At 34.3% G+C, this 816664-nt stretch overlaps 4 protein-coding genes and 2 non-coding genes across 8 annotated transcripts; 3 read left to right on the top strand and 3 right to left on the bottom strand.

The window, feature by feature from the left end:
- Positions 1-14650: 14650 nt before the first annotated feature.
- TRNAA-AGC lies at positions 14651-14723 on the bottom strand. The gene has a single exon. It is a non-coding gene; the product is annotated as a tRNA-Ala (tRNA).
- A 5505-nt stretch (positions 14724-20228) lies between these two features.
- TRNAA-AGC lies at positions 20229-20301 on the top strand. Its single transcript has one exon. It is a non-coding gene; the product is annotated as a tRNA-Ala (tRNA).
- Positions 20302-26658: 6357 nt separating this feature from the next.
- Positions 26659-53957, bottom strand: MCM4 (minichromosome maintenance complex component 4). The gene is made up of 17 exons (XM_031946428.1): positions 53842-53957; positions 53524-53630; positions 46622-46786; positions 45507-45670; positions 44909-45010; positions 44365-44460; positions 44173-44268; positions 42295-42433; positions 39906-40126; positions 39152-39272; positions 38068-38327; positions 35602-35967; positions 35126-35253; positions 33915-34122; positions 30125-30353; positions 27346-27479; positions 26659-27003 (listed from the first exon to the last, which is right to left on the bottom strand). The coding sequence occupies exons 2-17, from the start codon at positions 53594-53596 to the stop codon at positions 26911-26913; spliced, it is 2595 nt and encodes an 864-aa protein (XP_031802288.1). The 5' UTR covers positions 53597-53630; positions 53842-53957; the 3' UTR covers positions 26659-26910.
- Positions 53958-54793: 836 nt separating this feature from the next.
- PRKDC (protein kinase, DNA-activated, catalytic subunit) lies at positions 54794-208727 on the top strand. 3 transcript variants are annotated; one of them, XM_023496026.2, is made up of 87 exons: positions 54794-54950; positions 62142-62218; positions 62315-62407; positions 62964-63038; positions 64204-64312; positions 64828-64940; positions 65032-65131; positions 67816-67871; positions 67969-67999; positions 68521-68678; positions 70958-71104; positions 71529-71693; positions 72078-72246; positions 72765-72814; positions 74019-74156; positions 75309-75461; positions 77152-77267; positions 77746-77905; positions 81535-81621; positions 82372-82491; positions 82766-82925; positions 83828-83934; positions 84940-85030; positions 85728-85891; positions 87008-87160; positions 91474-91581; positions 93772-93998; positions 99065-99159; positions 101209-101308; positions 102962-103095; positions 105001-105255; positions 107425-107648; positions 108681-108889; positions 112090-112222; positions 113882-114040; positions 117299-117502; positions 118025-118210; positions 118599-118703; positions 119309-119476; positions 121108-121235; positions 122537-122741; positions 123626-123804; positions 124637-124805; positions 125118-125183; positions 128333-128405; positions 129559-129707; positions 131218-131355; positions 131715-131834; positions 132883-133026; positions 133640-133791; positions 134893-135024; positions 137933-138044; positions 145307-145431; positions 145526-145675; positions 146603-146776; positions 147774-147872; positions 148952-149159; positions 150005-150194; positions 150919-151134; positions 152324-152436; positions 155149-155280; positions 158015-158194; positions 164883-165091; positions 166549-166687; positions 170361-170549; positions 171252-171476; positions 172345-172453; positions 173845-173956; positions 176008-176197; positions 181529-181703; positions 182498-182691; positions 184071-184251; positions 185102-185262; positions 188582-188793; positions 190005-190092; positions 190420-190563; positions 192151-192355; positions 193872-193939; positions 195739-195959; positions 196443-196535; positions 200012-200101; positions 203915-203986; positions 204064-204265; positions 204580-204768; positions 205473-205612; positions 206772-206995; positions 208314-208727. In XM_023496026.2, exons 1-86 carry the CDS (start codon positions 54794-54796, stop codon positions 206974-206976), a joined length of 12423 nt encoding a protein of 4140 aa, XP_023351794.1. In that variant the 3' UTR covers positions 206977-206995; positions 208314-208727. The 3 variants fall into 3 exon arrangements, with proteins under 3 accessions (XP_023351794.1, XP_023351795.1, XP_031802287.1); XM_023496027.2 differs by lacking the exon at positions 208314-208727 and having other exon boundaries at positions 182501-182691; positions 206772-206976; XM_031946427.1 differs by lacking the exons at positions 54794-54950; positions 62142-62218; positions 62315-62407; ... (3 more) ...; positions 65032-65131; positions 208314-208727 and adding an exon at positions 66892-66993 and having other exon boundaries at positions 206772-206976.
- A 17765-nt stretch (positions 208728-226492) lies between these two features.
- CEBPD (CCAAT enhancer binding protein delta) lies at positions 226493-228193 on the top strand. The gene has a single exon (XM_031946430.1). The coding sequence runs from the start codon at positions 226589-226591 to the stop codon at positions 227660-227662; it is 1074 nt and encodes a 357-aa protein (XP_031802290.1). The 5' UTR covers positions 226493-226588; the 3' UTR covers positions 227663-228193.
- Positions 228194-228444: 251 nt separating this feature from the next.
- SPIDR (scaffold protein involved in DNA repair) lies at positions 228445-767170 on the bottom strand. The gene is made up of 20 exons (XM_031946429.1): positions 766829-767170; positions 750603-750758; positions 747597-747663; positions 743563-743745; positions 733797-733966; positions 616979-617238; positions 611251-611354; positions 584084-584300; positions 442269-442479; positions 440337-440608; positions 353035-353196; positions 291197-291284; positions 290086-290229; positions 289924-289986; positions 266179-266380; positions 265067-265219; positions 247726-247819; positions 244416-244530; positions 244020-244073; positions 228445-230324 (listed from the first exon to the last, which is right to left on the bottom strand). The coding sequence occupies exons 1-20, from the start codon at positions 767063-767065 to the stop codon at positions 230193-230195; spliced, it is 3084 nt and encodes a 1027-aa protein (XP_031802289.1). The 5' UTR covers positions 767066-767170; the 3' UTR covers positions 228445-230192.
- Between the last annotated feature and the right edge of the window lie 49494 nt (positions 767171-816664).

An 816664-nucleotide genomic window follows, 5' to 3' on the forward strand; every position in this document is an offset into this window, starting at 1 on the left:
CTGGATCTATAAGCCATCTATCTCTAAAAGTTATCTGATTTGCAGTGCAAAAAGGACTAGTCTGTTATTTTTTGACCTGGACTCAAATAAGGAACATACTTCTTAGGCACAGGGAGGAAAATAAGGGTTTTTGCTAGCTCCCATTACCAAGCTTTCAACTAATCATATATTCCCTATGCCTCAGTTCTATAGTCAGTAATATTGTCCTCAATCGTATGTCAATTACCTCATTTTATTCTTTGTTCTCTTTTCTCCAAAATCTATTTAAAAAAAAAAAAAAAAGGAACTGTCCTTTTGTTTGAAGTCTTTAAATAGAGGCAAGTCATTGACCCATTTATTGATAGGAAGCACGCCCTTGTTAATAAATGTTATCTTGTTTGGAGAATTGCTTCAGTTTAATCCCTTTGTTAAATTTCACTCAAGAACAACATAGAACATGGTTTAGGATAGAGTTTGAAGGAAGAAAAGATTGTATAAGCATAAGGGAGAGAAGAGGGCCCCATTTGCAATGGGACCCATGTGTAAAGAGAGAGCTGTACTTGTGTGTGATTCAAAAGAGGCAGAATAGATATTTCTAGCCTCTTTCTCTCTTCCAAGAAAGTTTTATTCCTACCAGGATTGAAAGCAAGAGGTTGGGGCTAGAAGTCACATGTCTCTCCTCAAATTGGGGTACTGGGCAAGGATTATAACTATCTTCTCTTTATATTTCTAGGAGATACAATAAAATTCAAGCTAACTTCTGATCAACTTATCATTTTGTGGGAAAAGAAAGATTTCAGAACTATATCCAAGGTTTGACCCCCTTCCCATCAAATACCAGTTCCAAAATGATCACGCATAGCAAATAGCAAAGAAATGTATTTATCCAAATCATAGCAAAACAGAAATTAGAGAAAGTTTACATAGGACAATATATGCCAGACAATACACAATGGAGAATCTCTCCCATTGTAAGTTAGGTAGCTCTGCACAATCAAAAGAGAATATTGGATCTTACCCAAGGGACAACCCTTCAAAGTCTCTAGTGTAATAAAATGGGGAAAAGGACATGATGGAATCTGCCAAGTCCTCTCATATCATTCCAGAGTCTTTTCCTTCAGTGAGTCAAAGTGGGGTTGGCTTTGTTCACTTTCTTCCTTGAAATTGGAAGCCAGATGTGACTTGTAGCTTGAAAAGTCCTCAAGGAAATTGGCCCTGAAGAGTCCTGAGGGCATACTGTTGAAGGCTGGAGCTCCCTTACCAACTCCTCATAAGGATATGACCTTCATCTCCACTAATGAGGAGAGTCCCAAGTCAGTGAGTTTTGGGGCAGAGGTTACATAAATTAGAAGTGAAAAAGTTCATTCTAGGCAAAGAGATAGCCACTACAAAATCAAGGAAATAATAGCATGGAGAGAAAGTCAATTTTTCTGGATTATAGAGTACTGGAAGAGGAGTAGGATATAACAAGGCTGGAAAAATAAGATGGATCAGATTAGGAGAGTTTTAAAAAAATCAAACTGAGAAGTTACTATTTTAAACTCGAGGCAATAGAGAACCAATAGAATTTGCTGGATGGTGGAATGACAATTAATTGAGTAGGATAAGTCAAGTCTTTTTTTTTTTCTTTCCTTGAGGTAACTGGAATTAAGTGACTTGCACAGGACCACACAGCTAAGAAGTGTCTGAGACTAGATTTGAACATAGGTCCTTCTGACTTCAGGGCTGGTACTCTATTCACTGCACTACCTACCTGCCAGATAAGTCAGGTAAGCAAAATCACAGTAATTGGTGTGAAGACTGAGTTGGAGGAGGGAGAGGCTGCACAGAGTTAAAGCAAGATCAATTTGGAGGCTTTTGCTTTAGTCTTAAGAAAATTGATAATGGTTTGAACTAAAATGGCATAATTTTACCTACATGGTCTATGTCACAGATTTGTAAGAAAAATGCATTCTAAACCTAATACTCCTTCTAACTGTCCTAATAATGAGAAAGTTTTTAGGAGTTTTAAATATCATTTTTTCATGTAGGAATATAAATGGTTTAACCTTATTGAATCTCTTATGATTTCTCTTTCCTATTTACCTTTTTATGATTTTTTTGCATGTTGTATTTAAAAGTCGAATTTTCTATTCAGCTCTGATTTTTTTCATCATTAATCACTGAATGTTCATATTTTTCCCAGAAGAATTATGCTCAGTTTTGCTAAGTAGGTAATTCTTGGTTGTAATCCTAGCTCTTTTGCCCTCCAGAATATCATATTCCAAGCTCTCTGATCCTTTAAGGTAGAAGCTGCTATATTTTATGCCTTATAATACAACAATATGTATTTTATGTATTTAAAATTTTATTCTTTTTTATTCATAATTTTTATTTCTTCATAATCTACTTTCCTTTCCTTGGTGTACAGTACAAAAGAACTCTAGTCAAAGGATCTGGGTTCAAATTTTATCTGTGGCACTCATTACCTTGTGACTTTGGACAAGTCATCTAATTTGTCAAGCTTCAGTTTCCTCATTATGTAAAATGAAGGGGTCAGACTAAATGACTCTTGATATGTCTTTTAGCTGTAGTCTTAGCAAAGCACTTTTTGATCCTTTTTATTGAAATATATTTTGTTGCAATAATATGAAAAGCCACTAGGAGGAGCATTTTGATAACAAAAGTTTTTTAGTTCTAACCCTTCTGAAGTCACGTTCATTTCAGATTATGATTCAAATGCCATAATGAAAAATTCAACTTAAAAAATCTTCAATTCACCCAATTAATTACTCAAGTATGGTTTATGAGTGTCTAAAATGTATTGATTTCCAAAAAAAAAGTATATGTGTCATTTGTGAAGTATATTATAGTATTTTTATGAATATTTTATGAACAGCATATTTAACACTGTTAGTTGAAAATGTTTTTATTCAATTAAGTTCTTGTTTGGCTTAATCTATTTATCCTTAAGTATATGTATTTTATAAATATGTTCTTAATTTGATAATTTTTTTTCTTTTTTTTTTGCTCATTTTTGTGTCCCCATAGTAATTTGAATTTTCCCCTGCCCCATCTGAGTTGCTGTGACTATGTTCTCTTGATCTTTCTTCTGCCTGTCTGGTCATTCCTTCTTAATCCTCTTGGCTATATCTTCATCCATTTCTTATAACTAAGGTTCTTTTTCATGGGTCTTTTTCTGTTATATATGTATATATTTATACACAACCCTACACTTTCTCCTAAACTCTAATCTCTCATAATAAACTGCCTGTTAGTCATCTTGAATCACATGGCCTGTAGGAATTTCATACTGAACATATTTAAATCAGAAGTTATTATATTTTCCCCAAAACTTATTCTTTTTCTCAACTTCCCTATTAATGATTGTGAAGAACCACTGTGGTCAGACCACCATCCTAGTTATCCCATTTTACAACCTAAGTATTATCTTTGATTCCTCACTTTTATTGTATATAGATAATTAGTTGTCAAATCTTGCTGTTTCTCTACATCTAAAAGAAGGAAGATAAGTACTATAGCCAATAAAGCATGGGTTTGGAGTCAGGAAGATCTGAATTCAAATTTGATCTCAGATACTAGCTGTCTAATTTGCTTAACCAAGTCTTTTAACTCTTTTTGCCTCAGTTCCTCATTTGTACAATGAACTGGAAAAAGAAATGGCAAACTACTGTAGTATCTTTGCTAAGAAAATCCCAAATCAGATTACAAAGAGCCAGACATGACTGAACAACAACAACAACATACCATCTCTGAAATACATCCCCTTCTTTCCATTCACATATCCATTATCTTATTTCAGGATCTCTTCACCTCTTGCCTCCTCTAAAGTAATAACCTCTATTTGACCTCCTTATCTCATACTACTCCAATCCATTCTTCCACACAAATACCAACATAATTTTCCTAAAGTATAAGTCTAACCAAGCCATTCCATTAGTCAATAAACTCGAATGGCTCCTTTTGGAATAAAATAGAAATTCTTCTGTTTGGCATTTAAAAACTATTCAAAATCTGTCACCATTTCTCTTTTTCCATTCTTCTTACACATTACTCCCTTCCACAGACCCTTTAATATGACCAAACTTGCTTATTTACAGCCCCTCAGGCAAAACATTCATTCATTTTCACCAGCTGTCTCCCATGCATGGAATGCTTTTACTCTTCATCTCCTAAAATCCCTAATTTCCTTCCAGATTCAGCTCAAAGGCAGTGACCTTCTGAAGGCCCTTTCTGGGGCCATTCCAAATGCTAGTGCTTCCCTTCAAAGGTTATTAAGTACTTATATTGTGTGTACATATTGTAACTACATTAGAACAGTAAGCTCCTTGAGAGTCCATTTGCCTATATTCATTACCCATAGCACTAAGGTGAAATATGGGATAAAGAATTCTGCACTTTGAGTCAAAAGAATAGGATTTAAATTATAACACTGAAATCTTTAACACATACTACATACAATCACTTACCTTACCTATGTGAGCTTGAAGAAAGGGCTGTTTTAAATGATTTGTAACAGTCATCTTATTCAGAACAATATGTTTTTGCCAAGGTGTTTTACTCATCACTGATTTCTGTTTACTGATAGAGAAACAAATCTTTTTTTTATAAAGCCTTGGAGAATTCAGGCACAATCCCACTACCTCTCATATGAGAAGTGAGCACTCTACCATTTGAGCTAATTTCCCATACCACAAGCATGTGTAAGCCCACAGAACATAGCCAGCCTGGTTCAGCTGAGGGCCCAGGAAGAACCAAAGAACAGTCTATGGTTCTACACACAGTGATTATTTGAGAACCTACTATGCAAATAAGTAAAATAGGAAGAAATGGGCCAAAGGGTAAAGTACTTCCTTATCATGGGAGGGATGATAAGTGAATGTAATGTTCTCTAGTTTTTATTTTTACTAATCTAATGCTTTGATTTTAGATTTGATACTACTATAAAATATAAATTTTGTCATAACCATATTGTCAAAAACATTTAAAAAGAATATCTGCATGTCATGCTGGGGTCAGTACTAAAATTTTCAATAGACTATATTTGCCTACTGAATACATAATGGCATGGTAATTTTCTTTAGGTATTAAGTTGTAAATAGACTTTGTAATAGAGTGGAAAATATGTTACCCCTGCTATCAAACATCTAATGTTCACATCTTTGCTGTACTGTTGGGATCCCATATAACTTCCAACCAAAAGACTTATTTTTGTAAAATTTACATTAATTCTAATAGATATTTTGTGAATTTGTAATCATTAATCAATCAGCAAATATTTATTCATCATTGTATGCTTTGACCTGTGCTTTGGTTATATGTTTAAGAAAAAATTTAATTCATATTTAATGAGTGCCTACTATTGGGACAGCTAGGTGCTATAGTGAATAGAGAGAGGAACTTATAGTCAAAAAAATCTGAATTCAAATTCAGCCTCAGATACTTACTAATTCTGTGCCCTGGGGAACTCATCTAACCTCTCTCTTTGCCTCAGTTTCCTCATTTGTAAAAAAGGAATGTTAAAATTCCTACCTCTCAGGGTTGTGATGTGGATCAAATGAGATATAAAGTGCTTAGTGTAGTGTCTTGCACAAAGCCAGCACTTTATAAATGTTATCATTATTCATTCATTCATTCATGATCCATATGTTACTTGCCCCTATGTGTTACTGTGTTAAGTAGAGATAATACAAAAATAGCTTACAGAGTTGGTCTCTGACCAGTTACCCAGGTTCAAGGTATACTGTGGATTTTCATCCCTTGAAAACCATAGTTTGTGAGACCCCAGTAATGTGTTTGTTTACCTTTATTAGTAAGCCAAAGCAAAGGTGTTTAATGAAATGTGACATTCAAGTCCCCCTCCCCAGGTAATTGGGATTAAGCGACTTGTCCAGGGTCCCACAGCTAGGAAGTGTAAAGTGTCTGAGGCTGGATTTGAACTCAGGTCCTCCTGACTTCAGGGCTGGTGCTCTACCCATTGCACTACCTAACTGCCCCATGTATAATAAAATGTAAACAGCAAGAAAGAACCAATAAAATACTCTCCACATATATCATCACACTCCCACTTACACTATTAATAGAAAGACTGTACACATAGAGGGAATGAAGAGAGATATATACATAGAGAAGGTGCTAGAGTATACAGATGTAGTGGTACAAACATAAGGAATACATGTGGGCAAAGCACATGTGAAGAGGCACACTAGTAGGGATCCCATGTTCCTAAGATGCATGTGGATAATTTACTACATGCAGGAAGCTTTTATGGCCAAGAGACAGTCATGGAAGAATAGTTTATAGCTATAATACTACAGGGCCACCAAATTCTTGTAGGGATGTCATTGTGCAGCTTCTGTTAGGTCTGCATCCTACTGGTTTCCATGGAGAGTATAATCTCTGCATAGTCTCATGATGTTGTTCCACTGGACCATGTAGTCTCAAATGGTTCTGGTCAGGTAAATTCCATTGGACATATATTTTTGAAGATTTACTTCATTTCTGAACAACTAGGTGACATGGTGGACAGAGTGATGGGCCTGGAGTCAGGAAGACTCATCTTCATGAGTTCAAACATGGCCTCACATACTAGCTGTGTGACTCTGTTTGTCTCAGTTTCCTTATGTATAAAATGAAGTGGAGAGAGAAATGGCAAACCATTTTAGTTCTTTTCAAAGAAAACTCTATGGACAGTATTGATGTATTGTGGTTCATGGAGGTCATGAAGAGTTAGAAACAACTGAACAATAACAAGTGATTGTTTTAGAAAGTTGTATTTGAAAGCCACATTTGTTACAGGACAAAGAGAGGGGAAAGAAAAGTATTATGTATGCAGGTGTGATAAGATAGGGTGTAGGTACCAAATGATGGGGTTCAGTAGCAATTCCTATGTGAAGAACTCACAAGAGCTTTCTCCTTAACCAAAAGATACAATTATTTAGGGGTTACAGACAAAATGAAGAGGCAAAATAGGCCTCTATTATATGGTTAATATGAAATGGTTTTGGAAGAGCATATAGTTCATAAGAAAAGGAGTTTTAACAGGCAAGTTCCCCAATGGGAACCCGCGATTTATCAGGAGAAAGGGAATATGTCATGTCTGAGTATGCCATTGACTAGCAGGTCAAATCCATACAGTAGTGTAGCAGACTAATCAGAGTTAACTATAGAAAGGAGAAAGATGCCATTAAAGGGAAAACACTATGAGGAGGGAGAAAAAAGAGATTTCTGCATAGTAGGCTTAGTACAGAAAAGGGCTTAGCAAAGATCTTTATCATAAGCACAAGGAGGAGCCAGGAGGAATCCACCTAGGTGACCAGATTCCAGACCTGTTCTAAAAATATGCTAATCAAGAACTTAAAGATTGTTTAAAGATACTCAGAAGCTGGAGGGATAGACAGTGGAGGCTGATAAAAAGTTCCATCCCTGTATCACTCTATGCAGACATGATAGTCCAGGACTTGGTTATACCTGATAATAGCTGGATGGGCTTCTTCCTGGTAAGGGAAGAGAGTAAGTTATTTCAAAGTCCATATTACATTCATATATTTTATATTATAAATATTATACACAGAATATATTACATGCATATATTTTATTTTCTACATATTCTACATAGAATATATACAGAAAAATATAATATATTCTATATATCATGGTATATACATTATATATTCTATGGTAGAATTGGTATCTATTTGTAGTTACGAAGTTAACTATATGCCTTTCTTTCAGCAATTTTGATTTTTAAAAGAATATCCTTAATCCAATCTTTTTCTCTCAATCTGGAACACAGGAAGATGTAACATTTCCAATAAATCAGACTTACTACATAGGAAAACAGCAGAATCCCATGTCTTCATATCAGCATTTCAGTAGAAAATAATAGGAATTGAGTATGTGCCTCTTATAAGATCATTTCATCTAAAACTACTCTCTTATTGCTAATAATCTAGTTCTCAGTCTCCTACTTCTTTCATATTATCCATTACTACACTATATATACATGTTTGACCTGTGTTATGTCCTTCCATATCATCATCCTTATCCAGCTCAATTTTTTTTATCTAGTGCAAAAATGGATATTTTAACTATCTTGATTTGCTTGAGACCTCCAATTATCCAGGAAACGAAGATGAGGACTGTTATTAACTAAGATACATACCAACATCCTTCGTGGTGACCAAGAGTAAATCCAGCTAGATATGTAGAAAATCAGCAACTTTGAAGCTAATCAAGCTCATACCAGATTTGAAGCAATCTCTGAGCCATTTAGTGATTGATGGACCTTAAAGGGACATCCTTATCTTCAGAAACTTCCCTAATTATTGATTATGGGGCTCTTGATCTTTTTTTGTAGACTTCTCCTTATCTTATTCTTAGTGCTTAAGCCTTGACCTTCAGGACTGCTTCTGATTTGTGTATCAAAGGGCCACAGCTCAGATAATTCCTCACTCCTGCTGCCTGGATCTCTCCCCATCTCATTCCTTTCTAGGACCTGCCTAATTCCCTATCTTTCTTTGCCTGAAAAGTATGAATAATACCTCACCGACTTTCCAACTGGGCTTTGACTAAATATGAACCTGGTCTCATTGTTCCAGCTTGCAAGCTCCTTCTCAGGCAATAAACACATTCATAATCTTTGTAAACTGTGTTCAATCTCTGACTCATTTTAGATACCCCTTATTGGACCTCCAAAAAACTTAAAACAGTATATATCTGAGAGCCCCATGACCGACAATTAGGGGAGTCTCTGAAGATAAGAATGTCTCTGGAAGATCCATCTACCACCAAAAAGCTCAGGGTCTGCTTCAAAGTTGGTATGAGCCTAATTGGCTTGAGAGTTGTTGGATTTTTTTTTTCTTTCATTTGAATAGTTCACTATTTTTAACATTTTTTTACATATAACACTGGTGATTTTTAGGTCTTTTTAACTATAACATGAAATTTCCCTGATGACATTAGAAAAGGTGTTAAGTCTTTTCTAATAGTAGCCATTCCTTTTTCTAGGTCCTCTTTCATAAAATGACTTAAAACTTTCATAAAATGGATTAGAACTAGTAACTCTAATCTTCACATGAAAGTCAGTTGTTTCAATTTCAGAGCAAACATTTAAGCCTTGGAAAAATAGTAAACAGTACAAATCATGGTTTGATTTATTGTCTTGTTGATTTTCTGGACATAAGTGATAGAGAAAATGTTAGTGATATTAATATTAAACTCAAAATTGTGCCATGCATATATTTTTTGTTCCGGAGAGCTGATTGTTTAACATTTCCCAACTTCCCCCTGGATGAAAAGGTCAACATCCCCTGGTATTCTACTATACTTTAATGACTTTGGTCTCTATATTGATGGTCTTCCCATACCCTGGCCTCATAGTTCCTTGACCTACTCATCTTCAGTGATAGCCTTAATCTACTTCATTTTTAGTTATACATTGGATTTAATCATCTAGAACTGTAACACTCCAAAAAACAAAAACTCCTTAAAGCAGTCTTATAGAGCATGAACATAGTATGCATGGCATAATAAAATATACATGGGGCTCAGCTGGTGGCTCAAAATTTCCTGAAAAAAGAAGGAAATAGCTTACATGACAAGAGAACAAGCAGCAGGCCTCTAAGAAAGACAAAAAGAAGTAAATTTGTTTATTTTCTTTTATGGATCAGCACAGAGATTTCATCTTTGCTGATCATTGACTCTGGCTCTGGCAGTGTCATTGTCAATGAGTTCATCTAATACAAGTGTTGACTCTTGTCTGCTGTTAAAGTAGCTTTTGGGGCAAGGCAAAAAAATCCCTATGATACCATATTTGCTACTATGAGTAACGACCTCCTTTATTTTCTATGTAAACTGTGTAGCTTGTCCAAAGTCAGGGTCTTCTCTCGCTGGCTCAAGAAAAGATTGTTATTTCTATTCCCTGGTGAGTAGAGTCCTAATCATTAATTTGTTTGTTCCTTCAGCAACCATTTATTATGTATCTACTATATACAAAGCATTATGCTAGTCAGGAAAGGAGAAGCAAAGATATTTGACAGGGTTACTGATTCCCATGTGAGCCTCGAGTTAGAGCAAGAAAGAGAAAAAGAGTTATGTATATAAATTTTTCTGTATTTTCACTTGTCCTCTCATAACTGGAAGCATCTATTTTTTAAAAGGGCACAAAAAAAGCCTACTACCAGAACCTCATTCCCAGTTCAAAACAAGTATGGAGCCTTCAAGGAAGAAAGTCACAACAACAACAACAACAACAAAAAAAAAAAACCAAAGGAAAGAGACAAGGTATAGTGGGAGGGAAATAATGTTCTTCTGGGCAGAATGTGGGCAGAATGTATTCATGTCCCAGCTTTATGACCTTTTAATAAATTGCTTCTCTCTGAACCTGAGTTCTATCATATGCATTTTGTTATTGTCTACCTATGCAAAGTAACTCTTAAATTAGAATCACTCATTATACCAACTGGAATAAAGATCCCAAAGTTTAAGAATTTAAAAAATGAGAAGAGGTCTGATTAAGTCTCCTACCAACTGCAATTCCTTCATTCGGCAGCAAATGACAGTTTAAAAACGGGATTTTTCCAAGGCTTAAAAAAGGGACTGGACTAAGCAGTCCAGTCAACCATATAATGGAAAGGAAAAAACTTAAGTGCACCTTGCACAAGACTTAAGTGTTTAAAGGAGAGATATTCAATTATCTTATTAGCAACTAGATAGAATCAAGAATAAAATATATAAGCACACTGATATTATAGCATAGCAGGTCTCCGTTTTTTAGTTTTGTGGTAATTCCAAAGATGACTTCCCAGATTTCCCTTTTTATAGAGGAAAAGCCTTATCTTTGATGTGATCTAGCAATGCTTCCTCCTTTTCAGGGGTGATTGGGAGAGCAAGTTATTATCTGTTACCTCCTCTTCCAGATCTATATTTTGACATTTTTGAGTGCACTCAAAGAAAGTTGAAGTCTTTGGATTTATCAAACAGTAGATTTCTATAGTCATTAACTATTGTGTTCACTGAGCCACCACTCTTTTCATCAGCCAATACCAAATGATTTTGATGAGTGGTGCTTTATAATACAGTTTTAAGCTTGGTACAGCTAGGCCACCTTCTTTTGCATTTCCCCCCATTAATTCCCTTGATATTCTTGATCTTTTGTTCTTCCAGATGAATTTTGCTATTATTTTTTCTAGCCCTATAAAATAACTTTTTGGTAGTTTGATTGAAATAATACTGAATAGATAAGTAGATTAATTTAGGTAAAATTATTATTTTTGTTCTTAGCTCAGTGTACCCATGAGCAATTGATATTTTTCCATTTCTGACTTTATTTGTATGAAAAGTCTTTTGTCATTATGTTCATATAATTCCTGGGTTTGTCTTGGCAGATAGGTTTCTAAAAGTTTTATATTGTATGCAGTTATTTATTAAACTGGATTTCTCTTTCTGTCTCATGCTGCTGGGCGTTGTTAGTAATATATAGAAATACTGATGATTTTTGTGAGTTTATTTTATATCCTGCAACTTTGCTAACATTGTTAATTGCTAGGCTTCTCTAAATATATCATCATTTTATATGATATAATCATAAATCCCGTTGCCTGTGATCCTCTCTAACTCTGATTTAGTCAAGAGCTCCTCCCCTGCTCACAGTTGTAAAAGGTAATTCCTTCTCTGTTCCTCTGCTTTGTTTATGATGTGATTGTTTACCTCTAATTCAGGAACCCATTTGGAGTTCATTGTGTATATATTGTATGATGTTGATATATTTTATAAGATGTTGTATTAAACCTAATTTCAAGTAAATTACTTTCTAGATTTCCAAACACTTTTTGTCAAGTATTCAGTCCTTACTCTAGTAATTGCTGGGTTTTGGGTCTACTGAATATTATTCTCTTATATTTGTTTGCTTGTGTTATAACCTTATTAAGTTATTGAGTCGCCATTTGTTTGAATACAATCTTCAAAGAAGGAGTAAGTAGAAGTAGATAATGTAGTATAGAGTCCTGGACAGGAGGGAGAGTCAATAAGACTCAGCTTTCTGAGTTCAAATCTGATTTCAGATACTTATTAACTTGTGTATGACCTTGGGCAGATCATTTAACCCTGTTGACCTGTTTTCTTGTCTGTAAAATGAGGTAAAAAAAGGGCTGGCAAACCACTCCAATATGTCTCACAAAATAACCTCAAGTAAGGTCACAAAGAGTTAGAATTTTAAATAACTGAACTCAACCTGCAAAAATCCTTATTGGTGAGCATTTTTATTGTGTTGAGATCAGTAAAGGATTATTTAATATTTCTGTACTTCTGCATTTGTGTGTGGTTTTCATGCTCTAGCACAAGCAAGTTATGTAAAAGTGCTATGAATAACTGAGAAATATGTGTGTACTTTCTAGAAATTCCCATTCTGTAACTGCCTGAGATCTGTCATAGCTGACATTTCTAGGATTCCATCAAATAGCGTTACTTCATTTTTTGTTTGTTATTGTTGTTTGAGAAGAATACATTGAACTAATCACATTATTTCTTATTTGTGTTTTATACTACAGCCAAACTGGATTTCTGGTTGTTACTCAAATATGTTCCCAAACTTTTAAACTTTTGGGACTTTTCATCATGCTGTTTCCCCTGCCTAAAATACCTTCTCTCTTTTTCCCAGATCCCTTGCACTAGCTCTGGTTCTTTCTTCCCTCTAAACTCAGAGAGTTCTTTGCAGCTTTCCTATCTCACATATTTCTTATATGATAGCTGTAATTATATTTATCTTACTTCTCCTATTTACTGTAAGTTCCTGAGAAATGTATCATTTTTGAAACTCTTTAGCACTTAGCGCAATGTATTGTGTATATAGGAGCATTCAGCAAATGTTTATTAGATGAATATATGGATATCATAGCCAAAACCCTTTTGCAGAGGTATTCAAACTATCAATAATAGCACCTATATTAAGAAATGATGTTAGCATTTTTTTTTTGAGCAATGTTTCACAGAACAAGAATAAGAATAGAGAATGGTGATAGGTTTATCTAGGATTGTTTTCAATATTAGGGATTGGTAAAGGCAGATAGTAGGTATGACAGAAAAGTCAAGAATTCTTGTTTTCTAGTCTTGTGGAAATTGGATCGAGGATAGCTAGGAAGAGATACCCTGTAAGTAATGAAGTTACTATATATAAATGTGAGTTGTCATTATCATTGAAAAGAAGTAGGGATTCTAAACTTGAGGTGATCATTAATCAGTTATTTGATTTGTACATGTTAAGTACTCTAGGCTCTGGTTTACTCATCTGTAAAATGAAAATTTTATTTTAGATCAGTGCTTCACAAACTTTTTCCTGATCCCTTTTTTTTTTCCAGAGAAATTTTTACATGACACAGGCTATATAAGGATATAAATAAGTACACAAATCAAACATTTACTGATAATAAATCACAATTTTGCAACCCCCCACATTCATTTGCCAGACTCCATATAGGACTGAGATCCACAATTTAAGAAGCTGGATTTTAGATGATATTACCAGTTCTGATAATCCACGATTCTGTGAAAGCAAAGTGGGGTGGTAACTGGGAGAAAGGGAGAGAGAGAGAGAGAGAGAGAGAGAGAGAGAGAGAGAGAGAGAGAGAGCGAGCTCAGAGACTGGAAACATTTGCTGAGGATAAAGAGTACGTTCAGTCGAAATGCAGGGAGTTGAGAAAAATAGAAGGTAAGGAGTAAATATTGAAAGGGATTTTGATATTTGGAAAATGGCCCTTCCTGGACCAATTTCTCTGTGTTTAGCACAGTGCTTGGTACATATTCGCACTACTCATTGATTGAGCTACTTACTCTTGCCAACTTGGAATGGGGGGTATAGAAGGAAATCCCCTTAACCAATCCTCTTCCCTTAAAGAATACTAACACATCGTTTTCTTGGCACCTGGGAAAGAAAGTGAGCTTTCCCTGCTCTCATTTCCTTTCACTTCTGCACCAATCTTGGTCTGTTTCTATTGACTCCCCAATTAAAAGAGACAGATATTTGCAAAGTGCTTCACAGAGCACCTGGCAAGTGTTAGGTACTTAACACATGCGTATTCCCATCCTCCTTGCCTTCCCTTTCCCCAAATTCTCAGAACAACTCTTGCTTTTCCCTCCGCTGTGTGTAGAACACCTCAACCATTCTGTTAGGACAGTGCAACTGTGCAAATGTGGGTCGCCCGGCTTCCCCCCCCAAAAAAAACTCTTTGCCCTTGATAAACGTGACATCGTTAGTTTTGAAAATGAACTTAAAAATACTAAATACAAATGTACTAAATACATGTCAGCGAGACGGGCGACTGAACACACTTTTAGAACACTACAGTAAAGTACAGAAGTTAAACGTTCTCCTGTTTTCTTACAGAAACATGATTTTTTAAGTTCTAATGACCGTTTGGAAAGAGGGGATTTTTAAGGGCAAATTAATGAGAGCTGGCTTGAAAGAATTGCTAAAATGTCCGAATTTACCTTGTTTCTGCTTTGAACAATTCGATCCTGAAAGAAAGAAAAATGGAAAAACAGCTGGATGTAAATGGAATTACAAAAAGACCCCAAGGTTTTCCTGAGTGTTACGTCAATAGAAGTGTGCGTGTGTAATTGTGACACTTGTCCGTCCATAGAAGAATGTAGTGGTGAGATTTCACCACAAAACGCTTGGAGAATGCGGGCATCGATCCCGCTACCTCTCGCATGCTAAGCGAGCGCTCTACCATTTGAGCTAATTCCCCTTCCCGAAAGGATCCTAAACTGACTCACACCTCACAGCCTCTCCGCCGCTCAGGCGGGGCACTTTGCTGAGAGAAGTACCAGCAGTTTTCCCATGCACTCTGCTGACTCATTCCGCCACCCACTATCTCACAGCTGCCTATCAACTCCCCACGCTGGGGAAGGAAGAGGAGGAGAAAGCAGAGGAGGGGGAGGGAGGTGGGAGATCGGTAACTTGTACATTTCACTTTTACAACCTTCTCTTCCACATCCTTCCCACAGGAGGAAATGTGATTAAAGTTTGCTTTAATGAATATGCTCATTAAAGTACCCAGGTGTAAAATTACCGGATAGAGCCCATTTCTTTTGATCTTTGTATCTGTACGCCTTAATTGCTATGTTGATTTCATCAGGGTCAAAGTAAGAAATAACCAAAGACTTAAAAGGTGGAATGCAAGAAATAAATGTGCATAGCTAGTCCCTGAGCAGACTCAACTATACCTCCGAGCTGAGGCTCTTAACTCATCCATCACTGTAGGATGGAACTCACACCACAAGGGACTCTTCGGGATGGAGAGAATGAACTTCCCTGCCCCGTCCGCCCGTCCCTGTATGATAAGTTACTGCTAAGGCTTAAGAAGAATTTCTAAAGATGCCAGACAGTTTCTATTGCAACCCTCTGTTTGGATTCCTCCATTCCAAAGAAACATCTGGGATCTTATCTTATCTTATCTTATCTTAATTAAATAGTCGGTATTTGTTCGAAGCCAGAATAGAGGACTTGAGGCTCTCAGGCCCAGGGCTCTCTAATCGAGCGGACATTCCCATGCTTCAGGAAAAGTAGATCTAATAGAAATACTACCATCTTATTTAATACCCAAGAACTGGAAAGCAGAAAGAAAATTCCTTACTATGTAAATGAACCCTTAATCTCAACTAATAATTCTCCTTCTTGAAAAAGTGAAGAAACAACTGAAAATTCAGTTTTGCTGTTCCCAGCAGGGTTCATTTACTGATCTGGGGGCAGCTTATGCCTTTATTGATTTGTCACTTTTTCACATTGGCAATTTTTCACTTCTCCTAACCAACTGGTTCTTCTTCAGGCTCTGGACACTTTTTCACTCCTTCACTCAACTAATCCAGTATTTATTAAATACACACTATGTGCTAACCTTGTGCTAGTTGCGGATACAAATACAAAATGGCACCTCTTTCCTCAAAGACTTCGTATTCTAATGAAATTACACAACATGTACACATATGTGTACAATATTTTGGGAATTAAGGTAGCATGGTAAAGTTGGCTTTCAAGTCAAAAAGACCTAGGTTCATGCCTGTGATGTTTCCTGGCACATGTGACCTCGAGAAAGACATGTAACTTCTTAAATGTTAAACAACTCATTAAAACTAAGCTTTAAATTAAGCTTCATGTAATGGGGTGTGGGCTCCGGTTCTAGGAGCATGCCTGATACCAATCTGTGCAAGTGGGATTTGGGGAAACTACTTCTGGAAGTGTAGGAAGGGGACCTGTTTCTTACTTCAGAGCATGGAGAGGACTGTTAACTCTCAATTTACAGAAAGATAAAGAAAAGTCTTTTAATTAACCCCTGAGATAAGATTGAGCATGAATACAAAAGGCATTGGGTCCTTTTACTCCAAGCTTGGGGACCATGTGTGGCTTTGAACACATGGTGCAGTTGGTTTTCTGTATCTTTTATGTCTCTTAGTCTCCAGCTCTTAGGTAAATAGGGGCAGTAGGTGGAAAAGCAGAGGCTACACCACAATGCCTGCAACACAGTAGGTGCAACACAAAAGCTTGTGGACTCAGATCAGAAGTTCACACCAGTTTGCCCATTGCAAGCCCAGTGAAAAGTGCAGCCTCCATAAAGCTTTTCAGCTTTCATGTCCAGAGGCTATGCCTAACCCAGAATTGAATTTCTTGGAGATGAATGTTGGTAGAAGCCAAATTGTATTGGAGGGCAAATATTGGGAAATATGTCTGGTTCAGGAAGAACATTTTTCCCCCCTTTGGCTCTTTTGATATCTTTTCTTAAAAGTGAATTGATTTTAATTGCTTAATTGATAATGATGAGAAATCAATTGGTTAAATTGATAGAAATATGGATAATGTTGAGGTAATATCAATTGGCACTGAGCCAAAGGATATTGGGGAGAAATCATCAGATTGGAGGCTGCTGCTAATAATATTAGAAGAACCTCATGTCACTTGGGAGACCCCTAAAATTTCCAAGAGAAAGATATAGCAAGCTGAACTCTGGGAACCTGACCCTGCTAGCAAACATGTTGGTTAGAATAATTCTGATCTTGCCACATAGGCATAGGGACTATATGTGCAAAGATAGAAAGAATGTGAAAAAGTCTATTTCACTGGAGTCAAGTGTGTGACTGGGAGAAGTGTGTAGTAAACTGGAAATATATGGTGAATCCTATTGTGAAGGACTCCTTTAAATGCTAAACACAGTTTGTATCATTTACATTTAATCCTAGCTGCAATAGGAAATTCCTGGAATTTATTGGGCAGCAGAGTGACTGAGTCCAACTTGAGTTTTAGAACTGTGACTTTGGCAGCTATATAAGGGATGGATTGGGAAAGAAAGACAAGGCAACTCATTTTGAAGATTATTGGAATAGTCCCCACAAAAACTTATAAGGACTTAAATGGAATGGTAGTTTTTCATTCACATCTTTAATTGCCCTTTTCTTAATCATTCTAATTGTTTTAAGGAATCATCTCTCAATAAATGAGTTAAATAGTTATTTGAGTGACATTCAGATCATCCCCCAAACCTTAGTACAATTTTAAACTACTATCAAATAGACAAAAACCTTTTAAATTGCACTAATACTTTTGGGACATCCTGTATGATCATAGAATTGGAAATGACTTCAGAAATCACAGAGACATAAGAAGGTGATTTGCTACTTTACACAGATGATCTTAAGCCACTATTCAATATCAGGTCGATCTGTTGGAAAATCCAAGGCTTTTTCCAGTACAGTATGCACATTTCTCTCAAGGATCTGAGGATCAAGAGATCTGTGACGATTCCAAAGAACAAGTTCCCTGGAAAGGAGCAGCCATTGGTGTAGACAAAGAGGCTGACACTCAGGGACCCAACTTTTTGGGACCTTCAGAGCTGATTTGGTAACATTAATAAAGAATTTGAAGAGTAATATAAATGTAAAGGATACTGGATTTGGAGTCAAAAGAAAGAATCTAAAATCCAGTGCTCTGATATACTATTTTTGAGGCAATAGGAAAACCATTTAACCATCTCTGACTCTCAATTTCCTTTCTGTTAAATGGAGGCCTTGGAGTAAGTATTTTTATACTTTAAATGATTTAAATAAACCTCCCAGGTTGACTTCTAGCTGGCTGCACTGAGTAGGACTCATGCCAATCCTTTTACTTCCCTTTATTAAAACTACAAGAGAGATTTTGCCTCTTCCATAAAGCCTTCTTTTATAAAATATAAGCAATTCAGTGAATTTCCTTTGTTTTCCCCCCACATGTCCCCTTTCATCTAAATATGCAGTTCCTTTGAATTCCCTGACTTGTTTAAATGGAATTTGCTCAAACTCTCTTACCATCCAGAATAGGCAGAACTGTCCTGGGAATCAAATAAAACAGATAGATCAGAATGTATCAAAATCTGATAAATCAGAAATTTCTAACAGTATTGGCATACTGAACCCAGAACTTCTCCTGCTATTTCAGATAACCAATTTAGACTGATTCATATCAACTCCAAGTTCCGAAAAACAACTCAGATCAGAGATAACCTGATAAAAATCAATATGCGATTATACTGCCACTTCCCCACTGTGATTTTTGTTTTTATAGCCTCTGTTGCCTGTGCCCACCCTGAGATTTGTCCTAATTGTGCTCTCATGTATATGTGTTAACTTAGAAGGAATAAAGCCACAGAAACCGTTTTGTACAAAAGGCTGACACTTGACACCCCAGAATGTGCTCCTCTTTGTTTAAAAATGTGCTATTTATGTTTACTTAATTACTATTTTGCTTGTGCTTGTTTTCAGATATTATGTATTAGGGTATAAGATTACCAGTGAGGCACATTTGCCAACTGATGTATTCATTTCAATAAGTATTTATTAAGCATTTTTTTAAGACTCATTATCATGAACCAATTTTGTGAATTCATTGCTTGATCAACAGATCTATTAAGTAGTTTCATTTGGGGGTTTGTGTCTAAAACCTAGCATAGGGCTAGATATATAACAGTTGCTTCATGTTTGTTGATCAATTAAATGAATGAGTGAAAAAGTGTCCCAAACCTGAAGAAGGACCAAAATAGTTAACCAAATAGTTATGCAAAGTGAAAAAAATAGCTACTGTGAAAAACTAACAAATCATTAAAGGCACAAGTTGTCCTCCAGAGTTTTAAAACAAATCCTGCTAAAAACCAATAAGATTGAGTTTTTAGTTGTTTCTTCACATTTTCCAGAAGGGGAAGATGAGTTAGTTGAGATGACAGTACGCTCATTTAAGTTGTAAAATGTAGCTAGGGCTCATTGCCCAAGTTTTCTAGGATTTTCCTTTTACTCTCCAGTTCGTTGGTATTAACGTAAATGGTGATATTTCTTTTTTCTTTTTTTTTTTTTAGCTTTTAAAAATATTTTTATTAAAGCTTTTTTTATTTTCAAAACATATACATGGATAATTTTCAACATTCACCCTTAGTGTTCCAAATATTTTCCCTCCCTACCTACCGCTCTGCCCCCTAGATGCCAAGTAGTTCAGTGTATGTTAAATATGTGCAATTTTTAAATACATATTTCCATAATTATCCTGCTGCAAAACAAAAATCAGCTCAAAAAGAGGAAAAAAATGGAAAAGAAAACAAAAAACAAGCAAACATGTGAAATACTATGTTGTGACTCTTTCCATCACAAGTCCACTGGAACTGGCTTGAATCAAGTAGTGATATTTCTTTTAGAACTACTTTTCCTGAGCCTCGGAAGCTGGAGAAAGATCTAAGAACCTCCACTACTTTGTGGTCGGCTTTTTACAAGTACTTATGATGTGACCCTGGACAAGACCCATTATATGAGATCCTAGAAAGGGGAATCGGAGGGGAATAGACTGTGCCTCTACCTGGCAATTTTACACCTTGATAATTTAATGAGCAGAATTATATATTCTGCCTTTGATAAGGATGTAGAAGGAAAGGAAGAAAATGTGAAAAGTACAAGTCCCAGCTCTGCTCCTTCTCTTCCTCTCCGCATCATTCATTCCTACCTTTCCCCCTGTTCCTTTCCCTTGCTCCCTCCTCCTTCCAACTGCTTTTTCTTCCTTCTTTCCTTCCTCTTTCCCAGCTTGTTAATAGCCCGCTGAGGGTTCAGTTGCCCTCTGAGAGAGGGGGGGTGGTGGAACGAGTCAGCAAGACTGAGTTCGAGGTCCGCGGCTATTATCACACTCTGCAGCCTCTGATGGAGCACACTGAGGCTGTGAGGTTTCAGTAGATTTGGGAAGTTTTCGGAGAGGGGAATTAGCTCAAATGGTAGAGCGCTCGCTTAGCATGCGAGAGGTAGCGGGATCGATGCCCGCATTCTCCAAGCGTTTTATTGTGATCTTTTCTTTATAAATGAACTCCGGCAAGGAAGGGACGAATTGACCGGAATTAGGAAAGGCTTTCTGAATAAAGTGAATCTTTCCTGTGACCTGAAGGCTTCCAAGGAGCTCAGCGGCCAAATTTAAGGAAACGATGAATTCCAGGCATGAAAAGGAGAATTCACGGACTCGGGAAATTTTCTTGTTGAAGTTTGCGGCAAGAGGCCAGTGTCTCTAGTGAATTGTGAGTAATTTATAAAGGTAGGAGGGCAACCGAGTTATGGAGACCTTTGAATGCCAAATAGACATTTTTATATCCTAGAGATGATACAGTTGCAATGATTCATTCCATTAAGCCGGCGCAGGGGTCCTCCAACTACGGCCCCCGGGCCAGATGCGGCAGCTGAGGACGATTACCCCCCTCACCCAGGGCTATGAAGTTTCTTTATTTAAAGGCCCACAAAACAAAGTTTTTGTTTTTACTATAGTCCGGCCCTCCAACAGTCTGAGCGACAGTGAACTGGCCCCCTATTTAACAAGTTTGAGGACCCCTGAGAGAGGGGCAACGGAGAGAAGAATTTCAGTGTTCCGAGAAAATGGAAATTTTTTTTGTGAATTAAACGGTTCTTTGGGTGTGGCTGAAGTGGAAAGATGAATGGGAGGTGGGAGTAGCTCCTGGGAAGTAAGTTAAATTGTGAAGTCAGGGTGTTAGAAGAAATATAATTTATGTTGAAGTATGAGTTGAGTAAGGAAAAACTGTGAGCCAGGCACTGAACTTGTTGAAGTAAGGAGAGAGTCTTGTATGGAGGTTAGTTAACAACAGTTAATAAGATTTTGATTGAGTGGTAGATATGGATTGAGGAAACATCAAAGGATAAGTTAGTAAATAATGGTGGGGAGCACATTGAACTTCCCTTTGAGGAGGTCAAAATATAAATTAACTCTTATGTGAGGTACGGGGAATCAAAATATATCAAAGCACCCTAAAAGGATACTTGGGAAGTTTAGAATGGGGATGGGTTTAGCGGGCCAAAACAATGAGTTTGGAATTTCTTTGAGTTAGAATTATATACAGAATATCCTTTGAGAATTATATACAGTAAGCTATAAGAAATGCATGATTGGGGCTCTTGGAGAGAAATTAAGGCTGATTGTGTAAATTTCAGAATTATTTGTGTAGAAAAGATAAATTCTTGAGAAATGGAAGGTCAGCTAATGGAAAAGGGTAAAAAGAAGAGAGTCAAATTCACATCACACTGGGTGATGATAAGACAGCAAAGGAGACTAAAGAACTGTTTCATAGGAACTTCCATCATAAAAACTCAAAGACAGAGTTTCTAGAAGAGGGTAGTTAGCAGTATCAAGTGCTGCAGAATGGTCATCACATTAACCCCTTTTGGGGTTGATAGAAGGAAAAGAAAGTTTTAGTTGAGAAGTTACAGAGAAGAAAAAATACCAAAATCAAACAAAACAAGAAGCCTAAACATACCAATCTTAAAGGATATCAGACAGACCATTAAAAAGCTACCCCATGGATAGATACTGGACTCCAGAGAAATTCATAAGTAAATTCTTATGTGCTTTTAAAAAGTACTTTTAAATACCTTGAATGGTAAAAATTTTCCCCCAAAAACTTAAGATAATATTGAACATTGCTTCCATCTATCTTTTATAGAAAAATAGGTTTTGATTTTTAAAATAGACAAAGAGAAATCTGAGAAAAAAATATATAGTCAGCGTTGTGTGAGACAAATGCTAGACCCCTTTACCCAAATTGACTACTAAGGCATCTTCAGATACAAAGTGGAAGCATTTATTCAGTTCTTGAAAAAAGAGGCCCAAGCACACCAGCTGAGTAGACCGGGAGCCTCTCAGCTCCCATCTTCCAGCATTGTGCCAGCCCCTCCCAAGTCAGAAATAGTGAATTTGGTTAAATAGCAAAAGACTTGAGTTCATTGAATGGACTGAAAAGGAAGTAACTATTGACCAATGGTCAGCAATGTTGTCTGCTTACTGGGGTCACAAAACTTCCTGAAGCTTAGACCTAGGGTCTGACCTTTTTTTGCCCTACAGCCTTCTGAGAATAGGGATCATGTGGCTTCCTGCAACTTAGGCCTCGGATCTGACCTACTCCATCTCATAAACTTTTTGGGAAATCTTCACCTGATCCCATTCAGTCCTTCCTCTTTTTCATAGTTTGAAGATTTCTCACACCAATCTTGATATATTTCTTCCACTAGGGTATCTTTTTTTTTTTTTTAAATCTAGGCCTTTAGGTTCCTCCCTCTCTTCAGTATTAACTGTAACCTGCCCTCTACCATTTAGAACCATTTAGAATTACACATGAGGGGAAACTTTCAGGAACCATTTTAACTAAGTAATCTTGAACTATTCTAGTGACTAAGAGCATAAGCAAGTGGGTGATAGGATAATGCTGCTTACAGCAATGACCAGGAATCAGAGCCGTCTTCCACCAACTTCATAGTTTGAAGATTTCTCACACCAATCTTGATATATTTTTTCCACACTCCTGATGGATAGCAGGCTAATTTCCAAAAGGAAGTTTTAGCAACTAAAAGAAGGGAAAGACAAACCACTTTTTGCTGAGTCAAAGGGTACATCTAGTTTTAGAACTCTTTGGACATAATTCTAGATTGTTGTCCAAAGTGATTGTACTACTGACTTTTGAAAAGGGTCTGAATAAGGTTGGCCCTTTCTCTAAGTAGAAATACTTAAGACTGGAATAATTTAGATTAATAAAACTTGTTTCTGACAGTTTAATGCAGAATTTTTTTCCCATATAAGTTAATTTAATAAAGGCCATTTGGGACCTAGTGTACCTATATGACATAAAAATTGCTAATATAATGACAGAAAAGTGTTGATACCAAATGTATTATCTGTCACTTCCTTAAGTAATTCAAGTAAAGTCAGAATTTCAGTATCTTTGCATTCCTTTTTTAAAGCTATTTACTCTTGATTAGGTTGAACTGAACTACATCCTAAGCCACCTTCCCCAATCCCCAATTTCCCCACATGATCTTAACTTGTAAAGGAATTTAGCTTGAACTAGATCTGTGTCTATACTCATCCTGTTCATTGAAATTTATGGCACAAGTGGGTATTTAGAATGAGTGGGTATTTTTCCCTAGATAGGCAAGGGTGATTGGTATTTTATGACCAGTCCTTGCTATCTAATGTGACTCCAGCTTTCCCCTTTCTCTTAAAAGTCTAAGAAACTTTTTCTGTGAATCTGCTAGTGGGACATCCCCCAGGATGGTAGGTTTGCTACTTTATCTACATTAAAGATGCTCTATTCCTCCACTAATGAGTTTGATTTATTCCAGGATTGGATATATTTACATACAAATATATGATTTCCCTCAAAGCTTTACGACATTACTTTGTCTTTTGCCCAAGCATGTGTATGTACATGGATATATATGTTTATTTGTTGGGATATGTAGATATGTTCTCAGGTTCACAGGACTTTAATGCAGAAAAACTTTTAAGTATTATCCTTCTGTGGGTTGCTCTGTATTATTCCTATCTTTTAAATATATTTTTAAAAATATTTCATTGTAATATTATGAAGTTTGACAATAAATAACTATAGCAACACAGAAGCTATATTTTTAATTCCTTTAAAAAATCCATTTGACAGCAGATGGTTTTATTTCCTTCTAAAAAGGAAAAGTAGATCATAATGATTATTTGTACAATTTCCCATAAGGCATAAATTATTTATGTATATATAAGGCATAAATTACATGTATATTCTTATCTTTCCCAGGCTAAAATTATAAAAGTCCCACTTAGGTTCAATCCTACTGCTGTTGACTGGCACAGACACTTGCACATGATCCATTGTTCACTGCTCCTGGTGATAGGAACTTACCATGTTGATACTAGGACAGTGGGGACACCTGATCTGTTTTAGTCTCAATGTATCTTAAGCCAGATGTGATGTGATGCAGTGCCAGGCCTGGAGTGAGGAAGCCTTATCCTCGAGTTCAAATCTGGTCTGAGATACTTAATAGCTGTTGACCTGTTTGCCTCACGTTTCCTCATTTATAAAATGAGGTACAGAAGGAAATGGCAAACCCTTCCAGCATTTTTGCCAAGAAAACCCCAATGAGGTTCCAAGGAGTTGGCGCAACTGAACAACAAAACCTCAGAGCTCCCAAGTTCAATGTCCCAGCCTCAACCTTCAGAGAAGGAAAACATTTATTAAGCATCTAACGTGTACTAGACACTTTGCTAAGTGCTTTACAAATATTATCTTGTTTGATCTTTATTTTATAACTGAGAAAACTGAAGCAGAGATTAAGTGACTTGCCTAGGATCACACAAGTAAATGTCTGAGGTAAGATGTGTATGTTAAGATCTTAACTCCATGCCTAATGCTAAAACCACTATGGTTACATAGTGTCCACAACTCCTGGCTTTTCATTCTATTTCCTAGGGGGACCAACACAAACACTTGCCTTGGCTCTTCTGTCTTCTTCTTGCACAATCTTCAACAGGGGTTGGTTTCATCCTGATGGATGTGGCTCCTATAGGCCTATCTACTGAATTTAGATGTTGGAAATAGAGTTAGTTTCAGGATTCCTGTGAATTATCCATCTGGTAGAGTTGGCCATGGATCCTGCTATGAGCTCCTAGTGTTTTGATGGAAACTGTCTACCTTGTATTCTTTCCCCAAGAAGGCAGGGAGAAGATAATCTTGGTTTCCTGTAGTTTATGATAGCTTTTGGCTCCTGAGAATTACCCCTTTTGAGTGTCCTCTGATTCCTGATCATCATCTTGTGTAGTTCTGTTCTGAAATGAAGAGCCCATTGCTCCCTGGTCTTTGATCACAGTTCTTTTAGGTAAGTATACTTTCTGATCTTTGCTGAAGAGAGGAAGAGGAGAGGGGAAGCTGGACTCTGAGTGATTAATTTCTTAGGCACGAAAACTCGATTCTTATCTCTATAAGATTAAGTTACCCTTACACTTCCAAATAGAGAAGTTCTTTATTGATTGTACAGATAAGGACAATTTTTTTTCTGAAATGGTTTTCTTCAAGAGAGAAAAAGTTTTGTATTTCACGTGAAAGCATTCGAAAAGGTTCCCTTTTTAAAATTTGACTTATTTTTATTTTGCTGAGGCAAATTGTCCAGAATCACACAGCTAGGAAGTGTTAAGTGTGTGAAGCCACATTTGAACTCAGGTCCTCCTGACTTCAGAGCTGGTGCTCTATCCATTGCGCCACCTAGCTGTCTCCTGACAATTGTTTTTACATATAATTGGGGGGGAAAAGATAAAAATGTTATGCTGCCAAATATTCTATGAATATTCAAAAAATACTTGCAGGCTTGCTATAGGTAAAATAAAAATTATTTCTAACTAAAAATCACAAGTTTTTCTCTTACTTAAAACTCTTCACAGAAATCTTAGGCACTTTGTTTCAGCAATACTGGTGTAATGTTATCCCATGCTTCTTGGCATTCTGGTCAGCTGGATAGTATTGTAGATAAAATATTACTCTTGAAATCAGGAAGACCTGTTCAAATCTTGCCTCAAACACTTGGGCAAATAATTTAACCCTTCTTAGCCTTAATTTCCTTATTTGTAAAATAGGGACTATAACACCTACCACCTCAGGTTGTTTACTTCCCCTATTCCCCAGACTTAAAATGTTATAGAAATGCTAGACACTACATTTTTTCATATTAATTTCTTAGTATGCCATTACAGTTGTGTCCCACAATTTATTTTGGCCCTTAACCAAAAAGTTTTTTGTTTTTATTTCAATTACTTTTGAATAAAGTCTCCTTGTCCCACAAAATTGAACATTCCCTTGAAACTAGCAAAGAGCAAAACCAAAACATTATCTAATGATATTACAAAATTGATTATATAGTGATATTATTTGATAGTGGATGCAACTTTATGACCCTATATGGCCCCCAATCATTAGAAGCAATTATTCTCTTATGTATTTTCTGGGACTTGATTACAATTGCTCAGTTCAGCTTTTTTAAAGGTTTTATTTTATTTTACATTGTAGTATTGTACATATTCTTCTGGTTCTGATCGTTTTACAATGCAATCTTCAAAGCTCCCTGTTTCTCTGAATTCCCATTTAGTCACTATTGTCTTGCTACATACCAAAATACCTTACATTTATCCACTCTTCAACTGTTGGACAATCACCTTGTTTCCAGTTTTTTTGCTGCTACAAAGTGTTGATATATACGGGTTATAAAGTAAGAGGCAATGCAGTTTGTGTGTCCTTGTACCCCCTTGAGATATAAAAAAATTCACAAAGCACCGCCTCTAGCAGGGCCCATACTAACAAAGATCAATTTCAAAAGTACAGTGTAGAGAAAGGGAAATTTTTATTTAAAGCATTTCTAATGAATACATTTCATTATAAAAATGGATACCTAATTATTATTTGAAAAACAGATTACTGCTTGGTAATGTGTTAGAAATGAGCTATTTACATTGATGGCAGTGGTGTTAAGTGACTGGCACATAATGAAGTAAAACCATTAGTTTTACTATAATAATCAAGTGAAACATCTATGGAGAAAAGCAGAACATAACAATGCTCATATCTTATTTCTTCAGAGTAATCGAACAGTCTTTCCAGTCACAGTCAAGAAGTCATCATCAGCCAAAGCACGTAGAGCTTCTTCAAACATATCTTTAGTAATAGCCTTGGGGAAAGACAATAAATATTTTCCAAGTCAAAAAACTTGTAGCCAATCTTACACATAATTGCTAAAGATGTGTCAATTTTCTAGTTAATTTACTACCCAATAGCATGTATCTTTAGAATCAAATTAACTTTAAGAAGCTGGTTTACATTTACCCACATTTAAAATTATTTCTACTAAACATAACTTTTTAAAATAAAGAAACCCTTTTATTACTAGGCCATTTTTGTATTGTAGATTAAAACTAAAATTATTTTTGCATTAAATTTTACTATTAAATATTTAAATTTAGAAAAAAAAAGAAATTAAAATGGACGTTCCAAACACATGTAAAACACTCACTATGTCAGATTGTCCTCGAATATCTTCAAAGAGTTGCTGATATTTTAGAGCTGGTGTTTTGCCCTTTGATTGAATAAGCTTTTTCAAGGCCTCAGCTAATTCTTCTTTTCTTTTTCGAGATGTGGCACTCATTCCTAAAAATAAATTTCAATTGAAGTAAATCTGGAATTTAGGATTAGTTAAATAGAGAAACAGAATTTCCCCCCAAGTTTATTGTAGAGTACACTAGATAAAGAGAAACTAATTGATTAAGGTCCCATAGCCAATTATCACCTGAACTGGGACTACACTGCTACTAATAGATTTGAAAGATAATTTCTTTCTTGTTACTTCAATTTATTTGCAATATGACTTAAAATTTAGGTGACTATCCATCTGGATCTTATCTTGGTATATGGTGTGGAATACTGACAAATTTAATTTTTGCCTAACTACTGTCCAGTTTCTCTGGAAAGAGAAAGATTTCATCAAATACCAAATCCATACCCCTGTAGCTTTCACACATATTTTATATCCTCCAGAAAGATTGTAATATATGTAATAGTTAATATGTAAGTCAAGAACAAGTATCTGTATTCTTACTTAACTTCTCTAGGTCTGTTTCTTCATTTATAAAATGTAAAACTGGACTTCTAGATAGATCATGCTCCTGTAATCTCACTGGCTCAAAATAAAAATTTTTAAAAAATTCCTACTCTTTTACTATATATTCCTTTATCTGTGTCAAATTCAATTGACTGTGTTGACATTAGATGACTAATCTAAAGGTCAAACTTCAACACTTACTTCCCATGCTTTTAAGCTTCTACTCCTACCCGTGAACTTCTCAAGTTTTTTTGTCTGTCTGGATCCTACTCAGATGTTTCCCCTACTTTAAATTGCTCAATAAAACAATAAAATTTATTAAAAATTAAAAAGATCGATAATATCAAGGTAAATAATGAGATAGGGACAAGAGGGTAGTAGTTCCAGACCTCAAACTATACTGTAAATCAACAGTTATCAAAACTGTTTTATGTGGGTTAAAAATAACAACAAAAGTTACTCAATGGAACAAACTAAACAAGAGTGAATTAAAAACCTAATTTTCAAACCAGAAAAAATAAATTACTTAAGAATTGTCATTTATTAAAAACTGGCAAACAGAAAAGATTAGACCAGCACATTACACTATATCTCACAATATAGACTAAATGGATGTGACCTTAATATCAAAGATCATGCTATAGAGGCACCTGCCTCTATTGTCTCTGTTCTGCACTGATGGTGCAGTAGATAGAACACCAGCCCTAAAGTCAGGAGGACCCAAGTTCAAATCTGGCTTCAGACACTTAATGCTTCCTAGCTTGTGATCCTGTGCAAAGTCACTTAACCCCAATCGCCTCAGGGAAAAAAAAAAATCATGCTATTAAAAGAGAAACATTATACACTATTGGGTGTATGGGTAAGAAATATACTATTAACTGAACAAAGAACAGAGACAATTACAGAATAAAAAATAGACAAGTGTTTACGTGAAAATAAACGTTTTGTACAAAAATAATAAGGCAAGTGGTCAAATGTAAAAATCTTTTATCAAATTTCTCTGATGAGGGTTTGGTGTAGAGGATATATTAATAATTAACACCCACCCACCCACCCACCATAGACTATCTAAAAACTAAAACCCATTCTCAATAGATGGATTATCCTGAATCTGGCAGTTTTACCATCTATTGCTCAGGCCATTCAATTCCTCCAGTTCCAGGTATAAAGAGGAAAAAATACATTCTACTGCTGGGTGTGGTGCATACCTGTAATCCCTGAAACTAAGGAGGCTAAGGCTGGTGGATCACCTGAATTGGGAAGTTCTAAGATCAAACAGGACTAAAATCAACTGGGTATCTATAATAAGTCTGGCACCAACATGGTGAATCCCTGGGGGTAAAGAGTCACCAGGATAACTAAGGATGGTTGAACCAGTCCAGACTGGAAAATCAGAGGTTAAAGTTTCCATTCCAATCAGCACTGGAAGGCTGGAAGAAGGGATCAGCCATTATACTTCTAGTTTTAGTGAGTTAAGGAGATCTTATCTCAGCACCATCCTCCAAGATAACCCCACCCAACAGAGGGTTTTCCCAAACATTTAAATTAAGATTGCTCCTTTCCAAGAATATATTTCTTCACTTGATTTTTCCAGTTTTCTTTTTCTTATATTTAAAATGGAGTCTATAAAAACCATTACATTGAATTCCCAATCCCTATATTTATGCACACCTGCATTTTTGATTTCCTTCACAAGCTAATTGTACAATAATTCAGAGTCTGATTCTTTTTGTACAGCAAAATAATGTTTTGGTCATGTATACTTATTGTGTATCTAAGTTATATTTTAATATATTTAACATCTACTGGTCATCCTGCCATTTAGGGGAGGGGGTGGGGGGGGGGGGGTAAGAGGTGAAAAATAGGAACAAGAGGTTTGGCAATTGTTAATGCTGTAAAGTTACCCATGTATATATCCTGTAAATAAAAGGCTATTAAATTAAAAAAAAAAAAAAAAAAAAGGGAGTCTAAGCAGTTCCTGAATGTTTCTATATATAATTACATTTCAAAATACAAATAACATTGACTCTATGCAGTTTCAAATATCTATGCATCTACATAACTAATGTTGATAGTACTCTAATGTTTAACAAATACATCCTTCTTTAAAACTTTTTTAAAACACAAAGAATACATTATTTTCCCATTTAAAAAATTACCAATTTGCGATTTTTGTCACATATAAACCACAAACCTGTAGTGAGAATAGATATGTCCACAATGCCAGTCCTTGGGTCAGTAGCAGATTGTTTGAGTGCTTCCCGATGGAGGCGTTTTGCTTCTTCAACATCAATTGCTTCAACTTTGTTTGAAAATCGAACTTTGGCATGAGCTTCTGACAAACGTATCAATGACTCCAGCTGTCGGGGATAGGCAGAAACCATTCCTCTGCCACTTCCAATCTTCCTCATGTCCACATATGCCTAGTTTTGGGAGAGTGTAAAGGAAAAAAAGGCCTCAGTTTACACCTTTAAAAGTAGATATCAACATAAACTCTTCCATATGAATTGTGCTTTTGCCTCATTGCAAGGTGAAAGTGGCCCTGGGGCTGGGGAAGTACCACATTGGAAGAGCTCACAGCATTGTTCTGGGGATAGTGTCCTAGTTTTCATTAACTGTCAAGCTAAGGATGGTGACAGGCTTACTGTCAGGGTAAGGCAAGAAGGGAGCTGGGAAGAGTGAAGGGAGGGAGTCACAGTAACATGGCAGAGTGGAAGAGGATGGAGTTGAGCAGGGAGAGACTTGAGGTACCCAAGTCTGAGGTGAAGAGAGCCAGCCTGTACCAGGAGGGTGGCAGGGTTAGAGAAGAGAATAGGATAAACAGGAGATTTACTCTGGTAAAATTGACAGAGTTTAGAAACAGATTGGATATGGGGACTGGGGAGTTGAGGGTGACATTTAGGTTTTGAGGCTGGGAGGCCAGTAATGCCCTCAATAGTTAACAGGGAACACAACAAGAAGAGAGTGAGAGGAGAGATAATGAATTTTGTCATGAACATGCTGAGTAAAAGTTATCTGTAGGGCATTTAATTTGAGAGATGTCCCATTGCAACTGGAGGTGGGAGAAGGGAGGTTAGCAAAGGGGCTAGATAAATAGAAGCATCGATAGAGTGGGATAATTGAGTTCAATGCAGCTGATTGTGCTCACCAACATAAAAATTATTTCAGAGACTAGGGACACACATTGTTATTGGACAAAGATGTAGTAAAGGACACCGAGGATTGGCCAGAGAGGAGAACCAGGATAAAGTAGTGTCACAGAAATCTACAAAGAAAAGAATATCAAGGGAGTGATTGAAAATATCAAAGGCTGCAGAGAGGTCAAGAATTTTTAAAAGACTCATAGATTTAACAGTTAAGAGAAGGGTAAATTTGGAGACAGCAGATTTAGTTGATTAATGACCAAGCTGACTGTAGATAATTAAGAAGGTGGAGTAAGAATAGGAAAGTGATATAAAGGAGTTGGCACAAATGTCATTCTATGGGAGAATTGGTAATCTGATTTAAAGGCACAGTATTTTTAATGGTCTAGAGATTCAACCTGGGATCAAATAAAAATTCATCTTTTTAAACACAAAAATTGTTCTAGTGATAGTACATGGCTAGACTGGCTCTTGTAAAACCAAGATTTTCAATAGAATTGCATTCAAAGTTTTTTTCAATACAGTAGAACCTAACAGTGCATGTGTGTGTGCCACTGGGCATAGATTTCAAGAACTCAGGGTCATCTCCACGCGAATTTAAATAAAATTGTAAGTAGAGCCAAAGGGCAATGGAGAAATGTAAGAGAAGGAAATGGCACACTACTCCAGTACCTTTGCCAAGAAAATTCTCATACATGGTTAAGAAAAAGTTAGACACAAGTAAACAACAAAGGTAGACACACAAAGATGGCAAAGCGTATCACCAACGAGGGCTTATGTGTGATAAGCAGTAAAGGAAGTATCCAGGACATGAATATCCAATTTGAAAAAAGAGGGAATGGTTATATAATAAAAACATGAATAACAGTCAGCCAACTTGAATGTTTTCCTGGTACCCTTGCAATGACAAATATACAAATATCAGAAGACCATTTTCAGTATATTGGATGGATCTCATGGAAGAATTGCCAAAATGAGAAGGCATGGATGGGCTGTGACCAATACTATTAAGGGGAGTTCCCATATCTATAAGATCAAATTCTGAAGAATCTATTTAAAAGACCGAAATGCTACTGCTGCTTCTTAATTTTTGCATTTAAAATCTGTTTCTATAGAAGCATTTCTTACTTGACATTTTCATGGCTCTGTATGATCCATATAAATACAATTCTTTGCTTTATGTAACACAATATAATAATATAAGAGGAAATCATTTTACATGTTGTTTTAAAATCATAATAAAAGTACTGGATTATTTTGAATAAAATGCAAAAATGTAATGAATTTAATACCACCTTAGAATAAAATGTTATATACTCTGCATGTATTTTGATGCAGAATTTGATTCTGCAACCTAGGCAAAAATGTAAATTGTAGAGTAACAGGATACTGTCAATTCTTAGGTTCTAGTAATTTAGAAATCTTAAGCTTTTAACACATCTGCTTCAAAGATTTGTGTGTAAAAATTGCAAATGTTTGATAATGACCAAAATTATTAATATATGTGTATAATAGAGGCTCACAAAAGATTCCATATCTGGGAAGCTATCTTAAAAATATAAATTTTAAACTTTTCTTTAAAATTGGTTAAATTTCCATCACTGCACATTTATTAGGATCCTAAGGAAGATTAGTAAAAATTATTATACAAATGCAGAACTAGATGCCTAAGTGTACTTGCAAAACACTATTCCAAATTAATTTGGTCAGCATCTACATTTGATTATGCATCCAACAGTTAAGTATTAGGTTACTATACAACCTATATCTCTTAATTCCAGAAGTTAAGTCTATATTCACCATCCATGTGGATTGCTATCTTCTAGCTGCAAATCACTTTTCCTTACAAATCCATCTTTATATTATACTTTACATCTGCTTGTTCCCAACTCCATTTTCCTGCCTTCTTTTATTAGACAAAAATAAGTTCCTTGAGGGAAGGGACTGTTTTTTTTTTTTTAAAATCATGTGTATCCCTAAAACTTAGCACAGTACCTTAATAAATGTATACATGTACAGTACATGTACATGTACAGCACAGTAACTTAATAAATGTTTACTGGATTAGATAATCATTCCTTCTCTCTCACCTTTCAATGGGTTGCTAATACCTGAGTAAAGGTTCATGCTTTTTTAACATGCTAAAGTTTTCAATTAAATAGTACTCCATCTTTTGGATATTATCTGATACTACTTCTACCTAAAATGTATAATATATTCTAGTGAAAGTAGGTTACTTATCACCACCTTTATAACTTTTCTCACTCTATTTCCTGTACTTAATTTCCTAACCATCCTTTAAAAACCCAACTCAAATGCCTCCAGAAAGCCTTTTTCTTGCTTGTACTTATAGCGGGTGTTGATCTTGTTATATATTAAAACCATATCTCACAATCCTTTTCCTAAACTACAAGCCATGCCAGCAGAGAGAGAGAGAGAGTAGGCCCTACCTAATATCTGCAAATAACTACTAAAAAATACTTAATAGCTCCTTACTACCCTTAATATAAAATTCAATTCATTTATTTTATAGAAGAGGAAATAAGAGTCATAAGAGTAGTAAATGGTAAAGCTCAGGGCTAAAACCAAACCTTTTGACTCCAAATACATTGTTCCTGTTATCCCAAGTGAAAACAATATATACCTTTTACATGCCTTTGTCCCATTCTACCTGGTATCATATTTTATTGAGTACTCATTTCTCCCTTCACTAGATTCTAGAGCTTTTTGAGACTATTTGACTTATATTTTTTATTGCCCCTTAGTATTTAGCAAACATGGTTTTGGATGAAAAAACAAGCAACAAATTTCTTTTGAGACTCCAAAAAGTCAATATATTACCTCAATTAAAGCCTGGCTTGCTTCTTCACTTAGTCTAGGAGCAATAGAGCTGTGAGCATATGCAATATAGTCTTTCAGGACCGCCATGTCCATGAACTCCTCTTCTACTTGTGCTTCACTCTGGTAGTATAGAGAGACTAAATGGTGGGCAAGACGGCGGTCATAAGCTTCATCTTGAGGGTCCAACATGAGGAAAATCAAGTCAAATCTAAAGAAGGTTGAACAGAAACATCTATTGGCTTCTTTTGTTCATCAACAAAAAAGATGTTTTTAAAAGTTCTTGCTCTTTGTTTTAGGCATGCCTACTGACATTGACTTTGGAGACAAGCGTTTCTAATCATGCTTTAGTGAGCCTTCAATACACCTTCTGGCCTCCTATTAGCTCTTAAAATGTCAGATTCAAGAAATGCAGGTCAGTCAGTCATGTGATAGCTAATAAAGTAAACTTCCCCCTGGAATGACATTACTATATACACACAACAGAAAAATTTAGGTACGTGTGTGTGTGTGAGAGAGATAACCCTCTCCACCGAATGTTATTTGTCTCTCTTTTGCTACACTTCTCTAGGAGGGAAGAAAAACAAAACCCTTGCAATAGATATGCATTGTTAAGTTAAAAGAAATCCTGCAATGTCAAACCAAATAAATCTCCATCTGTCAAAAAAAAAAAAAAAAAAAAAAAAAAAAAAAAAAAAAAAAAAAAAAAAAAAAAAAAAAGGATTCATTCTGCTTTTGAGTCTATTACCTCTCATTAGGAAGTAGATGGCATAAGGAAATATATTCAATTAGCAAAAGAAAAATATGAGCTAAAATTTATCCAATAATTATGCAAAGGGGGCAGGTAGATAGCACAGTGGATAGAGCACCAGCTCTGAAGTCAGGAAGACCTGAGTTCAAATCTGGCCTCAGACACGTAACACTTTCAGGCCGTGTGACCCAAGGCAAGTCACTTAACTCAAACCTCAGCAAATAAACAAATATTATGCAAAGGCTTCTGACTGGCATCTGAGAGAAAATGTAGGTTACCTAAATATTCATCCTAAAATAGATCTTTCTATATTATGGGAAGTTTTTATATCATTTTAAGACTAATAGAGAATATTTTAGTTAATGTAAGAAAAAAATTCATTTCAGAAAAAAAGGATTTAGTATGTTATTAAAAGCAACATGTTATATTGTAGTTTCTAGCTTATAAACATCCTTGACAATACCTTGATAATAAGGTATGGGGAAGCTGAATATTTTCAATGGTTGTTTTCTTAGGATTCCACTGGGACTCTATAGGATTAGCTGCTGCTAAGATAGAAGTTCGAGCATTCAGTTGACAAATGATTCCAGCCTGAAGAAAAGAAATTAAGTGTGTAAGTGGAGTTTAACTTAACATGCTGTCTTCAGGATCTATGACAAGTACAGACTTTTAGGTGATAAAACTATGATTTCTATAAAATTGTGGTATATGCCATAAACAAGAGGAAATAAATATAAACAATCAGAAATTTGCCCTAACCAAATACATTTAGAAGTGTTTTAAGTTTCATCTATAAACATCTGTAATGTAGCTAGAAAACTGTCAACTAATTTCCAATTGGAATCAAAAGGAAAAGTTGTTTCCAGATATACTAATTGCATGTCCACAATAATCTATATTTCCTATTACATGCATTACAGTAGGCAAGAGAAGCCTTACCTTGGCAATTGAAAGAGTCTGTTGTTCCATTACTTCATGAAGTACTGATCTTGTACTTTCATTCATCTTATCAAATTCATCAATACAGCAAACACCATTGTCACTCAAGACCAAAGCACCTGTCTGTAAAACCAACTGTCTTGTTTCTGGGTCTTTCATTACATATGCAGTAAGACCAACAGCACTAGAGCCTTTCCCAGATGTGTATTGTCCTCGGGGAACAAGGTTGTAGACATATTGTAGCAGCTGGGACTTGCTGGTCCCAGGATCCCCACACAGAAGGATATTGATCTCAGCACGGAATTTGCCCCTTCCAGTGTGACTAAAATCTTTTCTTGTTCCTCCAAATAGCTGAAGCAAAATACCCTAGAAAGAATATGTGTGAGCATTACTTAAATTGATATTTATGTACTAGGTAGAATTTTATAATTTTTCTAAAATTAATTACAACAATTTTCAATTCCAAATTCTCCCACCTTTTACTTAAGGGAAAACACGAAAAAAAAAAAAAAAAAAAAAAAAAAAAAAAACAGAAAACAAAAACCTTGTTATAAATATGCAGTTATACAAAATAATTTTTTTTTGCATGGGCCCCCCATTTCCCCAAAAATGCAAGAAAAAGAAGTCTGCTTCAACTTATTCCAGCAGTTCTTTCTGGAATTGTGGCTGGTTATTTTATTGATCAGTTTCTAAGTCTTTCACAATTAAATATTTTTATAATACTGCTTTATTGTATAAACTATTCTGTTCACTGCATCATTTCATACAAGTCTACCATATTTTTCTGAAACTATCTTTCATCATTTCTTATAGCAGACTAGTGTTCTAATTACATGCTTATAGAATTTATTTAGTCAATCTCTAATTGATGGACATTCTCTCAGGTTCTAATTTTTGCTACCACAAAGAGCTGTAATAAATATATGTAGGTCTGTCTCCTGTTTTTTTGATCTCTGTGGTACTGGCCTTGTAGAAGTATTACTAGATCAAAGAGTAGGCACAATTTAATATTTTTTTGAGTATACTTCCAAATTATTCTCCAGAATGGTTGGAACACTTATAACTCCACCTACAATCCATTAATGTTCTCCCAAATTCCCACCAACATTTGTAATTTTTGTCATCTTAGTCAATCTGATGGGTGTGAGGTGGTATTAGTAGTCATTTAGAGCAATTTTTTCACGTGGCTATTAATAGCTTAGATCTCATTTGAAAACTGTCATTCCCAATTCCTATTCCTAATAGCTTTGACCATTTGTCAATAAGAAATGGCTATTATTCTTATAAATTTGTATCTCTGAAATTAGACCTTTATCAGAGAAACTTGCTACAAAAATTTTTTGCCCTAGTATCCTGCGTTCTTCTGCACTGGTTGTTTATAAAAAACTTGATGACTTTATATAACTAAAATTATCTTGGATCATGGTATGAAATGTTGATCTATGTCTAGTTTCTGACAGACTACAGTTTTCTCAACAATTTTTGCACTCAACAGTGAATTTTTGTCTCAACAGTTGAGATGTTTGGATTTATCAAGCATTAGATTATTATTTTTTCTGGCTCATTTCCCCCTGTAAATTGTATACCTCATTTGTTCCACTGACCAACATTTCTTACCCAATACCAAATTGTTTTGACAATTATACCTTTGTAGTGAAATTTGAGATTTACTAGGCCCCCTTCCTTTCTATTTTTTTTGTTTCTTTTAATATTCTTAACCTTTAGTTTCTCCAGATAAATTTTATCATCATCCCCCCAGTCCCTCCTTGCCCCAATTTATAAAGGAATTCTTTGGTAGTTTGACGGTATGGCACCAAATAAGTATAATAATTTAAATAAGTTTATTGGCTCAGCCTACCTATGAACAATGATTATTTGTCCAGTTATTTCAATTTATGTTTATGAAGTGTTTTCTAATTGTGTTCATGTATGAGCATTCTCATTTTAAAGGTGATAAAAAATACAGGAAAAATAAACAGGATTAGTTAGCATCAGTGATAGACTAGAGACAAGTACATCATTTTCTCATGTCTATAAAGATCTAATTCCTATTTATAAGCAAAACAATTTTAAAGCTTTCTTCTAAGCTTTTTGCTAAATTTATGTGATAGTTACCTTTTACTTCACAATAAAAAGAGTACGTATGGGATATTTCTCACTAAAATTTTGATAAATTAGTTATGGCTTGTACATTTGAGGCAACTGGGTGGCATATGTGACAGAATCCTAGCCTCAAAGTCAGGAAGACCTGAGTTTGAATGTTAGCCTAGAACACTTACAAGTTGTGTATACCTAGGCAGGTCATCTTACTTGCCAGCCTAAGTCTCCTCATCTGTAAAATGGGCTATTTATAAGAACACATCTCTCCCAAGGTTGTTGTGAAGCTAATATTGTAAGGCACTCTGCAGACATCAAATCTCTATGTCGTATCTATTACTGTCCTCATACTTAAAAGTTCCTGTATACCTTTTTGATATCTTCATGTTCATAAATGCTTGGAGCCAAGGCTGAAGAAAGTCTCTCATAAATGTCTGGTTTTCTGGAGAGCTCCTTCAGCATTTCCACACGATTCTCTGAAAAAAGTTTTTGCTCAGCTTCTTCATCAAGACCATGCAGACGTTTAGCATCGGTCTTACGATAGTGAATGACGTCAATGTGGGTCTTATAGACGGATTTGACATTGCTCATCCTTGGATTGACTCGAACAGGAACAGCTCTATAGATTCCTGAAGAAAAGCACAAACAGAACATTTCCATGGATGTTTCCTCTGGATATATCTCGACCTACTACCCCCCTTCTCTTGGAATGTATTTGAAGAGGAAAAAATGTACTTTGTCCTTGCCAAATCATTTAAGCTACGATTTAAAAGGGAGTTGATATGTTTGAAGATCAAGATATCACCTTTTTTTCCCCCTTCACTTAACTGCCTGAAATTCCATTCTCATCCTTAGTCCTCCTGGACTGTCTGTAAGATAACAACCTTATACAGTTAGTTTAAGAGAATAAAGGATGAGAATGGAATTTCAGGTAGTTAAGTGGCAGCAAGAAGACATCCAAATTGTCTGTTTCATTTCAAACTCCCTGGACCAAAGGCATACTTACAGCTGCCAAGATCTGCTCTCCTGCCCCAATATATCAGTGTTACTGTGTTATTTTATTGGCTAGTGGTATTTTTTTTTTCCATATTATCTTCCCACTAAATTATCAGTGAAAAAAATACTCCTGACTCGATTTGAATAGGACAATCTGGATCATCTACCTTGATTTGGACACTATGTATAAATTCCATGCAGACCGAAAATTTAGCCTGTATTGGATATTGAGCTTTTAGTCCATTTTCAACGCTTTCCCCTTTTTTGAAAACCATGAGGAACAGTACATCTTCCATCTGGTATCTACACAACTGATTTTCTATTTTATTTTTTAACCTAAATGTGAAGATTTATATTTGTTATCTTATTAGAGAGGACTCATTCTGCCTTTCTACTTAAGACTGAACGATGTTGATATTCTACTGGTTGTGTTGGTGCAAAAGCATATTCCTCTCACCTGTAACGTTCACCCTATCACCAGGCTGAACTTTATCAACGAGGTCATTATGAGCAAAGAGAACTACAGTGTGAGGAGTCTGTCCTGCTGGCATATCCTCAGGAGATTCCTGCAGTTTGATCTGAATAAAAAACAGCAACAAAAAAACACCCCACTGGATATTAATATATTAATTCTAAGCAAGATTTAAATAACTATTTCTTATCCTACTATAGAGATGGTCAGGAGAAAGACAAACTTCTTAAATAATGAAAAAACTGAGAGAGTAATTCTAGAAGGTTTTGAATTTAACTTCAAGTAGACAAATATTCTCTAATTCAAATTCATACTGTTTTTTAAAAATCAGCACAAAAATGAAAATCAAATTTTAACATTTATTTTTCATTGGCCTATAAGGATTATAAAATATAAAAGTGAATCAAAATGCCAAAGACTGAAAAGGAATTTGATTATGACAGTAATGAATGAACAGTAATTGGAAATAAACTATTCAATCACTAAAAAAATTACAATTTTGGAAAATTACAGAGGAAAATATTTACAATTCTCTTAATATGCAAAACTCGTCAGAATTTTTGTTCTACCCAGAACAAGACAAAATACAACCTCAGAAAAGAAGACTACAAATCACCACTTAGGAGGGTGATGGTGGGTTATTAGGGTCAGAGTAAATCAAGTTAAACTTGACTTTTTCTAGCTATGAGAACGAATAGGAAAACTCTATAACATATAGCAAGAAAAGGCCGTAACATACCATTTGTTTGTCAGAAAACATGGAGCGATTATGGATCAGCGCCATACTGTGTTTCGTGTTACAGTGCTTGCAAACAGATGGTTCAGCAATCCGGCCACGATCAATTTCGACTCTTGTGGTAAAGGCACAAACCTGACACTGGAAAAATGCTTCCTGCATCTCTGGAATTAACTGGGATGACCTGATTACCATGCCATTGATGGTAATTAATTGATCAATATCTATAAGAAAGGGGAAAAAGTTTGTCCCAGTGTAATTACTATATTACTTTATTCTACTTCTTCGCTGGAGGCACTTTCCTCACATCTTCATCTCTTAGAATTTGGAGTATTTTTAAACAAGTTCAGCTGCAGTGGCACCATCTATTTAATTCTTCTAAACTGCTGGTGCTGTCTTTCCCAAAACTACAGGGTGCTTATTTTGTATGTACTTTTGTATATTTATATTTCATTTCTATGTTTGTATTATCAGTGCCTAACTCAACATAGGTGCTTAACAAATGTTGAATGAGTGAGAACTAAAGTAAAGGAGAGGTAGCAGATGATTAGGAAATACTCTTTTGGATTCTATTTCTAAGATCTATTTAGCATATTATAATAATCTAATAACCATAGACTCCTTCCTGCATAACTAAGAGAATTAAGGCCTTTCCAACTTCACCAGGACCTACCCATCACTAGGTTCCTACTTTGATACTTGTGCAGAGATCAGCTATGTCTGGATTACATTTTATTTTCTGAGGTACATTCTAAAACACAAATATTCTATTACAGGCTTCACTGTTCTGCCTGAATCTGACTCTACATATTCCTATGTATCTATACTTCATGTAATCTTTGTCTTTTCATTTCTTGGCCAACCCCCCACTACTGTAGGTAAACTAGGTGAAATATCCTTCAAATTCACCCCACTCTCACCCACTTAATTGCTTTGTTGTTTGTCCCCAAGTCTCTTGGTCAAATTCTGCTGCATTTTGAGCTTTTCTTCTTGAAATAACTGAAAACTTAGCCTGCTCCTACAATGTTAACACCTATCTGGTCCTTTTCCATGTAATTCTTCCACAAAAATGTCTTTTCCTAAGAAGTAAATTAGTAATTTATTTCATCTATTTATATTCTCATTTCTTTTTTTTTTTTTTTTTTGGGGGGGGGAAGCAATTTGGGCTAAGTGACTTGCCCTGGTCACATAGCTACTAAGTGTCTGAAGTCACATTTGAATTCAGATCCTGAGTTCTAGGATCAATACTCTATGCACTGCATCACGAGCTGTCCCTCACTTATTTATATTCTACCCCTATTCATCATTACTCTACTATCTGAATACTTTCTAGTTCAAATAGGAGGAAGCCCTCAGGTTGGCATTCAAAGTCTTCAGCAATCTGGTCCCAATACATTTTTGTAGCCTTCTCTTCAAATATTTAATTCCAAGAATAGTATCCTCCAGTCAATACTATTTTCATTACCTGCACTTGTCATGCCTGTTTTACTTCTTTCTGCCTTTTCAAATTCTGGTTACCTTTCAAGATTAGCTAATGGCTTATCTATTATATGAAGCTGTTTCAAGCCCTCAGAGAAGTCTCTTCTTCCTCTGAGTGACTATAAACACACGTATATACAGTCTGAGGACATCTTTTACTATTTATTATTTTGCTGTGCACAGTACTGGATTTTGCCCCAGGAGATCTGGATCTGCATCCCTTATAAGCCACTTGCTACATGTGTGAACTTGGGCAAATCCAAAACTTCTTTGGACCTTTGTTGCTTCATCTGGAAAATGAAGGAGTTAGACCATATGATCTCTCTGAAGGCTCCTTTCCAGCTTCACTTCTTGTGTTATTTATTAACTTTCATATTTTTAGTTTTTCTCCCCAACTAGAATGTAAACTTTTTAAGGACAGGAACAATATAGATTACATTTTTTTTTGTTGTTGTTTTTTACACTTGCAACAGTATAAAAATATTTTGCACAATGCTTGGAACATAAGTAATTAAAAAATTACTTTTTGATTTGTTTTCATTTAGTTGGGTTTCCTCAAGACAGAGGTAAACAATAGTCAACAACAAAAAATAAATTTAACTGAGATGTCAGAGAAACTAAACTTGAAGTTCAACCTTTACAGTAATGGTAGATGGGTTTATGTGAATTCACTATGGGACAAAGAAAAGACAATACTGTACCACATCTTACTCAAACCCTTAGAAGAAACCATTAAGAAAAACTCAGAAGAATTTCTGGATCATTTTAGGATGAATTTGAACCAAAAAATGTTGAAAATCATCATAAAACTCAATTAGGAAATGATAATATTATTTGATAACTTTTACTAAAATGCCCCCTCTTTCCCCACTGCCTCCCCCAGGATTATACTTTCCAATTATGAAAACGTTACCTTCTGGGTTTAGGTTTCTCATGTTCCTAGTTTTCAGTGCATTGAATGGTCGAACTTGTATCTGATGTTCTAATATTGAGTCAGGATAACGATCAAAGAAGATTTCATTGACAGCCATATCAAATGTTGGGATAACTTCCTATATAAAATGAAAAAAGAAAAAAAAAAGGTTTTTAAAAACATGAAAGTTTACATCTATTTTTAAGTAGTAAACAGAATTGCAATTTTGTAGTAATAGAACATACCAGAACTAATTTGGTACACAATGAATCTGTGATCTTAATGTGAATTCTTCAAAAGTATAAAATGAAACCCATCCATACCATACTTTTAATGGGATTCTTGCCTAAGCTTTCCAATAAATTTTTCATGTAAATCTACCCAATGAATTGTAAATGTCCCTTTGGGCAATATTCAGTTAGATCAGTGATTGTTTAGATGCTTTTCATGTGTTCATTACTTAACAGCTCAATCTTCTTTTCTAATCACACATTTCCTGGATGATTAGCTTATTCATGACCACTACATCTCTCCATTGCTTTTTGAGTCATCTGTGATTTTGATTCTTTAGCAACATATTCTCAATGGAAAAATTATTTTAGTGTTAAAAGGCTCACCTTTGTGTGAAAGAATATACAAGATGAGATCATGAAAAAGACTATAATTTATCAAATGGACAGAGGTTCTCTCTCAAATTCTGAATGCAGCTCAATGACTATCTACAGTGCTTATTCAAGATCTGTCCGTTGTTCTCACACACATGAGATGAATATAAAAGTTTAGTTAGAAAAAAGACAATGTGGTGGGAAGTGAGGAAGAACTAGGTATGTACTATTTTTTCTAAAAGGTTTGTTGAAGAAGATAAAAATATTAGTACAAAAGGAATCCATACTTGATTAGAATAGTAAATCAGAGGAATGGACAGGGTCTGATATAGGCAGATATGTAATAGTGACAAGATGCAATTCAGGGAACAAACAAAAGAGAAAATAAAATTATTGTAAAAACATGGCAGATTGGGGCTATCTGGAAGGGTTAATAAATAGCCTTATATCTTTCAATAAAACCTGAGGAAATCACTCTTCTGAGTAATCATTTATATTATAAATGTAATGCTGCAGAAACTGAGGCAAGATAGAGATTAGAGAGTACTTAATAATATATTTGAAAGGGAGAGATTTACTGGGACCAAATGGATCCATGGTTTGGTCCCAGGGCTGAATTAGAGTTCTCAATGACATATATACACATGGCTCAGACTCAGAGGGTAGACTGAGACAGGGGAGGGAGTCAAGGTGTGAGAGCAGAAGTGGGCTCTGACAGGGTGGGGCAAGCCAGAGGAGATAGGAATGACATAATGGGGGGAGGAACCCTGAAGATGGGGAGAGGCATCTTAACAAGCATCTTGATAAGATGGTATCTGATATTCTGATAGCTTGGGATGGGGAGATGCATTGATACTCTAAAATATAAGATCTTTTATCCTTATCAAATATTCTGATTAAGAGGAAGGGGTGGTTTTGCAGGATTGAGCAGAACAATTACAAACTGAGGCAGAACAATTAGGGAAACTAAGTCAGGACAATAAAAGAGAACTGTGGCATAACATAGTAACATTCTCAAATCAACAAAAAGAAAACTGAAATATATGTAATGATCTAACATAATGATGTAACACATTTTATGAAAAATTTCCATCTTAAATGATTACAAAGTTATTTAAAGTTCCAATATCTAAAAACAAAGAAAAAAGTACTTAAGAAAATCTGTTTGAGAAAAATTTCAATTAATTTTCTAGAGAGTCTATAATTAGGTATGGCTTTAAATATGGATCATTCAGCAGCAAAATCAAATTTATTTTAAAAGAATTTTTCTTACCTGTGGGTAGGAGATAAGTTGTCTGTACAAATTTTTGTCAAATGATTTTAGATGTTCACAATTTACATTTAAAAATGGTTCCCCAATAACGTTGATCTACAATATTAAAAATTAAAGGTAAAATAATTACTTATCTAAGCTAAAGCATAATATATAAAATCTTTGGCTTGTAAGGAAAAAAAATCTTGTTACCTCTGCAAGTCGCTGCATGTACACGGGCTCTGTGAGATCTATGCCTACATTCTCTTCTTCTTTGGCCAAAGGATCAATAAAACGTTGAAGAAATCGCTAAATGATGGCAACAAAAAAAGAAAATTAGCTCTTATAATTTGGGTAATGACTATCATACTTTACTTATTATAGCCAAAAATAATTATTTCTGGACTTGAGGTTTCATTAGTGTAAGAAGTTCTCCCATGAGAAATACTCTATACCAATATAAATCATACCTGTTCTCGGACTCAAAAGTGTCAATGAGATTAAATGATTTGCTTGTCACATAGTTTACAGGTCTTCCCAACTCTCTCTCCATTTACATCATGTTGTTTCTAATTGATTTACAATCCATTTACTCATCTCAATAATGTTAAATCCTCTTCCTTGTATTTGAATTATGGAATTTAAAGCTCAAAGGGATTTTAATTTAATCACCACATAGTGTCTGGTTTTTTATGTTTTTAGAGACCAAAAAGTGATGACATTTTAAAACAATAGATATTTATCTCAAATAGCTTACCTGGAAATTTTCTTTGCATGTAGCTACATTTACATCTGTCCCCCATATCACAAGTTTTTGGCCAAGAGACTGTTCACTAGCGACTGTATCTTCTGCAGCTGGCTATTGGGAAGAAAACAAATCTCTCAACACTCTCTAGCAATAACTTAACATATGACATCTTTATTTTTTTCTTTTAACAGCATTTTATTTTGTTATAATTTCCCAATTACATGCAATTAAAAAAAAAATCCAGATTCTCTCCCTCCCAGCCTTCCTTTATCCATTTAGAGGGCAAGAAATGATAATGATCATACATGTGAAATCATGTGAAACATTTCCCTATTAGTCATATTACAAAAGAAAACAAACATACTCAAAACAAACAACAAAAATAAAATAAGAAAGTAAATAAAATGGGGGGAAAAAAGAGCTTCAATATGCAATAAAAGTTCAAAATCTCTTTCTTTGGAGGTAAATAGCACTTTTCACCATGTGTCCTTTGGAACTGTCAGGATCAGAGTAATGTCTTTCAAAGTTTATTGTCACAATATTGCTGTTATGGAAAATATGACATCTCTAAATTAAACAATGAGAAAAATAGGAATTATACACTTACCCCATCAGAGTGCAGATCAACTTGACGACCCTTACGAGCAGATCCGAGATCAGGTCTTTGCCTCACCGGCGTTCCCCTAACACCACTCCTTGGAGTTCCCTCTACCCGTGAACTGGGAGTACCATATGTCAAAGGTGAACTGAGATCAAATTCAAGAGGAATAGCTACAGAAATCAAAACAAGGTTTGCAATGAATTTTTTTAGATGGTAGCATGTCTAATTGGAAATTAAAATATGTTGATGGACAGTGAAAAGCTGTTATACAGAAGATTAGGAAATTTTCTGACTAAGGCTAGTTCAGGTATTGGAGACAAATATTTCCATAAAGTGACTGATCATGTTTTCACTAGATAGCTTTAATTTATTGTAAACTTCCGCTGTGTACTCGGATCTACTGATTTACTGTGAGATCAAATCATGTTCTTTGGCCAAAGTTTCATTATAGAATTTTTTTTTCCAGACAGAATTGTGTCATTTATCATTTAAGTTTTTATTATCAATAAAAAATTAATTTTAAATAATTTACTTTTTCTCAAAAATCAGAACAAAAAATGAAATTAAAAGGTAAAATTAGGCAATGTCAGGAAAGACAATATAAAACCAAGCAAAAGTTAAGAGAAAGATTCTATCAGAAAGTGTACTTTAAGAAAAACTAGTCATTTGGAATGGCATCTAAATATAAACTGTTCATCAGAAAACAAATATAGGCTTTCCTTCACTTTGCTGCCTACACTGTGGCAGAAAAAGCCCCCTAAAGCTCTTAAATATGTGCAGCTACAGTATCAACCATTTTCTGTTTGTCCCAAAGACCACACTAACCAGAAAGTCCAACTATCTTAGCCACCCCTCTAAAATAATGATCTTCAATGATGGCTTTCTTTTCCATCTCAGAAAGAGATAGTATGTCCAATCTTCTGTGCTAAGCTCCTCTGCTCTATTGGTGTAAAAAGCATGAAATCAAAATAATACAAAGTACCTAATAGGTACTTTCGTGTTTTTTTTTTAATTACCACAATTATTTCAAATATTTACAAAGTAGTAATGCATGGCTGAGTCATTTCCAGAATGACATTTCCTGCAGTCTGGGCTAAAATGCAATTCCTTGAGGAACCTACCCGAAGAACGAAATGGTGGCGGGCTGGAAAACAAGGCATCCTGGGTTGCCGGACTCTGCAAGTCAGCCCCAGGCGAGGTGGGCATTGGCTGTAGCTCTCCTGTAGAGGTGGAATCTTCTGGCCGGCGCCTCTGAGACGGAGAAGACTTGACATTCTCACTGCGAGCTTTGACACACACACACACACACACACACAAAATACAAATGACTATTTTTATGTCTTCTTACAGGATGTACGTATCCCATGAAACAGAATAGGTGGGCAACAATCAAGTGTGAACAAAGTATAAAGATATGTGTTTGTGTGTGTAAAATTGTCTTATATCTGCTTTTAAAATGCAAGTCGATGTCAAGGTTTTAGGATTTTTTTTTTTTAATCACTGAGGGAGTTCTTCATACCCTGCTCCTCACAGAAAACAGTCTGTTTCCCATCTTTCTGCCTTTGCATTGGCTGTCTCCCATGCCAAAGATGTTCTCTTCCAACCTCTGATAGAATACTTGGTTTTCTTTAAAATTCAGCTTAAGGGGCATTTTGTGCAGAGACCCATCCTTGTACCTTGACTGCTCCTCCCCACTCCTATTCCCCTTGTTTCTACTCCATGACTCTCTTCCATTTACTCTTGGTTTATCTTACTTGTATTAGTTTAGATATTTCCTGTTGGAATGGGAACATGTAATTTCTTTGGGGGCAAAGGTTGTTTTTCTTTTTTTGTAGCCCAAGTTTTTTAGTATGGTGTCTAGCTCATAAGTTCCTAATAAATGCTTGTGAACTTATATTTATCCTGCATGTACCTGCAATTTCCTCCACTCAAAATGTAAAATCTGAGAGCAGCAGTTTCTTTTTTTGAATCCCCAATGCTAGCATGTAGAAGACACTAAATAAAAATATTATTAATTGATTCATCTATCACATCATTGTTGAGAAGTGCTCTAGGACTCAGAGAAGTTAAATGACATGGCCCAGAGCCAAAGACTTAGTTTAGTACCAGAAGGATTTGATCTTGAGTCTTGATTCCAACTGCCAACACTACATGCATTAGTGCACACTGTCCCTCTAAAATAAATAGGTAAATAACCACAAAGTTTGGCATGTATTTTTAACTGATAAATATTCTATTGCTATTTTCCCTTGTGTGCATTCCATTTCTGATGTTTTAAAATTCCTCCTCAGCAGAAATAATTAGATAAAAGGGCATGGCATTCTGATATCATGGAGCTTATAATCTACTGGCTGCTTTTAAATCATATCTGAATCCTAATACAAAATGCAATCTTAAGAAATATTTACAGTTTAATTTTGTTGCCATCAGGGCATTTCTACCTATAAATCCTACTTCATGTATTCTAAGTTGATGATCTTTTCACATAAACCTGCTATTTTCTTCTCTCCATATGGCACTGATATTCACTTTTAAAATTTAAAAATTAAATTTGAAAAATGGTGTAATCCCATTTAAAAATTCTTGGTGTGATCTTTGGATATGAGGAGAGAAAAAAGTCAAGTTATCAAATCCTCTTAATTTTCCCTTTGTTATCACTGCCAGCACTCTTAAAACACATTTTATGGTGACTAAAAGTCAAGACTATTCCAAGAGGTCATCTTCCCCTAGTGAAGTAACTGAACTCTCTGCTGCAGTGTGGCTCCAAACATATCCCACCATTTCCCAACACCACATTCTCAATTCACACAGCTTCTATTACATTACTCTCCTACTTGCTTAATTATTTCTAAGACTCCTGCTGGATTAAAATTCAACATTTATTAAAAGCTGGTGTTAATAAAGAAAAAGAGAAGACCAACAAAAATAGCCTATGTCAAACTTAAGAGTATAGTAACTTCCAAGTGTGGGCCAATGTCCTGGAATACTTCTTTTGTTCTTATTCTGTCCTTTTTAAAATTCATCAGTTCCCATGTGTACTCTTTATGCAGATGACTTCCAAATCTATACATCCAGTTTTAATCTCTCTCCTGAATTTTTATGCTGTTTGAATATAGCATACATCTAAAAAAACAAAACCCAGTCTTTCTTTCATTTGTGGAAGGCACCTTTATTTTTCTACTCACTTAAAATTACAATTTTGGAGTCTTCCTTGATGGCAGAGCAGGCAGAATGACAGGCCTGAGACACTAGCTGTGTGATCCTGGGCAAGTCACTTAACCCTGTTTATTCAGTTTCCTCATCTATAAACGAGGCAGCTGCAATATCTTTCCCAAGAAAACACCAAAGAGGGTCAAAGGGGTCAAACAAGACTGAAATGACTAAACATCAAAAAACAAAACAAAACAAACAAACAAACAAAAAAAACAATTTCTATCCCAGTTTTATCCAATGTAAAATGGGGATAACAGAACCTACCTCAATAGGTATACCTAATGCCTAGCACACAGTAGGCACTTAATGCTCATCACCTTTTCTTCCCCCAATTTTTTCATATTGTTATTACATTAATCCTTTTCCTGGATAGATCTAGTCATGTCTTATTTCCTTTCAAACAACATAAATGGTTCAAAGTACTTTTCAGTGTCTGATACATAGTAAATACTCAATAAATGCTCTCTTCCTTTTTTGCCTCCTTAATAAATTCAAACTCCTTTGCCCAGTCTTCAAGTCCTGCTTTAGTCACTATCACCATACAGTCTTAGGACATATTACTTTCCTACATGCAAGCTATACATGCACAGACAAGTGGTACTAGAAGAAAGGATAGAAACTAGCAGGGATGCAGTTTTAATTGCTGCCCAGTTGCTTCAGGTGATCTCAGTAGAGATGATAGTTTTAGGTTCAAGTACTGCTTCTGACACTGCCTTTATAACACTGCAGAAGTCAAACTCACAGTGTCCTAAGGCAATGTCAGTGTATCAAACAGCCTTCCCCAGTGCTTAGAAAAAGATGATTTTGTCACAGGAAAAATGGTTAACAAAATAAAACGATAAAATAAAAAAGATGTTTGTGTTTTTCTAAGCTATCATAAAGCCTTCAGAGATCTCGTCAGAGATCCACCGAAGTTTGGGTGGAAGGAGTTCCTTAGTTTGCCAATTTCCTCCATCAATCAAATCATAAATCTAATTCCTATCCCTATGTAGAAAATTGTATCACTGATACAATTTTATTGCTCTCTGCTACCTCTTCAGCCAAAAAAAAATATAATAAGCATTTAAAATTCTTTACAACATAGCTCAAAACAACCTTCAGGCCTTTTTACACATAATCTTCTTTTATGTTCCAATCAAAATGGTTTTTTTTGGCTGATCCTCACAAACAAAATCCCATTCCCTGTCTCTATGTCCTAGGTCCTATCTCCATGACTGGTGTGCATAACCTTTCCACCTCCTCTTCTTAGAATAATTCTTCAAAGAACAACTCATAAGTTACCTACTTCACGATCTAATATTCCTCCCAGTTTTTAAATATTTAATTTGTATAAGCTATATACATCCATGTTATCTCTACAAATGGAATGTAAACTCTTTGAGGAATAGAGAACTTCATCTTTGTCTTTGTAAAAAATATCATCTAGCACAGGGCCTGACATTATAGGTGTTTCCATATGCCCACTCCCAATATACCTAAAATGATTAGGTATCATTAATACTGTTTTCTTAACCCAGAGTTCTCTCCCTTCTGTTTAATCTGTTGATTTTCTGACCATCTTTGAGTCCTCCTCCTTTCCCTGATTCCCTCTTTTGATAATTTTCTATAAGTTCTTGAACTGGAGGAAATTAACTTACTCAATGCTTTGATGCTGTCATTGTATATATATTATTTTATGCAATTAAAAAGATTATTGTGAGGAATCCATAAACTTCAGACTGATCCAAAGAATTTCTGCTTCATGATTTCACATGTTACTTTCTTTGGCTTTCTCTTATGTAAGTTAATATTCTATGTTTTAGTATATTTAGTCTTATCTATGAATTAGCATAAAACACTTGAGAACAGGAAGTGTTTCATCTCTGCCAACACTTCTCAAATTATTTTTAATAACTCAATTTTAATAAAATTTCCTTTGTATTTTAGTTTAATGCATTTTAAAAGACTGCTGTGAAAAGGATTTCATCAAATTTGAAGGGGTATGTTCTCCCAAAATGTTAAGAACATTCCTGCTTTGGGACTTCACAGGGTGCTTGGTGCTTTATTTGGCTTTTTCTTGCTTTCCTTTTTTTTTGGTATGCATTCTATTAAATTTTTTCCCCTCAACTGCATGCAAACAAAAATTTTTATAGCGTGTTTTTTTTTTTTTAAATTTCTAATTCCAAATTCTTTGTTGACAAAAAAAATAAATAAAATAAAGGAAACAATTGTTTCAATCTACATTCAGAGACCATCAGTTCTTTATCTGGAAGTGAATAGCTTTTTATCATAATTCCTTTGGAACAGTCTTATATCATAATTGTATTGCTGAGAATAGCTAAGTGATTCACAATTGATCAGCTCACAAAATTGCCACTACTTCTCCTGGTTTTGCTCACTTTACTCTGCGTTAACTCTTCTCTTTCCAGGTTTTTCTGAAAGCCTCCTGCTCATCATTTCTTTTAGCACAAGATTACATCACAATCATTTATCCAAACTTGTTCACCCATTCCAGTTGATTTCAATTCTTTGCCACCACAAAAAGAGCTGCTATAAATATTTTTGTAACATAGGTTCTTTTCATTTTTCTTTGTTATATTTGCAGTACAGATCAAGTAGTGGTATTGCTTCCTCAAAAAATATACATACTTAAGTAGCTCTTTGGGCATAGTTCCAAATTGTGGGATCAATTCACAATTCCACCAAAAGTGCAATAAAGTCCCAATTTTTCTATACCCCTTCCAAAATTTATATTTTACTTTTCTGTCATATTGGCTGATCTGATAAGAGGTATGAAGTAGTATCATAGAGTTGTTTTCATTTGCATTTCTCTAATCAAGAGTGATTTTGAGCATTTCTTCATTTGACCACAGATGGTTTTGATTTCTTCTTAAAACTGACAGTTTTAGATTTGGAGACTGGAAATCTAGGAGTTGCTTAACAACCAGGGAGGGCTGAACAAATTGTGGCATATGATTTGTGATGTAATTGTTTTTTGTTGTCATTTTCAGTTGTGAATCATTTTTCATGACCCCATTTGGGGTTTTCTTGGCAACGATATCAGAGTGGTTTGACATCTCCTTCTCTACTTTATTTTACATTTGAGGAAACTAAGGCAAACCAAATTAAGTGACCTGCTCAGGGTCATATTGCTAGTATCTGAAGCCAGATTTGAACTCGGGGAGATCTCTTCTTGACCTACTCCATTACCAAGCTGCCCAGAAAACTACTTGTGTTTCTGCCCATTTGGAACAGGAGACCTTTCCTGTGTTAGGCAAATATGATTGCTACACTATGGAAACTAATCCTGTGAAGTATTACTGTTCTTTAAGAACTGACTTAGTTGATATGATGACCAGTTCTGATGGACCAGGCCATCCTCAGCAACGAGATCAACTAAATCATTTCCAATGGAGCAGTAATGAACTGAACCAGCTATGCCCAGAAAAAGAACTCTGGGTGATGACTAAAAACCATTACATTGAATTCCCAATCCCTATATTTATGCCCACCTGCATTTTTGATTTCCTTCACAAGCTAACTGTACAATATTTCAGAGTCTGATTCTTTTTGTACAGCAAAATAACGTTTTGGTCATGTATACTTATTGTGTATCTAATTTATATTTTAATGTACTTAACATCTACTGGTCATCCTGCCCATCTAGGGGAGGGGGTGGGGGGGTAAGAGGTGAAAAATTGGAACAAGAGGTTTGGCAATTGTTAATGCTGTAAAGTTACCCATGCATATATCCTGTAAATAAAAGGCTATTAAAAAAAAAAAAAAAAAAAAAGAACTGACTTAGTTGGATTGATGCGAAGTGAAATGAGCACAACCAGGAGAACTTTGTACCAGCTACCAGCAATGTTATGAGATGACCAACTTTGAATGACTTAGCTACTCTCAGACAATACAATGACCCAAGACATTTCCGAAATACATAAAATGAAAAATACTATTCATTTACAGAGAAAAAATTGATGACATCTCAACTGAGATCAAAGCACTTTTTTTAAATTTTCTGGGGGAGTTTGGTCAGTATTTTCTGTTACAAAATGGCTATTATAGAAATGTCCTTTGCATGACTGTACATGTATAATTCTTTTTTTTTTTTTTAATTTAATAGCCTTTTATTTACAGGATATATGCATGGGTAACTTTACAGCATTAACAATTGCCAAACCTCTTGTTCCAATTTTTCACCTCTTACCCCACCAGCCCCTCCCCTAGATGGCAGGATGACCAGTAAATGTTAAATATATTAAAATATAAATTAGATACACAATAAGTATACATGTACATGTATAATTCACAATCAAATTGCCTGCCAAATAAGGGAGGAGGAGAGAATATGGAACTCAGAATTTTAAAAAATGAAAATTAAAAATGTTTTTGCACGTGATTTAAAAAAAATGCATTTTTTTTGTTTATGTGTAGTTGAGGAAAAAACTAAAAAAGGATACAAAGTTAATTGCATTTAGCTAAAACCAAAGATCGGTCTGGAAAGTTTTAGGTCTGTCTATTGCTCCTGGGGGGGGAAAAAATCTAAGAAATATATCGCATCCTATTTTCCAACTATCAAACACATTTCTCCGCCCTCTCCCCTCCCCCACAGTGTTCTGGCAAACTAGTATATAACTAAAAAAAAAAAAAAAAACCCGAATTTAATTGCAAATTAATTGTTGCTGGTCTATAGGAGACCTTGTAAAAAACACAAAAAAGCCCAGGCCGTGGCTCTTAACTCATTTCTAATAAGACTCGACATGGCGGGTGAGAGTGCAAGAGGCCCGAACCCGGCGGTGGGGGAAGGGAAACCCTGGGTCGGACTCACGCGTGGAAGGGTTGCCGGCCCGGCCGCGCCGGCTGCTTCTGCGGCTTGGAGTCGAAGCGGGAGACGAGGACATGACGAAGAGTGGCCGCGTCGCGCGGGGGATTCACCTGCCGCGAGGAAGGAGGCCACAAGTCAGAGCTCAAGAGGCCGACTAGGAGCCCCCTCGCCCTCGTCCGCTGCGGGGAGCCGCCTTAGTCGCCCGCTCTCGGCCTCTAGCTCCCTTTCGTTCCAAGTTAGTTTCCACCCTCCATCTTCTTAGCTTTGCGAGGCCTAAACCGGAACCCCACGCCGCGAATCTTTCCTACGAAAGTGCCTTACCTGACCCGCGGGTAGCCCAAATCTTAGGAGAAAACGCCGAATCCGGACAATATTTCGCGGGAATTTGTGGCCCCGCCCCTAAGGGTTCCCGCCAGTCTTCGAAGTCACCCTTCGTAAAAAAAAAAAAAAAAAAAAAAAAAAAACCGCACCTCCGGGAGGTACCACTGAACATAACAATAGGGGAAATGAATTTATCTCCTTACGCAACCAGTGGGGATCAGAGACAAATATTATCATATTCCCCCTCCATATTGTGAAGATAGTTTCATCTCAATTTGACCCCTGTTTCGCGGGAATACTAGGGGTTCAGAACAGATTATTCTCTTATGAGGGGTTGTTTTGATTTTATATACATACAAATCCAATTTCTTGAATATTGGGGGCGTGATATTTTAGAAGAAAGGTTTGTTTTTTTTTTTAGTATGATTTAATTTTGTTTTGGTCTCCAGTTTATGTCTAAAAAGAATGAAGAGATGCATATCCAGCTACACAATCCTCTATAAGTACCCCTTTGAAATTCCAATAGTTGAGTCCAACATCGGTCTCTGGGATTCAGTTTCATTCTTTTCCGGACCGTACCATTGAGTAATCTTTCGTTGTGTGGCTTAATATTTTCCTACTCATCAGAACATGTTCCTTTCACTTGCTTAATCTTGCTTCAGTCACTATTTTAATTTATACTTTACCTGGGCCATGCTGCCCAAATTCCCTTTCATCCTCTTGTCTATGCTGATTTTTTAAATTTGGCCTTTATTTCTCCTTCCCCCTTTCCTAGAGAAAGGTTTCGTCCTGCGTCTCGGCTCGTCTTCCCCTCCCTTCGCCCTGCCGGTGCCCTCCTTCCGCTTCGTGATTGGCCCAGTCGTTGTCTCCTTGTGCCGTCGCTCGTTCTTTTGGGCTGCTTCTTCTCTGTAGCGGCGGGTGCGGCGGCGCCGTCGGCGTCGGCAGCGGCAGCATGTCTGGCGCCGGCGGCGGGGGCCTGCAGGGCTCCTTGCTGCAGTTGCAGGAGTTGCTGTCTGGCGGGGACCCGGGCAGCGCCGCGCTGGCCGCCTACCATCTCATCCGCGCCGTGGGCCAAGAGGGCGTGCTCTGCACCAGCCCCGCCGTCCTGGGTGGGTCTCGGAAGCGCCGAGTTCCGGCCTTCGTGCTCCCGGGGCCGGCGGCTGAAGAAGCCACTCCTTCCCCACTGGCACCCTTTCCTCCGCCGTCCTTGTAGGCCCCGCCGGGGCCCGGGTTTGGGACAGGGCCTTTCCTGCCGGGCCTTGGAGAATGATTGGGGGGGTGCCTCCGGCGGCACGTGGGGAACCTGTTACCCTCACCCCGCGGAGCCTTGCTGTCACCCCGGACTTCAAGTTTAACCCCTTCCCGCTGTTTTGTAGCTGTCTACCGGTGATTAACCCCGAGGCATCTATTGCTTGGGCAACATTCGTTCACATCTCTTGACATTTTTAAAAATGTCTGTGTTTTTAATTTCCCTTCTTGAGATAAGGCCCATCTGTTTGTTTCTTGGGGAAAATTTAATGTGTGCCGGGCACACATTAAGTAATCAGTTGGCACGTCGTGGGTCCTTTATAAATGTAGATTGATTGATAACCCCTGAGAAGCGAGTCATTTCTTAAAACAAGACAGCTTCTAAAAGGTAGAATATTAGGATCAGTCATAGAGACGAAAGGAACCTCAGAAGCTATCTGCCTCAATTTCTCCCTTTTTCCTTTCAGTTGAATGTGAATGAATGTGAGCGTGTAATTTTTTTTTAAATCAGCAGTAGTTTCCCCTCCCCCCCGCCCCCCCAATTACACGGAAAAACAATTTTCAGTATTCATTTTGAGTTCCAATTTTTTTTCCTCTTCCTTCCCCAAGGCTACAAGCAATCTGATACAGGTTATACATGGGACGAGTGCTATTGACTATTAAGCTAAGTATTTATTAAACTTATTGCCAGGCTCGTGCTAAGTTCTAGGGATCCAAAGCAAGGCAACTTCTCCCTCCCCCTCAAAAAAAAAAAAAACAAACCCAACGCTTAGGGTTCTTTTTTTAAGGAGCTCCCAGTCAAATGGGAGCCTAGAAAAAGAGCAATATAGTGTAAATAAATGGAAGGTAATTTCAAAAGGAAAGGTATTGGGCCTTAAGGGAGGGATAGGAGGAGAGGAAGAAAATCTCACAGAAAGTTAGGATTTGAGCCGACTCTGGATGGAAGGTAGGTGCAGATGAGGGAGGAGTCCCAAAAGTTAGTCAGGAAATGATGCCTCCTAGGCTAAGAAGGCCAGTTTTTTGGGGTCTGGTTGTAGCGAACATGGAGTAGAGTAAAATTTAAGAACTATCGAAGATTTGTGAAAAGCTTTTTTTCTCTTAGATAAGTGAAGTTGGAGTATTTTAGTACCTACCCCTTTTCCCCTACTCTCATTTTACAAAAGCCTGCACTAAAATGGGGGAAGGGGAGGGAAGGATTAAATAAGTTGCTCAAGTTTACACAGTAACCACCCATTTGGGATTTCAACACAAGTTTCATGATTTTCAAGTGTGTCCTTAGGTTCAGGGCTGTATTTGAAGTAGTGATATATAGTTCTAGTTTTTCTGATTTGGGACTGGCTCCAATGATCTCAGTTGGTGTTATGTAGTTTTGCAGAAAAAAGATTCTTAAAATTCATGGTAATTCATTATAATTGAATAAATGTGGCAGAGAGCTTTCTTCCCTTCTCTCCCCCCCTCCCTCCATGGTACAGTAGGGGATGGGAAATAGGGAGAATGATAAAGAGAATGATAATGGTGGAAAGTCAAGGTAAGATGAAGGAAATACTCTTCTCTCCCCTCCCACTCAATCATCTTTGTATCAAAGACATTTTCCCAAAGTTGTTTTTTGATGAACCTACTAAAAAAAAACTTATTAAAAAAATTAAGTGTTTATAGAATGAGAAAAAGGTTTAGTTCTTTTAAAATTTTTTTGTTCAACTTTATTAGCATAAGAATTTTGTCAATTTGTCATTGTAATAATTCCTCACTAGTTTATTTAGAAACATTTACTATTTTGGTCCATCAAAGGATTAAAGTCACTAAACGTTTCTATTTAAACAAGTGGGTTCAAATCTGTTGCTGAAACATAGTGACTAAATCTGGACAAATCACTTAACTTAGTGTTACAAGCGGCACTTGCAAAAGTTGCCACTTTGGATATATAAAGAAAATAGCTCACTCTACAGACAATTATGAAATCATGGATTTAGTTTCCCCCCCCCAAAATCATATACATTGTAAGTATTATCCACTGGGCTATATAGTGAAGTTCCTCAAACTGTTCTTAAGGAGAAACTAGAGAAACGTGGACTAGGTATTAATACTGTTAATGTGGATTTAGAATTTTTGAGGGACTTGATGAAAGGAATACTCATTCATGAATGTTAACTTGACCAGGAAGACTATCCCAAGGAATCTGTACTTGGTCTTGTAGTACCAGCAGGGCCCAATAATCTTGTACCTTTTTTTTTTTTTTTTTCTTAACATTGAATTGGATAAAGGTATGGAAGGATGTTCTTAAATTTGCAGATCATGCAAAACTAAATGGAGCATCTAATGACAAGATCCAAACAGGTCTTAACAGGCCATAATATTGAGAAAATTAAATAAGATCAAGTTTAATAGTGATAATTTTTTAAAAAAATCACCTTCATGTTTTATAATTCTTTTAAAACCCATTCTAGTATCACCTTTTTACTTCCAAGTCCCAATATAAAATCTTCTTATTGGCTTTTAAAACTGGGTTTCATAATGGGTTTTCTATCTTGCCAGTTTTTCAATAGCTTATTTCCCTCTACAGACTATGCACTCCAATGACACTGGTCTCCTTGTTTCTCAGAGAAGATACTCCGTCTTCTGACTGGTCATTTTCACTACTGTCCTCTCATGCCCATAATTCTCTTCTTCTGTTAAGGGTTTCCCTCACTTTATTCATATCCCAGCTGAAATCCCACCTTGTGCAAGAAGCTTTTCTTGTGCCTTCCCTCTAGATTATTTCCTATTTATTCTGTATATATCTTTGTACATGGTGGTTGATTTGTATGCTGTTTTCCCCATGAGATCGTGAACTTTTTCAAGGCAGAGTCCTGACTGAGTTTTTGTTTTTGCCTCTTTGTGTATCCCCAGAGTTTTATACAATACCCAGTTAAGCACTAAGTGCTTCTTAAATGCTTCTTGACATGGTTGGGGAGAGCAAAGGAGAAACAGAGAATATATGCTTATATTGCAGTTAGTCTTAAAAAGATTTGGGGGTTTCAGTGTGCTGCTCAAAGTGAGTAAATAGCATGATCCAAGAGGTGAAAAAATTAATATAATCTTAGCTTGCTGCACTGAGAAGCATAATATCCACTTCTTAGAGAGGTCAGATCATATCCGGAGGTTATGTATGACTCTCATGTTTAGTTTTGGATGTCCTATTTTAGAAAGGACAATAATGTATGAGGAGAGTGTTCAGAAGAGGGTACTAGGATGGTGAAGGGCCTGAGAACTGGAGAAGGAATTTTGGAATGTTTAGCTTGGAGAGGGAATAGTTGTTTTCAAGTGTTTGAAGTACTTCTGTTTGACCCTAGAAGGAAGAAGAGCTAGAAACAAGGGAGTAAGATTTAGAAAGGCAAAGTTAGGTTTGTTGGGAAAAAGTGAATAGCTGAAATATACAAAAGTAGATTTACTGCTTAAACTCATCAAAAAAGGCTGGTTGACTTAGAAATGGGATAGAAAAATTCTCAGGTGTGGGTTGTATTGGCCATCAAGATCCTTTTAAAACAGATTTCTATAATTTTCATTAAGATACCTCATTAACAATATAATTTCAAGTCTCAAAATTTAAAAAAAAAACCCCAACATTCTTTTATGGTCATAGAGTCTATTTGCTTGCAAAGTAGTTTCATACTTTTATGTATTTATGCCCATAATTCTCTCCTTCTGTTGAGGGTTTCCCTCATGTCCCAGCTGAAATCCCACCTTGTGCAAGAAGCTTTTCTTGTTCTGCCTTAATGGTAATGCTTCCCTCTAGATTATTTCTTATCTATTCTGTATATATTTTTGTACATGATGGTTGGTTTGTATGCTGTTTTCCCCATGAGATCATGAACTCTTTCAAGGCAGAGTCCTGTCTGAGTTTTTGTTTTTGCCTCTTTATGTATCCCCAGAGCTTTATACAGTACCCATTTAAGCACTAAGTGCTTCTTAAATGCTTCTTGACATGGTTGGGGAGAGCAAAGGAGGAAGAGAGAACATGTGCTTATACTGCAGTTAGTCTTAAAAAGATTTGGGGGTTTCAATGTACTGCTCAATGTGAGTGAATAGCATGATCTAATAGTATAATATAATATCTAATAGTATAATATAGTATATATTAGTGAAATCCCAAGTATAATTCATTAAAGGACTAGAGAATTGGATTAATGCAAAAATGTTATTTTTGTTGTGGTTGAGGTTAATCTGGGAAATTTAATGCCTCTCTTCTGGCTTGAAAAGGGATATTATAAGAGTTCTGTTCAACTATTTACTACCTTTACAGAGGAAGGAATTTAGTTTATAAGAAATTGTTTGTCATTGGAGGGAGTACCAGAGTAAGCCAATATTGTAGAATTTGTTTCTCCAGGGAATTTTGGCCTGATTTTGGCATAATTCTACTTGGAAGAAGGAGACTGGACTAAATAAATGCCCTCTTCAGGTCCAGTTTTATTTTTTTGGTATTCTGCTACCAAAGTAGCTATCAAAGCTACTGCTTGGTTAAGCTTTTAAGAATATTGGTTGTGAAAGACTGATTAATATGAAATCACATGTGAAGTTCATAGTGTAACTGAGAAAATTGATTTTAAAAATAAAGTTTATAGTGTAGACCATCAGCTGTTAGTGTATATTTCTTTTCCTAATGTCAGTCTAATTGAATGAATATTTACCAAGATACTGTGGGCAGGATATTTTGCTAAATCATTAGGGATCTGAACTAAACACAGTTACTGGTCCTCAAGAAGTTTACTATCATTGGTGGGGAGATGTGATGGATAAGGCTTATCTCCTTATGTGTAAGGTTTACACATATAAGTGAAGAAGAATGTGGTAGTGCCAAAGACTAATTCCGAGACAGTGCTATGAGAGCCAAGAAAAGACCAAGGAGTAACAAGAAGTTACTTAAAAGACAGATATAGGCGTGATGTAAAGGGATTCTTTATTCAAAATGGCCTGCCTTTAGAGGTGGTAGTTTCCCCCACATTCGAGGTCTATAGTCCTTTAATATTTGCCAAATAAGTCAGTACTATATATTATGAACATTGTGTCATAGTTGGCTTCAAAGTAGTTGGAAAAAATACCTGCCAGACAGATCTACTACCTTAAAACAATTTTTTTCCCCTTACAGTTTGTTAAAGTAACACCTTTTAGTTTCCTATGTTTAATAAAATTTTTGAACTTCAGTTGAAAATGTAAATGAATGTAAAAACTATGTACATTAAGAGACAATTAAAGTAACGGTGAATACATATATTTTAAAAATATATTTGGGCCTCAAAAGGCAATTTAATATAGAGACTAGTAAGCTCATCTTGAAGCCAGGAAGATTTGAGTTTAAGTTCGGTCTATGACATACTTAGGCCTATCCCATAACCCTCTAAATATTCTAGGCAGTTTTCTAAGACTGCCAGGTGCATCGAAGTGCTGACCTGCATTAGGAGGAGTTTCCTCCCTGAGAATTATGTGCTTAATGAAGTGTCTAAACCAGCCTTTATTTCTGTCTCCATCATGATTTGTGTTTTACCTATAGTAAACCTTTTTACATTCTCTCAGCAGAAGTAACAACATGTGATTGTGTTTTATTTTATGTGATAAATAGCCTGTGTATCATGATGTTGCACTGAGTACTCATCTTGATTTCTGAAGAAGGCTTAATGTGTTTAATCAAACCCTGTGTGATATTTCCCCTCCAAGTATCCTCTGGGATATCTAGTGATTTTAGTGAGATTATTATACATTCTTTAGAAAACCAAGAAAACAAAAAAATTCTTTAAAATTGATTAATTATAAATAAAATACATTTTTTTTGGTTGTCCTTGTACATCAGCTTTAGTTTGAATTTATATTAGTTTTTTTCCCCCCAAAATCATTTTTGTTTTCAGCTCTGAATTCTTCTCTTCCCCATTGAGGAAATAAGAAAAACAAAACTTTTACAAACATGTATAGTTAAGTAATAAAACCTCCTAAATCAGCTATGTCCAAAAAAAAAAATGTTCTGAGTCCATCAATGTTCTATCAAGAGAGTGAGTAGCAAGTTTAATTGGAAGTTCTTTGGAATCATGAATCGTTATGTTAATCAGAGATCTTAAGTCTGTTAAAAGTTGTTTGTTGTATCATTGTTATCTTATAATTTGTTCTGGTTTTGCTCTTTTCACTTTGTATCAGTTCATATAAGTGTCAGGTTTTTCTGAAACTATCCTCTTCATCATTTCTTACAGCACAATAACAGTCCATGGTATTCGTATCACGTAACTTTGTTCAGTCTTTCCACAATTGATGGGAACCCCTATGGTGTCTAATTCTTTGCTACTATGAAAAGAGCTACTATAAATACTTTTTGTATACATGTCCTTTTCTTTGACATGTAGACCTAGTATCAGTATTTCTGGGTAAGAGGAGGTAAGCATAGTTTAATAACTTTTTGGGCAGAATTTAAATTGCTCTCCAGATTGGCTGAATTACTTCATAGCTCTACCAACTATATGATATTTATTTTCCAATGGCTCCTCTAGTACTTCTCATTGATTTTGTATTAACCACCTGCATTTAAATAATTTTTTTATTTTAATTTTTAAAAATTTCATTTATCTCATCCAAAATAATTACTTATTAAATGTCTACTACACAAATATCCCTATTATATGGGTGATAAGTAAGACTCAAAGAAATAAAATTAATACCCTAGAATTACACCGTTAATAATAGTACCAGAACTCAGTTCCTGTCTAGTTCTCTTTCCTTTTTCCATTGCCTGCAAAGTGCTAAAAAAATTATATTCAAATATTGAACTTTTCTAAGAAATTACTGAGTACATGAGATGACAGTGACAGAAAATTTCTACGACCTAATGTAACAGAAAGCCACTGCATTTGAAATTAAGACAAATTTTTCTCTGTAATCTGATCACAAAAATATTAAGAAATTTGACCAAGATTATTTTTTATTCCTTTCTAGCCTTTTTAAAATGCTAATATACTTCTGCTTCTTGACGGTAGGTGTATGATTTACAGAGTACTTCCTAGAAACTTTATTAATCACTTACTGTGTTCTTTGTGCAGCCTTACAGACTTCCTTGATTTTTTCCAAGGAGTTTGGTTTACTTGTATTTATTCGAGAATCTCTAAGCATTGAAGAAGTAAGTTAAATTATTTTTTGTCTTTGCATATTTCTCTATATTGAAAAAGCTCAATTTTCCATTTTAAAATAAATACAGATGTTCTTTTTATTCTAGTTTCGGGATTGCAGAGAAGAAGCTTTAAAATTTTTATGCATTTTTTTAGAAAAAATTGGCCAGAAAATTGAGCCGTATTCTCTTGGAATTAAGGTAAGAAAAAAAAATTTAGTTGAAATTTGCCTTCTTATTGTTTTCTAAACAATTTGAACACAGGTTGTTTTTCTTGTGTTTTTCTCTTTGGAAAATTTTCTCATTTATGTATTTTTACCTTAAAAATTCAGTGATTGTGCCATTTTTTAGTTTTTTCTTTGATCTTTTCATTATTTAAAAATTGAAGATATGTTGAATATAATTGTGTGCATCTGAGATATGTATATGTATGCACATACATATGTGTATGATCTAAAAGAAAATGATCTAAAATGATCTAAATGATCTAAAAGAAAAATACATAGTGATTTTTATAGTAGGTTAGATCCATCTTCCATTTTAATCCAGTATTTTGCTTTTCAAATTGGCACCAAGGAACATACTTGCTTGTTTCAGGTAGGCTCATATTCTGGATATTAAAATGCAATTTTTAGTGGTTAAAAGTATATTCATAATGTAAGTTCATGTTACTTTTCCTTATGATCTAATTTGATTCATCACTGAATCTTGATTCTTCCAGCTTGTTGATGGTTTTGGTGTCTCATTTTAAACCTAGAGCGTGTGTACCAGTGTTTACACAAAAGATAAAGCTGCAAAATGTAAGATTCCAGCCCTGGAGCTTCTAATTGAGGTAATCCTTTTATTTATAAGAGCATTAATATTAGGTCATATGTATAATTTATGAAGTAGAAAATTTGTGAATTTTTTTGTTTGGGTTAGAGGGGGTGGAAAGAGCATTGTAATAGATTGTAACTCTAATGCAACTCTACTTAATTCAGAAAATATGCCCATTTGTCAAGCTTTTTTTATTCCTTGCATCTTGATAACTTGTCTTCTAATACTTTCTTAGAATAGTAGAATTAGAAGTTGAGTACTTAGTGGAGTAAAGGGAACAGACAAAAAGGGAACTTCGTGCATTTTTCTTAATCTCTGTGAAAGTGAAAGTTGGTTTAATTTATCCAGAAGTTCCAAAAATTACCTATTTATTTCACTGTGATCTATGAGGATCAATAGAATTAAAACTGGCTAAGATTCTTAGAGGTGATCAGATCCAATCTTCTCCTTTTGAAAGTGAAGAAACTGGAGTCCACAACCAGAGGGGTTGTGATTTGTCATGTAGGCCACATAAGTAGGAAGTTATAGAGCTTGAATTTGAACCTGGGTTTTTGACTCCAAATTTAGTATTCTTTCCATGACTATCTTTCTGAATACTAGCAGGTGGAGTGCTAGGGAACTCTGCTCTCATCTGTATTTTTACTTTGGTTTTAGATATTTGAACCTTAGAAATACTTAAGAAGTATTTTTTTAATTAATTGAATTACCATTGAATACATACCTGAGTAGGTAGAGAGTTTTAAGGTTTCTGTAGGGTAGTATCTCTAGTCATATCTTCATTTTGTCAATATGGAGACTGAGGCTCAAGGAGATTAAGTAATTTGAGTATCTCAAGAGTGCCACGCAGGCATTGAATTTAGAATCGGAGGATCTTGGTTTGAAATCTAGCAAGTAAGTCTCTGACATAAGTCTCAATTTCCTTATCTGTAAATTTAGAGTAAATTGGACTAGGTGATGTCTGAGGTCTCTTTCTGATCTAAATCTGTGATCCTAGAACTTTCCTGATGTTATCCAGCTAATAAATAGCAAATATATATAACTTCAAATCAAGTGCCCTTTCTATGATCCTGTATCTCTAGTCCATCCTTAGAGCTACACCGTTCTTTACTTGACTAAATTATGAGCTGTACATTTTTATTTCCCATTCTTTTCTTTAAAAGTGCTATTTTATGTATTTTCAGTTGCTCAAAACTTTGCGAAGTTCTAGATATATGGAAGAGTTCCAACTTGGAGAACTCTTTAGCAAATTCTATGGAGAACTCGCTTTGAAAACAAAAATAGCAGATACAGGTGAGAGGCTTTTCTTTTTTTCCTACTAAATTTAAGATACTTTAATTAGCTCTAGTGACCATTATAGAGGTATGTGTATGTGTATAATATATGTGTTTATATACATATGTACAAATATCTGCTCCTTGTAAAGGAGCATATATTTTATTTTAAAATCTGTTTATTCTGAGCAAAACATATTGTTGAACTTTATAAGAAAGTTGTTAAGGAATAATTGTTCACTTTTTAATGATTGTTCTTTGGAATATTTTAAGTAAGGATTTCTTTGACAAAATTTTCAAGGCTTTTAAAATATTTTATTTTTTCTCCAAAAATTAATTTGGACACATCTTTTCAAGAATAAATCTGTTGTGTCAAGTTCAAGCTAAGTGTGCTTGTATGTCTTCTGTAGTTTGATTATTAAGGTAAAACTGAATTTATTTTTTGATTCATTTCTTCATATATGTTACTTTCGTAACATTTTAGTTATCAGTTTATTTCATTTTTATTTTTATTTATTTATTTATTTTTTTTAGTATTAGAAAAGATATATGAGCTCCTGGGAGTCTTAGGGGAAGTACATCCTAGTGTTATGGTGCATAACTCAGAAAAACTCTTCCGTGCTTTCTTAGGTGAACTAAAAACCCAGGTAAGACATGACAAACCCAAAATTTGAGCAATCCCATTTTTCAAAAACATGGTTGCATTATAATGTTACTCCTTTAAAATCTTTCTTCCAGATGACATCAACAACCAGAGAGCCTAAACTCCCTGTGGTAGCAGGATGCCTGAAGGGATTGTCTTCACTTATGTATAACTTTACTAAATCCATGGATGAAGGTAATGTCATTCACTTGAATACTAAGTCACTACTCTGTGCAAGGAACAGAAGATTATAAAATAAAGAGAAAGTAGCCCAATCTTTACAAAACTTTAGGAGGTTTAGGGGAGGGAGCAAGTGGGAAAAAATATGTGCATAGGTAAATAAAGTTTCAGGACAGAAAATGGTGGGAGGGTGAGGGTAGAAGAATAAGCTTAGAAGAGGTTTTGTGTGGGAAGTGACATTAAACTGAGCCTTAGTACAAGTAGCTAAGATTCTTAAAAGGTACAAATGAAGAGAAGGAGGAGTGTATTTTACTTTATTTTATTTATAAATTTAATTTTAATTTATGGAATAAAACAAGCATTTCAATAACATAGTTACAATAAAAAAGATTATGTATGAAACTACAAGCAAAAATGCCTCTGATACCATTAGACACAAATAAGTTATACATAATGTGAAATTATTCTTATTCATACTTCTATTTATCAGTTCTTTCTCTAGATGCAGATAGTGTCTTCTTTTACATATCTCTTATAATTAATTTGGATATTTATAATAGACAAAATAACTTATTTGTTCTGAGTCATTCTTAAAAGAGTATTGTTTGGGAAACAATCTTTGTAAAGGCAGGGGGACAGGAGATAGACTGCTGAATTGACCAGTAGCTAGTGGCAGTCCAATTTGGCTTGAACTCAGTGTGAGAGAAAGGAAGTAATATGAAAAGGCTAGACGATAAATTGGAAGCAGATTGTAGAAGATTTTAAATTCTATGTTAAGGATTTTGTATTTTATCTTATTTATAGACAGTCATTAGAGTTTTTGGAGTAGGGGAGTGAATAGCCTATCACTTAGAACATTTTGGCAGCTTTGTGGTAGATGGATTGGAGAAGAAAGAAGTGAGACTTGGAAGACCAATTAGAAGGCTATTATCACAATACATAGGAGGGGACAAAGACCTGCACAAGGGTAGTGACTGTCTAAATACAAATGCGGATTATTTGCAAGAGATGTGAGGAATATGATCAATGGAACTTGGCAAGTTATTAGATAGATGAAGTGTTAGGGTAAAGAATAAAGGATAACTGATACTTCAAAAATGGGTAACTGGAAGGATTGTGGTATCCTTGGTGGAGAGATTATTAGAGGAGAGGTGGGTTTGGGAGAAAGATAATAAAGTCTGTTTTGGATGTACTGATGAGATATCTAGCAGATAGTTGTAAATGTGAAGCAGTCATTGAAGAGAGGTTAAGGTGGGATATATAGATTAAGGAATTATTTGTATAGAAATGGTAATTGCAAAGAAACTGTAGAGTGAGAAGGGGCCAGCACAGAATGGGAGGGAGTTGTTAGAGAGGGAAGTAGGGGAGAGCAACAGCCATACAGGTGGGGTGGAGATGGATGGTTTACTAAGAAGGTGCAATCAAGTAGGAAGGGGCAGAACAGGAGCTAAAGGAATAGATAGAGCTTTTCTATGAACAGAGGCGATAGTAAGCAAGGTCATAGAAAATGAGGACTGAAAGTATGTCATTGAATTTAGCAATTTAAAGATCAGGGATGCTTTGAGTCAAGTTATATAGTTGGAAGCTAATTGCAAAGTAATGGTAAGGTAGATACTTTTAGGACTTGTAGGTAATAGAGAAGAGATATAATAGCTAGAAGGTAAGGTAGGGTTAAATGAAATTGTTTTGTTTTTGTTTTTGTTTTTTAAAGGATGCAGGAGACATAGGCCTGTTTGTAGGCAGGAGCAAAAGAACCAGTATATAAGGAGAGAATAAAGATGATGGGAAGAAAGAGACAAGAAATGATGGGAGGGGGATGAGAAAGCATAAGTGTACAGTTTGGGAAGGAAGACCGATGGCCTCTTCATCTGAAGAGTGTAAGTGGAAGGATCATGGTAAATGAACTTTATTTTATTAGTAAAATATGAGAAGTTCCTCTCCTTGGGGGCCGGGAGATAGTTTGATAGAAGAGTTGAAATTGGTTCTGTAAAGAAATGTGATAGAAAAGAGTGAAAGGATTCCTTTGCAATAGCAAAGGCCCCGCAGAAATTAAATAATAATTGGGGACCTATTTTTTTATGATTCCATGAGTTTCTACAGCAGATAGGACTAGAAATGGATACAATAGATCGTAGAGATAAATCAAGGTTGGAGTTAGGCAAAGTGTGATCAGTGATGGGGCAAGGGACGGGACTCAAAGGTGGAAGACTTTGAATGTAGTTCAGGTGCTCACTTCTAGGATTGTGATTGAAGGCAGGAAAGTGAAGCTGGTGGAGGGTCTGGAAATCACAGTGAAAACAGAATGGGTTTGGAAAGAACATGACAAAAGGGCAGTTGATTCTGATCAGAGAGGGCAATGTAAGACTTCAGGACTGCTTAAGTAGTACCTTGCTGCTGAAGAATCTGAAGTTTGACTTTCTATGATAATATGTAATATAGGGACGAGAGCCTAGAATTCTTGGTTTGCCTTAGGAATGTTCTTGATATTTTCCACGAAAGGAGTTGGAGCTATTATTATTTCAGTCAAATCCTCTTGTCCTATGATAAATTACTTTGCAGTCATATATTAACTATTAAAAAAATTAACAACTCAATAACTAGATATAGTTACAAAATTCTTTAAGATTATTGGATAAAAAAATTAAATACTATTTCCAAATACTCATGGTTTGGACACACATTTTTTCTTTTTCTTTTAGATCCTCAGATGTCAAAGGAGATTTTTGATTTTGCACTGAAGGCTATCAGTCCTCAGGTAGGAGGGTATTTGTGGTTACTTTGGTAATTTGTTTTATTTAAATTAATTGTGGTTGGAAAAGATTCCTTCATGGCAAATTTTTTGCTTTAAATAGGTTGATCTGAAGAGATATGCTGTACCTTTAGGTAAGACTCTCATTTTCATTTCATTATAAATTGAGTTCTTCACCAAATCAAGTCCTTTTGCAACCTTTGGATTATATCAAGTAGGTGTGATGATAACAGGACCAAAAGATCATGTTTGTAATAGGCTTGAGGTATTTCTGTATTTCTTCTATAGTAGATAGAATTCAGTGTCATCTATAGCTCTCATCACTTAAACCTTGATATTTGATACTTGTTTATTTTTCTTTTATAAGAACAGTGGCATGAGCTGAGCAGAAGCACATCTTTATTATTTTTAGAATTTCTTTCTGAGAATAGTTACTATTTCCATTAGTTGTATTCTATTCCTATAGAAGTTTGAGGTGACCCTAAAAATTAAAGAGATTTAGCTGAATGTAGTGGCTTTCCTCCAGCCACTACACTAAACTAAAATAACAACATACAAAAATTGGGGCCAGCTAGTGACCTGTATAGTTTTTAAAATAGTAGTTTACATTTCTCTTAGTTTTAAATAATATTTGCATTTTTTCCTCCAATTTCAGCTGGTTTGCGCCTATTTACTTTACATGCATCTCAGTTTAGCACCTGTCTTCTGGACAACTACATTTCCCTATTTGAAATAATGTCTAAGTGGTGTGGCCACACAAATGGAGAACTGAAGAAAATTGCACATTCAGCTTTAGATTCCTTCCTTAAACAGGTACTGAAACTTCAACATCTCTTTTTAAAATTGCTTCAGAGACCTCAGTCTGGATAGTGTCAGATTCCTTTACCTGGCCCATGTCTTCCTTCCCAGGAAGGCCTGAAGTATGAGCATAAACTAGGGCTAGGTATGATGTTGTAATGATATCAGAGGAGCCCTAAACCTGGAGCTTTGGAGATCAGATGTATGTCCCTAGGACTATTTTTATTTTTTTATTTTTTTATTTTTATGAAAAGTCTTGGCAACCTCAGATCGCTGGGTTTTTATTATAGAACTATGTGTTCCTCCTCCTGGTCTCCTGATTCCCATGTTTGTGAGACTTTGAGAAATATAATGTTTGTTTATATGATAAAGGTTGCTTGCTTTGTCTGGTCTTTGACTTTAACGAATGGGCTTTTTTTCTTCTTTGTCATCTGTCTTATGTTAGGATATGGGTAATATTGGCTCAGGACTTAGAATAGGAATAAGTCAGGTGTCAACATGTGAGTCAAGAGATGAAGGTGAGAACTAGTGCAGGTCGATGACCCATAATCCTCAGTATTCTCTGGGAAGGACAAACAAGTTCTCAGGGTTTGAGGCTGGCAGTAATCAGATTATTTGAAAATTAATGGAATTGGCTCTCAGAATACTACAGAAGCTGACTTGAATTAGGATTCTCATCACTGATTAAGCAGTTTTTTTAAGGCTCAATAATATGGTAACCAGTGGGAGTACCTCAGAAGAATTTTGGTGACCAGGCTAATTAGTGAAGAAAATCAAATAGGAGAGGTAGTGTGCTAACTTAAGAAGAGATGGTATTATAAAAAGTACCTTTCTGGACCAGGTGCTTAAAACTCAAGAGGGCTATGAGGCTAGCATACAAAAACTATTTAATTTTCAACATAGCTGAACTATGTGATACTAGTAATAGTTATAATCATATATTAAGGAGAAAGGGGGAGGAAAAATTTATTGCTTCATCCTTTTCCTAGTTACATATCTGTCCTCAAACTTTGAAATATATGAAATTTGTTTTGTTTTTCTCTTCACCTCTTGATTGTTATCTTTCCATTTTTAGTTCTCATTCCATGGGGTAACAATGCACTGATGAATGCACTCTGACTCCTCATGTGGATTAATTCTAATGCCCAGTTCGTGCTCTTTCCCCCATTTCCTCACTGTTCCTCTCAGTCAAAACTCTTTTTTCTCTCCTCTTAACTGTCTCAACTATGTTATTATCATAGAAGTAGAGTGGGAAAGGTCATAGTACAATCCCTAATGAAATGATGAGTTCATGTTTCTTAACATATCTCCATTAAATGGTTTATCAACCTTCTATTTTAAGACCCTTAGTGATAGGGAAGTCATTGCCTCTTTGGACAGTCTGTTCTGTTTTTGGAGAATGCCAAAGAAGGTTGTTCTTTATATCAAGTTGAAATCTGCTTCTCTGTAACTTCTACCAATTACTAAGAAATTTAAAGCATAGTTCTTCCATTTAAACTTTTCTCTGGTGCCTTTTCTCATTATGGAGGTCATCCTGGATTTTTGAAAGCTATGCCAATGGAGGACAAGCTGTGGGTATTAGCAATACAGATCAAGTTGGAAATGTTTCATTTTTAAGGCTTGTGATCAATTATGCCTGTCATCTGAAGGCTATACTAACTAAATTCAAAGAGGCCTTTTCATCCATCACAATAAATCATGAAGGTCATCTAGAATATCCATACCAATAAAGTCACAGATCTTTTCGATGTTATAAGTGAGATTCTATACGAGATAGCTTTATGAGAATCAGTTGATGCCTTGGGGTGACTTATTTTGGGGAATAGAAAATTTAGAGGAATACCATAAGCTTAAATATTTAAATGGTTGTCATGTGAAAGAAAACTAATCTTTTCCACATAGCTATAAAACAGATTTAAGTTGTGGGAACACTTATTTTATTTTGGCATATATAAAAGGTTATTTCTAACAATTAGAGCAATCTAAAAACATAATGGATTTCTTTAAAGGCATTGAGCTTCCCTCCCTTTCTTTGAAAAGTCTTATAGACTTTATGACTACTTTTTGAAGATTATTATAAAGGGGGTTGGACTAGACAATGTTTTTAGGTCACTTCCAAACCTGAGTTTTTACAATTTTGTGATTGTATAATTTAGGAAAGAGTAAATATAAGAGTGCAACACTTACAAAGTAAATATGAATACAGTTGTATACATTTGGAAATATATAGCTTTTATTTGGAGTTGATACACCATTCAAATTGAAAAATATAACTGTTAATTATCTAATTTCAGGTTTCTTTAATGGTAGCCAAAGACGCAGAAGCACATACAAGCACCCTTCGGTACTTTACAGAACAGTTCTATGGAATCATCAGGAATGTGGATTCAAGTAGCAAGGAGTTATCCATTGCCATTCGTGGATATGGGATGTTTGCTGGAGTATGCCTCACTGAATTTTGCCTTACCTTAACTATCTTTCATACTGGTAGAAGTATAGAGAGGAATATAGCTGCTCAGATACTTTTTCTAAATAACTGTTTGTCATTTTGAAATTTATGAAACAGTTAAAAATTCAAAAGAAGTGTAGAAATAAATGTGTGACTGGAAAGAAGACTTTATTCTAAAATACTCAGATTCCTGTAGTGGAAAATAGAGAATTCTCCACAGACCATCTTGGGAGTGCTTTGTTAATAAGAGTTAACTGATTTTAAATGGGGGGGGGTCTTTCTACATATTACTAAATTTGGCAATCTTCAGGTTGTGGTAATATGTTTCTGTAATTCATAGAGTATATTAAATATAATACCCCAAGAATATAAGAAGGTTAATAAATACTAATTTTTTATTTTTATTCTCATTAAAGCCTTGTAAATCTATAAATGCAAAGGATGTTGACTTCATGTATATTGAGCTCATTCAGCGCTGTAAGCAAATGTTCCTCACTGAAACAGATACTATAGATGACCACATGTACCAGCTCCCAAGTTTTCTCCAATCTATTGCAAGCATCTTGCTTCACCTTGATACTGTAAGTGAACTATTTATTGTTGTTGATATTCAGTCATGTCTTCTCAGTCCAAGCAGAACAAGTCTAATCCCTCTTCCAGATAAAGGCCATTTAGATATTTGAAGACAGCCACCATGTACTCACCAAGCTTTTTTGTAAACTTCCAGTTACTTTGTGTATCTTAAAAAAAAAATTGATTCTTTTAGTAGAATAAGACTTGTCAGAAAAATTTATTTTGCTTTCAATAATCACAATGACAGAAATAAAACCTAGAGGAATAAAAATTGTATTTGGCTAATCCTATCTTGAATTACCTTAAAGTTTGAATTATTTGACTGTAATCAACTATTTTACTTAACTTAATTTTAAAGTTTTCTATTAGCTGAATTCCTCTATCTTTTGTAGGTTCCTGAGGTGTACACTCCAGTTCTTGAGCGTCTAATAGTGGTTCAAATAGACAATTTTCCACAGTACAGTATTAAAATGCAAACAATCTGTTGCCGAGCTATAATAAAAGTTTTTCTCGCTTTGGCAGAAAAGGGACCAATCCTCTGGAATTTTATTAGTACTGTGGGTAAGTTTTGGCTATTTATTTTCCTTTTTTTTTTTTTTTTATGATTATGAGAAATCTTATATACATACACACACACACACACACACTTTTAGATGTGTGTATGTATTTTTCAATAAAAAAACAAACCAGTTTCCCAGTTAGAGAGCTTCAATGAACTTTTGTGTGTCATTAATTATTTGTAGAACAGATTACGCAGACTCTATTTCTTGTTTAAGGCTACATTGCTATTTCATAGAATAAGTTAAACAACAAATATTTGTTAAATATCTCCTATGTGCACAGCAATATACAAGAATTCAAGGGAATAAAAAGTTAAGTTTCTGCCCTCAAGAAGCTTAGTGTAATCTCATATAACAGACCAATATTATTAACAAAAAGAACTTACAATATATTCTCTGATTGAAAATGTTGGTAATGATTAAAGTGAAATAGGAAAATAGATTTGTATCTCAAAAATGGTATTGTTTGTTGACTTTATAGATGTTTTGATCTTTTAAAATGTTTTATTTATTTTTTAGTGCATCAGGGCTTAATCAGAGTATGTTCCAAACCAGTCATCCTTCAAAAGGTAAATTGTGAAACACATATTTTTAAATATTAGTTTCTGGAAACTCTCAAATATGTGACCTTTGATCATTTGGGGGGTTCCCTTCAGCGATGCAATTCTTTCTTTCCTCATTTATGTTCTCCCAGAAGTTTGCCACACAGGGTGTTCAGTCAGTGTACTGGAGGAGGTCTTTGCTTTCTTTTGATTTTGTGATAACACAGTGAAACATTCTGGCCACTTACATATTACCCCTTTTATCTTATTACCACTTGATCAGTTCATTTCTCTTTGTGTCATACAATTCCTTAATAATGTCTTATTCTTGTTCTTTACATTTGCTCATTGGTTGTATGTTGCAGCCATTCATCTAGTCTTTTTCCGGTGGTCTTTGATGTTCACTCATTTTTTCGTTTTTCAAAGGCAGGAGTAGTCTAGATCTTACTGCCATACAACACTGGTAAAACGATTTTGTTGAAAAGATGCTTATGGGAAGCTTATGCTTTTTGTTAATTATTAACTATAACTTAGGCTAAAAAATTGTATGACATTTTGAATAATGGGGCACATTTGTGATGTGTTGGAAAGTATCAAACAATAACTTCATGCTTACTATAAAGACATTTTTACCCCACATAAAAATTAGGCTTTTTGGAAAATTCTTGACCAACACATGAAAATATTTCATCCAAACGGCTTTCTTTTCTCTTTCTACTCATCCCACTTAAGAGTTGTGATTTTTTTTTTTTTTTGACTGTAAATTTAGGATTTTATGCTTATTCTTATTAAATTTTATCTAAACAGCCTATCATTTTAGTTTCTTGAAATCTTTTTGCAACCTTTTTCTTTTATCTATTGTGTTAGCTGTTCCTTTCAGTTCCTTGTCATCTGCAAAATTAACAAGTATATCTATACCTTTATCTGAACAATTGATTAAATACGTTTAACAGAATAAGGCAAAGGATAAACACCTAGATTATTTCACTAAGGCCTCCTTCTGGGATAGCACTGATTGATTAATCAATGCTTTTTAGTTCTATTTCTTTAGCTTTTTCCAATTTTCCCAATAGAACTGTAACCTAGTTCATATCTCTCTGTATGATATACAATGATTTTATTAAAGTTTGTTGGAAAGATTGTATTCAGTTACATGTTTATAATTGCTTCTTCCAATACTTATTAATATGATTCTGTAGTAAATGACACAAATATATAATTTTCTTTTTAGGAGGCCTTTGGTAAAGAGGTTTCTGAGTCTGAAGAGTATCCTTCATCTGGGGAGGTTAAAACAGGAAAATGGAAAGTACCTACATGTAAGGACTATTTAGATCTTTTCCGAAATCTACTGAGCTGTGATCAAATGAAGGTAAAAATGACATTGAAACCATGAAAAGAATCTTTTTTGTTTTAGCAATTTTGAGCTTATAGATAAATATTAATAAGATTAATGAGCCATTTTGGCCAGCCTGAGTACAGTATTAAATTAGTAAGTGCTTTGTGTTTTTCTTTCTCAATTCATATTCTGTTGCCTCTCCAGATTTATCTTGATTACTTTATCTTGTCTTTCACTAATAGTATTTCCTTTATATGTCTTGTCTCATTGAAGACTTCCAAAAATTCCATAGTGCAATGGTTAGTGTGAGAAGTAAATGCTGGTGTTTTTTGTTGTGGTGTTCCATTAGGGAAAAAGATGAAATGATGATTTCCTACTAATTTAAGATGATATTTAGGCTTCATAGCTAGAAAATATCATTAGTGAAAAGTAATAGAGAGCTGACAAAATTTGAAGGGGTAAAAAATAAGAAAATTATGCCCTAAAAGGGGCATATCAAGCAAGGATACTATTTTAAAATTTTTAATGAAAATAATAAATTTTAAAGGTAAACAAATTTTAAATAATTTGAACTTTGTCTTTATGTTTGATTTTATATTTAAATTTAAATTTGGGTGTTTATTTTTGTTGATGATTTAGAATAACAGACAATTTGGAATGATCCTAAATTTAAAATAATAAATTTCAAAAAGAAGTAATGAAAAATGTTCAGTCCTACTTTTAAAAAGTAATATTTTAACTTATTTCCATTTTCTCAATTAAAGTACTTATTGCATTTATATAGGTCGAGCAAATATAATAAAGATGACAATACTACCTAAACTAATCTGTTTATGTAGTGCTATATCATTCAGACTCCCAAGAAACTATTTTAATAATCTAGAAAAAATAACAAAATTCATCTGGAAGAACAAAAGGTCAAGAATTTCAAGGGAACTAATGAAAAAAAAGTCAAATGAAGGTGGCCTAACTGTACCTGATCTAAACTATATTATAAAGCAATAGTTACTAAAACCATTTGGTATTGGCTAAGAAATAAACTAGTTGATCAGTGGAATAGATTAGGTTCAATTACTTTTGTTTTTATATAAGGGAAATGCATGTTATATATTTATGGAAAACTTCTTTGGTATTCATACATACATTTTGGGATTCAGGCTCTCTTTATTTTTCTTTCTTCCAAAGGACTCTCTTCTAGCAGATGAAACATTTCTGTTGGTGAATTCACCTCTGCAGTCTCTGAATCGTTTGCTATATGATGAACTTATAAAGTCAATTTTGAAGATTGTTGAGAAATTAGATCTTAAACTAGAAAAGCAGAATGTTGGCAATCAGGAGGTAAGCACTTTTCCATCCTTTTAGCCCTGCACCTTGTCTGTAACTGTAACTTCATGCTGCTAATAATCCCTCTCTTTATTCCTCATAAATAAAATGGAGACAGTAAGATTTACACCACCTACCTTTTAGGGTTGTTTAGAGGAAAGTGTTTGATAATACCTTAAAGTGCTATATTAATTCAAGCTATTATTTGTTATATATTAATTTTGTATTGTATGTTATATTTTTTGATGCAAAACTTTTATTACATCTTAACATTTGAGTATTCAGAAATTAAACTATTAGCATTTACATAGCATTTTAAGGTACTATGACAGATCTCATTTGATAAATGAAAAAATATCCACATATTTAGATTATGAAATATTTGAAAACATGGTGGTGTGATATATTAGCTTAGGTATTATTTAGTATGAACTAAATCTTAGATTTAGCATAGCTGAATATGGAGGAAAACATTTTGTTTAAAAGTTATTATTCTGTATGTTAAAAAACATGGGAAAAATTTTTGACAACAGATTTGTCTGATAGTTCTAACAGTAGCAGGAAGTGATGCTAAATAATTCTTATTAGGCATAAAATAGATTTATCAAATGATATAGCATGAGCAAAGCATTTCACACATCTTAAAATGCTGTTATTTTTAGTTCTCTGAAAAATCCAGATGTTAAGATAGGATGGAAGTTTTGCATAGAAAAATGCAGCATAGTAGTTGCAACATGGCGGTAGTTTGGTCTTTTCTTCTCAGGTATCTTTGGAGAAGAGAAAAGGGAGAAGATGTTATTTTAAATTACTGGGTTAGGAATTGGGAGATTTCAGAGGAAAAATTTAACCATGACATGGTTAGCTGAAGTTTAAAGAAAATAAGCACATATGTTTTGAGGTTAATTTGATTTAGAGTAACTAATTATGAGAATTTTTTTAGACAAAAATATATTAAAAGTTTGCAGCTTGTTTTTTAATTCTTTATATCATATCTTCTATCATAGCTGCAGGGTTCTTATTATTAATGGCTAAACTCTTGTATTATAGCTCTGATCAGTCTGGACTATAGCCTCTTAATCTCTGGTAAATAATGACATTTTTATTTAGTGGCAACTCTTTCAAACCTCAGTTATGGTCCTTGAATCTTGGTGAATGTTTTTAATGTAAGAGTATATTATAGTAAAATATTTTTGATGACTTGCTTTATTGTATTTTAAAGTTTATGTACATTGGAATGATTCTTTATATCTGCCAAGAAAAAGACCCAGTATAGGATTGTTCTTGTTTCTACTATGGCCTAATAGAAGAAAAGTATTGTGGCTCAGAAGATCTAAGTTGTGTCTTGTCTTTGCTGTTTACTGGTTTTGTGAATTTTTAGGCAAATCACTTAGTTCCATTAGACTTTAGTTGCCTCATCTATAAATTATAGTGGTTAAATGGTTAACTTTCAGCTTTTTTGATATTTTTCCTTTTTAAAAAAAATTCTTTAGTAATATATTTTTTCATTAAAGCCCCACTTTGATAATTCATGACAAGGAAGTAGCCCTGGGTTTTTCATTCAGCTAAGAAACTAGAAGTTTTTCAATAACAGGGTTCCAGAGAAAGTAAAGACAGCTCATTGTTAAGCAAGTTTTTCTTGGGGCCTTCTATATAGTAAGAGCTCAATAAATATTTGTTGGATGAATGGTACAATGATATTTTTCAGGATGAGAGTGAAGCTAGTGGAGTATGGGTAATTCCAACCTCAGATCCAACTGCAAACTTGCATCCTGCTAAACCTAAAGATTTTACTGCCTTCATTAATCTGGTGGAGTTTTGCAGGTATTTTTTTTTTTTTTTTAGCTACTTGTTTAAGTGTGAAATACTATTATTAAATTTATATTATGTATATTTATATTTATAGATTATGATAAGTACTATTATAAAAAGTAGCCATGATGTAGTATAACAAGCATCCAGAGCCTTGCAACTGATTATTTAAAATAATTTTAGAATATTAATCATTAAGATAAACAATTTAATATACTTAAAACAGCCTAAAGTTTGAAGATTTGAATGGACAGTTTTTTGGTATCAGCCCATTTTTCTTTCTATAGTTCAGAATAGTGCTGAAGTACTAAAATGGAAAGGGTGATATAATTTCCTCAGATACATTCCCCTGTCAATTGTCATACTCATATAATGAAATAGATTTTGTTCTAAGTTATGTCCCTCATAATTTCAAAATTTGGACAAAAAATACTTGTGCTAAAGTATGTTCCCATATACATGTTTGCGTATATGTATTATTTTTTTGCAGAGAAATCCTTCCTGAGAAGCACATTCAGTATTTTGAACCATGGATATACTCATTTGGATATGAGTTGATTTTACAATCTACACGATTACCTCTCATTAGTGGATTCTACAAATTACTTGCTATTGCAATAAGAAATGCCAAAAAATTAAGATACTTTGAGGTGAGACATTTATAAGGAATTTAATTGTTTTACAGATATCAGAAAATTTTAACATATATTCTATTTTTATTCATTGTCACTCAATTATAATAAGAATTCACAACAATGAAATATAAAATTTCATGAGTTTTCGCTTGGGTTCTAGTTTCTTTGTAAAGCATTTCTACTGAGTATTCCTTTGATGAGCCAGTTTGTGTATATGTGTAATTTTTAGTAATATGTAACTATTCCATGTTTTGTTTTTTTAGTTTAGCAATCTTCTCTTAAGTGTAATTTTGCTTGATAGTGATTTTAGCCAACATGTAATAATTTATTTTGGCTTCATTGTCATGTTCCTCAGGGATTAACCATTGGCATTTATGGTGGATTTTTTTTTCTTCCAGGCACAAAATAGATTTGTCATGAAACATTAAATTAGAATTTCCGAGCTGGTTAGTAGCAAAGTCTACACTGCTTTTCTGCAGAATCTTTTCTTATCTCTGGAGTTTTTCTACATTATTCTCTCCTGGGTCAACTCCCATTTCTCTGAACTCTGGTTCTCTCTTTTGCTGTATTATTTTTATCATAGCCCCACTTGTGGCCATATCTCAGGGTCTCTTCTGGATTCTCTTTCTTATTTGGAGAACTTATCAGCTCCCATGATATTATTATCTCTACATCTATATATCTGGCCAGCTCTACTGAACTCTATTACATCTCTATGTGTTGATTAGGGATCAGTCAGCACACATTAAGTACTGATTATATTCCAGGCACTTTGCTGAGTACAGAAGATATGAAGAAGTCACAGGAAAAATATGCAGGCCCACAAATAGCCTTACACTCTTTTTTTTCTCCCTACATTTTATTTTGTTTTTAATTAGTAGACATTTGTTTTCTCTCTCTTTTTTATACTCCTTCAATTTAAAAGCAAAATTGAAAAGATCTTTGGGGATTTTCTTGGTGGGTTTTTTTTTTTTTTTATTTGTTTTTATGCTTGGCCAAAGGGAGGAGTTTGTATTTGATTCTAATGGTAATAGGAAGCAACTGAAATTTATTTTTATTTAGTATTATTATTTTCTATATGCATCATGTCGGGGGAGAAAAATCAGAACGAAAGGGAAAGATCAGGAGAAAAGGGGGAAAAAAGATGATAATAGTATGTGTCAATCTACATTCAATCTATATAATTCTCTCTCTGAATATGGATGATGTTTTCTGTTCTAAGTTTATTGGGATTGCTTTGCATCACTTGGGAACCATTGAGAAGGGCTAACTCTTATCACAGTTGATCATTACACAATCCTGCTATCACTATGTCCAATAGGTTTGGTTCTGCTTACTTCATTGAGCGTCAGTTCATATAAATCTTTCCAGGCTTGAAAAGACCCTTGTAACAAATATGTATAGTTAGGCCAAAAAAAAAAAAAAAAATCCCAAATCGTCTGTGTCCAACAATGTATATCTCATTCTGCACCTTGAACTTGTTACTTCTGCCTTTTAGACTCTTTAAATTAAATGTCCCACAGACATCTAGCACTTGTCCATATTCAAAATAGAGCTTATTATTTTCCTCTTCCTCTATTTCTCAAACTTGCTCTTCTTCCAAATCCTCTTCTCCGTCTGTGTCCAACAATGTATATCTCATTCTGCACCTTGAACTTGTTACCTCTGCCTTTTAGACTCTTTAAATTAAATGTCCCACAGACATCTAGCACTTGTCCATATTCAAAATAGAGCTTATTATTTTCCTCTTCCTCTATTTCTCAAATTTGCTCTTCTTCCAAATCCTCTTCTCCCCTCCTAAATTGTAAGTTCCTTGAGGGCAGAGATTTTCATTTGACTCTTTATATCTCATTGCTTAGCATAGTGCCTGGCACCCCGTAGTTACTTAATAAATGCTTATGGAATTGAATTTTTCTGTCAAGGGCATTACCATTTTTTTAGTCACCTAGATTAATTATCCTGGAGTCCTCATTGTCCTTCATCCCACATATACAATTGTCCATTTGATATTTTTTACTCCTGTTAACATTTCTTGCGTTTGACCTCCTCTCACCCTTCACATAGCCACCTTTGGTCCAGGTCCTCATCACCTTTCACCTGGACCGTTGCAGAGGTCTTGTAAGTGATTTTCCTATCTTAATCCTCTTCACCTTGCCAGTCCATCCTTTCAACAGTTACTGGGTGGTTTTTTTTCATACATTCAGGTCTGACTGTATTATTCCCTTCCTCAGTAAATTCCAGTGGCTATTAACCCCAGGCTTATTATATATTGTTCCCTTTCCTACATGGTGGCAGAACCACAGTGGTCTTTTCTAATATCCTCTCACATACTAATACTTTCCCTTCCAAAACAATTTTGTATATATTTCGAATATATATAATGTCATCCTCCTATTGTTAGCTTCTTGAGAAAAGTCCTAGTTTAGTTTCATTTTTGTTTTTCAATTCTCAGCATGTAGCACAGTAACTGGCTAATACTAAGTACTTAATAAGTAAATGTTGATAGAATATTGGTCCTGGAGTCATGAAGATCTGAGTTCAAATGCATTTTCAGACCTTACTGGCTGTGTGACCATGAGCAAGGAGGCACTTTACCTTTCCCAATTTGCTCAAGTGGAAAACTGGAATAATAATAGTACCTCCCTTTGCATGGTGATTTTTGAAGAACACATGAAATAATATATATATAGTGGCATATAGTAGTTATTTATGGTTATTCCCTTTTACCTTCCCCTTCTCTACTAAATTATATCTTCCTAGAAATTGATCAGTGATTGAAAGATCAGTATGTATAAGTGTAAGCATATGAAAAGAATTATTTTAGTGAAGTTAAGATGTTGGGCAAATGTCTTTGTATTTCTGGACCTCAGTTAATTTAACTCTAAATGAAGATGTTGGAAACCATGGAACCATAAAGTCCCTTTAAATTCTAAAAATATGATCTTATGTATTTATCCAGCCTCAAAAATCCTCAAAAATACAGTAAAATTTTTTTGAATGAACAAAAATCTGTCTTCTCTCTCCCATTTCTCGATTGCTCCAGAGAGGTAGGGGTGGGAGTAGAGTAGAGAGAAGATTGGAGGATAGGGAGAAAAAAAAACCAAAATCTTTGTAACAAAAATGGTCAAACATTTCCTTTATTAGACATGTTAAAAAAATGTCTCATTTTGTATCTTGAGTTCATCATCTCTTTTATCAAGAAGTAGATAGCATACTTCATTTAGTTTACAAATAAAAATCATTTTCTTTCTTTGAAAAAAAAAATGGCAACTTCAAGGTTATATATTAAGACTTCAGAGTATGAGGATTCCTTCATAAATATCCAAAAGTTCATAGTTGTCTTTCTGGTAGTAGCTGTATTGCATATATTTGTTTGAGAATATAATTGATAGAAAGCTACTACTGTGAATTAAGTAGTCTTTTTAAATGAATTTGTATTTTATTAATTACAATGGAATTTACATATAAAAATGGTAATACATGTATATGCAAGATATTTATTCAGCCTACAGAAATTGCATTTTCTTATTTATTATGCTGAGTTATTTAATGAATTGGTTCACATGCAGTAACTTTCTTATGAGTTGGGAACTCCTGGGCTATTTTATTTATATATGACATAGTTTTGTACATTATTTTGACAGGGATTAAGTCCAAAGAGCCATAAAAAATCTCCTGAAGACCCTGAAAAGTATTCTTGTTTTGCATTATTTGCAAAGTTTGGAAAAGAGGTAACTTTTTAAAAAGTTTCACACATGTTTTGCTAATTAATAAAAAGTTTCACACATGTTATACTAATTAATGACCCTGAATTCTCAAAGGTTAAACTCGTGGAGTGTAAACTTTCACAGATTCTAGCAGTTGGAGAGGCTTTAGATGTGTGACTGGTGATAGATATCTATCATCTGAACCCTCAATTATATTCAGAGAGATTTATAACAAAATTGGTTTGAATAGTAAATTTTTCATTTGCTGTAACTCACTGAGTTATTGTGATCTGCCTTGATGGCAGATATTGTTAAAATCATAGATTTTTAAAAAGCTATTTTCCTATCTTTGTTATAGATTATTTTAAAATTAGCAATGTATGGAAAAAAATCCTAATTGCCAAGGACAGAGTTCTGTTAATTATTTTAAAATTTACTTGTGAATCCAGATGAGAATATATTAAATATCATTGGCAATTATAATGAAAGTATTTATACTTTGTATCCAAATCCTCTAAATAACAAAGATGTTACTTATTTGTAATTGTCAGATTCCCTACAGCTATGATGTTATAGTCTTTTCAGCTTTTTTTTTTTTAATAAGTAACTTGGTTGTGATAAGTATTAAATTTATAGTTTAAAATCTTATGCAGAGGATCTAGAATTTATTACAAAGTCTGCCATAAATAGGAAAAATATTTACTTTTAAGTATGTCCTTAGATGACATTTATTTAAGTATTATTATTTGAATAATTAGTGTTATTTTATTTAAGGTATCAATAAAAATGAAGCAATATAAAGATGAACTGTTAGCCTCCTGTTTGAACTTTGTACTGTGTTTGCCACATGACATCATTGAACTGGATATTAAAGCTTATGTACCTGCATTACAGGTTAGTGTCTGTTATAAATCAAATTACATTTTCCTTAATGACTATTAATCTTTAAAGAACCATTTTAAACACAATGCTATATCCTAACCATTTGGTACAATTTGTATGTTCTTGTTCCTATAGAATTTATATGTTGTAATAATAAAAGACCTACTTGGTAATTTACCTTTCATATCAAAGCTGATAATATTTCTTTAATTCTTATTTTAAAATTTTTTCCTTGTTCTTATTGATTCTTTGTGACATTTACTTTGTTGTATATATTAATATGCAGATGGCTTTCAAATTGGGCCTAAGTTATACCCCACTGGCAGAAGTAGGTCTGAATGCCCTAGAAGAGTGGTCGTTGTACATACCAAAACATACAATTCAGCCATATTACAAAGACATTCTACCTTGCCTTGACAGTTATTTGAAAACTACAGCATTATCAGGTAAGTCAAGAAAATTGGTGCTTATAAAATTTAAATTAGAAAAGAGAATTTAGTAGTCATTTTTAATATTCTTCTAACAGATTAATTTGAGTGTAATGTAAAATAGTAGAAAAATTACTATCTTGGGAGTTAGTAGGCTTTTAAGTTCTAGACCAGACTGTCATGAATTAGATTTTAATTTTTTAAAATGAATTTTCTATTGATAACTTAAAAAATATTGCTGAGACTTCTCAATTATTTGACTCCTCCCCTTGACTCTCCCTTATAACAAAGAAGTGTAGTTTATTATTGCTTTCTCCTTGTATATCAGTAGTCCATTGAGTAATAGCCAGAACCAACATTGTACTACCCTCCTTAGGGCCTTTGGAGGGTAGGTATTTTCACATTTAGTTCACTGAAGCCAACATTAGTCAATTTTTAAAAAATCACTGCTCTGATATTGTTCAGTATTGTATTCCTTTATATTAAGTATCACAGATTGAGCTCTTAAAGGGAAAATAAAAATGATACAGTTTGACTGCCCTTGTTTTATAGTTGGAGAACATTAAGTTACACAGAACTTAAGTAGATTTGATAAAGGCCACGTGGAGAGGAAGTGAGTAGGGACAGTATTTGAAATGGGGGTTTTGACTCTTAACTTAAGCCTTTCACTATATCACATAGCATTGTGGTCATGGAATTAAATGGTATATTGGCATTGCTCACTTTATTCTGTTTATAAGTAATTTAATTTCTATAAGTAATATAACTTTTCTTGAATTTTGAGTAGTTGCCATTTCTTAGAGTGCAGTAACATTTCATTACATTTGTTCTCCAGAATTTACTTAGCTGTACCCTCAATCAATGTGTAAGACAGTAAGTATTTTTGTTTATTCATAATGAATTTTTCTTTTCTTGATTAGATGATAACAAGGATAATGAAGAAGTCACAGTACTTTCTCGTGCAGCCCAGAAAGGGTTTAATAAGGTTGTAATAAAGCATCTAAAAAAATCAAAGACCATATTATCAGTAAGTAAGCTATTTTTTTTTCTACTTTAAGCTCTAGTGATCAGAATATGAGAGTTGGCGATAATCTCCAAATGAAAAAAAATGTAAATTTCAAAACCTGATATACAAAATATATTAAATAATTCAGTACAGCAATTCATTCATTAAAGCTTTGGTAATAAGATTATACTGTATAATAACTACTATTTTGGTTGTTTTTTCAGTGCATACTCTACTTTCTTTCATAATATGATGGATTATAATTGAGAATGTAATATGACTTTCTGCTTTAATTAGCTAGTTTTAAACTTTACATCTTTAAAGTTACAGCCCCCAAAGTTCATTCATATATAAAGATTACTTAACTATTCTCATGGTCATTGTTATAAAAATGGTTTTGTTCCTAAGATAGTATCTTAGATAATTGAAAATATTATGGAAAGGATTGATGTAAAAAAATACTGTCCATTTTAGTTTTTAAATCCTGCAAAAGCTAGAGCTTAGAATACTAAAGAAAATAAAAGCCTAGTAGAGAAGATGGTTGCCATTGATTAAAGCAAATTTGTAGACTTCTTATATGGCTGATAGCCAGTAAACTTTGTTTTTCATTTTTCAAATATTTATGTCCTTATAAAGTGCCAGACACTGTGCTAGGAACAGGAGAAACAAAGAGGAAGAATCTCTTCCTTTAATTCTACAGATTGAAATGCTTTGACCTTGTTTTGAATTAGGCAGTTATTAATATATTTCTGTGGAGAGATACCACCTCTGATGCTTGAAAAATAAACATGCAATTTTCACACTCATATTTGTTCCAGCTACATCTCAAATAGTGTTGTGTTTTCTATACTGAGATTCTCTGTGTGTGTGTGTGTGTATATTGTATGACTAGTAAAAGGAACTAAAAGTATTTTTATTGTTAGATAACTTTCTTTCTCTTTTAAAATTCATGCCCCTAATTAAAATGATCTTTGTTTTTAAATGGTCACAAAATTGCCTTTACTAATCTTTGTGCAAACATGAAAGGATGCAGAGATGTCCTTGGAAGCTGTGAGAGCACAAGTGATTCGAGTGCTTGGATCTCTAGGAGGACAAATAAATAGGAATCTTGTTACAGGTAAACCTATTAAGTTCCTTCTAGGTGTATTTAATTTCAAAGGTTGCCTCTAAATTTACTTGTGGTACATACATTTAACATATTCTTTTTAAAAATTGTGACTAGGAGCTAATGTTGATTAAAATGCTTTGATTGGCTTGCATGAAAGATATATATCTTTAGACAGATTCTTATCATATGTCCTTCCCAATTTTTTTGTTTTTTGTTTTTTTACACAAAATCATATTAAACCAATTCACCCTTGGTTCTGGTAAATTAGGAATTTCAATCTGCTTTTTAAAACCCCTCCTTGACATTTGTGGAAGTACTATGTTAATATAATAAATATGTATCTCTTTTTAAAATTTGAACTTCACAGTTATATATGATAGTTAATAAATATTTTAAAAGTTTAAAAAATTGTTCTTTCCCTAAACTATTCCAGCTTTTCTTCTAAAAAGAAATCTTATTGAGCTAATTTTGCCATCTTAAAGTGCTTACAGTTGAAATAATAATATCAAAAATGTTTCAGATCCTAGTATAAAGTGAAATTTTAGACCATTTTATTCTTCACAATAACTATCCTACCTAAAAAATCTTTCTGTATTCATTCAAGCTCTTCTTGGTATGCTCTGTTTTAATTTCCTAAGTGTGTAATACTTTTTCAGTATTAGATTATGACTCTATGTAATATATATATATTTCAAATTTTTAATAGCTGCTTCCTCAGATGAAATTATGAAGAAATGTTTGGCTTGGGATTCAGAGAAGAAACTGAGCTTTGCAGTACCATTTGCAGAAATGAAGCCTGTAATATATTTGGATGTATTTTTGCCTCGGGTCACAGAACTGGCTCTTTCATCTAGTGACAGACAAACTAAAGTATTTTCTTTTTTTTTTTTTTTTTTTGTTTGTTTCAATGATATTATTTTAAGTGAGCTTTTAAAGACTACGAAGCTTTTTCTTAAAAAATAACAAGCAATGCTTTCTCAATGACAGGAGGGGGGAGGGGAAAAAAGGATTTGTTACTTAAATTTTAAAAGATGAATGTAAAAGATTAATTTTTACATGTAACTGGGAAAATAAAATACTAAATAAAATAAAATTAAAACCACAAGCAAATATTTAAGAAGGGGAATCTATTCCAGCCATTCCATTGTAATAATTGTTGGTTTTTTTAAACTGGGCATTTATCTGAAAATACATTAATTTACCTCTCCAAAGTAGTAACAAAAGCCAAATTTTGATGATAGTTGAAAAGAAAAATATGGAAGAAAATATGAGAAAAAATATTTATATTGGGTATGGGGAGAGTCCTCATATCACATTGGCTTTCTCATCTGTAGTTTATGGTAGGACATGGATAAAAATTACACTAAGTGGACAGTTATGGATAAGTTGGAACATCTGTAGTTGAAGGAAATTTTCACATCAGTGGGATCACAGATTGTTTGAGATAAGAGTCTATCAAAAACTCTGTGGTAGAAATGTAATATGCAAGGACATATGCATATTTTTAACATAAAGGTAATTTTTTAGAAAAGACAATTTAAAAGGCAGATAACTTCAAATTTAAAACATTATTGTTCTGGCTGTGTTATATGTCTCTTATATGATTCAGCTTCTTTAGTAACCAAAAATGAACAGATATATATTTTTAATCTGCTTAAATTAGATGAATGATTAAAGAACAAGGAATATTTATCAAGTATAAATGGAATTTATGTGGTTCTTGACTAAAATATATTTGTCCTTTTAAGAGTTTTTGAATTAGATCTTTTGGCAGAAAAGTATCGAAATGAACAAAAGCAATAGTTCTATATTTTCACAAAGTATCTCTAAATTTATATTTGAGTTATAGAGTGCTTCTCTTGCATATTTAAAATTTTGGTTTTATTGTGGTTTATTTTAAACTTTAATTTTACAAAATGCTATAAAATTATTTTTTGATAGTACTGGTATATACAATTTTGATAATTTTTGTTTTGCTTATATTAGATTGCAGCCTGTGAACTATTACATAGCATGGTTATGTTTATGTTGGGAAAGGCATCCCAGATACCTGAAGGAAAGCTGGGCCCCCCACCCATGTATCAGCTATATAAGAAGACGTTTCCTGTGCTATTTCGACTTGCCTGTGATGTAGATCAGGTAAATAGATCAATTATTTTTAATTCCAAATTATGTAATAAAATAACCTTGACATATGAACAGAGTGATGTTTTCATGTCTAACTTATTTATGTGAAATAAAATAATGGAAAGCTCTATCTTTTATAGATAAAGAATTGGAGATGATCCTGAATGCAGTGGGAGACCTTGGCCTTTTTAAGCTAAGATCTTCAATAGGTCTCAGTTTGACTGAGGCTGTACCCATTCAGTAATTAAGGCTAGGTAGCAATGGAGGCAAAGAATCTCCTCTTTCACCTAGTCCAAAAAAGATCTAAATAAATGAATGAATCTGGGAGAGGAAGACTCATGGGGATTTCTGACCAAAGCAAAAATTTTCTGATTGCTATTTACATTCAATCTGAATAAATCTGGACCCAAAATAATGACCCATTATTGGGGTTTGACCTAGGATTTATTGGTGGCCAATTAGAATAATATTGGTTTAAGACATTGTCCTTAAGAAAGAAAGCTAGCCAGTAAACTCCAAAATATCTTGGGAAGGAAAGTGAAGCAGTTGACCTTGTATAGCCCTCCCTTGTTTAAATAGCTAGAGAAACTTCTATTCAATGTAGCATTAAACCAGAAAAAGAAAAGTAATAGGTAATTGTTAGGTAAAATTTATTTCTCTATTAAAAATTGCATTAGGAGCTACCATTTGAATTTCCCATAGTTTGAATGTAAAAGTTCATGGAGATTATATTATTGCCTGAAATTCTCAAAGGAAAGATAGCTCAAGAAGGAGATTTTTAAAGAAATGTTTTTGAGCAATCTAGATGAGAATGTAAAAAAGATTCATGCAGTTAACTGTAGGAGCTTAATTTTTAGAATTCAGCTTGAAAGGACAAATATAAAAGTTTGAATGAGAATAATAAGGAAATATATAAAAGATTTGCATGGACCTATGAACTTAGTGTCAGAAAGGCTAAATTTAAGGTTGAACTGAAGCTTGTGAAAAATGCAAGACAGCATAATATGTTTTCAGCAAATAAAAGAATAAGAGAAAATACTTCTCAGGAAGAATCATAGAGAAAGAATCTAGAACTTAAATTTTAAAAGATGAATGGAAAAGTTTGTTTTTTACATGTAACAGGGAAAATAAAATACTGAATAAATTTCTCCTTTGTTTCTGTCTTTTCAATCGAATGATTAAACATATCCCAGAGAAAGTTGAAATGTATATCTTGAGAGGGTAGCAAGAATTACTTAGCTGCTTTAAATAAGTTTAAAACTCTTCCCTGAACAAATGATATTCTAGATCACTGCAAAAATCATGAGATGTAATTATTTAATTGGTCTATGACCTTTTTTTTTTTTTTTTTTTTTTTTTTTTTTTAATGAATGAATGAGTATTCGTTCAGATTATTATGAGCCAAGGACTGGCACTAAGTGCGAGGGATACAAATAGAAAAGTGAAATAGTTCATGTTGTATTTTTGGATATGTGTGTTTTCTGGTTATACATTTTTAAATAGACATGTCTTTATGAATCATGTTGGGAGAGAAAAATCAGAACAAAAGGGAAAAATCTGAGAAAAGGAGGGAAAAAAACGGGGAAAAAATTAACATAACCTGTGTTGATTTACATTCAAATTCCATAGTTCCAAAGAGGCAGATGGCATTTTCTATCCAGAGTTTCTTGGGATTGCCTTGGATCACTGAACCGCTGAGAAGAACCAAGTCTTTCTTATTGATAATGATTGCACCATCTTGCTGTTACTGTGTACAATATATTCTGGTTCTGCTTAGCATCAGTTCATATAAATCTTTCCAGACTTTTCTAAAATCAGCCTGTTCATCATTTTTTATAGACCAGTAATATTCCATTACTTTCATATACCATAACTTATTTAGATGTCCTATCATTTTCTAGTTGTTTTCCACCATAAAAAAAAGCTGCTACAAACATTTTTGCATATGTGGGTCCTTTTCCCTCCTTTATGATTTTCTTGAGATATAGACCCAGGCACTGCTGGGACAAAAGGTATGCACAGTGTTATAGCCTTTTGGGCCTAGTTCCAAATTGCTCTCCAGATTGGTTGGATCATTTCACAGCTTCACCAGCAATGCATTAGTGCTGGTCTATGATCTTTAAGGAATGGCTGGAAAACTAGAGATATATAATTTCCCAATTTTCACAAAAAGGAAAAGGTAAATTCTTGGAACTGTAATTCAAATTGATTTTAATTGCCCAGCGCGATTCTTTTTTTTAAATTTTATTCATTAAACATTTATTTTATTAGTGTTTTATTTTTCACCCAATTACATGTAAAAGCAATTTTAAACATTGAGTTTAAAATTTTTTTAGTTTTTTGTTTTTTTATAGTATTTATTTTTTCAAATACATACAAAGATAGTTTTCAGCATTCATTTTTGTAACTTTGTGTTCCAAATTTTTCTTGCTCCCTCTCTCCCCTCTTCCCAAGGCAGCAAACAATCTGATATAAATTAAATCTTTGTAATTCTTTTAAACACATTTCCATGTTTGTCATATTATGCAAGAAAAATTAGACTAAAAGGGAAAAAACTTGGAAAAAAAAACAAATAAACAAGGTCAAAATATTATGCTTCGGTGTACATTCAGTCTCCATCATTCTCTCTTTGGATGCGGATGTCATTTTCCATTCCCAGACTTATTTGAATTGCTTTAAATCACCACTTTGTTGGGAAGATCATCCCATAACCTTTTTGTTACTGTGTACAATGTTCTCTTGGTTCTGCTTCCTTCACTAGCATCAGACTTTCTGAAATCAGCCTGCTGCTCATTTCTAACAGAACAATAATATACCATTACATTCATATTGTGTAACTTATTCAGCCATTCCCCAACTGATAGGAAGCCATTCAGTTTCCAGTTCCAAACTAGTATAAACATTTTTCTCATATAGGTCCTTTTCCCTCTTCTTTGATCTCTTTGGAATCCAATAATGAGACTATAGCAACACATAATTAAATTTGATTGTTTTGTGAGTATTTATAATTGGAAAGAAGGATCCCTAGATTTATTAAGAACAAAGTATACCTGACTGGCCTATCTTTTTGATACTTTTGCTGGACTAGTAGATTGGGGAAATATTGAAACTCTTGAGTGAAATAATTTTGCCAGAACATTTGATAAGTCTCTTGTGCTTTTGTAATGAAACAAGATGGGAAAAATGCTGCAAAATAGTATGTAATTAAGTAGAATATGAGATAGTCATACCCAGTCAATGTTGCTTCCCAGGGACTGAATTGATTCTTGAATCTCCCCTGGAGAAAATTCTATTCTAATTGATTGAAATTTTGCTTTCTGCTAATCACACAGTTTGCAGTTCTTGATCGTATCTTGTTCATTTTTTAAACGAACTCATTGATTTAGATAAAGTTGTAACATCACATTTACCAAATTTGTAGCAGGGAGGGATAATTAATTGCTTAACTGTTAGAATCCAGATTCAGAAAGATGTTGAAAGACAAAATCTTCATGAAATTCAGTTAAATAACATTAGAAATCAGATACTGTGCTCAGATTCAGAGAATTAATAGAATAAGTACAGGGTCCATATGTTACATCTAAGCTGTAATTATTAGGAAAAGAGGGTGGTTTTTGTTTCTTTCTTTGTTTTTTAATGACGTAGTTGCCCCAAAAAGTTGAAGTTGTACCAGTACAAGTGTAGTATCCAAATAAGCTCATTGTATTCTATCCTGGTCAGATCACACCAGGAGTATTCTATTCATTCTGCATGTAACATTATGTGAGAAACATTGGCAAATTGGAATGTGTCCGGATGCTGCAGTGAGAATGATAAAGGGCTGAAAATTGTGCTATGTGAGGAATTATTAAAGGAATTAGACTGAAGACTTAGGAGTATGAAAGTTGTCTTCAAATAACATGTTCATGTGGAACTGAATTTTATTCTATCAGACTTTCTAGAGCAGAATTAGAGTTACTGGGTTTAATTATAGATTATGGAAATTATCTCTTCTACTCTAGTTTTGATTAAACAACAATATCCTGAAAGTAAGAAATGTCTAAAAATGGAGTAACTTGCCTTTTGTGGTTGTGAGCTCCCTATCACTATAGGCCTTTAAACAGAGGATGTCAAGAATGTTGTAGAAAGACTTTTTGCTTCAGTTAAGGGTTGGATGAAATGACTTCTGAAATATTATAATTTTATGGTTTCTGGGCTGCTTATTGCTGTGATGATGTAGTAATACTCTGACCTTTTTGGCAATAGCAAATGGCTATTTCCAAGACAATTATTTGAAGAAAAAGATGCAGATATATGTAATGTACATTTGTTATTTTATGATTCAGGTAACAAGGCAACTGTATGAACCACTTGTCATGCAACTAATTCACTGGTTCACCAATAACAAGAAGTTTGAGAGTCAGGATACGATGACATTACTAGAAACCATTCTGGTAGGTAGCAACTAATTTCTCTGCTTTTCCTATTGGCCAGTGACATAAATTTTTTGTTTAGACTTTTTAACAGAGATAGATTGTTAAAGAGACCAAAATAATTTCTTTTTCTTCCTAATTTCTATGGTCATATGGGTTTTAAAATATTTTATTTTGTTTAAGGAACCAAAAAATCTATTTCAATGAGTCAAAATTCCTTGTTTGTGAATTTTAATTTTCCTTTGTGGAAAGAAAATATTTACAAATAGGTTAAGGTTTAATCTAAATCAAATCAAAAGATAACTGTTGAATTTGTTTTAAACAGAACTCATTATTTCTCCCCCATACTCACTCTTTCCTAACTTCCCTATTTCTATTCAGAACACTTCTATTTTCTGTTCAGGATACTTCTCTTCTTCCAGAAAGCAAGGTTTGGGACTTGTCCTCAACTCTTCAGCACTCCAGACACCCACTTAATTCAGTTGCCCAGTCTTATTGATTTTGATCCCACAACATCTCTCATCTGACCCTTTCTCTTCACTCACTGCCATCACTTTAGTTTGGGTTTTTATCTCCTCTTAATTGAACTACTGCAGGAGCTTTCTAATTGGTCTTTATAAAAGAATGAGTGATAAAGCATTTATTAAATGTTTCCTGTGTGCCAGATATCAGGCTAAAGTTAGAAATATAAGAGAGTCCCTGCCCTCAGGGAGCTTGGGGTAAAAACAGTACATAAAAGGGAGCTAGAAAGAAAGAAAGAGAAAAATGCCTGCTGCTGGGGAAGTAGTCTGGTTCTGGACCTGGTGAGCATTAACTTCTTAGAGTCTCAAGTCCAGAATCCAAGGTTTTAATTGGAGAGGGATGAGGATGATGGCTAGAATGTGAGGGGATGTGACTTGGGAAAAGAAGTGAACTTCTGGACAAGAAATTTTCCCTCAGGTTTCTCCCTCTCCAGACCATCTTTCATACAGATGTCACAGCTGCCAAAGGCCTCTGATGCTATCATGCAAAGAATTGTTATAACTAATAATTGGAGAGAGCAGTTTTGGTGGAATGAGCCTAAAAGTCAGGATGGAGAACATTGACAAGAGGATGAGGACTTGCCCATTATAAAAATAAATACTTCATGTAGAATGACTACTTTTCTTCCAAGCTCCACTCAAGTATTACTTCCTAAATGAAGCTCTTCCTGATGGCAGTTGCTATGGGCTGCCTTCTCCAAATTACTTTGTTTTTTACTTTGTATAATTTTTTAATATATATTAAACACACCTACAAATGTTGTTTCCCTTGAGAGAATATACATTCCTTGAGAGCAATGATGGCTTTATTTTTGTCTTTGAATAGCTCCAGTTATTTTTAATAATCCATTTTAACCAATTCATTTAATCCTTAGGTTGGATAAGCCTCTGACTGTTTCAGTTTCCTGATGCTGCTTACAGACACTACTAGACAATCCCAAAGGAACTTATTTACCTTTAATTTTACACATATGTATAGATTATGTGGAGAAAGCGTGAGGAAAGGAAAGACAGAGAAAAAAGAGAGAAGGAAAAAAGAATGGAAAGAGAGAAGGATATGGGGAGAGGTATGGGATATGGATATAGAGATATGGACAGAACCTATTTCATTGTACTAGGGAGTTTTTGGATGAAAAAAACCTCTGTCAGTGTAAGTTTCCACTCTACTTGCTTCTAATAATCTTAGAGAGTGGCCAGACATGGACATTAAGATAAAATCAGTATGTGTCAGGGAGGGAACTGGAGGATAGTTCTGAGATTGGAGTTCTGTGCACATTTATTGGCTTTTGTTGCTGCTCTGGTGCTTACATTCTCTCATGTATTTTTTCAGAAGAATAGCTGTTGACATAGAAAAAGTGCTGGCATTGAATTTATTATAAAAATTATGTATGAATAATTATTTTGATTAAATTTTTTTTTTTTTTTTTTTTTTTTTTTTTTTTTTTTTTTTTTTAGTGTGAAGCAGCTAGGCATTTAATTTGGAGTCAAGTAGACTTCAGTTTGACTTGTGTATTCTAACTAGCTGAGTGTCCCTAACCAAGAGTCATACTTCTCTAGACTTTAATTTCCACATCAGTAAAATAAGGGGATTGAATTTAGGGATTTCTAAAGTTACTTCTACTATTTAAATAAAGATTCAGTGACATGGAAATAAAAGTTTTACTAACAAAATAATTTGTTCTTGTTCCAGGATGGCATAGTGGATCCTGTTGACAGTACCTTGAGAGATTTTTGTGGTCAGTGTGTTAGAGAGTTTTTAAAATGGTCCATTAAACAGACCACACCTCAGCAGCAAGAGAAAAGTCCTGTGAACACTAAATCACTCTTTAAGCGTCTCTATAGTTTTGCACTTCACCCCAATGCTTTTAAGAGACTAGGAGCTGCACTTGCTTTTAACAATATCTATAGGGAATTTAGGTAAGTAAAGAAAAATTGAGTATAATCTTTTCTGCATTTAAACAATTATTCAAAAAAATGATTTGGGATTAATTCTTATCCAGATATATGTTTGACTATTTGACTATATTATACATTATGCTTTACTATGCATTATATATGACTGTATTATACACATACATATTTTTTAAAAATGTTAATATTTCTTGTCTTTACATATACATTTTCTAGTATATCTCTCTTCCTAAGAAGCAGGGCTTTTTAAACTTTTTCCATTCTCAACCTCTTTTCACCTGAGGAGTTTTTATGTGATCTCAGGTATATAATATAGATATACATTCCTATAAGGTCAAGAAGCAGTTTAAGAAATGGACTCTAAGTAACCTAGCAAGCTTAATAAATAATATGAAAGAGAAAAAAAAAGTTCAGGAAAAATTACCTGGGGCAGCTAGATAGTAGCTAGATAGTGCAATGGGTAGAGCACCAGTCTTGGAGTCAGGAGGACCAACACATTTAAGAAGTCTGACATTAATTTTAGTGTTTTATACTCATAATCATTGATCTCCTTAAAGAAGTATTCAAGGTGCCTTCTAAGTTGGGCTTCTTTTTTACTTTCTTGATGAGACCAAACTTGGTTATTTATTTATACTCTCTCTCTCGATTCTGTCTCTTTCTCTCTCTCTCTCCCTGTCCTCCCCCGTCACATATTTATGATATTCTTTTTTCAAAATCAACAGAAATTTGCCTTCTCTTTCCCTGCCTCATCCCCTCCTATTGAGGGGAATAAAAACCCAAAACAAAAAAACCAAAACTACTTTGGAAATATATAGTCAAACAAAATGTATTTCCACATTAATCATGTCCAAAAAAACATGTTTTCTTCTATACAATGAATTTTTACATTTCTCAGATAGTGTAGCTAGCTGATGATATAGTAGTTAAAGCATTGTGCCTGAATCAAGAAAACCAGAATTCAAATCTGGACAGAGACACTCACTAGCTGTATGAACCAGGGTAAGTCATTTTACCTCAGACTGCTTCATTTTCCTCAATTGTAAAATAGGAATAATAATAGTCTTTAACCTCTCAGGGATTTTGTGAGGATTGAATCAGGTAATATTTGTAAAATACTACAAATATTAGCATGGTGCTTGACCCATAGTAGGGACTATATACTCTAAGAAAGCAGTAACAGTACCAGACTATAAACATTCCTTCCAGAATTATGGCAGAGTCCAGACCTAATACAAATTTTGAAGTCAGGAAGTAGGCTAGAAAAATGGAGAAACAAAAAGAATCTCACTATAATGAGCTATTATGATGGCAGGGATACTCATAACACAAACCCCCCCAAACTCCAAAACATCTATAAGCAAAGCTTCAGGGAAAAATATATCTTGGGCACAAGTTCAACTAGAATTCCTAGAAAATATAAAGCTAAAGGTTTAAGAAAAATTACAAACATTTTTATAAGTAGAGTAAGAACTCTTGAGGATAGGAATTAGGAAATAAGAAAAGAAATGAGAACTATGAAAGAAAGGATTGGAAAAAGAATCAATAGGTTGGCACAATACATACAGAATCTTCCCAAAGTTAACAAACACCTTGAAAATTGAAATGGACCAAATGGAAACCATTGACTCTATGAGACAACAAGAAATATTAAAACAAAGCCAAAAGGCTGAAAAAAAAGAAAGTATATGTTATCTCATAGCAAAAACAATTGACCTGGGAAACAGATCGAGGAGAAAAGATTTTAAAATCACTGAATTGTCTGAATATAATGACCTACACATATTTCAAGAAATCTTAAAGAGGACAATTGTCCAGCTCTCATTGAAACAGAGGACAAAGTAAAAATAAAAAGAATCTCCCAGTCATCTTGTTAACCTCCTCCTTCCCCCAAATGAAAATGACCAGTAACATCACAGCAAAAATTCAGATCTTCCAGGTCAAAGTAATAAGACTCCAAGCAGTCAGAAAGGAAGAATTTAAATCCTGAGAAGGCAATCAGGATAATAATGACTTAGCAGCCAGAACTATAATCAAGTGGAGAGGTTAATATTCCATCATCTGTGGGCTTACATCCAATAACAACTTACTAAGCAAAATGAAGTACAAGGCAAAAAATGGAACTTTAATGAAACACAGGATTTCCAAGTATTCCTATTAAAAAAAAATCCAGAGCTATAACAGGAGTGAAGAGAAACATATGAAGGCGAAGGATAATGATAATGAACCAAATAAAGATAAACTGCTTGCATTCAATTAAGGGAAAACAATAGATGTATCCCTTCTGAAATTTGTCTTCAAGAATCATACACTCTTAATTCTGTCTAGTTCAAGTTCTGTCCTGAAGATCTTAAGAACAGAATGAGAGTGGTAAAAGAATACATTGAGGGGAATGGGAAAAGAAAGCTATGGACAATTATGTCATATATTTGGGGTTCACAAGCAGATATTGTGTAAACAACAAGGAGGAGAGGGGTACTGGAGAGCAGTTGATACTTAAATCCCTCATCTGAATGTAATCAGAAGAAAGAAGATAGAGTTGGGTATAGCAATACATTTCACAGGGAAATAGGAAAAGGGGTAAAGAGGAAATTAAAGAGATAGTAAATTTACAGGGACATTAGTTCTGTGCAAAACAAATGAACGAGGTACAAAAACTGTTTATAGCTTTTTTTTGAAGTAACAGAGAATCTGCAGAAGTACCCACAGTTAGGGAATGGATAAACAAGTTGTGTGATATGTAAATGTAATGAAATTTTTTTTCTTAATAATATTTTTCTAATTACATGTAAAGATAATTTTCAACATTCATTTTTTGTCAGATTTTGAATTCCAAATTTTTTCTCCCTCCTCCTTCTCTCTTGAAAGCAAGCAATTTGATATAGATTATACTTGTTCAGTCATTTTAAACATATTTCCATATTTGTCATATTGTGAAAGAAAAATCAGAACAATAGAGGGAAAACCACGAGAAAGAAACAGCAAACAAAAAATAAAGGTAAAAATAGTATGCTTTGATCCACATTCAATATCCATAGTTCTTCCTCTGGAAGTGGATGACATTCCAAGTCTGTTGGAATTATCTTGGATCACTGAATTGCTGAGAAGAGCCAATTCCATCATAGTTTATCATCATAATCTTGTTGTTGCCATGTACAATGTCCCCTTGGTTCTTACTCACTTTACTCAGCATCAGTTCATGTAAGTCTTTTCAGACTTTTCTGAAATCATGCTGCTGATCATTTCTTATAGAACAGTAATTTTCTATTACATTCATATATCATAACTTATTCAGTCAATCCCCAACTGATGGATATTCATTCAACCTCAAATTCCTTGCCATCATAAAAAGAGCTGCTTCTAACACTTTTATGCATGTGGGTCCTTTTCCCTTTTTTATGATCTCTTTGAGATACAGATTCAGCAGTAACAATCAGGAAATGATGTCAAGGAATTTCAGAAATCATGTATTTTTAGAGTCTTTAGCCAAAATACTAGCTTTAATTATGTTTTGTAGGGCAGCATATTTTGAAACTTCTCTGATTTTATTAAATAAGGTTTATTTTTTTTAATTTATTAAATTTCATGCTCATTTTTATTTTAAATATCTTTTGAGATTTATACCTTAATTTTCTTTATATCTTTGATGGATACCTTTGTTTTTGTCAGGAGAGATCACAGGGGGCCCATTCTTCATCCTCTGTAATTCTTGTCTGCACAAATTCTCTGTAGAGAGTTCTTCAAAGAGGAGAGGTTAATATTCCAGAATACATCGTCTTTCTCAGTCTCTACATTATTGTATGGATACCAGTGGAGACTGTTCGTTGTATGAGCCTGATTAATTTTCTCTTCTTTATTAGTATCTTTACTTTGGGTCATTTTTAACTTTAATCCAAGATTGGCATATTGCATACTTCTCAGACATGTGGCATCACTGAAAGAATATTGAAGGTTGTCTTATAGGTGGCATAAAAAAGAAACAGGCATACTTTTACAAATGATATTCCACAGCAGACCAAATATTTATAGTCACATTATTGATTAAAAAGTGAAGAGAATGTTATATCCTCCTGTGCTTTTTATTGCTTTATTGTTAAAAAAAAAAAAAAGCATTTGATTCTATAGAACAAAGTGTTACCATAAAGTTTCTCCTTCAGTGTCTCCTATCATGTTAAAATTGTATAACAATTACATGAAAGATATTTTAATAATTTGAATGTGATAAATATTCATTGATCCTCTTCTCATAAATATTTTAAATATAAACAAATAAAGGAGATGTGCTGCTTACCTGACATGTTCCTGCCATGGAGAAGCAATTTCCAACTGGAAATTGAATTTACTTTATCTTTCAGCAACTTCTGTTTGGGGATAACATTGTAAAACCTTCTAATGAAGAACCATTATAATTCAGAAGAGTACAGAATTTTGTGACACAGGAAAATCCATGAATGCCAGTGTTCTAACTTTTGTAACATGGAATTTCATGGACAGTCTGTGAAGATGTCACATCAGCACATTTTTTTTAATTGGAAAAACATTGTAAAAGGATAGTGACCTGGGCTAAGAATTGAATAGGAGTGTGTGCCACATTGCTTTTGGAAATTTTCATGTGCTTTTAAAAAATAACTTCAAAATTATTTTCTGAAAAAAATGTCTTTCCTTGATTTTTAAGACAGATATTCTTCGGGTAATATTAAATGGCTAGTTTCAAACAGTTGTTAAGCAGGAAAAAATTGTACATCTTTTATTTCACAGCTAAATTTGAACTGTGGGGTTATTGGAAAGGTTGTATCAAATGCATATGTTTGTGCACTTTGTAAGCTTTTAAGCACCCTACAAAGATGTCAGTTACTTTGCCATTGTTTGAGGTATTTTGTAATTGGGGCTTAGTCTAATGACCTGCTTTTGAAATTTTTACTTTTGAGGCAATACTTCAACTTAACATATATTTTAAAATTATTTTACTTTTAGGTCTCTTTACTCTTATTTACTATATTCCATTTACTTATTTACTCTATTCTATTACTTTATTTGATTCTTATTTGCTATATTTCTATTTGTTTATTTTACAGAGAAGAGGAGGCCCTTGTAGAACAGTTCGTCTTTGAAGCTTTAGTTATTTATATGGAAAGTTTGGCCTTAACTCATGCAGATGAAAAATCTTTAGGTAGGTTGTACTTTGTAGAAAAAGTTTTATTTTTATTACTATTAATATAGTAATATTGAGTATTTTCAGTGTGATAAAAATGTTTCAGGTGAACATAAAGTAGCCCTTTAAAAATGAAATATTTTCTTAGGCTTGGGATTAAAAATTTAGTTTTATTTCTTTTAACAAGGCATTGTATAACCCTTGTATGTTTTATGAAACACTTTAATAAGTTGTTTTGGCTTAAAAAAATCTTTACCTGTGGTTAAACTTCTGGTGATAAACCCTGTTTAATCAGGAAGAGATTTTAGGAAGTTTTTTTTTTTTTTAAGTGGATGTATTAAAAAAAAATTAACATTTTAACTTGCCAAAGCTTCAGTTATCTAAAAACTTCACTTGTGTGTAATATCTTTATATGCATACATATATATGTATATTTATATATATATATATGTAAAAATAAATATATAACTTTTTATTGACAAAACATATGCATGGGTAATTTTTCAACACTGACCCTTGCAAAAACTTCTGTTTCAACTTTTCCCTTCCTTCCCTCCATCTCTTCCCCTAGATGGTAGGCGGTCCCATACATATTAAAGTATATGTTAAATAGAACATGTGTATACATATTTATACAGTTATCTTGTTGCACAAGATAAATCGGATTTAGAAAGAAGGTTAAAAAATAACTTGGAAATAAAAACAAAATAGCAAGCAAGCAACAACAGAAAGAGAGCAAATGATATGTTGTGGTCCACACTCATTCCCCAGTGTTCTTTCACTGGGTGTAGCTGGTTCTGTTCATCACTGATCAATTGGAAATGATTTGGATCCTCTCATTGCCTTCCATCAGAATTGATCCTCATATAGTATTATTGTTGAAGTGTATAATGCTCTCCTGTTTCTGTTCATTTCACTTAGCAACAGTTCATGTAAGTCTCTCCAAGCCTCTCTGTATTCATCCTGATGGTCATTTCTTACAGAGCAATAATATTCCATAACATTCATATACCACAATTTACTCAGTCATTCTCCAGTTGATGGGCATCCATTCAGTTTCCAGTTTCTAGCCACTATGAAAAGGGCTGCCACAAACATTTTTGTATATATGGCTTCCTTTCCCTTCTTTAATATCTCTTTGTGATATAAGCCCAGTAGTAACTATGTGTAATATCTTAATGGAATAACCATGTTTTCTCTATTGTGGGGCATGTATTTTATATACTTATACCTTCTGTTCTGCATAATGTACTTCACACATACAAGGTACACAATAAATATCTATAATCAGATTAGTAACTTAAGTCTCTCTTCCACAGAAGGGGAACAAGAGGTGCCCAAAATAAAAATCAGGAAAAAATAATAGCAAATGGAAGACAAATGTCAATGAATATCATTGAGCTGTATGAACTTGGGCAAATAACTTAATCTCTCTAAGCTTTAACCTGCAAAATGAAGGAGACTATTGATGCTAGATCTAGTCTCTGTAAAGTGCTTTGCAAACCATGAAGAATTGTTTAAATGCTTGATGTTGTTATTATTGTTACTCATTTTACATCTTAGCTCTGGATGGTTGATATTACCAGTATTTTTACTTGATAGATAAGTGAAGTGTTACTGTCTTTAAAGTAGCTGAAATGCTTTTCTATTGTCCTCAACTATCATCAATAGTAAAATATGCTCCTTTTTGACAGTTTGTGATTTTCTGATTGAAGGATGGACATAAGAGATTCTATATGTATTGAAAACATTTGAAAGTTTGGGAAATAGCAAAATTTATGAAAAAAGGATACTTTTCCCCTTTAATAATAATATAGGAAATGATTAATAGGAAGACAGTGGTGTGACACAAAGGGTTGGATTTATAATCTTAATTTCTATCTTGGCTCTGGTCCCTGCTACTCTATGATTTGGGTTAATTCAATCATCTTAACTTTTTTGGAACTCAATTTCATCATCTATAAAATGAGGTAGATGAGTCCCTTCAAGACTAGAATTTACATTCTTATAATAAAATTCCTATTGAAATTGTTTTTGTGCATATAATTTTTTTTTTTTTGAGAACAGGTACAATTCAACAATGTTGTGATGCTATTGATCACCTTACGCGCATAATTGAAAAAAAGCACATCACTTTAAATAAGCCCAAAAAACGACGTTTACCTCGGTTGGTACTATTCTGCTTTTCTTTTCTTTTCTTTTTTTTTTTTTTTGGCTAAGGCAATTGGGGTTAAGTGACTTGCCTAGGGTCACACAGCTAGGAAGTGTTAAGTGTCTGAGGTCAAATTTGAACATTGCACCACCTAGCTGCCCCCCTCCCCCCCTTTTTTAAATATTGAAATTGTCCTTTTAAAGGTAACAAGCACTGGAAAGGATTTTATGGTTTGTAGTGTGAATGAAATACTTGGTTTAAGTTTACTTGATCTTTTTGAAAGAAAATTCTTTCTCTCTCTCTCTCTCTCTTTTTTTTTTTTTGTTGTCCCCATCCCCTTATTATATAATACTAATAATTATGGAATTTGATTGAATGAAAGAAATATTTTAATAATTCAACTTAATTTAATTCAAGTGTTTATGTATTGATGATACAATGACAAAAAATAGCAGTGACTGCATTCAGGGATCTTACATTTTAATGAAAGAGTTCATCTTGTAATTAAATAAATACAAGCCAAAGTGAATAAAACACCATTGTGAAGAGTGAATCAGAGACTGTCAGAGGTAGATTTTAAGTGCTAGAATTAAGAATGGGGCACTATCTGTACACAGACATGAAGACAAATAGAATAAAACCAAGTTTGAGGAAAAGCTCAGTAGCTAATTTCGCTATTACATAGAATGTGTAAAGGAGAATAATAGAGAACAATTGTAAATAGAAACTAGATTTTGGAAGATTTGAAAGGATAACATAAGTGACTTCTATTTAATCTTTGATGCAGGAAGAAGTCAGTAAATGTTAATGATTAATGGTAAGGCATGGCCACAGGTCTATGCCTTAGACTATTTTGGTAGATGTGTGAAAGATGAATTGGAGAGAAAAGAAACCTAAAGAGAGACTAGTTAATAGATAATTTTAATATCCAGATGAAAAGTCATGAGGCTCTCAGCTTAGGGTAATATTTGGAGAGAAGACCCTGATAGAAGTCAGTCATTGAACAAGAATTTACTATATGCTTATTATATACCTGGTCCTTTTCTAATCACAGGGAGTACAAAAAATAGGCAGAAGCGTGGATTTTCCCCTCAGGGAGCTCATAATCTAAAGGGGGAGTAAACATGAAGGAAAAAAGTGCATACAAAATATATAGTTCAAATGGAAAGTAACCTCAAGGGGAAAGCTCTAGCAGTGCGAAAGATAAGGAAAGACTTCCTTCAGAAAGTTGGATTTGAGCCAAATATTAAAGGAAATGAAGAGATTGAGGAAGAGTATTTTAGGTATGGGAGTATGCCGAGAAAAGTCAGGGAGTCAGAAGGAGCAGAACTCTGGGCTTGGAGTCCGGAATATGATCAAGTTCAAATATGGCCCAGACATCTATTTGTTGTGTGATTTTGGACCCTTAGCCCTTTTGTCAGTTTTCTCATCCGCAAAATGGGGATAATAATAGCACCTGCCATGCAAGGTTGTTGTGAGGATCAAGTGAGATGATAATCGTGAAGTTTTTTGTACAATGCCTGGCATATTGTAAGCACTATATAAATGTTAGTTATAATGATGATGGCAGTGTGCTTTTTGAGTTTTGAAAGATATTAGCTTGGGTCTTAAAGTAAGATTAGGGTCAATAATGTTCACTAATTGGCAATTATTGTTTTATTGTTTCAGTGGATTTCCACCTGTCCAAACATTGTGTTTATTGGATCTGGTGAAGTGGCTTTTGGCACAGTGTGGACGCCCCCAAACAGAGTGCAGACACAAATCTATAGAACTTTTTTATAAATTTGTTCCTTTGCTACCAGGTACGATGCTGAATATTTTGTTAATAACATGCTAATTAATGCAGAGGTTGAAGTTTATTTAAAAAAATTTTCTTTTATGTCAGTTGAGCCTGTAAGTATTTAGTGTGTAGGGTTTTTTTTTTTTTTAAAGTAAATCTGTTGATTAAAAAGAGTTGTAATTAAGTAGCTGCACAAATGGCTGTTGCTGAATGGTGATATTGAGGGAATAATTTTGAATTCTATAACTTTTTAAAATTAAATTTTCAGTTATTTAATTTCAATTTTCACTTTTTGTATCCCACTTAATTTTACCTTAAAAAACAACTATTCTGATCATACAGTATTTAATATAGTTAATATGCACTGTTTTTAATAGCCAGTTAATGAAATAAATGTGATTATACTGTGCTATTTCAACATGTGATATCCCTAAATGTCTACATATCTATCACTAAAGAGTTTTAGACTTGGAATAAAAAGTAGTAGAAAAAAGTTAATCCAATCTTTGCAGGAAAATACTTGCCACTAAATTATATTATTAAAAATGGCTTTCTAATGAAGCCAGTGAATTTATTCTTCACTCACTGTTATTATTGGGTACTTTCTTTATTACAGGTAAGCTACAGTTCATGAATCAAAGCAGTTCCTCATTTCTTCTGAGATACACAAGAAATATCAACAGTTAATTTCATTTATACCTGTAGTTCATAGGTAATAGATTTAATGCTAAAGGGACTTGAGGGGTCCTCTCTGGTCTGCCTCCCTTACTTTATAGATGAGAGGAAATTTGTATCCCAGGGAGCAACATTGGCCTTCCCATGTTATGTGTTGTAAGTTGCAAAGATATTATTATGGACCCAGTCTTTGGACTCCAAATCCAGGAACTTTCCCATTATACTACATTGTTTTCTTTGTGAAATTCTTTATAAATCTTTATCAAAGATATCCAAAAGAAATTATAAAATAATAGATATTGCTGTATGAAGGTAGATGACCCTTTTTTCTCTAAAAATTTAAATGAATGATAGTTTCTAGTTGTAGTAGGAAATTCATAAGATATTTCTTTGTTGAAATTGACAGAAACAAATGATATTTTAATATGATGATACTTTTAAATTTTATTATTGTTGTTCATCCTTCATTTTCAAAGAGGACAATGTTATCACAATGGTGGGAATTGTAGATGACTTCTGTGTGCATTGAATTTAAGGCAGAGTTGTTTACATAGGAGCTAAAACCATCTTTTGATCATATTATTTCTTTTAAAATAATTTTTGCCTCACAGAGAGGGAATGAATATCAAAGTTGCTCATCATTAATGGAGAGTATCACATACCAAAATGGTCATCACTATCAGATGTCACAGAGAGGGTTTACTTTCATTAGTACTATGTAGTATTTAATTGTAGAGGTGTAGATGTATAGATCTTGGAATTGGGAAGATCTTGGTTGAAATACTATCTCTGATATTACAGGTTGTGTGGTCCTGGACAAATTTTAACCTTTTAGTGCCCTAAGCAACACGTTAAGTTAAAAAACCATTGTTCATTTGAATTGGTAAAAGGAGTTTACTTTCCTTGAGTTTCTTGCACTGTGACGTAACAAGTCTGGAACAACAACAACAAAAAAGATATATTTATATATAAAGAGAAGTGTGTATAGGGATAAGGTAATATATTTATGACCTTAGGCCTGAAAAGTTTTCTAAAATTTCATAAAACCTAAAAGAAGTTATGTTTTGATTAGTTCTGTATTCCCAATGTATTAAAATTTTTATTTTTCTTCTTTTGCTACTTTTCATTAGTCATAATAATATAATTATAGAAACAAAAATTTGGTTCTGTGTAAAATGTTTCTGATTTGGTTCTGATGTAAAAAAATTCTGGTATTATTAAACCTTGATTCTTTTTTTTTTTTCTCCTTAAGGCAACAGATCTCCATCTTGTTGGTTAACTGACATTCTCAAAAAAGAAGACATTTCTTTCCTCATAAATAGATTTGAAGGAGCAGGCAATGCTAGTGAACATTTGTCAGGAATCTTGGCTCAACCTACTCTCTTTGATTTGCAAGGACCTTTTACTTTAAGAGCTGTTGTGCAGTGGATGGATATGCTTTTAGCAGCTTTGGAGTGTTATAATACATTTATTGAAGAGAGAGCTATCAAAGCGCAAGAGATATTAGGTAGGTAAAATTTGGGCTGTAATTTTTGGGTTTTATTCTGGGAAATTTTTTATTCCATTTTAGTTCTGTTGAGAGGTTTAAAAAATGTGAAATAAATGTGACCCTTCACCTCCAAAGTATTCTAATAGAGCAGTGCCTCTGATTGATGCTGCCAAGCTGGAAGCTTCAAGTAAAGGCTGATCAGTGAACTTAGTGCCTGTCACAGGAGCCTGCCTAAGTTTGGGGAAGCTCCTTGTAAGAGACTTGGTCAATTTTTTGGCCTTATTAGCTCATAAAAGTCATCTGTTAAGGCTTTTGGATCTAAACTGGCGAAAGAGTACCCATACCAATGAAATCACAGATCCTTAAAGATTGAATTATTAAGTTATTAGGAATTAGAGAAATTAATGAGTAGTGTTCTACTTTAACTTCCGGATGTTATGTTTCCAAAATTTTATTTGTATAACATTAAAGAATGTATCAGGACCCTTTGATTTTTTGGCTTGTTTTCTGTGTCCTTGTGTTTTAATTCGCTAATATCTTAAAATCATTTATTCCTTTGAAAATGATAGAGTTGATTGAAGTAGAACTGAGATCTCATGTGTCCATTGTTCTTTTGTGGTCCATGGTCTGAAAATATATAAAAAGTGGAATATCCTGGTGTTTGGTTGAATTGAAGAATTTGACATATTGATGTCTAGATTAATCACTCAAACATTAATGGAACAAAAAGGAAGTGGCAGATTGTGAATTTTTTTCCACAGTCATTCAAAATAAACAAATTACTGCTTTAAATAATTGTGCCACTTAGTGGGGGGAGGTGAAATAGGCTTTCAATAGTAATAGAAATGGAGAAGGCAGTAAAGTGGAATTGAATGGGGTTATATCCCAAAGATCTTTATTTCTTCCTCCTGTTTCTTCTTAAATAACTTATTTTGACACCTTTTCTTGGTCTTCATCTTTTTTTTTTTTTTTTTTTTTTTTTTTTTTTAAATACATGAAGGGAGGGATATATGCCTGGGAGAGAAGTAGACTAAAGGGAACTTTAAAAAAAAATCTGGCTTATGGAAAGTTGGTTGGGTAGATAGTCTGCAGAGTCTTTTATTTACAATCATTCAGAGACCAAAATATTGAAGAATCACTGTTGTCTCAGAAAGATTGACAGGATTCCCCATTTGAAAGAGAGGTATTTCATTTAGTTAGGGGACTTCATGATTACAAAATTAATATTAAGCTCTCTGAACACTTTACATTTAAAATTTTTGAATGACTTCTTAATGTGCCTTTCTTGTTCTTAATAGTATATTATGTTACCATTGAACTGGCTGGAGATGTTTGTATTTTCATTTTTTAAAAGAATTTTATAATCTGAACTCCAAAGCTCAAAAATTGCTTTCTAAGATTTGATTGTTTTTATTGGTACTTTTAATTAAATATTTTTAGTTCTTCATAAAGCTTATTATAATTTACATTTTTTACTATAGAATCAGAAATTGAATACTATTTGGAGGATAAGAGAAAACTTTACATTTTCTGACTTTTACTGGGCCATTACAGAAGCACAGAATTTTAAAACTGAAAGGAATCATAGGAATATGTCTCCCTAAAGAAATCTCTACTATAGCATATATGAGTGATTACCCATCTTCTGTTTGAAATCACTCCCCTTCTCCCTCTTCCTCCTCTCCCCCCCCCCCCCCCCCCCCCCCCCCCCCCCCCAGTGAAAGGGAACCTTAGGCAGTCCATTTCATTGATGGATAGCTGTTATTAGGAAATGTTTTCTGACATCTGGTCTAAATTGTTCTCTTTGCAACTTCGTTACCTTGCTTTTGGTGACTGTCTCTGAAGCCAAGTGGAACAAATCTAATCATACTTCCACATGACAACCTTTCATGTAATTGAAGGTTGCTGACATGTCCACTTTGTTTTCACCTCACTTTGTCTTCTCTTCATCAGGCCTAGACATCTTTAGTTCCTTCTGCTGATACTTGTGTGGAATTAATTCATAATCTTTTCTTCATCCTGGTTATCCTTGGAATGTTCACAATGTCTTAAATTGTGACTTTTTCTAATAAAGTACTCCTTTTATTGTATCTTTTTATGAAAGCTCTTTTGGCTTTAGAATAAAATACTTGTACTTGTTTTGAACTAGAGAATTGTATAATAATTGTCTTATGCAATTATTTCTAGGTACAAAAGCAAAGTCTTCATTTTTGAAAGCTGTAGGCTTTTTCTTAGAAAATATTGCTCTTCATGATATTAGAGCCGCAGAAAAATGCTTTGGCACTGGCATAAAAGGCAATGTATTTAGCCCACAAGAAAGAGAAGAATATAATTACAGCAAGTGTACAATTGTGGTCAGGATTATGGAATTTTCTTCGATGCTTCTAAATACTTGTCAGGATGTTTGGAAGGTAGGAATGTCAAAAAGTTTTTTTAATTGATGCCCTTTATAATGTAATTTTATTAATCATACTTATGTAGCATTTTCCAAGTTTAGAATTCTTTAAACACACTGGTTAAAAATAAAGCTTAAATAATTAACCAAATGAAATTGTAAGCGTGTATAGATATCTAGGATCAAACTGCCAGGAATTGGGCAAAAGTAATATTGGGAGAAGATATCTTATCCTATGGTCTTGATAATTGCTTGTTTAAGTGAAAACTAGAAGCATTTAAATGAAAAAGTAGTGAGATATTTGAAAAACAAATACTGAAATTTATATATTCAAAGGGTTATCATTCAAAAGTTGACTACTATTATTAATTTGTAATGCTGTTGTTGCCTAAGCTATTTTTGGAAGCCCTTCATTTATTCTAGTAATACTCATATTGCCCAGACTACTTTTGGAACTCATCTTTTGGGATTGCCTTCAGGGCTATTAAAAAAAAAAAAAAGCTTTTGGTGAAAGGGGCTTAGGTGACAGATCAAACTCAATTGTGTCATCTAATGATTGAAGTGGATGTAGTGGGTTAACACAATTGAAACAATTTTAATAGTCCTTTGTATTTATTTTCATTTCTATTCAATCATTGAGTTTAAAGTGATATTTATAAATTATCTATTAAATAGAGGTTCTTATTTAATATTTCTTGGGTTGCCTTGTAGGAGCTAATCATCTTTGAAAAGAAAAAATGAAATTTGCATATTATATACATTATCTAGAGTAAGAAGAAACCTAATGTTGCTGAATATTTAGTTTTCTCTCCTCATTCTGTCCTTTGCATATTATACACATTATCTAGAGTAAGAAGAAACCTAATGTTGCTGAATATTTAGTTTTCTCTCCTCATTCTGTCCTTTGTGTAATATTTTATGATCCAATGATCTTAAAGGGAAAAATCCTTAGCCTAATTTTGCAAATATAAAATTAATTTAATTATGGTGTTAGGAAGATATTAGTAACTGTTGACCAAAACTTGTTTGATTTCAAACATTTTTACAGCTCCTTGAGAAGGATTTACTTAACGCTTACTTTATGGAACTGTTGGTCAAAACATTATGTGATCCGTCAAGTATTGGTTTTAACATAGCTGATGTACAAGTGATGAATAATCTTCCCAATGTCTGTGTGAATCTTCTGAAAGCCTTAAAAAAATCTCCATATAAGGAATCTTTAGAAATCAACATAAAGAAAAGAATAACACCACAAAGGTATGCATTTAAATTAAAAATCATAACTTCTTTAGTATAGCTTTGCAGTAAAATTATTTTATGTTGCTGACCAGAAATGAGGAGTGACATTTTCAGTGTTTGTCATGCCTCAAATGAGGTATATGAATACTAGAATAAATTATTTCTCACTGTAAAAAATTATTTCTCACTGGACAACTTCAGCCTGAATGTTTCAGTAGTATATTCAACTAAAACCCAAATTTATTGCCTTCCTAAAACCTGTTTGTTTTTAAGACTTAGCTGTTCCCATTCAAAGTACAGTTCATGTACCTTGTTGCAATTACAGGCAAGAGGATAATGAGGGCTGTATGTAGGGTCATGATTTAGATTAAAGAGTTAAAGCAGAAAGAAGAAGAAGAAGAAATATAAGATGTTGTGGAGATAGAAATGATTGACAACTGATTGGATAGGTTTTGGAAAGTGAGATGTTGAAAGACGGCATTGTAGTTGTGAACTTGGTTTTCTGGAAAGAGATTGGTGCCCTCTGTGGTGATGCAGAAGTTTGGAAAAGGAGTGGGAGTAGATAAACATAAAACATAAAACAACAAGTTCTGTAATGTAGATTACAACTTATTCTTCTTTTTAACTCATTCTGCCCCTCCAGGAACCAAGTCAGAAGTTGATCAGAGAATAGGGGATGGATATCCTATAGAGATTGGTAGAGTTTTCTCAATGATATATTTGCTGTTGATGCTATGAGTCCTAGGGAATATTGGTTTTATTATAAATATCTTTAGAGAATTTTGCCTGGTTTAGTAAGGTATAGGTTGAGAAATTGTACCACAGAGGAATAGTGCAGAGTTGAGAGAGCCTGTACAGATAAGGATAGATTTTGATTGTGTTGGAGATAAGCCCTGCAATTATCTATTAAGGAAAAGCCAGATTATAACCCATTTCCATAGCTTCCAGTTGACTGGTCACATATCTCTTCGAGTTAAGGGATCCCATGATTTCTCCCACTTTGGAGAACACTGGATTAAATTGTTCTAATTTAGAGTCTTCACCTCTAGTCACTCCTTATTTCCAATTGAGCATATATGCCACTGCCACATTATTCTTCTTTAAAAATGTATCTTTTGTCACATAAACTTGTTGATTCAAAATGGCTTCCTTGTCAAATAAAAAATTACAGTATTTTGCTTAGGGTTGAGACCTTTCATAATTTTGCTACTATTGTACGATCAATTTTGCTATAACTGACATGTTCCTCAAAAAAAAGTACCAGCTGTGCAAAACTGAGCAATGAAAACCAGAAGTTTATGGGAAAAATGGATATAGACACAATGTTCAATAACTTCATCAATGACACATTTTTTAAAAGGTTAGGAACTTTAACATAGTAGCACGGTTTTATACACGTTAAATGGTGAAGAAATAAATACAGCAATAAATAGTAGCAGTCCAATGTTTCCAGCTGTTGCTCTACCTGAGTCCAATTTCTCATAAATCTAGACTAGTCAAATTTGGGGACTAGGGAACAGAACGCAAGGATGACATAATGGGTTAGCTCTTCTGCACCTACAGTTACTTACTTTTGCATTAGAAGACATATAATAAATATGGCTCTTTATTGTGACAAAAACCTGAAGTTTTCTTATAGAAGTTAGCATCAGAGTAATGGCAGCTTTTGAGTTATACAGTGTACTTTTTGCATAAGCAGTCACATGTAACCTGGCTCAAAATTCATGTTGATTCCCTAATGTATGAGTTGGAACAAATTCATGTTTTTAAAATGAGTATTCTTTCAGTGTTGAAAAATTATCCATGTATATGTTTTGGAAATAAAAAGCTTTAATGAAACAAAGCATTTGGGTTTTTGTCTTGTCATGTTCTTTAGTTTGTCTCTCTAGATCTTGCCTTTAGGATCAATATGTTTGTTGGGGTTTTTTTTTTTTTTTGTTTTGTTTTGTTTTATTTGTTTTTGTCTTTTTGTATGGTGATCATTTTTCTTTTAACATTGATACTTTTTACTCTTCCTCTTCAAGACTGTCCTTCCCTTCTCTATATTTTCATCTATAGTCAGTTGTCTCCTCTTTTGTTACTTCATTGAGGCCAGCAGATTTAAATATATTCTGGCAATTATTTCTGCCGTATTGGCCATAAATTCTAATTTTACAATTCTTATTATGTCTCTTCTAAGTTATTCAGGAAAATCCTGGCGTGGGGCCATGCTACCTTTGGGATTCCACAGGTGGTGTCATTTTCCTTTGTGTTGCAACATTTACTCACAGATATCTTCACTTTTATCTCATCTTGAGACCATATATTCCCTTCTATTATTAATATCTCCAATGGTTTATCTACTTTAACTGATTTTTTTCCTATCAAAAATTTTGATAATTGCAGTCTTTTCCTTTTAATATCCTGCTGTTCACTTTAAAACAACTTCCTTTTTGATTGTGATTTCCCAAAGGACTGGACTTTGGAGGCCTGTCAGCCACCTCCCATGCTGGGTTATTTCACATTTGTCCAGTCGTAGTCTCTGCCACAAATGATTTCTGTAAGGATAGTACTAGCCTTAGTTGGAATCTGTATTCTTTCTTGTAGGTGTAGTGGAGTTTTACAAAGCCCCTCACAGATATTCTGCCTTAAGGCTCTCTTTTCCTCAATTTTTTGGCTGAGCTCTTGTGTGGTAGAGATTCACTGCCATTCCAGCCTAGCAAGCTTTGGCTTTTGGTTTTCCAAGAACTGTAATGGATAGAGTAGAGATATACTGAGTTAGGGTTAAGAAATTAGTCTTCTTTGCTGTTAACTCATCAGAGCTTTAGATATCCTGGGCTATATAATTCCTTTTTTGTGTAGAGAGGTCATGAGGATCAGAAAAAATATCTAGTCTTCCACCTAAATCCTCTGCATTTTTTACTATATTTTTTGTATCTTATATAACCCTTATTATATTTTATATAATTATTTAAGATAAGACTAAGTACTTGCATGTAGTGGATATTCAATCTGTTGAATTAATGAATTAAATTTGCTAATGAATTCAGAGCTTAAATTCAAATTAACTATAAATAATAAGATGCATGGACAAAACTTTAGCTACGTGTAATCTAGCTCTATCTAGAATATGAATCTAGAAATGAATTCATGTAGCACTTTTTCTAAATTGTATTAATAGAATTTATTGAGATCAAAAACTAATTTTGTTTTGTTTTTTTCTTTTCTTACCTGGTCAGCATTGAAGTCATTTGTGCTGTTAATTTATATAATTCAGATGCTCGATTTGATAGAGCTAATCTGGCTTCTCTTCTGTCAGCGTGTAAACAACTCCATAAAGCAGGTCTTTTGCATTCTACAGTAGAGTCTCAGGTAAACATTTTTATGGAAAATGAATGATTTATATGTTGTTTTGATTGTATTGAATTTTTGCATTCATTTGTGCTATTTATCAAGAAATTTTAATATATAAAGAAGAATGTCTATTTCCAGTTATAAAAATGCTTAAAGTATTGTCTTTTATCTTTTTAGTGACACAGGTATACTCTCAAACAGATAAGTTGAACTTATTTAAAAGTGAAAGTAAAGTTTTAAAACTTGAATTTTTGCCAGATAGTTTTCCTTGAAATATTTGTTGTTAAATTTCCAGGTGGACTTATGTAAATCCTCTATGTAATATTCTGTGTTCACTTACAGAATTAGAAAGTTAGTAATTAATAAGTTTTTTAAAAGATATGTAGTAGTGTGCATATAGAATTAGGCAACTGGGGCAGAATTGACCCTAGAAAATATAAATGAGTTTGCATTACCAAATTAAACACCTTGCAAGGTAAAGAAACACATTTGCTCATAAAGAACAAGATACATAACCTTTACAAATTTATTTTTAGTCAAGTTACCATCATTAAATAGCAGTTCCATACATGAGAAAGATCATAAAGAGAAGATTGTATTTCAAACTTAAATCCATGAGTATTTTAAAATAAATATGTATATTGTTTAATGTGATTAACCATTAAATTTTGTTTGCTTGTGCCTTTTGAACTTAATGTTGCTTTCATTTATAATATAAATTTTACATTTTTAACTGTTTCATTGACATTTTTAAATTTTGTATAATTATAATTACCTACCCTTTGCACCCTTCCTTGTGATAAGTATAGGTCAGTAAAAAAAAATTATATTGATTGTATCTGAAAAATGTATGCTCCTTCTACACTTCACTACAGTTCACCTCTCCACTTAGGGGGTGTCAGGCATGTTTAGAGTCATGGTTAGTGCATTAACCAGAGTTCTTAAGTCTTTTATATTTGTTTTTATTTATAGTACTATCATTATTGCACAAATATGGCTTCTGATTGTACTCATTGTACTCTGTCATTTTATACAAATCTTCCCAGGGTTCTTAATACCTGTCTTTTTCATAATTTCTTGTGGCCCAATAATCCATTATATTCATGTACCATAAGAAGAGTATACCATTTCACTTAGATCATAGTTGGTTACCATTCCCTACTTGATGGAAAATCCATTTGATTTCCAATATTTTTGTCTGGGGGATTAAAAAAGGTATAAGATCTTTTTCAATTTTTTTGATCTCCTTGAGGTATACTCTTATAACTGGGTCAAAGGATATATGCACAGTTTATTGACTTTTTGGGTAGAATTTGAAATTGCTTTCCAGAACAGTTGGACCAAGTTACAGCTGCACCAACATTTATGTGCTTGTCCTTCGATAGCCTTTCTAACAATTATCAATATTGTTTTCTGCCCACTTTGCCAGTCTAGTGAATGTAAGGTACAATGTTAGTGTGTTTAATTTGTTTTTCTCTTACTATTGATTGGGGTATTTTTTATTTGGTTTGTTGAAAGCTTAGTTTTTTTCCCCTTGAGAAATGTATGTTGTTATCTTTTGATAATCTATATATGAAATTTCTAAAACAAAATATTTTTGGTAGACATTATTTAGGAAAAGTTTTATAGCTGTAATGTTGCTTAATATTTTATTATTGAATATCTATTTTATTCTAGGCTACAGACTTACCCCATCCAATTGGCACTAAGCTCCTGTCTGTTGTTTATAAAGGCATTGCACCAGGAGATGAGAGGACTGCCCTTCCCTCATTAGAAATCAGTAGTAAACGATTGGCAAGTGGACTGCTGGAATTGGCCTTTGCTTTTGGAGGATTGGTAGGAAATAATAGTTTTGTGATTCAGTATGTCAGTTATAGAAATATGTAGCTCCTCACTTTTGTTTCTAAAAATAGAATTTAACACTTCATTCAGTAGTTGGGACATTGTGGTAAAAAGACTTCTGGATGAATTAACATCTTATTAACTTAAAAATTATTCTGGTTTATTTCAGAATATCTGAAAGCACCTGAGAAATTTTATTTATTATGAGCTCTATGACTACATCTTATAAATGATTTAATTTAAATTAAGTGTTTGTTTCCCCAATCTTGATAGCATATATGTTCTGTTCTTCATGTTCTTGTCTCCTTGCCAAAACCTGACCTATCTAACTTCAAGTAATATTTAGGGTAGCCAGACTAGAAATACAGATTTTCATGAAAAAAATTTGAAAATGTGAAAAGGGAAATAATCATTTTGTCTTTTTCATTGTTTTCTGTTAGTAAAATTGGAAACATTTTTTGGTTAAAAAAAAAAAATCTCAGGTACTTTTTACTTTTCCTATCAGGTCTAAAATGGCTTTACAGAAGCTAAAATTGCATTATTTTTAACTTTCTTCGCTCCAAAATTTATCATGCTTGGCATGTTAAATTTAAATGAAAGCAATATATTAAGATAGCAAACTCAAATTTACTTTTAAATATTCTTATTTTAAAAAATTAACTTTGTTAATTTTACTATTAGGAAAGTAATTCTAAATTTACCTTTAAATAGTCTTATTTTTGTTGCACATGAGTATATAGCTTATTAATTTAAAGGGAATCTAGTATTTGTTAAGTTTTGCTAGTTTTTTAATAGATTTAAAAACTTATTTAAAAGAAAGAAAAAATTTATATAATAAACAGATTTCTTTTCCCTCTAACCTATCTTATCAACTTATATGGATTCAATGAGTATATCTATCCAGGTGATGCACAGATCTATGTCCTCCTTTCCCTTCTAAGTTCCAGTCTCACATCACCAACTGCTTTTTCCCAGACATCTTGACCTGAGTTTCCAGTAGACATCTCAAACTCAACATATCCACAATAAAACTTGTTATTTTTATCATCCAAACTCTCCATTCTTTCAGACTTTCCTATTGCTGTTCAGAGCTCCGCAATTTTACTTGGTCACTCAGGCTCACAACTCACTCACATTCACATCCAAGGAGTTTCCAAGTTTTATGATTTCACCTTCACAGTACCTCTAATACGCCTCCCTTTCCATTAACACAGATAGTACCTTAATGCTCTTCCTCATCTGTCTTAAGTCTCTTCCCCATTCTGGCCTATTCTCTACTCAGCTGTATACAATTTTCTAAAGCAAAAATTTGACTCACTCCTCTACTCTAGTGTCTCCCTGTTTTTTCTAAGGTTAAAGATAAAATCTCTTATCATTTAAAGTCCTTCACAGTCTAATCCCTTTCTACCTTTCTTATCTCCTTATATTTTTCTTCCCTTCATGCATCTAATATTCAGCCACACTGGCTGGCCAACTTTCTGTTCCTCAAATATGGCACTACATCTTCTGCTCTGTTATCTTTTCATTACTTGTCTTCCATGCTTGGGATACTTAAGACTTGGTTTAATTATTTGAATATTATCTCCTTCCTTGGAATACGCGATCATTTTGAGAGAAGGAATTTTATTTATGCCTTTATTTGTACCTCAGCAATTAGCACAAAGCCTGGCACATAGTAAGCTCTTAATAAATGCACATTGATTAAATAACTAATCTAGTTCATGCTATAGTGTTAATCAGATACAGAAAGGAGTGTTTTCAGAAAGAGTTGAGAAAGGGGAAAAAAATCCATAAACTTATTGAAAATAACTTTTAAAATATGAATTTGACTTTAATTACTTTCATTTAGAAATAATTATTTCATTTGATAGTAATTGAAAATTTTAAAAAATTTTCTGTAGATCTAATTTTATATAATTAGATTTAGATGTACTTCATTTTTTTTTTTTAGTTAGAAATGAAAAATAGTTATTGTCTTCTTATATACAAACACTAATTATAGAATATAGACATTTTGTTCTTGCTGGTCCTTTATTTTAATAGTAAAATGAGTATTGAACTTAGAGTCAGGAGGCCAAGGCAGGGAGTTCAGGAATGAGAGATAAACTATTCAAACTTAAGAAGATAGGAGGTGGAGAAACATGAGGAGTCTCAACTAGAGAAGGCAGTACTATGTGAGAAGATTAGAAGGAGAGAAAGATACTAGCCTTCATATGCCTGGGACATTAAGATTAAGTGACTTGGAACAGGGTCAAACTGCTTCGCCTCTGAGTATAATTCTTTTTTCTTTGGCATCTTGCCTTTCAACTTTATTGTTTTCAAAGTTATTTGTATAATCTTTTTCTGTATGAGTCATATTAACTAATTTTAAATGATTTTACATAAAACTCTACCCATTGCATAATTTTTAATGTATAAAGAAACATATAGCAATATATGAAAACCTTATGAAACATTTTCATTTGGGAGAAAAAACCCTGGGAGAGCATGTGGATTCCTTAACATCATTTCTACCTCATACCTGATCTAAAAAAGATCTTTCCATTGCTATGGTGACATTTGGAAAGATAGAAGAAGGGTCTTAGTGGGGAAAATTGAATGATATGGGCTATATGGGAATTTAAAACTCTTTTCAGACTTACATTATGCAAAATAGAAAAGAGGTGATATTCTTTGTGATTTATTTCCAAAGATTTGAAATATGACACCTTTATTTTGGACAAAATGAGCCTGTATTCTCCTTAGGAGTGTCATTTATTTGATATTTGAGGTGGCTGAGTTTCAGAATTCTATAACACTTGTGTATCAAACCAGGTTCTTTCATAGAGATTGGGATGTTGGACTAGTGTTCCTCAGTTTATTTGTTATAAATTAAAATAAATCAGTGATTGAAAGATCCTTCTTTCATTTTTATCTAGAAATAGATTTTATCAGCTAGATTATGGCTTCTTAAATTTTTTCCACTCACGACCCCTTTTCACCTAAGAAATTTTTACTTGACCCTTTGTATATAGATATATAAAAATAGGTTACAAATCATACATTTACTGATATTAAATCATTCAAGCCCACAGTTTAAGTAGCTTTGAGCTAGACAGTAATTTTTTCAAAAGAAAAAGGATTAAAATTATATTATATTGAATATTTAATTTCTTTAGTACTTACATCTGTTTCAAAAACATCAACTATTTAAAGATATTTTTCCTAAATTATATTTTGAATGAGGATAAGTATTAATTTTTCTTTTCACAGTGTGAAGAGCTAGTGAATCTGCTGTTGAATACAGTGGTTCTCTCTGTGCCACTCTCAGGAACTTGCCAGAAGAATCTAATCAACTTCTCCCATGGAGAATATTTCTACAGCCTATTCTCAGAAGTCATCAATACTGAACTGCTGAAAAATCTTGATACTGCTATATTAGAACTTATGAAATCATCTGTGGATAATGCCAAAATGGTATCTAATATTTTCTTTGAATAATTATATGCAAAAATTATCACTATTACCCAGAATGTCATTTAAAAAAAGAAAAAAACTATTGATAGAGGTTGAAACCTCTTTTTAGGGAGGAGTTTGTTTCTAGGTGTCATCTATTAATAAAATTTTGGTTTTCTTTGACTCCATAATTTTTCATGATCCTTCATTTTGTAGAACATTTAGCTTATGCCAAATTTTTAGTATAAATAAAATCTGCATTGCTCTGAGGAGGCCAATTATTATAGCAAGAGTAATGTTTTTATTTTAAAAAAAATTTTTTTAATGAAAATGTAGAGTATTTCTATTGGTTTATTTGCCTTACCTATTCTATTAAAGATCCATACCTAAAAATCTGTATTTTCTCTTGTATGATTAATAACAGTACTATCTTTTAGCTTCTGATAATAATTTTGTGGCTGAGTATTAGTAGTAACTTGTTTATCAATCTAGAATATGATGCTATGTCAGCCAGCAGTGGTAAAAGAAAACTTTTCATTTCAGGTGGGTGCCATTTTGAATGGTATGTTAGATCAGAGCTTCCGGGATCGAGCTGTGCGAAAACAGCAAGGAATGAAGTTAGTAGCAACAATTCTTCAAAACTGGAAGAAACTTGATACTTGGTGGGCTAAAGATTCTGTTCCAGAAAGCAAAATGGCAGTTTTGACTCTGATGGCTAAAATTCTACAGGTATTTTGCGGTTATTTTAAAATGGCTTTTGTATTTATAGCTTTCTCCAAAATACTTCCATTAAGCAGTTTCTTAAAATGTGATGTTATGATTAAATTGAATTTTAAAATTTTGGTTTGTTAATAACAATATTTGTCATTTTCATTCTTCCATACAGTGTTGTAAATCTTATATTTGGGGAGTGAGTTTTGCTTTTTAAAAGAGTGCTTTCTGCCTATTTTATCTTAATTTGTAAAATAGTAAAATATTAGAAAAACAATTTAAGCCTTAAGAATTATATTCCATTTATGAAATTTAAAGTATGAGGGAAATGTAGGGGGAGTAATATTGTTTTGGGAAAGTATAGAAACTGTCCAAATTATTATTGTTGATTTTTTAATCCCTTCAGATAGACTCATCTGTATCTTTTAGTATCAATCATGGAGCTTTCTTGGATGTCTTTACCACATATACCAGTTTATTAGATGATCCAAAGTTGGGTTTGAATTTAAAGGCAAGTCATGTTTTTTCTTTTACATGAATATTTATAGAATGATACAGAAAAAGAAATTCTTATAGTCTTAGAACTTTGGAGATTATTCAAGAAATCTATTTTTCTTCTTGCTCACTTGAGTGCTGTTAGTTCTGCTTTTTTATGATATGAGGAAGATAGGGAATGGTCCGCTCCACTCAGGGGCAACTTTGGATTCCTGAACTAGTTCTAAATGTATGGGCTTGATTCCTTCTTTAGTGTCATGGATCTGTACAGAATTAAATAAAGTCTGTTTGGATTAATAGAAAATATCCTTTGAATTTATAATATAATTTTGCAACATATATAATTGTACATGTGATATATGTGTGTATGTATTTATGTTTTTTTTTTCCTCCTGTGAATTTGCCAAGATTTTAATTAGTGAAAAGAAGGAAAGCTAAGTTTGAGGATTTGATTCAGATTTTGCCCTTAAAAATGAAATTTAAACATTATACTGAAATAATTAGTTTTACACAAGCTGTTATTTTAATTACCTTTAGTAAATAGCACTTTAATCAATATAGACTATTGGTTGCTTTTAGTATAATTTCATATGTTTCTTATTGCTGATATTTCCTTAACAGGGTCAAGCTTTGATTATTCTTCCATTCTTTACCAATCTTACTGGGGAAAGACTTGAAGACCTTAAGCTTGCTCTTGAAAAGCTTGTGGCTTCTAATTTCCCAATGACATCTCATGAATTTGTCCAGGGAACTCTGAAGTATAACAATTATGTGGACTGTACAAAAAAGGTAAATAATGAATACAATTGTATAAATCTGAAATGTTGACTGTTAACCATTTATTCAGTTTCTTTTCTGTTTTCAAAAATAAAAATGATTAATGCAAATGTCACAAATAAAAAGATATTGTCCTATGGTTAGAAAAATAATAATGAATAAATTCTACACGTTTGAGTAATTCTGAAAACAAGCTTCAATATTTTAGGAAAGTTTTTCCTTTTTTCATTTAGTAAGATTAATAATAGGCAATTTTTCCGATAAGGGTATTTTTCAAAATATTCAAGGAATTAATTTAATTTGATGAGTCAAAACCATTTCTCTATTGATAAATGGTCAAAGAATAAGAATAAGAAGTTTTCTAAGGTAGAAATCCATTCTGTACCTATATGAAAAAAATTTCAAATCATTATGATTAAAGCAAGGCAAATAAAAGCAATTCTGAGAAATCTTAATACTTAAAAGACTGACAAAATTGGCCAAAAATTTTAAAAAGTGACATTTTGGAGGCACTATGAGAAAATAGGTATGACACTATTGGTAGAGGAGCAGAGTGTGGGACTTTACAAAAGTCAGTTAATTGTGCCTATACTGTGATACAGTGAAATACTGTTAGATAACTATCCCAGAGGAATCAAAGAAAGAGGGGAAAAAAACTTGTAAAACATTTATGTCATATGACTAAAAACTGGAAACTAACAATAGTTAACAGTTGGAGAAGGATTAAACAAATTATGATTAATGAGTGTAAGGATGTAATGAAGTTGCAGAGTGAAGTAAGCAAGATTAGGAGTATAATTTATACACATGAGCTATAATATTGTGAAAAATAGACAACTTGAAAAATTAAGAAATATAATTAACTCAAACAACCATGAGGAAGGGAGAAAAAAATAGATTTTTGTTGACTTTAAAAAAAAAAATTATGGTGAAAAAAACAGCTTGTATAGTGAGTTGGTGATTGATCTTGAAATCAGGAAGTCCTGCATTTCAGTTTTACCTCTGATTCATACTGACTTTATGTAAAAATAAAGTTATTTTTTGTTGTGGTCCTGGACACAGTATCCCCAACAGTTTTATAAAAATTGTAGCAGATAAATTGTTGTTTTATATTAAGTGGCATACTTGATATAAGTATAATACTTTATACATTCTGCAGGCCTGTCTCCACCTCCCATCAGTAAAATATATTTTTATGTTAACTATTATTCATCATTTTTATATATACATATGTTTGCATATGTATACATATACATAGCCAAAATATACTTTATACATATACATATACATACTTTTCCTGGGTCAGTGTAAAATAATTTTCAAACTTGTATTCTTTTTTTGGTTTTAGGTTCTTCAAAAATATTTATTGTTTTATACTATATTCAAATAAAGTGATTGTTTGAATATCCTAATGTTGGTTTATTATGTACCTAAATTGTGTATATTAAAGGCCAGTTTTTTTATCTTTTTCTTATCTGTTTACTCACCTACTATGACTACAATAAAATAGTCTGAATATCAAATATATAGTCAAGAATGAATGAGAAATGTGTAAAATAAAATCCAGAAATAAATTCTTCTTCATTAATTATGAACATATCAAAAGTAAATAGTAATATTATGACTAAAATTTGTTTTCTTAGTTCCTGGATGCATTAGAATTATCCCAGAGCCCTATGTTATTACAATTCATGACAGAAATTCTTTGTCGGGACCAGAGGCATGTAATAGAAGAATTATTTCAAACTACTTTCCAAAGGATTTCTAAAAGGTAAATCATTTTCTAAAAATTTGAGGTGCATATAGAGATGTTTTAATTTATAAAATTATACATTCTATCAAACCTGATTTTTACAGTAACTCTGTGAGATGGTATAATGCAAATATTTTTTTCCGTTTTTCAGATGAGGAAACTCAAAAAGATAAAATATCTTACCCTGAGGTCACATAGCTAGTAAGCAACTGAGCTGGGTTCAGAACCCATGTTTTCTGTCTTTAGATTCCATTTTATTTTTTGAATACTACTATGGCCTCCTCTGTAATTAATGTGAGGTTTACCCTTTAAGAACCCAGGAGAATCACATCCATTCTGTGATGAGTTGTCACAATAAGATTTTCATGAAAGGTTTTATTATTATTATATTTATTGCTAATAATAAAAATTGAGAGTAAAAAAGGTATTATTACAGTACAATTAAATGGAATTTAATAGGAATTTTAAAATTTTGCATGTGGGTTCTTTTTAACTAAAGAAAATTTAGACATATGAAGACTTTTGTATAACTACTAAACTTTGCATCTTGACTACTGATGCTGTAGATTAAAGCTTGCAATTTTCAAGATTCTTGACTTCCAAACAGTATTATTTTCATTACTTTAATGTAGTTACTCTGGTTTCCCTTTTCCTTGATTCTAAGTATGTAGCAACCCTTGTGCTTTTTAGGTATAGTTACATTTCATTTGTTTATTCCTGTGTTTATACTCAAAAAGGGACTGGAGATTGTGGTTGTGAGATTTTTTTTAATGCAATTGTTTGAGTTGGAAGGAGGGAGAAGAAAAAGTATTCATGAGGAGGCTATGTGAAAGATTGCTTGAAGCATATATAGAGCTATAAGGGATGAGAGACAGAAAAAAAGTGATAGACATGGAATGTGCATAAACAGCTGTGTTAACTGTTGAAGCAAAAATTGTTTTTGGTCAGAACATTTCTAAGTTCCATTCACTAAATGGCAGCATTGCTCACCAGTGGTTGTGGTGCAGAATCATCTCATGTATGTGCTAGGGTAATATGATGGTGGTTCACACAATTCAGTATTTTAAATTTCATTTTTTATTGATGACTGTACATAACTATGTATAAGCCTGTCACAATCTCATCTGGATACAGTGGCATTCACAGATTGAACACTAAATAATAGAATGTGATGATGGTGAATTGAATACTATCTCATAGTCTTATTCTTAGACTATTGACAAGCCGCATTGTGCTTTTAGTCAGTTTTATACTGGAAGTTTACAAAGTTCATTTTGTAGTTGATAATAGGAAGAACTCAAAATTGCTGTTTTTCTCAGGAGTAGCTCTGCAACACAAGTAGCTCTACTGGACACTGTGCATAGAATGTTCCAGAAAGATGATCTGTCAAACATCCCCCGCCTGGCATGTGTGGATCGCTGTCTCCTGACCCTTTTGTGGCACTGCAGCTTGGCTGCTCTGAGGGAATTCTTTAGTAGTATTATAGTGGAAGCCCTTGATGTACTGAAGTCCAGATTTACAAAGGTACCACATATTTAATAAATTAAATATTGTTTATGTCTTTAAAATATTGTTCACTTAGACTACAATTGTTCAGAACAATGTATTCCGTTGTTAATGTTTTCAGTTAAGAAACAGATTATATATTGCCCATTAACTCTTATTTTGTAAGGTAAGGGTGTGTATGTGTGAGGTGCATTTCTAAATACTTAGTAAACACCAAACTATAACATGAATGCTATCTTAACATTATTTATTTTAATTCTTGAAAGCCCTGTGCAATACAACTTATGTGAAAATAATTATAAACAGGGTTACTTACCTGAAGTTTCACCTTCAGCTTTCACTTCTCTTACACAACTACATGTACTTCATAATAGCTCCTATTTCTGTAGTATTTTAGGGCTTGCAAATGCTTTTCTCAGTCAAGTGACATAAATAGTACAAATACAAATATTCACATTTTATAGTTGAAAAATCTGAGGATCAGAAAAATGACAAACCAGTGACACAGATGATATCAGAGTCCAGATTTGCCCATGTCTTCTTTCACGCCAGGTCCAATACTCTTTCAAATCATACTGCTTCTCAGATTTAGTTACCTGGACTCCCTGAGTTATGATGCTATCTATATAATGTCTCATTACTATAAATTTTTGCCTTGATACAACTAGCTAATCAGTTATTTATGTGGTAATTGCACTAAAAAATTTTTATATTGGCATTTTGTTAAGCATTGCTTTTTAAATGGTGTGTTTGTATGTAAACATATATGTATGTAAACATATATAAGAGAAATAGAAAAATACTGGTATTGTAGAAGTATTAATATTTATCTTATTATAAGATATTTGCTGCTAAGAAAATTATACAAGATCAAGCCATTTTTGTGTGTTCAATTGTTTCAGTTAAGTGAATCTACTTTTGATACTCAAGTCACCAAAAAGTTGGGCTACTATAAAATGCTTGAGGTGTTATATTCTCGTCTCCCAAAAGATGATGTTCACTCCAAAGAATCTAGAATTAATCAAGTTTTCCATGGCTCTTCCATTGTAGAAGGAAATGAACTCACTAAGACACTTATTAAGTAAGTTTTTACTTAAGCCCATTTATTATTTAGATATGCCCTATTGATATGAAGAGATATTAAATTTATATATTTGATAATAAAATGTAAATTGTTGATGTTTTCTGTGATGTAGACATTTTTTCTATTAGTAAACTTGGATATACTTTCTTAGTTAGAAGCAGAGATGTTTTTACTCAATCATGTTGTTTCATAAAGAATCATATTTCCTATATTAATTTGTTCTGATTCTTTTTCCTATAGATTTGAGATACACTTTTAGAACTATTATTTGTAATATAAAACGAATTGGATATGATATGAACATGTGCTAATTTTACATAATTTAATCTAATGATATATGTTTTCATAACAAATATAGCATTTTTTTGCTATCCACATCCACAGAAAGAATTTTGGAATCTGAATGCAGATTGAAACAATACTTTTTTCACTTTTTTCTTTTTTGTGGTTTTTTCTTTATGTTATGATTCTTTTACAACATGACTAATGGGGAAATGTGTTTAGCATAATTCTACATGTATGACCGATATCAGATTGCTTGCTGTCTTGGGAAGGGAAGGGAGAAAAACCTGGGACTCAAAATCTTACAAATGAATGATGAAAACCATTTTTACATGTAAATTGGAAAAAAATAAAATGGTATTAAGTGCAAAAATCTATAAAATTTTTCAAAGCAATATCAACTTGTTATCAGATTGACTGAATATATAGGAGAATTACTTTAATGGAATCAAAAACTGTTGATATTTGAGACTGTGATGTATTATTATGTACAGTGTTTGGTTAAAATGGAAGATTAATTGATCATAACTTTGGGTATGTTTTACAGATTGTGTTATGATGCATTTACTGAAAATATGGCAGGTGAGACTCAGTTGCTAGAGAAGAGAAGACTTTATCATTGTGCTGCATATAACTGTGCCATTGCTATTCTCTGCCGTGTATTCAGTGAAATGAAATTTTACCAGGGCTTTCTGTTTACTGAAAAACCAGAGAAGGTAGGCCTTTCAGGAGGAATTTACTATTGCTAATGTTGTTATTTATGTCAGTTTTAGGAATTACATTAAACCAATTGAAACTGTATGTCATATAATCAGGTTCTTTCTATTGTATTTTCAGATGGATGTGGATGAATTTAAATATGTGATTGTAATAGCTTTGATTTTCTCTCTTTTGGCCTGGATAGTATTGTTGAAAAATATTTTCTTGTAATTAAATACTGTCAGCTTTACATAGGTTTGATGAAAAATATTTCACTGTTCTGTTACTTTTCATATTGTTCATTTTCATATTTCTATTTGTTTTTGCAGAATTTGTTTATTTTGGAAAACTTGATAGACTTGAAACACTGCTATACGTTTCCTGTAGAAGTTGAGGTGAGTAAAAATTTTCTGTGTTCGATGCAAGCTTTAAAATATTTTTGAGTATTTTCTTAATCATTTGCAACTTCATTTAATTGGAACCCAGTTAACCAAAATTATCAATTTGATCTTTAGGAGAAAAGCCAAGTGATAACAAAATAAAATGTTAGAAATTTGGAGGAAAAACTACTTAAGAAGTTGTTACTGATTCATATTCAGCCCTTTCTCCTATTTGTGGCCTTTTGTGGGTGTTTGACTTTATTGGTATGAGAATTCTCTCTACCAGTGTAATTTAAAACTTCTCTATGCCATATATTCTTTCATTTTTAATAATTTTTTTATATATTTTCTGATAAATCTTTGGGGGAGATGCCCTGTCCTTTGCTATTATTGGGCAAAAATTACATCAATTGGTTACAGTTAGTTAAATTAATATTATTAGGTAGACCAAGTACTGTATAGTACTTAATATAGTCTGTTTATTTGTTTCTTTTTTCAAATCTTTAGAGGACAGGAGAGGGAAGGCACAGAGAGGAAACTGCATAGACCATATTGTGGTTTTGTCTTTTTTTGATATATGTGGCTTTTGAGAACTTAGGGTCATTTCTAAAACTTGAATTAGACATTAGAATAGGTTTTTAGTGAGATTCTACTTTTTCTTTTTTAAAAAATATTTAATACTTTTCCAGTTACATTTAAAAAATTTGTTTTTACATTTGTTTTTGAAACTTTTGAGTTTCAGGTTTTCTTCCTTGTCCCTATCCTCAGCTTCTATTAAGAAACTATGTGTGAAGTTATGTAAAACATTTCCATAAGAGTCATATTGTACAAGAAAACATAACTCTCCCACCTAATAGAAAAAAACCTCAAGAAAAATAAAATTTAAAAAAGAGAGAGATGTTATGTTTCAATCTGTATTCAGACATAATCAGTTCCTCCCCTGTATGTGGATAAGATTTTTCATTAGAAGTCCTTCAGAGTGGTCATGGATCATTGTATTGCTGAGAATAGCAAAGTAATTTACAGTTGGTAATCCCAGAACATTGCTATTGGTTCGTACTTTTTCTAACAAGAATCAGTATAAAGAATTATATCCCTGAGGAATTATGAAATCCTGAATCAACAATGAAAATATTTGGAATAGTGTATCCTGAAGCACATTTCTGAAATATTTTCAATAAAAATGGGTTAAAGGAAGAAGAATTTCCTTAAAGTTTGTCTGTAACTAGTTGATTGATGTTTGCTTACAAAGTTAAAGTTAGATCATGAGAGAAATGTTTTATTTCTAACAGGAATATATTATGGGAAAACTGTTTTTCATAATGATAGATAATCAGTTTTAATTCACATGAGTTTAAAGTCAGTCACAAAGCATGGAGTGTGAGACTGATGTGTGAATTACCATTGATGTATGAGACTGTTCTTCAGAATCACATACCACAAATAACTGACTAAAACCAGAGACTTAATGCTGAATTGTTCAGATTCTAGGGTATATTTTAAAATAACCACAGTCAGGAGCAGCACCACTGTGAATAGAGCAATGGCCCTGAAGTCAGGAGGACCTGAGTTTAAATTTGGTCTCAGACACTTAACATTTCCTAGATGTGTGACCTGGACAAGTCACTTAAGCCCCAAGTGCTTAGCCCCCCTCCTCCCCCCCAATAATCATAATCATAATCAGTGTAACACTATGAAGTGGTAGCAGTGGGGTTTGGTCTTTAAAATCAATAGTTACGATCTAATTTTTTTCTAATTTCATTGAAAGCTATTGATATTTGTGGCCATAATATATCATTAAGTCAGAGTATTTGTTTCAAGTGGAAGATTAATTGATAAATAAATGCTATGGGACTGAGAAATGAGGAAAGAAAAGAAACTTGGAAACTTAACAATAAATTTAGTTAGAAAATTGGAGAATTTTTCACACATATTTGCAGAGAAACTTGTCTAACCCAGTGAGATAAACAGGGGAGTTGTCAGTTACTGAGTGAAATTCACTTATTAGCCCACTGCTAAATTTTTGGCATCTAAGAGCCAGCTGAAAGTTTAGTTCATCTCCTTCTGTATTTGTCCTCTCCATTATTCACTAATAGTTATTGGAATTGATTTTTGGCACTTGAAGGTTTACAAGGTATTCCACATATGTATCTTGTTTGATCCTCATAACAACCCTGCTGAACAATTCAGCAAAAATATAAAAGCATTAATAGGAAATGCTTTTTTTATTCATTCACTCTTTTTCTTATCCCCATTTTATAGATGAAGAAACTAAGATTGAAAGAAGTTGAGTGACTTGTCTACAGTTACATGCTAGGAATCAATTTCACATTTTCGTGGCTCCAGGATCATCATTCTCTATTACACCAAAGCTTCCCCAAGTAAAATGTGAACAAAATAACAATCTGTGACATGAGCTAATTGGAGAATTCCATAAAATTTAGGTTTAATATAAGAAACACAGGCAGTGATTCTGAAGGCTTGTGAATTTAGAGCCAAAAGGAGCCATACATCCAGTTGTCTCATTTTTTAAATAAAGGAAGCTGAGACCCAGAAAGCATTTGAGTTGCCCAGAATCCCAAAGCAAGGATTTGAATTTGTTTGGTGAATCTGAGTCTGGTGCTCTCCCAGTGTACTCTTCTGTAATTAGATCATATATAGAATATCTTAGTCTTACCTGTTACAATTAAGACAGATATTAATGAACTGGGAACCAAAAAAAAAAAAAAAAAAAAAAAAAAAAAAGGGCAGCAGCAACGAGTAGAAAAAATACAAAGAAGTAAATTTTGGTTCAATGTAAGGAAATACTTCCTAGCAATTAGTTATCCAAAAGTGGAATGAACTGCCTCAGTAACTACTGGGTGTTTTTTTTTGTTTGTTTGTTTTGTTTTGTTTTTTTGTTTTTTCAGAAAGGTCTTGAAGCAAAGTATAAAAGATCACTTGTTGGATATGTTGTAGAGGGAATATTTTTAGGTGCAAATTGTCTGAATGGCTTCTGAGATTGCACATGATGTGTATTCTGGGTGCAGGGAGTCATATATTTGCATATTATCGAAGAGGAAGATAAAATTTCAAATTTGGAAAATATCAAAAAATGTCTTTGTAGAAGTTTAAATGTGTTTTTGTTGTTTTTATCTTATTTTATTATCTTTATCTTTCCATAGGTTCCTATGGAAAGGAAGAAAAGATATATTGCTATTAGAAAGGAAGCCAGAGATGCAGCAAATGGCGATTCAGGTAAGACATTCTTGAAATAGTGAAAAAGTAATTTCTGTTAATATTTTTTAAATTAATGAGCTTTCTCCCCTCATCCTCTTCCCCTCCCCCCCAGTTAACCATTTCTCTTCCTTTCACTTTCCTCTTTGGAAGAAGAAAAAAGTAAACCAAAACCTAACAAACATGTTTGTAACATGTATACATTTCATACATGTTACAAACATATTTATTACAAACATGTAATAAATATGGATATGCAAAAAAAAATCCCCATATTGACTCCATCTAAAAAATGTTTCATTCTTCATATTAAATCTGTCATCTGTCAGGAGGAAAATTCTGCTGATATTAAAAATCATATATAGAATACATAATGTTGGGTTGTGACATTTGATAATAGGAATATAGAAATGTAAGTGGCGAAGTAGGAGGCCAAAAGTCCCATGGGATAATTTATAAATGGGCCATGTTCTTTTTTTTTTTAATGGCTTTTTATTTTCAAAATATATGCAAAGATAGTTTTCAGCATTCATGAATCCTTGCAAAACCTTGCGTTCCGAATTTTTCTCTCTCCCTTCCCTTCACCCCTTATACAGCAAGTAGTCCAATATATGTTAAACATGGACATTTCTTCTATAAAAATCTCCACATTTATCTTGCTGCACGAGAAAAATCAAATTAAAAAGGGAAAAAATGAGAAAGAAAACAAAAATCAAGCAAACAACAAAAGTACTGGACAAGTTATTTAACCCTCTTTGACTTAGTTTTCTCCTTTGTAAAATGAACTGGAGAAGGAAATGGCAAACCACTCCAATATCTTTACCAAGAAAACCTCATAAGGGATCACAAAGACACAGTTTTAAACAACCAAAAGACAAGATGACAAACCCAAAAAATGATTGGGTAAAAAAATCAGATTACAAAAGAGGTATTATTATGGAAAAAACTATCACATCATATTTGTTAATAGATTCTGTATTTTTATTACAAAATTTTTTGAAATCTTGGCAAAAACATAAAATCTCTTTGTTAAGTCCTAGAATGATCTACAAATTTATATGTGCAATACCAAACAGATATTTGTTAATGATCTTTTTAAGAAAGATTTCTCCCCTCATTTTCTTAATAGAAAATGCTTTTTTTATTCATTCACTCTTTTTCTTTTTTTTTTCAGAGGGGCCTCATTATTTGTCTTCTTTGTCATATATGGCAGACAGCAGTCTGAGTGAGGAAATGAGTCAATTTGACTTCTCTACTGGAGTACAGAGCTATTCATACAGTACCCAAGATTCTAAAGCTACTGTTGTTCATTTCCGGAGAAGGGTAATAATACCATTTTAAAATATAGAGAAATATTGGTTTAAGTATGTTTAATACATGATATGAAATTTAGCATGTGTTTTATTTTTTTTATCCAATTGCAATGGAAAACGTGTGTGCATGCTTGGGTATACGTTTTCCAGAGGCCACAAGGTACTGTGGAGAGAATACTGGGCTTAGTTAGTATTTTCCTGATTCAAATTCTCCGTCTGTACTTCCTGGCTGTGTGATGCTAAATAAATTCCTTAATCCCTCTGTACTTCAGGCTGCTGATTAGACCTCTTCTAATTGATAGGTAGGTTGTGATCTGTGCTAGTTGAAAAAATTTCCATACTCACATTTCCATACTTCTTACACTTTCCTCTTTTCTACATAACATTGCAATCCAGTGACATTGGCCTCCATTCTGTTCTTCACTCATGCTCAGTATTCCACTCTCCAACTCTAGATATTTTCACTGACTGCTATGATATATTTATTTTTAGAACAAATAGAAAACTTTGAACTACAATTTGGTTACTTGTGCTTTAAGTGGAATATAATAGTGACATGCCTAATCTTGAATGTGAAATTGAAAAATAATTTATCTTTGAGAATTGTATTTGTGTGTGTCTGTCTCTTTTCCATCCTCTATGCTGCCTCAGAATTTCTTCAGTTGCCATCAGTTTAACCAAATTTTGCCATACTCCAAATGGTCTCTTTTTATTTTTCTTCTACTCCTGAGATATACATTATTGTATTTTAGCTTAGTTATTTGATCTAAAGTAATTTAAATAAGTCAGAATCTGAACTCTTTAACAGTATTGTTGGTTGTTTTTTTTTTTTTTTTAATTGAACTTTCCAACTGAAATGAATATATGGAAAGCTTTTTTTGATCAGGAAAATATTCTGAAAACTCATGGCCATTGCTACAGCACTCAATATCCTACTTGTACAAGCTTCCTTATTTCTGCTTTAGTACTTGAATAATTCTCAAGGTCAGAAACAACATTTTCCAAGATTGCCTATGATTTTTCAGGAAGTTGTTGATGTTTTCAGGGTATAAAATTCTTTAAAATTTATTATTTTTAAAAATTGCCCTGTGTGTTTTTAATCTAGCTTTTGTCTTTTGCATTTCTCTTTCCTCTAAATCTAAGAGGAAAGGCTAACAGAATTAAATAATGAAATATTCTTTAGCAGAGTGAACTGGTCCCCAATTTCAAGGAGTTTACAGTTTTGTGGAATATAATGAACATTAATGAATATTTAGGTAAGGAAGCAAAGCAAAAGGAAGTAGTGGTTTCAGCAAGAGTTTATAAAAAATGGTTCTTTAAGGAATTAAATTGGAAGCAAGAAAAGATCAGGAATTTGTCTATTATATTCTTAAAACCAGACGTCTCAATTTATTCAGTAGTTCTTTCAAAATAAGCTATCCTGTATTTTGTGTGTTTTTGTTAAAGAATGGCATATACATTGAAAGTGAAAACATGATATAGCACTCCCTTGCCTTCTTTTTTTTTTTTTTTTTCTATAGGAACGTATTGACTCCATGGTCCAAGATGATGTAATGGAGTTAGAAATGGATGAACTAAATCAGCATGAATGTATGACAACCATGACAGCTCTGATTAAACATATGCAGAGAAACCATATCACACCTCATGTAAAAGAGGTATTTCACTTCCACATCCTTTTAATTGATTTTATTTGGATGGGGGATTATATTGAAAAATAAGTTAATTACCTTGTTTCAAAGTAATTGTGTATAATATAAACAGATAGTTTTACTTTTTTTCTTTGTGTATAATTTTGAATGTACATGAGATCATATAGCTAAGGGATGGAAGGGACATCAGAAGACATCATCTAATCCTCATTTTGTAGGTGAAGAAAATAAGACCCTGGGAGGTTAAGTGACATGCCATGGGTATTTTTATATGTGTATAGATATTTATGTATTTATTTATTTATATACACACATACATTTATATATGTTTGTGTGTGTCATGTGTGTATTTTTATTTGTTCTAGGGTTCAGAGCCACCAAGTCTTCCTCCATGGATGAAGTTTCTTCATAATAAATTAGAAAATCCATCAACACCACTAAATATTCGTCTCTTCTTAGCTAAACTCATTATAAATACTGAAGAAGTAAGTAATGTTTTTTGTAATTTTGTAATTTTTCATTTCCTTATTTTAGTACCTAATTTAAACACACTAAATACAATAAGATTTCTCTTCTAGTCAGAACAGGAAAAAAAAAAGATTACATAATTTCAGAGCTGTCTGCTACTCTTTTCTTACCTTTCCATCTTTTTTTCCTCATGTTGGTAACTCCATTACTTGGTCCTCCAAAAAATTGTTTGTAATAGAAAAGTAGTTAGAGAACTGTTCATTCATGTTGACAATACTCACTGAACTGTTTCTGGAAAATAATGAATTTTTATCTCTGAATCAGTGAAAGAATTTAGTATATTAGGAATTCTTTTCACAGGTCTAGATCAAAAAAAAGTTATCATTCTGTATAATTTTTGATGCTTGCATTTTCACATTTATGAGCGGTATGATGTTCAGAATACTTAACAGATCATGCTTGGCTTGCAGTAAACACTCAATGATTTAGGATCTTTAATAATAATAATAATAATAATAATAATAGCTAACAGTTTTATAGCACTTTCAGGCTTGCAAAGTCAAAGCACTTTGCTATCCTCTTAAAAGTAATTATCTAGGAACTTAAAGATGTTATTTCTAGAACTTTTTATAGAAGGGTTCTTTTGGAATTTCTTTCAAGTTTCATGCCATTTTTTTTCTTTTCTCAGAATGTCAGCAGCTCATCCTTTGGGTTTTGAGTTTAAATTTTTGATACATCCAGAAGTCATTCAGAACCACAAACTAGATTTGCATATTAGTCAGATGGAATAAGGGTTCCTCTGGGTTTCTTTATATTAATCTCTGTAGAAGTTACCCCAGCAATAACATTGCATAAAAAGTAAGCCATTACCATTGATTGATAAGTTTTAGACATAGATTGAGTAAAGGATCTTTCAACTCTGAATTTATTTTCTTGAATTGACTTTATTTATGGACTTAGTTCAATTTTTAAAATAAAAAGTTAACTGTTTTGAACAGGTGTTTAAAATTTAATACTGATTTTTAAAAATAACCTTTTAATTTTTATTTTAAATTTTTCTTTTAGGTTTTCCGGCCATATGCAAAACATTGGCTTAATCCTTTGCTACAGCTAGTTGTTTCTGAAAACAATGGAGGAGAAGGGATTCATTACATGGTGGTAGAAATAGTGGTGGTTGTTCTTTCATGGACAAGCATCGCTACGCCCAAAGTAATAATTTTATATATAATTAAATTAGTTTTATATTATTGCAAATATCTAATACCATGTAATTTGTCCGTTTTATCAAATATGCTACCATATTATTAGCATTTTGCAGAATAGGTAAATATTTTTAAAGTGAATAATTCTAAGGGATTTTATAATTTAAAATTCTTTTGGTATCAAAAACATTTTTATTGTTAGCTTTTTTCAATAAAAGAGAATGAAAATAATGTTTACATTTATATGGTATTTCAAGTTTGCAAAGTATTTTACAACTACAATAATGCCTCATTTATTTAGTATCATTGGAGAATTAGATGTTTTTCAAAACTGAATTTTTCAGATAAGTGAAACCTGCTCCTTTCAAAATGAAAAAAAATTTTAAACACTTTTCAGAGTATTTCCAAAAAAATTGTTTTATGCTTTTTTGTCTTTGTAGAGTAGTACAGAACATAATTTAGAATTTTTTGATGACTAAGAGTAATTTTTACTTAAGTATTCTAGAGATTAATGATTTTGAAGAAAATATTTATGAATTTACTTTTGTATTTTTATTAAAATATTTTGGTATTAAAAATTTTAGGATTATATGTGACTACATAATTTCCATATTTTTCAGGGTGTTCCTAAAGATGAACTACTAGCAAATAGATTACTTCAGTTCTTGATGAAACATGTCTTTCACCCAAAAAGAGCTGTGTTTAGGCACAATCTTGAAATCATAAAAACTGTTGTTGAATGCTGGAAGGATTGTTTATCCATACCATACAGGTACAAAGTTAGTAGAGAGCTTTTTAAAAAAAAGCTTGTTGTTAAAAAAATTAATTACTAGGAAGGTATTATATTTCTTAAAATGTAATTGGCTTATAAATATTTTTGTTTGAGTGAAAAAGGACAGATTGAAATCATAAAACTAAATTGGTTGGGATTATTGGAATTGTGCTAAATCCCTCATAAACCTGCTTGCTTTTATTTCATATTACTTGGTTTTCCTTATATAAACTTCACAAATTTAGTTAAATATCATGTCTTTTTATGTGTTCAGAAGCTTAGATACACATGAACTTAGTGTGAATATGTTTGGCAGTACATTATTTTAACCATGGCTTGGATTGTATTGACAGTATTAAGTTAATCAATTGAGAAAACTAGAATAAGACTGATTTCTTTCATATTCCATTGCATTTTTATTGCATTTTTTTATTTAAGTATATTTCACTATTTGTTTTTTTTTTTGTTGTTGTTGTTGTTTTTTTTTTAGAATAGTTACTAAAGTATGTGATTCTAATAGTGGAACAGTTCTAAAAAACATCTTAATTTTAATAATGAAAATATAACTTAAAGTTGAAAAAACTTTGTTTAGTTTTTGAAAAGATGTAGAAAGAAGGGAAAAGAGGACATCATCATCAAATGGATCAATAGCAAAACAGTAGATTAATCTGAATGCAAATAGAGGCAGCTAATAGACTCAGTGGATGGAGTGCTGGGCCTGGAGTTAGGAAGATCTGAGTTCAGATGTTAACTCAGATACTTTACTTCTTGTGTGATCCTGGGCAAGTCACTTAATCTATTTGCCTTAATTCATGGGAGAAGGAAATGGCAAACTACTCCAGTATCCTTGCCTAGAAAATCACATGTACAGTTTGGTTCACGGGGTCATAATGAGTCAGACACAACTGAATAGCAATAATGGATGCTAGAAGGATGTGAAGGAAAAACAATAGTGTCATAGAATTTCATAGGGAAAGTTTCTGTATGTACGTCTGTGGATTTTTTGGTGTTAACTTTTCAAAGGTATTTATGTAAGTATTTATTTTTTTATAATTTAATGGAACATTTAGTTTTGTTTTTCCTTTTGTTTTTGTATTTCAGGATAATATTTGAAAAGTTTTCTAATAGAGATCCCAATTCAAAAGACAATTCAGTAGGGATTCAACTATTAGGAATTATAATGGCAAATAACTTACCTCCCTATGATTCAAAAAGTGGTATAGAAAGTACAAGGTGAGAATCATATCTTTTTGTATTGATATTTTTATGTATTAGAATGTAGATTGAGCAAAATGAACTAAAATTCTTTGTTTAAAATTCTGTGCTAAGGACCAGAATCCAGGTTAATAAAAAATGTGCTTTTTAAAAAAATGATTCCAGAAGGATATTTAATGCAAGGGATTATGTTGTATGAATATGAGAAATATTTCAGGGAATTTTTTTTTGTAGGAATTTGTTTAGTTGGTTCCTTATTTTATACCTGAGAGAAGAAGAAAATCTTTGATTTCAAATGAAATTTGTTATTATTGTTCATTTTTGCTTATTCTGCCTTTTCCCATAGGATCTTAGAGTTAGTTTTTACTGTATAGATGAGAAAAAGTAAGGATAAAAGATCAGAAATAACTTGCCTCAAGTCATTTGACTTTTATTAGAATAAGAATTCTTACTTTTATTAGAATAAGAATTCTTACTGCTTCACTGTCCTGATATGATAAAATTTCAGATTTTAATGTGCACCAAATACCTATTTCATAACATGTAGAGAAAATGTTATAACAGAATATAAAGTAGTATCCTTTATGCCTTGAATTTTGTAGCTTTTGCTATTAAGAGTGATTGTAGAACCAGGTTTATACCGATAAGTCCTAAATGGAGAATTTTTTTCTTTGTTCAGTCACATCATCATCTCTTAAAGAATTCTAAATAGTACTGAATCAGGGGAAAAAATAAAGATAAAAAAGTAGAGTTACAGTTAAGATAGCAGCTTAAGCCTACCCAAATAATCCTACAAAATAGACGTACAAGTCTATATAGAGAAAAATAGACATAAACCAAGCTTCCTACCAGTTGGACGTGAATAGTTATTATTTTTGAATCCCCCTTTCCTCATCTAAAATTATGAGGCCAGGACTAGGTAATCATTTGTGTTTCTTCTGACTCTAAATCCTATTATCCTCTGACTATCACTAGTTCTTAGGGAAGGTTAATCAAGTTATTCAGATGGCTGTAGGATTTCATCAGTGTGGGTACCATGTCAGAGAAAGCAAATATTAGTCCATCTGGTGTGATTCTCATCTGTGTTCTCACTTCAGTTCTTTACAAATCTTCACATGCTTCCAACTTGCTTTCTCATGACATTACAAAGGTAAAGTGGAGAAAACTGATTTCCTATCAGTTATCCTTCATACTCTCTATGAGATTAGTTCATCATATTTTTTTCATTCATACTCTTCTTTGTTGATATCTTTTTTTCTACTTCATTTTGGGTCTCTTCCTTTTGTGTTCTTTCTTGCATTAATAGGTCTCAGTGCCATATTGGCAATCATGTCTAGTACTGTCTGCTCTTCTTCTCACACACCCTGATGAATACTTAATTGTCCTGGAGGGAGAATCAGCAGATTGCTTATTCCTCTTTGCAACTTACAGGTCTCCCCACCACCGTACTTTAACATTCTTTCTTCTTTTGACATTTTCTTCTTCGTATATAATAACATTTAGTGTGGATTCTGGTGGCAGGTAGGTAGGTGGGTGAAACATTTTTTAAGCTCTTGCCATATGCCAGACATGTTACTAAGAACTGGGAATATCAGTAAAAGCAAAACAACAAGTCAAGAAGCTTACCAATTCTAATCAAAGAAGATACATCAAAATAAACCAGAAATCAATGAGATTTGTGTGGTACATCATGAAGTTGTTTACTGGGGCATAAACTCAACAATTGAAAGAGGGCTGTCAGAGGTGGGAATCATCACCATGGTAACAAGTCTGCTGGTGAGGACATGGAAAAGTACAGAGAGCACCTGGAGTAGAACTGAGAAAGAAAGAAAGGATCGCCTTTATGAAATGGCGCTTCTCAGGAAAAAATCAGCATTTGGAGGATACCAGTCACTTAGTGAGAAAACCCAGGGTGTCACTAGTAGCTCTCCCAGAGTAGTGAGAAGAAATGGGCAGTTCTCGAAGTGGTCCTTATATAACAAGCCCTTTTGTCAGTGATTTCAGTACCTGGCTCATAGTCTTCCTCTCACTCCCACCTCCTGTTCTCCCCATTAAAGGCTTCTGTATACTCAAGTTTTATATATAGGAGAAGATAGGCATTGTTAAAGTTTTCTTAATTACTTTTTTGAGGGAACCCCACATTTTTGCTGTGTCTTCTGTATGTTCTGATACCTTGAGAATCAGTCTCTCACTGCTCTCATTAGTATCACTTCATCATGGACTTTCTTCTGATATAATTGATCTAGTCCAACCACTTGGTCTTTATTTTCTTCGGTGCTATTTTCATTTCTTATTAATACAACCAAGATTGTGCTATCAGTTATGGTAGTATCACTGTTCTTGATGGTAAAAACAGTTACAAAAAATTTTTGTAGATAGTTTTGATCTTTTGTCCAGATTCATCAGAAACAAGTATGAATAGGAAAGAAGGGGACCTAGTAAAGTAGCAAAACAAAATCTACAGGAATCTTAATGCCATAATGGCCTGTCCAAAATATTAAGGAAACTGAATAATGGACATATAAAAAGGCATGGATAAGATTAATACAGATTAAGAGTGTGTGGAAAGTTTACAATCTTCACTAATGGTACTCTCTTAGAAGGACTCCCCATACTAATGAATAAATGGATCCAAAACAGTAAAGGTATACTTTATACAGTTTTCAATATGCAGTTATAGCATAGTTTTCTATGTAATAATATATGAATGTTTCAAAAAACTTTCTTGAATAATATACAGGATTTTCTTGGTATTTTGGTCCAACTGTACCTTGGACTAGTATGCTTATTGAAGAATTATTTTCAGGTCTGCTTTCTGAATTGTGATGAAGAGCTTATAGTACTTTGTTTTATATGTGTAATTTGGTTCATAGCATGCTAGTTAAATGAATTTTTATGAATTTGTTTCATCTTTTATAATTTGTAGATACTTTCAAGCTTTGGTCAATAATATGTCTTTCATAAAGTATAAAGAAGTATATGCAGCTGCAGCAGAAGTGTTGGGATTAATTCTTCAATATATTGCTAAGAAGGAAAATGTAAGTGAACTTTTATATAAATTACTTTTTCCTATAATAATTTATAATTCAACTAACATATTAAATACCTACTACATAGAAAGTCCTTTTGTAAGCATTTTTAAAAATATTTTTTAATTACCTGATGTTGATATCATTTTAAATTATAATCCAATGATGATACTTGTATTGTTTATCATTATAGATCAATAGTGAGAACATTTTGGTGCATAAAACACAGTACTATATCTTAGAAATATAAAAAATAACATATCTCATTTTATCCTTATAATGCTTATGTGAAACAGACATTTCTTGCATTATTATGCTCATTTTACAGATGAAGAAACTGATTTGTAATCAATGATGAGGTTGGACTAGATCAAAGCTTCCCCACCCTCTTAATAGTATTGTATTTTTTTTCAATTACTTGTAAAGTTAATTTTCTACATTCATTTTGTAACATTTTTGAGTTCCAGATTTTTCCCCTTTCTTTCTTTCCTTCATTCCTCTCTAAGACAGCAAACAATCTAATATAGGTTATATAAGTACAGTCATTTTAAACTTATTTCTGTATTAGTCATGTTGTGAAAGAAAAAGGGGAAACCATGAGAAAGAAAAAACAACTTAATTTTTCTTTCCTGAGGCAATTCAGGTTAAGTGACTTGCCCAGAGTCACATAGCTAGGAAGTGTTAAGTGTCTACGGTCACATTTGAACTCGGGTCCTCCTGACTTCAGGGCTGGTGCTCTCTCCATTGCACCACTTAGCTGCCCCAAGAAAAAACAATTTTTAAAAAAGTGAAAATAATATGCTTTGATCTGCATTCAGTCTCTATAGTTACTTTTCTGGATGGTGGTATGTTCCGTCCCAAATATATTGGAATTGTCTTGGGTTACTATATTGCTGAAAAGAGATAAGTCTGTCATAGTTGATCATGCTATTGCTATGTACAATATTCTTCTTGTTCTGCTGACCTCACTCAGCTCTTTCCAGGCTTTTATGAAATCAGCTTATTCATCATTTTTTATAGAATAATGTTATTCCATTACATTGATATGCCACAACTTGTTCAGCCATTCTCCAACTGATGCACATCCATTCGATTTCCAATTGTTTGCTACCACAAGACTGCTGCTACAGATATTCTTGCACAAGTGGTCTTTTTCACTCTTTTATGATCTCTTTGGGTTATAGACCCAGTAATGGTCCTGCTGGAACAAAAAGTATAAATGGTTTGATAGCCCTTTGGGCATAATTATAAATTGCTCTTCAAAATGACTGACTCACTTCACAACTCCATTAACAATGTATTAGTGTCCCAGTTTCCCCACATCCCCTTTGACATTTGTCATTATCTTTTCCTGTTATCTTAGCTAATCTGATAGGTGTGAGATGGCACTTCAGAGTTGTTTTAATTTGCATTTCTGTAATCAGTCGTGATTTTTTTCATATCCATATAGATGGCTTTAATTTCTAAATCTGAAAATTGTTCATATGCTTTGACAACTTATTTATTAGGGAATGACTTGTATTCTTTTTTTTTTTTTTTTTTTTAATTTAATAGCCTTTTATTTACAGGATATATATATGGGTAACTTTACAGCATTAACAATTGCCAAACCTCTTGTTCCAATTTTTCACCTCTTACCCCCCCCCACCCCCTCCCCTAGATGGCAGGATGACCAGTAGATGTTAAATATATTAAAATATAAATTAGATACACAATAAGTATACCTGACCAAAACGTTATTTTGCTGTAGAAAAAGAATCAGACTCTGAAATATTGTACAATTAGCTTGTGAAGGAAATCAAAAATGCAGGTGTGCATAAATATAGGGATTGGGAATTCAATGTAATGGTTTTTAGAATGACTTGTATTCTTATAAATTTGAATAATCCATTTTTAAGAAACTTCTGATCCATTAGTATAGAATGCAAAAATTCAAAGAAAAAGAAAAAATGCCATGAGAACTTAGAGAAAGGAGAGATCCTTTTTACCTGAGTATATTAGGGAAAGAAAGATAAGGAAATTTTCAACTTGCATAAATCTGGAATATGAATTTTTTTTTCAAAATATGTGCAAAGATAGTTTTCAACATTCACCCTTACAAAAATCCACATTCCAAAATTTGCCTTCCCCCCACTCCTTCCCCTAGACAGCAAGCAATCTAATATAATTTAACATTATTTTTAAAACTTGGAGTTCCAAATTCTCTCCCTTCCCCCTGACTATTGAGAAGGCAAGCATTTCAATATAAATTATACATGAGTAATCAAGCAAAACATTTCCTTGATGCACATCCATTCGATTTCCAATTGTTTGCTACCACAAGACTGCTGCTACAGATATTCTTGCACAAGTGGTCTTTTTCACTCTTTTATGATCTCTTTGGGTTATAGACCCAGTAATGGTCCTGGTGGAACAAAAGGTATAGATGGTTTGATAGCCCTTTGGGCATAATTATAAATTGCTCTTCAAAATGACTGGCTCACTTCACAACTCCATTAACAATGTATTAGTGTCCCAGTTTCCCCACATCCCCTTTGACATTTGTCAAAATGTCAAAATGTCAAAAAAATCTGGAATAGGAATTGAACCTATTAGATTGGCTAATAGAACAGGAAAGGAAACTGACAAATTGCAGAGCGGGGATATGGGAAAGTCAGGATATTCATGCATTGTTGGTGGAATTGTGAACTGAATCAACTATTCCATAGAGCAATTTGGAATTATGCCCCAAGGACTATAAAACCATGCATATGCTTTGAACCTAGCATTACCACTACTAGGTTTGTATCGCAAAAGAGATTTTTTTAAAAAAGGAAAAGGACTTATATGTAAACATTTATAGCAGTTCTTTTCTGGGGGCAAAGAATTAGAAATCGAAAGGATGCTCATCCATTAGGAAATGATTGAACAAAATGTTTTATGTTATTTGATAGAATAATACTATTGTGCTCTAAGAAATGATGAGCAGAGTAATCTCAGAAATAACCTAGGAAGACTTCCATGACCTGATACAAAATGAAAGGTACTGTGTACAAAGTAACAGCAATATTGTAAGATGATCATCTGTGAATGACTTGTCTTGTATCATTGTATTGCTGAGAACAGCTAACTCTGAAGGACTTATGATTAAAAAATTGCTATACATCTCCATAGACAGAACTGATGGTGTAAATACAGATTGAAGCATACTTTACCTTATTTTTCTTTGGGGTTTTTTGTTTGTTTGTTTGTTTTAACAACATGACAATAGTGGAAATGTTTTGCTTGATTACTCATGTATAACTTATATTGAAATGCTTGCCTTCTCAATAGTCAGGGGGAAGGGAGAGAATTTGGAACTCCAAGTTTTAAAAATAATGTTAAATTATATTAGATTGCTTGCTGTCTAGGGGAAGGAGTGGGGGGAAGGCAAATTTTGGAACGTGGATTTTTGTAAGGGTGAATGTTGAAAACTATCTTTGCACATATTTTGAAAAAAAAAAGCTATATTTTTAAAAAAAGTATGAATCATTTTTCCATGTAAATTGGAAAAATAAAATACTACATACATTTCTAAATAGAAAAAAAATCTGGAGTGCGAATATTTCAGGATTAAGAGACAGAAGAAAGGCACAGGAAAAGTAAAAAAATATTTAAGGAATGGGGAATAATATAGTTTAGATAGAATATAGGACAGCATATAAATGGTCTTGAATGACAAGGCAAAGAGTTTGGACTTTTATGTGCAATGACAAGCTATTATGTGTATTTAGATAAGGCTTGAGTAAAAAGCATTTATTATTTTCTGCAGAAATGTTTAGGGACATAGTCTATGACTAAATAACTAATGAACATTAAAAAGTATTTAAATGGAACACTGCAGATTGAACTGTGCCAGATGCTGTTTATTGAGACTAAATAAATTTAATAGAATATTCACTAGTAGTTTGACATAGTTCATTAGGAAGTAATGCTGAGGGGCAGCTAGGTGATGCAGTGTATAGAGCACCACCCCTGAAGTCAGGAGGACTTGAGTTCAAATGTGTTCTCAGACACTTAGCACTTCTGGCTGTGTGACCTGGGCAAGTCACTTAACCCCAATTGCCGTAGCAAAAAAAAAAAAAAGAAGCAGCAGCAGCAATGCTGATTTTGGAGAAGACAATGCTCAACTTTTATCAGACAGAACAACTGTCATATTAAGTAATGACAGATTAAATTTTAGTGTTAGGGAAAGAAAGGAAGGTGGCCCAAGTTGGCAAGCAATATGTAAAGTTTTTTTTTCAAAAATTTCTCTTCTCATGTTTTATCAGTCAGAAATTTATTACTTAAAAAATGAAATGTGTTTTGAGATGGTTCAGGTAAATTTATGCTTTAGTGAAGAGATGACCAACCTTTTATATAAGATCAGGCAGATTCAAATAGCGCCACTTGGTGACAGAAGCTCTTGATCAATGAAGTCAGTTTTCCCTCCCACCAGTTAGGAATAATTTGGCTGAAGCTTTCTGTCAGCTGACTACTTCCTATTGTTAGAGCATGGATAAACCTGTCTCTTTTCCAATGTAGCATCTTTAGTTCTTCTCAGGTTAGTCTGTCACTCTTCTCTCAGAATCTTAACTGTCTGCTTCTAGGGTGGATCCTTCTGACTCTTTTTAAGTGGTTTTACCCTTCATCCCAGACTTCTCCAGTGAAATGCCTTTAAAAAGTATACCTAAGCCTCTAAATGTTTATATGTATATGTGCAAAATGTTGTTTTTTATTAGTTTTACCATTTTAGCCATAATTCAAGCTGATCCATTGTTTCTTGGGTGTCCTTAAAAGTTTCTTTATACTCATATTCAGTTCTCAATATGAAAAAGATTTTTTTTGCCCCCTCATAAGTAAGACAGTTCCTATACAAGTAAGGCAGCATAATTTTATATCATTCCCAAAGGTATTTGAAACAGTATATTTTTGCCACAGATGATATTCAGTACAAAATTACTCAAGTGCTTCTAAAAATGGTTTCTGAATAAAAATATATTAAAAGTTTTTATTAAATCATAATTCTGTTCCTACCTTTTTTAGTTCTGTAATTATTAATCTACAAGCAGGGGCAATATCTTACATACTTTGACAATAATTTTTTTTTAATTTCTGTTTTCTGCCCTTTTTAGCACTAAAGTGTGCCATTTATCCTACAAGGACAGTGTACCTTACATGTAAACTGCATTACAAACTTTAAAGTTCTATGTAAAATTAGTTGCTATTATTCTTTAAATTTTTGAAGGGATATAATTTTGGAAGAGGCTTTAGAACTATTTCACTTAGCCACTGGTGGGTTGAACTTAGCACAGTAATACTTAATAACTAAGTAATGTAGTTATTGAGTAGCTATGAAGAAGTTCCTGAGATTTTAGGTTTGATATAAGGAAGAAAACTTATTAATAATTAGAAATATTCCAAAGATGAATTTTTCTGCTTTAGGAAGCTAGCAGATTCTCCTTTACTCAAAGTCTTGAAACAAAGGTTAGGCAATCACTTATTGAAATTGTTGAAGAATGAATTCTTGATCAGATTATAAATCTGACTAGATAACCCTATCTCTAAATTCCTAACATATATTATTACCTTTTTTTTTGTTTTAATACACATCATTCCAGTATTTCAGTGTAATTGATTTCCTTTTGTAATTTTATGTATTTAAAAATAGTATTTTGAGGAGTCCTTAGACTTGACCAGACTGCCAGATGAGTCTATGATAGAAAAAATGTTTTTCTACTGTCCTTTCCTACTCTGTGATTCTGTAAATGCTGAAGGATAGCTATGAGTTATTTTCTGTTTGTTTATTTAAGAGCAGATCTTACCTACCTGACCAACCATTATCCTGTCTATGCTAAAACTATTATAGGGAGTAGGAAAGGTCAATTAGTGTAATAGGAATGCTATAAAGATAATGTCTTTCAGTACTAATGCCTTTAAGTTTAGAAGTAGTGGTTCTATTCTGATGCTTCTTTGAGGCTGTTCTAGCTTATTAAAAGGCTGTTGCTGATAAAAAATACAAAATGTGGCAGGCTTTACCAACCTAGAAATTCTTTCACTAAGAAATAGAATATATTCTTTTGCCTTAAGAACTAGCTTTAAGAAGTTTCAATAGTCTTATTGCCAGAAATTTTGTCCCTGCTTGGTCAGGTCTTTTCACTGCAGCTATCTGGTAAGGTATATATATATGTATAGGTCGGTGCTGATGAAGGATAGGAGAACTCATTCCAATGAAGTAAGGAAGAAACAAAGGCAGTCTTGCAACTTTTTTCCTCTTTTGTATTGTGTGGCATTTGTTTCTTGAACTGAGTTACGGAAGGATTTATGGGGAAATAGTCACTTAATATTTTTAAGTTATTTATAGTTTAAGTAAATGGATAATTATTTTAACATATGATGTAAAACTTCTCCAGCATGGTCTAATTATAACAAGGAGTAAATTAAAAATTCAGATTCAAGAGAAATCTTCACATAGTTTAATAGTAACTTGTGATACTTTTAGCAAACATTTGAAAGTTGGAGCTTAGAATTAATCTCCTTCGTTATGGTATTGTATTCAGGAAGTATTACTATTATATTCACTATTCACTAATACTTTCCACTAGCAAATTTGTTTTTTCCCTCATATCAGTTTTTCTTAGTTAAAGCAGCATCTTGCTGATTAATTTCACACTTGGATCTTAGGGATATTTCTTTCAGAATAAAGAATATCAGTGACAATATTAGGGATTTTGTTATTGATTTATGCATCTTTGTGAGAAAAGGGTCAAAACTAGGAAACATTTATAAATTATTTTCTACCCTCTTGGATTCTGATTACTTTCTCTTTAATCTCTCTTGTATCTATCACACATTCTATCAATTTAATTATTTGTATACACATATCTGCTACTGAATTATATAAACTTCTTGTGATCTGTAGCTTAATCCAGTAGCTTAATCCAGAGCTCTGTAATCTGTAGATTAATCCAGTGTACATAGTACATAATAAGGTGCTGCCATCTGCCTCTAATGTCTTGATTTGATTTTCTTAACTATAAAATGTGAATTATATTTAATATACTTATTGTACAGGTTTGTTGTGAACTAACTAGTTTACAAAGCTTTTAAAAGTTCTACCAATGTGAGTTAACATATTTTTATTTCTAGGTGAGTCCATTAATTTTCATTTATGTTCACTTAGTCAAAAGCATAATTTGTTAATAGTAGTCCACAGAACATAAACTTAAATTTGCAATGTTTTTCTTTGTTTCAAAGTTTACTTAATCTTCTAGGTACTGGAGGACTCAGTTTTTGAATTAGTTGTCAAACAATTGAAGCAACATCAGAATACTAAGGAAGACAAATTTATTGTGTGTTTAAATAAAGCAGTGAAGACCTTCCCTCCTCTTGCTGATAGGTAGGATATTGGGTCATAGTGAACATTTTCGTGTTTTTGGTGATGGGAGAGTATTGTTTTCTTCATTCTATTTATTAATTATATCTATTTCAAGGTTTATGAATGCTGTGTTCTTTTTGCTGCCAAAATTTCATGGTGTGATGAAAACCTTATGTTTAGAGGTAGTACTTTGTCGTGCAGAAGAAATACATGATCTCTACTTACAGTTGAAGAGTAAGGATTTCATCCAGATCATGAGACATCGGTGAGTTGGGAAGTTGCCTTTGGCTCAACAGTCAGTGAGTGTATGGAATATATACTAAGGTATGTATAAAGTAGAAAAGAGCTCTGATCTGGGAGTCAGTTCCAGCTGGTCAGTTTTAGTTTTAGCTCTTCCACTAACTCATTTATATAGTTATATGAACAAAGTCATTTAACCTCTTGGGCTTTCATTTCCTTTCTATGCAAAATGAGGAGCTCAGAGGCGGTGATCACCAAGGGCCCATGTAGTTCTTAAAAGTCTACACTTCTGAATAAGTTGATCCAAAGACAGAAATTAAAGAATAAGTGAAGCTAATGTGCAGCAAACCTTTTTCTGTGGCTGCTAATAGATCTATGATGAAGGAACAGAAAAGCATGTGGGAGAATGAGCTAAAAGTAATTTTGTGGGGCAGATTTTGATGTCTCTCTAATTAGTTTATAATAGCTCTATTTTAAAATGAGAACAAACTCAGTAAATACCAAATGCATGTTATATGTAAAGCATTGGTATTTGAAACCATTTTCTTTATCATAGAATCCTTCTAAGTTATTAGTTTGGTGTTGTAATTCATTAAAAAAAAGCATGTATTTTATTGTTATACTTTTCTTTTAAACATGTATCACTACCAGTGATCTCTTCCCTACTCCCAGGCCAACAGCATCAGCTGGTAGAATAATTAATTAATAAGAATTAATTAGGCAAAATAAATCTGTATATTCAAAAATGAATGCATTATTCTGCATTAATAGCCCATCCTCTCTCTGCTGAAAAGAGGCATGCTTCTCTCTGAAGTACTATAAAGTCATTGTTGTTTAGTGTTACTGTAATTCATTTTCAGTTTTATAACTCACAATCATGTACATGTTTGTGATGAACAAAGTAAAGAAATAAAGATTATGTAACTAAAGATTTTTGTATCTTTCACTCTAGAGATGATGAAAGGCAAAAAGTATGTTTGGATATAATTTATACAATGCTAGCAAAATTGAAACCTGTAGAGCTACAAGAACTTCTAAATTGTGTTGTAGAGTTCATCTCTCATCCTTCTCCAGTGTGTCGGGAAAAAATGTATAATATCCTAATGTGGATTCATGATAATTACAGGTATGGATTTTTAGCAGAGCTCCATTCCATTCTTAATAATACCCTGTATTTCAGGAATGATGACACATTTGGCATTCTGAGGAATATCTCCAAGGATGCTGATACTTTATGACATGTTACAAGACTATTACATAAAATTAGATTATTTTTTAAGACAATGAAACTACTCCTAAAACCTGTCTTTATGTAATAAGTAAGTACTCCTTGTAAATAGTATGCTTAGACTCTAATTTTTGGTAAGTTTGAATCTTCCCTTAAAACTTTATTCTTACAATGCCATTTCAAGATTTGTCCAGAAGAGGGAGGTATTGCTTATCTAGTTTTCTTCTTTTAGGGTAGAAAGCTATATATGTATCTAGATATAGATATATATGTAGAAGTTGAGGTAGCATGCTAGCTATCATTTCTTAGCATGGTCAGGATCTATATCACCATTTATTTTAATCGCTGCAGAAGATCCTTTTAATATATTTTTATGTTCTTTAACTCTGTTCCTGTTTTTCCCTTTCTTATTGCACTATTTCTACCACAGCTCCTCCTAGCAGGTAGCAGTGTTAGTGATAAAAAATGTTTACAAAGAATAGGATGTTGTCATATTTCTCGACAAAATTATCCTTGATTACTCTTCTTATTCCTTGCATATACTTCATAGAAAGTATAGTTCCCTTGCTACATAGATATTGGTCTTTATTAATTCTGGAAGTAAATATATTTTGATACTTCTATAGAATCATAATCTTGTCTATAGGGTTATTCCCTCACCTAATGTAAATTGCGGTCTATCCCTGCCATCTCTTTCTTGTAATTCTTGCTGATATCTGCCCATAAATCTTTCATAATGTAACCTACTCAACAGATTGGAAAAAATTCCTTTTAATTTAATTTAAAACAGTACTTATCTGGAAACTGAGCTGACAGCCTATTGCCTTAGCAGTCATACTCTTTTTATCTATCCAGATAGAAATTAGTAATTCTTTTTTCTTTTAATATTCAAAAGGGATCTAGAAAGCCAAACTGATGAAGTATCCCAGGAAGTACTGAAGCTGGCAAAAGAAGTTCTGCTTCAAGGGCTGATGGATGATAACCTTGGACTTCAGTAGGTGATTCTTCTAGGATATGAAAACCATAACAGTGAAATTAGTTTTAACAGTTGTTTGTGTATCACTATATTTTATCATAGTTTGAGAAATTTACTATAAGATAATGGTTTAACAAAATTATCCTTTTTCCTTTTTTCCATTAATACAAGACATTTGAATGAACTGATTGTTATTATCTTCCTCCTTCCCCCACCCCCACCCCCTATATAAGTATATATGTATGTATTTGTGTGTGTGTGTATATATATGTGTGTGTGTGTGTGTGTATGTATGTGTGTGTGTATGTATATAATCAAAAAGCATAATTTATATGGAATTCATTATAATTTTAATTCTACATTTGGCTACAGTTTAGTTCATCTGATCTTATTTTAACTTCTTTTTTAAAAATACCTTTCAGTTGGTATCTTTTGAATTGTTACATTACCAAATTTTCTTCTGGCATCACTCTTCTTCCCAAGGAGTCATTATTTTTTATTTAACAATATTTTTTAAAGAAAAAGTGGATAATTGTAAAATTAACTGTAAAATTGATTAATTCATCAAAAAAAAGTCTGAATATATGTGGAATATACTTATATCTGTGGAACTTCTATCTTTGTAGATAGATTGTTGTAGATTTATAGATTGATAAGTTTACTTCATTGGAGTATAAACATAGATGTGGTATGTCTGGAAAAGTTAGTCATTTGATTTATGTAATTCCAAATTGCTTTCTAAAATGGTTGTACTGATTCACAACTTCACCAAATTTGTCCTGTCTTCCAATATTGACTATTTTCTTTGCTTGTTTGCAGGGTATGAGGTGAAACTTCAGAGCTGTTTTGATTTGCATTTCTCAGATTAGTAATTTAGAATAGTCTTTCCTATGGTTGTTTATAGCTTGCAATTTTTTTCATATCCTTTACTAGTCTTTATTTTTAATATTAAAATCTGTATTTTTTAAAAGTTATTTTTTTATCTGATATATTGTATTTGCTGTTCTGAAAAACCTAAATTTTTTTGAATGCATGTTGTGTAATGTATTACTTTTAGTAATAGGATGAAATGTTTCTGCTCTTTTTTCCACTTGTAGGTTAATTATTAGAAATTTCTGGAGTCATGAAACCAGGTTACCATCAAACATACTGGATCGCTTACTGGCTCTGAGGTCCTTATACTCTACTAAAATAGAAATGCATTTTTTGAGCTTAGCAACAAATTTTCTACTTGAAATGACCAGCAAGAGCCCAGATTATTCAAGACACATATTTGAGCATCCCCTTTCAGACTGCAAATTCCAGGTAAAGTACTTGATGTACATAGTTACAAAATTTAAAAATGTTAAATTCCTTTTAGAGCATGAAGATAAACTATACTAGAACAACTTGTCATAAGATAGTCATTTCTTTGGAGTTTGAAGATCTTAATTTTTTTTAATGTTATAAGAGTTGGGCTAAAATTTTTCTGATTGTGCATAAATTAATTTATTATTATATATTTAACAAGACTAGCTAGAAAGATGGAAAACTTTAAAATGGTGAAACTGAATGTTTCGGATGATTATTTATCCCTTCTTTATAATTGCCAGAGGGTTGTTTTTTTAATTGAGATAATTTGTTTGAAGGTTCTTTATTATAGAATCTTCTTAATTAAAAGTATAATTAGAAACTGAGTTAAAGTCAGCCATTAGACATTTATTAAGTGCCTACTATGTGCTGGGAATAAAAAAAAAAAAAGGTAAAAAACAGCCCTCGTTCTAGAGGAGCTCATTGTCTAATGGTAGAAGCAATAATATTCAAACAATTATGAACAAGTGAGCTAGATGCAGGATAAATAGGAAATAATTAAAAGAGGGAAAGCCCTGGAATTAAGAGGGCTCAAGAAAGGCTGCCTTTGGATTGTGAAATTTTAGCTGGGATTTGAAGGAAGCCAGGGAAGCTGAAAGGTTGATATGAAGAGAGCGAGTTTCTTGGAAATGTACTTTTGAATGATCTGATATCAAGTTGACAGGATGATATTTTAGAGAGCTGAATGAAAGTAAATGGAATCACAGTCCATATTTGCTATTGTTGAATTTTAAATAATTTATTGTTGATAAAATGGTAAAGCTACTATTTAATTTCATTTTAAATTTGTTCACATACAGGAATATAGTATCGATTCTGATTGGCGTTATCGAAGTACTGTTCTCACCCCAATGTTTATTGAGACTCAGGCCTCCCAGAATTCTACTAGAAATCGGTCACAAGAAGGTTCTCTTTCACTTCCACGATTGCTTACTAAACAAATAAGAGCTACCCAACAACAGTATGAATTTACTCCTACACAAAATATAGGTAAATGTCAGATCTTTAATTTAGTTGATCCTTTAGCTTCATTTCTGCAAAGATAAGTTATATACCATTATATTAATTTTAATAACTGATACTTTAAAGAGAAAGTATGATAAAAACAAAATAAATATTTTTGGAAATTAAATAGAAATAGACACAAAGTAATTGTTTTTGCTTCAGGACAGGTATATACATATACACCACTGGATTGTTAAATATTTTTCTATATTTTCCTTTAACATAGTTCTAAAAAATGCAGTGTCTAATTAAAAGTCTTATTATATAAATTTGAATTTTTTACTAGACATTTAACACAGTTTTTTATTATTGTGACAATGAAAACATGTATTTTGTAATTATTTGACAAATACAGTGGTTCCATTTAATAATAATGGTAAAAATAATACTGTAAATGGTAAATATAATAGAATTTTTGAGACAGAAGGAAACCTTACAGATAATTAATCAAATATGTTAAATCTGAAGATTATGAAACTAAAGGCCAGGTTTTTTCAAGGTCACAAAGCCAATAAGTGACAGATCCAGGATTGTAATCCAGGTCTAATTCCTAGTATTCACTATATCACATTGCTGTGATGATAGCACTGATACTTTATAAACTATCTTCTATCAGACTTTTTCTATATTTGTTAATTAGGAGAAATTATAATCTGTCTAAATATAATTTGGTCAAATTCATTTTAATGGAGTTATAATTATTTTACAGCTGGAAGGAACTCTTTTAATTGGCTAACTGGCAGCAGCATTGACACATTGGCAGACTATACAATTCCATCATTGTCTGAATCATTGTCTTCTTCCTTGCTGTTTGTTCATAAGAGGACTGACAAACCACAGAGGGCAGCCTGGAAATCAGTGGGACCTAATTTTGGGAAAAAAAGATTGGGATTGCCAGGAGATGAAGTAGATAACAAAACCAAAGGTAAAGTAATACTCTACAACCCACGTAGAGTAAAAAACCTACACTTCAAGCTTTCTGCCTTTCCGATCAGTGGTGTGAGTAGTATATCACTAACATTCATTGGGCCTATGTTATTTATGCACATACATTTACTTGTACCATCTGACAGTTTGCATTTACATTGGTTTTTTTCTTAAAGCAAATTAAATGCAGAGTAAATTTCTTCCATATGTAGAAGGAAAGCATTGAGGAAAAAGCTCATCATCTCTTCTCTCCCTCCATTTTTCTCCTCCTTTAAAATAGATTAGGTGGCTAGAAAGTTAAATGAGCTCTTAGATGTTAGCTTTGGGGAACACTTGCTATTCTTTCTTCTCCTCTAAGGTAACTGCCTCTCACTGCTTTTCTCCTTTTTGACCTTCATGTCTCCTCTGAAAATTATTAAAAGTACCTTTAGACTTGAAGCAGCACAAGTAGGCCTGGGCTATAATATCTGCCTGATTCTTGTATTGATCAAAAATAGCTAATTTAAAAGGAACTATTAACTACCAGCATCACTCACTTCTTCCTATTAGTATTCTTTTCCCTCTCCCATGAAAACTTATTTAAAGGAAATCTTTTGCTCTAAATATCAAGGAATTACAAAAGGAAAAATATTAGGAAATTGAGAATTTGAAACATTTCTGCCAGATATTTCATGAGTTCATAAAGAGATTAGGAGTAACAATCCCAAAGATTAAAAAAGGTAATGACATTAAGGATGGACTAAAACCCAAATTTTTTCAGTGTGGAAAATGCCAAGGATTGAGATATGGTAGTGTTATGAGAAAATGTGTGAGTGAAGATAGAATAGTCTACTTGTTTCTTTAAACTATTTATTTTCCTTAGGTAATTACATTTAGTTTGTTGATTTCTTTCAAAAGTTTATTAGTAGTGACATAAATAAAATGAATGTTTTAATAATCTGTCTCATTTTTACTGAATAATTTTAAACTTCTTCATCTAAACTTGGACTTTTTTTTTTTTTTAACGTCATCTTTCCTAAGTATTTTAGAAAATTTAGTTCTCAGGAGCAATGCTGAACTTCTTAAGGAATTATTTAGATAATTTAAGGGAAATTAAGACTGTAATATGGTTTAAAAAAAATTAAAGCACCAATTTGGTCCTCTGCAGTTTTTGGTGTTAGTAATAACTTTTTCTTCCTGTACTTTAGGTATAGATGAACGGGCAGAAATCCTAAGATTGCGGAGGCGATTTTTGAAGGATCAAGAGAAGCTTAGTTTGATTTATGCCAGAAAAGGTGTTGTTGAACAGAAAAGGGAAAAGGTTTGTGTTTTTGTGTTTTTTTTTTTTTTTTTAAGAATTTGATTAAAAATACTGATGCTAGATCACTGGTGAGGAAATCTCTTTTCATATCTTACTGTAAAATTATTATGAACAAGACATACTTAATACTGCATATATGTCAGACTTGGTACAGATATAAATATATCAGCTGATTTATTTTGCTTACCAGTTTCTTTTTGTTTTAAGATGTCATGTTTAAAATTAAGACATTTTGAACTGAGGCAACAAATTTCTGAGCAGATTCAATTTTTATTGGTAAGACTAGCAGTTACTAATAAAAGAGATCTTTAGCTCGTCATCAAGCCAAAGGGCCTTGAAGGAAGGCTGATGGATCATTTTCACAGACAAAAGAAGAATCCAAAAAAGAAATAGTAGGCAGAATCTTATATGGGGAAAGCAACATAATAATTGGTTATAAAGCCAGAAACATCATAAGCATGGGGGCAATATGATTGGAATATATGGCCAGCATCCCGTCCTTTCATCTTGTTGATGGGAAATTCTGATTCAAGTACAGTAGTCTATAAAGAATACAGGTTTCTTTTAATTAAAGTGATTTATAGGGGGGAAAAAAACTTTTGAACTTAACTGAGAAAGGAAGGCTAAACTTATGAACCTATGAACTTCTAAATTTAACTCAAAGACAGAAACATGATTTAGGCAATTTTACAAAATATCATTGATGCTACAGAATAGAATTGATCAGAAAAGTGGAGCAAATATCACTTTGATTTTCTCTAAGAAGTTCTGTCAATGTGGAGAGGTTATGGGATATAAGAGTAGTGTAAAAAAAAGGCACCAATAAAATCCCACAGGTATATTTTTTTTAATGAAATTTATTTTAACTTTTAGTTATTATAATAGTACCTTTTACAAATCTGATCACCATTTTTAGATACTGATTTCCCCAATCTAGCTCACTGTTGTTCAACTAAAATAAAACAAGCAGTAACTGTTTAAAAAAAAAAGTTGATGGCATATTATAGAATGAAAAAAAAAAATTTAATATTTGGAAACAACAAAAATAGTTGAAGTTGCTTTTTTTTTACTCATACCTCCATTTTGTGGAATATAAATATATATCTTTAAACTACATAAAGAAAATATGAAATAAAATATAGTAATTTTCTTAAGTTGTCACTATCATTCAAATTTATTTTAGTGTTTCCAAATCCAAGAATGTGAACGGGCTAGATGATGATGTTCTTCAATTTCAGTGTTTTTTAACCCATACTGAAGAATACAGTATCTTCCCCAACCAAAACCTGACCTTGTCTACCTTATCATAGTCCATCTTTAACAAAGAATGCTGAAATGGCTTCAGAATAAACGTTGAATTTTTTCATCTTTTGATATATAATGATTTTAATATCTTTTAATTCCATCTGTAGTCTAATCCCACCAGCATTCTACTTTTAAGTGTCTTAATGGTGTAGAAAGTAACTTTTGGTAAAAATAGAGAAATAGATTATTATAACAAAGTAGAGTACTGTTCTTGATCTAGACAGACATCTAGAGAAGATCACTGTTTGACAAACCTAGAGAAAACAAAACCTAGAGCAGCCCAATTCATCAAAGATTAAGCATAAACAATGTCTATTGCTGTGCTTCAGGCTAATGACATAAAGACAAAGTGAAATTATTTTCCTTAGGATAATATAACATGTGAGCATGAAATGCAAAATTATCTTACAATATAATTTGAGAGATAATGATGGAATGATATATCTTATCTGAAGGATAGAAAATAGCTTTTCTGCTAAACAAAGAAGAGGGATTATTTTAGGATTATATTAAAATGAAAGTTTTATATATATCACAGAAATATAAATATCAAGGGAAATCATATATGACATATAACAAAGTTGATATCCAAAATATATATACATCAATGAAATTGTTCATGGTAAACAGCAAAGGATTTGCACCAGAAATTTTCAGATGAGGGAAGAAAAATATTTAAATTTGGGGAAAAAATTTCTACCTATATAATTAAAGAGATGCAAGTTAAAAAACTTTGAGGTACCACCATATATTCATCAAATTGACAAAAAACAGAAATAGAAAACTCCTCACAGTGTTCAGTGCTGGTGGTGTTGTAGACAAACAGAAACTCATTTATTTCTGATGAAATTGAAAACTTAGTTTCTTTTTAACCAATAATCTCATATTACGCACTTTAAAATAATAAAATAGTGATATCCATCAATTTCCATAGATTCATTAATTCAGTCACGAATATACCGTGAAAGTGTTAACTGACAAAAAAGAACAAGCAGTTCAAAGATTTTCAATGCCTTATTTTTTATTGCAACTAAATTAAATGTGCAAATGATGGAGGAATCATTAAATCAGTACTCAGCTGTAATAAAATACTATAATGCCATTGGAGAACATAAGCTTTGATCAGCCCTACAAAATTGGAAAGAATTTATATGTTGGAGATAGATATTACATTTGGGAGCAAATCATTTAAATCTTGTTATTAAGGCTCTATAAGTGAAATTATGAATGCTTTTGAAGTACAGAAGCATATAGATGCAAAAACTAAAAACTTTTCTTTGAAGCTTCATATCTTCAGTTGCTTTTTAAAACTTTTATTTTTTCCTGTATTTTGCTTTTTAATAGAATAGAAAGGTGTTTTTTTATTTCATCAATTTTATTTTTTCACTTTTTTTTTCTTTTTTGCAGGAGATGAAAAATGAATTGAAAATGAAGCACGATGCTCAGGTTACTTTGTATAGAAGTTATCGTCAAGGAGATTTGCCTGATATTCAGATTGAATACAGCAGTTTAATCAATCCTCTACAAGCTGTGGCTCAGGTCAGTGCTACCTTAACTTCATATTTATAAACTTTAAATATCAATCATATTTTGCATATGCTTGGGTCTCTATAAGTAAATATTTAGAAGGAATTATTTTAGACACCATAGAAAATTGGGCAGGAAAGTTTTGTAGTTTGTATTTTGAGTACTAAAATTCAAGATATTTCTCATGTTTACAAATGCTACAACAATTTGCATTGGTTAAGCTTTTTAAAATGTCATTTGTTTTATTGGACATCTTTTCAGTAGTATCGGAATCTTACATATATACAGGTCTGTTACCTTTCTTTCTCTTACCATTAGGTAATAGGACTATAAATATGAAGCTAGAAAACACTTTGAAGATCATTTAGTCCAACCAGTTAATTTTACAAATGAAGGAACTGAGGTACAGAAATGTAAAATGACTTGCAAAGGTCACACAGATTCTGGCAGACCTTGAATTTGGTTTTTGTGTCCCTAAGTGTAGTGTTCTTTCCAGTCTAGCATGTTAACTCCTTGGTCATCTTTTCTCTTAATGCTTCCCTTACCACAGAAACAAAGAAAATATGGGAGGCCATTAATTTACAGAAACAAAGAACCTCAGAATTGGAAGTGACCTCGGTCCCTCTTTTATCTGAAGAACACTATTCCTTGAGCCTCTTAAAGAGGCTTTTCTACTTATAAGGCAGTCCATTCTATCTTTGACTGTCTCTTTATTAATACTTTTGTATAAAGTCTGGATTTGATTTTTTGTAGCTTAGGTACACTGTTTCTAAGTTTACACTCTAGGATCAAGCAGACCAAGTAAACTCCCTACTCTTACAGTACTTAATGTACTTGAAGACAACTGATAGTTGAGGTAATCAATACCTGCTGTGTGCTAGACATTGGCCTAGATATTAGGTAGCCAAGTACGGAAAATGAAACATACTTTTCTTTAGTGAGTTTGCATTCTGCTAAGGGAGACTACCATTACTGATGTGTGTGTGTGTGTGTGTGTGTGTGTGTGTACATATAGCATAAAAGTTAAGTGAATAAATACAAATATGGTATATGCCAAGTAATTAAAGAAAAGATCAATTGGAGGGGATGGGTCCCCACTTTCATTTGGGGAGAACAGAAAAGGCTTCATTGATGCTTCAGCTGATTCTTTGACTCATGACTTCCTTCCAGTCTATGACCTTCATAGGATCATAGATGTGGAGTTGAAGGGACATACAGCTAATAAGTATTGGAGCTGGGCAGGTCTTTCAGGCCCACTTTATATCACTCTGTCCTCTGTGCATTTTGATTGTTTTCTCAATACTCCAGTTTATCCAGGTCCTTCCCTAAATATCCTACTCAGAAATGAAGAAGATACTGCGGACCTAGTCTGACCAGAGAATAGCTCAGGACACCCTTCCCACCCCTCCGCACATTGTCTTTCCATGCAGCCTAAGATGGCATCCACTTTTTTTGGCTGCCATCTCACTCTGTTGATTCATCTTGAGCTTTCAGGAGACTAAAATCCTCATAGTCTTCTTCACAGAAACTTGTTTCATCACATCTGTTCTGAACTTAGGCAGTTAATTCCTTGACTGCAAGTGTAGGACTTTATGGTTCAAATGAAAGACCATTATGATAAGACACTTTTATTTTTTGTTGAAAAAATTAATTTCATATGAGCAAACCTCATAATGAAATCATGAATTTGGGTAATTATTGGGAAATAAATTTCTTTTGGAAGAATAGGTCTGTCCTATCATTAATAAGTTGACTGATGTGATCAAGAGCCCCCAGATATTTTGTCCTCTTCTCACCAGGAAATTACTAATCATTTAAAAGTAATTAATTCTCTGTCTTTTAAAGCAAAGTCAAGTACTCAAGTACTTTTCTTTTCTGCTCCCACAGCTTTTGGACTGAAATTTTTTTTTTTTCTGAGGCAGTTGGGGTTAAGTGACTTGCCAGGGTCACACCGCTAGGAAGTGTTAAGTGTCTGAGACCAAATTTGAACTTGGGTCCTCCTGACTTAAGGGCTGGTGCTCTGTTCACTGCGTTACCTAGCTGCCCCTATTCAAGTATTTTTCAATGTTAGCTATATTTAAGCTGATTGAATTCCATTCAGTAAACATTTCTTAAGCTTCTGTTATGTATTAGGCATTGCTATTCATGACAGAGACTAATAATTCCTACTTTCAAGCATGGAAGGTATAAGAAGTACACAGATGAGAAATACAAGATAATTTGAGGAGAGCCATAGTACTGGTAATTAGGAGGATAAGAGAGGCCTTCTTGCAGAAGGCATCTCAGTGCAGGGAAATAAGGACTCTTGACAGTGGAGAGAAGGGAAGAAGCTTCTAAGAAGAAAAAATGACTTGTACTTCCTATCTCTTAATTTGTAAAGTAGAATTATTAATTACCCTTTTGTTACTTCACCTACATTTTTTTGAAGGCTAATGAATTGGTTTCTTTTGTGAAATTGAAAATTTGGTATGATTTAGGAATTTTTCTTCATGGAACTATAAAATAAAAACTTGTATTCAGTGTTGTTTCAGTATTTATAACAATAATGGTGTTTAAGTAAATTTAAGCCAATGGATTGAAATATAAGATACCTTAATTTTTTTTAATTTTTAAAATAGACTTGAGAGAAAGTAAATTTGCAAGACAGTTTCTAAATGAGACTCATTATAGCAGTGTTGACAGTATATCATTTTTGTTTCAGATTTTTGTTTGTTAATGCCTGCTTTCTTGTGCTTTTTATTTTTAGCGAGACCCAGTCCTTGCAAAGCAGCTCTTTGGCAGCTTGTTTGCTGGAATTTTAAAAGAGATGGATAAATTTAAGAGCCCATCTGAGAAAAAAAGCATTACTGAAAAGTTGCTTCTGGACTTCAATTATTTTCTAAGTAGCACTATGTTATTCTTTCCACCTTTCATCTCTTGTATCCAGGTAAAAGCATTCACATAGCCATTTTTTTCCTTGCTTCTGTTTAATGTAATATATTGTAACTTTAACTTTTGTCTCAAAAGTACTACTCTAATCATGAATAAGGAAGAGTATAGGTCTGTAATAATCTTATAAATGTTCAGTTTGTTTTGCCCTTTGCAAAGGTAATGGTCACATGAGACAGAGTGAGTAGGATTTTTTTTTTTTAATAAAAGTGCTTGCTTTTATCTTACGCCGAAATCATTTTAGAAACTTGGTTGCACTGCATTGGGCTTTTTATTCAACAATTTCCTGTTCCCATAATTTAGAATTTATGTAATTGTAAGTTTTATTGTTGTAGGTTAAAAAAACCACCAATACTTTTACCATTCAGAACATGGAACTGATCACTAACTTCTCTACACAGTGATCTCTTCAAGGTATTTTTAAGTTCTGAAAATTCAAGACCTTTATGAAAACTCAAAACACAATCACAACCCTTAAAAATCATTCATGTTAGTAGAACCTAAATAACACTTTTTTCTTTAAAATATTGTACAAAGTAGAAAAATAATAAGAAAGCCTCCAAATTCTAAAAGAATAATACTTTTTGTTTTCCTGTTTCATATATATATATATGTGTGTGTGTGTGTGTGTATATATATATATATATATATATATTCACAAAAAAAAATATATATATATATACACAAATATATATATATATATATATATATATATATATATATATTTGGTAGGTTGTAACAATATGTTACATTAGTTCCTTGTAGTCTTCACAGTTGTGATACATAATAACATATCTCCTTTAGTTGGCATCCTTTTTTTGTGTATCTTGTCTCACAATAGTTTTCCATTTGTCATATATTCCTTATCATTTTCTTAATTTCTAGTTTAGTTCCTGATTAAGTGTTACAGGGCTATTCAAATTCTTCCATGATCTTTCAAAGGCTTTCGGGAGCTTTCAGAGAACTGACCTGGCGCTTTACACTTAGGCATTGTCCTTAACAATTCCCTGTTTTTTGTTTTATGGGAACACAATTATTTTTCCCCCAACAGCATGCATGGTCAGTAAGTTTGTGCATTGATTGTTATCTGAGTCGCATGTTAAGAAATGCAAACAGCACTGTCAAAGTCTTTTCTAGGTGGTTGAAGGGTGAGACACTATTGAATCTTATGAGACCTACTTTGCTCTAATATCATAATAGTCCATCATGGAGGCAAATTTTCTGACAAATGGAGAAGTGGGATTGTAGTCATAGTAGGCTTTTTTCATAAGTCCCTCATCAGTCTCCTGGCTCACTTTTGATGTGTTGGCCCATTTTAATTACCTGACGGAAAAAGTCTTGTTAGGGGTGCATGCTCAAATAAGGCAGAAGTGATAGTGATAGTGATAAGTGAAGTCTCACTGTGAAAGTGAGAAGCACCACAACCCTTAAACTTCTCAGTAAAGTACTTAACTCCTTTCCAGAGTTGCCAACTTGCCATGTCCTCCGGCATTGTCAATACCATCCACCTGCTGCTTTTTCTCCTCATACTTGTCTGGCCATCCTTGTTAAAATTTTTCCTTGTTTTAAAAGATGTGGGATTCCTTAAAGCTAATTTTATTATATTCTACATAAGGAATGTTTCCTTAAGAATTGAATCGGGACCCATAGTTTTGTAATATCCAGTTGCTCTCCCATTATTTTCCATATCTCTGGCTCTAATCTTTTCTCCTTACAAAGCAAAGGAGACGTGCACTCTATTATATTTAAGAACTCATTGATCTGCTTCTGACTTACCAAACAAACCTTGCTTCTCTATTAACTTAAGTCTTCTTCATACGTTTCTTGGGAGGGATGCTCTTTTGTTAGTATTTATCCCATTTCGGATCAAAAATGAAAGTGACTAGTTTAGCCCTTTCCAAATCTTCCCACTTGCCTGTTTTTATACTTACCCTGTTCCTGCTGATCGCATCAGTCGAGCTGCTGTATACCCTACTTTCTGGGGCCTCATATTGATACCAGCCTGAGTCCTTGGTCTTAGAGGAGTAATGAGGCAGGAGCCCTTGTGGATGATCAAACATAGAGTCCCTTTATTTCAAGTTCTCTCAGTCTTAAATACCTTAGTACAATTACATCACTATAGCACACTGAGCATGTCCTAACAATAAGCACCCTCTTATTAATGTGTAAATGCCTCTTTTACTGCAAGTATCTCTGCTTCAAATAGAACACAAGTTGTCCTGCTCCTTGACTTCTAGGAAGGGTGAGACAACTCAAGGGGAGATGAGAGCTGAACCAGATATTGTTAGCAGGTTCCCTCTGGGCTGAAGGGTCTTATACTTCACTGAGAGTTCCCCCACTATCTGCAGTTCTCTATAGCCATCCTCATGATGACCTTCTCCAAATGTAGTTAGGGTGGCCCTTAGAGAATAGGTCTATCATCAGCATCTACTTCAAGTTTTTCCATCTGGTAGAACCTGCCAGCACTTTTGCTGCCAGGACCTTTGAGAACATAAGCAAACCTCTATACCATGAAGAATCAAAGGGAGACCAGTTATTGAGGCGTTTTTCTGACTCCTTTCTTGGATTTTTCAAGTGATGTAGTGAAGATTAAAATAAAGCTTTAACTTAAGCCTTTAATCTTTATTTTATTTTTTAAGATGAATCTTTGTAAACTTAGACTATTCTAATTAGAAATTTATCATGTTATTTGAATGGTGCTTATCTCTGAAAAATAAACTGTTGTAATAAATTATAATTACACGTAAATATATAATTTATGTGGTATGGCCCCAGCTCTTAAGTTAGTCAAATAGGGAATCTTTCTTATTTTTTTTTTAAACAGGTAGTATATTTAAGATAGCATTACATGATTCCAAGTAAATCACCTAGGTTTGTGTCTCATGACCAGCAAATTACCTGAATCTTGGAAAAAAAATCATTTTCTTTTTGATAATATAATTATTAATATTTAAAAATTTATATATGAAGGTCAATAACTGGCATCTGCATAGTGCTTTAAACTTCCTTACAAATGTTATATCATTTGAAACTTTCAACAACATTTTGATACAGATACTGTGATTATTGCCATATTATAGTTGATGAAATTGAGACTGAGGTTAAGTGGTTTGCCAAGATTATGGATAGCTAGTTAAATGTTTGAGGTAGGTTTCAAATTCATGTCCTGACCTCAATTCTCTTATTCTATGTATGTTAGGGAAGATTGTATAAGAGATAGTGAACTAGTGTTTATGTTCACTAATTTTTTTAAAAAATATACTATTTCACAAGGGAGTAACAGATGTTATCTATTTGCCACATTCTGCTTTTTTTTTTCTTCTCTTCATTTTAAATGTTTTATTGCTATCTTTTTCCTACATCTGTGTCAGTACATGCTAAACTTCTTCACCTCAATGCCAAGTAGAAATCTCCTTTTTAACAATTATGTATAGTCAAATAAAACAATAAAATAAGACTGATTGGTTTCTATTCCATTATCTCGTCAGGAGGTGGGTGGTATGTTTTAGGCTGAGTTTTATGAAGTCATACTTGTTTTCTGGATTCTGAATTGTGCCCTTTTGTATTTATCATTGTGGTCATCAGTTCTTATAAGGCCTTTCCAGATTTCTCTGAATCTGTCATATTTCTTATTTTTATAGCACAGTAAAATTCCATTTTATACATATATCACAGTTCTGGCATTCCCCGCCTTGAGGAGCATCTCTATTATTTTCATGCAAGACCACACATTTAAAGCTTTGAGGATATTATAGACCATCTAGTCCATTACTCTTCTGTTACAAATAAAGTCAAGTAATTGATTTAGGATTCTTTAGGGTTGGGCACTGCATCTGTGATTTCATTGGTATTAAGAATTACTAGGTAAAGGAACTCCTTCTGCCCTGTAGTTTAGCACATTTCCTGCAATTTATAGTCCTAAGGGGTTGTCACTAGTACTGTCAATACTGTTGTCAGTTGTCAGTATCACTGACAAATTATGTCTTGCCCAGCTTCACACAACCACTCTTATGTTACAGGTAGATCATGAAGTTGGCCCTTCCTGGCTTAATGGCCAGCTCTCCAGCAACTATACCGTATTACTTCTCAAGAGAAGTTTGCTCTGTGTATTCCTGTATATTCGGTTTCTTTTTCTCTGCTCTAAACTTACTTGGTTACCTTAATATTTTATTAACTTTCTAGATTAGATATTTAGTGCTTTTAATTGAATTTGTTCTTTTTTTTCATTTTACATTGAAATCAAGTGGTTCCAGGTATTTCAAGAGAATTCATTTCTGTATATAGGAAAAAAAGTCTAGATTTTATGGCGACTCAGTGCATCAAGTTTGTAAACTTGAATTTTGCTTCACCACATCACTTTTCTGGACATAATGCATTCAGAAATACAAATACTTTTAATGGGCAAAAATGTCATACTTTAAAGACATTCATCCTAAGTTAACAAAAACTAGCAATAAGCATTTCATCTCTTGGTTTCTAATCTGTAATTGCAATTAGTAGTTTTTTTTATTTTTTTAAATTTAATTAATTATTATATATTAATTATATATTTATATATTATATTATATAATATATATTTTATATAATATATTATATATAATATAATATATTATATAAAATATGTAAATATATAAATTCATAATGATCTTAAATTTTTATTTAATTTTCTTTTATTGAACCTTATGTTTTAAATTTCTTTTTCCTGTCAGAAATTTTTGAACTACTAGTATAAAGTAATAGTAGAAGCATTTAGAATTAAATTACATATTTTAGTCTGATTTTTTTTTATTAGTATAACCTATAATCAACTCTTAAATTTGAGTTTGAAATAAAAATATCAATTCAATAATTCTTATAGTGCTGTAGTAAAATATTGTTATATGGTCAAGCTTTTGGAAATGAATATTGAAGGAATAGAAATTCCTTAAAAATAGTTATTGCAGGGACATCTAGGTGGTGCAGTGGATAGAGCACCATCCCTGAAGTCAAGAGGACCTGAGTTCAAATGTGGCCTCTGACACTTAACACTTCCTAGTTGTGTGACCCTGGGCAAGTCACTTAACCCCAATTGTCTCAGCAAAAAAATGTGTGTATGTGTGTGTGTGTGTGTGTGTGTACTGTACACTACACCTGTACTCTATCCACTGCAGATCTGGCTGCCCCTCTCAATTGCTTTTTATGTTAGCACAAAATTCTAGAAATTTGGAAAGTGACTGATGTTATGGGCCAGAACTCTGAACTTGAAACAAAGGACTCTTACAAGGCACTAAGTCAGTAGAATTGATAGAGACAATAGTTATCTAATTTAGCATGGTTCAGTATGATTGATTTAATCCTACAAGGAGATGTTATGGGCCAGAACTTTAAACAAAGTACTAAGTGGAATTGAGGAGACAGTGGTTAAATCTAGTTTAGCACTGATTTAATCCTACAACAAATAATGATTTCCTAGTGATATAATGATTGGTTTGTATTCAGTGTGGAACTTATAAGCTAGAAGCCTCAGCCAGGGAGATTGAGAGACAAGTGGACAAAAGGCTGGAGGCTGAAGGCTGAAGCATAAGCCCTTGGACTCATACAGATTCATCCCATCTCACACAACCTTGGTGGCAGGCTCTCCTCGTTTGCCTCTCCACTGAAAGCAAGATTCTGGAAGGCCTCCAGAAAACTGCTAAAACTAGCAGAACCCCAAGTGAAGGAGATAGGACTTTGAAAGAGATAATAAAGGATTTGGACTTTAACATCTGGCTGCACTTGTTTGTGATTACTGAACTGAAACCAAGACTGTTCCCAGAGATCCCAAGAAAACCGAAACGAGAATATTACATTTTATTTTATTTTATTTTTTTATTTAATAGCCTTTTATTTACAGGTTATATGTATGAGTAACTTTACAGCATTAACAATTGCCAAACCTCTTGTTCCAATTTTTCACCTCTTTCCCCCCTACCGCCTCCCCCAGATGGCAGGATGACCAGTAGATGTTAAATATATTAAAATATAAATTAGATACACAATACATATACATGACCAAACTGTTACTTTGCTGTACAAAAAGAATCAGACTCTGAAATATTGTACAATTAGCTTGTGAAGGAAATCAAAAATGCAGGTGGGCATAAATATAGGGATTGGGAATTCAATGTAATGGTTTTTAGTCATCACCCAGAGTTCTTTCTCTGGGTGTAGCTGGTTCAGTTCATTACTGCTCCATTGGAAATGATTTGGTTGATCTCATTGCTGAGGATGGCCAGGTCCATCAGAACTGGTCATCATATAGTATTGTTGAAGTATATAATGATCTCCTGGTCCTGCTCATTTCACTCAGCATCAGTTCGTGTAAGCCTCTCCAGGCCTTTCTGAAATCATCCTGTTGGTCATTTCTTACAGAACAATAATATTCCATAATAGAGAATATTACATTTTAGAGAGAACATTACAACTGAAGTTGCAGATATGTGTTGTTCTATCGATTTGCTCATTTGGGTGGTAGATACCTTTAAGTGAAGCTCTGCTATGATAGCACAAAAACAAAAATGTTGTTTAGTGAGCAAGTTGAACTTTCAGGAAAGACTTATTGATAATAGAGCAAAACTTTCTCTAACTTCTAGTAAGTATAGATCATTTTCCCAAGATGATAACTTCTAGTGCCATGAATTAAATATTAAATGTTTGTGGTTTCACAGGAAATGAGTTACCAGCACTCAGAGCTCCTCAGCCTTGACTCAACCACTGTGAGTACCAGCTGCCTGGTCAGTTTGCAGCAACCCGTAGGCATCCTCCTTCTTGAAAAAGCACTGATTCATCTTACTCCTGCAGAAGAACCGCCATCTAAACGAATGCGGGGAAAGCCCCAGCTTTCTCCAGATGTCATCAAATGGATTGAGCTTGCAAAGTGAGTATTGACTGAGAACAAGAGCTTTTTTCATTTCTTCATACATTTTAGCAATGATATCTAGCTCTCTTCTTTGTGATAATTTGTACCCATAGGTCACCAAAAACAAATAGAATCTAATCTCATTGAGAAATGAAGTGTTTGAAATTGTATGTATGTTCTAAATAAATTGAAGTTTATCTCTAAGTGCCAACTGTATTTTTTGGATGGAAATCTTTCTAAACTGTATTATGTTCTTATTTTCTTAATTTGCAGTGTTATAAACTTAATTAAATCTTTTTTTTATTAGACTCATAAAAATGTTGTTGATTATATTTTATTGTTCTTTACATATTGTCATATGCATTATGTAACTTCGCTTTATTCTTTTAGCAATGTGTGAAACCTATAGAGTAGATGGGGGCCTGATTTGCCAGAAAGATTAAATATTTTATAGATAATAAATAGAACTTGAACCTACATTTTCTCATTCTTAGCCACAGTTTGTGGGTTGTATTTAACAGACTGGTAACCCAGTAGATAAGGCCTGAATTAAAATCCTCCTGCCTCACACACCTACTGGCTGTGTGATGCTGGGCAAGTCTCTGAAGTTTCTTCAGCTATAAAATTAGTATAATACTTGCACTACCTCTTTCACAGGGATATTGTGAGGAAAGTTATTTTTGCCATCTTTAAAAAGCTATGTGAGTTATGATTATCAGCTTTAATTTTGCATATTCTTTTGGGATTGCTCAGATTCTTTTCTTTCTTTGGATTTCTCAGCTATGTTCCTGAGAGGTAAGGTTGCCAGATAAGAAATGTTATTGTGATATAACACTATATAATCATAATGGCCATCTGATCTGAGTCACTTCCTGACAGATTAATCCCTACAGTGTATTAATAATGCTATCATGTCTTCCCCAAATTCTTCGTTTTTGGTGTAAGCCCTTCTAACTGATTTTTTCCTTTCTTGACATTGTAGTTGATGCAGCTTGACATTGCATCAGCTAACCCCCTCCGCCGTGCCCCCCCCCCCCATAAGTCACTCAACTGTTGGTTGACAAAAAATCTCTATAATTTTCAAATGATCAACCACTTTCTGATCTTAGCCTATTCTGCACTTGTGCAGTTGGTTTTCTAAACCTTTATATGAGAAGCTGACAAATGTATAAATGTAAAAGAACTATACATAAGACCATCTTACCTACACATTCCTTGGAAATTATATATTTGCAGAATAATTTAATTGCATATTAGGCACAAGAAGTATGAAATTATTCTAATATAATTAAAATATTATTAATGTCAGAATTATAAAAATTGTTGTCATAATAACTTTTAACTTTTCTTAGGTAAGGTAAACAATGACCTTTTTCTTCTTGCCAGTTAGTTTTTGTATGCTTTCATAGATTTTAGGTGCCATTATATTTGTTTCTAAAAACATATTCAAATGTTCTTGCTTTTGTCTTTTAAAGGTTATATAGGTCTATAGGAGAGTATGATGTTCTTCGTGGCATCTTCAGTGGTGAAATTAAAACAAAGCCAGTAACCCAGAATGCATTATTAGCAGAAGCCAAAAATGACTATTCTGAAGCTGCTAAACAATATAATGAGGTAAAATGATTCAATTGCAAATAAACTGCAAAAAAAAAAAAAAAATTGCAAAAAAAATTCAGTTGCAAATTCCCACATACTCACTTGTATTTGTCCAAAGAGGAACAGCTATAATCATTAGTTTGAGTTTTTGGAACTTTCAAATCCTTTCATTTCAAATTTTCTCCTTGGCTGTAGAATAACTACATTCATATTTATTTCCTTAGCATCATTTATTTCTTAAAATATTTTAATCTGGTGGTTTGAGGACAAAATATACAAACTTCTTTGTGTCTTTTTTTTTTTTAAATGTCAATGATTACCATGAGTTTACCTAATTTTTTCCCTTCAAACTTAAGTTAAATGATAATTACATATTCTATATTCAAGTGAAAAAATCTTTGATCTGGAATGACTGTGAAGTTTCTATCCTTTCTTCTCCCAACCTGTTTTCTTTCATTGCCTATAGGAACAACATATTAAAATGATCTTAAACAAAATGAAAAATTTCTCTTCAAAGTCCTCTAGAGAAAATTCCACGGCCTTTTTTGGCATCAATCTTTTTTAGAAAACTCTGGTAATGCTTCACAGTTGCCACTATTAGGGAATTATTTTCTTATGGTAAATCTAAATTGTTCATGTAGTCATTTTAAGATGATTATTTGTAGTATAGACTGAATTCTTGAGGATACTGTTTCTGGAACATAAGCTGTAGCAGGTTTCAGCATGCTGTAAAGATTTTGAACACCATTCCAGCCATAGTAACTGTGTGCTTTCTAAGAACTAGCCTAGCTAAGGATGGAGAGGCTTACTATCAGTAGATAATGCTGATCATTAGGGTCATTGTTTGATGTTGATATCCTATAAAAATAAAGTACAAAATGGCCATTCATCTAGTATGGTCTTTTTCTATTTGTTCAGTAATAGCAGCAGAATGCTAGAAAAGGAGGGAGGTGAGACAGAAGGTGTCAAGAACCCCATAGTTTGTAGATTGTCTACAAAATTAACTGTTGTCACTCTAATGTGAGGTCCTTCTTGATAGTCCTAAAGTATCAACACTGATGTTCTCACTGTAAGTAAAACCAGAAGATAAAAGGAAGCTGGAGCTTAATGGAAAAGATGCATCACGGGTTTTTTTGAGAGGCAAATAAAGGAATTAGTGGAGTTGATTTTATCATTCATCTAAAAGCAACACAAAATATAGTTTCAGGGTATATTTGGTGACTTTGTAATGCAGTGCTCAATATAAGTATTTGTAGAAAGGTTATTGTATCAACATCTGGTTTTTTTTCATCATTTAGTATTTTATTTTTCTCCAGCTACACATAAAAGAATTTTTAATATTTGTTTTTAAAACTTTGAGTTCCAGATTCTGTTCCTTCCTCCTCCCAATACTCCATCTTCCATTGAGAAATGTGCCAACATCTGTGGCACAGAATGACAAGAAAGAAATAGTATCGTGGGTTTGATGAGATGCTCCAAATTAAATTGGTGGTTTTTTAATATTCAGTAATTTTAGTGAAGATGGAGGCATTGTGGAGAACAATAGCCAATAGTCAGGAGCCAATAATTAAATGATTGCTCTATGCCAGGCATTCTTAAGTGCTGAGAAAAAAACTTAAAGCTATATCAGGTAGCATCTGTTTGATCTCCCTACCAATGGGAAAGGTACGGTAGCTATTAGGACTTTATAAAATTTGAAAAAGTTCTTAAAATAAGTAAATATATGAAAAGATGTTTCAGATTATTAATACTTATAGAAATGAAAATTAACACAATCCTGTGAAAGTATCAATAAAGAAGGAATGGTACTTTAAGACTTCAGATGCTGTTATAAAGTAATAATTATCCAAACTTTTGATATTAGCTGAAAATTGAACAAACAGAAATTGGTTATAATCAATCAAAAATATTGATTGGTTAGAGAAACCAAAAATGATAAAAGTAATCAAACTTAATAACTTTTTCAGTAAACCTGAGAACATACATACTTAAGGAAAACAATTTCTATTTGACAAGATCTAAGAAAAATGAAAGAATTGTTTAAAATTAGGCTTAGCCTAACATCTTGTACCTTATAATGCAAGAAGTTTAACATGGATATATAGCCTGAGTATAAAAGATACATTATTAAAAAATTTTTTTGTAGTGAATGAGATCAAATACTATTCATAACTAGGGAGAGAATATTCAACTGAACAAGAAATAGAGGCAAATATGTCAATGTGGAATATATTGCATATACTTTAAGATTCATCTGATAAGTTGGTTAGTTTTATTTTTTTCTCTTGTTTTTTATAACAAAGGGTGATTCTCTAGTAGATTTATTTCGAGAGATGTGATATAAAAACAAAAGGCATGAATAAAATGCAATTTTTATTTTACAAAAGGAAAATTTTTTTAAAACATTGGAAGTTTCACCTCACAAATATTCAGATTAATAAAGATGACAAAATGGGAACAATCTTTTAAAAATATATTGTATTTACTTATATGCTTCTATTATCTATCAAATAAGAAATAAATTCATTGTTAAAAGAAACCCACATATATGAGATCACAGATCTGTGAAAGTTTTAATGGTCTTCATACTTCAATTTACAATTTAAATAGTTCTGTGGCCTCTTATTTTATACAAAATGGATTTGACAGTGATCGGCAAGTATTTATTTACTACAGAATATGTTTTTCTTTAATTAAAGAATGTTAATATACCTTCTTTTCTATTCTGAGGTTTGGGTTTTTTTTTTTTTTTTTAACTCATTTCTGTTTTTTTCATAAGAATCTTGATACATTGAAAGAAGCCAGATCTTTGTGGTTCTGGTATCTTGCTCTAAAGTTCTTTCTACAGCTTCCCTCAACATGCATTTTGAAGCATCTATTATATGTTAGACCACTATTCTGAGTGTTAGGCATACCAAGGACAAGTAACAGTCTTACTTTTAAGGAATTAATATTCTACAATGACTTCTTTCCTGAGGCTTATTCATTGCCACCACATGTTTTTTATAGTTGTGAATAGAAGAATTGCATGTAAGAGTCTCACAAAAATTGGATTAATTGCAGTGATGTATTACTTTAGAATAATATGCTAAATATATTTTGAGTTTTAAATTATAGCAAAACATTGCTAGCAATATCTGAAAAAATCTTTTTTGCCATTTTTTCTGTACTCTTTCCAATATATTTGGGCAGTGTTTCCTTTATCCGTATGTAGAATGTAATATTTATAGTATAACTTTAGAGCCAAAAGGTCTTTTGAAATTACTTAATTAAACTACTCTTTTTCAAAATGAGGAAGCTAAAACCAAAATACTTTTGTGTCTGAGTGCTCTTTTGCTTTTTTCATGTCATATTTCTGATTTTTTTTTCAAATTAACTCTTAAGAACTTGTTAGATATTTGAATAGGTTGCTAAATTCTTAAACTTTCCCAATATTTGATAGCATTGCTAACTCCTCAAAAAAGGCTAAACTACTTGGTTAGCATCCTTTCAGTACATCTGTAGTAAGAGGTCCTTCTTTTCATTTTCACTTTGTGTGTTTGGTTTTGGTTTTTCATTCAAAAATCACAATCTCCCAGTTTGTTGCTCCAGTTCTTTAGATGTGAGAATGTATTTATGTGTAAATGATCCCACCAGTGCCAGTCTTTCTTTTTTTTTTATACCTGTCATCTTAGCAACTTTTTTTCCTTAGGCTTTAAATACACAAGAGTGGTTAGAGGGTGACCCGACAGAAGCTGAAAAGGATTTTTGGGAACTTGCTGCACTTGAATGTTATAATCATCTTACTGAATGGAAGTCACTGGAATATTGTTCTACCATCAATGTTGATAGTGAAAATCCTCCAGACCTTAGCAAAATGTGGAGTGAGCCATTTTATCAGGTTTGCAAAACTTCCTTTTTAAAGATGACTGAAATACAATTAATACTTAAATTCAAGATTCTGGATCCAAATATTAAATGTTTAAATCATGTATTTCTACATAATTACTTATATTCTATGACTAATTAAAATCTTAAAGTTGTTTTTTTATATATTTAAGAATGTATAGAATAACCTTCTTTACTGTACTGAAGCCTTTTTAATCTCTTCTAGCTAGTCTTTTCTACATAGATGAAACTAATTTAAAATTTGAACTTTTTTATTCCTCCTATGATTGTGCAATGATTTTTCTATTGCTTCTATTATCACAAATTATCCTTGATGACTAGTGCTAAATATCATTTTCCATGACCTGTATGAAATAATATTAAAATTCAACTACTTGAATTATCTTCCTCAGGGCTTCATTTAGCTATCATTTTTGTTTCTCTTTGGAAATCTTAAGTTGCATGGGATATCCTAACTCTTAATATGTTAGGGAAAGATGCTTCTGTGTGTTTCAGACAGTTATTGTTCATTTATAATGAAATAAGCAGAGCCTTTACAGTTTTGCTTCTTTCTAAACATAGATGTTTGAACAATTAAGTAAAATCATTTAATCTTCAAACCTTTACCTGAGATACTATCAAGAACTAAATGCTGATTTTATATATACACAGGTATATATATAATTAATTTCAGTGAGATTTTTCTTTTCTTTAGGAAACTTATCTACCATACATGATTCGCAGTAAGCTAAAGTTACTGCTTCAGGGTGCCAGTGACCAATCACTCTTAACATTCATTGATGAAGCCATGAAGAAAGAACCCCAGAAGACACTCATAGAAGTTCACTATAGCCAGGAACTGAGTCTTCTTTACATTTTGCAGGATGACTTTGACAGAGCAAAATATTATATTGAAAATAGCATTCAGGTTTTTATGCAGGTAATACAAATATATTTTGATGTGCTGTTTAAAAATACTAGTAATTAACTCTCATAAAAAATTATAAATGTTATTAATAAATCGTTGTCCTTATTTCTTTAACATCAATTTCTTCTTTTTGCTTTCCTTCCTTTTCACTTGTTTCTTTCTTCCTCTTCTTTTCCCTTTATACTTAAAATTGTTTTTGTTCTTTTTCTTTATTCATTAATTCCTATATTCCTGACTTCCTCAGAATCCTTTAAAACATCTAGTTGCTTTTTTCTAAGATACTCATTCAGAGCAACTGTATCTATATCTTATTCCACAGAGAACTGTCCTATGTATGGAGGACAGTTCTCTGTGGAATAAGATATAGATGGAGTTTTTAACCTGTTTCCATTCCTCCTTTCCTTTGAATATTTTTCTTATCTTCCCTGTTTGAGATGCATTTTCTGTCTTCATCTAAGTGTCTTGGACCTCCCTGTGTACAAGTAGTTATTAGTTATTTCATTGAACTAGATGTTATTAGATTTAACAGATGATGTTTTTGTGGTTTGGGTGTCTTTAAATAAATTAGATCTGTCAAAATCGATCAAGTATTTATTAATTATTATTTGCCAGACACAAATAATGCAACAATTCCTACTCGTAATGAGTGAGTGAAGGAGATATATTCAGTGAAGAACATAAATATGTAATAAACATATATAGTATCAATATAAAGTTATTAAATATAAATTATTTAAAAGTCAATTATTAACTGGATTTACGAAAGTTTTTTTTTTAACTGCTTCAGATTCTGTGAAATAATTATAGACAATCATGCTTAAGGGAGTATGTTGAATTTTTTAATACTATGATTTGTGTTGTATTAATATTTTTTCCCTAGAATTATTCCAGTATTGATGCTCTTTTGCACCAAAGTAGATTAACAAAGCTACAGTCTGTGCAAGCTTTAATTGAAATTCAAGATTTTGTCAACTTTATGAGTAAGCAAGGTAATTTTTTTCTTATTGTTCTTTTCTGTGTAATTATATTTTGGAGAATTTGACATTTTGCTAGTAGAAAATATATATTATTATGTTTGTGAATCTATGAAATACTTTTAAATTTAAAACAGGAGTTTTATTGTAATTTTGATAAAGTTAAAATTTTGAAGTAGTGAATCAAAATTTAAATTTTTAAAAAAAATATTAAAAGTAATTTTCAGATTGATGATGGCAACTTTGTGTTCTTGTACTTAACTTTTATTAAATGTCTAAAACTAAAAATCCTTTTGAAAATTACTCAGTAGACATTTCACCAGTTTTTTGGAATAAGAATCAAAATTCTTTGTTGTTATAGTTATAACTCTGCTTTTAAGTGTCTGTCTCTTCCTCTGTGCCCTACACAGGCCTATAGATGAAACTTAATGCACAAATCTGACCATATTACTGTACTTGTTCTCAAATACTTTCAGTGCCTATACATTTTCTACCAGAGTACATGTTCCTCAATATAGCACTTTAGGCTACCATAATCTAGCTTTAATCTACCTTTCTTTTTTATTATACTGCTTCCCTTTATATGTTCCATATAATTAGATTTAAAATTAGACTAATTACTATTTTGTTCATGTTTCCCTCATACTGTTGTCCATACTTTCCCTATGTTTGGAATCTTCTTTCTCTTTTTAATCTCTGTTTCCCTCTACATCTAAGTCTGTATTTGTTGAAATCCTACTTCTTTTTTTTAGATTTAGTTGAAATCCTACTTTCCTTTCCAGCTTAAATACTACCTTCTCCTATTCTTTTCCTGACCCAAATATCCAGCGGTCATCTCATCCTTCTCCAGCTTTTCATAGTATTTTCTCTTACATATATTTTAATTATTTGCATAAATACCTTTTCTGCTACATTATAAACTCCTTAGGAACAAAAGTTCTAGTCTTATTTCATATTTCTTTTCTTGCCTAAGCAGTACATTAATAGATATTTTAAAATTCTATTCCATTGATTTAACTAGAAAAATTAGCAACTAGAGCATTGAATATTAGTTATGAAAAGGTTAGGTTTAATGAGAATTATTACTATAAAGATTAAATATATGTACTCATCATCAGTGTACATTTATTTCCATTCCAGTTTTTCTTCCATACTTGAGAAAATATTGGCAATATATGATTCTATTAATTATTTCTATTTCTTCTTTCTTTCAAATAATTGAATTTTTTAAAAAGCCAAAATAAATTGTTAACTTTGAATTTTCTTTTGTTCAGAAAAGAAGTTTTTTCCTATTCAAGCCAAGAAATTTAAGCTGGGTTTATTTTTTATTGGTGTTGATCACCACTTTGTTGATTGATGTTTGGCGTTGGGTTATGGGTGTAGTCATCCTTTAAAATTATTTTTAGGTAATTTATCATCTCAAGCTCCCCTTAAGAGACTTCTGCGAATCTGGACAAACAGATATCCAGATGCTAAAATGGACCCAATGAACATCTGGGATGACATCATTACAAATCGGTAAGATGAGACAATCAGAAGAATTAACTGAAGATTATTTTCTTAACTCTCCAAACTGCCTTTTTTTTTTTTTTAAATTGTACAAAAAGCTGAGGTTTGATTAAAAATATAGGTATCCCTTATTGTGCAGATCTTATGTATTTTTTTCTTCTAATAGAAATTTTGATTTTTTAGCTATCCATTTTGGCTCCCTAACATGCCAACCTACACCCTCTTTTCTCCCCTTCTCCCTCCCTCCCCTCAGAAGCCTAAGTAAAGAAAGCAAGTGCTTCACCACAATGTTGAAGCTTCTGCTGAATCCCTTGCATCTGGATCCTGGCTTTACACAGGGTTTTGAAAGTGAAGCTGTTTCTGGCAGTGGCAGCATCAGTGAGTAGAATACATGAGAGGAACAATGTTTGCAGCAGCAGCAGCAGCCGCAGCAGCAGCACATCTACTTCCTTGTTAGCCTCCATCTCCCTCTGCCTCTCTGCATTACATTGTAGGTAACAGAACTGAACCAAGGAAGCCTCTACCAGTTATATAATGCCTTCTCATTCAGTAATTGTGATTATAATTATTCAGTAAACACTGAATATAGAAAAGGTGATATACCTTCCTACTTCCATGAAAACAACCAGTTCCAATTAAGAAAGAAAAGGAAACACCAAGTGAACCCACGGAGAAGATCACCTCTTCTGTGTTTGGGTCTTTTTCTTTGTATTCCTGCTAACTTCTTAGTGCTCAGCCATCCAGTTTTTAATCATCTATTCTAAATGCTCAGTTCATTCATTTGGGTTCTGTAATTAAAATAGGACTCGACACTGAAATCAAAGGAATATTCTTATAACATTTACAAAACTCTTCTTGGATCTTAGTCAGGATAAACACAAATTATATCCTGGATGTATCATATTAATCATACTGCATTTAGCAAGTGGCCACAACCTGAACGTCTTTCTTTTTTTAAGAGTCAAATGAGTTAAGCTTTTAAGCATTAAAAGAATTTAAAACTTCTTGCTTAAAGGAATACACATTTCGTATTTTTCTAGGACCTTAGGTATTCTGTTGTTATAGGCTAACAATGAGAATACTTTTTGACCTTAACACAAGGACTAAGAAATTCATTAAAATATAAAGTTGTGAGTTTACACTCATCCTATGGAAATGGAGGCAGTGGGTAGCATACAGACAGTTCTCACTTTACATACATTTGCATTATGCAAAGTCAACTTTACATAAAGAATTTTGATTCTTATTCCAAAAAAGAGCCCCTATACTTCACTGTACTGTGTGCTCATTTTTTCTGCTCCTGCCCTTGGCTTGACATCCTCGACCTCTACTTCCCCACACTAGGAGAAAAAAACTCAAAAACTCTCCACGTAAAAGCAGAAGAACAGACCGAGAGAGAATACTGTAGTCTCTGAGATGGGGCTTGGCTTGAGAATATGGAGAGAGATGCCTTTGCCTGATTCTTCAGAAACAACATGTTTGTCCCTGATTCCTGCATTGTCACCTGTCAACTCTGTGTCTGTTTTTGGTGCACTCTCCCTCCTTCCCCATTGCATTCTTCCTCTCAATTTTAGGCAGCCCTTTGTATGGCTGGCCCCAACTTCCATGTGTTCTTCCTCCTGCTCTCGCTTTTCAGTCCCCAGCCTCCAAGTGTCCTTGAACTAAGTGTGCTGTCTCTTTCCCTCCATGAGCATGTGGCACCCTTCCTGGCCTTCCCACATTTAGAGGTAAATTCATATCATGTAAAAATCACTTCACATATAGATCTGCAGAATGGTCCACTTAGAGTGAAAACTGTCTGTATTTTACTAAATTCCTTATCCATGAGAGAGTGTAATGAAACAGTGTCTTGTCTTGTTTTGTTTTTGGTTAAAGATTTGGATCCTTGAAATGGAAGCCAAGTTTGTAACACTATTGGTTAAAATTTTAAAATAATAATCTTACTATGAGAACTCTGAGGCTCTTGATTCTTTGGTACCTACATGAAGTATATTAGATTAGAAAAAACTATCTTTGGTTTCTTTCATGGATCTTTGTTTTTTTTCCTTTTCCTTGTGTAGGTGTTTCTTTCTTAATAAAATTCAGGAGAAGCTTAATTGCCTCCAATTGGATGATAGTATGGAAGTGGAGGGAGATGGACATTTCATTGACAAGGTAGAAGTGGAGAAGCAGGAAGAAGATATTTACTCAATGATTAGAAGCTGCAAGTTTTCCATGAAAATGAAAATGATTGAGAGTGCCAGAAAGCAGGTAAGTACTTGCCTTGGTTTGTGGACCCCATTATGGAGTTCTAGAAATTAGTCACATTGGCTTTTTGGTTTGCTTTTTTTCTCATTAGTATTTTATTTTTCCAAATACATGTAAAGATAACTGACATTTGTTTTTAAAATATAGGGGCTTTTCAATTTTTAGTTTTCATAGTTGGTGGAGTATATGGTTTTTTTCTCCTTTAAAAATGACTAAAGATAAGAATAAACATAAAATAATGTTTTGTTGTTTTTTCCTTTTTTACCATGTTTCAAACTTCAATTGATTTCTGAAAGCAACATGAGATAAAACAACATAAGATGCCATGTCTCCTGTTTTTCTTGATCTCTAAACCTGCTTTTGCCTCCTTGGGTTGAAATCTTCTTAAATCCAATTCCTAATAGTATTTTCCCTCCTTTTTCTGTTGTGACTATCTTGATGAAATAAATTCCCCTTTCAACTTTTTACCTTTGCTGTTCTTTGGTATAGTTACAAAGTGTTTTTTCTAGAGTTTATTCCCAAGAGAATTAAATAGTATGCAGAAATATCAAGAATAGGTTTCTAGGTAATTGAAAAGTCATGGAAATGAGTTAGCAAAACAGTGGATTGAGTTGAGTTTCAGGTCCTGCTCCTGATACATTTCAAGTTTTATTTATCATCTAACCTATTACAGTGTAAATTGCCCAAACAGAGCTCCTCATCCTTACATTGAGGAGAGAAGTCAAGGCAAATTTCTAGGCCTGAAAATGAAGAAAAGAAAACTCCATTTAACAATAGGCTAGTACCCAGATTTCACAAGTGTATGAGAGCTAAAAGCCAATCTAATCCCAATCCATATCCAAACAAATATCCCATCTCCAACATAGTGAAATAAAGCCAACTATTCATTTGCTCAAAGATTTATCTAATTAGGATGAGCTTACTACTTCCCAAGAGAAAGCAAAAAAAATTTTTTTCAATTATCTTCCACATCTCTCTTCAGAAAAAAACAAAATCATTATATCAAATATGCATAGCTAAATAAAAATAATTCTAATATTAGCAATATTTTATTTTGCGCCATGAGTTCTTCATCTTCATGTTAGGCAATGTGTGGGGGCTGCCTCCAGTGCCTGATCTCTATCTGGCCCCTGGATCCAGGTGGCTCTGGAGAGAAAGTAAGGCAGGTGACCTTGCACAAGCCTTTCCCTCTTAAATCCAATTCACTTCCATGTCATGGCATCCCCTCCCTGATGTTATTGTTCTTAGAGAACAAAGGACAAACAACAACAACAAAGGACAAATAACAACAACAAAGCAGTGTATAGCATATTTCATCATAGTCCTCTTTGTTGATTATTAAATTATGGTTATTATGGTTGGTTGATAAAACATTACAATTTTTAGTAACTGATCATAAACAAGTTTTTCCTTATGCCAAGCTAAAGACCAACTCTTTGCAACTTGAATCCTTTGATCCTTATCCTTTTTCCAAGGGACCTTTCTAAGTTATCCTTTTAGTTTATTCCATAACGGACCATTCCCATCTGACCCATTTGAGAATTAACTTTTTCCCTCTTTTTTTTAAAAGTGAAATTGTCTTATCTCAATTAACTCTTGTGCACATGCCACAAAACCAGTTTAACTCTTTGCCACTTAGAAAATCTGCTGATAGTTGGTGGACTTTTGATTTTCCTAATGTACCTGCTTAATCCCTAGTTGACAGGCTAGGTTTTTTTCGTCCAAACGGGAGATGGTGAAAAAGAGAGGAACTCCTAGATGTTAATGATGTCCCATCCCTGGGAGGGGGATGGGGGAAGAAGCAGAGATTCAACTCAATATCTAAAATTTAAAAAGATACTCTCTTACAATCAGGGATTGTTACTTTATTAAGTATTAGTAAATATTGGTTAATGTTCATAGGATCATAGAACTTAGAGCTAGAAATGCACTTCAGAAATCATAACATCACACACATTTATTTTACAGATAAGGAAACTCTACTAAGGTGGCTTTTTATTTAAAGTTGGTGAATCGTATAGTGAATCAGAGAATCCTTTTGCAATTTAGTTATCTTCTGCTTTATCTCCTTTGAAAGTTCAAGGGTTTTTGTAGTAGAAAGAGCATTAAGCTATGAGACAAATCTGTATTGTTATACTGACTGATATTTATTAGACCATGATTAAAAGTAAAACAAAGTAACCTTTCTGAGCCTTAGTTCCTTTGTATATAAAAATGGAGGTAATGATATGCTACCTACCTTTACAATGATACTGCAATTTATTTTCTTGGCCAAAAAGTTGATGCCCAGTAGTTGAGGTAATGTAGTATAATGGATATGAACTGACTTCACAGTCAGGAAAACCTGGATTCAAGTATCAACTCGGACAAATTCTGGCTGTTCTTTAGCTCTCTCTGAGTTTCCAAGTACCTGGAAAAAGTAAAAACAAAACAAAACAAATCATAATGACTAGTTCTATAACAAAGTACTACTCTCTAAACTCAAGTAGGCCTCAGTTGGTAAGTAGTAGTCCTTTTATTCTTTATATTTATTTCACATTTTTTCTCTGTCTTCTATCTTACATCACTCAGATGTCTTCCACCACTACCTACTTTATACTAAGCCCTCTCTCTGCACAAATGATCTTTTTCCATCCCATCTTCTCCAATAGATTGCCTCCTCTATCATTCTTCTCTCACTACTCATCAATCTCTCCCTATCCTTTGACTGCCTAAAAATACATTCATCTCTCTCATGCTCAAAAATCTTCCCTTGATCTGTACATCTCTGAGAGCTCTTGTCCTTTAAAGGACTAAAGGCTAAATTCTTTGAAGTCATCTGTATTCAGTGTCTCTACCTACTTTCTCATTCCCTGTTTAACTCCCTGCAGAAGGCTGATTTCTTATCTACTCATTCAAAATGCTGTCTCCAAAGTTATCGATAATGTCTTAATTGCTAAATCTAATAACTTTTTTCAGTTTTGATCCTTCTTGACAATCATTCTCTTCCCTTTGATATTCTTTTTTTCCCCTAGATTTCTCTGATAATCCTCCTTGGCTCTTATTCCATTCTGACCCCTGCTTTCCAGTTTCCTTTGTAGGGTCATCATCCGGTTGTGCCCACTAACTGGTATCTCCCAGGACTCTCTCTGGGCCCTCTTCTCCCTCTCTTCTATTTTGCTTCACGATCTCATTAGCTCCCATGAATTTACTTTCTCATCCCTGTGAAAGTGTGATATTCAACTCCAGCCTTCCTCCTGACCTCTGGACTTGCATTCCCACTGCCTGCTATACTTCTCAAACTGGATGTCCTTAGGTATCTTAAACTCAGCATGTCCCAAATTAAACTCATTATCTTTTCTCTAGAAATTTCTCTTCTTTTGAACTTTCCTGTTTCTGTTGGGGCCCACCATTCCCTTAGACTCACAAGATAGTTATCATCTTTACTTCCCCCTCTCTCCCCTCACACACATACATATACACATTCAGTCACTTGCCAAGTCTTGTTGCTTCTACCTCAGAATGGCTCTCATATATGCCCCATCTCAGATGTGGCCCCACCCTAGTTCAGGCTCTCATAACCTCACATCAGGACCTGCCGGTGGGTGTCCCTAAAATCTCTCTACTTGGGGTCATTGTCTACTCAGCTGAAATTTCTTTTCCTTAAGTACAGGTTTGACTTTGTCACCCCTCCCCAAGTACACTTCATTGGCTTCCTATAACAAGCATCAAATAAAATATCTCTTATTTGGAATTTAAAGCCCTTTGTAACCTTGTCCTTTCCTACATTTCCAGTCTTCTTACGCCTCAGTGTTCCCCACATAGTCTTCAATCCAGTGGTACTTGCTTCCTCAGCTTTCTTTCTGTTCCTCCCACAAAATATTCCATCTTCTATCTCCATGTATTTTTGTTCACTGTCCCCCATGCCTGGAAGTTTTTCATTCCTCGTCTCCATTTCCTGGTTTTCTAAGATCTCACTTAAAATTCTCTTTTAAAAGAGCTGTATTCCTGATCCTCCTTAAATTCTTGTGCTTTTCTCTTTATTGAGTATTTCTAGTTTATGCTGTATAAATGTCATTTGCACATAGTTATTTGTTTATTGTCATTGAGCACAGGGATTGCTTGTAGCATGCATCTTGATATATGGCCTAACAAAGTAGGTGCTTAATAAATTCTTTTTTGACTAACTGTTGACTAACATACTGATTCTCTATTGTAATACACAGTTACTTTTTAAACCTGCCTCAAATCTCCAAACTCTGCCTTTCAAAACTTCCTCAATCTCTAAACTCTGTCTTCATCCGTCTCTCTTACTAGTTCTATCTCTTATTGGGGCCATTCATCATCTCTTATTGGGGCCATTACTTAGTTTTCCTCTTTCAAACCTCACAACTTGCTCTGTTTACTTGTCCATACTTTCACCATTTCCTCCAGTCTCAGAGGATTAGGTAACTCTTCATCTTTGTCTTTGATTTCATCTTTTTCCATCACCTCCTGGACGCTGTTGTTTCAAAAAATCTCTTTATTCTCACATTTAATCACTTCTTCCTAGCCACTTCTTTCCTTCCTATCTGCCTATAGAGTGTAATGTCTCCTAATAAAATAAAAATAAAAATGTTAAAACTATTTTCCCAGACCTTAGACTATTTGTTATCCTATTTAATCTTCTTTCCTTTATTGACAAATATACAAAAAATTATTTGCTTCTCAGTCCCTTGATGTCTGAATTTCACATTTCTAACATGAACCTTCTTTCATGGTCCTGACTTTCTCTACATCTCATCTACATCAGATCTCTTCCTATTTTCCTGTCATCCTGTTTCTTTCATCTTTGCCAGTAGACATGCCAATGTGTGGAACTAGCTTCATATTCATGACCTTGTCTGACCCATTCAAATATTGTCTCTAAAGTAAAACCTTTTCTGATTTCTGACTCCCCAGTTTGATCCTTACCTTAAATCTCACAGGCCCCTAACTTCTATGTATTTAATGGTTTTCTAACGCATAATACTAGATCCTATTTAGTGTGAATGAGTCCTGTCATACTAATTTATGATGCATATTTCCACTGGATTAGAACCAGTTACCATTTCTTAATAGTTAAAACTTTAAATAGTGTGAATCTGAAGATTTGCTATAATTTTATGGGATCCATTATTTGCCCAAAGACATAGTTGTACAATTATTTAAATATGTACTCTCCTTCTACAAGATTACATCTTCTGTGAGGAAGTGATAGCATTTTTCATTTTTTAATTTTTCAGCCTTTCATAATTCTTTGTGCATAGTAGTTGTATGTTACATTGTCATCAAATGAATTGTTTATATTATGAATTCTATTTTTTTTTTTAACAGAACAATTTTTCAGTTGCCATGAAGCTGTTAAAGGATCTGCATAGAGAATCTAAAACAAGAGAAGACTGGCTGGTAAAATGGAATCACAGTTATTGTCGATTCAGCCACAGCCGCTGTCAAATACAGAGTAGTTCTGAGCAGATTCTCACAGTGCTGAAAACAGTCTCATTATTGGGTATTTATATTCTTCTGCATAAGACTAACCTGTTCTGTTTTGTTTTTTCTTTTGCATCTCTGTGAAATATAGGAGGTTTTTAAATTCATTTTTAAAAAGAAAATATTTTCTTTTTGTTTGTTTTATATGATATTTGACAATTAAGAATTTGATTTTTAGACAGTCTTTAAAACCTGGTGAAAAGAGAAGAAAATTTGGAGCCAAGGCAGGAGGTGGAAGAATGAGTATGATTTTTAGAACCTGAGTATCTTTATGAAATAAGAATTATAGAGCTTTTCTCTTCTTCCTAAAAATATTGTGGGTTTTTTGTTTTGTTTTGTTTTTTATTTTTGTTATTACTGCTACGCACTTTAAACTGCTCAGAAAAAAGTTTTGTTAACACCAAATTCATAATCTTTGTGTTCCTTTTGGTGAATCAACCTCTTCTTTTAGTTAAAGCTAAAACAGTATTTAATAATGTGGCCTGTGGAACAAAGAAGGTAAAAAATTCTTTTTGTCATGACGACCTATTTTACTATTATACATGTCTGGTCTTGTAGAAAACTTAATATTATTAATTACTTCAGTGTTTATTTCTATATGTGCTCCAAATTAATTCATTTGGTGATATTTTCATCTATGATTTTATGACATATTTAAGAAAACTTTACAACAAAGTATCATTTATCATAAATGCTAGTTTGTGCTGATAAAATGAAAAATTAATTTTGATTGCAGGCTGATTCTAAATTTAATAGGTTTGTTTCTCTGGGGAAAAAAGTATTTCTTTTGTTTTGCTTTGTTTTGTGATTCAGCAGATGAGAACTTATCAAGCTACCAAAGCAGGAATAGTCTGGCTTTTCGTAATCAGAACATTCTCCTGGGTATCACTTACAACATCATAGCTAATGCACTCAGCAATGAGCCAACTTGTCTTGCCCAAATTGAAGAAAGTAAAGCTAAGAAAGTTTTAGAGCTTTCTGGAGCCAGTTCTGAGGATGCAGAGATGGTAAATAATAGTGGGAAATTGAATGTTTAATGTATATAGTATTGTCTGAGCCCTATTGTACCTCAGCTCCCCAAACACAAATAATCCCTGAATCTCAGCCCTCCACCAATCACAGAGATTTCACCCACATTAATAGTTACCTTCACAGTAGATCTCATATTCATCCTCTTCTTTCCACTCACATGGGTACCATTGCAAATCAGACCTTTCTCACTGCTCACCACAACTATTTCCACAACCTTTTCTTTGAATTCCTAAGTTTCTGTCTGTCTGTTTTGCTCTGTTTCTGTTGTCTTTCTCTAATTCCCCTCCCCCCCTTTTCTCTTTTTTGTCTCTCCCTCCCTTTGCTGCTCAAGTTTATTTCATATTACTTCCCTTTAAACACTCTACATTTCAGCCAAATTGGCCTATATAATGTTTCCTAAAATTGATATTCCCTTTCTTGCTTCTGTGCATCTCCATAGGCAGCCCCTATCCTTGGAATTTTCTTCCTCATCTTAGAATCCCTAGCTTTCTCCAAGGTTCAGTTCATGTATTGCTTCCTATGGGAAGCCTTTCTTGATCCCCTGTTTTTTGTTGTTATTGTTTTGTCTTTTAGTGCTTTCTCCTTCCTCAAATTATGTCTGTACATATTGTTTGTGTTTTATCTTCCCAGTAAAACATATACTATTATAAGGTAAAATCCATTTTTGATTTTTGTCTTTGTAGCTAAAGAGCCCATCACATGGTCATAGTAAGCAGAAAAATGTTGCCTGACTTTTATGGAATGGAACCTAGTTATAGCAAATTTTGCTAATAAAGCTATTAAGTTGGTACTAGTGCAAATTTATTTCAAATTAAAATTTTATTCTAAATCTACAAGCCAGTGGGTTGAATTTACAAATAATAATACAATTTGCGTTTTACTTCTAGTTTTTTCTTTAGTATATGAGTGAAGTTTTTTTTTTGTTGTTTTGTTTTGTGAACCATAAAATTTTGTAGATCCCAGTCTTTTTCCTTTGCTACCCTAAATGTTCCTTGTGTCTTTATGGTCATTTGTGAAAGGAGTACATGTCTTTTAGCTAAGCAGTCTTTATTTTCAGCTCGTTTTCTCTCCACTTAATGGACAACAGTACTGCAGTTCTTCCATGAGAAACAGAAGCTTGCACATGGCAAGAGCTGGCCTTGTTTGCTATGATTTAATCAGTTATAAGTAAGAAATTCTTCAGGTTGGATTTTTGTTTAATCTTTTTTCAGATAACCAATCATCATCTTGAAATGTGACTTTTGTTAAGAGTACGACAAAAAATGAACCTTTTTCTCACTGTTAGCACAAAATAGCTAATTTTAAAAAATTTAGTTACATACCTATATTGTTTCTTATTACGATTAAATTCTAGGTTATTGGAGGTCTACACAAAAAGGCATTTGAATGTCTATTTAAAGCTGCAAGGAGAGCTGAAGATGAGGTCCAGTCTCATACTACTGAGCATGTTGATATAGCTGGAGTCATAGATGCTTACATGACTTTGGTTGATTTCTGTGACAGACATCTCCGCAAAGAGGAAGAAAGTACATCAGGTGAGAGAGAATCTGGAGAAATATATGAAATTGTCATCTTGCAAAAAGATGATGTTTATCAGGTGGGAAATTAAGCAAAAAGTAGCTGTCTTTCTTTGGAAGTTGCTATACATATATATATTTTAATGTGTTTAACATATATGGGACTACCTGCCATCTAGGGGAGGAGGTGGGAAGGAGGGAAAAATTTGGAACTGAAAAGTTTTGCAAGGGCCAATATTGAAAAATTCCCATGCATATGTTTTGTAAATAAAAAGCTATAATAATAAAAAGAAAGTTGCTATACATATAGGGAAGATAAAATAATATTTAAATAGAGGGTGGTATTTGGCATATAAATGTTTAGCAAGTGCTGTTGATTGGTTATACCAGAAAATAATGGCAAAACTTTGAGAAGCTTACTAGCTTTCAAAATGCTCATGACATTCTCAGCAAAATTTGTCTGCATTTGGACAGATTTTACTGTCCTCTTATCTTCCCATTTGTATGATTTAAATTTTCATATTTTCATTTATGACCATGACTTATGTGGTCTTCATCTCACTCCTGGAACAAATTCCATAACCAGCAAATGCTCCTCATGTTCCTTGTCCAGAAAGACATGATAATGTTTCATATGGGGTGGATAATCTTAGTGAGATTTCATTTTGAGATGAAACCTTTTCCTCATGGTCCAAAAAATTGTCTGATGTTTATTGGTCAAAAGAAGTGATGAGAGAAGGGATACCCTTGCAGAACAAGGAGAGAGGGTTTTATCTTCAGTCAAGTTTGTCATTCTCTGAACTAAGATAAAAATAAATTTAAAAAGTAGGTTTTTGGTAACCTTTTCTTAATTGTGTTATTTTGATAGTTATTCATACTGTGGAGCTGCAAACATATCCTGCACTTGTGGTGGACAAGATGTTAAAAGCCTTAAAATTAAACTCTAAAGAAGCCAGACTTAAGTTTCCTAGACTGCTTCAAATTCTAGAACGGTATCCAGAAGAGACCTTAAACTTAATGATAAAAGAGGTCAGCAAGTTCTTTTCTTAATATAATGAACTTTATTTGAAAACTGTCCCCATTTGTATTTAAATATATTAAAATAGTAGTGATTATTTGGTAACATTTACTAATAATAAATATCCCCTTTTGTTTGGTTTTGTCCTGGTTTCAGAAAAATATTTAATTCATATTACTATAAAATAATTAAATGGCCATATTTGCATTGTTTCCCTGTGAGTGTTAAGGGAACAGTGTATCTGAGAACAAACCAAAGAGTAAAGTTGTGGGTGTTTGGTACTGGGTGGGACATGGATTTTCTATAAAAACTGAACTACCCAAAACTCAGACAGTTGTTTCTTGTGGTAAAATTATATTTTAAGCTATATACATCAGGAATCACTACTAAATAATAGAATGAATCAATTCAATGTCATTGCAACAAACATGAAGCATGTTTTCTGATGAAGAAATTGTGATAAGGGCTAGAGATATAAAGATAAAAAATTATTCCATCTCTGCCTGTACATAGATAAGTATAACATGAGCTAGAGTATGATAGAGAGGTGGGAGATAGTGATACAAAGAAGATTCAGACAAAGTATTCTAGAAAACCCAAGATAGGAGGGCATCCTTTGAACTGTAAGATCAGAGAAGAATTCATGATAAAAATTATGGTCTTTTATATTTTTACTTAATTCATTCTATTTCTTAAATATGACTTTGGCATGTATTTCTAATATCATTAGTAGTTGACAGTTTTAAATAGAAGATGTGAGTTTAAAATTTAGCCTCAGAAATTTACTAGCTATGTGAACCTAGGTGACTTAACCTCTATTTGCAGTTTACAGTTTCTTCAGCTGTAAAATGAGGACAATAACAATATTGTGCAGAGTATGAGGATCAAATTTTATCAAATGTGCCTAGAATGTATTAAGTCACTATGTAAATACTTATTCCATTTCACTTTTCTCCTGTTTCCTGTTATAATTTTTCATCAGTTTTTAATTTCTATTTAAATAAATTTATATCTAAGTATAAAACAAATGATTTGAAATCCTGTGCAGTACACACTTGAGAAATCTGGTACTTACTGTTATGCACTGCTGGGTGGCGGAATGGGTGGTGCACAGAAGAATCAGGAGCTTCTTGCATTTCAGAGCTGTAAGGTAGCTGAAAGTCTTGTGAGCCGAAAGAAGTGAATGTTTAAAGATAGTTTCATCTGTAGTAACCAGGAGCTGCCAGTTTGTATTGGCAAGGGAGAATGGTTAGCAGAGAACTGTTACCATCATAGCCATTTTTTAAATATCCATTTGCCTGTAAGTTATATTCAACTGCTGGCAACAGAGAGGGATGCTTTCTGCATTAAAGACCACAGGAGGGGTCCTGGATCTTTTTCCATCTTATCTTCTTTTCTAGTGATATGCCTATGCTTCGCTTTGTCCTTTGAAGTATAATATGGACAATCAGTTCAGCTGCTCAAATAAAGTTTTACAGGGGAGAGAACTGGAGGATAGGTAGCCACAAGTAGTTGAAGTGTGTTGTACACAATATCAGCAAAGCAGGGTGGTGATAAGAACTTGGGCATTCATGAGATGTCTTCTAAACTTGATGAATTTGAGTTACATATTTTATTCCTTGCTTTGCTTTGGATCTGATGAAAATGCTAAGAATAGTTTGCATGAATAAAATCTGCTTTTATATATTAAGTTTTAGGTGGTAATTTCATAAAGGTTTTGCTATTATACTTGGCTTTCTGAAGAATTATGTTCTTCAGGAGGAAAAGGAGAAGGGAAGGGACAGTACCACATATTAGAAAGAGAGCATTGGACTAGAAGCTTAGGAGTCCTTGGTTCTAGTCCGCCTTCTTCAATTTTGTTGTTCGATTTTGACAAATCATTTCACTCTCTAGCTGCTAGTTTAATTATCTGTGAAGTTATAGGACTCAACTATATAAGCTAGTTACTCTTTGATTCTAAAATGCTATGATTGTATTTATTTTTCAATGCAAAACATGAGACACATTGAATTCTGAAACAGATCTGTAACTGATCTTTAAATAGGTATATTTTAGTAGCACAGTCTCCTCCATTAAAGTTCTGCTCTGTTACCTCTTCATGGCATGGAAGTGACCCTAAGTTTTCAGAGGCATAGTTAGCAGAATATAAACTTTGATGGATCCTATAAAATTTAGAAGCCTAGGAACATGGGCATGATAATGGACTGTATGCCTGTTGTTTAAAGGCCAGCCTCTATATGTCCAAGGAGTTGTTCTTCACCAAGTTGATTGTAGGATGATAAATTTTTAGCCACAGCAATTAAAAATTTATAAAAGCTAATTTGTTTTTGTTACATTTTAAGGGTTTTTGAGGGGAGGTGGTTTAGATTTTTTTTTTTTTTTTTGAGCAAGGTAATTGGGATTAAGTGACTTGCCCAGGATCTCATAGTACATTTTAAGTTTTGAACTGTCTCCTTCCCTCCCTACCCCACCTTGAAAAAGGCTCCCTAGTTGATACAGAATGGTTTTACGTATGTGTGCATGTGCGTGCATATAAAACCATATTATGCATAGTTCTACCAGTTCTTTGAAGGTGTATAGCATCTTTCTTCCTTCATGGGCCTTGGTAGTTGGTTTAAATGTTTATGATACTCAGAATAGCTCGGTTATTTGTAATTATGTGTGTGTGTGTGTGTGTGTGTGTGTGTGAGAGAGAGAGAGAGAGACAGAGACAGAGACAGAGACACAATTGGGGTTAAGTGACTTGCTCAGGGTCACACAGCTGGGAAGTGTTAATTGTCTGAGACCAGATTTGAACTCTGGTTCTTCTGACTTCAGGGCTGGTGTTCTATCCACTGTGCCACCTAGCTGCCTCCTCATTTATTCTTCAAATACAATGTTCATAGCAATTCTTGAAGACTATTTTAATGAACAGAACAATTATTATCTGTATCATTAGAAAGAATACTATTCTACCCTGATGAAATAACAAATCCTTTGAGTATTAAAGTAAGTACACACTATATTCCCATTCATATTCAAATATTTCTACATGGTGATTCTTTTTGAGTTGAAGGTTTGTGAATATTTTGTAACTTTTTTTTTTTTTGGTGTCCTCTTATGTTATATTTACAAAAATAAGCACTATATAAATGTTAGTTTTTATACTTTTACAAAACAGAACGCTGTTTTTGCTGCCATCATTATTTAAATAAATAGAATATGTGGCTTCAGTGGAGAAATAGAAATTTACTTCAAGTATTAAAATAGTCAAGGATTTATTTTTTGTTGTTTCCCAGACAAACTATTACTACAAAAATTATTTTAGTGACAGCTTTGTGTGTGTTTTAGATGTCTTCCATTCCCTGCTGGCAGTTCATTGGTTGGATCAGCCAAATGATGGCCTTGCTTGATAAAGAAGAAGCAGTGGCCGTGCAGCACACTGTAGCAGAGATTGCTGATAACTATCCACAGGCTATCGTCTATCCTTTTATGATAAGCAGTGAAAACTATTCCTTTAAAGACACTTCTGCTGGTCACAAGAAGAAGGAGTTTGTGTTAAGGTGATATTACAGTTAATTTGCTAATAAAATCCTAGAGAAAATTAAAGATAATAGCCTTAGTAAAATTAACAAATCCTGTTCTCTTTGTAAAATGTTGTTTGCTATGCAATTAATATAATTTTTAAAAATGTGGAAAAAATTTTGTACAATATTCTTGTACAGTCTGCTACAGAATGTAAAACTGTCTGATTAATAGGAAACTATTGAATTTTTCCATGCCGGATATTTTTAAAGTATGGTTTCTCCTTTTTATCTGACCCCCTCCCCTTTGCTTTCTTTTCCTTAAAATGTCTCCTTCTGTCTTGCCAAATTCTTTCCAAGTCATGCTACTGTATCCCCTATAACTGACATTCATATTCATATTATGGATAAGAGAAATTAAATGGTATGGTTTTTGAAATTAGTACCTGTATGGAAAGGGCTCTTAACAGTTTATCAGTACAAAGCTACAATGTTATTCCTTCTGTTTGTCTCTTAAGGAAGAAAGTTGATCTGCTAGTAGTTACTTTTATTGGGCTGCTTTTTAAAAACTTCATTGTAGGGTCTAAGAGTTAAGCTTTTTACCACCAGATGATTAATGTTGTTGCCATTTTAAAAGAAAAATAGAGGGATAAGGAATTTGACAGTTGGATAGAGAATTAATTGAATGGACTGGGAAGAGACTTGAGACAACTGTTTTTGCAGTACCTCAGCTAAGAGGTGATGGGGGGGCTAAACCAAGACAGTGGCAGGGTTGGGAGAGAAGGGGATATATACAAAATAAATATCTTATGTATAACTGGGCCGGATTGTACTATCTGCTCCTACCTATTACCTTCTCATCTTAACAGTCTTTTCTTCTGAACAAAGACAACTAAAAACAAGTTATTTTTAAAAAGGGGGGGGGGAAGGGAAGGAGACTGCTAAAGTGATTTTTTTTCATAGTAGAAATTTAGAGACAAGTCATAAATTCCAAATTGCACATATCAAAAGAAACCACAACCAGTTTTCAAGATGTCAGTTTTTAGCTTTCAGAAACCAAAACATTAAGATAAATTTTGGCTAAAGAAATACTGTGTACATTTTTCTGCTGTTACAGAAAATATTTGCTTTATTCTTGTTTTTAATGTAATATTGTTAGATTGAAAACAAGAATCTGATGTTTATAGCAGACAGACTGATATTAAGAGGACACTTCACCTTCCTAACCTTGGCAATTTCTTCTTTCCTAGGATAAAAAGTAAATTGGATCAAGGAGGAGTGGTTCAAGATTTTATTAATGCCTTAGAGCAACTCTCTAATCCTGAATTACTCTTTAAGGTAAAAAAAGAAATAATAGCAGTATTTATTTTGGCTGCCTAGCTATGTTACATATAGTGGGGGTGGTAAGGACAATAAGTTATTACCTCATTCAGGGATGCCCAGAACCTGTGAGACAGTTGTAAGTGCCCACTTAACTTTTCTCCCTCACTTATTATGCAACTTTTTAGTGTTCTATAACCACCTCTACAGTGTCATTAAGTATATTGTTATTGTATGCAGTCCTGTATATAGCTATTGTAAAACACAAACTTCAGTACAAGAGAAATCAGGTAAAATGTGTACTTTGTAATTGAGTATTTCTCCTCTTCTACTCTTTCCATATAGGACTGGGTTGATGATGTCAGAGGTATATTGATGCAAACCCCAGTAAATAAAAAAAAACTTGAAAAAATGTATGAAGAGATGTATGCAATCTTAGGAACCCTAGAGGTTCCTGGCATTGGGGCCTTTAGAAAGAAGTTTATTCAGGTACGTGTGTAAAATTCATTCATTTCAGGGATGCATCTTTTTAGGAGGTACTCATTGACAATTTAAGCCAAAACTTAAGTCTTCTGACTTCGCAGATTTCTTTGAGGTTATATTCTTTCTTCATCACATATTCACTCCTGTTGTTTTCTTATATTGCACATGATGTCACATGTCATGGATTGGCTGTTAGGAAGTACCACAGAGCTATCATTTGCCTTCTGTATTCCACCTTCATAGGTTATATATATTTGGAAATACAGGATAGTGTTGTGAGAAGATCCCTAGACTTGATGTCACCAGAATTCTGGTTGAAAGTTGGCTCTGCCTCTTGCTATTTGACATTGACTTTAACTGAGTCTCGATTTCCTTAAAGTGAGGATAATAATACTTGCACATAAGTTACCTTATTAGTTACCATCATGCCATTTTCCCACCTGTTGCATGGTCTCTTTTTCTATCCTCTTTGCCTCAGTTTAAAAAAAACTTTTCTCTTTTCTTATAAGTCTTAGTTTGTTATATTTGGAGATGTCATATTTTTGAATTTATTATCAATTTCTTTCCTGCCCTTCCCTCTTCCTTATATGACTTTTTAAAATCTGAGTTGGTTGATAAGAATTTTATGCATCCTCATCAAACTGGTCATGTTTAAAACTATATGTTGGCTTTTACTTCTTAAGTTCATTACCCCTTTATTAGGAGGGTAAAAAGCATCCTTTCTCCTTGGACTTTTAGAATCATGACCGACCACTGTATTGATCAAAGTTCTTGAATCTTTCAGAGATACTTTATTACCTATTCCATCAGGGAGATCATAGATCCAGTGAAATATGGAAGTGATATGATGACTGTCACTTTAATAATGAATGACTTGGTTTTTTTTTTTAGTTGACATATATAAAACTGCTTTAGAAATATAAAATTGATAATACTTAAGACATTAGTGGAGGGAATGAATATGTTATGGTTATTTTAGGTTAGATTAAAAATGGATGTAAATAAAGTTAACTTATTTTATTGGAATGTGCAGTTGGACTGTACCTCATTTGGAATTATTTCCCATTATGTGTTCAAAAATCATTTTTTAAAAAAATCTATCCTTACTGGAAAATGTCTGTATAATTTTAGTACATGGGAGCCTATTTGTCATTTCTTTGAATCTTTTGACATATAGCTTCCCTAGATCTAGAGTCCATGCCAGACACACCCAAATTTTCTTTCTTATGTCATAGATTGATAATATGTATACATATGTATATGTGCATATATACATACATGTGTCTGTGTGTGTGCATTTATTGTATGATATAATAAAGAAAATCCAGGCATAGTGTGATAAATATTGTGTAAAACACAAGGACATGCAGATAAAGGGAAGTCTAGGAAAAATATAAACAGCTGGAGGGAAAGGATCACAAAACTAATGGAGTAAAGTATAGTGAATTGAATGTCAAAGGAAACGAAGATTCTAAGAAGTGAAAGGTGATTATGGGTAATCTATATTAAAATGTATTGTACAATTAATTATCTGTGACATTTTTTCCCAACCTTGAATTGAACATTAAATTTAAGTTAAATTATTATTTTCAGACTTATGGAAAAGAGTTTGACAGACATTTTGGAAAAAGAGGTTCAAAGCTACTAGTTATGAAACTCAGTGACTTCAACAACATTACTACTACTTTATTGAATAAAATGAGGGAAGACTCAAAACCACCTGGGAATCTTAAGGAGTGCTCACCTTGGATGAGCAACTTCAAAGTAGAATTCTTGAGGAATGAGCTAGAAGTTCCTGGTAGGTTAACTATTTTGTTTTTCTAGATGCTGGCTACACATATTAATTCCTTATATTTCTTAAGATCTTAAATGTCTCTTAAAATGAACCAAATCAAAAAGCTCTGCTATCTTTTTAGAAGCAATTTTTATTTCCTTTTGTTTTTAAAGTTTTGTTTCCTTTTTAAATTCTGATCTTAAATATAATTTTCATAGACATGGTAATTGGAATAAGAGGATTGAATATGAAACTGCAAATCCTTATTATATAAAACTTAATAAACTTAGTATAGAACTTACAAAACTGTTCTGTCTGTGATTTCTTCTGGCCTTTTGTTCTCCCCCTCTTTTGCATTAAAAATTTTTTTTCAATGTCTTTCCTTCCTTCCTACTTTCCATCTCTTTCCTCCTTTTCCCTTCTAATCTGTCCCTTCTCCCTTTACTCCTCATTTAAAAAAAAAAAAGCCAAAACTCTTGTAAAGACATGCAGTGTCAGGAAAACCAAATTCCCACAATGGTCATGTCTAAAATAGTACATTGGCTTTTGCTTCTTGAGTTTGTTACTCCTTTGTCAGGAAGGTAGAAAGCATGTTTCCTCTTTGGTCTTTTGGAATCATTACTGGCCACTGCATTGATCAAAGCTCTATGTCTTTCGGAAATGCTTTTCTTTATTATCTATTCATTGGGGAGATCATAGATCCACTGAAATATGGAAGTTAAATTTTGCTGGTATTTTTGATTTTAATAATAATAAATGAGGATAATATTTAAAGTTACTTGACACATATAAGCTTCAGAAATATAAAACTAACAATACTTTATACATTAATGGAGGCAATGAATATGTAGTTATAATTTTAGGTTAGATTAAAAATGGATATAAATAAAGTTAACTTATTTTATTGGAATGTGCAATGGGACTGCAATACAATCTATTCTTGTATTGACAGCAGTAGACAGTCTAAAGATAAATTGAATGATGACTCTACTTTCTGGGCCATTTTTGAATATGGCATAGATTTTCTAAGTTAGATTTGTGAATGAATCCATGTAACAGAAGTACATAATGAAAGAATTTCTGTCTAGCCAGTCACTATGATACTTTAGCCATTCAAGAGACATTTATTAAGTATCTCTCCTGTTCCAGAAACTCTGGTAGGTGCTAGAGGTACAATTACAAAAAAAAAAAAAAATCTGCTCTCAATTAGATAGAAGAAAACATCTCAGAAATTGCACTTGGTTTTTGTACTTTAGAAAGTAATAATCCAGCAATGAGTAAAATTGAAGCAGCTTATTTCTTAGTCTGATATATTGGTATGCTGAATATTCAATACAAGCAGTAAACTGACTTTTAAAAGCTAATATTTTTTGCCATTATAAGAGAAAACTTATTTCTGTTTTCAATGAATTTTTTTATATTTTTTTGCATACTTAACACTGTGATGCTATATTACCTCTTCTCATTAAACAAATACATTTTTTAAATATTTATAAGAATTTGGTTTAAGTAATCCATTCTTTTACCTTTTTTTTTTTAGGTCAGTATGATGGTAGAGGAAAGCCATTACCCGAATACCATGCAAAAATAACTGGATTTGATGAGCGGGTAAGGTGGCACAGATTTATTTTTCTCTAATTAAGATTTTTGCTATGTGATATCAGATCATCTCCTATGTGGAAAAGTGATGTGTGTTTGTTTATAGTTTTCAAAAAACTTTAAAATATTTTATTTTAGATAGGATATTATATAACATTTAAATACTTATTTAAAAAAACCTTTATTTATGTTATCTCATTTGATCCTAAACCACTCTGAGATAGGTGCAATTTTTATCCCTGGTTTTACAGATGAGTGAATTAAAGCCGGGCAAAGTTAAGTGATTTGTTCAGGATATAAAACCCAGATTTCCTTAATTCCTAGCCCAGCATTCTGTTCTTTCTGATGTTTTCATCCTCACAACAACTATATAAGGTAGTCAGGGTAGGTAGTTTTAGCCCCATTTTGCAGATGAATAAAGCCTCAAAAAGGTTAAATACTGTTCTAGTTAATATTTTTATTCTCAGCATCTACTGGAATATTTTTCACATAGTAGGTGCCTAATAAATGTTGGATTGTATTGAAAGTTATTGGCTAGTAATTAGCCAACAAATATTTATTAAGTGCCAGCTATGTACCAGGAAGTACCAAGATACCAAGACAAAAGGGAAACAATCCCTGTCCTAATGGAGTTTACAATTTGTTGAGAGACACATGCACGTGCACAGACACAAAGTGATCAGCTGAGCTGGGAGGAGATGGAGGCTGGAAAAGCTTCCTGTAGTAGGGAGTACATGAGCTGAGTTTTGAAAGAAATTAGGAATTCTGAAAGCAAAAATGAGACGCATAAGTGTGCTCCATATATAAGAGTCAGTCAAGGCCAGGGCACAGAAATTGGAAATGGAGTACTGTGTTTGGGCAGTATTATGAACAATACTCATGCTCTGTCCTTCGTCCTTTTCTCCCTTAGCAAGCTCATCTGTGAATTCAATTGTTAGTTCTTTACCACTGACTCCCAAGTCTGTTATCTATACTTCTGGTGCCATGTCGTCATCCAACTGCCTTTTAAATTCAGTCCATTCCAAACCAAATTCATCTTTCCAAATCTGTTGCAGTTCCTCTCTTTTTTATTTCTGTTGATAATTCTTCCTAATCAATCAGTGAGACTCGTTGGTGACTTTTCCTCTTCACTCATGCCTTACATCCAGGTAGTACTCAGTACTACCCTTTTTAAAGACTCAACTCTGGTGGAGGGGATAATTTGGAACAGAAGGCTTTGCAAGAGTCAACGTTGAAAAATTACCCATGCATATGTTTTGTAAATAAAAGCTTTAATAAAAAAAATAAAAAAAAAAAAAAGAAGATAATGTTGGCTGCCTTGTTAACTTGAGAAAAACAGTAAATTGGCAATGAAGTTTTGCTAGTCTTAAACCTTATATGCTCTTAAACTCTTGTATGTTATCTGGCATCACTAGTCAAAGGAAGCCTTTTGTTTCAGAATGGGAGCCAAAGAATCTTGAATTTGGAAGGGATCTCAGAGACCATTCTGGTCAATTGCCTCCTTGAATAAAAATGACCTATTCAGTGGCTCCAACAAGGTTCCCCCATAGTTTCTTCCCATGGCATCCCATGGTTACTTTGGATAGCATCAAATGCTAGGAAGTTTTTTCTTAAATCACATCACGACCTAACTCTGCAAAGTCCTCTGTGTTATAGCTATTTAGGTAACCTAATTGTGGGACTGAATGAGATCAAGATTCCACAGAGGAATATCCAGTAATAAGCCTGAGATTTATTGGTTCTGTTGATGGATCAACTGGTATTCACTCTTTGAAATCACACCTAAAACATATAAATATTTTTCTAAGGTAAAAGTAATGGCATCTATCAGAAAGCCAAAACGTATCACCATCCGAGGCAATGATGAGAAAGAGTATCCTTTCCTCGTGAAAGGAGGGGAAGATCTGAGACAGGATCAGCGCATCGAGCAACTGTTTGAGGTCATGAATATTATCCTATCACAAGATGCTGCTTGTAGCCAAAGGAACATGCAGTTAAAAACTTACCACGTTATTCCTATGACCACCAGGTAGGAATTCCATACGTTTTGTGAGTCTAAAAAATAGCCAGTTTTGAAATGTTAATAAGAAAAGAAATTCTTTAATGAGAAACTTTGACTGATGAACTAAGTCATACCTTCATTCTCTTGAATGGTCAGCCACCCAACTTCTCAGGGTTGTAAACATGACAAGAAAATGGAGGGAATTGAACTGCTGGAAAAAAGCAGTGACTTTGATTTTTTTCTCAGAAAAGGTGGGTAGCTAGGTCACATGAATTTCTATTTTGCTTAAATTCATTGAATTTATTTATCTGGCCTCTAGATGAAAAACTTTTTAACACAAACCATTTGAATCATTGTCATGAACCCCAAGGAGCTCACAAATCTCTAAATGGGCATCACTAATCCAGAGGAAAAACAAAAACTGTTTTTATCTAAATCTACATTATATATGTTGACTTGCTGCTTTATATAAATTGGAGTTTTTATTCAGACTTTAAATTTTTATTTCAGATTAGGATTGATTGAATGGATAGAAAACACCTGTACATTAAAGGAGCTTCTTTTGAATAATATGTCTGAAGAAGAGAAAGCTGCTTATGAAAGGTAACAGTGTTTTACTTACCTTTGGGACTTAAATCCTTAAGTATCTGTGAAAAATTCAAAATCTTTGTCTTAAAATGCTAAATTTTTTCATAAGTTAAATTTACAAATTCCTTGTGATATAACCCCCTGTGAATTGAGATATTGTTTCCTTTAAAAAAAAAAAAAAAAAGGAAAAAGAAAAGAAAAGCCTGTCTTCTCTTCCTCAGCTTCTCTGATATTATAACAAAGTACTTTCTTCAAGTCAAAATTCCAAATGAAGAACTTGGTCATCATCCACTGTTCTTTTCCCTTCATTTTCCCTTCCCTTCCCTTCAGTACAACATGATATTCTTATCATACAGTCCTGACACAGGTGTAACCCTTCCCTCAAGCAGAAGAAATACAGATGATAATATTCCTGTTTCATGGGACTTGAAAGACAGTTTGTGTTTGTTTCAGGATATTCCATTGGCAAGGATTAGTCAAAGCAGTAGAAAGAGCAATCACTAAATTCTATGTTTAGCTCTTAGCATAGTGTTTGTTTTTCAAGCCATAAGAGAAAATGTCCAATGAATTTCAGAATTTTAGAAATTTAGAATTTTAGAAAACTCTAAATATTTCTTCTGGATGCTCAAAAGCATTGAAAGAATTTGAAAAAGTCACTAATTGTTCTCATCTGTGTTGTCACAAATTGGTCACTGAGCCAGTGAACCATGTCATAGGTCAAATAATTTGGTTCTGAAATGAAACCCTGTATGTACTGAGTCTGTCATGTGACTTGTCTTTTTGTGAAGTGGAAAAACAATATTGACAGTTGTTATTAACATATAATGAAAATAAGGCATCTTTTACAAAGTTGAAGACCAGTATAAAGAATTTAGGTTGGATAAATTGAATAGGTGAAGAAATAACATGTGACAAGGGTAATTTCTCTTAAGCAAGAGAAAGGTGTGAATAAAAGAAAGGAGATAGAGAAGTACTGGGGAGATGACAGTGTTTTGTTTTTGCAAGAAATGATGCATCCTAATTTTTCCAGAGACTTTTTGAAGGTGATAAGCCTTAAAAGGAAGAATTCATGAGCATTATGAACAGGTAATGCAAATTTTGAAACATTGATAAATTCAACAAGAGGGAGAAAGACTGGAGGCAAGAAGATAGAGCAGTTTGGAATCTGCTGTAGCTGCCAGGTGTGAAAAATGAGGGTGTGAGGTAGGGTTTTGTTTTCTTTGAAAGCAAAGGACAAGTACAAGAGTCATTTTGACTTAAGAATTGGCAGCCCTTAGTGACTTTATATATTATTAAAAAGATGAGCTGAAAATTATATTAGGAATTTGAACTTGGGTGATTTTGCAGTTTCTATAAATAGCAACATCATTCTTTTCTGGGGATGAGTAAAGCTTGATCATCATCCATCAGAAATGGTAGGTAAAGTATGGCGAAGCTTTTCTTTTCTGGATAATATTATTAGCCAGGGTTATATTCCTGGAGAAAGGTTGTGTTTCTCTTTGAGTGTTTCCCTTTAAGTAATTGAGTTGTTTTCTCCTAGAAGAGAAAAACTCAGTCTCTAGATGTGTTGAAAAGTGTATCTCATGCTAAAGCCAAGAATGCTGAGTTTGCCTGACTGACATGCTGGCACATGAAACACCAATTAATCAACATTTTCTTGCCTCCACACTTCCATTCATAAAATGGAATCACAACATTGACCTGCAACAGGCAGCTGTATTCATTCATAGAAATGAAAGTGCTTTCCACATACAGTGTAATGTAGCTGTCTTTCTTTTACCTGTTTTTTAAAAAAAGACATTCAGTCAATTTTTAGTGACATTCCTACTAGTTTTACACCCTAATTTCTTTTTTTAATCTTTGTACACACAAGTAGAAAAGTGACTTGAATCAAAAGGTCAATTAAAAAACTGACTTAATGAGTCACAGGAAATATACCATAAATGAAACAAAAGAGATAATAATATAAAGCTCTTAGCACAGTGCCTGTGCTAGCTAGCTAGCGCTAGCACATTGCTTAATAAATGCTTATTTCCTTTCTTGTCATAAATGTTTGAAATTCTAACTTCCCTTATAGTAAGTTAATACTTTTTACATTTGTAGGAAAAAAAATTTTTTAATCTTTATAGCAGCCACCAAAGTTGGCTGAGCTTATACAATTCTGTATTTTTCTCAGTGGGCTAGGCATTTTACATATTCTCATAGGTAACAGGAGAACATTTTAAATTCTAATTCTTGAGCAGCAATTTTTATTTTTTTAAAAATTAAGTCTTGTTTTAATTTGGGCTTTGATTTGTGTGTATAAAAGAGGGAAGATAATATTTTAAATAGGATAAAAAATTAGGCTGAATATATACATGTATTTTAAAAATGTCATTGTGGAAGAATGTTACTGCACATCTATAATGTCAGCTACCAGGGAAGCTGAGGTGATCTGCTTTGTTTAAGGCTCAAGAGTTCTAAGCTACATTGGGTTGTGCTGATTGGGTATCTAAGTTTGGCATTAATATGATAAGCCCCAGTAGTGAGGTACAAACCAGCCCATATTGGAAATAACTGGTAGTATAGGCCTCTAAGTAGCCTTGACCCTTCCAACCTGAGAGACTCCATCTTTCTTTTTTTAATGGCAATAATTATACCTTCTTCATTCACTTAAAACATGAGAAGATGGCATGATATTGTACCTTTGTCAATATGGCTTACTCTATAGACCTTTTCTTTTAAAGTTTAGAGGATTAAATCATCCCTAGTCTATTGCTAGCTAGGTAAAATATTAAAGCAATGTATTAAATTAAAAATATTAAGCAATTTTTATATGCCAGACACTGTGCTAAATGCTGGGAGTACAAATAAAGGCAAATTAAAGACAGTCCCCTTGACATCAAGGAGCTTATATTCAACTGGGAAAAGACAGCCCATCAAAGGGACCTGAAGGGAGAGTGGGGATGGTGGAGCTTTCTACATGAGAGAGAAGTGGAAAAGTAGGAGTTGAGCTAGGTTTGGAGCAGGCATATCTGACATGGGGACATCTTCCAGAAGAGGTTCTGCAAAGAAACTCACAAGTGAAAAGAAGAGAGTACAGGGGTGAAGGTGTTGTTTGGCTTTGGAGGAGGAGGTGAAGAAGTAGTCTGGGGAATCATGGGCTGAATAGGGCATGATTGCAGTTCAATTATATCAGATTTCTTTTGAGCAAGAAATTGTTATATCAGCTTGTTTTTCTTTTTATGGTGTATATTTAGAAGCAGGATAAGTTTTTTGAGAATGAAAATATAAATCAAATTTTAGACTCACTATCCAGAATAACAGAGGCTAAAGCTAAAGTTCTGTAAAATAATATAGTAAAAGCTTATTTTTTTTTTCTCCTACTTATCTACTAAAAGTGATACAAAATTATACATGAATTTATTAGGGGAAAGGGATGTTGTATTTCGAAATTATATGACCTTAAATAGTAACTAATATTTAAATCCTGTTTTTATTTTTTTTGTTAGTGGACCCAAAGCCCCACAATTGGAATATAGTACCTGGCTGACAAAAATAACAGGAAAACAAGATATTAGTGCCTATATGTTGATGTACAGGTAAGTCTGCGCCTTCTTTTTTTTTTTAATTACATTTTTTTATGATTTACTAATTAATAAGTATGTGCCAACTAGTTAATACCAATCTCTGTGTTAAGCACTAGAGACACAGAGAAAAAATTAGATGTTTCCTTATAAATTACATTCTGTACCCATTATGTGTTTTTGTGTATATTTTATACATATCTGTATAACAAAATAATTTTGCATGAAGGATGCTAGTGGCTAAAGGGTGTCATGGAAAATTTCATGCAAAAAATTAAATTTTGAAGGAAATAGGGAATTCTGAGAGCTTAGAAACAAGGCGAGAGTGTGCTGCACAATAGCCTATGGAAACACAGAAATGAGAGTGAGCACCTTATAGGAAAGAAAACAATAAGACTGCCATCGAATATGGGAAAGAGCTGTATGTAAGAAGGCTGGAATGGTGGAGTCTCAGGTTGTGAAGGGACTTAAGGGCCCAAGAAATTTGTATTTGATCTAAAAGATCTGGTTCACTGAAAGGAGAGTGACAGGGTCAAGTCTGTGTTTTGGGAAAATGGCATTGACAGGATGGAAAATGGATTGGAATAAGAAAGGCTTTTTAAAGTAAAGAAAATTGTGGCAGACCAGGTAAGATGCAGTGGGTAGAGTACTGGCCCTGGAAAAACCCAAGTTCAAATCTAGAATCTGATCCTTGTTAGCTAGCTATGTGACTCTGGGAAAGTCACTTAACCCTGATTGCCTTGCCAGGGGGAAAAAAAGTCAAGTTGAGGGGTGATGAGCACCCAAACTATGTTGGTAGCTATGGAGATGGAGAAGGATGTGGGAAATGTGTCAGTAGACTGGAAGATTTGGCAGCTGGTTGGAAATGTAGGAGGGAAGAATGTGAGGAATCAAGAGTATGCAAACTTGGGAAATTGATTGAATCTATTATTAAAATTTGAAGTTTGAAATGTTTAGTAGGCAATTGGAAATCATAACTCGAGAGAAAAAATTCAAGCTGGATTTAGAGATTTAAGAGTGACCTGCATTAGAGATGTTTTGTGAGCCCATGGAAACTGATGAGTGAATGAGGAAAGAAAAGAGAAGAGCATCCAGGATAGAGCTTTAGTGAGCACCCCAAGAGGAGATCCAAAAGGACCATCTGACAGGAAGAAAGCAGCATCCAAAAAACCCAGAGGAGACAGGATGCAGGAGGAGGAGATGAAGAGAGGCCAGGAAGGCTGAGGACTGAGAAAAGCCATTGGATTTGGCAGATTGGGGATGTTTTGTAATTTTGGAGACAGTACAGTTGACAATCCTTGGTTTCTGTAAATTTGCATTACAAAATTCAATTCTCCTGGCTGAGTGCTAAGTGCCATATTATATTTTGACAAGGAAAGCATTGTATTTTATATTTTTAAGTCTTAAAATGCTGTGTAAAATTTAAATTACTATTATATATTGTTGCTGCTCCTTCCTATTTCTAGGAAAACTTTAGTTATTGTTAAGTATAATACGTTAGCCTGGTTTTTAGTAGTGTGTTTTGAGGCCCATATTTTTTTTTCTTTCATAATGTGTTTTTATTGATTAAGGAAACCCTAAATAATCTCCAGGATGCATAGACATTCCCAATCAGATGATACTCTAGTTTTTGCAGTTATTAAGATCTTATCATCATAGATTTAGAAGATTAATGCTTAAAATTATGGCTCCAGCCTGTTTGTGAAAATCTCTGGATCCCATAGGGCTTTTTAAACTTTCCAGTGGCAACCCATTTTTTTATCCCCCAAATTTTTAGGGACTCCAGACATATGGGTATATAAATGAAACATTTACTACTAATAAGTCATAATTTTGTGACCCCCCCCCCCCATTCAATTACAAAATCCCGTGGGGGGGTGGGTTATAAATCCAATGTTTAAATATCTGAGTTTCAGATAATCTGTGTTCTTTTGATGGCTTAACAGGAAGAGTTTTTAGTTGAAAAGAGACTGTCAGTTGAGTACTCTCCTATTTCAATAGAAGTCACTCCATTACTTGGATAGACTTGGCTTTCTTCTTTGAGGTTTCCAACATGACTTTCTTGATCTAACTGAGAAATGTATGGAGGCCCATATTTCTAAATTAATATGTTTCACATTTTTTCCTTAACTATAATATATTTAGTATAGTATATTCTAGTGGTAATATTATTCTTTTAGCATTTTCCCCAATTGTAATTAAAAGATATTCTTGTTAATTAAATTAAAAATATTTAACATCTCATACACATATACACAGAGGTAGTATAACATAGTGAATAGGGACCTGGCCTTGGAGCAAAGAAGATCTAGGTTCAAGTTCAATCTTGAAACACAGTGACTGAGAGTCCCTGGGCAAGTCCATGCTTTTGGCAGTTCTCTAAGACTAGTAGTTGGAGAATCAGGTACCAACCCAAAGTGATGGAGGAGAGGGCATGTCCTTACCCGGGGGTTTCCTGTACCAGTGAACACACAAATATCCTCTTCCTATCTCTATACCTATGTGAAAATCACTGTGCAACTGCCTTCCTTTACAGAAATGAATGATTGAATAGAAAAGCATTTATTGAATGCTTGAGAGGACCAAGTGCCGGACATCAGATCACAAAAGAGGTTCTGCTTTTGAGTTCACACACTAGTTGGGGAGATGACACATCTGGAAAGGTTCTGATTCAGGACAGATGTCCTGGAGACTTTATGGCTGTGTGGGCAGTGTAGATGGGGAGGTCCCCAGAGGATGTTAGAACACAGTGGCAGGACAGGTGATAAGGATGATAAAACAGATGTCTTCTCTCTTACCAGAAGGATTGTAATTGATGAATCGTATGTTATAGACACAATGAACACTCGTGGCACATAGTAGATGCTTAATAGGTGTTTATTGATTGATGGCTTTGAGTGAGGGGAAGAATTGAGAATCTTGATCTGCAGTTATTCAGTGGGAAGTGGGCCAGCCAGAGAATGGGGATTTTTTTTTTTTTTTTATCCTTTCAAAGGAACAGGGATGTGATAGGGATCATTGGCTAGTCATGATTGAGAAAGGGGAAGAAGGGGTTGTTGAAGAGCTCTTACAGTGACTAATACTTCCTGAAGCCCACTGGGGTTTAGGTGACCAAGTTAGGGGATGGGGGCAAATAGCAACCTCATTGGCAATTCTTCTTGCCATGTGGACCCATGGGTCAGGTGGCCCTGACTAAAGGAGGGGCAAAGGACTTAATTTTATTAGGAAATGTAAGATATGTATAAAAATGACTGTACTACAAAGTAGAATATGGCAGATGTAAAGGAGAGACCAGACAGTGTAAAGTAGGCCATGGGATGTGAGTTGATGGGATTTATCATCATGTGAATGGAATAACCAGTTGAAGTTAATGTTATACTTTTGCCATAGTTCTTTTTCTATCTGTTGAGTAGGTATGATTTTAATCCTAGTAAAAATGATCAGAATTCTTCTGTGGGTTGTGAGGCAGCTAGGTGACCCTAGGGATAAAACTCTAACCCTAAATCATACCTGGCCTAGACATGCACCAGTTGTGTGACCTTGCACAAGTCACTTAACCTCTGCCTCATTTTCCTTATCTGCAAAATCCTCTAATCCTAAGGTGGTTGTGGTTGAGGGATATACCAAGATATAAAGTTCTTTACAAACTTTAAGGCTCTATAGAAATGCTAGTTCCAGTAAAATAAATTGTGGCTAGTGGTAAATGGATCATCAAAATACAGTTATTTGCTACTTGAGTTTCACGTGAAGCAAATGTTTTCAAATTTAAATTTCAAGAATTTCGGTACTGAATTTCAATTTCAATAAAGTTGTGTTATTTAATTATAGACGAGCTAATCGTACAGAAACAATCACATCTTTCAGAAACCGAGAGAGTAAAGTACCAGCAGATTTGTTAAGGTAAATGAACATCATTAACTCTTTTTGAAATCACATGTTTTTGGCTGTTAATAAGACTTTGATTCTGAATTCCTTAGGAGAGCCTTTGTTAAAATGAGTACAACCCCCGAGGCTTTTCTGGCTCTTCGATCGCATTTTGCCAGTTCCCATGCCTTGATGTGTATCAGCCACTGGATTCTAGGGATTGGAGATAGACATCTGTCCAATTTCATGATCAACATGGAGACGGGAGGCATGATTGGAATAGATTTTGGCCATGCGTTTGGATCAGCGACACAGGTATGCTTTTTAAGAGCCTCGGAAGTATGGTATTGAACCGCTCTTTTCTGTTGATTTAGTTGTGATATGACAATCTAATATTATGAAGTAGTTATGGCAGGACCCTATAAATTTGATTATTGAGATTTTTCCACCCGTTTTTACTTTTTTGTGCTATAGGATATTCACAGAAAAGGCAGAGTTTACATTCCCCTTGATATTGTATACAAACACCATACAAATGCAGTAATGGTAAAGGATGGTTGTAACCTTATAGCTTGGGATTTTTAGTAAACATCTTTTATTTTCTATATGATTTTTTTCCTCCTCTTTAGTTTCTACCAGTCCCTGAGTTGATGCCTTTTCGTTTAACTCGCCAATTTATCAATCTAATGTTACCAATGAAAGAAACTGGTCTTATCTACAGTGTCATGGTACATGCTTTAAGAGCTTTTCGCTTAGATCCAGGTCTTCTCATCAGCACCATGGATGTATTTGTAAAAGAACCTTCTTTAGACTGGAAGGTAGGTTTTGGTTATATTAAGATTTCTATTCTGCTGTGTCCTCAGTTATAAACCTAAGAAGTATAAGGTTATAACTAGAAAAGTTTTATAAAAAACTTTGTAAAAGCTTTTACACATTTTTATTTCTTTGCATAGTGTTATTTGAAACTAATATTTAAATTGTACATGATAAATCTCAGGCTCACCTTGCCTGAAAGCTGCTATATAAAGAACAAAGCAAAAACCAAAAAAGTAAAAATAGTTGATCATATTGGTTAAGGTGGAGGAAAGGAAAGCTCAGTGAAAGTTGACATCATTGAGTTATTAATGGAAATATAGTTCTTTTGATGTTCTTTCTGTGACATAAGGTCTGAAGATTGGAAACATTTAAACCAATGAGCTTACCTGAACCACATATTTATTTTTATCATTTAGTATTATGTTCTCCTCCTTATATATCTCAGAATTTCTTTGTAACCCATAATTAGTTAGTGAACCTCTTCATCAATAACTAAACATATATTGAGAAATAACTTCAATTTACTCTAGTACCTTAAAGACTAGCATATATATATATATATTTTAACACTGCCTAGTTATAATCGGACATAGATATCAATTTGCCTAGAAACCTTTTTTGAAAGTTTGGGAATTTATTTTGTGTGACTGTGGTCATGATTCTGTAATTGCTAAATAGGGGAAAAAACAGTTTTGTTCTCTCCTAGAATTTTGAACAAAAGATGTTGAAAAAAGGAGGTTCATGGACCAGAGAAGTAAATATGACAGAAATGAACTGGTATCCTTTACAGAAAATAAATTATGCCAAGAGAAAGTTAGCAGGAGCCAATCCTGCAGCCATTACCTGGTAAGTGTTACTCATGAGACTTTTGGATTTTGTGATAATGACCAAAATTGTCCTTGCTAAGATAAAGAAAAGAATCTTTTTAAAAGAGAGTCATACTAAAAACCATTACATTGAATTCCCAATCCCTATATTTATGCCCTCCTGCATTTTTGATTTCCTTCACAAGCTAATTGTACAATATTTCAGAGTCTGATTCTTTTTCTACAGCAAAATAACGTTTTGGTCGGGTATACTTATTGTGTATCTAATTTATATTTAAATATATTTAACATCTACTGGTCATCCTGCCATCTAGGGGAGGGGGTGGGGAGGGTAAGAGGTGAAAAATTGGAACAAGAAGTTTGGCAATTGTTAATGCTGTAAAGTTACCCATGTTTATATCCTGTAAATAAAAGGCTATTAAATAAAAAGAAAAAAAAGAAAAAAAAAAAAAAGAGAGAGTCATAAAAGATCATCCTGAAATGGGTGGTGAAGAGGGGGTTTGAAAAAGAGTCATTTACCGATTGACAAATTTTCTTTGTATATTACAAAGTTTTCTTTTTCCATCAGCTCTTTTAACATAAAGTTAAGGAAGCTCAACTAAATAAGAAAACTAAAAAGCATTGATTCCCTGTCACAACTGAACTCCTGATGCTTTTCCTTATTGATACTAGGTTTTCATTTAGAATGCTAATTTAAACTCAGTATGAAGAATTTTTTCTAACAGTTAGAGTTCCAAAAGTATAATGGATTGCTTAAGTTTCCTATGATTGTAGGTATTTGAGTAGAGGCTGCATGATGATACCTTCATAGGGGTGTTGTAGAAAAAATTGATGGATCCATCAAGGAAGGTATCTAGATGATCTGAAAGGCTTTCCCCAGTGCTAAGAACAATCTTCCTGAAATTTAAGCAAAACTAAGGGTCTGCAACCTCTTTTTTTGCTTCTGTAAGTGGAAAGAAAAAATTAGTCTTTTGGATTGAGAGCAAAATGGTCAAAGAAAAACTAGATGAACTTAATAGCTTTTGCTTAAGGAGGTGATCTCTAAGGTCCTTTCCACTTCTAAAAATCCCATGATTCCATGGAATTGGGCTTGTTAAATTTAAGTGGTGAAAAGGTTAGGAATACAGCCATAGAAAGAAACAAATACATGGTTTAAAATAATGTGTTCTTTATTTCAGTGATGAATTACACCTGGGCCATGAGAAGGTCCCTGCCTTTGAGTGCTATGTGTCTGTAGCTCAAGGAAATAGAGATCACAATTTTCGTGCTCAACAACCAGATGATGGGCTCTCAGAAGAGACTCAGGTCAAGTGTCTTATGGACCAGGCTACAGACCCCAATGTGCTTGGCAGGACTTGGATAGGATGGGAGCCCTGGATGTAAATCTATAGAGAAGAGGAAGGTATCAAAGAAAAATTACCTGAAGTTCTTAGAAGTAAATAAGTCTATCTTTCTGAAACACTGAAAGAATAGAACCCTAGTTTGAACTTTGTTTTGTGGAATTGAATATAATTCAGTCATAATAAAAAAAACTCATAATAAAAACTAATGTCATTGTAAACAGAATAAGGTTTATAACAAAAGAAAAAATATAGACCCAAATTGAGACCAAAGATGAGACGCTTTTTTACTATAGCATAATCCAAATGCTTCAAGTTAGATAACCACCTGTATCCATTGGGATTTTATACATTAACATCTTGAAAAGTTCTTAACAAACCAACAACTAATGAAGTTGAAATTGTCATGCATTATTCAAACTGGCCATAGAAATGGAAGTTAATGATTCTACCTAATAGCAAGAGTCTGAAAAAAACCCCAAAAGTTTATATTAGTTTCTGCTTCTAATTACTGTCCTTTTAGGTCTTTTTTTTTTTTTTTTTTTTTTTTTAATAACTAGAACAACAATAGACCTTTACTAATCTAATGTCCTATTTTGGATCCATTTTATAAGATTTCTTTTTCCTTTCCCAGATCTGGCAGATTTAGTTAAAAGAAAAATCTTTGAGAAAAATTTGGCTTGCATGACCAAGTTCTGCTATTTTGATCCATAAACGAGAAAAAGATAAAAGTGCCTTGAGTTAAACATACACATTTACATTCCTTTCTTATCCTCAGCATAAGATAACTTCAGTAAACCCCTAAGTATGCTGATAAATGATACCAAAGTACAAAGCATTTTGTTTGTGGAATATTAAAAATGCCTCCACATTTGTAGAAATCCCATACTTCAAACACAAAACTGCAAGCATTACAGATCAATGAAGAACTCTAGAATGAACAAAATGTGTAATTAAAAATCATTTCTTTACTTAGCACTGAAGTCTTAGCTCCTCTTAACATGTCCTCAGGCTAGTGATGTTTTTTTATGGTGACTAATTTTTTGGAACCATTGTTAGAGACTTCTGTGTGTGAAATAAGATTGGGCTTAAATGATAATAGGTATAATAAGATTAATAATGGACACAGCATTTCTGGAAATATGAAGCTTAAAGTTATGGTTTGTTAAAAAGACAATGAAATGATACAGGTTGGTTGGTTATTTTGGGTTTCTTTAAATTAGTTTCATCAGAATAATTTAACTTCTGGTAATGCATTGTGTCACTAGCTAATTCTACTATTGTCAGATGACTCCCATTTTGGCACTAAAACATTTATGTTTTGTGAAGAGTGTTTTCAACAAATGACATTTATTCAGCCAAAATATTTTATCTTTTCAGGAAAAATAAGTGAGAATCATGTGTGTGAAAATCTACTATGTATATAAACCAATGGATACCTTTTGCTGCAACATGGAGACAATCAAACCAGAATTTAGTTAACTTTTGATTTGGATTATTCAAAAAATACTCCATTTTCTTTAACTATTATAATTTTGTTTTTTTTTTCCTCTCCACACATTCAAATGGAACTGAATATATTCAATCCTGATTTTAAATGTTTGTTTTCTGATAATGTGGAATGATTTTGATTTATCTGTATTATGTGAAATCACTGAACTTGTGTCCTACTTTTTACATTTTATATCAATAAAAGAGATATCACTTCAAGCTTAAGGTATGGAAGTGTCTGTTATCAAAGCTTTCTGCTTGAAAATAACAATGTAACTAATTAAAAGTGAATTTTTAAAAAAATCTGAGCTGCAAGCTTACCTTTTGTTTAAAAGACCACCCTCATCACAGTTGATGAAGGACATGACTGACTACTTTGACTTGTAATCGAAGAGCAAAATGGAGGATTGTAATTCTTGCCAAGCAAGATTATTTGATTTTGCCAATAGTAATGTCATTGCTGGAGCATCACTCAGTGATGGAATCTCCTGAAAACTACCCCACGGCATAGTATGGTCAACATCACCCAAACCAATAGCCTTTAGCCCTCACCAATGTGTTTGCTTTTATGTGTTGTAGTGAAAATAATAATTTACTTAAAATAGAAGGAATTGTGTTATCAAGAAGTATCAAATGACAGACAATGAAAAATATATCAAATACCCTCACCTCCCAAACTACCTATTCCCATAATCCTGATTCCCAGCCTCTTAAGAAACTAAAGCCTTGGGTTCTAGTAATTCGGTTACTATGCTTGAACTCACTCCTAACCTGCTGAGACAGGGATAGAGGCGTGGAACAACTTGCCACCAGGAAGGCTGATCTGGGGGTCCGGCTCTTCATCACTGGGGCCACCAGAACACCAAGAGATTGGGCGCCCTGCTGCTGAGAGCGGGAGATGAAGTGCTGACACGTGTCCTGCACAGGCTCCCCAAGGCCCACCTCGGTGTGTGGGAATGAAACCTGAAGGAGTCGGTGTCATTGGGGCTGGCCCAAAGGGAAGAGAGAGAGAGGTCATCTTCTCCTTGGCAGGATGCAACGTGCAAGCTAATTTTTTCCATTTGGTTGCTTTCCAAATACTTTTTCTTTTCCAAAGTCACAGAAATATCCCAATGATGCTTTCTACTGTGATATACTCTCCTGGGTTCATAGTGAGCTCAAATATTATCTAGAGTAAGATTAAAAAGAGATCCCTACTAATTTATTTTGGGGGGTAAGGCAATTGGGGTTGACTCAGCTAGTAAAGTTTTGAGTGTTTGAGTAAGGTCCTCCTGACTTCAGGGCCCATGTGTCCCTCATCCCTACTAATTACAATGGGAGAAAGACATTTAGTTTTTAAGGAAGAGCTTTTACACTTTTAAAACTGATGAGGTTTTTGTTTTGCTTTTTCCTTTTTGCTGCTGGACTAAAGCCTAGTTTTACTCCATCTGGTTCTCCAGTTTCTTGATAGAGCATCAGAGTTTGGCGTGCCCTGCAGCCTCCGACTTGCAAGACAATCTGGCTCCAGGTGTGGGAACCAGTAGAAAAAACTGAGATCTCAAAGACAAGCTGAAAGATTTTGCCAGGAAATTGAATAGATTAAAACCATTTTTCTTCTCAAAGAACTGTGAATTTGAAAGGACAGTCCAGAATGAAAATATATCAATGTGTTCGGAACACTAGAGAAGAAAATATATTAGAGATGTGGCAAAGGAAGGTCCCTTGTTGTACCAAACAATAAATAACCAAATAAAAATGCACTTGGAAATACATGGCACTGCATTTGTTTTCTAAATTTTCAATGGGTCTGTTATTTTAACAACAGTACAGTGATCTGTAATTCATTTTTTAATAGCACATTAGATGGGCAAAATGCTTTCAGTTGCTCCTTTGGGGCTGGCTCATTGAACATTTAGTATGCATGAAGCACTGTGGGAAACTGAGGCTTCCAACATGAAATCAGACTCTGTCTATACTCTCAAGGAGTTCACAGTCCAGTAGTTTGATAGGAACATTAATGAAAGGTATTTAAATGCTTTCAATAGGTAAACAGGTAAAACACTTTAATTTAGAAATTAGTTTTGTAGTGTTGTCATTTCTTTTTTTTAAATGTTTTTTAGAACTTATAATTTCATTTGTTAGACATTTAATAAATGCTTATTAAATTGTAAATATGGAATACTACTCCAATGGATCTTTTTCTTGGGATATTTTTTAAGGTAAAGGTTATTAATCCATGTAGTTTTGAGTATGTCAAAAATCATTTGGTAAACAAGGTTAAATATTACCATACTGACACGGCTTAAAATTCAGCCAGCTTGCTTCTATGCATCCTGAAATGGTTTGTCATGCAGAAGTTCACTAAGGTTCATTAACTGAGATGCTAATTATTTAGGAATTGATATAAGGGGAGAGCATATTTAAATGATCTATCATTAGGAAGAAAAAAAAAACACCTCAGTCCAGAAGGGATATTGCAGGGGCACATACGCCGGTCTTTATGAATTTCCATTTTCATACACTTTTGTAGCAATTAAATTGAAGGCTTGTATAATCAACAAAAAAGGAAAAAGAAAAATACTAAAGCTGTGTATTAAAGAGGTTGGCCCTTAGCCCTTGATGGAGCAAGCTCTGACATAAATACCTATCTGTGTCCATGTACAGGAGAAAAAGATATGGTTCTTGTCCTCAAGAAGCTTGTCTAAAAGTAAATCAAATGATTATAAAGAAATTCTTAAGACAAGCTAATGTGAGTCAATGCAATAAGCACTAAGAACTCCATTCAGTTTGTTAGTGCAGTGGTTTCAGAGGTACTATAGATACTTGCCAAGGAAAAAGTAGAAAGATGCATACGGTGAAAAGTTTCTAGTCTTAAAACATCTTCCAAGAAACTTGTGTAATGACTTAGAAAATATAGAATCTGGATTGGTGGAAAGGAAATTTTGAGATTTGCAATAAGATTTTGTTCTCTTGTGGATAAAGAATATTAATTGTGGAATATGGGCTGGTGAGAATCAAGGACAGAAATAAAAAAATTGGTTGGGAGGCTGTGCTACGTATAGTCGTTCACACAGTAGGGAGGATTTGTACCAGGGGGGTCATGAATATGATCATTGCTTTGTATGAGTAAGTGATGTTTCCAAGATGGCTGTAATGGGTGATGGGTAAGTGTCATCGACGGAGAAAGGGAATCCAGGAGGAGGAAGAGTGAGGGTGTACGATGGATAAAGTGCTGAGCCTGGAGTCAGGAAGACCCCGATTCATATATCGTGCTTCAGATATCACCTGTGGAGCTCTGGATATGTCTGTTTCCTCATCTGTACAAAAAAGGGTTGGATATATTGAATTACTTGCTAGGGTAGGTGGTGAGAAGGGGGGAAATTGGAACACAATGCTAGGGTTAATGTTGAAAAATTGTCCATGTATAGCTTTTGAAAATTAAAAAGCTTTAATCAAAAAATAAAGGGGTTGGAATTAATGGAATATATAATATCCTTCAAGTTTTGAGAGTTTCTAAATGTCATTTATTCTCCAAAAAATAGGGCTTCCACAAAACAGCAACCTACTATCATGGCCTAAGGGTCTGGATCCCCGTTGCTCTGGGGCTGTGAACAAACCCTGACAAGGACTTTAGCTCTCAGACGCCCCGTGGCCGTCCTGACCTTTCAGAACCTACAAGCGGATGACTGGGTCTCTTTCATTTCCAACTATCCTTCATCTAAGCCAGGAAAGGATGAGAACAAGGCCGGAAGCAAATGCAGGGCCTTGTGCCAGCCAGAGTGGGAAGAAGGGACCTGGGTCAGCCACGTGCTCACGCCTCGCACCAGCCAAGCAGGGGCTCAGGGCCCTTTCCGCCAGGGGAAGCCAACCGCAGCTCCCTGTCCTGTGCCATCACACCACCTGCCTCTGGGTGCCAGCTCCCCAGGCCGCTCCATCTGAGCGGGCAGCAAGCAGAGCATCCTTCAGGTTCTCTGGGGACGGGCTCCAAGTGGCCACGGGCACTCTCACCCCTAAATGTCACTTGGTTTTCTGAAGTCAGAACCTCTAGAGTTCGTTGGCTTGGGACATGGGTGCCTTCAACCCATTCATCTGCATAGTAACCACTACTTTCCTTGTACTAGTTCAGGTAAATATTTAACAACCAGCTTCCCCAGAAGAAAAAATAAATGAGACACACTTTTAAATTAAATTTACATTTAACATTTTTTCTATCATTTTCTTTTTTTAAGTTTTTTTTTTTATTACAATTTGGGGGGGGGGTGCTGAGGGCAATTGGTTAAGTGACTTGTCCAGGGAGGGTCACACAGCCAGGGAGTGTCTGAGACCAAATTTGAACTCTGGTCCTCCTGACTTCAGGGCTGGGGCTCTATCCTCTGCCCCACCTCGCTGCCCCTGTTTCAATCTAGACACTACACAAAGCACAGCCCTGATTGGTAGCGTTTGCCAGTCACCAAGGTGTAAAGGCACGCGCTTCACGGGATGGCCTCGCATTGTGACAGGACAAGGTGCTGGCTCACGTGAATTAGCAGAACATGGTTTCAGGGGCTGGGCTGCGGGAGATAAGAGAGGCCTCTTGCTGAGCAACTCTCTGAAGTCCAGGGGGAAAGGCCAAAGGCCCAGGGGGAGCAGCACAAATAGTTACATTCTGGAAGAAGGAGGCTTCAGTGTAGCTCCTTGCAGATGCCCACATGAACTGGTGACCCACTGGGTTGGCTGGAGGCTGGGCAACAAGAGGACCCTTCCCAAGGTGCTGTGATTGCGCACACACAAAAGCAGCTTCGAGCAAAAATTGCAGTATTGCTGCCTTTCCGCTTCCTAGTGAGTGGGGGCCCTTTGCCTTATACTCTTAGTGTTCACTTCCCAGCAACCCTTTGCTTTCTTTTCCTGTATGCAGTAAATGGGTGTTAATCTAGGGACAAAATTAAATTCTGATAGCCCTACTTCCATTAATGTCCTGGGTGGGGCTACAGGATAATATATCTTTTTTAAAAATGAGGTGTCGTGTCTAACATATATTGGATTACTTGTCTAGAGGAGGGGATGGGAGGAGAGGGAAAAAATTTGGAACGCACAATTTTGCAAGAATGAATGTTGAAAATTATGCACATGTTTTGAAAATAAACAGCTTTTAAAATAATAGGAAATTAAGTTAGGTAGAATAAAACCATATTATGGTGAGCCTTAAAAAAATGAGGTGCCAGGAGAGCAATGGAGAGCAATCTATCAATGCAACAAGAAATTCTGTGTGTTGATAATAGAAACCAAGTAAATGGCCTTTAGTTTAAAATGAATCCAACAGGATGTAAACTCTCTGAGGGCAAAGGACTGTTCTATTGTAGTCTCTGTATCCCAGCACCTATCACAATTCCTTGGATTGAATTAAATGCTAATTGATTTGGGGGAAAAAAAAAAGTGGGTCAGCTTTACCTGACTTCAGCAATCTTTTATCTTGAACCTTCCAAAGGGCCTAGTAGGGTGATGCATCAAGAGTCACCCCAGAGTTCTCAAGGTTTGGAAGCTAGAAGTCATTGATAAGTTTCTTATTTATGAGAGTTTCAACTTTGCCCAGATTTGCTAAATGATTCACTAAACCCTTGTTAAGTCAATATGTGACTCAGCCTATGCAAATATAACCCGAATGTTTGGAGACAACCTCGCTTTCATTCCTCTGCATTACTTTAAAAAAATAAAATAGAAGAAGAAAAAGAAAGAAAGAAAGAAAAAAGGTCCTTTGTCTGAGCTCTGTGACTTCACAGGGGTGAGATCTGTATGGGCAAGAATCGTTTCTATTCCACTCAGAAATCCCTCTTCTGTTGTTTCCCAGACCTAACACATTGCTTTGCACATGGCAGGGATTCAATTAAGGTTGCTTGTATGAAGGACTGATTTGTGTCAAAGGTAAGTTCTCAAAGTATCTGAGAACAGCCTACTTATTTCCCAGGCTAACCTCCAAAGTATATTGGGGGGGGGGGGAGAGAATGTCTTTTCCTCAACTGATCATGTTATTATTCTATCAAAGCTTATATACATTGATTAATTTTAATATTTTATTTTTAAAAAATAGACTATCCCTTTTATTTCAGTTTAGGTGGAATAATCTCAGGCTCCATCACAGTTACCAGGCTGGTGAAGGTTTTTGGACTTAACTTTTGTGATTTCTGGTATAGAATATTCTCACTGAGGAAATTTCCTTCTACCTATACAGACCGACACCTGCTCTGGAATTGATAGTCTCAGATAGTTGCCCACGGCACTAACAGGTTGCCCAGGAGTCTTCCTAATGCTAGGTCTGACCTAGCCCAATGCTCTTATCTAGCTGCCAACTCACATTATAGAGCACTTATTATAGAGTCATAAGGGCAAGAAACCAGAGCAAAATTCAATTCAGACAGTCCCTCCAAAAATAAACAGTGCCCAGCCTTAATGTAAAGTCCAAAATCAGAAAACAGACTTGAAGAATAAGAAAAAAAAAATCCCACCATAAAAAGCTATTATGAATGCTCAAAATACAAACCCAAGAAAATAAAATGATTTCAAAATATCTACAAGCAAAGCTTCAAAGAAAAACGCAGCTTGGGCACAAATTCAACTAAAATTTCTAGTAGAAGTGAAGCAAGAGTTTTAAAATATTTTTTTAAAAGTTTTATAAATGAAATGACAATGCTGGAAGAAAAATTTGGAAAAGAAATGAGAGTTAAAGAAGATAGAATTGAAAAGGAAATGAACAAGTTGGTACAAAAGTTCTATCTTGCTTAGGCAACAAGCTGAAAATTAGAAAGGATCAAATAATGACTCCATATGACAATAATGAGAAAATGAACTGAAAAATTGAATTATGGTTATTTACTACAATGTAATATGTAATTAATCTATATTGTACAATGAAGACTTGTTAATGCCTTAGCTGTTCTCAACAATACTATGATCTAAATCAAGCCCAAAGCACTAATAATGAAGTATACTATCCACCTACAGAGAAAGACCTGATAAATAGAAGCATGCTATTTTTTACTTTTTCTTTCATTACTTTTCTTTTGAAATGACTAATATGGAAATGTTTTGCATAATTGCATATGTATAATCTATATCTGATTGCTTATTATCTCAGAGAGGGGGATGGGAAGGAGGGAATAAAAGGGATAGAATTTGGAACTCAAATTTTAAAAAAATGTTTAAAATTATTTTGACATGTGATTGGGGGAAATAAAATATACTAAATTTTTTAAAAAGAAAGGAGGAGGAGGAGGAAGGAAAAGGAAAAAAAGGAGGAGAAAGAAAAGGAGGAGGAGGAAGACAATGGCAATGACAACAAACTAATTGCAAAAACAACTGACCTGGAAAACTTATTGAGGAGAAAAAATATTCGACTCATTAGACTTCCTCAAAGCAATGACAGAAAAATAATCAAGAAATCATAAAGAAAACTGCCCAGATCTCTTAGAATCGGGGGACAAAAGAAAAGTACTAACAGCTAAAAAGAGATTTCAAGTACCAAAATGCCAGACAGGATCATGCATGATTTAGCAACCACCACTCTACCAAAACTGAGAGCTTGAAATATCAAAGGATACAGGTTTCCAACCATAAATAATCCTACAAGAGAAAAAGTAGATTTTTAATGAAATAGAGTATTTCCAAACATTTCTAATGAAATGATTAGAGCTGTATAGAAATTTTGAAGTGTAAATACAGGATTTTAAAAACCTAAAATGGTAAACATGAGCAAGAAAACATAAGAGGCCAAACAAGGATGAAATGTTTGCATTCTAATGAAAGAAGATGATATATGTGTCCTCTCAGAATCCTCTCAACACCAGGGATCATAGAATGAGTTTAATTAGACAAAAGCCAAGAAGTGTATCTATTCTATTTTAATTTTTTAAAAAAATTTTATTGATGTATTTGTTTTTATATTACATAACTCCCACTTTGAGAGGTCTCTTATTATCAAATAAAAATTAAGTAAAACTAATACTATGAGCTCACTTGGAGGTCATGCAATATTTCCTACTTGTAGCATCCTGCACCTTTATTTAAAAAAAAAAAAGTAACAAAAATCTATTTTCTTTCCATACTATTTCCTACTCCCTTGGGAAAAAATGTTTTTAACATCTATAGGTGTAAGTTGGAATCCTAGAATTATTTTAATATCCTTTTCTCCAATGAGTAGTGATTTGGAATTTTTTTTTAATGTAGCCATAGATGTCTTGGGTTTCTTCCCTTGAGAACTGTCTGTTTATATCGTTAGACCATTTATCAGTATCCTTCCTTCTACTGTACAATCTGACTAAAATGAGATGATTTCCCCCATCTTTCTTCTCCTCTTTTCTCTTTTTCCTTTCTTCTTTTGAAACCAATGACTTCTACTCTTTTTTTGAGTAGAGAAAATTAGGCAGTATTGGGATCCCGTATTGGGATAGAGTAGACCTAGACCAACAACTCACATATAAGAAAGATATGCTCCAAATTGGTAAATGACCTAGATATAAAAGTTCACATCATAAGCAAATTAGAGAAACATGGAAAAGATTAACCTATCACATCTCATTTTAGTCAGATTGTATAGTAGAAGGAAGAAGGAAAAAAAGGTGAGGGAAGTGGGCAATACTGGCAATTTATGGTAATCTGAACTGATCAAAGTAGAGAAGAATACTCACACACACACACACACATATGAGATACTGAATTACATTTCATTCAACAATCAGGAAAAAAAAAGGTAGAAGGATGAAAGGAATACAAAAAGGGAGGGTAGATTAAGGGAGCAATGTCCTAAGCAAAATAAATTCAAATTAAGGATATTTATAGTAAAACTCCTTATAACAAAAATATTTATAGTGGCTCTTTTTGCAAAGTTAAGAACTAGAAACTGAGAAAATGCTTATTAATTGGGAAATGAATGAATGGATAGGAATGTGATGCTGTGTTAAAACTGTTGTGTTTTAAGAAATAAGACAGAGGTTTCAGAGAAACTTGGGAAGACTTGTATGAACTGATAGAGAGTAAGCAGAATCAGAACAATTTATATAACAGCAACAATTTTGTAAAGATAAATAAATTTAAAGACTTAAGAGTTCTGACCAATGCAAGATTAACCAAAGTTGCAGAGAATTCATGATAAAAACCTGCTACCCATCTCCTGAGAGAGAGGTAATGGACTTAAAGAATGAAATACATTTTCTCGGACATGGCTGATGAAGGAATTTGTCTTGCTTGACTGTATATATTTGTAAAAAGGGGCTTGTTTTTCTTTCTCATTTAGGAAGGGAAAAGGAAAAAGGGGATAGGGTAGATTTTAAATGACAGAAACAAATTTTAATGAAAAAATAAGCAAAAAACTAAATTAAATAAGTGTTGCCAATTTTTCATGAAAAATCACAAAATTTGAGTAAAAATGATTATTCGGCATGACAGTCTAGAAAATTTTCTTAAAGTACATTTAAGGGAGGTAATATGGAGAAATGAGTAGAAAGCAGCCTTGGAGTTAAGAGGACCTGAATTCAAGTCTTGCCTCTGACATGTATTGGCTGGGCATAAATCACTTAACCTCACAAAGCCCCAGGCAATTCTGGCTATAAATTGAAAGAAAAACTTGTTAATCAGGTGAAGGGTTTTCCTTGCCAAGGAGTTGCTACCGAAGATTAAATTATAGATTTGAACAACTCATACAGAGACACTCTCACACAGCTAGAGTTAGCAACTACCATTCTCATTGGTCTTTTAGAATTGTACAGCACAGCAATAATCCATTCACAAGGTGCCAAATAAAGCTGAGACTCCACTCCTATCGAGCTTATAGGAGACAGTATGGCCACATGCCTGACGTTTGCCACATCTTCTGAGTTCTCACTCTTCTGAAAAATCCCTACCTGGGTAATCCAGAAAGGTAGGTAAGTCTAGCTATGGAATGAAGTGCTCATATTCTCAACACAAGATGAAAAGTTCCAGGCCTTCCCCTGGGATTGGGGAGGGTCTAATAGTCTAAGTTGTTTTCCCAATATTAAAAACTTCCTGTTTGGCAAGACCTATATGGCCCAGAGTTGATATAATTGGACCCTGATCAGCTTCCCAGCTGAATGTTTCTCTCTTGTTTCTGGAACCTTGCTTAAAATTGCAAATGCAAGTGTTTCATAGGGTTACTTCTTGGACCTCTAGAGTAGATACAAACTGTAATTTATGCTACCGCATAAGGCCAAAAAAAAAAAAAAAAAAAAATCCCCAATTAAACTCTTTTGACAGAGAATACTGGAAAAGTTCTCCAGACCAAGTAAAGGCATAGAATGCTTATTAACACTCCCATTTTCGCTAAGTTGATTTTTTTTTCAAGGTAAGTTTATCTTTTAAGGTCCTTTCACTCTAAATTCTAAGATTCTAAAAGCCTCAAGAACTACTTCTGTACCAATTAAAACAAAACAATCCTGTCCCAGGAGAGTTATACTTAGCATCTGAGAACCAGCCAGTGTGAACTTTTGCTCAAGTTTTCTCATTTTACAGATAGTCTATTCATCATTCTCTTACCAAGATTTTATTAATAATTGATTTATAGGATTATCATAATATTAACTTTATAACTGCAAAATAACCGTATTCATTAGAGACTTCCTCACAAAGCAGCAAACCACAAAACTATTTTGATTTTCAAATTGTCATTTAAAACAAAGGAAAAACAAACTGCTAACCAAATAAAAAGAGACTAAATAGGAAAAGAATTTTTAATTTAAAAAAAAATTTTTAAATACTTAGAAGAGCCTAAAAATAATAAAAAGCAGAGGAGTTTAAAAGGACCTGAATGTATCTGTCTTAATTATTGAAAACAAAAATCAAAGGCAATGATGGGAAATAGGATAATTAAAATGATTTTTTAAAAGAAATAGTCATAAATTAAGGAAGACTTAGCAAACCAAGAAATTCATATTACAGGAAAAAGAATTTGGATCATGAATTCAAAGCAGCTGTTCAGAACATCAACTCTATAGCTGGGTACAATGCAAAGGCTGTTGGGTTTGAGGAAGGGGTCCTAGATTCAAATTCTGCTTCTGTTACAAACCGCTTGTTCAAGTCACTTAACTCTTCTGGGGCTATTTTCTAGGCTGTCTAACCATAGCCACCATCAACATGAATGCTGGGCTCAGGTGTGTGCTAGAACCAATTTGTAGGCATATGGTCTCCCTGAAAGTCAATAGTTAAATTTTTCAATGCAAGCCTTTGCACCTTGAAAATTGCCAAACACTATAAATCCAGACTTGATTGTTTTGTTGACTTGTGAAAGTGATATTAAAAAACAGGGAAAATGCAGATTAAAAGCATTTCCCATGTGGGCCAGCTAGTGATACAATGTGGATAGAACACTGACCCTAAGTCAGGAAGATCTGAGTTCAAATCTGGCCTCAGAGACGTATTAGATGTGAGACCCTGTGACAGTCATTAAACCCTGTATCGCCTCCCCACCCCAGCCTCATAAGTATGTTTTATATAAATTCTCCCCCTACTACCCCTCAGAAAGCTGGTTGTTAAATATTTTCCAGTCTGCCATAAGCAGGACTAAAATTTCTTTCCTTTCTAAATTTTGTAATTATTCATGCTGATGGCACCTTAAATGATTGAAAAAGCATTTTTAAAAAGTTTCTTATTTTCAAAACATATGTATTGATCATTTTCAACATTTACCTTTGTAAAACCTTATGTTTCAAATTTTTCTCTCCCTCCCTTCTCTCCACCACCTCCCCTAGATGGCAAATAATCCACTTATATGTTAAACGAGCAATTCTTCTATATATAACTCCACAATTATCATGCTACACAAGAAAAATCAGATCAAAAAGGGAAAAAAATGAGAAAGAAAACAAAATACAAGTAAACAATAACAAAAAAGTGAAAATACTATGTTGTGATCCTTTGGTCATTTCTTATAGAATGTATTTCATGACATTCATATACCATAACTTATTCAGCCAGTCTCCAGCTGATGGGCATCCACTCATTTTCCAGTTTCTTACCCCTACAAAAAGGGCTGCTACAGACAGTTTGTACATGTGGGTTCTTTTCTCTCTTTAGGATCTCTTTGGGATATAGGCCCAGTAGAAACACTGCTGGGTCAAAGGGTATGCACAGTTTACATACCTTTGGACATAGTTCCAAACTGCTCTCCAGAATGGTTAGATCACTTTACAACTCCACCAACAACGTATCAGTGTCCCAATTAAAAAACATTCATTATGCAATGTGGTGACAAATAAAAAAAAATGTCCTCTTTTCAAGAACCAATGGTGATAACATAAATGCAGGAAAAGGGTAGCCAGGGAAGGGAGTTTTGGTCTGAGAAATTAAAGCATGGTGAATATGATCCATCAGGATTGCCAATCAATGTGACCTTCCCAGAAGAAATGGTTAATATTGATTTAATTAATGTATGCAAAGCAGGAGGTAGAAAATGGAGAATGTTAGTATAGATGGCTGGATGGGTTTGAAGCATAGTCTGGTCTGGTAAGCTAGATGGGTTTGAACTCATTCATGAGTTTATCTCAGTCCCTGAGACCTGTGGTATGAATTCTGGAAATAGGGTCTAAAGATCATTTTTATCCAGGGAGGGAGACCCAGGCAGAGAAGACAGCAAATTGGCTGCAGCAGGATGGGATGTAACCCGTTGTCCAGCTTAAAATTTCGTCAGAATATACTATACAGTTCACTATAAAGTCCAGTAGGACATTTCAGGTTTGACAAACAAAATGCTAGCTCTTCAGAGATACTGTATTTATCCTCCTTGTATAGGCTTGGGATACTCTTTTTAGCACCTACCAGAGAACATTTTGTCCTAGTAAACGGTCAAGGTAGTGCAAAGGAAAGAGCCTTGAATTTGTATCCTAGCAGATGTTTCCAATTCCAGCTTTGCCTGAGCCAAATCTAGAAAATGCGGGTGTTCTTTTCCAGTTTTAAATCTAATATATTATGACCTCAGGACTCTTCAAGTATAGGATCGGCAAAATGTTGGGGAGAAAATATTTCTCACTTTTTGCAACTAAAGTTAAACTACAAATGATAGGAATGCAGACTATATTACACCTTAATATCAAATTTTAAAGATCTTTAATATTCACATGTCACCTATCTCTTGGGCATCTTGACACAGAGCAAGTTCAACTGATGACAGAGCAAAGTGATGTAGGTCAGGAATTAGGGTTCCAACAAAACATTCCTTCAGACCAACTCCCTGAATATGGGCTGAGCATTAATTTATGTCAGATGACTAGCAAGTCCAAAGAGTACTTTTGCATGGGATATATTCTCAGTGTAAGTGAAATGAATAACCCTGAATATTTCAGGCTGGGAAGAAAAGCTGCCTGAACACTCCCTAGACCAGTGGTTCTCAAACTTTTGTTTTCAGTACCTTTATCTTATTAAAAATTATTGAGGATCTTTCCAAAGCGTTTTTGTTTATCTGGATTATATTTATAGACATTTACCATATTGGAAATAAAAACTATTTTTGAATTTGTAGACCCTCTAAAAGGGTCCCCAGGATTCTCTAGACCATACTTTGAGAACCACTGCCCTAGAACCTCCTAAAAGAGACTTATAATCAAAGGAGTTTGGCTTGTTCAACCACATAGAAAAAACCCCAAATGGTTAAAAATGTCTATTGTCCAGATTTCAACTTGCATTTGGAAAGATACCCTAGAAAACTTGTACATTATGACACATATCTGCAATGGACAATACAGAAGGATGAGTTGTGGTTCAACACAGGGAGAAGAACAAGGTATATATTACCTCAGGAAATTACTAAACTCATTCTGAGTTTTCTATGAAAGAAAAGGTCCATTTTATTAATGTTGCTATATGATATCTTAATATCAATTGTCAAAATTGATGTCAATGTCAAAATGATGGAATACAATTAGATTTGAAGAATAAAAAAATGAATATCTCACAGAGGGAAATGGGAAGGCACATGGTAGGTGTGAGTAGGCTACAATATCTAATCAATAGGGAACTTCAAAGAAGAACAGAAATAAAAGATATCAAGGAATTATGTGAAAGGAAGGGAAGGTAGGCTACTATCTGGTGATAGTGAATGAAGTCAGAGGACAGGTGACATTAATACATTACATTACATTAGTACCCTCAAGATGCCAATGGGAAGGAAAGAAGACCTCGGTCACTTTTGGTGAACTCATGGGAGGATGTGGACAAGAGACACACATGATTAGCTGTCACGAGGAGGTTGTGATCCATATCTTTGGAAGGAATTCCTCTGTTGATGGAATCACAGATTATCTCACCAGCTTGATTTCATACTACTTTATATTTATATGTACTAAACTTATGACAAATTATATGGTACACAACTTATTCATGACTTTGTTTTTGCTTTCCCAGTTCTGGATGCCGAAAATGTCCTCCCCACCATTTCTGCTTAGTGAAATTCTAATGATGTCCTCAGGTCTAACCTCAGGCATAGTATCTTTCATAAAGTCTGGTACAACAAACTTCCTACCCCTCTCCCTCTTACTGATTCTTATTTAAATTTTTTTAATTGATAAAAGAAAGAAAAACAAAACTCTTGAATAAATATGCATAGTCAAGTAGAAGAAAATCCCACATTGGTGATGTCCCCAAAATATGTTGCCATCTGCTGCCTGATTCTATCACCTGTCTGTCAGGAGGTAGGGGAACATATTTCATTTTTCTGTATTTTTCACAATATATTAATTGTGAATTTGTGTTCTAAATTATAGTTATCATTATGATATGTATCATCTGCCCAAATAGAAAATCCTGAGTAGTTATGGATGGAGTGCTGGACTTGAAGGAATACCAGGTTCAAATCCTGCCTATATCCCTTACTGGCTATGTGCCTAAGAACAGTCTCTCTCAAATTCAGTTAGCTCTCTAATATTCATCTGCTAAGTGAGATTTCACATGAAAAAAACATAAATCCTAGACCTATAATGAATCAATTCAACTAAATTACAAGCTCTGTAGGGAAAGAGACCTCTTTCTTATTCATTTCTGTGCCTCTTGATGTCCAGCAAAATTCCTTGTACACTTTTTTTGGTCGATTATTAGTATTCCAACTCTTCATGACAAAATTTGGGGTTTTCTTCACAAGGATATTGGAATGGCTTGCCATTTCTTTCTCCAGCTCATTTTACAGATGAGGAAACTGAAGCAAATAGGATTGTGACTCACTCATGTGTCGTCCAAACTGCACCAATTGCCCACAAATGAGCTGCAACTGAACTCCAATCGTTCTCATTTAAGGTCTAGCACTTGATCTCCTGGGTCCCCTCACTGCTCCTGCCCTATGCATAGCAGGCATGTAATAAATAGTAAAAACGAACTATCCCGAGAAATTGAGTATTTAAAACCGATTTAGTTTATGGAGGGTTTTTTAATTTGGTCGAAAGGTCGGGGGAGGGGGTATATAACAGCTGCAGAATTGATTTGTGAAAGTGAAAATGCTGAATAAAGCTAATCATGACAAACATTTTCAAGATTTGTACTAAGAGAGGCTATCGATACAAAATTGGAGATGGATAAAGACTAAGTAAGCTGATGCAAAACCAAACCACAAGATGGCACTCTTCAGTAGCCTCATGCCCAGAAACATGTTCCCTAATAGGCAAAAATGTTTTTTTTCTGCCAAGAAGTAGATGTAAGAACAGCTGAGAAACATAGAACTTTCTAAAGCCATAATCTTTGTAAGCCTTTCTATTCAATGTATGCCTGAGAACCCATTAGTTACAATAGCACTTTTGTGGTTGTTGGGGCACAGAACTTTATGCCCCCCCCCTCCTGAAGCAAGGCCCCATGCTTGTGGAGGTGGGGAGAAACACATAAGGAAAAACCATTCTGTCAATAAAAAGTTATTATAATAAAAAAATAATAATTAAAAAAAAAAGGAAAAACCATGCAACCAAGTAAAGGGGACTGGTGGCAAGATGAGCTCATTTTCATGATTCAACTGTCTTTTGGTCCAGCGTTTCAAGCAAACAGAAGCTTATATTGTGCTTTAGAGAATTTCCATCTAGGGTGCACTGATTTACATATATATCCTGAGACACAACAAGGTTTGTGCCTGTCATCTTGGAAACTGCACAAATCTGGTTGAAAGGACCTAATCTCTTAGTCCTGCTGAAACATTTCGGGTATGCACTCAGACTATCCTCTCCAGATGTCTGGACACCTAAGTGGGAAAATAATTAGAATATTCTCCTGTTGAATTAAAGGAGGAAACATAAACACGTTTCCCCTTGCCTAGAACTTCCTGAAATATTTCTGCGAAACTTTGTCTTAGCTCAAATGGGGGGGATGTTTTGAGACTTCAAAAATTAAAAAAAAAAAGTCACAAAGGTCTATTTGCAGTAAGCTTCTATAAAGCTTCGCAGGAGCCCCTGCTTTAGTGCGAAAGCATGGAGCCGGGGAACGGCCCCTGCTCATCTCAATATCTACAAACATCTTGGCTGAACCTTAAGGAGCTCCTCTCCCTTGCTCCCTCCCCTGCCATGACATCTGTCTTTTTTCTCCCAGCTGGCTGACAACGATGGGCGGCTGCTGTTGTCTAGCTGACAGAAGAGTGTGTATGTGCCACAGAAGCCTCCACCATGGTATCCTACTCCCCCCCCCCCAAAAAAAAAAACCCACTGGTAGTGGGTGTGACCCCTGGACTCGCTCAGCTTCCTCTCCTGATCCCGATCCCAACCTGAGCCTGTCACTCGGACCGAAGCACAGTTAAAGGAGTTAAGTTTCTCTGCTTATTGATGTTGACGGCAGGCTTTCCAAAGGGTTTTTTCGTCCCAGTTACAGAATAAAACCGGAGACCGGATGTGAAGAGATTGTTTACAAAATTAAACGCATTATGGTCGGAGAATTCAGGCTCCGGGGTCGGCAGGATTCTGGAAACGTGATCGGCAGCGGCGACAGCGCAGTGACTGAAAATATTAACCGCTTCCCATCTTCACTGAGGCCGGGGGAGGGGGCACAAGGAGGGGGTCCGTATATTTAAGATACATATGGTCCAAACTGCCCCGAGCCTCTGGTCACAGCATCGGCCGCAAGCTGGCTCGTGGGTCAAATGCTCCCTGCCATGGACACAAATAGCAAAACTCCATTTCTTGCCTCAAGAACCTTATGCACAGTAGAGACATTTGCTCGCATTTAAAGGCTCATTAGGCAGCGAGAGTCCGTGCCAGCGCACCCGCTCTCACTTTTCCCTCCCCTAGGACTCGCGCTAATTCCCGGGGGCTGCCTGTCACTTCATCCTCCGGTCCCTCGCCTCCGGGGAAGGGGGGAATCACGTGGAAAATGGCCCCTGCTCTCCCCTCCTTTATCTAAACGGCCTAGTGACCTTCCTCCCCCAGGAAGAGGGAGCACTGGCCCGGGACCATTCCAGGGGTTTGGCTTCCCTTCCTTTCACCTGAGGAATGAGGTGGTTCAAAGCCCCATAAACAGGAAGGAGGGGATGAGAACACCGAGTCCTGCACGTTGGAAAACTGGCAGAGGGAGGGTCCTTCCCAGCAGCCAGGCCCGGGCCGTGTCCCGCAGGGTGGGGGAGGGCGGGAAGGGAGGGAGGACAGCCGCGGGAGGACGAGCGCGCCGCTCCCGGCCTCCTCTGCCCTCCGCCGCCCGGCTCCCCGTGCCCGCGCGGCTCCGAGGAGGGTCGGCGCCCGCAGCCTCGCCCGCGGCTCCGAAGGCGCTCGCTTCCCGGGCGTCCCAGGATGCCCCCTCGGGCGGCGGGGCCAGTCCGGAGCCGGAGGGGGCTGGGGCGCCCGTCCCCGCCGATCCCGCCCCTTCCCGCTCTCCCGCCCCCGCACCAGCTCTCCCAGGGTTCGGATAACACCGGGCGCCGACCCGGGGGCGGGGCCTGCACGTCACAAGCCCGGGGGTAGAAAAGGGACCGGTTTGGGCTGCACCGACCCGGTGAGAGTCTGACAAGCATCTGGTCTTGGGAGCGGGAGGGAAAAGCCGGGGAAGCCAGCGGGGGTGAGGGAGCGAGCGCGGGAGTCCCGGGCCGGCGATCGGGAGGGCGAGCGAGCGTCCAGCGCGAGCGTCCCGCGCCCGGCGCCCAGCGCGTGCCGGCCCCGGCTGCCTGCCCCAGCGGCTCCGGCGGCCCCCGGTGCGGGACCAGTCCCTCAGGCGCGCGCAGCCCCGGGCTCGGCCCTTCCCGCAGGTGCCCGCCCGGCTCCATGAGCACCGCGCTTTACAGCCTCGACAGCCCGGCATGCTACCGGAACTGGTCCATGGAGCCGGCCAACTTCTATGAGACGAATAAAGGCGGCGGCGGCGGGGGCGGCGGCCCCGGGGGGCTGGGAGCCTCCTGCAAGCCGGGCCGGGGCCCCCTGAGTGGCTGCGAGGAGCACGGCGGCGGCGGCGGCGGAGGAGGAGGAGCGGGAGGCGGCGGCGGCGGCGGCGGGGGCGGCGCTAACCTGGCGGAGCTGAGCGCGGCCGCCCCGGCCATGTACGACGACGAGAGCGCCATCGACTTCAGCTCGTACATCGACTCCATGTCCTCCGTGCCCAACCTGGAGCTGTGCCACGACGAGCTCTTCGCCGACCTCTTCAACAGCAACCACAAGCCCGAGCGCGGGGGCGGCGCGGGCGGGCACGCCGGCGCCGGGGACTACGAGTACCTGCCCGGGCACCCCGCGCCCCCGCACCCCGCGGCGCACAAGGACTTCGCCAGCGCCATGGCCAGCCTCCTGGGCGCGGGCAGCGGCGCGTCCCCGCCGGCGGCCCTGAAGCAGGAGCCCGACTGGAGCGACAGCGACATGTCCTCCTCCCTGCTGCCCTCCCAGATCGCCACCTGCGCGCAGACCATCATGAACCTGTCGGCGGCGGGCCAGCCCACGCCGCCCACCTCCCCGGAGCCGTCGGGCTGCAGCTCCAGCTCCAGCTGCTCCAGCGGCCGCTCCCCCGCGGCGCCCGCGCCGCCGCCGCCGCCGCACCTGGGCAAGGAGAAGGGCGCCGCCGGCGGCGGCGGCGGCGGCGGCAAGAAGTCCCTGGACCGCTTCAGCCCCGAGTACCGGCAGCGGCGGGAGCGCAACAACATCGCGGTGCGCAAGAGCCGGGACAAGGCCAAGAAGCGCAACCAGGAGATGCAGCAGAAGCTGGTGGAGCTCTCCTCGGAGAACGAGAAGCTGCACAAGAAGATCGAGCAGCTGACCAGGGACTTATCGAGCCTGAGACAGTTTTTCAAACAGCTGCCCAGTTCCTCCTTTCTCCCGGCCGGCACCGCCTCCGCGGGCATTGACTGTCGGTAACCGGGACCGAAGCGGGGGGTGTCGGGAGCGACCGGGAACTGGGCCGGGGCGGGGGGAGGGCGGCGCGGGCGAGAGGAGCGGGGGGCAGAGGGGCAGAGACGATTCGTAAAACTATCAATACCTCAGAGACTCCAAAGATCACCTTGTAGCAGAAAGTACCTACGTGTTTTCGCAGCCTGGTCTGTGGCATGCAGCAAGAAACGTGAAATTGTGGGTGGTTTTGTTTCTTTTGAACGCGGTAGCTGGACGGAGCTACATTCTGGATACACACACACAACCAAACTGCAAGAGAAGCTATAAAATGTTTTCCTTAAATTATTTTTGTAACGGTAGCTTTCGTTTTGTTGTCGTTTTTTTTTTTTTTTCTACATCTTACTCCTGTTGATGCAGCTATGGTACCTTTGTAAAAAACAAAATGATTTAAAAAAACCAACCTTTGTATTGTAGATAAGAGAAAAAACCTGAGCATGCTCAACTTTTTATATTAATTTTTACAGTATTTCTAAGAATAAAAAAAAGCATTTTAAATCACTTCTGCTTCTTGTATTCATAGTGAAATTGTAAGAAAAAGCTCGTAGAGAAAGGCCACAGGTGGATCCACACCTTTTGGCAGCTGGAGGGAGAGACGGGGACGTACGACTGAGAAACTTGCTTGCACCAACAGGCAGGTAGCTCATGTGACTCCGTGGTGTAAAAGTTCATTCCCCTGTGGCTTGTGAGTGAGTCAACATCGGGGAAGGCTCAGTAACTCGGACTTCCTTGCCCGGGCGGGCGGTTGAAATAAGCTTATTTATGAGCCAGAAGGGGAATCCATAATTGGTATTTCGACACCCCCCCCCCCAAAATCTACTCATCAATACTTGAATATTGGAAAACTTTTCATTTTAATTGCATACCGAAAATAAGCCATGTGCTACCATAAATTTATATTCAAATTTAACTACCATCGAATATTTGTTTTTAACATACCTGGAAAAATATTTTGCAGGGTGGGAATCCATGAACTACCTTGAACTTGTGACGATATTTCTCCCCCCCCAAAAAAAGATTTTTTAATCTATTCAGAATGGGTGATTAATCCACCCTTTCCCCTTTTTTAAAAGCTCATTTCTCCTAAGCTTCTGAGTGGGGGTGGGGATGATATGGGGAAGGGCTATTGGCAATAAAGTAAACATAGTTTTAATATTTTTACCAAAAAATCGGTCAGAGAAGGGCTTAAAAAGGAAGTGAGAATCTAATTAGATGACCTTATAATTAGCTGTTCCAATGCAGGTAGGAAGGTGATGGACTAAAATGACTTTTGAATTATTGGTGGATTTCTTCTGCCCAGCCTTGTTTACATTGCCCTTGGGTTTTCTAAAACAACGGCAAATTAACTTTAAAAGTGTTAATATGTTGTAATAACCCTTCAAGTGATTAAAACATGTTCTAGTGTCTAGTTTGCTCTAGCAGAAAACTTGACTACATACAGGCATTTTTAAGGCTTGGGCAAAATTGAAAAGGGCTGAGAAGAGTCAACTAGTTCCTTTGGACCAAAAAAAAAAAAAAAGTGAAAGGTTTAAGGCAGAAGGAAGAGGCAGTAATTCTGCCTTTTCCTGGCCTAGCATACCTCAAACCTGAAAAAGACAATTTGGGTCTGTTGCATTGACTTTTTCTAATATAAATAGATAAATATTCAAAAATTAGTTGTGTTAGTTTCTGGTCACACTGGTAAAGCAATCAATATTAAAAAATCTTTTTAGGGTGCAAAGAATTAGTTCAGGGCCTCACATTCAATTTAAATCACTGCCAACAAAAGAAGAGTAAGATAACCATATTCTTATCTTGAATTTGGGTAAAAGGGATTCTCAGTAGTAGGGGAGACTTAGAATATTGCCTACAGGTATTTAAATCTATCTAATCTTTGTTCTGGGTCCATATTTCACAGTATGATTAGGCTGTAAAACTTCTTATCTAACACTTCCATTATAATACAGTAGATCTATGATTGCATACTAGTTAACTATCTACACTTTATGAGAAACAACTTCACCTTTGCCATAGTTTTTCAGCATTTTTCTAAAAATAACAAAGTTCCTGAACTTTGGACATTTATTGTAGAAGTATATGCTCCTTCAGGAGATAATGTTAAATCAAGCATGGGGGGAGAGGAAGAAGGGATCCTGAGAATCACAGTAAAAGGTGTTCAAGTATGACCTCTACAATTTTAATTTTCCTTATAAATTTAGAACATTTATCAAACTTCATTGAGAAATCTTCAGCTTTTAGACTGTAAACACTCCAATAAATATATTGCTATAATTACAGATGATGGTGATGATACAATTAGTGACTACAGAAAAAAAGTGTATTTTGGAAACAATCCATTTTTCCAATGTGTTCCCAGAGAAATTGAAAACAAGTGGCATTTCAAGATCCTTTTTGTTACTAATATAAATCCTCTTGGTCCTTAGTTAACAAGTAACTATAAAACAACTATGTAACAACTTTGCAAAGTTCCTTGACACTATGGCTACAGGCAGTTATCATCTTAGTTTCTGACTGCTTGCAGAAGTTCAATTTCCTCCAATCCGATGCAGCTCGTTGGGTGGTTGGTTATGGTCTGGATGAAACAATTTAGTGGCCCCACCTTCTTTCCCAGCACACTCTTCACTTCATAAACCTGTAGTGATAAAAGCAATAATAGAATTAAACCTGTATATTTTATCCTCTGAAGCACAGAGTTCTAAATTCCTCGGCATAGTAATTGAACTTCTGCCATTCAAATGAAAGGGAAAAAAATTGACAAGTTACAATGGAAAGATTTATGGTAAATGAAGGAACTGTTCTGGTAACTGGGAAAGACTAAGCACTTATATAGCACCTACTGTGCGCCAGACTCTTATGTTAAGTGCTTTAAAAATATTATTTAAATTGGTCCTTGAAATAATCCTACAAGGGAGGTGCAGGAATCTTACAGCTGAGGAAACTCTAGCAAACAGTGTCATTTGACTAGATCACAAAATGTCTGAGGGTCACATTTGAACTCTCAAATTCCTGACTCTAGATTTCTTTTTTTCTAACTGAATTACGAAAGAAAGGAAGGAAAACACCCAAACTCTCATTTTACCGACTGTCCTTAGATGAGGAATCATAGAAAATAACATAATAAAGAATAGGAAAAGCTCTGTAGGCATGTAATCCATTCTTCTGATAGTACAGAAACCCATATTGTTAGAAAAGTGGTTGAATAAATATACAACAGTATATTTGAATAAATATACTGGCAATCTGTTTTCTCCTTTCTTTAGGAGACTTCCCTAAATCCACCAGTACTTATTTCCAAGTGTTTCCAGAGGAAATGCCTCAGTTTCCCCTTAACTAGATATTTCTTCTGTCCTACCTGTCTAGATTAAGCTACCATTTTCCTAACTCTAAGCATTTTTGTTTTGCTGAATGCTTGTGGTTATCAGTTAATCCTCTTTGCAATTGTCATTTATTACTATCCTATACATTTCCGGAAGAAAAAACACTTTCTCCAGAGAAAGGTGCCTGCCTTCAGGAGGTTTTTTATTAGTTGATGGTAAAAACGTGACATTTTCTCTAGGGCTAAAAACAGTCTAGAAGTATAAGTCAAGGATAATGGTAAGACCCTAAACCTTTAGAAACTGGGGTTTTGGAAAGCAGCAGCCATGTGTCTTGGAGTCACCTTTAGAGATAGTATCAGGGCTTACAGTGCCAGGTCTGAAGTTTTGAATACCGGAATTCAAATCCAGCCTTAACCTGCTTCCTGACTGTGTGATGCTGGGCAAATCACTTAACCTTAACCTCAGCTTCCTTATCTCTAAAATGGGGACATTAGTAGCACCTATTTCCCAAAGTTGTGAAGATGGAATGAGTAACTATATGTAAAGTACTTTACATAGTATTTGGCACATAGTAGGTGAATTATGAACGTGACCTATTAAAGTTCATCTCTAGCATTTGATCCTGTTATTGATATGGGAGAACCTGAGCTAGGGAATCCTTTAGTTGCAATAATGATTGCAGTTTGGCTGAGGGCAACATGAACCCAGGCTGTCTGATCTCTGCACAAAACAAGCCTCCATGGAGGCAAGCCACTGAGGCCCCACATAAGGATGGCTGGTCAGGAAAGTGCAGTCACCTTCACAGTCCCCAATTCCCCAAAGTCCTCAGGAGGGGGAGGAGTAAAAATGCAGACCTGTGGTCAGGAAGGGGCTCCTACCAGTGGTCACGGCAGGAACGTCATAGATAGTTCAGGAAAGCCTGCTAGGTGGAAATAAGGATAATAAAGGAAATGATATAGCTAACTTGATTAGATTTAGGGTCTCAGAGAGAGAACTGTGGGAACTGAGTGTGGTTCAGAACATAGCATTTTCACTCTTTTTGTACGTTGTTTGCTTCTATTTTTTTTTTTTTTCTGGTTTGATTTGATTTTTCTTGTGCAGTAAGATAATTGTATAAATATGTATGCATAAAAAAGATTTAGGGTCTAATCCTTTCATTTTACAGATGAGAACAATGAGAACTACAGAGATAAAGCTGTACATCTTAGATCATAGAGGTAAGTAAGTTAGCCAGGATTCCCAACTGTATTTTAATTCTATTTGGCTTGATTTTAATTACTATTATTCTTTGCTCATGACCTCTGAGTTCATCTTCGGTGAAATAGATGATATCTGCTGGGTTTTTGTTGCTTTATCTCTCTCTCTCTTTTTTTTTTTTGGCTGGGGCAATTGGAGCTAAGTGACTTGCCCAATAGCCTACACTAGGAAGTGTCAAGTGTCTAAGACCACATTTGAACTCAGGTCCTCCTAACCTCAGGGCTGGTGCTCTATCCACTGCCTCACCTAGCTGCCCCTTGCTTTATCTCTTCTTGTTGTTTATCCAGCTTTAAATAACTTAGTGGAAAAAAAATGAGATTTGGTAATAAAGAGCATGAGGACTACTTAAAGCAAATGACTGACCCTTCCTTTGTGGCAAGTATTTATTAGAAACCGTCTCAAGCTTCTTGCTGTTCTGACCTGGGCTTTCTAGAGTAAGGAATTTAATAAATAATTATAGGAAAGTCTTTATTCAGGTTGAACATGATTTTGCAATCAGGTAATTAGGATTAAAAGTATTGATATGCCACATATATACCCTAAATTTGAACATTTTCTGTATATGATAGTTTATAATATGTGGAAGTCTAATAAAAGTGCTATCTTGTATATGACTTCTTGATACCAGTGTAAAGGAAGTCATGTTATAATGAGGAACCAAACAGATTTAGGAGACTTGGGTCAATTATCACTCTAATATAAACTCACTAAGTTATGTTTGTTTTTTCAAGTGTAAAACAAGTCAATATTATCTGTCCCTTCTAATAGAAGATATAAAGTAAATTTGACTTTCCACGGGGAAAATGAAGATGAAAGTGTCAAATAAACTCCATTAAAGAGACACAACTGCTGGGCCCTTAGATTTTTATTTCTAAAGGTAGGCAAATACTTAATTTAACTCACAATTGCCTTTATTCAATTGAATTCAGTAGACAGAACAGAAAATTTTTTATGTTCCTCTTTTCCTCTCCTGTTCAAAAATCTTCAATTGCTCCTTTTTATCTGCAGGGTAAAATTAAATTTTGCTGTTTGGTATTTAAAGCTCTTCATGATTTTAGCTCTAGCCTAAGTTATCAGGTTTAATATTCATTATTCTCCTTTATACTTTATAGTCAAACCAAAATGGCCTTCCTGCAATTCCTCACACACAACAATCTATCCCAGTCTCTATGTATTCCCATAGGCTGTCCTATTCTTGGAATGCACTTTCTATCTCCAACTCTTAGAATTCCCTCGCCTTCTTTAAATCTCAGCTTCAGTGCTACCTCTTTCTTATATGAGACCTCTTCTGATTTGTCCCCTATCTTCTCATGCTAATTTCCCTTGGGAAATCATTTATCTACTTTGTATTTAATTAAATAAACACCTTCTATTTCTCTTATAAAATATAAGCTCTTTCAGGGCAAGAACTATCTCACTTTTGTCCTTCTAGTTCCAGGACTTATATAATAAGCCCAAATTAAATATTTGCTGAATTGAACTTATTAAATTATTACAATTGTGAAAAGCTTTGTGCTGGGCAATGAGACAATACCAAGTTTTAAAATGATAGGGTGTCTGTCTTTGTGAAGGAGCTGATGAAACAATGGACTCTAGACTCTTGGGCCTGGAGTCAGGACCAGAATTCAAATCCAGCCTGAAACTCTGCCCTTAGAAACAGTGTGATCCTGGGCAAGTCATTTGGGCTTTGTTTGTCTCAATTTCTTCAACTAAAAGTACAAATAACAAAAATACCAGTTCTTGTGAAGATTCTATGAGATAATATTTGTAAAAAGTGCCTGGCACATAATGGGTACTAAAGAATAATTTTTCCTTCTGCTCCTCTTTCCCTAGTATATAGAAATAACAAATCTAACACATAACTTGGAGAGAAGAAAATAAAATGCTATGTAAGGTTCATAGGGAAAAAAAAAATCAGGGAAGGCTCTGTGAAGCAGGTGTCATATGAATTGGATATGATAGGGCCAGGTCACTTCTTGAGGAACATTATTCTGGTCACATTATAAAAGCAGGGGTGGGGAATATTCGACAGGCCATAAAAGCCCCTCAAAATCATTTACTAAGGCAACTGCAGAGATGAATTGAAAGCTAGGTACAACAACCTCTTACTCACTGCTTGAGTGCTAGAAGTTGATAATTTTTTATGGCCCATAATGTTATCAATGTTCAAATGGCCCTTGGCAGAAAAAAAATTTCCCTACTCTTATTATAAAGAGTTACTAGAGGGAGAGACAGTGAATCCAGGAAGATCTATTAAAAAGCTATTTTTAAAAGTTCACTTTTAAAAATTAATTTTTTTTAAAGTTAACAACAACATTAGCTTCCTCACTCCATTAAAAAAATGAAAAATAAAGTCCTTTTAACAAATATGCATAGCCAAGCAAAATTAATTCCTGTACTGTCCCTGCTGAAAACTACTTCTTTCTTGCATAAATTTAGTAGTAGTGAAGGCTTACACCTGAAGGGTGACAGCAATGGGAATTTTGCCTGTCATTCATCATTCCCTCCCTTCTGCAAATCCAGCTTCGACATACTTTTCTGCTTTATCTGTCACTTGCTTCTATATGAATCCCCTGCCAGACTGGTCTACTCATAACACCCAGAACAAAGCTGGGCACTGAACAAAGAGGGGGGCCCTGAACTAAACTGTCCCTCCAAACAGACAGTTAGTCTCTGTTGTACTCCTTCTCTGCTTGTGCTCTTGATATTGCTCCTTCCTGAAATTCTCTCTATGCTCCTCTACTTCTAATGTAATACTCTCCGTTATCTCACCCCCTTTTTGAAGCCATTTTTGAGTATGTGATCTCTTATAGCCCTTATTTGTCTAGACTTTTCATGCATCTTTTTTTTTTTTTTTTTTAATCTTTTCATGGAGTCTGACCTCCCCACCTATTTTATAAGGTATATTTTTTCCCCCTCCAACAGGGGTCCTTAGCTTTTTCTGAGTTATGGATCCCTTGGAAGTCTGGCAAAATTCAGAATTAAAAAAAAATCTTAATGTTTTTTAAATGTATAAAATAAAATACCATGGAATTATAAAAGAAACTAATTCTAAACTAATTCTATTGAAATACTGTCTTCAAAATATTTTTTAAAACTCAGAATGAGAATCTTTGCCCCACAGTGATTAGTAAAATGCCTCAGACACAGTGTATAACTATAAGAATGATGAATTAATTTTTATTGCTGCGTTTGTCATGACTAGGCTATCTATGACTTAAAACACACAGTACCTAAGAAACAGGAACTTAATTTTGTTTAATTTTAATTTTGGTATAATACTAACTCCCCAACTACATAAGGAGTGTCTTTTTAAATCTTGACAGTCATATGGAGCATTCTTTCCTAGACAGTCAGTTAATAAATATTTATTAAGCACCTATTATGTGCTAGTCATTGTACTAAGGACTGAGGATGTAAAGAAAGATAAAAGACAATCTCTGTCTTCCATGAGCTTACATTCTAGTGTAGGAGACAAGTAAACAACTATATACAAACAAGTTACTTATGAGATAAAATGAAAATACTTAATAGGGAAGGCACAACAATTAAGAGGGATTAGGACAGGCTTCCTGTAGAAGATGGGATTTCAGCTGGGACCCTAAGAAAGTTGGGGGAATCTGGAGGCAGAGATGAGGAGTCAAATGTTCTAGGCACTAAGGAAAGCCAAAGAAGATGCCCAGAGATGAAAAATGGAATATCAAGGAACAGCAAGGAGACCATTCAATACATCGAAGAGTACAAGGTGTGTGCATGTGTGTGTGGAGGGCTTTGAATGTCAGAAGTTTTTTTATTTGATTCTGGAGGTGGTAGGGAACTATGGCCCTCAATAATTATGGCAGCTGCCATAACTCCCAGGAGTTTATATGATGATCAAGGGCTGGAGAGGACTTGAGAAACTAGAAGAACCTTAGAGGCTGGAGGGGAACTTAGAAGTTAGAGAGGACCTTAGAGGTCATTCCTATTTTACAGATAAAGAAACTGAAGTCAAGATAAGTGAAGCATCCCTGGCCTAGATTACACAAGTAGAAAGTGGTAGCAAAACTCCACACCTCTGAGATTGGCTAAGATGACAGGAAAAGGTAATGATGAATGTTGGAGGGGATGCGGGAAAGCTGGGACACTGACACATTGTTGGCGGAGTTATGAACGGATCCAACCATTCTGGAGAGCAATTTGGAACTATGCTCAAAAAGTTATCTAATTGTGTGAATACCCTTTGATCCAGCAGTGTGATTTCAGAAAGGCCTGGAGAGACTTACATGAATTGATGCTGAGTGAAATGAGCAGAACCAGGAGATCATTGTACACAACAACAACAATCTTTTTGTTGTTATGTACAATGATCTCCTGGTTCTGCTCATTTAAGAAATGAGGGAAAAAATGAGAAATGAAAATGAGAAAGAAAAAAAAGTCTACATTGTGATCAACTATTATGGATGGGGCACTTTACAACAATGAGGTGATTCAGGCCAATTCCAATAGACTTGTGATGAAGAAAATTATTTTCATCCAGAGAAAGGACTGTGGGAACTGAGTGTGGATCACAACATAACATTTTCATCTTTTTTTGTTGATGTTCTCTGCTTGCTTTTTTCTTTCTTTCTAATTTTTTCCTCTTTTGATCTGATTTTTCTTGTGCAGCATGATAATTATGGAAATATGTTTAGAAGAACTGCACCTATATAATATATATTGGATTTGTCTAGGGGAGGGGAAAAAGGAGGGAGAAAAATTTGGAACATAAAGTTTTGCAAGGGTGAATGTTGAAAACTGTCTGCATGTATTTTGAAAAATAAAAAGCTATGATTATTAAAAAAAAAAAAAAAAAAAAAAAAAAAAAAAGAAGAAGAAAAGAAAGTAGTAGCAGGGTGATTTGAATCCAGGGAGGCCAATTGCCTCTAGATCCTTTTACTACATTGTCTAACATCACAACAGACATGCATCCTTTCAGGAAGCATTGAAGACCCAAGATGGTAACATATGAAGCACCAATTGTAGCCCAATTCTCAAGCCTCCCAGTTATAAACACCCCTCACTTCTATCCTTCCTATGCTTTCACAGCTGCAAGAGTGGCCACTCCAAGGTCATTGTCTTAATCAGAAGAGAGCCCTTGAACTTTAGAGCCCTATTTTTAAGTACCAGTTTGAAACAGACCTTTGAATGCCCCCATCTCCTTTTGGCCACAGGTGAACTCTGGAAGGAGCGGTCAGTTTTGGTTTGGCAGGGTAGAGTTACAAGAACATAAAAACATTTGACCACTGACTGTTACCTGGCTGGACACTAGTTTAATTTACCACTTTGGCAGGCAACTCATTTAATGGTTCTAGTCTCTCCATGGGAAGCAGCATGATATAGGGGAAGAACACTGGGTTTGGAAGCAGCTAGAATGAGGCAGCTAGGAGACCCAGAGCAGAGGTGTTAACCGTGTAGCCTATGGGCATGGCCCACAACATTCTTGATGCATCTGGAACCTGCTTAGAATGCAACTGGGAAATATTTAACAAAATAATAAATAAAAATTCAACATAGATAATGTTAACTTGTAGTTTTCTGAGTCAGTATGTGAGATACAAAAGCTCAGTAAATACAGGAAAACCCGAGTTCAAATTCACACTCAGGCAGCATTAGTAGCTATGTGACTCTGGTAAATTGATTAAGCTTTGTCTTAAAACACTAGAGAAGGAAATGACAAACCACTCCAGTAACTTTGCCAAGAAAACCCCATGGACATTTACTAAACTAACCATGGGACCATGGGCAAACTAAGCTGTTAGCCTTCTATTCCTCACCCATAAGATGAAGATAACAATAGTACCCACCTCACAGATTTGCTGTGAGGGAAAAATGAGATGATATAAGTAGAGTACTTTGTAAGCCTTAAAAGTTCTGAATTTATGTTAGCTATTTTTGTCACTGAAGAACTGGGCCCTGAGGTCTTAAGTTAAAGTCAAGTGTAAGGCCTTCTGATGAATAGGGATATGAATCTTTGCTCTAAAAGGATGGGCTTTGCTACAATAATAATAATAATAATAATAATAATAATAATAATAATAATAGTTACTATTTATGTAGCCCTTGCTATGTGCCAGGCACTATGCTAAGTCCTTTACAATTACCATCTCATTTGCTCACAACAACCCTGGAATGGAGGAGGTCCTATTATTCCCTATTTTTATAGATGAGGAAACTGAGGCAAACAGAGGTGAAGTATCCTGTCCAGGGTCACATTTGAACTCAGATCTTCCTAATTTCAGGTACAGCATTCTATCCACTGGGTCACCAGCTGCTTTATAAAATAGGTGTGGTTTTGAAAAGCTACTCACTAGTCAAATAATTATAAACAATTAAATTGGAAACCTAGGATGATTTCTTCTGTAAAGGTAATTACAATCAAATCTTTACTTATTTGTCCATTTGGATATTCACACAGATTTCCACAAAACAAGGCACACCTGAACTCACCTCAGAGGGTAGTTATGAGAATTAAGTGGGCTGAAAATAAACTTGTCAACTATTCCTCAGAGACAGATGCTTTATAAACATATAGTTGTTGACAAACATGTCTCATTTGAGGCAAGAAGAAAAATAAAACCAAGAAGACTTTTTTGATAGTTGGAGATAGGAGAAAATAAAGGGCATTCACAAACGAAGGGCAAACTACGATAACAATAGGCATTCTGGCTTTTATACACTTCCAGTTTTTGAAGAAGAGCCTGAGTTCATTGACCATAGGATCAAAGTTCTAAAACCTGAAGAAACCTGATAGGTTATTTAATATGATCCCTTTATTTATGTTAGTGGTAAGGAACTCTAGGCCCAGGGAAATCAATTGACCAGGTAGGACACCCTATGGTGCCTAAATAACATGACCTAGATAGTCAGGAGAACCCAAATACAAGTTTAACTTCAGACACTTAATAGCTATGTGACTCTGAACAACTCAACCTAGTCTGCCTCAGTTATCTTATCTGTAAAATGGGGATAATTAGAGCACTTATTTCCCAGTGTTGTTGTAAGCATTAAATGAGATGATAATTTAAAAATGCTTAGCATAGTTCCTGGAACATAGTTAGTGCTATGCAAGTGGTAGTTATTACTATTTTCATTGGACATGGAAATGGCAAATCACTTTAGTATCTTTGCTAAGAAAACCCTATGGACAATATTGCCCTGCTATGGTTCACAGGGTCATAAAGGACCACATATAATTGAACAACAAAATTATTTTATACAGATAATGAAGGAGAAAGCTAGGACAAATACACTCTCTAGTCCTCTGTCAGACTTCATAGGATGGATGACATCAAACATGTACTGCAGATTTTCTTGAGTCATGAATTTTAAAAAGGGTCTGAGTTTAAACTTTTTTTTTTTGGTCAAGAAAGCATATGGCTTCATTTTGAAATGTCAAACTTTTAGTTGTAGGGTCTTTTATGGTGAATGGGATCTATGTTTTGTGAAATGATAAGTGGTTTCTGCTGGGGTGACAGTTTATATTTCCTTTCTGATGCTGCACATGACAGAATGACAGAAGGCAACCTCCCCAGGTATTCTTCAGATAAACACATAGCTGCACATGTAGGAAGTGGAGATTGGGTAAACATGGCCCAGCAGGTTTGTTCTTCCATTTTGCCTTGTCACTAAAAGCCAAGGGAGTAAACTTTTCACTCTTTAATACCACAGCTGAGCACTGACATGTCCGATATTTAGCCAATTCAAAGACTCTGAGTTGATGACTCAGATACAAGATAGTAAAAATCATACAACTCTACATTCATGCCTCATTAACTAAATACAAACACATACACTGAAGGGAGTGTTGTCATAGTGGTTACAGGAACTACTAATCTCTAAAAAAAAATTTGGTGGATATGGTCTCTTATGGGCAAAACCTATAGGATATTATCCAGTCTCCATAACTAGAGACTGACATTATTATATTGTCCAGGACTTTATGCTAGCAACAATTCTGAAAGTAAACAGAAATACACCTTAACTGCACCCTGTACACTATGGGAAGGCTCAGGAAATGTGAAGGCCCTCCTTTTTAGTAACTTGAGATTTTGTCACTAACAAATAGCCAATTGTAAATGGATGTTACTGATCCTAGAACAGAATATATCATGATTCTAGGCAAAATTCCCATGTCTGTGGTTGCCTTTGTGTCTGTTTCAGAATATTTTAGGAAATTTGGGGTTAAGGAAAATTAGAAATTCAATTCAATTAATTCAAGAGATTATTTATCAACTACTATTTGCAAGGTGCTGTCCTGGGCCTTAGAGATATAAAAATAAAAGAATCCCATAAGGTGCATTTAATCTATAGTAAAATATTTGGGAGGAATGATGGTTCCACTATTGGGAAAGAATGAAGTGGGTGGTAAAGAATTGCTACCAGTGCATCCTCCTATCCTCAGGGTCTTAGCCCAAGAAGAAGAGCTTTTATCCCCACATCTATATGATTTCTCAAGGAAATGATGACATTTCTATCTGGTTTTATCTCCATCCAGAGGATGAGAGACTTCATTTTTTTTTTAATATCAATTAACCATTTATTGAAAATTCACTATTGATGTCAGAAGTAAAACTCAGTGAGAGACTCCATTGAGCCTCTTGTTTCTTCATTTTCCTACAGGAGATATATTCCTGAGAAACTAATTTGCCATCCTTAATACTGTTCTTCTTTTTAAACTATAGACAATTGATCTTGCATAATTAATGCATCACTCTCCATCATTTTCCTCTTTTCCCTTTGTAAATGACCTCTACTTTCCTACTTGATGTCTTGTGTTCAAAATATTAAAACAAACAAACCCAAAATATGTAAACAAAAGAAAATGTTCATATTCTCTATGTTCTGGCATAGCAAAACTATTTATATTACAACATCAGAGCAGACTATATTTTATTTTCTGCATGATGCAGTCAACTGATGCTTGCTGAATTCCCACTGCCAAATCAACCAACACACCCAGCAACCAACAAACCATTTATCAAGCACATACTTGATATATGCATCCAGCATTAGGATGGAAAAAAGTCCCTGTGTACAGAATTGAGACTAAGCATTGTAGCCAGCACTAAGTACTCAAGGGAGTGCTCATCAACTGCTTGTTTATGAGGATGAGGATGATTCTGCCTGTCTTGTCCTTTACCTTGTTCAAAATAATAACACATCTGTACAATATTTGATAGATTAGATAAAATGCAAATTTAAAACAAAATATTGCTTCATCCTAAAATATTATCAGTCAACATCACTAGTAGGTAGGAACAGGATGACCATATCTAAATTGGGGATAGTGGGTCAAATGAAATTGTAAATCTAGAAATATTGGGAAATAATTGGAAGCATCAATTTTAGAGAGAAAGGGAAGCATCAGAAAATGGCAGACAACTGGAGGCAGAGAGAGATACTGCAATGGAGTTATCTTTGAACATCATGGGAAGACTCTCCATTGGTTGATGCATTCTAGAATTCTGGCAGCTAATTAAAATGACCAGAGCCTCATTGCCCTATCATTCTAAAAATTCTGATTGCATATTAAGTTCTCATATGTTCTACCTTTCTTCATAGCTGTATATGATATTTATAAATATTCTCTCAAGGCCCTAATGAAATATGGTCACCAAGGTGGAGTGCTATGGAGTGGTGTTTTTAATCAATCAAGAAGCAATTATTAAGTACCTATCTACTATGTGTCAAGTATTATGTTAGGTCCTGGGGATATAAAATCAAAGTGAGTAGTTGCTGCTCCCAAGAGAGATTATGTGCATACATAAGAACAAGTCGCAAGAGTACAGTGGAAACAAATCTTTATTCTGGAGCTAGAGGTCCTAGGTTCAAATCCTACTTCTGTGACTACTTGTATGACTGTGAGCAAAATACTTATCTGTCCTAGCTCTTTCTAGAACACCCAGGTGGTAAGATGGATAGAGTGTCAGACCTTGAGTCAGAAACTCTCATCTTCCCAAGTTCAAATCTGGTCTCAGACATTTAGAAGTGAGACCATCAGCAAGTCACTACAAGTAAAGTCTAAGAAGAGTATTCCTCATAGAACAAGGTTAGGGAAGTTAATGGTTCATTAGGAAGCCACCGTCTCTAAACTATAAGTGATACTTGGAGGAAGTGTTAGCCCTTGAGCTGAATATAGTCTACAAGTCAGCCAGAACCAGATTTAAATGTTTCCTTTTTGTTTAATTTTAATGTGTTGATGTGTTAATTTAAAAAAAGAAACATGTAAACAGGTATAGTTTTCTAAGTCAATATGTGGCCTCTAAGAATCATTAGTAGACCCCATTTCTATTTGATTTTGACAATACTGCCTTAGAATAATTAGCACAGTACTCACTTACAATAGGTACTTAACTTCCAGTTGACTGACTGTAAGGACTTTGATACATTTGAAAATATAGATATTCATAAGGCTATGCAAGGATCAATGTTGTCAAATCATCCATGCATATGTTTTGAAAATAAAAAGCTTTATTTAAAAAATGTGTGCATATATATGTACATATATAGTTATCTTTTTCACATTTTGGTTTTGATATATTTTGGGTCACTATAAGAAATTAAGTGGCAATTTTTTGGGAGTTTTGAGAAAGCCACAGATGACATGTGAAGGACAGAAAATGACAAGAGAAAAAGTTTTAGAAACTCAGAAATGCATAAAATATACATATAGTATTATATAATATCAATATATTTTATCTTTTAATACCATAATAATTCAGATATCTTTCCTGGTACAAAGGGAGGACCAAAAAATGTATACAGGATTTTCCAGATGGAGGAGTTACCATGCTCCTAATGCGTTTGAGGTGGAAGGGTTATCATGGTACTCACTGGAGTATTCTGAGTAGAGATAACGACAAGTTTGTAACAGTTGTTGTCCAATATATGGCTCTACTGCCGTGAAACATTTTTTAAAACTGAAATTTTGAGATGTTCTATTGCAATGTTAGAGACAGCACTTCCAGGTTAGTAAAGGACTTTGTAGGTATTATTTATTTCATTGGATCCTCAGAACCACCCTGGGTGAAGCAGGTACAATGCTTATTTCAATTTTTCTGATGAAATAAGTGGGGCAGATATAGGTTAAGTGACTTGCTCAAGTATAATATAGCTAAGGAAGTATTAAAGCAGCTGTTCCTGAATCTGTGTCTAGCACTTAGTCTACTGCTATATATAGCTTAGATTTCAAGGTTTATAAGGGTATTACTGTTGTTCAGCTTTTTAATCATGTCTGATTCTTTGTGACCCCATCTGGGGTCTTCTTGGCAAAGATACCAGAGTAGTTTGCCATTTTCTTCTGCAGCTCGTTTTACAGGTAAGGAAACTGAGGCAAACAGATTAAGTGATTTTGTTCATGTTCATATAACTATTAAGTGTCTGAGATTGGATTTGAATTTAAAAAGATGAGTCTTCTGACTCCAACCCACTAGGCACCCTGTGTTTATAGGTATACTGTTTTTCAAAGAGTGTAAGGCACCATTAAAATCCTTTGTTATCTATTTCTATAAGATCACCTTGGGAACCATGGACATTTTGTTTTGTTTGTTTCACTCCAGATTTGTTCATGTTCTAATTCAACTTTAAGTTATTTTGCATACACAAAACCTTAGGAGGGCAGCGCTTTTGCTAATATTGCAGAAGGAGAACAGACTCTCAGCTGATGTGCTTTTTAGTGCTTACATATGTTCCAGAGATCAAATGAGTTTACCCTGATGCTAATCACCTGTACTTACCCCATCCTCACTGGAGGAAAACATCAGGAGTGAAGAAATACTCCTTTGCAACAGCTGTAGGAAAAGAGAAAACAGGAGAGTGTGTTAAAATCCCACTAACATGAGCACTCATGTTAAAAACAGTCATGTTGTGAAAATTAATATGCTAAGTCTAGGACCTCCTGTCCCGTCTTTTATATTATGGTTTTGACTTTAGGAGATAATAGGATCACTTCATAATTTTTATTTAAGTCATGCACTGTAGGACAGAAAACCCAAATCACTTTTCTCAATGAAGTTTCCAGGGAGTTTGAATCAATACCACCAGCAAAAACCACCCCCTCAGTTCCTGATGCAGAGTATCCCTGATTCCAGGTGTAAACAAACTTCTTTCTCATTAGTCTCATTCATTCATACCTTTACTTTCACGTTACTCTGTGGTCTGGAGGGGCAGGCCAAAGCCACTTCCAGGTGCATTTTGAGAAGGGGGGATGTGACAGTGATGTTGCATCGACCACAGTGTAAGGATCCTCTGGCATTTAAAGATTGAGCAGTAACAATGAAAACAAAACAAAACAAAACAAAAAAAAAAGGGTCAGATGTGTGAGAAATACATATGCCTTCATATAAGCATTAATGTTTATTAAGTCTATCCATCTTCAACCTGGGTAGAAGGTGTAACATCTGCTTAAAGATTATAAAACATTAAAAAAAAAATCCTAGACATGTGATTTCATTGATATAGGAAACACCTTGTGCACATCTGCAAACATTCTGCAATTTATGGTCGCAAAGGGGGTTACTCATAAGTTTAGTGCCAGGGCCACAAAGGCAGGTGTCAGAGGTGGGAAGCTGAGGTCCTATACACTCTCACCATCTACTATCTCCACTGCTCCACGCAAGCCAATCCTTTCTCTGCTTCCTAATTGATTCTCCATTACACTTCCCTCCGCAGCTGTTGTGAACTCTCTCATCTTCTACATTCTTGCTTTCTCCTACTTCTCGGCAGAAAACCCTACCTCATGATTTTTTTTGGAAAAAAAAGTCCTTCCTAGGTCCCTCTTCCTACCTACTCTAGATTACCAAAGCCTCTGACGTTATCCCCAATTCTCAATCCCTTTTACCCAAAGGTTTCCCTTCTCTCTTAGCAGATCTGTACCATCACCAGTCTTCTAATCCTGATCTTCAATCTCTCTACTATAATTTACCAGTTTCTTCACTTGGCCAGCCCATCCCGTCAAGCCAGTTTCTTCTCTCTCTCTTCCCTTTCACAGTCAAATTCTAAGAAAACTGTGTTCAATGTCATCACCTCTTCAGTTATCACTCAGTTTCACACACCATGTGCTCTGGCTTGTGACTTCAGTAATCAAATAAAACTGTTCTCTTCAAAGTGATGGATGATCACTGAATCCAAATCTGAGGCCAGATCTGATGGCCTCTTCCCCTTTTTGCCCAGGATGCACTCATTACTCTCTCTTTACAAGTGCTTCACCCATATCCTTCTCTAACTTTGGTTGTATCTTTTCACTACCTCATCAATTATCATTCCATCAACTGTTTTTGTTTATTTGAGATGATTCCCATACATCCAATCTTATCCTCTTTCTTCAGGTCCCCATCACCTAGTGGATATTTCAAATCCAAAGTCAAGTAGCATCTCACCCTTAATATGCACAAAAATAACCCACTCTCTTCTCCATCCACTCCTTTTCCAAAGGAGTATTTGGGTATTTCAAATTTCAACTGGGGTACACCCTCCTTCTGGTCAAACAAGTTTTCAACCTTGGAGTTCTCACTTGTCCCTCACCTCATATTTGCAACTATCTGTCAATTCTTGTTTATTCTATCTCCACCACAACTCTCATATCTGTCCTATTCTTTCCATTCACCATTCCAGCACCCATCATCTCTTAGGGAAGAACATCAACATTTCTATAGTATAGTGCCAGGCACTGTGCCGAGTGTTTTTTTTTTTTTAAACAAATATCTTATTTGATCCTCATAACAATCCTGTAAGATAGATATTATAATTATTGTTATACCCACTCTACAATTGAAGAAACTGAAAAAAAGCAAAAACAAAAACAAAAAAACAACGGTTAAGGACCATACAGTTAATGTCTAAACAACTTATCTTGTATATACTGATATGTATACATGTCATTTCCCTCTATGGAATAAGAATTCCTTGTAATTTAGTATAAGTGCTTGCTGGTTGATTGATTCCTGAATATCTACCATGACACTCTGTCAGTACCTTGGTTTGGGAAACCATTGCAAGAGACTGAAGTTCCAATGAAGGAATAATGTGAAATAACAGATGGATGTTCCCCAAAATGTCCATGTCAGAGATAGATAGTGATGGGAGAAATAGGCAAATGGAGTACAAATACAAGACCCTTCATGAAGTGTTTCATGGAAGCCTTCTGGAAAAGTCAAACTTGCCTTTACTTAGCTTGGCTCTTGGCTATACAGTAAGCCAATGAGATGTATAGATAGCTTACACTCCTTGTATTTATTTTTGAAATGCCAAGAAAGAAGTTTCTGCTTCTAAATGAAAGTCATTCACCCAGTTTACTGAAAGGAACTGTTTTATGTTTCCCAAGGGCCAAAAGGCAACGACTGCTCTTTTTGCATGTGTGTGTCTGTTATGTTTTTTTCCACAAAAAGTCCCTGCCTACTATTATTTGGCCTCCTATGTCAACTCTTTTACATCCCCCAGCTGGAAGGGATTGCTCTCAGTCTCCTACCCCCATCCCTTCCTCTGGATCTCCCTGAGGCACTGAATACATTCTCATTTGTGTTGTAGTTCTGTCCAAGGCACTTATATCTGCCCTCCTGGAGTAGACACTCCTTGAAGGCAGGGACTGCATCAGTCTTTATCCTTGTATCTCTGGGACTCAGCATACAGTAGGTGTTCAATAAATGTTGGTAATGAGGATATCCAAAGAGAATGCAAGAGCATTGACTGGGAAAAGCACTGAACTGAAACTAGGCATGAGAGCCCCAGATTAACAGTTGTTTGTGTAGTTTAGCAGACTAGGAATTTCTGTGACAAGTAGTTGTTTTGTTTTTTAAATCTGTTTATTGGACACTTCTGTAGAAAAAGGGCTGTGGTTGCTAGTCACATGGTGTGTACGCACTCATTTACAAGCACGTTCTTAATAGCAAATACCATTGTCAGATGACTTTTGCTCAGTCTTTTTTTCCCCCCCTAAGGGAAAAGCCTGGCTTTTTTTTTCTTCCCTAAAGGACAAATTGTACAGCCATCAGGCTTTCTCACTCGCTCATTTCTGGCCTCAATTTTCCTTTATCCTCTTGGCTGATTATAAATGACTGGTATTTAGGACAAAAACATCCCAATTTCTCCTCCCCCATATTTCAGGTAGGAGGAGCCCTAAGAAATAGCAGTATCCCCTTGCTGCTGAGACAGAACCCAAAATGGATCAGAGTTTTTTCCAGGGGCCACTGGAAGCTTAGTTATTTCACAAGCTATGTTTCACTTCAGGTTGTGTCTGCCTATAGATAGCTCCTGATAACCATACTGAAATCTACTTGGCTTTTGGGGAGTCAGAGGTTTCAGGCAGGATGGGGCTTGCCCTTGGCAGAAAGAAGGAGGAGGACAGGAGTTACATTTGTCTTTCCAATTTCCTTTTGGACTTCCTTCCTGCCACACTGAGTGCCTCTTAGAGAGGGCCTTGAAAGAACAGTACACACTGGTTCTTACCTGTTTTCTGGGTCTTGCTCCAGTTTCCCATTGCCACATCTGTTACATACAGGCCAAGAAAAAGCAGTGTTCTCATTCACGCCAATCACAATGCCTATACTCGATTAAAAAAATAAGCAATTGACAAGCATTGATTAAATGCCAAATATGTACCAGGCTCTATGCTAGGTCCTATAGATACAGAGAAAAAAAGGAAATGATCTTTGCTCTCAAAAAAATTTATTCTATCTGGGGAAGCAGCATGTATATATGAAAAACAAAAGGTAATTTTTAGGGGTGGAGTCTACAGTGTATTGGAGCCAGCTTGAATTGGCTCTTGGGAGCCAATTATTATACTTTTAATTTTAGTATACTTTAGTGTGTATTGGGAAATATTACAAATCCAGGCTTGGTTTTTTTCTCTCTCCTCTCTCTCTCTCTCTTTTTTTTTTTTTTTTTTTTTTTTTTGGCTGATTGTCTAGATTTAAAAACATAATGGAGAAAATGTTAACAATGCAGGTTAAACTGAAAAAAAAAAAAAAATGTCCTGAACACAGGTTTGCTTCCTTACCGCCTCCTTATCCCCTCCTCCTGAGTAGTTGTTAAAATTTACAAGCACACCCTTGGGGTAAAGGCTTTAAGAGCTGGAAAGGGAGAAGATCAAGAAGGACCTCATATAGATAATGGAACTGAAGCCAAGCTTTGAAAGAAAGTTCAACTGAACTGAAATTGCTCTCCTCAAAGTAAAGAATGATCCTGGAATTGCCAATCTACTGGTCTTTTCTTGACCACTCTGCAGACCATTTCTTCCTGTTATACTTTCTTCTCTGGGTTTTCATGAAACTGCTTTCTCTTGTGTTTAATTTTAAGCCTCACAGAGGTCCTCAAACTTTTAAAATAGGGGGCCAGTTCACTGTCCCTCAGACAGTTGGAGGGCCGGACTATAGTAAAAACAAAAACTTTATTTTGTGGGCCTTTAAATAAAGAAACTTCATAGCCCTGGGTGAGGGGGATAATCGTCCTCAGCTGCTGTGTCTGACCGTGGGCCATGGTTTAAGGACCCCTGCAACAGTTCCTTCTCAGTCTCATTTGTTGAACCTTTATCTGTGTCCTGTCTAATTAACTATACTAACTATGGTATCTCCCAAAGTTCTATCTTTGGCTCTCTCTCTAACCACTCTCAGGGTGATCACTCATCAAACGTTATGGCCTCAGTGAAAATCTCCTTCTTTCTCTCTCCTCTCTCTTTCTCCTCTCTCTCCTCTCTCTCCCTCTCCCCCCCTTATCTTTCCCCTTAGCTTTAGTCCCATTGATCACCAACAGCTGTATATTTTGAACTGGATGATCGTAAAGGCATTTCAATCTCAATAGTTTGACAGACAAAAGTCCTTGTCTTTCTTCTAAAACCCACCCCCTCTTCTGAACTTCCCAATTCCTTTTGAGGAGACTGTTATTTTTCTAGTCACCCATTTCAGAACTTTGGTGTCATTCTTAAATCCTCACATTCAACCCCAATATCCAATCAGTTGCTAAATTTACTCACTGCTACTCCTATTTCTTTCAAAGATATCCCCTTCTCTTGACTCATACAACAGCTCCTTTAGTCCAGGTTTAATTAGCTCTTTCCTATAACATTTCAGTTGCTTACTAATTTGTCCCAAGTCTACCCCTACTCTAATCTATCCTCCACAAAGTCACCAAAGTGGTTTTCCTAAAGTACATGTCTGATCACATTACTTCTTTACTCCATGAATTCCTCACAGATCCCTTTTAGTTTTAGTATCTAATATAAACTCCTATGTTTAACATTTAAAGCTTTCTTACATATTATTTCCTTCTACAATACTTTTTGGTCTAGCCTTAACTGCCTATTTTCTTCTCTTTATAGCATGGGATCTTATAGGCTCTGCACATTGGTGCCAAAGGGACAAGAGAGAATGGAGAATGGACAAGAGAAAAATGATCCATTCTTCTATTTCCACATAATTCTGGGAGAGGCAGAAATTTATTAGGGATTAGAAAAATCAATCAGCAAGTATTAATTAAGCACTTACTATATATTAGGATCATTGGTCTGGAGCTGATTATTTAAATCATGGGAATTGATAAGATCATCAAGTGAAAACATAGGAAGGGAAAAGAGAAGAGAGTCCAAGGCAGAGGCCTTGGGCACAGCTATCGTTAGAGGTTATAATCTGAGGCAATGTAAAGTGTCTATGACGCTGCTTCCATGGGCAGCACATCATGAAGTGTCTGAGACCATAGCTGAATTCCAGAAGGGCAGTCTATCCACTACATCAACTAGCTGACCTTTCAAATGCGACCAAACTACTTAGGAGCACTTGGGATCCTTTGTTGTTCCTTCTCCAAGAGGATCAGGGACATCATGGGATGATGCCTTAATTTATCTGTAAATTGGTGAATTGGGTTTAAGTGGAGGCAGAGTTACACAAAGTCACTCTCTCTTCCTGAGTCATCAGAGTCCATTTAGGACAAAAGTCAAGCAGCTGGTGAGTCTGGCCTGAAGTGGATAACCTTGGGGTCCCTGATGCCTGATTAAGCTCTAGCCCTCACTTCACAGCGCCTGCTTTTTTAGCTTTCTTCATTGCCACTGGAACAAATTATTCTTCTCTCCCTATTCAGGCAGAGAAAGTCTTCTCACCCTAAATTCCTTGACTCCCTAGCAGAATCGAGGCCTGTTGGTAACCCTCAACCCAGTTTAGCCCATCTGCCAAGACAGTTTACTGGAATGTGGCCACAGCACAGTTTCTTGGAGCCACAGATGAGAGTTGGTCAAGGTGGAGACCACAAGTGGATAAACAGCCCTGAAAATGGCTGGGCTTGCCATTTTCACTCAGAATTCATTGCTATTTCCTTCTCCCACAAAATGGGAACAGAGCTTATCATGTCATAGTTAAGTGAGTAAAAGCCTACCTGCTTCCTGGAAGCCATGACTCTATGAACATCCAGTAAAATCATGTACTTTCCCTACTGCATATTCTGAACCAATGAAGTCTCCCATATAGGCAAAATGAGGAAAACCTTAACTCACACAATAATGTTACAAGAAAGGGTTAGAGGATTTCTGGATATTATTTACACACTGGCCAAAAAAAAAAAAAAATAGGAAAAAAGCAAACAAATATGCTGCCTTTGTTGGAAAGTATTGAAATTAGTAAAAGACAAGGGAAAATGCAAAATGTGGTACAACTTTTCAGAAAACAGAAAGAAGTAGGATCCTTTTCAGTGACTGTGGTGGACAAGCAGCCTTACTCTGAGGAAAATAAGGGGAAGGAATTGATCTGGAGAGCAGACAATAGGATTGTGAACAAGAAGTCAGCCTTGTCAATTAAAATAAATCATGCAGTACACACATGAATGAATATTATTAAATTAGAGTTGGAGGATGTTACAGGAACAATAGTCTCTGATTTTGGAAAAGCTGCACTAATTAATGAAATTAAACTTGCAAAACTACTTCAAATGGGTAAGACTAGGATGAAAAGCAGACTAAAGTCAACAATGGCTAATGATAAAGTTCAGCCAGTCTGCAGCAGGAAGGCAATGTCTTATAATTCACAACGGGGGCAATGGTCCAACTTCTAATAGTTGGTTGAGTGGATAGAGATGGCCTGGAGTTAAGAAGACCTGAGTTAAAAAAAAAAAAAAAAAAAAAGTCCGAATTCAAATTTGCCTTCAGATACTGACTAGCTGAATGATTCTGGACAAGTCACTTAATTTATGTTTGTCTCAGTTTCCTCATTTGTAAAATGGGGATAATAATAGCACCTACTTCCAAGGTTTGTTGTGAGAATCAGATGAAATTACAAAATGCTCAGCACAACATTTACTATATATAAGTGCTATATAAATGTTGTTATTTTTATTAAATACTGGCATCCCCCTGATTAGTCAAAAAGCATTCATTAAATGTTTAGTATGTTTTAACATGAGGGATACAGAGAAAGGCAAAAATAATCCCTACCCTCAGCATATTTTCTAATGGGAGATATGGTTTAAATATTTAGATACATACAAAATATATACAGAGTAGGTGATTGTTGAAAAGGGAATAACTATGGAAACTAGGAAAGCCTTTGTGGAGAAGGAGAGATTTGAGCTGAGTCTTGAAGAAGGATGAAGAAGCAGGGGTCCCAGAATTCCAGGCATGAATGATCTAGGGGCCAGGGGTCCTCAAACTATGGCCTGTGGGCCAGATGCGGCAGCTTAGGACGATTATCCCCCTCACCCAGGGCTATGAAGTTTCTTTATTTAAAGGCCCACAAAACAAAGTTTTTGTTTTTACTATAGTCTGGCCCTCCAAACAGGGACAGTGAACTGGCCTCCTGTTTAAAAAGTTTGAGGATCCCTGACAGGCATTTCAAATAATCTAGATCACAGAATGAAGATAGAAAAATATGAAAAGTTTGGAAAGTTAGGAAGTTTTTTGACTTTTACATGTCAAACAGAAAACTTTATATTTGACTCTGGAGGTCATGAGAAGCCTCTGGAAGTCCTTGATTAAATGAGAATGGTGTGATTAGACTACCCTTTGGAGAAATCAGATCAGCCATTGAGTGGAGGATGATTTGAAGGGAGGAGAGATTTGAGGCTATGAAATAGTTTAGAAGGCTAGTTGTATCTCAGACAAGAATTGGTATAAACCTTAGGTTTGTAGCTTTATGAGCAGAGAGAAGGAAATATGTGTCAGAGATGTCGTGAAGGTAGAAATGAGAAGAGTTGAAAATGGATTGGATATTTGAGGTAAATAAGAGAGAAAAGATGAGGATGATACTGAGGATGAAGGTTTGGGTGATTAGGTAGACATAGCACCCTTAAAAGTGATAGGGAAATTCAGAAAGGGAGAGAATTTCAGTACCATTTTGGACATAATGAGTTTAGGTGCCTACAGAACAACTTTTGAGTTGGACAAGAGGCACCTGAGGATGTGACTTGGATATCAGCAGAAAGACTAAGGACGGAGATGTATTTGCATAGAGATGATAATTAAATCCATGCTGCTCCTAAGTACTGGCCCCATATATCTGAATGACTGGCTAAAGGAACATTCCATCTATATGTCCCACCAGTACCTCAAAATGAGCTTGTCCCAAGCTCTGCTACTATTAGGAACACTTGCTTCACCCTTTGCCTTCAGTATTTCTTTTCGGAGCATTGCCAAATATTTATCTAGTCTCCTAGTGTCTGAAATATTGGTGTTTTTTGGACTCAATTCTTTTCTTCATTTTTCACATCCAGTCAGTTACCAAGTCATTCACTAAAATCTATCTGGATTATTATAATAGCTTTCTTTTTTTTTTAATTTAAATTTTTTTTATTTTTAGTTCCAAATTCTCTCATCTCTACCCCCGTCCCATCTATCGAGAAAGCCAAAAAGTGAATGCAAATAGCAATAGTTGCTGCTTTGGCCAGAAACCCTGAAAATCTTCCCTTCCCAGATTGATTCTTTTTTAATTTTTATTTACTCATTTTTGACTGAGCTAAAAAAGGCTATTCCTTGTTTCATTTCTTCTTTAGCCAACATTAACCGGATGATTGTCTCGGTCAGACTGAGACCTGTTAAAGACCTTGGCTTAAAATGGTCAATAATAGTTTTCTAATAAGACTAAATTTCCCTATTTGGTTGCATTCCCCATATGTATTCCCATCACTCTAGAGCTCAAAGATCTTCAATGTTTCAATATTGTTTATTAAATAAAGTTCAATCTTTTTAGCCTAGTATTTAGGGCACCCTACTGTCTAGTGACTTCCTTCTCTGCCTTATCTCATATTGCTTTGCTCAAAGCCTTTCAAAAAATATTTTTGATTCCCTGTCTCTTGAGTTGTATGCATTCACTACTCCTATGCCCAGAATATCCTACTTTCTCCTTTTTACCTGCCAGATGCCTCTTGTCCTTTAAACAAGAAGAATGCTACCTCCTTCAAGAGGCCTCCCTGATTAAAAAGAAAGCCTCCTTTTTCTATTAATAACAACCTGTCTCCTTGGAATTCACATAGTAGGTTGTTTGGAATTTCTTAAATACACAGATAAGTAACTATAAGGCATACTAATTATAAGAGTAGTGTGTGTGTCTGTGTGTTATTTTCTTTACCATACTATAAGTTCCCAGAGGGCAGAGACCATACCTGTAGACACACAGTGCACAGCATAAAGCTTTGTACCCAGTTAGGCACTTAATACATATTTTTTAAATTAAATCTTTTTTTCATTTTTTTCATGTGTAAGAGAAAAAAAAACAATATTATTCTCATCCTTTGAGGAATGCTAAATTAAAATATTATGAAACAAAAATGTTACTATAAATGCTTATAAATAATGAGGAAAAGGAAGAAATAAGTGCTAATAATATCACTATCAACAGTAAACAATAATCAGATACCTTAGGGTAGATACAGATATTGATCATTACAGGATGGGTAATGCCTAAAAATATCAATTGGATTAAAAGGTTTCTTTTAGCTTGAAGAATAAATACAAAGCAGAAAAAGGGTAACTGAGCATCTGTCATACTTCTGTAGACCTTTAAGGTTTACAAAACATTTTCATCATAACAATTAGGCAAGTAGGTAGGGGAAGTATTGTTATCATCCTTGTTTATAGAGAAGAAAACTGGGATTCAGAGCAGCAAGTAAGCTGCCCAAGATCACACAGCTAAGTTGATTCTTGGGCTAGTGGTTCTTTCAATTCAGTAAGAATTTATGAATACCTACTTTTTATCACACCATGTTACAGCCTATGAAATTAGGCCAATTTGACCTATAATGGAACTTAGATTAAGTTTAAAATTTTCTCTGAAAAGCTTTTCACTTTTTCCTATGTTCACATATCAAAGCCAAAACAAAGACCAAAGTGAATGTAAATAGCAATAGTTGTTTTGGCCAGAAACCCTGATTTTCCCCCTCCTAGATTGATTCCTTTATTTATTTATTTATTTTTGATAGAGGGAAAAAAGAGCCATGCTTTGCCTCATTTCTTTCTTAACCAGTCTTAATCACTGAATGGGTGGTTGTCTCAGTCAAATTGAGACCAGTTGAAGACCTTAGCTCAAAAAGGTCAAGGCCTCCCATTGTATCCAGGGTCATCTCCAGATCGATATCTGGCTACTGGACCCAGATGGTTCTAGAGAAAAAAATGACGTTAGTGACCTTGCACAGCCCTCCTTCCCTTGATGTCATAGTCAGTCTTCTGGAATGAAGGACAAACAACAATGTTCATTCTGTACCTTGTTGCTGTTGAGTTATTTTTCAGTTGTGTCCGAGTCCTTATGACCCCATTTGGAGTTTTCTTAGCAAAGATACTAGAGCGGTTTGCCAATTTCCTTCTGCAGTTCATTTTACAGAGGAGGAAATGGAGGCAAACAGGGTAAAATGACTTGCCCAGACTCACACAGATGTAAAGTAGCAGAGTTGAGATTCAAACCAAAATTTACTGAATCCAAGTCTAGTGAAAATTTTTGCTATACTAATCTACTAAATCAATTTTAGAAAGAAAAAGAAAATAATTAAATTTTAGGTATACTAATATCAATAATTCCCCAGAATACAATTAGTATTCACTATAACATTCCACTGACAATGATTCCATAAGGTACCATCTTTAAAAGTGTCTCTGAACTAGTCACAGATTAATTGACTTCCATTGGTATCTTTCAGGCCCAGTCCAGGGCAAATGTTCCAAAACTGAGCAAGTCACTAAAATTAATAGAGTCCTGTGGTTCCCATAACATCAAGACAGGAAGCTGGTAGTGTGGTACATTGAAGGGAACATGGTCCAGGAGTCAGAAGGTAGGAGTTATATAGCCAAGTAATACTTCTAATTTCCTGTATACCGTTGTGGGGGAAAATCACTTTTCCTATGGTAACTTTAGTTTCCTTAACAAAATGAAGGGGCTGAAGGTCTCTTCCACCTCAAATATACTATGATACCCTTAGGTTACTGCTAGAAAGCTCCAAGTCCATTCTGTGGATTCCCCAGGCATTTGTAAAAAAGGACCACAAGGAGCCCATAGAGAGTGGGTTTGTTAGGGTCTCAAGGAGATAGAGAAGGAGGGAAGAAGAAGAAAGAGGATGAAGGGATGGAAGGAAGGAAGAATGGTTCCTCAGTTCATAAATGAAATGAAATTTAACTAATGAATGTATCACAGTTAACATGAAGGAGTTAAATCTGGGATAGCTTTGGCAAAGTCATTGATAGTAATTGTAGGGTGAAGGCTCAGAGTCCTTGTACTCAATGGAAGTCTGTGCCTGGGCCAAGGAATTTGATTGGATGTGGGAGTTAAGGAGTGGGTGGTATGACCAATCTTGGTTTGCTATTTTGCAGCTGAGGCTGGTTTTTTTTTTTTAATCCCTAGTTAGACTGGTTCTTATCAGGAGATCTGGCAGCACTGTAGTCCTGCCTAAGCAGAGGTACACTTTGTGATAACAGCTGTGTTTGCACATTTGATTGACTTAACTCCAGTGGCCAACAAGTTGGTTTCAAGGGGTTTTATAATGATGACAAAATCTAAAAATGAAAAATCAAAAATTTTTTTTAACAAAAAATGTTTTTTTAAAGCCCTCCTACATAACATCTGAACAACTTTCTAGTTGGGATTGGCTGCAAACTTTTTATTAGTTATTCAGCTCTGTTTGTCTATTCCTACCCATTTTTCAATATTCAGTTTAAATGCTTTTTTCTTTTAGAAATCTTGACTGATCTCACCCTTCTTTGAGCATTCTGTTATGGTCAATATTCATTGTACTGAACATATTTATGTATATGCAAAATCTCTCCATCTCTGTCTTTGTCTCTTTCCCCCTAGTAACACTCCACCTACCCACAGAGTCTTTGGCCCCCCCCCCCCCTGCTTCTTACCTTTTCTACTTGAGCATACAAATGGCAACCTTCAGATGTGGTTGGTGGGACTTATCTCATGTTACTTAAATGGAGATGGGAATAGAGAGCATAGGCTTGTGACAAGTGGGCTTGGATGCATGATATCTGGGAGCTCTGGTTTACCACTAGAAATCTTTTCAGTACAATTTATCAAAAGCTCACTGTTTAGGTATTTCCTTGGGCATTTTCTGGTGTGCCTTATTCTTAAGAAAACTCAAGATTAAAAAAAAAACATTAATACAAAAATATAAAGAAATGATAATTCTACTAGGCAAATTCACAATGGTATTTCATAACTCAATATTTATTTATTTACTCTACTTATACTTGCAGCTAGATTCAGATTATGAAATTTTGATGGCATTTCATTTAGAAATAAGGCCATAAAGTCACCCTAGTGAAATAGAGCAACATCAAAGAGTTTGGTGTTCTATATGATGACAAAGTAAATAAAAAATTCAGTTTGCCCAAACTTTGATAACTGGTTAGACAGGCAGTTTTTAAATTAGTATATATATTCATATACATAAATCTTCTATGAGCCCAGAATTATGTCAAGAATCGCAACTGATAATGTGTATAGACCCTCTATTAGACTAGATTCCAGTTGTTCAATAAGTTAACTGATGATTTTTAAAAGTTACTGCAGCTAAAAATGTTCATGGCCCTAAAGCCAGCATGAGTCTCTTCAAATTCAGTCAAATCAGTTCTTGGAAAATAGAAATGCATTACACTGGATCCTTCTTCAAAGTCTTCTCATGTGCTAGAACCTATCAAGAGCTGAGTTTCACTGGGATAACTTTTAAGAATCCAAGGTTACCTTTCATCAGAATAGGTTAATGGAGAGGATTAGTTTTGGAAAATTGCAAAAGTGTTTTTGCTGACCCCAAACTACTTGTTGTGACAAACACATCCTTTAAACATGAACATTCTCCCGGTGATGTTCAATGGTTGGGAATCATGGAATAATAGTATCTCAGAAGAGTCAAACTTATAGATCAATGGAAAGTCTGAAGCATATTAACAATATTCTAGGTGAGAAATGAAATAGAAGACATTATGAAGGAGAAATCTGACTAGAAAAGAAGAAGAATCAGTCACATAACAATTATAAATGATAAATAATAGATGAATACCAGTACCCAAAGATATTAAAAGAGCAAAAGGAAGAATCTTTTGTGGAGAACTAATGAAAGGAAAGAATCCCTCAGAAGAAGGGATTCTCACCTCAGAGAAGGTGAGAAGGTGTAAAGGGCACTGATGAAGAGAGCCATCCCACCATTTAAATCATCAAATCTTCAAAATATCCAAATGATTTACACACAACTTTTCATGAGCACATGACAAAAATTTAGGTCCACCTCTACAAGTCAATATTCTAAGATTTTTAACCATGATAATAAAATACCTAGCATTTACATAGTGCTTTAAAGTATACAAATCTCTTTACACGTGTTATCTCATTTCAATCTCATACAAAACTCTGGGAGGTGGGTGCTATTATGCTCATTTTATAGATGTGGAAATTGAGTTTGTTAACAATAAGGAAGCATTCCAATGATACGTTTTATTATTAGAAATTATTTGTTGTTATAGTTCAGTCATGTCTAATTCTTTGTGATCCCTTCTGGGGTTTTCTTGGCTAGGATACTAGAATGGTTTGCCATTTCCTTCTCCAGCTCATTTTACAGATGAGGAAACTAAGGTAAGCAGGGTTAAGTGATTCTCCTAGGGTCACATAGCTACTAAGTGGAACTCAGGAAAATGAGTCTTCCTTACCCCAGGACTGGCATTCTATTCACTGTACCAACTAGCTGCTATTTCGGAAATTATTACTTTGTTGGAGCTAGAAATCAAAGTTGGCACAAATTATTATTACATTATGGTAGGACACATACTCCTTGCCTTTCCTTCTTACCAACAAAGCAGGGTTTGGTAGACCCACTGCAGGGGTCATTTCTGCCTCTCTCAGAAGGGTTCCTTGCTCAGTGATAGTGGAAATTACACATTACCACAGCCTATCTAAGTAGCATTTTCATCTTCAGCCCCAAGGGTATATAGCTCTCTTGCCAACCAGGCCTCCACCAGAGACAGTGCCACTTGCTATCTTTCCTTTTCAGCCCTTGCAAATAACAGGACTTTTTCCAAAGCCTCCAACCCTTGTCCAACTTTGTTTAAAGAAGCTTTGTTCTCAGGGCAACTTTGTTAAAGTATTGCTATCCAAGTCCCATAACTTTTAATCACAAACTCTCTGTGAGTGCACTTTAATCCTATTTCCCTGTAGAACTAAAATAAACAGTACACAGAGCACTCCTGGGATAGGGGCTCATCTCTTCCATTATCAGTACCTAAATATAACTCTTGAAGGAAAGGATAGTGATAATCTTTGGGTTACTTTAATTAAAGAGATTAAGAAAAAAAAACATTAAGACCAATGGCCAAAGAAAATCTTTTTTGCTTACAATATATTTAACAAGCAGAATTAGAAAAGAAAAGAAAAAAATAAGAAAGAAAGAAAAGAGACCAAATAGAATTAGCCCAGCCACAAATAGGAGTCTACACTACTCTGGGAAAAGGCGACAACAGAAGAGCAAGGACTGCCTTTTGCCTCTTTTAATATCCCTTGTACTTACCTGGCACACAGAAGGTGCTCAATAAATGCTTATTGATTGATTGATTAATGCATTATTAAACAATAGCTCACTGGCTCTACCTAGAAGAGGCAGCTCAAAGCAAAAGAAGGGCACTAACTCACATCAGAAAATCTGGGTTCACCTGCAGAATCTGCTATGTAAATCAATATGATTTTGAGCAAATGAATTCAACCCTCTTGATTTTTGTTTCTTGGTTCTGGTCTTGGTCTCTTTAAGGAGAGTTAGACCAGGTGATTTCTAGCGTCTCTTCTAGCCCAAAAATCCTAGCTTCCTTCCACAAGAATATAGATTACCAACTTTTACTTATCAGGCACCTATTCTGTACCAAGCACAGAGGAGGGAAGACAAAGATAAAAGGAAGTAATCTCTGGTCTCTAGGAGCTTACATATTATTGGGGGAGACATGTAAATACAAAACAGATATGAGACCATTTTGGTGGAGGCAGGTAAGGCACCAGAGGTTTGGGAGATTAGAAATGGCTTCATGTGGGAGAAGGCTATACTTGAGATGAAGCCTGAAAAAAACGTGGGATTCTAAGTATAGATGAGGTTGGAATGCATTTCAGGAGAGCCACTGTGAAAGGATTGGGGCAACAGGTGGAATGTTGTGTATGAGGAACATAAATAAAGCCTATTCGGCTGCTCCAAAGAGTGCAGAAGAGTCATAGTGTGTAATGAGAAAAGTGACTTGAGGCCAAACTGTAAAGAGCTTTATAGCATAAAAAGAAAAATTATATTTGATCCTAGAAGTGACAGGGAATCAATGGGGTTTATTGAGTAGGGGGATAACAGGGTCATTTTTTAGGAAAATGACAATTGTAGTTGGGTAGTGAATGTGGAGGATACATTGAAGAAGAGAGAAATGAGCTAGGGAGGACAATTAGGAGGCTATTGTAAGAGTTCAGGTGAAAGGTTATTGAGGGCCTGACTTAATTAGGTGATTACTTGTGTGACTGAAGCAGCTAGGTGTGCAGTGGATAGAGTACCTGGCCTGGAGTCAAGAAGACTTGGCCCCAAACACTAGCTGCGTGAGTCTGGGCAAGTCATATCACTCTGCCTCTGTTTCCTCATATGTAAAATGAGCTGCAGAAGGAAATGACAAATTATCACAGTATATCTGCTAAGAAATCCCCAAATAGGGTCATAAAAGTCAGACATAGCTAAAATGTCTATGGGAGACATTTATCTATGTGAGAGAAGAAAAGAATACAGATGGGAGAGCTCTGAGTGAGAGTGAGGAGTTGAGGATGATACTGATGTTGATAACCTTAAAGAAACAGGAAAGTTTGGGAGAGGGTGGAGAAAGCACCAAACCTTCCTGCCCCTGTCATTTTCTATCTTATTTGCTTGAACTTGTAAAAAGTCCATGTGAGCTTTGTCAGAAAGTAGAGTCTTGGAAAATTTATATTTTTTCTATATCACACCACCTTATTTTGAAGAGGATAATAGTCTTAGTTATCAATTTCACACCACAGCCTAAAGTACCTAACAAGCTTAAAAGTAAAAAAGAAGAGATATGGTAAGAAAGAACAGCTAGATGGCACAGTAGATAGAGTACTGGGCTTAGAATCAGGAAGACTATTTTTTTAAAATGTGTAGGAGAAGAAAATGGCAAACCAGTCCAATATCTTTACCAAGAAAATCCCAAATGGGATTGCAGAGAATCAGACATGAATGAAAAAAACGACTGAATAGGAGGGTACCTTGCTCAGTGATGAAGCTGCACATTGCCATGGTCTATCCAAGTCAGGTCAATTGAGCACAAATGGGAGGTCTTACTTATTCTTTGGAATTGCAGAGGGATGATAATATTGAAAACCATATAAAATCTGACACTAATGGCAACAGCTTTAACTCCCAAGGCCTTTTATTCATCAAGGGAATTAGTATATTTAGTAACAGTCACAAATATTTATAAGTAAGTTCAACATTTCCTGAAATGCTGGATATAGATATCCTCTGTCTATATGCTTAAAAATAAGTTATGACTTAAATTATGATATATATGGATCATCAGGAATTCCCTGGGGCTACAAAGGGCAGAGTCAGGCTGAGGTTAGACTCTCCTTCTGGTCATTTACTTAAAGAAGGCAGTCTATGGCTTCAGATAGTAGAGAATATAGCTCAAGTGGAAAGAAGACTTAATCATGCATTAAACTAAGCCTTGCCAAAAATAACAAACCACTGGCACTATCTTAGTACTCAAAGGGCAGTTTCATCATAGTGTAAAAAATACTCCTTTTAAAATCTGAAGTTCATTTTTCCTACCCATAATAAAATTCCTTTGAAAGTCTCTGCCATTTGCCAACACTCATAGTGAGAGACATTGACCATTCTTGTGATTTAATAAATAAAAAGAATAGAATTTGAAATTCAGTTCATCATTTGCCAAGTGCCTACTATGTGCAAGGTATTTATTTTACTAAGTCCTGGGGATAGGAATTAGAGCTGTGACTTCATTAGTATAAAAGACTCTTGGATAAAGACATCCCTTCTATCAATATAGGTCAGAATCTTCTCTGCAGTTTAGTTTTAGACAACCTCCTAGACCATTGAGAGATGAAGCCATTTCCTCAGTGTCACATAGCCAGTATATATCAGATTTAGGACAAGAAATCCTGGGGATGCAGAGATAGAAAATAACAACTGCTACCTTCATAGGACCTGCAGTCTACTAGAAGAGCAGAGTTTAGTCTACATACACAAATAACTATAATATAAACCAAATTGTGAAAAAAGGCAAATAAAGAGGTATGAGAGATTTGGGGGTGGGAGATCATTTATAGTAGGGAGATGGGGAAGATGTCAGAAAAAACTTCATAAAGGAAGTGTGCATATTGAGATTCTTGAAATCTCAATTTAATTTTTTTTAAAATTTTCAATAGTATTTATTTTTCTAAATACATATAAAGATAGTTTTCAATATTCATTTTTTGTGAGATTTTGTGTTCCAAGTTTTATCTCTCTTCCTCTCTTACCTTACTCCTTCCAAAAAAAGCAAGTACTCTGATACAGGTTAAATATATGCAATTCTTTTAAACATATTTCCATATTTGTCATGTTGTGCAAGAAAAATCAGATCAAATGGGAAACAACCACAAGAAAGAAAAAGTAAGCAAACAAACAAAAGATAAAAATACTATGCTTTGATCCACATTCAGTATTTATAGTTCTCTCTCTGGATTTGGAAGGCATTTTCCAACTCAAGATTACTGGAATTGTCTTGAATCACAAGTTATCCTATATATATAACAGAGTACAACTCTTTTGGCTTGTATTGCCTGGGGTTATTCTGTCTGGAGATATTTACATGGTAGGCACCAGAATTGTCATCATTATTAAAATTAATTTCAATAAATATTTATTAATCACCTACTATGTGCCAGACCCTGTGTTAAGCACTAGGATACGAAAAAGAACAAAAGAAAAGTCCTGCTCTCAATTAGGTTACAATTTAAATGCAGGGGGGAGGGAAGAGACAACATACAAATGTGTACAAAGATACTATGTACAAGATAAATAAGAAATTGCTAAGGCAGGGAAGACACTGGAATTAAGAGAAGTTGAGAAGAGTTTACAGTAGGAAGAAAGATTTTAGTTAGGACTTAAAGGAAACAAGGAAGGTCTGTAGTCAGAGTGAAGGAGAGAGAGCATTCTAGGTATGGGAAATAGTTAGAAAAATGCTCAGAGTCAAGAGATGAAGAGTCTTTTTTATGTAACACCAGATGGCCACTGTCCCTAGACTTAAGAGTATGCATTGGGGAATACAATATAAGAAGACTGGAAAGGGATGAGGGGGGATAGATTATGAAGGGCTTTCAAAACCAACTAGAGAATTTTGGTTTTGCTTCTGGAGGCAATAGGAAGCCACTGGAGTTTACCGATTAGACCTGCATTTTAGGAAAATCACTTTAGTGGCTGAATGGAGGATCGATTAGAGAGGGGAAAGATTTGAGGCAGACAGACCCACCAACAGGCTATTGCAGTCATCGAGTGAGGAGATAAGGGTCTGAATAAGGGTCTTTAGATGGGACCAGTGTCAGAGGAGAGACATAAATAATTAATAGAATAAGCATAGTTATTACAACTCTATTTTGGTGGAGCACTGTTAGGTACTACATGAATAGTTACTATTTTTGTGATCTTTGCAGTCCTACCTAGCCTCTTAAAAATGAACACAAAACTTTACAAACGTAATAATATATAACTCTGTAAACATAACAATGAAATCCTTTTTACCACAATATTAAACAGATGAGAAAAAGCATATGAACTTCATAATCAGAAAAATTAGTTTTGATTGCGATAGCTCCCACTGATTTTCCCATTCTTTGATCCCAAGAACTGAAAATATTTTGAACTTAACCATTGAATGTGAGTATGCCCTGTGGACTCAACTCAATTTTAAATCCCTAGAAAGATAGAATTATTGAATCAAATTTCTTTTGTATCTCTCTAGTACCTTAACACACCCATTGTTATGCATAGCACATGATTTACAATTATTTCTCCAGTTAATCAGTTAGTGGACCAAGCTGAAGAAGAGGCACAGAAACACTTTGTACAATGGTGAAAATATATTAAATGTTGAAGAAATACTTGTTGGGTGAATGAATAGTAAATAAAATGTAGAAATTAAGGGAAGTGAGTACACATTTTGAAGGGGAAGAAATGAAAAGAATCAGTAATTAAAAAATTAAAAGTATATATATATATATACACCCTGAGTGTCTACACTCTTGTCCATTGATCTTCAGATCTTATGTCTAAAATCTTCTAAAATTTCCTGTGAAAATTAATTTTTATTGGCTTTGTTATATCTATTAAATATAAAACAAATTTGACATAAATGAATCCAATGTTTGAAAAGAAAAAAAGGAAAAGAGGATGCCTATTTCTCCAATTAAAAAAGTCCCTTCTTCCTTTTAGCTATAAACAGACCTTGCTATGATTACATTTTTACTTCTACCAGCAAAATCATATATTATGGCACAATTTTCTTAGGGCTTTCTGTTTATTTCACTTCGTTTTGTCTTAGAATGGGGATATTTAATGCTCACATACTTAATCTTCCACATGTGAAAGCAGTAAAGTGGACAATACTTGTGATCCTATGGTTGGCATTTGGGAATACACCATATGAAATACTAGCATATCAATCACAGGCTTAGAGTCTCATTTCTTTGAGGAAAGAGAAGATCCATTCTGCTTTACTTTCCAATTCCAAAGATATATCAATGTTCTCCCCAGGATTGTTCAGTCACAATAGCAAGAAGAATACACTCTCATCATTATTATTCTTTAGGGAAGTCTGATTTTTTAAACGTGTTGAACTATACCTAAGACATTATTGGCTCAAGCATAATTAGTGGTTGTAATAAATAAACCATATCCCAAGTGAGGAGAAGGAGAAACAGATGAAAAGGGCCACCTTGTCATATATGGAGGGAAAGGTCACAACACTCCATTCTAAAATCAACAAATAGGATTGAGGGATCATTTGCTAAGGACCTCAATCCCAAATATTTAAACTCTAGCCCCATTATTTTCAGAATTAAAACTTGTTATTTCTACTAATTTTAATGCTTATGGATAATCTTTCATCACAAATGTTTATTTTTACCATAACTTCACAGGGAAGTAAAGGATTTAACAGATAAAAACTGAAATCTAGAGATAAACCAAGACAATCAGTAATGCAAGAGACTTTAACCCTTAGGAAGTCAAGATTAGTTGGAACACAAAGCAAATGATTAATAAGACAATACCTTTAAATGTATAAAATACGATTTTCACCTAAATGGCTACCAACCTTGTACACGACAAATGGAGTTCACTTGAGTTGTAGAATCCAATTCGTCTAGCATAACTGGGTTAGTCAGTTCAGAGGTGTCAGCACTAGCAGCCATGTAAAAAGAGGGCTTTTGAAGCATGAGGACACTTCGTTCAACACAAATAAGTCTACCTGCCAACAGAAACATGAAGATTATTATAGCAATGGAGAAAAAGTTAATTATTCATGCCAATGAAGACAATGCCTTTTGCCAATTCCTTAGAATCATAAGAGAAAGCTCAGCCATGTGTCAGGTTTATTCCAACAGATTGTCTTCAATGAAATGTGCATTGTGTTACGGGTAAGCCCCAAGGCCTCTCAGCAAGTACATTATATTAGGTTAAAAAAAACAAAAACAACCCAAACACATGGAAACACTGGAACCAAACACAATTCAGGCAGGATTTTAGTTTGATCCCTAGGAAAATTGGCTGACTGATTCAAGCTTACATATTTACAATTTCTTAAACTCTACTTGTTTTCAGAAGTATTCTCTGAGAAACACCTTTAAGTAATCTGGATCTCCATGTCAAAGTAGCCAATACCGGCCCAACTCTAAATATTAAGCCAACATCTGTCACCCACCTGGGATTAAGACTAAAGGAGGCTATGTTCTTTCTTCCAAGGCCACTTCCAGCAGGCACAGGGAGGCAGTCCCTGAGACTGTGTAATTGGCTTCTCCTCAGCCTGCTCTGTGTGAACCCTTGGCGGCTCTAGGAAGTTCCAAGGGCTAGCAACCAAAATGCAAAATGAGCTGCAGCTCCTACTGGCAATCTAAGCCTATAGAGGACAATATTAAAAAAAAAAAAAACTTAGCCTGGCTAGTTTGTGTAGACTCTGAAAGTGAGTGTCCATGCTGATAAGGGAAAGGAACTTGTGTGCAGAGATGCAGTGCCACTTACTATAGCATTCTAAAAGTCACCATTGTCTCAAATAGCTCAGAGACCGCCTATTATCACAACAGCTGCCATTATCTTAAGCTAGACACTTAACACAGCTTTATATCTTGGACCCAAAATAAACCTGGAGATACTTGGAGGGCATATGACATCATTTCTTGCCCATCTTGGAGCCCGGCTCATTAATATTACCATTTTCTTGTAGGACATCCTTGAAGAAGATGGTATGGGATGCCGCATCTGTGAGGACTTCCATGACTTCAGGGCTGATTACGCATGATGGTGTCACGTACACTGGCACAGTCTTGGGGAGGCCAGCATTTTCCAACTGCAGCGTGGCATCGGTCACTATCAGCCACATTTCTCTTTGGTCCAGAGGAGGATTACTTTTTAACTATGAATTCAAAAGAGAGCAAAGTCTTTTAAGCTTAAAAACTATGCTTGTATCCAGGAGAAAATATTAAGACTACTAGTATTACCACCAAAGATAGAAGAATCCCATTTTAACAAATATTTTTAAAACATGTGATACTTTGCTAGGAAACTACAAATAACTAACTGGCATCTGCCACAGTGGATGCCAAAAACCCAAAGGAGAGTAATGATCCCTTGCCAGATCATAGCTGAAAGTCCATATTAAAACTTTTTTTTTGCTGATAATTATATAAATATGTATGCATATATTGATTTATCATATATTTCTACCATGTTTAACATATATTGGACTACTTGCCATGTAGGGAAAGGGGTGCAAAGAAGCGGGGGGGGGGGAACTGGAACACAAGGTTTTGCAAGGGCTAATGTTGCAGAATTATCTATGCATATGTTTTGAAAAATAAAAAGTTTTAATAAAAAAAACTTTTTTTGCTGATATAGATAAGATGAATTCTGTACATTGAGAAATCTGTTATTACACCAATCTTTTTTCCATTTATGTGAATAAGCAAAAACTTTAATAAACTCTTAAACAGTTACACATAATAATATTTAACTTCTTTGGGCCTCAGTTTTCTTATATTTCAAATAAGCCAATGGCTTAAATGATTTCTAAGGTTCTTCTTTATTCTAAAAGTCCAATATTCTCATACTTGTATTTGAATACCTGCCTAATTAGATAAGAGAGGATAAATGTAGGTCTAATACTATGACCCCTATGCCAAGGTTACTGCTTTGGAATAAACATTCATTTATTCAATAGGTATTTTTAAAGTACCTTCTATGGGCTACCTAGTGTGCTAGGTTTTATGGATGCCTAAACAACAACAACAAAATGAACCCTGATCTCGAACAACTTACATTCTCTTTGGACAAATGGAAAAAAAAACTAGACTCAATTGAATTACATGATCTGTTTAAGATCACTAGAAGAGAAAGGCATAGAACTTAGACTTTCTGTGTCTTAGCAACTTATTTTATGGGTTCCTCTCCAAACTACTGATTTAAGTAGTTTGGTAATCAGTAATCAATCAACAAGCACAGCCATCTTCTAACCAGATTCACCAAGGACCTTTCCTAAACACCAGCAACTATGTTTTGGAGGTTTTAACCCTCTCATATCTGAAACTTCTATCCTGGGGTCCTGCTTCCTAATCCCTATCTCATCTGACACACTATTTCAGGCTCCTTCCAATTCTTCTTCCTATCCATCTATCTGTTTGAAAGCATCACCAACAGACTGGCAGCCTGACTAATTAAATGCACATATGCAAAGGATATTCAATAAAAACTTAGAAGAGGAACTCTGATGGAATGCTCCAAGGACCCATTCCTGACCTTGTGCTGTTTATGGCTTTATCAATGGTATTTTCTTCTAAATTTGCAGAGGATATAAAACATTTTAATAGGTTAGAACAAGTCAAATTAACGTGAAATTTAATAGGGATATATTTAATATTTTACTTTGTTCAAAGAAAAGTAAAATTCATAGGGATCAGATTGTGGGAGGTGTAGCTATATAGCACTTAGTCTGAAAAACATCTGGAGGGTTTAAGTAGAACACAAGCATGATAAGATTCAGCAATGTGATGTTGTATCCAAGAAAGCTGATACCTCATACTGTATTTAAGAGAAATATGGGTTTGGAAAGTTCAGTTCTAGATGTAATATTTTGGGAAGGATGTTGATAAATCTAGATAATATCCAGAGAAGGGCAATCAAGATGGGGAAAGACCTTGAGATCATTATTATATGGACTCATTAAAGGAACTAATAATATTTATTTTGGAGAAGAGTTGGGTGGGAGAACTTGAAATCTTCAAGTATTTTAAAGAAAAGGCTTGTTTGATCTGACAGAGGTCAAAGAGTAGAAGATACAAAAAAAAAAAAAAAAGACAATTTAAAAACTCACACATATAAAACTTCCTCTAATAATTAGAGCTACCTAAAGCTGAAATGGGTTCCCCCTCACTAGAAATTATTACTCATTGGTTAGGAATGCTATATAATGGATTCTTGTTCATTCAACTCAGGGTTGGATTAGATGATTTTTGTGATTCCGTCTCATACTAAAATTCTATAGTAAAAGGACAATCGTCAAAACTTTTGATCACAAGCCAATCTTAAGTAGTTGGGAGGAAGATAAGTCAGCACAGGATACAAATGGATGGAATGGAATGGAATAAGGTCCTAGAAGCTAAAGAGCCAGAGCATTTATAAATTCAGGGGGACAATGGATCAGATGAAGCAGAGTGATTAAGGAGCACTTATCATCTTTTTTCTCCTTCCCTCTGAGAAAGAAGTGGCTTATCAATCAAAAGAAATTATTTTTTCTTATCTGCTTGTTTTTGTAAGGCAATCAGGGTAAAGTGACTTTCCCAGGGTCACCTAACTGGTAAGTGCCAAGGATCTGAGGCTGGATTTGAATTCAGATGCTCCTAATTCCTGGCTTGGTACTCTATCCACTGTGCCCCCTTCAAAAATGGGCAAATCACCTTTATCTAATGGGCAAACACTTGCTGACTCTCAGTGACCCAGACCATGCTTCCAAAGTCCCTGAGAATGCTTTTACCATGTTTGAATGAGCAGTATGGTTCAGCCACAAAGAGAGTGGGACACTTTCTGGATGAATGCAGGAAAGTCAACACAATTGAGGTCCAATGGGCTATAGTTGTAGTGTTGTAGTCTTGGACTCTTCTTTCATGCTGTTTCTCTTCTTTTGACTTCTTGTTTTCTGTAATGAGTACTCTCTCATAATATGAATGGGATTTATTTAGATCCCCCTATTGGTAAAAACTGTACTTAAGCTGAGCCTTGAAGGGAGCTAAGGGTTCTTAGCAACAGAGGTGAGAATTCATGCTTTTTAGGCACAGGAGTATGGTAGTGAAATGACAGAGTGACAGTACTAGAGTCATAAAGACTCCTCTCCCTGAGTTCATATCTGGTGCCAGTTGTGTGACTCTGGGAAAATCATGCCTTCTTGTTTGCCTCAGTTTCCTTATCTGTAAAATGAGCTGTAGAAGCAAATGCAAATCACTTTAGTATCTTTGCCAAGAAGACATAACTGAAAATGACTAAATAAAAAAAGACATGGGAGACACATTATGGAAATCTATGTATAGGAAACAGCTAGAAAGCCAGTTTGACTGATGGGTAGAAGGTGAATAATATAGAATCATATTTGAAAGGTAGGCTGGAGCCAGATTTTAAAGCATTTCATAGGACAAATAGAGGAGGTAATACTTTATCCTAAAGGCAACTGAGGAGCTACTGGGGCTTCTTGATTAGAGATCCAAGAGGTAGTCACACTCAGATTGGTAACATTAATTTGGTAGCTGTGAAGAGCATGGATGGGAGAGGGATATGAGGCAAGGAATTGGAAACAAAGACGTTTGTAGATTGGGGAATGGCTAAACAACTGTGGTATGTGAATACAATTGGATATTACTATGCTGTAAAAAAGGATGTGTATAATGAATATAGAGAAGCACAGAAAGATTTACATAAACCTGATGCAGGGTAAAGTAAGTGGAGTCAATAAAACAATATATACAGCAGCTACCACAATATAAATGTCAAAAACAATGACACATCAAAAAATTAAAACTGAATATAACAAAATTATAAAGAATAAGCAGGACTTAAATTAAGAAATATGAGAAGATGCCTCCAACCCACCCCTTTGTAGATCTAGGAGGTGTTATACATCGTGGATATTTTTGAAATTTTTCAATTTATCAATCAGCTGTGCTCATTTTTTTTCCTTCTCTTAAAAAAATATCATTTGTTATATGCTATGGCTTTCCCTGGAAAAGGTAAAAGGGAGTGATACTTGGGAAAATTATGCTGATGTAAGAAGCAGAAGACACCTATAAAAGATTTTTATTTTTATTTTTTTAAAAGAGGCTATTGAAAATAATCCATGTGAGAGGTGATAATAAGTATAATAAGTAGTTGTGGTGAATAGAAATGAGATAGATGGGGAAGATGTCAAAGACATGAATCTGCCACGTTTTGGCAAGTAAATGATGTGGGAAGTGAATGACCATGAAGAGTTGAGGATAATTTCTGGGCTGTGAATTGGAAGAATGGTGGACTATTTGATAGAACAGAGAAGTTAAGAACAAGGGAATATAGGGAAAGATTTGGTTTTAGACAATCTGAGTTTGAAATGAATAAGGGATATTTGGGGAAGATGTCTAGGAGTCAGTTTGAGATGAGAAATTGGAGCTCAGGAGAAAAAATAGACTGGATATGTAGATTGGGAGTCATTAGTAAAGTACTCCAATGGAGCATCCACAAATCTACTAAAAAATTTTTTTCCTAAAGTAGATAAATATCTGATGATTTTATTCCTGCTCAAAAACTATCAGTGGCTCTCCATTGTCTTTAGGATAAGATTAAAAAACCCTCAATCTGGTATTTAGGACTCTTTGCAGTCTGGATCATACTGACCTTTCCACCCTTACTTTCATACTATTTCCCTTCATGAACTCTGCATTCTGGTCAAACAGGACTACCAGCTATTTATTGAACTTGACACTCTAGGTCTTGTCTCTGGCATTCCCCAAGGCCATCTCCCCTCCTTGGAATCCACTTCCTCCATCTCTTCATCTCCACCCCAAGGAAGGATCCTTGTTTTCCTTCAGTTCAATGTAACTTCCCTGTGAAGTCTATCCCACTTGTGTCCATGCTTTACTCATTTCCTCTACCCTAACCTAGCACAGATTGTAAAATCTCTCAGAGGCTACTTTGTTGGGTTTTGTTTTTGTTTTTTTTATCTTTGTGAGCCTAAACTTCTAGCATAAAGTTTTATAAGAAAAAATATTCAATAAATATTTATATTGAATTGAATTGAATCAAGGAGTAAAGGAGTGAACAAAGGTCACTAGATTGGGGCATTTGGAGCTTTCCTTTGAGAAAGCTATATGGTCTTGGACCTCAGAAAGCTTACGCTCTAGGTGGGAAAGCAATTCATAAAGGGGAGGTAGAAATTGGAGTTTGAAGGGGATAATTGGTGATATGGTATGGAGAAGGGGTATGAAAGTTTGTTTCCAAGCAAAATGAGGGGAAGGTTTACCTCAGAGATCCATGCCCAGGGTTGAGTCCAAGGTGCCATTGGGTAAAGGAAAATGATTGTAGTGAATGTGGTACAATATGGAGATTGCTGTCTCCATTCATTAGGTGATTTTTTTCAAGTCCCATAGGAAAGGGAAGAAGAAATAGGAGGATGGGATAAGAGCAGGGTTTCTGTTTTGTTTTGTTTAAATAACTAGAAAATTCTAAGACATTCAATTATAAGAGTTCTTCAAGGAAAAGCATTAACTGGGGATGCTGTAGAGGGTTCTCAGTTGCACAGTAGTTGGGCTTGATTGCCTCTAGGTTCCTTCATACAATGGAATTATGTGATTTTTTTTTAAGCATGTTTATAGGCAGATGAGAAGAAATCAGTGGAGAGAGATTAAGAGATTAAAGATTAATAATAAAGAATAGATAATTTCAGAAGCAAGTCCTGAAGGCAATAGGAAGAGATGGAATCAAGAACCGAAGCTGAAGGATAGGTCTTAACAAGACATAGAAATAATTTTCTAGGTCTGAGACAGAATTAACTAGAAAATGGAAGGTAATGTTGAGAAATTTTGAGAAGCAAAGAAGAACTGATGATTAATCAATTTTCTAGAGGGCTGAAGAAAATTCATACTCTTGTTTAGAGTTTTGAGGACCCAGTCATTTTCTGAGCAAATATTATTTCTAATTGTTATTTTGTCTTCTTTATTTTTTCCTTTTCTTCTAACTATGGCTCATTTCTGGTTGCAAGAATGATAAAAAAAAATCTGTATAAAATGACACACATATTACACTAAAAATTCAACAAACTATAATCTATGGGATTAGAGACAATGTAGTCAACCTTTTTTGTTGTTAAAAACTAGAAAAGCATTTTTTAAAAATTCACACTGAAAATATAAGATAAATGCTTCTATTATACTCTTATTAATTAGAGTGAAATGAACATAAAGTAAACTTTTCTTTAATGTGTTAGGCTCTTCAGTGATAAGGTTTAATCATACCTAAAATATATTATCATTGTAATTGCTTATTTAAATCAACACCTAAATCTAGTTCCTTCCACAGAATCAGAATTGTATTTGACCTCAAAGATTTTTTTTAGTTTATATCTTTCTTGAAGAAGTGGGATGAAAGAGCTTTTATTTCCTCTAATTAAACTTTCTGGTTAGTTGGGTTTTGATTAATGGAATATACAATTTGATTATTCTATAATTTGATTAATGTGTATTATTATGTGTATTAAAGTGTAATCAAAGTATCATCACCTCCCATTTATTCACACTCATTGAGAGTCATTCCTTACTATGAGGCTGCCCTGCCATCAAGTTGCTGGGCTGTGGCTTCATTTTTCTTAGCAAGAAAACTTAGGAGAGAAGGCAAAGGCAGACCTCTGATATAGCTTTCTGTTTGCCTTTTACCCAGATGACCAGATTTCATTTCATTTTGTTACCTTCACCCACTCTTCTCTTCAAGGGAAAAGATAATACAATATTGACCCCAGGGCCAATAAGTGACATGTACCAGTTTCAGCTGGAGCCCAAGGGGACAGAGTGGGAGGACAAAAAGAAAACTAGTGTAGGAGGACAGGTCATACTATTATTACCACATGCCCCTTTAGCATAAAGCACCTTACATATATTGCTAATGGCAAATTCAGGATGAATAACTGCATAGTCACTACCATTTGACCTAGAATATTTCAAAGAATAATTTGAATGTATTAGATGCCAAATATATCTTTCCAAAACATACAGAACATTTTTTTTTTAACTAACATTGTAATGGGGACAAAGATGGAAAAAACCCAACCTAAACTCCTTTCTAAATAGTAGTTTCAGCCTCTTTTGCTATCAAACATTTCATCACAACTGGGAGGACAATAGGGTAGATAAGTAGATAGAGCACGGGGTCTGGAATCCAGTAGAACTGAGTTCAAATCTGGCCTCAGACACTTACTAGTAATGTGATTTTGGGCAAATCACATAATCTCTGTTTGCCTTAACTCACTGGAGAAGTAAGTGGCAAACCATTCTATTTTGGCAATGGTAAACCATCTTTTTACAACTGAACAACAACAGTCCTACTGTACTCACTCCTAATCAATTAAAAATGGAAAATTGTATTTAGGGTGTCATATTTTTAGAAAATTAAGAACATCTGAAGTTTCCAGGAGAGGCGAACTAAGATGATGATGATAGTTACCACAATGCACTTTTAGCATTTATAAAACACTTTAAATGTTCTCTCATTTGATCCTCAGAACAATTCTGTGTGATAAGTATTATTATCCCTTTTGCAGATGAGAAAATAGTGGCAAAGAATTAGGTAAGGATCAAGAGCAGTAGTAGAACTCAGTAGAGGGCCTGTAGTTCATCCCCTAGATGACGAGTAATGTGAATTAGCTGAAGAAAGTGGAGATGTTATCCTCAAGAATTTGAATGATGATCATGAAGAAATGACAGCCTTTGCTTAGATGTAGAGAAAAGCAAGAATAATGGGAAGAAGTTACAGTTGCAAATTTAGAACTGACATAAAGAAAATTTCCAAACAATTAGAGCTATCCCAAAGTGGAAGAAGATAATGGGTTTCAATTCATTGGAGATCTTTAAATCAAAGGTTTCATGATAAATTCAGGTATGGATTGGATCAAATGACCTCTAAGTTACCTTCCAACGCTGACATTCTGTGATCCTGTTAATTGGATAAATTAAATTTTTACTGCTAATGTGCATTTTTTTCAAGAGTAAAAATGTCATACATAATTTAAAGAGGGATAGTTTCCTTTTTGGTGAACAAATAACAAGAAGAAATTTCAGAATGATTCACTTGCTTGATAAGAATTATATGATTCATAAAATTATGCTGACAGAAATAAATGTACCTATCTCCAGATAATGTAAGTCCTCTGCTAATTCAGAAAGGGAAGGAAAAGAAAAATGCTTCAGAAAATAATAACAGTGTCATTTATAGTATATTTCTCACATTTGAAGTTTAAACATGTGACTGAGCTAAGACTTTAAAAATATTCTTACAATACAATCTTCAACTGTTTCAATCATTTGACTTTTTTCTTTTTAAACTTTTTATTTATTGACTATAAACTTAAATAGAAAATAGGAAAAGAAAAAAGTAACCACTTACATAGCAAAACATAAGAGAGGATTCAAAATACAAAGCAATAAATTTCTATTTCAAGAATGTCTATATAATACTACAGATTGTATTCAAAGCTGTACATTTTCTTTGCTTCCTTATAGATTTTTTTCTATTCTCTGCAACACACTTTTTTGCTTTATTTTCCCCTCTTCTCCCTCTCCAACAGTAACTTACTTCTAACATGATTTTTTTCTTTTTTAATAGCTTTTCATTTCCCCAAATATATGCAAAGCTTTTAATTTTTTCCAAAAATATGCAAAGATAGTTTTCAATATTCACCTATGTGAAACTGTTCCAAATTTTTTCCCTCCCTCTTCCCCACGTCTTCCCATAGATAGCAACCAATCCGATATAGGTTAAACATTTAACATGATTTTTCAAACTGCACATGTATATAAAGTTAAATTCTTTGTAAATGTAATTTTTTAAACATGATATTTTATTTTTCCCCAATTACATTTAAAAACAATTTTTTAACATCGATTGTTTATAAATGTAATTTTAATAAAAACAAACACATAAACGAAAATGGTCAACAATTATCAGATAATTACTAATTATTACTAAGTCCCTGGAAAAGATTCTGGCACAATTTTGGGAACCCTAAAGAACACTAGGAAATAGCTGTCATTAAGATAAACTTGAACTCAATATGTCTAAAAGCTCAACTCTTTATCTTTACCCCCTAAACCATCTCCTCTTCCACACTTACTTCTTCTGTTGAAGAATCATAATTGTTCTAGAGTTTCATGTTCATAATCTTGGTATTATTCTGGACTCCTCAATGAACTCTACCACACATATTCAACTGGTTGTCAAATCTTGCCATTTTTTACCCTCACAAGATTTCTTGAATCTAACCCTTCTCTTTTCACTCACAAAATTACCACCTTAGTTTAATGCTTCATCACCTCTCACATACAATATTGAAAAAGTCTCTTGATTGGTCTCCTTGCCTCAATCTCCCACCATTCCACTCTATCCTACATACTACTGCCAAAATAATTTTCCTTAAGCATAGAGCTCACCATTTCCTTCCTCAACAAACTTCAGTGGTTCCCTATTGCCTATAAAATAAAATATAAATTCCTCTGTTTAGTTCTTTAAAATCTATATAACCCAGATTCAACCTGTTTTTCTAGCCTTATTGGACCTTGTCTCCCCACCTTTGCAGTGGCCATCTCTCACACCTGGAATTCATTCTGTACCCCATGAAGTCTATTCCCTTCCTTGAAAACCCATCTTTTATTCAAACTGTTGTCTAGTCATTCTCCTCCACTTTGTACTTGAGAAGTTAATTTTTTGAGCCCAAATGAGACTTTGATTTAATTCAATGTTCTAGCCTGTCAAGGCTATTATTATATATGCATATTTTAGATCCTGGCACTTTGCTCTACCAGGCTCTCCTTCTCTTCTGTCCCTTGCAAATTTGATGAGCAGACATCTACACCATTAAACCATTAATGACTACTCTTTGAGCCAAGGTATTTCTCCTAATATCTGATCTTTCTTTCTTTCTTTCTTTTTTTTTTTTTTTATCACCAGCAGTGGCTCAGAAAGCACACGTACCACCATTCCTTTTAGTACATCAACATACAGTATGTCTATGCCAAAGAATATGAATTTATCAAAGGCAACTAGGTGCTGCCATTTTTATTTTATTATTTTGAGAATAAAGAACATTTTCTCAGTATAAAGAAAAAAACTCCATCAAGATGAGAATGAATCAGCTCTGCCTTCCCTCTATTGTCAATTATCACTCTCCCATCCACTCCAATTAGAACTCTTAACTATTCTCTAATCTTCTTTTCCCTAACAGTTCTGATACCTTTCACCTTTTAGCTATTTTTGGTCCTCTTCCATTTTCACATTTCAATCTTTAGCTATGCTTGCTTCTTCTCTCCTCTAGCTCTTTTTTTCACTTAAACCTCAAAGTTCCCATCATTTCCACCCCCCAGCAACCATCTAATGATTAATCTTTTAGTAAGAATCAGATACAGGGAAGAATTTCTCCAAATTGCTTTCTCTACCTTTTGATGAATGAAATATTAAAGTCAATCGAAAAGCTCTTAGTTTCAGTGAATTTGATGGAATACTACTGAGGTTTAAGAATGAAAGGGATGGTTTCAGCGAAATCTGGGTAGATTTGTATAAACCAACATGAATGAAAGGACTGGCAATGGAAGAACAATTGATATAACAACATTGATGAGACAATAAATTTCTAAAGATTTAAAAAACTCTGATTAGAAAAACTAAAGATTAAAAAACAATGACTGACTGATTCCAGAGGACCAGTGATGAAGTATTTTCCTCACTCCTGATAAACTCAAGATAAAGAATGAAACATACATTTTTGGATATAGTTGATGTGGAAATCTGTTTCTCCTCCTCTTTCTAGTCTTCTTTTTCTCCTTCTTTCTTCTCCTCCTCTTCCTCCCCCTTCTTCTTCCTCCCCTTTCTCCTCCTTCTCCTTCTTCTTCCTTCTTTTTGAATGTGTATTTCTTGACTATGCACATTTGAGTTTTTTATTCTTTTTTATGATTAAATTTTTTTATTTTCAAAACATATATAGATAATTTTCAATATTCACCCTTGCAAAACCTTATGTTCCAAATTTTTTCTCTCCTTTCCCCTCCCCACTCCTCTAGATGACAAGTAATTCAATATATGTTAACATATGCAATTCTTCTATACATATTTCCACAATTATCATGTTGCACAAGAAAAATCAGATCAAAATGGGAAAAAATGAGAAAAAAACAAAATGCAAGCAAACAACAGCAAAAAAAGTGAAAATACTATGTTGTGATCCACACTCAGTCCTCATAGTCCTCTCTTTGGGTGCTGATGGCTCTCCTCATCACAAGACCATTAGAACTGGCCTGAATCATCTCATCGTTGAAAAGAGCCACATCCATCAGAACTGATCATCGTATAATCTTTTATGTGTTTTGTTTGTAAATGTGTTTTGTTTTTCTTTTTTGCCCCAGTAGTGGTGGGGAAAGAATAAGAAGTAGAGAGAGCAATATTCTGGTAATTGAAAAAATTTAAATTATTTGATAGTAGTTTTGCAAATATAATCAAAAAGCTTAAAATTGAAAAGAAAAGGAAAGGAAAGTCTTCCAGAAGGTAAGGAAAGTTTCAGCTGAACACCTATTCTATTTAGATTTAAATAGGTTAGACTAATGTAATGTGTAATAAGATGGTATTTAATGAGGATACACTTAAAATATTAACACTTGGATTCAGAAAATCAATTACATAAGACCAGGATGGGAAGTCATGGAAAGACTGTATGTAAAAATCTAAAAAATATTTGGGTCTTTGTGTGGATTGTAAACTAAATATGAAAATCAATAGTGTAACATGTTAGCAAAAAGTCCTGAATTTACTCTTAGGCTGCTTTAAAAGAAGCATAATACAGGGAAGTATGGTGACAGTCCTGGTGTTCTCTACTATGGTGAAACCACACTTAGAGTATATATTATATCTGGTTTTACATATCATATTTTGAGATGGACATGTCAACCAAAGACTGTGTTCAGTGTTTTATGTGATATTTTTGATGATGCTCGGAATAATTAAAATCCACGGTGAATATTTGTGTTTCTGAAGTAAAAGCAAAATCCTGTTTAAAGACTGTTTTGGGGCAGCTGAGTGACAGCAGTGGACAGAAACACCAGCTCCAGCCGGGGCAGTCTCTAATCTGCACAGAGAGGGGCTTGACCTGGGGCAATAGAATTTCCCTAGCAGGACTGTGCTTCCCAGGGCAGAGACACTTCCAGTCCCTGCAGGGCCATTCACTGCTCAGCTGCTAATACCCACAGCCCCAGGGCAGGCTTTGGCTTGGGGTAGTTAGTGAAACTCTCACTGCTCAGTGTCTGGCTCCAGGGCAGTCGTTATCCCCCACAGCAGGGGTTTTTTGCAGGGCACTTTCCCAGCTCGGCACTACAGGCCTGAGTTACTTCCAGGTGGGGAACTCTTCCCCAGAGCACTCTAGTACCTCGCTGCTTTTTGTAGCCGGCTGGCAGGACAGATACCCGTTCATATACCTATCACTGCTCTACAGAGGAAGGTGGTAACCTCCTGGCCCTGAAGGCAGACCCTACAGACTTTAACAAAATGAGTAAAAAAATCAAAAGGAGGATTGATAGTTTCTATACAGAAAGAGAGCAGCTTTTCAACCCTGAAGAGAGTAATAGCAGACAGTCTCCAGACAACTGTTGGTCCCCAATACAAAAGACTCTCCTAGAAGAGACTATTAAAAACCTTAAAAGAGAATTAGAAGAAAAATGGGGAAAGAGAAGCTATGCAAGAAAGCAACAACTTCCTGAAATATGGAATGGAAAAGGTAAAAAAAGCCCAAGAAGTACAGGGACACAGAATTTGTGAATTGGAAAAAGAAAAACTTATATATAGTGAAATGGAAAAAAATTCCATAGAGAAAAACATCTCATTTAAAAACTCAATTGGACATATCCAAAAAGAAGTAAAAAAAACTAATGAAGAAAATAACTCACTAAAAATCAGAACTGAACAAATAGAAATGACTGATTCATTGGGACATCAAGAATCAGTCAAGCAAAACCAAAAAAATGAAAGATTGGAAAAAAATGTGAAATATTTACTTGGAAAAACAACAGACCTGGAAAATAGATCTAGGAGAGATAACCTGAGGGTCATTGGACTACCCGAAAATTATGATGAAAAAAAAAAGCCTAGATACTATTTTCAGGAAATCATCAAACAGAACTACCCAGAAGTAATAGAATCGGAAGGTAAAATATGCGTTGAAAGAATTCATCGAACACCTCCTAAAAAAGACCCTAAAGTAAAGACTCCAAGGAATATTGTGGCCAAATTTCAGATTTTTCAGACCAAAGAAAAAGTATTAAAAGTAGCCAGGAAAAAACAATTCAAATACTGAGGTGTCACAATAAGGGTCACTCAAGATCTGGCTGCCTCAACATTAAAGGATCGAAGGGCCTGGAATCTGATATTCTGAAAGGCAAAAGAACTTGTAATGCAGCCAAGAATAAACTACCCAGCTAAGCTGAGCATTTTTTTCCATGGAAGAAGATGGACATTTAATAAAACAGAGGAATTTCATTTGTTTCTAAGGAAAAAACCAGACTTAAACAAAAAATTTGATCTCCAACAACAGGATTCAAGGAAGTAGAAAAAGGTAAAAGGAACTCTTGAGAACTGTATTTCTGTTATGGATATATATAAACCACATGTATAATTTGATTTTACTGATATAACATAAAAAAGGGAAGTAGAAATGGAAAGAGGATAGTATCAGAGAAAGGGAAAAGGGGAGATAAAAAGAGGGAAACTACATGCGATGATGAGGCAAAGGAAACCTATCATATCTGAGGGAACTTAGAGAGGGGGAGGAACATTGTGTGAATCCTACTCTCATCAGAGTTAGCTCAAAGGGGAAATAACTGACATTTGTTTTTACAGAGAATCTTCATTCATCTCATTAAAAAGTGGGAGAGGAAAAGGGAAAAGGAAAAAGAGTAATAAGGAAAGGGTATAAGAAAGGGGAAAGGATTCAAAGGGAGGAGGGAGGGATCCTAAAGAGGGAGATCTGGGTGATGCAAGTGGGATACTAGGGAAGGGGGGAAGGAGGGCAAGAAAAAGAAAAGCATAATCTGGGGATATTAAGATGGAAATACAGTAATTTTAACCATAAATGCGAATGGGATGAACTCTCCCATAAAGCGGAGGCGGATAGCAGACTGGATCAAAAGTCAGAACCCTATAATATGTTGTTTACAGGAAACACATTTAAAACAGGGAGATATATACAGAATAAAGGTAAAAGGCTGGAGCAGAATCTATTATGCTTCAGATGAAGTAAAAAAAGCAGGGGTAGCCATCCTTATCTCAGATCAAGCAAAAGCAAAAATTGATCTAATTAAAAGAGATAAGGAAGGAAACTATATTTTGCTAAAGGGTACTATAGATAATGAAGCAATATCAATATTAAACATATATGCACCAAGTGGTATAACATCTAACTTCTGAAAGGAGAAGTTAAGAAACTTGTGAGAAGAAATAGACAGTGGGAGATCTCAATCTTGCACTCTCAGAATTAGATAAATCAAATCACAAAACAAATAAGAAAGAAAGAAATTAAAGCAGTAAATAGAATATTAGAAAAATTAGGTATGATAAATCTTTGGAGAAAACTGAATGGAGACAGAAAGGAGTATACTTTCTTCTCAGCAGTTCATGGAACCTACACAAAAACTGACCATATATTAGGACATAAAGACCTCAAAATTAAATGCAGGAAGACAGAAATAGTAAATGCTTTCTTTTCAGATCACGATGCAATAAAAACTATGCTCAACAAAAAGTTAGATGTAAATAGACCAAAAAGTAATTGGAAACTAAATAATCTCATCTTAAAGAATGATTGGGGTGAAACAGCAAATTATAGACACAATTAATAATTTCACTCAAGATAATGACAACGATGAGACATCATACCAAAATTTGTGGGATGCAGCCAAAGCAGTAATAAAGGGAAATTTTATATCCTTAGAGGCTTACTTGAATAAAACAGAGAAAGAGAAGACCAATGAATTGGGCTTGCAACTTAAAAAGCTAGAAAAAGACCAAATTTAAAAGCCCCAATCAATTACTAAACTTGAAATTCTAAAATTAAAAGGAGAAATTAATATTATTCAAAGTAAAAAAAACTATTGAACTAATAAATAAAACTAAGAGTTGGTTTTATGAAAAAACCAATAAAATTGATAAACCTTTGGTAAATCTGATTAGAAAGAGAGGAAAATCAAATTAGTAGTCTTAAAAATGAAAAGGGAGAACTTTCCACCAATGAAGAAGAAATTAAAGAAATAATAAAGGGTTACTTTGTCCAACTTTATGCCAATAAATTTGATAACCTAAGCGAAATGGATGACTACCTCCAAAAATATAGGCTTCCCAGATTAACAGAGGAGGAAGTAAATTGCTTAAATAGTCCCATTTCAGAAAAAGAAATAGAACAAGCTATTAATCAACTCCCTAAAAAAAATCCCCAGGACCAGATGGATTTACATGTGAATTCTACCAAACATTTAAAGAACAATTAGCCCCAGTGCTTTATAAACTATTTGAAAAAAGAGGGAATGAAGGAGTCCTACCAAACTCCTTTAATGACACAGACATGGTACTGATACCTAATCCAGGTAGTTTGAAAACAGAGAAAGAAAATTGTAGACCAATCTCCCTAATGAACATTGATGCTAAAATCTTAAATAAGATATTAGCAAAAAGACTACAGAAAATCATGCCCAGGATAATACACCACAGTCAAGTAGGATTTATACCAGGAATGCAGGACTGGTTCAATATTAGGAAAACTATCAATATAATTGGCCATATTAATAACCAAATTAACAAAAACCATATGATCATTTCAATAGATGCAGAAAAAGCATTTGATAAAATCCAACATCCATTCCTATTAAAAACACTTGAGAGTAGAGGAATAAATGGACTTTTCCTTAAAATAATTAGTAGCATCTATTTAAAACCATCAGTAAACATCATATGTAATGGGGATAAATTGCAACCATTCCCAATAAGATCAGGAGTGAAACAAGGTTGCCCACTATCACCGTTACTATTCAATATTGTATTAGAAAAGCTAACTTTGGCAATAAGAGCTGAGAAAGAGATTAAAGGAATTAGAATAGGCAATGAGGAAACCAAATGATCACTCTTTGCTGATGATATGATGGTATACTTAGAGAACCCCAGAAAATCTACTAAAAAGTTATTAGAAACAATCTACACCTTTAGCAAAGTTGCAGCATACAAAATAAACCCACATAAGTCATCAGCATTCTTATACATCACTAACAAAACCCAACAGTTAGAGTTACAAAGAGAAATTCCATTTAAAGTAACTACTGATTGTATAAAACATTTAGGAATCTATCTGCCAAGGGAAAATCAGAAACTTTATGAGCAAAACTACAAAACACTTTCCACACAAATTAAGTCTGATATAACCAACTGGAAAAATATTAAATGCTCTTGGATTGGGTGAGCAAATATAATAAAGATGACAATATTACCTAAACTAATCTATTTATTTAGAGCTATACCAATCAGACTCCCAAAAAACTATTTTAATGACCTAGAAAAAATAACAACAAAGTTCATATGGAAAAATAAAAAGTCAAGAATTTCAAGGGAATTAATGAAAAAAAAATCAAATGAAGGTGGCCTAGCTGTACCACATCTAAAATTATATTATAAAGCAGCGGTTACTAAAACCATCTGGTATTGCCTAAGAAATAGACTAGGTTGATCAATGAAACAGATTAGGTTCAAAGGACAAAACAGCCAATAACTTTAATAATCTAGTGTTTGACAAACCCAAAGACCCTAGTTTTTGGAATAAGAATACATTATTTGACAAAAATTGCTGGGAAAATTGGAAATTAATATGGCAGAAACCAGGCATTGACCCACACTTACCACCGTACACCAAGAAAAGGTCAAAATGGGTTCATGACCTAGGCATAAAGAATGAGATTATAAATAAATTAGAAGAGCATAGGATAGTTTACCTCTCAGACCTGTGGAAGAGGAAGGAATTTCTGACCAAAGAAGAAATAGATATCATTATTGATTACAAAATAGAAAATTTTGATTATATCAAATTGAAAAGATTTTGTACAAACAAAACTAATAAAGACAAGATTAGAAGGGAAGCAATAAACTGGGAAAACATTTTTACAGTCAAAGGTTCTGATAAAGGCCTCATTTCCAAAATATATGGAGAATTGACTCTAATTTATAAGAAATCAAGCCATTCTCCAATTGATAAATGGTTATAGGATATGAACAGACAGTTCTCAGACGAAGAAATTTAAACTATTTCTAGCCACATGAAAATATGCTCTAAGTCATTATTAATCAGAGAAATGCGAATTAAGACAACTCTGAGATACCACTACACACTTGTCAGATTCGCTAGAATGACAGAGAAAGATAGGTGAAATGTTGGAGGGGATGTGGGAAAACAGGGACACTAATACATTGTTGGTGGAGTTGTGAATACATCCAGCCATTCTGGAGAATGATTTGGAACTATGCTCAAAAAGTTATCAAACTGTGCATACCCTTTGATCCATCAGTATTTTTACTGAGCTTATACCCCAAAGAGATACTAAAAAAGGGAAAGGGACCTGTATGTGCATGAATGTTTGTGGCAACCCTGTTTGTAGTGGCTAGAAACTGGAAAATGAAGGGATGCCCATCAATTAGAGAATGGTTGGGTAAATTGTGGTATATGAATGTTATGGAATATTATTGTTCTATAAGAAATGACCAGCAGGATGAATACAGAGAGGCTTAGTGAGACTTACATGAACTGATGCTAAGTGAAATGAGCAGAACCAGGAGATCATTATATACCTCAACAATGATACTGTATGAGGATGTATTCTGAAGGAAGTGGATTTCTTTGACAAAGAGATCCAACTCAGTTTCAATTGATCAAGGATGGACAGAAACAGCTACACCTAAAGAAAGAACACTGAGAAATTAATGTAAACTGTTTGCATTTTTGTTTTTCTTCCCAGGTTATTTTTATCTTCTGAATCCAATTCTTCCTGTGCAACAAGAGAACTGTTTGGTTCTGCACACATATATTGTATCTAGGATATACTGTGACATATTTAACATGTATAGGACTGCTTGCCGTCCGGGGGAGGGGGTGAAGGGAGGGAGGGGAAAAGTCAGAACAGAAGTGAGTGCAAGGGATAATGTTGTAAAAAGAATACCCAGGCATGGGTTCTGTCAATAAAAAGTTATAATTTAAAAAAAAAAAAAAAAAAGAAAGAAAGAAAGAAAAAAAGAAAGACCAGCCCTAAAGTCAGGAGAACCTGAGTTCAAATTTGACTTCAGACATTTAATGCTTCCTACCTCTGTGTCACTTAACCCAAGTGCCTCAGGGGGAAAAAAGAAAACTGTCTTAAAGGCTTGAAGACATGTAGCTTGGACAAGACAGATTTAGAAGAGATATGACAGGACTAAGCTTGCAAGCCATGTCCTACCCAAAGCCAATCCCTATAATTATTAGCATTCTCTCTGCATAAAATTACCTTGTATTTACTTATAAATTTACATGCTCTATCCCTCAATAAACTGTAAGCTTCCTGAAGGTAGGAGCCTTTATTTTCATGTTTGTACTTTTGGTACCATGCTCATAATAAATGATTGCTAAATGAAAGAATCATTGTGAAAGAGGTACTAGATTGGTTGGTTGAGAGTAGAATAGTGAGTAATGGGTAGAAACTGTAAAGAAGCACTCATGATGAATGGGGAAAAAAATTTCCTATACACGAGCACTTCTCAGCAATAGCCTGGAATTTGTGCATGCAGGGACAGCCTCCTCTTCCCTGGAGGCTTCTTTTCTGCATGACTTGTTCCAGAGGACACCACAGAGGGGTCTAGGTAACCTTTCCAATTCCACCCAATTCCACAGCTCATTCTGTGGTGTTTACAGGCAGCACATTACTTCATTTTAACAAATGCTGATTAATAAGCTCTGACTATACCAAATGTAAGGGGAAAGCCTAATGCCACTGTGCTATTTGTTTAGGTTTATTGTGAAGATAAAGCAAGGACCCTTAAGTCTTTGAAGAGTTAACAAAAAGTTAACTTTGCCCTAGCAGCAAGGCTAGGCAAGCAGCATGTAAAGATAAAAGCAGACTTAGCTTCTCAAAGAAGTAGGGCCGCACCTCCTTCCCCTTCCCCCAAATAGAAATTTATCTAGTCAGCAGGGCAGGAAAGGATAACTTGTGGTTCTCAATGATCAATTCAGTCAGAGGAGCCTTGACTCTATGAGGGTGGGGATTTTTATGCCTTTAGGTGGCCAGAAAATTTCCCAGGGACAAATGTTGTTGCCTTTTAGGGAAAACAAGAATCTATGTCAAGGAAACAAGAGAACCCTGGGTCTACTACATATATTACATGCCAAGCCCTATATATTAGGCACTATTCTCATGTAACATATAAGAAGACAATTAGTCAAAAAAAAAAAAAAAAAAAAAAAAAAGCAAGCATTGCATTTATACAGTGACTAAAAACCATTGCTACCAAAAGAAGAACGTTAATCAGAAGTAGTAGTAAAGTTATCATGTCAGCTTGTTCTGAACACTGAGGCCACAGAAGACAACAGGAGGATCTGGTTACAATAGAGCTCAGTAAACAGCACAGATGGAATTTATTTATCATTTTTCCTTGGAAAATAGAATTCTTAATCCAAATAATAACATTGAAAAAAATTAAAAGGGATACCCAGCTTCTCTCTTTAGCTCCTGTTAGGATTATATATTCAAAAGGTCTAGGAAGAAGAGATTTTTATTTCCTCTGTCAAGTAAATAATTTAAATGATTATTTGTAGTTTGTTTTCCTGATGTTAATCAATGAGTTTGTTCAGTCAAGAACTTTCTTATAACATATTTAGTTTAGTCATTTTTGTTGTATCTGATTTTGGGGGGATTTCTTGGTAAAGATGCTGGAGTAGTTTGTTATTTTCTTCTTCAACTAATTTTACAGATGAGAAAACTGAGACAAATGGGGTTAAGTGACTTACCCAAAGTCACACAGCTAGTAAGTATCTGAGGCCAGATTTTAACTCAGGCCTGGAATTCTAACTACTTAGTCACCTACTTCCCCCCCCCCCCCCCCCCCCCCCCCCCCACACACACACCTTACAACATACTGAAAGGGGAAAAATCTTTATGACAAAAACAAACAAATTGTTAATTATGACATTTTATGTAGAGAGAGCAACAGTGTAGATACCATACAGACCAGTATTGATTTTACAATGATAATTAAAACAACGAACAGCTTACATTTAGATGGGTCTTTAGAGCTATAATCTACAAATGTCCATTTTATAGAAAATAAAATCGATACTAAGGAAAGCAATGTAACCTGCTTGAAGTTACAGGGCAGGGACCTGAATCCAGATCTTTTAATTCCAAGTGTAAGATTCTTTCTACTATGCATTATGTCGGGGAGTTCCAATGACAGTTTCTTTACTGTATCTTTATAGACAATATTTAAAGTTCAACTTCATTTATAATGATTCAAAACTTTGTCCTTAATGACTACTATTCAAGAACCTAAAATATGGCCATAGAAACAACCAGCTAATAAAACAAAAGTATATGTGTCATTTCAACAAGGTAATTTTTCATTCTTTACATTATCCTTCCTTTCCTTCACTGCTTTTTGCTAACTTTTTCCTTAAATAAACATTAGTGGAGGGATTTATTTGAGAGTAGGACAGATAAGACACAGTTTTGGCTTTAGAAGAGCCCATAATCTTAACAGGGAGAAAATAACCCCACAGATAATGTGAAGATCTGCACAGAACAGCTATATAAGAAAGAAAGTGACAGGCAACATAGCTTCATCACAAGTATAATGAATCATGAGTCAAAAGGCCTGGATTCTGTTTCCAGTTCTCATTTACCTGGTACCTCTTTATTTGAAATATGAAGATATAAGATCTGCTCTGCCTCCCTAAAATGATGGTGAGAATCAAATGAAATACTAGTGGAATGAACTTTGATTGGAAAACTCCAGATCAATGGGAATACTATTATTAATTAATTGGGGGAATTCAAAAGAATACTTTTTAACAAAAAATGGCCTCCTGGTGAAGGAACTTTAGGATATCTTTTTTTGGAAGGAGAGGGGGAATTTATGAGTTCAGAGGCTATTTATGAGATGGTCTATATGAGGGATCCCGATTGAGGTTCTGGAGTGCACACCATCCTTTCATGTACAATCTTGGGTCTCTTTCAAGATCTCTGATTATCCACTGGAATGTATCAGGGCACTAGCCTGACTCTGGAGGTCACATAGTAATCCCATGGCTTTTATGAGTGATGGTGATTTCTAGATATTGTTCCAGGCACAGAACTGTGAGAAGAATCTCTGGTTTAGATGAAGTGGGTTCAAGTTACCTTTAAGGAACTTACTAGCTAAAGACCCCAGGGGTGAATCAGATTCCTTTTCTGAAACTCAGTTTCCTCATTTGTAAAAGATGAGGGTTAGAAGAAATGATTTCTTAGGTTCCAGATAGCTTAAACATTTTGTGATTCTTTAGGTTATAATGAAGAATGGGAATAATGCTTGGGGGAAAGTAGCAGCTGAAGGGCCTTATTTTAGACCTGAAAGATATTTCAGAAGTCAGAACAGCATAAATTTAGAGTGAGAAGGGATATATTATAATAAAGATGAGAAAACTGAGTGCCCAAAGAAGTTAAGCGACTTGTCCACAATTATACAGGTCTTAAGTGTTAGAATTTGGATTGGAGCCCAAGTTATTTGACAACAAAACTAATGTTCTTTTGACTACAACAGTGTTATTGGCCTAATTAGTTTTAATTGCCACCAAGGGTGGCGATAAGAAATGCTGATTTTCCCTATTGGCATGCTTAGCCAAGGAAAGAAATAAAGGAAATTACTGGGAAGTCAGAAAGGAAGAAGAGGAGACAATAAGAAGAAAGAGATGCATGTGGTAGAGTAAGAGACTTTCTCCTCCCAAGAGCTCATTAACAGGTAGCCCGCGCCCACTTTAGAGATCTTTCTTTGACATTCATTCAACAAATATTTATTGCATCTTACTAGGTACAAAGGACTCCAAAAAAGTATTGATGTCTAAATGTAAAATATTAATATGATTAAAATGTCATGCCGTTTTAATGGGTAGGGGAGGAAATGGAGGAGAGAATTTGGAAATTAAAAAAAAAAAAGAAAAGGTATTTACTCTCTTTAAGACAGTAGCTAAATTTACAGCTATGACCAAATCATCTATATGGAATTATTATCTAAGATCATACTATCTATTTAAAAAATCTACTAAGACCATAACTATTTAATGTAAGTTAGAGAATCATAGAATATTATGTAGGTAGCCAGCATATATAGATAGACAGAATTTTTTTGCAATTATTAATGCCTGTTCATTTTCTATAAGATCTCCTTCAGAATTATGCAAAGAAATGGATTTTTACAAGCTCGTGTCTTTATAAGTTTCTTCCCCTTTATTTTTAACAGATAAAAACTTCCTCTCTTTATGTAGTCAGCTGAATATAAATCACTTTGGCAGAAAGAAGCTTACCAACCTCATTCATAAAGATTTTTGTAAAAATTAATTTTTTTCAATTCACAAAAATCTATCTTCTTTTTCTCCCATTTCCTTACCTCCCCCTCCCTATCCTCCACCCATGATGAGAAAGAAAAACAAAATCCCTGTTATAAAAACAAGCAAACAAGCTTTTGAATTGGCCATGTTCAAAAATATATACATATTTTAGTCTATATTCTTGAGTCCATCATCTTTCTGTCAAGAATAGGTAGCATAATTTAGCTAAATTTGAGAAGGCTTTAGAGAGCCATAAAATGCCAAAAAATCTCCAAAGGATAAGATTACTTTCAATTAGGTTTCTCTCCTACAGAGAAATCAGACTGATCTTGTTTTGTTTGCTCAGTAGTTCATAAAACACAAAGTTATAGAGGTATTATTTTGTGAGACTAATAATTCTTTTCTAAACTCCAGTGGTTACTTCATTTAGGTTGTTTACATTTGAACAGCAAGTGAAGTTGTTCTCACCTGTTAAAGAACTAATTTTTTTAGAAGACAAGAAATACCAATTTTTTTTTCCAATGAGAAGTTTCAAGTCACTCTTAAATGACTTGGATTAGTGCTAATGTTATTTTCTTAGTGATGATCAACATTAGGTTTCTAAGAGGATGTGGATCATATTATCTCTAGCTTGACTGAGAATATTCTCTTTTTTAGCCAACTTCCAGCTGTCTAAAGAAATATTATTGTGTGGCTGGTAAACAGATGACAAGATCAGTCTGGACCAGGACAGAGGTTGACACAAAAAATCATTTTAAGGAACTCACTTGGACTCCAGTGATTGTTGTCAATAATTCTTTCGACATACCTCTGTGTAATGACTGTGGTTAAGAATATTTCTAATTTAGCAAGTAGTTATCTATCCTCTGTTTCCCTTTTCTGGGCATCACAAAATGGCTAAACTTCAGTGATTTAACAGAGTTAAAAGATTTTCTGTTCTTTTAAAAAATGTTACTACATTAGGCTCTGATAGATCTCTGAAAATACAAATTCCTTTTCAATAAAATCACCTTCCCTCACATTCAGAACATTTTTGAGCATGGCGCCTATTAGATAAGAAAGATTACCTGCAGCCTTTGATATATCACTCTGGCCTGGAAGCTGCAACGATGACCTCCAATTTCTCCTGCCTGAAACACCATTTAAAGAGATGGATACAAGTCAGATAGATGGTATGAAAGGCATCAGAGAAAAGAAAAAGGAAAGCAAATTTTGAACAAAGAAGTTACCTTAAGAATGTCTTCTAAGGAATTTATGGATGGGGGCCGGTAGATATTAGAAATCATGTTTTCCACATTTATACAAACTTTTCCTGGCTCTGGACAAGCAGTGAGTATATAACAGAAGCTGGGAGGCTTCTGATCAGCTTTCATCTATTTAAAAGGAAAAGCAAAGAACTTAAAAAAAGGATCCAACATGATTTTCAAATTAAATTATCATGGAGTCAACACTTTCTTTATAACTGGCCTATAGAAATAGTTATTTAGTTCCTCTTGACATTTATCATGCTAGTTTGACTGGTATGACAACTAGGTTTAGCTCTTGTTTGAAGAAGACTGAGGCTATATTTATGAACACTATGTTAAGCTTTGAGGACTGAGAATTATGGTCAGTCAGATCATATTTTTTTTAAAGAAAAGGTAATAGGCAGAGATTAAATCTGGCCACCTGTTAATAGCTCTAGGAAAAAGTGTGGTAGAAAATGGAACATAAATTGATCAAATTGAAGATTTTGCTTATTAGTGGATTATATTTATCAGTGTTTCTTTCCCTACCTCCCTACCTCCTTTTCCTTCCTTATCTCTTTAGGAGGTCAGGGCAAAAACTACAGTCTTTAGAGAGAAAAGTATTTCCCTAATTGTTTTTATTAAGAAAAGAGAGGGGGAAAAGATTAAGTTGAATATTCAGCTTAAAAAAAACTTCAAACTAACAAATTAATATGTCAAAAATAAATTCAAAGGAAAAAATCCCTAAAATCAAAAAACAAAATAATAGTGCTAAAATCAAAAGCAACAAATACTTAATAAGCTAAACAAGAGGGATATGGATTTTTTTTACAAAAGGGTATCTGATAGCTGATAGATTTTTTTGGTTGGTAGTGATGATTTGTTTTAAAACATACCTCAAATGAACTTAGATTGGATTTATAATTTGGTAGAAAAAGGAAATATGACAGAAAAAATTAAACATTTTCAATTTACAGGTCAGAAACCCATTTCTACTTACATGGTCTAACAAAAAATCTGTGAAGTGCTGTTAAACATGTTGGACCTTGATCTTTTATTATAGAAGGAGAATCCACTATTTATTCAGGAGAAGCCAAAGTTTATTTGGACTTACCTCTTCATAGTCTTGACTTTGACCAGGAATTTTCAAAGGTATCAATGGAGGCCACAAGCTGTCAATCAGACTAAAAAGTCCCATTGCCCTTAAAATAATAAAAATAAGAAAATAACAGATGGAAAAAAAATAAAGGGAAAGTACATGAAGGCATAAATCCTCTTCCTCATCAAAAAGTATTTTCTAGGATCCTGAGTATGATACTAGATAGAATAGTAGACACTATACCAAAGAAAGTTGCAATTTCTCTCAGGCTACCTCTTTCACAGCTTTTCCATCCCCTCCCCCCTCCCCAATATCCACTGGGAAAGTATATTCTAGAGGGAATTCTTTATTCAGTTATAAGGTGGACTAGAAGGTCACTTAGGTTCCTTCAAATTTAGAAATTCAAAAACTGTTATGAACAGAATACACTTCCTTGTTATCATGATCCTTTTTGAACTTCTTTACTTTTATATTCCCTGGATTTATTGCTATCATTTTCTTTAATTAGATAACTGCAATGAATATGCATTTCCTTCTTTTGGCTCACTTTTTGCAACACTCATATAAATCTTCTATTTATTTGAATTATTCAAATTCTTCAAGTTCCCTGTAGTACGGTAATATTCCATTACATACTTATATCATCATTTTCAGCTATGCCCTCAATCAAAAAAGTTTTTAAAAAATATAACAAATAGTAGGAATGATCCTGAAAAGGCCGTTTTTGTCTGTTCCCCTATCCCCTCCTTCCCCCTACTCCTCCAATCGTGGGAAAAAGCTCTACTAGTGGTACTATTAGGTCAAATATTTTTGTGACTTTTTTCAATAATTAGGTATTTCATTCCTCAAAGATTAAAGTGATTCACTTCTATTTGCTCAATATATAATCTTAATCCTTGAGCTAAGGTGGAACAATGCTAAAATTTTCTTAGTATATATTACATTGGCTCTTGGGTACAAAAAAATATTTAAATGCTTCCTATTGTTTTAAGGAAAAATTCTACTCATTCTTTTTAATGTTCTTAACATATAAATAAGTTGTATTTTACCAAGGCCTTTTATTTTTTTATTTACCAATAAAATAATATGATTTAATTATCATCATTGTTGTTTTTGTTATTGTTGCTCCTTGTGATATTTATGGTTTTTCTCTCTCTTTTTGGTTAAATTAGTTAATGATTTATCAGTTTTAAAAATCCATATCCCTCCTGTTTATCTTATTAAGTATTTGTTGTTCTTGCTTTTAGTACTATTATTTTGTCCTTTGATTTTAGGGATTTTTTTCCTTTGAACTTATTTTTGATGGATTGGTTAGTTTGAAGTTTTTTTTAAGCTGAATATTCAACTTAATCTTCCTCCTTCTTTTTTTAAAAATAAAAACAATTAGAGAAATGCTTTTCTCTCTAAGAACTACTTTAGCTGAATTCCATACATTTTGCAGTGCTGTATTATTATCATCATTTTAAATATAATTTATTGTATCTTTTTTTTTAAACTCAATCATTCTGAAGGAATTTCTTTTAGTCTGTCTTTAGGTCTTCATCTTTTAAAAAATTATATAACCCTTATTGATTGAAATATCTTTTTTTGTACTTATTTATAAGTTCTGCCTTAAAATGTAGATCGTTTTTGTTGTTATGTTTACATTTGAATAAAAATAAATTTAGTTTTCTTCCTCTAGTTATCAAATCAGTATTTCTAGGATTGTATCTTAATTTTTTTTTTTTAGTAACTTCTTTATTATTTATAGTTTTTTTTGACTTATTGCATTTTATACGCAGGGAGGTAGCTTAGTCCCCTGGGGCTAAAGTCAGCAAGATCTGACTCAAAAATCCAGTCTCTGAAATTTACAAGCTGTATGATCCTGAACAAGTAACATAACTTTTTTATGCTTTAATTTACTGGCGAAGGAAATGATAAATCACTTTGGTGTTTTTGCCAAGAAAACCCCATCGTGGTCTTGAAGAGCCTTGACATCTACTCAGTATTTTGCTACTTAGATCCTTTTGTAATTTAGTTAATTTTTCCTTTGAAAATTTTATTCTGCCATTAACTGCATATGTAGAACAACATATTTTTTTGCTGTTAATGGTTTCTTAATCAACATATCTTCCTCAATGCTCTATAACTTTACATAAACTTTATCCAAAGTTGTGACTGCAACTCAAAATTTTCAAGAGGTAGCTGATGCACATTATTCCTCCCTTTACCCCCCCATCCCCATTTTAAAAACTCTAAATGTCTCTTTATCTTGGGCCTATTTTCTATAGTCCATATAATACTGAATATTGTATATTTTCAAATCCTTCTTCCAATATATGGTAAATTTCAATCATATAACATTTAGTAGCAATTAGTTTTTTTCTGTACACACTTGAGTATAAACTTTGTCATGCTGATATAAAACTTTCTTGAGTTTCCATAAAATATATTGAAGAAGCTCTGGAATTTGATGATAATATGTCTGAGTAATTTGGATATGGCATTTCTTTTTGAGAGCATCTTTAGTAGTTTATATTGATCTGTAGTCCTAAATTTCACCATTTTTAGGAAATTTTCTTGAGTGATATTCTTAAAAAAAAACAAACCAGTATTTAGATTTTTGTTTCTTTGAAATTTTTTGGTAATCTGATAACTCTCAGATAACTTTTTTTTTTTTGTCCTGTAACTTTTGCTTATCAGTTAAAATATTTTTTTTGAATAGCTGAGTTATAGTTATCTTGTTTCATGGTCTGGTGATCTACATATAGCTTAAGAGTTAGTTTCCCACTGATTCCATTCCTTTAATTGAATTTTCTACCAATTTTTCTTTCCTTTAAACTATGAAAGAATTTCCACTATAGATACTAGACCTTTCTAGACTAACACCAGATCTACTTTTATTTTCTTTTAGTTATCAGTTTGACATGTCTTATCATTAAACAATAAGAACATAGCAGAGTGGATAGAGAGCCAATCCCATAGTCAGGAAAGCCTAGATTCAAGTCTGTATATATTGTCTGTATGACCCTGGGAAAGTTAACTTTTTCAGAACCATATTCTAAGAGTATAAAATGTAGAGCAATTTCTGATCTCCAGTGGGTAGAAAGAATTTTTTCCTTGGGGATTCCCTACACAAGGAAACCACAAGTTTAATCTCTATTCTAATTAGATATTTCGCTGGGAAAACTGAGGTAGGGGTTTATGAACTTTCATTCTTTTATTTTGCCCAAACTCCTACATACTTATAATTTAGTTGGGGCTTATTAGAAAAATAAGGGCAGGTAGGTGGTACTAGGCCTGAAGTCAGGAAGTTTTGATGTTCAGTTATTTAGTTGTATTTGATTCTTCATGATCTTTTCTTTTCTTTTCTTTTTTATGATAGCTTTTTATTTACAAGTTATATGCATGGATAATTTCACAGCATTGACATTTGCCAAACCTTTTGTTCCAATTTTTCCCTTCCTTCCCCCCACCCTTTCTCCCAGATGGCAGGTTGACCAATGCATGTTAAATATGTTAAAGTATAAATTAAATATAATATAAGTACAATTAGCCTGTGAAGGAAACATGATCTTTTCTTGATAAAGAGTGGCTTGTCATTTCCTTCTCTAGGCCTGAATTGAAAGCTGACCTCAGACACTTAGCTGAGTGACCCTGGGCAAGTCACAGAATCCTGTTTGCCTCAATTTCTTCATTTGCAAAATGATCTAGAGAAAGAAATGACAACTATTGCAGTATCTTTGCCAAGAAAGTCTCAAATGGGATCACAAAGAGTTGAACACAACTGAAATGACTGAACAAAAAGTAACAAAAAGTAGAAATTAAAACTTCAGCCTTAACTAAAGTAACTTTGATATTTTTGATAGTCCATAAATTACCACCAAAATATTTACAATGGTTATAAAAATAAATAAGAAAAAAAATGAACAAATATCATTGGGTAAGCTGGAGGAAATGAGTTTTCCTCAAAGCACTGCTTTATTTTTCTCAATAAATTCTGCTTTAGTTTTTCTGATACATTCTTAGATCTCAAGAGCTTTCAATAGCAGAATTTGCTCTGGTGGGTAATTAAAAAACCCCACATGCTAGTATGGTCAGAAAGTATAACTTGTTGGGTTGTATTTATACTATAATTCTTAAAGTCAAACTGAACAACAAGTACTATGTGTTACAATGGGATTATTTATTATTTTAACATTTTGTGATTTGGGATATGGCCAATAAAGAAGAAAAAAAGAATCCAAGACAAATCTCAATATTTTGAACATGTGATGACTAAACAAATGAAGCCACAATTAAAAATATGAAAGTCATGAAGAAGAATATTTTTGGAGAAAATTAAATTTAGTTTTGGATATGAATGAATGAATGAGTGATTGTTGAGACATACCACTATACATAGAAGACAGCTGGAAAATATCTATCTAAATGGCTGAATAAATTGTGATATATGAATATTATGGAATATTATTGTTCTGTAAGATATGACCAACAGGATGATTTCAGAAAGGCCTGGAGAGACTTACATGAACTGATGCTGAGTGAAATGAGCAGAACCAGGAGATCATTATATACTTCAACAACAATACTATATGATGATCAATTCTGATGGACGTGACTCTCTTCAACAATGAGATGAGCCAAATCAGTTCCAATACAGCAGTAATGAACTGAACCAGCTACACCCAGCGAAAGAACTCTGGGAGATGACTACGAACCACTACATAGAATTTCTAATCCCTCTATTTTTGTCCACCTGAATTTTTGATTTCCTTCACAGGCTAATTGTACATTATTTCAAAGTCCAATTCTTTTTGTACAGCAAAATAACTGTATGGACATGTATACTTATTTTGTATTTAACATATTTAACATGTATTGGTCACCTGCCATCTGTGGGAGGGGGTGGGGGAAAGGAGGGAAAAGTTGGAACAAAAGGTTTTGCAATTGTCAATGCTGAAAAAGTACCCATGCATATATCTTGTAAATAAAAAGGCTATAATAAAAAAAAACAATAAATAAATAAGGGGGGAAAAAAGAAAAAAGTATCTATCTAAAGTTTAGGTGTAAGGATAAATTTGGAGTCATAGATTTGGGAGTCATTCATGATAATTTAAGCAATGACAATACATTATATGATCAAGATGGAGAGAACTAACATGAAATAGTGAAGAAAGAGCCAGTTAAGAAAACAAGGGAATGGTGAAAGAGGTAGGAGGAAAATACATTGTCACAGAAATCAAGAGAGGACTGAATATCACATCCCACTGCACTATAAATAGAAACATTTATATCTGAAAAACATTAAGTTCAATTATGTCAATGAATCATTTATAGTGTTATTAAAATCTGAGCATAGGCATTTAGTTGTAACAAGATCTAAGACTCCTTTTAGGAAGAAACAATGTATTTGGTAAATAAGGATTATTGATTCTTTTTTTTTTTTTTAAACAACACTTTTACTCTCCCATACCTTTATCTCCACCAATAAAATTTTCTCTTATAACAAAAAAATAAAGCAAGGAAAGACAAACAAACACACTGGCTATGTCTGGCAATGTGTCAATTTTTCCACACCAACAATCAATCAAGTGCTTGCTAGGATGTCTTATTATAAAGCATGGTAAACTTTATCAATGTCTTTGAAAATTGCTTCCTATTTTACCAATTTATAAACTGTTCTTTTGATGTTGTGCTGTAGCCTTTCACACAATTCCTGAATTTTTCATTTCCCTTACTCTTTTATTGCACAATAATAGTATGTTATATTCACATACTATGATTTGTTTGGCTATTTCCTAATCAATGAGTACCACCCCCTTTCTTTTCAATTCTTTGATACCATTAAAGTGCTACTAAATCTATTAAGTGCTATTATTATTATTCTATTAAGAATAAACTAGAATATATAAATTTGTTCTATATATGTTCATTGACTTTAGAAAGCATATTTAATATATGCACATTGATTTCATTTGAAGGATCCAGTATTAGGAAAGAAAAAAGGAGTTGCAAACTCAATGCAAAATGCTCAGAAAATTTCACTTGATCATGTAGATTTTATTATCAGATATAATAAATACTTCAATGAACTTCATATAACTCATTTATTTACAAAGTAGAAACTGCATTTTGGCAGGGACAAATACAGTCTTTTTCTCAAGTCTAAATCCAAATGATATCCTAAAATTTTGTTTCAGAAGAACTTGTACCACTTCAAACATATTCCATATTGTAAAAAGACTATGCTATGGTATAGTGATGTAATAAATTGGGAATTTGATAATATAACTCTGCTACTATTTTGTCGTTTTTGAAAGGAAAGTACTTTCCTAATTATCAATTCTCATTTTATCTAGCCAACAAAACAAAACAAAACCCTAAAACTGTCTTTAAAATAGAATTCACAATCATTCAGGACTAGAATGCTCTCAAATTTCGTGAAATATTCCAAACTTAAAAACTTCTTGAAAATTCATCCTCAATTTGACTATTGCAAAAATGTTTGATTTTGTTTTGTGTTTGTTTTATACATCATGATCCCCTATACAGCCACTTGTTGGGAAGTGTGGTTATTCAGGGAGGACCGGCACATCTTCTCTGAGGGCTTGCCAGGCCCCTTTCAGGGCTGCTTGTGTACCTTTGGATTCACCTGTGACTCTACAAAGCTGTAGCAAGCACAGGAGACACACCCTGGTAAAACCATCTTGGCAGATGGGCTAACTCAGATAAAGGGTAACCAACAGGCTTCAAACCCATAGGCAAATTAGGGAGATGTCTACTTCAAACATGTGAAGACCTCTCTCAGCAGAAGGGATGGATGAAAACAATTTGTTCCAGGGTTACAAAGGCAGCTTGGTCAGACATCAAAAATGCCAAGTTTATCCAGCCATCACCACTCACCCTTTAGACTTTGGACTTCAATGGCTCTGGAGGAGGGATTGGGGCTGACTCTGCCTCACTTAAATCCAATTCAATCATGAGTCAAAAGGTCACCCTATGATGTTACTGGTCCTCTTCAAAAATGAAGGATAAACAAAAACAGTCACTTGTTCAATTGACAAGTATTTTTAAAATAAGGACCTAGAATAACTATACTTCTTCCTTGAATTACTGTATAAACATAGATTTGTATAAAATCAAACTTTAATCAAATTAAAAATACTTATAATAAAGTGAATGATAACTATATACATGGAGTACTTTAAATGCTCTATTATTCATTTTTGTAAGAAGCTTATTAGTGTCATAGGTAAGTAAGACATGGGTTCAAATATATTCTCTGAAATATACTGGCTTTGTGATCAGGGTAAGTCATTGGACCTTTTTCTTAAACTTTTTCCACTTGTGACATCTTTTTGCTTCAGAAACTTTTACATGCCTCTTAATATACAGGTATATAAAATATTTCATATATATATATATACACACATATATATATACACACACACATTATATACACACACACACACATATATATATATATACATATATATATATACACCCATATATATACATACATATACACACACATAATGTATATATGCACACACAAATAAAAAATTGCACATTTAACCTGTATTGGATTGCTTGCTGTCTAGGAGAGAGAGAAAAATTTGGAACACAAGGTTTTGCAGGGATGAATGTTGAAAACTATCAATGCATGTATTTTGAAAAATAAAAAAGCTATTATTATAAAAAGAAATATATGTTATGTACATAGACACAAATACATATGTATATACATATATACATATATTATATATACATGCATGTACACATAGATATACACATTGTATTTCAATATAATTGGTGAATTAAAAAATGTTCTGAGGAGTCCATGGACTTCACCATACTGTTAAAGGTGCTAGTGATACACAAAAAAAGTAAAGAAGCTTGGCCTGGGGCATATGGGAGAGAAAATACATTTGGACAAGGATAGGATAAATTGATAAAGAAATTTCTAGCACAGTTAGGTTATAGAGCAGGTAGAAAACAAGGACAAAAGAAGGACGATAAAAGCTTTCCCATGCCTAGGAAAATCTACTCCTAAACATTACTTTGTCAAGTAATATCCTTTGAGAATTTAAGTTTCCACCCAAACCATCTTAGAATGAATGAGAATGATTGGCTAGCTTTTGTAATCATATGATTTCAGTTATATGGGAGGAAGAAATAAACAAAAAAAAAAGTTGGTTACTTTCCTTTTTTTCCTGATGCTGAAGGATAATGAGGATGGTTGAGCTATTCATCCCAGATTGACAAATATTGATTGGACCCAGTGGTTCTTCTAAAACTTACAATTTCCACATGACCAACTCTGGAGTCCAGAGGATCTTAGTTCAAATCAAACTTCACTTAATAGCTTTGTGACCCCTAGTAAGTCACCCCCAATTGCTTCACAAAAAAAAAAAAAAGAGTACAAAGAATGCAGTTATGACAATGCTATTTTTTTTTTTAAAGAAAGAAAAGAATTCCTCAACTTAGAGCAGCCTGGTTTAAAAACCTAATTCACACACAATTTTGGTGGCTTTCCTAAAGGATCTTATAATGTTTAAGCTAGAGCAAAATGAAGAAGTATGGGATAGTAGTACTGAGAGAAAAGTACTCAAAGTCAGGAAAACTGTTATATGACTTTGGGCCCTTATAGTCCCCCAGAAAATACTAAAGCTATAAATTGCAGACTAGCTGAAAATCTGCATTGGGAGAAGGAATTTCCTCACTAGGAATTCCCTATGAAATTATAGATCTAGATTCCAAAAGAAGAGATCTCTATTAATAATTTATAGGGCATGGATTTAAAGGACCTGAGAACTCATCCAGTCTAACTCTCTCATTTTTCCATTAGAGAAACAGAGGTCCAAAGTGAGCTGCCCAAGATTAAATGTGTAGAAAATGACACAAGGCTAGAATTTAAGCCTAGATCCTGATTCCAAACTCAGTATTCTTTTCACTGTAGTATGGATTAATTCCCTTAATTTTCAATTCTGAGTTTGATATACCAAAATAATTTAAAGTATAAAATAACTTCAATGATAAGTAACTCAAATGACCACATCATATGACTTTTAATAACAAATACAATGTCAGTACAAAATAATAAATTAGGAAGTAATTGTAAATTATATTAGAATATAATAGGGAAAGCCTTAGGACGATTTTACCTGGAATCAATTAGCTTTATTGAGGAAGCATCACTGGCTACTTGCAACTTCTAATTGTGACTATAAATTAAGTATTTATATTTAAAAGCAGATCCCTAGTAACAGGATAATCATATAAAACTAAAATGAATATTCTTACAAGAATTCTGGTTTTTTTCCTCATTTAAAAAAAAAAAAAAAGATATGGCTCAAATAGTTACCGTTGTTTTGTGAACAAGATTTTGGTCTTAGGCAGCCCACATAACCATTTAAATGAATCCAACCTTTCATCAGGTCAAAACTTTTTTGCTGTAGCTAACTTTTGGCAGAAGTAAAGTTTATTGTTCTTCCCACTACAGTTCACTCTTGACTCTTCATGAAAAAAGCCCCACTTCACTTCTGCATGAGGTTTCGTTTTGTTACACAGGAAATGCATTCTTTTAAAAAAGTCATTCCTTTAAAAGAAGTGTCAAATAACAACAATCAAGATAACTGACAGTAAACACTGTCTTAAATTTAACATTCTCTTTTTTCCAAAGAGATTTTACCATCTGGAATAAAAATTTAATTAAAAGAAAGATTTAAAAAAAAAAAAAAAAAGGACTTGAACCTCCACTTAGAAAATACTAACAGAAATGAGTTATGATATCAACGTAATGATTACAAATCTGATAAAGCCACTTGGTCAAAATGAATTTCTGGAGAGATATTTTATTTTCAAAGTTTTATGATAAAAATCTATAGAAAACCTTGGATTTTCAAATTTGGATAATAAAAGTTTTTAACTAAAAAAATCCTAAAATAATTTTTTTTTCCACATTTGGTGGGTAGTCGTGGGAAGCCAAGGCAGATGGGGAAGAGGCTGGATGAAATCTTTACTTTCTCTATTGGGAGTTCTGAAGTTGACAGTTTTGCAGCCTAGTCCCTACATTGGGCAAATTCCTTTAAAGTACTCAGGAAAGTAGGTCAAATTAGCTAGTCTAGTGATCACTTAAGGGGAAAGCCACGTTTCACACCACATTCAATCACGATTTCATCTGATCCTTTTAAGTGTGATCTAGAAATCAATAGCTTTGGAGAATGTGAAGAGAGGAGGGAAAGCACTGTGGTCACACATGGAGAAGGAATGACAGCATATGGTCGATGCCAGGGACATCTGGAAAAGGCCTGATGATATGTCTTCTCTGTTGCTCCACTTGGGGTGGCTTTTGGCAGGATGAATTTAAAGCACAGGCTGAAAAACACATTGCTACTTTATGAAATCTAGGATGCTTGCCCACAGGCTGTCTGACTGAAGAGACTCAAATCATCTCTCAGATGGTATGGAAACTCACATTTAGAGTCTTAACTTGTTGTAATAAGTGGGGGCTAGGATGTGGTGGACAGAAAGATGGCCTCAAAACCAGGAAGATCCAAGGAGCAAATTATGCCTCTGAAATATATTAACTGAGTGACATATAACTTCCCAGTGCTCCAAGATTATCGACTGCTCACAAATCCAATCTCTATCTTAATATACATTTCATATAATGTGTATATATGTATGTAAATACACACACACACACACACACACACACACACACACACACAGTTATTCACAAATGTAAAAACAAAATCAGGCTTCATTCTCCAAATCCAATAAAAAGACGATTAAAATTCAGATGAAGCTAATCAATGTCTATGATAAAGGAAGGATGCAAAGGGTACTTATTTGAGTATGCAGGTGTGATGATATTGAGAAACTATTGAGGAATATTAAATGAACATTTTTTAAAAGGTATCACAGAGAAATAGCAGATATAGATTTATTTTTCCTCCAAGTCTTACTATTTAAAACAGAGGAGAGTTGAGTTGCCTAATTAGAGTAATGGGAGACTGCACCTTGAGCCAAGGTGATACCAAGAATCCTTAGGTGCAGAATGCTTGACTCCCATGTGGACTTAGAGGGGGTAGAAATTACATTCTGTAAGTCTGATTTTAGTCTGCTAACCACCTGGTGAATAGAAGTTTCTCTAGTTGTGGCTGAAAAAAAACCAGACATTAGAAGCATATTCAAAGGCACTAAAGTTACTTTTCTACCTTTTCTTGTTTTAATTTCTTCCAATTTGGAGGTAATAGGGTAAGAGACAGCTTTAGGACTTTCCAACTTGAAATCAATAGGTGACCCTCGAATAAAAGCTTTGGTACTTTGCTTTTGCCTTGATTTTTGGCATTTACTCTTTCATTTTAGGTGAAAGAGTTGAGAGGCTACAATTTTAGGAGTTTCAAATAATCAGGAGAATGAGGTACCAGGAAGCCCAAGAGCAGAGTTTTGAACACTAATTTCCAAGATTTAGTGAAGCAATGGAGAGATGACTCATTTGGATGTGAATTTGCATAGAAATAATTAAGTTGGAGCTCACTCTCCCCAAAGTCCTAGGTGATACAAGGAAGAATGTGCCTCCTGAAGTATTATAGGGAAAATAATATCTATATCTAGAAGTAAATTGTTGCTGTTAATTTAGTCTCTTCCATAATGTCTGACTTGTCATAATACCATTTGGGGTTCTTTTGGCAAAGATGCTGGAGTGGTTTGCCATTTCTTTCTCCAGCTGATTTTACAGATGAGAAACTGAATCAAACAAAGTGACTTCTCAAGATCACACAGCTGGTAAATGTCTGAGGCCATATATGAACTAATAAAAATGAGTCTTCATGCCTTCAGGCCTAGTGCTCTATCCACTGCACCCTCTAGCTATCTCTTTGAAGTAAAAATCCTGAAAGAGGGCTTAAGTTGACAGCATTAGAGAAGTTATACCCTCAAACCCCCATGGATATCCCTAGAATCCTGGAGGGGGAGATATATCCATTTTTGCCCTGGGAGAATAAAGCTAGACTTCTCGCTACACTAATTTTTACATTCAGGCCAAATTCTAAACTGTAACATTCATTCATTTATAGATACTAATTTAATCATGAAACTATTTAGCTTACTAAGACCTATGTTGCATATGTTCCATTGAACTCCAACCATAATGCTAACTCTAATTCTGACTTCTACCTTGTATTTCAGTTTGGAAATAGAAGACAAACACCAGAAAAGTACAATGGTATAAAAAGAGACTAATAAAAAAAAAAAAGATAAAGAAAGCAGGGATGAAAAAGTTAAAAAATTAGAAGAGTTTAATGGAAAAAAAAAAGGTGAGGCAAGACTGCTATATGAAGGTCATATATCCCCAAATTTCTCCTTCAGCTTTCTTTTAAATAATTCCTTTCTTCTCCTCTCCTCTCCTTTATATCTCTCTGTATTTGTCTCTCTCATAAAACTAATGACAAAACAGTTCTTAGAATCTGAAGGAACAGACATTCTGTGACAAATTCTGTCAATGAATATAGTCCGTTAAAAAGTGAAAATTGAACCAGGTGCCCAATCATCCTTTTGCTATTTTTCTACCTGATATTTAAGTTATTAAATTGACTTAACTGACTAATTGTTATAAGTAGTTTGAAATAGTCTAAACTAGAATTTTAGACCTGCTGAAAAGAAAAATAGTGTCAATTTATTAATAATCTATCAAGAAACAGTTCAATAATGGGACAAACATTACTGGAGGATTTTAGGTTTGTTTCTGGATCTGCTAAGGCTTAGAAATACAACTTTGAAATAACTTTTTTTGATATGCCTATGAATAAATAATGGAAATACATATAATGATACCAATATTTTCTTGACAGATTTTCCTGCAAGAAATAGGCCTAAATAATAATGTTATATTTTAGCACTCAGAAATTCACTAATATATTAACTTTTTGCTGTTACTACATTAGAAGGGTTAGTTAGTCTTAAGAAGAACTTTAACAGAGAGAAGGCAGATAAACTTGAAAAACAACATTTCTAAAGAAAAAGTAAACACAGCTGGTGAGCAGAGTATGAAGATATAAAGTGCTATAACAGAATAAACTAACAACTCAACCACTCATGTGTCCTCATGTTAAAAATGTGCAAAGTAATGCTTTCTTCAGTGAACCTTGTTCTTATGACCAATGGTATATATGAGAGATATGTAATGAGAACTGTTTTATATTAACTATGTTTTCATCTCATCGGCGCTTATAGTGTCATTATAACATTTTCTTATGGTATGGAATCTAAGAAAATTCAGCCATCAGAAATACTGAAATACTTTATCATAACTTCATACAACTTATGACACAATTTTATAACCTAAACCCCAATTAATTTCCATGTAGATCATATTATCACTACTGGCTTCTCATTTTCTGGTACTAAGGTCTATATATGTAGCATTTTACATTTCTGTCCTTCTAAATTTATCTAAGACTTCTCTGTGACCAAACACATGTGCAATTTTTGTGTTTCCTATGTGCTTAAATATATTATAATTTTTCTCATTAAATTTTCACCTTACATTTTTATTCATTTCAACAAGTTTGAAAAATGCATTCCCTCCAATTTATCTTTTTTTTAAAAAATTTTCATCTTCTGAGAATTCCCCTACAGTTAATCTCCTGAACCTAATTATCTATTTCTGTAATAGTACTCTTCCTTTGTCAACTTAGAAGCTATATTATTTGATGTATATATATTCAAAATTAACATAAGCTCATTATCAATAGTATCCTAAGCATGTTTCATTTCATTGTTTGCCTCTATTAATTCTTACTGGTTTGAATTCAATGCACTCAGCAAACCCAGATTTTCTTGAGCTAGCTGTAACATAATATATTTTAATCCACTCTTTCACTTTAAAATCCTGTGATCATTTTGTATAATTGTGTTTCCTGTAGACAACATGTTCTGTTGTTCATGCATTCTGTTTTTCAATCCATTCTAGAATTCCTTGGGGGTGGGAGGGTGAAAGGGTGTTCAATCTGTTGACATTTAACTTAATAGTTTTAAATTCTGACAGTAGTTCACAGGACTTAGAACTTGAAGTTATATTGGAAACCACTAAATCCTACTCTTTAACTTTAAAGATGAGGAAATAAATATTAAGAGATGTACAAATTTGCCCACAGTCACACTGATAATTAAAAATGTTGAAAAAAATATCAGGACTAGTTTACATTTGTATGTAGTGCTTTAAGATTTATAAAGCCATTTTATATATCAATCAAGATACATATTTATATACATATATACATGTATATATATTTATGTACACATACACAGACATGTACACACACACATATATATGTAGATATAAATTTGATCCTTACAACAACCCTATAAGACTGCTGCTATTATCACTCCTACTTTAAAGATGGGGAAATAGGATCATGGAAATTGTGACTAGTACTAAGCAGCAGAGCTGTTATTGAAACCCATGTTCTCTGCTTCCAAAATCCAATGTTCTTTACATCGCATAGCACTGCTTTTCTTCTTTAATTCTATGTGAAGTTGTTATTTGTTTTATTTCAAGAGGGAATATGTTTCTTGTTTTACTGTTTTCTATGACTGAGCCAAACAGTGAATGAATATTATGCAGAATTCCTATATGGTTATGCCATTTATCCTAAAACAACTCATTAACTTTCCATTTGGGATTATCGACACATTTCCAATTTACCCTCATTTATTTGTATTTCCTTTTCTGTTGTTAATATTTAATGCTTTTTTGTTTCTATACTACTTTTTAAGAGAATATTTTTGCTTGACAGCATGCTTTTTTCAAGATCATTTTTATCATTCACTAATTTAACTAATACAATATTGTAATAATTTTGTAATTCCATAGGGACTTTTATATTTAGGACGATAATAATAACCAATATTTATATTTCATGTAAATGTTTATAAAGTTTCTACTTCCAAAACACTTCTCATATCTGTCCCCAATGACAATATGACTTCAGGTCCTTGTCTTCTCTCACCTGGACTATAGGAATAGTCTTTCTTTGTCTCAAGTCTCTTCTCACACTAATTCATCTTCTACACAACATAATCTTTTAAAATACAAGTCTGACCTTCTGTTATTCTCCTCAACAAATTCCGGTGTTTCCCTATTACTTCAATAATCAAATATAAATTATGTTTAGAATTTAAGGCTTTTCAATCTGGTCCCAACCTACCTTTTTAGCTGTAGTAATTAATACTACCCTTCGCACTGCTTTACAATCTAGTTAAACTAGCCTATTTACAACTCGGGCTACTCAGCTCTTGATTTCCCCTCTTTGTGTCTTTATGTATCCCATGCCTGGAGTACATTCCCTCCTCACCTCTAAGTTGGAGAACAGCTAATCTGTAAAACTCAGCTCAAATGTCAACTTTTAATGAAGTTTTTTCTGATTTCCCCAGTTTCTAGTTCCTACCCCTTAACCTTGTTTCTATCTTTCACACACACATAGACATACTGTATGTATATTTAGGTATATGATGCATTTGGGGTTATAAGTACAAAATGTATGTATATACATATGTTACATGTTTAGTTTATGTATATAAGATATGTTACATATATACAGTATATGAACAAATGTATATATGTATATGCTTATATATATATGTATGTATATATATATATATATATATATATATATATATACACACACACACAATGTTCATGGATTGGTTATGTATCACCTATATTACACAACACACATGTATACAATATATTAAACATAAAGTATCTGTGTACATACTGTGTACAATATATGCACATACATGTAATATATATATATATATTACATTAATTATAAGTTAAAAGTGGTAGTAATTAAAGTTAAATGGTAAGATAGATTATAATATAAATAATATAGATACTATATAGAAAGAGATATTTACATACTTTACACTGATAGAATGTAAGGTCCTCAGGAGAAGAAATTTTTGCTTTTTTATCCCCAGTACTTGGCATATAGAAGGTACCTAATAAATAGCTCTTGATTAATTGCTTTCCTCACAGAAACCCTATGAGAAAGCTAGTAGAAACATTATTTTTTATCTTTTAAAGATGAGGAAATTAAGGTCCTGAAACGAAGTGACTTGACTATGAGCCAGTGGTTAGTGTCTGAAGTGGGAAATGAAACCAAGACTCTTGGTTTTAAGTTCCATTCTCTTATTAATGTACCGGTTGAGCTTAGAGATGATGACTATTTTTGTTACATGTACCCTCTAGTGTTTCTGCAGCTCATTTACAAAAGTTCTTTTGAAGGACCATTTTTGTTTCTTAACTCTATGAAGTACTGGCAATTTTAGTTTTAAAATGTCCATCCCATTCCCTCCACCTGGATTAGGATTAGATTAATTGGGAAATGCTGGTATTAGTTTCAGGAGTTGAAATCATATTTGTTTGTTTTTTAAACTGTAATACTTCAAAACATTTTTCATTTCTGACTTTCTATTGAAAAATCACACAGGACCCTTACTGGCCTTTTTGTGTGTGTATTTCCTTTCTTTTGGCTGTTTTAAAGACACTTTGTAATTATAATTTTGAAGCTTGATAATGCTTCAACTGAATGAATTTATCATTGTTGTCCTTCTTTTTCATTTGTAGTATGTCATCTAATTCGTATTGCTCAGAAATTTTCTTATACAATTTCTTAAAAATAATTGATCAGATACTTCTCTTCTTTGACATTTTCCAGGATCCTGATAATGGTGAGGTTTCCTTTCCTTCATCTATCCTCCAAATTTGTCACTTTCTTCATCTTTATTACTTCCAAATATTTTTCCAGTTGAATTATTTTCTGAGTTTGTTGTTCCATTTCAACTGGGTTTAGCTGCCTCTCTGGCTTCTAGTGTGCTAAACATGTTTTTGGCTACGGTAACTGATGTTTTTAAATTCCCTGTGCTATTTTTCCTTTCAGCTGAAGTTTTGTCATCATCTCCTCTTGAGATTCTTTAATTTTTCCTTAGATTTTTGAAGTGTGCTTCATCCGTTCTTTTAATTTCTCTTATTTTTTTTGGGGGGGGAGATTGCTTTTTCTATCTTCCTTATTGTCTCTTAGGCTCTTAGGATTTGTTTCCCTCTTGCTACTTTTTCTATTGCTTTAAAATACTTTTTTTTCTAATGCTTTTCATTTCATAATTTAAAAAATATTATATCAGGATACAATTTTTGTTTTTGTTTTGGTTTTGGTTTATTATCTTTTTAATGAATCTTAATTTTCCTAGGAGAATTTTTAGCAATTTCATTTCTTTTCAATTTTTTTTTTACTAATATTTTTTATGAGAATAATAGGGCGTGAGGCTGATTTTGTAGCTTTTTAGTCTGTCATGTTTCCAGAATTTTGATTGGAGCCATTATAGCACCTTGTAGTGTTTGCTTTTGTTCTCTATTTGTTTCCTATTTATCAATTTTTTTTTCTCTCTGAAAAGAACACAAGAGCATAGAACTAGAGATAGGGCTTCAGATGCCATCTAATACAAATTCTATAATTTATACATGAGAAAATGGAAGTTCAAGGAAGTTGACTTGAGTACAGTTACACAGGTAGTAAAGGGTCGATCAGAGATATGATATGAACCCAAGATTTCTGGCTCCAATTAGTCAACTATCATTTATTCAGCAACTACTATGGATCAAAGTAGTATGCTAAAGCCTTGTGGATATAAAGAAAGGCAAAAACATTCCCTGCCCTCAAAGAGTTGACATTCTTATGGGGGAGACAATATGCAAACAACTATGTGCAAACAAGTTATGTACAGGATAAATGGAGACAGTAAAGAGAAGAAAAGTACTAGCATTAAGGGGAGTCAAGAAAAACTTCTTGTAGAAGATGGAACTTTAGGTGAGATGTGAAGGAAGCCAGTAAAGAAATGAGGAAGGAAAGAGTTCCATGCATAGAGGAGAGCCAGTGAAAATATGATGGTGTGTCTGGATGAGGAACAATGAAGAGTATGGGTTTAGTGTCACTGAATCACTAAGAAGATGGGAAGAGGGAAGGGGTATATAAATTGTAAAAGGGCCCCCAAGGTAAGAAGAAGCCAGGCTACAGGGAGTTTTAAAAATCAAATAGAAGGTTTTACATTGATCTTGGAGGGCTAGGGAATCATCTTATTGAAGGAGGAGAGGGAAAGGCATGACAAAGTTATTTGTTCTGTCAGACTTTTCATGACCCCATTTGGGGTTTTCTTGGCAAAGATACTGGAGTGATTTACCATTTTTTTCTCCAGTTCATTTTACAGATAAGGAAACTGAGGCAAACAGAGTTAAGTGACTTTCTCTGCTACTAAGTATCTGAGACCAGATTTTAACTTAGGGATTTGAGTCTTCCTGAATCCATATTAGGCATTGGGCTACCTAGCTGTACTAAAGAAAGACCAATTTGAGAGTTCAATGGAGTTAGTACAAACTAAAATTGGAGAGAGACTGATCTGAAGACTTCTGTGATAGTCCAAGTTTGAAATGATGAGGGCCTGGGTGATGGTAGCATCATAGTAGAAAAAAAGAGCACTTATCAAAGATTTTATGAGGATTGAAAATATAGAATTGGATATGGAGGATAGTAAGAGAGAGCAAGGAATGCAAAAGAGCCCATGACAGTAATGATAATAATTTTTTTACAAGTGAGGAAGAGGAGACAGTTTAGGGAAAAGATAATAAGTTCAATTTTAGACAAGCTGAGTTTCAGATGTCTATGGAACATCTATCAGGGCAGCTAGGTGGTTATCAGGCCTGGAGACAGGAAGACCTGAGTCAAAATCTAGCTTCAGTCACTTATTAGGTGGGCAAGTCCTTAGATCTACTTGTTTCAGTTTCTTCATCTGTAAAATGAATTAGAGAAGGAAATGGCAAACTACTCTAGTGTCTGTGACAAGAAAATTTCAAATTGACTTACAAAGAGATAGACGAAACTGAAGTAACTGAATGTCAATGGGGTATCCAGTTTGAGTTATCTAATAGGTTGTTGGAAATACAAGATTGGAGGTCAGACTGGAAAAAATCAATCTGATCATTATCTGCATAGAGATGATGGCTGAATCCATGGAAGCTTCTACCAAGCAAAATAGTACAAAATAAGAAGAGAAGAGGATCTAGGATAAAGCCTTGAAGGACACTCATGATTAGTGAGAGTGATCTGGATAAAGATCCAGGAAAGAAGACTGAGAAAGAATGATCAGACAGATAGAGAAAAACCAGGACAGAACAGTGTTCCAAAAGCTTAAGAAAAATGATATTATCTAGCAGAAGAAGGTGAGTGGATTATATCAGAGTTGCAGGGAGATCAAGAAGGATGATAACTGAAAAAAGATCAGAGTTGACAATCTGGAGATCATTAATAAATTAGAATTGAACAGTTTCAGTTGAATGATGAGAAGGGAGTTAGAGCTAGCATTCTTTCTACCATGTCACCATTGCTACTTCAGTAGAAAATGAAAAGGAGAATGAAAGAAACATGATCTTTCCTTGGTCATGATGGAATATATACACTAAATGTTTGTAGTAGTGATACACAGACAAGTTTACTTTCTACTTATGCTAATGCAACAGAGGTCACTGATGAAGAAATAAAACCAAAACATTTTTAACTCATTTGCATCAAAGAATTACAAACATATTTTAAATAAACTTTCTCATCTATTGCCTATTTATCAACTTGGTTCTTGAAAGAAAAAAAGAAGACACAGATTTAACTGTTTTTCTTCTCCTTTGCATATAAATGGCTACTAGTGAAGAAAAGAGGTACAAAAGATCATATATACTAAAATTATTTTTGAAAATAAAGGACTTTTACTAATGTGGATTTTGTCCTTTAGTTATATTTTGGAGGCTGTCAAAAATCTAACCAGAAAAAAAGATGCACAAATATTACCATAGGAGGGAGACTGCCCTGAGGCCCTTTCCAGAAGGATCCACACACAATGGATGGCTCAGAAGCCTGAAATGATGTCAACACACAGATGTTCCGGTTGTAGTTAAATAGAGCCAAGACTTTTAGTTCTCGGGCACAGAAGGTACACTAAAGTGTGTGAACTACTGGGAGTTCAGAAACTCTTCCAAATCGTGGTGTCTTAAGCTGTGTTCTGGACCCCAAGTGGCCACAACTGGCTCCTGATTCCTGGAGGAGAAATCTAGACTTTTCTTGTTTGGAATGTTCCCAGCTCTCAGGAGAGTGTGGATATCTTCTCAATGAAACTGGCCAAAAAGGGATATGTTTTGTGGAGACCAGCAATGGCAAACATAACATCACAGGTAGACTGCTCGAAACTGAGATGACTATGCAGTCAAAAATGAGACATAAAATGGAAAAAGCCACTGAAGAGATACCTATCCAAAATTATTGGATCTTAAGAGTTGAAAAGGTCTTTAAAAGCCATCTAGTGATAAAGTCAATGCTGAAAGGCTATTACTGGCTTCTTGCCATCTGAAATACTGCCAAACCCACATGTGGTTTCTAGTGTGAGACTTTTACAAATTCTGTGGTGGAATAAATAATTGACCTCATATCTCCATTATCTGGCCATCCTTTGGTGCCCTTTAGTAACTATGTCCAAAGCTCTAATTACATCTGGAGGTTCTCTGAGCAGGGGATTTATTTCCTTACAAGATTTTTAACTCTATCAAGCCAGAGATTGTGTCTTATCTCAATTTTGTCATTATCTTCACTCTTTTTAATCTAGTATATGCGTTGTGCACATTAGGCATTTAATAAATGTTTGTCAAATCAAGAAAGCAAATGATGAGTTAGCCATTGTAGATCTGAAAGGTGAATACAACTTTTATTCCCCAAAGAAGTGTGGGATATCAGAATATCTGTGGACCGTGATCCACTAAAAATTAAAGAAGAGACTTTAATGATGGGTTATATTTATGGAACACCTGATAGCACTGCTTTCCTATTAGTCATCTGTGGTATGATGGAAAGATAAAGCATTTATTAAGTGCTTACTATATGCCAGGCACTGTACTAAGTGTTGGGATTACAATACAAGCAAAAAGAAAGATAGCTCCTGTCCTGAAATATTTATATTGTAATGGGTGAAGACAATACATAAAAGGGAGAAGTTATCTTCCCAGGAACAAGGTAGAAAAATAGTTCAGAAATTCAGGAGCTAAGCCAGGTTAGAAGTGAGCCTGCTTGAAACTAGTCATGGACCCACACTTAACACCGTACACCAAGATAAGGTCAAAATGGGTTCATGACATAGGCATCAAGAATGAGATTGCAAATAAATTAGAAGATCATAGGCTAGTTTACCTCTCAGACTTGTGGAGGAGGGAGGAATTTGTGGCTAAAGAAGAACTAGAGATCATTATTGATCACAAAATAGAAAATTTTGATTATATCAAGTTAAAAAGCTTTTGTACAAACAAAACTAATGCAGACAAGATTAGAAGGGAAGCAAGAAACTGGGAAAACATTTTTATAGTCAAAGGTTCTGATAAAGGCCTCATTTCCAAAATATATAGAGAATTGACTCTAATCTATAAGAAATCAAGCCATTCTCCAATTGATAAATGGTCAAAGGATATGAACAGACATTTTTCAGATGATGAAATTGAAACTATTTCTACTCATATGAAAAGATGTTCCAAATCATTATTAATCAGAGAAATGCAAATTACGACAACTCTGAGACACCACTACACACCTGTCAGATTGGCTAGAATGTCAGGGAAAGATAATGAGGAATGTTGGAGGGGATGTGGGAAAACCAGGACACTGATACATTGTTGGTGGAATTGTGAATGCATCCAATAATTCTGGAAGCAATTTGGAGCTATACTTAAAAAGTTATCAAACTGTGCACATCCTTTGACCCAGCAGTGTTTCTACTGGGCTTATATCTCAAAGAGATCATAAAGAAGGGAAAGGGACCTGTATGTGCCAAAATGTTTGTGGCAGCCCTGTTTGTAGTGGCCAGAAACTGAAAATTGAATGGATGCCCATCAATTGGAGAATAGCTGAGTAAATTTTGGTATATGAATGTTATGGAATATTATTGCTCTGTAAGAAATGCCCAGGAGGATGATTTCAGAGAGGCCTGGAGAGACTTACATTAACATGCCAAGTAAAATGAGCAGAACCAGGAGATCATTATACACTTCAACAATAATACTATATGAAGATCAATTCTGATGGAAGTGGCTCTCTTTGGCAATGAGAGGATTCAATTCAATTCCAATTGATCAGTGATGAATTGAACCAGCTACATCCAGCGAAAGAACACTGGGAAATAAGCATGGGCCACAACATAGCATTTATATTCTTTCTGTTGTTGTTTGCTTGCATTTTTACTTTTTTTCCCCCCAGGTTATTTTTACCTTTCTAAATCTGATTTTTCTTGTGATGATAATTTAAAACCAGCCAATTTTTTGCAAAAAGTTATAGAATGAACTTTATTTTAGGTAGTGATCCTTAAAGTTTAAAATTCACTGACAGAAAAACACACACTCTTCAGCAGAGAAGAACAATTTGTTCTCAAAAGGGAAAAAATGTACCCATGACATACTTTTAAGTTCAATCTGCACTGATTTTCTCTACTACTCTCTTACATCTAGACAATCAACAAAACAATAAATCAAGCCTAGATTCATAGTATCTGCTGATTTCCAAGGCATTAATGTTCACAATGAAAATTTAACAATTAGATCTCACACAAGGGTAGGGCTGGCTCCTGCCCCCTGCCCCCACTCATTAAACTGAAAAAGTTGCCCTTGACTTCCTAGACAATTTTCTTTTTAGAAATACCTTTCCTATATTGTACTTATTAAACTGACTTTTAGAACTCAAATGCAAGATTTTATATTTATCCTTATTCAATTTTGTATTATTTGATTTGGCTCAATATTCTAGATGTGCTGATATTTTCCTGTCATACTATCATGTGCTTTATCCAGCTTATTATCAGGTGTAAATTTGTTAAGTTGCTTTATATATCTTTGTCCAAATCATTGATAAAATTGTTTTAAGGCACAAAGCAAGGCACAACTCTTGAGAGCCCTCAATTGCAGATGTCCTTTTAAGGGTGATAATCCACTTTGGCCCTACAACCAGGACCAAATCCATTTAATTATACTATCATCTAGCTTATGCCTCTGTACCATTTCTCCAAGAATAGTACCAGAAATTCTGCCAAATGTTTGGTTAAACCCAAACTACATACATACACAGGAGTTTCTAGTTTAATAGTTGAGAAAGCCTAATTTTTTTTTTTAAATAGCTTATTCGGTTATTAACCTATGCTTTGATGAAGGCATCCTGCCATTTTTTTTTTACAAATCTCTTTCTTTTCTAGATGTCCACTAAAAATCTTTTTAATAATTTTTTTTCTTGTTTTGTCTAGACCTGTAGTATGGAACTTTCTTCTAAGTCATTGACTCTTCAGTTAAGTCACAAGCATTTATTAGGTACTTACTTTATGCCAAGCACTGTGCTAAATCCAGGGGATACTTGAGAAGCAAAAACACTGTTCCTGCTTTCAAAGCACTAACATTCAAGTGGGAAATACAAACACAAAGATAAGATAATGAGGTACAGCTATCACTTCCATATCGCGATTTTCCCCATTCCATATATTACTGGTTAACATAAGAAATTAAATAGGAATTTTTTGAGAGTTTTGTAGAAGTTGCAATGACACATGAATGCCATCAAATGAAAAAAATCTATGACTAAATATGCAACCCAAATTTTACAGTAAGGAAAATGCAAATATTCCATAAAGGAAAAATAAAATATTCAGATTTCTCTTGCTATGAAGGAAGGTCAAAAAATTTATGCAGATTTTCCAGATTAAAGGAGTTGTGCTTTTGAACCCAGCAATGTGGAAGGAACTACTGTATGTACAAGACAAATACAAATACCTAAAAGAAAGGTAACCTCCACAGGAAGGTGCCAGAAACAAGGGGAGGTTGGGAAGGTTTAGGAAGGGCATCTTAGAGAAATGTCCCAGAGTTGTTTCGGGCAGTGAAAGATTAATTGGCTTTTCCAATATCACAAAACTATTATATGTGTATGGCAGGACCTGAAGCCTGGTTTTTGAGTGCAGGGTAGGCAATCCTCTATCCACTACACCCTAGCAGCTCCTCTTGAATAATGTTACTAAATTTTGCAAGCTACAGAAGTTAAGATCATTGGCTTATTGTTTGCAGTGAGTTGTGCTTACTTCCCATTTTTGCCCTTTTGCAAACCTGCATAAGTTTTGTCAACATTGCTCCATTTACCTGAAGGAAAACTGTCCTATTCCTTCTTTGTTCTTTTCCCCCAAGATATCTAACAGAGCCTCTTTTCATTATTTTTTGTTTTCCATACTAATCTCAGCTCATTCTGAGTTTTAGCACACTTAACACTGTTCTTTCTTATAGGACTATGATATAGTTTTCTTCTTGTTATGTATCCATGCTTCCATCTCCTGTATGTATCTTTTTAAAATGTAAGTTTGTCTTTGAGTATCCTGTGCTTCTACATGGTTCTCTTTAAATAGCTCCAGATTGTAGGGTTGTTATTTTTGTTGTTGGTTTTTTTTTTTTTTTTTTTGGAGGCAACTGGGGTTAGGTGATTTGTCCAAGATCACACAGCTATTAAATGTCTGAGGTTGGATTTGAACTTGGGTTCTCCTCTTGATTCCCAGGGTCAGAGACCATCTACATGACTCCAGAATTTAGTTCTTTAGAGATTCTAAACAATCTTGGCCTGAATTTGCTTGTAGAATTTTCAACCATGAGATCCTATACAATTATCTTTTCTTTGACTCCTTAGAAACCTAATGTACAAAATCCAGTATTGTCTGTCAGACCACATCCAGCTTTTCTTTCATTTTCCCTCATAAATTAAAGATAGAGTGGTCATTTCCTTTCAGAGTTCTCAATATTTCCACCTCAGCAATAAGCTCCTTGTTAATGAGGATCAAATCCAGAAAAAAATATTCCCTGGTTGGTTCTTCTTCCTTTTGAAGAATGTTAATATCCTTAAGGCAAGCCAAAAAATTATTCGCCACACTGCTTTTGGCAAAGAGATAGCTCCAACAGATGTCAGAAAACTGAAGATGATCTTTGATATTATGGGAAGCAGTATAGTGTAGACATAATATTATAGTGGACAAAGAAGTAGTCCCAGAGTGAGAACATGAGTTCAAGTCCCACTTCTGATGTGTACTGGCTTTGCGACATTGGGTAAGTCCCTTCATTTCTCTATGGCATCTGAAAGCTCATTAGATAATTGCCAACCAGATACCAATTTGCTTAAATAAAGAGAATATTCTTACTGGGAAACTCCCTACATCTGTGAAATCACAGAGCAGGCTCTTCCCCCAACAAATCAATGAAACATGATGTCTCTGTTCAAAGCTTATGTCTTCAACTTGATTAAAAAAATATTTATTAAGTGACTACCTTATGCAAGACATACAAATTGAGGTGCTCTCCACTACCTTAATTTCCCAGTTCCTCAATCTATTCAAATTTCATGACTAACTCCTTGGGCTTCCCCTCAGCTTCACAAACGGATGATCATAATCTCAATCTTGCTGTTATCTACACATGTTCCATTTCCAAGTTCTGGAACTCAGAAATTATTTTAACTCATCATAATCTGTCATGCTACTACCTTAATTCTGTTTTTCATCCCCACCATATCCTCCAACCCCTTCCATGCCTTGATACTTTCTATAATCCATAACCCTTGCTCTGAACACCTTCTCTCCCTAAAACCAACCTCTTGGTAAACCAATTCTACTATAACAACAATAAAAATAGCTAACATTTATATTGTGCTGTAAGGTTTGCCAAATGTTTTACATGTATTATCTCATTTGATTCTTATAACAATCTTACTATTTTATAGATGAGGAAACTGAGGTCAAGAGTGGTCAAAAGAATTGCTTAGGGTCACACAACTGCTGACTACAGCTGGATCTGAACTCGGCTCTTCCTGACTCTGAGGCCCACACTCTTATATGCTGTAATACTGAGGTGTCAACAATGATCGAAATATACTATACTTAGCAATTTTTTTGTTCCTTTTGCCCAGCTTGGATTATTCCTACAATCAACTTTCTTTTATTCATTGACCACATGCTGCTAAATAGAACAGGAAAAAGTCACAAAGTCTTGCTTACTGGTTCTATGATAATATCCAGTGTAACTGGGTCATCACTATAGTAAGGCAATTCTTCTACTCCCCCCTAATCTAATATCTCATCTAGAAGTTGTTTTAAAGTCCTCGAAGTACACCCGCCAGTTAGATGCGGCAGCTGAGGACAATTATCCCCCTCACCCAGGGCTATGAAGTTTCTTTATTTAAAGGCCCACAAAACAAAGTTTTTGTTTTTACTATAGTCTGGCCCTCCAACAGTCTGAGGGACAGTGAACTGGCCCCCTATTTAAAAAATTTGAGGACCCCTGTAATCTAAACCTTCCTTTTTCTTCCTCCTCAAGCCTTCCAAGCCATATTCTCACCCTCTCAGCTGAAGACTGCCTTATACTTACCTCAAACTAATTGTTAATTGTTAAGCTTACCCACCAAGGACTCCCTCTTCCCTTACCTCATATTCCTTTGACATCATTCTACACTGCTCTCACTTTACTCATTTCTTGAATGAAGAAGTAGCCCTTCTTGAAAATGCCAACCCATCTTTTCTCCTTTTCTCCCTACTCTCACCATCTTCTCTTTCTAATCTTCTTTCCCTATCTATTAGTTCCTTCCTAGCTGACTACAATTATACTTACATCCCCTTAAGTTTAGTTGATCAGTAGTGTGCTACTCTGATGATAATAGCCCTTCTGCTTTTGTTTGTGTAATTTTTTTGCCTAAATATTTTCTACCAGATAGTTTCACTTTGATTCCCTGATTTTCTTTTAAGAATATGGCTTTTTAAACTATTATTTTGTTCACCCATTCCTTAGTTTAGCTTTCCCCATCCTTCTCCCCCTTTTTAACCTGTCTTATTTTTTTCTTTCTCACCAAAAGCCATATTCTATTTATGTATTGCATACTCCCTAGTTGCAGCAATAATTATGAGGTCAAATTGGACTTATACCATTACCTATACTTTGTTCATATGTGAATTTCTGGGCATCTCTCATGTTATTCTATTATTTTTGATATTTCTACTGTCATTCTCCCATTATTTAGAGTTTGAGGTAGATAGCTACTCAGAATGGTCTCTAATTTGGTAGAACTATGTTTTAGTGCAACTGCAAGCTTTAATAACTGGAGAAGTATAAATAATGCTACAAAACATCATTTGAAGATTTAATTGAGTTTTTCCTCTAGTTTTGTGAATTTTGAAAAATTAATTCTCTAATTTTAATTAGACTAGCTAGGCACACTATTATACATTATATGTTACAATTTCTGGATGACACTTTCTCTGAGTGATAAAGGAAGTCTTGCTTGGCCAGCTCAGTCATTTTATATAACCTCCATTTGACTTATTTTTAAAAATGGGAATTACATCAAGTCATGTATATATGAAAATTTTAATTTTTGGAAGATCTTTAAGGCTATGATTAAAAATGCTACTCTTTCTGTCACTAAGCAGCAGGTGATGAAATTTTCTATAAGCCTCAAAAATTGACTAGAGTGATATATAGCACAAGACAATGGTTATGTTTAATTTTAATAAGAAACATAAATTTTCTTACAGTTTTAAATAACTTCTCAAGTAGTCACCCATAATTTACAAATTATTAAAGCTTTAAAACTGCACTAAGACATTTGGGATACCCTGTATAGGCTAAGAGACAGACACATATAGGTAGTTTTCTCCCTTCCCATTCTCTTTAGTTTAAAGTCCTTTTGATAAGATATTCAAGACAGTATTTTAACATATGATATCTTAAACAGTTCTTATTAGATAGATGTCATTCCTGTCCAAGAGCCTATTCTTTAATCCTTGGTTCAGAAAGCCAGTTCTCAATGTTCTTAACCACTTGCTCACTTCCTAATTTTGCTTTTCCTTCTGAAGCCTACTTTAGTCAACTTTAGTCTAACTTTAGTCAACCTTTAGTCAAATGCAGTCTAAAAGAAAAACTTAGCAACAATAGAGCTATGTCCCTAAGGTTTTCAGTTTCTCCCCCAACACATTATGCATTTTCCATTCTAATCAAAATAGTTTGCTAATTGTGTTTCCTGCAAATAATACTGTCTTCCTTGCTTTTATATCTTTGCATAGATTGTTCCCTACATCTGGAATGTACTTCCTTCTCATACCTCTCCTCCCTATCTTTTTCCAAAGTATACTTCCAACTCTTAACCAGGCTGGAGAGAAGCAAGAAAAGTTTCCAGTTCTTAGTTCATTCTACCTCTTGAAATTACTTGGCATTTACTTATCTGTGTACATGTGGCATTTTCCCAGGAGAATTCTCCTGGAACGTAAGGGTTGCTTAGTTTTTGTTATTATATTCCTAATTCCAGTCACTATTACAAGATCTAGCACATCATATACTCTTGTTAAATCTAATCCTTGTTAATGCTTCTAAATTCCTTCTGGTAGTATCATTTTTTCCCCCCACAGTAGAAACCAAAGTAAATAGTAGTCACTAGATCTGGCAATTTATAGAATCATAGATTTAGAACTGAAAGGAATATTAGAAACAATTTAGTCTGTCCTTTTCAATTTACAGGAAAGTTAGGTGGAGCAGTGGATATAGCCTTGGGTCTGAAGTCAGGAAGACCTGAATTTAAATCCAGCCTCAGACACTAACTAGTTATGTGACTATGGACAAGTCACTTAACCCTCAGTTTCCTCATCTGTAAAATAAGCTGAAGATGGAAATGGCAAACCACTTAAATATCTTTGTCAAGAAAACTTCAAATGAAGTCACAGAGAGTTGGATGCTTCATTAGTTCAAGGATTTAAACTCAGCTCCTCTGCCACCAAATCATCCAGGTTTTTCCACTGTATCATGCTATCTTGTGAGGGGGTTTCCATCATATTTTGGACGTAGGCTCCAGGAAAAGAGTGTAGAGATAAGGATTAGACCTAAAGGAAACTCTTGGCTAAAGAAATTCCCTTTATTAATTAAGGTCAGTACCTTCCCTATAACTCATAGTCTTAGAGAATTGCCCATGGCATTGAGAGATCAAGTGCCTTGCCAAAATATGTAAGAAATATATGTATGAAATCCAAGTCTTCCTGGTGCTGAAGCCAACTCTATCCATTACACCACACTGCCTCTCTGGGGTTCTGAGAGAAAGAGCTGCTTCAGTTTCAGTCTTGGAGAGAAGGGTAATCAATTCCTCCCAAAGACCTTCTTTATAGAAAACCCAGAACCTTCAGGGCTTTCCAGTTAATTCCATTTTCTATCAGCAGCTCTGCTTGGTTTAGACTCCAGGGAATATCATACCTCAACCAGGAGAAGCTGATCATCTGAAATCTCTTCATCAAATTAACTGACTCAGTTTTTGACATTTAATACCCTCTCAACTACCTATATTGCCTCTCCCCTCTCATTGGAGAACTAGAGGGTGGAGTGATAAGCTAAACTCAAAGCCTTCCTTTATACAGGAATACCTGATTTTATTGTGCTTTGTTTTATTGCACTTGGCAGATATGGCTTTAAAAAAACAAACCAAATTGTGTCAACTTAGCTTTGTGCAAGTCTATTGGTGCCATTTTCCCAATAGCAAGGGCTTACATTGTATCTCTGTGCCACATTTTTGATAATCCTTTTACTAGTACAAATTTTTTCATTATTATTATATTTGCTATGGTAATCTGTGATTAGTGATCTTTTTGTTTTTTTATTGTAATTGTTTTCAGGCTCCATGAATTATACTCATATAAGAAAGTGAACTTTCAATAAATGTTATATGTGTTTGGATTGTTCACTGGCTGTTCTTCTGATTTCTTCCTTCCCTCAAGGTCTCCCTATTACTGGAGACAGAGTCTTGAAATTAGACCAATTAATAATCCTACAGTGGCCTTTAAATGTTCAAGTGAAAGCAGAAATCAATTGACGTGGCAAACTTTGTTGTCTTAGTCAAGAAATTGCCGTAGTTATCCTAATCTTCAACAACCACCATCTTGGTCAGTCAGCAGCCACCAACATCAAGGCAAGACCTTCTCCCAGAAAAAAGATTATGACTCACTGAAAGTTCAGATGATAGTTAACATTTTTTAGCCATAAAATATTTTAAAATTAAGATATAAACTTTTTAAAGACACATACCATAGCATACTTAATAGACTACAATATAGTATGAACATAACTTTTATATGACCTAGGAAACCAAAAAAATTTGGTGACTCTCTTTATTGTTCTATTCACTTTCTTGTGGTGGTCTGGAACTAAACCTGCAATATCTTGGAGGTATGCCTGTAGAAGGAACTGAACTTTTAGAGCTTTGCAGATAATTTTCCCTTCTCCCTCAGTGCTCTGCTTAGATGTGAAAACACAAAACATCACATCCCTAGCTCAGATCCCCATTTCTCTGTCTTCCTTGCTTTTCACTGTCTTTTTGTGTATTATCTTCCCCAGTTAGATTGTAAATTTCTTGAGGGCAAGAACTGTCTTTTTCTTATTTGAATCCATAGTGCTTAGCACACTGCCTTAGCACATGTTATTGTGGTTCAGTTGTGTCCAGTTCTCTGTGACCCCACAGATTATGCTATCCATGGGATTTTCTTGGCATTTGCCATTTCCTTCTCCAGTGGATTAAGGCAAACAGAAGTTAAGTGCCCAGGTTCACACAGCTGGTAATTGTCTGAAGCCACATTTGAAGTCAGGTCTTCCTGACTCCAGATCTTAGTGCTCTATCCTGAGACACCTGACTGTCTATTGCATTATACTTTACCAACCAGTACATGTTTCTTCTTCCTTTGATCATTCCTAAATAATCTACCTCATGGGTTTTTTTAAATTTAAATTTTATTTAACAAGTATTTTTTTCTTCTGAGACAAATGGGGTGAAATGACTTGCCCAGGGTCACACAGCTAGGAAGTGATAAGTGCCTAAGGACAGATTTGAACTCAGGTCCTCCTGACTTCAGAGCTGGTGCTCTAACCACTTCACCATCTAGCTGCCCCAAGTATTTATTTCAATAACAAGTATTATTGTGTGCATCGTTCTTCTGCTTCTCCTACTTCATTTGGCATCAGTTTGTACAAGTCTTCCCATATTTTTCTGAAACCATCCCTTTGATAATTTCTTATGATACAACAGTATCTCATATGTTCAAAACATCTCAAAGTGGACATTCATGTATATCTTGAACTGGATGCCCAATAGACATCTTAAACTCACTATGTCCAAAACAGAATTAATTACCTTCTACACTTAAATTCCCACCCTGACCTTCAATCCCAATCTTCTATTACTATTACTATAAAGGGCACTCCTGAGGTTTTCACTATCTCTCACCCTCACACCTCACATCCAACTTGTGGCCAAGGTCTATCAATCTCACCTTTGCAACATCTCTCAAATATGTCCCCTTCTCTCATCTGACATCATCCCTTCAGTGTAAGCCCTGAGATTATTTTAAGAGCTGGCTGGTGAGTCTGCCAGTTTCAAGTTTCTTCCCACTAATATAATTTTCATTCAGCCACCATAGTGATTTTCCTGAAGTACAAATCCAGTTATGTCACCTCTCTACTCAGCAGACTCCAGTGGCTTCCTATTGCCTCCAGAAGCAAATACAAAATGCTCTCCTTGACATTCAAAGCCCTTCATGACCTTACTCTCTCCTACCATACGAGTATTCTTGTATTTCACTTTCCACTATATAGTCTTTGATTCAGTGACACTGCCTTTTGGCTGTTCAACAAACAAAACATTCTCAGTTCTGAGCATTTTCTCCGGCTGCTCCCAGGACTTAGAACATTCTCTCCCTCTTTCACTCCAACAATTGCCTTCCCTTTAAGTCCCAACCAAAATCCTACCTTCTATCAGAAGCCTACCCCAACTGCTCTTAATTTTTATGCCTTCCCTGTGTTAATTATTTCCTGTTTATTCTTCATATAGCTTGCTTAGTAATGAATGTGTTTGCATACAGTCTCCCCCCCATTAGACTGTGAATTTCTTGAGGGTAGGAAGCATTCTCTGCCTCTCTTTTTAATCACCAGTGCCTAACACCCTAGGAGCCCAGCACTAAGTGAGCACTTAATAAATGTTTATTGATTAATGATATGTCAAAATTTTCTGACCATTTCCCAAATATTGTCCAACCTTTTATTAGTATTACAATTCTTTGCCACTATAAAAAGAATTGCTATAAATATTTTTGAACATATAGATCCTCTTTATCTTTCTTTGATCTCTGAGTAAAACTTTAGCAGTGAATCAAAGAGTACACTTATTTTAGTGACTTTTAACCATAATTACAAATTGTTTTTCAGAATGGTTTTTGCCAATTCAGCAAAAATACACACAACATGCTTTTTTTCTCATAGCTCCTCTAACATATATCATTTTTTTGTCATCTTTGTCAATTTGATGAACCACAATGTTGTTTTAATCTGCATTTTTCTAATTTACACTCTATAATCTGCATTTAATTTGAATTTCTCTAATTGTTAGTAATCTGAAATTGTTCTTTTGAGAAGTATCTATTGCTATCTTTTGATAATTTATCAATTGAGGGACAGACTTTATTTTTATAAATGTGACATGATTCTTTATATATCTTGAAAATAAAGCTTTATCAGAAATATTGACTGCAAAATTTTTTTGTTTCCTTTCCAATTTTAGATACATTAATTTTGTTTATATAAAATATTTTAAGATTTTATGTAATAAAAATTATTCATTTTATCTTCTGCAATCTTTTATAACTCTTGTTTAGTCATGAACTCTTTCCCTAGCTATAGATAGGACACAAAATCTCTTGCTTGTTCTTCTAATTTGTTTACATACATCATCATTTTTTAGAAGATAAGCAACCTGCATTTTCTTTTGAGGGTCTACAGCCCTCCTCTTTGGGAAGAAACTCATATCAATTACATCAGGGAATATAAAGATTGCTATAAATCTCAACAAGAGGAGACCATGAAAGAGGAAGTCTCTAGGTTATTTGCCTATAAAGACATGATCTAAATTTCTCACTACAAAATGATTTCCTACTTAAAGCTTAGTGCCTAATAAACTTACTAGAAGTCCATATATGATGCTTACAAAGTTAACTTTCACTCTTTGAGGAAAAAAAAAAGGCTCTTAGCCTAACCAAGTTATTTGTAAATAATTGAACTATTTCCTATTATCCCATCTCTTCCTGTGGACCAATACTCTCACCAAGGAAACAGCAACTTAAGAAGAGGCAAGTTTGCAATGTTGAGAAAGAGGTTACCAGGCTCTAGGAGAAGTTTTACTGGGTCTAAAGCTGTATTTTTTGAAGCGAAGCTCAGAGACTTTCAGAGAAGCTGTGAGAAAGTACTGATGGATCTGTAGGGCTCCAAACTTTGGAGAGATGAACACTGTAACTTCTGGGTTTTCTGGAAGGGATCTACAGCCCCTATCCCCTTCCTGGAGCTTCTTCTCATAGTTAGCACTTTCTCCATTTGAACCTTAAAGAGCTGCAGATGCAGAGGAGTGACTGGAGTGACAATGCAAGAATGAGTGAGGTGAAGGCTGTCTGTCACTAAATGAAACAGTTTGAGAAATATGGAAAATGAAATTAAGGTTTTGATAGCTGGGTCACAAAAACTTTTATTTGTTGGGAAAATTATAATTCTTTAAAAAGAACAGTTTCAAAAATCTCTTCCTCTTCCTTCTCCTTGTTTTTTTGTGAGGCAATGACTCATCCAGGTTCACATATCTAGGAAGTGTTAAGTGTCTGAGACCATATTTGAACTCAAGACGCCCAGACTCTAGGGTCTATCCACTGCTATCTAGCTGCCCCCATCTTTTCTGTCAAGGTGCACTCAAACACTTATATAATGCCTTTCCTGCCTCTCCTGCCTGTCCCCTCCAACTATTAATACCTTCCCTTCCACATTACCTTGTAGTTAACTTTATATTTATTCTCTGATATTTATTACATATATATACATACATAAATACACATTCATGTGTGTATACATGCTTATTATCTCTCCTGTTGGAATATAAATTCCTTGCATTATTTCATTCATTATATTTGTATTTCTAGTACCTAACACAGTGCTCATGATATAATAATAGGTGCTTAATAAGGGCCTGTTGATTAATTGATTAGACTATGAAGTTATAAGAATGGCCCAAGAAGATAGTAGAAATTAGGGCTGCAACAAAGTTTAACATTTTTATATAAGAGTATAATTTGCTTTTCTTGTTGCTGATGTATTTGAGACCAATTTTCCTCCTGTTTGCCTATGATGTGGTATATTGTCAGAGACACAGTAGGCCTCAGTGGTTCAACTAATGCCTGAGATGAGTGGTTGGGATAGGAAAAGCCCTGGCACTCAATAAATGTTAAATAAAAATAACGATGATACATTTCGTTGTGGGAACAGCATATGTGCAAGCAGCTGAATGCACTCCCACTTGAGCTCCTCTTCATAGTTCCTATTGAGGAAGCCACCTTGAAAATAAAAATGGAGAGTAGGAAGAGGTGGAAATGGTGAACTACACAATGCAAGGACAGAGTACAGAAGATAACTCACTAGACTAATAAGCATTATTATAATAAAAAGAAGTGCCTACTTTGTGTCAGATTCTGTGCTAAGCACAGGGAATACCAAAAAAAAAAAAAAAAAAAAGCAAAAACAGTCCTTGAGAACCTCACCATTGAACGGAGAGACAACATACAAGTAACTGTTTATACCAAAATATATACAGGATAAAATGGAGATAATCCTAGAGGAAGTCACTAAGATTAAAGAAGGTTGGGAAAGACTTTTTGCAGAAGGTGAGACTTTAGCTGAGATTTTAAAGAAACTAGGAAAGAAAGATGAGAATGGAAAGAGTTCCAAGCATTGGGGGGGTAGCCAGTAAAAACACTTAGAAGTTGGAACATGGAGCGTCTTATTCAAGGAATAGCAAGGATGCCAGTATCAATGGATTATAGAATATGTGGAGCGGAGGAAGTTCTAAGATTGGAAAGGTAAGAGGACGGGTTAAAAAGGGCTTAAAGAATATTATGTTTTATCCTGGAGGCACTAGGAGCTACTGCAGTTTACTGAATGGGTGTAAGGGTCAGATCTTCATTTGATGAAAACCAAATTGGAGCAGGGAGACCAACTAGCAGATTATATAATAGTAGGCTGCTTCTTTATTATGAAGGCAACTCTCAAGTCAAGAAAAAGATAGAATAATATTAGAAGAATAGAGGTCAAAAGAATCAAAGAAACTAAAAGAAAATCCATAAAAAGGTTAAAAATAAAACCTCACAGTTTGAAAGGATTCAAAAAATACTAGATAAGATCATAGGGTTATAAAAGGAATAGCAGCTTGGATTAACTGAAAGAGTAGAAAAGAAAAATCCAAGATAAAACACAATTTTGAATTTTCCAAAATTTGATGGTCTTTTTATAATTAAGACTGAAGTGGTAGTGATCTAAGAAAAAAACAATCTTTATGTTTCCTGAGGAAAGAGAGAAGTTTTCTTGACTATGAAAAGAAAGGGCTGAATCAGACAATTTCCAAGATCCCTGCTAGCTGTACTCATTTCATGATTCTCTAAGTGAAAGAAGGAAATATTTACTAACTCTATTACTTCCTGTGCCCAGAAGGAAAATGTTGGATATTGTCCTACTTCCAAATATTTCTTCTGTCCCAAAGTTGGATAATAAATGTTGTTTATACAAGTGAGGAAGATGAGGAAGAATTTGAGAATCCAACTTACCTAATGTAAATGAAGTAATTGTACAGTTTGGCCACAAAAATCTGTTTTCTAGAACAGATAAAATTTTGAAAAACAAGGTTTCACCAAGACTCAGAGAAATAAATTCAGAATTCACTTAAAGAGAATGGTGATAGTTTCTGACTTAAAGGCATATGAATGGAACTGTGACAGAAACAAGAATTTATCAGCTATCTGTTGTAGGTAGAAAGAATACATTAGCAGATGTACAAGTCACTGAACTTCCCTATCACAATTATAACTTCACGCTCAATTTGAAATCCTCTTCCAAAACTCATCATCTATATTTGTTCCAGTTGTCTGACCACAAAAACAGGTCTGTTTCTCTACTGATCTCACCCAGGGGCACTAATTTGCTCCCTCTAATTCATGGACTTCCTCATGAGAATGCTTTCATGACACAGAACAAGACTCCATTTCCCTTTCACCTAATCTGTTTCTTTAGAATAAGGGACACTCCTCTATCACCATATTCTAATCAACTTTGTTTTAAGTTTTGTTCTAAGTCTCAGTAATGGCCATGAGGCTGAATTTATCTTTAGTTCACTTTTATCTGATGACATTCAATTTCCAGCCATTTCTTCTCTCTTCCTTTCACTTCTTTCCTCTCATTGTAGATCAGCCCTACATGACTGTTGCTTTTTGTTGTAGCACTGTCATATATGTGTATAATATACATGTACATGTAATCACAAATAAAGACTTTATTAGTTCACAAATATATCCTTTACAACCTTGTGAAACAGACAGTTGAGTTATTCTCTATTTACAGATGATGAAACTGTAATGTTTAGTGACTTAGTGTCACACAGTTTATAAGTAGTAGGCCTGAGTCTTAAATCCAGGTCTCCTGGCCTTAAGTATTATAATTCCACTAACTTTTCTGCTTTTTGATCTTGCATTAAAAGCCGGGGGTAGTTAGTGCCACAAACACAACATGCAAGCTGCTCTAATTTCATAACACTCTTTTTCTGTTTCCATGTTTTTTTTTTTTTTTTTTTTTTCCCAATCCAAAGGATTAGAAGATCAGATTTAGAGCTAGAAGAAACCTTAAAAGCAATCATGTCCAATGCTATTTTGAGGGGGAGGTGAGGAAATTGGAGTTAAATGACTTGCTCATGATCACATAGCTAGTAAGTATCAAGTGTCTGAGACCAGATTTGAACTCAGTACCTCCTGACTCTGGGGCCTGTGCTCTATCCACTATGCTACCTAGTTGCTCCCTAATCCTACCATTTTAGAGATAAGTAAATTGAGGCTTTGGAAATTACGTGGTTTGTCAAGAACATACTGATAAATGTTCAATCCCAGATCCTCTAACTCAAAATACAGTGTTCTTTCCACTACACCACACTGCTTCAAATCAATTTAATAATTATTAAATATCTACTATGTATAAGGTCATGTACTAAGGGCTAAGAATAAAAAGATAACACTAAATACAGGTCTTGCTTTCAAGGAGCTTATGAGCTTCCTATTGCTTTCTATTACTAGAGTTAAAAATAATGGTTACACACTCATATAACATGCACATGCCCACCAGCTTCTAAGTTTTTTTCAGTATTGGGCTAGATGGTCACTAATCCCTGTGAAGAGCTATATGAATTTAATTATGCAATCAATTTCTTCAGTTTCAATGAAAATAAATATTAGATCTAAGTTTGTAGTGAAACACCTAGAGGCAGTCAGTTACAAAATGGTACTCCCAATATTACCAACAAAATTATAATTTCCAAATGTAGGTAATTTTTAGAAAAATATTACAGGCATTGGGGACAACCAGTACAAAGGCAGTAAGATAGGAAATGAAATACTTAATGTGAGGGGTAGCAAAAAAGCCAATATGGATGGATCTCACAGTACATGGAGAGAAGTATAAAAAAGTTGGAAAGGCAAGAAGGTATCAGGTGGTAAAAGAGTTTTAATTATTAAACACAAGAGTTCATATTGCTCCTAAAAGTAATGGGAGACATTCAAGTTTGGTAAGGATATGTTTTTGGAAGGACAATATGGTAACATCTATGAAGTCTTAGGGACCTTTGTTGTTATTGTTCAGTTATTATTGTTTAGTTATTTTTCAGTCATGTGTGACTCTTCTTGACCTCAATGGAGTGGCCTGTCATTTTCTCTCCAGTTCATTTTACAGATGAGGAAACTGAGACAAACAGGGTTAAGTGACTTTCCCAGGTTCACCCAGCTAGTAAGTATCTCAGGCCAGATTTGAACTCAAAAAGTTAAGTCTTCCTGACTTGAGACCCTGCACTCTATTCACTGTACTTCCTAGCTGCCCCTTTCATGAGTGACCTAGAGCAATATAAATTGCAGAGGGAATCCATTAATAGATGGAGTGTTCTCTCCTAGAAGTCCTCTTAAACAGTGAATGTATTTAATGATTTTTATGCCTAAGAAGCTATAAAAATATGATGTTCAAAATTCAAAGAATTAACATAAATTAATACAAAGATCCTCTCCTCAATAGTTAACAAGTCAACAAGCATTTAAATGGTCAAATATAATGAACAAAGTAATTCAAAAGAAGATTTGTGAAAAAAAAATCTGATTACCACATGAAAACATGGTCCAAATCACTAAAAATTAAGTAAAATTTGTATCAATTGATGTAAAGCCAAGTAAGTAGAATAGTCCCTTAAAGATTCTGATGCTAATGGAAATATTTTCACATGGTAGAAAAAATAAACTCAATCTTACAGCAATTAAATTATTACACAAACATGGAAGCTTTGTCAGGGCAGGCAAACATTAAGATTTCAGTGAAAAGGCTTCAGAGTTTTAGCTCAATGTGGTAAGGTACTTTTTTTTTTTGGGGGGGGGGAAATAAAAGTGGTTCATGAAATCTTAAGGTGACACACTTCCCAAGCTACCTTAAGCCTCAGAGACTCACAAAGAAAAAGCCATGAGATAAAACCAAAGCTAAGATTTTAATTTTGTTCCAATATATACCATTAGCATCACCATATATGTGAACAAAATTGATTCTGGTGTATTTGTATAACTGTGTGGTCTCATATCTAAAAGGAGATATCAGCCAGTGAGATCTTAACATGTCTCTTTAAAATCCAAATTTTTTCCTTAAGGTTTGGGATGTAAAAGTATTAACTTGAAGAACTATGTGAAAATGAACCTTTCTACACATTTCTGTTGTACCCCAGAAGGAAACACAAAACAAAAAAAGTCAATTGCATGGTGTATAAGGAACTCCTGCAACATATTGCCACACTGACATTTCTACAAAGAGTTCTTCATTTTTCATGCCCCGGGTGGTACTCATTTCAATAGTGTCATAGGATTGAATTACTAACAAATGTGGGGGCAGGAACAACCCACATCTCCACTCAAAATCTGTCAGCACACATCACTGATTATATATTTTTTTTCACAAAAAACTATTTACAATTGTGTTGTGATACAAGAAAAAAAAAACAGGTTGCCTCTTTTTAAATTTTTTTCTTTTGCCTCTGCAGTCAAGAATTCAAATAGTCCCTCTTTGTATTTGACTTCAAAGGCAGATTTAAGAAAAAATTCTTCATGTCAAAAAAAGTTAAGTGGAAAAAGTGAAAAAAAAAAGAAACACCTTTTTACCAAATATAGAAATGCTTTTCTGACCTATTTAATAAAGCATCATAAAACCACTCAGTGGAACTGTTTCTACAAGAAAAAATCTTGATGTTAAAAAGAAGGTACCAAAATAATTGTTCCATTACCTCAGAGCAAAACAAATATGGTTGTGCTGTTTTCAAGTAAACATTTTGGTGCAAATATCTAATCAAAACCAGGTGAGTAGGCTCCAGACTCTAGCAACCACCTGTCACCTCTCTTTACTTGCTCCCCAGTCAACATTATTAGAGAATACAATTTTCAATAATGATGATCAAAAAACATAGGACTAGTTTTCTTTCCTTCCACAGGCATCTCCACTGTTAGCTGTTTTGATTACTTTTCATTGTTATGATCTATGTTCATTTTAATCTGGTTTCACCTGCATAAAATTGATGAGTGGTATGTGTCAAGGCAGGCTAACGGACAGCTTTTTGTCTAAACTGCTACTTCCTTTGAAACTATAATTAAAGACAGGCATTCAGAGAAAACTAATATTGATTGTTTCCTGTTTATTTTGCTCCCTACCCATTCCTGTTGCTGTCATCTATCTACTAACCTCCAGGATGGTTTTCTAATTTCCTTAATGATTTCATGGTCTTCTTCATCACTCCATCTTTTGCCATAATCCTCAGAGACTCCACTATTCATGTTGAAGATAACTTGAATCTTGACTACACAATCCCTCAATTCTAGTGACTTCCAGCCAACTCTCAGACTGTCACATTTTAAACTTCACTTTTACATGGAATGGTAACAGCATTCACTTCTTTGGGCATTCTACATTCCTCTCTCTTGTCTCAAATTTAGTCTATTCTTTGTTATCTTGACCCCTTCCTATTTCTCCCAGGTGATCTCCCTTACTTTGACTTCCTTTGCTTAATAGTCAAGTTTGAACCCATGGCCTGCCACAATGCTGCTGAAGTCACTAGCTACCAACCAAAAATCTCTTGCTTACCGAATTTCCATTGTTTTTGTTTTGCTATTATTTATCCCAACTTAACTTCTACCACTTAACGCTTTTACTTTGCTACTGGACTATTGATTATTGCTTCAGAAAATTATGAAATAATGATTTTTTTTACCCACTTCAAGTTTATGATGCATGACCTCAGTTTAGCTCTAAACAATGTTCAGTAATTTTTCTATACTGTTACTATCTTTTTCAAAGTTTTCTTCTCTTAAATCCTTTCTCTCACAACTCATTTTAGCTTCATATCTGCAACATTCCCCTGCCCACTACCCAAGCACACAAATTTAGTGTAAATGATTTAATCTTTTACTTCATTAAGAAATCTAAGGCCACTCTAGCTGCACCAGATCTAAAATTATATTATAAAGCAGCGGTTATCAAAACCATTTGGTATTGCCTAACATATATAACATGTATTGGTCAACCTGCCATCTGGGGGAAGGGATGGAGGAAAAGAGGGGAAAAATTGGAATAAAAAGTTTTGCAGTTGTCAATGCTGAAAAAGTACCCATGCATATACCTTGTAAATAAAAAGCTATAATAAAAAAAAAGAAAAAAGAAAAAAAAGAAATCTAAGGCCATTCAATGGGAATTCCCTTAATTCCCATTTTCAAAATGTAATCACATAATCATGATCACCCATTCTATGCTCCTTCTCTACTATCTTAACGGAAAAAGTACAACTACCCATTCCTTGCTAGGGTGTGGTAGGACTAATACCTGCAATGTAGGATAGACCACTTTTTCCTTAAAAGGTTACTGAAGTTGCCCTTGAAACTTAATTGATTCAGGGGAAAGTGGTCCTTTCTCAGGAGGCAAGGAAACAATACCCAAATGAATCAATGCTGAATCCTTTTTGAATATCCTTTTCCTGCTATGATCAAGGACATATCCTTTTGTTAACTATTAGGTGTTTCATGAATGTCTCATTTTATTTAAATCTTGAAATTGAACAATTTTCAGATTTGGTCTACAATGTATGGGCAATCCTGAGCTAATTTTATGTTCTTGATATCAAAGATTTTGAGAACTGGAAGGTACTTCTGAAGCCATCTAATCAAATCCATACACAAAAGGAATTTCCACTAAAACAAATCCAACAAGTTATCTTCTATCCTCTGCTTGGAGATTTCCAAGAAAGGACATGGATTCAGGGCTCTTCTGCTCTGGTATTTATCATATTTATCACCTCTTGTACATTTTCAATTTTTTCATGATTAGCTTCCTTCTCATCTGCCTAAAATCATTTCTAAGGTCTCCTTCATCCTAAAAATGCTTTCTCTTAAAACTATTAACTATTTCATATATCCTTCCTCTACATCATAAATTTCTTTAAAAATTCTTAAAAATTCCTGAAGGCAGGAGGATCTGAGTTCAAATCTGGCCTCAGAACTTTAACAATTCCTAGTTGTATGATCCTGGGCAAGTCACTTAACCCCTCAGCCAAAAATTTCCTCAGCCAAAAAAAAATTCTTAAATTTTTTTTTACATTGCCTTCTTTCCTCCATGTCTTGTAAATCAATTTCTAACCCCACCCATTCTCCTTAAATGGCTTTCTTAGGGTTATCAATAACATCCTGATTACAAAATTGAATGTTTTTGTTTCAGGAGTCATTCTCCATTAAACCTTATAGTATCCTGCCCAAGGAAGACAGAAATGCACTGGTGATTAGGACTAGAAGGTGAATGGGGAGAATAGGGTACAAATCTGGTTGCAAGCTGATATAAATCTAAAGATTAAGCCAATGTTTTGGAATATTCTGGGACATAAAAATCTATGGAATTAAGACAGAATAGTATACTGGTTAGAATTTCAACCAGGAGCTTAGTACCAAATCAGGAGTCAAGATACAGAGCATACTGAGGAGTTGACAGATTGTCAGTCTGGAAGTGTCTCTCCTCAGGTTTCTATGACTATGCTTTCCCTCATCCCTGGCCAATAGTGGTATCTAGATATATTCATGGAAAAGTTTTAATGTCCCTTTGCTAATTAGCCATGCCATATAGGCCATGGACTAGACTAGGGAGTTGTCAAAAGATTTGTGGATAGATTTCAAGAGTATGTAAATTTGGGTGGGAAAAATTACATTTTTAGTTTCATTAACTTTAAATTGAAATTTGGGATGTCTTTCAATTATTTAAAAATATTTTTCTGCAAAAGGGTCCACAGACTCTATTAGATTGCCAAAAGGATTCATGAAAAAAAAAAAAAAAGATTATGCTCCCCTGCATAGTATTCTTCATTACTAAGAAATTTCTTACCTTGCTAACTAATCCTTTGTCTTGTTCACTGATTCCTTTTCTTCTTCCAAACTCCTTTAATTTTTATCTTTGACCAACTTATTATTCCTCTCCACTGTGAATTTTATTCATGTACATGGATTATTGCCTCAATATGAAGGATTCACAGTTCTAAATTATCTAGGCCAAACTTTCCCTGGAATACTAGATACATATAAGACATTGCTAGCAGATTATATTTGTTAATGGGTAGGGCTACTCCAGGCTTTTATCCTGAGCTTTCTTCTCTTTTTTTCTTTATATTATTTCATTTCATCATCTTTTCAGGTCCCATGAATTCAATTAAAATTTCTAGGTTAATGATTCTCAGCTTTACTTAGCCAGACTTAACTTCCAGACTCATCTATGACTGCCTATTAGACATCCCTATTTTAAATTCACTATCTACAATTGAACTCATTATTTTTTTTTCAAGGCCCTTTCCTTTCCATATGACTGTCAAATATACCATCCACCTCCCCATCATTAGGCTCACAATCTGGGTTTCATCACATTGACTCCTAACTCTCACTCCATTTCCAATCTATTGCCAAGTCCTATTCATTTTATCTTCCTATTTAAAAAAAAATATTTTCCTATCTCTTTTCTGATATTGATACTACTCTAGTGCAGGCCCTTATCACCTCACAGGTGACAACAAACTTGCAGGTTGTTTTTTCTGGCTCGTCACTCTCCATCTTCCACTTGGTTCTCTAATCAATCTTTCTAAAGCATAGATCTGACCATATCGCTCTCTTATTCAAAACAACTCCAATGACTCCCTATTACATCAATGATAAAATGTAAAACCCACCTTTGGTTTCCAAAGCCTCCACAACCTGGCTAAGGAGCAACTTTTTCAGTTTTCTCAGACCCTATTCAGATCCTGAATCACAGGCTCTGTGATTCAGCGACATTAGCCTCTTTGACATTGTTTGTACAAGATGCTCCCTCTTCATGCATTTTCAAAGTCTAAATTCTCATGCCTGGAACTCTCTCCCCTTTCATCTTGGCCTCCTGGATTCCTGATTTCCTTCAAGTGTCATTTGGAATCCCATCTCCTACAAGATGCCTTTGCTGATCCTCCTCAAATTCAGTGCCTTCTTCCCGATTATCTACAATTTATCCTGCTTATATATTGTTTATTTCCACCATTAGGCTGTAAGCTCTTTGAAAGCAGAGTATCACTATAGATATTAAAATTATATGGTTTTAAATTGATGTTAAATTTTAATAACCTGATGACAGGGCCATTTTATAAAGCACTCATAGGACATGAAAGCTGAAATTTTTAGTTGAATGAGGGATAAAAAGATCATTATGAAAGAGAAGAAAGACAAAAATGCTTGTTTACCATTAAGAAAAAAACTCAAATACTATTTCAAAAATAAGGGGCTAATTTAAAGGAAAATAACAAGCCCTAACTATAACTAACTAAATCGACTTTCCGTATAATTATTTACTGGATTATTTGTACTCCTCCCTGTTATTCAAATAAATCCTAGGATAGCCTAAATCAAAGGAATGGAAAAGACAGGAAACCAAAAATGAATATGAATATTACAGACAATAAATAACAATATCTCTAATTTGGGGGCTAAGGGTACAAAGCAAAGGGGAAAATTGCGAAAATGAATTCCCCTAAACTGTAAGTAATCAAAATGTCACTAAATGCCAGTTTCTAGCAATAACATTTTTTACAAAATTAGTTTTGGCAGGATTTTACCTTTGAGGATTTCCCCCTCAGCTATTTCCCAAAAGTCATTTACTGGGGGTAGTGGCGGGGGGGGGGGGGGGGGGGGGGGGAGGAGGCAGAGAGGAGAGGATATGCGGGAAGGAGGAGGGATTTTTAAAAAGTCAATTTCATCCCCCCCAAAAATACACACACACACCCCTATGCAAAACAAAACAATACTTTAAAAAAAAATGTCAACTAAGTCCTGGGATCTTATTTAATGTCATTTGCCTTTTCACCATTAAAAATATTGTTCTCAAAATTAACAATTACAAAGCACCAACTGGTAGTAACAAAATTGTTTTTTAACTTGATCTAATCTAGTTAACATGGATACATCACAAACATGGACTCTGACTGTAAATTAATCTATTCATTGATCTCTTATGTGGGGAAAGTGTGTATTCTGGAAAGTCTTTTGCTTTGCTGTTGTTTTTGTTTCCCATCAGTTATCATTTGAAGAAAAATGAAAGGCAAAATAGGAAAGTTTTGCAGAAGATTCTTGTTTGTCTATTAATAATTTACAAAATAGGTTCTTATGTTTATCTCTTAATACAAAAATATTTTATGGGTAAGCTCAACAAGATTTGAGAAGGGTTGTACTAAAAATCTAAATCAATAACCACAAAGAAAAGGATTGAGCCAACTCAATTATTTTAATAATACTTTGATTACTCAAATTATTCTAATATTAATTTATAAATTTACATTCATACTATTATGAATATACAAAATCACCAGGAGGACCAGCTTATTTGAATATATTATCAAAGTTTTAAAATAAGTAGATGATCAACTCTTTCATACATATTTTAGACACATCATATTGTTGAAGGACAAGACGGAGGACAGAAAGGTATGATAGACAAAGTGTTGGATTTAGTGTCAGAAGATCTAAGTTCAAATCCGATCTTGGCTACTCACTAATTTATAAAACCATGAATAAGTCATTTAATTGGGTAGTTCAGTGGAAAGAGCACTGGGTTTAGACTCAGGAAGACCCGAGTTCAAATGTGAACTCAGAGGTTTACTGTGTGACTCTGGGCAAGTTACTTAACCTGTTTGTCTTAATCCACTGTAGAAAGAAATGGCAAACCATTTCAGTATCTTTGCCAAAAAAACCCAAATGGGGTCATGAAGAATCAGACAAGAATGAACAATAACAACAATATTGGATCCGGCTCTAAATCTGCAATCCTGTGATCTATGTGGAAGCTAAAGAAAAAGTTACTGGAAAAGCTCTATTTGTTGTTTTCTATTACTAAAATATGCTTGCTATGCTGCTAAGCAAATTAATTCTACTATCAAGCTAGATAGTGATAAGAAAAGTACTTCTTTATCCCAAAATTATAGTCACTGATCTCATTGCTTCTTGATTCATAATTTAGAAAAACTTTTTTTTTTTTTTTTGGTATTCTTAGCCCTTCAATGAGATCACTTCTCTTTTGTCAGTAACGCTTTACTGGTGATATCTGTTCATTTCTAATTGATCTCTTTTCCTTCCTTCCCAACTATGCCTAAAATGAACATTTCATCTCAGACTATACTTCTTTAAAAATAAGTAACCTTGATCTTTTTCTTCTTTTCTTTTGTCTGAAAATTTCCAAATTTTTCCATCTGGAAAACTTTTATCCATACCTCTTTGGTTCAATGGAAACACCTGGTTTCTGTCTAGAAGAAATTGGTTCAAATCTGGCTCTACTACTTATTTATGCCTTGAGTCACTGTGAATAAGTAGCCTCAGTTTCCCACTTTGCAAAAAAAAAAAAAGGGGGGGGAGGTTTAAACTAGATATTCTAAGATACTTCTAACAGTTATAATAATAACTGAGTTTTATAAACTCAGTTATTACACTGCTGAAGGGAGTCAAGGGTTCAATAGAGAGAATATTAAATTTACACGAGATCTGGATCTGAATTCCATTTAGGTCATTTAGTAATCATAAAATATTTCATTTCTCTAGAGAGAGAGGTGAAATCTTAGTATCTTCCATCTCTAAAATTAAAAAGATTATATGAAATGTTCTCCCAGTTCTTGTTATTCAGTCATTTCAGTTGTACTCCACTCTTTGTGACTCCATTTGGGGTTTTCTTGGCAAAGATATTATTGTGGTCTGTCATATCCTTCTCCAGATTATTTTGCAGATGAGTAAACGAGGTAAATAGAAGTAGCTGACTTGCCGAGGGTCACCCAGCAAGTAAGTATCTGAGACCAGGTTTGAATTCAGTCTTCTTGATTCTAGGCCCAGAATTCTATCCACTGTACCACTAAGATAATCTTCCCACGTTTCCTTGTCTTAATGTATATAATACTACAATATACTTGCATCATGATCTGTGATTGTATAAGACTGACCTACATACTTGAAAGTGGAAATCATTCTGGCTCTATAGCCAAAGGACTTTATCCCAGTGACTGGCTCACAGCAAGTGCTTAATAAATGCTTGGTGACTAACTTCTTGGGGTCAAATCTCACCTCTGAGAACTTAATGGCAAATGAGATTCCTTTCAGCTTTGGATCTATGATATCATGACCCCATTTTGTTGCTGATCTTGACAATACTACAATTAGTAAAGAGAAGGTTCTGGGGGGTCCTATGAGGATTTCTGAGTGAAACATCCACAAAGCATTTCAATTTGGATTTACCCAGATTTATTCTTTCAACTAGACATTTATGGTATGCTCATGTTGTGCAATATAGGACATACAAAGAAGTTTCACAACAAGGTGCAAGTGTTCACCTTGCTATTTTCAGCATAACATGTTTGATAAAGGGAGAAAAATGCAGAAGGAAAAGCTGAGATTCAGAAGATTGTAGTTCATTTTGTGATTCTGCTATTAGCCATGGGATTTAGTAAGCCATTACTCAGAATAAAGTCAAGTAATCTTCTTTCCTCAGTTTCATAATTTGTTATTGTTATTGTTGTTAATGATGATAACCACTATTTATATAATATCTACTATATGCTAAGCACTTTACAAATATCATCTTATTAAAATCCTCAAAATAACCCTGCTAGATAGTGCTATTATTATCACCATTTTACAGTTCTGAAGCAAGTGAGGAAACTGAGGCAAACTGAGATAAAGTTATTTGTCCAACATTACACAGTTAGAAAGTGTGTGAGACAGGTTTGAAATTAGGTCTTCCTGACTCCAGACTCAGCAGTATTAAATTAAATATCAGTTAATATTTATGGACTGTTGTGGGGAAAAGTATTTTTAAGGTTGAATTTTAATATAAAAATAACATGAGGAGAGTAGTAAAGCATTCATAGCAATAAGACTAAAAAGAATGTCTATCTTTTATATAACACTTTAAGATTTGCAAAGTGCTTTAAGATATTATCTCCTTAGATTTTTATAACCACTTTGGGAGACAGGTACAATATTATCCCCATTTTACAGATAGGGATTTAAAAGAGAAAAGTTAAATGAGTTGTACAAGATCACACATCTAGCAAGCATTTGAGGCAGAATTTGAATTAGGTCTTCCTGATTCAATATCTGGCACCTAGCTGCCTCATACAGGAATATTATAAATAACAATAGAATTTCTATTTAATAGGCAACAACTTTGTATATTTTAAAAAATTAAGTAAAGGGCAGCTAGCACTAAGAGCACTTTTAAGACTCTTACATAACTACTTGTTTTTTTCTTTTTATTTTGTGCTTGTAGGAATAGGCTATTTTCCTAACTGTTAACACGGTTATCTTAACAATGGTTAGTATTTGACCTACATCATTCAAAGGGGATCTTTCTGGTGGTTTGTGGTTCTCATTTATCTTTCTTCCTGTGATCAATCAAATACGTGTTCCAAGGTTTTCTTCACAGTATGCTGCTTTCCTTTTGAACCAGTAAGTCCACTTTTTGGTTTTCATTATCACCGATATGAAGATCACATAAAAGAGATACATAATAAATTTTCTATATCCCAAGAATCTTTTCCTGAAGTCTAAGAATGACATTTTTTTTTTGAATGGGTGCCTATTTTGAAGATGACTCCAGGCCAGTCAAAGCTTGAATAATCCTTCTCTTCTTTGAATACTTTTTTTTTTTTCTATATCAGTTTCCCTTTTGATTTAGCTCCAAACTATGCGTTCAGTCATTTCAGTCCTATTTGAGTCTTTGTAACCCCTGTTGAGGTTGCTTTGGCAGAGATATTAGAATGGTTTGCCACTTTTTTTCCAGCTTAATTTACAGATGAGGAAATTGAGGCAAACACTGTTAAGTGACTTGCCTAGGGTCACACAGTCTGAGGTCAGATTTCAATTCAAGTCTGCCTGACTCTGGGTTGTCCTGATGTACATCTGGCCACTGGACCCAGATGGCTCTGGAGGAGAAAGTGAGGTGGGTGACCTTCCACAGCCCTCCCTCACTTCAATATAATTTACTTGCATGTCATGGCATCCCCTCTCTGATATCACAGTCTGCTTTGAAAACAAAGGACCAAGAACAACTCTGTGAGCATGTACTGGTCACTGAAGTCCTTTCTGGGCTGAATTACCAAGGATTCAATCTCTACTGCAGGGAGCAAGTCCAATGGGCTGGCCACAGTGTTCAAATGTCAAACAGAAGTTGTCTAAAAAACTACTTTACAAAGAACTCACGCAAGAAAGACGCTCACATGGTGGTCAGAAGAAGTGACCCAAGGATACTTTCAAGGTCTCCCTGAGGAACTTTGGGATTGGTTGCAAGATACAGGAAATTCTAGAAAAGAGCAACTCTAGCATGGCCTGCCTGCACCAAACAAGACTCTATGTTCTATGAGCAAAGCAGAATTACAGTGAGACATACAAATTTAAAGATCCTTCCACCCCAAATATTCATGTGGACTATGTACCAACCTATGGTAGAGCATTCTGAGCTCATGCTGGACTCATCAGCCATGGTTGGACACACTATCTACCTTGACTCCAACATAGTGAGGTAATTTGATTCTCTTTGAGAATCTAAACAACCAACTAGTCATCTGCTATGTATTCCAACTTTCTCTGGCCTAGGTTCAAGAACCATTAGTATCATTATTTTTTGCTAAATCTTTTCACTGAGAAGATCTGTAAGGATTTAACAGCAAAAGTAAAATGATAGTGCATCTAATCACCTAAGTTATATAACTCCTACACAACTCTTTGACTCATAAAATGTGTCCGTTTTGAAAAGGGGGTGAAATTTCTTCTCCTATTTCTAATTACTTGATTTCCTTTATGCAAAATACACAATAATAGATCTTCTCTAGTCAAATTAAGTAGCTTATGAAAATGACAGAAGTAAAACATTGTCTCAAAATTATCTATTAATCCATAAAACTTAATAAATGCTTTCTATATCCCAGGCACTATGCTAAGTGCTAAGTAAATGATTTAAAATATTTAGTGAAAAGGGTGAAGCTTACTGGTATGGCAGAGAGAAGTTAAAAAAAAAACAACAACATAAAACTTAAAAGTTTATGGGTTATTATAGTGATTGCTGGCCCTATTACTTAATCTTTTCCTACCTCACCTGTAAACTAAGGCTCATAGGAAATGTGGCCACAAATCTATTTGGTCAATTAGTCAATCAATAAATATTTATTAAGTACTTATGCCGTACTAAACATTATATGTTAAAAATGATACCTATGAAGATCCATTAAAAATTACCAACTGTGTAATTCTGAAGATAGAACTGTTTGAACAATACTAGATGATGACCAGTTCTGATGGATGAGGCCATCCTCAGCAACGAGATCAACCAAATCATTTCTAATGGAGCAGTAATGAACTGAACTAGCTATACCCAGAAAAAGAACTCTGGGAGATGACTAAAAACCATTACATTGAATTCCCAATCCCTATATTTATGCCCACCTGCATTTTTGATTTCCTTCACAAGCTAATTGTACAATAATTCAGAGTCTGATTCTTTTTGTACAGCAAAATAATGTTTTGGTCATGTATACTTATTATGTATCTAAGTTATATTTTAATATATTTAACATCTACTGGTCATCCTGCCATTTAGGGGAGGGGGTGGGGGGGGGTAAGAGGTGAAAAATTGGAACAAGAGGTTTGGCAATTGTTAATGCTGTAAAGTTACCCATGTATATATCCTGTAAATAAAAGGCTATTAAATAAAAAAAAAAAAAAAAAAAAAAAAAAAAGATAGAACTGTTTGCTGAGCAATAAATTTTTAGCAAAAATATTTCTATGGAAGATTTTTCTATCTTATGTTTCAAACTTTAAAATACCCTGTTTTAAAAAATCAGCAATAACTCATAGTCTTTGTTATTACCACCACCAACACCACCATCATATTGTTTTTTTCATCCACAGTTATGGTTTCATTAGTATTAGGAGAGTAAGAAAACTCTCTCTGACAATGAAGATAGTCAATTGTTCTGAAGCTTATTTTTTTAAAGAGTTATCTGGGTCACAGAGAGCATAAATAATTTCCTCAGGGTCACACAGTTCAGTGTCATTATACTGACTTCAAAAACAGCTCTCTCCCCACTATACTGCCCATCATTACCATTACTATTATTACTATAGATTGCTGTTTTAAAAAATTAGTCTCACTTGTGAGGTAAAGTTTATTTTAATTAGAATACTAGAGTGTTCTAGCTGGAAAAGATTTAGAAATCATCTAGTCTATAATTGTTGTTCCATTTTACAGATGAAATCACTGAGAACCGAAAAGTGAAATCATCTGCGAGTGGAGGCAGTCAAATCTAGAAAGATTTCCTCATGTCTTGTTTAGAGCTGTTAGTGCATACAGTGGCAATATGGAGATCTGTTTAAAATATTCTATACAAAACACTCCTTCCTTTTTAGTTCTCAGCCTTTGCTTAGTTTTTGTTGTTTTTTTTTTTTTTTTTTGCTCATAATCCTTTAAGATGATGCATTATAATTTGTGTTTGATTTTTATCTACCTACTAAACTGAATGAAAGCTCCCTGGAGGCAGATATCCTTTCTTAATTATTTGTCTTACCCCCAGCAACCAAAACTGTATACTATATGGACTTATTAAAGTTAATTGTTTGTTGCATAAATGAATTCATCCAGAAACTTCATGGCAAGAAGAATGCAATTAGTTTATCTTTAAATTTCATGGTAGATAACTACTTAGTAATATTTCTTTAAGAGAACATACCATATAAACTTCATATAAAAATCAACCATTGAAAAATAAATATTTTCCAACAAATCAGCTTTTGTTCAGTTAAGAAATTATATTAAATCAAAATCTATTGTAAAAATAAAACTATCTTTAAGACTTAAAGCCATTTATTCTCTTTGTTATTCTGTTTCAGAGGTTTCAAAATTCTGGAATGAGGAAACGAAAATAACATTCACTATAGGATGAAGATGTATAGTATAGCATGGTAGAAAGATGAGATGCTTAAACATGAGCTGAAAGAAAATAGAAGAAAATCACTTAATGTCCAGGTCCATTTACTCTTTACTTCTTCCTTTTGGGAAAGGTACCATTACTATTTTTTTCTTTACATACACTACCTCTAAATAGGCTTAAAAAAAATCTCTCTATTCTATTCCAAACTCCCATAGTAGAAAAATGTCTAGCAGTAAAAGTCTCAAGTCCATCAGAGAAACTTGAAAATTATCCTTTCAAACTTATTTACAGGCATCATATATGTGAGGAGAAAGTTGTTCAAATAATATTCAGGCTTACTTTCTTGAAACATCTATTTTACAATTCAAATGAAATACTGAATGTATGGAAAAAATCCTTTGTAACCCCAAATCTCTGCATAAGTATAAATAATTATTATTACTATTATTACTATGAATGCATTTAGTCTAAAAGAGTTAACATGTCCTTAAATAAGCAATTTTTTTCTCTGTTCAAAAGTAGGAGTGAGTTGACTAGAAACAAAAACATCATTTTAAAAGTCATGAAAGACTGTTTAAGTGTGTCCCGTAAAGCATGGTTTGTAACCACAGTAATTAGTAAAGGGACTGTGGACCTCAAACCCCAAGGGAAGTGGGTACCTCTTTGAGAGGGTTGTCTTTTTGAAGAGGGAAAATCAAAGGAAGGAAATTACTACTATATTTTCTTGCACAGGGAGAGCTCTCTTCATCACATATTTCCTGTTAAAGAGAGTATATAAAGGGCTATTTTTTTTAAATACAGAAAAAGAAACAAGAGTTTCCTTGTCAATATCAAAGGAATTTATGGAGTCATCTCATCATATTCTCAACTGTGCAGAATTTAAACACTTTGGTAGCCAAATTAGTTAGAAGGAAGGCAAAGATCTGACACTCACTTTTTGGCATAATTTGCTAGCGACCATCTCATAGCTTTATTATCAAGGATTTAAAGCTTACATAGAACTTAAAGATCATCTGGGCCAGCTTCTTTATAGCTACATAGGATTTATATAGATATATAGGATCATACAGATTTATAGGAAATTGAGACCTAAGAGATTTAGAAGGTTAGCAATGCTAGGCCTCGAACCCAGGTCCTCTGACTGAACACTACTAAATGATGATCCGAGCACGTCTCCTAAATCTAATGCTTTTGTACCATTCATTGGTGCCAGTCTATCAGAATATATTTAGGGCCTTTTCTCTTTTCCTCTTCAAAGACAAGAAAACCAAAGTATAGGAACTGTGGTCTACTAGTGACATGTTATGAAATCTTCAATACAGTTTGGCTTCTATTGTGTAGTAAACAGTATTTCTATAAATAGCATTAAGAAACTTTGTTTGTAGCTGTCTTTTCTGGGGAGGGGGATGAGGTCAGAGGACCAGGGAAAAAGTAATAGGGGCAGAAGACTGATGGTGGGGAGTCTTTTTTAGTTACCTCTTAAAGAACAGTGCTTTGAGTGCCATGCCTAGAGACAGGATTTTCATGAATTAAAATCTGGCCTCAGATACTAGCTGTGTGATTCTGGCAGGTCACTTAACCCTATTTCCCTCAGTTAGAGCTAAAATAAGTTGGAGAATGGTAAACTACTCCAAAATCTCTGCCAAGAAAACCCCAAATGGGATCATGAAGGGTCAGACATGACTGAAAAATGACTGAATAACAATAACAAAAGAGACAAGATGGCAATTCCAAGTCTAATACTAAGTAGGAACTCAGGTACACCTATCCCACCCACTCAATTCTGAATAACAAAGTAGAATGGAATTCAATTAAAACTGGTAAGAGGTATTTTTCAGATTGTCCAGTTTCCTTTACATTATAATTCTAAATATTTTTATTCTAACATCAATATTTTAATTAAGTCATCACCATTGTACCCTGATTCCCAATCAAGGTTTACCAAAATCAAAATCAAAACCAAATTACTTAGCACCAGGCCATATTCTAGAACTTTTTAGCATTATTCTACTTACTAACCTTTGTTCCTCAAATATTCCAATTTCTTCTTCAATGTCTTAGCTCCCTTTGTTTCTTATACCTGAAAAGCCCTTCCTGACACCTATTGAATCTTTATTATCCTTTAAAAGTTATCTTAAGTTTCACCTGCTAATCAATCAAATAATACATAACTGAGGTGGGCCAAGCTATGCCCTAAAACTGGAGATGCAAAGAAAAAACGAAAACAAAAAACAAACCTTCTGCCCTTACAAGGCTTGTGGTCAATAGGTGATATTTATAGTTATACTTTTATGACATTTACATTTTTGTGACTTTTTATTTTTAAAATTTTTTAACATTTATATACATCAATCCCATTTTATTCTAGGATGTCAAAAATCAAGTCTTAATGACTCTGTTTAACAAGTGAGAAAATGTAGGTTTAGAGAATTTAAATGGTTTGTACCAAGTTAAATGGCAGAACTGTAAAACTGTAAAGCAAAATTAAGTAATCTGCCTCCCTTTCCACTGTACCACTCTCTTCTGTGAAGACTTCCTTGAGCACTCAAACCCAATGGGGAACTTTTCCTCAGCATAAAACTCAAAGTACTTTATCACTCATTGCTGAGGTACTACATATAGATTGGGTTTAGTCAATGACAGTGTTGGATAATGGATGGAAAGTTGGCTCAGTATTCAAGAAGTCGTGACACTGATATATGTTGGCTGTAGGACTCTGGAAAGTAACTTCTCAGTGCCAGAAATAACTCTCTAATATTCTAACTTGAAGGACTCATTGATTTGTATTGGTAGGAGTTTTCTAATCAGGAGCTCTCTAGGTCAATGAAATCACATGTCTGGACCTCCGAAAGCAATCAAATGTCTGATTTCCCCAATTACATCATGGAGAATTGGGACCAAGCCTATGCCTCTTTGGATGATTTAGTGTACCCAGAATGGTGCTCAATAAATGCTTGGTTGATTCATTAGATGAATACATGACATGTTGGTCTTTCTTTTCATTGGCCTTAGTTAAACTTGCCATTTCCATTCTTGTCTTCTAGTCCATCCTCCATATTACTGCCAGACTCCAATTTACTAGGGGAGGGAAGAGTACCAAAATTCCAACCAAAGCTTTTCTTTAGAGGGTCACTCCACGTTCCATCTGCAGGTGTGCTTGATCTCAACTTCATGGTCCCCTTAGAGGATATCTCCTAATGTTCTCCTCCTTCCTCTGTTTTCTAGCTTCTTCTTCCAATTAGATTGTGAGCTCTTTAAAGGCAGGAACTGTCTTTTTTTTTTTTTTTTTAATTTCCCCAATGCTTAGTCCAATGCTTCACACATATTAGACATACACTAAATGTTTATTGAATTGAATCACATTGAAACTGAAATTATGTCTAAAGTCACATCACTCTTCTTTTGAGAATTTTTTCATGAGCTCCCTAGCAAGTCAAACTCAAAATCATTTGCTTTCTACAGTCTAAAATCTTTTTCAACTTCATTTTATATTATTCCTATCTGCATGTTCTATCTCTAGTCAAGTTATCATTTGTACCGCTTCAATGTGCCTGTCCTTGCACTGTCTCTCATTTCTTTTGCCGGGCACATGGTAAACAATAAATTTTTTTTAATTAATTGTTTTTGATTGTTCTCTTTCCTCATTAGCTAAATTCCTTTCTATCTTTTAAAACCCAACTCTAACTCTTCATTCCTTTTAGTGTCCAAAGTCAACAACATGCAGAAAATGGTAGGAAGTCTGAATAAAGGAAATGGGATTTGTGGAAAATAAAATTCTTAGCAAATCCTCAAAAATGGCAGAACATCAAGAACAAGATTAATGGACCATGAAAATGGAAAAAAGACTTAAAAACTCTAAGGAGTCTTCCCTGATTCTCTATTCCTCCTTCCCATCACGATATAACCAAATTTGCTTGTAGAACTGACTGAGCACTTTCAATAAATCAATGTGTCAAGAAAAAAGAATCAAAAGTCAATCTTTACCCTCAAGGAACTTAGAGTCAAATGGAAAGGGGGGAGGGAAGGGAAACACAATCTAAAAAAACAAATATATACAAAGCAAGCTGTAGAAGGACAAATAGGAAATAATCAATAATAATGTTTTCCAGATTCCAAGCCCAGCATTTTGTTCACATAATTTGAATCTGTAAAATATCATTCAAATCCTACCTCTATCACTTAAGACACTGTGGGACCTTGGACAAATTATTCAAATCTCTTTGAACCTCAGTTTCATTATCTGTAAAGTTAAAGGATTTGCAAAGGAAAGGAATAATCATTTATAAAACACTTATGTACCAGGCACTATGTTAAGCACTTTATAAATATTATCTTATTTGATCCTTACAAAATTCTGAGACAGGGGCTATTATTATCCCCATTTTACACTTGAGGAAATTAAGGCATAAAGGTTAAGTGATATTTCTGGGGTCATGTAACTAGTTAAGTGTCTGAGATGGATTTGAACTCAGTTCTTGATTCTAGGTTCAATGATCTTATCTATTGTACCATTTAGCTACTCTAGGTTATATCAGATGAACTCTAATGTACCTTCCAAATCTATACATATGATTCTATGATTCTGTGATATGTATCTCTTAAATATACTCATCAAATAATATTAGAGATTAGAGTTTTCTATATTTGTTATCCCCTATTAAACCAAACATTACATGAAGGAATAGATCATGTCTTATCTAAATTCTAATTTCCCTCATTACTTAGCACAGTGATTTGCATATAAATATTTAATAAAAATCTAATGAACTGCATTAGCTATTATTTCAATTTCCTACTGGTTTATATGCAGCCTTACTAACCCATTTAATCTCAAATCTTGATTTTTAAATCAAGTCTCTTTTTATAAAAAGGCTTCATGTTCTCTTTAAAGTAATGTAATAAAAATTTGAATGTATAAATGAGAATTTAAGCTCTTTGATAATCATTCTCTTATCTAACTGACTTCATATCTTACTACACCCTGTTTTACGATGCCTCAGGATAATTCCTTTCCTCAATCCAGTAAAATCTGTTTGCTGTGAGTCCAGAGATCTACAGTCTAGTGTCAGCTGTATCACAAAGGAGAAATGTAACTGGGCAAATCACTTAACTTGAGTTAAGTTTCATTTTCATTGTCTATTAAATAAAGGGAATTGTAAAAGATTATCTCTAGAGATGATTTTCATCTTGAAAATTTTAAATTGTAATATTATTCCTAATCCTATATCCTATTCTGAAATCATTAACCTCACTTTCTTTCAGAAATCATTGTGGTACTTGGGGCAGAATGGTAACATCAACTTTATTCAAAAAAGTTATCAGTCTTGCCACAGAGCTTATATACCTACCATCCTTTCAACAGTTTTGGAGGGCATTTCACCTTCTTATTACCAAACCACACTACAATCCTTCCTTTTAAACAATGTTCAAGAGTCTTTTGAAAAGATAACACAGATATCATTAATGAAAGGGGTAGTATTGTGCCTAATTTAGGGCCTGGCACACTAATTTGGTAAAGCACCTAATATATATTTTTTGAATTAGAGACAGAAGAGCCTCCTCCACTGAGACTTTAAAAGACTGTATCTAACTAAGACTGCCTCACAGTAAACCCAACAGCCCCAGATTTTATGGGTCTTATTTAGAATAATCTACCTCAAACTCTTAGAAGCCAAAAGGCTTCAATACTTCAATTTCAATTCCTCGAAATGGTAAACTTCTACCTACTGTCCTTGGCATTCAGTTTATGAGGATCAGTTTATGAATTTAATGAAATCTACTTTTCTGCAGAACCTGGAAGGGTTTCTTTTAAAAGGCTGAAATAACATAAAAATTATTATTTATTCACTTTCTAAAATGAGATACTATGATTAGAATGCTTAAAAAACAAAATGAATTTAAAATTACATATTTTACTCAACCACTGAATTGACCCGTTAATTAAAAAAATGATGTAAAAGACATAGAAAAAAAGAATTCATTTATCTATTTATTTCTATGTTATAGGGTTAGAAATGCAATGATAGTTGTACTTTTAACTTGTAGACAAAATATATTTAAGAACAACTTAAGTCGTTATGTTTTTCAAAATAAAGCAATCAAAAAGTAATTTTTAACCTCCTATGTGACAGACACTGAGCTAAGAGCTAAGGATACTAGCAAAATGATAGGGAAATAATTTAAAGAAATGTAATTTTTTCAAGTCCTGCCTTGGTTAATATATTGAAATGGAAGAACAACTACCATAGATACAAATCACAAATTAAGTTTCACACAACTAAACTTAGAAATATAGAATAATATGACATCTCACTTGTTCTGATTTTATTAATCCTTTTGTCCAAAGTTCCTATGTTTTTCTATTTGGAAGAACAGAATAAGGAAAACAATTAGATGAATTTTAATAAGGTCTCTAAAAGATATTTCCATCTATTTCAAGAAATACTTGGTAGGTACCTACTTATGGCAGCTAGGTGGCATGATAAAGTGCCATGTCTGAAGGCAGGAAGACTCATTTTTCCTGAGTTCAAATCTGGCCTCAGATAGCTGTGTGACTTTGGGCAAGTCAATTAACACTGTTTACTTCAGTTCCTTATCTGTAAAATGAGCTGGAGAAGGAAATGGCAAACAAAATCAGTGTTGCTGCCAAGAAAACTGAAACACAGTACTAATTACTCTTTTTCTTAATGAATCTACCTTATCTATGTTATTGTGAAAAATCTTCATTGGTGTTTCTTTAAATTCAGTGTTCTTCATCTTGCCCTCCCCCCAAACCTTCCAATACTCTTAAATCCTGCCTTATTTTTATCACGTTCTATGAATAGGTAGAAAAAAAAAACCTCTCCAGAATATGTCAGTTTCCTTGCATCCTTCTTGGAATTATCAGCAATGGTATCAATCTCATCTTTGATTTTATGACAGTAGAATGGTCCCTGAGTAAAAACTTTAAATGGGATCTATGTGGATGCATTCCCATTTCCAGTCAGCCAAAAAGGATCAAGTCATTTTTAATGCAGTCACTAAACAATCGTCAGAAAGCAATAACTTTTTTGTCTTTGTAAACCTAGACCATATGAAATCTGATGACCCAGATGTAAAAAACTCCATGACTTCTCCAAAGACATCCAACTGGCAGAAAAAGTTATTTACTGTGTTAGATATTGGAATGATATAATTAATCATTTCGGCTTGAATTGGGGAAAGTAAAAAAAAGTTCCTAGAAGTGCACTCATTGAAGTTTATTATTGTTGCTATGAAACAAACTTTTTTTTTGAAGGACAAAAAGTGAAAAAAAAAAATCAGTCTCATGTACTTCCTGAGCAATGGATGGATTACTGACAATGGATGATATCACTAATAGCCAATTATGAAGCTCAGCATTCCAGAACTCTTTAATAATTTGTTTTGAAGAAACAGTTCTTCCAAAACTTTACAAAAATAACCTGAATATTATTTGGTTGGCTATGTGATGAGGAAGTAGAATACACAAACTTTTTTTTGGAAATGTCTAAATACAGAAGAATATAAGATCATACAAAAAGCACAAAAACCAATATAACACAAACAAAAAAAGGATATAGGCCATCCCTAACTTTCAAATGGGTTATGTTCCAAAAGTTTGTTCCTAAGTATGCTGTTTAGATCTTGGAACAAAACTTCCCATGGAAACAATGTCATAAATGGTGGTTAGGCTTCCAGATCAACCCATAAAACCTGGACTGAACCCTTCAAGCGTATCCTGAATTGAACAAACCTTCATAGGTTGGCTTGGTAACTTAACTCATTTTTACAATGGTTTTAAAAGTGGGTTCTTTAGTGTGCAGTCAGGGATAAGGCAAAGCTATGAATATATTTTTTCCCTACCTCATATTAGAAGGGTAAGAATCCTGTGCTTTAGCTTTGGGGGAAGGGGGGGTGAGCATCATTTTGTACATGTTTCATATTTACACATTGAGTTTACAAATTCATATCAAAAAAGAGTATGAAAAAAAGATAACACAGCTTACTGAATTAACCATGGGGAACATTATTCCGAGTTTATTTTCAATTGTAATGCGGTAATCAAATGTAATAGTTGATGATGACCCAGTCCTTTTAGTCGGATTTGCCCTTCTTGATACATCATACAGAACATGTTTAGATACTGTCTGCCTGTGACTGAGGGACTGCCCATGTCTGGTGACCTGGAGCCTTCTGGCTGATTGAGAAGTTAGGATTGATGACTCATGAACTGCTGAGCTAGAACTGCGTAAATGGCCTGCCCCACTGCTGATCCTCTTGCACAGAAGTTCCTTCCTGGAAGCCACTGATACAGAAATTACTTTGAGCTGCTTGGGGACAGGACAGGGAAGAGCAGTTGCGCTATGTGCCCATGAACATGTCTCCCTTGGTCTGGGATGCTCAGAGTCATCTAAGGTCACAGTGGTAGAATCTGCCAGAGTACCGGAAGCAGAGGAACTGTGGTCCACCAAGTTCTTCAGGAATCTGGACCCCTCATAATAGAGAGAAATGTTGGCTACTGGTCTAGAAAAGCACCTATTCACTGAGCTCAAAAGGCTACACCTAAGGGTGAGCTTGTGAGAACTCTATGAAGGGAGAAGAGATCTTCTGGGACTAAGAATTGGGGGGAAGCAAGGTAATTGTTTTTCTAAGTATTACCCTGGATATACCTTCTTAGTAAATATCTTTGCTAAAAGCTAACAAAAATAAAAAAGCTAAAAGCTAACAATCTGGTTGATTGATAATGAGTAATAAGTGAACAGGGGCTTTGCAAGACACAGAACTAGAAACCTAAAGTCCTTAGAGTTTCCTCAAGCGACTTTGTAAAGAAAATAGTACTCAAATGCCCTCTGGGGATTCAACCAGTTAGTTTGAATGATACTTGAGAGTGTAAACTCAGTAAGGTAGCTACAGAGATATTTCACCTTTAAATTTATTCACAATTTACAAGAAACTACTAAAACCAGAACGTTAAAGTAAAAGAATAATTAGGTGATTTCCCTCCAATAAAATGTAAGCTCTCTGAGAACAGAAATTATTTCAGTTACAATTTTTTTTTTTGGAATGAGAAGGTGGCTAATAATGCCTTGCACACAGTAGGTGTTATGTTTGTTGAAAATGAATCAAACTTCTACATCTGAATTACACAATATTTTCACATTTAACGGAATATTTTTTCCAACTATCTGGTGACTTGTATAGACATAAATAAACTGAAAATAGTTTAGAATAATGGTAAAATACTTTTTGTTGACAAAGGACTTTTTATAAAAAGAACAAATCTAACACATACCCCAAAAAGTGCTAATAGGCAAAAAGAGCAATTGATAGGATTTATGACTACATTTTTATTTATTCACTCCAAAATGTTTGTAAAGAACATGGAAAATGAAGATAAGGCCCGTAACTTAATGAATAAATTAAAAAACCCATATTTATTGAGTATTTACTATATGCCAAGCATGAAATATTGTTCTCTGCTAAGTTCAGGAGAAATGTTAGCTACAAACATATAACTTCTAATGATTTCTATGCTAAATATGACTACTATATAGAGAGCTAATGTCAGCTTCTCCAAAAGCAAAATGTCATATTTTTATAATTGATTCTTTTTTTCCCTCTCAGAGAGTATCATAAACTTAGATGTTAAGGCAGATTAATTTTAAAGTAATCCTCAAAAAACATTTTTTTTAAAAAGGAAGATAAGACATTAAATCTTATTTAATGCCATACTAAGTGGGTCCCCTTCAGGCAATTCACCCAACTACTCTTTCTGTTCTTCCATCTACATCTATTGAAAATCCTGCCTCTTTTATATAGGAGCTTCTCTGATCCCTCTGCTGGAAATGATCTTCTATATTTCATTTTCTATTAAAGTCAGTCACAAATCATGACTACATTCTATGCATAAGTTTCTGTTAAGGCATGGGATTTTTTTCTTATTTCTCCTTGTATCTCCCTCAAGGCTTGACAAAGCTCTAGGCCAGTTGATACCTCATAGATATTTACTGTATTGAATTTTGTCAATTTTTTTTTGTCTCTTCTTAGCAATAAATCTCAAGATAAAAAGAGTGCCAATAATTATGGAGAGAAGTCTACCCCTTCAAAGAATATTCTAACCTTCCTCTGGTAGTCCTCTGTAAAATCTTCATTCCTTCTAGGAGACAGGATTTTCCTTCCCACTGTCTGCTGGGCTGAGCAATATCCTCGGGAGGAAAACAGGAGGATTCCAAATGTATTTCACTGAATATCCCATAAACATCTTGGACAAGAAGACAGCATCTACAAAACAGAATTCCCATTTTCTATTTTAGCCCCAAATCTTGGGAGTTAATAATGTTCAGCATTTACCTTTGGTTCTTTGTAAATATAAATATTATAAATAGACAAGGCAAAATCTATAGCTCAACCTATTTTACTTTGAGTTCTGATTTTGAATTTGGCTTATCAAACACAAAACTAAATAAAAACTGTTTTGCTATTTTAGGATAAAACTACCCATTTTCTCCCCCTCCCCCCATATAGTGTAAAATAAAAGAAAAGAAAAGGGGAATATAACTTTAGTACCCAGATCCAATGTTATAGTTGTTGGTCCATCCATGATGGATTTATTATGGAAAAGATATATTTTGTGCTATTCTTGAGAAACAGAAAAAAAACTTCACAGCAATGTCCAATGAAAGGAAGAATTAGGCTCTTCTCTCAAAAGTTAAATTTTAGCATATATTTGTAATAATGACAATAATAATAATAGCTGATATTCATAGACTACTTTATAATTTGCAAAACAATGTTATATAGTATCTCATCTGCTCTTCAAAAAAATTCAGGAATTAAGCATTATAGACACATTCACCCTTTTTTTTTTTTTTTTAAACACATGAATAAACTGAAGCTCAGAAAATTTAAATGAATTATCTATGGGCTCACTATTTGAACCTATATGTATCTTGTACTCTAAGTCCAGATGATGTATAACACCATGGTTCCTCTAACATAGCACATTTCTTGACATTGGACATTTGGTAAGAGGAGCTATTACAATAGTTGACAGCAACATGAACAAAATAATAATAATAAAAATAACAGTTAACATTTATGTAGCATGCATTATGTGTTAAGAATAGCATTAAGTACTTTACAAAAAATAATAGGTCAGAGATGGTATGGGTGGTATCTCCTAAGTCCCTTGATATATGTTATCATAAAGACAGCTGTTTGGTAATTTCTTGATTATTTTCCAGTGAGACAGAACATGAGTAGAACTATACCCACACCAAAGTTATATATAATAAATTTCAAATGTGTCATACTAGAGAAACAATTTAAGACAATTCACAGTCCCTAGGCTCATAACTGTAATTGAGGATTATTTGTACTATGAAAAGATTTATAGTTTCTCACAAATATAGGACATAAGATTAGGATTGATGTTGCAAATAGATTTGGAAGGTATAAAAAAAATTATTTTAAAGTGTACCAGAAAAGTGCCATTAGCATCGAGAGAGAGAACTATAGAGTCTGAATGTAGATAAAAGCATAGCATTTCCACCTTTTGGGGGGTTGTTGTTCCTTGGTTTTTTCCTTCTTTTTCATGTTTTTTTCCTCTTTTGATCTGATTTTTCTTATGCAGCATGACAAATATGGAAATATGTTTAGAAGAACTACATATGTTTAACCTGTATTGAATTGCTTACTGTCTTGAGGAATAAAAAGGAGAGAGGGGAAGAAAAATTTGGAACACAAGGTTTGCAGAGGTAAATAGTGAAAACTATCTTTGCATATATTTGGAAAAATAAAATACTATTTTAAAAAGTGTACCAGAAAACATAGGGTAAAAAGCACCATTTAAAAATCTTTGTGATATATAATTACTACTACTAAAATAAGAGAATTGCAAGTTAATACAAATTTGGAGTTTTACCTCACTACGCATAAATTGACAAAGATGACCAAAAAATGAAATTTGTAAATATTGAAGGGGCTAGATATCAACTTTGAATTAGGAAAGAAAAGTGATGGAATTTTTTGTATCCTTTAACCCAGATATTCAAATATACTGGGCTTTATGATCCATGGTAGTCAAAGAGAGAAACTAAGGTCAAATATATACCAAAATTATCTATTGCATGTTCCTTGTGGTAGCAAAGAACTGGAAACAGAATGGATATCCCTTTACTGTTGGATGACTGAAAGACTATAGGCAAGGAATATAATGGAATCTCACTGTGCAGTAAGAACTAAAAAATATGAAGAATTCTGGGAAAAGGAAAGATTGACATGAATTGATACAAAGAAGAATAAGCAGAACCAAGAAAATAATTTACACAAAGAAAGACTACAAATGTAAATGGAGAAATGACCAAAAGAGAAGCTAAACTCTAAGGAACAGAAAAATCAGTGTCCTGGAGAAAAGATAATGAAACATACCTCTCTCCTTATAGCAGAAATCAAGAAATATCAGATACACCAACTGTTGAGACAGTTTCTGCTTAAGAGTATTATTTTTTAATTGTTGTTTGTTTTGGGGTTTTTGGTCAAAAAGGAGAGTTCAGTCTAGAATTGGGAAAGGTTATCTCCTCTCCCCTTCCCCATAACTGTGATACAAAGAAGAGAGATTGTGATATAAAAAAAAAGAAAAGAGAAATAATAAAATAATTCAACCACCATGCTCTAATTTTGAGGGTTGTTTCTTGTTCATATTTACATATTAATTCATCAGTTAACATTACTTCCTAAGCAAATACACTGTATAAAATTTTAGTTATCACAGAAGGAAACAAAAGAAACAGAAAGGAAAATATTATATATGTCAAAAACGAGGCTAGGATATAAAGAGAAGTAAAATACTCTCAGTCCTCAACAGCTGACCTTCGAATGAGATTGACAATGTAAACATATACATATAAGTGTATATATAACATCCAGAAAATTAATACAAGGCAGTTTGGGAGAGAGTGGACCCAAGAGCTATGTGGATTTGTATTGGGTGATAAATCAAGATAAAAGTAAACTTCAAAGGAGAAGTTGCTGAGTCATGGCTAAAGAGGAAGAATCTGGAAATGGCCATGGGGGATGAGGAGTATTATCACTCCTTCTCAAGGACCAGTGAGTCAGGAGGTCTGAAGGGTAATGCAACCAGTGGTGGGAAGGACAATCAAGGGATGCAGAGTCATTGGATGGGGAAGTCCAAGTCTCAGTGAGAACCTAAAGATGGAAGGAACATATAACACCAAGAGATATAAAATTAAAGAAAATTTGTTAATTTTGGATTGGAAGTCCCAGAGTAAACAGTGGAAAAAATACTGTATTTGGATTCAGAAGGTTCCACTGCTATATTCATGTGACTTTACATAATTCAAGTCATTTCAGCAAACATTTGTTAAGTATATAAATCAGTCAATCAGTCAGTCAAGAATCATTTATAAGTGCCTAATACGGGTCAGTCTTGTGCTAAGCACTGGAAATACAATAAGAAACAAAAGACAGGCCTTTCCTTTGAGGAACTCACAAATAAATATGTACAAACAAATTATATACAAGATAAATATAAAATTATTTATTCTTTATTTGTTTTTTACCAATAGCGTTTTATTTTCAAAATATATGCAAAGATAATTTTCAACATTCACCCTTGAAAAACCTTGTGTTCCAAATTACAACAATAAATGTAATAAAACCCACCTTTAAGCTTAGAAACACATGGAGACATTTATCAGTATTATGAATTTCTTTTTTTTAAAAGAGGAAAATAATGAGGTGGTAATTTAATGGGTACAGATGTTATATTAAAAAAAATACGTAACATTGCATAGATCAGTAAAAGACCTAGTCTGATTCCTCACTGAGGCAGGTAATAACCTGAAGTTCTAGCAGTTCAAACAGCAAGGGGGAAAGCTTCAAGTGTAAGCATAATGGCTCACCATCCAGTTTACATGATTTTTCTGGCCACAGCAGGTCATAAGGGCCATCTTTTAAGATGTATGGAAGTTTTGCAATTGTATAGAGTTTGGAAGCAATCTTTATACTGAATGAGACCGCTGAACCTTTAAAGTATTTAGCTTTTAAAAGCACACTAAAATTCCAAATACTTTAAAAATATAATAATTGTGGTAGCTAAGAACTAAAAATTACAAGGCTATAACCATCAATTGGAGAATGGCTGAACAAGTTGTGGTATATGATTGTGACGCATTAGTACTGTGCTATAAGAAATGATGAATTCAATGATCTTAGAAAAACATGGATAGACTTGCACAAAATAATGAAGAGCAAAATGAGTAGAATAATTTATGTCTTTGAGATATAATACCAACAGACTGTCCTTGAATTTTATATATACTTGCTTGTTTAGTTTCACTATTAAATTAAATTATAATAAGAATTTTCGGGGCAGCTAGAAGTGCATATCTAGATAATAGATAGAGCACCTATATAGCATCCTTGATAATGGATAGAGCACCAGCCCTGAACTCAGGAGGACTCGAGTTGAAATCTGGCCTTAGACACTTAACACTTCCTGGCTGTGTGACCCTGGGTAAGTCACTTAACCCCAATTGCCTCAGACAAAAAAAAAATTGTAATAAGAATTTTCTTCACATTCAGTGATCCCTTATAGTACTTGTCAATCTGTTGCAAAAAGTAGGCAAAGAGTTAATGATAGCAATGATATAATAATTTTAAAATAATAACGATATATTTGGAGATAAGTTTAGGCAATGAGGATAGCCTGCCAGGCCTGAAATCAGGAAGATGTGGGTTCAAATCCAGCCTCACACACATTTTAGTTTTGTGACCCTGACACTTTAATCTCTGTTTGCTCAGTTTCCTTATCTGTAAAATGGGGATAATAGCATCGACCTACCAGGGTTATTGTGAGGATCAAATGAGATGATTGTAAAACAATTATCAAGGAACTTAATATATAGTAAGCACTATATAAATATTAATTAATAGCTGTTATTATTTCAGAATACCATGTCATAGTTTAAACAATGAATAGCAGTTATATTGTAGCCATCTGGCTTGGCCCTTTTATTTTGACAGCCTACATTAACTTCCTGTAACAAGGAAGTTACTTGTGTAGCAAAAATTTGGCCCAAACTTCAATTTAAAAAAAAAAAATTTTAAATCTATCTTAAAATAATAAAATAACATAATAGATTATGTATTATAGGCTGTTATCTAAAGAAAACTGTACCTGTAATAAAAAAAAAAGAAATGCTCTTATCACAAGTCAGTAAGAATAGTTTTATTAGATGACTAGGACTAGCTGCGAAGTTCCATTTCAAAGTCTGGAAAGGTTTTGTTAGTTTTATTATAGTCATGAATAAGGATGAACCAAAAGTTAGCACTCTTGCATATAGTTAATATTTAGAATCCTAGGTTCCTGAAGGCAGGGACTGTGCCTAATACACTTTGCTATGGCTCCAATGCAATTGGCACTCAAAAAAATTTGTTAAACAAATTTCCAAACATATTTATGTGTGCTAGAATTGAAGTGAATTACAGATGAAAAGAGAAGGAAGTACAGAAAAAAGGCACAAATGAACAAAGAATTTTTGTTACTATATGATTAAATTTAGTATGCATTTTTAAAAAAATCTGTCCATAATAGCTCCTTTCATTTACAAACTTCTTTTTATGTTTCTTTTTTGTATACTGATTTGTTTTTGTTTGTTAAAGTTCTTAGTAATTTTAATTTCAATTAAAAATAATTTGTTTGAACAGTCACTTTTCTTTCTTCATATCATAGTTGATGGAATGTACAAATTCACTTTAATGTATTTATATATCTAATATAGGATATACATGATCATTCTTAAAAGAGAATACAAGTGAATTTGCTGTTTTCTCCGGATTATACTGAAGAAGGTTAAATGATTATCTTCATCAAGTTAACCCAATTATCTTCATCAAGTTAACCCAATGAACCACAGGTAATCCCACCATCCCTACTAGCTAGTTCCATCCAAAATTCTGTTAGCCAATTTAGAAGGTGAGAAATGAAAACAAGAATGTAACCTAAAATGAAAATTGTATTTGTTTTCTTTAAGAATAATTCATTGACTTTCCCATAGAGATACTACCCTCAAATGAGCATTGTCCTAAATTGAATTAATTAATTGAATTAAAGTGTGCCTTTACTAAATACCTACTATGTTTAAGATTAGGAACACAAAACTGAAATAAGACCTTACCCCTCAATAAGATGTTTATTAGGACCATCATCATAGACTTTTAGTTTATTCACATATATAGAAGTAAAGATATGTATTTATAAAAACATATGTATTTACATATATATCTTCTTGAATTTATTTTTATAAAAATCAATTAGACAACAAGATTTCTTTCTTTTTAGTGAAATTTGTTGGGAGGAGTGGGAAGGAAACTATCTAGTTTGTTTGCTTTTTTTTTTTAACCCTGACATCTGCCTACCCTTTATCTTAGATAACTAAGAAAGGGTGCTGTTTATCGTTGTTTTACCCTAGGGAGAGGATTCCTTATCTCTCTCTGTCTCTCTCCCTCTTTCCTCCTCTCTGTCTCTGTTTCTCTTAGTTTCTCTCTTTCTCTGTCTCTGTGTTTCTCTCTCTGTCTCTATCTCTTTCCCTCTGTCTCTCCCTCTTTCTGTCTCTCTCCATCTCTCTCTCTCTCTCTCTCCCTCTTTTCCTCTCTCTGTCTCTCCCTCTCTGTCTCCCTCTCCCTCTCTCTTTCCCTGTCTCTCTGTCTCTCTTTCCCTCTTTCCCTGTCTGTCTCTGTCTCTCCCTCTTTCTCTCCATCTCTCTCTCTCCCCCTCTTTTCCTCTCTCTCTTCTCTCCCTCTCCCTCCCTCCCTCTCTCTGTGTCTCTGTCTCTCTCATACCTAGACATGCAGAATGCATGCACTACCCCCTTCCTTGTGCTACTCCCTTCTGCCCCCCCAATGCAATCATCAGAGGCCCAGCTTTCTGCCTACACAGTTCCAATTCCGGAACTTGTCAGGTCAAGTCTTGAGGTGGAGTCTCTCACTCCCACTGGTACAACTGGATTGAAACTTCGACCTTCAGGACGCCACCCAAACTGGATTTAACTTATCAGTAACACACATACAAAAGTCAATCCATTTCCCAATGCAAATGAGGACGGCCTCCAGCTTATTGGACACAGCTGTATCTCTTTAAATCAGAGCTGGAGCCATAGATCTGAGCAGAGGAGGGCTGGTTCATCAGCTTGTTTTTCCTGTATCCCCAGAGATAATCTCCATATATGATTCCATGTGCAATGAAACACAAATTACTTTGAATACTCCCCCAGAAGAGCCTGCTCATCTCTCTACTCTCCTGCACCCTTCCCCCAATCCTTCTGTGCCAGCTGAGCTTTTTCCACTCCCAAAGGGTGTCTCTTCTGTCCCTGGAGGAGGGACAATTACTTACTGGGGGTGCTTCCCAGTGACAGCTAAAAAAGGTGACCTCTTCGACATTTAAGCATAGAGCAAGACTGGGAAGTGTCAGCCAAGGAATATGATGGGAGCAGTCAGCTTGGAAAGAGCAAGATGCTAAGTCCCTGGCCATAGGTAGTGCCAAAGGTGGCATTTTAGTCTGACTCTGTCAGACAAAATTTTAAGATCAAAGTGGGAAGTGAGCAGAGGACACAGGCGACACTGACATTGCACCGCGTCTTCTGTAGGATAGAAGTATAAACAGCAACCACATGATTAGAAACCATCGAGAGCCTGGCAAATAAAACATAGTAGGCAACAATCCTAGAACAAGGAAAGAAATTTTAGAGGGGAGACCAGACAGACTAGGGGTTAACAAGAGAACCATTTACCACTACTGGGCCTATTTCCTTGCTTTACACATAACACCCATACAGCAATAACTTCCCTCATGTTCTTTCTCTCCTTCTTTATAATTATAAACACAATACTATAAGTAATGGTATCTTCCCATTAGTTAACTGAATAACACTTTGGAATTCAGAACCAGTAACTAGATAACAAGACAGACCATGAAAGAACATTTTTCTTTCCTTCTTAATGTTAGGGATACTTTGACCTCAATTCTCCAAAAGAATGCTACAATTTAAAATTTCATCCTTGGAAGTAAAATACCACTTCCTCATGTGGGATAAAAATTCATCTTGAAATGTAAAAGAAAGAAATTTGGGAAACATTAAACATTAAAATTTGGGAACCAAAAAACTACACATTATGTTGACCTTATAGCAAAAAAGATGAAGTAAAATGATTTTTAGGATATCTGATCCGATATGAAGTCTGTGTAAGATCAACTCTTATCCCCAAGAAGTCTGTCTTAGCTTCCTTTTGTGCCTTCCCTTCGTCCAACAGTAAACTCTTTGAGGCCAGGATTTGTCTTTTTTTTCCTAATTTGTATCTTGGGTGTTTAGCACATGGTGAGAGTCTAATAAATGTTTACTGATTATTAACTATGAGGGGGTCATAAACTAAATAGATAAATATTACCACAACTCCCCAGACACATGCACACAAAGGCAGCACATATAGACAGAGAGAAAGAGAGAAAGAGGAAGGAAAGAAGGGAGAGAGAGGGTGGGGGAGGGGAAAAGGGGAGAGAAAGAGAGAGAGAGAGAGAGAGAGAGAGAGAGAGAGAGAGAGAGAGAGAGAATGAATGAATATGACAAGGGGAGAAAGGAGAATGAGTTCCTTTTGGTCAGGGATAGGGGATACAAAGCCTTAGGGTTGAATCTATACCTCAATTTGATTGCTGGAGAGTAATGGACACCCTTCTGTTTAATCCAAAGAATAGAACCTCTCTGAGATTAATATCAGAGTATGGGAAGATTGGTGAACAGTGTTTAATCAGGTAATCAATTTTCCAAGGGCCTGTTTTCTTAGCCTAAGAAAACAGCAGGGTGTGACCTTTGGCTAACACTAACCTCAAAACCTACTAAACCAGACTTTGCCTCTCCCTCCCTTTTATACTTACTACTCTCTGTCTGTTTATTGATATGTGGGCTTCTCATATATCATCTTATTTGATATTGACAACAACCCTTGAGGTAAGTATTAGAGATAGATCATCCTCATTTTATGGGTGAAAAGAGGCTGAGAAGTTGTGACTTGCTAAATGTCAGGTCCACATTATATACTTCAACAACAATACTAGATGATGACCAGTTCTGATGGACCAGGCCATCCTCAGCAACGAGATCAACCAAATCATTTCCAATGGAGCAGGAATGAACTGAACCAGCTACGCCCAGAGAAAGAACTCTGGGTGATGACTAAAAACCATTACAATGAATTCCCAATCCCTATATTTATGCACACCTGCATTTTTGATTTCCTTCACAAGCTAATTGTACAATATTTCAGAGTCTGATTCTTTTTGTACAGCAAAATAACGTTTTGGTCATGTATACTTATTGTGTATCTAATTTATATTTTAATGTATTTAACATCTACTGGTCATCCTGCCATTTAGGGGAGGGGGGGGGTAAGAGGTGAAAAATTGGAACAAGAGGTTTGGCAATTGTTAATGCTGTAAAGTTACCCATGCATATATCCTGTAAATAAAAAGCTATTAAATAAAAAAAAAAAAAAGAAAAGAAAAAAAAAAAGAAATGTCAGGTCCAGTGGTCTTACCATCAAACCATACAGCCTGTCAATGAAGTACATATATCTTTAGTGTTTATTTTACTTAGTGGATTAAGAGCTACATTCTCTATTCAATTTTAAAAACAGGCAAGTTAAACATTTTTTTATCTCAAATTTTTTTAAAAAAAAAGGTTTTTTTGTTCTTGTTTTTGCTTTTTTTTTTAATATGGCCCTTGCATATTTTTTTTTTCCCTCTCTGTATTTGACATTTCTTTTTCAGGGGCAGCTAGGTGGTGCAGTGGATCCTGAACACTGGGCCTGGAGGAAGGCCTGAATTCATAGCCAGCTTCATACTCTTACTTGCTGAGTGATCCTAGGCAAGTATCTCAGTTTTCTCATCTGTAAAATGGGGATGATCATTGCATCTATCTATCAAGTTCATTGTGAGGATAAAATGAAATAAATATTAAGTGCTTAGAACAGGGCTGGCACATAGTAAGTGTTATATAAATGTTAGCTATTATAATTCCAATTTTTAATAGAAAAAAAGTATTACAGGCTTTGTAATACCAAAATCAAAATTAAAAATCAAAACAAAGCACTCAGGCATAATAGAAATATAGAAATATATTGCTTTTCCTCCAACCTAAAATAACTATTTTTTTTTGGTTTACATCCTATATTTACTTATCTGTGAACATGCTCTATTATAGTCCTCAAAAGAATGCAAGGTTCTTGAGGGAAGTGGCTGAATCGGTTTTTGTACTTAAATCCCTAGCTCCTAGCACAGTGCTTAGCACATTGTAGGTGTTTTAATAAATGGTTGCTGACTGGTTACTAAAAAAATCAATGCCCATTTCTATAATGCCTTATTGTTAACAAAATGCTTTCCCTATAATAATGCCATGTATTGGTGAGTAGTGTAATTATTATAATCCCTGTTTTACAAGTGAGGAGCTGGGAAGAATGATAGACTTGGAATTGGAACATCTGGATAGGAAATCCATCTCTACTATGTATTCCCTATGAGCACTTAGGCAAATCATTAACTTCTGTTAATATATATCTTTATATAACTTTATGAGGCCTCATTTTTTTTTTAATCTGTAAAATTAGGAGGCAGGACTAAATAGTATCTCAGGTTCCTTCCAGTCTAAATATAATAGTTCTATTCCTTGCCTGTGGTCACAGATAACACAGATAATGAGCTAGGTCAATCATGTAGTAATTAAGAGTGGAACTAATAACAGCAGACTCAGGAAGTCCTCTCATCTAGTTAAGAAGCAGATGGGTCATAGCCCAATTATTTGCAAAATCTTGTGCTGAAAGGGATTTTGGAGGTCACCTTGTCCAAGCCAGAAATCTTATGGAATCAGAGACAGTTCTTTCTCTAAAGTTCACAACCTACTGATAAAATTGTCAAAACATGTCCAACATATGGATAAAGAACAAAACCTAAAACCAGGATTCTATGCAGACTTTAAAAGAGTAATATTATATCATCAAGAAGTTGGATCATCCTCCATACATTTTCAAATCACAGTGTTGTTAGAGAAGAAGGAATATCAATAGATTAAAACAACCTGCGTCCACAAAGGTCCAAGAATAGATTTCTGAGGGTCTCTTGGATGAAAAAAAAATTACATCTTTGTTTCACTAATGTCAAACTGAAATTTAGCATTTCCTTCAATCTCGAATGTAGCCAAGAAATATGTTAAGAAGAGATCTATGGGCTTTCGCAGACTGCCAAGAGACCCACAGCACCAAAAAAGTTAAGAACTTCTGGCTTATAGCAAAGTGAGGACTGTACCATGATGCTAAGAGATATATGATCAATCAATTGAAGGATGGAAAGGTAGATCATTTATACTCTTATTTACAATAGCCAATTTATCACTCTCTATCTATTATATAACTCAAAACTTTCTACCTCTGGTCCTCAATGGTGTCCATTCTTCAAGGGGATCACAACCTAAACCTACTTAAGCAACTGTAACAAAAGCCCATGCTAAATTCTCAAACATGGACAGATGTTAATTGGAAATGCAGCTCTCATTTCATTAACCTTCCTTCTAAAGTCACTACTCTTTCCAACTTTCAAGATGGCACTATCCTTTGAGTCTTCCATCCTCTCAATTTCCTCATTATCCATGACTCCTTATTCAACTGAAAATGATCTCTTTCTAGTTAACAGTGGTTTCTTATTTGCCTTTTCTCAAATCTCAACCTTCTTGACCTACCTTGCTACTGTTGACCACCTCCCCCCTTTTGGATACCTACTTTACCTGTCCAAATAATGGACTAAAAATAATGTGTCATCAATAAAAACTCTACTCCATATATGCTTAAAACACCATAAACAAAATATTCTAATCTGTTTAAAATTTTCCAGAAAAAGTAGATCAGTGACTTTTGAACTCACTTATTAAAAATATAACACTTTCCAATTGGTGTGCAATAACATCAGGAAAGATGTAAATTTAATAGCTGAATCTCATTGAAACTGTTGCATAAAATAAATGTCACGCTTTAATAAGAATAACCAAGGCTATACTTCTTTTGTTGGTATTTATATATCTTTGTGAAGCATCTTTTTCTATTATGGCATTCATCAAAACTAAGAATCGAAGTAAACAAAACCTATAACTGGCACTACAAAACACAATAAGACAAAATAATAAACCAAGATTTTCAAAAATAATGAAGCATATTCAATCATAGCACTCAAAATATTTCATTCTTTTAAAAATATTTAATTTTTTATTTTCCACAGTTACATGTAAAACATCTTTTTTACATGTTTTTAAAGCTTTGAATTCCAGATTCTCTCCCTTCCTCCCCACCTCCACCTGTCATTAAGAAGGCATATGTGAAGTTATGCAAAATATTTCCATAACAGTCATGTTGTGAAAGAAAACAGATTCCTCCTCCCCCCCCCCGAAAAAAAAAAACCTCAAAAAAGAAAAAAAGTATGCTTCAATCTAAATTCAGATATAATCAGTTCTTTCTCTAGGTTTTCATCATAAGCTCTTCAGAGTAGTTTTGGATTATTGTATTGTTGAGAACAGAAAAGCAAAGTCACTCACAGCCAATTAGCCCACAAGTTACAAGTATCATCCTTCCATGTAGGAATGTAAACAGACAAACCTTATTAAGTCCTTTACAATATCTCTTTCCTGATTACCTCTTTATGCTTCTCTTGAGTTCTGTATTTGAAAATCACATTTTCCACTCAGATCTGGTCTTTTTTTTTTTTTTTTTTTTTAATCATGAATGCTTAAAAGACCTCTATTTTGTTGTATGTTCACTTTTTCCCCTGAAGGATTATACTCAGTTTTGCTGGGTAAGTAATTCTTCCTATCTCCATTGCTTTCAGGAACATCATATTTCAAACACTCCAATCCTTTAATATAGAAGCTTCTAAATCTTGTATATCCTAACTATGGATATACAAGACTGTGTGTGTCAAGGATCCAATATCCTTGGATCATTTCTTTCTGGATGCTTGCAATATTTTCTCCTTGACCTGAAAGTTCTACAATTTGGCAATAATATTTCTGGGAGTTTTAATTTTTTGATCTCTCTCAGGTGATCAGTCGATTCTTTCAATTTCTATTTTGTCCTATGGTTCTAGAATATCAGAACAATTTTCCTTGATAATTTCTTGAAAGATGATGTCTAGGCTGTATTTTTGAACATGGCTTTTCAGACAGATCAATAATTTTAAAGTTATCTCTCCTTGATTTATTTTCCAGGTCATTTGATATTTCACATTGTTTTCTATTTTTTTCATTATTTTGATTTTTAAAAATTATTTCCTGATTTCTATAAAGTCATTAGTTTCCACTGGCACAATTCTAATTTTCAAGGAGTTGTCTGACTCAGTGAGCTTTTGTAATCTTTTTTTCCATTTGGCCAATTTTGCTCTTTAAAGCATTCTTCTCTTCATTAACTTTTTGCACCACTCTCAATTCTCTTCCCAGTTTTTCTTCTCTCTCTCTTACTTGATTTTCACTGAACTCTTTCATGGCCTGAGGCCAATTCTTGTTTTTCTTTAAGGCTTTGGATGTAAGAGCTTTGACTTTGTCATCTAAGTGTGTGCTTTGATCTTCTTATCACCATGATAACTTTCTATCGTCTGAATCTGTGCTGTTTGCTCATTTTCCCAGTTTATTACTTGGATTTTAAGTCTTTGTTAAAGTAGGGCTAAGTTTACAGGGTAAAGCCTGCACTGTGCCAAACATCAGAGGTTATATGCAATTGTTTTCAGAGATCCTTCTAGGAATCCTACCACCAGCACTTTTTTCTGCCCTGGAACTGTAAGGAATATTCCTGCTCTACAGTGGCTATAAGCTCCAGTGTGCTAAAGGACCAGAGTCCTTCTTCAGTGTTAGTAAAGTGACTTCAGAAGCTGCTGCTACTATAGCTGCTGATTCAGAGGCCTAAGGCCTGCTTTCTTGGTGCCTGAGCCAGAGCTGGGGCTAGGTTGGGACTGCAAAAGCATGATCTGTATCAGGACTGCATGCTGGACTCCCATCCTGGTGCCAAAGACCTTTCCTGGTGACTTTGGCTGGAAAATGTTCCACTCTGTCATTGTGTGTTCTGACGCTCTAAAATGTGTTTAGAGTCATTATGCAAAGGAATTTGGAACAGTTTGGGGCAGGGCTTGGTGAGTCCCTGCCTTTACTCTGCTATCTTGGCTCCAAAATATTTTATCCTTCATAATAAATAATCATTAATTACATAATAACAAGAGCAGAATACTTGAATACTTTTAGTAAAATGTGAAATTCTATTTCATATTTATTTCATATTTTTCATTTTTATTTTTGTATGGTTATGATGTACATATTTTTAGTATGGTAGTATATGTATATAATTTACAAATAAGTAGATAAATATTTCATGGAAATATGTGCTCAAAAATTTTTTTTTGCTTGTAGGTTCATAGAATTAAAAAAAGTTTAGAGACTTAAAAAATAATACAAGCAAAAAATGGATTGCATTTTTGATTTATTTTAAAATTCTTATAACTTTAAGACTGAATTCTTAAGAATTTAGTTTGGGTCTTTTAGCTCCTATGGAACTGAGCTACTTCTAATTTTCAGAGCTCTATTAAATATTTATTTGTTAATTATTATAAAAACACATCTCACACAGAGTGGGAGGTAGGGATGGGAAGAAAAATCACCACCTATAACCTGGAGCTGTTTCAAGGGGTTTAGGGGTCTGGGCTGTGATAATCTTAGGTTTCCCAAGTCAAGTCATACATGTAGAACACTTTCCCTACTTTCTCTTGTGATTGCCTTTTTATGTCTTAAATCCCTACTGGGCTATAAGGAGAGAAAGACAGTGTGAGATAATGAAAAGAGTAATAAACAGAGTTAGAAAAAACCAGGGTTTGAATTCAGCCTTTGAAACATGTTAGTCATTGTCATCAGCTAAACTTCTTAATTTACCCAGTCACTTTTTAAAATGTTTCTTTGTTGTTGTTTTAGTTTTGAAGGCTTCTATTCAACTAGCTACAAATACTACTACACTATTCCTTCAGTGTCTTCAGAGATTATCTATATGATTTGGGGGCTACTCATTAAACCTGTCTAGGATTCAGTTATCTCATCTGTAAAGTGAAGGGCCTCCAAAATCCTTTTCAGCTCTAAATATATGAGTTAGGGTCTAGTGAAGAAGCAGCTGAATAATAGTACAAATGGTGAGAGACATCTAAATAGAGAGTTGAACTTGGTTGAACTTCTGCTTCAGACATTTATTAGTTCTGACACTGGCTAAGTTATTTAACTCTGTGGCCTCATCTATAAAATGGGGATAATAGCATAACTTACTTCTTGGAGTTGTTCTCAGAATAAAATGAGAAAATGTATCTAAAGTGCTTTGCAAATCTTAAAGTGACATCTAAATGCTAGCTGTTATTATCATTACTGTTATTACTAGAGAATATAGGGCTGGATGGAATCTTAGAGGGATCTCTACCGATCCCATCATTTCAGAGATAAGAAAACTAAGACCCAGAAAAGTTAAATTTTAAGCCCAGAGTCATACAATTTGATTTGAACTCTGATTCCAAATTGAATGTTCCCAGTGCAAAAAAGCAGCAAGAGCATGTAAGGAGAAGTTAAGGACTTTGCATTAAATTCCAGCACTGCCAGTAAACACTGTGTAATCTTGGCCACTTCTTAAACTTTGGCTTCTAAATCTGTTGGCTTTTTCTGGATTGGGTCATGGTACAAATAATCACAGAATTTAGAACTGAAACCCCACCCCTCCACATCTTATTTTATAAGCATACACAAGATAAACGTGTGTAGCATTTCTTAATTTTCTATTCTGCCCCCCAAATGATACTCGTAATGAAAATATATGATTTGGCAGAATACATTCTTTACTAGATTCACTAGGCAAATTGTTTTATTATAAACCCTTAACCAACTAACAAATTTGAAGTACTGTAAGCTCAAGAGGCCATACAGGATATTTCAATGCCAGTTCTCAGCCAAGGATAAGGATACAAGGCAATTTTCCAGAATTCTGGAACCAGAAGCTTCTCTACATCTATCTAATTCAAAACCATACCTGAAGAATAATTTCCATAACACCTCTAATATGTAATCACCCAGTCTTTCACTGAATATCTCCTGAAAGAGAGAGCATTTACTGCCTCCAGGGATAACTGATTCATTTGTAGATATTTTAAGACAGAAGATATTACTTATATCAAGCCTAAAATGACTTCTTTGAAAATTCCATCCTTTGCTCCCTTGAGAGACAAACAGAATAAGTCTTGACCCTTCTTCTATAAAACAGCTATTCAAATGCATGAAGACAACCACAGCTATTTCTGAATCTTCACTTCTCCAGAGCAAACATTCCCTGTTTCTTTCTTCCTTCCTTCTTCCTCCCTCCTTCCCTTTTTCTCTCTCTCTCTCTCCCTCCCTTCCTCTCTCTCCCTTTCTCCTCCCCCCTTCCTTCCTTCCTTCCTTCCTTCCTTCCTTCCTTCCTTCCTTCCTTCCTTCCTTCCTTCCTTCCTTCCTTCCTTCCTTCCTTCCTTCCTTCCTTCCTTCAGCAATTGGGATTAAGTGACTTGCTCAGGGTCACACTGCTAGGAAGTGTTAAATTCCCAATTTCTGTAATCAATGCTTATATGACACAGATCACCTGGGCAAGATAAGGTACCAGACACTCAGATCCTTTCTTGAGCTAAACTGCCAAGCATTCAAACTTGCCTGGAGAGAAAGTAACTATGATGGAGTAGACCATGTTGTTTGAATGCTAGATATAGTTTTGCCTAAAAAACTATTTTACGAAGAACTCACACAAGGTAAGCATTCACATGAATGTCAGAAGAATCAATACAGGGACACTCTTGAGGTCTATCTGAAGAACGTGGACATGGGAGACACTGGCACAGGAATGCCCAGTATGGCATGGCCACATCAAAGAAGGCACTCAGTGAGCAAAGCATAATTATTTGAAAGAAACATAAGAGGTACAAGAGTAGAGACATCTCCACTCCAAATGTTCATAGGGACTGTTTGTGCCCAATTTGTGGTTAGAGCCTTCTGAGCTCCTATTGGTCTGATCAACCACAATTGGATATAATATACCTTATCTCCAACATAGTAATATAATTTTGGTTGTTTTCAAGAATGAAGCTTAATAACCAACCAATCAATATGGCATGGATCCAAAGCCCCTTGAGAAGGAAGTTGTCTCTGTCTCCATATTCTACCACTTATCACTATTCTAGGCGTTTGTGACCTAAAGACAAATGCAGGGTCCATTTCTTGTCTCCAAGAAGTCTTCCCTCTGCTGGAGAATTTAAAAAAAAAAAAAAAAAAAAAAAAAAAAACAGATAATGTGAGGAAAGAAAAAGAGCTAATTAGGGAAGAGCAAAGAGAGTTCATGGAGAAGGTGATAAATGAGCTGAATCTTGAAAGAAGGCAGAGGGGGAGGTGAGGAGGGAGTACATTGCAAGTCTGGGGAGTGGGACAGCCTGTAAGAAAGTAGGAGGTGGGAGGGAGAACACTGATTTTAAAGTACACTAAGAAAGACACTTTGGTCAAATCATGAAGGTTGTAAATGAGTCATGTGAAATAAGTTTAGGAAGGTAGGCTACAGCCAGATTGTGGATAACTTTATTTTTTTAAAATATTTTTATTATTATATCTTTTTATTTATAAAACATATGCATGGGTAACTTTTTTCAACATTGATCCTTGCAAAATTTCTTGTTTGTGGATAACTTTAGACACCACATTGGGGAATTTTTATTTCACTCTTGAAGATGAACCACTAAAGAGGTCTGAATAAGACAGTGAACTGACCAGTGCTTATGTAGCAATTTTGGCTGTTGTTTGGAGGACAATTTTGATGGAGAGAACGAGGGAAGGGCAACGAATTGGAAAGCTATTGAAATAGTATAAGTGAGAAGTAATGATGGCCTATGTAAGGGATCATGAAGAGAGAAAAGGATGAATGGTAGAGATGGTTATTATAAAGATAGAATGTAGAAGACATGGGAAATGATTGAATATGGATAACTATCAAAAGAATGATACTAGCTAACATTTATATAATACTTAGTATATGCCAGGCACTGTATTAAGTGTTTTACAATTATTACATTTAATAATGATAATAATAGTAATATCTAACATTTATATAGCACTTATTCTGTGCCAAGCAATGTGCCAGGTGCTTTATAATTATTATCTGATTTGATTCTTATGACAATTTCTGGAGGAAAATACTATTAATATTCCCATTTTATAGATGAAGAAACTGAGGCAAATAGAGCTTAAAGTGACTTGCCTAGGATCACACAGCTAGTGAGTGTCTGAGGCTGGATTTGAACTCAGATTTTTCAGTCCCCTGATCTGGTACTCTATCCACTGTACTACCTGCCTGTCACATGATAATACCTCCATATATCAGACTCCATTAATTCCTTTAGGTACAACTAAAATACTGCCTTCTACATAAAGATTTTCTTGATTCCGTCCTCTCTGCCCCCAATTACTAATGCCCTATCTTCCTATCTATTCAGTTTATAATGTACATATTCTGTATATATTTTCATGTGTATGTATATTTATATCTATTCTACATGTTATCTCTAATAACAGAATGCAAATTCTTTGAGTGTAGGGATTGTTTCACTTTTTGTATAAAAAGTGACATGACAGAAATTTAATAAGTATTAATTGAGAAGATTCAAATTTTTAGTTATATAGGATCAAGCCTTTAGAGCTGGACATTTTATTTCTGAGGTTGTTTAGTACAATCTCTCATTTTTATATATGAACAAACTAAAACACAGAAAGGAAGTTATTTGACTAGGGTTACATAGGTAAAAAGCCACAAAACTGAGATTCCAGCTCTCCTCTGATTTTGATTCCAAAGTTCTTTCCACCTCTTATTGCTATAAGGATTATTGCTTTGTGATGGTATGTGAATCAGTTATTAACTAGTTGAGCTTCTGCCTTTGAAGAAGATATGGTATGTCTTTGTTTTTCTCTCAACAGTCAACACTAAATAAGACTGTTAAGTGTAAATTCAATAATGCCAAATGAACAAGCTTAGGTTACAGGTGACTTTCAGTAAGGCACCAAGGACTGTTGGTGGCTATCCTTCCCTGGCACGAGAGTGACATATAATGCTATTCTTAGCAATGAACCACTAAGCCAAATGCTAGGACAGCAAAAACCCAAATGTCTCACAGAGAGGAAGTATGATGTTAGTGGTTAGAACAGGGGTCAGCCTAAAAAGAACTCCATGCTACTCCAAAACAGAAATTCCTGGATACATCAATAGGACAAAAACTTGCTACTCATATACCTGATATTTGGGTCAGGTAACTGAACCCCTTTTAGGAATGGTGTTCCTGCAAGTGCTTTCATTTAAATCAGAATAAATTTCATCCTAGGTAAAGGAGATTTTATCACAACTTTATAATTCCTGGGCAAATTTATCTTGCTGCTAACATGTTTAATTTACAATATAATAAGGTATTCTGTACTTTGGATTTACTCTTTGTTGGACGCTATGCAAATCTCAACCTCCCAAATCAGTCTTCTTGAACTTGCTTGTTTTCAAGTGCTTTGAGATCCTAAAATGAAAGGTGATTGAGATCATTATGAGAGCAGTACAGAAAATGTTCTTGTCACATGTAAAATGGGAACTTGTGATCACCTCATGATGTTGAGCTCATCCTCTAGCTACTAGAGTCATTTTTGTAGATAAAGCATCTCTTTAGAGTTGGAAGTAAACAGCTTATAAAAACACTTAGTGATTCCTCAGCTCTAGCATAGTACATAAAAATTTCAAGGAAAATGTTATTAAAGAGACCATAGAATTTCAGCAGAATTAACTCATTTTTCAGCAACTGAGAGGAAACTGTCATGGCCTTCCTTTCCACAGCATAGCATTGCTAAGCACCAAGGATACTGCCTGGTCTATGAGAAGAATTTACCTGAACTGTTGCCAAATGAAAGCTACCTCTTTTCTAGGCAATTCCCACATACACACAGGTTAAAGGCTGATTCTAAGATTCATTCTCAACAAGTTAAAGGTAAATAAATAAGAAATTCATTATTCAAACACATTTGTATCATCACAAATATAAAAAGGTTGAATATACAGCTATTTGTCTCCAAGAATTTTTCCCTTTCTTCTGTTTTAATGTCCCATTATGCCAACAACAGAACAATTAAAAATATCTAAAAATACACCTATTATTCATCTGTAAAGGCAGCAGAAAAAATGACAAAGAGGGAAAACAAAACCAACAGCTTGCAGGGGGAGTGCTGGCAAGGCTACAACTCAATTCCTCCTTAAAGTTTTAAGAGGGAGGAAGAGTAGGAGGGAGGGAGGAATGGAGGGGGAGAGAGAGAGAAACTAAGAGAGACAAAGAAAGAGAGACACACACACAGAGACAGAGACAGAGAGAGTAAGAAAGAGAGAAAGCAAGAGAGTGAAATAGAGAAACACAGAGAGAGAGAGAGTGAGAGAGAGAACAAGAGACAGACAGATACACAGAGATAGAGAGAGGGAGAGACAGAGAGAAACATAGGGAGAGAGAGGGAGAGAAAGAGACAGAGAGTCAGACAGAGCAAGAAAGAGAGAGAGCAAGAGAGTGTAATAGAGAAACACCAAGAAAAAGACAGTGAGAGAACGAGAGATAGACAGAGAAAGATGGAGAGGGAGACAGAGAGAAAGAGAGAGAGAGAGAGAGAGAGAGAGAGAGAGAGAGAGAGAGAGAGAGAGAGATGGAGACAGTGAGAAAGGGAAAGAGACGGAGAGATATGGGGGGGGGGGAGAATACACGGGATGGGAATTATTTACAAGAGTTATGGTAGCAGTTCTTAGCAGCCTATCAAGAATTCCTGGAATCAGCCCCTGAATGTTTTATTCTAGGTCAGTGTCAATTTATGGGCTGCACAGATCACAAAGGACATCTTTCAACCTCACAGGCTTTTCTTGAAAACTCAAAATGAGGAAGGAGAAAAGGAACAGAAAGGATGAAGGAAATAAAAAAAGGGGGAAAAAAAGAAAATGGGTAGGAAAATGAAGTTAGAGAAAAAGGAAAGAGAATAAAGAAAGAGGAACAAGAAAGAGGAGAGAGACAGAGACTGAGAGAGGAAGGACAGAAGAGATGAGAAAAGAAGAGAAGAGAAGAAAGAGAGGGAGAATGAAGTAGGAAAGAAAGGAGGGAGGGAGGAGGAGGGAGAGAGAAAGAGAGAGAGTAAGAGGAGAGAAGAAGAAAGGGGAAGAAGAGAGACAGAAAAGGAAAGATACACACACAGAGAGAAAAACAGAGAGGAAGAGGAAAAAGAAAGAGTGAGGGAAGGAAAAAAGAAAGGGGGGAGAGAGAGAGAGAGAGAGAGAGAGAGAGAGAGAGAGAGAGAGAGAGAGAGAGAAAGAAAGAGTCAAAGTGGGTGGGGCAGAGATCCTTTCCAGAACTCTACCAACCACAGTGCGAGGAATTATGATAAACACCAACTCTGGAAACCAGATACAACAGTACATTGTGTTCTTCTCCTGAAAAACAACCAGACTTCTGCTCACTTAAAGTAAACAGTTAATCCTGTTGTTTATCTTTTTAACTCAATGTGATGTTAACAGGACAATATCCACTGCACAATGTGTTTTTATTCTTTTTAAAAAATCGTATTTTCTCTTTGCACCCCCCCAAAAATAATAAAAGGAAAAGAGAGGCAATATTACATGTAAACTTTCTAATATCAGTGAGCAGGAAGGAATAACAATCTGTCTTGGCTTAAACTGACAACTAAAGGATGCCAAAAAAAACCTGAGACATGCCTTTTCTACACTCACACATTTTATTTTTGGAAAATGGCATGCTATTTGTTTCATTTAACTACTGCACAGCTGAGATTTTTTTTTTTTAAACTACCCTTTTCACATCCTTTTGCAAGCTAGGTCTTTAAAGAAGAAGCAAAAAGTATTGTGGGTATGATAAGCATTTCCCTGAACTTAAATTTAAGTTATTGTTCTTCAAAGAAAAAGGGCCAAGAAAAAATAAGTGAATTGCACTTGTATTTTACTATAATAACAAATCCTATTTATACAGTACTTTGAAGTATACAAAGCACTTCCCTCCCAGCAACCTTAGGAGGTTGGCAGTGCCAGGAGTTTATGGATGAAGAAAAGAAATCTTAAGAAGAACGAAAGGATTAGTTCATGGCCCCTGTAATAAACTGGCATCACATTTGAACTCAGGTCTTCTGACTGTCCCTTAAACACTATCAACATTGCCTCTTTTAAACTGGTTCTGATGGCAGGTTGCTTGGGCCCTGATTTTTCAAGCATGAGAAACATATAATATATTTTTAAAAGTTTAGAATTTGTGTAGGGTGCTTTGATTGGCATTTTTAAAATAATGTGTGGCTCTATCCATATGAAGAATGGCAACGACTGTAGACTAATATATAGGTTGAATGAAAACTTCTTGAGGAAGGGAGGGAGAGAAGGAAAGAAGAAAAAGGATGGGAAGGAAAGCATTTATTAAGCATCTATTATACATTAAGTATATATTTAACACTCTAAAAATATTCTCTCTTTTTATCCTCATGATGACCCTGGGAGATGGTGCCATTATTAATCTATTTTTACAATTAAGGAACCTAAGGCAAACAGAGGGTAAGTGGCTTGCCTTGAGTATGTGTCTGCAGCTTCAATTGAACTCAGGTCTTCCTGATGCCACACCTGGAGCTCAATGTACCATCAAACTGGTTTTTGTTTGTTTGTTTTCATTTTTGAATTTAGTGTTGGTTGAGAAGAACTGGAAGTGTGATGACTCAGAAGAATATGCAGTTTAAGTGTGTTTTCCCAGTAGAAATGGTGGATTTTGCTGTTCTATTGAGGAAAAGGCCCTGGCTCTGGAATCACAGAACCTTAATTCAAATTTTGAAATAAAAACTTTGCTTAAGTTCTTGAACATTCAGGGAGCTGGACACCCTGGCTCCAACATGCCTTCCAGAACTGCCCATATGATCCTCACAGCCTTCCTCTGTGATTAGAGGTATACATTTTCAGTATAACTGGATGACATTTGAGTCCATGGAACACCATTTTCCTTAAGATAAAACTGACTGCCCAATAGTAGCAAGGTTGAGAAAAGAAACCTTCTAGGATGGGAACTGGGTCTTGCTTCTGTTGTTCATTAGCTATGTAATTTTAAGCAAATCACCTAACTTCTATATACTCAAATTTTCTTATGGGTAATATGATGATAATGTCACATATGATACTGAATTTATTAGAGGGAAAGCACTCTGTAAATTAGAAAGTCATATAAAGCTGAGATGCTGGTAAACAATCAAGTTAGCAACTGTGGCTTTATTGTTCGGCTAGTTCACTTATTTTCAGCTATGTTCAACTTTTTGTGACCCTGGTTAGGATTTTCTTGATAAAGATACTGGAGTGGTTTGACATTTCCTTCTCTCACTTATTTTACAGATCAGGAGACCAAGGTAAATAGGGTTAAGTACCCTGCTAAGTTCACACAACTAGTTAAATGTCTAAGGCCAGATTTTAATGCGGGAAGATAATTATTCTTAACTCCGTGTCTGGCACTCTATCCACTGTGCCCACTATCTACTCCAAAATGATATGGTCTTGCTTGTTGTTTATTGAGTTTGTTGTTATTTAGTCATTTCAGTTGTGCCTGATTCTTTGTGACCCCATTTGAGATTCTTAGCAAAAACACTGGAATTGGTTGCCATTTCCTTCCCCAGCTCATTTTACATATAAGGAAACTGAGGCAAACAGGTTCCAGTGACTCATCTAAGATTATACAGATAGTAAGTGTCTATGGTCATATTTGAATTCAGGTCTTCCTGACTCTAGGCCTGGAGATGTATCCACTGTGCTCTCTAGCAGTTCTGGTTTAATTAGTGATTGATAAATCACAGTAGGAGAATGGCAAGTAATCTGAGAGACCACTTGGTGTGGACTCATTTAATAGGAACCTGCTCTATGCACGGGAATACTCTGCTAAATGTTGAGGGAGAGGCAAAGATGAAACCCCACAAGAAAAATATCTGATAATTTACTGACAGCCTTCTTTTCTCGCCTGGTATTAGCTAGGAGCTTTGGGGGTAAATGGGTGGGGATAGGGAAATAAAAAATAATGAAAGATCCCTGCCTTAAAAGAATTTATAATGAGCAATTTGTTCTGAACTGGCAGTTCATTAGGAATGGCCTAAACATTGATCCAAAGTACCAGGATGAGATATATCATAGCATGTGTGAGATTCTAAGTCAGTTCTAGGTGACAGAGCCGGGGAATAAAGGAAATGGAGTTTACTCAGACATTTTACAACCTGAAATTCAGTAATAGCTTTTGAGTTCTGTGCCAAAGGTGGTCATATTTTTTCCCCTTCTTAGTTACCAAATAACTGCCGGCTGAGAGCCCACAAATTCCACTTGTACTTCCCACAACCTGAAATAATACAGGAGTGGAACCACAGGTACTAAATCTGAAGGAGTTGTAGTTAGGCAAGTGGGGAGTTGTGGCAATAAGGAGAAAGATAAGATAGTCCAGGAGTCTTTAGGACCACTAAAATGGTCTGTGGTCCAAACTGGCTAATAATCACTAGTCAAATAAGTGAAATGCTCTAGATACTACTCCAGCTGTCAAACTACTGACTTGTACTATACATGTGGACAGGGTATAAAACAATTTTGTCATTTGTCATGGTACCTTTTATTGACCTCCTTCCTTAGCATCATTAAAATTATATGGGAATACTCATGAAAAAAAATGAGATTATAAATATTTTAACATATAGTTAACAAAATATATTAATATATTCAACATATATTAACATAAACATATTAAGATATATTAACATATATTTCAACATATATGTTAGCACATATATTTATATGAATATATTTATGCTTAATTAACATATATTCTACTTATATTGGTATTATTAATATTAACTAATTCATATACTTATACAAATATATAGCATAGTACAGACACAGTCATAAAAATTACTATTATAAGAAAACAACTCAGAGACTTGGAGGCGGATTGCCAGAATGCAACTTAAGAACTATTGGCCTAAACTCTGAAGTACCACTACACATCACTCAGATTGGCTAAGCTGACAGGAAAAGATAATGATGAATGTTGCAGAGGATGTGGGAAAACTAGGACACTAATGCATTGTTGGTGGAGTTGTAAACTGATTCAACCAATTTGGAGAGCAATTTGGAACTATGCTCAGAAAGTGATCAAATTGTGCATACCCTTGATCCAGCAATGTCTCTACTGGTTCGGTATCCCAAAGAGATCATAAAAAAGGGAAAAGGACCCACATGGGCAAAAATGATTGTAGCAGTCTTTTTTGTAGTGGCAAGAAACTGAGTGGATGTCCATCAATTGGAGAATGGCTGAACAAGTTATGGTATATGAATGTTATGGAATATTATTGTCCTATTAGAAATGATCAACAGGATGTTTTAAGAGAGTACTGGAGAGACTTACATGAACTGATGCTAAGTGAAGTAAGTAGAACAAAGAGAACACTGTACACAAAAATAATAAGATTATGAGATGATCAACTATGATGGACATGGCTCTTTTCAACAATGAGATGATTCAATAGACTTGTGATGGAGAGAGCCATTTGCATCCAGAGAGAGGACTGTGGAGATTGAATGTGGATCAAAATTTAGTATTTTCACATTTTTTGTTGTTGTTTGCTTGCTTTTTTCCCCTATTTTTTTTCTCTTTTTGATCTGATCTTCCTTGTGCAGCATGATAATTGTGGAAATATGTGTAGAAGAATTGCACATTTAACAAATATTGAATTTGATGTCTAGGGGGGATGGGGAGAAGGGAGGGACAAAACATTTGGAATACAAGGTTTTGCAAGATGACCCTTGAAAACTATGCTTATATTTTGAAAATAAGAAGCTATTATAAAAAAAAAAATAAAAATTTTGCATCAATATTTAAAAAAGAAAAAAGACTTCTGGTCTAATAGAGAGTTTAAAACCATAATCAAAAGACCTTAAGAAAAGTCTCAAGTCCTTTGACTTTTAGAAAGTCACTCTTCCCTACTATGCCTTAGAGATCCCTTCTAAACAATGTGGGCAATCCCATTAGGCTCCTAATCTTTCAAATAAAGGGACTGGACCAACTCCCTTTCCACTAGCTCTTTATCTATGACAGTATAATCCTAGGTATGTAAACATACACAAAGTGCTTATAAACATTAAATGACATATGCATCAGATTATTATGATTATTTAATTTCTGCCTTATAAATATTTAATTTGAAATAACAAAGATTGGGTAACTAGCTGAAAGTATCACATTGTGTCAATTATAGGACTGTGATCTCTGCTAGATTCCCAAAGTACAAGCCTTTTCTTATCTATAGATAATTAAATCTATAATTTACTAATAAAAAATAATAGCAAAATAATAATTTAACAAATTGTTGTAGTTATGTACCACATCACTTCAAATGTAAGGCTCAATAGAAAGATTCAAATAACTGACATTAAACTCTTATGTTTTATATTTCTGGGACTGGAGTCTAGAAAATTCATCTTCCTGAGGCCAAATCTGAACTCAGACACTTATTAGTTGTATGATGCTGGGCAAATCAAAGGCAAAACTTTGTTTGCCTCAGTTTTTTCATATGTAAAATGAGATAGGAAAGGAAATGGCAAACCACTTCAATATCTTTGTTAAGAAAATCCCAAATAGGGTCATGAAGAGTTGGACACAACTAGAATGACTGAACAAAAGTGAAAATTAATTTTAATTTATTTTAAATATTAAATCAATAACATTAATTAATGCTGAATATTAAACTTTTATGCCTTTAAGTACCAGGTCTAGGCATCAAGAAGATTTATCTTTCTGAGTTCAAATCTAGCCTCAGACACCTATTAACTGTCTGACTCTGGATAAGTCATTTAACCCATTTTACGTCAGTTTCCTCAACTGTAAAATGAGCTGGAGAAGAAAATGGCAAATCACTGAAATATCTTTGCTAAGAAAACCCCAAATAGAGTCACAAAGAATTGGACACAATTGAAAGGGCTGATTAAGTGATGCTGAATATCATACTCTTCTGCCTTTTAGTGTTAGTTGTTTCTAGTTTACTACAAAAAAAAAGTAGCCAAAACAGGTTGTTTGAGGTTTTATCTCCTTTTTTCCCCCCCTTCTAGCTTTCTATTTGGCAAAATATCAGAAGAGAAATTATTTTAAAAACACACAAAAAGGAAGTGAGGGAGACATTAGAGGCTTGAAAAATATAAAAAGCGAATAACTGAACCCAAATGACAATGTTGGCAGTACTCTAACAATAGAAATCTTTCATTTGTACTTAGTTTAATCCATAATAAACAAAAGCTCTATTTTCAGTGCTTACCCCATGAAAACCAATAAAACTTTAACAAATTCACATTTTTACCTAGTCCTGATCATCATTTTACAAATACTGCATAACATTTTAAAATTCTGATTAGCTAAGGTCAAATCAGAAATTTTGTTTTGGGGGTCCAGAAAGAAAACTCTTGATTTTTAGAAGGGACAAATGACAACAAAAGAAAAAGAATAGATTTCCCTTAAAACAAATATTCAGTTTGTATCTCAGGGTCATTACAAATTTATTTTAATTTCTTACATATTTTACAGCTACTGTGTTGTCTTAGAATCCATACTTAGAATAATGAACTTTATATGCTGAGACTATTATACACAGGAGGAAAACTTAAAGGAACCTTTGGGCAGCATGGACAGGGTAGTGGATTAGGAGTGAGAAGACCTAGGTCAATATCTAAAATTCTGTGAAAGATGAATAGAACAGGAAATAAATGGGAGGTAAGGGAGACCTTTTAGAAATCAATTTCAATGTCTATGCAAAAGATGGTAAGAGTCTAAAAGAAGGTAATGGTGACATGAAGGAAGAGAAAGGGATGGAATTGAAAGATGTCATTGAAGCAAAATGACTAGAATTCGGGTACTAATTGGATGTAGAGGAGGTACCTTATAAACACTAAGTGCTTAATAGTGAGTAGCTAGGTGGCTCAATGAATTCAGTACGAGAGGTACAGTCAAGAATACTGAGTTCAAACCTGAGCTTACACTTAGTAGATGTGTGACTCTAAGCAAGTCATTCAAATCCTGTTTACTTCAGTTTTATCATCTGTAAACTGTGGGTAATAATAGCACCTACCTCTCAGGGTTATTGTGAGGATCAAATGAGATAATAATTGTAAAGTGCTTAGCATAGAACCCAGCTATTAGTATTGTTGTTGTTGTTGTTGTTATTAAGATAATAATAAATGTTTATCAAGTTGAAGAAGAGAGAAAGTCAAATTCTCCGTATTTGATTCTGGATTATTGAGAAGGAGGTGATTTAATCAAGAAATTCAAGTTTTCTTTATGGTAAAATCTAATCTCTCTTTTACATGACTTCACATGCTTTTTTTTTTTTTAATTATAGCTTTTTATATACAAAACATATGCATGGGTAATTTTTCAACACTGATCTTTGCAAAAACCTCTGTTTCAACTTTTCCCCTCCTTCCCTTCACCCTCTTCCCTAGATGGCAGGTCCCATATATGTTTAATATGTTAAAGTATATGTTAAATTCAATATGTGTATGTATATTTATAAAATTATCTTGTTGCACAAGAAAGATCAGATTTAGAAAGTAAAAAGTAAAAAAAAAAAAAAAAAAAAAAAAAAAAAAAAAAAAAAAAAAAAAAAAAAAAAAAAAAAAAAAAACCTGAGAAGAAAAAACAAAAATGCAAGCAAACAATAACAGAAAAAGTGGAAATTTTATGTTGTGTCCATAATCATTTCCCAGTGTTTTTTTTTCTGGGTGTAGCTGGTTCTGTTCATTACAGCTCAATTGGAACTGATTTGTATCCTCTCATTGTTGAAGAGAGCCTTGTCCATCAGAATTGATCATCATATAGTATCATTATTATAGTTTATAATGATCTCCTAGCCCTGCTCATTTTTTCACAAAGCATTAGTTCATGTAAGTCTCTCCAGGCCTTTCTGAAATCATCCTGCTGGTCATTTTTTACAGAACAATAATAGTCCATGACATTCTAATACCACAATTTACTCAGCCATTCTCCAACTGATGGACATCCACTCAGTTTCCAGTTTCTTGCCACTATGAAAAGGACTGCCACAAACATTTCTTCACATGGTGGGCCCCTTTCCCTCCTTTAAGATCTCTTTGGGATACAAGCCCAGTAGTAACACTGATGGATCAAAGGGTATGCACAGTTTGATAACTTTTTGAGCATAGTTCCAAATCGCTCTCCAGAATGGTTGGATCCATTCACAACTCCACCAACAATGTATCAGTGTCCCAGATTTCCCACATCCCCTCCAACATTTGTCATTATCTTTTCCTGCCATCTTAGCCAATCTGACAGGTGTGTAGTGGTATCTCAGAGTTGTCTTAATTTGCATTTCTCTGATCAATAATTATTTGGAACACCTTTTCATATGAGTAGAAATAGTTTCAATTTCATCATCTGAAGATTGTCTGTTCCTATCCTTTGATCATTTATCAATTGGAGAATGGCTTGATTTCTTATAAATTAGAGACAATTCTCAATATATTTTAGAAATGAGGCCTTTATCAGAACCTTTGTAAAAATATTTTCCCAGTTTCTTGCTTCCCTTCTAATCTTGTTTGCATTAGTTTTGTTTGTACAAAAGCTTTTAACTTGATATAATCAAAAATCTATTTTGTGATCAATAATGATCTCTTGTTCTTCTTTGATCATAAGTTATTTATAAGCTCATTCTTTATGCCTGGGTTTATTATGCTATAAAAAAATGACAAGTACCTACAAAGACTTAACAAGAACAGATGCAAAACAAAATGAGCAGAACCCGGAGAACATTATATGTAGTCACAATATTGGATGATGATCAATTCTGAATGACTTTAGCAATGCAACGATTCAAGACAATCCCAAAGAACATATGACAATATTGTCTAAATTCAGACTGAAGCTTTTCTTTTTTTTTTACCTACCCCTCCCCTTTCTCTCTCCCTTCCTCCCTTCTTCCTTCCTTTTAAGTCTTCTTGTACAAAATCACTAATATGGATATGCTATGATTTCACATGTATAACCTGTAATGGATTGCTTACTGTATCAGAGAAAGGGTAGGAGAGGGAGGGAGGGTCAGAATTTGGAACTCAAAACTTAAAAAACAAAAATTAAAAAAATATATTTTAAACATGGAATTGGGAGGGAAATAAAATATATTTTTAAAAGTAAATCTATAGTTTTTTTTACCTAATACTGGTATGGAATAGTTTTAACATCTCTTATTTTATTCCCTAGTTATTCTATTATGGACTCATTCTAATTTGTCAAACCATGACACTAAGGTTATGACCTATATAGGGCAGAATCCAGAGTGGAATTTTCACCTCTATAATTTTCAATGCTATGATTCTATTACACTTTTTATCTGGCTGCCATGTCATACTGTTGGCTCATATTGAACTTTCAATACATTAAAATACTAGGCTCCTTTTCAGATGAACAAATGCCTGTTGAGCTAATTTTTTTTCTGGATCATTCAACTTAATCTTTTCAGTTTCTTTATGTCTTCAAATTTCATAACATACTGTATATGCTTTCATCTAAGTCCTTGATAAAAACTGTTAAAAAGAAATGAATCAAGAGTGGAACTGTGTAGGATTCCTACTCTTTCCTTCCTAGTTGACCGAATCCATTAGTCATCAATCTTTTGTTCAAGTCATTCATTCAGTTCCAAATCCAACTAACTGTACCATTAACCATTCATTTTTCCAATTCATCATAAGGAGGATATCATAAGAGTCTGCCAAATCCCTCACTGAAATCCAGGTGTGTTATATTTATGGCATTCCTCTAATCCATCTGTACAATCAAATGGAAAGGAAAATAAGGTTAGGATAATACAATGATGGGGAGGGAACCTTTAATGGAATAGAGGACTTTCAAGCATTTTAGGTGAAAAGACCAGAGCTGAGTAGAATTTTTGAAATAAAAACATAAGCTCAAGGAAACCTCTCAAAATAAAGTTGTTTAAGCAATTGAAAGGAGTGGTAATGATATTGTAGTGTTAACATTTTAAAAGAAGGAGAAGAAGTAAGTGTTCCTTCAAAACTTTAATGTCTTCAAAGGGTACAGAGAAAATTAAGTCAATTAGTTTCTGTTTGCCTCACTCCAATGGAGAAGGAAATGGTAAAATACTCCAGTATCCTTGCCAAGAAAACCCCATGTTCAGTACTGGCATGCTATGGTCAGTGGGGTCATAAGGAATCAGATATGGCTGAACAATTCTATTCTAAGGGTTTTAAGAGGAGAAAGAAAAGGGAGGGTGAAAGGAGGGAATGCAAAAGGAGGAAATGGAATTTGCTATTCTTCATAATTGGAGCATGTTAAAAGAGTTTATGAACATAGAGGAAAGGATTTGGGAACGTCACTATTATCTGAAACAGAAAAAATGAGGGTTGAGAACACACAGAATTTATTGCACAAATAGATCAAACAACAGAGATGAACAGGAATAAAGAAGTAGTAAGAGAAAGGATAATTCTAAGGAGGAAATATCTCCCCTATATAGTCCTCTGCCACAAGTAAAACCAACGTCCTGATTCTGAATGGAGGATGAAAAGAAAGAACTAGAATTAAAGGAGGTACTTTAGATTTCCTCCTAGATAACTAGGGGAATGATTTAATAAATATCAGTATATGGAGCAACTTGATAGAGCAATGGATAGAGCAGCAGCCTCGTCAGGAGGACCTGAATTCAGACACTTAACATTCACTAGCTATATGACTTTGGACAAGTCACTTAACTCCAACTGCCTTGCAAACAAATACAAAAAAAAAAAAAAAAAAATAACCCAAATATATGGCATTATGAATATAACAGAATATGCAAGAAATGATGAGACAATTTCAGAAAATTTGGGTAGCAAAAATTGTGCCAGCATAGTGAATGGAATATAATATGCATTTTAAAAATGTTTCTTCATTCATTCATACACAATCACCATGCTAGTTTAGTGCCCTGTCTTCTTACACTTGGACTAATGTATTAGATTTTTAACTTTTCCTTTGCATTAATTTACTAGCTTCTCCAACCTATTCTCCACAAAGCTGCCAAAGTGATAAAGCACAGGCCTAATCAAGCCACATCCCTGCTCAAGGATCTCCTGTGGTTTCCTTTTGCCCTCACAACCTTCTTCGTTTCAGATTTAAAATTGCTCATCAATGGGATCCAGCCTATTTTTCCAGACTCATTTCTGCATATCACTTTCCTGCATGAACTACATTCTGACTACTTAGTGCTCCCAGTCTGGAGCATATTATTATTCATCTCTGTGAATTTGCACTGGCTGCCCCTAGGCCTGGAAGGCATTTTCTCCAATGTTCCTCTCAGAGAACCTGCAGCTTTCTTCAAGACTCAATTCAAGTGTCATTTACTCAATGAAACCTAAACTTAGAAAAGTAAATTTTTATATATATGTAATATAATGCGTATAAGTAAATATATATATGAGTAAATATGTGTATATATTTAGTATAGTAAATAAATATTATAGTAAGCAAATATTACATGTATGATATGTATGTATATTATGTATATGTTATATATACACACATATATAATATGTGTGTATATATAACATACATTATATCATAATATACATGTAATATATATTATTCACATACACACAGATAGATAGATGGATGGATTCTTTTTTTTTTTTTTAATAACATGTAATATCCAGGGCAGAGAGCTACTCCAACCTGACCAATTTAAACAATCTGTTGATGGAGAAGCATTGGAAATAGACAAAAGAATAAACATAAAATAAACAAAAAGGATTATTATCCTTTCCCAAAGAAGTTTTATGTAAATCATTCACCACAACAGGGGACTAAAAGTTTAAGCCTGGAAATCCCAGCCAGCAAACACAATCTCCTGGACAAGCAAAAAAAAATGTAGCATCCAAGAGCAACTCAGCTTCTAAAGTCTGAGAACCTGCTTTCAAATTTTACTTCTGAATCTTAATACCTGTATGATATAGGGCTTGTGTAACCTCTTTAGACTTCAGTTATCTCATTTGTTAAGAGGTTGACTTTTGAGGCCCCTTTCTCCATAAATCCATGACATTATGATCCTATAAATTTGTTTGTAGAATCTTATGAAGGAGGATGTTAAGAAAAGTGAGTGACATTGCCTCATAAAAGAACAAGAAGCAGGAGAGAAAGTAAAATTTATAAGAAAGCTTAGTGAAAGGTTCAATTAAGCAAAAACATCCCAGAGCATTTAAAATTAAAGCTAGACAGACAAAATTCCAATTTTTTTAAAATAGAAAAGATCCACAAAATGTTTATAATAAATTCTTTGGTAGCAATATGTGCTATGAGGAAGCAGAAAGGTACTCAAAGAAAACAGCTGGGAAGAACAGTTGAACTATACCTAGTACAAAGAGGAGATTCATGTCAGGGGTGACTAATAAAGTATCTGAAAGAAGAGAGAATATTAAGGATTTATGAAAAATCTTAGACTTTACTATTACCTTTAAGAAAGGTAATCAATATGTATTTATCTGCCTACTTTCATACTTCTAGAATGTTTTTTTTTTTTTAAATGAGAATAATCTTCAAAGGCATTGAAGGCATCATTGATGAAAGTATAATAAGAAAAAGGACAGGCTTTTGCAAAGCCTCCCATCTTCCCCTTCCCAATCCCCGATCTTTCAGTATTCTTATTGTTATTATTTTGTCCTTTATTCTGGAAGAGGACCAAAATGGCATCACTATGTTAGAACTGTAACCCAGTTACAGTCTGACTGTGACTGATCAGACCAATATGAGCTCAAAATGCTCTGCCACAAGTCGGACACAAATAGCCCACATGAATATCTGGGGTAGTTTCTCTAATTTTGTGCATCTCATGTTTTTTTTTTTTTTTTTTTTTTTCGGGGGGGCTAATCTAATTCTGTTTTATTCGTAGAGCACAGCACCTTCTCTGATGAGGATATGTACCCTTTGCTAGGCGGTCTTGTGCCAGTGTCTCCCATATCATATAATTGATTCTAAAGTTCTTAAGAGAGACTTTGTGAGTGTCCTAATACTGCTTTTTCCCTACCATGTTCTTGTTGATCTTGACCTTCCTCCTTTTTCTTGAACAATACAAAGATGGAGTCATTTTTTATTTCCACCGTCTGTCCTTCATTCCTGAAACGTTCTCCCTCCTCATCTCTGCTTATTGGCTTTCTGAGTTTTTTTCCAAGTCCCTTTCTTTATACTTTCTACAGGAAGCCTTTCCTAATCTTTCTCAATTCAAATACTTCCTCCTCTTTTCTATTTAAGCTTGTTTTTTGCCTCTTGAATTTGATTATGAGCTTCTTGAGGTCAGAGACTATCTTTTTGTCTTTCTTTCTATTCCTGTTAGCACTTAATAAATAATAAATAGTAAATAAATGCTTATTCAATGACCCACAGATGCAGATGATAATGGAGATAGGATTTAAATCCAGATCTTCTATATTGCCCCTCTAGCTTTAAACATGATTAACAGAAATGTTTAGAAAAGATCCAACTACGTATCTTGTTTGTTAACTATCAGAAAAACATTTGTTTAATTACATAGCAAAATGTTACTTTAAAGCCTTAACGTTTCTAATAGCTTCCTTTGCACATGACAAAATCATACAAAGTTTCTTGAAAAAAATGCAACTACTACTATAATTTTCCATTCTACATTATATGTATCTTGTCCCTATATTCACCTTCTTTGGAAAGTTTGGAAGCCTGAGCTATAGCATCCAAAATAAAATTATATTTGTTATGAATAATAATAGTAATAACTACATGTTTATATGAAATTTTATAGTTTAAGAGGTGTATTTCTCACAACAACCCTGTGAGGTAGAAAAGTACAATTATGATTTCCCATTTCACACATGGGAAAAATGATGTTCAGAAATGTTAGTTGTATGGATAATGGGAAAGTAAGCTAAACTATCTTCTGACTCAAATCCAATGGCCTTTCCGTGACACCATTCTACTGCTCATTTCCCAGATTTCCCACCTCTGACCCACCCTGATTCTACCACCAAAGACAGCAGGAGGAGGTAGATGAGGGAGGGCTGATGTCACAGCTGAGGCAGCTCTTCCACCACATATCCCTTGCTGTACCCACCACTCACTGAGGGGAAACCCACAGGTCCCAAACACCCTGGCACCACACCCGCTATGGCTCTGTTGACACTGTACTTATAACTTAAATACTGGCAATTAAAGAGCGTCTCCCTGTCAGTAACTCTGATGGATGACTATAAAAAAGTTTATGCAGTTGAACAAAGTAAACTATTTAAAAAAAAACCCTAATAATTCAAAAGATGAAGAATACAAGCGTTGATCTACCACTTATAGTGCAATTTCACTGAAGGAATATTTTAGTTGACACATGAACAACAAATCTTTCCTTTTTTAATAATGGCATTCATATTAGATCTCTAACTGACAAAGATCAGAGGTCCTTTCAATGTCAATGTTTCCTGTCTACAATATACACAGGAAACATTTCACCTACTACTACTGAATTATAGCTACCTCTGGAATAGAAGGCAACAGTTATGTAAACATGAACAGTAATATTACACAAGTCAGAACAGGAAGGGAAGAATACTGTAGCTAGTTAACCAGCAGAACATAGTATATTCTGTAACACTAAATGGATAAAGGGGAAATCAGGCACAAAGTATGTTCTATTTTAAAGAGATATTCTTTATACTATTTTTAAAAATCTGCTGTTTTGGTATTCTAGGATGGATCTGGTTGGTAGCAATGGTTATTCAAGTGTTTGGTCATATTCAAACAAGGCCAATATGTTTTCAATATTGCAATATTTCTTTTTTTTTTAAGATTTATTTACTTATTTTTTTTATTATAGCTTTTTATTGACAGAACATACATGGGTAATTTTTTGACATTGACTCTTGCAATCATTTCTGTTCCAACTTTTCCCTTCCTTCCCTCCACTCCCTCCCCTGGATGGCAGGCAGTCTCATACATGTTAAACATGTTAAAATATATCTTAAATACAATATATGTGTACATATTTATACAGTTCTCTTGTTGCACAAGAAAAATTGGATTTAGAAAGGTAAAAATAACCTGTGAAGAAAAACAAAAATGCAAGCAGTCCACATTCTTTTCCTAGTGTTCTTTCTCTGGGTGTAACTGGTTCTGTTCATTACTGATCAAATGGAACTGAATTGGATCTTCTCATGCAATGATATTTCTGATTTTCTTTTTTTCCTCTTCCTTCCTTCATCTTTCTGTCTTTCTTTCTCAAAGCTGGGTTTCCAGAAAGTTCTATGGCCACTCTCAAATCCCTTCTTTAGGTAGCCTACTGGCTCCCAACTCCTTGGATCCTCATCATATTGATGAAACTTCATTTTTCAGCTCCAGGAACTTCTCCCTGGCAGTCCTCAATACCTGGAATGTTGTTCCTTCTCATCTTCATTTTATGGTTTCCCTGGCTTCCTTGAAATCCCAGCTAAAATCTTATATTCTACAGAAAGCTTTTTCTAATACCATTTAATTCAAGTTCCTTCTCTCTATTGATTATTTCTTCTCTAACCTGTATATAGCTCGTTAATACACAATACAGTTTTCAAGTTGTTTCTCTCATTAGATTGTGAACTCCTTGAGGGCAGGGTTATATCTTTTGGCTTTCTTTGTAAACCTAGTGCTGAGCACAGGGCCTAACACATAGTAGGTATTTAATAGATGTTTACAGACTATTTAGATTTAATGCAGAGACCAAATCGGAAACGTTCCCCTGCAGTTCAGATTTTCTAAACTTGATCTACCAGTCTCAGTATCCTTGGTTGCAAGGATTACAGGTGTGTGTAATCACATCTAGCTGAACATATATATTTTAAATATAGTTTACACAGATTATAGAATGTTTGATTTAGTTCTATCTCTTTATTGTACAGATAAGGAAATTGAAGTCCAGCCAGAAAAAAAGTCCGTTAAGATAGACAGACAGAACATTTATTGAGTACTTATTATTTGCCAAGCATTGTGTTAAGAGCAGGGTATGTAAATAAAAGCAAGACAGTCCCTCCCTTAAAAAAAAAAAATGCTTATTTTAATCAGTGAGGACAACAAATGAAAAGGCAGAAGATGGGGGGTGGATACTTCATTTGTCAGATGGTGTGAAGATGGTCTACAAGTGAGTGACTTAGAAGCCTGGTTCCAGGAAGGATAAGGCAAAAGCTCACTTATCAGAGATTAGAGTAAAGACAAAGTCCAAGGATTAGGAATGGGGTGGAGATGGGAAAGATGACAGACACAGTATGGAGAGAGCTGATTAGTGCAAAACTAGGATCTAGAAGCCAGTTCTCCTGATTTCTGAGCTAATATTGTTTTTTGTTTTTAAAACATCATACACTTGTAACAAGCAATTGTACAGTCCTGTGTCATTTGTAATTCTGTCTCTTGCAGTCATGTGTATTCAACAATGACAGACAATACATAGTTATTAAGCAGTTATAGAAGCAATGGACTAGACATTTCAAGAGTGTAATACACAATTTTTGTTCATGTCTAACATAAAAAGTTGTTTTTGCTTGACTCTATATTTGTTACAATGGTTTTACTTTTTCAGTGAAGAGGCAGTGGGAAGGAGAGAAAATACCAATTCATTAATGTTCTAACATGATTTTTGTAAATGTGATGGAATACAATTACGAAGCATTTTAAAAAAAATAAACAAGTATTTATTTTCTCTCAGTATGGTCCACATTCCAACATTTCAGTTCATCAGTTAGTACCCAAATTCCCCATTTCCTCCTCCATCTTCCTATCTTTACATAGCTTAGGATGGTCTTCTTCCTCACTATCACTTCTTGTCTGCATCTTGTTTGTATAGAGTTGTTTGTACTTTGTGTTTCTATTAGACTGTAAGCTCCTTGGAAACAGTGACTGTCTTTTACTTTTCTTTATATCCCCAGGGCTTAGCATAGTGCTTGACACATGGTAGATGGTTATTAAATGTTTAATAAATTGAACTGAATTTAATCTCTTTGGGTCTCAGTTTTCTCATCTGTAAAAATGGAGATTAGAATTACAAAAAATCTTCTGAGATTTCTTCCAACTCCAAATCTAAGGTCCTATGAAGATATGAGTCATATGAAGCCTGGGGTGGGGAAATGGGAGGAAAATATTATTGACTTAGGGGAATCAAGAAAGTCTTCAAGGAGAAGATAGCATTTGAGGCTTTAAAAGATGGGGAGCAATCCAGTAGAGGAGAAGCATTCAAGCAAAAGAAAGCCTCATCTATGGAATTAAGAGAGGGATGAGAAGGGTATATAGGTCCAGTTATTAAGAGCTACAAGGGGTTTTGGGGGTTGTCAAGTCCATCTTTTTGTTTTACTGGTGGGCAAACTTAGGTCTAGAGAGGATAAGTGACTTGCCCACGATAAACTTGGGTAGGTAGTCTTAGAGGTAAAATTCAAATTCAAGTTCACTGACTGAATCCCAATCTAGATCTCCTTCCACTGCATCACCTTGCTATCATGTATCAGGCATGAGTGGTCACTTATCCAGAATATAGAATCTGTGAGATCAGATGGTATAAATTGTGTCTGCATTTGCAAGTTGGCATAAAGTTCTGGAGGGCCCTGAAGGTCAGGTTAGGATGTCTGAGTTTTCTTCAGTGAGCAACAGAGATTCATTGAACAGACTTGAAAAATGATGAAGATAAATGCAACAGAAACTGCTTCAACTGGGTCTATTTAAACAAGCTATTAACAGGAAAAATGAGAAATGGATAAAATAACAGATAACATGACAATCACCATTAACTCGAACTGATATAAGTCAGCTGTTTTAATGAGAAAACAAAAAACCTAAGCTAGAAATACTTAATCTTGCTGAAAAGTGAAGAGATATGGTAGGCAAAGGCAACATTAGTTTAGAATAAAAACTTGTTTATAAAATCTTACATAAGAGGATGGCAATACATTTGCTTCATAGAAGCAATGGAGGGGTAAACACAGAAAACTTTGTAAAATAAATTGATTCCTGAAAGAGGTTATAGGAAAGGAATTAGGAGACCTCAAAGGTCTTGAAAAAGTGGGAGAAAAAAGGGAGGATAACACGGAGGACTTTGGAACTGAAAGGAAGAACAGAGTTTAGAATTGGGGATGGGAAACATAGCAGGATTCAGAGAAACTGAAAGAAAAAATGGAGGATTTAAACAGAAGCAGATAAGCTAGAGTAAAAGCAAAAGAAAAGCTGAAAGAGAATAGTAAAAGAGAATAAAAACATTAAGATAGCCAAACTCAGATCACTAGTGATGAACAATGTCAGTCCCAAAGAACAAATAATGAATTACAATGAATCTCAGTAGAGAGGTGAGGGATCATGATGTGGAATCCTGTAAACACTGTTAGACATGGTTATTTTATTGGTTTGTTGGATAGGTTGACATTTGTGGTATGAGAATTGTGTAGATGTGTGTGGGTATTTAAAAGTCTAAATATTTTTATTTTTTAAACCACAACAATGTAATCCATTTCTCACTGTCCCACACCCTATACATAAGAATAACACTTAAGGCAAACCACAAATCTATTTTCTAGAGTTAAGACTGGATCTTTGAAACTCTTCTGACTTGGCCTGCCATTTAGTACACTTTAAAGTTAAATTAGTCATTGGGAACAATATTCTCTTGCTTCTACTTATTTTGTATCAGTTCATATAAATCTTCTAATATTTCTCATAATTCCTTATATTTGTCACTTTTCGTCCTATAATAGTATTCCATTACATCTATATGCCACAATTTGTTCACATATTTCCTAATCATTAAGCATGCATTTTCCTTCCTTCCTTCCTTTCTCTTTTTCTTTCCTTCTTCCTGCTTCCCTCCATTTCTCCTTCCTTCCTTCTTTTCTCTCTTTCATTTTTCTACCACAAAATGGAGCTTATTCCCAATAACAAGATTGCTGAAATAAGATCTCTATCTTGTTTAGAACAGCATGAGAGGATTTGCCAAAGGCTTTACTGAAATCCCATAATATTGTGACTACAGCTTTACCCTGATCTTAATCTTACAGAAACTGTGTCCTTCTTCTGTATTCATGATGCTCCTTTTTCTATCTTCTATCCTGTCCCTATCACTCAACACAGTAATTGGTACAGAGCAGCATTCAATAAATGCTCATTGAATTGAAAATAAGAGTTGAATTATAGCATATTCAGACTCAGATCTGCTTGACTAGCTGGACACAGAGCTGCTAATTAATGATTCAATGTCAAGGCAGAAGGAAGTTGAGCTCTTACTATTCTATGACCTGGATGGAGGCAAAGATGTCATACTTCTCCAGTTGTAGAGAACACAAAGCTGGAAAAACAAAGCTAACACATTTTAGAAAAGATTAAAGATCTAGGCTAAAATAATAGGTCTAACCTAATGAGAAAGAATGTTATAACAAAGATAAATGTATCTTTTAATAAACATATTTGAATTTTAAAAATTTAATAGTACAAAATGGTGAAAGCCATATGGGAAAGAGACATGAAAGGTAGAAGGACATGACAATAGCATCTGTACTGAAAAGACTGTCGTATGGAAGAATTTAAATTTTTCTTCTTAGTCCTCAAGGGCAGAACACGGAGAGAGTGATGAAATCTGCAGAAGGGACAATTTGGGTTTGGTGTGATTGAAAAACTGTGTGAAAAAATGAGTGAAAAAACTACTTAATGATGAGAATGGTACAAAAGAGGAATGAACTACCTCATAATGTAGTGAGCTCCCTCTAAAGGGAAGGCTTTAAGCAAAGATTTTTGAGGATGTAATAAAAAAAATTTTTTTTGTTTTGGTCAAACATAGTTTTGGGTTAAAGTGTCTCAAATTTCTTCTCTTATAAGCAAATGAGATGACAATTGTCCAAAAAGCAGAATGGCTGGTTGGTAGGTTTTACCCTACCCACTTCAGGAGAGGGTAAAAGGGATGGCTGTGTGATTAAATTATAAGTGGCTATTCAAATTTCACAGAACTGGTGAAATTTGTCCAACACCACTCCCATGAAGGATCTCTTTTTAAAGAAATTGTCAAAAATCAGACAACAACTTAGCAAAGAAATCCATCAGGTATTTTATATATATATTTTTAAAATATCTTTAAGTGGAGTTTTTTCAGACCTTGTGACTCAAACTTATTAAGAAAATCTAGATGCTTTCATTCTTAACTCAGTCTCCACTAATCTTGCATTTCAATTCCCTAGTCATTGTCTTTATTAAATACTTAGAAATCTGAAGATCATTCTCCTTAGAAGAGCAAATGGAAGCAAAGGAGTTGGCTAGTTGTCTTCTATGGCATCCTTTATCATTTTTCCAAGCACACTTTCCCTGCCGAGAATATCTTGCCATACTTTCTCTGATTTTTCTGCTTACCTCAGGGTAGTTTTTAAAACATTTTTGTTGTTAATTTTCTTCACATCTCAGCTCATTTTGGGCTTTAGTGTTCCTGACATTCTTAATAGATAATTCTAATTTCTTGTAATTATATTTAGAAATCTGCTCTTTTTACACAATTTTTTATAGTTTTCAAAAAATATTAAATTGACTTCTCTATGTGACCACATCAGTTTCTTCAGTAGTTCCCTATTTTCTTCCTCATCAGTATTATTTGAGATTCTTTCTTGGATGGGTGGATGGGAGAGCCAATATGGCAGATTAGAGACAACCCAGCTGAACTCTCTTAACATCCCCCTCCAAGCACCTTTAAAATAAAATTTCAAATAAAATTTTGGAGCAGCATAGTCAATAAAAGGTCAAGGCAAGACTTTTTTTTGTCCTAAGAAAACTTAGGAGATTAGCAAGAGAAGCTGTGGCACCATGGGAGAAATCTGTGAGATCACAGGAATGATCACAAGAAGTGGCCATAGCAGTAGCAGAGGCTTTGGGAATTCTCAGCATAGAGACAGTGAGAAAGTTGAATAACATGGTCAGAAAGAGATTACAGAAAAATGGACATGAGCAGGACAAGCTTACCCCTGAAAAAGGAAGCAGCAGAATGGAGGGGTCCTCAAACTTTTAAAATAGGGGGCCAGTTTACTGTCCCTCAGATTGTTGGAGGGCCGGACTATAGTAAAAACAAAAATTCTGTTTTGTGGGCCTTTAAATAAAGAAACTTCATAGCCCTGAGTGAGGGGGGATAATCATCCTCAGCTGCCGCATCTGGCCCATGGGTCTTAGGTTTGAGGACCCCTGGATTAGATACTAGAATCCAATAATATGTTGTTTATAAGAGACACACTTGAAACAGAAAGACACACACACTAAGTTAAAATAAAGGATTGGAGCAGAATCTAATATGCTTCAGTTGAAATAAAAAAAAAAAGGCAGGAGTAGTAATCATGACTTCGGAGAAAACAAAAGCAAACACAAACACAATCTAATTAAAAGGAATAATGGGAATTACATTTTCCAAAGAGTACATAGACAATAAAGTAATAAAAAAAATTTTTTTAGCAAGCTTCTCTAATAAAACATTTCTCAAATATATACTAAGTATAGAATTGAATCAAATTCATAAAAAATATATTACTCAATTGATAAATGGTCAAAGGATACAAACAAGAAGTATTCAAAAGAAGGAATAAGAACAATCTATAGTCATATGAAAGAATGTTCTAAATCAGTACTGATTATTAATTATAGGAAGGCAAATTAAAACAATTCTAAGGTACCATCTCAGAGCTACTAGGAGTAACAAATGTTGGAGGGGATGAAGGAAAAATAGGTATACTAATCAGCTGCTAGGTGGAGTAGTGAACTGTTTCAACCATTCTGGAGAACTATGCCCAAAGGGTTATAAAACTGTGTATACTCTTTGACCCAGCAATATCACCACAAGCTCTATATCCCAAAGAGATAAAAAAAAAATGGATAAAGGATCTATATGTACAAAAATATTTATTGCAGTTCTTTTTATGGTGGCAAAGAATTGGAAATTGAGAGGATGCTAATCAACCGAGCAATGGCTGAACAACCGGTGGAATATGATTATGATGGAATATTATTGTGCTGTGGGAAATGATGAGGGGGGGTGATTTCAGAAACACATAGCAAGACCTAAATAAACTGATGCAATGTGAAGCAAGACTAACCAGGAAACCATTGGAAACAGTAATAGAAATGTTTTAATGATAATCAACCGTCAAAGATTTGGCTTTTCTGATCAATACAATGATCCAAGACAATTCCAAAGGGCTCATGATGATAAAATCTCATCTACTTCCAGAGAGGAAATTGACGAACTTAGTGCAAAGTGAAATAAAAATTTCTCATTTTCTTTATTTTCCTTGCTTTAAAATGGTTTTAAATGATTTAAAATGGCTAACATAGAAATGTTTTGCATGATTTCACATTTATATCATATTGCTTGCCTTCTCAGTGAGTGGTGTAGGGAAAAAGCGAATTTGGAAGTCAAAATTTAAAAAGAAAAGATCAAAAAAATGAATAAGTAAATCATTCAAAAATTTTCTGAAGTTATTTCTTGAGAATATATTATTTCTTCTGAGATGACTTTCCCTGGAGAATTTTGAATTATGGGATGTTACTTTTCTATCCTTTCTCTGAACTTTCTGGAATTGGCTCTCCCACTAATTTGGGTGTGTTAGATTATACCCATGTTTCCCCTCTTTATCTATGATGAATTCTAAGATGGTACAGCCACTTCCTCCAAAGGTTCCCAGCACTTTAGCAACTAGTTTCCTAATAGGATATATTTAGCTACCATGCCACTCTAAGAAGGAAGTATGGTTTTAAAGAACAGAGAAGTCAGCAGCTTGTTCAGGACTCTCTGGCCTCCTAAACTCAACAGCAGAGCTAAATTTTAAAGCTTTACATTTTTTAAATAGAGAAATGCCTGATACCTATGACCACATACTACCCCCATCTCATTTGCGTGTTTTAACTCAAAGCAGCTCAAGAATCAGACAACTAAAGGCATTTTTATAATGCTGTATTTCTTTCTTGGGAATGACACAATCACATCCATAATCACTCCTATAATCTTCACTTTTTTTACATTGATTTTTTTGTAACTTTCTCCTGACATAATTTTTTTCATTATCCACCAGAACTTTTTACTTCCTATTTCTTGTCTCTATTCTTTATGTATTAGTTTTTAAATGAACCTATATTTTATGTCACTAATATTTCAAAGTGGGGATATATCAACTTCAGGGGCAACCCTATTATCCTACTTATTTAGTAGGCAGCTAGGTGGTGCAGTAGATAGGGTGCTAGCCCTGGAATCAGGAAGACTCATTTTTCTGAGTTCAAATTCAGACACTTAGGCAAACACTGTTGTCCTTAGTTTCCTAATCTGAAAATAAGCTAAAGAAGGAAATGACAAACCACTCCAGTATCTCTGCCAAGAAACCCCCAAATGAGGTCAGGAAGAGTTGGAAATGGATAAAAAAATGACTGAACAACCAGTACATTTATTTAGTTCATATTCTATGAACAGAAGGAATAGATGAAAACAGGGGCATCATGAATAGAGAAGAGTGATAGAATTCTGTAAGAATAACAGGAGAATTCTGTGGGCACAATATCACAAAGATGTCAGGAAAGGCCATCTTCAACTGGTGCTGAGTATAACCCATGAAATAGATCATCTGGTATGCAGTAGTTAAAATACTTAGTTGCTATCAAGTCAAACTTAAAAAAAAAAAAAAGTATTTAAGAATGTGCATTCTTTTAATACCACGACTGTAGAATTTAGAAGTCATAGTATTTAGGCACCAGAGGCCCATAAAAAGGGATGGTAAAACATACTGAGAAACCTTATTTTGAATAGGGACCTTTTGCAAAGATAATATCCTGAAATGATTTAGAGAGCTAGATAACACTGGCATGCAGTCAAGAAGAATAGCAGGGAGAGATAAAGGGAGGCAAAGATATGCTTATACTTCAGATCTGGAATGGTACAGACAGATGCATACAAGAAGGCTGTTTCAGATGTCAAGCAATGCTGAGAAGGTTCTCACACAGCTATTGTAAGAGGCTACATGAGCATTCAGCACTATTTGATAATGATAAAACTCAGTGGTCAGGGAAAGAAAGGAGATCATAGCAACTCCTTCAGGACAGTTGTTTTTTGGGTGGTTTTTTTTTTTTTAATGACAGAAATAAATATAGAAAAAGTAACAACTTAAAGGCAAAATGTAGAAAACCTTTTTAAGAAAAAAATACTTTTCCTTGGGACTCAAATAGTACCTTAGGATCCAGAATTATATGCCAAAAACTCTTCAAATACAGTACTACTATTCACTTAAGCGCTCATGAATTTCTTTCATATAATTGACATGAGTTTAGTTGCATTTCTTAACCACAAATATTTTTTTCTGAGTTGTTAGTGTGGCCCTCTGGGATTTGCAGTGTATTTCAGATGTACTTGGGGGCAAATAAATGAACTTCTACCCCTCTTCACTACTGGTTCATTTCCTCATAGTGACTTTATAAGTCTAAAGGTTGTGCCCTACACTATTCTCAGCAGTGACCAAAAATGCAGAATTGTCTCCTTCTCCAATCAGCTTGCCCTCATCCTGGAGCAAGAGCAGAGAAATCCTTTTTAAAATGGAATGGTTTCTTCTCTCCCAATATCAGGCCATGAATTTATTAGGCTTAGACAAAAATCACTAATAGTCATGAAAGTTATTATGTAACATAAAGATACCAAAAACATTTAAACATTCTTTGAGCCAGTTGGTGTAGGAAGAATGTTCTGAAGAGAGGGATGGACATTTAAGTTCTTTATAAAAATTAAATGAAATTTTCACAATGCTGTGTGATAGTAAAATGAGAGAAACAAGGAAGTGTGGGTTGGACTTTACTCTCAACGACTGCTACATCTGCTGGTTTGGCCTGGTGTTTGTTCCAGTCCATTCCTGTCATGTATTTTTCTTCTTTGATTCTCTCTGGTCTGCATGTTCATCTAATTGTGTCTTGCTTTCTTCCTCGCTGATCTTAAAAAACTCACATGTAAGCCCCTTCCTCAAGGCCACTAGAATCCCCAAATAAACAGAGCTTTCTTAAATATGGATAAACAATCTAGCCCAAGGACCCTTTACCATTCTGGGAAGGTCCTGTAAAGTCTTTGTTATCCTTGGAAGGTCTTCAACTGAGGGCTAAACTATTTAATCTTCTACTCATTTCTATACTATACTATACTATTCAGTCTCTCAAAATTCTTCTAGGATAATTCACTCTTTAGATAGAGAAATTGAGTCTGCTTAGAGCTTAGGTGACTTGAAGATTTTTTTTTTAAATCAGCAGTTTTTTGTTTGTGTGTTTGTTTTGCTGGCAACTAAAGGGTAAAGATGCAATATAGCAAAGCAGGTAGTGGGGGCTGGGCATGGAGTCAGGAAATCTTGATTTCAAATCCTGGCTCTTGCTGTTGTGAGACTCTGGGCATTTAACCTGCTAACCTCAATTTCCTAAACTGTAAAGAGAAGGGTTGAATTCAGTGTTCTTCAAGGTTCCTTTCAGCTCTGAATCTCTGATCTAACTGGTAATCATTGGCAAAATGCTTAATCTCTCAAGGTCTGTCTACCCTCATCTATAAAATGAGAGGGCTGACCAAGACAACATCTATTGTCTCTTCTAGTATTAAAACTATAATTCCAAGATTTTATACTAGCGTTTTCTTATGAGGTATTTATGATCATATTGAGAAACAATATTGGCTATAATCCTATTTTGTCTTTATGCCTGTACTTGGCACAGGAGGATTTTACTATTCTGGGGAGATAATTATTTAGGAAAGGAAATAAATTTTTCTGGCATTTCTACATTTGAAAATACCCTTGAATATACTCACATTCATTTAATTATCTTTGTTCAAGATATGTTAACACCCTAGGCCATTAACTCAAAGAAATAAAAAATAGCTCTACTTGATCAAATCACTTATCTTTTGTCAAATACAAGATATGGTATAATATACATAGAAGACTTCTAACACATATTGATTCATATTGAAGAAAATAAAATACTTTTTGGTGAGAATCCAACTGATGAGGTCAGTGCAAATTGACAAACATTTATTAAGCATCTATTACATACAAGGCACTGGACTAATTTCAGGTATTCCAAGGTAAAGTTTATATTCTATCATATTATATGTAGAATATGCAATAATGCATATTATAAGGTACAGTATGATGGGTAAAGGAAATTAACAGAAAAAGTATAATAGGAAAATCTGAAGAGGAGAACATACAAAGAGATAGCTAGGTGGATTAGAGTCAGTAAGACCAAGTCCAACCCTAAATATTCTCTGATTTTGTTGACTCTGGGAAAGTCATTCAACTCTGCCTTAGTTTGGGATACTGGGGTAAATGAGGGGTAATACTAGTACCTATCTCCCGGAGTTGCTGTAAAGATCAAATGTGATACATCATCATCATATGCATATATTTGCTTCATTCCCCTCTAAGTCCTGCTTCCGATTCCCTGAACTTTACCATTATGATTCAGTTGCCTTCTCATCCTGGAATATCCCTCTACCAAGATAGTCTCCTTCTGAGTTCCTTCTGAAGGTCTCCATTTTGGGGAAGGGCCTGCCAGGATTCATTTTCCTTCCAGCATTCTAACTCCCTGGACTCTGTCATTGTGCTCTGGCCTGATACCTAAGTATCGCGAGGGCAGAGAATAGGTTTTTTGGCTCATAGTTTGTAGTTCCAGAGCTTAGAACAGTACCTGGAACATTGTAAATGCTTAATAAATGCTTGTTGCCAATTTGTATACCAGAAAGAACATCCTAGGTAATTATTTTTTGTAGGGGTATAGAGAATATTGGAGGAAAGATGAAAGTGAAAACTTTGACCAACTTTTATTTTAGCATTTAACTTAGTGCCTGGTATACAGTGGGTATATACTTATAAATGCTTATTTACTGCTTGTTTCATAGTATAGCAAAGGGCAGAAATCAGTGCTATTATTTTCAGAGTAAGCAACTTCAGTACTGAAGAACAATGAAAGCATATTTGGAAAGATAATCCATAAGAAAAAAAGTCTGTGTAGTATAGATATTATAATCAGTCATTTCTGAAGAAGCATTCTCAAATGTGGTTTTTGTTATGCTCTATGATTTGGTAGTGATGGTGAATGATTTTTTTCATTTAGTTTCATTTTTTTTACTCAATTATATATAAACAAACATTTTTGACATTCATTTTAAAATATTTTGAGTTCTATATTCCCTCCCTCCCCTTAATTTCATTATTGTATTTCGGCATTGTATTTTTTTGTAAAGTCCTGAAAAATGACAACTTTTAGTTAAACAAATTTTAAATATGCAAATGTATTAGTATTATCTGTACTAACATACTTTTTTTTTTTTATTATTATAGCTTTTTATTTACAAGTTATATGCATGGGTAATTTTACAGCATTGACAATTACCAAACCTTTTGTTCCAATTTTCCCCTCTTTCTCTCCATTTCCCCCCCCCCCCCCCCATGGCAAGTTGACCAATACATGTTAAGTATGTTAAAGTATAAATTATGTACTAACATACTTTCAATATTGCTGTGCTAGAAAATTTCTAATCTATTTATAGAAAGAAGACATAAGAATATCATCTGGAGGTAATAACTAAATACTGCATATAAGAACAATCTTATGATTATCCATCATGGCCTAGCAAAGGGCTGGAAACAAGTATTTATAAAGTGTCTATTATGTGCTAAGCACAAAGCTAAGTGCCTTATTAATATTCTCTCATTTGATGCTCCAAACAGCTTTGGAAGGTAGATACTATTATAACTTTCAATTGAGAAAACTGAGGCAGACAGAATAAATGACTTTGTCCAGGGATATAAAACTAATAAAGATCTAAAACTGGATCTGAATTTAGGTATTCCTGAGTTTTAATCCAGCACTCTACCCACTGTGCCACTTACCTGCTGAAGGAAGCAGGAAGAATTGGATTCAAATTCTTCCTTTGATATATATATATAGGCTATGTGATTCTGGGAAATCACTTAATTCTTATTTCTTCAGATAACACTCTTAAGACTATTAATTTCAAGAACACTTGATGCTTTGCTTTAGTGGAGGGAGTTCCCTGCCAATGAAATAAAAGATACGGGTCTTTTCCTCCTTCAAAACAGCTTACTAATGGAGACCTCTCCCACAAATGCCACATTTTTGACCAAAAAAGTTGTTTTGCATTAATTTCCAAGGAATTTAATTCACTGATATCTGTAAGCTATGTTTAAGTTTCTTTACTATACACTGAATTTACATAGTTAATCCTAAGAACTATTTCCTCTATTACTGGAATAGGAATTAGTCACCAAAATGAATTATTCCATGGAAAGTAAAACATAAAAATGAAATTAGGGAACTCAATCATTCACTTTCTAGTCATGTATAATTACAGGGAAATATTATTTATGTGTTCTTAAAAGAAAGAGGGGTGTGTGTGTGTGTAATATAAATATTCCACTCTTTAAATACATTACTAATTTGATGTAGTTATGCCCATCTAAAAGGTGGATGGCTCAATTCCATTATATTGTTTTTATGGTTTATTTTCCAGAAAACTTTATTTTGATAAGTCAAGTCAATAAGCATTTATTAAGCACCTAATATTAGATATTGTATTAAGTGCTGGGTATGCAAAAAAGAAGCAAAACAATCCTTGCCACCAAGGAGTTTATATGATATGATATGATGTAACATAATACATTATAATAAAATATAATATGGAAAACAATGTGCAAATGACTATATGTAAACAAGATAAACTATAAAAAGCCTCAGGAGGCAGGAAGAAGGCCAGGGGGAAAAAAAGAAAAAAGATTTCTTGAAGAAAATGGGACTTTACGTGAGGACAGGGTTTCAGGTAAGAAAGGCTCATCTATGTGAGTTCAAATCTGGCTTCAGATACTTATTACCAGTATGATCCTGGGCAAGTCATTTAACTCTATTTGTCTCAGTTTCTTCAGTCATAAAATGATCTGGAAAAGGAATTAGTAAACCACTCTATCTCTTTGCCACAAAAACTCCAAATGGGATTACGAAGAGTTAGATACAACTGAAAAATGACTCAAAAAATTTTTTTTAAAAAGGAAACAGGGAGGCCAGGAGGTGAAGATCAGGAGGGAGAACATTCCAGCAATGGGGGACAGAGAAAATGCCTGGCGTCAGAGATGGAGTAAAGAGGCCAGTGTCACTAGATCTTAGAAAAGATAACTACTTTTTTCAAGTGTTTATACTTATTGCATTCTTTCACAGGACTTTTCCTGTAAAGTTTGAGGTTCAACTCAGCATCCTTTTAAAAACACTAAAGCAGTAGTTTTTGTTGTTGTTTTTTTTTTTTTTTTTTTTTTAATGTAAAGCAAATCAGTGTGGGTGCCCAACAAGAGATATCTGAATATTCAAATAATGTCTTCAGTGGTCTTTCCAACGTTTGTAGTAATCAAGAAGGCTCCCCTCTGCAGAAACATTGGGTTTTCTTACATTCTTGATTTCAAAAGGAAAGATGTTGAAGCATGTTTGACTATTATTGGACTGCAATAGATTTGTTATTTAATTCTGAGCGATGTATGCAGCAAAGAACAGAAACAAACAATCTAAGTGAACTGAGAGTTGGTACGTATGGAATATACCCCTAACAAAATAGAATCCTGGAATGGAAATGGACCTCACAGTCGATCCCTGCCTATCTTTCTGGGCATTTTCTACATTCTTTCCCTAACCTTTACATTCTGGTCAAACCAGGATACTTCTTATTCATATAAGGTGTCATATTTCCCATCTCCAAGCCTTTGCACAGGCTATCTGCTCTACTGATCCACACTCTTCCTGATTCAGCCTGTCCTGATCCCCTCAGTATCCATCTCCTTTCCCCTCCACTAAACCTACTTTGATTTCATATTATCTATATATCTATTGCTCCTCCAGTAAAATATAAGATCCCTGAGAGCAAGAATTGTTGCCTTTGTTTTTCTATTCCCAACGCCTAGTCCTGTACCTTACAAGCTTGACAAATAAATCTTTTACCTCAACCTCCCCCCAATGTGTGAATACCTTCTCTAAAGTCCTGGGATGGGTTTCTATCTTCTTTTTGGATATTTACACCGACAGTGAACTCATTACCTCATTAGTCAATCTATTCCATTACTGTACAGGTCTAAGTTGTTATTAAGCTCTTTATAAAGGCCATCTCTGGCTGTCCTGATCTATATCTGGCCACCAGACCTAGATGGCTCTGAAGGGGAAAGTGAGGCAGGTGATCTTGCACAGCCCTCCCCCAAAAATCCAATTCACTTGCATGGCATCCCCTTTCTGATGTCATGGTCCTTTTTGAGAACAAAGGATCAAAAACCAAACAAACCAACCAACCCAAGAAATTCTTTGCATTGAGCCAAAATCTGTTTTCTTATTATCTATCATAAGGTTATAGACACAGAGCTGGAAGAGACCTTAGAGATTATACAGTTCAACATCCTCATTTTACAGAGGAGAAGACTGAGGCCCAGGGAGGTTATAATACTTAAGGTAGTAAGCATCAGAGGAGGGATTTGAACCCAGATCCTTTGACTTGAGAGCCCATATTCTTTTCTTGTGTACCATGAAGTCTTCCATGGAGAAAGTGGAATCTCCTACATTTATGTTGTCTAACTCAACTGGCCACCCTAATTCACATATTGATTGGGCATATTTTGCACAAACTGTACAAATGGGGCAAGGCAGGAGATGGTGCTCTTGTTGTCCCATTTTTCTAAGGGCAACTCAAGTCTCTCAAGTTTCAAAGATGTCAGTGTCTTTAGCAGTTTGGTTGCAGAGATGTATGTGATGGTGGTACCCTTTAGTATTTCTCTAGAGTTAGAAATGGATTAGAGAATTGAGCAGATAAAAATTCATTTTTTCCTACAGAATAGAAAAGAAAGTCACCTTGTACATTTATAGAACCTCCACTTCCTCAATCTTTTGCTCCTCTTATTTCCTTCCCTCCCCATTAATTTAAGGCTAATCTATCCCAAAAAGTCTAACCTAAAACATGTTCAATTTGGGGGGGGGGTGAGGGGAGAAATCTCTTTTACATCTGTGACTCCTGCATCCAGATTTGGCAGGACATTCAGTTCTATGTCTTAAAACCTTACAAGGCCAATTTTCAAATAATACTGTAAATGCTCATGGTTATCATCACTCAACTCATCTAAAGCAATAAAGATGTTCAAGTTTCAGTTCTATGGCATGGTCCTCAGGTGAATTTTGGATACTGATCTCACTAGGATGACTTAAAGGGTTTATATGGTAAATGTCATTTTAAAACTAAGTGATAACTAATTGGCCTCCTTGAAAATAAACTATAATTATGAAAGGAAATTGCTCATTACTTCTTGGCACTTTTGAGAGTAATGTAAACCCATGGGAGAAAAATCATGAATTCTGCTCCAAAAATATTTTTACTTTTAAAAAGTTGTTGTTAAATCTTTTAAAAAATCAATTTTATGTACATTCACTATTTGGAATGCATGAAAACAAAGACTTACTAATTTTTCAGACCTTTGCTGCCATCTTTCCTAATGTATTTGTTAGAGGGTTCCTCATAAACTCAGTACTGTCCCACATTCACTTTTTTTTTTAGTTCTTAAAAAAAATAGAAGCATTTGTATGTTCTGCCAAATATACTCACATTAATAAGGTCATGAAATGGAAAAGCATCAGGAGCTTGACACAAGTAGACAAATTTAACTCCAAGAAATTGAGCCGCCATCATAGATACTTAATATTTAGAAAAGTATGCATAAATGCATATTTTTAAGGAATGTAGACCTATGATATTTTCTTGTACTGTGCCTGGTACATAGCCAGTGCTTCATAAACACTTGATGAATGACTCAAAGAGACAATTAGATAGAACTGAAAAACAAAGAGAGAAAAACAAGAGCAAGAAAGTCAGATTTCCCTTGGCTTCTTCTATGGTAATAGTGGCAAAATTCTAGGTTCTCAGGGAAGAAGAGAAAGCTACATGCTAATAATTATTGAGGCAGGCAGATATGTTTTGCTGAACTTAATATTATCTAATTTCCCCTTACAGAGTATAATTCTTTTTCTTTTTAAACAACAGCATTTTCATTTAAGTTCTTGCTTTTGGCATTTATCATCCAAACAACATGTACAGTTTATGCTTAAGCACTCAGGAATGAAAATGATGATTGCATAGAGCAATGGACTTAATTACTCACGCTGTATTCATGTTAATTTGCAGGTGAAACAGGATCTTTCTCATGAGAAAGTGACTTGATGTGGCATGTTGAAACATTGGCTTTCTTGCATGTGCCTTGTCTCTCAGATATACTGAGATACTCAGATATACTGAGTTTTTAATAGATATAAACAACAACTTAAGTAACCAGAAATAACCAAAACTCAAACACAAGACTCTTAGGATCCACAGAGAAAATAATAGGCAAAGGAAGGGGCATACATAAAAAAACATGTTACACAAGAAATTATGAATTTTAAAGTAAAAAAATTTAACATAAACTTTCTTGTACATTCTAGCTCAATAAAATGGCAGATCACTTGTCATTGACAGGTAATTAAAAATGACAGACTACCTGTTATTGATGGGCAATCAATAAAATACAATAAAATGACATTGCCCATCAATGATAGGCAATATCATTTCAGGAAACTAGAATGTGCAAAACTGAAAGTTTTTTATACTAAAAAATTACAATTTTACATTGTTATGTGTTATGTATTTTTTTTGTATGTGCATTTTTATTTTCCCAATATTTTCTCTTTGTGGATCCTAAGATTCTGATGTTTGAGTTTTGATTATTTCTGTTCACTTACTACTTAAACTTGAGATATTCCTTATATCTACTAGCAGCTCAGGAAATGGCAGATTAATGTAATATAGAGTAGAACACAAAGAAAAGAGGCAGTTTTTTCCCCTCCTTCAGGGAAGGAGAAGTGTCATGGCATCTATATAGAAAGTTTGACCTTAGTAAAGACTTCAAAAGGATAGATGATAGATTAAATAATCCAATCTCCTCAATTTCACATGTGGAGAAATTGAAAACTACATCCCAAGGTAAACGAAGAGCTAGGAATGTGATTGCTGATCTTTGTATGGAGAAGTCAATTTACTGCAAATTACTAAATATTTATTAAGTGTCTTCTATTTGTGAGGCACCATGATAGGCATCAGGTATAAAAAGACAAAAATGAAATAGTCCCTAATCTCAAAAGACTTCGGTTCTACTAAAGTGGAAAAAAAAAAAAAACCCAAAATGTACCTCAACTCCATTGCTTACAATGTTTGCACTCTTGAATATTTAGCTTGAAGTTACTTTCTTCATGAGCTGTTCCCTAATTCCATCCCCCCCACTCTTGTTAGTATCCTCCATTCCCAGACCCCCATATCTGAAATCACTTTGTATTTATTTTACACAAATCCTGTATATACTTACCTATGAACATGTTATATGCTTCAGTAGAATGTGAACTTCTAGCCTAGAACAGTGACTGACATATAGCAGGAGCTTACTAAAAGTTCTTTAACTGACTGAACCAGAGATAAGTAAATGTTGGCGTTGTTTGGAAGAATGACTCAAATTTTGAGTAGAGCAAGCAATGCTTTCTCCTTGGTTTGCATTACAATGAGAGAAAGACTATATGCCTTATAGGAGGAATAGAAAAAAGATACTCCCCATCTAGCTTGTATCATTCACATATAGAGATAGCCAAGAGGAAACATTCTTAAGAGTGGGAAGCCTGTGAAGATTGTGATCCACCTTATCCCCACTTGTGAGAGCACAGATCTCTGAGCACTTGAGGGGGTACTGCAGGTAGTATTTGTATAAAAGCAAAGAGATGGGAAAAGGAATGTTGTGTATGAGAGTCAGAGCAAGCAAATTAGTTTGGCTAACTATATTAAATTTAAAAAACAAATTAGAGACAGCTATGTGACAAAGTAGATGATAGAACCAGAATCAGGAAGACCTACATTCAAACCTTACCTCAGACACTTAGCTGTATGGCTCTGGGCAAATCATTTAGATTTTTTGTGCTTCAATTTCCTTATCTATTAAATGAGGATAATGATATTCTGGGCAGCCAGGTGGTATAGTAAACAGAATGCCAGCACTGGAGCCAAGAGAACCAAATCTGGCTTCAGTCACTTACTTGCTGTGTAATCCTAGGCAAATCACTTAACCCTATCAGACTCAGTTTCCTCATTTGAAAATGAGGGAGAAGGAAATGGCAAGCCACTACCCCAAATGGGGTAACAATGAGTCAGCCACAACTAAAAAGAATGAACAATAACTATAATTACATCCTACCTTATCAGATTTTTGTAAGGGTCAAATAAGTTAAGATATATAAAGTGCTTTGCAAACTTTTAAGTGTTATAAACTCTATTACTAAACATTAAGGGGAAAAAGAGTTTATAGTTTCAAATCATATTGGGTAAGTGGGTCCCACAAATTTTGAGCCACTTAATACCATATCTTTTAACTTAAAGACAAGCAACACAGGAAACTAAAAAAACACCCTTAACTCCAGGTGTGTTTAATTTCCCATTTCCATCAACAAAAATGGTTTTCTTAGTATTTCCAACTAACTGACTTTTTAAGGGATTTTTAGAAAGTTAATTTTTACTTCAGATCAGAGTTCTTGACTTAGAACAAAGCTAAAGCAAAATCAAACCATTAAAAAAGGCTGCATAAATTATTTCAGACCCCCATAAAATGATGCTTCCTGGATGTGGCTAGGAGAAAAACAACTTTCCCCACCCTATTTGTAGAGTGCCAAGTGGAAAAGATCCCAAAAGAACCAATTCTAGATCTCAATTCTATACAATAATGAGACTTGAAAGGTTGGGCAAGTTAATTCAAATGGGAAAAACTACTTATATTTCTTAGTCGTTAAGGGTGTTTCTAAACAGCATACAGGGTGCTGGTGAGCTTGTATTTTAAAAAAAAATTCTAAATCATCTTCTATGACAGCCCTAAGTGACTTCATGTAAACAGAGCCAGTGGTACTATGAGTAACAAACTCTGTTTCCATCAGAAGCCCTTTATTCTGCGTAAGAGACCTGCACACTAAATGAGGGCCCAGGCTAACCTTAACCAGCTACAGCTGGCTCACGGCTATAAAAAGAACTAATGAAAACATAAATACTAACTTCTCCATTCCCCTTTAAGCCAGTACGTCAAGGCTGCGCAAAGGCAGTCCTTTCCAAGGGCTCTGGGTGAATGAAGCTGCTGCTCTGAACCAGCCCGGCCTGGTTCTCTGAAGTTTGTTTACTGAACAACATGTGCAAAGACACACTGAATGTCCCTACTGAAAGGGGAGGGAGGGCACATGTTGAGGATGACAGAAATCACATGATCTACTTACTGACTTGCAGGGCCAGTTTTCTTGACAATCTTAGTTACTTTTTTGAACACACACACACACACACACACACACAAAATGAGAAATTGATCTCAAAAAAAATCTTCCTTCCAAGATTACCTTGGAAGGAATTTTTTTTAAAGTAAGAGTTATAAAGAAATCACTGAACATTTTGGGTTTCTCCACAGATTTAATCATTAAATTTATTGTAAAGCAGTGACTTATCAACAGTATTCAACTTCTTTCTGATTACATAGATATTACCTCCTATAATTCCCTAAGGGAAGAAAAATATACTATTAACAAAACCATACATATTTCACATTTATATACCATTACTACTACTAATTATATTAGGGTTTCAATCCATGTATAAAATACTATGGCTGACTTCCTTCATAACAAAAGCTTTTCATCTAAGCTAGCTTCTTATGTATTCACTAAGTTGGTAACCTCTCCACTGAAAACGTGGTGAGCTGTCCTGGCATTTGTTCCATGCTCTGGAACAGGGAACAGTGTTTGAGATTAGATATCGTTTTCTAATGCACACAGGGATTTTTGCCTTGGCCTGGAATACAAGCATATTATGTAAAGCTGATGCTCAGTATATTTTATTTGAGAACAGTCCTATCTACAAATAGTTCACATATCTACCTCTCTAGTTTTGGACTCTCTTTGCAATGCCAGGCCCACATTCCATTTAATGAACATTTCCACTTGAATCGTACTCCATCAATTTGAATACAACTCACCTCTAAAACTAAACCTCTCTTTTCACTTCAACCCTCATTATTTTTGTGACTTCAGTATTTTCATTAATGATAACATCATTCAATCCATCATTCAGAAGTAGGGACTCGAGTGGTCTTTGATTTCTACCTCTCCCATATTCACCACATCCAATAAATCAATTGGCATTCATTCATTCATTTATTTATTTATACACAATAACAGCAAGACTTTATTCTTCTCAGTGGTTTAGTGATCCAAAACAGTCCCAATAGACTTTGGACAGAAAATGGCATTTATTTATCAGGTATCTATACTGTGCCAGGGCTATTCGTATTTACAGAAAATAGAAATATAAAAATGAAACAGTTCCTATCCTCTAATCTATCATAATTTTGCTTTTGGGGCAGTTAGTACAGGGGATAAAGACTGGGCCCAAAGTCAGAAAGAACTGAAATCAAATGTAGGCTCAAACATTAGGTGTTTGAGCTTAAACAAATCATTTAATTTCTGTTTGTTATAACCTCTTCATTTGAAAAAATGCAGATATTAATGGCATTTACCTCCCATCTGATCAAATGAGATAATATTTATATAAGATTGAGCACAGTGCCTCACACAGAATGGGTGCTATATAAAGTTTTTTTTTTTTTTTTTAAATAATATTTTTACATCCATTTCCATTTTACTCAGTTCAGGTCCTTATTATCTCCTACAGATATCACTGCAAATTTTCCTTCTAGAACTCCTTTGACTGCAGTTGCCCCCCTCCCAATCTATTCTATGGGCTACTTCCACATTAATCATCTTAAACACTATATACTATCATTGGCAGAGGGGGAAAAAATGCAGTCTTCTTTATTGGTGAAATCACATATCTAGTCACTTAAAACTTTTAACTGAGAGGAGTTGTCTCTTGAGCAGGAGAGAAAGAAACCATAAGAAAAGAGCTGCTACAGGGAGAATTGGGGAGGGGACCTGGCTGGCTTTGAACATGCTCATTCTCAGCTAGACCAGAAATCTTAAGGTGCTATCTGTGTGACCTGGTGACATGCTTAGCTTGACTGGAGATTGACTCTTCAGTACTAAGGGGATATACAAACTCTGAGTTAAATGTTTCTAATCTTCCTCTCACTGAGGATGCTCTGTTTCCTCAAAGGGGAAGAAATGGATTCCTAAAGAATGCAGCAGTTACTCTAATGGGAACCTTTTTTGGAATCAGAGCAGAATTCTAAATTTTTTGTTTGTTATGGAACCCTTTTTAAGTCTGGTCAATCTCATGGGCCCCTTCTCAAAATGTTTCTTGCCAATATTCATAAGGGAAAGAAATTCTAAATTTAAATTACAAGGTTAGTTGAAATAAAGTGTAATTTTTTTTTCTTTCCACTTAAGTTCACAGAATTATTGTTATCTATCCACACACTCCTTGGAGGTGAAAAACCCTTATTTTAGTGTGTTGCTAGTGAGGGAAGAGTATGTCAGCTATATAGGGGATCCTGTGACCCCAGCTACAGGAATTTTACCAGACAAATTCCACATGGAAAGAGGAGAGAAAGAGGATGCCTATCTGTACTTCTGGAACTTAATTACCACATCTGAAAAACACACAAAATAAAATGAAGACTAGGTAATTTCTAGTTTTGGCCAACTCTAAAAACTATCAATAATGTTTCCCCATACAGTATTCTTACACATTAAAAAAAAAATTGGGGCACTATAAAGAGGGAAATATTACTTTCTTGCCTTCTTATTAGATTCATTTTCCTGCTTAGGTTTTCAGTAAATATGGCCCAAGTGCTTTTTCTCTATTTTTCCTTTTATTTTTCTCTTCCAAGTCATAAGTATTAAATATTCCTAGAATTCCCCTGTGGCCTTGCTACTCTCTCACTCAAAAAGCTGCAGTGGCTCCCTATTGCTTCTAGGATAAAATGCTAATCCTTCAGTTTGCTATTTAAAGCCATTCACCATCTAGTTCTAGTTGATCTCTCTAGATTTATTACCATCATTCCCCTTTGCAACTCTACTTTCCAGCCCAGCTGTTCCTCACAAGCAGCAGTCTATCTCTTATTTCTGTGCTGATGGACAGGCTGTACCTACTGACCAGAATTTGTTCCCTTTTCCTCTCCAATTCTCAGAATTCCAAGTTTCCTTTCAACCCTTCTTTTACGTGGTTCCTGATGCCTGATGTTCTTCCAGCCCCACTCTGAGGGTTATAGCCCTACTCTATGACCTTATATTTTACATTGTATATTTTTTTGTTACTTTCCCCATGAAAATAAGATCCTCGAAGGCAGGGATTTTATATCCATAGTGCCTACTATATATTATATATAGTAAGAATGTTTACTGATTAATCCTCTTTATATACAGAATATACAGAACTTGGATTCTAATATCTCTAAATAGCTTTTACATAGCTCTTCACAAAGCACTTTACAATTATTATCTTTATTCTTCTTCTACCTGGGAGACAGGTGTTGTTATGATTATTCCCATTTTGCAGAAACAAAAAGAGATTATGTAATTTACCCAGAGCTATTTGGTATTTGATACTTGTCTTCCTGACTCCCAGTTCAGGGCTCTCTTCACTTGACCCATCTAATTGCCTCTTATTCTTGTCTCATTTCATCTTTCTTTATTTCCCAATATCATTTTACTGTTACTTGCTATGACTTAGGTCAGAACTCTTGCCTTGCTCAAATTCCTAATGTGAGTCCATCTCTGTCTCTTAGCAGATGACCTTACTGAGAAGACGAAGGTTACTGGATATTATTATTCTATTGAGTGGAGTGATCATTGGAATGAAGGACAAATAATAATACTGCCTGGCACAAAGTAGAGACTTAATAAATATTTTCTGTATCTCATTTCTTTTTGCCTTTTCTAGGACAATGCTTTATCAAATATCCCTACTTTTGTACTTTGATATCTCACACCCCATCCTCAAAAAAACCTCTCCTTTATTCTCCTATCCTCTCTGGCCACCATCTATCCCATTTATTTTTTCTTTCTTTTCCTTCAATAAAAACTCTCCAGAAGAATTTTTTCCTCATGGAGGCTTGTTTTTTTTTGTTTTAAACATTTATCAACATACCCCTTGGATGTATTATATATGAGGAATAATAAGAAAGCTGATATAAGTGGATCATAGAGTGTGCCTTCCTGCCCTCCCCCCCAAATAGTTATATTTAATTTGTATAAATTTTATAGTTTATTATTGTGCTTACCTCTGTCTCTTTCTGTATGTCTTACACACACACACACACACACACACACACACACACTCATTGCTCATGGCTTTATCCCACTATTTCTCTTTAATGGACCCTATATTTCAGCAAAACTGGACAACCTTATCTTCCCTGAAATGCATTCTTTCTCTTACAGTCAATGCATCTTTAAAGTTCATGTTATTTTTACTACTTTGGAGGCTCTTTTCCCATCTCAATTTGTCCAAATCTCATATTTGCCCAAATCTCATACACCTTTCAAGAAAGAGCTCAAATGTTACTACTTCTATGAAGATGATCTTGGACCCTCACTCCAGAAGGGTCTTTTTTCTGTATTTACAATATTCACTTATGCAATATCACAGTGGCTTGAGTACTACTATTATTGTCATCTCCCATATAAGTTCTTTGAGGGTTGGATTCCAGTTCTAAATGTGGGACCCTGTGATCTGTGATACATTCCTACTTCGCTTGCCTCTGATGCCATCCTTCCTAGACACAACCCCTTCTATTATATGAGATCAGTTGGACTACATGATTCCTGAGGTTCTCTTCAGTTATAAAGTTGTATGATTCTATAGAGCTCCTACTTCTCCTTCAAGGGACAGCTCAAGTCCCATTTCTTCTCTGGGGCCTTTCCTGGCCATTCAAACCCACTGTTACTTCCTTTTAACTGCTGGAGCACTTACTGCTTCCACCACTTATTTGGCATTTAAGACATTGAGGCTATTGTCAGTTCTCTTTCTGTGGGTCTTATCTGTTCAGCTATATCAGTCAGTGAAGTCAAGAGATTTCACTGTGGTAAGTATCTGAGACTGAATTTGAACTTGGGACCTTCTGACTCCAGGGCTTGTGCACTATTTACTGTGCCATCCAGCTGCCCCCTCCCGATAACATTTAAAATATCATTTTGATTAATAGAGACTTTTTGAAATATACACAATATGATAAGAACATGGGAGAAAGGGAACATGAAAACTATATCAGTGATTTAGTTGGTATGGGGAAACTTCCACTACCAGTAATATAGATCAGTACTTTCTTTGCAATATACAGTTTCAGAGAGTTGCCCGGTTAACCAAGAGGTTAAAAAACTTGACCAGGACCACATAATATCACTAAATATAGCAAAACATAGTTCCTGCTCTCCAGAAGCTTATAGACAAACAGGGAAAAGGGGAGACAACATGCAGTCAAGTATATTACAATGCAAGATATATACAGGATGAATGTACAAATGATATATAAAGGATAAATTGAAAATACTTAGCAGAGGGAAGACACTAGATTAAGTAGGATCTAAAAGACTTTTTGCAAAATGTGGGGCTTTAACTGAGACTAGAAAGAAGCCAAGAAGAAGGGAACAAGCAATGAAAATGCATGGAGGTAGAAAATGGGAGTGCAAGGAAGAGCAAAGAGAGATCCCTGGATCACTGAGTAAATAAAGAGGAGGAAGATATAAAAAAACTGGAAAAGTAGGAAGGGGCCAGGTTATAAAGGTAATTGAGCCATTGGAGTTGACTGAATATGGAGGAGATATGACAAACTTGTGTTTGTTACCTGTGGAACAAGCATTCCAGAGAGCACAGGAGAAGGGAGCTTTACAGTGAGATGTTGGGAGTTAAGGAGGAGAATAAAGAAGAGGTCAATGGGGGATGGAAAAAAGGGTTTGAACAATGGCAACTAAGGGTTCAGAATCACTGGGAAGGGGCAGGTATGATGGAGTGGAAGTAGTAATTATTGAGGAATGAAATTCAGTAGCTTCTTATTATCCATAAGACCTCAATTTTGTGTGTACTGCCCCAGTCCCTTATAACCTGCCTCCTTCCCACCTTTCCTATGTACTTACAACTTAGTCCCTTTAACATACATCATGATCCAGTAACCTCAGCCTCCTTGTTCTCCCTTGTTCAAGGCACTCCATCTCCATTTTCTGTGAAGCTAAATCTCCTGGTCTCCCTGTCTTTCTGTAAATCAGGTTATCTCCAATTGATCCTCTTGGTATCTTGTTTATACATAACTGCATGTAGTCTCCCTCTATCACATTGTGAGCTCCTTGACAGTAGGGACTTGGTTTTGGAGTGGACATTAAAATGCTTCTTGACTGGTAAGTGATTGGGACTACCTACTAAAGTTAATAGACTCATGGAGGACCAGGATGTTAGGACAAGGAGGAACTTTAGTAATCATGTAGTCAACCCCCTCATTTTATACATACAGGAGCTAATATCCAAAGGTTAACTGACTTTCCCCAATGTTATACAGGCAGTACAGAACCTGAATGTGAATAGTGAACTGTACTAATGAAATCAAATCTGTCAAAGCCAGAATTACATAATATTTTTATGTGGAAACTTGAACTTCTGTATCTAGCAAAATTCCTAGCAAACTATGTAATTAGTAGTGTCTATTTTACAAGAGATTTTAACCATTTTGGTGACATGGTGACTTCCTTAGTGAAGCCTCTGAACTCTAATTGAGAAATAAGTTTTAAAGGCAGAAAATAAAATACAGTCTTATAAAGGAAGCTAATTATATTGAAATATAGTTAGCAAAAAAATGCGTTCATAAGATCCCAGGTTACAAACTCCTGCTCTACGCTTAAAACCTGTTCATAGAGTAGGCTAAATGTTTATTTGAGGAGGGGGTAGTTAGTTAACCCTTCAACCAATCAACAAGCTGTTAATAAATAGGTAGAACAAGGGGCCTGGAGTCAGGAAGATTTAAATTCAAATCTAGCTTTAGCCACTTACTAGTTTTGTGACTCCGGGGAAATATCTGTCTAATCTGTCTGCTTCAATTTCCATATTTGTAAAATAGAAATAATAATAGCACCTTCCTTCCAGGATTGTTGTGAGGGACAAATAAGCTATTTGTAAATAATTTTGAAAATCTTAAAAAACTATTTAAATATCAGTTACTGTAGTTATTATTATTATTATAATTACTTGCTAGGTAATTTGCTAAGCTCTATTGATACAAAAATAAAAAATAAAAGTCTCTAATCTCAAGCAAACATTTAAATGGAGGAGATAGCATGAATATATAAAAACACATATAATTATAAATGAAATGAGAGTAGGGTAGTATGGGGAGACACTAAAAGCTAAGGGAGGCAGGAATCAGTAATGACTTCATGTTGAAGATGACCTTTAAGTTGAATCTTGAAGGAATATAGGGATCTCAAGTGCATTATAGGTATGGGATTTGGGGAGGTGAGAAAGGGTATCCCGAGCAGAGGCACATGATACTTTAGATGAGGTGAAGTATGTTAAAAACCATAAAAAGGAATTACAAGTTTTAATTTAATTCCACTACTGACAAAGAATAAAGCAGAAAAACAGTTCAATTATTTTCATCAGTGGTATTTTATAATTTTATAATCTGTCTCTAATCTACCTTTCTAACTTTATCTACCACAACTTCCTTGTATGAACCCTTACTATCTACAGACAAATCTATTCACTGTCTCTCATTGTTTTGCTCCTGATATTCTACCATTGCAGAATGCCATCTTCTTCAGCATATCTGTGTCCTGCTTATAATCCAAAATTAAGATCAACTCCTATATGTCTCATGAGGACTTCCTTGACCACATCAACTTACAGAGATGTCATTCACTTCTGAATTCACCCACCAAGAAAATGAACTACCATAGCAAATGGTGTTATGTCCTAACTGGAAGTTTTTAAACAGCTTAGTGAAACAGTAGAAAGCTGGATCCAGAGTTAAGAACAACTGATTTCAAATCCTCTCTCAGACATTTAGTAGCTGTGTGATCTTGAGCAAATCATTTACACTTCATCTCCTCCAAGTTCCTTACTAAAAAATGGGGATAATAATAACACTTACCTCCCATGGTTGTTATGGGGATAAAATGAAATTAAATTATAAAGTACTTTGCAAAATGCTTTATAAGTAAAGGTTTTTGTTATTATCATTATTCAACCAAAAATTGGATGATTGAATATTTGCTAGATATGTTTAAAAAACTTTTCTGGTTCAGATTTGAGGTCCCTTTTAAATTTTAAATTCTGTAATTAAAATAAAGACCTCCCAAAAATAAATGATGATTCCTGTAATGCACATATCATTAAATTGCTTAGCAAATCCTTCCTTGCAAAACTGTTAAAAAGATCACACTCAGAAGAGATAATCAAAGAAGGAATTTCACAGAATAACATTAACCATAATGCAACCTCATTTATTTCGTTTCTACTAACTGGGAAGTAATGAACCAAGTTACTTTTATTGATATAACTACTAAATGTTCAAGGCCTTGATTATATGACCCTGGACAAGTCACCTAAATGTTGTCTGCCTCAGTTTTCTCAATTGTAAAATGGTGATAGGAATACAACTATCTCCCAGGTAGAGGAAAATCAAATGAGATATTTGTAAAGTGCTTAGTACCTAGTACATAACAGCTGATTATTCCTCCCTCCCTCCCTTCTTTTCTCCCTCTTTTCCTCCTTCCCTCCCTTCCTCTCTTCCTTCTTTCCTCTCTCCCTTCCTTCCTTCCTTCCTTCCTTCCTTCCTTCCTTCCTTCCTTCCTTCCTTCCTTCCTTCTTTCCTTCCTTCCATGTAAAGATCCCAACAGGTCTCAGATTGACTTAGAAAATCACATATTATCTATGTTTTATTGTATTTTTATTTATTTTATAAAATATTTCCCAATTATATATTAATCTGTTTCAAGCGGAACTCAGAAATGTTGTGGGCTACAGGTTGCAGAATTTGTGACACTTCTGGTTTACAGCAATGAAATTAAATGTTCGTGATGAAAAGGTCTAACTTTATAAAACAGTTAGATTCTCTACTTTAGAATAAATGCAATTTATTTTACCTTTGTTAATGACAACATTTTTAAAGGTGAAAATAAGATGCTGAGAAAATAAAGCACATAAATTTCCCTACTTAATACCTATTGAACTGAGATATACTTTGAATAGGTTTATAACTGAAGAACAATAAATTGTGAAAACTCCTAGGGACATATTGATGGAATAATCTTTTCTTTTAGACTTCAGCAAAACTGAAGGGTTGCTAGTGAAAAGTTAATTATTGAAATATTATGGAGAATATGCAAAAATGTTTGTAGCAGCCCTTTTTATAGTGGCAAAGAACTGGAAACAGAGTGGGTACCCATCAATTGGGGAATGGCTGAATAAGTTGTGATATATGAATGTTGTGGAATATGATTGTTCTATGAGAAATAATCAACACAATGATTTCAGAAAGGCCCGGAGAGACTTATATGAACTGACACTAAGCAAAGTGAGCAGAACCAAGAAAACATATACAGCAACAACAAGATTATGTGATGATCAACTATGATGGACTTGGCTCTTTTCAACAGTGAGGTGATCTAGGCCAATTCCAATAGACGTGCTGGAGAGAGCCATCTGCATTCACAAAGAGTACTATGGGGACTGAATGTGGATCACTATGTGGATCAACATAGTATTTTCACCTTTTTTATTGTTGTTTGCTTGCTTTTTTTTCTTTCTCATTTTTTTCCTTTTGGATTTGATTTTTGAATTGCATATAATTAACTTATATTGGATTACTTGCTGCCTTGGAGGGGGGTAATAGGAAGGGAGGGAGAAAAATTTGGAATACATGGTTTTGCAAGGATGGATGTTGAAAACTATTTTTGCATGTATTTTGAAAATTAAAAAAAAACTATTATTTTTTAAAAAAGGTGATTTAGCTCTATTTGATGCCAAAAGAAAGAAAGAAAGAAATATTACAGAGAAGCCTTACAAACCCAGAGCAGACATTCTAAACTGCAGAAAGAGTCACAGGCTTGAATATGAAAATTGCACATAAAAGACTACAAAGACAATGAAATTCTACATATTGCAGAATTTCCCAGCTTTTATATTTTTGTCCCCAAACACTCCTCTGTAGGAGAATCCAAAAGGAATATGGGAAGTATAAGTGCCTGAATTGAGAAACTAATCACCATGAGTCAAGGAAAACCTGGGAGAAGTGGTCCTCAAATAGGAAAGGCTGTTCAAGTCAATACTACACAGCCAAGCTAGTAGATGAAGGGATGAAAGACTACAGATACTCATCAAATAGCAAGCCCCAAAGAGTCTAGCTGATGGACTCACCCCCTATAGAGATGGTGGGCTGAGAAGAGCACAGTAGCTGAACAGCTTGCCTTACCAAGTCTATCAAGTTCAGCAGCTGCTGCCCAGTGGTCAGGCAACCTTTGATCTATTCTAGCAACAGGCTAAAATGTCTAACAGAGAAACTGTACCCTATGCGGAGCCATCCCAGCTTGCCAAAGCCCTACAATGAACTCTGTGTAGACCCTCTTGATAGAGGACAGCGACACCTTTTTTTGGTTTCACATCCTACTTTTCCCCATTCCCAATTCTACACAAATTAATAGGAGAATATGTCCCTGGTCTTGAGAGAAATACTTTGTAACTGCTGATGCTATATGAATAAATGACTTTTCTAAAAAACTTAGTCTAGAAGCTGATTACTGAAAGGAGTCGTACCATTGGAGGTTAATGAACTAGTACTTGAGGATAACTATCTACAGGCTATTACTAGAATCCTGGCAGAAGTAAGCTATCTCTCCAGCCATAGTCTCAGGGAAAACTGAGACTATGATCCTAAAAATGACCTGACATAAAGAAATAATCAGCTTCTGACCAAGCCTTAAATAGGTAAATGAATCTTTTAGTTCCATATTCTAACAAATAATTCTTTTAGTATTAGGAGGTTTATTTAGTCATAACAGAGGAAAGATGTTCAATAAACACATTCAACGAGGATATCACATTGATTCAGTTAAGTACAAATCACCTGCCTCCATGTTGCACCATAATAGCCCACCAGTTAAGTATTGGGGCCCAGAAGGAGTCCCTCATAGTTTTTTATACTCAGGTCATCAGGAAACCAGGGCAACATTTTGAGCTTTAATTCTCCAGAATCAATAAAATCTTGAGAATGGCTTCAATCATTTTTAAGAAAGAACTGGCCTAGTTGAAATAGGATAGAGCCTTAGAAAATTGTTCTCCACACTCCAAATAACTGAAATAGGTCTATTATTCAACCTATCTTACTTTGCAACACTTTGTTACAGTTAGTTTTATAGTACAGTATGTATCTGTAGTAAATAAAATGAGGCAAGTTAAAATTTTTCTATAGTTTACATAAAATTAATTCAGCTTGGTCTTTCCAAATTAATAAAGATTTAAGTATATCAAATGGTAGGGAGAACCTGATATAAATAAATATGTTGCTCTCTCTCATAAAATAGAAATAACATTGTACTCTTGAAAAATAATAAAATAGATTCACCAACAGAAAAAGTAATGGCATTTTGATTCCTACACAAAGATGTATTATAGGAACACATATTTCCTCTTTTTATCTAGGGACAGTTTCAGATATAAAATTAAACTCTTATGATGATGATACTTGTGACAGCAAATCTTTAAGTTAGAAAAAACTTTTAGAATATTTAATTAGCATCACAATGACTGACCACAATTCAGAGGATTAAGAAGCACACAAGTTGTAGTAGTTTCAGACATAATTTTTGAGACACAGCCAAAATATGAATTTGTTTTGCTTGATTTTACACGTTTGTAACATAGGTTTTGTTCTTTTTGCATTCTTAGGGTACAGGGAGGGAGAAGTTGAAGAGAGAAGGCAGATCATCATTTGAAAAAAATTAATTTCATTTAAAAAGGAATACTTGATCAGAGTGCATTCACTATTAAGCACCAGACACAGAGTCAATAAGCCTTGAATTCAAAACCTGACTTAGACATTTATAAACTGTGTGAAACTCTGGGCCAGTCAACTTAATATCAGCCTCAGTTTCTTTAATTTTATAACATGGATAATGATAATACCTAATTCTTGTTGTGAGGATTAAATGAGATAATAAAAATAACATGTTTTGTATACCTTAAATCATTCCATAAATGTTATTATTATATACTCTTAATACATAACAACATAACTTCAGATGACCTCAAGACAAAGGCATGTGTTTGGCACACCTGATGAAATCTAACTTTTATTTTAACATAAATAACTTCTGCCATGGATGCTTATCTTGCCCTTAAAATTTTCTGGCAGATAAAGTAAATTTCAGTTTAACTTTCGCAATGCTAGAATTCATCTCCCAGGGAAGAATACATAGAAGCAATATATGAGAAAATCTTAATATCACAATAATCTTAATTCAGTATCTCAAAAATCTTATTCAAAGGTTGTAAACTATCTTAATAGATTAAAAACTGACTAAGACATTTAGGATATGCTATAAATACTAAAAATCAATCAGTAATCTATTATTATTATATGGAATCTATTGGGTGAAGGTGACCTCTCTGAAATACTTTGGGCTGACCTTTTAGTAAAAATCACTCTTCAACTCATCATGTCTCTCCATCACATCCCTTAAATATCATAACCATGTAAACAAAATATTCACAACCCTCCTTTGAATATCATAAACAGCTAAACAAAAAAAATTCAAAACACTTCACTAATCCACTTCCAAAAATGCTCACTCCCAAATATTAAAAGATTTCAGATTTTTAAGAACAGGGATAAGAGTATACACCTTTTATGATATTACTTGTTATAATACTTGTTGATAAATTCACTTATTGAATCAATAATTCAAAAACTCAGTTCAATAGCATTTACTGAATTCAATCCAATAAACATTAATGCTTACTCTGTATAAGGAATTATTATAGATACTATGAGTGATAGAAAGAAATATGAGGTGTTTTCTATCTCCAACAAGTTTATAGTCCAACAGGGAAGATAAGACATATACATACTATTATTCAATATAAAGTGACAGGACCAGGGTTCTTTGTTCTTTTCCTTTAGGAAAAGCTAACAAAAACTGTAACTTGATTGACATGGGGAAAGGTAAAGTTGAAGCTATGTCTTCTTAGACTAAGCTTCCTAGTGGCCTCTGGCCATGTTGAGATGATTTTGGAGTCACATAGAGGCATTATGAAGGATATATAGTTGGTGAAGGACTCCCTTAATAGATGTTTGAAGATTACATCCTGCCTTGACAACCAGATGCCTTTCCATGTAAAGATGAAGGACACATTACATCTTTAGAAGTAAGTACCACTGCTTCCTTGTTGCATATACTTCATGTGTTTTAGGTAAGGAAACCTCTTTTTACTATTCATTCATTTACATGGATCTCATTTTATCTGAACATAAAATTTGAACTCAAAAATGTTGACACATGCATAGTACAAGAAGGAAAAAAATACCCTGCCCTCTTAAAGCTTTACGATTCAGTGTCATGGGGTGCCACAATCAAAGAATTCATTAACTAGGTCCTGTCAAACTTCTGCAGAGCTGAAGAACCTTTCTGTACTTCATATGCTATTTCTCAGTCTCTAACAGAAATGGACCTGAAGGCTTTCCAACTTGATAGATGTTGGTAGAGACTGTGCCACTATTGCAGGCTTGAAAACTTAGCATCATCTCTGCACCATGCCAGAGTAGAAGGAATAAAACCATATATTCTAGTACTAAAAAGTTGGATTTTGATAAGTGCAAAGTACTACTAGGATTCAAAGGAAGGTTATATCTGTTTGAGGCAATAAAGAGGAATCAGAAAAGAGATCATATTGGAGGAAGAATTATTTAGTTCTTCAAGGATGGCTGTGATTTATTTATTTTTTAAAATAATAATAGCTTTTATTTTTCAAAATACAAGCAAAGATAATTTTGAACATCTGCCCTTGCAAAACCTTGCGTTCCAATTTTTTCCCTCCCTCTTCCCTTCTCTCCTCCCCTAGAAACAAGTGATTTAATATAGATTAACATGTGCAATTCTTCTAAACATATTTCCATATATATCATACTATGCAAGAAAAATCAGATCAAAAGTGGGAAAAATGAGAAAGAAAAAAACAAGCAAACAAACAACTAAGATGAAAATACTATATTGTAATCCACATTTAGTCTCCAATAGTTGATGTGGATGTCTCTTTCCAACACAAGACTATTAGAATTGTCTTGAATCACCTCATTGTTGAAAAAAGGAGGGCTATGATTTAAAGAGGCACAAAAGTGGCATCCATGTAAAGAGAACAGTATGAACAAAGAGACCTTTTTGAAAAAACAGGACCATTTAGGGCATGATAGGTAATCTAATGGAAATGTATAGGAAATTTATTTAATGAAAGTTAAAGGTAAGAAAATTGGTTGGTGCCATATTGCTGAATGCTATCTATACCAAATTGAGTAGTTTAGATTTTATTCATTGGGAAAAGATGGATTCTGACAGTTTTTAAACAAGAAAATTGATTCTTTAGGAATTAATCAGCTTTAGCAAGACTGACATAGCAATTGGTTTAAGAATGTATTAGAATGGAAGAGAATAGCAGTAAGCAACCGATCTAGAGGTTAGTTTTGAGGGCCAACTAAGCCCAGATGTGGAGTAGCCACATTTTTTTTTTTGGTCCAGAAAAATCTCTTTTGTTTTGTTTGACCCTGCAAATAAGGACGAAGCACTTTAACTTTTAGGATACCACTGCCAAGGCAAGCCTTCCAGGAAGTAAGGGCAGTATCTATTTATGTGTCATCTTCTCTCCTACTTCTGCAGTGAAGGATGTTAAGCAGAGGGATTTCATGGAGGGGGGGGGGGGGGGGTTCACTTGCTCCAGTTTTCTGGGAAGCACAGAGTTGATTTGGCTCTAGTCAATCAGAGCTGAAGAGCCAGAAATCAGTACAACAAGGGTGAGCAAACTCAACTGCCAGTTGGCTGAACAGCCTGTGAGCAGAGTGCCATTGGGCTTAGCAGCAGCTGGGAAAATAGGGCAGGGCAGGTCACCCATGGAGGAAATAAATGGAGATGGGGTGGCTTAAGGGATCCTAAGGTATAGCAGCTGGATGGGGGCAATCAAAGCAGGCCAGAGTTGATCTTACTAAAGCTGTCTTTGGTTGGAGTGAATGACCTGTGGCACAGTACACTGAGCTGGGATGATCCTCCCAGTATTTGCCCAGTCCTGTCTGCTCTGCCTGTCTTCCATAGCTTCTTCTCTGTGCTGTCATTTTAGAAAAACACATTCCAGAACTTGAATCTGGCTTATATAAAACTTTTGGAGGACTGTTCTAATGTGACCACAATACTGCCTCAAAATCAGAAATGCAGGCTAGGGAGGGTGTGGAGCCACTTAAGAGGTCTCCAGCCCTTTTGAGTAACAAAATTTCCAAGGAAAAAGGGTTAGAAACATGAGAGAAAAAATTCCATGTCTTTTATGCAGGGCTACCTTGGAAGTTTACTTGATCCTGACAGATAACAGGTGTTGGAAAATTACCATTTCCAGCTTAAATGCCAGCAAGCCGACTCCATATACTGTGACTGGCTACAATTCTGGAAAATTACTTCTGCTATCTTTTCTGCATATTAAAAATCCCATTTTCATAATCATGGTCTGTATCCAATTCATTAAGCTGTTATGTTTCTCCCTTGTCCTGTCTCTCCACCATTACTAGTTTAGCATACTTAAAAAAAAAAAAAAAAAAAAGGAACCCAGAAATTTCTATTTCTGCTTCACAATTTCACTGAGCTTTTCAAGTTCATCATGCTGGTTACATATGTCTGAGAAATGGGGAAGATCAGCCAAAGGGCATAGGTTATTATTGTTTAGTATTTATGAAGCAGTGAAAGCATGTACATATGTGTATATATATATATATATATATATATATATATATATGTTCCACTTTCAAATATGAGACTAAAATTCTACCATGAAGCACTGATTTCATTCAATCAGATGGTAATAATAATAATAATAATAATAGCATTTGTAAAACTCTTTCAGATTTGAAAAATACTTTATATATGTTATCTAATTTGGCTTCAAATAATCCTGTGATATAGGTGCTAGTAGCCTCATTTTACAGAGAAAAAACTGAGGTTTAGTAAAGTGACTTTCCCAGAGTCACAGAGCTAGTAAGTATCAGAGGTGAGATTCAAACTCAGAACTTCCTGCCTACAAGTCTAGCATACTATTCACTATGGTACCTAGCAAAATGGCACACAGAAAAAGTTCAAGGACATATAGGGGGAAATACTGATGCCTACTTTTTTAGAAACTTAAAAAAACTGAGTATGGACTGGATTACCTCATAAGGAAATGAGGTCCTACCACTGAAAGTCTACAAGCAGAAGCTAAAATCTACTCAGTAAGAAGTTAAGACTTTTAAAATTCTATTATTAATGATTTTGTCATCCATTCATTAAATACAAACTACTATCTCCAAAAGGTCCTGAACTAGGTCCTGAGAGAACACATTCCTGAGGAGAAGTTAAGCCATGGTAAGACAATCATAACATGTGGCAGATGGTAGTCTACAATCTAGCTTATATAAAAGCTTTGGACTATCTTAATATCAGAATTGCAGGCAAGGAAGGATTTGGAGCCACTTAAGAAGATTCCAGCCCCTTTTAATAACACAACAAAATTTCCAAAGTAAAAGAGTCAGGAACAGAGAGGAAATTTGTCAAATGAAAGATACATATCAGTATTATGTGACTTGAAAAAAAGGAAGAAATCACTCTTGATTAGGAGGGATTGTGGAAGGATTCATGAATAAAACAGTATTTAAGCTTAGCTTTAAAACAGGGTAGGATTTAATAATTGGAGATAGAAAATAGAAGGAGAAGAATGAAGTATAAAAAATAAATGTGGCAAAAAGGCAGATACAGATGGCCTCTGAAGTATTTCCAACTCTGAAATTATTCTATTATTTTCATTCATCATGAGATATTATTCTCATATTCTATGATTCTTTGAGGGTAACATTTCAGGAAGAGAGAAGGAATGAGTGAAGGCACAGAAACAAGTCTGGACAATAAGAATTAATACAGTTTTCCCAGAGCACTGAGTAGATTAAACTGAATGGACTGGGGGGCTTAAATAAAGAAGAAATGAGAATTAAAATTGGACAAGTAAGGCTTCAGCCATTGAGAAAAAAGAGTCTGGAATTTGTCTGATAGAAGATTTGGGAGCATGAAAGTGGATTGTCAAAACTTCACCTTTAGGAAGATTATTCCAATAATAGTGAGTAGGACAGATTTAGGAAGAATAGATTAAATAATTTAAGAAAGTATTCCATTACTCTGTGTAGGAGGTAATGAGGACCTGAACTAAGATAGCAGCACAGTGAGAAGTGAGAGGTGCTGAGTAGACAAAATCAACAGAACTGAAAAACAACAACAACAACAACAACAACAACAACAACAACAACAACAACTTTAATTTATACATTATCTACATATTTTCTCCTGTCTACATAATTTCTTCTCCTTAACCCCCAAAGAGCTATGATCTAAAACAAACTTTTTTAAAAGGGGAAGAAAAAAATCAGCAAAACTAGTCAAAAAATAAGAAGAATGACAATGACTCTCATTTTAATATCATTTTAAGATTTGCATAAAACTTTACAACTATTATTTTATCCTCACAATTACCTCAGGAAGTACTATTATTACTTCATTTTACAGGAAACTGAGCAGCCACAGGTTGTAACTTTACCAGAGTCATACAGCTATTTTATATATATATTAAATACCTGAAGTTATATTTTGAATCAGGTCTTCAGACTTTAGGTCCAGTGCAACCTGACTGTCTCTAAAAACAAACAAATAAAAAAATGCCTCTTCTCCCCCACTGCCAACATGATGGACTTGCTGGAATTTTTTAAAATGATAGCATATTGGAAGAGTTCAGTGTTATTCTAAGATTTTAGAATTAGCCAACAATGAAGATGGTGAGATAATTAATAGAGGAATCAGAAGTCACAACTCCAATTGCTTTGTGCAAAAGGAAAAAAAAGAGGATATACATGAAAGTAGGAAAGAAAGTTGGAATAGGGTGGGTTCTCTAAAGAATTTCATCTTCAAGACTGATTGAAGACTGGTTGCCATTATTTTATCAGTTTGAAGTTAAAAGAGGAGGAGGAGGAGTAGTTAGAAGATGCCAAAATGACTCCTTTTTATAAATGTCAAAATCTTATCATCTTGTGATCTTTTCACTGTGGGAGAATGGAAAATAGGTTTTTGCCCGGAAACTGTGGTGGGACTAAGGTTTAGAAAGATCAGAAGTAGCAAAGGAACACTATAAAGGGAATTAGAAACAATATTTAAGATGAACAAAGACTAAGAGGACAAGTTGTGGTGATAAAATATTATGAACAGTAAGGAACTTGTGGTTGCAAAATGGTGGAAGTTAATTCTAGAAGTTTTCCTTTGAATTAGTAAGAATGAGGGGTGAATGAAATGTGATGAGGGCTTTTATGGCAAACAGGGTGGATTCCTTCCATCTCCATTCAGTTAAAAAAAAAATTTCTTTTTGAATTCCTCTTTGCAGTTATTTTTTTAAGATAAGGGAAAAAAAACCTCAACAATAACCAGGCAGAGTTCTCTGGGATTCCACCCCACTTAAGCTTCAGAAGTGAGTCAGAATGAGAAGAACAAGTGGGAATGCCAAAGAGGAAGTTTAAACAGTAAAAGTAGGAGATGATCATGCTTTTAGTAAATGCGACAGAGGGCAGGTCTGGAAAGTTTGACAAGACAAGTGATGAAAAAAGAAAAGGAACTTTGTGAGAACTAGGGTTTAAGAGGTCAAGAAAATAAAGCTTGTATCATTCCATTGAGATAAACAGAATAACAAAGAAAACAGATTAGTAGATCTTAGTATAATGATTAAGGGCAAAAAATATCTTTGACAAAAAGATGGTCAAATGACCTAGAGATGTGACATGATGACATTCAAGAAGGCATGAGATAGGCAGAAGGTAGGAAATGAGCAATGATGGATTTAAATGGTGGATAAAAGCTATAGTATGAAAGTAGCTGAATTTTCAATTAGACACAAGTCAAGTAAAAATAAAAAGAGAGACTACAGTATGAACTAAGGTTTCCTTAAAGTAGACAAACATATATAAGGAGTGGGCTCATTGAAAACTGGGTCTCAAATTTGGCTTCTGATTGGAGGCCAGTTTATATACTGTGGCCCTAATCAAGTCATTTAACATTTCAATGCTCCAGGTAAATCTCTAAGATTAGAAGTTTCAGGGCAGATGATGACCTACTCTGGTAAAGATAGTTCTCTTACATTGGAAAAATCACACGTTTTGTCCAAAATGAACCAAAAAATAAAAATCTTACAATCTTTTTGGTATTATATGTAAAATATCCCAATTCATTAAGATGAAGAAATTTCAACTACAGAATACAAACTGCTTGTAGATAGACAGCTTCACTTTTGTTTTGGTTTCTTGAATGGTTACAGCAGAGCCTAACACCTGGTAGATGCCAAATAAATGTGTGTTGAGTAGAATGGGGAATGGTTAGAGAATAGATAAAATATTTAGAACCAGGAGTATGTGTAGCGATTAGACTGTTGATTTTGGAGAGAAAAAGATGTGGAACCAAATGCTGGTTTAGATACCTCCTCCCTTTGACCCTCTCAACAAATCATTTTAATCTGTCAGCCCACATAAAATGTGGGATTTTCAAGGTTGCCTTTCATGCTAAATCTGTGAGTGTAAAGTATGAGGGTCTTTACAGAACATCCCTGGTTCTGAGTACCAGATTAAGAATACATAACACCATGATATAAGACTACTAGATTTACAATCCATTTTAATGGACCTATGTTCAAATGCTTGTTCTGCCACTTAGTACATCTATGTGACTTTGACAAGGCTACCTAACCTAGAAAGGTCTCCCCTATCTCAATGAGGGAGACCAAACTAGACAATGTCTAAGGTCCCTTCCAACTCCAATAAATTTAGGATTCTATGATCCATTATTGGAACATCGAAAATTGGTCTCTACCACTGTCATTGGGTTATCTACTTGTGTTTGTACAACTGTAGGTGTTTGTTGCTCCATATCACTCTCAGGCCTACAAATTTAATTCTGTTTAAATCTCTCTGTACTTGACATTTTGCCAAGTAGGTACTTAGTAAATGTTGATGAACTGCAAATTTAGGAGTTGCCACTTGATTTTTTTTTAAAAGCATATGTTTTAAAATGAAAAAGGATACAGATTACTGTTTATTCTGGAAGGTTTATTTTTAAAAAGCATGTGAGCATCTTCCAAAACAATTGGCAAAATGTTTTCACTGTGGTCTCACTTTGTTCTGTATACAGTATGACATTCTTCTTCCTTCTTCCCCGCTACACAAGTATATCTAAACAGAACATTTAATTGATCTAAATTACATTATATTTGATATTAGTGGCCTCTTTTTTTCCCCAAGTAGAAGATAAACAGGAAACAGATAATTCAAGTGATTTAAACAGCAGCTGATTGCATGTTAAAAATGCTTCTTATCTCCATTTCAGGTTTTAATTGTATACACAGAAATGGGTTTTCAATATTTATGTAAAACTACTTCAAAATTTAAAATATATTTTAAAATTCCTGAAGTGGTTAAAAATGTTCACAATGTACTCTAAGCAGAAAAAAAAAAGAATGACAGTCTTGGAGGAGTCTTTTTGTTTCCTAAACAGAACAATACTTTTACTTCAGGGCTTGTTTCTTATTAAGACTATATCAAATAGTAAAACAGGAATATGAAGTGCAAAGAGAAAATGAACTCTGCCTAAGGAGAGTTTAGGGCATTTTTTTTTTCCTCGCATGAAATGGAACACATGATGACTATTAAATTGTATTTCCTTTTCCTTTCACTGTCAGATTTTTTTTCCCCACAAATGACTGTCATTATTAGTGTCTGAGAGATATTTTTTATATCAGTGATACTACTATTTGTCCTAATTCATAACCTCTATATGCTAGGAGGAGGAGTCAAAAGTGAGAGACCCATACCATCCTATGTAAGCTACCTAGTATATATTATATATATTCTACTATTATAGGTTATGTTCTGGATATAATGAGGAAGAAGGTACTGGTATTTGGGAAGGGTAATAATTATGCAATTGTTCCTCCAAATATCTCAAACAGAGAGAAAGTTGAGTTATTTTAAGAAGAAACCCAAAGCATTCATTCCTAGTATGGTAGAAAGAATAACAGACTCAGAATAAAGAATAAAATGGTTTAGAACCCCATTAAACTGTAAGTTCTTTGAGGGCAAGGGCTATCTTTTGCCTCTTATTGTATTTCCAGAGATTAGTACAATGCCTGGCACATAGTAAATCTTAATAAATGTTTACTGAATAAGACTGCTATAAATTGTCCCAATGTGTTCCTAGGCAAGTTATTTGAATTACTCTGAATCTCAACTACAATACGAGTTGGAGTAGATTATTTTATAAAATTTGATATAGTGAGAAAATCCTATAATTCTATGATTCTTTCACCAAGTTCCATGACCCTAGGCAATTAAAAACAAAATAAAATCAAACCAGTGGATACTGACAGAAAGTGGCTGATAACATATTTTTTGCTGTCTTAGTAATTCTCTCATCTCTCTGCCATGTAATAGAAGATATATTTCATCACTGATTCTCTGGAATGTTTCATTTTTATACTTTATTTTAGTCACTGTCTATCCTGACTGGTTATTTAATCAGTAATGTCTTATAAATAGGGTTCCTTCCTACCTACTTACAGAATTGTGAATGACTTAACCTATAATAATGCTTGGAGAAAGCAAAAATTTTCCATCAATTTCCAAAAGTTTCCCCAATTTTTTTTTAAGTGACAGGACAGAGTGTTTCTTATTGCTAAAATCTGGACTACCTTTTGAATATTTCACAGATCGCAGAACATGATCTTTTGATTTGCCATGTCCGATTCTGAACAAGGAAGATGGCTCAGTATCCAATTGATCTATTTTAATTTCAAGGTTGGCAAACTAGGTATCTGGCTTAGGGAGATAAGCTCTTCCTTATCTTGAGAAAGGAATATTTTTAGTTACTGCATAGAGAAAATTACTGTGAATAATGCTTAAGCTGACTATAGCTCAGGTATAACTGTAGCAAAATGCAAAGTTAATATTAACATTTCATGGGAAATTTTTTTGTTCAGTGAGACAACCATCAAGATGTCCCCTAGCAAAAACAACCTATACTGTGACTGATATAAGATTTCTCTTTTGTAAGCTGAGACATATGCTGACACATTTTATAAAAAACTCATGAGCAGTAAAAGTTTTTCTGAGGTAGAAAAATGTCTTGGAGTAAAAGCAGAAGATAAGAAGGATTTGAGAAAACTTAAACCCATGTTGAACATCAAAAGAAAAGACTTCAAGCTTCCTATAAAGGTGAAGGTGAAGAAAAAAAAATAAATAAACATCCCAGAGGAACAATAAGAGAACTTATCTTTTCCTTCAAGGCAGAGAGATGGGAGAATACAAGGATGGTAAATGATGGCCATAAGCCAAGGCCTCTATATCTGTTGTTATAAAACTATTTTCTGGGGAAATGAAGTCCACTTTTTTGTATTTGACATAAAAAAAAAAAAAAAACTAATGCATTTTATTAAGCTCTTTTGTTTTTATATACTTGAATAATTTCCCATCTCATCTGCAGGCTGAATCTTCCTTTGTAAGAAAGAAAACAAAGTAAGCTAAACCAGAAGAAATAAGAGAAAGTGATATCCTAGTAGATGGGAGCATCTCTCTGCCATGAGGGAGAAGATATTTCACTAATGCTTCTCTGGGATATTTCAGCTTTGGGATGTGTGTGTGTGTGTGTGTTTTCTAGTATTCGGAGTTCCTACTTATTTTTAGTGATTTTTTTCCCCCATTTACTTTGTTGCCATCTGACTATATATATTTGTTTGCCTGATTCAGCTTATTTCAATTTCTATTCATTAACACAAAATTTCCCATGTTTCGCCATATTCTTTACATCCATATTCATCTATGTGTACTACACAAGATTGTTCAAGTATCTATAAACACCTTACTTTTTTTCAGGCATCTCCCTATTAGAGGACATTCAATTTGTTTTTAGTACTTTGCTATTACAAAAAGAGCTGCTACAGATATTAATATTTATATGGGAACTATTTTTTTCTTTTTAAGCTCCTCAAGATATTGTTCACTGGTGGGGATAGATAAGCTTGGGTAACCTTTCTCAGCCTCCGTTTCTGGAGATCTACTCTCCTCACTGGTGACTCCTTTTCAAATACCACTTTAGGCAAGACTGCAGATATTTTTTTCCTCAGTTAACCCTCTGCTTTCTCTGGATGCCACCTCTCCCTCAAATGCCAAATAGCTCCTGTAATTCCTCTCTTTTTCTCCCTCCTTGCTGCTATTTTCCAGAATCCTTACATATGTTGATTTCTCACATTAGGATATTCAGGGTAAATATATCTTGTTTGAATGTATTTATATTCCCAGCATTTAGCCCAGTATACCTGATATACAATTGATTAATAAATGCTCTATCAACTATTTATGTCTCATATTCCTTATTTGTAAAATGTGGAGGGGTACTTTTTGATCTCAAAGATCCCTTTCAGCTCTAAATATATAATTCTGCTATCTTTCTCAAACAATATGAAGATACGGTCTGTGAAGAATGATTATTTACAAAAATCTGTTTTCTTATTTTTTCATCAAAGATGTCTTCTTTGCCTTGTAATAATTTATTTTTTAGAAAAGCAAAATACATGTATGTATGAAACAATTAAAAGTAACCTTTATATTTTATTGAAAAGAATATGGTTGTCTTCCTTTTTTTTTAAGCTTTTATTTGTTGCAATTAATCATTTGTGAAACATAAGTAAGAGACCTAACATTATTGAACAGTTTTATTTTATATCCTTTATGGGGATTGAATGGAAATTCTCAGGGCATGAGAGCTCATCTGTGTAGGAAGTTCTTAGGTAAGCACACTCCCTCTGCCAATAGGGATTTGCACTTATTCTGCAATTTAAAGAGCCTTAGAAAGTAACTTATAACACCACAAGGTTAAGGGATTTCCACAGGCTCACAGAGCCAGCAAATACTGGGGCTGCATGTGAATACAGATTTCATGACTCCAAGTTCTGTTCTCTATCCACCAGGCCTTGTTGTCTCCTTTCATAGCATGTAATTTAATTAGTGAAACCAGGTGTTCTTAACTTTTTTCATGTCATAGACTCCTTGGAGTCTATGGACCTCTATTCAGAACAGTGTTTTTAAAGGCATTTTAAAAATACATAGGATTACCCCCCTCCCAAAATCTATTTTGTTGAAATACCCACACATATAAGTTCGAGGATCCCAGGTTAAGAATCCTTGTTTCTTAAAAAGAGGTTAGATCTTTTCCATATAGCAGCATGGGGTTTTAGACATAATTGAGAATCATCATCAGATCTGGGTCCTAAAAGCCTAATTTTTTTTTTTTTTTTTTTTTTTTTTTTTGCTGAGGCTTAACCCCAACTTAACCCCAAGTGACTTGCCCAGGATCACACAGCTAGGAAGTGTTAAGTGTCTGAGACCAGAGTTGAATTCAGGTCCTCCTGACTTCAGGGCTGGTGCTCTATCCACTGCTCCACCTAGTTGCCCTATAAAAGCCTAAGTATTAAAAATTTTCAGAGTTTATGGCTCTGGGATTTGTCTAAGGCCAAATATCCTTTAAATGTGCTCTTACACCAACTTACATTTCTCAGCTCTTTATACTTTACAAAATACTTTCAAATCCATTATCTTATTTGGTCCTCATAATAGTTCTATGAAGTAGACAGAGCAGATGTTAATCCCATTTTACAGTTGAAGAAATTTAGAGTCAAGAAATATTAAATGATTTATTCAAAGTCACATTGCCAGCAAGTGGGCAGAAGTGGAATAAGAATCCAGACCTTCTGCCTGCAGTAATTTTTTGTATGTGTGCATATTTTGTGCTGCATCAATTTTTTTTTAATGAATGCCCTAACTTATTTTCCTTAAGGAAAAGTACTTCTGTGTTTCCCAAAGCTCCCAGAAACACCTACCCCTCAAATGAATAGAGTTAGCTATTAGTCAAAAAACATCTGAGATCTTTCTCCTTAATGTTCACTTGTGACAGGTTATAAGCTCATTGACTGTTCTTCTCTCACATTACTATAAATCTCTTTTATTTTTTGATTTTTCCCCTGCTTAGTCCTTTACCAACAAGATCTTCTTGCCAGCACATGCATTAATATGTGTTCCAAGTTTCTTATTCAAAGCATTCAGGGTTCCACATTGGCAGTGATTCACCATGCTTTAGGTCTCAACTCTCACACATGCTTTTAACAAGTAAAACAGGTACCGTGGAAGGGACTGGAAGGCTAGCCTTGGATACTGAGCTTGGTTTTGATTACTCACAAAACAAACAGCAGAAGCAACAATGAAGCTAGTTTCATCACGCTATCTTGCCAGTGTGACTCAGCCTCAGCTCTCCACCTCCACTGAATATGTGGTTTGCCTACTCAGGTAAAGTAGGTTTCACAAAGGAAGCTCATTTTCCAGCTTAGTACATGCGCACATGTTAAAAACTTAACATTACACGTCATTCAAAACTTCTATTTGATCCATTCCTATCCCAGAAAATCACAATGAAGCAAGGCAGCAAGGTGATTTATGAGACCAAGAAGCAGATATTTATCTCTCTCTGGGAACTGACAACTTTAAAAACTAATTCAAATAGTAGGCCCTTAAAAATGTTTGTTCATTGACTGATCAATCATACATATTTCAAATTGACAAAAATGTTGCCCTAGGATTTCAAATGCAGGATATTTTTTCTTCTAGAATTCAAACAACTTCAGAAATTCAGAGGACCACAAGAATGCCAAAATAAAGCATTAACAGCCTGCAGCATTGCCAACTGGGCTGTGATTCAGGAGTCCCAATTACCTAACCTCAGACTGGATTGTCTGGTTTGGGGTGCCTTTTGTTGTCCCCTGAGTACTCCAGGGGTTGGCTCCAGCTTCTGTTTCATGTGCCAAAGATCCATGGTTGCACCATACCAAGATCTAGTCCCTATATCCGGCACATGTCTATTGAACTAAACTGAATGCCTAAGCACTGGTTAAAAGTGGAAAGATGTTATAAATAATATTTTTCCTCTATTGGTGTAGCCTTTAATCTCATCACAATTTATTAATTAAGGAAAGATCTTCTATCTCAGTAAAACTGTATTGAGCCATTTTCTACAGACAAGTATTTACTGGTCATCCACTGTGTTCAAGATGTTCACCTATGCAACAAATAAACATTTTTTATAGTGCCCAGATAGCATACCAAGGGATGATCAGAGGCAATAATGCCAATTCAAATTATACTTTTAAGTTTTCAGTACTCATTTATTTGTATCAATTTTAGCTTACATCAGCCTAAAAGTACCTCCTTTTCCCAAAATCTGCCAATCTGATTATAGTTATCTGAACAAAATGGGGAAATAGCTACAAGATATATAAGAAATAGGCCGTGATGGTGGTGGTGATGAAAATAGCCCAGCACACCAGGAAAAAGGCTTGAGATCCTTAGCACATTTTGTGGCTGATAATAACAGTTAACATTTACATAGCCCTTAAAAGTTTGCAAAGTACTTTACATACCTTATCTTACTTGGTCCTCAAGAAAACCCTATAGATAAGAAATGAAGACCATTGTCTGAAATCACTTTAGGGGTTAGAGATTGGCCTTTGATTTCATTGAAATAGGCAACTTCCCATAAGAATATTCTCTTTACCAAAGAAAACTGACAACTTTTCTGTAATTGAGAATCTCAAGAGAATTTTTAAAGCATTCAAAAGTTAAATAATTTGCCAGGTAATATAGACAGTAAAAATGTGCATATAGATACACACACACACACACACACACACACACACACATGCAGGCAGGAGTTACATATTTCTTGCTCTAAGGCCAGTTCTCTATCAATTATATCACGCTGTCATAATCTAAGGTCATATTCTTTCAAAACAAGATTTAAGGTAAGACTTAAAAGATATAATTTAGTTTAATTTTTTTTTCTTTTAAAAATGTATTTATTTTATTCTGGACTTAAGAAATAAAACAAACATTTTCATAACACAGAATAGGAAAAAAAATTCTATATGCACCCAATACTATAGCACGTAAATTTTTAAAAGTCAAATGCACTATAGGGGAAACAGATAGTAATACTATAACACTCGAAGGCTTTAATCTTTTCCTCTCAGAATTAGATAAATCTAACCAAAAAATAAATAAGAAAAAAGGAAATGGATAGAATTTTAGATAAACTAGATATCTTTAAATCAGGTAGAAACACATTTATAAAGAAGAGATCTAAACAGAGTTTAAAATAGAGTTAGAGCATTATACTTCAACTGATGCAAAAAAAAAAGTTAGCAAACAATTTCAAAGTTAAAGCTAAGACAGAATTAAACAGAGTAACTTCATTTTGATAAAAGGTACCATGGATAATGATGCAATATTAATATTTGATTTCATTTTCACAGGGAACTACTTATTGCATACCATTGGCTTCTTGTTTCCAGGCTTTTCTTCTTCTGGTCAGGATAGAAGCAAAAAGAGGAAGGAACTTTCTTCTTCAATCTTCCCCTCTTACTCTGATGGTATCATCATGAGGGCACTTTTAAATGGATTTTGTAGGCCCTACCAAAGTTTTAATCACTTACTCATTAATTTTTTGTATTATTTGTACTTTCAAAAAGGATGTGAGTTGATTTGCAGTGGTTAAAAAAAAAAAAGATAATTAAAAATAAAGTATAGGAGAAAAACCATGGTAAAAAAGGGGATTGGGGGATTTTTGCATCTGGGATGAGTTATGTACTGTAGCTGAACAATGATTTAAGCTCTGAGCTTTCTAACTAATAGAGTAAAAAAAGGAAACACATTGGCTTAAACAGGTCACATTGTTTAATAAAAGAAAGCATCCTAAGTTGCTCTGAAGAGAGAAACATTTTCCTGGCACTTAACTGTAGGAGAAATTATTCACATAAATCTTCATATACGGAAGCAACATAATGGACTAGGTCTTAAACTATAGTTTTAGAAGAGATGCAGAAACCATTTCTACATAAACATTTTTTATGATGACCCCCTATAAAAACAGAAAATCTTATATTATGTTATTGGACTAAAGGAATTTCTGCAGGAAGTTATTATAATATATTCTATACATGGAATTTTCTAATGATCTAACTACATACAAGGATGAAGCTATGACAAGATTTCTTAATCTGCATTCTACAGAACTCTGGAGTTCCATAAAAGATAACTAGGGACTTCTACGAGAAAATTGTGATGCTGGTGATATTCCTACCTCCCTCTAAATATTAAATTATGCATGAATTTAAATTAAGTCTGAATCAAAAAGTGTTTCTTACACACAACATTTTTCCAATGGTCACAAAAAAGCTTCTTTTATAATATTTTGCTCCAATATTTTTCCCTACCTCTGATGGGGGAAATTGTTCTCCTTGACTTTTGGGGTGAGCTCTGGAGCTCTCCTCTGACAGAGACCCACCTTTCAAGGCAGTTAAATGGTTTCATTACGATTAGCCCAGGACTACTCCTTACTTAGCTAGAATTTAAATGGTCTCATTCAGTTGGAGATCTGGATCTGATATAACTTAAGTGGTCTCATTCAACTGGAAATCTAGGCCCGGAGGCAATGACAATATTGAAGGAATCTTATTCAATAGAAACCCTAGTCTCAGATTTCTTATGAAAAAAACAATTTTAAACTCATATTTTTGCAGAAGTCAGGAGTAGGAATTATGCTTTGCCAAGGGACCTCTCCTCTTGACACAGCTGCCTACCAGGATTCATGCCTGTTGTGAAGACATTCTCTTCTCAGTGATAACCTTTTGTTATTCCTCTGCCAGGATCTCTTGCCACTCAGAAGTCTGTCTTAGCAAAGCTGGCTTCTCAGCCGAAAACAAACTTCCCTTTTCCAAGTCAGACTTTTTGGGTTCGTGAATTCTTTCACGTTGGACCTGCATCTCCGACCAAAGAGCAGATTCCCACAACTCTCTGTACTGCCATTAACCACATCAGTTGGGTATTTAAAGCTATTGATTATGTGGCTCTAAACTGCCTTCTTTCACATGTTTTTCTTAACATGCTCTGTATTTCAGCAGTGCAGCTATGCTGAACTACTTAGCTGCACCCCATTCTCTCATATCTGTATATTCATTCAGATTGTCTCTTATGCTGGATATCACTCTTATGTCTAACTTTCTAAATTCTTCTTTTCTTTCAAGGATCATTTCAGGTGCTACTGGCTCCATGAAAACTCCCAGGGTCTCTTTTAATGAAAGCACTCTCTCCTCACAATTATCTCTTTAGCCCCCAGATTCATCAAATCAGGTACTGAATGCAGTGATCTCAAAGTTTTTTTCCAGCTCACTATATATGAGCCTATAATCATATGGTTGTTATCTTTCATCAGAAGGAGCCTAAGAGATTTTAAGCATTCTAGCAAAGCTACCTTAGCTACTACCATTGGCCAGGACTGGAGAAATTAGGAAGCAATAATTATTATACTTATTACTTACACATACTACAAGCAAGTACTTGATTTTTTAGTAAAATGGGGGTGATGTGGTTAATGGCAGTGCAGAAAGTTGTGAGAATCCCCTCTTTGGTCAGAGATGTAGCCTCAACATGAAAGAATTCATGAACCCGAAAAATCTGACTGGCAAAAGGGAAGTTTATTGTCAGCTGAGAAGCCAGCTTTGCTAGGAAGACAGACTTCTGAGTGGCAAGAGGTCCTGGCAGGGAAATAACAAAAGATTATCACTGAGAAGTTTTATGAGCCAGAATTCTGAACTTGAAACAAAGGATGCTTACAAGGTACTAAGTGGAATTGATGAAACAATGGTTATCAAGTTTAGCATGGTTAGGTATGATAGATTTAATCTGACAACAAATAATGACTTCCTAAAGATATGATTGGTTTATACTAGTGTGGAGCATATAAGCAGGGACTGAGAGCTACAGAAGACAAGCGTACTAGAAGCTCTCGGAGCCAAGGAGACAGAAATTCATTTCACCTTCAGTCAGGCTCCTGGTGGCTGGCCTGGCCTCCTGCACTTCCCCCTAAGAGCAAACCAGACTGAAAGGCTCTCCAGAAAGCTGCCCAGCATCAGGCAAGGAGACAATAACACCTGGCTGTCTTTTGGTGATTACTGAGCTGAAACGAAGGCTTTCCAGAGACCCCAAGAAAACCGAACCAGAGAACGTTCCAGAGAAAAGAATGTCTTCACAGAGGGCAGGAGTCCTGGTGGGCAGCTGTGCCAAGAGGAGAGGTCCTTTGGCAGAAGCACAATTCCTACTTCAGACTTCTGCAAAGATATGGAGTTTAGAATTGTCTTTTTATAAGAAATCTGAGACTGGGGTTTTGCTGCCCCCAGGCCTAGATTTCCAGTTGAATGAGATCACTTACATTTGAGCTGCTTAGCTCAGGGAGTGGTCCTGGGCTAATCTTAATGAAACCAGTTAACTGACCTGAAGGGTGGGTCTCTGTCACAAGAGAGCTCCAGAGCTCACCCCAAAAGTCAAGGACAGTTTCAGGGTTTGCCCCTCTCCCCACCTCACAACTAAGGAGATTGTATTTTATCCTATAAACAATACAGAGACATTGAAAAAAAGAATGCATAAACTGTCTTAAAAAGTATAAACCACAATTACAAAAATCTTATTTATCAAAAATAACCTATCTAAATGCACCAGGTTCAATTTATAATTGTGTGGCCCTTCAGATGGACTTGGCTTACCAAAATAATTATTAATTAATTTACTTTTCCAACTCATATAAACTGTAAGGTTCCTGGGACTAACTCAACATTGGCTCCAAAGAGATGGGATGAGAAACAAGACTTTACAGTTCCTTTGCATTAAAAGAAATACCTAGATGATGGAACCAGAATGCCAAGGTTCTTCGGATAACTCACCGAGTATTGTGCTGGTCTGGATTTCTCAATGGGCCAGCCAAATGGGCAGAGTTGTTTCCTTGTTGATATCTGGAGACATCTCTTGCAGGAAGATAATATACTCTCTGCACCACCACCTGGACCTGTACTCCTTTCCACCTGGCTGTTCCCTGGCTTTCGACAACATCCAGAAGGGAGTCACTTATGGAGAGCTGCGCTGGAATGTTCCGTTTTGTTTCTTGGAGGTCATGAAGTCCCCCTATCCTACTTGTAGTAACAGTAGTGCACATCACCTGGCAAAGACATTGAAGAGAAATAACTGAGATTTAACTTATTAGCATTCTCATCATCAACAATCATTCAGCAAGCTTATTTAAGATCTTAATATGGGCCAAGTCCTATATTAATAAAAATAAAATAGTCCCTGTCCTCAAGGAGGTTATATTTATCATTGTTATACTTAGACAAATTCCAAGTTGTCTGCATTATTTTTTTGAAGGATAAAGTGATTTAAAAGGTATTTCTCAAACAGAGTACATCCCTAGTAACTTAATGGCTCTATGTTCAATCAAGAAAACTATTTAATACTAAAGACATCATGGAACACAATGGTCTCCAAGAAAGAATGGTTGTTTTGGATTCTACTACTTCAACTATTAATATTTGGGGCAGCTATTACAAACAAAAAGAACAGAGAGAACACTGAGTGGTATAACCTATTATATTATTATTATTATTTCCCTAGATATTCTTATCTTTTAGTTCTCCCTGAGATTAAGCCTTGTGAGCTTTAATTCACTCAGTTTCGGAACCACAAGCCTGGGGCTATTTTGCACTGATTGCAGAATCATTCAGTGAAAAGTTAGATCTATTGCATAAATTAATAAAAATCAAAATTAATAAAATAATCAAGATTAATAAACTAAAAGCCAATTAAATGATAAAATGTTAATGTATCCAGATCCAGACAAAATGACATTTCACATTTCATCTGAATTTTTCCTTTGCCAACAAAGTATTCCAACTCATCTCACTCTATCTATTAAACTCAGATAATAGTGAGCAAATCAATACTATCTCAGATTCTAGAAAGAATATGTCAGCTAACTCTGCTCTGGCCCCTCACAGCATCCTTATTTCTTCCCTTCTCCATGAATTACTTCCTTGTATGTTTTTTCTCTCCCAATTAAAATGCATATTCTTCAAGGGGCAGGGACTGTCTTAATTTTGTAAATGTATCTCCTATGCTTGTTGCATAATAAATACTTAAGTTCTTTTAATTCAATCAAATAATGTTTTTAATTTTCATATTATGTAAATAAAATATTAATATATACCTCTCCATCATAACCATCTCCCTCTCAATACTTCCTTGACAATGGAGTTTACTGCTCAAATGTTCTACCTGACTTTTGGCAAAACTGCTGAACCAAAACTCTGAAAGCATTTCTTCACAAATATTTCGCGATTCACTCTAATTCCATTTCTTCTGATTTCAGCATACAGTTCAAAATCCAACCAGAAAAACCAAAAAAGTAGTGAATTATGAGTTTAGACCCACTTAAAGGACAATAGTAGTTTTCAGAAGGAAACTGAAACCAAACTCTTGGTGCATTTTAAGATTCCCTAAAACAGGGCTGACAAATGGACCAGGGAATTTAGCATTAATTTAAAAAAAAAATAGCTTAACTTTTACATAATTGATGAAATCAGTAAAACATAATTCAATCAGAATAATATATGGAGATTAAAATGATAGGAATGGAACACAACTGAACACTAAGTTCTTGAATGGATCAAAGATCCTTCTTCCATACAGTGAAAAACAATAAAATTCCCCAATATATTTTGCTATTTATTTAGAGAGGGACAAAAGATATCAATAAATGGCTTACAGAATTTTCTCACCAACACTGAGACAAAGATTTATTTCCTAATCCAACAAGAATTTACCTGATGTCCTTTGGATTCCTGAGCAATATCATTTATTTGGCTTTTAAATCTAAACACCTGAGCCAAAGAAATGGTTTTTCTTTTTATAGGCAACATCCCCAGACAGTGCATTTTATCAGGTTTTTCTGAATCTTCTTTGACAAAGACTTTCTGGCAAAAATATGTGTTCATAATAATAGGAGTGCTTTTATCATGAAGAAGTAGTTTATACCTGCATAAAAAGAGATAAGATAATTATTTATGTGTCTGACAAAATTATTTATGTATTTGTAATTTGCATATATATGTATGTATATTGCTCAAAACAGTATAAGAAGATCACTTAATGGCAACTTAAAAATCAGCCTAAAATCAACAAAGTTGACAGCTCTCACAATAATTATTTCAATGGATACCTCTTAAGCTGATGTTTTAAGGTTAGATGCATTAAAAAAAATTTACATTAAAGTGCCTAGCTTAGGGAACTAAGTGCTCACAAGTGAAACTCTACATTTACATAGGGTACATTCAATTTAGCAGTTATCTCATACAATTTCTTGTTGACTCACATCTCCACCCTGAGTTTCTCATGGGATTAGAACTGGGATTGTTTTGTCTCCATTTATTATTTTCCCTGGAAGCATTCAAATTTGGCTCCTGTCAAAGTCTTTAAAGAAAAAAATTATCTTCAATTCTCATGCAAATGCTCAAGCAACATCACATCAAAGATAGGGTAGGTTTCTATACTTTCACAAGAATAACAAAGTATAAGGGACTGGCACACAAACCTCTAAGAAGTTATAGCCACTTTTCTTTTACTCTTTTGAGTCTTTCCCTAGGGATTTACACAGTATTCTCAACTTTAGTAATACTTTATAGTTGAGGTCCACTCCCTATCACCTTGAGTAAAAAATCTTGGGGTTGCTACAAAATTAGCAATGTCTTTCCTCTCTACTGGTCCAAGAAAACCTCTATTGGGTTTAAAGTCTTGGGTCCAAAAACTACTTTTATTGTACCATCATTGCTGCTAATTTCTTTTCCTACACTTCTGGTTTGGCCTAGGATCTTCTCACTGTCCAGCCATTGCTTTCATCTGCTAACATTTCCAGAGCCATAGAGTTTCCTGGTGGGCCCAGAAGATGCTCAGGTTCTCTCTTTGGGAAACATACTCCAAGTGTCTAAATCCTCTCCCCATTCTATCTTTGACTGTCTTTCGCTCCCCCCCCCCCCCATCTCTGTTTCTTTTTTAAAGGTCAAAGACAAATGTACAAATACAGTATTAACTTATTTCAACAATGACAAGGTATTATCTGATTGATAAACATCCCTGAAATTTTTTCATCAAGGTGGGTTTTATCCAGTGATTGCAGAAGATTACTTAGAGAAACCATCAAAAAAACAAGAACAAAGGCTTCATCCATGGAAGCCTAGGTAATGAAGAGTTAACTTAAACAAAAGGTTAAATTTGTCAAGGGAAGCTTACAATTCATTAAGAAGAAACAAGAGAGATTCCAGAGGGGCTTTACCAGGGCCCTCTTACTCATGCTTTCTACACTTAGATTTCCTTGTTATTTTCCTAATGAGGAAAAGCAAAGTAGATCTCTTTTACATACTTAGAATTAGCCTTTGGTAGGGTAAAAGCCAGCCTATAGCCTTAAAATGCCCTCGGGAAGAAAAGCTTTAAAATAGACTCCCACTTACCGAGATTAACAAGGATAAATCTTTTGTTCTAATACTCAAGATTTCCCTTTGACAAAACATCAACTAGCCAAGAATGGAATAAATGCATATTCAAAATGCAACCTCCAAGCCTTTATAAGAAAGGAGCCCAGAAATTTTAAAAATAACCACAGATTTTTACAGAATGTCAAACCCATTTTTTGCCACAGTTAGCAAACTGATAAACACCCGAAGGGGGAATACTTGGTCTCCTTTGTAGGAGTATTCCATTCAGTGAAATCTCATTCAAGAGTTTGGAAGTACCACAGACCCCAGCCTCTGCCTCTAGAGTCAGGAAGACCTGAGTTCAAATTCAGTCTCAGAAACTTAGTAATTATGCAACCCTAGGCAAATCAAATCAGCTTCAGTTTCCTCAACTGTAAAATGGAAATAATAGCAACTATCCTTCCAAGATTGCTTTGAAGATCAAATGAGATGATATTTGTAAAGTGCTTAACAGAGTTCCAGTACATAGTACTTAATAAATGTTTCCTTCCTTCTCATCTAGCTCTTTATACTCTTGAGTTTTTAACCTGGAATTTGTGAACTTTTTTTTAATATATTGGTAATTATAATATAATTTGTTTCTTCTATAATCCTGATATTTTCTTTTAAGCATTTAAAAATATTATCTTAAGAGGGGATCTATAAGTTTTATCAGGCTATCAAAGGGATCTATGACTCAAAAAAAAAAAAAAGTTAAGAATCCATTTCTTACAGGTTCTGAATTATAATTCCCAGAAAGAGAGGTCTTAACCACTCATCCCATCTATTGCTCTTCCCATATAATGATTATCCCTCTTGTGATGCTTTGGGTAAATGTTACTAAAAGACTTATGAGGTTGCTTCACATTTCCAGACTAATTTCTAAATTGATTATAAAATGATGGAGCAGGGTTAATCCTCAATGTCCTATCTCTATTCCCACTGACTATTGTATCTCTTATAAAGTTAATAGGAATAATTTTCTATTCTTTGTTTTAGTTATATTTGAAGCACACACCCATTTCAACCACTGTGAATATCTGATTCTAGTGTTAAGCATTAGCTCCCACTGTGAGTGATTACATCCCACTGCCTGTTGCTATGAGAATAATTTTCACTTTTATGCAAGATTTTTTTCCCAGCACATAAATTTATACTACTAAATAAGACAGTGGGCACATTGCCTGGGCAGCATAAAGTTACATATTTTGGATTCATTATTTTTTTTGGGAGAAGGTGAAGATATGATGAGAAGCCAGGATACTGAATTTCACAGAAATATTGAAGATTTCTTTATGGCACTTCTTTATAATTATATATATATATATATATATATATATATATATATATATATATATATATATATATATATATTCAAAAACAGGTTGTAAGTTTTATGTCAACTTTATGTGCCCAAAGAAATTGGGTTAATTATGGTTGCTATAACACTGTTTGGTTCTTGAAAGCAAGGACCTCATCTAATCAAATATATATAAATACTATGTCTAATACATGTAGCATTAGTACATAGTATAGTACTGTAGTCTAGAGCTAGATGCTCTCTTTAATAAATATTAATACTGGGAATTTTGATGAACAGGGATTAGGGACAATTTACAAAAGAATGAAAGGGAGTAAAACTATACTAGTAGGAGCCCTCAACTTTGCCCACACAGAACTAGATAAATCTAATCAAAAATAAACAGAAAGAAGTTAAGGAGATGAATAAAATTTTAGAAAAGAATGAGAGAAGAGACTTACAGGAACTGATGCTAAGTAAAATGAGCAGAACCAGGAGATCATTATATACTTCAACAACAATACTATATGATGATCAATTCTGATGGACATGGCTCTCTTCAACAGTGAGATGAACCAAATCAGTTCCATTTGTTCAATAATGGAAAGAACCAGCTACACCTAGTGAAAGAACTCTGGGAAATGAGTGTGAACCACAACATAGCATTTCCACTCCCTCTGTTTTTGTCTGCTTGCATTTTTTATTTCCTTCTCAGGTTAATTTTATCTTATTCCTAAGTCTGATTTTTCTTGTGCAGCAATAACTGTATGGATATGTATGCATATATTGCATTTAACATGTTTAACATGTATTGGTCTACCTGCCATAAAGGGAGGGGGGGGGGGAAGGAAGGGAAAAGTTGGAACAGAAGGTTTTGCAAGTGTCATTGCTGAAAAATTACCCATGCATATATCTTGTAAATAAAAAGCAATAATAATAACAATAAAAAAAGAAAACTCCAAATGGGGTCATGAATAGATACAATTAAAAAATGACTGAACAACATTATAAAAAAACAAAAAAAAATTTATTGGAAATAGAAGTATCATAAGGTAGGAAAGAATCTTCTGGTTTTTAAAAAAATTCTGGCAGTGTATACAATACTCAAAATTCTTAGCCCTTCACCTCTGCAAAGAAAAATAAAGGAAATGTCTTCTCATATATCTTAATCAGGGCCAAGCTTAATTATTATAATTCCTCGGCATCTGACTTTTATTGTTTTGTTGTCATAAAATTCCTTTAATCTATGTTGTTGTGGTCTTTGTGTTTCAATATTTATTTTGTTCTATTCACTTTATATAGTGCAATCCATATTTTCATGATTCTTAATGTTTGTTATATTTTTTATTTATTAATAAAACATTACATTCATATATCAAAATGTGATTATCCATATCTCATTCAAAGAACATCTACCTAGTTTCCATTCCTTACTACCAATAAAATTTCTTCTAAAAATACAAAAAATAAAATAAAAAGAGAAAAACCCTCTGAAAGAGGGGTGAAAATAGTTTAGTGTGAACAAAGGAGAGCGTAGAATAATGATGAATTGAAGGGAATGGAATGGAATGAAGGGAAAGTTGAGAATAATTTCCAAAGACAAACAGATCTAGAAACATAGATAGAACTACTGAGGGAAAGAGTGGTAGATTTTGAATCAAAGGACTTGGGCTTAAATTCGAACTCTGACATTTATTACAATCAACAAACTTACTGTGTCTAGTGCATATTCTGTAATAGACACTGTAATAGTCATGGAAAATACAAACTCACAAAAAGAAATAATTTGTATTCACAAAGAGCCTATATTTTATCAGGAAAATATTATATATAATTATGAGCAGAATAAATGAAAAAGAAATATAAGGCAATTAGGAATGGAGAGCATGAAACATTGAAGGAAAGGAAGGGGGACCAAGAATTGATTTCTCATATTAAGTAGTTTAAGAAATGGATTCAATGAGATGGAAGTGAGGAAGAAATGCATTTTAGGAATAAGACATGGTCAGGGAAAGGCCAGAGAAATTCAGGAGTGTTTTGTGTAGAAAATATAGAGACGACCAGTTTGTCTAGAACATATGAGTGCAGGAATATAATAAAAGCCAATAATGACTGATATATATTGATATATATATATATATATATATGTATGTCCAATAATTACATATATGTATATTTAAATCTAATTTGATCCTCACAACAATACTGTGAGAAAGCGTCTATTCTCTTTCTACCTCCATTTTACAGATGAAAAAATGAAAGTTATGTTCAGGGTCACATAGTTAATAAATATTCAAACTATGATTTGAACTCAGCTTTGATTCCAATTCTTGTGTTCTATTAAAACAAACCACCTCTCAAGAATAGAGAAAGGAAGCAATGAAGTTGGAAAGAAAGGTTGACATCATGTTGTAAAAATGGGTTTATATTAGATCCTAAATAAAACAGTGAGTTGAGTAGGGACATAGTTAGCCTTGTGTTTAAGAAAAAATAACCTGAGGAGTTATGATGGACTGGAATGATTCAAGAAGCCCAGTTAGGAGGCTATTGCAATAGTCTAGTCAACAGGTTATAAGGGTCTGAACTAAGGTGTTGAGTATGAGTAGACATAAAAGGCCTGATGTAAGAGATGTTGCAGAGATAGAATTGGCAAGATTTGGCTACTCATAGGATAAGTGGGGTAAGTGAATCAAAGATAACACTGAGTTTGCAAATCTGGGGGGGCTGGGCAGATGGCAGTACTGAAAAAGAAATACAGAAACTGAGAATAGGGTTGGATTTGAAAGGGAGGGAGGGGGAAATGATGAGTTCATTTTTGGACATGTTGAATTTGAGATGGAATGCTGGGCTGTGGGTGGTGAACTTTGGCCAATAAGTCTCAGAATTATCTATCTATCTATCTATCTATCTATCTATCTATCTATCTATCTTTTTATCTATCTATCTATCCTAATGATGAGATCTGGTGAGATTAACAAGAGATAACATAGGATCAGTCCTAGATGAAGACCTGAATGATATGATAGCTCTTACATAGATGAATATACAGAAGAGACTGAGAAAGAACAATCAGTAAGGAAATGGGAGAACCATGACAGAATCATGTCACAAAAATCTAGAGATGAGTATTTGTTACACAGAAGTGAAGAAGAATCAAAACTGGATTGAAGTAGCCAATTGAGAGATCATGTCATTATGATTAGATCTAGAATGAGAAGGTATGTGTAAGTAAATGCTTTGTGAGCTAGAATCATTCTAGATTGCTACTTTTCCTCCATTATTATGTACCTTATATTATCACTATTTGTGTAACTGCTGAATCCATCCTAGATGAGTAAGGTCCCCTAGCTCTCTCGGCATAGGGACTGCCATAAAAAAATCTTTCTAATCAAATGGTCTTTTCCCAATTCTAATCCTTATTTCTCTGCAACCTCTGATGCCACTGATCATAGTTTTCTTGGTACTCTCTTCTCTTTAAGGTATTCACTGCTCTTCATTCTCTTCCTACCTTTCAGACAATTCTTTTGCATTTTTGTGTATTTTGGGAATGTTCTATCTTCTATCTTTAAAGGAAAGCCTTTTGGACCCTAGCCATCCTTTAAAGCACAATTAAAATGTAGCCTCCTCTGATCTCCCTTTTGGTAATTATTTCCTCACTTTCAGGCCTCAGAAAGCATTTTATTAATATCACTCTTAGTACTTATCATACATTACTTTGTATTATAGCAACTATATTAAACCTACTTTTTCATGAGAGTAGGAGGATTAAAAAGCTAGATCAATATCTCATTTACCTTTAGCCCACTTCTCAGTGCATAAACATCAATAATGTAAGTATCTATGAGTGATCTCATTGTATCCCAATAAGCAGGGATTTCTTCCATTTAATAAAAGAGAAAACCCCTTTCATAAGTACCTCAGTACTATTTCACAAGCTGCTGTGGGCAAAAGAATTCATCACTTGATGGCCAGTTCTCTGATAATGAGTATCCCTGAATTTTAAGGCAGATCTATTAGGGCTTATACTTGAAATCTTTTTAGTTTGGCAGGAGGTACTGCTGACCTTTAGCTATTCATTTAAAAGATGTTTAACATCTTTTTGTAAATTAAACTTATTAACGAATGTGTTATTTATGTAGAATTTTTATTCAGATTTCCTTTCTGTTCTTCACATGCCTTTCAATAGAAGATTTCACTTTCAAAATGAATTTGGTTCCAAAACAATTTAAAATATTCTTGATCAAATCATAACTCAAAATTCCATCATTCCATGACAACATGAAATAGAATGCTGAGCTGACTGTGTTTCTATCAATCATTAAATATATATTATTACTTTTAAGTTGTATTTTTCATTTAAAACTCAAAGAGTGCAGAGTTGGCTGAGAGGCAGTTAATAAAAGCAAACAGCACATGAATATTTTAAATTTCATCAAAATATAGAATAAAATCTGATGAATTTATGATGAGTAATGTAATTTTTCAATTAAATTCGTATCACTTGGCAGCAATACATACATTTGTATTTGGCCAAAGCAATATCTTGCCTTGGCAATGAAGTTTTAACTGAACCAAGTTCAGAAGCTACTTAAGGACTCTTCATAAATCCTTGGGGACTCTTCATGTTAACAAAGGTGATATAAGACATTTGCAAAAAGAGCAGGCTTTCAGAAATAAATGACATACCTGCAAACTATAAATCTAGCCTTCTTTCACTAATTTATCAAGATCAGTTGTTAGTAACATAAAACAATAACTTAGCACTCGCAAATGAACTGTGATATCTAGAGACTCTCCAAATACTGACTGAATAATTTTCATTTTACCATCAAAGGCATTGATTAAAGTGTTAATGCTCAGCCAATGTTACTAACACTGCTTAAAAGAAGGGAAAACATTTGGCAAGTCCAGGGAAGTTGGAACCAGAATTGGGAAGCTGCTTGTTTCTTCTATTCTAAAAACTGGGTCACACTTCACCATGGAGATCCCAAGGGGACTTGTTTAAGCCCTCTATTATAAAAAACACACAAGCAACATGTCTGTCAGATAATTAAATCCAGTTAAACACCAGGAATTCAACTTAACCAGGGAAAAGACCAATCAGATTAATGGGCCATTTGCAAAGAAATGTAATTGTTTTGCATTTTAGAATTGTTTTTGTCAGGAAAAAAAAATGGTAGTTTAAGTCCATATTTCTCTTGAATTATATAAATATTCAACTCATTAATGCCAGGAAGAATGTTTCTGTGGTTATGCAGTGAAGTCACACTTTAAGTCTTATGTATAACTTTCAGTCTCTGGGTGAGGGAACACAAATTAGTAGAAATAACACTGGATCCGTGGTAAGTGGGACCTGAATTAGAATCCCAAGTTCTACTTTTTACTATCTCCGTATCTATTCCTGGACAAGCTGCTTAATTTCTCTGCACCTCAGTTTCTTCATAAGTAAAATTAAGTTATTAGGCTTATCTTTGAGGTCCATTCCAGTTCTTCAGTCTTAAGATGCTGTCTTCTAAAACCTAAAAGATGCAGCATGATATGAAGTAACAAGGGTTCTAGACTTGGAGACAGGAATATCTTGCTCTAACTTTTGTCCTGAACAAAGTTTGTGTGAGCATAGATGAATTAAAATATGTCTGGGTCTATTTCTTCATCTGTAAAATGGGGATAATACATAAAATCAACTATTTCATAAAGTGGTTATAAGGTTCAAATGAGATAATGCATTAAAGTGCTTTTCATACTTTCAACAGACATAGGAGAAGAATTATTTTTATCATCCCATGTAATTATCAAAATGTAGGAAAATCCCTCAAGATTCTGTCTTGGAGCTGTTTCTGGTCTCCTTCTGGACTATCTTGTTTAGTGATCTCAGTGACTCCCATTGGACATAGTCTTTTCTTTGCAGATGATTCCCAGATCTAGACATCCAGTCCTAATTTCTCTCCTGAGCTTCAGTCTCAAATTAGCAATTGCGCTTTTGATAGCTTGATCTGGATATCTGATAGGCATCTAAAACTCAATAGAACCCATTATCTTATAATCTTAAATGCATACACAGATACATATATACACTTACAAAACACTTTTTGCTCTTCCCAATTTTCTTGTTACTATTGAGGGACTACCGTCTTTCTGGCCACCCAGGCTTCTAACCTTCATGTCATCCTTGATTCCTTACTCATATATTCAATTTCTCATTTCTATCTGCACATCTCTCATATATGACATGTTCTCTTAATCCATACAACAACCCTTCTTGTATAGGTCCTCATCATATGGATAGTTATGTGGAAAAGTGGAGAGAGTACCACGCCTGGAAAAAGGAAAAATTGACTTCATATCAGGCCTCAGACACTTATTACCAGTGTGACTCTAGAAATCTCACTTTGCCTCAGTTTTCTCATCTATGTAATGTAATAATGTGATGATTTCTACCTCCCAGGCTGTTTTGAGAATCAAATGAGATCGTAAAATACTTAGCACAGTGCCTGGCACATGGTAAGAGCTAGATAAATATAAGCTCTTAATACTATGATTATTATGACTATTATTATCTACTGAAATAGATTTTCAATGATCTCCCTCAAATGTCTACAATATTCTAATCAATCGTTTTCTAAAGAATAGTTCTAACTATGTCACTCCTTACCTAGCCAGTGCCTCTTTTCGATTCCTTCCAGGATCACATATTAAGTCCTTTGTCATTTGAAGCCTTTCACAACCTAGTCCCTTCTTTTTTCCCTTCCAGTTTTCTTATATGTTAATGTCCAAAACCAAGTTTTACAATCTTTTGCATTAAACTCAATACTGCCAACTTCCCCGTTTCTGATGGAGACATCATCAATCTTCCAGTCACTCAGATTCTCAGTCTAGGAACCATCCTTGTCCTTTTATTTTCATTAACCTCACATAACCAACTGGTTGCTGTCTTATCAATTTCATCTCCATATTACCTCTTGAATTCATCCCCTTCTCTCTACTTATCCTGCAACTTCTGGAATTCAGGCCATCATCACCACTAGCCTCTAAATGGTTTTCCTGCGATGGACGTCTCCAAACCATCCATTATAACTACCAAAATTATGATCTTCAAGCTCACAACTAACCTGTCACTTGACTATTCAGTAAGCTCTGATATCTGTATATCACATACAGGATCGACTATGGCATTTAAAAGCCTTCCCAACCTGCCAGTCTTATCAAATAGTCTACTTCACATACTCTTCAGGGTAGCCAAACCAGACTACCTTCTGTTGTCCACATTTGACATTTTACTTTCTTGACAGTTTTGTCTCATGTGCTTTCTTTCACATTTACTTCAAGAAAAACTTAGATCCCTTCGAGGCCTATTTAAAAGTTTACCTGTTATAAGAAGCCTTTCCTAATTTCCTCAGTTTATGGCACCTCCCTAACTCCAACTCCAATTCCTCCTTCCTGCCTCCACTAACTATGGTCTAGAAATTACATTTATTTTTAATATTTTATTTACTTCTTGCATTTACTTTTCCAGATATACATCATATCTCTCTCTCTCTCCCTCTCTCTCCCAGCAAACTGCAAGCCTGCTGGGAGCAAGGACTAAATCTTTTTTATACCTAACAAAGTGAAACTAATTAATACTTACTGAATGAAATAAAACCCAATTAGAAAGGGGCTATTTGCCACATCAATTCTCTGATTTTTCTTCACCTACTTTCACCTCTTTCTTACATGTATACAAACATACATCATCTCTCCCCTTGACCATGCCATTTATTCAGGTAATCATCCTGTCTCCTAAAAAGAGAAGTCAATATGTATTTCTATTTTCTCACTATCCCATAAACTCCACAGTCCATTTAAAAGCTGACTTCTGAAGCCTGTACTAAAACTTCTCTGTGGTCACCAATGATTCTTCCTTGTCTAGTCCATTCCATTGATCTCTCTATTTTTTAATGAATGCCAGATGGCTGTGATGATTACTACTTTATAATATAGTTTGAAGTCTGGAAGTGCTAGTCCCCTCTCATCCTTCTTTTCATCACTTCCCTTGATATTCTATATCTTTTGTTCTTCTAAATGAATTCCACAATTATTTTGTCAAGTTCCATAAAGTTCTCATTGGTAATTTGATTGCTATAGCATTAAAATGCAAATTAATTTTGGTAGTATTGTAATTTTTATTGTATTGGTACAGTCTAACTATGAGTACTGAATATTCCTCCAGCTATTTAAATTGTTCTTTATTTCTTCAAGGAAGACTTTGCAATTGAATTTATGAAAGTTTCTTATGTGCTATGGTAGGTCAATTCTCAGAAATTTCATGCATTTTGTATTTATTTGGAATATGATTTCCCTTTCTATTACTGCTTTTTATGTTTTGTTATTTTATCTATATTTGTCTATATTAAAGTTTATCACTAATATTGATTTGTTGTGTATAGTTCTTTTTGGCATACTATAGTCTCCTTGTTTAGCTCTATTTTTTGAGTGCTTGTTTTTGTTTTATCAAACATGATTATATTTCTGCTTTCTAAAAATTTGCTTGATACAGTAATTTTTTCCCTTATCCCCTCACTTTTAGTTTATGTATGTCTTCATTTTCAAAATGTGTTTCTCATAAAAATAGACAGTTGACTATCCAACTTGTCACTCTTTTTTTCATTTTATTGCATGGTTAATCTATTCACGTTTTGAATTATGAGTTAGGTTTAAATTTTCTTTTATCCCCAATTTTTTAAAGTTATGTTTTTTTCCCTCTTATTCTGTAAATACAATATTATGTTCCTTCAGTTAGTTTATCTTTTGTTAAGGTAGTCCTATCCTCACTGGCTTTCTTCCCGTCTACCCTCTCATTTGATACCCCTTTCCCTTTGGATTTTAATTATTAGTTCCTTTTTCTTTTCCTGCTTTTACCTGGTTATATAATATCCCTTCCCTCTATTTCCTCTCAGTTTGCCAAATAGATTCTTCTCTTCCTCCTCCCCTGAAATTAGTTTTATTCGTTAGTTTTTACTAAATTTCATTTTTTGTGCTTCTTTCAAATATCATTTCCTTTACTTTTCAATATCCATCCTCTTTTTTTTCCTACTGTAGGACCTAGTTCTCTGATTTATGGCCCCTATAATTATGTCTCTTTTCTCTCTATTCATCATGCAATCGCTTCCAATTCCAGGTTTTACAGTTTGAATGGTTTCTGCCATTGCTTTGTAGGCTTGCCCAGTGGATTCCCCTTTTCCATTGTATCTCATTCCCAGAGTAAAGCTGATTATTGCAGGAATCAAAGAGGATACCACTCCACAGTAGGGCCCTTCCCCAAATATGTCCTTGATTATACAGCCCATCACATGAACATACACCCTGTCTATTTGCCTCCTCCCCACCATTTATCTCAAAATCTACATCCTGAGGCCATCCTCTCCCACTTCCCTAGATGCCAGTTGTTCCCAGGAGTTCTGCCTCCCTTCCTCTCAATGTAGGATGAATAGACTTCTTAATATTAAATCACTTAGGCTACAGTCTACACAAATTTTCCATATTCCTTCACAGAGACTAGAACTAAAAGAAGTGAGTAGAAATGTGGATTTATACTCACATAGGGATTATATAAAATAATCTGTAGGGTGTCTTCCATGCAGAGATTCTATGATTCTCTGAAAACAGCATTTAAGAGAAGGAAATAGATTGTCTTAAATATCTATTTGGGAATTCAATGTATTAGAATTTTATAATTCATATAAGTAATTTGAAATGTTAGCCACAAATATATATGGTGTTGTAAATGATATTGTGGGTTATTGATCTAAATGATAGCACATTTACATGGTTGGAACTAAAAGTATGTTTATTAACCTAATAGCCATATTTTGCGTGCTTTCTTTTTTGAACTTACACTATAGCCACACTTGACATCTTTTAGTTACTGCTTCTGCACATTTTCAAAGTCTAATGTCTGGAACATTATTTCTTTAAAATTTTCCTAGAATACATTATCTGATCTATTCTTTGCCCCATCCATCCTTATATTTTACCTTGTTATGCATGTATTCTATCCACACTTAGAAGAATATAAATTCCTTAAGATCAGAAATTATGTCTTATTTTATCTTTGTTGACCTGATTGCCAATACGTGTTGCCACATGTTACACTTAATGGGTACTTGCTAAATTTATAGAAAAGGTCTCACCTCCCATTCTCAGATCCTTTTTAGTAGCTTATTTCATTGTAGAGGGTTAACAAACATACTTTTAATTCCAACCATGTAAATGTGCTATCATTTAGATCAATTACCCAACATTTCCTATATGGAATGGGAAACTATGCAAAGTTTTTAAGCAGGGGACTAACACGGTCAAAACACTAAGGTCACTTTGTTCAAAATCTTTTGAATTAAAATACAAGTTACAGGGATAACAAAGAAAAGTTATTGTTGACCTTGTTGACAGAAGGTGGTGGTAATGGTAACACGTTTGTTCCAAACAGCTCTGATAAGAAATCTAACACATATTGAAAACAAATACAAAAGGGCAGGTAGATGGCATAGCAGATAAAATACTGGTCTTGGAGTTCAGAGGACTCAAGTTCAAATATGGCCTCAGATACTTGACACTTACAAGCTGTGTGGCCCTGGGCAAAGCACTTAACCCTGACTGCCATAAGGAGGAAGAGAGAGAAGAAAGAAAACAAACACAGACTTGTAGCTTTGATTTTGATTCCTAAGAATATTCTATAATGGATCATTGAAGAGATAGTTAAAGAACATGTAGAATGGAAAATGGGAAATGCAGGTATTTAATCTCATTTCCTTTTCTGACAGGATTATTAAACTACTTGATGAAGAAAATGATGAGGATACAGGTTACCTAGATTTAGTTTTTTGATAAAAGTATCCTTGGAGACAAAAGAGACAAGGATAAGATAATAATACAAGCTGGTTAGTTGTTATGGTCCATTGTCAATATGACAAGAGAACTCCAACAAGAGATCAAATGCTCCTGGCTTGGCTCTGTACTAATCAACATTTTTATCAATGACTTGGAAAAAGGTAGAGATCACAAGTTCATCAAATATTCAAAGATGTTACAAAGCTGGGAGAGATAGAGAACACAGTAGATAACAAAAGCAAGATCCAAAAGGATCTGAACAGCCTAGAGCATTGACCTGAGTCTGTTATGGGCCAGAACTTGAAACAAGGTGCTAAGTCACTAGAGTTGAGAGAGACAATGCTTATGTACTTAGTTCACACATTTAAGAGAGTTCACAGGTTAGAGTACATACCTTTAAGGGAGTTCACACCTTTCACACCTTAAGAGTTCATACCTCTAAAAGAGCATATAAAAGGTCAAGCCCACTAGAAGCTCTGGGAGATTCAGAGCCCGGATTCAGTCAGGATATTCACAAGTCCTGGAGATTCACAAGTCAGAAGGACAAGCCCACTAGAGGAGGAGCCCACTCTCGGAGGCAAAACAGATTCATTCCAACTTCCACCTTTGAGGAAGGCTGGAGGCTTTGGATTCAGAGAGAGCTAGAGGCTGAAGCTGGAAGAAACAAAGGACTAGTGGCAAGAGCTCTCGGAACCAAGGAGAAAGATAAATGTCTAAGAAAGCTAACTGGACTATTTTAGAAGAGATAATAAAGGATCTGAACTATTAACTCTTGGCTGAATTTGGGGTGATCATTACGATGGAAACTTCCTAGAGGATCACAACCATTATGTAAAGACTTTGAATCTAGGGCATGAGAGAATTGGTTGAAGGAATGAGACATGTTTAGTCTGGAAAAAAGAAGACTCGGGGAGGATACGTTAGATATCTTCATGTATTTGAAGGGCTGAAATTTTGGGGAGACATTAGACTTGCTTTGTTTGACTAAAAGAATCAAGGAGTAAAAACCTGAAGAAAACAAACTTGGAAGGAAGAGAATTTACTAAAATTGTTCAAAGGCAGAACAAGTTGTCTCAAAAGGAGGCAGATCTCCTCACTTTGTCAGTTAGTCACTAGGCATTTATAAGGTGCTTAGTATATGCCAGGTTCTATGCTTGGTGCTGGGGGTACAATAAAAGTTTAAAAATTAAGTCTTTTCCCTTAAGGAACAAACATTCTAATAGGAGAAATAATTTTTACTTAACAGGTTACATAGAAGATATAATGGTAACATATAATATAAAATAGAAGAAGGTAATCTGAAAGGTAAAGCTATTATATGCTTTTAGAGGACTGGAAAAGGCCTACAGCAAAAGATGTGATTTGAGCTCAGCTGTGAAGGAAATTGTGAGATATAAAAAGCAACCAACAGGATGATTTCAGAAAGGCCTGGAGAGACTTACACGAACTGATGCTGAGTGAAATGAGCAGGACCAGGAGATCATTATATACTTCTACAACAATACTAGATGATGACCAGTTCTGATGGATCAGGCCATCCTCAGCAACGAGATCAACCAAATCATCTCTAATGGAGCAGTAATGAACTGAACTAGCTATACCCAGAAAAAGAACTCTGGGAGATGACTAAAAACCATTACATTGAATTCCCAATCCCTATATTTATGCACACCTGCATTTTTGATTTCCTTCACAAGCTAATTGTACAATAATTCAGAGTCTGATTCTTTTTGTACAGCAAAATAATGTTTTGGTCATGTATACTTATTGTGTATCTAATTTATATTTTAATATATTTAACATCTACTGGTCATCCTGCCATCTAGGGGAGGGGGTGGGGGGGTAAGAGGTGAAAAATTGGAACAAGAGGTTTGGCAATTGTTAATGCTGTAAAGTTACCCATGTATATATCCTGTAAATAAAAGGCTATTAAATTAAAAAAAAAAAAAAAAAAAAAAAAGAGAGATATAAAAAGCAGAAGTGAGGTATCAAATCATTCCAAGCATTTAATATAGCTAATGAAAAGGTACAGAAATCTTCAGGCAAAGATTAGACATTGTCAGGTGTAAAAATGTGAGAATTCCATTTGTGTATGTATTAGACTAGAAAACTTTTCCAAGTTTCAAATTCTGAGAGACTAAAATATGCAAGATTGGAAGTCAATGAATATATAGTCAAATGATACAAAACAAACACTTCCTAAAAAAACGACAAATTATGAACAATCATATTCCAAATCACCAATAAGAGAAAAATGCAAATCAAAACAACTCCACATTCAGCAAATTAGTAGATATAAAAAAAGATGGCAACAGTCAATGTTAAAATGGTTGTGGAAGGATGTGCATATATCTCCACTACTGGTTTATCCATTATGGACATTAATTTGGAATTATACAAAGAAAATGATGAAAAATTTAATACTTTTTGACTAGAGGTGTAACAACTAGATACATACCTAAGGAGGGTAAAGAGAAATTAAAGTAACCACAAATAATAAAATATTTGTAGTACTATTTTTTTGTTTGTTTGTTTTGTTTTGAGCAGACATCTAGAAATAAAATAGATGCCTATTGATGGTGGGGCAATGACTAAATGATTTGAGTTGAATCAATTTAATGGAATATTAAAGAAATAATATAAGAAATGAAATCTTTATATAAAAGAGAAAATTTATGACTTGTTTTAGCCAAACACATCATAATTGCCAAAACAAATATGACCTAATCAGGACTCTAAAGTCAATTTGCTTTAATTGCTGAATGAGTGCTACCTCAGTCAAACTGAGACCTATTATAGACCTTAATTTTAAAAGGCCAAGGTCTCCCACTGCTTCCAGGACCATTTCCATTAGTCCTAATCTGTATCTGGACACTGGCTCCAGATGTATCTCGAGAAGAAAAGTGATTCTGATGCTTTCCCAGTCTTCCTTCACTCAAATTCAATTCACTTGCATGTCATGGCATCTACTCCCTGATGTCAAGGTGCTCTTGGAGAAGAAAGGACAAACAACAATGATATCAATTCTCATTTTGAAGAGAATTATCATAAGACAAGTCTGCAATGTGTACATAGATTAAGGTTTACCTAATATTAACTTTAAAAGTATTATAAAAATCCAAGGACTAATAGAAAATTATCACTAGCCCAACCAGTTGATTCTTATAATCCTATTGTAAATTGTTTCTTTTTGGAGGATTAGACAGACCTATCATTTCTTTGATGTGTTCGTGGGAAAGGGAGGTTGTTAACTAACGATATCTTAAGGGAGTTGTTTGGCACATTAAGTGACTTGTCCATGGTCACTTATCCAATTGTTAGAAGACAAGTCTTTCTGACTCTGAAGTAGGTCTTCAATCACATTACCTCTCCATTCTTTAGAGTCTTGCCTAAAGATTCACTCATTAATGACAAACATGGCTATTGAGGGGATTTGCTTTGAGTATGCATATTTGTTCAAAGAAATTTGTTTTTCTTTTTTCAATAGTTAGGATGTGGGGAATGAGAGTGAAAAGAGAAAATAGATTTTTGTTCATAAAAAAAAAAAAAAAAAGTTTCGACAAAGAGAAGATCTAACTTAGTTTCAGTTGATCAAGGATGGACAGAAGCAGCTACACCCAAAGAAGAAACTGCTTGCATTTTTGTTTTTCTTCCCGGATTATTTATACCTTCTGAATCCAATTTTCCCTGTGCAACAAGAGAACTATTTGGTTGTACACATATATTGTATCTAGGATATACTGTAACCTATTTAATATGTATAGGACTGCTTGCCATCTGGGCGAGGGGGTGGAGGGAGGGAGGAGAAAAATCAGAACAGAAGTAAGTGCAAGGGATAATGCTGTAAAAAAATTACCCTGGCATAAGTTCTGTCAATAAAAAGTTATTTAAATGAAAAAAAAAAAGGTGAGGGAGATGTTACAGATGCAAAATGTATATGCTTTCAGATGAGGTCACTGTTTTTAGTTTTATTTAACTGTTTTGTTTTGTGGCAAGAGAGCTCCCAGGAAGTGGGAGTAACATAAATGTTTTTAATGCTAAAAACAAAACATTAATAAAAATATAAAAAACCTGAAATATTATAAAATTGATTTAAAAAAAAATAAAAGAACTGACTACTTCAAGGCCTATCCTTTCCATGTAGAAAGGACAGAAAACAGTAAATATTCTCTCTTTCTCAAAAATATCAATATTTCTCAAATTATGGAGTTCCAATGAAAATATCCATGGCTTTCTTTATACTTAAGAATAGAGACTGGAGCTCTGAATGCACTGTTACACAGAAACTCCATGAATCAAGTTAGCACTTTTTTCCGCAATTAGTCGTATTAGAGAGTTTCTTACAGCTTTGGGAGATCAGGTAACTTGGCCAAGTTCATACAGTCAATAGACAAGACTTGAACACAGATTATTTTGCCTCCAAGGCCATCCCTCCATTCATTGTGTCATATTGCCTCTCTCCTTTACTGAATTAGACAACATTTTAACAACATTTATGTGGGGAAACAAATAATTTTTTCCTCATTTTCTTTTTTTCTGAACATCAAATAAAATAAGTATGTTACAAAACAGGGGAAAAGGAATGTATATAAAACTGCAAATCTCCATTATGTAGCATTTTCTCTTCTTTTATGTTTTATGATAAATTCAACAAATAAACTTCAAAAACAACAAACATCATCATGATACTGGTTCTACATTGAGTTTTTCTTATAAAGACTTCTAATCACTATATATATATATATATATATATATATATATATATATATTTTTTTTTTTTTTAACATCATTCAAAAGAAGTAAATGTCATAGTGAGAGGAAATTACACTCCTTACTTTTATAGAAAGGGCAAATGATTTTGTCAGTTCACTTAACCTCTCTGTGATTCAAAGAGTTAACAAATGAGAGAGTCAACAATGAGGTCCAAGTATGCTGACTCCTGCTCAAAACTCTTTCCACCAGCTATAGGGTCTAAATAATCAAAATATCCACTTAGGAAAATATTTTACCAGTAAATCTTAGAAACAAAACTAGCCAAACTCAGCTGAATTGTAATAAGGAAGATTTTAGCTTCTCCTCACCAGACAATGTTATATTTAGAACACAAGTAAACAGGAAACATTTTAATAGAAACGTTTGTTATGTCACTTAGACCAGAGGAGGGGAAAAAGCATTAGAGATCTCATTCTCTACCACCATTAAAGGTGTTTGGAAACCATTTTCAGGAAATCTGAGGTTTATGATTGATGTTCTGTTTTTATGTATTTTCTATGGCATGTAACCATCAATTGAAAGTTTTTTATTTTTCGATGTCAGCTATGTTTAGTAATTTGGATAAATGAATAACTTTATTCTTTCTAAGTTTTCAATACAGGAATGTTATTATGATTTACATAATTTTTCAGCAAGGGAAAAAAATTCTAAACACAGCTGGCAAAGAAAGCACCCTGAATAGAGTGAGATTGCTTGTACTGCTGAGAGAGAGGGGGATACAGAAAGAAAGGTTGTTTAAAAAGTTTATATATATATATATATATATATATATATATATATATATGATAAGATTGAACTAGTGTATGTATCTATATACACATATATACATACATATACATATATATGTATAGGCAAGAAATATTTGTTACTAGGTGGCAGGTACTATCCTATGCATTAGAGATACAAAGAGAAGCAAAAAGGAAACGCCAATAAGAATAGACAACACAGAAAAAGAAGCTGAAAAATAGAAGTGGGAGTACAGAAAAATGATGGAGAAAAAAGTTTGGAAAGTCAAGAGCAGAGCTTGGAAAGAAATAAATGAAAGAAAATGGGCATTCATACTTTAAAATGAAGATGTTTGGAGGAAACCACCAGAAGAAAGAGCCACAGACATGGTGGGATCTTCCAGAATATGAAGCTGCTAGAGCATAGAGGAGAAAACAGGCTGAAGAACCTGAAGTCAGAACAGAGAAGAGTGAAGGAGCCACTGCTAAAAGATCTTTTCATCCCACTGCTAAAGCAAAACTCAGAATGAAACTGTACCAATTGAGAAAGAAAATTTCTTCTTCTGGAAGAGGCAAGGCAATAAGAGTTAAGTGACTTGCCTAAGGTCACACAGCTAGTGGATGTCAAGTGCCTGGGGCCACATTTGAATTTAGGTCTGCCTGACTCCAGGGCTGGTACTCTATACATTGTACCTACACCTAGCTGTCCCAAAATATCATGTCATTATTGCTCCTGCAATGTTTATTTCTTGAGCTTCTACTTTTCTTACTTTTCCTTCATTCCTTAGCTTTTCTCCATCATTGCTCATAGGCTCATGAGACTTCTGAGTTGGAAGGTTTCTTTTAAGACATCTTAAACATCTTCTGCAGAGTACTTAAAAGCCAAGACAACTTGGATTGAAAAGGTAACTCTGATACATACATGCTGTATTCTCCTAGGTAAGTCACTTCATCTCTGGTGTTCTAGGTATCTTTAAGCATGACTCCTATACCAGTTGCAGCAAACAAAGATCAGAGATTTTGAACAGTCTTTTGTGCTGTGAAAATAGATTACTAATATCCCAACAGATCTGTGTCCTAAACAATGGAGATATGAACTCTAAAGATGTGATAAATGAGAAAAACATTCATCTACCTTGAAAAGACTTGGCTTTTCATCCTGCTCCTGATTCTTTATTACCCTTGGGATATTGGGAAAGTTACTTAACTGCTATCTGCCAAAACAAGGAGAACTGTTGGATTAGATGTTCTCTCTAGACTTTTCCATCTCTAGTTCTATGACTCTATAATCTATACCTATCCATCCTGCAAGATTCTTGTCCATATATCCTGATCAATTTATCTCTGAAGGTTGTCCATTTAAAAGACCCTGAGCCTTCTCATTATTTTGAGCCTCATCTCCTATGGGTAAAGGTATCATCAGAATATAGTGCAAGGGATGACATGTCTCTAAAAGCATATAAATAACATATAACATAAACCTGTCTGAATTGTAATAAGTACACTCATATACTTCTAGAAAATTCAACTAACCGAAATAAATCTATCATCCTAGTCAAATGGAAAGTGAAATGACAAAAATGAGTAAAGTTCTAGGAAAAATGATATGCTTGAGGTTTCTTCTTGCTACACAAAAACATCTAAAGTCTCATATTTTGGGGAATACTTTGAACATATAAATGGGCTTATACAGGGAAAATTAAATTTTTTTAATTGGGGAGTTTCTTAAAATAATTAGTTTTAACTAGATAGAATCCCCATGAAGGCAGGAGAAGAAAACTTCATACTTATTTTGGTTCTCAACAGACTAATTTCATTTTACGTATTAACCTCTACAATGGTTAAAAAGATATAATAATAATAATAATAATAGTAATAATAATAGGTATTTAAAATATATGCTTTAAGGTTGGCAAAAGAGCTTTTAAAATTTCATCTTATTTTAGCTTCACAACAATTCTGGGATGACTGTGCTATTTACAAGTAAGAAAACTGAGGCAAACAGACATTAAATGACAGAGCTAATAAGTGTCTAAAGCCAGATTTGATTTCAGAGCTTCTTGACTCCAGGCTCAGCTCTCTCTAATACACTGTTAAAAGCAGCTAACTCTTAGGTTTAGACAGATAGCTTTTCTTATTCCCTGCTAGTTCCATACAATCTTCACACTTTCTAAATTAGGAAAACTTGGCTGAGAAGTGCTGAGAAAGTACTGACTTGCATGTTGATATTTATTGAAGAGTGTTCCTGTCATATTGTTAATATACAGATATGATGCACGCCATGAATAGAACATCTCTGATACCAATATTTTCTAGAAAACTGTAAAGTATATAAAAAGATTAAATATAGATGCAAAATTCCTTCACCTTCATGATTTATTTTTAAACAACGTCTTTTATGTTATAAAGAATTTCATTTGATGGAAAGGATCATTTGCAATTACAATTTACAATTGTAATTACAATTTTAAGAATAATCAAAATATTTCTCATGGGAATAATAAGGTTTCTTTACAAGGTGCAAATCCAAAATTGTCTTTTAGTCCCAATGCTGTACAAAGACTATGCAATGGTCATTTCAGAGTCCTTTAAAATAAATGAAAAAAATATATGTTAACTGTCAAGTTGGCTTCTCAGTAATATCTGGAATTTTATTATTTGCTGTATGAATTTAACTATACTGATATAGAAGCCCATTACATATGGCATGCAATTAAAAAAAAAATCTCTTCCTGAATCATGATTGCTATTGTTTTTTTAGTCTTTTCAGTCATGTCTGACTCTTTATGACCCCATTTGAGGTCTTCTTGGCAAAAAATAATGGGGTGATTTGCTATATCCTTTTCCGTCTCATTTTATAGATTAAAAAAATGAGAAAACAGGGATAAGTGACTTGGCCAGGATCACATAGCTAATAAGTATCAGACCAGATTTGAATTTGGAAAAATGAGTCTTCTGGACTCCAGGCCTGGTGCTCCATCTACTGCACGGCTAGCTGTCCTGAATCATGATTTCTTTTATTTATAAATTAAGCATAAAAGTTTTTGATATAAAATACAATTGATCATTCTTTTAGACCAGACTATCTCAAAGCCATCAGGGTTGAAATCTTGGGATTAATAACAAAAATCTCAGATTAATCTTCTCTGTTTTTACATCACAATAAATAATTTCCAACAAATAAGTCTGTTGTCCTATGTGTCCACTGTGATTGAATACTATTGTGCTACAAGAAATGATGAGTTCAATGATCTTAGAAAGGCATGGAAAGATTTGCATGAAATGAAGAATGAGATGAGCAGAACCAAGAGAATACTACATGGTAACAACAATATTGTTTAAAGAATGACTTTGAGCAACTAACTCATTTTGACCATTATAAGTACACAAATTAAAAATAAAGGACATATGGGGCAGCTAGGTGGTGCAGTGGAGAGCACTAGTCCTGAAGTCAGGAGGACCTGAGTTCAAATCTGACCTCAGACACTTAAAATACTTCCTAACTGTGTGACCCTGGGCAAGTCACTTAACCCCAATTGCCTCAGAGGAAAAAAATTAAGGACATATGAAGACACTATCTGCACCTAGAGAAGGAACTGATAAAAACAAATATGGATAGAATAATTTTGCACATGCACACACACACATATGTGCCTATTTGTGTCTAAATTGCCATCTTTAGGATGGAATGGGGCAGGGAATAGCAAGTTGCATATAATATATTTGCAGTTTCATGTGTAATCATTTTTTTAATTGTACCATGTTATGGAAATGCTTATTTTATTCAATAATGTAAAAATAAATAAATAAATCTGTTTCAGAAATACATTATTTGATTTCTTTCAGTCTCATTTATTGATATAGGCAAAAAAGAGCCTTTAGAGTGTCCAAAATACTTCTTGGATCACTGAAATTCTAAGCAATTAAAGCTAGGACATTACATTTTTTTGGTCATAAATCCAACACACAGGAGGCTAAGTATTTTCTCAGATACTTTACCTACGATAAGGCTACGAGAATTATTATAAGGTAAAGAGTGTTGGCCCAAGCAGCTGGGCTGCTTCATAGATTATTATGCTTTTCTATTCAATTTTGTTTTCTTTTTAAAAACCCTCTAATTAAATAAAATACATACAAATTTGACTTAGTAAAATGGATAATCTTGTAAGAGTAATTTTGTAAAGAAATTCAAACATTTAGACAGAAGGTGACTACCATGTACTACCTAATATCCTGATTTCCCCCCCAAGCTAAAACAGAACTTTTCTCTGGTCCTTTAGAGTAGAGTCAGACACTCCCTGGAATAGTTCCAGATGTTCAGATATGGTACAAATATTGTTTATAAATCACTATGTTAGGCACTGGGAATACATGGAAAACAGAAAGCTTATTTTTTATTGCTTCTTCTTCAAGTTGTCTGCCCTCAACTTTCTAGTTGTTCACCACTTTTCCTCTAAATCCACTACCATATAATAGTTCTATTGATTGGCTGATAATTCTAAATAAGAGGATACAATTTAGTTGGTTCTTTTAGTCCACTTCTCATGAAGAAAAATCTATTCTCCTATTACTCTAACAGAAGAGAAAGATGTAAAAAGTAATGCTGCATCTAGTTCAACATACTTCCTCCTGTAACTATATTCTTCAATTAGAACAAAGTTTCTTTCCATTTGTCCATTTTTCAAAAGAAAGGAAAAAGTTGTCCCCTTTAACAGGAAACTATTGGTAAGCGATGGCTGTGAACTAGGGATGAAGTACATTCTTTCTCTCTTAACAAACCACTGAACATAATTAGCTAAAAACTGAACTTCCTGTTACAAGTTGTCTACGTAAAGAGTCATAAAAATCTGAGTTTATATTTTAAACATTTTTGAGAGGCAGATATTTCTTTCGGAACAAATCCAATTTTAAATAACATTTATACAGAACTGAATAAAGTTGTTCAAACAGAAAGTTTAAGTGGTTTCATTGCAGATAAGTTTCAAGGGAACTTATGAGTGTCACTCATTTGGATTCATGTGTTTATGTACTTCTTAATAATACATAAGCAACCATTACCCTAAAATTCTCTAACAATTAAGAATCTTCAGGGATTCAACCAAGAAAAGAAAGAAAATTGATTTAATTCAAATAAAAAGTAAAAATAAAAATACTGAAAAAACATCATAGAAACATACCCAAACTTAATAAAAGAAATATGTAGGTCAGTACGCAGATATTAATTTTCAATTATGCCAATTTTCACTAGTAACATAAGGTCAAAGTGACCTAACTAAAGTCTCAAAGTCTCACTAGAGTTTACATTTCCCTCTGCTTTATTTACTTAGTTTTATTTACATTGGCCGAGATTTAAAGATTTGATAAACAAGTGCTTTAAGAAGAAATAGAACAATCACTGGTTAGTTGAATTTAATAACCTGAAAATAGGTTCAGAAGACATTTCAGCAAAATAAGGAAAAGACAAAATCTTTATAGCTCTAGGTTAGTAGACTTGAAAGACAAATGTATCTCTGTACTGTATTGCTGAAGTATCCTTAATACAGGTCATTTCTATAAAGGCTGCCATTTTTAACTTGTAAATAATCTTTTTAATGGTCAAATCCTTCATTTTTATAAGACTACAGAAAAAAACAATAAAAACTGCAATAACATATGACAAGGAAACCAGATGACAGTATTACAATATGGTGCCCCAGGTCAGAATGAGATAAAAAATAAAGTTGGAATTCAAGTCAATTGGCTGAAAACTTCCCACAAAATCCATGAAACTTTTAAAATTGAAGTTAGATGAAAGCTTGTGAAAATTTTCTGAATAGGCCTATTTTGAATGGCTATCAAGGAAACTTATGAAGAAAAGAAATGAATAAGAATGCCATGTAGTCTACATGCAATGATTTGAGAGAATCAACATAAGAAAACCTCAAATTATTCCTGTCCTCACAGGTCATAGGCTTCCATTCAATTACTGACATGAAGAAGCAAAGAAAACCTCCTAAAAACCTTTCATACAGGTTTCAAACAACACAACTTCCAGCTGAATGTAGGGCCTAATGCAAAATGGCATAAAATGTTTACTGGATGAAAGCAAAGCTGTTTATACATAAAGTACATTTTCTTTTAAATAGCATAGATTGGTCTCAACAAGCAGGAGGTATCAAAAAACTGTAGAAGTCACATGATACCACAGCACAGCAAAAATGTTGCAGGATGTGTCCAAGGTTTTATGCAGAATTATTTTCTGAGGAAGCACTCAAGAGAGCTGAATTTTGTAGTGCTTAAGACTAAAAATATAAGAAGAGGACAGGACCTACTTTTTGGCCTTGGTAAACTCCATTGTGTTTTTATAGGTGTCAATAGCTTTCTGAAGATGTATAAGACTTCTTTTCTCATTTCTATTGCCATAATTTTTTTTCTGGGAGGTTGCTGATGAATGGACAGAGAAATAACTGACAAAAGTCCTCTTCTCTACATTATTTATTCCACCATGAGCAACTTACCATTCCTTCCAGACACCATATTTACTTTTCTAATAAGACTATTTATAGACTATTAGGAGCCCTGATCAAAGCATGTGAATTTTTCTGGGCTGATTTTTACACTCACTTGTAATTCCATCTAAAAGAGAATCACTTCCTCCTCAAATTTCTCATCATTCTTTGCTTTCAAGTGTCCTTTGCGTTCAGTACATTCCTTTGCTTGACAATTATTTGTATACGCGTTATTTTTCTTCTTTTACCTTGTAAGCGCCTTAGGAGCATGCTCAGAGTCATACTTGTTGGCATATTGTCAGAACCAAATAGTGCTTAATATTCAATGATGCTTTTATGTATGACAGGAGTTTGACAAACATTTGAATGATTGAATTAAGCATGGGCAGAAAGGCCTTTCAGCTATGGTCTATGGGACTCCAATGCTGTCTTAGGGAGCCTTCCAAGCGGCTACTTTTGAAGGCAATATATATTGCCCCAGTGTTCTTGGGTTAATTTCTAGTCCCAGAACTTTTCTTTGTAGCCATGTTTGTTTAGTAATTTGTTGATGAATGCTTTCCATTAATAAAGACATAAGAACATACAGCTTGGTAGATAGATGGAATGGCCTAAATAGAGAATGTTGCATTTGTCTAGGCTTGAGATAGCTAAAAAGGGAAATCATGAACTGAAATACTAATATATAATTATAAAATTCCAAGCAACTTTTAGCTCTCCATAATCTACATTTTCCTAGATGAGAGCCACTTGAAATGTAAATATCAAAAACCTTAAAAAACAATGAAGATGTACAGGATACTTGATCATTAAATTAAAATTTTATCCTAATTTTTAGGGAAGGGAAAAAGCATTTGTGAGTGTTCATATCTTCCAGGGGAAAAGACTGTAGCCTTTGTTTTTTCTTTAAAAAAAAAAAAAAAAAAAAGATTCTCAAACCATCTTTTCCTTAAAGAACAAGATATTAGGGTAAGGGCTTATTATGTTATACATACTGTCTCATAAATGATAGAAAATCTGATTCTAAATAGAATCTCAAATTATTTTTACATATCAGTTGATAGAGCTGCCTCAAAATTATAATCTTTGTGTGTGTGTGTGGGGGGGGGTAAACTAGAACTATTGCTTACTATGACTATAAGCATACTCCAGTTTATATAGGTTAGATTCTCAGAAGTTTGTAAACTAGTTGTTTGGATCTTAAAATTTATTTTCCTATACAAACAGTATTATAGACATTAATTATAACCCCCAGGACAGTCCACAAAAACATATTAGAATCATAATCTAACTGAAGTACAGTTAGGCATAATATAACTAAAGGTCCCGCAGGCATGATGAAAAAGCACTAGATTTAACTACATGAGTTAGGTCCAAATATTAAACTCAGGTGAGTGAATTATCCTCTCTAGGTTTTGATTTCATCAGTTTTAAAATGAAGGAATTGGACAGGTGATCCTGAAAATCCCTTCTAAATCTAAATTTATGAGCCTAAATATAATATTGAATGAACAATATTATACAATCTAACTACCACTGTATATTAATGTTTCTATGGAAAAAATGCATTCAAAATTCAACTTGGAATGTTAGGAACAAATCTTTCCCCTCCTCCTTCAAATTGTGGCCCTGGCAATGATACTGTGATTGTCTCTGTTCTAGAGCTTCAGGTAGTTGGTCAGAGGCTGAGAGGGAGAGATTTAGGAACAGAGACAGTGGTGATGACTCGAGGAAACCAGGTGGATAAAAAACTGAGAAGTACTGGGCTCCTTGCCAGTATAAATCTCTGGGGAACACTAATTCATGCACGTGGCTTCCTGTGAACTCTTCTTGCCAGGGCCAAAAGGACTGATCTACCAACTTTCCTTAATATTGCTACCTCACCCCACTTGTCACAGGGATTGCCCGCAGTCCCTGTAAAAACAGGGGAAAAAAATCTTACACCTCTCCCGCCCCTTTGTTCCTTTGAGGTTTACTAAGGCTTTTTTCTGTTAGTAGAATTTAAGTGATCATTGTCTGTATTTCAGAAGCCCACTAAGACTAGGGACATTCAAGCTAAGGGAAAGGAGATTGAGAAAGGTTGGGGGTACACAAGAAAAACTTACAGTGTACTTTCCATTTTCTGATAACTACTACCAGTCCTGTTAGTAGGTACACTAATTTGAACTAGCACTGGGATGAAGTAAGAGATAGGGGTAAGGATTGGAGATCACTGCACAAAAAACCAGCCGAGAGTTCTGTAGTGGATAGAGGGAAGAGAAGGAAAGGGAAATGAGAAATTCTAATGTGTAGCAGGAAGGAAGGCAAATAGGTCATATTGCATTATCATTATTGCTAGATAGGTCATTAGCTAGTAAAGGATGTAGCAATCAACAAGCACTTCTTATGCACCCACTATGTGCCAAATGTTGCTAAGTGATAGGAATTAAAAACCCAATAAATAAAACAATCCTTATTTGCAAGTAGTTCACAGTCTTAACTAGGGATATAACAACTACATACACTACAAATGCATATACATAGAATATATAGAGAATAGATTAAAAAAAAAGTACATGGCAATTAAACACAAGGTACAAAGATTTTGCAAATTTGGGGGATCAAAAAGGTGACAGCTGGGGTGTATCTTGAAGGAAGTAAAGGATTTTAGGAGAGAGCACCTTATAGACATAGGAGAAATTGATACAAAGGATCAGTTTTGTAAATTAGGGAAGTATTCTTTTTATACAAATAATATTTTTCCTATTAAGCAATCTTTTTTAAAGGAAATTTTCCACATTTTTTTGGACATATTCCATCTCTTAGCCATATTATCTTATCCTAGATTGTAGCAAAATGGAACCTATAATATCTAATTCATATGATCTCTCCAAATCAAAAAAACCAAGCTAAATATAGGTAAAGCTTCAAATTCTATTAGCGTCCCTAAATAAGTTAATTAATCAACCAATCAACTAATTCATGAAGTTGAGTGGAAACAGTGCTCTAAATAGTACACACTCATAAAAGATTACAATTTATCTAATTACCAATTTAAAATGTGACCAAAAAGTCAATTGTTTGAGTTAAAATTTTGACACTCATGCTATGAATATATATATAGTAAGATTTGTTTTTTTTTTCCCCCTGAGGCAATTGGGATTAAATGACTTGCCCAGGGTCACACAGTTAAGAAGTGTTAAGTGTCTGAGGTCACATTTGAACTCTGGTCCTCTGGACTTCAGGGCTGGTGCTCTATCCACTTCGCCACCTAGCTGCCCCTGTAGTAAGATTTAAAAAAAAACATACTTGACTTAAGAATCAAGTAGATTCTTAATGAGCTATATCAACTGGCCCATGGAAAAAGGTACATGCATGTATAATGGAGAGAAAGGAATAGAAAAACATGCATTTCTGTAGATTCAAATTAGATGAAATAGAAACATTTATTAAGTCCCTCTTATGTGCATAATGACCTTACCCTCAAGGGGACTAGAATCTAATGGAGGGTATCAGATATACACAAATAGATATAATAGAAGTAAGAATGTGATGAAGGCAAAACAAATGTCTGGACAATGCGATATAAGAAATTTCAGGAGGAAGAAATCACTACTAACTGGGAGAGTCAGAGAAAGCTGGAAGGATGTGGTTTCCTGAATTTGTATTCAGAGGAAAATGTTTCAATTTGGTCAATTCAACAAACATTTTTTAAGTAGCTACTATATGCATTGTCTTCTGTTATTTAGTATGTGAATTCTTGAGAAAAGGAACTCCTGATCTCTTTAAATGCAAGTACTTAGCACAGTACTTTTCATGTAGTAAATACTTAATAAAAACCTCTTCATTTATATAATCCTTTATTCATTCATAATATTATGCAATGTGTTGTATACTAGGATTGCTGGAATACTGAGAGAAAAGTGAAACATCCTTTGTATTCACAAAGGGCAAAGATATAGAATTAATGATTTCTAAGCTAGGAGGGCAGGATGAAATATAGTCCAAATGACAAAGAACATAACATGTTTGGAGGGGAGGAGTGTGACAGAAAGTTGGAAAAGGAGGAGAGGGAAGGAGGGAATGAGCATTTCTGTAGTACCCACTATATTCCAAGTACTGTACTAAGCACTTTTATAAATATTATCTCATTTCAGATAAGTTGAAGTTAAATTGGAGACAACCTTAAAACCAGGCAAAGGTGTCTGTATTTTATTTTATAGACTATAGGAAGCAATGAAAAGTTTGGGGGAGGGATGCTTTAGGAAGATAAAGTTGGAAGGTTAACTGCGAGAATGAGGAGACCTTTCAGGGGCTATTATAATTATTGATCTATAGAGACTGACATATAATTATTGACATATAGAGATGTGGTAGTGGTGTGAATGTTGATGGGGAAACAGATATAAGAAATACTATGGAGGCAGAATCAATAGGAATTAGCAATTGGTTTAATGTGGGAAGGTGAGTTGCAGAGGAAAGGCAAAAGATGACTTTAACTTGCTATTTAGCTAATAAATGTTAGAAGTGGAATTTGAACTCAAGTACAACATTCTTTCCACTACACCAATGATTGACTGAAACAAGCTTAAGCAGAAGCAGATATTTAAATTAGATATATGGGAACATTTTCTCACCATAAGAAGTATATAAAACACTGTACAGTTTCCAAAGAAGATTAAGAAATCTTTTTCCCCCTCAGGAGCTGAAGACAGGGGAGATACCAATCTGCCTAGAACAGTTAAATGCCCTGAATGCCTAGAGGCAGGAAGGCAGGCTAACTTTCTGGAGACACTTTCTAGCCCCATGGATTTAGGATTATTTTTTTATGGAAGAAAAATGAAATGAACAGGTTTTTGTATAGTCTCTTTGATACACATTATTTACATAACTAAAAATGGCATAGTATATAGGAAAGTAAAGAATTTATTCCTAAACTGGAGAAGTGGTAGATAATAATGAAGCAAATACATTTTTAAAAAGGTTTTAATTTTGTAAAACTCTAACGTGAAAAAAAAAGTTGTAAATTTGATTGCAAAAGCTGTGTTTGTGTCTGGAACTTCCTCTGGTAAACTGTAAAAGAACAGCTAATCTTTTAGAAGGATAACAGATATAGTCCAGGCAAAGAAGGATTCACTTTAGAAGGCTTATGTTCTTATTATGCATATGCTTTAAAGACATGGCATATCTCCAAGTACATACACACACACACACACACATACACACACACACACACACAATTTTATGGATATATTTTGGTTCCTTTAAAAGAACCCTTCCATACTAATTCAAAGCCATTACTCAATTGATAAATGTCAGAAGCAATGAACAGGCAGTTTTCAAAGGAAGAAAAGTAATGTTCCAAATCAGTAATAATGAGAAAAATACAAATTACTGCAACTACGAGGTTTTCCCTCATATCTACCTTATTTGCAAAAATTTACAAAATGAAAAAAGTGACAAATGTTGGAGAGATGAGGGAAAAGAGATATATTAAAAGAGTGCAAAGTTGGAGGAATTCTGAACTGGTCTGGCCCTTTTAGAGTGATTTGGAATCGCGCACCCCAAAGTCATTGAAGCCATAACTTCTGATCCATCTATGCCTCAACTAGGCATGATGCACTTTAAGAGATCAAATAAAAAAAGAAAAGGACCCATATGCACAAAAATATTTATAAACATGCTTTCTGGAGTACCCCAAAGCTAAAGAGGTATTTACCTACTGGGGAATGGCTGAACAAATGATATTTAAATTTAATGAAATATTATTAAACCACAAAAGTAACAAAATGGAAAGTTTTAGAGGATGCTGGGAAGACATCTATGAATTAATATATAGTGAAGTAAATAGTTCTAGAACAATGTAGTGATTTGTTTTGCTGGACTATAATATTAACAATATTATGAGAGGTTTTATTTTTTGTTGAACAAAGAAGTGAAAGTATAATAACTACTTATGAAAATAAATTTTAAGATGAACTTTTATTTAATGGCAAAAAAGAATTCCTTAATGATAAAGAACATTAAAGGGATTTAAATTACAATGTTATAATATTTGTATTTTCTCTAAAAAAATACTATTTCTTTAGAGAACTAAGGAATATTCAGGAAACATTTTTCTATGTTGCAGTATAAATTTTATTCAAAGTAGGCAAGTCATGGAATAGTAAATTAATTTTAAATCCACTCAGAAATCATTTTATGCAGGGAGAAAATTAAAATAAAACAAAATCTGCACTTGAGTTTGCTTAATCTTCCTACTACTAAGGAGGAACTGAAAAAAAAAATGGAGTAATCGTCTCTTCAAGTTGAGCAAGGAAATATTTTTAGCAGATTTATCTTAGAATATGCAATTTAAAAATTGTATTTTATTTTCTTGAAAGCATCCTTTTCTGGAAAAAGTCATCATTTTCCAAGAATGTTTTTTTAAAAATGCACTCTAATTCCTTAAAGCATCTATATTTAAAATATTTTTAAGAAAATAGATTTTAAAGGATTTTTAGAATGGAATTACAAAGTATGAAAAAGTGGCAAGTATCAAAGACTTTACTACTCAGCAAATACTTGCTCTCAGAGAGAACAAGGGAATAAAGTAAAAAAAGAGTAATCAATCATCATGCTAAACAAGCTTCTAATTTTTCAACCTCTGAGAAGCATGGTCATTAAAAAATATGGGGGTTAACCACACTATGATTTTGTATCTTCATCTGCAAAGAACAATTTACAAAGTATGAAGAAACAAAGAGATGATCTTTAGTTTGTGAGGATAGATAGTTGCAACACAGAAGGCAGTGCCAGGGAAGATAGAAAATGGAATACTGGTTGTCATCTTTGGCAACCTGCCTTCCATATACAATTAGTAATCAAATATTGTAAATTCTACATTCATCCCTGCTCCATACTCATGTAAATGAATTTGACAGAAGGTCAAAAAAATTAAGTGCTTATAATATGCTTATATTTAGCTAACAGTGTTGTCAGTGTGGAAGGCAAAAATAGTTTCTTTATTCTTATGAGTAAAATAAAAAGGCTGATGACAAGCGACGTTTAAAGTACACGTTAATCAATGTCTTAAGCCTTTGTAGAAAGTAAAATAAGAATTATAAATGTAGCACTGGGGACACTCTTCATCACAAGGAAGGTCCCCACAATATCTACCCCACTTTTAAAAAATCTTTTCCTTTTTTTCAATTACAATTTTTCCAAATTACATTCCAATTTTCCAAGTCATTTTTTCCATTTGTAAAAACAATTTTTAACATTTGATTTTTAAAATTTTGAGTTCCAAATTCTTTTTCACCCTTCTGCTTGTCCCTTCTCATTGAGAAAGCAAATAATATGATATCATTTATACATGTGCATTCAGGTAAAACCAATGTGCATATTAGTCATATTGTGAAAGTAAACATTGCCATCCCCTTCCCCCCCCCCCCCAATAACAACACCAAGAAAAATAAAGTTTTGTTTTTTTTTAAAATGTTTCCATCTGCACTTAGATTCCATCAGTTCTATTTTTAGAGGTGGATAGCATTTTACACTATGAATCCTTAGAAGAGTCTTAGATAATTTTTACCTATTTTAATTATGATTTGGATGTATAGTCTCATCACACACTTTGAAAGTGTTTCAAAGTGTGTGATGAGACTATACATCCAAATCATAGTTTCTGTTATTGTTCATTCATTTCAGTCAAGTCCAACTTGGTGTGACCTCATTTGGAGTTTTCTTGGCAAAGACACTGGAATAGTTTTCTGCTTCTTTCTCCAGCTTCTTAGGCTGGATTTGAAATCAGACCTTCCCTATTCCAGACCTGGCATTCTATCCACTATACCACCTAGTTTGTCTTTCATAGCTCATGAGCTCCTAATTTGTTCACTTTTTTTTCTAGTTAGTAAAAAAACACAATTAGTCAATTAGTTCAAAATGAGATATTTAACGGAATAACATACTCAGTGGGAGGAATGGGTATTCATAGGGATCACATTTAAGGGAAATGTGTAAGGAGAACTCAGATATAAATGTGGTGGATCAATTCAAGAATCTCTCATAATGTTATTGTATGTTGTTATTCTTCTTCCTCTCCTTAACTATTCTCTCTATTTCCTGCTCTTTTCTCTCTTGAGCCTAGGTCTCCTTATCTCCCAAAAGTCACAAATGCAGTAGCCTTTCGTGGGCTCAATCCCACTCTTGGGAATTTTGATCTGCTCCATTTCTGACCTTGGAATAGTTTATCCTTTCTTAGACAACCTGATGTGCTTCTTCTACGCCTGAAGGCTCACGATACTGGTGGCAGACTTGGTGCTGATACCCCACTGGCTTAGCCTATTGCAAGTTATAATTCCTGAGCTCTGCCAGCGTCAGTCTCCAAAAAGCAAGAATTCCAGGTGTGTGTCACCATGCCCAATCATTGCACTGCTCTCCCTGACCTGCTCCCTTTTGGATGACATCTTCTCTGGACATAACGCTCCATCAGTCCATATTGGTCTCATGATGCTTTCTGGAGAGCTGATTTCTGAGTATCTCTTGTGCCTGTTAAATATGGAAGTCTCATCTGAGGATTCCTCAGATGTTTTCAAATGATAGTTTCTGAGACTATAATCTTGCTAGGTATTCCTCCCTCTCCCTGCCATATCTGGGCTTCATCTCTTCAAGGCTGACTATCTTAATTCAGTATGCCAGAGTAAAAACAGTAAAACTTTGTACTGATAAGGGGACAGTGATAGCTTTCTACATCTAGCTAATAAATATCTGGCAGAATATTCCAGGCTAAGATTAAAGTCTTCTCCTCCCACTCCCCTTATGACTGGAAAGAGACTACAGCACTCTGTTCCAGACTTTCCTGACAGAAAGTTAGGCTATCTAAACACACAAAAGACCATGCCTGAAAATATATGTCTCATTCTATATCTCTAGTCCATCATCTTTTTGCCAAAAGGAGGCAGATATCTTTATCATCATTCAATTAACAAACATTTATTAAATGTTTATTATATGCGAAGCACTTTACCAAGCATGGGAATACAAAGAAAAAAAAATCAAAAGTAGTCCCTGACTTCAAGGCCCCCTATATTAAAATTGGGGAAACATGTATAATATAAATACAAGATTCACACAAAATAAATACAAATCAACTCTGGTGAGGAAGGCATCAACAACTAGGAAGGATGAGAAAGACATTGTCAAAAGTGAAATCTGATGGAAGGAAGGAAGTCTTAAAGGAAGCCAGCTTGTCTAGAAGATAGGAGAGCATTAGTTATGGGGGACAGCCAGTGTAAAAAGGCATGAAAAAAAGGAACTATTGTGCGAGCAGATAGGCAGTAGATCCATATAAGACCATAGGAAGAAGACTAGAAATTTAGGAAGGAATAAGATTTGGAAGTGCTTTAAATGCCAAATTTTATCTTGCAGATAATAGAAAGTCCCTGTTGTGTATTAAGTAGGTGGCCAGTGGAGAAAAATCAATTTAGTAGCTATGTGAATGATAGATAGGAATGGGGAGGGATTTCAAGCAGGGAGATCAATTAGACAATTGGTAATAACCAAAGTGATAAAGACCTAGATTAGGATGGCAATTGTAAGTGGGGAGAAGACAGGTGAAAGATATGTTATAGAGATAAAAAATGATGAGATATGGCAATATATAATTGAATAATTGTATATAGGGATGGGGGAGGGGTGAATAAGAGTGAAAAGTCAATGATTAAACTGGAGTTGCAAGATTGTGTGATTGGAAGGATGGTGGTACTCCAAACAATAACAGGAAAGTTTAGAAGAGTCAAGTTTTAGGATTTGGGGGAAAGAAAAATGATCTGTTTTGGACAAGTTGATTTTGAAATGTTTATGAAATATTAAGTTAAAAATGTGCAATTCTAAGTTTATGGTGTAGACAGGAGGTTATGAAAAAAGACTAGGACCATAAATCACTTATATCTCTTATCTATCTCCATCTCTGGCTCTATCTATGAGGCATCTATATAGCAATGATAATTAAGGTCATGGAAGCTGATAAGTCGAGCAGATGATGAATACAGATAGAAAAACAGAAGAGGGCTCAATCCTGGCTCTTGGGGGTAGTCTACTCTTAATGTGCATAAATATTCAAAAAAGGAATTAGAGAAGAGCAATCAGATAAGAGGGGAAAAGGAAGAAAAAAGAGAAAGAGAAAGTCAGGGGAAAGAGGGAAGGGGAAAGAGAAAAAGAGAAGACAGAGAATGGCTAACCACTCCCCCCCTCAAAAAAAAAAAAAAAAAGAGAAAAAGATGGAGAAGATTAATAGTATTATATGCCAAGTATAGTATAGAGACCAAATATAAGAATAGAGAAAAGGCCATCACTGGTTTTCTCTAGTCATTATGAATTACTGTCTTGATAAGAGTAATTGAATTTTTCAAAATTGTTTCATTTGAATTATTGGAGTAATGATATAAATACCTCCTAATTCTGTTTGCTTCACTTTGTTTCAGTTCATAAAGTCCTTTCAGGTTTTTCTGATCCTCTATCTTCTTACCATTTCTTATATTCTCATGATAATTTTAAAAAATATTTTATGTTCTTGTTGACACTTCATATGACCCAATTCCAATCTTAGACATAAATAATTGCCTATCAAAATCATACATATCATTCAAGACTCGGCTCAAAAACCATTTCCTTCATAAAGTCTTTTCTGATTCCTAAAATGGATAGATATTTCTCCTTAACTTAATTTCATAGAATCTTGTTTACTATGCATTTGCCATATTCTAATTTTATATGTTTCTTTTTGTTTTGTCTTTCTCGCCTACTCATTCTAAATTTCTCAAACATAAAAATGCTTGTCTCAAGTTAGTGCTATATTTTCTAGCCTTTTGAAAAAAATTGTCCCAAGAGAAATAACTGTGCATTTTATAGTAACTAATCACATGCAGGCAAGGGGAAATTTTTGACATATATTAGAATATGATATGTATCTTTGGTAAAAAAAAAAATTTGGCATACTTGAAAACATGTCATATAATTAAACACAACATATTTTCTCTAATACTGACTGAAATGTGAATGTTCTACAACCATTTTTCTACAACTTAGGATAAATATTTCCACCATTCATATAAATGAATATCTTGACATCTTTATGTCACTTAGATGTTTTTATTTTTCTTAGGCTTTTTTTTACATTAATTGTTTAAAGGAAGACTGTATAAGGAACTACTGACAAATTGGTGAAATAAACAAGAACAGAAATCCCTCAAAGTCTAAAACAAACAACGTCACTAGAAACCACAAAGGATATTAAAATCAACAGATAAAGGTCACATACAGATATGACAATACACACATGGGTATTTCACAGTTCTCTTGCAAGGTTAATTTGTAATTCTATCTTTGCCTAATGTTTAATAAATGCCCATGCTCACTATATAGTTTCTCCAAGTAAGAGACCTGGGATATTTAATTATCCTACCCCTCTCAAAATCTGCTAATTATGCCAAGTTTTGCACTGCATATAGTAGCTTATTTGGGAACACACTTTTCCTTTGAAGGAAATAATTTGTAAATCACGAGGATCTATTTAAAGTTCAATAAACAGCATGCTTCATTATTTTTGGACCAGACCACTGGATTTTATCCCTGTAGGAAACTCCCAGTGTGGAGTTTCCTCTACCAGTAAAGATCAGCACCTTGCTTTTAATTCATAATCTTAGAGAAAGGTCTAAGGTACTGAGAGGATCAGTGTATTACCCAGGGCTACACAGCCACTGTATGTCAGAGGCCAGCTCTCTATCACTAAAAGATGTTGTTTTCAATGATCCATTTATAGAGTATAAATTTTTACAAAGATTTTTCAGGAAAAAGGACTTTGGTCATTATTTTTAGAAAAATAAGAACTTTTTAAATCTGCTGCTATTTTGCTCCCAATCTTCCCAATCCCACTCACTGGTCCGACCACTCTTTTATTTCCTTTGGTAACTTATTATCTCTATCGTGCTTCCTCACTGTGACTATTCTCCAAAGCTCCATTTTGTGGTCTCTTCTTTTGGTGACCTCATCATGTCCCATAAGTTAATTATCATTTTGATCCATCTAGAGGCAGAGACAGAGACAGAGACAGAGAGAACATGATCCTTTCTCTCTCTTGAACTCCAAAGACCAATTCACTATTGGATATATCAAATTGATGCACCACAGATATCTCAAACTCAATATAATTTTATGGAACTCATTTATCTTTCACCTAAAACTTACCCAAATTTATTGAATTGGCAAGTCAAGTCAAAACAAGTCAATGAGCATTTATTAAGGACTTACCTTGTAGTAGGAAATGTGCTAAATACTGAAAATACAAATATAAGCTAAAGGAAAGATAGTTACTGCCCTCAAAGAGCTTACATTCTCATGAGGGAAGACAAAACATAAAAGGAAACTAAAAAATCTGAGAGAGATGGAGAAGAGAAAGTATTCAGCACAGGAGCATTTTAGAAAAAGTTCTGAACACTCACAATCACAATCTTCAAGGAATACAGACATGGCTAGTTTGTGTTCCTTAAAATGACAATTCTGAGAGGAATTAGCCTAAATGAAAGGACTACCATCAGGAGAGAATATGCTTCAAATGTGTGAAGTCTGGGAGAGTTAAGTGACCTTTTAGGATAAAGAGATAAAGTGGCATTGAAGAGAAAAGTCTGGGAGTATCAGGAATGCAGCCTGAAAAGAAAGGGGTAATATCATCCTTCTAATTCAGGGGCTATTAAGAAGTATGGACCCCAAAAGTGTCAAGGGATAAATCTTGGAGATTCTTGAATGAATGGGGGGAGAGGGGAAACTACATCTTTATTTCAATATAACTAGTTTTTTGTATAATTCTATTATCTTTATATTTACTGCTAAAGGGATCTATGACATAAAAAGAATTAAGAAATTCTCTTTATAGAGCTTTACAATCTCACTATTGATTATCTACTTTCCATACCTAATTAGTTGTTAAATCTTGTTGATAATATCCTTACAGAATCTATTGCTCCTGTCCTTCTATTTGGGTAATTAAATGAATAAAAAACGTTCATATTACTGCTTATTAAATAAAAGCTTATCATGTGCTTAGCACTGGATCAAGACAGTGGTCTGCAAATACAAAACTGAAAACAGTTCTCACCCCTCGAGAAAATTACTTACATATACATATAGAAACAATACATATATAAGAGCAGTAGTCAGAAAAGAATATTTTAGCTTTAAAGTTATAAGAATTGTGAATGATAGTTATAGGGGAGTAGATGGAAACACAAATAGTCACCATATTAAATTCTGAACTTCATTATCTTTTGCCTGAAATACTATAATCACCATCTAAGGTTTTGTTGCCTCTTTTCTGAAATTCTTCCTTCACACAGCTACTTATATAGTCCAATTACACTATACCCCTTTTCAGTAAACCCCTGTATTTGTTTGCCTGTTAGTTTCTGAATCAAAGATAAACTCCTCTCTTTGGCCTTTTCACAAGCGGACTGCAACTTTTCTTTCCAGAATTATACATTACTTCCCTTTACTCAATCTATGGTCTAGTTAAACTGGCCTCTTCTCACCATTCTTCACATGCAACATTCCATCTCTAATCTCTGTGACTTTGTACATTGTCCCAATCATGCCAAGAATACACTCCCTTTTCACTTCTTAGAATCCATAGTTTTCTTCTGTGGTCAGTTCAAAAGCAATCTCCTACATGATGTCTTTCTTTATGTCCCCCACCAAGGGCTAGAAGCTCTTCCCTAAAATTGCCAAGAATTTATTCCAAAACTATTTCTATGTGAGCTTGAGAGACAACATGGAGTAAGAAATAGATATTTAGCCTTGAAGCCAGAACACTTCGAGTGAATCACAACTTCTGTGTACTCTAGGGTAGGGCTTTTAAACTTTTTCCACTTGTGACACCTTTTTACCTGGTGCTGAGTATATAGGTATATATATTGACATACAAATCATAATATGATAATAAAAATCATAATATGAAAGTAAAATAACAAATCACAATTTTGCAGACCCCAATTCATTTATGAGACCCCACATGCCAGGGAATGCAATCCACAGTTTAAGGAGTTAGATTCTAGGTAACTTTGAGGAGGTGCTGACTTACATTGGTAGAGGGAATTTTTTCACCTGGAACTTCCCTAAACCAATGAAATCACAGAGTCAGCCCCTCTCTTTACAAGTCTGAATGTTATATATGTTGGATCTTTCTATAGAATGAAGACTTCTTGACAAGAGAAACTGTTTCATTTGTGTATATCTCAAAGCACACTGCCTGGAACATAGGAGGTGTACACAAATATCAATAAATATTTGCTGATGGACTGATTCACAGATACTCATGGCACTGCACAATGTAAATAGTTCTAAGGTTTACAGAGTACTTTACATTATGTCTGTTGATGATATATGCAAAGTAAAACGAACACATATTATCATATCTGTTCTATACATGAGAAAAAGGAGGTCCAGAGAAGTTAAATTTGCCCAATGCTAATGGTTAATACTAACAAGAAGTAGAGCCAATATTTGAATTCAAGTTTTCCATTAATTCCATTGATATTTCTACTATACTACACTGATTTTCAAGGAAACAGAAAACAGGTTGCCTTCATGAGACAATTATATCTTTTCTCGAATTAAGAACTCCCATGGAAAAAGTTACTTTATGATTTGTATATTTTACATAGCAATTGGCAGGTTAATTTCACTTATATAAAATTTAAAGAAGAAAGCTGATATCCATTGGCATCTATTCTAATCTCTTCTTTCAGAATGCTTGATCTTGTTGACTTACAAGATCCCTATGTGATATTTTCCTGGGTCTAACCATAGAACTACTTATATACAGTTTCCCCCCAAAAAATCAAAGCATAGTATAAATGCTGATTAAGTAAAAGTAAAAGAGTACTAAAATATGCTGCAGAAAAAGAGGCTCTAGAGGTGGAAAGCATCAAATATCCACAAAAAAAGAAAAAGAAACTGACCACATCTTAACGAAGGAAATGACTGTTTGCTAATGGAATAGGAATTTACAAATCAGCTAAGCTTTGTCAAACCAAAGACCAGTATAAATCAAAGGTAAGAATAAAAACCAAATTCTAATTAAGGATAATGACATGAAGATTGTATTCTATATAATTTTGACAGTTACAACCTGGCATATTTGGACAAATTAATGATGCTAAAAAAAATGAGAAAGGGAGAGAAGTTAACCACTGTGATGCTGGTTAAATCTCCCTGAAATAGTAAAAATCAAAGGAAATTTCACTACAATGAGGGGATCAAAAAAGCTTAGAAACTGTATCAGTCAGCAAACATTTAATTTCCATGCCAAATGAAAACTGTGGTGGGAAAGGATAATATAATTTTGAATATAGGCACATTTCCAAAACATGGTGGCAGATTATGAAGGGTATTATCTCATAAAACATTAAAAGAAAAAACAGTGAATGGAAAAACCAAACCTGTAGAAAAGTTAATTAAGTTTAGCAAGACCCAACTATATAAAATCGTACCAAGAGCATTTATAGATGAACCCAATAGACACCCAACAAATGGAACAGTTTTGACAGCATTTCCATAACAATGTATTGTCATCCTGGCTGACTACTACTTACAACCCACAGTTCTAAGTGAGGAAGTAAAAGACTGTAAATTGGGGACAACAACTGGACTTGGTCCAATGCACACAGAAGAAATTGTTACCAGATGCAAAAGAATTTTATAACGCAATCTGAGATTTCAAATTTGGCATGATACCAAAACAATGGATAGGAAATAGTAGCAATGATAAATTACTCTCCAAAAGATGGCTAAGGAAATATCAACATCTAATGACTTTTATGCTTACTTTTCACAAATAAATATTTATAAGGATATATAGAGGTAACAAGATTATGCTTTGTATCAAAGCTTGTGTCATACTTTGCTAAAAATCTTGCCCCATCTCTAGCTGACCACACAACTTCTCTGCCATCTCCATTCCTTGTAAAATTCCAAGTACATGCCATCCTTCCCACCTCAACTCTAGCTCTACAAATTATAATCAAATCAATGCTACCTACTATTCTTGAAAAGGATGCATCAATCAATTACCTTGTAGCTGCAATCTTTCTGACTTCCCTATTCCACTCTGGATGTTCCTCCATATATGTATTGTGTTCCCCTACTAAAATGTTTCTTTAAATCCACTACTGGACTATTTTACTTGCTTATATTTATATACCTTTAACTTAGCATAGTATTTGACTGTAATACTTAATAATATGTTTTCATCCATCCATCCCTCCATTTTTTCATAAAATTCTCTCATCTGGTATTTAAAATCTTTTTTTCTCATCTTTTTTAAAAAATAGCTTTTTATTTACAAGATATATGCATGGGTAATTTTTCAGCACTGACCCTTGCAAAACCTTCTGTTCCAATTTTTCCCTTCCTTCCCCCCCCCCCCTTCCCCAGATGGCAGGTAGACCCATACATGTTAAATATATTAAAGTATATGTTAAATACAATATATGAATACATATTCATACAGTTATTTTGCTGTACAAGAAAAAGCGGACTTAGACATAAGGTAAAAATAACCTGAGAAGGAAATAAAAAATATAAGTGGACAAAAACAGAGGGAGTGGAAATGCTATGTTGTGGTTCGTATTCATTTCCCAGAGTTCTTTCGCTGGGTGTAGCTGGTTCTCTTCATTATTGAACAAATGGAACTGATTTGGTTCATCTCATTGTTGAAGAGAGTCACGTCCATCAGAATTGATCATCATATAGTATTGTTGTTGAAGTATATAATGATCTCCTGGTCCTGCTCATTTCACTTAGCATCAGTTCATGTAAGTCTCTCCAGGCCTTTCTGAAATCATCCTGTTGGTCATTTCTTACAGAACAATAATATTCCATAACATTCATATACTACAACTTATTCAGTCATTCTCCAATTGATGGGCATCCATTGAATTTCCAGTTTCTGGACACTACAAAGAGGGCTGCCACAAACATTTTTGCACATATAGGTCTTTTTCCCTTCATTAAGATCTCTTTAGGATATAAGCCTAGTAGTAGCACTGCTGAATCAAAGAGTATGTACAGTTTGAGCATAGTTCCAAATTGGCATTTAAAATCTTTTGTATTCTGGCCCTTCACTACACTTCCAGTGTTCTTACATTTTACTCTCCTTCATATCCTCTATGATTTTTATTTTTATGCTTATTTTCTGTTCTTCATAAGTGACTATCTGCTTTTGCTCTGGTCATTGTCTCATGAATGAAATGCTCACTCTCCTCACCTCTGATTCCTACTTTCTTTGGTTTCCTTTACGATTCTTTTGTAGAAGACTTTTCCTAATCCCTAACCCCTTATATATCACTTCCTAAATTAATGCTTCCTAAGATTACCTTGCAAATACTTTCTATATCTGATATTCACATTGTTATTTGCATATTGACTCACTCATTAGAATGTAAGGCCCATGAAAGCAGGGGCCAATTTTTTCCCCCTTTTTTTGTATCTCTAGTGCTTAGCTAGTATCTGGCCTACCCTAAGTGATGATGATAATATTAATAGCTAAAATTTATATGGTACATATTATATGCTAAGGTACTATAATAAGTACTTTACAATTACTGTTTTATTTGATCCTCACAAGAACCCTGGGAGGGAAGTGATCTATTATCCTCATTTTAAAGATGAGGAAACTGAGGCAGAGAAGGTTAGTTACTTTCCAAAAATCACAGAACTAATAAGTATCTGAGGCCAATTTGAACTCAGGTCTTCCTGATTCCTAGTCTAGCTCTCTTTCTACTATACCAACTGCCCAATCCTTCTTAATAATTAAGCAATTAACAAATGTTTGTTGCTTGATGTTCCCAGAAATGTCATTAGAAATATCAGCATCCTGAAATAATTAAAGCTGCAGGTAACTCAAGGGATATTGGAGAAATGCACAGTGGACACAAATAGCCTACAAAATATTTTGCTATTGATTGTCCTTAAAAATGTCTATAACTTCAAATATGGGGTGCCCCCAAAGCCTTACTGCAGTTTTAAGCTATCACAGTTTAACTAAGACTTTTGTGTATCCTGTAGAAAACTTAACTGAGATTTTTGGGCATCCTGTAAAAAACTTAACTGAGACTTTTGGGTACACTACTGAAACTTGCCAGTAAGCAGATAAGATGGTAAAGATACCTGGGGTATAATTAATGCACCCTAGAAATAAGTGACACTAACCTCTTCAAACCAGATTCAGAAAAAATGTGAATCTTTTGAGGCTATTACATTATGCAGTAAGACAAACTGAAGACCTCCCTTAAGGACACTGTGTACACACTATACATTTTAGTATAGTGTAGTATAAGGTCACCTCTTCTAGCTCCTTCCTCACACATGGAGATGAGCAGGATCATCCTTAAAAGGCTGCTCAGAGACCCAGGGGCTGCCGAATCCCACTGCTGCTTCTAGTGAGAAGATGTTCCTATGGCTTGGACCAAGTGGGTGCAGGGTTGTAGCTACAGCTCTGGTATCTACAGGAGTATCTACATCTGCTGCTTCATTACTTGTCAATCGCCACAGGTTCACAGAAGTTAGCAGTAATGAATAACTAACTACTACTTTCCCAAAGGAGAAGATGCTAAGAAATATGCACTGAATTCCAATCATGAAAATCACTCGAAGATATACTTTCAGTCAGAAACAATAATCTTCTAAATCTTTGGTAAATTATGCTCATTACCTCAACTAGATTGTAACGTACTTGAGATTAGAGACTTTGTCTTATACTTACTTTTATACCCCCTTAGAATGTATAATATAGTACTTGGAACAGAATTATCACTATATAAATATAGATACAGATATAGATAGATAGGCAGACAGAGACACAGAGAGAGAGAGAAGAGAAGATAGGAGAGAGAGGAGAGAGGAGAGAGGAGAGAGGAAGAGAAGAGAAGAGAAGAGAAGAGAAGAGAAGAGAAGAGAAGAGAAGAGAAGAGAAGAGAAGAGAAGAGAAGAGAAGAGAAGAGAAGAGAAGAGAAGAGAAGAGAAGAGACAGGAGAGAGAGATGGGGGGAGAGAGAGAAGGAGAAGAAAGAGAGACAGAGAGGGTGGAGGGAGAGAAAAGAGAATCTGTAATCAAACTACAATTAGTATTATCAAGTCACCACAGATTTTTCCTCTTTGCTCCTATTTTCTTCCCATTACTTTGTTGCCCTAAAATAAGGATCTTTTGGCATAGCTACCTAGTAGTCAAGCTCTGGCAAAAGAAATACATATTGGTTCTGCATCATCAATCAACAAATATTTGTTGCACCTATGTTACGATATGTAAGCATTTACTATGTGCCAGGTACTTCAGTCTGTTCAAATACTAAATTTTTTTGAATCAAAGCTCCTATTTTTAGTTTGGTATTTATCAGAGTAACAATGACCAAAAAGAAGCAGAAATAATGTGTCAGGAAGAGGGAGAATGATCCCTAGCTAAGCTATGTTGATATAAAAATAATAAATTTCATAAAAAGTCTATATAAGAGGTTTTTTTTTTTTTAAAGTTATGTCACTTTTTTTGACATATTGTTGACTGTGTGTCAACTCTTCGGAAGAATGAAATGGAAAAGGTTGTTCTAAGTCACTGAAATGGGTGACAGGAGCTAGGAAAGGAGTATTGTAATGGTTATGTGTGCTCCTGAAACAAAGCTGATTGTGCTCTCTTCTGCATGAGTATCAGGTTGTTGCTCTAAATGGAAATATGAAAAACTGAGCAACCCAAATTAAGGGCAGCTTGGGTGAGAACAGCTTCTAATACCTACTGTGTATGATTCATCAACGTGTCATTTACGAGGGTTAGGAAGAACATATTGTTCTTTATAATGATTTTTAATAGCTTTTATCTTACAGAATTTTGTATGTCTAATTTGTCCTCTATATGATTTGTCTATAATTGTTTGTATGTTGCCTCACCACCTCCCCCCTCCCCCCTTTAAATTGTGAACTTCTTGAAGGCAGGACTCTGTTTTTCCTTTCTTTGTATCCCCTAGGCTTAGCACAGTACCTGGCACAAAGTAGGTGCTTAATAAATGTGTGCTAACTAATTGACTATTACATTCTAGAATTTGACATTCAAAGGACTTCATATCAAAACTGAGATCTGCCTTGGGTTTTTTGTTGGTTTGAAACTCTAAAAAATGTTTTTGATACAAAAACTATATTTATACTAATTATGTAAATCTGTTCACGCCCATAGGGCTCAGATCAAAACAAAATCAAACAAGAACAATAATCATCCCATGGAGAAAATGAAAATTAGCAAAAATCAAAACTATCAGGTAAGCACAGCTGTCAGATAGTTTTAAGCAACTGATGATTGCTGCACCCTGATTATTTATCTTTATGACACTGGCAAGTGAGAAATGGGTGATGAATGGAAAATTTTGTAAACCAGTACAATATTTGCTTAAAAAAAAAAGTGATCTTCAAGCTTGAATTATACAACTGATTCACATGACTCATATACTTTCCCCCTCTCCCTTAGCGATCATAATATGCATAGTACGCAAAACCATGTCTTAATGATAAAGAATTCCTAGGGAAAGATTGTGTAGTAGATGGTGTAGACTTCTATATGCTCCACAAAATTACAAGATGAAAGCTGATTACATTTTTTTAATTAAAAAAATTATATCACCAAATAAAAATCGGTTGTGTTGTCTAATATAGAGCAAAGTAAAAATGAGCAGGATGTTGGTAACACAAAAGTAAGGCAGCAACCTAGATATTTATCTAAGAAAATACCTCACTGCAGGTTGTGAGTTAAACTAAAAGCAGACTGATGTTAGGTTTCTTTCTCTGCTCAGTTCCATTATACCATTTATTCCCTAACAGGAATTTACATTTGAAAAAATGATTTTAATTTTCTGTGAGATTTCCAATAGTCCTGTTCCATGGTAAAACACATTCTAACCAATGTTATACTTTAAAAGAAGCTAAGCAAATTACCCTCTTATTTAATAGACAAAAATATTCCAAAATTACAGCTCAAAAATTCCTCAGAAAACTGCTTTGAACTAGTAGCAATTAATAGTCTTTATGAAATACAGACATGCAATTTCAAGAACATAGTTTTAGTAAATTAAGTTATAGTCATGACCTTATATACACTTCTATTCTGAGATATGATAGATAACTTGCTATATTGTCAAATTTGACTAAATGCAAGAACTGGGTTTAATAAATGGCAGTAAACAAAACAGTGAGTTGGGGAATCAGGACACTTCAGTTTTTCATTTTCTTTTTTCAAAAAACCTCCCTAGTCACTAAATTTGAAATTTTAAAGTGTTGAAGGAAATAGAGGAATAGCTTGCAGAGAGTAAAAATATACCAGATTTTGAATGGAGAAGAGAGAGGAGGAAATATGACTGTGTTAAAAATGTATTCTCCCCATATATTATAAAACTAACACAACAGCGGCTTTTATTTGATTCAGAGTTACTGATATGTTAAGAGATAATATTTGTATTCAAAATTTTCCAGACTCTCTTTGAGCAGTCTAAGTAAAACAACCTATGAACTTTGAACAAAGGCACCTGATGTCATTTCTGATAATTCTGCCTGATGTAAAGGCCAACCAAAGCCAGTAACCTTGGCTTTTGCCTTGGACTGAAGGACTGAAGGTCTTCCTGAGAAAGATACCTAGGAACTGGTTAGAACTAAATGTGTCAGGGTTATTAAAACTGGTTCAATACTGCTTCAAGCTTTTATATAAATTAACTATTCTAGAAAGGCTATTCCAAAACTTTTCCATCAAATCCCATCTTTTTCACCTATATTAAACTCCTAATTACATTCACAAATGAGTTAAGCTGTCAAAAGGAAAAATCTGGATTAGAGCAGACTGGAAGTCTGCTCTGATTTCTATCTACTCTAATCTCCTGAAGGGAAAACAAAACATAGACACAGATTGCCCAGTGTGAGAAAATTGTTTTTAAAGTTGTGAGGGACACAGATCATGTAGCTCTCAAGATATTTTACCACTTTAAGAGTTACAAAGACCTAATGAATAGAAGGGAGAATATTGCATGACTGTGAACATAGTTGCTTCAATTATATCTCTAGTTTAACAACAGGCTAGGAGGCAGTCACAGGAATTATAGAAGAAAAAAGGTTAATAATCACAAATCTGCAGGCATAGCTAAGAAAAAAGAAATATCTTAATGTTGTACACATTATTTAATACTTTCTACAAGTTACAAGAGGATTCTGGATGCAACCTTGCTGTCTAAATTAATCAAGTTTGTACAAGATTGTAAATTTTTAATTGGAACAAGAGGTTTGGCAATTGTCAATGCTGTAAAATTACCCATACATATAACCTGTAAATAAAAGGCTATTAAATAAAAAAAAAATCACCAAGGCCAAACTATTAAAAAAAAAGATTGTAAATTTTTAAATGTCAAATTCTCCAAAAAACTGTTGTTTTTCTTTGTTTTAAATTTTTGATATTAAAAAAAAACAACCAAAAACAAATCAAAAGATCAAGTATATCATCTAGGATCACATATTGCTGTAGCCTCCAAAAATCTCTATTAATGCTGCCCATTCTTCTAGGGATGAGCTTATTTAAACTAGACTAGATTAGACTGGTCCTCAAATAGCAAATAGTACAATCTGTACACAGGTCCCATACTCAAAACTCAGATTAGTTAGACTTGCTAATTTGTGATTTTGGGGGTATATCATTCTAAGAGATGTTGGAATGGGGCTTTAATTTTTTTAAAGCTCAATTAAATCATTCTCCCTAAATTCTTAGATTTCTAGAGAAAATAATTAAGGCAAAGCCTCAATTTTTCATTCTAATGTCATTAGCATTACACACCTAGCAATTCAATGCATCCTATGACATGGACTTTGTCAGGACTTCCTAGAGGAAAAGGGAAAGATGAAAATGTTAAGTAATCTCAAGGGATTTTAACTCACATGGGCAGTACTATATCAATTTTCAAGCAATATGAGTATTCATCCAATTACCAAAGGTATGCTGGAGACAGCTCATACGGCTCCTAAGAGTCAGTTGTTAAATTTTCAGTGTGAATCTTTACCTTGGAAATCAGCAAATCTAAAAAAGTCAGGGATTGGTTTATTTAATTTTATTTTTTGATTGTCTACACTGAAGGAAGCAGTGAAGAAAATATTTATAATGCGGATTAAACTCAAAAGTGTGTTGTACATTTCTGGAGAGCCAGCATATCCTTTTGGCTATATCCAAATACTTCCCAAGATATTGCATTTCTAAAACCCTCTCTAGTAACTTACTCTAACATTAAACCTTCTTGAGACTGTTAACTTGGATTTTTGGTGCTAAAGACTGTGTCTAGTTTTGTCCTCAACAGAGATACAGACCAGCTGGTGGCCATCTCCTGTAAAATGTTTTTTCATAGTTCTCCAGTAACTAATTATGTGAGGCTACTTGAACTAAGTCTCAAAAGATGCAAATCAGACTATTTGCTGATGAGGGAAATTTAAAATACACACTCACACTCTCTGTCTGTCTGTCTCTGTCTATCTCTGTCTGTCTGGTGCTCTCTCTCTCTCTCTCTCTGTCTCTCTCTCTCTGTCTCTGTCTCTCTCTCTCTCTCTCTCTCACACACACACACACACACACACACACACACACACACACACACACACTTAAACTGGGAAAGATAATTAAAATCAGTGATGCTAGACAGAGCATTTATATACCAGGCCCTGTGCTAAAGGATGGGGATAAATAAAAGCAAGATAATCCAATCTAATTCAACTCAATAAACATATTAAGTGCCTACTGCATGCTAGGTACAGTGTACACTGAAGGTACAATTAAAAAAAGGAAGACTGTTTCTACTCTTAAGGAATTTACATTCTAAAGGGAGAAAGCAAAATATAAGGGAATGATATGATTGGGAGTGGGGGGGAAAGTATGTAATATGTGTCCTGAAAAACAAATCTATATAAATTTATAATTTTCATATGTGATTCTAATGAAACTTCAGAATGAAAGGAACAATAGTAGCTCTAATCTCCTAGCTGACTTTCAGTACCACATTTCCAAAGGCCTAGAGGAATTTTCCCTTGGATTTCTTGTTACCACATCAAATTCAAAATTTCCAAAAATTTTTTCTTAAGCTGTTTTTTCCCCCTGTTTTTTTCGATTTTTATCAAAGGGACCATCATTTTCTCAAGGGTCTAGGCTCAAAAGCTTGAAATCATCTGTTTCTTCCTTTCCGTTATCTGCCATATCCAATTAGTTTAAAAGTTTTATTCATTTTTCCTTCATAATACCATGTGAACTTTCTCCTTTTGCTCCCTTCCCAGGATGACTACCCTAGTTCGTATCCCTATTACCCCATAGCAAGATAAAGACAATGCATTATCATTATACTTATTAATTAGTCTTTTTCATTTCAACCCAACTTATTAGAAGAATAAATTACATTAAGATCAAGACCAAAATATTTTGACACCCAATCAATTTGGCATAAATTTGTATAGAGTCAGAAATTATTTCAATCTATAAGAGTCCTTCCCTGCTCCCCACCCCAGATCTTATAAAGACTTGAGAATAAACATAAATTATTTTTAGAAGCAAAGATTTGAAGTCTAGGAATACTGATTCTGATTTTGAACCAATAATGGGTTCACATAATGTCCCTAGAGCATTTTCTGTAAACATTCAGTCCTTAAGCAAATCTTGATTTATAAAACATCCTGAAAAGCAAAATATTTTATGATGGAGTGGAGAGAAGGAGGAAAAAAGGAGAGGAGTTTCCTAAAATTTTTTTCTAAGTAATCCAAGAAATTTCTTTTTCTTTTCCAAGTGGTCAATAGAATCCAAATGGATTTTAAATTTCAAATACAATTGAAGATTATTTATAAATCTGAAAAGAAAAATAATTATCCAAATAATCAGGCACATTCTATTTGTTCAAATGTAATCAAATTTTATAGGTAGAACTGAGTTTTGGAATAAAAAATATACAAAATGGGAGAAAGATCACATACAAATAGAAAAGAAATCTACAAGTTGTAATTGAATTGGAGTCCTGGCAAAATTATTGAATGTATTATTAACAAGATGATTTGTAGAAAAAGAAATGGCAATTATCACTTGGGGAATCATTAATGACAGACATTAATGACACTTCCTTTTTGGATAACCCAAGAGAACAGGTAAATGCCAAAGATATGGCAGAATATGAGAGACAAAAATCTCTCCTAATACTATTGTGAACAAGATGAAGAGGTATGAGCTACATGAAAATACAATTAAGGTTACTTAGATGCTCCAATAATTCAAAGAAAAATTATTAACTGATAATAGTATCCTAAAGAAAAGTATATTGTTTAGTATCCCAGGGGTCTCTTCATGGATCCTATACTGATTAACATTTTTACTAACAATCTGGATTTCTTTAATTTGCAGATGATAAAGCTGAGGAGAGAGAGGAGTCAATATTTTAGATTACAGTTGATTTAAAATTGATCATAAGGATACAAAAGGATGGATAGGCCAAAATTATGAGGTAAATCTAATAAGATGAAATTTAATTAAAAAAAAAAAAAAGACATGCTCAAAGGTCAAAAATTCAGCTTCAAAGATACCATAGAGAGACATGTCTTGACAACAGTTTGAGTGAAAGAACTCTGGAGATTTCTGAGGATTTAAAGCTCAAAATGAGTCAACAGTATGACATAGCAGCCAGAAAAACTAATAAAGTCTCTAAGCTATGTTAATAAAAGCACAGAGTTCAGAATGAGGGAGGTGGTAATTCTGATGCACTCTGCCCTGGTTGGATCAAAAATGAAATATTACATTAATTTGTGGGTGCTACATTTTAGCAAGGACACTGAAAAAATGGAAATAATCCAAAAGAGTGTGACCACAAAAGTAAAGGGATTGAAGGTAAAACCATATGAGAATCAGGTTAAAGAAACAGATGCTTAACTTGGATAAACAACTTAGGAGAGAATATGGAAAAGAGATTAGACAGCAAAACTAGAATGAGGGTTGCAGAGTTGTAGATTTTTCTTCAAAAAAGAAAAAACTTTCTAATAGTTGGTACTAATCAAAATTGTTTTGATCTGTCATTTAATTAGCATTTAAAGTGATTACTATGAGGAAGGAAGGAAAGAAGGAAGGAAGGAAGGAAGGAAGGAAGGAAGGAAGGAAGGAAGGAAGGAAGGAAGGAAGGAAGGAAGGAAGGAAGGAAGGAAGGAAGGAAAAGTGAGGAAAAGAATGAAAGCTAGTAGACCCTGTCATATAGGAATTTACATTCTAATGGGGAAGCCAAGATCTAAATAAATAGGCACTAAAATTAGTGGACAGTTAGGTAGTACAATGGATAGAGTGCTAAGTCTAGGGCCAGGATGATTTGAGTTTAAATATGGTCTCAAACAATTATTAGCTGGTTCAGTCACTTAACCCTATTTATTTCAGTTTCCTCATCTGTAAAATGAGCTAGAGAAACAGATAAAGCACTCTAGTATTATTGCCAAGAAAACCCTAAATGGGGTCACAAAAAATTGGACAAAACTGAAAATGACTAAATAACAATAAAAAGTATATACAGAGTAGGAAAAAAAATGCAATTTAAGAGGAGACATTAGCAGCTCAGTTCTCCATTACAAGAGGTCTTCAAGAAAAAACTCAATGACCACTTGTTGGTGACATTTTAGAGGGATCTATTATTCAGATGAATTGAATTATTTGAGTCTGAGGTCCCTTTCAATTCTCAGATACTACAAAATAAAAAGTATCCTCAATAATAAATTAATCAGAATGCTCTGATGAAAACAATGAAGTCATCAATTCACAACTCAAACCAACCAACTCAAGCAACATCTGGAACATACTGAATGAGTCATCCAGAGACAGAGGTTTTTAAATTCTGGTTTTTTTTTTTAACCAATGGCAAGTTCATAGGTGAAGAGGAAATTAAGATGATAAAGTCTTTGAGTGAATAGGAAGTCACTTAAGATTATTATTTTTTTTCATTAAAGCTTTTTATTTTCAAAACATGCATGGATAATTTTTCAATATTGTTTCTTACAAAAACCTTGTGTTCCAAATTTTCCCTTTCTTCCCCCCATCTCCTTCCCTAGATGGCAAGTAATCCAATATATGTTAAACATGTTAAAATATATGTTAAATCCAATATATGTAAACATATTTATACAGTAATCTTACTGAACAAGAAAAATCAGCTCAAAAAAGAAAAAAAATGAGAATGAAAACAAAATGTAAGCAAAATACTACAAAAAGAGTGAAAATGCTGTGTTGTGATCCACACTCAGTTCCCACAATCCTCTCTCTGGGTGTAGATAGCTTTCTCCATCACAAGATCATTGGAACCGGTCTAATCATCTCAATGTTGGAAAGAGCCATGTCCATCAAAATTGATCATTGTATAATCTTGCTGTTGCTGTGTACAATGATCTCTTGGTTCTACTCATTTCACTTAGCATTAGTTCATGTAAGTCTCTTCAGGCCTCTCTGAAATCATCCTGCTGATTGTTTCTTACAGAACAATAATATTCCATAACATCCATACACCATAATCTATTCAGCCATTCTCCAGTTGATGGGCATCTACTCAGTTTCCACTTTTTAGCTACTACAAGAAGGGTTGCCACAAACATTTTGGCACATAGAGGTCCCTTTCCCTTCTTTAAGATCTCTTTGGGGTATAAGCCCAGTAGAAACACTGCTGATCAAATGGTAGGGACAGTTTGATAACTTTTTGAGCATAGTTTCAAACTGTTCTCCAGAATGGCTGGATCCAGTCACAATTCCACCAAGAATGTATTAGTTTCCCACTTTTCCCACATCCCCTCCAACATTTATCATTATGAGATTATTATTTTAATAAAATTAAAGTATACATTAATCCCTTAGAAAATTCATTGAGCAATATTAAAATTGAGCTTTGAAACATTACAATCTGTTAATAGTCAAGAACATTACCAAAAGTATTGAAACTTATACTTTTTTACTCCACCATCATGAGAACCTTAGATAATTTGTTGAAAAGAGGAACAATTGTGAGGCAGGGAGGTGAGAATTATTCTGTAACTATTATACTTTAAATATCTGTTACATATGATACTTTTCAAAGTGTCACGTTCCAACCACGTGACTTCAGGCTGTTCATGAACTTTTAGGATTCTTACTCATATTTTTCCAAGACACCATCAAGCAGTGACAAGTACCAATAGTTGGTAAGAAGAATGAGATAGAAAAATGTAGAATTTAGTATTTTTAAAATAAAATGTGTGTGTGTGTGTGTATATATATATATATATATTTTTTTTTTTAAATAATAAGTAGTGGTACCATAATCCTATTCACAGAATGTCCTAGATAGAATTAGTTTATGTTTTTTTTAATAAAGAAAATATTTTTATTATTTTAAATATAATCATTTCTCTTCTTTCTCTACTTCTTCATCTAGCAAAAAGAGAGTAGTTTCTTGTAGCAAAATAGCAAACAGAAGCTTTCACTTGACTTGAGAAGGCTAACCATCATTTACTTTTGGTATTTCTGCTAATCATTTTTATTTATTTAATTTATTTTTAATTGGTTTCAGGGAAAGAGTAAAAAGCAGACAGAATTGCCATATTTCAAGGGGTACATCTTAAGTGAAATTAAGAACAATTGTGTACTCAAGCAAGGAGACATGCTATGGACAATTGCTCAGTTACCAAATAACGTAGAAAGAAAAAAAAAATTTTTCAAGACTACATTTCCATCACTATTTTAATTCCTCTCTCCAAATGTAAGGTATGACTTCATTTCATTTCCTCAGTTACAAATTGAACAGGAGTTTACCACTAATAATTCCCTTTGAATATCTTCAGTGGAAAAATAGACACTTTTCTCACACTGCTTAAAATGTCTGTACAATGACGGGTTTTATTTCTCTTTAGCAATTTTCTACAACAGCTAGTTGATGCAATGCACAGAGTTCCAGGTCTGGAGTCAAGAAGATCTAAGCTGAAATTTAGCCTTAGACACTTATTTGCTGTATGATCCTAGGCAAGTCACTTAACCCCCATTTGCCTCAGTTTCCTCATCTTTAGAATGATGAAGGAAATAGAAAAGAAATGGCAAACCACTCTAGTATCTTTGCCAAGAAAACCTCAACTGAGGATCTTGAAAAGTCAGATACTGAAATCACCAAACAACAAGAAAAGCAATTCTCTGGCTCACTGTCTTTTATTCCTTGTATGGATCTGCAAATTGCTCAGGATTCTCCTCTTTTTCTCTATTGGCCCTATCTTGCTTGTCATTTTATCCATATAAATGCTACATCTGCAAATATAAAACCCAAACCTGTATTTCCAACCCTGATCTATTTCTAAAGCTCTAGAACTGCATTTATTATTGATAAAGTTTACACTTAGATTCCACTAGAATCTCAAATTCAACTTATCTAAAATCAAGCTTATTCTCTTCCTCTCCAAAATTTGATCCTTTTTTCTGAATTTATTATGTTTCTCAACAATAGCAGTATTTACTCAATCTCCCAAGTCAGAGTGTTGTTATAACTATTGAATGATCAGAAATCATATTCTGTTGGTTCTTCTGTAATATCATTTCCATTTTCTTTATTGCCACTGCTGTCACCTAGGTAGAGACCTCTCACTATCTCACTAAAAACAACTACCAAACTTTCTTCCTGCCTCCATGGAATCTGCCTCATGCATCAATCTGGAAGCCGCTCAATAGTTCTTTCTTGACTGCCAAGCTTAATTAAACTTCCTGGGCTAACCTTAATGGTTTTCCACGATAAGAAACCATCCTTTCCTTCTAACCTTACTTCAAACTATAATCTTGTACTTTCTACACCCAAGGGGTTCAGTTATTTTTTTCTGTCCTGTCTCACTCTTGGTGACCCCATTTGGAGTTTTCTTGGCAAAGAAATAGTAAAGTAGTTTACCATTTCTTTCCCTAACTCATTTTTATAAATGAGGAAACTGAGGCAAGTAAGATAAAGTGATTAGTTCATTACTAGTTCTTAAGGCCAGACTGAACCCAGGAAGATATATCTATCATAGTCCAGATCTGGCACTGAGCTGGCTAGCCAAAGTGGTCTATTAACTGTTCTCTTCACATTTGCCTTGCAGAACTTAGTACAATGCCTAGCACATGAAGATTATTTAATAAATGCTTATGAACTGACTGACTTCCTTATTCTATCACTCTTTGTCTGGAATATATTCCTTGCTCCATCCCTAGAATCTTCCTCTCCTTTAATTCTTTTTTAAAAAAAAGTTTTATTCACTCTAAACTTAAATATAAAATGATAAAAGAAAAAAAGAACATTTTCATGTATACAGCAGAATATAAGATAGGATTCAATATAAATCAATAAATTTCCATTCCAAGAAAAGCTATGTAAAAAATACTATGACCTTTTCAAAGTTATCCAGTGCTTCCTTCTAGGTTTTCTTTTGTTCTCTACTGTGTACTTTTCATTTCATTTTTCTCTACTTGCCTTACTCCCAACCCTGATCTAGACAAGGCTAAAATTAAAGGTGGATATGTGTATGTGTATACACATACATATGCAAATATACAGTTCTTTCTCTAAAAGTGGATAGCATCTTCCTTCATAGGTTCACTTCTTTCAATATTTTTCTAAAACAATCAGCTTATCATTTCTTATATCATAGTTGCATTACATCATAATCATATATCACAGTTTGTTTAGCATTCCTCAACTGAAGGACCTTTATCATTTTAATCAATCTGATATTATAAGACAATATCTCATATAGTTTTAATTTGTATTTCTCTATCCATAGTGATTTAGAAAATCTTTTCATATGATTATATATAGTTTTGATTTCTTCATCAAAAAACTTTCTGTCCACATTCCTTAACCATTACTTGTAATTTTATAAGTTTGACAAAATTCTTTATATATTTTCCTGACATTTTGTCCCCCAAATGAATTTTATCATATTTTTTTCTAACCCAGTAAAAAACATTTTTTAGTAATATAATTGGGAGGGCATTAAATAAATGGATCAGTTAGGTAAAAGAGTCATTTTTATTATATTGACTTTGCCTACTCATGAACAGTCAGTATTGCTCCAATTATTTAAATCTGACTTTATTTCTTTAAAGAGTGTTTTATGTTTATGTTTGTATAATTTTTATGTCTTGACAGGTATACTGTCTAGTTATTTTAAATTATCTAAAAACAATGCTGAATAATACTTATGACACCTAGTGTACTTTCTCTATTTTTCTTTTAATTAAATCTATTTTAGCTTCAACTTTGAGATCCTGAATTCTACTCTGCTTTTAATATAATTAATTCTACTTTTGCTCTTTATTTTAACTTTATGAGTTATCTCTCATTTTTATTGTATTTTTGAAAGCAGTATGTTGTTGAATTCAAATTTTTAATACATTCTAATATCCATTTCTGTTGGATAGGAAGATTCTGAAGATACCTGACAGAATAAGATACCTGACAATGAGGTCCTTTCTAGAACTAAACTGCCAAGCATTCCAACTCTACTGCAGAGAGCACAACTCCATTGGGCTGGCCACACTGTTCAAATGTCAAATGTATTTTTTTTTTGCCAAAAAGATTATTTTATGAAGAACTTACACAGGGCAAGTGCTCACTGGTGGTCAGAAAAAGCAATACAAGAACACTCTCAAGGTTTCTCTTAAGAATTTTAGCTTTGATTCTATGACATGGGAGACACAGCTCAGGACTGATCAGTATGGCACATACTCATCAGAGACGGTGCTGTGCAAAGTGGAACTGAATTAGCTCAGAAGAAATGTGAGATGCACGAAGTTGGTAAATCCATCCAAAGGCTGATAAGGACTACCTATGTCCTACCTGTGACAAAGCTCTCTGAGCTTGTATTAGTCTCATTAGCCACAGTTCAGACACACTAACTCAACTCTAATATAGTGATGTCATTTTGGTCCTCTCTGAGAAGGAAGACCAATAACCAATCACTAATCATAGGTAAATTCATACCATTCACATTCAAAGTTATAAGTACTTGTTATATATTTCCCTCCATCCTATTTTTCCTCTCTATTCTCCTCACCCTATTTATCTTCACTCTGATTTATTTCTATCCAGTACCTTGCCTGTCTATTCCTTAATCTACCCAATCTTTTAAAAGAGCCCTTCCCTTACCATCTGCCCACCTTCTACCTTAATTCTACCTGTTTATCCCTTATGTCCTCCCCCTTCTAATTCTTCACCTATGCATCCTATTAAAAATCCCTCCCTTAGCCTCTCCCATATCCTTCCTATTTCTTTCCATATTCAGTCCTCCCTCACTTAGATCCAATTCACCTGTATGCCCTGGAATCACCTCCCTGATGCCATGATCCTCTTCTAGAGAGGATAAACAACAGCAACAATATTTAGAAGACTTTAAATCCCTTTAAGATGTATATATTATTCCCTTGTTAACCCATTTCTGCTGAAAGTAAGGTTCCAGCATTACCAGCCCTCCACTCCATTTGCTTTTTCTGTAATAATTCTTCCCTTCATGCCTTATTTGTACACTTTTACTCTTTTTTTAAAAATCTCTTCCTAGGATTTTTAAAATCACCCTATCAGTCAGCTCTCTACTGATTCTTAACTTTTCTTTAAAAGCCAACTTAAACTTCCCTTTCTCCATGAAATTTTCCCTGATCAGCCCAATCACAAGTAACCTTTGCTCCTTTAGAGTTCACATACAACTCAGAAGAATCAATAAATATTTATAGAATGCCTACCGTTTGCAGAGCACTGAGCTAGACATTACGGGGCGGGGGGGAGAGTTTAAAAAGGACAAAGTTTACAACTTTATGGAAATTCATAGTTTACTGAGTCCTTCTCTTTTTAAGTACTTATGATATAATTTGCATTATAAGATATGAAGTCATTCAAAAATATGAACATTTTCATACACACAGAGAAATAACTGAAAATTACATCAAAAATAGCATTTAAATTTTCTTCCCCTTTAACTACTTTCTACTCTAATATTTTTTTTCAAAAAACTCAATGAATTTGCTCTTTGGATGATATCAACAATTTCTTTCCCCTGTGATTCTTGCCAATCCACCCATTTTCAGCCAACAGGAAAACCTGGGGAATAATTTTATCAGCTCTATTTCACTAGGAAATTAAGGTCATAAGTTAACCTCCTAACCTTTTTTAATAATGTCACTTACGAAATTCTTTGAAACACAAATCCCTTCTTAGATTAGTCTCTCAAAGAGCACTAGTTTAAGTGCTAGTTTAAGATGATTTACATATCTAATATCAAATGTCAATTTAGAGGAAGAAAACAACCAACTCAGAGAAATATAAGCAACAAAATCTTGCTAGTTGTTCCTGCTGTTTGTAGTTTAGTTGTTTTTCAGTCATGTCTGCCTCTTTGTGACCCCATTTGGGATTTTGTTTGCCAAAAATATTGGAGTTGCTTGCCATTCCCCCTTCCTGTTCATTTGACAGATAAGGAAACTGAGGCAAAGAGTTAAGTGATTCGCCCAAGATCACACAGCTAGTTAAGTGTCTCAGGCCAGATTTGACCTCAGGGAGGTATGAGTCTTCCTGATCCCAGGTTTAGTTCATCTACTGTATCACCTAACTGTCCCAGAAATATTGATTAAAGATTGATTGATTGTTTTGTGTACATTTAAGTTGTCTTCTTAGGGGCAGAAACCAGTGAGGTCTCATCTACCCTCTTCAAACCAAGGATGGTGCTCAGTAGAAAGTAGAAGAATACTTCATTTTATTGCACTTCACAGATATTACTTTTTTTTTTTTAATCCAAACAAAGATCTGTGACAATCCTGAATTGAGCAAGTCAATCAGCACCATTTTTCTCCAACAGCATGTGCTCACACTATGTCTCTGTGTCACATTTTGGTGATCCTTGCAATATTTCAAACTTTTTCATTATGTTTTTATGGTAATCTATGATCAGTGACTTTTACAGTTTTGCTGTAACTGTTTATGAACCTCACCCATATAGGACGGTGAACTTAATAAATATTGTATGTGTTCTGAATGGGTCCACTAACCAGTCATTCCCCCATTTCTCTCCTTTGCCTCAGGCATCCCTAATACCTGAAACACAACAAAATTGGAGAACATTACATAAACTTAGCTGACAAAGCAGCAGCAGGATTTGAGAAGATTGACTCCAGTTCTGAAAGAAGTTCTACTGTAGGTAAAATGCTATCAAATAACATCATATGCTATGGAGAAATTTTTCATGAAAGCAAAAGTCAATCAATTTGGCAAATTTCATTTTGTCTTATTTAAGGAATTGCCACAGCTACCATCCTACCTTTAGCAACCACTACTTTGATCAGTCAGTAACCATCAACATTAAGGCAAGACACACCATCAGCAAAAAAAGATTATGACTAATTTAAAATTCAGATAATGGCTAGCATTTTTGAGCAATACAATATTTTTAAATGAAAGAATATACACTATTTTTTTAGACATAATATTACCACACACTTCATAGACTACAATATAGTGTACACATTACTTTTACATGCATTGGGAAAGTGAAAAATCTGTGTGATTTGCTTTATTGTGATATTCACTTTATTGCAATGATCTGGAACTGAACCCACAATATCTCCAAGCTACGTCTATACTCTGCCTCTACAAGTCATTTAATCAATATTTATTCAATGTGAATGAGTAGGTACTAGATAAATACTTGTTGACTAACTGCTGAAAATAAACTCTAGCTTTATATATATATATATATATTTAAAACATAATAAAAGCCAGTACTTTTATTTATAATCCTGTACATCCTTTGAACTTCAATGAAAGAATTAGATTACCTAGGTGTTATTCCTATAGACTAGAGCAAAACTAAATTAGAAAAGCAATCCAGGTAACCTATTTTGTAGAGTTCCTACCTCCAGTATTGTGGATGGGCCCCTGTCATGTTCTTAATAAGGGGGTCAAAATAATGATTAGTAAATATGGATCAACTGTAATCTGCATCAATTGGGGAAATAACCATTTTGATATCAAATATTCATTGGAATACTTTAGTATGTCCAGAGACTATGGCACCTCCAATTTACATTCCTCATTATCACTACCATCTAAAACAAAGCCGTTAAGGAATGCTCTTGTGCCTACCATGAATTTTACTGTAAAGATATTTTGGAAGAGATCTTAAAGGAGGGAAAAGGACCCACATGTGCAAAAATGTCTGTAGCAGCCCTTTTTGTAATGGCAAGAAGCTGGAAACTGAGTGGATGCCCATCTGTTGGAGAATGGCTGAACAAGTTATAGTATATGAATGTTATGGAATATTATTATTCTATAAGAAACAATCAGCAGGAAAATTTCAGAGAGACCTGGAAAGACTTACACGAACGGATGCTAAATGACATGAGCAGAACCAGGAGATCATTATACACGGCAACATCAATATTATAGGACAATCAATTCTGATGGATATGTCTCTTTTCAACAATGAGATGACTGATGCAGTTCCAATTGTTCAGTGATAAGAGAGCCATCTACACCGAGAGAGGACTGTGGGAATTGAGTGTGGACCACAACAAAACATTTTCACTCTTTTTGATGTTGTTCACTTGCATTTTGTTTTCTTACTCATTTTCTTTCCTTTCTGATCTGATTTTTCTTGTGCAGCAAGATAACTGTATAAATATATTTGCACATATTGGATTTAACATATATTTTAACATGTACAATATATATTGAATGGCTTGACATCTTGGGATGAGGATGGGGGGAAGGAGGGGAAAATCTGAAACACAAGGCTATGCAAGGGTCAATGCTGAAAAATTATCTGTTTTGAAAGCAAAAAGCTTTAATAAAAAAATTGAAAACATAAAAAAAAAAGATACTTTGGAAATCAATCTCAAATAGTTTCTGCTTATCTTCCCCTGCACCTGATGGTCAAATTAGAAGCACTTAGCTTAGTTTAGGGCTCTGATTCTTGTTCCTGAAACATAAAGTTTTCATATTCTCTGGATCTGTGTAACAAGGGAATTCTTGGTATATGACAAAGAATTTTTCTTTTTTACCTCACAGCTCCCCAAAAGCTTGCCTCACATATCCCAATGAGGATGCCTGAGTCAGTGCCAGGCCTCTTTTTTTCCATTACTCCAAGAAGCCACCTCTATAGTCAAACCCAAGAGAGAGCTAGCCGTATAAAAGCAACACAAGTAGATGGGGCTCCCAGAGCTTCAGGAGACCCTATCAACCAGTAACAGTGGGAAAGCCAAGCAGAGCAGCATTATTGTCTTATCATATAACTTCTCTGTTGTGCTCTTTCGGGAAGTTTGCTTCAAGCTAAAAAAAAAAAAAAATACAAAAAAGAGGAAAATGAGAAACCTCTTATGCTTTCTCAGCAAGACTGAACAATGTGGTAGATAATAGTACCAAGATGACCTAAAACTATAACTTAAAAAAAAAAAAAACTGGTGGCCCCTATTTATCTTATTTTTTTTTCTCCTTAAGCTGCCTGGTGTTCCAGTAAATGGGATATCAGGATTCTCCACTGGATCATGTGATGACAAGGCAGCTAGCTATCTGTTATCCTCTGGCATGGTATGTAAATGAACTCAGTCACCCCTTGGGTTTTCCCCTTTCCTTTCCCTGCTCTCAACAGAGGACATATACTCATAGGGAGTAACTAGCTAAAGTTTGCTCTGTACTTTTGGTGCAGGCAAAAAGCCAAGCTTCAAACACAATGGCTGGATTCAGTTTTACAAGCAAATGCTGGAACGGCATTCACCCTCGTACGGGAAGAATGCCTCCAATCATAACTAGCAGGAAATCCAATTCAATACCAGGGTGTGTCATCATTTAATTCATCCAGGAGTAGCCTTTACACCTTTAATAAACTCTTACAAGTAAAAATTTCCTGCTGCAAGAGGCTCACATCTGAAGTTCTGTTTGACTGACACATGCTATTAGAAAGAAGAGGCAAGACGGTATTTGAACAACTTTACATGCATCCTTGGCGGCGATATTGATGTTTTTTTCTCCTTTAGAAACGTTATTATGATTTTGAAAGAATTGGCCCCTTCTCTAACCTCCAACTTTAAACCCCTCATCTGGCATCATTAGCTCTCTCCCAAAAGTTGCTTTCTGAGTGAATCAAATTATTAGTAATATGAAAAGAGCTTTGAGTTCTTCAGGGAATTAAGAGAGGAACATATTCTTTAAAGCAGGAACTACCAAGAGGGCCTGGATTATAGCCAATAAGAACTTGATATACACAGCCTGTTCGTTCATTCCATGGACTGGCTAGGATTCCAGTGGGTCAGATTAATTCTCAGAGCATAACAGTGATGGACTCAGAAGGCAAGAAAGGACTGGAGAGACCTGGGATTCTCACAGTATCTCTTACCATCAGAGATGAACGTGTTTGGACCTGACACATAGTAGGCTCTTAATAAGTAGTTATTGATGGATTTGCTGAGAAGGCTGGTGCCACATCAGTATTAATGTTAATTTACCAGAGAGGATGACATGATAACATTGATGTCAGAATGACCGACTCCTCCTTCCCATTCCAATCTGGTCCATGGCTCATAACTGCTAGTTGCTACATTAAACAATACGCTCATCTGTCCATTTTGAAAAGTTTTTAGAGCTGTAAATGAGGGAGATTATGAAATAAATCGTCATGTAATAGTTTCCTAAAAACATAAGGGGAAAAAAGAATCCTTGTTCCCCGAAAGCTGCCAATTTACAGACATTTCTACTATAATACAAAATGAGGCATTATGGTATGGTGGAAATACTATAGGACTTTGCAGACACGAGAAACTTTTTGAATCCCCACACTAGCATTTGCTCTATAAAAATAGCAATTTCATATTTTGGGGTCTGTTTCCCAAAACAAAATTTTATTCATAAAATATGGATAATTCTTACTCGAATGCACAAGGCTATTTTAAGAAAAAATGTATTTTAAACCTTAAAGAATATATAAATATGTTGGTTTTGAATAATTAACTATGCAAATTTATGGAAGGACATAGAAGGATTCATATGGAATGAGAAAGCACAAATGTTGTACAATCACCACTGGCAGAGAAAATATCCATGCAGATGAGAACATGGAGCCATAATCGTAAATTTTAAGTCTTCAAACTAGTTCTTCCTGTCTCTACTCTATTTCTTCTCTAATCCAGCTTTCATACTACTATAAACTTAATTTTTTTTGTTTGTAGCACTCCTTTGGCATTCAAGGCTCTTCATAATATGATGCTACTTTATTTTTCCAGACTTATTTAATATTATTTGCCTATCACATGCTTTATGGTGCAGCCAAAGTGGATTATCTGTGACTCACTCCCAACTATACCTCAACTTTTCCTCCACTTCTTCAATTGCTGAATTTCCATCAAATTTTTTTATGCCTGACTTAAATGCTCTTCTTTCTTGATTGGCAACAACCTCCCTCTTTTCTCACCCTTAAAATTTATATAATATTTCATTTTCTAATTTCAAATACTTCTGTATGGCTTATTGTTCAAATGTTTCAGCTATGTTTGACTCTCTGTGATCCCATTTGAGGTTTTCTTGGGAAAGATGCCATTTCCTTTTAGCTCATATTATAGATCAGGGGCCTGAGGCAAACAGGGTGAATTGATTCGTCCAAAATCACAAAGTCAGTAAGTGTCTGAGGCCAGATTTGAATTCAAGAAGATAACTCCAGGCCTGGCACTCTAACCACTGCACCACTCAGCTGCACATGTGTCAGCTAAAGTAATCTGTATTTATGTCTTATTATTCTCTAAGAATAAATTTCATGACAGCAGAGATCATACTGTTTTATCTACACACCACAGTGTTGCATGTAATAATAATTATAAACATATGACTATATTATAAATATAGTTATACACACACACACACACACACACACACACACGAAACCTGAGGCAAAAAAAAAAAATTTGACTTGCCCAGGGTCACAAAGCTGGTAAGTGTCTGAGCTGGATTTGAACTCATATCTTCCTGACTCCAGGACCAAAGCTCTTATCACCTGATCACTTAGCTTCTATCTACTAAATGAAATGGATGAATGAATGAATACAAAATAAAATTCTTCTCTGAGAAGGATTGATCTCCAGAGTACCTTCTACCCACAAATCCTATGATTTTGAATGAAATCAAGAGTTATATGTCATGAGTTTAATATGTTTTTAAACATATCACAGATATAAACGTATCTTCTTTCTGACCCTTTATGAAGAAAAATTCTAGCCACAACTGTGTTATTTTGTTGTTGTTTGTTTGTTTTTAAGGTATGGATAAAGCTATTATCACTTCTCTAGGTTGTAGAAAAGCAGAGAAGGCCTCCAGTGCTGTAGGAAGCCTCTCCATGAAAGCTTTCAGAAATTAAAAATCTAATTCATGAGAAAACAAATTAAGTAACACTGTGTGTACCACAACTAGTTTCCCCCTGAGAAAATTAGTATTTCAACAGCAGATTCAACAAACTGGAAATAAAATGACACAAAAGTGGGACTTCAGGGTTGTATTATTAAAGACTTTTAAAGTGCTAATTGATTCATTAAAATATGCAGTAATACTGAGGAATCTCCTTGAGAAACCCTGTAATTATATAAAAAGGGCTGTCAGGGTAATCCCTTAGTCCCTAAGTATTCTGTGAGGCTTTTCCTAGCACACATATAATTTAGTAATATTCCATAAGAGAGAAAGAGAGGTATGACTAACTCAGAAACAGGCTCTAAGGTGTTCATTATTCCATAAGCAGGAGAACATCTACGAGTTTTGGTTCTGGCCATGGAATTTACATTCGTGGCATCAAGCCCAATAAAAACCTGCTCTACGGCTATGAATATATGCCCCATGACAGAGAATGGGGAAGGGCATATTTAGTTAAGACACGGGCGAAAGAGCTGTGGCCAAGTTTCTTTTAAAAACCAGGAAACTGGGATTATACATATTTAACCTATATCAGATTGTTTGTTGTCTTGGGGAGGAGGAAAAATTTGGAACACAGCATTTTACAAAAATGAATGTTGAAACCTATCTTTACATGTATTTGGGGGAGGAAAATAAATTACTATAGAAAATTAGGAAATTGGCGCCATAATTCAGATAAAAAGCACTAAGAGCTTTAGCACATACTGCAATGCAATTAATTCTCCAACGCAGCCCATTTTGAAAACATTTTCAATAAGAGTATGGTTTTGTTATTGTTGTTGTTTTTTAAGTATGTGGCAAAAACATCAGGTAATTAAATTTAGAAATAAAGTATGATTGAGATTTGGCCTAAATAATGAGCATTGTTATTTAGAAAAAGAAATTTATGACAAAGAATACTAATTACATATAACATGAAGTTTTTTTAATATAATGATAAATAAGTAATATTTTCCCCCAGCACAGAGCAGAATACGAACTTTGAAATACAAACACAAGAGTCAAGAAAAATCTAGAAAGCCAAATATCTTTGAATAACTGAAAGGGGTCTGCATATGATGATGTAGTGTTAATATTCTAAAAGGAGATAAAATGCATGTCCTTTCAAAATTTTAAAAGCTGCAAAGGGTTTGATGGGAGCTAAAATGAAAAGAAAAGAAAACAATCTGGATTAGTTCTGTTTTGAGGATCTGAAAAGAGAAAAGGGAAGATAAAAGGAATTTATTAGTGTAGAAAAAGATGAGAGTAGAATTTGCTCTGTCTCGATTGTAGTATATAAGAAGAGTAAACAAACATGGAGGAAGTACTAGGTGAGAGAGAAGGGAGTAGGTATCAGATGAACCTTACTTTCATCTGAAAAGAACAAAGAGGGTTGAATATATAGGCATAATTCAGAGCAATAATTATGCTGTGATAGCATTTTTTTTTAGCAAACTTTTTTTTAAATGAAGAATGCTCAAAAAGAAGAACAGACAAGCAAGACATAACAACATTGCATGGAATTTATTATATAATAAAATAATTAATATGAAATGAAGATTGACAGTTTCATATATAATTGTGTTTATGTATATGAAAACCTCTTTTTTGGTATTTAAGTTCAATATAAAGATTAGCATTATATATAAAAATAAAACATAAGCTCTTTGAGGACAGGGTCTATTTTGCTTTTGTCATGATATCCCCAAAGCCAAGCAAAGTGCCTAACACAAAGTGAGTGTTTAATAAATGCACAATGATTAATTGATAATAGAGAAAATAGAGAAAAAAGGAACAAGTGAGTTATCAATTCACAGACTGCTCCTACTTTAAATTACTCATTTTAAATAAGAGCAAGCAAAGAAAAACAACACTGTATAAAGAGTGTCCAGGATGTGCTTTTCATTATGAAGCAGAAATTAATATATTTTACTTTAATAAAATTAGGTATTCTATTATTTTATACACACATATTCATCTAGACCTGTGATTAAATTGCCCTTAGAAACTCTTGGAGAGGAAAATCCCTCCATATATGGTACCATCTCTAAAAGTGATAGTCTCAGAGAGTAGGAAACTGAGAAGCCAAACAGGCAGCAAGCATTTATCAAGAAATTATTATGTGCTAAATAGTAGGGATAAAGAGAAAAGTAAAAAAACATCTTTTGCCCTCAGGGAACACATTGCAAGGGAGAAGATAACCCTAAATATTTAACCAGATATGCACAAGATATAAATGGAGTAGATAGAAGCTAAGCGGGGGAGTGAGTGAAGTCCTCTTGCAGAAGTTGGAATTTGAACCAGTCTTGGAGGAATCCAAAGAAAAAAAGAAGGGAAAGAGCATTCATTTCAAGCATAGAGGGACAGCCAGGGGAAAGGCAAGGAAAAAGTAGACTGATTTGTTGAATGAACAACAACGAAGTTAAGGTAGCTGGATTGCAAAGTATATGGAAAGGAGTGATGTTAACAGAAAATTGGAAAAGTAAAAAAGAGCTAGTTTAGGAAGAGTTCCAAATGTTAAACTGAAAATTAGATATTTGAAGGTAGAGGGAAAAGGGGGGGGGGCACTAGAGCTCACTGAGTAGGGGATTTGGATTGTGATGACATGATCAGACCTATATTTCTAAATCACTTTGGCAGCTGAGTAGAAGATGGATTGGAGAAGAGACTTGAAAAAGGAAACCAACTCAAAGGCTCTTGTAATTGTCCAAGCATGGGGTGGTAGAAAGGACTTATACCAGTAATATTATAGGTAGAGATGACAAGATTTGTCAGCAGCACATATCTTGCATATAGTAAGGAGGCAAGAAGAAAGAATATCAAGAGTATGAGGCCGGTAACTAGGAAGAGGGTGTACCCTTGTCAGTAATAAGAAAGTTGAGAAGGAGGAAAGTTGCAATTGGAACATATTTCATTTGGAATTTCCATGAGACAAAGTTCCAAATGTTCAAAAGGAAATTGGTTATATATTATTGGGACTCAGAAAAGAGACTACAGATCTGGGGATCATCTGCTTTAGAGATGATCTCTGTAACCACAGAAAGTAATGATATTACCAATGGAGATCATATAAAAGAAAAGAAAAGGGCATAGGATAAAAGTAAAGTAATTTGACCAAGGTCATACAACACTCACTCTCACACACTCACACTCTCTCTCTCTCTCTCTCTCTCTCTCTCTCTCTCTCTCTCTCTCTCTCTCTTTTGCTCTCTCTCTCTCTCTCTCGTTCTGTGTGTGTGTAAGAACTCACACACATATATATCTCAGAGGCAAGATTTGAACCTGGGTTTTTCTGATTTATGTAACATGGAGATCGAAGGTAAAATAAATTACTCCAGATTCTCACAAGCAAACTCAAGAGACTACAGGAAGGTTCTAACTGTAGCCATGGTTATACAAACCAGGCCTCTGAACACAAAGTTAGACATGTTAAAGAAGTAGAAATATTGATAAATTATTGTTTTACTTTTAGCAAATATGGTTATTCACATTAATTCAAATGTCTTCACTAAAATGTATATGGATGGATGGTGAGGAGAGAAAGTGCTGGTAAAGGAAGAATGGGAGAAAATTACATGGAATTAAAAAACAGTTTGGTTTTTCTGTCATCCCTCCAATATTTTCCATTCTCTCTCTACTCCCCTCTCCCTTTCTCCTTCTCCCTCCTTTCCTCCTCACATATACCCACCCACACACGATTTGACATTCTCATGTATAAAGTATTTGAAAAAACAAAAACAAAAATTTATTTTTAAAATAATTTTCCCTAAAATATAGAGGAAAGGGAAGAAGAGAAAACTCTAAAGGGAAGGCTACAGGAGTAGTAAATACATAAATTTATTATAGATGAATGTTGCAATAATTAGAAGCAACCAACAAAGTTTGTTCAAGACAACTTTTTTTTAAAACTACTACAGAAAACTAACTTAATCTTGGAATTCCTTTCCTTTCATCACTATTCCATTCCTAATAAAACAAAGAAAAGCTACATTTTTTTTCAGAAGTCAAGAGTATTGTCTCACATTAACATGAAAAAAAAATATTATTAATAGGAAAGCACTTCCCCATTCCGTTTCATGGCCTATATTTTCACCCACAACACACAAACGGGAATGTTCCCAAATACAGAATGTACCAGTAGGGAGAAGGAAAAAAATGCCTGAGTATCATTCCTGATATCTTCCTTTTGAGTTATGTACTTTCTTCACTTGACAGTAACACATTCCTTAGCAGCCAAGACAGAGTGTTCTGTTTTTAATCCATTATTCATTCTTATACAGCAATAGTAGTTGATAATCATAGGATTTCAGAGCTCTAAGGAACCGTAAGGATAAAAAAAGAATACTTCTGAAAGCAAGAATATCTTTATTTCATTTGCCAAAAAAACTACAACTAAACCATCTCTGTAAAAATGGTCTATGAGGTGTTTCCAAAATGTTTCTTCCTATTTCATATCATTAAAAATTTTTCTGGGGCCACCATTCAGTGGTACACAAGACAGACTTCAAATGGCTTCATGGATTGTGTCCAAATTGACTCTAATGTGAGACCCCAGTCATAGGAATCTCTGTGGTCACATGACTTGGATAATATTCAGTTTTGAAATGCCACAAATGCTATGTTTCCCTCCAAAGAAGAGAAGCTTCTTTATTTCACTTCAGGCAAGGCACTGTTCAGGAAATCATGTCAAGTAATTAGTGCAATGTGATATAATATACAAAAAACAATGCCTGAAAGAAAGAAAGCTACAGTTCTCCAGCCATCATTTGCAGGGATACTTTTTGGAAAACTAGAGATGCATGATTTATAGAGCTTAATATATGTTTAATATCATCAATGCCCAAGACAGTGCCAAAAGTAAGTTCAAGACAAGTCAAATCTCTGTTCGATACTGAAAGAACCTCACAAAAATGTGCCACATGGAGGTCACAAGTAGATTCAATTAGTAAAACAGGATTGTCTAGGTCCAAAGGTGATTTTTTTTCTTGCAGCAAATATGTCAAAATGCAGATATATTGACAGGTCAACAAGGAAGACTTAGCACAAACTATAGTGAGCTTTCTCAAGAATGCTAAACAGTTAGATGGGAAAACTTTGAAAATCCTAGAGCATGGAATAATTGAGGTTGGGGATGCATTTTATGAAATAAACAGATGGTTAGGAAAATAGTATCTTAGAACAAGAGTTGGAATTCTGGACCACAGCTTAAAATATGGTGAATGATGGGCCCTTGGCCAGGAATTCAGTATGTCTGAAAAAGGCTGTTAAAAATACATTTGTCTGGAATCATGCAAATCTGATCCAGAGGGTTGCAAACTGAAATGGAAGAGAAGAAAGAAAAATGTTTATGCACTTCTGCCAAGTCAGATACCTTAGGGAATAACAGGTACAACATAGGTAGGAAAACACTAGAAGAATATCATAATTCACAGGATTCAGTTTTTAAGAAGAGAACCAGCCATAAAATCCCTGGCTTTGGATGCTTAGATAAAAATATGCATAAAAATGTAAAGGTCTTAATATGAAGAAAAAAACTCGATCTTAGAAGTATAATTATGAGATCAGGAAGAATGAAACTCAGGATTGGAATATGATACTGGAAATATACATATTTTATTCACAAATCACAGTCATCGATTTATACCTAATTTATACTTATTTTGGTGTGTGTGTATATGTATATATGTATATATATATACATACATACACATATATGTGTGTACATATATATAATTTATATATGTGTGTGTATATATATATATATATATCCAAATTAGGTATAAATTATATATATATATATATATCCAAATTAGGTATAAATTATGTGTATATATATATATATATATATATATATATATATACACATAATTTATACCTAATTTGGAGATAAGGAACTATGGTCTAGAGCAGCCAAGGGATTTGCCCAAAGTCCAATAGATATTAAGTAGCACAACAGAAGTTTGAACAAGTGTTCTCTGATTCCAAAACCATTGTTTTTCCTATTGAACCATACTGCCTTTGAATTATCTTGAAAAACTATACTTTGTTTTATTATCACCTCCCTAATGAGCCATCTCTTTTAACAAGCAATAGAAAAGAGAAAAAAAAGGCAGTTCAACAAACTAACATATCTGATAGTATACATAACACTTCATACCCATATATCCCCACCTTTACAAAGAAATGAAGGGGATATATTTCTTCATCTCTTTTTTGAAGCCTCATTTAGACATTTATATTTCTGTGGTCATGAAAACCATTTTTTTTATTCAGTTTGCTTTGCTCTGCATTCAATCATATAAGTCTTTCCATTTTTCTCAGAATTTTTCATATTCACCATCTGTTATAGCACAGAGATTATGCCATTACATTCATGGACCACAATTTATTTAGCTACTTCTCAATCAATGGCCATCTTCTTTGTTTTCAGTGTTGCTATACTTACTATTTAAAAAATACTAACATTTTATTATTCCTGAATTAGATAGGACTGCATTATTATATTTATTAATATAAATATATTTAACAGCATAATGTGATATATTGATATGGCATCAATAATGGATTATTGGAGAGTATACCTTAATTAGTTATAAACAAACACAATATGACAGAATATATTTGGGTAAGCATTAATGGAGTGAGAAACAAAAGAATACTGTTGTAAACATACATACATACATACATACATACATACATACGTGTATGTATGTGCACAACCGAAAACCTGGGCAAAACAAAAATAGATAAGTTTAGAAATTGTATCAGAAAACTGGCATAGGGGTATGTTAATTATAAGATAATCAATTATAAAGACATCGAGAGGAATTCTCTCTGACAAAAAAAGGAGAAAAATCAGCATCAGTCATACTTATATCCTTCAAAATATACGGTAACAAGAAAATTGCTGTTTTGAATCTGATTGTAACTGATAAGCTGAAATAAAAATGATGGAACCTTGGGAAGACGTGACCAGTAGGTCTTAGAATTTATAATTAAGAAGAATAATGGGTATAATCCAAACTGTAGAGTGAATTTTGGCAAGACAGATATCAAAGCTTAAGAAAAAAATACTAAGATTCTGAAAAAAATTCTTAAAGTCAGCCCTGGAGGTATGAAAAGACCTTATGAATTAAATTCTGCAAGGACAAATATAAAAACAACTGTGAAGAAAAAAAGTTGTATGAAAAGGCCAATGTTGGTATACAGAAAGCACATGAATCAACTGAGATTTTTAGAAAGTCAGCAAAAGCAGGTAATGGAGAATGAATATATGTACTATTGTCATAGGTAAGTTGAAAATTACATCAGGTTTGCAAAAACCTGACCATGAGTAAGAACAAAACAAAACAAAAAAGTTTATTTTAGCTGTCTTAAAAGTTAGAATAAACTAGAAAGGATACTGACTAGGTAGACTGGGACAATGACAATGCAACATGACGAAAAGGTAAAACCACTGAATTCATATTTCACTTCTGTTTTCTCTACTGAGAACAATTTGACTGGAAAGGTGAAAATTAGTACATATAGATCTAAAGGGCAAGAAAGGTGAAAAGATGGTAAGGGAATATTTAGCCACTCTCAAAGAATTCAATTCACAATTTACCAGGTCAAGGCAACCTCCACCCCCTGGGTATGTCAAGAACTAAAGGGTGTGTTTGATGAGTTACTGTGAGTGATTCTTCAAAGTTTCATGTGAAAACAAAACATTTTGGGGCGGATTTAAATCTCAGAGGATCTTGTGGGAACTGCAAGAGAGTTTTCAGTGTCACTTTAAAAACACTAATTTCACAAATCCCATTTCTAGACATTTCAAGGGTAGAAATGTGTTGTATAATATCATACTAAGTACAATGACTGCTCATACTAAAACCATGTTTTAAAATTCGATAAGTCTAGTTAAGTAGGAAGAGCAGCGAGGTAACACAGTGGACAGAGGATTAAGTCTGAAGTAAGGAAGACTCCTGAACCTAAACAATTACTGGTTGTGTAACCTCTGATAAATCACTTAAGACTGTTTGCCTCAGTTTCTTCATCTGTAAAATGAGCTGGAGAAGGAAATAGCAATCCATTTTAGTATCTTTGCCAAGAAAACCCCAAATTGGGCGGTGAAGAGTCAGACATGACTGAAAAAAAAAAGAAAAGACTGAAAACACAGTTAAGTAGGAATGCCTATAGCACCAATGAGCAACATATCTAGATGTTTGAATGCTCGTGCCATTTGAAGTTAGCAAAAATGACAACATTAGTAAAATGACTTTCAGAGAATCATGTAATAAGTATTCTGAAGTTTCATCCATATATAACACTACTGGTAGGATTTCACGTCATGATGAGGTGAGCCCAGGGGATTCCTGGTTTATTATTTTTAGAATTTCTCATGCTTTTAATAAATAGAATGCAAGGCAATAGAGGGATATACAGAATCACAGTAATTAAAACAATAGAAAGGGAGTCTGATGTATCAGGTAGCACTACTGATTCCCCTGGCTTCCTTTAGGTCCCAGTTAAAATCTCCCTTTCTGCAAGGAGCTTTTACCTATTCTCCTTGATGCCTACCTTCCAAGATTAATTCCAAATTATGCTGGATATATTTGTTCATACTTGTTCATATCTAAGCTCCTTGAAATCAGGGACTGGATTTGTGTTTGTTTGTTTGTTTTTTTTTGGGGGGGGGGTAATATATGTATATATATTTTTATCCCCAGCACTTAGCACAATGTTAACTTGATGAGGTAGGCTTGAAGTTCACAGCATTTATATTCACATCTCACAGGTAAAATTTACTGGCTGTTATGATCCTAGAAAAGTTGTTTAATTATTATTAGACAATACCCTAAGATTTATCAACCTCTTAGATAGTTACCATATGCATTGATGGATGTAGATTTCCCCTCTGGACAGTTACCACATGCATTGGTGGATGTGGTTTTCCACTCTCGCAATTCTAGATTCTTCATTTGTTTATATCAAGGCTATAGGATACACCTGAGCAGGTAGATGATACAGTGGACAAAGCTCATGGTCTGGAGTCAAGAAGTTGGCCCAAGTTCATATTGGACCTCACACATTTGCTAGCTATGTGTACCTAGACAAGTCATTTAACCCTGTTTGCTTAGTTTCCTCATCTACAAAATGCTAGAGAAAGAAATGGCAAAGCTACTCTAGTATCTTTTGCCAAGAAAACTCTAAATGGGGTCACAAAGAGTCAGACACGACACTATAGTATAAATGGAAAAGATATTATCTGAGTTTAGGTTTTGTTGTCTGTTGCAGAGGAAAAGAAAGGCATCTCTATTGTATATAGGGCCCTAGAACATGAGTAGCCAAAATTAACTAAGATTGCCACATTTATGAATTGCTTACTTATGCTCTTTTAAGTTCACTTAAGTAATCAAAGGCCTTAAGTAATCCACATGCAATGCTCCCAATATTTTGTACCTTATCATCTTATAAGGACTATGGATAAACCACTTTAAATCACAGAATCTCAGAATTTTAGAGGTGGAAGAAACCCCAGTGGCCATCCAGTTCAAAATATACCTGAAATATATGCCTTAGTATAACGGCAGATCAAGTAGTTATTTAAACAGTCCTTGAAGACTTACAATGGGGCAAACTTATTACCTATTATGACAGTCCCATATCACTTTTAGACCATTCAGGTTATTAAGGTGGGTTCTTAAAAAAATTGTATCAAACCTAATTTTCCCTTTATTTGTAATTTACACTCATTATTAAACAGAACAAATAAAACCTTCCTTCCATATCACAATCTTTTACATAACTACCAAAATGCTCTTGAATCTTTTTTTTCCCAGTTTAGAAACCCTCAGTCCTGTAAAGCGATCCTAAATGACACTGAACCCCTTACCATAATGGTTGGCCTGCTTTGTACGTCTGCCAAAAATCAATGAATGTCCTTCCTAAATATGACTCCATTGAAAATGATAGTCCAGATAAGTTCTTGCCAAGATAGCCTTATTCATAAAAGCTATGGCACTCCTAAATCTCTTAATGCAATTCAACATCACATTAGCTGTTTTTAGTTGCCACATCACAGTGTTGACTCATATTGAGCTTACAGGTAACAAAAAAGCAAGCAATCAAAAACAAAAGCAAAAAAATATTTTTCAGTTCCTTGAGGGCAAGAACTATTTTATTTCTTCTTTGAATCCTTAGCCATTAGCACAATATACCTGTAATAAGAAATCATTAAATTGATAAATAATTACTGGTAGAAAATCCAAAGCAGTAAATAGCTTTGATATAGAGAGGGGAGAAGGGACTCAAATTTCCAAAAAACAGAGCAGTCTAAAAGTAGAATTGGGCGACCTCACGAGAAAATGGGTTGTTCTTCCCTAACCTTCAAACAAAGGCTAGATTAATTACTTATCAGAATAGTAGAAAAGGGATTATTTTTCTCATGTAGGTTAATGAAGATGATGGCCTTTGCAGTTTGTTCAAATTCTGAAATTTGATTCTGTGAATTATTAAGAGGAGGAATGAGCTATGTAAATGCAATGTTAACAGCGGTGCTAGATAAATCCACCTGCTAGGGAAAAAAATAGTATTCAAGAATATTTCTTTCCATCAGGAGAAAGTAGCTGACCTTCTAACTAAAGATTATTAGGTAAAGCCTAATGCAGAATAACTAGTACCCCCAAAAGTAATACCATCACCCAATGAAGGTTCAGTATATTTCTTTGTTTAATATTTATTATTGGCTACTTCATGTGATACTTTTAATAATCCTGGAACATGTCATTCTGTACCTCATTTTTTGAAACATATGAAACATTGAGCATTTTATAGGACCAGACAGTAACAATACAATTAGACTTAACACTTTTAAAGCAATCACCATGTTATAAGCATTGAGTTGTGTGAAAAAATAAAGAGGAACAAAGAAATAGCCCCTGATTTCAAGTAACATATATTCTGAGAATGGAGCATGCATTCATTAAAGAAAAAGAAACATGATGAAGAATAGTATAATAATAACTATGGGCATTGGAGAAAGCTTCATGTTAATTCTTGAGCAGTATTTAAAGGATGATAAGGATTCTAAGAGGAATAAGGAAAGGAGGAATAAACTCCAGGAATGGGTCTCAGCTTGTACAAGTGCAGATAGATGGGAATATCAAATCTGAGAAACTACTAATAATCTAGTGTGGTGGTACTATATTTTTTGTGAAGTAAATAGTATGAAGTGAGGCAAGAAATGGAAGAGCTAGACCAGTAAAGAAATCAATAGGTGATGAAGTTAGAGTGATTTTAACAACATAAACTAACTTTCCTGCCTATAGATGAATATCAAATGAACTGTTTACAAATGAATTGTAACATTCTTATAAGTTTATAAGTTTTCATAAGTTTAAATTTATTTTTCAACCTTAAAGATGATTTCATTTGACCACCACCACCACTTCAACCACAGTAATTATGATCCAATGTGAAATAAATGTTATAAAGCTACACTGAAAAAAATTTAAATAAATTAAATTACTTGAAATGTTCTATATTTTTCAATCACTAAAACTTTAAAAATAAAAACAATTTTAAATTCTATAATTTTTGTTATTATGAACTTCACCCAATAATTATCCATGTTTTTGTCACTGTAGGTATTTTTTTTAAGTTATAGAATGTTTTCCTTCATAGAAGACACACATGAATTGCTACAACCACAATAAATTCATTAGCTAGTGGTGACCTTTCAAGTATACAGCTTCTTGGACTTTAAGTAGGTTGTTCCTGAGACAAAAGACATAATCAAGCCTATACTGAAAATTCTCCCACTTGCGAGAAACTTCCAGAATCTAAGAAGGGAATTTCTGGCAAAGCTTTTGAGAATCCTGAACCCATTCCACACCATCATGAGACTTTTTAGGGGAAGATGAAGTTTGATAAAAATTTGCCCTTCATACTTCAAGGAGCAGAGAGTTTGCTGTTACCAGTCCTCCTTCCATCTTGGCCAATATCCATTACTTCACGACTTGGTTGATCACCTATACCAATTACTACAGGTGTAAAGTTCAACTCTTTAGCCAACTGATACTCAGTGCGGTGGTCAGAATTGTGTTTTTATTGGCAAATACTTCCTATTAAATATAATTTTACATGAGAGCAGCAGTATCTTGGGGTAAAGGTAATAGTTTCACTCATTATCATAGTGCAAAAGGTTGCTCTGATAGAAAACCTCTAGGGGCTATTCATACAACTGCATATCATAAAGTGGAAAATAAGGCATTTTTTTCATCCAGTAGGTTTTTAATGGATGGATAATGTGTGGATAATTAAAATAAACTCTTTTGCGTATTGTATGGCTGAGAGTCAAATAATATAGTTCTCAATTAAAGTTGAAGATCACCTAAAAAACAAGAGAGACGTCAAAGTTGTAACAAAGGGTAAAATTCAGGAGAAAAATGTCAAATATGTTGTTATAGAAATGCAGGTTAAAAAAAATAATGGGTTAATTGCATTGTAAAAATGAAGTATAGTTCATATGATCCACTGAAATCCCCATAAAGTCTAGAGAATAATGAGAAAGGCCTACAATGTTGGATGGGTCTCCTATGAGAGATTTTAGAAGTACCAAGGATCTAGGTTACAAAGGACTGTCAAGTATGGCTAAATTGCAATCTGTCATTGCATGGAATACATACATTGAGAAGATAAATACACTGACATATTGGAATAAATGAGGAGATTTCAAAAATCTCCTTTTTGAAAGGAGAAAAGATTTAAAATCATAAGATTTTCTTCCTAATGGACATAATTTAACTTATAAGCTTTTAATCAATTACTCAAATAACATAGATTAACCAAAAATGATGCTAAAGTTAAAGGAGGTTTTATACTTTCTTTCTTCCCCTAATGCAAATTCTATATCAAATTATGGTCAAAGCACTGGATGAAACTTTGCAAGACTGTAGCATTGGCCTAATTTTATTTAATCTTCATGCACAGGCAATTCCTTTTTTTTTTTTCCCAATATAGCATATCAGTTTTTTTTAAAAAGGATCAACACAAAGTGCTAATATAAAATTTTTCTCCATTTAACAGTTAATGCCCCCTTATAATAATATATGATTCAAAAGGTTTGTGAGTTCTAAGCATTTAAGACTGCTTGTATGCCATATGTGCTTTTACATACAAAGCTCTTCCCCAGGTTTTATTATATGTGTCCCTCAATTAAGAAATAAGCTGAGTGAAAATAATTAAGTTCACACCCTATTAGAGCTACAAGAGGCATATTTCAATGCAAGATAAGAATAAAGGAACAAAATACTTTGCAAAATAATCAGATAATTATATGGAAAATTATCAATTGCAAACATTGAAAGGAATTGCTATAGAATCTTGGGAAAGAACTTCTTCATGCTAAAATATACATAATATCCAAGCAGTTCTGTATTCAGGTTGGAGAAGAGGCATCCAAAAAGTTGAGGATCTCTGCACTGCAGATGTTTATTTTGTCTAACACTCTGAATGTGTGCTTGGTGTCTCGGAAATTAAACATGCCACAGAGTCTGAGGTTATTTATGGGGAATCAAGGGGAAAGAATTCATCTCCCCCTGAAAGTGGAATGATTTTCTACGTGGCCATCCTGTTTCACTGATCTGTTCATCATATGCCCATGAATTTCTGTGAGCAGAATTGCTGAACCTAAATTGAGGGGTCTTCACCTTTTCAGTATCATACTTTGATAACCAGTGAAGCCTGCAGACTAGTTTGGAATTAATGCTTTTAAAAGCATAAAATAAAATTCACAGGATTTCAAAACTTAGCAATTCTATTTATATTTAAGTAAACATGTATTTTTTCCTAAGTTCATGGATCCCTTGCAAATTATTCATGAACTTATTGATGGTCTGTGGATCCCAGGTTAGAAACTTCAGTCCTAAAAAAAATTTCCTCCTTTACTTCTCTAATAAGAGTAAAATCAGGGAGCTATGTATAAATTATTGGCAAAAGCAGAATTCTCTGATTCTAGTACAGACCATCAAGGGAGGGAGAAAAGGGTCCTTTTCTTTGGTTGGGAGTAGGAAACATATTTCCTTAGAGAGGAAAAAAAAAGTCTCCCTTTTAAGACTTTCAATAATACTGGGTTCACTTTATTGGTAACTGCGAATAAGTCAATATTTTCTTTTTCATTATTTGGAAGATTACAGTGCCCTAGATTTAAAGCTGGATAGAATGAAGAAACTGATGGAGATGTTAATTATTTAACTGGTCCTTTGTGACAACACAAACTAAGACTACAATTTACAACTCCTGACTTTCAAATTGGCTGTCTACTCATCAAGCCACAGTATTCTATTCCAGCAACATGTGACCACTAATCAATGAAGATCTGCATTCCCCAGTCGATCTTAAAAAAAAAAGGCATTTAAATTTTAAAAAATAATTCTTAAGTAATTAACAGATATTCATTCAACACTTAAAAAAAACATTTCTCTGAAGTATAAGTGGTGTTCCATCAGATGCAAAATACAACCAAATGAATAATACCATTAAATTTAATGCCAATGGAGTCTGGCATACTTCTTTAATATCACCCTCTTATGAATTCCATCGACATTATACTTTATTATTTAAATTAACTTTTCTTTTTAGATGCTTCTTTGGCTCCTTCAGATATACTTCCTGCCTCCATATTTTTCCCCCTCAGCAGATCATACTAATATAAATTCTTTGAGAAGAGGACATTATATTTTGGCTTTTTTTCCCCTTTGTATTCAGCTAGCCAGTACATTATTTATTTTTGTTGTTTTTCAGTCAACTAAGTAGTAGTATCTGACTCTTTATGACCCTGGGTTTTCTTGGCACAGATACTGGAGGGATTTGCCATTTCCTTCTCCAGCTTATCTTACAGATGTGGAAACTGAGGCAAACAAAGTTAAATGACTTGCTTAGTCTCCCATAGCTTTTAAGGACCTGAAGCTGCATATGAATTCAGATCTTGCTGACTTTAGGCCTGGCACTATCTACTGCCCTGCATTATTTATAATAGCAGAATCTTAATAAATGTCAATTAAATTTAACTAACATCAAATGTTGAGAGATATCCCATCCTCTATTTCTTCTTTATATCTTTCTGTAGTATATACTTAACCACTATAAACGTATAGACAGAGACCAAATAAAACAAAATATTATTATGGTATAGAGCCCATTTGAAATATATAAGTTCATTAAAACTAACAATACAATGAGAAAGGAAAGCTTTACCCTATTACTAAAAACATTAACAACATAAAATTGTACATACATATATGTGTGTTTACATGTATATATGCATACATGCAAGTTTACCTTCTATACACTGAGAGAATCACTCAAAAGAAATAGGAACCAATATTTCTGGGGGCTATCTCTCAAATCCTTAATATGTATATTTCTAATACATTTGATCTAATTGCTACTCACAAGGTATGATACCATCAATCAAAATAAGTTCTAAAATATTTAAAGAGCTAGAAATTTGATCTATTTTAAAAGAAATTAAGAGATTGACATTTACCTGAAAGAACTCTATATCAAGTAAAATGACAAACATGTGATATTATTAAACACCTTATCAACAACATGTTTAGCAGGTTATTTGACACATCACAATGTTAGTCATGGTCCTAGACTGATGAGCCAAGGAGAGGAGGTGGGGTAAGCAGGAGGGGGTAGGGAAAGAGAGGAAAAAAAAGACTTTTGGGGAAGCAAAAGAGAACAGTAGGTAACTGTATAAAACAACAACCTGTTTTCCAAATTCTAATAATAGACAGGGGAAAACACACACACACACACACACAGCTCCAGAACTTTTAGTCATTTTAAAGCTATTAGGAAGGATCTCATCCCAAGCACCACATTCTCTGCTACCCCCAGCTCCTTTGCTAAAAATAAAACAGTACATTACAGCAACATATTTTGCTTACTTCAGCCAACTATTCAAAACCCCCTCTAAGCCCTGCCTGAGTTGGACCAGTGGATTGTATACTGTGAGTCAGCAGTTTTCCACATTTCTGGAAATTCCTCATAAAAGACACCACGCCTGCAACAGAAGGCAAGCTTTCCTACTCAATGTATAACAGAAAGTACCCTCAAATTGGCTGGTTTTCCTTATGTTTTAGAATTGCTGTTAAATAGAAACACAAAATCAAGGGTTTGGGCAGCTGGATGGGAGATCAAAGTTTAATAATAATGCTCAAAACTAGTAGTGTTAACTATAAAAATGGGGGGGGGAGGGAGGCGGGAAATCTATTGAATAGTATCCATTAAAAAATAAAATTGGATAGCATATACCACAGTTTACTTGACAGGCAATGAATTTTATATGAGTTTGTGTATGCATGAATATATATATATATATTTATATATGTGTGCATATGTGTATGTATTTACACATTCACAAACTATAAGTATTACTGGTAATTACCAAACATCATTTGGATTATTACTATAGAAAATCCTAATACCTGTATTTAAAAGAGTGGGAAGGAAAGGGAAACCAAATATAAAGTGGGTTCATATTAAAACCACAATTCATTACTCTGATTTTTAAGTATTTTTTAGACTCAGAAGACTCAGATTTTTGTTGTTATATTACCTGTGCTGCTAACTTTAATTTTAAACATGTGATCTGGGATAGTAACATAAAGAAATAATAAAATATAAATATACTATGGAAAAGTTATTACTCTGATTGTGCTCACTGAATGTTACACTAAAAATTCACTCTCTCTCAATAATACTTCAAATTTCTTAAACTTTCAAAACAAGCCCTGGAATGGCTTCCAGAGAACTTTGTTTTCTGAACTTTTGGAGATTTTTTTGTTTTGTTTTGTTGTGTTTTGTTTTAAAGATCAGTAGACATAAAACCTTAGCAATGATCTTCTTGTTGTTCTTAGGACCATTTTTCCATCTTAAGGTACTAAGAAGGCAACTTTAGTATTTAAAATCCTGGTTACAAGAAGTTGTTTTTCATTCATTTTTAAAAACAAGTCATCAAGATTAAAGTTCAGCAGATAGCCAAATACCTCGCTATTACAGTCATTAATAGATGTATTTAACATTCGTGCAGCATCAGAATGCAAGACATCTGGTTCCAATTTCACATTTGGCTCATAATAAAAGTTCCTCCCCCACAATACTTTTATTATAAACTGTTCTTTTCCCTTTCTCGTTCTCTTTTTTTCTTCCTTGGAAGCTGTTGTCCTTCCTTCTTGCTGGAAGCCACCTGACCACTGCCAGGAAGAAGAATGCAAAACATTCCCAGGAGCTGCTGCTGACGTCAGTGCAACATTCCACCTCTCAGTGGTCAGAACTGTCTGGAAATTCCAGTCTCCAGTAGAACTAGCTGAATGTGATAACAGCTGCGGCCTGCACTGGATCACATTAAGAACCTCTCCATTTTAATACTTCACATATAATAATACCCATCCCCACCTCCCCAAAAAGGACAAACATATTTGTTACATTTACTCTTGCTCTTTAAAAATATAAATAATTTTTAAAAAAGATTTTTAAGGACCGTTGGGATCCAGTGGAAAGAAGTAAAGATTACTGAAATGATTTTATTCATGGAAGTTCATTCCAGATCTGATGAAAGTGAGATCAGAAGTCCTACTGTTTAAATCTGACTTCCATTATGCATTACCTGAATGTGTTTGTGTAAGCCATTTAATTTTGGGGGGCCTTAATTCCTCATCTGTGAAATGGGAGTTGAACTAAATGATTTCTAAGCTCTAAATTTTGGTTCCTAACAACTCAGCTCCTGTTGGGACTCAGTATTCTTCAGTCTATCCTTTCTCCAGTCTTCCCTTACTCAAGGACTCAGAGAACAAAAGACATAGAAGAATGAAATAAAAGGGAAAAAAAAAACCCATGAATAAAATTCCAATCTGGGATATTCTGAGCCTGCTAAACAGTGTCATTTAAATGCCACCCTTAGTTCCACAATTTTAGGTACTGTTAGGATATAGTAACCAGAAAGGCTGATTTTTTTTTTTTAAAGAACCCAGGATTGGATAATTTGTTGAGGTAAAAAAAAGCAGCAACAAAATGTTTCAAACCATGTGAATAACTATTATAGATATTATCTAAAAGTTTTCATACTCATATAGAAAAAAAAAAAAGACTTCTAGTCACATACCAGTATCTTCAGTCCCATCTGGTGCCATTTATAGCATGCATTCTCAAATAAGAAGGTAAGGATATAGGAATTAATACTAACCTTTGATCTAGTTGACAAAATATAAGTTTAGAAGACCCAAGTTCTATTTGCAATTCCACAAATAAATAGTTGTGTAACTTAAAATAGGTCATTGAACTTAGCTTCTTATATGTAAAATAGGAGTAATATTATCAACCTTACTGACTTCAAAGTGCTTTTATGAATAAGAAATTAAAATGAGAGAAAAAAAAGAAAAGAAAATGATTCTGAAAAGTTAAAAGCATTCTATGAATACAAAGGTGTTAAAATGAAAGGAAGATCTGCTTTCCGGTCTTCCTACTAATCCATTCTAGTTGTGTGGTCATAAGCAAGTCATTAAACCTTTTGCTATTCCTTGTAGTCTTCTTAAATCATAAATTACCAATGGGTTAATTGCTTGTCACCATTGGTAGAAGGTATTGCCACACTGGGAGTCGGACCCACCAATGAAATCACAGGATTGTACTTTAAAAATAATAACAATACTAAAACTTTTTGTCACATCTGAAGATGATCCTACCAACCATCTATTAGTAGGGCAATGTACTTCAACTTGTTTTTCTAACAGGAGTTATGAATCTCCACTCATCAATTCATATTCTCTTAGCTTCCCTTCTGACCCACAACACACATTTGCAAACTGTCAGCTGAGGATAGAGATGTAGGTTGTGGTCATGGAACAGAGCATGGGTTCAATCCCACACAGTCTGGCTAATCCCATGACCCTGGGCTCACAATGCTCTTAATCAAATGAGTTAAGCAGCAGCAGATGGGCTCCAAAAAGCAGACAACAAAAGCCACCTCTTCATAAAAGAGAATGAACAACTAATTCTACCAACTCTTTTCTTTTCTTTTCTTTTCTTTTTACCCACAAGGCTCCATGCAATTCAAGTCAAGGATTATTAATTGAACATAAGGATATTCAAGGTGCCACTGAGACCAAAACATGAATAAAAATGTAACGATCTTAAGAGAGTAAAAGGAGGATCATCTTTTATTTATATCTCCCGTGCCCAGTATAGTGCCCAACACATGGTAAATACTCAATAAATTATTGTTGGTTAATTAACTTCATAAATAGCTCTTGCCCATGAAGAGTTTACACGTCAGGAAGGGAAGGCAAGTATACCTGCAGCTATGAAGGAGACTGTCAGATGTAAAGTACTATGAAGGAGAGTGTCTTAAGTATTTTATCTCATTTCAGGGAACCAAAGAATGCTAAAACTGGAATGAATTTCAGAGATCATACAGCTCAAGTCCTGAGGACCAAAGAAAAACGGTGATTTCCCAAGGTCACACAGCTACCAAATAGAAAAAGTCTAACTAAAATCCAAGTCTCTTGATTTGTAGGTGCCTTCCAGTATGCTCAAATACAATGTACAAATCACTGAAGTGTTTACTTATCCCTCCCTCCCAAAATAGTTTCTGTATCTTGTGACATGGATGACCAAGCATTGAACCCTAAATTCTTTTCAATATTGAAAACCACTGAAGGCATATGAAGCTCTGAGAATCCATGTAATATCAAGATATCCAGGTATATATCATATTTATAACATCATTCACATAAGAAAATCTATTTTATTTGCTTGGCAAAATGAAATACTGGGTAAATCATTCAATAATTTGACAAAAAACCAAAACCTACTGAATAGAAACCTAAATTTGTGCTTTGAATTGCTCAGACTAGTCAAAGATACATCAATTATAGATTGATACAAAGGTAGAGATCATGAGGAATGGAATGAGGAAATCTAACTTAACTGTTCTAGGAAAGATAATGGTACATATCATGCTCAAGAAATAAATAATACCTGCAGACAGAAATATTCACACATATCTTTTTGAGGACAAAGAATGCTGATTATGAGGGGGTAATGGTTGAACACCATTTATGTGAGAGAATATTGTACTGTGCTGTAAGATATCATGAAATGGACTGTATCAGAGAAACATGGGGAGACTTATATGAACCAGTGCAGAATGAAGTGAGCAGAACAATTTATGTAGTAACAGCAATATCATACAAATAACTTTGAAAAATGTAGGAACTCTGGTGGACACAATGGTCAACCATGATTTCCAAGGATTCAAGATAAAATGTTACCCAATTCCTAACAGAAAGTTGATAAATTCAAGAATACATATTGAGACATATAATTTTTTTGGATGTGGCCAATGTAGGAATTAATTTTTCTTGATTATATATGTTTATAAAGGGGGTTATTTTTCTAGCTTTGTCAAATGGTGGGAGGAAGAGGAAGAAATTGTAAATCTGAATGTAAAATAATGTTTAATTTTTAAGAAGAATATCTATAAACATTAAATGTAATAGAATGCTACTGCATGCTGTTTCATGTGCTGGGGCACCATGTTTGGAGTCAAGATTGAGTTCAAATATGACTTCAGACATTTATTAGCTGTGTGATTTTGGGCAAGTCACATAACCCTGTTTGCCTCAGTCTCCTCATCTGTAAAACAACCTGGACAAGGAAATGGCAAATCATCCAGTATCTTTGCCAAGAAAACCTGAAAAAGGGTTAAGAAGAGTGGTACATGACTGAAAATAACTAAATAATAACAACAAAATAATAGGGATAATAACAGAACCAACCTCACAAGCTTGTTGTGAGAATCAAATAATACAATAAACTCAACACAAAGGCTGGCATGTAGTAAGAGCTACATAAATGTTAATTATTATTATCATTATCATAGGATCATAGGACTTTAGATTTGGAATACGCCTTACAAGTTAAGTAGTTCAGTGGTCTTGAACAAAGGAAGAAACTGAGGTCTTTTTATTATTGTTCATTCACTCAGCTCTGCCTGCCTGCCTGTGACCCAATGTACCACATCACTCCAAAACCTTCTGTCCTCTATTATCTGCTGAAGTCTGTCCAAGCTCATGTTCATTGCTTCCATGACACTATCTATCCATCTCATTCTTTGTTGTCCCCTTCCTTTTCCTTCAATCTTTTCCAACATTAGGGTGTTTTCTAGTGAATTCTGTCTAAACTTCAGCTTCAGTATATTTCTTTCCAAAGAATACTCTGATTTAATTTATTTTTTTCTGACTCTCAAAAGTCTTCTCCACAATTTAAAAGCATTAATTCTGCAGTGTGCAGCTATTCTTATAGTTCAACACTGACAGCCATCCATTACTACTGGAAAAACTATATTTTTGACTATGCAGAACTTTGTTAGCAAGGGGTTTTCTATGCTTTTTAGTATGCTGTCCAGATTTGCCATAGATTTTCTTTCAAGGAGTATATGTTTTCTACTTTTATGACTATAGTTGCCAACTGCAGTTATTTTTGATCCCTAAAAATATAGAATCTGACACTGCTTCCATTTCTTTTCCCTCTATTTGCGAGGAAGTAATGGGACAAGTTACCATGATCTTAGTTTTACAATGTTAAGCTTCAATCCAGCTTTTATGCTCTCTTCTTTTACCCTCATAAATTATTTGCTTAAGGTCACAAATTCAAAACCAGGAATCCAGATTCTAAATCCAATGTTCTTTCTACAATATCACATTCTTTTAAGTAGCTATAGGAGAAGTGATTTATAATTTTTATGTTGTATATGAAGATGTAAACAAAGCAGCTGAGTCTATTAACTAGGTTAGTGTGTGGAAAATCTTACAAACTTGCTGTTTGGAAAGGTTTATAAACATCCTTTACTAATTCCATGAGGGAATGCCAGTAAAGATTATAGAAGCAGGAGAGATATGATGAATGGCCTCATAAACGTAACTGTATCATGTGTATTATTAGCTATTTTGGTGTTCCATGCACTATTCTGCATTCAAAAATGAATTCAAGGGCTGTGATTTTAGAACACAGGACTCTGGGTTCAATCTATGATATTTTGATTACAAATGCACGTTACTGACAGTAATTATTTGAGATGTTATATGAGTTCAAGGCTATGCTCATCGCTTCTAATCAGGATGATAGAAAAGAACTGAGATGGCTCATGTTGTGCTGCTTCTTCTGTTTATCTGTGCCAAGAAGAAAGACATTGTTGCTGAGATCACACAAATAGAACCTGTTCTTTTTCTAAAAGTTCTTCTTCTAAATGAACCCTATTTGCTACAGTCACAGATATCTTGTTATAGATATAGTGTAATAATTTTTTATGTTTCTATTCCTTTAAGAAGCAGAACAGTTACAGGCACAAGGGTGAAAGGGAAAGAGCCTTGGACTTACAGTGAGCCTTCCTGATGCAGTGGAATAGTTTAGTGGAGTCAGTCAGCTGGAGATTGAATTCTGAATCCACCACTTACTACACCCAATTACCAATTATTGTGAGACTTCTCTCTTGCCCTAAGTTTCCTCATCTGCAAAATGAGTAATTTAGACTGACTTCTAACTGACTTCCTTTCCAACTCTACATTTACTAATTTTATGGCCATGAGTGAATCACTTAACCTCTAAAAGTCTGTTTCCTCACTGTATAATTAGGATAATGATATAGAGTTGTTATGAAAGGGTGATTATAAAAATAAGATATCAATTTAAAATAAAAAATTTTTGAATTAAAGGAATTGAACTACGGAAGGCAAAGGTAACAGAACCAGGACAACAATTTAGACAATGACCACAATAAAGTTAAAGAAAACAACTCTGAAAGATAACTGAATTTTGGTGCTGTGAGTAATCATGACCTAGGGAACCAACAGTAAGGAACACTTCCCTCTTTAGTAGAGATGCAGGTATAGAATGAAGTATACATATGTTATGAGACATGTCCAATGTATGACATATTTTGTTTAATAAAATAGACTTCATTATCACTGAACAGTGTTTAATTGGGGGATCCTTTGTAAGTGACAGCAATTTTTAATTTAAAGAGCATTAGCAAAACACTAAAAACAACTTTGGAAATCATTGCTTAAAATTGTTTTCAAAACAATAAACATTTAATAAGTACTGATTGTGAAAACTGAGGTATATAAAAGCAATTAACCAGCCCTTGAAGAGCTTATAGTTCAACAAAAGAGAAAGGATATGAACAGAATTAAATATGATGCAATGTAAAATGTGATAATGGCACAGGAGAAAGTTAAAGTATACTAAGAAAATCTCAGGTGTGAAAAATCACTTTGATCTGGGAGGAGATAGGAAAACTTTATAAAGGATATGGCATTAGTGATGAATTTTGAGGAGAGAAAAGAATAACCAAATGTCCACCTGTTCAAGATATATATGTCAGGCATGAAGGATGATGAGAATGGATGGTGTGAGAGTGAGTAGAATATGATCAAAGAGAAGAAAGTAGTCCAGTTTCCTAGAATAGAACAATACGTGATGCTATATCCCTCAATAAGCCTAGAAAAGCAGGTTGCTGATAAATTAGGCTTTACATGCCAAGATAAGAGCTTGATTTTTTTTTTAAAGTAAAAACTTATACTGGGCTTAACTTTGAACAACAAAACCATTAAAACTTGAAAAACAAACTGGTGTAAACAGAAAAACAGTAAAACCTTTTATATCCATTTGATAAAATCATGGGCAATTCATAATCTCTCTGGGTTTTCACTTTCTTATCTCTAGAATGAGGTAGTTGGAAGGGATACACTCTAAGGAATATTTCCTTCCTCAATCCTACGACACCTATGAACATTCCATAATTATTCTTCATATATTGGGATGAATAGAGTCATTTTATAAGGGCCACTGTGGTTACCAAGGCTTTCCAGTATGTTTCTTGCAAGAGTTGTTCAGATCATAAGTTCCCCTTTGCAAAGATTTTCTCTTCTGTTGGTCAGTTATCAGTCAGACTTTTTATAGTCTTCAAAGACACTGTATTTTTGCTATCTAGTCTTCATAACTTGTAGGACCAGTCAAATTCTACAAGATCTTAAAACCTACACCAAGAAAATCAAAATATCTCTCTAGATCAGTTAATTCAATAATTACAGGAAAAATTATTTTTATTTAGACCACTTTAACTTAGGTGTTGTTAGAGGTAGAGTTAGAGTAGGACAGATCTAAGATTTTTCTCTCTTTATTATCTAAATGCCACCTGATCCCAACTGAGTTGGAAATATAAGATTATGATATAATTGTTCACTTAGCCAAAGCAAGTTTCTGTTTTTGAATACTACATAATTGAATGTATTTTTCACATAAAACATAATGCACATTTTTGGTGCTTATATAACATACTCCTATGATATTAGGATATGTGATCTGTTTCATTTAACATGAATAATATTCTGCTGTAATTTCATGAGATTTCAGACAGATCAGTATCCAGAAATATGATGTTGACAGGATAAACAGTCAATTGACCAAGCAGTACTTATTCAGTGATTACTAAATGCCAGACATTATAGTTGCATTGAAGATACAAAGATGAATAAAGAAAATCCCCACCCTCCATTACAGGGTCAGAATAACTTCACTAGATTGGAAACATCCCATGAATGGGAAGTATGAAAGGATCTCATGGTCCATTCTGTGATACAAAGTGTATGTTGTATAATAAAAAATAAGAGTTTCCCAGTGATAACACATTAATATCAAATATATATAGGGAAAAGTCATTCCACAAAACACAAATAGTTTTGGAAAGCATCATCATGAAATTAGTAGTAGCAGAGAGGGAACAATGCAGAGTGGCAATGGCAAAGTTGTAGCACTTTACCCTAAATGGTGGTATTATTAATTGGCAGATTATAACATATTTTAAGTAATAGTAGAACTGCAACTAGACATTTTGATCATGCTAGAAACCCTCATTAAATTCAGTACCAATCAATTCAGCAGATATTTAGCCTACAATTAATTAAAAATTAGTAAGATTATGGCACAGAACACAATGAAAGAGAACGTGGGGGTTGTGAGCACTCTGAAATACCTAATAAATAAGGAATTTGGAAGAACTAGGCAAAAAATTTCACCAAAGAAATCTATGATTAAAAGAAAAGGAAAATAGATTACAATATGTGATAGGAGTCAGGTTAGTGAATGGATAGTCCATGGTCTTTAGTAGTCCTCAAAGTCCAGAGAAAATGAGAAAGATCCTAGACATGTTGGGTTGACTTTCAATAACAAACTTAGAGGGAGAATGTGCTTAAGAGTAGCTAAGAGATGGTAGTCTTGGATATGATGCAGTCTTCATAGTTGAAGAGAACATACACACAGATGAGATCATAGATTCATTTGAGTAGGAATATGGAGTTAGGTGTCCAGAATACAAAGAGAAAACTGAAATATTCCTGTTCTTCAGGGAGCTTTAATACTATAATAAGGATTTAACACATGAGTTACTCACACATATGAGTAAACACAAAGTAATAACAATTTTAAGAAAATGGGGCAGCTAGGTGATGCAGTGAATAAAGCACCAGCCCTAAAGTCAGGGGGATCTAAGTTCAAATCTGGCTTCAGACACTAAACAGTTCCTGGTTATGTGACCCTGGGCACGTCACTTAATCCCAATAGCCTCAGCAAAACCAACCAAATAAATAAATAAGAAAATTAAGAAAGTGAAGGTTGGCGGGGGTAGCTAGTTGGTGTAATAGGTAGAGTGGTAGGCTTGGAGTCAGAAAGACTCATTTCCCTGAGTTCAAATCCAGTCTCAGATGGTCCTGAACAAGTCAATGATCTCTAAATGCCTGTTTCCTCATCTGTAAAATGAGCTGGAGAAGAAAATAGCACAATACTCTAATATCATTGCCAAAGGAACCTCAAATGAGATCACAGAAAGTTGGGTATGACTGAAATGACCAACCAACAGCAACAACAATGTAATTTTAAGGAGAGACAAAGGATGAGCCTGAGAGTCAGGGAAGACCTTACAAGAAAAACAGAACCTTCCTATGGATCCTCTAAGACTGTAGCAAAGAAAGTGGGAATCCCATAGTGAGGATGGAAGGTTGGGGCCTGAGGAGAACTATTTTTTCTATGGTTGGAGGTGTAGATGGAATGTCATTTATAGGGAACAGCTATCAAGTCAATTTCACTAGAATAGAGAATGAATGAAAAGGAGTGTAAAAATATACAATTAAAACAGTAGGTAGGAGCCAAATTGTGGAAGACTTTAAATGGCACACTGAAAATTTTGCATTTTATCCTAGAAACAACAGGGAGATACTAATGATTTTTTTTTTAAGCTAGAGTGCCATGGTCAGATTTTTTTTTTTTTTGAAGAGACATCATTTTGGTAACTTTATAGACAAATGGAATAGAGATTTTATTAAAGGAGACCAGTTAAAAAAAAAAACTATTGTAATAATGCAGCTAATAAGGGACAAGGACCTGTATGAGGCTGTGGAAGTGGACAAATGTAAGAAATATTATGAAAATTGAACCAATCATATTTGGTAATTGATTGGATGTTAAGGAAAAGAGTCAAAGGCAACTCCAAGGTTGTGAACCTGGATGAGTAAAAAGATGGCTTGCCTTCAATAGAAATGGAGAAGTTTGGAAAAGGAATAGGTTTTAGGGAGGAATTAATTCTTTTTGGAGCATTTAAATTTAAATTGTTTACAGGACATTCAGTCAAAAGTTCAAATAAAATGATGGACTTTTTGCTATTCTTCTACTGGGGTTCAGGGACAGGGAAGAAATAAATTAATTCAATTCCTATTGGCCCATGATAAAAAGTAAATCACAAGGGCATGTGCCCTCTTCAGAAACTAACCCAACTCCACTAAGAGGTCAAAAAATGGAATTAGTATGGAAGGCTAGGGCAGATTTTAAATTATAAAGTTGTTAATGGAGAAAAACAGTCAAGATAAGTAAACAGAGTAAAATCATAAATTTTTTACAGTCAAATGTGCCTTTTAAGGAGAGGAAAATAACAAAGGAATCTTTCAGTGAGTAATTTTTCTTCCTCTCACTTTACAAAAACCTTCTGAAAAACCGTTCTAAAAGTAGAGGTAGTAGGAGGATAAGCAATTATCAATGAGATAATGGCAAAAGTTATGTGCATGTACCATGTATATATGTAATTCTTATTAGCATTTTCCCCTCTAAAATAAAACATTTTTCTCTTTTTTCTCCTCTAATATTTAGAATATGACATAATACTATTGGGCACTGAATCTAAAACCTAATAAAGATTTGTATTTACTTACTGAAAATAAGAAAAATATTATTAAATAATTATCTAAAACTTTTTTCTCAAAGACTAAAGTTCAAAAAATTCTATAAAATTCCTTCTGGAGAAAAAGAAAACCATCCTTATCAAATACCTAAGACAACATTATTCCATTATAGTAGAAAAGTACAATTCCAGAAATGTCAATTCCATCTATCAAAGCATCCAGAATGTTTGTTTACATATGATTTCAAAAGTCAGTGACTAAGATATTATGTTATGTTAAAATATGTTAAATATTTTTGAGGTACTAGCAATTTATCTTTATGTATCTTTTTTTTCCTTACAACATTATACAAACAAACATTATAGCAGCACCAACTAGTGGTTTCCTTACAATTTCTGTGTGGAAGGTAACTATAACTTGTTAATACCAAAGGAAGAAAAAAAGAGGGAATAGAATATTTTAAAAATAAAAACATGGAATTTAATTATATTTAACATTTCTCCACTTAAACTCCAAGTATTAAAAATAAAGTGTTGTATTTAAATCAGCAACTGCTTTTTAAATTCATTGACATTTATAAATGTTTCCTAGAAAATAAAAAAATCCAAAGTTCTATCTCAAAATAGCTTTATGGGAATAGCTTTAGGGCAATTTCCACCTTCTTACCAAGAATTTGATTATTTAGGTCTGGTACTTTAGAGGTTAAAGGCAATCAACAATCATAAGAAGAAAAAGAATTTCTTTATAACAAACTGCCATTCCAATTAAATTACAGTTTGGGAGCAGCCAGTTAGTTGGTTATATGTACTTTACAAATCATTCAGAGGAATTTGGTTACAGGTCAGCAGTACCATGTCACAAAAATGTCAAGAGGGGGTTATGAATAAGATTTTTTCCAGTCAATGAGTAGATGCTGAGAATTCTTATAAGTAATTAATTCCAGCAGAGGAAGCATGAATAAAGAATCTTAAAGTTCAGACCACAGTTTTAATTTTAAACCTAAATCAAGTTTGAGAAAAGGTATATTCTAAGTTGTTTGAGGGTAGGATATCTCAACTATTTTATTTTCTGACACAGTAGATAAATTGCTGCTATTGTAATTGGTGACACATCATAGTTTCAAATGCTATTTCAGGCACTTATAGGATCACAGATTTAGCTGGCCTCAGCTAATGACCTCCATATTTTGATACGGAAAGTGAAGCTCTGGGAAGTTAATCGACAAGTGAACATGACTACATATTTTTTAATATGGGTCCTCTAACTCCAGAGTCAGAAAACAGAAGGAATAAGAAAGGCAAAAGTTTAAGAAATGTAATTATGGAAGACATTCCAGAGAGCACAATCTTAACCTGAGATTTACAGACCTATTGCAGATAGATTTCAAGGGTGAAGGAAGAGTTTGTGAACTTGGATGGGAAAAAGTTATATTCTTTATTGTGACTATTCTCTAGTTACTTTGATGTAGGCAATAAATCATCATTCCAAGAAGGGGTTCAGAGTTTCACTATACTACCAAAGATTATGGAATAAAATTGATTTAAGGAGATGAATTAAGCAGAGAGAAAAGAAGATCCCACCTTGCACTATGATCATGTAACTTACCATCATAACCATGATTCAAACTACAGAAAGGGTCCTTTAAAATGTGTAAAACTCCTAGAGTGTCTAGTTTCATAATATTCAATCATCCATTCATCTAAAAAACCTATTATGCAGCACTATTATATGGTACTGAGCAGGCTCTGAGAATATGGGGAAAACACATACCCGGAATAGCTCTGAAAAAGCCTAATATCTACTATTAATCAGCCAGAAAGTATTTATTAATCTCCAATGTAAAAAAGTTATTGTTGAGGTATCACCAATATGAAGTAGTCACAAGGAATGAAGCAATGGGAATGTTCAGAATGACTCAAAAGTCAGAGGAGTGATGATCTTGAACAGTCTAACTTTTTGTTTCATAGATGAGGAAATTGGGGACCAGAGAAAGTGACTTTCATGAGTTTATAAAGGTAGAAAGCAGCACAGTTAAGGCTCAAATCCAGGTTAATGTCCAAATTTAGTTTTTCAGTTTTTAAAATTTAAATTTAGTTCATAGGAAGGAGAATGGTGTCAACTACATAAACAGGGAACTTCACCTGAGGAGATCATAGAAACACAGATTTAAACTAGGAAGACTTAGATGAACTGAAGCTGAGTGAAATGAGCAGAACCAGGAGAAAACATTGTACACAGTAATAACAAATTATGTTGATCAACTATAAGACTTAGCTCTTCTCAGCAATACAGTGATCCAAGACAATTCCAAGACTTGGGATGGAAAATGCTATATGCATCCAGAGAGAAATTATGGAGATGAAATGAAAATCAAAGCATAAAATTTTTGCCTCTTTTTTTATTTGTTTTTTCTTTCTTGTGGTTTTCCCCATCTATTCTTATTTTTCTTTCACAACATGAATCATATGGAAATATGTTTAAATTGATTGTACACATATAACTTACATCAGATTGCTTGCTGTCTTAGGAAGAAAGAGGTAATGGAGAAAAAAATTGGAACTCAAAATTTCAGAAAAATGAATGTTGAAAAGTATCTTTACATGTAATTGTAAAAAATATTGTTAAGATTTAAAAAAAAAATTAAAAACAACAACAACAACAAGAAAAAACCTCTAAAGGCCACTGAATCAAACCCTTTCACTTTTATGGATGAGGAAATAGACACAGAGTTTTGCAATATGTCTAGATCCACATAACTACAAAGTATCTGAACTAGAATTTGAACCTAGATTTTCTGATTGTGAGTCAATTACTCTATCTACCACATCACATTTCTGATTTAGCTTTGAAAAATTTGGATGTGAGATATTGATAGAAAGTCATAGATATAAAACCCTACAATAATAAGCAAGAAAGCTGTTAAGAATAATGTCTGGATCCATTTCTCTTCTTTGCTCAATTTCTAGAGTAATTTTTCAATGTCTTTAAGTTTTCTCTATATAAAACTGTAACATATATAAAACAAAGTTCTTATTTGTCACCTTAATAGAAAAATGTGAAATGTGGTTAATGGTGTTTTTAAAGTGTCTTAAAGTTTCAAAGGTCAAACTGTGATATGAATATAATTTTGAGAATAGTATTTATTTTATTTTCAGATTATGATAAAAATTGCTTTAGACCACGTATTGTCCTCATATATTCTAAAGTTATTTATAATTACAAAGGAGGAAGAAAAATATTCTTACATCACTTTCTGAACTATCAATGTGAACCCATTAATTCAGCTTGCATAGATGTGTTTAGTCTTCTCTCTAATTTGTCTCTTTCTCTGCTTTTCAGGAGATGACAGAGAATGCTGGCATTTTGTATACCATTATGCGCACCTATCAACTTCTTTATAAAAGATTATCTTTATGGCCAATGAGGTTACCATCTCTGGACTTTTCACTGGATATCCCCTAAGCCTAGAATGTTTTTCCTTCTTATGTCTAACTTCTATCTTCTTTCAACTCAGTGCTCTAACAGGCCTTTGCCAGTGTTTTTCCCCAGGCCCCAATGTGGTTAGTATCTTCCCTCTAGGATTATCTCCCTTTTAAACTAAAAACATATAGACAGATATAGACATATATGTATATGCACACAAATGTGCTCATATATATGGATGTCTATATGTGGACACACACATATGTATATACATACAGATATATCATAGACATTTATAGTACATACTTATTTGCATTTTGTCTCCCCTATTAGTATGTAAGCTCCAAGAATATATTTTATGTCTTTTTTTTGTATCCTCAGTATTTAATAAATGCTTGTTGACTATCTACTTTCTTTTTATTTTCCTATTTTCTTTCTTCCTATCTATCTATCTATCTATCTACACACACACACACACACACACACACACACACACACACACACACACATATTGAAGCGCACATGAAACTAACCATATACTATCTCTCTCAGAGAATTTATAGAGGATCATACATTTTTGGTTTATAGGAACAAAGTTATTCACCATTTCATATTTGACGTCACCAACCAATTGCCCATTAACACTATCTGTCACTGCAGAATGCTTGGAATTTCCTCACTTATAAGAACTGGAGAGTTTCAAATACAGTCTTTTAACTTTAACAAAGTCACAAATGTTATAATCTAGGATTTAGGGAATTTTATTAAAGAATTATTAAATTAGGGTATCCTTGTCAAATACCTTACCTATCCACCACCATCAGATATGAATTAAATACCTATTGTGAACCGTAGCATTGTATTGTGGATACAATTTTTAAAAAATAGATAATTCCTGCTCTCAATGAGATGATGTTTTATTGGGGAAGAGAAACAAAAGGCAAACAATTGCAAACTTTAATTTCTTATAAAGTTTTCAAAATGCCATGAAACTGTGAAACATTATTAAAATAAATCAATAGTTAAAATCAGCGTCTTCCTTTTCTAACGATTTGGACTTTACTTCCTTCATTCTCTTAGAATTTGGCTGTTTATTTTTATTTGTGAGTTAAAGTTGAGATGTGAATGCTTGACAAAATTGGTGAGTTTCTCTCCCAGATGTTATTTTCTTTTATTTCTATTAACATGTGCTTCAAATCTAACAAATCTATCTTTTATGCCCATGGACACATTCTCTTTTAATTCAAAGCATAGTTCAGACCCTACATTAGTTAAGGGTTTGAAAACAACTTAAACTTTATTCATGCTATTCACCAAATACTTATTATGATCAAAGACTTAGAGGAATCAGGGAGCAGACACTAAAATTTTATACCATTATTGAAAGAAACCATAATATATGGATCTAATGGAATATTATTGTGTGATAAGAAAAGGCAAATAATGATAAATACATACAAACATGCAACTGATAATAAAGAATGAAGAGCTAAAAAAAATGATATACAATGATTACACCAATGTAAATATAAAGAGCAAATAAAAAAAAAATTAAACATTGTAGAATTACAAAGGTAGAGCCATGAGATAACACCACCACTCCTTCTCCCCAAAACACACATATATACTCCTTTGTAGAGGTGGGAGGTAGACAAGTATGGAAGATTGCATATATTTTCTAATTTTTTTAATGTACTGATCTGTTTTTATTGATTTTTCCCTTCTTTTTCTTTAAAAAGTTATTTGTTTTATATGATTATTCTTGGAAGATTAGGGATATTAGGAGAAATTTAGGTTTCAGAATAAAAGCTATGCAGCCCCCCTTTTTTGTAGTGGCAAGGAACTAGAAACTGAGTAGATATCCATCAATTGTGGAATGACTGAATAAGTTATATTATAGATGTAATGGAATATTTTTGTTCTATAAGAAATGATCAGCAAGCTGATTTCAGAAACAGCTGGAAAGACTTAAACTGATACTGAATGAAGTGAGCAGAACCAAGAGAATATTGTACATAGCAACAAGATTGTGTGATGATCAACTGTGATGAACTTGGCTCTTTTTAACAATGTGGTGATTCAAAGTAACTCCAATAGACTTGTGATGGAGAAAGAATTATGGAGACTTAATGTGGATCAAAGCATAGTGTTTTTCACCTTTTTGTTGTGGTTGTTTGTTTGCTAGGCATTTTTTTCTTCTTCGTATTTTTTCCCTTTAGATCTGATTTTTCTTGCATAGTATGACAAATACAAAAATATGTTTAATAAGATTATTTGCTGTCTTAGATGGGAGAAAGAGGGGAAGGTGGGAGAAAAATTTCAAACACAAGTTTTTGCAAAGGTCAATGTTGAAAACTATTTTTGCATGTATTTGGAAAAATAAAATACAATTGAAAATAAATAAAAGCAATAAAAATGCATTTTTAAAAAAAAATTCAATATATCTGTACATGTGCATATGCACAACACACATATTATCACTGAAAGATATTTAAAGTATTGGCTCTTTGTTAGGTGCAAAGCAGAAAAAGAAGGTGACACCTCTGTCCTTGAGGAGAGATACTCCCTGGTTATAAACTTAAGTGACTAAGCTATAAGTAAGAGCACAAATTTAGAACTGGCAAAAAATCTTAGAAACCTCATTTACAGATAAGGAAACTGATGCCAGAAGGGATGCGTGATTTGTTGATAAAATTATAAGTAGTACCATTAAAAGAAATTAGAAGCTGGAAGATAAGATTGAGGGAGGAGAAATCAAGAATTACACTTTGTAAGTGATGAGTTTAAAGGAAAGGCACTGAGGGGTAAGAGGCAGTCAACCGGAAGGTAACATATGGTAAGCAGACCCCTGGAACAGATTCTTTTTAGAAGTCCTTGGAAATAGTTCTCATTTTACTTATGAGCTACAATTGAATATACTAATATACTGAATAAAAAGAGTAGTAGCTCCCTTAAGAGCAAAGGCTAAACAGATTAACACAAAGTTTTATCTATTCCTTCTGAACTAAGCTTATTACCCTCCTAAGTCTGAACCTCACAGTTCTGGTGTTTTCAATAGGACTCTTGTCTACTGATAAAGTATGTCAATAACAAAGTATAAATTCAGGAAATAAATCATATAACATTATTAACTAACATATAACATAACATTAATTTAAAAATATTTTAAAATGACTCTTAACTGGGATTTCCCATGAAATATAATCAAACTAATAGTAATAATAATGTTTTAAAACATTTGTGAAGTGAGATATGTACATTATTTCTTTTGATCTGAATAATCCTAAGAGATAGGCAGTACAAGCATTATTTTACTCTCTCTTTGACCTGCCCAGGGTAACATAGATAGTAGTAAGATATGAGATGAGATGAAAATACAGATTTTTTTTTTTGATCACAACTCCAATGTTCTAAACCATAGTTGGCTATAATGCCTCTCACTTTTACACAAAGTAATTTACACATATGTCATAGTGATTCTTAGGCAAATTCTAATTAAAATATTATTATTATTATTAATATTATCATCAACAAAGAAATAGCAGAGAGTTTAATTTTTTTAAAAGACCAAGGCAAGTCCCCAAAAGCTAATTTTCTATGATACGCAAGGATTTAGAAGGTGTGCCCACACAGAATAAATAATTTCATCATTGTAGATAGGGTTTATAAGATCTAGGATCTTATCTAGGTTTTTAAACCCAGGTCTTCCTAGCCCTATATGTCCAGCATTCTATTCTTGCCATCATCATAAAAAGCAAATAGTTTATAGAGCACTAGAGTTGGTATCAGAAAGATCAAATTTCAAATTCTGTCTCAGAAATTTATTAGTTGTGTACTTCTGAAAGATAAAAACTTTATGGGTTCAATTTTCTTATCTGTAAAATGGGAATAATAATATTATAATAATAATACCTTGCAGAATTGTTATGAGGATCAAAAAAGATAACAAATAGAAAGCACTTTACAAACCACAAAGCACTCTATAAATATCATTATTTATATTATCATCAGAAACAGTCAATAAAGTGAATAAAATTTTCTTCTACAATCCAACCTAATCTGATGGGGAAAACACTTTTTTTCTTGAAGTAACATCAACAGCTAAAACAAAACAAAACAAAACAAAACAAAAAATCCATAATATCTCCCTGATATTACCTAAAATGTTGAAATGATCCTGCCTTTAAAAGTTCATGATGCTCAAATTTAGCTACTTTATATATCTCAAGAAAAAATTTTGATCTTATATCTCTCAAATGAAATGTCCTAAGTCCAACAAATAAATTATTTTCTACTTGGCACTTTTTAAAAGTATCTTATACTTTTCAGCCATAACCAATCAGAATTTAGATTCATGTCTTTTTTTTTTTTTCCATGCTTGAAACTAGAACATTAGGATGGCACTCTCATTCCTTGGGCCATATAAAATAGTACATTCATCTTAATTCCTGAGCAGTTCTTTGTAGCCTAAAACAGACTTGGAAGCTGTTTAACAAAGAAAACAGTTATAACATTCTATGACTAGAGACATTTATAAGCATGTGGAATATTTTTAAATAATCATTTTACAAAACAGCTTGTTGAGGCCTGCCTGAAATGTGTTTTTACCCACGGTTATCAATTTTCATTCCAAAACAAAAAGATTACCTCTGGGAGAAATGTGTACAGAATTTCATAGTTGTCAAAAATACATTGCATTAAGGGTGGGGGTGGGGGAAGAAGTGAGAATCATTTGACAAAAGTATTAAACTTGGTTTCCAAAAAATCAAAATCTCCTGTCGTTGAATCCTTAGGGATCTAAGGCTGACTCCAATCAGTAATACTTAAAGAATTTACAAAATCCTTGGAATGTTTGACTTTCTCAAATTCCTCCCAAATTATATAGTAGTATTGGAATATAATAAAAAGTTTTATATACATGAGAAACAGGGGTGGGGGGGGAAAGTAGCTTTTTTAGTGCTATTCAGCTTTCACAAATCTCCCAATTGAGTGCCAAAGCTAATCATCTCTGAATATTGGCACACTGCTATAAACAGGCTTTTTTTCCCCTTTCTTTTTGGCATCATACTGTTTTAGTATAAACTCTAGATAACACCATATTCAATTCAGTGGAAACATAATCTTTCCCTTTGATGTTTAGAAGTAATTAAAACAACAGCCAATTTCATTTCCAGTCTCAAAATAACTCCTCAAACTAGATTTAAAGAATAACAGTAATTGGAATAGATTTTTTTGAACAATGCAATCTATGTCTAATGAACTTACAGTAATAGCTTATACTTATAAAGCCCTTTACTGTACCATCTGATAAAGCTCTTGATCCTAGCATTAAGAGGCCAAGATATTCAATCAATATTCTTATTCAATCATCTAATTGATCAGCAACAGGAAATGTAAAACAGCATCTACCCTCAAGGAGCTTACATTCTAGTTGGGATGAAAATATGTAAGTAAACAGGAAGATAAAAAACACATCCAAAGTAGATATGAGAATCTTATACCCTTAAAGAGCCCTTTATTCCTAGTCAAATAAAACTTTTCTATTCTCCATACTTGTTCTGACTTTCCTCGTCTGACTTTTTTTCATGGTTCCTCGTGCTTGAAATATATGTCCTCTTCTCAATCACCACATCCTCAAGCCCCTTACCTTCTTCCACATCCCAATCCAGGTGCCATAGTTTCCATGAAACCTTTCCTAACTTTGCTTCTTCTGTAGGTGAAAGTGATGTCTTTTCCTTTAAATGTCTCAAAATATTTTTCAGGAACCTATCCTTGTAATTTATCTTATTCTCCTTTGCATCATACTTACTAGCTAGGTGGCTGAGCTGGAGTCTGGAAAATCTAAGTTCAAATACTATTCCAGACAATTACTGGTTGTGTGATGCTGGGCAAGTCAGTTTTACCTTATGGACCCTAATTTTCCTCATTTGTAGAATGGGAATAGCAATAGTACCTACCTTATGAGGTTGTGAGGACCAAACGCATTAATGTATAAAAAGGATATTTCAAGTCTTAAAGTACTATATAAATATTATTGTTACTTATCTATATACATTTTTTTTCTCTCCCCATTTGATTTCGAGGTTCACTAGGAACAGAATCCATGTCATAAAGGAAGTATGGTATACTGGAAACAGCACTGGTCTTGGAGTTAGAATACATGAGTTTGGATCTTAATAGTAGAACTTTACACACACACACACACACCATTTGACTTAAAGAGCCTCAAATCCCTCATCAATAAAGTGAGGATTTAAGGGTAAGACAAAGATGGTAGGGTACAGGCAGCAATTCAACTGAACTCTTCTGATAGTCTCTTCCAAACAACTTTAAAACAGTGCCTCAAATTGAAAGCTGAAGTAGTGGAGCCAACAACAGGAGGGAGATATTTTTCCAGCCAAAAAAACAATTTGCAAGGTTGTCAGAAGTCTAAGACACAGGAATGGGTGCTGACTTGGAGTGGGGGTGAGATGGAGAGACTATTGGGTGGGATGGGCATTGGGCTCCAAATATAGATTTGCAGCAGCACCAATGATGGGTTAAGAGGTGGCTATGATGGAGCAGACACAGAATAGGGAATTGTCAGTCCAGAGACGAAAGGGATGACGGGATCCTTTGTTTGCACTGGATGCAATGTCTATCCACAGTTCCAGGATGAAGATGAACTGTATTGCTTGCAGCTACAGGAGAGCAGGGGACTTATAGTTCTAGGGTCAAAAGGAGTGATAACACTTCCAGCTTCAGGGGATTAAGGTTCCTGTCTAGGTAACAACCAGAACACATGCCAGAAGAGCAGTGACCACACCTTTCTTTAGATCATATCATCTTGGAAGCACCTAAAACTTACAGACTCTCCCAGATGTAATTTTGAAAACAGCATCAGAAAAAATCCAAAGCTTGGATCAGTATACGTCCAACCCAGGAAAAGAGTCCAACTTTAAGATAAAGTAAAAAACCAAGAAACAGGCTAGGAAAATAAGCAAACAACAACAGCAAAAACAAGAAAAAAGACCTTGGTTATAAAAAGTTATTATGGTAGGAGGAAAGATGAAGACATAAACTCGGATGAAAACATCAATGTCAGCATAACTATAAGTAAAGGCTCAAAGGGGAGAAAAAGTGAATTTGGATATAAGCCAAACAAAAATCTGTGGAAGTTCAAAAAAGATCTTAAAAATCAAATAAGAGAATTTGAGAAAAATTTGCGAAAAGATAAGTGATGCAAGAAAATTATGAAGAGAGTCAACAATCTGGCAAAAGAGGTACAAAAAGATAATGAAGAAAATAATATTTTAAAAAACAGAATTCACCACATGGAAAAAGAAAATGATACCTTAAAAACTAGAATTGGGTAACTAGAGGTCAATGACTTCATGAGATATCAAGAAACAATAAAACAAAGCCAAAAAATATAAATATCTCAATGGAAAAACAATTGAATTAGAAAATAGACTGAGAAATGCTAATTTAAGAAATAATGGACTACTTTAAAGCCAAGATAAAAAAAAAAAAAGAGAGAGAGAACATATTTCAAGGAAAGCTGCCCTAACATCCTAGAACTATAGGGTACAAATGAAATTGTAAGAATGCACTCATCACCTCCTGAAAGTAATCCCAAAATGAAAACTCTCAGGAGCATAACAATAAATTTTAGAGTTCCTAAGTCTAATAGAAAATATTGCAAATAGCCAGAAAGAAACAAGTCAAATATCATGACTACAGCTAAGTTCACACAAGATTAAGCAACTTCCACATTAAAGGAACGTAGGACTTGGAATATGAAATTGCAGAAGGCAAAGAAGCTAGTATTACAACCAAGAGGAATACCTATTCAGCAAAATTGAGTATAATCCTTCAGGAAAGAAATAGATATTCAATGAAATAAAAAACTTTGAAGCATTCCTGATGGAAAGACCAGAACTGAATTGAAAATATGACTTTTAAATACAAGACTTAACAGAAGCACAAGAAGATAAACAAACATACAAACAAAAAAGAAATCATAAGGGACTCAATAAGATTAAACCATTTACATTCCTCCATAGGAATATGATACTTGTAACTCCTAAGAATTTTATCATTGTTAGGACAGTTAAAGGAGTGTGTGTGTGTGTGTGTGTGTGTGTGTGTGTGTGTGTGTGAAAAAAATATATATATATGTAGATGTAGATAGAGAACACAGATATGAGATTTCTATGATGGGATCATTTCTAAAATGCACACATACACACACACACACACACACACACACACACACACACACAATTAAGGGATGATAAAGTGGGATGTAGAGGGAGAAGGAGAATGGAAAAGAGGAATGGGAAAAATTACCATTTTTAAAAGAGGTCTCACATTGGAGAGGGAAATGGAAGGTAGGCAATGTTTTGAATTGATGATATGTTATTTACAAGAAATATACTCGAAACAGAGTCATCCACAGAGTAAAAATAAGGGACAGTGCAGAATCTATTACCCTTCGGCTGATCTAAAAAAGGCAATGGTAGCAATCATGATCTCAGACAAAGTGAAAGCAAAAATAGATCTATTTAAAAGAGATAAGCAAGAAAACTACGTTTTGCTAAAAGATACCATACAAAAAGAAGTAATATCAATATTAAAAATATATGTGCCAAATACCATAGCATCCAAATTCTGAAAGGAAAAATTAAATGGATTACAGGAAGAAAGAGACAGTAAAATAACACTAATAGGGAAACCTCAACTTTCCCTCTTAGAAGTAGATAATCTAACAATAAAACACACAAGAAAGAAGTTAAAGAAATGAATAAACATTTAGAAAAGTTAGATATGATAGACCTCTGGGAAAAACTTGGATGGAAATAGAAGGAAGTATATCTTTTTTCTAAGCTTTACATGGCACCTTCACAAAAAGTGACCCTGTACTATGACATAAAAACTTCAAAAGCAAATTCTGAAAAGCAGAAATATTAAAGGCATCTTTTTGAGACTGTAATGGAATAAAAATTTATATTCACTAGAGGGTTATGGAATCATACATTAAAAATCAATTGGAAACTAAATGTTCGAATCAATGAGTATGTTAATGAAAAAATCACAGAAACAAATTATTTCAATAAAGAGAATAATATTCAGCCTATGCAGCATCTAGAGGAATATGTGTATTTCTCAGTGTTTACAAAAATAAAACAGAGAAAGAGCAGATAATTAATTGGGAACACAATAACCCCAGAAATGGATGACTTAAAAATCCCTAATTAGATACCAATCTGGAGATCCTAAAAATCAAAGGAGAGATTAACAAAATTGAAAGTTAAAAAACCATTGAATAACTAAAACTAGAAACTGGTTTTTTAATGTTAAAAAAAACAAACATAAGATAAATCATTAATTTATTTTAAAAAATAAAGTAGAAAACCAAATTATCAGTATCAAAAATGAAAAGAGTAACTGTACCACCAATAAAGAAGTAATTAAAGCAATTATTAGGAATTATTTTGTCCAGCTGTATGCCAATAAGTCTGACAATCTAGGTGAAATGGAAGGATATTTACAAACATATAAATTGTCCAGATTATCAGAAGAGAGGTAGAATATTTAAATAACTTTATAATAGTGAAATAAATTGAGCAAGCCATAAATGAGTTCCCTAAGAAAAAAATCCCCAGAAACACATGGATTCACCAGTGAATTAGACCAAATTTTTAAAGAACCATTCCTTTCTATAGTACATAAATTATTTGGGAAAACAGGTAAAGAAGGAGTTATGGAACAAATGCAAAGTGAAGTGAGTAAAACCAAGAAAACACTGTACATATTAATAGCAATATTGTCTAATGATCAGTTGGTAATGATTTAGCTATTCTGATGAATGTAATTTGCAAAGGAAAATGCTATCCACCTCCAGAAAAAGAACTGAGTCTAACTACAGATTGAAGCATATTTATTTATTTATTTATTTATTTATTTTTCATGCTTTTTTTTTTTTTTTTTTTTTTTTTTTTTTTTTTTTTTTTTTTTTTTTTTTTTTTTTTTTTTTGTTTTTTTTTTTTGTTTTTTTTTTTTTTTTTTTTTTTTTTTTTTTTTTTTTTTTTGTTACATAGCTAATATGGAAGTATGTTTTGCATGGTTTCATATGTATAACTAATATCAAATTTCTGGCTTTCTCAAAAGGTGCAGATGGAGTGAGTGGAAAGTGAAAATACTATGTTGTGATCCACACTTAGTCCCCAGAGTCCTCTCTCTGGATTCAGATGGCTCTCCCTTTCACAAAACCTTTTGAGAACAGCCATTAGAACTGATCATCATATAATCTTGTTGTTGCTGTGTATGATGATCTCCTGGTTTATAAAGGACTGAAACTCTGAATAGGTGCACTGGAATCAGACAACCGAGTACTTAAGGCTAATTACCTATTGGACAATTACTCTATTTTGTTTGGAAAAATGGCCCTTCTCACTATTCCGTGCTGGCTCGATCTTTTGGTGTATACAGATAATCGTAGGAGGGATTAGAGGTTGGAGTGAGACAAGCCAGACTCACTTTACAGAAGGACCAGAAGAAGGAAGGTTGGTGGAGAGCTTGTGGCACCTTCGTCTATCTCCCTTACTTCTCCCCCTAAAGAGCAAGGACTCTTGCTTATTCTGACTCTGGCTGACCCTGAAGCCTCCAGGGAGCTAGTCCAGACTTTACACTGGTTCTGTTCACTATACTCAGCATCAGTTCATGTCTTTCCAGGCTTCTCTGAAACCATCCTGCTGATAATTTCTTACAGAACAATAATATTCCATAATATTCATATAGATATACCATAACATTCAGCCATTCTCCAAATGATGGGCATCCACTTACTTTCTAGTTTTTTGTCACTACAAAAAGGACTGCTACAAACATTTTTGCACATGTCGGTCCTTTTCCCTTTTTTATGATCTCTTTGGTATATAGACCCAGTAGAGATACTGCTGGATCAAAGAGTAAGCACAGTGTGACAGCATAATTCCAAATTGCCCTCCAGAATGGTTGGATCAGTTCACAACTCCACCAACAATGTATTGCTGTCCCAGTCTTCCCACATCCCCTCTGTCATTCATCATTATCTTTTCCTGTTATCTTAGCCAGTCTGAGAGGTGTATAGTGGTACCTCAGAATTGTCTTAATTAGCATTTCTCTGATCAATTATGATTTAGAGCATTTTTTTCATATGATTATAAATGGTTTTAATTTCATCTGAAAATTGTCTGTCTATATCCTTTGACCATCTAATGGTTTTACTTTCTACCAACTAGATCCCTTTGGGACAAATGGCAAACATTTTCAATCATTCATCTATGCTAGAGTTACATCTGTGGCCATAGAAAAGGACAAATCCATTTGTTTCTTATGTACCTGTGACCTGAGCCCAGCTGGTTAAGTGATTTGCCCAGGGTCCACAGCTAGGAAGTGGTACATGTCTGAGGCCAAATTTGAACTCAGGTCCTCCTGACTTCAGGACTGGTGCTCTATCCACTGCACCACCTAACTCCCCCTAGATAGAGTTTTATAATAATTCAAAGAAAGTTTTTTATCTCTTGTCTTCCTCTCAGCAAGAGCAGTATGTCAGGGATGTGCTGGAGCCAGTTGAAACAACCTCATGAGAACCAATTATTAAATTTTCAGTTTGAATATATTTACATCTTGGGAAAAAATCAGTAAATGCTACATATAAAGACCTGATTTGTTGCTTATCTAAACTTAAGAAAATGATAGAGAAAATTGTTAATAAGGTAGATTAAAATTAAAAGTGCGTTGTGAATAATCTCCCCCCCCCCCCAGATCTGGTTATTAAACATTTACCTGTATAGCGCTAGTCATGCTAAAAAAGTTAAAGTGATAAATTCCATGTAACACATATTATGTATATTAAATGTATATTAAATCCCCATATTCCCAGGACAGTACAATGAAAAGCCACAAAGCAGATAATAATGTGTCAACTTTTACTTTGTCCAAGGCCAATTCTCTGTATAATTCAGTCTGTACGTGACAGATTTGTGTGTAGATGTGACTATGAAGTGATCTTTAACTGAAAGATAACACCAAAGAGCCAAAAACTCATCACCCAGGAAAATAATCCTTCACAATTTGAAATGTCCTATTTTTTTCAAAATCTTTTTTTTTTTTCTTACAGTAAATACCACTTGAGAATCAGGTTCTAAACAAAGTGAGAAATGTTTTTGAGGTGAGTTAAGAGAACCTGACCCCTGGGGCAGAATCATGAAACCCATTTCATCTGTAACTATAGGGAGCATGGAACAAAAACTGCAGATAAAATCACAAGATCACAGATTTATATCTGGATGGCACATTAGAGATCACTTTATCTAAATCCTTCATTTTAAAGACAGGAAAGTGAGACTGAGAAGTGACTGACTCAGAATTGTACACATAGTATATAGCAGAGTCCAGATTAAAACCCAGGCTCATACAAAATAATTCAATTTAATTCAATCCATGGGAGAGAATAAGCATTTATTAGTGCTAGATACTAAGTATTTTACTACTATTATGTCATTTGATCCTTCCAAACAAACAAACAAAAAGCCTTCAAAATAAGTACTAATATTCTCTTCTTTTGAAAGTTGAGGAAACTGGGGCAAAAAGAAGTAAAATGATTTGCCCAGGGTCACCTAGCTAGATTTGAACTCAGATCTTTAATAAGTACCTGGATAGAAAGAGTGCTGGGCCAGAAATAAAAAAGCTGGGTTTTCTTGAGTTAAAATTCAGGCTCAGACATTTACTAGCTACTATTGGGGTGACCCTGAGCAAATCACTTAACTCTTTGCCTCAGTTTCCTCATCTGTAAAATGAATTGGAGAATCTTTGCCTAGAAAACTCCAAATGGGATTATAAAGAGTTGGGCAGACTGAAACAGCTGAACAAGGACAACTTCCATAAACCTTTATTATGTGTCAGACCCTGTCCTAGACACCAGAGTAAAAAATAATCAATATAGTTCCTGTCCTCAGAGGACAGCACTTAAAAAAAGAAAAAAAAATTTAATTGGAGGTAAACCATAGTGGGGAATGGTCCACTGATATTAACTACATGTACCACAACTATTAGGGATCTACTAATAATTTAAACCAGGAGAAAAAACATCTCTTGTTTTGTCAGTGGGGAGGCACCAACTAAAAATTATTTTATAGGCTATAAAATAAGAGAGATTATACATTTAGCAAAGAAGATATAGAATAGTTTTGGTCATGAAAGAAAGGTAAAGCTCAGAGAGCTGAAATTCTTTGCAATCCCATCTTTTCAGCTACAAGTTTTACCAGAACTACCATTAAGTAGCATTTAAAAAAAAAATTTTATCTTCTGCCCACAATCAGTAAGAGATTTTAATGAGCTCTGATAAAGGGGGAAAAGATGGGTTGGAGAAGGAAGCAGCAGCAAAAGATCTGAATAGTTAGCAAAAAGGATAAATTATAGTCCTTCAGTAAAAATGTTTAGAGTACAAGACAATGCTTCTACAATAAGATAAATATCAATTGCTAATTTCTTTTAAGCTTAATTAATATGTTTTTGTTAAGGGACAGGTCAATTCTCTGAGAGCCTCCATAGCTGTGGATCATAACATCTGAAGGAGTTGCAAGGCATCCTTTGCTGACACAGGTATTGCAGACTGGAAATGAAGTAAATTGGAGGCAGAGGGAAAAGGAGGGAGGTCAGATAACGCAACGGCCTCTCAGTCAGAGAGGTCAGAGAACAGCAACTGTCTCTCAGTCTCCTTGTATCATCCTCTCACACGAGGAGATCCATTCTGCAGGTCTGGGTTGGATCTCCAGCAGCCACTGTCAGGTGGCTCCCATATATTCCAACATGTTTTTAGCATGCACAACAGTATTGAGTATCATAAGAATTATGAAAGAAGATTCAACTTCAAAGAACTTAACAATCTAATTTAAGGGACCAAGGCACATAATTGAAACAGTGAAATACAGCAGCACATGAATAAATTCCACTTTATCCTTCTGGATATACAGTAAACATAGGTACAACTGGGAAAACAATTTTGGCAAATTCTCTGACCTTCTAGAAAAGCTTCCTGTAAAAGGAAGTAAACTCTAGAGAAATCCTTCTGTTTAAGTGGAAAGCCTTAGAAATAAGCATAAAAGAAATGACAATCACAATGTGAATGAGGGGGAGCCACTGTTACCAACTGTTCTCGTGTCTCAGTGTTACTATCAGGAGATACTTATTGAGAGGCTGAAAGTGGGTGCAATTTAGATTCCTGATTCTGAATCATCAGTTGAGCAGCTCCCAGGTCTCAATGAAAAAACGATAAGCCAATTTTAACAAAGCTTGTAGAGATGTGATATATAAATGAAAATGGAGAACTCAATATTCTATAGGTGAGTAATTCTGATGCTTTAAATGTTCCTATTCTAAAGAGGTAATATCTGATAAGTGACATTAAGCTGACATTCCTCAGATTATTTACTATATATAGATAGATATATCTATCTTAAATCATTGCTTAAAATTCAACTTAATAAAAAGTACCATTTTCCTGAATGAACCTATGTGACCAAAATTCTGTGACAACAATTCAGAACTTAAGACTAGCAAATTAATTCAGGGACCTATGCCACAAACCTTCAGCATGCTTTTATTTTATTTTAGTTTGGCTTAGACTCACTCATTTAGATGCTATTCTTGTGATTTTAATATTACACTATATACTTCTGCAATTCAGAGAACAGGTTTTTGGAATGGTTCCAGATCCAAAAATAATGAGGGAAAAACCGCAAACAACAATAAAGTCCACCTCTAGTGATGAAGAAGTAATCTTCATCTAGCAACCAAGGGAAATAAATGAAAGGAATGAGATTACCTCTAACAGACTGTAATTGGTCAATTAAATGAGCAGGATAGGTATAATCTAATTAATTGGAATGGCTTATAAAAGCTTACCTATACAACTAAAAAAATTTCATACAACTGAGAAAAAATCCTACTTCTACTACTACTACTACTGCTGCTGCCTGCTGCTGCTACTACTACTACCACCACACCAACAACAACATATGCCAGAAACTGTACTAAACACTTTACAAATATTATTTTATTTGATTTTCACAACTTGCAAAGTAGGTATTATCTCTATTTCATAGATGAAGAAACCAAGGCAAACACAGATTAAGGATTTTAACTCAGGGTTTCCTGACTTCAGGCTTCTTGTCCTATCCACTGTACTACTTAGCTGCCAAGATGAGAAAGAAATGCAAAGCGATATAAGAATTGTGATGGTTAATCACTGTCAGTAAAATCTGAAAGTTAATAGAAAATAGAAGTACCTCAAAACAGGATATGGGCAAATGCTAACCCAATGTTCAAAAAAGGGGAGAGAATAGAATGTGTAAACCATGGACCATTAAGCTTGACTTCAACTACTGAGAAAATTCTAAATGAATCATTAAAAAAATGATGAACATCTTCAAAAGAAAGCTGTGATTATAAAGAACCAGCATAGAACTTCATCAAAAACAGGTCATGACAAACTAACCTCATTTCTTTTCTTGATAGGATTACTAATCTAGTAAATGAAAAAGCTACAGATAAAACTTACTACATTTTAACAATTTAAAAAAATAAAATGCTTCCTACTGTTTTTATAGAAAAGATACAGTGATATAGACTTGATGATAATAGAACTAAAAATCAAACTCTCTGGATGCCAATATTCAAGGAGTAATTATTAATGATTCAATCAACCAATTAATCAATAACCATTTATTAAATGCCTATTTTTGTTTTGTTTTAGGTGGGCCTGGTGTGAAGAATACTTGAGTTCAAATTTGGCTTCAGACACTTACTAGCTGTGTGACCATGGACAAATCACTTAAAACCTGTTTACCTCAATTTCCTCATCTGTCAAATGAGTTAAAAAGGAAATGGCAAAGCACTCCAATATCTTTGCCAAGAAAACTCCAATGGGGTCAGGCAGAGTTGGACACAAATGAAATGACTGAAAAACTACAACAATAAACAAGTAACAATGTTAACATTGTGTTAAGTACTGGGGATACAAAAAAGTGACAAATGACAGTCCCTGCCTTTAAGAAGCTGTTTTAATAGGGGAGACAACATGCAAACAAGGAACAAGATATGTACCAAATAAATAGGAAATAAATAATAGATGGAAGGCACTAAAATTAGGAGAGGTTGCAAAAGGCTTCCTGTAGAAAGCAGGATTTCAGATTTTGATTTAAAGAAAGTCAGGTTAAACATCAATGAAACAGGAGGTCTCTAGTAGACTCTCTCTCTCTCTCTCTCTCTCTCTCGATGGATGCTGATTATAATACAGTACATTAACCATTTTATCAGTGACTTAGATAAAGGAATAGAAATTCAGCCAATAAAATAAAGCGAGGAGGGCTAGCAAATATATTACAAATAACTACAAAAAAATCTTGGCTATCTAAAGTTCTTGGCAAAACCTAATAAGATAAAAGTCAATAATGATGTATATACTGTCTTACTCTAGAGTACACACATACACACACACATACACACACACACACACACACACACTATCACAAGATAAGCCGTATAAAGAGAGAAGGAAGGCATGGATAGAGAACTACTGTTCTGGAAAAGACATAGGTATTATTGGGTTTTTGTTTTGTTTTTTCATGGACTGGAAGATCATTATGAGTCAATCAATACGTATCATTCAAAAAAAACCTCTAATTGTATCTCAGAATGAATTATGAGATTCACAGCTTCCAGATACAAAAAACATGACAATCTCACTCTACTCTTCCTTCATCAGGTCTTGGAGCACTGTGCTCATTTCTAAATGCCACAGTTTAAGGATATTGATAATCTGGAATCCAGAAGACAGCAACCAATATGTTCAAGGATTTAGAATCTATGCCATATGAGTATAGGCTAAAGGAATTGGGATTGTTTAACCTGGAAAAGAGAAAACAAAAAGCTTCATAATAAGTGTCTTCAAGTATACAAAAAGAGGAAGTGAACTTTTCTAGTCTAGCCTCAGAAGCGAGAGAGAATCAGGAGAAAAGGCTGGAAATTACAAAGAGGCAATGGTTTGATATAGGGAAAAAACCAAAAACTTCTCAAAAGAGAAGTTCAAAAGTAGAATGTGCTGTCTTGTGAGGCAGGAACTCTTCTATGTAGGTCGTCAAGTTAGAAGCTACATGACCATATAGTGGGGATTCCTTGGCCATGATTTAACATGGCTACAGCGCCATTGAGTTCCATCCCAATTGTCACATTCTCTGACTGTGTTATTCAGAACAAGAGAAGCAAATAGCAGTAGTTATATAAAGTGACGGGTCAGTGAACAGTAAGAACATTTCAATTCAATTCAACAGACACTTGTTAAGCACAATTCATAATGTTCCTGGAACTGTGCTAAACTCTGAGAATTTAAAAAAAAAAAAAAAAAAAGGTGTTATAAAGAGGGAGGCAACTGAATAGGTTTTCTGTTCAACATGTGTGTGTATACACACACACACACACACACACACACACACACACAAATAGAGAAATGTTTCACAATAGTTTAATGTTTGAAACATGGGCTATCTCTAATTTCTGCAGGACTGATCTAAAGTCTCAATATAACATATATTAGAAGGCATATCTCCAAAATACGTTAAACCACATCATAACATATTCTTATTTCTTATTCTGAATTCTTACAGTAGCCTGAATGACAGATTATAAACATTGCAGCCCAAGAAAATTAAGCATTTCATCATTCAAGGACTGGACTTTAAAAAGGGTTACACATTTACTTGTTAAGATTTTTTTTCCCCCAGAAAGTTAAGAGATGGACAAAAAAAAATTATTTACACTGACTTGATCACTTTTTTACCTTTGGTGAAAAGTCATTTCAGAACAAGTTTACCTGAGAATACCAAATACTATTACTCAACAACAGTATTAAGAAGATTATTCTAGGGAACTAAGATTAGTATTTGGAAATAATTTCTACTATATTCCTGTCTCCCAATGTTCTTATTTAGGTTGGGTCATGATAATGATAGCTGGCATTAATATAGTATTATAAAGTTCCCAAAATGTTTTATATACATTTTCCCATTTGAAACTATTAACAAACATGAGATAATAAGTACAATGGATTTTATCCCCATTTTACACATGGGATGACTCAACGTCTAAGATGACAGGCAACTTATCAAGGATCATATAACTATGATTCAATCTGTGGCCTAGGGTATTACATAGAATTATGTATAATATTATAGAAGACTTCATAAGGATATTAAACTATCATTCAGATAACACAGGGAACTAATATCCTTGTTTTGATATTATATATATAATTTTCAATGTTGCTTGCACTCTGAATTTCATTTGAAGTCAGGCAGTAAAGGAAACATGGATAAAATTTTGGTGCCTATCTGTAAAAGTGCCACTTTTTGATGATAATAATGATAATGATGAATAGGAGTAGGAGGAGTATGACAAGAAATAACAAGGACTTAGAGACTTCAGAATTGGTCCTTAAACATCTCAGCAAAAAATTCTTGAATTGCTGATGGATGTTTCTTTTCATACCTTGGCAAAGAAAAGAGACTCCTAGAGTATCACAGTCAGAAATATTCTTGGACCCTCTCACTTTACAGCTGAGGCAACTAAGGATGAAAAGGATCTGTAGATCTAACTTTGTCAGCGATATCAAAGTAATGGCTGTGAGAGGTTAATTGAAATACATTTATAAATGCAGATAATGTAATATGGAAGGTTGAATAAGGACTGATTACATCAAAAACTCTAGAACTTGCTTTATTAATAAATTTCCTGATGTCCTTTTTGGTCATTTATTTACATTGCTATATATCTCAAATGAATTAATGTATGTCAAACATTTCATGGAGAATGTTCATGATGTATCTTCATGGTGTTTACAATTCAAATGAAGTCACTGAAAGCAATACTAAAGTAGTATATGAATTTTTTTGGGGGAAAGGAAATCTCTTATGAGGAGGCAGCTTCAGTGTAGAATTCACTATTTAGCTTTACAAAGAGGAAGTTTTATTACACTGGTCTATAAAAGCATGCAACAATATGTGCCTCAATCTATCTTTCTGAAAAGAGAAAACTGTCTTCTTTCAAAATCAACTAAAGTGCCTTAAGTATAATAGATATTCAATAAGTAATAGTTCATTGAATGAATAAATGACAAAAAAGCAAGTTGATATCAGGAAATTTATTAACAAAGAAAGTTCTAGATGAGAGTCACTACCCATTCAACCTTATATGTCATACTACCTGCATTTACTGGCATACTTAAATACAGACTGATGCCAAAGATAATGGGCCAGATTAATATAAAAATGTAATTTGTCCAATAGTCTCTGTTTAAGAAAACAAGGATGCATAGATTTAATTTTAAATATTTTTCATCCCAAACCAATTAAAAAAATTTGGGGAGGGTACATAACAGGTTAATCCTCAGCTACCTAGAGAAAAAAATTAACTATCCAGAAAAAAACTAAGAAAGCTGACATTTTATGAAAACTATCACCACTGTATTTATTCTTCCTGAATGAATTTTAGAATTTCTATGGAAAAAGATCAATTTTAATGAAATTCTCTTTAAATATGGACTTTTTTTTCCCTCAGCAATGTATCACAAAGAGCAAAAAAAGAAGAAAGAAAGAAACCTTTCTGATAGTTCTGAACTAAATGAAAATGAGGTAATAGACTTGATTACCTGATTGCTAAGTAGTACTGTCTCTCATCCTCTCTGTTTCTTGATGAATCTTGAGAAGCTTTACAGGGCATTAGAGGCGTGGGGGGAAGAGAGGGGAAAAGGGCTAATGAGTGGGTGACTACAAGGTGCCAATTACCAGCTGATACATGAATTCTAAGCTTGATAAATGCCTTATAAAGCGCCACACAGTCTGCCTTTCCTGCTGGCACTCTCTTGGTAGCTTGTGCTGCACTGGAGTGAAGAAAGGACCAAAACGATTAATAATTACAGCTGTACTTCTATTCAGGGTAGTTCCAGGATGTTATTTCAGCTTTCAAATACTCCCAACTCAGTATCTTCAGTTCCTAACACAAACTGTCTTTTGACCCTAATCCCACTTCCTTTGTGATAGAGAAGGGTATGAATCAAGTTCCACATGAACCTAAAGTTGTTCTTCCTCCGGAAGTCACTAAAAAGGCAATATGACAAAAATGACTTCTGAAGAGTTAGGCAGTAGAGCCTTGGTCCTCCCTTTATAACTTACTGATAATATGGATAGAGGAATAAAGCCAACACACATTTGGAAGTCTGGAATTCTAAATGTTCATGTGATCTGGTTTACAGCCTTGCTTTATGGCCTGGGACAATCTACTTAACTCTACAATAGCTTCAACTGTAAAATGGGAAGAATAAATGATACTGACTCATTACACAAGAACAAGGGAAAAATAATAAGTTGTTGGGCCAGATCCTTCAATTCTTGTCCTATGGAGAAGAAGCTATTCTTTCTGAGAGTCAAAATGAGATTTTGAAGGATTCTAGGAAAGAAGGAGGGAATAGAATACAAGAATTGAAGTCAGGGAAATCTGAATTAGGATATTAAGACAACCTACTACCTACATGAACCTGCACAAGTCACTTACTTTCTCTCAGCCTCAGCTTTTTCATCTGTAAAATGGGGATAGAAATAGCACTTACTTCACAGGGTTGCTATGAATATCAAATGAGAAAGTCCATAGAATTTTGAAAACTTTAAAGTGCTACAGAATAATAATAATAGTAATTGTTATTAACTCACAAACTCAGTGTGTAGAATGCAGGATCTAGGCATGAAGGATCAAAATCAGTTCAAATTAACAAAGAGAAATGAAGTTCTTTTTGTATTTCTCATAAATTATATGCTAGATAACTGAAGCATCTGAACCTATGTTCAATTCCAAATGTAAATTGTTCACTATAAATCTCTTCATTTGTAAGGGCTGGGCTAAGTTTTCAAAAAGTTAAGTGAAAATAAATATCCGTGTTGCCACAAATAATATTTTGAATGTTTTGGTTTTTTTCCTGAATGATATATATTTTTTGTACTGAGTTGTTCTAGCAACAGTGTTCTCCCAACAACTGGGCACGCACCTTTATGAGGGAGTCAACTAAGTAATCTACAAGTACTTTCCAATTGCCACGTATTCTCTGATTTTTTTCATTTCTCTTTATTCTTATGAAATATTCGAAATACCATTTAGAAAAGCTAACTCAAGTTTATCAAGTGCTACATTTCAAAAATTCTCTCTAGGATAAACTAAGCATTGGAGTGTAGAAAGTGCAGGAAAACAGGGTTTTTACCCAATAATCACTGACTGGGAAAGGCTTTTGCCAGTTTTTCTCTATTGGGGAAAGACTAGAGTTGAAATCACATTGGGATGGATTCAAGTAAAATGAGCCAATAGTTAATATATATATTTTTAAGCTATATACTAAGTGCCAAGCACTGTGCCAATCCCTGGGGATTAAAAAAAGTGGCAAAAGGCAATGCCTGTCTTCAAGGAGCTCATGATCTGTTGGGAGAGATAATAAGCAAACATATATGTATAAACAAGCTATATATCAAACAAAAGGAAATAATGAGAAGAATGGTGTCAGAATTAAAAGGGATTGAGAAAAGTTGGTATTTAAATTGGAATTTAAAAGAAGCCAACAAAGTCTGTTGGTGGAGATGAGAAAGAAGAAAATGCCTAAAGGCAAGAAATACGGTATCTTATTTGTAGAACTGTAAGGAGCCCAATGATATTGGATAGTACATAGTAGGGAATAAAGTATAAGAAAAAGGTGGAAAGGCAGAAGGGGGCTAAGTTAGAAAAGATTTTGAATATAAAACAAAGCATTTTGCATTTGATCCAGGAGGCAAGATGGAACCAATGGAGTTTATTGAGTAGGATGGGTGACATTGTCATATTTGTACTTTAGGAAAATCACTTTGGAGGCTGAATGAAAGATAGCTTGAGGTGGGAAGATATTTCTTTTTTAGGTTGCTTCTTTTTTTCTCTCTCTTTTATTTTTTCTTAATTACATATAAGAAAATTAACATTCTTTTTTAAAAAAAAAATTTGTGTTCTGAATCCTCTCTTTTTTCTCCTTTTCTCCCTACAAATAGGACAATACTTGAAGCAGGAAGGACCCACCAGCAGGCTACTACATTAGTCCAGGTATAAAGTAAAAGGAGCCTGCACCAGAGTAGTGGAAGTGTCAGTGAGAATTAGAAGTATTTCAGAAATGTTGCAATGACAACATCAACAGGTTTTGGCAACAGATTGGATATAAGGAATGAGAAATAGTGAGGAGGCAAAGGACAACACCTAGACTGTGAGCCTGAAAGATTGGGAGGATGACATAGCCCTCTATAATAGCTGGGAAGGGCATTAGGGAAAAATAATGAGTTCAGTTTTAGATACATGGCTTCCAAGCCATAAATGATGTCTACTGGACATTCAGTTTAAAAAGTTTAAAAGACAACTGAGATGAAAGATTGGAGCTTAGGAGAGGAGTTAGGGTAGGCAGATTTGAGAACTGTCAGCATGGAGATGGTAATTAAATTAATTAAAACCATAGTAGCTGATTAGATCATCAAGAAGAAGAAGAGAAGAAGGCTCACAACAGAACAATAAGAAGAGAGTCCTGAAACTATTCTGTATAAGAGCTCTGGGAAAGAAAAAATGTGGAAAAGGAACATGATATCTCTAAACACTCAGAGGACATCACACAGAAAAAATATGAAAATTATTGTTGTCACTGATCAGTTTATTGTGTCTAACTTTATGACCCCTACTTATTTTATTTTATTTTTTGCCAAAGATATTACAATAATTTGTCAATTTGCTCTTCAGCTCATTTTATAGATGAGGAAACTGAGGAAAACAGGATTAAGAGATTTTCCCAGAGTAACATAGCTAGAAAGTATCTCAAGCACAGGGAAATATATTTTGGTTCAAGATACAAATAGAATAGCAGCAAGGATAAAACAAGGCCTACAGCTTTCATTAGACAATTGGATTTTGCCTCATATCCTAATACCCTGTGTGTTCCTGTCTACTAAATAAAGTAGTACCAAACAACATGGCATCTACAGAAATAGAGGGAAGTACAGAAGGGTGAAAAGAGATATCATTATATTTTCATCATGAATCCCTTGTCATGTAGGCAGAATTTGTGCTACAGTAGTAACCCATAAGAGTTAGCCCAAAAAAAACCACTCAAAAGAAGATAGAGGAATGTGGAACTTACTTTGAAAGCAGGTTTTAAGGGGAAAAATATGCTGGTTCTAGTAGAGAGTATTTTGTGCTTCTGCCAAAATTATGTAAAATGAACTATAAACAAATTGAGAGTTGGTCATAGGTAAAGAGAGTGTAAGGGCTGGTAGAGAATAAATGTCTACTTTTCCAGGTGAACCAGGAGGAAATGCTTCTTGAAAGAATGGAATAAACATTTCAAAGAGGAGAGAAGAAAAAGAGAGAGGATATAAAGAAGCAAGCAGGAATTCTCAGATGTGTCAGATTGGAAAACAGATAAATGTTACGCAGAAAGAAGGAAGAGAAGACTACTGAACATTTGAACTTAGATAATGACAATGAAATCCTCTTCATTTTTGAAGAGGACCAATGACATTCCAGGTAATATCACTTGTCAGAGATTAAATTTAGATGGGGCAGGTAAGTGAAATTGTTAGTTTTACTCTTTCTTATCAAGTCATCAAATTCCCGTGCTAGCACAAAATTCAAGAAGACTAGAGATGGGCCAGGACATAGTGATGACTTTAGCATCTTTGATGTCTGACTAAACTCTAAATTCTCCATTGTACCTGTTTCAACTATCTTCATGCACATTGGAACAAACTGTTCTCATATACCTATTTTGCTGGGGAAAGTCTTCACATGCTTGAGTTGAACATCCCCCTAACTCATTGATGGGTCTGAGTTCTATTAGCTACTCTTAATCTACTCAGTTTATACTATCTGCCAAGATGGTTTGACCAAAGGTAAAAGCTGTGCATTCTATAGCTTCTGGGAGTCACAGGTGAGAGCTGAGTGAAAGATGGACACCATAGTGGTAAGTCCTCCCTGAATACCCCCTATACCTGCACAGAGGGCACCTTCACAATCATCTCTCAATGAACGAATTCATTATGCTCCAATAAATGATGCTGGGCCATCAGGTGGGAGGTCATCCAAAATAGGGCAAGGGTAAAAGAGAAGAATGGAGTGGCTAGTGACTCCATGATGGGGAATACTGAGGCATTTGTTTATAAACCTGACAGAAAGAACAATTCTGTCTTCCTGGGTCATGTATCCAGGATAGGAAGATGTCGTTTCCAAGAACTGTCAAATCAAACAATGCACTTTTGATGATATCAAATGGAGACACAGGGAACTATCATAAGGAATTTAGAAAGCAAAGCCAAGGATCATCACATAATCACTGCGAGAAGAGATCTCAGAGGTAAACTAGTTCAACTTACATCCAAACAAAAATACTCGCAAACAGACCTGAATATTTCCAATAAATAAGAACCTGCTACCTCCTAAAGCAACTCCATTCATTTTTGGTTAACTCTAATTCTCAGGACAATGTTTAAAATGCTTAAATTTGTACTTTTTTCAATTCTAGCCCAATGTCTAAATTTTAGCTCTCTGAAATTTTGGTCTAACTTTTCTTTACATGATTTTTATCCTATATATTAGCTATCTTTCATTCTATTCAGAGCTTTAAGGTTTGGAAAGTGCTTTCAACATGTTATCTCATTTGACCTTCACAATAGCCCTTTGTGATTATTGATGTTATTTTTTACTATTTTACACTTGAGAAAGCTGAAACTGCCTATTCCCAATACTACTGCCACAGGATTTTGCCATGTTGTCCTTTTGTATTTTGTTTCAGCTACTTACTCTTATTACTATCTTATATATAACTTTGAAATTTTTAAAAATTTATTTTACTTTTAATTTATGAAATAAAACAAGAATTTCCAATAATACACTAAAATAAAAAAAAGTTGATTGCACATGAAACTGCAAATCTAATATATACAACTTGGTATTCCTTTTAAATATATAATAAAGTTGTCATGTAAATTTCTTTTCTTTCTCCTCCCTGCTCTACACATGGCTATTATTTAGATGCAAATATGTATGGGTATGTGTACACATATATATGTAAAGTCATTCTATACATACACTTTTATTTGTCAATTCTTTTTCTACACACAGATAACATGTTCATAGCTCCTTTGTAATTAATTTGGGTATTTATAATAATACAAATGACTCTGTTGCTCAAAGTTGTTTTTAAAATAATATTATTGCTAGATACATTCTCTTGGTTCTGCTCATTTTGCTCTTCATTATTTCATGCAAGTCTATCATGTTTTTCTAAGATCATAAAGCTCATTACTTCTTTTTACACAGCACTATTCCATCATAATCAAATACCACAACTTGTTTAAACTTTTTCCAATTGACAGACACCCCTGCAATTTCTACTTCTTTGTGACCATAAAGACAGCTTTTTAAAACATTTTAGAACATATAGAGGTTCTTTTCATTTTTCCTTAATCATCTTGGGAAACAGACCTACTAATGGTATCACTGGACCAAAGGATATGGGAAGTTTAATAACTTCTCCTTTCTTTTTCTAGCACAAATTCTAAGATGGAATAGCACTCCATTTGAAGAAAGATATTTATAAGTTGAAAAATATTCAAAGAAGGGTGATCAGAATGGTCAAAAGTCACCAGATCATTTCATAAAAGAACCAGATGAAGGAACTGGAGCTTTTTTTACTCTGGAGAAGAGAATGGAGGTGCTGTGTGAGGGTAGAGAGAGAGAGAGAGAAAAGATAGGCATCTTCTGTATTTAAAGGGCTATCAGGTAGAAGGATTAGATATCTTTGTTCCTACACAGAAACAGTTAGAAGTTACCAAGAGACAGATTAAGCTTAATGTAAGCTCTTTTTATATTCAGATAATTTGTAATAATCAATAATGGAATCATTTAAATGTATTTTTAAAAATAACGTTATTAAGTATGTATACATGGAAAAGAAAGTGAAGTGGCAAGAGAAAAAAAATTTAAAGAAAGGAATTTGAAGGAGAAAAGGAAAAGAGTTAAGAAATTTCATACTAAATTTCTTCTTATAACCTCTTATTAGTTCTTAAAAACAAAAAGTCATAGGTAACTAACTAAATTTCCCACAATAGGACACTCTAATACTAAGTTCAATTCTGGACCAGGAAGACAGTGAGTAGACAGATCTCTTTATTTTCTCTTTAACAAAAAAAAAGTATATGTTTTAAAATAAGAATTTACAAGCTTTATCTTTGTGATAAGGACTACAAATGAGCCAATTAGAAGACTCCATTGCTCTTGAAATATTCCATTCACTTAATAACATTTAATATTTAACCAAAAGTTAATTGTTTAAACAATAAAGTTCCTTAACTGATTTTTCAAAACTGTATTTAAAAAATGGCTTACTCCCTAATAGCAATTCCCACAGAGCTAACATCAAAAACAATAAGTTTCAGATCACTGGTTTCCAATTTTCGAACATTTTTAACTTAAATATCCATCCTCTCTTCCTCATATGTGTTCTAAAATTACCTTGAGATGCCCAAGTTTTATAAATTTTTCTTCTTCTTTCAAAAATTAGGAAACTTGCATTAACATAATAATGTTAATTATTTTGTAGTGTTTAAGGCTACTTTACACATATAGTTGTACATTTAAATCCTGTGCAGTATACTTGTGATCACTTTCATTCTGCATCAGAGGAAAGCATTTTAATTAAATCCCACTAGTCCTCACACATTGGTTCTTGGCATTTCAATTCCACTTGCTACCCTCATGAAGGAATTTCAGAATTCTCAGAATTTTTAGAACATAGACTTCATTAGAGATTTTTATATGACTTTAAAAATCTAATCATTATGTGAAAATACAGGGCTCTGGTATTATGTATTTAGATTTAATTGTCTTTCTCAAAACATAAGTAGAACAGAACGATTGATTATACTCATTTAATGGTTATGTTTATGTAGGTATATATGTTCACAAAATAATAAATTTAAAAGTTGGAAGGATGTAAGAGGTTTTTAGTTCTATCCCCTAATTTTACAAAAGAGGTAATATGGAGGCTGAAAAAGATTAAATTACTTGCCCAAGGCCAAGCAGAGATGGGATTTGATCCAAAATCCTGTGATTACTAAATCAAGGCTCTTTCCGTTTTATTGAAAGGTATATATAAAACCAAATGGAGTAACACAATAAAAATCAAACCAAGAATTGTAAAGTTACAGCATAAGAGCCAAGCATATATGGCTAGAAAATATTCCCAGAGCTGGAGATAAATGAACTGTGTGCCCTTTACATTTTAAATCTGTTGATTGGGTTATTTTTGCCTTAGCCAGGATGTGGTCAACCTGAGCCTGGTTTTTAAAAAAAACAAAATATGCAAACAGATTTCTTACAAGACCTGGTAATAACTCAATTCTGATACTCATGAAGTTATGGTAAAAGTCTAATATAATAATGTAAAAATGTAATAAATTGTTTTGCAAACTTTCAATGAATCGATAAGTTTTCATTAAATGGTTAGTATGAATCAGGGACTCTGTTAGATCCTGAGGACAGATTTTTTAAAAATTTAACATTCCTTGTCCTCAAGGAATTTACATTTGAGCAGGTGAAACAAAATGAACATAAAAGTATAAAGTATATATGAAATGAAGATGAATGTTGGGAAAGGAAATTTTAAGGTATTTTGAAAATGGCAGTTATTGTTACTAATTATTTTGATGGATTCATTATTTCATTATTGGGGGTATTCCCTTCTATTGATATTGATCATAAATCCATTCCCTTTTTTAAAATCTTGTGCCTTTTTTAACCATTTCATTCTATAAATCCCGTACAGAAGAAAAATCCAAATATGCTAGAGATCCACATCTAACTCCTGTCTGACTCCCTTCATACTCCAGTGGTACCAAGGTAGCACCCAAACTATCTATCTGTTGTCTTTTATGCTTGCTGCATGATCAGCTGATCTCTTGGGTCATATATGTCCTCAATGATGTATTTAATGTCATACTTTCTCACAATACCATGTACAAGTCAACATTAATAAAATGATGAAACTGCCATGCCTACTATCTATCTTGCATTTGCCCTTCTGATAACAATTAATTTGGATTCTTCATAGATTCTTGTATATGCTTCATATACTTTCAAGAGGAGAATACTAGGGTATTAGCTTCTGTAGTAGTAGCAAGTAGTCCATAATCACTGAAAACACTTTAGTTTCCTGAAAATAATCCATCCTGGTTTATTCCTTCTAATTAATTCAGAAATACACACAGACATAGACAAACTGAGACATATATGTGTGTGTCTATATTTTTTGCATGTATATATAGATATGTTAGAATCCTAGTGATAACTCACTGCAATTGGTAGAAACAATGCTTGAGTTTACACCTTTGAGAATTCACACATTGGCTCACACATTGGAGTTCACAAGTATGGGAGATACACAAAGTTAACTTTGTAACTTTGTGAATTCACACCTCTCATAATCCCACTCTCAGAGGAGGATCAACCTTTGAGTTTACACCTCTAAAAGAGCATAAAAAGAGCTTCAGTCAGTCAGTCAGTCAGTCAGTTCGGAAGATTGCCAGGAGTCAGAGTTGACCTAGAGGCAGAAGCTGGAAGAGCTAAAAGACAAGCTGTAAGAGCTCTTGGAACCAAGGAGGGAGAGAGGCCTCTAAGAAAGCTACCAGGCCCAAGGAAAGAGATAAGACTTAGAAGGAGAAAATAAACGTTTGGATTTTATCAGCTGGCTGCATTTGAAGTGATTATTACTTTGAACTGAAACTAAGGCTGCCCTCCAGAAAACCTCCCCAAGAAACCTGCTCACAGAGAACCATCGTATATTTTAAAAAAGAAGAACTCCACATAGATATGTGAATATATATGTTCATATATACATATTACATAGGACTAGCTTAAATTCCATCCCCAAAGCATAATCTGGACAATTTAGTTTTTATTCACTTTTTTTTTTCAGGGTGATGGCTGATACTGAGAGATTCAAGGCTTGAAGCAATTAGTATAATATCATCCATAAATTAGGGTATTTGGAGAATCTCACCATCAACAAGGAACCTTTCTTTTGTGTGGATTCTACAAAGAACATTAATAATGTTGGAAGATATCATGGGTCTGCAATTATCTTCTTGTTGTATATCTCTTCTTTTTTTTTTCCTCCTGAAGCAATTGGGGTTAAGTGACTTGCCCAGGGTCACACAACTAGGAAGTGTTAAATATCTGAGACCACATTTTTTTTTTTGGTTTTTTTTTTTTATTTAATAGCCTTTTATTTACATGATATATACATGGGTAATTTTACAGCATTAACAATTGCCAAACCTCTTGTTCCAATTTTTCACCTCTTACCCCACCCCACCCTCCCTAGATGGCAGGATGACCAGTAGATGTTAAATATATTAAAATATAAATTAGATACACAATAAGTATACCTGACCAAAACGTTATTTTGCTGTAGAAAAAGAATCAGACTCTGAAATATTGTACAATTAGCTTGTGAAGGAAATAAAAAATGCAGGTGTGCATAAATATAGGGATTGGGAATTCAATGTAATGGTTTTAGTCATCTCCCAGAGTTCTTTTTCTGGGCATAGCTAGTTCAGTTCATTACTGCTCCATTAGAAATGATTTGGTTGATCTTGTTGCTGAGGATGGCCTGATCCATCAGAACTGGTCATCATATAGTATTGTTGTTGAAGTATATAATGATCTCCTGGTCCTGCTCATTTCACTCAGCATCAGTTCATGTAAGTCTCTCCAGGCCTTTCTGAAATTATCCTGTTGGTCATTTCTTACAGAACAGTAATATTCCATAATTTTCATATACCACAATTTATTCAACCATTCTCCAACTGATGGACATCCATTCAGTTTCCAGTTTCTAGCCACTACAAAAGGGCTGCCACAAACATTCGTGCACATACAGGTCCCTTTCCCTTCTTTATAATCTCTTTGGGATATAATCCCAGTAGTAACACTGCTGGATCAAAGGGTATGCACAGTTTGATAACTTTTTGAGCATAGTTCCAAGCTACTCTCCAAAATGGTTGGATTCGTTCACAACTCCACCAACAATGCATCAATGTCCCAGTTTTCCTGCATCCCCTCCAACAATCATCATTATTTTTTCCTGTCATCTTAGCCAATCTGACAGGTGTGTAGTGGTATCTTAGAGTTGTGAGACCACATTTGAACTCAGGTCTCCTAACTTCAGGGCTGGTGCTCTAACCACTGCATCAATTAGCTGCCCCTATCTCTTGATGTTGATACTCAGTGGTTCATTAAATGACACTTTAGATACTTGGCTCCATCTTTTGTGGTACCTTCTATAATTAATATATCAATATTTTTAAAGTAACTATTCTGTGCCAGACACTGGGAAACAAAAACTAACAAAGAAAGAATTTCTGTTCTCAAGTGTTTGTGTATACACACATACACGCAGAAGTATGCATTTATGTATATATGTATGATTATATGACACACAGACATGTATATATACAAAACCTTTTTTTGAGAAAGATATGTGCATGAAAGTATATAGAGAATAAATATAAAATAAACATGAGGTAGTTAATGAATCAAGATAAAAAATAGTACTTCTATTTTGGAGGTATTAAGTTTGAGTAAATCTAGTAAATCTAGTTTGGACTGTCCAATAAGCACAGAGATGTTGTGGAGCTTAAATCAGATAACAGATAAAAGTAAAGAACTTTGCAAACCTCAAAGTGCCACATAAATGGAAGTTTTTATTGTCATTGTTGTAATTATTATCATTATTAGCTTTAGGTCACCTACAAACAAAAGCAACTGGAAGATTATGCTATTTATAGGAAATCTTTATAGTCAGATGACAACTTAATTTCTCAAGTATTCTACTACACTCTGACTGAATCCAAGCAATTTAAAGAAAATTACAGAGGTAGTACTAGTAAATATTTTCCATGGGGAAAAATGCATACACACACACACACACACACACACACACACACACTTGTGAGTGAATAATATGTGCTAGATTATATTTATAGAGATCTTACAGAAATGACAAAGTAAGTGTATGAGCCAGTAACTGACAAAGTTTTCTTAGCCTTTTTTGGGTTGGGTGGGGAGGGAGTTGGGTAGAGAGGAAAAATGGATTGATAAAAATACTGCCCATCATCTTTTTAAATTTAAATTTAATTTTTAATTTGCTAAATAATATAAGCATTTTCATAACTATAGTAGAATAAACAAAAAATGATTGCACATGAAACTGCAAATCTATATACAATCTGCAATTCCTTTTAAATATATAATAAAGTTATCATGAAACTATTTTTTCTTCCTCCCCAACCAAAGAGAGAGTTACCATTAAATACAAATATGTGTATATATATGCAAAAATCATTCTATACATATTTCTATTTGTCAGTTCTTTTTCTGGAAGCAGATGGATTCATCTTTTATATTTTTTTTGGAAATGTTTCCCTCTCTAAGTTATCCTTAATGATGATGCCTTAGTAATTTCAAAATCGATCATATCCAATGTGAATTTCATCTTTGAATATCTGATCAGGTCCAGTCACTCTGTCTGACTTTATCTTATTTTTAATTGTCTTTGCTACTTTTTCACATGGTACATTGAAAAGTAAGGTGGTTAACTTTAAATATGGTAGTTTCACTATTAATGCTGAAGAAAATGTCATCATAAAAACATTAGAAGATTGGTTTCATTTTCTGTCTCTTTTCCCTCCATCACCTCTAAATAATCTTAGGCTTAGTCATATCACTTAAAACCTATGGTTTTATAGAACAGCAGGAATGTACAGTAAGGAAAAAAAGCCTCTTCTAGAGGCTAGAGTGAGGACACTCTAGGCACATTTAAAATGGTCTCGTTAGTCTCAATGAAAACAAAAAAGATGGGAAGGGAAACAGTCTATCATTTTTAACAAAACAGCAATTTTCCTTCATTCAAAGCACATATTCAATGTCTGGAATTTTCATCTCTCTTATTCAGGCAAAATGGATTGTACCATAATTATAAATAACTCCATGAATCCATATTAGACAAAGGCATCCAAAACGTCTAAAATATTTCTGAAATTTCAGGATTTAGAGAAAGATATAATCTCAGCAATCTTTTTCTTTCATTAAAAGCATTTCCTTTCATTGTAATTTATAAGTTGGAGACATATGACATTTTAATGATCATATATTAACCAAGAAGCTTGTGAATAATTAATTTATTTTCAATGATCATAGGCATTATTTTCTTTTTCTCCTTACACAAAGAGATATATAATGTATAAAAATATAGATATTTAGATGAAGAAAATATGTACAATAGTTAATATGACTCTTTGCTGAAACAAAATTTTGTGTTAATCTTACTAAAGGTGTGTCTAAGAAAAATGATTTTTAAAATAATTTAATAATTTATTATTATTAAAGCAAAACAAAATGATTGAAACAAAAAAAAAAAGGTGGATTTTTCTGCCCTTAGAATGGACATTTACTATTGTAAAGAACAATTTTTAACCTTGTATCTGTAACACTATTTTTTTTTTTTTAAGCAAAAGGTTCTGCATTTTTTTGTTTATTCTCCTTAGGTTAAGTAAATGTTTGTACTCATAAAAATTTTTTTAAAAAATCTTGGCATGTACAATCCAACCTCTTATTTTCATCAATAAAGCATCATGTTCCTAATAAGCTATTTTCCCTCTATAAATTCTCATTAACATCACCTAAGTGGAGGCATGACTGTGAGCAGATATCAGAAGTTAATTTTCTATGGTTCAGAGGTTATTTTCTATGAAGTGTTAAACTACCTTCTCTTGCTAGGTTTCCTTTAAAAAAAAAAACTTCCTCTTTTTCCCCAATTACATATAAAAATTTTAAACAAATTTTTTTTAAATTTTGAGTTCCAAATTCTCTCCCATGTCTTTTTTCCCCCTTCATTGAAAAAGCAAGTAATTTGATATCAGTTATAGATGTGCAGTCACACAAAATATATTTCCATATTAATAGGTTTATGAAAGAAAACAGACCAAAAAAATAAGAAGCAAAAAAAGTATATTTCAATCTGCATTCAGATTGTATCAATTCTCTAATTGTCCAAAGTATTTTTCATCATGAGTCCTTTGGAATTGTCTTGGATCATGGCATTGCTAAGAATAGCAAAGTCACTTACAGCTGATCATTGTACAATATTGCTGCTACTGCGCACAATGTTCTTCTGGTTCTGCTCACTTCACTTTCTATCATTTCATGTATGTCTGTTTTCCATTTTCCTAGGTTTTAAATCACTAGAGCTATACCATCTGAAATAAGTGTGTACACATTAAGAGATAGACCTTGATTTAATTATTTAATTCAACAAAAAACACATCTCTATGGAGGCCTTAGGAAAAATAAAATTATAAGTAAGACCTAATATTTATCTTTATTAAGATTACAATAGAACATATTGCAAGTAGCTATATTAAACATATGCTTGTAACTATATCAGAGAAAAATGCTATAAATTCATAAATAAGTTTAAAAATTGGTAATATATGGGGTTTGAGGAGAAGGGTAAGTTTAATTTTAATGTGAAGGCAGTCTGCTACTAAGAGATTAGATACTGAGTCAAAGGACCAAGTTTAACTCATAAGTATGTTCTCACTCAAAGGATGGCAAAAATGCAAGGCAATAAACATTTCTTAAATCTTACTAAGTTTCAAGCAGGGTGCTAAGTGCTGAGGACATAAATGTAAGAAAAAACAAACAAACAAACAAAAACACTGCTTTCCTACAAGGAGTTTACTTTTAAGTGAACAAGACAATACACCAAAAGGAATGAAAAAGGGGCGGAAGCCCCGGAAGAAACCAAAAGAAAGCAAAGTGCCAAAATGTGTGAGGTAAAGATCCAGAAGGGAATTTAAGCATGGCCAGCCTGTCCTGTCCCTAAAATGGAGACACAGGAAGAACTTACCAAAAAGAGAAAAGGGATGTTGAGGAAGAGAGATACCATAGGGTAAGAAAATCCCAGGCATAAAGGGAAGTTCCAGGGTAAGAAGGAAATTGAGATATGGTTGTCAGGTTCTGAGAGTCAGAATCAGTGTCAGAAAGGAAAACAAGCATAGTATTCCTGGATCCATTATTAAAACATAGTTTTAAAGCTTGAGGAAAATGAAGACATCATTTAATCCAAGCCCCTTAATTTACAATAAACTACAACTCAGAAATCTTCAGAAATTTGCAAAGTTAGTGTTGAGGGGGAATTTGAACTTATGTCTACCTGGTTCCAAATCCAGCACTTTTAACTGATATTCAATGTTGCCTCTCTCAAGAACTTTGACTTACTGGTAAAAGTTTACAAAAATAGATTATCTCATTTTATCACAATATTGCTCCCAAATGGTACTCAAAATGGAGTTTGGAATATTACTTTAAAAATTTATATCCTATCAGGGTCTCAGACACAGTTCAGGGTAATTTAAGGATTGAAGAACTCATTTTTTGCAATGTCTTTATTTGATTTGTTGATTTAACTTAAACCTCAACTTTATTTTAACATAGCATTTTATATTTGATTTTCTTTGTTTTTGCTGTGGTATAATTCCTTAAATTATATCTTAAAAAACAGAAAGTTCATAATTTAAATAACACCTCTGTTTTCACATACTTTTTATAACTGGTTCATGCTTTAAATAATTTTTTTTTTAAATGAAAAGAAGCCAAACTTTTGGCGGCTTTGTCCATAGGGAACAAGGTTGAACTGAAATCTTTAAGGGCAATTACTGTCAATTTTAACTTTTCTCTACAACCCACAGAGATTTATTATCACTGTAGCAAATAATAAGGATGTCTTCTTTTTGTGAATGTTCTGATAAAAAACCATCATAACCCAATTGATTTTCTTAGAAGAATGGGGACTTCCAATAAAGTTCTATTCCAATCATAGTACAAAGCATCTAGGACCTCAGTAGGTACTCAGGTTCATCAGACCCCAAGAGAAAAGATTATTTCTCTCTCATATTTATAATCAATTATTGAATTAGGACCAGGATTTTTTCAGAAGGCTGTAGGTTTTTTATTCTCTGAAGGATACTGCTGATGAGATTGAATTAACTTTCTATTTTTTCCACAGAAATTCACAGAAGAGCATTTAAAAAAAATCATTTATTTAGTATTCCATTGTCCCCCAGTTACATGTAAAAACAAATTTTAACATTTGTTTTTAAAACTTTGAATTCCAGATTCTCTCCCTTTCTCCCTACTATCCTTCATTGAGAAGGCAAGCAATTTGATATAGGTTATACATATGTAGTCATGTCTGTAATAGTCATGTTGTGAAAGAAAACATAAACAAACAAAAACCATCAAGAAAAATTAAGTTAAAAGAAGTATGATTCAATCTGTAAATAGGCACCATGAGTTTGTTTTCTGATTGTGGATAGCACTTTTTATCACAAGTCCTTCTGAATTGTCTTGGATCATTGTATTGCTGAAAATAGTTATTTTATTATGTGAATATTCAGTTATTCACAGCTGATCATCTTACAAGTTTGCTTGTTACTTTGTATCAGCTCATAGAAGTCTTTCCAGGTTTTTCTGAGGGCATCATGATCATCACTTCTAAGAGCACGGATGGAGGTAAATTCTTTGACTGAACTGCCCAAGGCTGGGGGTAATTTGGAAGTAAATGATATCATCAAAGTTATGTCTCCCAGCCTTTCATTAGAATAGATCCATCTCTTATTATAATACTTATTCTCTTTCATTACTTGTTAACCAATCAGAACTGATTGCCAACTGCAGGAGCACTCATCCTTTTGAGGGAGGGCATATAAAGTATTGAGGTTATTCCATGAGGAATCTTTACCATTTTAGACTGTCACTGACCCTTTTTTTTTAAAATCAGCAATAATAAGCTAACATTATTAGCAAAATGATTAATTACCCAGAAACTATGTCTCTTGAACTTTTTAAATGTCACAGTACTACCAAGGTAGGAAAACTTGTTTCATACATCTGGTTATTTTTACTGTTCAATTTTTCAATCATGAATGATCCTATTTAGGGTTTTCTTGGCAAAAATACTGGAGAGATTTGCCATTTTTTCTCTACCTTATTTTACAGATGAGAAAACTGAGGCAAGAAGATTAAGTGAAAGCTAGGGTCTGAGGCCAGATTTGAATTCAGAAAGATGAGACTTCAGCACCAGCACTATTCCACCTAGCTATTCATGCATTTGGTTAACAAATGTTTAGATCAGCAAAGCTTATTAAGAGAAAAAATGGCCACTATATGACAAGGTACAAGAAAATCTTTGTCTATAAATTGGATGATAAGTAACAGTGGTGATTTGGGGTCATAAACTCTATTAAAAAAGGGGGGGGAGAAGGATGTGCTGTGATCTATTGTAGTCACTCACATGGATAAAAGCACTAATTAGTACTTTAAAGAAGTAAAATACAAATGAGTACATCAGAATTTCAAGTTGGATGAGTGGATAAAGTATTGGTCTTAGAATCAGGATGATCTTATTTCAAATTTGGCCTTAGACCCTTACTAATTGTGTGACTCTGGGCAAGTCACTTAACCCTGACTGCCTCAATTTCATCATCTGTAAAAGGAGGCAACAATAGGATATACCTACCAGGGTTGTTGTGAGGATCAAATGAATATTTGCAAATTGCTTTGCAAGTCTTAAAGCAGCATAAAAAAGCTAGTTACTACCAGTACTTCTATTTTTACTATTACTACTACTGCTACTATTTCTACTGCTATTATTGTTGAAGGAGTTGAAAAGTAAAGGTTGACCCTTATGGTTGTCAATCCTACTTAAACTAGTTCCTAAAGAGGATCTGTTGAAATAATTCAGCCTTTCATACATATAATATTATAAAACCAATTAGGTCTCCTCTTCTTGCTCATAGCCTAATATGGGATAAATAATCCTTAAGCTTTGTGAAGTTCCTTTCCTCTTATTTTTAAAGAAACTTTCCGCTTCCTGTCCCAGGGACAAACTGTCAAAATATTCCTTTTGCTTCGATTTAAGTGTAAAACTACCACAGAACTTTCTCCCTTTCCAAAGGTGCTGACTATTCTATACAACCATGTATTCTGTGTAATGCAAGTAATATTACCCTTGTCACTTTCAAAATCTAAATGCCTCAACTTCTCCACTAGCTAAAAGGAAGCAACATTTTATTTTATAGAGATTCAGTAAAGATTAAATAAGGTCCACAAATAACTTTGAAGTTCTCATGAGAAAAAGCGACAATTCATTATATAAAGTTTTATTGTTATTATTTCTGGTATTTAAGTATAAAAGGGGGTATTTTTAAAGCCACTGGTTGTGTAAACTGTCCGCTTTTTTTAAAAGAACAATTTAGATGAACACAAAACTTCTCTGGTGGGGAAAGAGGAGATGGCCCAAGGGGAGGAAATACTTTGTGTTCTATGCCAAATTCCCATTTTAATATAATTTTTAAAAGTCCAATCCTCAATTTTTAAGAAAGAGAGAGAGCTATTTTTAAGTGACATCCAGACTAATTTCATTCAACATTTGGCTAAAAACAAAGAGTTCTGAATTAAAGAGCAGACATATCCCAGTTCCAAAACATTGAGATAATTTAGGAAACAAAAGAGCTGGAAAATGAAGAGGGGATATGCTAGATCTGATATCACCCAATCTGACTGGCATCTCTATAAAGTCCTTTCTTGTCTTTCCTTCTCTTAGCTATATTTATAAGAAGCATAAAGTAATAGAAAAAACAATGACTCGAGACAGAAGACTTGGTTTCAAATTCAATCACTGATGTTTGTTACCTGAATGACTTGATAAGTCATTTAACAAACTCCCTGGTCTTTAGTTTCTTTGCTAATAAAATAAAGGTACTGAACTAGATGGTCTCTAAGGTGCCTTTCAGGTCTAGATCTATAATGCAATTAATAAAAAAAATTTAATTTAATTAACATATTAACTGTATATCAAGGGCTAAGTACTTAACTTCTTAAGAGAATACAAAAGAAAAAAGAAGGAAGAAGTGAAAAATGACAGTTCCTACCTTTGAGAAGAATATAAAGTAATGGGGAAACATAAAGATAAAGATGATACAAGGTAAAACATAAGGACAAAGAATAAATGCAAAGAATAAAAGCAAAGATTTGAGGATAAAATAAATACTTTCAACTACAGATACTTTTTTTAAAAAAAGTTTTCATACAGGAGATAGTCTCTGTCCTGGGTCTTTCAGAAAAAAAAAAAAAACTTTCAACAGGTAATGATGAAAAGAAATTCATTTATACCCTTGATGGTGACTATGAATGTTGAATTTTATTTTTTTTAAGGTGAGTATATGCTTTATTTTTTAAGGGCATTTTCCCAATTACATGCCAAAACAATTTTCAGTATTTATTTTTACAAGATTTTGAGTTCCAAATTTTTTTCCCTCCCTCCCCCTGGTTATGGATGGCATTTTCGTTCATGTGTACTTTGTACTTGTCTTGGATTACTGTGTTGCTGAGAAGAGTTGAGTCCATCTTAGTTGATTATTACACAGTATTGCTGATACTGTGTATAATATCTCCTCCCTGCCCCCATGCTCAGTTCTGCTCATTTCACTTTGTATCAACTCATATAAGTCTGTCCAGGTTTTTCTGAAATATGTCTGTTCATCTTATTGCACAATAATATTTCATTACATTCATATACCACATCTTGTTCAGTTATTTCCCAAATGATGGGTATCCCTTCAGTTTCCAATATTTTGCCACCATGAAGAGGTTTGCTGTTAATATTTCTGTACATGTAGGTCCTTTTCTCTTTTTTTATGATCTCTGAGATACAAACCACCTAGTAGTGGTACTGCCGGATCCAAAATATATATAAGATTGTTATTGGAAAACAAATTGTTTTCCAGAATTGGTTGTCATATTGGCCAATCTGACAGGTTATCAGGTGGTATCTCAGAGTTGTTTTAATTTGCAGTTCTCTGATCAAAAGTGATTTAGAGTATTTCTTCATATTGTTGAATTCATCATTGTTTCATTTCCTAAGATACCTTTGATTTCTTCATTTGAAATTGCCTATACCCTTTGACAATTTATCAATTGGGGAATAGGTTTGACTGAGTTCTCAATATACTCTAAAGAAGTCTCATTTGTCAAATAGATTGGTCAAAAAAAAAGGAAAGTGATAAATGTTGGAGAGAATGTGGGAAAATGGACACTACTGCATGGTTGGTGGAATTCTGAATTGATCCAACCATTCTGGAAAACAATTTGGAACTTTACAATCCTTACAATAAGTTCCCATCACTCCATCTTTACTGAATCTCTGCCTTTCCTATTTCCCTATCAGGTAAAATATATTTTTATATTCACCTGATTGTGTATATTATTTCTTCTTTGAGTCAATACTGATAAGGGTAAAGTTTAAGCAATGCCCAAAACCCACTCCCATTTTCCTCTTTGCTGTAATAGGTCTTTTTCACCTCTTCATGTGAAATAATTTACCCCATTTTATCTCTCCCTTACTTTTGACCCAGAGTATTCCTTTCTTATTTTTTTATGTCATTCCCTCAAATTCACCTTATACCTATATCCTATATCTACGCAAATTCCTTCTAACTATATTATTAGTAATCCAGTTTTTAAGAATTATATGTATCATCTTCCCATGCAGGGATAAAAGCAGTTCAACTCTGTTGAATCCCTTACGTTTTCTTTTCTCTTTTTATCTGTTTATGCTTTTCTTGGGTTGTAATATTGGAGATCAAATTTTTGGTTTGATTCTTGTCTTATCAAAGCTCAGAATCCTTCTATTTCATTGAATGACCTCTTTTCTCTTGATGTATTACCCTTAATTTTGCTAGGTAAGTGATTCCTGGTTATAATTCTAGCTTCTTTGCCTTCCAGAATATCATGTTCCATGACCTCTGATCTTTTAATGTTGCAGCTTCCAAGTCCTATGTAATCCTGATTGTGGCTCCCTCATATTTGAATTGTTTCTGACTACTTGCAATATTTTTAAATTGGCTTAGTAGTTCTGCAATTTGGCTATAATATTCCTTGAAGTTTTTGTTTTGGGATCTCTTTCCAGAGGTGATTGGTGGATTATTTAAATGCCTATTTTGCTCTTTGGGTAAAATCCAAGATAGTTTTCCTCAATAATTTCCTGAAAGATGCTGTCCAAGTCCTTCTTTTGATTCTGGCTTTTAGATAGTCTAATATTTCTGATATTGTCTCTTCTGGATCTATTTTCCACATCAGTTGTCTTTCCCATGAGGTATTTTAAATGTTCCTCTATTTTTTTTTATTCTTTTTAATTTGTTTAATTGATTCTTGATGTCTCATAGCCATTAGCTTCCACTTGCCCAATTCTAACTTTGTGGGAGTTGTTTTCCTAAATTAGTTTTTGTTATTTTCTTTCTATTTGGCTAATTGTACTTTTTGAGGATTACCTTTCTTCAGTGGATTTTTGTATTTCCTTTTTCATTTGGCCAATTTTACTTTTTAAGCAGCTATTTTTTTTTTCAAGTTGCTGACTGTTTTTTCATAATTTTGTTTAATCCCTCTCATTTTTTTTCTCCAATTTTTTTTTCTACCTCACATGATTTTTAGGCTCTTTTTCGAATTCTTCCATGAGTTCTTTTTTGGGCTTCCTGTTTATCTTTGGAGTTTTGTACATATATTTTTTGACATTGTTGTCTTCTTCTGTGTCTTGATCTTCCCTGTCACCATAATAACTTCCTATGATTAAATTCTTTTTTGTTGTTTTTGCTCATTTTTTTGGACTTTATCCTTTATTTTAAATTTGATTTCTGTCAAGCCATTCTCCAATTGATAAATGGTCAAAGGATATGAACAGACAATTTTCAGATGAAGAAACTGAAACTATTTCATATGCCCATATGAAAAGATGCTCCAAGTCATTATTAATCAGAGAAATGCAAATTAAGACAACTCTGAGATACCACCTTTCAGATTGGTTAGGATGACAGAAAAAGATAATGCTGAATGTTGGAGAGAATGTGGGAAAACTGGGACACTGATACATTGTTGGTGGAAATGTGTATACATCCAGCCATTCTGGAGAGCGATTTGGAACTATGCTCAAAAAGTTATCAAACTGTGCATCCCCTTTGATCCAGCAGTGTTACTACTAGGCTTATATCCCAAAGAGATCTTAAAGAAGGGAAAGGGACCTGAATGTGCAAAAATGTTTGTGGTATCCCTGTTTATAGTGGCTAGAAACTGGAAACTGAATGGATACCCATCAATTGGAGAATGGCTGAATAAATTGTGGTATATGAATGTTATGGAATATTATTGTTCTGTAAGAAACGACCAGCCAAGATGATTTCAGAAAGGCCTGAAGAGACTTACATGAACTGATGCTGAGTGAAATGATCAGGACCAGGAGATCATTATACACTTCAACAACAATAATATATGATGATCAATTCTGATGGATGTGGTTCTCTTCAACGAAGAGATGAACCAAATCAGCAAGTTGACACAGCCCTATGGTTTTTAATGTTCTAGGTGAGAATGTAGAAAAAAAAAAGAGTGCCAGGATTTCTAACAACAGACATTTTTGCTTAAGAGTTTTGTTTATGTTAAATTAAGAAATTTATTTAAGGAAACGTTAAAAAAAAAAGGATGCTATAAAGTTTTTGCTGAATATTTTAAAAATTATTTCTAAATATTATCAATGTAATAAAACTGTCCTCCTTTCCTAAGTTCTCTTTATGCCTAAGCAATTATTTTAAACAAGCTTTTACAAATTATTTTAAAGCATTTAAATGGAATCATAATTCCTACAGGAACCTGAAGAATTAAGGTTAACAGTCAATCAAAAAGCATTTATTAAGCACTTCCTATGTGCCTGATAATTTAATATTATCTGTTTTAAAAAGCAAAAAGAAGAGAGGCAACCCCTTAAGAAGCATTAATACCTTATGTGGAAGGGGAAAAAGTTCTGAATGGAGGTATCTAACTTGACACTTGTTAAGAATCCATTCTAAAGTTTCGGCTATGGTAAGAATATCTGAATGTCAGCTGTCAGGTATGCTTTTCAGTCATTGGCTGCCTCATTTTAATTTGAAGTAATATGTTTAATTGAGCTTTCAGGTAATAGTTAGAATTCTCATTCCCACAATACTGTTAAATTCAGATAAAATGAAATATGCTTTCCATGACTGAATTTTATCTTCATCTACACAAAAAATAGCCTGGAAAATAGAACAGACAGGAACAAAGACTACTCATTTTTAGTTTTTTTTAAATTTTAAATTTCTATATTATCATCACTGACTGTATTTTAATGAATCCAGTTAATTTCAAGTTCAATTTATTTCTTCCTTTTTAAAAAAATGCAAGTAGGAAAGAGCAACAAAGGTAGTACAGAGTCTAAAAATTATTATAAAAATAATAGCAGCATACATTTAAATAATGCCTTTCCAAAATGCTTTACAAGTATCTCATTTGATCCTCATAACAATCCTTGGAGGAAGCTGTTTTTATTATCTTCATTTTATAGATGAAGATATTAAGGTGGTAAGATAAAATAACTTTTAAGGTTCAATGCTCTGTTTATTTGACATTTGACTGTGATATTCAACTGCTATAATGAGAAAACTTGGAGGACTGGTTTAAGGATTTGTATTGGCTTATCCTGAGGAGGAGAATACCCAGAAAGATATAACAATATCTTCAAATATCTGAAAAGTTGTGTTGTAGAAAACAGTCTATGCATTTGCTGTGCCTCCAAGGAAAGGAATCAAGAGCAAATAGAATATAAATATGAACTTTCTAGTAATCAGAGATGCTAAAAATAAAGTACATTTTAAATTAAAACTGGATGATCATGTGTCATAGATATCATAGAACTGATACATTGGATGGAATATTAGAGTTATGAACTTTAAAGGACTTTCTGCTTGTAAAATTCTGTAACTCTAAGAGACAATTGAGGGTGGAGAAGAGGAGGCGTCTTTTACTTTCATAAAGACGATTTTTTCTCTTAAGAAATTATTCTCACAGTTTAAATAACTCTAGAAATGTTAGGTATAGCAATAAGGTGAAAGAGAGAAATTAAAGGTATAAATACTGAAAAGGAGGGAAAAAGTTTCTATTTATAGATAAGATTGCTTACTTAGAATACCACAGGGAATCAGTAAATAAATTAAGGTGATTAATAACTTCAATAAAACTGCAAGATACAAAATAAATTCACAAAAATGAGTGATATGTTTACATAGTATTAATGAAAAACCAGGAGGAAACAATAAAAAGTCATTCAAAATGACATAAAGTCAGCTATTAATCTACCAAAAGACATTTGATATTTACATTATAAGTATGAAATACTTTTTGCAAAAATAAAATCAAAGTCAATATTTGGAGAGTGATTGTGCATGGCTTTACTACATCAATAATGAATTACTATGCTAATGACTATTAACAAAAATGACTATACTATCTAAATTAAATGGACGAAATTTCTTTATAAATTAGACAAAATTCATTTAGAAGAACAATGTCTTATTCAAGAGGAAATGTGAAAAAAAAATCAGGCATAGTTTTAACAAATCTCCAACTCTAATATGAAGCAAAAGCCCCCAAACCATTTAGTAATGGTTAAAAAAATTCAAAAGTTAAGTAGTAAAGCGTACTATACTAAAGCAAAACTCAGATGAGATCAAACACGGCAGTAGTCCAGTGTTTGACAAACATATTCAACAAAAGCTGCTATGAAAACTATTAAGACAATTTGGCAGAAATTAGGTTCAGATCAACATTTATACCATATATCACAATGAGCTCCAAATGTATTCAAAACCTAAATAGAAAAGATCAAACAACAACAAAATTATGTACCACAAGAGATTCTTTTCATTGATATGATAAGTGGGAGAACTTTTTGAGGGAAATTGAAGGGAAGGGTACTTGGATCTCTCAGGGTGAAAGTACAGCAACTATCATCAATCTGCTCAAAAACTTTGACCAGCTCCATTCCTACCCTGGGCTGGTTTTCTTTCCCTAGGAAACCTATTGGCCTCCCATTCCCAAAGCTTAGCATATTGGAACCAGACAGTGCAAACACCCAATAGGCTTTTAGCCCTACAGCAGTTTTGAACTCCCAAGCTTAAAAGAACCACTAGCTTCATAAAACCCAGTAGTACTGTCAATCCCAGACTTGGGGGGAGGGGGATTTTTAAATAAACAAGGCATAGAAGTGATTGTACAAAACAAAATAATCAGCGTCAATTACATTAAAATTAAATAGCTTTTGTATGAAAAAAAATTCCTGTTGCCAGAAACTATCAAGTGAGGAAAAACCTTTTGTATTAAATATTTATAATGAGTCTGATACATAAAATATTCACTTGTATAAGACTCTGTATATAAGTTCAAGATCCATTCTCCACTGATCAAAAGCTTTGAAAACAAAGTTTTCTGATGTACTGTTTGAGCGAATATAATTAACAACCATAAAAGACTGTTCTAAAAAAAAAAGATATACAAATTACAGAAACTGAGATTTTATCTAACACATCTCATATAAGTAAAAATGAGAAAAAATGGAGACAGTTGTTGTAAGAAAAGGGTATGGGAAGACAAAGACACTAATACATGTTCTGGGGAATTGTGAAAATCCAGTAACTTTGGAAAACAATTCAGAATTTTTTTAAAAAATGATTTAAGTCATATCTTTTGGGCCCCGAATCCCACTTTCAAATATATATCTCAAGTAAGTCATAACAAAAAAAAAGATGCTATAGGTAACAAAATAGGAACAGTTATAGCAAAATCAAATCTGAAAGCAAAAAACAAAAGACTGAAAATCAAATCAGCCTTTATTGATTGGGCAAATGGCTAAACAAATTCTTGTATACAAATTTATGAAATATTATTATGAAAAAAATTATGAACATAAGAAATGTAAAGAAAAATACAAAGACAGAACCAAAATAATAATACATGATAAAAACTGGGTGGGTTATAGTGAATAATTTTGAAAAAAATGCTAAAGAAATATATCTTTCTCCTCTTTATGTGGAGTAGAGAACTAAAATATGAAACATTGTCAGATGTAATCACTGTGTTGCTTGGTTTTCCTAAAATGTCTTTTTCTCTCTTCTTAGTAAGTATTTAATGATATTGCTGGGTTCCAAGGTGGGGAATGGAACAGGGCAGGGAAAGGAAGAGTGCTAAGAGGAAATTATTTTTATTAAAAGGAACATGGCTATAGTAAAAACAAGACAATAAGACTTGTAAAAGTTAACATCCCACTGTTACATATATTTTGTGCTTTTCAGGAAGCTAAATTCAGAACTATGTAAGAAATTTTCTGATTTATTAACATATTTGTATTAATTGATTATTATATTTTTTGCCACTAATTCTTTCGTTGGAACAACAATTTTAAAAAACAAACAAAAATAAAACAAAAGCAGTCAGTTCTTAAAACAACATTTAGCTGGCAGGAATCTTGAATTTTTTTTCTTCTAGGCACTAATCTGCCTGCCAGAAGCACTAACAAGCCGCCAAAGACAGTTCATCATCTCTGTTACATAAAACATAAGACAAAACCTGGCTCCCTTCTGCAGAAGGCTTTTCTATAATAATATGACAAAAATGTTCCAGATAAAAATGCCTTTTTATACAACATAAGAGTTACAAGCTGCAGTTACTAAAACAACGCTTTGTACTTACCAGGGAGGATAGATATAGATGATATCCTGTGGACTACCCTTCAGGTGACTTGCAGTTTCCTTCGTGAACAGGACCTTGAGTGGGGTCCCAGGGTCCAGGACAGAATCTTTAGAATTGTCAGTAGGAGACATCTCTAACAACTCACAGATGGCAATCTGCATTGTGCATTCCTCATGCATTTCTATAATCTTTACAATCAACACTCCAGATTTTTTCACTGCAGAATGAAGACAGAAACAAAAAAAAGTTCAAAAAGATGCACTTATATAGAATTTCCCCTTTCCATTTTCCACCCTGAGAGAAAATATAGCAATAGATAAATTATGGATATTTTACAAAGACATATGGGCAATATTGTTGTTAATCATCAAAAAGGCCTATACATTACACACTAAAATGTAAAAAATTTAGTGCATTTATGTTATATATATATATATTTACGTACATGCATGTATGTATCACAGATCACTTATGTGGCAATTTAACTATATATAACGTGGATTTATGAAATATTTAACCTATGTGTCTTTTTCCTGTTCTCCAGAAAAACAATGTACAGTAGCATAACATTTTTTTTTTTGATGGAATTTCCCTCTTCCACATGAGCTGGCTTGTACATATATTTTATAGATGCTTTATATTTTATTCCTCCAAAATAAGATTCTCTATGTCACTTCCCACAGAAACTATTCCAAACTTTTTCTTTTCAAACCTCCCACGTTTCCCTCTCTCCATTCTCTAAGCTAAGGTTCTCACTTCTGATTTTATAGGAGAAAATTGAGGCTATTTGTATGAACTTTCTTTTCTTCTGTTCTCTTCATCTCAAAAGCCCTTGAAAGCTTTTTTAATTTCTCCTTCTTTACATACTATGATGATAAATTGGCCTCCTCCTTGCTAAGGCTAATCCCCATAGACTGATCCCATATTCTCCCAACTTCTTAGACTCCTCTGTCAATCAGCCCCTGTTCCCTGCAGCAGTTTCCCACCTTTCCTCTTTCTAATCTTCACTTCTACCTATCCGTTGGTTTTTTTCCTAATGGTCCTTCACTATGTTCAAGTCTCTCCATCCTGGGGGAAAATAACCAACCAGTTAGATTCTACAATTTCCTTAAGCTGTCATTCTATATCGCTTCTCATTTTCTTAACCAAAAACCTGGAAAAAAAGCTGTTTGTATTTGCTGTCTCTTTTTTTTACTTCTATTCACTCCTCAATCCCTGGCAGTATAGTTTCTGACCTCATCACTCAATTGAAATTGATGTTTTCAAAGTTACCAATGATATCTTAATCGCCAAATCTGTTGGTCTTTTTGCAGCTGTCATTCCTCTTGACCTCTCTGGGCATTTTATATTGAAAAACACTTTCCTCTAGACACTGACTTCTCTCTGAGTTTTCATGATAATATTCTTTCTTGATTTCTGTCTGACCTGGCAATTGTTACTTCTTGGTCTCTTCTGTAGACTCAGCAACCAAGACATGCCCCTTAACTTTGAATGATTGTCAAGATTCTATTCGTGGCCTGTTCAAAATAGAACTAATTACCTTTCTGACCCAAAGTCATTCTTTTATAAGAATCCCCTTATTCCTATCTAAGGCAAAGATTCTTACTATTTTATGTATTTTCTTAATATTGATTTTCATAATGGCTCTCTTTGAGTCTGGTCCAGTCTATGGACCTTTTTTTTTTTTTTCAAATAATGGTTTTGATACATAATATAAAATATATAGGATTAAATATGAAAGCAATTATGCTGAAATATAGTTATTGGGTATTTTTTGTTTTTGTTTTTGCTTTCTTTTTTGCTCAGGGTCAAGAGTCAAGTGACTGAGGCCACATTTGAATACAGGTCCTCCAAATTCTAAGGCTGGTACTCTATCCACTGAGGCACTAGCTGCCCCCCAAATATTTTTTAAACAAGTTTATAAACTATTCCTCTTAATTAAGAATCCTTGATCTTCTAATCTCTCATATGTGTAATCTCAGAATTATCCTTAATTTCTCACTCTTCATCAATTCAAATGTCCAGTCCGTTGCTTCAAAGTAAAATAACATTAAAAGGTAAAAAGCAATCAGATTTGGAAACATTATGGATTATCTGTGATGGAAAATGCTATATATGAAGGAATGAGAACAAAGTGGGGGGGGATGTACCACAAATCCTATGATGATAAATTGGCCTCCTCCTTACTAAGGCTAATGCTACATCTATACTGATCCCATATTCTCCCAACTTCTTAGACTCCTCTGTCAATCATCCCCTGTCCCCTGCAGCAGTTCCCCACCTTTCCTCTTTCTAATCTTTGCTTCCACCTATCCGTTGGTTTTTTTCCTAATGGTCCTTAACTATGTTCATAGATAATGCACATATAGTATAAAGTTCTTATATTTCAAAGGTAAATATTAGCTATTTCTCCTATCATGCTTCTTAGCCACCTTAGCATTGAACAAATAATGTCTGGAGACACCCAAATATATCTATGATACATTAAATCAGCAATTCAATCCACAAAGTTTGACGATCCTCATTATTAACCTTCCTACTTTCTTATTAAGTGTGCTTTGGTAATAATTCAAAATATTTTATATTAATCATTTTAAATAAGTTGTTCTATAAGACTTGTTCTTTCTGCTCACATTCTCAGAGTAAGAAACATAGGAGTCAACAGAGTAGTAACGTGGAAACAGACAAATTGCTTCATAAATAGGCAACTGGATATTGAGTTAAATCAATTAATAATAATAAATTATCTTATGGAAAGATAAGTTCTTCAGGAAAATCATGCAGTTCTTGAAATTCTTCCATTATCTATAAGTCAATAACTCCCAAATCTCTCTTCATTCTTTAATACTACTATCCTTGTAGTTAATATAAGAACACAGCATACACAATGTCCTTATGTTTATATTTTCAATCAATTAATAAATATTTATTTTTTCTTAATAGTACTTTAGTTTTTCCAATCACATGTGAAGAGAAATTTTAATTTTTTTTTGCAAGTCAAATAAAGTTAAGTAACTTGATCAGGATGACACAGCGAGTTAAGTCTCAAGTGTTTAAGGCTAGATTTTTTTTTTTTTATTTAATAGCCTTTAATTTACAGGATATATACATGGGTAACTTTACAGCATTAACAATTGCCAAACCTCTTGTTCCAATTTTTCACCTCTTACCCCCCCCCCACCCCCTCCCCTAAATGGCAGGATGACCAGTAGATGTTAAATATATTAAAATATAACTTAGATACACAATAAGTATACATGACCAAAACATTATTTTGCTGTACAAAAAGAATCAGACTCTGAATTATTGTACAATTAGCTTGTGAAGGAAATCAAAAATGCAGGTGTGCATAAATATAGGGATTGGGAATTCAATGTAATGGTTTTTAGTCATCTCCCAGAGTTCTTTTTCTGGGTATAGCTAGTTCAGTTCATTACTGCTCCATTAGAAATGATTTGGTTGATCTCGTTGCTGAGGATGGCCTGATCCATCAGAACTGGTCATCATCTAGTATTGTTGTTGAAGTATATAATGATCTCCTGGTCCTGCTCATTTCACTCAGCATCAGTTCGTGTAAGTCTCTCCAGGCCTTTCTGAAATCATCCTGTTGGTCATTTCTTACAGAACAGTAATATTCCATAATATTCATATACCACAATTTATTCAGCCATTCTCCAACTGATGGACATCCATTCAGTTTCCAGTTTCTAGCCACTACAAAAAGGGCTGCCACAAACATTCGTGCACATACAGGTCCCTTTCCCTTCTTTATAATCTCTTTGGGATATAATCCCAGTAGTAACACTGCTGGATCAAAGGGTATGCACAGTTTGATAACTTTTTGAGCATAGTTCCAAACTACTCTCCAAAATGGTTGGATTCGTTCACAACTCCACCAACAATGCATCAATGTCCCAGTTTTCCCGCATCCCCTCCAACAATCATCATTATTTTTTCCTGTCATCTTAGCCAATCTGACAGGTGTGTAGTGGTATCTTAGAGTTGTCTTAATTTGCATTTCTCTGATTAATAATGACTTGGAGCATCTTTTCATATGACTAGAAATAGTTTCAATTTCTTCATCTGAGAATTGTCTGTTCATATCCTTTGACCATTTTTCAATTGGAGAATGGCTTGATTTTTTATAAATTAGAGTTAATTCTCTATATTTTGGAAATGAGGCCTTTATCAGAACCTTTGACTGTAAAAATATTTTCCCAGTTTATTGCTTCCCTTCTAATCTTGTCTGCATTAGTTTTGTTTGTACAAAAACTTTTCAGTTTGGTATAATCGAAATTTTCTATTTTGTGATCAGTAATGATCTCTAGTTCTGCTTTGGTCATAAAAACCTTCCCCTTCCACAGGTCTGAGAGGTAAACTATCCTATGTTCCTCTAATTTATTAATAATTTCATTCTTTATGCCTAGGTCATGAACCCATTTTGACCTTATCTTGGTGTACGGCGTTAAGTATGGATCAATGTAAGGCTAGATTTTAATTCAGGTCCTCCTGACTCTAGATCTGGTGCGCTATTTATTATACCACCTACCTGCCCCTGAAATTCATTTTAAAAAACTTTTGAGTCCAAATTTTCTTCCTCTCCTTCCCTAAGATGCTAAGCAATTTGATATAAGTTGTATATGTGCAATCATATAAGATACATTTCCAAAGTACTTATGTTATAAAAAAAAGAAAAAGACCAAGAGAGAAAAAAAAAAAAACATGAAAAAATAAAATGAAAATGTGATTCAATCTGCATTCGGACTCCAGCAGTTTCTTCTCTGGATATAGATAGTATTTTTATCGTAAGTTCTTTGGAATTGTTTTGGATCATGTATTGTTGAGAACAGCTAGTTATTCACAGTTGATCATCATACAGTGTTGTTACTGCGTACAATGTTCTGGTTCCATTCACTCGACTCTGCATCAGCTCATGTTAAATCTTCCCAGATTTTTCTGAAATCTGCCTGCTCATCATTTCCTATAGTGCAATAGTATTCTATTACATTCATATACCCCACATTGTTTAACCATTCCCTAGCTGAGGGGCATCCCCTCAATTTCCAATTCTTGGCCCCAACAAAAAAAAAGAGCTATCATAAATATTTTTGTACAAGTAGGTCCTTTCCCCCTTTTTTGTAATCCCTTTGGAATACAGACCTAGCAATAGTATTGCTGGATCAAATAGTAAGCACAGTTTGCTTGCCTTTTGAGCATAGCTCCAAATTGCTCTCCAGAATGGTTGGATCAAGTTGACAAAAAATTATTAAGCACCTACTATGTGTATAGGCTATACTCTGATCTCTGGAGACATAAAGAAATCAATGAAACTTCTTAAATTCAAAGAGCTTATCTTTTATTGGAAAAGGCAACATGGATACTTATACTTAGATACAAAATACACATGAAGTAATCTGGGAAAGAGGAAACTTTTAACATTTGAGGAGAGGAATCAGGAAAAGGCTTCATGTAGAAAGTTGTTGATTGAGTTGAGTTTTGAAGGAAACTAGTTCCTCAAAGGTGGAAGTTAGGAACAAATGCATTCCAGGCATAGAGACAAGGCCGTGGAGAAGGGAAAGGAGATGTCATTTGTGAGCCTATTTGGCTGGACTGCAGAGCAAGAGGGGAATAATGTATTGTGATATTAGCAGTACAAGTTGGAACCATGTTTGTGAAGGAGTTTAGAAATGAGAGGAGTTTAATATCTGACCCTAGAAAGTCACCTGGGTCACTGAGATGGAGGAAGACAGATTGACATGGTAAGACCTTTGTTACAAGAAAATAGCTGTGTGGGAAGTGAAAGGCCGAAAGCAAGGAAACCAATTAAAAAACAATTGCAGTAATTTTGATAGATTGTGAGGCCCTAGACTAGGCTAGAAACTGTGTGAGTGGGGGGAAAAAAGAATTGCTATGAGAGCTGTTGAATATGTACTGACAAGATTGACAAAAGACTTTCCTCCAAAAGCTCTGATTTCTTCAAATTTACACAAGAAAATGTATGCAGTGTTTTATAAACCTCAAAGTGTTATATAAATATTGGCTATTATCATTATCATTGGCTATTATTCTTATTATTGTAGTTTCCCTAATTTTAACATTATTTCAGTTAATTGCACACCAAGTACTTATATGTACTATACACAAAAAGCATTTAATTATATTTTTCATTGCTAGCCAAAGTGATTTCAAGTTTCTTTCCCCCTTTTCTTAACTGTATTTGGTATTTGTTCAGGAAATGCAAAATAATTTTAATGTGAACATATGCAAACTAAATCAGAAAGGTAAATCTGCTACAACAGAAAAGCCAACAATGCACGTAAAACATTCACACATTGGTGATGATGATGATGATGACAATAATAATAAATATACACCATTAATATAGTACCTATTATATACAAAGTACTATTACTTTAAGCACTTTACAAATACTATTTTATTTGATCCTCACAACAGTCCTGAGAGTTTTAGTTCTATTATTATCCCTTCTTTATAGATGAGGATACCGAGGCAGACAGAGATAAAATGCCTTGCCCACAGTGATATTAAGAGTGTCTGAAGCTGAACCTGAACTTTCTTCTTGACTCAAGACCCCAATTTCTATCCATTGTACCACCCAACTGCCTCTAAGGATTACTAATTACTTTCTTAGGATAATTAATAATGATTAATTGTTTAGAATTTTCTATACCATTATTGCCTCTGTTAACAAGAATAACTGAAAGTTAATTATCATAAAATTTAGAATTAAAAAGGAAACGAGACCATTGAGTCTTATAGAACTGAATAAAATGAGGCCTTAGAGAGGTTAAGCAATTTGTCCAACTTTCATATATAAAAGGAAACAATCTGGACTTAAAACTAAGGTCTTCCAACTGCAATTCCAATGTTTGTTTGCAATATAATGTTATATTATATTACTATTTTTACATATTTGTGCTAACTTCAGGATCCTTGGTCATAAATCCCTAGTGGAATAACAGCAACGCTGTTTAGACTCACTTATCAATTATTTCTAATCATCTAGTATTGTGATATGTACCTCTGCCTATCTAGTAAAGACTGGTAGGAAAGTGCAGCAGTAAGAGATATAAGTATTTATATAGCACCTACAATGTTTCAAACTATTAAGTACTTTACAAATATTATATTGTTTGAGCTGCACAACACCCTGTACAGACAGATACTGCTATTATTCCCATTTAACAGTAGATAAAATGATCCAAATAGAGGTAACGTAATGGTGTAGAATCACACAGCTAGGAAATGTCTGAGGCTCAATTTGAACTCAGGTTCTCCTGATTCCAGACCCAGTGCTCTATTCACTGAACCACCTAGCTGTTCCAATACAAGGATCAACATTGTGCCTTGCTGAATAAATATTTTTTGAATTAAATTGGCTGCACTGCTAAATATCATAACTGCTTTGAAATTTCACTCAAAATCATATTAATCCTTTCAATAAATCCTAACAAGCTACCATTAAATTCAGTTTACACATAATTATACATAAAACCTATTAAGAAAGTCAAAACAATAGTTTATGATGCACAGAATCTAAATTTTGGAAAAACTTCACACCCCCCTCCTGTAAGAATAGGATTTTTTTGTGTATCTAAGAATTACAGCCCTCCATCAAGTCTCAAATCATCCAGCAATCTCCAAACAGACGCATTTCCTAACCACAAGGACTCACTCACTGAACAGTAAACAATAATGCTCTCACTTCTCCATTCCACATTTTTTTTTGCCTTTTACCCAGTCTAAAACATTCTTAGGGCAAAGCCACAATAATTCCAAACATGAAATGGAAATCTGAAACCAATGTTTAAAAAAAAAATTCTAAACAAGTCTGACCAAACGATCTAAATGTTCATCCACAGTCCCAAGAGATTTGAGCGACTAAACTCTAACTTGTCCCCTTCCAATCATGTACAAATCCTGCTGGGTCAGTAATCCTATTGGGATTACCATAATCTGGTAGATTACCCAATAATTTCCTATATAAAGTAAATTATCAATGGAAGTATACCTTTTCAAGGGATTTATTTTGCTAACATTCTAACTCCAAAAACCATATGAAAGTTCTAAAATTATAATAAAGACATATATCAGGTTAGTCTTTAAGGAAAATTAGCAGACAAAAAACCTGCACTGCTTTATGTACTGTCAAAGAGGAGGTTTTCTACAGCTATTATTTATTCAGCCAAATAGGGCTGATCAACAGGGGCCTCAACCATGATTACACAGTCTGTTTTTCAGTGTACATTACACTTCCTTATTCCTCATTGCTTATGGAAGCATGACAGACCAAATACTAAACTACAAATAGATTTTTTTTCATTGTGTACATATATTTTTTTATTTTTGGCTCAAAGGAGACCTTTGACAAAATGGTACTTCAAATTAAAAGGAAGAATAAAAAGATAGAGAATTAATTTTAAGTTGAAAACTGGTAAGAGAGATGAATTCATCAGTTTTAGAAAGTAAATGTGTTAGAAAATTGTATTATACCAAAAAAGAAAAAATATGGAATTATCTTGCTCTTCTAGTTACTAATATTAAACTATAATGTCCCTAAAATTTTTAGATATTCTCTAAACCATCTTAGTCAATCAATATTTATTAAGAACCTGCTATGTGTCAGGCACTATGCTAAGCACTGAGATGCAAAGAAAGGTCCAAGTTCTCAAGAAGCTCAAAATCTAATGGGGGAGATAACATGTAAATAATTTGTACAAACATGATATGGTGTTGTTTTTTGTTATTATGGCTCAGTTGTGTCCAACTCTTCATGACCTCTTGATTCATACTATCCATGGGATTTTCTAGGTAAAGACTGGAAGAGTTTGCCATTTCCTTTGCCAGTGTTGATTAAGGCAAAGAGGGTTAAGTGACTTGCTTAGGATCATATAATAAGCAATCTGAGGCTGAATCTGCATTCATATTTTCCTGACGCCCATACCTAGTGCTCTAATTATTGCTGTTTCAAACAAAATTTATTGAAGACAAATTGGAAATAATCAATGTAAGGAAGTCACTAGAATTAAACAGGAACAAGGAAAGGTTATTGTCTAGTAAGTGGGATTTCATTTGGGCCTTGAAGGTATCCAGGAAAACCAACAACAAAATTACAAATTTTTAAACTCATGAAAACACACAAAAATTAAATCAAAATTGACTCTACACAACTGCACCTCCACATCACAACATGCACTCTGTCTGGCTTTATTTATTGTGGTCTAAAAAAGCATTCATAAGAGTTGAGGCTAAATCTCATATTGTCCCTATTGTTTACACAAGCTGGAAATTCCACATTCTCTACTACATGAACAAACGTTTAGCCAGACTCAAATAACACTATTTGAAATGCTATCAGTTTCTGATTAGGTGTCAGAAGTAGATAACATTGGAGAAGCACCTAGTTGAACCCCGTTTATTTTACACATACATGTACATATACACTCACACATATATATGTATTTATATACACAGACAGAGAAAAAAAGAGAGAGACTAAGAGAGACAGACAGAGAGAGAGAGAGAGAGATATGCATAGGTACCCCAAGAAAGGGTATATAACTCAACCAATGTCACTTAGTAAGTCACATTAGCCATCACTTAAATCACCATGTTGGGATCTAATCAGTGGAGCTCTACCAACTATCTAACTATGTGTTCCAGTGAATGATGAGTAGGATTTCTACTACTAAGTAAAAATTAGGCATTTTACTCCTTAATTTTCATGTCTATCCTTCCATCCAAAATATACAAGTGTTACTGGCTTTTTTCTAAAACTCTTTCCCACATTCTACTGAATATGTTTTCTTATCAATAAAATGAGCAAACACTGAAATCCTAAAATTTGATGAAATTAAGATTCTATAAATGGGCAGCTAGGTGTCAGTGTATAGAGTACTGGGTCTGAAGTCAAGAAAACTCATCTTCTTGAATTCAAATCTAGACACTTACTAACTGGACCTGAACAAAGTCCCTTAACTGTTTGCTTCACTCTCCTCATCTGTAAAATGAGATGGAGAAGGATATGGTAAACCATGCCAGTATCTGCCAAGCAAATATTAAATGGGGTCACAAAGAATCCAACATGATTGACAAATCATTGAAAAAAAGGCTCTATATGTGCAAACAAAAGGAAAAAAATTCTTTGAACATAGTCAGAGATATTAAAGTAGTAGTAATAATAATAATAGCCTTTATACAGTGTTTTGAGGTTTGCAAAGTGCTTTAAATTTTTTCTCAAAACAACTCTGGGAGGTAGGTGCTATTATTATCATTCATTCCTGTACTATATAAGGGGAAACTGAGGCAAATATATTCAGTGACCTGCTTAGTGTCATATACCCAATACCCAATGAGTATTTCTCTCTCTCTCTCTCTCTCTCTCTCTCTATATATATATATATATATATATATATATATATATATATATGTTTTCTTATCAACAAAATGAACAAAGACTAAAATCCTAAGATTTGATGAAATTAAGGTTCTATATGTGGACAGCTAGATACCATATATAGAATGCTGGGTCTGAAGTCAAGAAAACATCTTCCTGAATTTAAATATATCATTAACATTTTGAATTAATATTTATTAACATTTTGCAAATGACTCTCAGATTTACTTTTTCAATTTTAACCTCTCTCCTGACCTCTAGTCCTTCATCTTCAACTGTTGGCTTTGTATCTCAAACTGCTTGTCCCATAAGAAATTTAAAACTCAACATGCCCCAAACTGAACTCATTATCTTTCCCTTAAAAGTCTCCCCATCTTTATAACTTCTCTATTACTGTAGGGGGCACCTTCAACTTTCCACACTTTTAAGTTCACAATCTAATTGTCATTCTTGACTCCTCACTCACTCAACCCCATATTCAATCATTTAATTCTGTCCTTTCTATTCATGCAACATCACATAAACACAAACCCCCCTCTCTCCTCTTAACACTGTTACCACCATTGCTGGTTCTCACCACCTGCATTATTGAAAGGTCAAATAATAATATTAATAGTAATAATAATAATTCCTAGTCTTAAGTACTTTGTAGTCTAATGGGGGAGAGAAGCCGCAAACTTTATCTCTACACTTCATTTACTACTCAACTATCTAACTTCCTAAAATGTAGATCTGACCATATCACTCTTTATTCAATGAACTCCAGTAGTTCTCTGATACCATCAGAATTAAATATAAAATCCTACACCTGGCTTTTAAGCCCCTCATAATCTGGTCTCTTCCTAACTTTCTTGTCCTTTTATACCTTACCACCCTCCACATATTATGTAATACAATCAGTCAGGACTCCTTACTGTTACTGTCTCACCATACTCCATCTCCCAAATATGTATTTTCATTGGCTAAGTCTCACACCTCAAACACTTTCCCTTCTCATCCCCATCTCAGAGCTTCCTTGGCTTCTATCCAGTCCTAGATAAACTCTCACCATCTACAAGAAACCTTTCTTGGTACATCTTAATTTCAGTCGCTTCTCTCTGACCTTATAATCCTTTCCATGCCTTGTTTGTACATGATTGTTTGCAGCTTCTCTCCCTCATTAGATTCCAAACTATTTAAGAACAAGGATGATTGTTATTACTATTATTATTATTAATTATTGTGATTTGGCCTTTCTTTGTGTCACCAGGGCTTACCACAATCCCTGGCAAATATAAAGTTATCAATAAATACTACTTGACTGATGGATTAATTTTATTAGCAGTAACAATATAGACACATTATAGTTTCTCCTTTATTTTTGTGATTTCAAATGGCCTGCTACATTTTCAAATGGCATTTTATTTTTAAGTCTGAGGGCCAATTTTTTTTTCCAGTGAAATACTGACACTGAAGTGTTTGTTCAGAGATGATTTAATAATGTGTTGATGAAGTATCAGAGCTTGACCTCTGATCCTTCCAATTTTAAGATTCTGTGAAATGATTTTTTCTAACTAATAATGGAACTCAATTAAAAAATAATAAGTTTAGTTCAAATTTGCTGAAACATATCTACTCTCCCTAAGCAGACTTGATCCATAAAGGCAAAGATCCTAAACTAAACTTCATCTTTTCCCGTGTCTAGCACAATGCTTTGCACACAAATATTTGCTGTATAAATGTACTCACTGATCAATCATTTGAATGACTACAGTCTAATTTGGAACCATAAACCCATGATGAGAGTGTGAAAAGTTCATCCTTAGAGGATAACTCAATAAAAATTATTCAGGCACAAAGGTTGCAAGGACAGGATGAGTTAAGTTCCTTCAATGCATTCTCCATATCTGGAAACTTCTCCTGAGACATGTCAACAGTATCAATACTGGACTTAAATTGTGACAGCAGCTTCTTTAAAAAGAGACTATGCATAAAATTCCATAATTTTTTGCTTTAAAGAAAAGAAAAAAAATTGAGCTGATTAAGTAAGAACTATTTCATGGTTTTACTCATGTCCAACTCTCAGTGACTCCATTTGGAGTTTTCTTGGCAAAGATACTAAGTAGTATGCCATTTCCTTCTCGAGTGGATCCATTTTGTCACACAATCAGAGGTTAAATGACTTCCCAAGGGTCACACAGCTAGAAAGTGTCTGAAGCCCAAATTGGAACTCAGTTCTTCCTGACTCCAGTGCTCTCTTCACTGAGCTACTAGCTGCCTCAGAAAAATGAAGATGGCCTAATTAGTTCAATTTCAATAAACTTTATTAATACATAGACAGATAGATAGATATACTCTTAATATATACATACACACACATATATATATGTATAGACACACACACTTGATGGCAAGATGACAAAATAACAGTCAACTATGTTGGAAGGAAAAATGATAAGCAATTTAGAAAGCAAAAGAAAACTCTGCATCGCCAATGACAGTGACCTTTTTGAAGGCCACAAAAAAGATTTTCAACAAATAGATAATTGATGTCATTAACTGTTGCTAAATTTAACCCCATAAATATAATTTTTTTGCCAAACCACAAACCATGCCAAACCAGACTCTTTCAAGAATCAAGATTTTCTTCAGATGGTCAATCCAACTATGGTAATTTTCCAGTCTTATTTCTGGAAAAAAAATTTAAAGCATAAAGAAAAGATTCTTTTAAATCTTATAGACAAAAGAAAATTATCTCAAAATATTGTTACAATGTTGTACCAACATTTTTTAAATTATCCATAGCATTGGGGAATAGTGAAATTCCCCTAGATAAATTAACTCTACATAACTAGATAACTAGTTATTTTTAACTAGTTAAACTAGTTAACTAGATAAATTAAGTCTACAATTGATCAAAAGAATTGTCCAATACCATCACATATTGGAAGCCTTTTCTTAAAGCCAAGAGTAAATGAGAAAATAGTCGATGCTCATAGGACTTAGAATTGGAGGGGAATTTAAGAGACTGGTGTGTGACACTTCTCTCATATCCTCTACTGGTGGTATTGGCTAACATGAAGGGGAAAAGTAAAGAGGAGAAGCAAGAGGGCTAGATGACCCTATAAAATGGCCTATTTAGTCCCATGAATAATCAAAAACTGGCTTTTATATTACTCTTAGTCTTGTTATTTAAGCTCTCTAATTATTCCCAATAAAAGTGTGAAATGCTTTGATAGTCTAATAACCTCTAAGGATGAACTCTTCACACCTCTACTAACTTACTATTAAAAAGGTCATTTAGAATCACAAATATCCAGGATATGAAGTCATAACCTTATATTCTATAAGCCTAATGTTATAACTCCTGGGAGATAGCCTCCTTTTTTGACTTTATGATTCAGGTGATCATGTATTAACAGTTAATATGACCTCTTCTCCTCCAAAGCCATCAAGAACCAGTCTAAATACCATTGGATGCATTGAGACTTGAGTATTACAGAGAGTAAAATCCAAGCTTGAATCCGGTAATTGGTTTTCTGGCTTTACTGGTCAGAGAGAAGTTGGAGATGTTCCAGAGGCAGCACATTTGACCCCAGGGAAAAGAGGAAGCAAGAAGAGGAACTAAACTAAGCTCTCTCCTGCCAAAACAGCACTGAAAAACTCCAAAGAAGTTATAATCAGCCTTCCTTTAACTGGAACAAAGGATGTGTGAGATAAATCTGAAGAGTCCGAAGACGATTGTAGGAACAAACACAAAATGGTTGTTTTAATAAGCAAAATAAAAGGGGAGGAGGAATTTTAGACTAAAAAACTCAAATTCTTCCTCATTTCCTATTTCATTCTCCCTTCTTACATATAAACTAATTAGTAGTTTGTGCTTCTTGTAAAAAAGGAAAAATTACAATTCACTACAAAACAAAAGATTACAATGGTAATTCAGGCATTTAGTGTAGCAAAGAAATGATCTCTGTTTTTTTTTCTTTATTTGGAAAAAATATCTTATGGTCAGAGGTGAAGCTGTCACCATCAGGGAGGTCCAAACTCCACCCTTCGTGCTGCTTTAACAATCATTTTGCAAGAAAACAAACTACTGTTTTATTATTTACCAAAGCAAGCTAGTTAGTTAATGATCAGCATGGCATTCTCCACTCTTGGTTACCCTTTAATTCAAACTAAAAAACACTGCATCAGGAAAAATCAGTATGGGCATTTTTATATCCTGCTATTCAGGAGCTATTATTTAACTCTAAGCTTTCCTTTCCCCTCACCCCTCAATTTCAATGCAGAAAACTAAGATTATAAAAGCATGGCTTTTTCTACTCCATTCACTGAAGGGGTAACTTTAGAACAAGACTATTGACGGCATTTCAAAGCAGCTCAGAAAAGTTCCCTGGCATCTGCTGTGAAACTAGGCACAGAGCCAAACGTATCCTGATTCCCTGAAAAGACCTGCAGGGGAATTCAAGCTCTGCAATCCTGAAATACAGGGAGACATTAGAGGAATCATTACTCCCCACAAGGAATTCAAATAGATGTATTTTCTGCACACACACACACACACACACACACGCTCAAGTACACACTTTCATAAACAGATACATAGCTATTGTTATTCAGTCTTTTCGGTCACATCTGACTCTTCATGATATCATTTGGGAATAGTTTGCCATTTCCTTTTCCAGCTCATTTTGCAGATGAGGAAACTGAGGCAGAAGGACTTGTCCAGATTCAAATAATGAGTGTTTGAAGTCAGCTTTAAGTTCAGAAACATAAATCTTCCTTACTACACACCCAGCATTCTATTCATTGTACTGCCTAGCTGTCCATTTCTATATATGGAAATTTATTTCTGTGAATTTGTAGAAATATATATAGAAATATCTACAGAAAAAAGGAACATATATATAGAGAAATATGTGTATATATATATATACATACATATATACACACATATACAAAGAAACGTGTGTATCTAGACATACATATTGATATAGCACTATAGATTTATATCTGTGTCTAAAAATGTAGTCAAGCAATATAGACATATTGTTTACAAAGCCCTTTTCTCACACCTTCCCAGTGAGACAAGTCATGAAATCATCCCTATTTCATAGATGAGGAAACTGAGGCTCAAAGGAATCAAGTATTTTTTTCAGGGTCACATATCCCTATTAAGTGACATGCCCAGGATCACATAGCAGTATCTGAGACTAGATACAAACTCAGACCTTCCTGACTCCATGTCCAGGACTCTATCTACTGTACCATCCACCAATTCTATTATTTTAAGAAAATTGTAAGAGCTCCTGATATAAACCCATAATAATTTAAAGACAAAATGAAGGACCAAGATCTCATTAAAGCCCCATGGTGTGGACTGTCAATAAAGAAGTTTGTGCTTGAACCTACACATAAGATGTCAACATTATCTGAACTCCTAACATATTCTAGAATGAAATTAAGAGTGTCATGTTCCCATTTAGGGTAAAACTACCAGTCCTGTCAAGGTGTGGCTAATAAAGGGGAAAAATATTGATTAAATACCTATTATACACATGCACACACACATACATACATACACACACACACACACACACACACACACACATATATATATATATACATATAATATGCAAACAACTCCTTCTCCATTTTTCTGCTTTATTTCCATTTGTTTTCCAGAACTCTAACCAATGAAGGCTACCTTCTTTTCCCATGTCAGAAATGATCTTTTCTTATTCAGAATTATTGTGACACTTTTTAACTTTTACATATATGCTCTTATCAATTTCTATCATATCAGGTGATTTCTATAGTAGCTCATATACTTTAATTAGGCTGTAAATTTCCTGAGAAAAGATATTATCTAGTACCTCTAAGTATATCTCAAAGTAGATGAAAAAACAGATGTTTATTGAATGAATGTGTCAGCTTATCTACCATTTGTCCAAAAGGATGCATTTTTTTAGTATGTGAATTTCCTAGGACAAAGATCTGATTTCATGGATTACCATGGATTTTTCCATTTCTCTTGTTAGGAATGCTGGTAAGTAAAAAAAAAAACCTGTTCCAGCATCAAAGAATTTGAGAGCTGGAAAGTACCATATGGCCATCTAGTCTATACAGGAAAGGAACACCCTTTATAACATATCCCAAAACTGGTCATCCCAGATTATACTTAAAAACAATGGAGGGAGAATCTAGTAGCTGTCAAGAAAGCCCATCTCCCGCTGGGCCAGCTGTTTGATACAAGATGACTTTTTATATGAAGTTTTGATGATAATTTTTTATAAAGTAATTTTATTAAATTCCCTTTATGAATATTTTGTTCTTTACTCTTCCATTTATTCCTAAGAAGTAAATCTTTCATTCTTTTCATTACTCTCTATTATTCTGAATTCAATTTTTTCTTTCTTCTTGAACTTCTGAACTATACTTTTACTATTTAAAATAAAAAAAAACTGTAATATAATTTGTTTCCTATTCTAAAGAACCTAGAAGAAAAACTGAAAATTCATGTTTTCAAAAAATTTATCATAGATTTAGGTAACTCTAAAAACAACCAAAAAAGTACAATAGAAAAACAACCAAGAACAACAAAAGTAACATTAGAAAACAAAGAGCATTAGAAAAAAAGTCTAAACTTACTCATGGAAAACACTTTCTGGCCAAACAAAATTTGAATTAAATGGTTTCAAAAGAACTTTCAAATCATTTCTATGCTTTAAATTATCTGGCCTTCAATTCCCTCAGCTTATAGATCCCTTTCTACTCCCCAAATACTAGGATCCTGTAATATTTTCGATATTAGAGATAAGGATAGGGATTAACCCTATGAATTCACTAAAATAAGGAATTCTCAGATGAGGGAACTCTACTATTACCATAATACTTTTCCATAATCTTGGTCTTAAAAAAGTTATAGAAAGCATTAGAATTATGACTTGCCTAAAATCACAAAGTATCAGAAGTGGCATATAAATTCAGGTTCTCTTTACCCTGAGACCAGGCCTCTAATCACTATAATGCCATCTCCATTATGACTGAGAGACAAAAATAAAGAGAAAGACAAAAAGATATAGAGACTCAGACAGAGATAGATGCTTTTTTAAAATATATGATATATGGTCCTCTTTTCCTCGGTAATATATATTTATGTTTAAATTATATATTTTTTTCTTTCTTTTTTTATTATAATTTTTTATTTATAACACATATGCATGGATAATTTTTCAACACTGACCTTTGCAAAACCTTTTGTTCCAAATTTTTCCTTCCTTCCCCTCACCTCCTCCCCTAGCTGGCAGCTATTCCAATATATGTTAAAATATATGTTAAATTAAATATATGTATACATATCCATAGTTACCTTAATGCACAAAAAAAATCAGATCTAGAAAGAAAAAAAACCTGACAAGAAAAACAAAAATGTAAGCAAACAATAACAGAAAGAGTTAAAATGCTACACTCAGTTCCCACAGTCTTCTCCCTGGATGTAGATGGCTCTCTCCATTGATGAACAATTGGAACTGGTCTGAATCATTTCATTGTTGAAGAGACCCACATCTATCAGAACTAATCATCATATAGTATTGTTATTGAAGTGTATTAATGATCTCCTGGTTCTGCTCATTTCACTCAGCATCAATTCATGTAAGTCTTTCCAGGCCTCTCTGAAATCATCTTATTGGTCGTTTCTTACAGAACATTAATATTCCATAACATAAATATACCATAATTTATTCAGCCATTCTCCAATTGATGGGCATCCATTCAGTTTCCAGTTTCTAGCTACTATGAAAAGGGCACAAACATTTTTGCACATGTGGGTCCCTTTCCCTCCTTTAAGATCTCTTTGGGATATAAGCCCAGTGACCTATGTACATATCACAAATATATATAAACAAATACATGCATATATTATTAAAGAAAAGACTATCTTACTGCATTTCTACAATAGCCTACAAATTTTGAATGACATACAAAATATTTCTGATTTATCAAAGAAATGAGATATGTAAGTATATAGTAAGTTATCTTCATTCAGTGAGATTTATTAAAGAACATATTGCTTCTATTGAAATCCTATTATCTATCTCTTGTGGACAAAAACAATTCAATACTACTTGGAGGAAGATAAAGGAAAAGGAAGGGAATAAGCCTTTAGATAGTACCTGTTCTATGCTAGGTCCTGTGCTAAGTTCAACTTGCTTTTTATCTTTTCTTTCTTTTTTTTTTTTAAACAAATATTTTCTTGGTGGATCTTCGCAACAACTCTGTGAGGTAGATGCCATTATTATTCTCACTTTACAGGTAAGAAAACAGAGGTATACAGAGATCAATGGAGCTGTCAAGGGTCATATAGCTAGGAAGTATCTGAATTCAGGTCTTCCTGTCTCCAGGCCGAGAATTCTATTTACTGTACCACCTAACTAAGCAAAGACTACTAGTTGTCCATCTACTGATTTGGTAGTATTTTAAAATTCTCAAGGACAGAATTCAACTGACAGAGAACATTTAATAGAACAAATCAAAAACTCTATTAAACATTATATCACAATGAATTTTTAAAAATAAAGAATAAATCATCTGTTTTCTAATACCACTTCTTGAAATATGTATGTATATACTTGTATGCAAATAGTACATGTATGTATATGCATATATAAACCTATATATGTATATATCTTATCTCATTTTAATGTTTATATTAATATATCACATTATATTATTATAGGATATTATATATTATTCAACATATTAATATTGTATATTACTTTACATAGCAAATATATTAATACATTATTCACATTGTTTCTTTTGTAATTCCGTGCATAATATTTTATTCATTTAAAAACATAATTCTGAGAAGTCCTTCACCTTCACCAAACCACCATTAGGAGTCTATGACACAAAAAGTAAAAAATTCTCTTATTCTGAAAAGAATCTCTATGCTATTAGCAGTTTGAGTGAAGGGGGGGAAAATGATTGAGATAAGCCTTAGGATTGAAGGAAGCAACACTGGAGTTTATTGGTTTTTATTTAAGGAATAGACATAACTCTTTTAACTACAGACTATGGTCATTTTCCCTACTTTATAATATGAAATTGAGCCTTGAGAGATTTTAACAGATTTGCCCATGGTCACATAGCTAATAAGTCCAGTTCTCTAATCATACACCACAATGTCCTTCTATAGCTTATATAAGAAGTAGCATTTATATAAAGCTTCAAAATTTGTAAAGATATCATTTCAATTTTTCCCTTACAACAATCCTGGAGGGTAGTCGCCTCATTTTACCGAGGAAAAAAATGCCAACCTGATCAATGAGAATTGGAGACTTAACAAGACTGAGGGTATAAAAGCAATGATAATAATATGGAAGAGAATGAAGTTCTCATGCTATTCTATAATGCCTTTCCTCTTTTTTTTATATAATATTCGATACACCACTTGACTACTGTCAAGCAATAAGATGTAAAGATTAGTAACTAACTCTTCTTAAATCATCCCAACAACTTGGGTTTGAAAACTACTTTAAAAGTTTCAAAAATATTCTCAAGTTTACCAGGGAATGGCTATGAAAAACACAAAACTCAGTCAAAACAAGTTATGAAAAACAGCCAGTAATGGCTACAACTCAATAGCAATGGCAGTGCTGAATGGAGAAAGGGACTGAGTATGAATAACTTTTCTAATTTGGAAGGAAAGTTTTACATCTGTGATGATCATGATGCCATCATTTTATCTCCTTGCATCATATCTGGCAATTTTCTCAGCCTGGCAAGCCTGCAATCTGAGGGGGTCAGAATACAGAGAGGGCATCTGTTCCAGAGTTTGGTGCCCAGTTTTCTGTCTGGAAAAGTAACAAAACAAAAAACCCCAACAACTCACAAAGTGACAATGTGCAATAAAATGCGGCACCAAAAGAATTAGAGAGGCAGTGAATATAATTTTGTAAAAGTCATGGGCTCAGGAAACAATTACTAACAGAAAAAGGGACATGAGGAAATTAAATTTAAGTAAGAAAGTAGAATGAAGGATAGTTAAAATCCTGAATTATTTTCTGTAAGTTTGGGTTTTATTAAAGATCTATTTTAGATAAATTGCTGGCAGTAAACACTTTTATTGAGGAGAACCAGACAATTTTATTGAGGAGAACCAAAAAAAGCCTGGGTAGGCTACCCCCAATCTAAGGGAAATATCTGTAATCAGGATGACTTTGTAAAGTGTCCAGGAATTTTTCTTTAAGAGATGATTCTAGAGTATCTCCTCATAAATCTGGCCAGTGATATTTTTGAAGTGTAGAATGACAAGGATGGAAGTGTATAACAGCATATGCCAAAAGGGAGATAATCACAATCTCAATACCAGTTAAACCCCAGAGCATCAAATTTGTAATCTACTTGTTTTTTAAGAGATCGCTTTTGTACAACTGGGGCTTGGTCAATACTGGGCTAAATATAGCATGAAAAAATTTTGGTATGCTTTTAAAATACATCTGGTTTGGAGGACCTTACAGAAAAACTCAAATATTCCCATAGAAAGAGATTCCCCTTTCCTTAGAGGTTTAGATAAAACTTGCACCCACAAAAGAATACATAAAAAGGGCTTCTTAACCTATGATCCTTTATGGGTCTATGAATAAATTTCAAGATGTCTCTGAACTTATAGAGGAGGAAAATATACACACACAAATAATATTAGTTTCCTTTACAATCCTATAGATGATCGTGTGTGTATACACACACACACATACATACACACACACACACACACACACACACATTTTTAAAAACCAACATTAATCTAAGGAGTCCATTGGTTTCACAAGACTGCCACAGGGGGCTGTGAAACAAAAAGAATTTTTGTGCTGAAAAGAAACTCTATGCTATTAGCAGTCTGAGTTTTAAAAAAAAAATCAGAGAGATAAGCCTTCTTAGGATTGCAGGATGTGATATTGTAGTTTTTTCGTTTTCATATAGGAACACACACGGCTATTTTTAGTTTATGATTCTTGATATCCAAAACATTATGAAAATACTTGTCCCAGCTGTTCCTGAGCCTATGCCAAGGAGTAAGGAACTGAGAAGCATAACCAACACGAATGTCCCTAGAACTAAATTCATGCTTCAATCCTAGGTTTTCATTTCTTTAAGTCTAGATTTGACATCCCACAAATACAATCAAATAAAACTGACTGGAGATACTACCTAGATCTTGTTATATCTTAAGACAATCAATTATCTGTCTTGAAATTATTCTCTCCACCCCTTCTCCCCCTGATACACACCCAATTTAGCTTCCTCACCATCAACCTGTCAGAAAGTAGGGAAGAAAGAAAATGAAATGGTTTCTCAATAGATAGCAATGAAATATTATCATGGATAATAAACTAAAAAATCTGGGAAGCAGGTGAGACTTGTTCCAATATGACTGGCAAAATAAGGTGTGACTCTGTTTTGGCCCCAGAGGAACAGAAAGCACAGAAGAATGAGCCTTGATTAAGAGTACATTTGGGTAGTAGGAGCAGAGGGGAAAGGTTTTTCGTGGGGAAAAAAAAAAAAAAAAAAACATTTAAAATGAGAAAAAAAATTGATATACAAGTAATAAAAATGTTCCAATTTCTTTTTTCTTTTAAGGTAGAAAATGTTGCTGGAGAAAGGTCACTTGTGCATTATGTTACATTAAATGAATATGTATTCACTTTCATGACCAGAAAACTGAATAATTCTAAAAAGATGAAAAGGACCAAAAGGAAAGAAAAAAACAACCCAAATCATCCCTCCCATCAAGGGATTACAACATACAACAAATGGCTTAATTTTGTAAACCATAGTGTCTCATGCACTGGAGGACATAAATAAGGAAAGATTGGGTGGGAAAAGTACACTTCAAAAGAACATCAACAACAACCAAAAAAAAAAAAAAGATGTGATTCATAAAATAATTACTTGATTTTTAAAATCCGCTTGTAAGCTTGTTAGAAAAAGAGTATGCTGTGACTGGATGTATTTTGTGTTCAGTCAATGATATTAATCCATGATTGGGATGAACAAAACACATTTCAGTGTCATAAAGACTGGAGAGCAAAGAGGATTCAAATGTCACATCTAATCAAAAAAGATCGTCTTATATTTTATCAGAACTATCATTTTATGTAAAAATGAAACAAAACTCAAAAAGTTATTTGTAACCTTTATTGAAGTTTTTGGGTTTTTTAATAGATCACTGAAAGTTAGAATGGTAAAAACCTAGTATCTTGAGTGTGGGGTTTGTGTGTGCATGTGTAATTTTATGTAACTGACAATTATATTTATTAATTAGTATTAGAACATTATTTTTCAAGCCATAATTTTGGTATATATTCTTGGAAAAATATACAAAAATGTTTTTCATTTATTTATCATTTTCAATTTTTAAATCATGAACTCTTTCATTAACCAAAAAGAAATAAATGTAAGAAATGAAAGAAATTATATTTCAACTTAATATATAATCAGAGCCAAATATGTGCCTGTTTTTAATTTGTGAGATTTTAAAGTGATCGTGCTTTTCAAACAACTCCAGTCTCCCAGAATCTCTTGGTCTAGCTACTGTTCCCCTGATCTTTGCATTCTATATGCTGACTCTTTTGCCTCTGAAGATATTGTTCTCTTCACCCCCACCCCACCCCACCCCCAAAAAAGAAAAGAAATATTCTGACCTCTAGAGAGACTGGAAAACACTTTCTTGCTTTCCTATCACCCATTTCTCTCCCTTGATCCTTTCAGTCTCAGAGCCCCATTAAGATAGGTGACCCTCTCCCCCATTACTTTAATTTCACCTCTCTTCCATGACATCATCATACATTCATATTTGCTATCAGTTAATACATATATATATATATATATATATGTATGTATATACATATATACATCTTTCCTCACCTAATGGTCAACTCTATGAAGCACATCTATTTTTCTTGTTAGCTGAGGATTAGTACAATAGCTTTATTTGGCTACTGTGCATTTGAGAATTATGTTGTATTCCATGCTCATCATAATAATTCAACCTATTCCCAATTTGACTATATCGTTTGCAAGGGAATTACTTAATAAACATTTAATCAACTAATGTTTGGGGGAATTCTAACTAAAATGTAATTCTTTCCCTATTTCACTCAGTTAAACTCAATTAGTCCTTTTCTTACTGAACACTTCTACTCAAAGATACAGAAGACATTATAAGGATTTTGGAATTTCCTGTCTTTCTGGTACTATTTCGAGTCAGGACTGAGACATTAAGAAAGATAATAGTAGAAAATTAGTAATATCTAGTGTAACTAAGAAAAGAACAAACTGCCCCCTCCAGTGGAAAGTAAACTTTGTTTGACAATATGCATGTCACATGAAATGGTTATGATTTATACAGCCATTGCTTGTAAAACAGTCAGAGATCTGTTTTGACAGCACTACAAAGAATTTTAGAAGCTCAGAATTAGAAGTACCTTCATAGGTCTTCCAGTCACCCCATTTTTTTTTTAATTCTGAATTTAACATGTACCAAATACAATGACTATTTCCATATACAAAGATTTTACATGCCAGGAGTCCTGTTGGTCTAATCAAATGAGTTTTCAATTACAAAGGAATGAAAAGGAAGAAAATTATCACACATCTTTTTGCTAAGCCAAATCATAGAAAGTAGTATATATGACATAGGGAAAATAAATATATAAATAAGTACATAAATAAGAATATTAATGAACATAAACGTACATTGCATGAGTAACAAAAAAAAAATGAGGTATGTCTCTAAGGCTTGATTGACTATGACTAGTGACTATAATATGGCAAAAGAAAGATAGGAAGAAAGGAAGAATTTGTCTTTCATTCAAAAGAAACAGATTAAAGCATTATAAATCAAAAAGATAAACTTCAGGAAGAAAGACCATGAATCAAAATGGAGAGAGAGGCACAGTGGAGTGAGCATTTGGATGAAGAACAACAACAACAACAACAAAAAACAGAGAAATGCTCAGAGCTGAAAGATGAAGTGTCTTGTTTGTGGAGCAGCCAGAAGTCAATGTCACTAGATTGAAGAGTGTGTGTTGGGAAGTAAGGTGTAAAAAGACTGGAAAGATAGGAAAGGGCTAGGTTATGGAGGGCTTTCAACATTAATGATAGCTACATAACAAGATGATAGCTAGAGAAATGTACTGGACATTAATTTTTCTAAACTGACTATACAAAGGAAGACCTTTGTGGCAAAAGAAGAAAAAATCAGCATGTTATCTAATTTTATATTATCCATAGAAATATTAGAATGATAGAGCATTAATTAAGTACTTATTGTGTGACAAGCCCTATGGAGATATAAAACCAAAAAGCTAGATAGATAGTCCCTACTCTTAAGGAGTTTATATATTAATAAGAGAAGATAAAATTTCTTCTCCTGGAAGATGATGGAAAGTAAGGGCAGAAATGCAAAGGAGATATGGAGAGTAGACATGGATATTCACATGAGGTACAAGGCAGATGTAGTAAAATAAGGGAAGTAAACCTAAGAGTAAATGTGAGAGATTTCATATAGCATAAGAGTCATCGTCACATTGTATACATGAATTCGCACATTTGTATTACTTTTTGTGTTTTAGACAAAAGGAACCTGTTTTATAAGTAATGGGGGAATTTTCTTATGTAAAAAAAAACACCAAACAAACAAACTGAAGGCTATAGAACTAAAATTCAAAATAATGAAAACCATAAAGGGAAGACTAAATACCATAAAAGTTATTCTACTTCTCAAAACTAATGGTATTTGAGATGTTTAAACACATGCCTTCAGCATCTGTAATGAATATAATAACAAAAAGCAAAACGTATGAACATTATGGGCTCTTAAATGGCAAAACATCATGTTATTCTTGATGACATTTTATGAAATATAAGACTTGAGATCCAATAATCAGGATCTCGGGATACAATTTTCCTTACTTATACATTTGTACCAGATAAAACAGGTTTTAAAAAATGAATTAGCATCATAGTTTGTAAAATCCAACAAGTAGGAAGGAAATAGACAAACAGATGTGTAAAATAGATGTCTTAGATAGGGAGATAAGATAAGTATTTGATGGCAGGGACCTGCTTCAAAGAAGATCCCCTGCATGCACATCTCCAAAAGAATATAGATATGCTTGAGTATATGTTAGCTTAAAGTATGAATGATTACATATTTAATTGAGAAGTACAAGCTTATAATATGGAAATATGTTTTGCATGATTTCATATGCTTAAATAGGGGGGCTATAAGGAGAAAAGAAAATTTGAAAACAAGTTATTTAAATAAAATAAATAACAAATCAAAGTTTATTTGTTTGTTTTAAAGAGAAGTGCAAATTTACAGTGGAGATTCTAAATGAAAACATTCCAAAAGAGCAGATTTAAGTTAGGAGAAACTTGGCTTTAGAAGGATTCATTAATTAAGAAAGACCTTTCAAAGAAACATAACTGGGGTCATGTGCTTAGGCAATCAATAGCAAGAGTTAGGTTAAGAACTCCTAGAACAGGAATTCTTAATTTTTTTTTGTGCCCTGGATATATTTAGCATTCTAGTAAAGCTTGTGGACCCATTCTTAGAATAATGTTTTTAAATGCATGAAATATCCACTAATGAAGAGGAAATTAGAGAAATAATAAGGAGTTATTTTGCTCAACTTTATGCCAATAAATTTGATAACCTAAGTGAAATGGATGACTACCTCCAAAAAATATAGACTTCCCAGACTAACAGAGGAGGAAGTAAATTGCTTGAATAGTCCCATTTCAGAAAAAGAAATAGAACAGGCAATTAAGCAACTCCCTAAGAAAAAATCCCCAGGACCAGATGGATTTACATGTGAATTTTACCAAACATTTAAAGAACAATTGGCCCCAATGCTATATAAATTATTTGATAAAATAGGGAATGAAGGAGTCCTACCAAATTCCTTCTATGACACAGACATGGTACTGATACCTAAACCAGGTAGTGAAAACAGAGAAAGAAAATTATAGACCAATCTCCCTAATGAATATTGATGCTAAAATCTTAAATAAGATATTAGCAAAAAGACTACAGAAAATCATCTCCAAGATAATACACTATGATCAAGTAGGATTTATACCAGGAATGCAGGGCTGGTTCAATATTAGGAAAACGATCAATATAATTGGCCATGTTAATAACCAAATTAACAAAAACCATATAAATGCATGAAATAAAATAAAAAAAAACAATCATAATGAAATACAGTGATCAAAATAAAACTAATTCACAAATTCCATGTTAAAGTTCTCTAACCTAGGGTAAAAGAACTGCTAGCCCAAAAGAGTAGAGAAAGAGTTCTTTAAGAAAAGTACTATCCTTGATTCCAAGAAAATGTATATTCATTCAATGTTGAAGAGTTAGCAAGAAAAGGTTCTACTCAAAGTGCCATAGAAAGATTTTCAAAACAATAGGTTTTTTTGTACACACACATATTATACATAGATACATATATATGCATAGACATACATATGTATATACAAACATGTATATATATATATATCAGAAATTTTTCTGTGGTTTTAAGGCTGTGTTTGATTGTAGGAGGACAGATTTGTATACTTGGTCAATTTTACTAAAACATAATTGGAATTTAAAGGGAAAATTTCATTTACAAAGTATATTATACAGAGTCAATAATACAATTGAAATATTTCCATATATATATATATATATATATGTACATATAAGTTTTACCTGGAAGAAGTGTTTTGTTGAAAGAAGCACTCTGATGCCTCCAAAAAGTTATGGCAGACCGCTCTCTGTTCTGTAATCGATTTAACCTTTCTGCTAGCCCTCCCCTATTGAGGAAAAAAAAAGTTAAAATTAGCCAAGAATTAGCATTCCATTTGGCAAAGAGGTAAACAAATAACAATTATTTTTCTCTTCAAGTCATATGTTTTACCCTTTTAACGTATCCTTTCATAGAGTTCTTCTCAAAGTTTTGTATTTAATAGAGAATATTGACTCTAATAGAGAGTTTTGACTTTTAGAAGAGAAAAATTTTTCTTGGCAAAAATATTGGAGGTAGCTTGTTATTTTCTTAATCAGCTCATCTGACAGGGAAACTGAGGCAGAATTAAGTGACTTGCGCAGGATCACGCAGTTTAATAAGTGCCTGGGGCCAGAGTGAAAATGAATCTTCCTTACTCCAGGTGTCTATGTACTGTGCCACTTAGTTGCTAGATGCATAAGTACAAAGGGATACTATCAAACAGTATGAAATGAGGAATAAGGAAAAACATAAGGAAGAGTTATATAGACTAATGGAGAATAAAATAAGCACACCCAAGAGAAAAATAGACATGATCATAACATGCTGTGTATGTGTGTGTGTGTGTGTGTGTAAGTAATGCAAAGAATATAACTAAAATGGATGTAAAATTCTAAGTAATAGAAAAACCGGTAAAGCTACCACAGAAGACATAATGAAACAGTCCTTCTCTTGGCAAACAGCCAGAGAACTGCTAGGAGAGAGTATTGTATAATTACTAGATGTGGTCACTGTACTGAATATCTTTGTTCACATGTTTTCCTTTGTCACAAGGTAAGATTCAATGTAAAGTGATATGTGAGATACTTATGATATAAAGACACCAAAGAACAATAAGATTTTTTTTAAAAGGTTGATAATCAAAATCAGTATCTTTATTTTTACCCATGTTCTATTTTTTTTCAGCATCAAAGACTTGATTAAATAGGTCACATTAGAGCTGTTGTAACTGTCCTGTCACCTCCCTTATCCTTTCTTCTAATGTGACCTTTGCTCAAATTAGTCTATAATCTGACTTTACACGGACAACTAATTCTGAAATGACTCTTATCCACATCAATAATCAGGTACTTCCTGTTCCTTAAGATATATTTCATTTACTCTTCTAGGAAAAATTATTCATGAGATATAAAGCAATGTTTAAAGCAACAGTCTCTTTAATTTCTTAATTCCATATTCTCTTTTCCTCCATCCCTCATTTTCTTCCCTCTCCTTTTCTTCTTTCTTTATCTCTCTCTATCTGTCTGTCTCTGTCTCTCTCCCCTATTCTGCACTGTGGTGACCAAAAATTAAGGATGATGTTGAATTGGTTGAGAATAAGTCATCATATTATTTACAAAATTTCTCTACTTCCTCCTCTGCAATAAATGTTGGCACATAGTCAGTGATTATTATCTTTATAGAAGTCTTTTTACTTATGCTATCATAAGCACTGAAAGGTGAGATGGCCAAACATCCCATGAAATGAAGTTCTTGTTGTTGTTGTATATACCATGACACTATTTATACCAACTCTTTCATTTTCCTCTGTAGAAATCTGTAAATCATTCTTCAATTTCATTGAAACTCTTCATTTCTTCTGGTTTCACTGACAATAACAATCATTCCTGATAGCATTCACTTCTTGTTGAAATATATCAACTTGCTGGTCTTTGGACAAGGATCTCATATTTAAAGTACCCAAAGTTATAACTACATATAGTCTCAATTATATGAATCTGGGAACCTTCTCCTTCTTTCCACCTCCTTTTCTCCCCCAATATTCCACTCCATCAACTTCAAAAGGAGCTAAGTCCACTGAACAGACTCTAATGGAAGGAGACTTGGCTCAGTACCTGAAGAATTGGCCATGGGGAGATGGGATTGCCCCTGCTACCAATAGATGAAAATGACTGATTCTTCATCATTCATGACAGGAGCATTTGGCCTCTGCCCGTTACAAAGGGCACAACATTTGACATTTGAAAGGAAGTAGCATAAGATGAGGGATCATTTTGTACTTTAAAAAAATGCTGTGGGTTACCACATCCATATTTCCTGGGTTGCTTCTCCCTACTTAAATAGGAAAGGTCCTTTGATAGCTGGTACTTTCTCTTGTTAAAACTGTACTCTAAGCCTTTCTAGCTCAATTGGATAGTCTCTGAGAAACCAGGCTGAACTTCATACAAGAAAGAAGTATCAGTCTCAGTTTCCTCATCTGTAAAGTTGGGATAATAATAGTACCCACTTCTCAGGGTTGCTGTGAGGATCAAATGAGATAATAAATATAATAGTGTATGTATAATAAATGTAATAGTGTATGTATAGTGTTTTGTAAGCTTTAAAGCTTAATAGCTTTTGTTTTTGTTATAGAGCAGAGCTTCTGCTGAAGACAAAGATGCTCAAAATAAAACAAAGAACTAAAGTAAAGCTAAAGGAACTCTGTAAATAAAACTAAAATAAAAGATCATTGTCTACTATCTACTTCCTTTTAATTTGTTTTTCACAAGATTCTAATGGGCAATCCAATATACCTACTATAAGATAAGAGTTAGCTTTTGTCAGTAGGAATAGAGAAGTAGAGATGACTAAAACAAAAAGTAAAATGAAGGATGAATCCCACAAAAATTAATTAAATTTTTTTTCACATAAAAATTAATCAAATTGAATAAAATTCTCTTAGGCAATTCTCTACAGTGCTGGGTATATGACTGTAGCAATATAACACTGAGGCAAAAAGCATATCTTACAAAAGGCCTTAATAGGGATTATGCACAATTTTTCACTGATAAGTATTTGAACTGTGAAAGTATCTGTGATCATTAACCTATGAAACTACTGACCTACTTTATAAAATTATCTCTTACCCATCCTGTAAAAAGTCTCACAAGTATAATATACAATATAAATATAGTGATTCCTGTCAATCATTTAAATCTTGCTCATTTGATCATTCAGAAGCCTGTGAGTGATAAGGTAAATTACCATAATCTAATTATATCTACTTGAAAATTTATAATGAACTTTAAAGTTCATAAGGCTGTTAACACACAATATAATCTCTGAACCTCAGAACACTCTTGTGAAAGAATAGTTACAAGTATTATCTCCATTTTACAGATGAGGAAACTATTCCTCACAGAGATTAAGTGATTTATCTAGAAACCTTTGTATTTTTAAGAGGTATAGCCCACAAGGAAAAGAACTGAGAAATGATCATCAGATTTAGCATTTAAGAACTTTCAGAGAAGTTTCAATAATGAGATTTTCAAAAGACTGAAAGTTATTAGGAAATGAGTGGGTAGTAAGGAAGTGAAGCAGCAAATGTGAATTGATTCTAGGAGTTGGAGATCTTGGAGAGAGAGGTTTAGAAAACATTTTTCTAACAACAACATTGTTAAATGGATAGTACATTCATCACTTCAGTTTACAGAAGGAAACTGCACAAAGGTTACAATTACCTACCCAGAGTTAGTAAGTATCAGGGCTTGGAAATGAACTCAGTGTATCTGATTCTTCAGCCAGCACACCTTCCACTAGGAGCTGATACCTCTCCAGTAGGTAGGTAAATGGGAGCCAAAGAAAGGTTTTTAAACAGAAGCTACAGGACAACAGCAGATCTCAGGGATTGTTTAGGCAACAATTCAGAGGATTAAATAGAGAAGAGACAGACTAGAATAGGAAAACTAATTAGGAGAGTATTCCTGATAGATTGTGGTCTTTCTTCTCCACACAAAGCCCCAAATGACATCACTTTGTTTGGTTTCAGGTACAGTATGTTCAACTGTGGCTGATCAAACCCATACAAGCTTGGAAAGCTCTAGCATAGGTCGAGCACAAACAGCCCATAGGAACATTGAGGTGGATTCTCTAACTTTCTGCATCTCACATTTCTTCTGAACGATTTCAGTTCTGCTTTGCTCATAGAGCAGAGCACCTTCTCTGACAAGGGTGTGCTGTGTTGAGTGAGGTCATACCAGTGCCTCCCGTGTTACGCAATCAGTCCCAAAGTTCTTAAGAGAGACCTTTGAGTGTCCTTGTATCGTTTTTTCTGACTACCTTGTGAGCGCTTCTCCTGTGTGAATTCTGTATATAAAATAATAGTCTTTTTGGCAAACATACATTTGGCATTTCAACAATGTGACCGACCTATCTGAGTTGCACTCCCATAATCCTGATGAAAAGAGATAAGACCTGAACCATGAGCATCTCAATGGTGGTAGAAAGGTGAGGTTAGATGAAAGAGTTTACAAATAGGTAGAAAAAAAATTAGATATGGAAAGAGGGGGAGAGGAGAGTACCAAACATGATGCCAAGGAAGTGGTAGTGTTACTAAAGAAATGAAGCATATATTAAGAAGCACAGAAAACTATATAATGAGGCAAAAGCAACATAGCTTAATCAGCACATAGTACAGTACTGGCACATAGCATATGCTTAATAAATGTTGGCTGACATGATAAAATCAGTGAAATGATTTTAAAAGCTTATAAAAAAGCCTTCATTTCACCATGTTTCTTAAGACCAGTGGAAAATTGTTTGAACATATTCTCTCCCCAGGCTATTTTTTTATAATTTTTTTTAATTAAAGTCTTTTATTTTCAAAACATATACATGGATAATTTTCAACATTCACCCTTGCAAAACCTTGTGTTCCAAATTTTTTCCCTCCTTTTCCCCCCTTCTCTCCCCTAGATGGCAAGCAATCCAATATGTGTTAAACATGTTCACTTCTCATATATATATTTCCACAACTGTCATCCTGCACAAGAAAAATCAAAATAAAAAGGAAAAAATGAGAAAGAAAACAAAATGCAAGCAAAGAACAACAGAAAGAATGAAAATACTATGTTATGATCCACACTGAGTCCCCACAATCCTCTCCCTGGGTGTAGATGGCTCTTCATCACAAGATCACTGGAACTATTTTGAATCATCTCGTTGAAGAGAGTCACGTCTATCTGAATTGATCTTCGTATAATCTTGTTGTTGTCATGTATAATAATCTTCTGGTTCTGCTCATTTCACTTAGCCTCAGTTCGTGTAACTCTCTCCAGGCTTCTTTGAAATCATCCTGCTAATAGTTTCTTACAGAATAATATTCCATAATATTCATATGCCATAACTTATTCCAGCCATTCTCCAATTGATGGGCATTCACTTAATTTCCAGTTTCTTGCCCCTACAAAAAGGGCTGCCACAAACATTTTTGCACATTCTCACTGGACTATTACCAAAAGGTTGGACATAGTTTCTCTATATAAATTCATGTCCAATAAAATGGAAACTCCATTGACACTGGTCAACATGTATTCATTTGAAGACATGTGACCCTTGTTTTTGATAATGATTTAATGATAATGATAATGACAATGGGTAGGAAAGGTCAGACAGACAACAAAAAACCAGGAATGAGCAGTGTCAATGAATTTAAGGGAATATAAAGTAGTTACTACTAAAATTATGAATGCCAAATTTGCAGAAATTCTTGTGCAAATCATAGGACTTGTTTAATTGCCTATAAGAATTATAATTTTCTTCCACCAGTTTCCTCCTAAAAGCAGACAACTAAGTTGAAGGAAAAAAAAACCACTACCTGATATTTTAAAAATATTTGAGCTTTTAAAGAGAAAAAGTATAAAAACCAAATAATTTTAAAACTCCTAAGTTTACCTTAGTAGCTTCTTTTTCTTTTTCTTTGCAGAATCTTCTGGAGTCCTAGGAGTATTATCTGATTCTTTCTTGGGAGTATGTAAAAGAACTTGTGCACATTTTATCCAGTCACTTTCAGGTCTTCCTTTGTCTTGTTCTAAATCTAATCCAAAATTCATGTGGTATTTGTGAGAAACTTCTAAATTGGTGGGTAACACATTCTTTGTGTCTTCTTCTTTCTCAGTATCTGAGGAATATTCCAAAATTTCAGTAGAATTCATCTAGAAAAAAGAAGAGAAATGCAATTAAATCAATAGATGTCATTGTGTGTGTGTGTGTGTGTGTGTGTGTGTGTGTGTATGTATGTGTATGTATATATATATATATATATATATATATATATATATATATATATAACTGTTCTGGATCTCTTAAGAAATGGCAAAGATCTATTCAAAATAACACTAGAAATTCTATATTTACTAACAACTTCTATTCAGAAGCAAAAAAGGCGATCAGATTTCACAAGGAATACTACAACATTATAATGATGTATGTAATATAATTCACATATTTCTGCTCTAGTTTCATCACATTAAAGTAGATCTATGTTAATCCAATAGTTGACAAATTAAAAGATACACATTGCTTATGTTTAGAAAAGGACTAAGGGAATGATTGTTCTTTAGTTGTTCAGTCATGTCTGACTCTTTGTGATCCCATGAACTCCATCATGACAATACTGTCCATGAGCTTTTCTTGGCAAAGATACTAGGGTAGTTTGCCATTTCCCTCTCCCATGGATTAAGGCAAATCAAGTCCTGAAAGGAAAAAAATAATTCCTTAGCATTCACATTGGGTATTTTTTCATTATTTCCTTAAATGATCCCTAAAAACATCAAACTATATAAAGTCATATAATATAGAAACACATTTAGGTCTGTTCTTTTATGTTTGACCAAAAAAAAAATTGCTGGTTTATCCACATTGATCAGCCTCATGTGGCTCTTTCAGAGTTGTTTTATCTATGACAATATTTCCCTATTGGAATATGGGTACTGATACCAATTAACTTTATAGATAATAAATGTGTTGATAATTTCCTAAGGGACTCTTCTGTATAATTATCCTCCTCAATTTTAAACTCAGAGGGTTGTATAAATGTGTAAATTCTTAGGGTCCATTAACAAAATGTAAGGATAACAAACAAGGCTTTTAAAAATGCTGACAGAAAAGGAAAAACAGTTTGAGATGACCTTTGTAAATCAAGAGAGTTTGTGTACTGGAAAGGGATTTGGGGAAATGGCTTTGTATAATTTGAAAAGATCAATCAATAAGCATTCATTAAGCACTCTGTCCATATGCTGGAGATACAAAAATAAATCTAATAGTGTCTTTCCATATAATTATTACAAACAATGTTCTAGGTATCTATAGAGGTAAGGAATAGCATTAGCACCTCGGGAAGATCCAGAAAAGACTTATGCAGAAGTGTTGCTTAAATTACCCTTGAAGAAAATCAGAATGCCTGAATAGCGAATGTATGGAGGAAGTGCATTCTAGGCCCAGGTTTAGAGAAGGGAAATAGAACAATATGTGTGAAGAAAAGCAAGAAGGTAAATTTAGCTAAATCACAGTATATGTGAAAGCAAGTAATTCTTAATTAAGCTAGAAAGGTAGGTTGGTAGCTAGAAAGGTAGGTTGATAGCTAGAAAGGTAGAAAGGGCAGTTGTGACAAACTCAAATACTCAATCCTACAAAAAGATCCTTGTGGACCTCTTATTGTATTAAAAAACCACACATTAACATTATGTTTTTATTTTATTCTTATTTATTTTGTTAAATATTTCACAATTACCTTTTCCGTCTAGTTCAGGCAGCACTTAACAGCCACATATTTGACATCTGAATTACAGCAAGGCTATATTACTGGGCAAAACAGTACATGGCTAGAATTCCTTCTGCCCTTTACCTCAAAATAATAAATAAAGGACTAGAAAAAGCCTGTTTAGGGATAGTTTGAAGGTAATTTGATTATACAATTGAGTTCAATTCAATAATGTATCTCCCATCTCACCAAGTATAGATGAGGAAGAAAAGCAATCAACAAACATTTGTTAAACAACTATTATGTGGGAAAGTCATTTAATCTCTCTAGGGTTTAATTTCCTCATATGGAAAATGATCAATTAGATCAGATTGACTCTCTAAGGTCCCTTTCAATGACAGATATATAATCCTGTGATCCACTGTGCTAGACATTAGAGATATAATACAAAAATGAGCCATTCCTTGCTTTCAAAGAGCTTACATTATGCTAACAAACTGAGGCCAAATGAGGTTAGTTGTTGACTTGTCCAAGGTCATGTAACTCATTATTGGCAGAGAATTCAAGACTAAAATTCTGGACAGAAGTAATAGGCACTAAATCAGGTTGGGTAAGTATGAATAAGCCTGAAGTCTTACAAATTAATCAAAAGGGCTCTGAATAGAACAGAATGGTAGAGGAGAAATTTTTTCTATGTATACCCACCAATCCAGATACAATTGAGAATAACTTCACCATACAGGAATTAAAGTTAAAGATGTACAGGAATTTTAAAGAAAGCAATTCCTAAAACAGAACCTTTTTTTTTTTTGTTTAAAGCCTCAAATATCTATGTAAAACATACAGAAGACATTATAATGTGAGGAGGCTTCTTTAAAATGATAAAAACTATTGGAAAATAATAAGAGTCCAGATTAGAATACTGCTTTGGAAGAGTACATCTTATACAAAAAGAAAAAAAAATAGCTAAAGGCAAAAGATGATGAAAATAGAAAAAGAAAATGAGCATGGAATATATTAAGAAGATACTTTCACATAAGGAAGTCAAGGAAGCAGATGGAATATATGGTAAAGTCATCAACTAGTATTACTTAAGGCTGATCAGGAATAGCTTTTTCAGATGCTACATCCAAAAAGGATTTATGTAGAAACCTATTGCTTGAATTGAGCTTTGAAGGAAACTAGAATGTCTGAGTTAGAACTAGAGTAAAACTAGAATGAAGGTAAGGAGACAGTGCATTCCTGGCACAGGTGTGGCAAAGGGAGATGGAACAAGATGAGTGAGGAAATGCAGTAAGGTCAATTTGGTTATTAACTATAAATTAACTTTACATAATTATTTTATATTGCATATATTTAAAATGAGATTAGGTAAAGGAAAAAATTCATTATAATAGCCATTATTTAGGATCATAGATTTAGAGCTGGAAAGAACCTTTCACAATTTTCAATTTTGAATCTAAATCATAAAACATCTTCCCTTAAATAAAGGATAGGATCAACCAAAGGTTAAATTCAATAAAGAGTTTTTTTATGGAGATGAAATTTTTATAAAGTTACTGAATGACTACAAATTGTTGATGAAAGATCAAAGGTTTAATACTATCTCCAATCAAAATTCATCCAGTTTTATACCTGAAGAGAGAAAATAAAAAACTTAATAGAAACTACTCTAATATGAAACAAGGCTCCTTAAATAAGAACTCTTCTTCAATTTTGTCTTTCCAACCCCCTCCCCAAAACAAACTTGGTATTTTGCACGTAGCAGAATATAATAAATGTTTATAGAAATAATGGTTTACTTAAAATAAAGAATATTTGGCAATTGTTAATGTTGTAAAGTTACCCATACATATAATCTGTAAATAAAAGGCTATTAAATTTAAAAAAATAAAGAATATTTTATAACCTTATTGTAATAAATATATTAAATCTCCATGGTTTCTCTTGAAAATAATGTCAACTGACAACCACATATGTCTTTGAAAGAAAATTTTCTGTGAGATAACAATCTCTAGTTTTAAGATCAAAAAAAGTGAAGCACAGATATTTGTTTAAAGTCAATTTCTAAAGATATGAATAAATTAATTTAAAAGCATCTAATAAGTGCATACCATGGGAAAAGAATACATAAATCAATATATCAACATTAATCGATATCATAAAAATCACAAAAATCAATACTGAAGTCAAAGTTATGAGTTTAAAACCTAGGGTTATGGCCTCTTAAAGTCCTTGCATAACCACAAAGTTCAGATTTACAGGAAGTCTTCACCTAAAGCTATGACGGGGCAATCACTAAACAAGATTACATAAAGTTTTACAAAAAGTATTGTAGAATTTGATGACAATTCCATGGGTTTTTGAATTGGAAGCAACCCTACAGATCATCTAGTCCAAGGTCCCTATTTTACACATAAGGAAACAGATCCAGAAAGACAAAAAGTATTTTATTTCAGGTCATACAAATAGTAAATATTAGTACCAGGATTCAAATTCAGGTCTTCCAGTTACAAATCCAGTCTTTTCTCTTTTCTTTTTTTTTTTTTAAACACTACCACAGATCATGCAAAAAGTTAGTTGGGGCAACAAAATATGCATATATTTTTCTTTACAAGAATGTCTAATATTCAAATTTTTAAAAAATAATGCTTTGGACCGCAAGAAAAAAAGAAGACTCTGAAATATATGAAGGTAAAAATTCCAAAGACACGGACTGGTTATATCAACAAAAGCAAGCTGTTGTTCAGTTCAAGTGGCCCACTGGATGCCTGCTATTATAAGGAAAATGTAAAAAATTACTCTGGCTTGTTATGTAGGCTCTCTGTGTTGAATTTATGAAAAAGTATAGATTGGAGTCACTCAAAATGAACAGATATAGATAGATTGCTATCTGCATTGTTCGGAGAAAAAAGAGACACACTGAATGAAATAACAGATCAAGTACAACATTAGAAAGGAAAATTTAACAAAACTCATGGCTTCTGTAAAATGTATTTTGAGGGCCTCCCAAAGTGAGACTCTTGGGCACTCTCTCATTAAGGAAATAGAAAATCTGATATCTTACTTGAAGTCAATATATGCCTTCCTATCAAGTCTCATCTTGATTCTAGAGTTCCTACCCTTTGCCTTCAACCTAAGTTTTCAAGTCCAGCTGTTATCATATGTAAGTTCCGACTTTAGTTTGTACAAATATCCATCAGAAGGTGAAGGGGGCTTGAGACTAGGATTGCCATTTAATGACACGATTGTTTTATATAAACGTTTTCAGCATGGAAAAATAAAAGCTTTGCAGTTCATGGTAATTTGCTCATTCCTATGTAGTAACCTGACACAGTAGTGCAATGTTTTTGCTCCTTGGAAATTTTGCCTCTTTCCTTAAATCATCATTACTATAAAAGGATTACTTGGAATGAATTATGGGTTTCTAGTACCAGAAAGAAGGTTAGCTTTTTATTTTTCTTTGAAAATACTGTTATTTTTTCCAGTATTTTCCCCAACTTCTCCCTGAAAGTTAACCAAAGGATATCCAATGAAAGCTTTCAATAAGATGACTTATTCCAGTTGCATGAGAAGGTTATACAAATAAAAATGGAAAGACAAACAAGCATATTTGGTAGCAAAAAGAAAAAAAAGACTACATTGGTAAAATATGTCAAAGGTATTTGAATGCTCAATCTAAAAAAAGAAAAGTATACATATCATATGTCATTTTAACATAACTTGTTAATTTCTTTAGTAACAAGCTGGTCAGAAATTATGAGTTGATGTTAAGTTTCTTTCTTTGCCTTCTATGAACTTTTGACCTAAGGATCTTTTAAAGAGACTTTAAAAGTTCCATATGGCAACATTAAGGTATGGAGAAAGAGGAAATCCTATAGTCCCTTTTTCTAGGACCAACTTTAATGATCAAACAGATATAGTTCGGGTTGTTTTTGTTTTGTTTTTTTTCCCTAAACCATTAGCCACTCAATACTACACCAGAACCAAAAGGTGCTCAATCTTAACTATATTTCCAAATTCCAGCAAGATTAATCTTCTAGCAATATATAGGAGGGATTGAGAGAAGGGAAGGTAATTGGGAATGGAGTAAAGGAAACAATTTAGAAGCAAGAAGACCAGTTAGGAAATTAATACAATGGTTGAGGTGAACAATGTAGGACTGATTTTTCACTCTGGAAGCTTTCACCTTTCAAAGGAAAAAATAAAACATAATAAATTTATAAAGAATAACTCATAAAAGGGAATAATATAAATAAAAATATCAGTTAAAGTAGTTTGAGAAGCAAGGCACTAGCATTTGGAGTGGATCAAGGAAAGGTCAATGTAGAAGGTAAGTAATGAAGAAAGTTAGGGAATCAGGAGGAAGAGCATTCCAGTCATAGTGGACGACCAGTTCAAAGGCATAAAGAGAGAAGATGGAGTGTTACAGCCAACAAACAGAAGGTCAGTTTAGCTGGAATGCAGAGTATAGAAAAGGAGTAAAGTACAATGAACTAGAAAAATAGATCTGGGCTAAGTTGTAAAGGGCTTTAAAACAGAGGGATTTATATTTTAGCCTTGAGGCAAAAGGGAGTGACTTCAACTTTTTTGAGAAAATTACTTTAGCAGCTAGGTGAAAGTTCTGGGGGAAAGGGGAGGAGATAAAAGGAAGATCAACTAGTCAAATTTAATTGTCAAGCTGACAGATAATGAGGGCAAGGGTTCTTCTTTTTTTTTTTTTTCCCATCATGGACCCCTTTGGTACTCTGGTGAAGTCTATGGAGCTTTACTCTGAATGTTTTTGAATAATTGAAGAAAATCATAAATTTCAGTTAGAAGACAATGAAAATAAAAATGTAATTTTTTCCCCATCCATACTCACATGTGTTCTGAAATATAATCATGGATCCCAGGATGTTTCCCCTGGGATAAAGAGAAAAGGGCTAAGAACAAAATTTTTGGTCATCAGTGAATGCTGCTGAATAATGGGAAATCCCATTCTGTTTTCAAATCTCAGGGCCTTTTCTACTATAATAATATACTATCAAATACGTCATAAATTTTCTTAAGACATTACCCTATTTATAATTCTTTAAGTTGGTCACAGAACATGTGGCTTCAACATGAAAAAGCAAGTTCAGAAATGGATACTGGTGGAATAACCATAGCAGGCTGACCATACGGCACCAAATTATTGAAATTCCCATCAAACTAAGTATTTCTAATTAACTTCTTAATCAGTTAATATGCAATTAAAATGCCTTTATTTTGAAAATATTTTGTTGCAATACAGAAAATGATAACTTCTACTTCAATATTTCTACTATTATTTACTTGTAAACATGAATAGTAGCATTTTACATAGACTGAATATAAGGAAAATTCAGTGCAGGTGGAAAGTGAGCCAAGAGATACATAAGGAAGAAGTATATAAGATGCATGAAAACAGACTGTATAAATCTTTCATCATACATATGTGAGCTTATTCAGCTAACAATATTCTAACCTTCATTTAACACATGTTAAGAAATAATGCATACTCAAGGCTGTCAGGCAGCAGTAGGTTGGACTGAATTTGATCATCAGGTTACTTTGGCTCTGACAAAAGACTAAAGCATGAATATTGATATAACAGGAGTCAGGCCCTTCTTCTTCCCTGAGTTCCCCATCAGAAAAGTTAAGAAATGGTCCCTGGAAGCCTTACAATGCTGGCAGACCTAAAGCATAGTCTGGAAAAAGAAAAGGAGAAATAAAGACCAGAAAAAGAAATTTAGAAGGACAATAGAAGGAAGGATGTGAGAAAAAAAATTTAAAGGAAAAGAAAAAATATCTTCTCATACTATTCTTGTCTAGATATAAGCGACTAAAATGATAGAGATGGAATTGGGAAGAATACACATTTACATGTATACAAACATATATGCCCACATACATACCAAAAATAATTTTATGGCTCAAACTTGGAACAAACAAAATTCTATATACAAGACAATCTTGAAGGTAGTTACATAAAATTCATTTGGTAAAATATTGCATTAGTCCATTGCTTTGCAGCTTTCAAATGTGGAAAATGAAGATCAAGGAAATTAAATTCTTTACCCAATTGCCTAACAACTAATGCTACACAGCTGTGATGTGAGGCCAGTTTCCCCCCCCCCCCCAACTCTAGATTCAGTGCTCAATTATGATACCAAAGGGGAAGAATGTATCATTTGCTGAAATGCCTCTAAGCAGCACCAAACCAGAGATTTGATGGAGACCTTATTTTTAATATTGGTTTAGCTACTCCCTGTGTGTGATGTGGAACAAATCACACAACCTCTCCGGCTCTCATATTCCTAATGGATAAAAAAAAAAAAAAATGAAGAGTGTATTGAACTAGATAATGCCCAAGGTCCATTTTAGCTCTAGATTCTAAAAATCTAGCTTGTTGACTATGTTACAATATATTGTTCAGTAGCACAATGGATCAAAATCACACATAAAAGAATTCCTAATCTATTCTTTTCTTGATTAACACTTTTAAATGACATCCAGATTGAAGAATTATCTTTTTTCCAAGTTTCTAAATCAAAGAAAGTATTATGTTAAATATGGATGCAAGACATGTGTGAGCTTTCCTGTTAAGTACTCTTGGAGGTTACTTCTTGAATATTTGTTACTATTTTATTTTTCAAAAGTGCTCAGAACAAACTAATATAATAAATTATTCTGAATAATGATTAAAATCTTTATTAAGTTAGAAATTAACTCTACCATTTTATCATCAAAGAACATCAACAATTCACATTGATATAGCATTTATAAATCTTCATGTCTAAAAACCTATCACATATAGAAGCAAAAGTAGTATCTAAGAGTCAGAAATAAAACTTCTCAAGATTAAAAAACAACCTATGGGTAGAGCTAACCACAATGACAAATGAAATAATGAAACATGAAACACACGGCTTCTTAAATACTCAGGCTTGAAAGCTTTAATCCTTAAAATTTATAGAAAGATTAAATTCAAAGGTCAGATTCAGGGCAAACAGTACAATGCAGCACAATGTAATTAATGAGCATTTCATTTTGAAACCTCACTTTTCTGCCTAAAAGGTCCTTGTTCTAAGCTAAACAAATACCAGGTACCAAGAATCACACCTACTCAGGTGTAAACCTAGAATGGGAGAAAAGTAACTAAGACAAGGCCTAAAATGCTTGTCTTCAAGCATGTTCTTCATTTGGAGGTGTTCTTCAATTGGACTATTTGGGGGGAAGAGGAGAAGTGAAATAATATTGTATCCAGATTTAGGGAAAAGCATAGTATTGCATCTTTAGTTTTACATCCAAGGATAGCATCTCAGTTGAAGGATTCTGTAATTGAGAACCTGTGAAACTCAGTGCCCCCCAATGTCACATTTGGGTGTTGGCTCATGCTGAGTCAGACTTCATTCTCTCTACCACATCCTGAAGAAGGGTGTTTTTTCTTAAAGATCTTATAACCAATTTTTGACCAGGCCCAAACCTGCAGGGCTTGTAAGATCTGATGAGATCATACAGAATGGGACTACTAGCTGTGTTAGTTTCTATATCAGCACCAGATTCACTAAAGTTTCTATTCCAAGGAATTTAAGCCACCATCACAAAGAAATGAAATCAGTCATACCTGCTTACAAAAGAATATGCCTGTCAGGAAAAAACACACACACACACACACACCTTTGAAACAGTAGAGTTCAGTATAAAAATCAGTATGTAAATGATTACTTATAAAACATAGGACACTATAAAATTTCATAGTATGCATAATAAAGAAGTAATCATTATATCCCAAAATGTTGTTCAAAAATAGAAAAAAATGAATACAATAGTCAGGTACTGATATCAAAACACAGTTTTCTGTTGCCTCCTGTCCCAGCTCTAAGATGGAATCCTATAACATCTTGTCTCACAATGCCTCAGTTTCTATTTCTCTTAATGTCAAAAATATTACCATTACAGTGGGAATATTTTTAAGGTGTTCTGAACCCTTGAAAGAAAGGTACTAATTAATAACAAAAATACAGTACGGACCCCATTCAATATATTTTGGCAAGGAGATGCAGCAAAACTACTGAAATGAGAATTACTATAAAGAAATCTGTTCCTTCGGCTACACCCAGTGAAAGAACTCTGGGAGATGACTATGAACCATTACATAGAATTCCCAATCCCTATATTTTTGTCCGCCTGCATTTTTGATTTCCTTCACAGACTAATAGTACACTATTTCAAAGTCCGATTCTTTTTGAACAGCAAAATAACTGTTTGGACATGTATGCTTATATTGTATTTAATTTATAACTTTAACATATTTAACATGTATTGATCAACCTGCCATCTGGGGGAGGGGGTGGGGGGAAGGGGGGGAAGAACTGGAACAAAAGGTTTGGCAATTGTCAATGCTGCAAAATTACCCATGCATATAACTTGTAAATAAAAAGCTATAATAAAAAAAGAAAGAAAGAAAGAAGAAAGGAAAGAAAGGAAAGAAAGGAAAGGAAGGAGAAAGGAAAGGAAGGAAAGGAAGGAAAGGAAGGAAAGGAAGGAAAGGAAGGAAAGGAAGGAAAGGAAGGAAAGGAAGGAAAGGAAGGAAAGAAAGGAAAGAAAGGAAAGAAAGGAAAGAAAGAAAGGAAAGAAAGAAAGGAAAGAAAGGAAAGAAAGGAAAGAAAGGAAGAAAGGAAGAAAGAAAAAAAGAAAGAAAGAAAGAAAGAAAGAAAGAAAGAAAGAAAGAAAGAAAGAAAGAAAGAAAGAAAGAAAGAAAGAAAGAAAGAAAGAAAGAAAGAAAGAAAGAAATCTGTTCCTAAACAGCAGTTTCTGGCAAAAGAAGAGGTTGGTGAGATATTTAGGAGCATGATTATTAAATATATTATGTACCATCTTAAAAAAAAAAAAACTAACAAACTCTATTCTTCATGAAAAAGTAAAACTCATCCCTTCCTTAAAAATGAAATGTAAAAATTTACACAATCATTAAGTGGTTTTGAATTCATCCATAATATATTGTTACTGCCCTTCCTAAAATGTAGTACTGGAAACTGAATAGAATAGTTGAAATGTGACTTGACCAGGACCTGAAACTAACTTTCCTTGATCTGGATACTGTGTAGGAGAGTTTAAAAAAAAAAAAAAAAAAGTACACAGTTTGGTTTCAAAGGACTTAGTCTGTCACCCTCTCTACCTCAGTTTCCTTATCTCTAAATTGGGGAGGGAGATTAGACTAGATGCCCCTTGAAGACCTTTTCCATCTTTATCTTTACACAGCTATCTTGTATTATGAGAAGAGTCCTCTACAGAATTAGGGGAAAAATGCCAAACAATACAAAAGTTTACTGTCTACATAGTCCCCTATTCTTTCCTTCTACTAATATATATATAGTTCAACTCTGGCTATTTTTCAAAAGTAACCCTAGTGTTGTAGAATAAACAAATATATACATATATTTATATTGCATAGATGTACTTTCAGCTTCTGGGAGGGCCTTATCTAATTTGTCTAACCAAAATTATCAGATGATTGGATATTATTTTAATTTTTCATTGTAATAGTATTTATTATTATTAACATTATTAAATAATAAATTTAATGATATTTCCAATTACACATAAAGACAATTTTCAACTTTTATTTTTGTAAGATTTTGAGTTTCAATTTTTTTTCTTCTTTCATCCCATTCTTTCTTCTAAGGCAACAAGCAATCTGATATAGGTTATACATGTACAATCACTTTTTATATATTCCCACATTAGTCATGTTGGGAAAGAAAAATTAGAACAAATGGGAAAAATCAGGAGAAGGAAAACAACAAAAAGAAACTGAAATATGTTGTTTCGAAACATGATGAATCTCCATAGTTCTTTTTTGGAAGGCAAACAGAATTTTCCTTCCTAAGCCTATTAGAATAGTCTTGGATCATTGTATTACTAAGAGCTAAGTCTATCATACCTGACCTGGTGATTGGACATTTTAAACCAAGGATAAAGAAGCAAAGTTTGTGTCAGTTAAGTGGTTCATTGGACAGAGTACTGCCTGGCCTGGCGGCAAGAAAAGCTGAATTCAAATTTGGCCATGACACTTACTAGCTGTGTGACTTTTAACAAATCACAATCTGTTTGTCTCAGTTTTCTCATCTGTAAAATGGGGATAATAACAGTACCTACTCCTGAAGTTGTTGTCAGGATATAATGAAATAATATTTGGAAAGTTACTAGCACAATGCCTGGCACATAGTAAGCAGTATATAAATTTTCCTCATAATTGTAAGAACTTTAGATTCATAAAGGCTGGTTAAAATTTGGCCACTGACACTGGCCATGTGCTTCTGGACAAGTCACTTAATCCTTATTTGCTTCAGTTTCCTCATTTGTAAATGGGATAACTAATAGCATCGACATGGACTTGGCTCTCTGCAACAATGAGGTGATTCAGGCCAGTTCCAATGGACTTGTGATAGAGAGAGTCATCTTCATGCAGAGAGAGAACTATGGGGACTGGCTATAGATCACAACATAGTATTTTCACCTATTTTTTTGGTTGTTGTTTGCTTTCCTGTTTTTTCTTTCTCATTTTTTTAATCTTATTTTTCTTGTGCAGCATTATAACTGTGGAAAGAAAAATTGTACATGTTTAATCTATTTTAGATTACTTGCTACCTAGGGGAGGGGAAAAAGAGGGAGGGAGAGAGAAAAATTTGGGGAAAAAAAGATTTTGCAAAAGTGAATACTGAACACTATCTTTGCATGTATTTTGAAAAATAAAAAGCTATTATTATTTTTTAAAAATAATAACATCTACTTACTAGGATTGTTGAGAGGAACTGAATGAGATAATTGTAAACTTCTTAGCACAGTGCATGGTATATGGCAAACTACAAATGTTAGCTATTATTATTATTATTATAATTATAACTCTGTGACTCTGGCAGGGGAATTAACCCCTCAACTCCAATTTCCCCATCAATAAAATGGGGATGATTATAATAGCTATTACTTTATAGTCATTTTGAGATAACATGTAAAACACTTTGCAAACTTTAAAGGGCTGATATAAATGCTAGCTAGCTTAAGACCTCAGTTTCCATATCTATAAATTGGGGCAGAAGGAAGATCAAGAAAATGCTATTAAATGTTAGCCAGCTTCTTAATTTTTAAAGGATAGGTGAAGACTGGATTACTGAAATTTTAGATAGAACATAGAACATTTAGATAGAACATAGGTGAGCAAAGAAAGAAACATAATCTATACATTTTTTCAAACATTCAAGAGAATACAGCAATTTTTTCCCCTTTTCTTTTCTTTTCTTTTTTTCTTTTTGGGTAAACAGGTTTAACCAGCGACACACCCAGTAATGCCTCCACCAACCACTGGTCTCTCTTTAAACTCAGCTCTTCCAACTTCACATTCAGGCCAAATGAACATCAGAAGATTGAGGTTATATCAGTTTAGCATCCAAAAAGCACCCTTTTGTTTCAGAAATCTCAGCTCTGAGATTAGAGATAGCACAGGGGAACTTACTGGAACATGTCAGGCTAAAGGGCAGTTTCTGAGTTAAGTGAAGAAATGGAGAAATCAGACAATTTCAGGAATGAAATTTCTCTTATCAGTGAGGGTGAAGAGTTTAACAGAGAGGTGGGTAAAGGCCATGTCCTCAAGGAAGGGAATTATTAGTTGGGGAAACCACACTAGCAAAAAAGGCAGTGAGCAAGGTATTCAGCATGGTTTAGCACCAGAATTCATCATTTTAAGCTTAGGGGGGTTGCAGATGTGGATGTGTCTAGAAGTATTCATCTTTCTAGGGTGAACAGTGATTTTAGAGCTTTAAAAGAAAACTGGCTCCTTTCCCATCCACATCTAGGGTGGCCTAGGAATGAAAGTGCAGAGCATGGTTTGCAACCATGTTAAGAGTGTTAGATCAACTATTTGTCTTGTTTCAAATATTGTCAGTCACATTACATGACTTGTTTCCAGGCTAATCAGAAGAAAAAAAAGAACTCAGTGTTTGCCCACCCCATGGGGGCTGAGAAGTCCCCAGACAAGCAGTTCTAATTCAAAGGGACCTGCTAGGAGGAAAACAAACAGAAGGATTACTGTTTTACAAATATGTTTGTCCATTTCAAAGCCTCCCAACTGAAAATGCAAGAGACAGGTTGGCAGCAGGTGGTGACAAGGTGTGTTTGTTTGCACACACACACACAAAAAAAAATCTTCCTAACCAGAAAGCTAAGGAGTTTTGTTTTGTTTTTTTAAAGAAAGAAAAGAATTCAAAGATGAACATTAAAAATACAATTAAAATTCAGATTAAAGAGAATATATCAATTAATAGTAGAAAACAAAGGGAATGAGATGGAGAAAATGGAAGCAAGGAAATGTGACTGGGAAAGTGACTTGGCCTGGGGAGGGTCAGGTAAGGCAGGAGCTAAGTGAGCAAGGGAAGAAGTCCAGATTTCACTTTTTCTAGGCCTCAATTTTCCCATCTGTAAAATATGAAAATGAAAATTGCTATACCCACAGTCACAAACTAGAAACCAAGCTGCTTGACTATAAAATAGTGTTTTTTCTATGTTACATTTCTGGACTTATCTGGGTCCTGTTATGGGCCAAGAACACTACAGGGTGCCCTTCTCATTCTTGTTTGTTCTACAAGCTCTCTTTCTCTTTTAAAAATTAGATGGTGATATAATTCAATATGACAGCAGCTAGGTGGCTCAGTAGTTATAGTAATGGGCCTGGAATCAGCAAGACCTGAGTTCAAATCCAGTCTCAGATATTATAGTAATGGGCCTGGAATCAGCAAGACCTGAGTTCAAATCCAGTCTCAGATATTAACTAGCTGTGTGACTGATTGCCTTAATCCATTGGAGAAGAAAATGCAAATCACTGCAGTCAATATCATTGTCAAGAAAATTCCAAGGACAATTTTTGCCATGCTAGGGTCCATGGAGTCATAAAAGATTACTGAATGACTGAACAACAATAATAATTCAATACAAAGACTACTGAATGAATGGCCAACAACAATAATTAAAAGTCTGTCTAGGAAATGCCAAAGAATAAGAATAGGAGTGTGGACTGGCCCTATGATTTAACTGCTATAGGGAACTCTCAGGTGAGAGGCCTCCTTCTACCAAAGTAATTTGGCAATTTCCAAGGCTTGCTAATTGTCTAGACTTCAATACTCAGAGTCTAAGAGATTGCCCAGGTTTACACATTATGAGTCAGAGGAAGGACTCAAAGTTTGATTTTTCTGTTTTCCAGGATCACTTCCTAATCATTATATCACACTGCTAAAAAAAAAAAAAAATCTTTCCAGATAGATAAAATTTATCCATTTAAATATTAAAACTTTTATTTTCAAACATTTTATTGGAAATATTTTTAAATGGAAACAGCAATAACAATTATCATCATGATTAGATATTTGTATAGTGCCTACTATGTGCTAAGCACCTTACAAATATTATATAATTTGAATCTTAAAACAACCCTTCAAGGTAGGTACTATTTTATAGCTAAAGAAAATGAGGCAAACAGATTTGCCTGGGGTCACACAGCTAGTGTTTGAGACTGAATGTGAATTCGGGTCTTAAGGTTCCAGATCCAATGTCCTGTCCAGTGTATTACCACAAAGCACTGCATTTCATATTTGTAATGATTACTCAAGAAAAATTTACATATGTGTAATCATATAAACTGTTTCCATATTAGTCATTCTATAAAAGGAGAAATGGAACAAAAAGAAAATAGCTATACAAAAAAAAAAAAAAGTGAAAACAGTGTTTTGATCTGCATTCTGATTTCAAATACCAAAATTCTTATAAATAAGAAAGAAGATATATTTTATAACATGAGTGTATGGAAATATGTTTTACACGATTGCACATATAAAACCTACATAAAATTGCTTAGCATCTTAAGAAGGAAGGAAAGAAGGAAAGGATGGAGAAAATTTAGAATTCAAAAACTTTATTTAAAAAAATTAATGTTAAAAATTGTCTTTATATGTAATTGGAAAAAGTGAAATACTATTAAAAATATAGCATTAAATAAAAGAATAAGAAACAGTGAGCAATAGTAAGGAATGATAAGCAAATAGGAATTCAGTGTACAGAATGCCTGGGTTCAAACCTCTGCCACACAATGGCTGTCTAACCCTAGCTAAATGACTTGATTTCTTAGTGTCTCCAAGAAATTTTCTTTGACAACACATTGCAGAGCAAGTGGCAATCTGCACTACTACTTTTTTCACTGGGAATTCCTTATTCTAATAAAATCCCAAATTCTCACTGAAACAAAAAACACAGATGCACAAATGAGCTCTGAGTTAGGAACCTAAGAAGTAAAAAACAAAACAAAACAAAACAAAACAAAACATGACTTTAGGGCATAGATTTTGAGTTATTTCCAGAGCCTAAGCCCTCTTATTTGGTTTTATTTTTATTCACTCGTTCTGTTTCTTACATCACCGTAATATTGCATGTATCCCTTTCCGCTCCCTTCCTAGAGAGTCATTCCATGAGTATTTTTTTAGAGAAAATAAGCACAACTCATCAAAACATTGAAAAAGTCTCAAAACATATGCAATGTGTTAACACCTGTGGATCTCCCACCTCCCTGAAAAGTGAGGGATATATTCATTAGAGTATATTAGAATCAGAATGCTGTTTTATCTTTACAATTTTGTTTTCTTTATTTTAGATTTTTTTGGTGTGTCATTGGTGTACATTTGGTGTACGTTCCATTTACTTTGTTGTAGGTCACTGTGTATATTATTTTCTTGGCTCTGCTTCCTTTGTTCTTCATCAGTTCATAGAAATCTTTTCACGCTTCTCTATATTCATCATGCCTTACTTCTGACTGCACAAAAATATTTCATTACATTCACGTATCACAGTTTATTTAGCCATTCCACAATGGATGAACCTCTCCTTTATTTCTAATTCTTAGCTATTTCAAAAATGCCAACACAAATATTTTGCAATATATTTGAATCGCCAGGATTCTTTGGCTGAAAATGTATAGACATTTTTAGTCACTTTATTTGCATAATTCTATATTAATTTCCAAAATGGTTCTACCATTTCACAGCTCCACCTACAATTCATTAGTGTGTCTATCCTTCCATAACCCTTCTATCAGTCATTAGTGTCAATTTTGTGTATGTGCCTAGGCCTTTTTAGACTACTTTTCAAGTTTGGGACTGTGTTCAGGAAGCTGAGTTGCTATAATTCTTATTTCTGAGTTACATAAGATATTTCTTTCATTAATATCTCTTATCTATATGGACACTTCTTTTAAAAGGACGAAATTTTAGCAACATAGATCTCTCTAAAACTTCCAGGAGATGGAGGAAGTAAATGTTAACATCTCAATATTAAGAAGGGAAAACCGAGGTGAAATAATGGCTTATATTTATAGCTCTATTGGTTATAAGATAAACAAAAGCCAAACCCTGGAACTCTAAATACAGGGTACTAGTCCATAACAGAACAGGCTTTCAACAGAAAACATTTCCAACCAAAATACTTGAGAAGGGAGTGAATATTTACCAGTCAATAAAGGAAAGGAGGCATGAGGATAAGTGAAATGAGCTGTCCAGAAAGGAGGAACTATGTCATTCAATGCATTTTTCCATAACCATAAGGTTTAAAAAAAGGAATTGAAGATTAGGGAGTTTAAGAGGCTTAATGTTTCACAATGCTTGTTTAATCATTGCTTCAATAACTAAAGATGAAGTTTAATAGGTCCTTTGGAATTTTATTAGCTGCAGTGGCCCAGACCAAGATTATGAGAGAATCAGTCATCTCTGAATAAAAGAGTGGTGGTTTGCAATTCTTGCTACAGCATGAATAATGAAAATTTATCTGCATCTTACTGAGAGAAGTGATTCTAAAACTAGGATAGGCCATAGGAGTTCTTGAAAGATTCCACTCTCATAAAAGAACTTGGCCCCAACTGTGTATTTGAGCAAAACATTGTTTATTTGGATGATGCTTTTAAAACCCACGTGATTGCAAAGTTGTCCTGTGCTTGATTTATGAAGTCATGCTAGTATTGTTTACTTGGAAATAACAAAGTGCCAAGGAGTTCAATCAACAGGAAAGGCATACTTTTAAAATTTAAGCATCACTAATAATAATGTTTTATAATTGTGAAATGTATTCTTCTAGGAAGAAATATTGGTTATACTGAATACAATTTTTTTTAAATTAAAACAAATAATCTGATGATAGAAAAAACTGAGAAAAAGAGGAATTTCCCTTCTTCATTTTTTTCTTTTCCCTCTCCACTGGCCTCCTCTGAACTTTTTCATTTTATCTCAGGAATCTATTCAGATTGTAGGAACAAATCAGCTCTAGAATTAATACTTCATCAGTATCATTGACCTCTGCAGCCCCTCTGACTGAATAAAGCAGAGAGCTCCTCTGAGAACCTCTAATTAAGATGAGCATCCAGGCCAACCATCTCTTCATTTTCCACCTGGTTAATGCATCATGTCACCTCCTCTAGTACCTTTAACCTTCTTTTCAGTTTCCTTTTGTGTACAGTTTTTCCCTCATTAAACAGTAGCTTCTGGAGGACAAGATTTTCTCTCTCTCTTTCTCTCTCTCTCTCTCTCTCTCTCTCTCTCTCTCTCTCTCTCTCTCTCTCTCTCTCTTTTAATTTGTATTCCCAGAGCTTAGAACACTGCTTAGCACGTGGTACACATATAATAAATGTTTAATGACTGACTGATTCTTTGGAAACTGATTGAAGAGAGGTGTAAATTGATTACCAAAAAAAAACCAAAAATCAATCTAAGTTTTAAATCTAAAATTTAAATAAAAATAAGATTTCCTACTATGTATCACAAAATCTGTACTGATCTCCAGATTTGAATCTAAGTCTAGGTTTAGTAAGTAACTAGCTGTGTCTGTGTGAATATAGACAAATCACTTCATCTTATACAGTTAGTGCAATAACTCCCAACCTTTTTGAATTGGAGAACGCTTTTTAACATTAAAATATTTCTCTAATCCTGACATGATAGACATTATACTATTAGTATCTATTGTTTCAGAAAAATACATACTGACAAAAAGCTACAGTGAATTAAATTACACTTTCAGATGAAATTATATTTTATTAATCATATTATTTATATACAATTAACAATAATAACATATGAGGGCATCATTATTCGGCCAAAATAAAATATGCTTGCTTATTTCTCATTCTAAGTAATTTAATGAGATGGGTGACACTATTTTGTGGCTTTCAGAGATTGAGAACATGAGCAGAAACCATGAATGGCTTATGAAACTTTAATTAATACTTGTTGATGATTGGTTCCATATGTATTTTGTTTTAGTATCTATAATTTGATGCAATAAGGGCAGAAAATCCACTTTCAAATCAATCCAATTCACTAAGCATTTATTGTGTACCTACTATGTTGCAAGAACTGTGTTAGATACATATATTCATACATATATATGTATATAAAGACAATATCATAGTTTTGATATCAAAGAGTTTGTGTTCTATGAATGAGAAACAACATGTATACATATAAGTTAATAGAAAATGTAGGTAATTTCGCAAGTCTAAAGTGAAAGGCAATTTGTTTAAAAAACAGAGGTTCTAATTAACCAATTAATACACATTTATTAAGCATCTACTATGTGCCAAGGGGTCCTCAAACTTTTTAAATAGGGGGCCAGTTCACTGTCCCTCAGACTGTTGGAGGGCCGGACTACAGTAAAAACAAAAACTTTGTTTTGTGGGCCTTTAAATAAAGAAACTTCATAGCCCTGGGTGAGGGGGATAATCGTCCTCAGTTGCTGCATCTGGCCCTCGGGCTTTAGTTTGAGGACCCCTGTGACCCTGAAGATAAAGATAAAATGAATGAACAGAGATAGTTGTTCTCAAGGAGCTTATATTCTAAGGGATTTCTGAGAGATAGGAAATCACATGGACCAGTACAAAAAAACCAAGAGTGGTGGTCAGGGGATGGAGCCAAGGGTAGATTTATAAACATATATTTGTATTGTCATGGTGCAAAACTAGCACTTAAATATGCTTACTGAATTGCACAAGGGTCACATAAATTTACAAGGCAACACACATTTTTTAAATATCAACTATTCATGTTAAGCACTGGAAAATCAAAGATGAAATAAGACACATTTGCTAACCTCAAAGATTCTCCAATGTGGTAAGGAATGAAATACATACACAAATAACTATAATTCAGGCTAGAAAGTGATTAAATACAAAGAAGTCACAGTGGCCAGAGGCCAGTAAAGAGGGAGGGAACATTTCTAACTAAGGGAATGATGGCATCATACAAGAGGTAATGCCAGAGGCAGAACTGGAAAAAAATGGCCAAGCCATTAAAAAAAAAAATCTCCTTGAATGGGGGCTCATTGATATGTATCGGAATAGTCATGTACCAAAACATTCTTGGAAGACAGAAGCTGGACGCAGAACCTTTCAGAGAACATTCCATCCTTCGACAATAGATAGCATATGGGGATATTGGGCAAATGTCCCTTTTAGGGAAACTCTGTAGCCAGTGTAATCACATAGAAAGTCAGTAGATTTGACTGCCCAAACTTGCTTCCTGTTGTGGAGGGGAAAAAATCTGTTACCTCTTTTGAGACAAATTTCAAAGTCTGATCTCACTCTGGAAAGTGACTAATCTAATTACCTGGATCGGGCATGTCAAAAAAGCTGATTGTTGAATTACAGGACCTCATGGTTGTAAGGGAGCTCAGAGGCCATTTAGACCAATTTGACCTGGAAGAAGAATTATATCTAAGCTGGACCACCAGACACTGATCTAGCCTTTTCTTGACTATCCAAAGGGAAAGGGAACTAATTCCTTTTCCACCAAGGCAGCCCATTCCATTTTCTAAAAGGTACATTTGTTAAGAATTTTTTCCCTTAGACTATATCCAAATTTTGCTGCCTTATATAAATTCCCACAATTCTTGATTCTGGAGTCGAACTGAATGAGACTAATCTCTTTTTTATAAAAGTCTTTTCAAAGACTTAAATGTAACTCTCATGTCTCCAAGTTTTATTTTCTCTCATTCAACTTCATCAACCTGTCCTTGTGTGGCAGGAATTCAGAGCCCTTTACATCTTTCCTATAATGTGTTGCCTTGAACACCATATATAGCATGATGCTGATCATGGCAGCACTACTCCCTCCTCAGCTCTGGACACTAACAATTTAATATTGCTTGCTGTATCACCCTTGTGAATAACCATTACATCACTGAATCTTAATGAGTTTACAATCCACAAAAGAGCCAGGTATTTTTCAGATCAACTGCTTTATAGCTGCACCTATGCTAATATTTTTGAACCCAGGAGTAAAAAAAAATTCATTTTTATCCCCATTGCATTTCATGTTTTTAAATTTGATTCAAAATTCTAGCCTGACAAAGATCATTCAAAAGCCTGAATGAGTTATTTATCACATTAGCTAATCTCGTCCTCATCTTTTGTCTCCTGCAAATCTGATAGGAGGGATTTTTGTCCACACACCCAAACAACTCCAGGGCGTTCTTCTAGGAGTTAAAATAGGTTTGTTGGACATGTCATTGTAGAACATTTTATTTTTCACACATTAATATTTAGATTGTTCCCTCAAAAATATTCTAATCACATCCAATTTTGTGCAAAATACTTATGTGATATGTTATAAGCATGTCTTCCTCTTCCACCCCCATTCCCACAGGTTAGGAGGTGCATGGGGGAAAGAAAATACATTTTTGTTTATGAAAAAAATTCAAAAAATTAGAGAAAAAAGTGCTTATGCAGGTTCTACAAGTTTAGCTTAGAGAAGACAGATAGCTGTTTTTCAGGTCTTTGGAGGACTGCCATATAGAAAAGGGGCTAGGCTTGTTCAGTTTGCTGTGAAAGCCAGTGCTGGGAGCAATGGGTGAAAGTTGAAGAGGCTAATTGAATCTTGATGTTAAAAAGTAGAATTCTGAAGAGAAAATGCTCCAAATCACTAATAATGAGAAAAATGAAAATTTAAACTCTGAGGTTTTACCTTACATCCATAAGATTGGAGGGGGAAACAAAAACACTTCAAAAAATGAAATGGCAAATATTGGAGGAGCTATGAGAAAACTGGAATAGTAATGTCAAACACACAAGAATACTAATCCATCCATATGAGTTCCTGCAGCCTTCATATTGACTTGTTTAAAATATTATGATAATCATAATATTATTTTATTTTATAACATTTTTATTCACTTTGGTCAGTGTTTCCCAATAATATTTTAATCTGATTTAAATAGTACTCACTAGGGTACTGGGCCAAAAGCAGTATATGCATCATGTGACTGATATTTAACTAGAACATTGAGGCTGGAAGAATCTTCCTCAATTGATCTGCATTGGCTCAGCATTTTATACTCTTGAGAATTTCCTGGAGTCCTGAGAATTTTAACTAACCCGTTAAACTTTTAACCAGTAAATTTCAGAAGACAAATTAGATTAATTAGACTTGATCTTTCCCTCTCTATTTACTTCAACAAATTGCCTCTGATCATTTAAAAATATTGAAAGAGAATGCTAGGAGCTACTTCATAGAACCATGGTGAGGATGAGAATTTTTTAAAGGATAGAATTTTTTAAATAATAGCTTTTTATTTTTCCAAATATATGCAAAGATAGTTTTCAGCATTCGCCTTTGCAAAACCTTGTGTTCTAAATTTTTCTCCCTCCTTCCCCCTTGACTCCTCTCCTAGAGAACAAGCAATCTAATACATAGGTCAAACATGTGCAATTCTTCTAAACATATTTATATATTTGTCACACTGCAGAAGAAAAATCAGATAAAAGGGGAAGGAAACAAAGGGAAGAAAAACACCAAGGAAACAAAGGGGGAAAAAACACCAAGCAAACAAACAAAAAAGGTGAAAATACTCTGCTTTGATCACCATTCAATCTCCATAGTTCTCTCTCTGGATAAGAATGGCACTTGCCATCACAAATGTATTGGAATCACCTCATTGTTGAACAGAGCCAAGTCCATTACAGTTGAACATCATATAATCTTGTTGTTGTGTACAATGTTCTAGCATTACTTCATGTTAAGTCTTTCCAAACTTTTCTGAAATTAGCCTGTTTGTCATTATAAAACAATCATATTCTATTACATTCATATATCATAACTTATTCAGCCATTCCCCAACTAATGGGCATCCACTTGATTTCCAGTTTCTTGCTATTATGAAAAAGGGTTGCTTACAAATATTTTTGCATATGTGGGTCCCTTTCCCTCCTTTATGATCAGTTCACAATTCTACCTTCCATTATCCATTGTTATCTTTTCCTGTCATCTTAGCCAATTGTGAAGTGATACTTCACAGTTGTCTTAATTTGCATTTCTCTAATCAATAGTGATTTGGAACATTTTTTTCATATGACTAGAAATGGCCTTAATTTCTTCATCTGAAAATTGTCTGTTTATAAAATCCTTTGACTATGTATCAATGGGGGAATAGACATGAATCAATTCTCTATATATTTTAGAAATAAGGTCTTTATCAGAAACACTGAATGTAAATTTTTTTTCCCCAGCTCTCTGCTTCCCTTCTAATTGTGGCTACATTGGTTTTGTTTGTACAAAAACTTTTAAATTTAATATAATCAAAATTATCCATTTTGCATATAATAAGGTTCTCTAACCCTAAATTCCTTTCTTCTCCACAGATTTGAGAGGTAGACTATTCTTTGCTATCCTAATTTGCTTATAGAATCACCTTTTATGTCTAAATCACAAGTTTCTGCCATACTATTGTCCAGTTTTTCCAGCAATTTTTTGTCAAATAGTGAATTCTTATCCCAGAAGCTAGAGTCTTTCGGTTTTATCAAACACTAGATTACAGTCATTGATTACTGTGTCTTGTGAACCTAACCTATTCCACTGATCTACTATTCTGTTTCTTAGCTAAGACCACACGGTCTTCATGATCACTGCTTTATAATAGAGTTTTATGTTTGGTACAACTAGGCCACCTTCGTTTGCATTTTTTTTTCATTAATTCCTTTGAAATTCATTACCTTTTCTTCTTCCAAATTAACTGTTATTTTTTCTAGCTCTATAAAGTAATTTCTTCATAGTCTGCAAAAGTTGTTAATTATTTCTAGTAGTTTTTAGTTGATTCTCTAGGATTCTCTAATATCATCTGCAAAGAGTGATAATTTTGTTTCCTCACTACCTATTCTAATTCCTTCGATTTCTTTTTCTTCTCTTACTGCCAAAGCTAACATTTCCAAAAAAATATTTAATAGTAGTGGTGATAATGGGCAGTCTTTTTTTTGTCTCTTTCCTTATCGGGAATGCTTCTAGTTTATTCCTATTACAAATAATGCTTGCTGTGGTTTTAGGTAGATGAATCATTTTAGGTTTAGTATAGTTAGGCCACTTTACTTTGCATTTTTTTTTCATTAACGAATTTAAAATTTTTTAACCAAATATGAAATAGAGGAAGTTATAAAAGACAAATCAAGCCATTTTGGGTACATAAAATTAAAAGGGCTTTACATAAAATAAATGAAGACAATTAGAGAAATATCATATTAGGGAAAACATGTACATCAAATATCATCAATAAAATTTTGATATGCAAAATATATAGATAGCTGACACAAATGATACCAAAGAATATTTTCAAATAGATAAATGGTCAAAGAATATACACTAATATACACTAATATTTACCAAAAATTTTAAAAGAATTTATAAAATATTACCCAAAAAATTAATACTGTACATGACTTTTTGACAACATGCTCTAAATCACTTATAAGTGATTTAAAAATATAAGTTAAATATAATAGTTATAAATATGATCAAATAAAAATAAATTGAAATATCTCCAAATTCATACTCCTCACCTGTTAAATTAGTAGAGCTGATTTAAGATGGGAACAGTGGAGGTTTAACTGTAGGAAAACAGGCATAGCAATGCACAGCTGGTTTACTGATTCAACACTTCAGAATAACAATTTTGAACTATGCAAGATAAGCAATCAAATTGTCAATAGCTTGTGACCAAGTATTTGACTTATTCCCATAGAAAATTAAAGACAGGTAAAAGAGGTCAGCATACTTCATGGTAGTAAACAACTAGAAACAATATGGTTATCAACTGGAAAATGTCTGAAAAAGCTACACTATATTAAAATAATAATAATCAACTAAGTTGCACGGTGGGATAGAATATTGGGCCTGGAATCAGGAAGACATCTTCCTGAGTTCAAATCGTGTGTCAGATACTTACTAGCTGTATGACTTTGGACAAGTCATTTAACCCTGTTTGCCTCAGTTCCCATATCTGAAAAATGAGCCAAAAAAAGCAAATAGCAAACTGACTTAGTATCTTTGCCAAGAAAATTCCATATGGAATAATGAAGAGTTCAACACAAGTGAAAAAATTTAACAACAATAATGATAATTGTAACTAAAATAATAATATTAACAATAATCTTCATTTTACAGTTGAGGATAACAGAGATCTAATATATCACAACGTTTAAAGAACTAGACTCAAAGTCAAGATCCTACTTTTAGCATAATTTGTTATCGTTCAGTCATTTCAGTCATGTCCAACTCTTCATGACCCCATTTGTGACTTTCTTGGCAAAGATAATGGAGTGGTTAACCATTTTCTTCTCCAGTTTTACAAATAAAGAAATGGAAGCAGACAGGCTTAAGTAACTATACAGTGTCTGAAGTCAGATTTGAACTCAGGAAGATGATTCTTCCCAACTTCAGGCCCAGCACTCTTATCCACTGTTCTAGGTAATTTTCTAAATCTGTAAATCTACAGAGAAGCTGCTTCTCTTCATTGTTTGAGGAAAAGAAATTCCCTCATTGGCAGTCCCTTAAATCAGTAAAATCATAAATTCAATAATCTACCTCTCCTCCCTAAAAAGAGAATGCTGTGGGACATTATTATGCAGCAAGGAATTATAAATGTGAGCAATTCAGAAGAAAAAAAAACAAAAAACAAAGGAGCAAACTGAGAAAACACAAGAAAAAGTCCAAATGTATGATATTTATGACAACAATGAAAGTGAAAAGGAAACTGAATTCTAAGTAAATGAAGATATTACAGTTCAAGGGAACAAGTTCCTCCCTCCTCATGGCATTCTTCAGAGACAGAATGCAAGAGCAGAACATATTGCCAGATAAAGTCATCATAGAGAATACTCGTATGTAAATCCTTTTTTTTGGAGGGAGGGTCATGAAGAGGAGAATCAATATTTATTCAAGTGAAGGTTCTCCAGAAATGACTGTAATATTAAAATACATTGATATGATACATTAAAATGTATATACATATAAAAGTTCCTCTTAAAGGAATTGTAATAGCACCAAGATATATTGAATAAATCCAAATTTCTGAAAGGAGATAAAGCTTTTAAAAGAGAAATGACTTTGAAGAAATGATCAAATAATAAACAAGCATTTTAAAGCATCTATTACATGTCAATTATAATTACTAAGATCTTAAAGTCTCTCAAAGAAGTATCCAGAAGTGAACCATCTCACAAAATCTCATTTACCAGGTGACAGGTCATTTCTATAGATTCTGGTGGAAATGGTTGAACAAGGCTCTCAATGCAATGAAACCAAAAAGGGTATTGAGGGAATTCCTTTTTTAAAATGTTTTATGAATGTTCTTTTCTTTAAAGAAAAGACCTATCATTTTCCAGTGTCATTTCCCCTTTAAAAGCTACATCCTCGTTCAGAAACTTGGGTTTATACAATATATTTTGGTGCTATCCCAATTTCCTGAGCAGTGCTCTGCATGTTCCTTTTAAGATTTTGTATGTGCAGACAGCTATGTGTATCATATCAATGTCTTTTTATATTGCAGTCATTTCTGGAGAAATTTCACCTCTATAAAGAATAATTCCCTTCTTCATGACCTCCCCCCCCCATAAAACCCTTATAATAAGCATTCTCTAGGATGACTGTATTTCCATTCCCTAAAAGAACCCCCATTAGAAGAATATGTGGGGAAGAGGTTAGGATTAGGGTTAGGAAGAAGGGGTGAGGTAAGATATAAGAAGACTGGAAAGGTGGGAGGGTAGAGTCGAGAATTATTTGGGCTTTGAATGCCAGAAAATTTTGCTTTTGATCTGGAAGTGATAGGGAGCCACTGGAGTTTACTGAGTCATTTTCAGAACGGTATATTTCACTGTTAAGGATTCCTCTTTATACTTAGAATTCTTCCTTATCCCAAAATAATAACTTTCAGTATAAACCACATTTTGAAAATAACAGAACCAAACCAGAACCTTCTGAAAGCCTGAAAATATGGAGATCTACTTTTTTCAAACACATAAGGCTTTCTTTATGCCTGTGAGCTGTGCTCGATCTCTTTTGCCACACAAAACAGTACTGAACACACAAAGAAATACAAATACAAAAATGGGTAACTAAAATTTCCCTATGAGTGCAATTACATCCTGAAAACAAAACAAGGGCAGAATACCAAGGGAGAAAATAGCATGCCTTGAGAACTGTCTGCCACTCTTGGCTATCAAACTCACCAACTCATCTATTATAATTAAAATGCTGTCTGCTTTTTAATAGTATTTCTTGTAATGGGAGGGTTTGTCTTCTTTATTGAATTAAGTATAATTGAAAGCTGAATTTTCCAGAACAACAGACGTAAGAAAGGGGACAACATCTAATATGAAACTGTGAGGGAGACGTACTCAGTGGAATGAGAATAGGAAGGTATTCTCTATTTTATAGACCCTTAAGCCAAACAAACAAAAAAGACCAGTCAAGACATTTAGACATGAAAAGTGTATTCTCAAGACAGAATAACAAAATTCAAATTATTTGGAAATACATAAAAAGAAAGGCAGTTAGAAATGTTTGTTTGTCTTCCTGAGTATGACAAATTATTTTGTACAAATTCATAATCTGTGTCTTTAAATCTTATATATACTACTAATGACATGAAACATAAAGACTGAAACTTACTTATTAAGTTGAAACTTTTCGAAAAAACTTAGGTTACACACATCAAAAAAATGTTTTTAATTACCAGCTATAGCAAACCAGTTTCTATTAAGTTGTTAACTTCCAGAGAAGTTATATTCATATTCTGATAAAGGAGATAAAGCAGGGGGAGAAATCAATGAATTCTGTTGTAACATTTTGATCTTAAATTGAATCTATGACAACCAGTTTGAAATGTCTAACATGTTACTGCTGATACAGAGCTGAATCTTAGGTTTGAGGTAGGCTGTAATATATAACTTTATAAGTCAGCCTCACAGAAATGGTAATAAAGTCCATGAGCTGATGAGGTTTATTACAAAGAGGGTAATATGAAGCCTGAACACAAGGTTAAGGGCTGTGATAATTAACTACCAAAACAGCTTGAGAACAAGTGATCAGACTATGGTAGAAGAATCAACACAGAGTGACATCATGAAAGATTTTTAAGAATCATCAAGATTTTTAAGGTTTAAAAAATGTTTACAACAGCTTGGCAGCATCATGGATAGAGCATTGGGTCCACAATCAGGAAAATCTGAATTCAAATCCAGGCTCACACTTATTGTGTGACCCTTTCTTTCTTAGTTTCCCCATTCTTAAAATAATCTGGAGAAGGAAATGGCAAACCACTCTCTCCAGTATCTTTGCCAAAAACAAACAAACCCAAATGGGAGCATGAAAAGTTGTATATGACTGAAAAAGGATTCAACAACAAAAATGTTTACTTAACATCATATTTTATGTGATGTAGTTCCATGACTTTACAACTAGGGAGAGAGCTAGAAATATTTATTCTAGACCCCCCCCCAAAAAAAAAACCATTCAGAATAACATGATAATCATTCTCAAATAATGGAAAGGCTATCATTTAATTTGCATTTAATTTATATTGTTTGATCCCAAAAGGAAGAACTTGGAGCAATAGGTAGAAATGGCAAAGAAGCAAATTTACGTTTTATTTAATGAAAACCTTCCAAAAAAGTAGTTATCAAGAAGTACAAAGGGGGACTTCACAAGGTGGTAAGTTCCTCCTAAGTGGAAGTATTCATGAAAAACTGACTGACCATTTGTCAAATGTGCTGTAGTGAAAATTCTCTTTCAAGGCTGCACTGGGCTAGGTGTCTTACTGAGGTCCCTTCCAACTCTGAGATTCTATAATTTTCATTCTGGACAACATTATAGCATCTTTAACATATCCTCCAGAAAAGTTTTGAACAGTAGTTGTTTGGGAATGACGCCACTAAAATCCTTGTTGATTTGCAAATTACATAATGATGGATTTCTTTTGAAGCCCTTGTACCACTCCAGTCATAGCTCATGTTCAATAATGCTACATGATAAAAAGCTTTGACATTTTTATTTTTTTTAAATTGCATATATGCTACAGCCAATTTTTGAACCTGGAAACTTCAGCCACTTTAAATGTATTTTCCCAATGAAGTGCCAAAATCAAGTAAAATCATGATATGTACCAACTGTGTGCCAAATTCTTTTCCTACACACCCAGAACAAAAACTTTTCAAGGGCTAATGTTTTAATAATAATTTTTAAAGTATTTTATGCAAAAGACAGTTTTAATTCATTTTGAATCCATAGAAATAAGAACTACCACACCTATGATTTATAATGTTTATCTTTTTAACCAAGATTACTTTTTGAAAAACTCTACTTTAAGCTCTTAGAAACACAACTCGCAGTATGGTAAACTATTAAAGGTTCAACAGGCCTCTCAGTATGTCACAGGTTACCATCTAAAGTTGGAACTTCTAGGAGAAATCTTGAGAAATTTTAACTACATAAATCTGAAAAACTAAGGTTAAAAAATTAATGAATTTAGGCAGTATTTAGTTTATATAACAGCTTCAATCATGAGCTATTAAAACATTTTAAATAGCAAATAATTATACTAGCTTCAGGGCAGAACTTATTATCCCTTTCCCCAGTTGCAGTAACTTTTAATGCCAACATAAATCATGAAAAAAAAGGGCTGCTATATTGAACTGAACTAAATTGACTACCAAAATATCCTATAAATGAGCCAAAATTGTACCAATTCAACATGTAATGAACAATAGAAACAAACACCTCATGAATAAAGAAGATACTCTCTCTTCATGCTAATTTAATTTTCTTGGTAACTTTAAACAATTTGATTATTTTTTTTCTTAACTCTTTGTAACTAAACTTAAAAACAAGTTATATCATCCCATTATATTTATCCAAAAAAAGAAGGGAAGTACATGGAGAGAAAAGCATGGAAAGAAAAAAACATACTTTGGAAAGTATTCAGATGAGAAATGGTTTGGAGTGAAAAGAAGCCATCTTACAAAATAAAAGAGAACTAATTAAGTAATTTTCAAAAATTCACAAGCACAGTATATCACAATCGCTATGATTTTAATTTGGGGATCCTACACTAATTATCTACCACTCTATGCTTCAATTTCTGTCTTAAGTGAAATGAAGATAATCTTTTTTTTCTTTCAACTTAAAGAATATGTCTTGCACACGTATGTGAATTGAATTTAAATGAAACAAAGTTGTGCAAAGCCATCAGCTTTACTCCCTTCCCAAGACATCCAAGTCCAGTGGCTAGACTTAAGTCCAGACATCTGGCAATGGTGCCAGCATTTTTGGTCTTTGATGCTTGACAGTTTTACCAGGTTGTAGCTGCTTTTCATGCTACATCTTCTTGGAGCTATGGGTGAGAGTTGAGTAAAAGGGGGACACCAAAGGTAGATGAACAAAAAGGGCTCAGTAAGCCCTCATACCAAAGAGAATTCTTCAGGGAGTTGTCCCACATAAGTTCAACATGAGGCATTAGACTATTAATGCCTCATGTGGATATAGTCACTGTTATATCACCTTAATATTTTAAACTCAATGTCTAAAATGAAATTCGTTCTTACTCTAAAAATCTACCCTCCCTATAACTTCCTTAATAGTGGTGAGAACATCACCACTCTTTCAGTCACTTCACTTTACCATTTCCCTCACTCCTCTATTCAATCAACAGTCAAGTCGTACTAATTCTGTTTTCACAACATCACAGTTGTTTTCTCCACTCACAAAGCCACTATTCTTCTGTAGGTCTTCATCAATTCTTGTCTTGCTAATTTTAATAGCTCCCAAATGGTCTCCATGCTTCTAGCCTCTTCCCTGTCCATTAACTGATCACCCAACTGTTAAAGTAATCTTCCTAAGGCACAGTTTAATTATCCAGGTCACAAAATTGTAATTGATTGCCTCATCACTGCATCAGGGTGACTTTGGGGCTTTGATGACTGTGCCAGTGAAAGAGAAATTTTGACAGATTCTACAAGACTTAAGAGAGTTTCAAACACAGTTCTGACAATAGTAGGATTTCTGAGGATCCAGAGGGCTCATCATGAGTAGGTTGACTCCTTGGCGATGATTTACTTAGCCACAACAACTTAAGAAAACAAAAGAGACAAAAATGGCCCCTAAACTTTTACGTCTGCAGTGGAAGGGGTGGAATGGCTTTCTCCCCTTTTCTTAGGGGAAGAGGAGACTAAGAACCCGGTAGTTTCCCACTGTCATTAAAAATGTTCTATAAACACAGTACAATGGGAGACCTTTCTTTTAGGATAAGGATTCTTAACAAGAAAACCTTCAAGTTGTTTAAAATTTTTTTCACAACTATTTTACATAACTGATTTTCTTTGTAATTCTGTTTATTTTTTAAATGAATTTTAAAACTGCTTTTTTAAACATGTCTCCGAGATATGCTTCTAACTCGACAGACCTAACTGTATTCTTAGCTAGAACCTCCATTATCACATGGGGCCTTTGTACTCTGAAACATCCCTCTACCATGATCCTTCCAAGGCCAACATTTGGGGCAGACTCAGACCAGGTATGTTTCATTAATGTCCTGACTCTGCTTCTGCCTCTATTTACTTTTTTTGCTACCATATTTCCCTCTTTTCCTCCTATTTCCAGAGACCTCCTCCCCTTTCCCACTCTCATCTCTATTTTCAGCTCCCTTTTTATGAGACTTGTTTAATAGGAAAAGACATCTTTTTTTTTTCACATATACTTATATACCTATGATTTTGTACAGGTATTGACACACAATAAGCACTTAACAAATACTTGTTGCAGATTATGTGATGACCAACTGATAATTCAACAACCAGGTGATTCAAAGCAACTCCAATAGACTTGTGATAGAATCTGCATGCAGAGAGAGAACTATGGAGGTAGAATGCGGATTAAAGCATAGTATTTTCACCTTCTGTTCTTGTTTGTTTGCATGTTAGTTTTTCTTATTTTTCTCATGCAGTATAATGAATATGGAAATATGTTTGGAAGAATTACACATATTTAACCTATATCAGATTGTTTGCTGATTGGTGGGGGGGAGGGAAGAGAGGGAAAAAATTTTGGAACACAAGATTTTGCAAAGGTGAATGTTGAAAATTATCTTTGATGTATTTGGGGAAAATAAATTATTATTTAAAATAAAATAAATGCTTATTGCCACCTGACATTTTGAGAAGGAGTTCATCAGTTTTACCTGACTACCAAGGGGAATACATGACACAGAAAAAGATGAGAACCTTCATTATTGAAAATATTCTCTAGATGCCCTTTTTTTTTTGTACCAGTGTAAGGAAAGCATGAAATCCCAGATCACTGAAACATTTCCTAAAGGAAAACAATAACTATTCAAGAATTCAGTCTATTTACAAGAGAATAATATTACAGTTGGTCAACAATAACAATAATAACTAGTATTTTAAGGTTAACAAAGCATTTTACATACAATATCTAATTTGATCACCAGTACACAAATCTATGACAGACATTGAAGAGGGACAATGAACTTTTCCCAGAATTAAATATGAGAATATGGGTCTGGATTGTCTTTGGGAAATTGTGCAGTGTATTTAATAACCACAAAAGCTCACTTTTTTGCATCAATAGTCTTAGTAATATGTTGTAAATGGCTGCAAAACATGAAATGTCATTATCACTGAAGAATTAGTTACAAATCACACAAAGAGCAATGGTAGATTTTCAGGAGGATATGGACAATAGCTTTACAGATTGATAAAGCATGGATGGGTTTACAACTAAAAACAAAAAATTGCCATACCAATAAGGTTACAGATATACCAGATAGATATGGTGTGTGTGTGTGTGTGTGTGTGTGTGTGTGTGTGTGTACCATATAGTTCTATATAATCCTAGGGTTCTTGGAAAAACAGGAATTCCTCAGTCTGGCATTTAAGATTAGTCAGACTGTGTGGGGGGAAAACTGAATACATTGTTGATGCTAATATGAACTGGTATATCAATTCTAAAAAGCAATTTGAAAATAAATTTCAAAAAGTAACTAAACTGTTCACATCTTTTGACACAGAATTCTCACTACTAGATATATATTGCATAGAGGTCTGACCGTGTAACTTGCCCTGCTAAAAAATGTATAGTGAATGATGTGGTTTAGTTGTTTGATTAGTGTTTGACTTTTCATGACCCCTTTTGGGGTTCTCTTGGTAGAGATACTGGAGTAATATTTCTACCATTTCTTCTCCAGCTCACTTTACAAATGAGCAAACTAAGGCACTGAGTTAAATGACTTGCTCAGGGTCATACAACTAGTAAGTATCTGGGGCCAGATTTGAACTCAGGAAGATGAAAATTTCTAACCCCAGACCTGGATATCTAGCTACTTTCTCTAGTAAACAGGATGCTGGAATTAAGAGTCTAAAAAACCTGATTTCAACTCCCACCCCTTCTTGACTGTTTCATTATTTATTTAAAAAAAAAAAAAAAAAAGAGTGAGTTGGAATAAGTCTCTAAGAGCTCTCCTAGTTCTAAATTTATAATTCTAAGACTTCTTGGGAAAACAGAAATTCCTTAGTCTGGCATTTAAAATTACTCAGACTGTGGGGGAAAAAAAACTGAATACACTATTGATGCTAATGTATCAACATGATGCTATTATGAATTGGTATACCAATTCTAAAAAGCAATTTGAAAATAAATTTCAAAAAGTAACTTAACTCTTCACGTTCTTTGACACAGAATTCTCACTACTAGGCATATATTGCATGGAGGCCCAAGGCAGAGGGAAAGGTCCCATATTCACAGAAGCATTTTATGTCATAATAAAGAAAAGGAGACACATGTCCATTAGTTGAGGAATGGCAGAACAAATTGTTATAGATGAATACAATGGATTTTCCTGTGCCATAACAAACACAGATGTGAAAAATTCAGAGAAACATTGGAATACACATGAATTGATATGGTTAAGTAACAAAACTAGGGACCACAAAATATATAGTGCCTTAAAAAATATAAGTGGAAAGAACAGAAAATGAAATCAGATTATTTAATTATAATGTCTAAACTTGTCTCTGGAGGAGAGATGAGAAAATACAAGATTTTCTCTCTCCTTTTTATAAAAGTGGGTGACTGGTTTTCTGGATAGAGGAGGAGGAAGGAATATATGGGGGATATTAAGGTGATATAAAAAAACATAGACTTCAATAAATAAATTTTTAATTAAGGTCCTCCATATTCTAGCTTTAACCTAAATTTCTAAGTTATTTTGTATTATTGCTCTTGACATAATACTTTAGATTCTAGATAAACTGGGTTACTTGCTATTCCCTAAACATCTCCTAATCTGAGCTTCTATACAGGCTGACCCCTCCTTCCAACTCATAACCTGTTCCTTGCCTCTACCTTCCAGTACTTAAAATGTTCTTCAAGTTTCAGCTCAGATATTATCTCCCATTAAAAACCTTTTCTCATCTCTAAATTATTAATGTTATTTCCAAGCTCAATATATCATGTTGGATTATCAGTGTATAAAGCAGTGACCCTAAAGTCAGGAAAAACTGAGTGCAAATCCAGATTCTGGGCAAATCATTTAACCCTAATTACCTTTGGAGGGTTAAAAAAAAAGAATATATAATATTTACAATTTTTTTGTATTCATACTCCATTGATCTGTAAAGTAGGCTTTTTGAGGTTTAAGTCTGTCTCCTGTTAACCTCCCTCTTCTGATTGGAAGGTTGAAGTAAGGGATGGAGGGAGGAAAAATCTGGAACACAAAATCTTACAAAAATGAATGCTAAAAGCTATCTTTACACGTATTGGGGAAAATAAAATCCTATTGAGTGGAGAAAAAGAGTTCTGACCAAAAAATTACTAATTCCCAAGAATTGTAGAATTTAGAGCTAGGAAAAAACTTCAATGTTGCCTAGTTCTAACCTCTTCATTGTACAGATGATGATGAAACTTAGATTCAAACAGATTAAGTGACTTGCCAAATACCTCAGGGATAAGGAAAAAGTATTCGAAACCAGGGCCCTCTTTACTACTATACTATACTCTTCTGGCAGGATATAGTAAATATTTATCTTCAGATAAATATTTCATAGTAGGGCAGAAGCAACTAGATGGCTCAATGAATAGAGCTTCGGGCATGGAATCAGGAATACTTGAGTTCAAATCCAGCTTCAAACACATACTAGTTGTGTAATGATGGGCAAATAAGTTTACTTGTTTCCCTCAGTTTCCCCAACTGTAAAATGGAAATAATAACAGCACTTACCTCCCAGGGTCATTATAGGGATCATATGTGATAATTTTTGTACAACACTTTATATAGTATCTGGCATGTAGTATATTACCTTCCTCTATTTCCTCCTCCCACCTCAACCCTAATCTAATAGTTATCCTCTCTTATAAAGGAGATATTTTAAGGACAATTAGAATGGAGTACAATTGAATTTCAGATCAAAGGTGCTAAATGCATTTAATGTAATATTTTACTAAAAAATTATTGCCTATTCTCTAAGAGAAGGTAAATACTGCACAAAAGTTATTAACAAGGTAACTTTCCATTAAGCTTTGGAAGATCTGGTATTAATAATTATCTCTAAAGGGAATAGTAATGGGAATTGGGTTTTGGCTTCTACAGTTTATTCAGAAGGAAATCAAAAAGGTTCCTTCTCTATTTGGAAAATCCAGTTTCTTTTAACACTGGATTTTATACAATATAGCTTGCCAGAAAGGTAAAAGAAAAAGTGACTGATTTCACATGTTCTGCAGCTTAAGGGGTGAAACGCTACCATTCTGGAATGTTGTTTTGGCTTCAAGAAACTCAGGTTTTCAGCAGGTAATCATGCTTCCTGATTAGTGAGGGCACTTGTACAGAAAAGATGAGGTCAACAGTACATAATGAACTCGCCAGGCAAAAGCACTTGGGGAAAAACAAATGAGAGAGAAAGGGTAAGAGAAGAAGGAAACATGGCAGACAAGTTTTTTCCAATGTAGTCACAAGTGCAGATTCCTGTAAGATTACTGTAGAGAGGCAAACTTTTTTAAATCCACTGAGAAAACCCTCTCTTACGTATTACTTAAGGAACTGGACATGACCTTAAGTAAAAACCAGAACTAGTCATCACTATGGGTCAAGCTCAGTTAAACTTATGGTATTAAAAGTGATAGCTTGCCTTTGTAAAAATAAAATTAAATAAATACCATATCCAGGAAAATGTTTATGTGGAGAAGGTGGAAGAAGAAGAATGGGGGCAGTAGGATAAAGGTAAGGAGAGGAATGGATGAGGGCTGAGGGTAAGGTCATTTTCCTGTGCCCATTAGCTCTTTGAATTATCTTGGTTCTCCAAAGCAATGACTCTCAAACATGTGTCACCAAAGAGAGCAATCCTTTCATAAAAGAATCACTCCATAACTGCTGTTCCAAACACTAACCGCTTATCATGACACAGCAACCAAGAGACACAAAGTTCTTATTTGGGCTGGTCAACTTGTGATTTCCTGCTAGACTTCCCCAATTTATTCTGTGATGAAATGGTCAAGTGTTGCAATTCATTTATGGCTTTAGATAAAAAACACTGGGTAATCCAAGACAGAAGTGGCAGAGCTGAACAGTACCAGCGGGAAGTTGTTCCTGTAGAGGAAATTGCAGCCGCTAGCCAAAGAGGAAGTCAAGAGGGAGAATTAAGTGTCCTAAGAACTTCAGAGGATACATGAAGAAACTACTTGTGGTCTCAAATACAGTTTTAAAATGCCATGAAGCTTAAGAATATTTTTGTTGTTATAAACCTGAATCTACAAAATATGAAGTATTGGGGGAAATTAAGCTATGAAGATCTAATCACTTTTATGGAACATTAGACACTTCATCCACCCACCTTGCAAAGTAAATCTCCTGGAAACATTTCGGCTAACAGAGTAGGTTCACAAGATGCAGAAGATCAGAAGACCATCTCTCAGCCTCAATTATTATAAAGCACATGTACAAGGGTAAGAATGTTAGTCATCCCTTCTTTTTCATCCCCATGACATGAACCACTAATCTTCCCTTCACCTCACTCCAACACTGACATTTCCATTCTCTATATAATCATCTTACTCCTTCAAACTTTTTTCCTGATGTGCAGAAACTATAAATAGCTGAGTGATCAGCTAAATAATATATAAAAAAGCCAAAAATACCAAAATTGTTAAGTTAAAGATAACAAGTCCAAGTGTCTGAAAAAGTGAGTCTATTTCAATTTGTAGCCAATCCTAATTTATGACCACTATACTCTTTAAACTTTAAAGTTTTCTTAGTTTTGAAATTCTTTTAAACATACTCAGCTGTTGCTTATCTGAAACAGGGAAATCTACTCATTTGCAGAAACAGGCACATTTCATGTGGCTATTTTCTGGTCTCTATGGAAGCAAGGCAAGTACAATGGTTTGCAAGCAAACAACTCTTTTTCATCCTACAAAGAAAAGGCAACAACTGATCTGTCTGCTTAATAAGCATACTTTCAAAGATATTAAAAATCTTTACCTAATCGTGCTACCTCCTCATGCAATCTTTCTTCAGAATTTCAATTACTGTGCTTGAAAGTTACCAATGAACCCTGTCTTATGCAAATCAATGATCTTTTCTCAGGTTCATCCTTTTTATACCAGAACTATTACAGTAGCCTTCTAAGTGATCTAAGTTTTGTTCCAACTTTTTCCCTCCTCCTTCCCCCCACCCTTTCCCCAGATGGCAGTTGACAAAAATACATGTTAAATATGTTAAAATATAAGTTAAATACAATATATGTATACATGTCCAAACAGTTATTTTGCTGTATAAAAAGAGTCGGACTTTGAAATAGTCTACAATTAGCCTGTGAGGGAAATCAAAAATGCAGGTAGACAAAAATAGAGGGATTGGGAATTCTATGTAGTGGTTCATAGTCATCTCCCAGAGTTCTTTCGCTGGGTGTAGCTGGTTCAATTCATTACTGTTCTATTGGAACTGATTTGGTTCATCTCATTGTTGAAGAGGGCCACGTCCATCAGAATTGATTATCATATAATATTGTTGTTGAAGTATATAATGATCTCCTGGTCCTGCTCATTTCACTCAGCATTAGTTCATATTAGTCTCTCCAGGCCTTTCCGAAATCATCCTGCTGGTCATTTTTTACAGAACAATAATATTCCATAATATTCATATACCACAATTTATTCAGCCATTCTCCAATTGATGGACATCCACTCAGTTTCCAGTTTCTGGCCACTACAAACAGGGCTGCCACAAACATTTTGTCACATACAAGTCCCTTTCCCTTCTTTAAGATCTATTTGGGATATAAGCCCAGTAGTAACACTGCAGGGTCAAAGGGTATGCATAGTTTGTTAGAATAGCTAATGTTTATTTAGCATTTACTAGTGCCAAGTATCATGCTAAGAGCTTCGCAATTATGATTTCATTTGACTGTCACAATAACCTTGGGAGGTAGGTGCTATTATTCTCATTTTACAGCTGAGGTAACTGAGGCAAACTTGGTCAGGGTCAAACAGCTAGTAAGTATCTGAGACCCTACTTAAACTCAGATCTTTCTGATTCCAGATCAGTGCTATCCACCTAACTGCTCATTCTGCTAATTTATCCTCCAGTTAGCTGTAAAGTAACTTTTTAAAAATCAGTCTGACATGCCATCATCACTACAGCCTTTCAAAACCTAGCCTTTTCCAATTATTTTATGTATTATTTTCCTCCACTACATACCCTATGATACTAGCTGTGTGAACCTGGATACAGCAATATTAGTAATGATGATAATGATGATGGATTTTATAGTTCAGTCATTTTCAATAATGTTTGATTCTTTATGATTTGGAGTTTTCTTGGCAAAGATATTGGAATGGTTTGCCACTTCCTAAATTCGCTCATCTCACAAACAGGACCTGAGGCAAACAGGGTCAGTAAGTGACTGAAGCTGGATTTGAAATTAGGAACATGAGTCTTTCTGACTCCAGGCCCTATACTCTATCCACTAAGACACCTACCTGCCTCATTATTATGGATTGGAGATAATCTGATGCATCAACACCAGCTTACTTGTTGCTAATGGGACACTCCATCCAAACTCTGCCTTTTCCCTGACTGTGTTAGAATGACTCCCAACCTCCCTTCGCTCCCTGGCCTTTAAAACACATCTCAAATGGCAGCTTTTGCAAGAAGCCTTTACCAGACCCACCCAACAGCTCATGTCAAAGCCTTCCCTCTGATATGACTTCCCAAATGAGATTGTATTTATCTTGTATGTACAAATATTTGCATATAATCTCCCCCATTAGAATATGAGTTTCTAAAGAGACTAAGCAATGCTTCTTCCATTCTTTGTAAACTTTGTGGTTAGTGCAGTGACTGGCACAGGTTAAGTGCTTAATTAATTGTTGGAATCTTTACAAACTGTTAAGCCATTGGAGTTGATTTGATCTTAGAAAGAGATATTTTGGGCCAGAACTTGAAACAAGGTACTAAGTGGAACTGATAGAAACAATGCTTGTGTCCACACCTTTAGAGAATTCATAAGTATCTAAGTACTCAATGGAGTTCACACGTTTGGGAGAGTTCAGGGCTTAGTATGAGATCCGAATTCACACCTCCCTTAGGGCCAGAGAGCACTCTGGGAGATAACCCAAAATCCCTCTCTCTCAGAAGAGAGCCTATATAAGAAACAGACAGAGGTTCTCTCGGGGAGTTGAGCTGAAAACACTGAGAGAAGAGTTCAGCTGAATTAGATTGAAGAAGGAAGCATCGGTCAGTTCAGCAGAAGCGCACTCTTGGAGGCGCAACCAGATAGGGAGATATAGAAGCCTACTCGCCTCAGTTGGAAATTGAGAAGCCACGAGTGGGAGTTGAGCTGGAGGCTGAAGAAAGCAGAGGCAGGAGGAGCCAAGGACAAAGCTGCGAGATCTCTTGGAACCAAGCAGAGAAAAGCCTCTGAGCTAACCGAGCTATTTTGAAGGACACAATAAAAGTTCAGATTTTTTACCAGCTGGCTGCATTTTGGAGTAATTATTGATTGTAACTGAAACTAAGGCTGCCTCCAGAATTGATTATGATTATGATCACAATTAATGATTGTGATTTTTTAATGTCACACCTATTTTGATGCTGAAAAATCAGTGATGTAATTTTTTTTTATTTTTAAAGCTTTTTATTTTCAAAACACATGCATAATTTTCAGCTCACCCCTGCAAAATCCTGTGTTCCAAATTTTTTTCTCCATCCCTTGCCTCCATCCCCTCCCAGATAGCAAGTAATAAAATATACATTAAACATGTGCAATTCTTCTATACATATTTCTACAATATTCTGCACAAGAAAAATCAGATCAAAAAGGGAAAAAATGAGAGAACAAAGTGCAAGCAAACAACAAAAAAAGTGAAAATATAATGTTGTGATCCACACTCAGTCCTGACCATACTAGTTCTGGGTATAGATAGCTCTCTTCAAGTGATGTCAAATTTAAACAAAAATGGATCCTTGTTGGCCACATAGTACCATGAAAAAGCCGCAAATTATCATTATCCCTGATGTATTTTTAAAAATTAATTTATTTAACATTTTTCAATCATTCAACAATTTCAAAAATTCAACAATTTTTAATGAACAATAGTTCAATTCAACATTATTCAATCAAATTCAACATAATTTCAATTAAATCTGGTTCCAACTAACACTTGGGGCTGTTTGATACCTCTGCATAAGCTACAAGTTCTATTTTGAAAAGCCTTTATCTTTTGTCTTCTATAAAGTTTATTTCATTCCTCTCTGGTTATTCTCTTTCTAAATTTTCTGAAACAGAGAAGCAAAAGACAACCAATGCCCGATAATCTGATAAGAAAAAGGAAGGCACCGAGGTGAAGCAAAATCAGATTTCTACAGATCTGATAGCAGACAATAGTTGATGGAATTGTGATTGCAAATCAAATTCATTTGAACAAGTAACCCTCAAATAACAGGAAAAAGTATTTTTTTAATAAAAAAAAATAATAATGATTAAAAAAGAAAAAAGCCAGGAAAATCCCAAGGGAAAAAAAAGGGGGGGAGATAGGGGAAATACTTCAATACTTAGATCTATCTGGGAATCTCATTAATGTGAGTACTCTCTCTAAAGATATACATATCTACCAAATCATACCTTTTGGATATTTGATTGTTCTCTATATCAGCTTCAATCTTTCACAAGGTCCACCCAGCATACTGGGAGATTCTCTAGATCTTATTGATATTGTATAATGGAACACTAGAGTAGATGTGTCAAACAGTTAGCCATAACTCTTAGGACATCTCATTTTCTAGTCCTAGGAGCCTCTATTCAACAATATCTTTTAGATATTTCCACCACCACCCCTATTGTACAGGTCCCTCACCTCTAGCCTAGTCTACTGCAAGAGTCACCTGTTTGGTCTCCCTGCCTCAAGCCTTTCCCTACTCTAATCTAAGACAGGGCTACACAAAAGTTGAGGTTTACAAAGAAGGTATTAGAGAACTCTTGATTATATTCTTTTCAGATCCTGGAGTGACATTGGGAGAAGACTTCCCAAGAAAGATCATTTTAAAAATAATTCTGCAATCCAGATCATAGGACACAAATACATTAGAAATGAAAGAGCAAATAAAGAATGGAAAGATTCCAGCTGAGAATTCCACTCATGAACTTTAGAGAAGCTGCTAGGGCTACCAATTGGTAATTAGACAAAAGAACACATTTAACCAATTAGTAGAGTTTTTCATCCAGTAGTGGGACCTCTGTTCTGCATATAACAAAACCAAAAACTTTCTTTGAAGTTGTGGGATTAAAAACAATGAAAAAAATATCCAGGACTGCTCTTTGAGTTATCAGAGCAAGCTTAGTCTTACATAATCCAATGTAAAGGAATAACTTTTCAAGTGTGCTCCAATAGAGAGATCTCAAACAGGGTAGACTTCCTGACCTAGAAAGCCATCTTTCTTATGGCATATTTCACATTTCACTTTAGCTTGACTATGCTACACAGGACAAAAAAAAAAAAAAAAAGAAAGAAAGAAAGAAAAATTAAGTAGCTGTAAACAGCTGGGATATATTTCAAAAGAATACAAAAGGATTATTAATATGATCAGCTGCTTTCCTGGGTAAAATGCACATAAAAAAGGGCCTCAAAGGAAATTTTCCCCCTCCTAAATAACTAAATAATAATTTTAATAAGCATATAAAGCCTACTCATTTATCATATTTTCTAATGAAACAAAAGTTCCAACTGTATACAGACCCTTAGGTTCTTGTTTTCAGGATAAGCATCATCTTCTCTTTTCTAACAAGCATATTAGTCACCCTTTCCTAAGGCCCAGAAATAGCACTGAACATTTTACCGGAAGAAAGTAATTTCACTACATTCCCCCCCCCCCCAAAAAAAAAAACAATCTATATGCTGGGCTTACAAATAGCTATCACTTCACCACTAAAATTTTCATCTCATTATTTCCCATAATAAATAAAAGAACAGAATATATTTTTGCTTTTTCTGGGAATAAAATCAGTTTAGTTTTTAAACACAATTTGGCTGATGTGATTCATCCTTTTCTATGTATTTTTACAGTATTCTTAGAGATCAAAAGCAATAGTTAAGCACCCTCTGATTAATCTGTGTTCATTTAATATGTATATCACTAAAAGGAAAAAAAAAAAACGTTAAAAGAGATGCTCAGAGTTTAAGAAAAAGTTAAGCTAAAGTTGGAACTGTGATTTCACTGACTTAGGGGAATCTCTCTACAGATGCTTCCCTTCAACTTAAAAAAAGAGCTTTCAAAAGCCAGTATGTGTCAAACACTTTTCTGGCTTTCAGGCTAGCTCTCCATGTACTATGTCATCCTGTTCTGCCCCCACTATTTAAGAAAAAATAAGCCACAATGAATCCAATGCAAAAGGGTTTATTTACTGGAAAGACCTTATTATACCTGAGACTCATTTATAAGAAACTCCCCCCCAAATTTTTTTTTGCTTTACTTTTTTTAGATTTTATCTCTATTTCAAACTTTTACAACTTGAGGATTATTCTAAAAAAATTCTATAAATTAGGTCATATGAACAAAAAGGCTATACAGTTTCTACTCTCAAGAAGCTTATATTCTAAATAAGCCATCAATGAACTAACAAAAAAATCGCAGGACCATATAGATTAACAAGTAAATTCTACCAAATATTTAAAGAACAATCAATTCCAATAATATGCAAACTATTTAGAAAAATAGGTGGAGTATGGCATTTTATGATACAAATATGATGATGATACCTAAACTAGGAAGAGCAAAAACAGAAACTACTGGCCAATTTCCCTGATGACGATACAGAAAATTTAAATAAAATACTATCAAGGAAATTATAGCACTATATCACAAAAATCGTATATTATAACCAGGTAGAGTTTATACCAGGAAGTCAGGGATCATTCAACATTAGGAAAACCAATTGATCATATCAATTACAAAACCAATAGAAATCTTATGATTATCTCAAAATACATAGAAAAAACTTTTGAGAAAATACAATACCCATTTCTAATAAAAATAATATAAAACATAGGAATAAATGGAGCTTTCCTTAAAATGAGAAATAGTATCTGTCTAAAACTATCAACAAGCATTATCTTTAATAAGGATTTATTATAAGTCTTCCTATTAAGATCAGGAGAAAAGATGTTGATAATCAACATTATTATTCAATATTGTACTAGAATACTAGCTGTAGCAAAAAAAGAAGAAAACCAAATTGAAGGAATAAAAATAGGCAACAAAGAAACAAAATTATCACTGCGCAGAAGATATGATAAATCTGAAGAATCCTGGACAATCAATTAAAAAACTACTTGAAATAATTAACAACATTAGCAAAGCTGCGGGATATAAAGTTAATCCACATAAATCATCAGCATTTCTTTATACTTCCAACAATGTCCAACAACTACAGACCGAAACAATGTAAAATACTTTGATCCTACCTGCCAAGAAAAGCCCAGGAACTATGTAAACACAATTATAAAACACTTTTCATAGAAATAAATACAGATCTAAATAACTGGAGAAATATTAATTGTTCATGGGTAAGCACATATAGTTAAGTAAATTGATTTACTTAAGTGTCACACCAATCAAACTACAAAAATTATTTTTTAGAGCTAGAAAGAGTAATTACAAAATTCAAAACTTTTAAGGGAATTAATTTTAAAAATTGTGAAGGAAGATAATATAGCCATATCTGCTATCAAACTATATTAGAAAGCAGTAATCATTAAAGCAATCTGGTAGATGAATGGAATATACTGGATACACCATGCATAGTGTAATCACAAGATTTTGGGACAAAAATTCACTATTTGATTAAAAAAAATTGCTAGGAAAACTGGAAAACACTTTGGGCAGAAACTGGGTAAAGACTAACATTTTATGCCCTATACCAAGATAAGGTTAAAATGGGTACATGATTCACACATAAAACATATTAGAGGAACATAGAATAGTTTGCTTGTCAGATCTATGGATAAATAACAACTTTATGACCAAACAAGATAGAGGACATTACAGAATGTAAGATAGATAATTCTGATTACATTAAATTAAAAAGGTTTTACACAAACAAAAAAAATGTAGTCAAGATGAGAAGGATAACAGAAAAATGGAGAAAAAATTTTTACAGCAAGTTTCTCTGATAAAGGCCTAATTTCTCAAATATAGAGAGAAATGAGACAAATTTTGAAGTTATTCCTCAATTGAAAAATGGTCATTGGACTTTTTCAGGGACAGACTACAACTACAACAATCGAAAGACATGAACATGTAGTTTTCAGACAAAGAAATAAATGCTACCTATATTCATATGAAAAAATATTTCAAATCTATTTATTAGAGAAATGTAAATTAAAATAATTTTGAGGTACTACCTCACAACTATCAGATTGGCTAGTATGACAGAAAAGAAAAATGACAACTGTTGGAAAGGATGCAGGAAAACTGGGACACTGATTCCAACATTGTGGAGAATAATGTGGAACTATGCTCAAAGAGCTATAAAACTGTGCATATCTTTTGATCCAACAATAACCACTACTAGATCTGTGTCTCAAAAATAGTTTCTTAAAATCCTATATGTACAAAAATATTTATAGCAGCTCTCTTTTAGTTGCAAAGAATTGGAAACTGAGGAAATACCCATCAATTGGGGAATGGCTAAATAAACTGTGGTATATGATTATGACAGAATACTCTGGTCCTATTAAGAAAAGATGAATAGGACATTTTCAGAAAAACATGAACTGAAGCAAAGCGAAATGAGTAGAAATAGAACATTTTAGACAGTAACAGCAATACTGTATGATGAAGAATTATAAATGCCTTAGCTATTCTCAGCAATACAAAGATTTAGGACAATTCCAAAAGATTTATAAGGAATATTATCCATCTCCAGAGAAGGGACTGATGAAGTCTGAATGAAGATTGAAGCATTTTTTTTTTTTACTTTGGCTTTTTGTGTGTGTTTTTGTGGGGATGTCTGTGTTTTCTTTTACGACATGACTAATATGGAATTATGTTTTGCATCATTACACATGTAAAACTTATATCAAATTGCTTGCTGTCTGAGGACAGCTAGGTGGTACTGGATCCATGATCAGGGAAGAATAGGGGAATTTGAAGTTCCGAATTTAAAAAAAAGAATGCAAAAAATTGTTCATACATGTAATTTGCAAAAATAAAATATATAAAAAAGCTTACATTCTACTGAGGGAAACAATAAAGACATACAAAAAGGATAGATGGAAGGAGAGGAGAGAGACCAACAGACAGAGATAGAGACAGAAATACAGAGAGAGAGAGAGACAGGAGACTGCTAATGGATTTCTGTACTTCCATTTTTCCTTAATCTGATCCACTTTCCACATAGTTGCTAGTGAACTGCTCAAACACCTTCAATAATTCCTCATTGTCTCAGAGTTAAAATACAAATTCTTCTCTTAGGTATTTAAGGACCTGCAGAAACCTGATTCTAGACTATCTTTCCACCATAATTTCCCATTACTGCCTTCCATATAACCTCTGCATTCTGCATTCCAGCCAAACAGGACTACTTGCCATTCCCCAAAATCATAATTCCATTTCTTACCTTCATGTCTTTGTAAAAGTTATTTCCCAAATGTTGAATGCATTTCCTGCTTCTATCTTTTAGGATTTTAAACTGTCTTCAAAATCTGGTTCATTTGCTACCCAGTAAGGGAAGGAAGCTTTTCCTAACCCTTTTAATTGCTACTGCTCTCTCTTGTTTCAATTATTTTTTTCACTCATCAGCTTACTTGCACTCCCCAGTATAATATAAGTATCTCAAGGGTGTGATTATTTCTCATTTTTATCTTTGCATACCCGATGTCTTTTTGATTGTAAAGAATTTAATGTTCAAAGACCATAGAATCCTAGAAAATCAGAATTAGAAGGGTCTTTAGTGGTTTAGTCCAAACAAATACTGAGGAAAAAAAAAAGTTGAGTTGAACTGCATTATCTTAACTGAAGCTCATATATTGTTCTCTCTACTCATGGCTTACTGCAAATTCCCTAAATTGATATGGTGTCTAATACCACAAAGTTTAGTACCATATGAAAATGTAACAATGTCACCTATATTTGCTATTTAAGACTCGCCCAGTAAGGAATCCTGAGTATATCTACTTACATTTGGGAAAAAAAAAATAATACCCTTAGCTTTACTTCTTATCTATATTTCTTCTCAAACTGCACATGCTTAACCTATATTGAATTACTTGCTGTCTAGGGGAGGGGGCTGGGAAAAAGGAGGGAGCAAAATTTGGAACACAAGGTTTTACAAGGGTGAATATAGAAAATTATCTTTTCATGTATTTTGAAAATAAAAAACTATTATTAAAAATTCTTCTCATTTCTATTATAACTATAACTTTGTCTTTTCTCTGGTATGAGAATCCTGTCAGAGAATCAGTTTTAGAAATGGAAAAACTTCTTGAAATTTTAAACACATTAAGGCTGCTAGGTTCTCCTTGTACAAAAATACATGGTTTACTTGCCTCAATAAATTTAATAAAGCATTAATTCATTTTACTAAACCATGTTGTCTTTTCTGTTAAGTTTTCAGAGATCCCTTTTTAAAAAAAAAAATAATAGCTTCGTATGCATGGAAATGAGCCCCATTAGGTTAGAATAAGGTCCCTTCTGAAGCTGCATAGCATGAGTTATATAATGTTAATCTATAATATAACTAACATTTAAAAGAGAACTTCTATATTAAGGCCAACTTCTGCTTAAATTAAGGGTCCCAGAAACAGATCCTGTTATGGGCCAGAACTTGAAACAAGGTGCTAAGTCAGTGGAGTTGATAGAAACAATGCTTATGTACCTGGTTCACACCTTTGGAATTCACACCTTTGGGAGAGTTCACACATTAGCTCAAACATTAGAGTTCACACCTCTCACACCTTTAGAATTCACACCTTTAAGAAACCATATATAAGGAGCTCCCACAAGCCAACTAGAGACTTCAGGAGATTCACAAGTCAGGATTCAGTCCAGGAGCTCCCACAAGCCCAGAGAGAACCCACAATCCCACTCTCAAAGGCGGAGTCAGTCATTCCACATTCCACTTTTGTGCAGGCTGGAGGCTTCAGATTCAAAGAGATGAGAGACTGAAGCTGGCAGAGGCAAAAGACTAGCACTCCTGGAACCAACAAAAGAGACAGGCCTCTAGGAAAGCTAACCAGGCTATTTTGAAGGAGACAATAAAGGACTGGATTTTAACTCCTGGCTGCATTTGAGGTGATTATTACTCCGAAATGAAAGGAAGGCTGCTTCCAGAAGCCCCCCAGGAAACTGCTCCCAGGGAATATTATATTTTAGAGAAGAGAACACTACAAGATCCCATCTCCAAAGAAGTTCATGGAAGAAGGGAATAAGCATTTATATAATATTGGCTATGTGCCTGGCACTATGCTACGCACTTCATAAATATTATTTCATTTAATCTTGAAAACAGTCCAGTGAGGTAGATGCTATTTATTATTCACATTTTATAATTGAGGAAACTGAGGCAAAAAGTTTTAAGTTACTTACCCAGCTACTAAACATCTGAGGCTGGATTTGAATATAGGTCTTACTAACTCCAGACTCCAGTACCACCTAGCTGCCTCATATGGCTTCAAAAATTATAATATCCCTCTCTAAGCACAGAATCCCACATGTTAATAACAACATGTATGACTAATGAATTACATCCTGATACATTAACAGTTAACCCTAAAAACTAGCTATATTTTTTTTAGTCCAAATCTCTAAATCAGGTATTCTCAGCCTTTTAGGGTTAAGGAACTCCTTGGTAGTCAAGTGAAGACTATAGACCCCTTCTCAAAAAAATTTTAAAATGCATAAAATAAAATATGGGAGACTACAAATAAAACCAATTCTATTGAACTAGTTAACCATTTTTTTAAAAAGCAAGTCAATGCACCCCAATGAAAGAACCTTTACTTCAGATAGACTTAATCAGATCTATGCAAGAACTGAAGAATACCTTGCAAGAGACTATTAATTATTCTACTTAGTATATTTCACTATTCTAATAACTGTTATGCCAAAATATAAAAAAAAATAGATTCAATCACTATGATAGTAGCTTATCTGGTGAGATGCCATATAACCACAAAAAAATTTAACATTCTAAAACAAGCTCTGTAAATTATATTGCAAAATGGATAATAAAGAATATCAAGTGATATTACAAGAAGACAATTATTTGTGACTATGGCTATAGCATCAAACAGATCAGAGATAAATATAGAATTATGTCATCAAAGCAAAGATACAACCATTGAACTATATAATGACAAATAGTAAATGTGTATATATATATATATATATATATATATATAAAAATATGAACTATGTCTCCATAAAACTCCAATTCCATTACCTCATCTGGGCATAAAGTTAACCGTAGACTCTCAGAGATTATATTAGATTGCAAAATGGCAAATCCTACCAAAAGGTTTTTGAAATACAATTAATCATTTATTAAGTACATGATATAAGTCAAACATTCTACTTGAATCCTTATCCTCAAAGAGATTAAATTCTACACATTTATTCATATAATGCATGTGTGATTAAAATATGTACAAAACAAATACATATACTAAATGTATTTTCAGAGGGTAACTTTTCAGAGGGCAGGATTTCTAAGATGGTAGGATCAAGAAAGTTTTCAAATAGGAGGTAGCTAGTGAACTGAGTTTCAAAGGAAAACAACCATCTTGATATATATCAATCTACTATTTAAGGACCAGCTCAGCTAGGTGAAAAGAGGCTCATAACTGGGCAACAGATGGAGAAGTTTTTGATCAATGAATCCTAGGAAACTATTTAACATTAAAAAATTAAATAAATACAGTGAATAGACAAAAGTAAAACAAAATTATTTCAAGAGAGAATAATTGAGGAGATCATCTGAGTTGTGTGCTGTCTAGAAAGCCGAGGATTTTAAGACAGAGGTGGGGAATAAATGCTGTCCAAGTACAGGAGACAACATGTGCAAAGGGATGGAATGTCCTATATAGGGAACAGCTACCAAGCCAGTTCAACTAGAAAGGAGTATGTATGGAAGAGTATGTATAGAAGCTATACTGGCAAACAATGGGATTCAGTGCTTTACCCTAGAGACCAGAAGGACCTATTGAATATTTTCAAACCTGTGAACTTCAATGACTGAAAGAATGGTAATACCACTGACAGAAATGAGAAAGCTTAGAGAATTTCTTCTAAAATAAATTAAAGGATCAAGGTTAATAAGTGTGAATATGGACTTCAGTAACTCCAAGTCACAAGCCCTCCAAGACTTTATAAAACATTTTCATTCATAGATATGGAAACAAAAAGCATTTCCTGGAGGTCAATCTAATGTAGTTGAAATTTTTTAAATGTAAGTGAATTCTTTCAAAAAAACAAAACAAAACAAAACAAAACAGCCAAACAATTGCTGACTAGTCTATACTTGAAGCCTTTTTAACTTGATTGGAGTTTAGTAGAACATAAAACATTCTGGCATGGCAAAAATATCATACTAGTATATAGCAATTATAGGACTTAACACTTTGTTTAATAGGCTATCAAAAATTTTCCAATTTCATTGAGAAATTGTAAAAAACAATTACAAAGGGACAGCTAGGTGGTGCAGTGGATAGAGCACTAGCCTTGAAATCAGGAGGACCTGAGTTCAAATCTGAACTCAGACACTTAACACTTCCTAGCTGGGTGACCCTAGGGAAGTCACTTAACCCCAATTGCCTGGGGGCGGTTGGGGGGAGGGAACAGTTACTAGATAGCTGGCATGAATTTTTAAAAGGGATTTTCAAAATTTCTCTCATCATGGTCAAGCTGGTATAAGGTATACCATAACTACATGCTCATTTTGATCTCTGCATAAATTAGACATAGATCTTAATTATGCAGTTTAATTAGACTGTTCTCTATAAATAAATGAAAATTGATATAATGGAAATCCTCTAAGATAATGATGAAGTAGTGATTGGAGTAGGGTGAGATTAATCAAGAAAAACTTTAGAAAGGTGGCTTTTCAATTTGGAACTATGCTCAAAAAGTTCTCAAACTACGCGTACCCTTTGATCCAACAGTGTTACTACTGGGCTTATATCCCAAAGATATTTTAAAGAAGGGAAAGGGAGCCCCATGTGCAAGAATGTTTGTGGCAGCCCTGTTTGTAGTGGCCAGAAACTGGAAACTGAATGGATGCCCATCAATTGGAGAATGGCTGAATATTATTGTTCTGTAAGAAATAACTAGAAGGAGAGACTGGGGAGACTTACACGAAATGATGCTGAGTGAAATGAGCAGGACCAGGAGATCATTATATATTTCAACAACAATTGATCAATGGTGATCAATTCTGATGAGCATGGCCCTCTTGAACAATGAGATGAACCAAATCAGTTCCAATAGAGCAGTAATGAACTGAACCAGCTACACCCAGCGAAAGAACTCTGGGAAATGAGAATGAACCATTACATAGAATTCCCATTCCCTCTATTTTTATCCACCTGCATTTTTGATTTCCTTCACAGCTTAATTGTACACCATTTCAAAATCTGATTCTTTTTGTACAGCAAAATAACTGTGTGGACATATATACATATATTGTATTTAACACATACTTTAATATATTTAACATGTATTGGTCTACCTGCCATCTGGGGAAGGAGGTGGGGAGGGAAGGAGGGTAAAAATTGGAACAGAAGGTTTTGCAATTGTCAATGCTGAAAAATTATCCATGAAAAGCTATAATTAAAAAATTAATTTAAAAAATTAAAAAAAAAGAAAGGTGGCTTTTAAGGAAATTCTTTTAAAAAAAGAAAAGAAGTAATTATAAGGAAAGTCAAAATGGCATTTACTCATTTCTGTTTCTAATCTTATACTTGTCTAGGATAAAATGGAAAGTAGATATGCGCAGCTGGAATAGACACCCGTGCTTAATAGATAGAAGATGAATGACCACAAAGGACTTTTTAAAAAAGCATCTACATTTCATTCCAATAAAAATGCTATTTCCAAACAAGATTCCTAACAAAATACATTCTCTCCAAAATACAGATTATCTATGGTCAACAGAAAGTAAAGATTTGTCATTTACACTTTTGACAAGATGATACAAATACTGTTATAGTTGCTTAGAATTTATTTGCTATTCTTTATTAATTTCATTTTCATTGTTAGAGTAATTATGTACAACTTTATTAAGTGATCTTTAGGCTCTGCTTCACCTTAAAGAGGAAGGCTAAGAAATGGAGGGAGGGAGATGTCATTCAGAAAGAACTATGACAAAGCATTATCACAAAAAAAAAGAAAAAATGAGAAAGTCTAAGGAGTTTGCAAAAGTTGAATTGAAAATGTAGAAAGGTTAAACAGAATAAGGACTGAGAAAAGACTATTATATTTAGGACTTCAGAGATTATTGTTGCCCTTGGTAGGAACAGTTTCAATAGAGTGAGATCAGGAGTCAGAACACAAGGAGCTGAAGAATGAGTAGGAGTTATAGAAAGGAAGTAATGAGTGTTGATGACTCTTTCTAGGAACCTGACGGAGATCAGTTGTAAGGCTATAGCAGTAAGGTATACAGATATCTGTATCTTTATACTTACATCTATCTATACACATATACATATGTATATGTATATAGGGGAAAGGGGAGGAGAGGAAAATATATGATGGAAATAGGGCTTCTTAACCAGGAAACCTAGAGAAAAATTTCAGGGGGCTCATGAATTCTGATGGTAATGTAGGGGGGAGGGGGTGTATGTATATCTATATATCTTTAAATCAATAAAATTGGTTTCCATTATAATTCTATATATTTTATTTTATGCATTTAAAAATATTATTCTGAGAAAGGATCCATAAGATTCACCAGATATAAAAAAGGATAGGTGAAGCCAAGATGGCAGAGTAGAAAAAGTGCTCAATTGGGTTTTCCCAATATTTCTCTCCAAAAAACTTTTTTTAAATGCCTCAAATCAAAGCCTAGCATGGCAGATCAAAAAAAAAAAATGAGACATTCTTCCAGTCCAAGAGAACTTAGGAGGTCAGAAAGGGAGTCATCATGTGGATTGAACACCAGTGCTGGGACTAGACTTGTCAACAACAGCTTTGGGCATTCCCAAGGCAGAAGTGGTAAGGGGACCAGGCAACTGACCAAAAAGAGATTCCAGGGCCTCCCAACACTAACCCCGAACTCAGGACCAGATGTTTTGGGGCAGCTCCATTACCTCTACCTACTTTTGGTCCACAGTTCAAGGGAATGAAGAAGCACTTTCACTTAAAAGTAGAAGTCAATAAGCATTGCTTCTGGTTCCAATGGATCAAAGACTCTGAGGAGCAGCAATTACAATTCCAAGGGATTGAGGGTCCTTTCTAGGTAAGACCCAGAGTGTAGACCAGGAAAGCAGTAACCATACATCTCCCCATATCAAATCACCTTGAAAGCAATGAAAACTTCCAAGCCCTCAAAACTGGTTCCAAACACAAGCACTGTGAAAATGCCTGAAGCTTGGAACAATGCCCCCCTAGCCCTCATGATATGAAGAGATTTAACATAATCGTAAATCAAGAAACAGGATGGGAGAATGAGCAAACAACAACAACAAAGAACCTGATAATAAAAAGCTACCATGGTGACAAGGAATATTAAGACAAATTCAAAAGACAATGAAGCTAAAACAATTACAAGCAAAGACTCTTAAGAAAATGTGAATTGGACACAAACTCAACAAAAATTCTTGGAAGAGCTGAAAAACGCTTTTCGAAATCAAAGTCATAGAATAAAAATTAGAAAAAGAAATTACAGAAAGAAAAGTATGAAAAACAATTAAGTGCTTGAAAAAATGAGGCACAAAATATTGAAAAAAATAACACCTTAAAAAAAAAAAGTATTCAAATAGAAAAAGAAGTACAAAAGTTCACAGAAGAAAAGAACACCTTAAAAAGCAGAATTGGCCAAATAGAAAATGAAGTACAGAAGTTCACTAAAGAAAATAATTCCTTAAAAATTTAAATTGGATAAATAGGAACTACTGACTCCTTGAGACATGAGATATCAAGAAATAATAAAATGTCAAAAGAACAAAAAAAAAAAAAAGAAGAAGAAAATGTGAAATATGTCATAGGAATGATAACTGACCAGAAAACTAACTCAAGGAGATATAATTTAATAATTCTGGATAACCTAAAAATCATGATCAAAGAGAAAGTCTTATATATCATATTTGAAGAAACTGTCAAAGGAAGCTGCCCAATATAAAATAGAAATTGAAAGAATTTACTAATCACCACTGTGAGAGATCCCCAAATGGAAATTCCCAGTAATAATATATCTAAATTACAAAATGCTCCCATCAAAGAGAAAATACATTAAATAGCCAGAAAAATCATTCAAATACCACAGAGCCACACACAGGATCACACAAGATTTAGCAGCTACCATATTCAGGGAGAAAGAGACTTGAAATATGATATTCTGGAAGGAAAAATAATCTAGTCAACAATAGTGAATGTAATAGTTTAAGAGAAAAAAATGGATATTTAATGAAATAGAGGACTTTCAAGCAGTCCTATTTTAGACTACAGCTGAACAGAAAATCTGACTTTCAAATACAAGACTCAAGAGAAGCATAAAATGATAAACATGAAAGCGAAATCATAAGGGACTCAATAAGGACTGTTTACTTCTCTATATTGTAAGATGATTCTCATGTATATTCTAAGAACTTAAACAATATTAGGGCAGTTAGAGGGATTCTACAAAGGCCATAAAAGTGAGTCAATTTATTGGGAAGATGTAAAATTACAATGGATATGAAAAAAAAAAAAAGAATCTCATGGGAGAAGAGGAAAATGAGAGAAAGAATGGGGAAAATTATCTCATATAAAAGACTGCACAACAGAGAGATTTTACAGTAGAGGAGAAAATGGGGCTTGGGGCAGAGAAACACTTGAACTTAACTCATATCTAACTGATTCCAAGAGGAAAAAGATAGATGAAAGATACAGATACTCAAATGGTGACAAAAATCAATCATATCCAACAAGAAAATAGGAGGGGAAGGGCATTTAATTTTTTAAAACTTTTTTTTGTTTGTTTTTTTCCTCTTCATGGTCTTTCCCTTTTGTTCTGATTTCTCTTTCACAATATGACTAAAATGGAAACATTTTACATAATTGCACATGTATATAATCTATATCAGACTGTTTGCCAACATTCAGAGAAGGGGAGAGAGGGACGGAAAAAAATATTGGAAACCAAAATCTTATAAAAGTAAATAACTAAAAAAGTTAATTAGCAACTAAAAATTCTAATCCTAAAGAATGAGTGAGTTGAAGAACAAATTATAGCAGCAATCAATTATTTCACTACAGAGAATAACAACAGTCAACATACCAAAATGCCACCAAAACAGTTCTTAGGGGAAATATTATATCTTTAAATATGTACATCAATAAAAGAGAAATAGAAAAGATCAATGAATTGGGTATGCAACTAAAAAAAGAAAGAAAACTAGAAAAGAACAAATTAAAAACCCTTAATTAAACACCAAAATGTAAATTTTGAAAATCAAAAGAAAGAGTAATAAAACTGAAAGTCAGGAAACCACTGAACTAATAAATGAGAGCAGGAGGTGCTTTTATGGGGGAAAATATGTAGAATGATTTAGACATAAAGGTTGACAGCATAAGCATAAGTTAGGGAGCATGGAAAAAATGCACCTACATCTATTATAAGATGAGAGTTTACAACCAAACAAAAAATAGAGAGAATTATAGAAAGTAAAATCGGTAAATTTTGATTTTTGTTGTTGTTCAGCTGTTTTAATGGTATCTGATTCTTTGTGACCCCATTTGAGGTTTTCTTGGCAAAGATACTAAAGTGGTTTGCAATTTCTTTCCTTCTTCTTGTTCATTTTACAGATGAGCAACTGAGGCATGTAGGATTAAGTAACTTTCTCAGGGTTACATAGCTAGTAGTAGTGTCTAAGGCATATTTTGAATTTAGGTCTTCCTGACTCCAGGCTTGGAACCACCTAGCTTCACTTAATTTTAATTACATGAAATTAAAAGGTAGCCAAAAGTAAAAGGAAAACAGGAAAGGAGGGGGGGAAGGGCAATTTAAAGAATATTTTTCTAATAAAAACCTCATTTATCAAATTTACAGGGAACTGAGCCAAATTTATAAAACTAGAAACTATTCCCTAATTAACAAATGGTCAAAAGATTTGAACAGTCTTCAAAAGAAGAAATTAAGTCACATGAAAAAATGCTTTAAATCACAACTAATTAGAAAAATGCAAATTAAAAGAATTTTGAGATACTACTTCACACCTATGAGATTGACTAATGTGACAGAAAAAGAAACTGACAAAAGCTAGAAAGGATGTAGAAAAATCGGGACACTAATGTACTATTGGCAGAATTGTGAACTAGTCTGGAGTGTGCTTTCTAGAGCCCCCAAGTTGAGGTGCCAAAATATACCACTGCTTTCTAGAGCCCCCATGCTGAGGTGCCAAAATATACCATCCAGACTAGCTCTCTGGAGGACCTTGGGACCAGCCCAAGTCCTTGTTCTTTGTGGAGGAATGATGAAGGCAGGAGACTCATCAGGAGGATGGTCAAGGATGAAGTCTGTCTATTTCAAATACTCTCAACCCTTAAATACCTTAGTACAATTACATCACTTAGAGCACACTGAACATGTGCCAATTATAGAACCATTACATCACCATATGTGATAACCGCATTAGCACTCTGGCTACCTTAGAAATCAGCTGGAGTCAGGATAAGCAAAAGTCTTTAGACTTTATTCTTGGTCTTTAGATATAGGATTGAATTGGATGGAAGCAGAATCTCGTGACCTTCCTTCTCCCTCGTCTACAGCCAAAGTGACTATGGCTAGTCTTACTCCACCTCCTAGTCCCTTCTACAATTCTCTGTATACACCAACTATCAAGCCAGCACAGGATAGTAGGAAGGGCCATTCCCCAAACACATGCCCATAGAGTATTGTCCAATCAGTAATTAGCCCTAAGTGCTTGAACTGACCTCAGTGCAACTACTTAACAGTTTCGGCCCTCTACATCTCCCACTTTCTTTCGTTTTAGAACACAGGTGGTCACGCCATCCCTGACCTCTCAGGGAGGTGAGAGCCCCCAAAAGGAGGTGATCACACCCTCCCTGACTTCTCAGGAAAGGAGGTGAAAACACCAAAAAGGAGGTGATCACGCCCTCCCTGACTTCTCAGGAAAGGAGGTGATCACGACCCCTTTCACCTCCTCCCCCCGACTTCTCAAGGAGGTGAAAGCACTAAAAAGGAGATTATCACACCCTTCCCAACATCTCAGGAAGGGAGATGAAAAGCACCAAAAGGAAGTGGGGATTGCTAGTGGGTTTCTGGCCTGAAAGGTTTTATTAGAAACAGGTATGCACAAACCCATCAGCATAGGAGGTATTACACAAGCACATAGCAATAACACACAGGCTATTAGTGATGACTCTCCCCACAGTCAGTGCAGGCTCAATGTGGTGCAACAAACATGAATTGTATGTGCAAGTAGTGATATAACAAACAATATGAATCAACATGGTGTTGTAAAAGATTTCCAGAAGTCCTAGAAGGAGGGTATGTAAACAACAGTCACACATATGCCTTCTTCAGCAGCCAAGAAATAGTCCCAAACTAATCTATTGTCCATTGCTTCACGTGTCAGGGAATCCAATGATCCCTGAAAGTTTTTTAAGTCTTGCAACAGTCTTATCATTTCTCAGAGAATCCAATGATTCCTGAGGGTTTTGAAGTCCACCGATTTTTGATGTCCATGAGTCAAATGCCATAACTGCCATACTCATTCAGTGGTGGGCACAGTCAGCAACAGAACCACCCGATGTTTCTTGGGTCTTCTCTTTTGTTTCAAGGGTCTGATCCATCTCTCTCCAATGAACAAGGCGAATACGGCTTCGTTGACACCCATATGATTCCTTCTCCATCTGTGGAGATACAAGCAAACCCTCTCCCCCAAGCAGTTAACCTATCTGGGCCCTTCCATTCATCACTTTCTGTATCTCTCCACATCACCTGGCAATTATCTAAAGATAGTGGAGCTGCTCGCACTGGACACTGCCCTTCTGCTGAGTTATAAAACCTGTCTGCCACAGCCAGTGCATCTTTGTCATAAGTTAATAGTATAAAGGGTTAGATTTAGAAGTTCTCTAGGGTTACCTGTGGCTCCCCCTTTCTTTTGTTTTTGGAGGAGAGTCTTAATGTCTCTGTTTCTCCTCTCTACTATTGCCTGTCCTTGAGGATTAAAGGGTATGATGCCAGTAGTGTGTAAAATCTTATACTGTGCACAAAAGTGTGCAAAATGTTTAGAAGTATATGCAGGTCCATTATCTGTTTTTATTGCTTGTGGCACACTCATAATTGCAAAAGTCTGTATAAGGAATTCAGTGACCATTCAGGCTGTCTCTTTTGTATTACAAAAATGAATCCTGAAAAAGTGTCTACCACAACACGGATAAAAGACAGACGATGAAAAGATTTATAATGGGTCACGTCCATTTGCCAAATTTCACTGGGTCTCAAACCATGAGGGTTTTTCCCTGGAGGCAGTGTAGGAGCATGGAAAGGAAGGCAAGCTGTACAGGCTTTTACTATGCTCCTTGCTTCCTCTCTTGTTATTCCAAATTGTAAACATAAAGCTCGAGCAGCCTGATGATATTTAAAATGAGATTCTTGGGCTTCTTGAAATAAAGGAGTATTGACCGGCATAGTTACAAGGCTATCTGCCTTTGAATTACCATCAAAAATAGGACCTGGAAGTCCACTATGAGAATGGACATGCAAGATATAAATCTTACCTAGATGCTTTCTCACTTGCTCTTGAAGTTCCTAAAAGAGCTGATATATATTAGAGGCTACAAATTTTATTTGGGCTGTGGCAATTCTTTGCACCACACCTACTGAAGAAGCTGAATCAGATTTTATATTTATATCTCCTGGATAATAAGTAAGAGCTAGCATGATTGCATACAATTCATTCTGCTGAGTGATTTGGCCACTGTTTCACCCACACTGGTATATTAGTTTTCCACTGAATGAAAACAGGTGAGAGTACAGGCAAGCCTTCAATAGCACCCCTGCCTAAAAAGTCGAAGTATTCAATTGTAATCTTAACTGTTGTAAGATGTCTCTTCCCCACAGATTGATGGGGATTTTTTCATCTACAAAAAGAGTTAAAAACTCCTCTTTCACCTTCAAATAACTCAAAGGGGTAGCACAAATTTCACCTGCTATTGCTCCTCCTACGTCAGACATATAGGTGTCTGCCTTAATCTTTGGCCAATGACTGGGCCAACTGGCAACAAATTCGTGCACTGTACAATCTGCACCTGTGTTTACTAACCCTTTCAGTGGTATGCCATTTACTTGAAACTATTTCTAGACATATGAAAAGATGCTCCAAATCATAATTGATCAGAGTAATGCAAATTAAGACAACTCTGAGATACCACTACACACCTCTCAGATTGGCTAAGATGACAGGAAAAGATAATGATGAATGTTGGCGGGGATATGGGAAAAGTGGGACAATGGATGCATTGTTGGTGGAATTGTGAATGCATCCAACCATTCTGGAGAACAATTTGGAACTATGCTCAAAAAATTATCAACTGTGCATACCCTTTGATCCAGCAGGCTTACTACTAGGCTTATATCCCAAAGAGATCTTAAAGAAGGAAAAGGGACCTATATGTGCAAAAATGTTTGTAGTGGCCAGAAACTACAGTGGCCAGAAAATGGATGCCCATCAATTACAGAATGGCTGAATAAATTGTAGTATATGAATGTTATGGAATATTATTGTTCTGTAAGAAATGATCAGCAGGATGATTTCAGAAAGGCCTGGAGAGACTTACATGAACTGATGCTGAGTGAAATGAGCAGAACCAGGAGATCATTATATACTTCAACAATAATATATATGATCACCAATTCCAATGGACATGGCTCTCTTCAACAATGAAATCAAACCAAATCAGTTCCAGTTGTTCCGTAATGAAGAGAACCAGCTATACCCAGCGAAAGAACTATGGGAAATGAGTGTAGATCACAACATAGCATTTCCACTCCTTCTGTTATTGTCCACTTGCATTTTTGTTTTCCTTCTCAGGTTATTTTTACCTTATTTCTAAATTCGATTTTTCTTGTGCAGCAAGATAACTGTATAAATATGTATACATATATTGCATTTAACATATACTTTAACATATTTAACATGTATTGGTCTACCTGCCATCTAGAGGAGGGGGTAGTGGGAAGGAGGAGAAAAGTTGGGACAGAAGGTTTTACAAGGGTCAGTGCCGAAAAATTACCCCTGCATATGTCTTGTAAATAAAAAGCTGTAATTTCTTAAAAATTGGTATTCATAATGAGCATAAGATTGTCACCTGTAACAGCTGCAGTCCAGAATATTCCTGGATTCTGTTGTTAGGAGTCAAAATCTGGGCAAGTATCACCAAATTGCCTATCAGGAGTGTGTATCAGTAAACATGATGCTACTACTTCTCCTGGGTGAGGTAAAAAATTGTCTACCGACTGGGATATTAGCTACACACATTCCCCAGTTTCCCAAATCAATGTATGGATGGACACTGTTTTGTAAGCATTCTCAGGAGGTGAAATGATCAAGCCTACTGTGCCTGGAGGCAAAGGATCCATAGGCCGGACAGGAACAGATTTCACTTCTCCAGGGGATATCAGTAATCCCAGCTGCATACAACTCTATTCTCCCCAATTGTAATCTCTTTCTCCTATCAGATTGCTTCTGGGCTAATTGACCATTATCAGAATACTGAACTTCTAAAGACTCTCTGGATGTAACATAGGCTGCCCCAAATAGTTTTTTGTCTGGAACACTGGAGCCGAACCCCGCTTCCCATTTCCTTGAGTCAATCTACATTCTGATATCCAATGGAAGCCTTTGTTGCATTTTGGACATAGGGTTTTGGGTCTTATTCTCCCACCCTGTTTTTTTACTCTAGCTTTATGCCAACACTAAGCTTTCAAACGCCCATCTTTACCACACTGAAAGCATTGACAAGTCTCTCTGGAAGTCGCTTGCCAAAAGGGACTCTGAGTTCCCAGGTTCAGATCTTGGGAAGTCTGCATCATAGCCTGGATACAATGTACCCACCGTGGCACAGCGTTTTATGATCTCCTCTAAAGGAGCACTCCTTGTGTAGTCCTAGCATAATTCTTCTAAATCCTCATTAGCAATTTTCTCTAGCAAGTTGTCTTATCATAATTTCTGTTGCTGCATTTTCACTAATGGTTTGTATGACAGCTGTCTGCAGACGTCCCATGAAATCAGCAAAGGGTTCATTTGGATCTTTGCGCTATTTTCATGAAGGCTTCCTCTCTACCTTGTCTTCCTAGGCGGGTGCCCCATGCTTTGATAACAGCAGAAGTAATTTGCTCATATGCTGTCAAAGGGCAATTAATCTGAGCTAAAGTAACTGCATAAGGACCTATACCTGCTAATTGGTCAAAGGTGACTGATATATTAACTCCAGGTTGCGAATTTCACTAGGCTTGTATTGTACAGAATTCACTATACTCAGAAAGCCACATATTTTATCCAGGTTCTAAACATATCTTTTCTATAGATTTCCAATCATTAGGGGTTAAAATTTCATAAGCCAAATTCTCTAATACTATCTTAACATAAGACGACGTAGAATCATAAAGAGCGTAATTCTTTTTCAGATCTTTGATAATTTCCAGATTAAAAGGCGTGTATCTTCTTTCTTGATCTGAAGAGTCAAACTCTTCAATCACAGGGTATACTTCTTCTTTTTTTTTTTTTTAATTTAATTTTATTTTATTTTATTATTATTTTTTTAATTTAATAGCCTTTTATTTATAGGTTATATGCATGGGTAACTTTACAGCATTAACAATTGCCAAACCTCTTGTTCCAATTTTTCACCTCTTAACCCCCCCACCCCCTCCCCTAGATGGCAGGATGACCAGTAGATGTTAAATACATTAAAATATAAATTAGATACACAATAAGTATACATGACCAAAACGTTATTTTGCTGTACAAAAAGAATCAGACTCTGAAATATCGTACAATTAGCTTGTGAAGGAAATCAAAAATGCAGGTGGGCATAAATTTAGGGATTGGGAATTCAATGTAATGGTTTTTAGTCATCTCCCAGAGTTCTTTCTCTGGGCGTAGCTGGTTCAGTTCATTACTGCTCCATTGGAAATGATTTGGTTGATCTCGTTGCTAAGGATGGCCTGGTCCATCAGAACTGGTCATCATATAGTATTGTTGTTGAAGTATATAATGATCTCCTCGTCCTGCTCATTTCACTCAGCATCAGTTCGTGTAAGTCTCTCCAGGCCTTTCTGAAATCATCCTGTTGGTCATTTCTTACAGAACAGTAATATTCCATAATATTCATATACCACAATTTATTCAGCCATTCTCCAACTGATGGACATCCATTCAGTTTCCAGTTTTTAGCCACTACAAAAAGGGCTGCCACAAACATTTTGGCACATACAAGTCCCTTTCCCTTCTTTATAATCTCTTTGGGATATAAGCCCAGTAGTAACACTGCTGGATCAAAGGGTATGCACAGTTTGATAACTTTTTGAGCATAGTTCCAAACTACTCTCCAAAATGGTTGGATTCATTCACAACTCCACCAACAATGCATCAATGTCCCAGTTTTCCCCCATCCCCTCCAACAATCATCATTATTTTTTCCCGTCATCTTAGCCAATCTGACAGGTGTGTAGTGGTATCTCAGAGTTGTCTTAATTTGCATTTCTCTGATTAATAATGACTTGGAGCATCTTTTCATATGACTAGAAATAGTTTCAATTTCTTCATCTGAGAATTGTCTGTTCATAGCCTTTGAACAGGGTATACTTCTATTCTCAAATTAGATGTATCTTGTCCTTCCTCTTTAGCTTTAACTAATGCCTTTTATAATCATGTCATAGCGGGGTGGACAAAACTACTGCATGGGTGGTGCTGATGGTGTCATTGCCCTTCCCACTACTCCTCCCTCCACCCAGGAAAGCAAAATTGAGGGAGGAGGATCAGGAGAAGGGGAATACACTAAGGCCACATGTTTGAGTGTAGGTGGAGGTGAAACTGAGCTGTGGAGGTGAGAAGCAGCACACTTTAAGTTCATCAGCACTGTACTTAACTCCTTTCTTGTCCAACTCTCCATGCCTTTCAGCTGCTTTGTCAATACCATCCCTCTGCTGCTCTTTCTCCTCACACTTCCTTGTCTGGCTGTTCTCATTAAAATCTTTCCTTGTGGGCTTCTTTAAAGCCAATTGTATTATATAGTCCATAAAGAATGTTTCCCCCGGAATTGAATCAGAACCCATAGCTTCATAATATGCAATTAGTTGCTCTCCCACTATTTTCCACATATCTGGCTCTAATTTTTCTTCCTTAGAGAATCAAAGAGACATGCATTCTAATATATTTAAGAGTCCAGTGATCTGCTTCCAAATTACCAATAAACCTTGCTTCTTTATTAATCTAATTATGCATGCTACACACTCCCCTTGGGGTGACGGAGGCTCTTTTCTTAGTATTTGCCCCATTTCAGCTAAAAAGCGAAAGTGACTAGTTTAACCCTTACCAAAGCTTCTGCTTGACTATTTTTGTACTTACCCTATTTCCAGGTCACAGCGGTTTCTCCACTGAACTTACAATTGTGTCAGTCGAAATGCTGAATGTAGGTCCTTACGTTCAGAACCTCATGTCTAGGGCCCCATTTTGGGCACCAAAATGTAGTGTCCAGACTAGCTTTCTGGAGGATCTCTGGATGGGCCTTGGTCTTAGGTGGAGAAGTGATGAAGGGAAGAGACTCACCAAGAGCATGGTCAAGGATGGAGTCTACTTCAGGTCCTCTCAGCTCTTAAATACCTCAGTATGATTACATCACTACAGCACACTACAGCACACTCTACTGAGTAGAACCATTATATCACCATATCACACTAAGTATATGCCAACTAGAGTGAATACATCTTTACATCACACTAAGTATATGTGAACTAGAGATCCATTATCTCATCAATCACACACTGAGTAAACACCCTGCTATAAGTATCCTTGCTTCAAGTATACCTTTTCTAGAGTTCCCCACTATCTGCAATTCTCTACACTAGTCCAACCATTCCAGAGAACAATTTGAAACTCCAGTCAAAATCCTAAAAAAAAAAAAAAAAAAAAAAAAAAACTTTGCTATCCTTTGACCTAGTAATATCACTACTGGGTCTGTATAACAAAGAGATCAAAGAAAGGGAAAAGGACCTGTTTGTACTAAAATATTTATAGCACTTTTTGGTTTTTTTTGAGATGGTAAAGAAATGGAAATCAAGGAGATGTCCATCAATTGAGGAGTGGCTAAACAAGTTGTAGTATATGATAGTATATGGTTTATTATGTGATAAGAACCAATGAGGAAATGAGGAAATTTCAGAAAAACATGGCAAGATATATAGGAACTGCTTGCAAAGTAAAATGAAAACATCCAGTTGATCACTGTACCCAGTATCAACAATGCTGTAATAATGATCAATTGTGAAAGTCTTTGTTACTCTGATCAAAATGATGATCCAAGACAATTCCAAAGGACCCTTTATAAAAAATGCTAATCTCCTATAGAGAACTGATAAATTCTAAATACATAGTAAAGCATTTTTTTCATTTTCTTTACTTTTATTGATTTATTTGGTCTGGTTTTTTGTTTGTTTGTTTTTTGCCACATGGCTAATATGGAAATATGTTTTATGTAACTTCATATGTATAATCAATACAAAATTGTTTGTCTTCTCAGAAGGGAAGAGGGATAAGAAGTGGGGAGAAAATTTGGAATTCAAAGTTTTTTAAAATACCTATTAAAAAATGAAATAATTGAGGCCAGTTCCAATGATCTTGTGATGAAAGCCATCTTCATCCAAAGAGAGGACTGTGAGAACTAAGTGGGAAACACAACATAGCATTTTCACTCTTTTTGTTGTTGTTTACTTGCATTTTGGTTTTTTCCTTATTTTTTCCCTTTTTAATCTGATTTTTTTTTGTGCAGCAAGATCATTGACCAAATATATATACATATATTGGATTTAACATATATTTTAACATGTTTAACATATATTTGATTACTTGCCATCTAGGGGAGAGGATGGTGGGAAAGAGAGGAAAATTTGAACACAAGGTTTTGCAGGGATCAATATTGAAAAATTATCGATGCATATGTTTTGAAAATAAAAAGCTTTAATACAAAAAAAATTACATTTAAAAAAATAAGTTTAAATTTTACATGGGATTGGGAAATATTTAACAAAATAAATAAAAATATAAAAGATATGACAGAATAGAATCAAGAGCACACGAAGAAGGGTTAGTCTTAACCAGGAGAATGGTCATCTCTTCCTCAGAAATTGGAACCAAAGAAGAGAAAATAAGAATAACATAAAGTGGTCTTAAGTTGTGCTACAAGGTAGAAGAGGAAACTGGAACACATTACTTCTATTTTCTTGATAGACAAAAGTCCTCTAGTTTAGAAAGGGGTAAGGTGGTAGACAGAGCATGATGACAAAAGAAAAAGCAAGGACCATTCATGGTGGAGCATGTGATAAGGTCAATAAAAGGAATGCCACTCAACAATGAAGAACAGTCAACAGAGATTTGTGGTGGACCTGGCTGATATGTTTTTATGTTCTTTTCCAATTTCACTAGCTTTTACTAGTACAAGGGCAGGGATGGGGAAGGTGAGTGGTGGAGACAAGGTTGGGATTTGATAAGGAATAAATAGTCATTGGATAAAGGGCAAGATGTCATTCTGGCGTGACTTGTTCTTGTGGAGTCATGCTGGATCTTTATAAGCATTACTTCTCTTTCTAGACGTTTATCAACATTCCCTTTAATGATCCTTTCAAGAATTTTTCCAGAAATTTAAGTATAGTTCACTGGCCTTTTCTTTTTAAAAATCAAAACATAGGTCTTTTTCTGGTTATCCACATACTTGATTAGTGATCTGTTCACTACTTTCTATACAAATCACTATCATCAATAAAATACTGTTGATTATTTAGAAATCAGAGATTTATAACTGAAAAGGAGCTCTGAAGCCATCTGGTTCACCCTTTTATTTTATAGATGAGAAAATAGTACTCCAAACACAACATGTTTTCCAATGTAACATGCTACCCATGACAGTTTCTAACAAGCAACTCTCCATTCTCCTTTTGGATAATCTGTAATTTTGAGTCTTCTAAATTAAGGATATTCCATGATTCATAGCCTATCTAAAAGAATCGGTATGTTTTCTTGGGGATTTTTTTTAATGGTAGAATAGAATCATTAATGATAAAGTTTTAATCATGGTGCTAAATAATTACCCAAATGTGATCCAGCTCAGTTGCTTTCTCTTACTGTACTACAAACAAACTGACCCTCCTCTTTCTTACTTCTATCTTTTAGGATTCTTAGCTTCCATCAAATTCAGTTCAAGAGTCACTTCCTAAGGATAACCTTTCCAGATTCTCCTAGATGTTAGAATCTCTTTCTCATCAAAATTCTGTGTAATTACAATTTGTGTAAACACTGTAATCCCTCAGTCATATGCAAACCCCTTCAAGTTTGAGGTTATTTGTTCTTTAGCATTTTTTTTTTTAATTTGTCTGTCTTCCATATATGGAATCCCCTACTTTCTTATCTTTGCTTCCTAGAATTCCTGGCTTTCTTAAAATTTCATCTCATGCAAAAAGTCTTTCCAGGTCTTCTTTAAGATTAGAACCTTTCCTTGAGGTTATCTCTAATTTTTTTCATTTAGTTTTCCTTTTTCTCCTCTTCCTCCTTTCCTTCTTCCTCTTCCTTTTCTTTCTCCTTCCTTTTCCTCTTCTTCCTCCTCCCCCTTCTTCCTTTTTTTTCTTTCCTTCTCCAGTCCAAATCTGCAGTGTTTACATTTCATTTAATACTCTAACAAGCTCATGTAGGAAATAACAGGTATTTTTAATCCTTGTTTGTAAATGAGGAAATTGAGGAACAGAACAGCTGAGTAACTTCTTCAAGAATGTGCAGAACTGAGATTCAAATGTAGCTTGGCTCCTGACTCCAAATTTGGTGTTTTGTCCCTTTGTTACAGATGTTTCTATGTAGTATTATTTATCCACTTAATACTTCCTAGCTGTGTGACCCTGGGCAAGTCACTTAACCCCAACTGCCTCAGCAAAAAATAAATGAATAAATAAATAAAATAAAAATAATTAGAAGGTTGTTGAATAAGGTGGAAAGGGAAAGGTAATAAGCGTTTACATAGACTACTATCTGCCAACCAATTTGCTAAGCACTTTTCATAAACAATATGAAAGACAGATGCTGTTTTTACTCCTATTCTATTACTGAAGAAATTGAGGTAAGCGACTCACCCAGGATCACACAGCCATTAAATATTTGAGCCATAATTTGATTTCCTGACTGCAGGCCCAGAGTTTTATCCAGCTACCTGCCTCACAATTACAAGCCAAAGTTACCATTAAAAGTGAAAACTAGACCTATAACAACTAGGTCCTAAGGCCCTATCAATATTTATTCATCTAGCCAACAAATACTGTTTTGAGTACAGTACACTGATTGATCACCAAGGCATAATTTCCATGCATTAGATTTATGCATACTGTGCACACTGATAACAAGATAACCCTAAGGCAAACACTTGATTGAATTGGAGTAGAAAAAAGACAATTAAGAATAAATGTTTTAAAAAACAGCTAGCCTTTATATTACACTTTAAGATTTGTAAATCTCTTTGATATGTTACCTCATTTGATCTTCATACCAATCTCAAGTGGGATTATTGATCTCCATTTTTTCTGAGGCAACTGGGGTTAAGTGACTTGCCCAGGATCACACAGCGGGACGTGTTAAGTGTTTGAGGCCAAATTTGAACTCAGGTTCTCCTGACTTGAGAGCTGATTCTCTATCCACTGCACCACCTAGCTGCCCCATATTGATCTCCATTTTTAACAGATGAGGAAACTGAGGCAGGCAGGAGCTAAGTATTGTGTCTAAGCCTACACAATTAATAAATTCAGCATCTGAACTCAGGCCTTCCTGCCTCCCCCACCAACTAAACTGAAGCAAGAAAAAGTGATGAAGCTTGTTTTAGTTTATATACTTTCACTCTTATGAAAGGAATCATCAACTGCAAAATACTATCTGCTATCTCAACAGAGAACTTGGTGAGTTACCTGGCCAGAATAATCGTTTAAACTTATTTACTGAAATTAAATGGATTTTTCTAGAAGACTCAGACCAAGAATTCAGGGAAACCAAACACCAACTCCCACCTTTAAGGAAAAATGAAACCTAAATCCCATTCCTGCATTTATTCGACATTTATTCCAACAAATAGAACTGAAGCAGCTGTAAGGGGAGGATAACTCAAACTGTGTGTATCACAGAACTGCTCTGACGCACAAAACAAATACTTAGTAATCCCAAACAAACAGAGACAGATACCTTGACCCTACGATTTCATGAAGAGCTTGAAAATTTAGAATTACTAGTTTTGTCCCAGCACAGTGATAACAGAGATCGTGATGTAAGTTCTTCCCCTATTTTGCCAAGGCAAATAAAGCAAATCAAAGCTATATTAGAAATTAATAAAAGTAAATATTTATACCAGAGTCCTTTGTCTCTCATATTCATACCACTAGTACCTATGAAATCAAACATGCAAAAGTAATAGATAAAATTAACATTGTAAAGGCAAAAATTCTGGAAAAGGCTGAAAGCTAAAATAACTTATATTGCATGTATTCTACAAAAAAAAAGAATATAATTACTTTTATTTTTCCATGACAACTATACATAAAGTCCTAAAACAAAGGACAATAAACTTTCATCTGAGAAAAAATTTCATATGATCATAGATGTAAAGCTGGAAAGTATCCATGGAAGAACAACCAAAATAATGAAGAATTTTATGTTTATGATATAGAAAAATCAATTAAAGTAACTGGGAATGTTCAACCTGGGGGGAAAAAAAGGTGTCAGGATAATGGAGAAGAAACATGTGATTACTGACTATCTGAGTAGTTACAAAATGGAAGAAGCATTACATTCATATATTCATTCTGTATAGCCCCCCAGAGATCTATGAGTAGCAGGTAAATATTATGAAAAGGCAGGTTTAGGCTTACATGTCAAGAAAAACTTATCAATTGGATATATCTAAAAGGAGTGTGTGGCTTCCAGAGATAATCAGGTTCCCTCCTCCCTGGAGGTCTCAAAGCATAGGGAGGATGACCACTACTTTCAAGATCATCACAAGGGCAGTCTTTTTCAGTTGTGCGTAAGCTTGATGAGTGCTGAGGGTCATTTCTAATTCTGGAACATCAGTGATTATCTTATCGAACTCTTACTTTTTTAATGGATTATTGAGACCAAGAAGGATAAAATCACACAGCTAGTAAAAAGCAAGGATTTGAAGCTAGGGGGACTGATTCCAAATCCAGGATTCTTTCCATTATCACATGATGCCATAGGTGCCAGCTAGAATATTTAGGCCAATGACCAATTATAGTTTTAAAGGGATTACATAGAACCAAAAAAATCCCCCACAACCACCTTCTTGTATAATTGTATTGGTAAAGAAAGGTGTAGGTGGATCTTAGTCCCATCCCATAAATCCTACATTTCCCAAAAAAACAAGCAGTCTTAAGGTACATCTCTCATCTCTACAGCAAAATCTGTCCTAGATTAACTGGAAAATTTGACCTAGACAACAAAGAATGTTTTCTAAATTGTATTAACTTTTGAAATGATTGAAAAAATGACTTCAATACATAAAAGATTTTTTCAATTTTTACATTTCTCTTTTAAGTTAAATCATAAATGTGGTATACTATAATTGTACTAAAGTAGGGATATTCTATAATTAATAGACTGCAGACTGCATCACCAAACTAGAAGAAAAGATTTTAACAAAAATAGATATAAATAATGTCACAGCATTTTTCAAAGCAATGACTAAACAAAACCAATTAGTAAGATACATAAATATATACATGTCTATATAGAAACTTTTTATCATTTATTCTTATTATGATGATCCCAATGCTCCAAAAAAAAAAACCAAACAACAACAACAACCAAAAAAAAACACCAAATTCTCCCAAAAGCCCAAATTACTTTGTAGACATTGTTTTACTTCTCTTCTGCCTCTCCCTCTTTGTGGTCCTATTTTTTCCTAAATTCCAAATTCTAAACCTCTTTCTAAAATGCCTATTCGAAAAAGAACATTGGGTGGCTCTGTGTTACTTTTCCTTTATGGAAATCCAGCTAAATTAAAACAAAAGAACCAAAAATTATGTAGGGAAGAAAGTAAATGCTAACTTGCTCCATGATTTTTCAGAAGAATGCAACCCACAAAGCAAATGAAAGACTGAGGGAAGCCAAGATAACAGAAAGAGACAATTGATTTAAGCACATTTTCCTCTTTGCATCCCTCCTCAACACCTCCACAGACTTTCTTTTTCCAAACTGATATCCCTAAAACCTAACGGAATGTTTCAAGTATCTACAAGACAGATATACCTAGCAAAGTATAGTGCTGATAAATCACCAGTCTCCCACACAGTCAAGATAAGCACAGCAAGTTCTGACAGGTAGCTAAGGAGTGGGTGTTGGACCATGGGAACCTGGTGAAATTATTTTTCCCTCTCTCAGATCCAAATACCAAAGTGAGCCAAGGCCCAGAAATTTAGATGCAAGACTCCTTAGTATAAGATGAATAAAAAACACACTAGCACTGAAATTTTAACTATTCCTGAGCTAGCTGCCTGCTAAATCTGTACCTCCTTCCATATTTCTGTTTCCTTCATTTTATTCAAGCACATATACCTGAATACTTATGGTGGTGGCACATTCTTTTGTCATTTTATTGCTTAGGAAATCTTCAAGAGTTCTTTGAATGCTCTATTAGAAGACTCACATGATATTCAGAGTTCTAACTACATTAGTTGGGCTCATTTTATGTACTAGATACATTTACCCAATTGTGCACAAAATAATTATCTGTTATGGGAACAATAGTTTCCCCTTGGATTCCATTTTAATTTTTGAAATAAAATCTTTTAAAAATTGCTATAATATATAATAATCGCACTTAAGAATTCTAGTATTTCACCAGCTCTGAAGTCAGGAGGACCCGAGTTCAAATCTGGCCTCAAATACTTAACACTTCCTAGCTATGTGACCTTGGGCAAGTCATTTAACACCAATTGCCTCAGCCAAAAAAAAAAAAAAAAAAAGAATTCTAATATTTAATGGAGCATTCAGTTTTTTGTTGATTTATGTGTACTCTTAAGCATTTATTAATTGTGTACCATGTCAGATTATTTTCCTCAACGCTGGAAAGAGGTGTTTGTCCTCTTTTTTTTTGTCCTGATTTCACTGTATAGAAATGAACAAAATTTCTCTACCCATGCAGACCTGAAGTTTCTCTTCAACCTGCTTTTAGATCTTTGCCAGGGCCACTTGGAGATGAAGTAACTTGTTCAGAGATGTTACAGGGGGTGGGACTTGAAGCTAGGTGTTCCTGACTTTTAAACTACCACCTATATTCATCCTACCTTAAACAATGGGAACTAGTTTTGACTCTGACCTCAGGTGCGTTTTCACCTTATTTTGGTGAGAAACTGGTCTTTACATCATTTCCTAGCTATCTTTCAGATTTAACTCAGGGTGATCACCTCTTCCCTCTCCCACTAGCTCCCTTTTCTCTGTAGTCTCTCATTAGAATATAAAATCTTTGAAGGCAGGAATTCTCTTATAATGTGGAACCCATAGTAACTATTTAATAAATGCTTTATCATTTATTCATTCATTCTTTTGAATCATAATTTTGTTATTTAACTATTGCACTACTCTGACTCAAAACTGTAAGAAAATTTAGGATATACCTTGTATCCCCTTTATTAGTCAGACAAAGAGCTGAGATCGATATAAACAGCAAGTCAAAAAGCAGACACAAATTCAGGTCTCCTTCTAATAGAGCTCCTTCCAGTATGCCATGCTGCTTTTTTGAAAGTTTGGTCAAAGAACATTATTGGGAAAAAAGGATTTTACAATGACTAAGGCCTCATCAACCACCATTCCGACTTCTGGATTCAGCCCTATAATCTTTAAGGATCTATGCCCATAACAGTCCCAACTTACCTTTAGCATTAAAATGATTGACAGAATGGGGGAGAATATGAGACATATGTAGTATATGAACATATACAGCATATATGTGAAAATATATGGCATTATAATATTCCACACAGCTATTTCATTAATTTTCCTTTTTGACTCCATGAATCTTCAAAGTATATTACAATGAAATTTTCTTAAAAATCTGTATTCCTTGTAGAAAGTTATAAAATGTATTTTAATAAATTAATATATTTTTATTCATTATTATTTTATTTATTTATGTGTTTTATGGATATTTATTAATTATTAATTTATTAGTGTTAGAATTGTGCTCATATCAAATTCAGTATAAGAAACAGTACTCCTTGAACTTATTGAGGTATGTCATCATCTGATGACAGTCAACCTAAACCCAGTGCTGCTACCAGTGGGTTTAATGGGAATAGTCATAGAAGCTGACCTTTATAAATCACTTTAGAGGTTTGCAACACACACACACACACACACACACACACACACACACACACACACACCCTTGTGAATGGGGTCTATAAGTATTACCATTTTCAGACAAGAAATTAGTAAATGGCAGAGGTAAGGATTCAAATTCAGGTATTTCCTGATTCTCAGTCTTACAACCAAGTCAAGTATTTATTAAATATTTACTGTTATTAAGCAATGGGAATGCAAACAAAAGCGACAACAAAACAAGCAAACAAAAAATCCCACCAATCTCTGCCCTCATGGAATTCACATTCTAAGGGAGATAACAATCAAAACCAACTATATCCAGACAAGATAGTTATTGCATAAATTTGAGGTAATTTCAGAGGTAAGATGCTTAGCATTATGGGGGCCTAGGAGAAGGTGGAATTTTAGGAGAAACAAAGGAAACTAGGGATATCAGAAGGTGCAGATGAGAAGGGAGAGAATTATAGGCATGGGGGAACAGCCAATGAAAAAGCACAAAGTTGAGAGAGGGAGCAAACAAGCCATTATACAAGAAGATTGGAAAGTTGTAAGACAGGTGTAATAAGCTGTAAAAGCCCAACAGAATTTTATATTTGAGCTTCTAGAGGTTTTTGAAGGGGAGAGTACACCTGGTCAGACTGACATTTAAGGAAGATCACTTTGGTGGTTGAGTGAAGGATGGCCTGAAGTGTGGAGAAACTTGAGGCAGGAACACCCACCAGCAGGCTATTGCAGCAGTCCAGGCATGAGATAATAAAGGCCTGCACCAGGGTCGTATCTGTGCTGGAGGAGAGAAGGGGGTACACAGAAACAATATTATGAAGGAAAAGTCAATAGAACTTTGAGAAAGACAAAGCAGGGAGAAATCCAGAATAACACCTAAGCTGTGAGCTTGGATGCCTGGAAAAATGGTGGTAACTTCTAAGTAATTCAAGAGATGGGAGGAGTTAGGGAAAAAAAGGAATGAGTTCATTTGGGGACATGTTGTATTTCAGATGTCTGTATGGTATCCATTTTGAGATATCCAAAGGCAAGTGGAGATGTGAAAATGGAAGTCAGGAGAGAGGTGAGGGCTAGACAGATAGACCTTAGAAGCACTGGCATAGAGATGACAATTAATTCAATGGTTGCTGATGAATCACCAAGCAAGATAGAATAGAGGGAGAAGACCCTAGAGGACACGCATAGTTAGTGGGCACGACATAGAAGAAGATCCTACAAAAGAGACTGGGAAGTATCTTATCCACTACATAACACTGCCCCTCTACAGTATATCTTGTTTCCCCTATTATATTACTAAACTAAATTCTAAATAATTCCAGTTAACTGCCAATAGCATTAGGAGGCAAGGTAGTACAATGGAAAGACTACTATATTTGAAGTCAGAAAATCTGAATTTAAATCATAACTCTGTCACTTACTTATTATGTAACCCCAATAAGGTAAGTCGTTTAGTCTTTTTGTTTTTCATTTTCCTCAACTAGAAAATCAGAGCGTTGGACCTGCTGAAGTTTAACGGTCTCTTCTAGGTCTATGCTTAATATTAATTTAAAAAGCACTTCAATATTAACAAACTGCCTCTAATGAGGTATCAGTCATCAGTAAATACAATGAAATCCATTTAGTTTCAGAAGTCAGCAGGAGCAAATATGTTAATTTACTGCATATTATCAGAAATTATCTATAGCTCAGTAAACACCAAGGCAAGTTTTTTATTACTATTTCTCCATATTTCATCCATAAACACTCAGTTTGAATTCTATTTATTTACTAAATTCTAAGGCTAAAAAAGGGACAGTGCATTTATACTGCCAGGAAATGAAATGTAGCAGATGGACACATACAGGTTTTAATAATACAAGTTAACATATTGGTAAGTGTCAGATGAGTGATATAGGCCATTCTAGTTCTTAGTTTTCTGGGCTCTCTGCACCCATCCAATTAAACAGGATAAATTCTCTCTCAATTCCTCAATTCATTCCCATTTTAAAAGAAAATAATCCTCAAGTACAGATGTTATCTGCTAAGTGAGCACAGTATTTTACATACATATTCCCCATCTAAGACAAGAAGATGCAATTCTTCTTTATCTTCAACCTTTCATTCTGTTTATCTCATTCCTGTTTATAATTGAAAATAGGATTTTCTGAATGTATAGTATTTAAATAAACTAATAGCTTATGTGACAATGGTGTTCATGAGATTTATATTATAAGATCAAATACTGAAAGAAGTAGATTCCAATCTAATAGGCTTAGCAGGGCTTCAGAATATCATTTGTCCAGCTAAAAATTGAAAAAAAAAAGGGCATGATCTCTATATCACAGCATTGTTTATATAAGAAGCACTAACAAAGAAACCATAAACTTAAAAAACATTAAGTTAATGGAATAATTTTTAGCTCTTATTTGGTACAACTGACATCTCAAACCCACCTATCATGTGAAGACAAGACTAGCATTCCTCACTCAGTGAGAAGCTACGCTGACTTATTTGAATGAACTTGACCCTGTTTGGCTTTATTCCAGTAATTATCGTCACTGAATGACTTAACAGAACACTGTGTTCTTGGCATAAACACAAAAATGTGTTGAAATCTTGCTGAGGAGAATCTCAGTATACATTTCAAATCAATAAGAGAAATAGACACTAATAAAATAATAGTAAAGTCAACAATGGTTGTTTACATGGTATGTGTGTATTATTAAACTTAAAAAAACCTTTTTTTTATACCAATTCAGTGATTAAATGCTGATTTAAGTCTGGGTGAAACAATCACTTGATCCTTCTCCCAAGAACACCAAACCCACGCTCTGCCCCTCCTCCCTCTCCATCTCCTCCAACACTGTACCTGGAAAATTCCAATGCACCTTTAGCCAGTGAGCAAAGGGAGGGACAGCGTGTAAACTCAGAAACAATGTGTGACTCACTTCCGCTGAAAGCCTTAAAGCAAAAATGAAGCCACAATGCAGAACTCTCACGCGATGCTATTTGACCAGGTAATTGGCACTAAAGTTATGTCATTCCCATACAGGTTATGCTAAATCTACCATTCGGAAAAATGCAAATAAGAAGGTATGTAAAAGCTTCATCTGCCAGAGAGTCTACAAACTTCCTTCTAGGTAAAAGCACCAGTTTTTCCCCCTTTCTTTTTCTATACTTTCCTTTCTCTTCCTACCATTACCTGGCTTCTTCCCCAACTCAAAATAAAAATAAAAAAATCATTAGTGAAAGACTGAATTATTCGTTTACCACCCAGAGCAGAAGCACCTCACCCAGAATCATCCTATACTGTGGGGGAAAACCCTAAGTTAGCTGCGTTAGCTGCTGCAGAGTTCACAGCAGACAACCCCCAAACCACAAAGCATCCTGCAGGCAAAAGACAGAGCCTGATTGGCAGGGATCACTGGACTATTCATTCTCTTGGCTTTTTTCCCATGATTTTTTGGCCTAGATGTTCAAACTATTAACTTTTAAGCTGCTAAAGCTTGTGTTGAAATGAATTCTCCTCTTCTAGCCTAACATTTTCAGTGGCTGAGAAAATATAACTTGATTTTCACATCTTTTACTTACCTAAACCAAATTAATTCCAAAGTTGATACTCGCTATTTAAATCAGATCAAAGAAGTGAACAAATAACAACAAATTTTAGTATCATTACTTTTGAAATTCTAAAATGCTTACCATCTACAGGCAAAAGATGATAAAATGATAACAATTATCTCAATTATTTCTATTGTTCAATCATTTCAGTGGTGTCTGACTCCTCATGACTACATTGGGATTCTCTTGGCGAAGATATTTGAGTGATTTGCAATTTCTTTTCCCAGCTCATTTTACAGATGAGGAAACTGAGGCAAACAGAGATAAGTGACTTGTTCAGGGTCACACAGCTTCAAATAAGGAAGATTTACATAATAATAAGGAGGTTGAACTGGGGCAAAAAAAATCAAATTAAATAAATCAATTATTATAATCAACTATCAATGAATATATTATGTTTTCTAGCACATTTACTTTACTAGTTAAGGTTTGCAAACAAATTACTTGCTTAGATTCATTTTAAAACAAATTTGCATCAACCAGTAACTGGGAGGATAGAAGATACCAAAATGTACTGAGTAATGGTGGCAAGCCACATAATTATTATTATTATTATTATTAATTTTTTTTTTCTGAGGCAATTGGGGTTTAGTGACTTGCCCAGAGTCACAAAGCTAGGAAATGTTAAATGTCTGAAATTTGAACTCATGTCATCCTGACTTCAGGGCTGGTGCTCTATCCTCTGCTTCACCTAGCTGCCCCTAGAATTATTTTTTAAATGTCCATTCTACATCTTTCCTGTTGAACAAATTATTTCAACATACTTTACATTTGACATTTTGCAATTTACTAGTAAATAAAAAATGTGGCAATGTGAATTTTAAAGTTAATCTGAGAATTATATTTTAAGTAAAAATGACATCTGTTTGGACTGATTGTTTTGTGCAGTCCAACAGACTATAATCAAAAATATTTCAATAAACCAGAATACTCTGGCACTTAAAGAATATACAAGTTGGAACATCTAATTTCAATCACATACTTAAAATCTGACAAATATTGTTATTTTATATGCAAAAAATGGAGTTCACTTTGCTATGGAAATCCATACATGTATATATGTTTACACAATCACAAAATTCAAATTTTTAGAATAGAAAAAACAGGAAATTTTAAAGAGACAAGCCAGACTTTTTGTAAAGTTTCTAGCTATAGCATGGCAAGCCAAATAACTGTTTCCTAGACATCCTTATAAAAATAAGAATGGATCATATATATTCTCCATAGATGAATTAAGGACTATAATTATATGTATGCCATATTAAATGACCAAATTAAAAATACATATTAAGAAAAAATAACTAGTCTACATCTATTCACACCTGCAAAAGCTAGCACGTGTGTCAAATTTCTATCACAGATGGGTAGCTGAAAAGTACCCATTTTAGACTTACATATTTAAAACTGGAAGAGATTTGAATTTATCAGTCCAGCCCCCTTATTTTATACATGAAGAAGGTAAGGACCAGAGAAGTGATGTGACTTGACCTAAGATACACAGAAAATGAATGGTAAATTTAGAATTCAAACAATCCAGGCCATCTGATTCCAAATACAGAGTGGTTTTTGTTGCATTAGGGATATTTTGACCCCCCCCCAAAAAAAAAAAAAAACTGATTGTGTGTTCTGTGCAAATTAAGCCTAGTTATAAAGAAAGCAGAATATCCTAAACTACCCAAAGAAAAAGAAGAATGAGAACAAGAAAAGGGAAAGGGGGAAGAGGAAAGAGGGAGAGATGTTGAGAAAACAAGCTGCATAATTTATCCATTATCAAGACACAATAGAATTATTTCATAAGAGAAGACATTTCTAAAATTTTATTTAGGCTTTTTTCGGACTTCTGAGATGTTTCTTCCTACAAAATCGATACACCAACTTACTTCTAGTCAAATTATTTCTATTCCTTTTGTCTCTTGAGCAGTAAAAAGGGATAGCAAATCCTTCATCCTACTTCAGTAGAATTTCATGATAATTAGGACATACAGATGCAACGGGGCAGAGAAAGGCATCATCTAAATATCTGTGTTATTAACATGGATTATTTCCTAACATGCTATTTGGCAAATGGCTACAGGTTAAATTGAAAATTATTCTGGAAGTTCTCCCAAGAACATGATCCACAGGTTTGTGAAGTTTTTATCCTCCCCGCCCCCCAATGCCACTCCCCTTTGATTAGTGGGCACACCACTAGAGCCTTCTGTAATCTCTTAGGAGGACTGAATTGGCAAGCGGATATGACATACTTCCCACAATAATGAATGTTTCATGTTTAAATAATATGCTAAGTAGTTGGTAATCACTAAACAAATGCACGAGACTCTTAGCTCAAACAAGATGAGACTAGTCTAGCAATGTTATAAAAATTACCTACTAAATGATCCAACTTATTAATTTGCCTCACTCAAGTTTCAAATTCTTACATTTAATAAAATAAAAGGGTTCTTAAAACCCTCCCTCAAATATAAAAATTTATTCTAATTTGATAAATCACAGCAAAATGCCTAAAACCTATCTGTTTTCAGATATCACTCATTATAGATACATTCTAAATATATTCTCTTGTCTTTGCTAATTTGTAATGAGAACATAGCACCACAATTTGAGAACAAATAATTCTTTATGTTAAATATTAGCAAAATACACCAAAATAACAAAAGGAAAGGTTGAATTTCACATTAATTTTTCTTAGAATGTTGCCTAAAAGCAAAACAATGATCATCATTCAATTTAACTCAACTAGTCATGTTAATAATAATAGCATAGTAGATCAAATATATAATTCTCTATGATTACAAAAGTAATGGTAAGGTAAAGAATACAAATATTATGATTCCATTATGGAATATTACTGTTCTGTAAGAAATGACCAACAGGATAATTTCAGAAAGGCCTGGAGAGACTTACACGAACTGATGCTGAGTGAAATGAGCAGGACCAGGAGATCATTATATACTTCAACAACAATACTATATGATGACCAGTTCTGATGGACCAGGCCATCCTCAGCAACGAGATCAACCAAATCATTTCTAATGGAGCAGTAATGAACTGAACTAGCTATGCCAGCTATGCCCAGAAAAAGAACTCTGGGAGATGACTAAAAACCATTACATTGAATTCCCAATCCCTATATTTATGCCCACCTGCATTTTTGATTTCCTTCACAAGCTAATTGTACAATATTTCAGAGTTTGATTCTTTTTGTACAGCAAAATAACGTTTTGGTCATGTACTTATTGTGTATCTAATTTATATTTTAATATATTTAACATCTACTGGTCATCCTGCCATCTAGGGGAGGGGGTGGGGGGGGGGTAAGAGGTGAAAAATTGGAACAAGAGGTTTGGCAATTGTTAATGCTGTAAAGTTACCCATGCATATATCCTGTAAATAAAAGGCTATTAAATAAAAATAAAAAAAAACAAATATTATGATTCCAATTTTATGGATGGAAAAACTGAGATTCAGAGATTAAGTAATTTACTTGCCTAAAGTCAAATGACTGATAAATGGCAACATTTGGACATGAACAAATCCAAGTCTTCTAATTCTCAAAATAATGCTTTTACCATCACTGGGTCAAAGCCCCTAGTTTTACTCTCTTCTAATGTTTAAAGGAATCAGTTTGAAAGAAATAACAAATAACAGAAATATACCGAACCTATAAATTCTGAAAGCCTACTCCTATGATACACAAACTATCTTTAAAAGAAATATCAACCTTAATGGTCATCAATTGGTATTTATACTTCAAGAGATAAAAGAGGGATGAGGAAACAAGATCAACACTGACCCACAGTTGCAGTGTGCCTACAAATTTCTAAACAAATAAGCCAAGTTTAAAATAATGCAAACTTAAGGATAATTCTCCCACATCAATCTTTCTCAATTTTATCTTGACAATTCACTCTCTATGGTCTAGGAATAAAACTAAAAACTATACTACATATCAAGGCCTTCACTTGGAGAAAAAAAATTACAAAATTCATTCCACAGGTGGGATTTCACATTCATCTGAACTGTTAACTGAATTATCTGAAATGTTAATCAAATATGTAATGAGTACCTTTATGTAAAAGCTAGCTACAATGTAAAAGGAGCTATAGAGAATATAATGAAATTAAAGATAGTCCTTGGCCCAAAGAGTTTACAAGCAAAACAGAGGAAATGCAATATATGTAAAGCCAAAAGTAGCACATGGCAAGTCTTTAATGAATAGTCAAGAAGAGCTGGAAACAGCTGTTTCCACAGTATGGTTGAAGTCAAGATGACGGTAGCCCTGAATTGTGAGTTGGGGAAATGTAATGGGGAGATAGGTCCTTAGATGGTCAGGGCAAGCTAAGCAAAGAAGGCAGGGAAAATGCCTGGAAAAGATGAGAGAATATAAGGAGCTGATATGCATTTTCCATGATCATAGGACAAGAAAACTAATCTGGCTCAAACAGTAGATTTCAGGTCATGGACCCAAAGAACAGCAACAATAATGTTAGAAAGGTACATTTGAGCTAGATTGTGGAGGCTACCTGATTAAAAAATCATGGATAATCTGGTGCAATGGAATGAACATTGAATCAACTTTGCCACTAACTAGTATGAATCTATAAAATGAGCAAGCTGGACTACATGATTGCTAAGGTTTCCCTCCAATTCCAAAATTCTAAGATTCTCTGAATTTATGCTGCAGACAGCAGGGACAAATGAATGTCAAATGCGTCAGGAAGACCAAAATGTCTGTGGCATACAAAATGATTGAAATACAAGTGCTAAAATAACGTTTTGGTCAGGTATACTTATTGTGTATCTAATTTATATTTTAATATATTTAACATCTACTGGTCATCCTGCCATCTAGGGGAGGGGGTGGGGGGGTAAGAGGTGAAAAATTGGAACAAGAGGTTTGGCAATTGTTAATGCTGTAAAGTTACCCATGTATATATCCTGTAAATAAAAGGCTATTAAATAAATTAAAAAAAAAAAAAAGAAATACAAGTGCTAAATTAACTAACTAATGTAATACTCCAAACATATTAGTTCAGACATGTAATAGAACAGAAAACAAAGGCCTATCCTGGGAAAGGGAACAGAAAAGAGAAATCCATTCCAGAGGCTGCAACAAAGAACTGACTGACAAAGCTTGATGACTATCATGAAGCAGAACTGAAAAGGAAAAAGTCAAATTTTACTCCAAAATTTAGATCCTAGATGACTAGGAAAATAACAACATTGAAATAAAAAGGAAAGACTTCTAGGTCACATGAGCAACAGATGGAGGATTAAACATATTTTCCAAAGCCCACAACCTCTAGAAATTCTGCAGTCAGAAATTATACACCAAAGATAAAGCAGCTTGGCTGACTCTATGGTCTGGGACACCAAAATTTAAAGGGTAAATTAAAAAAAAACCCTAAAACCCATTAGCTACTGCTTACTGACTGTGAACTTATCCAGCACCTTATCCTAACCTGGAAGCTACTGGAAGCAAGACCTAATGCTCAAAATGCTTACAATAAAGTCCACACCCAGACCCTGTTTCTGATCCCCATACACATACTTTCCCCAGTGCCATGAAGCCCCTAGCTTAGGCCACAGAAGTATACTTAAACCAGGACAGACAGACAGCTTAGAAAAAAGCAAAAGCCTGAGGGCCACAACCCCAAAGCACTAGCACTGCAAAAGTGTAAACTACTAGTGTCTGTGCAGACAATGCCACAACATCAACAAAGCAGTTCCAGGGCAGACAAGACTGGGGTAACCTAAAAAGTCTACTGAGGGAGTGAGAACTTCTACGGGCAAAGGGCAGCTGGCAGAGGGGGAGAGCACAGACCCAAGGAGTCGCTTCTGAAGTAAATAGGGGGAAAAGCTAACTAACAGAGGGTATAAATTAATGATGGATTGCATAATCAGGAATGTGGTAGAGAACAGGCCTACAATAGGGCAGGATCTTCTCTACACTTGCAATAACTGGCATGGTTCTGGGTGTCATGCACAATGGAAAAGGGTAATACTTAGGATCAACTTTACGAGGTTGTGGGATAAATCAAAGCTTCTTAAACTGTGGGTTGAGAACACACATGTGGTTGGGTAAATGAACGTAGGGGTCAGGAAAAACTTGGCAATAGCAAAAGGTATCAAATATTCTGCCAAGATTTAATTTTTTATGTAAAATCTCATTAGTATCCAAATTTGCTTTTGTCCTTAATAAATGGCAAAAATATATATCTACCAAAGAATAGTTTTTAAGTGAATTTCTTTAATTTATTATCAGTTAATGTTTGATTTGTATATGTATTTTACATATCTTTATACCCAGGGTTGCAAAAATATTTCTTGGGGGAAAAGGGGTAATGTGTGGGAAAAGGTTAAGAAACCATGGTATAAATTACATAGAGGAAAGAGTTAAAATTGATAACTTAGAAACTTTTTCAATTGCATAAAGATATAGAAAAAAAAGAGGAAGAGACTAGGTAATTATAAGGAGTCATGAATCAGACAGCAAAGGCTACAGCAGAAAGAAAAAAAGAATGGATGGATGGATAATGAAGAGAGTAAAAGAAATCCTTTTTGGAAAGGGACACAAAAAAAGTGAAATTTTAAAAACTAATGAAGAGAACTAGTTAAAGGGAATGAGAGGAAGGGGAAAACTACTTAATTAACAAAGGAAAAAAGGAAGAAGATAAAAAGGAAAAAAGCAACTAAGAAGCAAAACAAAAAAGGGAAAGAGGCAACAAACAAGAAGAAAGATTTAGGGGTCAGGGATAGAAAGCCAATGGAAACAGATTAAGTAACTGAAAGAACACAGTACTGTGAAGCAGAGGGGAAAAAAAAAACCATAACTTGGAAAAAAAAATATTGCAGACGGAAAGAAAATATAAAGTTAACTCTCATAACTTTAAATGTGAGTGTATTAAACAATTCAATAAAATGAAGTGATAGATTGAATAATAAAACAAAACCCTACAATCTGTTGCTTACAAGAAACACATTTATAAAACAAAGACAGACATGAAATAAAACTGAGGTGGGGGGAGAGGGGGGAATGAAAAAAATTTACTATGCATTAAATAAGTTCCAAAAATGCAAGTGCTCCTGTCATGCTAACAAAAAAAAAAAAAAAAAAAAAAAAAAAAAAAAAAAAAAAAAAAACTTAAAAATAAAAAAGGGATAAACAAGGAAACTATATTATCCTGAAAGAAAACCTCAAACTAATACTAGTAATAAACTTATCTACTACAAATGTTTGGCATCTAAATTCATAAAGGAACTATAACTGACAAGAACACATAGACACAATAGTGATAGGAGATCGATCTCTCGATCTCTCTCTCTCCGTTTCAAACAAGTCTAACAGAAAGATAAAGAGAAAATATGGAACTGGAAAATGCTGGAGAAACTGAAGTTAAAAGACTCATAGCATTTTCTAAATAGAACAAGAAAAAATATACATATTTTTCAACACTACATAAAACTTTTACAAAAACTGATCATTTACTAGTCACAGAAATATTACAAACAAATGGAAAAAGGCAGAAATAATTAATACATCCTTTAAAGGTTGTAATGCAATTAAAATAGCAATTGATTCAGAACCACAAACAAAAGATACAAACCAGAAAACTTAATAACAAAAACCTAAATAAACTCATCACAGAAATGATTAATCATGAAACAACATATGAAAATTTTTAGGATGCAGCTAAAGGAGTAGGCTTCAAATGAAGAAATATGAGAAGACACTTCCAAACTATTCTTTTTCATTGGGAGTTCAAGGTTCCCTAGTGCCATACATTTTACATGTCTTAGGAATTTTCTGATGTACTAATCAGTTGTTTTGATTTTTCATTTTCCATTCTAAAAAACAGTATCTTTAATATGGGAGAGCTTTCAAGGAGAGGAAAGACTACTTGGTTATAACTACAATAATGTAAGAAACAGAAACTATCAATAAAAATAAAAAATAAAAAGTAGTGTCTTGAAGTGAAATTCTTTTTGATTGTTGAGAGGGAGCTAAGAATAAGAAAATTAAAATAGATAATAAACAAGTAAAATTATCCATCATGAAGGTGGTGATATAGAATTGGAATCTAAAATAGAAGCCTAGACCAAAGATGTAAATTATTAAGAGAGACTATTTTGGAAGGTAATTGGAAGGTAACATAGATGAGTGCATAAGACAGCATTCAAACTGGAATTAGGAAGACAACTTCAAATCCTTCCTCAGACACTTCTTTCAGTTATTTTCCTAACTTATAACAATTCTGAAATTATTACGGTCAAATGAAATAAGATATATAAACTTGGCAAACTTTAAAATATCATCATAGCTATTTTTAGAATAAAATAGGAAATTATTATATAAAGACATGTAAACCCCTTTTGCAAGTATATTATTAAAATAAAATAGGAAGTTATGTGATAAACAATACTTGTAAATTACTTTGCAAACTTTAAAATGTTATCTATTTAATAATAGCTACAATTTTATAATACAATATGAAAGTAAAATGTATGTAAGTATATATGTAAGCATAATATGTAAATATTTTGCACATTTTAAGATATATACATGATAGTTACTATTATAACATAAGAAATTATACACACTAATATTTCATTAATTTTTATTTTTTTCTTAATATAAATATCAGTTTCTCAAAAGAAGAAATAATGTCCCATCATGTGTAATTATATAATTTTAGCACAAACTTCTGCTACAGAATAGGACCCATTCTCCATATGTAATATCTGAAAAAGGGAAAAGTACTTTCATCTATGTGCACCCTTCCTACAGAAGTGAAAATCACAACCCATTCATGCCTATTCACTCTATATAGTCTACATCTACCTATAGACATCCTTGATGGAGTCCATTCAATGTGTTAGATGTTGTTCTAGATTTCTTGACATATCACAGACTGATCATCACTTAATGCTTGCTTTCATTACATGACAAGCTCACCATCATTTTAGTCTCTTATCTCCATAGTAACTTTTATAACAATTCTCATAAGTGATTCTTCATTGATAATTAATATGCTGTAATCTCCTTATGTTCCTCACATATCTCTCCCCATCTACAAAGGAAGAATTTTAATTTTTTGGAGACTGTAGTAGTCCACAATTCATAGCCACCATATCCTATCTTTAGAAGAATAATGGCGTTAAAATGGTATCAGGCTTTTGTTTCAAGGAGAAATTCAAGGTTATTAAGAGAACTTCGTAATTTCATAAAAGCAATCCAGTCTTATTTTCTTCTATTCACTTTTGGCCTCAGTTAACTGTCTATCTGTCCAAGGTATATGTATTCATGGATTGACTCTACAGCTTGCCCATCCAAATGCATGTGACTTTCCTTTGATTTTACTGTTCAGACTATGAAATCACTATAAACACTTTTGGTAATTCACTACTATTTTTCAGTTTCTATGGTTCACTACTAAGGGATAGCCTGAATCAAGAACTTTCCTACTTTCAACAATATTATTATATATTATTGTTGTTCAATTGTGTCCAACCCTTTAGGATCCCATTTAGGGTTTTGTTGGCAAAGTTGCTGAAGTGCTTTGCAATTTTCTTCTCCAACTCATTTTTAGGATGGGGAAACTGAGGCGAGAAGGGTTAAATGATTTGTACACAGTCACACAGTTACTAAGTATCTGCACTCTATCAACTTATCTCAAAGTGCTTGCCATCTTCCAGGGGAACTACAGCACATATGCATATTAGAATAGGTAGAATGTGATAGAAAAGAAAGATAAAAGCAAAGTATTAGTTGAAATGAAAGGAAAGGATGAGAGGCTTCATGAAGACAGTGGTATACTTGGACTGAGCTCTAACGAATGATTTAGTAGTCAGTGATTAGGAAAGAGCTCATTCAAAAAAAATCACCTCAGACCTTGTGAATATACACATTCTATCTCTTCCCATAGATGACCTATACAAGTCAACCATTTGTTGCTCAGAGATCTCTGGTAAGAACTTAACTAATCTTATCACACATCAACACATACATCAGAAATTCTTGTCTTGCTACTTGTCTTTTCTTGAATACTAACAAAATCGACACTTGAATACTTGCAGGAAAGAGTTTAACATTGTAAGAAAAGATACAGAAAATTTTGTTTTCTTGTTTTTATATTTTATTTTAAATCAGTTATAAAATTCTTATATTTAGACTACATGCACTTTTATTAGTAAAAAAACAATTCAATAAAATGAAATACTACAATAAAGTAATTCCAATTTTCAATAATTCTACTTATTATCTTAAATACCTATTTTAGGAATCAGGAAAGAATTGTTTTTAATTCTAAGAAAAGAAAAAATAGCAGATCAACCTAAAGAATAAGAGAAAGAACAAGAATTAGATTTTTAGAAAATTGGACAACTTTCTTAAATTAAAAAGATTATTTCAGATTGTATGTATCAATTTAACATAATGAAACAGCAAGTCTCCTCTGCTTCTTTCCTCTCTAGGCTCTATTCTTGACTCTCTGATTTTGTCTATCATGGCACAGAAGCTTCCTTACCCTAAAAGTTGCATTCAGCGTTAGGTTTTCTCACATTGGAGTACTCTTGGTCCTGAGATCTCTTCCTTTGTAGACTAGGTTCTCCCAGAAACTCCATTTTAAGGAAATCATCCAAGTCAGACTTGTCTTCATTTCTCCTCAAAATCTAACCCCAACTTGTGGATTTGTCTAACTTGCCTAAGCCTGGGGACTTACTACCTCCTATTTGCCCCCAATCTCTACTTTCAGCTTTTCTTTATATGTTGTCTTCCTCCATTAGAATGTAAGCTCCTTGGGGGCTGGTGCTGCCATTCTTTCTGCTTGAAGTTTATTCCTAGCACTTAGCACAAAGTAAGCATTTAGTAAATGTTTGTTGACTTGACTGTGCCCTAATATAATGGATTTGAGGAATTAAAAAACTATATAGAACAGAATATGTGTATGATGAAAATTTTCTGACACATACAAAAGAGTACAAGATAAATTGCTTTTATAAATGAATAATATATTCTAAGTGTCTAATCACAAATGTGTCTCTTCTGGTTTCTGAGTAACATTAGTAGAATAATATTTATAATTAGAATATTAATTTAATATAATCTACTTGGCAAATGGGGAAAAAAAGGAGGCCAGATATCTAACACTTCAGAGCAATAGTATTTAAAATTCCAGCAGTAACTATGAAGACCATAAAGAAGAAATTTTTAAAACATATGCTAAAAATAGTCTTCAAAAATAACAAATTAAATGGTATTTCAAAGCATGGTATAAGATGCTAGAAATATGAGGATAATCTAGCTCAAATGAGTTCTTAATACAACTGGATACTACACCTGGTGGATAAATGGTAACGATGATGAAGAGCTTAGAAAAATAAGTACTAGAAGATGACAATCAAAACCATCAAAGCGGCATTCCTACAAAAGAAAAAAGATATTACCCAAAACAGTCAAAAGATTCATCTCTCTCCTCAAATGTGCTGCTTCTAATGTTTCTGCTTTTCTTTATAAGACTACCCCTTCTAGTTATTCAAGACTCAAACCTAAAAATTATATTTGATTCTAATCTTTCCCCACCCCCTCTGGCAAAACACTTAACAGGTCCTGCTGATTCTTTCTGTGCAATGTCTCCTGTCCCATCCATTCTACTTTCCCACTTTGATCATTCTAAATGAGGCTCTTATCACACTTCCCTTACACTATATATATATACATATATATAATATATATATATATATATATATATATAAATAACAGTCTCCTAACAAGTATTCATTCCTCAATCTAGCCTGTACTTTTTTCAATTTATCCTTCACTGTCCTTGCAGTCTTCATAATATGTCATTCTGATCACATAATGATTTACTCTTGATATAGTATCAAGCACTATATTAAGTATTGTTGATGCAAATACAAAAGGGAAGTTTATGCTCTAAGTAAGGGGAGAAAGCATATATGGAAATGTTAACCAGGGAAAGACATTTTGCTTTATTTTACCTTCACTGACTCCTCATCACCTACCAAATAAAGTATAAACTAATCATAGGAGCATTAAAATCACTCCCAGCAATTTCTACTATTTACAGACTATGGGCAACCTACCTCTTATCTGATGATTCCCTAATCTCCAAACAGTTGTCACTTGAAGGTACCGAACTGTGCATCAACTGTTTTAATGTTCTAATCATCTTTTCTCCTCCTTTTTCCAGTTTAAATTCAGTTCACTAATCACCATCATTATCTGCTTAATACATTAGAAGTCTATCTCTGTTCTGCTCAACTCCCCTATAAGCTTGAACTTTTGAGCCTAAATTCCTTCTATTTCCCTTTAAAACTTAGCTTGACCTGAAGATCATACATCCTTTGCAACTCCTAATTCAAAGGACCAAAGAAAGGAAGCATATTTCACATTAACCATGGCCACTTTCGAGACCATTTTTTCTACCACCACTTTTTTCTAATCCTTTCAAAATCCATGCAAATTCCTTGATACCTTATATTGCTATCATTTGCCCAAGACTCTTCATGCTCCCAAATTTTTTACTGATTTAGCCCTTAATTCCTGGTTCACCTTTTCATCCTTGCCCCTGCCATTATCAAAATTATGCTGACAACTTCCCTGAAAATCTGACTCTCTTGATGATGCAATCCTAAAGACCTTTTTCCACTCTACTTTAGATAAGCACCAATATAGTGACCTCTTATACTTTAGTACTTTTAGAAATCACACTGCTACTACACAGAAAACAAATTTAACTCTAACTCCAACTTCCTCTATTTTCACCTTTCATACCATCTCTGTCTCTGAATACCATACTATCTCTATCCTCAGAGAGCTTCGGTATCCCAACATTCTGATTCTTTCAGTCCATCTCTCCAACTCTAATTTTATGAATCTCCAAAGTCAGCAATCAGTCCTCATATTTTTAAAACTTCAATACTGGGCCATATACTATAGTATCAATTCCCTTGCTTCTCTGATTTCCTGACACTTCTAATTTGCAAATCTTGCCTTTCTACAAATCTAGGAATCTGTGTGTTCTCATCTCTGACTTGCAGAATTCCTAGCTTCCTTCAAAGAAAAGTTCAGCTACTACTTCCTATATGATACCTGATACTCCAGGTGATATATTTTCTCCCTCTTAAAAAGATGTTATAATAATATACTTTGTTTTTCTTTATGCTGTATCCCTCCAATGGACTGTAAAACCTTTTGCAAAGGAAAAGTTCCATTTTTGTCTTTGTAGCCCCAGGAGAATGCCTTCCACAAATGTAGACATTTAGTACATTTTTATTAAATTTAACTGAGTATCTGAACAATACTCATATCTTATGTCTCCATTTTTGTTCTGAGGCTTTTGAGCCGGACTAGAGAAACTCATGAAAGCAAGTTAATTTTATCAATTTCCCAATGTCACAGTAGGACTTTCAATGCTGCTCAGTAATCCTTTTAAAGCTACATCTATCTTATTCCCTAAAATAAATATAGTGACTGCCTCAAATGTATTTTCTAATCTCCCCACCAATCTGACTCCTATACCTTTCCTGCCTTACATCATCATTGAGATAATTCAGGATTCAGGGAAATCGCCCTATTCTGTCCTTTACTCCTCATCAATTCCCAACATCACACCCTATTTCTGCTTCCTTCTGGTCACAGGAGAGATCCCTGATACTCATTAAGGTTAATCCATCTACCCAAGTCAATCTTACTCCCCCTACCTTGCCTCTTTTCAGGTTTTTGTTCCAGCACTCAATCCCTCCCTTCACTTCATGTATTTTCAATCTTCCCTTTTAAAAAAGTTTTTCTCTTTTCCCATGCCTATGACTTTCTAATATAAAAAAAGAAGCCTTTCCTTGATTTTTCTGTGCCACTCAGCAACAAGCCCCTCCGCTCACAAAAGAAAGTATATTCCTACAGTTGGAATGGTTGTTGGAATATTTGTACCACCACTTTCTCAACTATTCACTCTGTCCTCAATCCTCTGTGATCAGAGATCTGAACTCACTACCGCAATACAAATGGTCTAATATTACCAAAGATCTTAAAATCATGAAAACCAATGTTTCCCCATCTTTACCTTTTGGCAACATTAGAAACTAATGAGTCTACCATACCTCCTTTTCCCCCTTTGGATAATTTCTCCTTCTGCTTCAAAGATATCATATTCTACTACTTCTCCTACCTCACTCCTCCGCAAAGAATGCTGGGTTTCTGTTTCCAGTTTCTCCCTTCTCCAATCCATCCTCCAAACAGCTGCAAAATTCCTAAAACACAGATTTGACTGTCACGTGCCTACTCAAAATTCTTCAGTGTCTTCCCTACTGACTTAGTCAATTTAAAGCCATATAAAACATGGTTTCACACTACTTTTCTAGCCTTCTTTCATAATGTATATTCTTCTTCGTGTGCTTTGTGTTCCAAGCAAAATGTCCATCCACTTTACTCCATGCAGAGCATCTTCCCCCCCCCCCCCCAGAGTCCCAATGATTAGGAAATGGACAGATTGTGGTAGATAAATGTAACAAAACATTATTGCTCCATAAAAAAAATGGCAAATATGAAAAAATCAGAGAAACATGAGAAGACATGAAGGAAAAAAGAGAAGAAAAAAATTATTACAATTATTCAAATATGAAGTACTAAAAAAATGAAGTCACCATATCCAAAATCCTATGTAATAATAATGACCTAGCTAGTCCTAGAAAAAAGATTTATAAAATACACTTTCAGAATACAGAAGGTGGAACCAATATTGCAGAGAAAAGGCAGGAAGTTGCTGCAGCTCTCCCCAATTTCCCTTGAAATAATTTAAAATCATACTTCAAAATGAATTCTGGAATGACAGAACCCACAAAAGGACCCAGAGTGAAACAATTTACCAGCCCATGATAACACAGAAGGACTGTAAGAAAGGAAGATCTGCTTCACTTAAGCAAAAAAGGAGCAGAGCCCAGAGCAAATGATGTCCTGACAAGCTACCAGGAGGTCCCTAACCCCAGTACAGATCCATAGTTGAGGCCCAGTGGTCTTGACTAAGCAGGTCAAGTGAGACACACATGTCCCACAGTGGGACAGCAGTGAGGCCTCCAGCTCCCCCAAAAGCATATTAGTGATCAGGCCCGGCAGATCCAAAAGCCCCAGCACAGTCAGAAAGACTAGGCCCATACACCCCTGGATAACTGGATAGCTGGATACACCCTTTAGCCCCAGAAGTATCGGCTTAGACAGAGTGGCAAATGACTAGACTCCTGGCCCCCTAGCCCAAGAAGCTTACAACAATGACCCCTCTATCCCCAGAGTACAGCTCAGTTTAAAAATTCATGAAACAGGCTGGAGCAAGTGAACAAAATATAAAACAAAACAAAAGAAAAAAAAAAAAAAAACCTGACCATAGAAAGTTACTATGGCAACAGGGAAAATCAGAACACAAACTCAGGAGAAGACAACAATGTCAAAACATATCCATGTAAAAGCTCAAAGAGGAATACGAATTGGTCTCAGGCCCAGAAAGTCCTCCTGGAATAGCTCAAAAATAATTTTAAAAATCAAACATGAGTTGGCAGAAGAAAAACTGGAATGGGAAGGGATAAAGGGAAGGGGGAAATGACAGATATTCAAGAGAAATATGAATAAGAATCAAAACCTTGGGAAGGGCAGGGGGAAGAACCTCCTTAAAAAGTAGAACTGGCCAAATGGAAAAAAAAGTACAAAAATTCACCAAAGAAAATAACTCCTTAAAAGCAGAATGGACCAAATGAAAAAGTACAAAAGCTAACTGAAGAAAATAATTTCTTTTAAATGAGAATTGGGCAAGCTAAGATCTGAGACATCAAGAATAAATCAAACTTAATCAAAAGCATGAAACAAGTTGGAAGAACTGTAAAATACTTCACTAGAAAAACAACTAATCTGGAAAACAGATGCAAGAGAAATAATTTATGAATTATTAGACTATCAAAAAGGAGCCTGAGCAGCATCTTGTAAGAAATTATATCAAAGAAAACACTAGAACCAGAGAGGAAAATAGTCATTGAAAGAATGAACTGATTACTTCCCAATAAGAGATCCCAAAATGGAAACTTCCAGGAACATGATAGCCAAATTTCAGAACTTTTAGATCAAGGAGAGAATATTGTAAGCAGCCAGAAAGAAATAATTAAATATCAAAGAGTCACAGTCAGACTAAACATCTTCTACTTTAAAAGGATTGGAAGGATTGAAATATATTGTGGAAAGCAAAGGAACTTGAATTACAAACAAGAATCAATCATCCAGAAAAAGGAAGCACAATATTTCAGGGGGGGGAATGGATATTCAATAAAATCGGGGACTTTAAAACATTCCTGATGAAAAGACCAGAGTCAAACAAAAATTAGATTTTCAAATATGAAATGCAAAAGAAGCATTAAAAAGATAAGTGGAGTCACATAAGTCATTCATAAGTTAAACTGTTTGCATCCCTAAATGTATGGAAGATATTTCTGACTTATAAGAACTATATCTTTATTAGGGTAGTTAGGAGTATACATAGCCAGAGAATACAAGTTAACTATAATAGGATGATATTAAAAAAAAAAAAATTAAGGGGTGAGAAAAAGATGTACAAGGGAGAATGAAGTAAACTATATCTCATGAAGAACCACAAAAGAACAATTAGAGTGGAGGGGAAGAAGGAAGAAAGTTATCTGAGCATTACTTGAATTTTCCTTTCGTCAGATTTGGCTCAAACAGGGAATAATATACATATTTAATTGAGTATAGCAATATATCTTACTGTATAGGAAGGCAGAGGGACAAGTAAAGGAGGAAACTAATAGAAAGGGAGGCAGTGGTCAGAAGCAAAACTGATGAGGAAGAACAAGGTGAAAAGAGAGAGAAAATAGTATAAAGAGGGTGAATATGATAAACTCAACTATAAAATGGATATGGATAGCAAAGCAGATTAAAAACCAGAATCATTACACACCTGTCAGATTGGCTAAGATGACAGGAAAAAATAATGATGATTGTTGGAGGGGATGTGGGAAAACTGGGACATTGATGCATTGTTGGTGGAGTTGTGAACGAATCCAACCATTTTGGAGAGTAGTTTGGAACTATGCTCAAAAAGTTATCAAACTGTGCATACATACCCTTTGATCCAGCAGTGTTACTACTGGGCTTATATCCCAAAGAGATTATAAAGAAGGGAAAGGGATCTGTATGTGCACGAATGTTTGTGGCAGCCCTTTTTGTAGTGGCTAGAAACTGGAAACTGAATGGATGTCCATCAGTTGGAGAATGGCTGAATAAATTGTGGTATATGAATATTATGGAATATTACTGTTCTGTAAGAAATGACCAACAGGATGATTTCAGAAAGGCCTGGAGAGACTTACACGAACTGATGCTGAGTGAAATGAGCAGGACCAGGAGATCATCATATACTTCAACAACAATACTATATGATGACCAGTTCTGATGGACCTGGCCATCCTCAGCAACGAGATCAACCAAATCATTTCTAATGGAGCAGTAATGAACTGAACTAGCTATACCCAGAGAAAGAACTCTGGGAGATGACTAAAAACCATTACATTGAATTCCCAATCCCTATATTTATGCCCACCTGCATTTTTGATTTCCTTCACAAGCTAATTGTACAATATTTCAGGGTCTGATTCTTTTTGTACAGCAAAATAACGTTTTGGTCATGTATACTTATTGTGTATCTAGTTTATATTTTAATGTATTTAGCATCTACTGGTCGTCCTGCCATCTGGGGGAGGGGGTGGTGGGGTAAGAGGTGAAAAATTGGAACAAGAGGTTTGGCAATTGTTAATGCTGTAAAGTTACCCATGCATATAACCTGTAAATAAAAGGCTATTAAATTTAAAAAATAAATAAATAAAAATAAAAATAAAAAAAATAAAAACCAGAATCCTACAAAATGTTTACAAGAAATACATCTGAAGCAAAATAACACAGAGTTAAAATAAAAGGCTGGAGCAGAATATATTACACTAGTTGAAGTTAAAAAAAATAAAAAGCAGAGGTGGTAATTCTAATCTCAAAGCAAAAGCAAAAATACATTAAAAGAAACAAGACAAGAAACTACAACCTTCTAAAAGGTACCATACACAATGAAGTAATATCAATACTAAACATATATGTACCAAATGGTATAGCACCCAAATTTCTAAAGAAGAAATTAAATGACTTATAGGAAGAAACAGACACTAAAACTATACTAGTAGGGGATCTCAACTTTTCCCTCTCAGAATTAGATAAGTCTAACTACAAAATAAATAAGAAAAAGTTAGGAAAATTAATAAAATTTTAGAAAAGTTAATTATGATTAACTTCTAGAAAACTGAATGGAGATAGAAGGGAATATATCCTTTTCTAAGGCAGACATGGTACTTACACAAAAACTAACTGTATCAGAATATAAACACATCATATTAAATATTAAATGTATTTTTTCAGATCATGATATAACAAAAATTATATTTAAAAAAGGGCCATGAAAAGACAGATTAAAAATTAATAGGAAACTCAATAATTTAATCTTAAAGAACAAGGGAGTCAAACAATAAATCACAGAAACAATAATTTCATCAAAGAGAATGACAACAATAAGACAACATACCAAAATTTATGGGATGCCACCAAAGTGCCACCAAAGAAGTGCTTAGGGGAAATTTTATATCTCTAAAGACTTACCTCAATAAAATAAAGGAAAAAACAGATCAATGAATTGGGCATTAAAAAGAACAAATTTAAAAGTTCCCATTAAACACCACATCCAAAATTTAAACAAAATCAAAGGCTAGATTAATAAAATTGAAAATTTAAAAAAAAAACTGTTGAACTAATAAAACTAAGGGCTGGTTTTATGAAGGAAAAAACTCACTAAGACAGATTAATGATTAGTTACTTTGACTTTAAAAAAAGAAAACCAAATTACCAGTATCAAAAATAAAAGAGGTAAATTCGTCATCAATGAAAAGGAAATTAAAGCAATAATTAGGAGCTATTTTGTTCTGTGCCAATAAATCTGACAATCTAAGTGAAATGGATGAATAGTTTAAAAATTATAAATTGTCCAGATTAGCAGAAGTAGTAGTAGAATATTCAAATAAACCCATTTTAGGGGAAAAAAAAAAAACCCAAAACTAAACTAAATGAACAAGTCATCAATGAACTTCCCAAGAAAAAAATCCGCAAAGCCAGAGGGATTCCACAAGTGAATTCTTCCAAAAATTTAAGAACAATTAATTCCAATACTATATAAACTATTTTGGAAAAGAGGCAAAGGCTTACCAAATTTCTTTTTATGACACATATAATATGGTGCTGATACCTAAATCAAGAAGATTCAAAACAGAGAAAGAAAACTATAAAACAATTTCCTTAATAAACCTTGATACAAAAATTTAAAATAAAATACTAGCAAGGAGATTACACTAATAAAGCAAAAGAATCATATACTATGACCAGGAGGGATTTATATCAGGAATTTAGGAGCTAGTTCAATATGAGGAAAACAATCAGACAAATTAACTATATCAATAAAAAAACCAATAGAAATCATATCTCAATCTCAATAGATATAGAAAAAGCTTTTGAAAAAAATACTAGACCCCATTCCTATTAAATGAATGTTGGAGAGGATATTGGTGAAGTTCTGAACAATTCAAACATTCTGGAGAGCAATTTGGAACTATGCCCAAAGAGTAATCAAACTGTACATACTGTTTGATCGAGTAATACCAGCATGGTATTACAGCGTCTGTATATCCCAAAGAGGTCATAAAAAAGGAGAAAGTACCCACATATATAAAAATACTTACAGAAGCTCTTTTTGTGGTGCCAAAGAATTAGAAATTGAAGCAATGCCTATCAATTGGGAAAGGGCTAAACAGGTTGTGATAAATGTAATTGAACACTATTGTGCTATAAGAAATGACAAGCAGGCAGAATTCAGAAAAACCTGAAATGATTTATATTAACCAATGCAGAATGAAGTGAGCAGAACCAGGGAAAACAATGGAGTCTGAATGCAGATCAAAGCATATTATTTTCACTTTCTTGATCTTTTTCATGTTTTTTTTTTTCTTTTGGGCTATTTCTTTTTATACAACATATATAATAGGGAAATATACTTTATATGATGGCACACATAATATATTAAAAATTCTTACATTTTGGGGGAAGCAGAGAGAAGGAAGAGGAAAAAATTTGGAATTCAATTTTTTAAATGAATATTAACAATTGTCTTTACATGTAATTGGAAAAATAAAATACTATTTATAAAAAGAAGAAAATGGGCAATTGTTTCCCCCACTCTTTACAGAGTGATTCATACAGTGTATGAATATTGTATATTGTCAAAACTCGATGTGTTTTGGCTGGTTTTACTAGAATATTTTTTTCTCCTTTTTAAGGGTTCTTGAGTTTTTTGGGCGGTTATCGGATAAGTGAGGGGAGCGCAGAAAAAGTAAAAGATTATTATAAAAACAAAAGATAGCATTTTTTTAAATGCTAAGCTTGAAATCAAAGGATATAGGTTCAGTTCTGGCACTTATTATACTTGAATGACCTTGAATTAATAAATCAAATTATACCTTTGGACCTGTTTTCTCATCTTTAAAAAAAAAGAATAGACAGGATCATCTCTAAAATTCCTATTAGTTCTAAATTTGTAATCTTATGATTATAATATCCTACACTCCTTTTATGCCTCATTCTCCACAGGTACTCTTGATGTGATTGTTCCCCAACATCCCTTGTCCATCTTCTATGCTGGTTCACTTAGTAATTCACTACTCTAAGTACTGCTACCATCTCTGTGCAGAAGACTCCCAAATCTGTTTATCCAATCCTGACATCTCTTCTGAACACTACATTAGAAGAACATTTCAATGGCCTATAGGACATGGTGCTTTCTACCTAGAAAGCTTCACCAATATCATAAAACTCAACAAACCAAAAAAGAGATTGTAGTCTCACCATTCCCCACCTCTCCAAAAAAAAAAAAAAATCATCTACAATTTCTATACGTATAACATAACCATTCATTCAGTCTACTTTTAAATTAGACTTTTCTCCTCCTTTATTTTTCATATTCAACCATTGTCTTCCATATCTTATCCATTTCACCTCTACAACATTAAATACCCTCAAAATTAGATTTTCTACTTTCACTACCATTCCCTAGAACAAACACCCACCTGGACTACTGTAATAGCTTTCTAACAGTTCTATCTTCCAATCTATCCTTCAAACAACTGTCAAAATAATCTTAACTTATGCAGATATCTGATTATATTCCTTTTCTGTTCAAAAGTCTTTAAGCATTCGATACTGCCTACCAAGTAAAATTCATGTTCTTCTGCTTAACATCAAATCACGCCACAATCTCATAGTATCTTATTCTTCTCATACTACTACACTGTATGCATCTCATACTACAGGTCAAAGGGACTCTCTGTCACCTTAAATACTTGGTATACTCTCCATCTTAGTTCCAACCACTTTTTGTTGCTTCAACCTAACTAAAGACCATGCCTATAAACAGTTAAGCCTTTTGGGTGTGCACTGCTTAAAACTATGCAGCTCCATTTTCCTTCTAGCCATCATCTATCCAGCCACTTGCCCTCCTACTCTATCCATTCCTCTTTCACCTCTTTTTATTAGACCTGAAATCAAATAACCACTACCATTGCTTTAGGAAGGGGTATGTTGATAGACTGCTCTATTGTTCAATTCTTTATCTTTGTGTTCGTTCCCTAGACTTCTTTCTTCTTTAGACTACATGTTCTTTTATGTATCATTCACCCCCCTTTTATTTTTGAATCCCTAGTGCTTAGTATAATGTACAGAGTACACACTTAAGTATTTGTTTCATTCTTTTGAGCTCTCCCTTAATAGTTATTTAGTGATTGTTTATATATATTAACTTAAGCAGTGCAGCAGACCCAAAGTCAGGAAAACCTCAGTTCAAATGCAACCTCATACACTTACCAGCTATGTGATCCCTGGCAAGTCATTTAACCTAATTTGCCTCAGTATTCTCATCTGTCAAATGAGCTGAAAAAGGAAATAGTAGACTAATCTTACAAAGAAAACCTCAAATGGCATCACTAAAAATAATATACAACTGAAATGACTGAATAACAAGTTTGACAAAGTTAATATGAAAGGCAAGCAATTGTTGTTTATAAATTTCATTTTATTAAAAAAAAACTTGCCTTTTAATATAGTTAATAAATCTTCCTATCTATACACCCTAGAGCAAACTATTACTATACTAAGCCAGGGGGCTATAAAGCAATAAAAAATATATGTTGGTAAAAATAAAAATTAAAAAATTTAAATCTCTGTTGATATACATTAGCAGGTCTCAATTTCTTATCAATTCAATGAGTGAATCCTATTAAGATTTATCAGAGAATATTTATGCAAAGAGAAAGATTAAACCAAGAGAAAATGCCAATCTTCCATTCAGATCTAAAAACAGAATTCACAGAAAACTGAAAATCAGATATGTATCTATTAGTTGGGAGTACCAACCTCAAGGCACCAAAAACAAGATTGAACAAAACACCTAAGAAGGGAAACATTCAACCTTCTCTGATAGGCAAACCAATACAAAGGACATACTGGTCCTTTCATACCCTCTCCTTCATTTTGATACCTAAGATTTAATCTGAATAAAATCACCTGCCAACAAAAATGAAGAATTTATTTTCATTTTTTATTAAAAATTATGTTTCTGAAGAATATAAATTTGTTCATCAAAATATTTTGTTCAAATATATTTGAAAAAATATTACAAATCATCCATGCTTCAAATACTAGAGGATCAAAGATTTTAAGGTATAAATAATCATCATTTAGTCCAACCCTGCTGCTTCAGATAAGAAACTGAGACTCAGAGAAGTAATTTACCCCATCACAAATGCAAGTAGCAAATTCAGTTTTCAAACACAAAGCCCTTGAATTCAAAACTAGTATTTTTTACACCATACTAACCAAGTGCTGTTAAAATGCACATTAATTTCTTTAGTAGTGTGTGGGACAGGTGCAAGACCCCCTTTCCAAATTAACTAATCAGAGACATCTTCAGGTACAAAGAGAAAGCATTTATTTAATCCCTGCAGGGAGAGGCCCAGACACACCTGGGAGCCATCCCAACTCTTCCATGTCTTCCTAGAACCTGGACAGCTTCCAGATTGTCCAGGATTTTAAAGCAAAAGACCCGAGCCTTCTCATTGGATAGAGTAAAAGGACATAATCATCCTTGACCAATGGTCACCAATGTTGGCTTCCTCCTACAGGGCACTTCCTGTAACTTCACTACTTTCCGATATTCCAGGGTTCAAAGTTCACCCCTCCAGAGATCATATGCCCCACCCCCCCCAGGGTCTCAGCTCTGGGAACAGGGATCATGTGGCTCAATACTAAGAAATACTTCATTCAATTAGTCCCATTCAGTAGGAAACTCTCAATGTTTGATGGTCATCAGTTTCATCAATATCTAATAATAGACTCCTTCAGAATCTATAAAAGTCCATAAATTGAGAAACAATAATAAAGGGGGGGGGGGAGAATATATGTTGCTTACATTTTATAAAAAGTATGGCTGGTGATTTACTATCTTCCAAAGTACTTCTCTTAATTCTATAGAGACATGTGGTTATTAGTAGCAAGAATGATAAACTAGAGAAATTTTGCTAGGCATAAATTCATATAATGTTTACAGCATAAGAGTTTGTTTTAACTAATCATAAAGAAAATTCCTATCAACATAAATATCAACTTTGAGAACTCTTTTACTGCTTTATTATTTCAGGAAAAAAAAAAAAAGAATTTGAGATGTGAAGGTCCAGACCCTCCAGAAAGCAATTTGGTTCTAGAGCCCAAAAAGTATTAATTATGCATGTCTTTTGACCCAGAAATGTCACTACTGGAAAGAAAAGGCCTATGTATATGACATAAAAATAATTCTAAAAGCTCTTTTTGCTCTGGCAAAAAGTTGGAAATAATGTGTTCATCAATTAGTGACGCCTAAAAAATTAGGGCATCACAAATGTATATTAATATTGTTGAACCTTAGGAAATGATGAAAGGTACAGTTTTGAACAAACCTGGGAAGACTTGTATGAATTGAAACATAGTGAGGTAAACAGAACCAGGGAGAACAAAAATACAAAAATAACATTGTATTTTAAAAAGAATTTGAAAGACTTATGAAATCTGATCAAAATAATGACCAGCCATTATTCCAGAGGTCCAATGACATAAAGTACCCACCTGCTGGTAGCAGTAATGGACTAAATAAAGGTAAAAGATGAGAAACACTTTTTCAAATATGGTCAATGCTTTTGATATTATGTCTTGTTTAATTATGATTAATTATTATGAGTATTTTTTTTCTTTTTTCCAATGGGGGAGGAATTTAGAAGGAAAGAGAAGCTAGCAATAATACAGGCAAAAAAAGAAAAAATCATTACAGCTTGTTTAAAAAAACAAAAACAACAAACAGATGCACAGAAAAGAACAGAAGGAAATTTGGAAGGAAACAGATAAGCATGGAAGCTTTTAAAGTAATATGTTGAATTTACTGTATGTGTTCTGAAAGGAAGGCTATGCCCAGTGTCCCTAGAGAACTAGGTCTAGAGTCAGGAAGGCCTGGGTTCAAATCCTTCCGCAGATATTTACTGTCTGCATGACCTTGAGCAAGTCACTAGACATACATCTGCCTCTGTTTCCTCATATGTAAAAAGAATAAAATAATATATGAAAAGCACTATTTAAATTTTAACGGTTAATATTGTTGTGACAGTAACTGTTACAATAAATGTTGTTAACAGCAGCTGATTAAAATTTTCAGAAAGTTCAAAAGTCAACTAGAGGATGTTAGCCCAGTGATTAGGTTCAATTCTTTAAAGAAACATCAATATTTTCAAATTTTTGATAATTAATTTCTTAAATTTTTTTTTGTAAATTTGTAGCATATATACTTCTGAAGTTACTATCACTCAAAGCTGCAGTAAGACTTTTTTTGTGGCAAGGAAACTAGGTAGGTGGCACAGTTTATAGAGCACTGAGCCATCCTCAGACATTGATGACACTCACTACCTGTGTGACCCTGAGCAATTTACTTAATTCTGTTTACCTCAGTTCCTCATCTGTAAAATGAGCCGGAAAAGAAATAGCAAGTCATTCCAGTATCTTTGCCAAGAAAACCCCAAAAGGAGTCACAAAGAATTGGACAAGACTGAACAACAACAAAAGACTTTTTAGACACTCTCTATAAGAGATTCAAGAGTTTCATATGTAATCTCTTTTTTATCATATCTTTAAATAATTACTTAAATAGAAATTAAAAATAAATATTCTGTGTGAAGATTTTGGTGGTTACTGATTTGTACTAAATCTACTTATAAATGAATGCCTAGATGATTCTGATTTCTACCAGGCTTGAGGCTATACAAATACAAAATTATTCTACTAATTTTCTTAATACAGTAGTTTCTCTACTATCTCTTACCCTGAAGCCAAATTCTCCAAGATGGGTCATATTTAGACAAGGATCACAGGACTTGCCAGAAAAGGTAAGTCTTGGGTTTTACTTCCTCATTGCTTAGTCCCTCCTCCCCCAGAAAGTCATATTCTAAGCAATACTTTTGCCTCAAAGGGAACACTGAAAATGCAGCTGAACTTTTCATTTATCCCATACTTCCCCCAAGCAAATTCACCCTAGACTAAGGACAGAACCTTAGGACCAGCAAAGGCAGAGACCTCAAGATAGAATCTAATCCTTTAAAGTAACAGTAGCATGAATCATTTCTGTCCTCAGCAGATCTACCATCAACCTTACTGAATATGGTTCTACATGACCTAGGAACACTCATACCTGAAATACAAGTTGTAAAGCTAGACTCTATATCAAACATACTGACTTATGACTGTCAAGAACTCTACATCTCTAGATCACCAAAATGACGACCTTTAAGACTATTTTAAAATTATCTGGCATGAAGCAGAAATGGAAATGACAGTTCCAAAATACTACCTTTGGCTACATTAGGATTTGGGGTTTGTTCCCACTCTTTCCAGAGCAGCTTGGAAAGAAAGCAATTCTTAAGAAAAGCCAAAGATTAAACAGAGCAGAGCCAAAGGATTAGGGGGCTGCTCAGACTCTGACGTAAATTGTCTAGAGCAATGAGGAAAATGAGCAGCATATTCCCGTTTCTGTTCTACATTGCTACTGGAGCTTCTGTGGCTTTTTCCAATCCTTTTGATTCCTGATTACCATGTAAATGGCCCGTACCCACATTTCGGTTCACAGGGTAGGATTAAGCCAACCACTGCACAAAATTTAGCACAGAATTCAATTCAATGAAAAAGAAAGGTTTTTAGTCAAATTCTCAACTTCTCCATTTACTTTACTTTCATTTTCTCCATTCTATTAAGGCATCATAGCAGAAAGTAATCTCCTGGTTTTGAAACAAATCAGCTGATCACTATATATTTATTCATATATTCATTCCTTTGTATAAAAGGCCTGATCCCTGGCATTTCAACACTAAGAAAAGAATACATTTTTACCAATATCAAGTTTGGGAATCCAAATTTAAAATACAGATGGGTATTCCTATTACTGCTCAAAATCTGTATCAAAATCTGTATTTAATAAATGTGTTGTTCAATCTTAAGCACAATAATATACTATCTACAGCATATAGTGTTATATACTATGTGCTACTGATTTGAACCTAAATCCCTAATGATCAAAGAGATATATTAGCAAGATGGTGGACTGGGGTTAAGGATTTCTGATACTAATTTCATTTTTTCCATGACATGAATAAGACCATCATTATTCATTCATAGGGTAAGAAATTTAGAGCTAAAATATATAGACATACAAACGTATGTGGGGGGGCATACATGTATATATATATGCATATTCATACACATATATCTATACAATATGAAATGGTCATTGTCATTTACAGGATCATAACACCTATGTACTCTATACCTACCTGACTCAAAAACAGTATAGGGGTAATAGGAAATTAATGAGAGGTCAACTCATTCGTCACAAAGATTAAGATTGGCAATAGTACCCAATCTTTGTTGGCAGCTCCATGTGGGGTCTCTGTCACATTTTTTAAAACTTAAATCTTCTTAAATTCTGATATTTGGCTTCCAAATCTCTGGCTTTAGATACATCTGTTGAAGATCTTAGCTTACAAAGGCCAAGGTCTCCCATTGCATCCAGGGCCATCTCCAGTTGTCTTGATCTATGTCTTGCTACTGGACCCAGATACTCTGGAGAGGAAGGTGAGGCAAGTGATCTTGCACAGCTCTCCCTCATTTAAATCCAATTCATTTGCATATCATGGCATCACCTTCCTAATGTCAAGAACGACAGACAAACAACAAAAGAGGATTATAGAGTTAAAATAGAAGGGACTTTAGAGGCTACTGAGTCTAACCATTTAAGATCAGCATCATTCATAGAATAAAAGGCTCCAAGGACACAAACTATTCCCTAATCTTGACTAGGTAATTCATAACCAAATATCATCAATAAAAGCAAAAAAAAAAAGTCATAAATGTAAATTGACCAGTGAAGCACAATCGCATTCAATATAAGAGGGAAAAAAAAAAACTTAACAAATTACATATTTATTTGCTACTTGGTTAGGGGTATGTATCTATGTGTATGCATGTGTCTGTGTATTCACACATGCATTTGTGTACATATAATGTGTATATACACAGATATATGTGAATACATATTCACATACACACAAACATATAAAAATATAGAAACATAGAAAATATAAAAAAAAAAAAGAAAACTATTTTGATTTAATATTAATTTTGTTTCATGGGTTGTCATGGCCAAAGGATTCAGCAGGCCAGCCTGTTGGATGAGCCCTTCCACACCAAGTTAGGTTGAGTCCAGAAAGCAGAAAGTCTGTGGCCAGGACCATATCTCCTTGTACATCAGCACTGCTTTGGCAGGGCCTTAACAGACCTGGAATCTCCTCCATGAAATAATGAAGCCCGAGAGAAGGACAGTCTAAAATTAATCATTACAAGCTATAATGTTAAAAAGAGAAACGATTATATCTAACCTTTATATTTTCATTATAAAGCCAACAAACTACAGTGAACCAAGAAAAGGACTGAATGGACTATGCTTCATTATTCACAGTTCTGCTAGTAATACCTTAATATATAAGAAAAAAAAAATCTTCCTCATTTACCAGCAACTGTAATAATTTATTCCCTCTTTTAAAGATAAAAACACATTACTAATGATAGTTGTCTTCAAATATCTGAGGGCTGTCACATGGAAGAGATATTTGACTTGTTCTATTTAGCCCCAGAGGGCAAGAACAGAAGAAACTGGTAAAAGTCACAAAGAAAAAATGTAGTTCTGACATCAGGAAAAACTTAACAATTATCCATAAGTGAAATGACTGCTAAGAGGTAAGTAAGTTCCTTCTCATTGAGACTTTTAAGAAGAGACTGGATGAGTATTTACAAGGTATAACCAAACACCCCTCAGCCATTCCACTGTATCTTCTAGAATTTCTGTTTCATAGAAAACAAACTTAAAAATAAACAACAAAGCTTCATCTTCAATATTTTCATCTCCCACTCCTTCCATCTAACTATCAATCATTGGTTATCTCTAAAACCTGGCTTCCCCCCATGATACGGCCTTTCTGTGCACTCTTTCCAGTGCTGAATACAACTTTATTCATTCTCCTCTGCTCATTGGTCAAGGCAGAGGGAGTTAGTAAAAATGAAAGTTCTTTGAAGACAGGAACTGTTTTTAATTTTCCCTTTGGAGCACAGCTTTGCATATTTGAAACACTTAGTGAAAGCTGTGAGACTGGAATAGATAGTAAAAATTACTAGTGAATTTTTTAAAATTTTAACAATATGTAAAACAAATATCAAAGTAAAATATTAACCAGTTATCAGTATATATTCTAGGAAAATTGTACATGGAAAGTAAAAAGAAAACAAAGCAAGCATTAAAATATCTGTTCATTTGAGAAGATTTTTAAAAAATAACTTATTTTCCCTCAAGTACATGAACAGGATAATGTCAATCAGTGTTTCACCAAAGACATTTTTCTAGTAGAGTTTACCGTCTTCTAAATTAAAAGCCCTTTATTTATATTTACAAAATCCATTCACCCTCAACCATTCAACAAGCATTTATATAAATGCCTACTATGTTCCAGGCATTGAGCCAGGCCCTGAGGATACAAACACATACATAAAGTGGAACATCTCCATTCTCAAAGTGCTTATATTCTATCAAGGGAAACTACATAGACAGAAAGATAGAGACAGATACACAGAAATACACAAACAGAATAGATACAAAGATGGCATAGTAGAAAGAGAAGTTGATCTGATGCTAGGTAAGTTTATATATTAGAATTGGGATCATATGCAAGAGGCTGATAAGTCATTTAAGCTATCTGTTCCTCAGTTTCAATTAAATCTCTCATTGGGTGGTGAGGAATGGCTGAATAAAGTATGATATGGAAATATGAAAGAATTAATATGCCACAAGAAATGAGAGGGATAGTTTCAGTAAAACCCGGGAAGCCTTTTATGAACTGCTGCCAAATGAAATGTGCGATAATAGGAGCAACAATTTATATGATAACAAAAATACCAACTGTGTGACCTTAGGCAAGTCATTTAATCTCTCAAACTTGAAGCAACTCTTTAAGATTATAAATTATAGATTCACAATGACAGAAGTTATTTTGTCCCCTAGAAATTTGCTATACCAATGATATCATAGATTAGATGCTGCTAATATCTCTTCCAACTTAAAATTTGTTATGCAATGATCACATTACTTCAGTTTTTCCCTGTATTTTTCAGGAGTTAACAGGATGAACTGGCAAATAACTATATTACTTTTAAAATTTAAATAAATATTTTTTACAAATTAATATCACCAAGTCATATCATTTCAAATACCTGGAACCATATCAAAATTTTGTTTCATTAGCTTAAAAACAAAGCAAAAACAAACAAACCAAACAAAAAAATGAACTAACTTTTAAACAGTAATAGTGAATCAGCAAGTGTCATTAAGATCTTACTAAGAAAAATAAAGGCTGGGAACATACTGGAAGAGAAGCACTGAACCTATGTTCAAAGATTTATAAGTTAAATAAGTTAAAAAAAAAAAAAAAAAAAAAAGACAGTCAACAATATTTACTGACCTTAATCTCCAATTATCTCATGTGTCAATTAACTGATAGTGAAATATTCTAAAAACAAAATATACATATGTCAAGGGAAGTATCATTATAACTTCTTTCTGAATTGTTGAAATCAACTATAAGTTTCTCATCCCTTCCTCTTCCCTCCCCAAAAAAGGAGAAAAGTATATTTGACTTTACAAACTGGAAATTAATTTGTACTTCCGTCACTGCTTGGCAAGTAATTGGGTATCCAACTGACCATTTTTAACATGGCAACAATAAAGGAAATTGAAGACATTATGTTCTCTAAACATAGCAATGACTAATATAATACATATTAAGCTTTACTTCAATGCTTCTAACATTCTTTTCAGAAAAGCATTAAAAATTAAGGAAATTTTTTTAAAAAGGTGAAGAGAGAATTGCCTTTATCTTCAATGCAGAACTTATCTATTCTCAATGACAGGATGACAATGGAACTCTGTGAATATATTTTACAAGAAATCAATTTCATTAGCTATAGAAGCTAATAATTATCAACTACTCTTATCAAGATTAAAATTTTAAAATGAGAATGATCTCTTAAGCTGTTTTTCCTATAATTAGAAACTGCTTATGGGTACTGACCTGAAAACCTACCTTTGTGAAAACAAACGACTTTAATAATTAAACCTCCAATGTCTTAAGTATTTTACATATCCATTCATCATTCTAGTATGTCTATTTCCATACACATTTCAGTGCAAAATGCACCAAACCTAGAATTAAGAATCTCAGATTCAAGTCTGAACATTATTATTTATTTGTTGTGTCTCCCTAAGCAAGTTCTCAACCTCAATTTCCTCATCTGTAAAATAAAGATAATAATAATGATGATATCTTTGTAAACCAAAAATGTGTTGGGATATCAACAGTTCAAAGGTAACATTTTCAAAATAAGACTTGTATAGGACAATAATTTTTTAAAGTGAATCTTGACAGATATGGCACAATAAAGAGTTGACCTTGGTGTTGGGAAGTCTAAGTCCTATTACTGACAAATACTAATTGAACAACCACGAACTAGTCATTTTTCCTCTCATTACCCCTGACAACTCTTTAAGACAGGCTCAGAGGAAAGCTATAATTACCCATAATTTATATATTTATATATATATATATATATATATATATATATAATTTATAATTAGGCAACCATGATGGGAAAAGTTCTCCCTCAACAATCAGATCCATACAAAGGCAAACACAAAAAGCCCTAGAGTAAAACTTTTTTTAAAAAGTAAAAACAACAAAATATTTCACTATTATCACTCATTCAAGCTTCAAGGACTTGTACTACATAAGTTCTATTATACAGGGTAAAATAATATTGAATTCATATGACCATGTTCCTAGAAGTGTTTTATGAATTTAAAATCTAATTGTAACCAATTTAAATTCTGAAGAGTTCCTGGAAAGACTCTATACAGAACTAATAATGTTTTGGCATTATCTTGGACTTTTCCTTATGCCCCACCTGGAATATATTTTATTAATCAGTCTCTTCATCTTAATCCTCACTACTGTTATCACCTAAGTTTAGATTTTATTTGTAATATTCTCTTAACACCAGTACTCCAGTCTATATTTTTCCCTTACCTCAAAACATTTCTAGCACAGTATTCCAAAGTAGTGTACATTACAGTAGGCACTTAATAAATATCCATTTGTTTTATAAGGACTCTAACCATTGCAACAGTTATTTGCCAAATCCTCTTTAACTGTAGTGCCTTTCCTTTGGTGATTATTTCCAGTTTATCGTGAATAGAGATTCTTTGTCGATAGTTGTTTTCATGTTATCTTTCCCATTAGACTGTGAGCTCTGTGAGAACAAGAACTGTCTTTTATCTTTTTTTTTTTTTTTTTTTGGTATCCCCAGAACACAGCATGGTGCCTGGCACATTCAAAAAAGTACTTCATGATTGACAAGAGGCACTTACAAGAGACCTTATTTCTCTCTTATTATATTTAAATTTTTATGTATATGAATTTGATTCTTGGATGGGAAGGGGAAGCATCAGGAGTGATAAGAAAAAGAGGAAGGAAAACCCACCCTCATTATATTGTCATCTTTCATTCCATTGGATAATACTTCTGGGCCATTCAAGTCTAATCAAAATGTTAACATACTAAGTAGGCAATCAGTAATATAAATATCAAGTCTTCTCTGACCCTAAAATACAACAACAACAATCATTAAAAGGCATTTAATGGGTATCTTAAGTTTAATGAACTTGGTTTGGATGAGGATAGCACTGAAGTAGGCTTAGGAAAGAGTTTGCTTATTCTGGTTAGCATAGGTCAGAGACAATCTTAATGATTTTTCTGCAACTGGATAGATCATTTTTAGGTGAGCACAACCTTTTGTAAATGAAATATTTCTATACCAGGATTCTAATAAGTCTCATTTTCCTATTTAAAAAAAAAATTTAATAATATTTTTTTCTAATCCTCTTTCTGGGTGACAAAGCTATAGCTAAAATTTTATACAAACACATCCACTGAATGTCAGCAGACAAGGTAAAAATTTTCAAATGATTATCTGATGAGTACTAATTAATACTAACTTTTTGTAAATCAATTCAATTCAATTCAATTATTAGGTGCCTATCTCACAGAAGATACTGTGTTCCTAGGTGCTAGAAATAGATAAATTAAGACACAAAGCCCACTCTCAAAGAATTTAAAATTTAATACTAATAAAAATACCTAAAATTTATGAAAAATTTTAGGAGTTCTAAAATAAATGAAAGGGAATAAGAAGACATATACACAAAAATCTATGATAGAAGGTAAATGTAAGTAACTGAAAAGGAGTCCCTTATGGCCAAGTCCTGAATCCTTACATCCAGAACCACCCTAAATGGTCAAGACAGAGCCATGAATATCTTCTAGTAAGGAAGAATTTAGGCAGCTAGGAATTTGGTATAGTGAAATGGTATAGAGTCAGAGGAACTAGATTTAAGTGTCCCTTCTGCCCACTTCTATGCATGGCTTAGATGAATCATTTCACATATCAGGTCTCATACTCCCAGGAAAAGCCACTTATAAAAAGGGAAGGATAGAAATGAAATAGCCCTTCACTCCTTTTAATTCTGAGATCTTCTGATCAATTTTGGGTCATAAATAATAATGGGCAGGAGACAGGTAACACTTGGGTCTTTAAAATTCATGGTACCCCTACATACACACACACACACACACACACACACACACACACACACACACACACACACTCTCGCTCTCTCCCTTTCTCGTGCACGTGCAAGTTTTTTTCAGCAGGACTTTTCTATTTTAGCATTTTCTCTGAAGTTCCAGATGAGAATAATACGTTTGTTTTTTTTTAAACTGAGGCAATTGGGGTTAAGTGACTTGACCAGGGTCACATAGCTAGGAAGTGTTTAGTGTCTGGAGCCAAATTTGAATTTGGGTCCTCCTAACTTCAGGGCTGGTGCTCTATCTACTACACCACCTAGCTGCCCCGAGAATAATACTCTTTTTCCAAATGCAAACTTCATCAGAATAAAGTTAGTCATCAAGAAGACAACTATCAGAGGAGGAGCCAAGATGGCAGAGAAAAGGCAGCAAATTGCCCGAATTTTCCCCAAAACCCCTCTGAACACTTTTAAGTAATGTCATAAAACAATTCCCAAAACAGCAGAACCCATAAAAGGCCAGAGTGAAATAATTTTCCAGCCAAAGACAACTTAAAAGATTAGCAAAATGTCTGTTGCACCTATTTGATCTATCACAGATCATGCCAGCATAACCCTGGCCCCAACAAACTAGGACAGGAACCACTGAATCAACAGCAGTGGTAGCTGTTCTAAGACTTCTTACTCCACAAATGGTAAAGAAATTGAACAATTCAGCAGAAGAAAATTAAAGGATCTCTGTGCTGGCACTTGGGACTCTGTTTTTCTGCCCCTCTACAGATCCAGGTCACACACCTAGGTAAAAGGCACAGGGCAAAGAGGAGCACTAGCACATCACAGGATGTAGAAACAATGGGGTAGAGACAATCCTCAGAGTTCCAGGACAGAAAATGCTTATGCTTACTCACAGATCACACCATAGGCCATGAGAGGGGTAAAAACACGTTAGATCATATTGCCTTGGAAAAACAACTTGGTAAAGGTGACACAAAAAAAAAAAAAAAAACTTTAAAAACAGAATAGGCCAAATGGTAAAAGACATACAAAAAATCAATAAGGAGAAGAATGCCTTTTAAAGCAGAATTAGCTAAATGGAAAAAGAAACAAAAAAATTCACTGGAAAAAAAAAACTTATTAAAAAGAATTGGTCAAATGGAAAATGAGATACAAAAGCTCACTGAAGAAAAAACAATTCTTGAAAAATTAGAATTGAACAAATAGAAGCTAATGATTTTATGAAAAATCAAGAAACAATAAAACAAAATCAAAAGAATGAACAAACAGAAGACAGCATGAAATATCTCACTGAAAAAAACAAGAGAATTTCAAAATTATCAGACTACTTGAAAGTAATGATCAAAAAAAGAGTCTACACATCATCTTTCAAGAAATTATCAAGAAAAACTTCCCTTATGTTCTAGAATCAGGGAATAAAACAGAAACTGAAAGAATCCACTAATCACCTCTTGAAAGAGATCCCAAAATTAAAACTTCCAGAAATATTATAGCTAAATTCCAGAGCTTCCAGATTAAGAAGAAAATACTACAAAAGCAGCTAGAAAGAAAAAATTCAAATATTGTGGAGCCACAGTCAGGAAAACACAAGATTTAGTAGCTTCTACATTAAAGGGCTTAGACTATGATATTCTGGTGGGCAAAAGAGTTAGAAATACAACCAAGAATCACCTATCCAGCAAAACTGAGCATAATCCTTCAGGGGGAAAAGTGGAAAAAAAAAATTAAGGAAATGGAGGATTTTCAAGCATTCTTGATGAAAAGATTAAAGCTGGATAGGAAATTTGATTTTCAAAGATAATACTCAAGAGAAGAATTAAAAAGCTAACAGGAAAGGTAAATCATAAGGTATTTAATAAGGTTAAACTGTTTACATTCCTATATGGGAGGGTGATACAACTCATAAAAACTTTCCCATTATTAAGGCAATCAGAGGTGTGTGTGTATGTGTGTATATATATATATATATATATATATATATATATATATACATATACACACATATATATGTATATATATGAGAACAGAGGACACAAGTGTGAGTTGAATATGAAGGGATGATAAAATTAAGGGATGAAAAAGAGAAGTACACTGGAAGAAAGAGAAAGGGAAGGGTAGAATGGGGTAAATGACATAAAAGAAGGAAGAAAAAGCTTTTACAGTGGAGGGGAAGATGGAAGAGGTGGACTGATGAACTAAGTGAATCTTATACTCTCATCAGAATTGACTCAAAGAGGGAATAACCCTAACCCTAAATAACCCTAATTGGGTAAAAAAAAAATCTATCTTACCCTAAACGAAAGTAGGAAAGGAAGAGAAAAAGAGAAAGGGGGGGAGGGATGAGTAGAGAGATAATATGATAGAAGGGAAGGCAGAATGGGGAGGTGATAGAAGCAAACAATTTTGCAGTGGGACAGAGAGAAAGGAAAGAGACAACAAAATAAATAGGGGTGGAAGGAAGATGCAAGGGAAATACATTTTGAAGCAAGTTTCTCTCATAAAGGTCTCATTTCTCAAATACAAAGAGAACTAAATCAAATTTATAAAAATAGCCATTCTCCAACAAATAAATAATCAAGAGACAGGAACAGTTTTCAGATGAAATAATCAAAGCTACCTATAGTCATATGAGAAGATCCTCTAAATTGCTACTGACTGGAGGAATGAAAATTGAAACAATTCTAAAGTACTACCTCATACCTATTAGATTGGTTAATAGGACAGAAAAGAAAAATGACAAATGTTGAAAGGGATGTGGAAAAACTGGGCCACTTATTAACCATTGGTAGTGTTGTGAACTGATTCCATCATTCTTTTTTTTAGTCTTCCCTCCCCCCCCCCCCCCCCCCCCCCCCCCCCCCAACCATTCTTTAGAGCAATTTGGAACTATGGTCAAAGGGCTATAAAACTTTGACCTTGCAGTGCCATTATTATCTCTGTATCCAAAAAGAAGTACAAAACAAAAAGGGAAAGAACCTAAATGTAGAAATATATTTATAGCAGCTCTTTTCTGGTGGCAGAGAACTGGAAATTGGGAGGATGTCCATCAGTTGGGGAATAGCTGAACAAAATGTGCTATGTGATTGTGCTATAAGAAACGATGAGCAGGATGCTCTCAGAAAAACCTGGAAAAACTTACATGATCCGATACAAAGTAAAATGTACTGTGTACAAAGTAATAGCAATATTGTAAGATGATCAGCTGTGAAGATCAGCTATTCTAGCAATATAATGATACAAGACAACTGAAAAATTTATGAAAAAATGCTAACCCTTCCCAGACAAAGAACTGATAGTATCTAAATACAGATTAAAGCATACTTTTAAAAATTTCTTTATTTTTCTTGAGTTTTTTTGGGGGGAGAGGTGTCTATTTTTTTTATAACATGATTAATATGAATATGCTTTATATGACTACTCATGTTATTACCCATATAGAATTGCTTGAAAAAAGTGAGTTTGGAACTCAAAGTCTTTAAAATGAATGTTAAAATTGTTTTTACATGTAATTGGGGGAAAATAAAATCCTAAATAATTTTTTAAAATGAAAACTATCAAGAAATAAGATGCTATCACTTCTAAAACAAGTAAGAAAGACCATACTAAAACAACAACAACAAAACACATCGAAAATAGATGTGTTTTTTGCCTGGTTGTCTAAGAAATACGCGGTCCAAAAGAGGGTCATTTGCCACAGCCAATTGTCAAAGTTTTCAGAGGATAGTCTAAGGTTCTAAACTCTGTTCTTCATTAGACAATATAGCTGTTTCTTCTAGATCATATTATATCCATGAGCTTTCGATGATCTATGGAAACAAAATAACTCCCAATACACTGATCTATATAAATGTAAGAATGTGCTCTTCCTATTATATACTTCTGCTTAACTATTTTGACCAATTTCTTTAGTTGTATGCTTGCCTTCCAATGTCTATAAACTTTTATGCCAGTAAAACAATTCTCTCTTTAGTGAAAAATCATTTTTCTACAGTCACTTTCTGACCCATGAAATCTATTGGCTTTTTATACCAAGGTTTTCTGATTTTTGAAAAATATTCTTATTCAAATCTTTTTATAACACTGAAGATTTTGGTTTAAAAACTACTCCATAAGCAAGATTAGGCAGGATTAGTGGGAACCTTCAGAAAACATACTCCATTAGGAAATTTCTGGACTCTCTCTAAGCAATCTGGCTCTCTAAGCAAGAGAAATTTAAGACATCCACCTAAGTGAATATAAAGGCATATTTTTAAATGTCAATTAGTTCTATATTCCTTAAACAGGGATATTTTTTAATTAGAAACCCAAAAATATGATAAAATATTTAAATATGATGATTTATAGGAACCATCTCTTTTTCTGAAGCAAAAATAATGTTGCTAAAAGACAAGAGAAATGTTTACAAAGTAAAAGCTTTTTGTTTTCTTTATGCATTTCCCAAATCAGAGACAAAAAGCATTTGATTATGAAAAGGGAAGGGGGTAAAAAGGGGGTGGGGAGAAGGAGGGAAGGGTCAAAAGCATAGCAAAGAATGGATAAGGAGGGAGAAAAGAAATTAACCAATCACTGCCATAATTCCAACTATTATTCAGTTCTACAAATTCAAAGCTTAGAGTTCATCCAATTAAGAAGATATTTGTAAGAAAGATAAGAAAACAATTTTTAGAAAAAAGTCCAAGAATGAAGTTGCCTTCCTTAGTAATTTTTATGAATAGAATGATATCTAAAAACTTGATGAGATAGAAATAAGAATATAAATTTTAGTACAAAAATGCGTAAATTTTAGTATAAAATAGGCAGAGAGTTTTCTAAATTCTAGTTCAGACCTTTTGTGCTTTTATAAAAAGCAAAGGCCACAACATTACCAAAAAAGCATTGTTTGAACAACAGTTTCACTGGTTCAAAATGTTATGATTCCATATTAAAACTGATATCAAACTGGATTTATTATTTTTTAATTTTTGTCATGTCCTACATTAGTGAGGTCAGATATCCTTTAGCACATCTATCTCCTAGGCCAATAACTTAGAAACATCATCTACATATATCCCTAAATTTTTCCAAATCTTGCTACAAGAGCTTTCTCATATCCCAGCATCCTTTAGTTTCAGATCTCTTCTTCTAACCCACTAGGGCATTTGTTCCATAAGCAGGATATACAATTCAAAGTCCCAAATCTTCTAACTCCGAGAAGCTATATTAGCTTTTTCTTCAATAGGGTATGACCTATTTTAGCCCCTAAGCCAGCCTCAACTGCTCACCTTACCTAGCACCTGAAAATACTGAGGCTATCTGCTGTTTACCATGACTATTAATCCATATGGTATTCCCACAGTTGCCACTACATAACAAATGTGGGGATTATATAACAATTCTTATTTAAATCAAATTTATTTCATACTTCCTTAAGAATAAACTAAACTGTTTTTTGTCAAATAGTGAGTTCTTGCCCCCCCCCCCCCAAAAAAAGTATAAGCTAAACTAAAACTTTAAAAAATAAATAAATAAAAGTAAATCATCTGCTATGTCCTTGCTGCTCTCTACAGTAGTAAGGAAGGCATTGCTACTCTGAGTTACAGGAAAATGATTTTAATGCTAGGGTGCCATCTACTGGAGAAAATGGAAATTAATGATTTGGATCTATTAAGAGTCCTGAAAGACAGCATTGTAAAGACCAAAGGATTTAGATCTAGCAGGATTCTGAGAAGACCTTCAGGACAACTCCTTCATTTTAATGAATCCCAGGGACTTTTCAGACCCCAAAAGCAGGATTAAAACACTGGTCTTCTTATCATAAATCCAAGACTCTTTTTACTACAGAACATCATTCATGAGATCATCCTCATACTTTCCCTCCCCCACCAAAAAAAGTCACTGCAACTTTTGATTCATATAATATATGAATATCCTTAAAGAAATTCAGATATCTATCCTCTGTATCATACAGCACACAGCAAGGTGACATAGTGAATAAAAGTGCCAAGCCTGAAGTCAAGAAGATAAGTTGGTCAAGTTTCACACCTCACACTTGGAAGCCAATCTTTTAAAAGGCAAGTACAGGAGATGGAAAACAAGGACAGAGAAAGAAGAAGAAACATGTACTGGCCATAGTCCCAGATAAGAAATATCAAGAGAGTAACACTCCAGGTTTGCTGGGGATAGTCACAAACACTAAGAACACAAAAGACTTCTTTCCTGCTAATTCAGAAGGTGAAAATGAAAAGGAAGTAGTGAGCCCACAGACTTTTGGGGCTGATGGAATGATGACTACATATAACAGAGAAAAGGTAGAACTTTTCTCTCTAATTAAAAGCAGAAGGGAACAGATAGGGCAGCATTACATATTAAGAAAATATACAAAAGTGAAGAAATCTAGAAAAGAAGCAGGAAGGATTAAGGGTCCTGAAAGACCCAGAGCATCTGGGTGAAGATCAATGAAGGCAGAGACAAGCACATTGGATAATACATCAGATTCCACTCGAGTCACACAAACAGAACGAGGCAATAAAGAAGGACTTCTAGAAACTGATCAAAAGCCTAAAATGGAATTTATATATAGCCTAGCAAAAATCTAATGACTATTTTTCCTCTATGTTGTGGAAAAGATTCTTTTCCAGATTTAGATGATTATTGAGGTTCTTTACAACTTTGAAATTTTGTGATTCTAAAATTCTTTTCCATTGTCAGTCAGCTGTTCACCTCTCTTCTATGGAATTTTTGTGATTCTTTCTTAAAAGCAGTACTCCTGGACTGCTTTATTATTAAAGTGATTTTAATTTAATATTATTAAAAGTTAGTTCAACTATTAATAAAGAAGCTTATTTCTACTAGTATCTCTGAGCAAATTTGGGTTCTGTCCCAATTTCTGGTTAATCTACCATGTGGAGAAGAAATGTGGTACACTTAAAATATACTTTAGCTTTATGTCCACTAGGCTCACTCTTGTCAATAAACTGACAATACGGTTGGATTAATGTTACAACTAAGAATTTAGGTTCTAAACATCTTGCAAAGGTCCTGGCTTCCCAGGAATATAATAAGGCCTTTTCTTGTTTACCTAGTTTCTTTAGATTTATACCATGTACAACTCATGGGAAACAAAAATTTAAATTCTAACTCCAAGGCAGGAACAAGAGGAGAAAATTTACTTATTAACAAACACAAACACAAAAAACAAGTATACTAAAAAGAAATATTTTATATTCCCATAACGAACTGAAAAACATACTTACTTGAGAAAAGTCATGCTCTCTTTCCACACTACTCAGAGGACTGCTGCTTGCACAGGATATACAGTCTGATATTCCCATAGCACATTCATTTTCTTCAAATTCAGGACATTCATTACCAGCATCTTCTTTATCATCACTATCATTCTCCCAGTCAATGAACTGTGGCTCATCTGACAACACAAATTATATTAAATTACAACGAACTGTGACTTCAATGCTAAAAATATCTACAATAGATTTCATTCAACATTGAGGAATGAGCTAAAGTAGTAATTTCCTGTAATAATACCAATGAATACATCATAGAGATAAAGCTGCTTAGCATCAAGAAGACCTGGGTTCAAGCACTGCTTCTACCACATACTGGTTATGTAACCTCTCAGTGACCCAGACAATTCAAATGATCTAAAATGGAGGAAAGTTGTCAATACATATCTATAGAAGGAAGTTCCTAAGACTTCCTTACCCCAAAGAAATCACTGATGTAGTAAGTGAAGTCTAGTTGGGCATGTATGATCTTTGCAAAACTTGCTTTAATTAAAATGAGAAATTTTAATCTTTCAACTAACATATAAGTCACTCAAACATGACAAAAAGTATTCAGAAGCCACAATTTAAGAATTGTCAGAACATCCATCTGCCATGGGATAAGAACAAGAGAGCTAGATAGATGTTCCAGGTGAAATGAGGGAGGTAATTGTGTGTCAAGAGTCACAGCAGGGGGTCACCCCACATTCCCTGAGTCATTCTATGTGGCATATTTTTTTTAAAACTGAGAAGCAGCAAAGAAAGAGTGCTCAACTTGGAGTTTTAAGACGAGTCTGAATCTGTACTCTGCGTTTTATATCTTGAGTAACCTAGGACAAGTCATTTAATCTTTACAAAATTAAATTTGTTCATATGTTAAATGAAGAGGTTAGAATAGATGATTTTTATGGTGATGATCCAAAGTATTACCAAGTTCCTTCTAAGACAGAAAAACATCTTTTGCTTTTTTCTTTCTAAAGAATATCCTATTGGTGGAGTTGTGAACGAATCCAACCATTTTGGAGAGTAGTTTGGAACTATGCTCAAAAAGTTATCAAACTGTGCATACCCTTTGATCCAGCAGTGTTACTACTGGGATTATATCCCAAAGAGATTATAAAGAAGGGAAAGGGACCTGTATGTGCACGAATGTTTGTGGCAGCCCTTTTTGTAGTGGCTAGAAACTGGAAACTGAATGGATGTCCATCAGTTGGAGAATGGCTGAATAAATTGTGGTATATGAAAATTATGGAATATTACTGTTCTGTAAGAAATGACCAACAGGATGATTTCAGAAAGGCCTGGAGAGACTTACACGAACTGATGCTAAGTGAAATGAGCAGGACCAGGAGATCATTATATACTTCAACAACAATACTATATGATGACCAGTTCTGATGGACCAGGCCATCCTCAGCAACGAGATCAACCAAATCATTTCTAATGGAGCAGTAATGAACTGAACTAGCTATGCCCAGAAAAAGAACTCTGGGAGATGACTAAAAACCATTACATTGAATTCCCAATCCCTATATTTATGCACACCTGCATTTTTGATTTCCTTCACAAGCTAATTGTACAATATTTCAGAGTCTGATTCTTTTTGTACAGCAAAATAACGTTTTGGTCATGTATACTTATTGTGTATCTAATTTATATTTTAATATATTTAACATCTACTGGTCATCCTGCCATCTAGGGGAGGGGGTGGGGGGGGGTAAGAGGTGAAAAATTGGAACAAGAGGTTTGGCAATTGTTAATGCTGTAAAGTTACCCATGTATATATCCTGTAAATTAAAGGCTATTAAATAAAAAAAAAAAAAAATAAAAAAAATAAAATAAAATAAAGAATATCCTAAAAGAATTCAAAAAATTTAAAACATATATAACCTATTGAGCAGTTGATGAAAGGATATTAGAGAACAAAAGCAAAGAAATATAACTCCAAATTACATCCTTGAAAATGTCAAAAATCACTTTTTAAATTGTAAATTGCAATGCTAGTATTTTACAGAAAAACAAGTAGTCTGTAAAAAACACTGCTGTTAAAAACATGAAATGGTCCAATTTACTTTGAAATAGCAAGATATAGCAATTGATTACATGTGTAAGGTGAGGGGGGAAAAGACATTATGTATAATACCAAAGTTGCAAAACTGTCTGGGATTTGGTGAAAAGTGAATGTCAGTAGGACAAGGAAGTGAAGTGCTTGAGAACTAATTATAACATGAAGTTGCAAAGGTTAATTAAAAGGTTGAGACTAGAAGGGAGAAAAGTGAAGTTGGAACTAGAATAATGGCCTAAGAAACTATAGAGGAATGGTACCATTGGAAGTCATGATGAGGGCAAAGAATAGGTTTAAGAAGGATGAAGTGATAATAATGGATGGAATGATAGGAAGATCAAAGTTTTTAGTTAAGGAATTGGAAAATTTGTTATCAATGGTTGGGATCTATGGTGTGACCATCCTATGCACGACTAAGAGTGAGGTTATAAATCATGGATTTAAGGAGGCTGAGGAAATGGGAAAATGAAGCATTTGAGAGAGGAACAACACAATTGTTAAAATGTCCTAGTGTAAAGCAGGATCTGGGGAGAAGAAAACAGTAAACTAAAGGCTAAACTCCCCAAGAAAGGGGAAAAATTCTCTGGAGGCCCAGTAAATCAATAGCCACCATGACTTGAATAATGTGGATAATTGTTATAATATATTAACTTCAAAGAAGGAAATTTCCCACATGGAGAGATAGCATGGTAAAGTGGATAAAGATACAACCTTAAGAGTCAGGAAGATCATCTAGACTCAGATCTAGACTCAGAAAAGTCTAACTATGGACAAATCACTTAATTTCTCAGTTCCCCATGTAATTCTCTAAGACTATCACCAACAATGAGGGGAACTTTCCACTCTGGCAGTTTCTCAGGCTGATGACATAACAGGTCTGCACATAACTCCTCTCTTCCCTCGTATCCCCCCAAAAAATACCCTGTCTCATATGAATAGATTTTCCAGAAAAGTAAAATCTACTGTTTTAAGGAGAAAAAAAGTTTATTTTAGCAATTTTTTATTGAATCTGAAATGCATCACATAATTATATGCTTTCTTAAAGATAACAAAGTATACTGAACCTAATTTAACCTTTTTCTGATGACTCAGGATGAATATCATGGCCCTCAATTATTGATCTTTATAGTAGCATAGGAGTTTTTTCCTGAATTTTCTTTTGCTTTCACCTCCTACTTCTTCAGTCAGTATCTCTCTACTCTTTTAGCAATGTTCCATTCTGATTTGCTATCTCAAAATTACTAAGGTTTAAGAAACCAGAAAACCAAGGTTGCTGACACTGTATATAAATTAAAAGATAATAAAAGTCTTGAGTGATGGCCTTAGGGACTTTCCTACAGAGTCAGGCATACTACCCAAAGCACATAATTATTTCATCAGTCTCTTTTGCTTACTTTCTAGTTCTTGGCTGTGTTCCAAGAAAGCTGAGGTTGCAGGTTGCCAAGTATCTACCTCCAAGGCAAATGAGAAACTGCCCAGTGTTTCTGATGGTTTTGTTGTCATTTAAAACTGTTTGCATTTACACAATTATGACACTTTTGTGTATCTTTCTTATGGTTCTGCTTTGCTCACTGTATTATTTCATATAAATTTTACAATATTTCAATGAATTTTTCATATTCATTGTGACTTACCACATCATTTCTCCTCCAGTCACTATTCATTTTTCTTCCTCTAGCTGTACTTTATCTGTATAAAGGCTTTTTTATTTTTGTATGAGCTACTTTGTTTTTTATAATATCCTGTCACAATTGATTACAAATTCATCCCTGATTCACATCTATGAGAGATAGTTGATGGAACAGGGAGAAGAAAAAAATATATAGCTTAGCAAATAAAGTGTGATAGTTAGAAACAGGAAGACCTGGTATCAAATTCTACTTCTGATACTTTAAGACTATAGTTATAGACAAGGCAAAAGTTGATCTGGTAGAGTCTGACAAGATGGTAGGTACTTAAAATAACATACAAAGGCTTAAATACAAATTCTTATTATATATTATAAAATCATATGTAAAAAAGGTTATAGCATGTTAAGGTTCATGACATACATAAAGAGAAAGTTGTATGGTATAAAAGAAGAAAGAACACTGGTTTTGGAGTCAGGAGAAATGGATTCAAGTCCTAGCCAACACTTGGCTATGCTATCTTGGGCAAATCACATCCCTGAGACACAATTTCCTTGCCTGTATTATTTGGACAGCAATTTTTGGACTATGTAACTCAAAGGTTGTTGTGAGGAAAGTGCAGTATAAACCCAGAAGCACTGTAAAATTGTGAGCTATTATTAATACTACTAAAGTCGGGAATAGGCTTACATAGACCTAGTTGTGAGCACAGAAGATTTCAAAGAGTTCAGAGAATGTATATCATCATACTCTAAAACTCAATAGGATAAATTAATAATAATAGCAAAACACTAATATAGCAGTTTAAGGTTTGCAAAATACTTAAATATCTCATTGTATTTTTTTTATTTTAATTTTTTCCAGTTACATGTAAAAATATTTCTTTTGGTTATACATTGTACATTCATTTTTTTTTTTTTTTTTTACATATTTCCTTATAAAGCATCTTGGGAGAAAAAAGTCACAACAAAAGGGGAAAAACCATGAGAAAAAAAAAAACAGAAAAAAGAAAAAAAGTGAACAAAGCATGTGTTGGTTTATATTAAGTTTCCATAGTTTTCTGAATAATGATGGCATTTCTATTCAAAATTTATTAGGACTGCTTTTGATCAATGAACCACTAAGAAGAGCCAAGTTTGTCCTAGTTGATCATCATTATTGTTATTTTATGTTATGCTATTGTGTACAATGTTTTCCTGGTTTTGCTTATTTTATTCAGCATCAGTTCATATAAGTCTTCCCAAGCCTTTCTAAAATCAGACTCTTGCATCATTTTTTTATAGGACAATAATATTCCATTAATTTTACATACCATAATTTACTCAGCCATTACCCAATTGATGGGCATCTACTCATGCTGCAATTCTTTGCTACCATAAAAAAGCTGCTAAACATTTTTGCACATGGGGATTCTTTTCTTTCTTTTATGATTTCTTTGGGAAACAGATTCAGTAGTGGCACTACTCGATCAAAGGTTACACATAGTTTGGTAGCCCTTTGGGCATAGTTCCAAATTGTCCTCCAGAGTGGTTAGATAATTCACAACTCCACCAACAATGCAAGAGTATCCTGATTATCCTGGAATCCCCTCCAACATTTATCATTATCTTTTCCTGTTGACCAATCTGAGAGGTGTGAGATGATACCTTGTTTTAATTTGCATTTCTCTAATCAACAGTGATTTAGAGCAATTTTTCATACAGCTATAGAGGGCTTTAATTTCTTCATTTGAAAACTGAGGAATTTATCATTTGGGCAACACTATCTTTACAATAAACCTGGTAAGTGCTGGTATTATTCCTTATTTTAGAAATCTGAGAGAGATTAAATAGATCATATCGCTATCAAATGAGGCTGCATTTGAACTTGGGTCTTTCTAGATCCAGGTTCAGCATTATTTAGCTGCCTCTAAGTTGGCTTTGGATGAGTACAATATTCTCAAAACCAGAATTATGATGCTATACACTAATGTTTTTGATAAGGAAGAAAAAAGCTACCTGAAGAAAACAATATGATACAACAAACCCAGCAATAAACTCAGATTTTAAAAAATAATTTATCAAAGCCACGTGTCTGAGGATAAACACAAACATATAACAAGTTTCTACAAAAATAATTTCAAAAAAATAAATCCAAGAACAAACTAGCATTTGCAACAAATGCTCAGAAAAATAAAAAAAATACTTTTAATGTTCATTTTATATTATAGATAGGAGGGGAAAAAAATAACAGTATGTTGGACTAGAAATTATAATAGAAGATCCAAAAAGGCATAAATATCAACTCCCAGTTTTCCTTCCCCCCCCCCCATACCAAGTTAAATAGATCTACAAATTGAGAATGATGGAGCAAAAATGATTTAACAATGAATTGAAACACAAATAAAAGGAACTGGTTAAAAAAACAAACATTCCTTCACAAGCTAATTGTACAATATTTCAAAGTCTGATTCTTTTTGTACAGCAAAATAACGTTTTGGTCATGTATACTTATTGTATATCTAATTTATATTTTAATGTATTTAACATCTACTAGTCATCCTGCCATCTAGGGGAGAGAGTGGGGCGGTAAGAGGTGAAAAATTGGAACAAGAGGTTTAGCAATTGTTAATGCTGTAAAGTTACCCATGCATATAACCTGTAAATAAAAGGCTATTAAATAAAAAATAAAAAAAAATAAAAAACCAAACAAACATTTATTTGGCCTAATGATTTATAATTGCCTGGGTCCCCCCCAACATAGATATACGAGGCTATATAAAGACATCTGCAGCTGTTATCACTGGGCCACTATTAGTAAAACAGGTTCAGGTTGAACTTAGACAAATATTGTCCTAATTTTCGAAAAAGGTATGAAAGGTAAATTCTGTAAACTATGAGCTGATGACCTTGGTTTATATTCCTAGAAAAATTCTAATAATAATAACAACCACAACAGCAGCAGCAAAAATAATACCCAGAATTTATATTACGCTTTAAGTTTTGCAAATATTTTACAAGTATTCTCTCATTTGATGATCCTCACAACAACCCTGGGAAGGTCCTGTCATTATACTTAGAGATGAGGAAACTGAGGCAGAGGGAGTTTAAATGACTTGTCCATTATCATATAGCTAGGAAATGTCTAGGACTATATTTGAAATCAGGTCTTCTGGACTTCAAGCCCAGCACTCTATCCGCTGCTCTGCCATCTACAATTATATCTAGCATATATTATTTAAAAATTAACATGTGAGCATCATATATTAGGAAGGCAACTGACTGTTAAAGCCAAGGGGACTGAAACAATGCTTTCTAAATATGTAGTACTGACCTACCCACCCTTTTAATAATAATATGCTATAATTTTGCTGGGAATGCAACTGACCACAATGGTAAGGAATATTTAGTCTAAAGGAAAACTTTGGGGACTAGGGAAGAAAGCATATGATGGCTATGTGTAACATTCTCAGGAACTGTCATATTAAAAATAAAAATACAAAAAGTACCAGACTTAATCTGTTTAGTCCCCAGAACAAGGCTCTAGAAGGAACATGAGGAAAATATAAATATTTTTCTCCCTGATATAAAGAAAAATTTACTAAAAATTGAAACTATACCAAAGAGCAACTGGCTACTTCATGAGGCAGAAAGATCCCCATGACTACTTTAGGGAATTGTCATAAGGCATGTGCTAGATTAGTGGCGTAATTATAACAACAACAATTTACTTGCTCTGTCTATGACTTAAAGAAAGGTATAGATAAAATAATTATAAATTTTTTCAGATAATATAAAGTTGGGAACGACCATTAAAAATACACTGGCAAACAAAGCTAGGATCTAAAATGTTAAAAAAAAAAAAAAAAAAAAAAAAATGGAGCCGAGTCAAATAAAATGAAACTTAAAAGACAGATTTAAAATATAAATTTTACAAGTAAAATGTAAGAAAAGAGTGGCTAGATGGTATTTTACCTATAAAATGTCCAGGAACTCATTTCTTTTCATTTTTTGATAATTTTATTTCAATATAATTGATATGCCTTGTGATCCTATTCTATTTTCTGTATTTAAAAACATAATTTTATTATTGTTCTAAAAGAAACGACCACCAAGATGATTTCAGAGAGGCCTAGAGAGACTTGCATGAACTGATGCTAAGTGAAATGAGCAGAACCAGGAGATCATTCATTATACACGGCAACAACAAGATTATACAATGATCAATTCTGATGAATGTGGCTCTCTTCAACAATGAGATGATTCAAACCAGTTTCAACTGTTTAGTGATGAAAAGAACTATCCATTCACACCCAGAGAGAACTGTGAGAACCGAATGTGGTTCACAACATAGCATTTTCACTCTTTTTGTTGTTTACTTGCATTTTATTTTGCTTCTCTCTTTTTTTTTTTCCTGGTTTGATTTGATTTTTCTTGTGTGGCAAGATAACTGTATAAATATGTATGTATATATTAGATTTAACATATATTTCTACATGTTTAACATATTGAACTACTTGCCATCTAGGGGAGGGTGTGGAGGAAGAGGGGGGGAAACTGGAATACAAGGTGTTGCAAGGGCTAATGTTTGTCCACACATGTGTTTTGAAAAATAAAAAACTTTAATAAAGGAAAAAAAAAAAAGAACATTATTCTGAGAAATGATATACTCTTTCCCTAAATAGCCAAAAGCTAACATTAAAAAAACAGATTAAGAACCATTGATCTAGTAATTTTACTGGATTATATACAATTTTTACATGTGTCATGTATTAACATGTTTACATATTATCAGTAAGATCCCTGATTTCATCATTTGGAAAGGTTTCATATAATAGCACAATAGCTTTTTTTTTTTTAAGTGACATCATTTTAGTATCCAAATCTAGGAAAACCATGGTCCTAGAGAACTCTTCACTATTTGAAGACTATCTAGTATACTGTATTCATTTCTGGGCACAAAATGTTAAGGATAATATTTATGAGTTGATTAGTGTCCAAAGGAGAACACTCAAAATAAATATGCCTTGAAATCATTCCATATGAAGACTGACTGGAAAAAACTGGGGATGGACAGCCTGAAAAAGAAAAGATTTGGAGACCTAAAGCATGGGTATACAAATAACGTCTTTGAATACTTGAAGGGCTGTAAGTAGAAGAGGAATGAGCTTTTTCTGATGGGTCCCAGAGGTCAGAACCAATCAATACAAATTAGAGAAAGCTAATTTTAATCCAACATATGGAAAGATTTTTTTAATAATTAGAGCTATACAAAGGAGAGTATGTTGCCTCAGAAAACTATGGGATTCTCCTTTATTAGTGAGTCCTCAAGGCAAGGCTAGAGGAACATATGTCCTAGGTTATTCATACATGAATTAGATGGTCTCTAAAGTTCACTCAAACTCAGATTATATGACTTCACTGGAATATGAGTAACAGGAAGAGGTGAGTCTTTCATGGCGTAATGATAAAAAACAACAAAGAGACAATAAGTAAATACACTAAAAGGACAAAAAGAAGACCTCAATGGGGCGTTCCACAGAGGTTCTAAAGTGAAAATATGAACAAGAATCTCTCATGATAACAAAGTATGGCAGGATTGCAATTTACATAGAATGAAACCAAGAGTCTTTCAAAGTAAATATAAACACAATTATATCATTGATACAGTGTCACATTCATCTGATGATAGTTCCTAAAATTATAGGCATAGTAATTAAGGAAAAACTGGCTTTTCTAAAGCATGCCTTTCAAATAAACCATTTTAAGTATCATCCAACATCCCCAAAGTGATATACTTAATTTAAAAGCTGTAAATTTGACTTCCAAATTCATATCTTTTGGCATAATTAAAATCCTTATTTAAATGACCTATAAATGAGCAAGAACACTAATGTATGTAATTTAAGAACTAAACCAATTTTCAGAACTAAACTAATTCATCTGCCCATTAATTCTTATACTATTTTCACAAAACACAAGTTAGTTAAACCATATCATATCATTATTATCAGTTCTGAAGAAAAAATGCAACAAAATCTGAATTTCTTAAAAATCTATCAACTTACCTTCACTACTGCTGTCATTCAAAGTCAAGTTATTCCAAGTATGTTGCCTCTCTATGTTGGAAGTACATCTTTTATGTTTCTGAGACTGACGAGGTATCTCTTTTTCTTCTTCTGAGAGATCACTCCCACTGGAGTTCCATATTATGTCAGGAGATCCCTTTGAAGCATCAGATGAAGAAGCTTCTATTTTAGAAAACAAAGAAACAAGAGAAAAAAAATCAACTAAATTAAGTTGTTTGTTGATCAAAATGAATTACTTTATTAGTGTCAATTTATTAACAGAATCAAGATTTAAGATTCAATTCTAAAAATTTTAAATGGATAATATAAGATAGACATTCTACCAGGATCTCATAAATGAAGGGGGATGCCTTCTCAAAATATAAACATATTTCAATAATATATAAGTCAAAGCATATGCCCAGAGTACCATGTACTATAAGGACAAAAACCAAATAATTTCAAGTATGAAAAACAGAATAAGATGAGGGAGGATAGAGAAGAAGACTGTAAACTGAGAGCACAAGAAGGCCTAGCTCCTTATGATTCCTCCTCAAAAATAGCAAAAGAAAGTTGAAGAAGAAACAAAGTTCTTAGACATTCTTTCACAAAAAACAATCCTCACCAAAAAAATCAATGCACAAACAAAAGAAGAGGGATGATAAAATCAAAATAAAAATATTACAAAATAACAGAAGGGAATATATACCACAGGAAAGGCAAACTAACAAAATAACAGTCACACTAGCATTAGAAATATAAGAAATCTAGAGAAAAATCATAAATAACGGACACCTGCAAAGGATTAAAAAATTAAAATCAGTCCCCCACCCAAAACAATAGGCATAAAAGGAATTAAAGGAAGAACTAGGTTATAAATATTGGGAGAAAAGGATAAAATTCTCCAAAATTAAGAATACTTCAAAGGATCTGATTCATCAGAATCAAGCAATATAGATTTGTAATTATCTGTGAATTAGAAGACACTCTTTAGGAGTTACCATGACTAGATTAAGTCACAGGATGGCCAACCTTTTGGTGATGAGTCTCCCAAATTCAGTTAGATTATACTTGAATAATGAAAAACCCAGGACTTTCCAACTTAGAAGACTCTACCAGAGCATATATTTTGCGGCCATAGACTTTAAAAATCTATTGAAGAGGCCCTACAAAAGGACTTTTGGGGAGAAAATTATAAAATAGCATCAATTATTAGCAAGAATCACAGAATCAAAGGCAGCATGACAGACAATGCAGCTAGGATGGCTAAAGAAATGTTTATAAAGACACAATAATTACCATATTTTCCCAAAATGCTGGCTATGAAACCCAATTCCTAAATTTCCCAGCTGAAAGCTTCTTTTCATGTTGAGCTTTGAATCTCTCTTTTTCTCCTCAAATGTACAATTAAGTTTATAACGTGTCCTAAAACCCGTTCCTAAATTAGGAACGGGTTTTAGGACACGTTATAAACTTAATTATAATAATAAATAATAATAAACTTATCAGCTATGTAAGGACTAGAATCAAGTTGTTCTTTTGGGTTTTTTTCCATCTTTGTACTCCTGGTCTAGTGCCTTACACTGGGCGATTCTCTGGTGCTAGGAGGCTTTAACAAATGTTTGTTAAAATGATTGTAGCCTCTCAGAGAATGAGAGGAGCTAAATTCAAGCTCCTTTGACTATTCTTTGCAATTAACCACATCCTGCTCTCTGGTTACTTCCCCTTGTATGCTCTCCACATGATCCTACTCTTAAATCAAACAAAATCAGGTAAAATCTGATTTATCCTGAAATAAAGACAATAGGTAAGGATGCTGCTATCATCAATGGCTCAACTATCTTACTATGCTTTTCTGGTAGAACTGAGTGAAGGAGAAGGGTTTATCACTGAATGAAAAATGTCAAAAAACCTCAGGTGCAGTTGTTGTTTGTCCTTCATTCTCAAGGAGGATCATGACATCAAAGAGGTAATGCCATGACATACAAATGAATTGGATTTGAGTGAGGGAGAGTTGTGCAAGATCACCTGCCTCACTTTATCCTCCAGAGCCATGTGGGTCCAATGGCCAGATATAAATTAGGACAACTGGAAATGGCCCTGGATGAAATGGGAAACCTTGGCCTTTTTAAGCTAAGGTCTTCAACAGGTGTATCTAATGTCAGAGATCTGGAAGCCAAAGATCAGAATTTAAGAAGATTTAAGTTCTAAAAGATGTGACAGAGACCCCACATGGAGCTGCCAACAAAGATTGGGTACTATCACCAGTTTTAATTTATGTAATTAATTAGTTGACCTCTCCTTAATTTCCTGTTATCTCTATAATGTTTTTGAGGCAGGAAGGTGTAGAGTACATAGTTGTTATCTAAATATTTATTCTCTTCTCTTCTTCCTTTCTTTTCTCCCAATCTTTAAACTCCATGGTAATGACAAGAGGGGGGATAAACTATTTCTTAAAAACTATTTAGGAAAGGTAATAGACATAAAAGAAAGCTTTGGAAAAGGAGAGAGTAAGGATGATACTCATTCCATAACCCTTCCTTTAATGCATTAATTATACACCAACTACTATCCTTAGCATTGAAGAAAGATACAAGAATGGTAAGTAAAGAGTTTTTGCCCTCTTAGAGGAATTATAAATGGGATGAAAAATTTCAATAACCACTTAACCATAAAGATTAGGTCAAGAAATCAAGAAACTTTTAGCTTACAAATATTGTTACTTCACTTTGTCATATTTGGGAGGAAAAGTTTATGTAGTTTTACTTACCTTAATATTTTTGTTACTAATTTCTAAAAAACAAATAGAAGAAATATCTATCTCATAACAATACTGAAAGACTTCCATGACTCAAGACTTGAAGTGTCATAAATCATATACTGAGTTCCTCAGAGATAAGTATTCCAATAAATAAAGAGTAAAATCTTAATTAACCAGATTAACCAGCATATGAAAGTCTGATTAATTTAATTTTTGATTAAATGAGAATTAACCAGAAAATCCTTATTTCTACTTTTATAATGAAAACCTTTATAAAATATACAAGCACCATTTCATGTTTTAATGTGGTACGCTAACATATATTTTTTTCTTTCATGATTGAAAAATAACATTTCTTCTTAAGTCTCATGGAACTTTGCACTTATTATATCCAATTTTGTATTATAGTTATTACTTCCAAAATTCTTATCTTCTCTTCTTTTACCCATGCTCTAATATTTATATGAAGAAACCGAGGTCTATCATTAGAGTGCCTTGTCCTTATTGGCTAGATTTTGCCTGAGATCACACAACTATTTAGTAATAAAATATAATGATTCTCAAAAAAATTGATTCAGAAGATTCAGTGCTTTCTAGAGTTCATATAAACTAAGTTCTTAATGAATTGAATTTTTCAGTTTCTAAGGATCACCACTTTTGGAAGTAGAGAAAATTGGTCTGTAGTGACTGCTTAAGTTTTTGGCCCAAATTTCTAACCTGTTGAGTGTCAGAAGCACAATCCCAAGAACCTGATATTGACTTTCATGCAGATTTACTTCAGGCCCCAGGTCTAAGAAAACAGACCTCTTGGAGCAGCTAGGTGGCACAGTGGATAGAGCACCAGCCCTGAAGTCAGGAGTAACTAAGTTCAAATCTGACCTAAGACACTTAACACTTCCTAGCTATGTGACCCTGGGCAAGTCACTTACCTCCAATTGCCTCAGCAAAAGGGGGAAAAAAAAAAAAAGAAAATAGTCTTCTTTCACCAAGAATATACAGTACTGCAAATATCTATGGCTTCATCCATGTGGATAATCCTCCAACCAAAGCAGATCACTTTTTTTCTAATTTAAACAGACAATCTTCAAAAATGGGTATGGAAAAGCAAAAAAAAAAAAGTATCAGTACATCACCGCTCAAATGGTATGCATATCTTTCCTGGTTTGTCAGGATCTGCCCTAGCTTGTACTTAATTAGCATATCCTTCAAGAACTCATTGAAATGATGTCAGAGAAGGCCTTTTGCCACAGTGAAATCAGGGAGAAAAATTTACCTTCCTTAGACTTGAGGGATTCAAGGTGTTTCTTCATAATAGTCATATCTGTGGACAATTCTATAATCTGCAGACAAAAAGTAAAAAGAGAGAACTTCAAATGTATATAATTAAGAGCCTACAATACTACATAAATTATCAATTATGAAGATATAAGAAATTCTTACTGGCCACCACCAATCCTTGGTCATTAATACTCCCTTGGCTTTCATTTAATAGTACATTTAATTAATGATGTATTCTTCACAGAAGACATAATATGACTCAAAACCAACAAACATACTGGGAAAACAGTGGTAAGACTATGAACAACTCATAGGCAACTCAGTGGCAAAGTGGATGGAGAGCTGGGCCTGGAGTCAAGATGACCTCAGTTCAAACCCAGTCTCTGATACTTAATACCTGTGTGACCTTAAACAAATCACTTAATTTGTCTGCTTCAGTTTCCACAACTATAAAATGGGATTAATAATAATAAGCTCAAAGGAGATAATATTTTATAAAGTGCTTAGCATAATTCTGAGAACATATTAGGTACTTTTTAAAAATACTTGTTCTCTCTCCTTCCTCCTTCTCTAAGGCTCAATTTCCTTATCTGGAAAAGGAAGGGGTTGAACTAGATGCTCATATAGGTTGCTTCCAGCTCTAAATCTCTGCTTAGAACTTTTTATATAGTAAATTCCCATTTATTCATAATCCAATCAAAAGAAAGCTTGCTATCCTAAGTTTTATATACAATTATATAAAAATGATAATTGACCTTCCAAATGAACCTAATACATTTAAAGACCTACAATACATTAGGAATTCAGAATTAAAATATGTTCAGAAGAGTTTTTAGTAATATAAATGTTATGATTCTCCACTAATATTCTACTCTGTAACTTCAAGGGAGCATGAAAGTAACCATGCCAAATGCCATGCCAGAAAAGTGCAAGGTGAGACAAATCCTACCACACTGATAGTATCTGGAGATGGACAAGACCATAGGCTTATTCTAAGTTTGGCTGATAGACCCATCACCAGAAAGTTGACAAGGAAACAATTTTTTTATTCATCAAAACATGATACATAGAGATGTTGAGATCTGCATCAGGGAAGTACTACCCACATTAATGAAAAAATATGATAGTTCAAAACAATTTAAGATCATTTTACCATATTCTAATTCTTTAAAAGCTACCACATATATTATATATAGTTTTCCAATTATCAGCAACAAGTACTGAATATTCAATTAACTATAACATCACACAAAACAATATTCTGAATAAAGACAGTTATTATAAATAGAACTTTTTATGTAAAACTAAAGTACTTCAAACAGTGAAGAGGATACAAAGGGGGGCAGAAATCAATTATTCAGTTGATTATAGTTATTATTTTATCGCACTTTATATAGTTCTTTCATCATGAATACCACATACAGAAAAAATAGTACAAATATTACCATCCCAATTTTCCAGATTAGAAACCTAAGGCTGAAAAGCTTGCCCAAGGAAAGTCATTCAGCAAATATAAATGGAACTCAATTACCTGACTTCCAAGTTCAATGTTCCCACCCCTGTGCTCCACAAAAAGTTTAGCATGGCAGAGCCATTTTTATGAATCAAACTAAATTAGATTAGGTCTCTTAACTAGCACAGTAGTTCTCACTCTTAATTCCCTGATTTTTTGGTTTTTGTCTGAAAACTCTCTGGTTTCTAGTCTCAAACTTAATGCTCAAAAATATCCATCAGTCCAGGATTGTTAGATACAGGAAAAAATAGAGGAGAAAAGAATAAATGACCTCAAAGTCTTCTTTGGTCAGAATTAAACTTTCCCAGAAACTAGCAATTACATCTTACCTGATAAGAAAATTCAACCAACTCCATTAACAAAGAGAAATAAAAGGGAAAATCAGAATACTTTGTTGGTCATAGGGAAGAATACAGATGAGATGCAATTTTATGAGCCTGAATCATATAAAGTTGCTAGGGGGAAAAAAAGCCAAGGGGGAAAAAAGCCAATGCAATATTAAAAGTGAACCAGAAAATGTAAAGGAAAACTTCCAACTCAAGGATAACAATCATGTCATAGTATAAGCACTATGGAATATTGGGAACATACACTTTATTAGAATTTAATAAGCATTATGTAAATTTAAGATTTGAAGATGGAAACTAGAGGAACTACAATAATCCTCTGCACTGAATAACTGACAATTAAAGGCAAAATAAACACTCCCTGGAACAGAACCCCTCAACAGAAACCCTGGAGAAGACTGTCAAAACAGACTACTACAACACAGGAATTAATGTTTTAGGCAAATATACAATTCTTTAATTCTACAATTGAGTGGAATCCTTCAACCCATACTGTAACTTATTCTAAAAGAAGATAAAGAAATGCTAAAAGAAGACATTCTAAAAAGCCCTGAAGACTAAAGATAAAGCCTTAAAGTAAAGAGCATAAACACCACTTCAGGTAAAGAGAGCAGCAGCAGATAGGAGAATACACTGTTTCAATTTCCTTTACTTTTCTATTACTGTGGCCTAATGTAATTTCCCAGTTTTTAAAATTCCACATGAAAAGATCACTGAATTCAAATAGAATCATATGAGGAAAAGGAAAAGTCAGGTTTATTATGTGCAACTTAGATGTGAATTATAAAAATTTTAAAATGTACAACCCCCCAGGATAGTAGCTATATTGGGATTTTGTCCTAAATTATACTCAACTCAAAAACTGAACTAAATCCTCAAAGATTTAAAGCTTGAAAGGAGAGCAGAGGCCATCTAATCCAACCCCTTCATTTTACAGATTAAAAAGCTCATCCCCAGGGAGATGAAAGGGCTTGCAAAAGGTCCCCAGGCCTTGGCTCCATGGCAGTAAGTGACCAAATTGGAAAAGAGATTTGAATTCCATGACTTCCAGTTCAACATGCTACATCAAGACTCCTTCCACTGGAACATGCTGGAAAACCATCTCTGAGCTTTAAGAATAGTAGTGTGAAAAGATCTTTACCGGTGGCACTGAATCACTTTGAAAGCCATCACCACACTTCAGCCATGCTTTGGAAAGGGATGTATTTGACATAGGTGTCCTAGCATCTTCTTTCCTGAAGGCAGACACATTTTCTCCTGGAAAGAACGTGCATTCTGTATCCCATGTCTTTCTTCTCTGCAAAAAGAATTTTTAAAAAGTAAAAACAAAAAAACCTCCAGTATCATGCCAAATTAAAATGTAAACATCAACTCTTTTTTTTGTAGTATTTATGGTCCTCTATAACCTTGTCCCAAGTTATATTTTTAGCTTATATATTTTAGCTACAACAATCTATTCCCAACCCCTGAAACATGCCATATTTGTGACATCACTAGTTCTTTGCTCCCACTAGTTCCCCTGGGGTGTAAGACACTTCAGTCATCATGTTCAACACCTATTAATTCAACAGTTTTTTCAGTTTCCATGAATCCTTCCTTATCTGATTGCTCAATGTCTACTTCTTCTATGAAAACTTATCTGACCTAAGCATAGGGAGCAGTCAATGCAAAGGCAAGGAAACAAAAGATGAAGGGTCATGTTCAGGACACTGTTAGCAGGTCACTGGTGCTAAATCAGAGTTCACAAAGAGAAGATTAAGAAAAAAGTAGAACAAAGCCAACTTATAAAGAAGTTTAAATGACTTTACATTTGATTCAGAAGTAAGAACTACTAAGCTCACTGAAGGGGTTGGTATGGTCAGAATCTCACTTTAAAATCACTTTCATATTGTGAATTTTGAGTCCTAAGGTAAATGAAAGGATAAAAAAAAATACTCAGTTGTCCTTAATGAAGTCAAGTTATTTGGCTTAGATGAATTACATCTTTGAGTACTTAAAGAAGAACTAGTGGAAATGGCTACCAGAGTACCATTAGTAATACCTGAAAGACTATGGAGAATAGAATTAACAAAGGATTTAAGAAGAGCAAAGGTACTCCCAATTATCAAACAAAAGAAAAACAATGAATTCAAAAATTATAGGTCAATGAACATGATTTCAATTCATGGGAAAGTTATAGATTGTACTGTCATGATTAATGAACATTTGGAAAAGAAAGAAATGATCAAAAAGAAGCATCATGACTTCATCCTGACTAATCCAACTTTCTTTTTAGTCAAGATTATTATGTGATAAGTCAATGAAAAAGTTATAGATAATAGTTATGTAGATCACATAATAATGTGAAATGCTTTATAATACATTTTATAAAGCATTTCACATTATTATTCAGGAAAAGCATGAGCTAAATAAACTATGTATTGGAATTAGAATTGAATGGACAATTTACAGATGTAGTCGTATGAAAAAATGTTCTAAGTCACAATTGATTAGAGAAATGAAAATTAAGACAACTCTGAGGTAAAACAACTTCATACTTTAAAGACCGGCTATGGCTAAGATAACAAAAAGATAATGATGAATGTTGGAAATGTGGGAAAACAGGGATACTAATAATGCATTGTTGGTGGAGTTGTGAAATGACCCAACCATTCTGAAGAGCAATTTAGAATTATGCCCAAAGGGCTATAAAATTGTGTGTACCCTTTAATCCAGCAGTGTCTCTACTAGGTCTGAATACCAAAGAGATCATATAAGAGGGAAAAGGATTCAGGATCCACATGGGCAAAAATGTTTGTAGCAGCCCTTTTTGTAGTGGCAAGGAATTGAAAATCAAGGGGATGCCCATCAGTTATAGAATGGCTATATAAGTTATGGTATATGAATATAATTGAATATTACTGTCTATTCTAAATGATGAACAGACTGATTTCAGAAAAGCCTGAAAGATTTATATGAACTGATGCTAACTGAAGTGAACAGTTCACTAGAGAATCAAGGCAATTCCAATAGACTTTTTTTTTTAATCTTTTTTTTTTTTACCTGAGGCAATTGGGGTTAAGTGCAAGTTAAGTGCCCAGGGTCATACAGCTAGGAAGTGTTAGTATCTGAGACCAAATTTGAACTCAGGTCCTCCTGACCAGGATTGGTGCTCTATCCACTTTGTCACCTATCTGCCCCTCCAATAGACTTTTGATGGAAAGTGCCATCCATATTCAGAGAGAGAAAACTGGAGACTGAATGTGAATCAAAGCATAGTATTTTCACCTTTTGTTGCTGTTGTTTCTTTGCTTTTTTTTTTCTTTTTGATCTGATTTCTCTTGTAGCATGATGAATATGAAAATGTTTAGAAGAATGCATATGTTTAATTTGTATCAGATTGTTTGTTGTCTTGGAGAAGGGAGAGGAGAAAAGAGAGGGAGAAAAATTTGGAACACAAGGTTTTGCAAAGATGAATGTTGAAAACTATCTTTGCATGTTTTGGAAAAATTAAATACAATTAAGATTTTACAAAATTTGAATAACTGAACTCAGTCACAAATGAATGGTTTAATGACAGTTTAGCAAGAGACATCCAGTGGAGTGCCACAGCAATCTGCATTGCATCCTAGACATGCACAGCAAGCTTATCAAAATTGTTTTTTAAAAGGCAGAAAACTGAAAGTAATAACTTACACAATGAGTTAAGATCTCAAAATTAGAACACTGAACTGAAATGAATAAGATAAAATAAAATAAGACAAATGATCTGAATGATCATGTAGACCTCAGGGTCATGCCCCAGACCTTGGAGATTAATACTCTAGAAAATAGATAATAAACTGCTGAAATTATGTTTGAATTGTGTACATAGTGATAGAACATTATGCTCCTCTTTGGTCTCGAATTTTTGCTCTGGTTATTACTCTGCAGGCTTCAGAGTGGGATAGAAGCTAGAAAGGAGACCTTGTCGGCTCTTAGGGGTTATGCTGTTGCTTGTGTTTCTGCTCCCCTACATATACAGCCCAGGGCCCTAGACTGCTCCTTATCCCCAAATGTCACTCAATGACACAAGTTCCTTCTTCAATCCTCTCTAGATCTGTGACCCTGAACCGAGTAGTAGGAGGCAAAGCTACAAGATAACGCCTATTCTAACTTGTAGAGGGCCTGGAACTCTGAAAAGGTATACTTGAATCAAGGTCAGCAGGGTGCTTATATATAAAGTACCTACTCAGTGTGAGATAATGGTTCTTTGGTATACATATACTTAGTACTTAACATGGTGATGTAATGGTTCTCTAGTTCACACATACATAGTGTGCTGTGCTGTAATGATGTAATCATGCTAAGGTATTTAAGGGCTGAGAAGGACTGGAAATGAGATATTCTATCTTTGACCATCCTGGTGGCTCTCCTGCCTCCTCCACTAAGATCTAGGACTTGGGCTGCTCCAGAGATCCTCCAGAAAGCTAGCCTGAACATTACACTGTAATAGGATATTTGAGGACTGAGAGGACTGGAAATAAGACATTCCATTTTTGACTATCCTCCTGGTAGCTCTCCTGCCTCTTGCACTTAGATCAAGGCTGGTCCCAAGATTCTCCAGAGATATCCTTGAGAAAGCTAGCCAGAACATTACACTAACTAAGCTGGGCTAAAAAATGACTCCTGTAAGTTCTGTCTTGGAGTTACAGGTTAAGATGTGGTCTGGTCTGTAAAGTTCCGATTGGTTTTCTGGAGGTCTTGGGACCACCCTTCTTTTTAGCAGATTAATCACCACAAGAATATCTAAGTGTTAAAGTCTAAATCCTTTATTGTGTCCTTTAAAGTCTTGTCTCCTTGCCTGGGGCTTCAGCTAGTTTTCTGGAGGCCTTCCAGAGTCTTGGTTTCAGTGGAGAAGGAAAGAGGAGAGCCTGACACCATGGTGGTATGAAATGGAATGAATCTCTCTGGCTGAGTTTGTCCCAGCTTATATGCTGTATTATAATTACATTATCATAGATGTGAATCATGTAGAATAGGTGTCAATCTTGTAGAACTATGTTAAGTACTAAGTACATGTACTGAACTAGAGAACTATTAATCACCATGCTAAACTAGATAACCATTGAATTATCAATTCCACTGAGTTAGCACCTTGTAAGAATCCTTGTTTCAAGTACAGAGTTCTGGCCCATGATACTGGTCTGTTTTCTAGATATTCTTGGAATAACTTTGAAGGGAAAGAAGGGAATGGAACTGATAGCTCTCTCATAAAGTGCTTGGCCAGAGAAGGCATTATACAAATGCTAGCTATCATTACTATTACTCCATCATCTTAGCTCTACCTTTCCCCTCTATGATGCTGAGCACACCACTACTCATGTCCAGTAAGTCTTCCACTATCCAAGTTTAGCATCCTTAAACATTATAGATGACTTCAGAACATTCTATTAATCTTTTCACCCATCCCTTACTCTTTAACTCATATAAAAAGTTGTCATCACTTTTTGACCCTTGAATTCAATTCATCTCCCTTAATCTGATTTCCCTAGTCTCCAAACTCCATTTGTGTTCCACAAATGATTCATTAGCCACAACCCTAGAATTGCTCACATCCCTGACTTTCTGCCAGTTCCCAACCTGTCAATCCTCAACTCTGGGGAGCTCCTAAATGCTTATACAATGCTTCCCTGCACATATGCTAATAAAAAAGCATTTTGTAAAACAAATCTACTCTCAGGCTTTGTATGGGAAACCAAAAGAAAAATCATTAAATTGAGCAATCTGGCACCACCATTCTACGGCTTTGTCAAAGACCACCAATGATTTCACAACCAAAAAAGTCTGAGGCCTAAATTCTCATTAGGGCAGTTCAGTGGTGTAGTAGGTACAGGGCTGGCCCTGACATGACAGAAACTCATCATCTTCCTGAGTTCAAATCCTGGTTCAGACACTTAGTAGCTACATGACTGTAGAAAAGTCACTTAATCCTGTATGCCTCAGTTCCTCATTTACAAAATGTGTTGAAGAAGGAAAGAGTAAACCACTCTAGTTATGTTTGCCAAGAAAACCCCAAATGGCATCAGACTCAGATACAACTTGTAATGGGCTGAAGTTCAAGTTGATGCACTGAGGTCCTAAGCACGTGAGGCTAAATACTAATTGGACCATATTCTATTAATATATATGCTTGGAGAAAGAATGCCCCCCCCTCCCCCCCACTCTTTGTGCAAGTCCTGATGTGTTGTATAGGAAATGATGATTTTGGTGGGTGGAGGCAGAGGGGTGGGGAGAGAAGTGGAAAGAGACAGCTGGTTGGCGTCTTGTTGCAGCTGCACAAATTGCGATCGTGATCCCCTCTTCACCTCCGATCCCCCTTCACCTCTACTAAGAATAAAGATTGAAGATTTTCCCTTAATCTGAATTCCTGACTCCGGCTGATTTTAAAATACGCGGTCATCACAACAAAACAATATCAACTTCTCCTTCTCTTTTGCCCCTTGACAGCATCTACCACTTTCTGCTGTTTCTTCTTTCTTGACATCAGAAACACTGGGCACTCCTCTCTCTTTCTCCTCTTATCTCTCCTCTGCTTGATCTTCCTCATGACCTTAAGTGAGGAGATTTCTCAAGGTTCTAGAATTGTTCTGCACCATGCTTTTCACCTGCATTCCTGAGGTTGTTTCTGCTCCAGAGAGGGCTCCCCAGAACCCATGTTCTCCTAATTTACTACATTCACCCAAGCCTGCTAACTATGACTTAACCTCAGGCAGTGAGTCTGACCTGGGTAGAGAAGTCAAATGGCACTACACCTCACTAATAAGAAGGTTCCTCACTGATAAGTTCTCCAGAAAATTGCTGCAAAATCAGCAGGCCTTATCACCTGCCCTGCCAGAGTCCTCTCCCACACTGCCATCATCTCTGAAGCTGAACTCTAAGGATCAACAGATTTCTCCATCTGTTTATATATCCTTTAATCAGAATGTTAACTTCTTGTGAGCAAGGAATCTCTTGCTTTTCTATGTGTATCACTAATGCTTAGCATTAATTAGCACATAGAAAGTATTCAAACAAATGTTTATTTATTCATCCATTTGGTTGCTTTCTCTTCTCTCGACAAACTCACATTCTCTTAGGCATTCAAATACCATTCAGTCAACTCCTAAATCTTTATTTCTAATATTTTTAAGCTTCAGACACAAATCTTCAAATGCCTATAAGTCACTCTATTGGTCTCAAAGACACCACAAACTCAACATGTCTAAAACTCAGCATATTTTTCCCAAATAATTTGTACCCCCTTATGAAATTTCCTAATGTCACAGGGTAACACGATTTTCCCAGGCTTACATCTTCAGAGTCATCTTCAACTTCTTACTCACACTTACCCCATATATTCCATGCCCTGTGCCATTTTAGCATTTCTACTTTCACAACTTACATAAATTCTCCCTACCCCTTATCTCCACTCTTGCAGCCACTGATCTAGTTCAGTCACTCAAAAAGCATATATTATGTGTGAGACACTATGCTAAGTACTGATACTACAAATACAAATAGAAATATAGTATCTATCCATAAGGAGCTTATATTAAATGAGGGTAATATAATACATAAAATGAAATGGAAAAGGAGAGAGAGAAAGGAAAGGAAGATAGGAGAGAGAAAAGTAGGAAGTAGGGATAGGATGAGGCAGTGTGGATGGCAGCCTAGAGAAGAAATAGACATGGTTTCCTGGGCACCCTCCTTAAATGATATTCTGGGTACAGCCTGTAGAGAATCGAGGAATTTAGGCCCTTATAACCTTTCATCTGGACTATTATAATTTTAATGAGTCTACTTGACTGGAGTCTACAATCTATCCTACACTCAAAGCTACCAGTCATTTGGCATATCACTCACATATTCAATAAACTCCAATTGCTCAAAACTCAGCTCAAACATATCATGTAGTAGGTCTTGCAGCTACTCAAGTGTTCCTCTAAAAGGTGACCTTCCATATTCTGTAGCATACCTATGTGTTTACATGTTATCTCCTTCCATAAAAATGTTGGCTCCCCAAGGTAACGGATTGTTTTTGCCTTTCTTTGTATCCTTTTGCTTTGTCTCATAGTAAAAATTAAATAAATGCTTGCTAATTGATTAAAATCATTATCTCTGCGTATAGCTTCTCAATCATGAACTTAATTCATTACTTTAAAAAAATCTGTCAATACTATTTCTACAATAATCTTGGATTCTAAAGGATTCGAATGAAAATAGGGGAATAATGCAAAACAATTCTGTAGAAATAGATGAAAACGATTGTGGAAAGAATTGAGATTATTTTAGCTACTGAAGAGAGGATAAACAAAGACTCCAAAACAAGTCCTATATACTTTTTAAAAGTTTCATTTTTATTGACATATTTTATTGTTACCTTCACTTCTGTTACGTCCATGCCCTATCCTATGAGTCTTCCCTATTCAATAAGATTTTAAAAGGGGAAAAGACTATGTAGCCAAATCAAATACACAGTCATGGGGAACATTGAACATTCCATATCCAGTCCTTAACTCTGCAAAGAGGGGAAAAAGGCACACATACTTTTTAAGAAATTTAAAAAGATATAAACTGGGATAAAGCAACTTAGATAAAAAAAACACAAACGTAAATGTCAAGAAAGTTATCTTATGATTTTTTTCTACACAGAATCTCCTCACCCTTCCTTACCTTCCTAAATCCAAAATAAGAATACACATTCCCCCTACTGGATATATTCCTAAAAGGCATTTTGCAGGCCAAATTCTATTATGATCCTTTCTTACCAGAAGTCTTCCACTAAAGATTGCGTTATCACATGTTACAGATGATGTATAGGTGATCCTTAGCCAAGTACAGACCAATATTCAGTTCTAGAGGCCACATTTTAGGTCACATGGACAACAAGCAACAAAGCCAAAATTCTAAATCAAGCCCCGATATTCAGTTCAGTAATTGGACTACTGTATCATGCTCATCATTTCTCATGTGGCTACTTTCCTGGATTTTATAACTTCTACAAATTCTTAAATTTTCAAAGTGAAATATATTCTGAAACTCTCACCTCCTCCAATCATCTCCCTCCATCTGCAAGACTTATTCATTCCTTCCACTGGGTAACCTTCTATCTCCTACCCATTTCAAACTTCTGTGTATTGTCTTCCCCATTAAATAATGTGATGTTTGAAAGCAGACACTGTCATATGTCTTTCTTTATATCTGCAAGGCTTTATTTAGCACATTGCTGGCACAAAGATGGCACTAATTCTGACTTCATGTTTATTTCTCAATTTCCTTCTATTCTTCCATTTTCCTATACTTTTTTCATTCCACTTTCTTCCAGAATTACTCCCAAATGTAGAATATGGACTTTTGTTTTTAGTATTTGCTGCATTAAGCTTTGTGTTCCCTCTACCAATTTTAAAATGAATGTTAATTGATTTTTTTTCATATTTCTCTAGAGGATACATGAACATATTCAACACCTGAACACTTTCAAAAAGTCTGTGATTTTATTATCATCTATCTATAATAGGCAGTTTCATGAACTGCCGTGGCCACAATTTTTTTAATCAAATAGGAGCCAAATTTCTGGTCCTGATTCTTTGAACTTTTCTAAGCTGTAGCAAAGTACATATCTGAATACCTTCTAGTTTGGTAAGACCTATCTGTAAGTACCTGCTTGCACTCTGTTATCATAAAGTTCAGGAATTCAAGACCACATTGGTTTTAAAAGGTTCAGAGAATTAACAAGTAAGAGTCCATGGTAGAAATTAATCATGATTAAATAAGTAATTGTTAAAAATGGAATTTTGAGAACACAAGAAGAACAATTCTGATGGAGGAGGGAAAAAAAGAGGGCAACAATCTAAAGAAAGCAATGTGTATGCACAGGGAACTTGTGTAAGAAAATTCTCCTTTAAGGAAATAAAAAAATGTTGCAAGCAGTTGAAGTGGCCGTTAGGTGGCATCACAATGCAACAATCACAGAGACTAGAGTTAGAAAAGCACGAGATCAAATTTGTCTTTAGACTCTCCAGATGACTGAACAAGTCACTTCACCCATTTGCCAGTCCCTTCTTCTTTAAAATGGGGATAATTGCAATCACTTCCCAATGTCATGAGAACAAAAGTAGATATGAATTGTAAAGTATTTAACAGAATATCTGAAATATAGCAGGCACTATATAAATGTTAGCTATGGTGATGAAAATAAATTAAATGTTAAGAATTCAAATCCAGAAATGAAGTTAATCTTTTTAGAGCCCACACTTTTTAAAGTCTAGCTCTATTACATACTTTTTACTGTACCTAGCACAGAAAAGAAAATCCCAAAAAAGGAAAAAAAATCTAAATCTGAGTTTATAATAATAGGACAATGTGGCTTATAAAAGATCAAAAGTGAAACAATTAAACCAGTTAAAGCACTATGAATAATTAAAGATGCCCAAAAGTGGTCTCCTGAACGAGAAGAAACAGATTCATTCCAGGAATACAATGAAATCTACTTGAGTCATACAAAACACCATCCTTTTACTATCACCTAAAATATGAATGACAGACTATCAAAGTATTTTAAAAACATCAAGCTGTAATGAAAGACTTGTTTAATGCACAGAACTATAAGCAAGCAATGTATTTGTGTATATGTGTCCATCAGAATATTTTAGGGGGTAATTTTTGAAAATGCAAAGTAGAAATTTTTTTTAAAATGTCTTTCACCAGGAGAATACTTAAAACAAATTGTGGTATGTGAATGTAATAGAATATTATGTCACAGGAAAGAATGAACATGTAGAATGAAGCAGCCAAGGAAGACTCAATAGGGACTGATAGGAAAAGAGAGAATTATAAAAGTATGAAAATGATATATCTGATGACAATAATCCTAACCCTGCATCTTTTCACTTCTATTGCCTTCTATTCCTGGAATGATCTCCCTCCTGGCTTCCTACAAAGGAAGGGGAAAAAAAACAAACAAACAAAAACCCACACACCTGAATCCTATATAATTTCAATGATGAAGCTTGGCCCAAAGAGATGAGAAAAATGAACTTCCGTCTCTATTCAGTAGAGATGAGGAACTAGGGGTACATTTACTGTACTTATTATTATAATTTGCACTTACTGTCAGATTTGGTTGATCCTCTTTTCCCTCTTTATTATAGAGAATGGCTTTCTTGTTAAAAGAGGGGGAAAGATATATTTGGAAATAAAAGCAAAGTAAAATTAATGCGCTAGCAATTTTAAAAGTTTTTGAACAAAAATAAAAGAGAAAAAAATAAAAAAATAAATAAAAAAGCCTGGACACATTTTAGCATTTAAAATAATCTTTTGACCTGCATTAGGAGAAAAAGCCAGTGAAACTATCTGTTTACTAACTCAACACAAAGAAGTTTGATGATTTCCTCATCAGAAAGACAAGTATACCTCTCTAATACCTCTCTAATAATACCTCCAAAGTACTGTAACTAGAGAAATCATCCCTACAGATTCCCACAGTCAGTCTGTGGCTGATCTTAACACAGTTGACATCCTAGCACTACAGAAAGGAAAGAAGTGATATACATCCCAAGGAAATGTTTTTACTTCTACTTTGTTGGGCAAGTTGCTCTGGAAATTAAAGGTCCACTTACAGGGATAGCAATCTGAAGTCTGAGGCCATCAGCATCCCCTAAAAATCTTGTCAAAACCTTTCATGGTCTCAGCAACGAGATCAACCAAATCATTTCTAATGGAGCAGTAATGAACTGAACTAGCTATACCCAGAAAAAGAACTCTGGGAGATGACTAAAAACCATTACATTGAATTCCCAATACCTATATTTATGCACACCTGCATCTTTGATTTCCTTCACAAGTTAATTGTACAATAATTCAGAGTCTGATTCTTTTTGTACAGCAAAATAATGTTTTGGTCATGTATACTTATTGTGTATCTAAGTTATATTTTAATATATTTAACATCTACTGGTCATCCTGCCATTTAGGGGAGGGCGTGGGAGGGGTAAGAGGTGAAAAATTGGAACAAGAGGTTTGGCAATTGTTAATGCTGTAAAGTTACCCATATATATATATCCTGTAAATAAAAGGCTATTAAAAAAAAAAAAAAAACCTTTCATGGTCACCAAATCTCTTTGTAAGCAAAAGGAGAAATGACTAAGGAGAGATGGTAGATAGATCCAAATTCACCAAAGAGTTCAAAACTTCATAAAAGGGCAGATATTAAGGAAGAATACAGTCATCATTGTTAGTCTGTGAAATAACTTTTACCCAACAAGAGGTTAAAGAAAATTCATTTGCAGAGATTGTATTCTGTCCTCAAAGAGGTTTTCAGTGTCATTTTTAAAGCCGTGGCAACCTCTAAACTCAGGTATAAATCTTGAATATATCCACTTTAGGAAAATAAAGAGCATGATTAAGGGAATGCTATTATCTCCAGATTTCTATTCCACAGATATGCAATCAGACTAGTACAGCTAAATAGTACAGTAGCCAAAGGAAGCAAATGCAAGAAGGTGGAAAAGAAACTAATAAAAACCACATGAAAGATTGCTCTCAATTGCTTAATTCTTCTCCCAGACATATAACCTCTCTAGGTCTTCATGACATTGCTTCCTCCTGGTTCTTCTACCTCTATGACTTCTCATTCTTCTGTGCTGGATCTTCATCCACATCATACCCACTAACTGGGGCAATCCCTAAAGCTCAGTCTTGGGCCCTCCTCTCCTTTCTCTCTACACGATCTCATTTTATTTCATCAGCTCCCCTGAGTTCAATTATAATTTCTGTGCAGATAACATCCAGATCTACCTATCTAGTTCTAGTCTCTTTTCTAAGCTCCAGTCACATGTTACCAATTGACTAATTTATAAAATCTAGAAGAAACTAACATAAGTTTATAAGAATAATCTTCATTCCCCAATATATAAATGGCCAAAAGATATAGAGAATTCGTCAGTGTTAATTGTTTGTCTTCTTTGAACTGGACCTTTGATTTTCACCAGTACAGAGACCTTCTAGTGTAAAAGCTTCCTCTATTTATCAGCAATTCATCTGGAACTTAGTCTTAGAGTCACCTAGGATATTAAAAAATTAAGTAATTGGTCTAAGATCAGGAAACTATCCCAGGGAGGATTTGAACCCATTTTTTCCTAAATTACATGGATAATGCATATAAAGTGCTTTGCAAAATTTAAAGATCCACATAAATATTCAATATCATCTTTTATTCTTGATTACCAAGTGAACCTTCGATTTATTACATATTTTGCTGCTTGTTTTTTTTTTGATTAGTAGAAACTATTCATTATCACTTGAACATAATTCAAACTTCATACTAAATAAATTCATAATAAAGTGATATTGATAAAAATGACAAACATTATTTTTGAAAAATTAAATTCAATGCAAACAAAACTGTGTGGCAACAAGCACACATTTTACACTGCAAGGATACAGGAGTTTATTGAAGAGGATGAGGAAAAGTGACTTGGCCAGACCTGAGCTCTAAGAATCTGTAATCTGTAATTTGAGTAGAGAATGGGGTGAATTGAGGAAAGATTTGAGGCAGTTTAAAAATCACTTAAAAGACTATTTGAATAGTCTAAGCAATATTCTGAAGTAGAATGGGATCTGTGTGAGTAGTGAAAAAGAGATATAGATGAGAGATGATATAAAGGTAGAAATTGCAAGATTTGGCAGTGGACTGGATATATGAAATGTGTGGCAGTGATCCTGGTGAAAATCCAGGCAAAGGAGACTGAGAAGGAACATTTAGCAACCTCTGTTTTTTTTTGTTTTTTTTTTCTAAGGTTCAGTTTAATGTGTTGACCCAAATGAGATTGTTTAATAGTAACAAAATTATCTAAATGGGATTAAAATGACTTACACACAAAACATCTGTAGTATGTGTTTGGGATTCTCAAATTGGAGACAATAAAATTGACTACAGCTATATATAAAACAGCAAAGAAATCTAAGTAGCATACAGATAGGAAAAAGATTGGAAGGGACACAGAAAAAAATGTTATTTTGTTAAAATTCATAAAGCTGATTTTCATAAAATTGTAAATTAGGCCTCTATTACCTCTGTCCTCTTTATTATTGAGTCACAGAAATCAAGTGATTTGAACCAGGCCATAGAGCAGCTGAAAAAGAAATTGAGAACTCCTGATTCTTGGTAAAAAGTTTTTCTATGATGCCTTATAATTAAAAAAAAAAAAAAAAAAAAAAGTTTCCTTTTATTTTAAAAAATATATATATTTACTATGTTCCTATTATATACAGGGTACTGGGCTAAGAGCCAAGAGAGATAAAGGAGACTATTTTAGATGGAAAAAATAAAGTAAGGAAAGACAGGAAATGAAATGAAGACACACAGTAATAATTAGGGATATATTAGAAAGGTAGAGTAAGACCAAACTACTGTGGGTCTTAGAATATTAAGACTGAGCTTTATAGAGACAGGAAGAGTAATTTGGAAGCTAATATTCAGGTATGTTAGAGGAATCTAACTTGGGTGGTAGCAGTGGGGGAAAAGAAGGAAAAAGATACACAAGTCCTGACTGTTAGGATTGGGGGAAGGGGAGAGAGGTGTGGTTCCCTAAAAAGTGAAAAGGTAAGGTTTCAAGTCTGGGTGTCTTGGGAAAAAGCAATCACACCCTCAACAAAAATAGGGAAATTAGAAAGCTCCTGGAAGGGGGTAAAGAAAGGACCTAAGTAAATATTCCTTTTCCTGATACACAATATCCTGTATCTCTCAACTCCATGCCTCTTCAAAGAGTGGCTGTTCGCTAGCCTGGAAAGCTCTATTTATTCAACTTTACTTCTAGGTTTCCTTCAAGACCTAGAGCTCATCTCCCACTTTCTAAAGAGCTTTCTGGATCTCTTACAACCTCTCCTACTACCTTACATCTATATCTTCTATGTAAATAGCCATTTGCATAGTGTCTCACCCCTTGAAATGTGAACTTTTTCAGGGACTATTTTTGCTTTTCAATCTCTAGCTCCAAAACTTAAATACAGGATTTGACTCATAAAGAGGACTTAATAAAGGCTCAGATATGTATTGACTGTGTGACTCTGGGCAAGTCATTTAACCCTGTTGGCCTCAGTCAAAATGAGAGTTTGATAAGGAAATGTTGAACCGCAGCAGTTTCTTTGCCAAGAGAACCCCAACTAAAGACATGAAAAATAGGATATAAGTGAACAATAAATGCTTCTTGACTGTTATAAAGTAACTGAGACCCAAGGATATAAAATGATTTATCCAAGGTCATAAAGATAGTAAGTGGCAGAGCCAAAATGTGAAGATCCTTCAATTCCAACCTTTTACAAAATATTTTTACAAAAATTCATGATCTTAGGGGGGGGGGGAAGAAAATTCATGATCTTTTGATTTGTGTGTGTGTGTGTGTGGTGTATGTGTGTATATGGGCAGCACAATATATGTGGAAATGTTCTAGAAGAATTGCATATGTGTAATCTATATTGGATTATTTGTTGTCTAGGAGAGGGGTAAGGAAGAGGGAGGTAGAAAAAATTGAAACATGAGGTTTTGCAAGGGTGGATGCTGAAAACTATCTTTGCATGTATTTTGAAAAATAAAAAAAGTTATTTAAAATAAAATTTTTAAAATGATGTTTACTCTTGTAAAAATTTCAGGTGTAGATCACATTTTGCTCTATGGGTTTCAACTTTTTTCTTTTTCCTCCGTAAAATGGAAGGTTTCAATTAAATGATCTCATAATTAAGTCCCTTCCAGTTGTAAACCTATAAAACTATGGGAACAGAAAAGCTTTCCGAAAGATCACCCTGACTTGTAAAGGATGAACGAGATGATACTAAGAATTAGGATGCAACTTAACACACTACGGACAAATACGGTAATCCTTAAACACCACTTTACTCGTCTACTCTTGCTTAATGACCCATTAGATAGAGAGTTCTTTAACCTTTTTCCTTTTTCAGTCTAATGAACCTTCGGACCCCTTCAAAGAATGTTTCTAAAAAATTGAAGGAAATGCTAAATGTCAAGAAACTAGCGAAAAATGATGCTGTACAACGAGATCAACCAAATCATTTCCAATGGAGCAGTAATGAACTGAACCAGCTACGCCCAGAAAAAGAACTCTGGGAGATGACTAAAAACCATTACATTGAATTCCCAATCCCTATATTTATGCCCACCTGTATTTTTGATTTCCTTCACAAACTAATTGTACAATATTTCAGTGTCTGATTCTTTTTGTACAGCAAAATAACGTTTTGGTCATGTATACTTATTGTGTATCTAATTTATATTTTAATATATTAAACATCTACTGGTCATCCTGCCATCTAGGGGAGGGGGTGGGGGGGTAAGAGGTAAAAAATTGGAACAAGAGGTTTGGCAATTGTTAATGCTGTAAAGTTACCCATGCATATATCCTGTAAATAAAAGGCTATTAAATAAAAAAAAAAATAAATAAAAAAAAGAAAATATCCAAACAAAAGGAATAAAAAGAGATAATCAAAGAAAAAAAAAAAAAATGATGCTGTACAACTTTTTCTTTCCCCAGTCCAAGTTCTCTGATCCCAAGGGGATAGGGATTGTGGATTCCTAATCTCAAACCTCTGGTGTGGAGAAAAGCAGCATTGAACTTGGATTCCTTTTTGGAGACTCCCAGGAATCCCGGCTAAAAGATGGAACTCTTCACTACAAAGATTATAAAAGTCTAAGCTTTTGTTTACATAAGTTACAGTATTTTACTGAGACTTCTAAGGATCATTATGAATAGTTTTGACCTCAAAGACTTCCTGAAAGGGGACCCCAGGGTCACACTTTTTGTGATCACTTCCCTACTCCTTCGTAAAACGAGGGATGTTAACAGCGCTGACCTCTCACACCCCTTTTCAGTTCTAGAATTTCTAGTATAGAAAAGCTTTGGAATAGCTACTGTGAAGGATGAATGGGAGAAAAGACTGCTAAACGACAGAGAAATTACAGGGGACATAGATCGAGAGTTAAGTCAAAAAAACATCTTGTCACTAGGAAAGTGACAGCACACTCTCCGCCTCGGGTCTTCTACACACAAGCGCCCCGCCCTAGGGCTCATAGAGGAGATGCAACGCAACAGGTTGGAGCAGAAATTGTTCTCCCCGCCCCCTCGACCCGAGGAGCCAATGGGAACGCTGAGGCCGCGAAGGACCCTGGGACTAGTAGTACCAGCGAGCCCAAAGCAGGCCACGCGGAGAGGGCAGCCTCCTGACAGGCGGCCAGCTCTGACTGCGGACCAGTTTGAGGGGGTGGAAGTGAGCACTTAACTGGAAGCCGGCCCCAGCAGGTTCGTCGCCCGCCGATGGAGCGCGACTCTCGCTCCCGCTCCCGCTCCCATATCATACCTTCCGGCTGCTGGGGCGGGGACGGCTGGTGCTACCGCCACGGGGCATCTCTGCGAGCGCCTCCGTCACGCCAGAGTTAGAGAGAGTGGGAGGGTTGGTATGGAAGGAGGGGAAAAGGGAATTTGAGAGCGACTCCCCGGAAGACCGAGAGGCAAAAGGCGGAGCACGAACCAACCTCGCCACGCCGTGCCTTTCTAGCTTGGCGCGCTGCGCCGCCTCCCTCTGATTGGCTCTCATGAGGGATAAGGCGGGGCTATCACAGACAAGTCTCTCGTAGAGATCTGGGGGCGGAGCTCCAGGAGGGAGTGACTGTGGCTGTGCGCATGCGCCAAGATCACAGTCTCAGACCGAGGCCTAGCGGGGCGTTTCCTCAGGAAGGTTTTTTACTTCAGTTTGAAGGCGAAGGCGACTCTTGTGAAAAACATCCTTTACCCAGCTGGGAAAAGAGACCAGATGGCTTTCAAAGCCCTGGCAACCATGGGAAACCTTCATAGTTCTGGAAAAGTCGATGTGGCTTTTCTACGTATCCATTCTTTCTTCTGTTCACCAAGCATTTATTAAGCTCCTACTGTGTGCCAAGCACAAGCGCTGGGAATATAAAAAAAGAGGGAAAACATTAATTGCCTGATAATCAACCAAAATATGAGGAAAAGCCTGACCAGAGAATGTCTTAGTCCGACTCTTGGTGACCTAAAAGTTCTATCAGGGTTTATTTGGCAGAGATATTGGAATGATTTGCCATTTCCTTCTCCTGCTCGTTTTACAGATGAGGAAATTGAGGCAAACAGGATTAAAAGTGACTTGCCCAGAGTCACACAGCCAATAAATGTCTGAGGCCATCTTTAAATGCAGAAAGATGACTCTATCCACTGTACCAAGGAACTGCCCAGTAAAGAAAATGGGTTCCAATAAAAAGCTAATAAATAGCAAGTGAGAAATATATCCATCTTAATTTTACAAAAACACTAATTGTCTGATAACCAGTAAAATATGAGGAAAAATCTGAGTAGAGAATAGACTGAATAGGGCCAAATAAGTAAGTCTAAAATTCCAGTAATTTTATTGTTGTAAATAAACCTCTCCACAAATTTAAATCAAAATCTTTTCACATCTCTTCTCATGTTGATATTCTTCCATAAAACCTCTCTCAAGAGTGGATCCACTATTGCAGGTTTTCCTTTCGTCCTTTAAAGCTCATAGATACCAAATGTAGCATTTTAGCTGTGTATCTGTTGTCTCTCTTGCTATAGCCAATCATAAGATTTTTGATTTAGGAATGGAACCAACATTAGTGGTCATCTAATCCAACAGTCTCATTTTACAAATAACTAAATCGAGACACCATGATATAAAGTAATTTGCCCAGTTTCATGTACTTCTACGTACCAGAATCAGGATTTTTAAACCCAGGTTCTCTGTCTTTCATTTCAGGCCTTTTTCTACCGTACTAGGTTATTTCCAAAGAACAGCCTACCTCCTTTTTCAGTTATATATGTCTTGCCACTCCACTCCATCACAAGTCATAATTGATAATGCATTGAAGACTATTTGCATTCACTGTGTGTTTGGTCCTTGCCACTTGGGTCACTTTGTTTCTTTTAAGATTGATCTACAGCCATGCACCACCAGGAAAATGTTAAGTTTAATGAGATAAAATATTGCTTCAGCAACCATTTTAAAGCCATCAGACATTAAATCCTCCAAAATGCAATGGCTTTTGGTTCATTGTCCATTCGAAATGCTTAAAATATAGAAATTATAAATTGCTAGATATAAATGTCTAGCAATATGCCCTAAGCTGAACAATATTAATTTTTCTTATATCCTGTTTATTTTTGCCATATAGGTTATTAAGCTGATCTCATTCAAATAATTACATTGTCAACAAAGAGGCTTGATAAGATTCAAGAGTTTACATTTTAATGAAAGATAACTATGTGCTATCTACTGCAGAATATATGAGAGCTAATGGCAGTGCTCATCCAGCCAACATTTTAGTTAAGGAGAAATGGACATTTCTCTGCAACATCATAAAATTGTTTTTTCCTCCAGTCCATTAGAGATAGATTGGATTGGAATTATAGCTATTTATCCCACTGGGGGGGGGGGGGGGGTTGTCTGAGTTAAGAAGGAAAATTACTTCACTTTTAAGGGATTTTAATCCTGAAATTACCAAAGCTATTTGTCAACTTCATTCTTCCCACTAAATACTTGTTACATAAAAGATTGTCACAAATAGTAAATAAACCCACTTATATAATCAAAACAGCAAACAAATTGAAGATCTGCAGATTAGAGTAAGAATTCATTTGAATTGGAACAAGAGGTTTGGCAATTGTTAATGCTGTAAAGTTACCCATGCATATATCCTGTAAATAAAAAGCTATTTAAAAAATAAATAAATAAATAAAAGAATTCATTTGACTGTGATAGACAACATTTTCTCTACTCCTCAAAACTCTGACCAAGTAGGATTTATGAGCAAGTGATAAATCAATTTCAATTGTCTCTATGGTTTAGGATACCAGGAACCCTAAAGAGGTAGCAGTTTGGTGAACTAACAGCAGAAAAGGCCAGTCCCTAAATTCTAAACCCCTAACTAGTTAGCCTCTTCTGCCTCCCCCTCCGTCTCCCCCACTCTCAATCTGAGAGAGCAACTCAGCCTAAGAATTGAGGAAAAGAGGAAATAGTGTGGTGGCTGTGGGTTACTCCATGAAGCCCAGCAGGCAGCTGGGCTGATGTCTACCCTCCCCAGATGTCACTTGGAGAAGAAATTTATGGTGAATTGCATTACCCACCTTGGAGGAAGGTTGAGATGGCTTAGATGTCCAGCTATCAAAGTTTAGGGAGTCAGGAAGTGAAAATTATCAAAGATCTCTGAAGGAAGAAAACGGAATACCTTGAATGTATGCAGATAAGCCATCAGGGAACATATTAATAAAAGCACTGAATATGTCCTCAATATTGGTTAATGTAGATATATATGAATAAACATTGAAAGACAAAAACAACACCTGATGAGACAGTGAGTATGGAATCACAGCAGAATATTCCTAAATGACTTAAAAAGGAAAAAATTGTGAAAACAGAATTTATGAACAGCACAACCAAAATAATCAACAGAAAAAAACTTGAATCTGCAGTAGCAAGGCTAACCAAAGAAACAAAACATATGTTATATATGATATGATTGAGAATGGAAATGCACTGAAATTAAAGACAGCCTGGAAGGAAACAAAAAATAATGTTAAATGAATATCCATATAAGCTAAATATTGATCTCAAAGAGGGGATGCTTACAGACAACTTAAGTATTCTAGATCCTTTAGGACCAGAAAACCTGAACACCTGAATGCACAAGAAATGTAGCCAGAACTCTGAACACAAAAAACGAAATATTAATTTTAAAAAATAATCCACTTTGCTCACAAGGGGAAAAAGCCTATAGAAAAATCTGTGCAGAAAAACTCCAAGACATGTAATGGTTACATTTAACAATTCCAATTATAGAACAAAAAGTTCGGTAAAAAAACAGGAGAAATATTTTCAAATTTAAAGAGAAGAAAGTTTAAATAGCATAAGCCTATTCTGTAGTCACCAGAAACCTAAAAGGGAATAGAATAATGTGTTCCAACAAGCAAAGGAGCTCAAAATCCAATCCAAGGTGATATACCCTTCAAATCTGAGTCTAAAAAAAAAATAAAATAAAATAAAAAAATAAAAAAAAAACAAATCTGAGTCTAAATATTAATTTTAAAATGACCTTCACTTTTAAAAAAGAGCTATTTGAAGCATCCCTACAAAGAAAACCAGATGTGAACAGATCATTTTCTTTTTTTTTTTTTTTTTAATTTAATAGCCTTTTATTTACAGGATATATGCATGGGTAACTTTACAGCATTAACAATTGCCAAACCTCTTGTTCCAATTTTTTACCTCTTACCCCCCCCCACCCCCTCCCCCAGATGGCAGGATGACCAGTACATGTTAAATATATTAAAATATAAATTAGATACACAATAAGTATACATGACCAAAACGTTATTTTGCTGTACAAAAAGAATCAGACTCTGAAATATTGTACAATTAGCTTGTGAAGGAAATCAAAATTCAGGTGTGCATAAATATAGGGATTGGGAATTCAATGTAATGGTTTTTAGTCATCTCCCAGAGTTCTTTTTCTGGGCATAGCTGGTTCAGTTCATTACTGCTCCATTGGAAATGATTTGGTTGATCTCATTGCTGAGGATGGCCTGGTCCATCAGAACTGGTCATCATATAGTATTGTTGTTGAAGTATATAGTGATCTCCTGGTCCTGCTCATTTCACTCAGCATCAGTTCGTGTAAGTCTCTCCAGGCCTTTCTGAAATTATCCTGTTGGTCATTTCTTACAGAACAGTAATATTCCATAATTTTCATATACCACAATTTATTCAGCCATTCTCCAACTGATGGACATCCATTCAGTTTCCAGTTTTTAGCCACTACAAAAAGGGCTGCCACAAACATTCGTGCACATACAGGTCCCTTTCCCTTCTTTATAATCTCTTTGGGATATAATCCCAGTAGTAACACTGCTGGATCAAAGGGTATGCACAGTCTGATAACTTTTTGAGCATAGTTCCAAACTACTCTCCAGAATAGTTGGATTCGTTCACAACCCCACCAACAATGCATCAATGTCCCAGTTTTCCCGCATCCCCTCCAACAATCATCATTATTTTTCCTGTCATCTTAGCCAATCTGACAGGTGTGTAGTGGTATCTTAGAGTTGTCTTAATTTGCATTTCTCTGATTAATAATGACTTGGAGCATCTTTTCATATGACTAGAAATAGTTTCAATTTCTTCATCTGAGAATTGTCTGTTCATATCCTTTGACCATTTTTCAATTGGAAAATGGCTTGATTTTTTATAAATTAGAGTTAATTCTCTATATATTTTGGAAATGAGGCCTTTATCAGAACCTTTGACTGTCAAAATATTTTCCCAATTTATTGCTTCCCTTCTAATCTTGTCTGCATTAGTTTTGTTTGTACAAAAACTTTTCAGTTTGGTATAATCGAAATTTTCTATTTTGTGATCAGTAATGATCTCTAGTTCTGCTTTGGTCATAAAGACCTTCCCCTTCCACAGGTCTGAGAGGTAAACTATCCTGTGTTCCTCTAATTTATTAATAATTTCATTCTTTATGCCTAGGTCATGAACCCATTTTGACCTTATCTTGGTGTACGGCGTTAAGTATGGATCAATGCCTAGTTTCTGCCATATTAGTTTCCAATTTTCCCAGAAATTTTTATCAAACAGTAAGTTCTTATTCCAAAAGCTGGGATCTTTGGGTTTGTCAAAGACGAGGTTGCTATATTTGTTGACTGTTTTATCCCTTGAACCTAATCTATTCCACTAGATCATTTTCTTTTTAAATACCCCAGAAAAAGAAATACAAGAAAGGTTAACAAATATAGCAACTGAGGACAACAATAAAATAATAATAGAATAAGATTGCTTTCTAAAAGAAAACAAGGATGAAAGAAGTCAAGTAGAAATGATGGTGGAGAAACAAGCTCAAACATCAGGGATTAAAACTTTCAATAGCTCATTTAAAGGAAAATAGAATAATGGAATCAATGTTTTTGTAGAATTATATTATGGGATGACAGGGTGTAGAAGTCAAGAGAGGAGGAAGAATATAGAAGGAAATATGCGATGTACCTTAATCAATTCAAAAGCTAACAAGGAAGAGAAAGAATGGCTACAGGATAAATTGGCAAAGAGGCAAAAGGGAGGAACTGAAACAGGAAATCTTATTTCAGTAGTGAGAGGGAATACTACTGATGAATGCTTTCACAAAGAAGAAAGATCCTCTATAAAAGAAGATTGGAAACTTAAAATGGATTTACTTTCAGGTTTGGAGACTACTTATCCTAATATGGGAGAAAAATCAGGATTTCTGAAAGCAAATGGCACCCTGAAGAATGGAATTGGAGAACATAGACACTGAGAGGAGATTCCGTGACAAATGGGAGAAAAATAACTTTGAAAAAGTAAAACAAACTACACTATAAGGTATATAAAACAATTCCTACTATGTGGCAATATATTCTCTATCACATGCAGGAATTTTCTAAGAGACACAAAAGGACTATGGGTCAAGGTCTACAAGATTATAGCATAAAAATTGAAACAAATCAAAATAGGTACCTTAGAAATTTCCACGAGGAATATAGAGACTAAAGAAAAACTAAATGTTTAAGGGTTATGAATCAAAGAATAAAAAATCCAAAATAAACAGAAAAGAAAGATAAATAATGAAGAGAATAAGAGTGTAATATTCTCTCTAAAATGTAATGTTCTCTGTTGAGGTTTTCTTGGGGTCTCTGGGAGCAGCCTTCATTTCAGTTCAGTAATCACCACATGAGTAGCCAGGAGTTAAAGTCCAAATATTTTATTGTCTCTTTCAAAGTCTTGTCTTTTTTCGTGGGGCCCGGTTAGCTTTCTTAGAGGTCTATGTCTCTCCTTGGTGCCAAGAGCTTGAGCTCCCACCTGCCTTCTCTGGCTTCTGAATCTCCCCAAATGTTTCTCCTAGCTAAGGCTCCTAGCTCATATGCCCCACACTGAGTATACACCACTCATTATATCACTAGGAAACCATTATTTGTTGTAGGATTAAATCATTGTTAAACTAGATTAAATCTCCTGAGCTAAACTAGATTAAAATATTATCTCCTGAATTCCACTTAGTACCTTGTTTCAAGTTCTGTCCCATAACATCTCCTTATAGGATTAAATCAATCATGCTGAACCATGCTAAATTAGATAACTATTGTCTCTATCACTGACTTAGTACCTTGTAAGAAGGTACCTTTTGTTTCAAGTTCAGAGTTCTGGCCCATAACATAAGGGGAAGAAATTCTTTTTAGAAAAGGCATGGGAATAAATGAATGAATAATATAAGTTGAAGCAAAAGACAGGAAAGATATTTCACTTAACTGAGAAGAAAAAAAAAAAGGAAAAAAATAATTGAAAAATTAATTGAAAGATAGAAAAGGAAAAGGAACTAATAAATTAAGCAAAACTCCAAAACTAGGAAAAAGGAGATTAGCACACTGAAGTAAGAACCAAGAACAAAATATGTGCAATGACTACAACAATGTAAATAGTAATAAGAACCACACATTTTAAAAATAAAAGTCAAAGTTAAAGTTACAAGAACAACAAACATGGTTCTAAAGAAAAGCTATAAGAAAACACTCCCAGTTTCCCTTAGAGAAATCCTCAAATGTTGTACATTGCACAAATTTCCAGATTTTATTGCTATTTTGATCACTTGTGCTGATTTCCTCATTTTTTCATTTTTCTTGCTTTGTTATAGGATATGGCTCTCTGGGGGGGGAAGGGGAAGAATACTAGAGAAAATTATAGTGACTTTTTTAAAAAAGAAAGATGTCAATTAAAACTTTTTTTTAAAAGTTGAATAAATTTCTGTTTTGAGCAAACTAATATATCATTTCAAACCAAACAAGAATCTGATCTCATCAGAGGAAATAAACAACCAAATAATTACTGCAAAGGCATGTTTCTGAAAATCAGGGCCATACTAAGGATTCATCATCCCCTGCATATAATTTTGACTTCTTTCTCCACTTATGTCTCTCTCAATGATTGTTTCTAGAATCATGTTTCTCTTTTCTAAACTCTGTCCTCATCTCTCTAAGTCCTTTCCACAGTTATATAGCATTCTATTCAACCTTCTCTCCATCAATTAGATCTGTGTCACTATCCATATGAAACAATGTAAAATGCCATAGAAATTATTGGACACCTGGTTAATTCATGCCCTATCATCTACAAAAAGAAAAATTTGGAAAATTTTATCATTAATAAAGAAACCTTCTTTTTGGATTTTATGCAGAATTTTCTCCATGATACTGATAACATCTTACATAAACTTATGTCTCTTTGTTTTATGCTTTACTTTAATCTTGATACCTATAATCATGGGAAATTGAGGGGATGCCTATCAATTAGAGAATAACTGAACAAGTGGTGTATAAATGTAATGGAATACTATTGTGCTATAAGAAATGATGAGCAGAATTGTGGTATGTGATTCTGATGGAATACCATTCTTTAAGAAGTGATGAGCACTTTGCTCTCAGAAAAAAAAAAAAAAGCCTGGAAAGACTTAAATGAGCTGATGAAAAGTAAAATGTACTGTGTACGAAGTAACAGCAATATTGTAAAATGATCATCTGTGAATGTCTTAGCTATTCTTAGCAATATAATGATCCAAGACATTCCTGAAGGACTTATGAAAAATGCTACTCATAACCAGAGAAAGAACTCGTGCTGTCTGAATACAGATTAAAGCATACTTTTTTCAACTATGATAGATAGTCTTGGCTCTTTCTCAGTGATACAAAGATCCATGTTAATTCCAATAGATTTAATGATGAAAGTAGCATCCACATTCAGAGAAAGCACTGATAAAGTCTGAATATAAGTCAAAGAATACTATTTTCAATTTCTTTGGTGTGTGTGTGTGTGTGTGTGTGTGTGTGTGTGTATGTTTTGTTCTTTTTCTTCTTTTACAACTAATGTGAAAATGTTTTACATGACAGAACACAGAAAATCTATGTCAGATTGTTTTCTGTCTTGAGGAGGGGGAAGGGAGAAAAATTTGGACCTCAAAATATGAAACTAAAAAATTAAAATACTATTTATAGTTAAACAAAATAAGCTACCTTTCAGATTAAAAACAAAGAAAAGAAAATCCTTTAAAATGGCATTCAAATTGGTATTCAACCAAGTCAAATATATGGTGGTTGTATCAATAAGCAGTAAGCACAGAAAGAATTTTATACACACACATACATACATATTAGTGAGTTTTAGAGTTGAAAGTTGTGTACTTGTAAAGATGTTGCCTTTTCCTATTTTTTCATCAACAATACTTTCAATGCATGCAGAAACAAGCATCATTAAAATTTCATAAATATTGTGAAGAAGCTAAAGGAGGGAAGGAGGGAGGGGAAAAATCAAAATCAATATCTTAATGTCAAAAACTAATAAATGAATTAAAAAACCAAAGATTTCATAAAGATAAAATATAGTCTTGGTTGCCTTTTCCTTGGTAAATATATGTTATAGGAACTTTTACATTTCTTCAGCCTCTTCTCTTCTTAGACATTTCTTGAAAATCAATCCCTCTGTGAAAATGTGTTCAACATGATGTGTAACCTATATTAATTAGCTTGCTTGTTGATGGGGATGGGGGAAAGGGAGGGAGGGAGGGAGAAAAATTTGGAGCTCAATACCTTATAAGGATGAATATTGAAAACTATCTTTACATATAATTGGGGAAAATACTATTAAGGAAAATCTTTTAAATTGTATAAATATTTTTCTATATATATTTGTTCAAATATAGGCATTCTATTCAACTTCAACTTTTGCCACTTTTTCATGTAATAGTACATTAGCTATTGAGATGGAAGCTTCCAAATAATGATCCTACATGACTGAAGAAATATCAGATATATTCCATCCACTCCATGTTTGATTATTGTTCTCTTTTTTATTTCATCTAAAATTAAATAAAATGTTGTGACTTAACTAGATCTCTGAACCTGGTATTCTCAATAATTCCTTCCCTCCAACTTTTATTTTGAGATAATACTGCCCCTAATTATAATCTTCCATCTTCATATTCAATCATGTCTTGAAAATAGACTTGTAATTTAAATGAAATTTGATCATATCTTTCTTCTTGAAAAGGAGATCAAATTCTGTGCATTAAAGTGGTTTCTGGGTTTTGGGCCTATTGGCTGTAATGACAATTTTCTGTTAAAGTTTTCTAAGATATGGTGATATTCTAAAGCATACAATTTCCAATTTTTAAATTTGATTTTTTTTTCTTTCTTTTGTTTTCCCCTTTTGGTTCTGATTCTTCTTTCACAACAAGACTAATACAGAAATACAACATGATTGTATATGTATAGTCTTTATGGGATTGCTTGCTGTCTGGGGGAGGGAGGAAGGAATGGATGGAAGGAGAAAAATTTGGAATGCAAAATCTTACAAAAATGAATGTTGAAAATTAACTTTAAGGGCAGAATGGCAGAGAGTAGACAAGACAACAACTGAGTTCTCCACATTTCCCTCAGAATCAATACCAGTTCAAGTCACTGAATGGATTTTGGAATGACAAAACCCACAAATATTTGGAGTGTAATAATTTTTCAGCTTAAGATTCTTCTGTATAAGTTTGTCTTAATTGGGCCAGGAGGAATGAATGCAACCCAGCACAGGCTCAGCACTCAGGCATAGAGAGGCTCAGAGGGTATGGGGAATCTAGTGGGAGGCTCGTAGACAAATACAATAGCATTAATAACTCTGTCTTGGTTCAGAAGTCCAGATAAGCAGAACAACTGTGAGACCTCCAACACAACCATAGAAGGCAAATTGTGAGCCCCTGACCCAGTATAACAGGAAGGACTTGGATAGGCCCCTCAGCTCAATGGGGAAGCCTGTAGTAGTGGCTCCAATGCAGTCAATGAGAAGCCCCTGTTGCCCTGTGGAGAAAGTTCGGGACAATATCCCGTTTGCCTATCCACCTTTAAAAATGAGCAAAAAAGTAAAGGGATCTGACCATAGAGAGTTACTGTGGAGACAGGGAAGACCAGAACAAAAATCCAAAGGAAGATAGCAAAGGCAAAATGTCCTCAAAGGGGAATATGAACTGGTCTCCAGTTCAAAAGGCTCTCTTGGAAGAGTTCAAAAAGGATCTTAAAAGAGAAATAGAAGAAAAATGGGGAAAAGAAATGAAAGCATTGCAGGGGAATTATGAAAGTTTAAGTGCAAAAACTAACACCTTGGAAAAAGAAGCATAGAAACTGATGGAAGAAAACAACTCCTTAAAAAATAAATTTGATGAAATGGGAAAAAATATACTGAAGAAAACAACTCATTAAAAAATAGAATTGGCAAAATGGGAAAAAAAAGTTCACTGAACAAAGCAACTCCTTTAAAAATATAATTGGCTAAATGCAAAAGGATGTAAAAAAAGCTAAGTGAAGAAAATAATTAATTCACTAAAAATTAGAATTGGACAAATAGAAGTGAGTGACTCAATGAGAAATCAAGAATTAGTCAAACAAAATTTTAAAAATTGAAAAAATAGAAGAAAAGGTAAAATATCTCAATGGAAAAACAACTGACCTGAAAATAGATTCAGGAGAGAGAATCTAAGAATTATTGGACTACATGAAAGTCATGATTAAAAAAAAAAAAAAAAAAAAAAAAAAAAGCCTAGACAGCCTCTTTTGAGAAATCATTAAGGAAAACTGCCCTGATATTCTAGAACCAGAGGGTAAAATAGTCATTGAAAGAATCTACCAAGCACCTCTTGAAAGAGATTCCAAAATGAAAACTCCAAGGAATATTGTAGCTAAATTCCAGAATTATTAGATCAAGGAGAAAAAACTTCAAGCAACCAAAAAGAAACAATTCAAATATTGAGGAACCATAAGCAATATTATCTAAGACCTAGCAGTTTCCACATTAAAGGATTGGAAGACCTAGAATATGTTATTTTAGAAGGCAAAAGAGCTTAGACATCAACCAAGAATCAACTACCCAGCAAAATTAAGCATTATCTTTCTGGGGGGAAAGTTGTACATTCAATGAAATAAGGGATTTCCAATCATTTGTGATGAAAAGACCAGTACTGAAAACTATCTTTACATGTAATTGGAAAAAAATATATTATTAAGTGCAAAAAAGAAAAAAGAATGGTAATGTTTTTACTTTTGTCCACTTTTATTTTTTTATGCACTGAAATATTCTTTCAACAACTTAGGTTAGAGTTCTAAAATATCAACAGTGTGTTTTTCTCCTGTTTACCTTTTGTTCCCATTGGTTTCTCCTTTGACCTTGCCCTCATGAGTCAGTGATCACAAAGCACACAAATAACTAATTCTGAAATTATTGCATTTGGACTTCCAGCAGACTAAAATATAATCAATTTAATATTTTTATGATGTTCTTTTTTTTTTTTAACATGACCAAACTGTTATTTTGCTGTACAAAAAGAATCAGACTCTGAAATATTGTACAATTAGCTTGTGAAGGAAATCAAAAATGCAGGTGGGCATAAATCTAGGGATTGGGAATTCAATGTAATGGTTTTTAGTCATCTCCCAGAGTTCTTTCTCTGGGCGTAGCTGGTTCAGTTCATTACTGCTCCATTGGAAATGATTTGGTTGATCTCATTGCTGAGGATGGCCAGGTCCATCAGAACTGGTCATATGATGTTCTTAAGAGATAGCATGTAATCATGAATAAATAATTGGTTTCAGAGCCAGGAGGACATGAATAAAAACCATCTTCAGAAATATACTAGTGTGTTTAGGCAAATCACTTAGTCTCTTAAGAACTCTAGGCCCTTGTGCCAAACTCAAATACAAAAAGGGTTTTAAGAATCCCAACAGACCACATGTCAACTTAGAAAAACACATGTTAACATTTATGATCTAAATTTTTTATTTTGTTAGTTATTTCAGAATTACATTTTAATTTGATTCAGCAGCAATAGGGAGTGTGACAGATGCCAGTGTTCGACATATTTGCTCCAGGCCATTCTTTGCAGAGGGAATGCTGAACTCTTTTTATAAAAGTGGTTTCTTCACTAGATAGTTCTCTATGCTGATGAAATCACAGATTTAGTTTCTATCCTTAACTCCTATGTTATCCTTTAATTCTCTCTGGAATATATCTGGGTTTTTATTTCAAAGAGAAGTTTAGGATTCCTGAAATTTTATATAATTTTCCAAATGCATTCTAGTCTAAAGCTTCTCAAACTGCAGGTTCCAACCTATTACAAAATTATGATTTGTTATCAATAAATGTTTAATTTATATACCTATTTTATATATCCATATGTCCAGGGTTGTGTAAAAATTTCTCAGGCAAAAAGGGGTCACGAGTGAAAAAAGATTAAAAAGCCCTGGTTTAGCCTACTCTTTTCTCTCTATAAAATTGTGGGTTCAGCTCATCATGCATCTGGAACACTTATCCAAGGCAAATATTGTGAGAAAACAATTCAATGGGCTGTTCTTCCAAAAACATATCATGATATAAACAATAATCACTTCATCTATTTGGTTTTTCCTGTGTTAACCTATTTTGAGTGGTTGCAAATCTCTTTTAGGGAACCCTATAATACTACAGGACTTGATAACGCTTTAAAACTGTATAACTTTCAACTTTAAAACTGACTGGGAGATATTTATAAGGTATGAAGGACCACACCATTTGAAGGGACTTATTCTTCATTACATAGATACAGCTTACATTTCTACTCTTCTTTCACATCCTACCAACTTAACTTAGTTACTATTTCTCAAACTTAGTATTCCATTTGTCAAGTCTTTGCTTTTAATATACTGTCTCCCATGTCTGCAGTACACTGTTTCCTCATTTCTACTTCCTAAAATGCTTAGCTTCCTTCAAGGCTTGACTCAGGTGCTACTTTTTGAGTTTTTCCTGCTCAACCTTGTTGTTAGAGCGCCATTCTTCCTCACTAATCTGTTTGCATGTTGGTTTCTCTAGTAGAATATAGGCTGCATCTTTTTATAATTTTGTCTTTGTATCTTCAGTGCTTTATATATACTAGTCAATAAATATTTCTTATCCAAATTTGCTTGTATTCTATACTGAATCTCCTTAATGGAGGTGACAAACACCTTTGATAATCTATATCTTATGTTTTACTTGATATAGAAATGAAATGGTAGGAACAGCTAGGTGGTGCAGTGAATAGACCACGAGCTCTGAAGTCAGAAGGACCTGAGTGTAAATCTGACCTCAGATACCTAACATTTCCTAGCTGCATGACCCTGAGCAAATCATTTAGCTCCAATTGCCTCAGCAAAAAAAAAATGGTTATAAGATAATTAGTTTTTTGAAAAATCACCCAGTAGCTACATAACTTATTGATTTAAAGATGGAATTTTTGAAGTATTCATACTATATAAAGAATGGCTATCCATATCCATATTCTTACTGATGAATCAGTTATTCAGAGGACTGCTATGTATGCCCCCAGGAGTCTAGGATTGTCTCTAAGAGTTAGGAAGGTACTAATGCTAATAGCTTAAATTTCCATTTCAGTGTGTTCTTCCCAATATTAAGCACCAGCGATTAATGCCCCAGTCTCATTTGGCCAATATCAGTTAGCTTTCCATAAAGGATATTTACTGTGAAGATTTGGAAAAAAACAGAAGTTACAAAAAGATGGAAGGGAGATAGAAGAAGGAGTCATACTGTCCCCTTTATAGTTCCTGGAAATAGCAAGTATCACTTGTGAAAAGCATTCATCCTACCAACTTCACTTCCAAATGTGACATAGTCAAAGAATGAATGAATCCACATTTCTTCTATAGTTATTCTAGGTCAAAAAGTTTTTGTTGTTTTTTTGTTTTTTTTGTTTTTTTTTTTTTAGTGATTTACTCTCTTTTTCATCTATTTTCTATCTCCTGCAAATCCCAACATGGACTCTTACTCAAACTTCTGACTCTTACTTTTCTGTTTTTTCAAAATGTGACCATTTTCAATATTTCTTCATGTAAAAGCAGGAGGAATAAGCACAATGGACATGGAAGCAATAGCAGAGCCATGCTCTCACAATTCATGTGGAGGCCTTGGATGAGGGAATAAAGACCTAACACCTCCTCCCTGCAGGGAACCTTCAATGGCACTTGCCTTAACACTGAAACATAGCCAAGCAGTGTAATGTTCTCTCTCTTTCTGTTTTCTTGGGGTCTCAGGGATCTTGAGAGCAGCCTTCATTTCAGTTCAGTAATCCCCACAAGTGCAGCCAGGGATTAAAGTCCAAATCCTTTATTGTCTCTTTCCAAGTCTTGTCTCCTTTCCTGGGACCCAGTTAGCTTTCTTGTAGTGCAGATCCTTTATTATCACCTTCTTGGGGCTGGGCAGCTTTCTGGAGAGCCTTTCAGTCTGACCTTGGTTTTAGTAGGGGAAGTGCAGGAGTCCAGGCCAGCCACCAGAAAGATCGCAGATTGAATTGAATTTCTCCCCTTGATTCTGAGAGCTTAAGCTCCTGCTGCCAGTCTTTTGCCTTCTCTCCAAATTCTCTGAATCAACCTAGCTGAGGCTCCTAGCTTATATGCTCTACACTGAGTATAAACCAATCTTTATATCACTAGGAAACAATTATTTGTTGTAGGAGTAAATCAATGCTTAACTAGATTTAACCATTGTCTCCTCAATTCCACTTAGTACCTTGTTTCAAGTTCTAGCCCATAACATCTCCCTCTTTCTTTTGTTTTTAGAACAGAGGTGGTCATGACTCCCTGACTTATCAAGGTGAGAACCCCAAAAAAGAAGGTGATCACACCCTCAAAAAAGGGGTGAAAACATCAAAAAAGGAGGTGATCACGCCCTCCCTGATGTCTTAGGAAGGGAGATGAAAACACCAAAGGAAATGGGAAATCAAATCAGATTAGCAGGTTTCTGAAGGGTCTCACTCTTAACAGGTATATATAAATCCATCAATATGGGAGTTATTACACATAATTACATAAATTACATAAACACATAGCAATATAGCACAGGTTAGTAGTGATCTAACAAATAACATGAATCAACATGAGGAATTATACATGTCCATAAGTCTTAGAAACAGGACAAAAGGAATCTATTGTCCATTACTTCATGTGCCAGGAATCCAATGATTCCTGCAAGTTTTGAAGTCCTGCAACAGTCTTATCAAAAAATTTTCATCTCAGGGGATCCAATGATTCCTGCTGGTTTTGAAGTTCTGTAACAGTCTCATTATTAGCCATGCTCTTTCAGTGTCAGATCTTTTTTAAGTCTTCTCCTTTGTTTTGAGGTTTTTCTCTTTTCTCTGTCTCTCCAGGTGCTCGTTGGCACCCATCTGATTCCTTCTCCATCTGTAAAGATACAAGCAAACTCTTTCCCCTAAGCAGTTAACCTATCTTGTCCCTTCTATTTACCACTTTCTAAATCTCTCCTCATCACTTGGCAATTGCATTGGAGCTGATTATATTGGAGATGCTCACACTGGACACTGCCCTTCTATTGGGTTAAAAAAGCCTATATTCTCTCCAATTATAATCCCTTACTGCCATGTGATTGCTTTTCGGCTGATTGATCATGTCTTAATATTGAATTTCTAAAGACTCTCTGGGTATAACCTCGGCTGCCATCATGCCCCACCTGGGGCCCTGAAGCTGGGCCCCACCTCTCATTTCCCTGGGTCAATCTATATTCTGAGGCCCAATGGAAACCTCAGTTGCATTTTGGACATGGGGTGTTAGGTCTTCTCTCATCCTGTCTTCTCACTCTATCTCTATAACTGCATTGGGCTTTCAGATGTCCAATTTTTCCACACAGAAAGAATTGACAAGTCTCTCTAGAAGTCTCTTGCCAAGAGGGACCCTGTCTTCCCATGTTCATCATAGTCTGGGTATAATAAGCATTTGTGGCACCACTGTGGCACAGCGTCTTATGATCTCCTCTAAAGGAGCATCTTTGTGTAGTCCCCATATAATTCTTCTGCATACCTCAGCATTTTCCTTAGCCAGCTGTCTTATCATAATTGTTGTAGCTGCATTTTTTCCAATGGTTCTTGTGACAGCTGTGTGCAGACATCCCACAAAATCAGCAAAAGATTCATTGGGACCTTGCTTTATTTTTGTGAAGGCTTCCCCTCGAGCTTTCCCTGGGAGAGAGCCCACGTTTGTTGCAGCAGTAACAATTTGCTCATATGCTGCTATGGGGTAATTAATCTGTACTGAATTGTTTGCATACTGGCCTTCACCTGCTAGTTGATCAAAGGTGATTTATATATTAACTCCAGTTTGCTTATTGCATTGGACTTGTGTCCTGCATAGTTCACTATACTCCGAAAGCCACAAGAAGTTTTGCCCAGGTTCTAAGCATGTCTTTGCTATGGATTTCCAATCACTAGGGGATAACATTTCATAAGACATACACTATTTCAAAATCTGATTCTTTTTGTACAGCAAAATAACTGTATGGACATGTATACATATATTGTATTTAACTTATACTTTAACATATTTAACATGTATTGGTCAACTGCCATCTGGGGGAAGGAGGGGAAAAGTTGGAACAAAAGGTTTTGCAATTGTCAGTGCTGAAAAATTACCCATGCATATATCTGTTAAATAAAAAGCTATTAAAAAAAAGATTTCATAAGCCAAATTCTCTAGTAACATCTTAACATAAGATGATGTAACCCCATAAAGAATGCAACCCTTTTTCAAATCCTTAATTTTTTCCAGATCAAAAGGAGTGTATTTTCTCCTCTGTTGAAGAGTCAAGCTCTTAAATCACAGAGTATACATTTATTAAATCAGATATATCTTGTCCTTCATTTTTTGCTTTAACTAATGCTTTTTGTAATCTTGTCATAGGCTGCTTCATAGGTGGTGCTGATTGTGTTACTGCCTCTCTCCCTCCTCCTTCTCCCTCCACCCATGAAGGGTTAATTGAGGGAAGTAGGTGAGGGGATGGGGAATGCCCTAATTTCTCCTGCTGTGAAGCACCACACTCAGAATTGCACTTTACTCCATTCTTATCTAATTCTTCATCCTTTTCACCTAGTTTATCTGGATCCTCCCCCTCCTGCTCTTTCTTCTTTTTCCTTATTCTATAACTTATATAATTTCCTAAAACCAATTGTATTAAATTATATGTATAAAGTGTTTCTTTGGAAATTGCGTCTGGTCCATTGTAATTGTAGTATTCACATAGTTGCTCTCCTACTGATTTCCACTCCTCTAGATCTAATTCTTTTTCCTTAGAGAACCAAGGAGATGTGTACTGTATAGTTTCTAAAAGTTCAATGATCTGCTCCCAAGTTACAATCAAACCTTGTTTTTCATAAGTTTAACCAAGCTTTTAACAACTTTTCCTTTCAGTTGAGAAATCTCCTTTCTAAATATTTGTCCCATTTTAACTGGAATACTACTTTAGCCCTTTGCAAAGTTTCCTTCTTGTACTCACCCTAATTTCTGGGTCAGGGAGACCTTTCCACTGAAATCAGGATTGGAGGCTTTTCCACTGAAATCAGGATCGTGTCAGTCCCATGTTCAGATGCTAAAATGTAATGTTCTTGTTTCTGTTTTCTTGGGGTCTCTGGGATCTTGGAAGCACCTTCGTTTCAGTAATCACCACAAGTACAGCCAGCTGTTAAAGTCCAAATCCTTTATTATCTCCTTCAAAGTCTTGTCTCCTTTCCTGGGGCCTGATTAGCTTTCTTAGAAGCCTATATCTCTCCTTAGTTCTGAGACCTTAAGCTCCTGCTGCCAGTTCTTTGTGTTCTCTACCTCTGCCAGCTTCTTGAGGTCCTCCTGAATGTGTCTTGGTTTCTGCAAGGGAGGCAGGAGGACCACCACCATGGTCTCTGTCTTCCAGTTCTGATTCTGGCTCAGTTTGTCCGAGCTTATATGCTCTCTTATCATAGATGTGAATCTTGTGGAACTATATTAAATACTAAGTTCATGTATTGAACTTAAGAACTGTTAAGCACCATGCTAAACAACCATTGTCTCTATCAATTCCACTGACTTAGCATCTTGTAAGAATTCTTTGTTTCAAGTTCAGAGTTCTGGCCCATAATAAGGCAGAAAGAGAAAAGGAATGTCCCTAAGTTCTCATTCAGTAGCCAATCAAAAGCCAGCTCTTTACCACTGAGAAGATCCAAACTATACATATGGGGATTGCATTAGCCATCCAAGTTATATGGGAGCGTAAGGGCTGGTCTTGGCTTCATCACAAATATAGTTTTGCTTTATTTTTAGAAAAGGAAGAACATGTTGTGGTTATGACAGATTCAATAGAAAATTTCTTTCTTTTCAAAATTTTTTTCTTAATTTTGGGGTAGCAAGTAGGAAATATAATTGTCTGACAATATTTTTAAAAGGGGCAACTAAGTGGTACTATGGATAGAGCACCAGGCCCTGGAGACAGGAGGACCTGTATTCAAAGGTATGTGTATGTGTGTATAGGGATATAGACTTTGACACATACCCAGACTGCCAAGATGGAGACACTCGCTTGAGAGATACTAGAAACCTATTTCTGGGAGATTTCCTGTACTGATCTACCATATAGGTGGGAACAGCTTTTTAAAACTGGTTATATAGTAAAACTGGCTGTATATTTTAGGTCTACCTGACTAGAGTATAGTTGCTCTCTCTTTGAAGTGGAATCTAGTGGTGAAGGAATCATCTACTCATACAAGAGATATCAGGTAGCAAGTCTGGTGGGAAAAGCTCCTCTTCCCTTCCCCCCAAGCCTTATGGCTCTGTGTATTGGGTTTGGGATTGTGATCTTCTTTCCTTTGACCTTTTGAGTGAAGCTCCAAACCTGGAGCTTGAGCCATTGTAACTCATGGTATATACATAAAACTGATTTGCTATTCCATATACTTATTGGAACTAAGAATACACTATAAGACTTATATTTCCGATGTATGCAATCAAATTTTTTGACTATTCAACAATATAAACATTAATCCTTTTAAACACAAATCAAGAACCTAATTCCTAAAGATAGAAGCATGGGGAGCCAGTGACAGATCTGGAGTCAGGAAGACTCAACTCAAGACTCTTCCTGAGGTCATATCTGGTCTCAGATACTAGCTGTATGTCCCTGGTCAAGTCATGTAACCTTGGTTGCCTCAGTTTCCTTATCTATAAAATAAGCTGGAGAATGAAATGGTAAATTACTGCAGTATCTTTACCAGTAAAACCCCAAGTGGGGTCACAAAGATGTGGATACAATTTTTAAAATGAACAACAAAGCATGATGCTTACAACAAGGCTTCCTCTCTGCCTAGCTGGAGGTCATGGATCTACTTGTCTCTGTGTCTTTCTAAAGTGGCAGGTCTCTGTCAATCATCACTCCTCTGGAGTGAATATGGGATGTTCTCATCTCCAAGATGGGAAACTTGGAAATTAGTTCTTGTGACCATTTAGAAGTAGATGGTAAGATAAGATTGAAGTGGGTTTATGATTTAGACATAAAGAGTGATACTATAAGCAAATTAAAAGAATAGTCTACCTCTCAGATCTGTGGAAAAGAAAGGAATTTATAGCCAAAGAACAAGTAGAGTACATTATGGAATGAAAAATGGATAATTTTGATTATATTAGGTTTAAAAGTTTTTGTACAAACAAAACCAATGGAGACAAGATTAGAAAGGAAGCAGAAAAATGAAAAAAAATTATATTCAAGCATTCTTATAAAGACCTCATTTCTAAAATATATAAAGAATTAACTCAAATTTAGAAGAATGTGAGCCATTCTCCAATTGATAAATAGTCAAAGGATATGAAGAGACAATTTTCAGATGAAAAAGTTAAAACCATTTCTAGTCATGAAAAAATGCTCTAAATCACTATTGATCAGAGAAATGTAAATTGAGACAATTTTGAAGTATCACTATACATCTCTCAGATTGGCTAAGATGACAAAAAAAGATGATGAATGTTGAAGGGGATGTGGGAAAACTGGGACACTGATACATTGTTGGTAGAGTTGTGATCTGATCCAACTATTCTGAAGAGCAATCTGGAACTATGCCCAAAGGGCTACCAAACTGTATACACCCTTTGATCCAGCAATGTGTTTACCATATCCCAAAGAGATCACAAAGGAGAGAAAGGGACGCACATGTGCAAAAATGTTTGTAGAAACCCTTTTTGTAATGTCAAGGAACTGGAAAATTGAATGGATGGGCATCCATTTGGAGAATGGCTGAATAAGTTAAGGTATATGAATGCTACAGAATATTATTGTTCTGTAGGAAACGATCAGCAGGATGATTTCAGAGAGGCCTGGAGAGATTTACATGAATTGATGCTGAGTGAAATGAATAGAACCAGGAGATCATTGTACATGACAACAGTAAGATTATATGATAAACAATTCTGACAGAGGTGGCTCTTTTAAACAATGAAATGATTCAGGCCAGTTCCAGTGGTCTTGTGATGGAGAGAGCCATTTGCACCCAGAGAGAGGATTATGGGGATTGAATGTTGATCACAACATAGCACTTTTACTTTTTTGTTATTGTTTGCTTGCTTTTTGTTTTCTTTCTCATTGTTTTTTCTTTTTGATCTGATTTTTCTTGTGCAGCATGATAATTGTGGAAATATATATAGAAGAATTGTATATATATAACATATATTGGGCTTCTTACCATCTAAGGAAAGGGATGGGGGAAAAGGAGGGAGAAAAAAATTATAACACAAGGTTTTGCAAGGGTGAATGTTGAAAATTATCTATGTAAATATTTTAAAAATAAAAAGCTTTAAAAAAGTAGACTAGTAGTAGTTCTTTATCATTTTGGTTAAGGGCATTTATTTACAAGTTACATCTAAATTTTGATTAGTAATTGATTACTCAATTTAAACTAATAATAAAAGGAAACTACCAATCAAAGCTAATGTGTCTAGCAAGTGTTTATGTGTTTTAAAAGATTTGAGGACACACATACCATTAACAAGTATATGTAATTTGGTTATTAAATTTGGTACATAGATGTCATTAATAGTTGTTTGCCAGATTTGAGACACACACTGAGACATATATATATATATATATATATATATATATATCATCAAACTTCACAAGTGTTTGTCTTATTACAGGGAAATAACTCATATGACAATTATTTAATAAAAAAAATATAGACTTAAAATAAAATGGAATTGATCATGTTAACTTCCTTATTCCCTCCAAAGCTTTGGAGAACTTAGAGCTAAGAATTTTCAGACTTAATATTGCCATTAGCCAGCAGAGAAGTCCTGAGAAACCAAAGTTCTGGATGCAAATCCAAGAGAGCCTTGCAACTTGCTAAGAATAAAGCTAATCTGTGAACTTTGCCCTTCCCTCCTCAAAGCCATAGGTCTTATATAGGGAGTATTATGCTCCTAAGGTGTTAGAGGGAATGTTTGCATGTTTATTTTTGCTATACCTTGGAAGTGAATGCTCTTTTGTAAAGGCTAATTTGGCTAGCAAGTGATTAAATGAAACTGGTGATCCCCTAAAGAAGGGGAAAGAATGTAGGTGGTATGGTATAGGCCACTGGCAGAGAGAAAGTCTCCTAAGCCCTGTAAAACTCTGGGGAAGGAGTGAAACATGACACATCAGGTCTCTGACTATGGAAGCTAGGAAAGTCATTGTTTCATTTACGAGATAAAAATATTTTTGGAGAATCTTAAAGGCTGCATTTTTTTCTACCAAAATGTAAAAAAAAATTCTTTATACTTATGACTAAAATTTGGTCTGCTAAAGAATACTTTTTATATAAAATATATAGAAAATAGTATATATACTAAAAGTGGGATAAAATAGGAGAGCCTTCAAAAAAGCCAGGGTCATTTCCATGTAGTGAGATTTTTGGATTTTCCATCTAAACAGCATTTAAAATTTAATCTTCTTTAAAAATGGATCGCTAATATAAGCATGAAAAAGCAAGTATAATCAAATCTCTCACTGAACAACTTGAAATTCTCTTTTTTTCTTGTTCATTTTAAAATTTATTTTAAAGCTTTTTATTTTCAAAACATACACAGATAATTTTTCAACATTGACTTTTGCATAGCCTTGTGTTTTAGATTTTCCCCTCCTTCCCCCCATCTCTTCCCCAGATGGCAAGCAATCCAATATATGTTATATCCAACATAATATATCCATATGTATCCATAAATCTGAATATCCAAAATGTATCCATAAAATATGTTAAATCCAATATGTGTAAACATATAAAATTTTCGTACTGTACCAAAAAAATGAGATCAAAAGGGAAAGTAAATGAGTAAGAAAACAAAATGCAAGTGAACAACAACAAAAAGAGTGAGACTGTTATGCTGTGATCCACATTCAATTCCCACAGTCCTCTCTTTGGGTGTAGCTGGCTCTCTTAATTGCAAGATCACTGGAACTAGCATCAATCATTTCATTGTTGGAAAGAGTCATTTTCATCAGAATTGATCATCAAATAATATTGACGTTGTTATGTACAATGATCTCCTGATTCTGCTCATTTCAGTTAGTATCATTTCACGTAAGTCTCTCCAGCCCTCTCTAAAATCATCCTCTATAAAGAGCTGAAACTCTGAAAAAGGTGTGCTTGAATCAGACAAGAGAGCACTTAAGGCTAATTACCGATTACATGAGATAATGGCTCTATATACATATTTAGATGAAATGGTGATGTGTGGCTCTCCTCACCATTGGTGCTTGCTGAATGTTTTGGTAGGAGATAATTGTAAGCAAAGATTGGAGGGCTCGGGGAGAGAAGTCAGGGTCACTTGGTGGCAGGATGAGAGGGAAAGAGGCTGGAGACTCTGGACTCCAGAATCCAGGATACATCCTTGGCAAACCTAGTGGCAGCTTGCTTGCCTCCTTCACTTCTCCCTCTAAAGATCAAGGACTTTGATTTATCCTGACTCTGGCTGATCCTGAGGACCCCCAGGGAGCTAATCCAGACATTAAAATCCTCCTGATCATTTCTTATAGAACAATAATATTCCATAAAATTCATATACTATAACTTATTCAGTCATTCTCCAACTGATGGGCATCTACACAGTTCCCAGAACAACCTGAAATCCTCAAGTAAATTCTACCTTTAAACTTAATAATAGAAGTAAAAATGCAAGGTGGCTTAGCATGACTGAGGAAGTTAAGATCAAAATGATTGCTAAAGTTACTACTATGACTAATAAGGAAAAACAAGATATTCTAGACTCTGTATCTACTTTGTGACCTTTCTAACTTTCTATTGACTCAATTTACTCATCTGTTTATTGGTAATCAAGAGAAACTTAATTTATTAACAACAACCCAGTGAAGGTTGAAGAAAGAATTTCCTGTAGTCATTTTGTAATGAGTTTGAGTTTGGATATCACAAGCTTGCCTCAGTGACTATTGTCTCCACTCATTAAAAGCAATAAAAGCAACCAAAAACACTATGGATGAAAAATCTCATTTTAAATAGTGCTTGTTTAAGTTTAGAAATAAAACAAACACGATAAACTTTTATTTATGAGTGTGAGTGGAATGGATTGAAACTTCTGGGTTTTGTTTGTCCTTTGAAAGGACAATGTCAGTTTAACTGTTCTCACCATTTTTCTGATATTTCCAGCTGGCAGACATTTCTATATGATTTCTTCATTTCTTTAAGTTCTTTCTAACACAGATTTTTTTTCACGTAAAGTTAGGTTTCTTAATCTTTTTGGTGTAGGTTACTTCTCTGGAAGACTCCTCAAGTCGATGGATACCTTCTCACAGTAAGGTTTTTAAGTGCTTAAAACACATATTATAATGAATTGTAAAGAAAACTATATAATTTTTAAAAAATAAAATCATAGACCTAGATTAGGAATCTCTAATATGACACTATAGTTGGTCATAATTTCTTCTCTTTCTCTTTTTTTGCAAAGCATTCAGGGTTGTTACTTGCCCAAGGTTATACAATTATTAAGTGTCAAGTATTTGAAGTCACATTCTCTATCCAGTACACTGTCTAGCTGTCCCAATTGTAACTTTTTTTTTTTTCCTGAGGCAATTGGGGTTAAGTGACTTGTCCAGCATCACACAGTTAGGAAGTGCTAAGTGTCTGAGGTCAGTTTTGAACTTAGGTCCGCCCTGACTTCAAGGCTGGTGCTCTATCTACTATACCAACTAGCTGCCCCCCAAATTGCAGCTTCTTTGTAACTCGTGTCTGTTACATGAGTAGAATGAAAGGAAAATGTAATGGAGGAAGTCACTAAATCACTTGGAATATATAGAACTAAACAGGATAGAAATTTATATCTTGATTTAAAGCACTAGGAGATTGTCTCCTGTCTTGCATGCCCAACTAAGAAATAGCAGAATTAAAGAGAATCTTATGGCTTTGATTTTACTAATAACTTGTAATAAATGAATGGATGAATCAACAAAGTTCTTACTCAATCCAAAATGGGTGGCAAGAGAATATCATACTGGGTCTGGAGTTGGGAAGAATCATCTTCTGGGGTTCAGATTTGACTTCAAATATTTATTAGCTGTATGATCCTGGACAAGTCACTTAATATTGTTTATCTTAGTTTCCTCATCTGTAAAATGAGCTGGAGAAGGAAATAGCAAAACACCCCAGCATCTTTGCCAAGAAAACTCTAAATAGAGTCACAAAAAGATACACCCAAACAACAAAAATATCCAAAGCACTGGACAAATGTTAGGACAAATTAAGGAAAGTCTCTTGTATGTCGAGTGGAACTTTAATGACAAACTTTTGGGAGAACATGGAAAAGCTACAGGATAGAGTAAAATAGATGTGGTATGATCTACTTCTTTGGAGAGAACCCTTGAATTTGATGAGCTCACAGATCCATTTGAGTATTTAACAGATGGACTACAGTTGCATTCATTGCTATAGTCTTATTTTTTAAAAAAACAAAAAACTACTTTTCAGTCTAAAAAAAATAGATTCACAGAAGTTCAGAGTTGAAAGATACCTCAGAGGGCACCCAATGCTCAGTTATTTGCAATACTCAACAATCTACTTATGACCATCATGCATATTCCTCCTAACAAACAGAAATTTGGATTTGTCTTTAGAATAAATTTTGTCTTTTTTCTGAGTCTTTGCAATGAAATTATCTTAGTAGGTAAAGATTTTCATTTAGAACATAGATGTATATACTAAATCAAACTTTAATAGTATTAGACACAAATGTTTCTTTTTCATTCTCGTTCATATTAAAATAATTTTGTCACAAGAGATAACTATTGCACCTAAGTTGCTGCTCTGACTCAGTGTTTTAACATCATTCTTTTCTATCTCTGTCAATCTCTTATGACTTAGAAGGAACTTTGCAAGCAAAATAGTCAAGAGAATTGACCTGCCCCATCAGATATATTTTATCAGAGTAGTATAATGCAGTTGTAATCAGGATCAGGTACTTAGGGAAAGTTAATTCCTATGTAACCAGAAGGTGGCACCTGGGAGTACAACCAACTGAGCTATCAATTATCTTCTGAGCCAGGACCAGTAATCTAAGAATATCCATGTAACTTGTGCTCATTCCTCTTCACAGTCTTTTCAAACCACTTATGGCTTTTTGAGCAAAAATTAGATTATGTTTGCCTGTTGTATTATTCATCCCTAGTAGGCTATGAGGTTCATATGTACTAGGGGTGTAAAATCCCAAGGACTTTTTCCTTTCTCCTTTAAATAAACTGTGGTCTCCCTTAATATTTGGCTTCTTGAACCTCTGGCAATTCAATACTATGAACTAACCTACTTCCTCTCAGGACTTTTTCTTACCTCAGTTTCCATGCTCACTACTAACATTCAGATAAGCAGAATCAGCACAGATTTGAATGTCCGCCCAAATTTTAATAGAGACATATTTGTGTTGAGAAAATTTAAAAACATTTAGTTTACAGATATTGATGCGGGAAAGATTCCAATCTTTGATTCCCAACCCCCCCTAGCTAATGTAAATTACCCTTTGACTCACAAATCCTGGTCCCTTTGAATTCCAATAGAAGGTCCAGACCTGTCCCAGCCCCACCCGGATCTGAGCCAACTTTGGGGCTATACCCCAAAGCCCCTCGAGCTAAGTCTCCGACTTAAAAGGACCACACTGGGAACCCCTCTTTGCAGAGATTCCAAACATGGTCGCCATGTGAGGACCCTCTGTCCAATGGACCCTCTGTCCAATGGACCCTCTGTCCACTGGACCCTCTGTCCAGTGCCCTCCTTATCTTTACCTTCACCTATCTCCTACTTCTAAATTCAGTAATAAACCTCTTTTTATTAATCTAGCTCTCTGGGCCAATAAATGCTTTTACTGGGAATTCCGAGCCGCTACTAGACCTCATATACCGCCGTATCCTTGCGCCGAATCCAAGGGGGTTGCAGGGGAACTCTGTTTGACTCCCTGTACCCCAAACCTGCCACTAGACCTTAACTAAACCCTAATTTCATTTAGGTACCCCAAATGTAGACCTCAACATGTGGTCTACACCTCAACATTTGGTTCCTGACCCCAACAATATGGTAGTTAAAAAAAAAAAGTAGTCATAATAGAAAGGGAGTAAGTGGAAGTAAGGGCAGAACAAGTTCCCTTCATCCAATTCTCCTTTAGGACATGGGTCAAAGGGCCAAGGCAGGAAGATCTAGGAAATATTTAACAACTGACTGGGAATGGGAGGGGGATGACAGCATTCCCTACTTTAAAATTTAATCAGTATTAACACTTTATCTACTTAATTAAAAAGAAAAGCCAAGCCCTGGTTTGTAGTTTTCCTGATTTCTGAAAAATGCTCACCGAAAACAACAATCAGCTCTCAATCCAGTTGGAGCTGCTCAAAAAACAGTTAAAAAGTTCGTTAGCTAACAGGTGAGAGGATTTCTGCTCTGAAAAAGCAGAGAGGAAATTCAATGCTTGGTAGCCTCACTAAAATTAGCTGACAGGCTAGTTCTGAGTTTCTGCTACTTGGCTTGAAGCTATGTCTGATGTCATTCAACTCCACCCTCCTTTCCCATGGTAGAGTTTTGCCTAGAGCCTCCCTTTGGAAAGTCGTTCTGATTCTAAACCTCTCCCATTCTCCACCAGTCTTCCAGGTTACTCTATCTTTCTTCCTCCCTCTTTGATTCTCCATCTTTTTTCTACCAGCCCCTTTCCAGGTCAATGTCAAGCAAAAAATAAGCTAGTCGTCCTCAGGTAAATTCTTGAAATCTTTTAATGCTTAAAGAAATGCTTTTTTTTTCGGGATTATGGGTTTACCTGCTAGTAAGTAGTAGTTCTCAGAAGCAACTAGGTGTTACATTGGAAAGAGTGTCATCACATCTGGCCTCAACAATATGGGAATTTGTAAATATGCATGAATATATGTTTTTAACATGAATTACATTTTTTTTTCTCCTTTTTGGAGGAAGGACTGGTGAGAGAGTGAAGGCAAATCTTTGTTGAATTTTTTAAAATATTTAATTTTAAAAAAATTTGTCCTCAGACACTTATTGGTTATGACACTGGACAAGTCACTTAACTATTTTGCCCCAATTTCCTCATGTATAAAATGGACTGGAGAAGGAAATGGCAAACCACTTCAGTATCTTTGCAAAAAAACCCAAACAAACCCAAATAGGATCATGAAAGGCAGACATAACTGAATAACATGCAGTTCTTAACCCTGTTAGTATTCCCTTTTCCAAGGCATTCCAAAAAAACTATTTTAAACTTAAAATATTAAAAAAAAATTATAAAATCAGAAAGTTAGAAGGGATACCTATGTAGTCCATACTTTAAAAAGAATCTTTTCTACAAAAACCCAGGCAAACTGTCATATAGTCTTTCTTTAAAATTGTTCAGTGATCTGGAGATCCCCTTTAGCCCATTCTGCTGTTAGACAACTCTAATTTTTAGATAGTTTTTTTCTTAAATCAGTCCTGAAAACTAAAGCTATTACCAATTTCTCTTAGTTTTGTATGGAGCCAAAGAACACTTCCTCTTCTATTTATCTGATAGATTTTTGAATCCCCAAAGGCAACTGTCATGAGTCTTCTCTTCTCCATGTTAAATTTAAGCAGTTCTTTCAACAGTTTTACTTATGGCATAATTTGAAGTCTCTCATTATCTTGGTCATTCTCCTTTAAATGAGTTCCAGTTTATTAGCATATTTCCTAATATGTAATGCTAAGAACCGAACACAGTACTCCAGATATCTTAACTGTCAGAACATCGCAGACTGTCTCTTTCCTCATTTTGAAAACCAGGTTTCTATTAAATGTCTCTATTAATCTCAATTGTCATTACATGACCAGGCCACCTTTTATATTTATCTCTATTAAATTATAATATATATATACTTTTTTTCCTTATTATATTGGGTCTGTTGTTCCATATATTAAGATTTTTTTGAATCCTTATGAATTTCTTTTGAAAGTTGTATCACTAAATACTACCAATACCCACATTCTTCTTTATCCAAGTCACTTATAGAAATACTAAGCAGAGTCCATGGCTCTCCATTAAAGACCTTCCGCTAGGACATCAGTCTATTAATGACTGCCCTTTGAATCTGAAGATTCAACTAGTTGTAAACCATTTTCAAGACCTGCCAACACCCTCTATCTTATCTACAAGAATATTGGAAGAAACTATGACAAATGCCTTGCTGAAAGCTGAGTATACTATGTCTATCGCATCCCCCTAATCTAATAATCCTCCCAAAAAAAGGAAATCAGGTTAGACTAGTTTGACTTGCTCTTAATATGCAGTGGAACCAAATTCTATTCCAAAATAGTGTGGTTGCTAATCACCTTCATAGCCTTACTCATTTTCAAAGCATGTTATAAATGCCACAATTAATATAGGTCTAGGACTAATTTTATCTGTCTTGGAATTAAAGCATATTTTTTAAAAAGAGTAAGAAAGTAATTTAAAAGCATGACATATTAAAAAATAACAATTTCTAGCTTTTAGAATTTTACTTGTTTAATTTAAATATTAACAATGTATAAAAGATTGAAATGCTTGCTTAAATTTAAAAAAAGCTATAGATCTCACAATGGAAATCTTAAATACCTATATTTAAAATAGCTTTTTTTTAAAAAATTGAGTTTATTTTTCAGTGCTGTAGATCTAAAATATCCCTCTTTAATCACAATATCCTAATGATGGAGTGAAAGATCATATTCTGGTAGCAATCCATTATCTAAGTGGGCCCCAGTGAGGAACAAACTGCCCATACGGAATTATCTTTTACAGACAGCTATCCTATGCTGATGCCCACTGTTACATTATAAAATCTGGAGGTTAAGCTACTATTGTCAATCACAAAGGCTATTATGTATAAAGAGGACCACTAATTGATTTACTACAATTAGCATGGTTGAAAAGATCCCAGGTTCCTCCTTGTTAATTGAAAGTTCATTAGTAACTTTGCCTTCCTTATGGTATTACAATAAATTTAGCCCCTTGACCTGGAGATGGTTTGAGCCTGTGAATTTATTCTGGTAGTTTCTCTACCTTCATGACTATACCTCATCATAACTTGTTGAAACTTATCACTTTTCTATTTTTCACTGCCATTTCTTTCTTACCGTTTTTTTTTTTCTTATTATTAAGAACAAGTCTTTTGATACCTCTCAATTCTTTAACTACTATAAACTACAACATAGTTTCATAGATTTAGAGCTACAAGTGATCTCAGGATCATCTAATCCAATTCTATCATTTTACAGATTAGAAAATGAAGGCCAAAAGAGATTAAATTAAATTAAATTACCAAGACTCTAGGAAACAAATAGTCAAAGAGAGATTTGAATTTAAGTCCTTTGATTCTGGATCTAGTGTTTTTCCCCCTTTATGGCAGTGCCTCTCTGGCATCACATATAGTCCTTTAGTTTTCTACTAATAAACTGCTGGAAACAGCTGAAGGAAGTAACAAAACTGTGCTCACTCAGTCCCCTACAAATTCATGCTATCTAACCTTAACTGGGTCCTCATAGTTTCGGGGTTTGACTTCTTGCCACACTCTCCTCAGCAGTTCTACCAATCCCTTTTTGTCACTTTGCAATCCTCCAACATTCCCATCCCCTTATTTCTCAAAAGATATTCTCATTGCTTACTTAACTGAGAAGACTGAAACTCTCTCATCTCTCTGTGTGGCTCAAATTGGTGAGTGGTCACCATTTAATAAAAAGCTGGAGAGATCTCTAGGAGCAAAGCAAAAGTTTATTGTACGTTCTCTGGAGAATCAGGTGTCCCTCCTGCTGAGCAGGCAATCGAAGGGAGGAGGCCCCTTCTAGGACAGGTTTTACACTTTAAATAGTCCCTAATGCAACCACCCCTCCCACCACTGACCTTCATCCTCAATGGCTAAGAGTCTTACATTCTAAACAGGGAAACTACCCAAGAAATTGATCTTAGCCAATAAGTTCATAGTTGCCCATATTTGATTGAAGTAGGGAGAAAATGATGTCATGGGAGGATAGCAGGAAGGGGATTTAGGTGTGACATTGAGTCAACACTCAAGGACCTTCAGGTCTACTAAAGTAGATGAAGCCTTACTCGATTTTCATAATTGTCTTGAGAGATCTTATCTTGTTCATCTCCTCAGAACCTTTCTAGATTCTCATCTTTTTTTCTTTCATCTCCTCAGAACCTTTCTAGATTCTCATCTTTTTTCTTTCTTACCTCTAATTTCAGGTAAAGTGACCTTACCATATAACTAAACCATTATCTTAACTTGTTCCCTAATCTTATTACCTACTGCGTTCTCTAGGACAGCTTGCCCCACTATTTATTCTTTCTTTCTTTTGGTCTCTCATCTTTAATTTCCCATTTCCTTATTCCTAATTGCTTTCAAACATATATATTTACCCATCCTAAGGAAAATTATTCCTTGATTACATGGGATCATTCATAAGTTTAGAGAGAATAGATTCAGCAGAATGAAAAGATTAGAAGGAAGATTGTATAAAAGATGCCGAGGGAGAGATGAAAAGTCAATAAATCAATAAAATAAGGGGATTTCAGCTTGAATATGGAGGTGGTACAGTTGTGGGTGATATCAAGATTGAGAGTTTGACCACATTTGTGCATAGCTGAGATGGTATGGAGTAGCTCAGGGAAGGAAAGTAAATTGAAGAACTGGGCTATTAGGCCACTGGGGACAATAGATATGTATATTGAAGCTCCCTATTATGCATGCAGGATTTGGGGGTTGGGGAAATTGTAAAGCAGTTTACCAATCTGGTAAACCAAACTAACTCATTGAGTAAGATAGAAGAGCTGTAGAAAACAATTATCAAAATAGTATATGAATGTAATGTAATATTGTTCTATAAGAAATGATGAGCAGGCTGATCTTAGAAAAGCCTGGACTTAGATGAACTGATGCTAAGTGAAGAGGGCAGAACCAGGAGAATATTGTACATAGTAACAGTAAGATTATGTGATGATGACCTATGATAAATTTAGTTTTTCTCAGCAATGTAGTAGTCTAATACAATTCCAATAGATTCGGGATGGAAAATGCTATCCACATCCAGAGAGACAACTATGGAGATTAAATGTATATTGAAGCACAATATTTTCACTTTTTTGTTGCTTGCTTTTTTTTTTTCTTTTCCATTTTGGTCTGATATTTCTTGCGCAGTATGAAAAATATGGAAATTTTGGTACCTGTTTGATACATGTAAAACCTATATCAAATTTCTTGTTTTTGGAGAGGGGGGAGGTAAGGGAAGATGGAGAAAAAACTTGGAACACAAAATCCTACCAAAATTGTAGACAGCTGGAACTCTGGAGAAGTATACTTGAAACAAGGTGTTAACTCAGTAGAACTGATGAGATAATGGTTCTCTAGTTCACATGTCTAGTATGATATAATGATATAATCACTTTAGTTTGATATAATGATAATGATGCATAGGCTTCAGCAGACAGGTTTTATAACCTATTAGAAGGGCAGTGTCCAGTGCGAGACTACTACCCTTGTTCATCAGAGAGAGACAGAAAAGGAAAAACCTTTGAAACAAAAAAAAAGACCCAAGAAACATTAGATGGTTCCATCTCTGACTACATGTGCCAATGAACAACAAAAATTGTTAATGAGACTACTATAGGACTTGAAAATTTGCAGGAATCATTGGATTTCCTGACATATGATGAGATTGTTGCAGGACTTCAAAATCTGCAGGAATCATTGAAATCCCTGACACATGAAGTAATGGACAATAGATTGATTTTGGACTAATTCTTGGCTGCTGAAGGAAGTGTATGTGTGATGGTTATTTTGTATACCCTCCTTCTAGGATTTATGGACATGTATAATTCCTCATATTGATTCATATTGTTTGTTACACAAAATGAATGTTGAAAATTATCTTTACATGTATTTGGAAAAATAAAATACTATTAAGAAAACAGCTATCAGGATTTTGATCAGGTAGGACATATAAATAATATGAACCTCATAAGAAGAGAGATTTACTAGGTCCCAAGGGGTCATTATTGTCAGTGGCTGGTTATATTTTGGAAAGAGAACACAGTGGATGTTTCCTATCCAATGGTTTCAAAGGAGTCATCATGGTGAGTATAGTAAGTATATTTTCTTTCAGCAACATTACTCCTAGCACCTTGAGAAAATGTGAATGTAACAGTAGTGATTGATCTCTGGGAAATTAGACCTGATGAAGTTTGGGTGACTTAGACAAATCCAAGAAACAATAGTGGTGATTATACTTTGTAGCCCCTACTATAAAATTCTTGTTAAATTTTGAGGACATCAGAAAAGACTATCCCTTTTCTTGGAGTTATATGCGCATTCACAAAAGCTGTCCTCTATCCCTGTTTTCATTCTCATCTCTATCTTTGGAATCCTCCATTTCCTTGTAGGACAAACTCAGGAACTGCCTACTATATGAAGCACTTCCAGATTTCTCCTACTTTTAAAGAGTTTTCTCTTGCCTCAAAATTTCCTATAGCACATAATCTGGATCCCTACATTTCTTCTGTCTACCTTGAATTATACTTTTCTGTGTTTTTAGTGACTGTTTGTAAATTAAAATTAATTGACTTACATAGAAATTGATTTAGGTTTAAGATTTTCACCCTCTGTATCAAAACATTCCACTACAGCACCCCACTTTTCCTTTTGTCTAACTCTCCCTTTCTACATATGTTAGGTAGGAATGCAGAAAGGGAGAGTAAGTAATCTTTAAGATTAATTCTGGTCCCTCAGGTATCTCCTAACCTATCCATTCAAGAAACACAATTTTGTGATAATTGCATGTGTAGAGACTCCTCCATGGTGTCTCTGGAGTATGCATGTGTAACAGAGTCAGATTTGAAGAATGGGCCCTTTAGGGTTTTCCTATTTGCTACATTAAGCCTTTGCTCCAAGCTTCCTACTACAAACTGTAAAAATCAAGATGCATCACGCAAAGAAATCAAATTATGAACATCCATGTGTATATCATTCATGGCTCATTTTTTAGAAAATATTTTCTCTCTTTTTTTCTTTTGCATTTAGATATATGGAGAAAATAAGATTTTTAACTGATAAAAAAGAGAACACAAAGAGGTTCTTCCTGGCAGTCAAAGTTCTTTAATTGCTATTTTCTCAGAATTCCCACCAGTTATACAACTTGTGGATATATTATAGCTGATGAATATGTTGCTCTCTTTCTCAACTGGGAAGATTCTTTGCTAGGGTTTGCTAGGTTCCTGGGTTACTTTACCCACTCAGCAACTACTATTGCTATTTTTGTTAGGGTTTGCTAGGTTCCTGGGTTACTTTACCCACTCAGCAACTACTATTGCTATTGGCTTCAGTTGTCAGCAATATCCCCTTGATGGCTTTGATGGATTTCCTGGTCTCCTGAGAACCTGGGTGCTCAATGGTCATTCTTTTCCTATCTCCGGATATTCATTCACTGAGGATAAGAGATGAAGGAACATAACAAAGCACAACAGAAGCACCATAGGCATAGAGATATATGGAGGCCAAATAGAGGAATGGTTCTCTCAATGGGTGATTCACATCACTTCTTTACTCAAAAGTGGCCATAGGAGAAAGTGAGAGATTGTTCTCTCAAAACTTTTGTATGTGTACTAAATGTGATTCAGTCTCTACAGAGGGCTAATAGTCCTTCCAGCTTCTCAGTCAACTAGATTTGTGTCCACTTCTAGGATAGATGTTCTTAATGTCTTTTGTGCCATGAATCTTTTATAGGTCAACTATAACTTATAGATTCCTTCTCAGAATGTTTTAAATGCTTAAAATAAAATGCATAGGAATATATGGAAAACCAGTTATATAGAAATATAGTTATTAAAAATATAAAAAAAATAAGTCCATGGTCTATGGATTAAGACTCCCTATCTGGGAATTTTTCTTATTTCTAAATTACTATTCCCTAAATCTAGATGGAACCAAAGATATTGAATCAGTAATTGTATTTTGAGGTCATTTCTAAGTCAACTTCAAGTTAAATTCTTGAGGAGGAACTCTATATTTTCTCTGTTGGAGTTAAATCTTGGTGATAATTAATTTTTCTTGCTGTTCAGAGGGCTTTCTTATTTACAGTGTTTCAACAATATTACTGGTAACTGGAGCTGCTTAAAACCTGACTATCAGAGAAGTTGGTTTTACTATACGTATACAAACATGCATATAGATATATACATGGATATGTATGTATATACATGTATGTATGCATTCCTAGGTTTCAAGTATGGAGTATTTGCATAAGAAAGGAGATTGATATATCTATCTCTAGATATATCTAAACCTCTAAAGATAGATACAGCAATATGTCAATCTTTCTTCTTATGCACATATATATATATATATATATATAACATATGCACAATATAAGTATATACATTCATATATGTATGTGTGCTATACATAAAAATATCATAGTATCTTAAAATATCCCAAACAGATGAAGTATAGGCTTGGATTTGTTATTTTCCTTTTTTTTTTAAAGGCAACATATTTGTAGTCAAACTTTTTACTTTTTATTGTTAAATAGTACTGTACTGTATTGAAGAATTACATTTGATAAGGTATTAAAAAAAATTCACATCAAGGTTTTTTGTACACTAACTTAAGTGATCCTTAGTGTTTGTCCTTGGTTCAGTCTTAAGTCCTCAGTTACTTCTGGAGTGCCTAAAGACATTGTGGTTAAAGACAATACAAAAATGCTGCCTGAAAAATATGGCAATATTGCTACTTTCACTCTCAAAGGTAAGTCTTTATATCATCTTGCTAACAGTAATTTGTAGTATATGATGAAAACCAATAGCTATTCTTTTACCATTTCTTTTTAAGGAAGAATTTCATTTTCAACTCACATTTTCAATAATGCTTTGATTACATTTTACGAACATCTCAAGTTAATAACAGTTTATAGGAGAAGTAACAAAAAAAAAAAATGAGGGCAAAGAAGCAGTCTTCAGTATATAGCTTTATTTCAAGAAAAACATTCCAAGGGCATTAATGAAAGCTGAATATCATTGCCATGCAAATGTCAGTCCAAATGAAAACAAAGGGCATACCCATCCAAGAGAGGAAAACAAAGGCATCACACAAGAGCATCTTGAAGGAAACACAGTATCTTTTTTCATGATGATAGTATACATCAGCTAAAACTTGTATTGTAGCTGACTGGAACTTAGACTAAAGAAGAAATGCAAAAAATGTTTCTGCTAATAAATTTTTCAGAGGCTTGTACATTCAGAAAAAATGTGGTTTAAGGTTTTTGTTTTCTTTTATATTTTTACTTCTTGTAAGTATAAAGTTAAATGGAGTAATACAGAAAATAATGAATTCATATACTATTGTTGTTGGAACAATTTTACTATAAAAGCAACTAATCAAGTATTTATTAAGCATTTGCCATGTACCAATTAGAGACACATACTATAATATTTATTTGGAATAACATTACTTTCCAATAGTGAATACAAGTACAAATAAATATATATACATATATATGTATACATATCTAAAGTTAATAAGTACAAATATACACAAAGTAGTTAAATACAAGATACAACAAAAAAAAAGCACTAAGGGTTTGAGAGATCAAGAAAAGATTCACACAAAAGATGGTATTTGAATAGCATCTTATAGAAAGACAGGGACTCTGTGAATTAAAGGTAAAGAGGGATGGAATTCTAGATATGGGAAAAGCAAATTTTTCAGTAGTTCCATAGAAGACTTATTTTCTGTAAGTAAATAATTGAGTCTTTTACTAATTCTGGAATGTTATAATATCAGAATTTCAATAATTACTCTTGCTTGAAAAAAATGAAGAGAAGCATTACATATATTTAAAAAGTAACATTTTGGTAGGCAGTTGACAATTACATTATTTATTCTTTTCAATTTTGCTTTCATAGAATTTTAGGGTTGTAATTTTATACACATGGAAAATGAGACCTGAAGAATTAAAATGATTTGCTCAAGGTAGTTGGACCTAGACTAGACTTTAGATCTCCTGAGACCTAGTTATGTTGCTCTTTCCATCATGTCACAGTCTCTCTTCACAAGAGCTACAATGCGAAGAAAACGTATTTGGGAATTATCCAAGTGGCATAATTTTTGGTGAAGGGGAAGAAAATTATTGAGAATATGATCTTCTATACATCATTCTTTTAGAAATAAAGGCATAGATTATCTCCCACACAATTTCTTTTGCATTATTAATATCTTCGGCTTATTTACATAGAAGGTCATGGAACTTAGCACATTTATTTAGTTTAAACATCAGTTCAGTGAAAGAGGAAGCATTCTTTGATAAATTGAAGCAGAATCTGAAAATACTGTGTTGTTATTAATGTTCGAGTGCATTGTTTATGGAAAAGTGCATTGTTTTCAATCACCAAAAGATGAAAATGTCTTTTTTCTCTTGTGTCTCAAGTACCATGAGTTATTACGTCTTGAAATAAACAACAACAAAATGAATGGATGGATGATTAGTCAAACAAATAATTAATGAGTATTATTCCCTTGAAAACATGCACCTTGGGAGGTTATTATATTTATTTTGACAAAGTTTAGAATGTATTTGAAACGCTTTATTTTGATGTTCTCCCCAAATATCCACAGAATCTTTAGTATTTCCTTTTGAATATCTTTAGCAGTGACAGATTGTAGTGTTCTTCTTTTCTAAAATACGATAGTTCTCTGGGAGCAGATTTCTTATGGGGCTTCTGGAGGCAGCCTTAGTTTCAGTACAGAGTAATAATCAACTCAAACACAGCCAGGAATTAAAGTCCAGTCCTTTATTGTCTCTTCCAAACTATCCCGGTTAGTTTTCTTAGAGGCCTGTCTCTCTCCTTGGTTCCCAGAGCTCTTGCCGCTTGTCCTTTGTCTCTTTCAGCTTCAGTCTCCAGCTCTCTCTGAATCTCCAGTTCTACTGACTCCTGTCTGAGGCTCCTCCTTTTATACTCTTTTAGAGGTATGAACTGAAAGGTTGACTCCTCCTCCAAGAGTGGGATTCTGGGAGGTGTAACTTGTGAATCTCATGCTGAATCCTGACTTGTGAATCTCCTAAAAGTATGAACTCCAATGAGTACTTAAATATATTAGTGAGCTAGAGAACTTGCTAAGTACCATGCTAAATTAGATAAGTGACTTAAAACTTTGTAAGGATTCTAACAACAGATTTTTGTCGTCTGAGGATTTTTTTTTTTTTTTTTTTTGGTTGGGACTAGCCAAAAGTCATTTGAAGTCAAGTATGATAAATCAAATTCAATAAAAAGTAAATAATATTATTTTGGGTAAATATATGATATATATGGAAGATATATGTATGGGAAAGATCTGGCTCACTCTTGCAAAAAGTAAGAGCTGTACCAACATGCTAATTAGAGAGATGGAGAGGTGGGGTCTGGTACCATTAGAAGTCAGGTAATCTTTCCTATATTTAGAAGTATCAGGCTAAAATACATCTGTCTATAACTTCTCAGAAATGTCTAATACAGGGTTATTAGGCTGTATTTAAAGGAAAATGACTTCTCTGATCTCTCTCAAGGGGAAAGGTACTTAGCTTCTTTCCATTAAATGATGCTCTTGTGTGAAGATCATAAAAAACAGTGAATAGTAAATTCATTTATCGAAGCAAAACAGCAAATAGAAATGGAAGATTAGGTTAAAATAAGCTGAATAAATCAGCTATTCAGGTGGGAAGGAAATAAGATTGTAGCTCAAACCAGGATGAAGGAATAGTTTCAGCTTTCTCAGCAGTTTCCTTGCTGCCTACAAATAGGCCCATGTCTTCCCAATATAAAAAAAACCAACCAATCCTCATTTCATTCAACTAACCCCACTATTATTCAACTTATATTTGTTCCTTTCTTTTCTTTGCTGTTCCTCATACATGACATCCTTCTCCAAATTTCATGCCTAGAATGCTCTTCCTCTTCACTTTTGGTGGGGTAGCTAAGGCAATAAGAAATATCAGGTACATGGTAATCTTTATTTTACCCCACAGTAAATTCAGAAAATACAAAAAAAATACATAATAACTTAAAAATAATTGAGATGATTCTCCTCCTTCTCCAATCTTGTTTCTCTCCAAGGCTCTATATAGTTCCTTACAGTCAAAAAACTGACTTGTGGTTTGTTGTGTGACTATCCTCAGCATGGAAATAAACTTGTGACTGTTAGATTCACAATGCTCCAAAATTGTATTTTATACCATTTTTATCCCACGAGTACAAGCTGTATAGAGCTGTAGCTTTACAGTACTATAAGGGCTTGGATTCCCCCAGAAAGAAAATCTTAGTCAACCCCAAAACATTCTAGGGAATCTCTCCTTCACCCTAGAAAAGTGTATGGGACTCTGGACTTTTGGTTCTACTTTAAGATCTCAGAATAATCCTAGAAAGTTAACATATCTGAGATTGTTCAAAACAACCTTCTTCCCATCAGTCCTGCACTATCCAAATAATTCATGATAATAAGGCAAAGACCACACCTTTTATTTCCCCATGTGGTGATTTTAATTCCTTGCTACAAAATCAGGAATCATGTTTTTAATCTCTCCCAGAGGCTTCTTTTGATAGAAGGCTGGATCTCCAAATTCTCATACTTGAAGTTGTTAGACAGGAATCCAAGGCTGATAGTAACTCAGGCATTATCTCCCTCCCTTTAGATGGCTGAAGTTTTGAGTTCAAGGACTATTACTACTTGAGTGTAAGGTTACTCTCTGCATGATTGTCATATTTTGGGCTAAGAAATTTACCTGTGTATCCACTGATTAGATACTGCTTTCAATCACTTCATCAAAGATACAGAGATAGTCAATTGCTATTTTTAAAAATTATTATTCTCAGAGTACAAGTTGAACTATATACAAAAGTCAGTGACCATAGATCTTTAGAATGTGAATAAGCAGCTAGGAAAATAGAATTTTGTAGAAAACAAGAAGAGAAGATAAGGGTCTATATGTCTGGAAATAAGAAACAAAAGGGGGGAAATAAGGACACTCACCAGCTTGTCAAAATTGGAGTTGTAAGTTTTTTCCCAACCTTAATTCTGCTGGTGCTGGTGCTTCTAGTTTTCAGGAACAATATTTGGAAGTCCAAAATAGAGGCTGGGGCAGTGTACTCTTCTTATCATAATGGTGACAAGAAGTTTGAGCCAGAGTTTCTTTCCCATCACAGGCTTTCTCTTATCATTGTTGCAGCAAGAAGCCTGAGCCAGAAATTTTCTTGTCACAGAGCTTATGTCACTTCCCTTTCCAAGGCTTGAACCAAAAATTTGGATTCCAAAAATTCTCTTCTTGGTGGTGATCTCCTCGGATAAAAGGAAATGCAACTCCTATGTGTGTGTATGTATATGTGTGTTTTGTGTATATATGTATATATACACACAGAGAGATATACATAAACATAAAACACCCATATAATATATACATATATATATGAATATACACAAACATACACATATTGCTTTCTGGAGCTTTTTAAAAAGTGCAAATTTTCAATTAATCCCTGTTTTTATAGGTAAATGTAAAAAAGGTATCTTTGACTATAAATATTAGAACCAACCAATTCATTTCCATTTGATAACCCAAGCCCATTAATTCATCCCCAATCAATGAAATAAAGTGAAAACACTTATAAAAACAACAGGCCTTTATTGTGGGAACATTTCTGTTAGGCATAAGGCCTACACTCAGATATCCAGAAATACAATATTCACAAATACAATATGAGGAAACAAGGGAAGAAAGATTTAGGGAAAAGAATATACACAGGTCTCAGTCACTGAAGAGATGCTGGACCTTTGGTGCAATGACCTAGAGACAGAATGAAGTCACTAGATTTATGATCCTCTGAGAACTTATTTTGCACACCTGGCACACCTAAGTTATCCTATATTCCTCTTAATCTTCTTTCCCACATTTGTGTAAGAGTTGGGTAAGCAGGGAGGGTGGGAGTAGAAAAGGGAAAAGGTGAATTATCTCATCTCCTTTGGGCCTAGGATTGATTGCAGGTAGCAATCCAAGTTAGTTTGGTTTCTCATCTATGGAATCACTCAATCCCAATTCCTAAATCTCTTTGCAGATTGATCCACATAGTCAAGAAAGCTCTATAAGAATCCTTCTGAAATAGGAATACAATTTTCTTCTTTTTTTGAATATATTTTTTCATATGGTAATCTCTTTTTTTTCTTTAAAAAGTTTTTTAATTAAAGCTTTTTATTTCCAAAATATATACATGGTTAATTTTCAACATTCACCTCTACAAAACCCTATGTTCTAATTTTTCCCCTCCCTTTCCTCCACTCCCTTCTCCAGTCATTAAGAGAGCCAATATATATTAAACATGTACAATTTCTCTATACATATTTCCACAAATATCATGATGTACCAGAAAAAATCAGATCAAAAGAAAAAAAATTTAAGTATTTATAGATATCTTCTCAAAATTTCTTTCCCTGTATCAGAGGACCATCCCATATTTTAAATACTATTTTTAAAAAGTATTTTGAAAGAAAAAAAAGAAAGATGAAAAAAAATCTGTATTAACTAAGCAATACATTGAAAAGTTTGAAAATGTACACTTGTGTACTTCTCACCTCTCAGCAAAGTAGTGGAATGGTGGTGTTTTGTCACATCTCTTCTTTCCAACCATACTTGTTCTTTAAAACTTTTGCTACATTCCATTTTAATGTGTGTGTATGTGCGTGTGTGACTATTTTTTCCATTTACATTATTGTTTTAGTTATTGTGTATATTATTTTCTTGGTTCTGCTTACTTCAGTCTATATCAGTTCATGTAGGTTTCCATGCTTCTTTGTATTTATCTCACCTGTTATTTCTCATAGCTTTGCTATATTCCATTACATTTGCATGCCACCATTTGTTTAACTATTCCCCAAATGAAGAGAATCAACTTTATTTCTAATTTTTTGCTATCACAAATAATGGTATTATAAAAGTTTTGGTTCTGATAAAGGCCTCATTTCTAAAATGAGAATTGACTCAAATTTATAAGAATACAAGCTATTCTTCAACTGATAAATGGTCAAAGGATATAAAAAGACAATTTTCAGATGAAGAAATTAAAACCATTTCTAGTCATATGAAAAAATGTTCTAAATCATTATTGATTAGAAAAATGCAAATTAAAACATCTCTGAAGTTCCACTTCACACCTCTCAGATTGGCTAAGATGACAGGAAAGATAATGATAAATATTGGAGGGAATGTAGGAAAACTGCATTGTTGGTGGAGTTGTGAACTGATTCAATCATTCTGGAGAGCAATTGGAACTATGCCCAAAGGGCTATAAAACTGTGCAGTTTTGACTTAGCAGGTTGTCATCCAAGGAACTCATAAAGGAGAGAAAAGGACCCACATGTGCAAAAATGTTTGTAGCAACTCTTTTTGTGATAGCAAAGAATTGGAAAATGAATAGATGCCCATCAGTTGGGTAATGGCTGAATAAATTGTGGTGTATGAAGGCAGTAGAATATTATTGCTCTATAAAAAATGATGAACAAGCTGATTTTAGAAAGACCTGGAAAGATTTACATGAACTGATATTGAGGTAAACAAGCAGAACCAGAAGTACATCATATACAGCAACAGCAAGATTGTGCAATGACCAATCACGAAAGTCTTGGTTCTTCTTGATTTAGTGATTGAAGGCAATCCCAATAAACTTGGAATAGAAAATGCCATCTTCGTTCAGAAAGAGAACTACGAAGATTGAATGTAAATCAACACATGCTATGTTCACTTTTTTTTTTTTTCTTTCCTCTGGTTTTTTTCCCTTTTGTTCTGATTTTTCTCTCTCGATATAATTCATAAAGTAATGTGTATTTTTAAAAAGTTTATATATGTAAAAAATATGTCATGTAAATATTTTCTAAATAAATGGAATAGGAAAATGGGAGGGTAAAAAAAGAATTCTCCTGTGAATCCATCAGAACCAGAAATTTTTTCCTTCAGATAGTTCTTTTACAACCAGTTCTACTTTTTCTGAGACTGGATTAAGATATCAGTTTGCTCTTCTATTAATTTAGACATGTTATGTTTTAAAAATCTATTTCTCTTTTTTTGTGTTGTCAATTTTATTAGCATGTAAGTATTCATTTTAGCTTCTGATTATTATTTTTATTTCTTTTGGTTTTGTTGTGATTTTACCTTTTTCATTTGCTACTTTGATGATTTGATTTTCTGCCCCCAACTTTTTAATAGAATTGGTTAAAGGAATTTTTTGAGCTTTTAAAAAGAAGTAGTAAAGGCAGCTAGGTAGAGCACTGAATAGAGCACCAGCCCCGAAATCAGGAGAACCTGAGTTCAAATCCAAGTATCTTCTCATCTTCTTGATAAACTCACTGTCTGCAATGTTTCATCTGGAATCCTGTTTCCAAGGTGAGAGAAGTAATACATTTGGACCCCTACTTTTTTCTAATCATATTAATCATTTTAGAATCATATCAAAGTTCTGTATATAAAGGTCTCAGAACTGTGAGCTACAGATTCTAAGTTTACTTGCTTAATCATAGAGAATTAACTAAAGGTCCTGTGTCTTTGTTTTTCTTTGTGAAGCCTAGTGTGGCAGAGATCACAATTACATGGAAAGTCCCCCAAAATATTTTTTATTTCTGTATCCATCACTTGTTCAATAGGAGCAAATGGCTATCTTTGACCACTTAGGTCATTGAAATTATACCTTGTATAATTTCCTCATGCCTACCCTAAGAAGCCTGTTCAATTTATGTGGAAATATTCCTTGCTTTAACCAACTTTTTACCCTGATGACATATTAATTTACTTATTCAGTGGAATTATTCTGTACTTGGTAAAGCTATTCTGGAATGACTGGACACATCTAATCCTGTAAAAATAGGGCCCAGGAAGGAGGAAGAATCTCAGATTGTGAGGAAGATCTGAAGTTCACTTCATTAAAGGGTACTATGAACCCCTTTAAGTATTAGGCGACAAAATCTGATTTCAAGAATATAAAAAATATTAGTATTTAAAAATAAACATCAACAAATGAAACATCTGCAAAATTACAATAGAATCATCTTGTAAGGGAATACTCACCAGAAAAAAAATCAGCTATACATTTATAGCCTAAAAACCCTCGCCAAATTTCTCTAGGATCTTGCAGGTTAGAATGTCTAGGATTATAATTCCTGGACAGAATTTCTCAGAGATTCTCCCAAAAGTATAGGACTCAATTTTTGGTTCCATCTCTTATTGAAGAAACATTTGAAAGCACAAAAAGATCTATTGTTCTCAGAATGAAACAAGCTTCAGAAAAGGTTTCCCAGGCAAAAAGATTCTTTTTTAGTCTTGTGTATCTTTTTTTCATGAAAATTCATCAGTCATATGACAGACATGTTGAACTAAAATCAGGAGATCACAGAATCTCAGAATTGGAAGAGAATTGAGAAATAATCTTTTCTGCTGTGTTACTAGCTTCTACTAGTTTATCTGAAAGGGGAAATAATGACTCAGAAGACAGGATGAAGGATGCAGTTTTTGCTATCCTGGGGCACATATTCATCACAAACATTTCCCTGTAGGTGCTCTCTGTACTTTCTGTTCTGAACTATTTGATCAATGGATTATAAGCATATAAAAACATGTTGTATTCACCCTTTGCAACTTCCTGGTAATTTAACATTAATTTAAGCAACTATTGTGTGTAGAGCACTGTGTCAGTCACTTGGGGGACTTTAATTTATATAAAGCCTCTCTTCCCTCAAAGAGTTTTTTGAGGGTTTATAATCTAGGTTTCTTTTTTAAGGGTTATATCTTAAACATAAATCACTCTGGCTCTCACTCTTATTGATTGACCAACAATAGGTCCCAGCCCAAGGCTCATTTGGTCATAGCTTGGATTCTGATGGTTTAGAATAAGTGTAAATAGCAATTGTTTTGCTTTGGGCCAGAAATACTGAAGGTCTTCCCATCCTAGATTGATTTTTTTTTTGATTAGGTAAAAGAGGTAATTTTTAACCTCATTTCTTCTTATTTAGCCTTAATCATTGAATGAGTGTTGCCTCCGACAAACTGGGAATGACCTTAGCTTAAAAAGATTAAGATCTTCCACTGGATCTAGTATCATGTCCAGTTGTTCTGATCTATATCTTGCCACTGGACCTAGATGACTCCAGAGAGGGTGAACACAGCTCCTCCTCATTTCCAATTCACTTGCACTTTCCAATGTCATGTTCTTCTTTGAAAAGAAACAACAACAATACTTTTGATTATATCAAGTTAAAAAGTTTTTGTATAAACAAAACTAATGTAGACAAGATTAGAAGGGAAGCAATAAATTGGGGATAACTGTGGTGTTCTTCTTCTTTTTCTATAATATATAATGGTTCTCTGGGAACAGGTTTCTCAGGGAGGTTCTGGAGGCAGCCTTAGATTCAGTTCCAAGTAATAATCACTCCAAATGCAGCCAGGTTGTTTTTTTTTTTTGTGTGTGTGTGTGTCTCCTTCAAAAGTTGTGTGTGTGTTTTCCCTCCTTGGTTCCAAGAGCTCTTGCAGCTTGTCTTTTAGCTCTTCCAGCTTCTGCCTCTAGCTCAACTCCAACTTGGGGCTTCTCAATCTCCAACTGATGCTCCCCTCTCAATCTTTTCAACTGAACTCTCCTGACAGAGCTCAGTTGTTTTTATGTTCTTTTAGAGGTGTAAATTCAAAGGTTGACTCCTCCTCTGAGAGTAGGATTATGGGTTTTTGACTTGTGAATCTCCGGAACTTGTGAACTCCAATGTGTGAGTTAATTTTGAACTCTCAAAGGTGTGAGCTCTAATGTGTGAATTCTTAAAGGTGCAAACCCAAGCACACAAGCATTGCTTCCATCAATTCCATTGAGTTATCACCTTGTTTCAAGTTCTGGCTCATAACAGATAACATTTTTATATCAAAAGGATTTGATAAAGACCTAATTTATAAAATATTTAGAGAAATGACTCAAGCCATTTTCCAATTGATAAATGGTCAAAGGATATGAACAATTTTCAGATTAAGAAATTGAAACCATTTGTAGCCACATAAAAAGGTGCTCCAAATCACTATTGATCAGAGAAATGGAAATTAAGACAACTCTGAGATAACCACACACCTGTCAGATTGGCTAAGATGACAGGAAAAGATAATGATGAATGTTGGAAGGGATGTGAGAAAACTGGGACACTAACACATTGTTGGTGGAATTGTGAATGGATCCAACCATTCTGGAGAGTAGTTTGGAACTTTGCTCAAAAAGTTATCAAACTGTGCATACCCTTTGATTCAGCAGTGTTTCCACTGGGATTATATCTCAAAGAGATCCTAGAAACTGAGTGGATGCCCATCAACGAGAATGGCTGAATAAATTATGGTATATGAATGCTATGGAATACTATTGGTCTGTAAGAAACGATCAGCAGGATGATTTTGGAGAGACCTACATGAACTGATACAAAGTGAAATGAGCAGAACCAGGAGATCATGATACATAGCAACAATAATTCTATATCATGATCAGTTCTGACAGACGTGGCTCTCTTCAACATTGAAAAGATTCAAACCAGTTTCACTTGTGCAGCTATGAAGAGAGCCATCTACATCCAGAGAGAGAACCATGGGAACAGAGCATTTTCACTCTCTGTGATGTTATTTGCTTACATTATTTTTTCTCAGTTTTTCTTTTTCTTCCTTCTTGATCTGATTTTTCTTGGGCAACCAGATAACTGTATAAATATGTGTACACATATTGGATCTAAAGTGTATTTCAACATATTTAACATAAATTGAACTACCTGCCAGATAGGGGAGGGGATGGGGGAAGAGGGGGAAATTTTGCAACAAAAGGCTATGCAATAATCAATGTTGGAAAAATTACCCATGTATATATGCTCTGTAAATAAAAAGCTTTAATAAAAAAAAAAAAGAAAGAAAGAAAAGAAATAATAACAAATAGTACAGTCTACCAGGGAGATGAGAATTCAAATGCAAGTAACTGTAACACAAAATAGTATAGGAGTGGAGAAAAGATGGTTTTGGGGAAGGTTGTTACCAGGATGAAAAATTAGGAAAACTTTTTGGAGAAGAAAGAATTTAAGTTGAACTTTTAAGAATGAGTAGGAATTTAGCAGATAAAAAGAGAGGGAGGGGAATGCCAGATAACGGGAAAACATAAGCCAAAACACGAAGGTTGGAAAGTTCAAAGGACAGGAAGTAATACAGTTTGTTTAAAGCAGGGAACAGATGGAAAATGTATTATGTAATATCAAGTGGCTATAGAGATCTTTTAATGACAGGAAGAAGGAGAAGAAAATAGAAGGAAGGAGGAGAAGAAGAAGAAAGAGAAGAAGAAGGAAAAAGAGAAGGAGAAAAAGAAGAACAACAACAATGAATATCAGTCAGTAGGCAATAGAAGATCACTGAAGATTTCTGGTCAGAGGAATGACATAATCATATCTATGAATCAAGAATATAATTTGACTGGTATGAAAGAGGAATGAAAAACTGAAGTTAGGAAGATTTATTTAGAGGCTATTGTGGTAATAATCCAGGTAGGTAAAATGGTTACCACCAGGGCAGGGTTAGGAGTAGAAAGGAAGGAGTGGCTGCAAAAGATGTTTTATAGGTCAAATCAATGGGAATTAAGGTCATTTTGGATAAGAGAGGTGAAATAATGGAGGAATCAAAAATAGGATCTAGGGTTGGGATGAATAATGCTGCCACTGACAGAACAACAAAATCAAAGAAGGTGAAGATTTAGTGAAAAAGATAATATTAAACTTAGTTTTAGAGTTGGAGAATCATAGATGAAATAAATATAATTTGATGATTTGATGACAGAAGCAAAATGCAAACTGATTAGTCTATCTTATTAGCTATAAGGAACACAAAGCAAGGAATTGATCACTGTAAGATGAAGTTAATCAAGGAAAACTCCTTGAAAATTTTTGGTAAATTCTTGAAGGAAGTCATAGATATGGATTGGGTAGGTCAAAAAGGAGATGGGTATTTTAATAGTACAGGTTTTGTTCCACCTTTTGGTATTTTTCTTGTATAAAATGGTACATATGGAAATATGTTTAAAAGAACTGCACATATTTAACCTATATGAGATTGCTTGCTGTCTTGTGGAGGGAGGGTAAGAGAGGGAAGATTTAGAACACAAAATTAAAAAAAAAATGAATGTTGAAAATTGTCTTTACATGTATTTGGGAAAATAAAATACTATTGAAAAAATTTGTGTCATCTCTCTCAGAATTTTGAGGATCAATTGAGATGGATTTTACAAACCATAAAGTGCTATTTAAATGAAAATTTCTTGAGCATAAAAATGAAATGCAGGAAACAGTTTAAGATGAAGAAGAATATTCTAGCAGCATGTATAGAATAGACTGTGTATATGTAAGAAAATCAGCAAGAAATCTTTTGTAGCAACACAAGCAAGAGATGAAAAAGCTGTTGGAGGAGTAGAGAAAGACTAAGATTTGGGTGAAATCAGTATAAGCAGAATATCCTGGAGTTTCCATGGTTTATTTGAGGGAGTCCACACCTCCTGATTTTTCCATTCCGAGTGTCTGAAATTTCACCATTAGAAGGATTCAGAACTTGGACAAATCAGTTCAGTTTTCTAGTTTTAAGTTTTACCATATTTGAACTGAAAGGATCAAATGGAATTTTCAAGATCCCTTCAAGCTTGGATATTCTGTTTCCTCTGTGAAAATAGTGTAGTTAGTTGAGAGGTAACTGAGAACAAATTAGCACTATGATATGAGCAGGGATCTGTCAACAATGCAGAACTTGAAAACAAGGCAAGGAATGGAACCCTATGAGGGTAACAAAGACAAATTTTGATGATTTCACAATTTTTCAGTACAATAACAGTGTTTAGAATGTTAGGTTGGGAAAATCAATTTTTAATTAATTTTTTATTATATTTTAAGTACTGAACAAATTCTTTTTAAAAAAAATTTCCATTTCACTTCTATTGACAAGTATTAGAATTCAAATATCTTAACAGAAACAAAAGAAACTAATTTAAAGCATATTACAAAACAGATTTTGATTATATATATTTGTAAACTTATATGCCATTTTATTAAGCACAAAGCAAAAAATATATATTGATAGTTATATAGTATTATCAAAATTGTCCTTCTTTTCCCTTGACCTCCTTTTATTTGTATTTAATATGGATTTGTTGTGAATTTAGGTTTTGAACAAAGCTATACTTTAGGTGAGTGTGTGTGTGTGTGTGGTGTGCATTAACATCTTTACAACTTTTACCTAAGAGTTATGACACTGGCCTTGTTAATTTTATAGGATCCAAAATCTATAAGTATGAACCACATTGAGATAAAAGACTACAATGAGATTATGATCCATTTTTGAACTGATCCAATTTTCACCAACAATTAATCCTCCTATCCCAACTCTCTCCCACAAAGTAAATACTTACATGCTTTTTATTCATTCCTTCATTCCTTCATTCCCTCATTCCATCTAGTACTGAGTGCTGGAGGTAGACTTGGATCCTTGGGACTTGTTTATATGATAGATTTTTTTCCCTTAAATTTATTTTTTAGTTATTTATTATATTTGTCTTATGGTTTTATATTAATACTAATTTATAAATATATGGAAATATATTTATGTAAATACATATGTATTTATATTTTACATTGTTACATATTATATGTACTATATATTTATATCTTTTATATATTTATATTTTTGTTATAATATAA

Source organism: Sarcophilus harrisii, chromosome 1, assembly GCF_902635505.1.
Source record: "Sarcophilus harrisii chromosome 1, mSarHar1.11, whole genome shotgun sequence".
Classification (NCBI taxonomy): Eukaryota; Metazoa; Chordata; class Mammalia; order Dasyuromorphia; family Dasyuridae; genus Sarcophilus; species Sarcophilus harrisii.

Coding starts and splice junctions, on each gene's coding strand:
- PRKDC (XM_023496026.2), top strand. CDS start 54,794: ATGTCTGGCGCCGGCGGCGGGGGCCTGCAGGGCTCCTTGCTGCAGTTG. Junction 91,582..93,771: donor CATTACTAGAAACCATTCTG/GTAGGTAGCAAC, acceptor TTCTTGTTCCAG/GATGGCATAGTGGATCCTGT. Junction 103,096..105,000: donor ATTTGTTCCTTTGCTACCAG/GTACGATGCTGA, acceptor TTTCTCCTTAAG/GCAACAGATCTCCATCTTGT.
- CEBPD (XM_031946430.1), top strand. CDS start 226,589: ATGAGCACCGCGCTTTACAGCCTCGACAGCCCGGCATGCTACCGGAAC.
- MCM4 (XM_031946428.1), bottom strand. CDS start 53,596: ATGTCCTCGTCTCCCGCTTCGACTCCAAGCCGCAGAAGCAGCCGGCGC. Junction 42,434..44,172: donor AACTTATCTCCTACCCACAG/GTAAGAAAAATT, acceptor CATTTTATATAG/GAAGTTATCCCAACATTTGA. Junction 38,328..39,151: donor TGATAGGGTGAACGTTACAG/GTGAGAGGAATA, acceptor GCTTTTCTTCAG/GAATCTATAGAGCTGTTCCT.
- SPIDR (XM_031946429.1), bottom strand. CDS start 767,065: ATGAGAGCCAATCAGAGGGAGGCGGCGCAGCGCGCCAAGCTAGAAAGG. Junction 290,230..291,196: donor AAAGTCAAGACTATGAAGAG/GTAAGTCCAAAT, acceptor CCTTTTAAATAG/ATGAAAGCTGATCAGAAGCC. Junction 265,220..266,178: donor GGATGTCCTACAAGAAAATG/GTAATATTAATG, acceptor TTCTGTTGGCAG/GTAGACTTATTTGTGTTGAA.